This window comes from Macaca nemestrina, chromosome 7 (genome assembly GCF_043159975.1).
Source record: "Macaca nemestrina isolate mMacNem1 chromosome 7, mMacNem.hap1, whole genome shotgun sequence".
Classification (NCBI taxonomy): domain Eukaryota; kingdom Metazoa; phylum Chordata; class Mammalia; order Primates; family Cercopithecidae; genus Macaca; species Macaca nemestrina.
The window spans coordinates 39187110-40290692 of NC_092131.1; the positions used below are offsets into that span (position 1 = coordinate 39187110).

At 41.6% G+C, this 1103583-nt stretch overlaps 4 protein-coding genes, 2 long non-coding RNA genes and 1 other non-coding gene across 31 annotated transcripts; 5 read left to right on the top strand and 2 right to left on the bottom strand.

Moving 5' to 3' along the window:
- The first annotated feature begins 12175 nt into the window (after positions 1 to 12175).
- LOC105472879 (uncharacterized) lies at positions 12176 to 38852 on the top strand. Its single transcript, XR_011625356.1, has 3 exons — positions 12176 to 12539; positions 38041 to 38097; positions 38482 to 38852. It is a non-coding gene; the product is annotated as an uncharacterized lncRNA (long non-coding RNA).
- A 5572-nt stretch (positions 38853 to 44424) lies between these two features.
- LOC112425067 (U6 spliceosomal RNA) lies at positions 44425 to 44531 on the top strand. Its single transcript, XR_003016066.1, has one exon. It is a non-coding gene; the product is annotated as a U6 spliceosomal RNA (small nuclear RNA).
- Positions 44532 to 53737: 9206 nt separating this feature from the next.
- On the top strand, positions 53738 to 100679 carry LOC105472876 (uncharacterized). Of its 2 annotated transcripts, XR_981906.2 has the most exons (5): positions 53738 to 54409; positions 84087 to 84885; positions 85102 to 95859; positions 96781 to 97251; positions 100545 to 100679. It is a non-coding gene; the product is annotated as an uncharacterized lncRNA (long non-coding RNA). The 2 variants fall into 2 exon arrangements; XR_011625801.1 differs by having other exon boundaries at positions 53739 to 54409; positions 85102 to 97251.
- LOC105472874 (RAD51 paralog B) lies at positions 97784 to 959407 on the bottom strand. Of its 18 annotated transcripts, none has more exons than XR_981891.3 (14): positions 959122 to 959383; positions 958673 to 958858; positions 955988 to 956073; positions 955111 to 955224; positions 945700 to 945816; positions 915931 to 916067; positions 899037 to 899156; positions 897809 to 897992; positions 485758 to 485854; positions 365373 to 365476; positions 315975 to 316053; positions 287272 to 287376; positions 275734 to 280064; positions 256469 to 271659 (listed from the first exon to the last, which is right to left on the bottom strand). XR_981891.3 is itself a non-coding variant. In XM_071099979.1 (13 exons), exons 3-13 carry the CDS (start codon positions 956069 to 956071, stop codon positions 100743 to 100745), a joined length of 1164 nt encoding a protein of 387 aa, XP_070956080.1. In that variant the 5' UTR covers positions 956072 to 956073; positions 958673 to 958858; positions 959122 to 959392; the 3' UTR covers positions 97784 to 100742. The 18 variants fall into 18 exon arrangements, 9 of the variants coding, with proteins under 9 accessions (XP_070956080.1, XP_070956081.1, XP_070956079.1 ...); XR_981890.3 differs by lacking the exons at positions 256469 to 271659; positions 275734 to 280064 and adding exons at positions 280071 to 280605; positions 284756 to 284839; XR_981888.3 differs by lacking the exons at positions 256469 to 271659; positions 275734 to 280064 and adding exons at positions 280071 to 280605; positions 282717 to 284839.
- A 2796-nt stretch (positions 959408 to 962203) lies between these two features.
- LOC105472872 (zinc finger FYVE-type containing 26) lies at positions 962204 to 1030235 on the top strand. Of its 5 annotated transcripts, XM_011726431.3 has the most exons (43): positions 962204 to 962304; positions 962788 to 963064; positions 964761 to 964839; positions 969878 to 969967; positions 971234 to 971756; positions 972769 to 972899; positions 973826 to 973990; positions 974138 to 974226; positions 975180 to 975343; positions 977490 to 977693; positions 979339 to 979947; positions 980205 to 980288; positions 983745 to 983813; positions 984225 to 984376; positions 987483 to 987684; positions 988955 to 989218; positions 992328 to 992447; positions 992539 to 992703; positions 993284 to 993502; positions 994119 to 994221; positions 995038 to 995105; positions 995643 to 995783; positions 996991 to 997187; positions 998176 to 998280; positions 1000019 to 1000141; positions 1000537 to 1000713; positions 1002129 to 1002375; positions 1003102 to 1003218; positions 1005982 to 1006145; positions 1008466 to 1008602; positions 1009651 to 1009682; positions 1010357 to 1010493; positions 1011759 to 1011979; positions 1015422 to 1015569; positions 1015808 to 1016017; positions 1016512 to 1016730; positions 1020846 to 1021043; positions 1021736 to 1021935; positions 1022779 to 1022920; positions 1023224 to 1023283; positions 1024486 to 1024668; positions 1025621 to 1025665; positions 1028101 to 1030235. In XM_011726431.3, the coding sequence occupies exons 2-43, from the start codon at positions 962871 to 962873 to the stop codon at positions 1028302 to 1028304; spliced, it is 7101 nt and encodes a 2366-aa protein (XP_011724733.2). In that variant the 5' UTR covers positions 962204 to 962304; positions 962788 to 962870; the 3' UTR covers positions 1028305 to 1030235. The 5 variants fall into 5 exon arrangements, with proteins under 5 accessions (XP_011724733.2, XP_011724730.2, XP_011724731.2 ...); XM_011726428.3 differs by having other exon boundaries at positions 995038 to 995783; XM_011726429.3 differs by having other exon boundaries at positions 995038 to 995783; positions 1003120 to 1003218.
- Positions 1030236 to 1044872: 14637 nt separating this feature from the next.
- LOC105472871 (retinol dehydrogenase 12) lies at positions 1044873 to 1056937 on the bottom strand. Its single transcript, XM_011726426.3, has 7 exons — positions 1056699 to 1056937; positions 1054805 to 1054923; positions 1054144 to 1054299; positions 1053244 to 1053348; positions 1052217 to 1052426; positions 1049753 to 1049942; positions 1044873 to 1045577 (listed from the first exon to the last, which is right to left on the bottom strand). The coding sequence occupies exons 1-7, from the start codon at positions 1056764 to 1056766 to the stop codon at positions 1045475 to 1045477; spliced, it is 951 nt and encodes a 316-aa protein (XP_011724728.1). The 5' UTR covers positions 1056767 to 1056937; the 3' UTR covers positions 1044873 to 1045474.
- A 25912-nt stretch (positions 1056938 to 1082849) lies between these two features.
- On the top strand, positions 1082850 to 1100477 carry LOC105472869 (retinol dehydrogenase 11). Of its 3 annotated transcripts, none has more exons than XM_071099984.1 (7): positions 1082850 to 1082944; positions 1086103 to 1086221; positions 1086559 to 1086714; positions 1087873 to 1087977; positions 1088655 to 1088864; positions 1094142 to 1094331; positions 1100208 to 1100477. In XM_071099984.1, exons 2-7 carry the CDS (start codon positions 1086107 to 1086109, stop codon positions 1100308 to 1100310), a joined length of 879 nt encoding a protein of 292 aa, XP_070956085.1. In that variant the 5' UTR covers positions 1082850 to 1082944; positions 1086103 to 1086106; the 3' UTR covers positions 1100311 to 1100477. The 3 variants fall into 3 exon arrangements, with proteins under 3 accessions (XP_070956085.1, XP_011724727.1, XP_011724726.2); XM_011726424.3 differs by lacking the exon at positions 1082850 to 1082944 and adding an exon at positions 1082995 to 1083381; XM_011726425.3 differs by lacking the exons at positions 1082850 to 1082944; positions 1088655 to 1088864 and adding an exon at positions 1082990 to 1083381.
- Positions 1100478 to 1103583: the final 3106 nt, after the last annotated feature.

Consider the following 1103583-nt stretch of genomic DNA (forward strand, 5'->3'; position numbering starts at 1 on the left):
AACATGCTCCTTATTAGCTGACTGGTTTTTGTGATGCTCAGAGAATGAGTTACTCAGGTTTAAAGTCACAGGGAGGCAGATTTTGGCTCAGTCCAGGGAAGACCTTTTTAAGACGCTGAGCTGACCTTTGGAGGTAGTGGACTTCCTGTTGTTAGTAATGTTCAAACAAAAGCTAGGTGTTCCCCCCACCCAACTCTCCCTCTCCTGGGTCAGGGACATTGCAGAGTGATTCTTTGACATCCTATCCAAAGCAGTCCCCCCCTCCTCACTCTCTATGTATCATTCTGGTTTAATATTTCAGTACTTATTACTCTCAGAAAGTGCCAAGTTCATTTAATTCTTGACTTGTCTGTCATTATCTCACCCAGCTTGAAGGTAAATCTGGTGAGGCAGGCTCCTGGGCTCTTATTAATTGTTTTTTTTTTTTTTTTTTGAAGTAGAGTCTCACTCCGTCACCCAGGCTGGAGTGCAGTGGCTTGATCTCGGTTCACTGCAACCTCCACCCCCAGGGTTCAAGTGATTTTTCTGCCTCAGCCTCCTGAGTAGCTGGGACTACAGGTGCCTGCCACCACGCCTGGCTAAGTTTTGTATTGCTAGTAGAGACAGGGTTTGACTATGTTGGCCAGGCTGGTCTCGAACTCCTGACCTCAAGTAATCTGTCTGTCTCAGCCTCCCAAAGTGCTGGGATTATGGCATGAGCCACCGCGCCTGGCCTCCTGTTCACCATTCTATTTCATATCAACGCTGATGCCTGGCGCTCAGCAGGCACTTACCTACTGAATGGATGATTTTTCTATTGGTACAGGTGTTAGAGCTTCTAAGAGCCCAATGTTCTAAGGGATTAGACCTTCAAAAGCTGGCTGTAGGTGTTTGAGGGAGCCGTGGTGTCCTGAGATTAATGAGTAGAGGAGTGAGTATTAGGAATTGGACATGTGGCCCCTCTCTGGCTGTTTGTCCTGGGGTGAGTCACCCGACCTTTTTGGGTCTCAGTTGCTTCATTTGTAAAAAGAAAGAGTTGGATTCAGTTATCTTTATGGCTCCTTCCAACTGGACTATCTTGTGATTCAAGTATTCTGTGTTTGTACTCACTCCTCTGTTCTCAAACTGTTTGTTCAACTCTCTTTTATTAGGGGTTCTAGGCCTGTTGAAACTGACAAAAAAAAGTAGCCCTGGGAAGCAAAGAGTAAATATTATACAAGTGCAAATGAATTACTATTGTATTCTGTATAACAAATTATAAGGACTACAGAGAGACTCCAAGGGAACTGACGATTTAATTAAATAATCATCAGGTTAAATATAGCTCATTCAACTGTGGTACAAATGAACAATTGAGGATTTCTTTCCTGATACGTTTTAGCCATCTGATAGTGTGCTCAGCCACAACATACCCACTACTCTCTGATTTTAAATATACGTTATAAATGGGATGAGTTTATACTTTCTTTCTTCTCTCTGTGGTCTCTCCAGGAGATGGCTAGTAAGCCTGGATGATTCCATTTTACTGGTGAGAAAATGCAAAATAAGCTGTTCTTAATAACAGCATTAAAACAACCCTCGCAAAGGATGGCACCGAATGGTGGGTGCATGTTGAAGTGGAAGGCACAGAGGTGCCTAATTTTTTTTTTTGTGAAGTAAATTTTGTTGTGAAATACATTTTCCTCTTTCTGCATGCTCCTGGAAGAGCTCTCCTCTTCTGTATCATGAAGTGTTACCCAAATGCCACACATGATAACAAATTCAGAATGACCTCTGTGATCAATCAGTCAGCACATAGATGGGTACTGGGTTCTAATGCAATGCAGAAGGGGCTGTATGGATCCAAAAGGCATAGAACGTGGTCCTCATGCACACAGTTTACGTTTTAGTTGGTGAGGCAAGACATAAACTAATGAAACCATCAATTAACCATATCAGATTTTGTCCTGTGGATACAAATAATGGATACAATACAACACAATCCATACAAATTTGTATAAATCTGTACAAATAAGAATACAATAAAAGACTAACTTGAGAGCAGATAATTAGAGGATAGTACAATTTGTGATACTCTGTGCCCGTGGCAGTATCTGGTCTGGAGAGAAGTTCTCTTGTAGCTCCACACTGGCCTAACTCTGGGAGTATCAGAGGAACCCTGCTTACTTCCCTGAGTCACAGAGACTCAAGGAATTAAATGTAAATGGTGCTCCCTGGAGCTGTGTATCTTGGTGTCCCTGCATCAGAAGAACTCAGACTGCAGAGACCTAGCAGACAGGAGGAAAGAGAGCAGTCTTAAGGTTACTGCCCATGGGGTGGAGCCAGCCTACAGACCCATTAAAATGTACTGTGATTTATACAATATTTCTAAATATTTTGAACCAACATTTAAAAATCAAAAGATTTAATAATAATGATTCAAATTTCTGGCGTCTCTGGGAAAACTGGGGTATCTGGCCACAGATGGCTCATATTCCCATTTGGCATCAGCCATGTGGATGTTAATAGTATCTGTTTTTTTGTTTTGTTTTTTTTTAATATAAAGTGGGCTTATGCTCTCCAGTTTGCCCCAGTCCCCACCACTCCCTGTGTGTCCCCAGGGCCTCCTGAACTTTCTGTCCTCCAAAGTTACAGAAAGTTTTCTCTGTATCCATATTTCTATCAAAAAATATGAAAAATAAAAGCTCAAGAGGGCTGTGTGCTTAAAAACAACAGGCAATAGGAAAGACTATTTCTTCATGCAAGCAAAGGGTGGCTATGTTGAAGGAATGGAGCCCACCAGCCTCACTCATGTCCTTCCCTGCTGGGCTCCTGTGCCAGCTGAGTTTGAGGGAAACACGGCAGGTTATACAACAGAGGCACCACCTCAAGAATCACCGTAATAGTTGAGGTGTATTAAGGGTTTGTATGTGCCATGTGCTACCTCATTAATCCTTCCAACAGTGCTTTGAGGTAGGTTCTGCTATTATTCCCTGCCTCCCAGAGGAGGAAACAGGTGCAGAGAGGTTAACCAACATGCCCAAGGTGACACAGCTACTTGAGGACGGAGACAGGATTTGAATGCAGGCCTGCCGGACCTCAGAATCCATGCCCACTTTTGCTCCCTCGCTATGAGTCTGTAAGACAGGTGCCCCTGGCTTGCGCTGATACATACACGTAATGTCTGTGTGTATGTGTGTATTGTGCCTCCCACTAGAATATAAGCTACATGAGAACAGAGCTTTGGTCTGTTTCATTCCTTGCTGTCTCCTAGCACCCAGAGCAGTGCTTGGCAGGTAACAGGCACTCAGTAAGTATCTTTGAGTGTATGTGCTGGGCAGACAACCCCTGATCCCTGGGAGGCTGGGGCTATATTTGCTGAACTCTTTCCTCTGAGTATTACATCCTAATGGGGGCTTAGGTTGGGCCTTTTGCCAGATTTGGTTAGCGTGAAAAGGACAGGTGGGGATAGCCCAACTTGCTCCACACCTTTTTGTTCCAAGTCTGAGTCTTCCTCTTTTCTAAGTTTTTCCTTCTCCATCCTCCAGAGCATGAAATGAGACAGCCAGGGGACTGGAAAGTGAAGGACAAAGCGTTACCTGTTTACAAAGACAGATGGTGGAGGAAGTAGTCCTGCAGACCACATGGTGGGCTGTCCTGGGGTGCTCGTGCTCAGGGGCAGCAGGAGTGGGTTAGTGGGCAGCTGCTTCCTGACTGAGGTGGGAGAAGTAACTAAACCCAGTGATAAGGGGCTTGATGACAGCAATGGCTTTGAGTGGTGGCCCCATCTCTGGTGCCCATCTGCTTTAGTTGCTTAGAAGCATACCCCAGGATAAGGATTTGAGTGGAAGTAGTTTGAGAGGTAATTTCAAGAAGCACCACTAGGTAAGCAGGAAAGAATGAGAAGGCAGCCAGTAAAGGGTTTGTAATCAAGTTAGTTATCACTCTGGGTGTCTAGGCCTTGATGCTGCTGGGAAGATCAGGGAGCCAGTGAAGGACACATGCTTCAGAGACAGCACATCCAAGGGGCAAGGGAGCTGGGGTATTTATACACTAACTCTTTCAGTCTTGGGTTGAGGGCTGCTTGACACTTCTGACCTTCTGTGAGGGTGGCTAGAGAGAGTCCACAGGCATAGGTACAGAGACTGGCAGCTGGAATTGGACAGACATGTGCTGAAATGGTGAGGGTGAAGGGATGTGGTGGGCCACCAACAGCATCTTCAACCCCTCTTCTCTTCATGGAGGCTGAGCATCACAAGGAGCCCAGGACGCTTGACAGAGGTACTATATCTGCCCTGTGTCTATTAGCTTTTGCTACATAATAGACCACCCCCAAAATTAATGCTTAAAATGAGAACCACTTACTTAGCTCACACTTTGGTGGGTGGGAAATTTGAGCTGGGCTTAGCTAGGTGGTTCTTCTGGCCTCATCTGGGCTTACTTATGTATCTGTGGTCACCTGGCAGGTAGGCTGCAGGCTGGTGGTCTAAGATGGCCTCGGCTGGGACAGCTTATTAGTGCTCCACATGGTCTCTCATCCTACCGCCCTAGCTGGGGCTTGTTCTCATGGTGGCAGCAGCACTCCAAGAGAATGAGTGTGGGCAGGCAAGCCTCCAGAGGGCTAGACTTGGAACTGGCACAACATTACTTCCATTATACTTCATTGGCCAAAGCAAATCACAAGGCCAGCTCAGATTCAAGAATAGACTCCACCTCTCAGTGGGAGAAACTACAAAGTCATATTTAGGAGTATAGATACAGGAAGAGGAGCACTCGTAGTCATTTTTGCAAATAGTCTACCACATGCTCATGCCCTTAGGCATCTTGTGATCTGGTGGACAATCAAAACCAGTGTTTATTCTACTATTTTAGGCACAGTAGGAGTCAGAAGCTGTTGGCTGGAGTGTGGGAAAGTCTCCGTCCTACAGCAGCTTCTCCACTTAGGCTTTCTGTTAAACATTGTCCTTTCCCTTGTTTTTTTTTTTTTTTTTTTTTTTTTTTTTGAGATAGAGTCTTTTTCTGTTGCCCAGGCTGGAGTGCAATGGCATAATCTTGGCTCACTGCAACCTCTGCCTCCTGGATTCAAGTGGTTCTCCTGCCTCTGCCTCCTGAATAGCTGGAATTACAGGCGTCCGCCACCACGCCCAGCTGAATTTTGTATTTTTAGTAGAGTCAGGGTTTCACCATGTTGGTCAGGCTGGTCTTGAACTCCTGACCTCAGGTGATTCACCTACCTTGGACTCTCAAAGTGCTGGGATTACAGGTGTGAGCCACAGTGTCCAGCCTCGCTCATCTTTAAGAAAGCAATGACCTCTGGGAGAGAACACATTATCCCTTTACTTACTGAGGCTTGTGTGTGGGTGGGGAGAGCTGAAAAGAGCCAATCTGAGAGTTAGGTTGAGTCAAAGACATGTAATTTGAATTTAGCAGTTTATTTTTTTCTAAAAGATTTGTACTTGCTTATCTAACAAGAATTTTTTTCCTTAATAGAAGGTATTTTTGTGGAAAGAACCAGGTGCGTATCACATAGGATATTACTGCTTTCCTTGGTTTATCAATCCTTCAAGGAAGTTTACTTTGGAGCGTAAGAAAATGACAGCCACTTCAAATGCAGGTGGCATCATGAGGAGGTAAAACACATAAAACACAGAAGAAATACACTTACAAAAAGCCAAGTAAAAGAGCTTTGAAACAGTGGACAATATGGCTCTGCTGTTTACCTTGGGTGGAGTGATAGCTCGGGTGGAGACGTGGGGAGGGAGAGAGATGTCCAGCCACTGTCTGTTCCTTGGGCTGCCTGGGTATATACCTCCACCTTTGGGTCATTCACCTCCCCACTGCCCCACAGCTCATGTTCAGGTGGATCTGCCAGCCTCCCGAAGGTCTCTGGCCTTTTCTCCTTCATTTCACTTCACTTCTCTTTCTTAGTTACCTGCTGCTGTGTAAAACCCCATTGTGTTCCTGCGGCACTATCAGGCTTGGAAGAGAGCAAGTCCAAGGGTTCTCCCAAGGTCTGGATCTAAACAGCCAGACAGGGTAGGAAGGAATGAGATCTCCATACAGGGTAGGGAGGAATGAGATCCAAGGCCAACTCCCTTTCGGAGGGAGGAGATCCTCCTGGACTCAGGAGCTGGACTTCTAGGTGAAGAAAGGCTTCAAGCCTCTGGCCTCTACCCTTGTTCCCTGGTGGTGTGGACTTGCTGAAAGGCTTGGATCACCATTGATAGTAAGACCTCAAGTCTGCAATGATTGTAATGGAAGCCCCTCCTTCCAGTCCAGGAAGCAGAAATGTTCTTGCAGTAAGTAGCTGGGTGTGAACTAAGCATGCAGAGTTGAAATATTCCTGGCAGGATTGATCTGCATGAATGGCCCTCACCTGTGGTGCTCCTGATGCATCTTGGAGGCCAAAGGAGCTTTCCTCCTGGCTCTTGGCAGCATTGACTGGGGATTTCAAATGGCCAACCAGTTCACAGCCATTGTGAACAGTTACGTGAAAACCCTTCATTTCGCCTGTTCCTCACAATGGTCCCTGCTTTACAAACAGAGAAGTGAAGCTTCTGGAGGTCAGATGATTTGCCCAAGGTTATGGAAGTAGTAAGGGGTAGAAACCAAGCCTTTTAATTTCATATCCAATGCTCTTATCACAATACCTCACTATTAATCCCCGATCTGCCCAAATATTGCATTAAAAGGAAATGATTTAGGGAAGAGATTTGAGGGTTGTCTCCTTTGAAATGTATACTTTCAGAATTTTCCAGCCATCCTTTTCAAGGCATCAACCCCAATTCCCCTTCTGTACATCCTCAACGAGTGATATCTCACCTCCTCCAGCCCATACAGCCCTCCCCTCCCCACACAGGGCCAGCATCTTAGCATTTTCCTCCCCACCAACCACGGACTCTGAGTAGTGGGTGCCCAGTGTTGTGTCAGGGAACTTGGGAAGCCACAGGGTCAACAGGCCCATCTTCCCCTGGCGTTAACTTCACTAGAAGCATTGTTAGGGGAGAACAATCTTACAGTGCCTATCTACCTACTATGCAGCAGGAAGTACATTTTGAAGATTAGTATTTTTTACCTTTCAAAATAATGCAAAGAAATTATTGCTTGCCACAGGTGTTTCCAGAGGCAGCCCTGAATCTTGTAGAGATGTCTCCTCAGCAGGCTGTGGGTTTAATTGCTGAAATACAACCCTCATTATCTGAAAAGCTCAATGGGTATCTACCATATGCCCCAGGACAATGTGCCGCGCTGGTGCTTTTCTCATGTATTATTAGATAACTTTCCTCATCTTTATGTTGCTGTTAGGTTACACCCTCCTTGAAGATCTTGTAGTAAATAATAGCATGTACCTACTATGTGCCGAGAGTGGGGCTCAGACAAGTGTCAGGCAAGCGAGGAGCCTAGTGTATAAAATTTAAGGAGGCATTCAGCTGCTGATCCTGAGACTGAGTGCCCAGTCCTTTGTGAGTGCCATTGTCACCCCAGTCCCACCCTGGCTAGGTTCTTTTTAATTATTTTATTTTATTTCTTTTTTAGAGACAGGGTGTCTCTATGTTGCCAGGGCTGGTCTCAAACTCTGGGTTCAAGCGATCCACCCACCTTGGCCTGCCAAAGTGCTGGGATCACAGGTGTGAGCCACCTCACCCAGCCTACCCTGGCTAGGTTCTTTACCTATGTATATCCTATTATCTTCACAATGGTCTCATTTTACAGATGGGCAAGACCTGAAGCATATGCTGGTTAAGAAGCTTGCCCAAGGTCACACAGCTGGTTCCAGCAACCTGCTGGTGAACACTGACATTATCGTGTTTGGATTTACAACAGCCCTGAGAAGTAATTTGTCCTATATAATATTGGTTCATGAGCGCTGATTGCTCAATTTTCAGGCATTTTGGAAATCAGTGGTTAAACACAGCCATTATTAAAGATGAAATTATATAAACTTAATCAATTGTATTAAAAACAAATGTAATAACTACTCCAAACTCATCATTTCCTAATTCTCCTGTGTTCCCTGTCCAAGGGCAAGGCAGAGCGGCTGCTACTTTGGAGCAAAAAAAAATCCCTTCTCTGTAGGGCAGGCAGAGGCAGGCTCCTCCCTGCGCCAGCCGGAAGCCACTTCTTCCTGTCATTCTCCAGTGCGGATATACTGTAGGAAACGGCCACCAAGGCCGCAAGGAAGAAAAACACCCGCTTCCCATGCTCCCAACATGGGCAGTAGAAAGTTCCAGGCTAGAGCTCCCCGAGACCTCTCCCTGGGTTTGAGGAGAAACAGACTTTCCACTGAAGTGACACACACTGTAGCCCACAGTCTGAATGTTTGGATTATAGGAGCTTTCACCCTGAGGCTGGAGAACAGCTGATCTACAAGAGAGAACTTGGCTTTGGGTACCTGAGAGACCTGGGTTTGAATCCTGCCTCTGCCTGGGTGGCGTCGGTCAAGGCATTTAATTTCTCCTTGCTACACGGGGTAGCCTCGGTCAAGACATCTTGCCACACTGGTTGGCCTTGGTCAAGGCATTTAACTTCTGCTTGCCTCAGTTTTTCCAGCTGTAAAAGGGGAGAATGCCCACCTTATGGACTCGTACAGAGTTGTGGTTGAAAAATCAAAGACATTGTGTAGAAAGCATTCTAAGATATACATGATGGAAGGCATGGAATAAATGTGAAATGAACGAATACCAATAGCAGTTATGTGCCAGCCACCATGCTAGGCAAGGAGGATTCCAATGTGAGTGGACAGGGGTCCTGACTCCAGGACTTGCAGTGCAGAGAGGCAGGGAGACAGAGAGAGCAGGTGATGGTGGAAGGGCTGGCGCTTTGGTAGCAGCGTGGGGAAAGAGCAGGGAGCACGCGGTGGGTTCTAACTCACCCTGCCCAGCCACTTGCAGCACAAGCATTTCCTGAGATCTACTATGTGTCTGTGGATATTACCAGGGGTGTAGCTGTGACTATGACACAGTCCCTTTTCTTTCAGAAACAGCACTAACAGGCATGAAAGGCGAAATGATTACACAGGCAAGACAATGCTTAAAGATCAAGATAGAAGAAATTATGGAGCAAGGAATGTAGTGCCGGACCACTGGAGAGGGCTAGGTAGACAGGGAGGGGCCTCCGTTCAGACTTGATAGAGAGGCTGGCAGGTGAGGGTCCTCCGGGAAGGCCTGCAGTTCTTCTCTGGCTTGTTTTAGCAAAGTGGAGGAGAGGGGAGGGGCAGGGCTGGAGTTTGCCTTCTGCTGTGGTGATGATGCTCTAAGGGTCCAGCTGATCTTCCCATCCTTGCTGCTGCTGGACTGCCTCTCTCCCTGCCACGGCTTGAGCCCAGGGCTGAAGCACCGCTGGACCTGTCTCCACGGGACCCTGAGGACAAGCCAGAATCCTAACTTGCCAGTGTCCCTAGTCACATTGATTTGGTGTGCTGAGGACATGCAGAAAGAGGGAGTATAGATGCTCAATTAAATCCTTTTCAGGAGAGAGGACAGGGTGGGAGAGGAACTGGCATTTGGTCACAAGTCCATCTCATCCTGCCTGGAGGCTCCTCTCAGTTGAGTCAGGGTGACCTTCCTGGGTTGAATAAACAGTTTCAGGACAGCTTGGAGGTTGTGTGAGGCTGGCAGGTGAGGAAATGAGGCCCTCCCCACACTCCCCAGCCCTAGGCCTTGCGTTCTCCGAGATGCAGGCACGTTCTGGATCTCCCGAGCCTTCTCTTGGTGAAGGGAGTTTCTCCTACAGCACAAGGCCTGCTGTAGGGGCTGAGGTCGGCCAAGGCCCCAAGGCTGGGTAGGGGACAGTAAGTTGGTGTTTAGGGGACATGGCCTCTTGGCAGTTGTGCCATTGTGCCTTACTAGGAGGCAACTTTTCCCCCCACCCAGAAGTAATTAACCCGTGATAAGCAATAAAAAATAAATCGACGTGATGATGTCTCATTCAATGCTGCTCCATGCTCACATGATATTACTAAGGGAACTGTTTTTAAAATTAAGGGTACAGGCCGGCGTTTTGGCTCACACTTGTAATGGAATCCCAGCATTTTGGAAAGCTGAGGCAGGGGGAACCACTTGAATCCAGGAGTTCGAGATCAGCCTGGGCAACATGGTGAAACATGTTCCTACAAAAAAATACAAAGAATTAGCTGGGGATGGTGGCACACGTCTGTAGTCCCAGCTACTCAAGAAGCTGAGGTGGGAGGATGGTCTGAGCCTCGGAGGTCAAAGCTGCCATAAGCCATGATGGTGCCACTGCACTCTAGCCAACTTGACAGAATGAGACCCTCTCTCAAAAATAATAAAATAAAGGCCGGGTGCAGTGGCTCACACGTGTAATCCCAGCACTTTGGGAAGCCGAGGCGGGCAGATCACTTGAGGTCAGGAGTTCGAGACCAGTCTGGCCCACATGGTGGAACCCCGTCTCTACTAAAAATAGAAAAATTAGCTGGGGCCGGGCGCGGTGGCTCAAGCCTGTAGTCCCAGCACTTTGGGAGGCCGAGATGGGCGGATCACGAGGTCAGGAGATCGAGACCATCCTGGCTAACACGGTGAAACCCCGTCTCTACTAAAAAACACAAAAAACTAGCCAGGCGAGGTGGCGGGCACCTGTAGTCCCAGCTACTCGTGAGGCTGAGGCAGGAGAATGGCGTAAACCCGGGAGGCGGAGCTTGCAGTGAGCTGAGATCTGGCCACTGCACCCCAGCCTGGGCGACAGAGCGAGACTCCGTCTCAAAAAAAAAAAAAAAAAGAAAAAAGAAAAATTAGCTGGGTGTGGTGGCCCATGCCTATAATCCCAACTACTCAGGAGGCTGAGGCAGGAGAATTGCTTGAACCCAGAAGGCAGAGGTTGCAGTGAGCTGAGATCGTGCTACTGCACTCCAGCCTGGGAGACAGAGCGAGACTCCCTCTCAAAAAATAATAATAATGATAATTATTATTATAAAATAAAATAATTAAGGGGCAGAGAAAGAGCAGATGAAATGCTAGGTCTGCTAAAAAGTATGGGATGAGGTGCTACCCAGCAAGACCCCCTCTTTTCTGTGCTTGTCGTGGTCGCACCTGTGCTTCCCTGGCTCTGAGGAGCCTGTCCACATGCTGGATGTGTTTCCCCTGTGTGCATCTTCGTGTTATAGACCACATTACTCTTGGAGAAAAGGACTCTTTCTGGAAGAAGTAGGCTCCTTGTGTGAGGGACGGGTAGGGGATCGGAAGAGAGGTGGTGGAGAGTGGTGATTACAAGTGTGGGCTCTGAAGTCAAAAAAAGCCTGGAGTTCTTTCCTGATGTTGCCCCTGCTCCTTGTGTAAGCTTGGGGAAGTCACTTAACCTCTTTAAGCCTCAATATTCTCATCTGTGACATGGGAATAATAAAAGTGCATATCCTCAGAGCTTATGTCATGTGGTGATGGGGAAACCTGGAGAGGAGAGCTAGGCACTTCTTGCTGTGGGGCCCTGGGAAAAATCCCCAAACCTCCTGAGTCTCAGGTCTGCTCAGGTGTCGTGTGGGGGGCACATTCCCAGCCCACGTTTCAGAATTGCTGTTAAGGGAGGATGGAATGAGACCTCCGCACACTGTGCAGTACTATGAGGAGGAGCATGCGGTAAGTACTTCCTACATGCTGGCCACTCCAGTGACTGCGGCTGACTGTGGTTAGGGCCAAGGTGAACGGACAGAAGGAAGCTGACCTCCTTCGCCCACTGGGCTCTTTCTGTGTTTCTCTAAGGAAACCCAGTCCTGTAGTAGTGAGCAGCCCTTGAGGCCAGGTGGGTTGCACTTCCCCACGGTCTAACCCTCCCAGGGACACCCTCCCTGCTTCTTTGCCATCATCAGCTGGGCCGTCAGTCACCCTGGGCAGATGTGTGACCACCAGACACAGCAGAGAAACACGCGTTTGACAGCCTCTTCAGTTGGGAGTGAACTCCCTGGCTCTGGGATTGTGGGGCCACCTCCTCTCACAACCTGGGCCGTGTTTTCATTCCTAACCATCCCCACCACACAGAAGAGTTGGAATTTTCTTGTTTCTCACAGAGCCCCAAACATCTCCCGTCCATCCCCTTGTTAGACTGGTAGCTAACTATGTGTCTGTAAGTCAGAGACACCAGGGGCTGGTAGTGGGTGCCGCGTGCGGGTTGTCTGCTCAGCCCTTTCCCGAAAGGCCCCTATTGGATGGTTTTCTTGGCTCTCAGCAGTGGCAGTTCTCTCTGACCACCCGTCTTCTGCTCCACTCAGGGTTGTTGCGCTGAGGCTGGTGACCAGTTGTTCTCCATCTCCTGGGGTCAAGCAGGCGCTGAGGCCACAGCGCACACACTGTGTCTGAGAGGGACCAAAGGGGAAAACCACCTGCCTGGATTGTTCCGGCTGCAGCAAAGCCTCCAACCCTGGAGGTCTTTTCCAAACAGGATAGAGCTTCATCTCTCTGGAATGTCTTAGGGCAGCAAGGTCCCCCCTGCTCTCTCTACACAGACAAAGCTCGTCTTCCATGAAGGACTGGGCCCCACTTCTGGACGCCATAGAGCTCCAAACTCCTTCTCGAACTCCACAAAACACAGAGCACTGCTCAGGGCCTTGGCTGCTGTGAATGTGTTTCTTCTTCCAGGTACTTGTTTTGTTTCTTTAACTCCCCTGAGGATGAGGAGCCCGTCCCACTTGATATCCACATCTCACTTACCACAGTGCTGGGCGCTTCCTAAGCATCTGCTGGGGCCTTACAGTAATTGGGCGGCAGCCTTGAGGGGGAAAGCAGAGCTTGGCAGGATGGGCCACCAGACTGGGAGGTGCTGATGAAGCCGTGAAAGGTCTGGAATTTGGGTGCTGCCTAAGGAAGGCAGGCTCCACAGTGGCCACAGGGTGTTGGGGTTCCGTGCTGGGGGCAGCCAGGACACTGTAGTAGCCTGGGGAGAAAGGGCTGGGGCATGAAGGTATTGGGCAAGGGGGACAGTTGACTTCCTTCAGAGCTGAGTTAGGAACCATCCCTAGAGCTCTCCAGATGACCCCAGTCTTTGTATCAGTGAGGGGTTCAGACCAGGCAGGCCTCTGCTAATCTCCGGCTGGATGGGAGGGGGTGCAGGGGAAGTGTGAACGCGATGTAGCTTCGGGAGAGATGGGGGCTTGGGTGGGTGGAACCAGAGGATGAGTCCCTGGCCAGAAGGGTAGAGGGAGACAGGGCACCCAAAATGCCACAGAACACGGAGCTCCCTGCAAGCTGGGAAACGTGGCCAGGCCCTGTACGCTTAAGAGAAATCAAGCCCTGGGGTTAACTCATGCTAGGTGCCAGAGTTACTCTGAGACTCTCACCAAATGACATCAGGTGAGAACCTGGGCAGACTCCTGGGGCAAAAGGGAGAGTAAATCATCATCATGATCATGATCATCATCATTATCATCATCATCATCATTACAACAACCACAGCACTACTCTACATTTCAGTGATGTTTCACAGTTTACAAAGGGCTTTCACATGAAGAGGGAGAGGACTGAGGAATTACAGTTGCTTCCACCCACATACACTCCCAAGGCCTTCCCCTTGACCCTTTGCCTCTCTCCTCCCCATCTCCAGGACTCAGAACTTGTACTGGTATCTGCTGCTGTGTGCAGCCTCGAAGCAGGGTGAGAGGAGAGGCTAAGGATCCGGAAGGGTGCTCCTCCCTGCAACCTCCTCCTCTCCTGTGGTCCTGAGTCCCTCTCCTTCTCAGACATGTGCACCCATACCTGGCTTATCTGGGTTTCTGAGAAGGCAAGGAAAATAGAACTTCCCTTCCTGTGTCTCCAAGAAGGAAGGAGCTCTGGGCTAGGAGGGGGATGGACCAGAGCTCCTGGTACTTTGTTGGCATCACAATAACCCCTGTTTCTTTCCTCCCCTGACCTACCTGCTGAGTCCACCCTGGCTTTCCATCTTGCTCTGTGGGTACGTCTGCCATGTGAGGCAAAAGTCAGTAAACATCTCCTACATTGACCTAGGTCTCAGCCTCCTTCCTGCCAAATGGCACAGATGGCAGCCTCAATCCCTGCCTGGATAAACACACTCAATATTTCTTTTTTGTTGTTGTTGTTGAGACAAAGTCTCGCTCTGTGGCTCAGGCTGGAGTGCAGTGGCGTGATCTTGGCTCACTGCAACCTCCACTCCCAGGATTCTAGAAATTCTCCTACCTCAGCCTCCCAAGCAGCTGCGATTACAGGCACCTGCTACCACACCCGGCTAATTTTTTTGTGTTTGTAACAGAGACGGGGGTTTTGCCATGTTGGCCAGGCTGGTCTCGAACTCTTGACCTCAGGTGATCCACCTGCCTTGGCCTCCCAAAGTGCTGGGATTACAAGCGTAAGCCACCATGCCCAGCCAACACTCAATATTTCTCTATAAGCATACCATCTTTTCAAACTTCAGAAACTCCAACATCTGCAGCCTGTCTCAGGCTGGTCAGGAAGTAACAGAAAGAGGAAAGGTGCACAGCAGCCCCAAAGGCAAATGCTGTTGGCAAGAAAGCAGGGAGATGCAGTAAAGAGCAAGGATGGCTGGCCACAGGGGAGGGTACTGTCATGGGCCCATGGGACAAAGAGGGCCAATGTAGAATGCTCTGAACTCAGAGTGGGGGAAGAGGATGAGGATGTGGGTATCCTTGATACAACCAGTCGACTCACCTTGAATGTTCAGGCTAGGATACATGAAAGTGTGAATTAAATGGTCCCACCAATTTAAAAAATGGGACACTACAACCCAGATTGATAAAGCCTTGTCCTTTAGGAGTGGCAGGAAGAACAGTGTGGGAGAGCCATGAATATAACAAATGAAGCTACATGTAGTCTATGGAAGGTTTAGTGTCATCTACCGGAATCAGTCGATCATTTCCCAGTGAAAAGTCAGTAGGGAGGCCAGGCACGGTGGCTCACTCCTGTAATCTCAGTATTTTGTGAGGTCGAAGCAGGCAGATCGTCTGTGCTCAGGAGTTCGAGACCAACCTGGGCAACATAATAAATTAGCCGGGTGTGGTGGCATGCACCTGTGGTCCCAGCTCCTTGAAAGGCTGAGGTGGAAGGATCGCTTGAGTCGGCGAGGTTGAGGCTGCAGTGAGCTGGGATGGCGCCACTGCTCTCTGGCTTGGGCCACAGAGCGAGGCCCTGTCTCAAAAAAAAAAAAAAAAAAAAAGTCAGTAGGGAGATAGAAAACAACCTGTCTAATCAACTTTATTGGACACAACTAGTGTACAAAAACAACATCAAGGTGGGTGTGGTTATGCTGTGATAACAATCATAAAATCTTGGTGGCTTACAATAAGAAAGGTTATTTTTCATTTGTAATACATGTTCATTATGAGTCGGTCATGGACTGCTCTGTTGATTTCACTGCTGGGCTGATGGCATGACACCGGGACTCCTGGATCTGGAGCACTTATGGTTTCACAGCAGAGGGAAAAAAGATCGACACATGGAATCACTCACTAATTCTTAAAACTTCTGTCTAGAAGTGACGCCTGTCGCTGCTGCTCACGTTTCATTGGCCAAAGCAAGTCATATGGCCAAACCTCAACTCTCCTGGGGCAGGGAAGTATAATGTTTGTCCAATAGTAAGGTCTACCACACAAAGGGTCCTTAAGTCAGTCCTGCTTTAGGCTAAGGGGTCCTAAATTCTTGGAAGATACAGAGACCTCAAAATCCAGTTGGTGAACAATTGTCTTGATATGGAGTTATAAACAAATATAAGAATAAAATATAATGGCTGAGTATGGTGGTTTATGCCTGTAATCCCAACACTTTGGGAAGCTGAGGTGGGAAGACTGCTTGAGTCCAGGAGTTTGAGACCACCCTGGAAAACATAACTAGACCCCGTCTCTACAAAACAATTTCTTAAAAATTAGCTAGGCACGGTGGCACATGCCTATAGTCCCAGCTACTCAGGAGGCTGAGGTGGGAGGATCGCTTGAGCCCAGGAAGTGGAGGCTGCAGTGAACTATGATCACAGTACTGCACTCCAGCCTGGGTGACAGAAGATCCTGCCTCTCTTAAAAAAACAACAAAACAAAACAAAAAACCCAAAATACAATATAAGCTTCACAAGGGAAGAATCTTGAGAAGACTAACTGGGATTGCAGGCATGCACCACCAAGCCTGGATAATTTTTGTATTTTTAGCAGAGGCAGGGTTTCACCATGTTGGTCAGGCTTGTCTTGAACTCCTGACCTCAGGCAATTCACCCACTTTGGCCTCCTAAAGTGCTGGGATTACAGATGTGAGCCACTGCGCCAGGTCTCAGCCAGGTTTTGAATCTTGCTGTATTGTTGTAAATCCCAGGTACTCCATCCCCTCGGTATCCGCATTTGTCTTGTTTTGGGGCAGTGACAGTGGAGTACATTCTCCCTGTTTGACCTTCTCCAAGGACCTCCTAGAATATGGTGGGAGAAGGGAAGCACATGTGGCTGGGTGAGGGAGGAAGACTTGCCTCTTCCCTCCATCTTCCCAGTTCAGTTGATCTGAGAAGTACAGAAATCTATTTTCTTAGGGATGTGGCTCAGATATTTTCATTTTATTAAAACTGATGTCTTAGACTCACAGGTTTCCTTCAGGCTGGAATGCCTCTGGTGTAACATGACATTCTGGGGAGTATTAGCCAGACGCCCACTCTTTCTGGGTCAGTACCAGGCTTATGTAATTAAAAGTCCAAAGTGGAGACGAGTCAGACAGTCAGACTCACCCAGCCAATAACCTTCCCCCGCAGCCTTCTATCTGGTCGTCACAGAATTTTTGAGCAGGAAGAAACCTTGCACCTAATGAACTCTCATCCATCTTCTTCCAACTAAAGAGCTGAACATCATGAAGACCAAAATGCAACCCTTCTGTCCTAGATGTCACTAGGACCCTAGTGGGCCCTCTGTGCCTTCAGTGGCTTGCAGACTGTGGCCCACCATCCCTCCCCACCTCCTCCAACAAGATAAACACATCTGTGACCCCATCCCGAGGGAGCCAGGGAGGGAGGGAGGGAAGGACGGAGGAGGGAGCCTCCCCGGCACAGACAATCAGAGACTCGGCCTTGACTTGGGTTGTTAAGATAGCTGCTGCCTCCCTTCTCCAGCTGGCGGGAAGCAGTGACCCGGGGAGCCCGAGCCACCTCCGGGGGAGGAGAAGCTGGCTAGGGAGGAAAGATAAAGGAGAAGGGGGAGGAGTCTGGCCAGCTCCCACCTCCCGGCTGCTGTTCCAGCCAAGTGGCTGAGCTGGAGAAAGAGAACTGATAACAGATAAGGGGCTTGCTTTCCTGTGGCCTTGTTTACACAAGCTTAGGTTCTTGCCGGCTGGTCCCTGGGGTTGGGGTGGGGGTGGAGGAGCTACGTGGGTGGAGGGCAGTGTGGGTTTCTGGACTGAGGCTTGCTTTCAGCTGGCCAAGGCCTGCTTGGCTTATAGATCTTCCCCGTACCTCCCACCCCATCCCCAGCGCCAGATTTCCTGCAAGAAGCTGGTTGAGTGGAGGCTTGAGCTGAAATGCAAGGCTTTCCACACGTGGAGTTGGGGGGGCCTTTCACCTGAAAACAGTGGACATGGCAGCTCTGTCTCTCACTTGGCCTCTGGGGTTCTGGGCATCTGACAAAGGATTTCTAGTTCCAACAGAGCCTTATAGTCATATATTCAAGCGAATTCGAGAATCCCCTGCACTCTATTCCTCAGCCTCCCTGCAACAAATTGGGTCAGACTTGTGCTGTGTCTGAGGCCCTGGAAGCTGCGGAAGAGCAAGTGCCATGTGCCAGGTCCTATGCTAGGGAATAGGGGTCGGGTCATGAACCAGAGAGACACAGTCCATGCCCTGGTGGACATTAAAAGCAGATAAGTGAGTCTACGAATCATGGCCAAGGCAGCATATGCTCTGGAAATGCGGCAGGGAATCTAATCTCTCAGGTGGTTGGGAAAGACTTTTTGGAGGGATGGCATCTCAATAAAGGATTGGGCTGGGCACGGAGGCTCACGCCCATAATTCCAGCACTTTGGAAGGCCGAGGCAGGCGGATCACTTGAGGTCAGGAGTTTGAGACCAGCCTGGCCAACATGGTGAAACCCCATCTCTACTAGAAATACAAAAATTAGCCGGGCATGGTGGTGGCACATGCCTGTAATCCCAGCTACCTGGGAGGCTGAGGCAGGAGAATCACTTGAACCCGGGAGGCAGAGGTTGCAGTGAGCTGAGATCGTGCCATTGCACCCCAGCCTGGGCAACAAGAGCAAAACTCCATCCCCTACCCAGCAAAAAGAAAAAAAAAATAGACGATTGACAGACAAGCAGGATTGAGTAGAGTTGCAAGAGACACATAGAGAAAGAACATCCCACACAGAGAAAACACTGCAGGGAAAAGCATTTTAGAAGCAAAAGACATGGGGTGTTTGGGGAGAAAAGAAAGTGGCAGTGTTTAGTGGGACCCTGAGGAGGGAGGGGCAGAGCAGAGGTGGGCAGAGGCTAGATTATGGTTGGGGGTAGAAGTGGAAGGCAGAAAGCGGATTGGAGAGAGGAGAAGAGCGGGCAGACTGGAGGACTCCGGGAGACTTTCCTCTGCAGGAAAGCGGGAGCCATGGTCCTTTCTGAGGTATTCTTAGATGGTGACTCCTGGAGCAGAAGCTTGTCAACCTCACCTGGCTGCCTTCTGTGTCCAAGCCCAGCAAACGCTTGTGGGTTTGGGGCTCCCTCCCGTGGGTGTCCTCTTGGCCTCGGCCCCACCTGTGGCAGGCACATCTGGTTTCCCAGCCCCGCCTTGGTTGGGTGGAGATGACACCAGCCTGGAGGTGTTGTCCTGGGAGGTCAGTATCTCCCAGGTGGGACGGGTGGGATGAGGGTTGAGGCTGAGCTGCAGCTCATCTGGGGAGGGCCTGACTCCCTTGAAGCTGTCTGCAACTGCCCCCCATCCCCATTGTGCCCTCCTAGGTGGCAGTGAGAAGGATTCAGAACTCCTTGCTTAAGGCCAACCCTCCCCCCGCCACCCACCCCACTTCCAGGTGCACAAGTCACTCCCAAGACCCACAGCAAATCATCCATTTCCCCTACTCATTCCTTCCTTCACTCCATTCCACTCAATAGTTACTGAGGCCTGTTGACTCGCTGGCACTAGCACACACACCTTCACTGGGTTAGGCGCCGTACCTTGGTCCAGGAAATCCCACAACTGGGAATATTAAGTTTAATGGGTCAGGGTACAGGCTCTAACACCAGACTCCTGGAGTTCAAAGTCTCTAACTCAGTGACCTGGGGCAAATCTCTCCATATTTTTGCACCTCAGTTTCCTCATCTATAAACCAGTTAACAGTAGTACCTACTGCATAGACTGTTGGCAGATGAAATGACAGCATTCCCATAAAAGGCTTTGAGAATAGTGAGTGGTCAATGAATACTAGTGGCTACTGTTTATATACATCAGCTGTTCACTTTGGGAAAAGGAAATGGTTAGGAAGGAATCTTTTTTTTTGAGAAAGCAACACAGTAACAGTAAAGGTATCTACCTTAACAGCAACTATTTTTATTTTTAATATTGACTTCCAGTACCTTTTTTTTTTTTTTTGAGACAGAGTCTCGCTGTGTCGCCCAGGCTGGAGTACAGTGGCATGATCTCAGCTCACTGCAAACTCCACCTCCTGGGTTCACGCCATTCTCCTGCCTCAGCCTCCCAAGTAGCTGGGACTACAGGCGCCCGCCACCACACCTGGCTAATTTTTTGTATTTTTTTTTTTTGGTAGAGACGGGGTTTCAGCGTGTTAGCCAGGATGGTCTCGATCTCCTGACCTCATGATCTGCCCGCCTCGGCCTCCCAAAGTGCTGGGATTACAGGCATGAACTACCGCGCCTGGCCTCCAGTACTTATTTTGAGATCATGATTTAAAAAATCCAGAAGTCTGGGGAATTGCATGCTTTCTTTTCTTTTGATCTACTCCAGTAAACCTGCTATGTATATAGACTCAGTAAATGACTGTGGGCATGGGATCCACGCCCATGCCCAAGCCTACAGGTGAGAACCCTGGATTTGGATTCCTGTTCATCCCTGAAGTCTTGTGTGACTGTGGGTATGTTGCTTAGCTTCTTGGAATCTGTTTCTCCTCACCTGTTAAATGAGGATACTAACCCTCTCCATGGGTTATGAGAAGTAGCTCTAATGTGGGCAAAGTGCCCAGCACAGAATAGAGGATTAATAAATGCCAGCTCCCAGCCTCTCCCTCTGATACAGTGTGGGGTTCAGAGGATGGTAGGTACCCAGAGGTTGGTACCACCAGACTGGCCCCCAGCCCACCTCCCACCTTCCCATAGTAAGCCCTGGAATTCACCTGAGAGCACTGGGGCTCTGGCCTACTTTAGAGACTGGGGGTCAACCAGCCTCCAGTTTACTTTGCTGACACCACTATGGGGAAAGGAGGGGCCATGTGAGCTTCCCCAGGGTCAGAGGGACCTGGGAGTGGGAGAAGGTAAGGGTGAAGTTGTTTCCTGAGAGCCCTTGTGGGTTCTACCGGTTTATGGCCAGGGTGGGCTGGCAACTGTTGGGGAGAAGGACCGTGGGGTGTGTGGGTGGGGTGAGCTGGGGATTGCAAAGTTCAGAAAGCTCAGAAAGAGCCAGGCACAAGAAGGGAGAAGCTGTGGTGATTAAGAGAGGAGTCCATTAAATCAGACTGGTGGGAGCAACTTGGCTGAGTTACCTGAGTCCCCCGCCACCCCCAGCCAACAAAGGGCTTTTCTCAAATAGAGAAAGGAGAATATTGTATTCATAATGAGTAATCGCTTATGTCTTCAGAACATTTTCAAATCAGAGCATTCTTTTACATCGATTTTCTAATGTCAACCTTACCAAGAGGCAGGGAAAGGGAGGTAATATTCCTACTTGACAAATGAGGAAATGCAGGTTCAAAGGGGCTGAGAAACTTGACCACATGCATATAGCTGCCGAGCTGGAACGCAAACCTGGTCTTCTAGCACCAACGTACCTGCAACTGAAGGATCAGCAGGCATTTTCCAGGCAACTAGTAGATTGGGTACTAGAATAATTTAGAATTTCCTCCATTTAAAAAAAAAAGGTAAAATAGAAAGATTCTCTGGCCCTCTTTCTTTTTCAGATTCATCGGCTTCTTTTCTGACTTGGGCATTAATATCCATGCAGAGGAGCTTCCTGGGGGCAGTGCCCCTCCGAGGAATAGCAGCATGCAGATGGGGGGCCTCAGGGCAGCCCTGCAGAAGGATTTTCAGAGCTGCTTGTTAACAGGCGACTAAGTGAGGTTGCAAAATCACACTGTCTGCGCATCAGCTGTCACCAATAGGATTAGGGGCCTCTCCATTTAGTTTGTATCTAAGAGATCATACTAACAAACAGCGCGAATGTGAGCCTTGGGAAGGCCCATTTACCTCTCTGGGCATCAGTTTGCTCAGCTGTAAAGGGATGAACTTACCTTAATTTGACTTTCTGTGTGCAGGTTGGTGGAGCAAACATTTCCGGAATTCCTGAAACCAGTCTGTCTTTGCCATTACCAAATGGTAGCCCTGGATCTGTCACAGTCTCTCTGGGTCATGGTTTCTTCGTGTGTAAAATGCAGAGGGGTGGCTCTTTAGGGTCCTTTCAGCTCTAACATTCTCTGCAGAAGCCAGTCACCAGGCCTGGGCTAGAAGGAACTGTTGGAAAGTGAGGCCTAGGGCCTGCATACATGGGTCTGAACGAGGGGACCCTGTGGGTGAGCTGGGGGTGATAGAAGCCAGTGGAGGGGAAGGGTCGGGGGAGGGGCTGGAAGTTAGGAGTTGGAATTAGGGAAGAGGGAATCAAGATGCCTGGCAACCTGTCAGGACCTTGCCCATCTATCTGGGCTATCTCCAAAGAGGTTCCTAGAGTCCAAGCCTGAGGTCCTGCCTGGGGAGACCCTCTGAGGAGGCTGTAGTCAGCTACACCCCTCTGCGCAGGCAGATGAGCCTTCTTACCTGGCAGGCTCACCCGGCAAGCTCTCTGCTCAGTGGACCTTCCCCGCCTGAAGCAGGGAAGGAGAGAAATCCCCCAGCTGGGCCTTGCCATAGCTAGCATGGGGTTAAAACTAGGCTCTCTAGGCAAACAGTGTCTTTGCTATCTTGTGTTTGGAACCCAGCATGGGGGAAAGGTGGAGTCCACAGGCAGCCAGTTGTGTCCAGCACAGCCTGCTGTGTTATCTCGGTGCAGGGCAGCTCACAGGGAGGCCAGCCTGCAGATAATGGCCAAACTGTGTTCACCCTGGCCATCGGGCTCCTTCCCATCAGGGCCACTGCTTTTTCTTTAAACAATTGCTGTGGAGCCAGCTCCAGTCCAGCTGCTTTGGGAGACTTAGGAATGTATTCTTTCTTTCATGGACACGGGTGAGGAGTGGAGAGGTCTTGTGGTATCCTGGCAGATAATGCAACCTGTTTCAGTCCTTGCCACTCCCTTCTGGCAAGCCCCGTCTCCCCTCTGTGATTCAGTGTCTCCACCTTTAAAATAAGGAGGAGAGTCCCTTTGGCCACCCCTCTCCCCCTGGCTCATGAGGACATATGGGGATACATGAGGTCCTGTCTATCACAGAGCTGTGGGTCTTTAGGGAGGCCCTCAGAAAACACCAGCTGCTCTTGTTGGTTTAGGGGATCTAAGGTTCAAGAAGAGCCCGGTGGTGTTATTTATTACTCATGAAGTCTTGGCCACCATGCTGATCCCAGGCGGGACGTGGTTAGCCAGTCCTAGACTGAGCAGGAAGCCAAATGAACTTCCTTTTTTTTTCTTCTTTTTTTAGAACAATCTCAGAAACCTGGTGCTCTCAGCGTTCAGAGTCAGCTGATGCCCCTTGCCCAGTAGCCGGGGTAGAGGTGGGGGTGTCAGTTTCTGCATCTGGGCCCCTGAGTATTCTTGGGAAATGACGCATGCTGTCGCCAGCTGTACAGGCCATTACCCGTTAAAAAAATGTGACTGCGGGGCCATTAGCCCCGAGAGTTCAGCACCCTCTGCAGTGGGAGGGTAAGAGCTACAGAGCTTACAAAAGGTGCCTCCTATCAGCTGGAGACTAGAGCCTTAAACTCAGAGTCTAAAGGCAGATTGCACTTCTGCTGCACACCAGCCACGTAATCCTTAGGAGGAATGAAAGCTATGCCTTTGTTTCCCCATCTGTAAAACCAGCACTGTAAAAGAATAATACATGCCTTGTAGGGTTGTTGCAAGAACAAAACATAATCTAAAATGTTAATGGATGGTCCTAGTAGAATAGGTGTGTAGAAAATGCTCAGAAAGTGAAATAGAAGGGAGAGAAGCTAGGATGAGAGTTTAAGATATGTGGACAGAGAACATCGCAACAAGCTGTCCTAATCTTGGAATGCATGAACTGAAAATAGCGTGGGCTGCAGGTCCCCCAAGCACAGACTCAATGGCATGGCTGATGACATCAGTCCAAGGCTGTCTAGCCTGGGCAACAGCATTCTTATTTGGATTAAAGGAATAGAAGTTGCAGAGTAGAAGCAGGTTCCCAGAAGGATCCACCCTCCTTCCACCAAAGCCCACAAACAAGTGAGCTCCTACATGCCCAGAGCTCAGAGGCCTTTATAGACAGGTGTGAGGAGAGAGCGGGTTCTGTGGTCAGAACCCAAGGCTGGGCATGGAGAATTCTGTTTTCCTGAAGCTGGCTGTTTCGTCACCTGGGACAAATTTCCTAACCAGTCATCCCCAGGTAAAGGGGAAGGCCGCAGACAATGGGCTTTTGGCCTTCTGCTTCTGAGCCCTCTGATCTTGATGTGTCATTTGACCTCTCAGCTGTGGTTACGCCTCTGGGAGATGGGGATCATAACCAACTCTCCTGGAGGAGGGTTGTGAGAATGGAATGATGAGATGGCTGAGGTCCCCACGTGCTTCTGCATGGCCAGGTGAATGAAAGGGGGTGCTGTGATGAGCCATCTACACCTTTGTCAAGGGGCAGGGACTGGTCATCACTAGGATCTTCTCCATCCTGAACACTGCCTTGGGGAGCTTAGGTAAAGTGAATCACCCTAGGGGTAGGGAAGTGGAGAAGGCTGACTGGGAGGAAGGCTCCAGGTTAAACTTTTTGGTGCCACCTTAAGAGAAATCTGTTTGGAGGCTTAATTCATCTGTAAATCGGACAAGTCCTACCTGCTTTCCTGAGAGAAGGAGCAAATGAGAATTAATTAGTAAACGTGGCTGTCAAACTTGGTCGGTGTTATTATTAACTTAATGTGTTTGTTTAAAAGGGGGAGGCTGGCTTGCTGCAGTCTACAGGCAGGCGTGTGAGCTGCTAGCCTGCCGGCCAGGTCTGATGAGAAATCCCGTAGATTGTTTCCACATGGGAGTTTACAACACAAATAATTAGTTGCAGTGGTGGAAGGCCTTGGAGGCGAGGGATGATGGATTCTGATGATGGATTTTGCAGTCCTTCACATAAAAGGCAGAGGTGTTCTCTAAGGGAGGAGTTGTTGTACTAGGGGAAGGGCACCCCAGGGGCTTAGGCACCACAGCCTGAAGCCAGCAGGCAGGGTGACCAAGGGGGTCACCCCTGCTGTCTCAGATAGTTGGGGAGGCGTGGGGAGTGCTGCACACAGGCCGCACATGTATGCCTGTATTCCTGGAGTGTGCAGGTGTCTGGGGCTTTCTCACAGGCAGATCTACCGTGCTGCTCCAGAAGATACCAGATGCTCAGCCAACCCACTGCATGCACCAGCTACACGAATGTGGTGCCCACTCAGCTGGGGTGGGGGAGAGGTGGAGACCGGTGTTGAAAGGATGGTTTATACTGAACAACTTCATTTTTCTAATATGTGCTGGTGTGTAAGGGTTAGCAGATAGAGTCTCTGCTCTAAATGACACTTTAATAGACTCTGTGGCTTCAGCTTTACCCACTTTGGTTTCATGAACTGTCCTAATCTTGGGATGCATGAACTGAAAATAGCGTGAGGTGAAGGTCCCCCAAGGATAGACTCAATGACATGGCTGATGACGCCTGTCCAGGGGTCACCCACTGACCTTTCTTGCTGTATATTGGTTTCTAATGCTTCTCAGTCCTTCCTTCCAAGGCTAAAATCATGGACTCTGGAGCTAGGCTACTTGGATTTAAATATTGGCTCCACCACGTATTAGCTGTGCAACTTTGGTTATTTTTTTGTTTTGTTTTGAGACAGAGTCTCACTCCGTCACACAGGTTAGAGTGCAATGGTGCGATCTCGGCTCACTGCAACCTCTGCCTCCTGGGTTCAAGCAATTCTCATGCCTCAGCCTCCAGAGTAGCTGGGACCACAGGCTCATGCTACCACACCCAGCTAACTTTTGCATTTTTTGTGGAGATGAGGTTTTGCCATGTTGCCCAGGCTGGTCTGGAACTCCTGGCCTCAAGTGATCCACCTGCCTTGGCCTACCAAAGTGCTGATATTACAGGCATAAGCCACAGCACTTGGCCTAGCTGTGCAACTTTGGGCAAGTTACTTAAACTCTCCGTGTCTCAGTTTCCTTATCTGTAGAATGGGAGTGATGATACTTCATAGGTTGGTTGTGGGGATGGAATAAGTTAATATTTGTAAAGCTTTTAGACCTAGTGCATAATAAATGCCGTATAAATGCTGGTTAAATGCCTAGTGCATAATAAATGCCGTATAAATGCTGGTTAAACGAATGAATGAGTTCTGGTTGCCCTAAGCAGACTGGTTACCCATGTCTCTATATGATTTCCTCTCCTCTAAGCCATTTTAACACACAGTAAGAACAGTGTGCTTGCTATGCACTTAACATTACATTTTGTCGCTCTCCCCATATCTAGAAGCTGCCCTCCTCTGAGCACATTAGGGTTCTGTGAGCCCATTTTCCTCTCTGGGGCCCCCACATTCTGTCTGCTGCTGTGACCTTTGTTATTTGAGGTCAACATGGCAAAACCCTGTCTCTAATAAAAACACAAAAATTAGCTGGGCGTGGTGGTGGGCGCCTGTAATCCCAGCTACTCGGGAGGCTGTGGCAGGAGAATCCCTTGAACCCGGGAGGCAGACGTTGCAATGAGCCGAGATCACGCTACTGCACTCCAACCTGGGTAACAGAGTGAGACTCTGTCTCAAAAAAAAAAAAAAAAAAAAAAAAGAGAAAGAAAGAAAGAAAGAAAGAAAGAAAGAAAGAAAGAAAGAAAAAAAGAAAAAATCCCTCTATGTCGGGCAGGGTGAGACCAGCCCCCACCTACACATGAATCCTTGCTGTGCAGCTGCCTCCAAATGTTGGTGATGACCTTGAACTAAGGAGAACACTGTCCTGGTGGCACGTAGGACAGGGGTACAATGGGGTACTACTGTGTTCTTTGGAGTTCCGTTTGATGTCTGGAGTCCTTGGAGTCCCTGTGGCTATCTGCTGCTCTGGTTTTGCATGGGGTTAGGCCAGAGTCTTCTTGTATCAATAAAGGACATTTTATTGACTGTCTGCTCGTTCCTTAACTACTTGATTGTGACCCGACTCATTATTTTCAGTAATAAAGGTAGAACATTGTTGAAAAGAACTGGAAAATAAGAGTTATACAGTTAAGTAATTGGCAACACACTTCTCCCTGGAACTTGAGCAGACCTTGTGGTTAAACGTGTGTGCAGGTGTGTTGTGTGTTCATCAAGCATCTTTAACAGGTTCACACCATTGACATCATAATATCACTTCTGGGAAACTGTCCTAAAGAAATGCTATAAAATTTGCAAGATGCTTTATGCACATAGATGTTCTACACACAAGTATTTATAAAAGAAAACCCTGGAAACAACCAAAATGTCCAGCATTTCAGATAAGGTTATGTACAACCACAGTTGCACTAATTCTAGTGGTTTTCAACCTTTTGTAAGTTCATGAGTTGCTTGAGACACTTACTGAGATGAAGATTCCCAGCCTCCACCCCTAGAGATTTTGATTTAATGGATCTGGGGTGAGATCCAAACATCTGCATTTTTAACATACCGCATATAATTTTGTTGCAGATGTTCTGCAGTTCACATTTGAGAAAACTGATCAACTTGATGGGATATTTTACAGTCATTTAAAATGATGTTTGCAGAGAGATTATAATAACATGGAGGAATTCTTTATAACTAAAAAGGTATGAAAATTGTGTATATAACTGCATCCAATTATGAAATACAACTATATAGAGCAAAACAAAAATATACAAAAATATAAACACAGGTGGTCTCAGCATGGTAGAGTTATGGTGATTTTCTTATTTTTTCTGCATTTTCTATATTTTCCAAAATTTCTAAAAGCAAGCATTATTTTTATCATAAAAACTCATATGCCTGTAGTCCTAGCACTTTGGGAGGCTGAGGTGGGTGGATCACTTGACCCCAGGAATTTGAGACCAGCCTGGGCAACATGGTGAAACCCCGTCTCTACAAAAAATGCAAAAATTAGCTGGGCGTGGTGGCTCATGCCTGTAGTCCCAGCTACTAGGGAGACTGAGGCAGAAGGCGGAAGTTGCAGTGAGCTGAGATTATGCCACTGTACTCCAGCCTGGGTGACAGAGTGACACCCTGTCTCAAAAACAAAAACAAACAGACAAAACACCCATAGACTCATACTTTTAAGACAGACAGTATCCTCCTTGGAACAAATTCAAGGGCTTTCTCTTGTTCACCCTCTTTCCTGGGATTTATATGCTGGAAGGTTCCATTTTCTCTTTGAAGAGGCTGAAGGACCCTGAAGCAGAGTGAGGCTGGTCTCTTCACCTTCAGATGGGCTAAACCCCTTTTGGAAGTGCCTTCACACTCGGCTTTACCTATAGACATTTGATAAGCTTCTGGAGTTACTGAAGGCGCATTCAGCCCTGTTAGTGGTTGTTAAGATAAAAAGAATACTTAGCCTGGGATTGCACTTTATTTTGTAGAGCTGAACTATCTTAATGTCATTCTCTTGAGGATTTTTTTTTTTTTATATATTACAATTTGTACAGGACAGTGAGGCCCTGTGTCAAGAAGTTGAAAATAAGGAAAACAAAGTTGTCTGCTGAGAGCTGTATGTATTAGTTTGCTAGGCCCATCATAACAAAGTTCCAAGCCTGGGTGGCTTAAAAAGCAGAAATTCATCGTCTTCCAGTTCTGGAGGATAGAAGCCTGAGATCAAGGTGTTGGCAGGGTTGGTTCCTTCTGAGGGCTGTGAAGTAGGATCTGCTCCAAGTCTCCCTCCTTAGCTTGCGGATGGCCGTCTTCACCCTGTGTCTTCTCCTGGGCCTCCTTCTGTATGTGTTTGCATCCAAATTTCGTCTTCTATAAAGACAGCAGTCATACTGCAGTAGGGCCACCCCAATGACCTCATTTTAACTTAATTACCTCTTTAAAGACCCCATCTCCAAGGAAGGTCATATTCTGAGATACTAGGGCTTAGGACTTCAACATATGACTTTTTTGGGTGATTCCAGTCACCCTATAATGATGCATTGCTAAGCGACCGATAGCAGGACACAGAGCTGTGCAGACTCTTAAAGAGTTGGATTGGGTTCCCGACATGTCTGATTTAACTGTCAGATAGCTTGGAAAGTAAAAGTGAGAGGCAATGTGGGCTGTTTCCTTTGGGACCTGATCAGGGAGGGAGAGCTTGGGCCCAGAATTGCCATCTGGCTCATCCTGGGGAAAGGCAGGTACCCCTGTAGTAGAGACAAACTCATCAGCTTAACTTGCTTCTAACCAGATCCACTTGTGGCTCTCTGAATTTCAAGTCGTGACTGGGTCCAAGATCGGTAACCCGTGCAAGCCTCCCCTGGAGAAATAGGAATAAGAATTCCCTGCGAGACTGTCCTGCCAGTCCTGAAGGCTGCTGTAAGGCAAGATTGTGAAGACGCTCAGTAAATTGCCAAGCTCTTTCCGTCCCCAGCAAGCTGACAGAGCTCTGAACATCCTTGCTCACCTGCAGCAGCCGATCATGATGCTGTCTTTGAAGCCTACAGGTTAAATTATACTTGGAGGAGTCTGGAACTTGAAACAGTATTCAAGGAGGAGAGGTGGCAAAGACTATTAGGTTGGTGCAAAAGTAATTGCAGTTTTGACATTAAGTGATGGTAAAAACCACAATTACTTTTGCACCAACCTAATAGTTGCAGCATATGTGGTGGTGATAGAAAACCTTCAGAAGGTCCATTGCCAAGGGCCTCCATACATTCTTTAAAAAGTAAAATGTCCGGGCATGGTGGCTCATGCCTGTAATCCCAGCACTTTGGGAGGCTGAGGTGGGCTGATCACCTGAGGTCAGGAGTTGGAGACCAGCCTGGGCCACATGGTGAAACCCCATCTCTATTAAAAATACAAAAATTAGCTGGGCATGGTGGTGCACACCTGTGGTTCCAGCTACTTGGGAGGCTGAGGCAGGAGAATCTCTTGAACCCAGGAGGCAGAGGTTGTGGTGAACCGAGATTGCGCCACTGTACTCCAGCCTGGGCTACAGAGTGAGACTCCAACTCAAACAAACAAACAAACCCCATCTTTATTTTGAAATTGACATATGCTTCATATATGAAAATTTATAAGTTTGATATAGAAGAATAAAAAGTAAAAGTTCCCGTTCTCTAGCCCTCTACCTCTTTTCCATCACCAAAAGCCCCTCCCCTCAGTGAATGACCTGTTCCGGATGTTCCTATGCGTAGACAAAACATATATGTAAATACTTAAAAAACCAACATGCTCATGATTTAGTTCATACTGTTTGAAAATTTGTGTTTCTAACTTAATGAATGACTGTGGGCTTCTTTCCATGGCAGTTCATGCACAGGGATTTTCATGTTACTTTTTTAAACTGTTGCATAGTCTATACCACATTATAGATACACCATGTACCATTTAACTCATTGGTGGACATTTTGGTTGTTTCCAGTTTTAAAAAATGTGACAAAACTGATTATAAATGAATATCTTTGCTCATGTATCTTTGAACCCTTGTGTGAATGGCTCTCTGTAGGATACATTTCTAGGCATGAAATAACCTAAGGTGATATTTATGTATTTAAAATTTTGATAGATTTTATAAGTTGCTCTAAAAAAGAAAGCTATCAATCTACACTCTCTCCAAGAGTTTATGAGAATTCCTGTTTCCTCCCATCCCTGCCAAGAATGAGCACTATGCCATTGGGCCCTGAATTTGTTAAGATGTCGAGGCTGAATATTATTTTGAGAGTGTGTTCTTTCAATATGTTTCCAGAGATACTTAAAATCATGATCATAAGGCCTTTTGGAAAATAGCATTTGGATCCAAGATCACAGGAAATTGTCAACAGATTTTCCAAGGAACCCACTAAGCTCTGGGAGCGTATTCAAGGAGGCCTAGGATTTTCTACCTGAACCCAGACGTTGCACCAACTCATAGAGAAGCTACACATCTGTCTTTCTTTTCATGTGAGAGGGGGAAAAAATAAACAAAGACAGATTTGAACATGTAATCACACCCGGTGCCCTTGAAGCAGTTCTCTAGTTATCTATCTAATCTATCTATCTATCTATCTATCTATCTATCTATCTATCTATCTATCTATCTAGTTATCTCCTGGGCCTCATCAGTTTTCCTGATTCTCTGAATGCCCTGTAAATAGTGCTTATATGGGGTGCCTGTATGAAATGTTTAGAGACAATCAACTCCTTATCCAGTGGCGGGCGGTGGCGGGGCTGTGGAAGTAGCTGGCCTTGCCTAACTTTGCTTACCCCTCAATCTCATGGAACACAGCAGACGCTGGCTGCTGCCTAGTCCAGTGGGCAGACCAAGGGCCTCATTAGGGCAGCAGCAAAGCAGAGGTTCCAGAGCTATGAGAAAATGCACCTTTGATAAAATGATCCAGGATTTTGTGTTCAGAAATATCCAGAAGGAGCCATTTTAACTGCAGCATACATGTAAGTTTTTCATTTTATGAGTCTGTTATGTTTTTCTCTTGAATCACATTGCAGACAATGCTACATCTTTAGAGCTGAGGACTTCTAAAGGTCTGCCAGTATCCCCTCCTGCCTCCTCCACCCGCAATCATGACAGGTTAAGTGTTCTCTGAGGTGCTGGAATTTTCCAGTCCTTCATGGAGGCCCTGTCTGCTGGGATTCTAGAGATGGGGCTTCGTTTCCGTGTTCAGAAGACCTGCATTACAGGGTGGGGATGGAGATTTCATCAGAAAGCATGTGAAGGCGCCAGCAGTGTTGGTGCTCAGCAAGGTTAATTTCCTACCCACTACAAGCTCACCCCATCTGAATCACAGGATTAGCAGAACAGGACTCTAAAGACTTTAAGAAGTGCTTTGTTGCTTTATATACAAAGTTCTAGAGAAAGAAGAGACAGGAATGAAACTGGAATTTCACCATCTTCTTCTTGGGCTGTAGCACATATCTGTGCCTGCAGTAAATGTAAATATGTATATCTATACATATATATATATAACTATAACTAGTTTTTCCTTGAGTTGAGTTGAAGTGAATTGAATCATGTTTGTATTCACCCTATGGAAGGTCAAATGTGTAATTCATGATAGGACAAAAGGTAAAAGCTTCACTCCTTTCTAGAGCTTCTTAATATCTGCCGTTTTCGTTACCTATGGAAGAATTCCAGTCCATGTTAGAGGTAGGGAAGTAAACATTTGCATTTCTACAATGTACTAAGCCCAGTGCCTCATTTTACCTTCCCAACAGCACTAGGAATATTGTTTTGCAACTCAAGAATCAGAGAGTTATAACCATTTCTTCCTGAGGTCACAGGTGACAAGGGGTGGGGTCACGATTCAAACCCAGGCCGGCCTGATGGCACACCTTGCTCTGGTCCCACTCACCGCCTCCACGGCATAAGCTTCCTGGAGTCGGTCATTTCAGAAAGGAACGCCAGCTCATTATTGAGTTCCAGATCTGAGTATAAACAGTAACCCCTGGTCCTGCCCCTTGAAGGCTAGCTTGGGGCTCTGTCCAGCCACCAAGTGTCAGGTGTCTCAGGAACGCCAGTCATTCCTGTGGGATAAAGTCATGTCATCCAGGGCACAGAGCAGGCAGGCATGGAAGAACAGAGGGACAAAGCGGCCTCTGCCACGGTAATGGGTGACATGTTTCTCAGACTCCTCCATGGCTCAGGCTTTCCTGCGTGTCCTTCCCAAGACCCTTCTGTGGCTTCTTCCTTGGGAGAGGCCCATGCCCCTTCGTTAAGTCCCCAGCTTACAGCAGTTGCTGCAGAGCCCATCCATTCAGGTATTTGGTCGTTCATTCATCCAGTGACTTTTCATGGAGGTGCTACCCTGACCCCATCACCCTAGGTGCAGAGGACAGAGCAGGAATCACGGGAGACCCACGGGAGACCTCGTCCTTGCTCTCCAGGAGCCTATGCATGGTGGAGAGAGAAAGTCAGCAGTCACAGAGGTAATAATGCATTGACCACAGTCTTCTCAGCATAACCATGGAGGAGGTGCTGCAGATATCTAGAAGAAACGTGCACACTGAGGTCTACAGGGGGAGCTGAAGTTGTCTAGGGAAAGAAGTGGGGAAGAGTATTTATTTAATAAATCCAGCAGCCACTGTTTTAATGCTTTACACATACTAACTCATTTAATCCTTCTAACAACTCTATGACCGGGTACTATTAGAAACCTCATTTTACATTTGAGGGGTGAAATGACCCGTCCACGATCACCCTGCTAGGCACAGTCTTAGCCAGGATCCAAACACATGAGCCTATGGACAGTATTTAAAGCAGGGAGGGGAAGGGATCACCCCTGCGTGAATGCAGGCAGAGAAAAGAAGAGGCCCTAGGCTGCAGCCGGGGCGAGCTCCTGTGCTAAGGGGGACTGAGTCCAGGAGATTGAAAACAGGCATTAGAGGGGTAGAGAGTCAACAGAAGAAAGTATTTCTAGAAGGAGGGAGCAAGCAGTTGGCCAAATGCTTTGGACTGATGGGGGAGGATGAGGACTGACTGAGGATTGACCGGTGGTATCATTGTGATGCTTGACAAGAGCCATTTTAGCGGGGGTCATGGGGTGCAAAGCCCAATTTTCAAGGGTTCAAGAAAAGATAGGCGGAGAGGAGGTAGTGACTGTGATAATAATTCTTTTGAGGAATTTGACTCTAAAAGAAAGAAGCTAAGTAGGGCAATAGCCGAAGGGTGATCTAGTTCCAAGGGATTTCTTTTTTAAGAGGGAGGTAGTAAAACATGTTTTGCACCAGGAGGAATGCCTCAGCAGAGGAGAAGCCAATCAGGCAGAGAGAGCACCCAGCACAGAGTGAGGGCCTTGGGCTACACCAGGGGCTGGAATCCAAGGTCGAATGAGGGTGGCCTTAGACAGGTGCGTGGCCGCAGGGGCATGGCAGATGGGCTGACAACAGATGGGCATGGTTGTATGCAGCCGCCTGGGCATGGGCATGGTTGTGTACCGGCTTTCAGTGGCAGGTCCCTGACCAACATCTCCTCCAGAGCCTGCTGGTTTGATTTTCCCCTTGTCCTCTCTGACATCTTAGCAGAGCCACAAAGAGAGGGAGGCAACCTTCTTCTCTGGATGCTGCAAGAGCTAGAGGGCATCCCTAGGCATTCTGTCCCCCCAGGTGTCACCACCCTTTGCCAATTGGTGCAGGCTGAGAGGAGGGGCGCTGACGGTGGGGTTCAGCCTCGGCTGTGTTCCTGGTGAAGCTGTGAACTGAGTGCAAGGAGAGAGCTGCATCCACTGAGAGTCGTTTTCTTAAAGGCTTGTTTGGCACTTGCTCTTCAGGAGCCCTGGGGATTTGAGGACACAGGTCAAGGGATTCCTGCTGTCATGTGACAGACATAGTATCCACCCACTCGACACACAAAATGGCTATGAACCCCATTCCAGCAAGTTTATGTAAACTTACCTCACAGAATTTCTTTCTTCTTCTTCTTTTTAAAATTATTTTTATTTTTATTTGTTATTTTTTTGAGATATAGTTTCGCACTGTTGCCTGGGCTGGAGTTCAGTGGTGCGATCTCAGCTCACTGCAACCTCTGCCTCCCGGGTTCAAGTGATTCTCCTGCCTCAGCCTCCCAAGTTGCTGGGATTACAGGCACCTGCCACCATGACTGGCTAATTTTTTGTATTTTTAGTAGAGATGGGGTTTTGCTATGTTGGTCAGGCTGGTCTTGAACACCTGACCTCGTGATCCACCCGCCTCAGCTTCCCAAAGTGCTGAGATTACAGGCGTGAGCCACCATGCCGGCCCTTCTTTTTCTTTTTTAGATACAGGTTCTTGCCCTGTGGCCCAGGCCGGAGTGCAGTGGCGTGATCATATCTCACTGCAGCCTCGAAGTACTGGGCTCAAACAATCCTCCTGCCTCAGCCTCCGGTGTAGCTGGGAGCACCACCACACCCAGATCATTTTAAAATTTTTTTGTAGAGACGGGGGTCTTGTGGTGTTGCCCAGGCTCCTCACATAATTTCTGATGCACAAAGTTGGCCAATTAGGGCCTTGGGGGTGATTTATACTTTTTCAAGGTTTGAATCTAAGAAATTCACAGCCTGAAGTAGTCACCTATTCCTCCCTGGCTCTCCAAAGCGCACCTCTTCAGCCTAGCTGTGTTTCGCAGATAAACACACAAACAAAAAGGGGGAGAACGAAACTGGGAGAGCTCTGAATACAAAATCAGGGATTTCCCATTGGGGAAAAATTCCTCTGGTTAAAAAAAAGGATTTGGGTAAATGAGGCAGACACACCAGAGGTATAAGACAGCTAGCATCCCACAGTCCTGGTTTACTTCATCAACCACTTTCTCTTGAAAATAAAGTGTAAAAAAATAATACGTAGGTATGTATCCCCTACTCTCCCCACCAAAGAGAAATTCTGTCTGTCAATTTCTCTTTTCCCCCAGTGTATTGTAGGCTGTATTGTAAATTGTTTTCCTACAAAGTAATAAAATGTAAATGTGAGTTTTAGATATGCTAATGTTTTGGGTTGTCCAAGCATGAATTCCCAACCAGTTATGGGTTGAGGAAGCTGTGAGAACCAAGAGGGTGATGAGAAGGCAAGACAAAAGATCCCCATTGTTGTAGCTGAAGAAGGCTAGGATTTAGGAAACCTGGGATCTGATGTGAGCTGGAGGCCTTCAGGGGACACCAGAGGCAGGTAGGCTTAAAAAACCTTGAAAGCAGAAAGCATCAGGAACATTTCTCCACCGCAGAGTAGAAGAGGAGGAAGGGTTTTGCTGGCAGGGGCTCAGCTCCTCACCTCTGGAAGACTGAGCAGACCCCTACTGCAGACCCTTGCAGAAAGAGGGCTGCACAGGGCAATGGCGAAAGGCCTTGGTGCCCCATGGAATGCTATCGAACAGCTACCCCAGCAGAACTCTGAGAGGCCTTCCAGGAGTTCATTTTCTGTCAAACCGTTCTTCCAATTTATCATGGTAATCAGAGGTAGGATTCACATCAGGTGAATCAGGTGAGGATTCGCAAACAGAAATCTGTTAAAACCAAATTGATTTTGTGAAACAGGGAGTACCTGAAGCTCTGGGGGATTCATCTCAAAAGACTTCACAAAACAATGTGACTTTGGATTTCATATGTTTGGACAAAAAATCCAGCTTTTGTTGCACTTTGAAGGAAGGCTGGGTCTGGCAGGGATTCCAGGGCAGCTGGGGAGATGCGTGACAAAGGGACAAATGAAAGGCGAGGGGTATGTGAGAATGCTGGGGAACCTGCTTAGGGGACTAGACAGTAATGAAGACCGATTATGTGGGAGAGAGGGTAAAACCCAGGATTAGCAAGGAAGAGCTCAATAATAGCCAAGAGCTTCTGCAAGCTTCGGGAGGGTGATTTGGTTCAAAGAAACCTTAAGAGGTAGAAAGGCATGAGCGAGGGGAGGACCCTCTGAATGGGGAAGAGGGAAGACCGTACTGAAATTAACCAGGGGAAGACCGTGCTGAAATTAACCAGGCAGCAAAGCAGGGGAGAAGCCCAAGGGGTGCATCTGTAGCTGTTGCTGGTCCCTGAGGGCCTGCTGTGTGCTGCCACACTGGACTTCCCTGTATCCCCAGAACCTAGTGTGGTTCCTGCGTATAGTTGACACTCATTAATTATTTGTTGAATGAATGGATGGGTGGAGAAATAACAAGTAAAGTGTCATTGAGGCTGCTGCGAAAAATAGTGTTGCAGTTCCTCAGACAATTAAACATGGAATTACTAGATGATCTCCTAGGTACATACCCCAAATAATTGACACAGGGACTTGAACTGGTATTTGTACAGCCATGTTCCTAGAAGCACTATTCACAATAGGCAAAAGGTGGAAGAAACTCAAGTTTCCAACTATGGATGAATGGATAAGCAGATTAGAATATTTTCAGCCTTAAAAAGGAAGAACATTGACACATGCTACAACATGGATGAACCTTGAAAACATTATGTTAAAGTGAAATAAGCCAGTCACAAAAGAACAAATATTATATGATTCCACTTACACGAAGTAACTAGAGCAGTAAAATTCATAGACACAGAAAGTAGATTAGAAGTAACTGGGGGAAGGAGGTAGGAAGGAACAGGGAATTGTTGGTTAATAGATTTAGAACTTCAATTGGGGAAGATGGAAAAGTTCTGAAAATAGAAAGTGGTGATGGTTTCACACAGTGTAAATGTCCTTAATGCCTTTGAACTGTACATTTAAAACGGGTAAGTGATACTTTATTGGAGGTGGGGGGGCGGAGTCTTGCTCTGTCACCTAGGCTGGAGTGCAGTGGTGCAGTCTTAGCTCACTGCAACTTCCGCCTCCTGGGTTCAAGTGATTCTCCTGCCTCAGCCTCCCAAGTAGCTGGGATTACAGGTGCCCGCAACGATGCCGGCTAATTTTTGTATTTTTAGTAGAGACGGCATTTCACCATGTTGGCCAGGCTGGTCTTGAACTCACGACCTCGTGACCTGCCTGCCTCGGCCTCCCAAAGTGCTGGGATTACAGGTGTGAGCCACTGCGCCTGGCCACATTTTATGTTATATAAATTTATCACAAAAAAGAGGTAAAATTATCTCTCAAATATAGCAAAAAAAAAAAAAAAAAAAAATTGACCATGCAGAACATGCTAAAACCTTTCTTAAGACCCACATAAACTTTCTTTCATGTAATCCTCACAATGATCTTATGACTCAAGTGCTATCATTTTCGCAGTGAGCGCCAGGCCTTGTGCAAGGTGTATTACACAGATGGCTTCTTATGGGGAAAACCCTTCACAGTGGGTTACTATGTTCATTTTGTGGATGTGAAGTAGAGCCTTCTAGGTAGACAGAGACATACAAGCCAATGAGGTGCCCGAGTAGGCTGAAATTCAGGCTTGGCTGAACCCAGAAGCTACATAGTTTCTGTACACTATGCTATTTCTTCCAGCACCAAGTCAGCCAAGATTAGAACAGAGGCATAGAGAGGTCAGCAGTGTTCATGTAGGATGCATGTATTAAGCACTGACTGTGTACTCAGCTCTTTACTTGTCACTAAGAAGATCAGAGAAGTAGAAAACGCTATTCTTGCCCTCATAGGCTTGTCTAAGGTACATGGGGCTCTGCAGCAGGTATTGGTATAAAACTATCTTTGGTTGCATCACATTGGCTCCAGGGCTGTAGGATCCAAAGGGAGAGAGTTAGGGTGGAAGAGAATCTGGAAGATCTCTGGAGTCAGGGCTTCCTAGGAAGGAGTCATTGAGTCCATTCTATGTTCTAGGTGACAGAAAAATCTAGTTGTGTAAATAGGAATAATACTAACACAAACTCACAATTCCCTATCTGTAAGCCTGAAACCCAAAGATCCCAGGGACAAAAAGGTTTTTTTTTTACTTTTGCTGTTGTTGTTTGTTTCTTGTTTTTGTCAATCTGGTGCCAACTCTCATTTGGCAGCAAAATCTGATCTGAACTGGAGAGGCTATTTGCAGTCCGAAGTCCCTCCAAGTGAAAGTTGACATGGTCACTGCAGCATCATGAATGTGTCTGATTGTGAGGCCCTGCCTTGGCACCCACTGGGGGACATACACTAAAGACAGCCTAGGCACCATATTACCTCCTAAAATAAGGAAAAATGCCGGCTTCTGGCCCCAGGGATTTTGGATGAAGGATTGTTAACTTATATTCATCGCATGATAGACTATGTGAAGCAGGCATTTTACTAAGTGCTTTACTCCCATTACCTCATTTAGTCCTTACAATAACCCTATGAGGTAGGTCCTGTTATTATCATTCTTGTTTTACAGGTGAGAAAACTGAGACCAGAGTAGGAAAATAACTTGCCGAACGAAGGCTACAAACTTGTAAGTGATGGGGCCTGAACTTAAGGTCTTTCTGTTTGGGCAATAGCATTTCAGTGATATCCTTGGTTGGAATAGTTTTAGAATCAAGGTAAAGATGGAAGTCAGACCATGAAGGCCCCAGGAGGAAGGAGCCAGAGGGGAAATGGGACCTGAGGGGTGGGTTCCCCATCTGGCTGTTGACAGGGAGGGGAGGGCAGATGAAGGTCAGAGGCGACATCTCAGATCAGGTGGGCCTGGCTGGGCAGCCAGGGTGGGGGCTACAGAGGGGTTGGGCCTCTCAGGAGAGCTGGGGTTCCCGGTGATAGAGGCTGCAATTTGGACATCACAGAGCCCCAGAGAGCCTGAGTCCCCAACCCTGGCCTTTAACTTGTCACCTTCTCTCAGACGTAAATGGCCACCCTCAGGCCTACAGCCATTCCCCTTTTTGTTGAAAGAGGAAGCAGTCAGAAGGCACCCTTCACCCACTCTATGTGGTCTGAAGAAGAGGAACCTGGATCTGATTTGGATTTTTTGAAGAAATCTTGCTTTGATGTGGTCTCATCCAACTTCTTCATTTGCTGGTCTGAGTGGGACGATGGGTGCTGTACCTCTGTGGGGACCAACCAAGGGGATTCTCTCAGCCAGGGATCTCCCCCATGAGGGAGGAGTTTTCCAGCCCTGGTACCTGTGACTCCTTGGGTACCTCCAATGATCTCCAGGCTACTGGAGCCTTCTCAAGACAAAATTTAAATATTGAAATAAATATTCTATGGAAATAAACCTGTGGGAAAAAAGAAGCGTATGCCAATCAGATTTTTTTGTTTTTGTTTTTGTTTTTTGGAGAGGGGAGGATAAAAGAGAGTTATAACCCTTTAAAAAGATATCAGTATTCTAAAAGCATAGGCAATCAGGCCGTGAGTGGGGGAAGCCCTGGATTTTAGTTTTGACTCCCTTATCCCTTCACTGTATGACTCTGGGCATGAATAGATCTTGTAAATTATAAAGCATGACAGCAAGAGGATCAATGCTGCATGATCATCACCCTAGAGCAGAAAATCCTACCATGTTACCTGTTTTGATCTGCTTTCCTGAATGAGCAGGGATCTGACATACATTATCAGGGCTACTCATATCCATACTTCCCCTCTCTATGCCTCAATTTCCATAGTAGTCAGGCTAAGCCAGGCCATGCTGCAGTGACAAATAAGCCCCCAGTTTTCAGTGGCTTCACAGAGTGAAGCTTTGTATTTCCTGCTCTGATGAGGATGGGCAGATCCTCCTCCATCTTGTAAGTGTGCCATCTAGGGTACATGGACTGTCCGGTCACAGTGGCAGGGGATAAGAGGGATGGAGGAGGCACACCCTGTCTTCAGTGTTTGGGCCTGGAGATGACATGTGTCATTGGCTATAATTAATCACCTAACTGCAAGGAAGGCTGGAAAATTCAGGGAAGCACATGGATATTCAGTGGGCACAAATGGACTCTGCAACAGTTTCCACATCTCTCAAATGCGAGGGTTGGACTAGAGGACCTTGGAACAGGCACCCCCCAGCTCTGGCCTTCTAAGATTGTCTGAGCCAGAGACCCAGAAATCGATGACTCACAGCAGTGACAGTGCCCTGCTTCCACAGGAAAAGCTGTACCCCTCACCACAAATATCAATTTTACTTTCTTCATTCTTTCCCAGACCATCTCTAAGCTATTTGTTCTGTACTGCCCCTTCATCAACTCCCAACTCCCAGATACTTCCAAGGTAAAATGGCCTCCAGCGACCCTAGACCAGTGTAAATGTTTGCTCTCTGAAAGAGATGAGTCTTGCCTTGAAGGGACACTAATGAAGAGCTGAAAGCTGGTAGGCTGAGACCACCTAGAACCACTTGGCCCTGGAATCCCCCTTCCCTTCTACCATCTCTAGAGGAACTCAGGAATAATTCTAATGACTGCCTCCATTTGCTTTCTCCTGTTTCCCTCTTGATGTGTATATTTCCTAATCCTTTCCCAGTTTGGTGAGATCCACATTGATCACTGGAAATATATCTGTCGAGATGATTAATGATGCATATTTGAGGCCAGGCGTGGTGGCTCATGCCTGTAATCCCAGCACTTTGGGAGGCTGAGGTGGGCAAATCACCTGAGGTCAGGAGTTTGAGACCAGTCTGACCAACATGCAGAAACCCCTTCTCTAAGAAAAATACAAAATTAGCTGGGCGTGGTGGTGCATGCCTGTAATCCCAGCTACTTGGGAGGCTGGGGCAGGAGAATCACTTGAACATGGGAGGCGGAGGTTGCTATGAGCCAAGATCGCGCCGTTGCGCTCCAGCCTGGGCAACAAGCATGAAACTCAGAAAAAAACAAAACAAACAAACGAACAAAAAAATCTGCACATTTGAAAGGCAATGACTGAATTGTTGGATCAGGAATATGCTATATAGTATTTCTTAATATCAGCATGGGCATTTGACAAGGTCTCATGTGATCACAGGAGGAGGGATTGAAGGTGCTCAGCTAACCTGTGTGATGGCATCATGTCACACACTGCTGGTCTGACATCCTGAATGCTCCAGTTGTGATAATAGGGGTTCTGCCTTTTTCAGGAGACCAAGTATCCACTTTGAGGCTTCATTCTGTTAGACAATCCTTATCGTGGTAGTCTGGCCTATACCCCAGCCTCTCTGCAGGAATGTCAGAGGCCTCTCAGCACTGCTTATTCTTGATGACTTATCACCATTGAGTAGCCTGTCAGGTAGTGCCTACGCCCTGACTCAAAGGGACTCCCAAGTCATTCTGCATCTGGGTGTAGGCTTCCAGTGCTGCTGTGGCTGTTACAGAATTGTTAGACATTCCTCCCATCCAGCAGTGGGACCTATGCTCCTCCTCTTGAATCAGGACAGTCTTGTGACTGCTTTGATCAGTAGGGTATGGAGAAAGTAATGTTTTTTGACTTCTGAAGCCTGGCCATAAAAGACCCCACAGCTTCTGTCTGGTTCTCCTGGAATACTCACTCTTGTGACCCAGCTGCCATGCTTTGAGAAACTCAAGCCATGTGGAGAGGACACATGTCATTCGACACGTGACAGTCCCCGCTCAGCTCAGTCTTTGAGTCCTTCCAATGTAGGTACCAGACATGGAATGAAGAAGCCTCTAGATAATTCCAGCCCCTAACCACTCAGTTCATTCTCTCACCCCTGTTGTCTACTTTTCCCAGCAGAAGCCCTGAACATGAACCAACGAAGAGGCATCCCAGCTGTGCTCTGTCCAGATTCTTGACTCAGGAATCCGTGAGCAGAAGAAAATGGTTGGCATTTTTCATCAGCATGTCTGAAGTCATTTGTTCCATAGTAATCAATAACTAGAAAACCACCTAATCCTTCCGCCATTAGCATGAAGATGGGTGGATCGATGTCGACCTCTAGAAGAGAAGTCTCTAGTAGTGGGCTGCAGGCTCATTCCTATCCAGCCTCTTTAATGACAATTTATAGGGAGCAACAACCACACCAAGAAAGACAACAGGATTATTGGGAAAGTGTGGGTGTCATAAATTGAGATAAATAGGCAGGACACTGGGGGATGGATAGGAATCCTGAAAGATCTCAACTAGTTCAGAGGAATGTAATCCTTGCACTTAGTCTTTGAAATTCACATGGAAATGTGCTAGGTGAAGTAGGGGTTAGCTGGGGAAAGGAAGGGGATGATCCCCAGGCAAGAGGACACAAGGTGGGTGAGACAGAGCTTGGAGGCACTGAAGGTAGGGCACAGAGGGATTATCCAGAGGCACTGAAGGTAGGGCACAAGGATGACTTGAGATGGGCTGGTCAGTGGACAGGAACCTGTCAAACAGGGTCTCAAGGGCCAGGCTAGGAAAGCTGGTAAAAGGTGCTGGGACCCTGGGTCCTTTTACCCTGCGTCCTAGCCCTCCAGAGCTCAGGAGCCGAATGGATCTGGCTGTTTAACACCTTGGTTCGCCAATTCTTTTGGAAGATCCTAAAATGAGATAGAAGTAGTTAAGCCAAGACAGCTTTGAAACATACAACTGGAATACCAGGAATACCAGGACCAGAGTGGCTGAGTTTCCCAGAAGTTCATTCTGTTCAGGTTCCAACAGGGCCTCCTTCACCATCCAGTCCACCTACAGTGCTGGGCATGCAGCATGCCAGGCGGCCCCACAGAAACACCTTGCACTGGGGTCCTCCTGCCTGCTGTGAACAGTGACCCCAGCAGTGCTCATGGTTAATATTGTTGTAGCTCCCCATAACAAGACTACTGGGGTGGGAAGATTCCAGATGGATGTGACTTCCTGGGGCTACCATGTCTGAGCCTGGTGGGATATGAGCACTGTGGAAACCTCTTTTTATGCGGGGTCTGGCCTGGGGTGCAGGATCTGCGAAGCGAGAGGACCCTGCCGGCACCCGGCCTCTGAGTGGCTCAGTGGGAGGAGGGGCGTCCTGGGTGCTGGGGGTGCCTGGTGCAGGCCCCCACTTGGCCTTCTCAGTCCCTCTCAGAGTTTGCCAGGAAGTGACACCATAGTAGACTCAATCCTTCTTCAGGCCTCAATCCCGGGGCTTCAGAAATAGCTAGAAATTGGCTGTGTAAGCAGGCGGTGGCTTATATGGAAAAAGAGGCCCCTTGGCAGCTGCCCCCTGTGTTTGTGGGGCTGTGTCCTGCCTCCATCCCTAATAAGTATGATCTGCATTAGCACTTTCACCTCTTACAGTCTCAGTTTCCTTGTCTACAAAATGAGAATAGTGCCTATTTCAAGAGATGACTGTGAGGATTGGATGAAGGTGATTCTATTAAAAGGGTGTCTGGCATAAGTGGTTGCTGAGTGGCCACAGTCATTTCTCTCCTACCTGTCCTGTGGACTCCACCACCTGAGCGTTCATGACAGGCATGCGCCCTCCCCTCTGTGCAGGGGAGCTGTGCACAGAGCCTTAAAGAACCTCCCAGGGTGGCAGTCACAGGTGAGGGAGGGCATCAGGCGCCAGTGGAGCTGGAAGGCTCAGCCTCGGTGTGGTCATCTCCCTCCTAAATTTCAAAGGACAGAAAAGGTCCTCCTGCTCTTTGCTTGGTGTCTCCCAAATCACCTTTCCTTCCTGACACTGGAAAACCAAATCCACAAGCACAGGTGACAGCTGCAGAGGGCCCCTCTTTCCATGTAAGCCACTGCCGGCTTAGCCAGCCAATTGCTAGCTATTTCTGCAGCCCTGGATGGAGGCCTGGAGGAGGATGAAGTCTGGCTATGGGGTTACCTCTTGACCCTAAACCCATGCTCACAATCACCACACAGGCTGCCTTTCAGAAGTTTATTTTCAGGGGAGTCACAGAACAGCAGGTGGAGACCCCTAGGAAGAGGAAGCAGCTGGGGTGGGCTCCAGAGGGGTGTGGGTCAGGGAATAACCTCAGAGGAGAATGAGCTGCAGAGTGGTGGCCTGGCAGAGGCACCCCTGTACCCCTCACCTTCCCTCCTCCCCCACTCTTGTTCCCTGCATCGTGAACACCATTCCACCGGCTCTCAGGGCCCACCCGGCTGACCACATGCTCGCCACTTGGTTTCCAGGCTGGTCAGGGCTGGAGGAGGGTAGGAACCCTGAGACACTTGGTCCTGGGAGGTTGGGGGCTGGGGCATGGGAAGGGACAGAGCCAGGCTGTGACAGAGGATGGAGGGCTTGAGTGACTGAGGGAACAGGTTAGGTGGGGCAGCCCTGAGGACTGTCCCCCTGAGGAGAGGGGTTCTGCGCAGCAACCTCGCTGTCCAGGGCCCAGCAGTGAGGGAGGCGTGGCCTGAAGCTTGGATTCTGGCTTCGGAGGGCTTGTCGGGCTTGCTTGCTGAGGCCCAAGGCCTCTCTGGGAATGAAGGAATGCCTCCTGCTCTGGAACACTGAGGCCTGACAATTTTCCCTCTCAGCAACATTTACTTCTCTGTAAAACAGATTGTTATAAGCTCCTCGGGAAGTTTGTTGGATTTGGTGCCTGAGTTCACAATCTCCTGGGGTGGACAGAGGGTTTGGTAGAAGAATTAGCTGTGAAGATGGATGGGAGAGCAATGTGGAAGCTGGCTGGGAAGAGCCTGAGGTATTCCTGTCAGGGTTCTCTGTCTCTCTGTGTGTGTGTGTGTGTGTGTGTGTGTGTGTGTGTGTGTGTCTGTCTGTCTCTGTGTGTGTGTGTGTGTCGCTCTCTGTTGGGGTGGGAGAGATCTCTAGCTCTTAGGATCATTGCCTGTCATGGCCTAACCCTATTCCCTACTCTATTTTTGCTAACATAATTACTGTTTCCTTTGTATGATTTTTTTTTTTTTTTTTTTTTTACTTCAGTCCAATTCCAGGCCTCCTTGTTTAAAACAAAACAAAACAGTGCTCTCTTTGGCAGCACATGTACTAAAATTGGAACAATACAGAGAAGATTAGCATGGCCCCTGAGCAAAGAAGACACACAAATTTGTGAAGCATTACATATTTTTTAAAATAAAAAAGTAAAAAAACAAAACAAAGCTTTCAAACTTAACATTTCTGTGACGTCTTCCTGAATCAGTGTAAACAGCCATGGCATTGGGTGCTGCCTGATGGTGAAGCTCTTCAGGCCTTGGAGACTGTTCTGCAGGTGTCTCTGGGACATTCTTTTTTTTTTTTTTTTTGAGTTGGAGTCTCACTGTGTTGCCCAGGATGAAGTGCAATGGTGTAATCTCAGCTCACTGGAACCTCTGCCTCCTGGGTTCAAGTAATTCTCCTGCTTTAGCCTCCAGGGTAGCTGAGACTACAGGCATGCGCCACCACGCCTGGCTAAGTTTTGTATTTTTAGTAGAGACAGGATTTCACCATGTTGGCCAGGTCGATCTCGAACTCCTGATCTCAAGTGATCTGCCTGCCTTGGCCTCCCAAAGTGCTGGGATTACAGGCATGAGCCACCATACCTGGCCATCTCTGGGACATCCTTGAGTATCCCACATCTGTCTGCTACTGTTTGGGCCTGTCATTCTTTGGTCAGTAGATATGGCAATGTGTCATCCAATAACTGATCCCTTACCAACTTTTTGGTTTTTTTCTGAAATGGAGTTTTGCTCCATCACCCAGGCTGTAGTGCAGTGGTATGATCACAGAACACTGCATCCTCAACCTCCTAGGCTTAGCCACCCGAGTAGCTGGGACTAGAAGCACACACCACCACATCTGGGGACAAAAAACATTATTTTTATAGATGTAGGATCTCACTATGTTGCCCAGGCTAACGTTGAACTACCGGGCTCAAGCAGTCCTCTTGTTTCAGGCTCCTGAGGTGTTGGGATTATAGGCATGAGCTACGAAGCCCGGCCCCTTACCAACTTTAAGTTCTTCAGTTATCAGTTGGTTTTTCCCTCTGCAGATAAGAAATCTTAATTCCCATAATTAATTTTATAACCCAATCAACACAACTTCTTTTGAAATCACTGCATCCATCTCTCCTAAGTTTTCAGAGTCTCCATTTTATAACAAGTGGCTAAGCCCTGAGTACATAGAGACTGATGAAAAGATTGCATGGTTTATCTCTGCCTCTCTGCTTAGATTCCTGTTTAATAATCATTAAATCTCTCACGTGTCACTTCTATTTGCAGTTTATGGAGCACCACCATGTCCCTTATCTCAGGCCATCAGCCCTTCTTGGTGATCTTATTATTTCCACTGATTCAGGTTAAGCTTGGCTTTATTTAGATCATCTTTATTATACCTGTGGGTAGGTTTTGTAAGCAGGCCCTAGCACAGGTTCAGTTGTGGGTTTCCTTTTAAAAGGTCAGTGTGAAACAGGAAATGTGACTAAGAAAATCTTCTTCCTCCATGAAGCCTCACTTTGTTAACTGGAAGAAAAGCTCCTATCCCGTCTCCCCCCAAACTTACTCATGGCCCAGACACATTTCAAAACAGCACATATTTCCCAAAACACTGACATGTGCATTCTAAGGCTCGTGTGTGCGGTGAGTAGCTCTTTGTCAGGTTCGCTCTGTGAAGGGGCCTTGTCGTCACACCAGTCACTGTTCTTCAGAGAGCTGAGGATGTGCAGGGGCCTGAGGGACCTGGAAACCTGGTGGCTGAGCAATGAGGAGGGTGGAACTCATGGTTGGAACAGTTGGCCATTCTCACGCAGATGGGGGCAGAGCCAGGACGGGAATCCAGGTATCCCGACTCCCTGGCCACATTAACCCAAGTAAACCCATATCTACCTCTTTAGCTTCTGGAAGCCCCTGCATCTTTCTCCTTGTGGGACACAAGCCAGGTACAGTTGCAGGGCGGACATGTGGTTTCCAAACAGGATGCTGGGGAAATTAATCTGGGATTCATGACTGGGGTTCTTCAGGAGGCAGTGGTGGCTCCCCTGTAGATCATGTGGTTTGCGACCTTGTTTCAGTTTTCTTATCTATAAAGTAGAAAAATAATAGTACTTATGATGAGGTAAAGATAAATGAATACACATAAAACACTTAGAGCAGTCTTGGTGTGTGATCACCCCATAAGCATTAGTGATTATTATTCTGGTGGGTTGGTTAGCTTTCCTCCGTTCTATTCAGTTCAATGAGGGTTTGGCACCAACCATGGGCTTTGCTGGGACTGTGAAAATGGCCACATTGAGGCTCCACCTTAACCCTGGCCAGTCTCCCAACAGCCAGCCATTTGTCTTAAGAAGAGCTGAAGGAAATAATCGAATGGTGCAATGCAAAGTCAACACTGATGGGACTGAGGGGCATCTTTTCGGATAAGACGTGCAGTGGGGAGCCCACCTCTGAGTTGGCCTGTTTCCGGTCTCGTGCGCTGCTCACTCCTCACAGACTCTGAGTGAGTGGTGCGGTGGGCCCAGAGTCAATTCTGGCTTGGCAATGGATACTGTTACTGAGGGCGTGGGTTGAGACGCAGGAGCTTGGGGCTCCAGATGCTTGGAGTAAATGCGAAAAGGGAGTGTGGGATGATGTGAGTGGGAGCTGTGGATGGGTTCAAGGGTGCTGAGTCCTGGCTTGACTCACCCTTTCAGCTTCTGCTCTAACTCTCAGTGCTTTTGTCTGCATGCTGGGAAATCCCTGGGTGCCGGGTTAAACCCTAACCCTAAAAGGCACGTAGACACTTCTCCTGAGCTTTGAGTTGCTTCATTCTGCCCAGCAGCTTCCTGAAAATGTAGTCTTGCCACACCAGAGGAAGGATAGACCCGTAGCTGTGGGGGACCCTGTGTCAGCAGGAGTGAGCTGGGGCTGCAACAGCACATGTGAGCAACTTAACAGGGCTGATGGTTTTTCAACAAATTTTTAAAAATTAGAAAAATATTTAAAATTTTTGTGGGGACATAGTAGGTGAGTATAGTTATGAGGCACGGGAGGTATTTTGATACATGCATACATTGTGTAGTAATTGCACCAGGGTAAATGGGGCGTCTGTCACTTAAAGCTTTTATCCTTTGTGTTACAAACAATCCAGTTATACTCTTTTTGTTATTTTTAAATGTATTTTTAAATTCAGTTATTATTGACTATAGTCATCTTGTTGTGCTATCAAATACCGGATCTTATTCATTCTTTTTGCTCTTGTTGCCCAGGCTGGAGTGCAGTGGCTCAATCTTGGCTCACTGCAACCTCCGCCTCCCAGGTTCAGGAGATTCTCCTGCCTCAGCCTCCCGAGTAGCTGGAATTACAGGTGCACACCACCCTGTCTGGCTAATTTTTTTTGTATTTTTAGTAGAGATGGGGTTTCACCATGTTGGCCAGGCTGGTCTCGAACTCCTGACCTCAGGTGATCCACCTACCTCGGCCTCCCAAAATGCTGGGATTACAGGCGTGAGCCACTGTGCCTGGCCAAGATCTTATGCATTCTTTCTAACAATTTTTTTTGTAGCTATTAACAAGGCTGAAGTTTTAATACAGCTTACTTTTATTGCACACGCCGTGCATTATGCACCAGTCTGTGTTCTTCCAATGCTACCAGGAACCTCTTGCCTTTGTATCAGTTCATAGTTGTCCTCTTCTCCAACTGCCTGTGTATCTGGGTCAAGGGTCCTCTTTTATCGAGTGGAGCAGATGTGCCCAGGTACAGAGAAATGCTTTGTGCTATTGTCTGCCAGGCAGGAGCATTTTCTTTTCTCAAATATTCTTGGTAAATAGGTGAGCAGTCTTTACCTGAATGCACTGGGTGTCATATGCCCCAGCCCTAACTTGAATGTATGGGCTTGCTGCAAGTGGGTGATTCCTTAGACCTTTGCTCTGTCCCTAGACGGGATCACAATAGTCCTTACATTCTTAATGGGTCCCTATCTGGAATCCATTTGATCTTAAAATAAAATGGCAGTGGAACAAATTTTTCATTAATTTCTAGCTAATTTGCAATGAAATTAGATTTCTGAGTATAAGGAATATTTTTTAGGGAATAAACTTATAAGCGGGGTTGCTAGGTGTTTCCCATTGATTAGCCTAGTGTTTAAAAGTATAATGTCTTGATTTTCTGGTTTCTTACTTTTTTGAGTTCCCTCACTTTTCTTCCAGAGTTCATTATGCAGGTCTGGAAAATAACAACAACAACAACAACAGCAGCAGCCACCACCACTAGCAGCAGCAGCAGCAGCAGCAGCAAGAGAAAAGCAGGGGTTAGTTTGGGGGGTTGAAATGGGAAAAAGTAGACATTTCCAGCTCCCAACATCTTATTTCCCAAGTATCTTCGGAGCCCTAGAAAATGGCTCGGAGCTGCCTTTGCAGTTTTGAAGCTGCACTTGGGTTCCCATCAGCCCCTGGGCCTCTGATTGCAGCCTGGGGAGCACCTCTGCACTCCCAGCCTCCTGGGCATGGGTTAGGGTGAAGATGTTGTGCAGTGAGGGGTGGGAGCCTCACACCCTAATAGAGCCAAGCCGGCCACACTGCCTGTCTTTCCCAATTAGTTCCCCAAAGGGAACAAAGCCTTATTTCTTCCCTCCCTTAGTTCCCAGGCACTGGTTGGGGAAAAACAATCCTTGGCAGCTCAGGGGTTAAAAATAAAACACAGCGAGGGGGAAAACAAGCCGGGCAGCTGCAGCGGCTCCTCAGAGCCCACTCCAGGCTAAACAGAGGCCCCAGCAACTCCTTGGAGACTTGAACCCTGGGCGATGGAATTTTCCCTTGCATGAAGGCTATTGTCCTCTGGAAAGGGCCAGGGCCAGAGGAGGGCCTGGGGAGCACTGATCTCCCGAGCCCACAGCCAGGGAGCTCCTGAGAGCCCAAGGGCTCGGTCCCACCCAGCTGGGTTTGGGTGAAAAGGCAACGGGGGTGCAGCCCACCCCTCCCCCTTTGGGAAAAAGGGAGGGCTTGGACTTCCAAAGGCCTGGGTACCAGTTGTTGCCCCACTCCTCAGTCCAACCAGCTAGTCACGGATGGAATAAAAGGCTTGGTTCCCTTGGCAACTGAGGGGACTACAGTTTTTCACAGAGTACAGGGTGGGTTGGGGAGGAAGGGAGGTGAAAGTGAGGGATGGGGGAGGTTTGCAGGAGGAGGGAGGAAGAGGGGAGGAGCAGCCTGTTTACCAGTGATGTTTGAGTTTGAGTCTCAAGGGAACCTTTTGTAGGTTCTGGCCTGGGAAATGCACAGGATCCCCTGAGTGTGGGAGGTGCTCTTAACTGCTTCTCAGTTTTGAGTCACCATTGGAAGTCTCTGGTCCATGGTGGAAATGTGATTGTTGTAGGCTTCATGCTAACCTCATGGACAGCTCAGGAGAGTTAAGCAGAGTCTACCTTTATAGGTGACTAGGCCTGGCCCTGTTTTATAACTGGAGACCCCTGGAAGTGTTGATAGATGCTTGAGCCCATAGAGAGCTATTTGTGAAGCAGAGATTAGAATAGCAGGCGCCTGTCTCCTGGGTCTGATCTCAATGGACTAGACAAGGCTATTTTTAATATCAAGCAAAAGAGTTGCTGAAATGTAGACAAAGTGCAGAACCTGGGCTGATTTTGTCTCAAGCACAAGACTTTGTGAGAGGAGCTTAAAAATCTATCCATGTACTGAACAGATACATTTAGCTTCGGTGAAAGCAAGTGATAAGGGACGGGAGACTTTGTCCCAAAACTTTGGGATGAGAGGTCCCCACATGTTGTCACTAGCATGGAGGTGTACGAGAGACTTGGTATAATCCTCTCTGAGGCTTTAGATGGTCAGGGCTGCCCACCTGGCGTTGATAGAAGCACCTTTTATTGCTGCCATTAAAAGTGTGGCATTTGCCAAATGAAAAGAAAGGAAGCAGAGTGAATCTGTTGATATGGTGGTTTAAGAAGAGAGAATAGTGTAAACCAACACACTGTTCGAGAGTCTGAAAACGATTTTTTTAAAAAATGGAAAACAGAACCCCAGACCCCTATCTGGTATAGCAGGGAGTTCTTGGAGATGATGAGAATGGGGTTCATGGCTGCTTTGGTGGAAGGGCTTGCTTGGTTCTTCTGCTTTTGCCAGGGTACCTGGGAGTGGGACGGGGGTATTGGGGGAGAGGTCACTGTGTTTTCCTGAGGGGGTGACGAGGGTCATCACCGTGAAGTACTTCCTCATGCACACCAGGGTCAGTTCCTTCAAAGCCTGGCTCCGATGGTGGGTCTCATCTGAAAGACACAATTTGAGGAAACCTAGAGGGCAACTCCTAAGATGAGGAAACACCTGGATGGCAGGTCTCTGATAAGGAAACAATCCTGAGACACAACTGCAGCTGCTTTGCAGGCATGACTTATGGCCAATCAGATGACCATCTGCTTTAATCATCATAACCAAATAGAAATAATAAAAAGATCAAGGAATCACTTATCACCTAATTAATTTACTTACTGACTGGTGGGTTGGCAGAGAAACAAGTCTGGGCAATGTAGAATAACAAGCTACTTAGAAAATACGCAGAGAGGCCAGGCGCAGTGGCTCACGCCTGTAATCCTAGCACTTTGGGAGGCTGAGGAGGGCAGATCACGAGGTCAGGAGTTCGAGATCAGCCTGACCAACATGGTGGAACCCTGTCTCTACTAAAAATACAAAAAAAAAAAAAAAAAAAATTAGCCGGGCGTGGTGGTGCGCACCTATAATCCCAGCTACTCAGGAGGCTGAGGCAGGAGAATCACTTGAACCTGGGAGGTGGAGGTTGCAGTGAGCCGAGATCACGCCACTGCACTGCAGCATGGGTGACAGAGTGAAATTCCATCTCAAAAAAAAAAAAAAAAAAAAAAAGAAAAGAAAAAAAAGAAAACAGAAAATACGCAGACAATGGCAACCCAGGGAAGAGAAACTCACGTGAGCTCACCTCTGCGCTCTCGAGTGCATATACATTCATGTAAGTTTCAAGACAATTCAGTGAGGTTGGTGTGATTATTATTCTCATTCTGTAGATGAAAAAAGCTGAGGCTTGGGTGGGTTAACTAACTTGAGCAAGATCACAGGGTTGGAGGTGGTGAGCACTGGGTTTTGAATGCTATCAGATTATCCTCAATCTATACAGCAGCCTATAGTCAGAAAAGCATTTTCAGATCTGAAATTTCACTTGACTCTCAAAACCACTTATGGCAGGAGGTGATTCCCATTGACAGCCACAGAAGCTGAAGGTCATGGAGTTTAAGTGACATGTTCCAATCACAAGACTCTATGTGGCAAAGCTATGACTGCTCTGGGACTTTTCACACGATGGCCTGTTTCCTGATCTCAAATTCCATTCTCAAATATCCAGGAACATTTTTTTGATTTGTTTGTTTGTTAGTTGGTTGAGATAGGGTCTCACTCTGTTGCCCAGGCTGCAGTCCATTGGCACAATCACAGCTCCCTGTAGCCTCTCAACCTCCTAGGCTTCAGCAATTTCCAGCCTCAGCCTCCACAGGCTAGCTAGGACCACAGATACGCCTTTTAAAATTTTGGGTATAGACAGGGTCTTGCTACATTACCCAGGCTGGTCTTGACCTCATCCAGGAAGACTTTGATGTCTGCCATTCACTCATACATATATTTATTCAGCCATTCAACTAATATTTGCCAAGCACCTGTCATGAACAGGGCATCAAGGGAAATGGAAAACACGCTAGATTTTTAAGAAGGCCCTGTGAATAAAAAGAGTCTTATAATCTTTTTTTTTTTTTTTTTTTTTTTTTTTGAGACGGAGTCTCGCTCTGTCGCCCGGGCTGGAGTGCAGTGGCCGGATGAGTCTTATAATCTTACCGTCTGTGTCTGCCCTCACAGTTATCAGTGGAAATTTTCCAAAATCAATGTGCTAACCAATGTGTTTTCTTTCATAAACCGACACACTTACAATTGAGGAACTAAAATGTTAAGAACTATTGAATCACGAACATTCTCTGAACACCTTACACCTTAAAATGGAGGTAGTAATTCAGTAAGGTTTGGATGGACTCACGATGACACCTCAGTGGGACACCTCCAGTTCCTGGAGACAGAGGAAAAAGAGTTTTGGCCAACGCTGCCTTTGGCTGTCCACATTTGCTCAGACGCTCAACCTAACTAGCATTCCTGTCTCCCCCCACCGTCCCTGCAGACTCTATTGTGAAGGGGCCCCTCCCATGGTCAAGCTTCCTCCCATATCTGATTTTATGGCCCAGCTACTTCCTGGACAGGGCCAAACACTTAACAGATGCCTAGACTTGTATGGGTCCACGTCAGTGCGTATGCTGGTCATATTTCCTACACACCCATCCATGCAGAATCACACATTAAACATGATTTCTCACACAGAACTTCCAGGGGGAAAACCTCATCCCCAAAGAGACAGAAGTTGCCAGAATATGTACAGGGAGGCGAAAAGCACTTAAAAACAGGGGAGCATGGTCATTTGCCCTGGAAGAGCATGCAGTGTTGGGAGAGCTGATGAACAAAATTTCCATCCCTCTCCATTCATCATTCATCAGTAAGTCATGCAGGTCAAGGTGTAGAGGGAAGGGGAAGAGGGCAGAGAGAGGAGAAAAGGGAAAAGAAGTTGTTGTTGTTGTTGTTGTTGTTTCTTTTAGAGATGGGGTCTCACTATATTACCCAACCTGGCCTCAAATTCCTGAGCTCAAGTGATACTCCCACTTCAGTCTCCAAAATAACTGGGACTACACGTGTGAGCTACCACACCCACAGAGCTATGGAGTTTCCATTATAAGGAAAATGAAGATGACAAAGGAATGCTGGGGATAGGCTTTTGAAGGGAAGAGATCAACTCAGGATGAAGTGCAATGGCACAATCACACTTTAAATGAGTACATTTTAAAATTTGTGAATTATATCTCAATAAAGAGATTTTAAAAATAGATACCACAAACCTCACACATTTAAAACATACAGGATATGGCATACAAAAAATAGATGGGACATACTTAAACTAAAAAAAAAATTACTTATTATTCATCTGAAATTAAAAGTTAACCAGATGTCCTATATTTTATCTGGCACTCCTACTTCCCCAGCCCTCAACACCCAAAGCTCTTTGAATTTGTTTTCATTTTCTGTCCATATGAAGTACCTCTTGGGGCAAAGAGCTTCAAGGTTTATTATCCTCTTTGTGAAGCAGTGCCATGCTTTGTCTTCACTTCTCCTAAGTGTCCACTTCCCACATATTTCAGAAAACGGCGTATTTCTACTGGGCTCGTTTTGTCCTTAATGCTATGGAGGTCCATGCTCAGCATCGGGCTTCCCAAACAGAAATATGCTGGACACATCAGACAATTTTTTCTTGGCCAACTCATCCCTCCATCCCTTCTTTATGGTTGCCTTTTTTCAGGTCTCTTGTTAGGAACTCATGAGTGAGTAACATCCAACAGACCACCAATCCAGATGTGATGGCCCAAGGGGATTCAATATCGGTGGGGGGAAAACTCCCTGAGGGTTTTCCAGGTCCTGTCCTAAGAACCAAGTGCTTAAGAAGCACATTCACAATGGAGGAAAGCCACACCATAGCATAAATTCATTTGCTATATGGAGTCTAAATTTTGCCTTTTTCCATTTCATGTGATGTGGGGTGTGTGTGTGTGTGTGTGTGTGTGTGTGTGTGTGTACGTGTTGTGGTTTTTGTTTTTTGCCTGTTTGTTTTTGTTAGCCTGATAACAATCCAGTAGAACAACTGAGAGGATGGTGGAGCGAAGGCAGGTAACATGGTTTGGCTCTGTGTCCCCACCCAAATCTCGTCCTGATATAATTCCCACATGTTGTGGGAAGGGACCCAGGGGGAGATAATCTGAATCATGGTGGTGGTTTCCCCCACACTGTCCTCAAGGTAGTGAATAAGTCTCACGAGATCTGATGGTTTTATCAAAAGTTTCCACCTTTGCATCTTCCTCATTTTTCGCTTGCCACCGTCATATAAGAAGTGCCTTTCGCCTCCCACCATGGTTCTGAGGCCTCTCCAGCTGTATGGAAGTGTAAGTCCAATTAAGCTGCTTTTTATTCCGAGTTTTGCGTGTGTCTTTATCAGCTGCGTGAAAATGGACTAATACAGCAGGTGAGAAGGATCGCTGTGTGGTCTTCTGGATGCTTTTAGTGCAAGAGAATGAATACACTTTGAAGATGGTGGTTGTGTTAGGAGGGCGGAATTATGACTTTTATTCTCTCTTTTCTGTTTTCCAAACTTCATATCATATAGTTCTCTAAAGATAAATAATTTGAAAGAGTGCTTACATTTTCATTTAAAAAAATATAAGGCCTCACAGTTAAAACTGACTACTAAAAGAAAATATTGCATTGTAAAATAATCAAAGTCTGTAAATGCTTTATAAATTTTATATACTATTTTCTGAGTAACTTTCCCATGGTTCCCTGGTTCCATGCTACATGGTAGCATTGCTGGAACCGGAAGTCAGGTATGCCAGTCTCAAAACCCAGGCCCTTCCCATTATATCACAGCAGACATGTACCAGCTGGATCTCGTGAAAGTGTGATCTGTTCAAGAGTCACATGGATTTCAGCAGTTTATTACCAAATTATTTATGCTTGGATATCTAGCATTGCCTATCTACACAATAATTATTTTCATAATATCGATTCTTGTGCACAAAATCCCTGCAGTCTATGAATGAATCGGCAAGGAACAGTCAATTACATAATAATAGCTACTGTTTCCTGGATGCCATGGGCCAGGTACCAGAATTAAATTTGAACTTCATTTACCTAATTTAATCCTTGCAATAATTCTGAGGAAGATTTCAGCCCCATTTTATAGATGAGGAAATGGAGATTCAGCGATATTAAGATCACACGGTTAGTAAGTTTACAGGCTGAGATTCAGAAAATCCTAATTAGGTACAACTCGTTTTATCATATGCTAATATTTAAAACATTCAACCATACCAGTTGAGAGTAGTAACCTTCCTTCTTTAAGCAGGGGGTAAACAGTTCTCACTTTTTGTGTGTGTTTGTTTTGAGACAAGGTCATGGTCACAAGCTCTGTGCCCAGGCTGGAGTGCAGTGGTGCCATCACAGCCCACTGCAATCTCCGCCCCCTGGGCTCAAGTGTTCCTCTCACCTCAGTCTCCTGAGTAGCTGGGACCACAGGTACACGCCATCTGCGCCTGGCTATTTTCTGTATTTTGTTTTGTTTTGTTGTGTTTTTAGAGACAGAGTTTCTCCATGTTGTCCAGCTTGGTCCTGAACTCTTGGCCTCAAGTGATCTGCCTGCCTCGGCCTCCCAAAGTGCTGGGATTACAGGCATGAGCCACTGCGCCTGGCCTTTCACCTTTCTAAGAAACTTAAAAGGAGAAAATGTGGCCAGGCCTGGTGGCTCAAGTCTGTAATCCCAGCACTTTGGGAGGCTGAGGTGGGCTGATCTCCTGAGGTCAGGAGTTCAAGACCAGCCTGACCAACATGGAGAAACACTGTCTCTACTAAAAATACAAAATTAGCCAGGAGCGGTGGCGCATGCCTGTAATCCCAGCTACTTGGGAGGCTGAGGCAGGAGAATTGCTTGAACCTGGGAGGTGGAGGTTGCAGTGAGCCGAGATCATGCCATTGCACTCTAGCCTGGGCGACAAGAGTGAAACTCCATCTCAAAAAAAAAAAAAAAAAAAAAAAGAAAAGAAAATGAGAGGGAATACTTGAATCATCCTTAGAGTTGACCTAACCCTTTAGATGCCTACAATTAAACTGGGAAGCAAATTTCTGAAGGAGCCACAACTTCCAAATCTTCCTCATGCACCTGTTAAACCACCCTTCTCTCAGTGTCCTTGAGGGTTTGTATTGTGAAGGCTGCGGAGGAAATCTGCTTCTTCATTTCTTCCCCTGCCTTGGGAGGATCATTTTCCATATTAAACAGAGCATCATACATTCCTGAGAATGCCTCTCCCACAGACTTGTTTTGACAACCAGGAGGGAGGATGGGAGGAGACTTGTAGAATGGGCTGCACAATAACCCAAGAAGATCAAGGAAAGCCCTTTCCAAAACAAAGGTTGATCATTTATAGTTCCTTCTCAATCTGGGCTTCTCAGAGAGTGCATTAATCAAAGGGGAAACACCTGGCTCTCTAATGCCCTTCTTGCTTGTCAGAGGCGTGCTCCAAGGCTTTCATCACACTGATGGTGACCTTCTAAGTCCGTGTTTCTGGTCAAAGGTTTGTGTATGTGTTTCACTGACTGGGTTGAGCATTTATCAACCATTATTGGTATTTCATAACCATTCCCCTGGGTGTTGTAATTAGAACTCTTTTGCATTCTCAAGTTTTGATATATGATTTTTAAAAACAGAAGACTTTGGTTTTAAAATCATGCAATTCCCTCCTTTGTGGGTTTGCACAGAAACGTAAGAAGAAATTGGAGAGAAGGGTTTCTTCTGGGACTTTTACTCACAATGCCTTCTTTCCAGAAAGCTCCATTTAGCATTATTTTGGCAATTGGTTTTAGCATAAGTTACAGATTCTCCTTCAAAGAATTAAAAACTGTTTACATCTTTGGGGTAGGCATTACTCCCTGTTTTGTAAGCAAGGAAAAATTATTGCCTAAAATCTTAGTGATTTTGCCTCCCTACCAGAAGTAGTGCTTTTATCATTATGTAGCAAGAATATCTGTACAGATCTGTTTGGCAAAGATTTTATTCAAAGGTCTGGGTGCTGATTAACACTGCCTGGCCCAATGAACAATGGGTGTAACCTGGGCTTGATAAACCAAATAAGACCTTTGTCTTGTTTTGCTGGCTGCTCAGAAGCACCTCTACCATAAAATCATTGTGCCTCCAGGGAGAGACCTTGTTTCTTTTTTTCACCCCTGATAGATAGCTGAATACAAGTCGGGCTATTGATAGAAAAGGCTTCAAGGATGTGCGTGTGCTTGGGAGGGTTTTATGTGTGTCTATACATGCGTGTGCACCTGCTCACAAGTAGACTACTTCCCACTGGGGTCTGGGCTGTGGGGAGTGGGATGGTGAAGCAGCTAGTTCACTGGCATGGCAGGTAGGGCTTGAACATGAATTGTACACATACGAGTATCCAGGTACTCGTCCTCACTGCCCTGGTTGGGCCACTTTGCCCAGATGGATAAGACCAGGACTAAGGAAGCTCTAGCAGTTTTCTGAACATAATACTGTACTATACTTATGGGTGCCTAGAAAATACTTAAGAGTTTGTGACTGGATTAGCAAGAACCCACCCATCTCCTGGGAAAACTCCTTGGGCTCACTCCAGATTGGGGTCAACAGTGTCACTTTTATTTCCTAAAAATACCCAAGCTTGTTAAAAACTTAACAAAAAAAACCTCTTATCTGTTAGCGTACGACTTGCATCCCTCATCCACTGAACTTGCAAAGGTGTCACAGAAGCTTCATCTGTAGCTTCGGGCAATCTCCGAGAATGGGTATGCTGCTCCAGTCCCTGCTGTGGATCTGGTTTTCAAGACGAGGGAAAGAAGCATTAGGAAGACCACACACCAGTGACTTGATGCCTGTCCTTGGCCAGGTTTTAGAATGGATTATTATATATTTGGAGGAAGTGAGAATGCTTGGTCTGGGGACAAAAGACTCAGAGGGGATGAGGCTTACAGCCTTAAAATACGGCTCTCACAGAGGAGAGGAAATAGACTGATTCAAATTGTGCCTGAAGGGTGAAGTTTCCAGAAGGACTATTTTGGTTCAACATAAGAATGACTGTCTAACAACCACCCAACAATGGGTGGAAAACTTCCTTAGAGGTGCTGAGAAAGGGCCCAGGCTTAGGACCGTTCAAGCAGAGGACAGCAGGGATGTTGTAATAAGAATTCCAGCAGTGGGCTCGAGGTTCAACTGATGACCTCCAAGGTTCCTTCCAGCTCTAAGATTGGATGATTCTATATCTGTAATTTTCCATTTCCCTATTAAGAAGAAATTTTCCACATTGAAAATTGTTTTAGTGTTTGATAAAAGCTGTGGGATGATTTTTGCTTTTGTTGACTTTAACAGGGAGCTTACTCCTTTGCCCCAATGGCTTAACAAGACATAAACACATCAGTGATATTTATTGGATGGGAGAGAGAGGCGTTTATTGTTGGGTGGGAAAGTCCTGCTTGCTTACATGGGGACTGGCATGGGGGGGTTGGGAACTCCAAATCTTGCCTCACGTTGTTTCTGAAATTCCTCTGCCCAAAGGACCTGGGCATTTTACCCCAGTTCTGCCTAGTGGGTGCAGCAGAGGTGTCTGGAGGCTGACCGACATTTCACCAATCACCTTGGTAGTTCTCATAGATCCTCCCAACCCCTACAATTCCGTGTCCACGGCACAGAGCCCTGTATAATATGGTGACCCTAAGGAACCTTCTGAAACACTTACCTCACACATGATCTCTCCCAACTTGAGGACAGAATGCACTTTCTTTAACGATAACTGACCCTTTTTCAAATGCTCCTTCCATTAAGCTATCATAAAGAATATAAACGTTCTATTAAAAAAATAAAAAGAAAGTGTGTCTGGTGGCTCACGCCTGTAATCCCAGCACTTTGAGAGGCCAAGGTGGGCGGATCACTTGAGGCCAGAAGTTTGAGACCAGTCTGGATAACATGGTGAAACCTCGTCTCTACGAAAAATACAAAAATTAGCCAGGCTTAGTGGCATGCACCTCTAGTCCCAGCTACTCAGGAGGCTGAGGCAGGAGAATCTCTTGAACCTGGGAGGCGGAGGTTGCAGTGAGCCGAGATCTGCACTCTAGCCTTGGTTACAGAGAGTGACTCTGTCTCAAAAACCAAACAAACAAAAAGAGAAACATGAATTTAAACATCCCTTATATACTAGACTATAACTTCACCTGACTTTAACATTTAAATGGAAATTTCTTGTGTTTAGTATAGTCAATTCTTTGCCTTGAAGATTGACTGATAAATTTTTTTTTTTACACTTACTTTACTCCATCTCTTTCTTTATTGGATTAAGGATATGTTGCAAGGAGAATTCTAGGAGTTGAAAGTAAAATACTGTTAATTCAAAAATGAATAAATATGTTTATAGCAATGGATTTCTTACTAGTGTTTGATTAGTAGAGTGTGATCAAGGATCTGGGATAAAAGACCTCACCCTTGATGGGGCCCCCTGGAGCACCTCAATCCTTAGTTCTTCCAGCAACCACCAGGGAGAGTTGAGTATTACTTGTCAGATCCTTTCAGCTAAGTTTCAGACTGAAGGCAATGAAGAAAGGTACTCAACATGATTCGTTGCTAGAGAAACACAAATTAAAACCATAGTGCGATACTGTTATACACCAAAACTAAAACTTACCTGAAAAACTTTAAAAACTTAGGCTGAGCATGGTAGCTCATACCTGTAATCCCAGCACTTTGGGAGGCTGAGGTGGGAGGATCTTTTGAGGATAGAAGTTCGAGACTAGCCTGGGCAAGATAGTGAGACCCCATTTCTAAAAAATTTAAAAAAATTAGCCAGGCATGGTGGTGCATGCCTGTAATCCCAGCTACGTGGGAGACTGAGATGGTAGGATCACTTGAGCCCAGGGAGGTTGAGGCTATAGTGAGCCATGTTCGTGCCACTGCACTCCAGCCTGGGTGACAGAATGAGACTGTGTCTCACTTAAAAAACAAAACCAGAAAGACTGATTTATTCAAGTGCCAAAGAAGATATAGAACAACTTGAAATGCTCATACATTACTGATGGGCGTGTAAATTGGTACAACCACTCTGGAAAACTGTTTGGTAACCTCTACTAAAGTTAAAGATACTCCATGATCCAGCAATTCCATTCCTAGGTACAGACCTAAGAGAAATGAGTTCATATTTCTTCCAAAAGAAAGGTACAAGAGTGTTTTTGCAATTTTATTCATAATGACCCCAAGTTGGAACCGAAACAAATGTCCACTCATAAAAGAATTAATACATAGATTGCAGTATACTCATATAATGAAATACTACATAGGAATAAAAAGAACAAGCACCTGAAACCACTGATACCACAACATTTTTTGAGTGGAAAAAAGCTAGACATAAGAGCATATATTCTATGTTTTCATTTACATAAAGTTAAAGAACAGGAAAACCAGGCAATGTTGCTGCAGAACAGTGGTTACCTTGGGTAGGAAGACAGTGACTCAGAGGCAGGAGGAGGGAAATGTTCTATATTTAAATCTGTGTATATGTATCTTAGGTGTACACATTTGCAAAGACCGAGCTGCTAATATAAGATTAGTGCACTTCAAAACCACAAAGTGATACCATTTCACACCCACTAGAGTAACTAAAACAAAAGAGACAAGACGATAATAAGAGCTGATGAGAATGTAGAGAAATTGGAGCCCTCATATATGGCTGTGGGGCTGAAAAGTGGTGTTTCAGAAAACATTTTGGTACTTCCTTAAAAGTTAAGCATAAAGATGCCGTATGGTTGGCAATTCCATTCCTAGGTATATGCCCAAGATAATTAAACACGAAAATCTGTACATGAATGTTCACAGAAGCTTTATTCATAATAGCCAAAAAGTGGTAACAACCCAAGTGTTCATCAGCTGACGAATGAATACACAAAATGTGCTGTGTCCATACAGTGGAATATTATTCACAATAAAAATGAAGTATTGGCACATGCTACAATATGGATGAACCTTGAACATGTTACATTAAGTGAAAGAAGCCAGTCACAAAAGGCCATATAGTAAATGATTCCATTTGTATGAGATGCTCAGAATAGTGACAGAAAGTAGATTAATGGTTGCCAGGGGCTGGAGAGGATGAAATGGAGAGTGAGGGTGTTTTGGTGGGGGGCGGAGGGGTCTATGAAAATGTTCTTAAATTAAGCAGTCATGAGATTTCTCTGTGAATATAGTATTATAAAAAAAACACTGAATTATATACTTTTAAAGGGTGAATTTTATGGTCTGTGAATACTTCAATAAAGCTGTTATTAAAAGAAGATTATTAGACCTTACTGTATGTATTTACACCTCATTAAGAAGACAGAACAGTAAATTTTCAGAATTTAGAATTCTGAAAAATTTCAGAATTCTTCAATGGAAAATGATAAAACAGGGAAAGGGCATGGGTTGGTAATAAAAAGAATGGATATCAGTTTGAACAGCTACTCAAAGTGCCAGATACTTTATGTCCATTATTTCACTTAATTGTCAAGGACTCCTACAACACGTATATTCCCAATGAGCTCCTTCTGCAATTCACAAAGGTCGCCAAAGCTAGGACTTGGGGTTCAAAGGTGTCTCTGCTTCATCATCTTGTGCTGCCCCTCAGATGCACTCCCAGTGGGGTTAGGGTTGGCCTTGAGTTGACCTTGTCCGGCATACTCACTTGGTGGAAGAGGATCCTGAGACCCAGACATGGGATGTGACTTATGTAACATCCCACAGCCACCCCGCAGTAGAGCTGGATGAAACCCTGATGCCCCAGTGTGGGATTCTTTGGTTAATAGCTGATAAGGTAAAAGCACTACACCGAGCACCTTATTACATAGATCTGCTTGGTTACAGGGCAGTCTGGAAGGGTTCAGTGCAGTGAGGATGCATCCACTGGGGCACAGAAATCCTTCTGGGTTTCTCAGAGCAGTTCTTGTGTCGGCCACCAGGGCACTTGCAGCTGCCTTGTTTGTGGCAGCTGAGTTGTCCATCACCACGTGTGTGGATAGGTTAACTGGTGAGCACACACTATGGAATACCCATGGCTCTTAGAAGCAGGGAATGACATGCACATACTATCACATGGTGATACCTTAGAACTGGAAGAAAGCAGAAAACCAAATGCTATTTACAGCATACCATTTATGAATTTAAAAAGCAATCCTCCTACAAAATAATACCATGTATCTCACAAGAATGTCCTTATCAAGGGATCCCTTGAAACACATGAGTATAGCAACTACTGGAGTGAGGGGAATGCAGTGAGTGTGACGATGTTATGAATCAAATAGGATAATTAACTCAATTCTTTACCCCTGAGGCCCAGAAAAAAATGAATAAAAAAATAGCAGCATCAGATATTTTATGGAGACAGGAATCTGTTTTCTTTCTTTCTTTGTTTTTTTCTTTTTTTTTTGAGATGGAGTCTCGCTCTATGGCCCAGGCTGGAGTGCAGTGTCGTAATCTCAGCTCACCGCAACCTCCACCTCCCGGGTTCAAGTAATTCTCCTGTCTCAGCCTCCCGAGTAGCTGGGACTACAGGTGCACACCATCACGCCCGGCTAATTTTTGTATTTTTAGTAGAGACAGGGTTTCACCATATTGGTCAGGCTGTTCTCCTGGCCTCAGGTGATCCACCTGCCTCGGCCTCCTGAAGTGCTGGGATTACAGGCGTGAGCCACCAGGCCCAGCTCTGTTTTCTTTATTTTACTGACAGAGGCCTGCGTGTACCTGAAAGTGTCTAAATCAAAATCTATATATACAACATTTTTGGAAGTAAGCAGAGAGAACTGCAAAGACAGGAAGGTCTCCAGCTGTGCACTGTCCAAATATCTCCTGTCAATGCAGCTAGCTTTCCAAGGATGGCCTGTGGTGCCTCTTTACTACTTGCTACGCTGTCCTTGACATTCATTATACACAGGTCTTGGACCTCAGGCCTCCAGAACTGTGAGAAAATATGTTTCTGAGGTAGATAATAAGTTTCTGAAAAAGATACATTGTTTAAGCCACCCCATCTGTGGGATTTTGTTATGGTAGCCCTAGTACACAAATACAGCAGGTATTGGCAGAGCTGGGATTTAGCCTCACAGGTGCAACAACCAGCCTTCAGTCCTGGGTTCCCTGTTTAGTGACATTATCTTCTAGAAAGTGAAGCTGTGGTCACTTTCCTTTTAGACACTCTCATCTTTGGGGGTTGAAAGAGCTGAGTAAGGGCCGGGCATGGTGGGTCACACCTGTAATTCCAGCACTTTGGGAGGCCAAGGCAGGAGGATCACTTGAGGCCAGGAATTTGAGACCAGCTTGGGAAACATAGCAAGATCCCTGTCTCTATTTTATTAAAAAATAAAAATTAAAAAGAGCTGAGCAAGGTGGATCTTTGGAAAGAATAAAAGGGATTCCACGAACTCACTCAATCGCATTGCTTTACTCTGGGCAGCAGTTGGGGAAGCCATGAGATGTCAGCCAATTGACAGGGCACCCGGCAGTTATCAGGCCCCTGGTGAGGGGAGCTACCGCGCCTTGGGATATACATTCAGCTGCAAGCACCTCTCAACGGTCAATAATTCCTTTACAAGTGCCATAGGCCTGAGTAAATATGTACTCCCTGCGGGCTGTCCTAGGGACTGCTCCTTAAACAAGGCCGATTGTGGTGTTTGAAAGCACAGCTCCTTCTGATGTTAGGCCAGAGATGATTGTTCCCGTATCAAAGAATTCATGAAGGTCAACAAAGCTCAGGAATGGAGGGGTTGAGCCTGCGTTCGTCCGTGGTGCCGAGGGAGCCATGCCCATACTGTTCGTGCTAGGAAAATGTCCCAGGCAGAGACTGGAGGACAAAGACTACTTCCAATACTCTTGAATTTTAGCAGTGTTGAGGCAAAGAAATCCTCTTGTTCTTTGTTTTTGTGGTTTATTTTTTGTTTGTTTCGTTTGCTTTTGTTTTCTTTTTTTAGATGGAGGCTCACTCTGTCGAAAGGTTGGAGTGCAGTGGCGTGATCTCAGCTCACTGCAACCTCTGCCTCCTGGGTTCAAGAGATTCTCCTGCCTCAGCCTCCTGAGTAGCTGGGATTACAGGCATGCACCACCACATCTGGCTAATTTTTGTATTTTTAGTGAAGACAAGGTTTCACCATGTTGGCCAGGCTGGTCTTGAACTCCTGACCTCAAGTGATCCACTCGCCTTGGCCTCCCAAAGTGCTGGGATTACAGGCGTGAGCCACTGCGCCGGTCTTTTCTTGTTCTTTCTGTAATTCCTGTTGTCCACATTCCTGCTTGTCAGCTCTTGCAGGTCTTCTAGGAACTGAGGGGTTTTGCAGGGAGAGGGGAATAGACATTGTGTGTCTCTGTGTTTATATTTGTTGGGAGACGTTGTAGCAGGGATTGTGTGTGCATGTGTGTGACGAAGGTGAGGTAGTGGAGGTAAAAACAGGCAGAAAGGAAGGGAGAAGGGACGGCCCAGATTCTCTTGGCTCTCCTGACGGGTTTGAGAAGCTACTGAAACTTGGGCTTTTCCTCAGCCAGCACTTACCATTTAAAGGCCTGGTTTGAGGGGGCCTTTCTGTCACTAACAGGCCGTACCCTTCCGGCACTATTACCCTGTTGGTCCAGCAAAAACCTTTGTTGAAGACAGTGTCTCAGCTTATCTTGGTTTAAGATATTTGCCCCCTTGCCCTACCCACATTCACGGGACTGTGACTAGAACCCAGTGAAATAGGCATGAGTTCAAATTCTATGTCTACCGCTTTCATTGCATGAGACCTCGGTGATCATTTAATTCTTGAGTCTCAGTTTACCCAACCATAAAATGGGAAAATAGTTTTGATTCCATAAGACTGCTAAGAGGAATAAATAAAATAAAAAAAGTTTTTGGCATATGGTGTATATTCAAAAATAGTAGTTTTCTTCCTGCCACCCAAATATTAGCTACGCAGTTTGTGTCATTCATTCAACAAATGCTTATTGGGTGTCAACTAAATGCTGGCTGATGGTGCCCCCTGCAGTTGTGCAACATGGTTGCCCAGATGTCCCCGCCCTTATGAAACATACAGTATAGTGGGTAAAAAGCAAAGTGGAATCAGGTGTTAGGAAAGTGGTGGCATCATATTTTCTTAGCCTTGTTCTCTGATGTCTCCTCATTTGGCAGTGAGGCTAGATAGGAACGTGATGCTCAAGGGGACTTCTCTGAACTGAACTTTGAGAACAAGACAATAGTGACTCACAACAGGTTAGTTTCCATCAGCAGCAAAGGAAGGGCTGGGGAAGAAGTCAGGGAATCAAACAGCTGTCACAACAACCCTCGTCATCTTCTATTTAGGTGGGACTCTTCCCCCTTGCAAGCCAAATGCTAGGTGGACATTACTCAGTGAATTCTCTCAGCCTCCTCATGGGGCAGGGAGGAGGCGAAGATTCTTAGCGATGAGGAAACAGGCAAGGCAAAAAGATAACTGCCTTGCCTGAAGTCGCACAGCTAGTACAAGCACTGGACCGAGAATTGGGTTGCCCAACTTGGAGCCCACTGGCTCATACTCTGATCATGGGACAAGGAGGTCAGGATGCTGTGTGTGACTCTGGGAAGCAGGGTTAGGAAAGTTTTACATCTTGCTCTGATGCTTGCCAAATACAAGTTCCTTTATTTTTAAATATATTTTTGAGGTAAGGTCTTGCTCTGTTGTCCAGCTGAAAGTGCAGTGAGAAATCATAGCTCACTGCAGACTCAAACTCCTGGGCTCAAGTGATCCTCCCTCCTCAGCTCCCTGGGTAGCTAGGATTAAAGGTTGCACCACCACACCTGGATAATTTTTTTATTTTTGTAGAGATAGGGTCTCACTATGTTGCCCAGGCTGGTCTTGAACTCCTGGCCTCAAGTGATACTCCTGCCTTGACCTCCCAAAGGACAGGGACTACAGGTGTGAGCCACTGCACCAGGCTCCAAATATGAGTTTTAACTGTACACTCCGTTCAGCTTTGGTGGCCCCAATGCATTACGTTTAGGGACATTCCAGTGTTGGTCCCTTCCCTGTTCTCTGACGCTATCCATAGGATGTTAGTGTGATAGAACCTTAGACATAATCCAACCCAACCCCCTCATGTTACAAATGAGGAAACTGAGGCCCACAGAGATGAAATGACTCACTCAAGGTCACACTGATCTAGGTCTAGAACTCAATTCTGTCAGCCACCACTCAAGATTCTTTCTCTTCCACTGGAAGTTTCCCAGTAATGGCCCTGCTTTCAAGCCCTGACTCTCTCAGTTCTTTTCTGTGGCAGCTCCTGACATCCTAGGTCAGAGATCCAAGCCTCCAGTTCTCCTATCAGTGCCCCTTGTTGGTGGCCAGCTTTCTGGACCACCTCTTCGGGATTTTTCTTGGAGTACCATCTTCCTCAAGGGCTGTCCTGAATAGCAGACACAGCATAGGTGCTTGGAATTGGCAGGATTCTTGAGATTGAAGGATGGGAGCCGCAGCTCCTCCCATCCTTGCACTTATCTGCAACATCAGCATTCTGAATAGCCTCTCGGGCTGGAGTGCTGAAAGCATTTAGCAAATGGGGGAATATTTTCTAATGACAGTGACTTCTCTGCTGTAGATAACATCTGTGTCAGCAACCTCTTTTACCTACCAAGCTTGCCATTTTCTTTGACCACACTGTTGGACTGCTTCAGAAGTCTCTACTGGTTTAGTCAGGTGACAGTGTCTTGGATGAACTCAGCCTCTGGCCTCTGTCCATTGACCATCCTACCTCCATATCCCCCCTCTCGAGCCTCGTGGACCGGCTAGCCAGCTCTTGCTCTGCTTCTCCCGACACAATTCCCACACTCGAAGCCCTCTGGTGTGAATATGTGGGAGATGGCCTTGGGTGGGAATTGTCTCATTTTATGGTTTTTATGAGTTTGCGCTTTTCAACCTCATTTGTCTCTTTGGTCCTGGGAACAGGGAGTCTTAAACTTTGTAGATCTCACTGACCTCTTTACTCAGTACGTTCACACCAGGCTCAGACATGCCTGCCGACCCTTTCTTCCCCATTTCTTCGGGAGTGCGGGTAGCCTGATCACCACCATTGCTTAGGAGCTTGCTGTGTAGACAGCACAACTCTGGCACACAGAATGACAGGAAAGGAGAGAGGAAGAACCCTCAGGTAATACAGTGAGAGGTTGCCAATTCTGTGGCTGAAATGGGTCCTCTATGGTCAGAGGGGGCTGCTGGCTGTCTCAGCTCCAGGATCCCACAAGCACCAAAGAAGGGTTACCCATAGAGAGGAGGCGGAATTGGCTGGCTGGTGTGAATGAGCTGGCGTCCGGGTTAGGGCACAGTCAGGTGAGCAGGTCAGCACACCCTTCTCGGCCATGAGAAACCCGTGGTAGAGGCCTGCTGGCACTTCCTGCACTACCTACCTGCTGGAGGTTATCTAAAGCCTCTCTCTCCTGATGCTCCAAGCACTTTACATTTATCTCACTCATCTGCACACTCAGTGAAGTGGGGAAGAGACGGGTATTATTATCACCACTTTACAGATAGAGAAACTGGGACACAGAGCAGGTGCGGTGTGCGGGCGGGGCCGGGTTGAGAGCACAGTCTGACTTCAGCCTGCAGGACACACCGATGGCAAACTTCATACCTATTACATTAAAAAATTAACTGTAAAAAATTCAGATGGTCATCACGTTTGAGATATAGGTTTCTCTGAAGGAGAGAAAGGGGAATAGGTGCCTGGCATCAAAATTGCCTGGGGTCTTCTGTTGTAGTGATCATGCTTTGGGTGTTCTCAAGTTGGATGGTGAGTGCATGGCTGTGATATTTTTATTTATTTTCTGTATGTCCTAAATGTTGCACAGTAAATTAAAGCCATTCAGATAATACAAAAAGCACAAGATTATTATTCAAAATAAAAACATTTCAACTTTTATTCCTGAGACCCTGGGGGTCAAGGGTAGAAATCATTGCTTAACACAACCAAAGGGGTGGTGTATTTCCAGTGAGAATGGGAGGGGAAACTTCTGGCAGAAAAACAATCATGGAATTCCTTATCATGAAGTCAAAAATTAAATTGAGCATTTTGCAAATATTTACTGAACATCTACTATGTGCCAAACACTGGTTTAGGCCCTGAAAAACATAATACAGTTCATCTGCTCAAGGCCCTTCCGTTCTAGTGAGAAACAAAGGTAAAAATATGCCAGTAATCAGCAAATATCATTGTAGAAGCTGGGCTGAAGGCAAGAGGAAGAGGTTTAAGTAGAGATAATAGTTTCAGGGGAGAAGGCCCCTTGGAGGAGGGGCTCCCCCAGTGAACCCATCTCTCAGTTCCAAAGGACCCCTTTTCTGTCATCTCCCACTACACAGATTTGAGGAGCAGCACAGCTCACTTAGGAGGAATGGGGTGAGGGTGGGGACAGAGCTAGTGACATGGGCCTAACACCCCAGTCAGTCTGGGTGCTGGTTCCACCCTGGGTGTGCCCAGGGTCTGTGCGTTATACCTTAATGAGGGGTTGGGCCAATGGTGATGTGTTTCTTCCTTTTTTAATGAGGTGCTGTTTTGCATAGATAAATAGTATGATTGTGATGTGGGAACCAAATGGCAGATCATTTTGCAAAAAGCACTGGGCAGAGGTGAGATTATGAAACCAGTTCTGCTTCAGGCCTGCTGCCTGAGCGTGGGAACCAGGAGGTGTCTGAGTCTGGGCCTCAATCTGGGCCGACTGGATCGAGGCCGCCCTCTCTAGCTCATCTCTCAGCAGCTGGGCTGGGACAGGAAGACGCTTCTCCACTTTTTACCTGCCATTCAGTATCCCAGGCAGGGCAAGCAGATGGAGGAAAGCAGGTGGCCTCCCACCTGCTGTCCTCACATGAACATATGGTCTGAGGTTGATGGGACCAATGCCCTGGTCTGAGGCCCAGGACCAAATCTCTTAATGTGTATCAAACTGATTTCTTATTGCTGGAGAATAAGAGCTGAAGATTTAGGTGCCGTAGGAGGTGGGTCTTGGGCAGTCTCTTCTGAGGCTCAAAGAGGTTTTATGCATGTTGAAAAGCAGGAGACAGGGAAAGGGAAAACATCCTTGGTTCTGGGTTTACAACGGACTTCCTAGCTGGGGTAGCTGAATCTCAGAAGGAGAGGTAGAGATCTGAAGGGAGAGGCTGCTTGCACAGCCAGGCGGGAGAACTCAAACAGGGTGGAATGAGATGGAGAAGACAGTTGAGGAAGAAGAACCAGGGCTCAAATTTCTAGACAGAGGATGTTCCTGTAATGCCCCACTCAAGTGGGCCTTTGGAATGACTGGAATGGTCATCCAGCAAATAAATGCACTGCACATTGTTTGTGCTTTCATGTACCCACATGCCTGCCTTTCGTCAGGTTCAAAACACCAGATCCAGGAGATAAGTAAAGCCAAGACCAGCGCTGCCCAGGATGGAGACACAGGTGCCTACATCCCCACAGGTGGCTGCGGTGAAGGCAGTAATGAGAGTGCCCCCTACAGAATACATCAGGGAGAGGCAGCCTGGGGTATCAGTATGAGCCTAGACAAAGGCCATCCATTCATTCACTCCAGGGACAATCATTTGTGGAGCACCTACTGAGGTGTCAATAAGACAAAGATCCCATCTGCGAGGAAGTGGGATCAGAATAACTTCCTGACGTTACACATCTGGAGAGCAACCAGTTTTTTCCTCCCGGTTTTCCGTGGTTCCTCGGCACACTGTCACAACTGCAGCCCTAGGTAGAAGGTGAGACTTGGCTAATGGTTTTCCTCACATCCAGACTTCCACTTCCCTCTTCTACTGGTGGAGCAGCTGGGGAAGGGCAGGATGGGAAGGGGGAGTTGGCTCTACTCTTCCCAAGGTCTTGGGACTCAATGGGACGCCTCTGGATAGTTCCCAGACGCGTTGGGTGGTGTGGCAAGGAGTGTTAATGATTTAATGATGCAATTCAATTATGCCAGGCTGTTAATGAGCTAAGTGCAGTATCTTTATTATGCATCAAATACTGGAACACGTTAAGTACCTGCAGTGTCTCAGGCCTTCCCTACATGCTACATAAAAATCATGATTCTATAAGAAGCTCATAACCCCTGCTTGTCTAACTTCTTCCATGACCTGACCTTAAATTGATCTGTAAAACCAACTGTGACCTTTATCCTAGAGCTTCAAGAAAGTGGCTTAATAGGGGATTACAATATTCGTGTTTCATGTCATCCCATTCCTGGTCCTTATTCTACTGTGCTACTGTGTTCTCACTGTAGGGAACCACTGTAGATTCCTACCACACCACTAATTCCAGTTCTGGAAATGAATTCCATGACAATTATTCAACAGAAGCAAAAAATTACATGTTTGAAGATGTTCACTGTGCTAACAATTGGAAATGATACAGCACATATAGAAGATATAAAATATTAGAGGACTAATTGAGCAGGTTATAGGAAATCTGTGTGTGGTATATTGTTTAACCGTTAGAAATGATCACGACAATGCCTTTGCCACATAGTGGAAGATGTTTCTTATATTATAGTAAACAGAAAAGGTAGAATATAAATCAGTATGTACCTTTGGCAATCAATTAGCATGCATGTTGAAGGCTGCTTGCAAAAGATAATTATGTTAAGATAATGGGGTATAGGTACCAGGCATGGTGGCTCACATCTATAATCCAGCACATTGGGAAGCCAAGACAAGAGGATCACTTGAGGCCAGAAGCTTGAGACTGGCCTGGGCCATATAGCAAGATCTGTCTCTACAAAAAATAGGTGGGATTCGTAGTGCGTGCTTGTAGTCGTAACTAATCAGGAGGCTGGGGTGGCAGGATCACTTGAGCCCAGGAATTTGAGGCTGCAGTGAGCTATACTTGTGATACAGAGCCTGGGTGATACAGAGAGGTCCTGTCTCAAACAAACAAAAAGAATGGTGGGATGTAGGTCATTTTATTATCTTACAATATTAGTGTTAAGGCTGGATGTAATTTTCAAGCACACTCAGAGAGGAAAAAAATCCTACCTTAGAATCTTGTAGTAACATCTCATGATTAACCATTTTCTTCATTACGTTCAACTTGTTCTCAAAGTGAGGTGTGGGACCTGGCGGTGTCTGAGTGACCTTGGAATTGTACTCAACACACTGATTTCTGGGCTCCACCCCACCTAGAACCAGAATCCTTTGGGGCATCATCCAAGAATTGGCAGTTCAGCCAAGCTTTGCAGTGATTCTGATGCACGTTCATGTTTGAGAACCACTGTTCTAGAAGTTCTCAGAATCAAATTGTAAACAGATGACAACAAGAGGCAGAAATTGATTTTCTCTCATGAGAAGCAGCCAATTCTCTGAAAGTCAACTTACTTAGGAGTCATTTCACCAGTTCTTTGAATTTGCCAATATGCCAACACTTTTTTTTGAAATAATGATTTTCTGAAATACATTCAATGACTACGTTCTCCATGAACATCTGATTGTGCTCTGTCTGAATGTGTTAGTAACTATGCATTAGGAATGTATTCTTATTTGATTAAATGTATTTGTCATGAATATATTTCTTACAAATATGTTCATAAGAAAAAGAAAATATTTTCATTAAAATGACACATTAAAAATATATTCAAAAGAAGAACATACTTATAAGGAAACTAAACCATTCTCAGCCTCTGAGCTTTTGACAAATTGAATATTCTTTAAATTGCTGTTAAGAAACACATATTCATAGAGAATATTCAAAGAGTTCTTATGAAATTTGTGAGTTTCATGACCTCAAAGAATTGCCATTTAGCAAATTGGTCCTTTGGCGATTGAACTTTTATTGAATTGACCAAGAGTCTCCTTGAAAAACCCAAGGCACCCCCCACCCAATGCTGAGGTTCAGGAGCTGGCTGGTGACCTCGGAGGCTGAAGATGGGTTGGTAGGATGCAGGAGGATCTGGGCATGGGATCTCTCTCCACTGAATCCCCAAGGCTCACCCACAGAGTCCTAAGAAGGCCAGTGGTAGCTCTTCCTCTGTCCACATCCAGTTGGGTCTGAAACCAGCCACCCATTTCATCAAGGAGAGCAGCTCTTACCAGTCTTTTAAAGATGTGAACTTGAAAAGGGAGGGCAATGATTTGTAGTTTAATTGGAGAAGTAGGGACAGACCACACTCTTGAGGAAGTCCCTGTATGTCTTGCTTTGCCTCACCTAGAGGTGGGAGTTCCCCACGGAGAACCATCACCAGGGGACCCTCTTCTGTGACTCTGCCGTAACTCTGTTGCTTATGGAGATTGACACATGACCACTATTTTAGTAAGCAGCTAGTGAAAGAGATCCCAAAAGGAGATTGTGCCCATGTCATCAGCCACTGGCAGTCTTAGGAAATCACTGAGAATGTCAGGTGCCATTTATTGAGTGCTTTCCATGTAAGAGTCAGTGTATTCACCAATTTCCATGTACTATCTCATTTAATTATCACAACAATCTGTCAGGTAGGTCCTGCTATGATTGCTGGTTTGTAGATGGGGAAATTGAGACCTAGAGATGTAAATCTCTTGCTTGAGGCCTCAGGACCACATGCGGTTGACTTGGGATTTGAAACCAAGCATCCTGGCTCCAGAGCTCCTTCCTCCTTTGGTTAGCAAGAAACACTCGAGGTTTTATTGCCTGAAACCCATCTGCTGCTAGCGCATCTCGAGGATGAATGTTTAAGGAGAACATGAAGTACTAAAGGATGATATTCTCCTAGATGGCCTGTTAGGAGTTTGTTGCAGATGATTCAACTGGACCAAAGGGATTTAAGCAGGCTCTGGGTCTTGGGGCCAAGAGCAGATGAAAGCCAAGGAGTCTTTGCTGAATCAAAAAAATAATTAATCGACGATACAGGTCCTGAGAACTCCTCTGAGTGTCAGAGCCTGAGGGAGATGGAAAGCTTCATGCTTATGCTTTCTTTGTAAGGTTGCCAGAGAGTATATAGGATCCCCAGTTAAATTCGAGTTTCAGATAAACAATTCTTAATATAAGTAGGTTCCAAATATTACATGGCATATGCTAACACTATTTTTTGTTGTTGTTGCTTATTTGAAATTCAAGTTTAACTGGAAGTCTGGTGTTTCTATTGGCTAAATCTGGCAACTCAATTTCTTTGGGAAGATAGCTCATAACCCAGGCAGGGTGTCCATAAGGGCAGAGTAAAAAGTAAGATAATGAAGTCTTTCGAGGAGAAGTTCTGGATTTGAACCCAAGGAGGTAACATGATCTCTTGAGTAACAGTCTCTGGAAGGGGCCTTGTGATATAGGAAGGCTTCCTGGCAGGGCTGGTTCCTAAGGATGGTGGGAAGGATCTGGAAGGGCAGAGAGTGCGGAAGACTCAAGGCACATGTGGGACCAGCAAGCAGACAATGAAATATCTTGAGGAGACTTCATGCCAGGGAGGACTGGAGGTGGAAGATCAGTCTGGGGGAAGAGTCTCAAAGGTTCTGCTAGGGAATCTTGACAATGTCCTTGGACAAGGATGAAAGGCTAATTTTGGCAGGATTTTGGGAAGATGAGTGTGGTGATGGCATGTAAGATTGGCAGGAAGAGTGCATGAGTTGAGTAGGTGTGGAGAACTGAGCATGAGAGGGTGGGGGTCCATGGCAGTGGGAGAGGAAGGTGACCAGAAGGACATTCCAAAGGAATGGTCTCATCTGGCAAGAGGACAGATGGCTTACAGTGGCTGTTTCCTCTCAAGTGGGAGACCTGGACCCTGCTGGGCCTAGAGGAGGAGAAGGCAACCATGGGTACAGAATCTCAGAGGGAAGACTCTCATGTGAGGAGCACCCTGAGAAGTGTGACCACAGAAGGGACAGGGAGGAAGAGAGCGAGTGCCACATCTTGTTCTATTCCACTCCCTCCCTGAATACACACACACACATTCACCACTCTGTGCTTATTAGGTTTACATAGATTTCCATAAATAGTGGACTCCTGTTTTAACTTCAGATAGTATTTATTAAGGATACAATTTTAACCTTGGATTCTGTTGTTTACTTCCCTTGGAGCCAGTCTTTTGAAGCCTTCATTCTACTGACAAAGCTGTTACCAGCTTAGTGAGTGACCCCTCTTCTCTGAGTCCTTTCATAGCTGGGACAACTCCTATTTCTGGTAAATGTTTTGAGATCCTCTAAAGAAAAGCACTTCAGCAGCACGGGCGATTACTGCTATGTGGCCAGCTCATCCCTGGCCCTGGCCCTGGCATCAAGCCAATCCTGAAAAGCCCGCTCAGCTGTTATAGGTTTTCCCAGCAGAGCCACCTGGGCAAGAAAGGAGCGGCCCAGACAGGTTGGAAATGGAAACAGTCCCAGCCCTTTCCTGGGACTGGGTGGGACAGGACAGACCCACAGGGGCAGGGCAGGGGGTGGAGTCTCCTCTAGCCAGGGCCTGGCTCTGGGTACTCTGGCTTGATCTGATCTTCTCCCTGCCCTAGGGTGATTGAGGGCTGGGCTTACAGCAGTGGTGACTTTCCAGGGTGACCTGGAGGAAAGCTGTGGGCCCAGTGGGCCAGTGCATTGTGGGAAGGGAGAATGTTAACCTCCCAGCAGGATGATGGGTACTCAGTGCGAGCAAGTACAGTCAGACCCCATTTCAAACACATGACTGCAGACCTCCTGACTGCAAGTCTTGGGCCAAGTGTCGCTGTACAGGCAGGGGAGCTTCAGTTCCTTGAGAAACTGACCAAGGCCAAGGCATACTTGGGCTTAGGTCTTCTGCAGGAACTACGGCTAGCTAGCTCACCCCAGCACACGCTGACCTTGCGTCAAGGTGACCTGAACCTTACTGATGAGGAGAATGGGAGGGGAGACATTGTGTGAACCGGCCGTTTATTCTCACGCTGCCAACCAGCCACTTTCCCGTGGGATACAGACCCACTTAACCCTCACTCCCCATCACTCAAGGGCTGAACCAGGGTTCCTGAAGCAGCACGTCGACCTGCTGACCTTTCCTTGTTCTTTGGGCACCTTTTGCCTATCAGTGAGAGCCCTTTCCCAGGAATGCCCTTCCTCCACCTGCCTCTCTGTCTGGTGAACTCCTTGTCATCTGACAAAACTGGCTCCAAAGCCTCCTCCCCTGTGAAGCTTGCCAGTTTCCTCCTTTGATGCCTTCTTCTCAGGGCTCTCTTCTGTTTCTTTGCTGGGGAGAGAGCACTTATGTAACCCACTGCACTGACAGCTTCATGCCCGAGGCCCCAGTCCCACATGAGGCTCTGAACTCAGTTCCTGTCATCTTCCTGATCCAGCCTGGGGCTCCTGAATTCTTGGGGCCAAGCTGGGGCCTGGACTTTTCAGGATTGCTGGGAGGCAGTGCCATGCCGCTAGGGCTCTGAGCAACCTTTCAGCTCCCGGTGGCCTCCCCAGGTCCCTGTCTGACCAAGCAGAAAGTGCCCAGGTCAGGACTCACACACCACCACCTGTGGCCTTGTCTCAGCCTTACCCCGCCTTTCCTGGCTCCTCTCGGAGGCACTGATTCCTCTTTCACCCCCAAGACTCCTCCACTGACCGCTCCCTGACTCAGCAATGGCCTGGCTTACAGAGACAGCCTCTCCATTCTGGTTCTCAGCAACTGGGCCAGGCGGCCTTCCTGAGATGCAGTGGGCTGGTTGGCGCTGCCTCCTCCGGTGTGTGTTGGGGGAGACATCTCAGCCAGGCCGGGGCCGGGGTGAGGTGGGGAGAAGGCTCAGGAGAGGTGGGGGGTGAAGCTGGGGAGACCAAGGGACCAGCCTACCGTCCACAGCAGTGGTTCTTCATGGTGGGGGTGCAGGGGGAGACATTTGGCAAAGTCCAGAGACATCTTTGCTTGTCACAACTGGCAGGGGAAGGAGTGCTACAGATATCTAGTGTGTGGAGGCTGAGGATGCTGCTTGCCATCGTACAATGGCCAGGACAGCCCCTTAACAAAAAATATCTGGTCCAAAGTGTCAGCAGTGCTGAGGGGAGAAACCCTGCTTCGGTGAGAGGGGTGGAGCCGGCCAGGATGGGGGCCTTATGTTTGAGAGGTGGGCTCAGGTGGGCTTCCCTGAGCTGAGTGGATTGTTATCCTCAGGGCACATCTGCAACCTCTCTGCCCCTTCCGGGCTCCTCCCGTGGAGCCACAGTTCCTCGGACTGTCCCAGGTCTCACTGCTCACCGCCATCCTGACCTCCCCAGTGGGGGCTGGGGGGCAGTTTCTACAGCCAGGGGATATTGGATGAAAATAGAGGAAATCTTTACCTGCTCCCCCCATCTCCTAATTTTTTTATAAATAGAGATGGAGTTTTGCTCTGTCACCCAGGCTGGAGTGCAATGGTGCGATCAGGGCTCTCTGCAGCCTTGGACTCCTGGGCTCAAGTGATCCTCCCACCTCAGAGCCCTGAGCAGCTGGGACCATAGACGCAAGCGTGCACCACCACGCCAAGCTTGTTTGTAGAGATGGAGTCTTGCCATGTTGCCCAGGCTGGTCTCCAACTTCTTGGCTCCAATGATCCTCCCACCTCAGCCTCCCAAAATGCTGGGATTACAGGTGTGAGGGATCATACCTGACCCTCTACTTGCTTTTGTTTTGTTCCGTGTCAGCCCACAGTTTCACAGGCCAGGGGGCCAAGGGTTTTGTTATCTTATTTTTAAAAAGCTATATATAAGGGACATTTCTTCTTTTATTGATTTATAATAATAATGTTCATTACCACGCATTGATCACTTATTTTGTGCCAGGAACTTTCATACACTTTATATGATTTCATTGTCATACCAATCCTATTAGATAGTATTATTATTACTCTTTGCGGAAAAAAAAAAAAAAAAAACCAACAGTCCAGATTGGTGACATAATTTGCCTAGGAAGCAGAGATACAAGGCAGCAGTGCTGAGATTGGAACTCAGTCTTTGACCCCCAAATCTGTAAGAGAAACCTCCTGAAGATTTCTCCTGCAGGAAGCTGATGTCACAGAGGAGGCTTGAGCAAAAAGTGATGCTGGGCTCTTGTGTCTGCCTGAACTGTGTGGATGTGGGTGGGGGCGGCCGGGAGAGGAGCTTCAGGCAGGTAAACATGGGACAGGGGCCTCTGGGAGACAAGAGGCTACTAAAGGACGTGGGCCGATTCTTGTGAGGGAGTGACTAATACTACCATGAGTCAGCGGAGGCCTGGGAAGCATCCTCGTCCTCCTCCCAGGGCAATGTCCCAACCCTGGGGAAAGCCCGATCAGTGCTCCCTACCCCTGAAATGGGCTCAGCTGCCTGAAAGGAAGCTTCCTGTGAGGCTCTGGCAAAACGCTGTCCATCCTATTCTCCCAGCCCTGCAGGGAGCTCCCCAACCTGGCAGCGGCCTGAACCCCCACTGCCCTCCTCAGCTCTGCCCAGGCTAGAAGAAGAGGGGCCCAAGGAAACAGGAAATGGGGACCAATGGGGCAAGGAGGAGTGAGTTTCTCCAGTGCCAGGGCTGAGAGTCAGGCTTACCTCCAGGGGTCCTGGGCTATGAAGGGCTGCAGGAGGTTGGCAGGCTCACCAAGAACCAGAGGTGGCTTTCCTCTTCTCAGTTCTTTGTTCCCTAGAGAGCCCTTTGTCTGCATTGACTTGGACTCCCAGGAATGTGCTGGCCCGCCCTGGGTAGATCACCTGGCTGGGCCTGTGGCTTCCATCCCTGAAGGAAGGCTGGGTGCACGAGGGTTTCCTCTTGGCTCTCCCATTGCTCCGTACAGCCACAGGTACCCCTTAAGGGAGGTGGCACTATCCTCTTAGGAGAGGGGAGGAGCCTGAAGCTCAGGAAAGTTACATAACTCACACAGAGAAGGGGAGCTGGGGCTTGAACCCCTGTCTCGGCGTCCATGCCCCTCCCCTGGCCTTCCTTCCGCACTTCAGTGGCTCTCGTGTGCAGATGGTTCTCTTTGCTTTAAGGGCTCTCCTCTGCTCCAGAAAAAACCGGTGATGCTCTTGGTCCTCTCTTGACCCCCTTCTCATGGGGACCCAACCTCAAGAGCAAGCAGGACTCTGTTTCCCAGGGCTGGGGAACGTCCAGCTGCCTTGCAAGTGGGCTTCTTCCCTGCAGAGTAGCTCAACTGGCTGCTTGAAGTGTTACTGACACATCACTCTCCAAGGACCCTGGGGCACCAAGATGTGAACTCCCAGCCTCGGCTGCCTCAGGCAGGGATTCCCGCAGTGCTGGGCACCTGAGTGGTACCCACGGAGACTGAGGCTGCGGTAGCCTGTTTCCAGTGCTGGCTGCTGCTTGCTCCCTAGCATGTGGCGCCTAGAAACAGCAGCTCTACAATGGGGGCCGGGGCCTCAGTGGCTGCATCTAGCTGCTCAGGTGGCCTTGACCCCTGCCTGAGTGTGTGTGTGGGGGTGACAAATGGGGGGAAGAAGCTGTGCTCACATATTTTCTTGACAGCAGAAAACATCAAAAGGGGTCTCAATCCTTAAATAATAACAGCCCAGCCGGGCACGGCAGCTCACACCTGTAATCCCAGCACTTTGGGAGGCCGAGGCGGGCAGATCATGAGGTCAGGAAATGGAGACCATCCTGGCTAACACAGTGAAACCCCGTCTCTACTAAAAATACAAAAAATTAGCCAGGCCTGGTGGCAGGCGCCTGTAGTCCCAGCTACTCGGGAGGCTGAGGAAGGAGAATGGCGTGAACCTGGGAGGCGAAGCTTGCAGTGAGCCGAGATCGCGCCACTGCCCTCCAGTCTGGGCGACAGAGCGAGACTTCATCTTAAAAAAAAAAATCATCATAATAATAACAACCCAAGTTTATTGGGTCTCTATTATATTCATTTTTAGTAAGTTTATGTTTAAGTACATTTATTTATTTATACATATATTGACTCATTTAATTCCTACCATACCCCAAAAGAGAGGTACTTTTTTTTATAGATGAGAAACTGAGGCTCAGAGTTGGGAAGTAACTTGCCCTAGTAGTATTGATAGTAGTGGGTTCTGGCACCCTGAGTTCTGGCCTAGGCAGCTGGTTCCCAGGTCTACCCTCTGGCCACTGTACTATATTGCCTGTAAGGACACTTTTGGGAAGGTCATACGGGTTCCCCTGGATGTCTCTTATGAGGCCTCTATTTTTTAGAGCCTTGAAGAATAATCCAGGCTAACCAGGAAGAGGAAAAGGGGTGGCGTGGGGCCCAAAGACAGGGCCTTCCTGTCTTTGGCAGAGATGACAGGGTAGGCAAAGGCTTGGAGGCCTGATGGTGCTAGACAAAAGCAGAGAACTATCAGCACATCAGTATTCCTAGGAGGCAGGTGTGACAGAAGATGAGCTGGCGAGGTTTGCATCATAAGGGCCTGCAAGGCCATGCTAGGGCCCTGAGCTTTGTCCAGCCTCTGCCGCCTGGCCTGAAAGACCACAGGAAAGAGAGCCTCATAGAGGAGAGGCTAACAGTGAGACCAGGTGGACACGCACTACCTGTTTTCAAGAGTTACTATAAAACTAGAGTGAACAAGGCTGTGGAATTGGTGAAAGGATGCACATTTGTAACAGTAGAACAGAATGGAGACTGCAGAAATACGCATGCATGGTCAGTTGATTTCTGACAAAGTACAGAGGGAATTCACTGGAGATAGATGGTGTCAGTTTGTTTCTGCTGCTATGACAAAAAAACCTGAGACTGGGTCATAAAAAACAATGATTTATTTTCTCATGGTTCTGGAGGCTGGGAAGTCCAAGATCAAGGCACTGGTGGATTTGGTGTCTGGTGAGGGCTGTCGTCTGCTTCCAAGATGGTGCCTCTTGATGCATCCTCACATGGCAATAGGGACCAACAGCTCCCTCACACCTCTGTTGTAAGGGTGCTAATCCCATCCGTGAGGGCTCTGTTCTCATGAGTTAATCACATCCTAAAGGCTCTAATTCTTTTATTTATTTATTTATTTATTCATTCATTCATTCATTTGAGATAGAATCTCACTCTGTTGCCCAGGCTGGAGTGCAGTGGCACGATCTCAGCTCACTGCAACCTCCACTTCCTGGGTTCAAGTGATTCTCCTGCCTCAGCCTCCCAAGTAGCTGGGATTACAGGTGTGTGCTACTATGCCCGGCTAATTTTTGTACTTTTTGTTAGAGATAGGGTTTCACCATGTTGGCCAGGCTGGTCTCAAATGATCCGCTTGCTTGGCCTCCCAAAGTGCTGTGATTATACGCATGAGCCACAGTGCCTGGCCTAGGCCATAAGTCTTAAAACTATCACACTGGCAATGAAGTTTCAACATATGAATTTTGTCGGGATACATTCAAACCATGGCAGATAGTCTGTTTAAAAAATGATGCTAGAGCATACAGACATCTATGCAAAAAGAAAAAAAAAAAAAAAAAAAAAAAAGAAAAGAAAGAAAAGAGAGAGAGAGAGGAAAAAAGAAAGAATGTTGACCTGTAACTCAAAAAGGATCATAGACCTAAATGTAAAATGTTAAAATGGGAAATACAGAAACATAAGTGAAAGTACAAAAGAAGAAGCCTAAAAGCATAAAAGAATTAAACAGGAGAAAATCTTTCTGATTTGGATTAGGCAAAGATTTCTTGGATATGACATTGAAAACACAATCCAGGAAACAAAAATTTAGAAATTGGATTTCATCAAAATCAAAACCTTCTGTTTTTAGAATGGCACTGATAACAAAATAAGAAGACAAATCTTCTATGCAGACTGGGAGGAATATTGTAAAATCTGTATCTGACAGAAGACTTGTGTCTGGAATATATCAAAAATTCTCAAAACTCAGTAAGAAGAAAACAAACAAACATTTGTTTTTTTAAAAAATGGGCAAAATACTTGAACATATACTTCACCAGAAAAGAAGTATGAATAGCAAATAAACACACGAAAGGTGTTTAACATAATTAATCACTAAATTTAAATCATAATGAGAAACCACTATTATTATTTTGGAGTGGCTAAAATAAAAAAAATTCAAAACACAAAACTGACAATATTAAGTACCGGGGCAGGGGATGTGGAGCAACTGGGACTCTCAGACAGTGCTCGTGAGAATGCAAAATGGAACAGTCACTTTGGAAAACAATTTGGCAGTTTGATATAAAGTTAAGCATAAACTTATTATATAAGTCGGCAATATCACTTGTAGGTATTTACCTGGAGAAATACAAACTTCTGTCCACAAAAAAAACCTGTAGACAAATATTTATAGTGGCTTTATTCATGATGGCCCAGAACTGGGAACAACTCAAATGTCCTTCTATTACTGAATGAATAAACTGTTATACATCTATGTATTGTAACACTACTTATCAATGAAAAGGAACTTCTTCTTTATTTGAGACAGAGTCTTACTCTGTCGCCTAGGCTGCAGTTCAGTGGCATGATCTCAGCTCACTGCAACATCCATCTTCCTGGTTCAAGCAATTCCCCTGCCTCAGCCTTCCAAGTAGCTGGGATTACAGGCACACGTCACCACACCTGGCTAATATTTTTGTATTTTTAGTGGAGACAGGGTTTCACCACGTTGGCCAGGCTGGTCTTGAACCATTGACGTCAGGCAATCTGCCCGTCTCAGCCTCCCAAAGTGCTGGGATTACAGGCATGAGCCATCGTGCCCAGCCAAAAATGAACTTCTTCTTTTTTTTTCTTCAACTTTTATTTTAAGTTCAGGGGTACATGTGCAGGATGTGCAGGTTTGTTACATTGGTAAATGTGTGTCATGGGCTGGGTGTGGTGGGTCATGCCTGTAATCCCAGCACTTTGGGAGGCTGAGGCAGGTGGATCATGAGATCAGGAGTTCAAGACCAGCTGGCCAAGATGGTGAAACCCTGTCTCTACTAAAAATACAAAAATTAGCCAGGCACAGTGGCAGGTGCCTGTAATCCCAGCTACTCGGGAGGCTGAGGCAGGAGAATCACTTGAACCCAGATGGCAGACGGTGCAGTGAGCCGAGATCGCGCCACTGCACTCCAGCCTAAGCAATAGAGTGAGACTCTGTCTCAAAACAACAACAACAACAAAACCATGTGCCATGGTGGTTTGCTGCACAGATCATCCCATCATTTTGATTTCATCAAAATCAAAACCTTCTGTTTTTAGAATGGCACTGATAACAAAATAAGAAGACAAATCTGAAGTATGAAGCCCAGTGTCTATTAGCTATTCTTCCTGATGCTCTCCCTCCCCTAACTCCACCTCTGACAGACCCCAGTGTGTGTTGTTCCCCGCAGTGTGTCCATGTGTTCTCATTTTTCTGTTCCCACTTATAAGTGAGACCATGCAGTGTTTGGTTTTTTGTTCCTGTGTTAGTTTGCTGAGGAAAATGGCTTCCAGCTTCATTCATGTAACTGCAAAGGATGTGATCTTGCTCCTTTTTATGGCTGCATAGTATTCCATGGTGTATATGTATCATATTTTCTTTATCCCATCTATCACCGATGGGCATTTAGGTTCATTCCTTGTCTTTGCTATCGTGAATAGTGCTGCAATGAACATACATGTGCATGTGTCTTTACAATAGAATGATTTACATTCCTTTTGGCATATACCCAGTAATGGGATTGCTGGGTCAAATTATATTTCTGCCTCTAGGTCTTTGAGGAATTGCCACATTGTCTCCCACAATGGTTGAACTAATTTACACTCCCACCAACAGTGTAAAAGTGTTCCTTCTTCACAACCTTGCCAGAATCTGTTATTTTTGACTTTTTAATAATCGCTGTTCTGATGGGCATGAGATAGTAACTCACTGTGGTTTTGATTTGCATTTCTCTAATGACCAGTAATGTTGACCTTTTTTTCATATGCTTGTTGGCCACATGCATATCCTCTCTTGAGAAGTGTCTGTTCATGTCCTTTGCCCACTATTTAATGGGGTTGATGAAAAGGAACTTCTGATACATGTAGCATGGACGAATCTCAAGTGCATTAGGCTAAATGAAAGAAGGCAGACTGCGTGCTATGCACCCAATGATTCCATTTATATGGCCTTTTGGAAAAGGTAAAACTAAAGGGACAAAATACTTGATGGGTAGTTTTTAATGGCTGGGGCTGGGTGAAGGGGTTGACTATAATGAAGCCCTGGAGAATTTTAGGGGGTGATGGAACTGTTTTGTATCTTGATTGTGGTGATGGTTACACAACTGCATGCATTTGTTAAAACTCAAACAACTGTATTTTAAAATGGACGAATTTCATTGTATGTACACTTAATTTCAACAAACCTGACCACCACCACCAGCACCACCAACACCACCAACAGAGGGTAGTTAGGTTATAGGGCATAAGACAGAGTTTGGGAGACCTACCTTGAACCTGGTCCCTAATTGGCATTCTGCCTCCGCAGACCCTGTCTTCCCATCCTTGAGGCCTCAGCCAACTCCTACGGAAACCTTGCTCCCTGCAGTTTCCAAAAGCCAGAAAGGGAACCATTAGCGAGCCCCTTCTGTGGAGTGTTAAGGTCCTTGTTTTTATTAACTGTAAGTGCTCCTGGGAGGACTAATAGCTGAAGTTACGGCAGGCTCTTGCAGAGGAAGGATGGGAACGGAGACCGTTTTCCAGGAGGTTGGAGAAGAGTGGCATGGAGTGGCATAAGCCTTCACTGTGGTTGGCGGCACTGGGCTGCTCCCACGCATCATGGGCGTGTTGGCGGCAGGGGGTGAGGAACTACATGGAAGACAGGCGCGCACCCCATGCTTGCTTTTGGGTTAGTTTACAAAGTCTTCCCTCCCCACCTGGCAACCACAGCCCCTGCCTGGGCTTCCTTCCCCAGTACCTTCCTCAACCACCTTCGAATTATCCAATGCCAAGTACAAATAGCCAGGTTTGGGGAATTATTTCTTTACGGTAACTAAACACAAAGGCCTCAGGATCTTCATTTGGTATATTTCTGCTTCCTTGGTCTTCTGGGGTTCAGATGACCTTGGGGCTTCTGTAAGGGAAGTTTTCTGGTCAGTGAGAGGAGCAGAAGGGCTGGAGTAGGCATCAGGGCTCCAGGCTTCCATGGTCTTGCCATGCCAGTGAGGAGGTTGGAGAATTGGCTAAAGTAGCTGCTGGGAGCCAGTAGCTAATGATTGGATTTTTTTCTATACCATGTTCTTCAAATTTTCCATGCACCTTCCCACTGCAGGACCTTTGAACATGCCAGCCCCTTGAGAAGTTCTGTTGGACTGCCACTCACTGCACCCGACTGTGTCTGTTTGCTGAGGATGCCAGAATCAGGAAGACAAGGGTTCTCATGTGAAAGAAGACTCCGACCTAGGGAGAGTGGTAGTGAGAGTGGTACTACTACTACTACTAATAATAATAACAGCGGCAACAACACTGGTAGAGCCATTGAGGGAGCACTCATGAGGTGCCAGGCATTTATGTGCACTATGACATTCAAAACTCACACCAGTCTTACAGATGGACAGTGTTATTATTCTCATTTTATCAAAGAGGAAACAGGCCGAGAGAGGATAAGTCACTTGCTGAGCTGATACATGGCAGGGCTGGAACTTCGAGTCTAAGCCTCAGGGACTGGAGAGTCACGTGTTTGGCCATAGTGTTTTCCCACTACACCCAGGAAAGTCCCCCTCTGCCTCACTGGAAGGAAAGTCACATCCAACTTTAACTTGGCAGGTCCTCAGTTGGATCATTTAGAAGGAATGAAAAACAAGAGTAACATTGGCTATTGCATAGGATGCAGGCTACCAGCCTAAGACTGCGGGCAAAGGAGGGCTGGGCAGAGGTGCTGCACATACCTGGCCACCTGGCCCCAACTCTTCCTCTAGGACTCTTTCCACTCATGGCATTCATAGAGGACTTTTTTCCAAGGTGGGAAATCCAGAACAGACTGTTCAGGGTGACCAGAGGCTTGTGGGAAGATGCCTCGGGCCGTAAGCCTTCCTGACTCAGCACTCTTCCACTCCAGTTTTTGGACAGAGGTAAGGCATGTACTTGATGTTGAGCCCACAGCAGACCGATAAGTCATCCTCAGCCTCCCAGAGTCTGGTGGGGTTCTGTTGTCTAGTAAGCCGAAGACAATACTTCATGAATAATGTGGGTGTGATGTTGGGTAACAGTGATGGTTGATGGACTCAGGGGCTGACTCATTTCTGAAGGCCTTGAATCAGACCAATGTTATTTCCTTTGGTTTTCAGTGGACCTAACCCAGATTTCCCTGAACACCTGCTCCTGTTGCTGAATCAGAGATGTGGGCTCTGGCCGGCGGAGGACCGAGACTTTACTGTGGGGCTCGAGCCCAGTTAAAGAAACACTATCCGGGAGATTCTATCGTAGGACTTGAGGCTGGTGGACAAAGCAGGAAGAGGAAGGCCTGGTCTGAGTGAGGGGCATGGGTTTTGGGTCCACAGAAAAGAGGGGAAGTATGCTTTGGTTGAAACCAAAACAGCTCAGAGGGAAGATACAAAATAGGAGCCCTGAGCAAGTTTAGATTTCTGTTTTCTCTCCCTCTCCTAGCGCTCCTCTCGTAAGCTGGGTAGAGGAGAAGCAAAGCCAGGAAATGAGTCCCTGGGTAAGGCAGGCTTCAGGCAGGCCAGTGCCCAGTGCCTGCACTGCAACCTTAAAAGTGACCTGGATCAAGATCTGACCAGTTGGAGCTCCCACCCTTAGCTGGTGAGCCCAGCGCCTCCTGTGTGGGGCGGTCTGGGCTGTCCAGCTATGGGCTTCACAGACACCCCCAGAAATGCAGCTGGGGAGACCCAGCTCCCAGGGGAGTTCCTTGAAGGCAGGGTGGAGTCTTCCCTCCCTGCTTCCTGCTGTGCATCCTGAGCTTCGGGTGCTCAACAGAGCGTGTGGAGGAAGATGCTGTGAGGATGACTCCGGAGCAGTCACCAGGACACAAGACTCCGGGGAAGACAAGTAGGGGGCCAAGTCCTAGGAGGAGCCTTTCACAAACCGCAGGTCCAAGTGGGAGGTGCCAGGCCCCAAGCAGTTAACACTTTTGTTATTGTTAGGGCTAACCCTGGCTTTAAGCCAAACCACGATATGTAACAATTATCCAGATTATCCAAATTGTATGAAAACACCACGTACAATTATTACTCAAATTTTAGCTGTTCCCAGACAGCTTCTGGGAACACATCTATTGCACGGAGTCAATTGCATTGTGTGAAATGTGTGGCCGGCAGGTTATTGAACTTCTAGGTCCCAAGTAGCATCACAAACATGAAGACTCGGGGGACCATTCGCTCCCCTGCCCTGCTCTTTGTTTTGTCCTCCATTTCCTTCTGTGGCTTTGAAAGTCCCATGCCCAGGACAATCTGCTCTGTGGAGAGCCTGGAAGAAATGGGGAGTCCTGCTACAGATGGTTTGCCGAGGCTTGGCCAGGGAAGTTTACTGCGTTGCAGCAGCCTAAAAACGCAACTGGATGGGCATCTCTGCTTTGGAGCATCAGCACTGGCATCATGAAATGTGGGCACTGAGAGAGACTGAAACTCTAGTCCAACTCTCCCCTGGGAGCTCCTTCTCTAAAATTCCAGAGGCTGCATTGTGGCTGGTGTGGGGCCCGGGGAGCATTGCTGTCACTCTTGCCACCCCTGCTCCCTCCCATCCCCTTGTCTGCAAATATTGCCAGGCCCTGTGTAGTTGTCCCAAAGTTCCTCTGTGTCCCTTGCCTCCCTGCAGGGAGAGAGAAGCTTGCAGGTTCTACTGACCCTCCCAGCTAATCTAAGGGGATAGACGGAATGACAAATATTCCTTCAGCAAGGGCTCCTGTGGAAGAGTCAGTGAGTTCCGTGCTTCCCCAGGTGGAAAGGGTAAACGGAGGCAGAATCTGAGCACATGCAGCAAAGATGCTCATGGTGAGGGTCTGCAGGGGGACAAGTGCTAGAACATAGTCTTTGAATTGCTCTTGTTCCCAGGCCCTGACTGGCTCCCTCTGTCATTCCCTACCTTCTTCAGTACAGTTCCCTCTTTAAATTTTCTTTGGTTGTCAAATGATCCGTTATTGAAATACTTCTATATGCAGCCCTTAACTAGCTGGCCACTCCACCCGCACCGCTATCAAAGCCATCTGTGATGTCGCGAGGGTGGGTGGCGCCATCAACACTACAGCCCACAGACTGGGCAGTCCTCACAATCTCTTTAATGGTTCCAGAGAGTTCTCTGGCTAAAGATCAGTGCTGCATCTGTTGGGCAATGTTGATGATCTCATCACAAATGATATTTCCACTGTGCTTAATGTTTTTCTGCTTGTTTCTGTCTCTTGGTGGTTCCTCGAGGGCTTTGACAATCACTGCAGAGGCAGAAGATGCCACCTGAATCTGGCCTGTGTGTTCTGCACCGTCAGTTTCACTGGAATCCTCTGGCTCTTCCAGTCAATTATCTTGGTGATGTCCTCATTGGCCTTTTTTGGGGACAGACCCAGGGGGCTGATCTTAGGAGCCAGAGCAGATGTAGTACTGACTAGTGCACCTCAGGTATATGACTTTGATCTCGTTGGGATTGAACTTGGATGGCATGGCAGAGGCAGTGGGTTTCTTGGTCTGTCATTCACATGCCCTTCCAGGCTTATCTCCTAGCTCCTCCCTCCACATTCCTATGTGCCACACACACTGATCTGCCTATCGTCACCACCTACAGTGGGCTTGGGTGCCTCTGAACCTGCTGCTCCCTCTGCCTGGAATATATTTATCTCTGCTAAACTCCTGTCCATCTTTTCAAGCTGAAATCAAATCCCCTGTCTGGAGTATTTCCCAGATCTGCATGGAGAGGGTTAAACCATGTGCGTTGCCAGCCACTTTATGGGAGAGAGGGTTTATCTCATTGCACTGTTACTCTCTAATGCCCCTGACATGAGATAGACACTCAATAATGGTCCTATGAGTGAATGAATGTGTGAGTGAATGAATGAATGAGCTGGTGGCAGGGTGAGAAAGGGAAACAGATGTGTCCATTAAGGGAAAACCTGCCTTGTGATTGGAGCCTCTCAAGGCCTCATTCAGGATGTCTTCTCCGGGAGTTGGCTTTGGGGTGCTGCCTCTCCCGCTTTTGCCCCTTGGTGCTAAGTAAGAAGTTCCTCGATGACGCTGTGCCGTCTGCCTGGCCTCTTCCAAGGATTGCTTCATTGGCTGCCGGCTCCTGGCTTTTCTGGTCAGTTCAAGGAGGGATGTGCACACGTGGTTGGGGCTTAATGCCTGAGAAAGCCTGGGAATCAATCAGATCTGGGCTAAATCAGAGGAAGAAGCTCACGCTCTGCAGGGGGGCTGGAGTCTGCTTAGGGGCAGCTAGACAGATGCTTCATAGAGAGTGAGAAAAGTTTCCAGGGTCCGGGGTCCCCGCGTTCTTTGTGGGGGTATGAGGAGGTCCTTGACGAAGGGGCAATAATAGAGATAATTTATCTGGTTGAGTTTGGATGAGAGGGAGCCTGGGGATGGTGGCAGGGGTCTGGGAGAGAATGGGTGAATGTGTGTGTGCATGTTTTGTGGGGAAGGAATGTGGGAAGGAAGGGTATGGACAAGGCCTGACTGTGAGGGCAGGAGAGAGCTGGGGAGTGAGGGTGACTCAGGGGCCCAGCTCTGCAGCCCCTGAATAGTAAGTGCCTGCAAAGGCTTCGCAGGCAGAATGGAAGAAAAGGCAGAATCCAGAAGCACAGGCCCAGGCTGTATTGAAGGGGCAGAGTCCCTGGTGCAGAGAGCACCCTTAGCTTGGACGTGTTAATGCAGGCTCAGGTTAGGGCCTCCACAAGAGGCCCAGGAAGCAGAAACAGAGCTGAGAACTCTCCCAGTGCCGGGCGCAGAGACCAGGAGGAGCAGTGTGGGAGCTTCTCAGCCATGGGTCCATGCATTTCCCCCTCTTCCTCACAATCGCCCTGTGGGCACAGGAGCAGTTTGCGTCCAGGCTGCTGAGGAGTGTGGGCAGCCTGTTTCCCACCTACCCGCCAGGAGTTTATACACTAATAGCCCACAGCACCCCAGGAGGGGGTGAGCGGGGATCCATTTGTTTTTCCAGAGTTTGACCTCTGGGTAAAACTCTTTCCCCAAAATGTGCCGGTTTAAGTGAAAGTGATAAATCAGCCCCTTTGAAATGCAGAAGCAGCTTGGGGAAGCCCCCTTTGATATTCAGCTTGGAACCGGGGCACTTAAAACCTGGGTTAATTCTCCGGCTTTATTGGAGGCAGAGAAAGAGAAGAGGAGGAAACCCAGGGCTGGTCATTAAGTCTGGGGGACTTGAAAAGCCTGGGGCAGGGGCCGGGCTACCGCAAAGGGATCACGAAGGCAAAGCGGCCCTGGGAAAAGCATCCCAGCCCGATGAACTCTAATCCCGGTTCCCACCCAGACAGATGAGACGCGGAGGGTGGTGGAGAGGAGGGGGCGGGCAGGACCGGAGAGAGGCTCTGGACGATGGGGAGGCGGTTGCTATGGAAACGGGGCGGGCACCGGGAAGGAGAAAGCCAAGGGCTAACTTGGTAATTTCCTGAAAGGAGCTGAGAATTCAAGAGAGTGTGTGTCCCATTCACTGGGCGGCTTGTGCTTTCAGAGGTCTGGGGGCTGCGGCCCCTCCATGGGAGCCAGAGCTCTACTGCGGGCCTGTTACCTCCAGAGCCCTGGTCTGGGCCCTTCATTAGAAACATCTGCTCATCATAGTCTCCGCATAACAGAGTGGAGGGGGGAATAAGGCCTTGGGGCCACCACACGTCTTTCAGAGGGTGGGGGCCACTGAGGATGCAAGGTTTTCTCCCCCGTTCCACTCTCAGAAGGGAGGAAGGGCTGGGTGTGGGGACACAGGGGCCCCAGGGTTGCTTTGTGCTAGTAAGGGGACCCCGCATCCTGGATTTTCCAGGGTGGTTCCCACTGTTATTCCCACAAGTGATAAGTCCCAGTCTTGGAGTTATCAGAGAGGGTGTTCCAATTCGGGGTCTGGGACAAGCAACCCCAGTAACTACTCTCCAAGGAGATTCCTCAGAGTTTCCGAATATGGGTCCTGCCTCCTGACACAGCTGCTGCCAGCCGGCCTGTGAGCTGCGGGCAGGGCTGAGTGGATGAGTGGGGGGACGGTTGAGCTGCTGCCTGTCCATCCCTGCTAGGTCTGTTTTTTGCAGAGGAATGGGGAGGCAGGTAGGGAGTAGAGGATGGGAGTTGAGAAAGTAAAAACTTGATCCTCTAGAGCTTGGTCCTCGCATTTCAGCCAGGCCGGAGGAGAGGGCTCCTGCCAGCCCCTGCTCCCCTCTGACTCGGGGGTGCTAAATTCCGGGGAACATATTTACTACGCTGTTGGGCTGGCCTTTGCCTGTCATGGGTTCTGGCTCGGTGGTTTCAGACACAAACACTCAGGATCAGCTTGGTAGCCAGTGACAGGGGCCCTTCCTGAGCCCCCCAGCACCTCTCCCCACCCCCTCCTCGTGGAATCAGGAGCTCATGTCCCTCTGGAGGAGCTTCACCTCCACTTGTGACTCCCACTCAGACCCCGGCCCACCTGGGGCCAAACAGGGCCTCAGGGGTCCACTCTGGTCTCCTGAAGCCTTTCCAGTGTCAGAACAACTAACCCACAATTGCATTCCTCAGCAGGTCTCAGGCAAGGAGGCAAACTAAATAAGTCACAGAAATCACTTTCCTTTTAGGCTTCTTTAACTTGGGGTAATGGAGAGCAACCCTCTAGAAGGTGGGGGCCGTCACTTCCCACCTTCTTGGGGGATGTGGGGAGGCAGGGACAGAGGACCCTTAGCAGGGCCCAGTGGCCCTCAGAGCTGCTGCCCACTTTGCAGTCATCTCTGATGCCTCCTCCTTGCTCTCCTGCCCTTGGGGTGGCCAGGAGAGCACAGGGGGCTTGTCCTGTGCTTTACTCCCCCCTCACCTTGAACCTCCACGGCGCCGGAGCCACGTCATCAAGCTAAAGCAGCAGGGGCTGCCCAACCCCCTGAGCCCCATTCCTGACTGCAAGGGCGGTGGGCTTTGGAAAGGAGGGTGGGAGTCAGGCTCACAAGGTGCCTGCTTGAAAGCAGAGCCAAGGGGCATTAAGAAAAAGGGGCTGGCCAAGGGGAGATACCATCAACCCAAGGCCCAAGAAGAAGGAAGTGATGGGGGAAAGGAGGAGTTGCAGGATGTGGAGTCCAGAGAGAGGAAGACAGGAGAGAAAAGATGGAGGGCAGTCAGCAGGGAAGTAAGGGAGTGTCAGAACCAACTCCTGGTCAAAGCGAGTGAAGGTCAAACTTAGGTTGTCTGAGGTGTTGCTGGGAAAAAATCTGTGGTGGTGGTGGTGGGGTGTGTGTGCGTGCACATGCATGCGTAGGAGCCTGTGTCCAGATACACACACACACACACACACATATATATATACACCCAGGGGGAGCTACAGAGTAGGCCTGTGCCAGAAACTGCTGCATTCTTCTTAACCCTAAAGCCAGCGTTCTCTTTGCAAAATGCTTTCTCATTACAAGTAGGCACATTTTCCTCTACGGCACTCGGCTCACTCGGCTGGTTTCTATGTGCTCGCTGCAGTCAAGGCTCTTTTTTCCTCCTCCCTCAAGCAGCTATACATACACAAAACACCTGCATTTTATTAATGCTGCCTGGAGCTGGGGCGGGATGGAGCCCCCTCTGCTCTCACCGCACCCCCTCCTCCTCAGCCATGCTCAGTGAAGCAAAACGCAGGGGTTAACCCTGTGTAGCTGGGTTGTGTCCCAGAGATGTAGTCCCCATGAGGGGTAAAGTGCAGAAGAGGTACAGGGGTCCTGGCCCCGGGACAGTTGGACAGACATTGTGGGAGCTCCCGCCCCCCACCACACTGCCCCGGCACCACGCATGCCTGGCCCCAAGCTTTTGGCCTAATTCTTGTTTGGCCGCAGACTTTTCTGTTGAGGAGCTGAGGATACCATTCTGTCTTGAAAGGAATCTTTGCAAAGCTCTAAGAGAATCTCCGAAAGGATGGCCCTGTAAACATCTCATCTGTCTGCCTTTAGGAGCCATTGGGACTAAACAATTCCAGAAAAAGGGCTGCTTTTCCTTAAAAAATATTTTAAATTACAAAAAGCACAAAGAATATAAAAGTTGCCTGTAATTTCTTCACCCTGGCAGCTTTGTTAACTTTGTTTTTAAACGAACACATACACGTTAGAAAGCATAACATGAAAATTTAATTTCTCTGCCCTCAAGTTACAGTCGCTCCTCTCAAAGGTAATGACTATTAAGAGTTTCTTGTGTGTTCTTTCCTTCCAGGGAAATAACTTGGGCATATAATGACATCTTCTTTTTTAAATTAAAAATAAGTCTGTAATTCTTGTCATATCAGCACATGGAGATCTCCTCTATTCTTTTTTTTTTTTTTTCCTTGAGACAGAGTCTCACTCTTGTCACCTAGGCTGGAGGACAATGGTGCTATCTCTGCTCACAGCAACCTCTGTCACCAGGGTTCAAGCGATTCTCCTGCCTCAGCCTCCCCAGTAGCTGGGACTACAGGCACTCGCCCCATAACCGGCTAATTTTTTGTATTTTTAGTAGAGATGGGGTTTCATCATGTTGGCCAGGCTGGTCTCAAACTCCTGACCTCAGGTGATTCACCCCCCTCGGCCTCCCAAAGTGCTGGGATTACAGGCATGAGCCACCGCGCCTGGCCCTCCTTCATTCTTTTTAATGGTTGTGTGGGAATTCACAGTATGGCTGTACAATAGTTTATTTCACCAGTGTCCTAGTGAGGGGCCACAGGCCACTCCCAGTGACTAAGTCTCGCAGACATTGCTGCTATGAGGATCCTTAGACATATGCCTGGAGCGTATGTGTGTGAGGATAGCAGCAGAATTCCTGCCAGTGCAATTGCCGAGTCAAAGGATATGTGCGTGCAATGTTTGGTCTCCTCTTTTTTGAAAAGGGATGTTTCTTTTCCTGCCCTTCTCTATTTTTTTTCCTACCAGGTAAACTCCTACTTACCCATCAGAATCCAGCTCCAATTTCATCTCTGCGAAGCCTTCTCTGGTGCTCTGGGAAACAACCAGCTCCTTCTTCCATGCTTCCTTGGTCCCACTTACCAAGTCTTACTGTACCCCAATTTTTTTTAGGTGTTTCTTCTCCATATGGGTTCATGATTTGAGGACAGAGACATGTCTTCTTCTGAGGGCACAATGCTTTTGTCTTAAAGTTTTCTTTGTGCAATTCCACTTCTGGATACAGAATTGAAAGGAGGGACAGATATTTGTACCCCCAAGTTCACGGCAGCATTATTCACAATAGCCAAAAGGTGAAAACAACCAAAGTGTCCATCATGGATGAATGGATGAACAAAACGTGCTACATGCACACACACACACACACACACGCACACACACGTAGACATACATGCACCTGCACACGCACACACACACACATGCACCTGCACACACACGCGTGCCTGCACACACGCACACATGCACCTGCACATGCGCACACACGCACACACACATGCACCTGCACATGTGCACACACACACATGCAGCTGCACACGTACACACACACATGCACCTGTTCACACAATGGAATAGTATTCAGCCTTCAAGAGGAATGAAATTTTGATACATGCTACAACATGGATGAAGCTTGAGGACATTATGCTAAGTGAAACAAGCCTGTCACACAAGAACCCTGCGTGACTCCACTTACACAAGGTACTTAGAGGAGTCAAAATCATAAAGATGAAAAGTAGAATGGTAGTTGCCAGGGGCTGGGAGGAGGGGATAGAGGAGTTAGTGTTTAATGCGCACAGAGTTTCAGTTTGGGAAGATGAAAAAGTTCTGGAGAGAGATGATGGCAAAGCTTATACAACGATGTGAATGTACTTAATGCCACTGAACTGTACACTTAAACATGGTTAAAATGGTAGCTTTTACGTGAGGTATATTTTACCAGAATAAAACATTTTCTTCGTGTGAAAATATACCCTCTAATAGACTCAGAGTTGCTGACAGGCCCTCTCCGTGGGTTGATGTAACCGTCTCCTCACCTCAAGATGAGGTTGACCCATCCAAGATTGGAGGGAACTTATCCTATTTTCGGATTATTTCCAGGGAAGGGAACCCATGACATTATTAGGCAATCTTTTCCAGTGTCTCAAAACCCCAGACATTCTGGGTACCAGACCTTTCCTGCTGCACCTGAAGTTGATTTTCCTTGGTCAGTAAGTGCTTTGTCAGGCCACAAACTTTTCATATGCTCAAAGGCTCTAGTTACACCATCCCTAGAGTAGATCTGATGGTGCCAAGTAACAGGCCAGCAAGTGGACTTCGGAGACCCAACAAGGCTCTCTGTCTCACAGGCTTCTCATCAGCATCATGGATAAACAGTGCTAGGCTTGGATTCCTAAGCAGTCCTGGGACACAGGCCCCCCCAGGCCCTGGCAGGTGAAGAGCCTACCATTTCTCACTTCATTTAGGATGTATAATGGTTTGTTGGATGCTAGAACTTTACCCTTTCAGATCTGTGTCTTTACTCTTCAGCTGGAGGCCTCTTGTTGATAGGGTAGTATTTCCCAAAGACATGGGAGCTGAGCTAGAGAGTCATTTCAACAGCCCTTACACTCTCCTCTGACCAGAGACCACATGACATATTAATCAGCTGCTTGAAAGGTATGCCTGGCAGGCATGTTTCCTGCAGCCTGGAAGATGCTGACCTCGTCAGCTTTGAAACATCAAAGGGCTAACAAGAGAACAACAGGCTGAGAAAGACCTCATCACCTGGGTGCTTGTTGACCGCAGCCTTGTAAGGCCCAACACAGCTGAGATGTGTTGTCTGGAGCTCGGAGGAAGTGAAGCTTTTTCTGCTATGAAGACCCGCCTTCAGCCCCCTTTTGGGCACAGGAAGGGGAGGGGGTGAGCCTAAATTGTGGCCCCATGCTTAGTGACTCAGATGTTACTGCTACCGCAAAGGGAAATTCATGTGGGGGTGGACACCTCCAGAGACCTCACTCACCTGTGATTTGGGGGATAATAGCATTACTCATGTGTTCACGTGCCAGGCCTATCACCCCGGAACATTAGTCAAAGGGCTGTGTTGACAGTGATTTCAACTCTTGAATTATATGAAGGACTTGGCCGCAAGAAGGCGTTGAACCCTGAGGAGGACAACAGGCCTCAGGTATTTCATGTGATTAAAGCTGAGACAAGGGGAGTCCCACGGGTCAATCCTGTAACTGGGGTCTGATATACGCTAGTGATAGGCATTAGCATAGTCTGCACATTATATGATGGTCTTGGTCCTTTTCATTTCCTGATAAGCTGGAATGTCTGACAGAGTAAATTCCAGATGCCCTTGTGGAATTCTCATTATGATCATGTTGCTAAGGAACTGTCTTCTACCTGTAAGCAATTTGGAAATACTATTAATAGTATTAACATAGGGTTTTTGCAGTGTGTGGGTTTATTTCTTATTATATTTATAATCACCCCCACCACTACCTTCCCACCCCTAGCTCACCACCCGAGGAGCTGGCATCAGGAAACTCAAGAAAGAAGGAAGGAAGGAAGGAAGGAAGGAAGAAAGGAAGGAAGGAAGGAAGGAAGGAAAGAAGGAAGGAAGGAAGGAAGGAAGGAAGGAAGGAAGGAAGGAAGGAAGGAAGGAAGGAAAGAGGGAAGGAAGAAAGGAGTGCAGAAGGAAGGGAAAGGTTGTCCAGGCTTCACAGGAAGAACTGCATTTGTATTATTCTGTATTGAATTCTCAGGACCTCCACATTGCAGGCATCTAGAGGTTCTAATTAATAGTTGATAAATCTTGAAGGGAGGAAAAAATAGTCACAGAAAGTTCACTGGAGTGACCTGAAATTCCACAGCAATTTAGCCAGGAAGCTGGGAGGAGAATATGCCCTTCCAACTTGCAGGCCAGCTCTCTGCAGGAAGCCAGTCAGCTCTCCCAGGGGAAGCAGTGGCCAGGGCCAACATGGGTCTTGAAGCGCAGGACTGGCTTTAGGACTGTGGCTCAGACAAGATGGGCGGCTCAAAGGTATTGAAGGGCTAGGTAGGGCCCTGAAAATCGGGCCTTTCTGCAGCAATCATCAGGGAGACTCATGGTCCTGGGCTACGGAAGGAGTCTTCTTGGCCCAGAATGGCCAAACAGCCAAACATTAGAGCACCTCCAGGGATGCGTCCCTGGAAAGGGTCTTCCCCCAGCTGGCTCCTGCGGAGTGCAGGCAGGTCTGCGGGTCTCTCCTCTAGGAGGGATCCAGGGAGCTTGAGAGGAAAAGCGACAGTGTGCCCGCCTTCTTCCTTCTCTGTAGGGCTCTGCTCTCTTTCTTCTTTTTTGAGACAGGATCTTTTGCTTTATTGTCCAGGCTGGAGTGCAGTGGCGTGATCACGGCTCACTGCAGCCTCAGCCTCCTGGGCTCAAGCAATCCTCCCACCTCAGCTTCCTGAGTAGCTGAGACCATGCCTGGCTAATTTTTAAGTTTTTTGTAGAGACGAGGCCTCATCGTATTGCCCAGGCTGGTCTTGAACTCCTGGGCTCAAGCAATTCTCCCACCTCAGCCTCCCAAAGCACTGAGATTATAGGCGTGAGCCACTGAGCCTGGCCTGCTCTCTTTCTTAAGGCGAAGGCTTCTGTTATTTTTTGGTCAACTGAGTGCAGAAAGCCTGTTCCCCAGGACAACCCTTGAGCGGGTCAGAATGTCAGCAGGAGGGAAATGATGGCTTTCCAAGAGTGTTCTGTGCTTGGACATACCATCTCTTGTGTCCTGGTCCTGAGAGCCATGAGACGAAGAACATGGGACAGAGGCAGTGACTGAACTGGGCTTGAGTACACCTTTGTTTGCTGGGCCTGTTTTCCTACCAAGAGCCTGTCAGCCGGGTTTTGGAAAGCCAATCTAGGAGAACGCAGGAGGTTGCAGGCGGCTCTGACCAGCCTGTCTCTCCCCACCCCTTGTTTCAGACCTCTCCAGAGCCTGATGTCCTTCTGCACAAGTCCGTGTTGTCCAGTCTGTGGCCCAAACACCCACAGGGCATGGTGGAGGCCCGAGACAGCGCTGGTTTTGCTGGGGCCATCAGAAAAGCTTACGAAGCAGGCTCGGCCATTGGCTGGAGGTCACTGGCCCCTGCTGGGCTCATGCAATACTCATGGAACTGGTGTGGGCTCCTGTGGGCTCCCTGTGAGCAATGCCTCACCTATTTGCAGCTTGTCAAAGGACTTGTTCAATATCCTGCATCCCTTTCTGTTCATGTTTTCTCTCCCCCCGTGCTGTCCTCCTTCCACTCTCCCCGACCCCCCTTCTCTTTTTAAGCTCTCGGCACCAAGTAGCTATGAAGACTCTGAGACCTGGACCATCCCAAGGCTGTAGCTTTCTTTCCTCAAGTCTGGCAGGCTCTGTCGCTGTGAAGAGTCTGAAGGCTTTTTCTTTTCCAGGTAAGCTGGGGAGAGGGTTTGAAGAGCACTGTGAAGTTATGACGGTTTCTTCTTTATTTTCTTTTCCCTCTCTGGGCCTAAGACACCAGATTTTTTTTTTTTTTTTTTTTTTTTTTTTTAACAGTACATTTTGGCAGGCCCCGTTTTTTTTTCTGACAGAAAAAAATAACAGGCATATTTTGGGCGATTACTCAACTGGGGTCCTTTGTGACAGGATATGCTGCTGCGTGACTAATGGAGCTGGCTTTCTCCTGGCTTCCTTCCCCTTTCAGAGCTCTTGTTTACTGCCCTATACAAAAAAAAAAAAAAAACCATAAGCTACAGATTTTTATTAAAAAAAATAAAGCCTTGTGAGATACTCAAAGGCAATAAATCCTTCAGAGATTCCATTTCCAGGGCTGCAAACTCCCCGCCCTCTCCCCACTTTTTCTTTTCAGTGCTAAAGATTCACGACATGCGAATCTTCTTCCACCCCCACGTCCCCGCTTTCTTCTGAACATATGTCCAGCAGATCGTGGGGGCCAGGGAGGGCGGGGGAAGGGGAGCAGGATGGGAACCATATTTACGGTGCTTAACTCAGCAATTGCTAAAGGAAGAAATAATGACTTCCAGGGGGCTCTGGGCCTTTTTTCCAAGGCCTTTGTGTTTTCATAATCTATGACAATTTTGTGGTGTAAGCAAAAGTTATTACAAAACATGGAACCAGCCTAATGAGGAAGGTTATGTTCTAAACCAGGAGGGACTATCTCTTTGTAGAGGAAATTCAAATTTGGCTGGCTTTGGAATTCAGAATCCCTGGGCTTTCCAGAGAACTTTTGGGAGAGACTCTCTGGAGCTTGGTGTGTCTGACAACTGGAACTGGACTTTCAGTTTTTCTAGAGATCAGATGGTTTGTTATTTCAAAAGGTATATGGCCCATGGATGGGAAAAGTTGACTAGCTAGTTAGGTTTACCGGAGACCGATTGGTGTAGATAGGGCACAAGACTTGTGGCCAGGCGATGGGTTTGAGTCTCAGTTGTAATCTGGAGCAAGTCATTTAATATCTGTAGGTTTCAGTTGCTCTGGTGTTAAAATTGGGATTGTGTCCCCTTCCCTCTAGGCTGCTGACAAAAAAAAAGTGAGATGACATAAGCTTAAGGCACGGTGGGAATTCTTTTTTTCAATGTCAATAGTTTGTGGGGTACGAGTGGTTTTTGGTTACATGGAGAAGTTCTTCAGTGGTGATTTCTGGGATTTTGGTGCTCCCATCACCCAAGCAGTGTACATGGTGCCCAAGATGTAGTCTTTTATCCCTCACCCCCCTCCCAATCTGCTCCACTTCCCAGTCCCCAAAGTCCACTGTAATATTCATATGCATGGCATGTATGCATTCTTGACAATTAGAGAAGTATGCAGTGATCCCTTCTAATGCTTCTTCATGCAAAGTGCTGGCTCACACTTTCTACAGAGGAGAGAGGCTGAGAACTACAAAGCCTACTGATGAACAGGAGGGACGTTATTTATGCAGTGGCCCAGGGCACCATATTACATGGGTGTTTGGGAGGCTGGTTTTGCTTCCAAGTTTGCCCACTCCCTGGTCATCTTCCAGGCAGGTCTTAGAATCATAACTTTGATCACATTCCTTCCCTACCCAGGAAACTCTCTTGTCAAACCCAGACAAAAGGCACCTGCCTGCTCCATCTTGCCTGCCTTTTCTTCTGTAACTAAATCATCTTATGCCCTAACTCTCCATCTTAGCAAAGTGAACACTGGATGCAGTTTAGCCACTTGCCCGACGTTTTCATGGTACGTTGCTTGGAGGCCCTCACTCCTCCTTCACCTTCCTATTCCTCTTCCTCCTCCTCTCTGTTACATCTTGTTCATTTGTCATTTCTTATAAGATCCTACTTCAGCTTCACCCGTCTCTGACTCTCCACTGAGTAGGAACACCTCAAGTAGACACTCCAAACCCTCTGATAAACCCTAGCAACTATCTTTTTTCAGTCTCCACAATTCAAAAATCGAATAATGCCCTAAGTAAAGGCAGTTGACTTGACTTCTCCAGAAGGTAAAGTGAGACCCACCCAGGGAACAAACTGGACAGAGATTACACAGTAAATCCATGACAGACAGAAATAAAAACCCTGCATCCTGATTCTAGTTTGCCTGGAGTTTAAAAAGAGGTTCTTTAGCTTGAATATCCCAGAATAGCCTCTCCCAGGCTGACCCGCTGTGAAGTGATGTGTTGCAAGGGTTGTTTTTTTGCCTTGGCTTAACTCTTAAAAAAACACCCCAAACTCCCAAAATCAGCCTAAAAAAAGCCATTTCTCACAATGTCATCCAGTTGCCAAGTTTAAACTTAGTATATTACATTATGAACGCCTCCAGGCCTCACTCTCAGCTTACTGCGACGCTCAGGTATCTGAACTGAGTTCAGAAATCACAGTTTATTGAAGGAAACAGATCATTAAGTCACTCCACTGGACTGAAGCTGTTGACGTTGTTTATTTGGAGAAGCTGAGCACTGACTAATGTTCTCTTGATTTACGTGGATCAGGACTAACTGGAGCTATTTAACAAAGGGTGTGGCCATCAGATAGCATGGGACGCATCTGGACTAACGGGAAGAGGAACGGGACAGTGGTGTGCTGAAGCTTGCATTGGCTTGTGAAAGCTGATTGGTAAATTTTCAGGAATTTTGCAAGCTGGTTTTTAAATGCAGCCATTGTTAAAAATTAAATGATACAAATATATAATTAATTATATTTTTAAAAGATAATAAATACTTCCAACAGATCAGATCCTAATTTTTTTAAACTACACTTTACTGTCATCTATGTGCTTGAGTTATGTCTATTACACATATGGCGGGAAGACTATAGCGTGGTATACTTTCTTGTTCATTTGTCATTTCTTATAAGATCCTACTTCAACTTCACCCCTCTCTGACTCTCCACTCTCTTCCCAGTTCCACAGTTAGTAACATCACATTGGTAGCTTGAAATTGGCCGTGGTGACAATATTTACACCACAGAAATTGGCACACTCTATACTCAGGGCTTGATTTATTGTTGTGTTGATTATCTCGACTTAAGGCAGTGATAGAGAAAATGTTAATACGGTACGATTAGATGTAAAAGTGTGCCGTGTCTGTAGCAGTGACGTTGTGAATCATAATATATTGAGGTAATATTTTTCTAGTTTTTGAAAACTACTACCTGATTCAGCAAAAAAGTGGCTCATATGGAAAAAAAGCAGCGAAGTTCTGAAATGCGTCTTCATTGTTTCACTTTTATCTTACTTATTATTGTAGATATAATTATTAACCAACATTCACATCAGATTCGCAATTGGAAAGCCAGCTGTTAAACACTTACCAGCTCACTACTGGAAAGAAGTATATATGGACTACTCCCTTGGGATTCCAGAAGAAAGAACGTTATAGAACACCTACAACTTGGCAATCAGGGGCCTGAGGTACAGCTGAAGTACAGCTGTGGAACAGGAGATGCTAATTCCTGGGAAGAGAGCAACACAGATTTTACAGTCAGCAGCCAGAGGCTACCCTCAGAACAGGAATGTGAAAAATAAACCAGATATGCTAAACTGAAATCTACCACTGGACACCAACAAGGTTAAATGGTAGAAAAGCCATAATCACTTCTAAATTCAAGGGTAGGATTAATACTATATTTTCACAGTACCTGAAAGTTCTGTGGCCTTTCCTAGACACCAGTTCATGTGATTAACAGAACAGAACTGAGGTTGAGGGGAAAGTTAGGTATCAGCATTGGGCCCATTTTACAGATGGGAAACTGAGGCAGTGGAAGGTAAAATAGTTTGCCCAAGGTTACTTTTTCTGCATAAATGGCTACCCTGGGACTAGATGGGGACAGAACTACCACAGACTTGGGGGTCAGACATACTTTGGTTAAAAACTCAACCTTGACATTTATGTAACATTGGTAACGTTACTTTACCTTTTTAAGCCTTGGGTTTTTTGTTTGTTTGTTTGTTTAAACTTACAAAATGGGGATGATAAAGCCTAGATTCCAAGTTTGCAGTGAGGGTTAGTTTAAGATGATGATAGATGCAAAGGACCTGATGATTGGGAAGTCTTTGCACCTCCTATCGTGTACTTATATTACTTACATTTGATTTTGAAATACAATATAAAACTCTTTTGGCTAATGTATTTACTTTTCTAATTATATTTGTTGGGTTTAGGTAAATTACTCTGCATGGCCTTAGGCCAAACCAGTTTGAGGGGGTGGGGGCAGGGGCAGGGAGGAGGGAGAAGGGAAGATGTGAGTCAGAAGAGGAAATCTGGTTATGATCCTGTGAAAGTGGAGGTGGACCTGGAGCATTTGGGCAGGGGAAATAATTAAAATTTTGTAAAGGGCTCCTTCACTCACTGATAATTGGAGATAATCTGTATACACTATCGTGTTCAACAAGGCCATTTCATGCAACAGAAGCTGGAGCTCCAGATGGACTGCCTCTGCCTAGACTTAGGGCTCCACATCACCACCAGCAGAAATGAGAAGGCTTGGAGACCTCTGTGCCCCCACACCCTCACAGCCTCACCAGCACTCTCTGCCTTGGGACAAAACCCAACCCCACGAAAAGCTGAAGCCTCAGGTCATCCCTCAGCTGCCAGGGCAGGGAGGCAGCCACTCCCCTACTTCCCAGAGTGCTCACTCCTCCTTCTGGATGGGCCTTTCTTCTTAGAGCTTGTCAGCACTAGGCAAACTATTAATTCACTAGACTGTAATCTCTGTGAGGGCAGGGGGTTTTATTTCATGTGGGACACAGAACAGTGCTAGAGACACAGAAGGCTCTCAATAAATAGTGGCTCAAAGACGAGTGTAAATGAGTCATCTTCATCTTTTGTTTTCTCTTTCAAATAACAATCCATTCTTTGATCAAGCTCAACAGGTTCAGATTTGACTCAGGGCTCACAAAAAAATCGAGGAGGTAAGGGTGTTGTTGAAGGTTTGAGGGGTGCTCACTGCAAAAACAGGCATCTCTGAGGATGGGCCATGGACCAGCCGACATGGACTGAATGAGGCAATGGAGCTCAGTGGTTAAGAATGTGGTGGTTCAAATCCAGGCCCCACCATTTATTAGCTATGTAACCTTGGGCAAGTTATTTTTATCTCTCTCAGTCTCATTTTCCTTATCTGTAAAATGTGGATAAAAATATCCACCTCTTAAAGTTGTAGTGCAGGTTAACGAGATAAAGCATGGCGAGTGCTTAGCACGGAGCCTGGCGTGGGAAAAGCAGCCAATATTCATGGCACTGTGGAGGTGGAGGTGGAGGTGGAGGTGGAGCATTTGGGCAGGGGGACGAATACAGCCGGAAGAGCTGGGAAAAAGGCCAGTCTGCAGATGTCCTCTATGTACTCAGATGGCATCTTATCAGCCTGCAATGGGGCCCTGCAAAGAGGCCTACCCAAGGTACTACCCTACAGCAGTAACACCTACCCAAGAGGACCTGGCTGTGGCATGGGGACTGACACCATCATGGCCCTAGCTAGATCCAGAAGCCACTGGAATGATGTCAGTGCCTTACTCTACGGATGGTGTCTTCCCTTGGGCAAAATAACCACAAACACACCTCAACACGTAAGACAGTATATACAGGGCAGGACACCCATGCTGAAGCCATGCCCAAGAATAAAGGACACAAGGATTCACAAGACACCCTGAGTTGAGAACTACAAGGTTTAGAACCAAGGAGGAGCAAAAGGCCAAAAGGGTGAGGTGGTGTAATTTTTCTTCCAGGGAGATAGTTGTGGTTTCATTACAGGAGATGAGTTTTCAGGGGGCATGGAAAGGAGAAGGGCTTGGAAGAGAAGAGACACTACATACTGGAGGGAGCATGTATGAAAATGTTATGCCCACTGTGAAGAGGCTGGGGCCGGAGCAGCAGTGCAATTGCAGGGTGCACAAGGATTCTCTCCCACCTCCAAGCAGAGCCCAAATGCATCCATCACTGGGCAAATGAATACTCTGCCCTGGATACTGATGGGGTCCTCTGAACTTGTTCCCCAGGGTGAGCCTGATTTAGGCTCAAGAAGTCCCCATTCTGCTTGATATTGTAAATGGCATAGGCACCCAAACAGCATGGTATATGGGAAGACAGACCTGGAATAAGGGCTAGAAGGCTTGATTTGAGGTTCCAGAAATCATTTTCCAGCTTTAATTTTGAGCTTCAGTTTCCTCATCTGTGACAGGGAGGAGCATAGCGGGCTCCCCTCACAGGCCCCTCGTGATGAACCTCTGGGGTCTTTGCCTGTGGGAGCTCCACGCTTTGTGCTTCCAAGGACCAGTCACTTCAGCAGGCCCCTCAGAGCACAGCTTCTCTGGTTAATCCTGACCTCACGCTGGCCCTGCCTGCAAGTGGAGACACAGACCCTGGCTGCTGGGCGGGGACGCCTGTCATCCAGTCAGTGCAGCTCAGGCACTAAGCGCATGAATGGACGCTTGCAAAACACACTGGGCTCTTTGCTTGAAAGCCACCAGAGCGAGACAAAGGATGCCTTCCCTGGCTGGATTCCTAGCAGGGGGCTCGCCACAACTGCCTCCTCCAGAAAAAAGTCTGTGCAGGTGTAGACATGTACACCTTCCTGAATGTTGGCTCTGCCCCACCTAGTGTGCAGTGCAGATGCAAATTCCACTCTCTTGCAGCTACCTCTTGCAACTGCAGGCATGTCATGTAGCTCTAACTCCCCGGCTTCAGTTTCCAGAGTTACAAAGCAGGAGCCACAGACACTCTAAACTCCCTGCCTTCTAGCAAATCTCCTAAAAGCTATTAAGGATTGTTTCTGATTCTGTGGGACCTCTGTGGATCAGCTTGCATTCCCAAACCAAATGCAGCCACTTGCCTTGGTCTAGCTTGTTTGGTGTCCCCAACTATGGCTTACTATGAGGGTCTACAGCCAGCTTGCTGTGGTGGGGTTCTACCTTCCATGTACCAGCTAAGTGACCCAGGACAAGTCAGTTTAACCTCTCTGTGCCTAGGTTTCCTCATCTCTAAAGTGGGATCATAGTTGCACTTACCTCATAGGCTGTAACATATGCCGTATGAACTCATGCTTTTGAGTCGAGTTAATTATATGAGTTAACACAAGTGTATGAGCTCATACTATACACGTAAAATGCTTAAACCAGTGCCTGCACATAGTAAGAATCATTATAAGTGAAACAATAGTAATAATGATAGTAGGTATTATTATTCATTTTCCACCCCAATTATCATTCTAGTTCCATTTTTCTGACTTTCTCACCACAGTCTTAAGGCCTGGCCCTGTCTGCCCTAGGTTGACTACTACCATGAGCACTCCAAGACTCAGAAGCAGGGGATGGAAGAGAGGCTGAATGAAGCAGGTGGAAACAGAGGGTTGAGAAGAGGATGTGGCTGGGCTGGAGGAGCAGGGAGAAGATAAAGACCATTAGAAATAGGATGAGAGAACAATGCCCGGGCTAACCCTCTTGGAGCTCTGAAGGCCCAAGGCAAAGGCACAGTGTCTGTGGAATTGTCCCCAACTCTGGAGTCCCCCAGGATCTACCTTAATCTGACGTGTATAATGTGTGTATCACACTGGAATAGAATGAATTAAACTTGAAAGAGAGTTTATTCCTCAAGGCAGGTGGGAACTCCATCGAATGGAATTGAACAGCATTAGAAAGTGAGGGTATTGGCTATATTTCTTCTCCTTTGGCTTCGAATGGAAGGTTGAGAAGAACTCTAGCCTCTTCAACCCCAGGCCTTCTCTTAGCACTCTGCGTTACTGTACTGGGGGCCGTAAAGGAATCAGGCATATCCTAGATGCCTAAGGAAGCTGTGAGAATAAGAGGGCTGTCTCACGCCCATTTGCCTGGACACTGAGTCACTTCCCTCTGTCATTCCTAAACCATCCTGTGGTACCATGTTGGATCTGTGCCACAGAAGTTCAGGAGACTTGGATTCTCCTCAAACTATGTCTCAGAAAAGCAGGGCCCTAACCCAGATTGTTTTAGACCCCTCCCCAATTCCCTCTGTTTGTTACTGACACACTAGTCCCTGAGATATGATCCCAAGAAAGGGAGGCAGGAAAGGCCATGCTTGTCTGCCTGCTACGTTTGTCCTCTCTCTCCTCTGCTTCTCCTCCTGGCTGGGCAGAGCTGTCTACTTTCCCTTCCTGTCTGAGGGGAAATTTTATTAGGCTATCGACTGTCTTTTCTGAACTATGGCTTATGGTAAAGTCCCATTATCAGACCACCTGACTTGGCACTTTAAAGGAAGATTTTAAAATTTAGAAATCTTTCCACAAAGCCTCTAGCAACTCAAGAGAGTTAGCATGGACCCCCAAGGCTGAGCAGTGGCTCATCATCCAGGTAGTGTCGCCTTCCACAGGGAGAAGTGGGTCTGCGGCTGGGAAACCATAGCATGGGATGCCCTACAAGGGAAAGAGGGAACAGTGGTTTAAGATGCTCATTGGTGATACCCCTGGCCTACTTATGGAACATATACCCCATTACACACATACTCCTGTGTAATGGGGCTTCCCATTTTATACTTAGGGGTGTATATTTAAATAAGTGAGGGGGGCATACAGCAAATGAAAGTACTCATTTCTGAATGCTGAGAATATGCATGATTTTCACTTTTTCTTTTGCTCATACACATTTTCTGACTTTCTACAACTAATATGTTACCTTAGGATAGAAATTAAAAAATAAAATTCATAACATTATGTTATGTAAAATTTTAATTAAAATATACAAATATATATTCATTAAGTATATCTAAAAAGACTTCTATATACCTTTTCATTTATATATGATATGATACATAATGTAACATATAATATATATGATACATTAGAATACAGGTGACTGACTATTCATAGAAAAATTCTGAAGGAACACAATAAAATATCAGGTCTTCTAGTTGTGTTTTTCTGTATTTATTTTTGTAATTAGGAGGAAAAAAGTGTGTATATGTATGTACATATGTAAATGTGTGCATATATGTGTATATAGCATGTGTATGCATGTGCACACATGTGTACATGTACATATGTATATGTGTGTATGTCTATGTGCATGTACAGTACATGTGCATATGTATATGTGTGTGTACCATATCGTGTATAAGTGTGTATAGTATGTGTATGCATGTATATATATGTATGTGTGCATATACCTGTGTACAGTATGTGTATGTTTGTGTATTGGTGTGGGGAAGTATATATGTGTGCACACAGTATGTGTACATGTACATATGTGTGTGGATGTATATATATGTGTGTACAGCATGTGTATGTGTGTGCATGTATAGATGTGTGTTACAGTATGTGTGTGCACATATATTATGTGTGAATACAGTATGTGTGTGTATGTGTGTGCATGTATATATGTGTGCATACAATATATGTATATGTGCATGTATGTGTGTACATGTATATATGTGTGTATGTGTGTGTACAGTATGTGTATGTGTGTGCATGTATACATGTGTGTGCATGTATACATATGTGTGTTCACAGTATGTGCACGTGTGTATGTGTGTGCATGTACATATGTGTAAGTACAGTATGTGTATGTGTGCATGTGTATGCACATATATATTTGTGTGTACTGTGTGTATGTGTGTGCATGTATATGTGTGGGTACAATATGTGTGTGTATGTGTGTGCATGTATATATGTGTGTACATGCATGTCTTACGTGTATGTGTTTTACTATTTATGCTTCCTTTGGTGAAGACAAACACTTCCAAGTTATTTTCAGATCATGATTCTTGTTTGTTTTCCTGGTACAGATTAGCTATCTGCTTTTCTCAGCATGAAAACAGGTACAACTTTTTTCCTGTGTTGATAACTTCTAAATGTTGGACTTGGGCCTAAAGTGACTACAGGATTTTGTGCATGTTTAAGTTTGACCAGGTCTGGCTAGTGCATGAAACCAGTCAGCACGGTTGAATGAATGATGGATGAACATCTAGAGTTGTTTACAAACAGCAAAAAACGCACCTAGTAGAGAATGTTCTGGACTTAATTCCCATGCACGAGGTACTGTGTTCTGTGGTTGCTGCCTGTCTTCAGGGGATGTACTGCAGACTCATCGGGAGCACGATTCACAGGGCAAAGCAAGAGAAAGGTAATGTCTGTAACACCCTCCGAAGGGACACCGTGAAGCTGCATCCTGGATGTCCAGGTCCCGGGGGAGATGAGCGCGATGATCTCATGGTTATTTTCCATCTCTGATGATCAATGGGATTTCCCTGATGCTTGTGTACTGTTTGCAATTTGTTCTTTGGCTAGCACTTTCTAGGTTGCTTTGAAGACAAACACTGATTTCCCCATTTTATTCTGGGCTATATAAATAGCAACGTTTTAGGTTCCCACCCTTTGTTTATAGATTTGCCTCAGGAATTGTTATCCAATATAAAAATGGACCTAAGAGAAAGAAAGTTCTTAAATAGGTGGACCTAGACAATCCAGAACCTCTGGCCAAAATAGGTTCATCTATAAATAAGGCCTCACTCTTCCAACCCCCAGCCCCTTTGCCATTGGAGTTCTCTGACGGCAGAAAGGCCCTTGTCTCTGCCTAGAATTTTGAAATTCTCTGATGGAAGTTTTGGCAAATGTCATTTTAAGGCCTCAGAATGTTTTCCACTCATTACAAATCACCCTTCCATGAAGCAGTTCTTAAATCCTTCCCTAGCACTAGTAAGGATTGAGAAACAATAGAGGTTTCATGCTTTTGTCCAAATTGCATGGAAAGTTCCAGGGGTTACAGGAGGGAAGGATGGGGAGGAGAACAAAAACAGAACGTCTGGGTCTCAGGATATCCAGCTTAAAATATTAGCCTCTGGGACTCACAGCTTCAAACATGTCACTGAGTCTATAAATACCATTCTCATCACCTGGAGTTGTAAAGCGAACATTGTTTAGCTTCTCTGGCTTTGCATTTACAGTCTTGTTTGCCTGCTGGACACTGTCCACCCAACACCACCTTCCATGGGTCTCTGTGGGATTCTAGGACTATCAGGGGACTGTCTGGAAAGGAAAACCCATTATACCATTGACCCCAAGAAGGGAGCACCTGGAACCACTCTCGCAGTTTTTGCTGAACATTTCCATAGTTCTTCCTGGTTATGCATCTTTTTGATCACTTACATTTTTTTTTATTTTGGATAACCAATCAAAGCCATCAGTATTTCCTAAGGCCCTACAGTGTTCAGAGCACTGTGGAGGTATCCTTGGGGCATATAACGAATTCCGAGACAAGGTTAGGGGACACACAGATTCATTAAAGCCAACACATCTGAAACAGAACATATAAGGTGGTTTTCAATAATTAAACTGTCTATGGTAGGCAAAAAATGCAGTGAGCACAGGAGAGGGAATGACAACTCCAGGCTCCCCAGAGGTTTGTCGGAGTGGGGTGTTGGGGGAGAGAGCAGAGTTGAAGCTGGACCACTAAGAAGATGGGCACAGTCTAGACAGATATTTCAACAAAGGGAATGGAATAAGCAAGGACAAAGAGCAGGGATGGAGGAGGATACGGGGTGGGTTTGTATATCTGGCCAAGGTGAATTCACATTGGGGGAGGCCATGGTAGAGCAGACTTGAGAGGTGGTAGGATAGGGTTACTTTATGGAGGGCTTTGAAAGCTTCTTTTTCACTGTAAGTTCCTGTGCAATATTTTCCAAAAAAAAAGACATTGCCAGCAATGGCTTGTCCAAAAATCTGACACTTGCCTTGGACTTCCTCCTCCTATCTCCTTTCTCAACTGGCCCACCTAGTGTAAGTCTCAAAACACACGGACCAACCCAGGATGGATGGTTTGCCCAGTTATCATGGGTGCCCTTTGGACAGTTCAAACTGGCTTTCCCTTGGCAGGCAGTTTCATTTTGTCAACAGAGCTGGACTGGAAAGAGACTAGATCAACCGTTTGGGCTATATCTCCCCAGGCTACCATCTTGGGAGGGAGGCAACAGCAGACACCAGGAGCTGGCTGGCATCAAGGTGCAATCTGGTAGTCACAGAAGAGATTCTTATCCTTGCAGGGTCTGTGAGCCCACAAACAGCTGCTTGGCTTGGCTTGCCTTGGCTAGTAGCATTTCCAGCAGAGATGAGCAGGAGATGGATGGGTGATTGAGAGCTGGCAGTGATAAGAAAGAAACGGTCTTCAGTACTGAAATGAGATATTTGTATCTCTATCTTCAAATGCACAAGTTCTGGCCTTCGACCACTTTGCTGGCAAACTTAAGTTTTTCCATTGTTGCCTGAAGCGCTCCAGTGGAAGACGAGGGTGGATGGACCTGCCAGGGCTGCTCTCCACGTGAGAGGAGGATTTAAAGTAGCAAGTGGCCAGGAGGGCAAGGGCTGTGCAATGAGACAGAGGATGTGAGGGGTCAGGATGTGAGAGGAAAAGCCATTGCTCGGCATGGCTGGGGACTGGGGGCTCCCAGGGATGGGAACTGTGGCAGCAGTTCTGGGCTTTTTCCACATCTGTCACCCTGGCCTAGTGCCGTCTCCTCTCCATGAGACCAAGAAGCAAATGTAAGGGAGGAAGGACTTTTCAACAGAAATGCCCATAAAGAAAGACAGTCCCACCAACTGAGCTGCAGTGGGGGTAGAGGTGGGGGTGGGGGGAGTGGGGGCACTTGCCACTCTTCCCTGACTCCTAACCATGACTTTCTCACTCAAAAACTGTCCATCTGTCCACTGCTCCGCCAAACCCTGGAGCCCCATGCTGATTTCCTTTGGAAGAACCCCAGCTCCCAGGGCGACCTCAGCAACAGCAGGGCCCACGGATGGTTCCAATCCCAAACTTCCCGTCACAAGAAGGGTCGGCCTGGTCTATGGAAGTTACAATAACATAGTGGCCGTTTATGAGCAAGAGCCCTCAATAAAGTCATCGGGACGGTTCTCTCGGCAGCGTGTCTAATCTTCTCTGGCTGCCATTCTGGGCGCTTGGCTCCTGATCTATTTTGGTCTCTCTCTTCTTTGACTCATTCTGGGACTTCCGTGCCATAAATCTGAGCCCCCCCACCAGGGCCTGGTCCCACCAGCAGGCAGACAATTCAGAATTAGCTGCAGTCATGGTTGTCCAAACTGACAGGCAGGGAAACTGAGGCACAGCAGGTCGCAGGTCCTTGTCTCATCTCCCACAGTGACCCGGCAGTACAGCTGCCAGCAAGGCCCAGGGTTCTGGCTGGGACTTCAGCTCTGGAGTTGTTACAGAAGGCCAGGGGCCATGTGAAATGTTACAAAGTTCTTACTGGGCCCCACATGGTTACAAATCCCAGGGCTCTGCTACAAATGGGATTGTGATGGGAATGCAGTGGGGGTGGGGAGTGTGTGTGTGTGTGTGTGTGTGTGTGTGTGTAAGTGGCGGGTTTGCTAGTGTGTTTGAAAGCCTTCCATGCCTGGAATTTGACAAGCATGGAATAAAGACCAGAAAACCCAAAATAATGGGGGCGAGAGAACAAAGAGTCTTCCCAAAGCCATGGTTCAAGCTGTGGGCAAATGTCTTCCTGTTTCTCATCCAAAAGTCCCTGCCCCTAGGCCCAAGGGGCTGGCTGGGCTGGTTTGGCCAGTCCAAGGCCATTCTGCAGCCTCAGGCCTCTCTAGATGCGGCCTACGGCCTACGTGCTCTGGAGAGGGAAGCAGGGGAGGCAGGGAGGCAGTCAGGGCTTTAGACACTTTCTAGGTGCCTCAGGGGGCCTACATATTTCCTATGTAAAGTTCAGTCTGTTTGCAATTAGACTTCTCTTCTTTGCTTATTTCCGGAGAGATTATAAATAGTGAAATCAGCTTAATTTGGCTCTCTCTGAGATCAACAGGCCACTGTTTCCAACAGTCTGAAAACACCAAGCAGTCCCACCCACATTCACGGGTCATGCCACGTGGCAGGCCAGTAGGCTCTCCATGATGAAAGAACTTTAAGTTGCATGAGTTTTCAACAGATAAGACTCTTTCTGAACTCTAGCAAAGATATCTTCTTTTCAACTTCAACTAAAATAGAAAGAATCCAGCACTGTTTAGGTCTTAAAATCCTCTTTCTTTCCATAATGAGCTCAAAGCTGTAAAAGGTCTTTTGGGAAAACCCATCTTGGTTCAATTACTTTACCAGTTTTAGCCTTTTCTTGGGGATTTGGGCACAGAGAAGATCCTGAGCTGCTTCAGACATGCAGATGCTGCCCCTGACCTACCTTCAGCACAGCAGGTGTCTGAGGTCATTTCACCAGAGACTGGGAGAGATGTCACTGGTCAGCATGCCTGGGCGTGCAGGAGAACAGCCTGCCATCTGTGAGATGACTTGGGGGGCAGAGGGGAGCCATGGATCATAATCCCTTTATGCTCTACCTTAGTCAGAATGGGAATGGCTACTGCTGTAGTGACAAATAGATCCCCATGTCTCAATGGTTATGCCACCTGAAATGTGGCTTCAAGATTGCTGTCATCAGGGACAGAGCTGGAGGGCAGCTGCGATGCTTTTAAGGGTTAGCCTTGAAAGTGGCTGACATGACTCTGTCCACATCCCTTTGGCCAGGATCTAGTCATATGGCCTCCACCTAACTGTAGGGGAGGCCCGGAAGTGGAGTGGAACATGTGGTTTTCGATGAGCAGGTATCATCCGGGGCTTTGACCTGGCGTCATCAGCCACAGGCCCTGAAGCCTAATGAAGGTCCTCAGACAAAACGCTCATGAGGCTGTGGACAGAGTGGTGCTGAGGACAGGACTTGCTGATTTGCCAGCCCACCATCCCCTCCTGGCACAGATGCCACCAGGAATGTGGCTGCTTCGAGGAAGTATCCTGGAGGGTGACCCCAGGCTTGATGTCAAGATGGAGCCTTTAGCAGGTAACTGGGGAGAAGAAAAATGAGTACCTGGGTTATTCATGGAAGCAGATCTCTCCCAGACCCTCAGCAGGCAGGGGTGAGGCCCTTTCGTGGACAGCACAAGGATTGGTAATCACTTGTTTCCCAGCAGACCCAGGCCAGGGAAATGCTTCTTTACATCTGCCTCAGATGAGGATCTCCCACAGGCCTCACAATGGGGAAAATGCTTTCTCCTGCTGGAGTTACCTTACTTAAGGCTGGTCTGCCTTCAGTTAGGACTGTGGATACATTCTCAGCTTTTGGGGGTCCATGGGCCAGGGTGTAAGTGTTTTTCTGGCATGGTAGCTGGGAGGAGAATTCCGCAAGCAGTGAAAAGTAAACCAAAGGAGATATAATAAATAAGAGCTGACTTACATACTTTAACCACAACAGAAATAGTAAAGCATTCTGTCCAGACTGAATTGAGCAATCATCATTAATTTTCTTCCATCTGGGAACTAACAGAGCTTTGTCAAGGGTTCATTATTTGCAGTGTCTACCTTTGTATTGGCCTGGGAATCCAAAGCTGAACCCTCACTAGTATACGGAGGAGCATGGGGGAATATTGGCTCGAACTGGATGTAATGGTTAATTTTATATGTCAACTTAACTAGGCTATGGTGCCCAGCTACTTGGTCAAATACTAGTCTAGATGTTTCTGTGAAGGTATTTTTTAGATATGATTTACACTAAAGTCAACATTTACAATCAGCTGACTTTCAGTAAAGCAGAGAAACTGCCAAAATAGGTGTGGATTTCATTAATCAGTTGAAGACCTTAAGAGCAAAGGCTGAGGTTTCCTGAAGAAGATGGAATTCTGCCTCCAGACTGCAACAGAAATGCTGCCTCATTTTCAGAAATTCTGCCTGAATTTCCAGCCTTTGGACTCAAGGCTGAAGCATCAACTCTTACTTGCTCTCCAGTCCACCTGACTTCCTGCAAAATTTCAGATTTGCTGCCTCCTTCCACCCCCATCACATGCGTCAATTCCCTTAAATCCATCTATCTCATCTATAGCTACATCTCTCTAGATTCATCTACCTTAGTCAGAATGGGAAAGGTTACGCTGCTGCGGCAAATAAACCCCTGCATCTCGGTGGTTATGCCATCTGAAACACGTGACTTCAAGATTGCTGTCATCATGGAAGAGAGAGCTGGAAGGTTGCTGAGTTGCTTTAAAAGGCCAACCCTGAAAGAGGCAGACATCACTTTTGTCCACATCTACATATGTATCTAATCTATCTATATAGAGAGAGATCCTATTGGTTCTATTTCTCTGGAGAACTTTTATAATACAATGGGGGAAAAGCAGATTAAATTAGAGAAAGTAATTTGATGACGAGTAAATATTTTTATTATTTCATAGGAAAAGGGAGTAAATAATAGGGAAACAGAAATTGTGATGATATAAATAAGGGAGTTTCACTATAGCAGTAATACTTATTACTATGTTAAGCATATCAAGTGAGGTGTAACAAAAACTAAACTCAATAGAAATGGTCTGGTTGTTTAATAATTTCATTTCCAAAGATGTGATGTTTGCTGATGGAATTTCCTGCCTGGGGTTCACCCTCTTCTTGTCTGAGGACCTCCTGGTACTGCTCTCCTCACATTTAAGATGTGATATGCCTCTGTCTGTGTCCCTGAGCAATAGACTGTGCTTGCAAAGTACAGATCTATTGCTGGCCCTGTCTCCTTTCTCTTAGTTCCATTTACACTTTTGAATGTATTTTTAAACAACAGCTGTAATCTAGGGATCTTTGGTTGCCAGGGACAGAAAATCATCTCAAACTGCTTTAGCAAAGGGGAAATCCAATGGCCCATGCAACAAAAAGATCCAGAATTAGGGCCAGCATCAGATATAAATTGATTCAGGGATAAAATAATGTGTTATCAGGACTTGGTTACTCTCCATCTCTCAGCTCTACTCTCTGCTATGCTGGCTTCAGAGTCAGGTTTCATGTGACAGAAAAATCTCTCAGCTCTACTCTCTGCTATGCTGGCTTCAGAGTTAGGTTTCATGTGACAGAAAAATGACAGCAATTCCAGCTCTATATCTCTCAGATTTCAGATTCAAGGGGGAAAGAGTGAGTCCTCTTCCCAGAAGTCCTAAGGAAGACCTTAAGGTATCTCATTGGCTCTGATTGATCAGACGTCCATTCCTAAACCAATCACTATGCCCAAGAGAATCTAATGCTCTGATTGGCTTAGGCCTGGGTCCTATGCTTCACCCTGAGTTGGGGGCAAAGTTGGCTGCACTGAAATCTCATGGACTGAGAGCAGGGCATAGTGTGGGATTCCCCAAGATGAAACAGGGGCATGAGTACCAGAAGAGAGTGGATGGATGCTGATGGAGTAAGGTCACTTAAATAAGAAAGCTTAAACATTCATAATCTATCCATTTGTGGAAAAGCACCTCTAGGGGCAGTACCAATGTGAAGTTTTCATCATTCTTTTGGCTGCCTCAGGATCCCTTTCCATATGTGTTTGGTATAATCACCACTGCCAGGGCCATACAGTCCTATTAGTAAAGCATTCTTCCCTTGAGTTCTTCTCCCGATACCAGCTCTAATACCAGTGTCTTCCCTCCAGAGCCTAATTACAGACACAGTTTGGGATGGGTTGGGGGAAGTATATTTCTGACAAAGCGATGTTTCCACTTCACACATATGACTAATAGGGAACTTGGCCAGGAATAACTTTTTATACAGTTTTGGAAACCCTGGCCTAGACCATAAATCATGGGATGAAGCTTGATCCCTGTCTTTTAAGTTAAAACTCAATATCCTGCCTGAAGGGCAGAGCAACAGAGGATCCTGAGATAGAGTACCCAATAGCGTCATCCCACTGGGATAGCCCCCAGGCCTGTGAGGAGGTCACCTTCCCATGGCATTGCCCTCTGGGGCAAGGCAGAAAGCCTGAGCTTGGCCCCTTACTCCATTCTCCTTGCTGCCTTGCCAACAAAAGCCTTAAAAGTCATGGAAACATCTCTGGTTTTCTAACTCAAGAGATTCCAGCAACAGAGGTCAAAGAGTCACATGGGAGTATGTGGAAGGGCAGATATATCTGGGCAGGAAGATGCTTATCCTTGGTGCATTATGTGAGTAGGGGGAAAAAGGGGCTGAAAGGACGGAAACAACATGGCAGGGCTTAGGGCTCTCAGGAGAGAGAAATAGGAGTGGGGGACACTGGGAGAAGAGGCTGAGAAGAGGAGTTTGTCTCGCTGGTTGAGAATCCGGGCATTTTTGTCATGGATTTCCATTAGGAGTCACATCCAGAAAACTGCCAAGCTTCTGGCCCAGGAGATGGAGGATAAGAGGGCACAAGATGGCCCAGAGGATGAGTGGACACATTGATAGTTGAGTGGTAAAGGCTCAGGAGTAAGGGTTGGGGTTGGAGCAGCAAATAAGCACATATGAACCCAATGTGATCAAACGCTAGCATGACAGAGCAGGTGGGAGATTCACTGGCAGCAAATAGATATCCCGGAGTGATGAAGGAGGGAACTGTGCTCTCTTTTCCAACATGGAGAGCTGTATTCCTCCATCTTGGCAGAACTTCCAGCTTTCACAGGGCCCAGATCTTTGGGGAACCTTGTTTTGCCCTATATCAGCTAAAAATAGTTGGGTGAAATGCGACTGACCAGAGAACCTTTAACCTCTTTCAGATTTAGCTTTTGGACAAAGTTAAGAGACTCTCTTCTGAGCCTTATTTTGGTAAGAACATCATTGCAGGCGGGGGTGGATGTGGTGGGGAGAAACTCTGTAAGGGCAGGCTAAAAGGTGCCACATTTTCTTAGTTTAAATCAGTAGGAATCATCCTTGGTGGTTGGGGGACTTTAAGATTGTGTGTAAAAGAGATAGGGGAAAAGTGTCAGAAAGAATGTAACTACAACCTCCTAGAGTAGTCTTTGCTAAAAAATTATCTTGAAAATAAGTGATAGAATTGACTGCCTCTCTAGCTAATAAAATAACAGCAACAACAATGCTTAGTTTTTCTTACTCCTGTAGGGTTTAGGCACATTACCTGAGGTCCAAATTCCCTGGTGGCCATAAACAGGAAAACCTCAAAGCTTATTGCTAGTGTATTCTAGCACCAAAGCAATATCTTCAATAATTAGAGTCTGTCTTAATAATAATCTAGAATAACACATTTATCAAGTGCTTATAATGCACCTGATGCCAACTTTAATGTTTCACAAATATAATCTCATAAAATTCTGACAATGAACTTGTGAGAAGGGACTACTGTTCCCATTTTACAGAGGAGAAAGCAGAGGCTCAGAGAAGTTCAATAACTATAGCTGGAAAGCAGTGGAAATCAAATTCAATCCTGGTCACTTAGACCACAAGTTGTGTGCCTTTAACTCTTATGCCATTCTCATCAACACCTACACTCCCTCCCACATCTAGCACTGTTAGGCCTAAGTCTTTAGGAAATGACTCAAAATATGAGTGTATTGGTCAGCATTCTGGCAGGAGAAGGCACACTCAAATGGGGTAATTGAGCAGAATTTAGAAATGTGACTACTTACAAGTTACAGGTAAAGCTAAAGGAAGCTAACAAGGCAAGGTGAAGCCCTCCGGGGCTAGCAGGGGTGGGGAGCCTGAAGGGTAAAGGGAGAGAAGTGAAAGAGAAAATATCTGGAGGAGACAGCCACCCATCAGGGGCTATGGCCTTAGGCAGAGGGGCAATGGAGAGACACAGCCAAGCAAGGACCCATTACAGTAGAATCAGGAGGATAAATAAATATCCTGACCTTGTCCCACCCTTCTCTCTCTCTCTCTCTCTCTCTCTCTCTCTCTCTCTTTCATTCTTTCTCTGTCTCTCTCGATCTCTCTGTTTTTGAGATGGAGTCTCTGTCATCCAGGCTGGAGCACAGTGGCTTGATCTTAACTCACTGCAACCTCAACCCCGCTGGGTTCAAGCAACTCTCCTGCCTCAGCCTCCCAAGTAGCTGGGATTACAGGTGCGCACCACCATGCCTAGCTATTTTTTTTGTATTTTTAGTAGAGTTTCACTATGTTGGCCAGGCTGGTCTCAAACTCCTGACCTCAGGTGATCCACCCACCTTGGCCTCCCAAAGTACTGGGATTACAGGTGTAAGCCACTGTGCCCGGCTCCACCCTCCTGTCTCTTGCTGGTGCCTCCCACTGGCAGAACCCAACTGAAGCCAGAGGGCAAGTGTGCCCAGTAATGCAGTCCACAAGGCCAGCCTCCTGGGGCACAGAGCAGTGGGGGGGGGAGGATGGGGTGGCTGTGGAGGGGCAAATGGAGATGCCCAGCATAATGAGTTAACACGTCCAGCTGTCTGAAGGCTTCTGCTTTGGACTCAGGGTTAATTTCTTTCATCTACAAGGAAAGGGATGGCTTATGAAGGCTTAGGAAAGAAAGTGATGCTCGTTAGGAATCAGCATGGATTCACCAAGAAAAAAGATGCCCTACTCATTGTACTTTTTTGGAGGAAGGAGACGGGATTCCTAAGTTGGTAGTGCATGGCATTGTGGTAGGCAGCAGAGCAGACACCTCATGGCTCTCTTGAAAACAAGGAGGGCTGGAGACAGTGTCACTGGGACAGCTGGGGATGTGCTGAGTGGCTGGCCCTAAAGCTGCTAACAAACAGATGGACGTCAGCCTGATGGGTGGTTCCATCCGTGTCCCAGAATCTCCCATGGCCCTTCCATTTCAACAGTTCTATTAGAGACTAGGAATAACTCTCAGAGGCAGCTCACATCTTGGATAACAGAATTAGAATCTCCTAAGATCCCAACAGTTTGGATTCATGGTGGCTGAATGTAACAAGATGAAATATAATAGGATTAATGTACATCTGGAACCTGGGGCTAAACAAATGGAATTTTAGCCTGGGATGGGGCAGATGTGAAAGACTCAGGTGTGTGTTGACTGTAAAGTTGACATGAGTCAACCTCAACAATTACCAAGAAAATTGGTGTCATCTTAGGTAACATTAACTGAAGAAGAGTGTTGAGGATGAGGGAGGTATTTCTCCTGCTGGCCTCTTTACTGGTCTGTCCCACTTGGAATGCCACTGCACTGCTTTTAAAGGAGAAGCAAAATGCAGTGGATTGCATTTGCTGACAACCATGGGAGGGGGGAGGGGACTGAGTGTGTCACACGAGAATGTGTGAAGGAAAAGTAGAAGAGATAAATAAGAGAGCTGGCAAATAAAAGACAGGTCCTCAAGTGTCTGGAAGGTAGTCATGTTGAAGAGCATTGTTGGTGGAGGAAAGAAAGAGAGTGCAAAGACCACTGGGTGATGGCTGACCAGGCCAGCCTAGAGCGAAACCTGCTGGCAGTCACAGTGAGATGTGAGGTGGTAAGTTGGCTTCCCCTAGAGATGTTCGCACACAGGGCTGTTGGAGGAGAGACTACCTGGCATGAAACGGAGGGCGTGTTGTCTCAAAGGATCTCTGTTGAATTCGAATGCCTGGGCACATGAGTATATTTGTATGCCATGCTCCCTTCATGCTAACACTTCCTTGGGCATACCGACCCATGATGGAGTGCACCCATTCATAGTCTTCAAACTTTGGAGCATCCAGCATTCTCCTTTAAGTGACCTTTGGGAATCTATGGAGATGCAGATTTCGCCAGCATCATGGAAGGAGCCAGGGCTTTGGGGTCTGGCAGATCTGGGTTTGAATTTCCCCTGGGCCACTTCTGGCTGTAAGATCTCAGAGAAGACATATTTGGCATCATCAGCCCCTGGTGCAGACCCCGGGCAGGCACCAGGGATTCCAGTGCATGTAGCAACAGACATGGGTCCTATCCTCAGGAGGCTTACTGCTCTGGTCTGTCTCCTGTTCTGTAAAGCAGGAATAATTTCTACTGTCCTGCATTGTGTTTGTGGAATATGTGGGAATCTCAGAGTTGGTTCCCTTTCCATTCCTTTCCTTGCAAGGAGCACAAAACTATAGTCATTCACAGGAAACCACAGACACTCAGAAACCCTCATGGGCCCTTGTGTGAAATCCGTCCCCCTCTTTCCTTTCAAAAAGGTTACTGAACACCAGGCCTGCCTGTCACTGCTTCCTAAATGGCTGGCCTCCCTCTGTGGCTGCAGCTCCGCTCAGGCCACCCATTCACTGACTTTCCCCTGAAGGCTCTAAGGGACTTTCTCCTGGAGACGCTATACACAATGTGGTGAGATGTTGATGGCAGATGTGGGACGGCCACTCTTTCTTAGCAAGCAGGACTCCCTCATTTCAGTGGTCCTGGGTCTTGATCCTGCAGAGTTCTCAATGTTTGGGCTGAGTGAAGTCTAGTTTCAGAATTCACTTAGCCAGAAACAAGTGGCTTTTCCTACCCATCTTTCAAGGTTCAGCCCAAACACTGCACCCTCTGGAAGCATTGCCTAGTTTCTCCCCGTCCTCTAAACATTCTGTGCCGCATAACCAAGGACCATCAAGGATTGGTCTCATTTCCTGTGTGCTCCCACTTTATAGAACAGGAGACAGATCAGAACAGCAGCTCCCTGAGGGCAGGAGCAGTGTCTGTTGCCGCATGCTCTGGAATCCCGTGCCTGCCCAGGCTCTGCACCAGGAGCTGATTCTGTCTCCTAACTACAGTGTAAATCCTCAAGGGCAAGACCAGGTCCTCTGATTCTCTGAATCCATCAGAATGTTTAGCTCCATTTTGGGAAGATAGTAGATGCCCAATAAAAGCTTGCTATTGGATTTTTATCCAAGCTTCTCACAAATCCCTTTTTAAAGTCAAGAGCAGAAAGAGTAAGTAAGAATTTTATTCATTCAACCAGCATATTTTGCAAAAATCTCAAATCCGTGATTCACAAACTAAAAGCTATTCAGCAGCACGTCTCACGTGGCCAGCCCAGTATTACTCTGTTTTTGCTTTTAATTAGTGCAAATATTTTTAAAAACAGGATACTTTATACAGAACTCTGGATTTCTAGGCTGTCTTAAATACCCAGCCAAAACTGAGTGGTGGTGCCCCCTTTAGATGGGCCAGCCTTCTTCAAGTCAGGGCAGTGCTCACTCCTGTGAGTTACTGCCAGCCCCCATCAGCATTTGAGTTCGTAATCCAAGGCTTATTTGTTTAAAAGCTACTGACATCAATAGGAATCTCACAGAACGGTGAACTCAGACACCTGATTTCCCTGGTTTATTTCTTGACCCACTGTAGGATGTGCCAACCCCCTCCAGCTCAAGATTCTTTCTTCCCCCAGTGCAACCAAATCCTAATGCCCATTGCAGGTGTCTGCATCTCCTGTCCGTCCTGCTGATGGCTCTGTTGGCAGCAGGCTGAGCGTTCTTGTCCCAGAACTTTTGGGGAGTGCTAAGGTGGGCAGGTGTGTTCCCTGGCAGGGCAGGGCTCCAGATTGGGCCCATAGGGCCCCAGCAGCTGCTGTCCATGTGTCACTTCCCAGGCAGAAGGAGGGCGTCTGGGGAGACCACCCACTCAAGGGCTGGGCTGCCTCTCCAGAATCTCCTTTCAAAGACACCCTGGGAAGCGACCCTCGACTTGCCCCGTGCAGTGTCCGGAGGCTACCCAGGCTCTCAGGGCAGTCGGGACCCTCCCAAGGTCCTGTTTCCTGCCCTCTGCAGGCCCAGATTTCAAAGCTGTCAATTCACTCCTCCTTTCCTTCTTACCCGCCTCCCGCCCTCTTCTCCTCCCCAACATTCTTTGCTTCTTGTTTATATTGCAGAAAACATCTGCGAGAGTAAATGACTGAGATGAAAGATCTTGGCAAAGGGCTATTTTTCTTTGCTTGGCTTACAGGGGGACAGATGAAGACTTTAGCTTCATCCTCGCCTTCCCCAGCGTGACTCCCTCCCCCAGCTTCCAGAGAGGAGAGAAATGGGATCTGAATGAAGACAGACCAGAAGGTGGCCCAGCCGGCCCCAAGGCCTCAAGTCCCCAGGCAGGGGAGATTGTTTTTCCTGTGGAACAGGCTGGCCTGGAGGAAAAGGCTCCATGGCTGGAGAGGAGGGGGCTTAGATCAGCATGCTTCTGCAGCTGCTTCTGCAGGGCTTTCCCTGCTGGCTCTGCACAGCCTTTCCCCCAGTGCTGTCCACTCTCTGCCCTCCCTCCAGGCCACACAGTCACCCCTGCCAGAAGTAGACCTTTTGGCATATGATGAGGGAGAGACCATCCCGCCAGTGTTTCCTCTCTCCCTCCCTCCCCTCTCTCCTGAGCGGTTGTGATGTCCAGGCAGTGACATCCTGGGCTGCACAGCCTCTCTCCTACTCCAGGGAGCTTTGTGGCTTTAGACAAGTTAATAACTTCTTGGGTCCTCAGTTTCTTCCTTTGTAAATTGGGGCTAAAGATACCTGCTTCACAGAGTTGTAGTGAAGATGAAATGAAATGATGTAACAGTGCATGCTCTACACAAAACCAGGCACTTAATAAATGGTGATGATAATGGTGTTGATGATCAGGAGGAGGATGAGGATGAGGGTGATCCGGTGGGGTGTGGGGTGGAAGGCAGGGAGAACCCTGAGGCAGAGTCTCTAGGTGACTTTCTCTAGGTGACTGAACCTCCATGTTTCCCTCCATGGATGGAGTGGAGTTCATTCCGTCCTCTTCCTTGTAGAGGGATTGTGAAGTAGGGCTGAATGATTACACTTGGTGCAGATGAGATGAAGAGGTGATGGGGAAACCAAGCTTCACTATCCTTGGCACTATGAGGACCATATTCCTCTGTGACTCTTAACTGACCTGGCACTTGCCAGCTCTCCTGCCTGGCCATTGTCACCAGGGGGCAGGGGCCAGTAGCCCTCATCATCTGGATAAGCCCCTGGTGCCATGCACCATGAGGACAGGTCTGTCAGTGCTGCCCAGGGCTGAGTGTCCTGGGCCCCAGATTCTCGGTCTGGGAAGCCCCCGCTGACATGGCACCGGTAGCACCAAGGTTTCCAGGGTGGCTGGCTCAGAGGCTCCCGCAGAGCAAGGCCAGGGATGTGGCTGTCCTCAGAGAGCAGCTAGGGAGCTGTCCCCACCCCATCTCTCCTGCCAACCCAGCCCAGGGCCTCCCTCTTTTTCATGGTCCCTGGTGCTCCTGTTGGAGTTGTGCAGTGGCCATGTACTTCCTGGCAAGGGCAGGGCCAGATCTTAGGAAGACCTCAGTGCCCAGACCAAGGCAAGGCAGCTGTCACTCAGGCAAATAATGAGCAGATTCTCACTAGATGGGACAGGTAAGTCCTGATTCAGGTGTAAGAGGAAGAAAGTCAGCTCATGGGCAGCAGCTTAGGAGGTAAACGGCTGGCGGCTGAGCTCCAGGACAGGAAATGTCCTCTTAGCCTGTCTTTGTCCAGCCTGGGTCCACCAGGCTCACCAAATGAATCTAGGGATGTCTGTTTATGAAGCATGAAGCCGATGAGCACAGAGCAGAAGGTCCAAGCCTGACAACCTGTCCCGGCACTTCTGGACCTGCTCCGTCAAATCCTCCACACACTAAGGAGAAACAACCTTTTCCTGCCTGCAGGCTTCCTTCAGTACATGCATAGGAAGAAAACGCCTGGATCAGTCTAGCTCTCCTAAACACAGATGCCTGAAGCCTCTGGACTGATCTCTGCAGGGGCCGAGGCAGCAGTCCTAATAGATGAACTATTAGCTCCTATGAGCTGGACCCTGGGGCTTGGCCCCCCACCAGGCCCACTTAGTATATTATTCAGCTCTACATTTAATGATGGGGAGGCTGGTGCGGTGGCTCACACCTGTAATCCCAGCACTTTGGGAAGCCAAGGTGGGAGGATTGCTTGAAGCCAGGAGGTCGAGACCAGTCTGGGCAATATGGTGAGATTCTTTCTATTTTAGTTGAAGTTGAAAAGAAGGTATCTTTGCTAGAGTTCAGAAAGAGTCTTATCTGTTGAAAACTCATGCAACTTAAAGTTCTTTCATCATGGAGAGCCTACTGGCCTGCCACGTGGCATGACCCGTGAATGTGGGTGGGACTGCTTGGTGTTTTCAGACTGTTGGAAACAGTGGCCTGTTGATCTCAGAGAGAGCCAAATTAAGCTGATTTCACTATTTATAATCTCTCCGGAAATAAGCAAAGAAGAGAAGTCTAATTAAATGATGGGGAAACTGAGTCTCAAGAGATCAAGCAGCATGCCCCAGCCACGGACTGCTACGTTTCAGCTGCAGTGTCAGGATTTGAACCTGGATCTGTGTGGCTCCAAAGCCTCAGCATTCCCCCGACTGCTAGACCTACAATGTCCAATATGGATATCACTAGCCACATGTGGCTATTTAAACTTAGGTAAAGGTTCTGTTTCTCAGTCACACCAGCTCCATCTCAGTGCTCAATAGTCACATGTGGCTAGTGGCTATCCTATTGGACAGTGCAACTCTAGAACATTCCGTCTTTGTAGAAAGTTCTATGTAGAAAGTCAAAGGCAGCACTATGACTAGGTTGTATGGAGGCTCTTTCCTGTTTTAACCAGGCTGCTTAAATCCTTTTATTCAGCTGCGAATTCATCTAGTTTCTGACATACACCCTGTGCCCTCTCCCTGTCTCTCCTCAAAGAGAGGGTGGTAGTTCTTGATCCCGCATAGTGAATGGGAACAGTGGGGAGCAGGGGGGACAAGGGACCCACAGGGGCTGGGAGCCAGGAGCTCAGCCCGGTCCTCCCTGCCATGCTGCACCTTCCTTGCTGTGTCTGTGCAGAACTGGGGCCTGGCGTCCTCTCAGGGGTGGGGGGCCTTGGGGCCTAACTCAATCACCCGCCCAGGCAGTCCCAAAGGTCACACTGCCGGCCTGCGGTCGCCTTTTCAGTTACCCGACCCGCTAAATAGGACCCTGAGAGCGAGCTCTGGGCCAGAGCGCAGGAGAAAGGGGCTCTGTGTGGTCGTCCCGGAGCTGCTCTGCACCCCGCACGCACAGAGGCCAGCTCTGTGTAGCACTGCCCAGAGAGGCCGGGAGGGGCGGCAAGCTCTGGTAGCACACAGCAGCCTCCCTGTTCTGACACCGGCTCCTGCATGTTGGGCCTCAGTCCTCAGTGACCCCATCGAGAAAAAGGGGAGAAGAATCTGAGAGCTGGACAAAGGTTTTATATTTTGGGGTTCTGGGCAGAAATCTTGGAGCTTCTCAGCTGTCCTAGGATGTAGGCAGGTACCTATAGTCATCTCTGCAGGTGGGCTGAGATGACCAGGCTCAAAGAGGGCCCTGCCCCAGACTGCCCAGCTAGATGGCCGCAGAGGAGGCTGCCTGCTGCCAGGCGAGCAGGGTCCGGGCTTTTCAAAGTCACTGACAGTGCTCAAATCTGGTTTTGCCCAGTCCGAGCTCCTTGTACCTGGTGCTGTCAGTGCCTGCCATTCCTCTGGGTTCTCCTGGCTCCTGGAGGACAGGGACTGTGTTCTGCTCCTTGCTAAAAACCAGCACCTGGACCATGCCTGCTCTTAGAAGGCCCTCAGCAGACATCAGATGGATGGATGAATGGCTGTGGTTGAATGTGGGCAGAGTGCTTGGGACAGCAGTGTCACCCGGCTGCTGTCTGTTGTGGGGCAGTTACCTGTCTCAGAGAAAATAGGGAGATGGCAGAGGCTGGGAAATTACAGTCTCAATTTTGTCCTTAACCAGCCACTAGCAGCAGAGAGAAAAGACCCCGCTGATGGGAACCTGGTGCTCCTCAGGTCCCACCTCTTAGGGCCGGTCTCCAGCTCCTCCCTGCCCTCTTGGCCACGGCTGCTGGAAGTCAGAGGCCCACTCTGGGGGCTGACTTCTGAGATGTGCGCCAGAGTGTCCCGCGGGTGGGCGCCCCGGGCAGGCCCTGGCTGGGCGGAGGCTGAAACTGGAGCAAGAGCTGTGTGTCAGAGGGTACGCGGCTGCACAAGAAGATCTCAGCCAGGATGAACTAAATCTGCCCATCTCCTCCACGCGCCTGCCCTCTCCCCCGACCTGAGCAGGTTTGCGATTCATCTGCCGTCCTCAGATGCTGTTCCTGCTATCAGATGATGAAAATGGAGATTCGTCTTGAAGAAAGAAAGAAGTAGCTCACTTCCCCCACACCCCTAGTCTATTTGAGCCCCTCCCCTCCCCCATCACCATGTGTTCCTGAAACCTGGGGCTGTTCCAAGCCCTAGATGTGCTGGAAAGTATATCCCGGAGCAGCTGTGAACCTGCTCAGGCTGCCGTGGCCCGGGGTGAATCAGAAACCAAGAGATAGGCCAGCTAACAATGCAGTCCCTTGTTCCCGCATTGAGAGAGAGATCGCCATCAGCACCGGGCTCCTGAGAGTGGGGGCAGCGAGCTGGCGCGCACACACACACACACACACACACACACACACACTCTCACCATTTGCCTCCTGGCACAACCCACTCACCTAGCCCACCCAGAGCAAGTGCTGGGGAAAGGTGTTACATAGCAGGCCTGAGACCATCACGACTGCCGGCGGGGCCAGCCTCTCTCTAAGGTGCCTCCATCCCAGCCTCCTACTCTCTGCTTTCACTCTAACTCACCTGGGAAGGCAGGGAGGGAGCTGGAGGGGAGGGCGTGCATGAAGCTTGAATGGAGTGGGATTGTCTTGAGGTTTTCCACTGGGCTGGGGAGTGTGAAGGGCACTGGGATGCACAGCCAAAGGGGGTTCTTGGAGCCTGAGAGGGTTTGGGAAAGCCTGTTTACAGGAACCAGACACCCTGAGAAAAATAACTTGCAGGCAAGTTTCGAAGCAGGCCTGGTCACGGAGCTGGCAGCCACTCAAGGCCGCGGTAGAGTTGGGGGCCTTCCCATCAGGCCTGATTACAACCGCTCGTGATCCTCGCCAACTGCAGGCAGGAAGTGCCAAGCACCCATGGGGGTCTAAACCACCCACAGAAACAGCCCTGTTCACACGCACCACATGCTGGGAGATGGGGCAGGGAGTTCTCTTCCCATCACAAATGGAGAAACTGAGGCTCAGGGCCGTCTGCCTGCCAGGCACGGATAGCAACAAAATCAGCAGCTCGTGTCCTTAATGCAATTCCTAAAGGGAGTGGGGAGTTCTGTCCACCAGACATCTCCCGTGAACCTGATCTAAAAGCAAACGAGGAAGAATGAGCAGAAACACTCCCTGACGTAAAGGTGTCTCCACAGCCTCATCTTCTCAGACAAGGCGGGCAAAGCCCAAACTCTAGAATGCTTCCAGGATAGAAAAAAGCCTTAATGCCAAGACCGACCCACCGGGATTCCATCAGCTCTGTATCACTGGGCTGACTCCCTGTCTTCCTCCCCACTCAGACATCCTGCAGGCTCTGCCTCAGAAAGAGCTTTCAAATCCTGCCCCTTGTGTTCCCTTCTCAAGCACCATTGCCTTCATTCAAGCCCACATCATCTCTTCCTGGAGTGTCATCAGAGCTATCTCTCTTCATCATGCCAACATGCCAACAACCATGCTCCCAGCTTACAAACCTTCCTGCTTTTCCTAACCTTCAGGATCAAGTGCAAGCATCCGAGTCACACAAGGCCCTTTAGACACTGGGGCCAGCCCCAGTTCATCCTCATCTCCTTTTGTTCCTACCCAGTAGCTGCCAGGTCAGGCAGCTGACTTGTTCTTTGACACCCCTGTGCCTTTGCACATGCTGTTTCTCTGCCAAGAATATCCTCTCTCCAGCACAGTCTCTACATGGAAAAATCGCACCCGGTTTCAGAATTCAACTCCGGTGCCCTCTATGCATGGGCCTGGGTTCATGTCTCCATGGTAGGGCTTCTTTGAGCTATAATGATCATTTGCATATCTGTCTATCTCATCAGACCAGTGGTTCTCAAACCGGGGTGATTTTGGCTCCAGGAGACATTTGGCCATGGCTGGAGATATTTTTGGTTGTCACAATCTGTGTGTGAGGTGGTGCTACTGGCATCTTGTGGGTGGAGGCCAGGGATGCTGCTAGACATCCTACAATACACAGGACCATCCGCACAACAATTATGTGGCCCCAGATGTGAGTTGTACTGAGGTTGAGAAGCCCCGGACTAGTCTGTGAGTCTCTTGAGGCAAATTCTTATTTGTATATCCATGGCTAGGCCTAAAGAGGTATCCTATAACTGTTTCTGTTTTTTTTTTTTTTAAGATAGGATCTTGCTATGTTGCCCAGGCTGGGCTGCCATGCTCATAGTGGGCTATTCCCAGTTATACTCATAGTATGCTACAGTCTCCAACTTCTGGCCTCAAGGCATCCTCCAGTCTCAGCCTCCTGAGTAGCTGAAACTACAGGCATGCACCGGGGCACCCAGCTTTCAATAACGGTTTTTTGAATAAATAAATGAGCAGAATGACTTAATAGTTATATACTCCCCACCTGTGGGATGTGAGTCACCATAAGCCCACCAAGTTAGAACTTAAGAAAGCTGACTAATAGTGGGTGAACAAGCATATTGACAAGGATAGAATAAAACATGCAAGTGAATCAAATGCTTTGCTTTCAGTGAAGAAAAGGACCAGCCTATTATCAGAGTGGACCTCAAGTTAGGCATGAACACACATCATCACTGTAGCACTTCTTTTTAAATTAGGGGCCTGTGATTAAGAAGTATCAGTAAATTGCTCCACTATGCTCACAAAGCAGACGTCAAACCCTTAGCAGGACAGAAGACTCAAGGTCTGGCCCTACTTCCTACAGGGGATATGGCCAACTTGGAGACGGTACAGAGAGAATCTATGCAGACGATGAAAGCTTTGGACACCTAAGCCCATGGAAGGAAGGCAAAAGGAATTGATATCATTTAACTTCAAGAAAGTAATGACTTGGAGGGTGTCCTAATAGATATTTTCCAGTAACACAAGAGGTTATTAAATGGAAGGAGTGGCCAGTCAGTCTTTGGCGTTCAGGACCGAAGAAGAAGAAACAGATGAGGAGGAAGGAGGATAAACGACTCCTGGACAAAGCGAGTAAGTGAAGGTTAGGCAAGAACCCACGGCAGGCATGGCCGAGGGTCCTAGAGGACGCCGCACCTCTGCCTCTTCTCTAGATGGGATCCCTTTCCCACAGCTAGTGCTGTTGGAGGGCTGGGCAGGGGGCTGTCCAGGCTTCAGGCCTTGCTTTTAGAACTTTCCTTTGAACCGGAAAAACAGGAAAGACCTGGGGAGACTGGGAGGCAGAGAGCAGGAGTATCAGCGAGAAAGCAAGGGTGAGAAAAGAGAAAGGACAGCAAGAGCAAGAGGTGGCTGGAAAGACACCAGGAGAATGTCGGGGCTGCATGGCCTCGGCATCTGGAGCGCAGACTGCGGCTATATTTAGACTGCCATGACTTGCAATAATTTGTGCAAGGGGGGAAAAAAGGAAAATGTGAAGTTGGCGTCGTGTTGGGGAGGGAATGAATTGTAAGAAAGGAACGGCCTGATGGAGGTGAGCTGTGCCTGAGGCCTCAACTCTTGGCCTCTAGGAAAGAGCCTTTGAGCAGTGCGGGCCGTCAGGAGTGAGTGATGGTGTTTACTGAGCCTAATCCAACTCATGCCCCCATTCCCAGATGTGCCCTGTGCTCCCCACAAGAATGTGGGCGCGCTGGGCGTGCCAGGCGGCCTGTCTACCACAGCACCAAGACGGTTCCGGGATGATTCAGGGTCCTCGCTGGAGAAGTGAGGGCCCAGGCAGAAGCTCTGGAATGGGGCTCAGGGCTTACGTGAGCAGCACTCTGTAAATTCTAGGAATTTGTATACATTGCGGAGGCCTCTCTCCAGCTGGATTATAAATAGAGGATTAGTTCAAAGGCAGGCAGCCTTTTAAAGAGACGGTGCCAAGCGAAGCCTACAACCAAATACAGTCAAACCTTCTTCAGCCCCTGTTGGCTTCGTCCAAATAGCATATAAGTCACAGCAACGGCATTTCCCTGGCTGACAAGGTTCCCCGATGTCCTTTAAGAAGTGGTCTGGAGGGTTCGACTTCAGCTATGTAGCAAAACCTCAGTTATCCAGAACAAAACCCATCATGCTGGATAGTGGAGCTTTCCGGCTAGCTTAAGGTTTGTCCTTTTAAACATCACACGTGGCTGGGCATGGTGGCTCACGCCTGTAATCCCAGCACTTTAGGAGGCCAAGGCAGGCAGATTACTTGAGTTTGAGACCAGCCTGGGCAACATGGCGAAACCTCGTCTTTACATAAAAATACAAAAATTAGCAGGCGTGGAGACACATGCCTGTAGTCCCAGCTAATTGGGAGGTTGAGGTGGGAGGAGCACCTGAGCCCGGGGAGGCGGAGGTTGCAGTGAGCCATGATTGCTCCACTGCACTCCAGCATGGGTGACAGAGTGAGACCTTATCTCAAAATAAAATAAAATAAACATCACATGTAAACATTTCATCATTTTGGATGGAAGTTTTCCTTAAAAAAGTCATATGCTCACCAGGTTTTAAAATAGAATATACTGATCTTAATTTCACATTGCTGTTCTACTTAAGGTCATTTTTAGAAACTTTAGTTACAGTGCTGTTAACCCAGTAGTGCCCAAACCTTTGAGATATGCGTGGCCATTTGCATCTCTTCATATTGTTATGCTTTTGAGGTTCTTGGGTCTACTTTGTATCATGTTCTGATCTCTTTCTGTGGCAGTGGTTACTTTTCCCTGCTGTGAGGGAGAATGCTATTTTGTTCATACCTGTAGCAACCTCAGGACTCATCTTCTTTTAGTCTGTTCTGGGTTGAGAAACCAGATATGCAAACGTGCTAAAATTATGTGTAAACAAAAAGTAAATAGGTTGTAAGGAACCTAGCTTCTCCTATTTTGAGAGGATTCATCTAGGCTTCTTAAAGGGTAATAGGCCATCCAGCCCTCTGAGAAGCCAGTTGTTTTGAGTTAGATGCTACTTTAAACACAACAATATGGTCCTCTGTAGATAATGTTGGCTGCTTAGACATCTCTTGGCTCATCCTCAGGTTCTGGTCTGATTTTAGGTAATGAAGTGCCTGAGTAACTTTGTTTGGGGTAGGTAGATCCTCACTCTAATTTCAAGTCTAAGTTCTCAAAGCCCTTGCATTTGAGGCAATTGAGTTTTTGCCCACTTATGTGTGAGGCTGGTACAGTGATTAAACCCAGCACAGGCAAAAGACCATAGATAATTACCCTGCCCACTTGTTCATTAAAGTCCCATTTTCTGTGTCCTATAAGATACTGGGGATTCTCGGCAGGATGCTGAGCAGAAGAGTCACATGTAGGATCAAGGAATGAAAAGTCAGTCACTCAGAGGCACTGGGTTGTGAGTTGGTTCAGAGAAGCAGGTAGAAATTGGATATTCAAAATGGATGAAAATAGGTCAAGCCAGTCCAGAAGGGTGCAGAGGTCCTTGGGTAGTTTTTAGCATCTTCTTGTTAAGCAGGGAAAATCTTTCTGTGGTCAATCAGAATTAGTGCTTTGTAAATCCCTCAAATGGCTAACCACCCATCAGCAAAGATCAGACATTTCTGATGGAGAAATTAGGCTCTGCTGGGGGAGTGACTTTAGAGTCTCCCAGACCAGTGGGCCAAGAGGTGGCTCTCAGGAGCCCTGCAGCCCAGGCCGCCACCACAGCGAGGCAGCCCTTGGTCAGCATGTCTTAAGGCAGAAGGACTCTCACCTTATATCAAAGGGTGTCTTGAGAAGTGTTATTATATCTTACTCCTGTATAAAGGCTCAGGGTCAGACTGATTTTGTTCTCCTATCAGTATCAGGTTAAAAGACAGTTGGTCTCTTTGCTGAAGGTGTTCATCATGGCCAATCTGCTCCCCCCGTGATTGGAGGAAATCTGGCCCATACAGCCCTGTCTGAGAGCATGTGACCCCCCTCCCCTCTTCACACATGACTGGACCAGGGGTGGGCACTTGACCCAAGGATGACCCATCTATTGGCTAACCAATGATGACCAATAATTGATGTGGCGTGGCACAAAAAGATAAGGTTAAATAAGATAAATACATCGTTTTCAGGGGAATCTAGACTTGAAAATGGAAAGAAGGGGCTAATGGCCAATGGACACTTAGGCTGAAAAGTCATGCATGGTATGGAGTGGGGCCATGATATCCCTCTGTGAGCTGATCTGACAGAGAAGTGGAAACTCAGAGTACAAAATGGGGAGTGGAGAATGAATCAGAGGCTCAGAGAGAGAATGCTTAGAACATTAAGTCCCCAGAAGATGGCCAAGGTCCTGATAAATTGTCTATTCCTGTGAGTCCTAGTTACTCCTGTGTTCCTAGCTGTGAATTTCTGTGAGCTAGCCTGGGTAGGTCTCTGTTCCTTGAAACAAAAAGAGCTTTGCCCAAGACTGTCACAATCAGTATAAAGCAAGCTGCTCAACCACGAGACGCTCAGAGCTCGGAGCTTGGAGCTCGGAGCTCAGTCCGTCTTACTGTGTCCTAATGTGCCCAAGGAATCCCATTTCTGTAACTTTTCCCCAGAGGACCCATTTTAAAAGGTTTTTAATCCTTTCTCTGATCACTCTGAAAGATCTCCACCTCTTCATGTTCCATTGCTATGACATACGAGGTTTGCCTCTGGAGACAGCCAGGATTGTGCACACTGGACTCCTGGTCATCAGTCCTAGGACTACTAGGATTTCTAATAACAGAGCTGTTCCTGCTGACTGACATGTAGATCTGCTTCTCCCATAACCTGATACTCCCCACAGGGTCATTGCTATCACAAAATGTCAGTGCAGGAAGAGGCTTGGCGAGCATCTGGCCCAACCTTGTCATTTTAGTAATGAGGAAACTGAGTCCCAAGGAGGCTACATAACTTACCTCAAGTCAGGCAAAGTTGAATAACTTGTTTTTCTGTGTGTGTGTGTGTGTGTGTGTGTGTGTGTGTGTGTGTGTGTAGGTTTGTGTGCTTTTACCATTATTGAGCTTTGTCCTACTAGTTTAAAAATTCTTCGTTAAGCTTCATAGGGCATTTTGAATTCTGTATATTTAAATTCAAATGAGTGTCCAGATGTTGCATAAAATTCTGTATGTGCCCAAGGTAGAATGAACCCACAAATATTCCACTAATACTTGTCTTTTATACGACTGGTCTCCAAAGTAGGGTGTGTGCAAGTTGATTTATTGGGGTAAGGGGAAAAGATTAGAATGTCTTTTTTACCATAACAAATTAAAAGTTTAAAGAATGAGATACAAAATAGACAAAATATATATATATACACACATATATATATATGCTCAATAAAAATAAAAACTAATCAGAGTGGCTGGGCACGGTGGCTCATGCCTATAATCCCAGCACTTTGGAAGGCCGAGGCGGGTGGATCCCCTGAGGTCGGGAGTTCAAGGCCAGCCTGACCAACATGGATAAACCTCGTCACTACTAAAAGTACAAAATTAGCTGGGCATGGTGGTGCATGCCTGTAATTCTAGCTACTGGGGAGGCTGAGGCAGGAGAATCACTTGAACCCGGGAGGCGGAGGTTGCAGTGAGCCAAGATCGCGCCATTGCACTCCAGCCTGGGCAACAACAACAACAAAAACAAAATTAATCAGTCAATCAAGGCTTTAACATGTACTTCAAGTTTAGAATTGCTGTCCACGAAAGCACCATATAATATAATGTGGTGAGGACTGTGTGTATTCATCTTAATTCTGCCCCATGTAGTCCCACTATGTTAGTAGTACTTGTATTTCAAAATGCAAAACTCATAAAGAATGATACAATAACCTTAATAGGCTCTACTACAAACTATATTTAGTAAAATTAATCAAGTATTTCCTGACTTTAAAAAACTCTTAGAAAAATAAGAAAGACTATTACTTTTTAAATACAAAAATGCCTCTAGCCTCTATCTTAAATCAAAAGCCAAGAAATTCTTTTTTTTTTTTTTTTTTTTGAGATGGAGTCTCGCTCTGTTGCCCAGGCTGGAGCGCAGTGGCCGGATCTCAGCTCACTGCAAGCTCTGCCTCCTGGGTTCACGCCATTCTCCTGCCTCAGCCTCCCGAGTAACTGGGACTACAGGTGCCCGCCACCGCGCCTGGCTAGTGTTTTTTTTTTTTTTTTGTATTTTTTAGTAGAGACGGGGTTTCGCCGTGTTAGCCAGGATGGTCTCGATCTCCTGACCTCGTGATCTGCCCGTCTCAGCCTCCCAAAGTGCTGGGATTACAGGCTTGAGCCACCGCGCCCGGCCCAAAAGCCAAGAAATTCTTAATGGCACAAAATGGGAGGCACTCTCCTTAGAGACAAAACAAGGGTGTCAACTATCACTTTTATTATATAGTTTTATGATGTAACAATTATTTTGAAGTTTTTGCCAATGCAATAAGACATGCTATAGCAATAATAGGTAAAAGTTCTGGAAAAGATCTGAATAAAATTAGTAGAATAGATTAATATAAGACAAAGAAAAAAATCAACAGGTGAAGCAAATTATGTCAGTTTCCCCCAGTGATCTGAGGATAAATGAAGTTCTTTTATATTTAGAATTTTAATGCTGGAAGAAATCTTTATTTTTATTTTAAGTTTTCCTTTAATCTCAGCTAAGTCTGCTAAGAAATCTTACATGTATATCTGACCCACAGAATATGTTCAATAAATATTTGTTGAATACATGAATGAATTATAAAATAGCCTCATTGTATAGTTAATATAGCAAGACCCAGACAGATTAAATGACAAAGAAGGTCACTTTTAAGGAAAATAGATTTTTCTTCATGTGTAAGGCTAAAGTGGCATCCAAGTCATTGTGAAGGAAGAGATTTTATTCATCAAATATAGCTGAAGCAAATTAGAGATCTGAAGAAAAGAAATAATTTAGAAATGCATTGAACACCATTTCCAAAGACACTCCATATAGTTGAGACAGTTAAATGTAGAAAACACTAAAAAGAATCAACAAAGATTTCTTGAAGTAAATACAGGTGAAAAGATATATCTAATCTAAATAAGAAGGGGCTGTGGACTAAAAGCAATGGAAGAATCATGAAAGACCTGATCAAATGCCTTAATTTTGGCAAATAATATAAGCCAAATTAAAAGGCAGACAACAAGCTGGGAGAAATATTTGCAACAAAATGTGAAAGACACAAAGCTAATATTCTTTAAGAGTTCTTATGGCTTGACAACAAACACAAAAAGATAAATGAGCCAAGGACAGACACGTAGTTTACATAAAAGGAAGTACAAAAGACCAACTTTGGAATGAAAGGTCAGTTTCATTCATAGTCAAAACTTTATAAATGATCATTTCCCACCTAGCAAAGAAGTGTACTTTTGTTTATTCTTAAATGAAATAACTCAAAGCTGCCACTTTTGTGAGAAAACAGGCATTCTTACTCACTGTTAGCGGAGAGAAATTGGCACTAGTTTACAGAAAAGCCCTTTGGCCAGATGCATCCAGAACCTTGAAAATGTTCATCAACTTTAACTCATTAATTTCACTCCTGGGAATAGTACCTATGGTTGGATTGCTAGATTTGGCAAATTAAAAAAAAATGCCTAGCAAACTTTGAATTTCAGGTATATGAGGTATATGATGATGTTTTGGAATAAATTTGTCCTGGGGAATATTTTGAGCATACTGACACTAACAAATTATTCATTGTTTATTTGAAATCTAAATTTAACTGGACATCCTGTATTTTATCTAGCAATCCTTGCCTATGTAAATAACCTAAAATGCAGCAGAAATTTATGCACAAATTCTTTGTTACAATTTTACTTATAATAGCAAAAATATAGAAGGAAAAAAATCCTAAATTTCCAACAATAGAGGAATTGGAGGAGGGATGTGTGTCTGGCGAGTTTTTAATGACAGTGCTTACAATATAATGTAAACTTAAAAAACCAAGCAAGCATCTTACACCCATTAGGATGACTATCATTAAAAAAAGGAGAAAATAACAAGCGTTGGTAAGAATGCAGAGACACTGAAACTGTTGTACGCTGTTGGTGGGAATGTAAAATGGTACAGCCATTGTGGAAAACAGTATGGCAGTTTTCCAAAACACTAAAAATAGAATTACTGTATTAGAATCCAGCAATTCCACTTCTGGGTACGTACCCAAAATAACTGAAAGCAGGGTCTTGAAGAAATATATATTGTATACCCATGTTCATAGCGACATTATTCATAATAGCTAAAATGTGAAAGCAACCTAACCGTCCATCGATGAATGAATGGATAAACATAATGTGGTATATACATGCGATAGAATATTATTCACCCTTAAAAATGCAGGAAATTCTGGTACATGCTACAACATGGTTGAACTTTAAGGACATTATGCTAAGTAAAATAAGTCAATCACTAAAAGACAAATGCTATATGAGTCCACTCACAAGATATTTAGAGGAGTCAAAATCACAGAGACAGAAAGTAGAGTGGTGGTTGCCAGGGGCTTGGGAGAGGTGAGAAAGGTGAATTAGTATTTAATGGGTATAGAGTTTCAGGTTGGAAAGATAAAAATGCTCTAGTGATGGATGGTGGTGATGGTAGAACCATAATATGAATGTACTTAGTACCACTGAAGACTACACGTAAGAATAGTTTAGGTGGTAAATTTTATGTTATGTGTATTTTATCACAGTAAAAAAAAAAGGAAACAAACAAAACAACAAACTGAGTAGGGTCAAAGTTATAATCTTGAGTATATAAAACAATATGTGCAGGAGAGTAACTTACAAAATGCTAACAGTGGTTCTCCTTGAGTACTGATATTATAGGTTATTTTTATTCTCTTCTTTATATAGTTCTGTGTCATCTAAATTCCCTATGATGAGTGTATAAGACTTTTGTAGGGATGAAGTTAATTAAAAAAAAAAAAAAAAAAAGGAAACAACAAACCAGTGTCTGATCAAAACCTGCACTATTGACATTTGATGACATACATAGGAGAGTCCAGACTAATCTGTGAGGTGAGATTGAAAATGGAGCAGAGATGCCACTTCTTCTCACATATTCCTGATCTTTAGGCAGAGATTCAGGAAGGAGAACAATGTTCAGTGTGGTGTTTGGGCTTCAAAAAGCAGCAGTGGGAATCTGGGCCCTGTTTCTAGGCAGAGCCCCAGGAAGACATTCAGGCCTTTGAGAAAAGATGCTGCAGATGGTCCTTAGATGGTCTCACAGAGTCCTGTGTGCCTCGGGGGCTTGAAAGTCACTGATGGATTCCAGGGTCCCTCAGAGGGGCAGTAATGGCAGAAAGAGGTAGATCCTGTGGCCATGTGACTAGGAACAGGTCTTATGGCAAAAGTCAGGGGCCACTGCCTGGGCACCAGAAAGGGGACAGACACTATGGCCCTATACAGCCCTCCTTGATCCCTGAGGCCATAGGGGCAGCTTCATGTCTGAGCACTCAATAGGTACTCACTGTATGAATTAGATGAACAAGTAAATGCTCGTTGCAGGATTTAGGATGCCAGCAATGCCAAGGTCAAGCCTGAAACAAGGCCCCTAGAGGAAGAAGGGAGGAGAGGGAATTATTGCACAGAGTGGGAGGGAAGCAATGGAGGCAGTAAGTGGGGAGCATGAAGCAGGTTGTAGCAGAGTGCCCCAATAACAAAGGGAAAGGCAGGTGACAGCCACCGGGGAAGGCGAAGCCCAAAGTGGAATCTGAGAGATGATGGCTTACTGGTTCCAGTGCCTTCTCCCATCCAGAGAGAGGCCCTACCCTCCTTTCATGACCACTTATCTCTCCTGGGAACCTGCAAAACTCTGTCAAAGGGGAAGCTGGGATCTGATGTTGTAGTGTTTGAGTCAGGCCTTCCAGGAGGGGTGGATGGTCCTCCCAGACCTCCTAAAAAGGGGAAAACACAAGGAGCTGCTCTGATTTCCTGGCACATGTTTAGCATTAATATTATTTTAAGTAAGTTATATGTTCTGAACACATCTATCCACTTATCAGAGGAGTAGGATAAAACAAAGTAATAAAAAGCAGGGAAGAGGAATTTTGTCTTGGATCTGTGACTGGTCTTTTCTCCCTTCTGAAATAAGGAGTAGAATATGGTTTAGCTGAAGCACTTGTTTATTTTAAAGGGATCTGGATCTTTATCCCCCCATCACTCCCATCCTCCTCTGGTCTCCTTAAATGTATGAGTGGATCAAGAAACAAGACCCAACTATATGTTGTCTACAAGAAATCTACTTTAAATATAAAAACACACATAGATTAAAAGTAAATGAATGGATAAAGACATATCATGCTAACACTAATCAAAAGAAAACAGGAGTAGCTATATTAATTTCAGAAAGAGCAGGCTTCAAACCAAGGAAAGTTATCAGGGATAAGAGGGGCATTCCATAATGACTTAGAGGTCAGTCTTCCAATAAGATATAATAATTCTTAACTTGTATGCACCTAACAACAGAGTGTGCAAATGTGTGAGGCAAAAACTGGTAGAACTTCAAGGAAAAACAGATGAATCCACTATTACAGTTAAAGACTTCAATACCCCTCTGTCAGAAATGGACAGATCCAGCAGGCAGCAAATTAGTAGCAACATAATTGAACTCAACAACACCATTAATCAACTAAATTTAATAGAAATCTAAAGACTATTTTATGCAATAACAGAATATACATTCTTCTCAAGCACCCATGGAACATTCACCAAGATATACCATATTCTGGGCCATGAAACACACCTCAATGTATTTAAAATAATAGAAGTCATACAAAGTCTTCTCTCAAACTACAAAGGAATTAAACTAGAAATAGTCTGATAGCTGGAAAATCCCCAAATACTTGGAGATTAAACCACACACTTATAAATAACATATGGGTCAAAGAAGAAATCTTAGGAGAAATTTAAAAATACTTGGATTTAAGAGAAAATGAAAACGTAACTTAAAATTTGTTGGATGCAGCAAAAGCAGGGCTTAAGGGGAATTTATAGCACTGAGTGCATATATTAGAAAAAAAATCTAAAATCAATCACCTAAGCTTCCATCTGGGAAACTAGAGAAAGAAGAGCGAATTAAATCCCAAGTAAACAGAAGAAAAAAAGTAATAAAAATAAAAGGAAAAACCAATGAAATTGCAAAGAGTAAATCAATAAAGAAAAATGAATAAAACCAAAAACTGGTTCTTTGAAAAAATCAATAAGATCAATAAAACTTTAATCAGGCTAAGAAACGAGAGAGGACTAATATCTAAGAATGAAAGAGGGAGCATCACTACAGATCCCAGGGACATTAAAAGGATAATGAAGAAATAATGCTATGAACAACTCTATGTCGACAAATTTTGATAACCTAGATGAAATGGACTAATTCCTTAAAGGATACAATCTGGCAAAACTCATACAAGAAGAAATAGACAACCTGAATAGGTCTATATCTATTAAAGAAATTGAATCAATAATTAATAGCCCTCCAAAATAAAAAGCACCAGGCCCAGATGGGCTCATTGGTGAGTTTTATCAAATATTTAAGGAAGAAATTATAAAATTTGCTATAATATCTTTCAGAAGATAGAAGCAGAGGTCATACCTCCTAACTCATTCTATGAGGCCAGCATTATCCTAATAACAAAACTGGACAAAGACGTTACAAGAAAAGAAAATTACATACCAATTATCTCTTACAAACATAGATGTAAAAATCCTCAACAAAATATTAGCAAATGGAATCCAACAATGTATAAAAAGAAGTATACACTATGATCAAGTGGGATTTACCTCAGGTATGCAATATTGGTTCAACATTCCAAAATCAAGTAATGTAATTCATCACATCAACAGGCTAAAAAAAAATCCCAGCCAGGCATGGTGGCTCACTCCTATAATCCCAGCAATTCAGGAAGCCAATGCAGGAGGATCACTTGAATCCAGGAGTTGGAGACAAGCTTGGGCAACATAGTGAAACCCTGTCTCCATATTTGTTTTTTAAATCACATGATCATATCAATAGATATGATTCTATTGAGTGGATCAAGAAAAAGCATTTGACAAAATCCAACCCTCATTCATGATAAAAATTCTCAGTAAACTAGAAATAGAGGGGAATTTCCTCAACTTGATAAAGAATATCTACAAAAAGTCTACAGCTAACATCTTAATGGTGAGAAATGCAAAGTTTTTCCACTAAGATCAGGAAGAAAGCAAGGATTTCCCCTGTTATAGTTTTTCAACATCATACTAGAAGTCCTAGATAATGCAATAAGACAAGAAAAGGAAATAAAAAGTGTTCAGATTTGGAAGGAAGAAAGAAAATTTTGTTGTAAATGACATTAACATCCATGTAGAAAATCCAAAAGGATTAACTTCTTAAGATCCTGGAAATTCAAGCAATTATAGTAGGGTTGCAGGATACAAAGTTTGTACAAAAATGTCAATTGCTTTCCAATATATCAACAGTGGACAATTCAAATTTGAAATTAAATCCCTTAGGACAGAGCTGTCATATTGTGCACATGCAACACACATTAGACATGAGTACAATCTCTGCAGACCTTCATCATCTTTTATCTGAACTGTGTCTTGGGCCTCCTTTCCTCTATTCTTTCCTTAAATAATTATCCAAATAGCAACCAAGGTGAACTCATTAGAAAGATGAGTTCAAAAATGACCATTTTCAGTCTCTTGCTTAAAACTCTTCAAGAGCTCCTTGTTGCCCACAGGGTAAAGACCTTTAACACAATGGATAACGTCTCAAAGTTCAGGATCCTGGCTACCTTTTCCATTGCACCTCCTGCCACCTCTGCTTTAACTTTATGGTTAGAGACATTAAACTGTGAGATTCCCAGCTCAACCATTTCCCAGCATCCGCCCCAACATACACCTAGACGAAATGGACCAATTCCTTAAAGGATGCAATCTGGCAAAACTCACAAGAAGTCTAGTTGCTGTTCATTGCTACACATTGCTACTTCTTTGGTATTTCCTTAGTTGTGGAATACTTCAGCCCATCCCTTGGTGAACTCTTCTTCTCCACTATAAGTCACCTCCTCCAACAAACTAGAACTGAGTCTCCCTCTTCTAAAAATACCACTATCATTGCATTTATCATGCTATGTTTTAAGGGTGCACTTCTTCTGTGTCTTCAGCCCTACCAGAGCGTAAGCTTCTTGAGAGCAGGAATTTTGGTTCCTTTGAGTCCCCAACACCTAGTAAAGCACCTGGCCCTCAGTAGGTATACAATAAATGTTTCTTACACAAATTATTATGTACTGGCACTGAGCTAAGCACCTTACAAAGTGGATTACTCCTAACCCTTTCAATGAGATGGAAAAGTAGCAACCAGTCTGCCTATTTAATAGATGAGGAAACCAAGGCTCCCAGAGATTACGGTGTTTGCTGTAGGTCTACATGGTTACTCCTGGATTCCAGATCTTCTGACTCTAAAGCCCATATTCATGTTGCTGCACCACAGAGAGTCCCTGGAAAGGGGTCCCTTCTGGGGCCACTTTGGGTATTTGGAGGTAAAGGTAATGTCATCACACATGCCTAATGCATGGATGTGCTTACGGAAAGTTTTAGGGAATCATTGCTGGCTGCTTCCCAAAGCCTTAAAACCTGGGCCAGGTATGGTGGCTCACTCCTATATTCCCAGCACTGTGGGAGGCTGAGGCAGGTGGATCACTTGAGGTCAGGAGTTCGAGACCAGCCTGGCTAACGTGGTGAAACCCCATCTCCACTAAAAATACAAAAATTAGCCAGGCGTGGCAGTGCATGCCTGTAATCCCAGCTACTCAGGAGAATCACGTGAACCCGGGAGACAGAGGCAGCAGTGAGCCGAGATTGCGCCACTGCACTCCAGCCTGGACGACAAAGCGAGACTCTGACTCAAAAAAATAAAAATAAAAAAAACCACCTCTCCCACAGGCCTTATGGCAGCCAAACTGAAGGATCTTTCTCAGTACACTCCTCCTCAAAGTGTCTGCAGTGCTGTCCTTTTCTCTGTTCCCTCAAGTTGCCTTCTTTTGCTTTGGATCTCTGGCTTCTCTTCCTCCTAATTCCTAAATATAGATGCTCTGCTTCCCCACTTTTCATTCCTTTTGCTGACATATTCCTTCAGATTGCAGTCCCTGTCCCTGACCTGTGGCAGAGATGACCACCGGATATGTGTAGCCCACCAGGGACTACCCATCGGCCACCCTTGCACGCAGAGGGGCCAGGTGACTGAGTTCTGGCTGGTGGAATGCCTGGCTCATAAAAGCCTCCTGCCAGGTCTTCCATATTCTCCTGGGCAACATGAATGTCAATTCCAGGCTGACCCTGGAGCCACATGTTGAAGACAGCAGAGCCCCCATCACTCAGGATTCTTAAATTACTCCAGAAGCAAAGCCCTACTCCTCAGCCCTGTGCCAAATTAGCTTTACGTGAGCAAGAAACAAATCTCTGTTGTGTTACACAGCTGAGATTCTGGAGTCTGTTACAGCAGCTAGCATCACCTGACCTAACTCAGATCCCTTGCTGACCCTTGTGTTCTTGGGCTCTCCCGTCCCCCAATGAAGCTCCACCCTACACCTCATTGCCAAGTTAGCCTTCTTTCAGTCTACCTGGGGTTGCTGCCGTGCCCCTCAACTCTTCAGTGCCTCCCCTTAACCTCCAGACTGAAGGACAAGACCTTAGGCTCCAAGCACCAACCCCCTTGCTCTCACATTCTTGCACTTCTGTCAAATCTGATGAGTTTGAGTACTTGACATGCATCCTATCCACTCCTGTCTCTGCTTCCTGTTGTTTTCTCTCCAGCTCCACATGAAACCCTTCCTTCTCCGAGATGGGCTGTTCAGGTCCCCCAGCTGCATGGAATGGCCCCTCTGAAAGCTCACAGCCCTCTGCTTGTGCATCATGTGGGATTGATCAGTTGCGCTGCACTGAAGTGCTGCGCAGGTTTGCTCGGCACCCTTTTCCTCCCACTGAACCGTTGGCTCTCTGAGCACAAGCCTGGGTCTTACTTGTCCCGGATTGGGCCAGGCAGATCCCAGGTACAAAGTGGATGTTAGCTCCCCTCCCCCATCACCCAGCAACCCTTGATCTTTCTTCCTTGATGGTGAGGCCAGGGAACTGCAGAGTGTACACAACCAGCTCATCCATCTCCCTCCTCCCAGCACATTCAGAGGGCTAACTGTGTGACCTTTTCCATCTGTGGATTCCTCTCCCTCTCTCTCTTTTTTTCCTCTCTTAAAAACAGGGTCTTGCAGCTTGTTTGGAAGCCTGGCCTGGCTTGGAAGAAGTTGGCTGCTCAGTTATATTTAGGCTAGCAGGGACATGAATCTAAAGCTCTTTAAAAATAAAGTTCTGTTTCAGCTGGATCCCCAAGAACGTCCCCACCCACTCCTAATAAGAAGCTCATTCGCCTCCTCCAGGCCCCCAGTCTCAATTACAGACCCTTCACGTGGCCTACACATGTGTGAAAGTGTGAGTTAGGATGTCAGCTCACAGTTGCCCTCTTTGACCCAGTTCAAAAAAGGATTTCTCTCCTCTTCCAGGCCTTCCTTCACTGGCCTTCTCTCCTTTCTCTCCCGAGGGACATTGTGACTTTGGGACTCTCAACCTCTTTAAACTAGCCAGGAGAAAACCTGTGACTGAAGAAACTATCTCCTCCAAAGTTTCTGGGCCCTGCCCTTCACAGGGCAATGTTCCCAGCTATGGAAAGAAGCAAAGAGAAGACAAAGACCAAAGCCTGACACAGAAGGTGAGTTTTGCAGTTGTGCTAAAATGTGCTGCGGGGGCCTCTAAATGAATGGTCCCAGCAGGCTGCCTGTGTGTGCAAGTGTGTTTGTGTGTGTGTGTGTATGTGAAGAGGTCCTCGTGAATGCCAGGCCGACACTTCCTACTCCTGAACTCGGCCGCCACAGCCCTGGTTCTTTTCCATCCCCACTGATGAAACGCTTCTTTATGTCTTATTCACATCCTGTCTTGACTACCACAATTGTCTCCTTGCCGGGCCCACATGTCTCTCATCACCGATAGGATCCAAATGTTGCTGACAAAATAATCTTGCTGCCTTTGTGCTGCAATCACATTCCCTCACTTCTGCAAATTCTTCTCCGTCTCCCCATTACTAGGGGAATCACATACACAGACCACCATCTCCCTCTGCCTCTCCTACCAGCTTGTTCTCATCCTCTGGCTGTTCCTAAGCTCACAGATCTTTCAGGCCTGCCCAGGATGGCTGGAACAAACTCATACTATTTATTCAGTCAGCAAATGTTTACGAAGGCCGAGTGAGGTGGTTCATGCTTGTAATCCAGAAATTTGAGAGGTTAAAGTGGGAGGATCGCTTGAGGCCAGGAGTTCAAGACCAGCCTGGACAACATAGCAAGAGCCCATCTCTACACAAAATAAAAAAATTAGCCAGGTGTGATGGCCATGATTACAGTCCCAGCTACTCTGGAGACTGAAGTGGGAGAATCACTTGAGGCCAGGAGTTTGAGGTTGCAGTGAGCTATGATTGCACTACTGCATTGTAGCCTGAGCAATGGAGCAAGACCCTGTCTGGAAAAAAAAAAAAAAAAAAAGTTTGTTGAGAGTGACAGGCACTCTTTCTAGGCACTGGGGAAGTAGCAAGAAACAAAACTGAGGACAGCAGTCAACAAATAAAAACAAAATAGAATGTAAAGAATTGTAAGTGCTCTGAAGAAAATCAAAGCGGAGAGAGGGGCTAGAGAGTAACTATTCCACAAGGTGGTCAACGAAGGGCTCTCCCAGGGGGCCTGGAACCTACTTCCCCACCTTCCCTCATGCGGGGCTTGGGGCCGCCATCCTCCTGTTTTGCCAGAGGACTCCCCTCCCAGCCTACTCTTGTATGTGTTTATCTTGATTTGAAGATCAGGGAGGCGCTGGGCAAGTCTGCTTCAGCAGGAGACCTGTTACATTATTAACTCATTCAAGACTCACTAGGACTGGGAGACATCAAGCACATACACAAACCCCCAAACACAAACTCTGTTCTTTTCCAATTCCTGGTCCAGAACACAAATGGCCATTTAAATATGGATTTTTCTTTCTTTTTTTTTTTTTTGAGACTGAGTCTCACTCTGTTGCCCAGGCTGGAGTGCAGTGGCACAATCTCAGCTCACTGCAACCTCCGCCTCCTGGGTTCAAGTGATTCTCCTGCCTCAGCCTTCCGGGTGGCTGGGACTACAGGTACCTACCTGCCACCAGGCCCAGCTAATTTTTGTATTTTTAGTAGAGACATTGGCCAGGCTGGTCTCGAACTCCTGACCTTCAAATGATCCACCCACCTCAGCCTCCCAACGTGTTGAGATTATAGGCATAAGCCACCACACCTGGCCTTAAATATGGTATCTGATTGACTAGTGAACACTTATCTGAGTGTCCTGTCAACGTCTGAATTTGGTCTCCTCTTCCCTGGAATCAGGGGGTGTCTACTGGCAGTGGTCACCCAAAGCTGACTCTGTCTACCCCAGCTGGGCCTCTTTCAGACAAAGGACAGTGGATCCATGACATGGATGCTTGGTGACAATTAGCATTAGCTTCACTTTTAAACAGTCCATGGAAAAAGCACCCATGGCTGGACGCCTCAATGGACAATTTTATTAGCAGGTGAAATGACTGCCATTAAATTAGTAGCAATTAAAATTGCTATCACTTAAAAAAAATGCTGTGTCCTGTGTGTTTTCCTTCCTGGGAGGGGAAAGGCAAGGAGAGGCAGCAAGACAACAGCTAGATCTCCACTTAGACTTGGAGCAAAGTTGTAAATCGCTCTTCTTCTCAAAGGGTCTCTCTCTGGCAGCCAGCTCAAGAGTGGCAGCCATTGTGCCCATCGCAGTTTGTCCTTGCCCTAGGTTCTTAGTGTGGTCTGTCTAGATCTGCCCTATCTAATACAATAGCCACTAGCCCAGGGGCAATTGAGCATTTGAAATGTGGCTAGTCGGAGTCAATATATACTGTAAGTATATAATACACTCTGGATATTGAAGACTAAGTACAAGGAATTGAAGGTGAAATATCTCACAAATAATTTTTATATTGGTAACAAGTTAAAATGATATTTTGGGGTTTAATAAAATATAGTATATATTAATTATATTAAGTAACTATGATAGAAATTAGATTTCAAATAAAACATATCCTAAAAATTAATTTCATCTGTTTATTTTTACAGATGTGTGGCTATCAGAAAATTTAAAATGACACGCATAGCTTGCATTTGTGGCTTTCATTATATTTCTATTGAAAATCGCTGAGTTAGCATCAGATCTCTGGTTTTTACAACATAGTTTAAAGCAGTTCCATCTTGCTCACTATAAATTTTACACAGAGCACCCTCCACGATATAAAGCAGGTAAAAGTGGAGCTGCCCAGGTTGAAGGGGGTGGATATTTGCGGAAAAAGGAAGTTGGGGGTGCATGGCACAGGGCTGAGAAGCCCCGTCCATTAGCAGGAGACTGTTAGGCTCATCTATTATTGGATCGGATCACCCATTCATTTGAAATTGAGGGGGGGATACTCAGAGGCCCCCATTCAATCACCCTAAGTGGAATCTGATCATTATCTTGGGATAAACATTCCAAATGGAAGGTGAGTGCTGGAAGATAAGGAAGATAAGGAAACCATATGGCCCTGTCACCGGAGGCTCCCAGAGTCTTATTTTTGAAAGGATTAATGCATCCAAAGGGGAATCATCATAGTTCCGTTTCTTGAGGCAGAGGCCCCAGAGCCTCATTTAGGGATGTGAACTGTCCCAGTCAGAAAGGACTAGGATTCAGGATGCATTCCTCCACCCTCTACCTTTTCCTCTTCCCTCATACTCTGCCCATCTCCCTTCATACCAAAGCCCCCCAAGTTGGTGTAAATGGATCCCCAATCTCTAAACTATACTCATCATCCCAGGCCTATGGAGTTGGGGTCCTGGATCTCCTTCTCCCTTGATCTAGCACCATTTGCAGAGGCTTCACCTCTGTCTCACCCCCACCCCATTACTGGCTGACCAGTGGTGGCCGCCAAGGTGGTATACAGGGGAGAGACATTTTCCAGGCAGGAGTGGGAGGGTTTCAGTGGCTCTGTAGGGACTATGGAGCCAGTAGTAGGTTGAGAATCCCAGTCATAGGGGGAGGGCAGGTAATATGAGCCCTGGAGAAAGGGATCTGGGGCTAAGGGGAGTGGGAGGCGAAGGCGACAGGCTTTTGAGCACGTTCTCTCCTCCCCACGTCACAAGGCACTTCATCCTTCATTCCTCTGGCATTGCCGTTCTTGCACAGCTGTTTTCTGACCCACAACTGGAGACTGTTGAAGGCATTCGGTTTAGGTACAAAAGTGGATGCGCTAAGCAGAGGGAGTGGCTTCGGGATGGTGTACTAGTAATCATTGATAACAGTAATAATACAAAGAATAACCAGTATGTATTGAGGGCTCATTGATTACCTTGTTGAATCCTCAATAACTCTATGAGGTAGGTGCCATTTTACCCAGGAGGAAACTGAGGCTCGGAGAGGCTAAGTAACTTGCCCAAGTTTGCACAGTTAGGAAGAGCTGACGGTAGGAGTCCAACTCAAGAGGCTGGACTTTGGAGCCCAGGTTCTTGATGCAGACAGGAGGCCAGAACGTGCTTATTCCTGTTAAACTTCAGCAGTCTTGGTCAGTAACAAGCAACCGGAAGACAGTTGCCAAACTCTCTCTGTGCACATTTTGGACGGGCCCAAGGTAACTTGGGCAGTTGCCCCTGGCTACCACCCAAGTAAGCCTGAGCTGTGGTCTCATACCTCACTTGCTGGAACAATCCAAGCCCAGTGTTGTCCAAACAGCCCTGGCCAAGAAGAGGCCACTCCCCTACCCCGTCGTCCAGGATGGTCACATCTTAGGGTGAGGTGGGAACAACAATGGGTGTGTGTGGGTGGGGGTAGCCCCACCAGCTCCAGCCTACAGGCTTCCCTGCTTCAGGATCGCCCTGGCTGGTGGCCTGGGCTTCGGGCTTTTCTGTGCTCTGAGCACATCTAAACATTTGGAGAAAAACAAGAAAGCGAACAATAGACGTTTGTGGGCTGGAGAACAGGGCTAACTTCCCCCAGGGACTAGAGCACTGTTCATAAACTGCCCCAGCTGCACTCTCACGGTCAGGATGTCACTGGAGCCTCGCTGAATTACAGCCTTGTCCTCTCCAGGGGCGGGCTGCGGACTCCTGTTATACATCGTGGGGGGAATGCGAATGCAGTGGGGAAGCCAGCCATTTGGGGGAAGGCGTATTCTCCTGCTTGAATTTTAGGAAATCACATAAAAAATATGCATCCGAGCCTTGGTGTTGTAGCTCTGCCAAATCATCCCCTGACAGACATGTCCTGATCACAGCTGCTTGCCTCCCAGGAAAGGAATCAGGTTTCTGTCAAGTGGACTCTGGGCACAGCCCCAGAGAGTTTGATGGGGTCCCAAGGACCTGGAGAGTCTGTGGAACTCACTTGTGTGGAGAGTAGTTTGGACAGGAGGCAATGGCCTTGGTATCCTCAAAAAGAGGCCCAGGGCTGGGTGTGGTGGCTCATGCCTATAATCCCAGCACTTTGCGAGGCCAAGACAGGAGGATCACTTGAACCCATGTGTTCAAGACCAGCCTGGGTAAGATGGTGAGAACCCATCTCTACCAAAAAAAAAAAAAAAAGAAAGAAAGAAAGAAAAAAAAAAAAAGAAAAAATTAGCTGGGCATGGTGGTATGCACTTACAGTACCAGCCACTCAGGAGGCTGGGGTGGGAGGATCACTTGAGCCTGGGCGGTCAAGGTTGCAGTGAGCTGTGATCGTACCACTGCACTCCAGCCTGGGCAACAGAGCAACACCTTGACTGTAAAAAGTGAAGGCCCACTGGTCATTGCGCTTGAGTAGAGTGGGCATGGTGGGCCAACGGTGGGTTTCTTGGAGCTGGCTCCCCTCAGGCTTTTTGGACAGTTGCTTCCCATCGTCACAGCCATGGGCAGCAGGGGCACGGTGTGTTAGGTCAAGAACAAGTTGGTGAGTGAACCGGTGCAAAACAGAGCTCAGACACCCTCCTCATTCATACCTGGCCTGGTGGTGCCAACTAGGCCCCGTCAGGCTGAATCCCTCGATCCGGAACTCCCGGTCTCCATCCCCAGGACCCTAGACAGCTTGTGAGGGATGTCCTCGTCTGGATGGCATCCCTGGCAAAGGCCGCAGTGTTTCTAAAGAGGCTGTTCAGACATCACATCACAGTCCCAGACGGCCGAGCGGCTCCTGTGCTCACTTGGCCGCTCTCCCTGAGAAACACTTGGGATGAGAGAGTGCTTCAAGGTTGTTCTGCCTGAAGGAAGTGGTAAGAATTCAGCGAGCACCCCACAGTTGAAGGAAAAGTCGGTGGCTTTACTTACTGAAAGTATTAGTAAAGAACCCCCCGGAGGATGTGAAGCTCCAGACACTAGATGGGCAAGAAGGCTCCAGATGAGGGAACCTTGGAGGCAAAGAGAGTGGAATTTAGAAACAAATGGTTTGGCTTCTGGAGAAGAAAGAAAGGGTTTCCTGGTGCCTAAGAGGTTTAAAATGGCTGTGCTAGGTCACGCCTGGAGCATGATCCAAAGGCAAAGGTCAGTAGTGTTTTGCTGAAGAGGCCTTCCTGAGAACGCAGCATTCCTTCCTGGCCTGCTTCACTTAGCAAACCCTCACTGAGGGCTCCTGGGATGCAGAGGATCGAAAGATGAACTAGAAATCTCACCTTCAAACTCTCCCAGGCCAGCCAGTGATGGTGACACAGTGTGGACAGAGCAAGAATATGAGGCGGATGGCCAGCACGCAGCGCACACACAGACACTGGAGCCTGGGGAGGCAGGAGCCTGAGCGGCGTCTTCAAGGGTGAGCCAGAGCTGGCCAGGCAGCCAAGGAGATAGGACAGACATTCCCAGCAGAGGGAACAGACCGTGCAACGGCTGCCAGTGACAGCATGGCCCCCAGGGAGAGTTGGGACAGTGGTAAAGGGACGGGTGCCCAAACAGGAAAAGGTGCACCTTATACTCTTTGCTTTTAACTCCCTAAATTTTCTATATGCCGGGCACACAGGAGCTTCAAAACCTTGTGGCACGAGGGCCTCTCTTGAGTCAACTTCCATCCATTCTAGCACATTAACTAAAGGCCTGTCCCCAGCTTCCGAGCTGTAGTGACCCCCCAGGGATCAGTCTCCAGGCCACTCCCTCCTCCCATACCCTAATACTGTCCTGAAAACCCTCTGGTCCACCATGTCAGAGGCAAGCAGTACACTTGCATGTTATGAGGGACGGTTCTGTTCCCAGGAAGTGAAACAATATTATCACTGTATTTTCCTGACTTCCGGTCTCACAGCGTCTCCCCAACCCAGTCCTGAAAAACTGCTATTAAATCAATGCAGCTTTAGAATTGAGGGAATCCAGTAAAACCCAACTACACCCACCTTTTAGACACAATCTTTGACCATATACGTCCAGAATTTCATATATGCTCCCTAATTGTATTCTTTTTCTTCACAATTGGACACATAGTTGACTGGCTTAACTCCAGTGAGCATTTGATTGAGGCTAAATAATCCCACTTTCAGCGTGCCTAATGATTTCCATCTTTGTCTCAATTATATGAGCTCTGTGAGACCTGCCCTTCTTATCACGAGAATCAGCACTTCATTTTTCCATTTCCACTTATTATTATAAAATAATAGGGCCAAAATGCAAGAAAATATTCAAATACTTGCACAAACACTGCTGAACAGTCCAAAGGTGACGCTGTTGAAATGCAGTTGTTGGCCGGCAGGCAGCATTACCATGTGATGGCTTTGAAATGCTCCTTCATCTGCCAGCCTGGGAGAGCTTGAAACCAGGGGTTGGTTCAAGGGGTTGGAATGGTGGTGGTGGTATGGGTCAATGCAGAATATATGAAAAAAAGGATGTGCCATTAAAAGTTACGGGCCTAAGGTTGTCTAATACCATCCCACCCTCTGAAGCTCAGAGGGGTATAAATCCTGACACCTCCTGCCCAGATGGGCAGGCACTGCTATAGGATGAGGCTGCTGGTGAAGGTTTCTGTCCAAGCAGCTGGTATTGCATCACAAATGTGCTGGAGTAAACCTTCTCACGTCTCCAAGTCCGGAGGTGCATGGGCGGTGGGGTAGGGACTGCCATGCTATTTTATAGCTGGGGAGATTCTGCACACTCATCCGGGAGAGAGGTCAAGTTCTAGGTCACACCTTCCCAGACGTGGCTCCAGGCTGACCTGCTGCAGGGGGACTAGTGGGGGAGAAAGAGCGGGCTGCTATCATCTATAGAGATAGGGGGCTTACTGGCCAACAGAGTGGTGAAAGGATACTTAGTGTTGCTTGAAGAAATTCCTCAGGAGGCTCAAGAGTGCCTGGAAACAAACACCCAGGATTTCTTTGCCACTTAGCAATCCAGGCAGTGGAACGTGACTTACGTCTCTAAGCTTGCAGTGAGCACAGTCCTGGCAAGCTCAGCATTCCTAGGGGCTGTACTGAGAAGCGACTCCCTCTCCTCAAAGCTACCTGAATACCAAAAACCTTTCCTCAAAGCTTCTTACTCTGGAGTCAGAATCCTCCCTGATGTGGTAAGAATTTTGTGAGAAGTGGTAGGAAACCTGGTCTTTTAGTTCATAACTAGCGTGTTAGAAGGGACCGAACCCGGTCATAGGGACAGGAGACTTGGCCTCCAGGCTCGCCTCTGCCCTGTCTTTCTGAATGGCTCTGGACAAGTTCCTTCGTTTGCAAAATAAGACTGTTGGTCTATGACGGATTAGCTTTAATACTCAAGTATTAGAGTACTGGTGAAATGTGACAATATGTGAAATGTGAAAATTATAAAGTATGACTTAAAATAAATATCTTAGGAGGTACGTATGCTTTTTACAGCTGGGGAATGTAAGTCCAACCCTGGGATTTATAACAAACTACCACAGAAGGAGGACTCCTGGGCTCCCACTTAGGCCTCAAACAGGCATTACAAAACGATAAAGCTATTTGCTTCTGAATCCAACCCTCCCAAGCTGGTTCCTCCTTCACCTGCCCTGGAAGGAAGGGCGGCAATTTCCCTTCAAGATGCTGAAGGTATGAAAGCTTTGTTCGCAAGCTGGGGTATGAAACTTTTTAAGATTAAACATAAGACCAAGCACACACTTTTCAGAGCTGCTAAGGCCCACATTTTGTGTTTAGCTTTGGGTTTCCAAGACCCAATCTGAAAGGCAGTGCTTTCTCTACCTTTAAAGAAGAAAATGGGAAAGAGAGGTGGGCTTGGGGGTTCTTATTTTGCAAACCTCCCTGGAGACAGTGCAAAAACTCCTCCTCTGCAGCAGCAGGTAAACACCTGAGCTGGGAAGGAAAGCTGCCTGCTAGTCCCAATGAATACCGGCAAGACAAGGGCAGGCAAGAGGCGGGGCAGCTTCCCTGCCAGCTGAAAGCTCACTTTTGTTTGAACCATGTCCCAACCACCCGCTGCCTCCCCTCAGGAGGGAGGGATAAAACCAAGAAGGGTGTGATTTTCCCGTGGGGCCATTGCTAAAATGAAGTCGGGCATCGTGTGGGGCGGGAAGCTGTGGCTGCAGGAAGCCAGGGGTGATGTCCTTCCTGCAGAGTCTCTCGAGCCCCGAACTTGCGGGAAGAAAGGCCTCCCCCCTTTCACCTCGTTCGGGTTGGTTTGCGCTGGAATGCCACGCTTTTCAAAGTGTCTGAGTGATAGGCACTTTCTAAATATGTACAGCGATGGCCTGATAAGCAACCAAGCGTCTGGCTTCTCGGGTTCATGCCCGAGGCTGTGCGGTCGGGAAGGGTGGGGGCTCAGCTGAAACCTCAGCTCCTCCTTACAGGCCTGGCTTGGAAACGGTTCTGTTCACTGTTGGGGTCCCCATTTTCCAACTTTTACTTCTGAGACTGGAAGAAGACAAGAGACACCTCCCCACCCCCTATCCTCTGCTTCCACGCCTGCGACTCAGCCCAGGTGACCCAAACGGCTGAGTCAACTTGGCGCAATCGGAGCGTCCCCATTGCGCAGGCCGCCCCCAGCCCCCTTCGCCCCTCGCTTGGCCCCACAATGCGCCCTTGTGCCGCGCCTGCAGTCAGGCCGGGGATTTGGCGCAGGGATGGGGGGAATATTCGTCAGATATTTAAAACAGAGCCGAGAGAACAAAGCAGGTCTTTGTGCAGCGAGGCGGCCCGGGAGCTGGGAGCCGCCGGCCCCCGAGCACGGTGCTGGGCCAGGCGAATGCGCATGCGCATGGCGACCTGCGAGCTCGGGTTCCGGGCCGGCTTCTACCCAGGTAAGCGGGGCGCTACGTTAACCCCTTCCCATCCCGCGCCCCGGGGCGGCCCGAAGCAGAAGCGGGCTGCTAGTCTGCTGCCTGCTGCATGTTTAACTGAAAAAACAAATAGTCATCTTCCGTGTTTCTATAGGACACATGGCTCAAGATAAAATGATACACCACTTGAGAACCCAAATTTTCAATGACTGGAAAGACTAAGACACTTGGGTCAAGTAAAAATCAAGACATTTGGAAAATACGCCATCTTCGGATGCTAGAAGAAGATGGAACCTTTTGATAGGCGTGGGCTTCTTCCGGCTTGTTTATGCTGGGTGACCGGCTCTTTCATTTTTGTGTTCACTGTCACTTGGAATTTGGAAGACATGCTGGTTGTTGTCAAGGACCTGGCTTTTGTTTTGGGTTGTGGGCTGACTGGATGGTGTTTGTTTATTAAAAAAAAAAAAAAAAAAAAAAAAAAAAAAAAAACCGAAAAACTAAATAGCTAAATACAAGTGAAGTGTGCATGGTACAAAGATGAGATTGTGTCATGAACCGAGAAATATGTAATTAATGAAATTCTATGCAGAAGAAAGAAAGAAAGAAGAGGAAATTAGTAGCTATTTAAATACATTATGTTATTGGGGAAGGAAATAAAGTTTCTCAAGTAAGGTAGAGTAGGAGCAAGTTGGGGGGAGGTGGCATGTGCAAAGTACCCCCGTTCTGCTTTATATTGACAGTGATTGCACCCCATAGGTAATGGGGACTGGCAGACAGAGGCTGGGGGAAGCCAATGGCAGGCTTAGAAGTGAGTTACTGTGCTTGAATTATTCAGATGGGTGAGAAAGGCAGTCCCAACCAGATGATTTCACAGCCTTCCAAACGCGGTTCCTGGAGCATGTCCAGTGAGGTTAGATGGACCTCCCCCATCAGACACGTCAAGGGGAGTGCAAGGACTTAATGGAGGTCTCGTGACTTGTATGCTAGGACTCTGCAGTAGCCCACCCTGCTCTGACTGTGGACACACATCTGAGGAATTTATGACTTTCTTTATCCTTCATAGCTCAATTACCTGGTGGTCACAAGAAAGCAAAGGGATTTTTATGTGACATCATCTTGGCAAGAAGCTCCCTTACCAACCTTGACCTCCAGGTCTCCATGGCAATTGCTGCTGGGACATCATTGGCACCAGATTGTGTCCCTTAAAGGCCACACTGCAGCAAGGGCAGATAAACAATTTCATGGCAACAGTCACGTAGCAAACTCATTCTTAAATGTGGGCTGGTTAGTTAGGATGATGTAAGTGGTTTTTTCCACTCTCTTCCACATTCTGGCTCCAGAATTCTGGGCCTAGGGCATAGTTAAAGAATGTACCTTGGGGTATGAGGTAAGAAAACAGGCTGGGGTGGGACTGGAAGAAGTACCTTCTTCTAGACACAGGGACAAATTCTCTTTCCTTTCCCAGTTGAGAGTTCATTTTCTGTCTTGGTTCAACAAAGGCATGTTATCTTTATGTAAAGGAAGCTGTAATAGACAGTCTCCAAGATGGCAGCCTTTAGTTCTTTCCCTCCTCAGATTCATGAGCTGCTTCTCACCCCTTAAATCTGGTCTACCTATAGTGATTTGTTTGACCAACAGAATATGGTAGGAGCAACATTCTAGAACTTCTGAGGCTTGGTTGTAAGAAGCTTTGCAATATCTGCCTGGATCTCTTAGAACTTTCAATACTGGGACACTTGCTCTAGAAATCAGCCACCATCCTGTGAGAAGTCCAAGCCACAGAGAGAGGCCAGAAATAGTTGCTGCCGTCAAGAGCCCCAGCTGAGCTCTCAGCCAGCATTCAGCATCACTGCCAGCCATGTGAGTGGGTGATGGTGACCTTGGATGTCCAGCTCAGTAGAACCTTCAGATGATTTTGGCCCTAGCCATTCCAACTGCGAGACATCCTGAGTGAGCTGAGCCCAGTCAACAGAGATGTGAGAGATAACGATGCATTGTTTTGAGACACTAAGTTTTAGAGTGTCTGTTGTGTAGCACTAGGTAATTCAAGAGGAATGAAATGCTAGATGGGGTGTGGAAGATAGGAGAGGACCTCCTGATATCTCAGCACTTTGAAAGGCTTTATTTATCAGAAGTTTTTGCCCCTGCATCCCACCAACACCATCCCTGCTTTCTGAGCTGTGCCTGGCATACTGCACCACACAAACCTTGCACTGCTCACTAACTGTGCCATGTGTATTAGCCTCCTCAGCCTGATGGTGGACACCTTGAAGGTAGGGACCTATATGATTTGATCCCTACCCTCCTTAGCACGGACAGATTTGTCAAGCTGTTCCAGTGGATAAATACGGGGGATGACTGCTGGAGCAGCATCTTGAGGTATTTATGTGGCTTGGCTTCTGATCTTTGACATTTGATAACTGATGAACACGCTATTTGGGCCCACCCAGGAGCCAGTCACACCATAGAGGAGTCTGAACCTCATCCACACTGTGGCCACTCAGGGGAAGGAGACCAGGGCCAAGAGCGTAGTTGCTAACCTCCTGCTTAAATTTGCTTCTTGGGGGCAGCCCTGGAAACCCAAAGAAGAGCTAAAATCGTGTGGATGGGAGAAAACCCTCAGAACCCATTCATAGAGATACCAGGAGCAGCTGAGAACCTATTGTAGGAAGGACACATGTTCAAAACCTCCCCCAACTGCCCATCTAGGGACATGGATGTTTAAGCCATGCTAGGGTCAGAAGTGGGAACATAGGTCAGCTTGAGTAGAACCTGGTGCCTGTGCAGGAACCCTGCCTTCTGTGGGCCCAGTTGCTCGGGAGGCCGAGGAGGGAGGATGGCTTGGGTCTGGGAGGTCGAGGCTGCAGTGAGCCATGTTTGCACCACTGCACTACAGCCTGGGCAACAGAGTGAGACCCTGTTTCATAAAAAATAAATAAAAATAGAAAGCCTGGTGAGCCCAGTGTCCACTCAGAGCTTAGGAGAGAGGGAGGAGAAAGGCAGGACGAGGGCAGCTCAGGAGGCGGTCCTTCATTCTGCCAATAAACATTCTTTTGTGAATCAGGTCTGGCTTGAGGCACAGGGTATGCAGAAAAGTTCAAGGGAGACAAAGTCCCTGCTCTCAGGTAAAATGCCTGGAGGAGTCGTTGCTCCCATACACATCTCACAACATGGGCAGAGCTTGGCTGACTATGGGTGTAGGGGAGCTGTGGCCTTCCCTCCTCATTATATCCCAGTCTTCCCACTTTGTGAAAGATCTGGAACTCCCATGCTATAAGGTGGTATGAGTGTGGGCACTAGAACCACATGATCTAGTCCAGGTCCCAGCTCCACCATTTATTGGCTGTGTGACCTCGGGCAAGCTACTTAAACTCTCTGAGCCTTTAGTGTCTCATCAGTAAAAATAAGAACAGTAACGGTGCTTCATCTCAGGGATGTCTGAGGATTTCATAAGATCCTCCTGGCAAAGTGAGCCCTTAACTCCACGTGTGGCACCTGCAGGCACTCCAGAACCACTGGCTCCTATCCTATGTACTCCCCACGAGGCATGGGAGGGCTCTGGGTATGAAATTATCTGCAAAGTCCAAGTAACTTTTGCTTAGAAAAAAAAAAAAGATGATGAGGGAAGAAGAGGAAGTCTCACTTAGGAACGAAATTGCCTAGGGCCCTGTTTCCTGAGAGGATCTCGCAGGAGTCATATGACATTGGTCTGACTTTCCTGAACTGCCCACGCATGCGCTGAGTTTCAACAGCCCTGACTGCCTAGGCTGCTCTTCCTGAAACTTCAGAGAAGCTTGGGCTTCTCTCTGGCCAGACCAAAAGTGGTTCCCAGGTAATTGCTTGGTCCAAGAGCCATAGAGGATTTAGAATTATGAGGGCAGGGAACTGTGATTAGGGGGATCCCAGAGTCTCAGGAAGCATTTTGGTTTCATCCCTTGAACCCACTTCCTGCTCTGGCATATGGAGGTGCCGGAAGTGCTAGGAGAGCTGTGATTGGCAGGCCTCACTCCCTGCGCATCTTCCCTTTTAGCTTCCCCAGAACCATAGCCCCCTTTAGACTGGGCATATGGGCAGATAACAAAGGATATCATACTGGGGACGCATTTCTGAGAGGGAGTGTCTGCCCTTGCCTCTAAGTTTGAGTTGCCTTTGCCCAATATCCCTGCAATGTAAAGTGATTGGCAAAGCGGACTACAGCCCTTGGTTCTACACCCATCGAACGTGCTGAAATCAGATTCTTTTCCAAGCAACACATCCACATTATGCCACCATCCAGACGACACCAAGAGCTAATCATCCTGAGTATGAGATGTGTTCTCTGGTGAGATGCCTTGACCTCCACGGGAAGGTTGTTCTCTTGAGAAAATGCCAGCTTCACCTCATCTTTCAGGGGCCCCCTTCCTGACCAAAAGGCTCAAGGTAAGCAAAGCTAGAGCCCAGTGTTTGGGCTACATTCCACACTCCTAGTGTTTCCAACCCAGAGGGGTTATACTCACTGCAAATCTTTACTCTCCTTAAAAGTAGTTTAACAGAAAGAAGACATTTGATCTTTCTCTAGTACATCTCAGTTGTTTGATTTTCACTGTCATGTGAATTCAAGACATAGAAAAATAAAACACAAAGCCCCACTGGCCCTACTGGTTTATCCATCATATTCTATTATTTTCTAAGAAGTCTGCCTTATTAGTATATCTGATCACTTGAGGAACACCTGGCTAGAATGTTTAGGTGGTAGCAAGGGAATGATTGGCTTATTTTCCTCCCCAGATGTAATTCTTTGGGCTCTCCACCCAGGGTCACTACTAGCCCATATGGCACCTATGTACAAATTAGAAAAAGGCACCCCTTCTTCTTTGTGGATACAGCCGTGCCAGGGCACAGCTTGGCAGGACGAGTGCAGGATGAATTTCAGCCCCCATCTGCCTTCTATACAGGTTGGCCTTTTGCAGTGAACAGCCTATGCAACTATACGTGGTGGCCTTGCCTATACTCAATGTCACTAGCTGTCATTTCTCTTCTTGAAAAGGTGCGTGTTGGAGAGGGAAGGGAAAGGCGATGCCTGTTACTGAACATTATGGACAGGGTCCCCAAGAGTGACACCATACTGTGGGCATGTTTTGAGGTCTGGGAGAGTTTCAGGGTATTTTATAGCTGGGCCCACTTTCCCTGGGACTGAGAAGTAGGGCTTGGAAATTAAGGCAGTCCTGGGGGAGGGAATAGCTGGTCAGTCTGCCCATAATCCTGCCCCATAATCCTGCCCAGAAACCTGACAGCAAACAGCCCTGGATGTGATCATTTGAATGCTTTAGGGGAGTTCCCAAGAACCCTTCACCCTCTTCTGAGAAAAAGAAGGTAGGTCCATGGTGCTCTTCTCCCCTTGCTTCCCATGGAGCTTTGGTCTATGGTTAGGACATCTGGGCACAGGAAGTATTAACCTGTCTCCGTTTTCAGATCTAAATCCAATCACCTGTCAAGGGGCTTGCCTTCCTCACTTTGATGAATTAATTTACAGAGTTCTCCATGGTGTGGTCTCGGGGTGTCAGAAGGGGGCGAGTCTAGAAGACTCCCTGCCGGATCTCAGGGGTATCGTCTTCCCCTGCTGTGAGCCAGCATAAACACCTCTAAAACTGAATGAGCAGCACATAGCATGTCCATAACATGAATAGACCTCAGGAGGAATCATGACATCCAGTTTTGTTTTGTTTTTTTGTAAATGGATACATTAATAGACCCAGCACCAAATCCTGTAAGTCACCAAGGGCTATCAGGAAAGGTAGAGATATTTGTTCATTTCCCATTCATTCATTCATTCATTCATTCATTCATTCATCAAACAACTGAGTGTCTACCATGTGCCAGCCCTATGTTAGGCTCTGGGGGTGAGGAAGTGAGTGACAGAAATGCCCTCTTGCCTTTAATTTAAATGCCGTCTCCTTAGAAAGGCCTTCCATGACCACCTTCTCCCCAGACTTGTGACCCCCTGAGAACTCCATTTTGGCAAACAGCCTCCCACTTTTATTACTTGATCCATTTTTGTCTTCCCCACTAGACTCAGCTTCAGGAGGAGAGAGACCATGTTTTCAGGAATCAGAATGAATCAGCACCAATCTTGGCCCAAGATGAAATGGGTTGACTGAAGCAGTTGTCCCTTATCGAGTGTCCTGGAAGTCAGAATGGCTCCTTCCCCATGACGCTCCTGTGCTTAGAGCATCTGGCCCTGGTGAAGGGTCTAATCCCATGTGAGGATTCTGCTCCTGAGAGGGCCAGGACCAGACGATTGCCAAGGTCCCTCCAGCCTAAAGGCAGTGACTCTAGGACAGATGGGGCTCTGGAGGCCTGGATGGTAACAGGGTAACTGGAGCTCAGGAATGGAGGCCAGGTTAGAGGCATGCTTGCCCAGTCATTCCAGGTGCCCAGGTTCCAGAATTATCCCTCTTTAGGAGGGAAGTAAAGACATGAAGAGGAACCCTCTGTGGTCCTGTGCTGACCCAACTGCCACCCCCAGCCAGAGGCATGAGTGACATGGGAAAGGAGAGCGGCGTTGGGGTTGCTTGGCCTGCCTCCTGCACCCTAAAGCTCTGGGTTCGATTACACTCATTGTCACTGTGCACAGAACCTGCGTCACCACTGGGGAGATCAGCTGGGCCCTGGTTGCTGACAGCACTGTTTTATTCTTGCTAAGCCACTACATCTTGGTTCTGTTGTTATGTTTCCAATAGCAACAGGAGGAAAGACAACTTTTTCTGCTTTGTGAGCTTATGTTTTTTCTCCTGTAGGATGGGCTGTAAACAGCCCACCGCCCCAGCCTGAAGTCTTGATGTCCTTAGGGCCCCAGTGTGGCCTTAGCCCAGACCCTGGGGGCCAGTAAGGAGAAGGCCAGCTTAGCTCTGCCCCAGGGAAACAGCGGGTGGCTGGGGTCATGGAGGATCCGGGAGCCAGGAGCTATCAGCTCTTCTGGAATTGGCTCAGCTGCCCTCTTTAGTTTTGAATGACTACAAAATACCCATGGTGGCTGTCTTGGGTAGCATAGAGAGTGGAGAAAGGAAAAGGAGAGAAAAAAGGAACTTAACAGTAGAGGAGAAAGGAGTGGGAGAGAATGGCAAGAGAAGAAAGGTGGCTGTGGAGAAGTGCAGTGACACCATCAGCACCCTTGGGCATCACTTGGGATTTGAAGTCAAAGAGGAGGACCCTGCAGGCCTGGGTGAAAAATATAGAGGTTCTCTCTAGCAAGGGGCTTTTGCTTTCCATTAAGAAGGAGCTGCCATCATGAATGGATGGATGGATGCATGGACAGGTGGGTGGGTGGATGAATGAAAAAATGAGCATGGGATGGGATTTTCCTGGGATTGAATGAGTGATAAAGGAAGGAGAAATAAGTGAGAAGTGAGAGTCTCCAATGAGGGGGTTAAGCCATCTTAGGCAGAAATTGCCAAGGAGTGGTTTGGGAGGGCCTTGCCCGCTCCCCTCCAGTCTCCATTGGCTTCCCCTAAAGTCTTTCTAAATAAATAAACATGCAATCTAAGTGGAAAAATAGAGTGTTTACTATACAAAACAGCCTGATGGAAACTCCCTGGCTGCTGTATCAGCCAACATTCCATCCATAGGTTCTCCTTTACAGAAACTCCCGAGCTGCCACTCATCAACTACAAGGCATTGTGTCTGCTTTCTCCAAATCCCATCCCAGACCAATTGTATTCAGGCTGCGGACGGACAGGTGAGGGCCTGAAACATGATTAGAGGACATAGGGAAAATAAACTTTAGATTCACTTGAGAATAGGAAGAGTTAAAGAACCTTAAGCCTTTCAGTCACTCCTACTTAGGGATTTGGGGTATTAATTAACAATAGCAAATCATTGGGTAGATTGTCTCTGCTCTCCCTTCAGTTAAAAATGTTAAGTACAGGCTTTTCTTCCTATGCCCAGTAGGACTAGTTCACTGGGGCCAGGATCAAGGGTTAGGGGTCAAAGGACTATACTCTCTAAGCCTTGAACCAATAGTGTGAGCAGTTAGTGCAGAAGTGAGCAAGGCTCTTCTTTCATGGAAGGTTCTTATCAGAAACCAGAGCTGTCTGGAAGGACACAGTGAGTCAGATTACAACAGCTACCCATGGTGGGGACAGGTCGGAAGGGGTCATGCAGAGGCTGTAGGGAAGGTTGCTATTCTTAGGCCTCTACTACCTCAGGCGTCTGCTGACTCACTTGGGAATCTCTGGACTCCTGGGTAGATCCAGTCCAACAACCTGCCTAGTTCTTGGGTAAGCCTGGATTGCCTTTAATGATAATAAATAACAAGAAAATATAGACTTTTTTTCTAAAAGAAAGATGCAATATCACGTTTAAGCCTATGCAAGAGGAAGGGTAAGGAGGTCTGATTCCCAGAGAAGCATCAATCTTACCCTAGATCTTGGAAAGACTCCTGGAAGGAAAGGGAGAGAGAGATGCTAACCCCAGAGTAGTGGCCCTGGAGGCTTTGGTACTGAGTCACAACATGGGTAGGGGAAAGGTACATTATATTTGGGGCAAGGATCAAGTGAAAGTCTAGGAAAAACCTCAACCTTGGAGACTGAATAGGCTTGCCACATTAGAAGCCTCAAAAGGGGACTTAAGTGTCCCTTTGATCAAGGAGAAGACAAAAAAGGTGCACTATGCAGAAAATGACCTCCTCAGGAAGGCAAGTAGGTTTAATGGGTTTTCACAGAAGGGTGGGAGACCATTTCATTTTCCCTTTCTTAGGACAAGGATCTGGGGATGTTTACCCGAGAGGTTATATGTTCATTGTGGCCTAATGTCTTTCAGAGTAGACTATCACAAACTCTTTGACTCCTTCTGCTCATGGATTCCTTCCACCATACCTTTGGCTTCCATTTCTAAATGTGCTTCAGCCTGGGGGAGGCTGCAATAACTGATTCTATCTAACTTGCTTCCTTGACCTCAGGACTAACCTTTTAAAACTCATGACTTTTCCTTCTTTATTTAAAATCTCTATCTTTTAACTTATTATTATTATTTTTGAGACGGAGTCTTGCTCCATCGCCCAGGCCGCAGTGCAGTGGTACAATCTCGCTCACTGCAAGCTCCCCCTCCCGGGTTCACTCCATTCTCCTGCCTCAGCCTCCCGAGTCACTGGGACTACAGGCGACTGGCTAATTTTTTTTTGTATTTTCAGTAGAGACGGGGTTTCACCGTGTTAGCAAGGATGGTCTCGATCTCTGGACCTCGTGATCCACCCACCTCGGCCTCCCAAAGTGCTGGGATTACAGGTGTGAGCCACCGCGCCTGGCCTTTTAACTTTTTAATTAACTCATTCTATTGATCTGTCTTTCTAGTTAAAAAATAAAAAAAATAAATCTTCTCCAGGGAGCATGTATCAGGAGGTAAAAGAGTCCCTTGGGTTAAGCCCTACCGGCTAGGGCTAAAAGCTGAGTTGCTTGTGTGAACTTGACCTTGAGCGTGATCCCCAAATGATAGTTGTCTCTATGTGAGTGGTCTTTATCTGGCCTCCTGCTCTCTTAGCACTGACCAGGCTATATCTGTGGCTAAGACCTAGAGGAAAAAACTTGGTTAGCCTGTGAAGCAGAGCAGCTAAGTTAGGAATTCTAAGAATGGGGGACAAAAGAAAAAAAAAGGTAGGGAAGGTGGAGGGGGCACTTCTTTCCTCAGGTCTGTTGCTATGGCACAGCCTCCTGAATTTGACTTTCTCAAGTAGTCAGGGCTAGGCTCAAGTTTTCAGGGCTAGGCTCAGGGCAAACTGAGGCTACAGTCAGTAAAGTGATCTGCCTGTGGTCTTACAGTTACTGGGCAGTAGATGGTTTACATTTAGAGGCAGCATCAACAACTCTGTAGTATCAGTCAGAATTCTGGTGGAAAGAAAGAGGAGAATTTAATGAAGGGACTATTTATCAAGCTATGGACAGGATTTAGGGGAACTAAGAAAGGAAGGTGCAATACTTTAAGCTGAATCACATTGAAGAGGCATTACCCTCCCTAAATCCAAAGGGTCAAGAGGAAGGAATAGTTAGGAGAATCCACAGAGAGTACCTATAAGGAGAGGGCCTCCTGACAGGATGGTGACAGTGCAACTTTGGGTAGAGGGGCAAAACTAATCCACAGTGATTTGACAGGAAAGGATCTAGGGGAATAAACATCCTTTCTGTCTTGTAGTTTCCTATTTGTGTTTCTCTTTGCCTGAGCACATCTAGAAACTAGAGGTCAAAAGTGCCCCATTGATGCAGTCTAGACAGGTCGGCAGCACAAAGGGTAGCGAGTGAATCTGGAGAGCAAATGTAAGATAGCCACCTGGAAACACAGATGAGATTTGTTTGTAGTAACTTCCAAAATTTTTTGCTTCCATCTCCAATGCCATACTTGTTCCTGCATGGCTTGCAGATGCTAGAGTTTGTCTGCTGCTTCCTTATATCCTGGAACCCCCCGCCAGGTTATCAGGTCTAGTTTCTGGGCCTGCCTGCTATCATTCACCATTTCTTTATCAAAACCTGTTCTTAAGATTTTTGCTTCTGGCCATGACAAAGCAACAGGATCCAGATTTACCCTCCCCCTGTACACAACTAGAAAACAACAAAATAAACGTACTGATGGCTTCAGATATTGCACAACACACAGTGCAGAACCATGACCCATGAGATAAAGAAAATACATGTGGTAAATGATCACCACAGTTTCTGATTGGAGGCACATTCTGGACTTTACAGCAGGGGAAACAATATCCCAAGCAGAGTATGGTAGTCTTGTTGAGTTAAAATACAGAAATGAAAGTCAAATAGACTGTAGATGGAAATTGTGGGGCAGAATTCTAGAAAAGAGGGGACCATATAAAAAAAGCTCCAGAAATCTGCACAAGTGCCCTGTTGAGTGTTTAATACTAAGATGTTCATACCCAGAGTGAAGCTTTGTAAGTTTGGGCAAAGAATGACCAGAAGCTATAAGCTGAAAAATTCAGAGTTCACATGGGACTCTGAGATGTACAAATATAAACCAGCTTGATCAGCTGGGGCATTTAGTAGAGATCCAATAAGGGTCATATGCAGACAGTAGGATTGAACTATCCCTAGAATAAAAGAAATGCTGGGTTCAATCCAACAAAGCTAAAACAAGCCTCTAAAGGAGTAATCTTATCCATAAGTAACTGCCTACTGGATAAAAACTCAATACTCTTTAAAGGAAGATTTAAAAATATACAAACATTCAACAACGTAACCTTTAAAATATCCAACATCTAAGCAAGAATTGCTAGCCTCACCAGGTAGCAGAAAGATGTGACCCATATCAGGAAAAAAGTCAATTAATAGAAACATGCCTGAAAATGACAGTTGAAAAGACAGAATGAACAGACAGGCACGTTAAAACAGTTGTTTAAGTATGCAAAATATACTACAGGATTTTAAGAAAAATATACATAAAATGAGGAAAGAATGCACTTCTTGTGGTGAAAAAGAGAGTATCTGAAATGAAAGGTCAGTGACTGAAATTCAAAGCAAACTGGATGCTACAAGGAGAAAAGTAAAACTGAAAACGGCAATAGGAACTATCCAGAATGAAGCACCAAGAGGAATAAGACTTCAAAAAAACAAAAAACAAAACAAAAAACAAAAACAAAAACAAAAAACAGAAAGAAATGAACAAAATCCCATCAATCCTTGGGCAATATCAAGTGGTCTAACATATGTGTAATTGAAAAAGAGAAAAGAGGGAGAACAAATTTTTGACAAAATCAAGGCTGAAAATTTTCCAAATTTGTTAAAAACTATAAATACCACAGATCCAGGAATCACAATGAGCCCCAATGAAAATAAACAAAGAAAAGCACACCATCATACCAAAGTATATCATAATAAAATTACTAAAATTAGTAATAAAGAGAAAATCTGAAAAGCAGTCGGAAAAAAGCTATATTTTATAGTGTCATAGAGAGTATAGGAAATACTGCAGACTTCTGATCAAAACTATGCAACCCAGAAGACAATGGAATACTATCTTTGATATACTGAATGATACAGAAATCAAACTCAAATTCTGTATTGAGTGAAAATAACTCTTAAAAATGAAAGCATAATGAAGACTTTTTGAGATAAATGAAAGCTTAGAGAATTCGCCATCAGCAGATCTACATTAAAGAAATGTTAACATAAGCTTTAACATCAGAAATGTTAACAAAGAAGGAAAATAATACTTGAATCTACACAAAAGAATGAAGAGCACCAGAAATAGGAAACCTGAGGATAAATATTAAAAATTTTTCATTAAAAATTTCTTTAAAATGTTAAGGCAAAAATGATAAAGTACTGTAGAGTTCATAACATATGCAGAAGTAAAATTTATAGCAGCAATAGCACAAAGGACAAGAGCATGTAGCTAAAAGTAAATGGTCTAGATAAAATGAAATAATGAAAAAGAACCCTCACTTCAAAAGAAAGTAAGGAAAGATGCAAAAGGTAACAAAGAACAGATGGGACAAGTAGAAAACAAATAGTAAGATGACATACCTAAACCAAACATATATGTTACATGTACTTGTAATTAAATGCAAATGATCCAAATACCCCAATTAAAGGTCAGGCACTATCAGACTGGATTTAAAAAGCAAGAAATTCATTTTAAATATAAAAACACAAATAGTTTAAAAGTAAAAGAATGAAAAAAGATATGCTGTGCAATGCTTATCATAAGAGAGCTGCAGTAGCTACATTAATAATAAAAAAAGAAGACTTTAGGAAAAGGAATAGTACCAGAGATAAAGAAAGACAATTTCATAGTGACAAAAAGGAAAATATAAGAAGATTTAACAATTCTAAATGTTTGTGTACCTACTAACAGAGCTTCATAATATATGAAACAAAAACTGACAAAACTTAAAGAAGAAATAGACAAATCCACAGTCATAGTTTGAATATATATATTTTATCATTCCTCTCTCAAGAATTAATAAAACAAATAGTCAGAAAAATCAGTAAACCAGTAAGGATATAGAAGATCCCAGCACTTTGGGAGGCCAAGGCGGGTGGATCACAAGGTCAAGAGATTGAGACCATCATGGCCAACATGGTGAAACCCTGTCTCTACCAAAAATACAAAAATTAGCTGGGTGTGGCAGCATGTACCTGTAGTTCCAGCTACTCAGGAGGCTGAGGCAGGAGAATCGCTTGAACTCAGGAGGCAGAGGTTGCAGTGAGCCAAGATCACGCCAGTGTACTCCAGCCTGGTGAGAGGGTGAGACTCTGTCTAAAAAAAAATTAAAAAGATATGAACAAAAGTATAAATTAACTGGATCTAACTGACATTTACAGAAAACTCCACCCAACAATAGCAGAATACGTATTTATTTTAAAGTTCCATGGAATAGTCACCAAGATAGACTATAATTTGGATCATAAAAAAACACTAAGCAAACTTTTAAAATTTGAAATCTCACCAAAAAATAATTAAATTAGAAGTAAAACACAGAAAAATGTTCAGAAACATACACAAATATTTGGAAGTTAAACATTATATTTTACATAGTCTATGGGTCAAAGAAGAAAATGCAAAGATAATTTAAAATTATTTCAAACTGAATGAAAATGAAGACATCACCATTTTAAAGTGTACAATTCAGTGGTTTTTATTATAGTCACCATGTTATACAATAATCACCACTATCTAATTCCAGAAAATTTTCATCACCTAAAAAGAAATGCTATACTATTAGCGGCCAGTCCAAACTCTTCCCTGTATCCCCTGTAAATCATGAATCTACTTTCTGTTTTTACGTATTTGCCCATTTTGGATATTTCATATAAGTAGAATCCTACACTGTGTGGCCTTTTGTGTCTGGCTTATTTCACTTAGCATTCAGAAGGAATTTTAATGAAATGCTTACATTAGAAAAGAAGAAAGGCCCATTTTTGACTTGCTTACCAACATAATTCAATAGGGATAGAATAGTCCTCTCAACAAATAGTGCTGGAACACATGGATAGTCATATGTAAAAGAATGAAGTTGGAATCTTACCTCACACCTTATACAAAAATTAACTCAAAATGGATTAAAGACTTAAATGTAAGAGCTAAAAGTATAAAACTTTTAGAAGAAGTACAGGTGTAATTCTTTATGACCTTGAATTAGGTAATGGTGTCTTAGCTATGACATTTTTTAAAAAAATAGATAAATTGAACTTCATTAAAATTAAAAATGAAGTGAAAATTAAACCCATGGAATGGGAAAAGTTTTGCAAATCACATGTATGATAAGTGACTTACATCAAGAATATATAAAGAACTTTTTACAATGCAACAATAAAAAGACAACCAATTTTTTTTAAATAGGCAGAGGATTTGAATAGACATTTCCCCAAAGAAGACACACAAATGGCCAATAAGAACATGAAGAGATGCACATACCACTTCACACCCACTAAGATGGCTATAATAAAAAAGCGACAATAATAAGTGTTTTGAGAATGTAGACAGATTGGAAGCCTCATATGTCACTGGTTAAAATGTAAAGTGGTGCAGCTGCTTTGGAAAACAGTTTGGTGTTTTCTCAAAAAGTTAAACATATGTGCTAGGTCAATTGCTCATATGATTAGCATTTCTACTCCTAGGTATGTACCCAAGAGTATTGAAAATACATGTCTACACACACTGTATGTGAATGTTCATAGCAGCAGTATTTGTATTAGCTAGAAAGTGGAAACAACGCAAATGTGCATCAACTGATGAACAGATAAACAAAATGTGGTCTGTCCCTATCATGGAATATTATTCAGTTATAAAACAAATGACATTCCAATACATTCTACAACATGGATGAACCTTGAAAACACTATGCTCATTGAAAGAAGCCAAACACAAATTGTATTTTTCACATATTGTATAATTCCATTTGTATGAAATGTCCAGAATAAGCAAATCCATAGAGATGGACAGTAGAATAGTGGTTGCCAGAGGAAAGGGGAAGGAGGAATGGGGAGTGACTGCCAATGCATTTGGAGTCTCTTTTAGGGGTGATGAAAATATTCTGAACCAGACTATGGTGATAGTCGCACAATTTTGTGAATATACTAAAAATTATTGAATTGTACACTTTAAGAGAGTGAATTTTATGGTATGTCAATTATATCTCAATTTAAAAAATATTTGGTGTAAATGATTTTATGCTCCAGTGTTGATAATTGATAAAGGCTTAATGAGAGGCTCTTCTCAGCATTATGGTTCAACTCAGACCAACTCCTCCCTACAAAGGCTACAGAATCTATTTTTTCAAAAAGTCCAGCTCTTAGGAACTTTGTTCTTAGCTATGGTTGCTACCAGGCTGCCTCTGAGGCCTGAAAAATCGTGTAATAGGCAGTAGAGGTTGAATTTTGTCTTTTAGTATCTATGCTTACTTTCCTGCAGTGTGAGTTCCTTAAAGTCTATTGCTAACTTGCACTCATAGGCTGCATTGAAAGAATGAAGGGTCATAGTGAGGCACTTTACAGTTTATAGAAAAGCATGTTCACATTTACCACTCTTTTGATCTTACACATTTAGATTTAAATTGGGCATTCTGAATGGCCACACAACAGCAGGCCCTAAACTCTAGCCCCAACCTCTCCGACTCCAAAAATCAAATCATTCTTAGAACAACTAAAATGTGCTTCTGAGCAAGTTATGGAGAAATGGCCTCCCACTCGCCCTCCCAAGAATATTATGAAGGCTCTTAGCCATTTAAAGAACAACTTCTGGCCGGGCACAGTGGCTCATGCCTGTAATCCCAGCACTTTGGGAAGTCGAGGAGGGCGGATCACGAGGTCAGGAGATCGAGACCATCCTGGCTAACATGGTGAAACCCCATCTCTACTAAAAATACAAAAAAACTAGCCAGGCGTGGTGGCGGGCATCTGTAGTCCCAGCTGCTCGGGAGGCTGAGGCAGGAGAATTGTGTGAATCCAGTAGGTGGAGCTTGCAGTGAGCCAAGATGGCGCCACTGCACTCCAGCCTGGGTGACAGAGCAAGACTCCCTCTCAAAAAAAAAAAAAAAAAAAGAAGAAGAAGAAGAAGAAAGAACAACTTCCACCAACAATCTTTTTTTTTTTTTTTTGAGACAGAGTTTTGCTTTTGTTGCTCAGGCTTGAGTGCAACACTTGGCTCACTGCAACCTCCACCTCCTGGGTTCAAGCAATTCTCCTGCCTCAGCCTCCCAAGTAGCTGGGATTATAGGCGTGCATCACCATGCCCAGCTAATTTTTTTGTATTATTAGTATAGACAGGGTTTCACCATGTTGGGCAGGCTGGTCTTGAACTCCTGACCTCAGAGGATTCGTCCACCTCGGCCTGCCAAAATGCTGGGATTACAGGAGTGAGCCACCACGCCTGGCCTCCACTAACAATCTTATATTGGTCTGCATTATGCAGAATGACCTGGACTATTAGTCATGAGGCAGTCCCAGATATTAAATAGCTTGGTTCAGTATGCTCATCTCATTAACCATGTGGTTTGGGGGGCCATTTTCAACCTGCAGGGGACACACACACACACATACACACACATACACACCTCTCTTTACAGTAGGACATTGAGTCACCTATCTTTTCCCAGCAGTACTGTGACCAGGGCTGAGTTCCCACTTGCATTTCCTTCCTCCCTCTCTCCCTCCCCCTTCCTCCCTTCCCCTCTCCCTCCCTCCTTCCCTCCCTTCCTTCCTCCCTTCCTTCCTTCTTTCCTTCCTTTTTTAAAAAAAATTATGGTCAAATATACATAACACAAAATTTATCGCTGTAACCATTTTTAACTGTACTGTTTAGTGGTGTTAAGTACATTCTCACTGATCTCCAGCCATCACCATTATCCATCTCCAGAACTTCTTCTTGAAAAACAGAGACTTTGTATTCATAAAACATTAACTCCCCATTCCCCTCTCTCCACCCCAGCCTCTGGTAATCACCATTCTACTTTCTGTCTCTGTGAATTTGACTCCTCTTAGATACCTCATGTAAGTGGAATCACACAATATTTGTCCTTTGGCCACTTGTATTCCTTGATGGCAAAGAGTCATCTTGTTCCAGAGCTGGCCCATCGGACCAGGTGTTTGATGTGGCAGCCAGGAAGGACAGCAAGAGGAAGGATAGCAGAGTCTGGAGCGCAAACACATCCCCAGACAGAATCAGGAGGGCTCCCCTCATCCTGTCGACAGCTGGAAATTCTTTCTGCTCTTCAACAAGTTGAGTGTTACAAACAGGAGACTTTTCAAGCCCGATCCCAAACACAGGAATTCGTCCCTCGTCAGTCTGTCTCCTGGGCCCCATTGAGACAGCTGGACTTCCCACGCAAGCGAAAGCATTCAACCGGGAGTGCCTTTTCCTGGGCCAGCCTGTTCCAGCTTACCCTTGAAGGAGACCATCAGCTCCTGAAGAGCAACAGCTATTTTTCTGTCCCAAGTTGTGTAGAATGCAGTGTGGAGCACTTTTAAAAAGTCCATTTTGGCTATTAGCAGCAATCAATGCAATCTATGCCAGCTCAGGTTGGCATGATAATTTTATTTACTTAGCTAGTCCTTTGAAATTCACAGCAAGGATATGAGCCTCATGCATGATCCTCCCAGTGGCTTTTGTACAGGTGAATGAACCGATTCCTTATTGCGGGAAAAAAAAAAAAAATCTTACGCTGGACTTGGAGTCAGGCCACAGCTAGACTGGAAGCAAGGAGACTAGAAAGTGAACATGGACCTGACAGGCTCTGTGATGTCCCAGGCCTAATCTGGTGGGAGTCCTGAGAACAGCCTGTGCTGTGTGTGCCCAGGTGCAAAGAATATGTAAACCTTTCCCAAGTGAAAAAGCTTAGCTTTCTCCAAATTCCCATTTGAAACTGCCTGTGTGACTGCAGAGTATGCACACTCATGCAGATAGGTGGAGTCCTATTCAACTTCTACAAAACACACTCATTTGTTGATTTGTTTTATTTCTGTATGGTACATTTCCTCCTAGGAGCTGCAAGGGTTAATAAGCTTCAGCAATCCTTTTACAATAGAGATGCTGCAAGGAGGGCAGAAGCTCTAATGACTCTGCAGAAGACCCAGCTGGAGGAAATGGGATCTCACGTGGGGATCAAGGGTTGTGAGAGTGGGAGGAAGATGTAGAGAAGAAGAAGTGTTTCATTGGAGACAATGTAAAACCATGCCATCCTTTGCTGAAAGGGACAGGGAAGCAATTTCCCTGGAGGTTCAGAAAGTAGAATTATAGTTGCTGTTGGATGTTAAGCGCAGATCTGGAAGTCGTGGTGAAAAACTAGGAGGTTAACACTGGATGCTTATCCAAAGCCTCTGTTCTGATTCTGGTTGCCCAGTTTGTAGGAGGAAGAGCAGAAGAGAGGACAGTTGAGTGCAACTGTGGAGGGCACGTGGAGACACTGGGTAACAGCCTGGGATTCCTTATTTTTCTGAGCACTGCATCAGGTATCAGGAAGGTGGGGCTGGGATGTGGGTCTGCTGCTGACCAGCATTCTGACCTGGAGCTGACTCTGCCACAGTTCTAACATCTGTGAAATGAGAGAATAAGATCTGATTTAAATTTAACAAACTTCTATTAAAGATGTGTAGGACACAACATTGAGTAATAACTGTTCATGGCCTGCAGGGTTACACAACTGGGGAGATGAGACACACACACACATACATTCAGATGTGGCTGTAATAGGGAACGAACAGTATTTTAAGGGAAAATGAGGCAGGAGAGAAATTGGTTTCACCTTTGGAGGAGGTAGGCCTTGAGTATGGTTGAATAAGGTGCTGATGGGTGGAAATGGACATAAAGAAGAGGAGGTGTCTCTGGAAGATAAAACAGGCGAACAAAAAGAGGGACCAGAAGACTGGACAGGTGCAGAGGGGCAGCTCTGGCAGTGAGCAGCAGGTGGCTATGGTGTGAGCACAGGTACATATCACATAGCAGGGACTCAGGCAACATCTACTGAGTGACAGTGGCGGCAGTGAGGTTGTACTGGAAGACAGGGGAGGCACATGCATGTGGAGTTCATATGGGTTTCTAAGAGGGAGATGGGCCACTCTGATGGGCTCTGTGTCCAAGGACAGGGAGACCACAGGAGAGGAGGCCCAAAGGCTGAGAGGTAAGGTCCAGGAGGAGATGGAAAGGGTTTGAATTCAGATAGCAACACCAGGGTGGGAGGGATCTGAAAAAGAGTGCAGATGCTCCTTCAGGTGTTCGGAGGCTGATCAGACATGCAGGGAGACAGAAAAGAAAGAGATGAAGAGAATGTTGGGTTTTGAGCCTGGGCAGTGGGAAGGGTAGAAATACAGAAAGAGACAAGCAGCCTCAAGGAGAGGTTTGGGGAGGAGACGATCAGTTCAGCTTTGTGAGAAGTTGTGCAGGGTGTCTAAGCAGAGACGGCCAGCAGAGTAGGCCAGTAGAAATGTGGGGATTTGGGGAGCTGGAAATCAGTGGCTCATGGAAACACGGGCTGAAGATGTGGACACGGAGGAGATAGAAGTGATATGCTGGGAGAGGAGGCCCGGTGGCCCATCCCTGCAGAAAAAAAGCGCAGGGATGGGAGAGAAATGGAAACCTGGCAGGAAGTCACCAGGAGAACCCACGGAGAGGACGCAAAGGGTGTGGGGGAAGCCCAGAAACTCTGAGGAAGCCGCTAGGGAGTTGGCTCCAGCGCCACCATCATGAGGAGGGCCACTGAGAATGGCCTTCAGCAGCGGCCGATGGCCAGGGCTGGAGAAGAGGAAGGTGAAAGGACCCAGTGAGAAGTGTGTGATAAAGGGGACAAGAGCAGACATGGTGTGCTGAGAGAAAGCCGTCTAAAGGAAGACCTTTTAGGACAAGGAAGAGGATGCCATGCTTGTGGCTGTGCACTGGAAGCACCGGAGATCCTGCTGCCACACAGCTTCCAGTCCAGGCCAAGGACGGTGGTCACTTGGTGTGGAAGACACAGGAGCTGTTGCGTTTGGACCCAGGTATGGAAGTTAGTTTTGCAAAGGAGGTGGGGACATCCTCTGCTCTCGAGGGAAGGAAGGGTGGTGATGTGAGTGAGTGAGCTCTGAGCGGGGTGAGAGGAGACTCCAGGGACCCTGTGGGAAGGCCTGGACCTGCTCAGTAAGGTGGGTGCTGAGAGATTCTGCAGGTAGAAGGTAGAGTTGGGGGTCTGAGGCATCTGAGGAGAGTGACAGTGGCCAGCTGACAGTGGCCTGAGGGGAGAGCCGGGACTCAGCCTGCGCTGGGCCTGCAGCCACACCTCCTCTGGGGCCTGGCAGCCGGAGGTGTGGAGTGAATGGAGTGGATGGCCATGCGGGGCCCTCGGGGCAGGCCTGGGGAAAGTCAAGAGTGAGGGTGCTGAATGCCTGAGATCAGGCAGGCAAGGGAGCCCAGGGAAGCTTCTAGGGGGAGAGGCGGGGGCACAAGAGCCAGGGTGAGAGCAGGAGAAGGGACAGGTGAGGGGAGGAAGCTGCGGCCGGAGAGTGGACATCAGCAGCCGAGTGGCTGGAGGTGTCTAAGGGAGCCAGGCAGGTAAGTGACAGATAGACCAGTGCAGCGGCTGAGAAGTGGGGTCCCTGAAGGAGGGGCCACAACATGGAGAATGGAGTGGCTGGGCCGGCTGCAGAGCTGATGGGTGACTGAGGAAGAGGGACCAGCAGGGCTGGAGCAAAGAGCCTTGGCTGGGGAAATTGCTGTGGACAGGCCTAAGCAACAGCACCTGTTGGGAAGCCAGGAGGCTCCCAGAGGCAAAGGGGGCCTGCTCTGTTCATGTTCACTTAACCCCACTCCTTGAGGGCCTGGGCTGAGGTGCTGAGGCCTGAGTTTCATGCCCGGGAACTGTGATGCTGAGGGGAAGGCATGAAAGGTGGCTCCTTCAGCTGCTGACCCATGGCCCTGCAGCCTGCCCAGGAGCACTCTGCAGCCACCAGCTACCTGCAGCTGCTTTCCTCATCCAGGGAGGTTAAAGCCCCATTCTAGGTCAGGCCCTTAGGCATGGAGAGTCCAGCAGTTCCTCTTTCACAGCCCCAGGACTCCCTCACCATGCTACAAGCAGGGCCCCTCTGAAGCCGAGCATCTCCTGTGTGCTCCCAAGCCAGGGAACTCGCACTAGGGAAGGATTCAGAGTGGCGGTGGGGGACAGGCCCTCGGCACTTCCCTGTTAGAGAGACAAGCCAACAGCACAGCTGGACGCCCCACTCGCAATTTGTTCAGCTCAGTTTGATTCTCTTTCTCTCCCTGGTGAGCTTCAGTTTGGAGTTGTTTGCTCTTCATCAGCAGTTTCTGGAAATGTGGTGTTTGGAGAGGGTTAGGGAGGCCTAAAAGAAGGGCAGGGAAGCTGAGAGGCTGTGCTGGTGCCCAGCTGCACCTGGGGTGGTCTCCCATGGCATGTGCCATGCCCAACCCTCAGGCCTGCCGCCCTCATCAGACCTAGGTGTCCTTTCTTAGGCCTCTCAGGACCTTTGGCCTCATACCACCCCTGGCTAGAAACTGCCACGGGCTCCTTCCACCCAAACCAGAACCTTCCTTTCTTGATTCCTTCCCCTGAAGTCTGGGATTTCTTTGCCTTTCGGCCTGGCTCTTCTTTCCTCTGGAGGCCTGTGTGAGAAGGGGCAGGAGGTAGGGCCAGGCCTGTCCTCCCAGGCAATCGACAGCCCCTCCTCCTGCATTGCCAGCCACCCTCTTTCTCCCCAGCACCCCACAGGATGACTGGCCCTCCTTAGAATGTGCCTCCCTGGGGCTGTGTGCTCGCCATCCTTTCCTGGTGCCCCATGGTATTTGTCCACAGCAGAGGAGGGAGGCACAAAGGCTTTGTACAGAGACCCCGGGCAGAAGAAGATAAATGGAATTTGCAATAAATCCAGGAGCAAAGTTGTAACTTGACTTAAAAACAAACAAAAGGGCCAGAACTGCACTTAAGCTCGGCAGAAGCTCATCTCCCAGTGTAAACAGAAACGGGCGGACGTGGACTGAGGAGCCTCACGGGCCTGGGCTGGCAAGGGAGGGGTCTGGAGCAGGGCTGACCTCAGACTTCCTCTGGAAGAGATGGGCTGTGGGGGAGGGTCTCTGTGGCCTTGTGAAAGGAGAAAGAAGGTGCTGGCATTGTTGTTTGCCACGCATTTTTCCATGACTTACTCTTTCAAAAGGATACTCTCAGGATTGGGACAAGAAGGTTGTTTTCAAACTGGTGCTGGGCAGATAAAAGCTGGGACCAATGGAGAGCAAACAGAAGTGCTGGCATGAGCTCCCGGCCTCAGCCTTCCCTGGACACTGGAGCTCAGTTAAGCCTCTCCACGGGCTCAGAGGGGCTGGGTGCGCCACACTGTGTTTCCCTCAGTGGCCCGCCCGCATGACCCTGGAAAGGTCATTCTTGCTGCAATCACTGTGCCTCACCTAGAAGTGTGAGGCTGGACTTAAATTATGGCACCTTGTCTTTATATGTGACACTTCATAATTTACATATGACACTCCATAATTTACATATGACACACCATAGTTTACATGTGACACTCCCTAATTTCAACATGCCTGCACACACCTGCGCCCCCTCAACTACTCAAGGAATTGGGTGGATCAGATATTATCATCATCTTATGGGTAGGGAAACTGACACAGAGAAGTAAAGAGACCTAGCCAAGGTCACACAGCAAATTAGCAGTTGCCCCAGATCCGTGCGGTAGGAAAGGTGGGTCCCGAGGTACAGTTCCGACTCAGTTAATAACAAACTGTGTCATCTTGAACGAGCTGCTTAACCTCTCTGGGCCTAGGCTTTCATCTAAGATGCGATTCTTTCCAAGGGTTAAACAGATTGGCTCCCACCCTCTTTAACTCTTTGTGGCTGGGTTTTTCAAAGTCAGGAAGCCCAGGGAACCCAACGATGTGTCTAGGACCATACAAAACCACAGTTTAAACATGGCATACCTTTCCGGAGCCTCATTTCTACACTCAGATATTTTTGGAGGAAAAAAAGCCAACATAATGAAATCTTTTTTCAGATTGTAAAATAAGATGGTGATATTGTAGAAGATGCAAAAATTCCAATTTTAAAAGCGAAACAGAAAACTTCAAGGACACGTGGTGCTTGCTGTCGTCTGTTTGAGGTTCTGCAGAGTACGTATTTGCTCCCTCCTGCCTCCTGGGAGCTTGGTGGCAGAGTTTGGGAAGTGTTGCCAGAGAACCCACCCTGAGAAGCCTGGGTTGGCTCTTTCTAATGCGTAGTTGAGCCTCACTAGGCAGTGAACTGCCCATGTTCCTGGTGAAGGTGAGATGGAGCTGTTTTCACAGCATCTTACACAGTTGTTCTGGTCCTAAGCTGCACGTTAGAATCACCTGATGAGCTTTCAAACAATACTCATGCCAGGGTCCCACCCGGCCCAAGGGCACCAGAGTTCCTGCGAGTGTGGTGAGGGCACACTGTGTTCTAAAAACTCCCCGGTGATTCGAAAGTGCAGCTTCCGCTGGGGACACTGACTGACAGTTTAGACTTCAGAGTTCAGGGATCCTCAGAGTGTCTCTGTCCCTGACAGAAAACAGTGGCACAGACAGCGTGTCCCCTACTCTCTACCTACCAACCACACTTAGACTAGCGGGCAAATGAGACTGCATCCCAGAAGCCCACCCCCAGGTAAAGAAAGGGTGCGGAGGTTAGGGGTGAGTGGAGAACAAGATGAAACTTTGCAGGGGAGCAGGAAGGCTGTCCTGTGTTGGATAGCGTCCCCCCAAATTCATGTCCTTTCCAGATCCTCAGAACGTGACCTTATTTGGAAATAAGGTCGCTGTAGATGTAATTAGTTAAGACACAAGAGTGGGGTAGGCCCTTTGTCCAATCTGACTACTGTCCTTATGAGAAGAGAGAGAGACAGCACACGTGCAGACGGAGGTGCACGCCCAAGCACACCAGGAGCTAGACGAGGCCTGGAACAGGCTGTAGAAAGTAAATGTTCCTCTTCAAAGTTTCCCTTCTTGTTAAACTGTTAGCCAGTCGGGTTTAGTTTGGATTGTGAGGTCTGGCTCCAGTCAATGGAGACAAGACACAGTAGCAGGGACAAACTGCCTAACGGAGGGATAAAAATTGCTTCCCTCCTTTGCTCAGGTGTGCTCTCGCCATTGTTCCATCTGCGATGAGCACCCTTTCTGCAGAAAGTAAAAATGGCCTTGCTGAGAGAATTAAATTTATGTTTGAGTGCTATTTCTTTGCAGCACCAGGGAACAAGCATTCTGTTTCTAAATAAACATTTTACATATAACACAGGCTCTCCCTCGGCGCACCCAGAAGGAACCCGCCCTGCTGTGACACCTTGATTTCAGACTTCTTGGATCTAGAAATGTGAAAGAATGAATTTCTGTTATTTTAAGTAAAACTTGACCAAGTCAGCCCTATAGGAAACTAATGCAGAGGCTGATGTCAGTGAGGCCTCCCTTAAGGACTGGAGGGAGGGAGGCTGTGGCACCCCCCTGGCCACACTGGTGGGCATCTGAAGAGCCACAATGTTGCTGGCTTGACGCCAGCAGTTTTTTGAAGGAAATGAACACTGGTGGGCTTGTTTTACTGAAAAGCTGAGGGGACGGAGTAAACAGGACCTATCCAAAGTGTCACTCTCTGAAGAAAAGATGAGAACACAGGATCCAGTTCACTCACTCCTTCATTCACTCACTCACTCGCTGACCACACCCCCTCAGGGAGCCCTACCATGTGCTAGGCTCCCAGAACACAAAAGTACATGAGACCAGAGCAGCCTGGCCCTGGCCTCAGGGAGCCTGAGCCAGTGCTCTGCTCATCAGTGAGGAGGCGGGCCCACGGGCACTAAGATTTCTCCAACCGTGACATTCGATGACTTAGAGGGAGGCAGGAGGGCAGCCCTGGAGACCATGGCGCTGCCGATGGGGCATTTTCTGTGGTCACAGCTGTTAATGGGCAGGGCCGAGGAAGGGCTGAGGGGCTGTACACCCATGAGGACGTGGAGCTGGCCCCTGCTCTCCTGGGGCACCTGGTGAAGCACACTTTACTGGAAGGCTGATGGGATCAGGGACAAAAGGCGGCCCGGCCTCTGGCGGGACACTGCGGGAGGTGAGATGGGCTCAGTGGCCACCGATAATTGTACGAAGCTGAAAAATCTCTAGAATATTTCCAGCCCTTTGCACTTATCAAATATCACAATAGAAACCCTAGCAATTTGTGTAGGACCCTTTCCAGAAGGAAGGGGACTTCACCGGCGTGGCCTTGTGCAGGGGAAGTCTCTTGGAGTTTCAGCCTGGGAGTAGGCTGGGTCTCCCTGTTCTGGGCTCACCCCACCTTCTCCAGCCACTCTCGCGTGCACCTGGCCTCACCATGAAAGGCGAATTTCTAGACGGACTCCTCAGCCAGGAGACGTCTGCACTTCTCAGGCTCTTTGGTTTTCCCTTCACATTTTTAGGAGTTACGTGACACCCAGCAGCCAGCGATCCTGGCAGGCTAAGAAATACAAAGTTCAGGGTCTGAGGCCGCTGTGGCCTCCACTGTGGTTTTTCTGGAGCTCTGTTTCATTTGGGCTGGAGTGAACGCTTCCCTCTGGAGACCCCAGCAGGCAGAGGCTGAAGAAAGTTGAAGGAACAGTCATTTCCACTGTGGTTGGGTGGTGTTCGTCTGGCACGGAGGCAGCCTGACAGCATGCGGACAGGGGGCCAGGGCGGCCGCAGGGCTGGACACACTGAAGGAGCGGCCTAAGGCGAGACGCGGCATGCCCAGGCTCCCTCTCCGTCTTCAGGACAGCTTCACAACAGCAGCAATCATTAACTCTCCAAGTGTTTTTATTATAAGTCCATGTTACCTGACACTTCAGCAGAATTAAAACAGAACAACCATTTGCAGTTAACTTGGCCTTTTATGACCTCACAGACTTTTACAAGGATGTCTCAGGTCACCTTATTTTCAAAGGGAAGGCAGGAGGCATGATAGGGACACCAAGAAAGAGCTGAGAACAGACTCCCAAATCGAAAAGATAAATGAAAAAAAGTAGATGACGTGTTTTATGGTTGTAAAAGCAACATATAGTCACAGAGGACAATTTGGAAGACACAGAAAAGTATAAAAAATCACGTAGAAGCTACACATCCCTACAGACCACTATCAGTATCTGGGCTGTATCCACCCTTCCTGGTGGTGAAAAGAGCTCTTTGCATGTGTTCCTTAAAAACGAAAGTGGACCCAGCACTTTGGGAGGCCGAGGCGGGCGGATCACAAGGTCAGGAGATCGAGACCATCCTGGCTAACACGGTGAAACCCCATCTCTATAAAAATACAAAAAATTAGCTGGGCGTGGTGGCGGGTGCCTGTAGTCCTAGCTACTCGGGAGGCTGAGGCAGGAGAATGGCGTGAACCCGGGAGGCGGAGCTTGCAGTGAGCCGAGATCATGCCGCTGCACTCCAGCCTGGGCGACGGAGTGAGACTCCGTCTCTAAAAAAAAAAAAAGGAAGCAGATTTGGCACTATAGTTTATTATTTCATAAGCGAGGCCCTAAAAGCCTGTAATATTTCAGGTAAATTTGATATAGGGATCAATAAAGAGAATAAAATTAACTCACAAGCAATTGAGGGCCTAATCCATATAAGGCACTCCATTGGGTACTATGGGGGATTAGAGATGTCTGACGTTCGGACTCTGGCCTTGAGACACTAGAGGGAGGGGAGGGGAACATGTAAGAGCAGCTTTGATGGTCATATCCTCAGCTCCAGACATTGGGCCCTCAAAATGGTTTGCTGCATTGAGCAGAGTGCAGCCCATCCCAAAGCTCCTCATTATTTATTCACTCAGCAAATATATACCTGTCCCTACTGCATGTCAGGCATATGGGTGTTTAGGTTTTGGAGCAGGGAAGCACTGTCGTGAGACCAACATTTCAGGAGATTTATACGAGCACTGCTGACCAGATGAAAAGCATGATGGGTAATGTTATGTGTTGACTTGCCTAGGTCATAGTACCTGGATATCTGGTCAAATACTAGGCTAGGTGTTTGCTGTGAAGGTATTTTTTAGATGACATTAACATTTCCATCAGTAGACTTTGAGTAATCAGATTACCTTCTGCAATGTGGGTGGGCCTTGGACAATCAGTCGAAGGCCTTAAGAGAAAAGACTGAGGTCCGATTTCAGATTTTCCAGCCTCTGCAATTGCATAAACCAATTTATTAAATTCTCTTTGCCTTTCTATCATCTAATATCAACCTATCATGTATCATCTATCTATCTATCCATCCATCATCCATCCACCCACCCATCTATCCACATCCAACCCTGTTGGTTCTATTTCTCTGGAGAGCCCTGAGTAATAGAGATGGGACTGGACAAAGGCAGGAGGAGGGAGAGCTGGCCATTCAGAGTGGGTGAGGAAGGTCAGCTGGGCCAGTCAGGATGCTGGGAGGGGTATGTGAACATATGTCTACGTTTGTGTGAACATCATAACCGTGTGTGTATGTTTGTGCATTTGTGTGTGTCAGTATGTGTATGCTTACGCCAGTATATGTGTCTCTGTGCCTGTGTGTCTGTGTGTGTCTGTGTATGTATCTGTGTATATGTACCTGTCTGTATGTCTTTGTGTGTATTTGCATGTGTGTGCCTGTCTGCATGTCCACATGAGTATATCTGTGTCTGAGTGTGCGTTGGTGCATGTCTACGTGAATCTGTGTGTCAGTGTGTGTGTTTATCTACATGAATGTCTGTGTCCAGTGGGGAATGCAGGCAGTTGAGACAGCCTGCTGGAAGGGAGAGTACCAGCTGAGTCTGGGGACCAGACAGAAAGGTGGACAAGCAGGAAGGCAGGTCACATGGTGGGCAGAGCTGGAGCAGCCTACAGAAGGGAGCAGGAGACTCAGGTCAGTTAGGGAACAGGAGGGCCAGAGGTAAAATGTGGTGCAGGGAGGTCTTTGGGGGCAGTTTAGAGACATACACATCCCATTCCTGCCCAGTGACAGGTTTTTCAAAGGACCAAGCAGGTTGGGACAATAAGGCTTGCACAGAGCGGGCGGCAGTGGAGAGGAAGACCTGAGGTTGAGGCCCATGAGAATGGTGAAGAGAAATAGGGCAGTCAGGATGGGAATTGGTTTGGGGTCAATGATGACTTCAATTTAGACCTGTTGGGCTTGTGGGAACCACAGAATAAGACTTTCAAGGGTGAGGAGGGGTAGTGACCAGTGTCATGTTCCAGAAAGGACAAGGAAAATGCAGAGTGAGGAAAAGCCACTGGGTTTGACAAGAGGGAGGGGAGGTGGTGGGCCTGCATGTGGAGGGCAGCATTTGTGGACCCCCTACTATGAGTATATGGAAATGAAAGAACAGGAGAATACCACATGAATGGCGGCAGAGCTGAGTGACGGGAGCCCTGTGCAGATCTGAATGAAGAATGAAACTCAGTCATCAACACATGCAGGCCTGATCCCATTAAGTACTTCCTCTGAGAGTTAGCAAACTGATATCCTTTAATCATGCCTTATATTTATAAAGGCCTTTTTCCAAAGAACTCCAAGTGCTCAAAAACATTAATTAGTGCACTCTCCCAGCCCCGTTGAGGGAAAAGTTGGTAGCAGGTATCATCGTTCTGTTTATAGGCATGGAAACTGTGGCCAACATGAAAATGACATTGCCAACCAAGGTCACAAAGCTAGTCTGTGGCCAGGAAGGAGGAGAGCCAGGGAGATGTCCTACCTGGCTCTCCTCCTTCTGCAGCCAGGCCATTCCTACATTACCCACATCTTGCCAGGACCCGCCCCCACCCCAAGTTACCAGTGAGACTTGGCTATGAGACCAACTACAGGATCCGAGGCCTCAGAGAGTGGCCACAGGATAATCCCAGAGGGATCTTGGGGCCAGGTGTGGGGCTTGGGGACCAGGTTTTTGTCTGCTCTGTCTTGGACTGCATGGGAACCTAAGCAGCTTACTTCTGCTTACTTATTTACTACCAGCAAATGCTGAGACCAAACAATAACAAAATTTCCAAACTCAAGAAAGCATGCAGTCACTCAGTTTGTGTTTCATGGGCACCCGCACACAAGAATTCTCTAGAGCCGTAAAGTAAGGAAATATCCCAATCCTTATGCTTCAGGCTATGCAAAACCCAACCATGTGCTCAGAAGCAAAATGCTCTTTAAATGCAAAGAATATCCAGGACAGCCCACTAAGAAGATGCTTTGGCCGCCTCTGGTGGTGATGATGACACCTGCCACCAGTTTACCCTAAAGGAGGCTGGGAGAGTGAATTAATGGATATTTTTGAGCACTTGAGAGTTCTCTGGAGAAAGGCCTTTATAAATATAAGGCATGATTAAAGGGTATCAGTTTGCTAACTCTCAGAGCTTGGGTTTTATCAGGCTATGAAAGGAAGGAAATGCCAGGGGTCCCAATGGCAGAGGTGATCCACAAAGCTCTCTACTGTGGCCCCAGAGGGTGCAGATGTAGGCATCATTAACTTAAAGGCACGCAGTCCTCCCCAGGACCGCACCTGCCAATGCCGAGCCCTGTGGGCTGCCAATACCCAGGCTGTTGGATAATGAGGGCTGGCTCCTGTGGGATCAGTTAAGCAGTGCACATTCCCAGTCTAGAGTTTAATACCCCAGACATGGGTGGACAGGGGAAACTCAAGGGGCCACCAGCATGCTGGCCCAATGCCAGAGTTTAATTAGGCCCTAAATCTCCAGTGATTACATGAGGGGCCCAATCCCCTGAGGCCAGCCAAAGGGAGAAGCATCCCAAACAGCATTGTATCGGCCTCTTTTGAGTCTTTCCCCTCAACTCATTGTTTGTGGAGGCGTTGCTTGTTAGTGCAAAGAATCCCTTCTGAGTCACTGAGTAGCTGTGCAGAAAATCAGAGGGCCGCTGCCTAAGGATCTTGGCCATCTCCTCAGGTAGGCTGTTTCCCACACCTGCCTGCTGTATCCCGCGGGACAGGGAGTCCTGTAGGGGGACAGGGCCCACAGTTACACTTCCATTCTTGGATTTCAATGGGTGTTTGGTCAGAAGTCAGCAAAACTATGACTTGTTCAGAAAACAGAATGATTAGGCTCTTTGAGAGACCCCCAAAGGCCCAACTACTCTGCAGAGCCAGGGCCTGGGACCCCTGGGGAGGAAGAGGATTATGTGAAGTGGTTCTGAAAGGAGGAAGGACCTGAGACTTTCAGAGAATTTCTGTCTTTTCCTTCTTGTCTCCATCCTTCTTTCATAACCTTGGAGGGGAACATTCCAGCTTCTTATAATTATGGTGAAGAAGGCCAACACCAGCAAGCCACTCATGGTCCAGACCGATTTCCTGATCTAGGTGGCCATAGGTGAGAATAACATTTCCACTGAGCTGATTGATGAAGGACACGGGTACAAGTTTAATGTAGGTGGGGCTGATCTGATAGAAGGTCGTGAGAAGAAAACCTTTCTTGTCTTCCTCTGACTTTCTGTTTTCATCTGAAGAGAGTAGGATTAACTTTTCAGGTCTTGGAGTCAGATGGCCCGAGTCTGCAACCTGGAAGAGATCACCTACCAATCTGGTCCCACACATTTGGAAGCCTACTCACCCCATGGTTCCTCTACTTGCAATGAGTTTCCTAAACAGGGCAGGGCCAGATTCCCACTTTGTGCAACTTCTGCTGTGGCTGGAGAAGGAGGATGCTAACCTCCTTGGTGTTTATGAAATGAGTTATGATATGTAATGTTAGAATAACGTCCAGCACATAGTATGTTTCATATGGCACCATCCTTTCCCTCCTCCTCAGCCTGGGGTTGGTTGGCTATGGAGATTTGCCCACACACTACCACAACTCCTGGCAGCCCCCTGTGTTCAGAGTGTGGGAATAGGGTACTGGCCGATGTCCGACGGTCAGCACCACAGTGGGCCATAAAGCAGCGGCAAAGGGAGCGGCCAGCTCAGATAGGGCGCAGGAGATGAAAGTCGGCCGTGTTTTCCTTTCCAAAGTGCTGCTGTGTTCCTGAAGGCCTGCAGCTTCCTCTGCCCTGCTGGGGATTTTTTTTTTCTTCCCAGTTCCTCTCAGTGATATCTTAAGAGGCAAACTTCCAGCACTAACAGGAGGTCTTTTGTTCTCCTTTTCTCAAAGTGGACTTTAACCCAGTTACTACAGACTGAGTCACTGTAAAAACAAACAAATAATAATAATATTCCACTTTCCTAAAGGCTCTTCCATGCCTGCTGACAGAAAAGGGGGAACCTGACACTGCCCTGGGCCTGTGGGGCTCCTCCCTGCCTCTGTCTTCTGGAGGCACAGCCCCCAAGAACCTTCCAGAACACACTGGAGCCTGGCACCGTGAAACTGTTCAGCTAGGCTCTGGCTTGTTTGGAGTTTCATCTGACTTGAAGGGGCCCGTGGACTCAGAGGAATTTGGGTCTCAACACAGTCCTAGTGGGATTTACCCCAGACTGAGGAATGCTTGTTGTACTCCTGGATCCGCCACACGCTAAATTCGGGACTTGCCTCCCTTCTCCACACTTTAGTTTCTTTATATGTACGTGGAACAAGGGTACTAGACACTCTGCGATTTTATCAGAAAGGATTTTACAATGGTAATATCTTCCTGCTCTATAAAAGACTACAGGGCAAACTAAGCATACTAGTGCAGCCTGAATCCATTTAATAAAAATTTCACCAGGCATTTAGTTAGGCATTGGGGTTACAGAGATGAGAAAGTCCCTCTTCCTGCCTTTGGGGAGACAGACCCGTACATAAATGAGCATGGTGACTTCCCACATAAGTAACATAGACATGTGCTAAGGGTGGGGTGCGGCAAGGAGGAGGATGGCCGTCCAGCTGGGGAGTGCTGGAATGTCCTCTTAGAGGAGATGGCATTTGAGCTGAGTCTTGAACTGTGAGTAGATGTTCATATCTAGGGCAGATTGAGGCAGAGGGGGCATAACTAAGGGATGAAGGCCATGGTAAGCTGGGAGCTGCCATTGTGCAAGCCCTCTCTAATCGTTGTCCAAGCATTTTTGCCTCCATGCTTGGGTAGAGCTGGACCTTCATTTTCCTGAGGAGGAGCAGACTCTGATGAACATGCGACTGGCTTCAGGACTCTAGTCCCAGATATTAATGACATCAGACATTAAGATCTGCTTTGGGCCACTACCCTCTGGACTCACTGCCAAAGAGCACAGTTGTCTCCTAATGGATGCTATTGCTCGTGTTCTCCAATAGGTTGCCACCTACTGTGTTCCTGACTCACTGGAGCTCAAATGCACACTGCAACATATTCATGTCTGCAACAAGAAACCAGTTCAATTGCCTGGAAAATGCCTACTCCCCTCCAACCCCAACTTACAAGTCTCTGTGACTGTGAAGTGTCCCCAGAAGCTGTGGGCAGAGTTAGCAGCACTGCCCCTTGTGCTCCTGTGGCTCATTCTTCTGACCTTGACTCAGGCTCTAACTGTCATGTAACCTACTGTGATTTCTCCTTTTCCCTGAGTATGCCTCCTCCTGGCTGTGAGTTCCTGGAGGAGGAATGACAGCTAACACATTTCTGAATCCTTGGTCTTAAGCATGGTATTTGGTTCATGGACATACAAGGTGTCTAGTAGACATCTGTTAAACGGACGCATGCATGAATGAGGTTTGAGTTGGTGTGCTGTGCTTGGTCTCACAATGGTATCAACAGGAAGCTTCACTTCATCATCATCAATAATAAAAAGGTAAGGCTTAAGGAGTTCCTACTGATACCACCTCTTTATGTAGAAGTAGCTTTTTCTTCTTGGGAAGCTACTTGTACTTGAGAATTTAGATTTAAAATCAGACCGAGACTGCCATGGGTGTCTAGGACGGCCGTCTATTTTTCTAAGCCGGTCCCTACTTTAGCAAATCCCAGGAGCTGAAGCCATAGGATCTTCATTTACTCTGTTGGGTTTGTGCCCCCGAGATACAGCCCTTTCCATTTCAGCATCAATCATTTGAAAAGTAAACATCTCACCTTCTTGTGACCTGGCAAGGATAGAGTAGACTTCTCTCCATCGGGGTCAATTTACATCTGTGTCTTTTTTTTTTTTTTTAGTTTTATTTTAGGTTTGGAGGGTACATGTGAAGGTTTGTTACATAGGTAAACTTGTGTCACAGGGGTTTGCCAAACAGATTATTTCATCACCCAGGTATTAAGCCCAGTACCCAATAGTTACCTTTTCTGCTTCTCTCCCTCCTCTTCTGCCTTCTCCCACCCTCCACCTGTGAGCAGACCCTAGTGTTTGATGTTTCCTTCGTGTTCATAAGTTCTTATCATTTAACTCCCACTTATAAGTGAGAACATGTGGTATTTGGCTTTCTGTTCTTGCATTAGTTTCATAAGGATAATGGCCTCCAGCTCCAACCATGTTCCTGCAAGAGACATGATCTTTTTCTTTTTTATGGCTGCATAGTATTCCATAGTGTATGAAGTCTTAATAAGGGCAGGGGTAGTGGGAGTCTCATTTTATAGGGAAAATGTTCCTTGGCTGGTCCTTCCTTCCCTGCTCTCTATCCTGTCATCCTCAATGTCCCCTAACAACGAGGAGTGGATGGCAGTAAACAATTTCAGTGTTGGGACTGAGCTGGCCACGCCCCTCTGGGTATGGTTCCCCCAGACAGTGCACAGCTCCAGGCCTAGCCTCAGTTTATTTCTCTGCTGTGGGAGAGCATGGGCCCCATCCTCAGATTGCCGCTTCCAGATTATGCCTTTAAGAGGAGGAGTAAAAAATTCCAGGAACAGGCTTCATGTCAATGACAGTAGCTGGCTAATTCCTTCTGAGAAAATGGAAACCTTGGTCTCCTGATGTGTGCAATGACAGGCACAAGAGGAATTTTCCAACACAACAAGGGAACGAATTTTCTAAGGACAAGCTGGCCGAGAAAAGGCGCCATCTGACCGTGAACCAGAATTAGGTAACGTGGCACCCTTGGAGCAGCAGAGGTGACCGGCTGGAACAGTCGGTCAGGAGCACAGCTGCACTCCCCACCACCTTCTGGGTATGTTGCCAAGGTCTGCCCCTGACAGGATTAGTGACTTCAGGACAGCTGGAACATTCGCAGTGCCGTTTCCTTATGGTGGGAAGAGACATGATCTTGACTCTGCTTCTGTAGGAGGTGGTGATGAGGAGTAGCTGAAAGCTAGATAGGTTCTTTAAAACCTGTGACAGAAATGGCGTGTGCCAGGCCTACCTGTTTTAAAGGAGCTTTTACAGCAGCTGTTTCCTTCTATGAACTCATTTATTACTCCCTTCATCCACTCATTGGGCATTACTCTATGGGGAACACGGTCCTATGAACCAGACAAAAAAAGCCAAATTGTCTTAGTCCCGTAGTTTTGTTCTTCCCGATTCCCTTCATCATCCTTCCATAAAAGGAGAAGGGCCATTGTTCTCCCCAGCCCCTTTCTTTCTTGTCACATTTGCTTTAAAAAAAAAAAAATATATATATATATATATAAATATATAAAAAAATTGGCATTTATTTATTTATTTATTATTATACTTTAAGTTCTAGGGTACATGTGCACAACGTGCAGGTTTGTTACAAATGCATACATGTGCCATGTTGGTGTGCTGCCCCCATTAACTCGTCATCTACCTTAGGTATATCTCCTAAGCGATCCTCTCCCCTCCAGACTCTGAGCTTAGGGTGCTGTGAAAAGGCCTAGGAGAAGGGATAAATCTCCCCCATGGTTGAAAACTCCATGAGCAGCCGTCAAGGTTTATAACTGTCCTCCATGAACCCCTGGAACCCTACTAGGACGCCTTGGAGATGCTCATTACTGATTATTTAAAAACAAAAGTTTTGGTGTGATTAATTCCCAGTGCCAGGTAGAAACAAAACCTTTCCAAAACTGTTACTGTCAGGGAGAAATTCACCCTGGTGATGTTGTTTAGGATATCAGATACTCTTTGCCTCTTGCCCCGTAAGTATCTGTTGTGGAAAGGACTGAAGAATTTGAATCTCCAAAATAAAATGGAGAATAGACATGGGATAAGAAACAGGAAACACATCTGCTGGACTCTCAGATAACCTTTTTTTCTTAATGTATTTTTCCCTGATTTAAGAAAATGCATGTTAATGGGAGGAAATTTGGAAAAAAAAAATTCCAAAAAAAATAAAAGTCAAGTATAATCTTATTGCCCAGAGATAGCACTGTTAACATTTTTATACATATTTTTCCAGTTAAAAATGCACATAATACTTTTTTCTTAAAGAACTGCTACATGGTATGCATATTGCTTTATAATCTGTTTTTTCTCTTTAATAATGTGGTGTGAACACTTTCCCATGAGATTAAGCCTTCTTCTGACACATAATTTTAATGACTACCTAGTATTCCATCATATAGATGTTAATTTAACTAATACCATATGGTCGAACATTTAGGTTGTGTCCATTTTTTTGCTAGTATAAATAACACGATGTAGACACTGGGGAGACTGACTCAGGCTGCTCCCTTGTTCTGGTCATAAGTCACTTAGTCCTTCCTTAAAAGCCATTGGTCATTTGATGGGCCAGATGACTTCACAACCCTTGCTCCAAACACAAGGACAAATTTAATCTATTCAGGCTAGGAGTGGCCTTGGATGTTCTCTTAATTCCACAGAAACACTCAGTTATACTCAAGACAGTTATACTCAATTCATTTGTTCATAGATGCATTATTTCAGACCAAACAGCCTCCCTTGACTGATTTCCCTTTGGCCCTGGCCATCTTTTCTACAAGGCAGGCAAGCTTATTGTAACAGCAAAGGAAGCGAAACGCCTTTAGCAAGGTAAACCTGCAGAAGCAACTGGCAGCATGTATTCCAGGGTGAATCATGTTTAAATTATCTTCCATGTTTAGGATTTTCCATGTAAGTGTTCTGCTCCATCAGAGTGGATAATTGGGAGGGAAAAGAATAAACGTTTCAGCGCTCCTAACATGCTGAGGCGTTTACCGAAACGCTGTGCTTCTCCTAGGCAGAGGGGAAGGCATCCGCTCAGGAGCACTGAGTAAATACTCAGTGGAGAAATTGGGGCAAAATCTAGGCTGCTGGATCCTAGTTTGTCTCAGCCTCAAGAAACTCAAGCTGCCACAGTGGTGGCGGGGTGCCTTAGTTCACCTCCTGTTTCCACATCCCTGGTCCTTTATGGCAGCAGCAAGCCAGGGAGAAAATGTACTCTCTGGTGGAGGGCACGGGCTGTGTGCCTGGGACATTTGGTCTGGGGAAGGGTACCTGAGCAGGTCACCTGTCACTCCATTGCCCCCTTTCTCATTCTTGTGGCCCTACATACATCTCCAGCGGCCACTGGATGAGATTGCTAAGGACAAAATTCTCATTGGAATGGCAAAGTCTCATGCCTGTAATGCTAGCGCTTTGGGAGGCTGAGGTGGGTGGATCTCTTGAGGCCAGGAGTCGGAGATCAGCCTAGGCAACGTCATGAGACCCCACCTCTACAAAAAATTAAAAAATTAACTGAGCATGGTGGCACACCTGTAGTCCTAGCTGCTCAGGGGGCTGAGGTGGGAGGATTGCTGGACCCCAGTTCAGTTCAGCTTGGGTGACAGAGCAAGATATTGTCTCTAAGAGAGAGAGAGAAAAAAAAGAAAGTCAAAGTCTAGGCCCTTTTGCCTTTCTCTGAGGCCCTGAGCCTACTGAAGAGGATGATTGAGGAAGACCTGATGGAGAGAGAGTTCAAGGGGTATGGCATAGGAATGTACATAATGGTAGATATGTGCAAAAGAATGTGGGTGGGGAAGAAACATTCGCGTGTGCACACACAAACTCTCTCTCTCTTGCTCTCTCTTTTCCTTTCTCTCTCTCTCTCCCCCACCGCCTCACTCACTCATAGCTTAATGGGGTTTCTGGGAGAGGAAATTGTGGTCTCAAATGCACATGAAAAGTCCTGGAACAAGCTCTCAAAAGCGCGTGGGGGTGGGGAGCAGGGGGGGTGGGGGAATCACAAGACTGCCCTTAGGCAAACATTTTTGTCCCACCTCTCTTTTCAGCTGTCCTAACGTGTCATCAGACACCCCTGCCCAGCCTGACAGGCCCACATACCCAAACAAAGTGCCCCAGTGAGCCATTCCTTTCCCAAGCCGCTGAGGGGTCTTCTGGGAGTTGGGAAGGATTCTTTCTGAGCTGATCTGGCACTGGCTGATGAGCTCAGCTGTCTCCTCTTCTAGGAAAGATTTACTGCAACAGAGCATGGCTGCCTTCCATCCCCCTCCCCAGCCGTCTTTCTTCCAAGCCAGAGACTGAGGTTGGGGAGTTGACAGAGGGAATGCTGGGAACAGATCAATATTTCTTCCCTGGGTGATTGAGGGGCTGCACAGACAGTGGGATCCTCTCTTTGTGCCCATAATTAGATAACAGTGGCATCACTATAAATGCCAGCCCTGAAACATTCCCCACTTCCAGCCAGCTCAGGTGCCAGGCACCTGCATCTTGGCCTCTGGAGACTAAGAAGGAAGGGCCCCGTGCCCATTTGCCAACCTTTTTTTTTTTTTTTTTTTTTTTGAGACGGAGTCTGGCTCTGTCACCCAGGCTGGAGTGCAGTGGCGCGATCTCGGCTCACTGCAAGCTCCGCCTCCCGGGTTTACGCCATTCTCCTGCCTCAGCCTCCCGAGTAGCTGGGACTACAGGCGCCCGCCACCTCGCCCGGCTAGTGTTTTATATTTTTTAGTAGAGACGGGGTTTCACCGTGTTAGCCAGGATGGTCTCGATCTCCTGACCTCGTGATCCGCCCGTCTCGGCCTCCCAAAGTGCTGGGATTACAGGCTTGAGCAACCGCGCCCGGCCTTGCCAACCTTTTATACTAATGATGTGAAGTCCCTCTTGTCCCATTGGATTTCATCTCTCCCTCCCATCAAACCACCTGCAGAGACAGGCCCTTATCCGTTCCTACTACAATTTTCTTCCCTCTGCCACTGGGACAGCTTGGCCCCTACCTGCAGCTTCTGCCACCTCAGCATCAAAGGGCCCGAGGATCATTGGCTGGTGAGAGCTTGAGAGCCCACCAGAGAGCCCACCGTGGGCCCGGTCCTGTTCCAAGGGCCTCTCACATATTAACTCATTTAGCCCTTAGAACAATTCCATGAGCCGGGCAGTTATTATTCTTGTTTTCTAGATGAGGCTACTGAAACCCAGAGAGGTTCATTAACTTGCCCAAGGTCTCACAGCTACAGAATGGAAGATCTGAACTTAGCAGCCTAGCTCTGGAGTCCTGCCCTCAAGGCCATGCTGTGGGCAGGAATAAAACAGTTCCACTTCAGCCAGCGCTTGCTGCTGGCCCAGTACTGACCTGGGGCCTCAGTCTGACAACAGGACTCTGTCTTGCTTCTGTGCCTAGGTTCCTTCTCTAGAGACCTGGTATGTTCCACTTTCTAGGATATCTTAGGATGCAGGATTCCAACTGTCCCTCATTTCAAGTTCTGGAACCCCACCCTGAGCCCATTCTGATGGCCATGGCCATGGACCTTGATGTTAGATCTCAGACCATAAGAATGACATATCACTCAGTCCCATATCCCACGCACAGCCAAGAGCACAGTGCCGTGCACACACAGGAGCTGTTCAAATCACATTTGCCGAAGGGAATCAATGCCAAAATGCTCTGTGCCTCAGTTTCCTCATGTACACAATGAGGCAATAAGAATATATCCAGAGTTTTGTAAGAACGAATTAAGTGAATCTATGTCTGGCGTGTGGCCAGTGAACAGTAGGGGCTGGCAGTTACCATTATCGATATAGTGGTCACTTCTATGACACACGGCAGAAGAACTTTGAGCTCTTGGATTCTAATCCTGGCCCTGCCACTTCTCAGATCTATCTTTGGCAATTGAACCAAGTTTTTTCCCATGCTTGCTTTCCCATTTGAAAAGTTGCACAGTGATACTTGTACCTCACAGAGATTTTGAGAATTATGAGATAATATGTGCAAAGTACTGTACCTGGCCCAGAAAAATACTTCAACAAATGATAGCAAAAATTATTAGTATTATGATTGTTATTATTTTAAAACTGGGATGCATATGCTTACAACATTTGGGGTTACTCAGTATTCTTCCTGTGACAGACTCCTCTCTTTGATACACACACACACACACACACACACACACACACACACACACCCCATTGCACACACCTTTGTACCTCCCTGCTCACATTTATGGTGCAATGAGGACATCTGGGGTTTCAGCCCTAGCTGCAGGGGAGGGGGTTTAGGAGCTTGCATTCGTGGAAAGTGTCCATTCCCCCACTCCTAATACTGAGGGGACACAGTATCACAGCCATCTGGAAGGAATGGCTTGACCAGATCCTTCAGGGAATAGGACTGTCAGAGGACAGGGAGGGTGCGCTTCTCTTTGACCACCTACAAGTCACCTGCCTCCTGAGTGTGTGCCCAGCTCCACACAGTCCTAGGTGGTGAGACAGTTTCCCAGGGCTCCATTTCTCCAGCAGGGTCCAGAAGTGAAAGGAGAGAAGAGGAGTGATAGTAGGACTTTGTGGCCCATCCAGGTGGCCGGCTAATCACTTCCACATCCCAGGGGCTCAGCACTGCACATCCAGTGGCTGTTCCAGATCCCTAAAGATCTCCCCAGGCCCGCCAGAGCGCCACATGGTAGCAGGACCCCACCACTCCTTAGCAACAGGGTGAGAGATCCTTGTTGCAGCTGGTTGTGGGGAACCCTTTCATTTTCACTCACAAAAATGAAAAGAAGCAACTCCGCCACCCCACTGGCCACACACACACAGGCGGCCTGGCTCTGGCAAGGTGCAGATGCCCAGGTAAGAAGAGCATCAGACCCATCAGGCTCCTCAGGTTGATTTGATTTGAATCATCGGAAGGATGTCGATTATGATAGCATCATATGGCTGTTTCTTGAGAAGCATCCATGTTGGGGGTGTGTATTCGGAAGGGATTTATTTACAGATGGAAAAGTCAATGAGGTGGCTCCCCTGTTTGTCTTTATTAATGAATCTGTGACAAGTAAAGCAAACAGAAGAGGTGTCGTCAAGTCTCTAGCATGGCTGTTGTTCAGCGCATCTAGAGTCCCTGGCAGAACCCAGCATGGAGGACAGTCACTCTTCTTGCTCCTACTTCTGGGACTTCTTCCAGCTTCCATTTCCCACTGTCCCTGTCTATGTCACTATGCCACTGGGGACCCAACTCACTCTACTGTTGCTGTCTTCTCCAACCAGCCTCCCTTAACCCACTGGGGGAAAAGATGCTCCACCTCAGCCACCAAAACATAAACGAAGAAAAACTGGAGTTTTAATTTGTTTAAATAGGAAGGAGTGAAGAAAAGAGTCACTGGTGAGATGCACAAGCCCAAACCATCAGAATGAGGTTGGGCAGAGCAGGAAGGGGAGGGAAGGGGAGGGGTCCATGGCTGCCTGGCCCATCTCAGGTAGGGGCAGTCACCTGGTGAGAACTTCATGGGGCCATCTATAAAGGCCCCTCCGTGGTGAGAGTGTTGAAGAGGAGACATTCTAGAGGGGCCACTCTGCCCCGCCACCCACGGTCAGCATTGGGTGGATCATGGGCAGATAGAGTAGTGGACGGTTAGCTGAATTACGAAAATGCTGTAACAGGTGAGTCGGCATCATCACCCTCCTAGGAAGAAGGGCTGCAGAGACACAGAGAATTTGAGGTTGGATGGCCTCTTGTGGATAATGGGTCTAACCCCAGTTAAGGCAGCCAGGTGGTGTCAACATTTAAGATTCCAGGTAGATTTATTTATACCCGCAGTGAGAAGTTCAGTTCCAGTCCTCAGGCTTAGGAGGTAATAAAGAGGCCCCAGCCCCAGGCACCTGTGCCATAGATAGACTAAAAGCTGAAGACCTGACATTGCCAGGTTTTCTTTGCTCTGGGAACCAGACTGATGGGACAGGCAACCCCCAATGCTGCGGGGGAGGTGACTGGAAACACCCTGCCATGCTGGCAAGCTGGGGGCAGTTACAGATGTAGATCCAAGGGGTGGCCAGACTGGTTTCAAGCCTGCTCGTGGAAAACTGGTTCTTTTTTTTAAAAAAAACAGCTGTCAACTTGGCCCCCTGAGCCTGGGTAGACTGGCTGGCCAGGCAGAGCTTGAAGAGATGCATGGCAATTGCAGTCTCAGCTCTCACTCCATCAGTCAGCCCAAACCTCCTTGGAAGCAAGAGGCAGACTGGTGAGTTAGTGAGGCTCTTCACATCTTGCTGGAGGCCGAGGCCAGCACTAGTTTTTGGAATCAGCATCTGGGTGACACCCCAGTCGGCTGCTCAGGGTGACCTGTGTGAGGCTAGGCAGAGGATGAATGTGAAGTGTGGGGTGGAGGCAGGGAGGAAGACTTTGAAATGGGCTGGGTCTGAAGTGGCAATAAATGTCAGTGCAACATTAAGAAATACACACCACGGGTACGATCTGAATGCATATGGAATGTGTGTGTTTGTGTGTGTGTATATGTCTGTGTGAGCTAACACAGACATTCCCAGCTTGATGAGCTAACGAAAAAGCCAAAAACTGAAAATGGGAGGGGGGAAAAAACCCTTTCTATCCCTGTAACCATTAGAAAGAAAATAAAGTCCAAATTGCGTTCAGGGCTGCTGGGACAGAGGAAGAGAGGCAAGAATGGAAAAAACAGGCCATAAAGATGCCAGGGCTCCTTAAGCAGAAACATCTGTGGAAGTCATAAGACTAGGGGCCTGGCCAGGCTTCTAACAAACCCAGGAAGAGGAAAGTCTGTACGGGATCAGGACTACCCTCATCTGCCCTGTGCAGGGCTCCTGGGACCAGCATACGTGCAGAGGAGATACCCTCTCCAGGGCTCAGCCAAGGCCTGGTTTCTAGCAGCAGAGAAAGGGAGAGGGACGAAGAGACGTTCCTGGGTCGGGAGGGGCCTGTGGCAGTCATGGGGGCAGTGATGTGATAGCCATTTTGAGTGTGTATTTATTTAAAGCTTTAACTCACTGAGGTAGCCTGGTGAGCCACATGTCTCAACTCCTGCAGCTAAAGAAAAAAAAAGTGAAGGCGGGGGGCGGGGGAGGGGAGGGTCAGTTGCTGACCTGCACAGGAATGGGTGGCTATGCTCGCTGTTTGCAAATGTAGGCCAACAGAGGCCAGCTGTTCAAGGCTCACCTCTTCTAATGACTACGAAAATGGCAGCTACCATTTATTGACTCTATTCCACTCTCTGTACCATGTTCCTTGTAAGTATGATGTTACTTAATCCGCCAGTAATTCTGTTATCCCCAGAATGGGTGGAGATGTGCATGTCTGTCTTCAAGGAGATTCTCATATTAGCATTATCATCCTAGGAGGAAACTGAGGCTTAGAGAGGTTAAGGGACTTGCCCCAGGTCACCCAACCAGTACCCGGGAGCTGACCTGCCCTCCTTTCCTCTACAAAACTAACTTGAAAAGCAGCTTTAGCCAAGCCTCACTGGGACAGCAGCTTCGCAAAATCAGCCCAGCATTTATGGAGAAGTTGAGGTCCCTGCAGACCCTCATGGCTTGTCCATCCCTGTGTTCCATTACATTAGCTTGGGAAAGCAGGAGGGGACTGCAGTGACAGAACACACCAACACCAAACAAAGAAAAGTGGGTTAAAACTCCAACCCCTATAACAATGAGAGAATCCTACTGTCTCTCAAAGAAACTCACAGACGGTGAAAGAAATGAAATCCAGACGGGATCCTACTTGCTTGTCGGAACCGCCAAGGAGCCATTTATCCATTATGAAAGTCACATCTTGTATCTCCTCTTCCTGGAATGCCCCTGTCCCCAGACCTGACTCTGCCAGACCACATTCATTCAGTTACTTCACCCACAGTGATCTATTCTACATGAGAAATCTTGGTCTCTCTGGGGGCACTCTGGATCTTAATTTCACATGGGGGTAGCTGGAAGGAAAAGCTATCACTGTTGGTTCTAGGGTTCGTGGTCAGGGGACTAAAAGTCCCCCCAGAAAATAAAAAAGTGACATAGCAAGAGGACGGACTGAAGCTGCATCTCCTAGGTAGTTGCCTTGGGGAAATAAAGGATTTTGATCCCGGAGCAGTCATCTCTGTGCTGCTAACACTGACTAGGGTAGGAGCTGGCTGGTACCAGGCCGAGCCTCACATCAGCCCTTTAGAATAGTTTACATCATCTCTGCTGCAAAGGGGAGGAAACCAAAGCTCAGAGAGAGAGCTTACTTACCTAAAGTCACATATTACTGAGTGACAAAGCTGGCATTAGGAATCCACAAGGCTGGGATGAATGCACCCATATGTTCTTTCCTGTGCTCCACTCTGCCTCAAGCTCGAATGTGCCTGTGTTTGCTGGCCAGCTTGTTAAAACCCATTCTGATTCAGTAGGGTCTGAGATTCTGCTTCTGTAACAAGCTCCCAGGTGATGCTCTTGCTGCAGGTTCCAGGCCCGCCCTTTAAGGAGCGAGGATCTATACCACGCCGCCCTTTTAAATGCACCAAGTCTGCCATTTGGGCTGGCATTTCTCTGTCTCTTCAATGCAGCTTTCCCACCAGAATGCCAGAACTGACCAAAAGCCACACTGTGCAGCCCTGTCAGCTATGCTATGTACCCAATTATTGTAAATCTTACTCTTCCCTATGACTTGGCTGAGTGTTAAAAACCCGGCATCAGCCTTGGGTAACAAAGGCTGGCGGAGGCCTGCCTCGGTGACGCTCAGAAGCTATGGAGGAGGAAGCTGCTCTGTGGGACTGGGGTAGGACTTGATACGGTTCTGGATCTCGGGCGGGATGGATGTGCTGAAATCTCTCTCATATGGCCTCTCCCACAAGCTGACGGGAATTTCCTGCTCAGACCAGCAGAGGAATTAGGGGTTTGCTTCTTCAGGGCCAAGCTCAGTGGGAAAAGTAGGAACAAGCAAGAAAGCAAGGGGCTGCCTTTGTGTGAGCCCAGCTGTCTTGGGTTCCTGGTTCTGCTCCATTTATAGCTGGGGGAGGGATATTCTCCAGCTCATAATTACAGCCCGAGATTCTGCATTTTCCCAAGGCTTGCTCAAAGGCTCTGAGTACAAATCTTTCAAGAGGGCTGGGGTGATCTGCATTCCACAGAAAGGAGGGGCTGGGAGAGGCTGGAGCTCAGGTTTGCTTTCCAGCACAAAGACAAGATAGAAAGACAACCAGAAAACCCAACCCCAACCTCTGCCGTGCTCTGACCACTCTCCCCCTCTTTTGCATGGACAGAGGGATTCCTTCTTTCAAGACACTACCGAGCGCCCCTTATGCGCAGGCACTGTGCTGGACACTGACATATAGCAGACAGCAGGATCCCTGGCTGCTGGCCCCAGGAGCTCAAAGCTGGAAGGAGCCAACTTTTTTTTTTTTTTTTTTTCATACAGAGTTTTGTTCTTGTTGCCCAGGCGGGAGTATAATGGTGTGATCTCGGCTCACTGCAACGGCACAACCTCAACTCACTGCAACCTCCGCCTCCTGGGTTCAAGTGATTCTCCTGCCTCAGCCTTCCAAGTAGCTGGGATTACAAGTGTCCGCCACCACGCCCAGCTAATTTTTGTATTTTTGGTGGAGATGGGGTTTCACCACGTTAGCCAGGCTGGTCTCAAACTCCTGACCTCAGGTGATCCACCCACCTCAGCCTCCCAAAGTGCTGGGATTACAGGGCTGAAACACCGCGCCCGCCATGGAAGGGGTCAACTTTTAAAGGGGGTGACTGGATTCCCATGGGGTACATGCTGAGAATGGGAGTGTCTGTGAAGCCGAGTTAACGTGTTCTGTGCACATTCCCTACCTGGCTGCGCTGATCATGACACCTGGCCCTCCTCTTTGGACCCACTCACCTGCTCTCACACTGCTTTGCCAACATGGGTCTCCCTTTACTCCCTGGCCTGCCCCCACCTCCCCTGACATCACCCTTTAGAATCCATTGGACACCTTGGTTAAAACCAGAGGAACGCATGGGCTTGCATTTCCATGGGCATCTGGAACCGATCGGCACAAGGGCTGGTGAGGTTCTTGGGCGCACTGCAAATGTTTGCCTTGGTCAAAAATAAAGGTGTGTGGAGGGGAAAGGTCAGGTCAGGCAGGGAGGAGACAAGAATCAGGGCTGGGTGTGCACCATGGAAGACCGAGCTGGGGAGTTGCTACAGGTCCATCTGGTTACTTGAGGCTCATGACTGCCCAGCTCTGAACAGTCCTCAGGGTGAATCACTGCCCTTGGAACAGGACTATCGCAGCTCTGCCTCTCCATGCCAGCCTTGGAGAGTTCTGATTGCAGTTTTTCACCCCTCTTTAATTATCTTCTCTTCCATAGGCTAGGAGGTGATGGGGGTAAGAGGGGGGGAGGCTGGAGGAAGACTGATTGCAGCTGATTCACTATGAAACGCAAAGCGTAACGCGCCGTAGATGCTTTGCAGGGCCTCGATGAGATCTGCAGCAGATGAGCCGTTGCCTTGGCGACGCTAATGAAAAGCAGGCTTCAGAGAGGTCCAAGAACCCCTGTGGGCTGAGTTATCTCCCCCCGCTGCAGCTCTCCTTGCCTCCCCACCAACAGCCTCAGATCAAACTCCCCGAATATTTATAAAATCTCTACCAGAAACAGAGAAAGTCAGCCTCCCAGCCAAGCGTCTGCCCACGTCTTTCCGGAGCTGCTCGGGTGACACTCTCCAACGTGGCTCATTATTCTGTTTTTCTTCCTTGCAGTGAGCAGGACAACCAGAGAGAGAGAGAGTAGGGGGAGAAAAAAATGTTTGCTCTGCCCTGTTCCAGCTGATTTTGACTTGGGGAATTTACTTAGCATTTAGGGGCCTTACCTGGGACAGGTCATCCTGTCCCCAGCCCCTCCCTACCCTTCTGCCCTCTAGTTTGTTGCTCACTTTATCCCACCTTTGTTAAAGATGGGCTCTGACTTAGAGCCTGTATGGCTATTCCTTGGTTGCTTGTTTAGCCCATCAGCCTCCTGCCTGGGGCTCCTCGTCAGCCCCTGGGAAAGTCCAAGGGGAGACTCGCTAAGAAGCTCTCTGCACTTCCACAATGGAGATGCGAGGGATGATGGGGATGGGCAGCAAAAGGAGCTGGCCTCCCTGCCATGGTGAAGCAGGAATTGGGCTTATTCCCTCTGAAGAAAAGGGAGTTCCTGAAATTCCCCATGGGGAGACAGCAGGGAATCAAGGCTGGTCTGAGAAAATCTAGGTGACCACCACCTTTTTTTGCCTGCTGGTTATTAAAATGCAAAGAACTTAAAAAACAGAGTATACAGAAGTGGGATGCACCTCTTTGGGTTGTGTCCTGCCAGAAAATGGGAAGGCTCCATTTGCCCAGTTGAGTATATCCCAAGAATGCCCTTCCTGATCGCCACATCCTATGGGTGATGCAGACTTCTATGTAGAGAGGCATCAAGAGCTTGTGGCAAGTCCTGGATTGGGCTAAGACGGTTGAGTGTATTGAGTGTAATGCTCAGCTCTGCCAAACCCTGAGGGCTTAGCCTGGCAAGTTACAAAACCTTCCTCTCTCTCGGTTTCCTCATCTTCAGAAAATGAGAATGGGACTAGGTAGTCTTTAAGACCTCTTCTAGTTCGATGATTCCTCAATAACAATGGACGAAAAAGGCCGGGCGCGGTGGCTCAAGCCTCTAATCCCAGCACTTTGGGAGGCCGAGACGGGCGGATCACGAGGTCAGGGATTGAGACCACCCTGGCTAATACGGTGAAACCCCGTCTCTACTAAAAAATACAAAAAACTAGCCGGGCGCGGTGGCGGGCGCCTGTAGTCCCAGCTATTCAGGAGGCTGAGGCAGGAGAATGGCGTAAACCCGGGAGGCGGAGCTTGCAGTGAGCTGAGATCTGGCCACTGCACTCCAGCCTGGGCGACAGAGCCAGACTCTGTCTAAAAAAAAAAAGGAAGAAAAAAATTGCCATATGGTATAAAGTACTAACATGAACAGAATTCATGGGCCAAATGTGGGGTCCAGGTGGTAAACAATACAAGTGATAAAGCAGGAGAAGAATCGATGGAAGTGTTGGGAACCTTTTATGGAGGTGAAACCTCAAGTCACCTTGAAGGACGAAAGAGATTTGGACAGAAATAAGAACAGCTGGGTAGGTGCAGATGAGCAGATGCTGGGAGTAGGCAAGGAGCGCAGTGGCACAGGTGAGCTGGCTGGAGGTGAGGAAACACTGGGAGGTAAGGTTCTATAAGGAAGGCTGATCGGGCTGGGAGGGCAGTGCTACGGGAGCATGAGCATTAGAGAGAAGCAAAGAGGCTTTCTCGATTGTAATAGCTCCTGCTTCCTTAAGATTAATGAAACTGCTTTGAGTGACTCCCACCAACACCCTGGCTATAAGAGGTGGAAGGAAACCAGATCAGTAACAAGATCAGGACCCTCGGCCATTGGCTCCTGTGGCCCCAAGGAGGTCGTAGGTCCCGGCAGCTGAGGGATCTGACTCTCCAGAGACATGTCCTTTTGTTACCTTTCTGCCAAGGAGGCCAGCCAAGTGGCACAGGCTGGTGGGGATTAGAGTCAGGGAGTGTGAGAGGAGGAAAACAAGCCCTCCACTGTGTCAGAAGCATGAGACAGTGACACCTGAATGACCCTGAGGCACGAGGTGTTGGGCAGAAACCCAGCCCTGGCATGGGGGGTGGGGGGACGCCTGGGCATCTGGAGGACTCTTCTAGGAAACCTCTAAAGCTCCTTCCTCCGGTTTTCATTGGCTAAGCTCACCCCTGCCAGGCCTTCATCTGGTGACTGGAGTGGCCTGTGCTGTGGCCCACACATTAGGGAGTCTGTTCTGGCTTACCTCAAGCTGTGGATGAAGTGTCCACAGGTTAAAGGAACATGGCCCCCAAGACCCACACATGCCCTGCTATTGGACATTGGACCGTGCCTTGTGCACTCTGATCCTCGAGTTCCCTAGTCAGTTCCCTGAGCCTAAGCCCAAGGCCAAGGTGTGGGTGGACCACATCACCGGTGTGCACACCCATAGGCCTCAGGTGGTGACCAGGGGTGGCTTGAGGGCACTGCGGAGCTTGGACATGCGAGCTGAGTGCCCACACATGCGTGCTCAAGGCCCTTCCTAGTGCTAAATTGAACCAGGGTCTGAAACCAGCCCAGGCGGGCTCCCCCCAGGTCACTACATTCCAGTGTGGAATTCTGAGGGGTCCACGGGTTCTAAATTCAAGCTTGGCCTTCACCATATCAAGAAGGTACATTTGTCAAGGCAAGAGGAGAGAACATATTCTATGTAATAGTTTGTTAACTTGATTTGTAACTTTCAAATATTTGGACATATAAAAGCTGGTCTACATTGTACCCTTACCTGGACCCCCAAAAAGTATGTGGGGGAGTCTCTATTTCCTAAACGCATTTTACAGCTTCTCCACCCACTTACATCACTATTAGGGGATCACCCTGTCTCCGAAGAGCGTCACCCCTTTCTGGCAGGTCTGCAGTTGCTGTAGACAAACCTGTTGGGTAAAGCCAATGGACATGAGGCCTTAGTGAGCCACAGCACCTGCCACCACCAGCTGAGGCCTGACATTTATTTTTAAAATTTTTTAATTTTTTATTATACTTTAAGTTCTGGGATACATGTGCAGAATGTGCAGGTTTGTTACATAGGTATACACTTGCCATGGTTGTTTGCTGCACCCATCAACCTGCCATCTACATTAGGTTTTTCTCCTAATGCTATCCCCCCCAGCCCCCCACCCGCTGACAGGCCCTGGTGTGTGATGTTCCCCTCCCTGTGCCCATGAGTTATTGTTCAGCTACTGCTTATGAGTGAGGACATGTGGTGTCTGGTTTTCTCTTGTGTCACTTTGCTGAGAATGATGGTTTCCAGCTTCATCTATGTCCCTGCAAAGGACATGAACTCATCCTTTTTTATGGCTGCATACTATTCCATAGTGTATATGTGCCACATTTTCTTTATCCAGTCTATCATTGATGGGCATTTGGGTTGATTCCAAGTCTTTGCTATTGTGAACAGTGCCACAATAAACATATGTGTGCATGTGTCTTTATAGTAGAGTGATTTATAATCCTTTGGGTACATATCAAGTAATGGGATTGCTGGGTCAAATGGTATCTCTGGTTCTGGATCCTTGAGTAATTGCCACACTGTCTTCCACAATGGTTGGACTAATTTACACTCCCACCAACAGTGTAAAAGCGTTCCTATTTCTCCCATCCTCTCCAGCATCTGTTGTTTCCCAACTTCTTAATGATTGCCGTTCTTACTGGCATGAGACGGTATCTCATTGTGGTTTTGATTCGCATTTCTCTAATGACCAGTGATGATGAGCTTTTTTTCATGTTTTTTGGCCACATAAATGTCTTCTTTTGAGAAGAGTTTGTTCATATCCTTTGCCCACTTTTTGATGGGGTTGTTTTTTTCTTGTAAATTAGTTTAAGTTCTTTGTAGATTCTGGATATTAGCTCTTTGTCAGATGGATAGATTGCAAAAATTTTCTCCCATTCTGTAGGTTGCCTGTTCACTCTTATGATAGTTTCTTTTGCTGTGCAGAAGCTCTTTAGTTTAATTAGATCCCATTTGTCAATTTTGACTTTTGTTGCCATTGCTGTTAGTGTTTTAGTCATGAAGTCTTTGCCCATGCTTATGTCCTGAATGGTATTGCCTAGGGTTTCTTCTAGGGTTTTTAATGGTTTTAGGTCTTACATGTAAGTCTTTAATTTATCTTGAGTTAATTTTTGTATAAGGTGTAAGGAAGGGGTCCAGTTTCAGTTTTCTGGGCTCTTTTTTGGTTCCATATGAAATTTAAAGTAGTTTTTTTCTAATTTTGTGACGAAAGTCAATAGTAGCTGGATGGGGATAGCATTGAATCTACAAATTACTTGGCGCAGTATGAGGCCCGACATTTCTTTCCAGGTGCCAAAGCCTCTCTGCTGTGCCTTCTCTCAGACTGCTTGTTGTACAGATGCTCCTTGACTTACGATGAGATTACATCCAGATAAATGCAGGGTGAGCTGGAAATACCACAGATGAAAATGCACTGAATCCACCTAACCTCCTGAGCATTACAGCTGAGCCTAGCCCACCTTCAGTACACTTGGAACACTTCCGCAGCCCAGAGCTGGGCAACATCACCTAGCAGCACAGCATGCTATAGGGCATTGGCTCTTTACCTTCCTGACCAGCTGGCTGATCAGGAGTCACGGCTCACGCCACCACCCAGCATCACAGGAGAGTGTGGTGCTGCTTTCTACTGAGTGCCTATCACTTTTGCACCATCATAAAGTCGAAAAATCACAACTAGGGGACCATCTTTACTTTGAATGCTCTCCTCCTATCCTGTCTTAAAGGCAGATTACTTAATAAAGAAAGCCTGAGAGCCTGGTCAAAAGTAATCTATCCCTTCTCCTAAAAATATCCTAAATTACAGTTGCAATTCTATTATATTAATAAAAGTAATGAATACTTATGAAAAAAACTGAATCTCACAGGAGGGAAGAAAGTGAAAAGCAGGAGCTCCCTCAGCCTCCTGAGCCCCAGCCGCCCTTCTCCAGAGATGACCGCCAAAGCACAGCTGCCATGTCCCCGCCCCGTGTGGAATTGGCCTGTGCACATACAAGGCTATACTGTGCTGAGGCTCCCATCTGTTCCTTGAGATCTCCAAGGGAAAAAGGATTAAAGAGAGGTTACAACAGAATCTTGGGGAAATGGGGCTGGTTGGATGGGTCTGAGAGAGGAAAATAACTGAAAGGGAAGAAGAGAGTCATGGCCACCCAGGGAGGGGACAGTGGGAGGTGTGGGCAGGCGTGTGCACCTAGGATGGTGGGGGTTCAAGAAGGGCTACAGCTAAGAACAAAATCAGTGGAGGTGACTGAGGAACAGCTGAGTGGAGCAGCAGGGGCAGAATAAAGCACACGTGTATAACAGTGTCTCTTCCATGCGGGTCACTGTCCCAAACACTTCCCACTCAGTGACTCACTTCATCTTGCCCGGAGTGCCCATTTGCAGATGAGGAAGCGGAGGTGCCGAGCACTAAGTAGTCCAAGGTCACACAGCTACTCAAAGGCAGGACAGGCCTCCTCCAAGGTCACACAGCTACTCAAAGGCAGGATAGGCCTCCTCCAAGGTCACACAGCTACTCAAAGGCAGGACAGACCTCCAACCCCAGGATACCCGCCGTATGCTAAGCTCTGAGATCAGGCCAAACCACAGCTGGCCACAGGGCAAGCAGGAGGCGAGGAGGTGGGGCAGAGTGGCAGGCCTCCCTGACAAGGCTTACACTGAGAGAAACTTCCAGAAGATGGAGGAGAGAAAATACACTGAAAGAGGAAATGAGGGGGAACCGGGAGCCCAGGCCCTGTTTTGTCCTGGGATAGTGGGAGCCAGCAGGGGTCTCAGGGCAGGCAGGGAGGATGGCTGCTCTGGAGGAAAGCAGTGCTTCACAGGCAGCACCCTTCGAAGCTCCATGCTGGCACTGCAGGCCCTTCCCTTTCCTGTCCCCCACCTCCACTTGCGGGCACCGCCCCCTCCCACACCTTCTCCTTCTGGGCAGATCTCAGGGCCCTTGCTTGACTGGGCCTGGGCTGGAGACAAGGAGGCATCTGCCACACTGAGTCCCTGCCTCAGCCTCAGTGCAGCCGACAGTGGGGGCACAATGCCTGTGAACCCCGTGACCATTTTCTCTCTTCCATTTTCTTTCCTGGGCACTCTGACAGTGGGGCAGCCAGTCTCCTTGGAAGGAACATGGGTGGGGAACAGAAACTGGGGTTGTAAGGTGTGCCCCACGCACCAGGCCCAGCTCTCTCCAGGTTGATTTGGGAGCTGCCGGGGTGTTTAGGAAACATGCAAATGGGCTGCCAGGTAAAATACAGACTACCCAACACAATCTGGATTTCAGGCAAGCATGGAATCATTTTTCGGTACACGTATGGCTCAAATATTTTATAAAATACACTTATACTAAAAAATTATTCATTGTTCATCTGAAATTCAAATTTAAATGAGTGTTTTCTATTTTTATTTGCAACATCTGGCACTCTGTCTTCAAACACAAACACCCAGCCTGCCTCCCTGGACTTGATCAAAGAGAAGCTCAGGCTGGTGCTATGCCTTTCATCTGGTGCACCTACATTACATTCTGTGCTCCAGGAATAGAAGAAATCTCTGAGCTCCCTCAATTCACTGTCTGAGAAGTTAGGAGGTCCCTCCTCTGGATCTCCATGGGTAGTAATGGAGGGGAGGGAGAGAGGAGTTTGGTGATTTGAAAGCAGCTGGACAAAGGACTTGAAACAGAATACTAGGTGCTTCTGGGAGGTCCCTAGAAGCAGAAGTAACTTGCCTGTAGACCCTTGAATTTTCAAGGTGAGTCAGTCCATGTGTGCAAAGGAAAATTGGTGGTGGCCTCACCAACATGGAGAGTCAAGAGAGCCGAATCTGGCATCAGTGACTGCCAGGAGACCCTTCTGGGCCCTACTGTGTGTTCTACGTCTTTACTCTGCACAGAACCATGGAAGGGGTCAGAGAAGAGGCTACTGAGGGTGGATGGGTAAGGCCAAGGTCTGCACAGTGAGCCGTAGAGGGAAAGCAAGCCTATGACCCAGCCCCCTGAACCCTTGATACTTCCAGAGAGCTAGGTCTTGGGAAGGTCAAATAACACACCCATTAGCTATCCCTCGAGCATGCTCTGTTCCTTTGTCTTGTCACCTCTCTCTCTGCCACGTGTTAGAAGGCACATGGATCTGGGCAGGGTGCCTGAGTCCAGACCACTTTCCCTGAAATTCCCTTCTGGATTTCGGGCTTCACCCTCCTGTGATCTATTCCTTCCAACTTGGCCTCCTTTATATCATTATGAGGGCCCTTTGCCTGTGAATCAATATATCCTTCAAGGAGAGAGGTTATCCAAAGACATTCAGGACCTGGGCCTCAGGTGTGAAGCGTTGTCTGTTGTCTCTTTGCTTTATACTAATTGCATAGGAAGTCATGTATGAGGTGGGCCACAGATTCTGAAACCTCCCTGAAAGCTGCCATGTCATATCATCCATGGAGGGAAAAATTACTTTCTTTCTCCTTTTTTTGTTTTTGTTTTTTTTTTTTTTGAGATGGAGTTTCCCTCTTGTTGCCCAAGTTGGAGTGCAATGGTGCTATCTCGGCTCACTGCAACATCCGCCTCCTGGGTTCAAGTGATTCTCTTGCCTCAGCCTCCCGAGTCGCTGGGATTACAGGTGCATGCCACCATGCCCGGCCAATTTTTTGTATTTTTAGTAAAAAAGGGGTTTCACCGTGTTAGCCAGGCTGGTCTTGAACTGCTGACCTCAAGTGATCTGCCCACCTCAGCCTCCCAAAGTGCTAGGATTACAGGTGAGCCATCACACCCGGCCATTACATTCTTTATCTTTGCTTTTCTTTGCTTTCACTTCTGTTAGCAACGAGTTCCAACAGCCATTGCCACATAGTGTTGCATAGGCAGCAACGTGTTTGACAATGTGCTGTTGACAAGCACACACTGCAGAATCAGGAAGAACAGTAAGTATTTCAGGAATTTGCCTGATGGAAATGACCCAAGTCTGGGGCCAGCTTGAAGTCCTACAAAGCAGTAGGGATACCCACTATTCTCCCTGATTTGAAGCTACCCTTGAGGACCTGTCTGACTTCATTCACTCATTCATTTAATAAGTACTTATTGAGCATGTACACCATGGCAGGCAGGATTCTAAGTGCTGGGGATACAACTTTGAGAAAACAGACCAAGTCCCTGCCTTTAATTCTGGGTGTGTGTGTGTGTGATAAACACAAATGTATCTGGTAACAATAAATGCTATATAGAAAAATAAAGCAGGGGGCTGGGCATGGTGGCTCACGCCTGTAATCCCAGCACTTTGGGAGGCTGTGGTGGGCAGATCACAAGGTCCAGAGTGGGATCCAGGCTCAGTTGTGAGGAAGGTCTGGAGTGAAGGGTGCATGTTGAACCCTGGCTCATGGCTTGTGATTGAGAACACTATGCAATGACCAACCTAGGATTCCATTTTTTTCTTTTTATGTAAAATTAGATGAATAATGAGTAAAAGCACATGAATAATAATTTTACATTTGGCTGTGGAAGCATCTAGACTAAAGGAGAGAGAGAGGGTTGTTCTTGGTTATTCCTTTTTGAGGCTGGGCCTTCATCTTCAAAACCTTCATCTTCAAAATGATTAAAATTGTAGACAAGGCCACAGTATGAGAAGGGTCCAGTGGCTTGGCTCTAGTTTTCCTACAGAGGGGCAGCCAGTTCCTTGGGTTTCCATGAACTCAAAACATGCAAACCCAGCATTGCCTCCCAACTCTCTCCCGGACCCATGTGTCTCCTTTTGAGTTACAGTAACAATGGAGATCAACTGGGCACTCTGCTTTTAGGCTAAAGGTCAAGACCAGAAAAGACTTGGAACCAAACTGGAAATTCTGCTTCCTTCTCCATAACTCCCTGTCAGCTTGTAAGCACCTTCTGTTCATCCAAGTTTTGGAGAAGACATTGGTCTTGCGTTCTGACACAGACCCTGGCCTCCCAAGCTTGCTTCCCAGGGAATTTCAGCAAACCACAAACAGAATGGTCCTGTTGGTTCCTCCTTTATCTAGCATTTTTTTCCTAAATAAAACACAATGAAATATTTTCTCTTGATCTTGAAATATTTGCACACTGGGACCTACTGTGGAAGATCCCAAGGTAACAGAAAGTTCAGCAAAGAGCATAGACTCTGAGTCAAGAGGTGGAGCACCCAAGGCAGGTTTACCTCTGACCCCTTCCTTACTTATGTCACGCCCCTGCGTGAGTCCAAACCATTTCTTGCCTCCAGCGCAGCCAAATGACAGAGGTCGGAAGGATACCACTGATCTGATTGTTAAGAGGCAAAGATGACTCCTACCCTAGAAGCTCTAAAGTAACAAGGCCTGGGTCCTTCCCTGAGGATCTTTCCCTGCATCCCCCAGGGTGGGCATGCCTGGGTGCTTTAGCATCTCTGTCTGGAAACAAGACTCATTCCTCGCTAAGTGCCTTGGAAAGGCTGCCAAGACACTTTCCCTAGAACAAGGGTTTTAAGCTTTATGCATCCTCAACCTTCTAGTGAGGGGCTTTACTTCTCATTCCCCAAAGCCTCAAGGTCCATTGGGTTGGGGGTGGCAGGCAGGTCTGCAATGGTAACAATCCTAATCTCGAAATGGAGGAAGGTGTCCCCTGTTCTTATTTTTCTCCATTGGCCTTCTCCCTTCAGGTTCATTCTCTTCCCTTTGCTGCCCTGCTCTGTGACCCCTGGGGCTGAGTGCTAGGAGCTGAATCACCAGCTTCCTCTGCCTCTGGCTTCCTTTTATGTCTGGCCAATGTGAGGTACAGGTAGGAGGCTGGAGGCCAGAAGGGTGTCTCTTCCCCTGCTCCCTCTTTGCTCTGATGCTTGGCTACGGCAGGGACTGTGGCCCTTGGGACCACTACTCCCACCAGGTGGCCACCCCTATGATTCCAACACTCACCAGGCCCCAGTCACACCATTTCCTTTCTTTGCTCTTTTGGCTGAGGGCTGGTACCATCTTCCTGATATTGCTAGTTCCTGGGAACCTCAACATTCCTGTTGCTGCCCTGAACCCTGCCCATCCATCTCTAAGTTGTGCCTTCACTACATTCTTCTCAGTCAAATCCTTTTGAAAAGAATTCTGTTTCCTGCTGGGACCCTGATTAATATATCTTTCTATATGTATTTCAAAATAAAAACTACCCTAAACGGTAAGGTAAGTATGAGGCTTTCTGACATTGACTCTTTTGAAGCTATGTTGGTGTCCAGAGGAAGAACTTGGCTGCCAACTGGGGCATGAGCCTGGGTGCAGGGACTGCTGCTGCCGAAGCTTCTAGAATGAACAGGTCGGGGACCCTGGGAGTTGCTGAGCCTTCCTCATTGGGAGAATCCCCGTTCACCATGGGTGTGCGGTGTTGGGGAGGGAGAAAGGAGGAGATGGAATTGTTTCACAGTCTACCACGCTGCAAAGCTCTAGGATTCAGTGATCCATTTCAATTTTCCAAATGGGGCCTAAGACCCAGGGAAGTGGCCACAAAGCCCATTTCAGTCCAAATCAGCCTGACCCCAAACCTTTATAGATTCTCATCCTGTGGAAAATAAAATCTGGTGACAGCCAGAGAAATGAGGGGCAGGGGGAGCAGGGAGCAGGGAGGGAGCTTGTCATGTAAGCTTTGGCGTCAGAGTTTGAATTCTGGTCCTACCATTTAGAAGCTATGAGAACTTAGGGAAGGCACCTAACCCCTCAGAGACTGGAGTCCCTCACTTTGCAGTTGGGAATAAAGAAACTCCGTATCCTCTAGGATTGCCGAGTCAGTATCTTTGACAGAAAACCTGGGCTGAGCAGCTCCCACTGAGGAGCGCCATCTGAAGGGCTTGGCACAATGTCTGGCCTGCAAAAGGTGTGCAGGAAATGGTACTTGGTATTATCTAAGTCCATCTCCACGGCTTCCCACTAGAGAAACAGTCATTGTGGAGAAGCTCCTTGGATGTATGAAGGCAATCAGAACACCAGTCAGTGACATGCTTTCCTGTTCTCTAACCTCAGAGTGGATTTGGATGAGAAGACTGCTCACCCCCAACCTCTCTTGCTCCTGGGCCTATTTCCCCAATCCCCCCAACCCTCTGGAGCTACCCAAGACCAAAAACCCTTGCTAAATTGGCAGGCTTTCCTCCTTCTCTGAGGAGCTTGGAATTGACTAACGAGGTTACCACAGGTGCTGCCTTGCTGCCAGCCATGAAAAAATAAAAATAAACTATTCTCTGTTGGAGAAGGGTGATGGGGACACATGCCCAGAACCTGCTACTGCAAGGATCTCAAACCACGGGGCTGTTACAGGAATACATTTCTGCTTCGCTGGCCCAAGGTCCCTGTCCCATTAGAGTGGGCCTGGTGGATTCAAAGTGGAGGCCTGGGGGCCCCAGGTGTGGTGGGCTGGCCCTCTGGGTGCCCCTATACAGGCTGCTGAAGCAATGGGTGGGAGGAGAAAGCTATCTTTTTGGGAGAGATCCACAAAGATGTCTCAGTTGGATTATTTTTAAATAATGTCTGGTGGGCTGGGCAGGGTTTTAAGGGCTGAGAATTAAGACCTATGTGTTCTGTGGTGCTGATAGTGAAGGAAGTAGCTATGGCTGGGTGCACTGGCTCATGCCTGTAATGCCAGCACTTTGGGAGGCCAAGGCTGGAGTTTCGCTTGAGCCCAGGAGTTTGAGACCCGCCTGAGCAACACAGTGAGATGCTGGTGAGTGCAGGCAATAAAAGCCAATAGTAGTTCCAGCTACTGAGGAGGCTGAGGCAGCAGTATTGCTTGAGGCTGAGAGTTTGAAGTTGCAGGGAGCCAAGGTTGTGCCACTGCACTCCAGCCTGGGTGACAGAGTGAGACCCTATCTCAAACAAAACAAAACAAACAAACAAACAAAAAGTAGCTATTTCTCACCCTCAGCTTGCTGGAGTAGGGGTGGGGGTGGAGGAGAGAGCAATGGAGTTCCTTCAACACATGAGTGAGCACACACGCATGTACGCACACCGACACCCACACCCACACCCCGACACCCCCCAAACAGCAGTCAATGAGAACAAAAGCTCAAGTTCAGCCCATACACATGTGCTGCATGTTCTCGTTTGCCGGGCCCTGTAGAGGGAACTGAGCACCAAAGTGAAGCTAAAGCCTTCATCCGTGGGCTGAATGGAAGGTCTGCCCTCTTGGTGGCCCAGGAACAGATATAGGTTGCATGGTGGCCTGGAGCCTCCCAGAACCTTAGGCTCCTGAGGGGAGTCCTGAGGCTTCATCCACTCATTTAACAAAGACCTGCTAGGCGCCCTACACAGTGCTGGATACGTAGCAGTGGGCAAGGGTGCTGCCCTCCTGAAGCTTCATTCCCCGTGGGAGAGACAGATAATAAACAACACAGGTAGCTCTCATGTGTTATTTGGTGACAAATATATGGAGAAAAATAAAGCCGGGTAAGGGGGATAGGGAGACTTTGGGTAGGGATGTTGGCAAATGTAGGTCTTAATTTTCTTAAACGTAGAGTATCAGCAAAGCTCTCCCTAAGAAAGGAATGGGCCAAGTATGGGCAGTGAGGAGGCAGGGAGCAATCCAAGCGGAAGGAATAGCAAGAACAGGGACACTGAGGCAGGGGGGTGCTTGGTTTCCCTGAGAAACAGTAACGAGTCCAGTGCAACCAAGTAGACGACAGTGCGAGGGGGCATGGAAGGAGGTCGGGTAGAGAAGGAGCAGGGCTCGACCACGTGGACCTGTGGGCCACATGAGCCTCCGGCTTTTACTGAGTGAGGTGAGAGCTGCTGGAAGGCTCTGAGTGAGGTGAGAACTGCTGGCAGGCTCTGAGCAGTGGAGGACATGATCCATTGTACACACAGTTCACCCTGGCTGCTGGGAGTTGACTGGGAATAGGATAGAGTAGTATGCGGTGACTGTAGCAGAAACCCAGATGTGAGGGATGATGACACTCCCCGGCCTGGGTTTGATTCCCGACTCCATCACATACGACCTGTGGCACCATGGATAGCCTCTTTCATCTCTCTGTGCTTCTGTCTCCTCACGTGTAAGATGGGCTAGTACCCATTCTTCATAGGGTTCTTTCTAGGGTTGTGATGAGGATTAAATGAACGAAAACATGTACAGTGCCTGAGGTGTAGTAAGAGCTCAAGAAACATTAGCCATTATGCTGTGAGGCTGATGATATGACACTGGAAGTTTGCAGATGGGAAGTCAAGGTCAGCAGGGGCAGAGGATATCAAGATCGAAGTCACTACCTTGAAGGTCAGTGATAGAAGCCAGGATACACTGGGAGGTCGGGACGAGCCACAGGCCAGGGATGAGTGGACGGTCTGGGATCAGGTGGGAGTGGCCTTGGCAGGTGAGCCGTGGGAGCACCCCAGGAGTTACTGGGGTGGCTTACTGGAATCAGAAGCCGCAGGCAAGGAAACAAAGGAGGAAGGAGTTGGGCCCCAGGCAGAGTAGAAACAAGGGTCTTTGCCAAGAGAGCAAACCGAGAAGCCCCCCAGCTGCAAGGGGCAGCTCAGGGCAAGTGAGCAATGCCCACATCTGATTTCAAGAGTTTTGATGGGTTCCTTAAAAAGCAAGTTTAGGTTTCTGGCAAGGAAAGCAAGGCAGTGCTGACAGTCTGGCCTGCGAGATGTGAAGTCTGGGAGGCAGCTGGGCAGGGCCCATGCCACTGGGTTAGGGCTGATGCCTGGGAGAGAGACTGAAGCCCACTGTGGGTTTGAGAGACCCTAGGGGACCAATAGACACTTAGCAGAACCCACTAGTGTATCTGGATTCGAGATTACATATCAAAAGTTTGGCCAGACAACGTTTTGTTTGTAGATTACAAACATCCCTGCTTCTAAGCCAGAGGACATGAGACAGAGTCCAAGGGCTTGTTTGCGTGGAGTATGAAACAGCCATGCACTGGGGTCTGTGGGGGTCCACGAGCTAACAAATTTCCCCAGAATGGCATGTGCTCTAGTTTGGGGAATTGTGCTTTATAGATTGATAATGATGGACAATGAAATAAAATCGATGCCCACTTTCTGTGCCGCCTCTTGCAGCTCCTTCTTCTCCTTAGCAGCTGCTCACTCTCAGTTTTCTCTTCTTTTAACAAATGTGATTATCTGGCTCTCAGGTAAGGACCTGAGCCAAGGAGATTCTCAAAAACAAAAACCAAAACAAAACAAAAAACAAAAAACAAAAACAGCCATCCAACACCAAACAACCAATAACTGAACAACTTAACAATCAACCAACTAACTATATATGGTAGCAAGAATAACGGCCCCTCAAAGGTGTCCACGGCCTAATTCCTGAAGCCTATAAACATGTTCCTGACAGGAAAAAGGGAATTAAGGCTGTTAATTAGCTAACCTTGAAACAGGCACATTGTCCCGGCCCAGCGTAATCACAAGGGTCCTAAAAGAAGAAAAGGGAGGCAGAAGAGGAATCCAAGTGAGAGGGAGAAGTGGCAGTGGAAGAATGATTGGTCGGAGAGCTGTGATGTTGCTGGCTCTGAAGATGGAGAAAGGGGGCCATGGGTCAAGGAATGTGGGCAGCCTCTAGAAGCTGGAAAAAACAAGACAACGCATTCTCTCCTGCAGCCTCCAGAAGGGAACACTGCCCTGATGACACTGATTCCATTTTGGGTTTCTGACCTCCAGGATTATAAAGTTAATTGATTTGTACTGTCGAAGCTACTAAGTTTGTATGGCAGCAATAGGAAATGGACACATTAAGCAACCAAACTGAATCTGGTTTGAGCTGACATGGTTGCACCCAGCACTGCAACATGCGAGGCCTTCAGCCTGGTTGTGTCGCCTCAGCTCACGGGGTTGCCTGCCCTGTGTTCCAGCCAGTCAGAAAACTTGCCGTTGCTTGACAGTTCCTGCCTCCCCCCTCTGCCAATTCTCTCTTTCTAGGAGGGTTGTTAGATCTTACATGTCAGGCTTACAAAGCGCCTTCACTGGCTGATGTGAAGTTTAAAGGAAATGCTGTACATGTGAGCGGTTTGCAAACTGGAAAGCTCATGAAGACATGAGCTAATATGTGACTTGATGTGTATGTGTGTGTGGTACTCCAGCCTTTGAGCCCAAGGGTCCTGAATGTCCTCAGAGCCTTTCCCCTTTGGTTATTGATCACAGTCTTAAATTATAGTTTCATATATGCACATATTATTCTCTTACTAGATTTGCAGCTTCTTTGAGGGAAGGGCCTGGACTTCAGTATTTGCCCTGGTAACCCCCATAGGGAGAAGCTTGGCTGGAGGTAAAAATGGGGAGGGGGGCTGGAAACAAGAGGGTCAGAAGGTTACAGCAGGCTGCTGAGAGCACTGGACCCCCTTTCTGGCTCAGCTTCAGCCCCCAGATTTAGACTCCCTGATGATAGGACCTGGCCATGCTATATCCCTTTAAATAGAGTAGAGTGTTTAGTAAACAGTTGATGGGAATCTGTTTCTCACAGTACCCTCCCCTGGTATTTTTAAGGTCCTACAGTGACCTTTAGATGCCTCCAATCTTGGCTCCCACTGGTCTATCCTATGCAAAGTGACAAGGCTGGTTTCTCATAGCCTTGTCTGATCCCAGACCTTCTAATCTTGCAGTCAGAGGACCCCTGGGGGAGAGTCATAATTCTGGGCCCTCTCCTAATCGTAGGCTCCCCCCAGGTCCAGCCAGTGCTTGGCTCCAGGCAGGACAGCCCTCTGGGTACTCCCTGTTCCCACAGGTGGGGCAAACAGATGCAAGACAAGGAGCTCAGGGCAGACGGACCTGGGTATGGGGACCCAGGGGCCACCGGGGAGGCTCACTCTTCCCTCTGGCTGGCACAGCCTGTCCTGTTACTCTGGGCCACATTAGGTAAACAGGGGAAAGAAAACAATGTCTGTCAGCTACAAAATGAGCCCGTCAGGAAAGGAATGTTATTGCCAAGTGTTCTCAGAGGGCAAGACAAACAAAGAAGGTGAAACCTGTCTTTAACATCAGGCCCGGTTCACAACCATGCCCTCCAGCAGCCCTTCTATGAGCAAAGGCCCGTGCCCCACAAAGAGGAACCCTTCCCACCTGCCTCTCCTCACTTTTCCAGGGCTAGCTTGGCCTGCTCCCTCAGCCCCTGGGTTGGGGGGCTCCCTACTGAACAGTCAGTGGGAAGGCAGAGGCTGCTGGGATGCAGGCTGCTTCAGGCCTGGCTCCATGGCAAATCCGAGAGCCCGCGGTGCTGTCGGCTCCTAGCCGGGCCCTTTTTGAGGGGCATTCCCATCTCCAAGGAGGCAATCACATCAATAAGGGACGTTCGGCATCTTGCCCTCTCTGCGGGCAGAGGTGTCCCATAGCAACTGGGGCTGTGATCTGCATATGACAGCACATTGCAGCTATTCAGGACTTTTCTTTCCCCTGCTTTCTTTGAAACAAGCTTGCCCTATATCCAAGTTCCCTGTGAGCCGCATACAATGAAAACAGCAGTTGACAGGTTCCCTGTAACTTGTGAAATTTGAGTGCATCCAAGGGGAGAAAGAGTGCTCATTACTGAAACACAAAACGAGCCTCTTTCAAGGCGTGGTGAGTTGGCCCTTCAGTTTGCTGCTGCTGACCCTGTTGCCCTTCTGAGCACAATAAGCAGAGAGAGAAGAGGGAGAGAGAGGCCTTTACTCCTTAAGTTGCCAATTGATCACCCTCCTAACCCCTACGGGGGCTGCTTCTCCTAAACAATTCGGGTGACAGAGGTCAGGGCTCTGGCCCATTCCTCTGGGGAGATCTTAGCTCTCCCTGCAGGGACTTTCCCAGGTGAAACAAAGACAAGCTCCAGAAGCCTTAAACAAAATCCTGCTGATGACGCAGAAGGGAAATACAGAGAGGGGAAATGAGAGGTGCGCAGAACCACAACATTGGGCCTCAGCTGTTTTATCCAACCAGACCCCAACGCCCTTTAACACACTCTGAGATTGGACCATGCATTGTGGAAGCCCAGCCACATTTAAATTCCAACATGGTGGCCAGTGACCACTTAGCAACTGGGTTGGAGAGAGGAAGCCATGCAGGGAGAAGAAACAACTCTATTTTTGCCCACACTGGATTTTATGTAATTAACCAGACTTCTTGCATCCAAAATATCAGAAGAAGATGAGAAAGAAGGCAAAGAGAGGGCAGAGGAAGAAAAAAGGGAGGATGAGGAAGAAGAAGAACTTACGAGGTAGGCCAAAAGCAGTGCAAGCTTTGAAGGAAAGCCTGTTGAAAATGGCTGCCCATTCCTGAGGTTGCCCAGTGAGGGTTCCAGAGGGATCCAATTCCACTGCTTGAATGGTACACCCAATTGTGCACAGAGCAACACAGGGTAGTGTATATGAAAAAAATACAAGGAAGTTCTGTGTCTTAACTCCACCCAGCCCTTGGAAGAGCAAGGGATGGCCAGGAAAGATAGGGCTCTATTCTTTCTTTTTGATTCCAGAAGCAGTAAGTGCAGGTGATGCAGACAATCCTATTGTGCCAATGGTCTGGTACAGGTTTGCTTGGGGACCAGGGGCAATTTAACCACTGGGGTTCTGGTTTTATCAGCAAAAAATAAACTACCACTTGCAGCTCTCTGAATGTACCACATACTTTCATTTTGCCAATGATGTCCCTTCTTGCTGGAATATCCTCCACCCAGTCACCTACCTGGCAAATTCCTATGAATCCTTCACGCTACATATCAAGCGTCATCTCCTTTACCCATGTTTCTATCTTAGCACTTTTCACATTGTATTATGGTTACCTGTTTGCTTACTTTTCTATGTCACAGGACAATAGTTTCTCAGAGGGTAAGAACAACCATTTTATTCATTTTTTTGTATCATTGGTGGTTAGTACATAGTAGCTGTTCAATAATCACCTGAAGATTTGAACTGAATCATGATCACAATAATTGTTTCTTTTTCAGGTCCTGGAATGAGTTTTATTCAATCACCGAGGACTTGCGGACAGAGCTATAACTTGTGTAACTCCAGAGGCCCCATTCATATCATGTGAAGGGGACCCCTGGAACTATGCAATATGTCAGCCCTGCAGGTGGAACTCCTGCCATAGGCCAGGCACTATGGTAGAATCCAAGTACCAGGAGCTTAAAATCTACTTACAGAGACAGGGCTAATATGAAAGGAGGAGACAGTAATGGCACAGCCAAGGATGTTCTTCTTGTGGGTACAGCAAGGATCCTGGGAAGAGGTTGATCTACGCAGACTACAGTCATTGGGAAAGACTTCGTGAAGAAGGTAGAACTTGCATTGTCCATGATGACTCGGGTAGAAAACAGATGATAAAAAGGAGGTATACACAGAGCACAGAGGATTTTTAGGGCAGTGAAAAACTACTCTGTATGATACTGTAGTGGTGGATACATGGTGTTACCATATAAACATATGGTAACAAACCCAGAGAATGTACAACACCAAGTGTGAACCCTAATGTAAACCAGGGACTTTGGATGATAATGACATCAGTGCAGGTTCATCAGTTGTAACAAATGTACCACTCTGGTGTGGGATGTTGATAGTGGAAAAGGCTGTGCATGTTGGGGGACAGGGGTATATGAGAACTCTCTGTGCTTTCTGCTCTATTTTGCTATGAACCTAAAACCACTCTAAAAAATAAAGTCAATATATTTTTTTTTTTTTTCTGAGACGGAGTCTTACTCTTCACCCAGGCTGGAGTGCAGTGGCACGATCTTGGCTCACTGCAACCTCTGCCGTCCAAGTTCAAGTGATTCTCCCGCCTCAGCCTCCCGAGTAACTGGGATTACAGGTGCCTGCCACTGAACCCTGCTAATTTTTTGCAGTTTTCGATGAGGTTTCATCATCTCAACCAGGCTGGTCTGGAACTCCTGACCTCGTGATCCACCTGCTTCGGCCTCCCAAAGTGCTGGGATTATAGGTGTGAGCCACCATGCCCAGCCAGTAAAGTTGAATTTTATAAAAAGAAGATATGAGCCTATTTGGGATATTAACAAAACAAGCATATTGAAAAAGAAGCAAGCAAAATACACAGGGAAGGCAATAAACCCATGGCCTGGCCATTGCTGGTAGAAGGGAGAATGCTTTGAAGAGTGATAAGAAAGAAGGTTTGTTAGGCGAGTTGGGGTCAGATAATGAAGAACCTTGAAAGCCAAGCAGAGAAGCTGGGATTTGGTGTTGGAGAACACAAGGAGCTCTTTTAGCTTCTAGGGCTGAGAAGTGACATCATGAAAGTGGGATTTGATGAGACTTCAGAGGGAAAAGTGATCCAAACATGCCCCCAGTCATTGAGGCACCGGGGAGTTTCTCCCAGCTCGGTAGGTGTAGGCTGTGAGCCCTGGACTGTCCATGAACAGAGCTGTAGAAGACAGCAGTCAATCTAGCAGTGGTGATGAGATCCTATAGTGCTTCCTGAGTACGAGCTTCCTCAGTTGGATCAAGGTCACAATTTGAACAAAGCTGGCATAACAGGGCATACAAGACAAGTAGTGCTCAAGCTTGAGGGGTTTGCCTAGATTTGCTGCTGACTTGCTGTTTGAAATTTGACCTCGATGTTGTTCTTCTAATTACTAACAAAGGTGATGAATCAGACAATTCTATGGGAAATAGGCCAGGTTCACCTTCTTATTAATTCTCCAGATTTTCATCACAGAGTGTAAGAGCTGAACATAGGGTTTTGTCAGCTACATCTGGGAAACCAGTCAGCAGTCATTCAGTAAATACTTTTAGACTCTGAGGACAGAGCAACAAAGAAAACAGACACACTCCCTACCCTCACAGAGTTAACATTCTAGTAAAAAGCCATGTAGTTAGTTTCTCATCAGGTACAGAGAAAGATGAGTCCTGGAACTGCTTAACCTGGAGAAATCAGGAGAGAGGGTGAAGGGTGACAAGGCCCAGGGAAGTGAGGCGGCTTGGCACCAAGAAGAGGGAGCAAGTTTGCCTTATTTTAGAAGAATGGTCCTAAAACTTTCTACCCCAACATACCCAAGGTATAAAAGCAGACACACCTCCTTCAGCAAGAGTGGCTTGTGGCCACACTGGAGCCAAGGAGGGATGAGAGTGGCCAGACACCTCCAGGGAAAAGATCCAGATACCCTTCCCAGCTGCACTGGGAGAACCGGATGGAGTGAGACACCACTCTCCAAAATGCTTCTTTTCAGCAGTGTTTTATAAGATAATATTGACATGAAGATGTTAAATATTTCATGGAAATACATTAGGGTGAAAGCAAGAGTCAGTTTGTTCAAAATATAATCAATATATTAATAATCAGCCATGAGACAGACAGCAGCGAGGATGGGGTAAAGGAGGTTAGCTCTCTTTCTGTGCCTGCTCTCCCTGGTATTGGAACCTGGCTATACTTCTGCCCAGCTCTTGAGCATTATTGCAAAACTGGGTCAATGAATCAAAGTCATGGAGTGGCAGATTCCACCTCGATGTAAGAAAGAACTTTTTTTTTGAGACAGAGTCTCACTCTGTTGTCCAGGCTAGATTGCAATGGTGCCATCTCAGCCCACTGCAACCTCCACCTCCTGGGTTCAAGTGATTCTCTGCCTCAGCCTCCTGAGTATCTGGGATTACAGACGTGCACCACCATGCCTGGCTAATTTTTTTGTATTTTAAGTAGAGATGGGGTTTAAGTAGATATGGCCAGACTGGTCTTGAACTCCTGACCTCAGGTGATCCACCCTCCTCAGCCTCCCAAGGTGCTGGGATTACAGGTGTGAGCCAACGTGCCCAGCCAAGAAAGAATTTCTTGAGGATGAAAACTCTCAAGCAATGTCTCAGATATCTTACAAGGCAGTAAGCACCCCATCCCAAAGAGTGCAAAACCCAGGAAGGTCATCTGTTTGAACATCCTGTATTGACAGGGATATTGGACTCCATGACCAACTAGAGCCCTCTGGTAATGGAAGGCAGAGGTTTGAAGAGAAGAGGAGGAATCTGAGGGCTGGCCTTAACCAGAACCCAGAGAAACACCTTTCAACAACAATCATAGGAGCCCAAAATCCGATTCTCAAAACAGAATGTCAACAGAATTCATTCCCTGCTGCATCTTCATCACCTAGAGCCATTCCTCTGCACCATCATTTGCTACATGGAGACATTTCAAAGATGACTGCCATTGAGATATGGTAGAGTGAAGGGCCTAGTCTAAGGGAGGGCCTTGCCTGGGAATTAGACACATTGAGGTCTGGTCTCAAAGGGCTGTGCAGAACTCCAAACAGAAAGGCTTGGCTCTGAGAGAGCCAGATCCCAAGTGCCCCAGGGTTGTAATGAGTCTCCTCGCATTATTGACCAAACACCTCTAAGTCACCTTTTGCTGGAGGAAGCTTGGTCCTTACAGGAGGGCCTTAGATTGGGTCCTGATAAGGCAGCACATCCTGTCTGCCTCCCCGTCCACACCCTCACAGCTGAGCCTGCTGCGGTTGCTGCCGACTTCAAAGGCACTGCTTCCCTTGGATCCACATCAAGGACTGGAAAGAGAAAAGGGTCCCCTGACCTTCTTATAGTGAGCGCTTAAACTTTTGTGTTGTGTGCATGTGTGTGTGTGTGTGTGTGTGTATTTTTCCTGTCACTATTGTGTTTTTATGCACTGGATGTAGAATGTTTGAAAACAATAATCGGAAATTGTCTTTCACCTATGGCCAGAAGCTGGAATCTGGCCCAGTGAGGGGAGAGGCCGTGTTCACCCAGTGGGAACCTGGTGACCCATGTGAAGGATGTCACTAGGGTGGATGGCGGGGCCTTCCCAGCCCCAGTCCCAAACACTGGTGCTCTGAGGTCCCCTCAGCCAGCCAGGCCACAGGCACTTGTTGAATGTGTCTCTGTGACCCGGCTCTCTCAGTGGGAGACGTCAGCCTGGAGGGCAGACCTCATCCTCAAGCCCACCATCTGCCTCACTCTCTAGGTTTTCCATTTCAGCCTCAACCCGATCATCAACACCATGCCAGGCCTGAAAGCCAGCCCTCTCCTGGGCTCTTGGGAAGGTGCCCTTGTGGTGGTGGGGAGCCCTGTGAGGAGACAGCAGAGTGTCCACCCATCCCGGGGTTAAGGCTGTGGGTGCTGGTCGTGGGAAGCTGATGAACTCTGTGGCCATAAGTGAGGGATCGTGAAGCTCCTCCAATCCCAGCTGCCTGCTCAGGCCTGCACTCGGCCTCCTCTCTGGGGAAGGAGAACAAGCAGCTCCTTCTCACAAGGTCCCCTGCTGGAAGGCATCGCCCAGCTTCAGTGGCCTCTCGTTAACAGAAAGCACCACAGCAATGCTAACAGGGGCCAGCCAGGCCTCTGCGGCATGAACTCTCCCAAAAGGAGCCCAGCCAAGCTGCAGGCCAATACCCACAGGCTGCAAAGGAGACAGGGACTGTTGAGGAGGGAAATAATGAGAAGCATGACAATTTGCACTGAAGGGACATTGGCCGCAGAGAGCCTCTCTTCAGGCTTTCTCAACCATTCTCGGTAGGCCCTGAGGCTTAAAGGATCCAGTGCAGAAAAATCAGGCCCCAAACTGATGAGGGCCTAGCCTTCCAAAAAGACACAAATCACCCCTTTCCTGCCCCAAACACCAGGCAGAGCAAATGCTATTAATAACCCCAGCTTCCCCCAGCCCATGCAGGCCCTCTTAGTGCAGCCAGCTGTTCCGAAACAGGTTTGGGAAAGTGATCTTTGGCACGTAATGAAAAGGGTGTGTATGTGTGGGGGAGCACCCAAGAGTTCTCTATCAGGGCCAATATTATTTTTAATTGCCGAGAATCGGCCTGTGGCCGTTACTCAAGGCTGCAGAGCACAGGCTTGCCAGGGATCGGAAACCAACTTCAAGAGGAGGTAAAAAAGCACGTTCCAAGGACTGCTCATTACCGAGCTGTCGTTTCTTATGGAAAATCAGGTTACGCCTCAGAGTTTATACAGTCTTCTCCCCACCACCTCTCCCTCTTTCGTTCCCATTTAGAAAAGGAGCAGTGAATTTGAGCAATCTGGGAATTTTGGTTTCTGCCCTTCCCCCGAAGCATGACCGATGGCCCATTTTTCAAGCCAAATCTCAGCCCTTGCAGGCAGCTGTCAGGAAACCACAGAAGGTGCTTGAAGGCACACAAGAAATGGCTGGTTCTAATCTGGAGAAAAAAATGAATTAACAAGGCAGCTACTTATGGAAGAATGTTTTCTTTCCTTCAGTCCCAGCCTGCATATTTTCACAACATGTGTACTCTGTTACCTTGTCACTTCCCTGTTTTCTTTGGGTAAATAACTGGGCTCTGGACTTGGGGGGTGGGAAGAAAGAAAAACCCAGCTCGCAGTATCACTGGGAAGGCCTGGCAGACTGAGCTGGAGGCGAAGAAGGAGCACCCGGAGGAGAGAACAGGCCCATTGCAGGCTGGGCTTGGCCCATTCTGGATGGGGCTTTTCACTGAACTCTGCAGGTAATGATGTGGGAATGAGAGACGGAGGAGAAAACTGCTCACCTCAGCCTTGGGCTTGGCAGACCTGACGCTGGGGGAAATAAAGAACTTCTCTCCTTCGCCAAGTCAAATGTGAAGCCCTCTCTGAACCCGGCAGAGTCAACAAGGCAGACGGAGGCTTTTCTGCCAGCCTCTGCCCTCCCACTGGCTAGGGGAGCGGCCAGGGTGAGAGAGGTCGGTCTCATCATGCCCAGCCGTGAACTCTGGAGGCACCAGCAGCAGCCTGGGCCTTCCACGGAGCACAGGAGTACGATCTTCCTTTGTAGCAATACATGGTCCATGTTTGGATGTGGAGGCAATGGGCTCCAGCCAGAAGGTGCTCAGAGGTTTCTGAGTTCTCTTCCAGAGCTGCTGTGAACATTTTCACTTCTCTGGCCTTGGAATACTTACCTGGTGAATTCTGTACCATACGCTGGATGGGTATCTAGCAGGGCATCTTTTAGACATGCCCTGGTGATGAGGGCACCAGGGGGATGAATAGCTGCAGGGAAACAAATGGTCACTCTAACCAGTCAGGGTCTTTTCTTCATAACACTACAGCAACTCTCATTTGCTTAGGTCCTCACAGCTGATCGTTAGAACAGAGAACCAACAGTAATATTGCTGCCTCATTACTCCTAAGACTGCACAACACACAAAAGGAGTTAGTTTGCCACGTGCCAAAACATGGCTGTGGGTGCTGGCTCCACCCTGCAGAGGGAAACTGAGGCAGAGAGCGCTCAGAGACTGAGACTAGCACAAAAGCCCCCACAGCTGACTTGGCAAAGGCAGGGTTGACTGGGGGCTGTCTGGGCCTCTGCATGTGTCCATTTCCTTTCTGCATTTGCTCAAGAGCCTTTGGGTCCCACCTTAAACTCCCTATCTCACCCTGTAGATCATACAGCCTTCATCAGGCAGAGGTTTGGAGTTCAAAAACGGCATTTTCTGGTGCAAAGATCTGGCCCCCATCTGTTGAGTGGTTCTTTCAGGATTGCTGGAAGGGCTGCAAATGTCCCATGACGTGGGGTCACTTGGAGAGAAAAATTGACGCTGTTGTAAGCGTTGCCTATTCAGAACTGCCATTTCCAGGGTGATGAGGGCTTTCATAGGGAGAAAAAGGACAAACCAAAAGCTTTCTAGGACAATTATGGATGCTTCAAATTATTCACGTGGTCTAATTCTGCAAAGACAGCTTCAGAGATGTACTGTGAGGCAGACAGGAGCCGCTCTGAGGACAGACAATAGCTCGTGTACATTGCTGCCACAAGGACCAGGCCGAGAACTTTGCACACATGACCTCATTTCATCCTCTTACTCACCCTCTGCATGGAAGACTGTCGTCCTCCTTTTCCAGTGGAGGAAACTACAGAGACCAGACAAGTTGGGCCCCAAACCCACCAGTGTGACTCTAAAGCCCATATGTTCATTCACCAAGCTGCAGTGCCTTTGAGGGCAAAGCTGAAGGAACTCCCATCTCAGAGTGATGCCATTTAGCTCGAGGGCCTGCTCCCTCTGGCTTGATGGCCTGTCCAGAACGCTCTGCCAGTGCCCAGATGTAAATGTCTCTCCAGCAGTGTTGCCACGTGGAATCCTGCCGCTGCTGGTCCCTGAGAAGCCACACGGGGAACTCACCTTCTTCTTCCCTCCTCCCAGGCCCAGGCCCTGGCCTACCTGGTTTATATTTATACCTCAGCCTGAATCCTCACACTGCTAGTCTTTTCTTCTTCCTAGTCACCTCCCCTAAATGTCCCCAGCAGCACTTAGAAGAGCAGAGGCCCCAGGTGAGCATGCCTGCTGTAGAATTAAGCTGTATTTCTCCAATGGCGTCCTCTAGATGCCCAACATAAGAATCCACTGGGGTGCTTCAAGAATGCAGATTCCCAGGCTCTGCCACAGACCTCAATAAGACTTTGAATGGTGGGGTTAGAAACCGATATTTTTAATAAGCCCCCTAAATGATCCTTAAGTTTGAGATCCACAATTAAGGCTTTCCAATGAATTAGGATATGTTGATCGCCAGACATTGTGGAAGTGGGCACCTTGCAAAGAGCTCGTTGTGTATTTGGGTACTGGCATGGGAGTTCGCAGATGGGGAGGCTGGGGTGAAAGGAAGTCAGGAGTAGCAGAGGAAGGTGTAGGAGGCTGGGCAATATTTCTGCCAAACCATTTGGAACTCCTGGATGGGTGATGGCCCTGGCAAAAACATGCTCTGAGAAAGTTCCAAGCAGAAGGCTTCCAGAGCCCCATTTCAGGCGTTCCTGAATCTGGCCCATTTCCTGCCAGGAAGCAGTATCCCTTTTCTTCCCTGCCGGATGATCCCAGTGAGCAGGATGGAGAGAGAATCAGGCCCTAGGGCCTCCACAAGCAAAGTTAAGTAGCCTTCTAGTGTGGAGAGAGCAGGGTGGAGACAGAGAGGGGAGGGCATCCCAGGGCAGAAGTGTATGTGCGGTGGGGGGAGGCCAGGTCAGTGCTTCTGAAGGTCACATTTTTTTTGAGATGGAGTCTCACTTTTGTTGCCCAGGCTGGAGTGCAGTGGTGCAATCTTGGCTCACCTCAACCTCCGCTTCCCAGGTTCAAGCGACTCTCCTGCCTCAGCCTTCTGAGTAGCTGAGATTACAGGCACCCACCATCATGCTTAGCTAATTTTTGTATTTTTAGTAGAGATGGGGTTACACCATGTTGGCCAGGCTAGTCTTGAACTCCTGACCTCAGGTGATCCGCCCACCTCAGCCTCCCAAAGTGCTGGGATTACAGGTGTGAGTCACCGTGCCTGGCTCTGAAGGTCACTTTCAAGTAGAGTTAGGGGAGCAGCAGCCTCCAAGTCCCCAGACTCATTAATAACAGACCTCTCAGGTGGGCCACTGTGGGCCGAATATGAGATGAACCTTTTGGTGAGTCAGTTTGGAGTCTGAGAAAATAAAAACAAAAATCCTTTATAAAATTGAAAAAGGATTTTTTTTTCCCACCTCACCAACAACTCCAAAACAACTGAACACAAAGTACTTTAACCTCTGCATGTGGCAAGACCTCCGTGAAAAATCATTTCTCGGCCCATTTGATGGGAAAGGGGTGCTATTTTTGTGACTACCTATAACATCTGAGTAAGCTCGTCAGGAGTCACTCTGAGGAAAAATCTTATTATTAGTTGGAAAAATGGGGCAAGGAGGAGGCAGAGAAGAGAAGTAGCTCTGCTGAGTATGTGGCAGTGTGACTTCTAGAACTGTTTGTGTCCATGTGGACTTGGACAAGCCACTTCAGGACTCTGGGTCTGGGTCTTCTCATCCAAAACAAGGTAGGGAAGAGCCGTGCAGCCAGCAGAGCTGCTGCCCTGGGACCCCAGGGCAGACACAGGGCTTCTGCCTTCTGCCCATTCCACACGCTGGAGTCCTTCTCGGGGTGCAGCCCCGGCAAGCGTGTGTGTCTGTGGTAAAGATGACAGACCTTTCCTGCCATTGCTTTAGTGGGAAAATCGCAGAAAAAGGACTACAAACACCTCTGCAGTCTTCCTTTGATTAATGAAAACAGGGCATTACTCACAATTGCTCCTGGGGCCAGGCGCAGTGGCTCATGCATGTAATCCCAGCACTTTGGGAGGTCGAGGCAGATGGATCACCTGAGGTCAGGAGTTTGAGACCAGCCTGGCCAACATGGTGACACCCCATCCCTACCAAAAATGTAAAAATTAGCTGGGTGTGGTGGAGGGCACCTGTAATTCCAGCTTCTTGGGAGGCTGAGGCACGAGAGTCACTTGAACCTGGGAAGCAGAGGTTGTAGTGATCATGCCACCACACTCCAGTCTGAGTGACAGAGCAAGATTCTGTCTCAAAAAAAAAAATGCTCCTAGGATGTGTATTAATCACAGGTTAATGACTTACACATTCATATAGCATCATATGTATGACACATTATATTTAGATATATTTATATTACACGTATGACACTACATGAATACAAATTACAGGTGTTTGTATGGATATTTGTATATGTATTATAAATATCTATTGTAAGTATACATAGGTAATTACCTACTATTTTATAGGTATTTGTCTCTACAGACACATATATATGTACAGGTTTTTTTTTGTGTGTGTATATATATATATATATGCCCACATATATATAACACTATATCAATACAAATCACAGGTATTTGTATATCTATTACAAATACCTATTACAGATATATATTAGTAAATATCATATTATAGATATTTGTATATATACACATAAATATATAGGTATTTGTATGTGTATGACACTATATGAATGCAAATCACAGGCATATACTTACACACAGATACGGAGTAACCCAAGGCTTCCCTACAAGGCCATGGACAAAAAGCATTTGTCTCCTGTAGTGGACTGAATTGTGTCACCCCTAAAAGATATACTGAAGTCCTAACCCTGGTACCTTATGACCCTATTTTGGAAATAAAAATATATTTGCAGATGTAATTACAATGTAGGTGGAGACGAGATTATTCTGGAGTAAGGTGGACCCTCGATCCAGTATGACTCGTGTCCTTATAAGAAGAGGGGAGAGGAACAGAGACAGAGACTGTCATTCACAGGGAGACCACCATGTGAAGACACGAACGCATAGGGAAGGGCCATGTGAAGACGACCGCAGTGATGGGAGCAGGGCAGCTATAAGCCAAGGAATGTGGAGGAGTGCTGGCTACCACCAGAAGCTGAGAAGAGGCAAGGAAGGACCCTCCCCGACAGCCTTTAGGAGGAAAATGGCCCTGGCAAAACCTTGATGTCACACCTCTAGCCTCCAGAACAACGATGCAATCAATTTCTATTGTTTTCAGCCACTCAGTAAAGTACCCGCCTGGCTAGGGAATCCTCGGAAGCAACCACAGCTCTCTAGCCGAATGGAATGAAGTGAAGCCTTCATGTCAGCACTGGGCTTGCAGCTGCTGAGCCCCCGATGGTGGTCCCTCTTCCCGACTCTCTCTCAGGAGCAGGGGTAGGGTGGAGATACTCAACTATTTCCAATGGAAACCAACACTTGAAAGGTTGTGAAAGCCCCTAAACCTCCTGCTCTTCCATGGTGATGGCTGACAGCTAAAGCCACACTGCCACTACCCTATGCCCAAGCTTGATCACCTGGAAGTGGGGACTGAGAGAGGACGAGAACGGCACTGCCTTTGAGCTCTCATGGGGTGGCATAAATTTACGGTCAGTATGCCTTCAGATCAGAGGTCCTGCTGTTAGAGAGTTTTCTTTTTTTGCTTTAATGGTACACAGGAATTCTCCCCCAGCCCCCTCAAAACACTCACACATCTTTTTAAAATTTGCACCTTTTTTTCATTCTGGTTTCCTATGGTGAAGGGGAGGCTAGGAAATGCCCAATAAATCATCCGTCTGTCCTCACTCAATTGAAAGGCAGGAAATGCAGAGAACAGTCACGTTACCTTTCCACTTTGCATACACCAAGAGCTATCAGGACCTGTTCCTTTGAAGGGGAGGCCCTTCTGACAGCAATATTAAATTTTCAAGGCCACTGGAGTTTGTTTCTAGGGAGCAGACCCAAAGTGGGCAGGCATGTGGGATGTTGGCTGTTTTCCCTTCCAGCCCCTTCTAGGAGTAACTTCTTGGGCTTGCCCTGGGAAATCTACTCGGTCAGCAATGATTTAGGGACTCCATGTGCACAGCACCATTGTAAGTCTACGCGGATTAAAGGAATTCTACTCTTGATTCCTAATTTTTAACAAATTTACATCTACAGACAGTCCTAGACTTATAATGATTCAACTAAATGATTTCTTGACTTTATGATGGTGCGAAACCTCCAATTTTGACACAATGTACAGTCTTCAATAAACATGAGATATTCACTAATTTATTATAAAGTAGGCTTTGTGTTAGATGATTTTGCCTATTGTAGGCTAATGTAAGTGCTCTGAGCATGTGTACAGTAGGCGAGGCTAACCTACGGAGGTTTGGTAGATTGGACGAATTAAATGCATTTTCAACTCACAATCTTTTCAACTTTCGATGGGTTTATTGGAACTTAACCTTATTGTGAGTGGAGATGCATCTGTAGTTGGTGCAACAGCTAACTCATGTACATAAAATAGTGACCCCCTACAAGGGGGTTTATAAAAGGTGTTCTCCTCAAACTGTAGAAAGGAGCCGAAGATGCTTCCAGGTGGCCAGCCAAAGCTTCTTGGAAGAGGTGAAGGCTCTGAGCCGAGGCTTGAAGTCTAGGTAGGGCTGGGGAAGGAGCCCAGGAAGGAGAAATGGCAGTGCTCCAATGCCGGGGACTCCTGAGGATGCCATGGAATGGGGTGTGAGGAGGTTTACTCAGGGAACACTGAGAAACCTAGGGTGTGTGGAGAAGGTGGGGTGGGTGCTAGGAAACAAGGCAGGAAGGGTATGCAGGCGCTATCCTCTAGGATGCTTTGTGGATGACAGATTAAAATTGTGCTTGCCGTTGGCGTGACCAGCCCTCCCTGGAAGATGGCCTCCACTTGGTCTTGCATTCAAAGAAACACACGTAACTGCAAACACTTTCAGGCCTAATGTGATCTCCATGGTAGGGTTTCTTGAGAGGTCATGCAGGGGTTTCTTGCAGTGCATTTCCCAGTGAACCTTTCCTCAAACCTTCTGGGACATTTGCTCCTCAGGTTTCACACCCATAAAAGACTCCTCATTCTTGTTCTTCCTCGCTTTCTCTTTCTAGCCACCTCCTCTTCTCAGGCCGCTCTCTCCCCATCCCCCGGGGGCCCCCTCACTCATCCTCTGGGTAGCCTAGGCTAAACTCCACCTGATGGCTTTAGGAGCCATCTGGGAGCGATCTGCAGGGAGGAAGGGCACGCTGAGGAGGCTTCAGACAAGGAGAGCAGATGGAGGCTGTTGGTTCCAGGGAGGGAACTGAGCAAGACCCTGGGAAGGAATAGAGCCCCAAAGTAGGATAGGAAAGTCCGACTGGCATCAGGGTGCCCAAGGATGGCTCTGGTCTGGGTGGGTTTTCACGTTTGAGGTCTGTCCCCCTTGTCTGACTGTGTTGTTCCCTGCTGTTTCCCCATGCCTAGATGTCCAGAATATAGTAGGTACTTAAGAAAGTAACCATTGAGTGAATAGCAGCTGAGTTATTAGAAGAAATAAAAAAGTGTTCTTAAGAAGAACACTAGTTCAATGACTTGGCTCATAGTAGGAAATCACTGTGCCAGTTCCCTTCCTCTCTTCCCTTCTTCTATGTTGAATGTTTTGTGCTCAGCACGTCCACCTTTAGAATTCTTTTCAGAAAAGATAGCACACATTGAGCCTTAACATCCAGTCCATGAAGCAGATATCATAGGGGAAAAAACCCACACTGGCTGTCAAGGAAGTGGGTGAGTTGTACATGGAACAAGCCAGGGTCTCCCTGTGTGTCTAATGAGGGGTGGGGGTGGGACGCGTGGTCTCGGAGGGTATTTCCAGTGCTGTCTATGATTTCACCCAGCTGTCAATCAGGGTCATGTCTGTTTTATTCAGCTTAGCACTGAGCACACCGGGGACATCTAATACGTTTCTACTGAAGAAAGGAATGTTGGGATGGGTGAGTAAGTAACTCAGCAGTGCCCCAGCTGAAGAGAAGGGATCCTTTGCAACCCCATGGCTGTCAGTGAGCAGATAGCCCAAGGTTCACCTGCCCTGCTGTCCCCAAAGGCAGGAACGCCAGCAGGTGGAAGAGGGGAGACTGTGATCCACCTGGGTCCCTCATGCCTGTTTCCAGTTTCTGCCCACCCTGATTCACAGCTGGGTGAATCACAGACAGCACTGTAGATACCCTCCAAGATCACGTGTCCCACCCCGTTAGGCAGACAGGGACACCCTGGCTCGTTTCATGTACGACTCACCTACTTCCTTAAGAGCCAGTGTGGGTTTTTTTCCCCTGTGATATCAGCTTCATGGACTGGATATTAAGGCTTAATGTGTTATCTTTCCCAGAAATACTTTAATTCCAAAGATGGACGTGCTGAACACATAACATTTAACACAGAAGAAGGGGCAAGAGAGAGGGAACCAGCACATACGGATGTCCTATTATGAGCGAGTCACTGTGCTAGTGTTCTTCTTAAGAATACTTTTTGGCCGGGTGTGGTGGTTCACGCCAGTAATCCCAGCATTTTGGGAGGCTGAGGCGGGCGGATCACGAGGTCAGGAGTTTGAGACTAGCCTGGCCAACATAGTGAAACTTCGTCTCTACTAAAAATATAAAAATAGGCGGTCGTGGCCGGGCGCGGTGGCTCACGCCTGTAATCCCAGCACTTTGGAAGGCCGAGGCGGGCGGATCACAAGGTCAGGAGATCGAGACCATGGTGAAACCCCGTCTCTACTAAAAATAGAAAAAAATTAGCCGGGCCCAGTGGCGGGCGCCTGTAGTCCCAGCTACTCGGGAGGCTGAGGCTGGAGAATGGCGTGAACCCGGGAGGCGGAGCTTGCAGTGAGCCGAGATTGCGCCACTGCACTCCAGCCTGGGTGACAGAGCGAGACTCCGTCTCAAAAAAAAAAAAATAGGCGGTCGTGATGGCGGGCACCTATAGTCCTAGCTACTCGGGAGGCTAAGACTCACTTGAACCCCGGAGGTGGAGGTTGCAGTGAGCCGAGATTGTGCCACTGCACTCCAGCTTGGGCGACAGAGTGAGACTCTGTCTTGAAAAAAAAAAAAAAAAAAAAGAAGAAGAATATTTTTTATTTTCTCCTAATACCTCGGCTGCTATTCATTCAACAATTACTTTTTAAATACGTACTACATCCTGGACATCTTCTAGGCATGGGGAAACAGCAGGGAACAAAACAGACAAAAATTCTGCACTGTCACACTGACATTATGGTGGAGAAAACAAGAAAATGATTGAAATACTAGTATATTAGAAGGTGATAAATGCTATGGAAGAAAATAAAGAGCAGGAAAGGAAGACAGGAAGTGCTGGAGGAGAGAGTTGGCAGTGGCCATTAAGATAGGGGGGCCAGGGAAGGCACCACTGGGAAGGGGACTTTGAAGCAAAGACTTGAAGAGGTTAGAGAATCAGCTGTGTCGGCACGTGGGGGAGAAGAGTCCAGCTATAGAAACCACTCACCAGGGGAAAGCTCTGGCAGGAGGACTGTGTGAGGTCTGTTCAGAGAACAGCAAGGAGACCAGCCTGGTAGGCAGGACGCTGAGACCACTCTTTACACCTAGGAAGAACTGGCTTTTCCTGTTAGCGCGACTGGTTGATTGTCTTGCTTAGGAGATCAAGGTCACAGGTGTGATCTTTGTTTTGAGACTTTTGTTTTCCAACGAAAGTCATCTTGCAAGGACAGAAGAGATGGTCACATGAATATATTAATTATCACAAATCTGTCCTTGGAGCTGGTCTGGAGCCTGACTCCACAGCCAACTACCTATTTACACTTATACGTATCATCACCCTTTCTGAGCCTCAGTTTTCTCCTTTGAAAATGGGGGACCCACTTGGTAATACCCTATGGGATTTGACTCGTGTATTGTAGAAAGCACTCTGTAACTGTGATCTGCTGTAGAAAGTGTTCACTGTTGTTATTATTATACCATAAAATAACTCATGGTCTATGTCCAGCTCATGTTGGGTCTGTAAAGCCATTTTGGTAGACCAAACTCATTTCTTAGCTCTGTTTGCTAGGTTGCAGAGACGATTTTTACTTATGTGTTACAGTCATCTTATTACTTTGGGTGGGAAAAGATTCCATGAGGCTCTCAGCAGCCCCTCTGACCTTTGGCTGGATCTGTCAGGCCATTTCCCAAACCTGAGATGATCCTACTACCCCCACCTCCCCACCCCCAACCTCCATCCCACCTCTGCTTTTGTCTCTCTGCCTCACTGGAGAGAACTGCATGTCTGTGCCAATGGCCTCTATTTCTAAATCATACAGTGTGACCTAGGCGCTCAATGCTGCCAAACAATTTTCATCCTTTGGTTAAGCCCTTGTTTGCTTCCTGCGCTGGGAGCTCCAAACCGACTCCACCCAAGTCCCCAGCCCCACCTCGCCTCCCTTTGCTCGCTGCAGATGGCTTGTCTTCAGCTGCACTAGAGGAGCCAGCTCAACAACGTGAACTTCTTCCTGCCTGGAAATTCTTTAACCGTACCTCAGTCTACTCTTGGCTCTGCCCATCTCTTCTAGGGCCAGAGCCAATAACATCTCTCTTGTGGAGGGGATGGTTTCTTCCTACACTGCCTACCATATTGCTCTTTCTATAGAAATAATCCAAGTGATCCCAAAAGATTTATGAATAAAGAAGGTGATTGCTGTCCTGTTGATCACAGCATAAACTGGGAAGCTACCATATGTTCAACAAAAGGGGACTGGCTAAACTGATCATGATACAGCCATGCAGTGGCAAGGAGGGCTTTATCAATAGTATGATCCCAATTTTCTTAGAAGCAAAATGAAGTCAGAGACAACAAACACCAATATGTGTGATGGGGAAAAAAGACTGGAAGGAAATCTACAAAAATAGAAATAATGATTATCTTCTGATGATAGAGTATGAGGGATTTTTACTTATTCTTAGTACTTTACTCTGAAATTTCTACTATAAGCACATAGTATTTTTATAATTAGAACAAAAAGCAAAAGTATTAACAATACCATTTCTCCTTAGAAAAGCTGCATGTGATTCAGTTCCTCTTAGTTATCCCTTTAAATGCAGCATTTCCTGGGGTGGTGCCTGGTTGACAGCTGTGCATGTAAGGACTAGAAGCAAAGAAAACCATAACCAATTAACATTACAGTGGGAACTGAGGCGTGGAGAATGGAAATGCCTCCACAGAAATGTGTTATTACTAACTTTTTTTTTTTCCATCATGGGACAGGTGTTTAAGGGAATGCACTAAATTTGCTCCAGATAATATATATTTTAAAAATACTATGATTATTGTATTTTTCTGCTTCTCCTTTCATGGGAACTTTTAACATGAGAACTATTTGGTAATGGATGTTGCATTTTAGGTCTTTTAAATCTATTTAATGGAGGCCTACTGTGTGCCAGCACTGGTGAGACAAGGGGTTATCTGCCATTGTGTCTCAAAAGGGAATGGGGCAGCACCCTCACTAGGGGCTTTGCAAATGTTTGGGGGAGCTTTTGATTGTCAACATGACTGAAGGAAAGGTGCTGTTGATTTAGCGGGTGAGGACCAGGGTTACCACACACCCTGCAATATATGGGGCAGTCCTATATAACTAAGAATGGACCCACCCCAATCCCAATGCCTGGGAGGTGAAACACGGAACTGGACAGAACAGTGCGGAAGATGCAAACTCGAATGCTCCTCTACCCCCAGGCCAGGCAAGCAGAGGCTGTAGTGAAGTGGGGACAGCTGTTTCGAGCACTGGCCAGCATCACTACGCTTAAATCCAGGGTTACTCTATCTCCCCGGCCTCCCAGCAAAGCCAGAAATCTAGATGTGGATGTAAAATTTCCTGATTAAACAAACAAACAAACACACACAGAATGGGCCAAACAAAACATATCTATGGGCCAGATTTGGCCTTCACGTCTCTACTTGCAACCCTGCTTTAGGTAAAGACATAGTCTCTGTCTTCACGAGAGTAATAGAACAGTGCCCTTATGAGTTCAAATTCAAGTCCTTCAGGGGACAAATATGGGTTCCAATCGCAGCTCTGCCATTTACTACCTATGCTCTTGGCAAGTGAAAATCCTCTGAACCTCACTTTCCTCCTCCATAAAATGGAACTGATGGTAACCCTCATCGGTTTGTGCTGAAGATAAATCTGGGGAGAGACCCCCCAGTGCCTGCACATGGAAAATGATTAATAAAGCAGAGCTATTATTATTATTAAGGATATCACAGTCTAAAATAAGCATCTGCTGTGTACAGCACTCTATGCTAGATGCTGAGGGGTTGTAAACAAGTGTGAGAGAAAGCTCTTGACCTGGAGCGTTTTCATTCTAGGAAAAGAGAGAAACCCTGGATGTAAATACTGTGAGGTGGTCAGATTTAAGAATATGACTGACGTCAGACAATTACTGGAGTCCAGAGGCAGGCACTTCTTGGGAAGTGGGGAATCCTGCCAGGCAGAGAGGACGGCAGGGGAACAGCCTAAGCAAAAGCAAGGAGACAGATGGACAAAATCATAGTAACACGTGCTTATCGCAGCCAGGCACTCTCCGAGTCCTCTGTGGGGGCGAAATCTGATGCTCAGGCATCAAACCTGAGAGGGACGCGACATGGGGCTGAAGGGGCCCTGGAGTCAGGTCATGGGGCTGCTGACTGGCAGGCCAGAGCATGGATATTTAATGTGTGGCCAGGGAGTGGAAACAAGGAAGTGAGCTGTAGGGACAGTGATCTAGGATCCAAGGATGATGTGGAAGTGGAGATGGGGACAGTGGCCTTGTGGGGAGAGCACACATGAGGCCTGGGACTGGGTAGGGAGTGCTGAGGAGGTGCTTTACCAGGCCTCCGAGAGAATGGAATTTGGGAGTGGCGGGGTATGCAGTTAAAACTGACTGCCTGGGGGATCATGGGAATTTTATATAGGGAAAATAATTTGAAACTTTTGTACCCCCTCCACACTATTCTGGCTTGCTTTCTCCACCCTCTGCCAGGCTGTTCATTCATCGGCATGTTTTTTTCTCGGTCGACTACTCTTCTTGGTTATAAATGCCTCTCTTTAACTATTTTTTAAAATTTTTGGAAGCAACTCCTTCTCTGGCAAACGTGCTGTTATTTCCCAATGTCTCTAGAAAACCTGGACTCATCCCCCACCCCTGCCTCTCTAGAACACAGATCACTGCTAGGGTTATTGATGGATTGGGTACAGCAGAACTTCCAGAGTTTTCGCCCGTCTAGGCTGGCTGATATGGAATTCCATATTGCATATGAAGGAAGGATGTGCTTAGCAAATACCGTGAAACAACATTTGCAGGGGAAATTGCTAATCCACTAAAAGAACAAACTGTCTCTAAGCACTCCAACAACATTCATTTACATTCCAACAGGCAAAATGCTGTTTACACAAGAGGCGCATCTATTTTTAAAAGTACACCAGGCACACTTCTCCTAGGGAAGATTCTGTAAGCTGTGACTCTGCAGGATAAAGAGTAGTAAGACTGCTTTGCAGGGGATGTCCCATACCTGAGGTTCTTCAGACCGTAACTGGAATTGGTCCAAACCAATGACGCTTCGCTGCAATGCATCTTTAGCATGAAAGATTCCATGAATAATCACTTAAGGTCCCCCAACAGACAACTGCTATACAACCACTGGAGGGGTACTTACACCTAAGGACTATTAACTCCTCCAGGAAAGAATCCTTTGCTTTGAAAAGTGAGTATAATGCCCTCATGTCCACATTTCCAGGAGGAAAAGTAAACAAATCCAAGTGTGTGGTGACTGGCACCTCATGGTCCAGGAGGGAGCACGACGCAGTGTGTGCGCAGGAAGTGAGCACTCCTGTGAGTGAAAGGGGGTGGAGCCTGCCTGCAGAGCGGTGAGAAAGTCTCTCCATGTTGCTCCCTCAGAGGAGTCCTGCTAGTTCTTTTTCTGTAGTAGGACAACCTACACCCTCCTTCTGAGTCCCCCAATCCCCCCCCCACCACTAAAACAGATGTGGGGGAAAACTAGCAGCAACGAAGAATTATTAGACAACGGTCAGAGCTGATCGAAGTTTTAAGAGGCTGCCTTGTAGATGGCAAGTTTCCTGTCACCAAACATAAGCTCACCATCAGTCAGCAGGGAGAGTGGCAGGATTCCGCTGTAAATTCTTGCAGGACTTAGTAGAAAGAAATACCTATCAGACTTTTTTCCCCCTTTCTTCTAGATCTTTCTATAAAAATGTGTCCAGGGCATGGATGAAGCACCAGATAAGAGCTAACATTCTTGTGGTTAGCTGGACCGATGATTTGGTGCAAGCCACTCCCCATTGGTCAAATGAAGTTTGGGGCTCAAAGAAATGTGAGTTGTGCCCTCCTTTTCTCCCCCCTCCGATCCCTCCCCCTGGAACATTCTGTGACTACAGACTGTGGCTTAAAAACAGGGATGTTCCAAGTCTGACTCAGTCACCAGCCTTGGAATTAGGGTTGTCCCGAGGAGATGACACAGACAGCTGGGAGACTATCTGGTGGCTTTTGAAGAACCTGACCTACTCCTGGGGCTCAAAACCCTCAGCTCCCACTCTGACTCCCAGGGCCTGAAATGCCAGCCTCACAGTCACTCCCTGGGGATCTGAATACACCCCTACCCACTCAGGGGTCCTATAATAAAATGCAAATTAGGTCTTTATGCAACAAAGGGGTGGGAGGAGGGATTTGCTGACAACCCTGTGAGTGCCTGGCAGAAGGCCCTGGGGACTGATGGCCCCCCATGGAGGGAGGTCAGGAAAGAAAGGAGAACAGAAAAGGGAGAGCACTCAGAACGGGTCAGAGGCCTTGGGCAGCCCCCACTTCATCGCCAGTGTGCCCTGGGTCGGGGGGATAATCCTGGGTCATCAGCCTTGGGCATTGTCTTAGCTGCGTCAGGACCCCCACCCTGAGCATCACAGACTACACTTCCGGCCTCCTTGCATGTGATGCTCTGTGCTAACCAGCAATTCTCCAGGCCCAGAACCCAGAGACATCTACTCTGTCCCTCTCATTTCTCCCAAGACCCCAGAAGTCAGGACTCAACAGTAAGAGTGGGGCCTGATGGGGTACAGCTTGGAGAAGAGGCGTGCACAGAGGGTGGAGAGCCATCTCGGATCCAGCTCCTGCAGAGTAAATCAAACTGCCCTCCTCCCCCACAACCCGCTCTGCAATCCTTTCCAATCAGGGAGTCTAAAATTACCATATTTACAGCATCTGCAGCCAAGCCAAGCACTAAACAAGATGAATAGCGGTGACGCACGAGCCTGAGTGGGAGCCTGGGTAGAAGCATGCAGCCGGCTGGGCTGGGTGGTGCTGGGCTGGGCTGGGCTGGGCCCTGGGGGCGAGTGAGCCACAGCTGGAGAGTGAGGACAGTCCCAGGCAGGGGTCCTGATGGATGAACTCACCCAGCACTAAGGGGAGGTAGAGGAAGGGGTGGTGGGTGAGGAAGCCTCGGTATCTCAGCCTTCTTAGAAAAAGAGAGAGAGGAGGCAATTAACAGAGAGAGAACATGAGAATATGCTGCTGACTTTAGGTTTCTCTCCTTCCTCCTCTGCCTCCCTCCCCTTAAACTCTCCAGGAGGAACCCACTGAGGCCTCCAAGCCAGGATGCCTTCCATGGAGTTTCCTTGTGTGTATGTGGGGTGGGGGATTTCCAGCAGGGTTTTGCTCTGGATTCTTCCAGTGGGGACACCCATGCCTTGTGAGTTTCCTTCCCAAGCAGCCTTTTCCAAGGACGCTCTGTCAACCTACACAGATCAGTGACTTCATTCCTAAAAAAGGCCTGCAGGTCTGGGTGCTTTCGTTCTGGAGGAGACTAAGGCCAGGAATGACAGGGAGCGTGTTCTGCTTCAGGGTGTCCCAACACTTTTTGTCCGAGCCTGGCTGTTCTCTCCCCAGAAGGAAAAACGCCCAGGAAAAGAGGCTTGGTGACTCATGACCTGCTCGCTTGCACTCGGAGTTTCAGAGCTAGGAGGGAGCTACAGACAACAGACAGAGGGAAAGAGACAGGGCCAGGGAACCCGGGCTTGTGGACTCTAAGGCCAGTGCTGTGTCTCCTGCCCCAGAGGTTCACCATGGATTCTGTGATGCTCCCAGGTGCTGAAGAGTGAGCGGGGCTCCTGGACCCCAACACTCCTTCCTTCAGCCAGAGCATCTTCATTTTGAGCTGTTTTGTGGGCTGGGCTTCTCTTTATGTTTTCAATTCCTTTCCCCAAAATGTTCAGTGACTTGAGTAAAGTCACTGGCCTGTATGAGCCGACAGGAAGTGGAAGATAACAGTGGGTGGCCGGAAGGAAGGCAGAATGAGGCGTCTTTAGAAACAGATGGAATGTAGCAGGAGATGCTGAGAAAGGGGGTTAATCCCGACATAAGGTCATGATCAGCACTCACATGTGAACCAGCCCTAAGAAGAAGACGTCTCCCCTGAGAGATTTAGAGCCAGAAGCCACCTGCACTAATCCTGCCGGAACCTGAACCCAGATCCCAAAGTGTGAGCTGTTTGTTAAGCACTGATCTAGTCCAGGACAGCCATTTGTAATAGGAGGTGAGGAGAGGCTGGATTTGCTGGTGCTTGAGTTGGAGCTGCACAAAAACAAATGTTTCCAAGCTGAGGCCATCATGAAATAGGCAGACCATTCAGCACATGACTAATTCTGGCCTCACCCTCAGGGTGTGCTAGAAGGAGAAAGTCCTGATAAACTGCAGAGGTGTTTCTGCTCTTCTCACTTGCCCAGAATTGCCAAGAGTTTGCCATTAACATTAACATGGTAAGAACTGAGTGGAGTTGGTCGCCCGAGATAACAGCTCCTGTTCCCACTAACCTCTGCCCTATCCTAGGTAGGGCCCATGCTAACCCATAGTAGCCAGAAGTCCTCCTCTCTTCTCCTCCCGCCTCTCAGAGCACACCTCTGTCTCCTCCCTCCGGCTCCTCTTTCTCACCCTCAAATGGTATTCCTCCAGTTTTGGGGCTTCTATTTTTTCTTCCAACTCTGTCTGCTCTCCTTGAGTGACTTTACTTTTCATTGGCTTCATTTATCACAAAAACCTGTGACCTCAGCTACAGCCATCTTCCAGAACTGCCCACATATATTCCCAACATTCTATGGTTGTCTCAAATCACACATGTCCAAGACTGATCTCATTATCTATGCTCCCTTGCTTTCCATGACAAGCCCCTCTTTTCCTGAAGGTTCCTACCCTGTCTCCTCTCTCTCAGTCAACGATATCACCAGCTACTCAGACATCCAAATGGAAAACTCTGGACCCTCCCTCTCCCTCAACAAGGCCTGACAATGTTAACTCTGATGAGTCCTCTAAATCTCTCCCCTTCCCATCTATGCCACCATAGCCCCAGATTAGGCTCTCAGCTCCTCTCTGCTGCTCCCAGTCCTTCCTCCAGGATCTCCCAACCTTGGATCTCCCTCCACGGTATCAACTGGAGACAACTGTCTAAACACAGATCTGATTATTCCGTAAGTAAAATATTTGCTGGTGACCCACTGTGTGCCAGACTTTGTGCCTAGAACTGGGAATACAGTGGTGGATACAGCAGGCATCTTGTAAGATAAGGTAAGATGTGAGGTAACTCATATCTCAGGGAATCAAACAAGAAACAAGCTCAAAAACAGATACGTGAATAAAATACTCTAAGTTGCAGGGTAGGAAATAATGGCGTGGGGCGGGTATCTGTGCCACCCCTTGCAGAAAGACCTTCAGAGGCTCCTCATTACCTACAGAACAAAGTTCAGACTCCACTTGGCAAGCAAAAGTCTTACTAATGTGGCCCAATCTATTTTTCAACTCCCTCTCCCACCACTACCTTCTTCCGCCCAACCCCCTAGTCTGTGTTCCATGTCCTATTCATCGGTGAATCCCAAGCCCTTCACTCTTGGCAAATAACAAGCAGACAATGAATACTTAGGGAAATCAATGTGTGGACGAGCAAATGATGGATAGGTGTCTATAGGCATGCCCTCTCCCCTTTCTTACCTCTACTCTGGTGAAACTTCTTTACAATAGCCCCTTCCTTTGGGTCTCCAAAATGTTTCTCACACTGTTTCTGCCCCAGGTACTCATAATAATGTCTTTCCTACTAGACAGTTAAGGCATTAAGGACAAGGGCAATATTGTTCCATTCCGAAAAAAATGCCTGGCACACAGCAGGTGCCTGAAACATGCCAGTGGAGTTGACTGTGAAGAGCCTGAAGCAAGGGGAAGTGAGTGTTGTCTTTTTTTAGATTGTTTCCTACAAATACTCCAGTGGCCATAATATTTGGGTGGAAAAAAGAAGCATGAAGATATCCACTGCCAAGTGGGCAGTCAGAGGCATACACCTCTTTGCTCAAGGAACAGCCTCAAAGAGCCCAACTTTGTCCCTGTGTCTTTGCCTTTGAAAATAATTTTGCACAAACAAAGCAGAGAATAATGAACCAGATATGTGCCCATGGAATCTGGTGCTCAAAGATATGCCCTTATCCATCTGAACAGAAACTCATCTGGATCAGGAGTTGGTTCTAGGGCTAAGCTTCACATGATCTGTGAAGAACCAACCTCATTCATCCTAGCGACAGAATATTTATTTATTCCCAAGGACCTTAAGTGAAACCTAACTCCTTTGCTGCTCTCACACCCCGTCCCTGGAACTCCTTAATCACTATTCCCTAAGCCCAGAATAATTGAACACAGGGGTCTGTTGGTTTATGGCAAATGCACTCGGAGTCCCTGCCTTCTTTGGCAGGATGGGAGGAAGGTGGACAGGTAACCAACCATGAAAAAACTTCAATAAAAATCTGATTATAGGTAAGAATAAAAATAAGAGGTAGATTTTGTGCATGTTTTTATGCTTGGTGCCTGCTCTCGGAAAAGTACTGGGCATGTGCCAAGCTACCTGGCTTACCTAGATCATTGTTGACTCTTGAATTTCACACATGGTCACCTAGTCCTCCTTTCTTTTTTCAGTCTCCCCAGAAAGCACCCCACCCCTGACCTGGGCATTTCATTAGTCCTATCTCTTTAGGGACCATTTCAGATTTTTCTTGACAGTCTTATTTTATTCACTCTGGTTCAATGTCGCCAACCCAACAATTCTCAGCCAAGCCTCCAAAGGAAATACAATCTGCCTGCTGCGTCAGATCACTTGGAAACAGACACGATTGGCTTGGAGTCACTCCATGCAGGGCTGTAAAATTGTTCTCTCCTTCTAAGTGGGTTGGGTTAAGCCCAAGCTGAGGCAAGAGATTTCCAAGGAACACAGAACAGAGGACTGTAGTAAGTGGTGGTGATTCAGTCAGTGGTCCTCTTGCTTCTGAGTCAGTATTAGCCTTCCTCCAGCAGCAAGTATGCGTAGGCGGCCTTCACAGTCAAACAAAACAGTGAGGTCTTCAACACTGGGGTTCATGAAGCAGTTTACAAGAGTAGTGGGGATGCAGGCTTGGTGTAAATCTCTTTATTCCTGCCAAGTTCTAGTCTAAATTTTTGTGTTTCCAAGATAAATGAAAGTTAGTTAAATTGATTTTGAGATTTATGTATCTCGTGTAAAGTTGGCAGGGTGTCCACAGTTCCATTAGGCCAACTCCACCAAATACCATTGAAATTCTGATACACATTTGTCTGAAGGTCTCCTTGGACTTTCAAATGGGGTTAATTTATTCTTGGACTTAATTTTGCAATGTGCCATGTTTTTGTTTTAATTACCTGAGAGGCTGTCTGGTGTAACAAAAAGAGTTCTAGATTAGGAATCAGAAGTCCCAGTTATATCATTCACAGGGCAAGTCATTTAATGTGCCTCAGTTGCCTTATCTACAAAATAGGAATTGTGCTACTTGCTTTGAAAATCATAAAGCATTATACAAATGTAGGGAGCGGTTGGCCCCAGTGGTGGCTGTGTGGTTGAAAAGGAAGTGATTCTCCAGGTCCCATTGAAGCTGTGGCCCAAAACAATGTGGCAGGAATATGAACATGGGTGATCAGATGAGCAGGACACTGACTGCCCTTTTAGAAGACCTAGTTCTAACTCAAGACAAATCCTTCCATCTCATTAATTTGTATTTTTATATAATCTTTTATTTTAGATAAATCTTAGAAGTAAGCCATTCAATCTTGTACCCAACCGAAGAATTTTTCTCCATTTTTTTCCACGAGGAACATAATGTAAATTCTTGATATTCAATAATATGTCTTTATTGAATCATTTCTAGTCCCAGATTTCTAGCTTTTAGGGAATAGGAATAAAAGTGTTTGACTTCAAATAATTTAGTATTTTGGCAAAATGTGCTTGTAAACAGATAATCATGGAGAAAAAGCTAGGACGGCAGTAGTAGAAGAGTGACAGGTTCTCTAAGGCAGGAGTTGGCAAACTACAGCCCAAGGGCCAATTCCAGCCCACTACCTATTTTTGTAAAGAAATTTTTTTAGAACATAACCATGCTTATCTGTTTACATATTGCCTACGGCTGTTTTTACACTACAATGATAAAATTGAGTAGTTGGCAGAAATAATATGACTTGCAAAGCTTGAAATATTTACCATCTGGCCTTTTACAGAAACGTTGCTGACCTCTGCTCTAAGGGAATCAGAAATCTTACAAAGATTTAAGTTGGGTTAGCGAATGGGAGAAAGGCATTCCAGCTGACTGGAATAGTAAGCACAAAAGAATGGAGTTATTAAAGAATATTTGATGTTTAAAAAGCAATCGATGTCTCCTTGGTATAAGACAGGGAACAATGGGAGATGAGGCTGGAAACATGGGCTGAGTTTGGACAGAGAAAGACCCTGTAAGTCAAGGCTAATGGGTTTGAAATCCATCTTGCAGACCTTTGGTCTCCAAATAGGATGCATGCCCCAGAGTTACATAAGATGATCCATTAGAATTTAGTAGTCAGAAAGTACTAGAATTTGAACTTATTTTTTTCTAGGAAATAAAAAACATGGTCTTACAATATTTGATATAAATATTGACAATGGAGTCCTCACATCCATTGTTATGTGTCATGAATTGTTCATGAGATATCCTGTGGCAAGATTAGGACCTGCACATTGCAGAGGGGGTAAAAGGTGTCCTCAGTCCTCACTCCCCTGGGGCTTTCAATGACATACAAATCACTACACTTGCACATTCCTGACTCATTGGATTATGGATATTATCAAATTTAACCTAACACACACAAAATGGACAAGTGGATTAAAATATTCCCGCACGGAAACAATGGATCAAAGATAATATTAGTAGTATAAGCACAAGCAAATAATAAAAATAATAGCATTGATACTGCCCTTAGAACAAGTTTTCTTCAGTCATATTACAAGGTGAAGACAATGACAAGATATTAGCATGTAACAAGAAGTCAAACCAAAACAATTAGAAATTTCCAAGAAAACTATTAGATATAAGGATTTATATTATTTTCATCACAAATGAACTATCTCCCCTGATATATTTATTGTGCTTTGAGATATTACGTAATGACAGTATGAAGCCATCATAATTGACAAGACATTTTAAGCTATTGCTTACTTCATCTTTATCTCAGCCTTTAAAAAAATTAATTTTGTGTATGTTTCATAAAGTACATAATATATTAGGAAACTAATACCTGTGTATAATATAAAAAGAAATATATGTATATTGGGAGTACCTATTCAAAATTGTTTACTGCTGGGGTGTTAAATCAACAAAGATTGGGAACCACTTCCACACAAAATAGAGGACCAATGGGGATCTCAACAAAAGAGGAGATGGGATGAGGTTTGTTTTGTGAAAGATCTCACAGGCTGCCATGTAAAAGATAGACTCTTGCAGAGTGGCCACTTAAAGCCATTTTTAAGTGCCCAAAGATCTTGAAACAAAAGTTGTAATACTAAGAGCTGTTATGACAAATTCCACTTTGCCAGCTCTTTCTTCTTTAAGAAATGAATGGCTTCTTCAGGCCCAAACAGGGCCCCAAAGAATCCTGACAATACAGCTTTGCTACAAGCCGTTAGTTGGGTGACATGGGCAGATTTCAGGGATGAGAAAACACACCCAAGGAATACCGCATGCCATCTAGACTCAACTTTCCCCTCTGACCTGCATGGGTTTCCAAGGCAAAGGGGTCTTCAATCACGAGGGCTCTTGCCACTGTTTCAGCCAGAGGGGCCATTCCCCCTCCTGACAGGCATGATTAATTGATTCTGATGCACAGACACACTCTGAGGACTGTGTATATAAGATGTGGCTTCTGGGAAGGACTACGGCATTTCTCCTGCTGGAAAGGGGCCAGGTAGGCCATTAGCCTGTTACAGCCAGTTCTCCTTAGCCACCTAAGGAGAGGTTCTTTGCCACAAAGAACCCAACTGTCAGATTTGAAGAACTTAACCAATATTTGTCAGATCTTCAAGAAAAGAGGAGCCTGAACTGAGCTGAGCAGAGAAAGGATTTGCAGTCTCTCCCTGGAGATCAGCTTGGGCAGTCCCAGGAAAGCACCAGCACTGGTCTAGAGCCTAAACCTACACATCTGGAAACATCACAGAGGGCTTCCTTCTCTGTGCTCCATGAATGAGGACATACCCTCTTCTTTTCTGCCTATCTTTTTCAAGAACTTGAAGGGGCAAAGTGAAAACAAAAACAAACGATAGCAATGACAACCACTTTATGGTCAAAGATGTGGGTGTGGGTGAAGAAAGCATGCCCTGTCTGTCTTTCCAAACTTCACATCATCTGGCCCTACTCTTCAACTCAACCTTCTTCCCCACATGGAGTCTTTATTCCAGTAATGTCTGTTTCCTTCTTTCGAACACACCATCCAATTCCTTTCTTTGCTCTTTGTTGAATTTTACTCAACCTTGGAATCCTCACAAGCTGTCATTTCTTCACAAAGTGTCCCTCACCACCCCTTAACCCACCCTCTCTTTCTTCTGGTTGGCTAGAGAGATTCACATTCAATTAGAGTCCCCTTGTGTGTTTTTCTGATTGTTTCAGGTCTTCCCAGCTGACTTTCTTTCGGTTGGGGTGTCATTATATATTTGCATAGCACCTAGAACCACGCTAAACCCTGTTTTGTAAATACTTATTGTTTGATGATCCTACTAGTGGTACATGTTACATAGAGAAATGAGGGAACAAGCTGAGCAATAAATAAGTCTCTCATTTCCACACGAAGAGTAAGATCTTGGGAAGGTGGCAAGTGAATCAAATTGAATAAGGGAGGGCTGAATAAGTCATCTGTAATGACTTTCAGGGTTCATGTAAGTGGAGCTTATCTCAGTCGTCAAGGATTTCTAGCTAGAAGAGGTCTGATGATCCAACAGTGTTGTGGTGTGGTCTGCAGTAGAGTCCTAGGTTCTTGAACCTTGAGCAGGGTGCAAGGAACTCAGACGATCCAATGTTTGCCTCCAGTGGATCATTTGAATTCTCTAGATCCTGTATTAAAAAAAAAAAAAAAAGGAGCAGGGTAGGATTCCCTCACGTCCTGGAGGCATTTGGAAGGGGCTGAGCATGGGCAGCTCTATCCAGTGGCTTCTCTCTGTCCCTCTGTTGCTTTGGTGCAGCTGCTCACAGTGGATGCCAGCACAGAAATGCTCTTCTGAGGACACATTCTGCCAGGATTATAGGCCTTAAAGGAGATACTGACACAGAAGACCATCCTAACACTCTCTTACAGCATTGATAAAGAACAGCAAACACAGGAGCCAACAGCAGCCTGGAGGATATGGGCCCTGTTAGAGGCCACAGTTTAGCATCTTTTCACCCAGATGAGGAAGAAAAGTCCCTCCTTTCTCACCCCTTCCCCAAAATTAAAACAATGAAAATCAGTTCTCATTATCCCGATAATTAAGTCCCATTCAGCCAGCTGACAGCGGCCAAAGAATGATTTTTCTGTGCTGCACTGTGTGGCTGCCCTCCATGGCCCCATTCATGGGCCACTGTGTGCATTTAATCACCCTTAGCTGGGCCGAGGCTAATGAAATGCTGGGGCCTTGCCCTGCCCTGACCCTGCTGCTATTTCTATCTGAGCTCAGCACGTCCTTTGCTTGACAGTTGCAACCGAACAAGCAGATTTTTCTCTCCCATCTATGGAGTGTAAAGAGCCTATTTTGGCAGCCTGTGGGGCTGGGGACCCCTCTGGAAACCCAGTGAATGCCCCTGGAGGTTAACGTGCAAAGCTGTTTTCCAGACTGAGAGGCGGGCGGAGGAGGGGGTGGAGTGCTGGCGACTTGGAGGCAAGGAGGCTGTGGCTGGGGGCTTTTCTGGGGCAGAAGGGGAAGATGAACCTGGAAGAAGCATGGGGCCATGAGGTGGGGCTGACTGATCCATCCTGTCGCAAACCTGAACAAAAGCTCTTTGTCAGTTATCAAAAATCTCCCTCCCTCACTGGGGTCAAAGTGAGAAAATCCATTGCACTGGGTTTCCAGTTCGCATGGCATGGAGAAAGGGGGGATCCCTGTGGAGAGAGACTGCTCTCTTGAAGTTCCTAGCTGTTGTTTTAATGATTTCCCAAGATTCAGAAGTTAGGGAATAAGATGGCAAAATTATAGGCATTTATCCATACTAAAATGTAGGGATTTACACTTAGCTAGTGGGGAAAAAAACTTTCTTTGAGGGAAGTTGTAGAAAAGAGGCAAAAACAATGTGTTAAATGTGATGGCATGGTGGCTTTATATAGAAAGGACATATCTAAAGAAGGACGTAAATCAGGGGTGACAAACTCAAATGCCCTCAGGGGCCAGAGAGATCAGAGGTCACCGAAATGAGAGAAGAGAGACAGGTGGGAACTGTGGCCAATTAGAAACCACTGGGCCAGCCCCACCCCAGGGCAGGCTGGTCCTGCTCGGCCCCAGCTCTTTTTTGCCATACAAGTAGGCAGGCCCATGATTTTCTGTAATTTGAAAAAAGAGAAATCAGAAAGCTCTATTCTTATACAAAATCTCCCAATTGTTAATGAAAGAAACTAATTCAAGATGTTGAAAAAGAAAAAAAAAGCGGTGTGCTAGCCAAACAAACTATGTTGGCATTCTGTAAGCCCACCCCTAACATTAGCAGAGCCTGGGGCAAGAGTACAAATGGAGGCCCCCATATCATATGTCTAAATATTTAAAAGTATAAATCAAGCTGACTAACTGTTAAACAAAATATATTCTGTCTGTCTACAACGAAAAAATACGCCTTCCTAAAGACCTGGCAGCCAGGTGTGAGAATTCAGAGTTCTGGGACATCTTGGAGTTGCACACAGACACGGGGCAGCAGAGAAGAGCTGGCTCCTGGCCCCCGGCCCTCCCCGTCCCACCCCAGCTCCAGCCTGCACACCTATGAGAGTCGAGCTCTGTCTATCCCCTGACACCTCACACAGCCTCCCCTTGGCTGCCCCTCTGGCTTAATGCTCCTCACATCAAAGGTGCAGACTGCCCTTAGGAGGACAGACTCAAATGGATTTGGTGACATTTGACAGGACTCTGGGGACCTGGGACCCAGAATGTGAGGTGTCTTGGCTCTTTGGCCCATGGGACTGGAAAGAGCCAGAGCTAGGCTCTTTAAAGTGTGGGGTCCAAGTCAGGGTCCCCTCCTAGCAAGACCTAAGCATGTTACTGGCCCCAGTTTGAGATCGCTGACTTAAATAAACACCCAGAAATGAAGACGTCTTGATGCTTTGCCTGGGTTTTTGACCAACTAGCTACATGACCTTGGGTAAATCATCATCGTTTTGTGAACCAGTTTCTACATAATTAAAATGGGGACAAAATACCTCTTCTAACCAATTCATTTGAAAACTAAAATGAGATTACATATGAAAATATTTTAAAGCAGTAAATAAAGAAATAAAAAGGCCAATTAAGAAAAAAAAAACTGCCACAGACACAAATTTTATCAAAGGGAGCATATATGTGAAGGTCTCATTCAAAATATCCCACTAAGAGTCTTTTTAATATCAAGATACGGGCTAAATCTAGAACTAAAATGATAGTACTTTTCATTAAAGTTGTTTCCTCTTTTCCAACAATCCCTTAGGATGGGTCTCCTATCACACTGATCTTAAAAGGACATTGCAGAGGTAAATAAAACAAAAACAAAAGTGAAACCTGTTTCAGTGATTCGTGGCTTCTTTTTAAGAGCAACCTCCTTTAACCAACATTAAGGTAGGATCTCTATTTAGGGACAGGTGCTATTATTGTGACAGTCATTCTAAAAATGTTGGGTGCCCTTTTTTTTTTTTTGAGGCGGGATCTCACTCTGTCGTCCAGGCTGGAGTGCAGTGGTGCAGCCACGGCTCACTGCAGCTTCTACCTCCCAGGCTCAAGTGATCCTCCCACCTCAGCCTCCCGAGTAGTGGGGACTATAGATGCTCACCACCACACCCACCTAATTTTTTCAATTTTTTTTGGGTAGAGACAGCATCTCTGTTTCCAGGCTGGTCCTAAACTCCTGGACTCAAGGGATTCTTCCACCTTGGCCTCCCAAAATGCTGGGATTACGGGCATGAGCCACTGAGACTGGCTGGGTCTCAATTTTTAATGAAAGAAAACCAATAGGAAAAATAGCAAAAGGGGGAAAAAAAGACTACTTAAAAGAGTAATGGAATACTAAAAAAATTCCACAAGGATCTAAATCAATAATAAGACTGAACTTTTATTTTTAAAGATTTAAGGAAAATTAACTTCAAGCCGTAGAGTTAGACAAAATTTTACGAAGGATTACTTGAGCTACCAGGAAACATTTATGTGACAGTTAATTTAAGAGTTCTTTCCAAAGAAATAGAGTTTGATAGAGATAATAATGCAAAAGCATGACTGGCCTGGTACTGAAAGATATCCTTCCATTTAGACAAATGTAGGGCTCTGAAAGTACAGCTGGAGAAGAAATACAGTTTTATATATTCTTTTTTTTTAAAAAAAAAAAAAATTCAATCAGCTTTCTCAAGTTGAAATGTTTTATATATTCTTAAACATCCAGGGAGGGGTTGGGAACGGTGGCTGCCAGAGTGCCTAGCACTCATCTCCTGTTCCTAATAACAATCTAATTTCCTTGTGGAGGATTACCTTTTCCCAGTAGGATACAGTCTGTGGATATTACTGGCAATCAGGAGGTTTTTGACCCAAGCTGGGCCAATCAGATGCTCCCTTGAACAGAAGGTGAATTTTGAACAGAGGGACAAAGAGAATGGAGATGTCAGGAGTTCCATCCCATCCAAGTGGAGTGTCCTGACCAGACCTGTGGGACTCTTGTGACCCTTGTGGTTCCTGCTTCCTAGTTTCTGGAATTTGCCTGCTTCTTACCCATTTCTAAGACTGGTTCTTCAGCCTTCCCTCAATCCTGTGGGACCCCTATATCCTTCTGTTAAACTTTGGCTTACGTTAGCCAGAGGTATTTCTGTTGGATGCACCCAAAGAACCTTAGCACATACAATAGTACCAGTGCACTGTGGGTCCTGATCTCTGGTCCAAATCACCAAGGGCTCCTGGAGACCTTTCGTGTGGCTGACCACAGTGAGCATGTATCTCACTGAGGGATAGGAGAGACTTCACACAGAAATAGTGGTACTATCCCAGGCTTCCTCCAGTCAGTTACACATACTCATTTTTTTCCTTGGTTTTCCTGAAATGTTGGAATGTTCCTTTGCTTTTCCACTTCATAGTATGAGCTGTTCATAAAACAGCCAACAGAATCCTAGCACTTCGGAGCAAGCTCCCAGAATGATTTTTGTAGTTGGAATCTGTATGACAGTGAGCCAGCCTGGTGATCCTAAGGCCTGCTGTAAGCTCGATGTGTCAATATCACATGCTTAGAAATTAGGTCCCAATGCACCTGACTGCCCTTAAGAGAAGTCAGTGGAAAAGAGTGGCGGGTTTGCCAGGTGTCGGAATGGGAATATGCAGAAACTAAAAATAATGAAGAAGGGCAATATGCGGGGAGTGAGGGGTGGGAAATAAAAAAGATCTGGGAACTGATAGTAGAAGGTGCCTGGGTCACAATCACAACAAGAGATGAACAAGAGTATAGGACGTTAGAGGCAGCAAATGCCCTAGGCTAGCTTTTAGATTAACATTTGAAATCAGTGTTCACGTTTATTGTTTAACTTTTAACCTCAGTCACCACTAGAGGTCTAGCCTCTTTGGTCTTTTACCATTACCTGGGCTTCTACTTTGAGATTGTTCTGTACATCCACTAACCATAAGAAGGTGAGGTAATTTGGAATTTAAGAATATAGAGGCTCCAGAACCAAACCAGAGCTAGAGTGTGTTTGAACTTTGGCTCTACAACTTGCTAGTCCCATGAACTTAGGCAAGCTACTTAACCTTTCTGTGCCTCGATGTTCTCTATAAAACGGGGGTAGTAATAATAATAATACATATAAAGCACTTAGTAGTATCCTTGGCATATTAGTGCTCAATAAATATTAGCTACTATTAATCAATCAGCCAACAAATATGTACTGAGCATCCACAATGTTCCAGGCACTGTTTTAGTCCTTGGGACAGATCAATGAACAAAATAGGCAAAGATCTCCACCCTTGTGGAATTTACAGTCTAGTAGGGGTGGGAGTGGGAGGACAGATGATAAGGTATGTTGGCAATGTTATTAATATCTGACCCAATATCCACCCACTCCACTTAGCTTTCTGGAAATCCTCTAGATCTTTATCCTCTTCTTTCAACATTCTGTTCATCTTCGTGCCTTCACTGAAACCTGATTGGCCCTGAGGAGGTGGTTCTTCCCCATAGCACCCAAAAGTGTGGTTGTTGTTTATCTCACTGTCCCATATCCCAGAGCCTGTAGACAGGGAAATGGGCTTCCTTGCTTTCCACTGCTACTTCCAAACCTTTTCTCCTCCTTTATCCTTTAAAAATCACAGCTATTTGGATGTTCATTCCTTCACATTATCTAACCCTTCTCCCACTGAATTGCTGTCATCAATAACCTATTATTCATTTATTAAACACTTGGGCATATAACTCCTCCCTTTCACCCCTATTTTTGCCATCATTCTTGGTGACTTTAACATCCTTGATCTCTGAATTCCTGACCTTCTCACTTCCAGTGATCTATTCTTCCACTTTCCTCAGCTACATTTAAATGGCCACAGCCAACCTTGTCATCACCACCTTTCAAGTCTAGATTTCAATTGTCATACGCTGACCACCATTTTCATCCTTCCAGCCAACCTTCTGTAGTATTTCTGCTCTAATAATTTTTTGACCTCAATAAGACCTCCAATCAATTAAGCTCACTTGCTTGTCTGTTTTTATTGTTTTGTTTTGCTTTGTTTTGTTCTATTTATTACCTCCTCACAGGTCCTTGTTTTCTCTTTACCCATGATCAATTCCATGGTCTGCTATTATAAACACTGCCTTACACCCCTTTGCCCCTCTCTCCTCATGCCAAACTCTCCTAGAAAAATCTTCAAATCTGGTTAAACCCAGCTATTGGCTTAGGCTGAAACAGACCTGAGGCAATTTAAGATTAATGGAGAAAGTAATTCCACTGAGTTGAATGATTACACTTTAAATCTATGACTGCAGTCCTCAAATGAGTACTCAACATTGCTCAGAAAGGCTACATTTTTTTCTATATTAAGTTTATTTTAACTTTTCTAAGGTCACTATTTGTCTCTTCTCCCCTCAGACCTCCAATGATCATCCCCTCTTAACTGATGATCTCAATTCATGTTTTACTGAGAAAACAGAAATAACCAGACAGAAACTCCCTCATCCCTCCACTGTGACATCTGTAAACCTCCTGGCATAGGAATTGTCTTCCTTCCCATTGCAATGGAAGAAGTAGCTCTGTTCCTCTTAAAGGCAAACACCTCTACTTGTGCTTTGCACCCCATCCTCTCTTGATGTCTCCAGGACTTATTTCTAAGGTCATCCACCTCTCTTTTTTTGCACAATCAACTTCTTTCACTCTACTGGATTATTCTCAACAGCAAACAAAGTGCTCAGGAATCTCCCATCTTTAAAAATCCTACATTGATACATTCCCCTCCAGCTACAATCTCAGTCTCTGTCTCCCAATTAGTTTTACCTAGTGCCTACAGAATGCTGTTGACTTTTGTATATGGATGTTGTATTCAGCAAACTCAATGAAATCTCTTATTATTTATAATAATTTTGCTATACAATGGATTCAGTGGATTTTCTGTGCAAACAACCTTATTATCTTTAAAGAAAGATAGGTTTGTCTGTTTTCTTTTCAATTCTTATACCTCATTTCTCTTTCTTTTCTCATTGCACTGGTAGGACTTCCAGAATGATATTGAATAATAAGGGTGATAGTAGGTATCATCTTTTTTCTGAAGTTTTACCATTGAATGTGTTGTCTATAAAGGTATTGGTTATATGTTCTTTATCCAGTTAAGGAAGTTCCTGCCTATTCTTACTTTGCTAAGAGTTTATGTAATAAAGGAACTTTGAATTCTATAAAATAATTTTTTTTTCTGCATCTGTATTAAGACATGTCATCTCTGGTAATATTTTATTTAGAAAATTTTCATCTATGTTTTAATGGATTAGTCTATACTTGTATTCTTAGTTTTGATATCAAGTGCCTCATAAGATAAGTCACTTTCCCTTTTCTTCTACACTCTAAAACAGTTTGTATAACATAAGGGTTAGCTGTTCCTTGATAGGTTGGCCAAACATCCCAGAAATCCACCTAAGCCCAATGTCTTTTGGGTAGAAGACTTTGATTTGGGGTAGCAGTTCATTTCCAACATGGGTTATTGGTTGATTTGGATGTTCCAATTAATTATTCTTGATTCAACTTTCAAAATTTACTTTTCTAAAAAAATCATTAACTTCCTCTACTAGTATTAAGTTGTTCATAGATTTGCTCATTACCTTTTTATGATTTTTTAATTCCAATTGTAGCTATCTTATAAATTATGTTCTCTTTTCAATTCTTAATATTATTTATTGCATTTTCTTTTTTTCTGGAGCAGCCCTGCTAGGGTTTTTATCTATTTTACTAGTCATTTTGAATAATCAAATTCTGGATTTGTTCGTTCTTTTGTTGTTGTTTCTTTTCCATTAATTTCTGACAGTTTTATTTTTTTCTGCTTTTTTTCAGGCTTAATCTATTGTTCTCCTTGCTTCTAGATTTAAACACATCTTTTATTGAGTTTTAAAAACCAGATTCCACTGTGGTCAGAAAATATGTCTATAAGTTATCAATTCTTATAAATTTGTTGAGATCTTCCTTTGTGTGGCCTGTTATGTCAATTTATGTAAATGTTTAACATATTTTTGAAAAAGAACATATATTCTCTATTGTTGGACTTTGGTTTTTATTTGTTTTTGAGACAGGGTCTCGCTCTGTCACCCAGGTTGGAGGGCAGTGGCATGTCATCTTGTCTTACTGTAGCTTCAACCTCCCAGGCTCAAGCAATTCTCCCTCCTCAGCCTTCACAGTAGTCACCACATCTGGCTAATTTTTAAATTTTTTTTGTAGCGACAGGGTCCTCCTATCTTGTCTAGGCTGGTCTCAAACTCCTGAACTCAAGTGATTCTCCTGCCTCGGCCTCCCAAAGTGCTAGGATTATAAGTGTGAGTCACCATGCCTGGCCTATTGTTGGATTTTGAGTAAAGGATATATCAGTTTGTGGTTATATCTTTTATGTTTTTAATAAATTTCTGTAAAAATAAATTTAAATCTACCACAATTTTATATTTTTAAATTTTCTTAGTTTTTGCTTTACATGTTTTGAGTTTTAAGGTTATGTTTTTAGGGGCATATAGGTTCATGAATATTATATTTTCTTGTATCATTATATATCTCTCTATCCCTATTAATATATATTTCCCTAGATTCCATTTGCCTTACTGTGACACCACCTTTCTTTTGGTTAGCATTTTCTGGTATGTCTTTTGTCATCTCTTCATTTCTAAGTTTCGGTGTGGTTTGGCTTAAGTAGGTCTTTTGAAAATAGCCTATAACTGAATACTTTAAAAATTCTAATCTGATATTCTCCAATTTTTAATAGATACATTTAATAAGCTTACATTTATTGGATCTTTGTATATTGTATACATTGTATACAATGTAATATTGTATCACATATTACCATCATATTTGACTTACTTCTTCCATTTTATTTAGTTTTCTATTTATTTTCTTTCTTATCTTTTCTTAGGTTTTTTCTTCTTTCCTGTCTTCTTTCTTTTTTTGTCTTTCCTGTCTTCCCTTAGGTTGGTGAGGTTTTCTATATTCTGTTTTCTCCTTTGTTCGTTTAGAACCTATAGATTGACATTCTTTTCTATTCATAATTACCTTAAAGTTTTACCATACACATTTAATTATATATGTTTTAAAGTCTAAAATTTTCAATATCTTATCCTCCTCCCTGAACAAGGCAAGACTCTTAGCACACTTTACCCAGTAAATGCTCTTTCTACTAACATATTATCTCAACATATTACTTTTTAATTTAACTTTTATTTTAAACTCCAGATTTAGTTCTAGTCAGTTGAAGTAAGTCTATTTTAATTTATTTATTTCTGTGCCCACTATAGTTTCTTGATTTCTATGCCCTACCTTGAAACTGAGTTATTTCTTGATATAATACATCTTTTAATGGTTCTTTTAGTGAAGACTCAAGACTGATATAAACTTCATTTTTAAAAAAATCCTAAAACTGCCTTTCTTTTAAATCGGCTCTTGAAAGCTTGTGTAGGTTTAAAAGTCTAGATTTACAGGTGATTTTTTTCCCCCTTCAGATATTTGAAGATACCACTCCACTGTCTGCTAGAATCTATTGTTGTTAATAAGATGTCTATTATCAATGTAGCTATCATTCTTTTATAAATAACTCTCCTTTCTCCCTGGTAACTTTCTTTTTTTCTTTCTTTCTTTCATCTCTTTTTTTTTTTTTTTTTTTTTTTTGAGACAGGGTCTTTCTCTGTTGCCCAGGCTGGAATGTAGTGGCACAATTATGGCTCACTGTAGCCTTGAACTTCTTGGCTCCAGCAATCCTCCCATATCAGCCCTTGAAGAAGCTGGGACTATAGGTGCATGCCATTATGCCTGGCATTTAAAAAAAAAATTTTTGTAGAGATGGGGTCTCGCCATGTTGCCCAGGCTAGTCTTGAACTCCTGGGCTCAAGAGATCCTCCTGCCTCTGTCTCCCAAAGTGCTGAGATTACAAGTGTGAGCCACTGTGCCCAGCCACAACTTTTAATACTATCATTTTTATCCTTGAGGTAGATAGGTTTACTATCTCATATGTATGTATAAAAATTGGAGCTTCTCAGTATATCTTCATGCCCTTAACTCTGACTTGGGCTACGTTTTGGTGGTTTCTTAAATACTATCTTCCTAGTCACTAATTTTCTCTTCATTTATTTCATGTCTAGAATTTATCCTAGCTGTATATTTTATCTTTTTAATTTGTTCTTTTTCATATTTGCCAATTCTTAATTCTGCCTGCTTTATTTCACAATATCCTTTTTTAAAGTAGATGTTATTTTTCTTTGAGTATTTAGACAAATTTAGTTTAAAGTTTTAGTCAGATTGTTCTGTTAATTTCTTTTGGACAAAATTAGTCTAACAAATGTTGATTTTGTCAGCTGGGTTTCTTAGTGTTGAATATCTGCTTGGATACTAATTTTGAGAGTGAGGTCTTCTTTCTTCTTTCTCCTCATTTTCTTCTATCCTAGAGGTTTTGTAGAGGTCTCTGGTTCAGAATCAAGTGATGATTTAAGATCTTTCCCAGCCATAGTGTTACCGATCTCTCCCTGAGTAGTGAAAGCACCTAGTTTCTGGTTGCTGGGCTGTGATTATTTCTCCTGCCTCCATAGGCCTACAGTTTCCTATAAGAAACAGTCTCAGACGTGATCATCAGCAGCTGTTTTTCAACATTCTTTCCTAGTAAGAAAGGTCCACCTTACAGATCATCTGAGGTCAAGAGTTCGAGACCAGCCTGGCCAACATGGTGAAACCCCATCTCTACCAAAAAATACAAAAATTAGCCCGGTGTGGTGACATGCGACTGTAGTCCTAGCTACTGGGGAGGCTGATGTGGGAGAATTGCTTGAACCAAGGAGGAGGAAGTTGCAGTGAGCCAAGATTGTGCCACTGCACTCCAGCCTGGTTGACACAGTGAGATCCTGTCTCAAAAACAAACAAACAAAAAGAAAGCCCCACTTCAGTGTTTCATTTTTAGAAGTGAGCCTAACCCCAGTAATCCATTGCACTTGAAGCAATTTTAGTCCTTCTCACCGCACAGGAGCCTCTAGCTGGGCTTCTGGATTTAGAACACAGCCAACCAGTGGCTTCAGCCTGGTTGACCATTTCAACTAATCTGTATTAGTTGAGAAAGAAAACCTGTATTTGATGAAACAGAATAGGGCTGTGAATTCCTTGGAGTTGGACGTAGCAGGGTTTCTTCTGCAGACTTACCACTTACTAGCTGGGAGATTGGGAGCAAGTTATCTAACTTGTTCCAGTCTTAGTTTTCTTATTCTTCAACTAGAAATGATAATACCTACCTCACAAAATTAATGAAATAACATTTAAAACTGTGTCTGACACCCAATAGATGCTCAAAGAACATATTAGAGTAAGTATTAAGTAACCATTTTAAAAGGGAAATAATTAGTTCTGAACAAATCTGTATTTGCCAGGATTTTATTTTTTTCCACTAATTATGGACCTTGACTCAGAGCTTTCTCTTTCTTGCTCTTCATGCCACCCTCCTGACATTTATTGGTCGAGATGTTTAGTAATATGAATTTTAACAGGCTGCTCATGGGTTTTTACAAGAGATCAGATAAAGCTTCATTTACTTATGATTTATGTCCAACTTTTAAAGTGTACTTGAGGTAGTTTACAATGCAAGTCACATATGCAATAAGTTGGTTGAATAAAAAAGAGAAAATTAAACCATAGAGGAAGAAGGGAAAAAAATTATGCCCAAAATCTGAGTTAATTGTTACCGTAATTGAGCATTAAATTTGTTTAAGGCTTCCTGGCAGTAAAAGGCAAAGAAAGAGGAAATATGATGAATGACATCATTCTCAATGGCTGAAGTTTTTCTATGAAACAGTGTAGCAAGGTTATGATGGGCTAGAAACCATGCAGGGATTATGCTCCATTCAGGATGTATGGTACAGAAGAGTGGAAGGAATTCTTTACTGCCAGCCCTTTCTCATGGCTTTAGCAACAGGTTGGACGACTGTGGTTTTAGATGCAATCTTAGTGCAATCTGACTGGAGCCCGCAAACTGAGATGGAAGACTTTAAAATAAATATAATGTTTTAAAATTTTGTAGTATTAAAAATACACATTTACTAAAGAAGATTTGGAAAATTTGAAAGAGTATAAAGAAGAAAACACAAATATCCTTACAATTCCACTGCTCAGAAATAATCATTGTTAATATTTAGTAAATTTCCTTCCAGGCTTCTTTCTACGCATACTGTATTAGCTGACTCGTTGCAGTTCTTTCCTGCTCTATGATTCTACAAATTAGGTGGCCTTTGGCCCAAGTGGTTGTTGTGTTTAATAATAAAAATAGCTACTGCTCATATATTGTATATCTGATGTGCTCCAGACACTCTATTGGTGCATTATGTAGTCCCAGTCCTTCCAAGACCAACAGGCACAAGGAAGTTTTCCCTATTTGCAGAGAGGTTATGTAATTTGTCTAAATCACATAGAGTGAAAGGAGCAGCAAAACACAAATCTGGGCGTGTCTGCGCAGCATATTCTCTTTCTCCTACAACGTGCAACTTCTCGGAGACCCAGGCGTGCCCCGATCCCTGCCACTTTGTTGTGACTCGTGGAAGTGGGAGTGCCAGAGTCTGACATCAGCTCAGTTGGTTCACGGGCCTCAAATGGCCAGCCCAGAAAACAGAAGGAGCTCACTCCTCCCCTACTCTCTCTTTCCTTTTGTCCCCTTCCCCCACATGCCAGAGGTCAAGAAGCTACACTGTCTAGGCCCCCAGGTTAGTTCAGGCAGCTGTTCAGATGGTTTTTATTTTGATAAAATATTGTAATTCAAATCTCTTTCATGGGGATTAAAGTTAAGAAAAAGTCAAGAAACCCAGTTCCATTGTTTTCAGTCCCAATAATACCAAAGAGCATGTAGGATTTTTTGTTTTGTTTTGTTTTTGTTTTGTTTTGGTCATCGTTATCATTGGGCTTTATAATTGAAACTTAGTGCGGATGTAACTTTTTTCTCTCCTGAGCTCCCCGTTCTGCCCAGAAACTTCTCTCTTCGGCAAGTCACAGACCCAAGAGTCTTGCAGCAGTCCCAAGCAGCCATTAAGAGTCACAGATTCAGGTTGCACTGTTGTCAGGGCAGGCTGGCCGCCGCACCCAGAAAGGGCAGCCTGTTGTGAGTGGCTTCTGTCCAATGCAAGCAGTGTCCCATGTGCCAGGGGCCACTCCTGGCTGAAAATGAGCTAGTCTTCTCCTCTCCCCTTTACCACTTTCGGGGACCTAAGAACTGAATCCAGAAGAACGAAGAGGCCTGAATGTTAGAGGCTCTTGGTGGGCCATGCAGTGCGCTGAGATCCTCTGAGCTGAGGTCTTCCATGCAGAGAGCTCTGCAGCAGTCTAGATGAATCAGGCTGGGTTGCCAGTGGGTGTGAGTCAGCAATAAGATGCCCTCTCCCCACTACACTTGCATAACTCTAAACACAGGCTTTGTCTTCCCTAACAATCACTCATCTGGCTGTGACACACCAGAGCCTGCTTCCTGGAGGACATGTTCATGGGAAAAATATTTTAAAAGAGGGTGTCTACACCTGAGCTTCAGCACTGTGTGCAACGGTAATTCATCTCAATTGTTAGAAGTATAATACAGTCACATGTCGCTTAACAACACGTTCTGAGAAATATATCATTAGGTGGGTTTGTTGCTGTGCAGACATCATCCGGTATACTTACACAGCCTAGATGGTATAGTCTACTACACACCTAGGCTATATAGTCCTATATGTGGTCAGCTGTTGACCAAAACATTGTTATGTGGCACATGACTATATGTGGCAAACCATGAACAAGCTGGTTTTCCAAATGACTTGCCTCAAGATTTGGGACCCATTTAATAATAACAACAATAGGAACAACAGCAACAACAACAATGAACACTTTTATAGCACTGAATATGACCCAGACAGTTCACTAAGCACTTGACATGTATTAACTCATATATTTTCCCCATTCTACATATAAGAAAACTGAGGCACAATGATCTTAACCAATGTTCCCAATGTCACAGAGGTAGTAAGAGCCTGAACCAGAGCCCCAGGAATTCCAGTTTCTTAACCCAGCTCAGAAGCTTGACTTGGATGTTCACGTGATGGAATGGTGGAGGACGGAAGAAAATTATAAATCACAAGTATTTCCCAGTTGATAACTTCTCAAATCCTAGGATGGCTCAGGTTGGCTCCTGGCGCTTGCCATGTCATGGTTCTATCATGCTAATTCTATATTCGGGAGCTCATAGAAGTTGTGGCTGGCTATCTGGAAGGGGAGAAAAATCCCCCAGACCCTGTGCTGGCTGGAAGTGTTTGGCATTTTGGGCGAATGAGGGTGTGAAAAGCAGCTTGTTGTAATGCTACAGGATGTCTGGACCACACTAAGGAGAGGCCCTGGCAACACTGCTAAGAAATGGAACATCACTCATCAAGAAGAGACCCCATTGCAGGGAAACACTGATGGCTGAAGTGCTCACATGTAGATGGGGCTTAGCCAGGAGCACCATGAGAATTCCCAGATAGTCAGTGGGAAGATGCTAAGGTGACCACCATGGTTTTCACTTCCCAGCTCATGGGACAATGTCCTCCAGGTCCTATGACCTGGGGGTTGAAAACCATGATAACTTTGAATTACTTTCTTATTGCTGTTGTAACAAGTTACCACTGATGGAATGGCTTAAAGCAAGGAAAATGTATCTTATAATTCTGGAGGCCAAAAGTCGGACACGGGTCTCACTGGCCTAAAATTAAGACATCTGGAAGGCGATGTTCCTTTCTAGAGGCTCTAGAGGAACATCCATTTGCTTGCCTTTTCCAGCTTCTAGAGGTGGCCCTCAGTCCTTGGCTTATGGCCCCTTCCATCTCCAAAGCTGGCAATGGCCCATTGAGTCTTTCTTACATGGCTTTACTGACATTGTCTTTTCTGCCTCTCTCTTCCACATATTGGGACCCTTGTGATTATGCTGGGCCAAGGACAAACTTTCTATCCTAAAGTCAACTGATTAGCACTTTTTTGCTTCCTTAATTCTCCCTCACCATGTAACATATGCACAGGTTTAAAGGATCAGGACTTGGACATCTTTGGGAGGCCATTACTCTGCCTATCATAGGCCACAGATGGAAAGGGTGGAAACCCCTATCACGAACATTCTTGGTCCAGTTGAGGGCCTGCTAAGCAGCTGGTGATCTCTGCCACATCCTGGAGAGAAATCGTTGGAGACCTGCCTCAGAGAAAACACTGTAAATCACATAAATGGTTTTTAAAGAACTACAGATAAGTCCATCTTCTTGAGTCAAAAAACTCATTTCTGCTCCCTGTCAGAACCTAAAAAAGAACCATCTGTGGGGTCAAATCATTGACACAGGCAGCCTGGGATCCTTCTGAACAGTGACTACAAGGGACAGTTCATAGGAGAACGTGAGTGAACTCAGTTCTAAAATCTCAGAAGAACGCATCCAGAACATTCCTTCATCATGCATCTCGGATCTGTTAGGCACAACTTCAAAGACAGCTTGAGCCTGTGGGTATGTTTAGCCTCTGTGTGTCCCAGGGCAGCATGCGTAGAACTCACAATGTGCTTCTATTTCTTGGTCTTGAACCAACCGCTGTCAGGAGTGTGGAGGAGTAAGGCCCCTAATTTCAAGCCAGTCATGGTTTACTCTGTCCATAGATTTATCTTTCATATTCTGCTCTGGCCATCTCTCAGTTTTAGTCTGTTCAGCCTGAAATGGTTACATTTTTAAATTTTATGCATCTTTTTATCTTTTTTATTTTTAAACTTTTGACATGCGTAACTCATTTGAGGATCGTGACAGCAGCTCTCTCTGTCGGTTGGTCAGGAGCAGTGCAGACGCCATGTGTGCCCTTGGGAAGGTGGCTGCATCTCTGTCTCAATGTCCTTGTCTGCAATATGAGGATAATTATAGCACCTGCCACCTAGGGCTGAAGTAAGGAGTAAGTGAACCATGCAAAGCCCTTAGAACAGTGTCTGGTACTTGGTAAAGCTGTGATACACCATAGCTGTTATTATTATCAAAAGATTAAATAAGACATGAACCTCTTTCACTGTCACAGAACTGGCCATTTTGATGCCACCAGACCATTGATATTCATCCCATTTTGAGCATGACAGACACCTTCCTAAGCAATATGCTTCTTTGTTTTGCTTTATAGGAATACAGTTGACCCTTGAGTAACATGGACTTGAACTGCCTGGGTCTACTGATATGTAGATTTTTTTTTTCAACCAAACACAGATAGAAAATACAGCACTTGCAGGATACAAAACCTGTGTGTATGGAGGACAACTTTCCCTATGCCAAGGGAGAGTCCCCCACATATACCAAGAGGCATTCCCACAAATGCTTTTTCTTGTAGCAGAGGGTAGACATCAAAGCCCACTGTTGAGGGGGTAAATGACAGGCAGATGGAAAGCTGGGCACTTATGCCAGGGCCAGGAGAAAGCTCCTCTATCCAGCTTGGGTTAGGGATGTAAATAAGGTATAGTGGGTTCTCTTAGGGCTCTTTGGTCCTGGCTGTCTTCCTGATCCTCACCCAAACTCAAAAGGGAACCTCCCAGATAGTGCTACGTTGCCCTGACAGTCAATCAAATCCTATTAATCCAAAAGGCCACCCCAGACATCATGAACAGATCTTGGCCAAGTTCATTCTAATCCAGCTTCAACCCCCTCCATGCCCCAACTCCACTTTCCACTCTGTGCTTTGTGGCAGTGTTGAATGCCAGGGAACTGTCCTTGGGGACTGTAAAAAAAGGCTTCAGGCTTCCCATTCCACGGCAGAGCCACTTGCTGTCCTCTGCCCTCATGCCTGGTATCTGCTTTCCACTCTCATCACAGCCTGCCTCTGAACGGCCAGATTTTACCACCAAGCCTGGAAGAACTTCAGGGAACAAGAACCTTAACTCCAAATGGAACACAGGCCACAAATATTCCTCAAATATGTACCCAAAAACAAAAGGGTCCCTGGGGATTCACTTTATCTTACCAAGTTTCAGCTGAGGGGAAAACATTCTAATGGCAAGTAAGAAAAGCTGTCAGAGAACTGTTTTGTTCAACATCAAATGCATTCCAGGCCTTATCTAATCAGGGAGCCCTCTTCACAGCTGATGCAGAGGTTGCTCCTGCAAATTGTTCCTGAGTCAGGCAGAGGGGCCTTGATTTTAAATGCTAAATAATGTTCTTTTGGCACGGGCAAAGTTGGTTGGCAGCTGGAGGTTTGGGGTGACCTCTGACCTTCTCCCACAGTTCCCCCCAAGTCCCACTGCACAAAACTAAGCCACGCTCAAATCCCAGGCTCTAATTGGCTCTGGTTTGTTTTGCTTTTCTCTTCTATCCAGAGCTTCAAAAGGCACTTCGATAATTGTTTGAGGCATGAAACAGGCAGGTTTCAGCTTTCCTAACTGGAATGGAGGTAATTACTGTCTTCCACACACGAGCCGGTACATGCTTCAAATCAGATGGCTCTGGGTTGTTTTAGAAAGTGTAGCTGGGCCTCTGAGCCAGGAGAGGGAGGATTATGGAGCCTTCCAGCGGCTCCATGCCAGAGAGGGAGGAATTCAGACATCCCAGAAACGGTGAGGGAAACTTCCATTTTTTTTTTTTTTTTTTTTTTTTGCAGTCTCTTCAATTCTGCCCAAGAGATTTGACCTGAAAAGATTATGCCTTCGACCTCATCCTAGAAATTCAGGTAGCAGTTTTCGGTTTTCTCCCTCAGGAGACAGTAGGTGACACCCTACATGACTCCCATCTTTTCTGTAATCAGCAACCAGGGCCTTGACCTGCGCTGTCCTCCTTTCCAGCCGCAGAAAGGTGTCAAGCTGAGTAAGGTCTAGTAAGAGCTGCCTCAGAGAACCAGAACATGGATTTGCTTTTGTTCTCTCAGGACAGCAAACCCAAGCGGGGGCAGACTCAGGCTGACATCCCACTCACGAGGCCCTGAGTGTGGTTTGGGTGCAAGACCCTGCTTCAAATTTCAGCCTGCCAGCTGTGTGTCCACAGGCAGTTAATAAACATCTCTCATCCAGCCGCAGCCTCACCCAGAGGAGAAGAGTAACCGACCCAATCTTATAGGGTTGCTGTGAAGTCAGTTAACGTAGGATTGAAGTTTGCTGTGAAGTCACAGCGACCCTATGTTATGGTTAACTTCATTTAACATAGGGTTAACATAGGTTTAATATGAGGGGCTAACAATTACATATAAATGTTAGCTACTGTAATTGTCAGAGGCATGGCCACTGGTGCCTAAGGAACCATTCTGAGAATTCTGGAGGTTTTCAAGACTCTGGGGATTCAGAAAGGGAGGAAGAAAAGAAGCTGCTGCAGGAACAGTGCGGGGAAGCTAGAAGGGAACAGGGTGGCAGCCCCAGCTCAAAAGGTCTCTCTCTCAAGGGCACCACGTGAAACGTCTAAGGTTGCCTGAAATTCCACAGATTAGAGATTTAGTTTTGCTTCTTTATGACAATACATCTCAAAGAGAACTGGCTGATTAAACATTATTCATACATCTGTGTGAACTGGTTTATTTGCTCTCTTCCTGATACCTACACACTTAGAAGCTCTGGGGAGCAAAGAGCCCGGGTCTGAGTTCGGGACTAGGAAAGGAACAGAAAGTAATAACTTAGAGTCACGAAGCACTGTCCAAGACATGGCCAGCTGTTCAGACTCTGAGAGCCCCAGTTCAATTCACTGGCTGGCCTGCAGACAGCCTGCCTGGCTCGTGAGAAGGGAGAAGTGGGGAGTCAGGTGTGTCCTGGAGGCCCTGAGTTGCTTTTCTGATGTTGGTACTTTCACGTTGCCCACTCATAAAATACCCTTTGCAAATGGCTTCTGGGACTCCCTCCTCTCTGGGAGTGCCTCCTTCGTGAGCTCTGCATATGGGTGGCCCAGAGAGCAGGCCCCAGCTGTTGCCTCTCCTCGGACATTCCATCCCTATGACCTCATCCAGGTGTGGGCTTGAATCACCTCTCCACTACCGACTCTCTTGATTTGGATATTCAGTCACCTACTTGACCGCCCTTTCAAGTACCTCAAACAGAACGCCCCGTGTCCCCTTACCCCTACCCCACGCCACCCAAAACAATCCAAACAAACACCCCATCAGCCTGGTCTCCATGGACATGTTCTTGATGCAGTCAACCCTTCAGGACTATTGACGTTTCTCTTTGTACCTTGTACTTTCCTTGCACAGCCCTTAGGACAATGTATAATCACTTATTTATTTTTATACTGACTTGTGTAATACCTGTTTCCCGATAGACTGTAAAATTCCTGAGAATGAGACCAGGTGGTTTGTCTCCTTTCTTCCACACCCTCCCTGGCACACAGTAGGTCCTCACTATGTATTTGTTGAATGGATAGTATTAAAGTGACGATGGGTCCTGGGGTGAGGAAGAGTTTCTGGGCACAAAGAAAGGCCGTGAAACCTGGCAAAAAATACATGAGCTCATATCTTGTTTTCCTGAAGGGCCATTTGGTTTCTTCCTCCTCCCATTTGATGAAGTTTTATGTTTAATTAAAGCCCTGAATAGTTAGAACAAATATATAGGAAATGATCACATGATCATGAACTTAGCAAACTGCTACAAGCTTAACTGTCTAATATGGGGAGTGCCTAAATGATATGCATCAATATGGTTGACTCTCAATTATCCATTCCAGTGCATAATCTAATAGCCAATAATCTAATAGTTCATAATTTACTTGCCTATCACCCCATAAGTTTTACATGTGGCTTTGGATTATGTTTCAGAATTTGCATCAGGATATAGAGGGCTCTGATGGTTTAGGAAATCATAGTACTTTGAGCGTATATGTCCTATGTCACTACCCCAGTTGCCCATTAAGGATTCTTCTGGGTTCCAACTGCATGTTGAAAAAATACTGCATTGTGCTTGGCAGGAAAGGGCATTGGTTTTTGTTTGTTTGTTTTGCTGTAAAATTGGGTCCAAACCCCAGCTCTTGAATTTACTAACCAGCTCTGTTTTCACATTACCTGTCCCCGTCTAAACCACTCCCTCAGGCAGGTGCAAAACAAATCGAAAGCAGAGTTAAGCTCCTTATGAACTTTCTGTTTTACATCTAGGCAAATAAACTTTCTCTCTTCTCCTTTTCTTCTCTTTTTCTTTCTGCCTTAAAAGACCCTCTCTTCCAGCTCAGTGGGATGAAGTCAACAAGGTCTTCGCTTTACAAAATCATGCCTTATTGTGAAAGCTCCTGATAATGTCTAGACAAATCTGAAGGAAAAATGCTGTGCTGGGCAATCTAATATGGAAAACTGACTCTGGGATTTCCCTGGCTCCACTGGCCCCACTATTGGTGCAAATGATGGTGACTTTCTCCACGCTGTACATACATCTGGGCATTTGCTCATGCTGTCTTGGGTCAAAGTCTCAAGTTGGAAAATGGGTTCATCCTGAGATCTAAGGCAGAACCAGTCGTGTTGTCAGTGGGTAGCTGAGACCCCAAAATTCCCACCTCTTTTTCCTGTCATGAAGTTTCTATCTCAAGGGAAAACAGCTGTCCATTCTTAGGCCAACTGGGACTGAAGCCAGCTGTTCCTTCCAGATGCCAAGAGTCAGATGCACACCCACTCTTTTCTCCTATTCCCTCAGGCTGAAGTCTCAAACTTTACTGAATTTATTAATAACCTTAGGGACTTGCTAAAAAGCATTTCCCCAGGCGCTACCTCCAGAGACTCTGATTCAGTTAATTCAGGTTGGCCAGGAAATCTGCATGTTAAATAACAACCCTCCTGCCCCACCTCATTTCTGATCTCTAGGAAATTCCTATGTAATTGGTCTGAGAATCATACTTTGAGTGACAGTAGCTACAGTGGAGGCATTGGTGTGCCGGTAAATATTTAACAACTGGCTCTGGAGGTGGAAAAGCCTGGTTTGTAGCTTGCTGATTTCTGTGGTACAAATATTCCCACCTTGGTCAACTCAAGCTACAAATAGGACATCATGATTGTGAAGTTGGGAAAAGGTTTGTGCAATCAGTTCTGATAAGCCCGTAGTAACTGATTTCAGCATGCCCACTGGGTGGAAGTGGCCTCCAAATGCTGGTTCCTAGGCTCTGGCATAGAAGGGCCACTGTTCGGTCTAGAATGTCACATCCCCTATTTTTTTCCCCTAAATCCTTCGTTTTTTGAATGGTTTGTTTTGGTTACCGGCTCTCAGAGACCTTGAGGGGTTCCAAACCAGAGAGCAAGGAAGGGGAAGAGAAGGAGCTCCAGGAAAGAAAATGCAATTAGTGTAGGAAGTTGGCCTCAGCTACACTGCTAACCTTGTTCAACCCAGCTTTCAGCAGGGAAGGGGTTTCAAACACCTGTCCCTGCCTTCATTTGATAAGCTTTCTGGTCAACTCACATTAACCTGATCCTGCTGACCTGGAGAAGGATGAAAAGGCTGAGTGTCGGGGACCTGAGGGGATGAAAGGGGATGGGGGGGCGCCTGGGGGGGCTCATATGACCCGGGGTCGCCATCGGCTTAAGGCTTCCCCTTTGTCTCCCTGCTCTGGCCCCATGTTTGAAGGTTCTGGTGATTTCCTCCCGCCCCCGACTAGGCGAACAGATGTGGAAAGCTCTCCAGTTCCCAGGGCTCAGGACACAACTGCCTGTTGTTTCCCGCCTGCAGACCAGGGCCTGTAGTCACAGGCAGAACAGCTACGCAATCACTCACCAAAGAGCTGAACCCAGTCAGGTGTGGGGCGCAAGCCTACTCTGCCTTTTGGGAGTGAGAGGATGTGTAAGCCTAACTGAACAAGAATGGAAAACAACTGTGTCCCCGCCCTGTCTTGCTCTAAGTCCACTCTGTAGAAATTCAGAGGCACTTTAGCAGAGGCAATAACTTGAGCTCTTCCACGGCAGTACAGTGCTCACAGGTGCCACGGCCATTTGAACAAACGCGGCCTTCGGGGCCAGCTGCTTCTCTTGTCCCATGCTGCAGGCACTGCCAATGTGAGAACTTTGCCCACTTCTAGACTGGAGTTGAGGGAACCCTGCTACTCTAAAAAGGATGTTTTCCTCAGCCCCCTGAGCTTTCAGGGCTCACTGGATCAAGGCGGTAGAAGAGTTACAAAGGAAGGGGTGCAAGTGTTAGCTTCCTTATATATCTTATTTATTCCACACTGACAGTTTCAGAAATGGCTTAGAGCCTAGCTTCCTCACCACCATCCATATACCTTTGACAAGTGAGATAAATAAAACCACAAAAAATCCCCCTTAAATAAAACGCCTGTCTCATATCTAGTCCAGCTACAAGAATAAGCTGATATGTTTTCTAGTTTATGCAATAAATGGTGGTGATTACAATTTTGCCCAAAGACTTGGTACATATATGTCTTAGCATGTAGCACATTTACCTGTAAATGCTACCAGTAGTTGAATGGCAGCCATCTCCCTAAAGCACTGATTCTCCAAGTGAGGTCTGCAGTCCCCTGGGATCCCTGAGACCCTATTAGGGTGTCTGCAAGCTGAAAACTATTTTCATAATAATACCAAGATGTTATTTGCCTTCTTCACTGTGTTGACATCTGGGTAAAATTGCTGGCGCTGAACTATGCTGGCAATCATGGTATTCTTCACTGCTACAAACTTACAGGTGGAAAAAAATGCCAGTTTCACTGAAGAATGTCCTAAATTAGACATTAAAAATTATTAATTTTATAAAATCTTGCCCAAAAGTGTACCCTTCCTTCCCTTCCCCCCTCTCCCTTCCCTTCCCTTCTCTTTGTGTGATGACTTGGAAACAAAGTATCAAGCATTTCCAGTGCATCCCGAAGTATGACAGTCATCTGGAGGAAAAGCACTTGTGTGAGTGTCCTGAGTTGTGATCTGCACTAGCCACTTTCATGGAACACAATGTTTACTCAAAAGGACCAAGTAACCATGGTTATTCAGATTTGGTTATTTGACAGGCATTTTCTCAAAAATGAAAAAACTGAGCTCATCACTTCAAGAAAGAAAATAATTGACAGTATTTTCTGCCAAAATAGAAGTATAAAGCAAAAATTAGAATTTTTTAAAACCTGCATCTGCCATAGTGAACTTAACACCTTCCCAACACTTATAGAGGTTTTTGATGAGATCAGTGATGATATTAACAAATAAGAACTTTTAGTTTTCATCATGAAATGCATCGAACTTAAAAAATCTGCATGACTTAGTGAAGCAATATTTTCCAAATGACCCATGCATATTATTACAAAATCATGCATGAGCAAAAGATCTATTCAGAGTACAAGCCAGACAACTGAATTTTAACATAACTGAGCACAAAAAGTTCATTGATACAGTTTCAGATTCTACACTGCAACTAACCTTAGTAATCTACTATTGGTTGAGTTTTGGTATAATGTCAAACAAGAATATTCACAATTATCTGAAAAGACTATTAAAATATTCCTCCCTTTTCCAACAAAATATCTATGTGAGGCTGGGTTTCCTTCGCATACTTCAACCAAAACAACATTATCACAGCTGATTGAATGCAGAAGCCGATATGAGAATCCAGCTGTCTTCTATTAAGTCAGACAGTCAAGAGATTTGCAAAAATGTAAAACACTGTCACTCTTCTCACTTGGGTTTTTAAAAAAAGTTATTCTTATAATAAAATGTTGTTATTTTTAACATTTAAATGGATTAGTGAATATATGCATTTTAATAAATTACTAAATGTTAATTTATTCATTAACAATGAATATGTATTAAATGAACAAATATTATTTTTGGTTTTAGTTTTTAATATGGTAAATTATTTAATTATCTATTGCTGTATAGCAAAGTATCCTGAAACCTCGTGGCTTAAAACAACAAGAATCACTTGTTATCTCTGGTTGCTGTGGTTCGGGCATTCAGGAGTGGCTTGGCTAGGCAGTTCTGGCTAGGCAGTCTCTCAGGAGGTCGCAGTCATCTGAAGGCTTAACTGGGGCTGGAGGATCTGCCATCAAGATAGCTCATTTATAAGTCAGGCCAGTGTCGCTGGCTGTGGACAGGAGGCCTTGGTTCCTTCCTCTCCATGTAGGTCTTCCCCTGGGGTACTCAAAACACAGGATTGCTTTTTCTCCAGAGTTAACAATAGAGGCCAAGTGGGAACAAGTAGTCCCTTTTATAACCTAGCCCCTGAAATCACCTACCATCACTTCTGCCATTTTCTGTCACATAGACTAGCCCTGATTCAATTTGGGAAGAGACTACACAAGGGCATGAATACTAGGGGTAAGATTTTTGGAGGCTATTCTAGAAGATGGCTACCACAGGATCTATCAATAGATACAACCCACATAAACCAAGGCTCCTCAAGATCATCAGTCAACAACTGTTAAGCATATAAAGGAGTACTTATAGCCAAAATATTTTAAAGTTGCCAGCCTAAAGAAATGGGTCCAGCTTCCTGGCTGGGCGCGGTGGCTCACGCCTGTAATCCCAGCACTTTGGGAGACTGAGGCGGGCAGATCTCCTGAGCGTGGGAGTTCGAGACCAGTCTGGCCAACATGGTGAAACACTGTCTCTAATAAAAATACAAAAAATTAGCCAGGCATGGTGGCAGGCGCCTGTGGTCCCAGCTACTCGGGAGGCTGAGGCAGGAGAATGGCATGAACCTGGGAGGCAGAGCTTGCAGTGAGCTGAGATTGCACCACTGCACTCCAGCCTGGGTAACAGAGTGAGATTCCATCTCAAAAAAAAAAAAAAGAAGAAATAAAGAAAGTGGTCCAGCTGGGTGGCTCATACCCGTAATCCCATCACTTTGGAAGGCTGAGGTGGGATGATCACTTGAGGCCAGGAGTTTGAGACAAGCCTGGGCAACATAGCAAGACCCCATCTCTAAAAGAAAAGACAAAAAATAGCCAGGTATGGTGGTGCACACCTGTAGTCCTAGCTACTTGAGAGGCTGAGGCTGAAAGATCGCTTAATCCCAGGAGGTTGAGGCTACAGTGAATTGTGATTGCACCACTGCACTCTAGCCTGGATGACAGAGGGAGGGAGACCCTGTCTTTCTAAAAAAAAACAAAAGAAAGAAAGGAAGAAAAGAAATTATTGGTCCATATGTCTGAAATGTCTTTGCTGTCTATCTTTGTCCTGTTGTTCATAGTTATACCATCATTTAGGCAACTTCTTGCTCACTTACCCTCCACAAGCTTGGACACAGGTCCTTCTAGCTGTTTCTTCTGAACTTGACTTTACTGGAGACTCCATTATGAGTTTTAACACTCCCCATAACCTTTGTGTGATTTGTACATAGAAAATACCCCCAAAATTACAAATAAATTATTAAACTAAAGGAAAGGTTAGTAAGATTGCTGGGCATAAAATTAATATTTGAAAATAAATTATATTTCAGTAAGACACACGTAAGCACGTAAGAAATGGCTTTAGTATCACCTGCTCTCCGCAGCTCCCAGCCGCACCTCCTGGGGAGCAGAAGTTTTCTGGGCTAGGTCAGGCCCTCGCCTTACCGCTTTATAGAAGACAGGGAAGAAAATCACTCACTGTATGTAATTGTATTTAAGAGAGTGCAAGAATGTTGTGTTTGAGCCTTTCACTCTTTTTTCTTTGTATTTCTTTTTGAAAATGAAAGAAAACAGCCAGTGAGATAGGATCTCAGGTCTAGAATTCCTAGCAGGTAATTTGGGAGTTGAAAACAAATCTCCCCTGAAATGCATTAAGCAGGTGAAGGGGATTCCAGTTTCAATCCTTAAACCACACCTTATCCTGGCCTGGCAAATAACTTCCTCCCAGCCTCAGGCAAATCCCAACTTCCACCGCCAAATGCCTGCAGTTAATAAACGTTTAAACAACAACAAAAACCCCAAGTGGAAAATGGAAGACTGATTGGAGGCTGAGACACTAGAAGGGTTGCTTGGGAGCCCCTCTCTGAGAGCCCTGCCCACAGGAGGAACGTTTAGCCAGGGAAGCCGGGGCCTGCAGCTGGGGAACCCAAGGCATGCTGTCTTTCAGAGCAGAGCAGGGTAAATATCCGACTTGAGTCAAATGATTATTTTTCTTGATCAGATTTGTCCACTCATTTCATTAGAACTCCATACCACAAGCCATGGTCAAACCCTTCAGAATGGCCAAAATCTCCAGATTGCATTATTGGGCCACAGTAGGTCCTGCTTCTTGCTAAGTGCTGCAAGACTGGAGTTTCCAAGCTCTGGTCTAGATAAGTCAGCTGAGGGTTGGTAAGGAAGTTCTCATGGGTCCAGAGAGAACTGAGAAAAACAAGGATCATGTTATGCTGTGGGAATGTCCTCCGCGGTACTTTTTATTCCCATTTTACATATCAGAAAACAGAGGCTCAGAGAGGTTGAATGACTCGCCACGCAGCTAGTCGGTAGCAGAGTGAGGATGGAGATTCACATGATCAATCATAGTGACTACCATTTGCTGAGCACCTGGAGTGAGACCGGCAGAGCACCGTGTGCTTTGTGCCTGTTAACTTGTTCAGTTCTCATGGATCGCTTCCTTTTTAAAGAAGTGAAACTGTTCAACAGAGCTTCCTGCCACGAGGGAAACCTTCTACATCTCGCTGTCCAATAGGTAGCCACAAGCCCCATGTTGCTATTGAGCCCTTGAAATATGGTAAGTGAAACTGAGGAACCAAATTTTTAAATTTTATTTCACTTAAATTGCTTTAAATGTAAACAGCCATATGTGGCTGGCAGCTACTGCACTGACCAGCACAGCTCTAGGAGGTTCAGTAGCTTTTCCAAAAGCCAGTGGAGTAATGAGGTGACGGTTGTGTTGTGGGGTTGATTGAGCCCCAAATCCATGTGTTTCCCCTTTTCTCTCCGCACCCCTGTGAGGTAGCCTGCCTTTTCCAAAGCAAAAGACACTGGGAAGGAAACTGACCAGACAGTATACAGTCAGCCAAAAATAAAGCTGGACCCCCTAAATATGGGGTTTGTATTTGAGTCTGCTTCTTCCGAATGTGTCTGGAAGTCCCCACGGGTGGCAAAACAACCCAGATGGGGGCTTCAGACCCTGCACCAGTAACTTCCAGAGCTCACCATGGTCCATTTGGCTGAGGGTTCTATGACTCACAGGTTCCAACCCTACGATTTAAACAGCAGCATTTCCTTTTTCTGGGCTTAACACTAATTGGTAGAGGTAGTGAGCTCCCAGGCCCAGCCTCACCCTGTTGAGACATGTAGCTCTCAAAAGTTCCCACTGGAAGCACCACCCATGAGGTGCAGCTACCATTGCCATGTGTCTGAATGCCAATGTTTAACCCAAGCTGGCCCACTGTTGTTCCACAAGCCTCTCTATAGCCTCTGAATGTTCATCTTTGCTGCATCACTCCCATCCAAAACCTCCAAGGACATCCTGTGAGGCTCAGAACAAAATCCGAAGTCACCACTTCCATGGCTGGCCCCTGCCCACTGCTCTGACCTAATGTACTATAGTTGTCCCCTTTGTTTGCTCTACTCCAGTCCCTGGCTTCCTTACTGTTCCCCAAACACATCACACTTGTCCCTGTCCCAGGCCTTTGCACTTGCTATTCCTTCTGCTTGAAATGTTCTTTCTGGGTTGAACATTGCTTACTCTCTCTTCATCCAATCTCTGCTCAAATGTCACCTCTTCAGAGAGGTCTTCTTGACCCCACTGTGTGTAAAATAGTGCACCCCTCACTGCCATCTCTTACCCGGCTTACGTTTTTTCAAGGCATTTATCACTAGCATGTATGTTTGTTGGTTTGTTTGCTTATTGTCACCCATACTAAGATGCAAACAAGGTAAGAAGGAATAGTGTCCTTTTTTTTTTAACCTTGTATCTCCAGTTTCTAGAAGAGAGTGTGCCACATGGGTACTCACCGAATATTTGTTGAGGGAATAAATGAATGCATGGATGCATGACTGCTCATCTAGAGCGTGGGGGCCAGGGCAGAGGTGGGCTCAGGCTGTCTCACTCCACACAGACTCACACTTCCACGATTTGGATGCTGAACCATGAGAAACAAAGAGATTCGCTGGTTTAATTTCTTTTGCCCTGGGAAAGTTAAAGATCACAGATAATCCAGAACTCCGTGCCAAGTTCTCTGATTTATAATCGACGAATTATCCACACAGAGGTAAACAAGAGCAAAGGACTGACAAGCAAACTGTAGGAGGAGAATGATGAGAAACAGACGGAGAGACCCATGCAAGCTGCAGCCTCCAGCTAGCCTGGGTTCCCGCCAGCCCTCACTCAAATTTGGATCCAGAGAATCTCTGCTGATGTCTACTTCCAGATTGCTTTGGGCCACACTGCCAGGTGGCTGTTGGGAGCGGGGGTCACTGCAAGTGGGGGCAGCCTAGGCAAGTCACCCCTTTACCTGACAGATATTTCACACTCATCTGAAAGGTACACCCAAAAGGGCAGGCATTTCCCAAAGATGCCCCAGGCTCACAAAAGTCACCAGACTTTCCCCAGACTGGGGAAAAACTCCTTTCCTCCTTTAATGTAGTCCACAGAAATGTGTCTCTTTTATTCCACTTCTAAAAACTTCAAAGAAACAAAATTAGCAGTGCCTACAAGCATCTGACACATAGGAGGTAGTAAAAACTGAATGAATGAATGAACGACAATATCAACCCAAAAGGGGAACAGTGGCCTTGTGAAGAATGGGATAGTCAAGAAAATCCTGGACTCCCTATGCCCCCTAGATCACTTTGGATATGCCCTGAGGCCTCAGTTTCCTTATCTGTAAAATGAAAGCCTGGTCTAGCTGAACTCCAATTTCCCTCCCAGCTCTGACACCCTCTAATTCTCTGAACACGCCTTCATAGCTTCTTTATTGTAGACTAGTTCTTACATGTGTCCTGCTGAGAGCAAGGTCTGCTGGTCTGGCCTTGTTTTTAAGCAGCAGAGGTTATTTAATAGCAATTCTCCCAGAATTTTTGTCATGTTTTCCATGAAAGAAGGTTCTGGAAGGTAGCCATCATCAAAATAGGAAGTAAAGCCAGGTTAGTGTTCCACTTATCAGATAATACTGGCTTAACCAAAATTCCTGTCACCCCCTATGGTGATTCTGGGAGCTTGACTAGATTTCAGAGGTTTCATATTCAAAGCAGTGAGAAATTATCTCTGAGGCTTGTGGGATTTGGTACCTGTTTCCCTTCTTTCCATGTCTCAGGGCTGTGGGTGCCAAGTGAAGGCTCCAGTAACCCTTCCAGCCTCAGAGGAGCGCTCTGTCCTATCCGCCATGGGAATGCCCGTGCTGGCCCGGATTGCTCCTCTGTCCACATCAGCATTTCACTTTATGCTGCCTGTAAATCTGACCATTTCTTCCACACCTAGAGGTGTCCCAAAGCACTAGTCCAGCAGAATTCAGACTCCTCTACCTTTCCCAACTCTACTCACAGCCTCAAGTCACCAGGAAGAGAAAGAGCACCTGACCGAGAGTGGGACCAGGATTCCAGACCGGCTTTAGAGGAGCATCTCTCTGGGCCTCAGTGTCCTTGGATGGGAGGGAGGTGGAGACTGGGTGTGGCTGCTTGTCCTGTCTCTTCCAGGTTGATGATTTTCCCTAGCCCAGAGCTGGAGCTGGCCCTTTTCCCCCAAGGAAGCCACGGTTTGTATGTTATGTAGCAGCTACAAATGCAGGGTCTTTTTTTTTTTTCCTTTTCTTTTTAATGATCCTAGGTACTCTAGGAAGAGGCAAACATTTTTATGATCCCAGGAACCAAACAACATAATGAAAATCATGGCAACCATCAGCCCAATAAAACCCATGGCAAAAGCCAACACATTCTCAAACAGGACCCTGGGAATTTAAAGCTCTCAGAAGCCTTAAGTGGCTCAGGCCTTGCTGAAGGCCTTGGGACGGCAGCTGATGGCTGATGAAAGGATTTTAACGCGCCACTGAAATTCTCTTTTCCAAAATAACCACTTTGAAACCTGTTAATTACAGACACACAACCAGCCAGAGCCCCCCAACAGGACCCAGGGCTTCTACCAGGGAGAGCCGGGCTCCAGAGGCTGGCCGCTGCCTTGGCGCTCCATTCGCTTTGTGTTGGGTGACTTCGCTTCAGGAAGAGAATCCAAAGTAATGAAAACCACATGGCCACTCCCCCGCCCCCAGCCTCCTACGCTACCTCCCTTCCCTGGAGACAGAGGCCGGCTCAGTCTAATTTGGTCCAGTGTTTTTGTTTCCTAAAATCTGTCTTGGGCCCTGGACCATTAATAGGTTGCAGCTGATTTTAATCTACATGAATCAGAGACCTCGCTTCTTCAGTTTTAAGGAGATTACAAATTGTGTGTCCCACAAACTCAGGATGGAGGGAAAAGGCCCTGGATAGGGAGTGGCAGTGTGGGAGACAGACCCTGGAAGGCACAGAAACTGCTCCCCACTCAGCAGTGGGCTTGAAGGAACCTGGGATCACTCAAAGCTGGGGGAGTGGGGCTAGCAGGAGGTGAGGGTCTTGCAGCTGTGACTCAGTGGCAAGAACACAGAACCTGGTCCTGTGTAAACAGAGCTAAAACCAAGGCACAGGACTAGCAGAGGCCTCTACTCACCTATCTTCAACAAATTAATTTCCCAAGTGCTTGCTGGGCACCCCCCATAAGCTAAAGCAGGGGTAAGCAAACCATGGCTGACTGGTCAAATCCGGCCTGCAGCCCGATGTAAATAAAGTCCTCTGGAACAAGGCCATGTCTATTTGTTTATGTATTGTCCATGGCTGCCTCGCAGTTGTGGTAGAGACCCTGTGGCCTGCAAGGCCAAAAATAGTCACTCTCTGCCCCTTTACAGTAAACGTTTGCCGACTGCTGAGCTAGAGAACTATCCTAAATCTTGCTAGGCAAGAATTCCACTTACAAGCCTGTTAACAAGGAATGGATTTAGGATTTACTCCATTCCCACCCCATACCAAAGTCTAGGTTCCTTCCTTCCAAACATCATTCTTCAGGAAAGTATCTTCGTGCTTATTTAAGCAATGACAATAAGAAGGAATGCCCACGACCATGCCACTCAGTGAAGGTTCCAAGGTCTTGCCCTGACAATCCGACACTCCCGTTTCACAGATGAAACACAGTCACTGAGATAAAGCAACTCACTGAAGTTCACTTAGGGAACAGCACAGCTAGGAAGAGCTGGGCCTCTGAGTCACAGCATGGTCCTCTGTCCGTGGGATGACCGTAATGAAGGGAGCTGGGGAGCTTTCACATAGCAATGCTCCCTTATGTGTGCCACACCACCACTTGACAAGCCAGTGAAGGGCTCAGGGTAGTGTGCCTTCGTTTTCAATAGCACTCTCAGGGAGTGGGGATGAGAATCAGATAGGCCAGACTACACTCACCCCTTGAAAACCATGTTTATCCAGGCCCAGTGGCTGGTGAGCCCAGGCCCTCTGGCCCTAGCCGGGCCCTCACTCCATCAGGACCCAGGGCCCCCTATTTTCCCAGTGTGCCTCTAAGACAGCTCTTGCCTTCAGGCGCTTCTAGGCTAGCAGGGCAGAGACAGGAAGGGGAGGATTGTGATTGTGTGACAGGCACAGTGATGGAGAGGCACATGTGGTGCTTCAGGAGGACAAAGCAAGGTCACCTTGCCCTTCCCTAAAAGCAAACCCCTTTGTAGGGAACCCTGGGTGAAGGGCCTCCAATGGAAATGCTATTCACTAGAAATGTAAGCGGGCATCCTTCCAAGGCTTTCAGGGGCGAAATAAGTGTTGGGATCATTCTGGGTACAGGCAGGGAAGCCAGAGAAACTGGTACCCTCCCAGAGATGAGACTGGCAGGTAAACTGATGACACCAAGGAAGTTGCTGCCCTGGGGCAGTAGGAGTTCTCCCCATGGGAACCATTTCCTGCAGGACCAGGCCTGGGTGGGGAGACCCTTCCAGCCAAGGTAGGACGTCACTCCAGGCTGCAATCTCATTGGTCTGGAAGCCCATGAAGGGCTGGTTATGTCTGGGCCTTGAACAGAATCATAGACCAGCAGGGTGCCACACTGGTTCGCATAGAATGTTGACTCTGCAAAGGTCTCTAGCTAACAGGAGCTGAAAGTTCCTACAAAGGGGGTAGCAAGTGGCCTGTACCTCACTGTCTCTGTTTCCATTGCTGTCCCCAAGTCCACTTTCCTTGGTAAGCTTCTCCTTGAACTTTAGGCAGCACCTCAAAGCAGTTTCAGAATTCACCGAGGAGCCATGGGTCCCAGTCTTTAGAGTCCTGCTATTGTTCAGAGGTCTCCAAGTGACTAGAGGTTGTGAATTGCCAGAGGGTGGCAGAGGACTCCAACCGAGCAGACCAAGTATAAAGCAAACTCCCATCACCATCAACAACCGGAGCCCTGCACTGGACCAGAACAAAGCCTGGGAAACAACCCCATTAGCATCTTTGGGTCCCCTCATCATGGGGACTCCACTCAGAAATAGTCTTCAGCAGGGTTAAGCCCTTGGCCAGATGGAGAAATAGCACGGCACCTCTGGCTTCTGCTTCCCAGGGAGCCTCCAGTGGATCCCCTGGCACCCTCTGCTTCTGACGGCACAAAGGTTGTGGGTGTAAACCTCAAAGCTCTGTTTTGTCTAGACTTGGTTTCCGGGTGGGTTCAGGCTCTCTGCTCCATGGAACCCAACAGACAGGAGATTTCTGCCACTGCTTCCTTGGGTCGAGACTGGCGGAAGAGCAGGGGCTCAGGACTATGACATGAATGTGAACCGTGGACCGAAGTGGGTGTTCGGGACAGCTGATTGGACAGGGTCCTGAGCTATGCTGAGGAGTGACGCTGGCACTTTGGTAATGCAGTGGAATGGAATATTCCATGGTTAATTAGCAGTCACTGAGTTAATTAGCAGTCACTGAGTGTCTATTGTGAGCTGGTCACCACTTGGATGAACGAACTGGCAAGTAGACTCGGAGGAGGTCACGTGCCCAGGAGTTTGTTTACAGAGTTCGGTTTCTTCCCATATCGAGGTGTGCAGAATGTTCGCTTACAGGTGTGTGATCACGGGGTGGGTCAAACTCCTCAGCTTTCCTATGGAATGCCAGTCCCAGGACCCTCTGCAATCTGAAGCCCTCACACAAAGAACACAGTATTTATGTCAAACTCTACCCTTCTGTGCTACCAAACAAAGCCGAGCCAGAATAAAGCAAAGTGAAAAAGCTCATAAACACTTCCTGGGGCTGGGCTCACAAACTAAAGCTCAAAGCAGAACAAGCCAGATGCATTTCAAACCCATAAACACACATGAGGACACCCGAGCTGCCCCTGGCCCGAGCAGACTGGGTGCTAAAACAGTACTGGAGCAACTGAAGGAGGGTGTCATTCTAAAATTAGAAGTCTGCTTTCTCTTCCCTCTGAACATATATGGGTGGAATTATGGATTAATGTTGAAAATTGATTTCCTTTGTACTTCAAGGGGACCTGGGCAGTGATGCCCACACTCCCTCCCGACCCTCTCCACCTACACACTCTCCCGCAATTCACCCTGGAGACCTAGAGCTTTTGCTACCGATCACATCTTGTGTCCTGTATAAACAAGGGCTGGTAACTAGTACAGGAAATGAACTTCACAAGCATTGACTGTGTACCCACCTGTGGTATGGGGAGTTGCCAAATTTTTTTCTAACTGAGAATGTTCACAGAATCTCGAAACTTTCTTTCAGCTTCCCCCTCTGCACACTTGAGTGTGGGCACCTGCCATGCATGCACACATACCCAAGCACAAAATTTCCCTCAATTTCCCCCAAGACACATCAACAGTGAGATTTGCCCATACATACACGGGCACACAGCCATTCCCAAACCTTCTCCTTTGTCTCCCCACCTGCCTTTCCATATATAAACAAGAGTGCCTAGGCATGCTGGTGCTGCCCCTCCCCGCCTCGGACACACGCAGAACTTTGTGCCCACTCAGCACGATCCAGCACACAGGAGCTGGGGAGCCAAGGATATTTATATCCCCACGTGTGCACCGGCGTGCATGCACACATGCACGCAGCACACACAGGCACACACAGGCACATCCCAGCTGGCCCCAGCACAGCTGTGACAGGCCTGGGTCTGTTTGCCATTGTTTTCCTTCGCCTTTAACAGGCGTTCATGCAACACAGAGGAGGTCATGAGAGGTTTCCACCCCGTTTTGTAGCATTTACCCCGAGCCTGAGTGTTGGGGAGGTGGCTTTTGAGAATGAGCTATGGGTGGCAGTGTGGAAAGCAGAGACAAAGGCATTCCTTCCCATCTCCTGCCTGAGCTTCGCTCGCTAACGTGCACTGCTCTGGATTGTTCGGAGATTTCTTTATGTGTCGCCCTGTCTGAAACCTGGCTGGGAGGACGGAGGCTCAGCCAAAGAATTTCTGGAAGTTCTGTCTCAAGGTCCTGCTTTGTCACCTCTTATTACTACAATTGTTCTAGGCCCGGGCTGCCTGGGGGCACACTGTGTCCTGAAAGTCTGAGTGGCAGGCCCCAGCCACATAAGCAAAGACAAATTTAGGTAGAAACTGAAGGAGAAAAAAATGGACCCCAAGTGGCCACTATCCCTCTAGGAATTTTGGCCCACAAGAAAAGCTGGTATAGAAAGAATTTCCCACCTGACCCTCAGCAGCAGTGAATGTTCTAATGATTCCTTCAGCAGTACATATGCAAAGTGGATACTGTCTTTGCATTGACAATGATTGGTTAATCTGGCTGGGCGCGGTGGCTCACGCCTGTAATCCCAGCACTTTGGGAGACTGAGGCGGGCGGATCTCCTGAGGTTGGGAGTTCGAGACCAGTCTGGCCAACATGGTGAAACCCCATCTCCATTAAAAATACAAAAAAATTAGCCAGGCATGATGGTGCGTGCCTGTAATCCCAGCTACTAGGGAGGTTGAGGCAGGGGAATTGCTTGAACCAGGGAGGTAGAGGTTGCAGAGCGCCGAGTTCATGCCACTGCCCTCTAGCCTGGGCGACAGAGTGAGACTCCATCTCAGAAAAAAAAAAAAAAAAAAAAAAAAAGATTGGCTAATCTACAAGCTCACTTGCTATTTCTAAGAGTCAGATGGGACTTCATGCATCTAAGACACTAACAAACCCAGAGTTCTTACTGTGTGGATCTGGACAGAAGGGCGACTGACAGATTTCTCACTGTGCCCCACTGAACTGTGCAAGGGACTGGCTAGAAACACATGTACTTCGTCTGTAGCCATTGCTTGCAAACTCTACCCCACTCACCTCTGTGGCAGAGTCCTTTCTTCAAATAAAATCTTACTAGAAAGCCCAGTGTACAAAACTGATCAAAACAGTCTCTCTCTGGTTACACGGATGAGTTAGCTGTGTGTGTGCGGGGATGGGGTATCTCCATCTGCTCCTGCTCCATCCTTGTGCTCCCCCATCTATACTTCAGGGTATCTCTGAAGGGTTCCTTGGATCCCAGGTTGAAAACCGTTATCACAATGCAGGCCCCTTCTTGTAACAGTTGTTAAACTTTGTACCCAAGAAAACACGTAATGACAAAGAGCTGCTAGGAATTTGACAGCCTTTCAAATTTGCCTGAGTTTTACATATTATGGATTTCAGCTGCCGCCCATGTTTGGTGTGGTATTAAGAGTTATGGACCCCTTGCTGAAATGCCCTGGCCTTTTGCTGGTCTGCAGTTCACAAATTAGGAATAACTGTGCAGAAATTAAGAACAAGAAATGAGACTGGGGTCCCAGATGGAGCCACACCATCAAGTGTGGACACTGGGCTCCAGTGTCTAGTGAAGAAATTTGTGCTTAAATAGTATTTGGCAATGGAGAGCCATTAAAAAGCCATATGCGATTACTACTATTAATTACTTTTTAAGCCAGGAAATGAATGATTGAAAATGAACTAGCAAAAAAAAAAAAAAAAAAAAAAAAAAGGATTACTCCCTTGCAGTTTAAGTTCCCTTTCCCATCTCTAGCTGTCTTAGCCTCTACATCCCAATCCCAGGGTCCACTGGGAGAGTTTCCCTCCCGAGCGTCAAGGACAGGCCCAGCCCAGACACCTTTCTCCAGTCTTCATGATCAGAGGCACTGAATGTCTGCTGTGGCATTACGTAAAGTGAGTGGTCCAGCTCAGGCTTCGGCACCCTTGTGACTGTGAGCAAACTCATTGATGTACACAAATGAACACATGCCTAAATTAAAGAATGTACGTATGGGTGAACAAAGAGGGGATTTATATGGTGTGCAGGCCAAAGTGGAGGCCTAATTCCTTGGTTCTGCCCACCTTCTTTCCTAGACCTTCAGACCCCCCTCCCCCTAAATACATCAATGAAGTCCTTGGTTTCAGCTGCGGAGTGAGGAAATACAACCGGAGGTGGCATGGAATGCCGGTGTGGAGAGTCACTGCGCCCTGATCCAGCTCTGCACTCCGCTTGCCTTGGGGAGAATTGCTAAAGCTTCTGGTCCGGAATGTGTCCATGCCTAAAATGAAAGGTACTATTAACGTGCATCTACCAACTTCAGAAGGGGCCGTAGGGATGAAGATGTAATTAAAGCCTGTGAGCACTTTGTGCTTCTTGATGAAAGACAACAACACCAGCGTGAAGTTTTATTATCTACCGACTCTGTTTTTAAAATGGTTCCAATTCCTTTCCGTTTTTCCTTTTGGGGTCTGAATAAACTTTATTAGCTATTAATTTCAAAAAAGTCCTCCTTGTACCTCAGAGCAGGATTTTATTTAGCACCTCAGAGAATTTCTTTCCATACCCCAGACCCTCAAAGGAATCCTCTTGGTCAGGGTGGAAGAGGCCTGTGTGTGTTCAGCTGCTGAGTTCAGTTCAATTTAATACATACTTATGGAACATCTACTCACATCTTCTTAGCCCTGAGAGGCAGGGCAGGGCTGAAATGAGTAGGAAAGGTTGTGAACTTTGGAGCCAGGCTGCCTGAGGGTTGAATTCCAGCTGACACTTCCATAGGAGTCCTTGGAGAGCCTCTCCTCACCTCTCTGAATCTCTGTCACCTGTAAAATGGAGATAACCCCATTTATCTCCCAGGGTAAGGTAATAAAAAGATAGAAATCTAGTGAGTGGTGGGTAGGCACTCGGTGAGGCCTTGCTGCCTTCTCTCTAGCATCAGCCTCCGGAGGAGGCGGAAGGGAGATGCCTCTTCCTCAGCTCTGTTTCTCCTCCCTGAGGCCCTCTGTCTACTCCTAAAGGCTTGTCCATCCATTTTGGAAAGAATGTCAGCCGGTTAAACCAGTGCTTCTGAAATGTTCTCATGTCAATTTCTCCTGTGCTTCTGGGCAGCTCATTTCCTCCATACACACCCTCCTCCACCAAAATACCTGCACGGCCTCCCCATCATTGCACACTCCACCCTCCCTTCAAACCCATTCCCAAGGAGGAGAGAAGAGCTTTCCTATTCTTTTGAGAGAGCACGCAGTGGAAGTGGCTTTGCTTTGTTGTCTCCACTTCAGAAAAGATCAAACTGCAGTCTCCATGAAGTGTCAGTCCTCCAAAGGAGGCTTCAGGCCAGAGGGAGGAGCGGTGAGGCCAGGCAGGGTAGGCTGAGGCTGTCCCAGAGGGACCAGTCCAGGCAGAACCAACACAGCCTTCCAAGGTGTCCTCGCAGGGGCCCATATCACCCTGGATCTAGCCTGAAAGATGCCCCCTAGAATGTTCCCTGGCAGATATGGCTGTCCTGTCTGAGAGAACCACCATAAAGGAGTTCACACAGGACCCTGTCCTTTTCTAAATGAGGATTCTTGTCTCCCGGGTTCCCAGGGAGGAGAGCGGATGCAAGGGAGCCCTTGAATAGGCACCACAGAGGCCAAGACACTTTAAATTAAGCTTCCAACGCTTAGAAGGGGCCATGGCTTCCCACAAATCCCCTGGTGCACGCAGCTTTGAGGCAGAGTGTTCAGTCCGTCTGTTCTTTTAGAAGTGCGCCTTGGAAGCCAGGAGTTATTTGTTTCCGAAAGGTAGGCGCTCATCAGGTGGGTGGTCTTTGCATTTTTTGTATGCTTTGATTCCCTCCCTTTTCTTTTCAGGACTATTGAGGGGTTTATTTTTCCCTCTCCCAGCAGTGCTCGGGGGTTTGGCTGCAATGTGCATCTGTGTTGGGTTTTCCCACAGGCCCCTGCAAAGGCAGCCCCGTTGCCTTCAGAAAGTCCCGGGCGGCCCGTGGGGGGAGCTGGAGCTGCAGCTGTGCGCCCCCTCCCCTCTGCAGCAGGCTTTGATCAGTTTTCGTGGGGGCTGAGTGCAGCCTGACCTCCCATCTCCAGCGTCTCTCAGGTGGAAAGTTCTGTTCAGCCTGTCTGTGGCTTCAAAGGCTCTCCCTCCTTCAGGCTGGGATGAGACTGATAATGGTTCTCATTTTGTTGTCGTGTGATCTCCCAGCAGCCCCCATCTTTCCATTGAAAGGCTTTTTACTTATTTGGTTGGGCTGCTTTGGCCAAACTCAAACCACCTTTCTGGTTGAGGAAGCACATTGACGTCCTCTCCCATTGAGGCTCCTTTGATGGCTCAGACGTGGCCTTCCAGCCCAGACAAAGGTGACCAGGCTGCGGCAACCAGGCACCTGGCGAATCAGCATCTGGGCGTTGGGCAGGGCAGATGTCCCTCCGTGAGGGCAGAGGACTGTGTGAGTCTACAAGTCTGTGAAGAGGAACACCCAGCCCCGCCTTTTCTACCTTTGAAGCCTAAGGCAAGTTGCTGCTTTCTGCTCTAGCTCCTTGCAGGAATCCAGCGGTGGTGGCCGATGTCACACCCCACCCCATGCCTGTGCCCGAACCTGGGCTGGACATAGGCAAGGCCAAAGCCCTGACATTGACAACATTTCCAAAGAACTTGAGCCATTCACTATCTGGAGAAGTGGGCACTGAGCCAGCTGAGCTTGGGGAGTTCCTGTTCTGGCCCATTATTTCCAACAGTTGTGGCCTTACAGCCTTAGTTCTCAGTCCAAAGGGTTAACAACAGCTACCTTAGCTGCTCCAGGGCCTACTTCCGGCTCCGGCCCCAAAGTGCCGCTGACCCTGTGCTTGGGCCTTCCAGCCCCCCATGGTGTGTAAAAGGACAGGGCTGGACATTCAAGGTAGCTGTCAGTGAGTTTGCACAGGGGTTGCTGCCTCACCAAAGGTCCATGGGGCCTGGGCTGCAGCTCGTCGCTCCTCATGATGTGGATGGGGTTAGGCTGCACGTTGCCCTTTGGTTTCCTCATATTTAAAATAAGGGTGGCCAAGGGCAACAGGAGCGGTCAGGAGAGCATCCTTCTTCCTCAGTCTGATAGCACAGTCTCTTCCTTCCTTTTGATCATACTCAAAACAACTGCAATAGAACAATAAGTCTGGGAGGAGGCCAGAGGGGGATTTATTATGCTGTTGTGCTGTGGCACAGCCTTGCCTGACTTTATCTTGCACTGAGGTCTGCATGGGAGGAAATCTGCAGGCCTGTGGATTGTCTCTCTGAAACTGAACTCCCTCCAACCTGAAATCTGGGAGGGCAGGGGAGACGCTGCCATGCTGGCCACACGCCAGCATGAACCATGGCAAGAGGGAAACCAACCCAGATCTCCCAAAACTCTGAAAACATGACTGTGAGAGGCACGGGGACCCCCAACAGTCAGAGCCCACCTGGGTTTAGCCCTATAAGAGGGGACTCCAGAAACAGCGTTTGCCCCAGGACAGGAGCTCATCAGAGCTTTTCTTAATAGCCAGTGTCCTCTCTTCCCATTCCAGCAGGAGAGGAAGTTGTGTGGGGAGGTGCCCTCTGTTTGTGGCAAAGCAGGGAAAGCTCAGCAGTGGACTGTCAGCTTCTCACACCAGAGAGACCATGTGGCAGGGGGTTCTCCTCTTTTCCTGACAGGGCTGAGAGCCAAGAAAGGACCTCAGAGCCCTGGAGCTGAGAGAAAGTTGATTCGTCCCAGTTTTGACTTTATCTCCCCCTCAATGCAAATGTTTTGACATCCATCTGCTGGTAGCAGGACCCACCAGGTCATCTCAGCAACCTTCATCTCAATCAACCCATCACTCCAACCCTTACTGACAAAGAAACTCTAATGCCAGTGCTGCTATTAAAAGACATACATAAATAAATACATCCTTTCTCATCCGACAGCTGGGTGCTACAGGATGCGCCCGACTACCTCTGTGGGGCTTGAGCCTTTTGTAATGCTGTGGCTCAAGCACAGGCAAACCTGGGGTCAAGGTCTGGCTCCACCAGCATTTGCTAAATGACCTTGAGCAGATTACATGACCTCCCAGAGCTTCAGTTTCCTCATCTGTAAGATGGGGATGAGAATAACAACCATATAGGATTGTTTTGAGGATTAAATGAGATAATGTATGTGACCTATCTAACACATGTTAAGCATTCTATAGAGCATGGTCATTATTATTGCCACTATTTCAAATAGATGTGAGGATCTGATAAAACCTCCCTGGTCCTTAGTAGTATCCTCAGGTGAACCATGAGCCCCAATCTCTGCCATGAGAAGTGAACGTATGAGGAACGCAAGAGGAAAGAGATCCACAGCACAATGTTTAGGAAAGTTCACCTCAGACCCCAGCAGCAAGTCCGGGGGCTGAACTCAGTTTTCTAGATGACCACATTCTCTCTCTCTCTCTCCAGTCATTTCATCTCTCTGGGCGACCCCACTGCATTAGTTTTCTAGGGCTGCAGCAACAAAGTGTCACAAACAGAGTGGCCTAAAACCACAGAAATGTATTCTCTACAGTCCTGGCAGCCAGAAGCCCCACATCAAGGTGTCTGCAGGGCCAGGCTCCCTCTGAAGGCTCTCAGGGAGACCTCTTCCTCGCCTCTTCCAGCTTCCAGTGGCTCCAGGTGTGCCTTGGCTTGCGGCTGCTTAACTCCAGTCTCTGCCTCCATGGTCACACTGCCCCCTCCTCCTCGTGACTTTCCCCCTCTGTGTCTCTTACCGGGACCCTTGTCATTAGATTTAGGACCCACCTGGGTAGTCCAGGATGATCTCATCGCAACATCCTTAATTACCTCTGCAAAGACCCTTTGTACAAATCAGGCCATATTTACATGTTCTAGGGGTAGGGACATGGACGTATCTCTTTTGGAGCCACCATTTAACCTACTGCATCCACTAACCCTGCAAAATATCTCATTGGATTGTGACTAAAAAGTCAGGATAAGACCTCTCACCTGGGTGGGTGAGGGGCTCACTCCTCTCCATGGTAACATCACTGCTTCTCTGCGTAGCCTCAAGGAGGGGTCATGATCCACCACCTTCAAGGAAAAATCTAGCTCTTCATTCTTTACTCATTGGCAGGGAGTGAAAACAAGTTCTTTCCACTTAGTGAGAAAAAGGCACCTACTGCATCCAATGGGGGACTCAAGTCTGTGCTGAGTCCCAGGGCTTCCTGTTCTTAGTTGGATATGTTGGGATTTCAAAACCCACTGTGGGCTGGGCGCAGTGGCTCACGCCTGCAATCCCAGCCCTTTGGGAGGCCGAGGCAGATGGATCACGAGGTCAGGAGATCGAGACCATCCTGGCTAACATGGTGAAACCCCGTCTCTACTAAAAATACAAAAAGTTAGCTGGGCGTGGTGGCGGGCGCCTGTAGTCCCAGCTACTCGGGAGGCTGAGGCAGGAGAATGGCGTGAACCCAGGAGGCAGAGCTTGCAGTGAGCCAAGATCGCGCCACTGCACTCCAGCCTGGGTGACAGACCAAGGCTCTGTTTAAAAAAAAAAAAAAAAAAAAAAACCCATTGTGCCCCTTAGGCTTATGAGTGCAAAAACTCACATGTGATGAGCCCCCTTCTGGCAAAGCCCCATCAGAAACATCATTCTCTCAGTGCTCAAAACCTTCACCTTCTCCTCTTCTTGCCAACCTCCAGAGGCCCCACACTCACTGAAAAGGGGGCATAACTCCTCTCTTTTCTCAAAGGCCTCCTCTGGCCTCGCTCTCTGACCCCTGTTGTCTATTTCCTCCTTCAGCCCCTTATTCAACCATAAACATCCATGTCTCATAGAAAGACATTGCCCAGGGGTTCCCAGTCCCCTGTGAGGAAGGCCTTTCCTCCAAAATTTGCGGACAGTTAAGCTACTAGACTGCAAGGGAAGACACAATGTGTTTTTTGTTCTTCCAATCAAATAATACTTGTATATAAATTTAGTATAGGTCTCAGCTCCTTCCAGGTGGCTTTAAGAAAAAAGCCAGTGTTATGCCCTTTCCCTCTGATGAGTCTAATTGCATGGGGCTCTGGTGGTGGCCCTGCTTTGCCTTTCAACAGTGTCTATGAATCACTTTGTGTTTGTAGGTTTCTTTTTAAAGGTGTTCCTCCTATTTCTGGCTCACAGATGTTGACAAGTAGCATGTGTAGAGTTCAGTCTGCACAAATCTGGGAGCTCTGAACACTAGATCATATATTCACAGAGTCCCCCACCACTGGAACCTGGCTAGGTGCAGGAAAGTCACCATAACCCTACAGTCCTGTGGAAAGGGTAGAGTAGTGGGGACTAACTGGAAAGAAGTGAAAATAAGGAAAGGAGCCAGTGGAATCTCCAGTCTGCCCCTTGCTTAGCTATGGAGAGTGCAGCAAGACGATGGGTGAAGCCCATTGCTTCTCTGAACGATCTTTCAGCTTGTCTGCTGAGGGTCCACTTTCTCTCCTTTCTCTGCCTGCATGTTTGTGCAAAATTTGTGTCTTCAAGTGGAGACTACAAGTTTTGTGTGCATGGAACAGAGCCCTCTAGAAGGGTCTTGTGCCACTTTAAAATGTGACTCCCAAAAAATCTGACCTGTGCTCCTATATTGCTGATGGAAATACAAAATGGTTCAGCCATGTGGAGAACAGAATTGCAGTTCTTCAAAAAGTTAAACATAGAATCACCATATGACTAGTAAATCCACTCCTAGGTACATACCTTAAAAAAATTGAAAATAGGTATTCAAATAAATACATGTATATGCAAGTTCATAGCAGCACAATATTCACAATAGTTGAAGGGTGGAACCAGCCCAAATGAACACTGATGGATGAATGAATGAGCAAAGTGCAGTATATCCTGACAATGGAGTATTATTCAGCCATAAAAAGGAATGAAGTACTGGTGCATGCTACACCATGGAGGAAGCTTGAAAACACACTAGTGAAAGAAGACAGACACAAAAGGTCACATACTATATGATTCCATTGATATGAAATATCCAGAATAGGTAAATCCATAGTGACACAGTAGGTTGGTGGGTTTCCAGGAGCTGGGAGGAGGGGAGATGGGAACGCTTGCATAGCGGTTATGGGTCTTGCTTTTGGGGTGATGAAAACATTTGGAAGTAGACAGAGATGCTGGTTGCACATCATGATATCTAGTTGCCACGGAACTGTTTACTTTAAAACGGTTAATTTCATCTTATATAAATTTCACCTCCATAAAAATGAAATGTTTTAGAAAGAGAAAGTTTAAAAAAAAAAAAAAACCTGTGTGTTCCACGAACACAACCCAACCCCTGCTCTCGTTCCCATTTCCCATTCCCTTCCTGGTAGACCTGTGTGCCCATTGTCAGTGCCATGGTATCAAATCAGCTTGTGGTGCAGATTACTGTGGGCTTGTTCTTGATCCCACTTCTGAGACACATCCTCTAGAATTCCATGACTAAAGCTGAGTCTACACAGTAGCAACCAAATGTTTTACCAGAGAACAATGGGTGTCTCACCACAAGACTCTTTCCCAATATTTTGTTTCTGTGGTGGTAAAGTGGATTTTTCTCAGCAAGATGAACAGGTTTGCACATTTCTCTGTCTCTAGGAATTTCCACAGGCTGCAAGAAGAAAAAGAATACAAGTGTCAAGATACCTAGAAAAAGATGGAAGGCTTGCATAAAACCTACTGGGCTAAAACTGTTGTTTATTGAAATTATGGGGAAAAAAGTTCATGTCCCCATTCTATTTGTTCCAACTTCATTTGAAGAGTTGAGAGAGAACCTGTAGTTTTGTGCTTCTAGAACAGAGAAGATTTGGAACTTCAAAGAGAAAACTGCCCCTAGGGAGAACTGGGGACATGCAGATACCCTGCGTTAACCAGGGCAGAAAGTTGTAGTCTGTTGATGGAACTGTCATTCACTCACGCACCTAAACCCTTGAAGTCATTCATGAGGGTGGAAATCAACTTCTTCCAAGCTCCTGTTAATGTTGATATTTTGACCTCCTCCTGTGACTCACGAATGTTCTTAATGGAATTCATTCATTCACTGTATATGGTCCTGCCATGTGCCAGAAGGCAATGGGCCAGGCCACTGGCTGGAGAAGACCCCGTCCCTGCCTTGCTGCATAAGCATCTCAGTGAAAAAGCCAGGCAGACACACCAGGAACATCACAGCCATACGGCAAGTGCTCAGACAGAGGTATCAGGCCATGGGAGCACCAAGGAGTCATTGCCTCTGGGTCCTGTCAGAGGTGGGGACGGTGGAGTCCAGTGTTAAAGGAAGACAGTGACAGGAGACCAGCATTGCAGGCAAGTAAGCACCTCATCCACATTGGCCCGGAAGCACGGACACAGGTGGCATATCTGGGGAACACTGCTGCAGAGAGGAGATGAGCCTGTCAGGGCAACTTGGGGCCAGGCTGGAAAGGGTCTTACATTTGACCCATTTTCTTCTGCTGACTTTTTCCTTTTCATAGGAACAACAGCCAAATATTTGTCATAAATCATTTTCCTTCATCCTGTCAGTAGCCCCCTTTTACCGATGAATACACTGAGGTTCAAAAAGGTTAAGTAATTCCAAAGAGGGACGCACATATCACCGGAACATATGAGACACTGCTTGTCAATGACTGAGTGGTTACTGCTGGGGGAAGCCAGGATGGAAGGATGGGACCAAAAGGACAAAGGCGGCTTTAATTGCATCAGTAACATTTCATTTCTTAAGCTGGGTTTGGGTACACGGATGCTCTTTGTGCCCTTTGGTTTGTGTGAAATTTTCATAATGACTCTTAAGGCCACTGGACTTGCGTGTTAGGGCAGCATCTTGGCTTGAAAAGAGGCAGTGTCTGAGGCTGAGGGTCCCTTGAGAACACAGGGGCTGCCCTTCATATCCAAATGCTTGATGGGTTTTTCACTGTGGTTAAGGGGGTAAATCACTATTTATTCCACCTAGTCAAGGCCTCAGAGCTGACACTTCTACAGAAAAAGCAGGACAGACAGGTTTGGCCCTCCTGGTTCCCTTGGGCAGGAACTGAATGTTTCCCATCTAGGGGCATATGAGCAGAGAGGAAGGGGTCTGAGCCCCACAGTGTGTCCTCAGTCACTGCTTCTACGCGGCTTGGCTGCCCATGCTCCGAGTTCCTTTTCAAGTGCATTTCCCTTCAAGTTAACACTGTTTGCTTCCTCCGCTAGAGCATCCTGCCCCCTCCAGCGTAGCCCTGAGGAGACCCAGCCCCCTGCCTTCCTGGCATGCAGAGCTTAAAACAAGAGCTCTCTGCCATCGGACATCCTTACCATTTCCAGCTATTGAGTGTAATCAGGTGTGCCAGGATCTGATTTCAAAGCCGAAAGCAAAGGGGCTCGGAGGAATCCTCTCTCTTGATTGCGCCAGTGGAAGACAAAGGGGTCTGAACAAACAGGATGCGCTGAGAGCTATGGAGAGCACTCCCCAGCAAGTGGGGCGGGCAGGATGCAGGGTTGGAATAGTTGACCTGTAAGCCTGGGCGTTGGCATGCGAGGCAGTCATGCCCAAGAGAAGCAAGGCAGGGCATGAATAGATGCTGATTCATCTGACAGCCTCTCTGGATGGTTCCTGGGCCCAGGGAGTTATATCATCCCTGCCCGACTAGAAGATCCTGACTCTGGCCATTCACCTTGCAGAGAATGCTGACATTTCTAGAAATCAGAGAAAACCCACCATGCCTTGTAGGGTGGATGAGTGGTACTCAGGAATCTACAAGCAAGTCAGAACTGATGAGTTGTGGAGGTGGAGAAGACCCACTGGTTGCACCTCAGTGTCTGGGTCCTGATGGATCCACTTTTTTTCTGCCCCTGTTTCTATCTCTTACCCCATACTCTGCTTGCTAGGCTTGGGAACCTACATCTAGCAAACTCTCCCGATCATTAACTGGATAAAGAGTTAAAAGTCATTCCAGAGAACACGACCCTTCTTGGGAGGCTATAGGCCGAGGGAAAATTTCAGTATTTCCTTTCTCCTTCCCATTGCCCCCATTTTTATATGGCAGGAATCAGAGATGAAAACAAATGTTGTAACAAACCCGACTTGCAGGCAAACAAAGATCATCAAAGGCAACAAGAACAGGAAGCAGGTTACAGTGGGAAGAACGCGCCCATCTGGACTGACCCCTCACAGATGGTGAAACTTAGTGGTGTTGCCCCAGTTCACCATCTTTCAGAGATAGCCTTGCTGGTGTTTTCAACCAGGGATGCTTGGAATATTGCCCAGGCACCTCTGGCTGTTACAGTGCCTCAGGGAGTGCTCCTGACATTTTCTGGATGAGGCTGGAAGTACAAATGTCCTCCAGTACACAGGATAGTCATACAACTGAAGAACTACTCCCAACCTTTTGCTAATAGAGCAGCACTGGTGAAATTGGTCATTTCTGTGTTTTTTGTTTTGTTTTGTTTTGTTTTGTTTTTTTAAGATGGAGTCTCACTCTGTCACCCAGGCTGGAGTGCAATGGTGTGACCTCAGCTCACTACAACCTCTGCCTCCCAGGTTCAAGGGATTCTCCTGCCTCAGTCTCCCAAGTAGCTGGGAATACAGGCACGTGCCACCATGCCCAGATAATTTTTTTTTGTATTTTTAGTAGAGATGGGGTTTCACCATGTTGGCCAGGCTGGTCTCGAACTCCTGACCTCAAGTGATCCACCTGCCTGGGCTTCCCAGTGTTGGGATTACAGGCGTGAGCCACCGCATCCAGTCAGAATTGGTCATTTCTGACACTCAGCTAAACCCCGAGCTCCTCTAACCTGGAGCCTTTGAACATGAAACCTACAGAGAGAGTCTCTGAAAAGAATCCAATTCTAAAGGCCACTGTTTGTTCTAGATGAAATAAAAAACACACAGAAAATGAAAACCCGCCTGACATCTATAGTTCATCAATTTCCTTTAAAGGCAACTCTTACACAAACTCAAAAGTTCCCAAGAGAAATTCTAACCTGGCATAAAGCATCGGGAGATTTATGGAGATGCTTTCTCCCAGAGCTAGAGTTCTGGGAACCGGAGACTCAGAGGCTGCCTCTTGGCTTCTATAAAATAGGTCTGGGACATATATTAGGTTGTTTTGTCCCTATACAGTGTAAATAGCTGGTGCGTGACACTTCAGCAATGGCTAAAAAATAAAATTCGAGCTAATCATGGGTATATGGGAAGCACAACAAATGTGCAAGTTGCAAATGATTTCTCTCTATGTAAAATGGCAACATAACTAGGGCTGTTCTTTAGTATGGCCAGGGTAGAAGCCGAGTATGAGGTCCTTAGGGGAATTCTAACTACATGAAATTGACTAACTAGGGCTGTTTTTTTCTTGGAGGGGGCAGGGAGACACCAGCAGATACCATCCAGATTTTTCTTAAAAGGAGAGACTTGATGAATCCATCATTCTACTCATAAGCAAATGCCTTTCACAAATAATTTGAATTCTAGTGAGATTTTGAGCACAAAGCTGCAATGTCTTTGAGAACTTGATTTATGAGTCAAGATGAACTGCTGGTAACTCTGGGGTCATTCAGCCAGGGGAGATGGGAAGGGCAGACCCATTAATCAAAAGGTAGCAGGAGACCCCTCCAGGTGAGCCAAATGCACAAAGGGAGGAAGTGAGTCCAGGTGGAGAAAGAGACCCCTCCCCTCATCTCTGGGGTTGCTGGGAGACAGCTCTGCTTCAGGGAAGCTCGGAGGGATGGTCTAATGTACATTCTCTCAAAGAATCAGAGAGGCTGCAGCTTGTCTGAGAAGAATTTAAATCCTGGCTCTGATACTCACGAGCTGTATGACATTAAGCAAGCTACCTAAATCTGAACCTTGGGCCCTTCCAAGATGGGAATAACGGTAGCTGCCTCAGAGGGTTGTTGGGGAAATAAGCAGGCATTTACTGAGTACCTAATACATGCCAGGCTTGGTACGAGGTACTGGAGAGACAATGGTAGAAGGGTTGACAGTTTCATGAAATCACTTCTGTAGCTCACTAGGCACAGACACTGCCTATCATTTGGCAGCTGCTCAACAAATGATACTTCCCTTCCTCTTATAATCTGTACCACCGGGCACCTGCTATGTGCAAGCTATTGTGTAGGCCCTTGGACCTGACATCAAGTAGCAATTTGTAACTTCAAAACTGGTTTCACACATGAGAACAAATGTCAGCAGTTTTTGCACTTGCTCATGGAGAGATAGCAGGAGGGATTTTGAGCTCACAAATCCCTTTAGTTGTAGCAGTCCTTCTTTTACTGATGTTATATCCTGGACTCCTCAGAAAGATCCAACCTATTTATTCCAGGTCATTAATATACCTGACACTGCTCTAGGTGCTTAAGAAAAAACTCAGTGAAGAAATCAAAGATGCCTGCCCTCCAGGGCTTATATGGTAACAGAGAAGACACAGAACGAAGGGCAAACATTTTGAGCTATTGATTATTTATTACCTTGTATGGAGATAAGTGCTTTGGGAAAATATAAGAAGAGCAGGATGGGGGTAAGCAGAGCTGGCTGCAATTTTAAGTGGGTCAGTCTCACAGAGAAGGTGATATTTTAGCAAAAATTTAAAGGTGAGGGAGCCATCCATTATGTGAGGAAAGGAGGTGAGGGAGTCAGCTATGGTACTCTGGGGAAAAGGGTTCCAGCAAAGGGTTCAGAAGTGCAAAGGCCCTAAGGTGAAAGAATGCCTGTGACAGGGGTCAGCTAGGAGGCAGTGTGTTTGCAACAGGTGAACAAGCCAGGAGCCGTGAGAGGTGGGGAAGCAGGTGCCGCTGGAATCGGTAGGGCTTTCTAAGCCTGTGGAAGGACTCTGCTTTCAGTCTGAGTGAAAAAGGGTTACTTGAGAGTTTTGAGCAGAGGAATGGCATGATCTGATTTATGTCTTAAAACTGGAGAGGAGGTCATAAACTCAGGCTCAGGCCTTCCATGAAGGCTGGAAAACCATCCATTTATCTACCCTGTCATCTTCACAGGCCCCCTGGCATGAAAATTAGGCAGATTATTTCTATTCCCATTTTACAAACTGGGGAACTGGGACTCGGGAAGGCTATGGGTGTTCTCTGAGGGCCCAGAGCTGGAAGGTGGTAGGGCTAAGGACTGAATTCTTGCAGTGCCCCCTGACGTGGACTAAGATGGGTTTCTGGACACTAGGAGCTGTCTGCTCCACAGTGTCCATGGGGCTTTCATGCATCCTTGAGGATTGTTTTGATGCAGAGAAAAGACCAACTGGGGCTACTCTGGTTTTTGAAATTAATATTTATTAAATTTACACATTGAAAAAACTCAGTTTTCTTTTAGGCTTTAAAGTTCATCTTACAAATCTTATTACATTCTAGCTATAAATCGTAGATGGTCAATGACAGTTTGTGGATGATGTCCTCACATTTCAAAAGATCCTTTCTTACTTTATGCCTCAATAATGAGCACGATGCGTTGCACCTAGTACATCCCACATCATATATCTCAGAGTCAATCACAACAGAAAGGAAGAGAGGGAGCACTGCTGGGGGCCTGAGGTGGGGGTGCAACTTGGCCAGGCACTAATCCATGACCAGGGCTGGGGCTCCAGGCCTCAGGGTCTGTGGAGTGGGCTTACTGGCAGGACTGGCTGCTGGGCAGGTGCCACAGGAAGAAGATTGGAGAGGCACCCGAATGTAGGAAGAAAGGGAATGTTTTCCTTTTCCTTGTCTCCTAGCTCCCTTTTTATCCTTAACTCTGGAGAAAAAATTGTGACTACAAAGTTGTAGGCTGGTTTTGCTTCTACTATGTTGATGAGCAGAGGCTCCAGGGGCAGTTTGACAGTGTAAGGCCCCTCTGAGGAGGCCTCCCATTGCTTATCTCAGTCTTTTTCTAACTCCCTGCTCTCCCCTTGGCCTCTCCATGGCCCATCTTTCTCTCTGCTGTCCTTCCTGCAGTGTTCCTCCCTACCCCTCCCTTCTTTTGGCCTTGGGAGCTCTCCACCCTTCCCCTCCCAACGTTTTCCCTCCATACCCCACGCTCTTTGTTGCTGAATTCAAGGTTCTCAATACAATAAAGCTTTGATGATTTGCCCCAATTGAGAAGGAGTGTCAGCTTAAATTAATGAGGAGTCTGAATAATAGAATTTTAAAGCAAAGTTTAGTTGCTTTCATGTTGTTAAGACATCCTTTCCAGAGAGAAGAGGTAGCATTTAAATGCGGTAATAGTTGATGTTGAGAAATGGGGCAATATGTCTTAGAGAATCTTTTCAGTAATCTACCAGAAACGAATCACTTATCATTAGCATATACTTTCCTTGAATCAGAGTGTTTCTGCCTTTAAAACCTTTCATTTTTAGTGATCAATATTTTTTAAATCACTGATTTTATCAGACTTCTCTCAGATCCACAAGTTTCAACCCCTGAGTTCTTCATGGCAGAGACATTTTCACATTGAAAGTCTCTCTAGAAATTTTTAATTTTCAATGACATAAGCAATACATGAATATATTCTCTTTGCAAAAAATTGATACTTTAAAAATAAATTAAAATCACATAAATAATAAAATGATTTCTGTTATCTCATTTACATTACTTTCTTTAAGGTGGTAACAATGTATTCTCCATAACAAACCATTCTGCAGAAAAGTCCCTTCTCCAGGGTCCTATCCAAAAGGCAACCCTCCACACTTGATTGGATCTTACATGTTTAAAAAATAAGTAGTGGCTTAGGCAGTTACGGCTCTCAGCCTCCCAGTCTGTATCTTTATTCTGCAGTTCTCCCCACTTCCCTACCACATCTCTGTGTGTTCCATTCGCATATAATTGCCGGGAAAACTCACCAAGTGAAGCACATCTGCCAAATGTTAATAATTAGGAAATCTAGATAAGGGCATTTGAGTGTTCATTATACTATTTTCTTTGTTTTTCTGAATGTTGAAATTTTTCACAATGAAAAAAGAAAGAAAAAGAAAAACTCACCAAATGCTAAGAACAACAAAACAACAAATGAACCTGAAAAGAAGAAAGGTCTGGTTCTAGTTACTGCTATTTTCCTCTTCCTACAGAGTCCCAGCCCTGCACTGGGAAAGGCTGTGCCTCATCTGTGGGAATAGGAACATAGAAATGCCTGGTATATTTCTTACTAATGTGTCCACTTTTTCAAGCTCTTTCACACTTGTTCTTCTTTTACGTGCACAACAAGCCTTTAGGGGGTAAAAAAGGCAAATGGGTTTCCCCATTTTACAGAAATGGTATTATTGGGAACCAAGAGGTTTCATGATACTAGCTAATAATACCAGCTCACAGTTACTGCTTTCTTACTAGGCAGCAGGCATTGGTCTAGGTACTTACATGCATTGAATAATTTTAACCTTACAATAACTGTAAGAATTATGTGCATAATTGCCTGAGATCACAAAGCTAGTAAGTGGTGGATTGCAGCAGGAACCCAGGCAGTCTACTCATGAGCCCGAACTCACAAGCATCTATATCCTCATGTGATAACATTACAGATGCCTCCCAAGAGTGGAAATCTGGCAGCCTCCAGGGTGCATTCGGACTATAAAAGCATTCATTTGACTTATAGAGTATTTTATAAATTTTGAATTTCAAGATGTATTTAAAGAAAAAATTAATACAAAAAAAAAAAAAAAAAAAAAAAAAAAAAAGGCCAGGCGTGGTGGCATGCACCTGTAATCCCAGCTACTTGGGAGACTGAGGCAGAAGAATTGCTTGGACCTGGGAGGCGGAGGTTGCAGTGAGCTGAGATTGTGCCACTGCACTCTGGCTTGGGCAACAAGAGCGAAACTCCATCTCAAAAAATAAATAAATAAAATAAAAATAAAGAAAAAATTTATCTGAAAACCCAGATTTCTGGCTTCCCTTGTAAAATCAGACGTTCTGGCAACATGAGGCAAGCATCCCACAAGATAACAATTGGCTGGAGCTGAGATTGTGAAAGAGAAATTTTTCATGACAGTTTGTTAAAGGCTTTAAGTAAGACTTTATTCAAGAAGGAACACTGCAATGGCATTTTGCAGCCGTAGAGAGAGATGGGCTCAACCCCGAATACAACAAGGAAAAGTGGTAATTTATAGCCAAAGAGCAGGGTGAATGTCAGTGGATGAAAAATTACTAAGAAGAAACACCAAGGCTAGGGGGATTCTGGCTAAGCTGACATGGCAGGATTCTTACTGAAGGCAGGCAAGGGTGATAGGATATTAGAGGTGGGGGCTGAGGAATATGATTAGGTACCGAGGGTGATCAAATACCAAGGGTGGGGAATTTTCACTCAATTGACTTAGCAGGATTCTTGCTAAAACTGGACTAAGCAAGCCAAGGATAGAGCCCAAGATTGGGGCCTAGTCAGAAAGACGACTCAGAGGAGCCTGACTCAAGTTTGGTCAAAATGAGAGTCTTTGTTAGTAACTGCTGCCCATTTAAATACGGTAGGCTCTCTCTAATCTGTCAGTCCCTACAACCGCCTATTATTGCACCTGGCCTCTTTTTGCAACTCTTTTTACCTGTCTAGCATGGACATTTGAGTTTGTAACCCCTGTACTATTTAAAAAAAAAAAAAAAGACAAACCCTAAAGAAACAGAATGTAATTTCTGTCCTGGTGCCATCAACACACTGCCAAAGTCATTTATTCATTCATTTGTCTTTCCATGTAATAACCATCCATTCATGCATCCATCCATCCACCTTTTCATTCTATCTCATGCACCATCCCTACCTAGCTTAGCAATTCTCAAACTGCACAGTCATACTTGAATTTCTTGGCCAGTATCTACTTTTTTCCCACTCAGATAAGAAGGGCAAGATCAGAGGATAAGGGATGTTCTGTGAGGAAAACAGTTATGGTAGGTGTTGAGCTGTGTCCCCTCAAAATTCATATGTGAAGTGCTAACCTCCAATGAGATTGTATTTGGAGATAGGGCCTTTAAAAGAAGGTAATTAATGGCCAGGCATGGTGGCTCACACCTGTAATCCAGCACTTTGGGAGGCCCAGTTGGGGAGATTACCTGTGGTCAGGAGTTCAAGACCAGCCTGGCTAACATGGCGAAGCCCCATCTCTACTAAAAATACTAAAATTAGCCAGGTGTGGTGGCACGTGCTTGTAGTCCCAGCTACTCGTGAGGCTAAGGCAGGAGAATTGCTTGAACCTGGGAGGTGAAGACTACAGTGAGTCAAGATTATGCCACTGCACTCCAGCCTGGGCAACAGAGCGAGACTTATCTCAAAAAAAAGGTAATGAATTGCACATCATGATCAGCAACCGAAGATAAAATAAAAGGATGTAATTAAGGTTAAACAAGGTCATAAATACGACCTAGCCTCATGGTGACCTCAAACCAAAAAACATACAATGGACATACAGAAAATAAGAAAATAAGAAGCAAGAAGATAAGGTTCTAATCCAATAGAACTAGTGTCTTTATAAGAAGTGGATGAGATACTAGGAGCTCACACACAGAGAACAAGCCATGTGAGGACACAAAGAGATGATGTCCACGTGCAAGCCAAGGGGAGAGGTCTCCAGAGAAATCAAACCTGCTGGAGCCTGGATCGTGGACTTCCAGCCTCCAGAACTGTGAGAAAATACATTTCTGATCTTTAAGCCATGCAGTCTGTGGTATTCTCTATGCAGCCTGAGCAGACCAATATAGCAAGGAACTAGTGTCCATGTGCCCTCTGCCTTTTCAATCCCTCTCACCCTCCCCACTTTCCCTGAACAGGCAGTCACCCAACATCCAAGGCCATGTGAATAGGTACTAAGAGAAGGTGTTGGTAATCCCAGTTAAGAAGGTCTATGGTTTCTCCAGTGCTGTGACCACACCATCAGGATGGGCTTTGAGGGTGGGAAAGGGATGGGGAGATGCCACTAAAGAATTCTACCAGCGAGATGAACTCAGGCCATCTCACTAAACCCTGTGTGCTTGAAATGGGGAGTTGATGCTTAAAGTTTACAGATTTGGAGTTGAGGTGTGGGCATGAAAAATATTAGCAAAACCCAAAGTGGCTTAAGGAGCCCTGAGAGGTATAGGTTCATCCAGCTAGTTGGTTGGGTTTAGCAAGCAGTTTTTGTCTGGAGATCCTGAGTCCAGCTTAAACAGTGATGGTCAGAATAATCACTGCAAAATTTGCTTCATTTTAAGCTTTCCTCCGGCTTTTCACCAGGTGTTCTAGTTAGAGAGGCTTATGTTATTGACACAAAGATAGGTGGTTGTTGATTAACTCCGGAGGGGCATAGAGAACTGGGAGAAAGCCAAACTGGCTTCTGCTTCATCTTTGTATCAACTTTCAAGCTGTTAGATTGGTAATGACTGTGGGGTTTGGACGATGGTGTTGGGATGAGAGGCTGGACAAACCCCATATAGGTTTCTGGGCCCCAGAGGACAGCCAGTAGCAATAGACTTAAACCTCTGATTCTAAATAGAATGGGCAGAGATCTGGAGGTGCTCTGGAGGAACGGAGGAACTGACTAGAATCCCACAGTAGCAGATTTGCAAACACTATCATAGGCTCCTAGGGAAATGTTGCAGTTTTAGTCACTAGATAAAAGTGTCAGTCACAGGACAAAGTTTGACCATGATTTAATCACCTTTGACATACTCGGAGCTCAGGAAAGGGCAAGGAAACACAGACATTTAGACTAGCCTCTCTTTCACTCCTAGACTCATGTCCACTAAAAATAATACGGGCAGACTGAAATTTGAATGCAGATGGTTTGGGTTTGGCTTTTAGCCATCTGATGAGTTACAAAGGTAATGGTATCTCATGAATAAATGGTAAAGCATCCTGTCACAATTCAATCTTCCCCCTAATGCTCTGGTTGATGCATGAATTCATAAAAAGCACAATTTCTCTGACTCATGTGAAATAGGGCAAAACCACACATGACTAGTCTTCCAAAAACAATCATGAAGATTTGTGAATAACTTCCAATAAAGAGCTTTGGGCACTGAGAATACAATTGGCAAAAACTTGATCCAAACCGAGTCCTTCACTTGTGATCTAAAATCTTAGTTTGAAAGTTATTTGGGACTTCTTAGTCAAGAATCTGGGCTTCACAAGACCTGGGGGTAGGGGCTGCAGAAAGACAAGGATCAGGGATAGGGACAAGGGATCCTTGCAGGGGACAGAGAAGACCTTGGAGGTTAATGAAGAGGGAATATCTTCCCACTTGCTTGGTCAGGGTTCCCCAAAGGAAGTTCCTCTTGCTTCTGCTGATGCTGTTTTTTGGGAAAAGGAAGTAACTCCAAAGACTGGTGGAAGGAGGAAAGGTAGCTGGGTCCCATGGTGGGAACACAATTTTCTTTAGCTGAGAGAGGGATTTTATTTCCATTCCTCTTTTCATTACACACCTTCCCCAATCTTCTTTATATTCTTAAATAAATCTCAACAGCTCTTCCTTCTCACTCACTAGTCCTATACTTCTGTGACTGGGCACTTCAGCAGGGGAGAAGTAAGATCCTGGAGTCAGGAGCTGGAGGTAAGCAATAATAGGAAATGCCTAGGCTGTGAGGGTGTAAGCGGACCAGGTATACAGTTATGAGCAAGAAGCAAGAGGGAATGGGTATGCTTGCAGCAGTCCAGTTAGAGGGTATAAAGCATGCCCTGGAGTTCATCACTGTCTTGCCCTCCCACAGCCCCTCTACCAAAAGATGCCCCACCCATACCTCCTGCTGCTTGGGCAGCCATGTTTTCAGTGGCTTCCTTAGCCAACAAGGGTTTGGTTAGCTAGTGACCAGTGATGTTGTCTCAGACAAAACACTAAGATAAGCCCGAGCAATCAAATTGTCTCTTCAGAATTTTAACCAAGGAAAACAGCCAATGGAAACTGAAGTTGAAGGGCTAAGGGGTAGGGAGAAACACAAGGGTGAGCCATGTGCAAATTGAAGTTTTGAGTAAATAGAACTCTAGTATGCAGGACAAATCTGCTGGGAGAGTGACAGTAGCCCTGGGCAGACATGTAGAGAAAAGCGGAGACCCCAGGATAATGAATTCCCAGGGCTGCCTCCCCTCCAGAAGGCTTTCCAATTCTGCACCACCTATATCCTTAACAGTATGTGTCCCCTTTTGCCGGAGATAATTGAGACTCTTCTTCCCAATGAAAAGAGCCCAACTGTAACTAAAAGTTTGTACAAGTTCCAAGTAGGTAGGCTGAAAACTGAATTATTATCTGAAGAGATTTGCTTTAGGGAGAGTGAGTCGGCTGGCTCTCAGCAAACATAGCCTACCACCACAGCTTACTTGGAAGCAGCCTGTGTACTTGAGATTAGGTTTTAGGCAGGAAATAGTGTGACCTAATTTCTCCTTTGTTCTTATCATGTCAGGGTACGCCAAGTCTATGTTTGAGACCTGAAGAAAGGAAGTCTTGGCATCTACAAAATATTGGTTTGGTCCGAAAAAGTTAAATCCCTTTTAAGTCACCAAAATCCAGGTCCACAAATCTCTCTGAGGAAAGCTTTAAAACCATGACTTTTTCATTGGTTGAAAGGAGCAAAGAGGTGTGGTGGTCATGTTGATTCACCAACAAGAGCTGATGAATCATTGTTATCTCTCATTTCAAGGCTCAGGAGGGCTAAACTGGAAGGAAAACCAAAAGCAGCTCTTGTCAATATGAGACCTCCCTCATCTCTTATGTCCTCAGCTTTAGAAATGCCCCTAGGCAAGGCTGCCATCAGCACTTGACTGAAAACACATGGAGGCAGCTGATTCCGAGCATGAATTCATTATTGAAAGAATAATAAGGGAAAGTTTCTCTCTCTTGCAGCGAGAGCTGCTTTCTGGAAAATCACAGGGCTTTGAAAGAACGTGCATCATGTCTAGTAAAAAGCGGCAGAATGGAAATGGAAGGGCACATTTCCAAAAGTCTTTTCACACAAGGCATGATGGTCTGGGGTCGCTCAAAACTAGTTGTTCTATCTATCAGGCCATGGCTCCCTTGAACCCACTATCCCTTCCCAGAGTTACTTGCGTCTGAAAGTTCTAGAGGAAAAGTACCAGAGTTAACTGGTCTTTCCTGGCTACCCCTCTATTTCAAAAGGTCACCTGTGGACTAAAATAGGCTGCAAAACTGTTTGGTCTTCCTTAACACTACCCCATACATCTTTGATGTACGCCAGGTAATCGGAGGGAAAGGTATATATAAGCATGAATATGGAAGAAGGAAACATTTGCAAGCCCACTGGGTATAGCTGTGCATGCCAAACATTACAGGTGTTCACCAATATCCAGTTCCCCTTTCCTTCAGAACATGGAGGAAGTGGTACCTTCCTGCCTCTTAGAAGTTAGGAGTGGCTGCATGGCTGCATGGCCAGGAGAGTAGAAGGAATGTATATCATTTTTTGAGGGAAGGACTTAATTATCAGTGCTCAATCTCTCTCTCTTTCTTTCTTACTTTCTTCTCTCTCTCCCCCTATCCACCTCTCCCTTCCCCTACTGTGGCAACTGTGGCAGTGCATGTTAATACTGAAATGCAATATTCAGTCACACATGGAGGAGAGCTTGTCTGGAGAGTCTCAGACATGCATGGATTTTGCAAGTCACTGAGATTTGGGGGGACTGTTTGATAGGCAACAAAACCAAATGTGTCCTGACTTCTGTCTAGTGATTTATTGGTTTCCTCTCCTAGCAGATCTATTTGGAGTTTTGGAAAACATGTGTTCTCTCTGAACCCTGCCCTCACTGAAATTCAGAAGTAGGCAGTGTGTTTTCTCTCACACTTAGGACGTTTGGCTGAGAAGTGTGATGAGTGCCTTCCCTCCATTTGTGCAAAAGAAGCCTCTTTGAATTCTGGAGTGGAATGAAGAAAGTCCTTTCACAGCCACAGGATAAAAGTGATGGTGATGATATTGAAAATAAAACTTGGAAAAAATGACCCTTCCAAATGTTTCCAAGACCAGTTTTTAGGCTAGAATCAGATATTTTGCACTTCTCCTTGCCTTCACTCACTTTTCTCCCATTACCTAATCCTTATCCTCCCTTTCCAGAATTCTCATTTGGCAATCCTGGTTTTGCTGGACAAACTTTTACAACCCTGTCTCTGAGCGGTCATTTTGCTTTGTTCACAACCCACAACCTAAAAGACATTATGCACAGAGTTCAAGGCTCTCTGGGTTAATCCAAAATGTTCACCCTGTAGGCTGACAGGGACCACACATTTCTGAATCTTCATCAGGACTGCAATACCTTAACAGAATAGCCAGAAGGCTAGCAGGATTAGGGAGACAAAGTTGAACTTTGATACACACACACACACACACACACACACACACACACACCCCTAAAATATCTCTGAATTGCATCATTACTTTTACTTTCAGTAAAAGTAATTAATGATACAAGATGCCACACTAGCATCTCATAGGTGGTACTAGCTTGGCAGATTATCAGTCTGTGGGGAAGAATGCTACCTGTGTCCTTTCTTGTGAACATTTCCTGGGGCAACTTTCCTGTGCATGTCTTCTGATCATTAAAAATGACAGGAGAAGGCAGTGATGGAGCCTCTGCTATATTCTGAGCATCACTGCCCAGAGTAAAAGATCAAACTACTAGCATTGTTCCTGGTGATTCTTTTATTTAGAAAATATTCACAAGTTCTTTACTATTGTGTGTGTAGTATTGTGCTGAGTACTTTAGTGAACTGAGGATGAATGAGTTATGAATAGAAATATTACATGGGCAAGGGATGAGAGAGAAAAGAGAGTAGAACTGCCTGAGTTCAAATCCACATTTCATCCTTTCCAGTGACAGACTGAACCTCTCTTGCTTCAGTTCCTCATCTGTAGAGAAGGAATAATACAAAGTTCTACCTTGTAAGAGTCCTAGAAGCATTAGAGAAGATTGTGTATGTAAAGTGTGTGTCAGACACACAGCAAGTGCTCCGTATCAGAGGCAGTGCTTAGGTCCTGTCCCTGCAGCATGGTTTGTGGTGAAGGCCTGCAGGGCCTTGGGCAGGAGAGTACTGTATTGATTTGTCAAACACTGGGTATAGGGCACTCTCTTAGTGTTTCTTGGGGTCAAAAAGGTAGTTTCAAGGAGGAGCCACTTAATTTTTGACATTTGGGATTAGGATATGTCTTCCTCTTGCTTTTTTTCAGACACTTGTGAGTGATCCATTTTAATGTGTGAACAATTTAGCTTTTTTTTTTTTTTCTTGGCAGACAATGGAAGTGAAGAGAGAACAAATTAGGAGCTGCAGAGAACAGACAGCATCTTGCTCAATGTAAGGGAGGAAAAGTAATATATTTTCCTCACCCATCTCAAGGTTCGTGGCTGAGAGCACTATAACAAAACACAGATTAACAAAACATACACATTTACTTTTTTCTTCTTTTAAACTGAAAGTACCTACTAAGTGACTCAACCAAAACCAAAGAGCCTTTTATGACTTCACCATGGATTAAGAAGGGGTTCTTAAAAGAGAGTGCAGCCCTCCCAAATCCAGAACCACCCCCAAAGAGAGTCAAAAGAAAGATACAAACAAACTCCCCAAGAGCTGGCAATAGTTGGCAGGATAGCTGGAAATAGGGTGCAACCCACATTTCTGTCCAGCCATATTCTTGAGTTCCCTCCCCTGAAGTTGGTTGGGGAACTCAAGACAGCTTGTATGCCCCAACAGGGAGAAAATCAAACCAAGTTATCAGGACAGAAATTGAGACAAACAAGGAAAGAGACAGCAGTCCCTGGGAGGGAAAGGATCAATATCAAATGAGTATCTTAAAGGCAGATTTAGCCAGGGAGTCACAATATAGACATGTTTTGTTTTGTTTTTTTCTCCTGCTAATCTGAATTTGGGAAGGAAGGGACAAGGAGAAATTTTTCTCTCTTGACCAAGCACTACAGACAGAGATCTGGAAGAGCTGAGTTTGATAAGAATTCTTACTTTTTCAGCTTTTTGTCAGTTGCCCCAGGATCTCATTTGCAAGATCCAGAATGAGTGGGGTATCTCAGTCGCCCCATATTGGGCACCAGAAACTGCACAGGAGAAAAAGTAATATCTTTTCCTTACCCATTGCAAGGTTCATGGCCAAGGCCCCCATGACAAAAGACAAATTTACAAGAGAAGGCCGGGCTCACACCTGTAATCCCAGCACTTTGGGAGGCCAAGCGGGCAGATCTCCTGAGGACAGGAGTTCGAGACCAGCCTGGCCAACATGGTGAAACTCTGTCTCTACTAAAAAGAGTACAAAAGTTAGCTGCGCATGGTGGCACATGCCTGTAATCCTGGCTACATGGGAGGCTGAGGCAGGAGAATTGCTTGAACCTGGGAGGCAGAGGTTACAGTAGGCCAAGATCGCGCCACTGCACTCCAACCTGGGCGACAGAGCGAGACTCCATCTCAAACAACAACAACAACAACAACAACAACAACAAGATTTACAAGAGAAAAGCATAAAAATTTATTTAATATAAGTTTTATGTGATATGAGAACCTTTAGAAATGAAGACCTGGCTGGGCATGGTGGCTCATGCCTGTAATCCCAGCACTTTGGGAGGCTGAGCTGGGAAGGTGGCTTGAGCCTGGAGGATCACTTAAGCCCAGGAGTTCAAGACCAGCCTGGGCAACACAGTGGAGACCCTGTCTCTACAAAAAATAAAAAATTAGCCAGGTGTGGTGATGCCACCCATCTGTGGTCCCAGCTACTTGGGAGGCTGAGGTTGGAGTATCACTTGAGCCTGGGAGGTTGAGGCTGCAGTAAGCTGTGATTGCACTGCTGTACTCCAGACTGGGAGACAGAGTGAGACTCTGGAAAACAAACAAACAAAAACAAAAAACCAAACAAAACAAAAAAACCCGCCCCCAAACCAGGGAAATCTGTGTATTTTCATACTTAAGTTTGATGAAGAGTAGATAGTCATGCAGAAGTATGATTGGAGGACTAGAGTATGATCTAATGGGAATAAACTGGGGGAAATTGAGCAAGGCCTGTTTGTTCAGATTATTCTCTGTCCCCGTGTCTTCAGAGATAAGAATATTCCTTTCCTCTGGGTAGAGAGTGAACACTTTAGGAATGAACATTTTACAACCTGCTTCAGGAGAGGAGGGGCGAGGGGAAGGTGAAAATGGCCTTCCTGCTTCTGCTATTTTTTCAAGGCCAACGTGCCGGAGTTTGGAGTAGTGTACCCTGAACCCCACCTCCAACTTCTCAAATAATCCCTTGATGTTCGAAATTAACCAATTCATGTCATAAGAATCCATAGGAAATGTACGTTTCCTGATTAAATGCGAAAACTCACCTTGGTTTTCACCAACATTCTATTGAACATCCTAAGTTCTCAAAATGTACCTCACTCAGAGGGTCACACACATAGTCACAGCCTGGGACATCTGCCTGTTCTGCCTTTTCCAGGTCTACCCAAATTCTTCTTGCCTTCCAATGCTTGGCACACCAATACCTTCCCTGATTCACTCCAGCTGAATAAGATGCTCTTCCCATTGCCCTTGCTGCCCCGGGCTTGGATGTGATTCTGCTTTATATTATAGTTAATAGTTTGTAAATCTTTTCCCATTCCTTGGAGTACATTTTTGGAGGGCAGGCACACATTGAGCTTTGTTTTCAAGCTTCACCTGAATACTTGGTATGCGCTCAACAAATCCTGAGTGCTTAAAGGACTCAGTCATTCTTCATCATTCTTCATCAATCTGTACCTACTTGGTGCACAGCACTCTGCTGGGCACTCATAGGAGACATGAAATAGGAGGAGACTTGATTCTAGCCCTCAATGCACTAAAAATATCTGATGGAGGAGCAGGTACAACATGATTCTACAGAGGATAGCTTGAGGTCAATAACAACCTGGGTAAGCAAGGCCAAAGGCTGGAAAGATTTAATGCCTGGCTTTGAAGGGGCTAAAGACCCCAGACTTGCCCTGAACCCAGCCTGATGCTTCAATCAGAGCCTCATGGCAGTAGGAACGTGTAGGCTGGGTGTTCTACTGGAAACGACTAAATTATCCTACGGGTCACCAATTGATTTATTTGCTAATTGACTGGCCCAGCTTTGGGCTTTAAATCTAAAGAAATCATTTCATCCTTTATTAAATACTGCATGAGTCTCACTCTTTGTTCTGCAGGGCTATACACAATATACCAATGAAACTTGAATTTACACTACAATAGTTATGCCACTAATGACCTTCAAATGCCACTAATACCATACATGCTCCACTTCTCGGCTGGATCTGAACCTGTCAGTGAATTCTGAGCCCATCGACCTCCCTCTGACACAGAGTCGACCCCCGTGCCCATGCCCGCCCCCAACCTCCCACATCATTCCATGATTTCATTTCTGAATTGGTTACCATTTGGAGACCCCAATTCCTTTACACCTACTCTTTTTATTTGGTAGACAATACTTTATTCGGAAATGTTCGCTCCTGTAATTACAAATCTTGTTAGTCATCCTCCTCCTCTCCCCAGGGGGATTGTGGGCTTTAATTAATTAATGTGGTTAAACCGCTTTGAGGTGCCTGGTTGAAAGGTGCTATATAAGTGCAAATTATTATTATGGCTGTTGACATCCCATGGCGGCAAAGCCCTCAGCCCTACACATCTAGAGACCTGAACAAAGGCTTCTTCATCTTCACCTTCCCTGCTAGGTCTGAAATCGCTAGCTCAATGGTTTAGGAGCAAATCTGTTACCATCTCAACAGCAATCAACTAATTAATCCCCATTATGTCAGCTTCCGTTTCCTTCTTCCAAGCAGTACGGTCCTGTTTTATTTCACAAATCACACCCCCATCAACTCTAGACAAAGGTCACAGTATCCCTATGGCCTCTGTTGGCCTAAAGGAAAAAAAAAAAAAAGAGAGAGAGAGAGAAAGTAAGTTTGAAAAAAAAAAAAAAAAAAGTTACGAAATGCACTAACTTCTCACCAGCAACCTAATTGGAACTTTCCTCCAACAGCGGTCCTCTTCCATACCTATCACCCACAGAGCCACTGGCCTCGCAAACCAGAGACCCAGAAACACAGCAGAAGGGTGGGTTAGGGTCCTGCAGCCCTGGCTTGACTAAGGATAGCTATAGACAAAAGGGGAGTGTCACTGCGCTGGGCGGGAAGAGGTAATCCACAGAAGCAAGCACCCCTCTTCAGCTTTCTCTATGACCCCCAAGTTTCCCCTGAGAAAGCCAGCTGCCGTCTGTAGCCAGGAAGCCCTCACAAAGGCAGGGGAGCATGATTTAGATGTTTTGTGCTATACCTAGCACACCACAGGCCTTAACAAATGCCCAATACTTCCACTATGATGGTAGCCATTGAAAGCAGCCCTGTAGGGGAGACTTGGCCTCGCATAGGGACGCTGCTGACCAAAACACTCCTTACAAGGTTGTGCCTCAGACCCTTTGTTCGAGTGGATGTGGGTAAGCCTCAGGGGGTCATGTCTTCATCTGCCTTCATTTATCCTCCCTATTGAAGGGCTCCTTCAGGACATTGGTCAGTCTCTGTGGGAAATGATTTGGAGAGCAACAAAAGAACTTGGGCTCTTTGGGGGGCCTTCAGAATTCAGTAAACATCTGGACATGGAAGGCCAGGTTCTCAAGCAGTCTAGCTGGGGAGATGTCAAAAGAGAGAAAGAGCTGTGTCTGCAATGCAAGCCCTTAGTTCTGTGGCGACATTTGTTGTAGAAAGACACAGACACCCCAGTAGGTAGATAGGAAGATTTTTCAAAAGCTCCTCTATTTGTTGGGTTTTGTGAGTTCAGTGCACTGTTTGTCAGTTCTCATGGCATGTGTGAGGAAACAGAAGTTTCGCATGGCTGGCGAGGGGCATGTGATGGGTGTTCTGACTCTGTGTGCACTATGAATAACCCAAGGTTGCATAAGCCTGTCCTGGTAGTCACTGTTAAGCTGTCTGTTATCCTTGAAGTTTCTGAAGCCCTCATGGGTCAAGATGACTTATTGGATTCTCACCCACGAGCACATTTTAATTGACAAAAAAATTAAGTACTAAGTGGCGAAGTGATTTACACTTCATCGGTGAAATTCAGGATCTGAACTCTTGACTCTCAACGTTCCCTTTATTGTTGAGTCAATCCATTTAGAACACATTAGTCAGCATGATTCAACATTCACCACTAATCAGCATTAGTGATGGAACTAATCAGCATTCCCCAGTGTCCCTGAATCTATCCTCAAATAGCAAAAGAAATTGGCTTCTGTCAAGAGACAATGTAATGTGGTTTTTGTCAGCATTCACAAGCTGAAGTCCAGTCCCAGTCCCACGTACTCTCAGGAACCTTCCTCAGTCATCCCAGTTGGAATGAGTCTACCTCCTTTATCCTTCTATATTCCACTGTTTGAACCTTGGTAATAGGTATCACAGTTTGCTTTTGATTAAACTTATTTAACTACATCTCTCCTAACTAGATTCTGGGCTACTAAAAGGAAGGGACCTTTTTTTTCAGCCTTATATCCCTTGACCCCGAGCACCATCCTTTGTGAACAATAGATGCTCAACAAATATTTGCTGAACTGAACTCACTGAAATGCAGCTTAAATCATATTCCAGAAAGAACATGAAGTTCTTTGGAAGAGACTTTCAAAGAAAATCAACAACCTGAATTGATTTAACATATTTTGGTACTCTTACCTGGCCATTTTTGTAAATGCAAATTGTTAACTCTGCAAAGATAGCCAAGTGGCTTCCAGGTTCTAAAAGAGGAATGTAAATCCAGTCTAACTACAGTCCAGGCCTTGGAATAAAGTTTTTCTCTATAATGTTATTCCAACTAACATTTTGTTTCATATTTTTTTAAAAAGTAGAGACAGGAAAAAACATTTTGGAAAAAAAAAGTGTTTGGTCTATGAGTTTGGATCCAAGTTCATGCCCTGCCTTGTGCTATAAGCAATAGTAGCTCTCACTGAAGTTTCTTTCTTGCATACTGCATAAAAGCAAAACACATACCAAAATTCCTTCCTGGAGGTTCTGTTTTAGGTGGGCAGAACAAGATTTTTGGGTGCTGACCCTTGGTGAAGTGATACCCTTTCTCTTCTACTTTAGAGTCTGGAACCAAAGCAGGTCCGGATGGCACTTTTTAATACATACAATATTTATGCTGCATTTTAAGAGTATAACTCTATTATGCAACAAGCCCAGCCCTTAAGTCTGTACTATTGCACCTAATCTCTGCAACTGGGCTCCTCAGAAAGGGCTGCGTCACCGAATATTCATTTTCTTTTCTTTTCTCATGATAACAGAACTCCCAAAATTTAGCTGGGTATATGGCCACCCAGATTAATGGCTACATTTTTAGCCTTTCTGATCATATATTTACAGACTGGCCAACATCATATAAACAGAAATAATGTGTATAACTTCTGGTTAATGTCCCAAGGGAAGGGGGATGCTTTCCCTCCCACCATCATTCTCTATCTCATGCACATCCTGCTACTGGGATGGAGGGCATGATGCTGAACCATTCTTGACCATGGTAATGGCAACATCCTAGGTGTGACAGAGCAAAAAGCCAATGGTCTGGACTCTTGGATAGACATGTAGAGCTGAGCTGCCATGCCAGCTCTGGACTACACTCCTCCTCAGCACGACATGAGGAAGTAGTACATCTCTATCATGTATACCACTGTTAGTTTAGGTTATAGTTACACCTGGCCAAACTTATAATTGAACTGCACTCAGGGACTTTGTTGAAGGATTATTATATCAGTATGACCAATCCATTTTAGCTTAGAATTTCCAGATTCAAATTTCAGGACAGGCCTGAAAGTATCTCAACAGAGGCTCATCAAGCCTGAGAGGTAAGTTGCCACAGGGGCTGCCATGATGGAAGATGAGAGAGCCCAAACCCACTTCCGATTTTCTAAAATCTTAGGAGCCCAGGCTGAGGGCTTAGAAAGGGCTACAAACCCAGTTTTGAGGCAGTGAACATTACTTTACCTTTCTGGAACTCAGTTCCCTCAAGTGAGAATCAGGGTGATGGATGAGATTAAAAGCTCGCTTTCTGGGAAGTATTCCATAGTTAACTTTAGGGAAATGAAGACTTTTTTTAAGAGAGAGAGATGGGGTTTTGCTCTGTCACTCAGGCTAGAGTGCAGCACATCCCTAAAGAAGGCATGAGAAGACTGCCTGTGGAAAGATGACAACAAACTTATGATTATACGAGGCTGCAGAGAAATTGGTCCACTATCTCCAGAACGAGTGTACGCTGGTAAAAGTCTTTGGAGAGCAATTTGGGAAAATACAGTAAAAATGAAAACGTGCAGACACTCTGACCAGCCATTTCGTTTTTTATATATACCTAGTGAAACCCTCATACCTAAATATCAAGAAACACGTAATAAAACTGTTAAGAATAATCAAAATTTCCATAAGTAGGGGAGTGGGTAACATGTGGTATATTCACACACTGAATAGATGTGGATATCTAAGGTGAAAGAGCAGGACCTGTGTATCACGTGGCCTGTGTATCATGTGACCTGTGTATCACATGGCTATAATACAAAAACAATGTTAAGCAACAAAAGCAAGTTGTGAAATCCTGTACAATAAGCCATTTATGCAAATTTCAGAATGCACTCAAAATCTGTCGTTATACTATGTGTGGATTCACACATACGTAGAAACATTTTTAAGGATGGAGAGGAAAGATGTAGACCGAACTCCGGAGAGTTTTCACTTTTGTGGAGGAATGTGGGATGAGGAGGGAATGGACCAGGAATAGGTACAAAGGAGTCCTAAAGTTTGTCAAGTTTCATTCCTGTAATTAAAAAAAAAAAAATCTGAAACAAATGGGACAAAATTTTAGTATTTGTTTATTTGGGGTGTTAGATTCACCTGTTTTCTTTTATGATTTTCTGTGCTGTTCTGTATTTAAAATACTTTTTCATATATTATAAAATATTTCCAAATATTGTAAAATCTCTCTTCAAGGCTAACTGCCAGAAAAAAAAAAGTAAACAAAGCAGAGAGCCTGTACGAGAAGATGTCACGGAGGGAGGGGGTGTAAAGTGAATGTGGACAGGGGAGAAGAGAACTGAGCAGATAGGAGTCCTTCCTCTCCTTTCTCATCTCCCGGGGAGGCCCCACACTAAGAGGCAGGCAGAAGCAGCAAAGGTCAGCGCCTTGGCCTAGACAAACTTTCTGAGGCTGCAGTGGCACCGGGCAGACTGGGGACAATGTGGCCGGTCTGCTCTGCCTTCTTCTCCATGACCTCTGGGAGAGGAGTTCACTCTCTTTGCTCCATTGAGTTCCAGGGCTCTTTGCCCAGGCTCCCACAAGAATGCCAGGCTGTGCCAGGTGCAGAGGTGGTATTTACCATGCAGACACCTCTGTACCTGGATGGAAATAAATTGAGAATCTTCTGGGTCACTTTGAGTCCAGCAGCATAAAACATTTTAATAGGTTACTGATTCACACTGAAATCGGATGAACTCAGGGGGTGGTATTTGGGGGGAAATTTTTTTCAATAAATCATCCAGTTGGCTCAGTGACTGAAAAAACAGGGTGGGAAAACTTAACGCAAGTTTGTGACAAGGGAACAAACAGAAGAGATTAATGCCTTTCCTGATACGTTTCAAAAGGTGATCAAACCGTTCTTGATTGCAAAAGCAAATCAAGAAAGATGAGGCACATAGCTTTTCAGCTCTAAAAAGGATCACTGTTTTGTTTTCTGTTTTCTTCTGCCACCCTATGCCAAATGGTTGGAGATATGGGAAACTAATTTCATTTCCAGCACTTTCTCTGGACCTGTCTCACGGTGCCCTGGTCTCCCCAGCTCCCACTCCACGGTTTATGCTGCTCATTTAAACCTACACGGATAGACAACAGCGTCAGGATCCAAATTCAACCTGTCATACCTGACTTTGATTTTGCAAAAATGGTATAAAAAACACGCTTCTGTCTTACTGGGGAACTAAGCCACTATCTTCTGTCCTGTTCCAAATAACCTGGCTTTTCTTTTACAAATCTTCCCCAGATCCCTGTGGAAAGGAGTAAAGGGGAGGCTGTGCTACATCAACCCTTCATTCCCCTGGGCCTCCCCTTCCTTAGGTTCTGTTTCCCCAAGTCTGCAGGTGTTTGTGCCTATGAGCCCCTGAAAACTAGGAGGGCTCCCAGAGAGCTGGGACCTGGGTTTTCCTCTAGGCCTCCTGCAGTGCCAGCGACACAGCCCAGCTGCTTTCAATGACAGAATTTTTATTCCTGGCCTTGAGTCCCAGCTGTGTTCTGGGTGGCACAACATTTGAGGCTTGCCAGGGGAACAAAGGACATGACCAGAGGAGACGTGCGTCAGCCTGGAGTTCACTGTAAACTCCCTTTCCTTTCTGCTGCCAGGCGCTTCTGGGGGCGCACACCATTAAAGCTGATTCCCAGAACCAGCTCCGGCTCTTCCCTCTCCACTAGGCCCCAGCACACCTGAGCATCACTCTAAGACGCTAGCCAAACCGCTAAGCTTTTTCACTTGGCAGGCACTGAGACTTGCATGGTGAACTCTGGGGACCAAAGGAAAAATGGATTCATGAGATCCCCTCCTACCTCTGCCTTTCCCACTTCATTGCACAGAGAGGCTCAACTCTCTGCCTGGGATCTAGCCCCCTCTCAGAGTCCAAACCCTCAGGAAACGGGTGGCTGTGAGCTCCCTTTCCTTTGGGGCCTAAGTATTTCCAGTATCCAGGGCCCAGCATCCAGAGGCCAGGATCCCAGACAAACGCTGGACAGACAAAGAAGATGCAAACAGGATGGTATTACCATGTTAATGGCCTGAGTTGAGGCCTCCTGAAGATGCTGGGAGGAGGGGGGTTCTTTCATTTACTTTTTCTTTCTTTCTTTTTCTTCTTCTTCTTCTTTTTGCAAAAAGAGAATAGTTCCGCTTTCTATTTTACTACAACAATAGCATGGACCGGCTCCTTCAAGTGTTTCAAAAAGCAGCCTGAGAAATCTCTAACCAGCCCCTCAGTCTCTCCAGCCTGCCGCTTTATTGTCCTTCCCATCCCAGTGAACAAAGGGGAGGAAAGGGTAGAAGGCCCCCAGTTGCTGACTGTTCTCAGCATCCTAATCCTTGAGAACCGGTGAGGGAAATGGCCTGTGGAGCTGGTAAATCGAATTCTGCCCTCACCTTTTATTCCCTCCCTCTGCTTGGCACTCAGGAGTTCTTCAGGTATTATAAAATCCCCTGGCTAGCAGGCCAGTAGGCATCTTGGGGCTTGCTAAGGGATAAAAGGCACCGAGGGATCATTCCCTACCCCTACAGGTAGCCAGTGTGGTGGGCTTGTTTCCACCATCCAGGCGGCTCTATTGAAGACCGAATGTCAGCCACAGTGGCTGGCGGTCTCCCTTCTAGTTGGCAGCACAGGAGTTGCCCTGTCTGTCTCTAAGTCCCTGGACATAGGCTGCATATCCCACCCAGAGCTCCAGGTGCCAACCTCCACACCAACTCGGGGCTCACCTGCCGGTGCAACTCCTCATGGAAGGAAAGCTACTTGGCCTTGACTGATGGTAACTTTCCAAGTTTTCCACCCAGGGACCAAGGGTTTCTTTGCTTTAAACCTGGGGAATCGTGCAGGTGTCTTTTAGTTCAGTCATCTGGTAAGAAGGGGGAAAAATTAGCTTTGATGATGCAGTATGTGGCGATCTCAAGGGCACAACTGGGCTGAGCTAAGGGAATGATGAGTACATCCTTGCCTAGGAGGATCGGACAAAGCTGATATGACAAGGCTGTTGGAGATGCTGCAGGCTGGTTACAACAATCCATGTAAGAAAAACGTTTTATGCTGCGGCCCCCACAGAAACCCATAGTGTGCGCACATTCACAAACACACACTCACACAAGAAATATTTTATGAAATGATACAATATGTGTGATATAATCTGGTATTTTTTCTTCTCTCTTTCTTCTGTCTTCTCTCTCTCTCGGTTTTCAAATGCCGGTTGTGATTCATCAGTTTCACTTCATGACCCACCAATGGGTTGCGACAGTTTTCAAAGCCTTGAATCAAGGTTAATGTTTTCATTTTCCAGCTGACAAAATCAAGGCCCAGATATTTTCTCAAGATCATAACAAAGCTGAAAGCAAAATCCAAAGGTTCTTTCTAATAAAGGAGGGACCTGCATTTTCTGGGGACCCGCATTTTTTGTTTTCCCAAAGTCTTTGGGAGCACACAGCAAGAAGGCGGGGCGTGTCAAGAGGTTTGTTTTCAGGGGCATTGCTGGTAAAAGCAGAGGTGTTCCACTGCTTCTGGGAAACCTCAGAGAGGGATGTGTAGCTTGGGGGAGTGGGAGAGAGAAAACAACTTAGAAAGCACCCAGGTGAGGTTCTAAGGTCTCCCAACCAAGCATTTTACTTATTGGTTGTTGTTCTTGAATCCTAAGACATTTTCCTGAATTTTTATCTTTCCTAGACACAGCTCCAGGTCAGCCTCCTTTAGTGATCCACTTTCTCCCCTGTTTTCCAACTTTTTGGAAAAGTCATTCCTTGCAGTTTTTTTTTTAACCTCTACCAATTCATTGTATTTCCAGGCTCTACTTTGTCTAAATAACTTTCTCTTCCCTCTTAAAATCATGATCTTAGCAATGAGCATTAGAGAGGCAACTCAGTGACTCTTGTTCTCACAAATATTATCCCAAAAGTTATCCAAATTTGACCAGGCTTAGAAATGCTATTTAACAAAATGCCTAGTGATCAGGGTGCATGTATCACATCAAGGCTCTTCATACAGGTCATCTGAGCAGAACAAACTCTTTTCCTCCTGAAATTATCTTGTAGTCTTCCATAGAATTTCTTGAAATCTTCATCTAAATTTGCTACTTACTATACTTCTAATCTTTTAAGAAAGCCTCTAAAAATGAAGAGCTGAATGCCACCCTGTGTACTGGGTAAATAAAAGTTCAGCTTTCTGATTGCTTATTAGTTATACACCCTTAGAGAGTACGTAACAAAGAGGCCTGCTGTTTGCTTTGCTTAATCTGGTCTTAAAATCTCTGCTCTTTTGTCAGAAAACACTATTTGCAATTGTAAAAAAAAATATTTACCAAGGAACTTGGATAGCATAAGTCAAAGGCTAAGAGCCAAAGGTTGTAGTTCTCACCCCAAATTTCGTGGACCTGAGAGTCCCCGCTGTGGAGCTCAGCTGCACCAAACAAACATGCTGCTTTGTGAGTCCATTAAGAAGCAGACATTTTAGAAGGGGAAGGAAAGGGAAGGCTGCAGCCTGTTCCTTAGTTAGAAGCATGAACTCCCCAGCCTGCCCCACATAATCCTTGCTAGGTCTTTGTAATGCAATGTATCTCCATGGGGAAATTACAGGGACTGCCCTGTTTCACAAACCTGGGAAAAATACTTAACTTATAAATCCTTCAGGGCAGGCCTTCTCCCATGGACAGCAGTGACAATATGCTCCTCTGGGGTGAGGCCAGATATTCACTTAAGCATCTCTGTGGGTGGGGTCTCCTGCCCAACAGTGGGGGACAGATGTGTATCCTGAGCACTTCTGTGTGGATCCTTCCTCATCCGCAAAGCAGTTTTGGACATCTGATCTTGTGGGCTGACTCCTCTAACAGTGCTTGAATTTACCCCTTTATGTTAATTATTTTCTGGAAAGACCTGCATTCCGGTGCCTTTCCTAACCACTGGCGTATCTAGCATCTAGAAATGAACCGCCATTGTAGATCAGTGAGTTCCAGGACATGGCCTCAGGGTGCTCTACCCTAAGCAAGAACTCAGCTCCTTCTAAGTCCCGGGCTCATGTCACAAGGTGCAGGTCCTAAAGGTCTGGTCCCCAGCAGGAAGACCATGTCAGGACAGGACAGGAAAAGGAAACAGGATAACCAGAAGGAGTCAGGGAAGTAGGGCTCATGGAGTCATGATATTGTGCCCCAGAGGCTGCCAACCCAGACGGTTCTTCAGCTTGTTAAGCAAGAGGGCTCTGGTGCAGCATTGGCTCCTCACCTCCCTGCTGGTGTCAGAATAATTGCCCACTTCATGCCATAGGATCTGCAAAGAGGAATGGGGTGGTAGCAATTCCGAGCTTTCTTGGTTTGATCCTCATGTTTTGATTGTCTCATTCTGTTAGGAAATTCTGTAGGTCTCCTTCAGCCCTACCTCAATCTTCTCTGTCAAATTCTTGCCACAACTGCTGATCTCTTGCTCTCATTAGGGTAAATATCACTGGCCAATGCATCTTGGCTTTTGATTCTGTCTAGAGCTAGCTTCTGTCAGAACCATAGCAGTAATTACCACTAGCAATGGGCAGCACTGAGCATAATCAGCTGAAAGAAATGGCTTAATCCAAGGATCTTACCTTGAAGAACCAGGCCTTCCTCCTTGATGGTGTAGACAAATGAGGTGAAGGGAGCCAGAGGGGACTTGGCAATAAGAATCTGCACATAAAGCACATTTTTCTAGGATTAGTCAAAGGATCAGGGATGGGCCTCTATTCAGTCCCCTTCCCACTTTGAGACAAAGTGGTAACATAGGACTATAAGTCACAAGGCTTATTTAAAAAAAAAAAAATTTATAACCCAATGTTTAAATGAGTGCTACCCTTTCAAAGTGGTCACCTTAAAAGGCTATACACTTATCCCAACTATTCTACCATCAATTGCCATATTCCTGAATCAATTCTTCTGGAAATAAGTCTCATTATTTTATAACATCCCCTTCCCACTTTGAGACAAAGTGGTAACATAGGATTATAAGTAACAAGCCTTATTAAAAAAGAATTTTTATAACCCAATATTTAAATGAGTGTTATCCTTTCAAAGTGGTCACCTTAAAAGGCTGTACATTTATTCCAACTATTCTGCCATCAAAAGCCATATTCTTGAATCAATTCTTCTAGAAATAAGCCTCATTATTTTATAACACATGCTTAAATAGCTACCTTTCTGCCTAAAAATAAACCTAGCTTGATTCTTTAATTTTATTTATAAACTTAGCCGTTTTACTAAAAAAATTCAAAGGTACCTTTAAAAGATTTACTATCACTGCAAATATTCAAAATAACTTGTGAAGGCAAAGCAATTGAAGGTTTCTTTGTTGGCTCTGGTCCTTCACCAAATCCTTTACTACGTGACTACATTTTCTCTTACTTAAGGTGTACAGCATTTCCCATGGCCCTTGATTGTGGGTTTGGGCATACGACTTGCCAGGTGGCATGACACAGGTTGTGCCAGTTCCCAGCCGAGGCCTCAAAAAGCCTCAAGTATTTCTAGTTGTTCTCTTAACATTTGTGCCATCGTCAGAGAAAAGTATGTCCATGCTAGTCTGTTATCTCAGAAGGAGGGCAATAGATATCTGAAACAGAGCTGGCCAGGAAGGCTAGGCTAAAGAGTTGACCCCCAGGAGACCTACAGATACACAAATTAAATATCTCTGCATGCCTTTGAGATTTTGGTGGTGGAGTCATGAAGCATTAGTACAGCAAGAGTTAACTGATATACCAGCCAAAATATCAAAACATGTTTTCAGCAATGGCATTTTCCTAAGACAACACTTATTTTAAAGGAGATGGTTATCTGGTCATTTAAAAGATCAGTATCGTTAAGCCATTATCACATCTCATATGGTTTACAGAACCTCTAATAATTGGTGGATTATTTTATTACAGTATTTCTACTGAAGGAAGATTAACATCAGTTTCCTGTTTTACAAATTAAAAAAAACATTATCAGAAACAGGGACAGTTTGAACCCTGAACTGTATAGGTAATCAGGGAGGCAAGAGAGAAAGAAGAAACTATTTCAAATAATCAAAAGGCTTATATATAATACCTTGGCCTATCTCAATTCAACAAATATTTGCTGTCAAGTATGAGAAGTGGTGGAAAAATGTGATGGAAAGATCACAGGTTTTAGTCATGGGCTTGGAATCTAGCTCTTCCACTCATCGGCTAGGAGCTTATGGCAGAGCCTACAATTTTCCTCTAGTAGCCATTCCCCCTCTTCCCTTTACTAAATAACTCCCCAAGTTTCCACATTTCTCTGCTTCTTTTGCAAGTAGGTGTGGCTATGTGACCAAGCCTTTACTAGCAGAATGTGAGTACAAATGACAGGTAGAACCTCTGGATTATGTTTTCATAAGAAAACTGCGTGCTCTTCACTTTCCCTTTCACCCTTCCCAAGGCAGGAACCAGATCCAAGCAAATGGGTGTGGACAACACTGTGGGGATGACAAGGCAGGATGAGAGAGGGAAGCTGGGTGGCTTCAGAGAGCATCAGTGTCTCCCACTTGGGGTCACCAGTCCTCTCAGGGCAGAGCAACTTGTCTCAACCACTGTATTTTTATCTTTGTTACTACAGTGCAGCCTGAACTCTAACCAAAACTGTGACTCTGGACAACCTAAATTTGTTAAGTCTCAGTTTCCTCACATGTAAAATGTTGATAAAAACACCTTCCCAAGTGGGATTGTTATGAGGATTAAATTAAGTATGCAAAATACCTGTCACTGTATAAATTCATAATAAATAAATTCATAATAAATAATAAATAATAATTAATAATAATAGGAACATTTCCAACTAACCCATCACACATGGTTCCCTTAACCCTCACTCACCAAACAACAATATATCAGTTGGCTTCTACCAGAAGAAAGTCTCCAGTTGAATCGCAGTAATTTTTACAAATGTTCTAAAGTTATCTAGATAAACTAGTTAATCATTCTCAGAACCAATGAGAAGAAAGTAAAGGTGGGCATTTATACTTTCATGTCAAAAATATCTCATTTGAAGATTAAGGGGGATCCCTTTCTGCCTGAGATAGTTTGGAGATGGTTCAATGTGAATTTATTTTATTTTTAATTTTTTTGAGGCGGAGTCTAGCTCTGTTGCCTATGCTGGAGTGCAGTGGCACAATCTCGGCTCACTGCAAGCTCTGCCTCCCGGGTTCATACCATTCTCCTGCCTCAGCCTCCCGAGTAGCTGGGACTACAGGCGCCCACCACCACACCCAGCTGATTTTTTTGTGTTTTTAGTGGAGACGGGGTTTCACCGTGTTAGCCAGGATGGTCTCGATCTCCTGACCTCGTGATCCACCTGCCTTGGCCTCCCAAAGTGCTGGGATTACAGGCGTGAGCCATCGCGCCCAGCCCGGTTCAATGTGAATTTTAAGGATACCCCTTAGAATGGGAATGGCATGGTAGAAGAAAAGATGGTGGTTCTCGATTTTAATGTGGGTTTGCATCACCTGTGGGTCCTGTTGACCTACACATTCTGATTCTGTACGTTTTGAGTGGAGCCTGAGAGAGTCTACATTTCTAACAGGCTCCCAAGAGATGCTGATGCTGTGGTTCACAGACCACATTTTGAGTAGCCAGGTTCTAGGCAATTAGCCTGATTGAAAAGTCTAAGATGGAGAAGCAAGAGATGGGAGATGTGGGGCCAGTTAGGAGGCGATGCCAATAATTCAGTGATGAGATGATAAGGGCCTAAACTATAGCTGTGTCAGAAAGAGTGGGAAAAAAGGAAATGGATAAGATAAATGTAAATCCTTTAGATCCAAAAAGCAGTAAAAATAAACTAAACATATAAAAAATCTCAGATCTTTGTTGTCTGTATGTAGCAACTAGACATGAAACCAAAAGGGTGTAAATAGCAATAAATAAAGAATCATGCTATATTTTAAAAAATAATACCATTTTTATATTATGCACTGCAGAAGCTGAGACCCACAAAAAAAGAATGTAATATTCCAATGCGACACAAGAATGGCATCTAAGCCTAAGCCTTCCAACTCTGTGGTGCTAACTCCACCTTCTAATAGCCAGTCTATGAACAAGCCCTGAACCCCAGCCAAAAGGATCTCACACCTGGAGGGACCTCCCTGCCGGAAATCAAAGAGTTTGGACAGGTCACTGATTAACACACTGTCCTTCTGGAGCAGGATTTAAAATGAGTCATCAAAAGTATGATCTGTGTGCAGTTAGAAAAAGGAAGTGATAAGTTATGTCAGATGAATTCCATTTCCTTTCTTTGGAAAAGAACTTCCAGGTTGATAGATCAGAGGGCTACCACCAACACAAAATATCTGATTTCAGTAAAAAATGTGACAAACTCTCTTGATAGCCTTCTGGATAAAGTGAAGATAAGTTGAGCTGGGTGCTAATACCATTAAGTGGACTTATGAGTGACCAAAAGGTCAGTAGTAACCTGGTGAGGGGCAGCAACCTCTAGTAGATTGTACTGAATTCTAGCTTGGTCTTACTGATTTGAATGATATTGCTGATGTATTCAAATACACCCATATAACAAATATGAAATCCAGCAGGGAATAGAACTTACAAAAACTGCTCCTCTAATAGAGCTTACATTCTAAAGAAAGATAAGAAGTACAAAATAAATAAATAAAAATGTTATGTTTGATGAGTATCCATGCAATGGATGAAAAGAGCAGATAAAGAATATAGGAAGTATATTGGATTGGAGGTGGGGGCATCAATTTTGGATAGAGTATCATGAGATCTCACTGAAGAAGTGATATTTGGACTTGTGAATCATGTAACTAAACCCACTGATGAGATGCTGAACTGATGGGAAGGTAACAGAAGATTTAGAGAAATATTAAGAGTTCATATATTAGATTAATCATGATATCAAAACAAATCTCAATTTGGTTAGAATGTTGGAACAAATCCTACACATTGATTGGAATGCAATTTTATTGAACTAAATGAAAGGCCTTGTCCTTGAGAACAGAGCACCAATGATTCATTATGGAACAGGCAAAAGGAAATTCAGCATCCAGAAAATGGAATGTTGGTTAACTATAGTTCAATATTAGTCAGCTGTGAGATGTAATTCTCAAAAATCTAGCATGTTCTCAGGTTACATCAATGGAGATATAGTATGTAGAACAAGGGAGGTGATAGTCCTGCTCTCCTCCTCACCCAGCAAACCATGCCTGATGCAATGTGTTTGGATTGGGGCCCAAATTCCGAAAGAAAAAATGACAAACAAGAAGGTGGCTGGAGGTCCAAAGCAATCCATGACCACAAACACGTCAATGCAAACATCATGGTAAGAGGACTGCAGTGAAGATGCATATTGCTTTTACTATGAGTTTTCTAACCTGAAGATTCTGTAATATTACATGCTAGTATTATATACTAGTATATACTATGAGATGCATATTGCTTTTGAGTTTTCTAACCTGAAGATTCTGTTGTATTATATACTAGTGAGGGGAAGTGTAAATTAGCTTTCTAACCCAATATATTTCAGGAAAAAAAGTGATGCTTGCCATGTATCTTTGTGGATACATACAGATTCCTCCCTATTTTTGATCCAAATTAATGCCCCATGACCCTTCTGCCATTCAAACTATAAACTATCCTTTTCTAAAGCAGACAACCCCCAGCAGATAATTTAGGTTGTGCTGGTTCAGATGTTCAGCCATTCTATAAATCTGGGGAGTTCTAATCATTGTCTGACTTAGGCAGTTTTCAAGTATCATTCTATCTTCTTCAATACATGATACCCTGCAGGGAGGCCTAGCTACTTAGTAAAACAACAGGGCCCTACTGAAAAATTCTGATCACACTCAAACCTGTGTGCAATGTGTGAGGGCTGGCTTTGGAAGTCTGAGGGTTCACAGAAATATATAACTGAGCAAGAATGAGTGTAGACATATGTGGCTCAGAAAGCCTGGGGCTCCATGTGGTAGGTATGTGGTATGTGGGCGGTTAATCCCATCTCCCACAAATAGCCAAATTGTTTCTTCTTGAATATTTCCTTCATATCAGACCAGCTCAGCTTTAACTGCACTGGAACAAATACACTTTCTCCTCTCTTTACCTATCCTTGCAAGGTAAGGGATCCCCCATATTTTAAAATTCTCTGGAGGGGTCGGGCCTGTAATCTCAGCACTTTGGGAGGTTGAGGCAGGAGGACTGCTTGAGGTCAGGAGTTTGAGACCAGCCTGGCAACATAGTGAGACTCTGTTTCGATTAATTGATCCAACTATCCACCAATTCTTTGGAGGAACATTTAAGGTATATCAAATATGTACTAGGTGCTGGATCCCCAATCCCACTACCATCTGGAAACAATTTTGGTTATGTGTACCATCCACCCACCCATCCATGCACTTTTTCAATCCACAAATATTTACTGGGCTCTTTTCTTTGTGCTCGGCACTGTTCTAGGTGCAGGGGATAGAGCAGGGAACAAGACAGAGAGGTCCCTGATCTTATGGAACTGACATTCTGGTGGCAGAAGACAGACAATACAGGGAAGCCGTTGGGCTTTTTCCACTGTGACATTCTACTATGTGCTCCTCACTCTAGGGCATTCAATCCATCCAGCAACAAACATTTATTGAGTACCACACTCTGGGCCAGGCGGATTCAATTTACACTCTGTAAATCTGCACTTATTAAAATACTGCTACCTGTTTCTCCCTCAGTTTATTTTTTAGAGGCAAGCTCTGAATTCTCAGTGGAACTCAGCAGATCTGGGCATGTTCTGTAATCTCACTCTGTTCCCTTCTCCAGAGCCCAATGTGGTGCTTTTCAGCTGAGGGCTCCGAGAATGACGGGCAGGCATCTTCCTCACTGTTCTTCACTTCATCCCTATGCTGGTGTGTGGAGGTTTCAATCCAATGACAAGTGGAAACACAGAGGCCTGTGTACTCTAAATAAAGCGTGGAAGGAAAATTGGCCACTGGGGCCCATGGGCTTCTCCCCGAAAACTCTCTCCTCTTTCTTTTATGTCCCTCCCCACAGGTTTCTATTTTGCTCTCAGTAACTAAGCTGTCAACTAATTATCTCTACCCCTAAAGTGAGGGCTGGTAAATCTTCCCGCATTAGCCTTCTTAGGTGTGTCTGCATTGTAATATAAGACTCTCAAAAAGGAGAAACGGTCTGTAATGATAGAAAGTGCAATAGGACTGGAGTGGGTAGGGGAGGCTTCCAGGGTTCCTACAGTAATAATGCTGATGAGAACAACAACAACCAACAGACATTAATCTTCACAATAATCCTCGAAGGTGGGTAGCTTATAAGTCCTGAAGCTGGGTTCCAACCCAGGCTACCTGGTTCTGTACTGCCTGGTCTGTACTTTTGACCACCACAATGGCAGCTCCCAATCTGCCACATACAACTCAATCCACTTTTCTGGGATAATACATCAAATGAGGCAGGATACATAACAGCAAATAAGGGCTTTTTTTTTTTTTTTTTTTTTTTCCCCTGCATGGATATTGCATGATTCAAGACAAAGAAGGGGGCTAGACAGGGTATCCGTGCGGGCTGCCTCAGCTGTTCGCAAGCTTCCACACTGGCAATCTTCCTTCTGCCCTTCATCCCTGAAAGTCCAAATACAAATGTCATGTCTTCCAGAAGCTTCAGCCGATTTCTCCAGCCTAAAGTGTTCTCTCTCTAATCCCTTCACACTTCATCTGTACTCTTTAATTATTAGTTTTCTTTACTGTTTTATGGTTAATGTTACCTCAATTTAACATAATCTATTTGACCATTCTTCTTGTTGCTGCTGCTTCTGGTCCCACAAACCTCTAGTGTGGTGCTATACACGTAAAAGAAGCTTCATTATGAAATACAAGAATGAATGAGTGAATAAATGCACAAACTGATGACCCACAGAAGCTCAACTGATTCATACCCATTTTTAGGACTTATCTGGTTCCCTCTTCCCAAAGTTAGGGGACTCAGAAAATGCCATAGAAAACAGCAAGCTTCCCAGTCAATCACTGCCAAGATTCTCGGCTTGGCCAGGCCCAAAGTCAAGTCTTTGGTTTCAGCTTGCTATAGCATCACATGTTTTTCCTGGCCTGATCCCACTTCCAAGAGGCTCAGAAAGTGGAAAAGGAGCCACAGAACAGAAAGTGCTGGGCATAGTAACCCGAGGCCTTCTCCAGGATGGCGACACCTTCTAGGGATAGTGTCTGGGTCCTGCTTTTTAAAGTACAGGTGTGGCCCTCATCTGAGACAGCCCAGTCCAGCCCTTCTCCATGGGTGGCTAGGAAGGCCAGTGTGGGGCAGGCAGCAGAGAGACATCAGGAACCTTGGGCACAGGCTGTCCTGGAGGCTGCTTTATTTTTTTATTTTTTGAGATGGAGTCTTGCTCTTGTTGCCCAGGTTGGAGTGCAGTGGCGCGATCTTGGCTCACTGCAACCTCCGCTCCCAGGTTCAGGTGATTCTCCTGCCTCAGCCTCCCGAGTAGTTGGGATTACAGGTGCCTGCCACCACACCCAGCTAATTTTTTGTATTTTTAGTTGAGATCGGATTTCACCATGTTGGCCAGGCTGGTCTCGAACTCCTGACCTCAGGTGATCCGCCCGCTTCAGCCTCCCAAAATGCTGGGATTACGGGCGTGAGCCACCGCGCCTGGCCTGGAGGCTGCTTTTATAGAGTTCTGGTCCTGGCAGTTTACATGAGTTCCTGTAATACAGCCCCAACCTTAGGAAAAAGTGAGTTTTGCCTTTGTGGCCCAGGAAAGCAGACGTGAATAGGCAGCCATGAGGCTGAGGGTAAGCTGGCACTGATTCTTCTACTTTCTCTTCTCTAATTCCTGTGCCAGGAAGGCTTCCTGTACACCAGTCATGAATTCTTCCTCTTTTCTATTTCCTTCCCCTTCCCATCCCAACCCCAAATCTCACATTAGTTGGGGGGTGAAAGGAAGAGTGGAATGAGCTGGCAGAGGAAAAGTATAAGCAGAAGAGTTTCTTCCTGTAAGGGCAGGTGGTGGGACTGGCTTTCTTTCTATCCCTACTATCTGCTAGAAGATGTGGGGCCCAGAGACTGTAATACGTTCAGCAAAGAGAAGTACAGCAAGAAGCAATTAAAGTAGATAGCTCCCAAATATGACTTTGCATCCATCCACGATTTCCTGTCCTGCTAGTTTTTTAATCCTGTCTCAGTCTCCCTCATGATCAGCAAGATTATGTGGTCGTTGATAAATTCAGTGGGGATTTCCTTGTTGAATGTGTCTGATGCTTTCATCTCTGTGCAAGGGTCCTGTGGAGAAATTAGGGAGGAAGTCCACTGACTGAAATGTCCTTCTACAGGGACCCTATTATCTCACTTCAACTGGAGTCCTAGGCTAATAAAACCCATTGGTAAGTTAAACAAACCTTTCCTCTAGCTATGCCAAGTGTCTGCGACAGAAATCCTTCATGCCAGGGTTTTCCTCCTTGTCCAAGACTTAGAAAAAAGTTGTTTTCTCAGCTGCTTTGAAGCTCAGGAAGAGAGCCAGGGAGGCAAACAAACCCGTTAGTCTTGCATCAGATAATTCAACAGGCTTTTGATAACCCCAAAGTCTTCTGTCCCTTCCCAGGTTGAGCTGAACTCTCCAAGCCAAAGGACAGAAGGGCCGGAAATGCTCCAGACAGGAAGATCTGTGGCTGGAATGAGGCCATAGGATCAGGGGAGCTTGAAGTGTACCCAGTGATCCTCACAGGAATTCCCCATTGTGTTGCGAGAGCTGGAGGGAAAGGTGGCAGAGGTCCAACTCCCAGTCTGTATTTGGATCTTAGACTGATTAGAATCTGCTTCATCACTTGGAAAATCACTCTGCATGGAACACTGAAGCCTCAACACCAGCAGCTTTGCAGGATTATGCAGGGAGAGCAGAGAATGAGTTTAGCGGCATCTAAACTGCCTTCTCAAAATAGAAGAGCAAGATCTGTAGAAGTAATATAGTGCTGGAAAATGGCAGGATGGAAAAATGAACTGTATTTGAGCAGGCATGAATTTATTAATTTGTCTACATGTAGCCTACTTCCCAACTTTTTCTACAGAAATTAGGGGACATAAAGTAAGCTGATCTGAATCCCTAAAAAATAGAATATAAATAATAACATACAATACAATAATATAATCTATAAATAATATAATTCTAGACTCTGGGAAGAGTCTCTTAGGAAGCTTGACCCTGAGGTTATAAGATCCTATTTCCTCATAGAATATCATTATGCTCTTGTATAACACCTCTCTGGTGATCGTTTTCAAAATGTTTACCAATAATATAACACATCAGGTTCCCAAAGTATAAGAAAGTATTGCCTAGAAAACAGCCAGGGCTCCTTAAAGAAAACATTAATTTTTTGTGATCCGTAGGATATTAACTTAGTAAATTATGGAATAGTAAATAGTTCAGGGTCAGAATGACATTTTGAGTTTACTGTTTTTTCCCCAACATTTTATTATGAAACTTTTCAAACATACAACAAAAGTGAAAGAATTTTATAATGAATACCCATAAACATATCAACTGGTTCTACCATTAACATTTTATTACTTGAACCCAGGAATTTGAGGTTGTAATGAGCTATGATTAGCTCTCCAGCCTGGGTTACAGACCAAGGCCCTGTCTCAAAAAACAGAAACAAGAACCAAAATAATTTTATTACACTTGTTTTTTATCACATATCTATTTATCTGTCAACCCATCTTATTTTTTGTTCTGGTTGTTATTACATTTCAAACTAAATTGCAAACATCAGTACACTTTTCTCTAACTGCTTTAGCACGCATATAATTAACTATAAGCTTAATATTTATTAATACAATTTAAAAACCATGTTGGTTTTTTTTTCAGTGAACTTTACATGTGGTTTGAAAGTGTTAGTAATTCTTCTTGAATTATACCACAATCAGAAAAAATTTATCGACTACAAATATATGGTAGTATGCAAATTTATACAGTCAAAAATATGGGCCACCAATTCTTTCTACATTAATATCAGCTTTATTTAGGTATAATATACATGTAATAAAATTATTTTTTAACATAAGCATTTAAACTGTATATTTCCCTATAACCACTGCTTTATACCACATAAGCTTTGATATGTTGCATTTTTGTTTTCATTTGCATTCATTTCTAATTTCCCTTGTGATTTATTCTTTGACCTATTGCTTATTTAGGGGTGTGTCTGTGTGTGTCTGTGTTTTTAAATTCACACACAATTGAGAATTTCCAGATTTTCCTTTTGTTACTGATTATTGATTTCACCCCAGGGCTGGGCATGTTGGCTCACACCTATAATCCCAGCAGGTTGGGAGGCCGAGGTGGGCAGATCACTTGAGGGTAGGAGTTCAAGACCAGCCTGGCCAACATGGCAAAACCCTGTCTCTACTAAACATACAAAAATTAGTTGGGTGTGGTGGTGCATGCTTGTAATCCCAGCTACTCAGGTGGCTGAAGCACAAGAATCGCTTGACTCTGGAAGGCAGAGGTTGCAGTGAACCAAGATCGTGCTACTGCACTCCAGTCTGGGTTACAGAGTGAAACTCTGTCTCAAAAAAATAATAATAAAATAAAAAAAAATTCATTCCATTGTGATTGGAGAAGTTTGTATGATTTCAATCTTTTAAATTTACTGAGGCTCAATTTGTAGTCTAATTTATACTTGAGAGGAACATGTATCTGCTGTTGTTTAGAGTGTTCTATAGATGCCTTTGAGGTCTACTTGGCATAGAGTGTTGAGTCTTCTATTTCTTTGTTGAACTTCTGTCTAGTTGTTCTATCCATTATTGAAAGTGGGGTATTGGCCGGGCGCGGTGGCTCAAGCCTGTAATCCCAGCACTTTGGGAGGCCGAGACGGGTGGATCACGAGGTCAGGAGATCGAGACCATCCTGGCTAACACCGTGAAACCCCGTCTCTACTAAAAATACAAAAAACTAGCCGGGCGAGGTGGCGGGCGCCTGTAGTCCCAGCTACTCCGGAGGCTGAGGCAGGAGAATGGCCTAAACCCGGGAGGCGGAGCTTGCAGTGAGCTGAGATCCGGCCACTGCACTCCAGCCCGGGCTACAGAGCAAGACTCCGTCTCAAAAAAAAAAAAAAAAAAAAAAGAAAGTGGGGTATTGAACCCTCCAGCTATTATCATTGAATTTCTATTTCTCCCTTCAATTCTATTAGTTTTTGCTTCATGTATTTTGGGGCTCAGGTGTTAGGTACACATACATTTCTAGTTATGTCTTCCTGATGGAGCAATCCTTTTATAATTATAAAATCTCTCTTTTTTTGTTTCCAGTAATGATTTTTGTCTTACAGTCCATTCTGTCTGATCGTAGCATAGCCATTTCAGCTTTCTTTACTGTTTGCATGACATATATTTTTCCATCTTTTTACTTTCAATCTATTTGTGTCTGACTCAAAGGGTGTCTCCTGTAGACAGCATATACTTGGATCATTTTAAAAAACTTTATTCTGCCAATCTCTGCCTTTTGGTTGGAGCATTTAATCAACTCACATGTAATGTAATTATTGATAAAGTAGGATATATGCCTGTCATTTCACTATTTGTTTTCTGTGTGTATCTCCTTTTTGTTCCTCTGTTTTGCCATTACTGTATTCTGCCATTGCTGCATTCTTTGTGTTAGGTATTTTTCTAGTATACAATTTTAACTCTCTTGTTGTTTCTTCCACTATGCATTTTTGAGTTATTTTCTTAGAGGCTGCCTTGAGGATTGTCATTAATATTTTAACTTAAAGCTAGTTCAGATTGATACCACCTTAATTTCAATTGTTTGCAAAAAATGTGCATCAATATAGCTCTATTCTCTTCCCCTCCCTTGTACTATTGTCATACAAATTACATCTTTATACATTATAAGCCCATCTACACAGCTTTAAAATTCTTGCTTTTTGCAGTTATCTTTCAAATCAGATGGCAGAGGAAAAGAATTACAAACAAAAATACATTCTATTGTCTTTCACATTTACCTATATATTTATCTTTACCAACACACTTTCTCTCTCTCTCTTTCATTTCTTGAGACAGAGTTTTGCTCTGTCATCCAGGCTGGAGTGCAGTGGCGTGATCTTGGCTCACTGCAACCTCTGCCTCCAAGGTTCATGCCATTCTCCTGCTTCAGTCTACCGAGTAGCTGGGACTACAGGCACCTGCCACCATGCCCAGCTAATTTTTTTTTTTTTTGTATGTTTAGTAGAGACAGGGTTTCATCATGTTAGCCAGGATGGTCTCAATATCCTGACCTCATGATCCACCCATCTTGGCCTCCCAAAGTGCTGGGATTACAGGCGTGAGCCACCACGCCCGGCCACACACTTTATTTTTTCATATGGATTAGAGTTAATCTCTAGTGTCCTTTCATTTCAGCCTGACAAATTCTTTTTAGTATTTTCTGTATGGCAGGTGTTTCTCTTAGATTTTGTTTTTTCTGGGAATGTCTTAATTTCTCCTTCATTTTTGAAGGATAGTATTGCTGGACATAGAATTCTGGATTGATAATCTTTTTCTTTCAACAGTTTGAATATGTTATTCAGTTACCTTCTGGCTTCTGTGGTTTCTGATGAGAAGTCAGTCAGTTAATTTTATTGAAGGTCCCTTATATATGAAACCACTTAGTAGTCCACTAATGACATGACAGATTTCCTTAAATGCTGTGAATCAGTAAATCAGCCTCTGTGTGTGTGTGTGTGTGTGTGTGTGTGTGTGTTGGGGCATGCATTAAATACTCCATCAAGCCATATAACTCTGTTTCATTCTTCACTTCCTTCTTGCACATAGCCTCAAGGTCAGCTGGAAGTCAGAGCTTCAGGTTTTCTCAGCTCTTACAAAGCCCTGGGTATCTACATGGCCCTCTAGATTCCTTGGTGTATGTAGAAGCTTTATAAAACCCCGTGTAGCCATCTCATTCCCCCAGATTTTCCTTTTACATTTTTTGGTCAGCCTCTTGTTGACCCTACCTGGTAATGGAGCCTTGGGCAGCCATGATGGTAAGCAATTACCACTGACTGTTTTTGACAAACGCTCTGTGGGTAGTGCTGTTCACACAGAGCAAGTTCTGAGTCTAGGTCAAATAAAGACAAGCCCTGAGAATGGAGCTTTTTAGCATGCTGTTGGACAAGTTAAATAACAGCAATTCTCTGGGATGGGGTTTTTGAGGTACTCCAAACCTGTTCTATCCTCTCCAATGGCTGCTACCATGCTGGTTTTCAAAGATGCCACAAATAAAGGTTGTTGGTGTTCAAGGTTACTGTAGCACTGATGAAAGGAGAATAGAATTAGGGCAAGTTAAAATTCCACAAGTCTTGCTGTTCTTCCTGAGAGTCACTTGTTTTTCTTTCTCAAATAAACACTCCTCAGACTGTTGTGAGCCTTTATTTAATTTCCAGAATTCTGAAGAAGTTTATTTTAACAGTTTTTGTCAATGTTCTTGTTACTTTTATGGAGGTGTACAGTTTGGGAGTGCCTTATTCCACTGTGCTGAAAATTGAGTCTCCTAAGCCAAAAGGTAAACATCCTGATTCAGTATCTGTCTTGGTTATCTCCCCCTATTCAATTTTGACTCCTCCTTTCTCTGTTTTAAAAGTTTTCACAGCACTAGACAACTGATTTTTTAAATCAACTTAATGCTTACACATAATTGAAAACAGCAAATGATGCCACTTTTGTATTATCTTTCAGCTCTTTAACTGAATCTGCCACCTATTATATTATTAATTTCCAGGTACTCTTCCTTGTCTTCTGACCAATTCTAATTCAGTGCTTCCTATTCTTGTTCTTATGTCATCTTTAACTCTCTGAGGAAATGAATTATACTTTAAGTTTTCTTCTGAATCTCACATTATCTCTATTTTCTTTTCTCCTTGATATGAGAGTCATTTTCCAAAGTCTGGTGATCCTTGGTTTTCAATCATATTTAAAAATAAAATATTTTTATACTAAAAATAAAATTAAAAGCACCGTGTATACATACAACATTTGTAAATGGTGGGATCCACTGTATAGCCAATAAATGGAGATACCTTCTCAGAGGTGGATTGATATTTACAAAAATGAGTCTTTCACTCTCTTGTTTGGTTGCTACATTCTAGAAGCAGGGCAGAGAAAGGGGCTGTAGACTTACCATCTGGCAGGCATAATCCCCTGTTTTAACAAAATGCCCATTTTTGTCCCATGCTTTGTCTGGAGTCCCAAGTCTGTCTCCAAAGATAAAATTTGGCTTTTATCCTGGGTTGGAGACTTGTCACTTAGCTTTCCGGGGTGAAAAAGGGGGTTCAGCTACTTCTTATAGTTCATATACAATTTTAAAGCAATCTGCTGTTTTTGTCTTTTCTGTCTTCTACGATATCTGGTTCTTCTAAGTCCTGAAGAAATCTCTCAAGTGTTCTACTGCTACACTACTTTGAAGGCACAAAAGTGTCTCTGTTCTTTCTTGCCAATCTTGTATCACTTCCTGTGATACAATCTTGTTCTATTATTTGCTGAAGCCTGTTGATATCTCAAAAAGATTCACACTTTCTTAGTCTTTTTGGATTAACTTAATTAGTTTATCAAATGGAAATAATTTCAAATGAATCACGAGAAAGAATATACATATGTGATCAAACCTCCACATTAAAGTGGAGACACTCTTTGTGAACTTTAGTTTTTCTATCTCCAATTAGGTTGTGATTTAGTAGCATTATCTTACTATCAGTTTGAGGGTTACACACATGCACACACATGTGGACACACACACCCCCATGTACATATGTATCAAATAGCTCTCCTCTTAAGGCTGCTCAATATAATTTTTTAGCTGTTATCAAATCATGGTTATAAGGGGCTAAAAAAGGTGGCTTGGGGTCAAGTACAATCATCATTATTACAAAATATAACACACCTTAGATTTGGTCAAACATGGCTTCAAATCTTGGCTATATGATTTTGGGTACTCTAACCTCTTCAAGGCTTACTTTCCTCATCTCTAAAATGAACACAATAGCACTCATCTCACAGGCTTATTGTAAGGATTAAAGAGATGAAAGAAATTAGTGAAAAATGTGGCATATCACAGGAACCTGAGAAATATTAGTTTCTTTCCACTATGATGAGAGAATCTTATGGGGATAAGAAATGCAGAAAAGTTAGTAACTTGCCCCATTTTAAAGGCTAAAGATTAGTTCAATGGTCTGCCTTTCCTTGCTGTCCGTGTGAGAGTGCCTATGTGCATAAGGCTAATGTACAACTTCACACACAGGCTACAGAACTGCACATATTTCTAACCATTTCTAAAATTGTTAATGTTACCATTTGTTAACATTACCATTGGGGACTCTGAAGGAAGTGAGAATTGACTTTATCGTTAGTAAGTTCATCGCCATCAAATACTAAATTTAAATTTTATTTTTTATTTTTTTTTAAAAAAATCAAAAGTTAACATAAGTATCACCAATTTCAATTTTCAAATAAGTATGAACTGGTTTCATCATCATCTGAATTTGGAAACTTCAATCTAGCGCCAGTTAAAGCAAACAAATACTGTCGCAGGGAATTTCAAGCAACAGAAATCCATTCCCTTTCTCTACCCTAAATCAGGAGTATTTAAATAACCAAAAAAACAAGATGCACAAGAGCTCTGTCCAGCTGTAAATGCTAAGCTCTGGATATCCGGTTAGGCAAGCCTGACTTCCCAGTACCATCCACAAGACCCATACAAAACAGAGCTGGGTCCTCCTGTCCAGGCCCACTAGAAAATACAGCCGAGGCGAGGCGGCTCTGGCCTTCAAGGGTCACAGAAGGAAGACTGTGGCTGTGTGATTATACTAGTAAAAAGATGCCAGGAACTCAGAGGGTGTGTCTTGAATTCTGAAGCACACATCCCTGTTACATCATGCTTGGGCCACACGGGACTTTCTTTAGTCTCACAGGAACCGATTCAAGGAAGGCAACATGTTTCTATGTAAAGAGGTTGAATTCTGGGCTCGACACATCCAAAAACAGCTGGTCAAATGGGACTGGTTTGTGTAATGTACCACATCCCTGGCCTTGCTCTGATGGGTGGAGGAACCAATACTAGTGAGAAATCAACATGCTCTTTCTTCAGAGCACGGTCAAATTAATTCTCTCTGTTACCGCAGCATTCTTACTATTTCCCCAAAGTCCTCCTCCAGCAAATGCAAGGGCAAAGGACAAGAAGAAAACACAAGACAGGATTTCAGATGAGTTGAAGGGTGTAACAGAGAAACAGCAGGGCACCCTTCCCGTCTTTTCCTTTAAGCACAAACTAAATCTAGTTTCAGTAAGATGGAGGAGACCTAGAACTTTATACAATAACTCTCTCCAGTCAGGTCAGGGTATAACCAGGAACCAGTCAGCTTCATCTTTTGTATTTTCAGTATTTTTAATGTGACTGTTTCTAAATCTTACACTATATATAACCATAGAATGACTCATTTACCAACTATTATAAGGGAATTAAGGTATCTTTAATTCATAGAAATAGGCTCACGGACTGAAATAATTCAAGAAATAGGTATGGGCACCAGAAGGATCTCAGAAAGAACTTGGTAAGAAGAGCTTGATAGCAACCAGACTGGATATATAAGGAGATTAACATTCTAAAATTCTTATTAGAATTAGAATCACTTGGTGGTGCTCAATCTGTGTCTCCAGGCAGTCTACCTACTTAACATACATACCACCAGGCTGAGCATTCTATAGAATGAGTGAATAGGTTATCTTGCCTGAAACACAGGGCCCTGAAGCTGAGAATACTGACCATCAAAGGAGGCCAAAACTGTCCAATATGAAGAATTCCCTGGGCTGAGAAGTCTGGACAGGGCCCTTGTGGGGTGCAGCATGGCCTGGCACTGAGCCCCCACAGTCAAGCTAAGAATGAACTCTGCTCAGAATCCTCAGGGGCCTTTTACAGTTTCATAATCCCATGTACCCTTCTTACTGTTAATGCTGACTTCACTACACTGTGAGACTATTTGCCAGTCCCAACAAACAATTGATTTTTCTCTCTTTCCCCATTGGTACACTATGAATATGGCTTTATGTTTTTCTGATTATATAAATACCACAAGTTCACCATAAACAAGTCAAGCAAAACTGAGAGTCATGAGGAATAAGGCAACCCAACCTCTTTCAGTGATTCTGAGTGAGAAAAACTATGTGAGGAACTACAGAACAGTGTGTGGGATCTAAGCTCCCTCTCTCCCCAAGGGCCCTTCAGAGGTGGAACAGGAGGCAAGTCCAGAAGATACAGTCTTTTAAAAAGTCCTGGGCAGGCATGGTGGCTCATGCCTATAATCCCAGCACTTTGGGAGGCCGAGGCCGGCGGATCACCTGAAGTCAGGAGTTCAAGACCAGCCTGGTCAACATGGCGAAACCCCGTCTCTACTATACAAAAATTCGCCAGGTGTGGTGGTGCACTTGGCAGGCTGAGGCAGGAGAAAAGTCTGAACCTGGGAAGTGGAGGTTGCAGTGAGCAGAGATTGTGCCATTGCACTCCAGTCTGGACAAGAGTGAAACTCCATCTCAAAAAAAAAAAAAAAAAAAAAAAAGGCCTAAGCTCTTTTTGGGCCTTTCTGATGTCAGCTTCATTCTGTCACTCCTCTGCTCCTATCCTACCAGGCAGGCAACTGCCTCCTGGAATGGCATACAGCAACCTTGGGCTTGGCCTAATTAGGAGGCATAACAATGGGAAAAGCCTCTCCTTTGTTCCCCTAGGGTACCCATCTTAAATAACTTTCCGTTTTTTCCCCTCCTTTCCAAGGAGTTAATCATGTTTTAGAAGTAAACTAGAGCTCTGCCTAATTACTACGGGACAGAAGCTTTTATCACAAAGACAAGAGCCCACATGAGTTTTCTTCAATATTCAGACCGAGCTCTTCTAATCACAAGGAGGAAGAATAAATTAGAGATAACTACCCTAATGACACTGTGGATTCCTGTATGCACAGGCAGGCAGATTCATCCCCAGGGGAGTCAGCCAGGACTCTAGGAGAAATGAGACACCGCAGAGGAAAAAAAAGGCAAGAGAAAAGAGAATGGAAACAAAACAAAAACAAAAACTAGGTTTAGCAATACAAGACCCTGGAGACCTCAGTCCTCCTCAGGCACAGCTGCAGGATCTCTGACTCTCAGGAGACACATGATGAAGGAGTGTGATCTTGGGGACAACTGGGGGGGATGGGCCTACAGGTGTCTCACTGTTCAGAACTTGATTTTTTATTTGGTGATTTGGAGCAGTTTTCTGAGCCATCTACCCCTTTAAAATCAGGATCTTAAGAAAAAGGCTCAATTAAGGTCGGCCTTACTAAAAGACATTTAAAAACAACTAGATTTAAAGATCAATTCAGTCCAGACCAGCATCTTTAAGGAGTCTTTGTAAAATGTTTACCATGCTCTTTGGGGTCCCTAGATAGGATTAGAGAAAGTTAATGATGGAGCAAATCACGGCTACAATATTGATGCACTAAGTTAACAATTTCTGAAATGAAGCTATATTGCTACCTCTTTGGTTTGAATCAAAGTTTTGTTGTTTTTAAAAAAAAATACTTTAGATTTTCCTGATACGAGTTTTTGAGGAACACAAAATTTCGTTCATTTTTATGTTATCCTCTTGCCCACATTCCTGTGTATCCACACCATGAATACTATGCTGCCCAGAAAAACGGTCAGGAATATGTATATTTACATGAAAAATTATCCATAATGTGTGGATTATTTTTAAAGTAGGTTATATAACATTATACATGGTGAGTACATAAATATTTTGATATATGCATAGAAAAAGCCTAGAAGATTATATACCATTAGAGGATTTTCCCTCCTACTATATTGCTTGATTTTTTTTTTCACAACTAGTATGCATTACTTTTTTGTTTTCCATTTCAGAATAAACAAACAAAAACATCCCCTCTCTTATACATGGAAAGTCAAGTTAAAGATAGAGTGTGTGCTCTGCCATTCTCCATCAGCAATCAAGCCAGGATATGCAATTCGGTGTCGCCAGAGATTTTCTGTTGAGCAGGCAAATTCTAGCTGGGTGCCACTGAAAGCAGACTATGCCAAAACGAAAATACAGGACCTAAAAAGGGCAGACACACTTGGAAATTATATAAAACCATATTTACAACAAGTATAAACAATGACTACTCAGAACTGAATGATTTATTTAATGTTATATTAATTCAACAAATATTTACTGAGTACCTCCTGTGTTCCAAGTACTGAGTTAGACATTAGGGAAAGCAAAGATGAACATGATGATGTCACTGCCCATAAGAAGCTAAACGGCCCAGGTTTGAGGTAACCCAGAAAGCCTCGGGAATCCAGGAGATGACACGTGAAAAAACACTCGCTTTCTTGCTGAGGGTAAACTGTAGTCCACAACTTTGGTGGCTTACATGCCTGTACTTCCAGCTTTCTCAGATTAACCTGATCAATATATAAAAGAGATGTCCTGGTAGACCATATGGATCATATATTCATGTAATCTTAAAGTGAGTTTTCTCTGTCAGACAACTAAGACGCTTGTATATAATCCACCAGCTCTGCCCAGTAGGTTAGCACATTTTTCACTTCTTGAAGACCATCCTCAGCTCCCTATACTATCTACTTTCCAAAGCCTTCAGTAGGTCCTTCTCAATATGGGCCAACTGGCTGCTCCAGGCTCAGCCCTCACCTCTGCCCCTCCTGCTCAGTCTCAATTCAGACTTGCTGATCCAGCTAGATTTTAAAAATTATGTTTTATTCATATTTGCTTTTTCCAGAGCCTAACCTAGTACACAGTAGATGTTCAGTAAATATCAGCTTGCTAAATGACCACATTTCCAAAATTATTACTAATTTCATCTTAGTTACTTATTTGATGCCACTTTCAAACTGGAAAGAATATTTTACAGCTCATCATTAATGATTAAGGAAACTAACCCAGAAAAGGTTGTATTTTTGTTGTGGAAGCAATGACATCAAGGACTTTCATCAAGCTTAAAAGTGGTTTTTATTAAAAAAAAAAAAAAGGTCATGGATAGAATGGCTAACTAAAACCCCAAAATGATTTTGTAATTGCTTTTAAGTCAGTATTTTTAACTTACTCTTCATCTGAAACTTTTCAAAGAGCCTTATAAGCCAGAAAAGCTGTTCAATGTAAGTTTCATGCTTTTTTTTTCTCTCTACTGTGGTGGAGGTGAATAATAAAAAGGCCAAAAGGAAACCAGAAAGACAAAGAGCAAATGCATAAGATGGAAGAGGAAAAGAAAAGGAATGGAATAATATAGAAACCAGGAAAGTAGGCCCGAGTAATCAGAAATTATCTCTACTTAATGGGGGAATAAACTCTTTAACTCAATGATACAGGTTCTCATTATTAGAATTTTCTGGCCCACAATTGTATGTAACTATGAGTATCTAATATGTGTATTATTATTATTATTATTATTATTATTATTGAGATGGAGTTTCACTCTTGTTGCCCAGGCTGGAGTGCAATGGTGCAATCCCGGCTCACCACAACCTCCGTCTCCTGGGTTCAAGTGATTCTCCTACCTCAGCCTTCTGAGTAGCTGGGATTACAGGCATGTGTCACCACGCCCAGCTAATTTTTATTTTTAGTAGAGACAGGTTTCTCCATGTTGGTCAGGCTGGTCTCGAACTCCTGACCGCAGGTGATCCGCCCGCCTCGGCCTCCTAAAGAGTTGGGATTACAGGCGTGAGCCACTGCACCCAGCTTAATATGTGTATTATTTCGTATTCTTTCTGTTGCTAGTAACAGAGATGTGATTGAGACCAAACAAAAAAGGGAATTTACTGGCTCACTTAACTGGAATGTTCAGGAGTAACTGACCTTAGGCACAGTTGGATCCAGGGCCTCAGATGATGACCTCATAATCTCCCCTCCTTCCACCTGGAACATTCTCTCAATCTCTTTTGTTTTACTCTAGGTTGATTTATTGTCATTCTGAAGTGGGTTCCTTCATATGGTGGCAAAGACAGCCACAAGGAGCTCCAGGCTTATATCCTACCAATTTAGCAACTCTTACTGTTCAGCAAAATTCTGGGCTTACTCTATTCAGCTTAGCTTGGGTTAACCAACTATTGCAAACTAATCTCTGTAGAAAGGAAATGTGATCCTTCCATTGGTCAGACATGAACCCAGTGGGTACAATCAGCCCTAACTAGCAACATAGGCTGAAAAAAATTGAAGAGGCATGTTTCCTTACAGGAAAATCATGGTGTAGGTATGAGAGAAGGGGTAAGAGATCAAGGACAAGCAGAAATACCAGATGTCTATCACACTGTTTATGAGGCAAGACAAACTAGTAGCTACAAGTCACTTTAGAGTCTCTCTTCTACCATTTACTAGTTGTTTTAACTTCAGAGCACTTCATAATCTCCAGAGCCCATTTCTTCCATCTGTAAATTCAGGGCAGTAATACCCACTTCACAGTGTTATTGTAAAAACCTACCTCACAGCATATTGTAAAGATGATGTTTGTAAGGCTCTTATCATATGCCTGGCATAAAAATGGCAGCTGATAATGTTATTATCAGCATTCCCTGGAGCGGCTCTTATGGAAAGCACAGAGGATACAGTAGAAATGGATAGGAAAGAAAGTTGCATAGATGTAACTTAGATGTCAAACCATGATACGTAGCCTCACTTTTGAGTCCCCCAGAGTCTATTGGTTTAATCTTGGCACTTGAACAGAATCATTGTCTCCAATACCTTAAACCATTCTCAGTCCAACACCACATTTGTTTCCACTCTACTGTACAAGCCCTGTAGGACAGCTGATCCCTCTCATTCACCAAGTCAATCACTTTCTGTATACCTGCTCGTGACTTTAGAAAAGTCTTAATTATAGATTTCCCAATATAAGGATGATATGACTTGAAACTTGTCAAGACCCAGTTACAGTTTGAGGTGGGTTAACAATTAAGAATGCTAATTTTAATTAGTTTAGTATCTGTGGCCCGATGTCATAGACTGAGGAAGGTGGGGTTCAGGAAAGCCAATCAATCATAAGATGTATCTGCAGGATTATACCTTAAATTGGTGAACAATTATTAAGACCAACAACAACTAACAATTAACCTCTTTGGGATTGAGTTTCTTCATGTATAAAATGGGGATAATAGCACTTACCTTACAAAGATGTGATAATAAATGCATTATTATTAATACATGCATAGCACTTTAGTACTTGGCAAATGGTCAAGTACTTGATGAATGCTAGCTATTATTGTTACTGTTGTTGTTGTTGTTTTTAAATGAATTGGAAACCAGTAAATTAGTAATCTTATACAGAATCCTTTTTAAGTAAGAGATCTTTTCCTTCTGAAGGAAAGAAAGTTTAAGAGGTCTGGCCAATCCTACAGATTTACAGCCATGTGAAGCTAAGAAGGGAATTCTGCAGTCTTTTCCCCTAAATTTGTTGAAAGCCTTGTGGGCTAGCTCTTCAGCCTGCAAGCAGAGTGTGAATGTGGGAAGACATCCTGTAGTTCTAGTTTGCTTTTGGCATTGGGTTCCATAATGAGGGTCTCTGGACCTCATAAACAGTGCTATGAGAGGAAAAATTTGCCAAAGTTCAGTTGTATATCAAAGAAAGCCACAGAGCCAGAGAGCTCCCCGAGGACCCACACAGCTGCTTTGTCTACTGCCAAGCCATGGCTCTAATGCACGGATATGCCTGTGAGCCAAGAGCCAAAGCCACAAAGTTCCACCAGTTCATTTAGCCTTGGCATTTCAGTGTACTGAGGGATCTGTTATTTGGGTTGCTGTCTCATTGTTAAGGGGTAAAAACAGAAACATGCCCCCCCCCCATCACCAGAAAACTGGTTTACTAAAATCACCACCACTACCTCCACCCCATCCCAGCTCCTACTGTGAGAACAGTTCTACTGTCTTATGTGACAAAATACAGCAAATGCCAGTTTTTCCCACTGGTGACCCCCGATCACTTTGTGGTCATTCTTTCCCATGGAGCTGACTTGGATGGGCCAGTTTCTGCATCCCAGGGTAGGTGCAGCCCTGTGGCCAATGCCACCACTGCTGAGTCTATCTTAATCCCTATCTCTCTAAAATAAAACACTCTGGATGGTTTAATTTCCATTCCAATAGCTTTTCAAATTTTCCCTAAACCTCTTTCACCTCAAAACACACACACATACACATACACACACACACACACACACCAAAATTCACAATTCTTTCCACCTGTGGAATTTGCTTATTTCCTCAAACAATGCCCCCTACTCCAGTGACAACTTTTCTTCCTGGAAGTCATGATGATTTGAGTTCTAGAAATGTCCCTGAATGGAGAGCTATGTAGAGGACTTTGCACAAGAGAATACTAAAGTTACAAATAGTAGCTTGTCATCTTTGGAGAAGTTTTATTTAAGTCAACAAATGCAAGCTGGGCATCTGCTCTGTGCCAGGCACTGTGCTGTGACTTGCAGCTGGCATAACAGGGAGGCAGTCAGCAGGTAACTGAACATAACACCATGTGCAATGAGAGTCCAGAGAACACCAGTTCTTCATGGTGGTTGACAAGAATGTAAGAGATGGAATCATGAAGGCCATGCCATGGAGAACAGGCTGAAAAGTTCTAGGCACTAATACACACTTCAAAGTCATACTGGAAGCATACAAATATGAGTACATAATGCTTTATGAGTAAAGAAAAGGTACTTAGCACTACTATTTCTGATCCATGAATTCGGTTTGAATACTCAAAATTCATCCCTCACTAGAGAAGCTTTTATTCTTGAAAGCACAATTTTTTTTTAACACAAATCTATGTTTTCACATAGGAAAATGCAGTCCTTGAGAAAATATGACTTATCCAAGGCTAGGCAAAGGTCAGTGTCCTGAAGGCTGAAGGTGGCCAAGCTGGGGCAGCTCTCAGAACTCCCACCTTCTGCATTACCATCAGACCACCCTGCCATAATAAAACCAACCCCATGTCTTGGTTTTGAGCATTTGAAAAATGGAAAGAAATGTGACATTTTCCATTTGAAAATGGAAAGAAATGTGAGAGGGAATCTTAGATTCCCTGGTTTTCTGATTACTTGCAAATCCACATAAGGCTCACATATCACCCTCCTCTCACTTTGTCAGCATCTGAATATTTTGGTCATCATGTGAGTGATGAAAACTTAAAAGCTACGTTGATATGTACAGCATGTGGAAAACCACTCCCAGGTTCTCCCTGCCCTGGAAGAGCCAGAGGCACATGCACACATTTCTTATACACCCAAACAGACCTATTCGTCCACTCGTGAACGCATTCAACATCATCAGACACTCGTTCAAAAAACAGCATGCTATGTGCTGACTTGATGGGAAGCCACAGGCTAAGTTCTCAGACCCTGGCCAAGAAGAGATGGGATCCAACCCATCCCTAGACCACAGGAAAAATACTTTCAACCACAGAGCTGGCCGCAAAATATTCTTTTTGTAGGAAACAAAATGTTTCCAGCCCTGGGATTTTCTTTTCTTTATTTTATTTTTTTTCAGTCCTTTCACTGTTATTGAGGAGGAAAGGCAAATGCTTAAGCAAGAGGCCAAGTAAACATCGAAAGAAACCAAAACCAGGGCTCCTTTGCTGGGAGAGTGGAACACAGGGTGAATGAGCAGTGCACTGGATGAGGCCCAGGCCTTGTGAAGCTTCAGGAGGAGTAACAACCCGGGCAATTCTTTAGGTGTTCACAGCCCCAGTTTCATCCCACTTCACTGCAGCTCCTCTTATTGACTAAGTGGGCTTGGACAAGTTACTTAACTTTTCATAGCCTCCACTTCCTTAAGTGTTCAGTGTGAATAATAATAATCATCATCATAATATCACAGGTTAGCATAAAGAATAAATGTAACATACATAAAAGCTGCACAGGCTGGGTGTAGTGGCTCATGCCTGTAATCCCAGCACTTTGGGAGGCTGAGGCAGGCAGATCACGAGGTCAAGAGATCAAGACCATCCTGGCCAACAGGATGAAACCCCATCTCTACTAAAAATACAAAAATTAGCTGGGCGTGGTGGCACACACCTGTAGTCCCAACTACTCAGGAGGCTGAGATAGGAGAATCACTTGAACTCGAGAGGCAGAGCTTGCAGTGAGCTGAGATCGAGCCACTGTACACCAGCCTGGCGACAGAGCGAGACTCCGTCTCAAAAAAAAAAAAAAAAAAAATGCTGCACAATGCCTACTACATAGTAGGCACTCAAGAAATTTGTTAAGGTAGTTTCAGTAACTCTCTCACATGCTGCTAGAGAACTATTTTCATGAACTGTTAGAACACAAAATTCCTTAGAGATTAATACTTTAGACCCCATATTTCATAAATAAGACAGTCCTAGAGAGAAAGTTTGTGACCAAATCATCCAGTCAGTAGTAAGCCCTGGGCTAGGACCCTGCAGACTGGATGCAAAGAGTAAAGAGAGTTAAAATAATTCACATCATAGAATATATTAATACTATGTGCTGTTGACTGGCCATGGATCTCAGACTTTGTGTCTTTAAGAATTGCCCAGCAATGTAGAAATGCAGATTTCTAGACCCACCCCCAAAGATGTTGATTTAGTCTGGGAAGTCCAGGAATCTGAATTTTTAACAAGCTCTGCAAGTGGATTCCAAGAGGTATTCTTCTGACCACCTGTCAAGAAGTATTACAAGAGGAAGTCATCAGCCAAATAAATAACTGAGCAGAGTGTTAGGGTTGTATCCTATGGTTTAGCACAAACAATGTGGCCAGCGCCCATTGATAATGAGACTTTTCCCACTGTACAAAATAGTAAGTGAGGTAGAGCATGGCATTGCTTCTTCTTCGTAGAACCAGAAAGTGAAATCATGTTCCAGATCATGCAATTCTCTTATAGAAGAGGAACCTATGACTCAGTCATTTGTCCAAGATCACATATCTAGAGACAGAATTAGAAGTTTACTTTAGAATAACATTATCTTTTTTGCAATGGAAAAATTTTTCCAGGTACCCACATATGAAGACAGTAGTTTATGTATGTATGTTATATACTAGAATCCATAAATTAATCTTAATCTCTGAAATAATTTAAAAATCATGATCTTCTCATGTTATTTCTGGTGCCGTGATTCACTTCATAGGTACCCTTGTAGGCTAATGAAGGAAACTTGGTCAGAAGAAAGAAGTAACAATGTCATACAAAGCTGAACACTTCAGAGACACAGAAACTGTAGTTATATTGTTGCACAATGACCTACTTCCTTTTCATTAAAATCCTGCTTTTTTCATATAAAACATATATCTGACCCCAAGGTCTACAAAGTTCTATGAATCATCAAACAATTACATAAGTATCCTGCTTAGTGATTACTGTGTTAAAGCATTTGCGGACTTGCAAGACACATCCCAAATAAATAAATATTGGCTTAGATTCAAGTCCAATTCTCAAAAGGATGAGGTTTTAGCTGTTCCCTGTAGTATTAGAACAGGTAATAATCTCTTAGCAATTTCTGGAGTTTGATCCCCACAGACTAGAAATGATGGTTACTTTCTTTCTTTCTTTGTTTCTTTCTTTTTTTGAGATGGACTTTCACTCTTGTTGCCCAGGATGGAATGCAATGGCACGATCTCGCCTCACTGTAACCTCCGCCTCCCAGGTTCAAGCAATTCTCTCACCTCAGCCTCCCAAGTAGCTGGGATTACAGGCATCTGCCACCATGCCCAACTAACTTTTGTATTTTTTAGTAGAGACGGGGATTCACCATGTTGGCCAGCCTGGTCTTGAACTCCTGACCTCAGGTGATCCACTCACCTTGGCCTCCCAAAGTGCTAGGATTACAAGCGTGAGCCACTGTGCCTGGCTGAAATGATGGTTACGTTCTACTCTAGGCCCAATGCTGAAGAATCTGAGAAGGCACAAGTATAGTTCTTCCACTTCTACTTTTCTTTGATGAATGCTTTCAGATAGCAATTATCTTCATCCCTCAACAGAGTTTGTTCTGAAAGTTGTTGTGAAATGTGGGCAACATTGCAAAGTAAAAGCCACAGCCTGTTTGAAAAAGAATCAATAGTGTATTCCGCAGTTGGATAATGCCTATCCTCACAAAAAACTCAGAATGCTCCAATTCATTAAGTCAGTAACAACAGCCTTAGACAAGATTTATTATGATTTAGATCAATCTTACAACCATTATTACTAGCCAAATAAGGCCAAAAGAAGAGGGTTATAGAAGTCTCTTTACAGATTCTGAGGTGGAATCTGAATTAGAATCCAAATACATCACTAACCGCTTAATAATCCTTTCCCTCCTGGAGAGAGTTCTGGCCTTTGGAGCTGTTCTTCTGCTCCATGTCATTAGGGCATTCAGAGAATGCCAACTCCTCTTCTACGACATGAACCAATTAAAGGGTGGGAGCCTGCCATGCTTTCAACAGGGGAGGGGCAGGGTTTGGATGTGTGCATACAGACCCTGGAACATTTCAACACACCTCTTTTAGAGAAGGTTCTGTTGGTTTCAAACCCCCAACCCCCATGAGACATTATTTCCAGCCATTAAAATGTTTCCTGAGCTTAGATACATCTGGAAAGTTTTGGAAAATCCTACAGGAAGGAGGCTAGGCCAAAAGAGCTCCTTTTCTCATGCCATTCAGGAAGTACAGCACAAATGTTTGCCCTTCCAGGCAGTCCAGGCCGGGAGCCCAACTCTCAGGGATGGAGAAGCATGGTAGACAGAAGAGTCCTTTAGGGGAACAGAGTCAATGGAGAAGAGATTGGGGGTCTTATATTAATCATGTACCAACCAGGGAGCTTATGTAGACCTGTATCTGTCAAGGTCCATCAGTAAAACAGGACTTACTCTGGTAGTTCAAGAGAGAGCATTTAATTTGGGGAATTAGTTACAAATGTCTTCAAAGAACTGAAATGAAAATAGGGGACAATGAGTCAACCTAGAGATTAGTAACAACAAGAAGCTACCACCATCCCCAGGGCTGGAGGAAACAAGGACGAGGTGCTGTTACTAGGGCCCAGAGGCTGAAGCTGCCCAACTAGAGTTGGGACAGCAAAGGGATTGTGGAGAGGAACTAATGTCACTGCCTGGGACACCACTGGAAGCAGGGCAGAGGAATGAGTGTGTGAGTGTGTGTGTGTATGTGTGTGTACAAAAATACATGGCTTCTCTTATACTTCTGCCCTTCAACCTTACTCTCCAAACTAACCAGACTCAATGGAAAGGGAGACTGAGAAATGCAAATTGTAAGGGTCAGTTCCCTGTGGTATCAAGTAGAACAGGGGAAGAGCAGGGAGTGGGTCTGAGAGCAAACAGTCTATTGACTGGCATGACCCACTAAGGCGATGATTCCTGATTCCTCATTTGTAGATGTGGGTCTTTCAGAAAACTTCGAAGCCTGAACTGGTATTTCTGCAAATTAGCTACTGATGCCACACCCCTGGACTTTACATTTGCTAGAATTCAGTGGAGAGGGAGACATAGCTTTCTATAGGGACCTCTCCTCCCTGAGCTCAGGGGCTTTACTGAAAATAGTTTGCACCTTCCCTTTTCATTTTCCCCACATTCTGATAACCATTGTCTCTATATGGAAGCCAGGGATCCAAAATAAGGAAATTACATTGAGAGTGGAGATGGCATGATGGGCTGTAAACAGTGGTGGGAAGCAGGGGAAGAGAAAACGTTGACTAAAGATTCTGTGTAATTATAAGAAATCATTTCTGATCTCCAACCTAATTCTTGATGGCAGTCATTGAGGCCTGGATGGAAGAATGGAAGCAGCCATACACTGTCCACGTATGCAGGAAACAATGCATGTTCCAAGCAGGGCCAGCTCTTGTCTCCCTCCCAGGCCTCCTTTTTCTCCTTTACCAACCTGTTTCAGTGAGTAAAACCTCATCCACTCACTCATTTGCCTCAGGAACCACCCACTTCCCACACCCTTCCAGATCTCCTCTTTGTGCTTAAATGCTGTGGATCCTGCCTCCTAACCATCTCATAACTCTTCCCTCTTTTCCCTTTCAATATCCACTGTCTTGGTTCAGGCCCTCATTTCTTTGCATCTTATTTCAAATCCCTCCAAATCTGTATGGAAAACTCTTGCCAAAGGGAGACTTGGAAGGTACAAATCTGATGTCACAGCCTTGTCACAGTTCCTTAGTGGGGCTTCTGAAAGCCTGCAGGACTGAGTCCGGTTTGTGTCTCCTTTCCTTACTTTATCTTTAACTACATACAGACCCCGTCCTCCCCAATCCCTACCCATTGTATAGACACATACCCTCCCCTGTAGCACTAAAGAAGGACCATTTGTAGTTCCTGCCTCAGAGCCTTTGTTCAAACATCTTCCTCGGTCTCCTACCTCATCTATCAAGCAAATACCAATGTACCTTTCAAGTTCTGTCTCCAGTATCACATCCTCTTCTGAATCCTTCTCTGGCCATCACTTCCTTGTGAGTGTTCTGACCATCCCAACAACTCTGGCTACACCATCTTCTTCCACAATTCCCTCAATTCCTTCTTGTATTTATTTGCCTGTATGCTTCCCCCTATTGACACTAGGTATTCTCCTCTACTACTATGGCTCTTCAGAGCAGGAAACTGAGCTTTATTTGACTTAATTTTCCCAGCATTTGGCACACATATGTACCCAGAAAAGATATGAAGGATGAAAAAATGAGGCAGGAATGAAGGCAAAGGGGAGGTGTTCAACATAAAGAACACTTAGTTGTCTTGTCTAGATGAAAATAGAAGAGTTACATTCTACAAAGCTAGCGTCATCCTGAAATCAAAATCTGGCAAAGACACAATGAAAAAAGAAAACGTCAGGCCGTGATGAACACATATGTAAAAATCCTCAACAAAATAGTAGGAAACCAAATCCAGCAGTACATAAAAAAGTTAATTCACCACGATCAAGTAAGCTTCATTCCTGAGGTGCAAGGTTGGTTCAACATATGCAAATCAATATTTATGATTCACCACATAAACAGAATTAAAGAGAAAAACCACATGGTCATCTCAACAGATGCAGAAGAAGCTTCTGATAAAATCCATATTCCTGCCTGGAAAAATCCTCAACAAATTAGGCATAAAAGTAACATACCTCAAAATAATTAGAGTCATCTATAACCAACCCACAGCCAACATCACACTGAATGGGCAAAAGCTAGAAGCATTCTCCTTAAAAACAGGAATAAGACAAAGATGCCCACCCACACCACTCCTATTCAACATAGCACTGGAAGTCCTAGCCAGAGCAGTCAGACAAGAGAAAGAAATAATAGGGATCCAAATAAGAAAACAATAAGTCAAATTATCCCTCTTCACTGACAATATGATAATATACTGAGAAAACCCTAAAGACTCCACTAAAGCCTCCTACAACTGATAAATGACTTCAGTAAGTTTCAGGATACAGAATCAATGTATGGAAAATTAGTAGCATTCCTATACATCAATAATGTTCAAGCTCAGAGCCAAATCAAGAACACAATCCCATTTACAGTAGTCACAACAACAAAAAACACCTAGGAATACATCAAACTAGGGAAGTGAAATATCTCAACAAGGAGAACTACAAGTAACTGCTAAAAGAAATTAGAGAGGATCCCCCCCCCAAAACCACATTCCATGTTCATGGATTAGAATAATCAATATCGTTAAAATGGCCATACTGTGCAAAGAAACCTACAGATTCAACACTATTCCTATCAAACTACCAACATCATTATCCACAGAATTACAAAAAACTGTTCTAAAACTCATATGGAACCAAAAAACAGCCTGAATAGCCAAAGCAATCCTAAGCAGAAATAACAAGGCCAGAGGCATCACATTACCTGACTTTAAACTATACTATAATGCTACTGTAACCCAAACGCCATGCTATTGCTACAAAAATAGACACACAGACCAATGGAACAGAATAGAGAACCCAGAAATAAAGCTGCACACCTACAGTCATCTGATCTTCAACAAAGTTGAGAAAAATAAGCAATAGAGAAAAGACTCCCTAGTCAATACGTGGTGCTGGGATAGCTGGCTAGCCCTATGCAGAAGAATAAAACTAGACCTCTACATTTTACCATATACAAAAATTAACTCAAGGTGGATTACATACTTAAATGTAGGCCCTCAAACTATAAGAATCCTAGAAGAAAATCTAGGAAATACCATTCTGATGTTGGCCTTGAGAAAGAATTTGTGACTAAGTCCTCAAAAGCAATTGGAACAAAACCAAAAATTGACAAACAAAACCTAATAAAGAGCTTCTGCACAGCAAAAGAAACTAACAACAGAGTAAACAGACAACCTACAGAATTGGAGAAAATATTTACAAACTATGCATCTGACAAAGGTCTAATATCCAGAATCTATACGGAACTTAAACAATTCAGCAAGCAAAAAATAAACCCCATTAAAAAATGGGCAAAATACATGAACAGACAGTTCCCAAAAGAAGACATACAAGTAGTCAACAAACATATGAAAAAATGCTCAACATTACTAATCATCAGAGAAATGTAAATCAAAACCACAATGAGATACCATCTCACACCAGTCAGAATGGCTTTATTAAAAAGTTGAAAAGCAACAGATGCTGGTGAGGCTGTGAAGAAAAGAAAACGCTTATACACTATTGGTGGGTAGATAGTTCAGCCACTGTAGAAAGCAGTTTGGAGGTTTTGCAAAGAACTTAAAAAATTTCATTTGACTTAGCAATCCCATTGCTGGGTATATATACCCAAAGGAAAATAAATTGTTCTACCAAAAAAAAAAAAAAAAAAAAAACCCCACATGTACTTGTATGTTCATTGCAGCACTATTTACAATAGTAAAGACATGGAATCAACCTAGGTGCCCATCGATAGTGGATGGATAAAGAAAATGTGCTACATATACAGCCATAAAAAAGAACGAAATCATATCCTTTGCAGCAACATAGATGCAGCTGGAGGCCATTATCTTAAGTGAATTAACATCGGAACAGAAAACCAAATACCAAATACCACATGTTCTCACTTATAAGCACAGGGTACCCATGGACATAAAGATGAGAATAATAGACCCTGGGAACTAGATGGGGAAGAGGAGGATGGGGGAAAGGGTTTAAAACAATACCTGAGGGGTACTACGCTTACTACCTGGGTGGTGGGATTATTTGCACCTCAAACTTCAGCATCTCATAACATACCCATGTAACAAACCTGCACATGTGTTCCTGAATCTAAAATAAAAGTTGAAATTATATTTTAAAAATTGTAAACTTGGCCAGGCGTGGTGGCTCAAGCCTGTAATCCCAGCACTTTGGGAGGCTGAGACGGGCGGATCACGAGGTCAGGAGATTGAGACCATCCTGGCTAACCTGGTGAAACCCCATCTCTACTAAAAAATACAAAAAACTAGCCGGGCGAGGTGGCAGGTGCCTGTAGTCCCAGCTACTCAGGAGGCTGAGGCAGGAGAATGGCATGAACCCAGGAGGCGGAGCTTGCAGTGAGCTGAGATCCGGCCACTGCACTCCAGCCTAGGCAACAGAGCAAGACTCCATCTCAAAAAAAAAAAAAAAAAAAGAAAAAATTGTAAACTTATCCCAAAGAGATATCTGCACCCCCATGTTCCTTGTAGCATTATTTACAATAGCCAAGGAATGGAAACAATCTAAAGGTGTATCAACAAATAAATGGATACAGAAAATGTGGTAGATATATAAAATGGAATATTTTTCAACCTTAAAAAACAAGAAAATCCTGCCATATGCAACATGGATGAACCTGGGGGACATTATGCTAAGTGACATAAGCCAGTCATAGAAAAACAAATATCATATAAGTCCACTTATGAGGTGTCTAAAATAGTCAAAAAGATAGAAACAGAGCAGAATGATGATTTCCAGGGATTGGGAGAAGTGGAAAATCGGGAGTTTTCTTTCAGTGGATACACCGTTTCAGTTACGCAATGTGAATAAGTTCCAGACATCTGCTGTATGACAATGTGCATACAGTTAATATGGTATTGTGTTCTTAGACTGTTTGTCAAAAGGGTAGATCTCGTGTTAAGTGGTCGTATCACAATAAAAAATAAAAATTAAAAAAAATTTCAAATGCAAAAAAAATTGGAAGAGTTAGAAGAGGATTGTGTCTGTGGCTAGAGTACACACAAAGGATTATTATTACAATTACAGTCTCTAGAAGATTTATTACTAAAGATTTTAAGCTGTAATACATACTGTCTTAGTCCATTTTGTGCTGCTATAACTGAATACCACAGACTGGGTAATTTATAATGAACAGAAATTTATTTCTCATAGTCCTGTATGCTGGAAAATCCAAGACTGAGAAGCCATCATCTTGCCATGGCCTTTTTGCTGCATCATCCCATGGTGGAAGGGCAAAGAGAAGGTGAAGGAGAGACAAAAGGGGGCCAAACTCAAATTTTTATAAGGAACTCACTCCCGTGATAACAAACTCACTTTCACAATAACAGCATTAATCCATTCATGACAGATGAGCTCTTATGGCCTAAATCAATTCTTAAAGATCCCACCTCTTAATACTATCACAATGGTCATTAAGTTTCCAACACATGTATTTTTTGGGACATGTTCAAACCATAGCATTCTGGCCCCAGCCCCCTACATTCATGTCCTTCTCACATACAAATACATTTATTCCATCCCAGTAGCCCCAAAGTGTTAACTCATTCTAGCATCAACTTAAAAGTCCAAAGTCCAGAGTCTCATCTAAATCATTTATGAGTGATACTCAAGGCATGATACATCCTAAAGCAAATTCCCCGTTAGTTGTGAGCCTATAAAATTAAACAAATTATGTGCCTCCAAAATACAATGATAGGAAAGGCTTAGGACAGACATTCCCATTCCAAAAGGGAGAAATAAAAAAGAAGAAAGGAGTAACCGATTCCAAGTTAGTCCAAAACTCAACAGGGAAAACAACCTCAAATAAGGCTCCAGAATAACCTCCTTTTACTCCATTTCTACCTTCCGTACAAACTAGGGCAGGGGTTGTACCCAGAAGACCTTGGGAAGCTCCAACCCCATGGCTTTGCTAGTCTCAGCCCTCACAGCAGCTCTTATGGGTTAGTCTTGCTCCTGCAGCTGTCCAAGGCTGGGGCTGCACATTGGTTGCTCTGCAGTTCTGGAGTCTCAGGTGACCCTGCCATGACAGCTATACTAGGTGTAGAGGGGACCCTCTGTGGCAGCTGCAAGCCCACAGTTCCAGTGAGCATTGCCCTAGTTGGGGCTCTCTGCCACGGCTCTGCCCCTGTGATAAGTTTCTGCCTGGGTGCCCAGGCTATCCAATATATCCTTTGAAAGCTAGGAGGAGGCTCCCATGGCCTAAGAGCTCATACGTTCTGCATGCCTGCAAAATTAGCACTATGTGGGCACCACCAAGGCTTACTACTTGTGCCTTCTAGAGTGGCAACATGAGTCACACCTGGGCCTGCTTGAGCTATGACTGGGTGGCAGAGAAATGCCCCTCTGGGATGCAGAAGGCAGAGTCCTGAGATGGCCCTGGAAAGTCAGCCTGTGGATGGTACTCTGGGTCTGTCCCTGGAAACCATCTGCCCTCCTAGAGCTCTGGGATTGTGATGGGAGGGGAAGCCTCAAAAATCTCCAAAATCCCCTCAGGGTCATTCTCCCATTGCCTTGATGAATAGCATCTGGCTTTCTTCTATTGATACTAATCTCCTTATCAAATGGTTGCTTAGCCACACATTGCCTCTCCGGAAAATGCTCTCTTTCTTTCTCTACCACACAACCAGGCTGAGAATCCTTCAGATCCCTTTTAATTATAGATTCCATCTTTAAATTATTTCTCTATTTTCTCATTTTACTGTATGCAGTTAAAAGAAGCCACACAGGTTCTTCAATGTTTTGCTTTAAAATTTCTTCTACCAGATGTCCTAGTTCATTGCTCTTAAATTCTGCTTTTCATAAAGCTTCAAGGCATGGATGCAATTCAACCAAGTTGTTTGTCACTTCATAACAATCATGGCCTTTACTTCAGTTTCCAATAAGATATTCATCTTTTCTATCTGATACCTCATCAAAATGGCCTTTACTGGGCCGGGTGTGTGGCTCACGCCTGTAATCCTAACACTTTGGGAGGCCAAGGCGGGCGGATCATCTGAGGTCGGGAGTTCTAAACAAGCCTGACCAACACAGAGAAACCCCTTCTCTACTAAAAAAAAAAAAATACAAAATTAGCCAGGTGTGGTGGCAGGTGCCTGTAAACCCAGCTACTCGGGAGGCTGAGGTGGGAGAATCACTTGAGCCTGGGAGGCGGAGGTTGCGGTGAGCTGAGATTGTGCCGTTGCACTCCAGCCCAAGCAACAAGAGTGAAACTCCGTCACAAAAAAAAAAGGGGGGAAAAAAAAGAGTGGCCTTTACTGTCTATATCTCTACTAACATTCTGATCACAATCATTTATGTAATCTCTAAGAAGTTTCAGATTCTCTTCCTCCGAGTCCTCCAGAATTACTGTTAATGCTCCATTTATAGCAATCTAGGCTTTTGTTAGCTTGCTACTCCAAATTCTTCCAGTCTTTACCCATCACCCAATACCAAAGCCCCTTCCATATTTTCAGGTATTTATTATAACAACCACCACACTCCTTGTACCAATTTTCTGTCTTAGTCCATTTTGTCTTGCTATAACCGAATACCACAGACTAGCTAATTTACAATGAACAGACATTTATTTTTTACAGTTCTGGAGGCTGAAAAGTCCAAAATCAAGGGGCCAGCATCTGGTGAGGGCTTTCTTGCTGCATCATTGCATGGTGGAAGGGCAAAGAGAGGGTGACAGAGAGACAAATGGGGGCTGAACTTGTGTTCTTATAAAGAACCTACTCCCGCAATAACAAACTCACTTCTCTTGTTAATGGCATGAATCCATTCATGAGAGCAGGGACCTCATGGGCTGATCGCCTCTTAAAGGTCCTACCTTTTAATAGTTTACAATGGCCATTAAGTAAACTACTACTTAACATATGCTTTTTTGGGGACACATTCAAACCACAGTATATACCTTTTCTTGAGGAAAAATACTAGATTATTAGGATATGAAAAAAAGTGACCAAGGTGTCATAGTGACTACATAGTCACTCATCCAACTTATCTCAGTGGGTTTTCTCTGAAAATAGTTGGCCTTTAAACAACCACAACATGTAACAAGATTCCCTACACAGAAGGGTCCTAGAGACTACTGTTTAATTCAAACTGAGATTATAGGTATAGGCCAGGTGCTGTGGCTCATGCCTGTAATCTCAGCCCTTTGGATGACTGAGGCAGGAGGATTGCATGAAACCAGGAGTTCAAGCCCAGTCTGGGCAACATAGCAAGACCCCATCTCTACATAAAATTTTAAAAATAGCCAGGTGGGTGGTATGTACCTGTAGTCCCAGCTACTTGGGAGGCTAAGGTGGAAGAATTGCTTGAACTCAGGAGTTCAAGACCGCAGTGAGCTATGATCATGCCACTGTACTCCAGCCTGGGCGACACAGCAAGACCCTGTCTCTAAGGAAAAAAAGAGATTACAGGTGGTTCCTGAGAAGGACTGGCCTCCTCAAGTCAAAGGGATCAAATGCTGACAGACTCAGCAGAGCCAGTTACAGGGATCTTGGAGTCATGGGAATCTTTGAGCAAATCTACATGAGAAAAGCAGGGAGGATGATATAAAAAGGCAAAGCTAGTGTCAGAATGGAGTCACAAGTAGCAAAGAGAGATCAGTCACAAAGAAGAGCCTAACATTCCAATGCAGGTCAGTATGGAACAGTATATCTGGAGAGAACACTGTATAAATAGTTACAAATAAGAGAGAACAGGTTGGTATAGGCATAGCTGTTGAAGGGTTAGAAGCCATCCTGGAGCCACCAAATCTTTTTATTATAAAGAGGCACCAGTAAAAACAAAACAAAACAAACAAACAAAAAACATAGTACTACTAGAGGGTTTTCCCATTTTACTAGACATTGACGGAATCTTCATAAGGATGCTGGGATAATACTTTCAGAGAAGAATAGACAACTGAGAAAGGATTTAAAGATAAACCGTGAAATGGATTACTGTGTGGAAAAATGACTTTGCAAGGAAAAAATGAAGAAATAGATATCATTTATATGTCATTCTGTATCATCCATGAGGGAAGGGAGGTATCTATGGGATGCGCCACTATACCTCCTGGACCCTTAGGTTCTCACTGGAGGACAGAGATGAGCACAGGTCCGTCCCCATCGTGGGCAAGATGCCACAGAGACTTCTCTTTCTTCTTTGACAATAAATGACAGAACATTGAAGCCAAACCCAGAGCACAGAAAAGGCACTGGCTGGAAAGACTAGTACTTGGAACAGAGAGGAAGAGCTAGAACTTCCCCTGATTGAATGGTGAGATTCAGAAGACCATGTCCTGTAGAGTTCATTCTTCCTGAAAAGTGTTCTGTTGTCACACAAAGCCACACGGTTATAAGGAAATAACTAATCATTACTAAACGGAGATTGAAAAAGCTCTCTCGAGGCAATGGATCATTCCACTCTTTGAAGGGGTATTCCACCAAGTATAAGCATTGAAGGCGAACACACCACAGGGGTTGAAAAAAAATTGTTCTGCAATTAATTCCAAGTAACATGCATGAATAATCTTACATGAACATGGTACTCGGTGTAGAATAAAGGTTAAGAACCTAGGGATGTAAAAGAGGGAGTGTATGTATGTGATGGGGGAGGGAGAGGCAAAGGAAAAGGAAAGTTCTGGCTTTGCCCCTTAGAAGCCATGTGATTTAGAGAAAAATTTGCAAACTCTATAAATTTCAGTGTGCTCCAACTGTAAAGTATATCTAGTAATACCCACCTCACAGAGTTGTTGTGAGGCTTGAAAAAGAAGATGCCCACAAAGCACTCAGCAGAATAATTGACACAAAGTAGACTCTCAATAAACGGATGAATAGACTCAGTAAAGCAACCAGAGAGCCAGGGCCGCCGGGGCTTTGGGTGGATTGTTTTCAATCCCTCCCAGACATACCAATGCCTCAGCTCTAATTCTCTAAGGTTTGTAAAAGATGTGCCTCTTTCTGGAGTTTGACACTCAGAGAATTCTGTTAGAGAATCACAGATCATAATCCCAGCTCAATCTTTCATCACCAATTCTGAGTTGAGGATTCAGAAAATGGGCAGTGGGATACAACCATGGGAGCTGGGCTCTCCAAAGGTGTTCTCAAAATCATGGTCCCTTTGGTAACAATAAAATGAGAGTCCAACAGTCAAGCACACACAGTCTTTGTCTGAGATGCAAGAACTCTTACGCTCTGCCAAGGTAAAAAGAGAAACTTCCAGAAAGAGACTCTCGGTGAAAAGAAAACCTTGGCTTCCAGCATTCTAAGACAGTTGCCAGGAGCCACTGGCTTATTTAAAAATCCAGGGAAGCTTGGGGGTAGGGAGGGGACAACAAGGTAAGGTGAAGATTAAGGGAAGGAAGGAGTGAGTGACTTATGTCAACTTTGCAGTAACTGAAAATTCCAAATTATTTTCAGTGGCAGAAATCAGGAAAGCTCAATGATCTGTATCACATTTGAAAATTAATCACCCATCAGATAATGTGTAGCATATCATAAAATGTTATGGTAACATAATCAGACTAACATAAATTCAAACAGAATGCTAGACTTATTTGATCCATTTCTCCTCAAACCTCCACAATGTCAACCTTTCGTCTTCTTCCCATTCCTCTACCCCTACCTTTTTTTTTTTTTGAGATGGAGTCTCACCCTGTCACCCAGGCTGGAGTACAGTGGTGCGATTCTCAGCTCGCTGCAACTTCCACCTCCTGGGTTCAAGCAGTTCCCTGCTTCAGCCTCCCGAATAGCTGGGATTACAGGCGTTTGCCACCACATCCAGCTCAGTTTTGTATTTTTAGTAGAGATGGGGGTTTCACCATCTTGGCCAGGCTGGGCTCGAACTCCTGACCTCATGATCTACCTACCTCGGTCTCCCAAAGTGTAGGGATTACAGGCGTAAGCCACCGCACCCAGCCTCCTCTACTCCTAATTTTATAAGCTATTAAGAATTTGGAAGGGCCTGAGGCCCCCCCACTCCACTCATGGCACCCATCAGTGACATCAAGAAAGGACTTGAAATGAAAACTAGCATTGTACCATGCTGTGCACTTCCCAGCCACAGCTACCCCAGGAGAGAAGCAGAGGCCACAGGCACAGGTGGAGTAGCATCTCACAGCAGGGATGCTCCCCTAGCAACAGCAGCCAGAAGACCAATGCTCCAGGCTGGCCCTGCTTTGGCCACATGGGTGACAAGCTTTCAAATCTCACACACACAGGCAGAGGAAGGGGCATTTCAGAATCACAGGCATATGCCAGGAGTATTTCAAAGCCAAAAAGTGCCTAGAGCAAGAGAAAAAAAGCAAGAAGAAGCTCCTCATCTCCTTGCTTTTATATTCCTGCCCCAGGGTGGGAGGTGCCATTCTAATATATAACTCAGAAAGTTTTACAGGTAAACCAAATGACATTCTAGGTCTAATCATTGTTCGGGAAAAGTCAGAGAGGAAGATAATAAAGATCATTCATTGCAACCCAGCAGAATCATCACCAAGTCAAGGCCTCCTTTTCCAGAACCTCATTTTATTCCTAAATTAAAACAGTGACAACTGTCAGAGGCGTTTGAACCAGAGCGACTCCATCTTGAAAACGAGCTGGAAAAATAAGGCTGAGACCTATTGGTCTGTATTCCCAGGAGGTTAGGCATTCCAAGGCACAGGATGAGATAGGAGGTCAGAACAAGATACAGGTCACAAAGACCTTGCTGATAAAGCAGGTTTGCGGTACAGAAGTTGGCCAAAGCCCACCAAATCCAAGATGACAATGAACGTGATCTCTGGTGTCCTCACTGCTCATTATATGCTAATTATAATGCATTAGCATGTTAAAAGACACTCCCACCAACATAGTGACAGTTTACAAATGCCATGACAACATCAGGAAGTTACCGTATATGGTCTAAAAAGGGGAAGAACCTCAGTTCTGGGAATTGCCCACCTCTTTACAGGAAAACTCATGAATAATCCACCTCTTGTTTAGCATATAATTAAAAAATAACCATAAAAACAGCGAACCAGCAGCCCTTGGGGTTGCTCTGCCATGGAGTAGCCATACTTCATTCCTTTACTTTCTTAATAAACTTGCTTTCACTTTACTCTATGAACTCTGGCACAAAGTAGACTCTTTATGGACTCACCCCAAATTCTTTCTTGCATGAGGTCCAAGAACCCTCTCTTGGGGTCTGGATGGGGATCCCTTTCCAGTAACACAACCACCACCTTACATCTCAGAGAACATGGTACAGGAAAAAGAACTGAAGGTCTGGAACTATACAAACTTGGTTTCAAATATTGATGCTATCACTGAATACGAGTTACTTATGTTATTAGCTAAGTTCCTCTATTTGTAAAAATAGAGATGATCAGATCTATGCTGAAGGGTTATTAGAGGAATTGATGGAAATAAAACACAAAGGGTCAAAAATGATCCCTGCAAACTCATAGGTACTCAGTAAAGGCAAACTCCCTTGCATCACTAGAAAATAAAGAGGAATTTAAATTAGTATTACCTGGTGCACAGGAACCAAGCAAGGATGCTGTCCATTACAAGTATGGGACCCTGGGATGGCAGGAAATGGGTTCCCACACAGGCTGCTGCCTGCCCTCAGCCTCTCTTCCTCCCTCTATCCTGCCCTGCTTTTTCAAAATAAAGATTGATTGATTCAAAAATGTGATAACCAAAAAGCTTCTCCCATGCTCGTAAGATCAGACAAAGTTGGTTCTCCCATTGCACACCTTTAGTCTATGAAGATGGGGACTAGGAAGCCAGGATTTAAGGGGGGCCGTCCGTGAGCACAAATGGTCATCTGTATGAGAGCGGTAGCATAGCTAGCCTTGTGGCATATGTTGTCTATAAGGAAAGTCACTTGACTGAGGAGTTCATGCTCACCGTGAAGTTTAACTTGTAAAAAGTCACATATTCATATTTGGGCTCAAGAATTTAAAAGATAACTTTTATCTTGTAATTGATTGCAATGAGATGGTGCTTAAATTTTTTTTTCCTGCACAGTTCTTTAGGATTTCTTTACGAACCACTGAAAGTCATGAGAGATATAAACATATCACCTGCAAACCCAATAATCTGATTGGGTTTGTGGACTTTTTTGCCTAGAATCTTTCTACTAAAAGTCACCAGAGTAAAGTGAAATAGCAACACATTCAGAATTGAAAGAATTGAATTTCTGTTCCATTTCTGCTACTTACTAGTTGCGTGACCCTGAATAAATCAGTTAATATCAATTGCTTACTGCCATCTGTAAAACAAAGGGGCTAGAATGGAGTATGAGACTGAAGAACACCATGTAAGAATCACCCGAAGTGCTTTTGCTATAAACCGTAATCCCAGGCTTGCCACCACCCTCACTGAATCCAGCACTGGGGATGGGGCCTGGGATCTTCATCGTTCACAAACACCTGGGATTTTTAAATTCACTGTATTTGAGACTCACTGGAGAAGATGATCTCTGGACTGTATCTCAGATGGGCACTGTCATATTCTAAATGCTTTTTGTTCTAGTGAAAGTGCTGATTCATTTGTAAATCAGTTCATAATTTAGGCCGTTGTTGAACCCTTTTTTCCTTTTTACTTTCCCTAGCCAATGAGGTTGCTCATTTTCTTCTCGCTCACAGCTAACCAGCTAAGGCTAAAATACAACATCCTGTCCAATCTTCATTCTCAAATGAGCCAAATAAATTTCAAGGTCCTTGACTTTCAGGGCAGCACCTTGTCCAAGAGATCTCATAGCTGTTTCCCATGTTGTTTTCCAACTGAAAATATTTTTCTTCCCAAGCCAGACAACAGGGTCTTCCATTTGGTTCCAAAGCCCTGTGTCTCTTCCACTTCCTGCAACTGCTCAGATTTCTCTAGAAATCTCTTACCCAGGTATTTGGCCTAGTTTACTTAGCAAGTTAAAGCAGGGAGGGTCATTGCACAAGGGATTTTGGTACCAGACAAACAGTATATAAAAATAAAATAAGTCAGAGCTGGAGGAGAATAACAGAGGTGATAAAATGCTAGTGAAATGAGTGGCTCATTAAAGGGTAAACCATGGACATGCTCTGTAAGAGGACCAGTCATTTGTCCCCATGATGCTCAGAGTTCATGCGCCTCGAAGAGAGAAGTAAGGACATGTGCTAAAGTCTGCCATAAAAAGAAATGTTTTCAGTTTAAATATGTTAATACATGTATTCTTTCTTCTAGATATGTCCTTTCTACTTTTTGGTGTTAAAGTGCCTTTACCTTTTTGAAATGGTGGTAACAGCTAATTTGATAACTCTATTCGATAAAAAAATGATGTTTAAAACATCATGGTGGTTCTCTCACCCTTGTTTTGTTTTTATTTTATTTGGCTCAAAATCTCCTAGGAAAGACTGACTCTCCCCCTCAGCAAAGGTACATGGTCTATTGTGGTCAAAGCATGGGAAAGGCAACCCTCCATCTGTAGCGTGGGAGTCATTGTACCTGTGTATTTTCCGCTGGCAATTTCCAATGGAACCCTCTTAAGAGAAAGTTCTCTCTACTTGGGCTCATTCAGAAATAGTGATTTCTTGGATATACTGACTTTTTTCAAAGGGATCCCCACGGTTTGCTTGTTTGTTTGTTTGCAGGTCGTAGGAAAGATACAGGTATTCTTATCTCAGATGTGAAGATGGAAATAGGAGATGTCGACTTGGGTCCTTGACTTCAGGGCCCTTTCTCAGTGTGTTGCCCTTTCTCGGTCCCTGCACTGTGAGTAGCACCTCGCTGTATTCATTCACTGGGACCGCACACTTTCCGTAGGATTGCCTCACATTTTAATACATTTGCCTAGTGCCTACTGCCAATACATTGCCTGAAAAAAAGGGATTCTTTTAACGTCACCATTCTGGGTTCCCCTTTTATTCATTTCCCCAATCCACTCAATACCTGTTAGAGCACTTCTGTTGGAAGAGTGTGGGCAGGGGCTTGGATTTCACACTTGAGCAGCTCTGGAAAGGGAGGGGACATTTATACCCAAGACAATGTACCTGACTGGATTTTATGTTCCCTTTGCTATTTCTGCAGATATTTATGCTTAAAAAGAGTTTTTGCTACCCCTGCAGCACAGCCGAACTTCTCCTCTGGCAGAATCTAGTCACACACACACACATACTCACATAATTCTCCTGCCTAGAAACAGCAGATGAGCTGGAGTAGAAAACAAGAGAACAAGTACAATGACCGGGACCCATGCTACCAGGGGAGAGAGGTTCCTTTTGAGTTAGGGCAACTAAGCCTGAATCCTTCTTAGGAGGAATCTAAGAGTAGGGAGATACACAACTATGACTTATATCAGGTAAAACATCATCCTCAATATCTTTCTTTGGGTGAATATGAATATAAGCCTGACATGCTGCCCCAAACCTACCCTTCGGCTTATCTGGGAAAAGAATGTATCAACTTTTCTTTAGTTATTCAGTCTTGCATTAAGCCTGTCCAACCACAGAGAGGAGAAGTTAAGACTTGTAGAAGATAGCAACAAAGATTTCCTAGCCTCACACCAAAGTCCTCATGCTATCTGGTCCCTGAAAGCAGCTGCAGAACCCTTCTCTCCCTCAGCCTGGGTCTGTGTTTAGGGTTCTGGCTTGCTTACACAAAGGCTATCCCATAAGATTCCAAGGGAAGCCTGACTCCCATCCTCCCATAGACTCCAGCAGGCTGGTTCTACAAAAAGTATTCCTATGTTCAGTATTCTTACAGTATTTCTATTTAGGTATGTGCTTATAATTGTTGAGGTTTGATGCTAACCTTTTAAACCGACAATTACTAACATTTTAAAGGAATGGTTAAACTGTAAAACTCAATTTCTATACGGAAGAATGATTCTAAATAAGCAGTCCTTCGTCCTTCAGACTGGGTTCACGCGTAGCTACATGGAGCGTGTTTCTTTTTCTTGCTTTCTCTCTGTCTTTCAAAATAAATGTATCTACTGTGTAAGTGTCAAGCACTGCCCTTACATTTGAGGGTACGCAGATAAATTCAGTCACAGACCTCAAGGGGCTCATAATTCAGGGCTCAGAAGTCTAAGAATAGAGACAAGGGCCAGGTGCAAGTGTGGGCCAGAGGGAAGAGGGATGGATCACAGCTGGTGTCAGGGAAGTCTTCACTGTGATGATATTTGAGTCTTTGAAAATATAAAATGGACACTGAGAATCCTATCACCAGAAAGGAAACACTGAATATTTGCAAGATGCAAAGCAATACTTCCAAGATGCAATACTTCTAAGATGCAAAACTGGGACTTTGAGAAAAGCCTACAGATTCAAGTGTGGATCAGCAGCTTGAGTGATATTAGTTCTGTCAACAATTTACTAGGTACTTTAGGCTCGCCCCTCAAGCGTCCCATAATTTCAGGGTGCCTCCTAAATAGAAATGAAAATATTATTAGAAAGTTCGTTTAAATAAACCTCCTATATAAAAAAAAGACCTCTTTCCAATTTGTTGAAATAAGAGAGTCATAATATTTATTTCATCAAGGGGGTGTGAGGCTTAGTCAGGATTCATTTACTTCATTACTCCTTCTAGGGCACTTGAAAATTTATATAATCCCATTTGTGGTTTGTCAGACCAGACTTCATGAGGATTTGAGGAGAAATTGTATAAATGTGAATGTTTTTATCGAGTTTTTCTCTTCCTTCTTTCAAGTATAACTAGCCTTACTCTAGCTTTTCCAACCCTCCACTCCTCTCTGCATGCTCTGCCTCATTAATCGCTACAGAACCTTCCTTAGTGGCGGGACCCCCCATCTCCTCTACACTTACTTCATTCACTGTGCTCTTACTGCAAGTCCGGTTTGCATGCTTATCTGTTTCCTCAAGTAGACTGTGAACAACCAGAGGGTATCAACCATCTCTTACCTGTTTTTTTTTTTTCTTTTTTTTTTGAATCTCCAGCACAACTAGTTACACAGTGACTAGCAGAGAAGAGGTGATTAAATAAAGGTTTGTTAAGTGAATGAGCGCCCAAACCCTCTGCTCTTGTTACAAGACAAAACCCAGCCTGTGCTCTCTGACGATGCAGCCTATCCTCCTGTTCTTCAGCTGCAGCTCACTCTACCCCAGGACTTCCCCTTTCTGACTACCTGAATTTTATCTATTATTTAAGGCAGAGGTTCCCAACCTTGGCTGCACATTAGAATCACATGGGAGAGCTTTACAAATAAAATAAACACGGATGCTCAGCTCTACTGGCAGAGATTTTGATTTAACTGGTCAGGGTGGGGCACTGGCATTGGTATAAATGCTCCTGTGATGAGCCTTAAGTGCAGCCAGGTTTGAGAACCACTGATTTTTTTCTTTTTCTTTTTTTTTTTTTGAGACAGAGTCTTGCTCTGTCACCTAGGCTTGAGTGCAGTGGTGCAATCTCTACTCACTGTAACCTTTGCCTCCTGGGTTCAAGCGATTCCCTTACCTCAGCCTCCTGAGTAGCTGGGACTACAGGTATGCGCCATCATGGCAGGCTATGTTTTTTTTTTTTTTTTTTGTATTTTTAGTAGAGATGGGGTTTTACCATGTTGGTCAGGCTGGTCTTGAACTCCTGATCTCAGATGATTCACCCACCTCAGCCTCCCAAAAGTGCTGCGATTACAGGCATGAGCCACTGCGTCCTGCCGAGAATCACTAATTTTAAGGTAATACTCAAGTCTCACCTTTTCCTGAAAAGACTTAATATGTCTCTGATGATGTTACCTTCCTTTGGATTCAAAGCAATTACTGTTTTAACCACCCATTAGACAACAAATCAAACACTGCCTTGTGGCAGTGCCTCAGTATTGGTTTGTTTGGGCCTTGAGAGCAGGAACTAGTCTTTACTTCTTTATATGCCCATGCCATGCACAGGGTAGACCAAAACATATTTTCGATAGTTTAAAACAACAACAACTACAAAAAGTAGGAGAGGCCATTTTAATTCTACTCTAAGAACATGTCTTTGGTAAGAATAAAAATGTTGCAAAAAGGGTGGGGCAGGACTGAAGCAGAGTAGGAAAAGAGTAAATAAAAGTCAAATGGAAAAAAAGCTAAATTAGTCCAAAAGAAAATGTTTTCCAGCTTCTTAAGAGAGTTTTTGCAAACACTGAAGCAGAATAAGCAAGAGAATTAACTTGGCTTGTGGCCCTGATAAGGAGATTTCTTTCTTGGTTCTAAAATTTTGCAAAGTTTCCAGGGTGTAAAGAAAATAATCAGCCAGGGAGGACTCCTTCCCTCGGACGACACAATTCAGTTCTTGGGTTAATCGGCTTGAAGGTCTGCTCAGCTTGACCTGACCCCCTTCCAGGACTGTGATCTGAAACTAAGCCTCACATTCAAGAGCCCTGGTGTAGAGCTCAATGTCATAGAAACGGGATAAAACATAATCCTCATCCCATAACCTTGATCCCTGGGTGTAGTGGCCTCTGCTAGGGCATTGAAAAAAAAAACCTAAAAATCAAAAAACTATACCTGTTATCTTCTCTAAGTGGCTGGTGTCCCAGAGGTCTAACTACCCTAGAATGATCCAGGCACGTTCTGCTACTAAATGGTGTTATAAGGAAGTACTACTTGGTGCAATTACCTTAAATGTTAGCTTTAAAGTACTGTTTTGTGCACATATCCCAGAAAAGGCTTAGCTTCATACGGCTTCTATAGTTTTTCATAAAAAAAAAAACCACAGGGAAGACTCAGGGAATCACGAAGCACACCCTCTGCTAAGGCAAGATAAGGTCACCAGACAGAGACACGTTTTCTATATCAAACTTTATTCCAGTTATTAGGTCACAGGTTTAACAACTGGTCCCCAAAGGCATGCATATTTCTATCGATTAATTAAATGTATGTTCTTTGCCTGGGTTGGCCATTTTAACACTGGCCATGTTTTATATTAATTGTTTGAAAACATGATTCCAAGGCATCTTATTGCTTCGTAATGATAGTAACAAGTTGTCTTTTGTAAATTAAGATAACATGACTGACCCATCTAATGGGATGTGAGTTGATGAACTGTCACTGATCCATCCACACTTTGCTCCTGGTTCTCCTTATGACCACTGGCCTGCGTTTGACCTTGTCAGCCAAAAGCCAAGAGCCACCAACATCCTCCAGTCACCAAAGAAACATAAAAAAATAGCATTTGTCCTACCAGCTACTTCCTGTTGACACTGACTGGTTAATTTATTAAAACAAAAGAAAAAGTAAAATATGGCTCTTGACTTCTTTATTCACTTCTTTATTCTTTATTCACTTATAAATTCTTTATTCACTTATAAATTCTAACTGGAATTAGTAAAACTAGGATTTAGGAGCCTTGATTTCATGATACCATATATAATAGACGAAGTCATAAACTCCGTGTGTAACAGTAAGAATGGCTTCTAAAATCTAAAATCTAAAGCAGAGACAAACTACAAATTTTGAAGGAGTGGGATCAAGGATCCATGAAAATGAATGAGTGAACACTGATTCACGAGGAATTTTGCTTCCTCTGATAAAGTTTACATAGGCGTGTTTGACAATCCTTAATGATATCCCTGAAAGGTGCAACACAGCTATTTAGCATGATTTACTACCAAAGGCCATTAGATTCTCCAGGAATATTTTGGAATGTGTTCCACTAAAAAGAGAAACAATAGCTTCGGAACCTGGGATACCAGACTCATCAGGGAAAAGGTACCATTGACGTAATGAGTAGTCCAGGGCCTGAAAACTCAAGAATGTTTCCCTGAATAGAAACAAGCAACTCTATCTTCTCAGGCGTGGCTGACTTGATCACCAAGCTGGAATATTATTTACATAGTCCAAGGCAAACCAAGAAGAATTCTCTGGTTTCTAACCAAGGGCATTTGGAAAATTATGTCTAGAACAGGCAATAGCTGATGCCTGTTTTTGATGATTCCTGCTTCCTTGGAAAAGAGCCAGTTTACCTAATGCAGGTAAAGGCAACAACAACTTTTCTGCCATTTTCTCCAGAAAGGATCACCAGAGTGACATTTCATGCCTCTGTATCTAAATAGCCTGGATTTGATATATATTTAGCAAGGTGGGCAAATCTGGCTTCTGAATTCTGTCCTATCCAAAAAATCAAAATAATCACCCATCTTCTTCTTCCTCCTGCTTTTAGGAGAAACTAGATTGAATCTGGTCACACAGCAGGATACAATTGAGGTTAGTCATCAGGAAAAAGACATTTTTTTATTGTGAAACATTTTACCAAAGCTTTACCAAAGAAGTCAGACGGTGGTGTCCTTTTCTTTGGAATGAAGAATGAAGAGAGAAGACTTAAAAGGAGGTAGAAGGTAAACTTTCTGGATGTAAGGGAAGGATTCTCACTTTTGGCCAGTATAGAAACCACAAATAGGGAACTCTGAGATGGTGATCAACTATTTGGAGGTCTTTCTAGCATCATTCAGTACTTTACACTACAGGCGTATGCATTAATGCAAAAGTACCTATTGTCTGGGGAGTAGTTTATTCACTTGGCAGCATCTGTTGGCCTAAGATTTTCAAGGTACACATACTCCAAGAAAAAGCATCATCATTATTTAATTCATATGCAAATTATCTAATCCTCAACAAATACATTCTAAGTGAAATTATCATTTAGAGATAGAGAATTGGATACCCTTAGAGACGTGGTCCTTGGTCACTTACAAATATCAGAGAAATGCTGACTTTGTGGGAATCAATTCTTACATATTTTCCTGTGTGTGACTTGTCTCCCCACTTTATTATAACTGCTGTTGGGACAAGCAGAAATGCTGGTTTCTTTATGTCCTACTAGCCAGTGCTGGCCCAGGACAGACAATGTGGCCAGCATTTTCAGAAGATGCTCAGATTGCTCAGTACATCTCATTCTCCAACCTTCATAGTCAGAGAATACTGTCAAAGCACTCACCTGTCTTCTCTCTGAATCAAGGTACTGGAGGATCAGCCGGGTATTCACACTGTGACTCCAGGTATTTCCTAGTGCAGCTATCACACAGCTGGATCCAGAAGTGCCTGAAATGAAATGGTAAAAGCATGCTTTCAGATGCCCTTTCTTGAGATGGCATTTCACATGAAGTTCAGACATTACTCATTGCCCAGAGAGCACTTGGAGGCTCAGTTCATTACCACAGAACTTGAGGAATTAGTGAAGTAGGACAGGGGTTAAGGAATATGAGACAACAAACCAGCAGGGGTTTCCTTCAGCCTGGGTGAAAGTGACCACTACTGGGCCAAATAATAACAGAGTTATATATCAAAAAGAGGTTGCATTGCAAGACAGCTCAGAGCCATTGCTACTAGTAAATGTAGCCATTCAATATCAAAGGCATAATGCTACTCCACAGAATAAGAACCAGTTATGAAATAGTCTTAGTTTAATGGAGTTGTTAGACATTTTTAGCTTGACAAGAGTCTTAACTCAATTTTCCTTATCAATATAGAAATGGTGGCATATACATATAAAATTCCCTTGTCCTCCCACCCCTTGTATACACACACCCAAAAAAGGAATCTGGAAGATCTCAAAATTTCATAGGTAATCTGTTTTAGACATCCCTATTCGAAGAAAAACATTCCTTTACCTTCTAAGACTTTCCTATAAGGAGGAGCGTCTGAAGTAAACTTTATCTGAGTTCCTAGCCTCCTCCAAGTTGCATCTTACATCTCCAAAGCTTTGCTGACCCTTCTTGACATCACCATGAGAAAACCCTTTCTGCTCCCTACCTCCTCCTTCCCCCTTGAAGGCAAGCCAACAAGTCCTGCTGTATAGAAGCCAGCTCCCACTATCATGTCTAGCACATCCCATGGCCTCCTCTGAACCCCTGTGCCCTGTGCCCGAGGGCTCTTCTGAACCCACTTTGGCCCTGGGCCATGACAGGAATCCTAACCTTAGGAGGGCACAGTTGGGCATTTAGTGTGCCTTGTAGCCTCCAGATATGATCTTTTTTCTATGAGGAGACTACATACAGGTTGAAGTCCACTGAATTAGTTAAAACAAAATGAGGTCTTGAGTGTGTCGTCTGTTGCCCCCTTACTGCATCATCTGATTTGTATGCCTCAGTGTGGAGTAGGAATTGGTCTTTTGTTTCCAGGGCAAACACCTTCCAGGGTGGTCTACTAACTGCACATGGCCTTAAGCACCTGGGCCCAAATGCTACAATAGACAAATGTAGTTCAGTGGTTCTTGGCTGGAGGGTGGTTTAAAGTGTTCGCAGTGTTACTGGCATCTAGAGGGTAGAGGCTGGTGATGCTGCTAACCATTTTATAATGCTTAGGACAGCATCCTACAACAAAGAATTATCCAGCCCAAAATATAGCAGTGCTGAAGTTGAGAACCCCAGGGTCAGATAACACCAACCATATATATATATTTCCTGGTTCAAGCAGGAACAGGAATGAATGAGATGGAAATCAATAACCAAGGTCTCAACAAGCCTGGGGATATCAGATTGAAGGAGAATTCAGGGTAAGAAAGAATAAAATTTGGGGTAACCTCAGTTCATCATGCACACAGTTCAAAATATGCACAAATTATTGTGAACACAAATAATCTAGATTGTTCCGATCTGATCACATCATTCCCCTACTTAAAACACCTTCAGTAGTCCTTCATGCCTGAGATTAAATACTGTCTCCTGAACAATGCACGCTGAGCACTTTGTCAGCTGCCTCTGCATCTCTCTCTGGCTTCACCTCTCTCAGCCCCCTCACTGGATGGTCTCCCATGACCTCCTGACTTCCCTGGCCTCATCCTCCTTGACCTCTTGTCAGCAGTTGATAAAGCTTCCCCCTTCCTTGGCATCCAATCTACTGGCCTCTTCTGCTTCTCCTTTTACCATGTTGATTACTCCTTTCCTTTCTCTGCCTTTGTTTTCTCTTTCTTCTTAGTTGTGGGTGGACCTTAGGGAGTGGGGCATGACCACATTTTTTCTTGTCTAATACCAAATGCTTTCAGTGTCCAGGAAAATAATGTACATTAGTAAAGAGGCCAGGTGCTTGCATATTAACATGTAGAAATTCTTTACCCACACTAAGAGAGACAGTCTTTACCATTTTTCTTGAAATTCACAACCCTCTCCGTCTGACTTTTTACTTTCCCTTTTTTGATAGAAATAGACTTATAGAAAAATATTTTCTACTCTAAGAAAACCAACACTGCAAGGGCAATAGCAACTACATTTGCATTTTAGAAAAATAGCTCTATTGAGATAATTTGCTATCATACATCCTCTGATTTCAAGTGGCTTTTGCTATATTCACAGAGATGTTCAGCCATCACCACCATTAACCGCAGAACATTTCATCCCCCTAAAAAGAAATCCCACACCCACTGGCCACCAGTTCCCAACACCCCATTCCCTGCCTACCTCCAGCTCTTGGCAACTATTAACCTATTTTTTTCTTTTTCTCTATAGATTTAGTAACTGACTTTCAATTAAAGCCTTAGGAGATGAGGGGAAGTGGTGAGTACTGTGGTGAGTTCGAGAATTCATCCAGGATCTCAAGGGGGCAGTCTCTGTTCAGCTCTAGCTGTTGTTGTCATGTGGCAATGTGAGTTCATAGTTAGTCACATCTTATTTATTTATTTATTTTAAAATTGTAAAAAAACTTTTACAATCACATCTTTTGATTTTTAAAAATCATAGTGATATGATTTTTTAATTGTGCTAACATCAAAGTACAATTTTGATTTTTAAAACGGAAGCCAGAAATCAATGCTTTAAGTATAATTTCCTGATTTTAAAATGTTGGTTTAATATGTATACTTCTAAAAACACACAAATAAACATGTTTTTGAGCCAGATATGCCTCATTCCCATCAAGCCTGCAGTGTCTGCTCTACATGGCATGGCTCCACTTTGAAAAGGATGAAAGCCCGTTCCACAAGGTGGATGCTTTCTACGCCTTTGTCTCAACCTTTGGCTTGTCTCAACACTTGTCTTCCATTTTTAACCACAAGAACGGCAAGCCTACATCATAAATTTTAGCACTGCAGATTCAGTATCATCGAAACAAGCTCATATTTTCCCATATAAATCTACTCCTCCATCTCTGTTCCTTCCTTTGACCCTCCAGTTAATCTGGTTTAAAACCTCAGCTCCATTTTTAAAATGTTTCCTTCTCTCCTGCTTCTTCTCACTTGCAATGAATTGAGAGGTGTTACTGATTTAACTGTAAAATCCTACCTATATCCATCCATTCATTTCTCCTACCTCACCCTTAGATCCATTCCTAACTCTCCATTCCTCCTAACTCAACCTTAGACCCACATTAGCTTTCACCTGGTGTGACTGCTTTAGTTGCCTATTGTCCATGTTGCTGTCACTTTCTCCCTATTAAAGCCATCCTCTGTTTTACTACTTGATTAACCTTCTCCAAGCACACACCTAAGCATACCACCCTCCCATTTACAACCATCATGCTCAAAAACTTTCAGTGGCTCCCAAGTGCCTTCAGAGAATTCTAAATTCCTAACACTGGCATTCAAGAACTTTCTACCCTGTGCCCACCTGCCCTTCCAGACTTCTTCCCCCTGCTCCATTTCCCACATCTGTGTTCCTACTTAATCACTTATTTCCCATGCCCCTCCCTCATCTGGAACTCCCCTATGTTCACATGTCCCAAATCTACTCTGCCTTCAATGCTACTTTCTATGTGCCAATTTCTCTAATCTTCACAGAAATAATGTCTTCCTCCTGTAAACTTCTATAATACTTTATTTTACTGTCTCACATTACAATCATTTTCTACCTGTGGTATATTATTTGTGTGTTTTTCTTATCATCTTTAATACAGAGTCATGCTCTGCATAATGATGTTTCAGCAAATGACAGACTGCAAATATGACAGTGGCCCCATCACATTATCATGCAGCTGATAAATTCCTATCACTTAGTGATGTCACAGCACTGGTAACATCATAGCACAATGCATACTCGCATGCTTGTGGTGATGATTGGTAAATAAACCTACTGTGATGTCAGCTGTATAAAAGTACAGCACTTACAATTATGTATAGTACATAATACTTGATCTTACTAGAGTATATGTATTTACTATACTTTTAATCAATATTTTAGAGTCTATTCTACTTTTAATAACCAGTTTAGTAAATATAAAAACCAGTTATATAGCTACTATACTTTTATGTATTTACTATATTTTTATTGTATCTATATTTATGTATTTACTATATATACTTTTATGTAGTTTATGTATTTATTATACTTTTAATTATGATTTTAGAGTATATTCTACTTATTTTTGAAAGTTAACTGTAAAACAGCTTCAGGCAGATCCTTCAAGAGGTATTGCAGAAGAAGGCATTGTTATCATAGGAGATGACAGTTTTATGTGAGTTATTGCCCCTGAAGACTTTCCAGTGAGACAAGATGTGGGGGTGAAAGACAGTGATATTGATGATATTGATCCTGTGTAGTCCTAGGCTAATGTGTGTGTCTGTGTCTTAATTTTTACCAAAAAAGTTTAAAAAGGTAAAAAAAACCTCAAAAACAGAAACAAGCTTATAGAATAAGGATATAAAGAAAATGTTTTTGAACAGCTATGCAATGTTTGTATTTCAGTTATGTTATTAAAAGATCAAAAAGTTAAAAAAATTAAAAAATTAATAAAGTAAAAAAGTGATAGTAATCAAAGGTTATTACTAAAGAAAGAAAAATGCCTCCATCAATGAATGTAGCCTAAGGATACGGGGTTTATGAAGTCTACAGTGGTGTACAGCAGTGTCTCAGGGCTTCACGTTCACTCATCACGAGGTGCACTCACCAACAGACCCAGAGCAACTCCACTCCTATAAGCTCCAGTCATAGTAAGTGCCCTACACAGGTGTATCATTTTTCATCCTTTTACCATTTTTATTGTACCTTTTCTGTTTAGATGTGTTTAGATACACAAATACTTACTATTGGGTTCCAATTGCCTATAGTATTCAGTACAGCAACATGCTGAATGGGTCTGTAGACTAGGAGCAATGGGCTATACCATATATCCTGGGTTTGTAGTAGGCTATTCCATCTCAGTTTGTGTAAATACATTCTATGGTGTTCACACAATGTCAAAATTGCTTAATGATGCATTTCTCAGAACCCATCTCCATTGTTAAGTGACATATGACTATATATTACAAAGAGGCCAAACCCACGTCTGATATATGTCAGCATGCCTGAGTTAACACAAGGTCTGAGACACAGAGCAGGCTTATAAACACTGACTAAGTGACTAATTAAAAAGTTATTTCCACTAAATTTTGAATCATATTATATCCTTGTTTTGGCAGCAGGTTTACATCCTTAATTCTATCTTGCTTAGCTAAAATTAATAGGTTTACATTTTTCAAGTAAACTCTAAAAGTTAGTTGCTTAGATGCCTGCTAAGTGATGGGATGAAGGGAGGCTGAGCTCTAAAGTGTGTCAAGAAAAAGCTACATGTGAGTAATTAGGAGTCGCTAGTTAAGTGCGCCAACATTTTCTTTTTTGGTGATAAACTGTAGGAGCTTCTCAGGTCTATAGGAAGACACAGGATGTCTTCAGAGATTGAAGCCACATTTGGGCCAGGAGCAACTATTTAAAGGACTCCACGTTGCTAAACCAATAAGAATAGTATAAAAAAGTACCCATGTATTTGGTTGTTTTCTGGACAGGTAAACCCAAGTCTTAAGTAAGGGCCATGAGTACAGATGACCACGGAAAAGTTTCCAAAGGAAACCCTGAGTGAGCAAGCTTGACTGTAGTCTACTATAGACTTCAAAAATATCCATTTGTATTTTTAGGAGCGCTTACAAACATTAATCCACCATAAAAGTAATAACAGCAAGGCCTTGAAAGTTAATGATAATGAAAGGCAATTTTTAACTTTTTTTTTTTGACACAGGGCCTCCCTTGTTGCCCAGGCTGGAATGCAGCAGTATGATCATAGCTCACTGTAACCTTGAATTCCCATGCTCAAGCAATCCTCCCACCTCAGCCTACCAAGTAGCTGGGACTATAGGCACATGCCACCACGACTGGCTAACTTATTTTTATTTTTTTGTAGAGACAGGGTCTCACTATGTTGCCCAAAGTGGAAAGGCAATATTTTTTAAGGTACTATGTGCTAGGCATTATGTAAGCTTAAATCTTGTTGAGCTTCATATCTTAGTTACATCTTTTTTTATCCTTACAACAATTCTATGAGGTGAGTAATATTAACATCCCTATTGACAGAATGAGGCTATGAGAAACGAAGTCACTCCAGTTCACATGGTTAGTTACTGACACAGCCAGGGTTCGAAACTGGGCCAACTGAGTTTTAACCACTACTCCAATTAGCTTTCTTTGGGCTTATCATGTCTCTCATGTCAAATACCGTGTTATTCTGCCAGCCCACAAGGGCCTTGAGAGCTCAAAGGCCCATCTCCGGGAGGACACTGATGGAAGTGTGTCATGAGGATCTTATCACTCATCTGAGCTCTGCATGTCACTCAGGCTCCATACTCGGCTTCCTCTGTTCTGATGTACAGCGATAACCCAGGGCAAGGGGTTTCCAGAAAGACAGCATATCCTCTGGCTCAGCAAGTTACTTAATTTCACTCAACTGGCCCAGCAGCTGCATTCACGCAAGTCGGGTGGCCTGGAACTGACCCTCTCTGGTTGTAGAATTAAAAATCTGGTAAGGATAGGAAAGATAGTTCACTTAACAGGGCCTCAAGTATAGGAAAGCAATTGAAGGGTGATAGAAGTGATAGGATCACTTGAGAGAGGGAGTCAGGGAAAGTGTAAGTTACTACAAAGTTGTGACCTTATTTTAAACTAGAAAACTTAGTGGTCTCTTATGTCTTTTGACTTTCAAGCATTCCTGTGAGAGGGCTGGCATAAATAATTGTTAATGCTGTTGATGGGAAATTTAAAGTAGGAGGAATCTGCCTACTGGCTTTTAAGAAAAGGTGATTTCCTGCTAGATGACCTAATTGGTTAGGAAACAGATAAGTGAACTTTCTCTATGTTCACTTTAAGAGGAAGTTCTAAAAATTGAGGTGCTTGCTCCCTCTCTCTCCTTTTTGATGATTGTGATATTTAGACCTGCCAAAGCAGTATAACTTCATTGTCTGGAATTAGGTTAATTCCAATACAAATATAAAAATCAAATACGTGAACTGAGCTTTGAAAATATTTTCATTTTTGAGGCTTTTCATTGTTATGGGCTTGAGCCTGTAGAAGTCTCTGTGAAAGCTACATAGAGCAAATTGAATTTATTCGCACTGAATCAGGGCTCTCTATAAAAGACTGTGGGAACATTCATTCTCCACTCTCTCAGAGACTCTTTGAGGTAAGTCAAAGCATGTTCTCTTTCTGTGACTGCTAACCCATCTGTAAAATGCGAATAATAATTCTGGCCTCCAGGCAATCAGAGGTTCTTGGTGACCCTTAGATGAAGATACTTGATATGTATAAGTGACAGGAACAATGATGATCAAACACTGAAGATGAAATTCTAGGGGGGAAAGAAGTTTAATCATTATCTCCTGCATTTTTTATTCTGTTAACAATGAGGCAAGATAGTAAATCTTAGTTGCAAAGTGGTTACAACACATGATTTGGATTCTGCAATATCTTTCATGACTATCTTTTGGATCCAATTCCTTACTCATTTGGTGTGGGAGTTGGTTATGAAGACGAATTTCTCACAAGGCAAGGAGCTGTCTCTCTGCTCTGTATACATGGGGTGTAGCCCTCGTGCAGTCAGACTGGAGGAGGATAACCAGGTTGCTATGTAGCCTTGATTTCCAAAAAGGTGATGGGCTTCTGGTACCAACCCGTGTCAGTATTTAGAAGAGGCTTGTTGGAAAGCTCTTAATGAGAAAGCTCCTTCTCCGAAAACATTTCAATTTATGACTCCTGTGCTAAGCATTTCTAGGAGATCAAACTGAATCTCTAGTGCATAACAGAAAAGCGTTTGCCTGTAGCAAAAGGGTCAACTCTAAAAGAATGCTTTTCCATGTTTAAAAAAAAAAAGTCAAAAAAACAAAGCAATGACTCCCAGAATAGGAACAGAGGGGAAGGAAAAGTTCATGGCCTTAGCGGACTGGATATTCTGGATATTTGGTCCCTCCAGCCCCTGCAGATGAAAGCCCATTTATTTAGAATAGAAATAGGAAATTTAAAAAAAACAAAGGAATAACAACACCGAAAAATGTTTTCAGGATTGAAATAAATCCAGGAAAGAAGATGGTATGTTACCACTGGAACTGTATTCTCCTTCTTAGCTCTTGTCCTCACGTCCTGAAGCACATTCCATGTAATGCATGATAGCCTGTGGCCAGCTGCTGGCTAGGAGGCAGGACCCTGCAGTTCTATTTCTGACTCCGTCTGGGCTTTTGAAGAGAACAGGTGGGAGAAGGAGAGTAGTGTAACAAAGAACCTCAGAGTAGGCCTCGGTAATGAGCAGTTACCTAACCTCGCTAAGCCTCAGTTTCCTCATCCATGACAAAAAGGGGTGAATGACCTTAAAATTTCCTGCCTTATTAAAAAACTTTGAGTCTTTGGTATTTTGATGATGTGGCTGAGTTCCTCATTGAGAACCTCACTTGTTCCAGGAAGTTTGAGAATGCTCCACTCCATGTGCTCTCTTTGAATCGATGTGCCCTATCCAGCACCCGTTTATGCTTGAAGACAGCACAGGCATGGGTTCTTTTGCTGATAGCAGATTTCTCTCCAGACTAGAGATTTTCTTAGTCTACCCTACTTAGTAAGACTTTATGATGGGTAAACCTGTGCTGACCAGTGGCCAAGTCCCAGCAAACACAACTTCATAGTAACAAAGCTTAAAGACTGAGTGCGAGACTAGGGATCAGAAGGACGTTATCATCCATTCAATTCAGCTTCTCCTGTTCAAAACTAGGCCCCTGGCACTTGCTGAGCATGGTTCTTTATTGGATCATCCATTTGAACTGGGGAAGGGACTGAGAATCTTGGTTACCTCTCTTGGCAGGTCATCAGTTCTTGTTCCATACAACACAGAATTTCAGCAACAAAAGGTGAAGAGGATGAGTAAGTTATTAAAGTAGGGAAACTGCCTAGAATAGGGCTATTTTTAGAATAAAGATTCAAGATGACCTACAAGCTCTGTGAGACCACAGGACAAAGGTGTCAAAGAAAAGAGACTGGGATAGGCTCAGACATTTACCCTCCAGCAAAATTAATTTCCTTGGGGGCTTGTGGTTCACTAACTGAATCTGTGAACCAGCTGTATTTAGGGTGCATTCTACTTCCTTGGGTCTCTAAAATTGACAATGGTCTATAGGTCAGGTTCCAACGGAAGTGATATTTCTGACCTAGCTCTATAAATAGAGCACTGGAAAAAACCCATCAGCTGCAGTGGCTCAGGGACCACACGCTATCTATTAAGTAAGCAACCGCAGTATTTGTGCTATCATTTTAGATAAGAAAAAATATATCTTTTGTTATTTATAATCTTCTGAGCTTTGAGATTCTCAAAATACTTTAAAGCTATTAGTCGTCTTTCAGATTTATAAATACGGGATCTGAGGCATAAAACTATGTAATAACTGCTTCAACTAATGCCATTTACCCACCGAGGAAGGCATTTGGCTTGTAAAGAATGGGCTGCTTCATTTTAGTAAAGCAGAAAATTTCATTCCTGATGTCTCTTGGCTGGAGGTGAAAGGAGTGAATGCAGTCCAGAGGCTTTACTTGCACAACATACCTAGGCTGATCCAAGTCTCAGTAAAACTCGTTACTGAGAAAGGTAAGAAATGTGAAGCAGAAGACAGGAAGAAGTGAGGCAATCAGAACCTCTGGAATGCAAGAGTTAGGGATGGATCCTCCATAGCACAAGGTAGGGTAGAAGCGGGGGTGAGCCATCCACTAGGCTAGAGACTGGTATGCACAAATCAGTCAACAACTCCACTGGCTCATGGATAGGGAGAAAATACCTTCAGTTTCCCAGAGTCTTAACAAAATACTTTAAGTTCTCATCCAACCAGGACATTTTTGAAAATGAAATGGGGACATTTTAATAGTTATACTGGGATAACAGAGATAAACTGAGCTTGCTCTGAGAAAACCAAGACATATGTTATCCTACAGAGATACCACGTAGGAACTGTCCAGAATCACAGTGAGAACGCTCACTTTATAAGAAGAGCTTCAGTCTGGAAGTAGGGGATGCTGTACTAGGCTTCTTTGCTGTGTCTGCAGTGTCGATCATCAAGGTCTCAAAGATGGCTAGGAAAACAATAGTAGGCATAAGAAGAACAGAACTAGATTGTCTGAATAAAAAGAAGCAATCTCCTCCCATCAGCTCAACTCCCAACATTCTCCAGGAGGCCATGCCCCTGGACTTTTTCTCCAGTAATACAGCTTTCCTCTTGCTACCTTCTACTTAAGGAAAACAAACAAACAAAAAATCCTGAATCATGACTTGTAGTTAAATCTCTTGACCCTTTGCAAATAAGTTTTTAATTAAAAATAAATTCACTCATTACAGAAAACACATATTACCCTTAAGTAAATACTAGCAAAAGAAAACAAAGAAAACAAAAACACAACCATTTAAATAAATCTGTGGCACTTTCTCTTTAAATTTAGGCTTCATTCAAGACAAGCCAGAAAGATGCTTGCATAAAATATGGGATTTTTTCCCCCCACAATGTGTTCTATCTGCTCACCATGAAATCCTCAGACCACACCTTTCAGCTGTCCTGGTATGAGCTTTGCTTTCCTGCTCCCATTGTAGAGTCAGAGGCAGCAGGAGGATACCAGAGTTGAATTCTAGTAAGTCTTGTGTACTATACAAGGTCAGCATCTCATTTTTTGACCACTTGATATTTGTTTCAGGTGGCACTGGCTGAGGCAGAAGGAATACAGCTGCTGATTCTGATCTCACACTGGGTATAGCCCTGAGTGCTGGAAAAAACATCACCCTCGGAAGTGTGCATGCAGCCAGCTGCCTTTGGAGAGAGCTGGGAAGGGTGTAAAGTGGCCATGTCCTTTACCAGACACTCTTTCTGGGGAAGATTCAAACTATAGTGAAGTAACATTCGGTAGCTTTATATATCCAATGAAGTAGTTTGGGACAAGGACAAAGCCAGGTGCCACCCACGTGACTGAAGCAAGGGGACACACTAGCAGTCACGTGGTTTGCCTTCAGGAAATCAGCTCACAAGGCAAACCCAGGACTGGGAGAAGGTCCTCTGCCCAGGCCTTAGCTTGTGAAGAATCAGGCCTGGGTAAGCCTGTCCCTGCTTCAGGCCCACTTTGGATCACTGGCACTTTGCAAGCAGTAAGAATAGAAGAGAAAAGAAATGTGATTTGTTTATTAGGAAATATGTTCTTGAAGAAAAGTTTTTCTGGGAGAACATCAATGGCTTTAAAAACCATTAATGCAAAAAGACATTTCAACTAAAATGCCATGTCTAATCCTGGACTGCATCCTGGAAAAAACTGCCATAGAATACATTATTGGGACACCTGGCAAAGTTTGAATATTGCCAGTATATTAGATAATAGTACTGTATCAATACTAATTTCCTGGGTGAGATCATTGTACTGTGGTTATGTAAGAGAAATTCTTGTTCTTAAGGGATAAATGCTGAAGTATTTGGGGATGAAAGGATATGATATCTGTAATTTGCCCTCAGATGGTTCACCAAAGATAATTATAATAAGTTAATATTATAAAATAAATTGGTAACTAATATACAAGAGATAAAAACAAATGAGGCAAAATGTTAAAAATCAGGTAAAGAGTTGGGCGCGGTGGCTCAGGCCTGTAATCCCAGTACTTTGGGTGGCCGAGGTGGGTGGATCTCGAGGTCAGGAGATCGAGGCCATCCTGGCTAACATGGTGCAACCCCATCTCTACCAAAACTACAAAAAATTAGCTGGGCGTGGTGGCGGGCGCCTGTAGTCCCAGCTACGCGGGAGGCTGAGGCAGAAGAATGGTGTGAACCCGGGAGGTGGAGCTTGTAGTGAGCCGAGATCGTGCCACTGTACTCCAGCCTGGGCAACAGAGCGAGACTCCGTCTCAAAAACAAAAACAAAAACAAAAAAATCAGGTAAAGGGTATAAGGGAGTTCAATGTACTTTTCTTGGAACTTTTCTGTGGGTTTGAACTCTCCTTCCTCCCACAAAAAATTAGTGTGAAAATGTAGGTTGACATTCCCTGAGAGATTACTTGGTCATTGATATAAAATCAGGACATGGGATTGGATCTCCAGAGAAATTACTAGGGCATTCATATGTTTCCATACATCAGAATCATCTGTTAACTTTTTAAAATGCAGAATCCTAGGCTCCATCCCAAACCTGATGAATCAGAATCTCTGGAGGTGATGCCCAAGAGTCCATATTTTCAAAAACCTCTCTTAGATGATCCTAAAATATGCTAACATTTGAAAAAAATCATGTATTAAGCATTTGCTGTTTTGCCTGCAATTACAGACTCGTCAGATCCTGCAGACACTCCATGTACCATCATGCATGCATTTGTATTAGAAAATCTCCACCTAGTATCTTGTGATGTGGCTCTGTGTCCTTTTAATCTCGGAAGACATCATTCTGGAGAATGCTCTTTGGCCTAGTTTTTTAAGACCGACTTAATCCCCCACCCTACTTCCCAAGAGGAATAGAGAAAAGAGATGTAAATACCCTTTAGAACTGCCATAATTCATCTGCTTGGAGCTGTTGTCCAAGGAGACACCCCAAATACTATTTCAGAGAGGCGTGGTAGGAGGGGCAGCTGATAGCCTGGGCATGAAACAGGCCAGGGCTGGTGACCGGGCCCAGGTCCTCACCCAGAGACCCTCAATAAGGCCCCTCCTCAGTCATGCTCCTTGACCTGCATTGCTTCGAGACACCAAACAAGCGTCAGCTTTCAGAGTTCACACTCTCCTGTGTTTCCTCAGTGACAGCAGGAATAGAGTGCAAGTAGGGGAGCAAAAAGAATCAAGTGGGACAGAAGACAGAAGGGCTGAGGTGCTTTGAAAACTCCAGAGTGCCTAAGTGCATCTGATGAATTCGACTTAAAGTGCTTCCTTTGATCCCACAACATGGATACAATCCTAATTCCCATTTCATAGGCAGAGAAGTAACCTGACCACCAAAATCCACCTGGTCAGAGGGAGAGCTGGGCCCCGGCCCAGGCCTTCTCCAGCTTTAGCTGTCCCAGCCGCCTGCCGCTCTGTCACTGGAGAGCACGTCGTGGTGGAGAATGCTTTCAATTATCACCTTGCCCAGAGCGTGAGGATTTATGGTTATGCTTTCCTCCCTCCCCATCTCCATCAGCCTCTTTGGGAAGCAGAGGATCCTGATAGGAATCAGCATATGTTCCTGCGTGGGAGGGAATGGAATGCTGGCCTCACATATGTTTGCTGCCCTCGAGGCCTGAGAAGCGGGTGGGGGAAGAAGTAAAATGTTGACATTTGGTGGAGGCAATCCCAGTGTCCTCTGCTCCCAGAGTTTTAGACAAGAACCCGAGGGTTTTCATTTCCCACACTGGTGAATTCACTCTGGCTGCCAAGTTCCTTCAATGCAGTGTGCTTCCTTGGCCATCTGGAATCGGCTTTCTGAGGCAAGGCAGAGGGAAGCTGCCGCACTTCTCCTTTTGGCGGCCTGCACATACACAAGAGGGGTGTCCCCATGGCCACCATGCCAACACAAAGCTCACCACAAACTGGGGCCACAGGAGGGAGGAAAACTCCATTTGTGAAAGGAATTCACAGCTCACAAGTTTCAAGGTCCAAACAGTGTGCAGATTACCAGGGTGTGGGGCTTAGGCAACGGAGATGACCTTGCTTTAACTTCCTCAAGTATCTCTTGACAAGCATGTCCCAATCCCCGGGGAGTGGAGGGTAGGGCAGTCAAGTACTTTCAGGCAGTCGCCTCATGGCGGGAGAGGGAACTTATGAACAAAATGTGCTGAGGCTAGCAGGGTTATTTTAAGTGGGGGAACTGGTTTTGGTGGCAGTAGCCAGTCAGTTCACATCTGCAAAATATGAATTCTTAAGTAAACCAATTTCCTTCTTCCTCGAAGGCCAATGCTTATCCAGAAATGGGTCAGAACTTTGGGTTTACTGCAAATGACCAGCATCAGCAAAGTGATCAAGACCACCACCTTTGGATAATGTGTCCTACATCTCAGATGTCAGTTGATATAAGACATTCCAGTAAAGAATTATGAGGTAACATTTTGGGATAATTGTTGTGTTCCAGGCTAAACACCTTACATACATTATCTTTATGAGGGTGGTACCATTATCATACCAATTTTCTAATGAAGGAAGCTGCGCTACAAAGAAAGTGATTTGCCCAAGGCCACCTGGCAAGTGGCAGAGTCAGGATTTAAACCCCAGAGTCTGATTCATTATTTTTCTTTTCATTGTTTCTTTTGGCCATTTAGAAAGTATTGCAAGAATGGCCATTAATCTCCCTTTCTAGGAGGGAAAACACATGGAAACCACCCCCCCCACTCAATTTTCTGGACATCCCATTCATTTTCTTTTCCTCATTAAATTAAAATATTCAGTTTCTTATTCAGAGTCATCTAGGCCTTTCTAGAAACGCATATTTTAATAATGTTCTCTCCCTATTGTTGGGAAACTCTTAGTCATATGATAGGTTTCTAGAAATTGATATCAAAAGAAAAATAAATCTCCAGATTTTCTCCAACTGAAAATATGTAAGGTGATCCCAGTTGCCAAAATCATGACTGGCTTTCCTTCTATGACTATAATCTCCACATCTGGTTCACCTTCTTTGCCAGAAGTACATGATCATATACCTTTTTGTGTCTTAGGATGTTTCTCTATTTTATGACATTTCTAAATAGAACTGCTGTGTTAATCATCATTATAATCTGATAACTACATTATTTCTTTTATCAGTGTTCACTCTACAATGAAAAAATAAAGCAGCAGCAGGTGAATATGAAAGAATAAGAAGAGCCCTGCAGACAACCCGTTAGCCCATGTTTTCATCTGTAATGTGGATGTGGGATGGGAAGAGGGACAATGACATAGTACCGACCAGGTTCCAGAAACTATTTCGAGTGCTTTACATGAGAAAAATCTCTTAATTGTCTCAACATCCATAGGAAGTATATCTCTAGTGTTGCCCCTATTTTATAGATGACAAAACCTTACCAATATCTGTATAGCTAGTAAGTAGGAGAGACAGGATTCAATCTGTCAGCCCAACTCTGGCGGCACCCGTGTCCCCACCCTGTGATCCTGACAGGCAGCCACAGCCAGAAGTCCTTGTTTTAGATGTTTCCCATGTCTGCCGCTGAACTAGACCCTAACAGTGGATTCTTAGTACATCCTTACCCAAGGATAACCCATAAGTTTTCATGACATTACCACGGACTCGTCTTGCTTGTGAAACCAAGTAATAGTACAAACAGAAGAATCATGTGTTAAGAATTTTTCGAAGTAAATGATTCTGTCATCATTATTCGTAAAGAAAGTGATGTGCCCAAGGTCACACACTTGGTCACTGGTCAGTCCTGGGACAAACACCCCTTGATGTCCAGCCCTTGAGTCAGGACGACTGCTTCATCTAGAAGGCACCATGGGCACTCTGCCTGAATCTAGGAACCTCTGGAGTTGTATATGGCGCTGTCTAAGACAAAGGAAACCGCTATACCAGCTCCACAGAAGCCCTGGCTCTAAATTAAAAACAGCACAACAATAACATTGCAGCAACAACAAAATAGTAATAAAATAAAAGGTGAGAAAACCCAAGAGCATAAAAATTTCCTTAAACTGATCATCAAGGAAAGGAAAGGGAGGGATCCTTCTTTAAAGAGGCAAGTGCCTGCCAGCAGGAACCTAAAACTCATTATTATTCTGTATTTTCTTTTTTCATGACTAAAAAGTTTTTCTATCCTCCCCCTTCCTATCCCTATCAAAAGAATAACCCCCCGCAAGACAATCACAAACTTTTAAAGTAGCAAGCCCTCACTTCAAACAACATGTAAAAATAAAAATTCAAAAACCCATAGTGTTTGCAAAACAGCTTTGTGTGGAGGAAGGGCAAATCTTATCTTAAGAGAGGCTAATTTCATAGGATCGGGCAAAAAGAGGAGAGGTAGAAAGGGTGGGAGCACAGAAGAAGGGGAGGCGGGAGAGGAGGGGATAAAGGAGGAAGAATCGCTGGCTTTAAAAAGCAACATTGTCCAGAGAGGTGAAAGGGAACAGATGGCCGTGGAGAATGTGGCCCTCAAAGCCTGAAGAAAGGGGCGATGCCGACAGATCTTGCTGTTTCCCATTGATGCCTGAATGGTCTGGTGTGGGGAAGCCGAGGCCAGTGCAGGGGACGGACCTCTGTTCCCAGCAGCTCACTGGGGCACTGGCGCTGAGGCTCACTGAGAAAAAGAGCAGGCGGGGGTGGGGGGTGGGGCGGGAGGCAGCTGTGGCCGCGGAGGGAAAGGACAGTGAGCAGCGTCGGAGACGTGCGGCTTCCACAGCCTTCTCTTTTGGCCCAGCCCGGGGAGGTCAGCCCAGTGCTGGTCTTTGCCCTGGCAGAGGTGAAGTAAAGGACAGGAGCCAGGGCCCAAAGCCTCGGCATCCTTCCCCTGAAAACCCACTGGGGGAGGCCTGTCTGGGATAAAGTAGATACCTTGGGGGAGGGAAATGAAGAAAATATTCCAAATGCTTTCAGAGGACTGAGACATTCAAATTACAATAAACAAGAAATCTGGGTCTCTGAAAAAGGTCAGAGAATCCTGCCAAGTAAATCTTATATTATTTCATGGAGTCTCAAGGCAGATAAGTGATTTGCTGAGAAAAACAAAAATGAGTTGGTGGCAGACCCAGGAAGGAATCCAAGAGTCAGTTTCAGAGGACTGAGTCAGCCCCCAAAGAGGTATAGGATTCAAGGTGGGCCGCCCGGTCATTGCTTGTAGCTGTGCCATGCTGGAGGATTGTTATTGGAGACTCACAAGTCAGTGCAGGGCAGCACTAATACAGGAACCTCTGGCCAGCTGGCGAGCCCGTCCTGCCAGGAGGAAAAAGCCCAGCAGCCCCTGCAGATGGAGGTCTGAGAACTTGGGAAGGCGGGGAAGGGTTTGCGGAAGCAGCGATTACAAAGAGGCTCATAAACTTCAGGGGACAAAGATGCAATCACTGTAATTTCCTTAACTTAACTTTGATCAGAAAAATCATCGTTCCAAATGACATCTTGACCTCTCCCTACACCTGCAGAAGATGTTGATAAAATTCAGCCTTGCTCCTGCCCACTAAAGAGGAAGCCACCTTCTGCCTGGCTCACTGTTCATTCAGCCCACAGAGACTGCACAAGTTCAAAACAAAGTTCCTCCAGTTCTTCTCTTCCTCTCTCTTCTTCCCTGGCCCTAAAAATGAGAGAGATCTGAATTTGGGGGCAGATGGTCTTTCAAACAGTGGGGCAGGAGTTTGCAGAAACAGATCCCTCATCAGAACAGTCTTTTGGAAACATTCCCACACATTTCAGGCCCCCATAAACATCACCCTCTGTGAGAGTAAAGGAGTTAAAAGGGGGCCCTAAATACATTTAGTGACCTGGCAAGTTCACCTTTACCTGGGGCTAGGCCTCCATTGCCATGTCAAAGAGCCACCGAGCCCACGTTTTGCACTGTAGATGCATCTGAGTCCCTGAGAAAATTCCCATGGAGCGGCTCAATAAAAAAAGATCAACCATGATAAAGACCTTGCCTTTTATTTCCCTGCTTCATCCAAATTGCTCCCCAGGCGCTTTAGATTTAGAAGCTCTACTAATCAACCTTATAAACAGCAGCTCGGCCACTGCATAGAAAGTACTTTGTATAGCTCCTAAGCGAAATTACCCCAGGGGATAGAAGATGCCCAAGGCTTTAACAATCACAACATAACACAGACTCAGTATGAGAATAGAAGACAAGCACACTTTGACATCCCAATTGAAACTCTGGGCTGAATCCGACATAGAAGAATGTAATTACCTTTCCTAGTTTGACGGTGCACTGAAGAAATTGGAGAAGCGGAATACCTATTAGGTCCCCACTAATCCTCCTCCTAAATTCAAAGCAGGGCTAGTCCCTGGAATTCATTTTGAGTATCCTTACTCTCCACTATTGTTAAACAGCTCAATTGATAAGTGCTTCCAGCTAATAATGCTTTCTACGGAGCTCACCCCCTCCTCTTTCCCAGCAGCTCAAAGCACTTTACAAATATCACCTCATTATTCTTTATAACACTCAAGTGAGCCTGATAGGTGGAAAGGTTCATTATCTTCTCCTTCCCAATAGGGGAAATAGACAAAGGAAGGAGAAGTGACTCGCTGAAGCCAACAAAGCAGAGGCAGAACTGGAACTAAAACTCAGTCATTCCCCTGACTCCAAATGCACACATGTCCTATGTCAGCTTGTAAAGCTGTTCTGCTGACAGAACAGGATTTTCTCGGCGTGGGCTGTGTTGTAATCAACAGGGCCGCAGAACTGGGGCACCAGGCTGCAAGGGAAAGGGCATGAGTTGAAATGGGGAGGCCCCACTCAAATGGCCTTCACTAGTATGGACCAGTTTCTTCACCTTCGAATCTCAGTATCCTCCTTGGAAAAGGAGGTGTGTAGATTACAGAAATTTCAGGATCCTCTTAGCTCTTAGGTAATTGGTGAAATGAGAATTTCAAAAGAGGGTTCTATTTTTCACCAGCCCTTGTGACCACCTGGGCCTCATTCCTTTTGTAAGCCTGAAATAGCATCTTTGTTTATAGAGTGCTCTATGTCATCCACTGTCCACCCACTGGGGATCTAATCATTCAGTTCAAAGTGGCAAATGGGACAGACAGTCCTATAGGGCATCAAGGCCAAGCACTAAAGAGATATGGAGACATGCAGGGAGCAGGAAGACAGAAGACTGGAAGGGTCATAAAAGGAAGACTTGGTGAACAACATCTTGAGCTGTGCCTTGGTCCTCACCAGGGCACTCCCTACATTACGAGGAACCTATGACAAGCCTTCCAAAGCATAAGAAGGTTCCAAAGAAACAGGGTTTGCTTGGGTTTTTCTAAATACAGGATTTACTTGCCAACCCCCAAACCCAAGTGAACAATGCCCCAATGTACCCTGTAGTGGTGGTTTTCTATTTAAACAGAATTTGATTTTAATGAAATAACATTGATGTACCTTCCTCAAGTTAATTAAAACCAGATTATACAGGTAGTTCCACAGTTTATAATTTGTATTGCTTGAGCCAGATAAACCTGAGCCTTTAGAAAACCTGCAGTATTTTATCTCTCTGATTTTCTACACTTTCTTTTCCCAAATGATGCTTTGCTACCCCTCATTCGCCACAAAGAGAGTTGGAGAGAGAGGACATTTAGTAAAATCAACATTTATTTGGAGGGGAAGCAGCCCCCGCAACCAGAATAATGACCTTGGAAACAGTTTTGTGTGATGGGGCGATTGCAGTGACTGGATATAAAGGACTGACTGTGCAGCCGCCAGAAAGAAACACATTTTTGTAATATCTGAGTTGTTTCTATTGGCCTGCTCTGCCTTGCATTCACCATGGGAACTGAGTCAACAAGTTTGCTTTCCTTTCATACAGAGCATTTTTTTTTTCCACATACAGGGTAAAAGGAATGAAGAATAGATATCCCCTCAAAGTCAAAGGCTTCATGATTTTAAAAAAAATGGGTATAATGTTATTATTTATCTCCAAGTCCAGCTGTAAAGGCAACTGGTTGTAAGCTCTATTCCATCTGCTGTCTCTGAGGACCTCAGCCTGCCCTTGTGGAACCTTCTTTCTGGGAAGCTAAAGAATTTCCAGGATTAGCTCAAGTCCCGAGGCTGCCAACTGTGACAATCTACAAAGGTCTCTTAGGTAATAATTCAGATCCCATTTCTGCTCAAGGCCAAGATGGTCCCCAGTGAGTTGGAAATATTCTCATTTCCTGGACCTAGACCATAATGTGAGTTGACCTTCCAACATCTCCGAAGGGCAAGCTCAGCATCTCCGCATACTAAAGCCTCAACAACTAATACATATGTGACAACACAAACAAAACTGAACTTAAAAAGCAGGGGTTAAGCGTCATCAGAAACAATGTGAAAAAGAAATGCTACATGAAAAGAAACAAGAAAGGAAAGAGACAGAGAGAAAAAAAGAAGAAAGAAAGAGAAAGGAAGGAAGCAAGGAAGGAAGAAAGGAAAGAAGGAAGGAAGGAGAGAGAGAGAAAAAGAAAGAAAGAGAAAGAAAGAAAGAAAGAAAGAAAGAAAGAAAGAAAGAAAGAAAGAAGACAAGCCTCATAAATTTAATAATTTATCTCCCACCTAATTCTGGAGGAAAGTATCTTGTGAACATATCCTAAACTGAACTTTTGAATTCTCCAAAAGAAAGCCAAGTTTCCAATGCTAATTAGATAAAATGCCAAATTTCTCTCACCATTACAATCCCAAGTTGGGGAAGAATGAATCAATACTCTCAGCTTGTCAGGTGTCTTGGAGACAAGTACGTCTTTAGATCCTACCAGGAACTGCATTAGTGCAATGGGGTCTAGAGGACACCCTAATCCTTCCTCTGACACTCTTTCTCTATATTTCTCAGTAGTGCAGACATCTGAGTAGTTGATGAAACATTAAAGTAAGCTTGTAACCCAGCTCTGTGACTAACTCATTCTGTGACCTCCTTAAGCCTCAGTTTCCCCAACTGAAAAATGAAGTATGACCACAGGGCCTCTAATATCCTTTCCAAATCTTAAATATCTTACCATTGTATCTCTGCATAGATTTGCTCCAACACTTTTCCCAGCCACAGTATGTTCTCTACCTTTTAGTTTCATTCAATGCTGGTCTGTCTCCAAGGGTCCCAGACAGTCAGTGTCTGAGGAGTCTCAGGCTATAAATTCAAGCTTTACTGACTAATAGGAATATTTACTTCTCTCATCCCTGCAGTGTAAACTCAATATCAGAACACTAGTGTTCCAGGTGACCTCACTCAGAAAAGTCCAATGGCATATGCCAATAGATACAATCCAAAATGGGTAAGGATGAAGACCCCAAATGTGAAGATTTAGCAAGTAAACCAAAATGATAACAGGCTAAGTTCACAGTATGAACATCTAGGAATAAATGAATAGCTTTTAAAATAAATGACCAGAACTTTGAGGTGTAGATTTTTCCACTACTCAAGATTTGCAATCTAGCTATGACCTAGCTCAGCAACTATATCCACAACAATGGATTTCCACAATGTTAGTTGAGAAAATTTTAGGAACAGTCAGCAACTCCAAAAAACTTTTCATTCAAGGATTCCAAAATGTTATGTAAGTATTATTTCTTATGATCCCAAACAGATGTGGAGATGAGGCTCTTTGACTGAGAAATAAGGAACATTTTACAGACTTGTCTCAGATTATAGAGTAAGCCAGGAGTTGAACAGAGACTCTAACAAGCCATTCTCAGAATTATTCAGTTCCTAATCTGTTACATATTCGCAGAATACCTAGGTTTAAGACAGTAGAGAGTAATTTCAGAAGATTCATTGAGAAACAAGAGGCCCAACTTGGTCTTGATTACCAGATTTCCCTAGCAATCAGTGATCCATTTGTTTGCTACCTTTATTTGGAAGTCTTTTGGAAACCTGACCAAGATGGATCAAATCTACATCTGACAAAATGATGAATGTAAATACTCATGTGTGTTTAAAAATAATTTTCTACTTTTCTATATTACCTATTAGTCAATTCAGAATACAGCCTCGTTACAATAGACCAACATTTAGAACACATTGGTAGATCTGATATATTAAACAACAAAGCAAATCGCAAAATAGTATGTGCACTATGGTCTAAGTTTGGAAAAAAGTTAACATAGGTATATACATAGAAAAGGGGCTAGAAGGACAAACACTGACATATTATCTTAATGTATTAGGATTATAATTTTTATGTTTCTTCTTGGGAGATATCTATATTTTCTATCGGTTAATAAAACAACATGAATAAACTTCATAAACATAATATTGAGTAAAAGAAAACAGTGCCAAAGAGAACCTACCATATGACTCCATTTATACAAAGTTCAAAAAGAGGCAAAACTAATCCATGGTTGTAGAAGTCCAGATAGTAGTTAGTTACCTTTGGGATGAGGGTGGAGGGGTGGGATGGGGTCATGACAGGAAGGGGGAGCTTCCATGGGTGCTATTAATGTTATGTTTCTTAATCTGGGTGCTGGTTACATGTGTGATCAGTGAGAAAGTTCATGGAGCTATACACTACGATGTACACACTTTTTTGTTTATATATTGTATACTTCATTTTAAAAGTTACTTAAAAAAACAAAACAACTGAATCCAGAGGCTTCCTCACACATATTGTCAGGAAGTCTAGAGGAAGGACTCTTTTTGGGGGCAGGGAGAGCCATATTTCCATAGCTCCATTTCTGAATTCTGAAACACGGATCCATAAAAACGGGAAGATAAATACAAATTTACATCATTGAAGGCTCCCGACTTGTGAATAACAGCATCCTTTGTCATCTCCCTTGACAACATGGTATTAACGGTGACTCTGAAAATCCAAGTTTTCATTCAACTCAGACTCACTATAAGGGTTAATCATTCAGCCTGGACCAGATGCAGCCACGCTGGGAGGTGCACTTCCCACATCGGGGCTTCATTCATGAAAACAAGCTAAAAGTGGCTGAGTCTGCTAGAAAGGAAGCTCTGTGAGGGCAGGGACTTTGTATCCTCACAGCCTGTTGTAAGACCTAGCATAGAACTGGGGTTCAATAAGTATTTTTGAAGTGAGTAAATATATACATTCACTTTCAAAAAGAAGTGTATGTGTTCAGCTCATGTAGAAAGTATGAGGGACAGTAAAGGAGAGAGAAAAGGATGAAGTAGAATGATATTCATTTGGTGACATATGTCTCTGATTGTCGCTTCAGCATTCCTCAACTAAGTCAGGCTAACTAAGGCATGGGGAGATTTATGTTGCTGTAGATGTTCAGGAAAACCAACTAGAAGAACAACACTGTCCAGGCTGAGTGTGGTGGCTCATGCCTGTAATCCCAGCATTTTGGGAGGCCAAGGTGGGTAGATCACTTGAGGTCAGGAGTTCGAGACCAACCTGGCCAACATGGCAAAAGAAACCCCGCCTTTATAAAAATACAAAAATTAGCCAGGCATGATGGTGCACGCCTGCAATCTCAGCTATTTGGGAGGCTGAGGTGGGAGAATCGCTTGAACCAGGGAGGCAGAGGTTGCAGTGAGCTGAGATTGTGCCACTGCACTCCAGCCTGGGTGACAGAGAGAGGTTGCCTCAATTAAAAAAAAAAAAAAAAAAAATATATATATATATATATATACACACACACACACACACGCACACACATATATATAATGCAAGTCACATATGTAAGTTAAAATTTTCCAGTAGTCACATGAAAAAAATAGAAATTGGTAAAATAAATGTCAAATATATTCAGTTAGCACAATATATCCAAAACATTATCATTTCAATGTGTAATCAGTACGAAAATTAAGACATTTTATGTTTTTTCCCTCATACTGTCCTTGAAATCCAGTGCATCTTTTACACTCACAGCACCTTTCATGTGCTCAGTAGCTACATGTGGCTGGTGGCTACATAGCAACAGTGCAGGTCTACGAGGACAGCTATTTGGTGGTTGCAGTGGTAGTGTGTGTGTGTAAGAGAGAGTGTGTGTGTAAGAGAGTGTGAGACCAACTCACTTGATGGTATTTAACACTGGTTCCATCTCTTCTTCTAGTCAGCTGCATCCCAGTCCTTAGTTTCTATAGATATGCCAGTATCCTTGTGATAATTTTACTTTCTGCTTCAGCTACTTTGAGTATGGTTTCTGTCACATGCAATAAAAACAGACAGATGTGCAGAAAACATGCCTGTGAGTTCATCCTGCTTTAGAGGCACAATGTCTGTCAAACAGTAAACACTAAATTAGCATTGTTGAATTTATAAATCAAGAAATATCGTTATTAACAAAAATGTGCCACCATCTTGTTCTGAAGGTTTCTATGCCACTTGCTGTAGGTTGCACAATCGATTTGTACATCCCTTTTGAGAACAAATGAACCGAAGTCTAGTTCCTACTTTAAGTATTCCAGGTGCATTTTAGCTGTAAATTCTGAATCAAACAGGAGTTTAATAAGATGCAGGCGCTACAAGTTACCTGGATACTATCCATCTGAGACTGCTGCAATGTAAAAGAAATTAAAATAACAGCCTTTCTATCAGCCAACATACCTCCTGCTTCATCTCAGGGTTTGTCTTTCTGCCAACACACATTTATTTCTGTGTGTCTTCAGTTAAACATGGAACTGGAATTTGAGAGGAAATGGGTCAGTGGTTTAACTTTGCTGAGGGAAAAGCAACAACCATCCCTGATACAAAAACCCAAATCACTTGGTGACTTAAATACATAAATAAGTTTGGTATTTCAGTCCTGTGCATTCCACTCTATTAGGTTCAGACTCGTACAGGAGAGGTGATATCAATGAATGTGCAGTTTCATTTCAATTCCAATTTTTCTATGTCACAAACCAGTCTTTGGGCATCCTAAATTTCATCTGCTAGCCCTGTTTCTGGCATAGCTTTGCAGGTGGTATACCATCAATAAGTTGGAAAGGAAGGACTAAATGAGAGGCAGAAACAATCACCTTCCCTCTGCTTGATGGGAAACCCCTCCCGGGACTGGGAAGAAAGAGATACTGAATGCCATTAGGAGGAGTTCTTGCTTGGCTTTCAGAACCTCCAATGTTAAAAGGCACATGCAATCCAGTGGGATTAGAGAAGAGAGGAAGGGCCACTCAGGTACTAGGCAGTATCGGGGCAGAGACAGTCAGAAGGAACCGGAGAACAAACTCTCTATCATCCCCTGCTGCTAAAATTCTTGGGTGAGCTCTGCATGTGCTAAATGTGGGAGGGCATATGCAGAATTTGCTGTAACTCCTGCTATCCAGAGAGGTGTAAGATATTCAGTGGGTGCCTTACAGCAAAGAGAGGACTGGGGAAAGGTATGTTATTGCTACATCTGTATGAGTCATTGGCTTGTAAATGCCTTTATATTCTGCATAGATCATTCAACATTTGAGTTGGAAACTTAGCCCAATTGTCTATGGAGCTGTTTCCGATTCACCCTGGTTGAAAGGGGTAAGCAGGTCATATCTCAATTTTCTGATCATCCTAATTTTGACTGGGAGAGACATCATAGCAGATGGAACCCCCAGCACAAACGCTGGACTGCTGGGTTCTGCCAGTAGCTTGTATGTGGCCTGCTTTTATCTCAAAGTGCCCATTTGTAAAAAAGGGGGCAACAATAACCTCCAAAGGATACCGCCCTAAATGTTGATGAGATCACATTTGAGAACCCACAGACTTTGTGATTAAGGGACCATCTTAAGTGACCACACGTGGCTAAGAGCACAGACTCGGGAGCCAATCTCTGGGCTGTCACTTATTACCTTTGCCTTTGAACAAACAACCTCTCAGCGCCTGAGTTTTTCATCTGCAAATCATAGATGTAATAGTGTCTACTTCCTGGGCACCAATAAATGGGTTTGTATATGTTAGATGCCTAGAGTAGTGTCTGGCAACATATAAAATTAGTAAATCATTTTCATACTTAAAGCTGAAAAGGACATCACAAATTATCTAGCCATTCTCATAAAATACCCTTTCACAGATGAGAAAACTGAAGGCCAGAGAGGTCAAAATAAATCGATAGGAACAATTTGCATATCCCAGTCAGCTCACCAGCAGAGACAATGATGTTTATGAGCAACTATCCTCAGAAATCATTGTAAGGGTCATCACTGGATGCTCGTAATGCTAGATTAAGTCCAGAAGTAAGACTACTCTTCTGGTGTAGTCTTGGGGGACAAATTAGGCCTCACTCATTGGTTCTTAGCTGCCAGATGGGCCCTTCTTCTGAGAGACACAGAAAATGTGAGAGCATTTGGCTGGTGGTACTCAGTGCCATCAAACTTCCAAGATGGTCAGTCTGAAATTGCCAGTTGCCCTGAAGGGGTCCTGGAAGGGAAGAGTGCTAGGGGGTGAAAGGCGAAAAATCTATCCCACTGCCTAGAAAAGTCTTTTGAAAGAATGAGCCAAGTCCAAAGCCTTCAATTTCTGTTGCCAGGGGCTGGGGAGAAGACTTCACCTTGATGTGATGTGGCAGCGAAGGTGGCAGGCCTGGCATGCTGTCGATGCAGAGAAGCTGCGGCCCAGCTGACGGGAGGGTCCAGCTGAGCAGTCTCACTGTTCCCCCGAGACCTGGACCAAGCTCAGAACCAGGGGAAGTGGGGATTAACACAATGTGGTGTCCGAACTAATGAGTTAGCAAAACAGAGGCAGATGGCAATTGAGTAACTTAACTCGCCCATCTCTGTTTGCAATGCACTTCCACAAGCTTCTTCTCTATCCTCGTGCTATGTAACTCTGCCCAGACCTTTCCATTCATCCCAGAAGGTCATGGCCACACAGTAATCATCCTACATAAAAGGAGCTATAACACTACTTTCTAAACACAACTGTCACCCACAATTGGGGTATACTGGTGGGGAGGAGGTCTTTCAGACAGCTTTGGTGAGATACCTCTGGTTCTGGAGGGAAAGCAGTTATTTTAAATGAATTCTTGTTATTTTATATTTAAGATATAATTCCATATAACAATTGCTTAAAATGTAGACAGCTGGGTATGGGAACGCTAAAAAGTGGCATAACTTGCAACTTGGAAATGAAAACAAGAAAAAGGAACCTTGATTCTGATCCCAAGACAAGTTTCCTTCAGTCAGATCTTCAGGATTGTGCAACAGTTTCCTTCACAGGCAGTGGAGAGAGGTGCTGCTACCAGAGGATGTGATAAATGACGTGAGTGTACACTTACGCCAGACATGCTAGCCTTGCCACTCTGGGAGGCAAACGACCGCTTCACAAATTATCTACTGCCCTGTGCCTCTCGTAAGGCTTTTTCCTGGCTTCTTTTCCAATGGTCATTGCTTCCACATGGCATTACTGTGCCAGCTAGCAACAAGGCCAGCCAGGACAGCCATTGTGGGAAATCCTGCCTCGTACTTTTGAATGTTGGTTCATTTTTATAATAATCTCTGTAATAATAAAGTTCCAACCACGTAAACAACAAGATTTTCCGGAAGAAAAGAAGGTTAAAAAAATCCCTGATTCATGCATTTTGTTAAAAGGTTTACTTTTTCCCTCATTCTTTCTTGTTATTTCATTTTGAGGTCATAAGAAAAAAATTAAAATAAACTTCATTGATGCAAATGGATTTTGCTTTCACAAAGTGGAAAGCTGACTTGAGAAGAAACATCAGTGGTTACTGAATTACTCAGCAGAACAAATAGAACATGTACCTTGACAACGAAGCCTATGAGTGGAAAGTGTCCTCCCCACTCGCACCCACACTCCCAAGCTTCCCTACCCAGCGACCCTCTCAGGGGCTACCTGCTCACTTCTTTCTCTCTAGAATAGGTCCTTGGGATTGACTCATAGTAGTACAGTAAAACAGGCTGTAATCAAAAGGAGAAAATAACAAGTGTTGATCAGGTGTAAGACTCCACGGCTTACTAGCTGGCAGCATCAGGTTTGGGCCAAATGATGCCTAGGGAAATATTTATATTCCACCCTGATTCTAACTCTGATAATGCAGGGCAGCAGAACGCACAGGTGAAGAAGACTTTGAACACTGAGTGCTGAGAGAGCAACACTTGGAGAAAACCACAGATGACATTCTTGCAAGTAGAAATTCATTATGTCTTTTTTTGTTTCCCACTCACTGCTATTGGGAATAAACACACTTTCCAACCCTAAGGGTCAGCTGCCTTTCATGGGAAGTAACTAGTCACAACCTCCTTGTTAAAAGAAGAGGATATCCTGAAGGGGTGAAACTGGTAAGTGATCAGCATCTACTTCAGTGACGTTTCCCCCAGTATGTACATCTGTGTTATACACCACATGATTTGTCAACCTCAGCACCCTGTCCCTTTGGGCTGGATAAGTCTTGGTTGGAGGGACTATCCTGTTTATTGTAGGATGCTTAGCATTGTCCCTGAGTAGACACCAGTAGCATCCCCCCACATCTGTGACATTGTCAAAAGTCCTCTGGGGGCAATGCTGACCTGGATTGAGAACAACTGGTACACATGGTAAATTCTGGAAAAGCTTCAGTGAGGGATGTTAGAATCTTCTATTTGATACTTTTAAAAGTTATATAATTAGCTTATATGTTTTCATGTTGTTTAATGAGAATTCAACTCACACATATCCAAAGAGGTTAAAAATACTGAAAGGAAATTTGTACTAAATTACAAGAGTCATTGGTTTCTTCTAACGGGTGGAAATTTATGAGCAAATTAGGAATTAATTAATTTTTGCAGTTGTAGTTTCTTATGTAGAAAGAGGAATCAAAATAAGCTAAATAAATACAATGAACATAAATAAGGTCATGTGTTACCAGGAAGTACAGCGGTTTGAGTCTAAAGGGGGCTGCACCTAGGGGCCAAAAAAAGCCATGAAATACTATGCTAGTGATTTACCAAAGAGATTTTTTTCACTTGTCCCTAAGAGTACTTTCGGCTTTAACCATGCCCACCTTCATATCCCAGGAAACTATCAACATACCATCAGTAGGATATATTTTTTTGAGTGATTTTTAGAGTAGCCAGGATACATTTGTGCTGGTCCAATCAGTGAAATGGTTGGTCTGAGTTAAAGCCAGATAAGGGAATATAACCTCAAAGTCTTAACTTCATTAGCACTGGTGAGCAAATCAACTACACTGAGTAGAATTTTTAAGAGTACTAAGTTCTAAGTCTTTGTGGGGAGGTTCTGTCTTTTCACCTAGACTTGGCAGAGTGCCTGACATAGTGTCATCTGTAATAACTGTTACATGAATGAATGAACAAATAAATAATTTGTATTTGCAGTAGATAAGGAATGCCTGGAGTAGGGCCCTAACTTTTGAGGTTAAGAATTAGAAAGGCCACTCTGTCCTCTCACAAAATATCTTACGGCGCTGATGTCAAAGAAAAAACCTTGAGTGAGATCAGTGATTCTCATCCAAAGACAATTCTTCCTCTCTCAACCTTTCCCCCTCTCCAGGGTATTTGTTACTGTCTGGAGACATTTTTAGTTGTCACAAATGAAGGGATGCCATTGGCATCTACCCAGTGGGAAGAGGCAGGAATGCTACTAAATGTTCCATAATGCACAGGATAGCTCTCTACAATCAAGAATAATTTGGCACAAAATGCCAGTAGTGCCCAGGTTGAGAAATGTCAGGCTAGATAAACCAACTGGCCAGAGCTAAATAAATGGACTTTGTCTCAGAATGTGTTTTCTGCCAGTCCCTGTTCTTGTTCTTCCTAGGTCTTTTCTCTACATACCCATCCCCCTTGAGCCTTCTAATCCTAAATCTTACTTTATATGTATTTTGCATCCACTGGCCATTACATCTGATTGAGCCTTCTAATCCTAAATCTTACTTTATATGTATTTTGCATCCACTGGCCATTACATCTGATTGTTTCAGAGATAATCTGAAGGAAGCACAGATGGAGTGATAGAAACTGTGGACAGGGTTCCATGCAGGAGAGGTCTTGTGAGTGGACAGAAACAGAGCAGAAGTTATTTCCTCCTAAATAAGAGCAACTGGAAGGGGTTTGGGGTAGAGACTCAGTAGGTGATTTTCATTTTAACCCAATCCACTTATTGTGGCACTGTTACTGACTAAAAGGAAGAAGTAGTGTTAGAACCTAATTATAAAGAAACTCTATGGTTTTTTATTTATTTATTTATTTTGAGACGGAGTTTCGCTCTGTGGCCCAGGCTGGAGTGCAGTGGCGCGTTCTCGGCTCACTACAAGCTCCGCCTCCCAGGTTTATGCCATTCTCCTGCCTCAGCCTCCTGAGTAGCTGGGACTACAGGCGCCCGCCACACGCCCGGCTAATTTTTTGTATTTTTAGTAGAAACGGGGTTTCACCATGTTATCCAGGATGGTCTCCATCTCCTGACCTCGTGATCTGCCTGCCTCGGCTTCCCAAAGTGCTGGGATTGCAGGTGTGAGCCACCGCGCCTGGCCGACTCTATGGCTTTTTAACAGAAATGCACCATGATCAGTTTAAGGGAACCAGGAAATAGACCAATATTGCTTTAAGTGACGCTCACATAAGTAAATTCTTCTAAGAAATAGGTAAAAATGTATTTCCCAGGAAAGACTGTCTGGCAAAGTGGAAAGACTGGAATTCTGGTGAGTCAGATTCTAACTAGCTAACTAGCTGTGTGACTCTGAAAAGTCACTTACGGTCATTAGGGCTTAGTTTCCTAATCCAAAATAAGAGATCATTTCCAGCAGTTAAATTTGACAATTGACAGGACAAGGAAAACAGGATATATGGGGAAATAGGAAAGAATGATGGATTTGTAATAAATGTGAACATGATTTCATGGCTAAGATTGATGGCTCTATATTCTGCTCTTTTAATTTAGAAACCTATCAATAGAAGACAATTAAACTGTGCTCACCCTACTGATTGATCTAACTTAAAATACTTGAAGTGCCCATCTCATTTATTTCTACAAGACTGAAGTCATCACTCTTATAAACTGAAGGTTGCCTTATGTGGGTGTACACAAATCACAGCCTTGCTGAACAGGGAATTAGAACACAGTTTTCCTTTGCAATTCATATGTTCTAAGCTAATATTAAAATAGTGAGAACCCTGAGATTGCAACAAAAGATTTGGGATTACATTTTCACTGAAATGACACTGAGGTGGTGGTGCCAGCCAGACTTCTGAGTGAGTTATGGCACAGGCACAGCCCAGAGACTTGGCATTTTTCTGTTTTTATTTTTTTCCACTGATGACTCTTGCTGAGAGTGTAAAAGCCAGCGATCCTTCATCCCCCACTCCATCTCTCTGTGGGGAATTATAATATGATTAAATACTCTTAATTATACACACACACACTGACATCCTGAGGAAACTGATGAAAACTACCTGGCAGAAAACATAGGTGTATATTAACTCTAACCATCTGGGGCCTGCTGGGGCACTAACCACAACCGTTGGCTTTCACTCCCCAAGTGAGATGTCATTCTGAGACCATGTGTGTGGTCAGCTAATCAGGTGTGTTTCAGTTTGGTTGGGTGAATAGGCTCTGCAGTTTTACTTTGGTCCCATCAGACATTCTTAGCTTTTCAAGATGACCAACAGCCTCTGTCAGAGAGGAATAATTGGGAGGAAAAGTAAGCTCCTCATTGGCCAAGTGGAGCCAGACAATTTTACATGGTTCCCAGAAGCTACTTAGAAACACACTTTAAGCACAAGAACATCTCCAGAATCCGGACGCTTTGAGAAAGAGGCAATTTAAAGAGAATGACAGCAAAATAAAAGCCTGGAATTTCAGGAAGTGGTTCCAGGAACAATGTGTATATAAAAATGAAGTGGAATCATTTTTTCCAGGCAATCTACTTTTATACACAATGCAATCATATGACAATAACTAGCATTTATGAGTATGTGAGTACACACTCTATGTTTATAGATACCACAGTAGCCGCCAACAGCAGAAGAGGGTGAGTGGATCCCTTTGTGACTAGCGGCCTCACTCTTCACCCTGCTAACTTCACCACACCCATGGGAGCCTTGCTTACCAGCCCAGCAACAGTTGCCTTGATTAAAATGTGATGTCCCTGGTCACTAATAGTTCTCTTGGGAAGTAGAGGGAAAGTAGCCAAACCATACTATGGGAGGAATGGACAAAAATCTCTCTCCCCTTTCCATTCAGACGCATCCTGACCACAGAAATTGTCTTCCCACCAACTTTTCTGCCCTCCATCCTACCTTCCAATGTGATTACATTTGTCTGCCTTTCTACTTAATCTTCACACACCTCTGTCATTCCTCTCTTACCCCTATGGTGGGAGTAAGTATTTTGGTTAACTGCAAGCAGACAAAGTGATACCATTCTCCATGTCCACTCTGAGGCCTAGGACACTGATCACAGACAGGAAGATGGATGAAGTCAGAAAGGGGATTTCCTCTACTTCTCTACCAGTGTACCCCCCTCTCCCAGCAGTCCCTCTATTTTCCCCTTAAAGAACTTGGCAGTCTCTGAGTAAATCCTATTGACTTGGAACCTGAAAAAATGTTGGCAAAAATCTATTAGCAAAAATTATCTCCAATATGTAAATTTTAATTAATGATATAATTTATTTTAGATTTATTCATTCACTCAATCATCCAATAAATATTTATTGAATTCCTTCTTGTACCAGGAAGTGGTGAGAGTAGCTTGGTATTTTAGTAAATAATGGCATGAGACTTATGTCAGGCTGAGCAAGGCCTGGCAATATCAGTTTATCCTTGAATGAGAAGCTTCACTTGTTATTTCCTGGAACAAATAACAATAAAACAGCACATATGGCAAATAACAGGTACCTAGTATATGTTTGTTACTGTAATTGGATGAAGAAGCATTGTTGGGAAGAACAAGTAGACCAAATCAGAAGATATGAAGCAAAATTTCTGGACCTGAGTGTCTCATCTGTAAAATGGGGATCATGCTACCTACATCATTTATTAGACAAGACTACAGTGTAAATCAAAAGAGATAATGCATATGAAAGCACTCTGCAAATTATGAAAGCAGAATTCATACATAAACTACTGTGATTATTCAATCTTGAGATCACAGATAAAAGCAGTATAGTCAGCCCTCCATATCTAGGGGTTCTCCACCTGTAGATTCAACCAATGTGGATTGAAAATATTTGAAAAAAAAGCAATGAAAAATAACAATATAACAATAAAAATAATACAAATTTAAAATACAGCATAATAGCTATTTAAATAACATTTTCATTGTATGAGGTATTATAAGTAATCTAGAGATTAAAGTATATGGGAGGATGTGCAAGCTAATATGCAAACATTAATGCCATTTTATATAAGGGAGTTGGGCATCTGAGGATTTTAGTATGGGGCTGAGTCCTTGAACCAATTCCTCTTGGGTACTTAGGGAATGGACCATATATCTCTTCACTTCAACCAACAAAGAAACCTTAATAGAGGAAGGTGGTCTCAATTAACCAGGTAGGGCACTAATAAATTGAATGATCTGAGTCTTAAAGGGAAAGGGAAAGAGCTATTGGGAGAAACATGCTTCTTATAATTTAATATATAGTGATTGAAAACAGGAAATACCTCAGTTATGAAAACAAAAGGAGCCCATGTGCTAAAAGACTTAAACATATTGAAGTGGGCCAAAAGTAATTAGGTTGAGTAGGGTAAGGATAAGAAAGTTAAAGCTAATGTTTTCTCCTGCCTCTAGATTCAGTTTCTGAGTAGATGAAAACAGTTCAGTGTTTCTCAAACTGGAGTGATACGTGGAGTCCTTTTAAAGGGGAAAACTTGAGACTTGCAAAACAGTTAAAAAATCTTTGGGAGACCTTAGATTAAGTTTCAGAATCACCAGCTTAAGAAACGTAAGACTCATTTTTTTAAAATGACTTTTAATTGCAAAGTATTGTCTTTATGATTTAAAAAAAAATCTTCATAAAAAGTTTAAAATCTCATTAAACTTGCAGACCGCAAGAATCTACAGCTCCCAATTTGAGAAGTGCTGATTTTGTCTCACTCCTTCCCTTTATAGATGAAGGAACTCAGGCCTGTGAAGACAGTGACTCCCTAAGTCACACAGATGGCTATTAGCAAAAAAGAGGCAGAAGCCCAGGCTGCTTGCTTTCGAAAGCAGAGCTTTTCCTTCTTCAGACAAGGCCTCCTCTGTTTGTGGCAGAGCTCACTATCTGCTCCAGACAGATACTGGTATTGTCCTACACCAGAGACAGGGAAGCAGATGGAGGCGAGAAGGTTTGAAGGGGAAGTGATGTGGGTGTGGCTGATGCAGACATTGCAGCTGGACAAACGATTTGAAAGAAAGGTATTTCCAAGGCTGGCTTCTTTTGCTCATCATTGAAACAAAGAAACACTGGGTGGAAAACACTGGCAGTTTTAATAGTGGGAACATTTCTCCCTAACAAGTTTGAGCAGAAAGTAGGAAGAATATGGTCCTGAGCTAAAAACTGGAGAGGAACTAGAGAAGGTATGAGGTTATAATTCAGGGTGGCCAATTTAATCAGCTCATATTCATTAAACACCCACATACACATGGTGCTTTACAACAAACCCCTTCGCTCACTCTGAAGCATCCACAGGCCTGTTTTAAATGGGCCACCCTGTACATGTTGGGAATCTAGCCAGGGTGTTAAGGCAACTGCTTCCCTTCCTAAGAAAAATAGGGTGGATTTTTAGACAACCACAAGTAAAGGCTAAAGCCTCCAGTTTCACATCGCATCTGAAAGCTGGGAAAGACTTGAGGAATCTGTTTTCCAAGAATCTGTTTGCAAAACTCAATAATATAGTAAACTCTTCCATTTCAGACCTGTAACATTCTATACTATCTATATTCCCAGACTTTTACCCTGCAATTTCCCTGGGTACATTTCCTCTCTTTATTGGAGCTGAACTCAAGTACTTTATGAATATTCCCACATAATGACTGAAGCATTATGACCCTTGAGTTATGTCTAATTAGCCAATCAATGATTTTGGTCACTTCCGGCCCTTGTATAATGGACTCATTGTAACTACAAAAAACATGTTCTTACCATTGCCTGTTTAAACTGCCAAGAATATTTTCTGTCTAACTGATTTATCAAGCAATTTTTGATTGCAATCTGAGGAGAGGACTGCCTGGGCCTGTTCCTTTGACACTCCCCAGGAGCCGGGCCCAGCAAGCTTCTGGTACTATGCGGTCTCTGAATACCAGGGAGGAATACGGCACAAGTCACCCTACTTGGGTCTCTGCCCAACTGTGTTGGCAGGTGTTGTGACTTTTACAAGAAATCTTATACTTCCAAAGATTGAAATCCACATAGAGGGCATCAGACCATTAGGAAAGGCTGAAAAGCTTCCTTGACATCAGACCATTCATTCTTGGATAACTTTCTCATTCTTCCATGATGCCATCCACTGGGAGATTTCAGGAAGCTGAGGACAAGACTCAAAGCGTTGTAATTACAGCTTATAATACAAGGCAAACAGTAGGTGCTCAACTAAACACTGGTGGGTGGTGGGTTGTTTTCTGTTTTTAATTTGGCTTAGTTTCAATGTGTGGTTTAGGGGGCTGAGATGGGTTCAAGAGGTCGTAGATGCAAATGGGAAGGCAGGATGGTTTGTTTGAAGTGGCTCTGCATGTCTGCAAATATGTGAGCAGAGAAAAATACTTATAGTATTGTTCAAGGTAGTTAGGCGAACAATCATAAGAGCTGTAAAATAATAAGCCTACTTTAATAACATCCTTACATTTTACAAAATCCTTAAGTGGCCCCAACAGCTTTGCCTTGGGTGTATGTGAAATAAATAGCAGGTGGCTTATTTGGCATGTCCCTCCAGTTCAGGAGTGAGGCTGAGGCCCCTGGGTCCCTAGGAGTCCTCCAGCTTAATAAATAGAATATTATCAATATTCCGGAAGCCTCTTGTATAATCCTTCTCCAATAGCATCATCTTCTCTCCTGCCCAGAGTGAACCTTCATTTTAAACTTGGTGATTTTCATTCAAGCTGTTGACTACATTTCAAAAATCCTATCTAATGTACCCAAAATAAGGCTCCCCAAGCCAATATAAGGGATATACTTCTTTATATTTTTCACTAGAATTAAATCAGCTAATTCATTAATTCAACAAATATTTATCAAGTGCCCACTATGTATCAAGCAAAGACTTAGGCACTAGAGAAACAGCCGTGAGCAAGACAGACATGGTCTGCATCCTTACAGCCGAAACATGCAAACGGTTACACAAATAATCAGTTAGTTACAGTTGTGAGAAGAGCTCTGTGGGTGAGGGGCAGCGTACTCTGGAAGTGTAACTGTTAGCTATAACCCATGAGGAGGCATAGGGTCTGGGAAAACAGCCCTGAGAAAGCACCACTGGAGAATGACGAGGCAGAGGACGCAGCATATGACACATACTAGGTGTCAATGAGAAAATAAAATCGTGATTTAACCATTACAGTTTGTTTACTGGGCTCAAGCCTTCAAAACTTGGGATCTCTAAAGAAAAATAGAATAAAAAGTAAAAAGTATGGAAACCACAGCTCCAGAGCGCCCCCACCTCGCCCACCCCAGCCACTGAAGCTGACAGCGGGGAAGCAGGGTGTTACGAAGAAAATTCAACTTCACCATCACATACAAAGAGATTAAAGGACATCCTTGCACCCTGGCTCCTGAAGTGCTATTTCTTAAGATTAAGCAGTAGACCCTTCCCAAGTTTAAACAGGGTAACACTAAGTTTTGGTTGTTGAAGCAGTTCCATCTACACTAACCTTTACAAACCAAGACTGTGTCAGTTTTTCCAAGCAGGAGAAATGGATGGAAAGCCAGGCCACATCTTAATAGGGCCCTGGTGAGCTAATGGGTGTGATTATTTCATTGTCTCGGATTCACGCCAGCCGAGGCTCATCAGATACAGGCACAATCCAGGAGAAACATGACCTCACTTTCGACATGGGACTGTGCGTTCAGATGCCAATAGGAATTTAGAGATCCCTCAGCGCAGGTAAAACTGAGCTCTTTACGGTTTCAGCTAATGAGAAGCATACCAAAGTTACCTAAAACAGTAAAGCTAATATTGACATGAACATACTAGATACTGTTAGGGTATGGGAAGCCAGGAAAAACTTCTGAGACCATCTGTGCTAAGTGTGTCACATCTATAATGAGGCGTGTTTTTAAGATAAATTGCCATCTCTTTAAATGATTAAGTACCAGATTTATGGAAAGCTATAACCCCACCAGGACCACAGGGTTGTTAAGTGGTTAGGGCTATAAAGGTGAGAATCTCAAGATTTCAGTTGTGCCACAAATTGTCCACTGACTCGCAAAATCTTTGCCAAGGAAACTGCCTTAGTTTTCCCAATGAAAGAAAAGGAAGTCTATCACTAGGCTGTATAGCTGTGAGAAGAGCCAAAGTTTTGCAGTCAGGGACATGCATGCATTCACTGATTCCTTCTCAGACTCTTCTCATTATATCATGTTGACATCCATTGGAAGACACCAGGAAGTACAACAAAAGGCTCAGTGCATTCTAGTTCAGCTTACAGCATATTTGCTCATTATTCATTCAATAATTTCTTTTCTGAGCACCTATTATGTGCCAGAGTGAGACCCTGTACTAGGCACTAAGAATATTAGAATGATCAAAAACAGACTTGCTCTCTGCTCCAACGGTGCTTAGAATCTGCTGAGGGAAAGTGCCAGGATTGACTATTTGTGAGCTGTGTGATATTGGGCAATTTACTTAAATTCTTTGTTGAGTTTCATTTCCTCATCTGTAAAATGAAGATAATATAACATGTCTGGTATGAAAGTGCCTAAAATTATATCACACACAAATATAAGGTGCCCAATAAATGTTGGTTCTTTTCTTCCTCTCTCCAGGTTACAAAGATAAGGCTTACAGAGTTTCAGCTCTTCAAATAAAAGGTGCTTCACAAATGTAAATGACCAAGCTATTATTATCAGTGATTGCATAAGAGGCGGTGTTGCATAGTGGAAAGATCCCTGGCTGGAAACAAAGACTGAACTTAGAATCTTTTTATTATGATTTATTATACTTTAAGTTCTGGGATATATGTGCAGAACGTGCAGGTTTGTTACATAGATATACTTGTGCCATGGTGGTTTGCTGCACCCATCAAGCTGTCATCTAGGTTTTAAGCCCTGCATGAATTAGGTATTTGTCCTAATGCTCTCCTTGCCCTTGCCCCCCACCCACCGACAGGCCCGGGTGTGTGAAGTTCCCCTCCCTGTGTCCATGTGTTCTCATCATTAAATCCCACTTATGAGTGAGAACACGCGGTGTTTGGTTTTCTGTTCCTGCGTCAGTTTGCTGAGAATGATGGTTTCCAGCTTCATCCATGTCCCTGCAAAGGACATAAACTCACTTTCTTACGGCTGCGTAGTATTCCATAGTGTATATGTGCCACATTTTCTTTATCCAGTCTATCATTGATGGGCACTGAACTTAGAATCTTGACTCTCCCACTTCCTAGATATGTGGCCTCAAACAAGCCATTTAAACCTCTCTGGCCTGTATGTTTTCATCTGTAAAATGGCAATGATAGAGTTTTGAGGATTAAATAAGACAATAAATGCAATATACTCAGGGTAATCAGTAAGCAGTAGGAAATAGCAAATTAGCAAATACTGGGGACACACACACAAAGCCACTCTCAAAGAAGATAGTTTGATTTAATTACTATAGTACTACTTGCACTTATTTTCATTTACTTGTGAGATTCACAGAGAGAGAAAAGCTAGGCATGTCTCCCAGCTTTCCCAGAGGCAGGCCGACCCAACTTTCGGTCCCTTACTGTGTTGCTTAGAGACACTTACCACACTAAGTAAATCATCACCCTACATCCATACTATGCTTCTTTCACATTTGTGAAAGAGCTCTTCACTCACATATGCATGTACTACAGACCCAACGGTGAGTGCTAGGGAAGGAGAATGTTGATTAGAGAACTTCCCAGATGGTATTTATGTATTATGTTCCCTCACATATATTTGAATTCTACTCAAATGCTGTCAGTTTTCTAGGGTTAACTGAAAATCTGATATTTTAAGATCCTTGTTTGGTATTCTGGTAACTAGAAAGTTAAATAAGTTGGGCTTATGAGTATACCTTTACTTTTCTTCTGGAGTCCCCAAAAGAGCCAAATAGAACTTTCTTCCTTCTTTAAGGTGGTGACATAAGTTTTTAATGACCCTCTTTTCTGTTTCTCTCCAAGAATCCTGCTGTGATGTACTCCATTCTTAGGGTAGCGAATTTGCTTTTGTATCTCTTGAAGCAGTCTTGCTTCAGCCTAAGGCCAGCCCATACACTAGGACAAGCATCTCAATCCCTTTCTATACCTTTGAGGTCTTTTACCAATGGTTACCTATCCTTTTCTCTCTAGCATTACTACATGTTCTCTTTTTACTGCATTATGTACATCAATATCAAAATGCGAAATAAAAAACACCCACCTTAAAAAAAAAAAACCTCCTTTGACTTCCCCAGCTACCATTCCATTTCACTGTTTCCATTCATAGTGAAAAACCTTAAAGAATTGAACATGCTCTTTGTTTCTCTCTTTAACCTACCCCAGGTAGGCTTATGTCCCCTACACTCCACTGAAACCACTCTTGTCAAAGGTCATCATTGACTGTATCTGCCAAATCCAAGGGTCAATTCTCAGTCCTCATCTTATTTGACCTCTGAGCAGCATTGGACCTAACTCCTTGCTTCTTGAAATATTTGTTTCACTTGGCTTCCAGAAAATCACACTCTCATGGATTTCTTCCCACCTTATCCTCTCCTCCCACCAGTCTCCTTTGCAGGTTTCTCTTCTATTCTAAATGTTGATGTGCCCCAGGATCAATCTCTGCCATATTCTCACTACAGCTCAGCCCATTCTCCTGAGCTCTAGACTCAGACTCATTTATTCAGCTGCTTTGTCATTGTCCACTTGCATATCTTTCTCTTATTTATTTATTTTCTGAGACAGGATCTCACTCTATGGCCTAGGTTGGAGTGCAGTGGCACAATCAGGGCTCACTGTAGCATTGACCTTCCAGGCCCAAGCCATCTTCCCACCTCACCCCCTCAAGTAGCTGGGACTACAGGCGCACGCCACTGGCCTGATTAATTTTGTTCATTTTTTGTAGAGACAGGGTCTCACTATGTTGCCCAGGTAACTGGTCTTGAATGCCTAGGCTTAAGCAATCCTCCTGCCTCAGCTTCCCAAAGTGCTGGGAGCCACCACACCCGGTCACTTGCATATCTCAAATGCAACTATTCTAGGACAGAACCCTTTTTTTTTTTTTTTCCAGACAGAGTCTCGTTGTGTCGCCAGGCTGGAATGCAGTGGCGTGATCTAATCTCACTGCAACTTCCACCTCCAGCGTTCAAGCAATTCTTCTGCATCAGCCTCCCAAGTAGCTAGGACTACAAGCACACACCACCATGCCCAGCTAATTTTTGGTATTTTTAGTAGAGATGGGGTTTCACCACGTTGGCCAGAATGGTCTCCATCTCTTGACCTCGTGATCCGCCCACCTCAGCCTCCCAAAGTGCTGGAATTATAGGCATAAGCCACCACATCTGGCCCTCTAGGACGGAACTCTTAATCCCCCACCCTGCACCTCCCACCCCAATCTGTTTTCTTCAACATTCTAGAATTTTTTGGCCTAAATAACTCTAGGAATGGAAAAAATGACACTATTCTCAGTTATTTAAGATAAACAATACACAGATAATTCTTTTTTTTCCCTCCCTTTCCTTCCTTCCTTCCTTCCTTCCTTCCTTCCTTCCTTCCTTCCTTCCTTCCTTCCTTCCTTCCTTCCTTCCTCCCTCCCTCCCTCCCTCCCTCCCTCCCTTCCCTCGCTCCCTCCCTCCCTCCCTCCTTCCTTCCTTCCTTCCTTTCTTTCTTACACGGAGTCTTGCTCTGTCACCCAGGCTGGAGTGCAGCAGCACAATCTTGGCTCACTGCAGCCTCCGCCTCCCGGGTTCAAGTGATTCTCCAGCCGTCGCCTCCTGAGTAGCTGGACTACAGGTGTGTGTCACCACATCCGGCTAATTTTTTTTTTTTTTGTATTTTTAGTAGAGATGGGGTTTCACCATATTAGCCAGGCTGGTCTTCAACTCCTGACCTCGTGATTCTGCTTACCTCAGCCTCCCAAAGTGCTGGGATTATAGGCGTGAGCCACCACGCCTAGCCAACTCTTCATTTTTTAAAATACACTTCACATTCAATCTGTTTGCAAATCTTGTAAGGAATGTCTTCATATTTATCTTGAATCTGACCACTTGCCATCCCCTATACCACACTCCCCAGTCTGAGCCACCATAATCTCTCTCCTGGATTAGTGTTATGTTTCCTGACTTGCCTCCTGGCTTTCATGTGGCCCCCTTATAGTCTATACTCCTACAGAGCAGGCCAAATAATCTTCCTAAAATGTTAATCAAGTCATGTCCATCCCTGGCTGAAAACTCTGCATTATGCTTAGGATAAAATCCAAGTTCTTTACCTAGTTTTACATACCCTAGCCCTCTCCAGTCAACTTACAGGCCTTACTAGGTTGTTGTGAATACAAAACTATATACACAAAGGAACTTTAAAATTATTAGGTGCCATAAGTAGATGCTATTGCTGTTGCCATCATTATTATTGGATCAGTTGCCTTCTGGTAAGGAGTTTTAAACATGTCTTCCAAATGTAAACTGTAATTTCTGCCAATGGCTATATGTCATTACAGACAGATATTGTAGCAGGCAAATCCCTTCCTTCTTGTTAACCCATTTATGCCAGAGGTTGCAAATTTTTTTGTGTGAAAAATCAGACCTTGGTGATGACCTTGAGCAGGAGGATATAAATAACTCCCACAAGCTTAGTGTTCCAATAATGGAACACTAGGCATAAATGGGTTAATAGGTTCAGTCATTATCCTCCTGCTATATATTTAACTTTGTCTTTTTTCCCTTCTGGATGTGAGATGTCCCTTGCAGGAAACAGCAGCTGTGCCACTAACCCTGGACATTGTCCAAGGCCATTTCCATATCCTGTGAGAGAATCATCCCCTCAGTTTGTTTTTGCAGCACAAGATAGAAGAAAGATCAAGAACAAAAATATATAGATATAGATATGTAGTATGTAGTGCTTTTTGTCCAGAAATGACTTCTGTGTGATCAGAGAAATGACTAGGCCACGGTCTCCAACTCAGCAACCTGTCCCGAGCTAGTCATTATGATTAGTCCATTCATCACTTAAACACAAGAGGCTCTGGAGTGAAATCTAGCAGCCAGGCATAACGTATGAAGTACTGATAGGGAAAGTGAAAGATGTGGCACCTATTTGAAGGAAATAGGAGGAGTGTGTGAAAGAGAAATGTCACTGACTGAGTTGCGCCAAAATTCCGAAGCCAAGCAGCAAACACGTTTTCCCTTGAGAAAGGCAGAACCCCAGTTTTGCATTTTACCCAAGAAGAAACCATGGTATGAGACCAGGAAAGAACCTTAGAGGACACAGCAATGCTTTATGGATCACCAGTACTACTTCCTGAGTACTCTCATTTTCTCATGGAAGGTTTCCATAGTTCAACTCAGTGGACGCAATCTGTGCAAGAGCTGGTGTGCTGAAGGGCAATATGCCCAAGCTGATACAGCACCAACAAGATCCTGATGGTGGTTTCCTAAATGGGTTTCTAAATTTTACAAATAGCCAAACCCACTGGCACTAGGCTATTTTTGCCTTAAGTAACTTTTATTTTTAAATGAAACATCAAATACATAAACAACCTCGAGACTCAAGCAATGAGCCAGGTGGGTAATGTCAATATGGAACCATGTCACATCTCCCAAGAGAAAGGTATCACCAGGCCTCTTCAGGGCAAGCTTCAGGGAAAAGAGCTGGGTACTCTACAGCCAAGAGACTCAGGAAGGCTGTTAGTTTTTTGTGGTTGCTATCTCACTGTACACAGATGGGGGAAAACCCTAAAAAATAAAAACAACAACCATGACCAGATTCCGGCAGCTACCCTGAAAATGAGCCACAAAATGTCAACTTGATTTTGTAGTCACGCTTCAGGTGTTTGTAGTCTACTTCCTTTAGCCTTATACTTCATTTTCGCTTCTAATTATTAGACTGCAAATCTCTTTTATAATTTCACTGCTCTATTTCATTCTACATGCAGCAGCAGAGAGTTTATTACTTTGGGAAGTAGGTATGGCTGTCTTGTGTTAGGACTTTAGACGATTTCTCTCATTCCCCACTTTAAGAGTGAAGTAAAGATACTAAAGCAGCAGCCTTGGTAGCAGGGATGCAGCACTTGTACCACCACTGCCCCATCATAGAGCATATGGGAGTGGCTGCTGAGCAATTCCATTATAGCAGTGCAAGCGGCCACTATAGGCCTTCTGGAGTTGAATGGAAGATGAAATAAATTTGCCCTCTCTAGCTAGAAGCACCCAGGCATTATAGGAAAACCAGTGTACAAAGAATGAAACACATTTACTTTATAGGAAGAAAAACATAGTCAATAACTAAAATAAAACAAATATAAGAGAATTCAAATATTCTGCCTTTACTCTGGCAGGTGAACATTAGCTTGAAGACTTAGCTATGACCGGTGGGGGAATGGAGGATGAAAGGGACTTGGGCCTTAGCCTGCACCGGCTGTGGGACTGTGAGGAATTAACTCGGTCGAGGCTGTGTGCTCATTTGTGAAAATGCAGGTAAAACGTCTGCTTCAGAGGGTTTCTGTTCATATAAAAATTAAAGGAGAAAAATGAAAATATGTACATGACTAAAACTCATTCTTTTCCCAATTAGTTTTTAGTTTTTAGAAGCAACTCGACCTAGCTTTAGTAATATTTCCCTAGTAATAAAATATCATATTATATGCAAACTGATTCAGCAATATATAAACAGCAGAATTCTGCTAATTCTTTTTGGCATCCAGACAGGCCAAAAAGATAGCTATTCAGATAAGAATCAATTCTAAAATGTTCCCCACGGGCTCTCTTTTCTGTGTGATTGTCAGAGGTCTCAAGATGTCCATAGCCAGAAAAGTAGTTGTCAAAACATTTTTTTCAGAAGCTTTCTCTTGTTTCCCTTTTTCTACCACAGCTGTGACACTAGCACTTTGTGTCCATCACTAATAATCCCACTTCCTCAGGACCCAACAGAACTGCTTCTTGATCCTTCTCCTTTAAAAGAAGAACAACAGTGTTAGCCCACCTCTTTTATCTGGGCCGATTAATCACCAGGCCAGCTTTTCCGGGTAACTTTTTCAAGTGTTGCATCCTCCGCCTGGAATACTCTTCTCTATTTTTCTGCGCTGTCGACTCATCTCTTGTCATCTCCTCTAGTCTCCTCTGGACTTCCCCACTAATAAGAAGTAATGGCTCCCTTCCCACGTGTTCCTTCAATCCTCATGAACCTGCCTTTCAAATGTCTGTCAGCCTTGCTCTACTTTATACTTTTTTATATCCTCAAGTCCGATATGTAGTAGGCATTGAATAAATACTGAGTGAGCAAATTAATTAATATAAATGAATTTTAAAATTCTCAGCTTTTCTAATGGTCCCTTACAATGCACATAAAAATAGGTAAGTCTGTCTCAAGTCTTGGAATCCTCACACTCAACTGTAAGAAATAGGAAGATGGTGAACTTTCGAGTTTCCAGATACATCTAATTTAGTCTAGATCATAAAATTATGACTAAGGAAGTGAATATCAAGTACAATTTCAAAACATATCATTGTCATCATCTTTTGGTCCCCAAACGGTATATTTCATGAACAGTTTTATTAAGCGGCCATTTTGCAGAGGCTTTCAGGTTGCCTGCCTGGCAGACTGGACCATGCACAATTACAAGGATTCCACAGTAGTCTGCAGTCTCTTCCTGCATTTTATAAAGAGCACTTCAAAATGCTCTGAAAAAAATCTGTTATGTCCTAAAGCTCCTGAGAGTGAAATGTTACAGTTGGAAGCCGCCTGAAGCTCATTTATACACTGAAGTTATTAATCCCCTTCTTATATGTTTGATATAAGCCCTAGGGCACTTGGGAGGGTGATCCAATTACCCAATTCAGAGAATTGCCCTTTTCTTTCAACCAAGTTCAGAGCTCTGAATTTTTGTTCCACCAATGACTTTTTGTTTCAGTCAAACAAGGTCACGGAAGAGGCCAATATCTGCCAAGGCCAACAGGGGTTTCATTTACATGCCCACTAATGCGAGCAACATAAGAACCTCTTGAGAGCATTAAACTAGGGTGTGGGACAACAAGCCTGTTATTTATTTACCAGTTCCCAAAGCCACCCCTGCCAGTTTCTTGCTATTCAACATTTTTGGTTACCATTTTGGATTTAAGGGAACTCTCTTCTGTGCATCTGGAAGATGTGGTGGGATTTGTCAATAGGCAAGAAACCCCTGGGGAAATGTTCAGACGAGCCTTCAAGGCTGCTTTAGTCCAGGGACATGAGGCAGACTAAGCATAGTCTGTATTTCCTTAAAGTCAAACATTTCCAAAGTTAGCTTATTTATGACCATAGGGGGTTTCTTTTGCCATCCATCATCAGTCTCAGACCTTTATTGGTTATTTTTGTTGTTGTTTCCTTTACAAAGAATACTAAATAGATTCAGTCTTGCTTTAGCTATGACTGGTACACTTTTGCCATGGCCAGAGAGAGGATGGTTTGGCCAATGTCTTATCACTGTCACAGACATAGGTTATTTGTTAAAATTGACTACGGTATGTTTGTTACTTTAGTTGAGAATAAGCATTAACAGATGGTCCAGAGAAATAAGGCAGCACGTTAATTCATTTCTCCAAAATTCCAGTACTCCCACTTCAGAATTTGTGAACAATTAAAATTATACTAAGGTTGTTAAGAGAAGAGTTAATCTAAGGAATGTTTACTAAAGTCAAGAATAACTAGTTATCAAAAAAAGTATCTTTAATTTATCAAAAAGCCACACTAGTCTTTGAATTGTTCTGTGTTTGCAATAATCAACAGAAACACCTGGAAACTCACCTTCCCGCCTAAATATTTCACAAATATATTCAGATTATCACTAAAAAAAAGTCAGGAAATGAAAAGGTAAGTGAATAAACATATTTCTTCTAGTGGCCCAATCATAAAGCCAACAGTTTTTGAGTCTGATACGTGAAAGACATAACAAAATTTGTAAACAGTGGAAGATATGATTTATAAAAAGCAAAAAAAGACAGGTTAAAATTATAATTTAGACAGTCATACAGTTTATACAGCTGAATTTTTCTGATACATACTTCTCAGATGAGAGAATGAAAATGTCTTGATTGCCTTAAAAATTTTGTTTTTTAGAACATGGAGAAAGAACTTGTAGATCACACTGGTAAGTTAATAATCTGAAACTAGAAGATCTAGGTTTTAATCTCAAGCTTTGAAATTAATTCATCATGTGGTTTTGAAAAAGACTTTAATCTGTCTCATCTCAGTTTCTCCAGATGAAATATCTAGACTGTATGATACAGCATGATTCATCAAATAGGAAGCCTTTACAGATAATAATGTTTACATATATAAGTTCTAAGGTGGGATTGTCTGCAGCAGCTTGACGACTTTAAAACACAGGACAGAGCAGTAAGACAAACAGGACAGTTCTGTGTCTTCCAGTGGTGTTATCAGGCTGTGGGTAGAGATCACTTCACGTCTTTCCTCACTGGACAGTCGAATCAGACACAGAACCTGCCTCCTCTTTATTCTACTTCTAGGCCTTTTTCTTTCTGCACATACCCCTGAAGCTCTGGCATTAAAGCTGATGGTCTATTCCGAGGTGGCCCACAAAGTACTTCTCGCTCAGCCTCCATTGTCACTTTGCTGTGAATCCCAGCCCTAGCCACCCAGCCCTGTGCTTTCCTCAGACCCAGGATGGGATGAGAAATGTGTAGGAGCACTACATTCCTGCCACGCTAACCTTAGCTCCCTCACCAAAGCTAAGGGCAGTCAGAAGCCAGTACCCAGACATGGGCATCTTTCTGCCCCAACACCTGCCAATTCCTGCCCTAAAACTATTGAAAGAATGCTGGGGTCCAGGGAGCTTGAGCGGGAAAAGGGTAACTGGCAGAAGGGAAAACACAATCCTGGTCTCAAAGCAGCAATAAAAATAAAATTAAACCCTCACACACACACATAAGATTCTTTATGTCTTCAATTGAAGTTGCCAGAGTACTTCACACTGGAACTACGTGCAAGAGGATTTTCTGAAAAAACAAACCACACACACAACAGACCTTACTGCTCCCTTGAAGGGGCTTATTTAAGGCAAAACAAGGCCTCCCATCATTCCTGTGAGAGATCATTGTCCCCCTTGTTGCCACAGCGCCCTGTGAGGCTGTGGGAAACAAATGACCTCAGAGGCACTGCAGTATGTGTCACTGCAAAAGAAAAGAGAGTGGAAGGGGCTGGGGGAGGGGGCTGCTGGCGAGCGGAGCCCTCCACCGCGCGGCAGCCCTCCAATGATATCCCTCCAGGCACAGCGGGAAGCAGGCTTGCAGGCCCCAGGAGTCTCCCTCCAGCCTGTAACGGGATTAGGCTCCCGCTCCCTAGAAGCAAAGCGTCTTTCTAGATGTCCTGCTGCTCGCTCTGGTCAATCTGTCCTCTAAATTGGCCCTCCCCACAAAGTGCCCGCTGACTGCTAGTGTCTCCCTCTGTTTCATGGGTGTCTTGAGTGGAGAGAGGGCTCCCCCGAGGCCCGCGAAGAGGAGTGGGCGCAGACGGAGGGAGGGAGAAGAGGGTGGCCGGGGATGAGAGGGATGGCTGGGGGAGGGGACACACACACAGGGGCAATGGGAGAGCAGAGAGGATGGAGGTGGAAGGAGAGAGGGTTAGGATGGGTGGATCGGGAAGGAAGATGGCGAGGCAAAGCTGGGCTCAGCAGCAGACACTTCCTTCGCCACACACTGCCCGTACTGGAGAAGGAAGCCCGTGGAGGCCTCGCTCTCATTGGGGCGTGTGTGGGCAAACAAGCCTGCAGTCCAGCCAGAAGCGGCCTTCCCACCGCACAACTTCCTCCTGTGGACGCCAACACTGACCGATGTGGCCCCTTCTCTGCGATCTCTGTGCAGTGGAGCGGCTGATGTGACTTCCAGTCTACACAGGAGCGCACAGAAGCACAGTGGTTGAGGGTAGACTCTGAGTCTCACTAAGTGGGCAACTCCACCTTCACTGCACCCACACACGCGTGCACGCACACACACTCCCACTCCCTGCCGGGAGAAAGATTGTGTTACAGCATCGCATGTATGCATTTTACCTTCAGAGATGATACCGGCCTGGCCTTCCTCCTTGAGCCACAGAGCTATGTTAACCACAAGGTGGCAAACACAAACGGGGAAGGAGGACAAAGAGTGGGTGCCGCCGCGGGAGAGCCCTGCACACTCGAATGAGGAGGTCCCCTTCACTCAGGGCCTGCACACCTGGAGATGAGCCTGTCTCCATACTGGGGGACATTGAGAATACACAAAAACACTGAAAATAAAACATGATCTATTAACATATATATACATACATATCATCCAGTTTATCTGTAAAATTCCTTTTATATATGCATATATTTTCTATGGAAATGGGTATACATCACTTTTTATTGTTTAATCACCTATGTTAATTCACCAATTACTTTATGCACGGTACAAATTTCTGAAAATATCAGAGTTTCAAAAATTCTGTTTATCGATGGAATTTGTTTTAGCTTCTATAAAACAAGGAGACATGGTACTTTGCAGTCTTAGGGGTAAGAAAAGTGGTATGAAAAACTACCTTGTACCCAAAATCTTTCCTCATGAAAGTCTCAAGTGTGGCAATGTAGGTTTTTGCACCAAGTTTGCAATTGGGAAGTACTGCAATTTGAAAGTAGCTGGGTTCAGTGCACAAAGGTGCTGCCTATTTTCAGTCGTTTACCAGGAACATAAATGTCTCCAGGCTGCCCTCTCTCCTCCCCGTGGTGCCCAGGACTGTGCAAGAACCCCAGAGGCATCTGCCTTTCACAAACACATTCATTCAAATGAGAGATAAGAGTGAGAAGGAGCTAAGACATTTCTTTAATGTTTCTTTTAGGCCTGGTGCTTACTCTTTTTCAGAATAGTGATGATTGTGAAAGAACATAGGCTCTAGAACCAGAAACTTGATCCCAAGCTCCCAACTTCACCTCTCTGTCCTCGCCTCCTTACCTGTAAAATGGGGCTGATGACACTTACATCACTAGATTGCTATGAAAATTAGTTCATAATGAATTCATATATGAAAAACCCTTAAAACAATGGCTTGGTGCATAGTAACAAACATTAGTTGCTGTAATAATTAATATATTTTTCTTGGCTCATTCTCGTTTAGGGATTTTAGTACCCCAGTCAAGGATTAATAAAAATAATAACAAAAGCTAACACTTATATTTTTTTGAGAGCTCACTATGTGTTAGGCACTAGAGGTCCTTTATATGTATTATATGTATTTAATTCTCACAACAATCCCATGAGGGAAGTTTGTAGGTATCTTCTTATAACCTTTAATAGACGCACTGCATTTGTTGGAAACATATGCTATGGCTGATATTCAGCCACCTTAGATCTACAGAAGCAGTGACTTCTTTAGTTTAGCCTAATTTCTTTGGGGTGACTATAAAGACTTCAAGGGGCCAGGTGCAGTGGCTCATGCCTGTAATCCCAGCACTTTGGGAGGCCGACGCAGGAGGATCACTTGAGGTCAGGAGTTTGAAACCAGCCTGGCTAATCTGGTGAAACCCTGTCTCTACTAAAAATACAAAAATGAGCTGCACATGGTGGCAGGTGCCTGTAATCCCAGCTACTCGGGAGACTGAGGCAGAAGAATCTCTTGAACCTGGGACGTGGAGGTTGCAGTGAGCCGAGATCGTGCCACCGTACTCCAGCCTGGGTAACAGAGTGAGACCCTGTCTCAAAAACAAACAGACAAACAGAAGACTTCAAAGGAACAAGGACCAGGTCAAGGAAATGAAATACATGAAACAAGCATCAGGAGACTCCCCCCTTTCTCCATCCTTACCCCCCATAGCTAAAACATAATGAGAGGATATGACTCAGGAAGAAAGCAGTAGACACGATGAAGAAGAGAAGGGTGTAGAAGAAGAGAAACTAAAGCTCTAGGGAGCAAAGTTAAGTGGCCAAGTGTAAAAGCAGTGGCTCTTGAAATTCCTGAAGAGTTCCCCAGACTCAGAAAACAATTTCAAGGCCGTTCATTCACTCAGTAGGTACTTATTGAGCATCTAATCAGAGTCCTTGAAACAGGGTGGAAATGAGTAAGACCCAGATTCTCACTTTGGTCCAGCCATTTGTTAGCTCTATGACCCTGGGTGAGTTGCTTAACTTGTAAGTGCCAGGGCTCAGAAAACAATATTCCAACAATATTCCAAACTATGGTGCTTTGGCAGGCTGAGTATTCTGAACTAAAGGATATTGGGTAGCCTCAGAAGCAAAGTCTTTCTCTGACCTTCTCCTGCCCTCCTTGTCTCCCATCTCCCCTTAAGGGAATCACAGAAACCAGAATTCCTCTTCCTCAAGACAGGTCATAGAATCTAGAACCCCTCTTCCCCAAAGCAATCCATAAAACCTAGAAAGGTTATTCTCTCCCTACTGCCTAAAACCCCTCATTTCAGAGGGGTCCTGCCCACTCCCTGGAGGAAGGAATGCCATAAGGAGGCCAAGAAGAATCTGAACAGACAGGCCTTGCTGTGTCTACCCCCTCAGACTCTCATCATTAGATCAGACCCTTTTTTGTCCAATCACATTTCTACACAGCTGCCCATTCTTCCTCAAACCAAAGCATAGAAACAGACCATCTTCCCTGGGCCTTTGGGTCTACATATCTGAAGACTCCCTTGTCATGTCAAACTTTGATGAAATACATTTGTTATGCTTTTCTCATCAACCTGTCTTTTGTTAAAGGGGTGTCAGCTGTGACCCTCGTGATGAGTGAGGAAAGGTATCACATCTTTCCACCTCACATAAGTCCCAATTTCCTCATCTCTAAAAAGGACATAATATCATATATGATGTAGAGTTGTTGGGAGGATTAGAGACGAGTGTGAAAAAGACCTAGTACATGGCACATGCCCAGTAAGAGTCATTATTGCTGCTGCTGGTAATACGAAGACTACTGCTGCCACTACTGCCACAGGCATTGTGCTAGCCACCTAGGGTTGGGCCCTGCTGTCACGGATGTCAGCCAATGAAAGGAAGAATTACAGAAATAATGATGATAAGATGTGCCTAGCCAGGAAGCTCAGTGCATTTAGGGCAGCCTTTTATGGCCAGGAGGACTTCTGCCAGGGAAGGGTGGGGAGAAGGCATTCCAGGAGAGACAGCAGCATCTGCAAAGGCACAGAAGCTGCAAAGTCACATGGTGGGCTCTGAGCTGGGAAGCAGCTCAGTCTAGGAGTATGTCTGGGGAAGAGGGAGTGAAGAGGAACAAGAGAAGGCCCAGAAGAGTGGCCGGGCCACAGAATGGAGAACGTGGTCTCCCCGCCTCCACCAGGAGTTCAGAAACAAATAAGACTAGACACAGTTTTAGGAGATTCTTCTTTTAACTGCCAAATATATCATTTTGATTATTTTAAGTGTTTGTTGTTCAAGACCCAGGGAGCGCAGCCCAGGCTGACAAGGCCGTTTCCCTGCAACCTGCAAACACTGAGAAAGGTTAAAAGCAAACAAGTGAAAAGTACCCAGACCAAAGGCAAAGTAGACAAAAATTTTTTTCCTTTCTTTCTCCTTCTTTCAGTATTTGAAAACACTAGTCTCTAGTCTCTATTTCACACAAAAAGAACAAACAGTTCCAGCTTCTAAATCCTGGCAAAGAACCACCACCACTCTTTTTAGAGAGAGAAAAAGCACACCCCCACAACACACAACTTTCAGCAACGTTTTTGCCAGCAGCATTCCAAATGATTCCTTTGAGGTAGCCAAGAGGAGCCCTCAAAAGGTGAAAGAACTCACAGCTCTGCCTGGCTTCTGAGAGAGGTAAGGGCCATAGGAACTGTGGGCCCTGCTTAATGGCCGCTGATCTGGTCTGGCTGCCCAGCACCCCCGTGCTGTGAGTTCAGACAGCAGCTGTTTGCATTTACCACTCACTACCTCGAAGCAAGAAGAGAAGGGACTCCCCCAACCCCAGTGATTGCCCCCCTTTTCATTCTCCCTCCCCCGACCCCAGTGATTGTCATTCTCCTTTCCCCAGCCCTCTTCCAAAACAAAACCAAAAAAAAAAAAAAAAAAAAATGCCCTACTTGCCTCTGAGCTAAAGGAATCCAATCACCCAGAAAGGGAGACTTTATGAGCTTTCTGGGGGCTCTGGGCGGATGGAAGGGATTAAAGCAAGGTGTGCTTTATGTCTTTTGTAGTTTACTCTCCTGTTGCCTTATGGAGTAGCCAATTCCCCACCCTCGGACAGGTCTGCTTGTTCCTCTTGGTGGGTTCTGTTTTTCTTTCCTCCCCTGTGGTTTTTCGTAAGGTGGTGGGAGGATGCAGTAAAACTCCATTTCAGATGCATCATAAAATTCAGAGAGGCTGGCCTATGGCAGCTCCAAACAGGTGGGGTGTGCTTCACTGTGGCAGCTGCTCCTCTGTAGGGTGGTATGAATTAGGAGAGGTTTCCAACAATTCTGTCATTCTGTGCTGGGACTGCAGCAGAGGGGCATGGCCCAGTCCCACCTCCTCTAGAATTACATGTCCCCAGTAAGCATGGTGAATTTCTTCTTTTGTTAAGGATACTCAAACTCCATGATATAATCATAAAACAAGATATTCTTAAAATATTTTTCAAACAATTTTTAATAATTTACCACAGGCTTTTATATCATACAATCCGACTGAAGAATAATTTACAGTCCAGATTCTGCATTCCATGGACCAACCAGACCATAACCTTCCTAGAGTTTTCAGACAGGACCTATTCTGTCTCACAATAGGAGAAATATTATACAAGTGGGCAATAAAAATACAAAATGATGCTTCATCTCTCTAGTAATCAAAGTAAAGCAAACATAAATGACAGGAAGATATCATTTCACTCAAGAGATTCACAAAGATTGAGAAAAAAAATTAGCTGCAGTGTAGGCAATAGTGTGGAGGACCAGTAATTCACAAACACTGCTGACGGGCATGCAAACTGATATGTTCCTGACAGGTAATTTAGCGATACACACAGAAACTGAAACATGCCCCGGACCCATCGATCATCACCATCACTTCAGGAGTACAGGCATCCCTAGTTTTATTGTGTGTCACTGTATTGCGCTTCGCAGATGCTACGTTTTTCTACAAATTGAATGTCTGTGGCAAGTGTGTCGACAAGTCTTTCGGCACCCTTTTTCCAACAGCATGTGATTACTCATGTCTGTGTCACGTTTCGGTAATTCTCGCACTATTTCAAACTTTTTCATTGTAATTATATCTGTTATGGTGATCTATAATCAGTGATCTTTTATGTTACTCTTGTAATTGTTTTGGGCACCATCAACCACACCTCTATAAGACAGCAAACTTAATAAATGTGTGTATTCTGACGTTCCACCAACCAGCCCTTCCCCATCTTTTCCTCTCCTCAGGCCTCTCTATTCCCTGAGACACAACAACATTGAAATTAGGCCAAGAACATTTAAATTAGGCCAATTAACCCCACAATGGCCTCTAAGTGTTCAAATGAAAGGAAGAGTCATATATCTCTCACTTTAAAGCTAGAAATGATTAAGCTTAGTGAGGAAGGCATGTTGAAAATGGCTGTCTGTGCTCTAGAAATGGAACAACAAGGAATGGATGGCAGCACATCTGTTTGTAGTATGGTTTACTGAATATTTTAAGCCCACCATTGAGACCTAGTGCTCAGAAAAAAAATCTCTTTCAAAAGAGTGCTACTCATTGACAATGTGGCTGGTCACTGAAGAGCTCTGATGGAGATGTACGACGTTAGTGTTGTTTTCATGCCTGCTGCAGCCCATGGATCAAGGAGTAATTTTGACTTTTATGTCTTATTATTTAAGAAATACAATTTGTAAGGCTATAGCTGCCATAGATAGTGATTCCTCTGATGGTTCTGGGCAAAGTTAGTTGAAAATCTTCTAGAAAGGATTCAGCATTCTAGATGCCATTCAGAAGATTCGTGATTCATAGGAGGAGGTCAAAATACCATCCTTAATAGGAGTTTGGAATAAGATTTTGACCTTCATGAATGACTCTGAGGGGTTCAAGACTTCAGTGGAAGAAGTTACTGCAGATGCGCGGGAAATAGCAAGATAATTAGAATTAGAAATGGAGCCAGAATATGTAACTGAATTGCTGCAATCTCATGACAAAACTTGATGAGGAGTTGCTTCTTATGCATGAGCAAAGACGGTGGTCTCTTGAGATGGAGTCTACTGGTGAGGATGCTATGAAGAATGGTGAAATGACAACAAAGGATTTAGAATATCACACAAACTTAGTTGACAAAGCACTGGAAGGTTGAAAGGATTGACTCCAATTTTGAAGGAAGTTCTACTGTGGATAAAATGTTATCAAACAGCATGACATGCTACAGAGCAATCTTTCATACAAAAGAGTAAATCCATAAGGCAAACTTCATTATTGTCATTTTTTAAGAAACTGCTACAGCCGCCCCAACCTTCAGCAACCACTCCTTGATCAGTCAGCAGCATTCAACACTAAGGCAAGACCCTTCACCAGCAAGACTATAACTCACTGAAGGCTCCAATGATCCCTAGCATTTTTATTTTTATTTCTTTTTTTTTAGCAATTAAGTATTTTAAATTTAGGGAACCTATATTGTTTTTAAAAGACATAATACTATTGCACACTTTTAATAGAGTAGAGTATAGTGTAAACATAACTTTCATATGCATTGGGAAACCAAAAAATGTGTGTGTCTCACTTCATTGTAATATTTACTTTATTACAATGGTCTGGAACCATGTCTACAATATCCTCAAGATATGGCTATATAACCTGGGAGATAATTAGACAAATTTGGAAATCTGGACATAAAAGGATGTTTATTGCAATTTTTAAATGATAGTAAGCAATATAAAAAAAACCTAAATGAATAATAATTGGAAAATACATAAATGGATAATAGCACAGCTGTTTAATGGAATATTATATATCGTCACTATAATTAATGGTGTGATTATTTATGGACATAGAGTTGTCCACAAGAAGAAAGTACAGGATGATCTTGTTTTCTAACAATGGCACATGGAAGTATAATATACACATTCTGAGAGTGATCTGGAGAGTTGCTCACCAAAATGTTACTTCTCTCAGCAGCAGGATTTAAATAGGCTTTTCCATTTTTCCTTTGTATTTTAGTCATTTTAAAGCTAGAAAACAATAATAACAATAATTCTATTTTCATTTTGGTGGGGGAAAAAAAAAACCCAAACCACTGAACCAATCTCCAACTGTGACCAGCAAGTCTCAAGAATTTTATTCAGTCCGGTTCCAGGGAGGTATTTACCAGAATGACAACCATGGCCAATTGATATTCGAAAGAGTTTATTAATATCGGGAATAGATGGGCAAGATTAAATTGGATAACCTAATAGACCCACAAACCCCAGTTCCACTTTACTTTCTGTTGTTTCCAAAATCAGAATGAAGCCAGTAACAAAATGAGGAGCTAAACTTTTTAGGCAAATCTTTTTGGGTTCCAGGTAACATTAAGATGAATTCTAAAATGCTCAATCTATTTGAGGATATTGGAGCTAACCTACCACTCAATAAAATTTGTATTAATGTTTTCTTTTTGAAACTCAAAGAGTTAACAAACAAATATATCTCCAAAAGTAGGCAACATAAGAAATGAGACACGAAAAATGCATCTGTACTAGTCCCACCAAAGCAAGAGTGCCATCTCTACAGTTTGGGAGCTCCCATTAGGCGGCTGCCTACATTCCTCCAGTGACAAGATGGAGTCCTTTTTACTGTGCATCATGGTCTCCTCTACAGCCAGAGAGCTTACTCATCAGAGTTCTTCCTAAAAAGCCTGAAGGTACTTGGGTAGTACTCTAATACTGGGATTATCTTCTCATTTCACAGAAAGGGAAATCGAGTCACAATGAGGCCAAGAGCCTTAAACTTGGCATTTCAGACCTCAGAGGTTGAAATGGGGCTCCCATGTCAAAATTCTGTCCTGAGTCCACTACTTTTTCTTTTTGTTACTTGAATCATGAGCAAGCTGAGAGGCTAGCCCAGGGCTTCCCAAGGGTTATCTTCCCCACCTAAATGTATAAACTCTTTGGATTCTTAATAATAAAAATAATAACAATAATAATACAAATCTTTTGTAGAGACAGGATCTTGCTTTGTGCCCAGGCTGGTCTTGGACTCCCAGGCTCAAGTGATCCTCCCAACTTGGTCTCCTAAAAGTGCTGGGATTACAGGTGTGAGCCACCACACCTGGCCAACTCTTTTGATGTTTAAGCTTGTAAGCACGCAGAAGTGACAAATTTCATTTTACTCGTTTAAGACATTATTGTGGCTGGGCGCGGTGGCTCATGCCTGTAATCCCAACACTTTGGGAGGCCAAGGTGGGCGGATCACAAGGTCAAGGGATCGAGACCATCTTGGCTGATATGGTGACACCCCGTCTCTACTAAAAATAAAAATTAGCTGGGTGTGGTTGTGTGTGCCTATAGTCCCAGCTACTCTGGAGGCTGAGGCAGGTGAATCGTTTGAACCTGGGAGGCGAAGGTTGCGGTGAGCCGAAATCGTGCCACTGCACTCCAGACTGGCAACAGAGCAAGACTCCATCTCAAAAAAACCAAAAAACAAAAAACTCCAAAAAACAAAAAAACAAAAAAAAATTATTGGAAGACACAAAAGTTCTTATAATAGACACACCAGTTATATGGCACCACAAAAAGCAGTGACCACATGACTATAGCTCTTTTTTCTAATGTTCTTTACTACTTTACAAGTAATCTCTTTGTTGAGAAAACATTGCTGCTATCGTCAACAGTTCTAAAATGTCTTCGTTTCATGGAAGTGGTGATGAGAAAGGATCATATGTTTGCTTGCCTAACATCACAGGTGGAGCGTGTACACGTAATTTAGGCACAACCCCTAGAGACCCATGGGCTTGAGGGTACCCCACACAGTTCCACCACGTGGATGGCCTGAACTGCTCAGATACTTCTAATAGAAGCATAGTTATGTGGAGGGGAAGGTCTTACGGAGCCCTTCACCCAAAGTGGCAACTTTTTAGAAAAATTCTAAATGAAAGATTGACACTTCTGTGCTCCTTTCCCCCTGCTGTGACAGCCAGACAGTAATTGCTCAGGCCCCAACCCCAACACCGCACTCTATGCTGTTATGACTCAGATGCACCTCTGCCTCCACGTTTTTATCCTCTCTGCTGTGGACCCCACAGTGCCTGCAAATGCACCTTCCTCAGCCCCGATCTTTCATCTTATCTTGCCAAAGTGCCAGTCTGAGTCTTCCATGGTAGATGTGGTTACTGAGAAAGAGACAGGAGAAAAGATAGACATATCTCCGTGGCAATATTCTATCCCCAATATTCCAGCACTTCGCACAAGTCCTTCCCTCTGTACCCCATCCCTACACCTATACACATAGAGGCCCAGCCCGGCTGTTGGGACAAAACACCAAAGAAATCCCTCTGTGGTTCATATCCTCTCGCTAAAATGCAGATCGAGATTATTGTAGTCTTTTGTAAATCCACTATTACCACCAATGCATTACTTTATTTTTCTTGATGGGGTTAAGTAGCATGACCATAACTCAGTGTCTAAACTTTTTAAAGGTGGTACTATTGGCAGTTGCGCCAAGATGCCAGTTGCAAACCAGGACTGTCCTCAGAAATTGGGATATGTGTTCCTCCTGGGCATAAGGAAACCACCACAAAATAAGGAAAGGCTAGGGAAGAGGCCCAGAGGGGGCTGTTTTGCTTTCAACTTGCTTTCTGACATTGCTAATAATAAAAATCCTTAGAAACTTCCAATGAACCGTGTGCTTGCTTCAGGACTGAAACACTGAGGAAAAGTTTTATGACTATACTCTGTAGGCTAAACATGGGAGGAAAAATAGTACCAGCCTCACTTTCCCCATCAAAACCCTTCCCCTGACCATACCAGACCCCTACCTGCTGAAGGTAAAAGCAAAGGACACAGGCAGGCCAATTCTTGGGGTCCTCAGAAAAGATAAGAAGGGAATGAATGTATGAATTCAAGCACAGACTTAGAAGAACCTCAGGGAATTTATACTGGTAAGTGTCCCAGAAACCCCTGGAGCTCCCTCTCTGAAGCCATGAAGCCCTTGCCAGTGACAACAAGGTGGAAAGTCCTGTCTCTCAGTGCCTGGCAAGTGGGATGGAAGGACTCTGGGGAAGAGTCCAGGCCTATGCCCAGGCATCCGTGAGGAAATAGGTTCTAACAGCTCAAGGTCCTATTGAACATAATGTCTCACAGAAAGGACCTTGGTTAATTAGGGTCTATGGTGGCATCTCCCTAGGAAAGTAGGAGCTTCTTTTGGGAAGAGAGTTCTATAATCCAAACAACCACCTTTTATGTGAACTCTTAAAGTCCACCTATTGGTAAAGTGGAAGAGTTAGGAGACATGTTTCTCTGTGTGCAAGGGGGTGGTCTGGTCACTTTCTAGGTTCCTGCTGGCTTTCAGAATGTGTCCATAGGAGGCATCAGAGCGGGCCAGAGGAAAATCACTTTGTCCAGTCTCACAACTGATAAGTAATAGTTACAGAAATACAGCACCACAAAGTTGTTTAAGCCCTCTTGTTACTCTGTGCTCTTTCCTCACCCAATACCATCCATTCATTAATTCTATCATTCATTCAACTAATATTTATCTATCCACTTTTATGGCTCAATTATCACCTATAAGGAGATGACCCAATTGTTTATCTGCAGCCCAGACCTCTTCACTGAGCTCCAGTACACCTATATCTTTCTGGTATGTCTTCTTAGTGTCTCAAAGGTGCATTGAACTCAGTGTCTCCAAGGCCAAGCTCATTATCAGCTCTTAAACATATTCCCTTCTTTTCATCCCCATCCTCATTACTCCAGTGCAAAGAAACCAGAATATCCCCCATGGACAATTGTATCCACCTCCTGGCAGGGGTCCTCTTCACCCATCTAATTCATTCTCTACACTGCAGCTAGTGGGATCTTTCCAACTAGCAAATCTCATTACCTTATGCCCTCTTTTGCTAGAAACAGGTCAGTAGCTTTTCTTTGCTCTTAGAATAAAGACCAAAAACCCCACTGTGTTCTGCTCCCTGACTGGTCAATCCCGCACATTCCACACTCTTGCAGCCTCTTGCACATGCTGTGTCCACGCTGACTCCTCTCCATGGAGCGCTCTCCTCTAATCAATGCCTCCTCTCTCTTCAGGTTGCAGGGCATCTCTTCAGTAAAGGCTTGTAAAGCATGTTCCACTCTCCTGTAATGCGCCCTCTTAGTCAATGTACCCCCTCTCCTTTGAGGTAAGGGTCAGGGCTGTAATTTGTTATTTTCTTTGGGCTTCTTTGATTCATGGCTGTTCCTCCTCTAGAATGTAAGCTTTGTGTGGGCAGGAGCCATGTCTGTTTGGTTTACCATAAGCATTCATCAAATAATTATTGAATAAAGAATAAAGGAAAAAAAGGAAAGAGAGTGGAATCATTCCCATTCTCCCTCAACAGTTTTGGTCTTTTCTACTTTTGGTAGAAGAAGTAGTACTTTTCTACTTCTGGTCTTTAGTTCATGCTGTTCCCTTAGTCTAGCAGGTTCTTCTCTCTCCCACCAGTTTAAACCCTATTTCTTACTCAAAATGCCACTGTCCTTATGTCTGCCCTTCATTTCTAGCATTCTTTGAGTCTGGTCTGGATTAGGGTGCTTTATGTATACAGTCACCTTTTGGGCAGGGTCCAGGTCTTGTTTGTCTCTGTATCCTACCACCACCACTGTCCCCAACCTCAGGGCTTAGGGGAGTACCTTCTACACGTTTATTGAAAAGAAGTGAATTCAGTGGAGCTACTGACAATAAGTCCAGAGCCATGAAGAAAGGATTCCTTTCCCAGTTAGGGGATGCCATGTTAGATAGTCACACTATTGCCTGGTGCCATCCTATCTGTGATTTTATTGAAGTTGTACTGGTAGTTCTGCTAGACTGGTTCACCAAAGAAGTCAAACAGATGTAATTTCTACCTACCGGTATCCCACTATCTAAAATGGAGAATGATATTAACCCAAACTGAAGGCAAATGTGTTCAGTGGGTTTGATAAATAGAGGTAGAGGGAGTTAGATTTCCTGGGGCAACCACCATCTCCCCTTCACTAAATCAGGGAAACTGTCTACCTTCACTTAATTCTATTTACTTAACACTAGCCTAAAGAAAACTTGTTTTCATTTATCCATCTGTCTCATTTTCAAATAAAATTTCTAAATGCAGACCACACACGATATTTCAGTGGACCTAACACTGATTTATGCTAAGACTGGGGGAAGGGAGGCACTCTGAAGAAAGATGCTTCACCAGCAATTTTCTGACTGTCAACCTTTGCTCGCTCTGCTATAGTAACATGCAGATGCAGTTTAGTGTCTCAATTACTTCTGGATTTGGTCCATTTGAGAGTCATATCATTGCTGCTATACCAAGTAAGCATGAAAGTCAAAACTGTGATTCCTGACAACCATGGTGATAGAATATAAATTAAAAGGCCCTTGCTTGCTTAGCCATCATTCTGAAAACATCAGAATGCAATTTGTTGGACAGATTCTATAATCTGCAGATGAAGGCAGTTATAGGGCTCAAGTTTATCCAGCGTTAACAAGCCCTAATAGTCTAGTTCAGCTCAGACATAACAAACGGAAATGGCTTTAAATTATCCTTCCCTAGAGACATGATTTCATAAGAGAACAAACTCTATATGCGCACAGAGAGATTTCCAATGTAAACATGTGGTGGAAGCTAAAAGCTGCAGCCGAGTTTCAAGCCTGGATATGCCAATGGCAGGGTATTTGATTTCAAAGACACTGATTTCCTCCCAGTGCGATAGCGTGTATGCTTTTTTTTTGCTGACTACACTTTGAACTGCAGAATACACACAAGTTTGCATCTATGTGTAATTTTATAGTTTTCTTTCTAGCTAGGATATTAATAGATTTTACTTAGCCTTTACATGCATAAGCTGACTGGGATATAGATGCTTAAGGGATAAGGTTCCTCACAGAAAACACGAGGCTCCCTCATCACCTGGGCTGTCTGAAATGTAGACTAGCCTTTAAGGCTTTGGAAAACACAGGGTGAGCAACCTGGCTCCTCCATGTTCAAGCAGGATATCAACCAAGCTCCCTATGAATATAAAAAAGTAGGAAGTCAGGCATGGTGGCTCATGCCTGCAATCCCAGCACTTTGGGAGGCCAGGATGGGTAGATCACCTGAGGTCTGGAGTTCAAGACCAGCCTGGCCAACACAGTAAAACCCCATCTCTACTAAAAATATAGAAATTAGCCGGGCGTGGGGCACACACCTGTAATCCCAGCTTCTAGGGAGGGTGAGGCAGGAGAATTGCTTGAACCCAGGAAGGGGAGGTTGCAGCGAGCTGAGATGGTGCCACTGCACTCCAGCCTGGGTGACACAGTAAGACTCCATCCAAAAATAAATAAATAAATAAATAAAATAAAAAATAGGGAAAGGAAAATTCCTTTGCCCTGTAAAGAGAACAGAACATCCTAGTTTGTTCCTTTTAGGCTAATCAGGTCTAAAAAGCCTAAGATCACCATTTTATAATGACAATCAGCCAATGTCCATTTGGCCTATATGTTAAGTAAGGTCTGTCTCTTGTTTTTATATGGCCCATGAGCTCAGAATAGTTTTTACAGTTTTAAATAGCTGAAAAAAAGACAAAAAAATTTTTGTGACATGTAGACATTATATAAATTTCAAATTTCAGTGTTCATAAACAAAGTTTTATTGAACACAGCCATGCTCATTTGTCCATGTATTGTCTATGGCGACTTCATACTACAGTGGCAGAGCTGTTTAGCTGCAACACAGATCACAGGACCTGCAAAACCTAAAACAAATAAAGGCCTAAAATATTCTGGCCCTTTACAGAAAAGGTTTGTTTATCCCAGATTTAAACTATGAGACAAAGTCAATATCACTCAGGCTAGAGTGCAGTGGCGCGATCTCGGCTCACTGCAAGCTCTGCCTCCTGGGTTCACGCCATTCTCCTGCCTCAGCCTCCCAAGTAGCTGGGACTACAGGCACCTGCCACCATGCCTGGCTAATTTTTTTGTATTTTTAGTAGAGACGGGTTTCACCATGTTAGCCTGGATGGTCTCGATCTCCTGACCTCCTGATCCACCCACCTTGACCTCCCAAAGTGCTGGGATTACAGGCGTGAGCCACTGTGCCCTGTGAGACAAAGTCAGTGTTAATCTTCAATTGCTTCTTTTGTTTTTAAACAATGGCCAATGTTTAAATATGTTTTTAAAAAACATATGCATTATGCCTATGAGCTCCCAAGTGAGTTAAATATCCTTTGCATTTATACCAGGATCCATTTAGCCAAAGTTGAATGCCTTTGTACAATTTTATTTCAAACCATCAAGTCTTGCATAAACCATTTTGACCTGAGAGCACAAGGAAATCACAAGTAAGAAATCTTAATTTTTATTTAAAATTTCCTGAATTTGAAAATATTGTATGACTCCAGCCCAGAAGGCACCAACCTGCAATATCTGATTTAGACCATGAATATACCATAGATTCTTAACTTTTCAATCATTACAAACTGTTCTTGCTACCATGGCAGGCCTAAGAAAATTGTTTGTGCTTTGTAAAGTATTTTAAATTTTTGTATAATTTTTTAAAACAGTCTACATTTATCATCAAACCTTGTCACAGAAGACATATTAGTTTCAGTGACATTAAAGCTTTGAACCGGTAAACTCTTTGAGGGAATGTCCTTTGCACTTCATTTTTCTCATGCCCTACCAGAGCATGGTCCATGCAATGGTCACTTGGTACCACTGGGTGCCAAGATAGGTACTTGCTGACCTTACCAGCACTTTTCATTTCTTGATTTCTCTCTTGCCCTGTTGATGTTCAGGGCCCACATGGAATATGCAGCAAATTCATTATTTCATCCCTGCCCTGGGGTAGTGTATATTTAAACTGCTCTAAAAAGATAGACTCTCTAACACTTTAAAGCCCTCTCTCAAACCACACAGATATATTCTGCCTTGGATTCCCAAGCAATCTTACTGTGTGTGGGTGTTTTAATAAAGATCAAAAGTGACCAGCAGCCCTCTGCACTCTAAGAGGAACAAACACTGCTAGTATTAGTAGCTGAAACTGCTGATGCTGTTCATGGGCCTGCTTCTTTTCTTCTTCTTCTTTCTTCTTCTTTCTTCTTCCTTCTTCTTCCTTCTTCTTCCTTCTTCTTCCTTCTTCTTCTTCCTTCTTCTTCTCCTTCTTCTCCTTCCTCTCCTTCTTCTCCTTCCTCTCCTTCTTCTCCTTCTTCTCCTTCTTCTTCATTATTATTATTATTATTTTGAGACAGGGTCTCACTCTGTCATCCAGGCTGGAGTGCAGTGGCACAATCATGGCTTACTACAGCCTTGACCTCCCAGGCTCAAGCAATCCTCCTGCCTCAGCCAATTCGGGAGGCACACGCTACCATACCTGGCTAATACACATGGTTTTTCATAGAGACTGGGTCCTATGACATCGCTCAGGTTAGTCTCAAACTCCTGGGCTTAAGTGATCCTTCTGCCTTGGCTTCCCAATATGTTGGGATTATAAGCATGAACTATCATACCCAGCCGTCTACTTTTTTTTCTTTTTTTGAGACGGAGTCTCACTCTGTCGCCCAGGTTGGAGTGCAGTGGTGCAATCTCGGCTCACTGCAATCTCCGCCTCCCGGGTTCAAGCGATTCTCCTGCCTCAGCCTCCCAAGTAGCTGGGACTACAGGCACGTACCACCATGCCCGGCTAGCAGCCGCCTACTTCTTAAAGTCAAATCTTTGCAGTACAGGGGACCCCCAATCATTTTGTGGGTGCTAAATCTATTTCCCCAAACTGACAGGAAGTAAAGGAATGCAGCTAACAAAGACTCTGAAACTGTTACTCTTTCATGCATAGATAAATACGCATTTAGTCAATAAACATTTATGAAATACTGCTAATGTGTCAGGAATGATGCTAGATATTAGAGACAGCAGAAGGAGCACGACTTGGACTTTGTTCCTAAGATCTTTCAGTCTAGTAAAAGTAAACAGTGTTGCAAACAATTCATGAAAAAAAAAATGTGTTGAGGATTACAGACATGGAAGAAGAGGAAGAAGATGCTTCATTCTTCCTAAGGGTGAACTGTGAAATAGTCGTCAGAAAGTTGGTGGCACTTCGATTGAGTTTTAAAAGCTGAGCCAGCCTTGGGGGGTAGAGGGAAGGCAAGAGGCGAAGGGATAAATTATAGGCAGAGGAGCAGCAAAAGGGACCCAAAAATGTGAACTATCCTAGACCATAAGAAGGACTCTGAGAAATTCACAATGGTTCTAGTGTATGTGTTTAGCGGGAGGAGGGGTGATGGAGAAATGAGGCCAAGAGAGAAACCATTCAGAGATATACGGCTGGAGAACTGAGCAGCTGCCAGACCTTGAGGTCCCTGTGTGTATGCTAAGGAGTCTGGAATAAATCCCAGAGACAGTGAAAAAGACACTGAGGGATTTCAAGTACAAGAGTAACACAATCACATTGTTCTGCTAGAAAGAACACTTTGGACATGGTACAGAAGAGGGACTGAACGGCTACAGAGTGGGACTACTGGACTAGTCGAGGCAGCAGAAACCCAAGGTGTGAATTTAGACCCTGGATGTAGGGCTGAAGATGAAATCAAGGAAGAAATCTTGATGATTGAGTGGTTGTTTGGGGGAAGGGGCAACAGAACAGAGAGGAAGTTGATTCCCAGGTTGTTGTTTGGTGGCTGGGTAACTAGTGGAGCTATTCACCATGTAAAGAAATAGAAGAGGAGGAATAGGATCTTTTTTGCTTAAAAACAACAGTAACAGAAAGAAATCAGTGCCTTCCTGATTATATTCCAGGCTAGAAAATCATATCTAATGAAGTTGTGCTTCAGGCAGTCTTAGAAAATTCTTTCTCTGTCCTTGTGGCTTTTGAATGTCATGGGTTAGATTATCATGTCAAAGATGAACCCACTTTAAATTTGTTTTGGAAAAAGATGGGATATAAATATGTAATATAAAAAACATCAAGATATTTATATTTTAATCTATTCTCTGCATGTATCCAAAAACAAATATAGGATCTTTCTGAAATTCTTCTGTGAGGTTTGAGGGGACTATTAAATTATATACCTTTTCCACAACTGAATTCTGAACCCATTTGTGGTAGTCTGTTCTTGCATCACTATAAAGAAGTAACTGCCCAGGTGCAGTGGCTCATGCCTCACGCACTTTTGGAGGCCAAGGTGGGTGAATCACTTGAGCTCAGTAGTTCGAGACCAGCCTGGCCAACATGGTGAAACCCCATCTCCACTAAAATATAAAAATTAGCTGGGCGTGGTGGCACACTCCTGTAATCCCAGCTCCTCAGGTGGCTGAAGCATGAGAGTCACTCTTGAACCCGGGAGGCGGAGGTTGCAGTGAACCGAGATCATACCACTGCACTCCAACCTGGGCAACAGAGCAATACTCTGTCTTAAAAGAAAAAAAGAAAAGAAAAGAAAAGAAAAAAGAAAAAAAGGAACACCAGAGGCTGAGTAATTTATAAAGAAAAGAGGCTTAATTGGCTCACAGTTCTGCAGGCTCTACAGAAATCATGGTGCTGGCATCTGCTCAGCTTCTGGTAAGGCCTCAGGAAGCTTACAGTCATGGTGGGAGGCGAAGGGAAGCTAGCATGTCACAAGTTGAGAGTGGGAACAAGAGTGGGGGGAGGTGCCACACTCTTTAAATAACCACATTTCATGTTGGAGAGCAAGAACTCACTCATCACCAAAGGGATGGTACTAAGTCATTCATAAAGGATCTGCCCCCATCATCAGAACACCTCCTACCAGGCCCCCTCCAACACTGGGGATTTTAACATGAGATTTGGAGGGGACAAACATCTAAACTATATCATTATGCCTCTAGCTCCCCAAATCTCATGTCCTTCTCACATTGCAAAATACAATCATCCTTTCTCAATAGTTCTCCAAAGTCTTAATTTGTTCCAATACCAACTCAATCAAAAGTCCCAAGTCTAAAGTCCAAAGTTTCATCTTGAGATGAGTTCCTTTCACCTATGAGCCTGTAAGATCAAAAACAAGTTATTTACTTCTGAGATAAAATGGTAATATGGGCATTGGGTAAATATTCCCATTCCAAAGGGAAAAACTGGCCAAAAGAAAGAGGCTACAGTTCCCATGTAGGTTTGAAACCCAGCAGGGCAGTCATTAAATCTTTTTTTTTTTTTTTTTGAGACATTGTCTTGCACTGTTGCCCAGGCTGGAGTGCAGTGGTGTGATCTCGGCTCACTGCAAGCTCCGCCTCCTGGGTTCATGCCATTCTCCTGCTTCAGCCTCCCAAGTAGCTGGGATTACAGGTACCCACCACCACGCCCGGCTAATTTTTTGTACTTTTAGTAGAGACAGGGTTTCACTGTGCTAGCCACGATGGTCTTGATCTCCTGACCTCGTGATCCACCCACCTCGGCTTCCCAAAGTGCTGGGATTACAGGCGTGAGCCATAGCGGCCGGCAGCAGTCATTAAATCTTAAAGTTCCAAAATAATCTTCTTTGACTCTATGTCTCACATCCAGGTCACACTGGTGCATGTCCCTGTGGCTTTGCAGGATGCAGCTCCCATGACTGCTCTCATGGGTTGGAGTTGAGTGTCTGCAGCTTTTCCAAGCTCAGGATATGAGCTGCCCATGGCTCTACCATTCTGGGATGTGGAGGGTGGTGGCCCTTTTCCCATCACTCCACAAGGCAGTGCCCTGGTGAGGACTCTACGTGGGGGGCTCCAACTGCACATTTCCTCTCCACACTGCTCTAGTAGAGGTTCCCTGTAAGGGTTCCACCTCTGCAGCCTGGGCACCCAGGATTTCCAATACATCCTCTGAAATCTAGGGGGAAACTGTGAAGTTTCCTTCACTTTTGTATTCTGTGCACCTGCAGGCTTAATACCACATGGAAGCCACTAAAGCTTACAGCTTGTGCCCTCCAGAGCCAGCAGCCCAAGCTGTACCTGGGGCCCTTTGAGCTGGAGCTGGAGCTGAAGCTGCAGCTGAAGCAGCCCAGATGCAGAGACACCCCAGTGTCTCAAGTCTGAGCAGGGCAACAGCCCACGCCTGGTCCCTGAAACCATTATTTCCTTATAATGCTCTGGGTCTGACAGCAGAGTCTGTCTCCAAGATCTCTGATATGCCTTTTCCCCACTGTCTTGGAAATTAGCACTTGGCTCCCTTTTAGTCATGCTAATCTTTCTAAGCAAGTGGTTGTTCCACAGCCTGCTTGCGTTCCTCTCCTAAAAATGCTTTTTCTTTCTCTGCCATATAGCCAGGCTGCAAATTATCCAAAATTTCACACTCTGCTTCCCTTTTAAATGTAAGTTCCAACTTTAAATCATTTCTTTGCTCATATATCTGACTGTAGGCTGTCAAAAGAGATGGGGGAAAATGACACATTATTCTGGGCAATGATTTTTTTAGACATGATCCTAAAAGTTCATGCAAAAAAAGCAAAAATAGAAAAATGGGATTATATCAAAATAAAAAGCCCCTGTACTGCAAGGAAAACAACTGCATGAAACGGCAACCTTTGGATTGGGAATATTTTCAAGGCATATATCTGGTTAGGGTTTAATATCCAAAATATATAAGGAGCTCAAATCATGTGGTGAGTATAGTGAATAATTTTGTACGGGACATTTGAAAATTGTTAAGAGAGTAAATTTCAAATGTGTTTACCACAAAATTCGTAAGTGTTTGAGGTGATGGATATCTTAGTTTGATTTAATCATTCCATATTATATTCATTAATTATAACATTCCATTGTGCCCATAAATACATGCAACTGTATTTGTCAATTTTAAATTAAAAAACAAGTAAATAAAAAGGCAGCAGAAATGGAGACCAAGGATTATATATACTTTAAAGATAAGGAGCAGGTAACTCCAGGATTTGTTGCCTGAGTGGATTTGGAGCCAACATCAAGAGGACAACAGAGACAGAAAACTCTGAGGACTCATTGGTATTCACCTAAAACTGAAAATTTCAAAAAAGTCTACAAACATAATTAGGTCAAATGTGGACATGTATGAATTTATAAGATGTAGAGGCCACCAGTACCAACAGTAACCAAATGATCTGCTCCCCTAAGTGTCCTTCCACATGGTGACAAGGATAAACCTTTCTGTGCCTTTCTACTTGCTTTCACTTGATAGGCTTCACTTTATGGTAAGGAAATTTTTTGCTCATTAACTCCAAAGCTAAACTCTTCATTAGAAAGAGAGAGAGACGGGGAGGGGGGAGAGACAGAGAGAGAAGGCATGGGTACATAGCAACAGTGAGCTGCCCCAAAACTGGGTTAGGCAGTGCCCCCGTCCTGTCCCTCTATGGCTGGTGGAGGACAATATCTGAATGTGAGAAGTGCTTCCTTATCTCAGACTCAACAGTTAGATAAGCCATTCTACTTTCCCTAAGGAGGAGCAATGGAGAAGCAGAAAGGCCAAGAGTGGCTTAGGGAAAACCCTTCCTCCTAGAGAACAAAGACTTTCCCCCTAAAGCCCTTGACTAGTAGATTTTTTTTTTCTTTCCTAATATAAGCAGTAGATCGGATAGAATTTAATTCCACTCAGTAAGTATCAAGTGGCTTCTGTGTTCCAGGGACTGGACTAGGCACTGGAAATAAAGAGATAAAAGTCAAAGTTCTATCTTCAAGTGTTCACATCCTATTTCTGTCAGATAGGCCTCTAGAAGGAAGATAAACACATGACAGAGTCAAGGGGTAAGCAAATTATATGGGGAGCAAACAGGTACTAATTATTTGTAACCTAGGGAATTAGAGCGAGTATGAAAAAAGCATCTGGATTTTTTTTTCTTACACTATACACAGTATTTCGAGCCATCATTTCCTTTTCATTGGTGAAAGATTTTTGTTTGCCACAGGATGTGAAAGTGCACTATATGTAGCTGTGTGATACATTGGGGGACATACATTCTTTCCACCCCTTTTTAATAACTGAAACCTTCCTTTCCCTTGGAGAACTGCTCCAGCCCTACCTCTGGGGCCCTGTCTTCCTGTCACTGGGGTAGACAAATGATCTAATGGGCCAATAGGACTCCTTTTGAGGGTACTGACAAAGTTGAAGAGAAAAAGGACCTTATACCTTATGAGATCCTAAGTGAAAAGGACCAAAACCTGCTGCTTTGCTACCTCCCATATGGCAAAACCTGCTGCGAATGAAACCAACAGGAGGAAAGCAGAGCCGAGAGATGGAATCACAGCAGTGGTGACATTGTTGGAAACCCATTAGAGCCACTCCTTAGCCTTTGCAATTACATTAGTCAATAAATTCCACTGGATCTGTCACTTGTATTTATTATAAACTTAGAAATCACTTTATTAATAAAACATTACTTATAAATTGCTTCTACCATGCCTTTGACCTAAGAAAATAAGGTTCAGACTTCCACAAAACTTTATGAAAACACTGACCAGTTTAATGCTGTAATAGATGTTCTAGGAATTGCCAGTGATTCCATGAATGACACAGTGTCATTTAATGATGAAGCTACTCTGATACAGTATCAGATCAACTATCATTTTAGTGTTAATTTTTCCTATAATATACTTGCATATAATTCAACCCTTCATATTTCTATGATGTATTTTATTCATCATGCATGTTTTGAATTATACCTTACTGAAATACAGTTACCTTGATTCTTGTCCTTTAAAGAGATTACATTCTTTTTCAGTTCTAATTTAGTCATTAACATTGTGCTTTGCCTTAACATTCTCTCTGCCCAGCTCATCTTAGTGGCATCTTCAAGGTAAAATCACCTTTAATATGTGAAAATTCTTGCTTCTCACCTTCGCTGAAGGGGAAAATATCAGGAAAATTATAATTTTAAATTGTAATGAACTCTATTTCCCTACTTCTTAACCTAAAAGGATGAAATGGGACAAGTGAAAACATGTAGAGATCTCTGAGTGCCTAAGGCAGACTGTTCCCCATTGCTTTCGTATTTTACTTCCCTAACCAGATTTCAATCTCTTAGAGAGCCAAGCATCGTGGATGTCTCAGGATATCCCAAATATGCAAGATGGTATAGGAGCCTAGGGAAAACCTCCCCTTCACCCTCTGAGTGTTTACTGAAAATCAACCGACAAAAGGTAGGTTAATAGGAGAAAAGGCCTACAAAAATAATAATATGCATGCATGTGCACAGGAGTCATAAAAAATGAGAAAAACTCAAAGAAAGGGTCAGATAGTTGAAGTTTTCATCTTGAGGTTACAGAAGGAATAGGGGTTTAGAGTCTGGCAAGACCAGTTATGGGTAGAAGAGAAGAAAAGCATGGCTAGCAAAGGCAGTCTTGTAATGCAGATGAAACCTCACAGGTAGCAGCCCTCCAAAAGAGTATGTTTCTGTTAGATCCCCAGAGGTGTCAAACTCTCAGTCTCTCTCTCCCAGGAGCCCATCCGTCCTAGATCCAGACAAGTCACAGCACAGAAAGGCTGGCTGTTTATTTCAGCAATGTAGATTTTCTCTACAGATGTAAATCTCCTCCACAAAAGGCAGATTTACAGGGCTATTCCTGTCTGCAGGCTCTCTGAATAGCCATCTCAAATATGTCAAAGAAGTATATTTGAGGGCAAAATATTTTGGTTTCCTTTAATGGTAAAAAAGGAAGGTGGAAAAATTTATTTACTTTCCTTGGTAACTCACTGTATTGGTCCAAAGACACCTTAAAGTTATTTCTGATGAATATTTCTAAGTAAGCACTAGTAGTAAAATGCTATTGAATACTAACCATGTGCCAGGCACTATGTCACATTCCTCCTAAAAACATTTCTTCTTTTTTTAACCCTTGTGTAGACAAAGAAAAAGCAGCAGCCTTCCCTCTAAAAGATCCTTATATGGTCACATCTCAGCATTGCCTATGATTAAACTACCTCAGTTTCTTTCAACATTCTTTATTGTGATGACTACAATTATATACATTGTAGAAAATGACTGTGCTATATTAGATTGCTATCTTACTGTACTACTTTTCAACTTTTACTACTTAGGAGAGGCAGATTTCCCAAGCCTCTAATTTTCTCAACATTTAGACTGATTCATATTTATAAGAGGAAGAACTAGGCATAGAGAGAGAACAGTACATGCAATGTTCATCTTAGTGGCATCTGTAAGGTTAAATCACCCCTGATATATGAAAATTGTTGCTTTTCACCTTCTTTAAAGGTGAAAATATCATCAATAAAACTGAAATTAGAAACAAAGTTATGTGGTATAATGCTAGATGAAAAATATGAAAACCATAGCTCTCTCCTCCCGCCACCCAAGATGCCGAAAGGAAAGAAGGCCAAGGAGAAGAAGATGGCTTCAGCTCTGGCTGTCATAAAGAAGCAGGAGGCCAAGAAAGTGGTGAATCCCCTGTTTGAGAAAAGGCCTAAGAATTTTGGCACTGGACAGGACATCCAGCCCTAAAGAGCCCTCGCCCGCTTTGTGAAATGGCCCCACTCTATCAGGTTGCAGCAGCAGAGAGCCATCCTCTATAAGCAGCTGAAAGTGCCTCCTGCCATTAACCAGTTCACCCAGGCCCTGGACCACCAAACAGCTACTCAGCTGCTTAAGCTGGCCCACAAGTACAGGCCAGAGACAAAGCAAGAGAAGAAGCAGAGGCTGTTGGCCCGGGCCAAGAAGAAAGCTACTGGCAAAGGGGACATCCCCACTAAGAGACCACCTGTCCTTCAAGCAGGAGTTAACACCGTCACCACCTACCTTGGTGGAGAACAAGAAAGCTCAGCTGGTGGTGACTGCACACGACGTGGATCCCATCGAGCTCCCTGTCTTCTGCCTAGCTGCCCAGTGTTGTAAAATGGGGGTCCCTTACTGCATGATCAAGGGAAGGCAAGACTGGGACATCTAGTCCGCAGAAGACCTGTACCACTGTCGCCTTCACACAGGTTAACTCGGAAGACAAAGGAGCTTCGGCTAAGCTGGTGGAAGCTATCAGGACCAATTACAACGACAGATACGATGAGATCCGCTGTCACTGGGGAGGCAATGTCCTGGGTCTCAAGTCTGTGGCTCACATTACCAAGCTCGAAAAGGCAGCAGTTAAAGAACTTGCCACTGAACTGGGTTAAATGTACACTGTTGAGTTTTCTGTACATAAAAATAATTAAAATAATACAAAATTTTCTTCAAAAAAGAAAAAAGAAAAATATGGCAAGCATAAAGATACACTTTGAGATAGCCACATAGCCTCCGATCTTAACCTACACATGGGTGGGCCCTTGGTAGCCCTATTTAAGTTATGTTGTCTGGTTGGGTTAAGGGCAGACAGACATATCACCTGTGCCAGACTGATCAGATCCTCTGTCAGGAATTTAGACTCACTGATGCTAGTCTACCTGGTCTGGGAAGTCGAACTAAGGACATACAAATGTGGATACTGAGGATGCACCATGTTTGGCCATGTGCTTACCAAGCGAAAGTGGCTAGCTGAGAAAGAGAAAAGAAAGAAAGCAGATGTACAGAGAGAAGCAGAGATCTGAATCTACGAGCCCCTGAAGGGAACCAGGCAGACAGAGAGCTACACCTGGGCAATAGGGACTAGTTGCCTGGGTCCTTGTAAATGCTCCTGTTCCATGCTCTGGTCTCTTATGAAGTCCAGCTGTATTTCATGCTGTGGGTTCTGTGAGAGTCTCCTGATTCCTTATGGTAAATTGTTTTGTTGCTGTTAAGATAGTTTGAGTGGGTTTCAGTTATTTACAAATAAAAGATTTTTGGACCTGGCACGGTGGCTCATACCTATAATCCCAGCACTTTGGGAGGGTGAGGCAGGAGGAGTTCAAGACCAGCCTGGGCAATATAGTGAGACCCCATCTCTTAAAAAACAAAAACAAAAACAAAACACAAAAACTAAAAAATTAGCTGAGTGTGGTGGCACATGCCTGTAGTCCCAGCTACTAAGGAGGCTGAGGTGGGAGGATTGCCTGAGCCAAGGAGGTCAAGGCTGTAGTGAGCTGTGTGTCACTGCACTCCAGCCTGGGGGACAGAGTGAGATCCTGTCAGACAAAACAAAACAAATAAAAATTTCCAACCTAGGCAATAAGCGAGTGGTTAATTGAGGTTGAGCATCAGAATGCCCTGAAGAGGTTTTAACAACACAAATATCCCTGCTCTGTCCCCAGGGATTCTGATCCAGCAGGTCTGGGGTATAGCCTAGGCAAGGGAAATTTTTAAAAACCTCCACCTGAGAATTATGGCCCATGGAATGGAAATAGGTAGACAGCAGAAAGCTAGACAGCAAAGGAAAAAGGACATTTCAGACCAAAACAACCATGCCAATAGGGAAGAAAGCACCACAGGATGCAAAAGTCCAGCCACTTCCACAAAGCTGCATGCTACAATGGCTAATTTTAGCATCTACTTTCACACTGAAAACCTGTGGTCAATTTTAGACATCTGTCTTGAAAAGAGATTTAAGGTTCTGAGGGGGTACTTCAGGTTTAATTCATGTATCAATAAACTATCCACTGCAGCTTTAAATCTGAATCATTTTGGTACCTGAAAGCATCAAATCTTTTAAAAAAATTATTTAGCTGGACAATTATAGGTTGCGATGGGCTAGAATAGGCACCAATGAAAATAAGACGTGTGTGTGCGAAAGAGGCAATTATGTGGGAATTTGGTACACAGAAATTCTCCCCTGCACAGGAAGAAATTGAGTCCAAAAGTTGATTGTATTCATCTGACAGCAAGATTAACACTCAAATTATGGAATAAGTTAGTAAGTAAACTACAAATGAAATCACCCTCTTACTAGTTTGACAAAGGGATTCATCTCAGTTAGAACATAGAACTTTTCTGAGGTCGATGAGAAAAATTACTGTAATATTTGTTAAAAACATTTTTAAACAACCATAAATAGGAAATGTAGAGTATTCTACCCTATATAAATGCATCTTTTAAGAACTACATTATTTGGTTAAAAGCACTGGGGACAAACAAAGAAATGGTTACCTCTCTTTCAAACCCTGGGAACGAATTCTCCACCATTGAATGGGTTGGTGTCTGAAAGCCACATCAGAATTATAGCATTAGTTTCAAGAAACTGATACAGAGAAAGAAAATCTGATTTGGGTCTTAGAACCCTCCACTGTTTAATAGATGCATTGGTGGCAAGTAGAATTCTGTCATCATTTTATATTAAGGTTCAAAACACTTTTGTCAAAATTTAGGAATTTGGAGTGTAATTTGTTTAAAAACTTGAAGAATTTGCTTGTAATTGATAGGAGTGCATCAACATAGCAATTTACGTACTGGACAGTAAGACCCCCAGGGACTCAGTCCTCTACTTCTTTCGTCAACTAGATTGCTACACATTGTCCCATGGGTAGCCCCCATGTATACCAAAAGGGATGAATAAGTGTTGAGTGAAATATAATGAAAAGGAAATATAATCATTACCACACATTTATGACATCATTCTAGGCAAGTAAATGATCTTACTTTTTTGAATTCTGCTTTCTTTATTGTAAAACCAAGACTCATCCAAGTTAAATACAAAGGAAGATATGACAGTTTTGAGAGATAAGTGGTTTAAAGCAAAAGATGGCAGAACCATAATTAAACATTCAGTTTCCTCAATAGTTTGTTCTCCAAATGATAGAATAACAGCTAACATTTGTTGAACACATTATATATCAGACATCATTCTCACATATTATTAACTCTTTTAACTCTCAGAATAACCTCTGAAATAGGTACTATTATTATTCTTACTTTTACAACTAAAGAAACTGTGGCATAGAAAGATCAAGTAACTTATCCAAGATAAAACAGCTGGAAGTGGCAAAGCCAAGATATGCACCAATGCAAGTGTGGCTTCCGATAAGCCTTCTCTCGGCCTTTATGCTATACCGCTTCTTGAATGTAGTGACCACACAGACTTTCAATCGTTCCTTCCAGTCTCTTAAAGTATTGCTAACCTAATGGCTATTTCCAAAATACCAAACCTATGGTGGGTGCCTGATTGGCCATGGGGAAGGCTCTGTAGAACTTTCTGCTCTTGTTACTAGAAAATCAGTAGTTACAGATTCTAGCTCTAATGAAAATTAGTCAGGTGCATCTGCACAAGGCTCTCAAGGCCACAATTTCTTCATTTAAATAAAGAAATTCTGTTAGATGATCCCTGAAGCTATTTTCCAACTCTGTGAAATGCTATGAAAAAAAGTAAAAGATTCCAAGCCTCTTCTACCATTCCCCACATTGTCGTACCTTATCAGCACTGCCTTCGCCAAGCTTAAAACCAGATCCAGGAAGGTGAACTGGTTGCAGTGAAACCTGTTAGTATCATAGAGGAAAGCCTGTTTAGGGACTGCAAAGATGCACATCAGAAAATTACTAAGAGACTAAAGTATGCTGATTGTACTGATCAACTGAAAGAGTGGTTATCTTCTTTTTTAATTTTGAGAAAAATGTAAATGCAGAAATGTACAGAGAAAAATAGAACATATTTTCTGTTTATTTTTTCTTTTCTTTTCTTTCTTTTTTCTTTTTTGACACAGGGTCTCACTCTGTCGCCCAGGCTGGAGTGCAGTGGCACGATCTCGGCTCACTACAACCTCTGCCTCCCGGGTTCAACCGATTCTCCTGCCTCAGCCTCCCGAGTAGCTGGAATTACAGGCACCCGTCACCATGCCCAGCTAGTTTTTGTATTTTTAGTAGAGATGGGGTTTCACTATGTTGGCCAGGCTGGTCTCTAACTCCCTATCTCAAGTGATCTGCCTGCTTCGGCCCCACAAAATGTTGAGATTACAGGTGTGAGCCACTGTGCCTGGCCAACATATTTTCTACATTTTCTTCAGTTCTTGTTTGATATATACATATATATATATATAAAAATATATACATGTGTGTATTTATATGTGTGTGTATATATATATCATTTGATATATCAAGTAAACTATGCCAATCACATTTCTTCCTCCAGTGACAACCACTCTCAAGAATTTGGAGAGATTACCTGTGCCACCATGTTATGGAAGCGCTATTCACAATGGCCAAGATATGGAATCAACTTAAAGGTCCATCAACAGATGAATGGATAAAGAAATTGTGGCCTATATGCACAATGGAATACAGCTGATGCTTGAACAACACAGGTTTGAACTGCAAGGTCCACTTACATGTGGATTTTTTCAATAAAGTTACTCCGACCTGTCTCTCCTACCTCCCACTCCACCTCCTCCACCTCTTCCACCTCTGCCACCTCTGAGACAGCAAGACCAACCCCTCCTGTTCTTTAGCCTACTCAATTGTAGATGATGTGGGTGAAGACTTTTACAAAGATCCACTTACATTTAATGAACGGTAAATATGTTTTCTCTTCCTTATGAAGAGATTTTAATATTTTCTTTTCTATAGCTTACTTATTGTAAGAATACAGTATAAAACATATATAATATACAAAGTATATGTTGACTGTTTATGTTATCAGTAAGGCTTCCAGTCAACAGTAGGCTAATAAAGTTTTGGAGAAGCCAAAGGTATTTGTGGATTTCTGACTGCATGAGGGTTAGCACCCCTCATCCCTGCATTTTTGTAGGGTCAACTCTACTATTCAGCCATAAAAAAGAATTAAATTCCACTATTTGTGACAATATGGATGAACCTGAAAGACATTATGTTAAATGAAATAAGCCAGGCACAGAAAACAAAATATCACATGATTTAACTTCTATGTGGAATTCAAAAAAGTTGATTACATAGAAGTAGAGAGTAGAATGGTGGTTACCAGAGGCTGGGGTATAGTGGAGAGGGGGATGGGAAGATGTTGGTCAAAGGATACACAATTGCAATGAGACAGGAGTAATAAATTTCAAGAGACTTATGGTAGAGCAAGGTGTCTACAGTTAATGATATATTGCATTCTTGAAAAATGTAGCTGGGTGCGGTGGCTCAAGCCTGTAATCCCAGCACTTTGGGAGGCCGAGATGGGCGGATCACGAGGTCAGGAGATGGAGACCATCCTGGCTAACACGGTGAAACCCCGTCTCTACTAAAAAATACAAAAAACTAGCCGGGCGAGGTGGCGGGTGCCTGTAGTCCCAGGTACTCAGGAGGCTGAGGCAGGAGAATGGCGTAAACCCGGGAGGCGGAGCTTGCAGTGAGCTGAGATCCGGCCACTGCACTCCAGCCTGGGTGACAGAGCAAGACTCCGTCTCAAAAAAAAAAAAAAAAAAGAAAGAAAAATGTAGAGAGTGGATGTTATATGCTCTTACCACAAAAAGGTAACTATGTAAGGAATACGTTTGTTTAATTAGCTAGAATTAACCATTCTACAGTGTACGTGTACTTTAAAACATCATGTTGTATATAACATACAATGTTATCTATGAATTTTAAAAAGAAAAATTGGTGTTCATCCTTTTGGCCTTTTAAAAAAATAAATATAAATATAGATTTTGTTGTACATAATTTTACCTGTGAAGCAAAAGGTATCTCTAAGGCTCACAGCTATTAGTGTAGATATTGGACTGCAGTGCTTGTGCCTGTTCACATCAGACTAGAGGCTGCCAGATAGTTCTTCAAAGTGACTTAACCAATTTCCTCTTCCATTAGCAGTTGGAGTTCCTGTTTTCTTACATGCTCACCAACATTTAGGGTTTTTGTTTTGTTTTGCCAAACTGATGGCTAAGAGTAGGATCTCATTTTTGTATTAATTTTTATTTCCTTAATGACTCATAAAGTTGAACGCCCAAGTTTCTTCTAAAAATCACCAGTTTATATCCCTTGTCTATTTTTCTATTTTTTTTTCTTATTGGTTTGTAGGCATTCTTTACATATGACGATATGAAGATTCCTAACTTCTCAAAGCTAGAAGGTCCTAGGTTACAGGAGTCCCAGGATGGCCCCAACTGGGTCAAGGGAACACCAATCTGCTGAGTGGCTCTGTAGCAGAGCCTGCATGCAGAGGCAGAAAGGGTGAGAGCATTCTATTCAGGGACCAGCTAACTGAGTCCTCAGCTGGGTGGGTGGGTCCTCTGGTTCTCTTTCATCTACCTATCCATTGTCCTGGTCCCTCCACTACGATACACCTCTATTTCCCAGTCAGTAGGAAGGAGAAATATAAATCAGTCATTTCAGCATCACTGACAGAATCACAGAATGAAGGAGAAAAAGTCTGGACTCTAAAAACAGGTTTCACATAGATGAGATGATTTAAAGATGTTTCTTCTCAGCTCACAAAATATTAAGGAAGAGATGAAACTAAACTGAACGGGAATAAGAAAAAAATATTTATCTTTATTTCTCTCTCTGCACTTCAGTTTTTTCTTCAGGGAAAGAGCAGGGAATAGTTTTGTTTTCTTTGCCCTATGGCTAACTAGAGACCGCCTAGAATTAGAAATACAACAGATGCAAAATCTTCTCTTCTGTGGGGTGAGTGAATGTATAGTTATAAGCTCCTTCCCCAAGAGAACTTAGATCTTTTAACATGTAGGCCAGGAGGCTGCTCCATGGTGCTGTCCCAAACTTTCTCAGTAGTTAAGAGCCATGCACCCCATAGAGGTTTAGAAAGAAAACAATACTATGAAAGGGAGCTTATTCTCCTTGGCTTTTCTTGAAATAATGATCTCTGTCAAGCCTCAACTGTTAAAATGAATTGTATTTTGATTAATTACCTTTATTCTGTTAAAAAAATAAATGAGCAAAGTATGTGTTTACATATGCAGAGATGTATAATATACATATGTGTGTGTGTGTATCTCATTTGTGTTTGTGTGTATATACCGAGAGTGAAAGAGCCAGCTGTTTTAGCCATTTATATTTGGGGGATGGGTGGGTAATACAGTAAGTTCTGTTGAAAGGAAATTATGGGAGAGAATCTGATATCCTGAATCTTTCAACAAGACAGGGTTCAGAGGGCAAGTGTGGAAATAAACTTAGAAACCAGCTTCTTGTTTCTAGATCGGTTTTTAAAAGTAAGCCTATAATGTGAACTCTCTTTGGAAGTCAGGTTTTTGCTGCTGTTGGTTGGGGCTTTTTGTTTGCTTGCTTGCTTGCTTTTGTTTCTAAGTAATTTTTCTTGCATAATTCAGTTGGAAAATGCGTGTGAATGGGGTATTGTTAAGATTCCTTTCCATTAAAATCACCATATTCAGCAAACTCCAATACTTTCAATAACTAGTTTGCAGAACTGATATTCTTCTCTCTTCCCAGTTTTTCCCTGTAACTTGAAAACTACAAATATAGAAATTATCACTTGAATCTATACAGGATAATTGATTGTGAAGTCAGACAATCTCTGTTATTAGCAGACTCACTTAAAAGCTGGAAACCCTCCTGGATAAATTACTTTTAAGTGACCATGTGAGCTCCATGAAGGGGAAATGACTGCTGGTGCAGAACACGCGGAATCTGTCTCAGCGATGTGGCCCAGGAAATTGCAGAACCCAGTTGTGGAGCTAATTAGTAGATATGTGGATGCATGAAAACTATAGTCACAGGAACTTGTACTTACACAAAACGTCCTGACTTGCCACATAGTAGAACTCAGTGAAATGACCCAACTAGTATAGAAAGATGTGGAGCAACATATGGACTTCAGTTTTTTTTTCAGACTTTAAGTTTTAAATAAGTATAGATCCATTGAAACCACAATAATGCCAACACTATTGTTCTTTCTCTTTCTTTTTTCCTTCTTTCCTTTCTTTTTTTTTTTTTTTTTTTTTTTTTTTTTTTTTTTTGACAGAGTCTTGTTCTATAGCCCAGGCTGGAGTGCAGTGGTATGATCTTGGCTCACTGCAACCTCCGCCTCCCGGGTCCCGGTTCAAGCAATTCTCCAGCCTCAGCCTCCTGAGTAGCTAGGATTATAGGTACGCGCCACCATGCCCAGCTAATTTTTGTATTTTTAGTAGAGATGGGGTTTCACCATGTTAGCCAGGCTGGTCTTGAACTCCTGACCTCATGATCTACCTGCCTTGGCCTCCCAAAGTGCTGGGATTACAGGCATGAGCCACAGTGCCCGGCCAGCTATTGCTCTTTAGAACAGCTTTTCCATGTATAAAACTAGAATTGTTTTTAAAACTATATTTTAAAAGTAAAATGTAGTTTTCTGAGTCTTGGTTTGTAGTCTCTGGATCCAAAATTATACCAATTAAGTTGCAGTAGGAAATACGCCAGATACATACTAGAGCTGACATTAAATGCTCCTGACTCAATATGGAACACTTAATTCTACCCCTCCAAACACAGTCACCAATACTAAGCTGTCCCATGATTTGCCTCACTTATCATATCTCGTTAATGAAGAAACTAATTGTGACTTGCTAATGGCTATACTGAAAGAGTAGAAAACAGAAATCCTGTATTATATTATTACTTTGATGTTAGTATTCCTTTGTTTTTGTTTTGATTTTTTTCTGATATGCTGTTTGTCTATATACAATATTTGCTTCTTCAAAGGCATGCTATGAATGTTGGAAGTAACTCCTGGGCAGAATGACACCTAAGGCAAACCAGCCAGTGTTTCTTCATCTTACCTTTTAAGACATACAGCAAGCGGTTCCACACTCTTTTGGTAAGTACATCCTCAACCTGGTAATCACAGAATCTTAGTGAAGAAAAATCTTAAAGGTCATCTAGTCCAATGTCACACCCAGTACAAGAATCCTATTTGCATGAAAATATCCTTCCTTTGTATAAATGAAATGTCTAAGGCAATTTTCTCTTAATATACTCAGTGGAAGGGGGAAACATGTGGCCACCTTTTTCTTTATAAGAACTCTTTCTATACTTAAACACCATTTATTTTCTTCCTTCAATCTCCTTTTCTTTTAGTTAAATAGCTTACTTTCATCGCTCTTCAGAGATCTGATTTTCCATGCTTTTAATCATTTCAATTGCTTTCCACATCCTCTGAACGTGCAGAAGCTCAACCTGGGCATGGCAGCTGAATGAGAGCTTTGCTAGTGCCTTATTAATGCCGAATATGGTGACTCAGTTTTTAATGCCAGGCTCTTGTTAACATAGCCTAGCATCATGTTAGATTTTGAAGTGTTTTTTTCTTTAACAAAATTGATTCTTTACTTCAAACGTTTATGTTATCTATCTATCTATGTATCTATCTATGTATCTATCTATGTATCTATCTATCTATCTATCTATCTATCTATCTATCTATCTATCTATCTATCTATCTATATTTTTGAGATGGAATCTCACTCTGTCACCCAGGCTGGAGTGCAGTGGCATGATCTCGGCTCAATGGAACCTCCACCTCCTGGGTTCACACCACTCTCCTGCCTCAGCCTCCTGAGTAGCTTGGACTACAGGCGCGCAGCACCATGCCCAGTTAATTTTTTCATACTTTTAGTAGAGACGAGGTTTCACCATGTTGGCCAGGATGGTCTCAATCTCCTGACCTCGTGATCCACCTGCCTCAGTCTCCCAAAGTGCTGGGATTACAGGCGTGAGCCACTGGGCCCGGCCCAAAAAATATTTTTAACATTGACTTATTTAAAAGAAAAATCCTCAGATTATTTAGAATGATCTTTTTAAAGGTAAAAACCAGCCTCTACAGGGTTTTAGCAATATTTAATTACAGATACCACACACAGTTGGTAATACACCTTGTTATCAGTCCCAAGTTTCTTCCTTTACACATACAGAATTCTGTATGTATATTATCATGCTCTCTGGAGCCAAAGAAAAGGAAAGGTACCTTCTATAGATTTCTGGACTTCTCAGCTGAAGCTGACATTAGTATCTTTTTAGTAGCTTGTAGCCTCCATGGGGCTGTGGATCCCAGAAGCTGAAATTCTCAGATGTGTTGGTATTTCACTCAGGAGTTTGGGTTATAAGTGACAGAGTGCACATTCAAATTGACATAATAAGCCTGGCTGTGGTAGATCATGCCTGTAATCCTAGCACTTTGGGAGGCTAAGGCAGGAGGATGGCTTGAGGCCAGGAGTTTGAGACCAGATTGAGCATCACAGTGAGACCCCATCTCTACAAAAACCAAAAAATTAGCTGGATGTGGTGGCATACACTTCTTGCCCTAGCTACTTGGGAAGCTAAGGTGGGAGGATCACTTGAGCCTAGGAGTGTGAAGTTATAGTGTGCTATGATCATGCCACTGCACTCCAGCCTGGGCAACAGCAAAAGACCCTGTCTCAAAAAATACATACATAAATACAACTAAAAAGTGACATAATAAACAAAATAACTGGTAGTGCTGGGGGTAGATTTAATGGGTCGTATGACCAAGGTGGCTGAACTTGAGTGGTCAAATGATGACGAGAATCAGTCTCTGTTCTTTCAACTCTTCCTTGCAGTGTGTTGGCAGTCTTAGGCAGGCACTCCAAAGTGGTGGCTACAGGCTTACACTGTACTAATTTAGTGACCCGAGCTTACAGAGAAGGCTCGGCCAAATTCTTATGGTTGGATTCTCACATGCTCAGCTTCAGTTACATATTCATTTCTAAACCAAGCACTGAAACTCGTTTGGTATGACCCAAGTTCAGAGCCAACCTCTAGAGGTGGAGGATGGGGTCAGCTCCATGTGAACCACATAGATGGAGAAGAAAAAAATTGAAGCTCTGTTTCCAAAAGCCAGGGGAGCTAGACAGGGGAGAACACAGGGTTCTTCTATTCATAGCTCTGTCAGTGTCTCCTCGTGGCTGTCAAGGAATCCACAAATGGTATAGTCCGTGATATGGAGTACGGAATCACTAAAGGGTTGAAGAACAAATCCACGGGCTAGCTCTGTGACCACCAGCACAAGACTTCAAACACGTAAGGACAACAGAAGCACCCTAGCAATGCACAGGAGAAAAGTTTGTTGGGTTGAAAGGAAAGGAGAGGTGGAGAAAGGGTTAAGAAGATACAGTACTTTCTGTGTAATTTCAGGGAGCAAAACCTAAGAATTAGAGAAATTGTTCCCATAGATCTAAGAAAAAGCATATATTTAAAGCCTGTAATGAGCATTTCTTTGTCCCCTGGTTCAGTAATGTTCTGATAGAAATTTTGCAGTGACTTTAAGGCAGCTTAGTAAAACAGGCAGAGTGGCCATAGAACAAGGCTGCATAAAGGTACATGAGGTATATAGGAAGGGAAGAATGGACAGAGGGTTCCACAGGGAAGTGAGTGCCTATGGGGCTCTAGGCAGAGGTAGGTTAGCTGTTCCAGTAAATCACCTACCTTTTGACAGTGATTTAAAGGGTTTCTTGCTGAATGATAGTAAAATAAATACGTATTAGTGAATAACTAGAAGACAAAACCCTATTCTGAAACACAAATACTCTGCTGAAATGTACCAGGATCATGTTTACTAAGGCACAGTGATTAAATTTTAAATTCTAGTTTATTTTTCCTTTCATAGTCGCAGATATCCCTTTGTTCTTATAAGTTGACTTTAATTTATGAATATTTTATACTGTGTTTTAATAATACCTTCTCGAAGATTAATACCTACTCATAGTGGTTAGAACTTGAAATAATTCCAGTGTGTTTACCTTTGGTTCCTTGCTGAATCTTAAGTTAATTATAAAAATACTTATAAGAAATAAAAATAACCTCATTGGGTAATATGGGCATTGATATTAAAAGCAAAAGGGAACCAGGAAATTCAGTTGGATTCCCAGAGGAGTCTTTGGCTGAGAAAGGTTTGGGAAGCACCACACTAGCTAGATGCCTCCAAGCGTAATATACTTTTGGCCTAAGCGTAGAAGGAGAAAGCAGTAGACAGAAAAAGGGGAAACGGAACAACTTTTTGTTTAAAAAAAAAAAATCTGAAGAATAGCATTTTTATTCTCTGTGTGCTCTGGAGGAAATTTATACACAATCCCTCATCCTTCCCCACCAAAAAAATGTGGTGGCAGGTCAAACTAATGACACTGAGAAAAATATCTGACATCATCAGATTGATGGTTTAAGAACTATGGTAGAAATACTTTAAATCTATTAAAATTTTAGTTTTCTAAAACAGATAAAATTAAGATACACACCCTTACCTCTAAAATCAAGTGTGAAACATGTTTGCTGGATATCTTCCTTTGTGCCCCTCTAGATTTACTCACAATCATTCTTCACCTGCTCTCTGCCCTGGGACCTGGCCTGTGTGTGTCACAGCAACAGGACTCTCCTGGGTTGGGCCACTGGGGTACACCAGCAGGAGATTTGAAGGAGCAGAGTGATGCTGGGCTATGGGCTGGACGTGCCTCTTAATGGAAGGTCCAGATCCTGCTAGGCAGTCTTTTCCACACAGCCCCCTCTATCTCCTGCTTCCAGAAACCAGCCTGTTCCCTCACCTTCTCAGTCTAGGGGCACTAATGGAGCCCCACTGTAATTAGCCTCGGAATACTAAAGTGCGCCATCTCTTTCCTGATGGCATCCTGGCTGATACAATATGTAATGTTTTAGGTTGAAAAAAATGTAGTTAGGTTATAGAAAAAGTTCTAGTGGCAACCTGTGCTCATTTTATGTCTACTCCTAACATTTACTACTATTTTTGTTAGAGTTGAGTGTGGGCCAAGCCTAGGCAAAAGGAGGTTTATAATCAAAAGCCTTTAGTTCTCTGTTCATGATCTAGTCCTAGATACAGACTGGGCTGGAACAAGAACTACTTGGCTTTTATTACATTGACACAAGCCTGTGTCTCCTCTTAACTTTCCTCAAACCCCTACATGTCCTTATAACCTGTCACCCTTTCTTTTCACTGGGTAGTAGTGGGGCAAACAGCACAGTGAGTAACAGTGTCCAGGACGGTACTAAACACACAGTAAGTTTACTTGGGGAAACATGTTTTACTTAAAAGAATCATAATATGATGCAATTAGTATTTAATAAAAGATGAAAATAAATTGTTACAACTAAGCACCTCAATAGCAAGAACCATGTCTCAATCATTTTTCCATTCCCCAGATCTAGCACAGTGCTTGATACTTCATAGAGAGCCATTAAAAAACACTCAGATAAATTACAGTGTTAAGTTCTAAGGTACAATAGGATGGTCAGTGCTATGGGTGGCCACAGTTGTGTATACTGAGTGTACATTTATGCCTGGGTTCCCTTTCGCTCTTCTTAACAGAACATCATTGATGTCTCCCTTGGTGTGGTTTTTAGCCTATTTTGGGTCATGGACTTTCCCTTTGAGAATGTGATGAAACAATATACCTGCACACCAAAAGATAAGTATAGGTCAAGGACTAAAGATAAAAAATACTCTTAATCAAGATGTTCTGCATAATACTGAAGCAGACATAGTCCCTGTGCAATAAAAGGGCAGGGCACAAAGTACTCTATGAGGAATCTGAAGAAGTTCATTTCAGTTCAGACTTCACAAAAATATACCCTAGAGAAACCTACTTTCTTTATCCAAACCCCCAACTTCTGATAATGGGTACCTATGATGGTGGTTGTTGATAATGACAGCTCTCACTACAGGCCAGGCATTGTGCTAAGTGTTTTACATATTTTAATGTATTTAACCCTCAAAAACATATCTTAACTCATTTAATCCTTATTAGTAGGTACTATTATCCTCATTTTAAACATGAAGAAGTTGGACACAAGGAGGATCAGCAGATTGCTCAAGATCATAGTTAGTGAAGGAGCCAGCATCAGACCCAGGTTGTCCCACTCAAAGGCTTGAGCTTATACCTGCTCCTAACTACCTCACTCCACTAATGGAATTTATTAGAACATACTTGTTGAGTAGCTAATGGAGTGTAAGCCACTGTGTTAGTTGCTGTGGGAGACTCAGAGACATATACAACAGAGTTTTCCCTGAAGAATGCATAAATGCTAGGGGAGGGGATAGGCAGATAAAGCCTCATTTGCATTAATAATACCACATGGTACAGGTGAGGAATAACTAGGGGAGGGCATCAGCACTACCGAAGTAAAGCATGAGTAGATAAGTCAAAAGCAGTCTGGGAGGTGATATAAACCTCCAGAGAAAAGGACACGTGAACAGGAATCCAGAGACTTTGAAAAACTAATGGTAGGGATGAAAATTTGAAGGAACTAGGGGAAAAAATAGTCACACTCTGGAAAATAACTTTATATTCAACATTAATATACAACATGAAACACAAAAGTTTATATCTTAAGCATGTTATTTACATATCATAAAAGGAAAAAAGTTCTAGAGAGTTCTTTCATGTCATTAGAAGATGCCACTTGAAAGCCAAAGCACGTGCCAACTTAGCCCCGGCCAGTCCTGGTTCTTGATCTTGTCATGTGCTGGGCTGTGTGCCAGGTGACAGAGATAAAGAGACAGGGTACCTACCCTCAAGAAACATACAGTTTATTGAGAAAGACAAACTACTGTGCAATTTACTATGAAATGTTTTGGTGCCCATGACAACAGAGGATGAATAGAGTCTATGGATGAGGCCTGGATCAAGTGTCATCCCTGCCCAGATGTGCAGGTTGGGTATAGATGTTTTGTTCAATCTACTTGGGCTCAAATGGTCCATTCTAATACTGAGTGGGCTTTAGAATATAAAACAAGAGCTTACTTGAGAACCACCCAAACAGCACCATAAGTAAACTGCATACCATTTATTAATATGCCAGGCACTTATACAATCAATTCTAGCATACACACCTGGGAGTGTGGCTTTATTTATGATCCTCTAAGAGGTTTAACTTTTTAGAGATTGGAGGTACTTCTTCTAGCTTTTATTCTCAGCTTCTTTTCCTGCTGTTCTTGGCTGTCTTGTAGCTTCTAAGGACTCACAATGGCATGCCCTGTTTAACAGGTCCTCTGGGCTCTTTCTGCATGCTCTCATGGAATCTGAATATCACGCTTGAAGGTGAAGCTTGAACTCTAGAAAAATGTCTCCACTCCCGCTTTCATTCTCTGTGTGTGAAGCATCTGTGCATCACTTTCTCTGATGCAGGGCTGGGTTTCCCCAGGAGTCTCACTCTGTCATCCAGGGTGGAGTGCAGTGGCGTGATCTCAGCTCACTGTAACCTCCACCTCCCAGGTTCATGTGATTCTCCTGCCTCAGCTTCCTGAGTAGCTGGGATTACAGGTGCCTGCCACCACACCCAGCTAAATGCTTTTGTATTTCTAGTAGAGACGGGGTTTCACCATGTTGGTCAGGCTGGTTTTGAACTCCTGACCTCAAGTGATCTGCCTGCCTCGGCCTCCCAAAGTGCTAGGATTACAAGCCTGAGCCACCACACCTGGCCCCCAGTTCTTTCTTGTTTGTACTGTGCCTCCTGTCTGGATGGCCTCCCAGTTCCCTAAGGAACACCACCCTTAGCTGCCAAGGCCTCAGACTCAATGCCCAGTGATGTCACAAGTGGAGGCTCAGCCCAGGATCCAGTATGTAATAAGCACTCAGTAAAGGTTTGCTGAATGATGAAGGAACAAATAAATGAATGTTCACATCTTCAGGTCTCTAAGAAACCCTGCCCTCGGCCACTAGCAGCAGTGCCCGGCTGCCACAGACTGACTGTCCAGCCTGTAGCTAATATCAGTCTCATCCTGGATACTTCATCCCTACAATCTGCTCTCATTCCCAGATCCTATGGCCTCCCTGGGCACTCCTGTTTTTTGGGTCAGGAAGGCATATTTATTTTGTCCCTGTGTTCTCCTTGGGGGAAAAACAGCTCTGGGCTGAGTGCTGCTGGGAAGGCTGCCCCTAGAAACAAGAGATGTTTTCCCTCTGTGTGTGTTCTTGCTTCACCTTTTGAAATTCTCATAGTCACGAATCTACTGGTCAAGGTTATTAACACTACACATCTAACAAACATCTAACTGTCCCTTTTTAACCAACCATTCAAGGTGCTAGCTAAAAGCATTCCTGGTAATTACACAAAGCTAATGCCTTAAGCTTTCTGCTTGTAGGCTGCCCTCCTTTCATCTCACAGTCAAATCCCAGTAGATTCCTCAACATTCCCCTAACTTAAAGGTGGCTATCTCTACCCAGGCCTGTCCTAGCTTTTTAGGTTCCTAATAGTCCAACACAAAGCAAGGAGACAATGGCCTTTCCACAGAGTGCATCTATGAAGCCTGGAGGGCAAGATTCTCTCAGGTGCCACTTAGCTCTAGGCCAACTATTTCCTAATCTGCAAAAGCTCAAATCAGCCAATCAAAACACATGGATAGAGTACCACTTATGCACAAGGCATGGGAATGATACACAACCATCAGAAATGTAGGCCTCACTCCTCAAAAGAAGCTTATGAATGAGAGAAAGGCTTTTAAAATAAAAACGCAGCATTATAGGGCCACACATGCTGACAGTCAATACGAAGTAAAGGCAGCGAAAGCAATTGATACATGTGGAAGGGTTGGGGAAGGAAATTTGGGTGGCAGTTAAAATGGGAAATAATTGGTCAGTTTGGCCAAAATACAGGTGAGAAGATATTCATCAAGCTGGACTAATTGTCAAAATCCATGAGTGAAATTATGGAACATGCTCTCTTGTAGGCCTTCAAACTGCCAGTTGGATTTATTTTGGACCCCTTCAAGATATCATACAGAAGTTGAACACAGTTCTTCATGCATGAATTAAAAGAAAAACACTATTATTATTTCTTCCTTCATTTTATACATTTATTTGATCTAGTGCTTACTACATGCTAAGCACTGTTCTAAGTGTATTGTAAATATTAAGTCATTGTGTTGGACGTAGTGGCTATGCCTGTAATCCCAGCACTTTTGGAGGCCGAGGCAGGTGGATCCCTTGAGCTCAGGAGTTTGAGACCAGACTGGGCAACATGATGAAACTCCACCTCTACCAAAAATACAAAAATTAGTCAGGTGTGGTCCCAGCTACTCAGGAGGCTGAAGTGGGAGGATAACTGGAGCCTGGGAAATTGAGGCTGCAGTGAGCTAAGCCATGATCGCACTACTGTACTCCAGCCTGGATGACAGAGCGAGACCTTGTCTCAAAAAAATAAATACATTAATTTAAAAAAATTAAAAATTAACTAATTGAATCCTCATAGCAACAATGTGAGGTCAGAATGATTATTTTGCCTTTTTTACAGAAAGGGTGCTTTTACAGAAATGCTATTTGCTAAGCCCCTAAGAGGCAACAAAATGCTAAGAGCAGAGACTCATCAGTGATGTCTTCCCAGAGCTTCTTTTGAAATCTTCCAAGTCTATCACTTACTAAATTGTTTCTGAAAGCCCCTGTGGAACCAGCATTCCACACCCAAAAGGAGAGAATCAAAACCTTTGCAAGCTTGTGGAGTGTATAAATTGGCTACATTAGACCCGAAGTGGGAAGGTGGGTTAGAAAAGGACAGGGGAATGTGAGGACAGAGAATAAAAGGGGAGTGGGCGGCTGGGCTGCCCTAGTCTTGCAGTACGGAGCAAGATTCCTTTTTTCAGATGTGTAGGGCTAAGAGAGAAGATCATAACATTATACCTCTTATTATGGCTTTTTCCCTCTAGTTTTACTTTTTTGGGGGGTGGGGTTTAAATGTCCTTTTAGAATTGGATAGGCTTGATTTTAAAAACCATGAGAAGTTAGTGGTTAAAGGAAACAGGACGTAGGAGAAATGTGGTACAATGGGGACTTGGAGACAGATGAGGAGAGTGCAGAGGAAAAGAAAAGAGGAGGTTTGCTATACTTCTGCAGGGGGGAAAGAAACACGAGAGATGTGTTGAGAGTTGGAGGAGAAAGGCTGGGAAAGCTTTTAACCAGAAAGAGGCAGTGTTCTAGTGTGACCCTATGAAAGCAACTCTTTCAGACCTTTGGATCCATAACCCACAGCATAAGAAATGCTATTGGGATACTTGGTAGACCACACCCATAGAGCTATTTCACACTTAACAACTGCGGCCACAGCCGATGATGGGATGGAAGGGCTAACTTCATAAACTTTCCCAGTTGGACCAAGTAGAACTTCTTATTTAATGAGATCAAAATGCTGACAAATCATTTTATAGAGGGAGTGAGCCAGGAGGAATACGTGTTGGTTCTAAAAGAAAATGGGTGTTGGGCAGTATATTTTTGTTACTTCTTAACCAAGAGGAAAGCAAGGAGGAGGAAGAGAGGGAAAAGGCCTCTTGCCTTTGGCAGGCAGTAGGCTGAGTACTACAGCAGCTCTGCAGAATTAGAACAGCCATCTTGGAACAATCATTTGACTCCTATGTAAGCTCATCTCAAAGCTGTTAGCTATTTACAGTCTAAGCCTTGAGAGTCTCCTCAGGCTCTTTAAAGATACTAAAATGATGACACATTTTAATATGTCAAATTTAATATTACAAAAATGTTGTAATAAAGTTTCAGGGCTTTCTTTCCCCATTGGTTTAATCATATGCATATAAAACAGGAGGCATCCAAAGTTAACATCTTCTAGTGCCCAGATTTCTGTGTCTACTGCACTGCTGTGTGATACACATGGACAAAGATTCTCTAAGGCCAGTTTCAGAACAAAAGTACTCTATTAATTCCAGCCAATAAAGAACAAGGAGAGAAAGGGATGATTCCAATATCAAACCAAACTGGGGGCTTGGGGAGGCAGAGGAGAAGTGGAGAATCTGAGTGCATCACATGCAGTAGTACAGTAGTTACTGAAGGGGTTTTGGAGTCAGACTGATTTGAATGCTTATCCCACTTCTGCCTTTCAATGGCTCTGTGACCTGCAGAAAGTTACTCAACCTCTCTGGGTCTTTATTTCCTCATCTGTAAAATGGAGATAACAGTATCTGTCTCATAGGGTTGTTAGAAGGCAGTATGAACTCATGTAGGTAGTGCAGGTAAGGCACTGGCACATATTAGGCACTCAGTAAACGATAGCTATTATTCTCAGAGCCATGTCTAGTGAGACTCCACTTCTCTAGGCTAGACAGACATTTTACAGAAGAATTCAAAAGGGTGCGCAGCTACCCTAAAGAAGCTAAGCACTTTCGATTTCAAAGGGAGCCTCAGTTCTGACCTGATCCTCTGAGTTAAAGCTGGAATACAGAAGCATCCAGGTGATCTACAAGGTACAACTCTGAGCTACAGCAGACCTAGGTGGGCCATTCCCAATAGAATTGGATCCCCAGAGCTGGCTACAGGAAGATAAAGGAATGAGAAAGGACTCCCTTCACTTGGTATCACTGGACTTGATTCTATTTTCAAAGTTTTATCTCATATATTGTTTTGTTTAGGTTTAAAATTGATAGTGATTTTCATTAATCATAAAAGCTCCCAGGCTCCTTGGACAGTTTTTTTAATTGAAGTAACAAAGCATTGCAGATTTGGCAAAAAGAAATACAGGGCTCAGTTAAATTTAAATTTCAGGTAAACAATGAATAATTTTAAAGTATGAGTAGGTCCCAGTACAATATTTTAGATGTACTTATACAAAAATTGTTGTCTATCTAAAATTCTAATTTAACTGGACATCCTGGAATTTTTTGGGAACACTAACCAGTGGCCAAGAACTTGCCCTTTCTAACATGCAGAGTGGCAAAGCAGTCACCAAAACAACAACAAAAACTCCTCCGTTTCCAGGGCTGTTACTTCTCAACAAATGCAGCACTAAATTCTCAGGCTTTTTGTTTGCTTGTTTTTTAAAGATCATTTCCCTACAGAGAAGTTTTTTTTTTTAAACATCTCACAGTCTAGAGAAAAAATAACAATGGGATGGGACTTCCCCTCTGATGGCATTTAAATAATTACTGGTTGGCTGACGTTTAAGACATGATACTTGTAAGAGTACTGACCCCTTGCTTTTTTAGCTTTTCTAGCCAAGGCCAATAGGTTAAGTTATGTTCTTCCAAAAATGTCTCTTCTTTATTCTTCATGAAAAAAATACACATACAGAAATTATGTTCCCCCAAATGAAACAGCATTTGCTTTGGCAGGTTCAATGCCACTAAATACTAGGAAATTAACCTTCAGGGCTTAAGGGGCAAGGCCCTACAGTGCTGGCTATTGTCTCTAGCTACAACCGCAGCCTGGCTATTCACACTGACCCTAACGCCGTGTCGTGAACAAGGCCACACCGTAGGTAGACCATCCATGCAAACAAATAAATGCAAAACTCTCTCTTTCTTAGTAATATCAGAAACAACTGAGTTCTTTCCTTCCTGATGGAAAGTCAATAATATTCCTTACTTTCCAAAATATCCCCAAACAACCCCAGGTTCAAGGTCTTAGCAACTTAAATTTAAAAATAGGTTCACCGTACAAGGCCACAGGGATTTTAAGCAAATGGTACCATTCTTCTTTTTTTTCTTTTTTTCAGACCTCCTATTCATTTCCTAAGGCTACTCAGGTGCAGGGACTACTTTTTCAAAGGTTAGCAACCAATGTTTCAAGGAGTTGTTGGATTTTTAACCTTCTTGAAAGTATTACATTAAGCTCTTGGGCCAGGTTACAGCAGCCTATGTCCAGGTTGAACTGGACAAAAATAGAATTCACTCCAGCTTACCAATCTGGCACAAAGTATGTGCTGGTCAAAAACGTTTTTTAATCACAGGAATCACTAGTGAAAATCCATTGGAGTTTCTGTGGCCCAGTGGATGTGACCACCTGATGAATTCAGAAAGAAGAAACCAAAGAAGAAAACTAATCATGGCCGGGCGCGGTGGCTCAAGCCTGTAATCCCAGCACTTTGGGAGTCCGAGACGGGCGGATCACAAGGTCGGGAGATCGAGACCATCCTGGTTAACACGGTGAAACCCCGTCTCTACTAAAAAAAATACAAAAAACTAGCTGGGCGAGGTGGCGGGCGCCTGTAGTCCCAGCTACTCGGGAGGCTGAGGCAGGAGAATGGCGTGAACCCGGGAGGCGGAGCTTGCAGTGAGCTGAGATCCGGCCACTGCACTCCAGCCTGGGTGACAGAGCGAGACTCCGTCTCAAAAAAAAAAAAAAAAAGAAAACTAATCATATCACCTTGGTGTAAAGCATGCATAATAGACAGAGTGAAATTAACTGCTTCTCTAGGAAGCCTTCCTTGATACAGGCAAAGCAGAGCCTTGTGATTCCCTTAATTCCCTTGTTTCTGATGTATATAGATAGAGCTGTACTGGCCGGGCGCGGTGACTCACGCCTATAATCCCAGCACTTTGGGAGGCTGAGATGGACAGATCACAAGGTCAGGAGATCGAGACCATCCTGGTTAACACGGTGAAACCCCATCTCTACTAAAAATACAAAAAATAAGCCATGCGTGGTGGTGGGCGCCTGTAGTCTCAGCTACTCGGGAGGCTGAGGGAGGAGAACGGCGTGAACCTGGGAGGCGGAGCTTGTAGTCAGCTGAGATCACCCCACTGCACTCCAGCCTGGGCGACAGACCGAGACTCCGTCTCAAAAAAAAAAAAAAAAAAAAAAAAGAAATAGCTGTACTATGTGATATATGTATCAATCCATTTTGGATTACTCACTGTTCTCAGAACACATCCCAGGTTCTCCTGTCCCTGAGCCTTTGCTCACATCTTTCTTCTGGACTGCTTCCCACTTTTACCCATGCCAGGCAAAAGCCCATCTGAATTTTTTCAAAATTCAGCTCAAATGCAATTCTTCCCTGAAATGGTCTCTCTTTCTCTTCCAAATTCCAAGTGTTCTTTGCTTTTTCCATCTTTTCACAGATATCTAACTGGAAGGAGTGATGGACTTGTTTCTTTCATGAATGACAAAGCCCCGAGGCAGGGACCGGATCTCACAGAGCCTCATCCAAATGAAGCAGAGGGTAGGGACTCAGTCAGTGTCAGCAGGACTAGTGAGCTTATTCACCATGTCATTGATTTCTTAGTAACATCAACTCTAGAAAGTCTGATGATATCACACAGCACTTCCTGATATCACACAGCATTTACTTCTACCACAGAATTTATGATATCATATTGAAATTTCATAGAAATCACTGGACTATTAGTTCTTAAGGGTAGAGACATTGTCTCACTATCCATGTGTCTGCAGTACCTAACACAGTACTTGAAAATGAAAGGGCATGTAAATAAATATATGACGAGATGTTCAAAGTGAACTATAAGCTCTTTAAGGGGAGCTTAGATTCTCATCTTCTTCTCCTTCTCGTTATAACCAAGAAACAGTAATTGATGCTGACATGAGGCAGGTTCTGCAGCAGCTTCTCATTTTTTTTCAAGTAGGTCATACCATTTGGTGAGCAAAAATATGGAAAACGTTCTGAAATGTAAGTGCTAATCTCAAGGTTTCATATATTTTGAGAAGTTTGAGACTTTTTGTCTCAAATAGCTTCCTGGGTGGCCCTCTTCCTTAATCCAAGATAGCCTCACAAATTTCTTTTTCACTTCAGCATGATCTACATTACAATTATGATCATTATTTGGTGTTTTCTTTTCTTTTTTTTTTTTTTTTTGAGACGGAGTCTGGCTCTGTCGCCCAGGCTGGAGTGCAGTGGCCGGATCTCAGCTCACTGCAAGCTCGGTCTCCCAGGTTCATGCCATTCTCCTGCCTCAGCCTCCCGAATAGCTGGGATTACAGGCGCCCGCCACCACGCCCAGCTACTTTTTTGTGTGTTTTTAGTAGAGACGGGGTTTCACCGTGTTAGCCAGGATGGTCTTGATCTCCTGACCTCATGATCCACCCATCTCGGCCTCCCAAAGTGCTGGGATTACAGGCTTGAGCCACCACGCCCGGCCTATTTGGTGTTTTCAAAATAACTCCAACTGAAGTTCTAAGACTGGATTACATGATGACAAGACTTTATAAAGTTATTATACTAAAAATCATTGAATTGTACACTTACGACAGGTGAATTTTGTAGTATCTAAATTATACCTCAAAAAATCTGTAAAGAAAATTAACTTCGACTAGTTATCAACAGAGAATCCTCTTATTTTTCATTTTAACCTCCAAGGCCTACCATAGTAAAAGATAGCATGGCTGTTCCTCATTAGCGAAGAGGTGCGTCCACTCTGGCAGGAGCATTCAGGCAGGTCACCAAATGTAAACAGCCCTGCAAAGGTCATCACAAAGGCGCTGTTGTTCTGTCTCACAGCCGAGAAGGAAAGGAGAGTCGCCACAGAATATCTACTCTTTCTTGCATCCTAATTAGAAACATGTGGAAGAGGGCCCACCCACAGGTCAAACCAGTCAGAAAGGCCCCATTTCTTCTACCTAATGTTGCATGTTGGCTAAAGTAAGACCTCTCCCTGGGCCTGCCATGGGAATGGTTTCAAATTATAAAAGTATCTCCAAAGGCCACCATCAAAGCACCAGTAGATTTTCACTAGTGGCTCCCCATGATTTGAAAAACACTTCCTTGACCAGCACATAATTCATGCCAGGTTGGTAAACTGGAACCAATTCCATTTGTTTGTCCACTTCAACCTGGCCAAGGGCCTGTTGTATCCTGGCCCAAATTACACACTCTCAGACTCCCTTGGGTAGGTGAAATGCAGAACTTACAAAGTTTAAAAGCTCTAGGCAGTATCTTGGCAACACAGATCATACAAACGCCTGTATTCTTTCTTGTAGCCCATTTAAGTTGAACTTAATATTTTGATTCTTTCCATTTTATAGATGGAGAGTATAGCATCAATACCTAAACTGTCTCAATGAGCTATCAAGTAAATGAACGATAGGTTATATGAACTCTATTAATGCCCTAAAGAAAATGCCATATAAGTCTAAGATGATATTTATTACAACACTATGAAAAGAGCAATGCTGTTGTTCTCATTCAGACAAGCCCTAGTTAATATTCACATTTCTTCAAACTCTGGAGGACAATGACTTGTTTTAGTAGTAGATTATTGATATAAAGTCAGTTCAAGTAAAACTAAAGTTTTAGGGGCTGGGTGCAGTGGCTCACACCTGTAATCCCAGCACTTTGGGAGGCCAAGGCGGACAGATCATGAGGTCAGGAGATCGAGACCATCCTGACTAACATGGTGAAACCCCATCTCTACTAAAAATACAAAAAATTAGCTGGGCGTGCTGGCAGGTGCCTGTAGTCCCAGGTACTCAGGAGGCTGAGGCAGGAGAATGGCGTGAACTTGGGAGGTGGAGCTTGCAGTGAGCCGAGATCACGCCACTGCACTCCAGCCTGGGCGACAGAGTGAGACTCCGTCTCAATAAACAAAAAAAAAAAAACCAAAAAAAAAAAAAAAAAAGGAAAAAACCTAAAGTTTTACTTTGGGCCTAGAGAGCTGCAAATGCTGGCAGACCTTATTATTTACGTATACTAAAATGATGATGATGTTGTTGTTTTTAACATAGGGAGAAATACATGCAAAGACTGTTGTGCTGGCCCAACATGAGGCCTTTTACAAAGATCAGATAGTCCAAGAGGCCCGCTTTGATCTGACCAAAGATGGGTATTTAATCTCCTATGTGGAAGAAAACTATAGTTCTTAGATTAATTACTCAGCTACAGATCTGCTGCCAAACTGCTCCAGGTCTCTCCTCCTAATGTGAAATAAAATGGCCATTTACTTCAAATCACGTGGTAGAGCCAGCTTGTGCCAGAGAATATGCATTCCTTCTTCCCTCATTTAGATACATAAAAGATCAGTGCTTTGGGAGCTCAGTCTGTACTCTGAACTTCATTGTTTCTTCTAAGTTTGCCAGACACAGGATGAGGGACTAACAATAGGTGGTTCTTGGAAAGAAACTTTGAAAACTAGAGGGAGTTAATTTTACATGTGGAGAGTTGATCTTCTTGGTCGAGATATACAATTAAAACGAGACAAAGACTGAAAGGCCTTCTGGTGAACCCACGCAAAGTGTCACTAGCTGCCTTTTCACAGAAAACCAACTGGGTTCTGGCAACTGGATGGTAGTGGCAGTGGGTGGGGAGGGGAAGTTGTAATTAAGAACCCATGGTTCCAGTTAAATTGGTCACACGCTCTACAGGAGCTCTGTCTGTACTCTGAACCATCATTGCCTGTCAGAGGGTCAGAGGATCAAAGCTTGGACTCAGTGGATGATCCTGAATGAATCTCTGAGCTTCTCTGTGCTGCCTCAACTCTTAAAAAATAAATAAATAAGATCCATCCACTTTGGTGTGAAATGAAGTGGCATCACGGTTTTGGCATCATAACCAAGATATGTCTTGTTAATATTACTCTGCTCTGTAGACTCGGCTGTGCGGAAGCTTTGGGCTTCGAATGTATGAACAAATGCCAGGGGCTGAAGGATCAGTAGCCAGATGTAAGATCAGATTCGCTGAAAAGAGGCAAGCATTTTAAGTCTGCCTTTCAAAGACCCGCAGCCCCACCTGACTACCGAGGTCTAAATGGAAGTGATTAACACTATTTGGCTGCATTTTCTTTGGGTAGCTCCTGCCTTGTTGGCCACTGAGAGACGTTCGGGCAGGAAGAGGGATCAGAATGAGTGTAGGGGTCAGAGGGGTAAGGGGAAGGACAGGAGAAGACACAATGGAGTAGGAGTGAACTGGGCAGTGGAAGTGTCCTTTTATCAAATACTTATTTTCCTTGAGGCAGGGCAATGATAGTGAACCTGCTATCAGCACTCTTGGACCAATCTGTCCAGATTCTTCTCTGAAGAGAGAATGACTCTGATCAAACCCTCTGCAAGCCAGAAGTTGAGGAAGTAGGAGGAGGAATTTTAAAAGTGGGTAATGCACATAGAATTCTTAATAGGAAGCTAGATGAACTGCTCTGTTTTCTAGCCCCTAAGCTGAAGCTTCCAGGCCTAGAGAGGCTAGGGCAATCAGAGGCCACAGGGGTCTTTATGTTTTTTCCTCCTAGATTTCAAAATAGCCAGAGAAAAAGGAGGAAGCTAGGCACTAAGAATCCTGGTACTGAACAATCCTAGCTATTGTCACCCCATTCCAAATGCCTTCTATCAGAAAAACCATTTATATCACTCGAGACCGATGCCCAACCCCCAATCTCCCTGATTGTCACTTAACCTATGACGGTTCCAGGGGAACTGCAAGCTAGAGGTGAAGGATTCCTTTGTTTGCATCTCCATGATAGGATGACATGTGGTCCTGAGTGCCAAGGTACTAAGATAAGAGGGGTGCCCAAAATGCCCAGATGGCTGGAGAATGAAACCCAGAGAAGAGAGCCAAGTTTGCACAGCAGACAAGGGCCACTGTGGCTGGGACTGGAAGTGGAGTCCTTGTAGTCCACAGACAGCAGCGGAACTAAAGGGAAGCCATCCCCCGACTCAGCTGGTGGGAGCTGGGCGGCTTCCCAGCTGGAAGGGGCTCTCAAACACATCCCTGTAAGCTACCCATGAAAGACAGAGATGCTGTTAAAAACAACAAACAAAAGGAGCCGCTAATCAAGAGGAACTTTAGACTTAAGAATGGGATTCAGTCATCCTTCCAGAAAGATGCATGCCTGGGCCACAGCCCAAGAGAATGACATTCAGCTGCTGTACCCCTCTTTGGGGCCTAAGTTTGGAGGCACTGAAAGGAGAAGAGATTCACAAAGGAGGCAGATGGGACGGCCCCCACAGACATGCAGTGCAGTTCCCATAGAGAATATTATAATTCACCAGGTATAAGCAGTTGCAATTGTGATCAGCTGCTTGAAACCGAAATAATGTTTTGCATAAGAAGCAGCAAAAACCTCAAAATTCATATCATACCCTTTCCCCATAAACTCTGAAAGTTAAAATCATTTGGTGGTTGACGCACAGTGCTGGAAATCAGCAACCAGTCATCTTGGCCACCCCCCGTTCTAGCTACTCAAGATAACCCAACCAAGGGCTTTTTCTGTGGTTAGTAAAACGAAGGTATTTTGCATCAATAGCCCAAATGGCCTTAATTCTTCTTTCCCAAGCTTAATATACATAACCAGGCTATTTTGCTAACAATGGCTGCTCCCTCTATTTCTTTCCTACTATTTTCAATACTAACAAAATTGCTCTTAGCAACATTTGATCTTCCACTAATTCCTCAAATAGAAAGGCTATAACAGACATCACCAGGTGAACCAAACAGAACAAGACGATGTAAGACAGAAACATTGAAAGTTTGATAATTATGCTGGCAAAATCTATAAACTGTGGAAAGAAACTGAGACAAGGCATTTTAGTTTAATTGGGCTTTGAGAACTGCTTGTGTGATTACCAGGGCTGGACTATTTTTTTTTTTTTTTCCTTGAAAGTCTAGCTGCCTTTGTTCAGGGAAAAAAAGGGAGGTTATACCTGTTGACCCAGCTGCCCTCAGGCAACAACAGGGTTAATACTGGAGGGAATCTGCAGGTCTATGAAGACTGATCCTTCATCCCATCCTTGTCCTAATAGCTGGATGAGTAAAGCAGTAGAATCTTCTCCCTATGCATTTTAGCCTGCAACATGTTTTAAACTAGAAGACAGCAGGGAAGCAGAATGGTGGATCCGTTCTACATTCTGCTCCAAACATGCATGGATATCACGCAACTGAGAGACTCCAGGGAACTGCAGTTTTGCTCTTTCCACCTTTTCAGAAGTGTCAGTGCAGGCTCAGTCAATCTTCATAATCAGAAACAGCTTCTCTGTTTATAACTTACCCTTGGATACAACACCTTTCATCAGCACTAAAAAACAAAACAAAAACACATTTCTTCCCCATTGTGCTACTATCCTATATGGACTTGGGCCTTTGTGGATGAAGAACACTCAGTTATCCCCAAAAATGGACAAAATTATATTTAGTTGATTTGTACAACATGAACTGAAATAACAGTGCTGAGTTTCAATGGGTCTGTTTGCTGAATTAGAATATGTTTGGGGCCAATATCCAGTTACCTTCTATTGATTGATTGATTGATGAGACGGAGTCTCACTCTGTAGCCCAGGCTGGAGTGCAGTGGCACAATCTTGGCTCACTGCAACCTCCACCTCCCGGGTCCCGGTTCAAGCAATTCTTCTGCCGCAGCCTCCCGAGTAGCTGGGATTACAGGCACGTGCCACCATGCCCAGCTAATTTTTGTATTTTTAGTAGAGATGGGGTTTCACCATGTTGGCCAGGCTGGTCTTGAACTTCTGAACTCGTGATCCACCCACCTCGCTCTCCCAAAGTGCTGGGATCACAGGCGTGAGCCACCGCGCCCTGCCCAGTTACCTTCTCTTTAAATCTTGTTCTCCCCACAAATGACATCAACATCTATGGGTGGAGTCTTCTTAACAGCACTAGTGCTGTTTTAAGTACGATAATTAAAGGAAAAAAGATGATCTTGAGCTGAGATAGCTTAAAGATTGCAATAGGAACAGGATACCCTTTGAAAAGAGAATGCAAGCTCTTCAGAAGAGTAAGAATTCAGGATATCCTAGGTCACTGCTGGTGGCATTGTCATTTATCAGTGGCTGCAGAAACACGGTGGCCAGATTTCCTGAAAAATTTTTAAAAGGCTTTTTTCCTGAATTTTCTCCTGATGTAAACCATTATTTATTTGCAAGAGATGAGGGGAAAAAGGCATATACATATATTAAAACTTCAAGCCTTTAAAATAGCCATTGCCTGCTTCCCAAATGGCCCATTTAGTAAGTCTCATTTTTCTTGCAATGATTTCCTCTTCAGACAAAGTTGCCTAGGGGTAGTCTATTAAAATTTATTTTATGGGTTTTTCTTTTCTTTCTTTTTTTAACTAGATTACATGTTGCACTGTAGTTAACAACGTAGACATGGCACCCACAATCTACTCTGCATCCCTCCACTCACAAAAGCATTCTGGAGAGACCGCACTTCATCCACGCAAAGATTAGGTGTATAGGGTTGAGAAAATGGGAGCTGAGGAGGTAAGAGGCGATGGATGGAAGCCCACTATCTAAACAGGTAATCTGCTTTTTAATTTTTATTTAATTAATTAACTTATTTATTTTTTGAGATGGAGTCTTGCTCTGTGGCCCAGGCTGGAGTGCTGTGGCATGATCTCTGCTTACTGCAACCTCTGCCTCCCAGGTTCAAGCGATTCTCCTGCCTTAGTCTCCCGAGTAGCTGGGATTACAGGTGCATACCACCACGCCCAACTAATTTTTGTATTTTTAATAAAGACAGGGTTTCACCATGTTGGTCAGGCTGGTCTCGAACTCCTGACCTCAAGTGATCTGCCCGCCTCGGCCTCCCAAAGTGCTGGGATTACAGGCGTGAGCCACCATGTCCAGCTGTGACCTGCTTTTTAAAAAGACTGCCCCCTTCCCCCTCACATTCTGCATCAAGCACTCATACCTATGATGGCGATCCTGACAACAGCATGGGGTTCTCCACTAATATTGTTTTGATCATATCTGCTGTGTGGTTTACAGACTTCATGGTCTTGGAAAAAACACAAGCACAGAGGAGGAAAAGGTAGAACAGTTGAAAATTCATCAGGTGATAAGAGGAAATCAGGTTTGAATGCCTGAGGGGAAAACAACCCTCAGAGCTTTGATGTGATCCCTTCCATCCTACAGTGAGCAGGGTATCTGATCTTACTTCTAACCAACACCACCCAAGAGTGAAGCTGCCAGAGTTAAGGGCCTTTTACACAGGAGAGAGGTGGGCACCCTCATACGGCTCTCCAGTCTTCCCAGGAGTCGTCTCTCAGACAACTGATTGATTCAAAATCAATTTATTATTAAGGCCTTGAATTATAGAAGATAGGAATATCAATGAAAGTATTTCCATGCCTGACAATGGTTCCAAACTAACATAAAAAACTGACTCAAATAACACTTTATAATCTTCTGTATTCCTCAAATTATGTTTCCCATGATAATTTACATGTACCATCCTAGTATGTCTAAGAATATTCCATATATAAGGCCATCACATTCTACTGAAATTCCCTGTGTGTCACAGCTGGAATAACCACTTCCCCGTGATTATTCACTTCCTTTGGCTAGAGGAACCAACTCTGCCAGGGTCCGATACCAGCGGCTCTGTGGCGGTTCCCTCACCATGTCTTTGCAGACATCCAGCCTCTACCATTAGTTGGGATGTTTTACAGCAAACAACACTGCATTTAAAGATGCTTATTTAGAGAGATTTAATTAAAGTGATGAGTATTATTATCATTACTGTTATTATTAAAATATTATGGAAGTTCCTAAGTGCAGAAGGAGAACTCCATGCCCCAGTGATTTTTATCTCCCAAAATAATCAAAGTTAAATCTAGCAAGAACTATATGGCTTTATGATCTTGGAAGATACAGTGTTGCTTAATGTCTGCTGAATTCTTCCTTTGCCCTTCACCTTTCTCTACCTCTCTGTGATTTTTCTTTCTTCTCCACTTGAAAATAAACATTCTTTACCTTCGGGCCTCTCATTTGCTGATCCTTGAGTCGTGATAGTGATGAGTAATGATGGCTCTGTGGCTCATTTCACTGCCAATACCAGTGCCATTGACTTGGCTTTTACTTTAAAAACTGGGAAGTGGGTAACAGACACCCACACTTCATGAGACTGCTCTGTCTCAAATGCTTCCCATCAGACAGAGAGAAACAGAGCTTCCTTTCTTGGTGGAGAACATGAGCTATCTTTTATGCCCTCTTAGTTAATGAAGGGTCTTACTGTAAGAATAGCTTTTCCAGTCCGTAAGCAAGATAACTCATGAAAAAAATCTGCTAACATTTCTAAGAGTTAAATACGAAACACCCATCTTTAAGTGACACAGAAACATCATCAAATAGTGTAGTGTTGCCTCAAAGATATGTTCATGGGTCTAACAGTGAAATAACTGGTGTTATGACATGACAGTGAGGATTTTTCCCTCTGTTTTATAAGAGCCTTCTCTCTCAGTTTTGTCCGTGAGTTGAGAGCCAGGGCAGCTTTTCCAATAGAAAGTACATTTGGTTTCAATTCACTTTCATAACAAGAGACACTAACTCTTAGGAAGATGGAGAACATTAAGCTCCATTGTTCAGGCTGAGGATGACTGACTTGGGTGGCAGAAAGCTAGAGTCTCTTTTCTGAAGAAGAAAATGCCTATGGGTGTAGCAAATCTCATTCCCAAACAGCCTCTTTTTTTTTTTTTTTTTTTTGTTTTTTAAATGACACAGCTATAAATGACAGTGAAGGAAAATTAAAGAATCATCTCAAATCATAGAACTAGGAAGGGACCTCTAGAAATCATCATCTGATTCAGCCTCCTCTAGAAAGTTTTGTTTCTTAAATAATTTTATAAACACCAAGGCATTGTTATTTTTTTTTTTTTTTTTTTTTTTTTTTGAGACGGAGTCTTGCTCTGCCGCCCAGGCTGGAGTGCAGTGGCCGGATCTCAGCTCACTGCAAGCTCTGCCTCCCGGGTTCATGCCATTCTCCTGCCTCAGCCTCCCGAGTAGCTGGGACTACAGGCGCCCGCCACCTCGCCCGGCTAGTTTTTTGTATATTTTAGTAGAGACGGGGTTTCACCATGTTAGCCAGGATGGTCTCGATCTCCTGACCTCGTGATCCGCCCGTCTCGGCCTCCCAAAGTGCTGGGATTACAGGCTTGAGCCACCGCGCCCGGCCAAGGCATTGTTATTTAACAAGGTCTAAGGGCAGAGAAAAATATTTTATAAATTATTTTAGTAAGCTGCTTGTAGGACCTTTTATTATCTTAAATAATGACTAAATGAATGAAATTATTTGAGATTTGGCAGCTTTAAGATTGCAGAGGTTGTTAAGAGGTAGAAATAGGATCCATGTTGTGTTCCTTTGGCAAAAGAAAATACTCATGCCACTGATTCATGTCCTAAATAACCAGAAACTCACTCTCCATCTTTACAATTTTTCAGAAAGAACCTGTCATGTACATTTCCTTTTCTCTCACTGACAGAAAGGAAGGCCTATTGGATAAGCAAATACAATGGAAGAATTCTGACGCACAAAATGTCCTAATAAAGTGTCCTTCAGGGTAAAAAATACTCAAGTTGGGACTTATGTAATTCTATCCTTGATATTATTTAGAAAACAACAGGGGAAAATACCATCCACTGTACATTCCTCGAGAACCTCCAATCAAAGGCTCTAGCATGTTTCCTGGCTTCAGACTGGCTATAAATAAATTTAATAAGGACAAAAAAAAAAAATCACTGCATCATTTACAGTTCTCTCTCAACTCCAGCTGACAAAAATCCAGTCCAGATGTTTGTGTTGCAAGAACAACAGTAAGAGGGTGAGCCTCAATCATGAATATGAAAGCCCAGAGAGGGTGAGTTTGAAGAGAACGGGAGAGCTAGGTTGGCAGGGAGGGTGTGAACAAACCTGATTTGATACTAACTTACAGAAACACAATAATTAATTTATTTTTGTGTATAAGAAATCCAGTTTATTAGCCTTTCCTCTGCCTCATCTCCCTTTTCAAAGCCACTGGAGTTTGGCTGGTGAAGCTTGAAATGGTTGTTCCATAACCTTTGCTTTTAAATTAAACAAATGACTTCAGATTTTGGAGCAGTTGTTGACTCAGGGGAAAGCATGCCATTAAAAGTGTGCCAGAGACAGATTTAATTGGTACAAGTCCCAAAAACTGCTTGAAAGAGTACAGGCTTCCCGCATATAGATTTCAGGGAAATTACTCAAAGGCCGCACAGCTTTGTCAGAATTTGAGATGTGAAACAAGGCAGCTGAAAGACTCCATATCAAAAGGGTAAATTCAATTCAGGAGATATTAATCTGATTACCTAAGTAAGGCTGCGAATCGGATATGCTCCATTGTGCGCTCTCGTTCAACCTGGACAGCTGGAGGAGCCAATAGCTTCCTTTTCTCTGACATATAATTAAGTTTTAAGAGACGATCAGGTTACGGATACAAAGTTTTAAGAAATATTTTATTCAGGAGTGGCATTTACAGTGCTCGCCTGTTGCAAGAGACATTGTTCACTTTATTTCCTTGAGCCACACTGGAGAGTGTGTGGATCGGGGCCTAGGGGCTTGGTGTTTGTGTTTCAGGCTACAATAAATGCCCTCTGTGCACCTGCCTGGAGGAAAAACCAGTCCAGCCGCCTCCCAAGACAAAAGCGCCCTGTATTAAGTGCTGAAAACCCAGACATGAACTGACCCTGTCAAATTCCAGCTAGGAAAAAAAAAAATCAATATTTTCATCCAATCCAGGAGGAGCTGTCATGTAGGTTTCTGGATTTCCTTTTTCATCTGTACTAAGTCTGAACAACAGTGACCTGTCAGCAGAAGTCATCTCCTTTCTCATGAGTCTCCTCGTCTTTCCAGATTCCTTCCCTGATGGCACAACCCATTGCCTAGCATGCCATAATCTGCCCTCCAGAGGTCAACACATTCTCCCACTCTTTCTCTGCCAGGTCTTTCCCACTGGAATCTCACTTCGGCCATGCAAGTTCATCTTCTGAAAGAGAACATTACTAACTCATGTGTTTTCAGCAAGTTTTCCAACACACACTTGTCACAAACTCTAGGTACATTTAGAATTGCAAGAATGTGGCTGGGCTCAGTGGCTCATGCCTGCAATCCCAGCACTTTGGGAGGCTGAGGCGGGCGGATCACGAGGTCAGCAGATTGAGACCATCCTGCCCAACATGGGGAAACCCCGTCTCTACTAAAAATACAAAAAATTAGCCGGGCGTGATGGCGGACGCCTGTAGTCCCAGCTACTCGGGAGGCTGAGGCAGAATGGCGTGAACCCGGGAGCTGGAGCTTGCAGTGAGCTGAGATCGCGCCACTGCACTCCAGCCTGGGTGACACGGCGAGACTCCGTCTCAAAAAATAAATAAATAAATAAATAAATAAATAAATAAATAAAAGAATTGCAAGAATGTTTATTAGGCCAAAGGATCAAGGTTATATTTCTTCCATGCCCACTGTGGTTTCCAATGCAAATTGGTCAAAGGATACACTGGGTCACATGTACCAATTTCAGATGACTTCCTCTGAGAGAGCTGTTCAGCTTGGGCTTGTTCTAATTCATGTCTAGAATTAATCATGCTGGTCTCAGTTGACCTGCACATTCTCATGGAGAAAAAAATTTATTTCCTACAAATATGAAACCCAGTTAGTGAAGTTTCATTTGTGAATTTTACCAGCGGCATGGGCAACGTTAGCCTAAGTCATGGGTAAATAAACTGAAAAGGACAAGGTGATTACCTGAATTTGAAAGTGCAAGTTGGTTACAAGACCAGAAAGGACTTGTGAATTGCAATCTCCCACTTCTCTAAGCCAACCCTGAATGGAGGAAGAAATTAATTAAATCATGATTTTGATAATTATTTAAAACTGCCATAGACAGTAAAGCTTTGGCTACAAACATTTTTAAATAGATTTGATAATGAATAACTAAACTTTCAAGGTTAATGGTTTTCTCAAGGTTCTTCAATAGCTCCTCCAAACTCTAGCCCAGCGGGGAGGGATGGATGTGGGAACCAAGATGCTCAGCACAGAAAGCCAGTTCCCTAACACGGCCCTTCCACTAGGATGTGCTCGACTGTTTGTGTCTGAAGAGAGGAGAGGAACCAAGAAGCAGTTTACCTCATTTGGTGCTCATTAAACAGCTGGCCAAGGAAAACAGTCACCCACCACAGGTACTAAGCTACTTCAGCCTGTACCATGTTACGATGGCCAGCCTGGCAAGTTCTCAGTGGAACAGGGGGCTGGCCACCTTGTGAGTGGGTCTAACTCAATGACGGAGGTGGTCTGCTGGCTGATATCCAGGCACTGCAGATGCAGTGAGTCAGGACAGATAAACCAGGGGGCCCATCTTAGTTCTGCCCTGACATCCTAAGGCAGTGGTCCAAGCCTCCATCACAAAGATCATAATGATCTCTCCTTTCTGTGAATGCCTCTGATATTAAAAATCTGCTTCTCTCATCCTGTTAATTCATTAGATGCTGTAATACAGTGTGACTTTAACTGTTTCATGTCTGTGGGCCTCATGTTCTGGATTTTCCTTATTTTCGTAACTTTTCTTGTCTTACCCACTGTAGTGCAATACATATAGCCAGTTTAGATGTAAAGTTTAGCTTCATTACAGTATGCAGGAATTCTAGGGTTCCAGCCAGATAAAGCTGACAAACACTAGAATTAGCCTTTATGTTTCAGAGGAGAGGAGCCAAGCCTGATACTGTTCTTACGGCCTCCTAAAAATTCAGCAAGCATTTCACATTATAGATGCTTCATACTTAATATGTAAATGAATGAACAACTGAATGAACAGACCCAGTGCTCAAATTTTGGTTTCAGTCTCACTCTACTTGGGACAGTAAAGAGCTCTGCAGTAAAAACAAGGAAGGGAGAAATTTGAACTATACCAAGTGGTGGGAATACATCACAATGACTCAATGGGATGTGGGGAAAAAATACTAGAACCTACCTCATATTTTAAAAATTCTATTTCTGGTGTGTTTTATATAACTTTATATAGTAGCACTATAGTTTTCGGCAGCAGTTTTCCATATTTGTGGGGAATATGCTAAAAAATGATGGGTTATAGATTCAAAAGATTGCTGCTCCTGATATCCAATGTAGTAACAGTGACAAAAGGAATGTGCCAAAATGCTCATAGATGGGTTGGTCCAGCCTTCTTTAAGTGGTGAACAGAGAAGCCTGTTTGAGGTTTGAAAAAGAACATACCAATTTGCTCACTGAAGACAGAAGGTGACAGAAGAAGCAAACTGACAGACCTGCCAGCTTCACCTAATGCAAGCTCCTATGTGTATAGCTGAGGGAACTGAGGTCCAGAAAAGTTAAGTGCCTTGCTCAAAACAGTACAGATTGTTTGTGGCAAAGCCGGTCCTTGAATACAAGTCTCCCAATTCCAAATGCAGTGCTTCAGCTTCTGTTAAAACATACTGCTTTTCTACTGACTATCAGTATAGAGATTTCAGGGCACATATAAAGAAAGAGCTACAATTGTAGTAATGCATGGAAACCCCTCAACTCTAACAATGACAGAAATATGTGATCGTAAGCTCTAGCTGAAGTAGTTGTATGATCATCTTGAAGAGCTGAGTATGGTATACTGGTCAACAGCAAAGACTCTAGAGCCAGACTCTAGGTTTGAATGCCAACTAATTACTAGTTATGTGATCATCAGCAAGTTATGGAAACACTTTGTACTTCAGTTTCTTTGTTTCTAAATTGAGGGTAATAATTGAACCCCACTAAGTTGTTGCATTTTTATGTGCTTGGTATAGTGCCTGATGCATAGTAGGCACTCAATATTATTATTGCAATCATTAGCAAAAGGAACATAAAATGTGTATTAATTTCCACAGTGCCTTTTATTTTTGAGACAGAGTCCTGCTCTGTCACCCAGGCTGGAGTGCAGTGGCACCATCTCAGCTCACTGCAACCTCTGCCTCACAGGCTCAAGCGATTCTTATGCCTCAGCCTCCTGGGTAGCTGGGATTATAGGCATGCATCACCACACCCAACTAATTTTTGTATTTTTCGTAGAGATGGTATTTCGCCATGTTGGCCAGGCTAGTCTTGAACTCCTGACCTCAAGTGATCTGCCCACCTCAGCCTCCCAAAGTGCTGGGATTACAGGCATGAGCCACCACACACGGCCCTCATAGTTCCATTTAGTACTTTAAGTCATTTGCTATTTTCTCTCACCTCCTAGCAGAGTTATAGATAGCCTGACACCATTTCTAACCATAATGCGCCTTGATAAATGGAGGGCTCACCTGATGTTATTCATAAGACTGGTATACCAAAGAAATCTCTCCTGGGTTGGTAAGGTGGGAAACTAAAACCAGACCTGGCCACCCAACATCTCAGAACGGTTAAAACTTATTATGAAGTTCTCGTTGCTTTAAGAAGTTTAGGGCTAACCCCACCCCAAAGTGATTTGCCTCAAAGAGATCAAAATCCAAGTTCTGTAGTTTCATCTCCATCCCCCTAACCTGTAAATGGCTGCCTGAGAAATCGCTTCCAACTACAAAATGATTCTGTCACTTCCCTATTTCTTTTTTTATTATTATTATACTTTATATTCTGGGATACATGTGCAGAACATGCAGGTTTGTTGCATAGGTATACACGTGCCATGGTAGTTTGCTGCACCCATCAACCTGTCATCTACATTAGGTATTTCTCCTAATGCTATCCCTCCCCTAGCTCCCCACCCGGTGTGTGATGTTCCCCTCCCTGTGTCCAAGTGTTTTCACTGTTCAGTTCCCACTTATGAGTGAGAACATGCGGTGGTTGGTTTTCTGTTCTTGGGTTAGTTTGCCGAGAATGATGGTTTCCAGCTTCATTCATGTCCCTGCAAAGGACATGAACTCATCCTTTTTTATGGCTGTATGGTATTCCATGGTGTATATGTGCCACATTTTCTTTATACTTCCCTATTTCAATGGCTCCCTATTACCTTCAGGAAAAAATTCAAACTGATTAGCATGAGGAATAAGACCTTTCACAATCCGGCCCCTGCCTGGCTCTACACCCTGCCTCGATTCCATGACAGCGGCTTTTCCCTCCGCCAGGTGCACTTTCCCCTGCTCTCTCTCCTCTTAGGAACTGCTGTTAATTCTTCACATGCCTCCTTGTTGTAAAGTTCCTAGAGAGCTCCATCCCCAAGCCAGGACTCCTATCTAACCTAGTGCCATCATGACACCAAAAGTAACCTGCTTACTCGTCTGTCATAGCCACACCCTTTCCCCTCCCCTGACTGTGAGCTTCCCAAAGAGCAGGGACTGTAGCTTTTGTCTCTGTGTCCCAAGCACCTGCCTAACACATGACCTAGTAGACAGTTGGTGGCTAATAAATATCATTATAGTGTATCACACTAAGTTACTCAGTCATCATCCTTGTGTGAAGGTGGGAGATTTCTCCTTCAAAAGCTGAGCTGTTCTGCTTCTGTTCTTTCCTTTCTCACATGGTTCCCTGAATTGCCTATTGTCATTCATCATATAGTATTTATTATCATCAATTATTTATTAACTATTATTGTCAAGCACTTTCTAAGATGTGGGGATCCAGCACTGAACAAAAGTGACAAAAATTCCTGCCCCCAAGAACTTACATTCTGGCCAGGCACAGTGGCTCACTCCTGTAATCCCAGCAATTTGGGAGGCCGAGGCAGGTGGATCACTTGAGGTCAGGAGTTTCAGACTAGCCTGGCTGACATGGCAAAACCCCATCTCTACTAAATATACAAAAAAATTAGCCAGGCGTGGTGGTGCGTGTCTGTAATCCCAGCTACTCAGGAGGCTGAGGCACGAGAATTACTTGAATGTGGGAGGCGGAGGTTGCAGTGAGTGGAGATCATGCCACTGCACTCCAGCCTGGGCGATAGAGTAAAACTGTGTCTCAAAACAAACAAACAAACAAAAACCACCTCACATTCTAATGACCCTAAGACAGGACTTTCTGCTGGTTTACCTTAGTTTTGTACTATCCAGTCAAAGGGCAAGCTATTTCCCTCATTTCTAGTTTGGTCCCTGATGGAGCAAGAAACTTCTTCCTGGCTGGCCTTGGATCCACCCCTTGGTCTCTGGCAGCCACTTATTGGCTGTTGTTTGTTTTCTGGGGTCTACATTTAAAGATTTCAATTGCTTATTCTATCTCTGGCCTAGAGTCATACTCAGATGGAATTTATTTTGAGACTTTTCTAGCTTCATTTACCTAAATATCATATTTTAACACAAAAAAAAGTTTGTCTCCTTAAACTTGTCCACTGGATTTTTTTCATCCTCTACAGCTGGAGATGACAGTGCCAGGAAATGTGATTATCTTAGCTGCTTTGATGAACCTATTAGATGGAAGTATGGTTTAAAAAAAATCAACATCAGAACCTAAAAAGACCTTCTATTAAACACGGGAATCTCCACCTTCAACACACACATACATTGCACATATATACATAAACATTTGCATTTAACCCACAAAACTCAGACACTCCCCTGAGGGTAGAGAGTAATTTTGCTCTCGTATACAGTAAATCATGGAAAGGATGTAACTAACAGACACAGAGTTCTCCACTGCACCTATTTGCGTTATCCAGCTGCCTTCTTGGCTTCTCTGGCTTCCCTTGCTCAAGCAGTGGATAGATCATGGCTGTCCATGGGGACAGCCTAGGCTAATGTGCCTCTGTTATATGTCGCTGAATATGAGGTAACTTACACATGGTTAAATTTAGGCCTCACATCTCACCAGATAAGAACAGTTTAGACAGTGGATTGTGGATAAACAGAAGAGACATCTCTCCCCTCCTGAAGACAAATTCAAGGTATAAAGAAAATGGATCTAAAGAAAATTAGATCAAGGAAGAGCCAGATTATCTGGGGCTAAAAGAAAATATTTTGGGGGCTGGGCGCGGTGGCTCACGCCTGTCATCCCAGCACTTTGGGAGGCCAAGGCGGGTGGATCATGAGGTCAGGAGATCGAGACCATCCTGGCTAACATGGTGAAATCCTGTCTCTACTAAAAATACAAAAAATTAGCTGGGTGTGGTGGCGGGTGCCTGTAGTCCCAGCTACCTGGGAGGCTGAGGCAGGAGAATGGTGTGAACTCAGTAGGCAGAGCTTGCAGTGAGCCAAGATCGTGCCACTGCACCCCAGCCTGGGCAACACAGCAAGACTCTGTCTCAAAAAAAAAAAAAAAGAAAAAGAAAAAAAAAGGGAAAATATTTTTACATTTCATTTTGAAAACAGTATATCGGTTTGATGGCATGGACTAGTGATAGGTAACTTCTACCAAACTTTTGATCTGAAACGAGAGGGCTGGGTGTGGTGACTCACACCTGTAATCCCAGCACGTTGGGAGGTAGAGGCAGGAGGATTGGTTGAAGTCAGGAGTTTGAGACTAGCCTGGGCAAGATAGCAAGACTCTGTTTCTACAAAATAAAACTGAAAAAATTAGCCAGGCATGGTGGTGCATGCCTGTAGTCCCAGCTACTTGGGAGGCCGAGGTGGGAGGATCACAGGAGCCTGGGAGGCCAAGGCTACAGTGAGGGCAACAGAGTAAGACCCTGTCTCTAAATAAATAAATAAATAAATAAATAAATGGAAGAAGGAGAAGATGCTGAGAATGAAAATGACTAAAGGGGTCAATAGAGCTATACAGTCCTACTTAGCAAACTTATAATATCTGCTCAGTTGGACAAAGTCCTTCCATTAGATGTTATGTTTGGGTGCTTACCTCCCTTCAAAAGGAATCTGTACTTCATATATAGCCCCTTATAAGGAGAAAATGCCCCCCATCAATGGACCCTGCTGAAAGGATAGGTGTACTGGCCATCTTCTTTACCATTATGGCTGAATAGATTAAAGGGCAACCCATGCACAGAATTACCAGGTGTGAAAGACAAAATGGGTCAATCAGATTCATAAAGTCAAGTGTCAGTGTCGTGGAAAGGCAAGACGGAGATGAGATAAATGAAGAGAATAAGAGCTGGGTGCGGTGGCTCATGCCTGTAATCCCAACACTTTGGGAGTCCAAGACAGGCGGATCACAAGGTCAGGAGTTCGAGACCACCCTGGTCAACATGGTGAAACCCCGTGTCTACTTAAAATACAAAAACTAGCCGGGCGTGGTAACAGGCGCTTGTAGTCCCAGCTACATGGGAGGCTGAGGTGGGAGAATTGCTTGAACCTGGGAGGCGTAGGTTGCAGTGAGCTGAGATGGCGTCACTGCACTCCAGCCTGGGCGACAGAGTGAGACTCCGTCTCAAAACAACAACAACAACAACAACAAAAAACGAAGAGAATAACCTAAGTTTCAACCTTCCCAATTCCCATGTGATCTGGCTGTATTTTAGTTCCTATTTATACATAGTCATGATAATCTCAGTTGTATCCTTACAAAAGAGCTTAGTGGATAAAAATGTACCTCTGGAGCCAGTCTCCCTGGGTGGAAATCCTGACTCTGCCACTAATTGTGTTGCCTTCTAAGCCACAGTTCCTTCATCTACAAAATGGGATAATTAATACAGTTGTCCCTCAGTATCTGTGGGGGATTAATTATAGGGCCCCCTGCAGACACCAAAATCCATGGATGCTCAAGTCCTTTATATAAAATGGCATTGTATTTGCATATAACCTACACAGATCCTCCTGGATACTTTAAATCATCTCTAGATTATTTATAAGTCCTAATATAGTGTAAATGCTATGTAGATAGTTGTTACACTGTATTGTTTAGAGAATATGACAAGGAAAAAGGTCTGTATGTGTTCAGCACAGACACAATCATCCATTTTTCCCCTACTATTTTTTGATTCATGGTTGGTTGAATCTATGGGTGCAGAACTCATGGATAAGGAGGGCCAACTGTACTATCCTCAGAGGGTGGTTGTGAGGACTAAATGAGATAATGCAATGCCAGGCATACAGTATATGGTCCATAATGTGTGTATTGTGCCCCCCAGGTGATTCTGATGTGTGCTAAAATTTGAGAAAATGGAATAAAGGTTTTGGTGGAGAAACACAACCACTCCATATCTTTGACTGAAGAACAGCCCTCCTCTATCTGGGGAAGATCATCCATCTTCTTTAATTAAACATGCAGCTTTGGAAGGGATAGATATCAGAAACTAGGCTGGACCTCAACTGGACCTTCCTTGGGCTAGACTGCCTTGCTAGACCGTGTTACAATCCTTCTCCAAATCTCAGTAAACACTGCAAATGCATTCTGAAGATACTTCATGTCACATTACAACACAAACTAATCATTGGGCACCACCCCTAAAATCCAGCCATTCTTTTCTTCTTTATGATCTCTGACCCAGAGGCCTCTCGCCCTTGGTATAGCATTCTCTGCAGTGATGGAAAACGAGGATCTCTTCTCAGAGAGTCCTCCTAACTTGAAGGCCTCTGGGATCACACCACCTCTTGACATCTCATTCTCTCAGCTTTTGGCCCTGTTGTCACCTCTCTAGTTGAGGCAACTGACAAAGATGCCTTGGTGTTTTGTCCCTCCAGCCTTCTTGACATTGAGACCTTAACAGAAACAGTACAGATTTGAGAAATTAGACAGTAAATCCTAGACGGTAAAAAGATTTGAGTGTGAGGGGAAACTACTTTCAAAGCTAGCCCAACTCTCACACAAACTACCTAAAGGACTGCTCCCCAAAGAAACCTCTCTGGCTCTCATCTAACTTAACTGTAACGCATCTTGTGCTTCAAATGTGCCTCCTTTTGACAAACTAGCACCAGCAAAACAGAGCTCCTGACCAAGAAGCACTTCCTGGTGGTTGACTTTAATGTTCCCTTTCTCCTTTTGATCTCCCAGCTGAGGTTATATTGCCCCCTGGCCTCCAGGCTGAAAACCCTCAACACATTCCTCTCCCTTTTGGGATTTACAGCTTTTCTGACATTTGTAGGCTGTGCCCATCTCCTCTCAACTCTAGCCTCCCCTACCTCACATAATATTTAAGCTTTCTTTAGCCGAATACCACACATGTTTTGGTGCTTTTAATCTTTTTCTATAAATCAGGCCTTTCATGGCATCTGAACAGCTGCTGGAAGACATATGCCCAGTCAAGTGCTATGGACTCCTGAATACCAGGGGAGTAGAGCACTGGCTGGCGTGTGCCCTTGTGAATAGAACCATGTAAAATTGTGTGTGTTGATATAGTCTGTGGCTTTGGAAACAAAAACTGAAAGGTCACTAGGACACTTAAACATTTTTATCCAAAACTCACTCCTAAGAGGCAGCAGTAACCAAATTTAAAACTTCACGGGAAGGACTCTGACTTCTGTTCCCAGCACACCACCTCTCACTGTGTGGCCTTTCAGCAATTCTCTTCTCTCCTTCATGCTTCAGTTGCTTGAGGTAGATTAAGAAATTCATCATTTTAAGACAATTAAAAATACTAGGGAAACACTAATGTTAATAATGTTGATCATAGTTGTTAATATTAACTTTGTAGTCAGACCATAGGCTTTCAAAGTACTAATTTAGGGAACTTGCACCATACCCCCAAGGAGTGGATTTTTAAAACTTCTCCACTCATACCCATTGGTACATGGCCCTACACAAACCAATGAACATCTAGTTTGAGATTGGGCTGCGAAGGGCCTTGGAGCTAAAATATGTAGAGATTTCTGCTAACTTGACCAACCCGCCCAAAAGTCTGTGGTTAATGGATTACAAATTTGGGTAATGCAGGACAATAAATCACAACTCTAATAATAAAGCTGAAAATACACACAATTTAAGTAGAAACACCAGTGTTTTTTATCGGAAATGAAAGAAACCATTGATCATAGCAACTGTCTGAGATTAGCAGGGAGCCACATTTTCAAACATCCTGCAGTAAATCCAGAGCAGATCCAGCTGGAAAGCAAGAGTGGAAATAAGACTTGAAAATTCATACCACGCTTTGAAGTTTGCTTCTTTCACGACCATGAGTCTCTGATTTGTCCCAACCATTCTGAGCTGCTCTTGCTTGTTGAACTTATTTTAAAAGAGAACACAAGCCACAAACTTGCATATAATCTTTCAAATGGACTCCAGCTTTTTGCAGGGATGGCTTGGTAGGGAATATGAATCCCCAAATACTTTCTCTTGCACATGAAATCAGCCATCAATTCCCCTGACTCCAACCAGAATAGAAAGCCTTCCAACAATAAAACTAGAAACCACTTTTGGCTCTAGGAAGTACTGCTGTTTCTCTTGTGTTCTTTCCTTGACCTAGCCACACATTTTACATTTTTAGTTTTCATGTGCTCTGATCTATCGAAAACAAGTAATGCAGAAAACAGGATACAACATGCCAGATGCTGGGAATACCAAGATGGCAGCCCAATATTGTCTTCTTTTCCATAAAGCCATGTGGAACTCCTGAAGTGGGCCATGTCACCATAATGAAGTAACTGCTACTCTGCTAAATCATCAGAAGAAAGCAAGCCAATGGTCTACAGCTTCCATCTTGCACAGGGCTCACTGTTACCATCAGTCAAATCTCACCTACCAACTGTGTCACAGTAGGTGGGCACTCAGCCGATCCTGCTCAAATCCCAGGTGACTTTGGAACAGGATATGGCATCCTAGGCCATTTGGACTGTTAGATCCCTTCTCTATTAATCACTCTGGGGGAAAGAGATGTTACCTATGACTGAGGTCCAACAATCCTCAGTATCTCCAATGACCATAAGGAAGAATTGGCAAGGGCTAAGAAACGTGCCCTTGGCCACAGAACAGTCACAATAACTAAGCACGGAACTCTATAATAACCTGTATGTCTGAACTTCTGTCAACAAAATGAAATCTGAAGAAGAAAATACTGTGACTCAAAGTACCTAGTCTAGAACAATGTAGAATATACAACCAAAAAATCCTTATTTCTGTCCCTATCTCTTCTGTTGAATGACAGATTGGATGACTAGATGATTGCTACAGTCTTTTCCAGCTCTAACAATTAAGATCATAAGGAGGGTCTGAAGATTAGAAATATTCACCCAATGATAGGGTTTAATTCTGATTTACAGAGTGGGAAGAATGACTGTGTTGTTGATGTTGCCCTAAACACAATAAAAAGGACCTTCAGAAACCTTAGCATTGGTACTCTGGCATACCTGCAACAGTCTCCCCTTCCTGTATTGCTGTCTCTTTCTCGCTCTGTGTACACTTCAGGTCTTGTCTCTTGCTCTCTCTGCCTGTCTCCACACAAAGGTATACAAAATCAGAAGTGTGTGCAAACCAGTGAGCATGAGAAACACTGGGATTTGGCGGCGGGGGGGACAAGGTCTATCCTGTCCTGTAATAGAATTCAGCTGCAGTGCACAGTGCACTGTTTAAACAGTGCTCCCTTGAAAACAGTTGTGGGGTGAGAACAAGCAGCCAAGAGCAGCCAGAGATCAAATGATCTGAGTGGACCTAAGAGGAGCAGCACCCAGCAGGGGCTGATTCAGGGAAATGAAGTCCCTTCTGCTCTGATGCAGAGGAGGGAATACAAGTGACCTGGCCCAACCGAGAGATCTCTTCCACCCCAACAGATCCTGGACTATTAATATCTGCCAGCTGCAGGCCCAGAGCATCCCCCTGCTGAGATCAAAAGTGCTCCTATCTTAGCTGGAACAAGGTCATCTGCACAGGGCTGTAAAAAGCGAGCCCTGGCTGGCTGCAGGGACGTCTATGGGGGAGGAGAAGTCAGGAGATGGGAGGTGCTCTCTCACGCTCCTTTAATCTCGGCTGACCAGCTGTTGCCCTCCCAGTGTTTGTAAAGTTGAGAGTTCTTTGTTTTTGTGTTGCTGGGTATCCCCGCCCCCCCAACTCTTATTAAATTTGTGGCTGAGTTGTTGGCTTGGATTAAGTAGACTCATGTTCACTGCTTGACATCATGGTATAATTCTCTTCATTGAGGTTTCATTCTACTGTTGAGTTATCCAGCTCCCAGGTGGGAGAGCCAAAGAAGGGAGAAGTACACCTCAAGGGCCAAGGACTCTCCTGGCATTGCTCCTGCCCCTGAGCTTTGTGCCTTGAGAAGGAATGAGAGGGCAAACTGAATTTTTCTCTATTTACTTAAAATATCTCCTCATATGTGCAGTGTGCTTGTCAATTTGCAGCCTGCCTTTCACAAACTATCCTATTCACAAACTATTGGGAGAATGGAACTTTCGGAACTTATGCAAATTGACCAGAGTTACAAAGTCATCCCATCCCGGTGTGTTTCTCATTTTCACTGGTTAGCACACACTTCTGATTTTGTATAACTTTGTGTGGAGAGAGGCGGAGAGAGCAAGAGACACACAGACAAGACCAGAAGTGTACCCAGAGTGAGAAAGAGAAAACATACAGGGAGGAAAGGCTCCTGCAGGTATGCCGGAGTATCAGTGCTAAGATTTATTAAAGATCCTCTCGACTGTGTTGAATCTAGGGCAACATGAGCAACGCAGCCATTCTTCCTACTCTGTAAGTCAGAATTAAACCCCATCAGTGGGTGAATGCTCCTGACCTTCAGACCTACCTCATGATCTTATATGCTAGAGCTGGAAAAAACTTCGGCAATCTTCTATTCATCCAACCTGTCATGTAACAGAAGAAACTGAGACCCAAAGTGATCAAAAGGGCCTGCCCAACACCACAGTTAATAACACAATGGCATAGCTGATACAACGAATGCTTGAAACAAAACAGAGCAATTTATACATGCATGTGCACATGTGTGTGCGTAAATCATAGGAACTTAACAACCATTGTAATATATTTGAATGGCTATAAATGTTCTAAGACATTGTCCGTTTTAATCCACTAATAAAAAACCTTCATTATAGACTTTAGGAATATGTTTATATAGCCTCTTTATCTGCTCAGCTATACAAAGCAAATCTAGAAAAATCAATTATTTCCATTCTTTCTTGGATTTCTGGGAGGATAAGCTGGTAACTCTTCCTTTGTTATGAACACGACCTCAGGGGTGTCTTGTGGCAGTTATACTGCAGCCCCAAAGCAATTTCTTTTCTATGTTTTTTGTTCTTCTTTTTTGCTTGAGATAAACCAGGAAGGCAGCACAAAGAAAAGTACTTACTGGTTTTCAAATAAGGAAGCAGTTTACTCGATTCTGGTCTCCACAGAGCTGAATAAGTGTGTGTGTGTGTGTGTGTGTGTATCTGTGTATGTGTGTGTGTGATAATTATAACACTTTTTTAACAATGTTCATAGGTGCTTTATATGATTCTTATGGTCACTGTTCTTCCGAAGTATTTACTGTTATATTCATTCAGCATTTATTTACTGGCTAGTATGTGTCTAGAACTTTGCTAGTCACCGGATGACAACATGGATACAAAAAGAATATGACATGGTCCTGTCTTTAAAATCTGCCAATTTAGGCAGAAAAACATGAAAAGTAAAATTAATTTTCTAGACTTTTTCCTTATATAGTTGAGCAGATAGAGTGGCCACAGAGGAAAAACAGAGAGTGAGACCATAGGCAAGCAGCTTCTGTGAAAGAGGCAGTCTTTAAATAAGCCTCGAAGGAGTGGATGTGGGACGAGAAGCAGCAGAAGTGAAAAAGAGAAGCGCTGTTCTCAAGTGAGCTGTCTCTGCACAGGCCTGGAGCTGGGCCTGGGGAGGGGCAGGCCAAGGGCGGCATGCTTGGCATAGGAGCTTCACCTAAGATACCGGCAGAAACTAAATTTGAATAGAAAGGAAATGACAGATTATGAAGGGTTAAAATCATTAACTTTATCCAGGGGTGTTTTGAAAACCCGTCTACCCAAAGGGAGGAAATAAAAAAACAAGCCACCTGATTTTTAGCATTTGCTGATTTCCATGCTATAAATACTTTCGCCATGGCTGATTTCAAGCTAACAAACCCCAAATCCCTAAATATGTTAAAATCAGCTTACTGATTTTAGGTCATTCTCAGAAAAAAACATACAAAAAAACAACAAAAAAGAAACAAACAGACAAAAAATCTTCTCTAAGATTTCTGAGTAGGAGAGCAACAGAGTAGAACGAGGCCAGACGGGGAAGTTCAGTTTGGTAGTGGCAGAATGTAAACTGTAGAGGCTAGAGCTGGGAAGGCCAATCTGGATGTTACTACAATAATCCAACTGGGAGTTTAGTAAATCAGCTGACCACAACACACATTACAAAAAAGAGGGGACAAAGGAACGATATATGCGGAAAGAAGTACTAAGCAGACTTGATGACAACAGTTTCAGGGGGAGGAATACTCCATGATGCAGGTCTTCAGCCTCGCTAATGGGGGTTCTGATGATGTATCCCTGAACTCAGAAGGAAGGTACACAAAGCATTGTACAGTGTTCATAAATAAGCCACTCGTTTTCACTCCTTAAGCCACCACTAAGAAGCAGAGGTGTGGTTCTTGCAATTTCTAAGACCATAACGCAAAGCTGCTCTGCAGAAGACCATCTGGGCAGTCAGTCAGCAGCCTTGCTAGGCCTAAAAGTCTCCTATAGTCCATCATGAACAATTCTCAGAAAGTGGAAAGGGCGGAGAGGCCTGGAAGAGCTCTGCATGTCTACCCAGGCCCATAGCATTCTGCATGAAAGATATTAGACTACAAGGAGAACAACTCAGAATTGTCAAGTAAGCACTTTCAATAAAACTAGAAACCACCCTCTGGTTTACTGGTGTTATTTCCCCAGCTACGTAAAGCTTATTGCCATCGAAACCATAGCCAGCCTGACCTTTGCTAGCAGGGGAGGGTGGAGAAAATTTTGCAGATTTACCAGCATGGAGATTTTTTTCTTAATCTTCTGTAAAGCTGATCAAGAATGTCATATCTCTGGCACATGAAACTGATGTATGCTTTTTAGTCCAAAGGAACTCAGCACAAACAAAAGGCTAAATTGCTAGGGGACCACTGGGAAAGCCAATCTTTGAGTATCAGTCTCAAAAACAAAGTCATTTAACAATTCATCAGCCCTCATACTAAGGACCTGAAATAGCCCACAGAGGAGTGACTGGCCTCCAAATGGAGCTCACTTATAGACGCAGGGCAAGAGACTCCCCAGTATAAGAGATCGGATGCCAGGAAAGGTGGTCAAACCTAAATCAACAGGCTCTGGCTGGGTTCACTGGCCAAGGCCTATTAGCCATATCTCCCAGCTCTCAACAGGAGGTGGAAAGGCAGTGGGGCTGTATGTCAGTGTCAAGTTTCAGCCTCTCCAGGACAGATTCCTTACCTTCAGACAGGGACAAATCATCAGTTGGAGACACCAGGTCTGCCTGAGAAGCCAGGGCTCCACTCAGATGGGTTGTAATCTGATTCGTCAAGATAACCTGTGAACAGACAGGGAGAAGGGAGGGGCAAGGGAGAAGAAAGACAGGGAAGACCAAATTAATTATTAGAGCTATCAAAAGGCAGACTTTGGTTTAGGAGAAGACTGATAAATACACAGGTAGGAAAACCCCAGCCCTGACTTTCACCAGCTTTATCTTTAGGCCAGAATATCTGGCAAGGCCTAGCAGTTATTCAAAACCCAGAAAACTGAGGAAATAGACTGACTTTTTTCAGAGTAAAACCTCTATCAATTCATTCTAAATGCTGAGTAAGTTGGGATTGAGGGGTGTTATCATATTAGTTAAATAATAGGCAGCTAACCACAATTAAATGCACATGTACACATTTGAACAGACTTTAATTTTCAAAATTATATCCGCCAGCTGCAGTGGCTCATGCCTGTAATTCCAGCAGTTTGGGAGGCTGAGGCAGGAGGATCACCTGAGGTCAGGAGTTTGAGACCAGCCTGACCAAATGGAGAAACCCAGTCTCTACTAAAAATACAAAATTAGTCGGGCATGGTGGCACATGCCTGTAATCCCAGTTACTCTACTCAGGAGGCTGAGGCAGGAGAATCGCTTGAACCCGAGAGGTAGAGGTTGTGGTGAGCCAAGATTGCACCATTGCACTCCAACCTGGGCAACAAGAGTGACATTCTGTCTAAAAATAAATAAATTAATTAAAATAAATTAAAAATAAAATAAAATAAAATTGCAACCACAACCTAAGATATTACTGGTGTTGAATAACATTAATAATTTAAATTTTGGGGCCAAGCACATGGCTCATACCTGTAATCCCAGCACTTTGGGAGGCTGAGGTGGGCGGATTTCCTGAGGTCAGAAGTTCGAGACCAGTCTCGCCAACATGGTGAAACCCTTTCTCTACTAAAAATACAAAAATTAGCCGGGTGTCGTGGCTGGCGCCTGTAGTCCTAGCTACTCAGGAGGCTATGACAGGAGAATTGCTTGAACCCAGGAGGCTAAGGTTGCAGTGAGCTGAGATCGTGCCATTGTACTCCAGCCTGGGCAACAAGAGCGAAACTCCGTCTCAAACAAACAAATAAATAAAATAAAATAAAATTTGGATGCCTGTGGCTTCTTTGCTTGTTATCGTTAAAAGTCAGAGTTTTATTTGCAAATTTGTGATATAGGAATGAATGAGTTTCACTCTAAAGAAATAACACTCCTCTTTGAAATAGTTAAATTCTGACAAAAGAAGTCTCATTATGTATTTAAGAAACAAATTAGCATAAACCTACCTATACAAAATAAAGTTCATAACATTTAAGATCCCTGGAAAGGACTTTAAAACTATCTAACTCATGTAATCGAATGTCGCACAAATTTTCAAATTTGGTATGGTCAAGAAACTATTCCTAAAAAATCCTCATTTGTAAAGTCTACCTTATCGTTTAGAAGCCTAGAGGAAGAATAAATACAGATTCTTTTCTGGAAAATAATAACATAATGAATACTATAATCATTTTCCAAGGTTTAGATGTTCTCATGGTGGGAAGAAACTATGAGCATCTTGGTCACTCAGAGGCAACGTCCCTTCTGCAAGGGGCATTAGGCATTTAGTGCACAATTCAGTGCTTGGAATATTTGTCTAGCTGGACTGTGCTGGTCTGAACCAAGGGTCAGCTATGGTTTTGTTGCCACCCCGATTTGAACAGAAAGGGAAGTTGCCCCCATTCTTTATTATCCAGCTTTTCAGCCACACCTCTGTCACTGTATCCTGAATGGACCAGTGACACATTATAAATCCTATATCAATGGCAGCTTAATTGAGGGCTGAGAGGGAGTGGGACGGCAAGGTCAGGTAAAGAAATGAAGTACTCGAATAGCAAAGACAACCTTTTAAGTTCTGTGTACCCACTGGGCTTGTGAGTCTCTAGTCACTCTGCAGCAATAATCAGATATTGCAGGATTCCACTCAGTATTTGCTGATCTTATCTCTCATATTCTTTTGTATTGCTACTTTCCATCGACCAGTGAGAATCACCTAAGATATGTCTTCAATTAAAATGGCTGGAAATGGTCAAGTAGCCTCCTTGAAACAACTGTTCAGCTATACGAGTATAAATAAGGAATTGTGTTCATCGCTGTCTTTTTTTTTTCGAGACAGGGTCTCACTCTGTGGCCCAGTCTGGAGTGCAATGGCATGATCTCAGTTCACTGCAAACTCTGCCTCCTAGGTTCAAGCGATTCTCCTGCCTCAGCTTCCCAGGTAGCTGGGATTATAGGCATGAGTCACCATGCCTGGTCATTTCTCTTTTATAATATAGGGTATGAGCTTTGGAGTTTAGTAAAACTGGGTTCAAATTCTGATTTTGACCTTGTGTACCTTTGAGCTTCATTTGTTCCCAGGTAAAATAATATCTATTTCATAGAATTTTTATGAGAATTAAATGAGATAATCAATGCAAGATACTTAAAATATCTGACACATAGTAAATATTCAATAAATAGAAGTAATTGTTGTTATTGTTACTATTTCCTTCAGAATGAGGATATACAGGTTAATAAATCAGTATATGCCATAGGCTCCAGACAGTTGGTTCTAACAATAGAACACTAAATCACAATTTTCTATATCAGGATATACTTTGGTACCTGATCATTTCTACCTATTTTAGTCCTTCCTAAGTTTTATTTAATTGCAAAGAATTTGTGTAAAAATCTTAGTAAGAAAAATATAGTTATTATTTAAATCAAGGCCAATAAGATACTGACATTACTCTGAAAATACTATGTGCTTTATCTACCAATGAACTGAATACTGCATTTGTCTATCTTAGTAAAAAAAAAAAAAAAAAAAGTGGAACTTCTGAGAGATCTAAATATGTCAGCTCTAATATATTTGTGTTTCTTTCTTTCTTTCTTTTTTTTTTTTTTTTTTTTTTTTTTTTTTTTTGAGACGGAATCTTACTCTGTCGCCCAGGCTGGAGTGCAGTAGCGCAATCTTGGCTCACTGCAAACTCTGCCTCCTGGGTTCATGCCATTCTCCTGCCTCAGCCTCCCGAATAGCTGGGACTACAGGCACCCGCCACCATGCTTGGCTAATTTTTTGTATTTTTAGTAGAGATGGGTTTCACCGTGTTAGCCAGGATGGTCTCTATCTCCCGACTTTGTGATCCACCCGCCTCAGCCTCCCAAAGTACTGGGATTACAGGTGTGATTTTGTGATTCTTTTAAATGATGGCTTGGTGAAAATGATTGGGACTCCAATGATATGGTTAATAGTAATGAGAAAAAAATTCTTACTTAACCCTACCATACAAAGCATGTCACCATATACATGGGGGAAATCAAGATATAAAGGTACTGTATGTCTCTAGAAACTTACAAATTCAGTGATAAGGCACTGACTAAAATATTTAGACCACTTTTCCTCAACTTTATTCTCACTTCACTGGTTCTGTAATGGAAACTTGTACTGAGATGATGGTTTTATTGTACAGAACTAATGAAATGCTATCTTACAGAACCTAAAACTGAACTACAGATGTACCTCAAAAGATACCCAGCATCATTTCCACTTCTGGTGAAAGAGCAGATGGGGAAGAAAATATGCACTCCCCAATGGCGAAAGAACAAGCTCCTAACTGATTTTGCTAATAATCCTCTCCCTTTTAATTACAAATCTTAAAGCCAAATCGCCAAAGGGATACATAGCAACCAAACTCAGGGCTTTGCTAATCATGCCATCTTACTGAATTGTTGTGGTTTTCTAAATCTATTTTCAGCAAAAAGGACAGAATGAAAACATTTCCCAAAGTATTGATTACAATCCTCACAACTTGGGCAGAAGACTATAGGTGTATTTTCCTCTGAGGCAATCAGGAGACATGAAACTATACTTTTAAAATAACATATGAAATACTATTACAAGTTATAAACAGACTCTTAACACAATCTGGTTTCTAACTGACACTTCATGGGGTTTTCCTGCTGCTTTGCTCCATGGAAAAGACTGAGTCTTCCGATGCTCAGCACTAAATTTGTGTAAGAGCAATTTGCACAGTGTTTAGGACAAGGGCTTCGGAATCAGACCTGAACTTAGATCCTGGGCTCTACCATTTACTCGCTGTGTGACGTGGGGCAAGATTCATAATCTCTCTGGGGATGATAATACTTAGCTCACATGGTTCTGAGGATTCAGCTGGATAATGCATAGGAAGTCCTTAGCACAGTACCCGGCCTACGGAAAATGTTACCCCATCATTCTCATTAGTTAACCTTTGCTGATTTATACCTTGCTTGTTTAGCTATAAAACCCATGCCTGATTCCCTTTTATATAGCATGTAGCCCACTGCTGACAAATAACAAATATTTGCTGTCAATATGTTCAAAAGCAATAAAAATTTAATTGAAAGTAAATGGGCTATTTTTGCTATTTCCCTAAAATATGGCTTATTGAAAACACACAACACACCCCCAGTACCACCAATTACAATGCAAGACCAGAGTGGGGTTCTTGGGCAAAGGAAAAGATAGATATTTTTAATGGTCATGATTAGGTCTGAAGCCAGGAATAGACAGAATCCAACTTAATCAGCTTCTCTTGAGGAAGAAGAATATCATCCACCTACTAGAAGAACAAGAAACCCTATAAAAAGTAACTTCTGTCTCAGCTCAGCTTTATATCAGAGAACGCTTACTCCCAAGCTTCTTTGCATTGCCCTCTTGACTGTAGGTTGCTTACAGAGGTGCACCTGTATAGGAAATGGCCCCTCATATAGTGTCACATAGACCTTGAGTCCCATTTTTAATGCTTTCCCACAAGGAAAAATGGGGAGAGATTTCTCCCTTCAAAAGCCATGCCCCCAGGTGCCCAGTTTTCCTTTGTGTTACATAGTTTCTCTAAATGCATCTTACTCAACCCTTCTGTGTACTCCAGTCAAATATCTACACTCAGATTAAAAGAAAAATTAAGATCTTTAAAAAAGAAATACAGAGTATAGATTCATAAACCACCCAGTAGGTCCTCCTTTCATAGTCAGCAGGGCATATAAGCTAGAGAAAAGAGATAAAGAGGAACCAGTTAAAGATGGGATGAACTGGTAAGGCAGAAGGCTGGGAAATCCATGTCATTTTGGTCAGAAGGCAGAGGCTCCTGGCCAGGAAAACCCAACCAACACACACACTAACAAAAATACATGACTTATTTCCACTAAGTATTTAAAAAGTAGCTTAAGGCAGCAAATACCTTGGGTTAAGAGAGAATAAGCAGAATGAGCTGGTCATTAGTCAGGGGACTAGGCCAACTGAGCCCAACTTTCTGCCAGTCTATGTGCCCAATGCAGACCCTCTTCCTTCAGCTGACTCATCTTTCTTCAGCTGGGCTATGACTAGACTATACCCAGGCTACACACCTACCCTCTGCTCAAGCTTAATGTTCCTGGCCTTTAAGGGCCAATGTATATGTCAATTCTAACCTACTCTACATTGAAGGTTAGAAATATCTTTGGTGGGGTGGAAGGGGAGGGGGCTCCATGAGTAGCCATTTTGTATACTGGAACCTTCCATGAGTACTAGAATGCATAGGTGGAGAGAAAATTGGATAGCTCTGGAGACCTGAGTGGGAAATGGCCAGGCCTGAAGGCACAGCCTTTGATGGAAAACAGCTCATTTTACCTGACTTTTGGTGGGGGACAAAGAAGAGGGAGTTTGTGGTCAGCCAGGGAAAGAATAGGTTAGAATGTGATATCTGGTCCTGTTTGGTCAGCATAAGAGATATTCATGATCAGCAAAACAATTACTTAATATTTAAAAGTCAGATTTTTTTAAGGACCCAAGAATCTGACAAATGCCATCACTGAGCTTTCTGTGGGCGCAGCTGAGAGGCAAATTTTATAATCCCCATTTTCCACCAAGTGAACTGGAGTCACCTGTCTAAGACCAATAGTACAGATGAGTCGAGGGCATGCAGGCTTTCCTGCCTGCTCTCCTTCCTAAGGCAACATGGGACACAGGAGAAGAGAGAGAAATTCTCAGCTCAGACCTACTGACAGGTGACTTCTCCAGGCCTTAATGTCATGGTCTAGAGGATTCCACCTATAAAAGTAGTAAGCAAAGAAATCTAATATCCAGAAATTCACTGAAAGATGGTCAAGATGCTATACTGTAACAAGATCAATCTTGTGATAAAAGTCTTTTCAGACTCTGCTAATAAATACCATAAATCAAGTAGGTCAATGGCTTCCGCTTCTATGAAAGTCAAGTATGTGAGGCAATCTTATATGAATTCTGACAAATTTTTGGTGGTTTTCAGTGGCCCTTGATAACATGTGGTTATCATTTCCGACGCCCATGGGAAGTTTTGAAACTAAAACTTTTCATGGAACTCATGTTTCTGGGCAACAGAGTTGAAGGGGTAAGCTGAGCTAGAGGATTCACGAAGCAACCTCAGGCATCTCAGGGGCATTTCTAGCCCATAAAAACACCTGCTTCCTCCTCCTGCCCACTCCCTGGCAGAAACCTGCCACAATTTAACACACATCAGGAAGTTTCAAAGGCACTTTAACTGGGCCAGGATGGCAAGGTCCAGTGATAGTCCGTACTGACACTTTTAGCTCTCAAGTAAACAGCAGCCCCTGGATAATCTGGGTGGCCAGAGAGAGAGAGATGCAAGAAGAGAATGTGGGTGCTGAGTCTACTCACCAACCCACCTGGCACTAAATCCAATGCTTTCAAAGTGACGAGGCTCTGCCTTTCATCAGCTCTGAAGGCATAGTTAATCTTTTTTTCCTTTTTGTACTAAAAATGGTCTCTCTGCTTAAGGCACTGCTTTAAGAATGTTACTTTTGTATCTGAAGTGATTCTAATTGCCATACATGACAGTGACCTAGCCTTTCTATCCAAACAGAGGCTTGGGATAAGTCAGAAATTCAAGTTTTAATCCTGGCTCTGTTAAGGGTTACTGAATGCCTTGCTTTTAAGGAGACAGAGACCGGAACTTTCCTGTGAGAAACTGTTCAGGTCCATTGAGTCCTTTCATCACCAAGGTTTGAGAGAAAGGCCTGGAGTGGTTTTCCCCATGCTGTCCTCCTGCTCCCCAACCATGACGGTGTCTGCCCCAACCTGTCTGCTGTGGTAGGAGCTGGAGGTGAGAAGGAGACAAAAGGAAGAAAGAGAATAAGGAAAGCAATGAGGGCAAGAGGCAGAAGGAAGAGAGTGAGAATAGGGTAGGTCTAGAAAGGCCACGCTCCCAGACGCATGCCTCTCCCCATCCCAAACCCTTCCTGTCCACTTCCAGCTTTGTAAAGAGATACCCAATATTTGTTACAGAGTTGGAGCGTCACAAAAACAAATCTGGTTTTACTATTTGCTGGCTTAGTTTTGCCATGCTCTGGAAAATCAAAAATCATTCCATGATTAAAAAAAAAAACAAAAACAAAAACAAACTTTTATCTTAGCTTCAACTCAGAAAATATCAACTGTCAGTTCTAGAGTAAAAACAGAGAAGGTTTCAATATTCCGGCCTGTCACTTCCATCTTGAAGGACTGCACAACAGTTGTTTTCTGGGAAAATCTGAAAGGCTGTGGGAAACTTTTCTTGTGAAATATTTGTCGAGAAGAGGCCAAACTTCAATTTGGCTTGAAGAAAACATGGGTGTGGGAGTCAGAGTCAGGCAGCCTTTTATTTCTGGCTCTGTCACTAACCTGCTGTGCAATTCTGGGAAATTCTCCTAACCTCTCTGTACCTAAAAGTGTTGAGTCCACAAAAGATATGCAGAGAATGAATGTATTACAACTGTTAATGTAGCAGCCTGCTTAGAATAAATGTTTCATATATTTCACTCACATTAGGATGAGTGCTGTACTCAAAATTCCACCTTTGCATTGCTTATCTTCAACCTTAAGAAACCCATCCTACACAGAACCAATTGGCAGTGGCCGAGGAAAAGGGGATGGAAAAAGGGATGAAGGAGCAACTTGAAATAATTTGTGCTTATGGTGAGAATACTTCCAATCTTAATAAATTCACACCTCTTATTATCAGCCTTGAGGAAAACTCTCTTCTGTAGATTTCACTGTGAAATCCATAGGCAACGCTAGAGAAACACTCTGCCTAGTAGGGGAGCCCCTAAAGAAGAGAGTGGCTCAGTCTGAGGGAACGCAGAAGGAGGAGGTGAAAAAAATCTCCTCAGCTTTGCACAAGCACACACTCACTCAATCACAGAGGGGGCTGGCGCAAGTAGTGCTTCCGTTCTACTTCTGACCACTGAGTTCAGAAAAAATGCATTGAAGTAGAATTGTGTCTGTCATTTGGCAAAAGTAAACACACAAGATAACCATGTGGCTCCCTAAGGCAGCTTTCTCTTTGGCCTACTTCTCCTGGGGTGTATATGCAAGGGCATGCAGTGGAAACTGTGGGCCGGCAGCTACCGTGCCATAGACATAGGTGTGGAGAGCTCTGGTTCCACTGCCGGCTGCTCCACTGGCCCCAGTGGGCTGAGGTTAGCACGTGTTGGTTCCGGATCTCAGATGGGGCCGGCAGTTGTAAAGAGGCCACAAACAGCAAGCTAGTATGCTGTTTCCACCTTCAGCCCAACCCCGGCAGCATCCTGTGAGTGATCTTGGGCCCACTGCAGGAAATAACACGCACAATTGGTGAACTGTGACAATGCAGCCACAGTGGCTTCCAATGGTGTATTCGCCAACTGTGTGCGATTTTGCAGTTAGCATGAGGCCCAAAAAGTCTCTGGCCAGCTAGAACCTGGAAGAGAACAAGGCCAGTGGTCAGATGACTCTGAGGTTCACATGGATATGGAAGAAACTATCCTACCAGCCTTCTGCTGCACTGTACATATCCTGTGGCCAAGTTGTTTTGGCGTCTAGCTGGGTATCCTTGTCTGCTACCTGATCACTGCCCACTGAGTACCATAGAAAGGCAGAGGAGGTGAATTTCCAGCAGCCCCCCGAGTTTCTGCTGACCTTTTTCGGTGTTTTTATTACTTGTGGTGCTTTCTATTCATGTGTACGCCTGGGCTCTGGGGATTCCCCTCCCTTTGATTTGCAAGGAGGATTAGAAAGACACAGCTTTGTGATCAGTCCCTCACAGACGGCTGGTATTAAGTGATTTCCCCTTCTTAGACTCATTTGAGACCAAGAAAACAGTTCTGTTGAGTCACTTGCTCCTTGGAGGTATGAAAATATGGCATTTGGGGATGTCCAACCTGATAAATACCAACATTGATACCCTTCAGCCTCAGTTACACTTCCAGTGGCTTACAGTAGAGCAGAGTTGAAGCAGAGGAGCCTTGGGTGCCGCCCAGCCTCTGAGAAACCTCCAGTGGAGGGTGAGCAACTCTGGGCTTACTGCTTATATTTCTGTGCTGCCAGCACAAATGACATCCTAACCACCAAGGGTTCTCCAAACTCAGTGCCTGGAGAGGTGCAACCAATTCTATCTCCAGAGTGAATCTGTAGCATAAAATGGGAGCAAAGGCCACTCACTATGTGTTCAAACAGAGGTCACGAGGTCTGCTTAGGAACAAATTTCCAAGTCAGCCACCTCATCAGATATGCTCTTGAACAAAAGTTATTTATTTGATGTCCTCAAGGAAGGGACATTGTGTAAGGTGTTATTTTTAAAAGGAGGGGTGGGAGCAGCTGAAGCAATGCTGTCTGTGTCTGTACTTAAAGAAATGACATGAATATAGACACAGAATAATAACCTACAATTAAACAGAGTCAACACAGGAGAGACACATAAGAAAAACAGGCCCAGAACAAATACATTGAAATGGCTAAATATTTACATGGTAAGTAGGGGCAGGCTTCCTCCCATGGTGATGCCCTTGGAGTGATCTTCCATCATGGTTACTAACATTCAAACTCCCAATCATGTGGTACAAGCCCGTTAAAAAGGATGTCCTGAGGCTGGGCACGGAGGCTCACACCTGTAATCCCAGCACTTTGGGAGGCCGAGGCGGGTGGATCACCAGAGGTCAGGAGTTCAAGACCAGCCTAGTCAATATGGTGAAACCCTGTCTCTACTAAAAATACAAAAAATTAGGTGTGGTAGTGGGCGCCTGTAATCCCAGCTACTCAGGAGGCTGAGGCAGGAGAATCGCTTGAACCCAGGAGGTGCAGGTTACAGTGAGCTAAGATCACGCCATTGTATTCCAGCCTAGGCAACAAGAGCAAAACTCCATCTCAAAAAAAAAAAAAAAAAGGATGTCCTGGCCAAAGGCAGATCACACTTGAGGCACAAGCCCTACTTCCAGATGTCAAACAGGTTTTTAGTCTCTGATACTGGTTTGGAAATGGCCTCCTGGAACACTGTCCATATGGGAAATGTGAGGCTTTCAGGACTCAGAGTCGCTAGAGAGGATGGCGAGGCATATATGCTGCGCATTGGCTAAACCTGTCCAGTACAACTGCATGTGGGTGCTGGACTATAGTTTTTCTCCCTTAGTTTCAGGTAGCTATTTGTTGCCTCTCATGTGACATCATTAATAAGAATAACCATGTCATTTCACACATATATGGTACTTTATACTTTTCAGGGTATGTTCACAGAATGGTCTTAGCTGATCCTCAATGCAGAGTGAGGGGAGGTGGGAAGTGACTGAAGCAGCTGTCCTGGGTTAAGAGGGTGGGCTCTGGAGTCAGATCCCCTGGGCTTCCATCTCAGCTCCACTGCCTACTAGTTGTAGATTATTTACTTCACACCTACTCAGGTAGATTATTTTATCTCTCTGCGCCTCACTTTCTTCAACTGTATAATTGGCATAGCAATCCTATCTATTTAAGGATAAATGAGTTAGCATATAAAGCACTTAAGACAGGCCGGGGCGCGGTGGCTCAAGCCTGTAATCCCAGCACTTTGGGAGGCCGAGACGGGCAGATCACGAGGTCAAGACCATCCTGGCTAACACGGTGAAACCCTGTCTCCACTAAAAATACAAAAAAGTTAGCCGAGCGTAGTGGTGGGCACCTGTAGTCCCAGCTACTCGGGAGGCTGAGGCAGGAGAATGGCGTGAAATCTCGGCGCCACCGCGCTCCAGCCTGGGTGACAGAGTGAGACTCCATCTCAAATAAATAAATAAATAAATAAATAAATAAATAAATAAATAAATAAATATAAAGCACTTAAGGCAGTGCCTAACACCTAGTAGGTGCCTAACAAATATTAGTATTATCCTTTTACTTATAATTCTATTGAGTTCAATTCTTCCCATAGGAAAACCAAGGTTTACAACATTCTCGTTCTAATTTCTCTATTTCTCATGCTTTACCCACCCCAAATGCCCATTTGAAATAGCCTCCTTTACTCTGTAAGTTTCCATCTTTGAGGGGCCAGTTCAAATCCCACCTCTTCCATGAAACCTTTGCTAACTATTCTAGCCCTAACTTTTCTCTCACTTCTTAATACTCACACTTTATTTCTTTTTCTTGTTTATTTATTTATTTATTTTTGAGACAGGCTCTAGCTCTGCCATCCAGACTAAAGTGCAGTAGTGAAATCACGGCTCACTGCAGCCTTGAACTCCTGAGCTCACGCGCTCCTCCCACCTTAGACGCAAGAGGAGCCGGGAACACAGGCATGCACCACCACATCCGGCTAATGTTTTATTTTTTGTAGAGACAGAGTTTCCCTATGTTGCCCAGGCTGGTCTCAAACTCCAAAGGTCAAGTGATCCTCCTGCCTTGGCCTCCCAAAGTGCTGGGTTTACAGGTGTGAGCCACCTTGCCCTAGATAATACTCTGACTTTAGAATCAATACCAAGTAACTTAGTACAAGACTTTTTATGTCATTTGCGTTATCCTTCTCTCTCTATGGTGCACATTTCATGAGATTTTACGTGTTTCTACATCTCTGACCCTGTTCTAAAGGAGTGAAGGAGGAAGGGAGGAAACTCACGTTCACTAAGCATTTCCTATGTGTCAGACCCCTACCAATTGCTTGAGATATGTTGGCTTATTTCATCCTCACAACACAGTGAGGTAAATGTTATCATCCTCGCTGTAAAGATGAGGAAACTGAGGTTCGAGAAGTTGAGGCATTTTCTGAGATCAAATAGTTGGCACATGGGAAAGCCAGACTCAGACCAGGTCTGCCTGGCTCTCTAGTCTATACCGCTTCTATCACATAAAAAGGTTCTCAGTACGAAAACTCATGTTCCCATGGATATTTGTGGATTAATTTCCTCAGAATAAGGCATTCACTGATATCAGATTAACCAAGTCCCATTTGTTTAATGCAAAATCATTCATAAAGAAAAAACTGTACAAAATGTTTAAGTATAAAACAAATTTTCAGTGGCAAGAAGAAACCAGTCAACTGTTAGAATTCTGTTTGTTAGAGTTGGACACACTGAGTCTTTAGGTGGGAGGAACCATGCTCCAGTAGGTACGGCAAGGGAAAGGACGCAGACTCCTGGGTTCTATTTCTGTCTTGGCCACCAACCACTCTGCTAATATTTTCACTTCTGCTGAAATGTGATGACGAGAGTTTCAGAAGATTGGTTGTCACACAAGAACAGAATAAGAGCAGGCAGTTAGCTGGTTAAATGAGGAAGAGCCACAAACAACAATGGGATCTGGAATAGGAGTTCACAGGTGGGAACAATTCCATTTGGGCATTTGTCTTCTCAGTTTCACTGCAACGCACAGAAAGCAGCATGGGTCTGGAACCAGTCTTAAATATAAATGATGATGGTACTGTGTTTTCAAACGCATACCTCTAAAACTAAAGGTCTTTAGTTTAAGAAATATTTTCTTGTTTTTCCTATTTGAAATGATATTTGTATTTATTTTTCAGATGGATTACTCTGTACAATGGTAGTGCTAAATAAGAAAAAAAAATTAATTCTTAATATATTTGGGAACCAGCTCATGAGGTGTATTAGTGCCTCTATAACCTGATAGAGGCCCTGGCCTTATGTTAAAGACACAGCTAGGATGGAGGTGGTAGGGCCAGGGGTTTAAAAACGTCTTTGGTCTTTGAAGTCATCTAGACAAGAGGCCAGGCTGTTTAACGACTGGTAACTGAGGAGGATTTATGGCTGTTCCTGCAGTCCTTCAAGGTATACCATGATCCCTTTGTAAAAAGGGACACAGAACCTGGAAACACTGACTACCAATCCTACATACCTAAAGTCCCACTGAATTCAGAATCCTGGAGTTCTGAGCAAATCTCGTAGAAGCTGTCCTGCTTCCATCAAGGCCTGGAAAGGAATCACTGCTGAGAACAGATGCCGACATGCTTTGGAATGAGAGGACAAGCAAGCTTTTTTATGTCTGGTTACTGACAACACGGTGTTCCTTCTCACGGACTCCTCCTGCCCTCCCCAGGACCACACTGAAATGACTAAATCTGCCTGTTGGCTCCAGTGAATCCAGTCAAATAAGTCAATTCTCTTTAAGTTTGTGGTCTCAACTCCTTGTTGGTTTATTGCAAAATTAAAGGGCATACAGAGTAGAACCATCAATCAGTAACCAGCAGAGGAATAAGCTCTTTGTGGAATGTACTGAGAAGCAGGAAAGAAGAAAAAATGAAAAAGAAACCTTATGAAATGGTCATTTGTTAGGAGAACAGAGAAAAAAAATCTGCATTTCACATGCAACATCATTTAGGAAAAGTCTTATTAAAGGTTTCCTATCTCACCAGGAGAGCAAGCACAGGAACGCAAACAAAAATCCCTCAAAATGACCTGCCATTTATTAGTGCTGGTTTCTTGTGGGTTTTGCTGTATTCCATAGACACAGCCTGAGATCATGTGGCCCAAGGGCTGGAACAGTGACTCAGCAGGCTCAGGACCAGGGAAAGGAGATGAGAAGCCACTGTTGTTTATTACAAAACAAAACAAACAAATGTAACTGGCTTTTTCAGCCCTCTACCGCAGGCTGACCTTCCCTTAGCACCCCTTTATTTAAAGTACCCAGTGCCATGTCTTACTTGGAATTTTTAACAAATGCAATTTGATCAGGGTGAAAAACTGAAGAGCATTATATAGTCTAGACAAAGAAAACTAACATTTACTGGGTACCCAGTGAGTATCAAACACCATGTTCAGTGCCTTAGTTACAGACCTCCTTTCATCCTCATCATAACCCCATGAGGTAGGTGACATTAGTCCTCTTTTAAGGATAAAGCTATTAAGTGACTTGCCTGGCTTGCAGCAAGCAGCAACATCAATGTGACTACAAAATCACTTCTTTCAAATAGATTCACCATTTCAAGCATGGCACCAGGAAAACTACTGTGTGGCATTCTAAATCATTCTGGAAGAAATGAAATTGGTAGTACTAGAAATAGCATAAGGGTAACTCACCAGCTGTGTCTACCTTGTACATTTTTTTCTCTAGACAAGTTTCTTCTCTAGGGCAACTAGTATTGCCTATTTCACAGGAGAGAAAAGCAAGATGCCAAGAAGTATAGGAAATTTCTGGCACTGGTAGGCAAAAGAGCCAACAGAACACAGCATGCCTCTGGCTAGTTGTGGTGGCTCACGCCTGTAATCCCAACATTTTAGGTGGCCAAGACGGGCAGATCACTTGAGGCCTGGAGTTCAAGACCAGCATGGCCAACATGGCAAAACCCTGTCTCTACCAAAAATACAAAAATTAGCCAGGCATGGTGGCACACGCCTACAGTCCCAGCTATTTGGTAGACTGAGGCACATGAAAGAATTGCTTGAATCCAGGAGGCAGAGGTTGCAGTGAGCTGAGATCATGCCACTACACTTCAGCCTGGATGACAGAGCGAGACTCTGTCTCAAAAACAAACAAAAAAAACCACACAACATACCTCTGATTCTCACCTGTGGCAAGATGTAGCCTTTGAAATACTATGGTAATAGATAAGAATTATTTATATTGCTTTAAAATAATGAAGGGGCCATATATATAATACACACATTTATATGAATATAAAATTTCATCTGAACATCTTTATCAACATCAATAAGGTATACTTTACATCTCTTTCCATATCAGAGAGAAAACGTGACTTGCCTAAAGTTTACAGCATACAAATGGGCCTAAACCGAAGTCTGACTCTGTATCTCATGGTCTTTACACTCCTTGATGCTGAAGGGGAGGGCACCTTCCAGAAAGAGGCAGACGGACAGTAAAAGAATAACCTCCATGAGAAAGCTAGGTCTTAACAGCTTTCTGAAATAAGGATGAGCTGCTTGTGAATTGTGATGTCCCATGGAACTGGATCTTGGCTTCTCTTATTTCTCTATATAGGTTTGACTATTAATGATAGCATTAGGACCTATGCTGTCTCTGAGGGTTGTTGTCCATTACCAGTGTGAGGCTCCTTGTAAGTGATGGTTATGGTTTATGAGTAGTGATCCCCTCCATTAATTCAGCCAAAGAGCTCCCAAGAAAGGACTATGGAAGTAAGAAGGGAGAGAAACCCATACCCGGGACTACGTAGGTTCAGGGCGAGATTGCCAAGGAGGTTAAAGAGTAAAGTTTATACTTAAGGTTTCCTTCCCCAACACTCACCATGTTCTCTTTGTCCTGAGTACTCCATAAGCTTTGTACACTCATCTTTCCAAGTGCAGCTAAAAGTGGGACCTGCTCCCAGACATCCTTTTCCCAGTAGCCAGTACAACCTCGGAGGGCTTTGAGGGCCCAAGACCTCACCCCTGTACCATCCACCACTGCTCATAAATTCACACGGTCCTTTCTTCCCTTCCTTGTTTCTGATGAACTAAGTCTTAAGTATGTCTTACAGATGACTTCTGTTACAGAGCTTGTATTTGTCAGGGATGGCCCCTGCTGACATACCAATTGCTAGTGGCTCTGAAGTGGTGGAGACGGGTTTTGAATCTAGTTCTTCTGACTCCAGTTCCATACTAATTCCCCTACACATTCTTTTCCTTCCTCTTCTGAAATAGAAAACCTGGCTCGACATGTGACCGACAGACTCCCCTGTAGATATTGGAAGCATAGTTGAAATAAAAGCTGAATATCTGAGAAAACAAAATTACTCAAGTAATTAATTTAATTATTCAAATTTGAAATGTTATTAAAATACTTATTGAATACAAATCGTGGTTAAAACAAAGACTGATATTTTTCTGTTAAAAAAAAGAAGTAAAATGAGTATGCAAATGAGCTAAAATGAAAGGTAGCAAGTAACCCATGAAAAGAGGGATGAATGGGAAGCTAGGAGATGGGAAGGTATGACTTCTCACTGGGAGACTCAGGGAAGGAGTCATTTGATCTGGGCCTTGAAAGAAGGGCCCAATTTGGACATTGAGAGTTATGTGGAAGGTCATTCTAAATGGCAGAAGAGGCCCCTATATTATAATAATTTGGATCTACAGAGTATTTCAGAGGAGGAGCTCCGGAATACTGGAAGTCATTAACAAGGTGACCAATCTGTCTCTTTCTATAATAACAGCACAGGTATTTACACCAGGGATTTATCTATCTCAAAAAAGGAGCTCTTTGAAAAGCATGAAAACAGGCTCCCACTGGGAGATACTGGAGAGGACTTCCTTCTCCTGTTTACCTGCATCTCATGTCTGCATGACCCAACTTTCCAGGAAGTAGAGGCAAGATGTCTACATAATCTCCTCCTACCACTGAACTTGGTTCCTACAGGACAGGTTCTTGCAGTAAGGAGAAAAAAATAGAAATAACATGTCAGCTGAGAGTTCAAGGGTGTGTGTGTGTTTGTGTGTGTGTGTGTATGTGTGTGTGGAGAGCTAAGTTTCAAACTGTATTTAGAAGCTAAATTCTGCTACAACACATCAAAGAGTATCAGGCCCCATTATAGAGGAAAGGAAAAGCCCTAATTCACAGGCAACAGGGTTTAGGAAAAATTTTTTACGAAAGACTTCTCTAAGGGGGTAAAAACTAAAACAAAACAGCAACCAAAAAATCCTCAAATGACTGTGTGACTGTGTGTCATCCATGCGTATCCTGATAGCTTCTTGCCAATTCCCTGGCAGGCAGGAGAGACCCCACTGGACTTCAAAATTTGCCTAGCCTAGAGAAAGGAGGCATTATAAAACAAAGCAGAGTCCCCTTATTTGTTCCACTACTTTTTTTTTTAAGCCCACTTTTTCTGCCAGTTACTTTTCAACATGACTGACAAGAATGCTTTCCACTTTTCCATTATGTTTTCAAAGCCAACAGCAAAGCTCAACTAGAGGTTCAAATAAAAATTTTAATCAATACAACTATAAAAATGTTACTTTCATATAAATTTAGTCATTTATTAAGTAGCACATGAGGGTCACAGAGAAACCCCCTGACTCTAACACAGACTTGGAAATGAGGAAAATAAGATGGCCTTCTGGAGTTAAACTGCACAACCAGCACTCACTGGCTCAGGACAGAACTGCAAAATGAAAGGACAGAATATGTGTCTCATTAAACAGTGGATCCAGGCAATGATCATCAATGGGTGCTAAACCCAGTAGGTAAAAAGTTGACAAAAATCTTGGTCGTGGGAAGATCAGGCTGTCACTATCCCGAACCAGTGATCAACTTAATCACCATTAAAGGTGATATAGTCAGACATTATTACCTTGTGACATGATAAAATAGGAAGTACTAGCACCACCTATAGAGTGTTTTTTTTTTGCCTAAAAAGAAAAAACAAAACAAAACCCTCTAAACCCTAATCTAATCAAACCTTAGCAGCAACCACCAGTTTATAGGAAATATAAGATCTAGAAGAACAAGTTAAAAGGACATGGTGAAGAAGCCATCAGCCAAATCTAGAATGTAGGGCATTTGATAGCCAATTTCTCCAAATAATTAATGTCACAAATAAAAGGAGGGTAAGGAAGTAATTATTTCTGACATTAATTATTAATTCTTTGTGACATTATTTGTGACATTTATTATTTTATTCTGGGAAGTACTCCAGAATAAAAGAAAGTAAAAGGATATAACAACCAAATGTAATTTATGGACCTTATTTAGGTCCTTATTTAAACTAATCAACTGTAAAAGGATATCTTTGAGAACATCAGGGAAATCTGATTAGGGGCTGGGTATTAGATGATATTAAAGAATTGTTAATTTTGTTAGGTGTGGTGAAGGCAAGGAATTATGGTTTCATATGCCCTTATCGATTTAAAGATAGGAGATGTGGGTAAAGAAATGTGTGTTTCAGAGAGAAATTTTAAAATGCAAACAAGAAACGAAGGAAGAAAGTAAATGTAATCATGGTACATTTTGTAGCTCTGCCATGAATGCTTTACATTGTCACAGTAATGTAAATATTAACTGAATATTATGATAAAATCATACTGGAAAAAAGAAGGGGAAGAGTGAAACTGAAGAAGAGAATGGTATAAGTACCCTATGGTCATCATCCATAGAAAACACGAGATAATGTCTAAAATAGAAAAATTAAGAAACAGCAATTCAAGCATATCAGTTAGAAATGTGGGGGTAACTAGTAGAATCAACAACAAGAGATTTGAAAGTGGCTGCTTCCGAAGCATAAGAAGCAAAGGACAGTGGGAAATTGGGGCAAGAAACTGGTTTTCAGTACAAATCTATACTATTACTAGATTTGCAAAACAATATACATGTTTTACTCTGATGAAAAATAAAATTTAAATAAAAAATAAAAAATAATATGTATAACAGGATACAGGGAGGAAGTCTGTCAGCTAAAAAATTATATATAAAGTATAGCCTGGCACAGAGACTCACACCTGTAATCCCAACTACTCAGGATGCTGATGGGAGAGGATTGCTTGAGCCCAGGAGTTTGAGGCTGCAGTGAGCTATAATTGCACCACTATACTCCAGCTCTGAATGACAGAGTGAGAGCCCATCTCTAAGAAAAAAACAGAAAAATGATGGCAGTGCTTGTTCCAAACCTAACCAGGGTTGCCAGGGGGCCCTGTATGCCCACCCTGACAGACAGATCTGCACTGTGGAGGTGGAACAGCAGGTTAACAGGGTCTGATAACATAAACATTTGAATCACTTAACTCCCCTCAAATCAATTCTGTACTTACCAAGCAACTGTCCAATAATTTGGTTTGTCATTGAATTTGCCTTAAAGGGGAACTTAGGCAAGCCTACCCAGTGCACAGAACAGCTTAATTTTGCACTGTAGGATCAATAATTTGGCATTCTGTTTTTATAGCCTGGTCCAGGAGCTTTGGGACCAAGAACAGGGCCAGGTTCACCTGAGAGTAATAGGCTTTTGCCCAAAAGCTGATCACCAGGCAAAAACCACCTTGGGAGACTTCCTGACTCTGGATAGCAGCCTCCTTCTGCTCAGGAGTTGCCCTAACCTTAGTGTCCTCATCACGTTGCCTTAAGCAAAATCATAACCACCAGTTAATCTTGGTTATTTCCCTACATTACACTAAATAATTGAGAGACAATTGTGTCTGACCACTTTTAGGAAGACACAGTGGTCACTAGTGGCTCTTTTCGAGCAATGACATTCTTCAACAGGTGCTTTCAGGACCTCACAGGACATCATGGGCAGAAGCTGAAGTTCTAGAACTTTTAAAATATAGAAAGTGTTTATAAACTTAAAATATCATGGTAATAGAACATTTCACTTTTTTTTTTAATAAAGAAAACAGAATAATAAGTATTATTGAGTACTTCCAAAGTGCTCTTTACATGTAGTATCTCATTTAATCTTCAAAAAGCCCTATGGTATAGGATCATTCTATTTGTCACATATATTTATTTATTTACAAAGGTGGAAAATAACATGTGGCAACACTGAATAATTTGGTCAGGGTCATAAAGCAGGATGGAGCAAGGATTCACAACTGGGTCATCCACTTAGTGGGTGTGGTTCTCAGCAGCAGTGAAGTGTCTTGCTCAGACTCACAGAGCAAATAAGAAGTAGAGCCAGGAAGAGGCATCTCTTGTCTTTTACTGAAAGTCTGCACAAGGAAGTGGAAGCCAATAAAACCCTTGAGACATTATAATCTCCCCTAACTACAGTCACTACAGCCAATTCCATTAGCTCCAAACCAGCTGAGTAAATGCCCGCGTTATATTAAGCCCCCGCAGTGATCACCTGGTGAAGAAATGCCTCTTTGCAACTGCTTCCAAAAATTAGAAATTAAGCTCTGAAATCATAAAAGAACTGTTGGTGACAGGGCAAAAAGTGTGGCACATAAAAATTGCTTGCTGTTTCATTTTCGAGTTGAAACAAGTATCTCACAAAGATAACTTCAAGCATTTGCCTTACTTCCCCCTGGAGAAAGGAGAACACAAAGAAAACGGCAAATTTAGAGGAGGCTCCCAGAGTTCTAATAAAATTGTCCTTCATTTTTTATCAAGGCTACCATTTATTGAGCAATTACTATGATGTGTGAGCAATAAAGCTAAGCACCTTTCAAACATTATCATCATCGTCATCTTCAATTAGTCCCTTGCTATGAGTTGATCAGTCTGCAAAGCACTACGCAGAGATTACCTCCTTTAATCCTGGCCACTCTCCTGTGAGGCAGGCCATAGTATTTTATATCCATTTGACAGGTAAAGAAAATGAGCTTAGAGGGCTTATAAAAATTGCATAAGGTAATAGGAGAGCCATAAATTGAAGCTAAAGCCCAGAACCCATATCCATTGGACTATAAAGCCTTGCTTCTTACCTACCAGGCTGTATTGCCTATTTATCTTTTTTTTTTTTTTTTTTTTATCTTCACAACACACTTTCAAGGTGCTATAATATTCATTTTATAGATGAGAAAAATGAGTCTCAGAGAGGTTAAATCACTTTCTAAAGACACACAGCTGGTAAGCAGCAAAGCTGGGATTCAAACCCAGGCTCGTTTTACTCCAAAGCCCCAAGCTCTTCATCACTACACTACAGTGTCTGTCTTTTCACTGGGATGTCAGTGAGTTCATTTAATAAATATTTATCAAAGCCTTCCTATGCACCAAGCACTGCTGTAGGCACTTGGGATACAATGTGAATAAAACAGATAGAAATCCTTCCCTGTAGTTTACATTCTAGTGGTGGGAGGCAGAGAATAAACATAATAAATGACAAATGATACAGTATGTTAGAAAGTGATCATTACTATGGAAAATAAACTGGGGTAAGGGAGATTTAGCTTAAGGTGTGGGAATAGGTTGCAATTTTAAACAAAGTGGGGGACAGAGGCTTCATGGGAAAAAGAAATATGGACATAGAGTTAACAAAGAGGACAGCACACATATGAATATCCAGTCAGTTCTATAACTCTTCAACAGAAATCTGTAAAGAGAAATCCTTTAACATCTTTTTTTTTTTTTTTTTTTGAGACGGAGTCTCGCTCTATTGCCCAGGATGGAGTGCAGTGGCGCGATCTCGGCTCACCGCAAAATCCGCCTCCCGGGTTCACGCCATTCTCCTGCCTCAGCCTCCCGAATAGCTGGGACTACAGGCGCCCGCCACCACGCCCAGCTACTTTTTTGTGTGTTTTTAGTAGAGACGGGGTTTCACCGTGTTAGCCAGGATGGTCTCAATCTCCTGACCTTGTGATCCACCCGCCTCGGCCTCCCAATGTGCTGGGATTACAGGCGTGAGCCACCGCGCTTGGCCCCTTTAACATCTTATCTCATGTACAAATATCAAGGAAACAGAAAAGTTAAAAAGCCAAGGGTCTGGGCTTTGTCTCCTAATTTGCAAAAATGCATGCTGCAAGGAGATAAAAAAATACACACACAGCTCATCTGCCATAAAAGATGGAAATGGTAAGGTTGGTAGCTGTGTCTAGGCAAAGAAAAAATAAACAGAGAGAGTGCACTAAATATTTTACCTATCAAGAATTAGCTCCCAAAGTCAGTGGCCTTTCCCAGGCAATCTGGGTGATGTCTTCATCAAGCTCTCAGTCTACAGATGTTAACATTATAAAACTATTCCCATAAAATTACACTGCATAACAGCCAAAGACTTGCTGAACCCGTGACCCAAATGTGCTATCTCCAGAAAAACCAACAAGGCAAGCTATATTACACTTTCCACGAGTACACAAAGCCTAGACTATTCTGAGTAAAAGTTCATTACTTGGAGAGTTCAGCCTAAGACTGTGGGAAATTATAGAAATAATCTCTTCATCCAAATAAAAAAAGAACTCCTCTATTAGGAAAGATCCCGAAAACATATCCCTCTATTGCAGACTTTCTAATAAGGAAAAATTGAGGCTAGACACTGAATTTTGGTGCTTTGCCTCCTCTGTGAATGGCCTTCAGTGAATCATCTTCTCCTTACAGGTCACATACAAATTTTATTGGCCATATCTGAGGATACAGCAACATATATTCTATAGGGCTTCTCCTGTATTCGGCTGGATCCCAGGGCATGTAACAAAGTAAAAGAACTGAAGAAGCAGAACTGTTTAGTGAGTTTAATGGAAGTTAATGTTGCAAAGTTAACGCAAAGTTATTCCTAGGGTTTATATTAGTAAAGTATTACATGACTATCTAAAATTTATTTATATTTTTGATTTCCTTGTTGACCCTTTGGAAAAAGAGAGTGGTTCTATAGCAGCTGTTTCCAGTTAGCAGTTGGGCATGACCAGAAGCTTCAGATCAAGTGGGTCAACCAGGACCTCAATCCAAGGCCTGTGTTCCACTACTGGACAATAGCCCTTTTCATGGTATAGATTCCACAAAAGAGAGACAAAGGAAGAGAGGGAAGGAAAAGCCAGGAGAGAGGTAAATAACTTCCAATTCAATCCCTCATTGAGTCCACATATGTTTACTGAGCAACCACTGGGGAATAGGCATTGTTCCAGTTTCTGGGTAACAACAGAGAACAGGACTAAGACGATCTCTATCTGCCCTTGTAGAGTGACACTCCCTAGGCAGGGTCCAACAGTAAACAAGAAAACCAGGAAATGAGGAAGACAATTTCAGATATGATGAGTGATGTGAGGAAATAAAATATTGGGTGTAGATACTGATAGGACAGTCAGGGGAGGCCTGTCTGAGACAGGACATTCAGGCAGAGAGCTGAGTGATGATCCTGGGGTAGCACAGAGTTCAGGGCAGAGTCCCAGGCAGGGGAGATGAGTAGAAAGGTCCTAAAGAGAAAGATGCTTAGGATGCCCTGGGAACCCAGAGAAGACCAGCATGGCTGGAATTACTGCAAGAGGTGGTCAGAGCAGTGGCCAGGGCTGAGCCGGGCAGTGCCTTGGAGGCTGGCACCCAGCCTTGGGTTTGGTTGCAAGAGTATGGCAGACCACTGGTGGCTCTGAAGCAGGAGAGTGACATGATCTGGTTTATGTTTTAAAATGTGCTGATTGTGAGGAGTCAAACACCAACATTTAATCCTCCTACGAAGGCACAGCTTTTGTGTTCTTTGTAACACACTTAAAATATTCATGAGTGTTCAATCCCTCTTGGCTGTGGGGGAGGCGGGGGAAGAAATTATATACCAAAGCTCTTCTTCTTCAGGCCACTGAGTGTTGGGAGAAGCAGAGACAGAAACACTGGGCCCCAAAGACATGCTGGCAGGGGCGCCCGTCTTCTCAGGGTGGCCAAGGGTGGCACCTGAGAGGAGAAAGTGTCTGATCACACAGTGGCTGCTATAGTTGAATCTTAACAGTAGCAGTGGCACCAAAGCAGAATATTTCAAGTTGAAAACACTTTCAAATAGAATTCCAGTTCATCTAAGGCAGGATGTGGTCTCATTCTATCAGTCAGTAAGTACTTATTACATCTCTACTAAATGCAGTCTAGAAACAAACAGATGAAAAAGTGAATGCTTTGTAAATTAAAGATGCTCTGTGCCTTTGAGGATTTGAAAGTCTCATGGAGAAGATAAGACAAAAGAGGAAAAATCTCCACGGTGGTACACAGAGCTATCTTCACATATACGTAGATATTTAGAGATAGAGCGAAAACCCAGATCTTTTGATTCCTAGTTCATCACTATCTCAGGTGAACAAATCCAGAAAGTCCATAGTTTATGATTCTAATTGTGAAGAGATGTGAACAGACATTTTGCCAGGAATCTGTAACTCCCACTATTACCCCCAATAAGACAAAGGTCATCCACAAACAGCCACTTGGCAGAATCCACTTCAGCAAATTCAATCTCTTCCAACCCACCATCAGTTTCACTTCCCTGTGGGGAAGATACAAAATGTACATGGGAGGAAGTGAGAGTGACGTGCTGGTGATCAGTTGTCTTTTCTGAAAAAGTGCAGTCTACACAATGATATATATGTATACACAGAGGCAAATGACTGCATGATGTATATGTATGTGTGTATGTGCACACATATATGCATTTTAATAGCTCATCCAAGAAAAATAAGCAGGACCTGGATATGTTAGGTGTCCGAAGTGATAGTTCCCAGAATGGTAGGACAAAATTGACCTGGCTTCTCTAGCCAGCAGGAAATGCAATTCTCTTCTTGCTGCTCGAGGAGAAATGTTAGAACTCCATCAGAGGCTTTATGTTAGTCTCTCCTATCCACTCAATTTCTAATAAAAATGGCATTTAGGTCACTTACTTAAAACAACAGTGATTTATAACTGCAGCTGAGAACTGCATGGAAGTCTGCAGCGCATTATTTGACATCTGAAAAGTTTAGTTTTATCTGTGTAAAATGAGAACCATAAAACTGACAATCCCAGAATCAGGACAGGGGAGCTTCAGCATGAAATAAATTGTTTAATTATGACAGAGCATGGTGAAAACAGCAGCCACTAACATTTTTATATGATATTCATATACAAAGTGATATGATTAATCTGATGTTAACTCAGATATATCAGCCCAATACATTATAATCCTCTATTGTGAGCTAGGGAGACATAAAATTGAATTATGGGCCCATAAGCGAAATATTTTTTAAATAAGTTCCCTTACAGGTTTGAGGGCTCTCCTTCAAGGGTCTCTATACATACTATGGGAGCTCTGGCATAATCCCTGTACAAAATGGTCCACATCTAGAAGTACTGTTCTTTTTATTAATATTAGTGTTTGCCAAATAACCAATCAAACCTTACACACCAATTCTTTCATTTGAAAGAATTCTAGAAGACTAATTCTTTCATTTTAATCTCCCAGTGGTAAATATGTTCTCTTTGACATCATCTCTTTGATGTTAAATGTAATGACATTAAAGTATGTTTCTAGATTTGCATAAAGGAATTTTTTTTCACATAATACCATATGTATGTGTCTTACCCCAGTTGTGCAAATTGAGGTATGTTTTTAATATCTGCGGTTGTCACGGTTTTCCTATTATTAGGGCTACTCTGGGGATTTGAATCAGCTGGATTGTTCACCTTCAGAGCTCAAAACCAAAAGAGCAAGAATTTCCAAAGAGCAAAAAAAGTATTGTCTTTGCGGAAAACACAATACTCTTCCCCTTTTCAAGTTGCTTTTTACCTATCTGAAGAACACCAGGCCATCAGAGGCAATGCACTAGGTTAGACTTACAAGTCAACTTTTCAGGAGAAACAGCACCTAGAGAGAGCTCAAGGTTTGGTCTCCGACTTTAGAGCTGATTCAGAATTCTGATTCTGTTTTCCTAGAAGATGAGCCCTACATCTCTGTAACTTTTTGCATAACGTATACAACTACATAAATAATTGGTGTGCTGATGTTTTTGATAAAACAATAACGTTTATATACTTTTTACAGCACTTTACAAAGTGTTTTCATATTTATTACACATTTAAGGCACAGCCTTGTAAGGCTGGTACTACTGTCATCCCTATTTTACAGAGATATCAGAGTCACCAAGAATACATGTAATTTGTCAAAAGACACTAAGCTCTTAAGTAATAGAGTCAGAATTTGATCTCATAGTCTGTCCTCTATTCATTTGTACCTCATTCCCTCTGATAACTTTGCTTAAATCAAAAAGCCATCATCCTTCCAGGGAAATGTTGGGGCTCAGAACAGGATACCCCAAAATATGGCACCCTGGCATACCAAGCATTTTAAGCTAAAGGACATTGGAAAACCACAGAAGCAGGAAGGTCACTCTCTGACCTTCTCTTGCCTTTCCCTCTGAAGCAGGCCATAAAATAATTTTCTGACCTACCTTCCCTAAAAGTAGGCATTAAGATCTTCATTCCAGAGGGGTTCTACCCTATACTTGGAAGCTGAGAAGAATATGAACAAACAGGCTTTGCAAAGTTCTCCCTAGTTGATTACCATTAGATCATACTCTGTGGTCCTCCAGTCATACTTCTGTATGACTATCCATATAAATACACAGTTTTCGCTGGGTCTTTGGGTCATTTCTAAGGGCTCCAGTGTCACATAAAACTCTGTTAAATTATTTTGTTATGACTTTTTTCTTGTTACTACTCTGCCTTTGCTATAGGGTTCAGTAATGAACCTTGCAATAGGTGAGAAAAAAGGCATTACTTCTTCTAACCCTACAGTTTCTGATGCCCAAACAGGAATCTAAAGCCCACCCCCAACAGTGCAAACACCAATCACTTTGCCAGGCAAGGACTGCTCAGGGGTAGAGATACAAATAAAGAACAAATTTTTTGGGAACATCCATCTATAAACCCAGTGCTTGCACTTAATCCAATTTAGTAGTGCTACATCTTATTAAATGTGCATTTCCAACGCTGCTACATTTATAATTCATGTTATAAATAAGCGCAATTATATTTATCTCTCAAAATGCCAACCCTCCACTAGAGTGAACTGTTTTCTTCCTCTGTGCCACTTGATTCATACCACAGAATAGCATTCATCATATTATTACAGTATACAGTTATGTTATTTTTATTTTCTATTTTTTGAGACAGAGTCTCACTCTGTTGCCCAGGCAGGAGTGCAGTGGTATGTGATCTTGGCTCACTGCAAACTCTGCCTTCTGGGTTCAAGTGATTCTCCTGCCTCAGCCTCCCGAGTAGCTGGGATTACAGGTATGTGCCATCACGCCCAGCTAATTTTTGTATTTTTAGTAGAAATGGGGTTTTACCATATTGGCCAGGCTGGTCTTGAACTCCTAACCTCAAGTGTTCCACCTGCCTCAGCCTCCCAAAGTGCTAGGATTACAGATGTGAGCCATTGCGCCCGGCTGACAGTTATTTTTATACCAGTCTGCCCCACTGGTCTGGGGGCATCTTAAAAACAAGAACCATGTCCCATTCATTTTGAGCATAGCACCTGGTAAGCCTTAGATCCCGAGGAAATGACTGCTGAATACTCACTAGGGGACCTAACATTTATTTGTGATATACTTAGCCATAAATGAGTAATAAATTTTTTTGAGATGGAGTCTCGCTCTGTCGCCCAGGCTGGAGTGCAGTGGCGCAATCTCAGCTCACTGCAAGCTCTGCCTCCCAGGTTCAGGCCATTCTTCTGCCTCAGCCTCCCGAGTAGCTGGGACTACAGGAGCCCACCACTACGCCCAGCTAATTTTTTGTATTTTTTAGTAGAGACGTGGTTTCACTGTGTTAGTCAGGATGGTCTCGATCTCCTGACCTCGTGATCCGCCCGTCTCGGCCATGAGTAATAAATCTTAAGAGACCAAACTTTACTAAGGCCAAATTACTGTCTGAAACATACGGTAACTCTGCTATTATAATTCTAGCTCTGAATCCAGTTTAAGAATTCTGTTTGAACTACTGATAAATGTTTATCATAGGTTCTTAAGGGTCTATTCACTCCAGACATCAAGGTAATAGGAAAAACTTTACCTAATGGTAAAGTGAATTGGATACAGGATAGGGAGTCAAAACCTAAGATTATCCTATTCATTCCAAGACATCCGGTCACTTGACCAGTATTCTACCTAAGCCACTTGACCTAGATTATACCATTTGTTTCACCCCTGTGGGAAGTATTACATGCTATTTTAGAGGTACAGTTCCATATTCCATGTTTTTCTACTACCCAGTGCAGCCTCCATGCATATCCCGTTAGTTTGGAATAGGTAATATCCAGGAAAGGCAGATGAGAAATGGTAACGAAGGAAATTAAACACAGTGCTGACCCCTCTCTCTCAGTCTCTGCCATCCACTTTTCTTGGATCCTAAAAGCTTCTGGCATCTCATTCAGCACTCTCTAATCCCCCTAAATGAGTTTCTACTAATCTCTTCTCCGATTAAAATAATCCCTGCTCAATCTCCTACTCCTTATAACTATCTCAAGGCTCCATAAAAGTCACAGTAACAAATTTGTATCTATTTTACCTTTACTACCTTTCCTAGCCCTAAAAAACTAAATACCCTAGGAGATGCCTCCTGTACTTCTGGCATTCCCTCAAAATAAATGAGGTCCCGGATACTCCAAAGCATCGCTGACTGGCTTACCCCAAATCTTGTCACAAACCCCAGGCCATTCAAAACACTAGCTACTCAGAAAACTTTCTCTTCTACTCTGGTAAATTCTATCACCAAGCCTATAAACCTTGGATACTCTCAGGAGTCTGGCTTCATTCCTGCCTATAAGTCATCCCTAAGCCCAGTCACAGAATTCTTAGAAGTCTAGAAACTTTTTAGGCATTCCTATTTCCTTTAAAGTAGTCCCAAATGGGATAGGCATGTTGACCAACATGACAACCCTCCCCCTGAGTACCAGCTAGTCACAACAGTCCTACTAATTTAAGAGCCATAGTCCTGAATAAACATGATCCTCACCCCTGTTTGAAGCAATAGGAGATCCTAGAGCTCTATTGTTTTCAGTGAATTCTGAGGAAGTGGGAAGGAAGGACCACAGGTTAGAGGGTATGTTTACAGAGCCATCTCAAGAGTCTGGCAAAGTGGGATGATAGCTCACTTTTGTGTTTTGGGGGCCTTGGCTGTTCCCAGAAGAGAAAAGTGTAAGACAAGCACCAAAATGGTGAAACTGATATACAAAATAAATTTGCTGTTGACTCCTCTTTGCATATTGCTTTTTGGCATCCCTTTAACCTACTATACATTGTTTGTGATTTCTGCATTCTAGTTTCTGATGATCAAGGTTGCCATTAGTGCTTATTTAAACCAGATGTTTTCCACAAGAAAATGTGAGATGAGGGGGAAGGGCTAGGCCATTATGAAAGAACATAGGCCTTACAACTTTCCTCTTCCCAGAGACTGCTGATTTGACTCAAGTTTCCGAATTGAAAGTCTGACATATTCATTTTTACTTATAGAAAACTGTAGCTTTGTGTGTTCAAACAAGAACTAGTGTCAGAAAAAAAAGCATTATGAAATATACTTTACTGTATAAGGAACTAATGTTAATTACATAAATCTAAAAATGTAAAATTAGAATTAAGTATTGATAACGAATATTATTATGAAATCAGATTTAAGTTATAAGACCTTGTTTAATTTTTTGTTGACAATATGTTGCTAACATCACTGGGACTGCCTGTCCTGGGAGGCCTCACCTGCCTCATCCCTTATATGTGGTGATTTCCCTTTTCATTCCTCAGGTCTTCCCTGGCTTCTATAAAACAAGAAATTCTGCTTTTTACATAAACGTCTTAGAATTGAGTTTTTGTCATTTGTAACAGAGTCTTGAGTAAAATGTTGTATTAAGCATTAGAATTTTTCGTATTCAAACTCTTGCTGGTTTGCAGTTTGTTCACATGTCATCCGCAAAAGTTGCGGGAAAATGCTTGCAGGTACCCTGTTCCTTTCAGCCCTCACAAAGCATCAGTGTGGTAGGTATCATCTCTGATGCAAAGGAGGAAACTGAGGCTAAGAGACTTGCTCAAAAGACAAACAGCTACTCTGGGAGAGGAAAAGATTTATTTTTCCATGACTGAGCCTCTATAATAAAAGCCACATTACCAAGAGAAAAGCATAACAAATTTATTTATAAATGTTATGTGACACAGGAGTCTTCAGAAATCAAGATCCAAAGAAACAAGTAAACTGAAGTATTTTTACGCTTAGGTTTGATGAAGAGATGGATAGTTGTAGAGAAGTATGACTGGAAAAAGTGGGGTATAATCTAATGGCAATAAACAAGAGGGAATTTAGGAAGGCCTGTTTGTTCAAACTCCTCTCTGAGTCCCCGTGTCTTCAGAGATAAGGACACTCCTTAGCTTCAGGAGAGAAGGGCAGGGGGAAAGTAAGAAAATGACCTTCCTGCTTCTGCAATTTTCACAAACGCCGGGTTAGGTATTGTGGGGTAGTGTGTCCTGAACCCCATCACTACCAAGAGTTGTGGAGAGAATTCCAACCCAGGGAGATGTGACTTAGAATTCTATTAACCTCCTAAACAAACTGGGTCGGGGGCAAGTGAAAATCCCACATCCATGAATATAAATTTCAATTGCACCTGGTAAAAACCTTAAGTGGGGCATGGGGATGTGTTGTTTACCTTTCTTTACTACTAAATCAGAACATTTTCTGCATCTGATTAAACAAACTGCCTTGGGGTGGTACGGTGGGTGAGAAGAGGGGAAGGGAATGCCTCCCAAGGTAGCAGGTGACATGGGCTACAAGGGACACCTTCCCTCTCTCATGCCAGTATCTCAGGTCCCCTCAGCCATTTAATGATACTGCCCTAGCCACAAAACAAGAAAAGGCAGACCTTGCTCTTAAACCTTGGATGCTAAATACTCATGCCTTTTCCTCTTTCCACACTGCTACTCTTTCCTCCTATTCTGTCTACAACATCACAAATACACATGTGTGCGCACACACACATACACACATGCTGCAACATTCACATGGAATAATAACAGTAAATGTTCCTACAAGGTGAAGGGACTCTAGGGAAAAAGGGCTATTATCCATCCAGCAGGGGTTACTCCTATGTACAAACTCTACCAACCCCATGGCTAGCATGGCTTTGAGCCCTGCATTTAGTAGTACAAACAGTCTCACCCAGGAACTCTCTCTCAGCCCCCTTCCCTGCCTGACCCGGAGTCCCCGGCCTACTGTGTCCTGCTGCAGTTTTCCTTGCTCCTCTGTCAAACTGCACAAGTTCCTTCTGCCTCACCTCTTTTCTTCTCACAAAATCCAATAACAACCCTATACCTGTTACTGGTTTGGGGGCGAGGGGTGAATATGAGTCCCAGTTCTGCTCACTTTGGGATAAGCAGGGATTTAAAAATACCTAATACAGAGAGTTACATCTCACATGGGGATTGTATTCTAGAGTTGGCATGTAAGGCAAATTTTACATAGTCAAAATTACCCTGGAAAATCCCTTAAACCTCCCAATACAAAATATACGGTTTTGTAGTTGCAACACTGCACAGTATATGGGTATATAGTAATATGCCTAACATATAATTAAAAGTACAAGTGCAAAATACAATTCTGCAGTATTTTTAATTATATACAAGAAAGAGAGAGTGCATAGTTGAACTTGAATACATTAAACGGGGCGCTGATGCTACTCTTCTGTATCTTTCACCTCAACTCCCACAGTCTTTTCGCACACTTCTAAATAGGCTTAAGGGCTCCATTTACATGAAAAGACAGACAGCTCCGGGAACCTTTGAGGCCTTCTCTTAAGATACACAATCACCACAAAAGGAAAAGGGAGAGCATTCTTTCACACAGATCTCTTTTCCTGTTTTTGCCTTGTGGCAGGAACAAAAGATTTCTGAAAGAGAAAGCCGGTAAAAACTGCAGGCCAATAACTTCTACACTAGGCTGTGAAAGATGCCCAGTTTCAAAACGCTTCCTTAAGCTGCAACATCCACAGCACACAACCCTGAGGAGGTGCAAGGGTCTTCGTGACCAATTGCCCTAAAGTCTTTGAAGGATATGAGGCCTTAAGAAAAAAATTGATTCTATGAAATCATGCAGAATGAATTAAAAGGAGCATTCTAGCCCAAGTCTGAGATAAAACAAAGGTTAGATTAGGCATTTCAGCACTAATGGAAGACTAACAATTGTTGTGAATGTACTTAATGTACTTACTGTTTTTTAAGGCCTTATTATCTAAGTATATCTTCAAATATGGCATCAGGTAATTGTTTATGTTAGCTGTTGAATGTTCCTCTAAATGTGAGAAAATCAGCTTACAGCATGATGGAGTGCAGAAAATGCTACCCCCAAATACAGAACCTTGGCATACTGAGTATTAAGCTGAAAACTGCAGAAGCAAAAAGGTCTCTCTGATCTTCTCTCTTGAAGACCCTCATGAGACAGATGTCTTGTACTATACCCGGAGGGATGGAATGTTAAACAGAGAGGCCAAGAAGAATCTGAACAAACAGGCTTTGCTAAGATCTCCCCAGTTTATCATCATTAGGTCATACCTGCTTTTTGTCCAACTATACGTCTACATGACTGTCCATTCTTTTTTTTTTTTTTTTTTTTTTTTTGAGACAGAGTCTCGCTCTGTCGCCCAGGCTGGAGTGCAGTGGCACGATCTCTGCTCACTGCAAGCTCCGCCTTCTGGGTTCAAGTGATTCTCCTGTCTCAGCCTCCCGAGTAGCTGGGACTACAGGTGCCCGCCACCACGCCTGGCTAATTTTTTTTTGTATTTTTAGTACAGACACAGTTTCACCTCGTCATCCAGGATGGTCTTGATCTCCTGACCTCGTGATCCACCCACCTTGGCCTCCCAAAGTGCTGGGATTACAGGCGTGAGCCACTGCACCCGGCATGACTGTCCATTCTTCATCAAACCTAACCATAAAAATACAGCTTTCCTTGGGTCTGGATCTTGATTTCTGAAGGCTCCTGCATCATGTAAAACTGGTTAAATAAATGTGTTATGCTTTTCTCTTGTTAATCTCCTTTGTTACAGAGGTGTCACTCATGAAACTTGTAAGGCAAAGACATTATTCCCCTACTATCTCTACCCCCGCTATCTTACCCTCTCCCCACATACGTACACACACACACACACACACACACACACACAAACGGTCTCTCAGCCACACTGGCCCTCTTTTTGTTCTGGGATACTCTAAGCTTGCTCCTATCCCAGAGCCTTTGCACCAGCTATTTCTTTCTATTTGAATATGTTTTCCTCACTTTGCCAAGACCCATGGGGATGTTTCTCATGACTTAGGTCTCAGCTAATGCAAGTCCTCCTCATAGAGGCCTCCTCTGACCACCCATTTTATAGCAGCCAGTCTCCACACCCCCTATTATCACTTTCTTTAGTTTTATTTCCCTGATCAAATATATCACTACCCAAAAATACCTTATATATTTGTTATTTTGTATATTATCTGAATTCTTCCACTGGAATGAAAGCTCCTTAAGGACAGGACCTCTGTCTTTTTCACCACTTTGTCAATGCCCAACACACGCCTGGCCCAGAGTAGATGCCCAATAAATATATAATGAGGGAATAAATTACTCTCAGGCAAACTAGTGATATAGCCATAGCCATATCGCTGCTTGGTCCGCAGTATCATGGTCAAGACACCATGCTTAACTGGTGCCTGCTACCTAAGCACTAGAAATGGGGCTAGGGAGGGACATAAAGCATTATGAGCTCACCTTGCAGATCTGTGTTGACCCTTGATCTGCTATCTATCTTGCTTTGGGATCATATGAAATTATGGCCATTTATAACCACATGTGGCAAATTACCACTGGCTTTACACAGTTAACCTTGTCTAATTCTTCTTCAGGCCCTAAAAAAAGATAAATGCCATCTTGTTAAATTACACATGATAACCTAGCAAAAACTTCTGAGTGCTCTATTTGTGCTCTGAGAGCTTTTAAATCATCCTCCTTTGCTTTGCATTTTGTGTAAGAACAGTAGCCATGACAGGGCAGAGCTTTGTGGAAGCTGGCACTGAAGGCTGGACTTCAGCAGCAGGAATTTGCAGAGCCTCATTCACTGACATGTCTTACAAATATGTCTGAGCAGTTTCTTTCAAGCCCACCTGCCACTGGCAAATTCTCCCCTTAGTTTCTGCCCTTGACTCAGTTGCTTAGTTCTAGTCTAGTTAACCTTGACTGGGGACAGGTCACTCTGGTCAGAAAAATGACTACTTAGGCCACTGGCAGTGGAGGCTCCAGAATTTTTACACAGGAAGGCTCCTGCTCTTGATTTTTCAGAAGATTCTTCTTTCTTTGCAGTAACTATCTTGTCATCTGAGCTGGCCTGAGTGGGTGTTTATTCCTTAAGACCTCAAAAGTCTAAGTTAATACCAATGTGTGACAGAGGAAGAATAATGCTCTCTAGTAAACTGTCTCATGGGGACGGTCATGACCTGCCCGCAAACAACAGGCAGTCTGTGGGAAGTCCTTGAGTGGCAATGTTGGAAAAGGTGCAGTGTTCATTGTTTGATACCTTACATATACACACACACACCATTTTATTAGTCATGAACTCAGCATCTTTAAGTTTTATTAAGACACAAAGCCCATCGCAATGTTCCAGGGTTACACTAACACATTACTAGTCAAAGAGATATGTTTCTGGAATAAGAAAAATCAACCAAAAACAATAAAAACTTGGTTTCAAATTGTGTGTGTGTGTGTGTGTTTATGTGTGTGTGTGTGTAGAGACAGGGTCTCCCAGGCTGGAGTGTACTGGCATGTGCAATCACAGCTCACTACAACCTCGACCTTCCAGGCTCAAGTTATCTTCCTGCCTCAGCCTCTTGAGTAGCTGGGACTATTGGTGAACACCACCATGCCCAGCTAATGTTTTACTGTTTGTGGCAACAGGGTCTCACTATATTGCCCAGGCTGGTCTCAAACTCCTGACCTCAAGTCATCGTCCCACCTTGGCCTACCAAAGTACTGGGATTATTCACCTGGTCTCAAATTTGAGTACTCATATCACCTCACACAGCTCACTTATGTTTCTGAATCTCATACACCTCATCATTAGAAGGTGATTAGTAGTAAGTTTCTCTCGGGGTTTTATGAATATTCAAATGAAACAAACTATACTAAACATCTAACATAATGTCTGGCGCTTAGTAAGTGTTCAAAAAATGTCAGTTCCTATGCTCCAGTTTGACTTGCTTTCTCCATAACTAATAAATTTATCCATTAATTAAAAACATTAATAATCTATTGTGGTTCTCTACCATTTTAAAGGCATGGGTTATAGAAGAAATAAATGACATGGACTCCACTTCTATAAAGTTTACAATTGAGTTAAGATGTTAAAAACAATCACAGAGAACAACACTATAAAACCTAACATATTTATATCATAAATGTTGGAGTTTTATAATATTGTTAAGAGAGAAATCTTTCAATTAAAGAATTTCTCAATCCTGCAATCTTAGCAAAAACTCTTTTCACTTCTTCATGTTCCCTTCTCATCTTGCTCCATATATGCACATTTTAATAATTTTATATTTTGTTTTTAGTTGCTTAACATTATGTAAAAATTCTTAATATATGAAATCATCATTTAATTTTAAATTATCAATTAAGCATAAACAGTATACTATACATGTCACAGTTTAATTCTTCCACTTTTAGACACTGAAGTTTTTTCCCTTTACAAATAATGCTGCAATTAATTTAATTTTTAATTTTTTGTTCCATCGCTTTTTTAATTATGGTAAAATATATAGCATAATGTTTATAATTTTAACCATTTATGGGTATATAATTCAGTGACATTAAAATAATTCATAACGTTACATAACTGTTACCATTATCTACTAAAAATGTTTTATTATTCCCAACATAAATTCTGTACTCATTAAAAAACAGCTCCCCATTCATCCTTCCCCAGGCTCCTGGAAACCTCTATTCTACTTTCTGTGTCTATGAATTTGCCTATTCTAGATACCCATATAAGTGGAATCATACAACATTTATTCTTCTATGTCTGATTTACTTCACTCAGCATGTTTTCAAAGTCCATCCATGTTTTAATGCTGCAATTAATTTGATTAGTGCAGGGGACATTTTGTAATTGCCTTTTTTAAAACTACAGATTTTATTCCTTTTTTCTGGAACCTACACTCCAGCAATAAAATGTTAAAATATGAGCTTTGCTCTTGAAATATACTTATGTATGATTTCTTTAACTTTAATATCCCTTATATGAATAAATCCAGATTTTATGTTTATGACTTTAGTATTTATCTGATTCTATTCGATTGCTTCCTGTGCCAAAAGTTTTCCTTTTTGTATCAGGTGTCAGATCTGTAGAAGTTTAGGGGCAAGAGAGATTAGTGAAGTGAGTAAGACAATAGGAAAGGTTCAGGAAGGAGGTGGGATTTAACCTGGGGCCTTGGAAATACCGTAGGATAGGCCTCAGAGAAAAAGCAGTTTACACAGGAGGAAAACAGTTTGAGAGAAAATACTAGGGTGTCATCATCGACCAACCAAGCAGTGTGACTTCAGGCCTCTTTCACTGACAGCAATAGAGCTGTTCCTGGGGAACCTCTGGAATGAGTCTAATGAGACAAGAAGGGACATATCATGGAAGGACTAAAAGCCAGATATAAAAATGGAAGCTTCCCCAGCTGAAATTAATTCAGAGTCATCGTCATCAAAGTAGATGACACCTTTAATGGACTTCCCAGTAAGTCTTTTCTGGGTGACGACAGACACCCAAATCCACCTGGAAGGATGAAGAGAGATCCTTTAATCCTTTCTTAATAGACCACTCAGCAAACATCAGATGGTCAGGTGCATGACAGAAATGGCCAGTGAAGGGGCCACCAGCACCAGCCCTGGACAGGTGACAAAGATTTCTAAGGGCTATAACTCCAGTGACTAGTCCTCAGATTCAACACCCAAATAGGGTAAATTTGTATCCCCTTGTCAAGCTCATTGTGTCACCTGACCAAATCTAGTCAGAGGTAAGGTGCAGCACATATTTCTCCTGCTGACCACCGTATAATATCCTGGATCGAGATGAACTCTTTTTTTTTGCACAGTATTTATTATTCTAATAAACCAAATGGAATGTTTAGAGATGACTGGAGCAATCTGATTGGCAAACTTACAGGGCATTAATTCTTCCAAGGTGACTGGTGCATAAAAAGTGAAACTATAGCACTCATGTAAACAATCCATCTGCCTCATTTCCCTCCCCCAGGCACCTCTAATTTTCAGCTTATATTAGCTGTAAGACGAGCTAATGTTTTTAGTGTAGAAAAATGGCATCATCCCAGACACAGAAATTACTTTAAGAAGGAAAAGCTCTGTAGCAATACTCATTGTATAATCAGGCATCCATGAGCAATGACTATTACATTGCAGCAGATAGGTGAGATCATGGTATGGGCAGTTGAGAAACTACTAACTTATTACCGGTATCAAAAGTTCCACTTTAGGTGAAAAAATTATGTGCTAACTTTTGTCTGTAAATATGTATACTTTCGAACTAATCCCAAAGAAATGACCGTAACTCAACAATACAGTCTAATTGTCTCATTGTCTCAAAACAAGTCCCTCCTTGTGGGACTTTGAAAATTAGTGCGAATGATTGTCTTATAAAAGGAATTAGGTAACTAAGTTATGAAAGTAGGACTTGGAATGATGGGACCAGCACCAAGGTGCAAGGGCTTTCCCAGGGGCCAGACCAGCAAACAAGGCAGGTAACCTCTAAGGTCAATTCTTAACTATTTCTAGGTAATTACCTTACGTTTATCTTTGACAAATCTTGCTTTCAACTTCTTGTCCATATTATTAACTCTTTCCATCAACTCTTTTTGTTTATCTGTCTTTGAATTCTTTCTTAGACCAGAAAGACAAAAAGTTTTCTGAAAATAGTTGAAACACAAACTCCGTAGATATTAATGTTTTTAGTGGATAGAGAGGAAAAGGAAGAGGATGAAAAGGAAAAAAGAGCAAAGTCGAGGAAGAAGGGAATGAGAAAGAAATAAAAAAAGGGAGCATGTGAAAGAAAGAAAATACTACGTGAAAAAGGGGAAGAGGGGAGGATGAAAGGTGAAGGAGATGGAGAAAAAGAGAATACATAGTTCTCTTTAGGACTATAAAGAGAATTATTCCAGAAGTGAAAGAATCAAAGCACTAGAGAGGAATATATTGGACTATTTTCCAGCTCCTCCTAAATTGCCTCTTGATAAGTCAGTACCCAGTGGTAATTTATAAGGCCCAATGGTATGCATTGCATTCAAATACACAAGAACTCTTCACAGTGTTTATCATGGATCCCTTTGGTGATTTGGTGAAACCTATAAGCCCTTCTCAGAAAAATGTTTCTAAGTGTATAAAATATATATACTTTTAAGTAAATAAAACATATAGGATTACAAAGAAAACCAATTTTACAGAAATATAGTTTCCAAAATAACTTTGAATATTTGAAATATTAATGAATGTGCTTCTTAATGCATTAATGGCAAAATGGTGGATCAACTACTATATTGTCAAAGTAGTGATGTGTACAAAGAATATTTAAAGGTACACGGAACAACTGAAATGCGAGATTACCTGTCTGATCTGTGGTTTGAAATCCCAGGAACAGTTAATACTACTGTGATTTTTTGCCCACAATCAAAATTGAAGGAAATAATCAATTTTGGTTAAAGGTAGTGAAAATGGAGATGTAGCTTTCTTCTCATCCAAGTTCATGGATCTCTGAACTTGGATGGTTGGGGGAGAGGGGCTGATGCTAGCTAGGATAAGAACTTCCTACCCTATTCTTATGTAAAGAATAAAACAAATTGAAGAGATAGTACCGCTTTTTTAAAAATAAATCTTTTAATCTAGGAGCAACATAAGATTCCACAAAATCATTCAGATCAAAGCTGCTGAGAAACCAACAATTCTGAAGAAATAAATAATTGCAGAAACAAGTAACATGAAGTGGCACTAATTACACAGGCTTCTTAGAGAAGGCAAGTCCTTTCCAAGTTCCTAAAGAAGTACCAACATACTGGGGACACTGACAAATTGAAAAATTAAATATGAGCTTCACCTCACACCACACATCAAGATAAGATCCAGACAAAATAGAGTTAATTATAAAACTATTTGAAAAACTAGAAGAAATGATGCATATTTTTCTTGTTTTTAGTAATTGTTAAGACAGAGCAGGATAATACTTGAGGCCAATTATAATAGTAAAATATATAGCAATATATTTAGTGAGTAAGAGTACTGTCCACAACCCTGAGTGTGAATCTCATTTATGTCACTTCTATCTGTATTACTCTCTGTGCCTCAACTTCCTATCAGTGAAACAGAGATAACATTATCTACCCCACAGGGGGGTTACTGTAAAGCATAATAAACATAGATTTACAGGTTGTAGTAATAATAATGGAAACTTTTCAAAATCACTTATTAGCTACCATTTTATGTGTTTTAAAGAAATGTGTTTTGCTTAAAAGAAATTATAAAGAAAAATGCGGACATATTTGATTATACAAAAAATTTAACACTTTTGCATATAAATGATCCCATAAACAAAATTAAAAAGGAAATGAGAAACTGGGAAAAATAACTGAAACAAATATAAGACAAAAGGTTAATAGCCTGACTGTATAAGCCAATACAAAAATACACATTAACATTCCAACAGAAAAGTGAACAAAAAACAAAATTAAACAAACATTCACAAAAGACAGAACACAACATACAGAAAAATTTTTCCAAAAGAAAGGTTTAAGGATGTGAGAAAATACCTAAAGTATAATGTTAAATGAAAAAAATGTGACAGATAGCATGATATCAATTTTGTTAATATACAAACACACTGAAAAAATCTGGAAATAAATATACTACAGTATTAAAGGTATCTTTGGATAGACAATTATGACTAAGTGATATTTATTTTCTTCTTTATATTTTTCTGCCTTTTAGAATGGAGAATTTGACCAAATTTACAATGAGGGACATTCTTTTTTTTTTTTTTTTTAGACGGAGTCCTGCTCTGTGGCTCAGGCTAGAGTGCAGTGGCACGATCTCAGCTCACTGCAACCTCCACCGCCCAGGTTCAAGTGATTCTCCCGCCTCAGCCTCCTGTGTAGCTGAGATTACAGGCACACACCACCACACCCAGCTAATTTTTTTGCACTTTTAGTAGAGATGGGGTTTCGCCATGTTGGTCAGGCTGGTATCGAACTCCTGACCTCAGGTGATCTGCCTGCCTTGGCCTCCCAAAGTGCTAGGATTACAGGAGTGAGCCACCGCACCTGGCTACATTTCTTTTTAATAGAAGAAAAGAACATAACACTATAACATTGCTTGAAATAGTGAAAAATTAGATGCCACCTAAATATCCATCAATAACAAATGGATTTGTATGTATATACTCAGTATGAGTTAATAGGCAGCTGTTAAAAAAGAATAAAGTGTATTGTTTCCTGCAATGTTGTTATACAAAAAGAAACAAGTTGCAAAACAGTTTATGTAAGTGTGACCCTATTAAAATACCATGTACCTTTCTCCATTGTTTGGCAAAAGACATGTGTGTGCACATACATGTGTGTATGAGTGATGGACGAAAGGGTGGTGAAGGGAGTAAAGTAAGGCTTGGAGGAGTGTATTGAATTTCCAGAATATAAGCTAGACCATATTTAAATGTCAATTCAAAAATACACATCCCAGCTAGATTTACATGATTTTAGATGGCTCTTATTTCTCCCTCTTCCATTCATATAATTTCTGAAGAGGTTGGGATAAATAATAGGGAAGACTCACATTTGAGTCTCTATACAGAGAATATTTCCAAGAAAATCAGAACCTAATCATTCTCTAAAGCTCAAATTTCCACAGCTAAATGTAATTTTAAACCTTATCACCTTGTTTTCAAAGTTTAGCTGCCTGGTTATAGGTATACTCAATTCCTGCAGGCTGTAGGATTAAAAGAGGAATGTGGGATCTTGCTCTTTTGTACAAGTTGCAAAAGACCCTTTAGAAATAGGAAACTCAAAAAGAAAGGCTATTGGCTGTGAAAGACATTCCTCTTAAATCTCAATTAAAACTAGTTCCTTCCTGCACCTTACAAGTTATGAAGGCTTCCCCAAATGGCAGACAGGTCAATCTTGATGTGCATGACTGAGATAACACGGCTGAGTGATAACTTCATTCAGTCATAAAAGACACTGGTGTTTTTCCTGTAACATTAAAAAATGGAGAATTTTCACATAACTGTATTAGCATGTCATCTTTAAACAACACTATTGTGTCTCACCATCAAACAAATGGTATTTCATACTTTGACAAGGGCTGAACTGGAAAAGTACAGCACTAAAGTTGGAAAAAGTTCAGTAGAGAAATGAGCAAAGATGTTGGACCCAGCAGAGCAAAGATGATGGACCCAGCAGACATGGAGGCAACTGAAATCAATCTGCACACCTAGAGGAACAGATGTGACACCTGCAGGATGCTTCAGACTAAAGCCCATCATGGGAAAGTCTCTTTTCTGAAAATTATTTCCTTTATTTTGTTTTCCCCAACATTAGAGTCAAAAGGACAACTCCTCCACATTCCTTTAAAAGCTTTAACAGGTTTCAAGTTGTTTACCAGCATTTAAAACAGAAAAAGGACTGGGACCTCGTTCCTTGTATAGCTACACTCCCCTCTAAAAAAAACACACGCTTGGCTCTTTTCACCTCCTGCTTTTAAGAAGGAATTTTAATGGGCCGGGGCTCATGGAGGTGCATAAACTCAGGAGGGAGGAGCACAATGGTAAATTATACCTTGCAAGGAGTCAGAGCCCACTCACTGCTGCCAGTGATGTTAAGTCCATAAACAAAATCTTTTTTTTTTTTTTTAATTCCTCCTTGAAAGGTGCAGCAGAAGAAGATGAATCACTTCTTTTTTCCCCCCCTGGATCTGTCACACAAGAATCAAGGACTTGTCAATGACTCCAAACAGCAGGGCCTTGACAACTAGTCAAAGACGAAGTTGTTTTGTCCAGCATCTCTCCTTTCTCTGGAAGCATTTTCCTCCCAATTAATAAAAGTTATGAGGCTGCACTGAAGAGCTCAATAAACTGACACTCAAGGACATAAGTTGGCTTTTTTATGCTGAAAACCATGGTAAGCTTATATATACAGCTTGTGTCCATGAGGGTGGAAGTGCTGAAACTTCTGGTAACCCCTGGCTGCATCACTGCTGCTGCACTGGGGCAGTCATTGCATTTTCTGATATTCTCTCCTTTCCTGGTAATGTTCTATAACCCTCAGCTCTACTCTCCCATTTTCCTCTGTTAGACCCCAGACCCTCAGGTGTCTGGTTTGAGCAGTCATTGATATGTAGGTATAAGGCCCTCAGTGAATTAATGCCGGTTGTCCTGGGGCTGTGAGCAGGCCGGGTCAACACCCATAGGCCTCTTCCCAGGGAATTTAGGGGAAGATTTTACCTATTTTGGATATGCCTTTTCTCCTTATGGATAAAAACAATAATAGCACTACCATTGTGTTGTTCATTTTGGAAACACAAATCCAAAGAATTCTATAATATTTGAAAACATCTACTTAAAGGAATTGATGAAATTGTGGTTGTTTCCCTTAAAAGTAAACTGTATAGCTTGATATCACAGGCATTATAGTAAGAAGACTAAGCTTCTTGACTCAGAAACAAATATAGAAACAAGCTGTGACTCATTTTTACCATCATTCTATTCCAGAAACTTAAAAGCATAGTCTGCATAGTGAAGATCCACATAAAAATGCAGTCACATTGGCTGCAGTGCTAAGAGCAGAAGATATCAATTAATTAGAGAAGTGTGAAAATAAAGACAGGACAAATGAGGGGGGCTGGTAGGGAGACAGGAAGAAGGAGTGACAAACAACAGCAAAAATATCATAAATAAATAATTCAGGGGGGCGGAGCAAGATGGCCGAATAGGAGCAGCTCCAGTCTCCAACTCCCAGCGCGAGCGACACAGAAGACCGGTGATTTCTGCATTTTCAACTGAGGTACTGGGTTCATCTCACTGGGGAGTGCCGGACGATCGGTGCTGGTCAGCTGCTGCAGCCCGACCAGCGAGAGCTGAAGCAGGGCGAGGCATTGCCTCACCTGGGAAGCGCAAGGGGGAAGGGAGTCCCTTTTCCCAGCCAGGGGAACTGAGACACACAACACCTGGAAAATCGGGTAACTCCCACCCCAATACTGCGCTTTAGGAAACAGGCACACCAGGAGATCATATCCCACACCTGGCCGGGAGGGTCCCACACCCACGGAGCCTCCCTCATTGCTAGCACAGCAGTCTGTGATCTACCGGCAAGGCAGCAGCGAGGCTGGGGGAGGGGCGCCCGCCATTGCTGAGGCTTAAGTAGGTAAACAAAGCTGCTGGGAAGCTCGAACTGGGTGGAGCTCACAGCAGCTCAAGGAAACCTGCCTGTCTCTGTAGACTCCACCTCTGGGGACAGGGCACAGTAAACTAAGACACACAGACACCTCTGCACAGACGCAAACGACTCTGTCTGACAGCTTTGAAGAGAGCAGTGGATCTCCCAACACGGAGGTTGAGATCTGAGAAGGGACAGACTCCCTGCTCAAGTGGGTCCCTGACCCCTGAGTAGCCTAACTGGGAGACATCCCCCACTAGGGGCAGTCTGACACCCCACACCTCACAGGGAGGAGTACACCCCTGAGAGGAAGCTTCCAAAGCAAGAATCAGACAGGTACACTCGCTGTTCAGAAATATTCTATCTTCTGCAGCCTCTGCTGCTGATACCCAGGCAAACAGGGTCTGGAGTGGACCTCAAGCAATCTCCAACAGACCTACAGCTGAGGGTCCTGACTGTTAGAAGGAAAACTATCAAACAGGAAGGACACCTACACCAAAACCCCATCAGTACATCACCATCATCAAAGACCAGAGGCAGATAAAACCACAAAGATGGGGAAAAAGCAGGGCAGAAAAGCTGGAAATTCCAAAAATAAGAGCGCATCTCCCCCGGCAAAGGAGCGCAGCTCATCGCCAGCAACGGATCAAAGCTGGACGGAGAATGACTTTGACGAGATGAGAGAAGAAGGCTTCAGTCCATCAAATTTCTCAGAGCTGAAGGAGGAATTACGTACCCAGCGCAAAGAAACTAAAAATCTTGAAAAAAAAGTGGAAGAATTGATGGCTAGAGTAATTAATGCAGAGAAGGTCCTAAACGAAATGAAAGAGATGAAAACCATGACACGAGAAATACGTGACAAATGCACAAGCTTCAGTAACCGACTCGATCAACTGGAAGAAAGAGTATCAGCGATTGAGGATCAAATGAATGAAATGAAGCGAGAAGAGAAACCAAAAGAAAAAAGAAGAAAAAGAAATGAACAAAGCCTGCAAGAAGTATGGGATTATGTAAAAAGACCAAATCTACGTCTGATTGGGGTGCCTGAAAGTGAGGGGGAAAATGGAACCAAGTTGGAAAACACTCTTCAGGATATCATCCAGGAGAACTTCCCCAACCTAGTAGGGCAGGCCAACATTCAAATCCAGGAAATACAGAGAACGCCACAAAGATACTCCTCGAGAAGAGCAACTCCAAGACACATAATTGCCAGATTCACCAAAGTTGAAATGAAGGAAAAAATCTTAAGGGCAGCCAGAGAGAAAGGTCAGGTTACCCACAAAGGGAAGCCCATCAGACTAACAGCAGATCTCTCAGCAGAAACTCTACAAGCCAGAAGAGAGTGGGGGCCAATATTCAACATTCTTAAAGAAAAGAATTTTAAACCCAGAATTTCATATCCAGCCAAACTAAGTTTCATAAGTGAAGGAGAAATAAAATCCTTTACAGATAAGCAAATGCTTAGAGATTTTGTCACCACTAGGCCTGCCTTACAAGAGACCCTGAAGGAAGCACTAAACATGGAAAGGAACAACCGGTACCAGCCATTGCAAAAACATGCCAAAATGTAAAGACCATTGAGGCTAGGAAGAAACTGCATCAACTAATGAGCAAAATAACCAGTTAATATCATAATGGCAGGATCAAGTTCACACATAACAATATTAACCTTAAATGTAAATGGACTAAATGCTCCAATTAAAAGACACAGACTGGCAAACTGGATAAAGAGTCAAGACCCATCAGTCTGCTGTATTCAGGAGACCCATCTGACACGCAGAGACATACATAGGCTCAAAATAAAGGGATGGAGGAAGATTTACCAAGCAAATGGAGAACAAAAAAAAGCAGGGGTTGCAATACTAGTCTCTGATAAAACAGACTTTAAACCATCAAAGATCAAAAGAGACAAAGAAGGCCATTACATAATGGTAAAGGGATCAATTCAACAGGAAGAGCTAACTATCCTAAATATATATGCACCCAATACAGGAGCACCCAGATTCATAAAGCAAGTCCTTAGAGACTTACAAACAGACTTAGACTCCCATACAATAATAATGGGAGACTTCAACACTCCACTGTCAACATTAGACAGATCAACGAGACAGAAAGTTAACAAGGATATCCAGGAATTGAACTCATCTCTGCAGCAAGCAGACCTAATAGACATCTATAGAACTCTCCACCCAAAATCAACAGAATATACATTCTTCTCAGCACCACATCATACTTACTCCAAAATTGACCACGTAATTGGAAGTAAAGCACTCCTCAGCAAATGTACAAGAACAGAAATTATAACAAACTGTCTCTCAGACCACAGTGCAATCAAACTAGAACTCAGGACTAAGAAACTCACTCAAAACCGCTCAACTACATGGAAACTGAACAACCTGCTCCTGAATGACTACTGGGTACATAACGAAATGAAGGCAGAAATAAAGATGTTCTTTGAAACCAATGAGAACAAAGATACAACATACCAGAATCTCTGGGACACATTTAAAGCAGTGTGTAGAGGGAAATTTATAGCACTAAATGCCCACAAGAGAAAGCAGGAAAGATGCAAAATTGACACTCTAACATCGCAATTAAAAGAACTAGAGAAGCAAGAGCAAACACATTCGAAAGCTAGCAGAAGGCAAGAAATAACTAAGATCAGAGCAGAACTGAAGGAGATAGAGACACAAAAAACCCTCCAAAAAATCAATGAATCCAGGAGTTGGTTTTTTGAAAAGATCAACAAAATTGACAGACCACTAGCCAGACTAATAAAGAAGAAAAGAGAGAAGAATCAAATCGACGCAATTAAAAATGATAAAGGGGATATCACCACCGACCCCACAGAAATACAAACTACCATCAGAGAATACTATAAACACCTCTACGCAAATAAACTGGAAAATCTAGAAGAAATGGATAATTTCCTGGACACTTACACTCTTCCAAGACTAAACCAGGAAGAAGTTGAATCCCTGAATAGACCAATAGCAGGCTCTGAAATTGAGGCAACAATTAATAGCCTACCAACCAAAAAAAGTCCAGGACCAGATGGATTCACAGCTGAATTCTACCAGAGGTACAAGGAGGAGTTGGTACCATTCCTTCTGAAACTATTCCAATCAATAGAAAAAGAGGGAATCCTCCCTAACTCTTTTTATGAGGCCAATATCATCCTGATACCAAAGCCTGGCAAGGACACAACAAAAAAAGAGAATTTTAGACCAATATCTCTGATGAACATCGATGCAAAAATCCTCAATAAAATACTGGCAAACCGGATTCAGCAACACATCAAAAAGCTTATCCACCATGATCAAGTGGGCTTCATCCCTGGGATGCAAGGCTGGTTCAACATTCGCAAATCAATAAACATAATCCAGCATATAAACAGAACCAAAGACAAGAACCACATGATTATCTCAATAGATGCAGAAAAGGCTTTTGACAAAATTCAACAGCCCTTCATGCTAAAAACGCTCAATAAATTCGGTATTGATGGAACGTACCTCAAAATAATAAGAGCTATTTATGACAAACCCACAGCCAATATCATACTGAATGGGCAAAAACTGGAAAAATTCCCTTTGAAAACTGGCACAAGACAGGGATGCCCTCTCTCACCACTCCTATTCAACATAGTGTTGGAAGTTCTGGCTAGGGCAATCAGGCAAGAGAAAGAAATCAAGGGTATTCAGTTAGGAAAAGAAGAAGTCAAATTGTCCCTGTTTGCAGATGACATGATTGTATATTTAGAAAACCCCATTGTCTCAGCCCAAAATCTCCTTAAGCTGATAAGCAACTTCAGCAAAGTCTCAGGATACAAAATTAATGTGCAAAAATCACAAGCATTCTTATACACCAGTAACAGACAAACAGAGAGCCAAATCAGGAATGAACTTCCATTCACAATTGCTACAAAGAGAATAAAATACCTAGGAATCCAACTTACAAGGGATGTAAAGGACCTCTTCAAGGAGAACTACAAACCACTGCTCAGTGAAATCAAAGAGGACACAAACAAATGGAAGAACATACCATGCTCATGGATAGGAAGAATCAATATCGTGAAAATGGCCATACTGCCCAAGGTAATTTATAGATTCAATGCCATCCCCATCAAGCTACCAATGAGTTTCTTCACAGAACTGGAAAAAACTGCTTTAAAGTTCATATGGAACCAAAAAAGAGCCCGCATCTCCAAGACAATCCTAAGTCAAAAGAACAAAGCTGGAGGCATCACGCTACCTGACTTCAAACTATACTACAAGGCTACAGTAACCAAAACAGCATGGTACTGGTACCAAAACAGAGATATAGACCAATGGAACAGAACAGAGTCCTCAGAAATAATACCACACATCTACAGCCATCTGATCTTTGACAAACCTGAGAGAAACAAGAAATGGGGAAAGGATTCCCTATTTAATAAATGGTGCTGGGAAAATTGGCTAGCCATAAGTAGAAAGCTGAAACTGGATCCTTTCCTTACTCCTTATACGAAAATTAATTCAAGATGGATTAGAGACTTAAATGTTAGACCTAATACCATAAAAATCCTAGAGGAAAACCTAGGTAGTACCATTCAGGACATAGGCATGGGCAAAGATTTCATGTCTAAAACACCAAAAGCAACGGCAGCAAAAGCCAAAATTGACAAATGGGATCTCATTAAACTAAAGAGCTTCTGCACAGCAAAAGACACTACCATCAGAGTGAACAGGCAACCTACAGAATGGGAGAAAATTTTTGCAATCTACTCATCTGACAAAGGGCTAATATCCAGAACCTACAAAGAACTCAAACAAATTTACAAGAAAAAAACAAACAACCCCATCAAAAAGTGGGCAAAGGACATGAACAGATATTTCTCAAAAGAAGACATTCATACAGCCAACAGACACATGAAAAAATGCTCATCATCACTGGCCATCAGAGAAATGCAAATCAAAACCACAATGAGATACCATCTCACACCAGTTAGAATGGCAATCATTAAAAAGTCAGGAAACAACAGGTGCTGGAGAGGATGTGGAGAAATAGGAACACTTTTACACTGTTGGTGGGATTGTAAGCTAGTTCAACCATTATGGAAAACAGTATGGCGATTCCTCAAGGATCTAGAACTAGATGTACCATATGACCCAGCCATCCCATTACTGGGTATATACCCAAAGGATTATAAATTATGCTGCTATAAAGACACATGCACATGTATGTTTATTGCAGCACTATTCACAATAGCAAAGACTTGGAATCAACCCAAATGTCCATCAGTGACAGATTGGATTAAGAAAATGTGGCACATATACACCATGGAATACTATGCAGCCATAAAAAAGGATGAGTTTGACTCCTTTGTAGGGACTTGGATGCAGCTGGAATCCATCATTCTTAGCAAACTATCACAAGAACAGAAAACCAAACACCGCATGTTCTCACTCATAGGTGGGAACTGAACAATGAGATCACTCGGACTCAGGAAGGGGAACATCACACACCGGGGCCTATCATGGGGAGGGGGGAGGGGGGTGGGATTGCATTGGGAGTTATACCTGATGTAAATGACGAGTTGATGGGTGCAGCACAGCAACATGGCACAAGTATACATATGTAACACAACTGCACGTTATGCACATGTACCCTACAACTTAAAGTATAATAATAATAAATAAATTAAAAAAAAAAAAAAAAAAAAAAAAAAAAAAAAAAAAACAAACACAGCTTAGGGCGCGAAATTTAAAAAAAAAAAAAAAAAAAAAAAAAAAAAAAAAAAAAATAATTCAGAATGGATGCTAAATACAAAAGTGAGAGCCAAGCCAGACTAAAGTTCAGATGCATCTAGGGTTACTTTGTGCAACACATTTATTCACGAAAGCGCCAAAGCAGCTATTAGAGGAAACAATAAAGAGGCCCTCTCCCCTGGAAATTTGAGTCCTGCTTTGGAATTTTTATGACATTTCTTCCTTAACAAACAAGAAGGTCTCACCACCTTCTCTTGGCTTCAAAGCCTCACTATGGCGGTGGCCTGCGATTAATATCCTTGGTCTGATTTATATATGTTGTTTGAGGTATTTTCAAAAGTCATGTAGTTTATGAAAGAATGCAGCTCTAGTAGGCAAATAAATAAACAAGACCCCCATATCCCTAACCTACAGGATTGCCCTGATTACCGTGACTCACCTTGGTCATTTCAACAATGCCCTTTCATGTCACCAGGGCTGTGTGTGCAAAATTAGGACACTACCTGGACCTCCAGCTAAACACTAAAAAATACTCTAGGATTTCCAGTTGGAAAGCGGTGAGGGTGTGACGTAAGTATGTGTGTAAAACTATAGTCCGGTTGGTTTTTGTTTTATATAACAAGTGGGTTCCTGAAAAGTCAAGATTTAAGTACTTTTTGTTGTAGATGAAAACATTTACAATTCACATCAGAAGCTCACTATTTAATGAAATCTGATTGTGGTTCCAGTTATAAAGAATGCTTTTGTAATTAAAATAAAATCTTTTTGTTTGATCAATTTTATACATTCAGACTTGCTTTTACTGGAGTTTCTTAATGTAGGGTATACTTAGAGTATTACTACTAGTTGGTAAGTATTGTTTTGTTTTAATGCTATTCTTTTCTTTGTCAGCAAAAATCCAAAGTAGTATTTCCATAGCCCAAGTTCATACTCTTCACAACATGGAAGACAGAACTTACTCTGCTTTATTTAGCTTAGTGTGTCCTGTGGCATGTGAGGCATCCAGGGTAGCAGACACCAGCAAATTGTTAGGGAGAAACTGAGAGGCGATGCCCCACCGACTGCATGGCAGTATTTCCAAGCCAGTGTGACAGAGCTGAATGAGGATCAGACTGCTCTTTAAAAACACCTGTTCTGTAAACCTGAGTTAGTGAGGGCAGCATCTTCCAGCTGACTCAGCCCAGCCACTGCTGCCCCTCTGCCAGAGGGCCTGGTGCCATTCGGGCAAGGACTCAGATGCCTTACCCCCAGACCCTTCATGACCCACTGGCACACAAAGGCAAGGGTGCCAGCACCAATGGGCGCATCCATCCCAATCTGCCATTTCAAAGCAGCTGCCTGCAGGCTGTGTCCACCCTCTGCTAGCAGAGTGCAATGAGGCAGAGAAATTGAAATCCAGGGGAGCTGGGGAAAAAAGAAAGATGGAAATCTTAAAGACAGTATCTTGGAAGCATATGTTTTAGAATCACTGCAGCCAGTTCCCTGTCAAGAAAATATTGGCCAGGTTGGTTGGTCCAATCTCATGTAGCCACAGATGGTTTTATGCCTCACTATTCAGATCCCCACTCCCCAGAGAGGTGAGAAACAAAGGATGTTGTGCTTTGTGGTGTAGTTATTCTGCCACCTAGTGTTACATGTAAAAACAAACAAATAAATTTAGAAAAAAATACAGGCTGTGTTAGAAGAGTAAAAGTAAAATTTTCACTAAATTGCATTTTTTTTTTTCTTTCCAAACATGAAGATCCTTCGCTTACAGTGGCGGCCTGGGGAGGCATTGCCAACAATTACAACAGCCCTTCTCATTTGAATTGAATGGAAGGCCAAAGAGCATGAGGTCTGAAGTTTCAGATGTGAAGGAGAAAAGAACATAACCTCAAAAACCCCATTTTAATGATATTTAAAAGGTCTATTCCCTGCAGGTAAGGTAAATACCATGAATACAATAATAAAAACTGGAATTGGACATGGAAAGCTACAGTTTCTGCTGTGAAGAAGAGAGGAGAAAGTAAACAGAAAAAAATGTGGATTGCTTTTTAAAGTATTATTACTTCTGCAACTAACGCATCGTGAAGTAATAAAATGAGCTATGGACTTGGAGTGAAAGTCTGAGTGTGAGTCCCAGTTCAGTAGCTTCCTCGCTGTGCTGGTGAGTTGTGCAGTATCTCTGAGCTTCGATTTGGTGTTCTGGAAAACAGCTGTACACTTACACCAATTCTTCCTCCTTTTACAACACTGTCCTGGGGATCAATTAGAAACATACATGAAGGCATTTGGTAACTATAAAGCACTCTGCAGCACCCTGAAGACCATTTCCCTTACTATATTATTCTCTTTTTGCAGTTATGGCTGCCATTTATATGTATGTGGCTTTCTGTATTTAACTTGTCCTGGAGTGCTAGTGATCATTCTTAAATAAGTGCTTTCAGGGTTAAAAAAAGTATTAAAAAGGCAAATGTGCAAGTATGTCATGCAACATGCAAAAAAAAATCCCCCAAATAGACAAATCAAGAAATAGCATTACAGTTTAAAATTAGATTATTCCAAGTGTTTCTCCTTAAAATTATGTCCCATTGAGAATGGTAAGCCATCTTGATTAGCTGTTTCTACTAAAATTAGTATATTCACGAAAGTTCTTAAAATTACAGGGAATCTGAACTGAACTTTCCTTCTTGTGGGCAGAGCCTTCCATTGTGATAAACCAGGCATCAGGAAATAGTTTTTCATTTCCATTCCTGCACTAACTAGCAATGTAACTTTAAGCAATTTCAGTTTCCGAATGGGCAATAAGTCAGGGGTAAACAAAATAACCATGCCTTCCAGTTCTATGATGACAAGTTGTTGTTCTGCTTTTGATAGCAAAATTTAAAGAAAATTCAAAATCAGTGATAGACTAGCTATAATGTAATTTTCAGAAATGTCCTACAAGTTATATAAATTTTCAGTCACAGGATAGAAAAGACAGCATTAGGTGAGATGGCCACTGTAGCATGGGTGTGTTTGTGTCCTTTATCAGAACTTAGAGCTGCTCAGAAACCACTGCGGGCTAAAACAAACAGGCTGCAAGAAAGTGCTTACCCAGCCACCTACCTGGCCTTTCAAAATTGCAAAGAAAGACTTTACTTCCACTTAGCTCTGAAAACACCCTTTGCTCTTTTTAGTAATATTTTTAACAATGCCAAGAAAAGAACTCTATTTATCCAGATTTCCTCTCTCCTTAGAAATGTCAACATTGCTCGGGAGTACAGCAGAAAACAGCCTGGAGTTTTCATGATGTGAATGTGAGACCAAAGTCACACTGTGGAGAGATTAAACTTGGAACACGATTGCCAGTAAAGAAGATAACTCATGCCTAGAAAAAGCCCAGCTGGTGACTTCTGTTACAGGATTCACAACCACACTGGGTTCACAAGCCCTTCTTCCCATATGGAAGCCCCCTTTTCTTAAATGTCCCAGATTCTCTCTCCTTTAGGTTGATGCCAGTGCCTCTTCTCATAAAAGTGCTCAGCTTTGCTCCATCTCCCTGGTTTGTACAAACCCTGGCATATTTTGGCCTGGAAGATTTAGTCCTTTTCTTTCTCCTGTCTACTGGAACTTCTACCCTCTTTTGTCTAAAAGATTTTTTTTTCAAGTCTTTCCAATAATCTGCTGGAGGCCACAGAGACAGATCTAATCATGGTTCTCATCAATCTTTCTCCGCTGGCCAAACAGAGCCAGGAGGCTACATGGAATGATGCTGAATTCTTTTTTCTCCCTCAAAATGTACTTCTGTTCAGGGAGTTCGGGCCCACTGTGTGTTCCTGGGAGCTAACATTTCCTGGGGAATGTTGAGGGATTTCACATTTACCCTAAACAAAATAACATATAAAACTTTAAGTCTAAATTCCACAGAGCTTTTTAAAAGGAGGGGCCTTGTCTCTCCTTGGCTTACAGCAGCCCTGAAGGCTTGCTGTATCTCATTCATTTTGGCCATTTTCCAGAGCAGCTGACAAACTGAAAATAAGCACACTGCTCTCTCCCCTCCTTCACTCCCCACACTACCTTCCCCTGCTCCTGACAACCACCACTCCTCACACACACAGATCCATGAGGGTCAGGCTCGTTCTCAGAATAATGTAGGGGTGAACACCACCTCCACCTCATTGCTCAGACTTTAATACGGATCTTGAACTGTCTTGGTTTGGGATTTCAAATGTAAGTCATTCTTGGCCTAAATCAGATTGTGGGATTAGAGCCCTATTCAAACTTGTGAGAGCAGGAATTCGCCTTTTAGGGATATGTGTCTGAAGTCATAAATCGCCTTGGAGACATGCCCACCTCCACTTCTAAACTGCCTCTGAGTCTCCGTCCTTTTAGATAAGCAACAGGAAAAGAGATATAAGGTAACTTATGTTGCATGATTTGAACCAAATATTTGAGGCAGGCCTCTCTGTTCTTGGGAAGCTCTGGTGGAAAGCTGACTTGAAAGGAGGATGTAACAAAGCATCACACAGTAGCAGATCCTACCAATATCATACAAATCTAAGTGACGGGCTTCCAGTAGGAACCCAGGGCCCCAACATAAGGCACCACTTCCATGTATTACTAATACATCATGAATCTGATCAACCACAGTTGCAAGTCTATTTGACTCAGAATTTAGCAGCAGCTCCAGTTCCCCAAATTAGTGAGGAGAAGATAGGCATTCAGCTTACAAAGTTTTCCAATAAGAACCACTATCTTTGAAGTACACCCCAATTTGTTGGACCCCACCATGGCTGGGCCCCCTCTAGATCACAATACAAACTCCTAGACCAGGACAGGGCCTAACTGGTCTGGAGGAGATGGAGGAGACAATGAGGACATAGATCATGGTTTTGCCTAGATGTTTTCCCCTTGGTATCAATCAACATATCCGAGCTAGTTAGTGTTAGGGCATTCTTTAACCTTCCTTCCAAAAGAAACATCATGGGCCTTTTCTACCATGCCATTCATCTACCCAAATGTTAGGACATTATTTTCTTTATGAAGTATGTGATTAATTGCCAAGACAACACCTGTGTCTTGCCATTTTTGTTATGGGAAAGTCTAACAAATCCATGTACAAGACTACCCAGAAATTACCCACCCAGGGGCTTGGAATGCAGTGTGACCAAAGGCATTTCCAGAGAGCTCACAGGACACAATGGCCATGCATGGGTGGATTTGCTGGATGGATCAGATAAACCAGCCACAACTTTTCCATCTTTTGTTTCGATTCCTTCCACTAGATTGGCCTTGTTACCAATACCGATGCCAAGATTACCAATTGCTTGCAACAAAGAATTGTTGTTAACCCCTATCCACTGTTTCATTCACTCTAATTATTTTCTAACAGTACAATGGCTTCAAAAAGCCTCCAACTGTCCAGCAGACACTATGGGCCAGAGGAATCACTGAACACAAGCAGCCTATCAATAGAAGACAATACTGAAGCAGCTTCTGTCTGGATGTTTGCTCCATCTTCTCTGAAACAATGGGAGAGAGAGCTCAGGAGAATAAAAAGGAAGTCCTGCCCTACAGATCTATTGTTTGTCTGCCAATGCTGTATCTGTTCCAAGTTCTTGGGCGTATCCTTCACCACTCCCAAATACAGGAAAAAGCCTCGATTTCCTAGGAAATGCAGCTTCTATGTTTTTGATGAATTCTTATTGTACCCAAATCAGACTTCAGTGAGGATTCCCGTTAAGATTTTTTTTTTCACTCCTAAGGTCAAATATATCTTATATAGTAAATAGGCCATTGGACTAATTCACGGCAACAATAACAATACAAATAGATCTTTCTATTAACATTTTAGATGGCAGCATAGAGCCCACTAGCATATCAGTGGTTGTTTTTGTTTGTTTGTTTTTTTAACAGGTAACACTGGTTGACAGAATCACTGAATAGAAAAGTAACACGCTGGAAGCAGGTCATCATGAAAAGACATCAGTGTAACAAAACTGAAATTGATACAATAATCTTGGAGGTTTCCAAACAGAGGGAATATAAAGTCAACAGAAAATTAAATGAGAGGAAGCCTCTGTTCATTACAAATCAACATATAATTAGATTGGGATGCACCCATAATGAAATACCAGCAGAAATGAAAGGTCAGTTGTTTCCAGTAGGGCAACGCTGTCAGAACCATGTTTAAAGGAAACAGACCAACACAGTAACCCAGAATCTCAAAGATATCCCAGAATAAAGGGGATTCATTATAGTCTATTTGAGTCATCAAGTAGTGTGAGTTCATATGTAAAGGGAACATGAGGCCTGGAATGTGTACAGTGTGTCAATTACTACCAAGCAATTGAAGCAATAAAAACCGAGGCTCCAAACCATGCCCACAGCAGAGCTATAAATAAGTGAACAAAGGGAAACTAAATTGCCCAAGGAAGGGAAAGCCTGGATCAAAAAAATCAGCAAGGTCTAGATCTCAGAAAATATAAAATAACATCAACCATGACAATTTAATAGTGATGTTACTCAATAATTCTTACAAGCTGGATGACTTAACCAAAAAGATAAACTATTAGAAATATTAACATGCAGAAAGTTGTTTCTGCCTAAAAGTATGCATAATCTAAAAAAGTTTACAATAGGGAAAAATATGAATAATGCTTTATTTTTTAACCTTTGCAAGTTTAAAAAATTTAATCATCTTGAAAATATTTCCCTAGCTAGAAAAAAGAAAAAATATCATTAATTATCATATGTGAATCAAAGCAATGAGTAATCTGAAGGCAACAGGTATTGATTTCCTTTAAAATTTCTGTTCTAAATAGTCCCAGGTTTTAGATGTAAATCAATTCCGGAGAGCACATCTTAATAACAGTAATAAATAATACATGATGCACACACTACTTATATTATTAGTATACAGTATATATTAAAATGTGGTGCCAAGAGCCTCCTTCAAGGAAGCACTTGCTCTCCTCTTATGGGGAGTATGATCAGCAGACAGCCTGTGGCATCAGTTCCTTTAGGGTGAGCTTAAGCTTTCTAGGGCCTCCACGCCCAAGATCATGTCCAGGAGCAGACCATATCCCATAATTAAGAGGCTCTACCACTAAGTAGGTGGGTGATCTTGAGTAAGTTACTAACTTCTCTGACCTAGAGCTTACATAATAACATACTGATAATAATAATACCTTCCTCATGTGGTTGTCACGAATATTAAATGAGATAATGTGTGAAAAGTACTTATTTAGCATGGTTTAGCACCCAGGAAGGGCTCAGTAATTTGTAGCTATAATATTGTTCTTAACCCCAGCAATTAGCACAGTCTTGAACACTCAGCAGGTACTTGAAAAGTATATGTTGATGAAGTAAGGCAAAGTCCTGATTGCTATATACCCTACCTTCCTCTGTTTGAATGTTAGAGGAAACCATTGAATTCAAAATGAGATGAAAAAGTGAAAAAAGGAGCTTTATTATGTATTTGTTCAACAAATTTGTATTATGCTCTGATATGTAAGAAAAACTAGACTTTCTACCTTCAGGGGGCCTACAACCTGCAGAGGGAAACAAGATGTGTTAGTATCGTCTATTTCCAGGCAATCTGTGATAAATGCTGTCCACGTATAGACTATCTAGGGGTTCAGAGGTTGGCAGTCACCTCCAACCACTCCCTGGGTAGGACAGCTAGGGAGGGTACCTTGAAGTGTGATGAGAAAAGAATTCATTCTGGGCAAACAGGATGGACTGAATCAAGTCTAAAGTGAAGAAAGCAAATGCATCTTTACAGAAATCGTACTAGTCCAGGCTGGCTGGAGGACATACATGGGTTTATACTGAAGATTAGTGAGAGACAGGTCTGGAAAGGGTAGTGTGGAGTAGCCTGGAAGGGGCTCAGATAGCAAGGCACAGGTGGCAGAAACCAGAGAAGCTTCAGAGCTGAGGTATAGCCAGGCTGAGGCAAACTGATCTGGCAGCTGTGTACAGGGTCAACATGAGCAGGGCAAGTCTAGAGACCGGGCAGAGTCATTTAATCCTCAAAACAACCCAGTAAGTATCCTCAGATGGGGAAACTGAGACAGTGTAGGCCCAAGGTCGCACAGCTCAGAAGAGATGGGAGTGGGACAGAAACTCAGTGTGGTACCAGAATTCATGAAGGGAGACATGACTGGGCAAGGGAATCATTTGATGGTCTTGGGAATGGTAGAAAAAACATACATGAGCTGGACTGCTTGCAGGGAGAGGGCGGGGAGACGGGCAGAAACTACTTTTTAACTATTTAAAAAAAATTAAATCTGAGAACTAAAAAACTGTATATTTAAATGGAACCTATATTAATTAGACTTAGCCAAAATGATGAAGCCAAATATTTTATCATGACACCATGATTGACAATTATTTATTTATTTATTTATTTATTTATTTATTTATTTATTTTGAGACGGAGTCTCACTCTGTCACCCAGGCTGGAGTGCAGTGGGCAATCTCGGCTCACTGCAAGCTCCGCCTCCCGGGTTCACACCACTCTCCTGCCTCAGCCTCCCAAGTAGCTGGGACCACAGGTGCCTGGCTAATTTTTTGTATTTTTAGTAGAGATGGTGTTTCACCATGTTAGCCAGGATGGTCTCGATCTCCTGACCTCGTGATCCGCCCACCGGCCTCCTGAAGTGCTCGAATTACAGGCATGAGCCACCAAGCCCGCCTGATTGACAACTTAAAAAGAGAATAGGTTTTTCGCATAACAAAGGAAGAAAGAAGAGAAAAAAGGAAAGAGAAGTTTTTAGATTCTAGGTTCCAACCATGTATAGCAGCTTCCGATAGGAAAGAATATACACTTTAGGTTTTTCTGCCTGCCAGAACCACATTTTAAAGGGAAAGACAAGAAAAAGTCATAGACTAGGCCCAGGTAGATATCTGGGCTGAAAGCTATGATAACACCCAAACAGCTACTGGCTCACAAATGATAAACAAGCACAGATGGCAAGCTCACTGGAATTGCTTTGCTTTGCAGACTTGTCACATGAATTTGGTTTTATTTTAGCTTAATAAGATAATATAGATAAAGTGTCCAACCTAGTACATGAGGCAAAGTATATGCTAATTCCTTTCCTTTTCCTTCTCAGCTTCTTCCCTACCTACCCAACAAAAGGGTAAGATAATTTTTCTCTTTGATAACATAACTTGAAGAAATATAAAACAGTCCAATATTTCTTCAGGAAGAAAAACATCAGGCAAATTTCCTTGGCTTAATGTCCTTGAGTCTGGCACTACCTATGAGTGAGCTGGGATGACTACAGGAATAGAACCTGTTTCTTTGAGAAGTAAACAAGGGCAGGGATATGAACAAATGTCAGGCCACATGAAAACAAGAGGCATTTTGTACTCTGGACGCTTTATCTTACTCTACTAGCAATTCACCATGAAAAGCAAGTTCCTGAGCCAGCTGCAACTTCAGTTGGCTTTTCTTTCCTTAGATAAATAATCATCCTTTATCACCTTTAACTGCCTGGCAATTGACTGGTAAGGCACCTCTCATGAAATATTAGGTAAGTAAAAAGTATATCTTCTTTTTCTCTCCGCTTTTCCTGAACAGACAATTGCCAGAAGTTCCTGTTTATTGTCTGTCCTTCCCTAAGTGGCTGTATAAGGAAGTGGAGTTGAGGCTGTTAAAGGTTTCCAGCTCCTGGGGTGAAAGGTGCTGTTCTAAGTCATCACACTTATTACACACACAACAGGCATGGGCTGTGGCTCCAAATAGACACAATGAGGTCTGTTCTGAGATGAAAAAAAACTAGAGATCTAAGGCAGTCTTTATCATTGTAGATATAACACCCAGGGTAATAGGGGCACCCTATAAAGACCTCGGCTGCTGATAGAGTGGGGCTGTGGCTCCTGGACAGTGTCAGTGTCACACTTAGTGAGAAGGTCTCTCGGCTCTGATGCCTTCGTGGATGTTCTCATGGACAGACAGTGGCCTTCTAGATGGATAGACTGTGTAAAAATAAGGTACAGTTGTGGCTCAAAACAATGTGACTAATGTAGCTCTTTCACATCCAACCTAAGACCTTTCACTTTTTAATTTAGATATTATATTACAGTTATACTGTCCAAATTTTCTCAACTAAAAACCAGGGCCCTTGTCAGCAGTGTATACTTAAAGGGACAATGGAAAGTATCTGAAATGAGATTGTTGGAACATGTGATAGTTATATCAGAGTCTGCTAGGTAAAGAGGCCTCATATGGTTCTTTTGGCTGGTAGAGATTATAAAGGAAACTCCAGGGTCTCAGAACTGGGGCAGTACCACAAGGCTGGGCTGATGAGATAGGTGAGTGGAAGAAGACAGAGAACAATGACCAAAAGAAGACAGCAGTGAGTTGAAGAAAACATATCAAAGTCAGGCACTAGAGTGGAGTCCTGGACACAGTTAAAAAAAGAAAAAAAAAAAGACTGGAGAAGGACAGCTTTTTGGGAAGCAGAGGCTGAGGCTGTAGCAGGATGACTGCTTCCCTCTCTGGAGGATCAGTGTGTAATGAGAAAGCAGTTGTGACCTCCATGTCAGGCAGAAAGCAGGGTTTAAATGTTCTTGGGCTGACTTGACACACTTAGGATTTCTCAGTGTTTGGTAAACTCAATGCCAGCAAGAGTGGCTGTGGTGGTATTGGTGACACCTTGAGAAAGGGAGTCAGAGAAGGGGCGAATAGGTAGGAGAAATGCCGTAGGAAGGCTAGGTGTCCACCTACACCCCCCAGGTGCCCAGAAGGGAAGTGAGGAAGGAGCAGAGGCATTTTCCTCAGACAACAGTTGTGTCTTTTCTGGGCCCCAGGAGGCTGTATTTCTACAAGGACAAGGGCCACAGCTTAGTTATCTATGTGACCTTGGTAACCAGCATAGCACATTATATGCTATGACTGTCTGATAAATATTTGTCATTTTGTTGTTGTTGTTAAGGTGCCAAGATTTCTGTAGAACTAGTGTTTTCTCATAGTGGTTCCAGAATGCTACAGAACATCACAGCTGAAAAGGATAGATATCATCATGACCAGTTCTCTGATGTAGATCCAGAAACAGGGTAAGAGGAGCAACACATCTTGCCCAAGGTCACACTCCCTCCCCAGATATTCTGATCCCTGGTGAAATGCAGGAATCTGAATTGTTAACAAGTATCACATCAACCCCAAATTGATGGAATTAATTGCAGGTGCTCCACAGACCACAACCCAGGGATACATTGTATTACATTATATGGTCTGGTTTTAAGAGTTGAGACCAAGCTGAGTGTCACAGTGATGAGTAAGGGTTAGCATAACCTATCAATAACTTTTCCTTGTAAAAAGCAAGAAATATGGTTGGGCACAGTGGGTCACGTCTGTAATCCCAGCATTTTGGGAGGCCAAGGCAGGGGGATTGCTTGAGGGCAGGAATTTGAGATCTAGCCTGGGCAACGTAGTGAGATCTTTGTCTCTACAAAAAGTGTTTTAAAAATTAGCTGGGCACAGTGATACATACCTGTAGTCCTAGCTACTTGGGAGGCTGAGGTGAGAGAACTGCTTGAGCCCAGAAGTTCAAGGCAGTAGTGAGCTATGATTGTACCACTGTACTCCAGCTGGGGCGACAGAGCAAGACCTCATCTTAAAAAAACAAAAACAAACAAACAAACAAAAAAACAAAACGAAACAAAACTAAGGAATCCTATTTTGTGAAAAATGTTTCTGATCAAAATCACCATGAAATACCACTTTACAACTACTAGGATGGCTGTAAGACTGACAATAAAAAGTGTTGACAAGGATGTGGAGAAACTAGAACCCTCAATATATTGATGGTGGGAATGTAAAATGGTGTGGTCACTTTGGAAAATGATTTGGCAGCTCCTCAAAATGTTAAGAAAACAGAGTTAACATATGACCCAGCAATTCTACTCATAGATATATTCATATGCTAAATGATTGGGAGGCCGAGGCACTTTGGGAGGCCGAAGTGGGCGGATCTCAAGGTCAGGAGATCGAGACCATTTTGGCCAACATGGTGAAACTCATCTCTACTAAAATACAAAAAATCAGCCAGGCATGGTGGTACATGCCTGTAATCCCAGCTACTTGGGAGGCTGAGGCAGGGGAATCACTCGAACCCGGGAGGCGGAGGTTGCGGTAAGCTGAGATGGCGCCACTGTACTTCGGCTGGCAACAGAGCAAGACTCTGTTTCAAAAACTTAAAAAAAAAGAGAGAGAAATGAAAACACATGTCCATGCAAAACTCTGTATGTAAATGTTCACAGCAGCATTATTTATAATAGCTAAAAAGCAGAAAAAAATCTCAAATCCATAGAGACAGAAAGCAGTGTTTGCCTAGGGTTGGGAAGGGGAGTAAGGAGAAGAAATGCAGAGTGACTGCTAATGGGTACAAGATATCTTTTGGGAGTAAAAACGTTTGCAAACTTGATAATGACAATAGTTACACAACTCAGGGAATACATAAAAATTACTCAATTGGACATTTTAAATAGGTGAATTTGATGGTATGTGAATTATGTTTCAATAAAATCTTCGAATATTTTGAAACCAAGCCTCCTAAGTTCTAGTGCACTGCTAGGCCCCATCTTGTGATACTTAAAACTGGCTCTGGGCTATCTGGATTTGTTTATTTTTCATTGCTTCAGTTAACAGCAGGAAGAAATAAACTCATAGTTTCTCAATGTGCTTATGATCCTCAATTCAAGATGCAACTCATTCTTCCAGAGTCAGGAGGGAATAGACACTTGAATCCAGGTGCTCTGTAGGCTGGAAAAGATTTAAATCCCTGAGTTGGCTCCACAGCAAAAAAATTTTTTCCAATAATTCTCTTCTGAAGAAATTTCCCAGGACAGAGATTTTTGAGGCAGATACATCACTGCTCACATAATTGAAATAGCAGGTGAATAAAGGCAGGCAGAGTGTGTCAGCTGGTTTGATGAAGGGTCATACAGGTGTCCTCAAAAATAGGCAAGTGCTGGGGAATCAATTTGTGTGCTTTCTCAGAGACTTAAGGAACACACTGTTACAATTAGTTAAGGGGCTGCATACAAATGACACTCCTTTGTGTGGATGTCTGCAAATCTATATAGAGGAGCCAGCAGTCATTTGGAATCCAGGCCAGGGAAAGCTGAGCAGGAGCACATGCTTGTGTTTCAGAGAAAAACTCCCCAACTCCTCCCCAAACAGACACAAAGATAATGGCCTAGAAGGGGCCAGTATCTTACTAGCCTTTGATTGAGGCATCAAACCTCATTAAAAAGTCTGTTAATCATATGTAGAAGAACAGAATCCAAAGTGTGCTCTGCCATAAAAACAACAAACAGGGTTGTAAAACCCTGTTAGTGAACTCCTAAAACTCTCTCCATATAGCATGAATAGATTCCTTGATCCACAATCAGGACAGAATACACTCTCAACAGGCATGGTGGTGGCACCTATAATCCCAGCTCCTAGAGAGGCTGAGGCACGAGGATTGCTTGAGCCCAGGAGTTCTGGGCTGTAGAGCACAATGCTGATCAGGTATCCTCACTAAATCTGACATCAATATGGTGATATTACAGTAGCTGGCCCAATTTGAAAACACAGCAGGTCAAACTCCCATGCTGATCAGTAGTGGAACTGCACCTGCGATAGCCACTACGCTCCAGCCTGGGCAACAGGACAAGACCCCATCTCTTATTTGTTTAATTAATTAATTTGTAAAATTTTATTTTAGGTTCAGGGGTACATACACCAGTTTGTTACATAGGTAAATTGCCTGTCATGGGAGTTTGGCGCACAGATTATTTTGCTGCTCAGGTAATAAGCATAGTATCTGATAGGAAGTTTTTCTGTCATCACCCTTCTCCCTCCCTCTACCCTCAAGTAGGTCCTGGTGTCTGTTACTCCCTCCTTTTTGTCTATATGTTTAGCTCAATGTTTAGCTCTCACTTATAAGTAAGGACACATGGTTTGGTTTTCTGTCCATGTGTTAGTTCACTTAGGATAATGGCCTCCAGTTCCATCCATGTTGCTGCAAAGGACATAATCTCATTCTTTTTTTATTGCTGTATAGTATTCTGCAGTGTATATATACCACATTTTCTTTATCCAGTCTACCATTGATGAGCAATTCAGGTTGATTCCTTGTCTTTGCTATTGTGAACAGTGCTACAATGAACACACATACATGCAGGTAAGACCTCTCCTCTTAGAAGAAAAAAAGCAAAACAGAATACACTCTCTACTGTCCTTGGCCCCCTCCTCTTCTGCTTGATCTAACTGGCTGTCTTGGCTTCAAGTACAGTTATGTGCTATGTGGTCAACAATATAATGGAGCTGAAAAATTTCTATACTGACACTGTAGCTGTCCTAATGATATAGTGCAAGATATTACTCACGTGGTTGTGGTAATACTGGTGTAAACAAACCTACAGTAATGTTAGTCATATAAAAGCACAGCACATACAATAATGTACAGCACATAATACTTCATAATGATAATAAATGACTCTGTTACTGCTTTGTTTTTACTCGGCTATACTTTTATCACTATTTTACAGTTATACTTTCTACATATTAAAAATACTTTACTGTAAAACAGTATTCTGTATAATACTAGCAGCAGCCTCATACATCTCCTGTTTACCTCTTGATTGTATATCATTTTCTCTTGTGCTTGATTTAAGTTTTACTACGAAAGAGTCAAAAAGTTAAAAATAATTAAAAGTTTATAAAATCAAAGTTACAGCAATTACGTTTAATTTATTGTTGAAAATGTGCAAAATAAATTTAGTGTAGCCTAAGTGTAGTGTTTACAAAATCAACAGTAGTATACAGTAATATCCTAGGCCTTTACATTTACTTACTGTGCACTCACTGACTCACCCAGAACAACCTTCAGTCCTGCAAGCTCCATTCATGGCAAGTATCCTTACAGGTATACCATTTTTGATCTCTTATACCATATTTTTACTGTTTAATTTCTATGTTTAGATACACAAACACTTGCCACTGTGTTCTAATTGCCTATAGTATTCAGTACAATAACATGCTTTACAGGTTTGCTGCCCAGGAACAAGAGGCTGTACCATCCAGCCAAGATGTATAGCAGGCTATACCATCTAGGTTTGTGTAAGTGCACTCGATGATGTTTGCATAATGTTGAAATCACCTAATAACTCATTTCTCAGAACACATCCCCATCATTAAGTGATGCATAACTGTAATTCAGGTACTTCTCAGCTTTCTTTCTTGACCCATACTATTGTCGTTCATTGGACTTCTCCACCTGAATGTCTCTTCTCATTAGTGCCTTAATTTAAACTCAACATGTTACAAAATGACCTCATCATTCCCCAAGGCTGCTTTTCCTCTGAATTTCTTGTTGAAGGCATCATGACCCATCCAGACATCCGAGTTCCTAATTGGAGGTCCCACTCAAACACCCACCCACCCCTGTATCCAGCCAGTCACTGTAGTCTGCTCATTTGACTTCTGATATGCATCTCAAATCTGTCCCTTCACCTCTCCTCTTACTGCTACCACTCCAGACTATACAGCAGCTTTCCCACTGATTCTTTGTCACCCCTTTTTTCCACCCTACACTATCATCTGAATTCTCTTCCTGAAAAAAGAAATCAAATGCAGTTACTCTCTTTCTTTAAAACCTCCATAAGCCCTTCTATTACTTACAAGATAATGCCTTAGTATGCTATAAGGCCCATCACACTCTTACCCTCAACTTAACCTATTTAGGCTCATTTTCTACTACAACTCATAAAACATGTATTTTTTCAGCCTGAATATACTACGTTCTTTCGCACCTCTTTGCGTTTCCACATGCTGCTCCCTGTATTGACGGGGCTCCTCCCACCCTTGTCAGACTGGAAAATGTTGACATATTCTTGAAGTTTCAACTCAAATATTTTCTCTTCTCCTTTGCAGAAATATTTGCTGCTGCTTCTGTGTTTTCTCAAGTATTTTCCTTACACCAATCACTAAGCACAAAATACAATATATAACTTCAGGTCTGGGGTGATGCCTTAGTTACAACTGTATCTCCAATGGCCAGCATACTCAGGTACTTAATGAATGTTCATGAACTGAATGAATAAACCAGAAGACTAAATTATTATCAAAGCAAGAGAATGGACCTTCTAGTATAACCTAAATGTATAAACAGAAATCTAAAAATGAACATTTCCTCTAAAATAAGCTTCATGATAAGGTATATTAGCCAGACAAAATAATGTAATGAGCACATATGCCCTTGGCTCAGATGACCAGAACTGACATTTCAGTCCTGCGAATGTGGCCTCTTAGGAAAAATATTAGTACCATGCTTAACTAATAATAAGCACTATCTGTGTGTTTACTGTTGTTCTTGTTAGGGGGTTATATTCTGGCCCATACTCCATCTAAATAGATATAAAAATAAGTGGTCACAATGAAATTCTAATGCCTAAACAACCAGCCTACAATATCTAACATTACATTAAGAAAAGAACATACCCAAGTCTCCTAATGCACACAACAAAAATATTCTGCTTCAAACACATGAATGAGCCAATGGCCTGTGGATATAGCCCACATCCCAGCATCTGAAGACGGTGTGCTTAAAAGCTTTTGGCAGTATCTTCTAGATTTCTCTATAGACCAACATCAAGCCAATTTATCTGACCTCCTTGATCTACATAGCCCTTCCAGTACCTACAGCTATTTTTCTAGAGGCCTGAATGAGTCAGAACAAGAAAATGATTAATCAACTTGGAGAGATTTGAAAGCTGGAAGGGAGCCATCCTGTGAGTAAAAGCTCAGAGCTGTGGGACTACAGCAGTTGGAAAGTTAGGGGATTTCCATGGTTGAAAACATTTGGCTGGCTTGCTATGGTCCTCTGACCTTGCAATAAGACAGACCAGACCGAGCTGGTGATTTACTTCTGACAATATCCTATGTCTGCTGCCTCTGGCTGTTCACTCTGACTTGACAAAGTCAAAGTTATTCCCCCTGAGCCTTATGACTTTGGAACTGGCTCAGAAAATTTTCCTGTTTTTTCCTCCCAATGGGTATCATTCTCAGACCTTGGCTTCACTTTTATGTACAGCGAGGCTTAAATTAAAAGTGTATGCAATGCACCCAGCACAGTGCTTGGCAAAGAGTTAGGTGGGTCTGTTCCTTTTTTAGGCCAGGTTGGTTTCCCAGCACCCAGGGGATATAGCACCATCTTGCTTTTCTTTTCTTTCTTTTTTTTTTTTTTTCTTTTTGCCAGTTGTTAACCTGCAGTACCATTTAAAATCACTTTTTCTGCTTAAGGTTTGTATCACCTGCCACTGCTCCTTATTTCATCTATTCAAATTCTTCCAATTCCCTTTACTGGGGACCTGATATCTGAAGTTGCTTATTTTAAAGATACTACTCTAGTATTATCTAACTTTTATATTCCAAAAGTACTACAGACACTGTTGTTTTTTGTTTGCTGTTTAAAATGTAATATTTTACTGATGCCAGGAAGCCTTCTCATATTTCCCAACTATTTATCTCTACCAGTTATGCCTCTACTTCCATTTTCTTGCCCTTTTACTTTGTGTACACTGCCCTCTTTCTTCTTTTACTTGAGCATAGGAATCACTTGGATTTTACTGCCATTTATTACCATCTCTTTCTTTTCTGGGTCTGCTTTCTGTTCCATCACTGCATTTATAATACATTCCTGTGTCTACTATCAACAATAAGTTCAGCAAGATATTCTCATGCCTGATTGTTTATTGGTCTCCTGTTCCTGTTTCTCTCATTAACATCATTTATTTTCCCTGGATAACATTTTCATTAACTTAGTAAAGAAACAGGGTTAGGCAAAGTTTTCTGCTTCTCTTCTCTACTAGAAAAGATCCAAGTCCTTCTCCATTCAGTAAACATGGTCATATGTCTCATATATACATACAAATATATACATGTAAACTTTCACTGTGAGAATTCTTATCCATTGATTCGTAGATCACAAGGAACTTGTTGAGCAATGACAGCTGCTGCTTTTCAATGCACTGGCATGGTTGGGAGGGGACTGGGGATTTTGCCTTTTGGCACACAAGTCAGTAAACACATTGGAGATTAACAGCAAAGAGATAAGAAGCTTGGGTGTGGGGAGGACTAGAATGATGGTTTAGGGGAAAAGGAAAAATGAGGGAATTTCAGGAAAAGGAATAGAAATTATAGATCAAATGACCAGATAACAAAAAGAAGGGGAGAAATTCAATAAGGATAGAGGAAAGATTTAGAGAGAAAATAAGATTGGAGGAAGGAAAGTGGAGTGGTTAAGGATAAGAAAGAAATTAGGAACAGAGGCAAAGAGAGAAGAAAAAGGTGGCAACCAGCTGGTCATCCACTTGAGAAAGAAAGCATGAAGGAAAATATTTAAGAATAAGTAAATACAGATGAGAAAACATTCCAAATCAATGTGTCATCCTCCTTTTAAAATCCTCTTTGTTATTATAATATACTATCCACAATATGGCGTCTTGCTACAAATCCCTCAGTGGATAGAAATAGAAATATCCCGGGGGCGGAGCAAGATGGCCGAATAGGAACAGCTCCAGTCTCCAACTCCCAGCGCGAGCAACACAGAAGACCAGTGATTTCTGCATTTTCAACTGAGGTACTGGGTTCATCTCACTGGGGAGTGCCTGACGATCGGTGCTGGTCAGCTGCTGCAGCCCGACCAGCGAGAGCTGAAGTAGGGCGAGGCATTGCCTCACCTGGGAAGCGCAAGGGGGAAGGGAATCCCTTTTCCTAGCCAGGGGAACTGAGACACACAACACCTGGAAAATCGGGTAACTCCCACCCCAATACTGCGCTTTAAGCAAACAAGCACACCAGGAGATCATATCCCACACCTGGCCGGGAGGGTCCCACACCCACGGAGCCTCCCTCATTGCTAGCACAGCAGTCTGTGATCTACCGGCAAGGCAGCAGCGAGGCTGGGGGAGGGGCGCCCGCCACTGCTGAGGCTTAAGTAGGTAAACAAAGCTGCTGGGAAGCTCGAACTGGGTGGAGCTCACAGCAGCTCAAGGAAACCTGCCTGTCTCTGTAGACTCCACCTCTGGGGACAGGGCAATAACAAACGCAGCCGAAACCTCTGCAGACGCAAACGACTCTGTCTGACAGCTTTGAAGAGAGCAGTGGATCTCCCAACACGGAGGTTGAGATCTGAGAAGGGACAGACTCCCTGCTCAAGTGGGTCCCTGACCCCTGAGTAGCCTAACTGGGAGACATCCCCCACTAGGGGCAGTCTGACACCCCACACCTCACAGGGTGGAGTACACCCCTGAGAGGAAGCTTCCAAAGCAAGAATCAGACAGGTACACTCACTGTTCAGAAATATTCTATCTTCTGCAGCCTCTGCTGCTGATACCCAGGCAAACAGGGTCTGGAGTGGACCTCAAGCAATCTCCAACAGACCTACAGCTGAGGGTCCTGACTGTTAGAAGGAAAACTATCAAACAGGAAGGACACCTACACCAAAACCCCATCAGTACATCACCATCATCAAAGACCAGAGGCAGATAAAACCACAAAGATGGGGAAAAAGCAGGGCAGAAAAGCTGGAAATTCCAAAAATAAGAGCGCATCTCCCCCGACAAAGGAGCGCAGCTCATCGCCAGCAACGGATCAAAGCTGGACGGAGAATGACTTTGACGACATGAGAGAAGAAGGCTTCAGTCCATCAAATTTCTCAGAGCTAAAGGAGGAATTACGTACCCAGCGCAAAGAAACTAAAAATCTTGAAAAAAAAGTGGAAGAATTGATGGCTAGAGTAATTAATGCAGAGAAGGTCCTAAACGAAATGAAAGAGATGAAAACCATGACACGAGAAATACGTGACAAATGCACAAGCTTCAGTAACCGACTCGATCAACTGGAAGAAAGAGTATCTGCAATTGAGGATCAAATGAATGAAATGAAGCGAGAAGAGAAACCAAAAGAAAAAAGAAGAAAAAGAAATGAACAAAGCCTGCAAGAAGTATGGGATTATGTAAAAAGACCAAATCTACGTCTGATTGGGGTGCCTGAAAGTGAGGGGGAAAATGGAACCAAGTTGGAAAACACTCTTCAGGATATCATCCAGGAGAACTTCCCCAACCTAGTAGGGCAGGCCAACATTCAAATCCAGGAAATACAGAGAACGCCACAAAGATACTCCTCGAGAAGAGCAACTCCAAGACACATAATTGCCAGATTCACCAAAGTTGAAATGAAGGAAAAAATCTTAAGGGCAGCCAGAGAGAAAGGTCGGGTTACCCACAAAGGGAAGCCCATCAGACTAACAGCAGATCTCTCGGCAGAAACTCTCCAAGCCAGAAGAGAGTGGGGGCCAATATTCAACATTCTTAAAGAAAAGAATTTTCAACCCAGAATTTCATATCCAGCCAAACTAAGTTTCATAAGTGAAGGAGAAATAAAATCCTTTACAGATAAGCAAATGCTTAGAGATTTTGTCACCACTAGGCCTGCCTTATAAGAGACCCTGAAGGAAGCACTAAACATGGAAAGGAACAACCGGTACCAGCCATTGCAAAAACATGCCAAAATGTAAAGACCATCGAGGCTAGGAAGAAACTGCATCAACTAACGAGCAAAATAACCAGTTAATATCATAATGGCAGGATCAAGTTCACACATAACAATCTTAACCTTAAATGTAAATGGACTAAATGCTCCAATTAAAAGACACAGTCTGGCAAACTGGATAAAGAGTCAAGACCCATCAGTCTGCTGTATTCAGGAGACCCATCTCACACGCAGAGACATACATAGGCTCAAAATAAAGGGATGGAGGAAGATTTACCAAGCAAATGGAGAACAAAAAAAAGCGGGGGTTGCAATACTAGTCTCTGATAAAACAGACTTTAAACCATCAAAGATCAAAAGAGACAAAGAAGGCCATTACATAATGGTAAAGGGATCAATTCAACAGGAAGAGCTAACTATCCTAAATATATATGCACCCAATACAGGAGCACCCAGATTCATAAAGCAAGTCCTTAGAAACTTACAAAGAGACTTAGACTCCCATACAATAATAATGGGAGACTTCAACACTCCACTGTCAACATTAGACAGATCAATGAGACAGAAAGTTAACAAGGATATCCAGGAATTGAACTCATCTCTGCAGGAAGCAGACCTAATAGACATCTATAGAACTCTCCACCCCAAATCAACAGAATATACATTCTTCTCAGCACCACATCGTACTTACTCCAAAATCGACCACGTAATTGGAAGTAAAGCACTCCTCAGCAAATGTACAAGAACAGAAATTATAACAAACTGTCTCTCAGACCACAGTGCAATCAAACTAGAACTCAGGACTAAGAAACTCAATCAAAACCGCTCAACTACATGGAAACTGAACAACCTGCTCCTGAATGACTACTGGGTACATAACAAAATGAAGGCAGAAATAAAGATGTTCTTTGAAACCAATGAGAACAAAGATACAACATGGGGCAGAATCTCTGGGACACATTTAAAGCAGTGTGCAGAGGGAAATTTATAGCACTAAATGCCCACAAGAGAAAGCAGGAAAGATCTAAAATTGACACTCTAACATCGCAATTAAAAGAACTAGAGAAGCAAGAGCAAACACATTCGAAAGCTAGCAGAAGGCTAGAAATAACTAAGATCAGAGCAGAACTGAAGGAGATAGAGACACAAAAAACTCTCCAAAAAATCAATGAATCCAGGAGTTGGTTTTTTGAAAAGATCAACAAAATTGACAGACCACTAGCAAGACTAATAAAGAAGAAAAGAGAGAAGAATCAAATCGACGCAATTAAAAATGATAAAGGGGATATCACCACCGACCCCACAGAAATACAAACTACCATCAGAGAATACTATAAACACCTCTACGCAAATAAACTGGAAAATCTAGAAGAAATGGATAATTTCCTGGACACTTTCACTCTTCCAAGACTAAACCAGGAAGAAGTTGAATCCCTGAATAGACCAATAGCAGGCTCTGAAATTGAGGCAATAATTAATAGCCTACCAACCAAAAAAAGTCCAGGACCAGATGGATTCACAGCTGAATTCTACCAGAGGTACAAGGAGGAGTTGGTACCATTCCTTTTGAAACACTTCCAATCAATAGAAAAGGAGGGAATCCTCCCTAACTCATTTTATGAGGCCAACATCATCCTGATACCAAAGCCTGGCAGAGACACAACAAAAAAAGAGAATTTTAGACCAATATCCCTGATGAACATCGATGCAAAAATCCTCAATAAAATACTGGCAAACCGGATTCAGCAACACATCAAAAAGCTTATCCACCATGATCAAGTGGGCTTCATCCCTGGGATGCAAGGCTGGTTCAACATTCGCAAATCAATAAACATAATCCAGCATATAAACAGAACCAAAGACAAGAACCACATGATTATCTCAATAGATGCAGAAAAGGCTTTTGACAAAATTCAACAGCCCTTCATGCTAAAAACGCTCAATAAATTCGGTATTGATGGAACGTACCTCAAAATAATAACAGCTATTTATGACAAACCCACAGCCAATATCATACTGAATGGGCAAAAACTGGAAAAATTCCCTTTGAAAACTGGCACAAGACAGGGATGCCCTCTCTCACCACTCCTATTCAACATAGTGTTGGAAGTTCTGGCTAGGGCAATTAGGCAAGAGAAAGAAATCAAGGGTATTCAGTTAGGAAAAGAAGAAGTCAAACTGTCCCTGTTTGCAGATGACATGATTGTATATTTAGAAAACCCCATTGTCTCAGCCCAAAATCTCCTTAAGCTGATAAGCAACTTCAGCAAAGTCTCAGGATACAAAATTAATGTGCAAAAATCACAAGCATTCTTATACACTAGTAACAGACAAACAGAGAGCCAAATCAGGAATGAACTTCCATTCACAATTGCTTCAAAGAGAATAAAATACCTAGGAATCCAACTTACAAGGGATGTAAAGGACCTCTTCAAGCAGAACTACAAACCACTGCTCAGTGAAATAAAAGAGGACACAACCAAATGGAAGAACATACCATGCTCATGGATAGGAAGAATCAATATCGTGAAAATGGCCATACTGCCCAAGGTAATTTATAGATTCAATGCCATCCCCATCAAGCTACCAATGAGTTTCTTCACAGAATTGGAAAAAACTGCTTTAAAGTTCATATGGAACCAAAAAAGAGCCCGCATCTCCAAGACAATCCTAAGTCAAAAGAACAAAGCTGGAGGCATCACGCTACCTGACTTCAAACTATACTACAAGGCTACAGTAACCAAAACAGCATGGTACTGGTACCAAAACAGAGATATAGACCAATGGAACAGAACAGAGTCCTCAGAAATAATACCACACATCTACAGCCATCTGATCTTTGACAAACCTGAGAGAAACAAGAAATGGGGAAAGGATTCCCTATTTAATAAATGGTGCTGGGAAAATTGGCTAGCCATAAGTAGAAAGCTGAAACTGGATCCTTTCCTTACTCCTTATACGAAAATTAATTCAAGATGGATTAGAGACTTAAATGTTAGACCTAATACCATAAAAATCCTAGAGGAAAACCTAGGTAGTACCATTCAGGACATAGGCATGGGCAAAGACTTCATGTCTAAAACACCAAAAGCAACGGCAGCAAAAGCCAAAATTGACAAATGGGATCTCATTAAACTAAAGAGCTTCTGCACAGCAAAAGAAACTACCATCAGAGTGAACAGGCAACCTACAGAATGGGAGAAAATTTTTGCAATCTACTCATCTGACAAAGGGCTAATATCCAGAACCTACAAAGAACTCAAACAAATTTACAAGAAAAAAACAAACAACCCCATCAAAAAGTGGGCAAAGGATATGAACAGACATTTCTCAAAAGAAGACATTCATACAGCCAACAGACACATGAAAAAATGCTCATCATCACTGGCCATCAGAGAAATGCAAATCAAAACCACAATGAGATACCATCTCACACCAGTTAGAATGGCGATCATTAAAAAGTCAGGAAACAACAGGTGCTGGAGAGGATGTGGAGAAATAGGAACACTTTTACACTGTTGGTGGGATTGTAAACTAGTTCAACCATTATGGAAAACAGTATGGCGATTCCTCAAGGATCTAGAACTAGATGTACCATATGACCCAGCCATCCCATTACTGGGTATATACCCAAAGGATTATAAATTATGCTGCTATAAAGACACATGCACTCGTATGTTTACTGCAGCACTATTCACAATAGCAAAGACTTGGAATCAACCCAAATGTCTATCAGTGACAGATTGGATTAAGAAAATGTGGCACATATACACCATGGAATACTATGCAGCCATCAAAAAGGATGAGTTTGTGTCCTTTGTAGGGACATGGATGCAGCTGGAAACCATCATTCTTAGCAATCTATCACAAGAACAGAAAACCAAACACCGCATGTTCTCACTCATAGGTGGGAACTGAACAATGAGATCACTTGGACTCAGGAAGGGGAACATCACACACAGGGGCCTGTCATGGGGAAGGGGGAGGGGGGAGGGATTGCATTGGGAGTTATACCTGATGTAAATGACAAGTTGATGGGTGCAGCACACCAACATGGCACAAGTATACATATGTAACAAACCTGCACGTTATGCACATGTACCCTACAACTTAAAGTATAATAATAATAAATAAATTAAAAAAAAAAAAAAGAAATAGAAATATCCCTCTTGCTATTTGTTTGAGGTCAAATCCTGTCAATCTACACAACTCAAAAGTGAGAAAGTAACTGGGATGTTCTTCTGACAGTTTACCTCCAATGACTGGCCCTAATGTTGATCTTCCATGTGTGATAATGATGATAGTAATTTTTCCCACATCAAAGAATTTTTAAGATTTATTCTACTCCAAGCAACTACAATGACCAAAGATGCCTCTTGCTAGTTACTGATTTACATTTTAAAAGTACTTGGGAAACAAAAGGACTAAAATCACAGCCAAGAACTCCTAAGCTGGATAAGGGTCCTTTTGGCCACTGCTAAGAAACAGAAATCTCCGCATAGCAGTCCGTTTCTTTCGCTGTAAGGCTGAATCTATTCCCTCACTGTAAATCCCATAGAACAGATTTTGTAGTAGACATCTGTTGCCTTTGAATATCTCTTTTTTTGGTAGGAACACCAAAAGTGCTTGGCTTTGGGTAACCATCTCTGACCTTTATTATGGGCAGTGCCGGTAGGACTGTCATCTAAGGTGCAGGGCCTTCGCTGGCTAAGAGGTAGGCTTATAATCCAAGCCAGTCAGATTCTCTGCTGGGAATCTGAATGATTAGTCAAACAATAAAGGTGTTTAACAGAAAATGTCTGGAATGAACTCATTCCAATGGTGGTGCCTTGATGTGACTATTAGTTTCTGTTTCCTGTACTCCCACAGCTGTCCTATTCTGGAAATCTGTTTGTTCTACTTTTCCTTCAATTCTATGACACACTCTCTACACCTTCAAAAATTACTCCTTTTTCCTTTCAGTTAGCCAAGGTAATTTATATTGCTTGCAATCAAAAAGCCTCAACTTACACAATCTACATTACACTGAATGAGAAAGTCACCTGTATAAGACTGTCCTACAATTTGATACTTTTTGTAACCTCTCAACTGGCTACAGGCCTGGTCTCCTCTTTGCCTTCTCAGTGCTGGATACCTACTTGAAAAAGTGTAACTGATTCTGAAGGGCAGGGGTAGAATTCAGTGACATGCTAGAAATGATATGAGTTACTTCAACCTAGTTAAAGTGAAAATTTTAGGAGAAATGAGGAAGGTGGCCTAGCCCGTGATGGCATCAGGAGCTAATCAAAGAGATGAGGCGGTCTTGAGGGCTAGAGAGGGCACAGAGATATAAGAGATGTATGACACAGCTCTGATCCTGTCCCCTCAATTGGAGGCTTGCCTAACTAAAAAGACATGACAAATCCCAAACTAGAGCCAGGATCTTGTCCTGTTGTTTATAGTTTTCAGGGCCATGCCCTTTGTTTGGAAACAGGGTGACTGACCAACTGAACAGGTAGCACTGTTCAGTACATGCCAAAGGCCTTGTAGGGAATGTAGCTGAACCTAGGCCTGGAGACCAGGGTCTAGTTACTCCCAGCGCCCTGGAGACTGACTACTCTGAAACTGACTGTGAGTAGATCAATCCAGATTTTATTGCAGATGTCTACTCCAAAGAGTCATTTCTTTCTTTTTCTACAACATATAAGATATTGACAATGGCAAATTCATAATGAATTTGAAGATTCATTATGAAGATGAGTAAGCCAGAGGCATCTTCTATAATGTCACACTTTTACTTGCACTGGTTCTTAGCACATACTATTCTAAAATGCAATGTGCTGCTCATCTTATCCACAAAGAGCCCTCTAGGAAAGAGTTCTATAAGAAAATCTAATTGCCAAGAGTTCTGAGGGTGGTCCAAGGATACAATTAGGCCAATAGTGACCAGGATTTCCAGCTCTTGGCTATCAAAAACATGTTAGCTTGACCAGCGAGATGACTACAGGTCAATACAAAATATTAAAATACATACAATGCAAGATAGAACAATCACTTCTCAGTTGTCTAGAGAAGCTTGTTTACAAATGAACTTTCAACTTAACAGATTTTCAAAGATATGAAGCTGGTCTCAAACGTGCCTGTTAACTTTGCCCATCAGCAAAAGATAATATCAGCTGTTTCATGACTACTGCCTTTTTAGACATGGTAAAAAGTAGATTTTACAATCTGTAAGTTACGAAATTCAGGTTTAGAGAATATTAGGTTTTCTTTCCAAATCTGCCAGCTTCTAGGGTCCCAGATGAGTCACTGAGAAAATCAGACTGTATTCCCATGTTCACAGTCTATAGGAAGATGCAAAAGTTGAGACCTGGAAGGAACCTTAGCAATCATTTAGATTAAATCCCATCATTTTGCAAAGGACAAATTGCATGTGAGGGCGCATCAAGACGTAGTGACTTGACGTAAGTCACACAGCTGGTCAGTGCCAGGCTAAATCTAGAGTACAGATTATTTGACTTGTGTCCACAGCTCATTTCACTGTATCAAGTGCTTTAAAATAAAACTGTTTTTAACCAGACTGAACTCTCATTCATTCATGTCATTCAACACAAATTTATAAAGCATGTCTTACACACCAAGAGCTGTTTTAGGTATGGGCACAAAATGATGAATAGAACTAAGTTCTTTAAAAAAAAAAAAATCAAAGATGTTGGTTTCTAAAAATGACATCTCTCAGTTTTTCAGCAAATTTTCACACTGTGTTAAAGGCAAGACAGTGAAATAACTTGTATAAATCTAGTAAGAATAATGATTCAACATGAAGCAGAACCTGAATTATTTTGCCAGCAAGAGAAAATATTTTCATTAAGCTAACGAAAGTTTCATTAAGCTAATAAAATTTCATTAAGCTGATAAATATTTTCACTAAGTGAATCATATTTTCACTAAGCTAATCATACTAGTAAGGCCAGGAAACCATTATGATCTTTCCCAACCTAGAGGTAAGATGTCTTGTCCTTACCATCTCAGATGGTAAGGAAGGAGTTATAGTGATCATGGGCTTTGGGCTTTGGAGCTACAGAAACCTGATTTTTAATCTAAATTCTGGCTCTGGCTCTTACTAGTTTGTAATCTTGGACAATTTATTTACCTTCCTTAGTCTCAATTTTTTCAGGTATAAAAAGGGGATGAAATGACTTACTTTAGAGGGCTATTGTAAAAGTTAGATATAATGTATGCAAAACATTTAGCACAGTGCTGGCACAGAGTAGGCCCTTAATACATAATGACTATCATTATTATCACTAATAATAATTAATGGCATAATAATATGCTCTGTCAAAGAGTTCCAAAGGAACCAAATTAAATACACGAATGGCCAGCACATGTATTTCAAAGCCTTTACATAGGTATGCCCATCATACTTACAGGAAGATTTCCTCCAATTATATATTAGAGCAGGGATTTGAGCTTAGGATGGTCAGACTATAGAACCTTAATATGTAGGTGTCTGTATACTGTCTCCAAACAGAAATATACCCCAGTTGATGGACCCTCAAGAAGAAAGCACAATTTAAAAGGACCGGGGAGGGGTTTGGTCTCAAAACTGGGCTGAAGGGACCATTGATGAGGAGGACAGTATTGTTGCTACATTGGAAATATTAATATAAATTGCTAAAACTTACTGAGTGCTAACACTTATTACTTTTTTAGTAAGAATTACAGCTCTGCTGGAATTGTTTCATTTCATTCCTATGACAACCCTCTGAGGTGGATATCAGTATTACTGCCATTTTACAGAATGCATAAGTAACTAATCTAAGGCCAACAGTTGGTATGTGGGAGAGTAGGATTTAAACCCAGACAGTGTTCAAACTGAATGACTGGCCTTGGACCCCAAGGAGAGGACAAGGGTGCAGTTCTGGGAGCTGGAAAAGTTTCGTCTAAGTCATGCTGAGCATCCTTATCTGGGACCTGGAGGGAGAGAAAGGGAAGAGACTATTTGAAGAAAGGCAAGAGTGCCCTTCTGCTTTCTTAGGCAAAGCCAGAAGTGACCCCAAACCTTGGAGGGTACTTATCTCAATCTCTTGTTTTTCCACCTCTGGCCACACACTTGTGACGAGGAGGCCTGATTGCATCCTTAAAGATATCTACATGCCTGGAAAGATCCAGAAGCCTCCTTCACTAACTGAAACACTTGAGTTTTGAATTTAAAATCCTGGAAGAGTCCATCAGAGTTCCATTCTGCACCTAACATAGTGCCTATCATTTAGTAGGGCACAATAAAAATTTCTGGAAGAAAAAAATAAACGAAGTAAAGAAAAACTAGAATGGATTCTCAAAGACTGTATCAAAGGATGATTATCAAAGACCTAGCTCAGTAAAATAAATGAGTCCTGGCCTGGGAGTCAGGAGATTTGGGTTCTATCCAGGACTGAAACTAGCTATGTTAAACTGGCCAGTCACTTAGTCTCTCTGGCCCTCAGTTTGCTCACCTGTAACATGGGTTGGAGGATGTATTCATCTGTTCTCATGCGCTAATAAAGACATACCCAAGACTAGGTAATTTATAAAGAAAAAGAGGTTTAATGGACCTGCAGTTCCACATGGCTGGGGAAGCCACACCATCATGGCAGAAGGCAAGGAGGAGCAAAGTTACGTGTTACACGGCGCCAGGCAAGAGAGCTTATGTAGGGCAACTCCCCTTTATAAAACCATCAGATCTTGTGAGGCTTATTTACTATCACGAAAACAGCACGGGACTCACCCCTGTGATTCAATTACCTCCCACCAGGTCCCTCCCACAATATGTGGGAATTATAGGAGCTACAATTTAAGATGAGATTTGGGTGGGGACACAATCAAACCATATCAGATGAGATGCTCTATAAGATAATATGTGAAGAAGTCTTGCTCAGTGGCTGGCCTGGGAGAGGCTTTTAGCTTATATTTACTGAATATTATGCTTTCTTACTTTTAAAGTAAGAAATGGCTCCTTTTTGAGCCATTTAGGTTGGCTCCCTCATTTTATAGATTAGAAAACTGAAGCACAGAGGAGTTAAGTGACAAGTATAAGAACACTCAACTAATTGCAGTACACCAGAGACAGCAATCAAGTTCCCTTGCCTCTCAGCCCGGAGCCCTTTTCTCCACATCACACTACCCATTACTTGATTGGTGTACTTGTTCCTCTCTGCCATCTATGAAGAAGCTTCTAAAAATAGTAATGTTACACAATGAATGGATTTCCAGGAAGCCATTAAGTTCAGACCAACGTCTTTCAGCAAGATTCATCTTAAAACACTCAAAGGGAATAGAATATATACATTTTCAATCCTCAGAGATGGAAATTCTACCATATTTCTCAGTAGTCTACTCCAATTTTGCTTGTTAGTAGATACTTCCTTCTGCCTATCCCAAATTCCTCATATTGCAGTTTAAGCCTCTTGTGTTGTCCTCAGGTGAGGCGGAAAACACTGATCACTATGTTCTGCTAAGCTTCTCTATGTACATAAAGATTGCTATTAAATTGCTCTGTATCTTCCTGTCTTTCCAAGCTAATCCCAGTTTCTTTAAATTCCTTCATAGTTCTTTCCCAATTCTTTTATCACCTTTGTGGCTGAACTCTCAGCCACCTCTAGATTCAACTCCTACCCGTGAATTACAAATTGCAAACCTGAGCACAATTTCCAAGTATGGTTCTAAATGTTGACCAGCAAGCTGATTGTGTCATGGTTTCTGCAGAATAGTTCCCTAAATTAGCATCCCATGATCATGCTTTGGGTTGTAAAACTACAGGCCACCTTAATTTAGACTGAAAGTAGGTTATTGGTAGCTTCTTCATAGCAAATTTAAACCTGAAGTGGCTATCTCCTAGTTCTCAGCATGTTTCTAATGATTTCTCCTCCAAGCAAGTAAGGGAGAACTAACTTTAATAAGAATCCAGATAAGACACAAGTAAGAAAGTAAATAAGCTGAACAGGAATCCTAAAATGTGTATCATATATAAATAGGTTTGTAAAACAATGTTCCTCCAATAGTGCAAATAATTCAGTGGTATCTAAGAAGCAATGAGTTGCTGAAGTACAATTTACTCATCATATGTTGTCCCTACAGTGTTTTCTGTTTTTTTGCAAAATTTTTCTAAATTTATAATATTTCAGAAAACAAGTTTCTCTAAATTGCACAATAGTATGTCTAAATTTTTTTCTTACCATTCTTTCTCTTGTATTTTTTAATACGTGTTGTTGAGGCTTAAAAAGAAAATAGCTTTTTGGGCTGGGCGTGGTGGCTCACACCTGTAATCCCGGCACTTTGGGAGGTGGAGGTGGGTGGATCAAAAGGTCAGGAGTTCAAGACCAGCCTGGCCAAGATGGTGAAACTCCGTCTCTAATAAAAATACAAAAATTAGCTGGGCATGGTGGCAGATGCCTATAATCCCAGCTACTCGGGAGGCTGAGGCAGAGAATTGCTTGAACCCAGGAGGTGGAGGCTATAGTTAGCCGAGACTGCGCCACTGCACTCCAGCCTGGGCGACACAGCGAGACTCTCCTTCTCAAAAAAAAAAAAAAAAAGAAAATAGCTTTTTAAGATGTCTTTTGTTGTTTGCATAAAAAATAAAACTACTGTATTATAAAATTAGCAATTTCTTAAGCCATATGTTAATATCAACTTATATCAGATGCCTACTTATGCATATACTACATACTAGAGAACTGAATAAATATGAATAGATCATAATAATATGAACTTGAAAGGCTTTTCACAGAAGGTGATATTTATTAAGAAATAAGTAAAATTTTTATTGTTGCTCAAGGTGAAAGAAGATATGCCAAGCAGAAGTAATGCATGAATGAAAAAAGGCAGAGCTACATCAGTTACACAGTTAATGGGCCATTCATTGGCAAAGTAAGTGATTGGGAGAGAATAAAACTGGATTCCAGAGAGATACTATTGTACAATAATTTTTCCAAAGTGGTTCTTGAAAAGTTATCCAAGAATTGTAACAGAGTCATGCAATTTCAGTGCAATCTCAGGATGAGAAAACAAGTAACAAATAAAACAGGCTTCGTGAAGGATGGAGGCTGCATCAAAGGAGGTGGTATAAAAGATAGAGAAAACAAGGTCGTTTGCTTTTTATAGTTTACATAATTTCACCCTCCATAGTTTCACCATTTTTTCTTAATTCTACACCAAGATTGTTTGGTCCCACTCAGTAAACATGGAACTTCTTTGTCTGTGCATGTGTGTTTCTCAGTAAGAAGAAGAACAAAAAAAAATGTGGCTGCGGCTGATTTGTAATTTTTCGCTGTGGCTTTGAATTGTGGATGATACCAGCACAGCTACAAAAACTGGGTTTGTCAGTTAAGCCTCCCTCCCTGTTGGCTAAGCAGCAGAGCATGAGACATAAACCATAAAGAAACAATAGCAGGACTCAGCGGTTATTTGTTGTTATCCAAATACATCTTAGTGACAGAACGGAAAACAGTCAACTACGAATCTAAACTCATCAAGGCCAAGATTCTCATCAAGGCCAAGATAATTTCATAAGGCAGGATTTTCTTTTCTTTCCTTTTAAAAAATATTTTTAAAAAATTTGTTTTGTTTTGTTTTGTTTTTTGAGACGGAGTCTTGCTCTGTAGCCCGGGTTGGAGTGCAGTGGCCGGATCTCAGCTCACTGCAAGCTCTGCCTCCCGGGTTTGCGCCATTCTCCTGCCTCAGCCTCCTGAGTAGCTGGGACTACAGGCGCCCGCCACCTCGCCCGGCTAGTTTTTTGTATTTTTAGTAGAGACGGGGTTTCACCGTGTTAGCCAGGATGGTCTCGATCTCCTGACCTTGTGATCCGCCCGTCTCGGCCTCCCAAAGTGCTGGGATTACAGGCTTGAGCCACCGCGCCCCGCTAAAAAATTTGTTAACAAGGGAGTAAGAAAAGAGTTGAGAAATGTCTGAGAAGGGTTTGGCAGAATAGGATATGAGGCCTAACTAGCCAGAAGGAGCTATGAGCTATCATGGCAGAATTCTCAATCCATATCCCCTTAACATATGCCTGTAGGCTTGTGCCATATAACAATCTCACAAATAAACTGAGAGAGTTAAAGGTCTGGACAGGACTCAGTGAACTTGGATGACTTGGGTGAATACTACATGTATGTGCTTCCAGGCACACACATGTGTTTATGAGTATGTGATTATGTGTGTCTCTCAATAGAAAATCTAAAAGCTACAAAAAATTCCCATTCATTAGACATTTATTAAAAACATATGTATCCTAAATCAAGCCTTGGCCTAGGCAAGGTTAATAAGTAATGAGACAGAAACTGTCTTGGAGGAGGTCCCAAACCAGAAGGAAAAAGAAGAATGTAAACATGTTTGATTAAAAATGGGAGGAAAGGACAAGGGAAAGTTTCTATGACTCAAAACTGATTTAGGCAACTGCGTAGATAACGATTTTCCTATTAGCTAAGGTAGGGGAAGTGTAGGAAATGGTAATTTTGGACATACTAATAGTTCAGACTTCGGCACTCTGAATTGGAGTTAGCCCACAACATCTAGTAGGAGATTCCCAGCAGACACTTGGACATGTGGGGCTGGAGCTCAGGAGAAGAGCCTGAGCTGGAGGTAGAGATCTGTGACTGGTCAGGGTATGTGTGCATCCACAGGAATAAATGAGAGCTCACCCAGGGAAAATGTACAGTAAGAAAAGAAGTATAGATGGTATCTAAAATTCTGTAAGAGATAACGATTCAACAAATACCTTTTGGGTAACCACTCTATAGTCATTTTGTGAGGTATTTCCAGGCATAGAAAGGTGAAGAAAATGGAGTTCCAATCTCAAAGAGATTACTTATCCTACGGGTATTTGAATAACACGAACATTTATTTATTTATTTTTGTTTTTCTTATTTTTTATTTCAATAGGGTTTTGGGGAACAGAGGTGTTTGGTTACATGAGTAAGTTCTTTGGTGGCAATTTCTGAAATTTTGGTGCACCCATCACCCAAGCAGTGTACACTGTACCTAATGTGAACTCTTTTATCCCTCGCCACCCCCAACCTTTTCCCACAAGTCCCCAAAGTCCCATGTATCATTCTTATGCCTTTGTGTCCTCATAGCTTAGCTCCCACATATGAGTGAGAACATTCAATGTTTGGTTTTCCATTCCTGAGTTACTTTACTTAGAATAATAGTCTCCAATTTCATCGAGGTTGCTGTGAATGCCATCATTTCATTCCTTTTTATGGCTGAGTAGTACTCCATGGTATATACATATACCATATTTCCTTGTATACTCATTGACTGTTGGGCATTTTAGCTGGTTCCATATTTTTGCAATTGCAAACTGTGCTGCCATAAAAACAAATGTTCAAGTATCTTTTTCATATAATGACTTCTTTTCCTTGGGTAGATACCTAGTAGTGGGATTGCTGGATCAAATGGTAGATCTACTTTTAGTTCCTTAAGGAATCTCCACATTGTTTTCCCTAGTGGTTGTACTGTTTTACATTCCGACCAACAATGTAAAAGTGTTCCCTTTTCACCGCATCCATGCCAACATCTATTATTTTTTGATTATGGCCATTCTTGTAGGAGTGAGGTGGTATCACATTGTGGTTTTGATTTGCATTTCCCTGATAATTAGTGATGTTGAGCATTTTTTCCATATGCTTGTTGGCCATTTGTATATCTTCTTTTCAGAGTTGTCTATTCATGTCCTTAGCCCACTTTTTGATGAAATTGTTTTTTCTTGATGATTTGTTTGAGTTGTTTTTAGATTCTGGATATTAGTCCTTTGTTGGATGTATAGATTTTGTAAAGATTTTCTCCCACTTTGTGGGTTGTTTGTTAACTCTGTTGATTATTTATTTTGCTGTGAAGAAGCTTTTTAGTTTAACTGAATCTATTTGTCTTTGTTTTTGTTGCATTTTCTTCTTCTTATTATTATTTTTTTTGAGACGGAGTCTCGCTCTGTCACCCAGGCTGGAGTGCAGTGGCCGGATCTCAGCTCACTGCAAGCTCCGCCTCCCGGGTTTACGCCATTCTCCTGCCTCAGCCTCCCAAGTAGCTGGGACTACAGGCGCCCGCCACCTCGCCCGGCTAGTTTTTTTGTATTTTTTAGTAGAGACGGGGTTTCACTGTGTTAGCCAGGATGGTCTCGATCTCCTGACCTCGTGATCCGCCCGTCTCGGCCTCCCAAAGTGCTGGGATTACAGGCTTGAGCCACCGCGCCCAGCCTTTGTTGCATTTTCTTTTGGGTTCTTGGTCATGAAGTCTTTGCCTAAGCCAGTGTCTAGAAGGGTTTTTCTGATGTTATCTTCTAGAATCTTTATGGTTTCAGATCTTTGATTTAAGTCTTTGATCTATCTTCAGTTGATTTTTATATAAGGTTAGAGATTAGGATCCAGTTTCATTCTCCTACATGTGGCTAGCCAATTATCCCAGCACCATTTGTTGAATAGGGTGTCCTTTCCCCATTTATGTTTTTGTTTGCTTTGTCAAAGATCAGTTGGCTGTTAAGTATTTGGCTTTATTTCTGGGTTCTCTATTCTGTTCCATTGGTCTATGTGTCTATTTTATACCAGTACCATGCTGTCTTGGTGACTATGCCCGTATAATATAGTTTGAAGTTGGGTAATGTGATGCCTCCAGATTTGTCCTTTTTGCTTAGTATTACTTTGACTACACAGGCTCTTTTTTGGTTCCACGTGAATTTCAGGATTGTTTTTTCTAGTTCTGTGAAGAATGTTGGTGGTATTTTAATGGGAATTGCAATTTGCAGAGGGCTTTTGACAGTATGGTTATTTTCACATATTGAGTGCAGTGGCACGATCTTGGTTCACTACAACCTCTGCCTCCCAAGTTCAAGTGATTCTCCTGCCTCAGCTTCTCAAGTAGCTGGGACTACAGGTGTGCACCACCACGCCCAGCTAATTTTTGTATTTTTAGTAGAGATGAGGTTTCACCATGTTGACCAGGATGGTCTCGATTTCCTGACCTCATGATCCGCCTGCCTCGGCCTCCCAAAGTGCTGGGATTACAGGCGTGAGCCACCATGCTTGGCCAGGGTTGAGTTCTTGATTTGATTCTCAGCTTGGCTGCTGTTGGTGTATAGCAGAGCTACTGATTTGTGTATGTTAATTTTGTATCCTGAAACTTTGCTGAATTCATTTATCAGTTCTAAGAGTTTTTTGAATGAGTCTTTTTGGGTTTTCTAGGTATACCATTATATCATTTGCAAATAGCAACAGTCTGACTTCCTCTTTACTGATTCAGATGCCATTTATTTCTTTCTCTTGTCTAACTGCTCTGGCTAGGACTTCCAGTACTATGCTGAATAGAAGCGGTGAAAGTGGGCATCTTTGTCTTGTTCCAGTTCTCATGAGGGATGCTTTCAACTTATCCGTGTTCAGTATAATGTTGGCTGTCGGTGTGTCATAGATGGCTTATATTACGTTAAGGTATGTCTCTTCTATGCCGATTTTGCTGAGGGTATTAATCATAAAGGGATGCTAGATTTTGTCAAATGCTTTTTCTTTGTCTCTGGAGGCGATCATGTGATTTTTTATTTTAATTCTGTTTACGTGGTATATCACATTTATTGACTGACATATGTTAAACCATCCCTGCATCCAAAACCCACTTAATCACAGTGCACTATCTTTTTGATATGCTGTTGGATTCAGTTCACTAGTATTTTGTTGAAGATTTTTGCATCTATGTTCATCAGGGATATTGGTCTGTAGTTTTCTTTTTTTGTTATGTCCTTCCCTGGTTTTGGTATTAGGGTGATATTGGCTTCATAGAATAATTTAGGGAGGATTCCCTCTTTCTCTGTCTTTTGGAATAGTGTCAATAGGATTGGTACCAGTTCTTCTTTGAAAGTCTGATAGAATTCAGCTGTGAATCTGTCTGGTCCTGAACTTTTTTTTTGTTGTTGGCAATTTTTTTTTTTTTTTTTAATCACCATTTCAATCTTGCTGCTTGTTACTGGTCTGTTCAGAGATTCTATATCTTCCTGGTTTAATCTAGGAAGGTGGTATATTTTTGGGAATTTATCCATCTCTTCTAGGTTTTCTAGTTTATGTGCATAAAGGTGTTCATAGTGGTCTTAAATAATCTTATGTATTTCTGTGGTATCAATTGTAATATCTCCTGTTTCATTTCTAAGTGAGCTTATTTGGACCTTCTCTCTTGTTTTCTTGGTTAATCTCACTAATGTTCTATCAACTTTATTAATATTTATCTTTTCAAATAAGCAGATTTTGTTTTATTTATCTTTTGTATTTTTTTGTTTCAATTTCATTAGTTCTGCTCTGATCTTTGTTATTTCTTTTCTTTTAATGGGTTTCGGTTTAGATCATTCTTGTTTCTCCAGTTCTATGAGGTGTGACCTTAGATTGTCTATTTGTGCTTTTTCAGACTTTTTGATGTAGGCATTTAATGTTATGAATTTTCTTCTTAGCACTGCTTTTGCTGTATCCCAGAGGTTTTGATAGGTTGTGTCATTATTGTACGGTTCAAAGAATTTTTAAATTTCCATCTTGATTTCATTGTTGACCCAATGATCATTCAGAAGCAGGCAAGTTAATTTCCACATATATGCATAGTTTTGAGGGTTCCTTTTGGAGTTGATTTCTAATTTTATTCCACTATGGTCTGAGGGAGTACTTGATATAATTTTGATTTTCTTAAATGTATTAAGACTTGTTTTGTGGCCTATCATATGGTCTATCTTGGAGAAAGTTCCATGTGCTGATGAATAGATTGCATATTCTGCAGTTGTTGGGTAGAATGTTCTGTAGATATCTGTTAAGTCCATTTGTGTTAGGGTATAGTTTAAGTCCATTGTTTGTTTCTTGACTTTCTGTCCTGTTGACCTGTCCAGTGCTGCCAGTGGAGTGCTGAAGTCCCCCACTATTATTATGCTGTCGTCTATCTCATTTCTTAGGTCAAGTAGTAATACTTCTATAAATTTAGGAGCTCCAATGTTAGGTGCATATATATTTAGAATTGTGATATTTGCCTGTTACACTAGTCCTTTTATCATTATATAATGTCCCTCTTTGTCTTTTTTAACTGCTGTAGCTTTAAAGTTTGTTTTCTCTCATATAAGAATAGCTACTTCTGCTTGTCTTTGGTGTCCACTTGCATAAAATGTCTTTTTCCACCCCTTTATCTTAAGTTTATATGAGTCCTTATGTTAGGTGAGTATCCTGAAGACAGCAGAAACTTGGTTGGTGAATTCTTATCCATTCTGCCATTCTATAACTTTTAAGTGGAGGATTCAGGCCCTTTATATGCAATGTTAGTATAGAGATGTGAGGTACTATTCTATTCATTGTGCTATTTGTTGCCTGAATACTTTGACTTTTTTTTAATTGTGTTATTATATAGGTCCTGTAAGATTCATGACTTAAGGAGGTTCTATTTCGGTGTATTTTGAGGATTTGTTTTAGGATTTAGAGCTTTTAGCAGCTCTTGTAGTGCTGGCTTGGTAGTGGCTAATTCTGTCAGCATTTGTTTGTCTGGAGGAGACTGCATCTTTCCTTCATTTAAGAAGCTTATTTCACTGGATACAAAATTCTTGGCTGATAATTGTTTTATTTAAGGAGGTTAAAAATAGGACCCCAATCCCTTCTAGCTTATAGGGTTTCTGCTGAGAAATCTGCTGTTAATCTGTTTTCCTTTATAGGTTACCTGATACTTTTGCCTCACAGTTCTTAAGATTCTTTCCTTCGTTTTGACTTTAGATAACCTGATGGCAATGTGCCTAGGTAATGATCTTTTTGTGATGAATTTCCCAGGTTTTCTTTGAGCTTCTTGTATTTGGATGTCTAGATTTCTAGCAAGGCCAGGTAGGTTTTCCTCAATTATTCCCTCAAATATGTTTTCTACACTTTTAGATTTCTCTTCTTTCTTGGGAACACCAATTATTCTTAGGTTTGGATGCTTAACATAGTACTAAATTTCTTGGAGGCATTGTTCATTTTTAAAAATTCATTTTTCTTTGTCTTTGACGAATTGGGTTAATTTGAAAACCTTGTCTTTGAGCTCTGAAGTTCTTTTTTCTGCTTGTTTGATTCTATTGCTGAGACTTCATTTCTCTGTGTCCTTGATTTCCAGATGTTGTGATTGTTTTTTATTTATGCCATTTATTTCACTGAAGAATTTTCCTTTCATATGCTGTATCATGTTTTTTATTTCTTTAAGTTGGACTTCACCTTTCTCTGGTGCCTCCTTGATTAGCTGAATAATTCACTTTCTGAATTATTATAGTTATTATTCTGGCAATTCAGAGATTTCATCTTGGTTTGAATCAATTGCTGGTGAGCCAGTATGATCTTTTGGTGGTGTTAAAGAACCTCATTTTGTCATATTACCAGAATTGTTTCTCTAGTTCCTTCTCATTTGGGTAGACTATGTCAGAGGTAAGATCTGGGATTCAAGGACTGCTGTACAGATTCTTTGGTCACACGGGGTGCTCCCCCCTGAGGTGGTGTTCCCCTAGGAATAAGGTTTCCTGAGAGCCAAACTCTAGTGATTGTTTTGGCTCTTCTGGGCCTAGCCATCTAGTGGAGCTCCTGGGCTCTGGGTTGGTACTGGTGAGTGTCTGCAAAGCATCCTCTGATGTGATCTGTCTTCAGGTCTCGCAGCCGAGGATACCAGTACCTGCTCCAGTGGCGGTAGCAGGGAGTGAAGTGGACTCTGTGAGGGTCCTTGGTTGTGTTTTTGTTTAATGCACTGGTTTTGTGTTAGTTGGCCACTGGCTAGGAGGTGACACTTTCAAGAGTGCATTAATCTTATAGAGAGGATGCAAGTGAATGGGATAAAAGAAAATAAATGCTATGGAACAGATGAAGTCTACCAAGTTAATGTTAAAGTAAATCGCTGTAAAATAATTCCAATTTCCTAGTGGTTTCCTTCATAGAGCATCCTCATGGGAGAAAAAAATTATCAAATTCTCCTGTTCCAAAGGAACTGAGAAGCTTTGATACACAAGATTATGGTGCTCTGTCAGCTACGCTGCTTTGCCGGGAGTTTTAGCTATTTAGACCTTCCCTTTCTCTTTATTAATCTTTTCAGTATTTTGCAGGTTTTCCCTAAATATGAAAGTATCTCTACTTTTAGACTTATATCCAACTACCCAGTTCATCAGGCTGCAGACATTTTCCCATTGTCCTGTCACCAGACTTGGTACTTTACCGAACCATTCCTGCTCCCCTATCGCTGTCCATGACTACATTTTTGGCTGCATAATCTATTATATCTAATAGTGTCAGGTTGCAACATTGTAGCTTGATAATATATGTACACTCTCCCCTCTAACTAATACATCATACCTTCCAGTTATACTGAAAATTCCACAAATTCATCCTTTTAGATTATGTTGTAAACTATTTTAGTTGCCTATTCTTTCAACAGAGATGTATAAGTTTTCTGATATAAGCAAGGCAGTTTTCCACAGTTTTTAACTATATGTTTTTCATCTCTAAGGAAAGACTCATATATTGATATCATAATTATGCATTTGAAGTTTCTGTCTCTTGATTAAATAGCTATGAAATCAATGCTAATGCCATATCAATAGCACTTACATTCAGGTAATAGCAAAATTAAATTATCACATAGAGATCAGCAGGCTTTTCAACAAGCACATATAGCACATATTTCTCTAGTGCCCATCCTCAGAGTATCAAAAATACTACTGACAGTCACATGAACTCTTAATGAAATGTACTGCCAACTGCCAATGATACTTAACAAAAAGTAGGCATCTCGCCTTGCTGAAGCCAGAATTAAAGTTTGACCAGAAATGAGCCAGGCAATATTATATCTTTTTCCTAACCCCTGATACTCACTTGGAAAGGGGATAAGGGTAAGGGGTTAACTTGTAATCTTTACAAGTCAGAACAGAACAGGTCTTAAAATTGTTTTTGGCTTCATTGCCTCTGGGTCAGCTGCTGAAACAGAAGTCAAGCTGTGACTTACAGGCTTACATTAATTTTCCTTATGCTGCTTAATTTTAGTAGCATAGTTTCCACATACTCTAATTTCTTGTTTTCAGTGTTGTATGACATGTCTTGTAAATAGTGTGAAGTTGATTTAACTGTACAACATTAAAGTTATATCCCCACTAGGTCTATAATCTAAAGACCTGTTACTTACAGATAAGGAATAGTTCTGACTTCTGGAAACTACTGAGAATTATGAAGAAATCCAACGAGGCCGTCTTACTTATTAGAGACTAATCTTAAACAAGAAAGCTTTGCTAAATTATACAAAGTTGTCCTTCCAAAGTTAAGTAACAAACACTTTATAATCTAGACCCTGAGTCTTCCATGACTTCCTCTGTTTTAGAAAAATATTCTACATGAGTGCCCGACTCTCTGCTCCAAATTCTTCTGGTTTCATTCCTCTACAAAGACTATGAAAGTCAGGCTTATATTAAATTTAATTTGGCCCATAGCCACACAAGTGCCATCAAGAAAAAAATCTTGAGAATGCCACTCTGGGACAGGGACTGTCCATTTTCAGTGTTCAGAACAGACCCCTGTAGGATGCTTCACACAGTGCTTCCTCCCATACCACAATTCTTGACTCTGAGTGGGTGAAGACCTCAACTCTCAGTCAGTCTGATGGGCCTGAACCCACTTCCCCTGGACTGTGCACCCTCCTCATAGAGTACTGACTAATGAAAAAAGCAGTTATGTTCTTGATCAAGAGGCTGTTATCCACTTTCTTTATAAAAGAGCCATAAACTCCATATTGATTGGCCAGAAAGATATGCCTTTACATTGTGTAGGATTAAGCTCACAGAGGTCTATACATAATTGATAACATGAGATTTTAAGTGGGCGGGGGGTTGGATTTAGAGAAGGGGAGATGAAGAATGATATGAAAGCAGCAGTGGCGAACAAGAAAGAGGACACGTAGCCCACCTCCAGGCCTTGTCATAGGAGACTGGGGAAGATAACATTACCACCACTTAGGAGGGCAGCAGGAGAGGCACCATCCTTAGGTGACAGCCACAGTTCAGTTTAGAGTGGGGAGGTGAAAGGACTGTTCTGAGAAGAGGTTGAGAACACAGGAGATCTTGCCAATGACAGATTCTGAATTCCAGAGGACACAGGACTTGAGGAGAAACGGAATAGAAGAATTAGAGTTTCGGAGATAAAAGGTTTCCTGCAAGTCAGACTTCTCTTACTGTGACTAATCTCAACATTGATCAGAGGCCTCACGAGATTGTTTGAGGCAAACAGTGGTGATTAGGCTGAGAGAGGGGTCAGAGAGGGATTACTGTCCAGGCTCCTCTTGACCACTGTTGATGGAGGTGAGTAAGTCCAAGGAAAAGAGCCTTATCCAAGTATTTACACCCCTCTTAATCCCTGCTGATGGAGGAGGTGATATGTAAATCCATAAAACAGAGGAATATTATATACACTTTGAAATACTTCTTTGTAATTCTAGATTTAATTTTATGGCAAGAAATAAAAAGATAAAGGAACCACTGGGATAGCAGAACTTAGATGGGATTCTTTAAGAAGACCTTGACAGCCTTATTTGGGAAATCTTTCAGGGAGACTTAAAGATATTTCAAGGTTTTGGAGAAACTGAAATGATATATTTGATTTGTTACAGTCTTTTCCAACACATCAAGATAGAGTTCACTTTAGAAAAGTTATCACATGTCCTTAAGATTCAATTTCCTTATCTGTCAGAAGGTGATAATAAGACCTGTCTCCTAGGGCTGTCATGAGGATTAAGTGAAGCAAACACAAGCACAGCACCTACCATACAGTTCACTGCCAATAAACACACTTAACGACCGTTTTCATTTGTTCTCTCTAACAAAAGCACGAGTCAAATGTTATCTCCAGTTTAAAATGCAGAAACAGGTTTTAGAGAGCTTCAGTAACTCACTTAAAGTCTCTCTTTTAGGAAGAGACTGAGCTGGGATTTCTAACTCTGCTTGGGCTGATGCCAAAGGCTGAGCTCTTTCCATTGAACCTCACTGACTTTCCCATTTGTTTTTCTGCTACAGTTAATATGAGAACTTATTTCTCCCAAATTAGTTGAGATACATATTGCCCTTATAAATGCCAAAAGTAGTAAAATAGGTGTACCTGGCATAAGCCCACATGTGAATCACTATCAGACAAGAACCACCTGCATTTACTGGTGGTGATGGTGAAGAATAAACAGAATATGAACAACACTGGGCACTTAAAAAAATCCCATAAGAGCCTCAGATTATCCTTGGTACTGAGTAAGTTCCACTATGTTACAAAAGCAAAATTTGGCTCAGCTTTCATTTGTTTCCTCTTTTTGTACTGAAAAACCCCAAAGTTAATGAAAACCAGTGAAGCAGCTACAGGATCTAGAAGATGTGCTAGGCAGTCTAAAGACACAGGTTCTGGCCCTGCCTCAGTTACTAGGCAGCCAGTGGCTTTGGGCAGGTTCATAACCTCTCCAGTGGTAACAACCTAGTGATTAACAGTATGGATTTCAGAACTAGAAAGCCTGGGTCTAATCTTGGTTCTTCTACTCACTACTGCGTGACCTTGGGCAAGTAACACTTTGAGCCACAGCTTCCTCATTTCAAAATGGGGATAATAGCACCTAACTCCTGGAACTATTATAAGGATTAAGGTAGTTGGAACAGATTGGTGCTCAGAAAACATTTCTTAATTATTCCCACCACCACTCTGAGTTCCATTCTCCTTATTTCTGAAATGGGTATCTGTCTTGCTTCCTCTTCTCTATCTTCCAAACATGATTATTTGTGATGATTACTGTGGTAAAAGAGAAAAGAGAAAAACCGAAAAGGAAGATAAACACAACCTTAAATATTAAGATAGTTGCATGATGAGAGAGAGTAGACGCCATTGGTGTCTAAGAGAGTAAAACATCACTTTCTTCTCATTCCCCATTGAGAAACTTTGTAAAATATAAAAGGCCATATTAAGAATATAGGGTTATTATGATGATAACTCAGAAGAGAACTGAACATACTATCTTTGTCATTTGAGGCAATGGGGATAATTAATCTTCTTCAAGTTTTTTGAAAATGATAACTAAATCCTAAAAGTCCTAAATATCTAGTGGAGGAAAACAAATTGTTCTTCAGCTTCTCAGAACATCAAGTTCTTTTTTCCATAATATAATTAGAACCCCCAAGGATTCATTTAATTCACAGTATAAAGGCAAAACAACAAAGTTGAAATAAAGGAAGGCTGGTTTCACAGATTGCCCACAAAACTGGGAATTTTTTTTACTATAGCACAATGCAATAAAGAGGCTTACAAATTGAGTCCTGGGGGAAGGACATGAGCTATATTTGTTGCATGTGGATGTAAGAGGCCAGAAGTTGGCCTCTTCTATTCTGTGAAGTGCCATGTGCATAAATTTGTACACTGTAATTCCCTTTAACTCAAAACACTGGTGAACAAACAGTTGGAACAAAGCCACCTCCAGAACATGATGAACCATAGCACTTAGAACACTGATCATCTCTCATTGCTCAAAAAAATAAGCCTTTAAAATACTGGCGTGCTTTACTTGGAGTTTTTGTTATTTACCAATGCGTGTCTTAACTGATTTCAAAAGAATCTTAGGGAGTGGGGGCCGTAGAAGTCATCTAGACATCTCTCCCCCCACGTCCCAATGTTAGAAGACTCTTTTTCGCACCATTCTGTACAGAGGCCAAACACTTCAGGGATAAGTGCTCCATTGGCTTGGTTGCCCCACTGAAGTTAAGGTTGATAAGTATCAGGAGTAACACAATTCCCCTGCCTAAGGTTTCCATGACTGGCCTCCTGCTAGGGTAACATTTTGATCTTTTTTTTTTTTTCTTCCAGCCCTCTTCAAGGATTCCAAGAAGAATTTTTCTGCACGTATGAACTAGGTTCCCTCCTCTCTCTTTCACAGTCGAGAAGTCAGGTGCATCCCTGGCTTCAGAATGCACACTTTCTCCTTTTCCTTCACACAAGAACTGCCCTGCCCCTGGAAAGAACAGGTGTCCAGGGCCTTACCTGACTCTGAGAGTGTGTTTAACTAGGGAAGGGTATAAAAGGCCTGACTGTAGCCACAGATCAGGACACATTCTCTAACATGGTTTTACTGGAATAAAGCTGACATTTTGTTCTCCATAAATCTGATGCCAGAGTCCATGTCTCAACAGGGAATGAGAAGAAGTGATTTTTTTACTCTCTTAGACACCAATGGCATCTACTCTTTCTCATCATATAACTATGTTAATATTTGAAGGTTGTCTTCATATTCCTCTTTGGTTTTTCTCTTTTCCAGGCTGACATTAGTTCACCATTTTTCCTCTTATGATGTTAATCCAGACCTCTTATTCTCCTGATTATAATGGTCAAGGACCCCCTTAACGACTGACCTGACCTAGTACCCTGGACATGAACTCTTACAGGAAGAACTACTGCCACCATGATCCATGATGCTATATTCTAATAACGCACCCTCCTATTAGTTGTTCTTTTTTAAAAGTAGGTATGTGTTAGTATTGAATCACATTGAGTTTCCTATGAACTAATGTCCCTAAATCTTTTCCTTATTACTTGCTATCAACCCAAGCTTCCTCCTTCAAGACTTAACATACTACTTTGTTAACCTCAGCTTAGGACTTTACATTAATCTGTGTAAAATTCTGACTCACTGGTTCTAGGAGCATAATACAGCGGTTAAGAGCATGGGCTTTGGTGATAGACAAATGGTTCCTGTGCTATCTGTGCCTCTTATTGGCTGTGGGACTTGAGTAAATGACTTAACATATCTGTGCCTCTACATCCACCTATAGAATGGAATATTACTAGTATACACCTCAGAGGGTCCTTGTGAGGATTAAATGAGAGAATTCATACAACACATTTAGCATTTTGCCTGGCACATAGTAATCAATAAATGCTATATGTGGTTGTTATTAGCAAATCCACCCATCAACCTACACAGATCTTTAAAAAATCCTATCTCACTTGTTGCAAAAGCACATTATTTGTGCTTTTGTCAGAAATTTTTAATGAGAAAATTGGACAGAACAGCATCAGTAGACAAGTTCCTGAGGCTGACCCTGAGGACCCCTCTCCAAATAGACATTAGTCCATCCATCAGCTCAGAACTGCCAGTGGACATCTGTTTAACCAGCTATGAATCTACTCAACCTCAACAAGACAACAAGAGTATCATAAAAATCTTAGCCAAACTCCTCTCAGAAATAAAAATCTATCCCTTGACACTTCCATAACCAGTAAGACGAACTGTGAAAGACTCTAAGGATGTTAGAAATAAGAATGTTTTGTTTTCAATGAGCTCATCTTGACTCCTAATAATCACATTTTTCTCACACGTAATCATTCAGTGATCCACTCTAAAAATTTGCTGAAGATCAATGTCTTGCGCATTCTGGAACATGTCTTCTTCTTCACTCCATTTTTTCAAAATTAGGATAGTGTCTAGCGCCATTTTCCATTACTATGACACCAAACCCCATTACAATCATTTCTCATAAATGATGTGATTACACTGGCAAATTCTGTCACTACCCAGTGCTGTGGTTCCAATGGAAAGTCCCCAGTAGTAAGCTAGGAGAGTTCTAAACCAGTCCAAATTTTTCAGCAAATTGTTGACCACCCAAAGGACACATATGATGGTATCTACCTTGCTGCTGGTGCTGCTGTTGTTGCTGCTGCTAACAGCTCTATGTAAGGCTCTGAGCCAAGTATTTTACATGGATTGTCTAATTTAATTCTCGAAACAACCCTTTGAGGTCCGTGTTATGATAATATCCTTTTTGTGGGGGGGCTAAGGTCATACAGTATGTAAGTGGCTGACCTAGTATTCAAACCCAGTTCAATCAGATTCTAAAGCCCAAACTTCCAACCAAGTGCCATATTATCTCCCTTTTTTACTAAATGGCACTGTTTCGTTATATGAACTGTACAGGTTGGGTCCAGTCCCAGCCTTGCAGGCACAGAAACTTGACCTTGTCAGTATTCCAGAGTTGTACAGACTTAGGCATGATGCCTCCCCCTGATGAAGTTCACAATAAACTGGTGAAGCAAACAAGAATGCCAAAGTGTTGATTTACAACAGTTATGTATCTGTCATACAGACCATAACAATCTGACCACAGCATTTTTCCCTTTGGAGGGTTCTCCTTACAGAGGCAAACCGTAAACACAAGACATCAGAATAGGAGGCATTTGCTACAGAACTTGAAAGTTAAACTGAATTTCCAACAAAGAAGGACTGTTGTCAGTGACACTGAAACTTTGAAGACTGCCAACATTCACATTTCTATGGACAGTTACTGTGGGCAGAGGGCACAACGAGTGTTTACCTCTGGGTGCTTCAGATGTCGACCAACCCCTTTTCTGACACACTGGTGCATTACTCACGTCTAGGCCAGTCTTTGGCCTAGAGACAATGACTTTCCTTAGGTGACTTTCTACAACTATGCTCTGAGAGAGAGAGAGAGAGAGAGAGAGAGAGAGAGAGAGATACTTATTTATTTATTTTATAGAACAAAACCATATATGTATATATTTATTATACTTTAAGTTCTAGGTACATGTGCACAACATGCAGGTTTGTTACATATGTATACATGTGCCATGTTGGTGTGCTGCACCCATTAACTAGTCATTTACATTACGTATATCTCCTAATACTACCCCTCCCCATCCCCCTCCCCACAACAGGACCCGGTGTGTGATGATCCCCTTCCTCTGTCCAAGTGATCTCATTGTTCAATTCCCACCTATGAGTGAGAACATGCGGTATTTGGTTTTCTGTTCTTGCGATAGTTTGCTGAGAATGATGGTTTCCAGCTGCATCCATGTCCCTACAAACGACACGAACTCATCCTTTTTAATGGCTGCATACTATTCCATGGTGTATATGTGCCACATTTTCTTAGTCCAGTCTGTCACTGATGGACATTTGGGTTGATTCCAAATCTTTGCTATTGTGAATAGTGCCACAATAAACATACATGTGCATGTGTCTTTATAGCAGCATGACTTATAATCCTTTGGGTATATCCCCAGTAATGGGATGGCTGGGTCAAATGGTATTTCTAGTTCTAGATCCTTGAGGAATAGCCACAATATCTTCTACAATGGTTGAACTAGTTTACAGTCCCAACAACAGTGTAAAAGTGTTCCTATTTCTCCACATCCTCTCCAGCACCTGTTGTTTCCTGACTTTTTAATGATTGCCATTCTAACTGGTGTGAGATAGTATCTCATTGTGGTTTTGATTTGCATTTCTCTGATGGCAAGTGATGATGAGCATTTTTTCATGTGTCTGTTGGCTATATGAATGTCTTCTTTTGAGAAATGTCTGTTCATATCCTTTGCCCACTTTTTGATGGGGCTGTTTGTTTTTTTCTTGTAAATTTGTTTGAGTTCTTTGTAGGTTCTGGATATTAGCCCTTTGTCAGATGAGGAGATTGCAAAAATTTTTTCCCATTCTGTAGGTTGCCTGTTCACTCTGATGGTAGTTTCTTTTGCTGTGCAGAAGTTCTTTAGTTTAATTAGATCCCATTTGTCAATTTTGGCTTTTGTTGCCATTGCTTTTGGTATTTTAGACATGAACTCCTTGCCCATGTCTATGTCCTGAATGGTATTACCTAGGTTTTCTTCTAGGACTTTTATGGTTTTAGGTCTAACATTTAAGTCTCTAATCCATCTTGAATTAATTTCCATATAAGGAGTAAGGAAAGGATCCAGTTTCAGTTTTCTACTTATGGCTAGCCAATTTTCCCAGCACCATTTATTAAATAGGGAATCCTTTCCACATTTCTTGTTTTTGTCAGGTTTGTCAAAGATCAGATGGCTGTAGATGTGTGGTATTATTTCTGAGGACTCTGTTCTGTTCCATTGGTCTATATCTCTGTTTTGGTACCAGTACCATGCTGTTTTGGTTACTGTAGCCTTGTAGTATAGTTTGAAGTCAGGTAGCGTGATGCCTCTAGCTTTGTTCCTTTGGCTTAGGATTGTCTTGGCAATGTGGGATCTTTTTTGGTTCTATATAAACTTTAAAGCAGTTTTTTCCAATTCTGTGAAGAAAGTCATTGGTAGCTTGATGGGGATGGCATTGAATCTATAAATTACCTTGGGCAGTGTGGCCTTTTTCACAATATTGATTCTTCCTATCCATGAGCATGGTATATTCTTCCATTTGTTTGTGTCCTCTTTTATTTCACTGAGCAGTGGTTTGCAGATCTCCTTGAAGAGGTACTTTACATCCCTCATAAGTTGGATTCCTAGGTATTATATTCTCTTTGAAGCAATTGTGAATGGGAGTTCATTCATGATTTGGCTCCCTGTCTGTTACTGGTGTATAAGAATGCTTGTGATTTTTGCACACTGATTTTGTATCCTGAGACTTTGCTGAAGTTGCTTATCAGCTTAAGGAGATTATGGGCTGAGAAAATGGGGTTTTCTAAATATACAATCATGTCATCTGCAAACAGGGACAATTTGACTTCTTTTCCTAACTGAATACCCTTTATTTCTTTCTCTTGCTTGATTGCCCTAGCCAGAACTTCCAACACTATGTTGAATAGGAGTGGTGAGAGAGGGCATCCCTGTCTTGTGCCAGTTTTCAAAGGGAATGCTTCCAGTTTTTGCCCATTCAGTATGATATTGGCTGTGGGTTTGTCATAAATAGCTCTCACTATTTTGAGATACGTTCCATCAATACTGAATTTATTGAGAGTTTTTAGCATGAGGGGCTGTTGAATTTTGTTAAAGGCCTTTTCTGCATCTATTGAGATAATCATGTGGTTTTTGTCTTTGGTTCTGTTTATATGATGGATTATGTTTATTCATTTGTGAATGTTGAACCAGCCTTGCATCCCAGGGATGAAGCCCACTTGATCATGGTGGATAAGCTTTTTGATGTGCTGCTGGATTCAGTTTGCCAGTATTTTATTAAGGATTTTTGCATCGATGTTCATCAGGGATATTGGTCTAAAATTCTCTTTTTTCGTTGTATCTCTGTCAGGTTTTGGTATCAGGATGATGTTGGCCTCATAAAATGAGTTAGGGAGGATTCCCTCTTTTTCTATTGATTGGAAGTGTTTCAGAAAGAATGGTACCAACTCCTCCTTGTACCTCTGGTAGAATTCGGCTGTGAATCCATCTGGTCCTGGACTTTTTTTCGTTGGTAGGCTATTAATTATTGCCTCAATTTCAGAGCCTGCTATTGGTCTATTGAGAGATTCAACTTCTTCCTGGTTTAGTCTTGGGAGAGTGTAAGTGTCCAGGAAATTATCAATTTCTTCTAGGTTTTCTAGTTTATTTGTGTAGAGGTGTTTATAGTATTCTCTGATGGTAGTTTGTATTTCTGTGGGGTCAGTGGTGATATTTCCTTTGTCATTTTTTATTGCGTCTCTTTGATTATTCTCGCTTTTCTTATTAGTCTTGCTAGCAGTCTATCAATTTTGTTGACCTTTTCAAAAAACCAGCTCCTGGATTCTTTGATTTTTTGTGTCTCTATCTCCTTCAGTTTTGCTCTGATCTTAGTTATTTCTTGCCTTCTGCTAGCTTTTGAATGTGTTTGCTCTTGCTTCTCTAGTTCTTTTAATTGTGATGTTAGGGTGTCAATTTTAGATCTTTCCTGCTTTCTCTTGTGGGCATTTAGTGCTATAAATTTCCCTCTGCACACTGCTTTAAATGTGTCCCAGAGATTCTGCCCCATGTTGTATCTTTGTTCTCATTGGTTTCAAAGAACATCTTTATTTCTGCCTTCATTTTGTTATGTACCCAGTAGTCATTCAGGAGCAGGTTGTTCAGTTTCCATGTAGTTGAGTGATTTTGATTGAGTTTCTTAATCCTGAGTTCTAGTTTGATTGCACTGTGGTCTGAGACATAGTTTGTTATAATTTCTGTTCTTTTACATTTGCTGAGGAGTGCTTTACTTCCAACTAGGTGGTCAATTTTGGAACGAGTTATTTTTCTCATTAGTTGATGCAGTTTCTTCCTAGCCTCGATGGTCTTTACATTTTGGCATGTTTTTGCAATAGCTGGTACTGGTTGTTCCATTCCATGTTTAGTGCCTCCTTCAGGGTCTCTTGTAAGGCAGGCCTGGTGGTGACAAAATCTCTAAGCATTTGCTTATCTGTAAAGGATTTTATTTCTCCTTCACTTGTGAAACTTAGTTTGGCTGGATATGAAATTCTGAGTTTAAAATTCTTTTCTTTAAGAATGTTGAATATTGGCCCCCACTCTCTTCTGGCTTGGAGAGTTTCTGCCGAGAGATCTGCTGTTAGTCTGATGGGCTTCCCTTTGTGGGTAACCTGACCTTTCTCTCTGGCTGCCCTTAACATTTTTTCCTTCATTTCAACTTTGGTGAATCTGACAATTATGTGTCTTGGAGTTGCTCTTCTCGAGGAGTATCTTTGTGGCGTTCTCTGTATTTCCTGAATTTGAATGTTGGCCTGCCTTACTAGGTTGGGGAAGTTCTCCTGGATGATATTCTGCAGTGTTTTCCAACTTGGTTCCATCTTCCCTGTCACTTTCAGGCACACCAATCAGACGTAGATTTGGTCTTTTCACATAATCCCATATTTCTTGGAGGCTTTGTTCATTTCTTTTTACTCTTTTTTCTCTACACTTCTCTTCTCGCTTCATTTCATTTATTTGATCTTCAATCGCTGATACTCTTTCTTCCAGTTGATCAAGTTGGTTACTGAAGCTTGTGCATTTGTCACGTAGTTCTCATGTTATGGTTTTCATCTCTATCAGTTCTTTTAAGGTATTCTCTGCATTGATTATTCTAGTTATCCATTCATCCATTCTTTTTTCAAGATTTTTAGTTTCTTTGCGCTGGTTATGTAGTTCCTCCTTTAGCTCTGAGAAGTTTGATCGACTGAAGCCTTCTTCTTTCAACTCATCAAAGTCATTTTCCATCCAGCTTTGTTCCGTTGCTGGCGATGAGCTGCGTTCCTTTGGAGGGGGAGATGTGCTCTGATTTTCTGAATTTCCAGCTTTTCTGCACTGCTTTTTCCCCATCTTTGTGGTTTTATCTGTCTTTGGTCTTTGATGATGGTGACGTACTGATGGGGCTTTGGTGTGGGTGCCCTTTCTGTTTCTTAGTTTTCCTTCTCACAGTCGGACCCTCAGCTATACGTCTGTTGGAGTTTGCTTGAGGTCCACTCCAGACCCTGTTTGCCTGGGTATCAGCAGCAGAGGCTGCAGAAGATAGAATACTGCTGAACAGCAAGTGTTGCTGTCTGATTCTTGGTCTGGAAGCTTTGTCTCAGGGGTGTACCCAGCTGTGTCAGGTGTGAGGTGTCGGTCTGCACCTAGTGGGGGACGTCTCCCAGTTAGGCTACTCAGGGGTCAGGGACCCACTTGAGCAGGCAGTCTGTCCATTCTCAGATCTCAACCTCTGTGCTGGGAGATCCACTGCTCTCTTCAAAGTTGTCAGACAGGGGCATTTACCTCTGTCGAGGTTTCTGCTGCTTTTTGTTTAGCCATGCCATGTCCCCAGAGGAGAAGTCTACAGAGGCAGGCCGGCCTCCTTGAGCTGTGGTGGGCTCCATCCAATTCAAGCTTCCTGGCGGCTTTGTTTACCTACTTAAACCTCAGCAATGGCAGGCACCCCTCCCCCAGCCTCGCTGCCACCTTGCAGTTAGGTCTCAGACTGCTGTGCTAGCAATGAGGGAGGTTCCATGGGTGTGGGACCCTCTGGGCCAGGTGTGGGATATAATCTCCTGGTGTGCCGTTTGCTAAGACCCTTGGTAAAGCACAGTATTAGGGTGGGAGTTACCTGATTTTCCAGGTGTTGTGTGTCTCAATTTCCTTTGGCTAGGAAAAGGAATTCCCTTCCCCCTTGCGCTTCCCAGGTGAGGCAATGCCTCACTCTGCTTCAGCTCTCGCTGGTCAGGCTGCACTTGTGGACCAACTGTTTGACACGCCCCAGTGAGATGAACCTAGTACCTCAGTTGAAAATGCAGAAATCACCCATCTTCTGTGTCGCTCAGGCTGGAGCTGTTCCTATTCAGCCATCTTGGGCCTGCTCTGATATATTATCTGATGGTTTTATATATATTAATTTATTTCCCAACCAAGTTGTGGAGTAACCTTCCCCCAGGTATCTAGTCTACAATCTACAATATAATTCAATCTGGCCTAAGGCCTTTAATTCATTTAAGAAAGCCAGGAGCTCTCGTACTTTCTTATGTTTTATTTTTCTTTTTTCCCGCTTAAAGTCATGTGTACCATATTCAGTTGGCAATACAAAAGAGGTGTTACAATAGTGAAGGTGGTACAAAAACAGGACCTGAAATGTTCTTTTCATTCGTCTATCTTCTCCAAACATTGATTTCAATGGGGAAAGCGGGTGGAGGGAGGGCAATGTGATTAGAGAGATTCTTGCACACAGGGAGCAAGGCCCTTGAACTAAAAGTGGAAGTAGCCTTATATTCAGATAAATCAGTCACTAGGCACTGGGTGGGGAGGGGAAAGGGTCACATAGAATGTTCTGAGCTAGGCCACTTACTGATTTTAGACATGCCTACCTAGGAAATGCACATTTAGCAATGCCCTTGTTCTGACCACAGCACATTAGTCAGAGAAACATCTTCAGAGAGAAGATCAAGGAAGACAAGGCACATGTTTGAATGTGGGAACACAACTGACACTAAGTGAAGCTTGAGAACCTGAAAATGAAAGTGACTGGAAATGAAGTGAAACCACTCTGTTAGTAAAGAATGGAATGCGAAAATGAAATGAACATTTTAAATAGAGCACACTGCCCTTCATTTTACTTGGTGACTCAGCCTGGGAGTTTCTGTAATACATACAGAATTCTGTTTGGTGAAGTGACCTACTTGCTCTTTGTGGACGACCGTATCATGAACAGCTGGGGAGTAACTTACTCCATGTCACCATGATACTGATCACAAGCACATTTCCTTCCTTTTGCAGAGTGCTATGGAGATTTCAAAGCACTTTTACAAGTATTTTCTCCTTTAATTCTCACACAAACTCTGTGAGATTGTTGTCCACTTTGTTACAGGTAAGGAAACTGTTTTAAGTTCAGTGTTTTTTCCATGATACTATAGCAGTGGCAGTTACTACTACAGCTCACCCAGAATTCACTGAAGGCCACCAAGACACAAAGGTCATTCCATTACCCTTAAGTAACCTAAGGCCTGGTCATGTATATACCTAGAATGGTATGTTATCATCCCTAACATCTTTAAGATCAAACACACATGTACAAGAACATTTTTAAGGTAGTCCTATCTGTTTGGCCCCAGAGTATTTGAATACTGCAACATAAACACTGATCACCTTTATTTGTTTCAGGCATGGTGTATAAAAATTGTCATCCCATTGAATAAATCCCTTGTTACCTGGTCTCAACGTTCCTAACTATACTACTATTCTAAAGATATTGCTGGCTGGGTGCAGTGGCTCACACCTGTAATCCCAGCACTTTGGGAGACTGAGGTGGGTGGATCACCTCAGGTCAAGAGTTCGAGACTGTTTGGGTGAGGGAGAAGGGACAAAATGGAGGAAGGTGAACAAGAAGGCACAATCCATGTTGCTTCCGGGTTCTTCCTCACCAACTTTCCCGCGCGTGGGAAAATGCAGCCCGAGCCTGGGAAGATGCAGATCAACCAAGCATGCGCCAGGTGACGTCAATCCGAAGAGATCGAAACTTACCCGGCCACGCCTATGGAGACGCCCCTATCATGCCCTTATCCTGCCCACTGCCCTCCCCCTTTCAGTACCAATGCATAAAAGTCTGCCGCCGGCAGGAGCCGGCGTGACTTCTTCGGCCCTCGCATTCGTGGACTGGAGAACCTCACCCGAGAGCGCCGGTGCAACTTCCCTGGCCCTTTCCCACCGACCAGTGAACCTCACCCGAGAGTGCGTGCATATTTGCAAATAAAAGGGCTACCACTTTCTTCACTCGTTTTGGCCTTTATTGATATTTAGTCTTTGCATCTATTAATAATAGTAATAGAGAAACAAAACAGAGACCAGCCTGGCCCACATGGTGAAATCCTTTCTCTACTAAAAATACAAAAATTAGCTGGGCGTGGTGGCGTACACCTGTAGCCCCAGCTACTCTGGAGGCTGAGGCAGGAAAATCACTTGAACTTGGGTGGTGGAGGTTGCAGTGAGCTCAGATGGCGCCACTGCACTCCAGCCTGGGCGACAGAGTAAGACTCTGTCTCAAAAAAAAAAAAAAAAAGAAAGAAAAAGAAAAAAAAGATATTCCTAGAGTGTGTTTCACTCAGATTAATACAGCCTGATGAAATTCCAGTGCCAAATAAGGAAAAAGATCGTGTGCTTGTGGAGGAATATTACTGACTAGCAGGAAGCTTCCTTTAATACCACTTAAAAAGATTAGCAGGAGGAAGAAAATCAAGGTTACAATAAAAGAATTATCACTAAAATTTCTCAGTGTAATTCCTTTCTTTGATGCCTAAACACAATACCTTCTATTCTAGCAAGATGGTAGTTAAGGCATGTGTATCTGAAGGGCAGGAGATCCCTAAATGGGTACAGAATATCTTACAATCATCTTCCCAAAAGTAGATTTAAAGTGGACGGTGCATTTTTCAGATTTAAATATTCTCCTTTCTCCTTGCCCTCTCTTCTGCTCTTTTAAATATTGGAAAAAAATAAAATAAAACAAACAAGGCAATGAAGAACATTTTAAAATGCTCATGGAAAAACTCATCTTCTAGAAGGGAATCTTAGTGGGAGGGACAATTCCTCTCAGGGTTATCAGTGAAGCTGTGAAAATATGAGGCCCTGAAATCCAGAGGTGTCACCCAACGAGGCTGCAGCAGGGACCATTAGCAATGGCTGCTGTGCCCTCTGTCACTGCCTCAACTTAGAAAGGACGTCTTTGTCAGCCTCATGGCACCTAGCATGGTGCCTACCTCACAGAGAGTTCTATAAATAATTGCTGAGTGAAATCAGATGAAATGGAAACAGGTTCAACATGCTCCAAAGTATTAGATACTTGAGTGCTAGAGTGGAATTGTTCTCTACTGGAAGAAAAGAAAAAAATATACCATTTTAAGTTGCAAGTCTTCAAGTCTTGCAATGTGAAGGACGACAAAATCTTCCTGATCTCCAAACTGGGTCACATCGTGAAAGAAGAAAGCACTTCTGCAAAGTGCTACACCCTAGAAAACATCTTAAACTACTCAACAAAACAAGATTTCACCTCAAGGGAAGCCTGTCAAAGATCTCCATAGATTCCATTCAATTCAGTAAAGATTTTATCTTCAGATTGCCCATAGAGGTTGCCTGTGGCTGCTGGCTACTCAACTGCTGCTGAGCACAGCGCAACTCTAGCATAAGGCAGCTTGTCATCCCCCAGATGTGCTCTCCACTAGGGTATAATATATAACCCCAGTGAGTTTTACTGTTGACTACAGATGCTGTAATGTATGGTGCAGCTACAGACCTGCATGGAGGGTCAGTTAACCTGAGTTCAAGCTCTATCATTTTCCAGCTGTGGGGCCATGGACACACTATTTTATCTCTCTGAGCCTTGGTGTTTTTCTGTGGAAAGGAAGGGGCTTAAAGCAGATGACCTCAAAGATCCTCTCTAGCTTCTAACATTTGTAATACTGCACGACTCTGTGAAGAAAAGCAACTAAAATTAAACCCTTTGTTGTTTATATACTGCATAGAAAACAAGTTGATACATCAACAAGGTCATACAGACATGATCCTATTAGAAAAACCAGCCCTTTCTGTGGCTGAAAGGAATGAGAATATCTTGGCTTTCAAAGTGGGCAAAGATTTGGTTTGGACTTCTCTCTAAGAGACAGCATGTCTCAGCAGTCAAAATGATGCCAGTAGCCACAGGCTGGGTCATTGCTTTTAGTGAAGCCCAGCAGGCACAACACAAATTTCTTAATTACCATTACTATAACCTTTACCACACCTTGTTTTTCTTGGGGACTCTCTTGGTCAGGTAATCTGGGATAGATCCAACCCAATTTATAAAATTTGAGGCATTTCGCACTTTAGGTAAGATTACATGCTATTTTAAGAAACCTCTTGGGGGATGAGGAAATATGTTGTTTTTCTTTTAAATATTATACTGTATATCGATTCCAAATGCTAGCTGAACTTTTAAAGAAAAACATGAGTTCCCCTAAAAATAGCCTGTCTACAATGCCTCCTAGACTTGGGCACTTTGTACACATAGTATAACTTGCTTAGCATGTAATTAGAAATAAAATAATATTTAGTGAACACATTTAAAAGGTTAAGAAAAGCTAAACGTAAATGTTCCCAAAACATTAAACATTAATTAATGTGAGCTGACTTGTTTACTTTAAAGTTATATTCTCAAAAAAAAAAAAAAAAAAAAATCTCAAATGAGTTCCTAAATCCAGATTTTAAAACCTTTGGTAACCAAGTATCAAATCCAAAGGCCCGGTCTCGGTCTTCAATTTTCCTTGACCACTCTGCAGTACTGGACTGCTGGAATTCTTTCTAATCCTGACCACCACGACTCTCCCTAGTACTGGCTCCCCTACTTCTTTGACTTCATGCTCTACATCTCTTTCCCCAGGCTATTCTTATCTCCTTCTTCTCTTACTGTAACTTTTTAATGTATCACAAAATGCAGAGCCATCCTCTGCTCTTTTCTCTTTTAGTATCTTTCTCTTACAGTCTTGCCTTTGGATTTGGCAAACTCTAGATGTATTTACTCCTACTCTGTGTGGATGGCTTCCTAATCTTAATCACTGCACTTCACCCTGTCATGTGAATTTCGATTTTCTATCTTCCCCCACTGCATGCTGAACATCTCTACCATTTTGCCTTATTATTTCAAATTCAGAAGCCATGTAAAACTGAATTGAGCAAGTAAGAAACCTATGGGAACGATTTAAAATTGGAGATATCAGTGAATCAATTCATGATTTCTAAAATATGCATATATGCATATGTAGGTGTATATGTGTGTGTATATATATGTATGTATGAGTGTGTGTATGTGTGTATTTTTCCCCAAGTTCACTTCATTGAAAGAGCCAAGAGCCAAGATATCTCAATAGTAATGAGCACACCTATGCCCAGAACTTGGTCTTTAATACTATTTCCACTAAAAAAGAACTGGAGTTTCTTGGGAAAATGGGTGATTTGAGAGCTTAGTCAGAATAGGCACAAGGTGTGCCTAGGATAACTTATGCCAAAAATGAAGGAAGTGTTAAAAAAAAAGATGGTGGAGATATGATACAAGAACATACTGGCTAAATCTGAGACAGTTTATGTACCAAAATGATTTGGTACAGTATCAACCACTGAATAGAACAGTGGATTCCATGACCAGTATAAACTGGTAAGAGATGCATATATGGATGGAGAGAAGAAAAAGCTCCTGCTTATTAGAAAATGTCTACTGTTGGGCCGGGCGCGGTGGCTCAAGCCTGTAATCCCAGCACTTTGGGAGGCCGAGGCGGGTGGATCACAAGGTCAGGAGATCGAGACCATCCTGGCTAACATGGTGAAACCCTGTCTCTACTAAAAATACAAAAAACTGGCCGGGCGCGGTGGCGGGCGCCTGTAGTCCCAGCTACTCGGAGGCTGAGGCGGGAGAATGGCGTGAACCCGGGAGGCGGAGCTTGCAGTGAGCCGAGATCGCGCCACTGCACTCCAGCCTAGGTGACAGAGTGAGACTCCATCTCAAAAAAAAAAAAAAAAAAAAAAAAAAAAAGAAAATGTCTACTGTTGACAGGCGAATGTGGAAGGAATGTCAAAGACGGAAAATGATGATTTTTCATTCATCTTATAAAGTTTAGACTATAGAAGAATCATCAATAGATAATAAATCTGGGGGTAGTGATGAAGAGCAAGCTATTTGTTTCCCACTGATTACTCAGTGCTTTTAAAGGAAAAACAGTACCTATACAAAGGAAAAATTAGACAATGCCTTGACCTGGCAATCAAAATTTACATCACCATGAGTGGGAGATGGACATCCTGTGCCTGCAGATATGATAATTCAAGGACAAAACATCACCTGGATGACAAGGTATAACCTGATTCTAATCAGAAGGAAATATCAGACAAATTTTTAAAAAGCAAGGTCGGGGGCTTAAATTCTTCAAAACTGTCAAAGTCATAAAAGATAAAGGCTGTAGACATGTTCCAGATTAAAGGAGACTAAAGGAACATGACAACTAAAGGCAACACCTAATCCTATGCTGGATCCTGTGCTGGAGGGAAAAAGTGCTATAAACACACTATTGTATCTTTGAGCCAACTGACAAAACTGGCATATAAATGGTAGATCAGATAGAAGTATTCAATCAAATTTACTAAAGTTGATAACTCTACTAAGGTTATATAACAGAATATCCCCTTTCATGGAAATACCACACTGAAGTGTTTGGGGGTATAGAATCCTGATAAATGTAATTTAGCCTCAAATTGCTCAAAAAATATTATACATATATATGCATATGTAGCTAGAATAAATTATAAAGCAAATGTAAAATATTAGCAACAGGTGAATATGGGTAAAGGTATTTGTTATGTGGACTCTTTTCATTCTTGCAACTTTTCTTACTTCTAAATAAAAAGTAAAAAAATAAAAATACAAAAAATACAAAAACCAACCAAAAAAGCCTGGATTGAAACCTTTTATCCCAGCCCCCCAAACAAGCAGTCTCTATCTTTTATTGGCTTTATTATCCTAAGCAGGTTGAAATATTGCACTTGTCCTGAAGAGTCTTCTCTCTCTCACCTCTCAGAGCCATTTCACCACATACTGCCTATTTATCCTTCATAATGTTTCACTTCTATCCCTTCCTTTGAATTCCTACCACTACCACCCTATTTCAAACATCTATCATTTTACAATAAATTGCTACAATTCATCACTCCTAAAATAGGCTTTGTCTATTCAAAAACATCTTACACATATTTATCATCTTTGCCTGCAACCATATTATTTTTATTCTGTTACTCATCTCAAATTTTCCCTATGGACTGTATAACACCTAAAATAAATAAGTGCCTAACTTCTTAGAACTTAAAAAAACTGAATAGTGAATTAATGCATTTTATGGTAGGAAAGAATTGAAAACACCAAGGAGTACACTCGCCTCTCAAAAATCAAAATAACTCATGGTCTCAGAGTGTATGTAACCACAGCTAACGACTCATTATGTATCCTCTCTGATTTTTTTCGTTGTCATAAGTGTAAATATATTTTACAAAATGGAAACCATACTATAGATTATTTTATAACCTACTTTTTCACTTCTTCCTATATCATGAGTATTTCCCCATTTGGATAAATATTTTTATACAATATGATTTTTAATAGCTATAGAGCAATACAGTGTATACTTGAAATATAATTTTTAATTCTTATAGAGAGCATAAATAAAAATAATTTGTAAATACATACTTGTACTCATCTCTTACTGATTTATCTAGGGTAAATAGCTATTTTTTAAAAACTTAAATAACATCTTCCACCACTTAATGTATGCAAACACACTAGAGACATACCTCACTTTATTGTACTCCACTTCATCGTGCTTCACAGATACTGCAACTTTTGCAAATTGGAGGTTGTGGCAACTCTGCATTGAACAAGTCTATTGGTGCCATTTTTCCAATAGCATGTGCTCATGCATGTCTCTGTGTGATATTTGGTAATTCTAACAATATTTCTAACTTTTTCATTTATGATTATGTTATTATGGTGACCTGTGATCAGTGATCTTTGATGTTATTCTTGTAATCGTTTGTGGGTGCCATGAACTACACTCATACATGAAAGCAAATTTAATTGATAAATATGTGTATTCTGACTGCTCCACTGCCCAGCCATTTCCCCATCTTTTTCCCTCTTTATTCCCTGAGACAATACCAATATTGAAATTAGTTCAATTAATAACTTTTCAATAACCTCTAAGTATTCAAGTGAAAGAAAGAATCACACTTCTCTCTTTTTAAATCAAAAGTTAGAGATAATTTAGCTTGGTGAGGGAGGAAAGTCAAAAGCCAAATCAGGCAGGAAGCTAGGCCTCTTGTGCCAAACAGTTGGCCAAATTATGAATGCAAAGCAAAAGTTCATGAAGGAAATTAAAAGTGCTACTCCAATGAACACATGAATGATAAGAAGGCAAAACATCCTTATTTCTGATAGGGAGAGTTTTAGTGGTTTAGCTAGAAGACCAAAGCAGCCACAACATTCCTTTAAGCCAAAGCCTAATCCAGAGCAAGGGCTTAACTCTCTTCAATTCTACAAAGGCTGAAAGAGATCAGAAAGCTATAGAAGAAAAGCTGGAAGTTAGCGGGGGTTGCTTCATGAGTTGTTTAAGGAAAGAAGCCACCTCCATAACATACAAATACAAAGTGAAGCAGCAAGTGCTGATGTAGAAGCTGCAGAAATTTATCCAGAAGATCTAGCTAAGATCATTGATGAAGGTGATTAAACTAAACAACAGATTTTCCATGTAGACAAAATAGCCTCATATTGGAAGAATGTGCCATCTCAGACTGTCAAAGCTCAAGAGCAGAAGTCAATGCCTAGCTTCAGAGCTTCAAAAGACAGGCTGACTGTCTTGGTAGGGGCTAATGCAGCTGATGACTTTAACGTGAAGCCAATGCTCATTTACCATTCTGAAAACCTAGAGTCCCTAAGAATTATGCAAAAACTACTCTGCCTGTGCTCTAGAAATAGAATGACAAAGTCTGAATGACAGCACATCTGTTTACAGTATGTCTTACTGAATATTTTAAGCCCACTGTTGAGACCTACTGCTCAGAAAAAAAGATTTCTTTCAAAACAGTACTGCTCATTGACAATGTTCCTGGTCACCCAAGAGCTCTGATGGAGATACATAAGATTAAGGTTTTTTTCATGCCTGGTTCTGTATCCCACGGATCGAGGAATAATTTCAAAATTCAAGTCTTATTATTTAAGAAAGAAATTTTTGTAAGGTTATAGCTGCCACAGATAGTGATTCCTCTGATGGATCTTCACAAAATATATAAATTGAAAACCTTCTGGAAAAGATTCACAATTCTAGGTGCCATTAAGAACATTCATGATTCATGGGAGGAGATCAAAATATCAGCATAAACAGGAGTTTGGAAGAAGCTGATTACAACCCTCAAGGATGACTCTGAGGGGTTTAAGCCTGGATGAAGTCACTGCAGATGTGAAGGAAATAGTAAAAGAACTAGAATTAGAACTAGAGCCTGAAGCTGTGACTGAATTGCTGCAATCTCGTGGTAAAATCTGATGAGAAGTTGATTCATGGCCAGGCGCGGTGGCTCACGCATGTAAACCCAGCACTTTGGGAGGCTGAGGTGGGTGGATCACCTGAGTTCAGGAGTTCGAGACCAACCTGATCAACATGGAGAAACTCCATCTCTACTAAAAATACAAAATTAGCCAGGCGTGGTGGCACATGCCTGTAATCCCAGCTACTTGGGAGGCTGAGGCAGGAGAATCGCTTGAACCCAGAAGGCAGAGGTTGTGGTGAGTCAAGATCACGCCATTGCACTCCAGCCTGGGCAACGAGAGCCAAAATCCATCTCAAAAAAAAAAAAAAAAAAAAAAAGATGTTGCTTCATATGGATGAACAAAGAAAGTAGTTTCTTTTTTTTTTTTTTTTTTTTTTTTTGAGACGGAGTCTTGCTCTGTTGCCCAGGCTGGAGTGCAGTGGCCGGATCTCAGCTCACTGCAAGCTCTGCCTCCCGGGTTCAGGCCATTCTCCTGCCTCAGCCTCCCGAGTAGCTGGGACTACAGGCGCCCGCCGCCTCATCCGGCTAGTTTTTTGTATTTTTTTAGTAGAGACGGGGTTTCACCATTTTAGCCAGGATGGTCTCGATCTCCTGACCTTGTGATCCGCCCATCTCGGCCTCCCAAAGTGCTGGGATTACAGGCTTGAGCCACCGCGCCCGGCCAAGAAAGTAGTTTCTTGAGATGAGATCTACTCCTGGTGAAGGTGTTGCGAACATTGTTGAAATGACAACAAAGGATTTAGAATATTATATAAATGTAATTGGTAAAGCAACAGCAGGGTTTGAGAGGACTGACTCAAATTTTGAAAGTTCTACTATGTATGGGTTAAGTGCTATCAAACATTATGACATGCTATAGAGCAATCTTTCATGAAAGGAAGAGTCCATTAATGTAGTAAACTTCAATGTTGACTTGTTTTGAGAAATTGGCACACCCACTCCAACCTTCAGTAACCACCACTGTGATCAGTCAGCAGCCATTAATATCCAGGCAAGAGACTGCACCAGCAAAAAGATTACGACTTGCTGAAGGCTCAGATGATTATTAGCATTTTTTAGCAATAGATTATTTTTAATTAAAGTATATACATTGGTTTTTTAGACATAATGCTACTGTACATTTAAGAGTCTACAGTATAGCATTAACATAACTTTGATATGCACTAGGAAACTGAAAAAATTGTGTGAGTATCTTTATTACAATATTCACTTTTTCTCCATATTCATTTTATTATGGTGGTCTGAAACCAATCCCTCAATATCTCCAAGATATGCCTGCATGCGCTTTGACACTCCTATGCTTTTACTCCCTTTCTGATGTTGTCTTCATGCCTTCTCTATGCCAATCCAAATCAGAAGCAGGCAACATATCTTAAATGTCTTTTTATCAATAGTCTCAAAAAGTGGTCATTGACTAACATCCTACATATTATTTTAGCCTTATTCAAGTCTCTCCTCTTCCATAGAGCCTTCCCTATATCCTCTGCAGGCCACAGTCATCACTATCCTTCCTCCTTATCACTGATATAGAAAAGATTGATACACAGTATTTTCTCCCATTGACAGGTGACAAGTGCCTGCATCATCACTTGACAGGCAGGAGAAACAAGGCATGAAAAGGTGACTTACTTGCTAATGGTCTGGTTCTAGGACATAGTTCTAGAGCCTATGTCCTAAGATGAGCCATAAGAAGAGTATTCCCTGGGAAAGTTTTTGTGATACCAGACCTGTCCCTGTTAGGCCTTAAATGTCTAATGAAAGCACAAGTTGATTAGATTAGCTTAAGGTTAAAACCAAATGGTTTTTAAAAATTAATTATATGCATGAGTACTTCAGGTTAATGAGTTCTCTTTCCAGAAATATCACCAAGATTTAGAACTGTTCTTTTCATTGCTTTCAGGTAGATATGTTTACTTAAAAATAAAACTATGCTAAAAATTATGACCAAGAAGGAGCTTTATAGAACTTGCTCTCATAAGATGCAAATCATTTAAATCAATAAATTACATACACACTTTTAAAGTGTATAACAGTACTTGAGAAAAAAAATTTTTCTTAAATAGTTTCAATATGAAAATCATAGTTTCAATATGAAACTCCTAACATGATTTGTATTTTTTTTTAAATTCATGAGGAATTAAAACAGTAATGAAACTATACTACCAAAGCAAAGCAGTCAGGACTACTTTGGATTTTGGGAGGGAAATCTTAGTATTACCAGTAGCTTCTGGGGATCCAGTTGCTGCCTTTGTACAATTAAAGAGAAAAACCATCTGGCCTGGGCATGGTAGCTTACACCTGTAATCCCACTTTGGGAGGCCAAGGTAGGAGGACTGCTTGAGCCCAGGAGTTTGAGACCAGCCTGGGCAACATAGTGAGACCTCATCTCTACTTAAAAAAAAAAAAAAAAAAAAAAAAGCTAGGCATAGTGGCACATGCCTCTGATTCCAGTTACTTGGGAGGCTGAGGTGGGAGGATCACTTGAGCCTGCAAGGTTGAGGCTACAGTGAGCGGTGATCACACCACTGCACTCCAGCCTGGGTGACAAGAGTGACACTCTGTCTCAAGAAGAAAAAAAAAATTATTGATTTATTTTACCAACTTCCTTCAAGTAAAATTGTATGTGTAAATTTACTTAGTTTTGTGCAAGCCATCACTAAAGCTGTCTTTGAGGCTCATAAAAGGAAGGGTCTCTGAGGATATTAAGTTAGAAGAGAACACATTTGCAAAATTTTATTCCTCAGCATTTTTTGGTCTATTCAAGAATTTTCCATAGTAAAATGTTATGCACATTTTTCCCAATTTTAAAAGGAAGTTTTAGTGGGTAATACTTTAAGTAAAAGCACTGACACAGCACTGTCCACTGCCTTCTCTAAGAATGACAAGCTCCATCTTATCAAAGAGAGGTAAAAAGGAAGTGGTTAATATTGCTGTAATAATCCCCAAATCAAAGCCACCATTTGCACTGCCTATATTCTTGGGCTCCCCCTTGCCAGACGCTGAGATTGCCTTCATGGACAAGGAAGGTGCCACAAAAGAAATGATTAAAAACAACTAGAAGACGATTACTCCTTTATGTCTCCTGCCTGAGAGCCTGAAATCTGAGCAGAATTCATCTCCGTTTCTCTAATGAATTCCTCTGCTGCTGTCATGCGGTTAATTCTCCGCATTTTCTACTACCCTGATTATTAAATGAAAAAAAAAAAAAAGGAAAAGGGAAAAGGAGCCAGCCAATATAAACATCAAAGGGTACTCCCACTTCTGTGGCATTCAGATATTTTCCAGAGCTCGACTGCGGGGACAAAAGAGATGATTGGGGGGTTGCTGGGGAGTTGTTTTCTGTTTCCTCTGGGAGACAATGGGCCAAACCTGCCAGACAATGCTACAGTGCGAGTAGGTGGCATATTACCAGGCAGCAAAGGTTTTCTCAGTGAAGCTGGATGTTCCCTTGGCTTGGCCAAGACAGACCCAAGCTATTATTGAACAGCGGTGGGTGGAAGATGAGCGCCAGGCCCTCCCTAAAAGGAGACTGGCTGCAGACATCCTCCACTGGGCCTCGGACCAAAGCACTGAAGTGGGAGGACAGCATGAGATGAAGGAGGGAGGCAACTTCAGAAACTTGAAACCAGCACAACGTTTTCATTTCCTGAACCTAAAGCAAATAACTGTTTGTGGTATTCACTGGAGTCTGAGTTTTTTCTTTTGTCAAGACTATAGTCCCCATAAAAGACTGACTAGAAGACTGGTCTGAAGTTCATGAGACTGAATGGGAGTAAATGTAAACTCTATTACATGAATACAAGAAAAAAAAACTATTACAGGCCTAAGTTCAGGATGAAAGAATGACCAGGCTGAATAAGAGTTCATGTGTAAAAGATCTAGGGGTTTTAGTTGACAGTGAACATTACATGAGCCAACAGTGTGACTTGGCTGCTGAAAACCCTGATGATATTTAAGGCCAGATTAGCAGAAGTAGAGTGTTCAGAGTAAGGAAAAAAAAATAGTCTCTCTGTGCTGGTCTGGACACAGTTGGAGTGCTGCCTCTATTCTGGATGCCAAGAGTTAAAGAAAATACAGAAAACTGGAGCATGTCAAAAGAGTCACAGAAAGAGAAAAGATACAAAAATCATGTCATGCGACGAATAAGTAGAGAAACTAGAATTGTTTCAACGAGAAAAAAGAATTCATTGAGCAAATTAGCTATCTATGAATAGCCGGAGGGTATTCTGTAGGAGAGAGGGCAAACTTATCTCCATGACTCCACAGGGCAGAAAACAGGCAGAAAACTAGCTCAATATAAAAAGAACGTTTCCAACAATTCAAACTGTCCCCAAATGGAATAGAATGTTTTGTGTAACAGTTATTTCTCCAGCATTGGAAGAGTTCAAAGTCTAATGAACATCTGCCAGGGATGTTGTAATTGAGCATTCCAGCATTAAGTGGGAGACTGGTATCAATGTCTTATTAAATTCTCTCAAACTTTGAGGCTAAGAATTGCATAAAAATATAGAAATAATAATAAAAATCAAAGGTATCTATTATTGGCTTAATATATCAGCCAAAAATTTATTCATCGTCATTCAAAATACCATTGCAATCCTCTGCACTGAGAACCCTAAGATATTTCTGAGTGAAATTAAAGGAGACCTAATAAATTGGGAGAGAAAACATGATCATGGTCATGGGACACTCCATATTGCTAAAGATGTCAATTCACCCTGAGTTCAACACAGATTTATTACAATCCCAGTGAAAACCTCAACAGTTTTTTCTCAAAAATTTCAGACTGATTCTAAAATTTACATGAAGTGCAAAGAATTTATACAAACAAAAAACAGATTTAAAAATCTCACAAAGTCAGAGAACTCTCACTACTTGATATTAAGACTTAGTATAAAGCCTCAGAGCCTAAGCAACATAGGAGTGGTATAAAGATAGCAAATCCTGCTGTGGAACAAAATGGAGAGTCCAGTTAGATTAAAGCATATGCAGTAAATTGATAATTTTTACAAAGGCTCCAAGAAAATTTAATAAAAAGAGAAAACCCTTCAAAAGATAGCTAGAGAACAGCTGGAAAAATATATGGGAAAAAAATGAACCTTGATAGCTACCTCATGACACACACAGAGATAAATCCAGGACTGATTATAAACATAAGAGATGAAAAAATAACGCTTCTAGAAAAAAGGGTAGAAGAAGATTGCTGCAACCATGGAATTGACAAAGATTTCTAAAAAAGGATATAAAAAGAACTAACCATTTTAATTAAAACTTGCTCAATAGAAAAGACACCAGTAAGAATGTAAAAAGACAAGCCATAGACTGAGAGGACATAGTTATAGTACATATATCTGAAAAAGGACTTATATCCAGAATGTATGTATTTTTAAAAACCTCCAAAACCAACAATAAAAAGACAAACAGCCAATAAAACTGATCAAAAGATTGAAGAAACACTTCACAAAATAATAGGTGAGTGCTTAATAAGAACATGAAAAGGTACTCAATATCATTAGTCATCAGTGAAATCAAAACTAAAATCACAATGCAAGACTGTTTCAAGCTTACTGGAATGTCTAAAATTAAAGAAAAAAGCTCTTAAACTGTAGAACAAACATAATTATTTTATATTTCTATTGGTAATGTAAAATTTGTATAACCTACTTTGGAAACAGTTTGGCACTTTCTTTTAGAGTTAAACATTCATCTACCCTATGACCCACCAATTTCAAAAACAGAACTTGTATAAGCATATTCATAATGACATTATTCATAATAACCCTAAAGTGAAAATTACCTACATAGCTTATCCCTAAGAGAATGGCTAAAAAGTAATTGGTCTTATATTTTTACAATGGCATACTACTCAGTACTAAAAAGGAATTAACAAAAAATACATGCAAAACATGGATAAATCTAAAAAGCAATGCTGTCTGAAAGAAGCCAGATATCAGTGCTTGATTTCTACATATGTGAGTTTCAAGCACAGGAAAAACTAATCTATAGTGATAGAAATCAGAAGAGTGATTGCCTAAGGAGGCTGGAGATTGACTGGACGGGAACACAAGAAAATATTTTTTTCAAAGCTCATTGAATTGTCCACTTAAGATCTGTGCATTTCACTCTCTAGAAATTTTACCTCAACAAAAAAATAATATCTCTGCTTCCTTAAAAAAAGTCATTGCAGTTCCTTGAGTATCATGAATAAATAAGGAAAACTTCCCTCCAGTTAGTCTTAAAGAAACTATTGTTTATAGGATTTCCAGCATTCTAATACCCTTTCTAAGATGTTTATTAATCTGTTTTGTCTTTTAGATACCTGTCTTCAAACAAGGTATATTCCATGTCAAAAGAGTAGAACTCCTTGAGAGTGAAGTCTATGTCTTATTCACCCTTGTGGGGCAAGCATAGCATTTGACCCAAAGTTCATACCAAGAATATTTGCTGGCCAGGCGCGGTGGCTCACGCCTGTAATCCCAGCACTTTGGGAGGCCAAGACGGGTGGATCACGAGGTCAGGAGATGGAGACCATCCTGGCTAACACGGTGAAACCCCGTCTCTGCTTAAAAAAAAAAAAAAAAAAAAAAAAAAATAGCCGGGCGTAGCTGTGCGCGCCTGTAGTCCGAGCTACTCGGGAGGCTGAGGCAGGAGAATGGCGTGAACCCAGGAGGCGGAGCTTGCAGTGAGCCGAGATTGCTCTACTGCATTCCGGCCTGGGCGACACAGCGATACTCCGTTTCAAAAAAAAAAGAATATTTGCTGACTATGCTAGTACTATACTAGGTACTGTAGATATAGCAATAAACAAAATAGACCTGGTCTTAGATATCAGAGAACCTGTATCTACTGTGGGCCACTAATATTCAATTTAAAAAGTCATACAAATAAATATATAATTATAGAATTATAATAAATACAGTGAATAAAAAGAGGAGGAAGAGGAATTATAAGGGGAGATCTAATTTTCTTAAAGGAGCGATTTTTACACAGAGACCCATAGGATAATAGCAATTGGCCAGGTGAAGACTGGGGAAGGAAGACTATTATTCTGTGGAGAGGAAAGAACTTGTGTGAAGATGTGGAGAAGTAGGAAAAAGTGAAAAGGAGGCAGAGTGGGACCATGCAGGACTTTGTAGGCCATGCGATGATTTCTACGTTGAATTCTGAAAGTACAACCAGAAGCCAATGAAACATTTTAAGCAGGGAAATAATATAAACCTATCACCCTGGCTGCTATGTTTAAAAGGATTAGAACAGTACATTTCAAATCATTAATGGCTCGTAAAGTGAATTTAATTAATCATGCCTGGCAAGAAAACGACAAAGGAATATACTTTTTTTTTTTTTGAGATAGAGTCTCGTTCTGTCGCCCAGGCTGGAGTGCAGTGGCGCGATCTCTGCTCACTGCAAGCTCTGCCTTCTGGGTTCAAGTGATTCTCCTGCCTCAGCCTCCTGAGTAGCTGGGACTACAGGTACCCGCCACCATGTCCAGCTAATTTTTTGTGTGTATTTTTAGTAGAGACAGGGTTTCACCTTGTCAGCCAGGATGGTCTTGATCTCCTGACCTCGTGATCTGCCTGCCTCAGACTCCCAAAGTGCTGGGATTACAGGCGTGAGCCACCATGCGCGGCCCCTTTTTTTTTTTTTTTTTTTTTTTGAAACGGAGGTTTGCTCTTTTTGCCCAGGCTGGAGTGCAATGGTGTGATCTCGGCTCACCACAACCTCTGCCTCCTGGGTTCAAAGGATTCTCCTGCCTCAGCCTCCTGAGTAGCTGGGATTACAGGCATGTGCCATCATGCCTGGCTAATTTTGTATTTTTAGTAGGGACAGAGTTTCTCCATGTTGGTCAGGCTGGTCTTGAACTCCTGACCTCAGGTGATCCGTCCGCCTTGGCCTCCCAAAGTGCTGGGATTACGAGTGTGAGCCACCATGCCCAGCCAGGAATATAATTTTTAAAAATATCAAAATGCATGATACAGAGAAAAGATACGTATTATTTTGTGAATTTTTGATTTTGGATTTACTTATAGATACATAGCAACACAAGTATGTGTACTGGGAATATCATGAATGTATTTTCCATTGTGGGTCATCCTCAAAAAAGTGTGACAGCTGTTAATTACAGGGAAGCAAGAGTGGAAACTGGGAGAGCAGTTAGGAGGTGACTGGAGAAGTGGAGATGGTAAATATGTTGACAGATTTAATGCTCATTCTGGAGACAGACATTTGAAAGGACTGAAACAACAGGTGGTTGTTTGCATTTGGAGGGCAAATGAAAGGGACATGTCAAGGATGACTCAGGTTTCCAGCACCCATTAACTTGAAAAATGAATAGGAGTGAAGAAATGAGTAAAGACGGCATAGTAAATCTAACTAAAATTGTAGTTTTCTTCAAATTTAACTATGAAATAAAATCTATTCTAATTATTTAAAATAGTAGAAACTTTTTTTCCCCTTGGTTTCCCTTCACAAGGTTTTTAGAGATATGGCCCAGGTCTTCTTCAACTTCATATCCCCAGGTCCTACCATAGGGTTTGCCACCAAGTACATACTTCGTTATTATGTGCTGAGTGAATTAATAAATGGAGTAAAATAAAAATAAAGAAGTAGTCTTAAGAGAAAATAAAGTGTTCTATAGTTCTTAAAGTCAAGGAAGAGCAAATCAACTTAGGATAGACTTTTCTTATAAATGGCCACTTGCTGATCAAAAGTCACATTTTAGAAAACTAAAGGAAGATTATCTTTTAACATTATAATCATACTATAAAAATATTTTCCCCCTTTTACTTCTGAATATTAGTAAATCTCAAAAGTCCTCTTTTACACTGTCATATCTCATTCTCACTCTATGTTTACAGATTAGCAAAAGACTAAAAAAGTTCTCAGTTGACAGTTATAAACATTACTCAGATTATTCCTGTGTATTTGGTAGAGGGCAGACATAATTCTCTGTTTAAAACAAAATAAATGGATCATGGATAATATTCAAGAAACCCAAAGCTACATAGCAGCAGAGTTCACAGTAATCCATCCCTGGTCTTCTGGTTTGTAGTTAGCCCTGTGGCACTTTTATTACTCCCTAACTAACACCATTCTTTTGTTGATCCTGATAGTTAAGAGTTGTCTATTCGATTTTCACTCCCTCAAGGGCAGACACCATGTCTTCTACTATTACTGTATTGTCCATAATGTTTAGCAGTCCTGAACACAGCAGACACTTAATATTTCTTGCCTGGAGTAGCAGTAAAATTAAAACAAACATCTCCTAATTTAGAGGTTAAACTAGACTCTGCTCCCTTCATCAAGCTGTATTGGTCTTGCATGCAAGTTTTATCTCCAGCGGTCCTTGCCTTCCATTACAAAATAGCAACTACCTCTTTTCAAAATGAAAAACATTTTCCATTGTAAGTTATACTTGCAACTATCATGTTGAAATTTCTTCAAGTGACAATTTTCATCTATGCTGCAGAGGAAAAAAGTGTAACTCATAAGCTTAATTCTTAAAACAAATCCAATAACTGTCATTGGTCCTAGACAGCCCTCTTAGCTTGCTGTTTCTTTTAATGTCCCAGGCCATTTCTCCCAGAGTTTGTGGTAGTAAACAGTCCAATGAGTGTGATCACAGAGAGACTACTGCTGGCATAATGAGTGTGATCCCTATTATTTCTAACAGCTGACATGCCATCCTGCACAAAAAAAAGCACTGAAAGATGGTAGAGGGGAAGCCATTGATTAGGAAGTTTGATGGAGGCCTAAATTAACACGTTCAATCAGAAAAGCTTGTTCCCAGCATTCTTGCCTCAACTCGACTTGGTCAAAAGAGACTGGTGAATGAGATTAAGTATATCATCTTTTATCCTGGCTCACTGTTCATCTTAAGTTTTGAGTATCTTTGAAAATCACAAATTGTTACAACACTTCAGTCACTAAAAGTTTGATGTAATTGTTTCGAGAACAATACTGACTACTTTAAAGAGAATTTTGAATTTTACCAAGTGTGTTTCTATCCCTTTAGCCTTTTGCAGCAGTTCTGATAAATCTAAATATCATCTTTCCATCCATTTATGATAAAACAAGAGATGTATGCAATTTGTGCCAAGTCAATTATCTGGAGGCTGCTTGAAGATATGGTCCCAGATCTCAGTAAGTTTGCCTCTTGTCGAGGGAAAAAAACATCTACAAAATCAATTAAAACACAAGGTACAGTGAACTAAGTGCTTCAGCAACAGGTCAAATAAAGTGGTACAAAGAGCAACATTTAAGTCCAAGTAGAAATCAGGGAGGAAATTTAAATGATAGAAGTAGCATTTGAGTGTTGCCTTGAAGGATGTCAAGTATTGTAATGGAGATGAGGAAAGAATTCTAGTCTGGGGTAACAACACTATCCAAGCTATAAAGGGTGCTAAGTGCATGCTGTATTCAGGGAACCACATGCAACCTGTGTGGCTAGAGCAGAGGGGTCACATGGGATCAACAAGTGGAAAACAAAAGTTTACCTGAATGAGAGCCACAAAAATGTTATCAGTAAAAAGCAAGTATGAATTTAAAGTTTGGAAACATTTTGAGTGTCTCAAAGAAAAGAGCTGTGTACCAGCTTTTGTGTTACATATGCAATTTAGGATGAAGCTGACAATCAACACATTTGAAAATATAACCTATCTCACTAAATTCTTTGATCAGAAAAATCCATTTATATAATTATTCCAAAATTCATTCAGAAAATGATCCTATTCAAACTCCTGGATATGCCAATATTTTAACAAGGGTAACTCACAAGATGAATTCTCATAAAATAAGGGAGGATATAAAACCAAAAAGTTAAAAAAGGAGAGAGAGATTGACTTACATTTAAGATCTCATCCATCGGGTTCAGGACCAGTAAAAAGGGCTACATAAAAAGCTCTGGTCTATTTACCTTACCATCAGCAGAGACACAAAGTTACAAATAGAAAACCTGAATTCTGGATAGGAAAGTCTGTTTTCAGAGAGCCAGTACATAACTTTTGATGGCTGACGTTGAGATTCAATCAAGCTTGGCGCCAATTAAAAGACATTGTTTGGAGAGCACAGCCTTAGTGTTTCTATCGTCATCAGCTGAAATATAAAGATTACAATTTGATCTTTCATATTTGGAAGAGAAAAATCTGTTTTCGGAGAAGCCAACATATACTGTTTAATAACTTTTGCAAGTCAATATAAACTTCTCTTCTTTTCACAATTAAAGAGGAAGGAGCACCCAAAGAGAAGACCTCATGAAAGGCTCCTTTCAAACAGTGGCTCTTGCTGTGTCCTCTTGATTAAGGGCTCATAAATAAAAGGACACAACAGCTGCAACTTATGATTAACCATGGTATAGTATTTCAACCAGTGAATAACATTACAGTTATTAGAACCAACAAAACTACTTATATTCATTCAATACATGACCTTGGCTTTGTCTGGCCTGTAGGTGACCTGAATTGAAGAGAGATGTCTGGGTTAAAATTTAACTCAGAGTCTGAAAAGCTATGTCACATGGCTGGGAAGTCAGTAATGTTGCAATTTCAGGAACCGCCCTCCTTTCAATGTGATTGGATGGTATAAAGGTGAATATGAGTGTATCATAAAGCTAATTGGTCAGTCTTGGACAGCCCTTGAATGATGTCCAAACATTTGTGAACAGTCTGAGTAAACCACTCAGGTTATTCTTACACAACCAAGGTAACTTTACTGCCTGCCATGGGCAAGTAAGTGCTCTCTAGATTATAGCTGTAAACAATTCTCAAGTGATTAATGACACATACTCTTTCTCTGCCCTCTACTGAGGGCAGAACTCTCTTAAGGAAAACAGAAAAAAGCTTCACCCTTTGATTTACAGGCTTAGACCAAAGCAATCTGAGTTTCTTCTAAGTATGATAACCTATTCTGAGTAAGATCTGGGCTCTCAAGAGAGACCACAGAAGACAGGAAGAAAGGGTCTTCCATTATCTCCTTCCCTAGAAAGTATGCACTGAGAGGCTGCTAATGCCCCCCAAGTCTCAGATGGGTTCAGGACCGAATTCTAAGAACTATTTTCCCCATGACCACAACAGATGAAAACTAAGAGTATGACTTTTCTCATTTTAATTGTTAAGTAACCATATCACTTAGTTCACAGACACTTTCTTATCATGGGGCCTCAAGTTACCTTTTATTGGGTTGTGCTACTAAATGACCTGATCATGTAATGGTTTCAAACTGTTATACAGAAGCTCAAGTTTCCATAAAGCAAATCTATGGCCTCCACAGAAACCATGATCCAAACACATATGCTTAATTTTTGTCAGTTTATCACCAGTTCATATGTTAACACTGCAATAGAACTTGAGTTTCCAAGCACGAATACTTAATTATTTAAGCAATTACATTTCTTCTCCCAACTCTGCCAAGAAAACAATTTCTCTAAAAATGAACAATAACATTTACTTAACACAAGTACTTTTTTATATTAACATTCTTTTAAGAAAGGATATTGTCTTTAAAAAAAAAAAAAAAAAGCCTGTAGTAATACAGTATTAACTAATAGCATTTAGATAATTAATATTGGGAAATAAGGAGATGCATATTTCTCAGGATAAAGGAGTTTGCGTGAATCTTCCATTTCATTATTACTCATAAAATGTAAAACACTAACCACATGAAGAACTTAAAATTCATTAGACATTATTTAAATCAATGGGATAAAATGCTGGCTTCTGGAGAGATTATGAATTATGATGTTCAACAGCTCTGAGCATAGATTAGATCCTAAATGGACACTTGTTAAATTGAGCCAATTAAGCATAAAAAGTAAAAACTAAGTTTTTAAAAATAGTCAAGAAAAATTTTAATCTGAGCTTTTCATCTTGATGTCTCCAGAATATAGAATACATAGAATATAAAGCATATAGAATATAGAGTGCTTGGATATAACAGGCATCAACAATGACTGATTATGTGAATGAATGAGTTGATTGATTAATCAATGGAAGAAGGGCAGTTGTATACTAAAATTAAGATAAGCTGAGAAGGGATAGGGTCATTTAGGTTACTGAATATATTAGGAAAAAAATGTCCATTTGGTGGACATGTTTTTTTTAAATCTGTTTTTTTATACATTTAAAAATCTGCTTATACATGTTTTATCTATTTATACATTTAAAAAATCTGTTTCCATATATACTTTTCAAAGAACAATTTAAAATCTGAATCAATGAAAAGTAAAGATATTTCAGCCTTGATTTTCTAGCACAAAAAAAGTACCTGCATCAGCCTTTTAAGTAGGGAAATGTGTTTATTTTCTTTGAATGCCCAATGTAAATTAAAGGTATTGATTTCAGGATTATCTTTCAAGGAAAACTATTAAACTCTTTTGTTGAATCAAATTACTCTGAGCAAGCTTTCTGACATCTAGCTTTTAGAAAACATGCATAAATATCATTTCCTTTAATATGTCAGCAACTTTTAGTGGGAGAAGTAATTTTGAAATTAAACATCATTCTACTTCCTTAGCAATTGTAAAAAGCATCTTTCAAAAGAAATATTTAAGGGACTTTAAATTTAAGGGAGGCCAGGTGCAGTGGCTCATGCCTGTAATCCCAGCACTTTGGGAGGCCAAGGCAGGTGGATCATCTAAGGTCAGGAGTTCGAGGCCACCTTGATCAACATGGCAAAATCTAGTCTCCACTAAAAATGTGGTGGGTGCCTGTAATCCCAGTTACTCAGGAGGATGAGACAGGAGAATCACTTGAACCCTGAGGCAGAGGTTGTAATGAGCTGGGATCACATCACTATACTCCAGCCTGGGTGACAGAGTAAAACTCCATCACAAAAAATAATAAGAATAAATTTAAGGAAAGGGGTAGTTGCTTTTTTCTGTAAGGAATAGTGAGGAAAAGGAAGTTTGATCCTAACCATGTCTCTCTGCTGTTAATACCTCAAGTCTTAAGATTTATAGTTTCTAATAAAACATTATCAAGTCAGTAGAAAAACTGATGAAATTTGTTTTTAGTCACTGATCTATAATTGCCACTAGGAAATCAATACTTTAGGTTGAATCTCTCAACTTTTGAGATTAGTGAACAAACATTACTTGGTTTGAAACTTCTACAAAAAAATACTTGTTAATGTCCCCTTTCCATAAAGAAATATACACTAGGTGAACTGAGGAAATTATATAGTGGTCACTCATATTCATTCAAGTACTTATTGAGTACCTCTGGTGATATAAGAATGACTAAAATATTGTTCCTACCCTCTGGAGGCTCACAGTCCAGGTACAAATTCAGACCTGACAAATTCATCAACTGTATACTTAAGATTTGTGTACTTTATGGTATGTAAATTTATAGTAACAAATATATAATATTAATTATTGTAAAATATAATAATACATATGCAACAATAAATTACACAATAAAAAATTAAAAGAAAGATTAGGACTGGTAAGGTAAGTTAAACTATAGCAGCAGAACCACCACAATAGAAGTCTAGAACAAGGAGGAGGAGTTGTGCCTAGGGGGAGGAGCAAAGCCTTATTGAAGAGCTATAAACATACGAGTTTCACCAAGCAGAGAAGCTGGCAAAAAGCATGCTAGTGGAAGAAAAGTCGATGCAAAACACAAAGGTGAGGAACAGCAAGAAATCAGTGTGTCCGAAGCACATACACGGCTAGAGAAGTGACCCAAGAAAATCTTACAAACTAAGAGAATACATTTGGATTCTATTCTTTAGAGAAGAAGTGAAAAGAGGTCTCTAAATAGGAGAGTGACTAGATCAGATTTGTTTCTAGTGGATAACTCATTCCATCTTTCCAAAACAGAGGAGCATTACCTCTAAATTCCATTTGATTTCACAAGTCCATTGCTAGAAAGAATGTCAGTGTGGAAAAAAATTGCTTTGACGAAGTAATCAATTCACGATTCCCACCATCAGTACAACAATCACAAGTAATAGATTGGCTAATATCAAAGTAGAGCCATAGACAAACCTAATACTGGAGTCTATAACAATTGCTTCTGAATGATCAATCTAAGAAGCTCTTTCTTACCTAAAAGAAGAATAAGAAAGAAGAGAAGAAAGAAGGAAGATGGGAGAAAGGGAAGGGGGAAGAGGGAGAAACAAGGAGGGAAGGGGAGAAAGGAGGAGGGGGGAGGAGGGAGAGAAGGGAGGAGATAATGGAGTGAGAAGGAGGAAGAAAACAGGAAGAAAGGAATAAGGAAAAAGAAAAAAGAATAACAACAAAGAAAAACAAAAAAGAAAGAAAGAAATCACTATCCAGCTCTCCTTCTTAACTTTGTAAGGTATGTACCACTGCAATCAGGCACTAAATGACTCTGAAAGAATATGAACAATTAAGACAACTGGTATTACAAAGCATAATATGCCCAAGCCGGGAGTGGTGGCTCAGGCCTGTAATACCAGCACTTTGGGAGGACGAGGCGGGTGCATCACTTGAGGTCAGGAGTTCGAGACCAGCTTGGCTAACATGGTGAAACCCCATCTCTACTAAAAATACAAAAATCAGCTAACCATGGTGGCGTGCACCTGTAATACTAGCTACTCAGGAGGCTGAGGCAGGAGAATAGCTTTGACCCAGGAGGCAGAGGTTGTGGTGGGTCGAGACTGTGCCATTGCACTCCAGCCTGAGTGACAGAGCAAGATTCCACCTCAAAACAAAGAAAAATAAACAAATAAAATAAAAATATGTCCAAGATATAGTAAGAGAAAAAGATGCAAAACAGTATATAATATATAAACACATTCTTTGTGAAGCAAATGAATACTAAATATGTTAATATACGCATTGAAAAAATTTGAAGGACTGTATACAAACATGCTAACATCAGTTAAGTCTAAGATAATGGGGAACTTTTTCCCTTCCTCCATAATATATCTCTGAAAGGTCTGAATTTCATGAGTATGTATTACTTTTACAAACATAAAAGCATATGAAGGATAAATTTAATTTAAATGAGATCTCTTGATGGTGGCCCATAATCACAAAGGTTGTGGGAAGTTGGATAAGTAAAATAAGCACTTCCATGTGGGTGTCACCACTAACAAGCAGGTTTCCCACATTTCTATGTGGTCAACATGACATTCCAAAGGGAGAGTTCTTTTTTTTCCTTTTGCAACTTTTATTTTAGATTCAGGGGATACATGTGCAAGTTTGTTACCTGGATATATTGTGTGATGCTGGGGTTCGGGGTATGAATGATCCCATTATTCAGGTACTGAGAACAGTACTCAATAGTTATTCAACCCTTCTCCCCACTTCCTCCCTCCCTTCTCTAGTAGTTCCCAGTGTCAACTGTTGCCATCTTTATGTTCTTGAGTACTTAATGTTTAGCTTCCACTTATAAGTGAGAATGTGTGGTATTTGGTTTCCTGTTCCTGCCTTAATTCACTTAGGATAATGGTCTCCAGCTGTATCCATGCTGCTGCAAAGGACATTACTTCATTCTTTTTATGGCTGCATAGTATTCCATGGTCCATATGTACCATATTTTCTTTCTCAGGTGGGCACCTAGGTTGATTCCATGTCTTTGCTATTGTGAATAGTGCTGCAATGAATGTGTGAGTATGCATATGTGTCTTTTTGGTAGAAAAAATTGTTTTCTATTGGCTATATACCCAGTAATGGAATGCTGGGTCAAATGATAATTCTGTTTTAGGTTCTTTGAGAAATCTCCAAACTGCTTTCCACAGTGGCTGAAATCATTTACATTCCCACCAACAGTGTACATGCATTCCCTTTTCTCTGCAGTCTTGCCAACATGTTGTTTTTTGGCTTTTTAATAGCAGCCATTCTGACTGATGTAAGATATATCTCTTTGTGGTTTTGATTTGCATTTCTCTGATCATTACTGACAATAAGTATTTTTTTATATGTTTGTTGGTTGCTTGTATGTCTTCTTTTGAGAAGTGTCTTCTCATGTCTTTTGCCCATTTTTTAATAGGGTTATTTGGGTTTTGCTGCTCAATTGTTCAAGTTCCTAACAGAATTTGGATACTACACCTTTGTCAGATGCATAGTTTATGAATATTTTCTCCCTATCTGCATGTTGTCTGTTTATTCTATTGATAGTATATTTTGCTGTGCAGAAGCTTTTTAGTTTAATTAGGTCCCACCTGTCAATTTTTGTTTTTGTTCCAACTGCTTTTGAGGACTTAGTCACAAATTCTTTACCAAAGCCCATGTCCAGAATGGTATTTCCTAGGTTTTCTTCTAGGATTCTTATATTTTGAGGTCTTACATTTAAATCTTTAATCCATCTTGAGTTAGTTTTTGCATATGGTGAAAGGTAGGGGTCTGGTTTCTTTCTTCTGCATATGGCTAGCCAACTACCCCAGCAGTATTTATTGACCAGGGAGTCCTTTCCCCATTGCTTATTTTTGCAAACTTGGTTGAAGATTAGACATCTGTACGTGTGTGGCTTTATTTCAGGATTCTCTGTTCTGTTCCATTGGTTAATGTGTCCACTTCTGTACCAGTACCATGCTGTTTTGGTTACTGTAGCCTTATACTATAGTTTCCAGTTGGGTAATGTGATGCCTCAAAGGGAGAGTTTTTAGATTTGTGCAGGGGTACCCCAGGTCATGGACCAACACCAGTCTGTGGTCTGTTAGGAACTGGGCCACACAGCAGGAGGTAAGCTTCACCTCCTGTCAGATCAGTGGCAGAGTTAGATTCTCATAGGAGCACGAATCCTATTGTGAACTGCACATTCGAGGGATCTAGGTTGCGTGTTCTTTATGAGAATTTAATGCCTGACGATCTGAAGTGGAAGAGTTTCATCCTGAAACAGCCACCCCGCCCCCATCCACGGAAAAATTGTCTTCCACAAAACTGGTCCCTGGTGTCAAAAAAGGTTGGAGACTTTAGGCAAGCCTCATCTGCCTGACTTCTATTCTTTCTCCCTAATCTACTCAAGAACATGATATAATTCCTTGCTATGATCATGTTTTTCCTGTAGCCTTTAAAATAATTATTTCAATGCTGATAAATCTGCTATCAGTCTGTAGTAGCAGCAAATCATCTTATTGTCTTTGTGACAAATAGATATGCATTTTGGATCTGTGGAATTCCTTCCTCTTGCAGGAACAGCAAACTGAAATGATGAATCCAAGAGATTCAAGAATCTGCATGCCATTCCATTTGCCCTATACATAAGCTGAATTTCTTTAAGGCTAAATCTAACATGTTGGCAATACTTTATTATGTAGTTATTATTTATTTTTCAATGCGCACTCTTACATTGCTTCATCTGATTTTCACAGAAACCCTATGAGGGAGTGGGGCTGAAAATCATCCCTATCCTTTTATTTTTCATGATTTTACATTTTAAGACAATTTGGCTGGTGGGGGTGAAGTAGTAAATACAAAAGGAGTGCATTCCCAGTGCATAAAATTTGGAAATAAAAACAGAATTAAACCAAACAAAGAATCATTCCTAGTCCCACTACTAGATACAACATTATAACCACTTAGGTTTCCAATATTTTCAATTATTCTTTGTATTTAAGCCTGTTTAAAGATGAGAAAATTTTCACATGTGTAATGAGAGTCAAAGCTAGGGCTAAAACTCATGAACACTTTCCCTCATACTAGGAAGCCTCCTCCTTCTTATTAATCTGTCTCTCTTTCAAAGTGTTCAAGCATTAGAAATAATAAATCTCCAGAAACACAGATTTTGGGACTGTTCGTATTTTGTTTCCATTTGCAGATAAACTTCCAATGGTCTTTGGAGAGAAGCACCTGCAGCATAAAAATTGTTGTAAAACACAATGATTTTTAAGATTCTTTTTAACTCTGAAACAATCCTTCTCCTTCTCCTTTTTTTTTTTGAGACAGGGTCTTGCTCTATCACCCTGGCTGGAGTGGTGCAGTAGCAACCTCACTATAAGCAGTAAGGTGCAGTGGCTCACGTCTGTAATCCCAGCACTTTGGGAGGATGAGGCAGGCGGATTGCCTGAGTCCAGGAGTTTAAGACCAGCCTGGGTAACATGGCGAAACCCTGTCTCTACAAAAGAAAAAAAAATACAAAAAATTAGGCAGGCATGGTGGTATGTACCTGTAGTCCCAGCTACTTAAGAGGCTGAGATGGAAGGATTGCTTGAGCCCAGGAGGCAGAGGTTGTAGTGAGCTGTGATTACACTACTGCACTCCAGCCTGGATGAGACAGTGAGATCCTGTCTCAAAAAATAATTTTTGTTTAAAGCTCACTATCACCTTGCAAGTGATCCTCCCACATCAGCCTCCCAAGTAGCTGGGACTACAGGTGCATGCCGCCATACCCGGGTAATTTTTAAAATTTTTTGTAGCGATGGGGTCTCACTATATTGCCCAGGCTGGTCTCAAACTCCTGAGCTCAAACAATCCTCCCAGCCTTGGGCTTTCAACGTGCTGGGATTACAGGTGTGAACCACCATGCCTAGCCCAACTCTGAAACAATTCTAATCTTCTCTGAATGGAACTGTGGGCTAGAGCTCAAGCATCAGGATCAATAGGATAACAGACATGCGACTGTTATAATACGGAGTGCCAACTTGATTGGATTGAAGGATGCAAAGTATTACTCCTGGGTGTCTGTGAGGATGTTGCCAAAAAGTTCAACATTTGAGTCAGTGGACTGGGAGAAGCAGACCCACCCTCAATCTTGGTGGGCACCGTCTAATTAGCTGCCAGTGTGGCTAGAAAGAAGCAGGTAGAAGTTGGAAGGACTTGACTTGCTGAGTCTTTGGGACTTCATCTTTCTCCTGTGCTGGATGCTTCCTGCCCCTGAAGATCAGACTCCAGGTTCCTCAGCTTTTAGACTCTTGGACTTACACCAGTGATTTGCCAGGGGCTCTTGGGCCTTTGGACACAGACTGAAAGCTGCACTGTTGGTTTCCCTACTTTTGAGGTCTTAGGACTTGGACTGGCTTCCTTGCTCCTCTGCTTGAGACTGCCTATTGTGGGACCTCACCTTGTGATGGTGTAAGTTAATACTACTTAATAAACTCCCCTTCATATATTCATCTATCCTGTCAGTTCTGCCCCTCTAGAGAACCCTAATACAAGATGAGAACAAATTAAGTCAGTCAAAATCCCCCAAATAAGAAGTTAACCAAACTAAAATTAAAATCATAAACCAACATCATAAGTTGGAACAAGTGTCAACCAAGGAAAGGAAAGGAATACAGGTCCAGTAATCAACTTAAAGTTATACATCTAAAAAGTGGTGAGACCAGATTAAGCCCTAGTCTAGGTGGCTCAAAGCTTATGTTCTTTTCCATGTCTTACCTTTCTAGGTACAGTCACTGACAGTCTATGCCCCTTAAATCTCTAAGAAACTAGGCATGTTTGCAAATGCCTTAACATTTTCCCCAGAAGGTGAACCCTGAAAATGTGGTTAGCAAAGGTATCTCAGAATTTGTTTCTGCAGTACATGTCTCTTCCAGTTTCTGCAATGTGGTGAGGAAATTAAACATCTCTCTGTCTCTGCTTTACTACATGAACACCCATGTGTACGTGCATGTATGCACACACACACACGTGTATGCGTGTGCAAACACACACAATTTAACCATCTTCACTTCAGATGGTCTGACCTTCAGTCATGTCACCCATAATCAGAAACTGGAATATATAAAAAGTACATACAAAAAAATTTACATCGAATTGAATATTAAAAGTTACAGAACTCACATATTCTCTGTTCAAGCAAATCCTGCTGCCCTTAACTGTGCAAACACATTTGTCTATAATATGTAAAATCATTACATTTGGAGATAAAGTTAAAACCAACATATTGATCCAAACTAGTGGGAAACAAACTGAAAGGCTTACAGCAGTCAAAATTGGAAAAAGTAAATCACAGTTACTCAGTACACTGCAGAGCTGTTAATTTAGCTTTGGGAAACTCTCTCTTAAAGGAGAACTTCTAAACTGAAGCACAAGATGGCTTGAATAGAGGCAGTGGTTTGCAAGGGAGGAGGAGATTCCACAGGAGTACTGAGACCACACATTAGACACCAAGGCTTCTCAAGCACCTCTTCACCTAACCCACTGTATTCTCATGACAAAACACCTCATGATGCTCTAGGGCATGGAAACCATAATCTATATAATACATACATCATTATATTCGTTAGGTGGCAATGGATCTAAATGAAAAAATACATAAATGTACTGTTTTAAAGCCAGTTGAAATTATTAGCCATATAAGATTGGAAAACAGGATGCCTGACTTTTACTCAGAGTTTTTCCGGTGACTCACCATGTAATTCTGAGGACATAACCCTTTGATCCTTAGCCTACAACCCAGAGAATTTTAAATTGTGCTCCTCCAAACCCCCACCTTTGGAGGCACCCTTTCTAGCATCTTTTGCCCTCAGATAAAAGGATCTATAGACGTGGAAAATTGTTGTTTGGTGATTTCCCATAACCTCCTTTCTAGTATTTCAGTCATTCTCCTTTTACATTTGAGGGACACTGCAGAGAAATCACTGCTTTGCACAATCAAAGCCACAGGCTTAAAATTTCACTATTGGAGGCGGCAGGCTGAGAAGGAACAAGTCCGGCTTTAACACCGCAAATATCTCCAATTACCAAATGTAGGCAGAAAACTGACAAAAAATCAAGGAGAGATAGAAAGGCCCTTGGTATTCTTCAAGGCTTCCCTTTGGGATGAAAGTTCCTTGAGCCTTCCAAGGCAGAAAGCCTGGGCAGTCTGCACACCTGGGGTGCATTAGTGAGCCCTGAACTCGAGGTGAAACAGGCTGAATTTCATCTAGATGCTTCCCACAATCCGCTCTCATAAAACTCAGAGTAATTTACTAGCTTAGGAACGCAGCATGGTATTCATGCAGCACTGAATCTGGGGATTACCTTCCAGAGTCACTGGATAAATCCCACTGCTCATCTTTGTAAATACATCTTCATCTTGATTACCTTTAGCTCAAGGGGAGTTTCATTTTGTTTGCTGTGGCACATGGTCAAGACTAAAACCCAATTTCAAATCATTCTCACACCTCTCCTGAGAAGTCTTTCAAAGAGCATCCAAACGTTGATGTAACGTTTGAGTTTTAGCATTAGGTTATGTGCTCTTCTAAATACAAAACACCAATGCCTCTGCTGTTGCTTCCCTTCCCTCACCTGCTATATGGAGGTGATGATAGCTTGTCTTGCAGTTCCCCCAATCTGTATGAAAAGGAAGTTTCACTGTAGTTGCCCGGCAGGCTCCAACCTTGCCACAGCAGCCAGTATGGCTGTTCCTGCCCAGAAAAGCCCTTGGTCTTCTCACATTTCCCTGACTCTGTCCTGTACACCTTGAAGTATAACTCAGCACAGAGCTCACCCAGCCACCCTGATCAGTGCATTCTATACATCTGCTTGCTTTCTCCACTCCCAGCTACTTAGAGAAGCAGATCATAAGGCAGTAGCTTTTGCATTCTGGCTCTGCAATTTGCTGCCTGTGAGACCTTGGCAAAGTTACTTAGCCTCTCTTTGCCTGGGTTTCCATATTTATAAAGTGGTGATAATGATGACAGCTGCCTCATAAGATTGTAAGTATTAAATATATAACCTTATAGCACCAGAAATATAGTAAAGCACTCAATAGCATGATGATAATCATGATGATACTTTTTCATTATCAAAGTCAACTACTTTTCTTAAAAAGAGTACTCCTCTATCCCGGCCCTCTCTAACATTTACAACCCCCTCATCTAAGTAGGAGGCAGAGTGGCCTCCTACTCCCAAACCACAACTAGCTAGAGCAAACTGAGCCATTAGTAAGCAGGCTGTACGATAAGCAGGTTTGGGCAAAATAATACATGAAGGCAAAGTAAAGATGAATGATAGCACTCCCCAAACCGTCTGTGTTCCATCAAACTAGACATTGTAAACACATAGGCTATGGTTCAGAATCCATTCAAAGTTGGGGTATTTTAAGGTGACAGGTGGCAAAACTTTAACCATTAGGGTGACTTACGCAATTAGGCAATGCTGTAGCCTATACATATTATTCAGGACTGAGGAATTGTCAGTGCCATAGGCCAAGCTCTAGTCTCAGAATGCAAGGTGGGAATAAAAGGTGGAATACAGGGCACCCTCCCCGCCAACACACAAATATACATTCTACCATCTGTTTCTACCATCTGTGCAAGACCCAGCTGTCTTGAAGTCAGACCTGAACTGGCTGGCGTCCTAGTGTTTGGGGCTCCTTATAAGCCATTCACATCTCCCATGTGATGTAAGGCATACCACTCCTATGGTGTGATGCCCTGAAAGATGTAACATCTGTTTATCCATGTCATGGCCTAGCATTCTAATGCATGCTTTCTATGGTAGTCTTACCCCTAACAGTTACAATAACAACATAGAAGAGCATTTTTCAACTTGTATCCCTCTCTATATTGTGTTATAACTAGAGATGTTCTTTGAAAAAAATTCCATATGACATATAAATATGATCAATTTCTATGTGTATTATGACATAAGAAAGGCTGTGAAGCACTGTTCTAGACTAAGATCAGAAAGAAACCTGCAATTCATAAGTTCCAAACATTTACTGAGTATCTACTAAGTACAAGTCATGTTATACCACATGCTTTTAATATTCTGTATTTAGATTTTCTACCTGTAGCTCAGAAATAAAATAATAAATACATTTGTATCAGAGGAATAGCCTCAGAGTAATAATAGCTACAAGTACTCTGTGAACTTTTTAGACAAAAAATAAAAGGTAAATTTAAATATGTATTTTTAATGTGCTGCATAAAATCTGTTTTATCCCCAATCAGATTCTTGCCAAGAAAGAAAAAAAGAAAAGGCAACAGAGCCTCATCCTGAAAAGAAAAAGCCTGAAAACCTACGGATACATGAGAAACATCTGCCGCATACTATCACAGCAAGGAAACCACGCACCAATAAACAGTAATTTAACTGCAAAAGGAATGCTTCACACATACTGAAAGCATTTCCTTTATCTTCAAAGGAAAAATATTAATGAAGGAAGAAGGGGTTTTAGAGTACTTTGCAGGAAGGTGGCATTGCTCTTACCTGCCTCTATATCAAAATGCCAATATAGAAACACACTCTCACAATCATTTTATAACACTTGGCATCCATTGTGACCAGAGCAGAAATTTTATCTGCACTTCAAAGTGTTTCCTATTTCAGCCTCTTCACTATAACCAAAAAAGGATTCTGTCTTCAGTCTGCCTGAAAAAGTAGGGAAAGATGATTTTTTTGTTTTTCAGATTTTTTACAACATCTGTTTACCCATGTCACAGCCAAACAACATCAGTTGCTAGCCACACAAAACAGAGGCAATGAAATGAATGTGTTAAACTGTGGGAGAATTCTAATGGTGCTTTACTGAGAACTCCCTTCTCTCTTGACCCCACATTCTGCCAATTTCCAGTATGCCAGGTATTGGACAGCACTGGGGAGAAGTTACAACCCTCCAGAAACAGCCTAAAAATTTCTTTGCGGACTTAAAGGGATAAGAGAAATTTGAAAGGCCTGGGCTTCAAACTTTTAACAAAGAAGGATTTGAGAAGGAATGTGATTCAACAGGATACGCATAGCCCAATTACTTAGATGACTGATGATCGAAGTCTTAATCCAGTCTCCAATGTCAACTCCTCATGTGGTTACTGTCAAGTAGGGAACCCTGTTTCTTTATTCATGAGACTGGAGAGTAGAGACATGGGGGAAGGATGACAGAAAAAAAGAAAGTATGCATAACACACTGTAAAGTGGGAAGTGATACCTAACTAAACAAATGATAAAATCATATAAAACAATAATAATAGTCTTTTTCCCATAGCTTCAGAAAGAATATTTCAACTAACTGGGTCACTGGAAAACAATAACTTTATATAGCATTTTGATAAATAGGTCCACAGGCTAACTATTTTTTTTTAAAGTTACTTATCAATGTATTCAAGCTGTATGTTTGATCCACAGAGATAGGGTTTCAGTTTATACTTGCTGTTTGTTGAAGCAGCCTCAGGCAGGAAAGGGATATGAGAAAAGAAGACAACCCTGATTACTGCAAAATGAAGAAGGCAACATGGTCACCAGCTCAACGTTAGAAAAAGGGCATTATAAAAGCAGTGCTGAGAGACCAGGTATTCTGCCTACTTGGATGAGTTGCCACCTCTGAAGCAATGCCAAGGTCATGTGCATTGAGCTGTTAAAGAAATCCGAGTAGGAAAATGTTTTCAGGCAAGGTAACTTCCTTTAAAGTATGCTTAGCAACTGGTCATCTGGTCGTCTCAACAGTGGCTCAATGATCAATAGACAAGAGAGCATAAAAGGTTAGTCAAATGCCAGAAAGTTTGAACATCTTGGCTGGAGAGTTAAATTCTGTTGACTTTTGGAAGACTTTCTTAAATTTATTTACAGGTGTTTCCAGGAGCTTAAGCTAATTATTTTTTTTAAAAACTTAATTGCTTCTTATTTTCATTTTTTCCCTTTCTCTCTCTCCCCACTGCCCCCCTCCATCGCCCTCATCAATTTAGAGTTGCTTTTGTATACTTTCTCCTTATAAGTGGACTTAAGCTCTAGCCCAGTGAGAGAAAAGGTAAGCACATGTGATTGCATATTTTTAAGGAAACATCTACTGAGGATATCTAGTTAAACTTGAAACATGACTTTTGGTAGATGGAAATCAGTAAAGCATGTATAATTAGATCACTCTGGTACTGGCCAGCAACAAAGATCATTCTAAAAATTGAGATCAAAATACCTAGGTGCCTACCTGTGTAAACACACACACATACGCACACACCCAAGTGTATGCACACACGTGTGCTTGAGCAGTCACAGACAAATACTGTTGGGCTGAGTGCCTTTCTGGCACCCAGAAAAAGATGGTGCTTTTAAAAGTTTTAAAGGAAAACATCACCAAGTGTTGGTGTACAGAATTATGTGCTGTTTGCAATTGGAAGTCAATGTGGCATTGTACACTCAGTGTCAGTCTCGAATCTGGAAGAAAAATTTTTCTCAGAAACAAGTCTTAGTCCAATATTACCTTTCTTGGCCCATTCTGGTAGTTACACTCTAGAGAAAAGGACTCCTTTGCTCATTTTGTGACATGCATCAATTGTGGATGGCAAACTTGATGACAATATTATGAACAGAGTGATTTAGAACAGATCTCTAGTAAAAAACAGAACTCCATCTTGGCATAGTGCAGTTGATTAATATGCCCCAGGCCCATGAAATACATACTCTTGCTGCTAAATGAAACAATCCAGAAGCCTTCTGTATAAGATACCTGGGCCATATTGTTCCATAATCCTATCCTCTTTTGGTACTGCTATAACTATTTAATTTCAAGGTTGGTTACCTTTAATTTCTAGAATCAGGGAACACATGATCCAAAGTTTACCTTTTTTTGTGTTCAAAATGGACCTGCTCAGAAGTCTTCAATATAAAATATTAACACTGTAAATTCATGCAATGTTCATCAACTCTGGAGACCAAAGGGCTTTTACAGAGGCTATTGTTTTAGTTTTTAGTGCTCATTCTATCCCTGAGTGACAGACATCATGATCCTCATTTCCTTGTAGAGAAATAATCTAATGATGATTGAGTTGCCTGAGGTGAAGTCACTGAAAAAGCTAAGAAGCAAACTCTAAATTTCCTGATCCACTATTTCAGCACTAGAATGTATTATCTTATTTTGAGAAATGACTAAGGATTTAAGAGCTAAGTCTTTGAGAACAGCATACTGATTAAGAGTACAGGTTTTGGAATTAGTTGGACCTGGGTTTGAATCCCAGCTCTATGATTTACTATTGTGAATCTTGGATAAGTTTCTTAACCTCTCTGTGCCTCACTTGCTACCCATCCATACAAAGCCCCAGAAAACTAGATACATGTTATTTGGTATGTTTTCCAAGATGTATGCCTAAGAGATAAAATCTGCCTCCTCATCATCTCCTAGGGATAGTTAAGGATTAGTTAGATTGGTGAGTTGGCACATACTCTGAGACTCCAACTAACAAACACAGCATCCAAATAGAGTACAGGCTCAGCAGGAGGATCCTGCCTATTATAGCACATGTCTGGCAATTTATTTATGAGTGCAGCAAGCAGGCTTCTATATCACTTACTGTGATGGAAGAGAAAGAGAAGGAAAGAGAGGCAACATCTTGATGAAATATATTGCAATTTTGAATGCAACTATTCTAGGAAGTGCATATGTAGTAGAGAAATCATTAAGCCATTGGCTTGGAACTGTCAGACTTTACTGATGAGGAAATGGAGGCTGAGAGAGGTTCACTTGATGGAATTCATGTAATAAAAGGTAGTAGAGTGATTTGAACCCAAGTCAGACTGAGTCACACATTTTCTACCAGTACTCTGTACTTACTAGGAGATGGTGATCTCATGTATAAATGTTAACTGATAACTTATCTCAGACACCTGCAAGTTAAACAGATACCATAATTCAACTTGAATTTGGCTGGGGAACCATAAAAGAATCCAAGACCAGTGAGACATTGGCACACTTAGTTTTATGCCCCAGTACTCATTTAGAAAGAAATGAATCATAGAATATGTCAGCAATAGCTCATTTTACACAACCAAAAATAGGTGTTTCTTAGCTATTTTCCACCTAAAGACTATCCCCAGCCAGCTATGCTTGTGAGGTAGCACATCCCAAACACAGGTGGGAGAACCATGAACAAGTGCACCTAGCCATCTTTATAAACCTGCCTGCAATGAATAAAATGGAAATGGTCACTATGAAGCATTCAGTACTTAAATTGCTCTGCTTAACTAATGAAACTCAAATACTGTTCCTCTTTAGTATGCTTCATTTCTTTTATAAACTTACCAACTTTCTTTAAGGCCAGTAAATGCACCATGATTTCTTTTTTCCTTCTTCATGCCAGCAAAAGGATGGAAAATGGAGTTTGAAGTTGTAAGTCTCGGATGGAAAAATAGAAATGCAAAAGCCATGGGAAAGAATGTGGTATGTCAGTATTATAAAAAGATCCATCAATGGAATCAATCCGTTGCTTTGTCATCGATAGTTTGATCTTTCTGGGAAATGCTGATTCCCCAGGATTCAAAGTATGGCTGGAGAAAGGTAGAGAACATTCTGTTTCTTTCTCATGGGCAAATATTATTAATATTTACACTAACTCAATACCATTATTTGCAAGGAGGATAAAGCTAAAAACTTAGATGTGGATTGTGCCACTGAGCTCACCATTAATAGAATTGAATTTTCTTATATAATGCAGTTCAGTCCTTGAAAAGAGGATTAATCAACATGAGGCTTCCATTAATTCATTCAATTAATTCCAAGTTTAAATAGGTAGGTCAGAATAGGTTTGCAGACCCATTGAGAAGATAACATTTTAGCAAAGGCTTGAAGTGAGTAAGGGAGTTAGTCATGTGTATATTAGAAGCAAAGCATTTTAGTCATTAACCTTGATCCAATTCAGTGTCCCCTCATCTTGGCCCCAATGGAAGGTCTTATCCACATGCTGTTGGCTTTCCTCCAGCATTGTTCAGTATTTCCAATGTATCCTATCCTACAGTCATATACTTTTTAAATAGCAATCATTGAAAGGCTCAGGGTACTATATCTGAGTTGCTCTTGTCCTAGCCTGGAGACACTGAGATCTGTAAAGGTTATATCTTTGTCTTAGTCAGAATGATGTTGTTCTCTTTCCTATGGTTCTTATAACCTTTTTTTTTTTTTTTTTTTTTTTTTTTTGAGACAGGGTCTCACTTTTTTGCCCAAGCTAGAGTGCAGTGATGCAGTCATAGCTCTACTACACCCTGGAACTCCTGGGCTCCAGGGATCCTCCCACCTGAGTAGCTGGCACTATAGGCTTAAACCACCACAGCCTGCCTTAGCACCATCCTTATTCCCTTGACTATCCTGTACTCTAAATAATCTACCAGAAAGTGGAACTTACTAGCACCTACACTAGAGTCTGAACATGCAGAGTAAGAACTAGTACATGGAGAGTAAGAAAAGATAACAAAATGTATAAGAGTCATTAAGAAGATAAGACAGGAAGAAGGAATTAATAGGCAAATGCCAATCACATATACAGTTGATGCTACACTGGAAACATCACAGTGAAATAATCTAAGACTTGGGCTAGTCAGTGCCATAATTACAAAGATGCCCTGCAGAATAAGTTTCTGGTGGTTAAGATTTCAGTGGCTAGAAGTATCCCTTTCATGGACCAATATGTGGCCACAGATATCAATATAACAACCTACATAGGAGTCAGTTTGTATATTTTACTGATCTTAAGACTTTTACTCATCTTAAGACTGTTACAAAGCTATGCATTCTTTCTTGAGTAAATATTTATCTGTGCAGTTGAATGGTTCCAGCCCAAGGAAAGAAGCCAGGAACATGGGTACTCCCTAATAGTCTGCTGCTGCTTCAATATGACAACAAGGGAGTCATTTCTCTTCTAAGTTCTCTCTACCGAGGAACCGAGACAGTCTATGAACCAGGACCAAGACCTAGAGACCTTTCCACAAAATTACTCACATTGCATGTGATTTTTATCCCACAGAAGGTGCCGAGACCCAGGAATCCAAATCAATGAGTAGTCACTCATTCTGGTCACCTCTCAGATCCTGAGTAGGACTTCTCATTCAAAATCTACAGCCCAAAAGTTAATTCCCCACTTAGGTCTCACTGTACTTACTGGCTGCTGTCTTGGAGAATAAAATCTTGGATTCTAAGGCCAGAGTGTTCCGACAGACAGTATAGCAAGATGGCAATCAGCTCTTTGCAAAGAATATAAAGAATATAATTCTATCTTGAAGTCTGACCTTAAGTGGAAAAAGATCAAAGACCAAAATGTATTAACTACAAATGGCTCGAGCCAGTCCTACTTGGCTTTATATTATAAATAAGAAACAAAACAATACCTCCATGAGTTAAACACTGAGCTAAGTATACATGAGTATACACTCATTTGAATTTGCCACTAACTTTCTGTGGAACTTTTGGCAAGTAAAACTCTGAGCTCTATTTCTTCACCTGTAAAATTTAAAAATGATACTTTACTAAGTAGGTTTTCACAAGCAATAAACTTTAAAATGCCTTTAAAAATGCAAATACCTGGAACTGTATAATTAGTCACATCATCTTCAGACTAAAACAAAGGCCTAATTCCCTGTAATCCAGGTGTCCCTACACTCAATAATAAGAGACCTTGGAGATTTGGCTCAGAAATGAGTAAACAGACTACAATACAGGAAGGGCAAACTACTGGGAAGGGAGGCCAATGCTAGTTAATCATTCACAGGATTAAGTGTCTTATTTCTCTTTCATAACATAGGCTTGACTAGCTAGAAACTTACCCAGCGAAGCACAAAAAGCCATCAGTGGTTAAAAGAAAATAATTGAATGAGAAAGGAACCATGGTTCAGGTCACATCATTTTAATTCTCTTAAGTTCTTTCTTTAAGGGCTTTTTTTTTTTTCCACTTGAAGTTTGGGAGATATCAGTCAATCTAAATATATAGAAATTCAATTATTCTCCTTGCCTTTATAACCTCTTATATATTGTATAAATGAGCTCCCACAAGCTTATGGAATTTTATGGAGGAGTTTGGCAAGAGTTCACAATCGTGTTCTTAGCTAGTTGCAAATGGTTATGTGACTTAGGAAAGCCTTTTAATCTAGCTAAGCTTCTTATTCTCCAAAATTAGAAAATAGAAATTATGAATTGGGCCCTGGCTAATGAAGGGACAAACGCATCAGTATCTGGCTCTGTTTGCATTTTGCAGTGTGGTCAGAGGCTAAGTCAGTAAGGACGGGACAAATACACATGTAATAGATTAAGAATGTAATGACAGAAAATCATACATCCTCCTCTTAACTACTGACAAAGGATTTCCTTACCTTTTCCAAATGAGAACTAAGCAATTTAAGGGAGGAGGGAAGGTACAAATTGACATTGAGGGAGATACAGTTGAACTGAAGACCTAACAGGAAAGGAATGTATTAAAATTGACTGGTGGATATGCACATTTAAACATGGCTATGATACAGAGGTGTTGAAATATTAAATATTTTCATCAGCCTAAAATAAGAATGAGAAATATGGCTGGGTGTTGTGGCTCACACCTGTAATCCTAGCACTTTGGGAGGCTGAGGTGGGTGGATCACTTGAGGTCAGGAGTTCAAAACCAGGCTGGCCAACATGGTGAAACCTTGTCTCTACTAAAAATACAAAAAATTAGCTGGGCATGGTGGTGGGCACCTGCAATCCCAGCTATTTGGGAGGCTAAGGCAGGAGAATCACTTGAACCCCAGAGGCAGAGGTTACAGTGAGCCAAGATTGCACCATTGCACTCCAGCCTGGGCAACAGAGTGAGACTCCATCACAGACACACACACACACACACACAAAAGAATGAGAAATGTGACAAACAAGATGAAAGGTAATCACTGCCTACAAAACACTGCATTTAATGTTTTCTTTAGAAACTAATAAAATTACAATTTCTAGTAAAAGACACTGTAGGCTGGGTGCAGTTGATCATGCCTGTAATCCCAGCACTTTGGGAGGCTGAGGTGAGTGGATCACCTGAGGTCAGGAGTTTGAGACGAGCCTGGCCAACATGGTGAAACCCCGTCTCTACTAAAAATACAAAAAATTCGCGGGGTGTGGTGGTGGGTGCCTGTAAACCCAGCTACTTGGGAGGCTGAGGCAGGAAAATTGCTTGAACGCAGGAGGCAGAGGTTGCAGTGAGCCAAGATTGCTGCCATTGCACTTCAGGCTGGCCAACAGGAGCGAAACTCTGTCCCCCACCCCCAAAAAAGGACACTGTAGTCTTGAATCCTTTTCTCCAAATAAGATTCTGCTACAGAAATGCCTTATTTCTTTTTTGTTCTGTCAGGCTCTAAAGTTACAAATACGAGACAATGATGACGGATCAAGTAAGTCAGAAATTCTTCAAGAAAAAGAGAACCTCTTCTATAAATACATGAACTCGATCAAGAAAAAGAGAACCTCTTCTATAAATACATGAACTCGATCAGGCTGCGAACCTGTCTACTTGTTTACACAGAAAAGCGAGACTTTCGCCACTTGCTGGGTTATGGAGGAGGAGCCTGAAACCCCTGGCCTGCAGGGCCTTCCCTTTCAAGGACTCCTGGTAAAAACTTACTTTTTTCTACCCAAAGGCCAAAACCAAGACATGAAGCTTTTACTTCTGGAAACCCTTGTCTAAAACTCAGTGAAGTCATCATTCCCAATACATTTTTTTCATCAACATTTTATACTCAGAAATGAGAATAAAAAGTTGTATAGCCTTTCCAAAAGTCAACTTGCTATTTATAATCATGAAAAAATAGATCCAGCCTGAATGTCCAACATCTAGAACGGTTATAGAATTCATGTTACAGTCGTGAGATAAACCATTCTGCTGCCATTAAAATTCTTTTGACAAAAAAGTTTTTAATAGGATGAGATAACATGATAAGTAAAAAATACTATATAAAAACTGTAAAATATAAGCTAAACTATATAAAAACTTTAAATGTGTATAAAATAAGACTAGTAAGAAATATGACAAAATGTTAACAGTAGTCATTTCAGGGTGTGGTTTTAGAACACTAGTTTTTTAAAGGATAGCTTTCTTAAAGAAGGAAAATAGAGTACTTTTATTATTGGAAAAAAAAATAGTAATAAAAAGGATATCCTCTGATTTTAATTCTCCTGTATGCCAGTACTTCCCCTGCCCAGTCTTTCATTCTCTCCTAAACCTGAGCCAGACATTTTGTAGTTAATTAACTAAAATGTTTTTAATGAATGCTTACTTGAAATGGACCCTGTACTAGGCAAATTAAAGGATATGAAAGAAATAGGAAATGAGGTCTTTGCTTTCAAGGAAAGGATGCTGCTAAACTCTAGAGAGAATGCTTGGGAGGGAAAACCACCACCATTAACCTAGGAAATAAAGAAATATAGCAAATTCAAGTACAGTAGGTTCCCTCCTACATTACAGAGTGAATCACTCCATCATTCAATTTAAAACCAAAGAGTTCTCTTATTCCTTAATGGAGAAGTCAGAAAACTGAACTTCACAATCATTACAACTCTCGGTAAGAAAGGCATCTTCCTAATGAAGAACTTAAAGCCGAGAGAGTTTAAATGGTTCTTTCCACCAAAGCTAAGAGTCCATAGAACAGTATTCTTCGCTGTTTTTTATGAGCACACACACAAAACATATAAGTAAGACTTGTTTAATTTAGAAAAGGCTTTGTTGTAAGGGCAGTGCAAACAAGCAGAGAAATGACACTACTGTAAGGTGAACAAGAAGGTCATCTAGAACCTCTAATTCAAAATGCGCCCATCAGATCAACATATATCCATCAATTCAAATACTCCCATCATGGCTACCTTGCAAGAACCCACCCTTCCATGAATGTGCATCACTGCCTCTCAGACCATCTGGTCACAGGAAAATTTGAGCCAGCGGGACTCAGCAACATCTACGTAGAGAGTTATTTGTGATACAAGATATCAGATTGGGGGAGGGGGTTAACTTTTCTAAATGTATATGTTATTTAAAATATATTTAAAAGTTCCAAAGAATAACAAATGCCCATGTACTCAACTTACGATGTAAAACATTAAGGGGTTATATGTTAAGGAACAGATGAAGGGGAAAATCAAATTATGCAAAATTAGTGACCAATAATAGAATAAGAAGGTTATAATCATCAATAAGAAACCTAAGAGTAGATAAAATGCTTTGGAAGCAGAAAATTTGAAACAGGCAATAAACAACAACAACAACCAATGAAAGCAGGCTACTTGAGGAGAATATAACCAGAATGTGACTCTGGTCTGGGTATTCCCTTGCCCTTTTATACGATCTGAAACCGTGCTTCTCCCAGGCTAGCAAATGAATCATCCATCTGTTAGAAAAATGAAGAAAGCCTCAGATTAAAATAAAAAGAGACCAAAATTCATTGAGCTTACTATGCAAGCTGGAGTCTTCAGGGATCAGAAGCTATATAAAGTGCTGTTATAGTGATTAGGAAAACAACGACAGCTAGAATAATCCCTCCTAAAAACTGAAATAGGAGAGGGCCAGGAACAAACTGATCTGATGGAGGTGTATGCTTATATCCTAGGACCTGGAATAAAAGAGGATTTTAAAGGGCAAGTCTGAAATGTACTCGCTGAACATGACCTGCCTTGCTAAGCCTGGTTCTTGTCATGGCTATTATGCCCTCAATTTCATGAACATCATGTTCACTTGGAAAGAAAAAAAAAAAACCAAACTGTTTTAGTAGTAATTGCACATCAATATGAGAGTCCTATTATTTCTATTAAGTTAATTAACCTATTTTTGAAAAGTATACAAAATAGGTCACTTAAGTGGGTGTGACCTTATCCAGTGAACTATGCTTTTAAACTGTCTCCAGCTATTAAGATTTATAGACCCCTTTATCAACATCTTGGTTTGAAAAGGCTGCCTGAGTGAAAGGCATACAACACCAGGCCAAAACAGCTTTGGTCCCTATCAATCAGCCTATTATTACTTAATGATATTTAGATGATATGATTAGATTTTCAAATTGAATGCTGTTTAATCTAAATTCCAGAGTGCTTGTGTAATCGTGCTACATTTTAAGGTTCAGGCAAACAGTCTGAAGGAGAGAATTTATATCTAAGATCTATAAAAATAATGCTCCTCATAGATCATTGGTAAAGGAGAAAACTGCTTTACCATGGTATATGTATATGGGCAAACACTGCTTCTAAATCATCACCACCATCAGTATCAGAGACATAAAAGGCCTTTGCAGAACTGAGCACCATGCTAGGCAGTGTACAAAAGTTTTGTTTTGTACTTTTGTCCTGAGTAAAAGAAGTAAAATTCTAGAGATCCATTTCTATTAAATTTCACACAATTCCATATACAAAGAGAAAACGTCCTTTAGAGCCTCTTCCTATCTGAGTGTCTGTGGGTCCGTGACTATGTGGCCCACCCCAAGGAGTGATATTTGTATTGTACCCAATAAAATCTAGTGTCAAAATTATGGGAGACACTTCCAAACTCTCACAGCCTAGCAAAACAGTGTCACTATCAGAGTAGTACAAATCACAAAAAAGAATAGGAAGCTATTCTTCAAAGTGATTCACAGATCTGCCTAAGGTTGCAAATACTTTAGAGATAAAGTATATACAATAAAATCCATCTCATAAGGTTTTACAAATTAAATCAGATAATGTTTATGGGAGGACTTTGTACCTATAAAGTACTAAAGAGGGCAGGGACTATAAGTAGAATATCAGAACTCTAATAAATGACTTTTCATGGGGAAACGTCAGACTGTCTATGAAATCTTTGGGTAGGTATAGTGGTTACAGGAGTATTCCTGTTGTCTCATCAATCATACCAATTAAGAAAGACCTCGTCTACCCATCAAATCTTAATCTGAGTACTTTAAAAAGCCATTTCCATGTAACACTGAAAAGGGAGTAGAACTTGAGGAGGAAAATATGGTCATAGAATTTTACTCCACCCATTTATCTAATCAATCTACCAAGTGCTACCTCTGTACCAGCCGCTGAGCTGGACATTGAAAGGCAAAAATAAACAAGACATAATCTCTCATACAATAAAGCAGGAAGGGAAGGATATATACAAAATATATGCTATAGGTTTTATAGGAACTATGTAAGAAGTATATACAGGGTATGATGGGATACAAGGAGGGAGTTACAAAAGAATTCACACTGGAATTAAGTTTTAAAATATAAAACAGGTGTTGGCAATTAAAGAAGTGGGTGGAGAGAATGTTGAATGTCCAACAACATGGCATGTTTTGGAACCCACAAACCTTCCGTGTGGCTAGAACAGAGGTCATAAGAGGATTCAAGACTAGAAACAAGGTAAAGATCATTAAGACCTCAATAACCAATATAAAGAGTGTAAACCTTGTCTTATAGCACATAAGAAACCACTAAATATTTTTAAAATGAGACAGTAATATTTTATGATTTGCATTTTGGAAAGGTTAATCTGGAAATGGTATGGAGAGCAGACTGTAATGAGACCAGACTGGTGGCAGGAAGACAATCGCAGCTGCCCGAGGACAGAAGAGCAAAAGCCGAATTAAGGTAGTAATCGGGGGATGGAGATAAGCGGCATAAAGTATTACGGCAGTCAGATCTACAGATGTTGAGGAATGGGGTGAGGGATTTTCAGCTTGAGAGACGAGGTGGATAGCTATTCCATTCACAGAGAGCGCAAATTCAGGAACAGAATATTAAGTTTTATGTATGTTATGCTATAAATCATTATGGGGCATCCAGGTAAAGAAGTTGACTAGTTACTGGATTAATAAGTCTGGGGATCAGGAAAAATATCTGAGCCTAGAAATAAAGGTTTGGGAATCTGCAGATGGGTGCTAATGGGAATGATGAATTCAACAGCACTTCTAATACTCTCTTCCCTGCTACGTTAGTCTACACCACCAGGTAAGTATTCTCAGATTATTTAAAATTGAAGACACTTTGAAGATGAAACTTGATTCACAGCTAAAAATGTTTAATTGAAAAGTTGGTAGAGACAACAAAATAACTCTTTCTGAAAGCCAAACCATCAATTTTTTACTATACTCTGGGTCTAATTAAAAGAGAAAAAGAGTTAAATTTGGCAAATAATTGTTAAAGGAAAGACTAGTAAATATAATAGAAAAAATTTACTCCAAAGGTTTACTATTCTGAAGCGTAAAAATAATAATTAGTATTTTGTACCTATTAGTTATAGCACCTTTTATCCTTTAAACTATAAGAACTTTATACTTTCATTCATTTTCACAACATGCCCATCAGGTTGGCGAGTGGACTAGGACTTTTTTCTTCATGTATAGCCGGAGAAACTAAAAAAAAAAAAAAGAGCAGAAATAATGTACTTGGTCTTCCAGTAGGCCATTAAAATGAAGCTGAAAACAGAACACAGATCTCTAAACTTTTGGTTTTCAGTCTCTCCCCTACACTATCATCACCCATCATTTCCATAACAGTCATTGGTAGGTTACCACTGGGTATCGGGCACTATATTCATGGTACTGTGCCAGGCCACCCTCTTGTGACATAAGATATTAATGCTGAGATTATTGTAAAGGGGGAGGTATGAGTAGGGAACTTTCTCTAAAGCCTTTCAGCTATTTCTTTTATGTACTATGCTTACCAAATTAGGTGGATTATTATACAGCATGCAAAACTAAAAATAATTTTATAAAGTACTTGCAACTTCGAGTATAAAGCCAATAAGAAAATACATTGTAGTAAAGAGGGTTGTTTTTAATCATTACTAAAACAGGAAGTTTAATGAGGGAGACAAGAGCTGGCATGAGACTTGGAGCCCTGCACCACCAGGTTACCAGTACAAATCCAGTCCAGGTTTGTACTGACTAGAAGTTACTTTGATATAATACTGTTTTGTTGGCTAGTGTGAAATAATGAGTCTGTTTCATGCCAGTTCTCACGAGACAAGAATCTACCTCACAAAAATAAATAGTACTTCTGACCCTAATAGAACTCTTTACCCAAGAGGAAAGAAAAAATGCATACGAATAAAGTGAATTTCTGCCTACCAGCCACTGTCTTTCCCATAAAAGTGGGCCCCTTTTTCACTGTTCCACCCAAATCAGTAACCTCTAGATGGCCATTATCTCTGTCTGGCAAAGCTCGCATGCCACTATGTAGTCCTGTTTTTCTTCTGAGATGAATCATAGAGGTTTCCAGGTTTTTAAACATAATGTTAACTAGTACAAAGTTCCCAAGAAGTTACAAATGGGACAAAAGAATAAATTTCATTTTAAAGTGATTTTAAAATCTCTGTACAGAAGGACATCTGAAAGTACTTAAGAAATATACTTAAGTCCCTGTTGGTTGAAAGAAAAAAACAACCCTCTGTTTTACTCCATAAAGATTATTGAAAATACCATGCGATTAATGCTATTTATATGGCATTGAGTTCAACTCCAAAGGTAACACTTAACCACACTCTATTTACCAAGTTAATCTACCAGATTTGTTTACTCTGTCTGATTTACTAAGACAAATACGTGAGTGTCTAAAATGTTTTATCTGGCCCTGGGAAAGGAAAACTAAAGGAGTGTTGTGCTTTTATTAATAGATAAGTGCAAACAGGCCCATCCTATCAAATGAACAGCTAGGACCTTTGGCCACTGTTTACTGAAAATAAAATTAGGCTTGGCTGGCAGGTATTTATCAGATCTGAGAATAATTAACTACCCACATCTGGTACATGTTACTGAAAATGCTAGTGGGAACCATTACCTTTGGTAAGGGTTATTTTTCCTGAACAGCTAACATCCCCCCACAAACTATTGGAATGCACTCCCAAACACACTCAGAGCAACACCAAAAGTGGTTCCAAAAGAAGTTTCCCCACTTCAACCCAACAGAAAAACAGTTTTAGAAATTTAAAAGAAATCACCAAAACATGGCTGGTTCCCACCACACTCCCCAGTGCTCACCAAGGGGATCACTGGCCCCAGAAAACCCTCAGAGCTTTGCAAACACACAAGGGTCATTTTAACTTAACAATAACATTTTGCACTTTAAATCTTGTTTTATTTATTTATTTATTTATTTATGAGACGGAGTCTCACTCTGTCACCCAGGCTGAAGTGCAGTGGTGCCATCTCGGCTCACTGCAAGCTCTGCCTCCTGGGTTCACGCCATTCTCCTGCCTCAGACTCCTGAGTAGCTGGGACTACAGGCGCCCGCCACTACGCCCGGCTAATTTTTTGTACTGTTAGTAGAGACGGGGTTTCACCATGTTAGCCAGGATGGTCTTGATCTCCTGACCTCGTGATCCGCCCACCTGAGCCTCCCAAAGTGGTGGGATTACAGGCGTGAGCCACCGCGCCTGGCCAAATCTTGTTTGTTTTTTAAGGACTTCAGGGAACTTCATCAATGTAGGATAAAACAAGTATAGTTTTCACAATTCAGAAGGAGAGCCTATGAGCCCACAGCCCCCATTATTAGACAGTTGAAAAGGCGATAATCAAATTCAGGTACACTGTTCCTAGTTCATTTCTCTTCTATCCTAACAATTTCATTACCAGGTGATAGTCCTTATGATTTTATTAAAGGAAAGGAAATGCTCTGAGGCATTTATATAAATAAGCAATGCAAAGCAAATTGTTTTGTATTTATATCATAGAAGTAAGAGACAGGAAATTCAAGGGCTCTATAATTACTTTCCTGTGAAATTCTAGATAAGTCACTTGTTTAGTCAAGAGACCTCTCATCTCTGCTCTGTAAAATTGGGAATACCAAACCCTATCACAAAGCAGTAAAGAGGAATGAACTCCTGATGACACCAGCAACATATCTGTAAACATAAGAAATTTCAAATCTTCAAGAACATTTTTCAAGAAAAATAGTAGGACTATATTAATAATATATTAATTAACCCAGCACCATTTATTACAGTATTTTTCTAACTTTTTCATAAATATTACTGTCCTTCCTAATGTGACAAAGGAACCTGCATTCCAATGAGTAAGAACTTGGGTGATCTGAAGATCAGCAACTGCCTTATTTCCAAGGAAACTGCAAATTGAATTATATTAACAATGAATAGGTGACCTGTCTGTACACACATGCCTTACTAAAATATGCTAGGTGGGTGGCCTTACACACCTTAGTAGATGAGGATATGAATTAAGAAACAAGTAAGTCTAAGGATATAGAGCCAGTAAATAGGGCTTGGGATACAGAAGAAGGTAGGCATTATAGCCAAGGAGGAAATTTAATACGGGAGAGGAAAGAGAGGCCAGAGGCCAAAGAAAAATAGAAGAAATAGAAAAAGCAATGAGTATTCCTGAGATGAGGTAAAGAAGCGAGGTCAAAAAAAATGGGCATGACAGGCATGAGCTGGAGGACCATCGGGGGATAGGAGAGATGAGAAGAAAGTCATCCATGTGAGATATCAAAGCAAGTTGGAATTATTCAGTTGAAATCAGAGGAATGTTCATTGATCTGGGTTGGGTCTGATAATGTTAAAAAGAACCAGAGAAAGGAATGGACTTGTAATTCCATGCTGCACATAGTCATGAGAATTTGGAAAATAAGAAGAATTATTTGTATAAAACTGGCAAAAAGAGAAAATGCTAAGCCCCAAATCTTCCAACTCCAACAATAAATTTGACTTGCTGGATTGTAAAAGATTTCTTATATGAAAGCCATCTGTAGTATCACTCTACTCATTCAGCTCTTCTACTAGAATATTGTCTGTGGTTTGAATACAGAAGCACAGCTTTCCTTGGATTCATTCAGATATACACAATTCAGAAACGACTTGCAAGTCTCAAGGAGTCAGACAGTACAAACTATTTTCATGTCATTTAACAAGAAGGTTGATTTCTCTGAAGGGTGAAACCCAATAACTAGCAGCTATAATTCATTTAATGTATTCTTCTGCTTTCATTATTCTTTCACAAAATACTTGCTTACAGGAAGAAAATTTCTGTATGCTTTTTAGTACATTAAATCTCTTATTATCAAACAAAGTTTTAGAAATGCTTTGGCTCAGTTTTTTTTGTTTTTGTTTTTTTTTTGCACGATGGATTCTTGCTCTGTCCCCCAGGTTGGAGTGCAGTGGCACAATCTCGGCTCACGGCAACCTCCGCCTCCCAGGTTCATGCCACTCTCCTGCCTCAGTCTCCTGAGTAGTTGGGACTACAGGCACCTGCCACCACGCCCGGCTAATTTTTTATATTTTTAGTAGAGATGGTATTTCACCATGTCAGCCAGGATGGTCTCGATCTCCTGACCTCATTATCCGCTTGCCTCCACCTCCCAAAGTGCTGGGATTACAGGCGTAAACCACCATGCCCGGCAGCTCAGATTTTAAAAAATAATTATTTCCCCTGGAACAGAATATATGAAATATTAAAAGGCATTTGAGATAAACTTATGTATTTCCTTTAAAAGCATTCAATAATCAATTTAAAATATCCTTAGATTATATTTTAAGAAAAAAATTATAGGATTTATTTTAGAATGAAAAATTATGTCTGGGAAGTTAGCTTAAATTTGCATAAAACAGTATTTTAGAAAGGAATTTACGTTCTATTGCAATTTACCCACTCACCAAGATAATTCAATATTCTAAAGTTAGCTGCTATGGAAATTAAAGGAAGTTTCCCTGAATTAAGAGACAACTTAATTATACCTACATGTTTATTTCAATCCTGCTCGCTATTACTTATTTCTCTCAAAACTAATGTTAATAGTAATAGCCTAGAAATTGAACCTAAAAAGCAGGGTTTCTTAACCTTACCACTACCGACATTTTAGGCTGGGTAATTCTTTGTTCTCGGGAATTGTTCTATGCACTATACGATGTATAGGCATCCTAGCCTCTATGCAGTAGCACCACACTCACCTCTGTGCACAGTTGTGACAAGAAAAAAATGTCTCCAGAAATTACCAAATTTCCTCTGGGGGCAAAATCACTCATTTTTGAAGAATACTGCTGTAAAGTGATGGCAATCATCATGGTTTCACATTAAGGAGAAGAAGGAAGGAGCATGGTGTTCGAGGGATACAAGGTGTGGAGAAAAGAGAATGGGCTTTAGATTTAGGCAGATTTGGGTCAAAGTTAAGACCCTATCACTCATTAGCTATGTAGCCTCGTAAAATTCACTTAATTAAGCCTTAACTACCTCATAAAGGAAGTGAGAATGGTAACATTTTACTTGACATTTGTCTCTGCCTGTCCAGAATCCCTTCTGGGGGGAAAAGAGTTAAAAAATCATCTCTTCCTTTAGAGGAAACAGATCTCTTCTACTCTCAATCCAGTCACTGACCCAGGGTTGAGCACATGACCCAGGTTCAGCTAGTGATTTAATTGCATTCCCCAGGCCTTAATGCCTAGTGCAGGGATGTGCATGTGACCTATGCTGGCCAATTATACTCAATTCTGAGACTCTGGCTCAAGCAATCAAAAAGATTCATTCCCTTTCTACTAAGGTTGCTAAGCTAGTAGAGTATACGCCTGGTGCTACTACGTAGGAAAAACCTGAATAATAATAAAGCCAACCCATAGAAAACAAGGCAGAGAAAGCCCTGACAAAATGACGTGTAATACCTGAAGTCATACCTACTCCTTTTCAATTTTCAATTATGTTTTTCAATTATGTTAGTTAGTGAATTCTCTTTTAACTTAAGTCAGTGTGAGTTGGGTTTTAGTTCTAGCCTATAAAATACCTATCTCAAACAGGTGTTGAGAGGACCAAGTAAAATGAAAATAATAGGCCTATAAAGAGCTTCCTTCCCTTGAGTCCCAATTTACAGAAATCAAAACAAACACAATGATCCAAGAGCCTAAAACACAATACTGTGAAGGATCAAACAAAAGAACTCACATCTTGGCTTTGAGCTCTTTTCAATAAACTGCTAGACATTCCAAGAGAGTTTAAATTCATGGAGCCAAAAATTACTATGTAATTACTATGTAATGTTACCAACAATCAAGCCAATGAATAGCACTTGCAGATCCTGGTTTGTTTTGTTTGCCACCATTGTTTGTAAGTGGCCAATAATATGGGTTTGCTTGTAAAGGTTCCATAGGTTGATTTTATTTTATTGCCAGAAGGCTGAAAAAGGGATTTCTAGAGTAAATAGATTAAAGCAAAAATAATAGGGTTGGGACTAGGGTGAATCAAGCGAGGCACCCACTTCAAATGCAAAATTTTAGGAGCTACTAAAAACTCAGTAGTCAAAATATATTTTAATGCAATATTTTAAAAAATCAAAATTAATCCCACAAATCCATAATGAAGAAACTATCAGAATTTTAAATAAAGACAGGATCAGCGTCATTGGTCTTTCATTTTGCCTCAGGCTCCAATATGACTTGGCAGGGCGTTGCAAAATAGAGTAAGATTTGTAAGTTGTAAGCAGCAGAGACGTATTTAGTGTTCACAAATAGCATCAAAGACCTGAATGCACTTGAGTGGCAACCTAGTTAAGAAGTCTGAATTGAAAGCTAGGGAAGTCAGGTTCAAGTTCCAGCTCTGTCATACTAAGGTATGTAACACTGAGCAAATTACTTGGCCTTTCTAATTTTAGGTTCTGGCATAAATAAATGGAAAGGTCTATACCAGATGATTATTAAGATCTTTCTTAGCTCTAAAGTTATATGATTCCATTGTAAACTGGATTTCTTTTGATGTCTAAAAACAAATAACAGTGAGTATGTTGCATTTCGCAGCATTTGCGTCATCTGGGAGTTTATGAAATAACAAGCTTTAACCATGCAAGTCTATCAGTGAAAATAACCCAGGTTGAGGGTGATTTTTTTTAATAATAGGAGTGTTCTCACATGTTTCAAATGCCATTTGATTGTAAGTTCCTGCAATGGGGAAGTCAGCAGCTTTCTGTTGTGGGTACAGGGTAGCAGGTTGATCTGTGTCTCTAACAGCTGAAATAATTCACATGGCTACCCACTGACAAGCCCATTGAAGTATAAAGTAATTGGGTTAATAACTGACTGCTTATAATTCCCAAAAATAGGAAAATGAAAATCTAAAATTGACAATGACAAAGCACGTGACAAATATCTGGAACAGGAATAAGAAAAAAATGTAATATATTAACTCTAAAGAAATAGCATAATATGTTAAAAGTAGCGAATGGTTAGAAAGCATTGGAAATAGAATGTAAAAACTGAGTATGAAAAACTAAAATGTCTGTGTTCAGGGTCCAAGCATATACTTTGTTTTTTGTTTTTTGTTTTTTTTTTTAAGCTGAACCCTAAGAAGTAAAGAATTCTCCGTGCCTGAGAGGTAGACTCAATAGCATTTTTTTTTTTTTTTTTTTTTGGTGCTCCAGGCTGGAGTGTAGTAGCGTGATCTCAGCTCACTGCAACCTCTGCCTTCCATGTTCAAGCTATTCTCCTGCCTCAGCCTCCCGAGTAGCTGGGACTACAGGCACGCGCCATCACGGCTGGCTAACTAATTTTTGTATTTTTAGTAGAGACGGGGTTTCACCATGTTGGTCAGGCTGGTCTCGAACTCCTGACCTCATGATCCGCCCACCTCGGCCTCCCAAAGTGCTTGGACTACAGGCGTGAGCCACTGCGACAGGCCTCAGTAGCATTTTTAAAAGAAACTTGCAAATGAAAACGAGCTACTTTTAATCAATTTTTTAAAACTTTTTTATACAAAATTTCAAACAAAGACAAGGTAGATATGATAGCATTCATGATAACATCCCCCGTAAACAGACATACCCATTACCAGCTTTAATAATTATCAACTCATGGCCGATGTTATTACATCTATACACCCACCAATTTCCCCTATTCTCATAAAGGGCTACTCATTTTAAGCCCCAAAACAAACCTTTTGGGGGCATTAGTTTCCCTGTTCATAAAATGAAGGCGACTATATTAACCTTCTCACCTACAATAAAAGCTGCAAAAAAAAAAAAAAAAAAAAACAAATCTGTTGAGGCTCTTCCAACACTTACTGTGGTGTCTGCATGTAAGAAATAACAAGATAGAAAATAGAATCAACTTTTGTTTAAGTAAGTCTTTCTTCTAAGCAGTTCAAAGTGCTTTGGGAGAATTTATCTTTCATTCTCCCAGCACCTCTATGTGGCCAATGAAAGTATTATTATTCACCTTCAGCAGATATGGAAATTAAAGAAAAAGGAAATTGTTCAGGCCGGATGAAATGAAGAATCAATAGGAGAGGCAAAAATAAATCTAGGTTTTCTGACTTCCCATGTTCTTTCATTACGATATGCCACTTCTACTCCTACTATAACATATGTGGTTGAAAACAATTGTTTTTTCTAAATGAAATGGACTTATCCTCCATCAAAAAGTTTTATACATTTAAAAGTGCTATATAGAGCAGTGTTATATAACATGTAGGTACTGAAGTATATTAACTGAGTATCGTTAAAGTTCACCTTGTAGATTCACATAAGGCCACTCTTTAGTTGGTTCAGCTTACCTAAAGACAGCAAAAAGTAAAGGAAGGAAATTAAATACACCTGTGTTTCACTAGATTTGAACAATTACAGTTTGGCATTTCATAGGTTTGAAATCTAAACCATACTTGGCAGATGCAAAAATTACTTCAGTGTTACACTGAAGAATTATACCATTTGGGTCCAGTCCATAGTGCCACAGGCATGGATGATGCAACTTCCAACTAAGTTACAGAATATTTTTACAGCATTTACCAACTCATAACTTCATATATTTAAGACATTTTCCTTCCGATTCATACAATGGTTCCTGTTCACTGAGTTCAGTCAAGGCAGGTTGGGATGGTGGCTTGGGGTGGGAGAAGAAAAAAAAGGGCTGGGTGAAGGGTGTGGTGAGAATAGTCTGCCATGAGCTAGGTCTCCCTGAATTGGCCTATTATTCATTTTAAGGATAAATCAGGGCAAAAGCTCTTTCTCTTTCCATAGTCTCAATAATAGCCAGCTGTGGCTTGAGCAACGTCTTCTAGGATTATCACAGCAGAGATCCCAGCTTCCTAAACGCTCAAATGAATAGTTTAAAAGTTTATATTAGAAGGGGATTCTTCTCCAATGATTTCTCTCTGACTTTGAAAATAATACTAACGGCCATAAGCTACCCAGCGCCTGACTCCTATGGCTTTCTGACAAACTACACATAAATAAACAAACAAACCAAATAAATAAAAACAAATAGGTTTAAGTCATTTTTAAAATAAAAATAATAGTTTGTTTTTGCCATTATTATTGTTTTTATTCAGGTACAGAGCTCATGTGGGTTGCTGCTTCTAAAATAAGACAGAAAACAGAATTACAATATAATAGAAAGGACAGTGAACTGGTAGTTAAGCAACCTAGATTCTTCTATTTGCACTAACCAGCTCTGCTGGGCGAGGCTGATATACTGCAGGACAGAAATTTTCTATCTATCAAAAGAAATCCATGTTCCAAATGATTTCTAAGACTATTTTAGTTCTGAAATTCTTACACTACCTAATTCCATACCTTTTATTACTTCTGTATAGTATTCCCATCTTTCACAATGTCATCCCTTTCATACAACATGCTTAAGTATGCTAATCATCTCTCTACTGATTAGCTTACAGAAAACCTGTTTAAATCCAAAGCAGAGAAAAGGAAGCCCTTGTATTAAGTGAACTTTTAATAGCACTCTTTTATGGGTGTCAGTTAATATGAATAACAATATTTTCTAGTTCTCCAAATCCCAAAAGTAAGTCCCTTTTGTTTATTTTGTTTTTGAGATAGGGTCTTGCTCTATCACCCAGGCTGGAGTGCAATGGTATAATCATGGTTCACTGCTGACTCAACCACCCAGGCTCAAGCAGTCTTCCCACCTCAGTCTCCCAGGTAGCTTGGACCACAGGTGCATGCCACCACACCTGGCTAATTTTTGTATTTTTTTGTAGAGACAGGGTTTCGCCATGTTGCTCAGGCTGGTCTCAAACTCCTGAGCTCAAGCAATCTGCCTACCTCAGCCTCCCAAAATGATGGGATTATAGGCATGAGGCACCATGCCTGGCTGTGAGTCCTTTTTAAATGGATGATATCCTCTTTAAATCAAAGAGATGCTATGGAACCAGGTGACTCATAATACCAAACAAAGGTTTACATTTTTATGTAAAAAAGTTCAAAATTCTGCCAAAAGAAAAAAAATGTACCAAGGTTTCTGTTTTCAAACTTTCAAGAATAGTGTCGGGTGTATTATCATTAATAAAAGGAAAATAAAATCATCATAATTCATTACAGTTCAAACATATTTTCCTAAATATTTCATGAATAAATATCACAGTGCGCATGACCCCATTAGAATGAAGTTAAATATGAATAAACATAGAAATTTTTTAAACACTGAGCCTTCTGGGCATACAGCATGCACAACTTAATTCCAAACTAAGACCCAATAATAGCAAGATATGCTACTGTCAGTTTCATAAAAGCAGAGAGAGAGAGAGAAGTTTTCTAAAGTGCTTTCTTGACTTAAAAAGGGATTCCCCTAAAAGCTGGTAACTAGATAAAGGGGAAACCAACCATCCACACAAAAAGGCATAAAAAACTAGAATAACAATGTTATAGCAAACTATTTTGGATTTTTTTTTTTTTTTTGAGACGGAGTCTTGCTCTATCGCCCAGGCTGGAGTGCAGCGACACAGTCTTGGCTCACTGCAAGCTCCACCTCCCGGGTTCACACCATTCTCCTGCCTCAGCCTCCCGAGTAGCTGGGACTACAGGCACCTACCACCATGCTCAACTAAGTTTTTGTACTTTTAGTAGAGATAGGGCTTCACCATGTTAGCCCGGATAGTCTCGATCTCCTGACCTTGTGATCCGCCCGCCTCAGCCTCCCAAAGTGCTGGGATTACAGGCGTGAGCCACCGTGCCCGGCCATATTTTGGAATTTTAAAACTTGAAATACAAAGCTTTTCCCTGTGGAGATGAACTTCCTTTCTGCAAGGACTCTGTCAACATTATCAACGTCAAACCCTTGGCTCACACACACACACACAAAGTGATGGCAGGAAATTGTCTGGAAACAAATAAATAAACGAAACTAGTATTCCCTCTCCCTGGAACAAGTGCTGCTCTGACAGAGCAGGCAAAGCAACCAGCATGTCAGGACTTCATTTTACAGTCTGTTTAATTGTTCTATTCCAATTCAACAGTCTGAGCCCCTCTTCGAAGTGCAAGACAGAAGAAACAAAAAGATCTTCCAAGATATTATCTAGTTCTTACTTCACTAGCTTCTGTTGAAGAAACTCTAAATGCTAATTAGCCACATAAACTGGGCAGATGAACACCATGTCTCTGTGTGTTACTAATCTCACACATAGACAGAGGGTCTCTTTCTGCTCTGAGGGGCCTCGTCAATCAGAAATTCACAGTTGCTGAAAATTGCAAAAACCTTTGTATATTGCATCCTGGATTCACATTTGCATCCTAGCTACTGCTCTTTACCCATGAACTTTTCTACTTTTCCAACTGACTATTTAAAAAAGGATAAAGCAGTTGCAGTAACTACCCTATCGCAATCTAGTTGAATTTTGCAACCATTTATTGACTTGGTTGCCATTATAGGAACCATAAGAAGAGAGTTTTCTGTATTTTTTGTGCTTCTTCTCTTGCCAAAAATCACTTGGTTCCCAGTGAAGCCCAAATAACAAAGCAAAACAAGTAAAAACAAAAATCTCATACCAATTTTACCACTATAAAGAAATATTACTATACTATGATACCAACCCAGCTCCCCTCGCATAATTTCCTTTTATATAACATGTTCAATAAAACTTATCATTCGAGTAGCTTATGCATGTCTTTCTAAAACACAGTAATCTACCCACTGACATGGTCAACAGTGGTACAAAAAATTGTGTTATACAAATGTTTGTGAAGAATATGAGTGGGAGGAAGACTAGATAATGGTAGTTCTGAGATTAATTCTCTTTCCTACCTCTCTATGACGAAATATCATGGATCTTTCAAGTAGAGATTCCCTGTTTTGTGATTGGTCATTTCTAAACTTAAAGGAAGATCTCTAAGCACTTTTGCTTTTGACAAAGATGAAGTAACAGGCACCAGATTTACCCTACCACCTAAAACAACCAACAATACTTTTCAAGAAACAAAACACATGGAACAACCTTTTTTTTAAGACACTGGACATCTGGCAAGAGATGGGGGGGAAAAAGGGAAAGTTCTACAATCTCCTCAGGCCACTACCTTAAGAGAATTTCTATGTTGTGCTGCATGAAGAGGGAACACAGGTGGAATCCAACGGGCTCCCTGAAGTGAGGAGAAGGAGCTGAAAATCCAGAGAAAAGACAGCTAAAGTTCACAGAAGAGATCGTAGAGGGTCCCCCTCAAATATTCATCAGAGTACTGATTAGTGCATGCATGTAAGGAAACTACCTGAGGCTAGAGAAAGAATGATCTGAGAGGAGTAGAGGGTAGAGTGCCTGGCACTCATACAGGACCAAGAATAATGCCTTTTTTTACGAATAAGAATGGAAAACTTCATAATGCATGAAGCATTGGGTAGAATACACAGAAGGGTCTTGCCTTAATGGTGGGGAATGATTAGCTTTAAATTAAATGGTTCTGCCTAAACAAATTCTGAAAGCAAGATCCAAAAGGATGTGTTTCCAAGTAACTTAACTGCATCCCAAAACAAAGTTTAAAATTTATAGGAATACAAATATCTAGCACCCAAAAAGGTTAAATTCACAAGGTCTGGTATCTAATCAAAGACAACCAGGCATGCAAAAGAAGCAAGAAAATACGACTCATAGTGAGGAGAAAAATCAACCAATTGAAATTAACTCAGAACTGACACAGATACTAGAATAAGCAGACAAGATGCTTTGTATAGTTAAAATAAGAAGATGATTGCTGGGTGCAGTGGCTCATGCCTGTAATTCCAGCACTTTGGGAGGCCGAGGCAGGCATATCATGAGGTCATGAGATCGAGACCATCTTGGCTAACACGGTGAAACACCATCTCTACTAAAAATACAAAAAATTAGTCGGGCATGGTGGCGGGCGCCTGTAGTCCCAGCTACTCGGGATGCTGAGGCAGGAGAATGGCATGAACCCGGGAGGTGGAGCTTGCAGTGAGCCGAGACTGTGACACTGCACTCCAGCCTGGGCAACAGAGTGAGACGCCATCTCAAAAAAAAAAAAAAAAAAGGAGAGGATGATTAAAATATGACTCATGGATCACATGGCTTACTAACAAAGAGATTCTTTTTCTCCCCACAACGCTTAAACAGGTGGAGAATAATTAGAACAACCTTCTTGGGGAATACACTCAATAAATGAGATACACTCACCTCACAGTGTGTGAATTTCCATTTTATTTAGAGTCTAATTATTAAAGTCTAGTTGCCCAATTAGGGTGGAAGTAGGCCTTCATGAATGCAAAGTCTAGTCAAAGTTTGAGGCATAAAACTATGCATCTGACAAATGTCTAATATCCAGCATATATAAGAAATGTAAATGAATTTACAAGAAAAAAATAACACCATTAAAAAGGACATGAATAGACACTTTTCAAAAAAAGACATATATATGGCCAACATACATGTGAAAAAAGCTCAATATCGCTGATCATTAGAGAAATGCAAATCAAAACCACAATGAGATAATATTTCACACCAGTCAGAATGGCTATTATTATAAAGTCAAAAATAACAGATGCTGGAGAGGTTGAGAAGAACAGGGAACACTTATACACTGCTGGTGGGAATGTAAATTAGTTCAATCACTGTGGAAAGCAGTGTGAAAATTCCTCAAAGAGCTAAAAATAGCACTATAATTCAGTAAATCAATGTGTACATAGGAAAGATCACTGGAAAGGATAACCACTGGATAATTCAAATTTATTTGTTATATTTATTTTCTTATTATCAAAATATATTTTACAGATAATTGACTAAAACAAAATTGAGTGTGGGATTTGTAACTAATGTATATTTATGTGTAAGTAAAATGTATGACAAGTACTGTAAGATTATTGTAAGGTTCTTATACATAAAGTGGCACAGTAACACTTAAAGATATTGACCCAGCAATACTACTACTGGCTATATACCCAAAGGAATATAAATCATTCTACCATAAAGACATAGCACATGTATGTTCATTGCAGCACTATTCATAATAGCAAAGACATGGAATCAACCTAAATGCTCATAAATGGCAGACTGGAAAAAGAAAATGTGGTATATATACACTATGGAATACTATACAGACATAAAAAGGAATCAACTCATATCTTTCGTGAGACCATGGATGGAGCTGGAGGCCATTATCCTTAGCGAACTAACACAGAAAAAGAAAATCAAACCACATGTTCTCACTTTGCAGTAGGAGCTAAATGATGGAAACTGATGGACAAAGAGGACAATGACAGACACTGGAGCCTACTTAAAGGAGGAGGGTGGGAGGAGGGAAAAGCTGAAAAAAAAAAAGATTGGGTACTAGGCTTAGTACCTGGGTGATGAAATAATCTGTACAACCAACCCCGTGACACGAATTTCCATGTATAACAAACCTGTACATGTACCCCGAACCTAAAATAAAAGTTAAAACAATTACCAGTTTGGTAAGTTAAAAAAGCAAAAACAAACAAAAAACAACATTTGAGGCATATCTTTTTACAAGAGATTCCAGGGAGTGATGGTTTGACCAACACAATGGGGATCCACAACAACATGAAAAGTCCCTCAGCACTAGCAAGTGGTGCTGGTGTTGGCTGGCCAGGCTCAAGAGAATAGCTCAAAGGCTAACAGAGTAGCCCTGCCGCAGCCTATGCTCTCAACATATCTGTCAAAATCTTGGGTTTGTATGTGTTTTAGAGTCCAGTAGCTGAGGACAACTACTCATATATGAGTTCATATATGTGGTCTGATAAGGTATGATATAATATTTCCATGGGGAGGAAGATTATACTCTGTGTTCTTACCACAGCAAAACTTTTATCACTCATGCAGCAAATTTTGTGTCTGGAATCATTTCAAAGCTACATAACACAAGAACATTAAAATAGTCTTTATGGCTGGGCACAGTGGTTCACTCCTGTAATCCCAGCACTTTGGGAGGCCAAGGCGGGTGGATCACCTGAAGTCTGAAGTTCGAGACCAGCCTGACCAACATGGAGAAACCCCCTCTCTACTAAAAACACAAAAAATTAGCCACGCATGGTGGTGCATGCCTATAATCCCAGCTACTCAGGAGGCTGGGGCAGGAGAATCACTTGAACCCGGAAGGTGGAGGTTGTGATGAGCCGAGATCATGCCATTGCACTCCAGCCTGGGCAACAAGAGTGAAACTCCGCCTCAAAAAATAAATAAATAAATAAAAAGTCTTTATAACTATAGTCCATGTTTGAAAAGTCGATAGAAATACTAAAAATACCCAAATCAAATTTCTAGTGGTAAACACTACAATGTCTGAGGTGAAAAATACACTGGATAGAATTAATGGTAGATCAACCATTGCAAAAGAAATGATTAGAGAACTTGAAGGCATAACAATAGAAACTATGCAAACTGAAACACACACACATAAAAAACCAACAAAAATGAATGGACCTGTGGGACATCAGTGAGCTGTGGGACAATTTCAATTAGCTTAATATATGTGTAGTAAGAGACCCCAAAGACAAGAAGGTAGACAAAGAAGAAAAATATTTGAAAACATAGTGGCCAAGATTTTTCCAAATTTGATGAAAACGCTAAACAAATATATCAAAAAAAGCTCAAGAAAACTCCAAGCATAAAAAGCAAAGAAAATGACACAAAGGCACATCAGAATCAATTACTCAAAATTGAAGAGAAAAGAAAATCTCAAAAACAACAAGATTAAAATAAAAGAAATTATATACATATGCAGAGGAAGAAAGATAAGGATAATCACAGTTTCTAGTCAGAAACAATAAAAGCCAAAATACAATAAAGCAATAACTACAAAAAGCTAAAAGAAAAAAAAATCTATCAACTTAGAATTCTATACCCAACAAAGATATCTTTCAAAAACAAAGGTAAAATAAAGACCTCTCAGATAAACAAAAGCTAAAATAATTCATCACAAGAAGATCTACATTACAAGAACTGATAGAGCAAATTCTTCAGGTAAATCTCATTCAGTCAATCAGTCTATACAAAGGAAAGATCACAGGAAATGGTAACCACTGGGTAATATATATTTATTAGATTTATTTTCTTATTATCAAAATATATTTTATAGATAATTTACTAAAATAAAACTCAGTGTGGGATTTATAACTCAAGTATATTTATGTGTAAGTAAAATGTATGACAACTACTTTAAGACTATTGTAAGGTTCTTACACTGTATGTAAAGTGGTATACTATCACTTCAAGATAGATTGTGATGAGTTAAAGATACATACTGTCAATCCTACAGCCATCACTAAAATAACTACACAAAGAGTCACAGCTAATAGGATAATAGTAGAGGTAAATGAAATCATAAAAACACTAATCCAAAAACAAATAAGATATGACGTTAATGTACATAAGTCAACTGCTTATTTATATACCAGCAATGAGCAATTGGAATTTAAAATTAAAAACACAATACCATTTAGACTAGCATCAACAAAAGGGAAATACTTAGGTATAAACCAAACAAAATATGTACAAGATCTATGTAAGGAAATTATAAAACTGTCATGAAAGAAATCAAAGAAGATCTAAATAAGTGGAGAGATACTCTGTGTTCATGGATAAGAAGACTCAATATTGTTAAGAAGTCAGTTCTTCCCAACTTAATCCATAAATTTGTTGCAATCTCAATAAAAAATCCCAACAAGTTACTTTATAGATATAGACAAATTCTAAAGTTTATGTAGAAAGGAAACAAACTAATAACCAACATAATACTGAGAAAGAACAGCAAAGTTCGAGAAATAAAAGTTTTCAGGCCGGGCACAGTGGCTCACGCCAGTAATCCCAACACTTTGTGAGGCCAAGGTGTGTGGATCACCTGAGTCAGGAGTTCGAGACCAGCCTGACCAACATGGTGAAACCCTGTCTCTATTAAAAATACAAAAGTAGCCGGGTGTGGTGGCACATGCCTGTAATCCCAACTACTAGGGAGGCTGAGGCAGGAGAATCACTTGAACCTGGGAGGTGGAGGTTGCAGTGAGCTGAGATTGCACCATTGCACTCCAGCATGGACAACAAGAGTGAAAATGTCTCAAAAAACAAAAAATCTGCAACTTCAAGACTTACTATAAAGCTATAGTAATCTGCCAGACATGGTGGCATGCACTTGTAGTCCCAGCTATTGGGAGGCTAAAGCAGAAAGATTGCTTGAGTACAGGAGTTCTGGGTTGTGTGCTACGCCAACTGGGTATCCACATTCAGGTCAGCATCAATATGCTGAAAGCAGGGAACCAACCAGGTTGCTTAAGGAGGAATAAACTGGCCTAGATTGGAACTGGAGCACTCCAAAACTCCCATGCTGATCAGAAGTGGGATCACGCCCATGAATAGCCACTTGCCCTCTATCCTGAGCCACATAGTGGGACTTCATCTCTTAAATGAATACATGCATATATTCACAAAGCTACAGTAATCAAGACAATGTGATATTGGTGAAAATATAGATAACTAGATCAATAGAACAAAATAGAGCTGAGAAACAGACTCTCATAAATATAGTTAACTGAACCTTGACAAAGAAGCAAAGTCAATTCAATGCAGAAGGATAGTCTTTTCAACAAACGGTGCTGGATCAAATAGTCATCCACATCAATCTAAACACTGACCTTATACCTTTCACAAAAATTAACTCAAAATGGATCATAGAAGTAAATATACAATGCAAACTATAAAAATTCCAGACGATAACATAGAAAAAAATCTAGGTGATCTTGGGCTTGGTGATGTGTTTGAATATAACACCTAAAGCACAATTCATGAAAAAAAAAAATTGATGTTAGGCTTCATTAAAATTAAAAGCTTCGCTCTGAGAAAGACACTGTTAAGATAATGAACAGACAAACCAAACATTGGGAGAAAATTTTTACAGAACACCTATTTGATAAAGGACTTGCATCCACAGGACTCTTAAAACAGCAATAAGAAAACAAACAATCTGATTTTAAAAATGGGTAAAAGATCTGAACAGACACTTCTTCAAAGAAGATACGCAGATACCACTACACACCTACAGATCCTCCTCAACTTACAGTGGGGTTATGACTCAATAAATTCATTGTAAATTGAAAATTCATAAGTCAAAAATGCATTTAATATACCTAACCTACAGAACATCAAAACTTACTTAGCTTAGCCAATCTTAAACATGTTCAGAACACTTCCATTAGCCTACAGTTGGACAAAATCATCTAACACAAAGCCTATGTTATAATAAAATGCCAAATATCTTATACAATTTATTGAAGAGTACACTGCACAGTACTGATGGTTTACCCTTTGACCACATGGCTGACTGGGACTTGTGGCTTACTGTTACTGCACAGTATCATGAGAGTATCGTAACACGTATCACTAGCCGAGGAAAAGATCAACATTCAAAATTTAAAGTATAGTTTCTACTGCATATATATCGCTTTTGCACCATTGAAAAATCAAAAAAGTGTAAGTCAAGCCATTGTAAGTTGGGGAACATCTGTATCAGAATGACTAAAATCTAAAGCAATGACATCATCAAATGCTGGCAAGGATGTGAAGCAACAGGAACTCTCATTCATTGCTGGTGAGAAAGCAAAATGGTGCAGATAGTTTGGCAATTTCTTACAAAGCTGAACATACAGCAATCCTATAATCTAGCTATTCCACTCCTAGGTGTTTGCCCAAGAGAAAAGAAAGCATACCTCTGTTCAACAATTTGTAGTCAAATGTTCATAGTAGATTTATTTGTAATAGCCATAAACTAGAAAGAACCCAAAATGTCTATCAAGAGGGTTGATGCTGTTGTGGATAAGCAAATGTGGATACACATACAGTGGAAAACTACTTTGCAATAAAGAGTAATGAAGTACTGATACATGCAACAACATGGATGAATCTCAAAATAAATTGGAATAAAAAGGCAAGACCCAAATGAGTTTATACTGTATGATCCATTAATAAGGAATTCTAGAAAATGTAATATAATCTATTGTGACAAAAACAGACCGGTGTTTTGCTTATGAGGGGAAGGTAGGGAAGGGCAAGAGACATGGATTGCAAAGGTCATGTAGAAACATTTAAGGATAAAAGAGATGTTCATTATCTTGAGTGTGGTGATGATCTAATGGGTATGTAAATATGTTAAAACATCAAATTGGACTAAATAAGTGCTGTTTATTGGATGTCAGTTATAACTCAATAAAGCTCTTTATTATTTTTTTAATTTCCCTTGCTTTATCTTTTTTGGTTCCATGTTTCACTCTCACAATAATTCCTTCCAGCTGTGTTGTAATCTCCTTCCATAAGAGTTGTTTAAAATACAAAGAACAACTTCTTCGTTTACCATTATATAAAAATATTTATTGAAAACCTAATGTATATAAGCCAATGAAGTGGGCACTTGAAGGGGATACAATTGGGCATTATAGAGATAGATATCAGATTACAAGGGATAAATAATACAGAGGGTGATGAAATCTAGTGACAGACGTAGTTTACTAGAGTATAAAAAGGCTCAGGGAATGATTAAACAGTAAAGCAAATATTAGGTTCATGAAGAGCTCTTGCCAGAAAGTTTTGGAAATGGCCAGGTTAATGTGTCAGAATTTCAAGCAGAACATAGAAGTTTCCATAGACAGGTCCTTAAAGTTAAATTATTTTATATGTTCTCATTTACTAAACTGCAATACATTAAATCTCAATGTGAGGACATGAGATGAGCATAGAGCTAATTTTTAAAAGTAGATTCCAGGACACATTTACTCATAGTATATCTTTTGTAAGAAAAGTACAGAAATACATAGTCCTAGTGTCATCCAATTCAACTATTTCTCCTAAGTTTATAGATCTCAGCTGACGTTTTTAAAATACATCAACTTTGGCACTCTCCCCTCAAAGACCAGGAATCTCTGGCTGTTATGCCTCAAGTGGAATAAGACTCCCGGAGAAATTCTTTTGCCACCACAGCTATTTCAGTGTGGTTCTAAGTGGCGAGTCTCAATGCTTGCCAAATTCCTATGGTCTGATCCCGTCTGGATGAACCCAAAATACAGCAAAATAGGCCCTTCTATTTCCTGGTCATATTTGATTATCCAATATCCCTCCAGAATCATGCCTGCTTTTTATCTTTAAGCAAACATTGGCCTAAGGCTCTTAATCTAATATAAGACATTGTGTACAAATAGGCACAAGGAACACCCCCTCCCATCACTGCTATACTTTCACCTTACTGAAAAAGCAATTTAAAAAAACTCTAAGAGTGTTCACAGCTTTTACTTATCTAGCCATAGTTATGGGCCAAATTATATGAGCCTGAAAGTCCCCTGACAATTAATGGTTTCATATGAAGGATCAACTATGTGTTAGGCACATAGTGCCTCTTTCTAATTGCACTTAACTTCTGTTTAAAACCTAAGCCAGGGCCTTCTAATAGAGAAGCAAAATTCTCTCTAGTTCCTTACGGTCTTTCCCTCTAATTCAAACTTAAGGCATTCCAGTAAGCCAACAACACCCAAGCAATCTGAGAGGCCCTTAACTGAAATCCCCCTGAATCACCTCCTGTGAAGATTGTAAACTTTTTTTGGGGGGGTGGGGGTGGGGAGAGACAGAGTCTCCCTCTGTCGCCCAGGCTGGAGTGCAGTGGTGCCATCTTGGTTCAAGCAATTCTCCTGCCTCAGCCTCCTGAGTAGCTGGGACTACAGGTGTGCGTCATCATATCCACTAATTGTTTGTATTTTAGTAGAGATAGGGTTTCACCACGTTGCCCAAGCTGGTCTCGAACTCCTGAGCTCAGGCATTCCACCCAACAAGCCCTCCCAAAGTACTAGGATTATAGGCGTGCGCCACCACGCCCAGCCTAAACTTTCTTTTCTTGCTCTGGCCTTTGCTAAATTCATCTTAGTTTTTGTTTCCTAACTCATTGCTTCTCCCCACACTACTAGTTAAATAATGTAGTCCTTATTCCTTTTAACAGAATAGTCCTGGGCCCCTTTATGTTGAACATAACTTCTACCTATACTCAGACCAAGTACATATAATTTCACATTGAAGCTGCTCATCACATAGTTCAGTAAGTTTCAGAAAAACACTAAATATCCCAAGTTTCTAAAAATGTAAACATAATATTCTACACAGATTATATATTCTAGATTTATCTAATAGTGTTTAGCCAGATGAAAGGCAGGGGCCAAACTCAAGTATTCTCCAAATGTCTTCTTTGGGTGAGTTCAACTTGTACAAAAGTTCTTGGATAGGATACAGATGCACTGCAGCTAAGTACAGAGGAAAGCCATAAAGAAAAGGGAAATGTATGAATCACAATCATGATATAAATAACTTTCAGTAATTCATTTGCAGACAATTCACTCAATTCACATATTAATACTGACTTCAAGAAAATACTACTGAACAAGAGAAGCTCAGAATACCCAATTATGAAATACCTATTTTAAGTTATTATTTATACATATCACATTTCTCTGTGAACAGCAGATTTTTATAATAACTTATTAAACATAATATGTGTAACAGGTACTTTGATGTAGGTTATATAATTTAATACACACAATTATCGTAAAGTATTCTTACTACTTTTGCCACATAACAGAGGGAAAAACAAGTCCCCAAAAGCTTTGGTTTCTTGCCTAATTTACCCTGCCGGTAGGTGGCAGAACAAGATATTCAAACCCAGACCTACCCAGCTCCAAAGCCTGTGCCCTTTCCAGTAGGATGCAGTCTCTGATGGAGTTCTCACTAGTGCTTTGGAAAATTCCTGACACATGGAGCACAGGTGTTATAATGGAAAACGACTAGACAATGGGTCAGGTTTGTGAGCCTGGCTGTGGCATGTGTGTGACCTTGGTCTAATCATGTTCCTTCTGCAGGCTTTTTCTCATCTATTAATACAAAATAGGGAGTTTGGATAGTTAATATTTAATGGGTCTTCCAGCTCCAATGTTTTACCATACTGATACTACGAACTGTAGACAATGCAAAAGCATGTAATAAGGAAATGAGTAAGAAAAAGATTAACTGGGTATTTGAAACGATATAGCCAAACAAGTCAAAGATTGAGGAAATTATACAGGCAGAAATGGGAAAAAAAATGGCTTTATAGTGTTATCTTCCGTATATGAATAAAAAAGACTTTATATAGTACATAAAAAGGTAAAAAAGATCCTATCAAAAAAAAGAATTTTAACAAACAAATTCACCTGTTTGAATTTAAAATCAATTAACATTTTAATTATTTTAAATAAAACACAAAATACAGACATGAGAAAACAGACAAGCCCTAATACAGATATGCTTTGAGGTTTTTTTGTTTACTAGCTTCTGAAGAGGATATGGAGATCCTTTTATATAAACAGAAACGTGGGTTGGCACTGTCAGGTATAGGGCAAGATAGTTAATGAAGTTTCCAGAAAGAGCAGCAGAGAACAACTCATTGTATCTCAAAAAGCTCTACTCATCAACAAAAGACAATGCTCTACTACAAAAGACAATGACTGTGTGAGATTTTAATCTTGTTTCGCTTTCCGTATTCAGGCCACAAAGTCAGTCTGTGCACAGTGCAACAATTTAAAACCTTCATAGTACATGGTGTGTTTCCCTATATTGAGCCAAGATTCTTCAATCAGTCTTCCTCAAGTGCCTCTTTGCTCAGCCGCCATCACTAAGAGCCAATATGAGACGCATGCAGACAAGCTCTGTGGGGAAACAACGCAGGCCAGGGGTGAAAGTACACCGAAACTAGTTCTCTAACAGCTGGGGCTAGACAGACAGCAAATGACCAAGAGCTCTCTGGGCCTTAGGAGGCCAATGGTTTGGGATGAACTGTCAGAATTGAGAAAGGGTCAAATTTCTAGGCTTGTGAGAGAGTACAGAGGCTCTGGTTATCCATCTTAATTTCTCTTGTTAGGTAAGTATGTTTTATGTGGACAAAAAAGATGATGAATAGCCTGGCAAAAGAACCTAAGACAAATGAAATCTTCCACAGGATGTTCACAGACAAAAAGGCTGAGTAATGTAGAGGAGAAAAGAAAAATTCCCAAAGATGAAGGGAGGGAGAAAAAATTAAAGCCATCAGTTCTAACATTTGCCAAGGAAGCAGAGTGAGAACACTGGACTGTCCATAAACCAGGTAAAAGTAACTGTCGGTTCTGATAGAGTCCACACACACTTACAATACCCTTCCACCAATGCCAACCACCCTGCGCTTCCTCTGAAAGTTGCAGCTGCTTTTCAAAGCCCCCAGAAAGCAACAGGCAGAATATAGTGACAGCTGGAAGGAAGGAGATTAGGCAAGGACTTGGCATAAATAGAAGTGTAGCCCAAAGGCACAAATATAAAGGGAGAGAGACAATTTTCCTGTGTGGTTTGTGTGTGTGGTGTGGGGAGAGCTCAAAATAAGAGCTAGCCAAAGTTCTGGCCTTGACGGCCTGAAAGGTTTGGCAAGTGCAGCCTTTCTCATGGCAGGCGGGCCAGGAAATGAAGCTTTCAGCTGTCTGCTTCAATGTTTTGCTCACTGTCACCATTTTCATGTTTGGCCGCTGGCCCATTTGTATTTTCTTCTTCTTTGGGGATTAGCACGTAAGTGTGGACAAAGTCCATTTTGGTCATTCAGGACTCTGCCACATATCATTTCCTTCCACAACATTATCTGTCAACTAGGGACTTCAAGAACAAGAAATCCTGACAGAGGACTAAACAAGCTATAGAATTAGATGATTTGTAAAAGACCTTGGAGATCATCTAACTCAGCCTCATTTTACAGATCGGGACACTAATAGCAGCTAAGAGAAGTAAGGTGACATGCTAAAAACACACTAAAACATAGAGAGTGGGAAAGTTGGGACAAATACCCAGCTCTCCCATCCCCATCCAGCCAGTCACCTGTTCACAGAAATCATAGTGTTCCTTTAGGACTCCATCTCAGACAGCATAATTCTTCCCCACCCCCCCCCCCATTTTTAAAAATTTTTTTTGAGACGGAGTCTTGCTCTGTCGCCCAGGCTGGAGGGCAGTGGCGCAATCTCAGCTCACTGCAAGCCCCCAACCCCTTTTTTAGGGGAGACTTGATAAAAACCGTGATGTGTTCTGACTCTGATCAATAATTTGCATATAAGTTTGGTAAGTAATTATCCAAAATGTGTGGTCTTCAAAAAGAGAAACAAATGTGGAGGCATAGAACTAACAGCACTCAGAGAAAAGACCCAAACTAAAACCAAGCAAAACACGTGGCATCAAAAACTATCTTCATAAAATTTAGATTCCTACTTTTACTTATTATAATTTTCACTATTATTAAATCATGATGATAATGCTGCTTCCCAAATAAACTATGGCCTCTGTTTAATCTGTCATGTTGATTTACAAAACAGTAAGTCAATTTTAGGCCTTGGAGATGTCTTCTAAGTTAAATTAAGCATGGATTTAAAATATTGTATTTCTAACTCAAGGAACAAATTTAAATATAGAAGCAATATTTTCATTTGAAAGAAAGAAAAACACAAAGAATGAAAAGTTAGTTGCAACAAAAGTAAACCTATATTATAGAAATCATTTCATAATTTTTTTTGCCAATGGAAATAATTTCTGATGTTGACAGAAACCACATACTCAGAAATACATAACCCTTAAAGGGCTTAAAAGAGTCTAACTCTGAAAAGGAGTTTGAGAGTGGAGGGGTAGGTAGATATAAATCAATCTGCATGTAAGGTTATAACAAAGAAATCTATCTTCTTTCCTCAAACTGTGGTTTCCTTTACTCTAAAAAAATTTTTTCTTCCAGTACTACAGAAATCATGTTATATGACTTTTTTTTAAAAAAACCACTTCATTGATCACGCCACTGCACTCCAGCCTGGCGACAGAGACTCCAAAAAAAACCAAAACCAAAACCAAACCAAAACAAACAAACAAAAAACACTTTATTAACTAGTAAAAGTTAAATTAACTAGTTTTTCCTTCTTTATATTCATTTCAATGTCACAGATAGTCTTCAGTAGTTTTACCAAGCATCATTTAATTCTGGGAATAAGGAGATTAAAGGATGCTTCTGTCATAAAAGCATTCAAAATTAACTGGGGAAACCAACATATGAATGTAAGTCTTGTGATAAAAGGTACTTTGAAAGCATATGGGAGGGGCCGCAGACCAGCCTGGGAAGTTCTAGGAAGGCCAAATGAAGAAGGTGACACCCGAGATAAAGGATAAACATGAGTTAAGCAGGTTAAAAGAAAGGAGTCCTACTTCTATTATGCTTTACGTTTTCTTATTTAACATACTCATTTCATAGGAAATTTGATCTATCCCATAAAACTTTCAAAGAAAAAATGACATCATCATTGTTGTGTCAAAATAAGATTAACAAAGAGTACCAAACATCCTGAATATCAAAAAAACAAAGACTTAAACCAAATAATGATATTAATGTAATACCCAAACATCAGAAAACATAGCAACTTTTCAGAGTTGTCATACGAGCTTTGTCTACGCATATTAATGTATTATAGAATACTAACTATATGCAAGACATTTTGCTAGTGCTGTAGCAGATGCAATCATGATTAAGCTGGTTTCTCTTGCAAGAGAATTTATCATTTTGCTTTAGTAGCATATTCTTTCCCATGCAGAGAAAAAGCAGCAATTCTCAAAATTTTTAGTCTTGGGATCCCTTTAAGAATAGAAAAATTATTGAAGACCTATAGATCTTTTACTTGGGAGGGTTATATTTACCATATTAGAAATTAAAATAGATGAATTTTAAAGCATTTATTTAATTAATTTAAAACTAACACTAATAAACTCATAACATCTTATCATAAATAACATATTTTCATGAGAATGACTAGATTTTCTAAAACAAAAAAATGTTCATGAGAAGAGTGGCACTGTTTCTTCAATGTCTGACTTAATAAATGACAGCTAGATGGTGACACTTGGCACAGTAACAAGGGTGACCCTATCTATGCTCAACTTGCTTCAACAGTCCCGGTTTATTGCTGTTATCTCAGAGTAGTTAGTAATAGAGCCCTTTTACTCTCAAAAGTATCCTAGTTTTGATGATAAATTATACGGTCACCTTGACAATGCCTTTTAAATGCAATGCTAGCATTTCACTTCTTCCCACCATGTGAACAGTTCTAAATGAAGTCATGCTGGGTTTGGTTTACATAATATTCCAGGCCGGGTGCGGTGGCTCATGCCTATAATCCCAGCACTTTGAGAAGCCAAGGCAGGCGAATCATGGTGCCAGGAGTTTGAGACCAGCCTGGCCAACATGGTGAAACATCATCTTTACTAAAAATACAAAAACTTAGCTGGACGTAGTGGCGGGCACCTGTAATCCCAGCTACTCAGGTGGCTGAGGTAGGAGAATCGCTTGAACCCAGAAGGTGGAGGTTGCAGTTAGCCGAGATTGCACCACTGCACTCCAGCCCGGCAACAGAGTGAGACTCCATCTCAAAAACAAACAAACAAAAACAGAAAACAAAAAACAAAAACCCAAAAACCTTACTAATATTCCACCAACCTCTTCTAAAAACCAGCCAGCCCTAGGTGAAAATTCCTCTCAAACTCTTGATTTCTATGTTTGTTTTGCCTTCTATGGTCTGAATATGTTCCCCAAAGTTCATGTGTTGAAAATTTGATCCCCAGTGTGGTGATGCTGGGAGGCGGAACCTTGAAGAGGTGATTAGGAGAGCCCTCATTAATAGATTAATGCCATTATCTCAGGAGTGGGTTCCTTATAAAAAGAGAAGTTCAGCCTCCTTCTCTCTCTCTCTCTTTCTCTCTCTCTCTCTCTCTATCCCTCTCTTTCTCTCAGCCTCTCTTGCCCTTCTACCTTTTGCCATGGAATGCAAAGTAAGAAGGTCCTCGATCTTGGGCTTCCCAGCATCCAGTATTGTGGGCCAAATACATTTCTGTTCATTATAAATTACTCAGTCTCAGGTATCTTCTCATAGTAGCACAAAATGGACTAAGATACCTTCTTAAACTATTGACAAAACCCATTTTTGATAGTTCTATGTGACAGTACATGCTGCTAGTTTTCTTGCTACATACCTACTTCAGAGTTTAAACTACAGAATGCCACTTTGCCTGGTTGTTTCAAATTGATTGTTTCAAACGGATTCAAATGCCACTTTGCCTGGTTGTTTCAAATCTATAACCTATAGATTGAGTGCTACCAATTAACAAGATGTACTTAACCTCTAGACTAATAAATCACCAGTCAAAACCTAGCACATTAATTCACACCATCACCAGAAATTGAGACAACTCAGTAAGACAAGAGGCTTCTTTGAAAAAGTATGAAATCTTCCAGACCTAACTCTGTGAGCATGGCAGGGGGTATGAAAAGGACTGCAAAAGAAATGCTGTAAATTCTGATTAGTGAACCTTGAAAGTGACGTGAATTTGGCTTTGCATCCCAAGTGGCAGAGAAACCTCAGCAGTTATCCAGCACTTTTAGAGAGTAGGGTAAAATTATAAGAACATTTTTATGAGTTGTGGCTGGCAAGCCCTGGCCTGTTAAAACTCTTTAAAAACCAATGCCTTGGTGGAGGTAACATTTACTGTTTACTGTAGCTCTGGTTGTTAGGGGTTATTGCTAAGGTCCTGGTTTTCCATGACATCAGCAGCATTCCAAGGGAAGTGTGTGTCAGTGACTTTCAGTAATGACTCCCTTTTCCAAACGTTCAAAGCTTCTGCCAAGCTGCCCTACACCTGCACACCAGCTGAGTTGGAGGAAAAGGAAAAGCAAGATGGATTAAGTGGGATTTTTGTCTGGGCTCCTTAATGAGACTAAAGGCTTTTCTTCCTTCAGTGTTTGGTTTTGTGTAATAAATTGATGCCAACTCCTTTAGGAGTGACATGACTCATCCTTAACTTTTTATAAACCGATCTGATTATCTGTCATGACCTCTCTCTGTCATATTCTGGAATCGCCTTTTGAGAGTTTTCTTCTGGAGGAAAAGTTTAGGGCTTAATGAGGCGATCAGGATGGCATGCCAACCCTCTGGCAGGGTTTCTGGGGAGGCATCTGCTGCTCCCCAAATTAGCAGGAAGCAGAAGCAATGAGGAGACATTACTGTGTGGTTGCTTTAAGGGTCACCTGGCTTTCAACATTTCAAACCAGATGTGTTCTCTCAAGATGGCAGCAGCAGACCTCATTCTAGAGCCTGTCCTCGCCAAAAACAGGGATCTGGTTAACCTTATCTGAGGGCGCCTACTGCCCACTCAAGAAGCCTATTACTGCTATCAGGGCCAGTGCCAACTGTACACTTTTATAAGACCTTTATTCCAAAGGCTTAAAGTGTTTTACCAGTATTAACTCATCAGTAGTCATGAAACCCTCTGAGTAGAAAACTGGCAAATATTGGTTCAGGTGGGAGAAATTGTGGGATGGGATTGAGAAGAATCAAGTACTCTACTAAGAGTGAGGCAGTGGGAGAGCTCACAGAGTCCCATGCCCCACACTGCCACCCCTTAGGTAATTTATCCCTTTCAGGGCTTCCTCCAGTTCTGCCTAGGCTAGATGAACCTGCTTTTTTTATCTCAAAGGGTTTTGAAAAATAAGCACTGCTGTTAATAAGGCAAAGCCTGAAGCTGTCAAAGGAAAACAAGAACAATTTTATACAAAGACACAAAGAACTGTCCTCTTAAGAGTTTTGATAAAAGAATGATTTATGCATTCAGTATCTGCTTCTATGACGGACACAAAGTATAAGGTTCAATCTTTCTGTACCTCAACTTTCTCATCTATACAAGCCAAAAAAAAAAAAAAAAAAAAAAAAAACCACTTAGAGTATCTCCGCAGATGTTTTGAGATTTTAGTAATAAATGTTTTGAGTTGCACAGAGATTTCTGAAGAGGGATCTCTGAAGTGTTAAAAAGTGCCCTCTCTTATAGTATATTATAGTTCTAGAGGCAAGTCCTTTAATTACTGGTATATATGTTAGGAAATAAGGATAAATTCATGTAGTTTCAAGTGATTTTTAAAAATAAAAGCTGCTATAATTACAAAAAAAAACCATCTTTATCTTGCAAAAACCATTTTTGTTTAAAGTGGTAGAGGCAGGCTCTTCCCTAGTATATGGCAGCCGCAGATAACACACTAATAAACATGGCTGCTTTTCCCAATTTCTCTTTGACTGCATCAAAAAGGAATCACACATGAAAAAATACTAAAAGAACCATTCTCATTCAATCACAGATTGAATGAAGATAGAAAAGCACAGCTTTTAGGTTCAACTACTGAGTTAAGCTATAAAAGTCTGTTCAGTGTGTAGGCTCACATTGAGTTTTGAGCCTTAATTTCCTTGAATATTTTTTAAAAAGATAATTTTACAATTATACCTTGTTAGCAAACGATTGAGCCAATTAGAAAACAAGTCTTTCAATAGACTTCCTGGTACGCAGAATTAACAAAGTTATCCCTTACTAAATTCCACAAATCATTTTCATAAATAAATACATAAATTAGGAAGCAGAGAGAGAGAGACACAGAGAAAGACAGAAAAGTTTTTATCCAAAATGCTTAAAACCCAAGAAAAGAGAATTTTTTGTTAAGTTTCTTTTGTCCTTGAAGAGAAAAGATTTAATGAGTTACTAATCCCCTCAGTAAAGTTCTTTGGTAATTGCCCTATTTTAAGCCACACTCATTTTGCTAGGAGCCTTTGCTGTTAAAAGATGTTGTTTTATTATGTGAAACTACACACAAAAGCAATGTAACAAAACGGTAAAATATGCTTCCGATTTTGTTATACTACCAACCTATACTTACCCAGAAATTTTAACTACCAAATGTCTTTTATCTAATGCAGACTTGATCTTTCACCACCCACCCTTTACCACATGAAGCAACAACGTCATTAGGAATGGAAAACTCTGGGAATAAAAACCTGAGCCCTGGAAAAAAAATACTAAATGGGAATCTGCCTGCAGATCTGCAGATTTTCAAGCTTGTCCTGGCTTCTTGGGTCTGTAAGCTAGACTTCTGTGCCCAGACTATGGCTGGATGAGCAAGGCAAGCTCAAATCACACCCTGAGGGCTAGGAACAGAACACACAGTCTACAGTCCTCTAAAGAGTTTTGAGAGCTTGCTACAGAGAATCCTTTCTCATTGGCCCTTGGTGATGTCATGCCCATGTCTCCAGGGCCCAGGAAATGCACCATGACTAATGGAGCGCCTCATCTGTGAATACACATTCCTTCTCAGAGGAGCAGCAACAGGCAGTGTCAGGGTAACGAAGAAGGCCCAGTTAGGGAATGCCAGTCAATCATGCACAAAGGGCTTCAGTAGTTTTAAAATAGACTGCTCTTGTTCACCTTCTCAGAAAACCCTCAGCAACTGCATGGACACCTGCAGACTGTAGCACTGTAGGACAGTAACCCTTAAACTGGTTTGTTGGCTTGTTTTTCATTATACTCTTTAAGGAAAGAAAAGTGGTCATTGTAATAAGACACACATCCTTCCAGGTTTCTAATGTATTAATGCAGGGATCAGCAAACTTTTTGTGCAAAAGACCAGATAATAAAAATTTTAGGCTTTGTGTGCCACGTGATATCTGAGCTGGTTTTGATCCATGAACCATAGTTTGCTGATCTCTATACTAAAGACTGGACTACCTCTTCCTCTGCTGTATACCTGCGCCAAAGTACCCTTAAATAAGAATGCAGTTACAGAAAAAAAGGAGTTTCTACAGTATATCTGTGATGACACTCCCATCTAGAACCTAAAGATAGTTACAGATAGGTGGTCTAGCCCATGGTTTCAAAATCTAGGCTCAGTCAAATGGGTGAGTATAAACTCTAACTCTGCCATCTCTGAATTTAAGTTCTTGGACAAGTTACTTTATTCCTCTGAGCCTTGGTTTCTTCATCTGCAAAACAAGGTTCCAAATTGTTTCTACTCAGTAAAGTTAATATGAAATTTCAATGAGATAACATATGAACAAAGCTTAGGCATAGTGCCTCGGGCACCACAGTGCTCAATAGGCTATTCATCCTAGATTTTTAAGAAGTGATTATAATTACCACACCTGGCTGTAGTAGCCCAAAATAAAGACACACAGATCACTACAAAAGCTAATACACTGTTAACTTCTTTCCAATTCTATTAATACCATCATTATCTTTAATAGTTGCACAGAACTCCACATGGAATGCACCATAAATGAATCAAAATCTTATGTTGAACATTTGTTTACTGTCTTTTGCCAGTATAAATAGTATTATGATGAACATCCCTAAATATGTGCCTTTGAATACTTGTTCAATTTTATTCATTGGGGCAAAAAGGTATGCACATTTTAAAGAACTTATAGTTGTTCCACCAATTGGCTCTCCAGAAAGGTTATACCAATTTCTATTTCTATCATCACTGAAAGAGAAGATCTTTTCCTAATCTTCTTGACAACAGTACAACTACTGTAACACTGAAAATTTTCAGGCCCAGAGAGGTTAAATGACTTGCCTAATTTTAATAAAAACTTTTTAATGTTCCGTTTGGCCCACAACTTTGTAGGCCATTTTATAATTATTTTGATTAATGGCAAATCTTTTGGAAACTCAATTGACTTGTGATTAGTATTAATAATTCCATTTTACGGTTGAGAAAGCTGGAGTCCAGAAGTTTACTTTAGATAGCCAAAGTTCTTCAGATAAGGCAAAGGACATAGACAAACACAATCAAACTAGAAATAAATTTCATCCTATTGTTGGACCATGCAAGGCTTGCCACAGTATCACAGGCAAAATGTAATTTTCGAGTGGCAGAAAAATATATTGCTAACTCAGGGACTAATTTAACTTTTCTTTCTTTTGGCAAATAGCAAATCTAAACAGAGCCATTTTATTTTTTTGGCTGTGAATCTAAATAAGCCTATAAACTAAATGTCTTCTTCGCCAAGGAAAAAATCAGCTGAGCATTTGACAAGAAAGTCACAGATCTAGGCATTTGTTAAGGTTTACTTCATTCACTCTATTCTGTTACCTGGCTTTATTTTCTTCTGAACATTTATCTCGATTTGAAATTGTATTATTTATTTGCTTGTAACAATTCTAAGTTCCATGAGGACAGGGACTTTGTCTTGTTTACTATCTTTACAGTTCCTAGAACAGTACCTGGCTCATAGCAAGTGATTTGTAAATATTAACTGCATGAATAAATCCTACCAGATGCCATCTGTGAATTTCCCTAGCTCTATGACCTCCAAGTCAGGCAGGCTTTGGAGGTGTCATTCCCTGTCTACAGTACTGCAAAACAAACCAGCTTCCTAATGGAAATGAACAGACTCTCTCTTACCAACAGGGTCCCTAGCTAGTAAAATCCCAATCAAACCTCCACTATTAGTTTAGCTATGCCACATGCTAGCACATGTTGAGATGTCATCATCTCCCATCCTATCCCTTCACTTAGGAGATGTTGCCACTGTTATTCCTTGTAAGCATGCACGTTGGTTTTACCCATGTGGTTGGTTGGTTGGTACGTCCCCAAAAGACCCTCCCAGGTAAGTCAGTAATTAGAATGAAGTTCTAAAGACAAATGCATCACCTATTCACTGTTTTATTTAAAGATGTAATAAACACGGTAGTTGACCAGCCAACATCCATTCTGTCCCAGATGATTTACCTAGTCCTATGTGATCAAATATGGTAGCTACCAGCTATACATGGTTATATAAATTTAAATTAATTTTAAAAATGCAGTTCCTCAATTGCACTAGCTATATTTCAATTGTTCCATAATTGCCACATGGAGCTAATGGCTACTGTATTGGACAGCATGGATATAGAACATTTCCATCACTACAAAAAGTTACAGTGTAAGATCCACTAAAAAAATGATAATTCCATTCTCCTTACCTGAAACAGATTTTAAAATGGGCATGTAGCAGAACGTGGGTCAACAGAACATGGGGAAGTCTGTGAAGTAGCTTCTGGGCAAGGTTTCCTTATGCCTAAAAATGTCATAGAGCAGATGGTCTCTCTTCCGCCTTTGGATAATGTTAGCTCAGGATGTGATGGAAATGTTGCGGCCATCTTGCAAACATGAGGAGACCCAGTCTAACAGCAGAGCCTACCCACTAAAAAGGGCAGAGCAGAGTAATGGATGGGATATGAGCTCTTAAAGAAATCACTGAGCTGCTGAATTGTTACCAGCCTTGTATCCTCATTATGTGAGATAACAAGATGATAAATTTCCCTATTGTTTAAGCCACTGGAGTTGAAGTTTTTATAATTCATAGCCAGATGCAAACGAATAATAGAACTTTATTTATACTTCTCTATTTCTCTTTAACAGAAGAGTTCTAAATCAGTCAATATACTGCTAAAAATCCAAAATGATTCTCCACTTTAATGCAGGTCCCAAAGTTTGGCTACAACAAAACCTCTTTCATTTAAACCTCAGCTAAAGAGTATTGTCTCTCATAGATGTGAGCATCTTAGTTTTTTCCCTTGTTATTAATTTCTGTTTATTCTGCCACTTTTTGTCTGAGAAATTTAAGTTTAAAATACAATATGAAAAAATATTTTGCAAATAGGATTTCAATAGCAAAAGCTTTTTTTTCCTTTTGATAAAAATGAGAAGAATTCAAAGGTAAGACTGGAAGTTTCAGAGTTCTTAGAATTGGAAGGATCTTCAAAGATTGTCTACTCAGCCCCTTCACTTTGCAGTCGAGGAAACTGAGGTCCAAAGGGATAAAGTAACTGTGGTAAAAGAACAGTCCTTCAAAGATGTTAATGCCCTAATCTCTAACCTGTGAATATATTGTCTTACATGGAGAAAGGAACTTTGCGGGTGTGATGAAAACAAACATTTTGTGATAAGGAGATTATCTTGGACTTTCCAGATAGACTCAATGTAATTACAAGGGACCTTATAAAAGGGAGGCAAGAGTATCAAAAACAAAAAAGACATGTAGCAATGGAATCAGATATTGGAGTGATGTATTCTAAAGATGGAACAGGAAGCTGTGAGCCAAGGAATGCAGGTGGCCTCTGGAAGCTGGAAAGGCAAGAAAATGGAATCTCCCTGAAGCTTCCAGAAGGAACACAGCCCTCCCAACACTTTGACTTTAAAATTCTCATCTCAAGAACTGTAAAATAATAAATTTGGGTTGTTTTATGTAAGTTAAATCTGTGGTAATTTCTTACCGTAACAATAGGAAACTGAAACTAATGTAGCGGCCTTCCCCAAAGTTACACACAGCTTGTACTAGTAATGTCAAAACTCAAATCCTCTAGGTCCAGTTTTCCTTCTATCAGGAGTACAGTGGCATGGTCTCGGCTCACTGCAACCTCCGCCTCCCAGGTTCATGTGATTCTCCTGCCTCAGCCTCCTGACTAGCTGGGATTACAGGCATGCGCCACCACACCAGGCCAATTTTTGTATTTTTAGTAGAGACAATTTTACCATGTTGGCTAGGCTGGTCTCAAACTCCTCACCTCAAGTGATCCACCCTCCTCAGCCTCCCAAAGTGCTGGGATTACAGGTGTGAACCACCATGCCCAGCCTATCAAAAACTTCTATACCTCCATCTGTTCTTTCCATACTGTTTTCTCAAATATAGGAAAATCCCAGTTCAATGCTTTTATTACTTTATATGGAAAAATACCTGATTAACCACAATATGGGACCATTGTATAGTGGTTAACAGTATAGCCTCTGGACTGGTTTTGAACCCTGGTTCTGCCACTTGTTAACTGTATGACTTTGGGCATGTTATCTAGTCTCCCTCTGCCTCAATTTCATCATCTGTAAAATGAGGTTAATAATATCTATCTTATATAGGTTTACTGTCAGGATTTAATTAGTTAACATTTGCAAAGAACATAAAACAAACCAGCATGGAATAAGCAGTATGTGTTTGTTACAATAAACTTTTAAAAGTATGGCTGGTCTACTTTTTTTTTTTTTTTTTTGAGACATAATCTCACTCTGTTGCCAGGCTAGAGTGCAGTGGTGTGATCTCAGCTCACTGCAACCTCTGCCTCCCAGGTTCAAGCGATTCTCCTGCCTCAGCCTCCCGAGTAGCTGGGACTACAGGTGTGTGCCACCATGCCCAGCCAATTTTTGTATTTTTAGTAGAGATGGGGTTTCACCATGTTGGACAGGATGGTCTCGATCTCTTGACCTCATGATCTGCCCGCCCGCCTCAGCCTCCCAATGTGCTGGGTTTACAGGTATGAGCCACCACGCCCGGCCTGGTCCACCTTTAATTTGTCATATGTGACCCTGCTCACAGCAAAACAAAATATTAAAGACCACTGGATAGCAAATAATTTAACTAAAAATTAAATTTTCAATTCAGACGTTTGATTCTTAACTCATTTTGATTTTTAAATTACACAGTCTAGATCCTGTTTTGGAAGTTTTTCCATGTTTGGGCAAGTCACATTTTAAGCCAGACTACAAATAGATCAGGTAGTTTACAGATAGGAAAAGTGTCTCATTTATACCTTAAAACTAACATAGAGTCACATTTTCTATAAATAATATAAGAGGACCAAGATTTTTAAAAATATGAACTATGAAGAGGGCATTCGATTAGCTAACTTGTTCAAATGGCTGAGTTTCTTTTTATAGAGTATGGTGAATGGTGGGCTTTGGAATCTCATATTTAGAATCTTCAACCAGCCCTGAGGTAACTTAAGGCTCTACTGAAAATTTCCCTACTTGGCAAGAAATTAACTAAGTATGAGGATTTCTCTCCTCATCCCATATCCTCCTGTGCATGCTTGTAAGTATTACTTGCTTGGCTTGCTTTTAATCTTATTGGAATGTAACCACTCCCAAAGCACTGAAAGCATTCACTAAGATTTGCACACACTGCATTTTGGATGAATGAGGAAGATTCTGTGACAGAAGATGGGAAGTAAGGATATTCAATCAAATCCATGAAATACTGACAGGCAACACAAGCTTATCATAATAAGAAATGAGAATCAAATTGTAAGCTCCATGAGGGCAGAACCTATGTCTATGTGTGTACTAGTCCCCATTATAACCCTGAACCCAGCACAATCTTGACAAAGCTAGTAGGTGTGCAGTATTTCTGGAATGAACAAATGGACTGCCAAAAGGAAAAGCTAAAGGCTAAATTTAAGTAAACAAAGCAACATGGGATGTTGCTGCGCCATCTAATACAGTTGGGATTGTGTAAAAAGGAAAATATTAGTAATATGAAGTGTTTATTTACAATAATCCATTGTACAAGTAGAATCACATGTCCTCTTTCCAGTCTGTAATTAAATCTTGCTGAAACTCAAAATGAAACTACCTCAGAAAGTGAGATTTTCCTTTGCTACATTAATTAAAACACCAGGGAAAAGGTAGTAGAATAGAGTAAAACACACAGACATTCCACTGCACTTAAACACTACGTACTGAATGGTTTTACTCATCCTAAAATTTAACTGCATCTGCACTGGTAACACATCTGAGCTGAAAAAGAAGGTAGAGCAGGTAATTTGGCAATTTAAAATTCTTAAGATCAATAAAAAGTATGCAGAATGTATGCTTCATTCCTTAAAATATTAATCATAAAAATAACATAAAATCATCTTCATCAAAATGTAAAACTTTTGCTCTGCAAAAACCCTGTTAACAAGATAAAAAGGCAGTTTACAGAATGGGAGAAAATATTTGTAAACCATATAACAAACAAAGAACTTGTATCTAAAATACGAAGAGCATTACCAAAATTCAACATTAAAAAATCAAATAATCCAATTAGAAAATTAGCAAAAAATATACACAGACATCCTTTCACTCAAGCAGGATATACAGATGGGAAGTAAGCATATGAAAATATGTTTAATGTCAATTAGTCATTAGAAAAATGTAAATTAAAATCACAATATTATTATCACCTATCAAAAATGGCATTTAAAAATTAATGATAACACTAAATGATTTTGGATCACTCACACACTGCTGGTGGAAATGTAAAATGGAATTGCCATTCTGGAAAACAGTCTGATAGTTCCTTTTAAAACTAAAAGTAGATTTACTATACAACCCAGGATTGTACCCTTTGATACACATCTCAGAGAAATGAAAACTTTTCTTGTAGAAATTTGTACATGAAGGTTTGTAGCAGCTTTAGTCATAATAGTCCCATGCTGAAAACTATCCCAATATCCTTAAAAGGGTGAATAAAGAAACTATGGTACATCCACACAACAAAATACTACTCAGCAATAAAAATAAATGAATTCTATATGCATGGAACAACTTGGATGAACCATAAGAAAAGTGGAAAAAGCCAATCACAAAAGGCTACATACTGTATAATCATTTATATAATATTTGTGAAATAATATGATTACGGAGATGGAGAATGGATTCATGGTTACCAGTGGTTAGGGAATATAAGATGCGGTGGGTGTGGCTAGCAGGATGTGGCACGAGATGCTTCTGATAATACAGTGAGGCATTTTGATGGATGCTAGTGGTTATTCAAAGCTACGCATTATGACACACACAAATGAATGCATGCATTACTGGTGAAATAAGTTTTATGGGTTGTACCCATATTGGTTTCCTGGTTTTGATACTGTACTTGAGCCATGAAATATGTCAACACTGGGGAAGACTGGGTGAAGGATATATATGACCTCACTGTACATTTCTTTGTATCTTGCTATGAATATATAATTAGTTCAAAAAATAATGTTTTTTTAACAAGCCAAAATAATCTTTAAAAAAATCATTCAGATTTGGCCAGGCATGGTGGCTCACGCCTGTAATCCCAGCACTTTGGGAGGCTGAGGCGGGAGGATCACGAGGTCAGGAGTTCAAGACCAGCCTGGCCAAATATGGTGAAACTCCGTCTCTACTAAAAACATACAAAAATTAGCTGGGCATGGTGGTGTGTGCCTGTAGTCCCAGCTACTCAGGAGGCTGAGGCAGGAGAATCACTTGAACTCGGGAAGCAGAGGTTGCAGTGACCTGAAATCACGTCACTGCACTTCAGCCTGGGCGACAGAGTGAGACTTTGTCTCAAAAAAAAAAAAAATCATTTGGTAAGAGTACTGTCTTTGAAGGTAACGTGACTTTAAATCCACAGGTTCCATTTTATAAAAAGCATACATGACTTCTCTTCTACCAGACATTCATTTTTAGAAAATAAAACATTTTCCTCTATCCTCAAATTCAAAAATAGCTGAATAAATATTCCTCAGTTTCCAAACAGAGTAATCCTTGAGTTGAAATACACAGAAAAAGAAAATTCCAAATATAAACCAATATGTGCCTGCCTTACCTGGAAAACAGCTAGAATCACATCATCTCTGAGTTGAAAAGAACTTCAAGTTCTTCCAGTTCAAATTCCCACCAACATAAGATTCATTTCTCTAATATTTCTGATTGAGCTAACCTTTTGAATACATGCAGTTACTATATTGCCTGCCCACCATATTCTTTTCTGGAAAAAGCATCCCTCTTTTTTCTGTGAACTGCTCTTCTCAATTATGGTTCTCCTAAGAGCCAATTTTTTCCATCCTGAGATCAGTCCAGAGAAGGCAGTGGAGCCAAACTAGGGGTCCTGCCCCTCGGCCTTGTTTGATTTGCTCAGAATTGGGCACTTGGCCCAACCTGGACCAAAGAATTTTTCCAAGGTTTTTCTCACTAAATGTGCTAGAGAGAGTTTCTCTTCATTGTTGGGAGATGTATAACCCAGGCATGCTTAGCAATCAGGTTTCACATAATGTGCATAAGAGAGTCTGCAGAGGAAAAATGAGCTAATACTCTGAGAGAAGCAGAGATGAAAGAAAGAGAAACAAGGAAAGCTGCATTTGAGTCTCTGGTTCTAGTTGTTTCTGGGGCCCAGTGGGATGTCTGCCCTCTCCACAGTTTGGCTGTTCAATCCTTTCTTTGTTCACATGAGACATTCCTAATATTTTTCCACTAATTTCCTCTTTTTACCAAGCTAGTTCAAGTCACGTTTCTACCACATGCAATGAAAAGAACATCCTACTATGAATAAGAAGTCCATAACTCACAATACAGCCTGTTAAGAGCTCTAATTGTTAGAATGTTCTTCCTGATGTTGAAACACATAAGCCTCCATGGATATTCCAACCATTGCCCTACATCCTTACCAAGGCTCATCCTCCTCTTTCCAATATTCAAAGATTATGATCACAAAACCTTTGTGGACATTTGTTACCTTTTTGTCTGTACGGCACATATTTCCTTACTATTTTGATAACAGTACCCCCATTCTTTGAGGGAAATTACCTCTACCCCACTGAATGCAGTCTAGTAGGATTATAAGTCAAGATTCCCTGCCATTCTTTAGCCAAAGAGTGAACATATGACCCAAGCCAGATCCCCTAGCTTTGAATCTTAACAAAAACACTGAAAGTTGCTGGAGTGTCATAACTTTGGCAGGGAAGCCAGAAGAATGTGACTGCCAGGTTTACTGAGCCCTCTTAAGCTGTTCTTTCCCTGTCCTTTCTGAGCCTGATTCTTCCTCCTTCTCTTTGACTCTGTAAACTCTTTAATATCTTTCCAATAAGAAAAGCCATTAACTAGTTTATATAATTAAACAAGTCTATCTTAAACATATCCCAAAAGTTTTCTCTTTTTTGAGCTAAGTAATCTCAGCTTATTGAACTGTACTTCAGGTGACTTGATTTCCAATCTATAATCTGATTGGTTCCCTCAACATTTATCAAAACTCTTTGTGAACACATGGCAGTCAGGTCGGATCAGAACAGAGAGAGATAGGAAGAATATGCCACTCTTCTTTTGTTTTAAAACAGAGTTTCGCTTTGTCACCCAGGCTGAAGTAAAGTGGTGCGATCTCGGCTCACTGCAACCTCCGCTCACTGGGTTCAAGCGATTTTCCTGCCTCAGCCTCCCAAGTGGCTGGGATTATAGACGCATGACACCACGCTTGGCTAATTTTTGTATTTTTAGTGGAGGCAGGGTTTCACCATGTTGGTCAGGCTGGTCTTGAACTCCTGACCTCAGGTGATCCGCCCACCTTGGCCTCCCAAAGTGTAGGGATTACAGGCGTGAGACACCGTGCCTGGCAAATACATCCATCTTTGATCTCAACACGTACTTCTGTTAATGCAGCTCCAAAGCCCACATCATGAGCACATGACACTGAGGCAAATTTTGAGTTTATAGACAACTAAAATCTTAAGTCATTTTATATTAACTTCTATAAAATTAAATATTTTCAGCCATATAGTATACAGTTTACTTTTAAAATTCTAAGTGACATTGCAGCCTTTTAGGCTTGATGTAGTTTCAGTTAAGTCTACAAAAGTTTACCAATGTAATGATATGGTTGTCACTGACTTTAGGAATACAGATTGAGTTTTATTCTCCAACAATGTGACAAGGGAATAAAATAATAACAATCCTGTTTATCACTCTTCTCTAAAGGAATTTAATAATTCTAAATTTGGATATTTGAGTCACATAAAGTAATTAGCTAAATACATTTGTATAAAAGAACCTCTGAGCCACTGATACTCAAATGAATAGAGCCAGACTTTTCCTAAGAGATGAAAAAACAAAATTTACTAAATAGAAGACACACACACACACAAACACACACACATACACACACACAAAATCAGCCATAACATCTGCCATATAGATCAGGCCTTAAGAACCAGTAGATTATGGAGGCTGACTTGACAACTCTCAACAATTTGTGACTGCCAAGCACTTTTGTCTGATGTTTACAGGAATTCCCATAGGAAGGAATTCCCATTTCACCTTTAAAATTTTATTTTCAGGATTCTTACTTTAGTTCAGAAAGTTTATAATGCTCAGAGATCTCAAGTCTTCAGCAAAAGAATCAATTTCTACAAAAAAAGAGTTAGAGGAGATTGGCTAAAGAAAAATTATTAGATATTTTGTTTGAATTTCTGAGATCTTTTCCATTTAAATTTTAACCATGGCTTTAATCCAAGATATGCTATACAATGAGAAGTTTGAAGAACAAATACAGTTGTAAAGCAATAGAGAGATGATTCCTAAAAGGGAGGGCTGGCTGCCCACTCTGTTCCCCAACATTGGTTTTCATCTTGGTGAATTTATCTTCATTCCAGGATCTAAATCTCAGCTAATCAGTTTGAAAACCCAATCTTATAAATACAGCAAGAGGAGACCCACATTAAACAGATTCACAGAGGCTGATGTATATAATCAGAACATTGATATATTAATCTCCTCAGAGAAAATCAATTGCTACATAGACCAGGAACACCTGAGTCAGCCACACTAGCGTATTTTCTCTTCTGAAGGCACCCTCTATAGACCAGAGAACAACCTCTAGGAGTTGAGAGCAGTCTCTGGCTGATACCAAGAAAACAAGACTTCAGTTCTATAGCTGCAAAGGAATGAAACCTGCCAATAACAGGAATGATCTTGGAAGAGGACCATGAGCTCCAGATAAGAACACTGCCAACCAACACCTTGATTTCATTTCAGCCTGAATAGAAAACTCAGCCATACTGTCCTGGATTTCTATCTACAGAAATGCGAGCTAATAAATGGATGTTGTTTTAAGCTGCTAAGTTTGTGGTTACACTGCAATAGAAAACTAACACACCTATAGACCAATGATTCTCAAAATGTTATTCCCCAACCAGCATCACTATCATCTAGGAACTTGTTAGAAATGCAAATTCTTGGGCCATAAGAATCTGGGGATAGGGCCTAGCAATCAGTACTTTAACAAGGCCTCCAGTTAATTCTAAAGTATATACTAAGTTTGAGAACCACTGAAGTACACTCTGTTTGTAGGCACAGGCAACCTTTACCTTGTGATTTGATCTTGTCCATGCTTCTATAGATGACCAACATCTTTTCTGACTAGTATCTGCTATTTAGTTTTGCAGTCAAGTCTTTTATTCTTTCAAGATCATAGTGTTTAAGAAAATTGTGTAAATTTCACTGTGATCCTGTGCTTATCGATTTCTAGTTTAACTCTAGGGAGAAACCTAATTTCCCCCTTTAAGTGACAGGCACCTCACTGCTGTTCCCCTGTGGTATCTACATTGAACCAGACACTAGGTACAATGTAGTAGTTGTAGTTAAACTACCAAATTGATGTTAAACTACATTATTCTCTAGTTAAAGAATAATGTGACATATGTAAGTCTTTAAGTTTTAGCTGTGTTGTCACCCCAAACTCTATAAACTCATAAAGTTCTCAGTTTCAGCAATCAGTGTTTGCCTGGAAGTGAGCATCCTACCTCAGTATATAAGGAAAACTCATAGGTATAGTAGAAAGAGGCTTGAACAAGCAGCCAAGAGACCTAGGTTCTAGTTTAGGCTCTACTATGGCCTTGCTGTGTAACCTTAAACAAGTAAGTTAACATCTCAGAGCCGATTTCCTCATCTGTAAAATAAAAGCCTCTAAGTAAAGCATCTCCTACAGCTAAATCCTTCTGTGGCTTTCTCATTCACAGTGCATTCTTCCAGAAGCAAGACCAGTGCCCTTGATGACAAAAAAGAGCAAGATACAAAGTAGTAAATGATACAGCAACTGGCTTAGTTTGTGTCTCCTAGGAAGAGGAAAAGCCTAGATACCTTCTCATCTCTAGGAAATTACCTTTCGAAGTAAAGAAAAATTTCAATGAAAAACTACATATTAACTCTTTTAAAATAGAGAGCTACCAAAACTAGCTTGAGAATTTAAATTAAAATTATGAATGCTAACTTAGTAAGAGCTGTGTATTTGTTACCAAGTTCATTTCATTTGAGAACAGAGACACAGAGCAGTACCTGTAAGCCCCCCCATCTATAAGGTTTTTTTGAGATAGGGTCTCCCTCTGTCACCTAGGCTGAAGTGCAGCAGCATGATTTTGGCTCACTGCAACCTCTGCCTCCCGGGTTCAAGTGGTTCTCCCACCTCAGCCTGCCAAGTAGCTGGGGCTACAGGCGTGTAACACCATGCCCAGCTATTTTTTGTATTTTTTGGTAGAGATGGGGTTTCACCATGTTGGCCAGGCTAGTCTCGAACTCCTGACCTCAAGTGATCCATCCACCTCGGTCCCCCAAAGGGCTGGGATTATAGGAGTGAGCCACTGTGCCTGGACTATAAGCCCCTTTTTAATGAAACCTACACTCTGTCAGGTTTGACCTGAAAATTACAGATAATTTGATTGCAAAGAAACTTTACTCTTGTGATCTAATTGATTTCTCTTCACATTAACTTTTCTGAAGGTCTATTTCTCTGGGTGAGAACCTAAGCTAAAGATAGAGACACAAAAAGGATTAAGCTTCTAAAGGAATGAATTTGATCTTCCAAAGGAAGAACTTGGAACAATCAAAACCAAACCCATATTCTAGCTTCTAAATACCACCATGTGTAGAAGGTTTCTACATTTCTCTTAAAAGCCATTTAGTCCCAGTAATTCTTCCCAAGCGGTAAAAAGAATTTTCACTTTAAAGTTAACGAATTTTTATGGGTTTTTCTAATTGTATCATACATTCATTTTTATATTCCATTCAATAGATATTCGTTGATCATCTACCATGCTCTCCAGGCCCTCTGCTAGGAACCTGGGCATAAAAGGTATAGCGCCTACTCACAGGGAACTTACATTCCTGGGGCACACAAACTAACAGGCAATTCCATCATGAGATACAATGAAAACTCTAAAATTTAATTCTATCTGATAACAGATCAATTCTACTTAATCTTCTAAGAAATGACAGAATACCATCTCTGGGTTTTAAAGTAAGAGTGAATAAGCAACATACCTTCCTATCATGATGATATCAACTAATAAAGCAGAATACTTCATTGTTACTTGTGGTTCTCCAGGGACAAAAAGCATTATTGTGCGTGTGTGTGTGTGTTACAATGTACAATTGTTATTTATGACTTATTACTACACAGTACAGCTAACTTTGGAAAATGAGCCCCTATATTTCCCATTCATATACTCAAGGCCACCATTCACTGGATAAATCCAACATTCATTCAATACAAATTAATGAGTACTCTGTGTTGCAGCACTATGCTAGGCCCTGGGCTAATACAGATGGAGGACTTAGTCCTATCCCCGTGGAATTTGCAGTCTAATAGAAGAGACAGCTATATAAACAAATCATTGAAACGGTATATGAATAGTGCTTTTAAGAGCACATAATCCTAGCAGAGCACAGGGAGTGAACAGACCACTCAGGAGGAAACCAGGTGGGTTGGGGTGGCTGCCTGATCTATAGCTACATTCAATGGTCTGGGTGGAGTAGTTTGGGAAATACAAAAATAAATAAGACAAAGTCTCCATCCTGATCTCCATGGTAAATAGGGAGAGAGATGAAAAAATATAATTTGGGGCACATATATGAGATAAGCCCTTTTACAGAGGGTCAAAGTGCTTTGGAAAAGCAGAACAGAGGATGACTACTTTTAAGGGCACTGGAGAAGGCTTCACAAAGGAGGTGGTATCTGAGGTAGCTCATTAGCTTATACTGTGGAAGGTTCTATTTATACCAACGGACATAAATTATTTCAGTTCTGAAGAGGTGCTTTTAGATTTTCCCTTAGCTACTTTAAAGTCTTTATTGAGAAACTGCAATAAGCAAATATATTCTCTGTAGAAAGAATCCACCCAAACACCTTGAGATTCTCATTCCATGTATTTCACACATGATATCTTTTAAGTCTGGGAAAGTAGACTAGGAAATGTTTCAAATACTCAAGGGCCTCAAAACATATATGTTGGAAAGTGTACCTAATTTCCAAAAAAGGTCGAATTGCAGAAGAATCCATTTTGATTGGAAAACAAGCTGCTCACTTCTGGTATGGAACAAATGCTGCAGTTTTAGCGTTAAAGAAGTAAAAAGCACCTCTGCCGTCAAGAAAGTCATGGTACAGCCTCTTCTTCAGCTCAGCAGCAATCTCATACTTATCAATGTGTCACACATTAATACCCATTTTCTTTAGTGAGGGGCTATGGTTTTATGCAGTTATTCAAAGGAGTAGAACACTTCTGACTGCTGCTTCCAATCATTGCTGACAACGACTTAGGACTAGAAGACTTGAATATAAAATAATCCATAAAGAAGGAAAGTAATTTTGTAACTGCTGAGTATGAGACTTTTTTTTGGCATACACAAAACCTAAATGGCTCCCCCAGAACAACAGCATGCACAACAATAGAATCAAGGCAGCAAACATGTTCAGGAAACAAGGCTACATAAACTAAGGAAAGTGCTAAGTATGAATATGAATATCTAAAAGCTGATAAAGGAATGATTTTTATTGTTACTATAGTAAAAAATTATTAGCACAAAAAAAAGCATGGCTATAAAACAAAAAACAAAGATGTGTATAATTCAATCTCCCTTATATTATAATTATTGCAACCAAGTTATTCATATCAGATCTAGCACTAGAGAAATCATGGGAAAACACCAGGATTAAAGAAGAGTGCCCATCTAACATAAATGTTGATAGTCATTATGAAGATCAGGTATGGGATGACTTGCTTCAACTTCTTAGGTATCATTCTGATAACTCCTTTATAGACTCTGTTTTCATGTGATCCTATGGGACGTTGGTGCTTTCTAAATGACACCATGAGAATGAGTTTCAGTGGAGCTACAGTTCTAAAAACAGAGCCTTCCATCAATTTTCATGGCAGATTACATGATATTTAAGATCAACTGACTAATAATCCAAAAAGGGATTTATCTTTTAAAAAATCTCTTAAATACCTACATGGTTACAATGGCTCCAGAAGTGAGACACTTTTTTCCTTTTCCCAGGAATATCCAATTCTCCTGGCAACTAAACTGACCACAGTCAAATTGCACAGATTTTTTTTTTCTACAAACCTGGATATGTACACATTAACCAAAGTGCTCTGCCACTGCTCACAAATATTAAAGTTCAGCTTGCAAGCACAGTCATTTGCATTGATGAAGCCCCAGTTCTAAGCAATATCAGATTAAGTTCACATTCAGATGAACATAGGGCACTGAGAATTACACAGCCAGTTACTTAGGAATGACTGCATGTGCTTTTCCATTGCAGTTTTTCTTCCAGCTCTCATGGAAACAAGCACTGCCACAGCCCCTTGATGAGCCAGCAGAGCCCAGTCATCTGGCAACAATGACGGGTATCTGGCATCTGAGAGGAATATCAACTAAAGATAATGAGAGAATTAAAAAGAAGTAAACACAAGACAATTCTTTTTCACCCCCTTAGATTCTGCATTTCCACTTGCTTGATTCAGTAAGTGTTTTGTTTTGAATGTTGTGTAAATGAATGCTACAGCCCTATGTAATTTTTAAACCACTTTGTTGTGTGTCTCATATGGATCTCAATAATGTTACTGCTGGCATGAGTGCACCATAAAGCATATGACTCCCTGATGTAACATTTTAAATAAGGATACACTTCTCATCTAATGTGACATTATGCAGGAGAATTTCACTTTGTCACCTGTTTGTCATGAGAACTTGAGAAAACTATATAATCTTTTTTTTTTTTTTTTTTTTCCAGTCAGAGTCTTGCTCTGTCACCCAGACTGGAGTGCAATGGCACAATCTTGGCTCACTGCAACCTCCACCTCCCAGGTTCAAGTGATTCTCCTGCCTCAGCCTCCCAAGTAACGGGATTACAGGTGCCTGCTACCATGCCCAACTAATTTTTGTATTTTTAGTAGAGATGGGGTTTCACCATGTTGGCCAGGTTGGTCTCAAACTCCTGACCTCATGATCCGCCCACCTCAGCCTCCCAAAGTACTGAGATTACAGGTGTGAGCCACCACACCCGGCCTTACATAATTTCTTTCAACTGTATATATCTCATCATTATAATAAGAATAAGAAAACCTATCTTTTTTCTCCTTAATGGCTTGTGAGGCCTATGTATTAATCAAAAATGAACAAAAATAATTCACAAACTCAGTGACATCAAGGAGCTAGTTCGCTGTTTTACTTAACAAAGAATTATTCTATGGCTTCAAAAAATAGAGCCACCACATGAAATATCTAAGTACAAAAACACACTATATTGTATAGATTTTTGTGTGTGTATGGCTGCTAGAAGTTTGAAATCACCCAAAGTCTTCTGAATCTGCCACTCTCTGAATAAGACAGGTACCAATACCATTGCACCTCTATTAGGAATACAAAGGCTTATAGTAAAATTGGATGAAACTGCTTACTCAGAGTCACTCAGCAGCTCTGTGGTAGGAATGGAAAATAGGCTGAACCCACAGTGTTGGATGGTACCATGAGTCTACCCTTTCCTTCTTCCATTTAAGGACATTTCCAAAATGATAGCTCCAATCTTCATATGTGCTTATTATACAGTGTGCCACCATTACAAAATTTAATTTTTTTAAAAATGGGGGAAGAGTTCCATTCCCCCACATATCCATTTGCCAGATGATTTAAATAGCACATCATAGGTCTCTGACGCACAGAGAGTCCAGAGAGCTAATGCATCATTTTGGAATACTTAAAGCCTGAAGAAACACAGAGTCAAATCATAGCAGGACCAACAAGGCTTTTTATCCAAGATGGATAAATGAAATTCCATGCAGTTGCTTGTGCACAAAGTCTTTTCAATTAGATTTTTGAAATGCAACCAACGGTTTTCTTATTTGCTTGTTTTTTTTTTGTTTGTTTGTTTTTGAGGTGGGGTCTCGCTCTGTTGCCCAGGCTGCAGTGCAATGGCGCCACCTCAGCTCACTGCAACCTCTGCCTCCCAGGTTGAAGCAATTCTCCCACCTCAACCTCCCGAGTAGCTGGGACTACAGGCGTGTGCCACCACGCCCAGCTAATTTTTGTATTTTTAGTAGAGATGGGGTTTCACCACGTTGGCCAGACTGCTCTCAAACTCCTGACCTCAAGTGATCCACCTGTCTCGGCCTCCCAAAGTGCTGCGATTACAGACGTGAGCCACCATGCCCGGCCAATATCATCTAACTTTTTAAAAGACTAAGTTCCTGTCCAGGCGTAGTAGCTCATGCCTGCGATCTCAACACTTTGGGAGGCCAAGGTGGGAGGACTGCTTGAGCCCAGGAATTCAAGACCAGCTTGGGCAACATAGTGAGATCCTGACTCTACTAAAAATCAAGAAGAAAATTAGTCAGATGTGGTGGTACACGCCTGTGATCCCAGTTACTCAGGAGGCTGAGGTAGAAGGATCACGTGAGCCTGAAAGGTTGAGGCTGCAGTAAGCCATGATCATGCCACTGTACTCCAGCAGCCCTGGAGGAGACAGCAAGACTCTGTCTCAAAAAAAAAAAAAAAAAGAAAAGAAAAGAAAAGAAAAAGAAAAGAAAAGAAAAGATCATTCCTGACATTTATATGGTTAATTTTATTTTTATGGAACAGGCACAGCAAATCCCCTCCCTGGAAACAACCTTACAACAAAGATAAGCTATGCATTTGTGTGTGTGTGTGTGTGTGTGTGTGTGTGTGTGTGTGTGTGTGAGATTTATACAAAGGAGAGCATATTACACATACCATTCCCGTTTCGCTTTATTTAATAAAGCATCTTGGATTTTGTTCCATTACCACTTCTACCAGAACTTCCTCATTCTTTTAACAAGTTGCACAGTATATTCCGTAATATACTGATTCAGTCCCCTATTGATGACAATTAAGTTGTATCCAGTCCTCTGCTATTATAAGTATTGATACAATAACTATACTTATGTCAGTCATTTTGCTCAAATGAAAAATACAAACGTAGGAAAATTCCTTAAGTGGAATTGCTTAGTCAAAGGATACATGCATTTAAGTTTTTTGTTTTTTTTTTTAATAGATTGGCCTTCATAGAAGTTATATCTATCAGTTTATCATTACATCAAAAAGTATAAAACCAACTGCTTTCTCAAACCCTTTATAGTCAGTTTTGATCAAGCTTCTTTATCTTCAATAATATGATATATCATGTTTTCCATTTAATTTTCATCATGAGTGAAGTTTGATATATTTTTCTTAAATTTTAAAAGCACTTGTGCTTAGTTTTCTGTGATCTGTTCTTATCCTTTACCCACCGCTGGTCATTGTTTTCTTGTGTATTTGTAGATGCTCTGTATTCAGTAGGGAAAATAGTCTTGGTCTGTGATGCATGTGAAATCTCTTCTCCAGATTTTCATTTGTCATTTGACTTTGCTTACAATGGATTTTCTTGTTATGCATAAATTTTATTTCTTAGTATTTAAAGTTAGTTATTTTATGGCTTCTGGGCTTTATATTATACTTGAAAAGATATGTAGAAATTATCTTAAATAATCTTAGATGGTCTTCCAATACTTTTTTAATTTTATTTTTCACATTTAAATCATTGTTCCACCCAAGGATTTATTTTTAGAAAAGGCTTAAGATATAAATTCAACTCCATTTCTTTGCCTAATGGTAAGATTTATTGAATGCTCCAATGTTTATTGTGATATGCAATGACAACATTATCTTATGGGAAATATATATATGTATACATATCTTATACTCCTTCCACATTTATTTTTGGATGTCCCATTTTTTTCCATTTAACTATCTATGCCAGCACCATAGTCTTTAAGTTATTGTAGCTTAATACTTTTTACAAAAATTGGTCTAGTCCCACCTCAATGCTCTTCTTTCTCAGAATCTGTCATTATGAATTCTTTTACTTTTGTAAATTTTTTAGTTGAATCACTTGGTTTTTCCAAATATACAATCATATTACTTAGAAGGTATGGTTAATATGCCTCCTTTCTAGTTTTTTTTTTTTTTATTTCTAATTTCTTTTTCTTATAAGACTCCTTTGTCTAGTGCTACTATAACAATACTAAATGATAGTAGGAATAAAGGTGATCATTGGCATAATAAGTTTATGGAAATGTTTCCGGAATTCCCTATAAAGAAAGGTGTTGACTTTTTCATTTTTAGGTTAGTAAGAGGGCACTTACCAAGCTAAGAATTGTGGATCCTTAGATCACTTGACTAGGAGATAGAGATGCAGTCATATGGTACAAACCAGGGCTGTTACTCCTCAGCAAGGAGGAATAACGCCTCTTAGAAGCATGGTAAGCAGGTGCCATAAAACAGGTCTACTACAATTTCTCACTGCCTGGAATCATTGGAAAAGTTTCATAAATGCTCTGGCTTTCAGGTTCTTCACTTTTACAATAAAGCTGCTAAAGCCTGGTTGCAAAGCTGATATAATGATTAGAAATAATATACGTAAAATGCCTGATGCACAAAAGTCACTCAATAAGTGGCAGCAGTGTGATTAATCTATGAGATAATAAAAAGTTCTAACTTGAACACACAAGAGAAAAAAATAACTTTCAGGGTGTAAAGACACAATGTCATGAACTCAGGGACACTAACTTCCCTATAACCCATTCCTCCATATTAATTTTTACTTTATATTATACCTCCTCTAAAGAAACTGTTACAGAGAATCACACTCCTAGCAATATGATAGAAGACTAGTACATCACACCTAAAATATAAAATGTCTTTTTAAGCACAGTTCAGCCAGAGAGTAACAGAAATAAATGTAAGCCAGAAACAACTGAAAAAAATAACATTTCTCAGAAGGAAAAAAACTTGGGAGGATTCATTCCTGAGAGCAGCTGACAATCCTTAATGAACTAGAGCCTGGGTTCTAAATGGGCACATGGCAAGAGAGTTGGGAGAACAGCAGACAGAGCCCAGGCCCAAGCAGGATAAGAGATTAAATGAGGACCTTTACTTAAAGCTGAGACTCCCAGACTCCCAAAGGGTGACCCCCTTAGTGGGCAAACTAAGAAAAAAACCCACCTTGAAGCAGGAGACCTGCCCTTCTCAGATGTGGCTCTGGATATATCAGGAAAAAAAAGGGCAGGGAGCAAGGGTCTTCTCCATTCATTCATTTTTTCATTCAATGAATATGTATCGAGGGTCTGTTTTTGCCAGGCACCTTTCCAGGCACTGGGTAACAAAGATCTCTGCCCTAATGAGAATTTCTATCTAAAACCTGGCTAATGTGATTTAGGGCTAGAAACTTAAACCGCTTATATGGCCTAAACACCTGCAGCTTAGAAATTACCATCAAGAACCGCAGCCTGGACAACATGGTGAGACCCAGTCTCTACAAAAAAATTGGAAAAATTAGTTGAGTATGGTGGCACTTGCCTACAGTCTCAGCTACGTGGACAACGTGGTGAGACCATCTCTACAAAAAAATTAGAAAAATTAGTCGAGTATGGTGGCACGTGCCTGCACTTGGGAGACTGAGATGGAAGGATTACCTGAGCCCAGGGAGGTCAGGCTGCAGTGAGCCATGATCACACAACTGCACTCCAGCCTGGGTGACAGAGTGAGACCCCGTCTCAAAAAAAAAAAAGAACTGGTTTGGTGGTGCCCCTGCATCTGAAGTGTTCACAAGCATCTGATGGGAGCAAATAGGAATCTTCCCTTGAAGAACATACTTTAAACACTGGCCTCAAAGAATTTTAAAAGATAAAGTTCCTGAAATGAACGAACACACACACACATACACACACACACACGCAAATAACACACACATGAGCTATTGTAAATGAGGATCAAGTCAAATGAGAAATCATAATGAAAATTTTAAAATATTTTGAACCAAATGTGAAAGCATTATAAAAATATCCACAGAGCTCAGAATACACCTGCACCATGGCTATGGACAGATGTGTTGTCCTCACAACTCCTCTGTGCCCAAGCATATCTTACCCTTCTTCTCATTGCTGCAATCTGCATAAATTTGGTATACAGGTTACAAAAAATCCAATAAATAAAAGAAATATTTGACAAGACAGTGACGGAGACAAAGATATTTTTGGAATTACATTCAGAGTCTATGGCTCTTTCTTCCTTTTTGTTGGGAAGGGGGCACACTTCCTTTAAATGTCCTCATTAGGAACTGTCACAGGTTGGAAGAGCATAAGGAGTCATGACAACTAAATGCAATGTGGGATGCTGGATTAGATCCTGAAGCAGAAAAAAGGATATTAGTGGGGAAAATTGGAGAAATTTAAAAGATGTCTACAGATTACCAAATAGTATTTTATTGGTATTAATTTCCTGATTTTGGTAACTGCACTATACTTATGTTAGATATTAACATTAGAGGGAGCTGGCTGAAGGATATATGGAAACTACTATTTTGTCTACTGTTTTGTGATACAGATTTTTTATAACTTTTTTTTCAAAATAAAAAGGAAATAAATATCCTTGTTGATGGCAAGTTGTTATTTTTTAAATTATAGAACTGATTTTGAAAAGAAAAAAATGTAGAACAAAGGTTAGTGAAAAGGTCAGTAATCTATTTGGGTAATAAATTTCTTTGCAGGGGAGGGGTTGATTTAAAAAATATGGTGTGACTTTAAGTCAATGTGAGACTGTTTTCTTTTACAGTCCATAAATGGCTTCTAACAGCAATTCAAAAGGACGAGTTCTAAAAATATTTCTTGCAATGACAGCATCGTTGGATTAGTGTAAAGAGTGGCTACATTGAAGAATAGCACTCATTTAAACAGTGTACCTTATGGTATATTTATTTTTAAAAATCACTCCTCATTACCTTATGGTCACACCTCAGGGTGTTAAAGTAATTTCTGGGCACTCAGTAAGTAAAAGAAAAGTTAATTGAATGCAATAATTTGTCATGTCTCCCTCTGCTTTCTAATGCAAGAGTCTAGGTTATTTTTAATCTCTTTTACTATGGAAGATATTCTAATTGAACCTTTTTGATATTTTGAGCAAATTTACTACTTTTTAGCAGAAATTTGCTATTCTATGAGAGGGAAAGGAAAGTCCTCCCAAAAAACAGAGTGGCAGAAAACAAACAGCCTACAGGCAGTGTATGGCCACCAAAGTGAGCTCTCCAGGGTCATATCGTTTTCGATCCCATGGTATATTCTATCTAGACCAATACTGAGCAGCCACCAGACATATTCACCAGTCTGTTGATCATGATAATTGCAACATTTAATAGAGAATTTATAATCCAGGATCTTGTCCTTCAGTTATTAAGTTGAGATATTCATACATTGAAATTTGTGTTGGAAGGCCTTTGTGTCTCATAATCAAAAAATAAAATAAAACTATATGAATATATATAAACAATTACCCAAATAGGCACCATGATCAAGTCTATAACAAAACAGAAGCATTTTATTTCTTTATTTCCCTAATGCAGCAGCATGCTTTAGGATATAGGCCCAAGTCATAGAATAAATGTTTTAATGTCTCTTCCTTTCTGCCACTTAATTTGCCTATATTTTACCTGTCTTGCTTAATAAAACACATGTAATAACATTGTTACCTTCCAAGGGACTTATGTAAATTAATGAATATGGCTGTAAAACATTTTGTAAACATGAAGTGTTACATAAATACTTAAGAATTCTTTGAATGTGCTCATTATATTGCTCATTTTGAACCTTAATATTTACTTATAACTCTACATTTGAGATTTCCCCAAGGAAGAAATTCCAACTTTTCTTGCCTGTAGCTTTATATACTTTTCTTTATATAAGCAAAGTCCAATTCAATAGGACATAGAACTAGGAATAAACACGACTAACCAAAAACCAGGCACTCTAGGCCTGCAAATATAGCTAATCACATTCATTCAGCATTTACACTGCGAAATTACAACAGAAATGTAATAATTTACAGAAAATTAAGCAGTAAAACTTAAAAGTTCACAATATAATGTCATGACTGTCAAATTCTCTGCTTCAACAGAAGATCATATTTTCTCATTAATCAAAGGGCAGAATCCTATGAAAGCTGAAAAAAATTTTATATCTGAGCAAGATTTGAGTAATTTAGCTTCTATTGCTCTGATTTTATATACTTTTTGAATTAATCACTTCAAATCATGCTACTCATGCTTTACATAGCCAGTCTGAAACCATTACCAAATTGAAAACCTAGTTTCATACTAAAAATTACTAAGATGATTAAATGAGATGGTACATAAAATATTATTCACAGTATGTTATGTATAAACACTGAAGAAATAATACTTACACAAATAATATGAAATTAATAATTAACTCTGGCAGATGATCTCACATCCAATAAAAATGAAATATTAACAACTTGGGAAATACTATTAATAATACCTCTATGTGTACATTAAACCCATGACAATGAAACACAACTTGATAACTATTTGGGCCATTTTTGATAATAAGAAACTTATCACGATGAGTGTAACAAAATTAAGAAAACAAATATTCTTGCTGTAACAATTTTAGTAAGTTTTATATATTATAAAATATAACACAGAAACCATCATATGTATCTGCACAAATTTAATGACAAAATGCTGCATATATCCCTCAAAACCTTCAATTGAAAGACAATCACATAAGATAATAAAAATGCCATTCAATGGTAAAATATCAGATAATGGGTCAGTATAAAACAAATGATTTTCTAATAATGTAATGTGGAACCATTTCAATCATGTGCCAGAAAATAATCCAGCTTCACCTTAATCCATTCAGATACAAAACAAAAATATATATAATCTGGTACCAATCACATTGTTCAGTGAAGCTGAAAGGTTGGCTATGGCTCAGGACTAGAAGGCTGTCACTAGCAATGATTACGTATTTAGAATAAAATAAGAAAACAAGCAGGATACCACAACTCCTCGGGCACTGTTGAGTTCACACAGGAGAAAAACCATATATATGTATTCAGTGTAGAAAATTCTCACCAAAAGATTAAGTCTTCTTTCATCCCAGAAAATATTCATACTAGAGAGAAACTCTGTTTGTACTGAATGTTGGTGGGCCTTCTGACAGATATCAGAGTTGCCTACTCATCAGAAGATTCATACTTCAGAGAAACCTCATGAATGTAGCATCTGTGAGAAGTCTTTTGCTAAGAAATCACATCTTCAACTACGTCACTAAATTCATACAGGAGAGAAACCTAGTTCATATATGAACTAACTGTGAGGAAGCCTTCAAATGTCAAATATGAAGAAACCCAGAATGCTCATACTTAAGATAAAGCCTGTCAGTGCAGTGACTGTGATAAGGGCTCCATTCAGTTACCCTGGTATCCAGATAATCAGTTCTGAGTATGCATCAGAGCATTCACATATGGAAAAAAAAAACTTATTTGTTTCCTGAAAGTCATAAAGTCTTCTCACAGTAATTAGATCTAATCATAAAGCAGAGAATTCATGTTGCAGAGATCATATGAATATGCTGCATATGGGAAAGCCTTCAACCAGAAGTCGTACTGTGAGAACTCATCCCCAAGAGAACTTGTAGGAATGCCTGGTATGAGGGAACCTTTCCTTATTTGCACCAGCCTCATTAAGTATCACATTTACGTTGAGAGTTTAATGCATGAGGAAGAGCCTTCTTGTAGAACATACTAAAATGTGCATTTCTTTAAATATTAGTGACTTTATGATTTCCAATTTATAATTCTTCATCTATGAACTACTTGTTCAAAACTCTTAGCTATTTTTCTTGTGAGTTGTTTTCTTTAATGGGTAAAATTCTTAATAATTATGGATATTAGATACTGTTATTATGCATGGTGAAAATTATATTATATCTTTCATTATAGTGTCTTTTACAATAGGGACAATATTGATTAAGCTGCAAGAATTCTTTTCCTGCAGGAAAGCCAAAAGCAGCTGATGTAAATTCTAGTAAGAATTAATTTTTAAAAATCAATAAACCAACTTAGCATTTTTAAACATAAATATGCTATTGTACTCAGCATCTATAAAACATTTTCAGGCAAAAATTAGACATGATAGGTCAAAATCTTACAAGTTCAGAGAACTTTAAGACAGCCAAATTTAAGAGCATGTTTTTGCAATTTAGGGAAAACACTGTCTAATTATATAAAGTAAATTTTCTATGTAGCAAGTTTATTTAATTCATAAAGAAACAATGATGACATGTCCACTACAAGTGGACTATATTCTTAATACCTTTATAGTGAAGTCTCACTAACTGGGTGTGAATTGCACTAGCTCAAAAAGCATCTAGCAGGTATTGCTTTGTATGACCAAAGAAGACTATCTTCTGGAGCTGTGAGCTTGCTGCCACTTTTCCCTCTGAATTCAGCTCAGATAAAACCAGCTGGGGGCACAGCTGCAGCCCAGCTGCCAACTTTGATTTCCTATGGCTGCACTAAAAACAATCACCCCAGAGTGATCACATGATAATTAAATCTGAATTACTACAGCTGAGGCTCACAATATTAAAAATTAAAATTTGCTAAGAATTCTGAAAGACTATCTGCATAAATAATTAGATTTGTGACTGTGTCAGCATGTATCTCTATGCACATTCTGTCATCTATCTTAGTCCAGGGAGCTAGGCACCCTATGAATCAAGTGATTTCTAACTTCAGCCATAGGAGAGACTGTAAATTTGTATTCTAAATCATGAAAAAATAAAGAAGATGTGGAGAGGATGGCAAGCGAGATCTCAAAGGAGGACAGTTGAGATTGAACCTCAATGAATTATGGAAGACCATTGTTAAATAGGGCTGAAAACATAAAAATTCAATGGAAGGAGAGACTCCAGAGACTAAATCTCAATGAGTGCAATGTTATACTAGGACTCCTAATTCTGAATGCTAACTGAATTTCCTATATGAGGTTATACTGTGACTAAGTTATGCTTCCATAGTAAAGCTCCAAGGGCTTTTAAAAATTCCTTTAACGGCAATTCCATGTAATAACACCATACCTACTGCTGGAGGGCCTGGCAGAGATCCTACTATGAGCTAGCCTCTTGCAGGAGAGTTAGAAGATTGCAGAGTAAAGCTTTTTGGAGGATAAGCCATGGGAACACATGGCCAAACAACAAGCAATGAGGTCTAGGGGAGCAGAGAGGAACAGCGCACAGGTAACATAACTTCAGTGCCTGGAAAGCACAAAGTACAATCACAAATCAAAGGCTTAATAATGTAATACTTATCACCGCAGGTGACCATCTGCTTTGAGTCTGTTATGGGATGTAATTGCTCCCTTCTTGCTGACAGCCATTTCAGGAGACCCAGGTGGCACTTCTGGCAACCTGCCCAAGATGGTCCTTTCCCTTTGTATTTTGGCAGGAACAGAGAGGTACTGGACAAAGGAAGTAGTTTGGTAAACATTACCGGATTTTCAGTTTACCCAAAACCAAAGTACGTAGGATGGTATTGTAGTGGGGTTGTGTTGTATTTACTTCTCAGGAAAGAAAGAACTGCCACACATTCAATATGTGAAAGAAAGCCTTGAAAGCAGACACCTACTCACCAAAAGCAAATAATTTAAGATGGATGAACTGAAAAGACATGTAACAGCACAACCACATGAGAGCTTTTGTGTGTATAAATTTGCTTGCTTTTAAAACCACTGATATCCTGTTTCTGAAAACTTATTCCTAGCCTCTATTCTCCTCTAATAGAACCCAATCAGTTTCTGACAGCTCGTTCCCAAACAGCTGTCTTTCATTTAATTTCATTTAGTGTGCAAACCGTTTCAAGTTGCATGCACAAGCATACTGTGAAGAATTCATTTTCTCTAGTTTCCTGGCGACAATAAAAGAATTTAATAATAAAAAAAAAAGTTGAACTTTGGCCTCAAATGTTGCTGTCCTGCCGAAATGGTGAATTACACAAGTGGAAGTGATCCAAAGGTTACTTGGTCCACCCCCTACAATGCAGAAAGAGCCTAAACAGATCCTTTCATGTAATTATCTTACTTGTCATTTTAAAATCTTGTAAGAAAAATTCCACATTCTCACTAAATAAATTTGGTCCAGACCTTGATAATCTGAAGAATGAACTTCCTCAGGGATAAGTGCAGGGGGAGTAAAAGGATTTAGGACTCACAACCTGGAATTAGTCAAAATATAGAATTGAAAAACAGGTACGATTCTAAATGCACATACAGGAGAATATCAGGGAAGATTTTTGTAAAGGAAGCTGAGTTCTTAAAGAAGAGAGCCACATTATCGCATAATAGATTGTGGGCTTTAGAGTTTAATAATCATGGATTAAAATTCTACCAATGCTAAGGTATAGTTCTCTCATCTCCAAAATGGGTATTAACAACAACATTTAATGTGCTCTAATTCTAAGTGCTTTACATGTATTAACTTATAGATAAATGCTTATACAATAAAGTTGCATGGATTAAATAATGTTATTAGGGTGTTTAGTACAGTTCTTATGTTCAATAAATAGTAATAATTATTTTTCCCACTTCTGCTTATGAAACCAGATATTCTCACCAATAAGACTTTTGGGACCCAAATATCTAAAAAGAGAGGCCAAAGTAAGTAATGCAACTTTGCTCCCTCTCTCTTTTCCTTTCATCCAAGGCAGGAAACAATCTTGAGACAGAGAAAGGAAGGCGATTCAGTTTTGTCTCTTTACCTAAGTAATAATGGTAAGAAGAGGGGATTGTGGAACAGTATGAACACCTTTCAGTTTCTTTCGACACAGATAATCACTTCATCCTCCACTTTTTTCCACCCCTCTTATGTTCACTGTACCATTCTCTGAGTTTCAAATCCCCTAGGATCTTGAACGCCACAGAGTGCCTCAAAGAACAAGTCTACTGTCCCTTGCAGACAGCTTTGTCCCTATCTTAAATTTCCACCTTTCACAAAAGACATGGTAAACTTACTTTCCAATTTCCTAGTATACTAGCTCCTGAGTATTATGGTCCTTGAAATTAGCAGACATTTATGAACTTCAGTAAAATTTGGACCTAGAGTCTCCAATCTATTGGCAGTACTTACATCTCATCATCTTTCCAAGTAATAAAACCAGGGCTCTCTGTGTGATCTTTCTACGTGCAGTTCAACCAAAGTTTACACTATATTCCTCTTTGAGTTTAAGTTTTGGCTGAAGTAAGTATGACAAAGATTTGGAAGGCATTGATTGTAGGGATACTTAGCATTCAATCTGACGAGATGCTAAAATATAATCCATTTTAAATGGGAAGACCAGACATGAAGTTGGTATTACCAATGCCTCATGTTATCAAGTACTGCTGCCCACTCTTTCCTGTCCAGCGCTGTATTTCCATCACTAGCAAGAATGCCTGGGCCAATCACCACATTCAGAATCATGGCTTCTTGCTATCTATATACTCCAGGCCCCAAATAACTGGTTTCTTTCTCCAATCACCCTGAAAAAGAGGGAATATTATCTAGCAACTACAGCAGAGGATTCCTAGGCACACTTCTGGAGAAATGCACTGGGAATGCTAATGGAAAAGAACCATACCCCAGCAAAGATTTTATCTTCTCTTTCTAGCAAGCTTATTTTTTCCCTCAGAAAACTTTGCTTCCTGTTATATAATGCTTTGGGTAGGACACTCACACATCTCATTAGCACCAGGCCAGAGCACTCAAGAAATAAAACCTACTTCGATACCATGTTTACAAAAGAGAGATACATGTATGAATTCATACCATAAGCTCGTCTCACAGCCACATTGTAAAAGTCATATTCAACTTGCCTGCATTTTATCAAACCATTAATCATTTCAACACTGACCCCCACCCTCAACACTCTTATGCTCTGGCCAGGGAGCATTTCAAGTGTGTGGCCATCAAGTGCTATGAATAACAGAGAATGCAGGAAAAGCAGTTTCTAAATCAAATCCATACTCTTGAAAATAAACACGTTTTTTAATGACATAATTATAACAATATGCCACTCTTGGTTTGAAAAGTAATATAACATTAAGTTTTTTTAAAAAGGAATCAAGAAGAAAATATATCATATTGCTCTGTATCAGTTTTTGCCTGTATATAGTAAGGCTAGCTAGTATAAAGTAAGGCAATAGACAATCAGATTGATAAAATAATGAAAACTGAAGATCCTCATGGACAATAAAGGTTGAGACTATATTGTACTCGAATTGCAATAACCCAGACACAAACAGATAATTGAAGTGGTGGACTAAATCCAAACCACCAAAGCCAAAGAAATAGATTTAAAAATATATATATGTAACAATTTTATTGAGATATTACTCACATATCATAAAATTTGCCCTTTTTAAGTATGTAATTCAGTGCTTTTAATGTACTCACCAAGTTTTATAACCATCACCAATATCTAATTCCAGAAAATTTTCATTACTCTGAAAAGAAACCCGATACTCATTAGTAGTCACTCTCCCCTCCCATTCCTCCCTCTCTCTAGATCCTGGCAACTGCTTATCTCTCTTCTGTCTCTATGAATTTGCCTATTCTGAACATTTTGTATAAAAGGAATTATACAACATCTAGCTATTTGTGATTAGCCTCTGTCACTTAACAGAATGTTCATCCATGTTGACGTATGTATCACTACTTTATTCCTCTCACTACTAAATAATATTTCACTGTACAAGTATACCACATTTTGTTTATTCGTTCATCAGCTGAGAGACATTTAGGTTGTTTCCACTTTTTGACTATTATGAATAATGCTGCTATGGATATTTATGTACAAAGTTTTGTGTAAACACATTTTTAGTTCTCTTGGGTATATGCCTAGATGTGGAATTGCCGGGTCCTATGGTAACTCTATGTTTAACTTTTTGAGGAATGTGAGTTCCAATTTTTTTATATCCTCACCAACACTTGTTATTGTCTATGTTTTTTATCATAGCCATCCTAGTGGTATAAAGTGGTATCTTATTATGGTTTTGATTTGTATTCCATCAATGACTAATGCTGTTGAGCATCTTTTCATGCGCTTATTGGCCATTTGCACATCAACTTTGGAAAAATTCTATTAAAATTATTTATCTACTTTTAATTATTTGTCTTTTTATTGGTGTATTATAAGAGTTCTCCATATTTTCTGGATACTAGACCCTTATCATATGTAAGATTTGCAATTACTTTCTTCTTTTCTGTGGACTGTCTTTCAAGGTCACAAAGATTGTGCTTTATGCCTCTTTCTAAGAGTTTTATAGTTTTAGATCACACAATTAGGTGTCTGATCCATTTGATATGTTGTGTAAAGCACCAATTCAACTTCATTCTTTTGTATGTGGCTGTCAAATTGTCCCAGTATTATGTGTAGAAGAGACTCCTCCTCAGTGAATTGTCTTGGCACCCTTGTAAAAATTCAATTAATCAAAAATGAAAAAGTTGACTTCTCAACTCTCATTTATAATTCATGGGTCTGTATTTTTATCCTATGCTAGGACCACACTGTTTGGATTACTATAGTTTTATAGTGAGTATTAAAACTGGAAAATGTGAGTCTTCCAACTTTCTTCTTCTTTAAAAGATTGTTTTAAAGAATCTTATTATGGCTATTCTGGATCCCAGTGAATTTTAGTATTGATTAAGGTTTTGATAGGAATTTTGTTGAATATGTAGATCCACGTAGAGAGTATTTCCATCTTAACAATATTAAGTCTCCTGATTCATGAATATAGGACATCTTTCCATTTATTTAGGCTTCTTTAATTTCTTTCAATAATGTTTTATAATTTCAGTGTGCAAATCTTATACTTTTGGGGGTTCAATTTATTCCTTAGTATTTTACGTTTTTTGATGTTCAAAGTACTAGGTTTTAGCATCTCTTCTAGCTATCATGAAGCACTAAGGTTAAAAAGGAATAACTGTTTATAGACTTCACATCCTACGTTATATCCCTGTCAGCTTAACTATGTCATAGCCAAGCATGTTTATACCAATCCTGAATGTTCATAAACATCTTAATGAAGAGAGAAATAATACTGATCTATCTTGAGGCAGGAGAACAGAGCAAAGTACAGACTGGAATCAAATAGATTGGTCATTCATAGGCTATAAAATGCTGAAAAATGTGTTCTCCTTCTGTAGCCTCAGTTATCTCATCTATAAAATTAAGACAATATCTGCCTTGCAAGGTTTTATGTGGATTAGAAACAATATATTTATGGGCCAGGACTTTGTCTTATTAACTATTATTTCTTTGGCTCCTAAATCAATGCCTGGGGCATAAAAGGTGCTCAATGAATACCTGTTAAATGAGTTTTTTAAAAGTCTACTATAGTACCTACCAAAAATAAGGGCTCAATAAGTGACAGCAATGGTTATCATCATCTTCATCACCATGAGATTATTGACTTTAGCATAAATAACCCAATGTCCAAATGAAGTACTAAGTAAGCTGAATCACAGTGCTACCATACCCTGCATGGAATGGAAATACAAATAAATTTAGCCAGAGGCAATGCAAACCTGGTAAGAACAAAGGAGAACTTTAACAATTCCAATGTGACACAAACACTGCAGTTCATTTAAAATTAACTTTTACTTACTTAATATTGTTGAATATGGAAAAGGCTAGAAAACATTGTGCCAGATAGGGAAAAATGTTCAAGGTTTCACAGAACAACTGGAAATTTAAAAAACCCACCATATCTACTTTATATTGATTATAATGAGATATTAACCAGGCTAGAAAGTACTCTAATTTTTTTAAGATGAAATGATTGTTGAGTTATTTTTCTGTATATTTCCTTAAGTTCATTTTTTTAAGTAAGAAACAAAAGTAGAAATGATAAAAATAAAAATAAACCCACAAATATGCCAAGCTAGAAACATCTAGTTTCTGGGTTCTTATAGTTTCTCAAAACTTAATAGAAATATTTGTAAAAATAGGAAAACAGAACAAAATGAATGCTCAAACCAAAATTCAAGTCCAGTTACTATATGCAGCCTCTAAAATGCCTTCTGCTGTTTCAACTGACTGCTTTTTCATTTCCTGCAGTTTTATCTTCTAAAAAGATTAAGAGGGAGCTAGTGTTTTGCATTTAAAACATGGCAATAAGACTCTGAAACACTTTAAACTTGGCACTAGTCATTACTAATTGGTTTAAAAGCTAATTTTTCCCACTTCTATTTCATTCCCATAGTTGCAAATCAAAGGAAGATGATCTTTTAAAGGACCCAGTAAATAGAAGGCATATAATCCTATCACTAATATTGCTAAACCTTGTTTCTGTGCTTGTAAATGCTGCTTGTTTCACCAAACAAAAGTGGTTGCTTTCATTGAAGGAGAGAATTTAAAAGACCTTTCTTACTATAATAAAAGCAAAAGTCTACTTATAATTACAAATACTTGAAACTTGGAGTCTGAAATGAAATTCCAATTATTGTGATCCTGGTATGCATTTTGCAAAAATTTGAAATTCTTCCTTTCATCCTTTTAAATTAATGACAAAACCAATCTATTTTTAAAATCTTTAAATAATGCATACTTAGTAAAAAACAAGAAAACAAAAAGTATAAAATAATGTAAAATTCTCCCATCCTGACCCCCAGGCCCATAGTCCTTCTCCTCAAAAGAAACCGGTTTCTTATTATTAACAACCTGAAATTTTCCATACATAGGCAAGTATAATTCAATCATACATATATAACACATACATACATAAAATCATGCACATACATCAATCTTTAAATTATCATTTCATGACTATAACAAAGTAACTAGAGAACCTAGGAGCTTGAAGCAATGTTGCAGAGCATTTACCAATCCTCTTGTTTTACACAGGTCACAAAACTGAAGCCCAATTAGGTAAATTGTCTGATGCTATTCCTAACCACTTAGAAGCTCCGAAATTTTGTTTCTTCCATGATTTTAAAGATACTGCTATCTCCTAGTAGACCTGAGAATATCTTTCTCACACAGGAAAAAAAAAAAAAAGATTCCTGGAGTTCAAAGTAAATATATTTCAAACTAAAGTTTCTCCAACAGTTTCAGTATCCTTTGGGGTGGGAGGGTGTGGTCATTAAGTTTCATCTGACACAACAGTTCTGCCTGGGCAGACTCAACAGCCTATTTACATCTGTATTCTTAAGAAAACTAGTAAAAATAAAGTGTAAACTTCATGAATTTCTCCAACTCCTGTGCAGGCATAGTAAAATCATGGATTTGATTTTCTCAGTTGAGTGCTTAAGAATTCAGAGAGCTAACAAGTCCCAACCTGTACCCTACATAATACACAAATAACAATATCTCATTAAGTAGCTCAAGAGGGAAAGTTCTTGGTTTCATCAAAAGTGAATGAAGTCTATCGTGGATTTCTTGTAATCCACTTACAAGAATCATGTGGGCCAATATTCACCCAATTGGTATGTGAGCAGAGACATGATGTCAACAGTGTCTGGAGATAACCCTATTCCAAAGCCACTGTGTTCAGAGAGACTCCTGCAGTGATGAAAGGTACTTTACTGAATGACTGCTAGTAGAATATGCAACGAAGTGGGGAGATTAGATAACTGAATTTTAAGACACAGAATTCAGTTTTGGTCTCACCATGTCAACCCTAGGTGTAAGTGCTTTGTTTCTCAGTTTACCTGCTCTTTTAATTGGTAATAATATTATTTATTGGTTTGGGAGCTTCAGAAACTTTTGACAATGAAGGCCTTGCTCAAAGAATCTACCATGCTTTTCCAAGCTCTTAAAAAGAAAACAAAACAAAACATGTAGAAGCAGTTGTTTGCCCTCCCTCACATCTTTGCAAGCTTCCACAGAAGCCAGAATCTTTGTTCTCTATTATCTATTATATAATAATTTGCTGATTCTTTAAACCTTTCTAAATCACACAGAAATAGAAACTGCCCCTTAAGCCTGACCTGGCACTAAATACTAAAACTTCTGTAGATTGTTAGCAGTAAAAATGCCAAATAAAAATCTCCCGCATACACTCTCTCACTCTGTGTACGTTGTTACCTTGAGTTTCTGGGATTTGTCTCCAACATAAACAGTACTCATGTCACATTGAAGGAGGTTACCTCAGCTCTTCTGAAACCTGTGACTGGGTAAGTTCTATTCCCTAAAACAAACACAGCAGGAGGATGGGCCTGGCAAGCCACAACCCTAATACTGAAAAATGCAAACTAGTGCTTCTAATAGAAGACAAAATATATTGAACATGCAAAATTCCCTACATTTTTACAGGAATAATTACATTTCTCATCCATAGAACACCTTTCTTTGGAGGGGTTATTTGATCCTAATTTTTTTTTTAATTAATTTTTTAAATTGTCTTCTCCTTATCTGAAGTGGTCTGAAACAGTCAAGAATATATTTTCTTCTCCTTTGTCCTTGTGGGTAGGACATGTTCTTATTCAGTCTATCCTCTAATGAAATCTGGAGAGACTTCCCTTCCTCAATTTGTACTAATACTTTAAATTAACTTTGCACACTAGAAAAAAGAAATGAGAAATGGGTGCAGACACAAACATTATAATGAAATAGTCACAGCAACCTACACTATATTCATAAGAGCAATAATTTAGAATCTTAGTTACTGGCATCTAATAATCTATTTCTTTTGTTTTTGTTCCTCACCTTCTGGTTGCCTGCCTTTGGGCCACTTCATTTTATGTTTTTTATCATCATACTCTTCATGGAAAGAAAATAAACATGAACTGAAACTCAATGTGGTAATTTATTTCCTAGTTTCTCATAAGAGGTGTGATAGAAAAAGAGATTGAAACTATTATGATAACTCCTGAGGTTTTGAATTATACAGGGAATATATTTAATTATTTTATTCATTATGTTTTATAAGTCAGTAAACTGCTATAGTCCACTTATGTAATACTGAGCTCTAAGCAGCTCAAAAGACATGCATTGGTGTAGGGGTTGATATGGTTTGGTTATGTGCCCACCCAAATCTTTTCTTGTACTTTGCATAATCCACATGTGTCATGGGAGGGACCCAGTGGGAGGTAATTGCATCATGGGAGTGGTTACCCCCATGCTGTTCTTGTGATAGTGAGTTCTCAACGTGATCTGATGGTTTTATGAGGGACTTTTTCCTCCTTTTGTTCATTCTTGTCTCTCCTGCTGCCATGTGAAGAAGGACGTGTTTGCTTCCCCTTCCGTCACGATTTCCTGAAGCCTCCACAGCCCTGTGGAACTGTGAGTCAACTAAACCTCTTTCCTTCATAAGTTCCACTCTTGGGTATGTCTTTATTAGCAGCATAAGAACAGACTAATACAGTAAACTGGTTCCAGTAGAGTGGGGTGCTGCTATAAGGATACCCAAAAATGTGGAAGCAACTTTGGAAGTGGTAACAGGCAGGGTTTGGAACAATTTGGAGGGCTCAGAAGAAGACAGAAAAATGTGGGATATTTTGGAACTTCCTAGAAGACAGGAAGATGTGGGAAAGTTTGAAACTTCCTAGAGACTTGTTGAATAGCTTTGACCAAAATGCTGACAGTGATATGGACAATGAAGTCCAGGTAGAGGTGGTCTCAGACAAAGATAAGGAACTTTTAGGAACTGGAGCAAAGTTCACTCTTGTTATGCTTTAGAAAACAGACTGGCGGAATTTTGCCCCTGCCCTAGAGATCTGGGGACCACCGAACTTGAGAGAGATGGTTTGGAATTGGAATTTATGCTTAAAAGGGAAGCAGAGCATAAAAGCTTTAAAAATTGCAACCTGACTATGTGATAGAAAAGAAAAACCCATTTTCTGAGAAGAAATTCAAGTGGACTGCAAAAATTTGCATTAGTAACAAGGAGTCAAATGTTACTTGCCAAGACAATGGGGAAAATGTCTCCAGGGCATGTCAGAGGTCTTCATGGCAGCCCCTCCCATCACAGGCCCAGAGGCCTAGGAGGGGAAAATGGTTTTGTGGGCCAAGCCCAGGGTCTCCTTGCTCTATGCAGCCTTGGGACATGGTGCCCTGTGTCCCAGCTGCTTCACTCCAGCCATGGTTAAAAGGGGCCAAGGTACAGTTCAGTCCATTGCTTCAGAGAGTGCAAGTCCCTGGCTTTGGCAGCTTCCATGTGGTGTTGGTCCTATGGATGCACAGAAGACAAGAATTGGGGTTTGGGAACCTCCATATAGATTTCAGAGGATGTATGGAAACACTTGGATGTCCAGGCAGAAGTCTAATGTAGGAGTGGAGCCCTCATAAAGAACCTCTGCTGGGGCAGTGCAGAAGGGAAATGTGGGATTGGAGCCCCTGCACAGAGTCCCTACTGGGGCACTGCCTGCTGTGAGAAGAGGGCCACTGTCCACCAGACCTGAGAATGGTAGATCCATTGACAGCTTCCACCATGTGCCTGGAAGAGCCAAAGACACTCAATGTGTCTTTGTTGAGTGAAACAAAGCCTGTGAAAACACCCAGGAGGGAGGCTGTACCCTGTAAAGCCACATGGTGGAGTTGCCCAAGGCCACGGAAGCCCATCTCTTGCATCAGTGTGACCTAGGCATGAGACATGGAGTCAAAGGAGATCATTTCAGAACTTTAAGATTTGACTGTCCCACTGGATTTCGGACTTGCATGGGGCCTGTAGCCCCTTTATTTTGGCCAATTTCTCCCATCTGGAATGGGTGTATTTACCCAACGCCTGTACCCCCATTGTATCTAGGAAGTAACTAACTTGTTTTTGATTTTACAGGCTCAGACAGAAGGGACTTAACTTGTCTCAGATGAGACTTTGGACTTAGACTTTTGAGTTAATGCTGGAATGAGTTAAGACTTTGTGGGACTTTTGGAATGGCATGATTGTGTTTTGAAGCATGAGGACATGAGATTTGGGAAGGGCCAGGGGTGGAATGATATAGTTTTGGCTGTGCCCCACCCAAATCTTATCTTGAATTGTAGTTCCCCTTATCCCCATGTGTCGTGAAAGGGACCTGGTGGGAGGTAACTGAATCTTGGAGGTGGTTACCCCATACTGCTGTTCTTGTGATACTGAGTGAGTTGTCACAAGATGTGATGGTTTTATAAGGGGATTTTCCCCCTTTAGCTCATTCTTATCTCTCCTGCCACCATGTGAAGAAGGACATATTTGTTTCCCCTTCCACCATGATTGTAAGTTTCCTGAGGCCGCCATAGCCCTGCAGAACTGTGAGTCAATTAAACCTCTTTCCTTTATAAATTACCCAGTCTCAGGTATGTCTTTATTAGCTGGTGAGAACAGACTAATAGAGTGGTCAGGATCTGGGTGAAGTTCCTGCATACATATTTGCTAGCTGAATGCCCCTAAGCCAGCAGCAATTTAACCCTTTGGGATTTCTCTTTATTTACTCTTTGCAAAATGGGGAAGAGGGAAATGATCTTTACGGCTCCATATATCTAGACTTTTGTGATTTATTTTTAGACAATTCAATATTCATAGCCCCTTTGAGGTAAGTCAAGCTCAAGTAAAACTTATTCACAGAGAAAAAAAGAGTAAAGCACAATAGAAAGGTGAGAGACCAGGGTCCATACCCAGTAAATAAGAGGTGTCAAGTACCACCTGACCTTGAGGCAACTCACTGCACACTAGACAGGGCCATAATGAAAGTCCATCAATCTTTACTGAAAAAATTACTTTGGGCCAGGTGCAGTGGCTCATGCCTGTAATCTCAGCACTTTGGGAGGCTAAGACAGGAAGACTGCTTGAGGTCAGGAGTTCAAGAGCCTGGGCAACACAGTGAGACCCTGTCTCTAAAAAAATTTAAATAAATAAAATTAGACAATTTCAAAATTAAACCTCTGTGCAACAGGCCAGAGTTTGTGCATGTTCCACAGGCACATGAGTATCCAATATGACTTATAAAATAGTTTTTAAAGCCACTTTTTTTCTAATAAAGAAATTCATATTTGATCAGTTTCCTTCTATAGTTGAGGTCTTTGAAAATACACTTCTATCTTCTTCCTTTCCCATCAAGCTTACCCATGTTGACAGGGGCAAACTCTAATCTGTACATGAACAAAGTCATGAGACAAGAGTCTAATCAGGAGAAAAGTCAAAAAGAACTTCCCCTTCCCTTTGAAATTTTAACTCTTATCCAAGCACTCCCTCTCACCACATACTCCTCTCATAAAATGTGTTTATTTATCTTTGATTCTCCTCAAAGGTGCCTGGAGAAGCCTGTCGAGTGACCTGCCACCTTCCAGATTTAATCGGTTTTCCTCAGTTGTTTGGCTCTTCTGCTCGACTGGGCTTTCTCAATACAGGCGTTGGCACAGGCCCACACAATTCCATCTAAGCAGAACAACCACAGCATTAAGTTCCCTCCTATCACAAGGGCCCAGTGTTACTTGGTTAGGTTGTCATTCCACCTGTCAGCTGCCACCAGAGGAAAACGAATTTGCAAATTTACACAGTTTTCTTAGGAATGCTCTTTCCTTTTTTTTCTCTTTGGACTCTACATTCCTGTAGCTCCTATTCTTCAAGGGCACAGGGGCTTATTTAAACATAAATTTTTACAACTTAACTGGAAGGGTGCCCTGCTTGCAAATGGAAAACTGCCACAGAGCAGACTTAACTGCAGCAAGCAGGTGACAGAGCAAGGAACATGATCCAAAATTATGATTTTTTTGTGTGCTACTGAAGTAAAAGAATTTAAGAAGGTTTTACTCAGGGTCATAGGCTGGGTTGGAAGGTTGGGAAAAGGAAATCAGTAGTATCTATATCTAATTATGGTGACAGAATTTCACAGAAATCTATAACCTAGGTCAAATATCAAAGACATGAAAACCTAAGACACTTTCACACATCCCTGAGCATCATGATTAAATTCAGATAGTTGGGGATCTGTCCCCAGGACCAGGATCCTATTGTGTTAGGGGCCTCTAAAGAATAAGACTTTATGGGTTCTCTTCCACAACAAAGAGTAGGAAGTGATTAGAAGCTGGGGAGAACAAAGGGACTTTCCCAAGTTAGGGTTTTTCAACTTCATTACATCTAGCAATTAAAGAAAGGAAGAGTTTTGAATTATGACATAATATTGAAAAAGAACAGACTGTATGGTTAAATAATAAACAATGCTGATGTTTAACAACCTTGTCCATTACTGTCTCCAGAACCCCTAGAACAGAGCCTGGTACACAATAGGAGCACAGAAATGCGTTCTCTCTGCCCAGAACCACCTCCCCAGCAACACTGCCATGGACACAACTCCTCTCTCATTGCATTCAGGTCTCTGCTCAAAGGCTCCCTCTTTCGATATGCCTTGCTTGAGCATATGCTCTAGAATTTCCTTATCCCTCTTCATTTTATTCCTAACACTGTGATATGTTGGCTCTGTGTCCCCACTCAAATCTCATCTAGAATTGTACTCCCATAATTCCCATGTGTTATGGGAGGAACCTGGTGGGAGGTAATTTGAATCCATGGGGGCAGTTTCCCCCATACTGTTCTCATGATAGTGAATAAGTCTCACGAGATCTGATCGGTTTATTGGGGGTTTCCACTTTGGCATCATCCTCATTCTTCCTCTTGCCACTGCCATGTAAGAAGTCCCTTTCACCTCCTGCCATGATTCTGAGGCCTCCCCAGCCATGTGGAACTGTAAGTCCAATTAAAGCTCTTTTTCTCCCCAGTCTCAGGTATGTCTTTATCAGCAGAGTGAAACTGGACTAACATACACATAATGCTACCCAACACTGTATGTCTATTTGCTTACTTTTTAATTGCCTGGGCAGGTACTGTTTTGTTCACCATAGTACTGCCAATCTCTTAAACAAAAGCTGGCACATAATAAGTACTCAATAAAAGTTATGAAAAGAATGAGTGGCTAGAATGGACTATAAGCTACATACTTATTCTATTCCGTATTCAAACAGCCAATAAACAATCACTGGTTATTCATGGAATGTTGGATACCATCTAGGAGTAAAGAACCTGTGTTAAGAGAAAGCCCCTAGATAAGTCAGTCAGTCATGATAACAGTTTAATATGAAAAGAGTCACGAGACTGTGCATACATGGCTATGAGAACAAGGAGGAAAGACATCTGAATCTGACTGGCAAAGTGAGAAGAGTTATCCAGGTAAAGCTTCAGCGAGGTGCTCTGCAGAATGAACAGCACATGGGAGGAAATGGAGCATGCAGCCACATGATGATGCAACAAGGTCAGTAGAGAGACGTGGTGGGAGGTAAGACCAGAAAGATGCAGGGAACTTAGCATGAAAGGCCTTGGCGCTAAACTAAATGAATCCTGGAATGATGTGTGTTTATATATAATTTTAAGAATGATTTGCATTTTAAGAATAACATTTTGATAACTTTGTAGAACATGAATTAGAAGAGGTCAGAATAAAGGAGTATACATTTTTCCAGTGGTCTAGACAGAAGCAATGAAATGAAGAAAACCCATCCCTGTATTCATTCATTTCTTCATTCCTTCGATGAAGAATTCTTAGTGCCTCCTTAGGCAAAGTTGTGCAAGGCACTTGGAATAAGTAATAGCAGTGGAAATGGAAAAGAACCTGCTTTAAAGTTGTGAGCAAATGAGTCTGACTGTTGTATATATGGTTTGGGTGACTAGTTTACTTGGGAGGGAAATAAAATGTGAAGTTTCAGATGGTCTAAAGTACCATTTGAATATCCAGTTAGAGACATCTACTAGGCAACGGACAGAAGAACAAGCAGAAAAAGTCATTCCATTCTATATAAACGTTCAAAAACTTCTACATGGCATTCCTTAGAGACTCCAAATTTCCCTACTCCTATTCTCAGATTAAAAAAAAAAACCAAACTAGTTAAATTTCTTTAGGGAGGCAAATGTTTTCATAAAAATTATGAAATGTACACTTTTACTAAAAAATGCGAACTTAAAAAAATACAAATTATAAGGAGACTACTTTTCAGAAAAAAGTAGCTCTTTATATTGATACTCAACAATTCTAAAATTGTATGAATGCATTCATCAAGAGAGAAATCCATAATAAACAATAGAAAATGTGTATCAGGTAAAATAAAGGAGGAAAACAAATGAGGAAGATGGATGTATACATGCGATACTCCTAGAAGAAATGTGATTTAACTATCAAGTCAGGAAAGCTTAATTGTCCTTACACATGTTGTTTGTATATTTGCAACCATCACCAGCATAATGATTTGTGGCAGTTTATGACAATTCATTCATTACTGACAAAATAAATAACTAAGAAACATGAAATCAAACAGGAACATAGATAAGAAAATAATGCCAGGAGTAAGACTGGCACACATACACACATATCATCTATTACTTTGCAGCTATTAGAGATGATCTTGCAAATTTGGCTCTAACCTTCCTAGCAACCAAAGTAAAGAGGAAAACACAATCAAATATAAGATTCATAATAAGCATTTTAAAAACATGAAAATGTCATTGTTTCCTAACCTTGAGATCTGAGAAGAATTTCATCTGTAGGTCCTCTCAAAGACGATGGGATGTGGTGTACTAGGTGGGCTCCTCAATGAAAGCTCAACCACAGAAAGAATACTGAATTTTATTCAGCTGTTTGCTATAACATCCATCATTGAAGGCCAGTGATTTAATGTCAAAAAGAAGTAGGAGGAAGGAAGAAAGTACCTCTGCAAGAGGTAAAAGCAGCTGAGTTAAGCACATAGCTCTTGGGTGGTACGACTTGGCCTGAAACTAAAATGCAGACAATCCAGATAAATGGATGGAGAATAAGCCATTCACACAATCTTCTATAAATACATCTTGAAAACAGACTTTTGAGCAATTGGATAGCAGAGAGTTCAAAGTACTCATCTCTAAAAGGCGCCTGAATACAAATTTTCTATGGTGCAGCTTAAAGGTGTCCATATTCAGCAATAACTGAACCAAAGGGCAGGGTTAAAATCCTCTGGAGCCTAATGAAAACATCACACTCTACAAAAATACGGATTTTGTAGAATATCCATGAAAAGTATAGTTTAAGTAGGAAAAAGATGGGCTTTAGAGTTAGGCTTGGCTTCAAATTCTGGTTCTGCTACTTATTACTCTGTGACCCTGGTAAAATCACTTAACCTTTCTAAGTCTGTTTCTTTTTTTTTTTTTTTTTTTTTTTTTTTTTTGAGACGGAGTCTCGCTCTGTTGCCCAGGCTGGAGTGCAGTGGCGTGATCTTGGCTCACTGCAAGCTCCACCTCCCCCGTTCACGCCATTCTCCTGCCTCAGCCTCCGGAGTAGCTGGGACTACAGGCGCCCGCCACCACACCTGGCTAATTTTTTTTGTATTTTTAGTAGAGACTGGGTTTCACCATGCTAGCAGCCAGGATGGTCTTGATCTCCTGACCTTGTGATCCGCCCGCCTGGGCCTCCCAGAGTGTTGGGATTACACGTGTGAGCCACCGCGCCAGGCCGAGTCTGTTTCTTTTATCTATAATATGCAGGTTGTAATTAGGAGTAAACAAAGTAAATATAAAGTGCTACTATGGTGTTTGGGTATATGAATACCAAAATGAATGGGGATAGGGCAGGGCAGATACCAAGGGAACTAATCAGAAAAATAAAAACAAAAAACAGTATACATGAAATTGAAGGGAGGGAAGTACAGAATCCACATCTAGCAAAGAAAGACTTCTTTTTTTTCATCCTCATAAATACCAATGAGGAAGACTTCTTTATATTGTAACACAATTAAGTATGATCCGAAGAGAGGACAACTATTAATCTAACCGCATCATACTCTTCGAGGGCACTGGTGGGTTGAAAACAAGTTGAGAACACAGTTCACAACCAAGACTTTTTTTTAACCTTCTTTCAGTTGCAGGTAATTAGTCAGTGTTCAACGTTTGTTATAAATAGCAAAAACCTACACATCAAATGATAAATGTCAATGAAATAACTCATTCATCTAATTTCTAAGTAACCACCCACATATTGCTTCTGTATATCATCAAATTTCTGATATAGGTAAAAGAACTCTTATGATAAATTACTTAATTATAAACCTATACTTGCCAGGAAAAGAATTTTAATTTCACAAGCAACATAAAAAATAACTGGAACCTGCTCTCCATAGGAACTACCCAATCTGCCTTGTGGCAGGTGTACACAAGCACTTGAAAAGAAACATCTGCTTTCCTTCTTACAGATAGCTTCACCTCAGGAAAAAAAACATAAATTCCTGTTTATCACAAAATACTTTAAAAGCTAAGAAAGCATGGCCAGATGTAGTCATTTAGGAGCATTTTTCTTCCTTACAGGCATCTTACTCATGAATCAGAACAATTAAAATATTTGATTTCTACTTTTTTTCAATTAACTTTTTCCAGCTTTGCTCATCACTAACCTATTTTCTGGTCATCTCTCCAAAATTACAATCACCCTGACTCTGGGGATAATCATACTCCTCAATCCAGGATATACTATTATTATCTGTCTGTCCAAGGCCTCTGTTGGCTTATTTTTTACCCCCTTTATCACTACTCCCCCATTTTCTCCTAAGCCTTAATAAGCAAAAACTTAATTGTATGGCATCTCTCTTTGTATATGGAGTGCTTCTTTGAAAAATATTAAGTGTTGTTTTACGTATGTGTGTGTGTGTGTTTTAAATTTTCATAAATGGCAATATGCTATGAATAGCCTTCTTTTATATTTTTCATTAAATACTCTTTCAAAATGTATCCATGATACAGCATGGCCCTCCAGTTCATACCAAACTATCACAATGTATTTGAGAGTCTGAATATGCTACCTCAAACAATGCTGCTATAACCAAAGGTGACCCCAAGATGAATCACGCCTGAATGTAATGTAATGTGACTAACAGAAAAAAAAAGTCAGAAAATAACTCTGTGGCCCCAGGCCCTAAAATTATAAAGTATAAGATTTTAGGCCGGGCGCAGTGGCTCATGCCTGTAATCCCAGCACTTTGGGAGGCCGAGGCGGGTGGATCACAAGGTCAGGAGATGGAGACCACGGTGAAACCCTGTCTCCACTAAAAATACAAAAAATTAGCCAGGAGCTGTGGCAGGCGCCTGTAGTCCCAGCTAGTCGGGAGGCTGAGGCAGGAGAATGGCGTGAACCCGGAAGGCGGAGCTTGCAGTGAGCCGAGATCGCGCCACTGCACTCCAGCCTGGGCGACAGAGCAAGACTCCATCTCCAACAACAACAAAAAAAGATTTTAAAAAGTGGTATGTTTGACCAACTCAAAATTAAGATCTACCTCAACATGAAATCTTAAATCAAGTCACAATAATAATAAGCCAAATAACTAACTAGTAATATAAAGAGGTACTCAATTTCATTAGTAATCAGAGAAATGCAACTTAAAATTAAATACCACTTTACACCTACTAGTTTGGAAAAAAGAGAAAGTCTAAACATATAAAATGTTGGCAAAGAAGTAGGGCAGCAGGAGTGTTCTTACACAACTGGTGGGCTGTAGACTGGTACAGCCATTCCAGCAAGCAATCTGGCAGGATTTAGTGACCTTCAGAATGTGTATGCTTGATAACCCTACAATCCTGCCCCACAGTCTATACCCTGCGGGGTACCAGGATGTTCCTCGCATCACTGTTTGCAGTAGCAAGGAGGAAGAGACAATCTACTTTTTTTTGTAAATGCAGTATAAAATTATATAGACTCAGACTATGAAAAAATATATATCTTATTTCCATAAACATTTTTTAAAAAGTAAAAAATTAGGGCATGTTTGCAAACCTGAAGTACAAACCAAAAATAACATCACACATTTGCACATGTATATTATTTTACTATAGAATCAAAGGGAACTTTTCTTAAATAACTGAATATTCTCTACAAACCAAGGCCCTAAGTCTCATACAGTCTTAAAAGTATTATTTAAATGTCATAGCAATAAGTTTTGAAACTTAAAGAAATTTAGAACAATCTATTAAAAGCTAATCTTAACCTGTTACTGTAACTATGATGTAAAAATGAAGGATAAGAGAGTTGGATTTTCTAAAGTTATGCTGGTCATTCAACACCAAAAGATCCCTATTTTTACTTGCCCATGTTGCTTTAAAATAAGCATAATAATCTGTTCCCAAGAACTAAAGCACATCAATGCTGGAAGATTAACGAGATACAATGCTCTGAGTACTCCAAAGTCTTGATATAAAGGTCTGATGGACCCTATGTTCATGTTAGTGTCTCACTTTAGTAGAGTTCACATGCACACACATGGCTCTAGAGTGACTGGGTTTTAAATAAGAAAATAATTTGGCCACTCTGGAAAACCAGAAAAAATAACTTGAATTTTAAATATGTAACTCAGTTTTTTTTATAGCACCTCTAGTTTCTACTTACTTTCCTAAATTTTATATATAAATCTAAAATGATATCATTTAGGGCATAAAAGCCCACAAATATCTGCTGCCTATATCACTTACAAGAAATTACTATCTTGAAGTGTAATTTAAATACAAAAGGTCTTTGCCAAAGTCCGCATTTTCACACACACATAAACATTTACCTGACACAGAGGCTACCAAAAGAACCACATTCAGAGGAGGGGGAAAAGGGGATGGGAGGGCATGTGCAAAATGCAAATCTGGCACTTGGCATGGTCTCAATTTGAGAGGCCCAGGCAGATTGGGATGTATGGCTTTGTTCCATCAAAAGGTCGTTTGAAGCACACTATTTTATTTTTATAGTAGGGTATTGAGTTCTGAGGTCTCTGATACACCCCAGGGAGCCAGCAAAAGCTAGTCTCAACCCTATGCCAGCCCCCTGCTGGGTCACTAATGAAGATGGAGAACTGTGAGTGCACCCAAATAAAACACAGGAAAAGGCGAAAAAGGACTCCAAGCTGGGTCCGTTCCTTTTATTCCAGAGGAGCAACCTTTTCTGTACTTAGGGACTAATGAGTCGTGAACAGGAGAGGGGAACAAATCACACAGTACATTACCAGGAGGGACAACACCGTCAGCCTTTGTGTTCAGTAGCTGGTTCAGTTTTCAGAGCATTTCCCAGCAAGGACCAAAAGCAACTTGAACAAAGGAAACAGCAGTTAGATACTTGAACTGTCTCCATTAATACTCCAGAGAATTGGGTGCTTCAAAGTTGGAGTGACTAGTGAGAGTGGGGAGAGGATATAGGTAAGGGGGCCCAGGAAAAAAAAATGATGGCTTTATATGAAAAGTTCATGAAAAAGAGAAAATGATGAGAAATTTTTTTAAAACTTGTTTTTCAGAGTTGTTATTGTGAAAGTTCTGTCCTTTCTAAGGACATGAGCTCTGATCCCTCCACAGACTTTTAAAGGGAGAACAGTAATGAAGCATAAGAAGGTATTTTATTTTCCATCCTCACCACTTAATTAGGAAGGGCATTTAAGGTGTTCAAAGTTTTAATTGCCTTCTCCCCCACCCCAGCCTCCTTCTTCAGTTACACCATACAGCAACTGAGCCAGAGCCCAGACAGACATCTGAAGCTTCTCTCAAGCAGGAAAAAACACCAGCACAATTACCCCAGACACCATTTATTTCTCTCCCCCACTTCCTTCATCCCCCGCCTTTCCATCTCAATCTCCCCCCACCTCTCTCTCTCTGTCACTGTCACACACAGACACACACACACACACACACACACACACACACACACACACACACGATCCCATAACACTGCTAGTACACAGAAAGCTTTCCTGGCATAATTGATAGCAGCAAATGCTGCAACATGAGAATGTTTCCAATAATCTGAAAGAAAAGAAGAAGAAAAAAGAGGGAGAAAAAAATTAGGAGTTATTAGACAAAAGAGAAGTTGAAATAGCTCTCAATCAAAAACAAAAAAAACACCTTCTAACTGAGACACATTCAGGGAAAATGACAGCGATCCAAATTGGTCATGGTAAAAAAGTAAATTTGATTTATTTCCACATACCTTAAAAAGTCTAGAATTTTACCTCTTTTCTCTGTATTTACTATGATGGCACGCAGGTCAGTAAAAGATGTTTCAGTAGGGCCAGGATTGTAACAAAACCTTTGTCCTTACAAAAACTTATACCAAAGACACCAGCAATAATCGCCCTTAGATTCATGGAGAAATGAGACCCTTGATTTTGATCTGGAATTCTAACAATAAATTCTAATAATAAGTGCTCATTTAGGTCCCTAGAATAGCAAATAATAGTTTAATTATTTTTAAGTCAATAAAAATAGTATCAGTTCTTATTTATTTAATATCAACAATGTAATGGTACATATACATGACCTTCAATTCTAACCATGATGCACGTTAGACATTAGCAGGTAATGTCACAGAGAGTAAATGACTCTGTAACATCCTTATAGGATGTTCAAGGCCCCACAGCTCAATCAGTGATAGAGCCAGATTTTTTTTCTGATTCCACAGCCTACTTTCTTTCTATTAAACCACAGAAGAAAGTGAGCTGTAGTCAGCCCTTTAACATTTGAACAGAATAGTTTTCTAAGCATAATACTATAATAACCCAGAGTTTTCTACAATCAGTAATCCATCATATAGACCAATCAATCATGATGAATCATAATGGGAATGATAGTTTTGCTAATTAAGGTAGACTGGCTACAGGTGGTCTCCAGATTGTACTTTGACAATTGGAAAAGTCTCCAGAGGGTCTCAGAATACCATGCTACTCTGATTATTAGACTAGAATTAGGCCCCAAACCCTAACCTCATCCATACGCTCAGGGTCCAATTCTAGTATATGCCTGCTACCCAAAATAAAGAGCATTATCAAATTAATGGAACCTCTGGGGATCAGTGGATCCTAGGGAATCAGAAATAGTGTGGGCTGTCACAGGCATCTCTTTTTTTTTTTTTTTTTGAGATGGAGTTTTGCTCTTGTTGCCCAAGCTGGAATGCAATGGTGCAATCTCGGCTCACTGCAACCTCCACTGCCTGGGTTCAAGTGATTCGCAGCTCAGCCTCCCAAGTAGCTGAGATTGCAGGCATGCACCACCACACCTGGCTAATTTTGTATTTTTAGTAGAGATGGGGTTTCACCATGTAGGTCAGGCTGGTCTTGAACTCCTGACCTCAGGTGATCCACCCACCTCGGCCTCCCAAAGTGATGGGATTACAGGCGTAAGCCACCACGCCTGACCTCAGGCATCTTTTAATGCCTGTCATTCTGAACTTTCAGGAAGCCCCGGAAGCATTATTCCCTCAAGAAGCCCCCAATATTAGAAGTTAATCCTAATAGAATATACTCTTCTCATCACCAATAACATCCCTTGACTTCGGAGGGTATCCATCCTAAGATTAATTCTCCCTGTGCTTTGGATTCATCCCATCTCAAGTTGCCCCATTTCTCCACTCTCATATCAACCTCAACATCTCCTTGACTCCTTATCAGCATTTAAATATGCTCAAGCCCACATGCCCTCCCCACTCCCCATACGGAAGGGGGGCAAGGAAGTGCTGGGAAGGGAAGCGTGTGGTCCCTGGTGAGGGCTCTACCCCCAGGTCTGTGCCCACGGGCATAGGTGATGTTAGGCACTTCTGCCTTGGCGCCCAAATGTATTTCCCAATACCTCCCTGACCCATCATGCCCCCATCCTGTGCCTATAAAAACCCTGAGACCCTAGCAGGAGGACACACACGTGGCTGGATGTTGAGAGGAGCACACGAGCCGAGGACACACGGGCAGCTGAACTGCAAGAGGAATGCACCAACAGGCACCAGCACACCGGCAAGCCAACAATGCTGAGTTTGGCTGGGAGAGTCGTTGGAAAGCCTGGGCCTCTAGGCGGCCCAACTCCAGGAGAAAACTTTCCCACTCCATCCCCCTTCTGGCTTCCCCCATCTGCTGAGAGCTACCTCCACTCAATAAAACCTTGCACTCATTCTCCAAGCCCACGAGTGATTCAATTCTTCCATTACACCAAGGCAAGAAGCCTGGGATGCAGAAAGCCCTCTGTCCTTGAGATAAGGAAGGGAGTCTAATTGAGCTAACATAAGCCACCTACAGACGGCAAAAGCTAAAAGAACACTCTGTGACACACACCCACTGGGGCTTCAGCTGTAAACACTCACCCCTAGACACTGCCATGGGGTCAGAGCCCCACAGCCTGCCCATCTAGGCTCCCCTAGAGGTTTGAGCAGCAGGACACTGAAGAAGCGAGCCACTCCCCACTGTGGCAGGCCCTGCACGGGGGACAAGGGAACTTTTCCCATTTCACTACCACCTTCACATACCATCTTCAGTCTCTTCTTTATAGCCAGAATGCATGAAAGCATGACCTCCCACCTCCCATGATCTTATCCAGTCACCTCCCACTTACTCTTTAACCAAATTTACGGAACTCTTGAAACTACCAGACTACCAAAAAGGCTTTAAAAGGCCACTGATGCTTTCTAGTTACAAAATCCAATGGCTTTTTTTTTTTTTTTTTTTTTTTTTGGAAACAATCTTTTTGTATTTTACTTGAACTCTTAGCTGAATTCAAAACCATAAAACACTCCCTTCTTTTGGAAACTCTCTTCCTTTGGCTTCCTTAACTATACACTCCTGATTTTCCTCATATTTCTCCAGTCCCTCCTCTCTTCAGTTCCTTGAATACGCTGCTCATAATATTGCTATGCGAGGCCCTCCTCTCTATTCATTCTCCTTGGACAATGTTATCTACTTCCTTGATTTCAATTAAACCAGCTATATATCCTGAAGAATACATAATCTACACATCCAGCCTAAATCTGTGCCTCTAGAAATGCAGACACTGTCAAAAGAACAGGGGGTACAATAAGGAATAAAACAGACATGATCCCTTTATTTCCCAAGTTCACTGTCTAACCCTTCCTTGTGGATGTCTTGAAGGCACCTCCAATTGGAAATGTCAAAAGCTGAAGTCAATTTTCTGCTCCTATTCCAAAAGAAAGGACAGGTTTTCCTACTCTAGTCCTCATCTTAATGAAAGCAACCATTATTCACCTGGAAATTATTCTTGACGCCTTCCTTTCTCCAATTAATCACCAAATCCTAATGTTTTACCTTCTAAAAATCTCTGCATAAAATTTCTTATAATTCTACTGTCACTACCAAAACCCAAGCAACCATGATTTCTCACCAGTGTTACAGCTAGCAAATTCTTAACTGGTCTACCATCAGACTTATTATTCACTGATTTTTTTTTTACATACTGCCATAAGAAACACATAGCAGCGTACAAGTCATCAGTATTGAGGCAGACATATATATAGCAGGGGTTCAATATACTTTTGTTGAATGAATGAATCAATCAACCAACCAACCAATCCAGACCCCAAGGGTTACCTTTGCTGTGTCTTCAAAAATGTCCCCCAAATTGAACAGTGGTCTTTGGAAAACAAAATATTACCCCCACATTTATGCCTTTGTTTTGCTCTGCACCTCATGATTACAAATATTGCGGAAGTGCATCAGACTGGTGAATGCTGTTCAGGATCCACATTTAAACTCCAGTTGTGTAGGACCACCATGTATGTCCACAGCAGTTGTTCTGAAATGGGGACAATTTTGTCCCCCAAGGGAGTGTTGCTACTGGCATCTAGTAGGTAGAAGTCAGAGATGCTGCTAAATATCCTACAATGTACAGAACAGCCCCCAGTGACAAGGAATTATCTAGTACAAAATGTCAATAGTGCCCAGGTCTATAATTTCAAAAACAAGGCACTACCAAAAGCACTATTTCAAAATGTCACCGGATTAGGGGGTTACAAGACAATAAACCTGTTAACTTCCTCTGTAAAATGAGATACGACACTTTCCATTTTCCAGGGTAAAAATTAATGGGTTTCTCAGATTTTAAAAAAATAGGATAAAGTTTAAATAATGCCTTAGTGTTCCAACTTTAGGAATTTTAAAAATATTTACAATAAGTTCTAATAAGATGTATTAATTTCTTTACTGAAGGCTTCATTCTTTTTCTGCTCACTCCCAGCAAAAATAAACACAATAACAAAATACCCCAACATGCACACATGTACACACACAATGTCTTATCATTGCTTCTTACAGCTTTGGGAAACAAAAAGATTGTTTCTCTCTCACGTTCCCTCTCTATCTTCTTCAGTCTCTCTATTTAACCAACCATGATATTGGTTTGGGAGTTGTAGAGTACTGTTAATATAGTTCATAAAGTACTTATGGAGTAAGTTGTATTGTCTGTTGTACTTGTTAATGTGCTCCCATTCTCAAGATAAAAAATAAATAAGCAGAATTCTTCATGTTTCTCTCAGAAAACAAAAAAAAAGCGCCAAAAACCTAAATTAATATGCTTTACTTGCATGAATGGCAAATGATTTTTTTTTCTGACAATCAAGAAATATGAAATATTCTCCATTTTTATCTTTAATAAATAACCATCAAACCAATACTAATATATATCAGTTCTAATGACTTTTTTCTACTTTCTTTCCTAGATATCACATTTTTAAGTATTGTACAATTTTCTGCACAACATCAGAGTAGGCTAAGAAACCAGAAGTTATGAGATACAATGAGTGAGAAATTTAGGGGAAAAGAATACTCCAGTGATTGAGTATCAAAACCTCCATTGCTTGCTGTGACAATATTCCTTTTTTGTGCTTCACACAATATTATTAAGATTTAGAGTAATCTGACATAAGTCAACAAACCTACTCAATGACTTTGTTGTCTGATTATTGCATCCAATTACTACCTTCAGAGTTTTTGATCATAAAATGTACCAGCTGTGTCCTAAACGGAATTATCTGATACAGGCTGAAATTATATAGAAAGACCTTAAAATCAAAAAGTAAAACTGCTTTCATAATATCTACTACTCTCACTCTAAGATCTTAGGTGGTTCCCATTTTTTTAACCTCACTTTATTAAAGACAGAGTTTTCATTAACACTATTTGAATCTCATCAAATAAAGGTGGTCTCTTCTAATTGAAACACAGGATATGTCACAATAACTGAAATCACAGGTTAAAAGTTGAAACTCTCTCATCTGCCAATAAGAGTTGTGATCCAGCATATGTACAGCATAAGAATTCCAATAAATAGGTTTTACCTTAGGAAAGTGTCCTGGGGAAAGAGACTAGTACTAGACAGTTCAGCAGTGTGCATATGTACCCATACAAATACCTCAGATGTGTCAGAACACAATAAATACCTCAGTTCTTTCCACTAATATGTAGGCTCAGACTAAACTAGGAAATGAATTGAAAAGTGAAAGCTAAGCGGAAAACATAGTCATTGTAATGAAAAGATTGGCAACAACATAAATGTCCATCAGTAGGGGCCTAGTTTAAAAAATTATAATATAGCTATATAATAGATACCACAAAACCACAAGAAAGAAAAAAGAAGCACTTTATGTACTAACATGGAATGAATTCCAAGATATAGTGTTAAGTGGAATTATGCAAGGTATAGAACAGCAGGTATGGTAAGCAAGTAACTGTATGAAAGAGGAAAGTTTATCCATTCATTCTCACATACATATACATATATATATATATATGTCTTTCTTCTATGCATATCAAATATTTATGGAAGGAAATAAACTAGTAACTTGAGCTGCCTTCAAGGGGGCTATCAGATGGCTTGGGGAATTGGGAAAAAACAAAATTTCTTCCTACATACAGCTCTGTAACCTCTGAAATTCTGAACTAGGTGAATATATTTCCTATTTAAAAATAAATGCAACTGAAACTAAGAAATATTATTTGCAGCCGGGTGCAGTGGCTCACGTCTGTAATCCTAGCACTTTGGGATGCCGAGGCGGGCAGATCACGAGGTCAGGAGATCGAGATCATCCTGGCTAACACGGTGAAACCCCATCTCTACTAAAATACAAAAAATTAGACAGGCATGGTGGCGGGCGCCTATAGTCCCAGCTACTCAGGAGGCTGAGGCAGGAGAATCACTTGAATCCAGGAGGTGGAGGTTGCAGTGAGCTGAGATTGCGTCACTGCACTCCAGCCTGGGCAACACAGCAAGACTCTGTCTCAGAAAAAAAAAAGAAAGAAAGAAAGAAAGAAATATTATTTGCCGAAACATCACATAATTGTTTGTTAGAAAAAAAAAATTATTTGTCACTCTATAACTCAGTAAATTCTGTCAATATGTAGGTCAAAGCGTATGCCTCAACATTCACTGGGGCTTCAGCTGTAAACATTTACTCCTAGACGCCGCCATAGTGTCAGAGCCCCACAGCCTGCCCATCTATGTGCTCCCCTAGAGGTTTGAGCAGTGGGGCACTGAAGAAGCAAGCCACTCCCCCTTGTCGCATGCCCCGGGACGGGGACAAGGGAACTTTTCCCGTTTCACTGATTTCCTTCAGAGCTCTCATTCAATGTCACCATAGCCTCTGAGTAGCCTCCAATAGAATTTTGAAATAACATTCTCCTTCATAATTCAACATGCTTATTATAAATAAATTAGGAAGTACATATAAACACAGAAATAAGTTTTGACCCAAGTGGTTCCAAACTTAAATGCCATAAAATAGGACTCCGCCCTCACTCTTCTCCTTTTAAATAATACCTATGTTACTTAATGTGATCCAGTGAACCGAACACATGTCCTGTGCCACAGCCGGAGGAAAGCTGAGAGGCTCCTGTGGGCCGTGACGACAGTCCTGCTTGCACATGCTAGGAGGAGGCTCAAGAGGCATTTGAATCTCTGGCCACTTCAGACAGAAAAACAAAAAACAACTCAGTATCAGTTATGGCAACTCAAAACCTATGCTCTCTGGAAGACATTCTATAGTACTTAAATATTACTAAACAGTTATATCCTTTAGGTACCTCATTATAGGACAAAACTTCTTTAATTCTTTGAGAGCCATATGAAAATGATAGATGCTTATAATTGTTAACTCCTAACTTCAAAATCTTCTAGGACAAACTAATTTCTTCCAGGTCATGCTACAGAACTTTGACTCTCCAACTAAGTGCTTGCTCTCATTGGACTCCCTACATCAGATCAGGACCAGTTTCCTTCCCCTGCACAGCCTTATAAATGGTTAGGCATTAATTTGGCTCTGATCTTCAGTGAAATTCTATCACTGAGTGGTTTGTTTCAAAGTCCCAATGCCCTCTACTTTTTCTTATGTTGAAATTTAACTGTTAATAGTTTATTTGGAGCTGATGTAGACACCAGATATTGACTCCTAAACTGTTTCTCTTTTTCTCAATCAACATCAGAGAGGCCAGGCACATACATGTTGAGGATCATGGTAAAACATCTGTTTTTCAGATGAGAAAGTAGACTTTTCAGTTAATGCTCCTGAAGAGACCCCCGCACTGATCAAACTCAACTGTCCATCATGGACTTGGTTCATAACTGCTCATCTAGGTTAAAAGAAAAGAAGGCATTTGAGCAGACCAGAGTGAGGCTTTCAGAAAAAGTTTTAACACCTTGGAAACTGATCTGCATTACAGGCTAGGGACACCCCTCATATTACATGCTTTGATGGTCTGGGGCCTGGGTTTTGATAGACACTCAAAAGCAAATAGAGCTATTCGAACAGCCCATATCTGAAGAGTGTCTTGGGTACTCAAGGGCACTATGAAATGTGATTAACATGCTTTGATTTTGAAGAAACCCAGAAAAGGAAAAGAATGTAAATAAAAGAATAAAAAACATATATACAATTGGACATTATGGAATCAGAAGTATGGACAGAAAATAAATAAGATTAACTTGATACATCTGGGGAAGGAAACACTAGCCCATTCATCCTCAAATTCCCCATCAAATAAACAGGAAGCAACTGTTTCCATCCTATTTTGCAATGGGAAAATCAAGACATGAAGCAGAAAAGGAACAGCATGGGAAAAAATGTTACAGGTTTACAAAAGCAATGAGTAAGAATACTAAGGCTAAGTCTCCTGATGTCATACTCCACTATTCTCACCTTTCTTCATCACAGAAGGCCCCGTTTTGTTCCTATGTCTTCTCCAGGAAATTTGTGAACTACCTGATAACTACCAGGTAATATATAATTATCACTTTCACGCATACAGAATATAATTTTAGCCAGATGTAAAAGATGGAGGAGAAAGAAGAAAAGACGTGACCTTTGACTTCCAGGAGATTTGTATGTTAGAGATACAGAGCCTGTGAGACCAAGTATGAGAGCGCACATACGCCACCTTAAATCTTTCTAGAAAACAGATGGTGATGAATGAAATTAGTTTTAAAATAGATGGCACATACGTAGTCTAATATCCTATACAGTGAGAAAAAATACATACTTTAAAAAACTTTTGTCTTTTTGTCTTTAATGTTTTTAATATACTTTAAATATTCAGATAACACTGGATGCAGTGGTAATAAAATAAAAATCAACAGAAAGATTTAAATTTCATTGAGAGAGGCAGGCTCGTTCAAATTCTAAAATATTTACTGATACTGCTAGTGATATTATATACTACAACTAATAATAAAGGGAAAATACTATTATACTGTGGTATCCTCTGCTTTCTCAAATATCTCAGAGGTTAAGCAGAAGTAAATGCTAAATATTGTCAAGTAGAGCTTCATATCTCTGTGGGATTGATGTATATTTTTTAAATGCCCCAAAATATTACAAAAATCAATGAAACAATATGTTTCTACACAGATTTTGACCACAATGAAAACATGATTTACCAAGGCCACATGAAATAAAAAAGAAAAGTGGGTAATAATTTACCTGCAGAAGTTTTCATTGAACATATGACTTAAATGCTCCTTTCCTAAAATCATACCAGCATAGTGGAAAGTTAACAATATGTGAAAATGGGAAACAATTTAATTAAAATGCATAGTAGACTCTAAAAAAGAGAATGATTATTTTGGAAAAATAGGTCCCAAGAAACATCCATGGCAAAGTTAGTACGGTTCTAAAGTTAAACAGATTCCAAAAACAAGAAGGTATGTTAACTCTTTTGTAGCATAAAAATTAGATGGCTATTTAAAACAAATCCAGGGTTTTAAATAGACCAGGATTTATTTATTTAATTTATTTAGAGACAGGGGCTTAGCTCTATTGCCCAGATGGGAGTGCAGTGGCACCATCATGGCTCACTGAAGCCTCAACCTCCCAGGCTCAAGCAATTCCCCCATCACAACCTCCTGAATAGCTGGGACCACAGGCACAAGCTATCACACCCAACTAATTTTTTAATTTTTTCTAGAGACAGGGGCTCCTTCTTTTGCCCAGGCTGATCTGGAACCCTTGGGCTCAAGCAATCCTTCCACCTTGGCAAGCCAAAGTGCTAGGACTACAAGCATGAGCCACCATATTCAGCCCCAAGTTATAGTTAAATATAGGAACTTGATAAAACCAATGACTTCTTCAAGTATTAATAGAAATCAAATATCTCTTGCATCATAGCTAAAGTTGGTCTCTTAGGAAACCTCCAAGCAATTTGCTAAGTCAGCTACTAATTATCTTTACAGGATATTAACATGGCATTGCACCTAGACAAGCTGCTTCATCTTTATTTGGAAAGAAATAAAAAGGTGAAGGGCTTAGAGCCTAACATACATGTCATATTATTTTTACTCTATAATTTTCTGTTCATAAGTCACTCAATTGGTATAAAGGACAAGAGCTGAATGTAAACCAGAAATGATACCTTTCAAATACTGCAAACCTAAACGCAGCTTCAACACAGAAACAAGAAATAAAGAAATATTCTTGGCCAGGCACAGTGGTGCATATCTGTAGTCCCAGCTACTTGAGAGGCTGAGGCAAAAGGATCACTTGAGGCCCAGAGTTCAAGACCAGCCAGGACCACATAGCAAGGCCCCACCCCTAAAAAACTTTTTTTTATTTCCTAGTGACTGAATTGAACTATATAAATATCCTTAAGATAATGAAAATAAAGACTATAATTGGATTAGATTATTATAATACTGCATACAATATCTGCATATCATATGCATCTTACATATGTGACATGCCTAGAATACTAGGTAGCTCACAGACACTTAAAATGTTTATCTTCCACCTTATGTGCATATAAGAACGAGCACCCATTTTTTATTTTTTATATTTTTGAGATGGAGTCTGACTTTGTCACCCAGGATAGACTACAGTGGTGCAGTCTTGGCTCACTGCAACCTCCACCTCCCGGGTTCAAGTGATTCTCCTGCCTCAGCCACCCCAGTAGCTGGGATTACAAGTGTGCATCATGACACCTGGCTAGTCTTTGTATTTTTAGTAAAGACAGGGTTTCAGCATGTTGGCCAGGTTGGTCTCAAACTCCTGATCTCAGGTGATCCACCCCACCTTCGCCTCCCAAAATGCTGGGATTATAGGCATTAGCCACCACTCCTGGCCAAGCACACATTTTAATGTAACATACTGCTAGCAAATAAGATATTCAACTCATGTTTTTGCTTGTTTGGGGAGAATGGATTGGGGTTTTGTTTGTTAGAGTTTGAGCTTGTGATGGTCTTTTAGGCTTGGTCTACACAAACATTAAACGTGTATATGCTTAGAAAAGGCAAACATCTTTAATATTCAACCTGAAATTTTTTCAAAAGTTAATAAGGCACCTTTCTACATAATCAGTAAGTTAGCCCTTCCAAAGTAAAACCTAAGCAGAATGATATATTAAATAATGACCAGTCTACTGGACAGAGTGCTTGTAAATACCCTGGGACAGGGATAATATCTTATATTCTACATTCTGGCAATCATCTAGCATGGTGCCTTACACATAGTAGCCATATGATAAATACTGTTTGTCTGAAATCGACAACAAATAGTCTAAATCATAGTATTACTTCTACCATTAACACTTATGGAAATCTAATAAATATCTTATGAGATATCCAGCCCATGACTTACTTCATCTCTCCACTTAGAGCAACTAACCACCATCCAGAGAAGAAAGCCCATCCCTACCACCATTTTAACCCTGTTGCTGTTATATGACCCTTACTCCTTTGGCTACAGATGATTGAATCAAGGGAAGACTTATAACTTAAACTAAATAAATTAGAGAATCTCATTTGAGAATTTGAACTTCAAAGCACATAGACTGGCAACTGGAAGCTAAACATCTCAGTGGCAGAGCATTAAAACAAAGGTTCGGCTGAGTTTCTCAGTACCATACTGGTCCCTCCTTTTTTAAGGCCTATCTAAACAATATTTCCTTGAATTCTGAGATGTATCATTTCTTATATTCTTAAATGAAAATTTCACTTTTGGGTAGTATATAGCAGAAATGAACTAAAGCTTTAAGCAAGAAATTGTGGCAAGTCATTTCTCTTTACAGCTGTTTCAACATATGTAAAATATCATACATATTCTTCAAGTAAGAAAGGTCCTTGGGTTTGTTAGTTCAAATAACTCCCAATCAGGAATTTCTTTGACAACCTCCCTAAGTGACTCACACTGATTACTATTTGAACAAAAGAAACCAGCTCTAATTTATTGGTCCTTTTTTAGATAGATCTAAAAATGTGCCTTCCTGTAACTTTGATCCACTGGTCCTACTTCTGTCTTCTACAGAAATTTAAATAAGTTTCTTTTATTTTCCATGTGCTAATCTTTTAGCCTTTTGAAGGAGGTATCCTATCACCTTCTTATATTCACTCTTTTCCCAATTAAACTTTCTAAGCTCATTCATTCTTACCTGGACTTGAAAAATTAACTTGATAAGGTATGTATTAAGATATTTGATTTCTGCACATGGTTACTTAGATGTGATTACTAAAGAAAACTCTACTTATAGCTCCTCCATCTGTGAAGACAAGGCATTCATGCATTGCTGGTGAGGATGTAAGATGTTACCACTGCTTTGGAAACTGATTTAACAGTTCCTAAAAAATTTAAACAAAAAATTAACATATGACCTAGGAAGTACACACCCAGCTATATACCCAAGAGAACTGAAACATGTCCATATAAAACTTTTAAACAAATATCCAGAGCAGTATTATTCATAATAGCCAAAAAGTTGAAATACCCCAAATTTCTATCAATTGATGATAAGGGAAACAAGTACGTGTGGTATATCCATATTGTGGAATATTATTTGGCAGTGAAGTCATAAAAATAAAGTGCTGATAAATACTAAAACATGAGTGAACATTCTACAAAGAGAAAAGAGGCTAGTCACAAAAGGCCACATTTTGTATGATACAGTTCTATGAAATGTCAAGAACAGGCAAATCCACAGGGAAAGAAAATGGATTTGTGGTTGCCAGGGGTGAGAGACAAGAAGAAATGCACAGTGACTATTAATGGTACAGAGTCCTTTTTAAAGTGATGAAAATATTCTACAATTAGGTATTGGTGATAGTTGCACAACTCTTTAAATATACTAAAAGACCACTAAATTGTACATTGAAAGTATTATTTAAAAGCTGGTTTTTAAAAAAGTTTTCATTGATCTAAAAATTGCTCCCATACCTTGTCACCATTGTTTCTCTGATCATATCTTTCCTCTACCTGGAATTCACATCCTTTTCATGAAAAACTGTTGAAATGAGACCCATTCTCTAAGAGCCCATTCAAATACAACTGTTTCCATAGTGTCCTTTTTTTTTTTTTTTTTTTTGAGATGGAGTCTTGCTCTGTCAGCCAGACTGGAGTGCAGTGGCCTGATCTTGACTCACTGCAACCTCTGCCTCCCGGGTTCAAGGGATTCTCCTGCCTCAGCCTCCTTAGTAGCTAGGACCTATAGGTATATACCTTCCAGCCTGGCTAATTTTTTTGTATTTTTTGTAAAGATGGGGTCTTGCTGTGTTGCCTATGATGCTCTCAAACTCTTGGCCTCAAGCAATCCTTGGCCACCCAAATATGTCACTTTAAATACATTAACTTTATTAGTTCTTTGTGAATACCTTTTATCTTCCATCCTGAATAGTAAGAACTTTGAGAACAAGGATCATGCCTTCTTTGTGCATAATCAAATGTGACTTCAAAATTCTCTAGTATCAGTGTGCTTTTCAATACTTTTCCTTTAATTAAAACATGATATATTTCTGGGTTTTTTTTCTTTTTTTTTCTTTTTCTTTTTTTGTTCTCAAGGTTCTTAGCCAGGCTTGGTGGTAAGAACCAAATGGAAAACTTGCAGCTAATGTGGATGAAATAAAAACAGAACAGAAAAATGTCAATAACAGATTAGATAAAGCAGAAGAAAGAATCCCTGACTTTCAAAACAAGTTTTTGAAATAACTCAGACAAAAGAATAAAAGAGAAAAAACAGGAAGAAAAGAAAAGGGAATAAAAAAGAACAAAGAAAGCCTACAAGACTTTGGGACACCATTAAGTGAACAAATACTCATATTATGAGAATCCCAGAAAAAGAAAACATGGAAAAGGGCCTAGAAAAACTGTTTAATAAAATAATAGCTGAGAACTACCCAAGTCTTGGGAGAGATATGGACATCTAAATCCAGGAAGCTCAAAAATCCAGAAAATTTCAAACCAATAAGGTCCTCTCTGAGGTACATTATAGTCAAACTGTCAAAAGTCAAAGACAAAGAATTGTAAAACAGCATAGGAAAAGCATCACGTCACATATTAGGGAATCCCCATTAGACTAAGAAGAGATTTCTAAGTAGAAACCTTACAGGCCAAGAGAGAATAAAATCATATATTTACAGCGCTGAAAGAAAAAAAATGTTAGCCATGAATACTATACCCATGAAAGCTATTCTTTAGAAATAAGGAAGAAATAAAGTCTTTCCTAGGAAAGCAAACACGGAAAGAATTCATCACCACTAGGCTGGCATTACAAGAATACATTAAGGGAGTCGTATATCTGTAAGCAAAAGAGTGATAACTACCATCATGAAAACATGGGGAAGCTATAAAACACTGAAAGTGCAGATACAAAAATGAGAAAGTAAAAGAAATCAAACCATATCACTTCAAAACACCACCAAACTGCAAGATAAACAATTAAGAAAAAGGAAAAAACCACAAAGGACATAGAAAACAGCAGAAAACAAATAACAAAATGACAAGAGTAAGTTCTCACCTGTAAATAATAACCTAGAATGTAAAAGGATTAAATTCCCCATCTAAAAGACATGAACTGGTGGAATAGATAATAAAACAAGACCCAACTATATGCTTCCTATAAGAGGAGGTGTCCAACACCTTTTTGTTTATTTATTTATTTGTTTGTTTGAGATGGAGTCTCATTCTGTCACCAGGCTGGTGACAGAATTTGTATATACCAACAAATTAAAAACCTAGAAGAAATGGAACAACTTCTGGACACATACAATCTACCAAGATTGAACCAGAAAGAAATGGAAAACATGAACAGACCAATGACAAGTAATAAAATTGAATCAGCAATAAAAAGTCTCCCAACAAAGAAAAGCCCAGGATCAGATGGCTTCACTGCTGAAGTCTTTTTTTTTTTTTTTTTTTTTGGGGGGGGGGCACAGAGTCTCACTCTGTTGCCCAGGCTGGAGTGCAGTGGTGCAATCTCAGCTCACTGCAACCTCCGCCCCCTGGGTTCAAGCTATTCTCATGTCTCAGTCTCTTGAGTAGCTGGGATTACAGGTGCCCTTCGCCACAACCGGCTAATTTTTTTGTTTTTGTTTTTGTTTAGTAGAGACGGGATTTCACCATATTGGCCAGGCTGATCTCGAACTCCTGACCTCAAGTGATCCACCTGCCTCACCCTCCCAAAGTGCTGGGATTACAGGCATGAGCCACCGCACCTAGCCTCCACTGCTGAATTCTACCAAACTTTTAACGATGAACTAACACCAATTCTTCTGAAACTACTCCAAGAAATTGAAGGGAAGAGAATTCTTTAAAACTCATTCTATAAGCCCAGCATTACCCTAATACCAAAACCAGACAAGGACACAACAAAAAGAGAAAACTACAGGCCAATAGTCCTGATAAACACAGATTTTAAAATCCTCAACAAAATACTAACAAATTAAATCCAGCAGCTCATCAAAAAGGTTATGCATCATGGTCAACTGGGATTTATTCCATGGATGCAAGGATGGTTCAATATATGCAAATCAATAAACATGACACCTCATATCAACAGAACAAATAACAAAAAAAGATCATTTCAATAGATGCAGAAAAAGCATTTGATAAAATTCAACATCCCTTTATAGTAGAAACTGTCAATGAATTCAGTATAGAAAGAATGTACCTAAGCAAAATAAAGGCCGTATCTGACAAATCCACAGCCAACATCATACCTTATGGTGAAAAAGTTGAATGTTCTCCCTCTAAGAACTAGAACAAGACAAAGATGCTCACATTCACCATTTTTATTCAATTTAGTACCAGAAGTCCTAGCCAGAGCAATCAGTCAAAAGAAAGAAACGGCATCCAAATCGAAAAGGAGAAAGTCAAATTGTCCCTGTTTGCAAAAGACATAATTTAACATATAGAGAAACCTAAATACTCCATCAAAAAACCTCTTAGAATGAATAGACAAATTCAGTAAAGTTGCAGTATACAAAATCAACATACAAAACTCAAGAGTGTTTCTCTACACCAATAACAAACTAGCTGAAAAAGAAATCAAGAATGCTATCCCATTTATAGTACCTACAAAATAAAATAAAGTAAAATAAAATACCTAGGAATAAAGTTAACAAAGGAGGTGAAAAAAATCTCAACAATGGAAACTATAAAACACTGATGAAAGAAATTGAAGAGAACACAAAAAAATGAAAAGGCAGCCCATATTCATGAATTGGCAGAAAAAAAAATATTAAAATGACAATATTACCCAAAGCAATCTACAGATTCAGTGTGATCCCCCTCAAAATACTAATGACATTTTTCACAAAATTAGACAAAAACAATCCTCAAATTTGTATGGAACCCCAAAAGATCTCAAATAGCTGGGTATGGTGGCTCACACCTGTAAGCACAGCCCTTTGGGAGGCCCAGGTGGGTGGATCATTTGAGGCCAGGAGTTTGAGACCAGCCTGGCCAACATAGTGAAACCCCGTCTATACTAAAAATACAAAAAATCAGCTAGGCGTGGTGCTGCATGTCTGTAATCCCAGCTACTGGGGAGGCTGGGGCACGAGAATCACTCAAACCCGGGAGGTGGAGGTTGCAGTGAGCCAAGATTGAGAGACTGCATTCCAGCCTGGGCAAGAGAGCAAGACTGTGTCTCAAAATAAAAAAAAAAAAAAAAACCTCAAGTACCTAAAGCCATTCTGAGCAGAAAGAACGAAGCTTGAGGCATCATGCTACCCGACTTCAAAATATAGCTGTAGTAACCAAGACAGCATGGTACTGATACAAAAACAGACTCAGAACAATGGAAGAGAATAGAGAACCCAGAAATAAATCCACATATTTATAGCCAATTAATTTTTGACAAAGGCACCAAAAACACACATTGGGGAAAGAACAGTCTTCTCAATAAATGGTGCTGGGAAAACTATTTAATATTTAACCTTCAATAGGAAATGCTAATTAGATGTCCAATTACTTTAACTGAAAGCATTTTTTCCCCTATTACGTTACCATAAGCCCAGGTCAAAAAGAACTGCTGAAAACTTTCAATGTCTTCTTATTCCCAACTATACTTTGGAAAGAGAATAAACAATCAGAATTGGAAAGTTGGAAGAAAATTTCAAGATCTTCTTGTTCAGCAGCTCATAACAATGTAACAAGATCAGGAGCCAAGATCAACTGTAAGAAGTAATTTATTCCTATAAATAATTAAAATACTATGAGTGTTTTGATTAATGTCTCCATAACTTAGATTACATTCAAAGTTATTCCTATAAGAACCTCACTCTAACTGCTTGCATTCTGAGAAAGTAGTTGCAGCTCACTGGGAAGCAAGAGAGAGGCTCACATATAACCAGCAACCTATCTTTCCTGTGCTGCATTCTGAAGTCGGCCACTTACTGCTATACCAAGTATAGCAGAAATAGTTGTGGTAATTACAAAATCCAATTAAAATTCAAACATTTTAATTATTTTATCTTCTATCAAAATCTAAGTATGCTGATGGGAACATGTGCACACATATAATCCGGCATATGCTTTATAACAGAAATTTGTTAAGAAACACTGACCTACTCCAGTCACCTCATTTTAAAGACAAGGAAAAAGGCTCAGGTTTTTATATAATCATAGCTAAAAAGTGGTCATGGCACTGGGACTCTTGTCTAAACACACACGACTTCCAAGACCTTACTCTTCTTCTGGCATCACACTGCCTTTCTGGCACTGAATCTGAAAGATATTTCAAGTTTTAATTCAGACATCCTTCTCTGCATATACTAAACTTTTAAATCTTCTAAAAACTGTAACAAAGAGGAAAACTCTAAAATCACTATAAAATAAATAATTTTAAATACAGCATTTATAATTCAGTTTACTAGAAACATATATTATGTGTGGGATAGAGAAGTCTACCAAAATGGATATGATATTGTCACTGCTCTCAAAGTGACTGTGATCTCCTGAGAGAAAAAGATGTGTACAACTAAAATACATAATAAAATATGTTTGATACTAATAATATCTCAAAATACATTATTATGACACATATGGAAAAGACTACTTTTGGCCAGAGAAACAGGATGTCATGGAAGGGGTTGTATATGACCTAAGTTTTAAAAAGTAGAATTTCACCTAGCAGAATGGGCATATGTCACAAATAACAGAAGCAAAGGGATTACACAGGAAAATGGAGGGTTATCCAGGAAATGATTAAAAATCCAGAATAATTGCAGCTATGTGTGCATGCAAGGAAGACATGAGAGAGAGTAGTGGGAAATAAAATTGAAAAGGAAAGGTAAGGCCAGGCCATTGTGTCTTGAAGGTCAAAGTGGAAACTCTAGGCGTGGGTAAGAAATAGTTAAAAAGTAATGCAGTTACATACTCAGATCTTATGAAGATAACTACAGAACTTGGGAGAAGGAATTACAGCAGGGAGAATTTTTTAAATGGAAGATTCGTTTTGTAATAATCCAAAGATGTTATAAGTAGGCCAGAATGAGGGCAGTGGCAGTGGAAATGGAAAGGAGGTACTAAATGCAGAGGTGAAATCCAATTGGGATCATGGATAAGTGATGTGGATGACAAAAGAAAAGGGACAAAGGGACTGATTTGGGGGCTTAAGCTTGCTGGAAGAGGACACTGGCCATGAATAACCCATGAAAGAATAAAAAGATAGGAGGGTGGAGGCTTAGAGGGGTTATCAATAGTTTTCTTTGGGACAGAACACTGTATTTTTCACTAAGTGGTATATTTGATGTCTCTTGTATGACATTAAATGCTGGCACTTGAAATATCTTCGATTGGCAGGTGTTGGGAAAAGAATATGCCTATATATTACTGGTAGAAATGTAAATTGGTTCAACTTCTTGGGAGGCAATTTCATAAAATCTATCAAAATTTTAAATGTGCACTGTTCTTTGACTAGAAATTATGTTTTTCAGAATTCATCTCACAGATAATCTCACATATATACACTAAGAATTTAAAATGATATACATACTGCATTGTTCATTAACAATCAAAACATAACTTAAATGTCCAGCAATTATGTTTGGTTCAAGAAATGATACCAAAGAGATATGATGGTATACTATACAACCTTAAAAATGAGTCCAAGTTATAAGTAAAAAAAGTGAGGTACAAAAGAGTATGTATGATATGCAACTAACAGTGTAATAGAAAAATAGATATGCCTATACATGCTTGTTTGTACACAGATTATCTTTGGAAGTGTAATTCTGAGACTGATAACAGTGTGTAAAGAGGGAGCTAGGGGATTGGAAATGTCATGGCAGAGAGACTTTTAAAAAACAAACAAAAAACGTATATGTATTGCCTACTCTACTAATTAAATTGGAAGGCAACTGATGAATTGAATTTTTTCTCCATCTATAGTTGCCTTCTACTGGAAAAGCCAAAAAGGGTCAAAGGTATGTGACCAAAAATGCAAAGGGACAGAAGCATCAGGAAACTGGTAAACCAGCTGTGAATAAATTAACAGATTATACTTGAAAGTCCTTCTCCAAAACCTGGTATACATTAATAAAGAAGACTTTGCTAAAACACAATAAAGATAAAATTGAGTATTATATACTCAATTTTTAATTATATCATAATAAAAATTAGGCAAAAATTTGACTAATTCCATGCCAGATTTTCTTTAGCACAAAGTTAGAGGATAGAGATAGAGGGAAGACAGATTCTTTCCTCTATCAATTAAAAATGTATATTAAATATAAAAGAAAAATACAATCATAAAGCAACTTAATTTGATAAGAACTAAAAGGTCTCTGATTTTCTTCTCTTGCTGTCTCTAATCTTTTTATATACATCAATAAAAGCCAACCAAACACACACACACACACACACACACACACACACACACACAAAGAACTAAAAGGTTATAGTAAAATTGAAGTTGATAGGATGGCGATTTTATTTTCATCATTTAAATTTTCTTTACTGTTAGTACAGTGATTGCAAGTTGATAGGATGGTGATTTGATTTTCATCATTTAAATTTTCTTTACTGTTAGTACAATGATTGTATAATAAATTAAAAAGTTAGGAGGCAAAGAAAAAATACAAAAATCAGTAATTTTTCTAGTAAGTGACAAAAAAAAAGCTAAGAGATTCTGAAAGCATTTTTGTATGAAATGAACAATAATTTTCCAATTCTGTTATCTTTCAAATGTTTACAAATGCATTTTGATATATTTTAAATATTAAATAAGAATTCTAAGACTATCGAGTTTATAATATGATCCTGTTTTCAAATCCTACCTCCTATATCTAAATTAACTTGCAAAAGAGTTTCCAGAAAGTTCCATGCAACTTTGAACTTCATTATAGATATAAGTATATTTTAATGCCAGCAATTGGCATTTAAAAGCACATTTACTAATGTTTACATTGTACATTAATATAACACATTCTAGAAACCATCAAAGATAATTCTGATGATTATGGTAAAAAATCTAAAGCTCATTGGAAAGAACTATTACATTTTCTCTTTAAAGGCTTTTATTATTTTTATTTATTTATTTATTTTACCAGTAATCACCTCTTTTGCCATAAAATAGGAAGCTGGGACTGGGATCCAATTTTAATGTCATCTGGAGCATTAATGGCTCTGAGCCTACTCCACCCAACCCGATATATTTTTCTTTCTTTTTTTTTTTTGAGACGGAGTTTCACTCTTGTTGCCCAGGCTGGAGTGCAATGGCACAGCCTCAGCTCACTGCAACCTCTGCCTCCCAGGTTCAAGCAATTCTCCTGCCTCAGCCTCCTGAGTAGCTCTGATTATAGGCGTCTGCTACCATGCTGGGCTAATTTTTTGTAATTTTAGGAGAGACGGGGTTTCCCGATGGTGACCATGTTGGCCAGGCTGGTCTCGAACTCCTGACCTCAGGTGATCCACCTGCCTCAGCTTCCCAAAGTGTTGGGATTACAGGTGTGAGCCACTGCACCTGGCCATAAATATTTCTTTCTTTCTTTCTTTTTTTTGAGATGGAGTCTCGGTCTGTCGCCAAGGAGGCTGGAGTGCAGTGGTGTGATCTCGGCTCACTGCAACCCCCTCCTCCCGGGTTCAAGATATTCTCCTGCCTCAGCCTCCCGAATAGCTGAGACTACAGGCACATGGCACCATGCCCGGCTAATTTTTTGTATTTTAGTAGAGATGGGGTTTCACCGTGTTGCCCAGGCTGGTGTCGAACTCCTGAGCTCAGGCAATCCGCCTGCCTCAGCCTTCCAAAGTGCTGGGATTACAGGCGTGAGCCACCGTGCCCAGCCCCATAAATATTTCTTTAAGGCCTGGTGCAGTGGCTCACACCTGCAATCCCAGCATTATGAGAGGCCGAGGCGGGTGGATCACCTGAGCTCAGGAGTTCAAGACCAGCCTGACCAACATGACAAAAACGCGTCTCTACTAAATACAAAAAATTAGCCAGGCATGGTGGCATGCATCTGTCATCCCTGCTACTTGGAGGCTGAGGTGGGAAGATCATTTGAGCCTGGGAGGCAGAGGCTACAGTGAGTCACAATCATGCCACTATACTCCAACCTGGGTGACAAAGTGAGACCCTGTCTCAAAAATAAAACAAAACAAAGCTTTTCTTTAGCAAGTAACACTGAGCTCTAGTACTAAGCAGAAAAAAGAAAAAAGAGCAAAAGAAAAAAAAATGTACCATTATCTGTGCAAAAGGATTATATCTCATTGAGGAACACTTTAGCAATTATTTTAAGGGCATTAAAAAAGTCACTTCTTCTACTGAAAACAAAAGCAAGGACAGACACTAAAACCCAGTTGGTCAGTGTGACTAATGGAATATAAAACTTATGTTATGTGACTTCTAACACTAGGTCTCTTTGCTCACCGTGTAGAGCTAGCATTAAGAATAAGCATCAACGTGCCAGTCTACGAGTGACCAACACAGAAGATCTTCCATGCTCAGTCAAGCTGTCAGATGTGTGTTGCATTAACCTATATCTAACTGAAACCTCGTGAGAGATCCAGTGCTAGAAGTACCCAGCCAGAAACTATGAGTGCTCATACATATTACTGTTGTTTTTAGTCACTATGTTTTGAGTTCATTTGTTTCATGGCAAAAGACAACTAATATAAAGACCAAAATTAAGATATATTTTAAAAATACAAGAAGATTTCTATATCTAGCATTGCATATTGATCTTTTGCTGCTGCTATCACATGATTGCTCTCACTTAATCTCTGAAAGGTTATTGATTTACATATGACATGAGAATTCACCCTGATTGTACTTGCTGATTTGTAGATAAATATAATTTTACAACGTTTACTATGTACATTAAGGGAAAAATTCTCTATCATTAAAGGCAAACATTCTCCCCAAAAGTGATTCTGAAAATAGGTTTAAAATATGCTTATTTAGTCAAAATTAGCTATACTGAACGTGTCACAGATATTTTAAAAAAAATATCAAGGATGGAAAGGACATTACAGCTCACCTAGACCAATGCCTTCATTTTTATGAACGTGAAAACTAAAGCCGAAATGATTACATGTTTAGGTAAGTTATTTTTGCTTGTCAGGAACATCAGTTTATTCCTAAATTGTTAAGGGGGATTATCATAATACACTGAGTGGAAAAAAACACAAACTGTTTTTCTTCTGTTTTCACACCACAATCAACACAGAACACTTCTGTGACCAAATGTGTGGGGATTTTTCCCCCCACAGGGTCACAACCCATAGGTTGAGGGCTCAGTCCCCAAGACCAATCGCCCCCGCCAAACTTCTGATGATCAATCACAAGCCCCAAGTTGTTTTGCCTATGCTTCCAGCTGACAGAGTTGGGGGTAGAACAGAGAACGAAAAACTAACCCAAGTAACTTTATTTAAAGATAGTGTTTACACTATATGTCCTCAGACTAAAACCAAAAAGCACCTTAAACAAATGGTGAATACTAGTTAACAGGATTCCTTTTTAAAGATGTATGGGTTAGCAATTCTGAGGTTGCTTTTTCCTATCTAGGACTGAGTAAATAATAAATTTATTGAGGGTAACGGAACCAGGCTTCTTATGGTTGAAGAAGGAAGCTAAAAACATGGAAGGGAGGAATGACAGAATGAACAGTGTGGTGCTGAATGGAAATTGTAGTTATCAATATGAATCTCATGGTTTTACATAAGAACAGATAAAAACAAAATAACGATTCTGCGGTATTACTTACCCAAATTCATAACCTGAATCTAATCAAAAGAAATCATTAGAGAAAATGGAATGAAGAGTTTTTTATAAAATAAAAAGCCTATACTTATCAAAAATGTCAAACTGTAGGGGACAAAGAATAAATCGTTCCAGACTAAAGATTAAGAGGCATGACAAGTGAATGCAACACATGTTCAGGGATTTTACTTGTTATAAAGGCCATTACTGGAACAACTGGAAAAACCTGAATAAGGTCTGCAGGTTAGATAATAGTATTATATCAATGTTAATTTCCTGATTTTAATAATTACATCATGGTTGTACAAGAGACAGTCCTTGTTTTCAGGAAACATGCATGGAAACATTTAAGGATAAAGGGGTATCATGTCTTCGATTCCAAAAATTCAGAGGGAAAAAGTATATATTTCTGTATGCTTGTGTGTATTATAATATGTGCATATGTGAACAGTCTATCAGCCTAAATACTGATTATTACCTACCACACATATACCTCAGCCTGATCTCAGAGAAAAGTGAGATCAATATTTACCAACAGAATTGTATCAGGATATTTGTGAGATACAGTGAACTCTTGGAGGAAACAAAGAATTTCAAGTAACATGAGGAATCTAAGGACCTGAATTGGAGTTATTCAAGATAATACATGCAGGTACTTACAGGAAAATTAAGAATAAAAGAAACTTTATCAAGAACGTAAAAGGTTCTTCTTGACCAGAAAAGTCTGACTTCAGTATGCAAGGACTACTGATGGTACAGCCCAGAGTTAAAGACTTAGCTGGAGAAAAGCAATCACTTCCAGAACAACCATTCTACCTTCTCATTCTCAGCCTCTATCATTAAGTCACTCATTAATTCAGTTATTCACCCAGGTAATTTATATTTATTGAGCATTTTCTAAAAGCCAGGTCCTATGCTGATATTCTCACAACCCAAAAACATGGAGGTCAGTGTCTGGATACTAAAGCTATTCCAAACAGATGGGTTCTGTTTGACCCATACATTTTTTCATTCCAAAGAATAACGCAAAGACACTTGGACAACTTATGACAAAGATTCACTTAGGCATTCCCAATAAAGTGATCTAAGTTCCAAAATAAATTTCTAGAGCCCATTCTTTCGTTCAAGACTTAACCTGTCAGAACCGCTTATGGAAAAACAGCCTTTAATTCAAAACTATACTCTAAATGTCTAAAATAAAAGCAGTCCTCCAACTTCCAGTTCCTGAAAGAACTGTTCTATTGGAGAACTAATCAGTATTTAAAAGGCAGAGCCCACAGCTCGATTAAGCATCAAGGTAAATAAATATTCTTTCCAATGAAATGAGCAGTAAATTTGATTCCCCCCACCCTTTTTCTTTTTTTTTTTTGAGATGGAGTCTCGCTCTGTCGCCCACGCTGGAGTGCAGTGGTGCAATCTCGGCTCACTGTAAACTCTGCCTCCCAGGTTCACACTATTCTCCTGCCTCAGCCCCCTGAGTAGCTGGGACAACAGGCGCTCGCCACCACGCCCGCTACTTTTTTGGTTTTTTAGTAGAGACGGTGTTTCACCATGTTAGTCAGGATGTTCTCGATCTCCTGATCTCGTGATCCGCCCGTCTTGGTCTCCCAAAGTGCTGGGATTACAGGTGTGAGCCACCGCATCCGGCCTGATTTGATTCCCTTTTTCTGCAGATGAAGATCAAGTTTGTGTAGGCTAAATATAAGTATGGCTCAATGTAAAACTAATGGGTGATAAGGCATAGAAATAAAAGAGGCAGAATAAGGTACAGTTTGGTATCCATACAAGAAATTGGCCGGACACAGGGGCTCATGTTTGTAATCCCAGCATTTTGGGAGGCCAAGGCAGGCAGATCGCTTGAGCTCAGGAGTTTCAGACCAGGCTGGCCAATGCGGTGAAACGTGTCACTACAAAAAAACAAAAACAACAACAACAACAAAAACACAAAAAAATAGCCGGGCATACTGGCACACACCCGTAGTCCCAGCTACTCTGGAGGCTGGGGTAGGAGGATCACTGGGGCCTGGGGGACAGAGGTTGCAGTGAGCTATGATGGCACCACTGCACTCCGGCCTGGGCAACAGAGTGAGATCCTGTCTCAAAAAAAAAAAAAAAAAAAAGAAGTCATGGAAGTGAGACAGATAAAAGGAAGACATCAAGAGAAAAAAAGAATAAAGATATCTAGAAATGACTAGAGATGATGAAGTAAAACTTCGGAGTAAGGAAAGCATGACTAGAGGAAGTGATTATAGTGGTAATGGTACCAACTCCACGGCTCTATCCTCACTTGCTGACTTGGCAAATTAGTTAAATGCTCTTAAGGGTAAGTTTCTTCATCAGTTAAAACAAGAAAAAAAAATTAAATATACCACCTCAGTTACAGTGCACAGTGCCTGACATAGCATTTGTCGGACATATTAAATGTTAGTTATTATTACTATTATTGTTGATTATAGCAGAAGTTAAAAAAATACACTTTGATGATGTTACTCATGCTAGACCGAAGAAAAAAATTGTAATTTAAGAGATTTCTGGTACAGAATGCTCCAAATGTCAAAGTGTTGTTTGTAAGTTACTTCAAGATGTGATAGGCAATGTCCTCATTGCCCTAGTGGCTGAAGCAGACTGAGATAAAGAGAAACCAGAGCTTTCAATCATGTTCAACAAAATTAAGAGTCTATAGTCTGGTTACTACATGTAATTTGCCTATCTACTTGTGTACCATTTATACATCAAAATGCCTTAATCCTCAAGGGAGTGTTCTTCTTAGTTTTGAAAGCTAGTAAGTTGACCTCTATATTTTTCCGAAAAACACTGCATTATATATATATACACATACACACACACACATACATACACACACATACATATGTGAGAGGATATATACGTGTATGGGAGGATCGCTTGAGGCCAGGAGTTCAAGACCAGCCTGGACAATACAGTGAGACCCTGTCTCTACAAAATTACAAGAAAAAAATTAGCCAGGCATAGTCACGTGCACCTGTAGTCCTAGCTACTGGGGAGGCTGAAGGGGAAGGATTGCTTGAGCCCAGGAGTTTGAGGTTACAGTGAGCTATGATCATGCTTATACTATACTCCAGCCTGGGCAACAAAGCAAGACCCTGACTCTTAAAAAAATAAATAAATTAGATTAACAAACTCTATTATTAGCAAAGTGCAATAATGAGCACTCCTGTGGCAAAAGTTTTAAAAATGTGAAAATTCACCTAGCAATTTCCCTTCTAGGTTTTTATTTTATAAAACCAACCAGGGTTGTATATAAGAATCTGTCCATAAGGCTATTCCCTACAGCATATTTATATAGCAAAAATATATACATTGAAAACAAAGAAACAACCTAAATTTCAAAAGTAGACTAGTAAAACAAATGAGAGTACAATCTGATGTTGAAGCACTCTGCAGTCATTAAAAGTCATGTTGTAGAATAATTTGGTAGCGCCAAGAAAACATGCAATATATGTTTTTATTTAAATTTAAGAAGTAGATAATCTTTTTCATGAACTTGTTGGTTCTTTTCAAACATTAATTTTTCTATATAAATTTTACCATTATTAAATCCAGTTTTTAAGAAAATCAGGATTCTAGAAATCTGGTAACTTTCCCTTTTAGTTTATTCTTAAGCATTTTAAAGATTTTTGACACTGCTATGAATGGAACAATTATTCTTTATTTTTTTAAGTTGGTTATTTAATGGCACAGATAAAATCTTATTGATATATGTATATTTAATATCTGCTCCTCCAATTAAATTTTTCCCTTTTTAATATTTCTCCTGGAGTTGGATATAAAATGTTTTCTTAGAAGGATTTTCTTAACATACAGTTATAAATAAAAAAAGAAAGCAAGATCCAAATAACTCTATATAAGGTGATCCCATTTTGGCAAACACACTCCCCCTCCCCATTTATACCATTATATATAATGTATTTGTATATAATCAAATGGGTTTGATGAATGCATAAACACACAGCGTGTTAACATAAATACATTAAGAGATGGTGGGGAGCGGGAGGAGAAGAGGGCAGGTAAACTTCCTTCTCCAAAAAATATCTGCATTTTGAAAAAGATATTCATGAGAAAGCCGTATGGTACTCATGTTGATGTGTGAGCACACACACGTGTGTGTAAATAGAGATGCCTAAAAAGACAGTTATCAAAATTTTGATGGTGGACTACTCACAGTGATGGCTCTTCAGGTATTTTTATTTCTTCATATTTTTCTGTAGAATTCAAAACTGTATTATATGAAAATATATTATGCAATACTATGAAGAAAAAAATAAAATCTTTTTGTTGTAGACTAAAAAATGATACACCCTATGGTATGCTGGTATATTGATGAGTCAGGAGAAAATGAAAGATGATGGGAGGAAAAGGATATATAGTGCAATGATGTTAATTATCAAGGGGGTGATGGGGAAGAAGACAGAAGAAAAGAAAAGAAAAGAAAAGAAAAGAAAAGAAAAGAAAAGAAAAGAAAAGAAAAGAGAAATAAGCTTTTGAAGGGTACCAGCTTTACCATCACAGTTACAATCTCGTTGGGGAAAAACGGCTTCCATAAAAACATGACTTCATCTTTATGATACTGCCTGTAAGAAAAGTACAGAGAAAGAAAAGACCTAGGTAGACTGAATCAGGGAATACTTCATAGAAAAAATAGCACTTAAGATTAGAAAGATTTAAATAAATTGTAAAGTAAGGATTTTCTACTTAGGACCTGTGAAAAACACAATCAAGGTATACAAGTTGAAATCCACACCACTGGACTGCAAAGGAAGCTTTACGTTGGAGCAGGAAATAAAAGTAAGGTTATGTACAGCCAGATTACAGAAGACCTCAAAGGACAAGCTGAAAAACAGGTCTGACATTCAAGGCCTTCTTTGAGCAGAGGAATGACACAAGAGAAATGTTTTAGAAATACAGACCTGGAGATGGCATGGGTATGTAAGGTGGTGAGCAGCAAAGGAAGGATCAAAAATGCTGGCAAGGAGGCTGTGGGAGTAACGAAGGCCTGGATAAACAAGGACAAACCCAAGAGATATTGTGTAGAATTGTTTGGAAACTCTTACTACAAAATAAGTCTTAATAGTAATTCCAAGGAGACCAGGAGCCCTGGCGAATCTAGAAGGTAAAGGACAGGGTGATGAGCAACTCTGGGAAAAACAGGTGGAGAGGCCTTGGTTGTTAGCAGAGGAGCTGAGGCCCTTGGATAGGGTAATCTCTATGCTCTCTGATGTGCTCTGGCACCTTTAGGAAGTGTTGGCCTGGCCCAGGGTCTCGAACAGCTAACAAAGTATCCAAGTTACTGATTCCTGGACTCATTTCTATTATATAAGCTTTAGGCAGGCCGATCTTAACCTCTTATTAAATACTTAAAGAATGTTTTGATTGCTCACTGTGTAGCTATCTAAATACTGTAAAATTCAGTTACTCCCCAGTGTATTTCATTTAGACGTTGGAGGAGTGAACACCCAACAAATATTTCCATATCATTTTCAAAGCAGCCTTTCTTCTGATAAGACTTTTCCACAATTTAGAACTTGTTGACACACTAAACACTACAGATAAGATTTCGGTTAAAAATATTTCATTTTTTAAAGAGGACAGGTTCCTCTTCCTTCCCTCCAAAATAAAACCTAAAAAAAGAAAAAGAAAGAAAGACGCATCCATGAAAAACGTCTAGCTTTCTTTTCTGTTGTCTGCATTTTCTTCATACAGTGAAGCCTACTTAAAGCAGTAGACAACTGTAGACACTCCCTGAAATATAAGCTCAAGGCATAACTATACCACCCTCATAGTGCTGAGAGGAGATAATATTAATATTTGTAAAATGTTTAACACAGTGCCTGGCACATTATAATTACTCAAAATGAGAGTACAAAATTGTAGTCCATGAAAACAATACCAGGCCAAGAAACTGTTTATTCCGTATGATTTCAATTATGTTAAATTACACAGAAAAGATTAGAAAGAAATGCACTAGAAAGCTGTCATTATTTCTGGGTGGTGTTAGAGGTGGTTGCCTTTCTTTATTTTTCCTCATTCTTTTCAAATTTCCCACAAAAGGTGCACATTTCTTTTATCGTCATAATTTTAAAATATCTAATATTAACAGGATTTTACACAGAACAGGGGTAGATAGAAGGCTTTACTGCCCCAGCAAGTAGAGACTGAACAAATGCTCTCTTCCCACTCTGTTTAGCAGCTTGGCTCCCTCAAATAACAAGATCACTTTTCTTCTCATAAACTTTATTTTCCTTCTACGTTTTACCTCTACTTCTTTAGAGCTGTTCACCTGCTATTCTTTCTTTTGCTTTCTGGTCTTAAAGAAGTTTAAAATGTACAAAAAACCAAAAATAGGCTCTTAAGAGGCTTCCTTCTAAGTAGAAACCTTACTTATGTAGCTACAAATAAATAAAACCTTATTTAAATAAATATATATTATAGTAAAAGTCTCCAGCAGTGAGACTGTGATGTGAAATGGTCTCTTAATATTGTGGGAACATAGGAAATGTTAAGAATTTTTTTTTTTTTAAACAGGATCCTAGAATCCTTTTTAAGAAAATATTTTTAAAGTAGACTTCTTAAAAACACTACACTGAAATGCAATATCCTTCATCCAATGAGCTTAAACTGGACTTCAATATAATTTTACCTGATTTATAAAGAAGTGTCAATAGTCCATTTTATACAGAAAATCACAGCATTTTTGGGGGGCGGGGTGGTTTTGAGACAGGGTCTTGCTCTGTCGCCCAGGTTGGAGTGCAGTGGCATGATCACAGCTCACTGCAGCCTCTGTCTGCTGGGCTCAAACGATCCTCCCACCTCAGCCTCCAGAGTAGCTGGGACTATAGGCTGTGCCACCATGCCCAACTATTTTAAATTGTTTGCAGAGACAGGGTTTCACCACGTTGCCCAGGCTGGCCTTGAACTCCTGGGCTCAAGCAATCCACCAGCCTTGGCCTCCCAAAGTGCTGGGATTGCGGGCATGAGCCACCACGTCCAGCTAGACAGTCACAACATTTGAAGATGGCTCTAAAAGTTTTAGGGCCAGGGATGGTGGCTCACATCTATAATCCTAGAACTTTCAGAGACCAAAGCAGGAGGATCACTTAAGCCCACTTAAGACCAAAGCAGGAGGATCACTTAAGCCCACTTAAGACCAAAGCAGGAGGATCACTTAAGTTCAAGATCAACTTGGGCAACAAAGTGATACCTTGTCTCTACAAAAAGAATTAGCTGGCATAGTGGCATGTGCCTGCAGTCCCAGCTACTTGGGAGGCTGAGGTGAGAGGATTGCTTGAGCCCAAAAGGTCAAGGCTGCAGTGAGCCATGATTGTGTCACTGCACTCCAGCCTGGGTGACAGAGTGACACCTTGTCTTCAAAAAAAAAAGTCTTTTACAGCAATGGTCTAAAAAGTCTACAAGATGAACTATTTACTTCATAGAACCTTCCTCACTAGAATGAGATAGGGTCTTCTGCAATTTCCCCAGGGGGAGCCAGGGCGGTGGCGGCAGCGGCTGCTACTGCTCTTGCTGCTGTTGCTGCTGCCATTGCTGTTGCTGCCATGTCAAAGGAGAGAAAGACTGAGGAATGCTTCTGCTTCCAGACTTGAGGAAAAAACTCAAACATTTATATATTTTTAAATATAATAATTTTAAACCCTAAGAAAAACTATAAAGCTTAACTGCCATGAAGCAGTTAAATCATCATCCCCAAAGGCTTGCATATCTTGCTCCCTTTTCTCCTACCCCATAGCCACCTTGTCCTTTCCCAAGTCACTAATATCTACTGTAGAACAGTAATAAATACTGAGTTTTGGTATTTTCAAATTATTGTTTCATATTCTTACTCATGAGAATGTTTTGCTTTCTTGATTTCATTTTCAAATGTGGACATTTTATGCTTTTCTCTAAAAAAATAACAACTTATGAAATCTAAATTAAGTTATTTTTACTTCTATGATCCTCACTGGGTTTTGTTTCCTGTAAGGTTAATGGATTTTTGGCAGGAAGTATTATTCACCAGTCCTGGATTATATATTAAGATACAGAATTAAATGATCTGCCCTCACATTCAAAAATTAACTGAAATAAAATTGGTAACAATTTTATTCAGCCCTTATTATGTAAAAGCCACTGTGTATGAGATAAGAAGTATAAAACAAGAGCTGCTCTTAAAATGTTTACCTACATTCTTTATTATCTGAAGCTAAGATATGCTCTCAATAATGTAGTAAGTCATTTCGATTTTTGAATTTTTTTTTTTTTTGAGACGGAGTTTTGCTCTTGTTGCCCAGGCTAGAGTGCAATGGTGCAATCTTGGCTCACCGCAACCTCCGTCTCCCAGGTTCAAGCAATTATCCTGCCTCAGCCTCCTGAGTAGCTGGCATTACAGGCGTGCACCACCACGCCTGGCTAATTTTGTATTTTTAGTAGAGACAGGGTTTCTCCATGTTGAGGCTGGTCTGGAACACCTGACCTCAGGTGATCTGCCTGTCTTGGCCTCCCAAAGTGCTGGGATTCGCGCCCAGCCAGTCATTTCAATTTTCTAAAACGTAATAGCATCAGACTTATGGGATGACACACTTTCCTCTCAACCTCACAAAAATCCTGCTTTCTGCAGCAGAGATTACAGTTAGGTAACAAGCAAAATGTAAAATGTGACAATGTTCTCATTGGTCATTGATAAGCAAGCACTAATTAGATTATAGCCAGTAAGAAAGGGACAAGGTTGGGGGCGGGGGCAAGCAAAGAGGGGTATAGAGAGAGAAAGAGAAAAATGAGAAATAAAAGAAAAAGTTATCTTTACTAAGTTGTCTGTTTTAAAGTAACAAGGACAAGGACAAGGAGAAGGACCAAAGTTTAAGAAGAAGAAAAACATAGATTTTTATTGTACCGAAGGAATACTTAGTTATTTAAAGAAAGATAGAGAAAGTTGACCAAAATCTTAAAAAATTTAGATGGAAACCAGTGTGGATCTCTGTAAACAACCTAATATTCTGACGAGCTAAGTCAGGGCCAAGATAAGGTCAAGAACTCAAAACAGATCTTGTGTTTTGGCTTTTAAGCAGTTTGAAGAACATAGGGAACAAGAGAGAAAACAAAATCATCAACACTGGCCCAATGATACCCTTATAACTTCTTCACCCCACTATTTGAAGCAAATAAAAGAGTCTCTATCACACTGTCCTTCTCCTTACACTGGTTTATAGAATTCAGAACTAGAATTCCCAACACTTCATATCCTTTGGTTTCAAAATAATTTGAACCTAAAGATATCCATGTAAATTTCTTTAAAATGCTTCTTTCTTTTCCTGATGGATGCTTGCTTGCACTGCTGTTTTCTCAAGAAGACAGTGACAGCAGTCATTTGAGTTGCTGGCACTGCTTTTCCTGGGCCAGTTACAAATGATAGGAAGCTGACAGTAGACAAGAAAAAATCTGTTTTTGTCATCATGCTTTGTTGCAGCCTGATGAGCAATAATGTTGGGTACCATATTTAGCCATGTGCTTTCCCTGTTCTTTAAAAAGTTTATGGTTTGGTACTCATTTGTAAAGTTTCAGCACAGTTCCTTCTTTTACAACCCTTTCTGCAAACAGTAATGGAAAAGCTACCTCATGGCACTTCATACAACTTTAGCCCTCTAGGGATTTTGCTATCTTTGGCAATTTGGCTTTCAAACCCAAGATCTAACTTATGCTTAGTCTTAGTTTGCTTTTTAATTCCAATTTATTTCTTCAGAAGAGGATTACTCTCCCTACTTAATTATAGGAAAGCCTTTTTAACATGAGTTTTCAAATTAAATACTGGCCCAAGGTTGCATATCAGCTCTGTAACTTTTCTAAAGATTTGCAGATCAAGCCAGGGAAGTAGTCTGGTTTACTCTTGTAGAGAAAGTGATACAGACACATTTGGAAACTACTACTTAGTTCAAAATTCCAAGTTCCAAATCTCACTGAAAATAATTGGGGCTTGAATTCCATTTTTCTTTCCATCTAAGAAAAAGTTGGTACTTAAAAATTGTAAATCTCCTAATATTTCTCAGTCATCAGATGCCTTTTCCAAAACAGCATTCTGATTAGTATAATGCAAATGAATCACCAATTAAATTCCACCCAAGATATTCCTGTACTAAAATTCAAAGGAAAGTGCTTGACAAAATGCATCTTAGGATCTGCCAAACCCCAAACATGTAAAAACAAACAATAACTCTAGGATGTTCTGCCAACCCCAAAAAAGCCAATGGCCACCCCTCTTTGAGAATGTCTTCATGTTTCTGAATGCCTTCTATTTAGGCTTCATAGTCTAAGTCCTTAGGTGTCAAAGGTCAAGAACCACCAACCAGAGAATTAATAAAACTGAAGCTCTAGGTAAATAAACTTCAAACTCCTAAGCTCTGTTAGAAAGTTTCACACATAGTTCATCTATTGAGAGAAGATTTTTTTCCCCATTCAAAGAGCATTTAGCCTTAGGATTGCTTTCATTCAGCAAGGATCACCTACATTCTGATTCTTGTGGTTATTAGAGCAAATCATGGGGTGTTGAGAACTTGGCTTCCTCCATCTTAATAAAACAGTTCAAGTCAGAGAGGCAGTTAATCCCTGGAAGCCTTTGTGATCCCATCCTCTGACATGTTTGATAAATATGGAAATTGTAAAATGTTCTGACTTGTTAAAATTTTTTAAGCCTGCTTAACATGCTCTTTGGCCTCAACATGCACAAAGTGCTGACTTGGCATGCCTCAGAGCCTCCATCACCTTTTCTATTGTGTATACACTGACAACCCCTGAAGCATAAATAAGTCATACTTCACAAAGAATGTTTATTCTATGCTCTAAGAGGGACTCTCCTTTTCTCAAGGAAACAAAAGCATGGCAAAGGGGAGGGAGAAAGGGTGTGTACAAAAATATGTGGCAGAAAGGAAAAAAAACCCTTCAATTCTAAATAATTACAAAATTGAAGACCATAAAAAAATCTGGGTTAGGGATAGGTGTGTCTACATTTGGCTTATAAACAGATCTTTCAGAGTCTGAAATTACCATGGTAGGAAACAACTATTCCTCTTTGTTTCTTGCATTACAAAATGTAATGAATAATATAGTTTTCTTTCAGTACCTCCTGTAATTCAAATGAGTCCACTCCCCTTTAACGCTATTCAAAGTTAAGAAAATAAAATACTATTATGACCTGTATCTGGCCACCAGTGAGCAAGAAAACAAGCTCTGATTACATGAATAGATGCAACTTCTACTCATCTCAAATAACTAATCATCTTGGAGATTGAATAAACAACTATATAAATACCAAGAAAGAAGGCTTGTAACTGTATGAGCCAGGTGCAGTGTTTAGAAACTCTGCAGACACAAAATTCAAAAGGAAACTCTGTGGAAAAAAAAAAAAAACACACACACACACACACACAAAGACAGCATACTCATGAAACGCTGAGGACGCACTGGAGTACTTCAGAATCTATAGCGAGCTACATTCATCAGTTGTAGACATTATTGATATTCCCAGATCCAACCATCGAATTCCCAGCACTTTGACTGTTTCCAGAAGATTGCTTTCATGGGGTCTCCTGAGGCTGCTGCTTATACTAAACTTAAAAGTGAGAAGCAGATGGCTGCAAGGTAGACTGGAAACAAAGGCCTCATGGATGCAGAGATAGAGACATCTTAGTAAAAAGAAAAACAGCAGTAAAATAGCTGAGTGGCAGAGAACTGGCGGGAGAAGGAAAAGAAGCTAAGAGTCAAGATGACACCCATACTATTAAAACTATCCAGGAAAAACTGAGAATTAGCTATAGTCCTACAGACAGTTCTCAGGGCCTGCTAGTTTCAGGCAGACAGGAAAAGAAATGACCAGACCATTACAAGGGGCAAGAACTTGACCTATGGCTGCTGGGGAAGAAAACAAGGATTAAAAAAAAAAAAAAAAAAAAAAAAGAGTATAAATGTCGACCCTCAGGCTGGTCCTGGTACCCCAATTAAGGAAGGAAGGAAAGTACACAAATTATGACTTTAGGACATCAGAAGGATTGAGAATATTATCTTCTACCTTAGCATCAATACCACATTGCTCAAAAATAGTTGCAGCTCAGAATAGCATGGCATGAAGAAAATAACACTACCGAGAGAAAAGGAGACTGTATTAATTAGTGCATTCTCACTCTGCTATAAAGAACTACCTGAGACTGGGTAATTTATAAAGAAAGAGATTTAACTGGCTCACGGTTCCACAGGCTGTTAAGGAAGCATGGCTGAGGAGGCCTCAGGAAACTTACAATCATGGCAGGAGGTGAAGAGGATGCCTGCATATCTTCACATGGCAGAGCAGGAGAGAGATCAAAGGGGGAAAGGGCTACACACTTTTAAACAATCAGATCTCATCAGAACTCACTCACTATCACAAGAACAGCAAAAGGGAAATTCACCCCCATGATCCAATCACTTCCTACTAGGTCCCTCCCACAACACTGGGAATTACAATTCAACATGAGATTTGGGTGGGCACACAGAGCCAAACAAGATCACAGAACAACCAAACTAATGACTCAGTCACCCGTCTTCTCCTATGGGAGGCAGAATACCCAAATGTTAAGCTCAGTGCTTCTCAAACTTTAACGTGCAGAGAATCGCCTGCAGGATCTTATTCAGATGCAGATTCTGATTCAGGAGGTCTGGAGTGAGGCCAGAGATTTTGCAGAGTTTGCATTTTCAAAAAGCTCCCAGGTGATGCTCTAGGGCTGCTGTGAGGACCAAGGGTTCATATGGACCTTACCCAGGTAATATCTGGCTTACCTCATGAGCCTGGACAAGTTGTTGAACTTCTCTGATTTTCTGGTGTCTTCATTTATTGAATGGAGAGAGCAAGGTTATCACACTGATGTGAGGAACAAACAAAACAATTTAACTTAATGCCTAGCTATTATCATCACTAGCGCAATAGTTCCCAAAGCATAATAGACATACAAATCACTGGTGGTAAAAGGAAAAACTTTTTAAAATTGTAATTGCTAGGCAATATTTTGATATTAGAAAAAACATAACTATTACCTTAAACCCAAGATTTCATGAGTATTATCACTTAGGATAAAGCTAAGTTTAAAAGAAAAAGTTAATTTAAAAAATTGCAAAGTAAATAAAAGTACAAGCGGTAAGAGAAAGAAAAAATATGGTGAGGATGATACTCAGTTGACTAAAGTTTGGGAAACATCAATTAACACCAGGATTAGCAAGCTCCTTGAAGTCAAGGGCTTGACCAGATTATCCTATTATAAGGAGTAGGTGTGTGGTAGAGTTTTAAATGCATTTCAATTCTTTCTGGTCATTTAAGTCTTAAAAGCTGTACTTTAATCAAATGATACTCATCTTCATACTTATTCATATATATTGCGTAACTGTGCTATCATGAATTGTGAAGCTATCCATAAGATTAAGGGAAACAAATTCTGTTGAATACAGCCATTTTCCCCCTTGATACTTAAATTAACCTATCTAAACTACCTCCCAACAGAATTAAGGGAAACAAATTCTGTTGAATACGGCCACTTTCCCCCTTGATACTTAAATTAACCTATCTAAACTACCTCCTGACAGTGGGTAGATAACAGAATTATTCCCCCAAGGAAAGGAAAAGCTATGATTTCATGTATCCAGTATTATGATGTTTCTCTTTTCCCACAGAAGTAGCGTAACACCATCCTTAGGTAATTTGTGATCAAAGAGATGGATGTGGATAACTGAACACTTTACAACTGAATTTGTCATACCTTTAACAGCAACCATTAGAGCAAACAGGAAGTCTGGGGTCATAGATGAGTAGGAAACAGTCAGCATATTATGAGTAGTACAGTTTTCAAAACACAACTATAAAAGTCTTCCTGATGTATGTAGCATCTAATGTCTGATGTACTTGAAGCAACATCTCATTCTTATAATTTTGCTGTAGAAGGCTGATGGTTTTTAGTCAATAAATAAAAGGTAAACACAAGCATATGTCCAAACTTCAGTCATTCATTTGTCCGTAATGTGAACCACTTCTCCAATGAATTAGGTAATAGTTTTCAAATATTGTCCTGAAAGAATATTTTCTCAAGTTTTTGGTGCTATTCATAGTATAATAGTTATAGATATATAACACACTTTTTTCGGGGGGAATGGAGTCTCACTCTGTCGCCAGGCTGGAGTGCAGTGGTGCGATATTGGCTCACAGCAACCTCTGCCTCTCGGGTTCAAGCGATTCTCCTGCCTCAGCCTCCTGAGTAGCTGGGATTACAGGCATGCGCCACCACACCCGGCTAATTTTTTATTTTTAGTACAGACAGGGTTTTACCATGTTGGCCAGGATGGTCTCGATCTCCTGACATCGTGATCTGCCCGCCTCGGCCTCCCAAAGTGCTGGGATTACAGGCATGAGCCACTGCACCTGGCCAGATATAACACACTTTTAAGTTTAATATGTGTTATTAACATTTTTCCATCACTTTATTAAGTCTAGACAATCAGCAAAACAATAAATCAGCCCAAATGATTGTGTTTGCTGATTTTCATGGTGTTAATACTTCTACCATGGCTGATCTGAAGCTATCAACATGATGTTAATGAACATGAAGTTGTGAAGAGATGCACAATAGTATACACCACTATATAGTATTTCCAATACAGATACAAGAGACACAAATAACCTCAACAGCATAGGTAATAAAATATAGTAAAACACAATTACTGAGTTTTTAATATTATTTTTGGTTTTAAATAATGTATTTAATTGTAAATTTATACAGTTTAATTTTTACTGATAACTGGCTCACAAAATTTCTGAAAATTTAATCACTAGATCTTGGGAGCTGGTGCGGCTGCCTCCAACACATCATTGGCCACGTACCACATCCCACACATTGCTGACACCACCTGATTTACATATCAATTTTGAGCTAAGTTAAAAAATTCTTGCATAAATGCAATAAATTTTGTGTGTTAAAGAAATGACAATAAAAATAACCATACAGATATTATGATTTGTATATTTTATGTAGCCAAGTTTGTAGTTAACAATGGAAAACTTAAGAAATATTTCTGCCCTTCGGGCTCTACAAAATCAAATAATAAAAGCAACACTGCATCTTGGGGGAGAAAGGTAGGAAACAGATATTTATTTGAGTAAGAAAAAAAAAAGGACATCAAGCTATGAATAAAAATATCTGTACTGATTTTTCACAAATAAAACTGGTCAGAAAAACTTGATTTGCTAATGGAAGGAGGCTGCTTATGATTGAATCCTAAAGAATGTTTTCTATGAGACAACCACCACAACGTAAATGTTTTAGATGCTATCATTACATGCCAATACCAACTTTTTAATTTGTAAAAGATAAAAGAGGAAATTATAAGCAAATCTAAAGCTATTTCACTAATCCCTCAGGCCGAAGTAAACCACTCAGAGAATTAGAGAGCTTATTCCACAAAATGGTCATTTATGATGTCAACTAGTACTTTTAAAGACCTTCAAACACTGGTCTGCATTGCCCTGGTTGAAAAGCTAAAAGCAGTTAAGTTGTGCTTGTTCCCTGGAAAAAGTTCAATTAACCAGTTTATATCAAAAGGATGAACATTCAACTACCTTCCCTTTCATGAAGAATAGTTTGTGTGAATAATGTACCAAAGCCTCCTATAAAATCCTATGGAATTGTTTATTTCAAAAGTTAAGTCTTCAAAGCTCAGGGAAATACACAGCACATACGTTGTTTATCTCTACAAAATGGAACATACGGAAAAATTTACAACTGTCAAGTGTTGTTATGCTGCAAAACAAACATGTGGAAGAACACAACAGGGATAAATATGGTGAGATTTGTTCACCAACTGGAGATGCTGGAGGCACATGGAAGATTTTACAAAAATTGCAACGTTTAAGACATTGGCAGGACATTTGTGCTAATCTGCGCTTTATGATAAGATGGCACACAATAGTTCAACTGTTCCTTCTGAATTATAATTCTAGTCATGTAGGTCAATATGAAAAACAGCCCTTTAAAAACAGAAAGAGGCAGCCCAGGCGGGTACGGTGGCTCACACCTGTAATGCCAGCACTTTGGGAGGCCGAGGCAGGCAGATCACCAGGTCAGAAGATTGAGACCATCCTGGCCAACGTGGTAAAACCTTCTACTAAAAATACAAAAATTAGCTGGGTGTGGCGGCACATGCCTGTAATCCTAACTACTCGGGAGGCTGAGGCACAAGAATTGCTTGAACCCAGGAGGCGGAGGTTGCAGTGAGCCGAGATCGCGCCAGCGCACCCAATCTGGTGACGCAGCGAGACAAAGAAAGGAAAAAAAGAAAAGAAAGAGAAGAAAAAAGGAAAGGAAAGGAGAAAGGAAGGAAGGAAGGAAGGGGGCAAGGAGGGGGGAGGGAGGGACGGAGGGAGGGAAGGAGGGAGGGACGGAGGGAAATAATTCCTGTCTTGTGTTAAAAATTCCCAATTATGGATACTAAAGAAAAAAAAACTGAAACAGCTAAAATCATAAAATAAAATAAAATCATAAAATAAAATAAAATAATGGAATGATAAATATTGAAATAAAAATGTAGTTGAAAATTATTTTTAAAAATCTTTGTCACAGGGCAAACAGGTTGTTAGTTTTTTAAAAACTTCATAGCAATACACATTGATGAATTAAGTCAATTTTAAAATTTAATCCACTTTTGCAATGACTTTCAGGTTTAAAAAAGGCACTAAACCTACATTTTAAAATGTAAAACTTTGCAATCATCTCCCCAAATCCTCTCAATGTGTTCTAGTATTGGAATATATGTTTTCACACATAAAACTTGAATGAAAAAAATAATAATGTCTCCCAAATTCTCAATATCAGCAGTGCCCCAAAGAAAAATTCCTTCTAAGTATAAAGAGAGAAAAGTAATTCCCAGGAAATAAAGGCACTCTCTGTCCAAAGCTCACATACATTAAATGCAGAGGCTGAAATAAGACTTGGATGTTCTTTCTGCTTTCTCCAGTCTTCTAGTCATTACTTTAACAGGCAAAGAATAACTAAACAGCGAAACTCTGACGGGAGCACATACTTTCCACACACCCTAAATGTCAAAGGCCTGTTTAGAGAAAGGCCAAACAGTCTACTGCATCTTAGATGTAAGGGCCAGGAGATGTTTCTGACTAAGGAGTTTATTTCTGCCTCTACCACTGCTTCATTTTGTAATGTTAGCAAAGAGATTTATCTGTTCCTCACTTGGCTTTAAAAATAAAGATGGAGACACATAACCTCTACTTTGCTCTCCAGAATATTGTGAGGCCACAATAAATAATGCCCATAAAAGCTTTGATTTTGTAAGGGAAAAAAAAATGACATAGACAGGAGAGATTTTAGCGATTTCTGGAAGACCTGTGGGGGTCAAGATGAAACACAAGGAACAGATAAACCACGGATCACAGGGAAAAGCCTGATAAGCTTTCTTATTTATTTTCCAGGTAAAATTGTCTTTGAAACTAAACCAATAAACTGCCATCTAGATCATATCCAATTTCCACTTCTTTAACATTCACTTATGCCATCACTACACATTATGACTTCTGAACAGGTAAGAGACAACTAGAATAACCGCAGTAATGATTAGAAAATCAGAGGAAAATTCAGTTGCTTGATTTCTAAGGCCTGGCTTCTGACATAAAAAAAAAAAAAAAAAAAAGAGGAATTAAAAATTAGTATTAAAAAATAGTCTTCAGGCCTCTTTAGAGTCCCATTTGCCTCTTTGATGAGAAGTCATCAATATAACTGCCAAGATTTCTTGGTAGGAAAATAAGTTTGTAAGATGAAACAACTACAGCTAATTGAACCTTAGTTTCTGGATATACGCCAGTATTTGCATTTAAGTTATTAAGGACTGGTACACAGTGTTTTTTACTGAATCTTCTCTCTGAAAGAGAACTAGCACCGAGAATCAACCTTCTGGAGCATTAAAGTTGTAAAACAGTAATGAGGAAAGCCTTTCCTTGCATATTAGCACTCAAAACTGGGGGGATTAATGTTATATGTTTAAACTCTCATATCTCAAGAATGTAACTCAGGATATGTTAATTTGTTAAAAAAAAAAACTAATTATTCACTTTGTAAAGATAGGAATTAATTTTCCTTTTATCAGTTTATGTTTTCACAGAGTATTTGGGCATATACATAAAACACAAACAACTCATTTTTGAACACTGTAAAACGAACATCATGCCACTCTTCCAAACAAACATGTTATTTTTAAAAAGAGAAAGAAAAGAAAAGTCAGACTCTGCAAATAAGATAAAACAATAAAATCCATGAGTATAATCCACAGAAATAATCCACAGTTTAATTTCTATAAGGGAAAATAACTAGGTAAATTAAGTTAGTAAGAGTCAAAAGAACCAGAGATTATATTGTAACCAGGAAGATCTTTCCACAGTATAGATCTGCTATATAGTTAAGTTTGGCAGACCAAAGTTAATTCCCTTCAGTCAAATCCTCCTCTTACTTCTACTTGAAATCCAAGGTGCATGGTGATAAATGTGCACAATTTGCCTAATTTGCAGTATTAGACATCCCAATCCCTTCAGATAAGCCCTCCAGAAATTGAGAAACTGAAATGGCTTACTGTTTTTCCCTGAAGAATTTTTGCTTTGGGAACATCATTACCCTAACTGTCTGTATAATCTTCGTCTGGGGAACTTAAAACAAGAGATTTACCTTTTTTGCTAAAAGTGGTATCTGTATCTGCCTGAAATGATGAACAAGGGACATCCGTTATTTAATTAACTCTATTTGATGTGAATTTTGTATCAAATGGGGTTATATAAATAAACTATATTTTCAATATTCTTATTGTAGGCTTAAGAAGACAACTAGGCTGGGCACAACGGCTCACACTTGCAATCCTTGCACTTTGGGAGGCCAAGACACGAGGATCACTTGAGCCCAAGAGTTCGAGACCAGACTTGGAAACATAGTGAGACTCTGACTCCACAAAATACAAAATTAACTGGGCACAGTGGCAAGCACCTGTAGTCCCAGATACTTGGGAGCCTGAAGTAGGAGGATTGCTTAAACCCAGGAGGCAGAGGCTGCAGTGATCTGTGAGTGTACTACTGCACTCCAACCTGGGTAATAGAGTAAGACCATGTTCCCCCCACACCTTCCCCCAAAAAAACCAGATAATTCTTGCTGATCTTAAAACATGTCTAATCTATTCTGAGTCAGATAAGAACTCTGACAAATCCTATGTTCCAGTGGTATGAAAAGTCAGTAATTGCAAAATTATTTCCAATTATTTTTTATCCAAGGTACACCAAAAAAATCAACAAAATCCCCCCAAAGCTATATTAACAACTGGTAAAATATAGTCAGTGGTCACCTAAGAAGGGCAAGGAAAACTAACATACAGTGATCCGTTTGTATCTCAGATTTTGTTTTTTAAAAAAGACTTCTTAGGAACAACAATCAAATGACTGTGATTGTTCCTCAGAAACAATCAAATTCAGTCAACATCAGCTACCTTCCATCATCTTTCACAAATAAACTTGAAGAAAATGCATCTTAACTGACAGTTTATGTTCACTCAGGTCTTTTCAGAACATTCATTCAACCCTCTCTGGGATGATTCAGCCCCATAGCCTACTTCGGCTCAATGGTGACTGGGAAAAAGAGGATCATTAATTTATCAAGAGGTTCCACTTGAGCCATCTCCAAGCAGTCTGCAGGAAGGGCTGTTAAGTGGTCAAAACAGCGGAAGCCATAGCCTTCCGCCCTCCTGCCTTCCGCCCTCCTCATGCTTTCTATGTAGCTTGTTGGAAAACCAGGCAGTTCGGTGAGTTTCGTTATCTTTCAGGATGCACTGAATTGAAAACTGCATGATTTATCTCAACTTCTAGTTGAAAATTTCACAAAATTATCCATGTAAATGTCATCCAAATATAACTGGAAAAATGAATGAGAGTTGGCAGAAGTGCTGATATTAAGTGACACTTTATACTTAAAAGCATCCAAATAGGAAAAAAAAAAAATTGATGTTTGTAGTCTGCAATAAAAACAAACATTAAGAGATTTTAAAATTAGGGAATGTGTGAAGATAGAAAAATAAGAGCATGTGTTGAAAAGCAGCATTATTATTTTCCACATTTACTTATGTTTAAATAAATATTCAAAGTTAAATACAGGAATACCATATGTAGCTCTAAACCCTAACATGTTATATAGGATGATTTTTCTCTTGCTTTAATTATTTAACAACATTTAACAAAATTTTAATGGGTGTCTACTATAGGCCAGGTATTGTGGTAGAGAATGAAAAAGACATGGCCACTGCCTTCTGGAATCTTGGGGGGAGATAAGGAACTGTAAAGTGTAACGAGCACCATGATGATGCAGTAATAAAGAACAGACCACAGAAGTACCTAGCCTAAGCAAAGGTCACTTGAGGAAGTAAAGTTTAGGTTGAAACCAGAGGCCAAGTAGCAATGATCCCCAAGAAGGATCAGGAAGGCAGCAGAGGAACGCTATGTGGAAAAGCTGAAATAAGAGAGATCTGAATGAAACTGAAAGAAACTCACCAGAGCTGGGGCATGCATAGGGTAATAGTGGTGTAAGATAGAGCTGAAAGAAGAGATAAATAAGACCTGATCAAGAAGGGCTCTGCCCTAAGAGCAAGAAAACTCACTAGAATGTTTATAAAGGGAAATAACATTATCCTGTTATCACTCTATCTACAGTGTGGAGTATGAAATAGTGTGGCAAAGGGGAGAATAGTAGAAGGCTATTGTCACAATACTGTGTGAGATGATAGTGCCTTGAACTGAAATGGAAGCACCCAAAGAAGAGATGTAGAAAAATTTAGGAACTATTTAGGCAGTAGAATTATCAGCACTCTGTTTGATGATGAAATGTAGAGAGGGCAAAAGAACAAAGGCATCTCCCATTTTTCTGATTGGAGCCATGGTAGATGAACTCATTGGAAGCAGAGCAAATTTGGAGAGAAAGGGGTGGAAAAGAAATAAGATTAAAAATAAAATTTGAAATGCTTGGGAAGCCAGGCTGATGTGAGTGCCAAAATAAATAGGAGATAAAAAGTGGAGAATAGCTGTAATGGTGAAGAGAGAGACAGAGTGCTAAATACTGAAGTAGTAGAAAAATTTCTTAAAACAAGAGACTCTTAAGGTTAGGAGCCACTAGAAAGGAAGGTAAAAATAATACAAGGAACTTTATTTTGCATGTTTACTGTGTACCTGCTATGCTTAGCACTTTAAAGATATTATCACTTTTGATCTTCACAACAACTCTATGACCTAGGTATTATCTTCAACACACAAGAAAACTAAGGCTGAGAGATATATAATTTGCCCAAGATTTCACAGTAACAGACACAAATTTGAATCAAAGTATGCCTGATTGTAAAGTCCATGCTCATAACCACCAGGCTACATACAGAATTTGAGAAAGATAGAATCAGAGAAAAATCAAAATCCTTCTAAGGTGAATATGGATGGAACCTAGGGCTTTAGGAAAAGAAAAAAAATTATATCATTCAGAGCAGAAGCAACAGAGGAAAATAATCATGGGAGAATATTTGTAGTTTTGATGGTAAATGAGGAAGACATTTTCCATCTCAGATTTCTATTCTTATCATTGACTTGAAAATAGTCATTTGCAGAGGATCAAGACAGAACTGACCTGTAAGATGTTTGAGAAGAGTGGAAAATATCTGAAACTGCCATTCATTCATTCATTCACTGAACCTTTTTTTTTTTTTAAGATACCAGGGTTTCTCTATGTTACTCAGGCTGGTCTTAAACTCCTAACCTCAAGCAATCTTCCCACCTCAGCCTCCCTGGTATTTTAACAAATTGAAGGTCTGGGGCAACGCTGAATTTAGCAACTCTGTTGCCACCATGTTTCCAACAGCATGTGCTCACTTCATGTGTTTTTGTTACATTTTGGTAATTTTCACAACATTTCAAATTTTTCATTATTTTATCTGTTATGTGATTTAAGAACAGTGATCTTTGATGTTGATATGGTTTAGCTCTGTGTCCCCACCCAAATCTCACCTTGAATTGTAATCATCCCCACGTATCAAGGGTGGGGCCAGGTGGAGATAATTGAATCATGGGGGTGGTTTCTCCTATACTGTTCTCATGGTAGTGAATAAGATCTGATGGTTTGATAAGGGGAAACCCATTTCACTTGATTCTCATTCTCTTTTTGTCTGCTTGCCACCCATGTAAGACATGACTTGCTCCTCCTTGCCTTCCACCATGATGTTGAGGCTTCCCCAGCCACGTGGAACTGTTAAGTCCAATAAACCTCTTTCTTTTGTAAATTGCCCAGTCTCAGGTATGTCTTTATCAGCAGTGTGAAAATGGACTAATACAGATGTTAATCTGTAATTGTTTGGGGGCACTATCAAACACACCTTATAAGACAGTAAACTTAATTGATAAACATTGTGTGAGTTCTCACTGCTTTACCAACTGGCCATTCCTTCATCTTTTTCCCTCTCCTCAGGCCTCCCTATTCCCTGAGACACAACAATATTGAAATTAGGCCAATTAATAATCCTACAGTGGCCTTTAAGTGTTCACGTTAAAGGAAGAGTCGCACATCTCTCACTTTAAATTAAGCTTAGTGAGGAAAGCATGTTGAAAGCCAAGACAGGCCAAACAGTTAACCAAGCTGTGAATGCAAATGAAAAGTTCTTGAGGGAAATTAAATCTGCTACTCCAGTGAACAAATAAATAACACAAAGTGAAACAGCTGTATTGCTGATATGGAGAGTTTTGGTGATCTGATAGAGGATCAAACCAGCCACAACACTACCTTAAACCAAAGCCTAATTCAGAGCAAGTCCATAACTGTCTTCAATTCTATGAAGGCTGAGAGAGGTGAGGAAGCTGCAGAAGACATGTACGGAGCTAGCAGAGGTTGCTTCATGAGGTTTAAGGAAAGAAGTCATTCCATTCCATAACATATTATAGAAGTGCAAGGTGGAGCAGCAAGTACTGATATAAAAGCTGCAGAAAGTTATCCAGAAAATCTAGCTAAGATCATTAATGAATGTGGCCACACTAAACAACAGAGTTTTCATGTAAATAAAACAGCCTTCTATTGGAAGAAGATGTCATCTCAGACTTTCATGGCTTGAGAGGAAAAGTCAGTGCCTGGCTACAAAGCTACAAAAGACAGTCTGACTTTTTTTTTTTTTTAAACAGGCTAATGCAGCTGGTGACTTTAAGTTGAAACCATTGCTCATTTGTCATTCCAAAAATCCTAGGTTTCTAAGAATTATGCTAAATCTACTCTGCTATGCTCCGGCAATGGAACAACAAAGCCTAGATCACAGCACCTCTGGTTACAGTGTGGTTCACCGAATATTTTAAGTCCAGTGTTGAGACCTACTGAAAACCTATTATCAGCATCCTTAAAGAAATTCCAACCAAGGATTTCACATCCCACCAAACTAAGCTTCATAAATTAAGGAAAAATAAAATCCTTCTCAGATAAGCAAATGCTGAGGGAATCCACTTCAACTAGAGAAGCCTTTTAAGAGGTCTATAAGGGAGTGCTAAACAGGGAATCAAGAGAATGACACCTGTTACCACAAAACACCTTTAAGCATGGCACCTACATACACTACAAAGCAAGTACACAATCAAGTCTTACATGACAACCAGGCAACAACATGATGACAGCATCAAAATCTCACATATCAATACTAACCCTGAATGTAAATGGGCTGAACGTCCCACGCAAAAGACACAGAGCAGAAAGCTGACTATACAAACAAGACTCAACCATCTGCTGCTAAGAGATTCATTTCACATGTAATGAAACCCACAGGCTCCAGGTAAAGAGATAAAGAAAGATCTAGCATGCAAATGGAAAATAAAAGCAAGCAGGAGTTACTATTCTTATATCAGATAGAACAGACTTCAAACCAGTAACAAAGAAGGGCATTATATAATGATAAAGGGTACAAATCAACAAGAAGACTTAACTATCCTAAATATATACCCACCCAACACTGGAGGACCAAGATTCATAAAACAAGTTCTTCTTGACCTATGAAGAACTTAGACAGCTACACAAAAATAGAGGGGGACTTCAATGCCCCACTGACAGCATTGGAAAGATCATTGAGGCAGAAAACTAACAAAGAAAATCTAGACTTAGATTCAACACTTGACCAATTAGACCTAATAGACATCTATAGAACATTCTACCCAATGACCACAGAATATATATCCTTCTCATCTCCACAGGGAGTATATTCTAAGATCAACCATATGTTTGATCATAAAGCAAGTATCAATAAATTCAAAAACTTCAAAATCATATCAAGCATACTCTTAGACCACAGTACAATAAAAACAGAAATCAGTATCAACAAGATCTCTCAAAATTACACAAATACATGGAAATTACACAACTTGCTCCTGAATAAGTCCTGGGTGAACATCAAAATTAATGCAGAAATAAAAAAAAAGATAACAATGAAAATAGAAACATAACTTCCAAAAATATCTGGGATACAGCTAAAACAGCATTAAGAGGAAAGCTTGTAACACGAAATTCCTCCATCAAGAAGTAAGAACTATCTCAAATTAACAATCCAACTTTACACCTAACAGAATTAGAAAAAACACACCCTCAAAGCTGGCAGAAAAAAAGAAATAACTAAAATTAGAGAAAAACTGAATGAAATTGAGATATAAAAATGCATACAAAAGATCAATAAAACCAACACCTGGTTCTTTGAAAGAATCAACAAGACTGATAAACTGCTAGCTAAATTAACAAAAAAGAGAGAGATTAAATTAGTACACAAATAACAAAGATGACATTACAACTGATCCCACAGAAAAACCAAAGATCCTCAGAGACTACTTTGAACAACTCCATGCATACTAATTAGAAGATCTAGACAAAGTAGATAAATTCCTGGAAACACAGTCTCCCAAGATTGAATCAGGAAGAGATTGAAACCCTGAGGAGACCAATAATGAGTTCTAAAATTAAATCAAATAGTAGTTAAAAAAAAAAAAAAATCTTACCAAAAAAAAAAAAAAAGCCTAGACCATATGGATTCACAGCCAAATTCTACCAGACATACAGAGAAGAACTGGTACCAATCCTACTAAAACTGTTCCAGAAAATTGAGGAAGAGGGGCTCCTCCCTAACTCATTCTATGAAGCCAGCATTACCTGATACCAGAATCTGGCAGAGACATAATAAACACAGCAAACTTCAGGCCAATATCCCTGATAAACATACGTGTAAAAATCCTCAACAAAATACTAGCAAACTGAATCCAGCAGCATATCAAAAATTTAATACACCATGATCAAGTAGGCTTCATTCCTGAGATGCAAGGCTGGCTCAACATATGCAAATCAATAAATGTGATTAACAACATAAACAGAATTAAAAGCAAAAAATATGATCATAATAGATGCAGAAAAAGCTTTCAATAAAATCCAACATCCCTCTGTGATTTAAAAAAAAAAAACCCTCAACAGACTAGGCACCAAAGGAATATACTTCAAAATAATAAAAGCTATGACAAACCCACAGCCAATGTCATACTGAATGAGCAAGAACTGAAGCAATTCCCCTTGAGAACTGGAACAAGAAAAAGGTGCCTAATCTCGCCACTACTATTCAACATACTACTGGAAATCCTAGCCACAGCAATCAGGCAAAAGAAAAAAACAAAAAGGCACCCAAATAGGAAAAGAAGTCAAACTATCTCTCTTCACTGACAATATGATTTCATACCTACAAAACCCTGAAGACTCTGCCAAAAGCCTCCTAGAACTGCTAAATAGTTTTAGTAAAGTTTCAGGATTAAAAAAAAAAAAACAATGTAAAAAATCAGTAGCATTTCTACACACTCCTAACATCCAGGCTGAAAATTAAATCAAGAACACAATCCCATTTACAATAGCCACAAAGTAAATAAAATACCTAAGAATACATCAAACCAAGGAGGGGAAAGATCTCTATAAGGACAACTACAAAACACTGCTGAAAAAACCAGAGATGACACAAATAAATGAAGAAACATTATTCCATGCTCGTGAATTGGAAGAAACAATATAATTAAAATGGCCATACTGCCCAAAGCAATCTGCAGATTCAATGCTATTCCTATCAAACTACCAATGTCATTTTCAAAGAATAAGGAAAAAACTACTCTAAAATTCATATGGAATTTTAGAGCCCAAATAGCCAAAGCAATACCAAGCAAAAAGAACAAAGCTGGAAGCATTACACTAATTGACTTCAAACTATACTATATGGCTACAGTAACCAAAACAGCATGGTACTGGTACAAAAACACATAGATCAATACAGCAGAATAGAAAACTCAGAAATAAAGCCACACATTCAATCATCTGATCTTTGACAAGGCTGACAACAAGCAATAGGAAAAGAACTCCCTGTTCAATAAATGGTGCTGGGATAGCTGGCTAGCCATATGGAGAAAAAATGAAATTGAACTCCTAATTTTCCCCATATACAAAAATTAACTTAGGGTAGATTAAATATTTAAGGGTAAGACCTCAAACTATAAACATCTTAGAAGAAAACCCAGAAAATAACCTTCTTGATATCAGCCTGGGCAAAGAAGTTTTAGCTAAGTCCCCAAAAGCAACTGCAACAACAACAACAATTGACAAGTGGGACCTAATTAAAGTACAGAACTTCTGCACAGCAAAAGAAACTATCAACAGAGTAAACAGAAAACCCATAGAATGGGAGAGAGTATTCACAAACTATGCATCCAACAGAGGTCTAATATCCAGAATCTATAAGGAACTTAAACAATTCAACAAGCAAAAAACAACCCCACTAAAAAAATGGGCAGAGGACATGAACAAATACTTCTCAAAAGAAGACATACCAAAAAATAGGTCAGACGCAGTGACTCACACCAGTAACCCTAGCACTTTGGGAGACAGAGGCAGGTGGATCACTTGAGGTCAGGAGTTCAGGACCAGCCTGGCCGACATGGTGAAACTCCATCTCTACTAAAAATACAAAAATTAGCCAGGCATCATGGTGCACACCTGTAACCACAGCTAAACAGGAGGCAAGGCAGGAGAACCACTTGAATCCAGGAGGCAGAGGTTGCAGTGAGCCAGGACTGTACTCCAGCCTGGATGACAGAGGGAGACTGTCTCCAAAAAAAAAAAAAAAGAAGAAGACGACATACCAAAAAATCATAAATGTTCGTGAGATTGTGGATTGTGGAGAAAAGGGAATGTTTATACACCACTGGTGGGACTGCAAATTAGCTCAGCCATTGTAGAAAGTAGTTTAAAGGTTTCTCAAAGAACCTGCAACAGAGCTGTCAATTGGCCCAGTAATCCCATTACTGGGTATATACCCAAAGGAATATAAAGCATTCTACCATAAAGACAAATGCACATGTATGTTCACAGCAACACTATTCACAATAGCAAAGACATGGAATCAACCTATTATAGCTGCCCATCAACAATGCACTGGATAAAGAAAACGGGGTACATATATACCACAGAATAATACACAGCCATAGAAAAAGCATGAGATCATGTCCTTTGTAGCAACATGGATGGAGCTGGAGGCCATTATCCTAAACAAATTAATGCAGAAACAAAAATCCAAACACCACAAGTTCTCACGTATAAGTAGGAGCTAAATATTGAGTACACCAGGACATGAGGAAGAAAACAATAGACAATAGAGCCCACTCGAGGGTGGAGGGTGGGAGAAGGGTGAGGGACTGAAAATCTACCTATTAGGTACTATGCTGATTACCTGGGTGACAAAATCATCTGGACACCAAACCCCCACAACATGCAATTTACTCATGTAACAAACCTGCACATGTACCCCTTGAACCTAAAATAAGAGTTGGAAGGAAAAGGAAAAAAAAAAAAAAGACAAGCAGCCAACAAACATGAAAAAATGCTCATCAACACTAAAAGTCAGAGAAATGTAAATCAAAACCACAATGAGATACCATCTCACACCAGTCAGAATGGCTATTAAAAGTCAACAAACAACAGATGGATATTTCTCAAAGAACTTAAAACAGAGCTACCATTTGACCCATCCATCCCAATACTGGCGATATACCCAAAAGAAAATAAATCATTCTACCAAAAAGACACAGGCACTCGTATGTTCATCACCAGGATATTCACAATAGCAAAGACATAGTATCAACCTAGGTGCCCATGAATAATGGATCGGATAAAGAAAATGGTACATATATACCATGGAATACTACACAGCCATGTAAAAGAACAAAATCATGTCCTTTGCAGCAATATGGAGAAAGCTGGAGGCCATAACCCCAAGCAAATTAATGCAGGAACAGAAAACCAAATAATACATGTTCTCACTTATAAATGGGAGCTAAACATTGACTACACATGAACATAAACATGCGAACAATAGACACTGTGGACTACTAGAGGTGGGAGGAATGGAGAGGAGTATAGGTTGAAAAACTGTCTATTGGGTACTATTCTTACTACCAAGCAAATACACTGATTCAAGAGTCAATCAACAAACTTCATTGTTGTCTCATTTTAAGAAATTGCCACAGCCACCCAACCTTCACCAACCACCAGCCTGTTTAGTCGGAAGCCATCAACATCAAGGCAAGACCCTTCACCAGCAAAAAGATTACAACTCATTGAAGGCTCAGACGATCGTTAGCATTTTTAAGCCATATTTTAAAAATAAGGCTTATACATTTCTTAGACATGATGCTATGATACACTTAGTAGACTACAGTACAGTGCAAACATAAGTTTTATATGCACTAGGAAACAAAAAATTTTGTGTCGCCCACTTTACTGCTATAACTGCTTTATTGCAGCAGTCTGGAACTGAGCCCACAATATCTCCAAGGTATACCTGTAAATAAGATGAAGAGTGAAGTGGAGGGGAGTTGGGGGACAAATGTCAATAACAGCACAGAAAAGAAATAACACTTAGTTTAGCTAGGTAGCAATTTGTTTACCCATGTAACAAAGAGGCAGAGTATTTTATAGTAGGTGAAAAAATGATGGTCTAAAAGTGGCAGGGAAGACTTAGAAGGACAGTGACCCTGTGACAGTGAAGATATGGGAAAATGACAAACATCCTGGCTGTAAGAGAAACAGCATCTCACAGGAGAGCCCGACCTCCAATCAGGAAAAATCTTCCTGAGAGTGGCTTAGCAATATCGAAATTTCAGACACTGCTGCCATCACTGGCATCTGATCCTCGTGTGACGGCACCGTTTCTCAGGGAGCAATGTTCTCCCTTTATCCCTCAATTTTGCCCTGACTCTTCTAACAGAACATTAACTTAGTTGGGACATTCTTTTAGACAAATTAAAAAAAAAAATTATATGTGAAAAAAACAAAAAGGTACTATATTGTCCTCAGAGCAGTAAAGCTGTTTATTTAGAGAGTCACTTGAACAAGGCAGACACAGTGTAAGGTCCCAGGGGAGTATTCAGTTTCCATAATCTGGTTATTTCTCCAGGTCCTCTGTCATGCATTACAAAGCTCTCTGTGAATCCACTTAACAAGGAAAGAGCTAACACTCCTGTTTATTTGCTTCAACACTCCTGTCAATAAAAGGCAGTACATCTAAAGGATAAAATAAATATTCAGCCACAAAATTCATGCTGCAAATATATATATGTGTGTGTGTGTGTGTATATATATATGTGTGTGTATGTGTATGTGTGTGTGTGTATATATATATTTACATGGAAAGGTATTCTCTTACCTCTAAAAAGCAGATTAGAAAATAATATGTTGAGTTTGATCTCCTTTTTGTAAATAATCAATGTTTTTTAAATTGCAGTAGGCCGGGTGCGGTGGCTCAAGCCTGTAATCCCAGCACTTTGGGAGGCCGAGGTGGGTGGATCATGAGGTCAGGAGATCGAGACCATCCTGGCTAACACGGTGAAACCCCATCTCTACTAAAAATACAAAAAAAACTAGCCGGGCGTGGTGGCGGCGCCTGTAGTCCCAGCTACTCGGGAGGCTGAGGCAGGAGAATGGCAGGAACCCAGGAGGCGGAGCTTGCAGTGAGCCGAGATCGTGCCACTGCACCCCAGCCTGGGCGACAGAGCAAGACTCTGCCTCAAAAAAAAAATAAAATAAAATAAATTGCAGTAAAGTATACATAAAATTCACCATTTAAACCATTTTCAAGCATATAGTTCAGTAGCATTACCTATGTTCACAGTCTTATGCAACCATCAACATCCATCTCCAGAACCTTTTCATCATCCCAAACTGAAACTCTATACACATATGTAATATGAATATTTACATATTAACAGAAAAAGTCTGAACAGATATACGCCAAAAATGTTAACAGTGGACAATTTTAGGTAGTTTTTTCCTACTTTTTAGTCTTCTATATTTCCTAATTTTTTCTAAAAGGAAGTGTATTTCTAGTGTAATTTTAAAGTAACTTTAAGTGACATTTTTAAAAGACAGAGTTAAAACATTAAAAAAGCAAAGAGGCTGGTGCAATGGCTCACACCTGTAATCCTAGCATTCTGGGAGGCTGAGGTGGCCAGATTGCTTGAGCTCAGGAGTTCGAGACCAGCCTGGGCAATAGAGAAACCCTGTCTCTACCAAAAATATAAAAAATTAGCCAGGCATGGTGGCTACTAAGGAGGCTGAGCTGGGAGGATTGCTTGAGCCGGGAGACAGAGGTTGCAGTGGGCTGAGATGGCACCATTGTACTCCAGTCTAGGTGAGATAGTGAGACCCCATTTCAAGAAAAAGTAAGAAAAGAAAAGCAGGATTAGAGGCCATTCTCATCACCTTGTTATGATCTGGTAACTTTCCCCTGCTTCCTAAAAATAAGAACCCCAAAGCTTAGCTGGGTACATTGATGCTCAGCCAAAAGGCAGTATTTCTGGTTGTCATTCTTGCAGTTAGTTGTGACCGTGGAACTAAATTTTAGCCAAAGAGAAAGTGCAATGTGTAACTTCCCAGAAGTGTCCTTAAAGGGAGGGCACATTCTTCTTGGTCTTTTCTCCTCCTGCCAGCTGTAATACTGATCCAATGGCTGAATCTCTAGCAGCCATATTGGACAATGTGGCAATACAGTAAGAATGAAGAAGAAATAAGATAGATGTCTCTTTTTTTGTTATATGCAGTCATCCTAATCTTAACTGATAAAATTACAGTCATCCCTTGGCATATACTGGGAATTGGATCCAGGGCCACTCCTGCACCACATATACCAAAATCCACACATACTCAAGTTCCACAGTCCACCCTCTGGAACCCACATATATGAAAAGTCAGCCCTCCATACATGCAGGTTTTGCATCTCATAAATACTGTATTTTCCATGGAAATTTGCTTGAAAAAATCTACATATAATTGGACCCATGTAGCTAAACCCATGATTTTCAAGAATCAACTGTACCTTCTAAACCATTTTCCTTCCTAGCATGTCTTATGTTCAGTGCTTTACTTTTGTCAACCATGATCATAAAAAGTATACTACAGAAACTGGTAAATAACAAAGGTGACCAAATCCAAAGATGACAAATTATTGACCTTCTTTTTTGAATTCACTATAGAATTTGCCACTGCCACCATTCCAGCATTCTGAAACTCTTTTCTCCACTAAAGCGGTACTCTATAGGTTTTGTTCCATCTATTTAACCTTTTCAGCCTCCTTGCAAGGCTTCTTTATAAACTATCAGTTTCTCTAAAGTGTTCTGACTAAAAGTCAGTTTTGGTGTGTTTTTTTTTCATATGTGTTTACTGGGTGTTTCAGTAAATCAGCCACCAAATTTTCCCTGAAGCAGTCATCCACTCAATTATTACTGAATGCCTAATAACTAACCATGTATTGAATGCTTACTATATGCAAGGAACCTTACATATTTTATCTCTAATCCTCTCAGCAACTCCACAAGCTAGAGATTATTATATTCATTTCAGAGATGGATCTGAGGCCCAAAGAATAATTACCCAAGTTTTCATAGTGGTAAATGGAAGAATCAGACTTTGAACTTAGGCTTATTTACTCCAAAGTCCATTACACATTCATTTTACCCCATGGCACACACAAGTCTATGACTCAAAATCCAGACACACAAAAGGCTGAATAATTTAAAAGGTTTTGCTACTTAACTCAGTACATGTTTATGATACATTTTTTATGAGTACTGTGTTGAGTGGCTGTCAGTGATACAGAAGTGTTTAAGTCTTCAATTAAAATGAATAAGAAACAAATTAATGGTTTAACAAGGTAGAAAAGGAACACTAAGAAGTTCCGGGAATTCCTACAACGGAGAGATCACTGAGTTCAAAAGATAATGGAATGCTTCAATTTCTCCCCCATAAATATATAGAGAATTAATTTTAAAAATCTAATCCTTGTTGAAACTCATCCACACCAAGTAGATAGAGTGGTAACAGGTATTACAACCTTAAAATAGAAGTAAAACCTTAACAGAACTTGCTTTGACATTTAAATTAGTACCTTTAAAAAGTATTTAGCAAAGTATTTTCCTTCTACAACGTACACTATAGATGATGTATTTCATCACATCTTAATCTTTAGGGAGAAAAATTACACAGAAGCTTAGCTTGTCTAAATTGTCTATTAAAGTTAACCAATTACAGATTAAAAAGGGACAGAAAAATAGTTTTAACTATTTTTCTAGAAGTGTTTAAAATTAGATTATCTGCTTATATTTGAATGTATTTTGAAAAGGTCTGAAAAATTCCTTCACAAAGTGAGATGAGCTATAAATGGTCAAATAAAATCTTAACAATGCATAGGTTAGACAGGAATGTGGGACACACAGACCCAGACTCAATTTTAGAACAATATAACTATCAGTTTTTTTAAAGGGACAATTAGCTACTTAACTACTAAGCAGATTTTTAAATAGGTAATTCTGCAGTTAAAAATTATTTATTTATTTATTTATTTATTTTGAGATGGAGTCTTGCTCTGTCACTAGACTGGAGTGCAGTGGCACAATCTTGGCTTACTGCAACCTCCGCCTCCCAGGTTCAAGCGATTCTCCTGCCTCAGTCTCCCTAGTAGCTGGGACTACAGGTGCGTGCCACCACACTCAGCTAATTTTTGTATTTTTAGTAGAGACGGGGTTTCACCAAGTTGGCCAGGATGGTCTCGATCTCTTGACCTCGTGATCCGCCCACCTTGGCCTCCCAAAGTGCTGGAATTACAGGCGTGAGCCACCACACCTGGCCTAAAATTTATTTTGTAATGTAGGATACTTTTGAAAAATTCAAAATCCTCCATGAAAATCTATGATAGACTGTAAATAAAATCTAGGGGCAAAAATGAATTCAGCATTGATCTCTAAAAAACAAATTCAATTGGTATATATTCTATTGGTTGTTAGAGGAAAATATTTAATTTCTAAAATAAAAAAGATAGGCTGGGTGTGGTGGCTCAGGTCTGTAATCCTAGCACTTTGGGTGGCCAAGGTGGGCAGACTGCCTGAGCTCTGGAGTTCAAGACCACCCTGGGCAACATGGTGAAACCCTACTAAAATACAAAAATTTAGCTGGGTATGGTGGCATGTGCCTGTAGTCCCAGCTAGTCAGGAGACCGAGGCAGGAGAATAGTTTGAACCTAGGAGGTGGAGGATGCAGTGATCCGAGATCACCCCACTGCATTCCAGCCTAGGCGACAGAACGAGATTCCATCTCAAAAAAATAAAATAAAAATAAAATTAAATTAAAGAGATTTATTTTGATAATAATTCAATAAAAAACTGGAGCTATAAATTAGAATTTGGTTTTGTGACAAAAATAATGTATGTTTTCATTATAATTATAAAATATACTCATTATTAGAAATTTGGGAAATGAAGAAAGGGTTACAGAAAAAAAGCTATGTCCTTATCAGCTCCAAACACTGACATTTCCTTCTTCCATTAGCATATTTCTATATTTTTAAGTTCTGATCATTCTATGTAAATTAGATATTTAGCATTCTTTGTTTTTTCTTTTTTCATTTAACTTTATGGCATTTTCTCTTCTTGTTATAAACTCTTCAAAGAAGTCACTCAATTCCAGAAAACATTCCAATGAATTTATTTAACCACAGCTCACTTTAAACAATTAGGTTGCTGCCAACTTTTTGCTATTACTACTAATGCTATGATAAACATCTTTGTGCTTTTTCCAATTCACAGATAATTTCCTTAGCATAGATTCTAGGTGTGAAATTACTAGCAAAAGTTACAGTCAGTAGAGCCTGGGTAAAAGTGTATGTGAGTCGGTTTGTACTCTTTCACAAGAGCTGACTACTAAATTTTCAGGAATTTTCTAAGCCAGTTGTTAAACATAGCCATCATTTAAAGCTAAATGTTATAAATGTACGAATAAATAAAAATTGTGTTAAACCAAAGATAATAAATACTCAAAACACCTCATTTGTTAAATATTTTGGACATTTTACTATTATCTGTGCTCTTGGGGTTGCTTACACTATTGTATCCAGTTGGCAGGATTACTATATGATGGTGTTCCAGTGCACACCTCTTCCAAACTCCACATCTAGCTGTATCCTGTTGGTGGCCTGACTGAGGCCATGGTGGGAGTTGTAAAATGGAACAAATTGGGGCTTTTTACCCCCAGAGACTCCCAGAGAATTATCTTGATCAGTTGGTGAGTTATATATGTATGTTGTTTATTTTACCCTCAAACTGCCAATGTTTTTCTACCCGTATTTGCTTATAAAAAGCCCTTAAAAAATAGAGCATAGGCTGATGGCTAAGCATTTTAATCAGTTTTGTTACCTGACTCACTCAGTAGATATTTTTGAAGCATTTTTAATAAGTACTGTGTTGAGTGACTGTGAACTGTCTTCAAGTAAAATGGACAAGATAGGAACAAATAATGATTTAACAAGATATAAAATGATTACTATCAACAGCTGCCAAAAGAAAGCTAGAAAATAATAATTGCCATAAGGCAAAATGATATAGGGATGCCAATAAAGGAGAGATTATTTCCTGCTGAAGAACTGTAAAAGTTCCATAAAAGATGAGGCATTTATAAATGAATAAATGGTGTCAGAGAAAAGTGAAATGATTGTTTAAGGCTATCAAAAATTTTGTCCTCCTCTTTTCATGGTACTTTGACATATTTGTTTTATAACATATATCACTCCCCATCTGACATGGTCTGGCTGTGTCCCCACCCAAATCTCATCTTGAATTGTAGCTCCCATAATCCCCATGTGTCGTGGGAGGGACCCAGTGGGAGGTAACTGAATCACGGGGGCAGGTTTTTTCCCATGCTGTTCTCATGATAGTGAATAAGTCTCACAAGATCTGATAGTTTTATAAAGGGCAGCTCTCCTGTACACGCCCTCTTCCCTGCAGCCATGTAAGACGTGCCTTTGCCCCTCCTTCGCTTTCTACCATGATTATGAGGCCTCCCAGCCATGTGGAACTGTGAGTCCATTAAACCTCTTTCCTTTATAAATTACTTTATATAAACCTCTTTCCTTTAATTTATAAAGGAAAGAGGTTTAATGGACTCACAGTTATGAGTATGTCTTTATTCGCAGCATGAGAACAGACTAATACACCATCGTATGTTGTAATGACTATAATATACCTCTGCCTCCTCCCATTATACTATTCATATCTCCTGAGTATTCACCTTTGTATCCGCATCATAGTAAGTGTTAAATAAATGTCATGCTTTTAATAAGTGAATGAAAGAATGATTTAATGAATAGGAGCTCACATTTATTAGCTTATAATGTGCTAAGCACTACCCTAAGCACTTTACATATATTTAATCATTTAATGTTCACAACACCATGAGGTAGATGCCATTTCTACCAATGAGAAAACTTAATCATTTTACAGAAAAGCAGACTGAGTCACAGAGTGTTTAAGTAACTGGACCAAGATTGTACAGATGGCAGGAGGGTTGGATTTAAAACCCAGTCAGCCTAACTCTGGAGCTCTTGCTCTTCGCCACGCCTTCAAACCCCCTTTCAAATAAACAAAGCATCCCGGGTGGCCTTAGTGGGTAGGGTTTGGCACTCTCAAATAAATCATTGAGCAGTAGACAAGATAGCAATGAATCCACATGTTTTTTTTTTTTTTTTTTTTTTTTTTTGCTTTCATCCTTGTATTGTTTCCAAGTCAAAAAGTAACAATGAATGCTTCTAAATTACGTATTCCAATCAATGTAATTAGTTCATTCACATTCAGAATAGTACAGGTCTTTATCTTAGATTCTTATGTTTATTTATTTATTTTTCAACTGATCCCTAAATTTAAACAAATAAAATAAGTGAGTCTCAAATTTGGAAAGTTTTGACCATACAAATTTCTCCATGTTCTCCTAATCAAATATTGTTTTTAAAAAATACTCCAAATTTGCCAATTAGAAAGAAAAACACTATTTAAATATTCAAAAAGGATGTTAAACACTCCACCTGATCTATCTGGTAACTTGTACTTGCTATACAGTGATGAGTAGAGACTAGGAAATATGGTATAACTGTGTCACAAATGTAACAGGGTAAAAGTCACTCTGGCACATCCTGAAGCTAGCACTACTGGATTCCGAGAGAAAAAGAAGACTGAAATGCTTCAAAGCAACTTGCTGAGAGACTGATAAATCTCCAAAGCAGAATCAAGAAATGTAAAAAATCAGGGCTTGAAATATGTCCAGTAATCACTCATACAAAGTTACATTTCTCCATCAGCTGTTAATGGAAAAAAAATAAAGAAAAGAAAGGAAAGGGGGAGAGAAAAAGCACTCTTTGTCCCTGATAAAATATCTTAATAATAATGGAAATTTAAAAATAATGCAAATGACTAACCTTACAAAAAATCAGTTCTGATTTCAATACCAATGAAGGAAAACATAGCCATTAGGTAATATTATCACACCAAGACCAAGATACTGTATTTATTCTTATAAAAATACACAGAACTAATTTATAAATCAAGTTTGGCCAGTCAGTTCTGGATTATTATCAAATAAAATATTTGATAACTTATGTACTCATCTGGGCACTGCTTCATGAAAAAATTCTGACTTATTTACCACATGCCAGTTCTAAGAATACAGAAGGATGAACTCTTGGATGTCTGACCTTTTCACTCATTTAAGATATTACTTAATAGAAACTGCACCTCTCAAGGCCGGGCACGGTGGCTCACGCCTGTAATCCCAGCACTTTGGGAAGCCAAGGCAGGCGGATCACGAGGTCGGGAGTTCAAGACCAGCCTGGCCAAGATGGTGAAACCCTGTCTCTACTAAAAATACAAAAAATTAGCCAGTCGCGGTGGCAGGTGCCTGTAATCCCAGCTACTCGGGAGACTGAGGCAGAAGAATCTCTTGAACTCAGAGGGCACAGGTGGCAGTGAGCTGAGATTGCACCACTGCACTCCAGCCTGGGCGACAGAGTGGGACTCCGTCTCAAAAAAAAAAAAACAAAAAAAAAACAAAAAAAAACTACACCTCTCAAGTCTATTCTAATATGATGCATGCAGGAAATACAAATATGCATCTGAAATATTTAATGTTTAAATAATACTAGACAAGTTTTTAAAATCATAGTACATTATTTGTTGTCCATCTAGAGCAGAGAAAGTTGTATTCTAGGTAATACAATATTCTGGTTTATTTTCCTTATCTGTAAAATAAGACTGTTATGGATTAAATGAATTAATATTTGTTTAGTATTTATAGTAGTCCCTAGCATATAGATTAAATGCTGCATAAGCATTATTAAATAAAGTAATATCATTTTGGTAGATCATATTTCCAAAAATGGCTTCAGCCATATTTCTGGTCCAGCATGCTCTTCCAGAATCTTGCCACCCCTATCCATCACATGGTAGAGTCTATTTTTCTCCTGTTGAACCTAGGGGGATTCCTAATTATTCTGACCAACAGAGCAAAATAGAAATAATGTTCTGTGACTTCAAGGCTATGTCGTAAAAAGGATATAGCTTCTGCCTATCTTTCTCTTTTTGAAATGTTTGCTCTGAGGAACCCAGACACTCTACTTAAGGAAGACCAAACTAGTTCATTTGGAGAAATCACATGGAAAAACCCATGTGGAGAGGAACTGGGGCCAACAGCCAGTGACATCTGCCAGACATATAAACGAATGAATTATTATAGCTCCTAGCCTTTGAGGTTCCAGCCTCAAACACTGTGGAACTAAGAGAAGCCATTCCTGCTGTGCCCTGTCCGAATTCCTGACCCACAGAATCTGTGAGCATAATAACTGATTGTTTCGTGCCACTAAGTTCTGGGGTAATCTGTTACACAGCCACAGGAATGGGAACAATAAAACTGCTATACTTTTGAAATTTGCATTGCAACTAAAATCAAAAAGATTTTTAAAAGACTTACGAAGTTAAATATAATACAAATAGAGCAGAGAATAAACAGAAGATACACAAAACAAAGTTGAAAGAACTGTCAGGCATATGACATATAATTATAACAACAGCAACAGCTAACACAATAGTTATTGTCCTCCATGTGTAAGAAGCACCACCAAAAGTCATGATTTAATGCTCCTAATAACCCTGTAAGGATACTGTTATATTTTTATTTTATATACCACATGCAAATGGGAAACAGAATATCCTAACACTAAATAAGAAATAAAATACCCTAACACTAAAACTGTAATTTCATCCTGCTTTGTTGCTGGCACTTTTTGAATTCTTGTAGTAAACTATTACTACTAATATAGACCAGGGTTTGGCAAACTTTATGTTAAAGGGCCAGATAATAAATATTTTAGACTTTGAGGGCTCTCTCTCTCTCTAGATAAATATATACATATATATATATGTAATTCTTTGTTTTATGTTTGTTACAATCACTTAAAACTGTAAAAACCATTCTTAACTTGCGAGTGCTACAATAACATGCTGTGGACCAGTCGTGAGCCATAATTTGCCTGACAGACCGTGGTAGAGAAATGTTAATACTGTAAGTTTAAATTAATAAACCCATCTTTATTATAATACTCATAATAGCATCTACAGTTATACGAAATTAAGAAAACACACTTTCTTGCTCCAGTTTATTATTATCCACTAAAAGTACAAGCTTCCCTGAACTATGTCAGTAAATGAAAATCTAGACCCAAGCATCCATTATTTCCATTACAATAAATGTCTCTTCATAATTGACATTTATCTACTTTGAAAAGGTCTAGGATACTGTCTGAAAGAAATTATTTTTCTAGGTCTAACTGCTTCTCCAGGCATCCACAGAGATATCTCTATGCTTGTTTACTGAGATTCATGACAGCCCAGTGTGATTGATAAAACACTGAACACTTCTAACCTTTAGTGTCGATGCTTTGCAAGAAAATGTTTATTATTCTTGGCAGGAAATGATGGAAACTGGTGAGAAACAGCCAAACTAACTTCATATGTAAGTGAACTGGAATTTTTAGGGAACAGTTCCCTCTAGTAAATTTGTCTACACACAGCTTAATCAAGCAAATTTACAGCTGTTAGCAGGTTGTGCTGTATTCCTTAACATATAAATAAACTTCTTAATCAGAACAAAAACAGGTTCAGAGTCCAGTTGTTTAAACTGGAATTGGTATAGCCAGTACCTAACTATAGTTAAAGTGACTGTCAAAAAGAATCATAATCAAAGTAGAAAAAAGTTGTTTTTCTGTTTCCTCAAAGCTACAAAGATGCTGCTCAGTGAACACTTCTGTGATCATCTGAACTCAAAGCAACAAGACCTCATTTGAAGATGCCCAAACTAATGAAAAATCAAACACATGTGTGTTCAAACCAAGGTTCCAAATTAGGAAGAAGCTAATGACTTAAATTCAAATTGGAAGGGAAAAGGTTTTTGGGAGCCTGTAAATCAGAAGGCTCTTAGAACCTGGAATGGATATGGAAGTGAGGAAATGAATTCATGTGTATAAAAAATGTTTATTCACTTTGATTAGGAATGTAAAAGTAAATAAATTTAAGTAAGTGAAAAATAACAAGTAAAGGTTCACATACACCCCTCTTTACAGACTGAGAGTAGATATGAGTTGATGACTGGTAAATAAGGTGTCGGACACACTATGTTGGTAGAAATGGGTTGCCCTGCAGAATTAGTTAAAACAGTTATCAGAACACCAATCCAATCATTAAATATTCAAACTAAAAATTTACATCCTCTATTTTGGTAAATCCTTGGAAAATTAGAAGTATTACTTCAAAATATCTGATTCTTTTCCCTATTTCGTATGACTCACTACCTTTCTTTCATCCAAAAGATTATCCAAACTACAAAGAAACGTATATCTTTTATACAATACAAACACAAATATAAGTACAGACAAAACAGCTAAACACACAGAAAACCCACAAAATAGCACTTTGGAACCTACAATACTATATAACTGAAAAGCTCTATTATAAATTGGCTTAAAAAATGCTCCCTATATAAAACCTAAATTTCACAGTAGATACCTAAATCCTATAATATCTGCTAAGTTCTACCTTTCTCCAAATTATTCCAATATGACTTCAAACTAAGTGTTCATAGTATAAGCCGATCAGAAGAAACAGCTCAGTTTAAGCATACATTTTCAAAGTAATAGAATAAGACCCAATCTCATTAAAAATAATAACATTTTACAAGAATATCTATAAGCATCTGAATTTTTCTGACACAAGAAATATTTTTATATTAACAAAACAGAACCCATTACTCTAAAATCGTATATATTTGTATTAGAAAAACAGGGAGCGATTGGGTCTGAATAAATAAAATGAATAAATGATACAGGACCCCAAACAATGATCAGTTTGTCTAAGGAAGTTCTCTCTGATGAGGCAAGGTTTCAACGATCTTTTTATCTGAATTTCCATAAATCTGTGGACTAAATCACATATAACCAGTTGATTGTATATTGATTTGCATTAAAGTCATTTCTTATTTTTCTCTGTATTTTAAAAATCTTTTTAATCTCATAGCAAGCTAACTACATGTATAAGCAATTTTTACAGCAAGTACTCACCTCCTTACAACTCTCCTTAGTACTATGGAAAGGTAGGTTCCAATTAGACATAAAAAGACTTGAATATCATTTAATTCAATGGACTATGGCAAGCAGTTGAAAAAGAATGAAATGATAATAGCATATTTGAAGAGCAGTAAGCTAGATGTTTTGTGCAGGCTGAGGAACTGGAGGAAAACAAAATAAAATTGAGAAACTACTCAATTGTTCACAAAACAGGTGGCAGTTAACCGAATTAGTGTAGTGAAAAAAGAAGTGGAAATAGGCATAGAAACGAATGAATAGGTTGAAGGAGCCTAGAAATAAACAGTCACAAGCTGGTAATTTATTACGTATGAGAATAAGATAGAACAGTCTAAGATAATTAATTTCAGTTAAACAAACATTTATGAAGACCCTAATTTTTGCAAGGCACTCAAAAATATAAAAATAAATCAGTGTTACTACTTAACAGTCAGTAAAGTATTATGAAGAAAAACAAAGCAGGAAAAAATAGAAAAAACTAAAGGATGTTATTTTATAGAAGAGGTTGTCTAGCAAGGTCTCTCTAGTGAGGTGACGCTTGAGCCGGGAACTAAATAAAGCATGGGGATAAGCTATATGGATATTTATGTTGGAAGAAGTTCCCAGAGAAGGAACAAATATTAAGAGCTATTATGTAGCAAACCCTACACTAGATGCTAAAAATACATGAGTGAACCAAAAAGTACATGTCTTCCAGGATTTTACATTATTGTAAATAAATGAACAAAAACATAATGTCTTGGAAGTGAAAACTTCAATGAAGAAAAGGCAAAAATATAAGGAAATAGAAAGTGATGGATGATAGTGCTGTTATTTCTACTTTATAGATAAGGATATTGAAAAGTTAAATACAAACTGATAAATTAGAGAGTAGGTATTTAAACCCACAAAGTCTCACTTCTAAGCTCATTCTTTTATTTACTATGCCATTCTCTCCCTCTGTACTATAAAATCTCCAGTGAGAACCACAAAATGGCAAAGATCACAGTCCATTCTTTGTTACACCCCAATCAGTATGATAGCATACAGGGGATGCAAAATAAGATTGAATTGACTCTGATTTCCATGGTAGATATAATATTAAAACTCCATTACAATTAAAGAAGCCACGATCCTGAAACTAGGGAGATGGCTCTTCTTATTTAGGGAAATCCCATTCAACAACGACAATAGTTTTTTAAAAATGTATCATTTAAAGGTAAAAGTGATAGGTTTCTAAGGAGATCAGAGTGAGAGAGAACTACTCAAATGGGCCTGGTGCTTATCTCTACAACAGCAAACTATTTACATGGCCTTGGCAAATGGTTGGATGAGAGACTGTAATCAATGAGGGAGGAAAAAGCAAAGTTATCACTACACAGATGTAAAGTGAACTACTGACAAGTTAGCAATACATATCAGGACTCATTGACACTATTTGCCCAAGTATTTTCTTCCTCATAAATCTTCAAGATTTAAAGTACTTCAACACTGCTTCCTATCACTTAGCAAACTAGTTCACAACTGTCAACACTTAAAACTCATAAACCAAAGGAAGAAAATCCCAGGGCCAATGGGAAAAGGTCTCACCATGCCATAATAATCCATTTAATCTATCTTATTCAAAATTATTTTACTTTTTTTGCTAATTAGAGAGCAATACATATTTAATCTTAAAAATCTGGGAAATTCAGAACTACATAAAGGAGAAAATAAATATCAACCTTAATTACAACACCCAAAGACAATCACTGTCAATATGATGAAATGTTTCTTTCCACTCTTATTTCTGTGTGTGTGTGGTGGTGGTGCTTTTTGTGTGGGTGAATGTTGCTTTTATGAATTGTTATCATACATTTTACACAGCTTTGTATCTTACTACTTTTCACTTAACATTATATGAAGATCAATTTGTCTATATTTTAAAATATAAACTTTAACAGTAGTAAATTATTCTACTATATGTAATTAACCATCCTCTTGCTGTTTATAAATTTATGCCATTAAAGATGATACTGGCATGAGTATCACTGTATGCAATCTATATGCAAAATAATGATTATTTTCTCAGAATAAATTCCAAGAAGTAAAACTACTGATTCAAATTATATAAACATATTCTATAAAATTTTATAATGTTGCCAAATGTCCTCTACAAAGGTAATCAATTTACATTTCCACTGTTACCTGAGAGTTTCACCCCATACTCACCACAAAAAAAAATCATATTTTTAAAAATATAATAGGCAAAAAAGTCATCATTCCAATTTTCATTTATTTCATTAATGTAATTTGCTTTTTCTTTATTTTTTTACTATTAGCTACTTGTTTTTCTTCTGTGAATTCTTTTTTATATTGTTTGGCCATTTTTCTATTTGGAAGTTAGCATTTTTTTCTCTCATTAACATAAAGGAACATTTCATATGGAGATATTTGCCCTTTATCAACACACATAATACACGTATCTCTATAAAGAATCTTACAACTCAACAATAAAAAGACAAATTACCCAATTAAACAAGGGGCAAAGGCTCTGAAAAGACAGTTTGCCAAAGAAGAGATGTAAATACCCAATTAGCACATGAAAATCTGCTCAAAATCATTAGACATTGGGAAAATGAAAATCAAAACCATGAGATACCACTTCATACTCGTTAGAATAGCAGGTATAATTTTTTAATATTTGTAAGGAAAATAAAAAGGGTTGATAAAAATGTGAAGAATTGGAACCTCACACAGTGCTAATGCTGCAGCTACTGAGAAAAAGAGTTTGGCAGTCCCTCAAATAGTTAAACATAGAATTACTACAGAACCCAGCAATTCTACTCCCAGATATAGAGTCAAGAGAATTAAAAGCACATGTCCAAACAAAACGTTGATGTAAGTATTCATAGCAGCATTATTGATAATAGACAAAAAGTAAAAATGAGTCAAATAACCATCAAATAAAATGTGGTATATCCATATACTGGAATATTACTTGACCATTCATAAAAGAAATTAAGCATAAATACATGTTATAATATAGATAAGCCTTGAAAACATTATACTAAAAGAAACCAAACACAAAATATCACATTTGTATGACTACATTTATATGAAATGTCCAGAATAGACGAATGCACAGTGACAGAAAACTAATAGATTAGAGGTTGCCAGGAGCTGGGGGAAGGCAGGAATCTGGAGTGACTGCTAAGGGTTTTTTTCTGGGATGATGAAAATGTTCTGAAGTTATATACTGGTAGTGGTTGCACAACTCCATGAATAAAATAAAAACCACTGAATCGTACACTTTAAAACGGTGAATTTTATTGTATGTCATTTATATCCCAATTTCTAAAAGACTTAAAACATTAAAAACGGAACATAAACATAAAAGTTAATACTCTATCATCAGCCCAGGAGTTTATGAGACCAGAAATTACACTTTCTGTATTTATCTGAATTTCAGCTTTGCTTGGTACAGCAAAAGACTGCAGTTATTCAAATTCCTATCAATACAAAATTGGGTAAATATATTATCACATCACATTATTAAATACTATGAAAGTATTTTTTAAATGATGCACTCCTTATATAATGAAATGCAAGGATTTCCAAGAAATATTAAGTGAAGAAAATAAGGTACAAAACAATATGTAAAGCATGCTACCAGTTATATTAAAAATACACACACATACTCATATATACCTGTATATGCAATATTTAAAGCGATAGTGACTAATAATCTTCTAGAATAATTGAAAAGATACCAAAAATAGATTAAACAACTTTTTATCAGTAGGTTAAAAAATTTAGATAAATTAACAACTTTCTAGAAAAATGTTATTAAAAAGATCTCAAAAGGAAATAGAAAGTTTGGATAACTATTTAAAAACTGACTAATAAAAATATACCCACAGAGAAGCTATTTGTAGTACATAAAATCAACAAAGAACTGGTATTTATAATATATAAAGAAATTCTGCATATCATTAAGAAAAAGGCAGACAACCCAAATGGACAAAAACTTGAATAGGCACTTGGTATGGTTTGGATCTGTGTCCCACCCAACTCTTATGTTCAAGTACAATCCCCAGTGTTGGAGGTGAGGCCTGGTGGGAGGTGTTTGAATCATGGAGGTGAATCTTTCATAAATGGTTTAGCACCATCACTTTGGTGCTGCTCTCCTCATGGAGTTCTCACGAGACCTGGATGTTTAAAAGTGCTATCACCCCGTTCCTCTCTCTCTTCCTCCTGCTAAAAGTGTATAGCACATCCCCCCTCTCTCTCTCTTCCACCTGCCACGTAAGATGAACCTGCTTCCCCTTTGTCTTTTGCCATGATTCGAAGTTTTCTGAGGCCACCCCAGAAGCCATTATGCTTCCTGTACAGCCTATGGAACCATGAGCCAATTAAACTTCTTCTTATAAATTACCCAGTATTAGGTATTCCTTTATAGCATGTTGAGAAAGCAATACATCACTTCACCAAAATTATACAAATGACCAATAAGTATATGAAAAAGGTGTTTAATGTGCTTAATCATCAAAGAAAGGCAAGTTAACAGCATACTATGTATTATTCAACATACCCACTAGAGTAGCTAAAATATAGTAGTTAAATACCACGCCCAACAAGAATGTGGAGCAACCAGTACTCAAACACTGCTGGTAAGAATATAAATTAGTTCAACAACTTAACTGTTTGGCAACATCACTAAAGCTAAATATATGCATAACCTATGACCCAATAATTCAACTCCTAGGTTGAAAAAAAAGTGTAAATAAGTCCACCAAAATGTCCGTAACAGCCCTATTTACACTAGGCTAAAACTAGAATGCATGCAAAACTCCATTAACAGTAGAATGGGCCAGGCATGGTGGCTCATGCCTGTAATCCCAGCACTTTGGGAAGCCAAGGCGGGCAGATCACAAGATCAGGAGTTCAAGACCAGCCTGATTAATATGGTGAAACCTCGCCTCAACTAAAAATACAAAAATTAGCCAGGTATGGTGGTCTGCACCTGTAATCCCAGCTGCCCAGGAGGCTGAGACAGGAGAATTGCTTGAACCTGGGAGGCGGAGGTTGCAGTGAACTGAGATCGTGCCATTGCACACCAGCCTGGGCAACAGAGCAAGACACTGTCTCAAAAAAAAAACCACAACAACAACAACAAAAAAAAACAGTAGAATGGTAGAATGGATACATAAATATGTAATATATTCTGTTGTACGAATAATCACAAAACAGAATACTATACAGCAAACAGAATGAACCACAACTACACAATACAACATGATAAATCTCACAAATATACTACTGGTTGAAAAAGGCCATATACAAAAAAAAAATCATTCTGTATAATTTCATCTGTATACAGTTCAAAACCAAACAAAAACCCTCTAAAATATATGGTTTATAAACTGGAGTAGTGGTCACCCTCAGAAAAGGCAGTGGCTGAAAGGGCACAGAGTGGGGGCTCCTGGGACATGGGTAATTTTTTGTTTCTTGGTCTGAATTCTGGTTACACGAGATTGTTCAGTTTGTGAAAATTCATTGAGCTGTACATTTATGACTTATGCAATTTTCCCATATATACGTTACATTTCAATTTATAACTTATTTTTAAAAGTCCTGCTACCTAGAAATTCCACCAACTATGGAGGATGTGGAAATAAGTTTTACCATATCTTCATGATGAGAAAATCCTATGTTATAAAAATTTTTCCAGAGAATAGAAAATGAAGAAAGCTACTGAGCTTCTTCTACAATCTAGAAAGAAGAATCGGTACTACAAACAAAAATTACAAGGAATTCTTAAACAAAATAGTAACAAAAAAATCCACCAATATATTCTTTGTTTTTAGACAGAGTCTCGCTCTGTTGCCCAGGCTGGAGTGCAGTGGCGCAATCTTGGCTCACTGCAACCTCCACCTCCTGGGTTCATGCCATTCTCCTGCCTCAGCTTCCCGAGTAGCTGGGACCACAGGTGCCCGCCACCACGCCCGGCTAATTTCTTTTTGTATTTTTAGTAGAGACAGGGTTTCACCATGTTAGCCAGGATGGTCTCGATCCCCTGACCTTGTGATCCACCTGACTCGGCCTCCCAAAGTGCTGGGATTATAGCAATATATTCTTTTTAAATAACTAAGTATAGTTTATTTGGCAATGCAAGGATGATTTAACACTACAAAAGCCATTAACATAATTTACCACATTAACAAGATAAAAGAAAAAAGCCATATTATTTATCTCAGCAGATATAAAAAATTATAAAATTTTACTGGCAAACTGAATTCAGCAGCACATCAAAAAGCTTATCCACCACAATCATGTAGGCTTCATCTGTGGGATGCACAGTTGGTTCAACATATGCAAATCAGTAAATGTAATTCATCACATAAATAGAACTAGACAAAAATCACATAATTATCTCAACAGATGCAGAAAAGGCCTTCAATAAAATTCAACATCCTTTCATGTTAAAACTCTCAATAAACTAGGTATTGCAGAAACATAACTCAAAATAATAAAAGCCATATATGACAAACTCACAGCCAATATCATACTGAATGGGCAAAAGCTGGAAGCATTCCCCTTGAAAACTGCCACAAGACAAGGATGCCCTCTCTCACCTTTCCTATTCAACGTAGTACTGGAAGTTCTGGCCAGGGAACCAGGCAAGAGAAAGAAATAAAGGACATTTGAATAGCAAGAGAGGAAGTCAAACTATCTTTGTTTGCAAATGGCATGATCCTATATCTAGAAAACACCATCGTCTCAACCCAAAAGCTTCTTATGCTGATAAGCAACTTCAGCAAAGTCTCAGGATATAAAAATCAATTGCAAAAAAAAAAAGCAAAAATTGCTAGCATTCCTATACACCAACAACAGGCAATCCAAGAGCCAAATCATGAATGAACTCCCATTCACAATTGCTACAAAGAAAATAAAATATCTAGGCTAACAAGGGAAGTGAAGAACCTCTGCAAGGAGAACTATAAACCACTGCTCAAAGAAATCACAGATGACACAATAATATCCCATGCTCATGGATAGGAAGAATCAATACCATGCAAATGACGATACTGTCCAAAGCAATTTACAGATTGAATGCTGTTCCCATTAAACTACCATTGACATCCTTCACAGAATTAGAAAACACTATTTAAAAAATCATATGGAACCAAAAAAGAGCCTGAATACCCAAGACAATCCTAAGCAAAAAGAATAAAGCTGGAGACATCACACTACCTGACTTCAAACTGTATTACAAGGCAACAGTAACCAAAACAGCATGGTATGGGTACAAGAACAGACACATCGACCAATAGAACAGAATAGAGAACCCAGAAATAAGATCACACACCTATAACCATCTGATCTTCAAGAAATCTGACAAAAACAAGCAATGGGAAAAGGAGTCCCTATTTAATAAGTGGTGCTGGAAGAACTAGCTAGCCACATGCAGAAAATTGAAACTGGACCCCTTCCTTACACCATATACAAAAATCAACCGAAGATTAATTAAAGACTTAAATGTAAAACCCTGAACTATAAAAACCCAAGAAGAAAATCTTGGCAATACCATTCAGCAGTAGGCACACGCAAAGATTTCATGATGAAGATGCCAAAAGCAATTGCAACAAAAGCAAAACTTGACAAATGAGATCTAATTAAACTAAAGAGCTTCTGCACAACAAAATGGCAGAAAATTTTTGCAATATATCCATCTGACATAGGTCTAACATTCAGCATCTACAAGGAACTTAAACAAATTTACAAGGGAAAAAAAAAGTAAAAGTAGGCAAAGGACAGGAACAGACACTTCTCAAAAGAAGATATACACGCAGCCAACAAATATATGACAAAAAGCTCCACATCATTGATCATTAGAGAAATGCAAATCAAAACCACAATGGCTCACATCAGTCAGAATGACTATTATTAAAAAGTCAAAAAACAACAGATGCTGGCAAGGTTATGGAGAAAAAGGAACACCTTTACACTGTTGGTGGGAGTGTAAATTAGTTCAGCCATTGTAGAAGATAGTATGGCGATTCCTTAAAGACCTATAGGCAGAAATACCATTTGACCCAGCAATCCCATTACTGGATATATACCCAAAGGAATACAAATCATTCTATTATAAAGATACACAGATACATATGTTCATTGCGCCACTATTCATAATAGCAAAGACATGGAACCAACCTAAATGTGCATCAGTGATAGAATGGATAAAGAAAATGTGGTATGTATACACATACAAATACTATGCAGCCATAAAAAAAATGAGGCCATGTCCTTTGCAGGGACATGGATGGAACTGGAGGCCATTATCCTCGGCAAACTAATGTAGGAACAGAAAACCAAACACCACATGTTCTCACTTATAAGTGGGAGCTGGACAATGAGAACACAGGGACACATGGAGGGGAACAATACATAATGGGGCCTTGGAGGGTGGGGGGTGGGAAGAGGGAGAGCATCAGGAAGAATAGCTAACGGCTGCTGGGCTTAATACCTAGGTGATGAGATAATCTTTGCAGCAAACCACCGTGGCACGTGTTTGCCTATGCAACAAACCTGCACATCCTGCACATGTACTGCTGAGCTTAAAAGTTGAAAATCAAATAAATAAATAAATAAATAAATAAAATTCATTGCCTTTTTGAGTCTCTACCACCTTGTCCATTAAAAGAGGATCCTAATAAACTAGAAATTTCCAAAATAAAAAAGTATAAGATTTTACATTGATTCATCACTTAAGAAAAAAGCTTCCACCAATACAGCAAGAAAAAGAGACTTTCTAAAATGAAAAATGGTATATATTAGGAGTCTCTGGAAATCAGGAACAAGAAAAAAATCCCACTATGACACTTCTATTCAAGAATAAAGAAGTACGAAGTTTGGAATAGAAGAAAAACTGCTACTGTATATATTATTCCATAGAAAATATAAGATAGTTTGCAAGCTATTTTAATAAACATGCAAAGCAGGTTTGCTGGACTTTAAATACAAAAATCAATTTTCTGATCCAAGAACTGATTTTATTACATAATAAAAATAGATCCCACTTTAAAAAAACTATTAAAAACCCTTGAATAAATCTAACCAAAGTATAATTTGTAAAATCTTTAAGGACGAAACTCTATAATATTATAGAATACTTAAATAGAGAAATAAACCATTTTCATAAATGAAAAGATTCAATATTATAAATATGTAAATTCTCCCCCAATTTATGAATTCAGTGTAATTCTAATAAAAACACAAGAGGATCTTTGGTGAGAACTTATCACAGAGAAGCAGAGAAACAGACTTCCAAATTATGGGTCTCAGAGACAGAGGATAAAGACTTTTTAAAAACTGAAATCCACAGGTCAAGGGTGATATGATTTTTGCTTTTCTCATTTCTCATCTCATCATTTTCAGGGATAACAGCCCTTCTCTATGAGGCTTATTTTTTCCAAAACATTCCATAGCTTCAGAAAACAAACCAAACAATTATAGACCTAAAGGTCAGATAAAAGTTACCCACTGGAAAAATGAAGTAAACTCAATCCAAGAAGCCAGCTGATTTTTAAGAATGCAAAACACCAATAATTTAAAAGAGAAAAAAATCTTAGCCAGACATATTTTAACCTCAATGAAATAAAATACTTATGTTTAGAATTCCCTACAAAAAGATATGTAGAAGGTATATTAGTTATACACTTTACAAAACCCTTGACAGTATTTGTACTAAATGCAAACATACCAGAGTCTAAGAAAAAGTCTTTATAGTACTGTCACATTATCAATCACTTGGAAAACCTAGGAAATCAATTTTTACAGGGCAGGAAAGAAAAATATGGAAGTTACTCAAAGAAGCAGATAACAGAGAAAAGCAATTCAGCAAATTCTTGGAAACTCGGGAATGAGCTCTGAAGTTTAATATTAATGAAATGATCGGCTTAGACTATCAACGTAAAGCAGTCTTGAATAGTGGTTAAGAAAAGATCAGCCCACAGGAATTTTCCACAGGCCTTCCCAAATTTATTAGTCATGGCAATAAATAGGAATGGACTAAGGAAGTATACTTTTACTATGGGGTTAGACTTTCTGTTTGTTCCTTTTTTCTTCATTTTTACATTCCTACTACCAGTTTTTTGCTGCTTTTGTTTGTTTGTTTGTTTTTAAGATCTAAACTGCTTTTCCTAAGGTTCTGGACTATGCTGACATTCACAAGTGTATTTACATGCTTCCCCACCTTTTACACCTTTGAGCCCTTGTTCATTCAGTTCCTTAAAAATAGAATGTCCTTGGAACCCATCTAACACATATCAAAATCCTACTCAACCTTGAAGGCACAATTTAAGTATCATTTCCTCCCTGAAGAATTCTATAGTAATAATAAAAATTAACTGCTCCTCTATCCTATGTTTATTCTAAGGGGAAATAAATCCAATACTTAATGAACCTCTATGATATGCCAAGCGCTTTATAAAAGAATTTTAATTTAACCTTCTCAAAAGTCCTATAATGTACTATTATCTCCATTCTGCAGATGGAAAACTAAAGATGTGAGAGGTTGCATAATACAACAGTAAGTCATGGAGTTGGGATTTAACCAAAGCCTATCTGATTTCAAAGTCTATGGCCTTTATATAATTTCATGCTGCCTTTTATCACAAACTGACTTGGAATGTGTTGTTTTACACCAGTCCACTCTTACAGGTTATGAGATCTTTGAAGACAAAGCCACTATCCCATTTGGGTTTTAATCCTCCTATCCTAGCACAGTGCCTAATATGTATCATATAGCACTCTAGTGCTGCCTGAAATCATGTGAAGAAATTAGTACAGCATTCATTTTCTTCATATAACTAGCTTCTATGTAGCCTCATGACCATAAAAAATAAGTACCTGGACTTCCAGCTATAACAGAGGAACTAGTACCAGATCTGTCCTACTGTAAACACTGAAAAAACTGGAAAAATATGCAAAAGAGTTACTGTCATGCCTCAAACAAAAGTTAGTATAAGACTGTGATCCCTAAGAAAAGGAAAATGAACAAGGTTGCCCTGACGTCTGTCTGGAAGCACTTTCTGGAATGCACCACAAGGAATGATAAACCCAAGCAGAGTACAGAGGTCTTACTAAGTTAGGCTGACAGAGTTCAGAGTTTAAAGAGGAGGAAAGAGATGGACTCTTCAGGACAGAGTGCTAAAGAGAAAGAGCTACGCAGAGAAGAGCTCAAGAAATCTACACAGGGTTCCCCATGAGACTATGACTGAAAATTAAGCTGCACATACATAAATTTCATAAGAAAGAACAAAGCACCACAAATGTTAATCTAAATAATTTCCAGAACTCATATAAGACTGTGAGATATTTTAACAAGGTAAAAGAGAGAGACCTCATTGAATATCTAGAGCACTGCACAGAGACTCCAGAAGGGTTACAACCTAGTAGTGAAGCTGAACTAGCTCCAGAGTAGTGGTTCTTGATCCTTTTCCCATTTGCCCGGAGAATACTCGCCAGCACTTGTGGCTGCAGCGTTTACCCTGAGGTAACTTTGCCATGCAATATCTCGTTTTAATTATTATTTTCACATTGCTCTAGTATATCAACTTTGGAAACAAAATATATCATTCTACTTATACCATTCTGTTTTTAGTAGTGATATATCCATTTACAAAATGTAGTAATTCTCAATCACTAAAAACGTCAAATCCTAGAAAACATAGCATTCCTACACATGATGTTAATACAGTTCTCAAACAGTTATTGGCTGAAGATTCATTTGATGAATCTGATTTTTCCAAAATAGACAATTCCAATGATTCAGGTGATTCTAACGTTAGTCCAGTATAAAAATAACTCTAAGAACAGTTTTAACGTTTTATTTTCACACTGAAAATCAGTCAGATCTGCTTCAGCCTCAAAGACCATGTTTATGTAAAGTTAAAAAAGCACTGGCAGTAAGCCGCACTTTTTTTTTTCTAAAGGGGAAAAAGGTTAAAAGTTAAGAGTACATCACAATAACTTAGAGATGTATTAAAACACAGACTGCTAAGCATCCCTCCAAGGTGACATTGATACTGTTGTTCCAGGTACCATACTTTGAAAGCCACTGCCCTAGAGTAAAAACAACTCTGGACAAACTCTAACAAGCGTCAAAAGGGTTGTACTGATCCACAATTCTCTCAAACTACTTCCTAGAAGAAAGCCCAACATTCTTTATAGAAAGACAGTAGAGTTCTGCATTCATCAGCATCACATTCACAATTTCCATATTAATATTAATAGTGGGATTAATAGCAGATTTGGCGTGATAAAGATAATGAACTTGAAGCACAACAACAATAGCCACACTGAGGCACAGAAAGAAAAAAGACAAATAAAATTAGCAAAGATTCACTGATCTGTGGAACAGTATTAACTGGTTGAACCTACATGTAAATATAGTACTATGGGTAGGGTGAGAGGGGCAGGACAGTATGTGAAAAATTAATGGCCAAAAATTTACCATATTTGACAAAATATCAAAAAACAGGTAAAAGCATCTCAACAAATGACAAACAGGATAAATATAAAGAAAACCATACAAAGACACATCATAATCAAAATGCTAAAAACAAACAGTTATAAAGAAAAATGAAAAAGTATAAAAGCAGTAGAAGAAAAAATGGCATTATATAGAATAGAACATAGCTAAGAATATCATGACTTCTCATCAGAAACAATGCAAACCAGAATACAATGGAATGACAACCTTAAAGTACACACACACAAAAAAAATGCTGCCAACCTAGAATTCTATTTCTAGCAAATATGTGCTCAAAAATAAAGGTTAAATAAAAACTTTCAGAAAACCAAAGGCTGAAAGAATTCACTGCAAGCACATCTGCAACGTAAGAAATATAAAAAATGTTCTCCAAGATGAAGTTAAATGATAACAGATGAAAGCCTGAATCCACATAAAGTAATGAAAATACCAGAATGGTAAATATGTGGCATTTAACATTGTTATTTAGTTTAAATATTTAATATTTATCTATGAATATATTTATAAATTATTTTATTTATATTTAATATCATATTAAATATTTTGAAATTAATTTTAATTTAATAAATGTAACTTAAATTGAAATATTAATACTTGGTATTAAATTAAACATCAAAGACTTTTTTCCTCATTCATTTAATTCCTTTAAAGATAACAGTTTAGCTGGGCATGGCAGAACACGTGTGTAGTCCCAGCAACTCAGATGCTCAGGAGGGAAGACAGCTTGAGCCCAGGAAGCTGAGTTCAGCCTGGACAACAAAAAATCTTTTAACAAGCATTTGTTTGGTAAAGTTTGAGTAGTCCTTATCTGAAATGCTTGGAATTAGAAGTATTTTGGATTTTGAACTTTTGATTTTGAAAATTTTGCATATACACAGTAAGATCTCTCTGGGATGAGATCCAAGTCTAAACACAAAATTCATTTATGTTTCATACATACCTTATATACATAGGCTAAAGGTAGTTATATACAATAGTTTAAATAATTTTGTGCATAAAACAAAGTGTGTGTACATTCAATCTCAGCCACTGATGTGGACAATCTGTGGTTATGTGCCATCATCGTCATTCCTGATTGAATTTATATGCAACCAATAAGGGAATCATTTCTTGTACTTACTCACACATAAATACTTAACAGTAAAAAATGTGATATACATTGAAAAATAATGTGTTCAGAGCAACTAAGCAGCACAGTAGCATCACCAGAATACTTGTATAACTGTTGAGCAACAGCAACAACAAACGATGGCAGGATTTTGGTCTCCACATAGGATATTGTGTTCTGATTAAAAGGTGATTACTGTACACTGTCTTTTATTTTTTTAGGTGAGAAGAAACATCAGAAGCAGTTAAGGGACCAGGGAGTGTTCCTCACAGGGAGCAGAGAGTATTCTGTTGCATGGCTTTTTAAAATATTTCCTCCAAAGTCATATGACTCACTAACAATGGTTTTTGTCTAGAAGTCTCTCTTTGATTTTATAAACATTTTGGATTTTAGGTTTCCAGATTAAGGATGTACAACCTGTACATATGTTGCTGGGACTACACATGTGTTCTACCATGCCCAGCTAAACTGTTATCTTTAAAGGAATTAAATGAGGAAAAAAGTCTTTGATATTTAATTTAATACCAAGTATTAATATTTCAATTTAAGTTACACTTATTAAATTACAACTATGATTCACATATTGTGCAGGGATATAGAAATGAACTAGGAATAATACTTGCCTTCAAAAAACTTGTGAGGGATACAGACAGGTAAATAATATCAAAGACAATTTCAGAAGGAGAGAAGAGGCATGAAATAGTATGAGAGTCAGTAAATATTTCAATAAGGTGGAAGCAGAAGATAGAAAGTAAAGAGAAAGAGACTAGAAAAACAGAGATGGTAAATCACAAAGATCCACATCATAAAAAACAATATGGATTTCATAGATAACTGGGAGTACTTGACAAATTTTTAATTGCAGAATTACATTTTCTATGTGTTTTTGTGCCTTGTGTGTTCGTTTGTTTTAAAGAACATTTTGATCACAGACAATAGGAAAAAGATGAGGTTGGAGGCAGCTAGAGGCAGAAAGACCAAAGTAAACTGTCATAATTTAGGAAGTAACTGTGACTAAGACCAAAACTAAGGCAATAACGCATCACTCTCTCCTCCTTCATACTCTTCATTCACTTGGCTTCCAGAATACTATACTCTTGATTTCTCCCTTATCTCACTGGTTGCTTCTTCTCAGTCTCCTTTGTTGTTCCCTCTTTTCCCCTACTCTGCCTGAATCCATATTTCTTAATGTTGAAATGCCCCGAGCTAAGTTCTTGTTCCTTTTCTCTGTCTATTCATTCTCTTGGGGATTTTATCTTTTTGTTTCAAATACTATGTATTTTCATATGACTCCCAAATGTGCTTCCAATGAAATTCTGAACTCATATATCTGACTACCTACTCAACACCTCCAGTTAGATACCTAACATATGTCTCAAAGTTAACAAGTCCGATTCTTCCGTTCTAAACCGATTCTACCCACAGCCTTCCTTCCCATCTAAGTTGATGTAAAATGCACTTACCCAGGAAAAAACAAACAAACAAATGTAGATTTATCTTAACTCTTTCTCTTATATCCTACATCTAATCTATTAGAAACTCATGCTGGCTCTATCTTCCAAATTCTAGAATCCACAGCTCACTGCTTCCACTGCCACTGACCACTCTGTCTAAGCTACCTTCACCTCTTGATTGAAATATTCCAACAACCTCCTAGCTTCTGTAATTCATCCCTATACACCGTGTTGGCCAGGATGGTCTCGATCTCTTGACTTTATGATCCACCTGCCTCGGTCTCCCAAAGTGCTGGGATTACAGGTGTGAGCAACCATGCCCGGTTGAGTGTATCTTATACTCCAAATCCTGAAGATCCCTTAATCTGCTAATCTGCCAAGCAGTCTAGGTAGCACAAATAAATGGAATCATACATTATTTGTCTTTTTGTGACTGGCTTATTTCACTTAGCATAATGCCCTCAAGGTCATCATGTTGTATATGTGTCAGAATTTTTTTCCTTTTAAAAGCTGAATATTCAATTATATTTATATACCACATTTTGTTTATCCATTCATCTATTGATGACATTTGGTTTGCTTCCACCTTTCGGTTATTGTGTCTAACACTGCTATAAACATGGGTGTAGAAATATCTCTTCTATTTCCCTGCAATCTTGAGATGATTATGGGAAATGCTAGAGAAAAACATGAGTTGCAAATGAGAAGAGTGATGAACAGGAGCTGACATTTTGCCAAAGAATCCTAGAAAACCAAAGAAAGACAAATGGCAGCAGCAACAGTCTTAGACATGATAAGATTTGAAGATCAACCAGTGGGGACCCCTCCCTGCCTTAAATCCTGCTTGAGTTTAGTCATACAAAAGAGCACTGACTTCTCATTTCATATTTCTAATTGTAAAACTAGATACTTCTAACTTACCCTACCTGGGCTTAATAATTATTTATAAGGTACTGTTAAAAGGGTATACTCTTAATATGAAACATAGTAACCATCTTATATTAAAATAAGTTAAAGATAAAACTTGACCATGTAACCAGGGAATGTGTTCAACTATTCACTTATCCTGCAGGCAATGTCTTTGTTGACTTAATATTACAAAAGCTTTCTTTTTAAAGATCACTCTTGCCTACCTAGCAATGATGCACATTAAAATTAAAACCAGCTAAAAAATATTTATCCAAGAGAACAAAAATGGCTTTTTCTTGAGAAAAAAAAAAAAAAAAAAAAAAACCAGTGGTTAGTGTGTATTTTTGAGCCCCTTACACAGTATCTTATTTCTCCTTTCAAAAAGCAATATGGAAATTAACAACAGTCCAAAAAAGGAAAAGGAAGAAAATATAAAAAACTCTAACAGTAAATGAACAGTAACCTGAAAAAACAAAATTCTGCCTCAGCATTCAGTTTCAAAGCAATGTTAACGTTAAAGCACATAAAGGCATGATATTTTTATGGACACCTAACAGTTATAATATAGCTGTTACTATATATACACTAATAGTTAAATATTAAGTTATTAACATACAGTTGTTAGAATAGTTAGCATGCAGTGTTAAAAATCAGGATTTTCCAGGGTTTCTTTTATACTTGTCTTTAGAGGTTATATCATGAAAAACAAAGTAATAATTGTTTACTGGAGAACCCTCATACACTGTTGACAGAATGTAAATTATTACCACCACTACAGAGAACAGTTTGGAGGGTCCTAAAAACATTAAAAATAGACTTACAATATGATCTGGCAATCCCACTTCTAGGTATACATCCACAAAAAGGAAATCAGTATATCAAAGAGATATCTGCACTCCCATGTTTATTGGAGACCTAGTCACAATAGCCGAGATTTGGAAGCAATCTAAGTGTCCATCAACACATGAACGGACAAAGAAAATGTAGTACATACACAAAATGGATTACTACTCAGCCATAAAAAACAATGAGATGCTGTCATTTGTGACAACATAAATGGAACTGGTGGTCATTATGTTAAGTGAAATAAGCCAGATGCAGAAAGACAAACTTCCCATGTTATCATTTGCTTGTGGGAACTAAAAATTAAAATAATTGAACTCATGAAAATAGAGAGTAGAATGATGGTGACCAGAGGCTGGGGAGGGTAGTAGGATGGAGGAAGGGGGGAATAGTTAGTGGCTACAAAAATATAATTAGATAGAATTAATAAAATACAGGGTTAAATAGCACAACAGGGTAAGTATAGTTCACAATAATTTTTTGTACATTTTAAAATAACTAAAACACATGGTATCCATTCCCTCATGCATGATTACCCTGATGTGATTATTATATATTGTATATCTATACCAAAATATCTCATATACTCCATAAATATATACACCTACTACGTACCACAAAAATTAAAATTTTTTTAAAAATGTTTCTTGGAAGATTAGAAGAAGGAGAGCCTATTAACAGATTTTTAGGTAAATGGTCAGAGAAACTGTAGTATATATCAACTTCCTAGTACCTAGCAGAGTGACCAGCACTTACCAGGTATCCAAAAAATTATTTATAAATTAATGAATGAGTAAAGAAACAAATTAGTAAACAAACCAATGAATCTGGTTACTCTGATATATCTGCACATACTCATTTCATAGCACTATCTTCTTAGAGCTGCAGTGTGATCACCTTGTTTTTGACACTTATAAAAAAAGTGTCAAATATAAATAATGCTTCCTAGAAAAAAAAAAATTTTTCCTTCTAAATATGTATGTTAAGTCCTTTTAACTTCATAAAGATGTTTTAGGAGTAGATAAGAATAAAGCTTCTTGGAAAAGTAACAGGCATGTTTTGATAATAACATATACAGATGAATCTTGTTTATCAATTTATGGTCAAAGACATTCTCTGCCTCTTAGCCAAACGATAGAGAGTAAATTGGTATAAACAAGTAAGAAACACACCACCAAAAAGAGGAGACTGAATCTAAACATCAACTAGTTTTACCCCCTTTCTGATGAATAAATTTCTTCTATTACCACATACCCGGAAGGTAGTCTGGCAACACCCTGGAAAATTCACTACTTAACTCCCAGCACAGTCTATTTCGTTTTTTGGACAACTTTAAGGACCAGACTATTCTTTATATGGAGTCTAAATCCATCTTCATGTAACAATTTGTTGTCACTTTGCCTTCTGGAGCTTCACAGTCTCATTCTAACCTTCCTTCCAAAGGGTTGCCCATCAAATATTAGGAGATAGCTATTATGACTCCTTACAGGCTTCTTTTTGTAGCTTCATAATGTGAAAAATTTCACCCATTTTCTTCTGGATGTGCTTGAAGCTTATCACTCTTAGACTCTGATAATCAGAACAAAATGGTCTGATGCATAGAATAAAGCAGGACTACTACTAATTTTATTCTAGACATTCTATTAATGTTCTAGACATTCCTGAGATCACAATGCATTTTTTGAAAGAAACACGACAAAGTTGCCCATATTAAGTTTTCAGTTAACTTAGGAATGTTAAGCCTTTTTTTCCTACCCCTACATCTAAGCCATTTCTCCCCTATTCTGTAATACATAGCATCATATATTATATTATAAACTTGTTCTCAGTAAATTTTATCTTGCTGGTTAAGCCTATCATCCTGATATTTTTAGAGCTTTTTTGACTCCTGTCTATATCAAAGAGATATCTGCACTCCCATGTTTATTGGGACTGTCTATATCACCCAATAATTTAGCCATCCTTCCTCAACTGTGTATTATCTACAAATTTAATTAGTATGCCAGCTATATTTTCTTTTAACTCTTTGTTGATATACATAATGAAGCTGAAGACAGATTACTATGGTATCCCAGAGTTCTCCTTCCAGGTTAACACAGGTCATTAAATATCACTCTTTCAGATGGCTGTTCAGCCAGCTGCATGACAACATAACCATATTATTATATCATATCACTGTCATCCATCCTGCCCACAAGGATATCATGATGGACCATGTCTAAAAGCTTCATGAAATTCAGACCCCTGTCTGCCGTGATCAACAGTCTAATAGCCTTCCTAAGAAGAAGGAAATTAGGTTAGTCTCCATAAAGTTTTTTCATAAAATCAGGCTAATTCTTAGAGATCATCATTTTCCTTAACTACCATCTACTAAATCACCTAATATGAAACTACTAAGGATTCAATTCAGATTCACCAGCTGTAGGGAACAAGAAAGAGATAGAACCTACAGATGCTTAGGGTCTATGATCTGCTTTCTCTCCTCCATCTTCCTGCCTGAAGGCTGTGTCTCTAGGGATCCTGCCCAAGCTGCTGAAGCAGTGGGAAAAAAAGACCAAAAACGAGTTTCCCAGATTTAAGTGCCTGGATCCTATTCCCAACTGCTCTTTCCCATGTTTTTTTAAAGCAATAAAGAGCAATCATTATCTAATGTTTTAACTTATCTGTATTACTCTTCTTCTCCATTAGTATATAGTCTGGAGTTAACTACTCTGAAATGGTTTCTAGTAAGGCTTCACCCTTCTACCCTCTCTAAAAAGAAACAAATGCTATAATAAAATCTTAATACAGCAATAGTCTATGAGAAAAAAAGTATAGCTTGATATGCAGCTATAGGATCATAGCTTTCCAGTTTTGCTTTTCACGCTGTCACCTACTTACCACAAACTATATATATTTGTATATTTTTAGTTCAAAAAAATCCCAAAGTACTTACAGATAAAACATACTATGCCTCTCTAGTAAACAAACTCAAATCAAAGCACCACTGTTTAGTTCTTGGGCAATAAATAGTCATAACCAATAATTGTATTTGTATATTTTTAGTTCAAAAAAAATCCCAAAGTACTTACAGATAAAACATACTCTGCCTCTCGAGTAAACAAACTCAAATCAAAGCACCACTGTTTAGTTCTTAGGTGATAAATAGTCATAACCAATAATTATGTGGGGCAGATCTTTTTTTACAATAAAAGTCCTCCCTAGAAAGTAAGGAACTGGTTGTATGGCAAAAAGAAACAAAAGTCAGGATAAAAACACATGGAATATTATGCTTCCTAATGATAATGAATAATTAGCCACTTTTCTTATAGAATTTTGTTGGTCTGTTTTTGCTTTTGTTGTTGCCTGACTATCCTATTAGGGACATTGACAAAATTGATTAAACAATGTTAATAGCCAGGCGTGGTGGCTCACGTCTGTAATCCCAGTACTTTCAGAGGCTGAGGCGGGCGGATTATGAGGTCAAGAGATGGAAACCATCCTGGCCAACATGGTGAAACCCCATCCCTACTAAAAATACAACAATTAACTGGACATGGTGGTGTGCACCTGTAGTCCCAGTTACTCGGGAGGCTGAGGCAGGAAAATAGCTTGAACACAGGAGGTAGAGGTTGCAGTGAGCCGAGATTGTGCCACTGCACTCCAACCTGGTGACAGAAGGGGACTCTGTCTCTCAAAAAAAAAAAAAAAAAAAGTTAAAAGTAAAATCACTGTATATGGCTACCATTTGAAAAGAAAGAAAAATTTGTAATTTCCCCTAGAGAATTAGGATCAGGTTCAAACTCTTAAGGACCCTCACGGCTGGAGAATAAAACTGCCTAAATTGGGAAAAATCCAGGGTTGAGCATGTAAATGCAAGCAAAGCAGACAATTTCAAAGACAGACTCACACCCTCAAGGCTAAGGTACTGGCATAATACAGGAAATTCCAAATGAAAGTTCTCTCTACAATTGTGGCCTATTGGGGGATTGCCCCCCAACCCACTGCCTCTCCCACAAGATGAAAAAGCCATAGTGCATTTTTAAAGTATTTCTTTTTTTTTTTTTTTTTTTTGAGACGGAGTTTCGCTCTTGTTGCCCAGCCTAGAGTGCAATGGTGTGATCTTGGCTCACCACAACCACCACCTCCCAGGTTCAAGTGATTCTCCTGCCTCAGCCTACTGAGTAGCTGGGATTACTGGCATATACCACCAGGCCCAGCTAATTTTTTTGTATTTTTAGTAGAGACGGGGTTTCTCCATGTTGGTCAGGCTGGTCTCGAACTCTGGACCTCAGGTGATCCACCCGCCTTGGTCAGGCTGGTCTCGAACTCCCGACCTCAGGTGAACCACCCCACCTTGATTTCCCAAAGTTCTAGGACTCCAGGCCTGAGCCACTGTTTCTAGTTCGGCCTTTACTTTTCAAAGCTGTCCATGTCACAAAAGACAAGGAAAAGCTAAAAAGCTGCTGTATTAAAGGAAACTAAATAGACATGGCAAGAAAATTCCTATTCCCCCAATCCTTAGTAGTTAATCCCACCCAAAATGCTGGGATTACAGGCATGAGCCACCGTGCCCGGCCTCATTTTCATATTTAAATGCAAGGTCAAAACCTATTAATTCATGCAATATTTTAAAAATATCTTTATTTTAGAAAATGTGTCAGCAATTTCTATGGAATTCTATATTATGTCCATCAAAGACATCATAGCATAGTAGATTCAAAGAATTTCAGAATTGAAATCTTGAATATCAGGTAGTCTAAGGCTTTCATTTTTCAAAGGCTCAGAGAACTTAAGTGATTTACCTGCAGTAAAGCAGCCAATAGTGGATAGATCAGGAAACCACCACATAGAATTGTATTACCTCTATTAAAATAAGGCACTGAGTCCCACAGGGTACAATCCTAATACTTATTGTATAGGAATCATACTTTGTCTGACTACTAAATATTTATGTTTTAAATATCTGTTAATTCAGAAGTCTAACAGTTTCCTCTTAAACAAAACTAAAACATGACTGTAAATTCATATCTACAGAAAAATCAGTGTTGAAGTTATTATACACTACAAACTATATTTTACAAACCACATTATAGTAGTCTAAGTGTATAGTAATCAAATGTCATCACATATAATTAAAGATAAATTCAATGTGTCAAAACAGAAGATCAAAGCACTTTTAATACTGCAGGGCCATCATTTTCAATGGCCTGTTCCTTGATCATGCCTTTAATTCACACAATTCATTGAATCACAGTGCCTCTTCCTGCTGCAGTGGAAATAAGCTCCCAAAGAATCCTATTTTTAAAAAATTGACTAGCATATAAAATAGAAAATATTCTCAAGCCATGTCTGTGAAAAACTTAGTGCATCACCAGTTTCCAATTAAACCTGATCCTGGAAAAAATAGACAAGATGTTGTTTTCCATTTCTTTTTTTTCATTTTTTATTTATTTATTTTTTGAGATGGAGTATTGCTCTGTCACCTAAGCTGCAGTGCAGTGGCGCAATCTTGGCTCACTGCAACTTCCTCTTCCTGTGTTCAAGCAATTCTCCTGCCTCAGCCTCCCAAGTAGCTAGGACTACAGGCGCCTGCCACCACATCTGGCTAATTTTTGTATTTTTAGTAGAGACAGGCTTTCACTATGTTGGCCAGGCTGTTCTCGAACTCCTGACCTAGTGATCTGCTCGCCTCGACCTCCTAAAGTGCTGGGATTACAGGTGTGAGCCAATGCGCCCGGCCTTGTTTTTCATTTCTAAATCAGATTCTGACCTAAGCATACATTTATTTTTGAGTTACAGGAAGAGTTCTTGGGTTCATACTATGGCACATAACTAGACAATCTGAATTACCTGGTATTTCCTGTTTGTTGGTTGTTATTGGGTTTTTACAGTTTGTTTGTTTGCTTGGTTTGGTTTTAATACCTACCATGGCACACACTACCTGAGCAATTCAATAAGAAAGAACCAAGAATAAAATCACTCGGCATTACATAAAAACCTCCCACTTCAGTTATTTTATTCCTCTAAACTTTGGCTGAACCACACTGGCTGTTATTTCACTGAGGAAGCGATTGCCAAGTTATCCACAGGCACATACACACAGACAAACCACAATATGGTGAATGTCAGCCGTTACTCCTAAGAATCTCTTCACTAAAATATGTGCTGAGTAATGAGGAGTTATTCAGTTAAGTTCAGATAAATGTAGAGTTAAAATAGGCCTTCAGAGATAATCAACTGAGATAGTAATTGCCCCAGATAATACTTATGAAAGTCAATACTAAGAAAACCTGTATGTTAAATGTTCTTCATTAAATTAGGGAAAAAAAAAAAAGATCTTCTAAGAGTTCTTGAAGCTACCAATTTAAAATTCTAAATAATAAGTTCAATCTTACTATGGACCTTTACAAATAAGTGACAGGCTTCAAGGAAATCAGCCTCTAAAGGCTACAATGTATCTTTTCAGATGATGACTTTAAAATAAAAAAACTTCTTACTTGTACTAACCATTAAAATCAAAACAATTGAACTCATGGACATAGAGAGTAGAACAGTGGTTACCAGAGGCTGGGAAGGGTAGTGGGGACTTAGTGGGAGGTGGAAATGGTTAATGGGTACAAAAATAATAATAATTAGAAATGAATAAGACCTACTACTTGATAGCAAAACAGGGTAACTATAGTCAATAATCACTTAATTGTACATTTCAAAATAAGAGTGTAATTGTATTGTTTGTAATACAAAGGATAAATGCTTGAGGGGATAGATACCCCATTCTCCATGATGTGATTATTACACACTGTATGCCTATATCAAAACATATCATGTACCCCATAAATATATACACTGACTATGTACCCATAAAAATAAAAAACAGATTGAAGGGGGCCAGGCATGATGGCTCACACCTGTAATCCCAGCACATTGGGAGCCCAAGGCGGGTTGGATCACCTGAGGTCAGGAGTTTGAGACCAGCCTGGCCAACATGGTGAAATCCCATCTCTACTAAAAATACAAAAATTAGCTGGGCATGGTGGTGCATGCCTGTAGTCACAGCTACTCAGGAGGCCGAGGCATGAGAATCACTTGAACCCGGGAGGCAGAGGTTGCACTGAGTCAAGATCATGCCACAGAACTCCAGCCTGGGCAACAGAGCGAAACTCCGTCTCAAAAAAATAATAATAATAATAGATAGAAGGAGCCATAACAAATCTTTGGATGAGTCACTTTCTTACAGCTATGCTTATTTGATAATAAAAGGATAAGAGACCTTTTCCTGACAACCTAAGATATTTCCAATCTTGAGAAACATATTTTTAAAAGACAAAGATCTTTCATGCTAACTACCCACTAAAATACACATGTCAGATGAAAATACTATTTTGGGACTCTGTATCTGCAAAAGCGGTCAAACATTATTGCAAAGGGTTTCCACAGAGAAATGATGAAAAAAAATTACACATGTCAATTAGTACGCTATTCACAGTGCATGATCCATATTATATTATACTTTGGAGTATCCAATTTCCTTCAAGATTCAGTAAAATAAAACATAATGCTTCTATTGTTACCATGGTATTCTTTGACATCCTTAATTACTGAGAGTTAATTAATCTGATATGTTCTTCTCTGTATGTATTAAATCATCTCCTTAACCCATGGGATATGTAAGAACTTTTGCCTTATGAATATTTTTAATTTGAATCACAGGCTAAGTATTATATGTGCTTAGAAGTGTGGGGAATAAAAATTACCAAGATAAATCATCTCTGTCTATAAGGAATTTACAATCTATTTTGGAAAAGAGGACTCAACATACACACAAAGCACCATAGCACATAGGTGCACACCGTGTGCACCCAAATGCACATATACACACAGAATTAAACTACAAAAAAAAAAAAAAAAAAAATCAAGGTACAATGGAAACAGTTATGAAAACCCAAATGAGCCATTATACAAAATTAAGGGTCTTTTCTTTATTTATTTGTTATTACTTATTTATTTATTTATTTATTTAAGACAAGTTCTGGCTCTACTGCCCAGGCTGGAGTGCAGCGGCACGATCTAGGCTCACTGCAACCTCCGCCTCCTGAGCTCAAGCCATCCTCCTGCCTCACTCTAACAAGTAGCTGGGACTACAAGGACGCAACACTACACCTAACTAATTTTTGATTTTTTTTTTATTTTGTAGAGACGGGATTTCCTTATGTTGCCCAGGCTGGTCTGGAACTCAAGTGATCCACCCCACCTTGGTTTCCCAAAGTGCTAGGACTCCAGGTCTGAGTCTGGTTCGGCCTTTACTTTTCAAAGCTGTCCATGTCACAAAAGACAAGGAAAAGCTAAAAAGCTGCTGTATTAAAGGAAACTAAGTAGACATGGCAAGAAAATTCCTATTCCCCCAATCCTTAGAATAGTGAAAAAACTACTATAAAGGTCATACACGGACAATAGGCAAAATTTGAATGTAGACTCTACATTAGATCATGATATTGAACTTGATCAATTACTGTTATTCTCTTCATACATGTTATATATATCTCTTTTGTGCTGAGTCTCTTACATAACATCTTATAAGAGAATGTCTTTGTTCTTTTTTTTTTTTTAATTTATTTATTATTATTATACTTTAAGTTGTAGGGTACATGTGCATAACGTGCAGGTTTGTTACATATGTATACTTGTGCCATGTTGGTGTGCTGCACCCATCAACTCGTCATTTACATCAGGTATAACTCCCAAAGCAATCCCTCCCCCCTCCCCCCTCCCCATGATAGGCCCCAGTGTGTGATGTTCCCCTTCCTGAGTCCAAGTGATCTCATTGTTCAGTTCCCACCTATGAGTGAGAACATGTGGTGTTTGGTTTTCTGTTCTTGTGATAGTTTGCTAAGAATGATGGTTTCCAGCTGCATCCATGTCCCTACAAAGGACACAAACTCATCCTTTTTGATGGCTGCATAGTATTCCATGGTGTATATGTGCCACATTTTCTTAATCCAGTCTGTCACTGATGGACATTTGGGTTGATTCCAAGTCTTTGCTATTGTGAATAGTGCCGCAATAAACATACGTGTGCATGTGTCTTTATAGCAGCATGATTTATAATCCTTTGGGTATATACCTAGTAATGGGATGGCTGGGTCATATGGTACATCTAGTTCTAGATCCTTGAGGAATCGCCATACTGTTTTCCATAATGGTTGAACTAGTTTACAATCCCACCAACAGTGTAAAAGTGTTCCTATTTCTCCACATCCTCTCCAGCACCTGTTGTTTCCTGACTTTTTAATGATCGCCATTCTAACTGTTGTGAGATGGTATCTCATTGTGGTTTTGATTTGCATTTCTCTGATGGCCAGTGATGATGAGCATTTTTTCATGTGTCTGTTGGCTGTATGAATGTCTTCTTTTGAGAAATGTCTGTTCATATCCTTTGCCCACTTTTTGATGGGGTTGTTTGTTTTTTTCTTGTAAATTTGTTTGAGTTCTTTGTAGGTTCTGGATATTAGCCCTTTGTCAGATGAGGAGATTGCAAAAATTTTCTCCCATTCTGTAGGTTGCCTGTTCACTCTGATGGTAGTTTCTTTTGCTGTGCAGAAGCTCTTTAGTTTAATGAGATCCCATTTGTCAATTTTGGCTTTTGCTGCCGTTGCTTTTGGTGTTTTAGACATGAAGTCTTTGCCCATGCCTATGTCCTGAATGGTACTACCTAGGTTTTCCTCTAGGATTTTTATGGTATTAGGTCTAACATTTAAGTCTCTAATCCATCTTGAATTAATTTTCGTATAAGGAGTAAGGAAAGGATCCAGTTTCAGCTTTCTACTTATGGCTAGCCAATTTTCCCAGCACCATTTATTAAATAGGGAATCCTTTCCCCATTTCTTGTTTCTCTCAGGTTTGTCAAAGATCAGATGGCTGTAGATGTGTGGTATTATTTCTGAGGACTCTGTTCTGTTCCATTGGTCTATATCTCTGTTTTGGTACCAGTACCATGCTGTTTTGGTTACTGTAGCCTTGTAGTATAGTTTGAAGTCAGGTAGCGTGATGCCTCCAGCTTTGTTCTTTTGACTTAGGATTGTCTTGGAGATGCGGGCTCTTTTTTGGTTCCATATGAACTTTAAAGCAGTTTTTTCCAATTCTGTGAAGAAACTCATTGGTAGCTTGATGGGGATGGCATTGAATCTATAAATTACCTTGGGCAGTATGGCCATTTTCACGATATTGATTCTTCCTATCCATGAGCATGGTATGTTCTTCCATTTGTTTGTGTCCTCTTTTATTTCACTGAGCAGTGGTTTGTAGTTCTCCTTGAGGAGGTCCTTTACATCCCTTGTAAGTTGGATTCCTAGGTATTTTATTCTCTTTGAAGCAATTGTGAATGGAAGTTCATTCCTGATTTGGCTCTCTGTTTGTCTGTTACTGGTGTATAAGAATGCTTGTGATTTTTGCACACTGATTTTGTATCCTGAGACTTTGCTGAAGTTGCTTATCAGCTTAAGGAGATTTTGGGCTGAGACAATGGGGTTTTCTAAATATACAGTCATGTCATCTGCAAACAGGGACAATTTGACTTCTTCTTTTCCTAACTGAATACCCTTGATTTCCTTCTCTTGCCTAATTGCCCTAGCCAGAACTTCCAACACTATGTTGAATAGGAGTGGTGAGAGAGGGCATCCCTGTCTTGTGCCAGTTTTCAAAGGGAATTTTTCCAGTTTTTGCCCATTCAGTATGATATTGGCTGTGGGTTTGTCATAAATAGCTGTTATTATTTTGAGGTACGTTCCATCAATACCGAATTTATTGAGCGTTTTTAGCATGAAGGGCTGTTGAATTTTGTCAAAAGCCTTCTCTGCATCTATTGAGATAATCATGTGGTTCTTGTCTTTGGTTCTGTTTATATGCTGGATTATGTTTATTGATTTGCGAATGTTGAACCAGCCTTGCATCCCAGGGATGAAGCCCACTTGATCATGGTGGATAAGCTTTTTGATGTGTTGCTGAATCCGGTTTGCCAGTATTTTATTGAGGATTTTTGCATCGATGTTCATCAGGGATATTGGTCTAAAATTCTCTTTTTCTGTTGTGTCTCTGCCAGGCTTTGGTATCAGGATGATGTTGGCCTCATAAAATGAGTTAGGGAGGATTCCTTCTTTTTCTATTGATTGGAATAGTTTCAGAAGGAATGGTACCAACTCCTCCTTGTACCTCTGGTAGAATTCAGCTGTGAATCCATCTGGTCCTGGACTTTTTTTCGTTGGTAGGCTATTAATTATTGCCTCAATTTCAGAGCCTGCTATTGGTCTATTCAGGGATTCAACTTCTTCCTGGTTTAGTCTTGGAAGAGTGTAAGTGTCCAGGAAATTATCCATTTCTTCTAGATTTTCCAGTTTATTTGCGTAGAGGTGTTTATAGTATTCTCTGATGGTAGTTTGTATTTCTGTGGGGTCGGTGGTGATATCCCCTTTATCATTTTTAATTGCGTCGATTTGATTCTTCTCTCTTTTCTTCTTTATTAGTCTTGCTAGTGGTCTGTCAATTTTGTTGATCTTTTCAAAAAACCAACTCCTGGATTCATTGATTTTTTGGAGAGTTTTTTGTGTCTTTATCTCCTTCAGTTCTGCTCTGATCTTAGTTATTTCTTGCCTTCTGCTAGCTTTCGAATGTGTTTGCTCTTGCTTCTCTAGTTCTTTTAATTGCGATGTTAGAGTGTCAATTTTAGATCTTTCCTGCTTTCTCTTGTGGGCATTTAGTGCTATAAATTTCCCTCTACACACTGCTTTAAGGGAGTAGAGACATACTGTGTCCCAGAGATTCTGGTATGTTGTATCTTTGTTCTCATTGGTTTCAAAGAACATCTTTATTTCTGCCTTCATTTCGTTATGTACCCAGTAGTCATTCAGGAGCAGGTTGTTCAGTTTCCATGTAGTTGAGCGGTTTTGATTGAGTTTCTTAGTCCTGAGTTCTAGTTTGATTGCACTGTGGTCTGAGAGACAGTTTGTTATAATTTCTGTTCTTGTACATTTGCTGAGGAGTGCTTTACTTCCAATTACGTGGTCGATTTTGGAGTAAGTACGATGTGGTGCTGAGAAGAATGTATATTCTGTTGATTTGGGGTGGAGAGTTCTATAGATGTCTATTAGGTCTGCTTCCTGCAGAGATGAGTTCAATTCCTGGATATCCTTGTTAACTTTCTGTCTCATTGATCTGTCTAATGTTGACAGTGGAGTGTTGAAGTCTCCCATTATTATTGTATGGGAGTCTAAGTCTCTTTGTAAGTTTCTAAGGACTTGCTTTATGAATCTGGGTGCCCCTGTATTGGGTGCATATATATTTAGGATAGTTAGCTCTTCCTGTTGAATTGATCCCTTTACCATTATGTAATGGCCTTCTTTGTCTCTTTTGATCTTTGATGGTTTAAAGTCTGTTTTATCAGAGACTAGTATTGCAACCCCTGCTTTTTTTTGTTCTCCATTTGCTTGGTAAATCTTCCTCCATCCCTTTATTTTGAGCCTATGTATGTCTCTGCGTGTGAGATGGGTCTCCTGAATACAGCAGACTGATGGGTCTTGACTCTTTATCCAGTTTGCCAGTCTGTGTCTCTTAATTGGAGCATTTAGTCCATTTACATTTAAGGTTAAGATTGTTATGTGTGAACTTGATCCTGCCATTATGATATTAACTGGTTATTTTGCTCGTTAGTTGATGCAGTTTCTTCCTAGCCTCGATGGTCTTTACATTTTGGCATGTTTTTGCAATGGCTGGTACCGGTTGTTCCTTTCCATGTTTAGTGCTTCCTTCAGGGTCTCTTATAAGGCAGGCCTAGTGGTCACAAAATCTCTAAGCATTTGCTTATCTGTAAAGGATTTTATTTCTCCTTCACTTATGAAACTTAGTTTGGCTGGATATGAAATTCTGGGTTGAAAATTCTTTTCTTTAAGAATGTTGAATATTGGCCCCCACTCTCTTCTGGCTTGGAGAGTTTCTGCCGAGAGATCTGCTGTTAGTCTGATGGGCTTCCCTTTGTGGGTAACCCGACCTTTCTCTCTGGCTGCCCTTAAGATTTTTTCCTTCATTTCAACTTTGGTGAATCTGGCAATTATGTGTCTTGGAGTTGCTCTTCTCGAGGAGTATCTTTGTGGCGTTCTCTGTATTTCCTGGATTTGAATGTTGGCCTGCCCTACTAGGTTGGGGAAGTTCTCCTGGATGATATCCTGAAGAGTGTTTTCCAACTTGGTTCCATTTTCCCCCTCACTTTCAGGCACCCCAATCAGACGTAGATTTGGTCTTTTTACATAATCCCATACTTCTTGCAGGCTTTGTTCATTTCTTTTTCTTCTTTTTTCTTTTGGTTTCTCTTCTCGCTTCATTTCATTCATTTGATCCTCAATCGCAGATACTCTTTCTTCCAGTTGATCGAGTCGGTTACTGAAGCTTGTGCATTTGTCACGTATTTCTCGTGTCATGGTTTTCATCTCTTTCATTTCGTTTAGGACCTTCTCTGCATTAATTACTCTAGCCATCAATTCTTCCACTTTTTTTTCAAGATTTTTAGTTTCTTTGCGCTGGGTACGTAATTCCTCCTTTAGCTCTGAGAAATTTGATGGACTGAAGCCTTCTTCTCTCATGTCGTCAAAGTCATTCTCCGTCCAGCTTTGATCCGTTGCTGGCGATGAGCTGCGCTCCTTTGTCGGGGGAGATGCGCTCTTATTTTTTGAATTTCCAGCTTTTCTGCCCTGCTTTTTCCCCATCTTTGTGGTTTTATCTGCCTCTGGTCTTTGATGATGGTGATGTACTGATGGGGTTTTGGTGTAGGTGTCCTTCCTGTTTGATAGTTTTCCTTCTAACAGTCAGGACCCTCAGCTGTAGGTCTGTTGGAGATTGCTTGAGGTCCACTCCAGACCCTGTTTGCCTGGGTATCAGCAGCAGAGGCTGCAGAAGATAGAATATTTCTGAACAGCGAGTGCAACTGTCTGATTCTTGCTTTGGAAGCTTCCTCTCAGGGGTGTACTCCACCCTGTGAGGTGTGGGGTGTCAGACTGCCCCTAGTGGGGGATGTCTCCCAGTTAGGCTACTCAGGGGTCAGGGACCCACTTGAGCAGGGAGTCTGTCCCTTCTCAGATCTCAACCTCCGTGTTGGGAGATCCATTGCTCTCTTCAAAGCTGTCAGACAGAGTCGTTTGCGTCTGCAGAGGTTTCGGCTGCGTTTGTTATTGCCCTGTCCCCAGAGGTGGAGTCTACAGAGACAGGCAGGTTTCCTTGAGCTGCTGTGAGCTCCACCCAGTTCGAGCTTCCCAGCAGCTTTGTTTACCTACTTAAGCCTCAGCAATGGCGGGCGCCCCTCCCCCAGCCTCGCTGCTGCCTTGCCGGTAGATCACAGACTGTTGTGCTAGCAATGAGGGAGGCTCCGTGGGTGTGGGACCCTCCCGGCCAGGTGTGGGATATGATCTCCTGGTGTGCCTGTTTGCTTAAAGCGCAGTATTGGGGTGGGAGTTACCCGATTTTCCAGGTGTTGTGTGTCTCAGTTCCCCTGGCTAGGAAAAGGGATTCCCTTCCCCCTTGCGCTTCCCAGGTGAGGCAATGCCTGGCCCTACTTCAGCTCTCGCTGGTCGGGCTGCAGCAGCTGACCAGCACCGATCGTCAGGCACTCCCCAGTGAGATGAACCCAGTACCTCAGTTGAAAATGCAGAAATCACTGGTCTTCTGTGTCGCTCGCGCTGGGAGTTGGAGACTGGAGCTGTTCCTATTCGGCCATCTTGCTCCGCCCTCGAGAATGTCTTTGTTCTTAAGGGACACATACTAAACTATTTAGCTTAAAGAGTTGCAACCGCTGCAATTTACTAGCAAATGGTTCAGAACAAAGTATACATATAGCAATATGTATACATGTGTATTAGAAGACAAGGAGGAAATATGGCAAAATGTTAACAGTGGATAAAACCATATGAATGGCTTATGGGAGCTGACTGTACTATACTGGCAACTTTTCTGTACACTCAAAATTGTTCAAAATAATTTTTTTTAACTCCATGAACATTTAAGCTTAAAAAAGACCTTGGAAATTATCTAGTCCAATCCTCGACCTAACTTTACAAATGTGGAAACAGACCTGACAATTAGATCGGTGGTTTCTTAACTTTTTGTTCTGTACCCCATCATAAAACATTTTGGGCATGCACTCCCTCAACATATGTATTTTAATTCGTTTACGCTTTCTATTTGGGTATCAATTTATTGTGTACATTATAAGATGTACACAAAAAGTAAAATGTATATAGGATGAGATAAAAGTATTTGTAAATTTATAATTTTTCCTCTTGCATCAGAGTGTAGTACCATGGAGCATCCTTTCCTCCTAGCCTTACCTTGGTGATCACTGACAGCTCAACACAAAAGAGGCATTTATAACATGTATGAATAGAATGTCATGGAAGGTTTTATGCTGATGTGGTTTATGTGGTAACTGAAGCATTCTAGGGCTTAGAAGAGTAGGTAGAGATGAGAGAAAGTCAGACAGTCCAGATTGAATGCAGATGAACAAAAGGCAAATAAACAGAAAAATCATAGAAACTTTGGCAATTCACACTGAAAAGCAGTGACACAGAGGATTAAAGGATAGCTCAGTGATCAACTGTGAAAGGTCTTGAATATAAAAACCAACGAGGAATGACTTAAACCATAAGTAATGAGGAATCTTTGAAGGGTTAGGAGGGTTAAAATAAGAAAGTGTCTTGAAACCAAAAATGTTTATGATAATCAGTATGTGGCAGTGTTTTGCAGAATTAATTCAGAAAGATGGATTAAGTGATTACTAGATTACTCATCAGAAATTGACGTAACTTCTAAGAACCAAACTAAATCTTTAATAAAAACCCAGCCCTAGCCGGGCGTGGTGGCTCACACCTGTAATCCCAGCACTTTGGGAGGCAGAGGCGGGCAGATCATGAGGTCAAGAGATTGAAACCAGCCTGGTCAAGATGGTGAAACCCCCGTCTCTACTAACAATACAAATATTAGCTGGGTGTGGTGGTGCGCACCTGTAGTCCCAGCTACTCGGGTGGCTGAGGCAGGAGAACCACTTGAACCCAGGAGGCAGAGGTTGCAGTGAGCCAAGATTACACCACTGCACTCCAGCCTGGCAACAGAGCAAGAAGCTGTCAAAAACGAAAAAGAAAAAGAACCAGCCCTGTCTCCCTATCTGATTTTTCTACTTGCCTAAATTATATAACTATAGACCTGGGTGGTTTTACATCACCAAAGTAGTTTTCCATAAAGAGATATACCTAACAATTCTCAGCACAGGCCATTTATTTGCCATTGTTATTTCAAATCCAAACTGCCAGGTAGTCACAACTTTCTCCCAAAATATAAAAATATCAAATGGTTGATGTGCCTGTTGCTACAAATGAGGGAAAAAAAAAAAAAACAAAAAACAAAAAACTAGACTATTACCTCTTCAGTTTAAGTATCTCTTAAACATACTTATATATAGTAAAAACCATCTCTAGTGTCTGCTATTTCCTAATTTGTTAATATTTTGCAGTGAGAAAATGCTAACAAATTTGTATAACTTTTGTACACTGTTACATGTTAATATAAAGCTGTCCAAATGGTATCTTCGTACCTCAGCATAAATTCATTATTTGCTTTTACTCAGACTGATATTGACATAAGAAGGCCTCCATAGGACTACATAGGCCTTCTTATGTCAATAGCAGCAAAACAGAAGCAGCAAAATATGGGGCCTTATCTTTTTTGTTCTTTTTCCTTTTTTTCCTTTTTATATAAAGAGACCAATGAGATTTGAACTTACTTACATAATAGATAAATTAAGTACAATACATTAAATATCAATAAAATTCTAACCCTCTAGTTGGCTGAGGGTTTTATTTTAACCATTATATCACTTGGTTCTGAGTCCTCAATTGTGATAAAATCCAAGAATTTCCTTTCCCAAATTATGATGTAAATGAGTCACTTAACCAATACAGTAGCAATAGTATTAGACAGTTTTTACAGATTAAGAGACAGGGCCTCTCTCCCTCTATCACCCAGGCTAGAGTGCAGTGATGTGGTAATAGCTCACTGCAACCTCAAATTTCTGGCCTCAAGCAATTCTCACCTGTGCCTCCAAAGTGCTGAGACTATAGGCTCATGCCACCATGCCTGGTTAATTTTTAAAATTTTTGTAGATATGGTATCTCACTATGTTGCCTGGGCTGGTCTCAAACTCCTGGGCTCAAGTGATCCTCCTTGCCTCAGCCTCCCAAAGAGCTGGGATTAAAAGCATAAGCCACCACACCTGGACCTCCACTCCCTGTTTAGTAATCATTTGGTTTAAAACAAACAAACAAACAAACAAAAAAAACAGAAGCAGAAGCAAAATATGGGACTTTATCAAGAAAGTGAAAGAAGGAAAATATTGATAAAGATCGAGATGGTCTATGATAGTTTTTTAAAAAACGAAGATTGCTGTTATTTTTTAAAAATGACTATTGTAGCTGATACAGAACCTCTATGCAATATGAAAGACTGAAGTATCGGATGGTCAAGGTGTAATAATTTCCTTTATGAAATGGTCTTCTCCTTTGATAACATTTTAGTAACTCTATACAACCCAAGATGGAAGGTGACATATGGGACTCTTCAATAATGTATATGTTCATTGTTATATTTATGTTTATAAATACATAAATTATATTTACATTTATTATACTTATAATACGCTAGTGCATATGTTAAATAATACTGCTTTTGATGGTGAACTGCATGTTTAACACCTTTTTACAATTTTTCTTTTTTTAAATTGAGGTATAATTTTGTTAAGCTATAAAAAGCTGCACATATTTAAAGTGTACAATTGGGGCCAGGCATGGTGGCTCATGCCTGTAATACCAGCACTTTTTGGAAGCCAAGGCAGGCAGATCACCTGAGGTCAGGAGTTCAAGACCAGCCTGGCCAACATGGTGAAACCCCAACTCTACTGAAAATATAAAACTTAGCCAGGCACAGTGGTATATACCTGTAATCCCAGCTACTTGGGAGGCTGAGGCAGGAGAATTGCTGGAACCTGGGAAGCAGAGGCTGCAGTGAACCGAGACTGCGCCACTGCATTATAGCCTGGGTGACAGTGCGAGACTCCATCTCAAAAATAAATAAATAAATAAATAAAGTGTACAATTAGATAACCTTTGAATTATGTATATATCTGCAAAACTATCATCACAGTTAAGATAGTAAAAACCTCTTTAACCTCCTAAAGTTTCCTTGTGCCTCTTTATAATTCCTTTCTCCTCCTCTGCTCCCCATCTCTAAGTAACTACTCATCTGCTATCAGTATGAATTCTTTTTCATTTTTCAGAATTATACAAGTGAAATCAAACAGCATGTAATCTTTTTTGACTGACTTATTCCTCTCACCCTGATTATTTTAAGTGCCATCCATGTTGTTACATGTACGAATAATTAATTCATTTTTATTGTAAATAGTATTCCATTATATGGATATACTATAGTTTGTTTATCCATTCACTTGTTGATGGACATGTGGGTGACTTCACTTTTGGCTATTATAAATAAGGCTGCTATGACATTTATGTACAATCTTGGGTAAAAAGCTAGCTGAAATGGCTGAAGAATATGGTGGGTATATGGTTAACACTTTAAGAAGCTGCCAAACTATTTTTTAAAGTGGTTGTACCATTTCACATTCCCACCCACAGGGTATAAGAGCTAGCTCCTCCACATATTCACCAACATTTCATATGATCAGTCTTCTTAATTTTTTTTTTCCTTTTATTTTTAGTTGACACATAATAACTGTACCTATTTATAGAATAAGAAGTAATATTTGGTGTGGTATTGCAGTATACTTTTCATTTTCCTAACAATTAATGACATTGAGCTTTTCATGTGCTTATGGTCTCAAACTTCTGGGCTCAGGCAACCCTCTCACCTCAACTTCCCAAAGTGCTGGGATCACAGGTGTAATCCACCATGCTAGGTCTGATGTCTATTTTTTGTTGTTGTTGGGTTGTTTGATTTTTTACTGCATTTTGAGAGTTCCTTATATATTTTGAATATAAGTCCTTTATCATAATATGTTTTGCAAATATCATCTCCACAAATCTGTGGCTTGCCTTCTCATTCTCTTTTCAAGAGCAGAAATTTTAAATTTTGATAATGTTCAACTTACCAGTTTGTTCTTTTATGGGTTGTGCTTTCAGAGGCATATAGAAGAAATACTTTCCTATCTCAAGATAATGAAGATTTTCTCCCTATGTGTTCCTTAAGGAGTTTCATAGTTTTAGGCTTTACATTTTAGTCTATTACCTGTTTTTAGTTAGTTTTTATATGGTATGTGATATAAATAATTTTTTCACATGAATATCCAATTTAGCACCACCTGTTAAAAAGTTTGGCCCTTCACCCATGAATTGCCTTTATACCTTTGTGAAAACTCAGTTGCCCATGTACGTATGAATCTGTTTCTGGACTCTCTGTTCTTTCCCACTGATCAGTTTCTCTATCTTTATGCCAATACCCTGCCTTGATTGTTCTAGCTTTGTAAGTCTTAAAATCAGGTAATTTTAGTCCTCTAACTTTTTCTTCTTTTTTTTTTTTTGTATTTTTTTTGTCTTTTGAGACGGAGTTTCGTTCCTGTTGCCCAGAATGGTGGGCAATGGCACAATTTCGGTTCACTGCAACCTCCACCTCCAGGGTCCAAGAGATTCTCCTGCCTCAGCCTTCCCATAACTGGGATTATAGGCGCCCCGCCACCACACCCAGCCAATTTTTGTACTTTTAGTAGAGATGGGGTTTCGCCATGTTGGTAAGGCTGGTCTCAAACTCCTGACCTCAGGTGATCCACCTGCCTCGGCCTCCCAAAGTACTGGTATTACAAGCATTAGCCACCACGCCTGGCCACTTCTTCCTCTTTACAATATTTTTTTGGCATAAGATGCCATAGTAATAGAAACAAAATTAAGGAATTTTTATTTATAACTGCATAAACCCCAGACCTGTTTCTCTATTTCAAAGACAAAACCATTAATTATAAAAGCTAAGCAATAAATCTTTTAAAAACACAAAGTACAGACTTCAGTAGAATTTATTTTATCATCTCTACTATATATTAAGCATTGTGCAGGTACCATCACTTAGCTCTTTTGTTTGATAATTTATGTGACTTAAACAGCCACCATTTTAAACTTGCTAATATGTATTAACAGAGTACATATTTAACATCTATTATGTACTCAGAAGTATAAAAGACTCCAGTCAAAAGAAACAGAAGATAGTGTTTGTATCACACTGATATCTACTTGGGAAAAAAAGAACAGACTTAATACAATTTTTAAAAAAACTTTAATAAATCAACATGAAAATAATAACAGTAGAAGCTTGGTTCAAAAGTACTGTGGAAAAATGGGGCCAGATGGGATTACCACGAAGACTCCTTAAAGAAAATTATAAATCAGATTTAGGAGAAACATTGGTGAGATCAGTGTAAATGAGATCAGTTGACAGGAAAAGGCATAATGTTATTTAAGAAAGATTATCCTAGTAGCACCAAGTAGCACAGTGTTAAAAGGGAGACTGACTAATATTAGGAAAATCAGGGAGAAAACTACTGCTATAATCCACGCATTAGGGGTTGGGGGCCCATCACTCAGAGTAGTGGCTATTAAAATGTCTTGAGATACACAAAGAATCTGAAAGCAAAAGTATTTCTTCACTTAAAACGTTCAAATCTATTAGAAATCAGAGTTTAATACTATATTTTAACTGCGTTTAGATATTTTAAAACCATACGCACATTACAATTTTATTTTTTAAAATTTACTTTTGTGGGGCAAAAACAACTTTTCTACATTCATCTTGAACAGTAGTGAGGCCTGGGGGTTGCAGAGTTGTTTACAGTGAACTCTGAGGGACTCCCATTGCCAAATCTGCCCACGCTGTAGCTTCATGTTTAGAAAATGGCTAGCCATACTCTCTTTTTTTCTCCTTCAGTAAAATTAGTAGACTAGCTTTTAGCATATGGAAGCATTTTCACATTGCAAGTTCTGGTGGTGGGGGGAAGGAACAATTTGCAAATGTCATCAAATGAAATGTGCACTTTCAAATGAGGCTGATTAGACAGTTTCATGTGGCAAAAGTTGTATTCAATAAGTCTTTTCCTTTTTTCAAGAAGGAAATGCTCAGCTTTGCATAAAATACAGGGTGATCAAAGAAGGTGTCTTAAAAACATCATTGTAGATTTTCAGAAAAGCACTTATATTTGAGTGTTAAAGACCGAAATTCAAATGGATTTCATTTCTATTTTAAACTCCTTTTAGAAATATTAAAGTAGTGGCAACAGGAACAAAGTAGAATAGGGCAGTGGCCACAGAAAGCAATAGTCTTTTAAGGGCTACACTCAGACTTCTTCCTGACACTTTTTCATGTCTGCTTCTGCACCTCCTTCACACTGTCTCTCCTCCCACTTCTTTACTTCTTTTACGTTTAAACACACCATGGAAGGGAAATGGGATATGTATGGGAAGTGTGGGACGAGTAAAGAAGAAAACCAAAAGATGCAACAAAACTAACATCACCACATTGGCTTTAAGGAGCAGGACCTTACAGGTCATCTAGAGGAAAAAATGCAGAGGCTGGAGGGATTAACTGAGGTGATAGTCAATTGACACTCTTTATTTTCCCAAAGAAATATATTTATAAGTAATTACCTGTAAGGATAAAAGGTAAGAATCAAGAACTTTCGCCTTTTTCACTTTCTTAATTTCTCCAATTCAAATATTCCAGTACTAAAGACAGGAATCTTGTCTGAAACCCCTTCATGCATAAATAAAAAGAAAAAATCTTTTTTGTATAAACACCAGTAATTTAGCCACAGGAAAGCCAAAAATGTGCAAATAATAGCCCAAATCATAGAATGATATTATAAATCATCCTAAAACACAAACTGAATGAAATTTGAGATTGCTATAAGGAAAAGTCAAATACTCCTCTTATTAAATTCTATGACCAAACATTCTACCTATGGCTTTAGGCGGAAAATAAGGAAGAGGAACAAAAAGGCACAGAAATAGAAAAAGCCATAAAAGAAGACACAAGGGAATGTTGGTAGAAACTAACAATGTAAATACAATGGTATCTTATCAAGATCACAGAACTAAATTTAAAGTGGCCGAAAGAACTGGAGCTTTATTTCCCATGGGCTCTCAGGCTTTGTTCTCCAGGGCTTGTACAAAGTATGCCAAGAATATTATGGAACACAATTAACCACAATGTTATTTTTAGGCAGTATGTGTACTTATATTTTGACTGATATCATTACCTGACTTTAACTTTTCTTGGTGAATAAGAAGAAGAAGCTAACACAAAATTTCAATTATTGCCCTTTCTTTGTGAATCAAATCCATAAAACTTCCAAGAGGGAGAAGATAAAAGTAAATTCCATATTCAACTTATCTTTGCCAAAGGGCTTGGCCAGGCTCATAGCTGAAGTAGGCTAGGGATCAGAGACCTTGAATTGCTTGCTACTTAATACCTTTTCTGCTCTAGGCAACACTGAAAGTTTTGCTTTGATAGTTCAAGGCTAAAAGCCAATTCTGATAGTTGGCCAAAGGGAACTTTTTAAAGTTAATCTCTTCATACAGCAATGTTTCTTCAAGAAAATAATAAAATGTAGTTCCAAACTGTCCTGCAGTCCCAGCTCATCCTCATGAATGTCTCCGGCAGTTAAAATTCACTCGAAAGGATTTTTTACAGCTGAATCAAGATTTCTAGTTTTTCAATCAACCAGCATACACTCACAGCACACTATAATAAAGATGCGAGAAGTAAAAGGATAAAAGGAATTTACTATCAGAAAACTGGACTTCTAGTTGGAAAGATATATTCATCCACTTAAACTAATTAAAAATAAAGAAAGGCACTGTTTGGTACTGAGTGTTAATGCAATGAGAATTCAAAGATTAAAAACTAGAGTTGAGCCAAGTGGAGTGGCTCACACCTGTAATTCCAGTACATTGGGAGGAACATGGGAGGATCGCTTGAGCCCAGGAGCTCAAGACCAGCCTGGGCAACATAGGCAGATCACATCACTACAAAAATTTTTAAAAATTATCTGGGCAAGGTGGCATGCATCTGTGGTTCCAGCTACTCAGAAGGCTGAGGCAGGAGGATTGCTTGAGCCCAGGAGGTCCAGGCTGCAGTGAGCCATAATCACACCACTGCACTCCAGCCTGGGCAGCAGAGTGAGACCTTGTCTCAAAACACAAACAACCACCAAAAAAAAAAAAAAAATCAAGCGAAAACAAAAACAACTGGAGTGGGCCAGAAAGTCCAAACTGGGTTTATGAAAGAGGTGGAAGGAACATAAAGAGATTTGAGTGGAGAACAAGAATCAGTAAGATTTGAAAAAGCAAGAAATATAAGCATTACAGATGACAGAATAAAGCATTAATAAAGGTAAGAAAGTAAAACTGAACATGGGATTAGGGATGGGGATAAGGTTTGGTCTGTTAAATCAAGTTTACCCTAAAGCTTCCTCCTTACATATTTTAAGTTCAGCCTAAAGGTTTCTCTATACAGTATGAACTATAAAAGGATGTGTAAACAGACTGTAACCTGCTCTTGTGACAATCACTGAGTCTTGGCCAAGGGGGCCAACTGTTCAAACTACGTTCAAATAAGGCAAATGCGGAGCTGTAACCAATCCAGCTGTTTCTGTACCTCTATTCTGTTTTCTGTACGTCGCTTTCCTTTTTCTGTCCATAAATCTTCCAGCATGTGGCTGCAGTGGAGTTTCTCTGAGACTACTCTGGTTCAAGAAGCTGCCCAATTTACTCAATTAAACTCTATTAAATTTAATTTGGTTAAGGATTGTCTTTTAACAGGTCTAAAGTGTAAACAACCAGTTTAAGTAAAATAGGTATATCTGTTAAGGTTTATGGTTGAATAAATATGATGAGGCAGGTTTATGGAAGGCTTTGAATGCCAAGAAAGCCATCTTTGAAGACCAACAGAAATTTGATTAGGTCAATGAGAGTCACAACTGGTTATTAATAAGGGAAGCAGCAACATAAATTTCTTTTGAAAGGGTGGTTTTACAAACAGTATGGGGGTAAGGATTGGAAGCCAGCAAAGAAGATGGTGGAGCCCTTTAGGTGCTAAGTGGTAAGAACCTCACCTTGAATAACAGCATTCATTTGTGCACCATTCAATAATATTTATTGGATGCCTGAATGTTCATCATTCACATGTGAATAAGACAGATATGATATTACTAGCCCACAGAAACCATTAGGTAATAAACGTTCATTGTTTAAAGCTGCTAAGTTTTAGGGTAATTTGTTATGGCAATTGATAACTAATACAGATGTGAAGCCAGCAAAGGAGATACCAAATCTCCAAAAGCAGGAGAGAAATCAAAAAAAGCACACTACCACTGAAGACCAAAAATAAAAAAGTTTCAAAAATAAATAGTAGATTGGTAGTCAGTATCAGATATAAAAGAGGAATATAGGATGAGGAACATTTTTAAAAATGTTATTAAAATTGATAAAAGTTCACAACTAATTAAAAATTACAAGAGATATACAAGAAAATACAATCATAATTGATTACCAAATTGTTTTTTCCTTAAAAAGAGAATGAGTAGGGAAAAAGTGTACACAACTGATAAACACCTCAAATTTAAACAATTTATATTCCTAAGTCTATGGGTCAACCATTAACTGATTAAATATCTAGTGAAGTATAAGTCTCATGTACTATAGTAAGTTCAAACAAAAAATTCACTTCTGTTTTGATCTAATACCCTAACTTTAGGCCTATACCCTCCTTATAACAAAAGAAAAAGCTTTGAATTTATTCAAACCTTTATCATATCACCTACCATATGGTGCTATAAATTATTTACATGATCCCCATTCTAACTACGGTATAAGTTCCTCCAAAGTAGGAACCTTTAGTTTATTCATCTTTGAAGTCTCAGTACATAGATCAATATCTAGTCCATAAAAGATATTCAGTTGCTAACTGAAAGTTACTGAATTTAGTAGAAAAACAATGGCTTTCTAAACATATTCATGTACCATCTATCATTTTTGAAGTATTAGGAGTTTTCTTTCATTTCTGTCTCTGCTGGATAGTATCTCTTCATTGTAATTCCCTAAAATTTAGCCTGGTCCCATTTGTCTACCTTAGAACACCAGTCAAGGTCCTTCCGCAAGACTTTCATGAGTTTCAAGGTCTTCGTTTCTTCTGTATTTAATATTCAATCCTCACTTAGTTGTAACACCAACCTCTATTTCAATTATATTTAACCGAACAATCCTGAACTCATATTCTTTCATGTTTTTCTTCCCAGATCATCTCAAATTTTTACTTGGAATGTCAAAATATTTATTTGAATCTAAAATTCCATATTCCCTTGTGTAGGCAAGTTGATAATTGCCTGAATAAAGTAATTAAGTGGCTATGTTTAGAAGAAACATAAGAAATTAACATTTAAAATAAACATTGGATGCTTGCTTTTTAAATGTCTATTTGTGAAACAACTAAATGTTCAATTTTTAAAATGGTGCTGATACACCAAATTAATCTAAAACTTTGCCACTTAAAATATAAATAGGCTACTACTGATCTTAAAGAGCTGTAATCAGGACAAATTCTTACATTGAAAATATTTGTGGGCATTTACTCAGAACAGCTGCCACCCAGGATGGCTAAAATAACACAAATTAGATGTAATTGAGTTAAGGACCACACCAGGTTTGTAATTCAATTTGTCCTATGTGGTTTGCATTTGGGTTTTCTTTTTCCCCTCCAGCAAACCACAGTTTGAAAACTTCATCAAATGGGAAGTACAAAGGAATAGGAATATATAATGCAAATGTTTATCATGAACAATTTACATAAAATCCACTTTAACAGTTTAAACGATGTTTTTGTGTGTGTGTTTTAAGTCTGATGGCAGCAAACACTTGTTGAAGTTTCCTTTGAGGGTCCTATTCACTAAAACTTCTTGCTGCCAACTTCTCATTTTATCACAATTTAGCCTAGCTGTAAAGTAAATTTTATTTTGTCCTAATTTCCTAACGTTGCACACTATCTATCTACAAGTCCAAAGCAGATTCCAGGTTGAATTCAAGCTCAGTTACAGACTTTAGTCCAAAATCCTTAGGGTTATTAATGAAAGTCAAAAGTAGAACCAGAATTTTTACTAGGGTGTACCTTTCAGCAGCCTTAGTTATGGCTGATTATAAGTTGCTGATAGATATGGCTAGTTACATTGTCATCACTGTGTTGATAATTTTGATTTCTACATGACTAACCAGCATAGACCTGCCCCTAGAAGAATGTTTAGATAAGATGTCCTAAAACTAACCAATCCCTACCCTGGTTGGCATCTACTCATACAAGAGAACGATCACTGAGGGATGTTTAGGAAAAGAGTTCAGCTTAGAAATTCAGTGTTGCCTCTCACCATGCCCTTTCCATTAGATGTCATGGGTTTTAAGCAAAATTTGAGATAAAGAGTTTTCCAAATGAGTATTTTGTTCAAACAGCTCCCAATTCGTGACATGATAATAGTTCCACATAAAACCAAAGGATCTGATATAATTAACAGGCTTCATTTCAGAAAATCTTGTTTGACAAGATTTCTCTGATAATTACAGGTTAAGCAGACCACAGCAATAGGACTGTATATCAACTTGATAACCAATCAAAAACAAACTTACTCTCTTTTGATATTGATTACATAGAAAGTATTTGAATTCTTGCCAGTATTAAAAAGTCACTTTTCTCTGTGTAGATAATGTATGAAACTATTACTGAGACAAACTCTTGCCTCTGCATTTTTTACTCTGGCAGATATAGACATGAAAGGCACCTGGCCCTAATAATTCTTCCTTGTATAACACTCCAGGACACACCATAAGCCTGTCCCCTCTAAAGTTCAGGCCCTTCCCAGCTTTCCTAAGACTCTAAAACCACACCTAAGAAACTTAAACATCTTAGGTTGTTCAGATAGTAGCGCTGCCAATCATCCGATCATGTCAAATAAACACGGAAAATGGCTTTTTAGAAATCATATCTTATTTAACAATATTGGTGTCAAGGAGACAGAATTTTTTTCTAAATAAATAGAACTAGTTACTATCTGTCTTCTGCCTGCTATCTGACACCACCTGAGGTATACCATAAATCTTCCTAAAAGACAAGACGGAGAAGTACTACTGGTTAATTATAGGGGATCTCATGAATAAACCAGATGCTGAGTACAAGGGTTAGGATTATTGCCAGCCAGAACACGTACAAGCCACTCAAATGATCTTGTATGACAAATCCTTGTTTTTGTGCCCCCCCAAAAATGTGGTTAACATATGTGTTAAAGGTAGAAAAATGCACTATTGTGGTAATGCTATCTTCTATCTTAAATTCATTCACAGTGAAAGCCATTTCTGTACTTTAAAGGTTTGCCTCCACTGAACTCAATAAATCTAAAAGTGTATAGCCATTATCATTTTACAGATGGAGAAATTAAGGCAAAGCAGAGTGATGTGACTCATCCAAGGGCAAATATTAAGATTGTGCTTACATAGTAGTTGGAGAATAAACCTCCAACTATTCCCCCTGAGGGAGGATGACCTAAGCAGTCATATAACACGCAACAGTCACAAAGAATAAAAAATGTCTAAGGGGAAGTCTGGAATACATCAAGAACTATGTATTCTTCAAGACTCAGCTCAAATTCTGTCTTTTATAGTTCATTCCCATCTTTCCATTTTCCAAATTTTCTAAAATACTATTAAACTGTCTTTATTTTAATAGTAATTTACTTCTAAGTACAAAGCTGCAATTCAGTTTACCTTTGCAGACAAGGAAAGAAAAAACAACAGATACAAAGCAAGTCAATGGTATCCTCTCTAATTTCTCTTCTTGGTTACTTGACTGATTTGAATTATAAAGTTTAAGAGGAATTTTAAAAGTAACCTTTTTTTAATCTGAAAAGCCATATTCCAAGACCAACTCTCAAATCTGCAGATAGAAAACATTCTACTAGTATAAGTAGTGTAACGAATTTAAATTTAGAACTAACCAAACACAAGTAATCTTTTTAAATTCATATGTAACTGTTGAATAAGGAAACAAACTTTTCCTTGCAATATCAATTCAAAATGCTTTGCTTCAGCTGAGGCTGGTCTGAAGCACTCCAGAGCAATTTACCTACTGAGGCATAAACATGAACAGTTCATTTCAGCACAGGTTATACTTAGAACAAGTTTCGTATGTGTTTATAAATACTTAGTGAAATACATAGTTTAAAAATTGAAATCTTCAATAGTTTTTACATCTTAACAGAATAGTCCACAGATGTAGAAAATATACAGCAAACACTGCTGAACTTGAGGCAATCAAGTGTTAGTTTTGTTCACCAGTTGGATGCTAAGCTTTGAAAGAATTATAACACTTGGGGTGACATCATTTTGAAAAGAAGTACACTGAGAAAACAGTAAATTTCCTTAAACTCTTTTCTCAAGTATATCCTTTGTCTAAATTGTTTTTCCTTTAAAGAGAAAAAATTACTGCTGTTCCGCATCAACAAAAAGAACAACAGTGATTTTTCACAAAGGGTAAGAATCTGTTACATGTTTTCCTAACAAACAGCAACCAATCACAAGAAGGTGAGAAGTGGAATTTAGAATGAGAATCTAACAGGCTTACATTATAGTGTTAGAATTCAAATAAAGTGGCAAATTTTACATATGACTTTCTATTCCAACATTTATCAAGATGACAGAACTCATAGAGAATATTTGAATAAACATAAAAATAAAAATATACCTTAGAAAAAAAAAACTAAAAGGTAGACCACTCACTTTTATAAAAGCAGATGACTAAAAACATTAGAGTTGGAAAGAACTAGATCCACGATGGACTGGCTCCTACAACTTACAAACCTTTGCTTTCATGTAAGTTTTTAGCACTGTTCTACCTAACATATAACACTTTTTGCTGGCCTAAAAGAAATAATAAACAGAAATTCCAAATGACCTAAGCTGGGTAGTTCTCTCATTTTGAAAAACTGTCTTAAATCATGAAATAACCACTCTACTGCTACAATTAATTTGTGTAGAATCTTTACTGAGCAGCACAAAACAACTGACAGTGGTTATCTTTATTATTTCACAAAACATCCCTGGGTAAGTTAAGAGTCAGAAATAATCTACTACATGCTAAAGACGGGAAAATTTAAGAGCAAAGCATGACCTGCAATCACAAAGTGAGACAGTGATGGGCTGGGACTCATTCCCTGATTCCTGACTCCCAACCTTTTGTTCCTGGTATATGATGGTACCTCTTAAATATCTGAACATTCAAAAGCAGACAGTAAGTGCAAACTTCTTACCAATATTTTATCCAAAGGTCCCATTCACTTTGATTCAGTCCTACGTTTCTTAGTTTTATATAGTAAAAGAAAAAAAATTCAAATACTAGTGGTCTAATTGATTAGTCTATAGTTTGGTGGTAATATTTGGCAGTTATCAAGTCCTTTTTGAGGCTTACTTTGAACATTAAGTGATCATTATAAATATGCTTCAAGGAAAAGTGACAAATAGCATAAGTTTTATCTATTTAAATATTATTTAGTTATTTATATTCTTAATTAAGTATAACCTAAATCAAGCACAGAAAACTTCTTAATCAGAATGTATCCTCTGGAAATAAATTATTAATAACCTAATAGAATCCTAGAGCTGTAAAAGCCCTCAAAGATCACCAAATGCCCTCATTTTATATATTTCAAATTTTCTTCTTGAATTAATTTGGAAATTTAAATTAAATGCTAAACAGAAGCAATGGAGGGAGGACTTAGGCATACAGAACAGGGAAAACCAGAGGTATATATAAAAAAAGAGTCCTGGTTATATTTAATTCCCATCAATGTCAGTAATTGGGTAGAAGTGGGTTAAGGAGAAAGAAAGGAGAGAGAGTGTTAATGCTAGTGAAGTCCTTTGAACTGGGTCCAACAAGTGTTTCTAAGATAGTCTAATTTTTAAGGATAACACTCCTCCCGAAACCAACAATTGCAACATTTTTTGCATTTAATCAGAACCAGTACTTGCTTACTGATATGGTTTGGTTCTGTGTCTCCACCCAGATCTCATCTTGAATTGTACTCCCATAATTCTTACATGCTGTGGGAGGGAACCAGTGGGAGATGGTTTGAATCATGGGGGCATTTTCCCCCATACTGTTCTTGCGATAGTGAATAAGTCTCACGAGATCTGACGGTTTTATTAGGGGTTTTCGCTTTTGCATTCTCTCATTTTTTCTTCTTGCCACCACCATGTAAGAAGTGCCTTTCATCTCCCACCATGATTCTGAGGCCTCCCGAGTCAAATGGAACTGTAGGTCCAATTAAACCTCTTTTTCTTACCAGTCTCAGGTATGTCTTTATCAGCTGCATGAAAACAGACTAATACAGTAAATTGTTACCAGTGGAGTGGGGCGTTGCTGTAAAGATACCTGAAAACATGGAAGCAACTTTGGAAGTCGGTATCAGGCAGAGGTTGGAACAGTTTGAAGGGCTCAGAAGAAGACAAGAAAATTTGGGAAAATTTGGAACCTCCTGGAGACTTGTTGAATAGCTTTGACAAAAATGCTGATAGTGATATAAACAATAAAGTCCAGGATGAGGTGGTCTCAGATGGAGATGAGGAACTTGTTGGAACTGGAGCAAAGGTAACTCTTGTTATGTTTTAGCAGAGACTGGCAGCATTTTGTCCCTGCCCTTGAGATTTGTGGAACTCTGAACTTGAGAGAGATGGTTTAGGATATCTGGTAGAAGAAATTTCTAAGCAACAAAGCATGCAAAAGGTGACTTGGGTGCTGTTAAAAGCATTCCATTTTTAAAAAGAAACAGAGAATAAAACTTCAGAAAATTTGCAGCCTGACGATGCAGTAAAAAAGAAAACCCCATTTTTTGAGGAGAAGTTCAAGCTGGCTGCAGAAATTTGCACAAGAAGGAGCTGAATGCTAATCCCCAAGACAATGGGAAAAAATGTCTCCAGAGCATGTCATAGGTCTTCATGGCAGCCCCTCCCATCACAAACCCAGAAGCCTAGGAGGAAAAAATGGTTTCATGGCTGGGCCCAGAGCTATGTGCAGCCTAGGGACTTGGTGCCCTGCATCTCAGCTGCTCCAGCCTTTGCTAAAAGGGGTCAAGGTACAGCTCAGCCCATGGTTTCAGAGGGTACAAGCTCCAAACCTTGGCAGCTTCTATGTGGTGTTGAGGCTGCAAGTGCACAGAAGTCAAGAATTGAGGTTTGGGAACCTCCACCTAGATTTCAGAAGAAGTATGGAAACACCTGGATGCCCAGGCAAAAGTTTGCTGCAGGGGCAGGGCCCTCATGGAGAATCTCTGCTAGGGCAGTGTGGAAGGGAAATGTGGGTTTGGAGCTCCCACACAGAGTACCTACTGGGGCACTGCCTAGTGGAGCTGTGAGAAGAGGGTCACTGTCCTCCAGACCCTAGAATGGTAGATCCCCCGACAGCTTGCATCTTGCGCCTGGAAAAGCCACAGACACTCAACACCAGCCTGTGAAAGCAGCCAGGAGTGGGGCTATACCCTGCAAAGCCACAGGGGCAGAGCTGCCCAAGACTGCGGGAACCTACCTCTTGCATCAGTGTGACTTGGATGTGGGACACTGAGTCAAAAGAGATCATTTTGGCGCTTTAGAATTTGCCCTACTGGATTCTGTACTTGCATGGGCCCTGTAGCCCCTTTGTTTTGGCCAATTTCTCCCATCTGGAATGGCTGCATTTACCCAAAGCCAGTACCCTTATTGTATCTAGGAAGTAACTAGCTCGCTTTTGATTTTGCAGTCTCACAGACAAAAGGGACTTGCCTTGTCTCAGATGGCACTTTGAACTGTGGACATTTGAGTTAATGCTGAAATTAGTTAAGACTTTGGGGGACTGTAAGGAAGGTATGATTGGTTTTGAAATGTGAGGACATGAGATTTGAGGGGGCCAGAGGCTGAATGATAAGGTTTGGCTCTGTGTCCCCACCCAAATCTCATCTTGAATTGTACTCCCACAATTCCCATGTGTTGTGGGAGGGACCTGGTGGAAGACAGTTTGACTCATGGGGCCAGTATTCCCCATACTGTTTTCGTGATAGTGAGTAAGTCTCACAAGGTCTGATGGTTTTATCAGGGGTTTCCACTTTTGTATCCTCCTCATTTTACCTCTTGCTGGCACCATGGAAGAAGTGGCTTTTGCCTCCCACAATGATTCTGAGGCCTCCCCAGCCAAGTGGAACTGTAAGTCCAATTAAACCTCTTTTTTCTTCCCAGTCTCAGGTATGTCTTTATCGGCTACATGAAAACGAACAAATACAGTTACTAAAATTTTTTTCTCTTCTAATTGTCCATATCAGATTGTTGTGAGAAGAGGAAAGGGTTAAGCTAGCCCTAAAGATAATACTGTATGTAAGAAGTTGAAAAAACTGTGATAAATTATCTCTACATACTAATAGGAAAAGATATCCTAGATCTACTGGCAGAGTTAAAAAATCAAGTTTGCAAACTGAGAGGCAGAGTAAGTATGATACTGATTCTGTGAGGAAAGCAAGCACACACATACACACACAAACATATACACAGCAATACTGTATTTCATAAGCCTATTTTTATCTATCTATAACATGCATCTCTAAGTCAATGTATAGAAAAACGTCTGAAGCAACAGAAAACCAAACTGAAAATAGTTGTCATTTTCTGGCATTGGTGGGCAGGCAGCTGGGAATGTGGAGATGATGGTGGTGAGGGAATGTCAGAGCAGCCTTTACAAACATTCCACATGTTTTGAAGATAATATGTCAATATATTACTTATAAAATAAGAACTAACTTTTAAAAAGAATCATATGTGGATAAAAAGGACAAAGGTTGAGCAGAAAGATGCAATGGTTAGGGAGAAGCATGACTAGGCAGAGCATGAGAAAGGCCTCTGCTTCCTCAGTAACTTGAGGTAAAGAGCTGCTATTTCCCTCATGCAATTTACTCCTTAAACCCATCATCTCTGGCTCTATCCTGGTTTTTTTTTTTTTTTTTTTTTTTTTATACGTTAAGTTCTAGGGTACATGTGGATAACGTGCAGGTTTGTTACATATGTATACCTGTGCCATGTTGGCGTGCTGCACCCATCAACTCGTCAGCACCCATCAACTCGTCATTTACATCAGGTATAACTCCCAACGCAATCCCTCCCCTCTCCCCCCTCCCCGTGATAGGCCCCGGTGTGTGATGTTCCCCTTCCTGAGTCCAAGTGATCTCATTGTTCAGTTCCCACCTATGAGTGAGAACATGCAGTGTTTGGTTTTCTGTTCTTGCGATAGTTTGCTGAGAATGATGGTTTCCAGCTGCATCCATATCCCTACAAAGGACACAAACTCATCCTTTTTTATGGCTGCATCCTGGTGATTTTTAAAAAGCACCAATGTGAATGTGAAGGCTCGTGGTCCTGTGAGTTCCTAACCATTCTTTACTCCTTGGGAACATGAGATAAGTTAGGAGTAGTAGGTAGATGAGGGTAATGAGTTTTCTTTTAATTCTTGAAATTAACTACTATGCCAGAGATCTACTGTGGCTATTTTCCTCTATCCTTTAGCTATAAAAGTAAATGCTAACTCTTGGCTGTATAAATGGGGAGGAGGCATTCATTTAATACTATTACAAACCAGTTTCATCACTGCTATAATGCCAGTACCTTCTGGGATCAAGTCCTTCTTCCTGGTTTGCCCAAGAGAAACTAGTTGGCAGCCACTACTTTGAACTCTGCTCTAATGGTGGCCCTACTGCTTGGTCTATGCACATGGTTTATTTCTTTTGTCAAGAGTACTCTTTGTAAAATCTTGGCTTCCTCAGTTCCTCCATATAAGCAGGAGTTTGTCAGGGAAGAGTGTTCTGTGTGTATGGGGCAAGGAAAGTCATGATCAAAAGCAAAATTACATAGCAAGCTCAGGGAATATGAGGAAGCTGGTGGGACTGGAGTAAATGTATATGTGTGTCTGGCAATAGGGAGTAGGGGAAGGGGGAAACTATGGGAGGTAATGAGATGAGAATAAGTAGATCAGAGCCAGACTCTGAAACCCTGGCATGACAAGCTAAGGAGTTTAGACTTTATCCCTTGTGTGTTAATGGGGACCCATCAGAGGTTTTTAAACCAGAGAGTGATATGATTAGAGCTGTCTTTAAAGAAAGAGATTTGACAGTAGTATTGAGGATGGATTAGAAAATGGAAAGGTTAAAAGTAGATAAGCAGCTCTCCAAAGAACCAAAATGGAAGATGAAAAGGGTCTAAACAGGGCAATGGCTAGGAGAATGGACAGAAGAGTACCAACAAAATCAAAAAGCAATTTTAGTGATAGAAGAGACAGGAGTTGTTGCTAGATTGGTTGTGAAGACCAAGGGAACATAAAGACTCAAGATGAATGTGAGGTTTCCAGCTGAGAGGATAGAGAGGCCATTAATGAAGACACAGAATATAGGAAGGGAGGGAGGGTGTTTGGAGTGTGTCCAGAAAAATGAGTTTGGGATTGGTTGAACTACTTACTTGGATAGCAACCCTTACTGAGCTCCAAAAGGATAAGGATCTTGTTTGCTAATTTTCCCTGTGCTGCACCTACTGCAATACCATGTGCATTTAATTCAAGTTTGTGAGAATGGTGAGAATGCTAACGTGTGCCAGGATAATTGAGACTTGACAATATTTAAGATATCTCTTCAAAGTGCCTGTGTAGAAAGGAAATAGGAGACAAGGTGGTTTGTTTTACTTTTCTGTCAAATTTCTTCTTTAGTAGTTTCCAAAATAAATTCCCAATAATAACAGGACTTTTAACAAGAAGGTCCATTACTAACAGCAACCTGTGGTAGACCATTGTTATGTCTCACAACTTTACATTCTACACATTCCAATAATCAAGTCACATCACCTCTAATTCTCTTTCTTGTTCAGGAACCTGTACTACCACTTAACATTCTAAAACCTGCCACACCCAACAGTCAAACATAATCAGAGCCATTTTAACAATATGGGAAAAAAAGAAAAAGAAAAAAACCTCACTGCTGTTAAAAAACGTTAGGGGGAGGTACAGAAAAAAAAGCACCATTTGTTTCGGTTAATGTTGTTGTGCAATGTTTTCTGGGGTTTGCCCTGTAGGCATGTTGAAATCATAACTAAATAAATCAGCTCCGGCAACACAAAGAAACAATATTCCCTTCCCCTTTGGTTGCCTGAAGGAATAATGGCATCTTCTCCATGATGTGCACACACTTTGGAGCTGCTTTGTTTTTAATCTTCTGCCAAGTCAAGTTTTAGTTTTATTTTAATCTTGGTAACCACAGTATATTCCAAATCTTTGACAAGTAAATGCTTTCTGTCTCACCGGAATCCCACTCACTTTCCTTTCTAACTCCTAGAGCTTAGGAGTTCAATAATGGCTGCAATACTGATCTCTTTTCATGAACAAGAAAATAAATACACTATAAATTAAGCGTATTTCCTGACATTTACATGATGGTTTAAATGTGAAATGGGTACAGTAAAATTGTCATCTTCTCTGCCCATCCATTATCTATGTGTATATGTGAATAGTTGTGAATATATATATATATTTATATATTTATGTGTACTGTAGGGAAAAGAACAGCATAGAAAGTCAGGAGATGTGCACTCAAGTCTCATTCCAGTTGGCTGTATGATGTTAGTTTAAAAACTTAAATTTGGTTTCCCTATGTATATGTTAGGCAAATATACTAGATGGTTTTCAAAGTCCCTTTCACTTTAAAATTCTGATTCATAAGATTATTTCTATTACCAATTTTTTTAAAACACATGAAAAAGTCACTAAAAAAATTCCTAAAAAAAAAAAGAAAAATCCTAATTTTTGGTGGTAAAAAGAAATAAGCCTCAGAAATTATCTAATCTGTACAGCTTTGAAACTACATTCTATGGGAAATGCCTACGCCAAGAGTTATAAACTGTTTATTTCTTGGAAGGATTCCATAGTTTAAAGAGAAAGATTGCAACTGGCTAATCTAGTTCAGCTCTGTCATTACAGATGAAGAAACTGAGATCAGGAATGAAAGAATAAATATAACACATCCATAAAATACTGTGCACCTATTTAAAATGATGGTATGAGGAAAGAGCTGAAGATAAGTTAAAAAAGAAATGAGGTTATAAAACTGCATGAGTACATATTCATTTTTCAGAGTAATAAATTCATTGTATCACTTTCTTTAAAATATTCTCATTACATAAATTCAAACACTACAAAAAAATACAAACAAAAGATGCATTAAATCATCCAAAATCTCAGCACTGGGAAATATTCAGTATTAGCATTTAGTGACCATTATTCCAGACAACTATTCACATACAGACATAGATAATGGATGGACAGAAATAAATGTATTCTTTCTGGGATGAGATTACAGTTATGGTTAAAAATAAAAAAATATCAATTCTAATTGTACCTGCAATTAACAGAAGCTGAAATGAAACTGAAGAAATTTTAAATCTTAGACAAATGCTTCTTCACTCAAGAAACATTAATTGTGAAAAAAATCCCTCTAACTTGAAGAAAAATGATAAAAACCACAAAGAATAGATTAACATTACATTTGAGGCAGTTCTGATTGAATTGCTGCCATGAATGATAAGATTAATAATCTCTTATTCCCATTTCCCTTCTACCTACCTTCCAATTTTATCACATATATTTGTTTTACTTTGCCATGATATAGAGTGTTTACAGTCTGTTGTACTGCCACACTTTCTACAGTGTCTAAATCTTACATATTTATATGAAGGTATTTAATATCACAACCAGTTTTTGGTTTGATTCTTCTCTTGGTTGGCTAAATTTTAACAAGTAGTTCTTTTTCAGAAAGATCTCACAGATGCTATATTCTCTGGGTTCTTTCACATTTGAGAGCATACACCTGTGGCCTTTATACCTCAACAATTACTTGGCTGGGTACACTGTTCTTGGGCCATAATTTCTTTTATCAGAACTGTGTTGACATAGCTCCTGTAGTATTGCACATTGTTGTGAAGTCTGAGGCCAGTCTAAACTTCTTCCTTGTAGATAACTTTTGCTTTTGCTTCCACGACTGAAGAAATCTTTCTTTTGTTTGGCAACAATCAGGATATGACTTGATGTTGAACCTTCTCTACCAATTTTCAGAATTCAATGTATCTTTTGATCTGCAGGTTCAGTTCTTCATTTCAGTGAAGTTTTGCTGTATCACTTCTCCTTATACTTTTTTAGTTTGATTTGTTGGGTCCACTTCCTCATAGACACCAGTAATCCTTTCAACTTCATATCAGATCATTGTTAACCAAACTGCCTTCATCTTTGTGTCTTACTCCTGTGTTTACTGTGATTATTCCAAAGTTTCACTCCAAACCATTAAATTTTTAGTCACCTCTATTCTATTCCGTACTAGTTCTACATCATCTATTAGTTTTGCAGTAGAGGTGTTCTCGTCCTCAAATGTGCTTCCTTACCTCTACAAACTCACTTTTTAACAATATACAATAAGCAAATACACTATACAATAAATATACAATATACAATAAACAATATACAATAAACAGATAACATTTTAAGATGTTATTTGTAAGTACGTCTATGTGTGTGGGTCTATGTGTATGTGTGCATATACATGTACTTAAAAAGCCCAAAAGGCTTTTATCTACTTTATCAAAATGTTATAGTTTTCTGCTGTAGTCAGTGATTTCTTTTCTTTTTTGCCTATCTCAATTTCCTAATTTTTTTCATAGTGAATACAATATGTTTACACACTGATGTTGACAGACACACACATGCAAACGTAAATGTTCTATATACATTTCTAGAAAAATAGTAGATTTCCAGAAAAAAAAATATTGAGAAGAGGTGAAATGATTTGTCTAAGCAAGTCAGTTGGTAGGACTGTTTCCTTCAACTATACTATACTGTTTCCAAGATGTTTGCTTCTCACAGGATAGCTACACATTTTCAGAGAACTGAAATATCCAGCCAAGGACTAAACATCTTTATGTCAGTCATGTAAAATGTATAACATTCCAAGAATAATATCCTTCCTCAAGCTATGTGTACGAGTGTTGTCTTTGAAAAATAGGAAAGTAAGCTGTGTCAGCATTCTAATAGCCAGCATATAATCTTTGTCTGAGACACAGATACACAGTGGATATGAATGAAAACCTCTCCTACTTTCTTAGTGACCAATTTTGTTCTTCTGTTTTAAGCTTGAGCAAGTATAGCCCGCAGAAAATGTATTCATCAAAACTGTATCGAAAAAAGGAAATTCCAACTGGGCATGGTGGCTTATGTGTGTAATCCCAACAGTTTGGGATTGTCTTATTATTGGCAGGAATAAGCAAATATATAATAATAAAGAACCGATTTCATTGTCAAAATATAGATATGCTAGAAAGAGGACGGCATGGTAAATTTTGACTGTTTTATCAACTTTAACTGTATCACCTAGTAACACTTACAGATCAGCATATTTATATCTGGCTTATCATTATTTTTCAAGGCTAACATAAATTTCAAAAGAAAGTATTGGCTGGGTGCGGTGGCTCACGCCTGTAATCCCAGTATTTTAGGAGGCCGAGGCGGGCAGATCAGGAGGTCAGGAGATCGAGACCATCCTGGCTAACATGGCAAAACCCTGTCTCTACTAATAATACAAAAAAATTAGCCAGGTGTGGTGGTGGGCACCTATAGTACCAGTTACTGGGGAGGCTGAGGCAGGAGAATGGCGTGAACCCGGGAGGCGGAGCTCGCAGTGAGCCGAGATCGTGCTACTGCACTCCAGCCTGGGCGACAGAGCAAGAGTCCATCTCAAAAAAAAAAAAAAAAAAAAAAGAAAGTATTGACCAAAGGAATACAGGAGAATCAAACACAAACATTCTAAAAATTCAGAAATCATAATCTGAATTTCAGCATCGGTAACATTAGCAGGTGATTATTATTTTACATGTATAAACCTCAATGGGCTATAGAATAAAACATAAAAATGAATATAGAAAACAAAGAATACAAGAAGTAGTATCATTTATAATGGGTTAATACAAAAAATGTGATGTGAAAAATGGACTACAATAGAAGATGTGGAAAGTAAACCCTAAAGATTCTTTGAAATATAATAGAAAAATTCATGATCGATCTAGAGAAAGGGCAGTAGAGGTAAGGTGAAAGGGGAAAGAAAGGTTTTCAAGGAAATATTTAAAAACTTCCTTATCAGTCTAGTATCTGGAACATTCTAACAAACAAAACTAAATTTAATAGTTGTGTCCACATGAATGACTTTGGATGCCCAGTTTTATAATTTAGTGATGCAAGTTTACAAAGACAAATATTTTACAGGGAGGATATAATAGTAAAATTTGTGTAGAGCTAGAGCATCTTTAAAAAGCACTGAGACCTTATTCACTTGGCTACAGTTTCACTTCAACGAATTTACATTCATTCACCCCACACTATTCAAAAGGTTGTCCCAAATAAGAATAGGAATGAAAATAAAGAGAAATATTATTTTTTACTATAGCTTTTATCTGAGTTTTTTGTTTACTGTATTCAGTCTTGACTTCAAACCAAGTTTATTTGACAAGCACTTGGTGGGGTAAGACTAGACACCAAACTTTTCCTTGATGAAAACCAATGTGGGTGGCTTCTCTGTATTTTTCATCTTTTTTCAAGAGGGTGCCTCTTTGTGGTGGCATAAGATCTCATATAGCTGGGTTTGCGAAAGCCTGCTGCCCAGCCAAGCTAAGCGCTCAAAAGTAAATTCCACTTCTGAATTCTACTGGATTAATAGTGATCAGAAGATTCAATCAATCTGAAGCCAGGAAAGAAATTCATACAGAAAATCATCGCCACCATCATCATCAAATAAAAATAAAGCTTCATATATAAAGCTCTATGTTACTATCACACAAAATAAACAGACATGGTTCCTGTCTTCCACGAAGCCTCCATGCTAGAGCAGATGATGTGACACAGACATATAAACAGACATTCCCAACACAGACCAGAGACGTGACGGCTGCCACTAGCTCAGAAATAAATCAACAACAGCTAAATATTTACAAAATGTGAGAGATTTATTATGTGCAATGTATTTCGTATAATACATATAATAGTCTCTGTAATTGGTGAGGACTGAATGAAGGTACAATTCTTTTGTTTCCTGATCCTACTCTCTCTCTGACTTCTCATGTAAGTTTTAACCTGACAGTGACTATTTTATATTATATAAAAACAAAATAATAGCATTTAAATTTTTTCCATATTACATACACTACATGAAAATACAGTAAAGCAAATTCTACTATGATTTCTGCTGAAAAGAACCAGGGCAGAAATTCAATTTTTAAATCCCTTATCAAAAAATATTCGCACATAATATACTTCACATACCAAGTAAACTATTTGGGGGCACTAGCTTTTGGAATAGCTGGTGTTAACTTCTGATCAGAGATAGGTATCTGAGTGTTATAAATAGTACTATCATTCTCAATCAAATGTTACCTGTTTCTTTTCTCTAAAACTTCCTCTGGCCATCTTCATCTCTGCGGTCCTTCTTTTTCAAATTTATTTTGTTTTCACTTTCTCTCGCCTTCTTTGACTGTAGAATTCACAGATATAAAAATAAGAAGCTCCCCAAATAGATGGACAGTGCATGGGATCTTTGTCCCTTTGGTTTTGAAAAAGGAAGGAGTCTGTTTTTTAAATAGCTTAGAAGTATCCTAATAATGACTGTGAATTAAGAGACCTTAGAGATTATCTGGGCTCCAGATACAGTCAACAACTTTCAGTACCTCAAATGTGCCATGTTCTCTCACATCCAAGCATTTCCTGTAGTTGGATTCTGCTTTATCTCCACCTTAACCACGCCAACACCTACTCACCTTTCTACAAAGGGAAACTTTAAGTGTTGCTTCTGTACCTTTCCTTGAGTATTTTCACAGCCTCTTGTATTTCTCCTCTTACAGTGATGCTTATCACATTCTATCTTATTCACCCATTCACTGACTTGATGTCCCACAAGACTGAAAGGTTTGTGTAAGGAGGAACTAGGACTTTATCATCTCGCTCTATCACAACACCTGGCATATGGTAGGCATTTAATGAAGGTCTGTTGAAGAGATGAAGGACAAGCCTGACCAAAACAATTAAAATATGTTCTATAGCTCTAGAGCTGCACTACCCAACAGAACTTTCTAGAATAATGGAAATGCTATCTATGCTGTCCACTACACTAGCCACTAGTCACATGTAGCTACTGAATGCTTGAAATGTAACTAGTGAAACTAAATTTTCCATTTTATTTATTTTTCATTCATTTTAATAACCACATACAGTTAGTGGTTAACATATTGGACAGTGCAACTCTACAGTTACAACAGGAATATAAGATATTATGCATGACTTGGTTTGATTATATTGTTTAATACATTGATTGCCCTTTAAAGTATACTTTACTGAAATAATTCAAGTTTCCTATGTGAAATGTCTCTTAACAGATTACACACTTTTCGAGAACAGGAATTTTATCTTGCTCATCATCATCTTATATGTGGTAGATACATAAAATTTTTCTACTCTACTCTACTCTACCCTACCCTACCCTACCCTACCCTACCCTACCCTACCCTATTCTATTCTATTCTATTCTATTCTATTCTATTCTATTCTATTCTATTCTATGACAGACTCTTGCTCTGTCGCCCAGGCTGGGATGCAGTGGCACATCTTGGCTCACCGCAATCTCTACCTCCCAGGTTCAAGTGATTCTCCTGCCTCAGCCGCTCAGGTAGCTGGGATTACAGGTGCCTGCCACCATGCTTGGCTAATTTTTGTCTTTTTAGTAGAGATGTTGGCCAGGCTGGCTTCAAACTTCTGACCTCAAGTGATTCACCCACCTCAGTCTCCCAAAGTGCTGGGATTACACCTCTGCTCCATCTTTGCCTATGCTATTTTCTTTATCAAAAGCCTACCTCCTACCCCAATCCCCTCTTAATCTATCCAAATTCAACACATACCATAATGTCCAGTTCACATCCACCTCCTTCATGAAGCACTTACGTTAATAAAATGATTTGATCTGTCTTGTCTACACAGTCCTCTTAGATAGTTGATTCTGCTTTTTCTATAGATGTTTGAATATTTATATTCTACCTCTTCCTAGTTAAGTTCTCTGAAGACATAAGTAATATCCATTTTGCTCTTTCTGCAATGCTTAGCTTAGTGTTCTATACTAGACAGGACTAGAATATATATAAGTCTCACAAAACAGCTAATGTAATTACAGGCATTCAGTTTAAGATGCCAAAGAATGTCTGATTCAGAAGTAGTAAGCATTTATAAAAAACACTCACACACATACTTTTTTCCTTTGCTTTTAGAATCCTCTAAGAGTTCTGAAGTTGCACTCTGCCAATAATCTCTTATATGTCGTGTTCCTGACAATATTAGATACTAACATTTTCAACTATTTCTATTTCTTAAAGAGGTTCTTTCCCTCTTCCTTCTCCTTTTCCTCCCCTACCTACTACTCCTACTTTTGGCCAATTTTTCAGAAGACATCCTTACTTCACCTCATTAAGTTTAAAACAAGGTGTGATGTCACTTAATTTTTTTTTTCCTTGAAGAAAGCAGCTATAACATCTGTCCTTCCTCAAAAGATGTTTTTGGACCTGCCAAACTTCAAGATGTCATTTAGGAACAAGTTTAGACCACAGGATGCACATCTTATTGCAATGATATGTTACAAATCTTTATAAGCAATCTGCCTCTGTTCATGTACATTTTCAGAATGTATGGCAAGGTTTAATATCACTTCTTCCCATATATCTGTCCATTCATTAATATTGCAGAAACACTTCATTTACTCTTCCACGCATAGATTTTATTACTGCTTAAAACCTCACACGTATGTACTTTGTATTGACAATGATACTTCAAAATAGCTTATTATAGTTCAAAAGTTTGGACAATTGTTTTTAACTTCCATTTAATTTCTATAAATGAAGTCAGGGAGCATTGTCTACATATGGTTTGTGTAACAATTGGTTACCTGGGGAGATGACTCTTGAATCTTTTGTGACAATACTGTTGCTAACATAAGCAACAAAAATTAAAGAAATTCTGGAATTAGAGTGGAAAGAGTGACTAATCTTCACTGGAAACAGTGACTTAGACTTCATTCTGGTCTTCATTTGTCCCAATGAAGAATTTTTTGTTCAATACCTGTAGATATATTAGTTTGATGGTTCTAATAGCATTTGGAAATATCTATTGCTTTTTCAACATTTGTGAGTCACATGGGGTTATTTACGCAAAAGAACAGGAGGTCCAGAAATGTTTCCATATGTTAGAAAATGATTTCATCAGTTTAATAAGGCAGAAGAAAAAATGTGATTGATTTTGCAAATAAACACTAAGCTACGGGAGGTTTCTTCAAGGTTAACAACTTTGCAGCCACATCAGATCACCTCATAAAATAACAGAATAGTATGAAGTCAATTATGATTTATATGTTATAAAAACATGCAGTATGGTTAAAGTACAATTTAATATTCTAAATTCAGATAAACCTGAACTTTCACTTATTGATAAAGTTGTGATCTTTCTGCCTACTCTCTTGTGACTCTTGGGATCATATAATCAAGAAAAGGCAAGTTCCAACTTTCTAACTTCAAAACTTTTAACCATACTGTTACTCTTCTGCTTAAGCCTTTTAAACTGGGAAGATGATAAGCTGCAGGAAAAAATGGGTACTACATTAAAGTCTAAAGGCAGTTGCCTTATTTTGGTTAATAAACCATTTAATGTTCAATTTCTGCTCTGAAAAAGCTCATAAAAATTTAACTTGACAATGGCAAACTATCACAGACGAAAGAAGAAGACTCAAAGCCCATTAACAACCAGATGATATTATTATTACACCCAATTGCAGACACAATGAGTGACAGTAAATTTCAATGGATACAAAACCACAGGCACCAACTATGTACAGGCACACCTCACTTGTACTTCACATATATTGTGGTCTTTTACACATTGAGGGTTTGTGGCAACCATGCACTGAGCAAGTCTATCAGTGCCATTTTTCCAATCGTGTTTGCTCATTTCGTGTCTGTGTCACATTTTGGTTATTCTCACAATATTTCGAACTTTTTCATTATTATCATACCTGTTATGATGATCTGTGATCAGTAATCTTTGATACTGCTATTAAGGTACCACAAACCGCACTCCTATAAGATGTCAAACCTAATAGATAAGTCTATGTGTTCTGACTGTTCCACCAGGACAGCCATTCCCCTGTCTTTCTGCCTGTCTTTGGGCTCCCTATTTCCTGAGACATAAAAATATGAAAATTAGGCCACTTCATAACTCTACATTTCTCTGAATCAGGTTAGACAAAAAAGTGGAAAAAAAATGAAAAAACCATACAATGGCCTCTAAATGTTCAAGAAAGAGGAACAGTCACACATCTCTCACTTTAAATCAAAAGCTAGAAATAATTAAAATTAATGAGGAAGACGTATCAAAAGCTGAATCAGGCCAAAAACTAGGCCTCTTGCACCAAATAGCCAAGCTGTGAATACAAATAAAAAATTCTTGAAGGAAATTAAATGTGCTACCCCAGTGAACACACAAATGCTAACAAAGCAAAACAGCCTTATTGCTGATAAGGAGACCAAACGTCTGCATAGAAAACCAAACCAGCCACAACATTACCTTAAGGCCAAAGCCTAATCCAGAGCAAGGCCCTAACTCTCTTCAATTCTGTGAAGGCTGAGAGAGGACAGAAAGTTGTAGAAGAAAAGTTGGAAGCTAGCAAAGGTTGCTTCATGAGGTATAAGGAAAGAAGCCATTCCATAAAAGTGCAAGCGAAGCAGCAAGTGGATGTAGATGCTGCAGCAGTTATCCAGAAGATCTACCTAAGATCACCAATGAAGGTGGCTACCGTGAACAACAGATTTTCCATACAGACAAAACAGCCTCACACTGGGTGGGGGGAAAATGCCACCTCAGATTTTCACAGCTAGAGAGCAGAAGTAAGTGCCTGGTTTCAAAACTTCAAAGGACAGGCTGACTCTCTTGGTAGGGGCTAATGCAGTTGGCAAGTTTCTAAGTTGATGCCAGTACTCACTGGCCATTCTGAAAATCCTAGGGCCCTCAAAAGTTGTGCTAAATCTACTCTGCCTGTGGTCTAGAAATGGAACAACAATGTCTGGATGACAGCACATCTGTTTATAGCATGGCTTACTGAATATTTTAAGCCCACTGTTAAGACCTACTGCTCAGAAGAAAAGATGCTTTTCAAAATATTAGTGTTCATTGACAATGCCCCTGTTGTTTTCATGCCTATTAACACAGCATCCATTCTGCAGTCCATAGATCAAGGAATAATTTCAACTTTCAAGTTTCACTATTTAAGAAATACATTTCATAAGGCTGTTTCTGCCATAGATTGTGATTCCTCTGATGGATCTGGATAAAGAAAATTGAAATCCTTCTGGAAAGAATTTACCATTCCAGATGCCATTGAGAGTATTTCTGACTCATGGTAGGAGGTCAAAATATCAACACTGACAGGAGTGAGGAAGATTCCAAACCTCATGGACTACTTTGAAGGTTTTAAGACTTCAGTGGAGGAAGTAACTGTAGATGTGACACAAATAGCAAGAGAACTATAATTAGAAGTGGAGCCTAAAGATGTGACTGAATTGTTACAATCTCATGACCAAACTTGAACAGATGAAGGATAAGGTATGAGCAAAGAAATTATTTTCTTGAGATGGAAACTATTCTGGGTGACGATGCCAAGAACATTGTTGAAATGACAACAAATGATTTAGAATATTTCATAAACTTAGTTGATAAAGCAGTGGCAGGGTTTCAGAGGACTGATCCCAATTTTAAAAGAAGTTCTACTGTGAGTAAAAGGCTATCAAGTAGCATGATATGCTACAGAGAAATCTTTCATGAAAGGAAGAGTCGATTGATTCAAGCATCATTCAATGAACTTTATTGTTGTCTTATTTTAATAAATTGATACAGCCACCCCAACTTTTAGCAACCACCTCCCTGATCAGTCAGCAGCTATCAACACTGAGGACCCTCCACCAACGAAAAGCTTATGACTCACTGAAGGCTCAGATGATCATTAGCATTTTTAGCAATAAAAACTTTTAAATTAATGTATGTACATTGCTTTTTTGTTTTTGAGACAGAGTCTCGCTCTGTCACCCAGGCTGGAATGCAGTGGCGTGATCTCAGCTCACTGCAAGCTCCACCTCCCGGGTTCACGCCATTCTCCAGCCTCAGCCTCCCGAGTAGCTGGGACTACAGGCACCCGCCACCACACCTGGCTAATCTTTTTGTATTTTTAGTAGAGATGGGGTTTCACCGTGTTAGCCAGGATGGTCTCGATCTCCTGACCTCGTGATCTGCCCGCCTTGGCCTCCCAAAGTGCTGGGATTACAGGAGCGAGCCGCCATGCCCAGTCTGTACATTGCTTTCTTAGACATAATATTATTGCACACTTAATAGACTACAGTGTAGTATAAACATAACTTTTATATGAATTGGGAAACCAAAAAAAGTATGACTCACATTATTGCAGTAGTTACTTTATTGTGATGGTCTGACACCGAACCCACGATATCTCCAAGGTATGGCTGTATACTGTAAGGAAATTTGCTACCAAAACCAAAATATTTCTAACAGTGCTGCTGGGTTGCATATATCTCCAGACCCCAATTTCTGTTGCAAGAGGTCCGCTCTACTTCTACTCTGTCCCAGAAGACATCCAGAGTTCGCTGTATATTTGTAGGAAATAGGGAGGCAGCATTTCTACGACCACAGAAGTTCAAAATGTCTCCTATCTGAACTTAATCATATCTGATCCTACAACCAAGCAAGCCACTGGCTGTAGGATCACCTCCCACTCTTAGGAAAGTCCACCTTAAAATATATATTCCTGTGGACCATAACAAATTACTCTGAGCCTATGTACATCCAGACTCTAGTATGCAATAGGAACACTAACATATAACTATATATTCAATTTAATACTTTATATACAACTCCACAAGACGGATTTTTTCCTTAACAAACAGAACTATTTACCTAATTTTGCCACAATAGCTATACTTCTTTTTGATCAGCATTCATTTCTAAAAAACATCATCTTTCCTATAGTTGTAAATGTTTTGCTGGCTCAAGAAGACATGAAGATGAATGGGATATGTGAAGTTTTCCTCTAAAATAGGAGAGTAGAAAGTGTTTCTTAAATATCTAATTGAAAACACTGCCTTTTAGGCTGCAGATTTTTCCATTATAATATGTACATAACACAAAGCAACTTAACTGTTAAACATTAGGAATTTTCTGACATATACACAAGTGAAGATAAGTTTTTTTGTTTTTTAGGACCAAATATTAGTCTTTCTACAAAAACACCTTAAGCCTGAATGTTCTTAAGTCATCTCCCAAGTCATTTGCTTCAAACAAAACAGTCTCCTTCCAAGAAAGATCTGTATTTTAACCAATACTTCTAGGGAAGTCACATTACTGATGAAATAAGAAATTATGAATATAATAACAACTCTTTTTGGAAGCTAAAGAAAGACAAAGAAGAAAACATAGAAAAATGACAACAAATATTTAATGGAAAGTCTTCCATGGGCCAGACATTAAAATGGGAGCTAAGGACACAAGGTAAACCAAACACAGTCGCTACCCTCATGAAATTTATAATTGATGCAATGCCATTATTAGATTTGTCTCACATCGAAAGAGCTATTTATGTTGCCATCAATCCATGAATGAAAGCTAAACATGCCTTACAGGAAACTATTTCCTAACCCCTGGAATAATCTGCTCCTCTAAACAAGAGGCTAATCAACTGGACCTTCCCATTCCTCTTTGTCTTTGGGTAATTTTACTATTTATGCTTTATGCTGTACATTAAGTCATGGGGATATAAAATATAGATGTTTATTAATGATGATGATAATGGTAATAGCAATAGTTAATTTTTAATAAGCACGTGTTAAGTTCAGGGCACAGCACTAGACACGTTACATTTATTATTGGTCTAATCCTCACCACAACCCTATTTGATAGGTATTATTATGTGTAACAGGGCTACTATTAAAAGATTACTGTTTTATCAAATATATTAGATCAAAATAAGGGACTTAAATATATCAAATTCAGAAATCTAATTTTACTTCTTTATTCTTCTATCTAGAACCACAGTTAACAACTTAATCGGAAATATATAAATGCAAGTTTAAGTTATAACTACCCTGTTCCTCAGAAAACATATGCAAAACTTAGAATATGGCAGAAGATAGGGAAGACAGAAGTAGTATATCCATCCCTTCCCTCCTTAAACCTGTGTTTTTTTTTTTTTAAAAAAAGCACAATATCCATTTGTATGATCATATTGCTTATATCAAAGACTTTTGTTTTCTCTAAAAGAACTCTTTTGGCCTAGCGTGGTGGCTCACACCTGTAATCCCAGCACTTTGGGAGGCCGAGGTGGGTGGATCACGAGGTCAGGATTCAAGACCAGCCTGGCCAAGATGGTGAAACCTTGTCTCCACCAAAAATACAAAAATTAGCTGGGCATGGTGGTGAGTGCCTGTAATCCCAGCTACTTGAGAGGCTGAGGCAGAGAACTGCTTGAACCCTGGAGACGGAGGTTGCAGTGAGCCAAGACTACACCACTGCACTCCAGCCTGGGTGACAGAGCGAGACTCCATCTCAAAAAAAAAAAAAAGAACTCTTTTAACCAGGGATGAAATTTAAAATTTAGAAATTAATTTCTTTAGCTGTTTATTCCACGAAGAGACATTAACAACTTTTCTCCCTTTCCTATTCCTTTCTACTTCATTTTTCAAAAATAATTATCATCTGATTAAAGGTTGAATTAGAAAAAAGTATTTTCAAATTCCCCAAAAGGTATCCCTCAATTCAAAACGGGATATATCACTAAGAGCTGAGAGTTCCAAAACTCTATTTTGGGATTTTCAAATCCCAAATTCACTCTACATCTAAAGATTACAGTTCTTAAAAGGAACCCAAACAGCCCTTCCTCTAAGATGCCTATTTGAGAAGACAGTTATCTTTCCACAATCCTGAACTGGAGTGACTTTTGAACACCCCTTTCGATAAAGTCTAATTACAACCACTTTTAACCTTTTAAGGGTTATGAAACTCACTGAGAAACTTGTACAGGATATGGACTTTCATCCCAGAATAATTCTAAGTACATACACATAAAATTTTATATAATTTTAGGCATTCCATACACTTACTGAAACCCAATTATGGACCTCAATTTAAAACTCTTGGTCTGGGCCAGGCGCAGTGGCTCTTGCCTGTAATCCCAGCACTTTGGGAGGCTGAGGCGGGTGGATCACCTGGGGTCAGGAGTTCGAAACCAGCCCGGCCAACATAGCGAAACCCCATCTCTACTAAAAATACAAAAATTAGCTGGGCATGGTGGCTTGTGCCTGTAATCCCAGCTACTCAGGAGGCTGAGGCACGAGAATCGCATGAACCTGGGAGAAGAGATCACGCCACTGCACTCCAGCCTAGGCGACAAAGCGACACTCTGTCACAAAAAACAAATAAAAAACAACTCTTGGTCTGTTTCCTCACCAATGACATACCCTTCAATATCACGAGAGCTTGGTATCATGTGTGAAAATAATAAAGTGAAGCTTTTTGAAGAAAAATCAATGGAAAGAAAAATGTTTAATGTCCCAAGATGAAAGGGGTACTTGGCAATTTGGGGCATCACTAAGCTGACTGTACTCTAAAAGATCTCACCAAATGGCACTAGAGAAGCCATCTAGAAGTTAATATGGTCTTAGGCTGTGCACAAACCACATTAATCTCTCAGACTTCCGCTGCCAACTAACACCTTCTTGCTTTAGATATTTTGATACCATTTAATCAGTGGAAAATTTTGACATTATAGTATAACCAGATTTTCCTTACTCTTCCTGATTATTGTCTAGAGGACAGTTTAGTTACTCATTGTAGCCAAGGGAGGTCTTGCCTTTCCCTTGGCTACAGGGAGTACAACTAGAAAAAAATATTTTAATACAGTAATACATTCAAGGTAGGTATGATTCTTTCTTTTTGGTGAAAGGGCTCTCTGGCTTATCCAACAATCACAATGATTCAAATTCAGCTTCTTGATCCACTCTCAATCCAGCAGGTTTCAAGAAATGTCTATTGGGTATCTAATAACTATAAGATCCATAACGGCAGGGTCCAGGTCAGCTTTGGTCATAGTATTCCCAATGGTTAGCTTGCCTGGCACACAGTAAGTGCTCAAAAACTACAACTTTAAAATGCTAGCGAAACTCTTGCAGCAACTACTAGTTCAACTGCTAGGTATGTGAGCTTGGCAAGTTACTAAGTATCTCTGAGATAGTTTATTTACCTAGAAAAGTGAATAATAATATTCATACAATTAGTACTAAGATTAAATAAGATCAAATACATAAACACACTACAGTAGTATCAAAAACACTACGTTACTCTTTAATGTAAACCTGTTTTTAAGGCCTATTAAAATATAGCTGAATTTTAAAATATGACATTATAGTCATACTGATATGGTTCAAATTAACTTTACAACTACATTTTTACGAAACAACAAAGGGCCGAGAAAGCTAGGAGCAAAAATATTAAAATACAGAGACAAAGACAGCTAAAACAAACAAACAAAAAACCCTCATAAATAAGGCAATGTTTTGAAAGAAAATAACTTCCTTATATATTTGTGGCTTAAAACACAACTAATACTTTCCAAGTGACAAAGCTAGCACAAACATAGCAACTGGGAGATTTAGTTTTCCCAAAATTATTCTCCAGCTCTGTCAAAAAAAAAAGAAATCTTTACTTCTTAGAGGCACGTACTCTAAGATGAAATTGTCTTGGTGGTACAAAAGAGCCCATTAAAATGTGCTTTAGTTTTCTTCCCCCTCCATGCCCCCACTCCCGCTGCCTGTACTGTTTTCTTTTAAAACTAAGTCCTATAGCGCCATCTACTGTGTCTGTTCAGATCATATCATTTTTGCTGGTTTTATCCCAGAGTGCTGATGAGAAATGTAGCAAATTTAGAATCTGTCACTTTATACAATATACTTAGATGTAAATATCTACACTATCTATATCTATACCTATATCTATATTTCCACCCACATGCTAGTATCTGAGCAACAATTTTACCCGCTTTCTTTCCACTTTCTTCTTAAGGAGGCCCTAATTTATTATAACCCACGTATCACAATAGGAACCAAAATGTTTACCTCTATACATTAGAGGGAAGAGGTACAGTAATAATAATAACAAACTTCTATTGAGGGCTTACCATATGTCAAATAGTGTTCTAAGTACTTAATCAATATGCCACCATGCAAATAAAAGTAAGCATCTTGAGGAAAAGAGCCGTGATTCACTGTTCTTTTAAAATAAATGAACGTCGACTCCACAGCCAACCGTTAAAAATAATTAAGCCGGGCGCGGTGGCTCACGCCTGAAATCCCAGCACTCTGGGAGGCCGAGGTGGACGGATCACAAGGTCAGGAGATCGAGACCATCCTGGCTAACACGGTGAAACTCGTCTCTACTAAAAATACAAAAAATTAGCCCGGCGTGGTGGCGGGTGCCTGAGGCAGGAGAATTGCGCGAATCCGGGAGGCGGAGCTTGCAGTGAGCCGAGATCACACCACTGCACGCCAGCCTGGGCGAGAGTGCGAGACTCAGTCTCAAAAATAAGAATAAGAATAATAATTTAATTAAATAAATGGATGGATGAAGGGATGGGTGGAATAATAGACAGACGGATGGATATAGATGGCCAGCCCACAGCTCCTGTGATAGTGCCTATCATGTTTTTTAACGCACAGGGTCTTTTTCATTACAAAGATGTAGGCTTTAGCCAGAAAATTCAACACATTAGGGAAATCTCCAGTTAATTCAAAACCTCCTTCTTCCTCCCTAAGTGTTTATTTAGGGAGTATAAAGAAAAAATTTTTAAAAGGTCACTTATAAACATGGTTTGTCTCCAATAAAATGTGTATGAGTACAAGCCCCATAACTTACATAGCTAAATAAGTGATGTTTGTGAAACGTATCAACCAAGAACTTAATCTAATACTACTAGTACACAAACATTTTTGCAATTTCCTTTAGAATCACTTTTGAAAGCAATAAAAGAAAATAAGTTTTACTACTTTATATTTCATTCAATATATTTAAATCTATTACTTAGTTTGACCACCCATCTTATTTATCACACTTGGCTTTAAATGACAGTTGACTGTTTCAAAATTCAAAACAGGCTGCAAAATAAAGACCTGCCACCACAGAAAACTGACAAAGAACGTACTAAGAAAGGAACATGCATAAAATGGGTATATAATCTTCTATGATCATTTCGAGAGAAACAACACCTATATAGACGTACTACTGCTGACATTTAAAAAGAAACTCAGACATCATATTTTTAAGTCAGTGAACTTTATAATTGCAAGTATTCCCATAGTAGTTTTCATTTGCTACACATATAAATGTTCTTTGCCTTAAGTCTTCCTTTCATGAAACTATAGAGACTCCGTAATCTTCTTTTTGGAAGATTTGACAGGCTTTGTAATTTCAACATATTGACATTACTCCTGCTACTTCACATAAACCTTCACTTTAAGTTCAGTGTGTCCGCCACCATATTGCTCAATTCTTCTACTATTCCAAATACTCTGAAGAAGCTTCCCAGAAATCCTTGTTTGGATCAGCAAAAACAATTTGGTGTCATCAGCAGATTTCACCATTTCCTTCTGGAGTCATTAAAACACTAAACAAGCATGATCGTGGTATCAATCCTTGGGGTTCCTATCATTAACCTCTCTCCAGCTGAAGTCAAGCTATTCTCTGCTACATTGTGATTTCCGTAATAGGGCTAGGAGGTGTTTATTTGCCAGAGGTTTAAATGTTGATAGATTTTTTTAATGAAAGTTACAAAATGCATTACGAAAGTAAAGGGGAAAAATCCCAAAGGAAAGGCCAGAGAAATCAGCAAAGAGAGCAGCTCCTAGTTGAGTTGTCTCATCCAAGCACACTGTCTCATATTTAACTGATTCTTAAACCTCTACAGGATTTTAACCTTTCCCCTCCAATTACTTATTTCTGTTATAATTAAATGAGAGACTTTATTAAACACATTTGAAAATTCTCTATGAATTATAACCAGCAGGTCCAACTACTTTATTAGCTTTTCCTCTCTTTACTACATTTAAAGAGAGAAAAGCAAACAGTCGTTACCCAGAAAGTAAAAAAGCAAACAGTTTTCTACCCAAACTGGTCTGTACTCTGAACAAGAGAAATCACTCTTTCTTTTATTCAAGTGCAAATCTGTTTGAAGCTTTCATTCTGCTTTCCCAGCCGGCTCTCTGCAGCTGCATAAAAGATGAGACATGGGAATGAAAGAAAACTAGGCTGGGGCCAAAAAGCAATACTGTCCATATGCAAACTCACTCAAAGAGCAGGAGTTTCTGTACATCCTTTCCCACTTTTTCCATTTTAGCAGACCCCTAGCCAAAAGGAGGAGGTACTGTGCTATACCTGTATGTCCAATACTGTTTAAAACAACTTCTCATGTGAAATCAGGGGAAGGATAAGGTTACTAAACCTCCAGTCCTGACACAGAGCCCGAGGCATTCTCAAAGTCAACTTTAGCTCTAAGCTGGCTGTAATTAGGCAAGTTTAAGAGAGAAATAGGGAGAGTCTCACAGGTCTCTTAGAATGCTTGTGGCAGAGGCATAGCAGCAGTGAGCAGAATTCACTTTACCTATTTTACCCCATGCAAAATTAAGGCAAAATCCTCCCCCTAAGCCAAAAGGCAAAATCTTCCCCCATGCCGAATCTGCAATAGACTTTCAGAATGTCTGCAAACCCATTAGTCTACATGCAAGGGTGTCAGGTAACCTTATAATCCCAGCATTCTCCTCAGGCCAGCAGTGAACCACACACAATTGAAAAAGTTCACCACCTCAAAAACAAACTCTGCTGGGATCAGGAGGGTATTCTCAAGGGTTTTGACTCAGATGTCATTATAACTCCATGTTATTTTTAATACTGTTCTTTGGATTTTGCCTCACACAGAATTCCCAAGTTACAGAAGGACCATGAACAATATCCAGATGTATAAAATGCAAAAATACTTCCCTCCTACTTGTGGGTTCCAAGATAAACACCACAAGAAGCACATGTGACTAAACTTAGAGCTCATTCCAAATTAAATACTGCATCATGTGCACAGTTTAGGGCTTAAAAAACAAACCCCACAAATATTCTGCACGGTTCATAAGCCAGGCTTGGGCAAGCACATGACTACGTTGTAAGAAGGAAATGTGAATTGGAGAGTAGAGGTAAAGGGTGAAAAAAGTCTGAGTCAAAACCTTTCCCAGAAAATTGGTGCTGTTTTCAGCGAACATTTGTATAATATGGGACATAGATGAAAGAGGAAATTGTATTTTTCTGTGCTTTTTTTTTTTTTTTTTTTTCCCTATTGATACCATTTCTAAAACTGCCCAGCAAATTGGGAAACTCTGCAAAGATTTCAAAATCCCCAGCCTAAGCCAAGCACAAACATCATTAAACACAGATACAAACACACACACTGAGGTAATGAGAACTTATATCTCTGACTGACCAGTCCAGACAGAAGCATCCTTTGACATATAAGCTGAGTTCTGGACACAGTACATGGAACCTTATGGGACACAAACAGGAGAGTCAGGCAATGTGAAAAGACTTCTACACTATTGTTATTGTGTTTCAAAAAAAAAAAAAAAGCAAAAAATAGATGGATAAAGTAAAAAATAAAAAGATAGCAGAGAGATAGTTTGGCTAGCTGGGTGAGGTCGTTTTTCTCTCACAACTTAACCTAAGCAAAAGCTTTTAAGAAATTCAGACTGGGAAGGCCGGGTGTGGTGGCTCACTCCTGTAATCTCAGCACTTTCGGGAAGCCAAGGCAGGTGGTGGATCACCTGAGGTCAGGAGTTTGAGACCAATCTGACCAATATGGCAAAACCCCATCTCTACTAAAAATACAAAAATTAACCAGGTGCAGTGGTGTGCATCTGTGATCCCAGCTACTTGGGACTGAGAAGTCCCTGCTATTTGACAGCAAGGAGTTTCACAACTACCTTAACATATCTTTACATCATGTACTGAACACAATTCTCTTGGGGGCTGTGTTCTAAAGGATAGGCCTATGCCCTCAATGTAAAATATATATATGCATCTATCAAATGCTACAGTTTTATATATATAATTTTTATTTTATATATATATAATTTGTTATGAGGCATAATTACAGAATATATACCTAATGAACCCAGCACCTAATTTATAAATTAAAATATTTCCAATCTGCTATTGACTAAATGTTTGTGTCCTCCCAAAATTAATTTATTAAAACCCTAATTCCCAATGTAATGGTATTTAGACCTAGGGCCTTTAGCGAGGTAATTAGGGTTAGATTAAGTCTTGAAGTTGGAGTCCCTATGATGGGAACAGCCATGTGAGGACATAAACAGGAAGAGGGTACCTAACCATGCTTCCACCCTGATCTCAGACTTCCAGCCTTCAGAACTGTGAGAAATAAATGTTTGTTATTTGAGCTACCTAATCTATGGTAATTTGCTACAGCAGCCCAAGCTAACTAAAACACAATCCCAATGAAGTTACACATGGGCCCCTACCGAAAGCCATCTCCCTGCCTCCCTGCAATGATCATCACTATTCTGAATTGTGCATTTTTTCACTCTTGCCTTTTTTTAAAGAAGTTCTTAACATAACTGTTGCAGTTTTCTTTCTTAAAAGGAATTAGTATTTCACTTCCTACTGTCAATTTTATATATACTATCTAGTTTATGAAAGGAGCTTTACAAAAGCATGCACAATTTGGCTTCTACCTTTTTAAAGTTATCATCCTAGAGTAAGATGACACATATTACAAATTGGGTACGTTCATGTATTTAAAATGAATTTCGTATTCCCTTTTTTGTTCCTGTTTGTGTGTGTTTCCACATTGTGTGCGGGGGGAGGGGATGGGGAAGAGTAAAGCCTTTATCTAATATATCAGAAAAAAATATCTGCCTGTATGTCTCTCTTCCCCCTAATATAAGTACTTCAAGATATGAAATTATTTCTTATGTGCTCTAATTTCCAGGTACCTAGCAGAGTGCTAAATGTCAAATGATTATTTTTCAACTAGTCTCACCAATTAGAGACCAGATGCTTTAAATGTTTCACAGTCAGAGCTGGTCAACAACAACAACAATAAATATTGTTCTTTTGATCAGTATTTTCCTTACATAACAGATCTCTTCCTTTCTCAGGCCCAAGTTTACCAATTATCTCTCTAGATGGCAAATCAGTATAAGTCACTACTTCACTTCCTCAGCTGCTAAATAAAAATCTTAGGTGGCAATGAAATTGTTAAGTGAGACCATTTTCTCGAGAGTCATACAGTGCTAAGGAGTCCATCTGGGTAAGCACACTATCACTAATACAATAATCGTATTTGAGCTATTCTCAACCACAGATGCCAATACGACATTGAGACATCAACTGTTTTCTACTGAAAGACAGCATCATCTACAAAGCAAACTATACACAAAATGACCGAGAAGCCCCTACTATTTGACAGCAAGGAGTTTCACAACCACCTTAACATATCTTTATATTATGTACGAAACACAATTCTCTTAGGGGCTATGTTCTAAAGGATAGGCCTATGCCCTCAATTATGTCACCATTATGCAATATGCTCGTGATTACAAATTTGTCCATCCACTTGAAGGAGCAAAACTGACAGTTACTGTCACTTCAGAATCGAAATCATGTTGTATGGCCTCCGTCAAAAGTATTATTTGTTAGAAAACTTTCCTGACTCATCTCTTGATTCTGCTCAATGCACAAGATTATCTAAAACTCTCTCTGGGTGTGGAGAGGAACCAGAAGAGAAAGTGCCTGAAGAATTTAAACCTGTCACGAGACATCAATATAAAGAACCTTTCTTAAGGGACAACTGCATTGTTATTCCAGAAGGCTTAACAGTTACACGTTAAGAAGCAAAGCTTAGAGAACTATTCATATAAATGTTTAATTAGTCTGGAATTAGTTCTCACACTTTATAAAAATGAAAATTTAAAAACTGAAACACACTGGAGCACATGCCAGGCCTCTTTACAAAACCCACACCTTTTCACATAATCCAGCTGAAAAGCCTCAGTCAGGAATCCATATGGATTTTGACAAGTCATTCTACAGAAAAACCTTGAGAAGGTGGACATCTTCCTCAGAAGGCCATCAGTGCACTATTTCAAACCCCTAATGCAAAAAAAGAAAAAAAAATTACTTATCTGTGCCTGTAACTTGCCAGATATGCCCATTTCTTAACGTAACTCAGTTTTAAAGTCCACTTTTAAAATACTCTCACTATTACCATTGTATTTCAATATCAACCTGAAGCTGTGGTAAGGATCTCAAATGGAATGCTGGGAGAGATGGACCAATGAGACAGGCAAGTGGCCGCAACCATCCCAGTGTGTTACTCCATGTCCATCAACACAGTCTACCTGCTCAGTTCCCAATGGGGAGCACCTCCATTCATACTGTGTCAAAGACACACTTCATTTTCTCTACCTACCTTCCCCTCACCACTGAAATATAAGTTTTTCTTGCCAATGGGTTACTCCCACTATACCTGAAGTAAAAGAAAGAGAACAGCTCGCAGCACGAGATGTTAATCAACGTGATTAACAGAGGAGATTTCTCTGGTGGTGATTTGACAAAAGTAGAATTATTGTCATCTCTGCTAGAACCAGCTGGTTTTATTTTTAGCTATATCTCTAACAGTATATCTTACTTGAGACAACAAAGGAAACAACTATTCTTTTCTCACTACCCCAATCCCTATCATTTCCCTAATTAGCTTGTAACTAGGATATCACAAAGACAGGAAGAAGAAGGTGTGTTATGTATGGTAGGACATTATGTTTCACTCTTAGCAGCTTCTGTCCTTTTTTCGGCTTCTCATAATTGTATTACATATGGATTTAGGGCTCAGCATTGAATTTCAATAAAAGATAACTGTTATCCCCTTCATGGCAACCTACTGCAAATACTTCTAAACTACTTTACTTCATTATGCTAAAATATTACATTTACATATATGTGTATACAACATATTTCTGCTTCAAGGAAGATCATCAAGAAAGTAAAAGGACAGAATGGGAGAAAATATTTGAAAATCAAATATCTATTAAGGGTCTTGTATCCAATATATAAAATTAGCTCTTTAAAACACATAATAAAAAGACAACCCAATTACAACCGGGCAAGAGATTTAAATAGACATTTCTCCAAAAGAGATATACAAATGGTCACTAAGCACTTGAAAATTCTCAACATCATTAGCCATTAGAAAATGCAAATAAAAACCACAATGACATAACCACTTCACAAGCACTACAAGGATTATTGTAATTTTTAAGAAAAAGATGACAAGTATTAGTGACGATATGGAGAAACTGGAACCCTAGCTCATTGCTGGTAGGACTTTTGAAAAGTGGCTTCACAGTTCCTCAAAATATTAAACACAGAGTTGCCATATGATCCAGCAATTCTACTCCTGGGGATATAACCAAGAGAAATAAAAACATGTCCAAACAAAAGCTTGTACATGGATGCTTATTACTGCATTATTCATAATACCCAAAATGTGAAAATAAACCAAATGTCCATCAACCGATAAATGGAAAAACAAAATGAGTTATATTTATACAACAGTATATTATTTGGCAATGAAAAGGAATGAAGAATACTGATAACATGCTGCAACACTAATTTTGAAAACGTTACGCTATATGAAAGAAGTCAGTCACAAAAGAACACATGACTCCACTTTTATGAAATGTCCAGAACAGGCAAATCTATAGAGATAGAAAACAGTGATTTCGGAGGGCTGGCGGAAGATGGAAATGCAGAGTGAGAGAGTGGCTGCTCCTGGGTACAGGGTTTCTTCTTCGGATGGTGAAATGTTTTGGAATTAGACTGTGGTGATTGTTGCACAATCTGTGAATATGCTTAAAAAAAAAAAAAAGAACCCTAAATTGTGTACTCTAAAAGGGTGAATTGTATAGTATGTAAATTATATCTCAAAAAGTTGTTAAAATTTTTGTTTTTTGAAGGCTTTTTATAATGTGTCCTTTATAAAATAGACCTTTACAAAAAGGTCTATTAAAAAAATGACATCTATTTTCTCATATGTATTCTTGAATATGAAAGTTCTGGCATTCAACAAATAGATGTCAGCCTACTGACGTTATCCTCTGGTGTAGTAGAATTCTGCCATAGTGAAATCCCTCTCTGCCCATCTTTTACTACTCTACTTGACCTTGTCTTAGTTCTCATGCTCATCTTAAAAGATGAAGTCCTCAGCAGGTCCTAGATCCTGAAGGAGCAAATAATAGATGTCATCAGTGCCTATTATTTTAGAAATAAGAAATAAGAAGACTGCAGCTGGGCTATTTATCTAAGACAATGCAACAGAATCCACTTTAAAATTTAAAAGAGTTGGCCAGGAGCAGTGGCTCACACCTATAATCCCAACACTGGGAGGCCAAACAAAGCAGGAGGATCCCTTGAGGCCAGGGATTTACAACTAGCCTGGGCAACATGGCAAGACCCCCATCTCTACAAAAAAATTTTAAAAGTAGCATGGCATGATGGTATGTGCCTGTAGTCCTAGCTACATGGGACACTGAGGCAGGAAGATCACCCAACCCCAGTAGTTGAAAGCTGCAGTAAGCTATAATGGAGTCATTGCACTGCCATTTGGGCAAGAGAGCAAGACTGTCTCCAAAAAATAAAAATAAGAATTTAAGAGTTGTATTTGTAGAACTGGCACTACAAATCCATCTCTAGCATACAACTGGTATATCTTCTGGTTATCTTTGAAAGTTAAAGATATATCTTTAACTTAAAGATATCTTACACTCAAAGTAATTGCCTAATCATCCTCACATACGTAAAAAAAGTTAAAAGATGGTCTTCCTGGCATATCCAAAAATTAACTCTCTCTGAAAGGATTCCTATACAAATCTATCTTATACCAAGTACACTATAGTCAGATTTCATTCATTTAACCAAAATTTATTGAGCACTCACCACCTACTAAACACTGAAACTACATAAATAAATTAAATTAGAAAAGACCCTACCATAAAAGAATTCATCACTATGGAGAAACACAAATGCCTTGTAAACAGGCCATATGATGGTGTGCTATATAGCAGAGGAGAGTATGGTGCTGTCAGGAAAGCATTCAAAGTCAGAAGCCTAAATTCTACAAAGAGCCAGGAAGGCTGTAGACTATAACCAGGAGACACCTTGCTGAGGTTTCTCATCTGATCCTACCATTCATTCAATGTATGGACATTCCCCCCACCAATAAGAGTCAGGGATTGAACAACATGCTCCAGATTCCTCAATAATATACACTCCCTGCCCTCAAGGGGCTAATTTTCAAATTATGTCAACTAGAGTACTCCAGAAACTCTTTTCTCTGATAGGGGAATGAAATAGAGAATATGAAACAAATAAAACTAAAAATAAAAGGTATTCTTCCACATATTATTTAACATACTCTACAGGAAGGAGGTCAAGATTTTAAGTTCAGATATTTTAAACTCCCTTTAGCTATCAACTCTCTGAGGGTAGAAACAGCACCTTGTATCCTCAGCCAGAATTCCTAATTCCCATTAAATAGGTGTCAAATAAATAAAGAAATGAAACAATGGTAAGCAACAAATGCCATAAATACCACTTTCCTGAGCTAATTATTGATGGCATTTTACTACTTCCTTCACAATATGCCTGTTTACTTTCTCCTTTTCTTTTCTCTTGCCCTCCCACTTCTTTCCTCTCTTTTTATCTTTATCTCTTCCTTTCTCTCCTATTTGAAATCTGCATCTTAAAGACTGCCACCAGCTGTTCTCACAGGCAATTGCTTTACTAAGTAGGCCACGAGGATCCTAGTGAGCAATGAAGTATTCACAGTTTTCTAATTAAAAAGCGCCACCTAGTGGTTACAGTTCCCTTCATCCTGATTGTACCAGGAAATCTGAAAGTTAAGCAGTATTAACAAATTCCAGGTCTTCTATGGTGCCAGCTTGGTCTAATGGCAGCATCAGATACAATGAACCCATTTCCTTTCACATCTGACAACCAAGTTAGAAGTAACTCATGTTGATAGTCTACGAAGCTTTGTAGTCAGGTGTATATTGACTTTACTTATTACCCTAAAGTAGACAAATTATGTTACTTCAATTCTGGTAGAATTAAAGGTATAGGCAGTGCCTGACTCGGCAGGAGCACGGAGGTAGCTCCTGCTCTTCCTGAACTCCTCAGCAGAGATGTATTCAAGGTGGCTGACTAGAAAGATTGGACACTCACCCTCTCCAGAAAGAAGAACCAGAATTACTAATAGGTAATCAAAATAATCACACCTCAAATAGAACATCTAGAAGAGAACGCTAGTGTCCAACAGGCTCTAGTCACAGGAAACACCTGAGGCAAAGAAGGAGAAGGAAGCAAGTGACCAACTCAGCCAAGATCAGCTATGAGCCCCAAGGGACTCACTATCACAGGGAAAGGGTAAGTGAGAGAACCTTAACAATCCATGTTCCCACTGTGGACTGCTGCAATCCAAACCATGGGAAAGCTCCTCTACCCACACAAACCCTGACACTAGCAAGGGTGGTCATCTGGAGACACACAAGGGCTTTGCACCAGACAAGGAACTCATGCTGGGTCAGTCACACCCCCAAGGCCTAAGCTGCTACCGCAGAGCACCAATATGAGAGCACAGCTGTCATAGGACTGCATCCTGACCTGGAAATCAGAGGCCACGTATCTCCACATTCTGGGATCTCCCACTAACAACTCCACTGTTGACCCAAATGGCTACAGCAGCATAGCACCGGCTGGATTCAAAGGTGCTCCAGGTCCCCAGTATTCTAGTCCATAGAAAACAATGCTCCTCAGGGAATGGTGCAGTGTGCCAAAAAGTTACAGTGTACCAAAAGTGCATTCTACTGGAAAGGCAGCACAAATTCTGCGCTCAAGCTCACCAGTAGAAAGATCTCCTTCCCTTCTCTGCATGTTGCCATAGCAGTAGCTGTCACTAGGAGCCCAGATGGGTAAGCATGATAGCTGTCTGGAGCTGGAAGCAGTGACCCTGCCTGCACCAATGAGTGGCCTCTGTGCTCAGCTTTACACATATACAGCAGGAGCCTCTCTCCTCCTCTGCATACCACTACAGCCACTGCCACTGCTGCTATTGCCAGGGGCTGGGGGTGGACAAGCCGGAGGGCTGCCTGTTTGGGGCTGTAAGTAGTAACTGTGCCCCCACTGGTGGTGTGGCCTCCATGCTTAGACTCATACATGAACATGAGGTCCCTCCCCTCCTCAGCATAGCAGTACAGTACTGTTGCCGCCAAGAGTGGACAAGTCTAAGAGCTATGTGTCTGGGGCTGTGGATGGTGACCCTGCAACACAGCCACCATCAACATTAGCGCATACTACTTGGGGCCCAGAGGGTCTTCTCATCACAGCTGCTGCCACTGCCCACACCATACCAAATTCCCAGGGACTTGAGAACTTGCTCACCTGCCCACCCCACCTCTGCCACCACCACCTCAACATCTGAGCAAGCCATGGGGGAGCCAAGAATTGAATCTCTTGGTCCCACTAAAACTAGTGCCACTGCACACTGTCCTGGGGCCTAAGAACAGGTATGCTCAGCCCACCACTGCCACCAATAAGGCCCAAAGAATGACCTACCTAGCATTCCTGTCCCACCAAACTTCACTATACACTCCACTGATAACCACGCCATAAACCATGGAGGAAATCACAGATAACACAGATATTGTGTATAGCTAAAGAAATCATACAGAGACTATACAACTGAATGCACCCAGAATCAAAGCCAAAGAGCGCACTCAACGAGCACCATTGATACATCTCCTATGAAAGAAAATCCAAAAGCAGGAGCTAAACATTGGGTACACATGGACATAAAGATGGGAACAACAGATGCTGGAAAATACATGAAGTAGGAGGGAGGGAGGAAGACAAAGACTGAAAACTACTTATTGAATACTGTGCTCACTTCCTGGGTGACATGTTCAATTGTACTCCAAACTCCAGCATCACATAATATAACTTTGTAACAAACTTGAATATGTACCCCTAGAATCTAAAACAAAAGTTGAAGAAAAATTAAAAAAATAAAAAATTAGAAGAAGCAACTATTATACTAGGTGTGCAGATGTCGACACAATGACATAGAAAATATGAAAAAGCAAAGAACTATGACACCTCCAAAGGAACATAATAATTCTCCAGTAACATATCCCAATAAAAAGAAATTCAAGAAATGCTGGGCCGGGCACTATGATTCACGCCTGTAATCCCAGCACTTTGGGAGGCCAAGGCAGGTGGATCACCTGAGGTCAAGAGTTCGAGACCAGCCTGGCCAACATGGTGAAACCCCCATCTCTACTAAAAATACAAAAAATTAGCCAGGCATGGTGGTGGGCACCTATAAACTCAGCTACTCAGGAGGCTGAGGCAGGTAAATTGCTTGAACCCAGAGGCAGAGGTTGCAGTGAGCCAAGGTTGTGCCATTGCCCTCCAGCCTGGGCAACAAGAGCAAAACTCTGTCTCAAAAAAAAAGAAAAAAAAAGAAATCCTGGAAACAGAATTCAAAATTATAACACTAAAGAAGCCCAATGAGATACAAGATAATTTCAAAAAACAATACAAAGAAATCAGAAAAACAATTCAGGAAATAAAGGAGGAGTTTACCACAGTGATAGAACAAAAAAGAAACAAACCAAAATTCGGGAACTGAAGAAGTCCTTGAAAAAAATACAAAGTACACTCAAAAGCATCAACAATAGACTAAACCAAGCAAAAGAAAGAGTCTCAGAACTTGAAGATGGGCCTTTTGAAATAACCCAGCCAGACAAAAAAAAAAAAAAAAGAATAAAGAATAAAAAAGAATGAACAAAGTCTCCATAATATATGGGAAACCATAAAGCAACCAAATATATAAATTATCAGTATCCTCAAAAGGAAAAAGAGAACAAAAAGGCTCAAAAACCTATTTAATGAAATAATAGATGAAATTTTCCCAAGTCTACCAAGAGATTTAGACATCCAGGTACAGGAAGACCAGTGATCCAATGTGAAAGGTCTTCTCCATGACACATTGTATTCAAGCTGTATAAAGTCAATGACAAGGAGAAAAGTCTTAAAGCAGCAAGAGGAAAATGTCTAGTCACCTATAAAGGAGCCCACATCAACAGCAGACTTCTCAGCAAAAACCTTACACGCTAGGAGAGAATAGGATTATATATTCAAAGTGCTGAAAAAAAAAAAGAACTGCCACCCAAGGATACTATATCCAGCAAAATTATCCTTCATAAATAAAGAAGAAATAAAGTCTTTTCTAAGCAAGCAAAAGCAGATGAAATTCATCACCACTAGACTAGCTCTTCAAGAAATGCTCAAGGGAGTGAAAACACACACACACACACACACACAAAATATACACACAAAAATATAACACTAACTGGTAAAGCAATACACAAATGAAAAAGACAAAAAATTCTAATGATACCACCATAGAAAACCAGCAAACATTAACAACACAAAGGAACAAAACCTCAATAATAACCTTGAATATAAATGGATTAAATTCTCCACTTAAAAGATACAGACTCTCTGAATTGATTTTTTTTTAATTATCTAACTATGTGCTGCCTATAATCAGTGCACTTTACCTGTGAAGACACATATAGACTCAAAGTAAATAAATGAAAAAAGATATTCCACACAAACAGAAACCAAAAGTGAGCAGAAATTCCTTCACTTGTATCAGACAAAACAGACATTAAGTCAAAAACAATAATAAAAGACAAAGAGGCTGGGCACAATGCCTGTAATCCCAGCTACTCAGAAGGCAGAGGTGGGAGGATCACTTGAGGCCAGGAGCTCGAGACTACCCTCGAAAACATACTGAGACCCTATCTCTTAAAAAAAAAAAAAAAAAAAAAAACACACACACAGAAAGACAAGGTCATTATATAATGATAAAGGGATCAATCCAGCAAGAGGATATGCATAAATCAAGTATTACTAGATCTAAAGAAAAGATAGGCTCTAATACAATAATAGTAGGGGACTTCAACATCCCAATCTCAGCATTAAAGAGATCATCTAGACAGAAAATAAACAAACATTGGACTTAAACAGGACTTTAGACCAAATGGACCTAACAGATATGTACAGAAAATGTTACCCAACATCTGTAGAATATAAATTTTTCTCATCTGCACATAGAAAATTCTCCAGGATTTACCATACGTTAGGCTATGAAACTAATCTTCACAAAGCTAAAATCATATCAAGTATCTTAGATCACAATGGAGTAAAACTAGAAATCAATGCCAAGAGGAACTCTGAAAACTATACAAATACATGGAAATTAAACAACATGCTCCTGAGTGACCACTGGGTCAATGAAAGAAATAAGATAAAATTTTTTTAAATTTCTTGAAACAAAGAAAATGGAAATACAACATACCAAAACCTGTGGGACATAGCAAAATTATGTTAAGAGGGGAGTTCATAGCAATAAACACCTACATCAGAAAAACTGAAAAATTTCAAATGAACAATCTAAACATGCACCCCCAAAAAGTAAAAAAGCAAGAACAAAGCAAACCCAAAATTAGCGGAAGAAAAGAAATAATAAAGATCAGAGCAGAACTAATGAAATAGAGACTAAAAATACAATACAAAATGGTCATTGGAAAAGATAAACAAAATTGATAAACCACTAACCTGATTAACCAAAAAAAGAAGAGAGACGTCCCAAATAAACAAAATCAGAAATGAAAAAGGAGACATTGCAGCTGACACCAGAGAAGTACAAAAGATCATCAGAGACTATTATGAACTACATGCTAGGAAAGTAAAAAACCTAGAGAAAATGGAGAAATTCCTGGAAACACATTAATACAGGAGTTACTAAGATATAATTTTTAGGCAGATAGAAAGGGTAAAGGTTCTCGGTGGAAATTTTCCTGTAAGTAGCAACCCCCAAACCATGTCTTTTCTAACAGAAAATGCATCTTGAAGAGCCAGGATGGCAAGTTTCGATATGCAAATTCTGACGATTAGAAACTAGGTCCACCTAACATGGCTAACATGGCCAACATGGCGATTCTCGCCCTCTTCTCCTTGTCACCACAAGTACCAAGTGTCATGGCCGCCTCCAGATAACTCACATGTGTTCAAGACATAGTGGTGACCCGCATTTGCATATTAAAGGCTAAGGTGGGAGGGCCAGGTTTTTCACGGGCTGCATGAATGACACACCTGGTAAGACCAATCCCTGAGTTGTATGCAAATCAGACACCGCCCCCTCCAGCCTGCTAACATAACTAACTACTTCACCACCGCACACATGGTTTCTCTCTCAGATACCCCCTCCCTCTGTCTCTGTATGGGTGAGCATCTTCCTTCTTTCTTGCCTATTAAACTCTCCGCTCCTTAAAACCATTCCACATGCGTCCATGTCATTTTATCTAAATCAGCCAGAGACCAAGAACTGCGGTGTTCCTCCATTCACTGGAGCCATATCAATACAATCCAACAAGATTGCATCAGGAAAAATAGAAAATCTGAACATAATGAGTATCAGGATTGAGCCAGAAACAAAAAGTCTCCCCAGTAAAAAAGCCCAGTACTGAATAAATTCACTGCTGAATTCTACCAAATGTATAAAGAAAAACTCGTATCAGTCCTCCTCAAGCTATTCCAAAAAGTTAAAAGAGAAGGAAATTCTCCCTAACTCATTCTGTGAGGCCAGCATTACCCTGATACCAAAACCAGACAAAGCTACAACAAAAAAATATAGGCCAATAACCCTGTTGAAGGTAAATGGAAAAGTCTTCAATGAAATACTACCAAACTAGATCCAACAGCATATCTGAAAGATAATATACCATGATCAAGTGCGATTCCTCCAAAGGATATAAGGTGGTTCAATATACACAAATAGGCCAAGCATGGTGGCTCACACCAATAATCCCAGCATTTTGGGAGGTCAGGGCCAGAGGATTGCTGGGGCCCAAGATTCAAGACCAGCCTGAGTAACACAGGGAGACTCTGTCTCTACAGAAAAATTTTAAAATTAGCTGGGGACAGTGCCACACACCTGTGGTCCCAGCTACTCAGGAGCCTGAGGTGGGAGGGTTGCTTGAGGCCAGGAAGTCGAGGCTGCAGTGAGACATGATCACACCACTGCACTGCAGCTTGGGCAACAGAGCAAGATCCTGCCTCAAGGGAAAAAAAAAAAAGCTATATATATGCAAATCAATAAACATGATACATCATATCAACAGAATGAAGGACAAAAATCATATAACCATATCAATAAATGCAGAAAAAGCATTTGACAATATTTAATACCTCTTCATGACAAAAAGTCTCAACAAACCAGGCATAAAAGAACCATACCTCAAAATAATGAAGGCTATATATGACAAATACACAGTTAACATCACACTGAATGGGGGAAAGTTGAAAGTCTTTCCTCTATGAACCAGAACGAGGTAAGGATGCCCACTTTAACCACTCCTATTCACCATAGTACTGAAAGTCCTAGACAGAGGAATAGGCAAGTGAAAGAAATAAAAGGCATCCAAATTGGAAAAGAGGAAATCAAATTGTCCCTCTTTGCAGATGACATGGTCTTATATACTAGGAAAACCAAAAGACTCCACCAAAAACTCACAGAATGGATAAATTCTATAAAGTTACAGAATACAAAATAAACACACAAAAATCAGTAGCATTTCTAGACACCAATAATGAAATAGTCAAAAAAGAAAGGAAGAAGGCAATCACATTTACAAAAAGTACAAAAATACATATAATACCAACAAATAAATTTAACCACGGAGGTGAAAGATCTCCAAAAAAAATCAAACTACACTGATGAAAGAAACTGAAGAGGACACAAATAAATGGAAAGACAACCCACGCTCATGGATCAGAAGAATTAATATTGTTAAAATGACCATACTGCCCAAAGCAATGTAAAGATTCAATGCAATCTCTACCAAAATGCCAATGTCATTTTTCCCAGAAACAGAAAAAACAATCCTAAAATTTGTATGGAACCACAAAAGACCCTGAACAGCCAAAGCAATCCTGAGCCAAAAGAACAAAGCTGGAGGTATCACACCATCTGACTTCAAAACATATTACAAGGCTATAGTAACCAAAATTCCATAGCATTAGTGTAAAAACAGACACACAGACCAATGAGAAAGAATAGAGAACCCAGAAATAAATCCACGTATTTACAGCCAACTGATCTTTGACAAAATCCCCAAGAACATACATGGGGGAAAGGACACCCTCTTCAATAAATGATGCTGGGAAAACTGAATATATTATATCTATATATTTATTCAGAAGAATGAAACTAGATCCCCATCTCTCACCACATACAAAAGCTAACTCAAGATGGATTAAGGACTTAAACATAAGATCCAAAAATATAAAGCTACTAGAAGAAAGCATAGAGAAAACTTTTCAGGACATTCGTCTGGGCAAAGATTTTACAACTAAGATCTCAAAAGCACAGGCAGCAAAAACAAAAATAGACAAATGAGACTATCTTAAACTAAGAAACTTCTGCATAGCAAAAGAATAGAGTGAAAAGACAACCTCATGAGTGGGAGAATATATTTGCAAATTACTCATCTGACAGGGGACTAATATCCAAAATATACAGGGAACTCAAACAACTCAACAGTAAAAATATAATATCATTTTAAAATGAGCAAAGGGGCTGGCCTCAGTGGCTTACGCCTATAATTCCAGTGCTTTGGGAGGCCAAGGAAGGAGTATCACTTGAGGTCAGGAGTTTGAGACCAGCTAGGCAACACAGAAAGAACCCATCTGTACAAAAGGAAAAATAAAAAAATTAGCTGGGCATGGAAGCATGCACCTGTAGTCCCAGCTACTCAGGAGGCTTAAGCAGGGGGGATCACTTAAGTCCAGAAGTTCGAGCTTGTAATGAGCTATGAACATGCCACAGCACTCCAGCCAGCCTGGCTGACAGAGCAGGATCTTGTCTCAAAAAAAAAGCCAGTGGGGTGGAGGGGCAAAGGATATGAACAGACACTTCTCAAAAATATATGAATACATACAAATGACCAATAGGAACAAAAATGCTCAACATCACTAACCATCAGGGAAATGCAAATTAAACCACAATGAGATATCAAAGCAACCCGATTAGACTGGATATTATTGAAAATATAAAAAACAACAGATGCTGATGAGGATTCAGAGAAAAGAGAACTCTTATACACTGTTGGTGGAAATGCAAATTAGGAACTGCTATGGAAAAACAGTATGAAGATTTCTCAGAAAACTAAAACTACCATACAACCCAACAATATCAATACTGGGAATCTATCCAAAGGAAAAGAAATCAGCATATCAAAGGGATTCCTGAATTCACATGTTTATCACAACACTGTTCACAACACCCAAGGTATGGAATCAACATAAGTGCTCACCAATGGATGAGTGGATAAAGAAAATGTGATATATATACAATGAAATACAATGTGTATATGTGTGTGTGTATTTCACTGTGTGTATTTCATTGTGTGTGTGTGTGTGTGTGTGTGTGTGTGTGTGTGTGTGTGTGTGTATGAATATATATATGAATCATGTCATCTGAAGTAACATGGATGGAACTGGAGGTCATTATGTTAAGCAAAATAAGCCCAGCACAGAAAGACAAATACCACATGTTCTCATTCACATGTGGGAGCTAAAAACCTTCATCTCATGGACATAGAGAAGAGATCAACAGATAACCAGAGACTCGGAAGGGTGGTTCAAGGGGAGAGGACAGGAGAAGTTGGTTATGGGTACAAACACATAGTTAGATAGAAGAAACAAGATCTAATGTTTGATAGCAGACCAGAGTGACTATGCTTAGTAACAATATTATGTGTATATCAGAGTAACTAGAAGAGAGGACTTGAAATGATACCACATAAAAATGATAAGCACTCATGATGATGGAGACTTGATCATTACACATTCTATGCATGCAGCAAACTCTCGCATGAACCCCATAAATATATAAAATATGACAAAGAGAAAAAAATAAATATTCATGTCCAAGGTACATAAGGTGTCTTATTTAAATGAGCAGTTTTCATTTAAAGTCAATAGTATATTTTATAAATAAGATTCAAGAATTATTCTACCCTGAAATACATTCATGGATATGAACCATAGTGATCTTGAGCACTGCTTAAATAACAGGAATGGGATGACTCATAGGAAATAATATTACAGTATTATTTACTGTAAATAATATAAAATACTTCATAACAGTATAAAATACTTTGTAACATGTCATTGGCTAAAATCTATGAGTTACTGAAGGTTTTCACAATCCGTACTTACTATTATCCCTGACCTCAGGATCTGTAAATTGTCCAGTGAGCTATATAAACTGACATTCTTTGCCCAGTGTTAAGAAAACGTATCTCAGCCAGGCATCGTGGCTCACGTCTGTAATTCCAGCACTTTGGGAGGCCGATGTGGGCAGATCACAAAGTTGGGAGTTCGAGACCAGCCTGGCCAACATGGTGAAACCCCATCCCTACTAAAAACACAAAAATTAGCTGGGTGTGGTGGCACACACCTGTTGTCCCAGCTACTTGGGAGGCTGAGGCAGGAGAATTGCTTGAACCCAGGAGGCGGAGGTTGCAGTGAGCCTAGATCATACCACTGCACTTCAGTGTGGCAACAGAGCAAGACTCAGTCTCAAAAAAAAAAAAAAAAAAAAAAAAAAGAGAAAGAAAAAAAAAAAGGAAACATATCCCTTCAACACTGGCATGATCTGTCTACTTTAAAAGAGAAAAGGGGATGTATTGAATGGCTTTGACAAAAATGCTGACAGTGACATGAACAATAAGGTCCAGGCTGAGGTGGTCTCAGATAAAGATGAGGAACTTGTTAACTGGAGTAAAGGTGACTCTTGCTATGTTTTAGCAAACAGACTGGCAGCATTTTGCCCCTGCCCTAGAGATTTTTGGAGCTTTGAACTTGAGAGAGATGATTTAGGGTATCTGGTGTAAAAAATTTCTAAGCAACAAAGCATTCAAGAGCTGACTTAGGTGCTGTTAAAGGCATTCAGTTTTATGAGGGAAGCAGATTTCTGAAAGCAAAGCCTATCCTGGTAGTCAGAGCACACAGCAGGAACTGAGCAGGGAGGGGATGCCATCCCATCGCAGAGCACACTAACACACACACACACAAATAAACACTCAAACGGGGACCATGCAGACACGCTAATTCACCCAGTGCACACATCTTTGGGACAGGGGAGGAAACTGAAGTACCAGGAGAAAACACATGCAGACATGGGGAGAATGTGCAAATTCCACAGAGAGAGTGGCACCAGTTGGGAACTGGGATTTTTTGTTTTTGTTTTTCAGTTGTTTTTTTTTTTTTTTTTTTGGTCATCAACGTTATAACAAAACAACATTATTTGAGGACCTGCTGTAATTCCCTAAATTTTATCCTGGCCTAGACTGTTTAGTAACAAAATATATGTGTATGTGTGTGTATGATGTGCACACACACATATGCACATGCACATAGGAAAGTTGTGGGTTATATCCTTGCTTTCATTAATAGATGCCAAAGGAAAGTCTCACATCAACTACAACGTTTGAGGGAAAAATACTTGCTTATACCCTAATAGGTTGTACTTGTTCAATACATTGGTTACAATAATAATTACCAGAGCTCTTGTTAAAAATATAGATTCCACCAGGCATAGTGGCTCATGCCTGTAATCTCAGCTACTCTGGAGGCTGAGGCAGGAGGATCGCTTGAGCCCAGGAGTTCAGGGCTGCAGTGAGCTATGACCGTACCACTGAACTCCAGCCTGGACAACAGAGAGACCCTGTCTGACATGACATAACATAACAAAATACAGATTCCTAGCCCTCCTCTAAGGACTCTGATTTCCCAGGTCTGGGGTGAAATTCAGGAATCTGTTGGGGTTTTTTGGTTTTGTTTGTTTGTTTACAAACTTTCTCAGTGATTCATATGATCACACATATTTGAGAAATACTGTTCCAGAAGAAACTGACTAAACTCCAGCATGTAGCATGCCTGCTCTATGAGATGGTTCTCAATGTTTCCCTGGTCTTCCCCATTACTCTATGCTACAACCAAATACAAATAAATGTCTGCCATTTCCTCAAATGTTCTATATCTCCATTTCTTTCTTCTTACTACATTCTTTTCTTAAGATGACCTTCTCTCTTTATTCATTGGTAAATATCATCTATAGCACCTTTAATCTTCTGTATTACCACCTCTACTTGTTTATGTCAATTTTTTTTCTGGGGACTAAGCATTATTGGAGGATAGGAATGATGCCCTAACTTGTCCTATATTCCTAAGACCAAGCACAGAGCCTGTCATACAGCACATGTGCCATTAATGTTTGTTGACTGGATTAACTAATGTTCTCAGACCCCTGGGTGACCACATATTATAGAAACTTATCTTCATAAAATCATACACAGTATTAGAACTTTAAAATAATAATATGCATTTAGATTATTCTCCTCTTGAAGGTTTTCTTTATGGGCCATTTATCTGTGCATATATTAACTGGCCAAATGAGAAATGAGATTAGACATAACCATAAACCATATTTATAGGAGAGAAATATTGATGTGATACAAACTGCTACATTTTATATGAGCATATAAAAGAAAAATGCAAATATGAAATAGATTTATAACTAATTCGGCAACATTCTTTAAACAGTAAAATTTGTATTTTTTAATCAATCTCCAACAACAAAATAATGTTAGAGTTGAAAAAAAAATCCACAAGAAAAAATTCAATTTTTAAATTGGAAGAACATTACTTTATTGGCATAAGTCAATGGAGTATAGAAAACATATCTTGGGGGGGTAAAATAATTATTACATAAGAAATTCAGTTGCTTTTCATATCTAAAATTAACAACTAAAGTTTTTTCCTTTGTACTGCTCTAGTCATTTTAAAAACAAAATATTCTTATAAACATGATAGCACCATAAATACTAAAATAAAAACTGATAAATGCTTATAAATATAAATGAACTTTAAATTCTTAAACCAAAATAAATGGCTCCCCCTACTCATTCCCTGGAGAAAAAGAAAAAGAAAAAAAAAAGCTTTCTTTCCTAGAATAAGGCAGAAACTACTCTTCAGCTAACCCAACAGCCCCAAGCTCTTGGTTTGCCAGTTCAATTACAGATGCTCAAAGGAGCTAAATACTAGGTTTCTGAGCCTCCATTCCAACTATGGGTGATCTAGTAGCAGAGAACCGAAGGGGAGAAAAAGCATTTTTTCCTCAACCCTCCTAAGTATGTCCTTAGCACAGACTTTTATAACAGAAGGCAGATTAACAAGAGAAAAACAGATAGGTTTATTAACGTGTGCAGTGCATATCACACAGGAAAAGCCCTCAGTGAAAAGTAACGCAAGGCAGTAGTTTATGAGTCTGGCTTATATAGTATATCCAACAAAGAACAATAAATTTTAGAGAAGTGACAAGGCAAAGGAAAGCAGTCCCAGACTTCCAGAGGTGGGAAACCGTGGAAAGGTAAATATATGGAAGGCACTAATGGAGTAAAGTCGGCTTGCAGATTCCTCTGGCGCCGTCTCTGAGATGATAAAGGGTTTTTTTCCCGTAAAGAATTTACATCCTGTCTTTAGGGGAGAAAGGGAGGAGGGAGGACAGCAAGACTTTTTTCTCTGTAAATCTGTAAATCTGTGTCCTGCTTTTAGGCAGAGAGCTCTACTGCATCTTAACTGTTTTCAGCTCGAGAATCCTTCATATTTTGGGGAGGCATATTCTGGTTTCCTACAGTACTAAACTTTACAAAACTTCACAGAATACTATAATTGCCTGCCTACTTGCATGTACCCCTTATTACAGTGTAAGCTCCCTTAAGTTAGGGACAGTTTATTCCTAACTCTCTGAACAAACTATGAAACTCTTTCAGAATAATCAAACACATACATCAGTTTAATTCGGTTTGTACAGACATCTTCCCTGGAGTTTCCACCTTCTTGCTCCAATCTGTACTAGTCATCCCTAGGCTTGCTACTCAGCTGTCATCCTGGACTTTTGTTCACCATCATCTTGCAAATTTCCACTCTCTCTCCAGTGTTACATTCCCCATTTTCCTAGATTTCATGCCTTCTTTCATACACTTCAATAGCTTCCTGTGGGGAGATGTGTAGGAGATAAATTTTTTGGCACCTTGCATGCTAAAAAAAAATCTTTAGGCTATTCTCATAATTGATTGACTATTTGGTTGGAATTAGAAATCTATGTTTGTCATAATTTTCCCTCAGCACTTTGAAAGTATTGCTTCCTTGTCTACTAGCTTTCATTGTTACTTTTGAGTTAAGTCTGACACTCCACTAATCCCTGTTCCTTTCCTTGTGACTTGTTTTTACTCTCTTGCACTCTGAAATGTCTGGTAATACGTCTTTTTCCCCCTCATTAATGGTGCTGAGCACTTTCAATTTAGAAACAGATGTCCTTCAATTCTGGAAATTTTTCTTGCATTATTTCACTGATAATTATTTCCCTTGGCTGGGCACAGTGGCTCACGCCTGTAATCCCAGCATTTTGGGAGGTCGAGGCAGACGAATCACCTGAGGTCTGGAGTTCGAGACCAGCCTGGCCAACATGGTGAAACCCCATCTCTATTAAAAATACAAAAATTAGCCAGGTGTGGTGGTGCACGCCCATAATCCCAGCTACTCGGGAGGCTGAGGCAGAAGAATTGCTTGAACCAGGGAGGCGGAGGTTGCAGTGAGCCGGGATCATGCCACAGGACTCCAGCCTGGGCAACAGAGTGAGACTCCATCTCAAAAAAAAAAAAAAAAAAAAATTCCCCTTCTGTTTTCTTTGATCTCTCTCTCTCTCTCTCTCTGATAGTCTTTGTAGAAAGGAGATGGGCCTCCTGAGTAGATTCTCCATTATTTTTAATATTTCTGTAATATTTTTACATTTCTTTGGCTTTTATATTCTGGGAGATTTCTTCAATCTTATCTTCCCACTCATCATTTTAAAATTTTCTTCTATCACATTCTGTGAGCTCTTTTTCCCTTTTGCAATCTCTTATTCTTGTTTCATATAGCAATACATTATCTGATCTCACAGAGATAATTACATCAGATTCTGTGCTCAGTGATTTACATTCACCATATTTAATCATCACAACCAACCTATTGGTAGATGTCATTATCCCTGCAAGAATGCCAAACAGACATCTCAAACTCAATATATATATATAGGAATGAACTCCTGATCTTCCCCCTAAAATCTGCTCTGTCCACAGTGTTCCTCTTGTCAGCTGATAACAGTTCCATCCATTCAGTTCCTGAGCCAAAAACATAGGCTCCTTTTTGTTTCACATAACACACTCAAATCATCAGGAAATCCTGTTGTCTCAATCTCAAAAATATATACAAAATTCAATCATTCCTCACCATCTTCACTGATAATACTCGTTAAGTTATCTCATCTGTGATATGGTTTGAATATTCTCCCACCCAAATCTCATGTTGAATGTTAATCCCCACCATGGAAAATGGGGCCTAGTGGAAGGTGTTTGGGTCACAGGGGCAGATCCCTCATGGCTTGCTGCTGTCTTCACGCTAGTGAGTTCTCAAGAGATCTGGTGGTTTAAAAGTGTTGGGCACCTCACCCTCTAGTCTCTCTCTTGCTCTTGCTTTTGTCATGTGATGGGCCTGCTCCCTCATTGCCATCTACCATAAGTAAAAGATCCCCTGAGGCCTCCGTGGAAGTTGAGTAGATGCTGGTGCCATGCTTCCTGTACAGCCTGCAGAATCATGAGCCAATGAAATCCCTTTTCTTTATAAATTACCCAGTCTCAGGTATTCCTTTATAGCAACACAAGAACAGCCTAACAAAATCTGTTGCCTAGGTTACTAGGAAAACCTCCTAATGATTCTCCCTTCTTTTATCCTTAATGCCCTACAGTCTATTCTCAACTCAGCAATACCAGAGCAAGCCTTTTAAAACCTCATTCAAGTTTTTGCTCAAATGTCACTGGCTCAATGATGCCAACCCTGACTATCCTAATTCTGCACCTCCTTTCTTCCATATTCAGTATCTCCTTACCCTGCTCTACTTTTCTCTGCTTACAGCAATTATTATTTTTAACATACAATTCCTTTATATTGCCTCCCCCACCCCCCCTCCTCTATCATTAAAATGGAAACTGTATAAAGGGAAAGACTGTCATTATTTTATTCACTAGAATACCCCAACACATAGAAGAGTAACTAATAATATTTGTTGAATTAATTAATAATAACACCTTTATACATGAGGGAAGTAAGGCCTAGAAAGATTAACTTGTCACACATCTAAAACATGAAAAATTTGGTTAGAACTCAGGTTGGCCGGGCGCGGTGGCTCAAGCCTGTAATCCCAGCACTTTGGGAGGCCGAGACGGGCGGATCACGAGGTCAGGAGATCGAGACCATCCTGGCTAACACGGTGAAACCCCGTCTCTACTAAAAAATACAAAAAACTAGCCGGGCAAGGTGGCGGGCGCCTGTAGTCCCAGCTACTCGGGAGGCTGAGGCAGGAGAATGGCGTGAACCCGGGAGGCGGAGCTTGCAGTGAGCTGAGATCCGGCCACAGCACTCCAGCCTGGGTGACAGAGTGAGACTCCGTCTCAAAAAAAATAATAAATAAAAATAAAAAATAAAAAAATAAAAATAGAACTCAGGTTGGCCTGGTACCAAAGTGCACACATTTAACTTAGACTGCCTCTTACCCATGTTTGTGGCTAAAATGAATAAAGCCTCCATAGACTTCCAAGCCCAAGCTTTGAGGTGGGTTCTTATGTTTCTAATAAAAAAATATATTACTGCCAGGCACTGTGGCTCACGTCTGCAATTCCAGCACTGTGGAAGGCCAAGGGAAGGAGGATCACTTGAGACCAGGAGTTCGAGACCAGCCTGGGCAACATGGCGAAACCCCATCTCTACAAATAATACAAAAATTAGCCAGGAGTGGTGGCATGCACCTTTGGTCCCAGGTACTCAGGAGGCTGAAGTGAACTGTGAGCTCCACTACACTGCAACCTGGGAGACAAGGTGAGACCAGACTCAAAAAAAGACAAAAACAAAACAAGACAAAACAAAATCCTTTGTGTAAATTTAAAGGGAAAGTGTTAATGTAAATGTATGAAGCAGTAAAATATGACGGCATTTAACTCAACACAAAAGCCAGCAGATGGAAATTTCTAGCAAGCTTGGAAATTTCTTTGAGCCTTCAGCTATCTATATGGGAATCAGATTGCCAGAGAAACTTCTATTTAAAGATCTCTGACCCTCTAATAGAATATGTACTGCTTCCTCCCACTTTTACTTAGCAGGGCATGCTTTTGTGGCACATGATATATTATCTTATCCAGGATCTTCCAATCTTTCTTCCAAAGATTTACTTCAAACATGTGTTATTGTGTATTTTAACTGGACTATTGAAAAGTGTTTGGCTACTTCCTCTATTCCTATTCAAACATTTAAATTATATATTCTCCCTAAATAAGAGCTAGGGAGGAAAAAAGCTTCAGGCTCTAATAGGAAAGATTAATTTTTTTGTACTGGCAGGCTTAGAGAGTAAGGACAGAGACTATTTACATGTTGTAACTTTAGACAATACTAACAAAGAAAATTAAACTCTTGTGTATGTAATTTGATATACAATCTTATAAATCCAACTCTTATAAAGAATGACACACTTTTGCCCCCTAAAACTCAAAAGGAAAGCTGGGGCAAGGCCCTTCAAGTGTCTTTAAAGGGCAGTAGGTCTAGCAGGCAGGACTAAAGCTGCAGGCAAACAAGATCCTCATACTATCTTCCTTCACACTCAATACTTAACCCAACGTCATTTCCCTCCAGCAAAGATGATAAAAGCCAATAAAGCTAGAGGAATCAGTTCTGAAAAAATGGGAAGTTATTGCTGGTACTTCTGAGAAAAGAAAAGGCCTATTCTGAAAGCACTCATTCAAGCCCTTTCCCTTCTCCAAGACCCAATTTATTCATTCACCAATTCAAATCTATCCAATAAAAGCTTACTCAGGTATTACAATAAACAGTTGTTTCTGACTGACACCTAATCCCCCTTCTCTTCTGATAAACATACCCCATTTCTTTTATAAACCATAATTTCAACTTTTGTTTTAGATTCGGGGGTGTATACGCACAGGTTTGTGACAAGGGTATATTGCGTGATGCTGAGGTTTAGAATATGAATAATCCCATCATGCAGACAGTGAGCATGGTACCCAGTAGTTAGTTTTTCAACCCTTGCCCACCCTCTAACTTCCCCCTGTAGTGGTCCCCAGTGTCTACTGTTCCCATCTTTATGTCCATGAATACCCAATGTTTAGCTCTCACTTAGAAGTGAGAACATGTAGTATCTGATATACCCTATTTCTTTTGGAAAACTATTCTTCCACACTCTCAGACCATGTGCTTTGGGAGGGGTGGCATCCCCGATAAAAAGAACACTTGTTTACAATATGACAGGTGAAACAAGAAGGTAGATATCACTTTATTCAGCCTCAGATGGGAACATGCACATTAGTGAATCCATTTTTTACTGCACTGCACATGTCTACAAATGACCCATGAAAGCAACAAGATCATTAATTTGGGTGTTACAAAAGAAAAAACTCTGACAAAGAGGCAAATGTAAAAACACCAAGTCTACAAGAAATGAGGATCAACTGTATATGCATAATTGCAGAAAACATGAGTGCCTTCCTCTCTAACCTCAGTGCAATGAAAGCCTCTTCAACTATGACTCAAAATCTAGACATAATAAAAGAAAATATAAATATATTTTACAACATAAAAATTTATGCATGGCAAAAAAGTGCAAAAAGATCTTAAAAGCAACAAGAGAAAAGAAACAACCTAAGTATCCATCAACAGATGAATGGATAAAGAAATGTGGTACATATACTCAGTGCAATGCTACTCATCCATAAGAAAACAATGAGAACTTGTCATTTGCAAAAACATGGATGGAACTGAAGGTCACTGTGTTGTGTAAAATAAGTCAGATACAGAAAGACAAACTTCACATGTTCTCACTTATTTATAGGAGCTAAAAATCAAAACACTTGGCCGGGCACAATGGCTCACGCCTATAATCCTAACACTTTGGGAGGGCAAGGTGGGTGGATCACTTGAGGTCAGGAGTTCAAGACTAGCCTGGCTAATATGGTAAAACCTCATCTTTACTGAAAATACAAAAATTAGCCAAGTGTGGTGGTACGTACCTATAATCCCAGCTACTCTGGAGGCTGAGGCAAGAGAATCGCTTGAATGTGTGAGGCGGAGGTTGCAGTGAGCCGAGATTGTGCCACTGCCCTCCAGCCTAGGTGAAAGAGCGAGACCCCATCTCAAAAAAAAAAAAAAAAAAGAATTGAACTCATGGAGATAGAGAGTAGAATGATGGTTACCAGAGGTTGGGAAGAGTAGTGAAGAGTGGGGCCGAGAAGTGGGGATAGTTTATGGGTGCAAAAAAATAGAAACAGGCCGGGCGCGGTGGCTCAAGCCTGTAATCCCAGCACTTTGGGAGGCCGAGACGGGCGGATCACTAGGTCAGGAGATCGAGACCATCCTGGCTAACACGGTGAAACCCCGTCTCTACTAAAAAATACAAAAAAAAAAAAACTAGCCGGGCGAGGTGGCGGGCGCCTATAGTCCCAGCTACTCAGGAGGCTGAGACAGGAGAATGGCCCGAACCCGGGAGGCGGAGCTTGCAGTGAGCTGAGATCCGGCCACTGCACTCCAGCCTGGGCGACAGAGCGAGACTCCGTCTCAAAAAAAAAAAAAAAAATAGAAACAGTGATAGAGCATAACAGGTGACTACAGTCAATAATAATTTAATTGTACTTTAAAAATAACTAAGAGAGTATAACTGGATTGTTTGTAACACAAAGGATAAATGCCTGAGGTGACAGACACCTCACTTACCTTAATGTGATTATTACACACTGTATGCCTGTATCAAAATATCCCATATGCCCCACAAATATACATACCTACGTACCCACAAAAATTTAAAATAAAAAAATTTTAATAATAATAATTTTAAGTGATTCATTTAAGACATTATTAAGCAAAAAAAAAATGGTATGTGGCAGTGAAGAATGCATTGATTACTAATTTGATTTGGAACCACTGTCTTAACTTGAACTAAGGCACTACAAGTTTTATCCATCACTATTTTCTTCACCATCACTGCAAATCTCAACACAATGAAAAAGGTAAATGACATCTTAGTTTAACCACGAAAATAGTTTTAACTTTGCAGATCCCTGATAGAGTCCCAGAGACACCCAGCAGTCCCAAGATCACATTTTGAAGATCACTGCCCTAGATAAGTATTTCTCAACTTTGATGAATCACCTATAACCTTAAACTAATAAGTCAACATCTCTTTATACCTTGACAAAGCACCATTAGATGATTCTTAGGTCCACCAAAGGTTGATAATCACTGGCCTAGATGATACAGTGATAGGTAAAACTAGGGCGACAGCAGTGAAAATAGACAGCAGGGGATAACTAACAAGAAACCGTATTCGGTAAGAACTAAAAGGCATTACAGAGTGATGAAATGTAAGAATACGAAGACAGTTAAACAGTCAAAGATTTAAATCTTGATTACTGAAAAACTTATGATACCATTAAAAGATTAAGAAGTCAGGAGGAGCTTAAAAACCTAGAGAAATAAGGCTGGGTGTGGTGACTCACATCTGTAATCCCAGCACTTTGGGAGGCCGAGTTGGGCAGATTACAAGGTCAGGAGTTCGAGACCAGCCTGGCCAATATGGTGCAACCCAGTCTCTACTAAAAATCCAAAAATTAGCCAGGCGTGGTGGCAGGCACCTGTAGTCCCAGCTATTTGGGAGTCTGAGGCAAGAGAATCACTTGAACCTGGGAGGCAGAGGTTGCAGTGAGCCGAGATCACGCCACTGCACTCTAGCCTGGGCAACAGAGCGAGACTCCATCTCAAAAAAAAAACCCTAGAGAAGTAGGAGGGAAGATAAATTATTTTTTCCCGATCCTCCTAATCACAATTAATCCCTTCTTCCTCTGTGTTCTCACTAAATTGTTTGTATATCTACTTTTACAATTTACTTCATTTAAAATTTTACATTTTGCATTCTATTACAGTGAGCTCTTTCTCTCCCAGTCAGTAGAATCTGAACTCCTCAAGGGGATGAATGAGCTTTGGGAGCACCAGCCATGGGTTCTTATAACTATACAATTTTCTGCATGTTACATAATCTCTCTAGCCTCAATGTTATCATGTCTAAAACAGGGATTAGAGACATATTTTCATATTACCTAGCATAATGCCTAGCATACAGTAAACACTCAAAGGATAACAATAACAAAATCAATCAGCATAGTTACATTTCCTTTAAAAGGACTGCTTTTAAAGCTAAGACCTTTCTGAGTGAATACAGACCTTTGGTAATTCTCACTATAAAGTACACCACAGAGATATCATTCTCAGTTAATTACAGAATGATAATCTATTTGTGAATGGAATCATCCAAAATATCTGACTGCAGACTCATTAAGCCCTCTAAATAAATGGACAAACAAGAAGTACAATTTTAAAATATGTTTTGCTTTTATGGAATGTGGCATCTGGCTTTGTATAAAGAGTAGAAAAAATAAATTTTCTCAAAATTCCTAGATTGCTGGTGGATTTAATTTTTTCATGCTATCACATTTACAGATATAGCAGGGGGATGACACTCTTTTCTCTATTCACGTAACTGAAACACACATCTGGTCTAAAAGGCAGCAGTTTATAAGAGTCGCTCCCCAGACAGTAATGGTTCTGGAATACAGGTATACTACAAAACTATCTAGTTGAAATAGGAACAGAGCTGAGGAAAGAATGGGAAGGAGTAATTCTAAGGGAGGTAAAATGCAACTCTCAAAGCTGGCTTTTAACCTTCACAGCTAAGGTTACATCTCCTGACTTGCCAAAAATAACAGTAGGGTCTTTTTTACCACAAGTAGTAAAGAGTACAGTTTTAGGTTTCATCTAAAAATAACCATTTAAAAAAATGAAAAAAATTATATCAAAGTATAATGAGAACTATTTAAACTGTATCATGACTCAACAAATGCTGTTTCTATTATAATCAGAAATGGTTTCCCTCTAATATTCACAAGAGCATGCCTGGAGAAGGTTGTACCTCTTCAGGAAAAACAAACAAACAAGAAAACAAACAACAACTCTAGAATGTCACATCAGGATGAATCCAGTTGCAAGTAAATAAAAATCCAACTCAAAGTGGCTTAAAATAATACTTCTCCAGCTTTTGTGTGCATATGACTTATCTGGGAATCCTATTAAAATGGATTTTGATTCAATTGAACTAGGGTACAGTCTAAAATTCCTTATTTCATGCTGCCAGTCCATGCACCACCATTTCAATGCAAGGGACTTAATAAGAAAATACATATATTAATACATCTGGAAACCCACGGATAACACTGTTCAATAACATCACCAAGGGCTAACAGTTTTCCATCTGTCTCTGCTGTGTCCAAAATGAGACTGGCGCTGGGCACGGTGGCTCACGTCTGTAATCCCAGAGCTTTGGGAGGCACAGGTGGGTGGATCACTTGAGGCCAGGAGTTTGAGAACAGCCTGGCCAACATGGTGACACCCCATCTTTACTAAAAATATATATACAAAAATTAGCCTGGTGTGGTGGAGCATGTCTGTGGTCCCAGCTACTCAGGAGGCTGAGGCAAGAGAAATGCTTGCACCTAGGAGGCGAAGGTTGCAGTGAGCCAAGATTGCGCCACTGCACTACAGTCTGGGCAACAGAGCAAGACTCTGACTCAAAAAAAAAAAAAAAAAATGACATTGGGGTCACTATTTCATAAGGATTCTATCTTTTATTCAGCACTAACGTTGTAAAGGAAGAATTATTATTTCAAAATCAAAACGATGCACAATATAAATTATACTAGGTTATCTCTAGATGTAAGTTTATGCTTTTCAACCTGAATTCAATTGGTACCTAATCAAAGTCACTGCACAAATATGGTACAATACAAATCCAGTAAAATTTTAAAAAAAAAAGTTAAAAGGCATCAACACTGACTTTAGGAGTTGAAAAATAAGCAATATCAAACTGCAAAGCGGAAGAGCAGTAATTTAGTTTCCTAGATTATTTTTAACATATAGTTCATTTTTACAATTTCTTCAGTGAAACATTATTTTTATTTAAATATTTATAAATTAAAGCAGAAACAAGAAAACTATGTTCAAAAGAACAGTAAATATCCTTTCTGAAACAGCATTATTGCAAGGGACCTCTTAATGTTGGCTATATTCCTAAACGCAGCTGCACAATGTCCACTGTGTATGCCTTGGCCTACATACAATTTGAAACGGGCCAAAGGTTAAAATGTTTAAGAAAAAAATTTCCAAAAAATTAGACATATTGATAGATCTTAAATTTTACAGAAATAAGTACTTATAACCATAAACCTTAAACCAAACCCTGTCAAGTTGATAATGGAGAAAACACTATGCAACTGAGGTATTTATAAAAAGTATTTTTTGGCCGGGTGTGATGGCTTATGCCTGTAATCGCAACACTTTGGAAGGCCAAGATGGGAGGATGGCTTGAGTCCAAGAGTTCAAGACCAGCCTGGGCAATATGGTGAGACTGCATCTTGAAAACAAAACTTATTTTAAAAAGTTAGCCAGGCATGGTGGCATGTGCCTGTAGTGCCTGGCTTAAGCCCAGGAGGTCAAGGCTGCAGCGAGCCATGTTCGTGCTACGCTATGCCAGCCTGTGCACCAGAGTGAGACCCTCTCTCAAAAATTCCAAAACAAAACAACAAAAAAGTATGTATTTTTTTACACTAAATATTCACCGACATCATTATTTTTAGTGACTACACAGCATTTTATTGAATGGATGTAATAATTTATTTAATCAAACTCCTCTGATAAATATTTAGGCTTCTTATAAATTTTTACTGATACTACAAACAAAACCGCAAAGATATATTCTTATTTATTTCCTTATAGTAAGTACAGAATAAGTCACAGGAAAGATTAATTTTTAGAGTCTCTAATAAGTTTTGTCAAATTGTTCCTCCAAAAGGCTGGTACTAATTTACATGTTCACTAGCAGTATCCATTTTCCCACATCATAATTTACACTAGGTATTACCCATTTTTCCACTCTTCAGTGTCTACCAAATGTCTCTTCCTCCCCTTTTCATTTGTTATAACTTTAGTTTAAGCTCTTATTACCTTACATCTAGATTATTGTTAGTCTTTTGTTTTTCATGTGTTTTCTCCTCCAACCTATTCTCTGGAACAGCAATTTTCAAACTTTTTGGCTTCACGACTCTACCTCTTAAAAAAATTACTGAAGATTCCAAAGAGCTTTTGTTTAGGGGGTTATGTCTATCAGTATTTACCAAGTTATAATTAAGAAATTAAAACAAAAGTTTTAATACACAAGCATGTATTCCATTAGCTACATGAGCAATGATGACATCCTATGTTACAAAGCCTCTGAAAATCTTGTACACTAATGAAAGAGAACGACAAAAAGTAAACAGTGTCTCAGAATTCTTAGAATTATTAAAAGTATTATTACGAAAATACTTTTAACCTTTTCTCCTTGAAAAGGTCTCAGGGACCTCCAGGGGTCCTTTACCCACACTCTGAGAATTTCTGCACTAGACCATGCTCTTTGATGGCAGGATCCATGTCTTATTCACCTTTGTATTCCCAGTTCATAGAACTGAGTCCAAGACATCACAAATGCTCAAGAACCATTTGTTAAAATTTGTTTAATAACTAAATGCATTCCACTACCACCACCAAACATACCACCACCAAACATAGGTATCCTCCTAACATACTGCTCTGGCCACATTACTCTCTGTCGAAACTTCTAACAGTTCCTAACTAGCTACAAAATTTTTTTAAAAATGTCTCTCTGGCTTCCAAGGACCTTAATCCAGTCCTTATTTTCCCTTTAACCTAATCTCACATCCTCAGTTTAAAAAAATTAAAAAAAACTCCCGCTCCAAGTAAGCTAATTTACTCACAGAAATCCTAAAAAACAAAAAAAAAAAAGTATACTTTTTCTGCTTTCATGTTATTTGTTGATATCATTTGTAATACTTGGAACTGCTTCCCTAATCCTGTCTAAATCTCATCTATTTATCCCAAGTTCCATCTTTCCGTTAAGGTCAGCCCTAGCCACCCACCATTCTCTGAAGTCTCAAAGCCCATACCTCGGTCCCAAGACCATAGAATCAACAACACCATAGAGCTTGTTACAAATCCAACTTCTTGAGCCCTGTGCCAGACCTAGTGAATCAGAAACTCTAAGATGGGGCCAAGCAATCTGTATTTTAACAAGTCCTACAGGTGATTCCTACGTATGCTCAAAGTTGACAACCATGACATTTGGGAATTATGATTGGTTGTAAAAAAACAAAATCCTTAATATAGTAATTTAAACGAATAGGTATTTCTTCCCACATAAGAAAAAAAGAAGCCTGGAAACAGATTGTCCAGGACTGACTTCCAATGATGTCAAAATCCTTAGCAGGTTGGTTTATCACCTTATGGGCACAAGATGGTTGCTACTCCTTTCAGGCATGAAGAAGGAAAAAGCAACAAAGGATCATGCCTAAAACCTCACTGTCCAACAGCCCCACAGCCCCCCAACAATAAACCTTCCCTTAAATGCTGCAGTAAGCTATATTTTCTAAAGATGGCCACCTCAATATATTTATTCTGTTTAATCGTTTCTGTTTACAACATGATAGATGCACCTCCAAATGACGGAAGGGGACATATTCTCTCCCTGTAAGTCTAGGAGGAGATTTTTTACAGTCTTGTCTAACAGAGTACAGCAGAGGTGATGCTAAATAACTGCGGAGGCAGGGTCATAAAAAAACCCAATGATAATATTAAAACCACATGTGAATGTTCCAGCTGGACCCCCAGCAGGCACAAGCATTAACTAAAAAATGGCATGAACAAGCTTTCATATGACTCCAGCCTCGGTCTTTGAGTCTTCTAACTGAAGCCTAAAACATCACGGAGCAGAAACAAGTCCTTATCTGAATTACTCACCCACACAAACCATAAATATTAAATAGCAATAGAGAACTAAAACATAGAAAAATCTCAAATTAACAACCTAACATTACACCTAGAGGAACCAAAAAAACAAGAGCAAACCAACTCCAAAGCTAGCAGAAGACAAGAAATAACCAAAATCAGAGCTGAACTGAATGAAATTTAGTTACGAAAAACCATACAAAAAATCAACAAAACCAAAAGTTGGTCCTTTGAAAAAAACGAGTAAGACTGATAGACCACTAGGTAGACTAATAAAGTAAAAGAGAGAAGATCCAGGGCCGGGCATGGTGGCTCACGCCTGTAATCCCAGAACTTTGGGAGGCCAAGACGGGCGGATCACCTCAGGTCAGGACTTCAAGACCAGCCTGAACAACATGAAGAAAACCTGTCTCTACTAAAAATACAAAATTAGCCGGGCATGATAGCGCATGCCTGTAATCCCAGCTACTCAGGAGGCTGAGGTAGGAGAATCGCTTGAACCCGGTGAGCTGAGATGGTGTCATTGCACTCCAGCCTGGGCAACAAGAGCGAAACTTTGAAAAAGAAGAAGAGAAGAGAAGAGAAGAGAAGAGAAGAGAAGAGAAGAGAAGAGAAGAGAAGAGAAGAGAAGAGAAAAAAAGATTCAAATAAACACAATCACAACAGACAAAGGGGACATTACCAGCAATCCCACAGAAATACACAAAACCCTCAGAGATTATTACAAATATCAGTATGCACACAAACTAAAAAACCTAGAAGAAATGGATAATTTCCTGGAAATATAAAACAACCCAGGATTGAACCAGGAAGAAATTGAAACCCTAAACAGACAAATAACAAACTGTGAAATTAAATCAGTAATAAAAAGCCTACCAACTAGAAAAAAACCCTGGATCAGACTGATTCAAATCCAAAGCTCACCTGAGTGAGTATAAAAATGAGCTGATACCAATCCTACTGAAACTATTCCCAAAAATACAGAAGGGAGGACTCCCTCCTAACTCACTGTATGAGGCCAACATCATGCTGATACCAATACTTGGCAGAGACACAATGAAAAAAGAAAGCTTCAGGCCAATATCCCTGAAAACATAGATGCAAAAATCCTCAACAAAATACAAGCAAACCAAATCCAGCAGCAAATCAAAAAGATCATCTACCTAATCAATCAGGCTTTATTCCTGAGATGCAAGGTTGGCTCAACACATGCAAATCAATAAATGTGTTCATCACATAAACGAAACTAAAAACAAAAACCACATGATCAACTCAATAGATGCAGAAAAGACTTTCAATAAAATTCAACATTCTTTTGTGTTAAAAACCCTCAATAAACTAGGCACTGAAGAAACATACCTCAGAATAATAAGACTCATCTATGACAAACCCACAGCTAACATCCTACCCAATAATCAAAAGCCTGAAGCATTCCCCTTGAGACCTGGAACAACACAAGGATGACCACACTTACCATTCCTATACCTGAAGTTCTAGCCAGAGCAGTTAGACAAGATAAAGAAATAAATAGCATCCAAATAGGAAGAGAGGAAATCTCTCTTTGCAAATGATAGATTTTATACCTAGAAAGCCTTATCATGTCTGCCGAAATGTTCCTAGATCTGATAAATGACTTGAGCCAAGTTTCAGAATACAAAATCAATGTACAAAAATCAGTAGCATGTCTATACACCAACAAGAGTCAAGCTGAGAGCCAAATCAAGAATGCAATCCTATTCACAATAGCCACAAAAAAATAAAGTACCTAGGAACACAGCTAACCAGGGAGGTGAAAGAGCTCTACAACAAGAATTACAAAACACTGCTGAAAGAAATCAGAGATGACACAAACAAATGGAAAAACATTCCATGCTCATGGATTGAAAGAATCAATATTGTTAAAATGGCTATACTGCCCAAAGCAATTTACAGATTCAATGCTATTTCTATCGAACTACCAACATTTTTCACAGAATTAGAAAAAAAAAACCCTATTCTAAAATTCATATAGAACCTGAAAAGCCAAAGCAACCCTAAGCAAAAATATTATAACACAGTCAGAAGCATCACACTACCCAACTTCAAAGTATATTAAAAGACTACAGTAATCAAAACAGCATGGTACTGGTACAAAGCAGACACACAGCACAACAGAACAGGTTAGAAAACCCAGAAATAAAGCCACATACCTACAACCATCTGACCTTTGATAAAGTTGATGAAAACAAGCAATCCCAGCAGCATTTACTGAATTCCCTATTAAATAAATAGTGCTGGGATAACTGGCTAGCCATATGCAGAAGACTGAAATTGGATTCCTTCCTTTTACCATATACAGAAACCAACTGAAGATGGACTAAAGACTTAAATAGAAAATGTAAAACTACAAAAACCCTAGAAGAAAACTTAGGAAACACTATTCTGGACATACGCGATGGCAAAGATTTCATGACAAAGGTTCCAAAAGCAATTGAAAAAAACAAATGACAAATAGGATCTAGTTAAACGAAAGAGATCTGTTACAAAAAAAGAAACTATAAACAGAATAAACAGATAACCTAAAGAAAGGGAGAAAATATTTGCAAACTATGTATCTAACAGAGGTCTAATATCCAGAATCTATAAAGAATTTGAAGAAATTAACAAGTAAAAACAAACAGATCCATTAAAAATGAGCAAAGGACACGAACAAACACTTCTCAAAAGAAGATAAACACACAGCCAAAAAGCATATGAAAAAAATACAAAAATTAGCTGGGTGTGGTGGCGTGCTTCTGTAATCCCACCTACTTGGGAGCCTGAGGCAGGAGAATCACTTGAACCTGGCGGAGATTGCAGTGAGCTGAGATCGCACCACTGCACTCCAGCCTGGCAACAGAGCAAGACTCCATTTAAAAAAAAAAAAAAAAACAAGTCAACATCCTTAATCATTAGATAAATGTATACTAAAACCATAATGAGATACCATCTCATACCAGTCAGAATAGCTATTATTAAACACTCAAAAAATAATAGATGCTGGCGAGGCTGCAGAGAAAAGGGAACACTTATACACTGTTGGTAGGAATGTTAATAAATTTAGCCATTGTGGGAAGTAGTTTGGCAATTTTTCAAAGAACTTAGAGTTCTATCATTCAACCTAGCAATCCTATTACTAGGTATACAACCAAAAGAATATAAAGTTCTACCATAAAGACACAAGCATGCATATGTCCATCACAGCACTATTCACAATAGCAAAGACATGGAATCAACCTAAATGCCCACTAATGGTGGACAAGATAAAGAAAATGTGGTACATATATACCATGAAATACCATGCAGCCACTAAAAAAGAATAAATCATGTCCTTTGCAACAACGTGGATGGAGCTGGAGGCCATTATCCTAGGCTAATTAATTCAGGAACAGAAAACCAAATACTACATGTCCTCACTTGTAAACAGAAGCTTAACACTGAGTCCTCACGAATACAAAAAAGGAAACAATAGGTATGGGGGCCTATTTGAGGGTGGCTGGTAGGAGGAGGGTATGAACTGAAAAACTACCTACTGGATACTATGCTTATTACCTGGGTAATGAAATAATCTGAACACCAACCCCCCACAACATGCAATTTACCCACATAACAAACCTGCACATGTACCCCCTGACCTAAAATAAAAGTTGGAAAGAAAAAAAAATGAAGAGCTAAACAGGTATCACTGTCCAGAACTCGGTCACATGGCTATGCTCAGTTGTAGAAGTTAGGAAATCGGGAAACACGACTGTCATGAACCAAGGCTGGGCACACAGCTACCAAAGCACAATTAGGATTCTATTAACAAGGTGAAGATGGAAATAAGTTTTGGGTAGGCAACTAACAGTATCTGCCACAAACACCTGATTAGTACTTACTATCTACTACCTTATAATGTTGATCTTTTTAAAAATATGTTTTATATCCATAATAGAAAGAAGAGTCTTGAAAGCAGACTATTTCATTTTTTTAAATGCCTTAAATGGTGGTTACACTAATAATGTTAGTTATTTAACTTCTGAAGGGAAATATTTAGGTTACACTTTAGAAAGAAGTTCTAGGTCCTAGAAGTGGTGAGATTCTGAAACAAATGCACAGAAAAGGTTTTTATCATTTTGAGAGAGAGTATTTTTCAGAATAACTTCTCAGGGAAAATGCTGGCACAAATAATCAAATAAGCTTTGCAGATTCCTGACCATATACAGGCAAACCAACTAAACCCAGAGTTGAAGTTTTCTCAGGCCAGGCACAATGGCTCACACCTGTAATCCCAACACTTTGGGAGGCTAAGGCAGGCAGATCATTTGAGGTCAGGAATTTGAAACCAGCCTGGCCAACATGGTGAAACCCCGTCTCTCCTAAAAATACAAAAATTAGCTGGGAATGGTGGTGGGTGCCTGTAATCCCAGCTACTCGGGAGGCTTAGGCAGGAGAATCGCTTGAACCCAGGAGGTGGAAGTTGCAGTGAGCCAAGATTGCACCATTGCACTCCAGCCTGGGCGACAGAGCAAGACTCCGTCTTCCAAAAAAAATAAAAAGAAGAAGAAGCTTTCTCAAAGGCGCCTGTAAATTTCTCAAAGTTGGCCATTATAGGCATTTGCCCAGCCCTTTATACAGCAATAAATATTGGTATAAGCTAACTAGTAATTGCAGGGTCCTCTGTAAACATAAAGTACTAAATATTTATTTTAAAATAACTACATTGATTCATCACTAAATTTAGTGGACAGAGTACATCACTGTAACTCCTAAAAATGACCCTAGCCCCCAACTACTAACCACTCATGAGTTTTACTGCGTCACCATTTCTACATCTTTAAATAATAAGAATAATATAAAAGCCAGATGTCATTACAATCTAATTTTAAAACAAATCTTAACACTAGTTTAAAAATATTCCAAAACTTTTATTTTAGCTAAACAAATTGAGTTAAGTGCATTATCTGAGCTTAGAAAATTCTGATTGACTGTTCAAATAACTAGGGATAAAAACAGTCACTAAATCAGATTTAGCTGGTTATGGAACTATCAACTAATAGTCACATAGTGCTTCAGAATTTGCAAAGTCCTTTCAGAAATATAGATAAATATATATCCCTATAAAATTATTACATATGAAAGTATTTATAAATTATAAAAACCTCTATAAAGTTTAGTAATCAGAAACATATTACTATTCATCTATTAACATTATTAGTAATAATAATATTAAGCCTTATGAGGTAGCAACTTTTAGCCACTTTCTACAGATAAGGATACTGAGGCTCAGAAATGAGAACCGATTGGTCCAGGATTGCACAGCTAGTTGTAACACATCTGGTACTTAAACTCCTATCTTCTTTCATTTTTCATTTCATTTTATTTATGTAAATGTAAGGGATACAGTGTAATTTTGTTACATGAATATATTGCATAGTGATGAAGTCAGGACTTTCCGTGTATTCATCACTGGAATAACATACATTGTACCAATTAAGCAATTTCTCATCATCCAACCCCCTCCCACCCTTCCCAGTCTTCACTATCATTCCACACTCTACATCCATGAGTATACATTATTTCACTCCCACTTATATGTGGTATTTGTCTTTTTGTGTCTGGCTTATTTCACATAAGATAATGGCCTCCAGTTTGATCCATGTTGCTGCAAAAGACATTATGTCAGTCTTTTTATGGCTGAATAGTATTCCATTATGTATATATACTACATTTTCTTCATCTAATCATCCACTCTGGTTGATTCCATATCTTTGCAATTGTGAACTGTATTGTGATTCTGGGTACCTTCCACTGCATCATGCCGTCTCAATGAAATGTTTAATCTTCAGAGTGTCAATCCCAAAGATTGGAAGAGAAAAGCATAAGGAGAGGTCTATTGTTCGACAGTAAACTGCCATTTCCAAGTGACAGAGGAGGCAGTTTAGGGATAGAAAGGGAGGGTCTTGGGAGTAGAAAAATACCCACAGGACTGTACCTACACTGTCCCTGTAGCAAACGAGAAGAAATATGGTTAAGAACTTCCTCTTATGCCAGGATGTTGCTCAGAAGGGACCATCCCAACTTAGGCACAGGCGCAATAAGTCAACTAAATGTCCTCAGCATTGTGGTTTTAGCACCCCTGTGGCTTTCGCTTAGGCACTCATGGGTAATAACCAAGATGGAGTCACTCTGGCCAACCCCAGGCATGCACAGATGCAACATCCTTAAGAGGGAACTTTAGCCTTCCCATCTGGGGCAAAACCCACAGAAGACTTCCTTGCTCTCGCCACATAAAAGACCCAGAACTTAGCCCCATTTCTGGCAACCTGCTTTCAGGTCCCCTCTCTTTGCTGAGAGCTTTCCTTTTGCTTAATAAATTCTACTCTATTCACTCTCCAGCGTCTGCAAGCCTTATTCTTCTTGGTCATGGGACAAAAACTTGGACCTAGCTGAACTAGGGACTAAGCAGACTCCAACACAAGGTTAGCAGGCAGGCCAATCCCATGTTATTGGGCAACCAATAACTAAAGATCATAGCAACCAATAACTAAAGATCATACTAAATTCATTACAATATGGTGTCAGAAATAAAACTAACTTTAGTGGCTGTAAGCTAGGGGCACTAAGAAACTTCATATTATAACAATTTCAACATTTCTTTAAAATACTGCACTTTGGTACTTATAACGATAGGCATTGCTTTATTCCACTTTAGTTTAGAATTGTCTCACCCTCAAATATATATATATTTATATATAAATATATTTATATATGTGGCAATATTTATATAATATTAAATATATAAATATATATTTGTGTATATAAATATATATTTATATGTATACACATACATATATATACACACACACACATAACTGAAAGATCCTTTGAGTCATGAGTCTATAATACCTACTTTAAGTTTTAAGCTCCTAAGAACTTTTAATTAAATTCATGAACAGTGAATTTTATGAGACACATTTGGCAATGTCATGAAACTAAAATGTCTTCTGTCCAGTTACAGCATGTATTGTGTCTTCATAAAACCTCAAAGCAGAATCTTAGGAGACAGTCTTACTTCATGTGTTCCCCAAGAGAGGTCTAAAGTGCAAGTATTTTGAAATTATTTTCCTAAGACAACATCTTTACTATAAGACGTAAGCTACAAGTTTGCCAATTCTGAGAATATCGTTCAGAAAACCTACAAGTCTTCAGTATATTCACTGGCACATAGAAGGCATTAATTATACTCTTAACATTACATGTGTGATTTACATGTTTGTGAAAAAGCAATCAAAGCTTCAAATATTCAAATATTTCTCTTACTTGAAATACTTATACCACTAATATAGAAGCAACACTGTGGTTACGTTTACAAGCAGCAAAAAAAGCATAAAGCAAAATTAGAGACTTTCCATTGAAAAAGGCTTAGAGGAAACAATAAGTATTGAAAAGTTTTTAGTATGATAAGCAGCAAGGGAATAGAATAATTTTGACTACTGCATTAGGAGCAGTGTTCCATTAGGAATAAGAACACATGCATTGGAATCAGACATATCTGGATTCAAACTCAAGCCCTTCCACTTACTAGCCATGTGACTCTGGTAAAGTTATTTAACCTTTATAAGCCTCAATTTCTTCAACTATAAAAAAGCAATAATATAATACACCTCACAAAGTTATGTAAAATATTAAATGGAAAATGTTTGAAATGTACTGACTACAGAACCTGAAACAAAAAAAGTAGTACTCAATAAGGTGTAGCTATTTCTTATTAACAGCAAGCATTTCAAATCTGTAGAAATTTTTTCAATGTCAATGACTACTTATTTTTTCCAGTAAAACAATTAACACAAACTCTGAGACAATAAATAAGGACCCTAATCTTAAAAGGGACTTCAAAGCCCAAATGTTTATAATAAAATTTTAATTTTAAAAGAATCTTAGGAACAAACCATTAATGGTAATACAATAAGAACCACTGCTCTCTGTCTAACCATACATATTTTTCTCTCTATGACCATCAAAATAGCCTTAAGGTTAAAAAAGCTATAATCTAATGCAAATGTTTCACTTTTAAGAAGGTATTTCCCAGCAGAGACTGAGTCAATATTAAAAGAATCTAGGCCGGGCACGGTGGCTCACGCCTGTAATCCCAGCACTTTGGGAGGCTGAGGCAGTCGGATCACGAGGTCAGGAGATGGAGGCCATACTAGCTAACACGGTGAAACCCCGTCTCTACTAAAAATACAAAAAAAAAAAAAAAAAAAAAAAATTAGCTGGGCATGGTGGCGGGCATCTGTAGTCCCAGCTACTCGGAAGGCTGAGGCAGAATGGCGTGAACCCGGGAGGGGGGGTTGCAGTGAGCGGAGATCGTGCCACTGCACTCCGCCCTGGGCGACAGAACAAGACGCCGTCTCAAAAAAAAAAAAATATATATATATATATATCTAAATAGGCTGGGCGCAGTGGCTCAAGCCTGTAAATCCCAGTACTTTGGGAGTCCGAGGCGGGCGGATCACAAGGTCAGGAGTTCCAGACCAGCCTGGCCAATATGGTGAAACCCCATCTCTACTAAAAATACAAAAATTAGTCGGGCGTGGTGGCGGACGCCTGTAGTCCCAGCTACTGGGAAAGCTGAGGCAGAAGAATCACTTGAACCCGGGGGGTGGAGGTTGCAGTGAGCCAAGATTGTGCCACTGCACTCCAGCCTGGGCAACAGAGTGAGACTCCATCTCAAAAAAAAAAAAAGAAAAAGATCTAAATAAATAGAGATGTAAAATCAACAAGATTATTTCTCTTTCAATATCAAGGATAAACAGAAATCAAAAAAGGGGTAGGGAACAAGCTGTTCAAGTGAAAAATACATAATTTTTAATATCCTCTAGTTTACATTATGTTACTTGTATTGGAAGACAATAAAACTTTTAAACCACAGCTGTTACGTTTTTACATAGATTCCATAGCAGGTAGCTACACCAATTTACACTCCCACCAAAAGTGAATAAAGGGCTGGGCGCGGTGATCCCAGCCTAGGCGGAAACTTTTAGAGGTAATGGATGTGTTTATGGCATTGACCGTAGTAATGGTTTCACAGTGTACATTCTCCAAGTTGTATACATTAAATATACACAGTTTTGTATATTTCAAACAAAAAGTCAGAAAACAACTTTAATTTTCCTAGGTTAGAATGTTTTCCCTTTATTGAATGTAAGAATTCAAGAGGCACTTAATTAACTTTGTAAGATTAAAAATATTTCCCAAACATTTAAGAATCTATGGAAAACAGTATGGAGGTTCCTCAAAACACTGAAGATAGAACTACCATATGATCCAGCAGTCTTACTTCTGGCCAATACCCCCGTTTCCTCCTCCTCCCAGCCCCTGGCAATCACCATTCTACTCTTTGCTCTAAGAGTTTGACTATTTTAGATTCCATATACTAGTAAAAGTGGGATCGCGTATTCTTTGTTCTTCTCTGTCTGGCTTATCTCATTTAGCATAATGTCCTCCAGGTTCATCCATGTTGTGACAGATAGTAGTATTTCCTTCTCTTTTTTTTAAGGCTAAATAGTATACCATTGTATGTATATATGACATTTCCTTTTTCCATTCATCCATGGATGAAATTTGCATTGCTTCCATGGCTTAGCTATTGGGAATAATCCTACAATGAACATAGGAATTCAGATATTTATTTGAGATCCTGATTTTAATTCCTTTGGATATATGTTCTTATGTATCCTCCTTAGCTGCCTGTATTGAATAGTGTCATATATTGAGGATTGAAAAATATCCAGTTTTCCCAACACCATTTATTGAAGAGGCTATCTTTTCCCCATTGTGTATTCTTGACACCTGTGTGTCCATTTCTGCACAGAAGAGAAATGACGACATGGGAGGAGCACGTTGGAGCCAGAAGGAAGAGAACTTTAAATATTATATCATATCCTAAACTGAGACTTAATCATTCAACAAATATTAATTAGAGCATATATTATGTGCCACACTGTCCTAGCTGTAAAGGATACAACTGTGGACAAAACAAATAGTTTCTCTGCCCTCATAGTACTATTACCGATACAGAAAAGAGAGAAGCAGACCCATTAAGATACTACAATAACAACCCAGGACAGAAGTGGCAAGTGATATTATTCAATTATCCAAACGACTCCTTAAGTAATCTTAGATAAATCGCCTCATTCTCTGCATCCCTATACTAATTAGAAAACAAGACTGCCACTCAGCTACAACCTTAAGATCTTCGATTAGAAAATTCTACAACAAATCAAGGCACTGTGTAACCCATATAAAGAATACTAAAGACTAAGAGCTACAGCTGGCCTTCATTTCCAACCTTTTCTTAGCAATACAACTTTAGAATTATGCATTTGCTTTATGAATTTAACCACTACCCATCAGTCTCCAAAACACCACTCACCTTCTAAATAAGAATGGAACCCTAGCCAGGCACGGTGGCTCATGCCTATAATCCTAGCATTTTGGGAGGCCACAGTGGGCAGACTGCTTGAGCCCAGGAGTTCGAGACTAGCCTGGGCAACATAGCAAGACCCTATCTCTACTAAAAATCCAAAAAATTAGCTAGGCATGGTGGTACATGCCTGTAGTCCCAGCTATTTGGGAGGTTGAGGCAGAAGGATCACTAGAACTAGGCATAGCTGCAGTAAGCTATGACCATGCCATTGCACTCCTGCCTGGGCAATAGAGATTTTGTCTCAAAACATAAAAATAAAAAAAGAATGGGACATTTAAGGGCCAAAGCTAGACATGATAAAGGGTTTACCAAGAGACTATGAAAGTCTCTGCTACCTCCCTTTAATTCCCTCTGTGTAATCTATAATTCCAAACAAAGGACAGAGAAGTACCAAGCTACTTACATATTTGTAAGAAATAAAAAGGAACAGTAGACAAGACACTTATTTTATTCTCCATTATATCACAGACAGCGATTTGTCTCTACAATTACCTTATTTGCAGAAGCCTTAAGGGCAAAGACTTTACTCATCTTTATTATCCCATTGTTCCTAGCATGGAGTTTTGGACACAAGTGCTGAAGGTGGAATTAAAAAGGAAAGACAAAAAGAGTCTGAGATCCAAAAAATAAGTATAAGTTAACCAGATAAAGGAGGGTTCAGGCAGTAACAGCATCCATCAATAAGACAGAGGGGGATACACATAAGACATTCACATAAGACATGATTTTTTCCTTCTGAGGCCCTTGCAGCCTTTTAAAAAAATATTTTAGGAGGAGAGAGATAAAACACACCAGGCATCGGGAATGAGGTAACTAGTAAAATTAATAATTAAAGGCTACTTTTTACTGAATGTGCCAAACATTGTGAAGAACATTACAGACATTATCTCATTTAATACTCACAGCCCTATGAGTCAGATATTATTAACCTCATTTTTCAAACATGGAAACTAAAGGTTAGAGCTGGGATAAATACTCATTCAAGGTCACAAAATTAGTAAATAGTGGAGCTAAGATTCAAACCAACGTCTAACTCCAAAACCAGTACTTTTAACCTCCAGGAACCAAGATGATAGCAATGAAGGTGATAGAAAGTAATCAGGTACTGAATGTATTTTGAAAGTGGAGTCAAGAGGATGTGCTGAAAGATTAAGAGCAAGGTTTAAATTGAAGAGGTATTAGATAATATCTATGGGACCAGATGACTAAATGGAAGAGAACCAGTGCATAAAAATCAAGTCCCCGTCTCCAAATACTGCCAGTGCCATTTCTTTATGAGTACCCAGAGCCAACTTCTACTCATAAAACCCGCCCTACTCTTTATTTATTTATTTATTTATTTATTTATTGACTGAATTATTTTTTTGAGACAGGGTCTTGCCCTGTCACCCAGGCTGGAATGCAGTGGCATGTTCATAGCTCATTGCAGTCCTGAACTCCTGGGCTCAAGCCATCCTCCTGCCCCAGCCTCCCAAGTAGCTGTGACTACAGGTGTGCACCACCATATCCAGCTAATTGTTTTGTGTGTGTGTGTGTATGTGGGGGGGGTGTGTGTGTGTGTGTGAAGATGAAGTCTTGCTATGTTGCACAGGATGGTCTCTAGCTCCTGGCCAAGTGACCCTCCCGCCTTAGTTTCCCAAATGCTGGGATTTCAGGTGTGACCCACCACACCTGACCTCCTTTTCTTTTTTAACTTTTTATTTGGAAACAATTTTAGATTTACCACAAAGCTGTGGAACGGGTATAGAGTTCTCAAATGCCCTTCTCCCAGCTTCTCCTAATATCACCATCTTACATACTATAGTACAATTATCAAAACCAATGTATTAAGATTGATGCAATACTATTAACTATAATACATCTTGCCAGTTTTGAGCAATTACAAATTAAGTTGCCATAGATACCCTTGTATATATCTATTAGTGCCCCTGCATGTCAAGGTTCCCCATGATTACCTTCTGGCTCAATGATTTACTAGAAGGACTCACAGGACTCAGAAAAGCTGTTATATTGACAGTTATGGCTTACTACAGCAAAAGGATACAGATCAAAATGAGCAAACAGAAAAGGTACATGAGCAAAGTCCAGGAGAAACCAGGTGCAAGATTCCAGGTGTCCTCTCCCAGTAGAGTTGCATGCATGTGCTTAATTGCTCTAGCAACAATGTGTGACAACACATGCAAAGTAATGTCAACCAGGAAAGTTCACTGAAGCCTTAATGTCCAGCATTTTTATTGAGGGTCAGTCACTAGGCATGCAATGCCTGCATGTGAATGACCTCAGCTCTTTAGATTGTAGTCCCCAGATCCCCAGAGAAAAATAGGCTTCACCATAAATCATACTGTTTGCATAAACTATCTGATCAAACCAGTACCTGTGGCTCAAGTCCTCAGGCATATAACTCTCTTACTAGGCAGAATATTCCCAGGGCCCAGTGCTCATCTCCTAGGAGCCAATCAAGGGCAGTCCTGAAAAGAGGCCTTTTTTGGGAAAGGCTGGATGTGAGTAACCCATGCCAGCTGAATTAACCCTTGCCTGCATAACCTATGAATCCATTTCTGGGCTACCTCATTCATTGTAACAGTGGCACAATATAATATTGTATGGCTATATCAACATTAATGTAGCCAATCACCTACTTATTAACTTTTAAGTTGTTTCTAGCTTTTTGCTAGAAACAATAAAAACAAAGTTTCAGAAGTCATAAAGAGCTACACAAAAGAAAGATACACTTTTTCTAGAATTATTTTCACTAAATGATAAAGGCTTAGTCTAGACTGTGAGTTTCAGGGACCTGAATGAACACAGGATAGCTTTAAGAACAATCTGATTTCAAATGTGTGTGAGCCGACAGTAGGCATTTATGGAAAAGAAAAACACTATAAAGGACTTTTCTTACCTCAGAAGTCCTATGGTGCTTGTTTTCAGTAACAAATATGAAAGTAGTAAGAGTAAACCAAAAATTACGTGATTTCTAGAAGTCATACAACAATGCTACACACAGCAAAATAGGACTGCAGAGCTTTAATGGCATATCTATGTCTATATCTAGGGTCTAGGACTCCTACCTTACAATCAGAGTAACTTCATCAGACTTTCACATAGTGACAGTTCTGAATATATATGTTTAAGATAAAAATAAATGTCAAATTTGGGTACATACATTCTTTTTCCTCTTATCTCGCAGTTATAAAGACAATATTCCCAATTTATAATTAATAAAACCTTAATTATTTTAAATGAAGTGGCCTAGTTTCTTATTTTTCTATTTTCAATATTTATTAGTATCTAAGACAAGGTATAATCCTACAAAAATTAAACCCACTTGGCATAATGGGACAGCTCATGATGTGAAATAAATAAATAAATAAATAAATAAATAAATAAAATCCTGGCCCACATGAAGTTCACCACTAAAAAGAGAAAAAAAAAATTATGCTTGCGTCAAATAATAATAAAAAGTTTAACCTTGTTATATGTCCACTTTAAAACAAGAACAAATTCTTTCCATTTGTTAATGATTTAAAACTGTCTTTAAAATAGCAAAATTAAAAATTAAATATTTTGATACATTTTTCTAAGCAGCTTTAAACAAAAATAATCATTAAAATTCCAAAAACCTTGATCAGCAATAAATTAGAGCAATGGATATTCTCAAAAGGTGTGTAATCAAGAACACAGATGGCAACAGAAAAACTGATTATAAGCACATCTTAGTAAAATAATTTGGATATTAACAACTTTCAATGGAAATAAGGCATTTCCCTCTTAGAATATTTAATAATATATCCAAATTTATCTCCATATACCTCTTTTGTAAATTGTGTTAACTGGTACTCGTCCCCTTATACCAGAAAACATTTGTACAATATCAAGAAATGAAGGAAGTAGAAGATTAAGGGGAGACAAAAAAGTTCAATATTATTCATATAACAACAGAAATTGATTTGTTGAATTCTCTGAAAAAGTAAAAATGTAGATCTTGGAAATACAAGTAAAAAAGCATTTCCAAAGAATTTTCAAAAGGTCAAAGTCCTGTTATCTAAGCAATATATTTTCATTCTCTTTAATTCCAACAACTTATACAACTCTGGAATTGAAAATAAATAAAAAGAATATAACTAACATGGCATACTACAAAGGTCAATTTAAAAACAAAAACATGGCCGGGCGCGGTGGCTCAAGCCTGTAATCCCAGCACTTTGGGAGGCCGAGACGGGCGGATCACAAGGTCAGGAGATCGAGACCATCCTGGCTAACACGGCGAAACTCCGTCTCTACTAAAAACACAAAAAATTAGCCGGGCGAGGTGGCGGCGCCTGTGGTCCCAGCTACTCGGGAGGCTGAGGCAGGAGAATGGCGGGAACCCGGGAGGCGGAGCTTGCAGTGAGCTGAGATCTGGCCACTGCACTCCAGCCTGGGCGACAGAGCGAGACTCCGTCTCAAAAAAAAACATAACAAGAATTCCAGCAGTAAGCATAAAAAAATTCAAATTATGTTTTAAAAGATAAAGAAAAATATTCCAATGAACGTAAATATGACATACATATGGTAATACTATTTTCATAAACCTTAATTGTACTTTCATTAGCTGTTACCTCCTAAATATTAGTTATCCACAGTGCTAGGTCCTGGAAATCAGAGAAACAGAAGATATAATCCTGTCATTAATAAGTTTACAGTCCACCATAATTCTGTACGTCTCAGAAAAAAAGAAAATTCTGCTGTGGAAAAAAAAATCCCCAAACTGGCATCTAAAAGATCTCTCATTCTACCCACTGCTTGTCCTTTCCTATGCTGAGTGTCCTGGAGCAAGTCAGGTCACTTTTCGGCCTCACTGTCATCTGTAAAATGAAGGGGCCAAACTAAATTTTAAGGTCCTTTCTGGCAAAAACATCCTAATATTTTAATCTGATACATAATTTACAATATGTATAATAACTATTCTATAAGTGGTAATTAGAAGTCAATGATAAACAGTCAACATATATAGCCATAACCACAATTTAGTAGTTTATAAAGCAATATTTAAATTTTTTTCGGTTATTTTTATCAAGTATCTCTAAACAGCTTCAGAGCCTACTGTTTTTTCAATACTAGTGTGAACACGCTTTAAAAAGACAAAGGTTCTGCATCTTCCATCCCAATGGCAGAGTATCACTTACACCACCTCCATAAACTTCAGGAAAAAAGATTCTACCAGACTTCTACAACTGCTTCTCAAAACTGCAGTCTGAACATATTCAAAAGTCTATAAAATTCTCTGTGAAAATTTTTTAATTTTATGTTTTCATTTCAGTGATACCCTCAAAATATTAGTAAAGCCATCTTATAATTGAAAACCTCTGAAATATATTCATGTATCTGTTTTCAATCAAGTGATACCAATTAATTCCTCTTTAATTCTCAGGGACTAATGTAGAAAAGAGCAACAGCATACTTAAAACTTAAATGCATTCATGCCCACATGAGGGCCAAACGATGTCACCCTTCCCAAACAGATGAAGGTTTTTTAGTACTAGTTCAAACAGAAAAAGAGGGGGAAAAGCTGAATCATCACTATATATATATATTTAAAGCAGTCCGTGAGATAAGCTTATATATATAGCAAGCAATAATTTAATTTAGCAAATTATCAAAAATAACATATTAAATTGACATAATTAATTTGAACAGTACTATGGTGCCTATAGATGCAATCCATCTTTATGGTTTTATAAGCATGACTTAATGTTAAGAATTATTAGCTAGTCTTATAATTCTGTACATTTCTGTGATACTGCAATAAAAATGAAGTCAGCAGTGGGGTTTTGTGAGAATATTATTTGCATTTAAAAGGGGTCAGTGCCTTAACCTAGTTTGAGAAAACACTGCTCTTATAAGCAGACTGCTCTCTTACCCTTCTTCCTAATTCCTTAAGTTACTGGGTTTGTGGTGGTACCAGCCCTGGGTCCTGAGCCTACAGAGAAGAGGGAATGGTTCAGATCAGGGTTTTTTGAGCCATTCTAATAGATGTGTAGCGGTACGGCATTGGGATTTTAATTTGCATGTCCCTAATGACAGGATTTTAACTATCTTTTCATGTGTTTATCAGCACATAACTGCCATCTATATATCTAGAATGCATGGCTTACCACCCAGTGCTCAGAGGCCATCAGACATTCACCTGTCATAGTTCTACTAGACTGAGATAAAAACCTTTTCTCCTACTGCCTGGCTCTCTGATACTATCTAAATCTCTAAAGCCTTTTCAAAATTTAAGAATCTGAAGAATTATTTTTCTTCCTATAAGATGCCAATGTAATTTGAGTACAGCTCCAATATAAGACATTCTGCCACTGAAAATTATATTTTATTACTGTTAAAATAAAAGATAACAATAGGGTTAAAAGCAAATATTAAAATTTAAGTTCAGTACCAATAGAGACAAGATTAAGTAAAGACCAAGATGAGAAGCAATATCTACAATTCATACATTCAAAAATATTTGTTGAGTGTCTACTATATGTTAGGCACTATTGCTGGTACTGAGAATAAGGCAGGCCAGGTGCAGTGGCTCATGCCTGTAATCCCAGAACTTTGGGAGGCCACGATGGGAGAATTGCTTGAGCAAAGGAGTTTGAGACCAGACTAGGCAACATAGTGAGATCGTGTCTCTACCAAACATAAAAAATTAGCCAGGTGTGGTGGTGTTGCATGCCTGTAGTCCCAGCTACCTGGGAGAATGAGGTGGGAGGATCACTTGAGCCTGGGAGATTGAGGCCACAGTGAGCCATGATTGTGCCTGCACTCCAGCCTGGGTGACAGAGACCCTGTCTCAAAACATAAATAAATAGAGAGAGAGAGAGAATGAGGCAGTAGAAGGAACACACAAATATTAGATACATAACATGCTAAGGGGTGAAAACTGTGATGGAGAAGAAACAAACAGCGGGGGTATGGTTAATACTTATATGGTTTGGGAGGTCCTCACTGATAAGATGACAGGATAGAATAAGCCATGTGGATATTTAGGGGAGGAAGGTTCCAGGCTGAGGAACAGTAAATACTCCTCGAACAGGAGTATCTGTTGGCATGTAAAAGGAACTACAAAAAGGCTCGGGTTTACTAATTTGTAAAGCAAATGAACCAGACAATAATATACTGCAATATATAATATAATATATTGCAACTGCTTTTGCATCAACTTAATTAAACCACCTATTCAAGTATAGTATAAATGTGTAAAAGTTCATGATTTCCTTTTTTTTTTTTAATTAAATCTTGGACCTGTGTGAGAGATTTTCCATTTAAATGCATCAATTTAGCTAGGAAAATTCCAACATTTTCTAAAGGAAATATTTTTCAAAATCCTTTTAAAACCAATCTTACAATCTTACTTGTCACAAAAAACAGATATCACAGTTATATAAGTACATAGTATAAACTGCATTTATCTCTAAATAGATAAACAAAGCCAGAAGCAGAGAAATGAGATATTTAGTACCTATTTTTTCAGAGGGTTCTATTAAAAACAAAGAAAAGCAGTGCCCCTTTCTCACTTGGGAAAATAAATCACCTTAGGAAAAACTGAAAAGCATTAGCCTACAATTACTACTTAAAATCAAACAAACACAACTTTTAAAAAGTGAATTTTATTTTGCATGGCATTAAGTCAAGCAACAGTATGAATTCTGTTAAAATAAGAATATATAGTCATCCTCCTGTATCCATGGGGGATTGGTTCCAGGACTACTCTGCAGATACCACAATCCATGGATGCTCAAGTCCCTCATATAAAATGGTGCAGTGTTTGCATATAACCTATGTACATTCTCCTATATACTTTAAATCAACTTTATATTACTTATAATACCCAATACAACGTATATGCTATGTAGATCCCTGCTAAACTGTAGGGAATCATGACAAGAAAAAAGTCTGTACGTGTTCAGTACAAAGACAACAATCCTTTTCTTTTTTTTCAAATATATATATATATTTAGAGAGAGGGTCTCACTCTGTCTCCCAGGCTGGAGTGCAGTGGCATGAACATGGCTCAATGCAAACTCAACCTCCTGGGCCCAAGTGATCCTCCCACGTCAGCCTCTTGAGTAGCTGAGACTGCAGGGGCACACTACCACATCCATTGTTTTTTCAAATATCTTCTATCCTTAGTTGGTTGAATCCATGGATGCAGAACCCACAGATACAGAGGGCCGACTATATAGGACATAAATTTCTATTCAATCAAGTATCTTTATACAAGATTTCAAAGTTCCCTTATTCTCCTTGACCAGGAAAAATATAAATTTGAATTTATCATTTTAACCAACTACACAATAAGATGTAAAAGATGAACATCACCCAAGATAAACTTAACAGCACTTGACTTTAATTCAAAATACAAACTAAAAAGCCATTAAAGTATGTAGAACTTTTTGAATGCCGTATTTTCTCCCTTGACTTCTTCCTTGGTTTTATAAATCTCAAAGGCTGTGTGGTAGTTTATATTACTTATACATACTCTTTACGTTGCAAAGATCCAAGATTTTAATTTTCCAAAAACAAATCTAAAAATTATAAAATCATAACCAAATTTTATCTCAGTTTAAGGAACTATCTTTTCTTGAGATGAAGCATGACTAAAATTGAGGAGCCTGAATGTTGATGAGGCTGTGGAACAACTGAAACTCTGACACACTGCAGATGGGAGTGTAACTTAGTACACACTTATGTCTTGCAAGTTACACATCACAAGCCCTTGCAATATCCTGTCATCTTCAGATTTCTGATCACAATGCCCACTAGAAAAAGCCATGCCACAAGTAATCTTTCAAAGTTTTCTTACTGACACTTTTCACTACTATCATTCCAACATCCCTTAATGGTTAACCTCTGACTATTTGAGGCAAACCAAATCCTATTGTACGCAAAACAGCACTGAACACAATAACACAGTATCTAAACCTAAAATACTTACAACAAAACTAACAACAACTGCAGGATCTTTTTTAATTACATAGAAATGGACCTAGGCAATTTCATGAAGTTTTACTATAATATGAGAAATGTGATATAAAGCATATACAAAGAGTAAACAATGAGAATGAAGAAACGGAAGGACTACAGGAACTTTTAAAAACATCATTTAAATCTACTCCAGGCTCAAATTATTAAAAGGATAAAATAATCTCAGCAGATGAGCTAATTTAAGATGATGGTAATGTTTGCTATAGCAATTAGACTGTACTACCTTTAAAAAGTCATCTGTTTTACATTTCCCTCTAATTTTATTATTTGATACTATAAGTCGGTGAATGTAATATAAAAGAAAGAAAAGAAAGGAAAAGATATAAGAGAAAAAAAAGAAAAACTTACTGGGATGGAAAACTCCTCAGCCAAATACTTCAAGGAGCATGCTTCTCTTGCCAAGAACTTGTTTCTTTCTTTGAGATTGCCTTGAAGTTGTGTATCAAACTCCTTTCTGACCACAGAAGCAACAGAGTCAATAATCACAAGTTTAATTCCTTTTGAGATAATTTCTTCTTCCAAAGATTCAATCCTATAAAAGAAGAATTTATAAAATAGTCAATAAATTTAAGATAAAGTAAATAAATAAGGGTATTGCAAAGGCTAAGCAAATTAAAAACAGTAACAAACTATTCTTTCCTAAGTTACAGTAATGATTTGCAAGAATTCAGTAAACCTAACTTATTTTCAGCTCTTCTAGACATATAACACTTTTCTGGAAACAGAGCAAACTGTTTCTGTGTAGTTTCAGAATTCCTTGATTCTCCTAAGATAATGCTAATGCTCCAATTTTGGGGTAAAACTACTTGTGGTAGCCAGTCTGTAAAATGGCCTGCACTTACTCTCTCCTCTTGGTATTTCACATCCTTGTATAGGTCCCTCCCACAGTGTGCCAGACTTGATCGGTGTGACCACAAGCATATGACAAAATCATGGTACCTTATTTCTGAGTGTAGGTCATAAAAGACTACAGCTTTCATCTTGGGTACTCTTTCACTTGCCCAGTCTCTCAGGTCACTTACTCTGAGGGAAGCAAGTTGCTATGTTGTGATTTATGGAGAGGCCCAGATAGTAAGGAACAAAGGCCTCTTGCCCACTGCCAGCAAGAAACAGAGGCCTTCCAACAACTACATTAGGGAGCTTGGAAGCAGATACTCCAGCTCCAGTCAAGCCTTGAGACAACTGCAGCCCTGGCCACCAGCTTGACTATAACCTGTTGAGCGCCACTGAGCCAGAAACACCCAGCTAAGCTACTCCCAGACACTTAACCTTCAGAAACTATGTGAAATAATATGTATTTGCTGTTTTAAGCTACTAAACTGTGAGACAATTTGTTAATGGAACAATAGATAAGTATTACACCACTTAATTAAATCTAAAACATTTTTATTCGTTTAATTTTTTTCATTTTTAAAGAAAGACTTCAACCAAAAGGCTATAACAAAGAAGAACACTGAAAAAGTTATTCCACATAATTCTAACCTGTAAAGACTTATTCACTCAGAAGATGAAACATAAAAGATAAAACATAAACCTTCAACGCATTACTAAAAAATCAAAATCTAAAGCAGCATACCTTTGTAGAACTTCATCACAGGTGAGTTCCCGATAAAGATGAACTTTACTACTTGTCAAAAGTAATTTTTCTTCAGTGTTAAAATATCGGGGAAAACGGGATTCTGCTATCTCAACCAGTCTGTGGGTAAAAAAAAAACAGCACAAACAAAAATAGTTAATTCTATTTAAAGTCACATTGCTGAATCTCTAAATAATTTTACTTGAGAAACTTCTAAGTATTATCAATAGAGCAAGTATAAGCAAAATGGCTTAATATACAGGTTTAGAAATGTAAGCTCTCCTTTGCAAGCACTAACAGAGGTTAGCAGTCATAGCATGAAACTAGCAAGGGCTGTTGGATCTCATCTAATCTTGAGCAAACAACAATGTCTCTTGAGATTTATCTTTCTGGGATCAAATATGTTTTTTGTAAATGATATTTAGAGTAGCAGCTATAAGGTATGTTTACTAAATAAGAATGCTTTCATTTTCTTGAATGAAATAAGTATATTTGAACAAATATGGCATATTGTATTATAATAGATATCAGTAAGTCTTCATGTCTCATTCCAGAAAAATACGCTTTCTCAATTGAAACAATTCAGGCAAATTAATGTTATGCAATAATTCCTTGGTAAACAGAAAATTATGGCCCAAACAAATTAATGTTCCAATATTTTCTTAGTAAACAAAAAGTGATTTTCTAAACACTGATTTCTGGCCTCAAAGCCAGTTTAATATATGCAGTAGGCCAAACACAAGAGAGTGACAAGTTAAAACACCATCATTCATATTATAAGATATGGAAAGCATTACTAGAAATTTCTCATATTTATGGCTTAAAATGTTAAAAATATAAGTCTTTGAGTTTAACCATCTCATTTCATTTTAAATGTTTTGAGTTTAACCGTCACATTTCATTTTAAATGAAATGACACTTTATCAGCCCTAGTACTTAGCCATCCCAGGGGAACTGGGAGGAGAGGCTGTAAACTCGAAAACCATCCTATATTTTATGTTCCATTTAGAGACTCAAAAGTACAAAAGAACAGTGTTTTCATTTCGAAATAGAGTTCTGAGAAGAGGCTGGGAACTTTGAAAAGATAAACAAAACAAGTCCTTACATTTGCTCTGATTAGAAATAAAAGAGAAAAACCTAAAACAGGAAAAGAGAAGAGAGAACTTCAACAACTGTTTTTAAGTATATTTTTGAACAATTTGAAAAGAAAAATATACATAGCTAAGTTGAACAGGAAGAGGAAAAAATACTTCATGAGTAAGGAATAGTACCAAAAGAGGTGTGAAGAGTGAGAATAAAATGGATCAAATAACCATCCAGGAAAAGAGCTTAAGAGAGGCACAGGGATTGAAATGGAAGAAGGAAATGAGGTAAGTGAGGAAATCAAGCAATGAGATGGCACTGGCACAGGCAGAGCAGCCAAATCCTGACGGTTTGCGGGGAAAGCATAAATTTTTTGATTAGGGAAACTATTTGCTGCGTTTAGTGCTGGTCAGAGAAGTCAGCTAAAAATCTCTGGCACTTAGAACCTACCAGTTTTTAACAGGATAGGTCTGGCAACATCTTCTAGAAACATGGAAGTTTTTCAAAATTTGAATGCCCAGTTGATTAGGAACCAGATTGAGAGTACCTAGCTCATTAGCAACAAGAACTCAGCAGCTGACAATTTTCTGCCCTCTAGCACTAGGCTGGATTTCCACTAGTGGCTTGAGTAGTGAAAGGCTCTGGAACTTATTGCTGCTTTCCCATTGCTGAAGGCCTCGGAAAAGGAATAACAGTCGAAAGATAGACATGAACAACCTTTGTTCACAGTTACCATGCTAAATAACTGTATTAAATGGACCATTTACACACCAATATGCTGTAATTTTCTCTGTTTCTCCAAATGTTTTTTATTTTATAAAAAAATCTAAAAAATATAAATCAAAAACCAAATATAAATGCAGTATTCGACATGCCTCGCATTCATCCCAGTAACTTCTTGTGACAATCTTCATCACAAAGATCTTTTTTGTTTAGGGCAAAAAACAGAAAAGAACCTATCGTTTGCTCCCAGACATTAATTATATAAAGTTTGAAAATAATGCCATCTAGTGGATATCTTTTTATAAAAAATATTCTTTACAAAATGAGCACTTAAGATACATTCATTCAACAAATATTTATTGTTGACCTACTATATGCCAGGCACTGTTCTAGGTGCCGAGAATATGGCATTGAACAACCACCACCACCAAAAGAAAAAGAAAAACCCTTCTCTCATGGGGTTTACATTCTACTGAGGAAGACAAATAAATATATATTACATATCAGGTAATAAGGCTCTAGAGGAAAATGAAGCAGGATGAGAGAATAGAATGTGACAGGTGGGGCTAGTGCTATTTTATATTTTATGTAAGGTGAACTGACAAAGCCTCATTAATAAGGTGACATTTGAGCAAAAGCTTAAAAGAGGTAAGAAAATGAACCATGTGGATATCCAGTGAAATAGCACACAAGAATAGGGAATTATAACAAGTGCAAAAGCTTACATGTGGAAAGATGCCTGGTGTGTCTGAGAAACAACAAAGAGACTAAAGTATCTGGAACACAGGGAGTAAGAGGGAGAATAATAGAAAACAAAGAGCTAGCCAAGGCCAAGATCACATAAGACCTTTAGGTCTGTGGTATTTTTTTAGCTTTTATTTAGCAAAATGGGAAGCCTAGAAGCAGGAACAACATGATCTGACTTCTTTTTTTTTAAAGGACTGCTCAAACTGCCAAACGGAGAAGAGGCTTGGGCAAGAGTGAAAGCAAGGAGATCAGCTAGCACAGACAAGAGCTGGTAGTGACCAGTTAAGAGCTGGTAGTGATCTCACCCAGGGAAGTAACAGGTCAAGTGATGAGAAGTAACTGGACTCCAGATATAGTTCAAAAGAGGAGCTAAAAGAATTTCTTGGCCAGGCGTGGTGGCTCACGCCTGTAATCCCAACACTGTGGGAGCCGAGGCAGGCAGATCACCTGAGGTCAGGAGTTCAAGACCAGCCTGGCCAACATGGCAAAACCCCGTCTCTACTAAAACTATAAAAATTAGCCAGGTGTGGTGGCACACGCCTGTAATCCCAGCTACTCAGGAGGCTGAAGCAAAAGAATCACTTGAATCTGGGAGATGGAGGTTGCAGTGAGCCAAGATCATGCCACTGCACTCAGCCTGGGCGACAGAGTGAGGTTCCATCTCAAAAAAAAAAAAAAAGAAAGAAAGAAAGAAAGAATTTCTTGACTAATTGGATGAGTGTCTAGAAGAATGGAATCACAATTTTATTGAAGCAGAAAAGACAAGATTCAGATAAAGGTTTTGGTTATTGGTGCTATTTGCATGTTTTATTTCCTTTATGAGGGAATCAAAAATGCAGTTTTGGACGTATCAGGAAATCCATGTATGTAAACCTATCCAAGTTCCATGTCATTATGCAAACGAATATGAATCTGAAGTTCATGGGAAAGCTCAGAATTCAGATATCAATCCAGGAGTTATAGCCCATAAAAGATTTTAAACATCATAAGACCAGATGATATTAGGGATTGAGTACAGATATAGAAGAGAAAAGGTCCTAGGACTGAGTTCTAGGATTCCCCAAAGCCTAGAAGTTAAAATGATGAGGAGGATCCAGCAAAAGGGACTGAGAGGAGGAGGTGATCAAGAAGGTAGGTGTAAAATAAGAGAGAGTGGCTCCAATAAGCCAAGTGGGCTGGGGATGGTGGCTCACGCCTATAATCCCAACACTTTAGGAGGCCAAGGCAGGAGGATCTCTTGAGCCCAGAAGTTTAAGACCAACCAGGGCAACATACCAAAATCTTATCTGTACTAAAAATTTAAAAATTAGCTGGGCATGGTGGCACGTGCCTGTGGTCCCAGCTACTCAAGAGGCTGAGGTGAGAGGATTGCTTGAGCCTGGGGGGTCAAAGTTGCAGTGAGCCATGATAGCACCACTGTACTCCAGCCTGGGTGACAGAGTCAGGTGAGACCCTGTCTAAAAAAATAAAAAGAAGTCAAGGGAAGAAAGCTTTTTAAGAAAAAGAGAGTGATCAACTCTTTCAAATGCTGCTATTGGGTAGGATAAAATTTTTTTAATTAGTTGCATTATAGAGCTGGGAACTAAAGCCTGGATAGAGTGAACTCAAGAGAGAATGAAAGAAAGGATTTTCACTTCTGCCCACAAAGGATTAACTGGTACAAGAATTGCACTAAAATAATAAGTAGAAAATCAGACAGAATACATGAAATAACAGCTTTCAGGTACTGAACAAGAGAAAGCTTGAGAGTGTAATCCTTGAGAGAAAGGAAACAAACACAATGTGCTTACAATCGCCTCAGCTTGCTCCAGAGGCAGTTTCCAGGCTGCAAAACAAGAAAGGGAAAGCAAACAGAACCTGGCAGACAATCCGAGTTGAGGAGATGGGGATCAGAGTTCGGGAAAGCTAAGGTGGCTAGAACTTAGGGGGCAGAGTACCAGAGAGGAAGCAGGTGTGCAGAGTGAGCACTGCAGAGATCTGCAGAAAGGTCCACTTGAGAACTAATCTGCACATGTGTGAAGGAAAACTACCTGAGGCTGAGGAAAGGACCACCAGAAAGTATCAGACTGAACAATTCCTAGTGCCCACACAGGGTGGGAACATTCGGGTTTACACAAGATGAAGAATAAAGAGACCTTATTATACACTGGGCATTGGGCAGAATTTTCAGAAGCATTTACCTTAGTAGTGGAGCTAAATAAGTTTCAGAATAAAAACCACAGTCACGCGCTGCATAACGACATTTCAGTCAATGATGCATCACTTATACAACAGTGGTCCCATAAGCTTATATAGTATATTTTGACTACACCTTTCCTTTGTTTAGATACACAAATACTTACCATTGTGTTGTAATTGCCTATTCAATACAGTAACACGCTGTACAGGTTTATAGCCTAGAAGCAATAGGCTATATCATATAGTCTAGGTGTGCCATAGGCTATACCATCTAGGTTTATGTAAGTACACTGTATGGTGTTCATACAACAACGAAATTGCCTAACAATGCATTTCTCAGAACATATCTCCATTGTTAAGCAAAGCATGACTATACCTGGGATTTTTCTACAACAAAATTCAAAAGCAACCTTCAAAAGGATCAAACTAATACTAAACTGTACCTTAAAACAAAACCTAACACTCTTTAAAGACATACGTTAAAATCCAGCACCCAACAATGTAAAATTTACAATGTCTAACATAGAATTTAAAAATTACCAGACAAGTAAAGGAAGAGGAAAAGATCCATAACCAGGAGAAAAATCAGTCAAAAAAAAACAGATTTAAAAATATATATATGATGGCATTCATAGATAAAAACCTCAAAACGGCTATTATTAATCTTCTCCATTTGCTCAAGAAAGTAAATGAAGCAGGGGTTGTCAAACTGTGCACTATGGCCCATGCCTGGCCCATTGCCTGTTTTTGTCAATAGAGTTTTATTAGAACACAGACATATTTTTAATATTTTGTTTGACAAAATAGAAGCACTTCTACTACATTCTGAAGTATAACTGTTGTCTCAAGTAAAAACACCTGTATAATTGGGTTCTAAGATTAAGAAGTCACTTTTTCCATGGGAGACCATTTTTACTTGAAAGAATGATTGACAGATAAACTATGCTTTTTCTGACTTAAATATTTGGTAGATGTTTTCTCAAAATGAGCAAAATAAGCCTGACACTTCAAAAAAAACAAGTGGCAATATTTACTGCCAATGATAAAATTCAAGCTTTTAATGAAAAATCAAAATTCTAAAAAACTTACATCTGCTACGATGAGTTTGACTGCATCCCAATACTTAAATACTTTTTGTTCAGATCAGTGAAGATACTAATGAAATTTTTTTATATTGAGTAATAAAATGTGTCAACATTTAGAAGAACTCCATAAGACAGTGAACCAATATTTTCTGAGTGACAAATGCATAATATTACAAAATCATGCATGGGTAAATATCCATTAAAAGCCTAAGACAGATGAATAGATTTTAATGTAACTATGGAAAAAATGCAATAATATGGTTTCAGATTCTATATCACAACCAACCTCTAGGCAACTATTACTCAATTCCTGGTGTAGTATCAAAGAAGCATATCTTTAATTATCTGAAGAGAATATTAAAATATTCCTCCCTTTCCAGCTATAACCAGTATAAGGCCAGATCTTCATATCTCAACCAAAACAACAGATTGCAAAAGACTGAATGCAGAAGTAGATATTCGAATCCAGCTGTCTTCTGTTAAGTCAGATGCTAAAGAGATTTGCAAAAACGTAAAACAATGCCACTCTTTTCCCACCTTTTTTAGTCAAAAATGTATTTATTTCCCATAAAAAAATACATGTAAAGGCCAGGTGCAGTGGCTCACATCTGTAGTCCCCACCACTCAGGAGGCTGAGGCAGGAGGCTCTCTTAAGTCCAGGAGTTGGAGGTTACAGTGAACTATGATCATGCCACTGCACTCCAGCCTGGGTGACAGAGCGAGACCCTGTCTCTTTTAAAAAAAAAAAAAAAAAAAAAAAAAAAAGTATGACGGGCAGTTTTGTGTCAACTTGGCTAGGCCATAGTCTCCTGTTATTCTATCAAACGCTAATCTACGCATTGTTGTGAAAGGATTTTGTAGATGTCATTAATGTCCATAAACAGATGACTTTAAGTACAAGAGATTATCCTACATAATCTGGGTGGGCTAATTCGATCACTTGAAAAGCCTTAAGAGCAGAACTGAGGCTTCCTTTAAAAAGATGAAATTCCACCTATGGACAACAGCTTAGGCCCTTGCCTAAGAGTTCTAGCCTGCCCTTTCCAACAGCCTGCCCTGTGTATTTCAGACAACTCTACATCTGCATATGCCAGTTCTTTGCAATAACTCTCTTAATATATGTGTTCTACTGGTTCTATTTTTCTAATGGAGCTGTGTTTTGGTACAATATGCTAACATGTAATGGCCGGGCACAGTGGCTCACGTCTGTTATCCCAGGACTTTGGGAGGCTGAGATGAACAGATCACTTGAGGTCAGGAGTTCGAGACCAGCCTGGCCAACATGGCAACACCCTGTCTTTAATTTAAAAATTCAAAAATTAGCCCAGTGTGGTGGCAGGTGCAATGGTGGGCACCTGTAATCGCAACTATTCAGGAGACTGAGGAAGGAGAATCGCTTGAACCTGGGAAGCAGAGGTTATAGGGAACCAAGATCACACCACTGCACTCAAGCCCAGGCAACAGTGAGACTCCATCTCAAAAACAAAAACAAACAAAAACACACCATGTAATGGACTTACTGCATAATAGATAATAGTTAAATATTCTTTAAATATTCCAGTTTAAATTTCTAATATGATAAATATCAATTGACATAATCCACCTAAAGAGTGTAAGGGTCCTGAAAATTAAAACTTTAAAAACTACAGCCATAAAGCAAAATCTGAAAGGTCAACCACCAAAAAAATCATAGATAATAAAAGATAGCATAACCAAAGTTAAAAGACAAATTATAGAATTCTAGCCTAGGAACAAAATCATGTAAACATAAATATCCATAATACACAAAGCATTTATATATATCAACAAGAAAAAATGGACAAATTGCCAAAGAAATATAAATGGACAATGAATATATGTTGGCTCACAATAGTTAAAACAACGAGCTATCCCTTTTTTCCCATAAGTATGACAAAATTAAAGAAACTAAAAACAGTGATGAAGGCTCTCAAAGTACTGTTGGTTGAGACACAATTATATACAATATTTCTAGAGGAGAATGTGGCAGTTTACACAAAAATTGAAAATATATCCTTAATGGATTTCTGATGGATTAAAGATATTGACATAAAAGATAAAACTATAACTATATTAGGAAAAAACTATAAGACAGTATCTTTGATACCTAATAGTGGGGGAAAACTTAATTAAGATCTGAAAACCAATACCATTGGGCAACAACTTCAAATTTACAAATTTCTGGCCAGGCACGGTGGCTCATGCTTAGAATTCAAGCACTTTGGGAGGCGGAAGCAGGAGGCCTGCTTGAGTCCAGGAGTTCGAGACCAGCTTGAGCAAGATGGTGAGACTCAGCTCTACAAAAAAATGTTTTTAATTAGCCAGGCATGGTAGCACACACCTATAGTCCCAGCTATTCGGGAGTCTAAAGCAAGGGGATCCCTTGAGCCCAGTAAGTCAAGACAGCAGTGAGCCATGATTGTGCCACTGCACCGTAGCCTAAGTCAGACCTCATCTCTACTTAATTTTTTTTAATTATAAATTTCTCTTCAACAAAGGATACTATAAAGATGACAGATAACAGAGCAGGAGGAGATATTTACAATGTATAAAACTGACAATTAATATTTAGAAGACATACAAAAAGCTTCTGCAAATCAAGGATAAAAAGACTGGAAGCCCAATGGGAAATGGGATAAAGACAGATTCATAGACAGAAAGCCCAAATGTCAAACAGGTATTACTGAATGAAAGAATGAAAACACTACTTGGATCCTTTCTCAGAGTCAATCATTTTTTCCAACCACAGTTCGTGGAAAGAGGACATGAGTTCACCTCTCAGCTATATCTTTTTTTTTTTTTTTTTTTTTTGAGACGGAGTCTCGCTCTCTCGCCCAGGCTGAAGTGCAGTGGCGCGATCTCGGCTCACTGCAAGCTCCGCCTCCCGGGTTCACGCCTTTCTCCTGCCTCAGCCTCCTGAGTAGCTGGGACTACAGGGGCCCGCCACCGCGCCCGGCTAATTTTTTGTATTTTTAGTAGAGACGGGGTTTCACCATGGTCTCGATCTCCTGACCTTGTGATCCGCCCACCTCAGCCTCCCAAAGTGCTGAGATTACAGGCGTAAGCCACCGTACCCGGCCTACCTCTCAGCTATCTTACTAGCTATATGATCTTGGGCAAATCACACGGTTTCTGTCCCATTTTTCTTATTTCTAAAATGAAGATCATAATACCCCCCTCCTCACCCGACAGTGCTGCTGTATGCATCAACTGAGATGAATGTCAATTACATCATGCTGCAATATGCTCTAATTTATAAAACATTATTTATAGCATTATCAGTCTTAATGACCATCACATTACAGAATGGCTAGCATCCCTAGACCACATCTATTTATTACTGTAAAAAAAACCGCTTATTCTTGCACCCCCCTACAAATTTCCAAAGTACCTACTAAAGGGGAAACTGTCTGTCTTACTCCCCCAACTAAGAACTACTAATTTATAAAACGGAAGTAGCACCATTCTAAAGGGCCATGCTGTCAGAAAAGCTACCTTTATACTCTTAGTCCATCAAACCCCAAAACATCCCTGAAAACCTATTAAGAGCTTTATTTCTAAAATCTCCTTCCTCCCTGGATGAATCATTTGTGTATCAATTGCTAGTGGAGATGTCCTGAGGTAAAACACCACTGCCTTCCCAACTTCCCCTTCCATATCATCTAACTTAGCCTAACCCTACATATACTCTCAATGTCCCACTGCCCAGAACCACTCATTTCTGATACACAAATAATGCTAACTATCAATCCCACAATCAAAGGATTTACTGTGGTAGAACGCCTCAGAAAATGGTTAGAAGTGCTCCTCTTTTAAAAGAAAAAGAAGTTCTAGGTCACATATTAGTTTTTCTTTTGCCATCAAATCTCACCTTGCAAGTGACTATCTATGCCTTAATTTGGACCTGATAGCTACAATGCACTTTAAAGATTCCAATTCTGGAAAGAGTTAACTGCTCATGGATACAGAGAGACTTCTTTCCTAACCAGTTCCAGAATCAAAAGGCATATGTCAATTAAGGAGCAAAACCCTGTTCAGAATTATTAGTTCCCTATGTGACTTCATAGCTCTTATATAAAAGGAAAAATAAAAGCTTTTCATTAGTGACCACATGCCAACTTGAAATAAAACATATGCTTAATGTAAAAAGTTTTCCAAAATCCTAGTTAAAATATAGCATCATAAATGTGCTAAAATGTAGGCTTACTGCTTCTCAAAGCTTCTTGTACATATGCACTATTTCTCTGTTCATTCATTCAATATGTATTACTGAATATAATGATATGAATCTATTAATTTCTTACAGATTCCAGAATATTCCAAAGCTTTGTTACAGTAATAAGTACTTATGACTATTTCTACTGTATATCCTAGAAACTTTTCAGGATCTCCCTCCCCACTAATTCACCTAGATTTACAAATGATAAGGCAGCAAAACTGAACTGAGGAAAACCTACCCAGTGTCATGAAACCATCTCAAAAAAATGAGTAAGAGGGAATTTATCTCCCCTATTGTTTCTTTCTGGGTCAAAGATTCCAAATTTATACCAAAAAGCAAATATGTCAACGGTCTTAAGACCACACTGGTATTACCTTCAGAATCAGCCCGAGTCATGGCTGGTCACTACCACTCCCTGCCTCCAATTTTATATACAAATCCAGAAAGAATGATACTCTAAATACAGCTATATGGCACATAACAACGGGGATATGTACTGAGAAATGTGTCATTAGGCAATTTCACTGTTGTGCGAACATCATAAAGTGTACTTCTACAAACCTAGATAGTATAGCCTACTACACACCTAGGCTATATGGTATAGCCTATTGCTCCTAGGCTACAAACCTGTGCAGGGTGTTACTATACTGAATACTGTAGGCAATTGTAACACAGTGACAAATATCTTTGTATCTAAACTTTAACAAGATACAGAAAAATTATGGTATTATAATCTTATGCAACCACCATCTTACATGCAGTCCATCCTTGACTGAAATGTTATGTGGCTCATGACTGTAGTTTGTTAGGTATTAAAGATAACTATCTGTGGGGAACTTGGCACTCTGAGAGGTGACATGCCCACCAAATACAGCAGCTCCCTCAGATCTAAGCTTAGCCATTGCTCCCACACACTACCAATACAAGTACCTCTCCTTTGTATACTAAGTTATAATATTTACAATTTCACATTTTAGTGATTATTTGATTGTCTTCCTCCCTTGCTGGACTAATTGTCTTCCCAATTTTCAAAGTTTTTCTGATTTCATTACAACTCAGGAATATTCACTTCTACCTCCTAAAATTCCAGTCGTATATCCTATCTCCTCAGGACCTTCCTGGCTCTCATCTCTTACTTCCCTACATCCCTCAGATTTTCTCACATACTTATTGATCCCCTTCAATTTGCAGTTCTAAAACCAAACCTTCTTTTTCCTTTACCCGTTTTATTTCTCCAAAAGCGTTATTTCAATACATCTATTACTATTTGCCATCCATATTACCTTCATTTTTTATTCTTAACCCACAGTGCCAACTTTTTGTGATTGTCTCTAATATGGACAATATATTGTTAATTCAGTTCATGTATACTGAAATTCTCATGGTAGCCAAAATTTTCATAGACTAGAATGTGGGGATGGGTCACTGGATTAATCAATTTATCTACATTCTCAAGGTATGTACAAGCATATGCTACCTAAGACTATATCATATCTTAAGCAGAAGTCCAGTGGGTTAAACAAAACAAGCAAGAAAACAGCAGATCTCTTCTGGATCAATCAGAAGAGGATCCGGATCTTTGCCTGAATAGCATTCCCCTCTCCCCAAGGCAATCCCTGTAACTCAGTCTGGTTAGCACCAGACTACACAATTATCTAATTCAGGGGTGTCCAACTTTGACATCCTTGGGCCCCAGAGGAAGAAAAAGAATTGTCTAGGGCCATACATAAAATACACGGACACTAATGATAACTGACGGGCTTTAAAAAAAAAAAAATCACAAAAAAGTCCTAACGTTTTAAGAAAGTTTATGAATTTGTTGGGCCACATGCAAAGCCATCCTGGGCTGCATGCGGCCCATGGGCTGTGGGTTGGACAAACCTGTTCTAATTGTTAAATAGTCTGGAGATACAATTGTGGTCTATGATGAACAAGTATGATTAACAACTATTTAGATTACTATCTTCTAAAAGACAATAAACTACTTAGTGCATTGCTTCTAAAAATAGAACTGACCTTTCCAAAGTGCTTTTAAGTATATTATCTGCAGGGTTTTCTTTTTGTTTTCTGTAATACATTTTAAACTTAAGTAATTTTTATTTATTCCTCCTTTGATTTCTCCCTCCTTCTTAGTAAAAAGATATCTAGATATTTATAGGAAGAAATTATTTTCTACTTTTTCTCACTTACCCTAAATTCTATATATGTGAATCCTTTAATCCTTCATCATATTAATCCTTTAAACACATTCTCATTTGTGCTGATTAGCTGGCTAGCTTTGTAAGCACAAAGTGGAGACAATGCTAAAACATACAGAGCTACAACATGGTCCTTTTTGACTCTCATATTTCCCTAGCTTGCCTCTTCTCTAAGTCCAGAAACAGCTGGGGCTGGGACAGAAACTGTTAATTACCAATCCAATATCCATTTCCACTTCTTCCTTGCTATGAGAGCCCCAGTTTTATTCAGGCAGCAATATTAACCTGACAACTCATCATGATTGTTATGACAATCTTCTCCCCTCACTTTCCCAGCCTCTTTTTACATATAGAGGTGACTCAGTGAGAAATCTGCAAGAGGACTACAGGCAGCAAAAAGGAAATCCACAGAAGGGAGGAGGCAGATATTCTGAATAAAAGTACACTTTCCTGATAAAAGATATAGTTGGCCCTTTTCCTTCCCATTGACTTGAGCACAGAATGAATCCAATGTCTGAAAATGTACATGCCCTAGGTCTCCCTGTCATCACTGAGACCTGAGTGACCCAGTGCCAGCAACCACCTACTCAGGTCTTGTTATAAGAGAGAAATAAACCTGTTTTTGTTTAAGCCACTGTTCTTTGGGTAGTCAGTTATCTGCAGCAGTAAGCTTTCCTAACCGACTGACCAACCTTTCCTGATAATTCCAAATAGGGGTTAAGCTGTCCTGTAACAGAATGAAGGAAATGTGATCAGACACTACAGGGCCAGCTCCATTCTATGACCCACATAACAAACTAGAAGGTGGTATAAGAATGCCAAGTCTGGCATATATATCAAAGAGCATTCCTATTTTTTATTCTACCTGGCCCTATCACCAGACCTCAAAATCCATTCCATGTGGGAGCCAGATGATCGCTCATTTTTTTTTTTCACATGGTTACCATTTTATTTTTGGTATGGTGAGAACACTTAAGATCTGATCTCTTAGCAAATTTCAAGTATATAATACAGTATTATTAACTATAGTTGCCGTGCTGTACACCAGAACCGACAAAGAACTCAAACAAATTTACAAGAAAAAAACAAACAACCCCATCAAAAAGTGGGCAAAGGGTATGAACAGACACTTCTCAAAAGATTTATGCACCCAACAGACACATGAAAAAATGCTCATCATCACTCGCCATCAGAGAAATGCAAATCAAAACCACAATGAGATACCATCTCACACCAGTTAGAATGGTGATCATTAAAAAGTCAGGAAACAACAGGTGCTGGAGAGGATGTGGAGAAATAAGAACACTTTTACACTGTTGGTGGGACTGTAAACTAGTTCAACCATTGTGGAAAACAGTGTGGCAATTCCTCAAGGATCTAGAACTAGAAATACCATTTGACCCAGCCATCCCATTACTGGGTATATACCCAAAGGATTATAAATTATGCTGCTATAAAGATACATGCACATGTATGTTTACTACGGCACTATTCACAATAGCAAAGACTTGGAACCGACCCAAATGTCCATCAATCACTCATTTTAAGCCTTGTGGAGAATGGAATAAAAAACCAAATACAATATAAAGTTCAACACCTATTCTCAAATGAGCTTCATAAGAGCTCCTTGTGAACTATGCAACATAATTCCAACAAAGGAACTAAAATCTTACCTCTTCATTTTCCAACCTGCCTCTGATGTAAATACCAACATGCACATAGGCAGAAAAAGATATGAAGGAGAAATAAGTAAATATGGAGGATGCAAAAAGTAAATAATTAAGGCTCTATGCAAAGACAAAAAACATAAGACTTTCCATAAATTCATTTGGAAAATGCAGACAAGTCACCTGCTACTCTTCTGCTACTGTATGTATGCAGATATCACCCAATTCATTGATAAGGTTTTTACACTGCTCTGAACTGTAATACTAGATCTGATTGATCCAGAGAAGATCTGCTGGTTTTTTATTTGTTTTGTTTAACCCACTGGACTTCTGCTTAAGATATGATATAGTCTTAGGTAGCATATGCTTGTACATACCTTGAGAATGTAGATAAATAGATTAATCCAGTGATCCATCCCCACATTCTAGTCTATGAAAATTTTGGCAACCATTAGAATTCCAGTATACATGAACTGAATTAACAATATATTGTCCATATTAGAGATAATCACAAATTACAGATGCAACAGTTTACTCCTTAAGAAGACATCCTAAACTCAGTTTTGTATGTGGTGCACAGAAAGCAGAAATCCATTACAGTGAACTGAACTGCTGTTATAAAAATAATCTTAATCTTTGAATTATTTACCCAAATTCCCCAGGACCTTTGTAAGAGCTATTTGCACATTAGCTATTTATGACATAACTGGCTATTTAATACCTACTTGGCTTGTTAGTTGAAGGCTAGTCATTGGCATTTCAAAGATTACTTGGACAATTTGAGTGAACCACTGTCTTTACCAGCTTTAATCTCAAATATATTTTCATGTTCAAATTTCCAGTGGTCTCAATGTTTATTCTTCGGTTCTTTTTTTTTTTTAGCCACTTATTTAAGTCAAGATCCAAATAAGTTCATCACACAGCAATTGATCAACAAGGTTTTTAAATCTGTTTTAATCCAAAGGTTCCCCTTCCAAGTATTTTTTAATCTTACAATTTATTTGTTACGGAAACCAAGTTGCTTGTTCTGTTATTTCCCACAGTTTGGATTCTGCTAATTGCATTTTCTAGAGTAGTTTGACGTGTTCCTCTCTTCCCTAGCTATGTTATAAACTGGTGGCTGGATCTGAAGCCTTGATCACATTCAAATTTGATTGTTCTTCCATCAGAAAGTACCCCAGTGACTCGTCATCTTTTCGTGATGTTAAATGCCTAGATCCATTAGATTGTCAGAGTTTGTAATTTGGTAATATTCTAACATTCCTTATTCATTTACTACTGGGATACATTTATAAAAAGACCAATTTAGGCCAGGCGCAGCGGCTCACACCTGTAATCCCCAACACTTTGGGAGGCCAAGGCAAGCGGATCATCTGAGGTCAGGAGTTCAAGACTAGCCTGGCCAACATGGTGAAACCCTGTCTCCACTAAAACTACAAAAATTAGCTGGTGTGGTGGCGCACTCTTGGGAGCCACTCAGAGGTTGAGGCACAAGAATCACTTGAACCCAGGAAGCGGAGGTTGCAGTGAACGGAGATCGTGCCACTGAACTCCAGCCTGGGCAACAAAAACAAAACTCCGTCTCAAAAAAAAAAAAGATCAGTTTATTACTCAGTAACAAAGTTCATATAAAAACAGAAAAATAGATACTTGACTTCTCTTTTTGCCCATTTTCACAATAATGAGTTGCTTCTTCAGAACCCTCCAATGACAATCAATTGGTTCCTTTTCATCTCTTAAAGTCATTATGGACTCATTTAATTATTTCATGTTTTAATCCACTGCTATTATTATTCACATTGATCTGCAATTTGTTCCATCTTTGGCCAGTGGGAGCCTCTTCTGAGTCTGTTGGACACCCCCAAATAGTCTTTGTAGCTTCCTCGCTAACTAATATGATGTTTCGCACTCAACTTTAAAATTTCCTACCCCAGAATTGAGTTAGCCATTTCCCCAAGGAACACTCGTTCCTTTTATTAAGAAATGGTATCTGGATTTCATAATCAGAGTCCCATTGTAAGTTGAGAAACATCTGTCCTTATAAAGCAGCTAACCTGCTGTTTTTCTTTTTAGTTTACCCTTTGTCCCATTTTCTACTTAAATTCCTCCTTATTTTTTCAACTTAACATCTTCCTGACTTTCTGCAAAACACAGTTTAGCCAAGATCCCTACTTATATCAATAAGGAATACAAAAGACAAAAAGAAACTGTTTCCTGTGTGAATTTTAAAAGAAAATTTTATTTAAAACAGCATTCTGTGTTCTTAAAAAAGGGGGGGGTAGCCGGGCATGGTGGCTCATGCCTGTAATCCCAGCACTTTGGGAGGCCGAGGCGGGTGGATCACAAGGTCAGGAGTTCGAGACCAGTCTGGCCAATAAGGTGAAACCCCATCTCTATGAAAAATACAAAAATTAGCCAGGCCTGGTGGCAGGCGTCTTTAATCCCAGCTACTCGGGAGGCTGAGGCAGGAGAATCGCTTGAACCTGGGAGGCAGAGGTGGCAGTGAGCCAAGATCACGCCACTGCACTCCAGTCTGGGCGACAGAGAGAGACTCCATCTCAAAAAAAAAAAAAAAAAAAAAAAAAAAGACAGGCACAGTGGCTCACACCTGTAATCCTAGCACTTTGGGAGGCCGAGGCAGGCAGATCACTTGAGGTCAGGAGTTCAAGACCAGCTTGGCCAACATGGTGAAACCCTGTCTCTACTAAAAATACAAAAATTAGCCGGGCATGGTGGCGCACACCTGTAGTCCCAGCTACTCGGGAGGCTGAGGCAGGAGAATTGCTTGAACCCGTGAGGTGGAGACTGCCATGAGCCCAGATCGCACCACTGCACTCCAGCCTGGCGACAGAGCAAGACTCCATCTCAGAAAAAAAAAGGGGGGGTGGAGGGGGGATGTTAACCTATGTGTAAATGTTTCATGCTGTATATAAGTTACAAAAGTAAAACATTATAATAGAAAATAAAATCTCATACCTTTCAGCACTAAATGCAGACTCTGTGTCAATGTACACCACAGCTCCTTCTAATCCTCCCATGTGGGTGGGTAATGTAGCCAAAATGCTCATCATTATACAAAACTGAGTTTTTCCACAACCTGGTGGACCTGTAATCTAAAAAAAAAAAATGTTATTTGGATAAACATCACAAGCCAGTCAAAGCAAAATCCTTTTAAGGCCGTGCCATATATGCAGTCCAAATAAACTGGGTTCCCAGGAGAGAATTAAGCCCAAGACATCCATCGTATGTAATGAATTAACTTCTCCCCTCTGCATCTGAATTGGCACTAGTTATGTACTATCCTTGGAGGAACTGAGAAAATAGTCACTCAAATCATCCACTGTAATTTGTAGTTCAGATGAGAAACTTTTAGTTGAGAAAGGCTGAAACATTCACTTATTTATACCATCATAACTTGGCATTCTACACCTTTTCCTCATAAAGATACTTATACTAGGACCTTAAAAATATTTAAGAGTCTTTAATAAATGGTTGAGCATTTGTTACAAATTAGCATTTCAAAACAATGTTGTACTAGTCCCATTAAGGGCTACTTTAATCCACTTTTTTAAGAGTATTTAGGGGTGAAGCGTACTGATGTATACAATTTACTTTCAAACAGTTCAGCAAATAAAAATATGTATGTGTATGCATATATGTATGTAGAAAGAGAAATAAAGCAAATTCATTGTTTTACAAACAACTGTTGAGTTTAGGTGACTCCTACTTTGAAATGTCTGTTTTGAAATCTTCATTGGCAGAAAACTATTTTGAGATTATAAAAGTTGAAACCAAAAGAGTATAGGCAGGAAATAATAGGAAATTAATTATATCCATATTCAAGTGTAACTAGAAGTAGTTCGGCTCTGTGTCCCCATCCAAATCTCATGCTGAATTGTAATCCCCAGTACTGGAGGAGGGGCTGGTGGGAGGTGATTAGATCATGTGGCAGTTTCCCTCTTGCTGTTCTCATGACAGTGAGTTCTCACAAGATCTGATGGTTTTAAAGTGTGGGGCACTTTCTCTTTCTCTCTCTCTCTCTCTCTCTCTCTCTCTGTCTCTCCTGTTCTGCCATAGTAAGATGTGCTTGCTTCCCCTGTAAGTTTCCTGAGGCCTCCCAACCATGCCTCCTGTTAAGCCTGCAAAACTGTGAGTCAATTACACCTCTCTTCTTCATAAATTACCCAGTCTCAGGCAGTTCTTTATAGCAACGTGAGAACGAACTAATACAGTAGTTAACAAAATTAATTTGAAAATGTTTAGAAATATCTCCTTTAAATATATGCTATTTGTCACATTAGTTGTGACACCCAAATTTTTAGAACCAATGCACTATTTCTTTGTGAAAACAACACTAAGGGACTTTTTTTTTTTAACATTGAGAGGAAGGGAAGAGGAGAGGAAGGGAAAAGAAAAAAAAAATCTAAGAGAGGAAAAAAAGTCTGGGTTAAAACTGAGACATACAATAAAGAAATTGTCTCAGATACATTATAAAGTAGGAAGAAATAAGTAGGAATGATCCATGAGTCTAAATCATCTAGATCTGTGGTTCCCAGATTTGAGTGAGCATTAGATTCACCTAGAAAGCTTGTTAACCAGCATTTCTGGTTCAGTAGGTCTGGGTTATGGCCTGAGAATTTACATTGCTAGTAAGTTCCCAGGTAATGCTGATGTTATTATATACTTTGAGAACCATTGTTTCAGAATTTAGTCTAAAGACAAACTTCATTTATCAAAGTTCAACCTTAAAACACAAATGTTTAGCACATGCCTGTAATCCCAGCTACTCCAGAGGCTGAGGCAAGAGAATCACTTGAGCCCAGGAGTTCTAGACCAGCCAGGGCAACTAAGCAAGACCATTTCTCAAAAAAAAAAAAAAAAAAAAATTCCCATATTTAAAACTACATGCTGGTTTATAATCTTTACAATGATCATTTAGACTTTAAGAGTAAATAATTACTCCTGTCAATAATAGCTTGCCAGATTATGAGTGATCAGTAAAGACAGTTCTCCAAACTTCTTTGACCACATACCCCAACAAATCAGCCAAAAAAAGTAATCTAAACAAAATTTAGTACAACCCTCCAATATACGCATATTTATTATACACATACTATTTTACTAATATATCCTATACAGTATAAAACACACACGAAGTATGAATTAAAAATCACAAACATTAAAAATCATTTTATAATATTTATTACGTATATAAAAGATCTTTTTGCTCTCATAAAAGCTTATCATTTTTAGTAGAGCAATGATAATAATGAAAATAATAAGAAACCAAATTGTATTTTTAAAAAATAATAACATGAACATTTTGTGATTCGGTGATTGAAATGTCAGGTCCTAAGTTCCACTTATTTCAGAACTTAACTGTAATGGCTGCATAGCTGAAAGGGGATAATTACAAAGATGCAAGGATTGACATTAAAGAAATACATCATTTGTTGGACTTAACTAAATTACTACTTGCATTTTTCAATACCTTCCATCAATTATGCAAACGCTTTTATTGATCTTTGGTTAAGAAAGTTCCATCTTCCTTCTCGTCAATTGATCTTGCAGACTAAGCAAAACATGCCACATTTTAACATTTTTAACTGGTTTAAAAACCCACTGAAACTTTTTTGTGTGTGCTTACATTTATTTATTTTTACTGAAGTATGACAATCAGCCAGAAAAGTACACGAATCACATCTGAGCAGTTTGATGAATTTCTACCACAATACTCATTTGCCACCAGATATGTATCATGGGTTTTGCTTGTTTTAATATTTTTTAATTGATAAATAATAATATATATTTATGGAGTTCAATATGATATTTTGAAATATGTTTATAGTACATTGTAGAATGGTTAAATCAAGCTAATTAACATACCTATCACTTCATATACTTATCTTTTTTTGGTGAGAATACTTAAAATCTACTCTTAGCAATTTGAAATACACAACATTATTACTAACTATAGTTACCATGCTGTACAATAAATCACCAACATTTATTCCTACTGTCTAACAAACTTGAGACCCTTTTACCAACATCTCTCCTTCACCTATTCCCTCTTCCCCCCACTGACTGAAACTCTATTGGGAACATTTTTGAAGAGTATACAAAATATTTTTCCAAGTATTTTTTAAAAGTGCAGGTAAGTTTTCATAAGACACACATATCTTTGACAACAAAAATCACATGATAAAAGAAATATTCCAAACAGTGATTTTAAAAACATAGATGTGTTTTTATCCCAGCCTTTATAAAAGGCAGTTACATTTTCACTGCTTGTTAAAACATTACCTTTACCTTGAAGAAATGAAGTAAGAGTGTTACATTGATTGGTTGGTTGCTTGGTGTTTAATCTGCAATGCAGATTACATAGTCACTTGTCATACAAAAAGGGTCAGCAAATTTGACATCTCTTGTCTTTTAATAAAACATGCTTCACTCTTTTTTTTTTTTTTTTTTTAAAGACAGGGTCTCACTCTGTTACCCAGACTGGAGTGCAGTGGCATGAACATAACATACTGCAAGTGGCCTCAAATTCACACATGCCCAGCTTTTTTTTCGTAGAGATTGGGTTTCACCATGTTGCCCAGGCTGGTCTTGAACTCCAGGACTCAAGCCATCCACCCACCTCAGCTTCTCAAAGTGCTGAGGTTACAGGCATGAGCCACCATGCCTAGCCAACCCATCTTTTAAGTTCAATGATTCTGTTACAATCTTTGCTGTAAGATAATCAGAGATGCTCTTGTGATTCAAATGATTCTCATGGTCACTCCTCATCTCATTACGGAGTACAATAGGGATTCTATATAACGGTTAGGATTTTTTGTTTTTTTGTTTTGTTTTGTGACAGGGTCTCACTCTGTCACCCAGGCTGGAGTGCAGTGGCACGATCATGGCTCACTGCAGCCTCTGCCTTCAGGGCTCAAGCAATCCTCCCACCTCCACCACTCAAGCAGCTGGAACTACAGGCACACATCACCATACCCAGCTGTTTTAATTTTTTGTAGTGGCAAGGTCTCACTATGTTGCCCAGGATGGTCTTGAACTCCTGAGCTCAAGAAATCCTCTCGCCTTGGCCTCCCAAAGTACTAGGGTTACAGGCATGAGCCAACATGCCCAGCCTAACAGTCAGATTTTAACAAAAATTAACAACATTGATACCATATTGAAATACTAACTTTGCACATCTGACATCAACCTATGTGTTGCTATAGATTACCTAAGGATGATGCAACAGAAAAGTTGAAAGACTTTTACAGGGACCATCCATATACCCACCACTTACACTCTGCATTTACAATTTTTACTGTATTTCTTATACTATACTATGAATACACTGTATGCTTTCTGTATGATTAATCCATTCACCAATCCATCTTAGGGTTTTTTTAATGCATTTCGAAGTAAGTCAAACACATTAATATAGTTTCCCTCTAATAGTCCAGCATGCATAGCATTAACTAGAATTTAATATGTATTATTCCTTTTTTTTTGCAATTTTATATGTACTGAAATGTGCAAATTATAAGTCTACTATTTCATAAATTTGAACAAGTGCATACATGTATGCAACCTAAACTCTAATAAAGTCAAAACACTATCATTATCCCAGGAAATTCTCTAATATACATTGTTTTGTATTCACAAAGTCACTTAGTTTCAAGAATATATCTTCCCTCATACATCTTTATTTTAATGGCACAAAATGAAATTAGTTCATGTATTTCATTATTGAAACAAAATATAGCTACTATGATAATCTGAGCCTTGTTAGAAACATTTGTACTTCAAATATATAGCTTCCTCTCACATTAAATAATTTAAGTTCTCAATGATTCAAATCATCTTCAAAGATTTCTACGCATCTTCTGAAAGTATTTGTTCACGAAAGAATTCATTTAAGGCTGGGCACGGTGACTCACGTTTGTAATCCCAGCACTTTGGGAGGCTGAGGTGGGCGGATCACTGAGGTCAGGAGTTTGAGACCAGCCTGACCAACATGGAGAAACCTCGTCTCTACTAAAAATACAAAAAATTAGCCAGGCGTGGTAGCACATGCCTGTAATCCCAGCTACTCGGGAGGCTGAGGCAGGAGAATCACTTGAACCCGGGAGGTGGAGGTTGCAGTGAGCTGAGATGGCACCATTGCATTCCAGCCTGGGCAACAAGAGCAAAACTCCTAGTCTTAAAAAAAAAAATCATTTAAATTGTTGCCATATTGTTTCCTATGTTTTATTTCATCCATTTTATGAGCAAGTGTGTCCCTAATGTTACTAATAATGTACTGTATTTGGTCTTTTGCTGTTAACAAAACACAAAAGAGGCACAAAATTAATCTATCATTAATTTTAATGACATTTTTCTAGATACTGAGTTATGTATAACATAACTTTAAATGTCATGGAAAAACTTTTGTCAGTTTAACTTCCTGTCCCACATGTTCATTATGATGGCTTCCTACTATCGTTAGCCAGTATTTCAAGGGAATAAAATATCAGAAAGTATTTCTTGGTTAACAATAATGAATATAATTCCATCTATCAAATTGTCTTGCTTATAATTTCACTTTTTCTGGACATCTTCTCAGCTGAGATTAGATTGTTGTTGATTTTTACTTCATGAGTATCATAGGAGAAGCATCTGCTCTGACCTATACATGTGTGTGGCTCACTTCCACTCTCATTATTAGTACTGCATACAATTTACAGTTTCTTTGCAGGAATCTTTCTTGCCATTTATCTGTTTTGCAAGCTTTGATTTCGTTAAATCCATACATCCACCTAACTAGATATATGCAGACTTATAATTCATCCCAGGATGTTGAAAATAAAGGTAGCAGCAAGGGGCCTCTGTCAACCCCTGCATGCTTTCCTCGTGCACTATAACTGATACCTAACAGCCTGACACACAGACCAAGTGAGGATGTCAGTGTTGATCCACTGATTAAACGTTAATGAAGTTAAATTTCATTTGTTAGATTGAAATAATAAAAGTTTTAATATTTTCTTCCCACAACCTAATGAAACATTTTACATACCCTGCTTTGGAGAATGCTAGTCTAAATTCAGAGCTCTAAACATTTTTTATGGAACTTTCTTCATTTTCAAAAACAACATGGATCAAGTTAGTCACCAGATACGAGAGCAAGGGAAACTTCTGTCAGTAAAAGTTGAAAGTGGATCCTGAAACAAAGAAATGCTTATGCTTACTAATGATAGCAACAGGAGGCAGTCAAATGCCTAGGCAGATAGGGTAGGGCCAGGTACCTGGTGAAACCCCACCTCCAAGCCAGATACAGTGCAAAGCCTGAAAGCTAAGCTACAGGTTAAATCCCCTGACCAGAGTGAGAACTCATCTTCCTGTTTGGCACGCTTTCCTGTGGACTGATCCTCTCACCCTTCACCTATTTTACATACACCCACCCTTTCCTAATTGGTTTTCTACACTGTCATGCCCACCTTTGAGTGGTGTCCTTGCTTTAAACTTTTTTGCATAATTACAAACCAATCAGCATGCACTCCCCATTCTGTACCTATAAAGAACCCAAACTCAATCAGTACAGGAGGAGACAGCCGGACTTAAGGGAGATGGCCAGACTTTAGGGAAGACAGCTGGACTTCGGGGAAGAGATGACTCGACTTTGGGGAAGATGACCTGCCCTTCTGGTCCCCTCTCTAGCTATCCTCTCCACTGAGAGTCATTTTCATCGCTCAATAAAATTATCCGCCTTCACTATCCTTCAATTGTCCAATTGACCTCATTCTTCTTGGATGCCAGACGGGGCCCACCAAGTGCGGGTACCCAGAATGCTGTCACGCTGGCCCTTTGCCCTCGCCAGCAGAGGGCAACTGCCCCACATAATGAGGTAAGGGGCCAACTGAGCTGCTAACACACCACCATCTGCAGAGGGCAGAACTAAGAGAGCACTGTAACACCCACTCTGGGGATTCGGGGTCACAGGCACCCTCACCTGGGTTCTTCCATGGGCCCTTCATGGAGGTTGCTCCTGGAAGCTCCCAGAGTGGTTGGCCGGATCCCACCCTCGCCAGCTCATGCCTAGTCTGGCCATAGACCCCACACAGAGCTTGCTCCTGCTGGCACTCGGAGCCATGCTGGTCACATCCCGCACTCGCTCACTCACACCTGGGCATGAAGCTTGCTCCTGCCAGCACCTGGAGCAGCCAGCCAGATCCCACACTTGCTCACTCAAGTGCTCCCTCCTACAAGGGGTTGAGCATGGCAGGCCAAGTAAATGGGGTACCCCTGTCACAAGTCCAGCAAAGGGGCTGAGAAAAATCTTCCATCATTAATATCATTAGAGTGCTAACTAGCAGAAGAAAAAAGGACTAGCCTTTCTATACATACTATCCATATGCCAGGTTTTAGATATGTTCTCAGATTTAATGAGCTTAAAACTGTTAAATACTTTGTGATTTTTAAAAGGGTGAAACAAGCCATTTTTTAATTAAGATGATATATTTGGAAATATTCAGTAAAGTATCAAGTACCTTGAAAATGTAAAGTATTACTTTACTATTCCATCTTTAAAGAAAACATGTGAACAATAGCTGAAAAGTTAAACAAGGGCAACTGGCATTTTCCCTACTTCATCATTTGTATGTGCTGATTCAGTATAGTCTTGAAGAAAATAAAACATCATGTGAATAACAGTAAGAGATTTCTGGGTTGGTTTATTTGTTGAGTTTGAATTCAAGCTTGGATAGTAGCATTTACTTTAAACTATAATAAACAATTTCTAATTTTTTTAGCAATCTCAGATCCTGTTCACAAATTTTTTTCCTCTCTTCCTAGACTCAAAAAAATTATACCATATGTGATTTTATGGGCTGCCTGGAGTTAAATTTCATTGTTTTTTCAGGTTTATTTAGTGGGTGAAAACACTTCAACATTAATAATTTTTAGCTTCAGATAGTCTAGCTCTGAATTCTAGCACCCAAACCACAAAATTTCAAGTTGTGTTCAGTTCCCAGCTTCTACCCCAATGGTGGTTAGAAAGAGAAAACATGCCAAACCAGAATAGGCTAAGTTATTTGCTTCTTGGAAACTCAGACTGAATACAATATTTACACACCAAAAACACCAGTAAAAAAAGCAATTCACTTCATATAGTTAGAGCCAAAGTTTCAACAACCTGCTTGAGAAATGTAAAAGAACTAGAAAAAAGTCAGTAGTGAACATCACTCAAATATCAGCAAGGGAGCAAATGTTAACAATTGGTTTGAAGAGGAAAGAGAATTATTCCCAAGAAAAAGTCTAATTGTACTAAAGTAAAAATGAAGCCTCCTCATCTTAAAATTTACATGGCTGAGAGGAATGTAAAATCTGGACCAGTTAGGACCTAAAATCTTATCAAGTTAACTCTCCTCACATTCAAGATGAGGGCAACTGAACAGGGTAATCTGCCAAGCCAATACCTGGTAGAAGACAATTTAAGGATGCCTGGCTCTGATCTGAAACCAGTGAGCATGTTTTTAAAAAGCTTCATTAAAAAAATATTTTTTAATGACCTCCAGCATCTAACTACTTGTCTCCATTTGCTCAACAATTATGTAGAAATATGAGTGGGTCTTCAGACCTACATAACTCATTTTTAAAATAACTAACATTCTAAATCCTAAAGCCAAAACCACAAAAAGAAAAAAAAAGAAAGAATCTCAGAAAGGCCAGGTTGCATTTTGCCTTGTGAAAGAAACCTTGATCTTAAATTACTTTACACCAACATGTGGAAGAGTTTATGTCTTGGATTCTCTCTACCACTCCCTCCTTTTTCATATTGATCGCTGCTGTTTTGGAAGTAAATGGGAAGGGAGGGAAGAAGAGTAGGGATGGGAAAAGAGCAGAAAAAGCAGAAGGGAATGGAAATGACAAGTACCCCAAGTTCCACCATTAACAAAAATCAAACAGTATTAAGGGATATAATCATTCATTTAACAACAGTTACTGAACATGTGCCACATAAAAGACCCCAGTAAACCATTACAGAGCAGAATGTTTATTTCTAAATTACAGAGTAAGTGAAGAATTGGGAACAATGGTCCAATCAACCACATATGCTAAACGCCTGTATTAGAACAGAGGCCTGGTTATCCGCCTTTCAAAACATAGGGCAGGATAAACGAATGTCAGCAGACTGTACTCAAAGAACATCCATTTGAAATCTCTCTCTGGTTTTCTTGCTGCTGTTACAACTTGTGGGGCACATCTGAACCTGACTGCAGCCTGAAGAAGACAGGATCCACCTTTGCAGACCTGGAGACCCATGAGCAAAAAAATAAATGTTTGCTGCTGTTGTCAGCAGCCGAAATCAATTAATAAAGTATCTATGTCTTACACTTAACTGTTTCATGTACTTCTATTACATGGCTCGTGCTTATAGGCATTTGAGTTTACAACCCCTGCCTTATTATTTCCTGTGGTCATGTAGGCCACAGCTAATCCTGCCAATTATAAAAATAACTTTAATACAAATTGTTCCAAGAAAAAAACTAACACGCTGGCCAGGTGCAGAGGCTCACGCCTGTAATCCCAGCACTTTGGGAGGCCAAGGTGGGCAGATCACAAGGTCAGGATATCGAGACCATCCTGGCTAACATGGTGAAAACCTGTTTCTACTAAAAATACAAAAAATTTGCTGAGTGTGGTGGCGGGCGCCTGTAGTCCCAGCTACTCAGGAGGCTGAGGCAGGAGAATGGCGTGAATCCGGGAGGCGGAGCTTGCAGTGAGCCGAGATTGTGCCCACTGCCTGGGCGACAAAGCGAGACTCTGTCTCAAAAAAAAAAAAAAGAAAAGAAAAAACTAAGATGCTAAAATAGAACTCTGTCATCCTGTCTCTAACATTTGGGAATAGTAGGGGAGTCACTTCCAAAACCAAACTGCTCCACTAAAAGCAGATACCTCAGCTCCCAAAGTCATGAACAAAGTATAGAAATGACTCCAGAAATACAAATAATGCAGAAATGTGCTATGTCACTTCTAATTACTTAGAGCAAGGATCCAGATGTAGTCATCATTCTTAGCATTGCACAGATTTAGCAGTGCTTCCGTTTTACTATCCTAGAGGTACACATGAGTTGAACTATGCCGATATTACATCTCTCTGTGTTGAACTGAGTTCTCTGGTCCTGTATTCTAGATTATATTACAGTATGAAAATAACATTTGTTTAACAGGATCTCACCCCAGGCTGAAGTACAGTGGTGCAATCATAGTCCACTGCAGGTTTGAACTCAAGTGATCTTCCTGCTTCAGTCTCCCAAGTAGCTGGGACTACAGGCATGCACCACCACACCTAACTAATTTTTTTTTTTTTTACTTTTTGTAGAGCTAGGGTCTTGCTATGTTACTCAGGCTGGTCTCAAACTCCTGGTCTCAAGCGATCCTCCTGCTTCAGCCTCCCTAAGTGCTGGGATTATAGGCATGAGCCACCACACCTGGCTGAAAATACCTTTTTTGATGATATCTTCGAATTCTTTTTTTTTTTTTTTTTTGAGACGGAGCCTTCCTCTGTTGCCCAGGTTGGAGTGCAGTGGCGCAATTTCAGCTCACTGCAACTTCTGCCTCCTGGATTCAAGCGATTCTCCTGCCTCAGCCTTCCAAGTAGCTGGGACAACAGGCGCATGCTACCACACCCAGCTACTTTTTGTATTTTTGGTAACGGTGGGGTTTTACCATGTTGGGCAGGCTGGTCTCGAACTCCTGGCCTCAAGTGATCTGCCCATCTCAGCCTCCCAAAGTACCGGGATTACAGGTGTGAGCCACTGCGCCTCACCTGTATCTTTAAATACAACTTTAATTTTACCTGTTCACAATAGCATCTATCTCACGCATTCTTAGCATGGGTGATATTAACCCCAAGGGTAAAAGTTGGTTTCGGAGGAAGGGGAAGATTTTACTCTTTTATGTATAAAGCACAGATATTTATACAGTACAAAAAGAGATACACAGTATATGGGTGGTAGAAAAATTTCACTGGAGGGTGTGGTTAAGAAAAAATTGTTTAAAAGGCTTCTTAGGAGACAATAATGAAAAAATGAATGAGGAACACTGATCTATATTACCTCATATGAGAAGGCTACCAAACTGATTTGATCTCCACATAATACAAACTTTGAGGAGTTTGCTCTTCTCAGGGAATGGAACAATGCCCTGTAGTTCACTTCCTTCAGCAGTTCAGCAGAGTTGGTGTCTCTGATTTCTCCTCTGCTGCTTCTGCTTTAGGAATGAATAGTACTTCTCTACTTCCACTTTTCATCTTGGTGTTGTAACTGAATATGTAAGTATACCCAGGTTCAGTGACATTCACGTAAGTCAAAACTGATGATAAATACCTAAGAAATTTTGAAGTTAAAGTCAGGAAAGAGCAACTATAAAAATGACAGCAAAATATTTCCAAATTGATTCTTACTCTCTCAATCTCCAGATCCACTGTAAGTTCACTCGATCAGTTGCCTTACCCCACCCACCCACCAGATCTATCTGACATCTATCTAGGACGCTAGTCTTGACCTTTTAACCAGAAACAAAGATTGTGCAATGCAGTTAATTAGGCACCTTCATTGACACCTGTATTTTATTAGTTCCCTACTGCTTCATAACAAATTACCACAAACTTGGCAGCTTAAACAGCATCCATTTATTATGTTACAGTTCTATAGGTCAGAAGTCCAGATAGGGTTGGCTAGGTTCTCTGCTCAAGGTCTTACGAGGTTGAAATCAAGATCTCAGGTGAGCTGGGCTTTTATCTGGAGGTTGGGAGTAAGTATCAACTTCCAAGTTCATTCAGGCTGTTGGCAAAATCTATTTCTCTGCAGTTCTAGGTCTGAGGTCCCTTTCTTGCTCTCATCTCAGGGCCATTCACTGCTTCTAGAGGCTGCCTACATTCCTTCAATCATGGCCACTCCATCTTCAAGGCAGCAATGGCATCCTGAGTCCTTCTCAGGTTTTAAACTTTTCTTCCTTCCCCTTTTTAACAGCCAGAGAAAGCTCACTACTTCTAAGGGCTCATATGATTAGATCCAAATAATCTCCCCATCTTAAAGTCAACTATGCCATATAACATATAATAATCATGGGAGTGATATCTCATCATATTCAAAGGTTCCAGGGATTAGGGCAGAACATCTTTGAGAGGCCATTTAAGAAATTCTGCCTACTACAACATTTCTGAGAATAGAATGGTCATAAATTTTTTTAAAATTATACACATACACACATGTATACATACATATGTATACACACATGCATATATTAGTGGTAGGCAGCCTCTAAGACTCAATGGTACTCACCTTTGTTATTCATGCCTTTCTGTAGTCTCCTCCCACACTGTATTAGGTTTGTCTGTGACTAACAGAATACAGCAGAAATGATGGTATGTAACTTCCAAGGCTTTGTCTTAAAAGAAATTGTCATTTCTACCCTGTACTCTTGGATCACGTACTCCACAGAAAGTCAGCTGTTGTGTCATGAAGACACTCAAGCAGTCCTGTGGAGAGGTTCACACTGCAAAGAACTGCCTACAGCCAGGACAAACTTCCCAGCCACGTAAGCCATGTAAGGAGGCCATCTTGGAAGCTCAACCCCACATGGAGTCGGGGATTCCCACCGACCTTGGATCCCTCAGTTCCCTGGTGCCAGCTGTCATAGCCCCACCAAGGGAGGCCAAGCTCTTTCGCATAACTCTAGGATAGAAGCCGCATCCACAGAGCTTAGGAGCAGTCAGACTGCAGGCCCTGCCTCTGCTATTCCTTGCCAGGCAAGGCCACTGGCCTGGGCCCCCAGCATACCCGCTCCACTACCACCTGAGCACTCCGGTCAGTCGGTCATGGCTCTGGCTCTGTATTTCACTGGGTCAGAGCTCCCAGCAGTAACTGACAGGCTCACTGCAACTGCCTCTCCCAGGTCCTTGCTCCTGCTGCCCTCAGGCTGGGGAGGGAGTGAAGAGCCTGAGAGCAAGTAGACCTCCAGGAGGATGCAGCTGCCTTCAGGAAAGGTGGCCAGACTCTTTTGTCTCAGAGGCCCAGCCCCATGCTGCTCCTCACAGGGCAGGGCCTCCTGACTTGGGCCCCCAGCACAGCCACCCCTATCCCCACATGATCACTTCAGTGAGTAGTGGCTCTGCTTCTCTGGGTGGAGCTTCCAAAAGTAACTGACAGGCCCTCTGCCACTGCAGCTGCTGCAGTACCCACCCTTGCTACTTCTAGGCTAGGGAGGGAACAAAGAGCCTGATTGCTTTCAAGCACCTCCAACAGCAGAGAGGAGTACCCAACCTGCTCCCCATTCCCTCTTCCCAGGTGCACCCCCCACCACCATCACTCTCAAAGGCAATGGAACAGGTCCTCTGCCGTGGGCACCCCTGCTGCCTCCAGGCTAGAGAGAGAAACTCCAGTGCCAGCAGCTACCCTTCAGAGAGGTGGCCAGACTGCTTTCCACATGACCCCCTTCCTCCACTGCCCCCTCCCAAACCAGGGCTGCTGCCTTCTGGCATCCACTGCACCTACCCTACCCCCACATGACCATTTCAGTCATGGCCCAGAGCCCTATCAAAAACCTTACCCCCACAGACCAGTGATCTTCCCTGGGGCTCCCACCACCTAAGTGCCCTGCCTGAGAGTTCAGCCCCTCACCCAGGTATCAGCCCTCACCCCTTCCCATCACAGTCAGGACCTGAGGCTCCCCAAAAATCCAACCCCATCAAGATTCATACAGGAGGTCCAGCTGGCCATCTAGGGGCTAGGGAGTTACAGATCTCCCTACCCTATTCCAATTTTGCTAGTGCTTTACGACATCTCCCATTGCCTGAGGTTGGATGGACAGACACAACCAGCCAACACCACCACAACCAACACACCGCTGCAGAGGCCCAAAGATGGAGTCCCCCAACCCCGCTCTTAAATGAAGAAGAATCATAACATTGGAGAGCAGAGGAGCCACACAGCTACCTATACTAAGCTAAGTGATGAAGTTCTGCCCCAAAAACCACTCCCCTGGAGAGTCAAAAATTAGACATTTCCTAAGGCTCTCAACCATATGGTGGTCTGGAGATAGGCTGCAGTGTGTGCCTGATTCAGGAGTCAAGAGCTCTAGAACAAGGGTGTGACTGGGCAACAATCTTCATTCCAGCCTATCTAGAAGGGGCTCATGTAGCAACCTAAAGTCCTGCAGAGACTGTGGCACAATTCACTAGGAGCTTTTCCTTGCCACCCTCATAAGGGTTGGGGACTACACTTGACATAGGGGTATTTGTGGACAAGCCAGGGGATCCAGTCTACCCAGCTATGACCCCAGCACTCCCATAAAATGGGAAGTACATGGTATGAAGCACTCCACAGTCTAGCCTATCACCTGAAACAACAGAGAACTCTTCACAGTAAACAAATATCAAGTACATAACTGTCTGCTTCCACCACCCCTGACTCTCACCCATAAGCATCATCTACCGGTCCATAGGATGAACTCTACAGTCCAATATACAACCTGCTGACAGAACATAAGGCCATGGAAACAAAGACAAAAGACCCTACTCGACATACTCTTAAGTCACACCCTTTAGTGAGTGGGGAAAGGAAAGGGGAAAACAACAATATTAACACAAGAAAAGAAAGGGAAAGAAAACCCTACCTGCATGAAAATATCTCCAAAAATTTGAAGTGCCAGCCAGGCACAGTGGTTCATGTCTATAATCCATCCCAGCACTCCAACCCTGGAGGCCAAAGCAGAAGGATTACTTGAGCCCAGGAGTTCAAGACCATGGTGGGACACTGTCTATACAAAGAATTAAAAAATTAGCCAGGCATGATGGCACACACCTACAGTCCCAGCTACTTAGAAGGCTGAGGCAGGAGGATTGCTTCAGCCTGGGAAGTCGAGGCTGCAGTGGGACATGATTCATGCACTTCAGTCTGTGAAGTGAAAGAGTGTGATTGTTAAAGAGTGAGAACCTGTCTCAAAAAACAAAAATTTACAAGTGCTAACACCTACAAATGAGAAGGAAGCAACATAAGAATTTTGACACCAGAAAAATCCGATTTGTGTAACACCACTGAAGAATCACAGTAGCTCTCTAGAAATGGTCCCCAACCAAAATGGCAACTCAGAAATGTCAGATAAATAATTCAAAGCATGGATTGAAAGAAACTCAAAGATATAAAAGAAAAGACTGAAAATCAACACAAAGAAACTATTAAAACAATCCAGGAAATGAAAAAAGAGATAAACATCTTAAAAAGGAATCAATTAGAGCTTCTGGAACTAAAAACTTCACTTTATGATTGTCAAGCTATTGAAAGATTTATCAATAGACTAGACCAAGCAGAATATTTCAAACTAACCCATACAGACAAAAGTAAAGAAAAAGAATTTTAGGCCAGGCACAGTGGCTCACGCCTGTAATCCCAGTACTTTGGGAGGCCGAGGTGGGCAGATCACCTGAGGTCAGGAGTTTGAGATCAGCCTGACCAACATGGTGAAAACCCGCCTCTACTAAAAAGGTACAAAATTAGCTGGGTGTGATGGTGCATGCCTGTAATCCCAGTTACTCGGGAGGCTGAGGCAGGAGAATCACTTTAACCCAGGACATGAAGGTTGTAGTGAGCTGAGTTTGCGCCATTGCACTCCAGCCAGGGCAACAAGAGCAAAACTCCATCTCAAAAAAAAAAAAAAAAAAAAAGAATGAAGAATTTTATAAAATGAACAAGGTCTTTGATAAGTGTGGGATTACATAAAGCAGCAACCAAACCTATGAATTATTGGCATTTCTGAGAGAGAAGGAGAAAAAGTTGACAACCTGGAAAACATACTTGATGGAATAATTCAAGAAAATTTCCCTAATCTTGCTAGAGATATAGATATCCAGGTACAGAAATTCAGACAACATAACGACCATCCCAAAGGCACACAGACACTCACCAAGGTCAACGCAAAAGAAAAAAGTCTTAAAGGCAGCAAGAGAAAACGGTAATGCACGGGCAGAAGGAACCCCATCAGGCTTGCACCAGACATCTCAGCAGAAACCTTGCAAGTCAGAAGAGAGTGGGGACCTATTTTCAGTGTCTTTAAAGAAAAGAAATACTAACAGAGAATTTCATTTCCTACAAACTAAGCTTCATAAGTGAAAAATAAATAAATCCCTTCTCAGACAAGAAAACACTGAGGGAATTTGTTTCAACTAGAACAACCTTTTAAGAAAAGGTCCTTAAGGAAGTGCTAAAAATGGAATGGTAGGAACAACACCAGCTACCACAAAAACATACTTAAGTACATAGCCCACAGGCACTATAAAGTAACTACGCAATCAAGTCTACATAATAACCAGCCAACAACACAATGACAGGATCAAAGTCCCATATATCATTACTAAACTTCAATGTAAATGGGCTAAACACCCCACTAAAAAGACACAAAATGGTAAGCTTGAAAAAAAAGACAAGACTCAACCATCTGTTGTCTTCAAGAGACCCATCTGACATGTAAGTAAGGCTCAAAGTTAAAAGGGATAAAAAAGAGCCAGCAGGCAAATGGATAACAAGTAGAAGTCACTATTCTTATACTAGATAAAACAGACTTTAAACCATAACTAAGAAAGACACAGAAGGGTATTACATAATGATAAAGGGTACAATCCAGCCAGGCACAGTGGCTCATGCCTGTAATCCCAGCACTTTGGGAGGCCGAAGCAGGCAGATCATGAAGTCAGGAGATTGAGACCATCCTAGCCAACATTGTGAAACCCCATCTCTACTAAAAATACAAAAATTAGCTGGGTGTGGTGGCACGTGCCTGTAATCTCAGCTACTCGGGAGGCTGAGGCAGAAGAATCACTTGAACCAGGGAGTCGGAGGTTGGAGTGAACAGAGATCGTGCCACTGCACTCTAGCCTGGCGACAGAGCGAGACTCCATCTTAACAACAACAACAAAAAGTGTACAATCCAACAGGAAGACTTAACTATCCTAAATATATACCCATCCGAGATTGGAACACCCAGATTCATAAAACAAGTTCTTCTTGACTGATAAAAAGACTTAGACAGCCACACAAAAACTGCGGGGGCGGGGGGCTTCAACACTCCACTGACAGTGACAGAAAGATCATTAAGGCAGAAAAATAACAGAGAAACTCTGGACTTAAACTTGACACTTGACCGATTAAACCTAACAGATAGGGCCGGGCGTGGTGGCTCAAGCCTGTAATCCCAGCACTTTGGGAGGCCGAGACGGGCGGATCATGAGGTCAGGAGATCGAGACCATCCTGGCAAACACGGTGAAACCCTGTCTCTATTAAATACAAAAAACTAGCCGGGCGAGGTGGCGGGCGCCTGTAGTCCCAGCTACTTGGGAGGCTGAGGCCGGAGAATGGCGTGAACCCGGGAGGCGGAGCTTGCAGTGAGCTGAGATCCGGCCACTGCACTCTAGCCTGGGTGACAGAGCGAGACTCCGTCTCAAAAAAATAAATAAATAAATAAATAAATAAATAAATAAATAAACCTAACAGATATCTATAGAATGATCCACACACCAACCACAGAATATACATTCTTCTCATCTATACAAGGAACATATTCTAAGAGCAACCACATGTTTGGTCATAAAATAAGTGTCAATAATTATTTTTTTAAATTGAAATCATACCAAGCACACTATCAGACCACAGTGCCAAAAAAATAAAAATGAGTATCATGAAGATCTCTCAAAACTACACAAATATGGAAAGGACACAACTTGCTCCTGAATAACTCCCAGGTGAACATGAAATTAAGGCAGAAATCAAAAAATATCCTTTGATATTAATGAAAATAGGAACACAACTTCCCAAAATCTCTGGGAGGCAGCTAAAGCAGTATTAAGAGGAAAGTTTATAACACTAAATTTCTCCATCAAGAAGTTAGAAAGACTTCAAATTAACATTTTAACTTTGCACCTAATGGAATTAGGAAAAAAAAAAAGAATAAACCAACCCCAAAACTACCAGAAGAAAATAAATGCCTAAAATTAGAGAAAAGACTCTGGGGCAAAATGGCCAACTAGATGCAGCCAGGAGGAACACATGCCACCAAGTGACAAGGACTTTGGGAAGACTGGCACGTTCTGAGATCTTTGGAGGGAAGGCAATGAGAATTGACAGAGGGAGGATACAGATGCTGGGCTGAAGAAAGAAGAAGCTGCAAACCCTGCACTGGGCTATCCCACTCTGCCACAGCTGTGGCGTGAGTGTAACCCCACTACTGCGTGGCCGCTGCAGTGCAAACGTGCATACGGAGGACACCAAGACTTACTTCTGGCCCCCAAGGACTCCTGAGGAAGAGGTGAGTTGAAGAGATGAAAAACAAACCCCTCTCACCACAGACCTCTGAAATCCTAGCAGCAGGAGACCCCATGACCACTCCGGGGTGTGGACACTTGAGCTGGCTGGGAGAGGTGCTTAGAGAGGTGGTAGGGGTAGGACTGCAGTGCGGAACCCAGAGGGTTTGGTGCAGTAATGTCTGCAGTGGAGCACAACCAGGGTTGTCCATCACCCAAGGCTCACCATGCTCTCCTAGGAGACTTTAGCCTTAGAGGAATTGTCAAATCTGAACAGATCGTGGTAGTCTTGCATATGAAATGGGGCCAGTCCAGTCGAAGCACCCCTTGTCTGCTGGCCTCTCCCAGACAACCTGGTAGAGCACACTTGCAGTGTACCCTCAGATGTCCAACCGAGGTGCCTCCAGGGGGCCCACATCATAGGTCCTTCACTGGTAGATGGTGCCTGACTGTCAAGAGCTCCAGCAGAGCAGCCTCCACTGAGGCACACCAGACCACCCACACCGTCCACTGACTACAGCCACCTCTGTGCTGCTTTGCCAGCAGGAACACACACACGCCCGCCCCCACCCCCCACCCTACCGTTTTGCTGGCGCACGTGTGGGTAGACCTCGCCTCCCCTCCACCGCCAGCACCCATGTGCACATGCATCCCACTGTGCCACAGCTGCAACGTGAGTGTAACCCCATCACTGTGTGGCCATTGCCAGTGCAAACGCACCTACGGAGGACAGTGACCCACATGCCACCCCACACTGCCACCAGCACGAACACACACATGGAGACTGGCAGCCCTGTACCTGCCAGCACCGCACTACCCCCTGCGCCAACACCGCCACCAGTGTGAATATGCACACAAAGGCTGGCAGCCCTGCACCCACCAGCACCCCATCCAAGCCAAGGAGCATGCATCCCACCATAATGCAGCTGCTTTTGGCACATGTTAACAAGCACAGATCCCACTGCCACCACCCCAGCAATGCATTTTGGCTGGCACCACCCATCAGTGTTGTGGCCAGAGATCCAAGAACACCTGGGCCCCTCTAACACAGAAGGTTCCTAACCTGAAGGGCCCAGAGAACAAAGCTGGGGGCCTGAATTCAAATTCAAGAAATGCAGAGAACCTCTGTGAGATACTACCCAAGATGATCATCCCCAAGACACAGTCATCAGATTCATCAAAGTCAAAATGAAGGAAAAAAATGTTAAAGGCAGCTAGAGAGAAGGGGCAAGTCGCCTACAAAGGGAACTCCATCAGGCTCACAGTGAACCTTTCAGTAGAAACTCTACAAGCCGGAAGAGATTAGAGGACTATATTCAACATTCTTAAGGAAAAGAAATTCCAATCATGAATTTTGTGTGTGTGTGTGTGTGTGTGAGAGAGAGAGAGACAGGGTTTCACTCTGTCACCCAGGCTGGAGTGCAGTGGCATCATCACAGGTCACGGCAGGAATGACCTCCTGGGCCCAACCAGTCCTCCCACCTCAGCCTCCCGAGTAGCTGGGACTACAGGCACATGCCACCATGCCCGGCTAATTTTTGCATTTTTTGTAGAGACAGGGTTTCACCATGTTGCCTAGGCTGGTCTCAAACTCCCAGGCTCAAACATTCCACCTGCCTCAGCCTCCCAAAGTGCTAGGATTATAGGTGTGAGCCACCACACCCAGCCCCAACCAAGAATTTCATATGCAGCCCAACTAAGCAAAGGAGAAAGAAGATCCTTTTCAGACAAACAAATGCTAAGGGAATTTGTTACCATTAGACCTGCCTTATGAGAGGTCCTGAAGGGAGTGTTAAAAATAAAAAGGAAAGACCACCACCAGCCACTACAAAAACACACTTAAGTACATAGACCATTGCCACTATAAAACAACAACACAAACAAGTATGCATAATAACCAGCGAACAACACAATGACAATATCAAATCCACAAGTCAATATTAATGTTGAATGTAAACAGGCTAAATGCCCCAATTAAAAGCCACAGAGTGGCAAGTTGGACAAAGTGGCAAGACTCAATGGTGTGCTATCTTCAAGAGACCCATCTCACATACAATGACAACCTAAGCTCAAAATAAAGGGATGGAGAAAAATCTACCAAGCAAACAGAAAATAGAAAAAAGTAGGGGTTGCTATTATAACAGACAAAGCCAACTTTAAACCAGTAAAGATTAAAAAAAAGACAAAGAAGGGCACTATATAATGGTAAAGCATTCAATTCAACAAAAAGACCTAATTATCCTATATATGCAGCAAACATAGGAGCACCCAGGTTCATAAAGCAAGTTCTTAGAGACTTATGAAGAGACTGCATAATAATAGTGTGAGACTTCAACACCCCACTGACATTATAAGACAGACCATTAAGACAGAAAACTAATAAAGAAATTCAAGACCTGAACTCAACACTTGACCAAATGAACCTAATACACATCTACAGAACTCTCCACCCAAAAACAACAGAATATATATTCTTTTCATCTGTACAGGGCACATGCTGTAACACTGACCACACAATCAACCATAAAACAATTGTCCACAAATTTTAAAAAAAAACTGCAATCATACCAATCACACTCTTGGACCACAGCACAATAAAAATAGAAATCAATACTAAGAAAATCACTTAAAAACCATACAATTACATGGAAAATAAACAACCTGCTTCGGAATGACCTTTGGGTAAACAAATGAATTAAGGCAGAAATCAAGAAATTCTTTGAAACTAATGAGAATAAAGGTACAACATACCAGAATCTCTGGGACACAGCTACAGCAGTGTTAAGAGGGAAGTTTATAGTGTTAAATGCCCATATCAGAAAGTTCAAAAGTTCTCAAGTGAATAACCTAACATCTCACCTAAAGGAAACAGAGAAGCAAGAGCAAACCAACCCCAAAGTTAGCAGAAGGTAAGAAATAACCAAAATCAAAGCTGAACTAAACAAAATTGAGATGCAAAAATAATAATAATAATAATAATAATAATAATAATAATAAGATCAAAGAATCAAGGAGTTTGTTCCTTGAAAGAATATATAAGATAAACTGCTAGCTAGACTAATAAGAAAAAAAAAGATCCAAATAATCAGAAATGACAAAGGTGACATTCCATCGACCCACAGAAATACAAAAAACCCTCAGAGAACTACTACAAACATCTTTACGTACACAAACTAGAAAACCTAGAATAAATGCATAAATTCCGAGAAACATGCAACCTCCCAAGATTGAACCAGAAAGAATTTAAACTAATGAAAAGACCAATAATGAGGTTCGAAATTCAATGAGTAACAAAAAGCCTACCAAGCAGAAAAATCCCAGGACCAGACACATTCACAGCCTAATTCTACCAGATGTATAAACAAGCGCTTATACCATTCCTACTGACAATGTTCCAAGAAACTGAGGAAGAGGGACTCCTCCATAACTCATTCTATAAGACCAGTATCAGCCTGACACCAATATCTGGCAGAGACACAATGTAAAAGAAAGCATCAGGTCAATATCCCTGATGAATATGGATGCAAAACATCTTTAAGAAAGTATGAGCAAACTGAATCCAGCAACACATCAAAAAGTTAATACATCATGATTAAGTAAGCTTTATTCCTGGGATGCAGGGCTAGTTCAACATATGCAAATCAATAAATGTTATTCACAACATAAACAGATTTAAAGCAAAAACCATATGATCATCTCCATAGACACAGAAAAAGCTGTCAGCATAATCCAACACCCCTTCATGGTAAAAACCCTCAACAGACTAGGCATCAAAATGAACATACCTCAAAATACTAAGACTCATTTATGACAAACCCAAGCCAACATCATTCTAAACAGGCAAAATTTGGGAGAACTAGAACAAGACAAGGATGTCCAGTCTTGCCACTCCTATTCAACATCGTACAGAAAGTCCTAGCCAGAGCAATCAGGCAAGAGAAAGAAATAAGGCTGGGCACGGTGGCACATGCCTGTAATCCCAGAATTTTGGGAGGCCTAGACGGGCAGATCACTTGAGGTCAGGAGTTCAAGACCAGCTCGGCCAATATGGTGAAACCCCATCTCTACTAAAAATATTAAAAATTAGCTGGGAGTGCTGGTGCACACCTAAGTCCCAGCTACTTGAGAGGCTGAGGCAAAAGAATCACTTGAACCCAGGAGGTTAAGGTTGCAGTGAACCAAGATCATGCCACTGCACTCCAGCCTACGCGACAGAGTGAGACTCCATCTCAAAAAGGAAAAAAAAACAAGAAATAAAAGGCATCAAAACAGAAAAAAAGTAAAATCATCTTTCTTCACTGACAATATGATTTTATACCTAGAAAACCCTAAAGATTGCTCCAAAAGGCTCCCAGAACTGATAAATGACTTTAGTAAAGTTTCAGGCTAGAAATCAATGCACAAAAATCAGTAGCTTTTCTATACACCAATAACACTCCAGCTGAGAGCCAAGTCAAGAATACAATCCCATTTACAATAGCTACACACAAAAAAAATAAAATATCTAGGAATACATCTAATCAAGGAGGTGAACGATCTCTGGAAGGAGAACTATAAAACACTGCCGCAAGAAATCATAGATGATACAAACAAATGAACAAACATCCCATACTCATGGATGTAAAGAGTCAGTGCCGTTAAAATGGCCTATTTCCCAAAGCAATGTACAGGTTCAAATTACCAATGTCATTTTTCATAGAATTAGAAAAAACTATTCTAACATTCACATGGGAAGTTAGAATCTGAAAAGCCAAAGCAATCCTAAGCAGAAAGAACAAACCCAGAGGCATCACACTACATGACTTTAAACTATAGTAACCAAAACGGCATATACTGGTACAAAAACAGACACATTGATCAATGGAACAGAATAGAGAACCCAGAAATGAAACCACACACTTACAACCTCTGATCTTTGACAAAGTTAACAAAAATTAAAAATGGGGAAAGGACTCCCTATTCAATAAATGCTGCTGGGATTAACTGCTAGCCATACGCAGAAGAATTAAACTGGACCCCTACCTTTTATCATACACGAAAATTAACTCAAAGATGGGTCAGCAATTTAAATGTGAGACCCAACCCATAAAAATCCTAGAAGAAAACCAAGGAAAATCTATTCTGGACATCAGCCTTGGCAAAGAATTAATGGCTAAGACCTCAAAAACAATTGTAACAAAAATAAAAATTGACAAGTGGGACCTAACTAAAGAGCTTCTGCACAGCAAAAGAAACTATCAACAGAGTAAACAGACACCCTACAGAATAGGAGAAAATATTCATGAACTAGGCATGTGACAAAGTCCTAATATCCAGATTCTATAAGGAACTTAAATCAACAAGCAAAAAACGACCCCATTAAAAGTGGGCAAAGGACATGAACAGATACTTCTCGAAAGAAGACATACATGTGGCCATCAAATATATGAAAAAATGTTCAACATCCCTAAACATTAGAGAAATGCAAATAAAAACCACAATGAGATACCATCTCACACCAGCCAGAATGGTTATCATTAAAAAGTCAAAATGGCCAGGGACAGTGGCTCATGCCTATAATCTCAGCAATTTGGGAGGCTGAGGTGGACAGATTACTTGAGGCCAGGAGTTTGAGACCCGTCTGGCCAACATGGTGAAACCCCATCTCTACTAAAAAATACAAAAAAATTAGCTGGGCGTGGTGGCACACACCTGTAATCCCAGCTACTCAGGAGGTTGAGGAACGAGAATCGCTTGAACCTGGGAGGCAGAGGTTGCAGTGAGCTGAAAGTGCCACTGCCCTCTAGCCTGGGCAACAGAATGAGACTCTGTCTCAAAAACAAACAAACAAAAAAGTCAAAAAATAATAGATGCTGGCCAGGCTGCAGAGAAAGAGAAAAGGGACTGCTTATACACTGTAGGTGGAAATATAAATTAGTTCAACCACTGTGCAAATGAGTTTGGAGATTTCCCAAATAACTGAAAACAGAGCTACCATTTGACACAGCAATCTCATTGCTGGACATATACACAAAGGAAAACAAATCACTCTACCAAAAAGACATACGCACTTGTATGTTCACTGCTACACTATTCACAATAGCAAAGACATGGATCAACCTAAGTGTCCATCCATGGTAGAGTAGATAAAGAAAATGTGGTAAATATATACCATGGAATACTACACAGCCATAAAAAGAACAAAATCATGTCCTTTGCAGCAACACGGATGCAGCTCTTGGTCATTATCCTAAGTGAATTAACACAGGAACAGAAAACCAAAGACTGCATGTTCTCACTTATAAGTGGGAGCTAAACATTGGGTATAGATGGACATAAAGATGGGAACAATCAACACTGGAGACTATTAGAAGGAGGAAGAAGGGAGGGGATAAAAGGCTAAGAAAACTACCTACTGGGGACTATGTTCAGTACCTGAGAGATGGTATAAATCGTACCCCAAACCTCAGCATCACGCAATATACCAATGTAACAAACCTGTACATATACCACCTGAACCTAAAATAAAATAGGGCACCCAATTATTAGAGAATAATCATTCCTTTCAAGCACACATGCAACATTTATCAAAGTTGATCACAAACTTAACCTTAAAAGATGTCTCAGGGAACTTCAAAGAATCAATATCATGCAAAGTTATCTGACAAAAATGCAATTACATTAATAATGTAATTAAAAGAAATTTCTAAAATTAAATAATTTAGATATTTTAAAATTCCAAATGATTCATGTGTCAAAGAAGCAATTGTGATGGGAATGTTTCAATACTTTTAGAACAGAATAAAAATGGAAATACTATATATCAAAATAGAATGCTTCAAGAAAAATTCACAGTCTTAAAAGGTCAGAGTAAAAAGAAAAACTGAAAATTAATAGATTAAATGTGTAATTTAAGAAGTTAGATTTTTAAAAAAACCCACCAAAAAATTAAATAAAAGGAGATAATAAGAAAATGGCAGAAATAAAGGAGGTAGAAGACGAACAAATAATAGAGAGGACCGACAAAGAACAACAACAAAATGCTGAGTTCTTTAAAATGATGACAAAAATACTCAAACCTCTGACAAGATTTTTTTTAAAAGAGAGGGAGAAATAAAACAAAGTAATATCAGAAATGGAAAGGGGGACAAAAACCACATGTAAAACCAGATTTAAGAGCGGTAAGATTATAATGAATAACTTTATTATAATAAATTTGAAAATATAAAGAAAATGGACAAATTCCTAAAAATCTCATTCACTGAAACTAATCAAGAAGAAATAGAAAACGTGAGTAGTCCTATAATCATTAAAGGAATTGAATTTTTTAAAAAATCTTCTAAGAAGGAAAAAGATCAAGATCAGATAATTTTTCAGACAAGTTCTACCAAATCTTCAAGGAACAAATAATTCCCATGATATGCAAAATATTGCAGAATATTAAAAAAAGAGATATTCCATAAACCATTCTACCAAACTAGTATAAGATAAATACTAATTCAGACAAAGACACTACTAAAAGGAAAATTACAGCTCAATATCTATCCTAAATATTGAAAAATCTTAAATATTAGCAAACTGAATTCAACAGTTTATAAAAAAAGATAATATATCATGACCAAGTTGAACTTGTCCCAAAAATGCAATAGTAGTTTAACGTCAGAAAAATCTATTAAATGTTTCTCACCAAAGAAAAATAAACCAAAGAAAAATAACATAATCATTTCAATCGATGCAGGAAAAAAAAGCTTTTGATAAAATATAACACCAAATTAGTATTTTAGCTAGGAAATGAAGGAAAGTTCCTTATTTCTGATCAAGAATATCTACTTACAGCAAACATCACAGGTTTTTTTTTTTTTTTTTTAATCTAGAAATGATTTTAAACTTACAGGAAAATGGTGTTAATAATAACAGAAGGCCAGGCACAGTAGCTCACACCTGTAATCCCAACACTTTGGGAGGCCAAGGCAGAAGGGATCACTTGAGGTCAGGAGTTCAAGACCAGTCTGGGCAACATAGCAAGTTCTCATCGCTACAAAAGATTTTAAAAATTAGCCAGGCATGGTGGTGCACACCTGTAGTCCTAGCTACTTGGGAGGTTCAGTTCATTCAAGGAGTTTGAAGCTGCAGTCAGCTATGGGCTGTGCCACTACACTCCAGCCTAGGTGACACAGCTAGACTATGTATTTTTTTTTTAATTTAAAATAAAGATAAATTATAAATAAATAAAAACAGAATACAGAACTATGTATTCTTTTCCCACATCCACCCACTGTTAACATTTTGCCCAATTTGCTTTATCATTTTGCTTGCTGTCTTACCTCCACATGTGTGTATGTGCATGTGCATGTATGATACACAGTATGAAATCAGTATGTCAAGTTACACTCCCATTTTTATTGCAGCACTATTCACAGTACCCAAGAGATGGAATCAACCTAAGTGTCCATCAACAGACAAATGGATAAATATGTGGTACATACATGCAATGGAGTACTATCAGCCATAAAAAAGAATAAGATTCTGTCATCTGCAACAACATGGATGGAACTGAAGGTCATTAGGTTAAATAAAATGTCAGACACAAAAAGACAAACATTGTATGTTCTCATTCATATGGAGAAGCTAAAAAAATTGATCTTATAGAAGTAGAGAGTAGAATAGTGGTTACTAGAGGCTGAGATGGTTAGAGGGAGACAGCCAAAGATTGGTTAGCAGTTACAAAATTATAGCAAGATAGGAGGAATAAGTGTTAGTTTTCTATAGCGCTTTAGGGGAACTATAATTTACAATTTATTGTATGTTTTCAAATAGCTAGAAGACGGGCTTTTGGATGTTCCCAACACACAAAAAAAAGATAAATGTTTGAAGCAATGGATATGCCAATTACCCTGACTTGATCAGTATACATTGTACACACATATCAAAATATCACATTGTACCCCATAAATATATACAACTATTGTATCAATTAAAAATTGTAATAAAAGCAAAAAAAAATTCTTTGTTTGAAGATAAATTGATATACTCTCTGTACTCAGTTGAAAAACAAAAAACAAAAAAGATTGAAGAGGCTACCTGTAGCTAGAACAGAAAGGAGAGAATTTGCCCCTACTAAGGAGTCAAAGTACTTATATTCCTATTCCAAGTCAGCCAATTAGATAACAACAAAACACCTAAAAGGCTTGTAACTTCTGTTTGGATTTTTAAAAATCATTAATAAAAGCTAAGTGAAAAAGTATTAAAAATTATTCCAAAACTTAAAAAGTAAAAAGAGTTTCCCAGCTAATCTTCTTTAAGTTCAATGTTTTTGCTATTTAAATAAGTAAGTTTATGACTGGATCACTAGTGTAATAAACCTTATTTAAGCAAGTGGAACTTCAGCCCAAAAAGTTTATGTAAAATCGTACGATTCTGGCACCACCTGGTGGCAGTATATTCCAAAAGCAGAGGGGGTGTGTGTGTGTGTGTGCATTTTTATTAATAACTAATTCACTCATTTATTACCAACTATTTAATAGGCATCTGCTAGGCGTAGTTCATATAAATCTTTAAATCTCTCTTGGAAGACAGGAAATAAAATAAAGTATAGTATCTAAAACAGGGTCCCTATCGCCAAGGAAAAAAAATCGTCAGTTAAATTATGACTGTCAGAATGTAATAAAAGAATCTGTTCTTGTTTAGAAGTTTCCTGAAAGTATTTATGCCCCTAGAACTTTCAAGCAAGAAGTCCTTAGGAGTGTATTGATAAACATAGTCTATCAAATCACCACATTGTAAGCAGTTTTCAAGGAAAATAACCAGTGGTTTTAAAATGTCCTCAAATTCCTGACACTTCTTCATTTAAAAGGTTGGCCAGGTGTAGTGGCTCACGCCTGTAATCCCAGCACTTTGGGAGGCCCAGGTGGGTGGATCACCTGAGGTCACGAGTTCGAGACCAGCTTGGACAACATGGTGAAACCCCATCTCTAGTAGAAATACAAATATTACCCAGGTGTGGTGATGCGTGCCTGCAATCCCAGCTACTCACTTGAACCTGGGAGGCAGAGGTTGCAACGAGCCAAGATTGTGCCACTGCACTCCAGCCTAGGCAACAGAGCAAGACTCTGTCTCAAAAAAAAAAAAAAAAAAAAAAAAGACGCTAATTTCCCTTTCCCTAAATGTAGGTTTGACTTAATGACTCACTTCTAATGACGAAAAGTGGCAGAGGTAGGGGCATGTAACTTCTAAAGCTAGGTTGCCAAAGATATCACCACTTCCATCTTGCCTTCTTTGAAACCACTCACCTGGGGGAAGTCAGCCATCATGTCATAAGACTCAAGAAGCCTGTGGAGAGCCTACCTGGGGAGGTACTGTGGCCTTCTGCCAACCACCAGCACCCGTTTTCCAGTCATGTAAATGGGCCCCCTCAGAAACAGATCCTACAGCCCCGACCAAGCTTCAGATGACCGCATCTCTCATCAACATTGCTAAGCTAAGCCACTCACAAAGAAACTAAGAAATAACCAATGTTTATTGTTTTAAGCCACTTAGTTTTTGGAATAATTTGTTATGCAACAGTATTAACTAATCCAATAACCTATCACTTCCTAGAAGACATTTTATCTATAACAGAAAGTAAAAATAGCTCACTCTAGTTTAATACTATAATTTTTCCATGTGTTAACAAAATTTCAAATTGTCCTTCCTAATTTATAAGGAGTGATCCTTTTTTAATTCCCCCAATTGTTTCACAATATTATTTCATAATATTTACTACCTTCTTTTTTCTGAGACAGGGTCTTGCTCTGTTACCCAGGCTGGAGTGCAGTGGTGTGACCATGGCTCACTCCTGCCTTGAACTCCCTGGCTCAAGGTCAGCCTCCTGAGTAGCTCGGACCATATGCATGCACCACCACATACGGCTAAATGGTTTTTTTTTTTTTTTTTTTTTGGTAAAGATGGGGTCTTGCGTTGTTGCTCAAAGTGCTGGGATTACAGGCATGATATAATCATATAGATATAATACATAATGTTATTTATGTGCATACATATTACATATGACATGCATGTATATATTACATGTATGTGACATATGTGTATATGTGTGTACATATAACATACATATATGTATGCAGGTATATATAACATATGTGTATGTATCATATATACAAAACACATATATAAACACACCCAGCAATATTTATCACTTCCTAAGTTAATTCAATGAAACAGCAACCTAAGTAGATTTTAATCAGTCAGCAAGGATTTTGTTTTTAACCCCTCTGTTTGCAGAGCAACCACACTAAGCACTGTGTGGAGAACCATATCCTTGAAGTACTTATAATTTAAATCAGATTACTGTTCAAGAAATAATTTATGTTTTTTAACTAAACTTTTTCCCTGGCTCTGAAGATTATAGGTCAATGGAAGAAGGTATGAAAAATTTTTCCTTTACCTCTGTGAGGGATCCACAAGCCACACCACCGTGCAGGGCTTCGTCCAAAGCAGAAAGGGTAGTAGATAAGAATGCTGGTGAGAAATCAGCAGACCTTTGTGCTTTTATCTCATAAGCCTGAACAAGAAAATGATTAAGTTTTTTTTCAACCTTTTATCTATTCAAAAACATAAACCAACTCTAATTTTCTAAATTTTAGCAACTTTAACCCTAATCCACCCTTTTCCCTTCTATTATTTATTTGTTCAACAAATATTTACTCTGTGCCAGGGTCTGTGCTAGATTATGGGGATATGACAAAACAGAGAGAGACGCTGCCCTCACAGTCTTATGAAGTCAACCAGAGACTATGAAATTAGGACTAGAAACCAGGCAATTACAACACAATTAATAAGAGATAATGTAATAGGGAAAGTATAACTGATATAGATTTTGGAAACAATGGAATTGCTGGATGTCTGTGCTAAAATCTGAAAGAGCTATTAGGTAAGCAAGGGAAATGTGACTATTCCTGCCAAAGAGGGCAGAATGTACAAAGAAAGGTCAAGAAGCAAGAGAGGAAACAGGGACTAACACAAACTGTAAAATATACAGTTCATTTAGAATGGCTAAAAGATGGAGTGTGGGTGCAGTACAGCAAGCAATGAGGCTAGATAAGTAAGCAGGGGCCTAACCATGAACAGCTCTGTTGAAGATGCAAAAAGGAGTGACGTGATCAAGTCATCATTTCAAACTCAGGTTCATTTGTGAAGAACAGTGTGAAGGAAGGTGTGGAAGGCTGAGAAATGACCCCCCACCCCCACCCCTGGATATCCAAATCAAATCTCCAGAACCTGTCTGTGAATATTACCTTATTTGCAAAATGGGTGTTTGCAGATTTGATTGTGAAAGACCTTGAGATGAAGGGATAATCATGGATTATCCAGATGGACCCTAAATACCCTCACTCATAAGAGAGAGGCAGAGGGAATTCAATACACACAGGAAAAGGTTATGTGAAGAGAGAAGCAGCCACAAGCCAAGGAATGCTAATGGCCACCAAAAGCTGAAAGAGGCAAGGAACTGATAATCCCCTAGAACCTCTGGAGAGAACGCAGCTCTGCCTACACCTTAATTTTGAACCTCTGAACTCCAAAACTGTAAGAGGATAAATTTCTGTTGTCTGAAGCCACCCAGGGTATGATTTGTATTAGAACTGCCACAGGAAACTAATACAACAAATTATAATTTCAAAGACATACTCAGATTAGTTTGTGAAGAACAGCTTGAAACTGGGAGATCTGTCAGGAAGACATTACAATCATTCCAAAGAAAAATAATGGTAGCTAGAAGAAGGTAATAGTAGTGGAGATAAAAACTTTTGGTACTAGCAACTTTATTGAAAGCCAGGTACACAGTACGACAGTACCCCTTATCCACGGTTTCACTTCCCATGTTTCAGTTGCCCATGGTCAACATTGATCTGAAAATATTAAATGGATAATTCCAGAAATAATTCATAAGTTTTAAATTGCACACAGCTCTGAGTAGCATGGTGAAATCTCACATGATCCCACTTGGATGTGAATCATCCCTCTGCCAAGTGTATACGCACTATAGACACTCCCTGCCTGTCAGTAGCCATCTCAGTTATCAGATCCAAAAAACGTAGTATATATATAGTTTGGTACTATCCAAATTTTCAAACATCCACTGAGGGTCTTGAAACATATTCCCTGCGAACAAGGGGAGAAACACTACTTATCTGAAGTTTTTCCGATATTATAAAATTCTGAAATTCTCCTTTTTTTTGTTCAAGACAGAGTCTCACTCTGTCACCCGGGCTGGAGTACAGTGATGCGATCTCAGCTCACTACAACCCCACTTCCTGGGTTCAAGCAATTCTCCTGCTTCAGCCTCCCAAGTAGCTGGGATTACAGGCGCCTGCCACCACAGCCAGCTAATTTTTTTATTTTTAGCAGAGACTGGGTTTTGCCATGTTGACCAGACTGGCCTCAAACTCCCACCCTCAAGTGGCCTGCCCACCTCGGCTTCCCAAAGTGCTGGAATTACAGGTGTGAGCCACTGCACCTGGCCCAAAATTTTCCTTTATTATCCTTGGTGTTTGTCCACAAGAAATTATACAAAGAATTCTGGTGATTTTATGTGTTGGTTTTGATCATTCTGATGTATTTAGAGCTACAAAAGTTAATACTCTATAAGGAAAATTGTTTTTTAAATTACTTTTATTAATATTCCGGGATATTAAAATTTTACCTGATTTTTAAAAGATGTTCATTTTCTAATGTTCCTTTTATTATTTTAAAGGCTTTTGACAACCTCCGTTTGTTAATGGTCTGCTGTACATTTCAGTTTAGCTTTGCCTGCTCCAGGGCACTGTCCAGTCGCTATGCTAGGATATGGAGCAAATAACATCAGCTCCTCTTAGATACTGCTGTGATTCAGGAATCATGAACAGTAAGGAAAAGGCAAGGATAGGCAGGTAAAGAGCATTTGTTGCACATCAGTAGATGTGCTGTATTAAGTACTTCACGTACATTATTTCATTTACACACAGGTATAATTATCTCCATTTCACAAAGGGTAAAAAAACTGAGACTGAGAGATTCGCCAGATATTACCACAAGGGGACAAACAAGAACCATTGCTGCTTTTTTCCTAATTAAAGAACATAACTTACCTAAAGCAAATTTGGAAAGAAGAAAAAAGTTAAAGAAAACAGAAGTCAGTAAAAAATTCCACAATCCTAAGATAACCATTATTAACAATATATGCCAAATACCTTTATAACGTTCATTTTTATAAAATTAGCATGTATACTATATACAATTTCGTAGTCTGCTTTTTTCACTAAGCATTTATGTCCTGGGCATTTCTCCTGTTATTACAAATTCTTGGCTGGTCATGGTTGCTCATGCCTGTAATCCCAGCACTTTGGGAGGCTAAAAGCAGGAGGATCACTTGAAGCTAGAATTTCAAGATCAGCCTGGGCATCATAGCAAGACCTCATCTCTATAAAAATAAATAAATAAAAATTTTTCAAAGATTTTAGTGCCTACATAATATTCCTTAACATAAATGTAATATAATTTATCTCCTTCCTTACTATTATTATTGTTTCCAATGTTTTGATATAAAAAATATTTCAGTAGGCATCCTTACATACACATTTTTGTCTATAATCTATCATCAGGCAATGTGGATGCATGTGAGGATACTTTCTCAAACATGCAAAGGCAGCCCAATCTGTCCAAATTAAAGTACTTCATTTGCAATTTTAAGTGTAATTTCTAGAATAATAGATTTGGTAAGTCAAAAAAATAATAATTGGCTGGGTGCGGTGGCTCACACCTGTAATCCCAGCACTTTGGGAGGCCAAGGTGGGTGGATCTCGGCCTGAGGTCCGGAGTTTGAGACCAGCCTGACCAACATGGAGAAACCCCATCTCTACTAAAAATACAAAAGAAAAAATTAGCTGGGCGTGGTAGCACATGCCTGTAATCCCAGTTACTTAGGAGGCTGAGGCAGAAGAATCGCTTGAACCCGGGAGGCGGAGGTTGCGGTGAGCCAAGATTGTGCCATTGCACTGCAGCCTGGGCAACAAGAGCAAAACTTCGTCTTAAAAAAAGAATAAAATTAACTAACAGAACAAAACTTCAGAGAAGTAGTATGTATATAAATGAGACAAAGACGAGTTTTGTGATATGACACTACCAGTTTTTCTTCTACTTTGGTGGCTGCTTCTTCTCAGACTCATTATCGTCTAATCTGACCTGTAACTGTTGGCATCACTCAGGTTTCAGGCTTAAGTACGCTTATCGTCTTACTGTATGCACTTTATAGGCAATCACTCATCCATTCCGATAGCTTCAACTATCATATTTACACCAATGACTCCCACGTGCATGCCTCGCCTTCAAGGTCCAGGTCCATATATTTAACTGCCTACTTCCCGTCTTCACAATATGTTTTATAAGCATCTTAAATCAGACAAGTACCGGACGGTGCGGTGGTTCATGCCTGTAATCACGGCACTTTGGGAGGCTGAGGCAGGTGGATCACCTGAGGTCACGAGTTCGAGACCAGCCTGGCCACCACGCTGAAACTTTGTCTCTACTAAAAATATAAAAAATTAACCGGGCATGGTGTTGGGTGCCTGTAATCCCAGCTACTGAGGAGGCTAAGGCAGGAGAATCGCTTGAACCTGGGAGCCTGAGCCGAGATCTTGCCATTGCACTCCAGCCTGGGCGACAAGAGCAAAACTTCATCTCAAAAAAAAAAAAAAAAAAAAAAAAAAACTTACACAAGTACTAAATTGAATGTATGATCCGCCTCCCTCAAACCTGCTCTTCTTCCAGTACTCCTGATCTCAGGAAATGGTACCACTCAGTTTCTCAAAGCAAAAGTCAGGGAATCATCTCTGACACTTTTCTGTACGTCACTACCATCTCAGCCAAACAATTACCAAATCCCATTAATATTCTCTCCTAGGCTGAGCACAGTGGCTCACATCTGTAATCCCAGCATATTGGGAGGCTGAGGCAGGTGGATTGCTTGAGGCCAGCAGTTCGAGACCCGCCTGGCCAACAGCAAAACCCCATCTCTACTAAAAATACAAAAATTAGCCATGTGTGATGGTGCATGTCTGTAGTCCCAGCTACTGAGGAGGCTTAGGCACAAGAATTGCCGGAACCAGAAGGCAGAGGTTGGAGTGAGCCGAGATTGCACCACTGCACTCCAGCCTGGACAACAGAGTGAGACTCTGTCTCAAAAACAAACAAAAAAAAATTATCCTTCCTAAATATCTCTCATATTAATCAACACTATAACCTCTGCATTAATAATACAAGTCACCATCACTTTTGGTCTGGAACACAGTAATAGGTACGTAACTAATCTTCATGAATATTTTCTTCCTCCTTTTCAATCACTTGTCCACATCCAAGACTGATCTTTTTAAAACACATATTACAGTATACCCTTCTTATGAGTTTCCATTGCTCTCAGAATGAAGTCCAAAATCCTTAACTTGGCGTGCAAAGCCCTAATAATCTGACTCCTGCTTACTTCTCTGGCTTCATCTCCTACCACTCTCTTCTTTGCTGTTATGTCCCACTCGTGCAAGCCCCATTCTCCTTCTCTTCCCAGGGCCTTTGCATCTGTTATAGCCAGTGTCCAATAACTCTTCCCTGCCCATCTCCCTTCCCAACTCCTTTGCCTATCTCTCACCTATTCATCTTCCATGTTTTAGCTAAAGTACTGCTTCCTTGGAAGGGCCCTCCTGACCCCCAAACTAAGTAGTGTCCCTTATTATAAAGTTTCAAAGCCCCTTATGCCTTTCCTTCATAGGATTTAGCACTATTATAATTAACTAATTATTTCTGAATTAATATTTTAATGTCTGGCTTCCCCCACTAGACTGTAAACTACAAAAGTGCTGGAACTGTATAAACTTGTTCACCATGACATCCCCAGTGCCTGACAAAGTACCTAATACATACTTGACATTCAGTAAATACAGGTCAAAAGAATAAATGATTGAATAAATGAGCAAAAAAATTTCCTGAAGAAATGAACTAAAACTAAGCCAATGGACGAATAACAGGCAAGCAGAGAGCCAAATTATGAATGAACTCCCATTGACAATTGCTACAAAGAAAATAAAATACCTAGCAATACAGCTAACAAGGGACATGAAGGACCTCTTCAAGGAGAACTACAAACCACTGCTCCAAGAAATCAGAGAGGACACAAACTAACAGAAAAACATTCCATGCTCATGGATCTCATGGATAGGAAGAATTAATATCATGAAAATGGCCATATTGCCCAAAGTAATTTATAGATTCAATGCTATTCCCATTAAACTACCATTGACATTCTTTGCAGAATTTTAAAAAACTATTTTAAAATTCACACAAAACCAAAAAGGAGCCTGTATAGCCAAGACAATCCGAAGCAAAAAGAATGAAGCTGCAGGCATCACGCTACCCAACTTCAAACTATACTACAAGGCTCTAGTAATCAAAACAGCTTGGTACTGATACAAAAACAGACACATAGACCAATGCAACAGAACAAAGAACTCAGAAATAAGACCACACACCTACAACCATCTGGTCTTCAACAAACCTGACAAAAACAAGCAATGGGGAAAGGATTCCCTATTTAACAAATGATGCTGGGAGAACCGGTTAGCCATATGCATGAAACTGAAACTGGACCCCTTCCTTACACTTTACACAAAAATTGACTCAAGATGGATTATAGACTTAAATGTAAAACCCAAAACTACAGAAAAAACCCAAAACCTAGAAGAAAATCTAAGCAATACCATTCAGAACATAGACACAAGTAAAGATTTCATGATGAAAATGCCAAAAGCAATTGGAACAAAAGCAAAATTGACAAATGGGATCTAATTAAACTAAAGAACTTCTGCATCGCAAAAGAAACTACCATGGTAGAAAATGGGAGAAAATTTTTTCAATCTATCCATTCTACAAAGATCTAATATTCAAACTCTACAAGGAACTTAAACAAATTTACAAGAAAAAACAAAAAACCCATTAAAAAGTGCACTAAGGACATGAACAGATACTTCTCAAAAGAAGACATTCATGCGGCCAACAAACATATAAAAAAAAAGCTCAACATCACTGATCATTAGAGAAATGCACAACAAAACCACAATGAGATACCATCTCACACCAATCAGAATGGCAATTACTAAAAAGTCAAGAAACAACAAATGCTGGCAAGCTTGCAGAGAAATAGGAATGCTTTTACACTGTTGGTGGGAGTGTAAATTAATTCAACCATCGTGGAAGACAGTGTGGCAATTCCTCAAAGACCTAGAGGCAGAAATACCATTTGACCCAGCAATGCCATTACTGGGTATATACACAAAGGAATATAAATCATTCTATTATAAATATACATGCACACACATGTTCATTGCAGCACTATTCACAATAGCAAAGACATGAAATCAACCCAAATGCCCATCAATGATAGACTGAATAAAGAAAATGTGATACACATACACAAAGGAATACTATGCAGCCATAAAAAGGAATGAGATTATGTCCTTTGCAGGGACATGGATGGAGCTGGAAGTCATCATTCTCAGCAAACTAACGCAGGAAAAGAAAACCAAACACTGTGTGTTCTCACTTATAAGCAGGAGTTGAACAATAAGAACACATGGACACATGGAAGGGAACAACACACACTGGGGCCTGTTGGAGGTTGTCGGGGAGAGGGAGAGCTTCAGGAAAAATAGCTAATGGATGCTGAACTTAATACCTAGGTGACAGGATGATTTGTACAGCAAACCACCATGGCACACGTTTACCTATGTAACAAACCTGCGCATCCTGCACATGTACCCCGGAACTTACAATAAAAGTTGGGGAAAAAAAAAAAAACTAAGCCAATGTTTAAGGCAGTGCTGAAATATAAGGAATGCTACAAGAATGAACATAAACCACAGGAGAAAGATGGCTTCTTGAACTGTATTTGGAATTGTATTAAGATGGCAGCTGAAGGTAGTGATGGAAGTAGAAATTAAAGTTGAATTTTGGGACCATGCTCTCTTATTTAATTATTAACTGGAAATATGCCATGGATATTGATCAATTAGAATGACAGATGACAAATTAAAGATTTTCTGGTGCTTTACAACCTTCAAAATAGTAACAAGTTAATTTGAATCTAGTCACAGAATCATTGCACAGTATTTTAACTTCTGTTTTCTCCCATAAAACAAAGAAAGCTGTTCAAAGCAATGAAATCAATGATAAAGCTAAGACTAATGCCAATTTCTAACTCCAATTCTGATTCTCCTTCTGACTACCCTGCCTTTAAAATATTTTCCTCAGATCACAAGCTAAATCTGAACAAAAGAAAATATTTGTTGTTCAGCCGGGCACGGTGGCTGATGCCTGTAATCCCAGCACTTGGGAAGGCTAAGGCGGGAGGATCACTTGAGCTCATAAGTTCAAGAACAGTCTAGGCTATGTGGCAAAACCACATCTCTACAAAAAACACAAAACTTAGTCGGGCACGATGGTGTGCACCTGTAGTCCCAGCCACTCAGGAGGCTGAGGTGGGAGGATGGCTTGAGCCCAGAAGGTGGAGGTTGCAGTGAGCCAAGATCACACCACTAGACTCCAGCCAAAGCAATAGAGCCAGACCTCATCTCAAAAAAAAAAAGAAAAAGAAAAAACAAAAAGAAAGAAAGAAAGAAAGAAAGAAAGAAAGAAAGAAAGAAAGAAAGAAAGAAAGAAAGAAAGAAAGAAAGAAAGAAAGAAAATATCTGGTGTTCAAATATCTGTTCATTGTTTTTAGAAGTTTCAAATGACACTAACATTCCTTCCTTCTCCCCTTCTTCAGAGAATTGTACTTCATTGTTCAGTGTTCAGTAAATTTCAATATAAGGTAGTGAGGTAAGTAACTTACAGTCCACATAAATAAATACATTTGCAAAACACTGAACAGAATTTTAGGAAACTCTTACTGTGGGAAAACAAGATATTTCTATCATGTTTCAAATCTATAATTTGAAAAGCTAAGCTACAGTCATGACACAAAAAGTCTGAAAAAATGTACAATTTGATGAGGGCTTTTGTAAAAGACTTCAAATTTTCTTAAGAGTAAAGGATAAATTTTTAATTACCTCTTATTCAATCAATAAGCAAGTATAAGTACAATTATGTGTACTTTATGATCCAGAGCAAGTGATGATGGTAAAGGTCAGTATATCAAAGAAAGGGGCATTCTAAAATTAAGATTATAATTTAACTACGAGGCCCTCAAATACTACCTAATCAATCAGAGAAAGATGACCTTTGGAACTACAGCTATTGGCTACAGAAAAAAAGTAAAAACTTTCTGTTGCTCCCTAATTCCCTTATTTGGAAACTGTCTCCCATGAGTTTATAAACTACATAAATTTTTCACATATAGGCCAGGCACAGTGGCTCACGCCTGTAATCCCAGCACTTTGGGAGGCCGAGGTGAGCAGATCACTTGAGGTCAGAAGTTTGAGACCAGCCTGGCCAACAAGGTGAAAACCCATCTCTACTATTAGCTGGCAGGGTAGTACCGTGCCTGTAATCTCAGCTACTCAGAAGGCTGAGGCAGGAGAATCACTTGAACCCAGAAAGCAGAGGCTGGAGAGAGCCGAGATTGTGCAACTGCACTCCAGCCTGGGCAACAGAGTGTCTCAAAAAAGAAAAAAATATTTGCTTCACATGTGTTTTCCTTAGAGAACTAACTTCTATGGTAGAAAACTTAATATTTTTGAGGTACTCATCTCTATTTCTGCATGTGCCTCATCCTTAAAAAAGCATGTTTAATGAGATGAGGAATCATTCATAATCAAATCATAATAAAATATAAATATACCGTTTGCATCTTTGGGGCACAGGCCCTGCTGACCATACATAGAAGTTCATGGACACCTCGATAACTCAGACCAGTCATCTTCATAAGCTCCAGTGGGGAAAGACATAAAAAGTCCTAAAGAAACATAAAGAGAGTATTTTAAACATATATGTGTAACAAAGATATTAGAGTTAAAAGGAAACCTTCAATTGATACTGCTTATGTAGACAAAAGTATAATTTATTGCAGATCAAAGATTTATACATTCATTATAGTAAGATAAAACCTTAAATCTAGCCAGACACAGTGGTGTGTGCCTGTAATCCCAGCTACCTGGGAGTTGAGGCTGGAGGATTGCTTAAGTCCAGGAGTTCAAGACCACCTAGGGCAACATGAGAACCTAGTCTCAAAAACAACAAAGAACAAAAACAACCAACCAAAACCTTTAAATCTTATTTACCCTGCTAAGGAGAATTTGCTTCACTACCTTGCTTAAAAATGCAAGATCTGCTCTATATATTTCGCATACTCCATCAATAAGAAAATGGTCTATTAATTTCTTTTGCTTTTAAGAGAAATTATGTATTTTGAATAGTATCTCCTCATTTCAGTCCTATTTCTCATGTAACTACAAATAAATAGCAAAGCTGTTACTTCACCTTATGCCATGACCACTCTCCCCTCAAAATGCAAAAATACTAAATTTGGGTAAATGAAATCGCAATTGGAAATGCACCCAAGGAAGCTTGATATTTACAATTAGCCTATGGAAAAGCACCATCATTTATCTTTTTTATTTTGTAAGCCTACATTTTCATATTTCAAGTTTAAGAAGTATTAAGGTATAAAGTTAACTTGTGCATAAAACTTCTCAATAAAAATTTTAAATAAAATTTACCTGACAGGTAAGGATCTGATGTCTACTCAGACGGTCACACAGCTCTTGTGATAAACCCACTCGTTTTAGTTTCTTGCTACCCATGCCTCCAGATCCAGCAAAGAAAAGAAGAACCATGAAAAAAAAATAGAATATAACATAAGTAATAGTGAATAGGCTATCCAAAACAAAATTAAAAATTCCTCAAGTTTCTCCATATGCAAAATGAAACATACTGTGTTAAAAATATTACTGATAAAGGAATGCTATAGAATCTTTTTAAATGTTTTAAATATGAGAGACAATTTTTTATCAAACAGGCACACAGAAAAACAAGGCAACCTCAAATATAATTTCACACAATTATTCGATATTTACTACATGAATATAGTACCACTTCACATTTGTAGAGCACCTTAAAATGTTCAATGCATGTATAAATTTTATTTGGATATGGCTAATTTTTGTATTTTTTGTAGAGACAAGGTCGCCACCATGCCCGCCCAATTTTTGTAGAGACAGGGTTTTGCCATGTTGTCCAAGCTGGTCTCGAACTCCTGGGCTCAAGTGATCCTCCCATGCTGACCTCCTAAAGTGCTGAGATTACAGGCATAAGCGAACGGGCCTGGCCCAAAATGTTCTATATTAACACTAGCTGCTTATATTCTCACATGCAGTTAAATTTCACTATTGTACCTTGCTAGGGGTAAATGAGGCTCATGAAAGATTTATCTTCAGAGAATTAAAAAAGAATTACTGTGAGTCTCTTAATTCATACAAAGGAGAAGCTGTATATCTCATTGAGATGGTAGATACACATTTTTCAGTTCTTTCCAGAGGAAAGGAATAAATCCAAGGAATAAAGCAACATAGTTATCAGAAAAGAAGTAACATTTTGGAATGAAAATATATGACTGAGAATGTACATGTACTGAGAATGTACATGTTTGTTTATTTCCAATACCATGGCCCAAATTTCTATTTAACACCTAAATTATCTAAATCAGATTGAATCAATCTCTATCTCTCTCTTTCTCACACACACACACACACACACACACACAAAATACATACACACACACTTCTCACAAACACAAAATACATCCTCCTCATTTCTCTCTATGGGAATTTGTTAGCATTGACTTGTTTCCCCCAATAGAAAACCAAGTGATACCTGCTATAACATTGCCTAGTGTCTTTTCAGATAAGGTAGTTTCAGGTAATCACACCATTTAGACTGATCAATTCAATTTAAAAAAAAAAGGAAAGAAAGAAAAGAACTATGGGCCACACAAGGAGGCTCATGCCTATAATCCCAGCACTTTGGGAGGACAAGACAGGCAAATTGCTTGAGCCCAGGAGTTTGAGACCAGCCTGGGCGACATAGAGAGAACTTGTCTCTACAAAAAATACAAAAATTAGCTGGGCGTTGTGCCGCACAACTGTAGTAGTCCTAGCTACTCAGGAGGCTGAGATGAGAGGACCATCTGAGCCCAGGAGGTCGAGGCTGCTTTGATCACGCCACTGCACTGTAGCCTGGGGAACAGACTGAGACCCTATCAAAAACAAAAGACAAACAAACAAACAAAAAGCTATAAATTCTAAACTACAGGGACTTTAACAACAACCAATTCTGCTATCTCTGCCTTAATAGGGCCACTCCCATCGCTTGCCTGGACTATTGCATATTGTTTCTGGCCACTCCATTCATTTGTTCCTTAATTGGCTCCTTCCACAGGCATTTAAATACACACCCTGCTGAGCTCTGGGGTACAAGAATAATTTAAGCATATCACCTCCCCTTTGAATACTCATAGTTAAGAGATGAAAAGAGAGGTACACACAAATAACTACAGTCATGCAGTAAGTATCGCAATTGCTATTTAAAAGTGCTACCGGAGCAGACAGGAAGAAGCCCCAAATTCGCCTGCAAAAGTCATATCAGTGTCACAATCCTGCCCTGAGTAGCTTCCTAAAAAGACACTATCCTTTAACACTTCCCATGGGATTGGTAGACCACCGGATATATTCCTAACTTCTTAGGATCACATAGAAAAACATCAAAAATTGGTCCCTCACTTCCTTCTCACTCATACATCACATTGCAAGGTTCAGTTCCTGTCCTTCCTGGCAGTTACTTCACCTCTCAGTGTCTTAATTTCCTTAAAACCGTTGTTTTACAGTCATATGAATTTACCACGGCATATGACTGTAGTGGAGCTTAAAGCACTCGGGGAGTGCCTGGCATATAGTACTTAAGGTCAGCAATCATCATAATGACTCTCACATGATCTGCCCTCCAGTCATATGGTATGTGTATTGGTAGGTCACGCAATTGTCATCCTGTCTCCCTGACTTCCCTCCACAAAACCTTCCCCAGGATCAAGTCTTTTCCTCTCCAAAGTTCTCATCAACTTCGTACATTATCTATTCGATAATCTTATCAAAGTATTATTATGGTTTGCGAGTTTCCTCCACCGGAGCACGTAAATTCCTGCGGTGTATGTGTGCGTGAACGCACGTATGTGTGTTGCACTTGAGGGGAGACGGTCAACCCTGGAGAATGAACCCTGTCCTCCTCATCACCAAGAAAAGAAAATTCTTCATGTTAGATGTTCAACGACAACTGTTGAGGAACAATATTAGCTAATATTTATTGAGTCCTTTTTATGTGCCACACTGTTCCAAAGGCTTCGGATATTTTACCTTACTTTACAGGATACCGAGGCACCGAGTTGAGAAACTTGGGCAAAGTTAAACAGCCGACAATTGGTGTGAAGCTCGCATTCGAATCCAGGGACCGGACTCCAGATTCCACGGTCTCCAACACCACCTGAAGTGGGACAGTCCCTCAACTTCCCCTAATGACAGGCTACCTGAAGCGGGAAGGGGCTGGGGAGGAAGATGGGCATCAACAGGCGGAAACATCACCCGGAATCCCCTAAAAAGAGCTTTTTCCAACAATGAGCAGCTTCCAAGCATTCCCCACCAAAAGAAGGCCCGAAGCCGCCCCCACCCCCGGAATTCACGGCGGGGTTCTTAGTGAAGATCCCGACAGTCTTAAGGGGGCGTGACCAGCACCCAAGAGAAAATCTCCGCTCCCCCAGTATCGACACCCACGGGCCTAGGGAAGGAGCAGGAAATAATGAGCGAACCTCACTTCCCCACAACGGCACCCCACATGAAACTTTCCAGTACCGGGTCTGCAGCATCCAACTTTCAAGTTTCCCCACCCTTCACAGTTTCCCCGCGGAAAGCGCCGCAAAGCAACAACCGAAGTACTGATTGGGTCGTCATCCTGGCTATTGTATCCAATCAGAGGCCGGCAGAGGCCCAGGTTGGGTCCGCGGCTTGCTGGGAATTGTAGTTAATACTGTGATCAGCCTAACAGATCGAATCTGAAGCAGTTCCTCAAAATAGTGATTATCAAAATCTGTTGGCGGACCATCACCAAAGAGAATGTGAGGCAAGGGAACACCCTGTTTGGAAATTTTTCTTTTTTTTTCTTTGCCAGACGGGGTCTCGCTCTGTCTCCCAGGCTGGAGAGCAGTGGCCGGATCTCCGCTCACTGCAAGCTCCGCCTCCTGGGTTCGCGCCATTCTCCTGCCTCAACCTCCCGAGTAGCTGGGACTACAGGCGCCCGCCACCACGCCTGGCAAATTTTTTGTATTTTTACAAAATACAAAATACACACGGGGTTTCACCGTATTAGCCAGGATGATCTCGATTTCCTGACCTCGTGATCCGCCATTTGGGAGGCCGAGGCGGGAGGATCACTTGAGCCCAGAAGTTCGAGACCAGCTTGGGCAACATAGTGAGACACCCTCCCCCACCCCTCCACCTCTACAAAAAATACAAAAAACAGGCCGGGCGCGGTGGCTCATGCCTGTAATCCCAGCACTTTTGAAACCGCCAGTGGGTTCACCTTGCCGGCTGCCTAGACAGAGCCGATTTATCAGGACAGGGGAATTGCGATGGAGAAAGAGTAATTCACGCAGAGCCAGCTGTGCGGAAGACTGGAGTTTTATTATTACTCAAATCAGTTGTCCCGAGCATTTGGGGATCGGAGTTTTTACCAATAGTTTGGCTGGTGGGGGCTTAGGAAGTGGGGAGTGCTGATTGGTCAGGTTGGAGATGGACTCGCAAGGGGTCGGAAGTGAGGTTTTCTTAATGTCTTCTGTTCCTGGGTAAGATGGCAAAATTGGATGGGCCAGATTACTGGTCTGAGTGGTGTCAGTTGATCCATCAAGTGCAGAGTCTGCAGAATATCTCAAGCACTGATCTCAGGGCTTACAATAGTGACGTCACCCCCAGGAGCAATTTGGGGAGGTTCAGACTCTTGGAGCCAGAGGCTGCATGACCCCTAAACTGTAATTTCTAAACTTGTAGCTAATGTACTAGTCCTGCAAAGGCAGACTGGTCCCCAGGCAAGAAGTGGGTCTTTTCGGAAAGGGCTGTTATCAGTTTTGTTTCAGAGTCAAACCATGAACTGAATTCCTTCCCAAAGTTAGTTCAGTCTACACCCGGGAATGAACAAGGACAGCTTAACGGTTAGAAGCAAGATAGAGTCGGTTAGGTCTGATTTATTTCACTGTCATAATTTCCTCAGTGATAATTTTGCAAAGGCAGTTTCACTTTGGGATGCCGAGGCGGGCAGATCACTTGAACTCAGAATTTCGAAACCAGCCTGGCCAACATGGCGAAACCCCGTCTCTACTAAACATACAAAAATTAGCTGGATGTGGTGGCAGGCACCTGTGATTCCAGCCACTTGGGAAGCTGAGGTGGGAGGAGCCAGACCTTGCCTCAAAAAAAAGAAAAAGAAGAAGAAACCTAATGGGCCAGAGAGGCATGTTAGTTTTGTCAAGAATCGAGGACAATCCACCAATCACAGAAGAGTTTTTGGAAGAAAACGTTCTGTTTGTTTTAATTTGCTCTTTTCACCACCCTTTGATGATTAAATAGTTTGGGAAATGGTGAATGAAATTACTAAACCTGAAACACACACACTGAGGAAAGCTGAGTCTGTGATTAAAGCACACCAAAGAAACCAAACAAAAGGCTTGGTGTAAGGCAGCTGTGGTGAGGAAACCTAGTAAGCTGTTACTTTAATAGTTGGTTTCAGGCCGGGGACGGTGGCTCACGCCAGTAATCCCAGCACTTTGGGAGGCCGAGGTGGTGGATCACCTGAGGTCAGAAGCTCGAGACCAGCCTGGCCAACATGGTGAAACCCCATCTGTATTAAAAACACCAATATTATCTGGGCGTGGTGGTGGGAGCCTATAATCCCAGCTTCCTCGGGAGGCTGAGGGCAGGAGAATCGCTTAAACCCGGGAGGCGGAGGTTGCAGTGAGCCGAGATGGCGCCACTGAACTCCAGCCTGGGCAACAGAGCGAGACTCCATCTCAAAAAAAAGGCTTGGTTTCAGATTATTATGTTTGCGAAAAAGCCTTTGTTCATTCTTTGCTCTCTGATCTCTTATGCATACTTCCGTCTTATAATTTAGCCCACTGTATCCTAATTTTTGGCCTGCATCTCCCTTGAGAAGAGGGACCTCCATTTACTCAACTTAGAGAATAGGGACTAAGCCCGGTGTAGTGGCGCAGGCCTGTAGTTCCAGCTACTACAGGAAGGCTGAGGCTGAAGGATTACTTGATGTAGGAAGTTCGAGGTTGCAATGAGCCGAGATCACACCACCGCACTCCAGCGACAGAGAGAGACCCTGTCTCTAAAAAAATAAAATAAAGCCTAGCACACCGTTCAATTAACAGTTGTAGGGTAAATGCGCAAATAAATGAATGGAGTGAAGCAGAAGAATATGGAAATTCAGACCGCAGAGTTCCGGAACAAAAGAGCCCAGTAGATGGAATAATAATGGAGGAGAACCCAGTTCTCCTAGCTCCAGGTATCCCCGCGCCTGGCAAAACACCATCACTGGCTGGCGTTCACTAAATGTTGACTTCACATGTTAGGGAGATAAGAGAGTGGAAGAAAAAAAAAATCCAGGGTCACAGTTCTTCCTGCCACCTGCTCGGCCGAATGCAGAACTGAAAGTATTGAGCGCCGAAGCTGTCACAATTGAGGGAGATGGTCCGCAGCCAGGTAGCTGATTTCCTCTTTCCGAGCTTTCTAGCTTTCCCTACTCCCGGAGAGGTGGCGTCACGTGACTCAAACAAATATGGCACTTAATTATCATCTTCCCTGCCTTGAGCCAATAGGAGTGGGGCTTTCAGACTTTGTCACCACCCCCACCACCGCGGTTCGGATGGGTTCTGTCACCTGACTCGGCTCAAACATGGCTGCGCTGAGAGCTCTCTTGCTTTGGGCGCCGGGAGCAGGTGAGTGTAAGACACCCCTGAGAAGGAGGGGCCCCTCTCCACGACCCCCGCAGGGAGCGTCCCTGCAGCCCACCCCCGCACTGCTTTCCACTTATGACACAGATTTGTCTCCTGATCGTCAATCCTCTGCCTTAACAGAGGGCTCAAACTAGAGAGGTTCCTGCTGAATTTCTCATCTTTGAGGAGGCGACCACCTGGGGATTTGGAGTGACTGGACATAAAGTTCAGTAGGGAATACGGGCGTAGAGTTGTGGGTCTGCGCCCGGGGCACATATGACTATTAATATTATTAAATATAGGAATCTGCGTAAAGAGATGGCATCCGCCCCTTGGAGAAAGTGTTTTCAAAAAGTAACGTGGGAAATTAAACTTAAAACGATACTTAGGCAAGTAAGTCCCGCCTTTCCCAGCCGGACCAGTAGTTGCTGCTTTGTCTTAATACAGCGCCTTCTGTTTCTTCTCACTGGCGTGTGTTGTTTCTAGGAGGTACTCCGCGAATGAGAACATTGAGAATGTGTTCGGCATAACTCATTTCTTTGTATCTCCCTGCACTCCGTGCTGGGAAAATGAATCATCCATTTGGAAAAGAGGAAGCTGCTTCGCAGAAGCAGCTTTTTGGATTTTTCTGTGAATGCCTGCGGAGGGGAGAATGGGAGCTGGCACAGGCATGTGTACCTCAGCTACAGGAGGGACAAGGGGATATCCCAAAGAGGGTGGAAGACATACTTCAGGCATTGGTGGTGTGTCCAAATCTGCTGAGGTAAGAGATCTTTTTTCCTACCACACAGTCCCAGGGTGAGAGACACGTGGTTCAATATCTGGGCATTGGTCAATGTGCCCCCACTCAACTACCCTCTGAAGAATAAGCAGAGACACAGTGTATTTCATGTACTCTGAAATTTTACGTCTATAGTATACAGCCATTACTTAGTCAATATTGGCTTTAGATTATCATCTGCAACCGAATGTAAGCCTGGCCGCCAAAGTGTGCCTGAAACTGCCATTTCTTGTTTATCTTCGTTAATATAGATGGTGGAACTGCAATGGAAAGTATTTTATTTGCCTCCAAAAAAGCAAACCCTGCTCTCTTCTTGCTTATGAGATTGAAGATATCGTTGTCGCTTTACTTAAAACTTTTTATTTCGAAATAATTATAGTCTCACAAGAAGCTGCAGAAATAACAGAGTCCAGTGTATCCTTTTCCCCATTTCCCCCAATTGCGACATCTCATACAGCTGTAGTACAATATCAAAACCATGAAATTGGCATTGGTACATTACTGTTAATGACACTACGTACTTTATTTGGTTTTCAGCATTTTCTTAACCTGCCTTCATTTTTTCATTTGTAGTTTTCTGCAGTTTTATCCATATATAGATTCGTGTAATTTCACTGTAGTAAGGATCAGAACTGTTCCATCACCACAAAAGAACTCCCTCACTCCTTGGTGCTACCTCTTTGTATTTATACAACAACCCCTCCTTATTCCCTGGCAACCACAGTTCTCCATCCTAGATTTTCAGTGAAGTTCCTCCTGGTGATGCTAGTAACCTCTGGTGATACAGGATTCAAATGTACTGTTTTAAGTCTTTCCTTGGGTTTTCCTTCCTTTGACTGTTATGCTATACTGTTTACATATTGTATTAGCACATATACAATGGAGAAACTTAAGTGATCCCTTCTTTTTCTTTTTCTCCTTTAATTTGAGATCTAGTCAGTTATCGTCTAAATTCCTAACTTCAGAGAAAGGCTTATGAATTCCTAAAGTCCTGTTTTTAGCATATAGTTAAAAATAAATTTGTATGAAATTCCTTTTTTAAGACTATCTGATTCACTTTCTGTATTAAAAAAATATGCTTTAGATAGTATTAACTATTATGGTTTTCTCTGTAATATTGTTTTGTTTTAAACTAAGATAGGGAGGTGGAGGTGAGATTAAGGCTTTTTATGAAAGCTGCTAGCTCTGTTCTGTTTCTAATTTTTTTGTTTGTTTTTTTGTTTTGGAGACAGAGTCTTGCTCTGTCGCCCAGGCTGTAGTGCAGTGGCATAATCTAGGCTCACTGTAACCTCCCCCTCCCGGGTTCAAGTGATTCTCCTGCCTCAACCTCCTGAGTAGGTGGGAGTACAGGCGCCTGCCACCACACTTGGCTAATTTTTGCATTTTTAGTAGAGATGGGGTTTCATCATGTTGGCCAGGCTGGTCTTGAACTCATGACCACAGGTGATCCCCCACCTTAGCCTCCCAAAGTGCTGAGATTACTGGTGTGAGCCACCTTGCCCGGCCTGGTTCCAATGTTTTATTGAACTGTCATATACATTTAAAAATATCTCATTAGGGCAATGTCTTGCCTGTTCAGGTTTAAAACAGAATGAGCAATAAACTCTGTCTTGGATGACAAAAGATGAAAGATCAGTAGAAACTCTTTTTTACAAGTCTTTCTTTACACCTTTTTCAGATGTGGGCAGGACATCAACCCTCAAAGGTTAGCCTGGGTCTGGCTTCTTGTACTGGAGAAATGGTTGGCCCGGGAAAAGGTAAGTAGGTTTATATTAAATTTTCCCCCGAGGCCAGGACTGAGAAGAACTTGAAAGTAGTTGTGGGATTTCCCTTCTGTCTGTTACTTCCTTTATGTTTAAATTCATCATACTCATTCTCAGAGAATGGCTTAAATTTTTATTGCTGTCTCCTTACCTAAATTCATTCATTAATGCACTAACATACATTGGCATATAGTACAGTTTGTTAAATACCACTATGAGTCTTATGTCTAAAGAGAACTTTTGGAAACTCAGTGAAAGTAACAAAATAGCAAATAAAATATGAATCTGTAACATTTGGATCTATTCAACATTTAAGTAATAGAGAATGTGCTGAGCTGAAACTTGGTTTTTCTTCCAAAAATCCTATTTTAACTAGCCTAATTCCATGACATCTCATAGAATCAAATTCCATTAATTTGTAGTTTACTAATTCACATGAATTGAACAGAAAATTACCAAATATAAAAACAAGTAAGCAAATTAATATTGAAAAAAACTTGTAAGGAATTACTTTTTTTAAAGATAAACTTCCATTAAAAGCCCTTTTAGAAGTATGTGTTAATTATCAGAAATTGATATCTATAAAAGAATTTCTCTGAGACATTTTCATATTGAACCTCAGACTTTGAGATTTAAGTAAAGAACCTCTAACTTAGAAATGACTGGCCCAAGGACACACTGTAAAGTTATTTGATAGAACTGGTGCTGAAGCCAAGATCTTCTGACCTCAATCCTCTGCGTTTTCCACCTTAACACTACTTTTTTAGCCCAGAGGGACTTAAAACTAAGAAACCACAAATTCTACTTTTAAAATGTCTATCATTTTGCCAGTTTTTAAAATTTTTGCTCCTCTTGGTCACCAGAATTAATTTTGTCTTTAGTTACACGTTTGCGTGACATTTGTCGTTCTTCACATAGCTGTCAAAAAGTAACAGAAATTGCTAATCTGAATGTATCTCTTATCCAGGATTTAGCCAGCTGTTTAGGAAAGAAAAATGACAGAAAGACTAGTAGGAGGGAGAAGAAAGAAAAACAAGATTGAAAAATAATGAAACCCAGCATAATTAAGAGTTGGCTATGGTTTCAGATTTAAAAGAGAAAACTTGAGCTAAAATAGTAACACCATAGTTACAATAGTATCTTTAAAGAGAAAAAGAATTATTGTTACTGATTAAGGATGTCTCTAGTACAAACATGGAATATTAACTTTCACCTCGGTAGAGGCTATTTGCTTACTTTATGTGTGAATGGTTGCTTATTTTCTAGACAGTTGCTCAACTATGTCAGGAGATGGAGTCTACTTCCCGTTCTCATTTTTCCCAGGTTCACAGATAGATTATATGGTCTTCAAAGCTTCAATGACTTGCTTATTTAAACAGTTGTGGGACTATTTTAGTTCCTCATAGAATTTTAAAACTATATAAGGCCCATGGTGTCCAGTGAATTCTTGGGGTAGTTTTCCAAGTCCAGTCATTATCCTGAAGGTGCCTTCATCATCTAGGAATTTACTGGCTGCCTGTCCTTTCCCAGGCTCCCACCTTTTGCCAAAAGCTTCCCTTTTAATTATTAGGTGAAATACTAATTCTATTTTCCCTTTCCTCCATTCATTTTTGCCTTCTGCCTTTTAATCTTGCAGGGATTTATCTCTACATGTGTAAGCATTTATACAAAGATTTAGCTGCAGAAATGTTCACATCTATGCTACTTCTATTAGAGGAAAACTGGAAACAGCTTCCATGTCCACAGTATAGGACAGGTTAATAAATGGAAGTATATCTATATGTAAAATACTATACCACTATTCAAAAGTATTTGGCAAATGAGTTTTCACTAACATAGAGTGCTCATGGTCTGCTGTATAGGAAAAAAGGCAGTTTAGGAAAAAGTACATTTGGTATACATGCATAGAGATGTGCATAGCAGGCCGGGCGCGGTGGCTCACGCCTGTAATCCCAGCGCTTTGGGAGGCCGAGGCGGGCGGATCACAAGGTCAGGAGATCGAGACCACGGTGAAACCCCGTCTCTACTGAAAATACAAAAAATTAGCGGGGCGCGGTTGTGGGCGCCTGTAGTCCCAGCTACTCGGGAGGCTGAGGCAGGAGAATGGCGTGAACCCGGGAGGCGGAGCTTGCAGTGAGCCGAGATAGCGCCACTGCACTCCAGCCTGGGCGACAGAGCGAGACTCCGTCTCAAAAAAAAAAAAAGAGATGTGCATAGCAAATGATCTGAATGAATGGCCTTAGACCACAGTTTTAATAATTGTTCTCGCCGGGCGCGGTGGCTCAAGCCTGTAATCCCAGCACTTTGGGAGGCCGAGATGGGCGGATCACAAGGTCAGGAGATCGAGACCATCCTGGCTAACCTCGTGAAACCCCGTCTCTACTAAAAAATACAAAAAACTAGTCGGGCGAGGTGGCGGGCGCCTGTAGTCCCAGCTACTGGGGAGGCTGAGGCAGGAGAATGGCGTGAACCCGGGAGGCGGAGCTTGCAGTGAGCTGAGATCCGGCCACTGTACTCCAGCCTGGGCGACAGAGCAAGACTCCTTCTCAAAAAAAAAATAATAATAATAATAATTGTTCTCCTTCAGTGAGAATATATATAACATATATTTCATATGAAATATATATTTTTATATATATTATTCATATATATGTTATATATTTTTCATATGTGTTACATATTTCATATATAATACATGTTATATATCATATTTCATATATGTTATATGTAAATTTCATGTCATATATTTCATATGTAACTAAATATACAAATTAAATTTATAAAATTACAAAATTAAATATACAAATAAGCAAACTAACATATATGTTATATATATTATATTGCACTCTAAAATATAACATATATTATATATATCTCTAAGATAAAACACTTTATCTTAGAGAAATAGCAGAAATAAGACTAACTGGACATATATATGTTCTATAGATATATAACATATTTTAGTTTACTTATTTGTATATTTAATTTTTCTACATTGAACATGCCTTGCTCTTACAGTAAGAAAATCTTGCTTAGAAATGCTGAGCAAATTCTTGCCTCTTTTAAGAAGATAAATGTTAGTCAGTTATGATCCTGAATATGTTTAAAGTAGTTTCAGCAGTAAAATAGGTATGAAATACTCAGTCTTTAGGATTCTAAATAAAATCTTAGCCAGACTATTAAGGGTCTGCTGTCCTAGACATCTTATCTATTCTTTTCTGTTAGTCTTTAGAAGCACTAATCCTCAGCTTCCCAGCATGAATTTTATCCACCAGCTTCCAATCACAGGCATTATATAAGCTTTCACATGGCCTTGATGCACATATTAGGGAAGTACATGGTTAGAAGAAATAAGATTTGGACCAAGAACATATTAGATCGTGTTAGCCTCTGATGTGATGAATGGTACATGAATGGAGATAGTTAGGTCTTGTACTCTAAACTCTCCTCACGCACGTACACACACACACCTGCAGGTGTACACACACACACACCCCTGCAGGTGTTCCTTGCCTTCCAATAAAACTCATCTTTGGGAAGCTTTAACCAGAAGCAAGATTGACAGATGTCTCATATTTAAGGTAGTGTTTCTCAGGATGAGTCTCAGACTCTTGTTATTTTTATTTGTGTCTGGAAAAGGGGAGACTCCAATTTGAGTGTTAGGGACCAAGTGAAGGTAAGTTATTGTGAAACGAGCAGGCGCAGGAAGAGTCAGAGCCTTTCTCTCTATACATTAGACCTCTCTGATGGCACGTCTCATTAACACTGGGATCACCTTTACCTTTTCGTTTGAAAAAACTGGGAAAAATGCTTCCTAATCATTTTACCTCTAGTAAAGATTATTTGTAAAAAATTTATAAATATGTGCCACAGTTTTGTTTGATTTGGAAATTAAATGTGTTAAGAATAAAATATGGCACACAGTACCTGCGAGGTACTGGCATATAGTGACTGGTCAATAAACATCGGATTTCTCCCCCTTTACTGTTCTTCTTTCACTGCTATGCAAAGGATAGTGAATGACAAAAACAGGGGTTTGGACCAAAAGAGGATCATGTGGGCCATACCCTCCCAGGCTTACCCACAACTGGGTGTTTTGAACACAGCAAGAGAGATCCTTGGGGAAAGACCTCAAGTGACAAAAAAGGGTGAATGAAATGAACAAACCTTGGAACTTAAGGCTGATCAGTGTAGGCTTTAAGTATGTTTTTAAGAGAGGTGTATGTCCAAGTTTAGCTATTTTTATTTATAAAGAATAGTATCTGTGCCGGGCATGGTGGCTCACACCTGTAATCCCAGCACTTTGGAAGGCCGAGGCAGGCAGATCACAAGGTCAGGAGATCAAGACCATCGTGGCTAACACGGTGAAACCCCATCTCTACTAAAAATACACAAAATTAGCCAGGTGTGTTGGCATGCGCCTGTGGTCCCAACTACTCCGGAGCCTGAGGCAGGCAAATTGCTTGAACCCAGGAGGCGGAGGTTGCAGTGAGCCAAGATCACACTCCAGCCTGGGTGACAGAGCAAGACTCTATCTCAAAAAAAAAAAAAAAAAAGAACAATATCTGAAAACATATCCAGGACTGTTGTGTTTAAAAATACTTTATCTTAGAGAGGCCAGGCATGGTGGCTTACATCTGTAATCCCAGCACTTTGGGAGGCCTAAGTGAGTGGATCACTTGAGGTCAGGAGTTCCAGACCAGCTTGGCCAACATGGTGACACCCTGTCTCTACTAAAAATATAAAAATTAGCTGGACGTGGTGGTACACACCTGTAATCCCAGCTACTTGGGAGACTGAGGCATGAAAATTGCTTGAACCTGGGAGGTGGAGGTTTCAGTAAGCTAAAATCATGCCACGGTACTCCAGCCTGGGCAACAGAGCAAGACTCTGTCTCAAAAAAAAGAAGTGCTTTATCTTAGAGAAATAGTAGAAATAAGACTAACTGGATAACTGGACAGAAATATTTAACTAAATTTGTTAACTAAAACATGTATCTCATCTCTATGCTTCCTTCTTATGATTCTTCTAGAAGTTACTCCCAGTTGTTTTCCGGAGAAAGCTTGAGTTTCTTTTATTGTCAGAAGACCTCCAAGGTGACATTCCAGAGAACATCCTCGAGGTGAGAGAGGGCCCTGGTGCCATCCACCCAGGGTTGACAGTCACTCAAGCAGCTTAGCTTCCAGGGATCCAGAAGAGACAGGTCTCCAAGATGTTGCCTATACTTTGTTCTCAGGCAAGGCAACACTGAAGCTCCTTTGAGGAGAGTTTAGAGTTAGGGTAAACTTATATGATTTTAGAATTTTTGAGGTGGTTGTCCAGAAGTACCAAGTATAACTGGGAATTAAAGATTTATTAATAGATAGCAGGAAATATGGAGGGGACAAGGAACTAGTATTCATTGACTATCTTTTCTATAACAGGTTCACTGAATGTGTTAGAGTTAATTCTCATCACAACCTTCTGGGGGTAGATTCACACCAAGTCTTAGTTATATCATTATAACATGTATCAGTTACTACTTTAGTGCCTGAGATATGCTCTGAGGCCCAATACTTATTTTCTTAATGACCCTGCCACCAGTTAATTAAAGACATAGTTACAGTAGGATTTAAGAGAGGGACTTTCACTTGTATTAGGTAAAGGACTCATGGTCTTGCAGTCCATCTCTGAGGCAGTGAGTGAAGAGGCATCATTGAGCACCATCTACAGGCATGGTGCTCAAGTGTGGGAAATAACCTACTTCTCACCCCCTTCTCTCCCTGTACCTTCACCCTGCAAACAGAGGACAGGCTCGAGAGGTTCTTGCTTTTAGGTGACTGAGGAAGGAGGACTAAAACATACACTATCATGTATTAAATCATATGGTACTAATTTTAAGTACATCGAAGCTATATGGGTTGGAAGTATTGGAGAAGGTTTTATGGAAGGATAAAGAATGGACTGAAAGCATGGCTAGGATTTAGATCAAGGGTTAAAAACTGACGTTCTTTTAAAAATTGAATGTAAATGCCTTTAGATGGGCATAATATCTTACCTGATCTGTGAGTTGGCAGACCTTGATTCACATCACCAGTACACATTTTGGAGACAGTGAGGTGGGACTAGCTTGAGCATGGAGGCCCTGGGCAATTGAGTTCATCTCTCCCAGCCTCCAACTCATTTATAAAATAGGAGTAAAAGTAGTATCTTCCTCTGAAGACTATTAATTTGATTTTTCTGTGTAAAGGGCCTTAGAATAGTGTCTAACACATAGTAACTACTATATAAGTATTTGCTACTGCTACTATTATATAAGTAAACTGAAAAAGAGGAAAGCATGAAGGCACACAAGTGATACCATTCCAGGCATGCCCACCACCCATCCCTCTCTTCATCCTCTATTTAGGAGCTGTATGAGACCTTAACACAGGGTGCAGTAGGCCCCATGCCTGATGGAAATCCAAGGAGGGAGAGCTGTACTCCTCGTCTCAGCTCCGAAGCTATCTCTGTGCTCTGGGATCTCCTGAGGCAGTCTCCCCAGCCAGCACAGGCCCTGCTGGAGCTCCTGCTTGGGGAGGATGACGGCACTGGCTTCTGTCACTGGCCTCTGCAGAATGCACTGGTGGACCTCATTCGAAAGGCATTGAGGGCTTTGCAGGGCCCTGATTCAGTGCCCCCTGGGGTAGTCGATGCCATCTATGGAGCTCTGCGTACTCTGCGTTGCCCTGCAGAACCACTTGGGGTTGAGTTGCGTCTCCTGTGTGAGGAACTACTAGAGGCCTGCAGGACTGAGGGGAGTCCCCTGCGGGAGGAGCGGCTGCTCAGCTGCCTGCTGCACAAGGCCAGCCGGGGCCTGGTGTCCCTGTATGGCCATACCTATGCAGAGAAGGTCACAGAAAAGCCACTGAGGGCTACAGCCTGGGGAAAAGGTGTGTTCCCTTTGCTGCTGTTCCTTTAGTTTCAGTAATTCCAGTATGCCCAGCTTTGCTGGAGGCTCTAGACTGGTGCCTTCCATGTGGCTCAGGACATCCAATGGGGGAGGCTAAGCAAAAATGGGTACGATGCTCTTTTGTAAAAGTACAGGCCTGGCATGGTGGCTCGGGCCTGTAATCCTAGTACTTTGGGAGGCCAAGGCAAGGAGGATCACGTGAGGCTAGGAGTTCAAGAAAAGCCTCTGCAACATAGTGAGTTCCCATCTCTACAAAAAAATTTTAGAAATTAGCTAGGCATGGTGGCCCACACCTGTGGTCTAAGCTACTCAGGAGGCTGAGGCAGGAAGATCACTGAGCCCAGGAAGTCGAGGCTGCGGTGAGCCGTGTTTGCACCACTGTATTCTAGCCTGCATGACAGAGTGAGACCCGATCTAAATAAATAAATAAATAAAGTACAGGTTTTCTAGTGTAAGATGGAGGTGTTGGGAGGAAAAAAATAAAGTAATAGCAATAGCAGGAAAGAGCTTTTCAGAAGCTCTCAAGAGAAGTAAAGATTCTTTTTTTTTTTTTTTTTTTTTTGAGGCGGAGTCTCGCTCTGTCGCCCAGGCTGGAGTGCAGTGGCGCGATCTCGGCTCACTGCAAGTTCCGCCTCCCGGGTTCCCGCCATTCTCCTGCCTCAGCCTACCGAGTAGCTGGGACTACAGGCGCCGCCACCACGCCCGGCTAATTTTTTTGTATTTTTAGTGGAGACGGGGTTTCATTGTGTTAGCCAGGATGGTCTCGATCTCCTGACCTCGTGATCCGCCCGTCTCGGCCTCCCAAAGTGCTGGGATTACAGGCTTGAGCCACCGCGCCCTGCCGAGAAGTAAAGATTCTTTAAGATAAAGTATGGAAAACCCAGCCTGTTCTTAAAAGAGCAAACTCTCACATCACTTGGTTGTTCAAATGGGCTCTAGCTTAGAAAAGAAGAGCTCTTGGTTTCCTGATAACCGTCTTATTTGATATTCAGTCTCACCAGATCATCTAGATCCTGAGCGGGCAATGCTAGCCCTGTTCTCCAATCCCAACCCAGCCCAGGCTTGGAAAGTGGCCTATTTCTACTGCCTGAGCAACAACAAACACTTCCTCGAGCAGATTCTGGTAAGTCAAGCTTAATTGTTCATCACAGAGGTACCCAGGGGTTCTCCCCAGACTTTTTCGTTCCTCATTTCTCTCCCACTCATTTGGCCAACATAAAGCAGTCTAATTAGTGTTGAGTCATTTGGTTTTGTCCCTCCCACAGCCCCATGGGAAAGGAGACTCTGAGAATCAGTACCATTCATACTTACAGTTGCAGTCACTTTATGTCAGTCCTTTGGCAGAAACTAAAATGTATATGTGTGTGCTTTCTGGAGGATGCAAGAAAGAAAAGGCAGTGGCAACAATATGTTGCCTAGCTGACAGGAGAATTTAATTACTTTAATCTTTTCTTTCCATATTGCAACTGAGCTTCAGTTTAATTCAGCAGATACTTATTAATCTCATCCTGTGTGCCATGTACTGTAATAGGAGCTGGAGTTACAACAGAAGTCAGTCTCTGCCTTCAAGGAACTCACAGTCTAGTGTTTTCATAAACATTTATCTTACTCAATTCACCACTTCTGTTTTTTTTGTTTTTGAGACAGAGTTTCCCTCTTCTCACCCAGGCTGGAGTGGAGTGGTGCAATCTCGACTCATTGCAACCTCTGCCTCCTGGGTTCAAGTGATTCTCCTGCCTCAACCTCCTGAGTATCTGCGATTACAGGCCTGTGCCACCATGCCGGCTAATTTTCTATTTTTAGTAGAGATGAGGTTTCACCATGTTGGCCAGGCTGGTCTCGAACTCCTGACCTCAAGTGATCCACCTGCTTTGGCCTCCCAAAGTGCTGGGATTACAGGCATGAGCCACTGCGCCCAGCCAACCACTCCTGTTATTGTCAGAAATCTCCCTGCTGTACTAAAATACTTCTTTCTCTAATGAGCAGTAAGCTGGAACCCATTCTGTCTCATCCACATAGCTGCCCATAACAGCTTTCTTTGACTTACAGGTAACAGCACTAACATTGTTGAAAGAAGAAGACTTCCCAAATCTTGGCTGCCTACTTGATAGAGAATTCAGGCCCCTTAGTTGCCTGCTTGTGCTCCTGGGCTGGACACACTGCCAGAGCCTAGAGTCAGCCAAGAGTCTGCTCCAGACCCTGCACAGGACCCAGGTAACTCTCACTCAGCACCCCAGGCTGCTCTGGAAGTGAGAACCTTGGGGCTTTGGGCTTGGGCCAATGCAGAGCCCTAAAGTCAGTCATAATCCCTAACCCCAGGTGCCTGAGTCAGCATCTCTTTCTTCTCCTATATCAACATAGGACCCAGGCTGTGATGAGCTCCTCAGGGATGCCTGTGATGGGTTGTGGGCTCACCTGGAAGTCCTGGAGTGGTGCATACAGCAGAGCAGGTATGGCCCTGTGCAGGCATCCCCTGCCCACCACAGGGCACAGCTGACCCTGTACTCTGCATGTGTGGTCGTTTCAAGGCATTTTCCACATAAAGGGTTTTGAGTTGGCAATGTTGACTAGCTACTAATAATTGTTCCAGCTGTTAAACCAAGAATGAAACACAAGTAATTATTACCTTTACCATGACCATCAGGTCATAACTAGAGGATAATTTTAGGATGACAATAATAAAAACAACAATAGCTCACATTTCCAGTGCACTTACCATAAGCCAGGCATTGCTCTAAGCCCTTTACATGGATGGTTTCAATTATGCCTCACAGTAATCCGATGGGTAGATACCAATATTATATTCATTATAAAAGTCGGGCAACTGAAGCCCATACGTATAAAATAACTTGTCCAAAATCACACAGCTCATAATGTCATCCACATTCTTAGTCTTTTGTTATCCAGGATCACACTTTTATTCAACGAATGCTTATTGAACTGTGCATGAGGCCCTGTGTTTCTCTGGTAACTTAGCCTGGACCTAGGTTTCTATCTTGTTCTTCACCCACTTCACCAGCACTTTCTGAAGTACAGTGGGCAGAGGGGGAAGTAGCAAGGGGCTCTTACTCAAAGTAAAGCCAGAGAAACTTGTGTTCATTTGAAGCTAGAGAGGGTGTAGAAATTAGAAAATTCAATCTGTAGGACCTTTCTAGACTCTACTGACCTGAAAGGTCCTTTCTAGGCCCTTTCTAGACAACTAGAGCTGGTTTGATAGATGTACCTCCCTGAGGGTAAATAAATGTTATGCTCCATCCCAAACCAACGAAAATTTAGTTTGTAGGAAAGTGAAACCTGTGGCGTTATGGTCCAGAGAGGAAAAGCGAGAGGGAATGGAGATTGATCTTTCTTCAGGCAATAATATAAACTGCCTCTCTTTCATCCTTCCAACTTTCCCATTCAGCAACCCCATACCAAAGAGAGATCTGTTGTGTCATTTACACGGTGGAGACAGCCACTCAGTGCTCTACACTCTCCATCACCTTACAAACCTTCCAGCCCTCAGGGAGGAAGATGTTCTCAAGCTCTTACAGAAAGTGCCAGCCAAGGACCCCCAGCAAGAGCCTGGTGAGTTGGAGTGGAATGACCTGGCCAGCATTTCCTCTTAGGACATTCCTGCACATTTCTTCCCGCATGAGATTTGTCCAGATGTGATTGCTGAGATCTTTCAAGAGGGTGGTGAGCAAGTCTCCTCTAAATGAGCACTGTTTGTCCTAATCAGATTATGAGATATAGGGCATTCCTCTTCTTTCTTGGTGAAGTGTAGGGAATCCTGTGAGCATGGTCCTGCATTCGTTGTCCTTGTGGAACCATCACAGGAGTACAGCCTCATTCCAGTGAAACAGAATTAGAAATTGCCCTCTGAATACACAGCATTGTCAGACAGTGTTTATGCAAATTCTTAGTGGGTGGCTTCATGTCTTATAAGCTTTCTGATAGCATATTTTGTGCCTTTTCTCCCATGTCCATTTCATACTCCATGTAACAGATCAGGAGGTTTAGAAGAAAGACTTGCCTGGGCCGAGCACAGTGGCTCACGCCTGTAATCCCAGCACTTTGGGAGGCTAAGGCTGGTGGATCACTTGAGGTCAGGAGTTCAAGACCAGCCTGGTGAACATGATGAAACCCTGTCTCTACCAAAAATATAAAAAATTAGCCAGGTGTGGTGGTGCACGCCTGTAATCCCAGCTACTCAGGAGTCTGAGGCAGGAGAATTGCTTGAACCAGGGAGGTGGAGGTTGCAGTAAGCCAAAATGGCGCCACTGCACTCCAGCCTGGGTGACAGAGGGAGACTCCATCCAAAAAAGAAAAAAGAAGAAGAAGAAGAAGAAGGACTTCTTGTCTGAAACAGGAACAAAGCCTTTTTTTAACCTAAGATCTTTGCTTAAATTCAAGACCCCATTAAGAAGCTCTCTCTTTTTCTTTAAGTTTTATCTTATTTCCCTCCTCTCTCAAATGAATTCTCACCATGGTTTTTTGTTCGTTTTTTTTTTTTTTTTTTTTTTTTTGAGACGGAGTCTCGCTCTGTAGCCCAGGCTGGAGTGCAGTGGCCGGATCTCAGCTCACTGCAAGCTCCGCCTCCCAGGTTCACGCCATTCTCCGGCCTCAGCCTCCCGAGTAGCTGGGACTACAGGCGCTGCCACCTCGCCCGGCTATTTTTTTTTTTTTGTATTTCTTAGTAGAGACGGGGTTTCACCGTGTTAGCCAGGATGGTCTTGATCTCCTGACCTCGTGATCCGCCCATCTCGGCCTCCCAAAGTGCTGGGATTACAGGCTTGAGCCACCGCGCCCGGCCTGTTCGTTTGTTTTTGAGAAAGGGTCTTGCTATGTTGCCCAGGCTAGTCTCGAACTCTTGGGCTCAAGTGATCTTCCTGTCTCAGCCTCCCCAGTAGGTGGGACTACAGGCACTTGTCACTACACCCCACATAATTTTACCCTATTTTAAATTGACTAATAATAATTGTATCTATTTTGGGAATATATATTGATGCATGTATACATTGTGGAATGTATACATTTCTTTTTGTTCTTAAGAAATGTATCATTGTGTAGTCACAGTCTGCCACACAGGTCAGAGACACTTACCTTTGAGAGACACAAACTTTCTTATATGGCAGTTGAGGTTTCGCAGCCTGGATGTTGCTTTACTTTTTGAAAGGACCTACTGCTAATTGCAGAACCAGTGTTATTACATTCCCTGTTTTTTTTTTTTTTCTGGAAAGATAGGCAGCTTGCTTAGCAGATTTCCTATAGGAATAGGAACTCTGCTCCTACATGTAAGTATACAGGCCTTCCAAAGAAATGCAATATTTTAAATCTGATCCCTGGACCCACGGGGCACACTTGGAAAAGGCAAAAAAGGGCAATAATAAGGCTGCAACTAGGGTGAGGCAAGAGAGACCTTTAAGGTGCAAATTTTAAGGAGGCACTCACTGTCAGGTGTAAGACCTGGCCCTGGGCAATAATGCCATGTAGAAGTCATGAGATATGTAGAAGAGAGGTGAGTGGGGGAAAGGAAGTGCAGGAAACTGAAAATTGATACTGACTAGAGGGAAAGCCCTAGAAGTGACACAGATCAGACCGACAGAAAGGAGAGAGGGTAAGAACCTACAAGTGGACCTGTAAGTACGGCATAGCATCTCTTTGCTTCACCCATATTTGCAGCCTGAATGAATTAACTCTCAAGTTCAGCCTGTTTCTCTCTATAATTCAGATGCAGTTGATGCTCCAGTCCCTGAGCACCTGAGCCAGTGTCAGAACCTGACACTCTACCAGGGCTTCTGTGCCATGAAGTATGCCATCTATGCACTCTGTGTAAACTCACACCAGCACTCCCAGTGCCAGGACTGCAAAGACAGCCTCTCTGAGGACCTGACCTCAGCTGCAGAGCCAGCGAATGACTCTCTTTCCTCCCCAGGTACGGCACTTCCCTCCATCTCTGACATAAGCTGGTAACAACCTATGCCAGTGCGAGCTTTGTGTGTTTACCCTCTTCCATCAAGATTGGGAGTGAGGTGATGGCCTTGGTTTTATTTTACCCAGAGATAGAGTTTCATCCATCTGTCAGCCTCTGAATCGAAGGGACATGGAAAAAGCAAGTGATTGCCTGTTTTAACAGAGTCTGATCTCCCAGTGTGGTGTTTTCCAAATGCTTTTTTTAAAAACTATATTTCACGGTAGGAATGGCATTTTACATCCTACTCCAGTTTGCACCTAGGTATATAATTTATGTGTTTACATATGTATGTGTATATACGTGATCTACAAACCAAGTTTTAAAAACAATGCTTACTTCACAGAGCACACTCCTGATTATTTTTGTTTCCTGTTTCATCTTTTTAAATGTAGCCTTCTAAGGTGATTTCATAGGTCATAGCCTACAGTGTGAAAAGTACCAACCTAATGGTCCTATCCTCTCATTTTTCTTAATAATTTACAATTCCTTAACTTGCCTTCTGTGACTAGTGGTCAGTTTTCCCTCTCTCCTAGCTTTGGAATAGACCTTTACCTCTTAGCATGGTCATTTTTGCCTATTAAGGATTTGTTAAGAGATCTAGGTAGGCATGATCATCTCTTTTTTTTTTTTTTTTTTTGGAACGGAGTCTCGCTCTGTCGCCCAGGCTGGAGTGCAGTGGTGTGATCTCGGCTCACTGCAAGCTCCGCCTCCCGGGTTCAAGCCATTCTCCTGCCTCAGCCTCCTGAGTAGGTAGCACTACAGGTGTCCACCACCACACCCGGCTAATTTTTTGTATTTTTAGTAGAGACGGGGTTTCACCATGTTAGCCAGGATGGTCTCGATGTCCTGACCTTGTGATCCAGCCGCCTCGGCCTCCCAAAGTGCTGGGATTACAGGTGTGAGCCACTGTGCCCAGCCCACCATGATCACCTTTAGTGTAAAAATAAGTGGAAATAGAATTGAGGAGTAAAGTGTCTGCATGTCACCTTCATTCCTGGAACTGAAATATGGAGTCCTTATCAGGGCTGAAGAACAATGTAATATTCACAAAGCAGATACAAAATAATGAGTTTTCAGTAAGCTGTACTTTTTTTTTTTTCCTTTGAGACAGAGTCTCGCTCTGTCACCCAGGCTGGAGTGCAGTGGCACGATCTCGGCTCACTGCAACCTCCGCCTCCTGGGTTCAAGGGATTCTCCTGCCTCAGCCTGTTGAGTAGCTGGAATTATAGGCTCCCACCACCATGCCTGGCTAATTTTTGTATTTTAGTAGAGACGGCGTTTCACCAGTTGGCCAGGCTAGTGTCAAACTCCTGACCTCAGGTGATCCGCCTGCCTCAGCCTCCCAAAGTGCTGGGATTACAGGCATGAGCCACTGCCCATGGCCAGCTGTACTTTTGAAATAGCAAAATCTTTCTGCAAATCATGACGAGACATCCTAAGAAGTCTCTCTTATTCTTCTCACTGTAACCTCAGTTCCCTTATAATTAAAAAATAAATAAATGAGCTAAAGTTGTGAGAATGTTTGACTCTGGGAGGTAATGTTTCTAATGTTTGCATTCTCTGTCTTCTCTTTCTCTGGCCTCGTCTCTTGTACATGTTTTTGTAGGTGCTGCAAATCTCTTCTCAACTTACCTGGCCAGGTGTCAACAGTATCTGTGCAGTATTCCTGACTCTTTGTGCCTGGAGCTTCTGGAAAACATCTTCTCATTGCTTCTCATCACCTCTGCTGATCTTCACCCAGAGCCTCACTTGCCTGAGGACTATGCTGAGGATGATGACATTGAGGGGAAGAGCCCCTCAGATTTGAGGTCCCCATCAGAGAGCCCTCAGCACATAGCACATCCAGAAAGGAAGTCAGAGCGGGGTTCCCTGGGAGTCCCAAAGACCCTTGCTTATACAATGCCAAGCTGTGTGAAGGCAGAGCCAAAAGACAGTTACCCAGGGCCTCATAGGCACAGCTTTGTGGACTTAAAACACTTTACTAGTGGTATCAGTGGATTTCTGGCTGATGAATTTGCAATAGGGGCCTTCCTCAGGCTTCTCCAAGAACAACTGGATGAGATCAGTAGCCGCATTCCCCCTGAGAAGCCAAAGCAAGAAGGTCAGAGCTGCTCAGGAAGCAGAGATGGACTGCAGAGTCGCCTGCATCGACTTTCCAAGGTTGTCTCTGAAGCCCAGTGGAGATACAAAGTGGTAACAAGCAACCATCATTCAGGTGAGAGGAGGGTGGAACTGGTGGAACCAGAAGGTGGGGAGGGAGAAAGATCATGGGAATATGGGAGAGAGCTAGAAGTACATGGAAGTCACCCCGTAACTCAGGGCATATCATCACCATGGCAACCAGTGTAGAACACTGGGTTATGCTCCGTGTCTCAGAGCCCAGTGCAAACCTTCCCCCACCTGTTATGCCAAGAGGGGGCCAAATCAAAGTTGATCACTCTCCTGTGTGTCCTATTGGGTTTGCTCTTTCAGAGGAGCAACCTTCCCGAAGATACCGGCCTGCCACACGGCACCCCAGTGTCCGCCGGGGTCGTCGGACAAGAAGGAGCCAGGCAGGTAATCTGAAGAGCTCATTCCCATGCATTAGGCAAGTGGTGTAATGCTACTTGTCTAATACTCTTTAAGAAACAGCACATGGTCAAAGACAACAAAAGTGTTGTAAAATTATCCTATTCCCACTCCCTCAAGGTAACCCTTGTTAATAGTTTCCTGTGTATCCTTCCAGAAATTTTCCATGCAATATAAACTTGTATACCCTTTTATATATACACATGCATTATACTATATATTGAGAACTGCAGCTTGCTTTTTTCGTTTATATCCTATTATATATACAGATGTATTGTACTATAAATTGAGAACTTTTTTCACTTATCATTTTAAATAGTGCTTAGTATTCCATTGTCAAAAACACCCTGTTCATGTACATTTAAGTCTCCAGTTGTTTACTATTATAAACAGTGCTGTAGTAAACAACCTTATACATTTCTGTGCATACTTGTGTAAATATAGGATAAGCTCCTAGCAGCAGAATTACTAGATGTATGTGGATATAAAATATAGATAGATATTACCCAGTTGCCTTAAAAATAAGATAGACCAATATGTATTTCTTTTTTTCTGTAAGAGTTAATACTAAGTATTCATTGTATGCCAGATGCTGCTCTACATTCCTTATATTTGTAATTGTTCACTTATTTAATCCTCACAATACTATGAAGTAGGTCTTATTATTTTTCCCCTTTTATTTTTATTTCCTGTTTTGTTTTGTTTTGTTTTGTTTTGTTTTTTGAGATGGAGTCTCACTCTGTTGCCCAGGCTAGAGTGCAGTGGTGCGATCTCAGCTCAATGCAGCCTCCACCTCCTGGGTTCAAGCAATTCTTGTGCCTCAACCTCCTGAGTAACTGGGATTACAGGTGCGCGCTGCCACGGCCGGCTAATGTTTGTATTTTTAGTAGAGACAGGATTTTGCCATGTTGGCCAGGCTGATCTTGAACTCCTGACCTGAAGTGATCTGCCCGTCGAGGCCTCCCAAAGTGCTGGAATTACAGGCATGAGTCACTGGGCCCGGCCTCCCTTTTATTTTTAGTTGGCATGTAATAATTGTACATACTTAAGGGATACACAGTGATATTTCAATATGTTTATAAAATGTGTAATGATCAAATTGGAGTAATATCTTATCTATCACCTCAAACATTTGTCATTTCTTTGTATTGTGAACATTCAAAATCCTTTCTTCGGCCGAGCATAGTGGCTCACACCTGTAATCCCAGCATTCTGGGAGGCTGAGGCAGATGAATCACTTGAGGCAAGGGGTTCAAGACCAGCCTGGCTAACATAGTGAAACCCTGTCTCTACTAAAAATATGAAAGTTAGCTGGGTGTGGTGGTGGGCGCCCAGCTCGGGAGGCTGAGGCATGAGAATCACTTAAACCTGGGAGGCAGAGGTTGCAGTGAGCTGAGATTGTGTCACGGCACTCCAGCCTGGGTGACAGAGTGAGACTCCATCTAAAAAAAAAAAAAAATCTTTCTTCTAGCTTTTTGAGAATATATAATAGATTATAGTTAACCATATTCATCCTGCAGTGCTACAGAACAGCAGAACTGATCCCTCCTATCTAGCTCTGATTTTATATTCATTAATCACCCTCTCCCCATCCTTCTCTCCCTCCTATTATTTATAGTTCTGTAAGCTATATGTGGTTGCCTATTTGCACATACTCTCATCAGTCAGTAGTAGATTTTTTAAAACCTTCACCAGTATACTTAATATCATAATGATGTTTCATTGCTTTAGTAGTATTTTTTTAGTTTTGAGATTGAATATCTTTTCATATATTTATTGGCTGTTTATATTTTTCTGTAAACTGCCTAATGTCTAAGGTCCATTTTTCCTTAGGAATCTCTTTCATGTTGAATTGTAGAAAGCTCTTTATACATTAAGGAAAATATTTTCTCATCATGTGCTATTATTTTTTCTCTATTTTGCCTTTTGATTCCACTTATGGACTTTTCTTAGAGAAGTTAATACAGGCACATTATGCAGGAGTATTAAATTTTTAGAGAATCAAGTTTTCATTATGGCTTTTGGTGTTGATCTTTTAAAAATTAAAAGGAATTCATGAGGATTTCCCATGGGCTAAACAGTACTAGGTGTCTTGAGGGAGGTAAATGAGGCACAAGCTAGGCTTTTGACTTCAAACAATTTGTAATGTACCTGCTTAGACATTATACATGGAAAGTTTAAAGTGACCTGAGGCCCTGCTTGAAAACAGAAGAAATGTCTTAAAACAGGGTATCAGCATGACCTGCAGATGTAAGGGCAACAGATTTCATAAAGGAGTTGACTCTTGAACCAAGCTCCAGAGAATGAGTAGGCTCTAGCTAAGTGGCAACATGAAAGGTGAGCATACTGGGTGGGGTGGAGGATGCCATGAGATAAACCTTGAAGGTTGAGTTGCTAAGTCCCTTAAGCTGCTACATTAATTGGTTTGGGTCAGAAGGTAGAGTTTGCATCCACTTGACCCATTCAGTACAAGAATGCACAATCCATCATCTCTTTTCTACAGCTGTTCCTTCTAACGGGCTTCCAAACAGTGAACTGAGGGGCCTTCCTTGCATGAGGCTGAGACAGCCCCTCGAATGAGCACACTAAGAAATAGTGAGCCTCTGTTAGAAAGCTCTAGCACGTTAGGAAGCCTGGTGTTGAGAAGAGAAGAAGCTTTTTCTCTGAGACTTTGAATATCATGGTCCGTGGCCAGCCAGGTCTTAGACTTTGGTTCCCTACATTTTTTAAAAAATAGAGATAGGGTCTTGCTCTGTTGCCCAGGCTGAATTGCAGTGGCACAATCATAGCTCACTGTGACCTTGAACTCCTGGGCTCACACAATCCTTCCTGCCGCAGCCCCATGAGTAGCTGGGACTACAGATGCATGGCCCCTTGCCCAACTAATTTGTTTCTAATTTTTTGTGTAGACAGGGTCTTGCAGTGTTGCCCAGGCTGGTCTCAAACTCCTGACCTCAAGCTATCCTGCTACAATGGCCTCCCAGGGTGCTGGGATTACAGGTGTAAGCCACCACACCTAGCCAGTCGTCTGCCTTTTCAAGTGTGAGGATACCTTTTTCTATGTCGGGAAATATTGTGTCCCTACTACTTCCTGGTCATAACAGTTGTGCTTTTATTTTTTCAGAATACTGCCAGTGCTTACTGAGCAGGTGCTGATCACTGACCCCTAAAAATAACTTGAAAGTTCCTGGGGCTCTGAGACCCACAGGTTGGGAACCACTGGTATAGGCTACTGCCCAGGTGAACCCTGTTGTCATATTCAGCCCACCCTTTGCCTTTGGTCTGTAGGAGTTGTGTTTTGCTGTAGAAGGAGCAGCAGGTGTCATAGTTACTCATTGTCCTCTGTCTCTAACTACACAGATCTTGGCTGTCAAGCCAACTTCACACTTCCTACTCTGTAAGGAGCTGATGATTGACTTTCTATCTTCTTCCCAATACCTGTAGATGGCCGAGACAGAGGTTCCAACCCATCCCTGGAAAGTACAAGTAGTGAGCCGAGCACAAGTACATCAGGTATGCAGATTTCCACCAGTTGCCAACTTTGAGCAGCTTTGCCCTGGTATAGAATTGCCACACACCATGGTGTAAAGCCGGGATTGAGCAGTCAAGGTTGTTATTCAAGGTTGGCAGATGGCCAGATTTTAGCTGGGAGAAGGGAAAGGACTGTTTCATTCTCAATTTAGTTATCCAGCAACAGGGAGAAATAGAGGTAAATACTCAAAGAAGGTAGTTGGCACTTAACATCTTGTATTCAAAGATGGTAGCCTAGGTTTGCCCTTCATTTGAGGAAAAATTAAGACCTATTTACAGACCTTTTACAGAAGGACTTTGAGGAGATAAAAGTTTGGTGGTAGGTAGCAGCAATATAGCATTTCCTCAATTCCTCTTGCTTCTCTGGCCCCACGCATTCTTGTGTCCCAACAGAGGGAAGTCTGAGTGCCGTGTCTGGGCGGAATGAGCTGGACAGCAGATTGCACCCCCATCCTCAAAGTTCACTCATCCCTATGATGTTCTCCCCACCTGAGTCACTGCTGGCATCCTGCATCCTTCGTGGAAACTTTGCAGAAGCCCATCAGGTAAGGGGAGCCTGGGCCATACCTTTTCAGCCCCTGAACAACTTAGCATCAGGTAAGGCTCAGAGCATGTGCAACCAGAGCCACCTGGGAGCACTCAGGGGTCCACATCAAGCAGAAGCAGCAGAAGCAGGAGGGGGTTTCCATGTGCCCAGGCCCAGTCTTCAGCAGGGCGGATTGAAAGATACTGAATTGTTTGTGGTTCTTAACATAGCAGTGTTTTAAAAAGGTAAAAGAAAATATTCAGCCACATTCCCACCACTTAAAAACATGGAAATTTTTGTTTCTCTCCTTGACTCCTTCTCTGAACATATACATGGGTTTTTGTTTGTTTGTTTGTTTGAGATGGAGTCTTGCTCTGTTGCCCAGTCTAGAGTACAGTGCCACAATTTCTGCTCACTGCAAACTGCACCTCCCAGGTTCAAATGATTCTCCTGCCTAAGCCTCCCAAGCATCTGGGATTACAGGTGCCCACCACACCAGGCTAATTTTTATATTTTTTGTAGAGACAGGGTTTTGCCATGTTGGCCAGGCTGGTCTTGACCTCCTGACCTCAAGTGATCTACCTGCCTCAGCCTCCCAAACTACTGGGATTACAGGCATGAGCCACCGCACCCAGCCCATGTTTTTATCTAGTTTAAAATTTTAATACAATTTCCTTTTCTTGTCTTTTTTTTTTTTTATTTTTGACACAGAGATTTGCTCTTGTCACCCAGGCTGCTGGAGTGCAGTGGCGCGATCTCAGCTCACTGCAACCTCTACCTCCCATGTTCAACCGATTCTCCTGCCTCAGCCTCCCAAGTAGTTAGGATTACAGGCATGCACCACCATGTCTGGCTAATTTTTGTATTTTTAGTAGAGATAAGGTTTTGCAATGTTGGTCAGGCTGGTCTCAAACTCCTGACCTCAGGAGATCCACCCACCTTGGCATCCCAAAATGCTGGGATTACAGGCATAAGCCATTATGCCCAGTCTCAATAATAAATAGAATGCCAGTTCAATATACAAGAAGTATGGAGAGCTGGCAGACTAGAATATTTGTATTGTAGAGAGAAAATAGCATTGGAATGGTAATCAGAAAGACTCTGAACCTCTCTGAGCTTTGGTTTCCTCATTTGAAAACTGGAGTTAAATGTAATACCTGGTTTTTCTACCTCATAGGAATGTTAAGAGGATTACGTTCTAGCTGTGAGGAATATGAAATCCTCTACTGTTGATTAAACTTAATAGCATAAAACAGTACTCTTCTAATGTTTAAAACCCTCTTGGCATATTAATGATACTTTTACTGGTAGTAAAGTATTTGGTAGTTTATCTACTTAGCATGTAGGTCAGAATTGTTCTTTCATGTGAGTTCAGTTGTTGAGGAATAAATCTAGGGAACTCTAGGTGATAGGACAATTTTTACTTAACCTTCTCTGATCATTTTAGATCTTACACTTTAATGATAATTATGATCCTTGGAGGAGGATAGGACCCTCCCCAGCCCCAGCCTTTCTCTTTCTTTTCTTTTCTTTTTTTTTTTTTTTTTGAGGCAGAGACTCACTCTCTCACCCAGGCTGGAGTGCAGTGGCTCAATCTTGGCTCACTGCAATCTTTGCCTCCTGGGATCAAGCAATTCTCCTGCTTCAGCCTCCTGAGTAGCTGGGACTACAGGTGCACACCACCACTCCTGGCTAATATTTACATTTTTAGTAGAGACAGGGTTTCACCACGTTGGCCAGGCTGGTTTCAAACTCCTGACCTCAAATTATCTGCCCTCCTTGGCCTCATGAAGTGCTGGGATTACAGGCACAAGCCACCATGCCAGCCAGCCCCTCCCCAGCCTTTCTAATGCTCAAATCCAGAGGAATTAACTAGGAGTCCCATGATATTTTACCCCTAAATGTCCTCCACTTCTCCTCCTTTTCTGGAGCCATGGTCTTTTTTTTTTTTTCAGTAAAACTTTTATTTTTTGACCTGGATACAGACAGAACTAGTTGTACATATAAGAAAATACCAGAAAGTATTAACAAGAAAATAAAATTACTTTTAACCCTATAGTATGGAACAACCAATATTAAAAATTTACTTTTTTGGCCAATATTTCTCCAAAATATGTATGACTTTTATATAGCTGAGATTATTTCCAATCTAAAACTTTATATCATGCATTTTTACATTTTAATATTAGCATTTGTCTTTTAACCTTGATTTTAGTGACCTTACAATAGTCTGATCAAGTAGCTGCATTTAACCCTGTTGCTCAAGATTTAGATTATTTTTAACCTTGTAATAGTTGTAATATATAGTGCCAAGGTGATTACATTTAGGCATTAAGCCTTTTGAATTATTTTTTTAAGAAAGTTCCTCGGCCGGGCGCGGTGGCTCAAGCCTGTAATCCCAGCACTTTGGGAGGCCGAGACGGGAGGATCACGAGGTCAGGAGATCGAGACCATCTTGGCTAACACGATGAAACCCCGTCTCTACTAAAAAAAATACAAAAAACTAGCCGGGCGAGGTGGCGGGCGCCTATAGTCCCAGCTACTCGGGAGGCTGAGGCAGGAGAATGGCATAAACCCGGGACGTGGAGCTTGCAGTGAGCTGAGATTCGGCCATTGCACTCCAGCCTGGGCGACAGAGCAAGACTTCGTCTCAAAAAAAAAAAAGAAAGTTCCACATAAAAACTGCTGAGTCAAAAGATGTAAACAGTTTTAAAGCTTTATGGATTGCCAAACTGCTTTTCAAAAAAATTGTGATACTTAATGTTACACTACCTCCTGAGGATTTATTTTTGCACTCTGTTATTGTGATAGATGCAAAATGGTATTGTTCCTTAAATTCCTAGATTACTGACAAGGGAAAAAATATTTCCCCATTTATATATTAGTCATATATATTTCCTCTGAAATTGTCCACATCTTTTGCCTATTTTCTACTGAGGCTTTGGTGGTTTTCTTACTTTTATGAATTATTTTTTATAGTTGAACTGCTCTTCTAACATTCAGTGCCCTTCTGACCCTACAAAGCACAAAGACATCTTAGGGCCACAGTCTAATTGTTGGCAAGATCTCCTATCTGTGGACATTCCCTAAATCAGTGAGACCACACTCTCCCTCTCCCATGACAGGTGCTGTTCACGTTCAACCTGAAGTCCTCGCCCAGTTCAGGAGAACTGATGTTCATGGAGCGCTACCAGGAAGTGATCCAAGAACTGGCCCAAGTAGAGCACAAGATTGAAAACCAGAACTCAGATGGGGGTAGCAACACCATTCGGAGAACTGGCAGTGGCCGCTCAACTCTACAGGCCATTGGCAGTGCTGCGGCAGCAGGTCAGGCTTCCCTGCTAACAACATAAGTGGTGAGGTGGCTGGGAGAGGGGGTAAAAGGGGAGAAACCACCAAAATCCTACGCTCCTCATGAGGGTGAGCAGAAATTCAATACAGGACACCTGCCTTGAAAAACAGCAAAGCTGGTACATCCAGTTTTCCAGCTGTGCCCATCCTCCTTGCCCAGGCTGTTCACATACCACCACTCGACCTTCTGCATTAAGCTTATCCTGTGTGATTTCAACAAAGACTGTGAATGCTATTTTTAACATGTATTTTGATGGCCACTGTCTCTGGCTTCAGGAAATGGTTAGGAGTTTATTTCCTTCCCATGTAATTACTCAGGGATAAAGCATATTGTTTTACTGTTCTATTAAGTGAAGTTGAATATTAAAACGTAGGGCTGCCAGGCGCGGTGGCTCACGCCTGTAATCCCAGCACTATGGGAGGCCGAGGCGGGTGGATCATGAGGTCAGGAGATCGAGACCACTGTGAAACCCCGTCCCTACTAAAAAATACAAAAAGAAAATTAGCCGGGCGTGGTGGCAGGCGCCTGTAGTCCCAGCTACTCAGGAGGCTGAGGCAGGAAAATGGCGTGACCCAGGAGGTGGAGCTTGTAGTGAGCCGAGATTGCGCCACTGCACTCCAACCTGGGCGACAGAGCGAGACTCCATCTTAAAAAAAAAAAAAATTTAGGCCCTAGAATTCACAGATCTCAATTTCCCAACCTTGGATGCACTGCAAGAGAGCCCATCTTTTCATTATTTCTTGAAGTTGGACTCTTGTTCCACATTTTCACAACTCTTACTGACCTAGGCTCTACATACCATGGTACCATCACATATTGCTCCCTACATATTATCCCAGAAATTTTCTATGCCTATTCACAAGAATATACACACATCATTTCTGTTTTTAATATAAGTAGTCTCTTAGGACAATACTACAGTCTACCTTGCTTTTTAGCAATGTGTTCTAGAGATCTTTTCTGATTAGCACACACAGGTCTATGTCATTCTTTCTGAACTTACTTTGAGACCCCATTTGGAAGAAGCCCTCCCTCATCTGGACCACTCTGAGTTTCTCTTGGTCTTCCTTTCATGCCACTGTTTTGAAGCTATAAGAGCGGGCCATAATGATAGTGCTAGTATACATAGAAGATACTCTGTGCACATGAACCTCAAACAATTTTAAAGTAACTACTTTACCTAATAAAAGTTGTAGTGAGAATTCTTTTCACCCCTTGCTTTTTATTCCACTGCTGGGTGGCCAGGAATGGTGTTTTACTCTATCTCTGACGTGACCGACAAGCTGCTCAGCACCTCTGGAGACCCCATCCCCACGCTCCAGGAGGACTTTTGGATAAGCACGACTCTAGTGGAGCCCACTGCTCCCCTGAGAGAGGTTCTGGAAGACCTCAGCCCCCCTGCCATGGCTACATTTGACCTAGCTTGCTCTCAGTGCCAGCTCTGGAAAACCTGCAAGCAGCTTTTGGAGACGGCTGAACGGCGTTTGAATAGTAGCCTTGAAAGGCGGGGTGAGTGTGCTGTGTTAGCTGTATCCCTTCATTCTTAAATGAGATGCGTTTCTGAGAGTCTTGATAAATTGTCCAGGAAGAAAGCAGTTATTGGAGGAGGCAGATGGTGAATGGATTATGAAATTTTGTCACATACAATCTGATGGCATAAATACAGTCTGTTGAGAGACAAAATAGACATAGCAATTTGGGGAAATTCTTTATTGAATTATAGGTGAATTCAAAGGAGAAATATGCATTTTAAAATGGTGTCAATGGAATTTGAGCCTTAAGACTGCATGCCCTCTCCTTGGTGAACTTCACTTAACCTGAAACCTGAGACCATCTTGAATTTGTAATCCAGGTGTAAGGGAAAACTGAATGAGTCACAGTTGGAGGGAAATCATACCTTGAGGTCAATAATAGTGCAGAATATGCATACGGAATTCTTAGAGAAATCAGGTATGTGAAGGTAGAATTAGGCAACGTTCTACTCCCCATACCTGTCCTTGCTACTTGCACCAAACACTGGAAGGACTGAGTAGTGGAGGAGAAAGGAACCTGTTCTGCCTCAGTAATATAGAGGGAGAAGTAGTGAATAGGTTATGATATGAGTAGCCCCTTGTGTCTGGGGTCCCCAAGCCCACCCCCAGGTTCGGTGATTCTCTAGAAGAACTCTCAAGAATCAGCCTATCATCATAGAGCAAAGATTTATTTCAGCAAATGGATACAAAGAAAAATCAGCAAAGTAAAAAGGCTCATAGGATAAAATCTGGAGGAAACGAGGTGCAAGCTTCCGAGAGTCCTCTGCCTGTAGAGTCACCCAGGGCATGCCTATGCCTATTTCTCCAGCAATGAGTTGTGCCAGCAAGGTGTTGTATATAGGGAAGCTCATTAGAGACTCAAGGCCTGAGGTTTGTTGTTGTTGTTGTTGTTTTATTGTTATTGTTGTTGTTTTTTGAGATGGAATCTCGCTCTGTCCCCCAGGCTGCAGTGCAGTGGCTCAATCTTGGTTCACTGCTTACTGCAACTTCCACCTCCTGGGTTCAAGTGATTCTCCTGCCTCAGCCTCCCGAGTAGTTGGGATTACGGGCACGTGGTACCACACCCGGCTAATTTTTGTGTATTTAGTAGAGACAGGGTTTCACCATGTTGGTCAGGCTGGTCTCAAACTCCTGACCTCATGATCCGCCTGCCTCAGCCTCCTAAAGTGCTGGGATTACAGGCGTGAGCCACTGCACCCAGCCACCCAAGGTTTTTTTTTTTTGAGGACTGGTGACAAAAACACCCTCTGCGTAGCATGTAGCAAATTCCAGGTTCCCAAAAGGCAAGCAGGTGTTCAGCATAAACTACATTGTACAAAGAGTTTAGGGCCAGTGAGCCACTGTCACTGTTTAAGGAAAGTTTTATATCAGCATAGGAAACTTCTTACCAGTCAAGTCCACAGTGCCAGCCAAGGGCCAGCCTTGCAAGCAGATGTTCTAAGGATAGCAGTGTCAAGCCTGCTGTTTAACTCTTTTCTCTACACCCCTCCAAATCACCTCTGAGCTGTTGGTTAAAATGTCCTTTAATGTTTACATTACCTTCAAAGAAAGTACACAGTGGCTTATACAATGCTGTTTTTGTCCAGTGATCTGCCCTTCCCCTCATCTAATACTTATATCCTGAAATAAAATATTATTCAAGCTCATAATCACTGAAACAGTTCAGGTCAATCAATAAGGAATTTTTTTTTATTTTTTGTGGGTGCATAGTCTGTGTATATATTTATGGAGTATATGAGATTTTTTGGTACAGGCACTCAATGCTTAACAATCACATCATGGAAAATTGAGTATCCATCCCCTCAAGCATTTAGCCTTTGTGTTACAAACAAGCTAGTTAGACTCTTTTAGTCATTTTTAAATGTGCAATTGAATTATTATTCACTATAGCCCCCATGTTGTGCTATTAAATACTAGGTCTTATTCATTGTTTCTAACTTTTTTTTTTTTTTTTGAGACAGAGTCTCACTCTGCCACCCAGGCTGGAGTGCAGTGGCACCATCTCGGCTCACTGCAGCCTCTGCCTCCTGGGTTCAGGTGATTCTCCTGTCTCAGCCCTCCACCTTGCCCTCCAGTAACTAGAACAACAGGGTGGGCCACCATGCCCATCTAATTTTTGTATCTTTAGTAGAGAAGGGGTTTCACCATCCACCCACCTCGGCCTCCCAAAGTGCTGGGATTACAGGTGTGAGCCACCACACCCAGCCTCTAACTGTTTTTTATACTCATTAACCATCTCCATCTTCCCCCACCCATTACTACCTTCCCAGCCTCTGGTAACCATCCTTCTATTCTCTAGCTCCATGAATTCAGTTATTTTTATTTTTAGATCCCACACATAAGTGAGAACATGTGGTGTTTGTCCTTCTGTGCCTGGCTTATTTCACTGAACACAATGATCTTCAGTTCTATCCATGTTGTTGCTCATGACAAGATCTGATTCTTTTCTATGGCTGAATAGTACTCCATTGTGTAAATATATCACATTTTCTTTATCCATTCATCTGCTGATGGACACTGAGGTTGCTTCAAACTCTTGGCTATTGTGAACAGTGCTGCAAGAAACATGGGAGTGCAAATATCTCTTCAATATACTGATTTAGGAATTAATTTAGTGACTACTGTGTTTCCAGATTATCCTGAGCATATGGGAGTATAGGAGAGATGTAAGGAATAATCTGTGTCCATTAAGTTGTTTATAGTGTGGTTGGAGTGTGAAGATACCACTTAAAGCAATTAAAGAAGACATGTGATCCCCACTCAAATTCACAGCTGAGGGCAGTACCAAGGCAAATCCATTTGGCTTGGGACAGCAATTCCATAGGAGTGCCAGAGATTCTGAATCTTCTGATGTTGTTGACAGCTGAGGCATCTTGCCAGCAGCAGTCCTAGAATCTCAGGCATGAAATAAGCCAAGTATACTGGTTGTCACCCAAAATAGCACAGCATATATTTCCTCCTTAATATTGGAGAGGATAAAATTTCACAGGTAAATATAGGACTGAGTGCCAATCTCTGAAAACATTTCTTTTTTTTTTTTTTTTTTTTTTTTTTTTGGCATTCCCTCTTCCTTCATCTATTTCCAGGTCGACGGATAGACCACGTACTCCTAAATGCTGATGGCATTCGAGGTTTTCCAGTTGTTCTTCAGCAAATCAGTAAGATTCTCAATTATCTGCTTATGTCAGCCAGTCAAACCAAATCAGGTGAGTTGCTTTTTTCTCTTTTCTTCTTCTGGACCTGGAACATTAGGTCAGCAGCAGACTTTACTTTTTCTTTCTCATTTGCTTTCCATAGAGAGTGTGGAAGAAAAGGGAGGAGGCCCTCCACGGTGCAGCATCACTGAACTGCTTCAGATGTGCTGGCCCAGCCTAACCGAGGACTGTGTTGCCAGCCACACCACCCTCTCCCAGCAGCAAGATCAGGTCCTTCAGTCACTGAGAGAGGCACTAGAGCTGCCAGGTATAAGGCTGTCTGCTTGGGAACAAATAAAAGCCGAACTGGGGAAAGGAAACAGCTGAGAGTAATGAAGCACTTTGGAGCAGAGGCTTGGACTCCAGAGCTGGGCTCTACCATTCCTTTAGTTAGCCAGGGCATGCCTCAATGTCTCATAACTTAACTTCACCTGTTTTCCCACCTCTCAATTGAAAGAATGGTGAACACTCCATTAGCTGATACATTTTTCTCATGATGAATGAGAAATATAGCCAGCAGATGCTCAGTAAATACTGATGAACCCTTCCGCAAAAGATTGCTGTGTTCTTCATAAAGTTGTTCCACCCCAGAGACAAGGATAAAAACAGAACTATATACACCAGAGCAATTTTATACACTCCAGACTCAAAGCTCTTCCTGGCTGAGAATCACTTGTCCAAGTGACTGACTTGGGATTTTATATTTGCCTTGTAAGTGTAGTGCCCAGGCCATCAGATGCCCCAGGCAGTGCATAGGAGGCCCAGTTCACATATCCAGTCAGAAATTGACCCAAAGCTGGACTCACAGACTAAAGCCTGTGTCCTTTCTCCTGCCATCCTCCTCTCAGAGCCCAGGACTCCTCCACTGTCTTCCCTGGTGGAGCAGGCAGCCCAGAAAGCTCCAGAGGCAGAGGCCCACCCTGTGCAGATCCAGACTCAGCTCCTCCAGAAGAACCTGGGCAAACAGACCCCAGCAGGCAGCAGACAGATGGACTACTTGGGCACCTTCTTCAGTTACTGCAGCACCCTTGCTGCAGTTCTCCTTCAAAGTTTGAGCTCTGAGCCTGGTAGGTAGCAAGAAAGAGGCAATAGATTCATGGCAGCTGCAAGTGTTCAGGCCAAGGAAGAGAAAAGACGCACGATTAAAAGACTCTGGATACAGTAGTAGCCAAGAACAGTAGATTTCTAAGGTCCTCCTCTCTTATTCATCTCTGGCTATTTTACTCATCTTTATGCTAGTATAACTGTATGGGAGTACTCAATTAATTTTCTTGGAATTAGTGACTCAAAAATATCTCTGTCAGACCTGTGGTCCACTGTGGATTTGAGGGGCCAGCAGAGGAATCGAGTCTCTGATATGAGTACCAGATTCTTTCTTAAGTTCACAGAGTAAGTACCACATGCACTTCAGTCGGGTTGAAGAGAGCAGGAGTTAGCTGTCTGTGGCTAGACGTGCCCACTGAAGTTCATCTGGGATTGGAAGTCTTTAGAGCAGTGGTAAGATATAGATAAACTTGTGGTCAGGTTCATGTTGAGAATACCCTTTACCTAGAATGAATTAACAGAAGGATCTCAATACTGTCTTCATCTTGACACTGTACTTTTTTCTCGATTCTGGGAAACAGGGCTCTGAACTCTTGTAGTCAGTGGTGCAAACAAATACCATGTTCTTTACCTTTGCAGATCATGTGGAGGTCAAGGTAGGAAATCCCTTTGTTCTGCTGCAACAGAGCTCTTCCCAACTGGTGTCACATCTCCTGTTTGAAAGACAAGTTCCCCCAGAGAGGTAGGAGCCACCTCCATGCAAGTCAGTCAGCCATGGGCCTTCCTAATGATTTCATCAAGATAGCCAAGGGCTCAGTGCATTGGTGCTTGGGTTAGTACAGAGAGTGGGGATTTCTTCCAGACTGAATCTTTTATTCTTACACAACTCTGTGAAAACGTAATGTGCCTTGTTTCCTGCTTTCTCTCTCAATACCTCTAGCATGTATATTGTTAAGTATGAAATCAATGGGTGACTCTGCACTTTATAAATAGGCAAAAATCCAAAAATTCGATAACATGATAGTTGATTAGACTGTAGGAAAACAGCATTCTCAGAGAATGCAAGTGTGACATAAATTTGTACAGCCTCCATAGGAAGGCAGTTTGTCAATATTTATTAAAATTGCAAATTCATATGCCCTTTGATTTAGCAATCCAGTTTGGACAATGTATCCTACAGCTTTATTATACATAAGTGATTTATGTGCAAAATCATTTCATTGCAATCTTGTATATAGTACCAACAGATTAGAAAATTCATTGTCCACTAACAGGAGCCTAGTTATGGTTCATCTGTATAATGGAATACTATGTAACTGCAAAAACTTTGAGGGTCCTCTCTATAGAGGGATATGGATAGATCTCGCAGATGTGCTCAGTGAAAACACAAAGGGCAGAGCAGTATGTCTAATAGGCTACTTTTTGTGTTTTAAAAAAAAAGTGTAATTATTAGGAACTTTTATTTACATTTGCTCATATAAGCATAAATAAATTGTAAGACTGGGTAATGGTGCCTGTGTATTCAAGCCTTGTATGCCCTCTGCTTCTCTCCTTCCAGACTGGCAGCCCTTCTGGCCCAAGAGAATCTCAGCCTAAGTGTGCCGCAGGTCATCGTCAGCTGCTGCTGTGAGCCCCTTGCTCTTTGCTCATCCCGGCAAAGCCAACAGACCTCCTCCCTTCTGACTCGTCTGGGTACTCTGGCCCAGCTGCATGCCTCCCACTGCCTAGATGACCTCCCACTTTCTACACCGAGTTCCCCGAGGCCAATTGAGAACCCCACATTGGAAAGAAAGCCCTATTCCTCCCCAAGGGACTCATCACTCCCAGCCCTCACCTCCTCTGCCTTGGCCTTTCTTAAGTCTCGCTCAAAGCTCCTAGCTACGGTGGCCTGCCTGGGGGCTTCCCCGAGGTTAAAGGTCAGCAAGCCCAGCTTGTCATGGAAGGAACTTCGTGGCCGCAGGGAGGTGCCTCTGGCTGCAGAGCAGGTAGCCCGGGAGTGTGAGCGCCTTCTGGAACAATTCCCTCTGCTTGAGGCCTTCCTTCTGGCTGCCTGGGAGCCCCTGCGGGAGTCCTCGCAGCAGGGGCAGAATCTGGCAGTGAATCTCTGTGGTTGGGCCCGTCTTTCTACCGTTCTCCTGGGCCTACATTCTCCCATTGCCCTAGATGTACTGACTGAGGCTTTCGAGGAATCCTTGGTGGCCAGAGATTGGTTCCGGGCCCTTCAGCTCACTGAAGTGTACGGGCGAGATGTGGACGATTTGAGCAGCATAAAGGATGCGGTCCTGAGCTGTGCTGTGGCATGTGGTGAGCAGAATGCTTTGCCTCCCTTTTTCACTAATGGTAATACTTGGTATTCACTGGGTATATTATCACCTTTAAACCTCATGGTAACTAGAGAGAAGTCCCACTATAATCTCATGTTATTAAGAGGAGACCAGGGCTCAGAGGGGTTAGGAAACTTACCCAGGGTGGTAAGTGGTAGAGTAGAGCTTAGAACCCAAGTCCATCTGACTTTAAACAGGCACTCATAACCAGTATTCTCAATACTGTATATCATAATTCTTGTGAAATTCTATAGACTACAAATGTTTGGGCCCCATCCCCAGAGGCCCAGGACTTTGTAAGCCACAGTCTCGCTCATAACTACCCAGCCCTTCCAGTACAGCATGAAAGCAGCCAGCGTCAATATATAAAGAAATGAACATGGCTATAGTCTAATACAACTTTATTATAAAAGCAGATTGTGGGTCTCTTTGATGACCACTGCTTTGAAAGCTCCCCAGGAAATTTTGACATGTAACCAGAGTGGAAAGCCAATGAGCTGCAACACTACTAGGATTTCCTAGCAGTGTTGTAGCAAGAGTTGGGTGTGATGTAGGGAATGACTTTCGGATAGGAGGTTTGGCTCCCTTTGGAAAGGAGAAAATCCATCCTTGAAAAGGTGGAGAAATCCACTGACTGGCTGTGTGGTCTTAATTGCTTGGAGTCTGTTTTTTGTATCTCCAAGATCATATCTGTGAAATGGGTGTGGAAGAGAGAGATCTAAGTCATGATGACAGAGAATATCCAGGGAGTGAAACTAGTCTATCTGGAATAACTTTCAAGTGGTTATGTATGGCATAGGGTGGAAATTACAGGGAAAAGGAAAGTTTCACTGACAAAGTGAGTCTGAAACAGCCCTATATGTTCAGCATGCCAAGACATGGAGAGCTTCATCTCTTCTGTCCTTCCTTTATTCCTTCCTTCCTTTCTCTTTCCTTCTCTTCCTCCTGAAAGTCTCATGACTATTATCAGGTTTACCTAAAGATAAACATAGGGTAGAGATACAGCATTTTCCTTGTCATATAATGGTTCCAAGTGTAAAAACTAATTAAGGTCACATGCATCTTAAGGATCCTCCAAGCTCCTGTTTTATGAAATTGAAGAAAGCCCTTTCTCAAGAAGTAACGTGGACTCTTGAGCTCTTCAGGTCCCATGCTTGCTGCCTCTAAGCATCTTTTTTGTCTTATAGACAAAGAAGGTTGGCAATACCTGTTTCCTGTGAAGGATGCATCTCTGAGAAGTCGGCTGGCCCTACAGTTTGTGGACAGGTGGCCCCTGGAGTCATGTCTGGAGATTCTGGCCTACTGCATTTCAGACACGGCTGTCCAAGAAGGACTAAAGTGTGAGCTACAGAGGAAGCTGGCGGAGCTGCAGGTGTATCAGAAGGTATGGGCCCTCGCATCAAGAGAAAAGAAATGGGCTTCTAACTCTATGATCAACTCCAACCTATTCTCGTATGATGGGGGACTTTAAGAAACAGAAAACATAGGCCTGGGTTTTGCTTTGCATCTGGCTTCAGTTCTTAGGTGGACAGCAGGGAGGCCTCCTAGCTGGTTCCTGTGTTACTTACTTCTGTAATTTTAAATAAATTTGTATGAAGTGAGGGTAAAAATAACAAAATTAACATTGAAATGGTGTATTACGGTCCAAAAAGGCTTTTTCATATGTCTTTTTGACCTTTGTGTATGTTTTTGTATATTATATCTTCTATAAAGTTTGTTTTAAATTTCAGCAAAATTTCAAGAGCTATTTTGAAAAGATGCATGAAGGTGACAATTTCAAAAGTGAAAGATTCTTGTGACATGTTTGTTATGTTCAAGCTCAAGAGGTTTAGGGAGACAAATTTAGGAAGCATGGCTACATAGGAAGTACAAAATAGATGCTAATTTTCCAACATATCCTTGGAGCAGACAGAGTCCAGGAACCCTACCAGAGACAGTGAAAATGGCAGGTGAAAAAAGGTTTATTTTTATTCTTCCTTGGCAGTTTTCATGCAGAGCTAAAATGTTGTATGAAAGGCGATCCCACAGAGCATTCAAGCCAGAAGAATATCTTGGGTGGAGTTTGGGGTGGAGGAGCACGGGACAGGTGAACCCCAGAACAATCTGGAAAGCATGAGAGCACTGTCTTCACTAGTGAAAGGCCCCAGTCCTGGCCGCCATATTCAGCCTTCACTTCCTGCTTGTTCTTCCCGGATAGGTTCACTCTGCTCTCTAAATAATCTTTGCCCAATTTGCTCTCTTTTCTGGCAAGTTCTAACAGCCTGACTTTGGGGCAGAGATCTAGAGATGGCCCATCTGTGGGCATGCCAGTGACTTGTTCATGGAAGGAGAAGCTGCAGTGTGGTTTGATGGATTTTCCTGTCTTTCCTTAGATTCTGGGTTTACAGTCTCCCCCCGTGTGGTGTGACTGGCAGACCTTGAGGAGCTGTTGTGTTGAGGACCCATCAACTGTCATGAACATGATTCTAGAAGCACAGGTACCATTTTCCTGGGTGTTGTTCCACTTCATCCTCCTTTCAGAGTTGCAACCCCTTAGCTGGCTGTATAAGCCCCTTTCTGCATGTCAGTGTTCACTTTTTAAAAAAATAACTATACCACATTCTTTTTTATTGTGAAATTTGCCAAAATCCAGATAAGTATAGAGAATAATACAATTGACTCTTTTGTATCATCACCCTGTGTATATAAATTTCATCACCCTGAAATTTTCTACATTGTGTATATTAGGTAGAGAACGTATTTCTCAAAGTGGAATTGCTGGGTCATCGGTCACGAGCGTCCTCACCTTTACTAGGATATTATCAACACACTCTCCAAAACGCTTACCCCAGTTACACTCCCACTTGCAGTTCCTGCTATTCCATACACATGTCACCTTTTTGTTTATCTTTATTTTTATTATTATTTTTGAAACAGAGTCTCACTCTTTCACCCAGGCTAGAATGCAGTGGCACAATCTTGGCTCACTGCAACCTCCACCTCCCGCGTTCAAGCGATTCTTCTGCCTCAGGCTCCTGAGTAGCTTGGATTACAGGCACCTACCACCACGCCCAGCTAATTTTTTTGTATTTTTAATAGAGACAGGGTTTCGCCATGTTGGCCAGGCTGGTTTTGAACTCCTGACCTCAAGTGATCCACCCACCTTGACTTCCCAAGGTGCTAGGATTACAGGCATGAGCTACCATGCCCAGCCCCTTGTTACCTTTTTATATTGTCCAACTTTTCAATGTTTACAATAAGATGGTATCTCATTGTTGTTTTAATTTACATGATTACTAATAAATTTGAATATCTGTTCATGTTTATTAGACTTCCAAGTGCTAAGTAGGATTTTGTCTACCTTTTAAGAAGCTGACTATAGATGCTCATTCAAATTGTTCATTCAGGAAATACTTATTGCATGCCTATTGCCAGTCACTGTGCTAAATGATGGTGAAACAAAAATAGTTAAGCTGTTCTTGCCCTGGAGTGGCTCACATTTTGGGGACAGAGGTGATGTAAGATGCATCCCTAGGTGACTGCAACATAATATACAAATGACAGAAGTAAGCTCAGATTGTGGGCGCACAGACAGGGCACCTAACATAGCCTGAGAAACAAGGAAGCATCCTGAAGAAGGCAGTCCTAGGCAGGGTTGTGGGGAGGACATTCCAGACACCCCTATGTGGGAATATTTGAACAAAGCCCTAGGAATTCTATTCTCTGAAACTTCATCTACAGTTCACAAATTGGGGTTTTGGGGTAGTGAGGTGGAACATGAGTAGAATCCAACCACCGATATGTGTATTTGGCCTTTGTAGTATTGGTCTACAGAATTTTTATTTTTTCATATTGACTTTATTGCCAAAATTTTAAAATACAGAAATTGTATGATTTTTAAAAAGTTTTGTAACTTAAAAGTCTGACAACATTGGGCCTGCCCATTCTTATAGCATGGGTGCTATGTCCTTTAAACAGAGTCTTTTCAGTCTTTCCCACTTCCTTAGAATCTCCCCAGGGTTGACACCAAGTGTCTGTTGCCACGTCATCTGCTATTTTTTCATAGTAGAGCTAAGAGGAAAGTGATATGAACAGTAAGCCTGCTTCAATCATTTTCATCATAGTGAAGTTCCCATCAGCACTTACAGACATTCCTGGGGCTTTGTAGACTCCAGACTGCTAAGAAGAATCAGGCAGTCATGTAAAGGTATTGAAGGCATGTGTGTTTCCTTCCAGGAGTATGAGCTGTGTGAGGAGTGGGGCTGCCTGTACCCCATTCCAAGAGAACATTTAATCAACCTTCATCAAAAGCATCTTCTCCATCTTCTAGAAAGAAGAGATCATGACAAGGCTCTGCAAGTAAGCCCCCAGTTCTTTCCATTTTTCTTCTGGGGTGGGACAAGAAGATTAGTCAAATCAGATGGCTTTGTTTTCATATTGAATCCCATGCAATCTCAGATATGCCTCTTCAGGTCCTTCAGGAGCTGGTTATAGTCATCTTGAGAAGAAGGGGCCTAGCCTTGCGTTAGGCGCCAGATGGGGCAGCTGAGTCCAGAATTCTGCTGAATTCTGGTCCTGTCAAAGCCATGGCATTTGTGAAACTACAGAGGTGGTTTTAAAAAAAAAAAAAGCGAGTATAGAGAAAGGATTAGTCCAAGATGCGTAAACCTAAATATTCCTTTCTCAAACAAAACAAGGCTGATCTAAGAGCTCTCCTGCATGCCTCACCTTCCTCTTCTACCCTTCAACAATAGCTCCTGCAAAGAATCCCTGACCCCACCATGTGCCTTGAAGTGACAGAGCAATCCCTTGACCAGCACACTAGCTTGGCCACTTCTCACTTCTTGGCCAACTACCTCACCACTCACTTCTATGGACAACTGACTGCTGTCCGACACCGTGAAATCCAGGCGCTGTATGTGGGATCCAAGGTAAGGAGGAAAAGGAGGTGTTGGGAAGGCATACCTGAGGGAGAGATTGCGAGCCTAGCTCTTCTTCAGAACTTGCCTTTTCAATGGCTCTTTTGCCAGGCACCTGCCATCTCTGGCCTGTGCTATATGAAATCCTTACCCTAGCAGCCCACTGTATCCTAGATGAGTCTCCTAGACTTGTCATTCTCTTCCTGTCCTGCCTCTCTAGTGAATTCTACCTGGTCCTCTTAAGTTGCCTTTATGGTTTCCATGGCATCTGCTCTATCAATGCTTCTCAATTCTGACAATATATCAGAATCACCTGGACTTAAAAAAAAAAAAAATACCAGGTTATTCACCTCAACCCCAGATCAATTAAAACTGGTCTTGAGATAGGGACTGGACATCTTCCAAAGGGCTTCTGATGTGAGGATTTAAAACGACTGCTTGATAAACTTGTCTGTGCTAGTGGAAGAGGGTTAGTTGTCTATGTAATTAGATGAGATAAGCTCTTATCTTTGATGTATAACCTTGGAGACATTAATAGAAGAAACCACCAGCTAGAAATAGTAATCCAGGGAAGCAGAGTTTGAGGAGAGCTAGGGCCCTCTGGCATTCTTCTAATTATTCTGCCTGGCAGTCCTATATACTACCCCACAAATAGAACGAGTGCTAGGAGAACCATAAATATAACCACTGACCCACTTACTAAGAGTTAAACTACATAACATGTTCCTTAAGAAGATACACCCAATGTACCGTAGCTGAATAGGGGAACCCTTGAAAACCGGCAGTGAACAGAGTCCGTGAACATATTTCAAGCCTAGTGACCGTGACTTCTAAGGAGAACTTAGATTCATTGTTTACCTGTAGGACATAGGAGGTACCAGGTTTCATCAGACCACTAACACCACCTTGTATTTCTCATTCTGAGTAAAGCCTCAAACAAACAGAATGGTGGCATTAAGGGTCAGGGAGACCTCAACCATACCTGGAGGGTCCAGGCCAGAGGTCAGCAGGCTACCACCCATGGGCCAAATCCAGTCCCCAGCCTGCTTTTGTAAAGCAAGTGTTATTGGAACACACATGCGACTGTCATTTTACCTGTGGCTGCTTTCAAGGTACATGTGCAGAGCTGAATGTTTGAGACAGATATTATGGACCATAAAGCTTAAAATATTTACTCTCTGATCCTTTATAGAAAAAGTTTACTAACCTCTCATCTGGTGAAGGTACTTGGGGTACTTCTCAATTACCATCTGCAGAATTTAGTGGGGAGCTCAACCTTCCTGCCTAAAAAACTGCGAGTCCGTTTCGGTAGCTGGCTATGCGCCTTTTGTTCTCATGCACCCTTCTCCTTCCCAGTGAGAATCTTGAGTTTTTTTCTGAAATTTGTGTACTATTTTCTTTACTCTATGGATCTACCCCACAAACAGATTCTGCTGACCCTGCCTGAGCAGCACCGGGCCAGCTATTCCCACTTGTCCTCTAACCCCCTGCTCATGCTGGAGCAGCTGCTTATGAACATGAAGGTGGATTGGGCCACTGTGGCTGTGCAGACTCTGCAGCAGCTGATGGTTGGACAGGAGATCGGCTTCACTATGGACGAGGTGGACTCACTGCTTTCCAGATATGCAGAGAAAGCCCTGGACTTCCCATACCCTCAGAGGGAGAAACGATCAGGTAACTGCTAGCATCCTAAAAGGGGATTCTACGTGGAGGGAAGAAATGCCATGCTGCATTCTTAGTTTTAATTTGCACCCCTTTTAATATTTTGGGTTGATCTAGAGTGAACGAATACACTTCAGGAGAGATAGCTCTTTATTATATAGGAGCGATCTTGGTCTTGGAGGAAGTAGAATAATGACCAGAATTAAAAGGTGGTAGGTAACCAATGCATGCATAATAACATAAAGGTTTGGAAAACAAAATAGGCTGGAAATGGTGTCTGTCTGGCCTTGATATAGCGGGCTCTTCAGTGCCATCATTTGGTATTGAGAATATGCCTTATTCCCAGGATCACATCAGATATCACTTGTATGTGAGCTGACTCAGCCTATTCTACAATGAAGACACTGAAATAAGTATGGACTGATGTTCCCAGCCAGCTCTTTTTTCTTACTCCCTACCCTCCAGGGGCATCGTTTCAACATCTTCCACTTCCCTCTGGGCATTTTTAGATTTATTTTGTAGAATCCTAGTGTCCATTTCATTATCTTATATGCCTAAATATGGTTTGTTTTTCAAGGCGTTTAAGAAACATGCATGCTATGGGCTTAGAGGTACCTTCTCCATTCTCTTAATACCTAGTAGAGTCATGGAATGACAATCAGAGAAGCCAACAGAGCTTTGTTCTAAATGCCTAGGATGGTGAATCAAGATACTTATGGTAGAACCATATTTTGTCAGCATTTTCCCTCTCTACAGATTCTGTGATTCACCTCCAAGAAATTGTCCACCAGGCTGCAGATCCCGAGACCCTCCCTAGATCACCATCGGCAGAGTTCTCTCCTGCTGCTCCTCCTGGTAAGAGCTGGCTCTGATTATTCACTAAAATGTTTCAGTTTAGTCTTGCCTTATTCTGTCCTTCAGAATTTTTTTTTTTTTTTGCTTCTTTTTTTCATTGTCAGTTATAACGTTATTAATTGTTTATCTTGGTTCATTCCAGATTTACATATATCTCAAAAGATTCAACATACAGTCAATTATTGTTATTTGTGGCAGTATGTCTATAAAGTCTCCACACTGAACTAGAAAATCCAGAACTCTTGCTCCTAGGGGAAATACGTACATGTATACACGTATCTCACATAGATGGTCATCTTAAATCCTAAAAACAGCTCATAGTAGATGATTCTATTTCCTTTTTTCTACAAAGGAGGTTCAGAAGTGTTAAGTGACTTGCCTGAGGCCACCCCCACTAACAGGTCCCAGAATTGGAGTTCAAATCCCATTCAACTAGCCCCAGCACTGAGCTTCTTGTACTACCCCGCACTGTCCACTACCACCTCCATCTTCTGGTCACTGTTTGTTTTTTTTTTTTTTTTGAGACGGAGTCTTGCTCTGGAGCAATCATGGCTCGCTGCAACCTCCACCTCCTGGGTTCAAACAATTCTTCTGCCTCAGCCTCCCAAGTAGCTGGGATTAAAAGCATGTGCCACCATACCCAGCTAATTTTTGTGTTTTTAGTAGAGATGGGGTTTCGCCATGTTGGCCAAACTGGTCTCAAACTGCAGGTGATCCGCCTGCCTTGGCCTCCCAAAGTGCTGGGATTAAAGGTGTGAGCCACCACACCCAGCCAGGTCACTGTTGTATAGAGGCTGAAACAACCCCAGCTGGGAATCTGAGTATTGAGTGTTAGGTGACTCAAAACTTTCACGACCGCACGTGTTTGCAAATGACCACAAAAGCAAGATGAATATTGTTTTTGAGGTTACAAATGTTAACAAATAAGCAGCTTCACAAATATGCAGTCTGGTATTAATGAGGACTGACTGTACTTAGCCCTCAAGTTCATACTGTCACACACAAAGCAGAAGCTCCTCAAAGGCCTCAGCCATGTCTTGGTCGCCCTTTTCACCACCCCTCTAGTGCCCTGGTCTCCAGCACCCACACAATGGCCTACTCCCAAAAGAAGCTCAGCCAAGTATTTTGTTTTGCCAAATGGTCAAAGGAGCAGGATTCTAAGGTCTCTTCTTCTGAGTGCTACTAAGTGCACCATGTTTTATAGCTCTCTTTTTCTGTGACCAGCCAATGTTGCTCGGCTAGATGAGAAGAAATCTCTTTACATATCATAAAACAAACTGTGGCATTTTCTGGCCATACTTTGAGAATTAGTCATGCGTCATGGTAACCAGCCAAGCTGAGGGGACGGCTCAGCCTTGCAAGTATATTAGCAGCTTCATGCATCTGTATAAATAGCAGCTGGAGCAGCTTTGATGGTGTGTGTGTGTGTGTGTGTGAGTGTATGACCTTTTTTTTTTTTTTTTGGAGACAGGATCTCACTCTGTTGCCCAGGCTAGAGTGCAGTGGTGCCATCAGAGCTCACTGCAGGTCAGTTCCTCCTGCCCCTGCTTCCCAAGTAGCTAGGACTACAGGCACACACCACCATTGCCTGGTTAATTGTTTTATTTTTTGTAGAGACAGGATCTTGCTTTGTTGCCTGGGCTGGTCTCGAACTCTTGAACTCAAGTCATCCTCCCACCTTGGCCTCCCAAAGTGCTGGGATTACAGGCATAATCTGCACCCAGCCTATATGAGCTTTTTATTATGGAAATTTTGCAAATCCCAGATATCATATCATCTCATTTATAAATATTTCAGTATAAATCTCTGAAAGGTAAGGACTTTCATGAAACAAAGCCATAATACCATTATCACATCTAGAAACAAATTAATAATAATTCCTTATTCTCAAATATCAAGTCAGTATTCAAAATTCTCCAGCTGTTTCATCAAGATTTTTTTATAGTTGGTTTTTCTAGACTCAAGATCTAAATAATGTCCATACATGGCTTGGCATTTGGCGAAATATCTCTTAAATCTTTTTTTAATTTTTATTTTTTAAGAGAGTCTCCCTCTGTCATCCAGGCCAGAGTGCAGTAGTCTGATCATGGCTCACTGTAATCTTGAACTCCTGGGCTCAAACAATCCTCCCACCTCAGCCTCCCTACTAGCTGGGACTACAGGCACACACCACCATGTCTGGCTAACTTTTATAATTTTTTCTTTTGTATAGATGGAGTCTAGCTATGTCGCCCAGGCTGGTTTTGAACTCCTGGCCTCAAGTGATTCTCCTGCCTCAGCCTCCCAAAGTGCTGGGAGTACTGGCATGAGCCACTGCACCGGCCTCTTAAAGTGCCTTTAATTAATAGGTTCCCTGCCTCTTTTCTTGTTTATCCCCCCTACCTCTTTTTTATTTGTGGAGACTAGTCATTTGTGCCCCGGAGCTTCCCACATGCTGGATTTTGCTGACTGCCTTCCTGTGGCAATCTGCCTCTTCATCCCCAGAATTTCCAGGACACTAGTAATTAGATCTAGAAGCTGGACTTGATTCAGGCTTAATATTTTTTCATAAGTATACTTGATAGCAGGTGGTGTACACGTCCATCAGGAGGCACACAATGTTCATTTGTCTCTCTTTTATGACACAAACAGCCACTGATGATCATTAACTGGATCTATTATTTCAATAAGTTTTGTAAAATGGTGAAATCCTATCACTGCCTCTTCATCTGTATGCTGGCATATTGATTACCTTTTACTTTCACCTCTGGCTCTGCCTCCCAGGTATCTCCGGTGTACATTCCCCTAGTCTAAGGGAAAGGAGTTTTCCACCAACCCAGCCCCCACAGGAATTTGTGCCCCCAGCGACACCACCTGCCAGGCACCAGTGGGTACCAGATGAGACTGAAAGTATCTGCATGGTCTGCTGCAGGGAACACTTCACCATGGTAAGCAGCATCGGTCTCCACTGTCACCCTCAGGAGAAGGTAAAGGAGAATTCTAGTTCATGAGCCTGAGTTTACAGTCAACGCCTGTCCCCAAGAGAATATTGGTATTTTCAGAACTGCCAAATCTAAGACTTTGGGTTTATTTTTGACCTGATCAGAATGTGTTTTCTGGATTCAGACAGGTAGTAGACACCCTCAAATAGCAGTGAATTCTAAAATCTTTGCCATTGTCATGAGATAATAAAAAAGAGGCAGGAGGAGTCACCAGGTGTCAGTGGATCTTGTTTCCAGCTCCATGTCTTTAACAGTAAGACTGGTGACCTAGCAGTGGTTATATGCACTGACTCCAGAGACAGAGGACCTGGGTTCTAATCCTGGCTCTGCCTCTTAATGACAGTGTGACTATACACTATTTTGGTCTCATGTGCCTACTTGTAAACTAAGGATGATACATTCTTAGGCTCATAGAGCTGTTGGGATTAAATAAATACATGTCACCATAGTTAACAGAGTACCTGCCCAGTATGCCACATCAGCTCAATGCTAATGAAAACAGTGTTGATGTAATTGCCCTGTGTCTGTTTCTTCCTCATCTATAAAAGAGGTGTAACATTTCTATATTTCTATTAGAATGAAATGAAGCAGTACTTTAAAGTCACTTTGATGCCCATCCACTGTAGACTGGATAAAGAAAAGTGGTACATATATACCATAGAATACTATGTAGCCATAAAAAAGAACAAGATCATGTCTTTTGCAGGAACATGGATGGAACCAGAGGTCATTATCCTTAGCAAACTAACATAGGAATGGAAAACCAAATACCACATGTTCTCAATCATAGTGGGAGTTAAATACTGAGAACACATGGACAGAAAAAAGGGAACAACAGACACGGGGGCTACTTGAGAGAGAGGAGGGTGGAAGGAGGAAGAGGTTCGGGGAAGAAAAACTGCTATGTACCATGCTTAGTACCCAGGTGACAAAATAAGCTGTACACTAAACCCTTGAGTCACGAATTTACCTATACAATAAACCTGCACATGTACCCCTGAACCTAAAATAAAAATTAAGATTTAAAAATATATATCTATGAGGAAAGCAAAGTCAGATATTTTCCTTATTTAAACTTATAAATCTTCAAGGAGGACAATTGGTTGTGACTTGTTGAGACATATGACAAGCCACTGAAAGGAGTTTTGCATGACAAGCTGCTCTCTAGCTTTAAGACCACCATATAGAAGGTTTACTTACATATAGGGTAGATTACAGAAAGAGTTTCTAATCATGACAACAGTGGGCCTTTATTGACTGCCTACTCTCTATGTTCCAGGCATGATACTAAGTGCTTTGCTTAAGTTATCTCTCTTAAATTTTACAATAACCTGATGGGCTTGATAATATTATTACTGTATTACACACACCAGAATATGGATGTATAGAGAAGGTATGTAATTTGGAAAAGACTGATGAGAAATTCTGAATTGACTGATACAAATTAAGACTTTGTGTATAAAATTAAATTATACCTAAGTGTTTGTATTTTTAAAGTCTTTTTTTTTTCTTTTTCTTTTTCTTTTTTTTTTGAGACAGAGTCTTGCTCTGTCACCCAGAGGAGTGCAGTGGTGCGATCTCTGCTCGCTGTAACCTCTGCCTCCTGGATTCAAGCAATTCTCCTGCCTCAGCCTCCTGAGTAGCTGGGAGTACAGTCTCCCGCCACCACACCTGGCTAATTTTTGTGTTTTTAGTTGCAATGGGGTTTCGTCATGTCAGCAAGGCTGGTTTCGAACTCCTGACCTCAGGTGATCCGCTCACTTCTGCCTCCCAAAGTGCTGGAATTACAGGCGTGAACCACCACGCCCAGCCTAAAAGTCTTGCTTCATGTTTATCATGTGTTACAAATGGCACCTGCTAAAGTAACCTTGGGGAAAACAAATAAATAAAGGCATTTTGAAAAGGGATACCTTTTAATCATTGACATCAATACCATGTAGAAATGTGATCTGCACTGGCTCAGAAAGTGACTTCTTCCCCACCACTTTTTCCTGTTTCTTCACATGTTGCCTCCATACGCAAGTAGAACTTGTCAGGAGCTATTGCAAAACTCCATGACTTGGCACCTTTGCCCATCAGCTGACAGATATTTTTAAATGTTCAATTTTTGAGGGCAAAGACTGGTGTGTCCTTTTTCAATAGAGACCCAAGCACTTGGTGTTCTTAATAAGTAAGCCACTGGCAGCTAATACCATGTATAGATGGATTGATGACAATCTCCCCTTCTCTCCTCCCTCTTTCTTCTCTTCCTGATGGCATTCCGCAGTTTAACAGGCGTCATCATTGTCGCCGCTGTGGCCGGCTAGTATGCAGCTCCTGCTCCACTAAGAAAATGGTGGTGGAAGGCTGCAGAGAGAACCCTGCTCGTGTGTGTGATCAGTGCTATAGTTACTGCAACAAAGAGTGAGTGTCCTACAGCAGGGCTGTTGCTATTATTGACTGCTGCACCCTCCCCCAGGTCCCTACACTCCTAGGAGTCTCATTATGGAGAGCATTTCAAATCCAGAAATGTTTAACATCCACACTGAAATGCCATTAATTCTATACTGAAGTGTTTGTACACTGACCTTGGTCAGAGAAACTACTAAGAGAGAAAGTAGGGTGAGAGGAAGCGGTGTTCAAGGCTCTTACATGATTTTCTCTCTGAAATTGGAACATTGATTCCTTAGCCCTTCCCCAGACAGAGGCCATTGAGCTTAGTTCACGGGCTCACCTATTTTCCAGCCTCTCTTGCTTCAACTGGTCTCAGCTGGACTCAAATGGAGTTCACACCTGCTGAGTGGTTGGGCATCGCTTGCATCAACTCTGATCTAGGTAGTCATTCTTGCTTGTAATCCATAATTAGAAGGGCCTCCATACTTGCCTACACAGAATTCACCTGGTAACAAATTTAAGAACCTGCTCGTACCTCCAGTGAGACAGATCAAGACTTTGTTTGTTGGCTCAGGGTTGCTCAATTGTTTCCACTACTTCTAGTAGCAAAGGAGCATGAACCTAAGACTCCTAGAGCATCCAGGAATATGGGCCAAAGCAACCATCCAAAACAAGTTACTTTGAATTATGCATGTTTTATTTACAAACTTAAAAAGATTTTATGTTCTCCTTCATAGCATTATTGTGTTTGTCCTGATATGAACATTATTGGTCATTATTTACCATAATGATTACTGATCTCATAGGAAGGAAAACATACCATATTTATTCTACAGTTTCCATGACCCTAGCATACCACTGCCTCCCTCCCTCAGGGAAGAATTACCCACACACCATACTGCTGAGATTTGAAATGGGCAGTTTGTATTGATGGGGGGGACTCTTTCATTCAACAACTCTACCCTCAAAGAGCCCTCCATTGTCCCAGGGAGACACTGTGAGTTGATGCGTCTACTAAGCTCAAAACAAAGAAGTGACTCAGGCATTTATTTAATAATTTATCTTTATCTCTTTTCAGTATACCAGAGGAGCCTTCAGGAAAACCAGAAGGTAAGGCCAAATCCCATTCTCTGTGACTCTTCATTTGTGTACTTAAGTTAACTCTATCTTCAGCATATCAGCTGCGACTGATATACTTGTCCAGCTAATGCACTCCATCCAACTTGTTTGCCAAAGCAAATTCTTGGCATTTCTATCAGTCTGTTTCCTCTGAAGTTCATCATATTAACCTATTACACTGGCCCATTAGCTTCTAGCATTGAGAAGGCCAGCAACCAAATAATTTGGTTCTTAACTTTTAGTACGTGATTTGATTTTAGTTTTTCTTAAGTTTCCCTTTACCATCCTACCTCCCCATGATCCCTCCTTACCCCTAGGTAATCCCTGTTAACAGTTTGGCCTGTAACTCTCCACAACAGGTTAGTTTTTAGAGTATCCAGTGGCTCAGCCATTTATTTGAGAAACACACCCCTTTTAAGGTTTCTTGTGTGAAGCAAGAAGGTTATGTGACAAATGCTGTAACTCTCACCCCAGGTCTACGCCTGGGGAAGACAGTTTGAGGTGCTTAGTAGGGTGTCCTAAAGCAAACAAAAGGAACCAAGGAGAGAGAAAGGGCCCTGAGATAGCAGGCAAGTGCCTACCTGCAACTCATGCCAGCTCACAGGACTGGGTTAGACTGAACTGCCAGCCTGTGAATGACACATGAATGGTATTTCTCTTCTCAGCTCTAGACAGCTCCAAGAGTGAAAGCCCTCCATACTCGTTTGTGGTGAGAGTCCCCAAAGCAGATGAGGTAGAATGGATTTTGGATCTCAAAGAGGAGGAAAATGAGCTGGTGCGAAGTGAATTTTACTATGAGCAGGTAATAGCAATAAAATGCAATGGTCACTTAAGTTTCTTTACAATGTGTAGTAGTATGACGAGAAATACAGAGGCAGGTGAACACACCTGGCCTTTACTTGTTTATAGTGCAATAATATGGGAGCTAAACCAGTAAATCCATTAACGCAGAAAATAATGAACATCTTGGGAATTGCACAAGGGGAGACCAGGAAAGGCTTCGTGGAAGAGGTAGCATTTAAGATGAGCTTTAGAAGAATGGTAGGAGTGTGACAAGCAGAAAGCTGGGGGTCATGAGGAAAGTGGGGATGGGGAAGGACAAAGAATACAAAATTAAAACATCTGATCAAAGACACCATGCCCAAAATTGCAGGGCACGATTGGAGAAGTGGAAGTTGTTTAATTTGAAGGGAATATAGAATCAATAGAGTCAATAGAGAGATCATAAAAGGTAGGCTTGAAAAGGATTATTTATATATAGGGTCTTGCATTCTGCAGTAAGGACTGTCTACTTGATAGGTATCAGGGACCTATGAAAGGTTTCCGAGTGTGCTGTGGGAATATTCATTTGGCAGCAGTGTGTCCATGGCTTAAAGCAGCAACTCCTGTAGGTGGTCAGACAAGTGAGCTGACCGTTGTTGTCCAAGTCAGCAATAAGGACTTGCACTAGTGGACCCGAAAAAGGAGGGGACCTATGGACATTGTCAAGAACTAGGTAACAAGGCCAGGCACAGTGGTGCCCACCTGTAATCCCAGCACTTTGAGAGTCTGAGGTGTGTGGATTGCTTGAGCTCAGGAGTTGCTGACCAGGCTGGGTAACATGGTGAAATCCCTGTCTCTACAAAAAAAAAAAAATACAAAAATTAGCCGGGCATGGTGGCGCACAGCTGTGGTCCCCACTACTTGGGAGGCTTAGGTGGGAGGATTGCTTGAGCCTGGGAGGCAGAGGTTGCAGTGAGCTGAGATCGCACCACTGCACTCCAGCCTGGACAACAGAGTAAGACCCTGTTCCAAAAAAACAAAATAAAGAAGTAGGTAACAGGTGGACACAGTGCCCTTCTTCCCAGTAAAATGACAAAACCTAAAAGCCAGAGCTTTGGCATTGCTACTTAGAACATCTGAAATTTGTTTAGTTCCACTTCTGCTTTCTTGTGGAATTTGGTTCCTTCTCCCAGGGTCTTTCAGCCTTTTGAAAGGGGAAGGATAATTTCTGCCACCCAGCTGCCTCTGGAGAATGCTCTGGCCCCTGGACTCACCGTGTGTTCTCCCTTCTTCCACCCCGGCCAGGCCCCCAGTGCCTCCTTGTGCATTGCCATCCTGAATCTGCACCGGGACAGCATTGCCTGTGGTCACCAGCTGATTGAGCACTGCTGCAGGCTCTCCAAGGGCCTCACCAACCCGGAGGTGGATGCTGGGCTGCTCACGGACATCATGAAGCAGCTGCTGTTCAGCGCCAAGATGATGTTCGTCAAAGCCGGCCAGAGCCAAGACTTGGCTCTTTGTGACAGGTAGAGGGCAATGAGTCTATTCTTGTACGTAGGAGCAGTTTCTAGCCAGCTGCTTTTTCTGACCTCACTATGATTTTTTTTATCTCATCATCCCCTCTGACAAGACATGCTGAAAGATTTTTCATCTCTGTAATGTCGACGAAATGGTGTTGCCAGATCACAAGTGTTCTTCCCCATACTACCTGACATCCTTTTCTTTTTCAGAGCAGATCCTCAAAGCAGAATTTACTCTATCTACACCCAGTCAGAAAGAAAGTAAAGACTTTCATTGGTTAATTTGTCATTAAAGTTAATGTAGGAAAGCACCTTTAGTCTCTGTGGGACTTTCAGGCTTTTAAAGAAAATGTGTCTTCCTTGAACATCCGGTGATTAGCCTTGAACAAAACTCTACTCCAATCCTGAACAGATTCAAACTGTGACTTCAGTGAGTTCTGGATGATAGATTTTTAAAAGCACTCTGGGAATTGATCTATTCCTGTGTCACAAGTAGGAACCTGGGTCATAAAGTAGAAGTGTGTATGGAAAAGGTATGATTAGACCTCCCTCGGGTTCCTGTACAACCTGCTTTGACTCCATCCATTAACCTGACAATGAAAACTCCTAATTCCCTGCTTATCCACTCAGATGTGTGACTCATATTGTGTGTTCCCAGCACTCAGTCCTAACCAAATTTGGGAGAAGGGAGCATAATTTTCTTTGCAGTATCATTGCCTCCCTCAGACATTTGCTCGGAATACTTATCTACAAACTCAGCAGCCAGCATAGAGCATGGTAAATCCCAGCTACATGACTTCCTAGCTCTGTTAACCCCTCTAGGCCTCAGTCTCCTCCTCTATAAAATGGGGTGGTAATACTGATCTCATGGGGCTGTTACAAGGGTAAAATGAGATCATCCATGTAGATGGTGAAGAACTAAGCCTGGTATATACTGTGTATCCCGAAAATGTTAGTAATTTGTATTATTTTTAGTAACAAAAACTAGAAGGTGGAGAAAAGCAGGAGGAGGTGAAATAGAAAGTAGAAGGAAGTGAAAAGGAACTAATCTGATTCCTTTATATCAAGAGGCAATAGATTCTACATCCTTTTTCAAGTTGATAAATGAAGAAACAGATATGTGTTAAATTTTTGAAATAACCATGAAAAGAATCAAAAATCTACCTAATTATGAGAAAAGGATAGGAGGAAAAAAACGGAAACCTTTCCACATACCAAAAGGTGGAAAACAAAGGAAACATGAAAAAAGACTTAAGGCAAAAATAAAAATATATTCAAATATCAGTAAGGTAAATGAAAAAAGAAAAAGATACTTAGATTGGGGGAAAAAAAACTTCACATCAAGTCCTGTATTTCCTTTAAAATGTAATATAGATAGAGGAAATATCCATTTTTAGGCGGAGGGCAGCAGAAAGTAAGGAAGTCCTCACTTTAATCAGATTCTCACTCACCCCAACATGTCATGCGCTTCTTTGACAGTTTACAGCAATGGTTTCTGTTTAAACAGCCGTTTCTCTGACCCTGCATTCAGACACGCCCACTCTAAGAATCTTTCCCTTTGCGCCAGTTTGCTAATGGGAGTGAATTCATTCCTCACGTGTTGCCTTGCAAATCAGTTACAAACTCTTGGTTTTCAGAGTATTTTTCTAATGTTTTTAACTCATACCCCCTTCTGATAGACAAACAAATAAATAAATATAGGTTTAAAAACAAAATTCAGCTGGGTGCAGTGGCTCTTGTCTGTAATTCCAGCTACTCAAGAGGCTGAGGGAAGAGGATACCGAGGCCAGGAGTTCAAGACTAGCCTGGGCAATGTAGTGAGACCCAGTCTCTAAAAACATAAAAATAAACTCACCACCTACTTCAAATGCTTTCATTTCCCAAATATGCAAAAATATTATGAGTACCGATGCTTTTATACACTATACTTTCCTCTCCCCCATCTCTACATTGTTAAGAATCACTGATGTACAGAATCCCTTTCTAGGTAATTGGTGGATAATTCAGGATCCACAGAGGTTTTTGCTGCAGTTATGAGACAATATTCAGGAACCTTGAGTGTAGGCTTGTCTCAGTAGCACCAGATAGTATAATCCAGCCCTCTGGGCTTTCTGTCCTTATAAGGTTTTTACAGGCATTAGGTGAGACCACAGAAGGCAGCCCTACTAGTCTATAATGAGGGCCCGTCCTTAGCCCAGAGTGAAGATGTCAAGTCTAAGAGTGAAGGACCAGAATGCCTCCACCCAGCAGCATCTCCAGGGAATGGTAGTGATGTGGCCTGTGCACTGACGAGGAGTACAGGCCATTGATACTGAATCTATGCTCTCTCACTCACAAAAGAGGGTTCAAAAGGACCAAAAAGCAGATGGGTCACTTGTAAGCCCCCAATGTTCAGTGTAAAGGCCTTGCCTCAAATACCCTTGAGCATCCCCACACCAAACATTAATATCTAACATTTATTAAGTGCCAGAAAAGTTCCAGACATTATCCTAAGCCCTTTTACTTGGGTTATTTCATTTTATCCTTAAAACTCCACTATCACAGTCATGCATTGCTTAATGACAGGAATATGTTCTGAGAAATGCATTGTCAGGTGATTTCGTCATTGTGCAAACACCATGGAGTACACTTGCACAAACCCAGAGGGTATAGCCTTCTACCCACCTAGGTTATGACCTATTGTTCCTAGACTACAAACCTGTACAACATGTTACTGTTCTGAATACTGTAGGGAATTGTAACACTATAGTATTTGTGTATCTAAATATAGAGCAAGTATAGTAAAAATATGGTATTATGATCCTATGTGGCCACCATTGTATATGCAGTTCATTGCTAACTGAAACGTCATTATGTGGCTTATGACTGTATATCTGTTTTACAGTTGAGTAAATTAAGGCAGAGAAAGGTTAACTAACTCGCCCCGGGTCATAGAGCTACTAAGTGATAGAGCCAGAATTCAGTCTGACTCCAGAGCTTTCACTCATGGCAACTATGCTGACTGACTCCAGAGCTTTCACTCATGGCAACTATGCTATGCATCTCTTAATTCTCATGATCACTTTCATATTGAAAATGGAGCAGGCCTATAATCTCAGTACTTTGGGAGGCCGAGGTGGGTGAATCACCTGAGGTCAGGAGTTCAAGACCAGCCTGGCCAACATGGTGAAACCCTGTCCCTATTTAAAAAATACAAAAACTAGCTGGGCAAGGTGGCAGGTGCCTGTAATCCCAGATACTGGAGAGGCTGAGACAGAAGAATCTTTTGAACCCAGAAGGCAGTGGTTGCAGTGAGCCAAGATTGGACCACTGCACTCCAGCCTGGGTGACAGAGCAAGACTCTGTCTCAAAACAAACAAAAAAAAGAAAATGGATAGGAAACCTTTAAGCGGCTACTCTAAGTAAGATTCTAGGGAGCCTCATGGCCTTGCCCTTTTCCTCCTTGTAGCTACATCAGCAAGGTAGACGTGCTGAATATTTTAGTTGCTGCTGCCTATCGCCACGTGCCATCTTTGAGTCAGATCTTGCAGCCAGCCGCGGTAACCAGGCTAAGGAACCAGCTTTTGGAAGCCGAGTACTACCAACTGGGCGTTGAGGTGAGACAAAGACAAAGCTTACTTCCACCCCACTGTAGCAAGTTGCTTTTGCTTAGCCTTGCAAACAGATATTGCCATCTTTCAGTTGTCCTGCCCATGGGGAAGAATCGGGGGCATGACTAGTTTGCCAGCAAAGGAGTAATGGCAGATAGTGGGGATGAGGTGGTTGGCAACTTGGGAATAGAATAGGTCTTTGGGACATTTAGGCCCTCACTAAAAGGGGCAATTTTTCTCCCAGGTCTCCACAAAGACTGGACTTGATACCACCGGGGCGTGGCATGCTTGGGGCATGGCCTGCCTCAAAGCCGGAAACCTCACTGCTGCACGGGAGAAGTTCAGTCGCTGTCTGAAGCCTCCGTTTGACCTCAATCAGCTGAATCATGGCTCAAGACTGGTGCAGGATGTAGTCGAGTACCTGGAGTCCACAGTGAGGCCCCTCGTATCCTTGGTAAGAGCAAAGCAGGAAGAGTGCCTGGCTCAGGAAGGGAGGCCCAGGAATAGCAATGACCTGGAAAAAGAATCAGCAGAAATTCAGCTAACAGTGTCAGTCCTGGCTTAGCGTCAACCAAGTTAAAAAAAATTTTTTCCATCACATATAGTTAGATAAGTAACTATATGTGGTTAGATAAGTAATAGATGCATTTAAAAAAAAAAAAAAGGAAACGATGTTTAAAAAGATAAAAATGACATGTGACATATAATCCCATACACAGACTAATTAGTGTTAAGATTCTGGTGAATTTTCTATGTTATGTGTTTTAATGAAATCGGGGTTGTACCATATCATAATATGTAGAATTGTGTATCCTGCCTGTTCTACCTTTGACACTGCATTGTGAACATTTTTCCACATTGTTAAACATTCTTTGTAAGCAATATTTTCAGTGCCTGCCGAGAACTTTTTGAGTTTCATTTTTCTCTCTCGCTCTCCTGTGCTGTCAGCAAGATGACGATTACTTTGCCACCCTGAGGGAACTGGAAGCTACCCTTCGGACGCAGAGCCTTTCTCTGGCAGTGATTCCTGAAGGGAAAATCATGAACAACACCTACTACCAGGAATGCCTCTTCTACCTGCACAACTATAGCACGAACCTGGCTATCATCAGCTTCTACGTGAGGCACAGCTGCCTGCGGGAAGCTCTTCTGCACCTTCTCAACAAGGTGGGATACGGACACAGCTCAAAAAGGCAGTGCCTGCCTTGCTCCTCTGGCTTGGACCACTCAGCCTTAAGGGGGACAATAACCCCCTGACACTTAACCCTGTGTTGAGCTATGGGGCCATCTCTAGCAGAGCCAGGTCTAAACAGAGGACTCTGCACAACTGTTATTCAGGGAGTGTGAAAAGTCTTAGCCTGGATCCCAAATCTGCCCTCACCAGCAAAGGCACGTTTCATTCCTTCTCCCAAAACATTCAGCAGAATCGGATCGTGGTTAAGAGCATGGTCTCTGGAATGAGATGTTCAGTGTGAGTCTTGCATGACCTTGGGCATATTGCTTAGAGTCTGCTTCCACAGGCCTCCCTAGCTGGCCTGGGATAGTGTCCAGCTTCTGACCCAGCTGCTGGTCCGTTCGGAGTTGTTACTACAAGGGCCAGGAAGCACCATGGCACCAATCCTACAGTTGAACCCCAAATAGATGATGAAAGGAGAATGTGCCCTACTTTTTTTCCTCTCCCATCCTCTGCTCCCCTCCCACTGGAAGCAAAGGCACCACTAAAGAATATTATGCCTTTGGAGCCCTTGATAAGCAATCGGGACTTCGTTTTACCATGACCCATTTTTTTGTTTTTGTTTTTTTCCAGATGGGGACTTGCTATGTTGCCCAGGCTAGAATGCAGTGGCATGATCACAGCTCACTGCTCCCTTGACCTCCTAGGCTCAAGAAATCCTCCAACCTCATCCTACTGAGTAGCTGGGACTACAGGCACATGCACCGCACCCAGCTACATTCCTTTTTTTATCTGAATGTTCCATAATAACTTTCGGAGAAATTGGCTGAGATGTACCAAATTTTATAGGAAATTTAATGAGCTCAAGGCAGACTTTAGTTTCATTCTGCCACCCTAATTCAAAACAGCAGCCAATGCAAATGTACAGACAGACATATTTTCTAAGATTGATCCAAGTGAAATCAGCAGTTCACAAAATTATTGTGACTATACCCCTACAGGACAGTGAAGACAGGGGGTTTTCACCAGTGCTGAGCTACTGACTATTCTTAGCTACTAACCAGGTCTCAAGAATAATGTAGAAGTCATGTTATATGGAGTGGAATTGCTAACTTTTTTCCTTTTCCTCAATTTCCAAACAAGTTTAGCAGTAAAGCTGTTTCTCCCAGGCACAAATTGAGAATGGAAATCACCTACTTCTGTTCCCTCTGACAGCTGTAATCCAGAAAGCTAAGCTGCCTACTTCATTAGCTTAGTATAAGCTGACGACAGCAGTGCCCTTGCTTTATATTTACCAGAGCTAGGAAAGAAACCTTCTTTTTATCTCCTGTAATCATAGTTACCCTTGAACTGAAATATCTTACCTTTATTCTCAAGCAGGTAGGGAGAGGAGGAAAAGACATTGTGAAAATTACACTTGAATGCCTGGAGCATGGAAGACGTTCTCTTCCCAGCCTTTTCCCTATGTGTTTTGTCCCTTTGCCCACACTGTCCCCAGACTGAGCTTTCTAAAACATAAATAGACTCATGTTATTCCCTCCCTAAAAGGCCTTCAGAGGATCTCCATGGCCACAGGAAGAACTCCAGATTCCTTAGCATGCTACAGAACTCACCAGGATCAGGCCTCCTTATTTCTCTAATTTATTTTCACCACAGATCCTATCTGTACCTTATACTCCAGACTCATCAAATTACTTTTAACCAAATTTTCCTGATTTACCACGCACTGTCTTATTTCCATGAGTCTTTATATGCTGTTTCCTCTACCTAGAATGCCCTGCCCCTCCTTGTTTTCTGAAAAAAATTCATATTTGCCAGGCATGGTGGCTCAAGCCTATAATCCCAGCCCATTGGGAGGCCGAGGCGGGTGGATCACTAGGTCAGGAGGTAAGCCCAGCCTGACGAAGATGGTGAAACCCTGTCTTTACTAAAAACTACAAAAAGTAGCTGGGTGCAGTGGCAGGCGCCTGTAATCCAGCTACTCGGGAGGCTGAGGCAGGAGAATTGTTTGAACCAGGGTGGCAGAGGTTGCAGTGAGCCAAGATCGCGCCACTGTACTCCAGCCTTGGTAACAGTACGATTCCATCTCAAAAAAAAAAAAAAAAATTCTATTTATCCTTTTAGTATTCTTTCAGGCCCTCTCTGTTGAGCATTCACAGAACACTCAAGCAGCATTAGCCTCCATTGCCCTGGCACTGCATTTATCCTACTGGATTGCAACTGTTTGTTTACAATTGAGTCTTTCCATCTGGACCAACAAGGGCTATATTTTACTTATCCGTATATTCAGGCACCTGACCTAGTACCAATTATGAATGAGTATGTGGATAGATGAATGGATGGCATGGAAGTTCTTGAGGTGCTGCCCTTCTGAGGTGCTCCATCTCTCCTACAGAGCTAATGCCCCTGCTTCTTCAAATGTGGCCTACAACTTTTAGATGAGGTCTAGTTTTCTCTGAGGCAGGAGAATCGCTCGAACCCAGGAGGCAGAGGTTGCAGTGAGCTGAGATCGTGCCATTGCACTCCAGCCTGGGTTACAGAGTGAGATTCTGTCTTTTAAAAAAAAAAAAAAAAAAAAAAAAAAAGACAAAAATATCTGCCGCCATAGTAGAAAGAGAGATAGTAAACATGAGAAATAAAATAGATAGTGTAGATTATGAATAAGAACAAGAAAAATAAAACAGGGATGAGGAAGGGGTGGCTTGTATAATTTTAGACTGGGTACCCAGGGAAGGTGACATCTGAGTAAAGTGCCAAAGAACACAAGGAGTGAATCATGCAGATCTATGGGGAAGGCACGGTCCAGGCAGAGGGTGTGATGAGAGCAAAGGCCAGGGTGGCTAGAGCAGAGTCCACTGGGACAGGGTACTATCGGATAAGGTCAGAAAGGTCACAGGCCAAATCATGCAGGACCTTGTGGACATTGTGAGGGATGAGAAGGGAAACTGCTGGGAGACCGTGAGCAGAGGAATAACGTGATCTGGCTTAGGTTTCAACAGAGTCACTCGGGCTCATTTGTGGGCGTTAGACTGACAAGAGGTAAGAATGGAAGCTGATAGACCAGGGGGGAGTATGTTGCAATAATCCGGACAAACGATGATGGTGGGATCCAGTGTGGTCCGAGGGAGGTGGTGAGAAGTGGCCGGATTCTGTGTGCTGTAATGGTGGTGGTGGAGCCAATAGGATTTGCTGATGGATTTGATGAAGGAGTGTGACGGAAAAGATGACTAAGGTTTTTGACTTGAACAACTAGAAGAATGGAGACACAGTCTGAGAAAGGGAAGACTGTGGAAAGAGCAGGTTTCAAGGAACAAGCAGGAATGTAGTTGTAGATGCATTCAGTTAGATCTTGAAGTGGATGTGTTGAGTAGACAATTGGATGTAAGTTGGATGTATGGTTCTGGAGTTCAGGGGGAATGAACAATCTGGAGATGGGATTTAGGCATCATCAGCAAATCAACAGTATATTAAGCAATGAGCCTGGATGAAATCACCAGGAGAATGGGTATAAATAGAAAAGAGTATAGGCTCCTCCTAAGCCCTGGGGACACTGGGAGGGATCAGCTAAGAAAATTGAGAAGGAGCAGCCAGAGATGTAGACAGAAAATCTGGAGAGGACAGTGTGCTGGAGGCCAAGTGAGGAGAGTTTTTCTCAATTAAAATAAAAATTTATTTTTTAAAAAGGCTTTTCAAGGAGGAAGAAGCCATCTCTATCAAAAGCTGCTGATCGATCAGGTAGAAAATGAGGATCAAGAATTAACTGTTAGATTTAGAGTTTAATGGTCACTGGTGACCTAAGGGGCAGTTTCAGTGGAAGTTATGGGTGCAGAGCTAGATTAGAATGGGTTCAAGAGAAAAATCACAGGAGGGAATTGGAGACAGTGAGGGTGGATAACCCTGTCAAGGGGCTTCTCTGTAAAAGGAAGGAGAGAAGTGAAGCAGTCGCTAGAGTGAGATTCTCAAAGGTATCTGTGACACATAAAAGATTAAGAAGCAACGCATTGGGAGGATGCTGAAGGTTCATCAATAGAAGGAAATTCAGAGTGGATCCCAGACAGTGCCAAAACCAGACTCAAGACTTCTGACTTCTCGCCCTGCCCTGCTCCAGGAGAGTCCTCCAGAAGTTTTTATAGAAGGCATTTTCCAGCCAAGCTATAAAAGTGGGAAGCTACACACTTTGGAGAACTTGCTAGAATCCATTGATCCAACCTTGGAGAGCTGGGGAAAGTACTTGATTGCTGCCTGCCAACATTTACAGAAGAAGAACTACTACCACATTCTGTACGAGCTGCAGCAGTTTATGAAGGTAATGGCAGCCCCTTCCTGCCTTCTACCTCTGTCGCTGATACCCCACCCTGCAGGGGAGGCAGTGCACTATGAGGGAATGAGACTGTCATTGGTCCCTGGCCTTGCTATTTGGCTGACCCTAGAGCAAATCCATGTTGCTCTCCAGCATTGTTAAATAATATTAGGATTTCCATCCTAAGTTTGGAGGTAGACTTTAATCCTGTCGATAATGGCATTCTTCAGAAAGCAAGAAATTGACAGGTTAAAAAAAAAAGAAATGAATGTTAGTTTCAAGATAAGCATGAGATATGAATGTAGAATTCATAAGGAATGATGGAAAAGTTAGTGTTTTTAGAGAAAATATGTGAAGGGAGAAGGAACATGTTTCTCCCAATCTTCCTGAGGATTGTCAGCACTAAATGACAGAGAAATTGAATTATTTAATGCCAAAGTACAAGTAAAGCCTATTTGAGTGGAGAATCAGAAATATCTTCTTTTAGCATCTCTTTGGTGGTGGAATAATGTCCTACCGAAGAGCTCCACCAGTCAGTGCACTTCGGGATCTCTTGGACCTTTGGGTGATGGGTTCAAAATAGCAGCTCAGCTGCTGGTGGGAGTAGGTGCTGGAAACGAGGTCTCTTAGTGGAAATCCACACCCCACCCCCAAACCCCTGATCTACTTTGACCTGAACATCTATTTTCCTCTTCTAGGACCAAGTTCGGGCCGCCATGACCTGTATTCGGTTCTTCAGTCACAAAGCAAAGTCATATACAGAACTGGGAGAGAAGCTGTCATGGCTACTTAAGGCCAAGGACCACCTGAAGATCTACCTCCAAGAAACATCCCGCAGCTCTGGAAGGAAGAAAACCACGTTCTTCAGAAAGAAGATGACTGCAGCTGATGTGTCAAGGTAGCTGGAGGTTCAGGGGACCATTGGTGTGGGGCAGGAAGGGTGGGAGCAGGTTTCTGTTGGTGATGAAGCTACTCTTGTCCATTCCCCAAATCCTGAAAAAAAAATCTAAAAGGAATCATCCCTGGATGACAGTGTCTAGTACAAGCCTGGAAAGCCTACAGAGGAGCTGGTAGGCGGAGTGGGAGTGGAGGGAGGATTAGCATAACAGGCTACAATCAGACTACACTCCAAACTCCTTACAGTAGGCAAAAAGGGGCCTGTACGTTCTGGCCCCTGCTGATGTCACCATCTTTATCTCCTGCTACTCTCTTGTTGCTAAGCATCAATCCCTGGCCTCCTCAGGGCTCCTCAACACACCAAGTCCTTAATTCCTCTCAGCTTTAATACTTGCCAGTCCCTCTACGTAGAACATTACATCTGAGGTAAACGCTCTACCACTACCATTTATCGCTTCCAGAGGCTTAATTGCTAACTATTTTATGTGTTTGTTTACTATTCATTTCTCTTCTAGCCTATAAACTCTGAGGGCAGGGCTCATCTCTCTTGACCAGTGTTACTGTACCTGGCACATAGGTGCTCAATAAATACTTGTTGATTCAATGACTGGACCCTATCTGGTTCCACAATGCTCCGTAATATTGCGAGTCTGTGCAGGACACGAGATCACCATTTTTTGGTCTTGTCATAACTGCTCACAAGGTATTTGGGGTCTCTTTTCCCTCTGCATCATTTCTTTTCCCTTTTCCATCACCATGTTATTCGACTTCTCAGTCTCCTGGCCTCAGTCACCTCACTCCTGGGCCCTCATGAGGCTGGACTGTGCGTATTCTGTCATCACAGGCACATGAACACACTTCAACTGCAGATGGAAGTGACCAGGTTCTTGCATCGGTGCGAAAGTGCTGGGACCTCTCAAATCACCACTTTGCCTCTGCCAACCCTGTTTGGAAATAACCACATGAAAATGGATGTTGCCTGCAAGGTACATGCAGCGTTTCAGACCTCTGGCAGACTACTGTCATCTTTTAGAACACTTATCATAATTGCAATTGTCTAGTGTTATTTCAGTTGTTTGTTTGATGGCTGCCTCGCCACTAGAATATGAGCCACTGAAGACTGGTGATCAAGTCCATTTTGATCATTCTTATATGCCTAGTGCCTGGCACTTAGCAGGGTCTCAACGAATATTTGTTGAATAATTGAATAAATAGGGGCCTTCATTCTTGGTCAAGAGGATACTCTAGTAATTGTTATGTTTTTAAGCATGATTCCCTTTCCTTTTCAGGTCATGCTGGGAGGGAAAAATGTAGAAGATGGTTTTGGAATTGCATTCCGTGTTCTGCAGGTATGACTTGGATTACTCAAATCATACTGAGGACAATCAGCACCTGACCACAGTTCCCGGAGAGATTATTCTTTAGGAAATTCTTATCCCAAGAAAAGTAGATTTACACGCACATTAGGGATGAAATCAAGGAGGTGACTATTATAGAACTGGGTCAAATTCAAGACTCTAGGCCACTTTGCCAGAAGCCAAGTAACCCACGACAAATTCATCAAAAGCTACCAAATAAATACCAGGAGCCAAGTCTCAGACAGTTCCCCATAGCTGTTTCCCTGAGAAACACTGCTCGTTCTCACAGGGAGCATGGCTGGAGGGCTGGCCAGGGGCTTTCCACTGGCCACAAGGGCTGTTCCCCTTTCTCGGTCTGTATAGGAGCTGGCTGGAGGAATACGTTTTCTATTGCTTGTGATAAAAGGACACAGGTCCGGCTGTGGCACTGGAGCAGGGGCTGGAGCAGGGCACTGAGACCATGAGGGGCAGAGTCTCTACAGACCTGCCCACCACCACACAGCTCCATGCAGATACCCCAGGAGCTGACAGCAGGCAGCTTAGGGCAGGCAGGGTATTCATGCATTGTGCGTGTGTCAGTAATCAATGGCTTCATATATGATTAGTCAGGTGTTTTTCTTCCCATCTATTTTCAGTGTTGGACAGAGCTCACTATACACAGATACCCTGGTAGGCAGGCAGAGGGGCAGCTCCACCCAGGCCCTGTGGCATAAGGGTTCTCCTAGACCAGATTTACAGTGTTTATCTGGCAGTTTTCAGCGAATGAGTCGTTCAGTGAATGGGTCTGTTTCTGAACACTAAGTCGACTACCTCTTAACAGAGCACCAGGTGTCCAGGGTAGCAAATACCAGCCCCCAATGCCCATTTCTCAAGAAAAAGCAGACTTATTAGAGAGAAAATGAACTCGTCTTAGGATTTTGATAAGAATATTTTCAGTGAGTGCCACCGCAGCAAGCTAAATGTATCATTTTAGATACTTGGCTGCAGTTTTTTGGGGTTGCTTCCTAAAGTTCTACCTGACGCCAAAGAGGAATTGATGCTTGCTTTTCGTTTGGTCTGTTTATGTTTTCTACTGTGACCACAATCAATATGGCTTATCTACACCAAGCATAGTGAGAGCTTTTAAATGCTGCCTCCCTCCCCACTGTTAACGTTTCCTGCTCCTAAGCCCATCATCTCGTGTTCTGTTCTAGGACTTCCAGCTAGATGCTGCCATGACCTACTGCAGAGCTGCCCGCCAGTTGGTGGAGAAGGAGAAATACAGTGAGATCCGGCAACTGCTCAAGTGTGTCAGTGAGTCAGGCGTGGCAGCCAAAAGTGACGGGGACACCATCCTCCTCAACTGCCTGGAAGCGTTCAAGAGAATTCCACCCCAGGCACGCTCCCTCTCATACCTCTTGGCTCCTCCATCAATTTCAGCGTCTTCACATCCCCGTCTTTATTGTTCTGTTTCCCATAATGTGCCTGAAACTCTACAAGATCCTTTTATCATTCTGAACCCCTCTGCAATAATGGCCTCACCCTAATTGACCCTTCCCTGTAAAGAAAATTTATGGAGATGATGTCTATACCCAGAGTGGCCCTCAACATCCCACTGTGTAAATTTGTTTGCACCTGGAAGTGTCTATGGAGTTGAGCTTCTTCGAAGCTACAATTGTAGAGGAGGTCAGGGTCGGCCAGCAGATGACCTTTGAAGCCTGTTACCTGCGGAATTGTCCTCCCATGGTGGCTTTTTGGAGTGAACAGGACCACATCCATTTGTGAAGGCCGTGGACAGGCCTCTTGGGAACTGTCCTTCTCCCCAAATTCTGAAGCTTAGTGTTATGGTTAAATTTTCTTTCTTGTTCTTAAAGCAGGAGTTGCGTTTACAAAGAAGAGTCAGCCAGCTGTGGCAGCACATGTCTGTAATCCCAGCTGTTCTAGAGGCTGAGGCGGGAGGATCACTTGAGCCCAGGAGTTCTGTACTATAGTTTATTATGCCGATACATACTTAGTGTTAGAACTTAGTGCCTGCACTAAGTTCATGATCAATTTGGTGACCTCCCAGGAGCAGGGAACCACCAGGTTGCCTAAGGAGGGGTGAACTGGCCCAGACTGGAAATGAAGCAGATTAAAATTCCTATGCTATCAATAGTGGGATCATGCCTGTGAAAAGCCACTGCACTCCAGCCTGGGCAACATAGTGAGACCCCATATCTTTGAGAAAAAAAAGTCAGGCAGGCATTTTCATTCTGAAGTCAGAATGGCTGGGTTGAGGCTGGGTTGGGCCCTGGCTCCCAGACTGTGGAACTCTTCTCCCTCTCACATTGCTGTTTCTGTTCTGTACAGGAGCTGGAGGGCCTGATCCAGGCAATACACAATGATGACAACAAGGTGAGCTGAATTGTCTCCAAACCTGGTGATGCTAATGAATAGTGTCTCAGGCTTGCCTTGTCACCTTTATCCCTTGCTCCCTACAATAGCTCCATACAACCCGTATCTCAGCTTCTTTATTATCAGAGGTGGAACCGAGGCTTGGTTAGGGGTGTAGGAAGGAGGGAATAGATGGGGAGTAGGTGAACATGGACTGCATGAGTCTTTGCCTTCCCAAGTCTTTATCCCCAAGACGAATGTGTCCTAGGCTGCTCTTGAATCTCCATTTTAAACTGATGTCTTCTCTCAGAGATCCCTAGGAAATCCTTCACCTCACCTCCATCTTTGGATGGACTGATGGAATGAGGTTCCCAGAGTAGGCAGGTATCTCTTTATCCTAGAGGGAAAAAGGTACAGTAAGAAAAAAACCCCACCCCACGCTTTGACCAACAATGTCCACCAGTGTCTCAGTTTCCAGAATGAACCTCTCCTCCGGGGCCAAATAACTCGTCCCTGTTTGGGAAATTGGTGAACCTTTGCTTCCCGTTGCCTTTGGGAGGAGTGCCAGTAAGAATAAAAATCTTCCCAGATGCCCCCATTTGTGGCTGACCACTGGATTGATCCTTCTGCCATCTGCAGGAAGGGCTCCAAGCCAGGAGGGGCATGAGAAAGCCAAGCCAGTCTGAGCTGCCCTGGCCAGCGGCAGGAAAAATATCTGACAGCTGAGTCCCCTGTGATGAAAATTGACGTCAAGCAAAGAGCTTCTTACATGCTTCCCATGGCCGTATTGCTGATCCCGGGACTGAATTTACTGGGCATTTTTCAGTCTCCAGGGTTAAGGAGAACAACTTCTAAACATTTCTTCATTTATTTCTGTAACGTCATGATGCACTCCTTGGAAAGGATGAAATTCTGACATCCTGAAATGTAGAGAATTACTTTTCTAGAGTCAGATTGAGGACCCAACAGCCAGGACAGACGCCCAGATCCTCTGATTCCCAGACTGCAGTTCTTTCTCAAGCCTTCACGGAGCCTCCCACTCCGCAGGACAGCGACTCTATTCCTGGGAAAGACATGCACTAAAGTAGAGATAGTCCTTGTTACTTTTTCAGGTATTTTTCTCTCAGCAGCTGTCTAACGCAGTTAAATGACCTGAGGCCATGGGGGCTTGCCAGAAAAACAGCTTCATTCAACTCCATTCCTGACTCTCTGGCAAAATGTCCCTCTTCTCTTGGTAGGAATTTTGCCTGCCAACTTGTGAGATGTATTTAGTTTAGCGTACGTAGATGCTAAGGGGAGCTCAAGGCCTGGGGAGAGCTAACATCCTAGGGCAGCAAGTGGATACCCAAGCAGCACAGGACTGGATCACTTCAGTGACCTCAGAACATGCCAGACATCATCTAGCTGTAGGAGATTATCTGTAATTCAGCTTAGAGAGGAAAGAAAGACTTTAGTGACCAAAACAAATAACAGATGGAGCATTGATACAGGAAGCAAGGCGAGTCCCCTTCACTAACCAACGGGGATTATTGCGACAGAAAGGCAACTGCTGGCAGAAGCTCTGTGGCAGCTTGTGAAGGCCTCTCTGCTCACCAGCCTAGAACACTGTTTAACCAGGGGGTGCTGGGGAGACCAGGGCCAGGAAGGAAGGGACTCTTGTCTCCACCAAACTGGGGATTCATGAGATAGCAATTCTGGGAGATACATACACACATACGCACGTCCTGAAACAGCTGCCTTTGGTCCAAACAGGCAGAGTCAAATCAGATCTAAGTGGGGTTAGAACTTAATTCGACTTTTTCCAATTGCGAGTGTGTGTCTTTCTCCTCAAATTTCCAGTAATTATAAAAAAAAATTTTAGATTCAACAGGCTGAAAACAGAAAAATAGAGGAGGATCTATGTGTTCATTCTAGGATTCTGATGGTTTATTCATCCCTGTAATGCATATTCGCTGAACACCTACTACATGCCAGGCCCCGTGCTATGCACCAGGAATACTACAGGAGTAGAAAAAACAGACACTACTCTTGCCCCTTAAAGTCTGGTTAAGGAGACAGGCATCAATCAAATAATCACCCAAGTAACTACAAAATCACAACTCTGGGTGAGAGCAGTGCTGATCCTGTAGCCCAGAAGCTGCTGGAGAGCCTGGGAGAGTGAGGAGGAGAGTGTTAGAGGGAGTGGACAGAGACCAGACTGCCTGCTGGCCTGCCTTCTTTTTTAAATTCTTAGCTTATTTGTCATAACTTTTTATACTATAAAATAGCACAGTGTTATAGCGTATGTCCAGAATATTGAAAGAGTTGTTATAATACCATAAAATGCACGAATCCCGTTATGAATGTAGCAGGTGAGACGTGATGTCTGTCTGCCTGAGCTTTCTGCTGCAGCTCTGTGTACTTGATTTGTCAGTGATGGATGCCTTTCCGCTGTCTCTTTTATAACTGACTGCCAGGTTCGGGCCTACCTGATATGTTGCAAGCTGCGTTCTGCCTACTTGATTGCTGTGAAGCAAGAACACTCACGGGCCACAGCCCTCGTCCAGCAGGTGCAGCAGGCCGCCAAGAGCAGCGGGGACGCAGTAGTGCAAGACATCTGTGCCCAGTGGCTTCTGACAAGCCACCCCCGGGGTGCCCATGGCTCAGGCTCCAGGAAGTGACCTTGGGCAGCGGGGCCAGGAACACGTAACCTGAGAGCTGGGCAACAGCAGTGATGGCGATGCCCTCCACCTCTTTCCTCCTGTGGAGTGGAACTTCTCTGGCTCTGCCCTAGGTTGGAAAGAGCTGGATTGAACCCTACTTGCCTTCCCGGGCAAGTATAGGACTTTTCACGCAAGTGCCATGTTTCTCTAAAATTGTGGAATCTATGTGTGTTTGTCTGGAGATGGCCAGTTCTTTCTACCTCAGAGTGAGTGAGTGTGTGTTCACACACGCGTGCATGTTCCTGTGCACTGATGTTTACGCCCAAGCATTTCTGAACAAATGAAACTCTTCTCCATTGAAAAGAGGCACTTTACTTTAGACTTGCCACTCTGAAAACCTTCCCTGCGTTTTGGTTCTTGACCCGGGTTGTCCTGTTTGTACAGTCCCCTCCCTGTGCACGTGCTTTAGTAGCTCCTCTTACCTAGAGGACTTTTACAGAGAATTAGAGCAACACCAAAAGGATTGCCTCTTTTCCTTCCTTCCCATTCCAAAATTCAGAGATGGCTTTGGGGCAAGTGCTACCTGTGGAATAAACCTGTTTTCCAGGTGTCTCTTCTCCCAAGCACAAGAAGTCCTGGAGTCTTTGGAAGGTAGTCTGAATAGAAGGGTTTTCAGGTGCAGGCATCTGAAAGCTGTGGGTACATTTATAAATGATCAGATCTGTGAGGCTAACATGGGCAAGAGGGTCTCCATCACATTCATCCAGAGGGGAAAGAAAGGCCACCATCCAAACAGGGATACAGGGGAGGCAGGTGGGGGGAGCGGTGCGGAGCGGGTGCTCACAAGCACAGAGCTGCCTCTTGTCAATGTCCCTCCTGCAAAGTTGGTGGGTGAGAAAACGTGACTTTCTCTTTGAGGGTCTGGGGAGAGAAATGGTGGCCAGGATCGTAGGACTGAATGACTCGATTTTACCTATTTGAGCTGCAGTCCTGTTCGTGCTGCTTGAATTGGTTAGGAAGCTGCTTCCCTTTCCCTCCTGCTTCCATTCAGTCTCTTCAGGACCACGGGATGGATATGCAGACACGTGGGGTCATTGGGAAGGGAGTGCGCTTCTTTTCTCTGTCTTAGAAGAGGGAGTCAAGGGTTGGCTTGGAATTGGGCCTCTGGACAGAGTCAGAATGAGGACATACTGAATAGGTCACATCTGGTTGGTGGAAAACTAGGTGAAGTGCTTCTTTAATATGCACTGGCTTGTCTTCCCACCCAAGATGTGACAATGTTTGAGAAAAGGTGTGTCATACTCAGTGACTTCAATTTGCAAATGAGGGGCCTAAAGAAAGCTCTGCAGCTCTGAACCTCTCACTGGCCAGAGCTCAGCCTATTGGTCCCACCCATGATGCTAAGACAAACAGAAACTGGAAGCTGAAGTCAGTGTCTTTGGTGCTTAGAAACCCTGTGGATTTCCCTCTGAACCGAGATTTTTAGTAGTAAAATAAACAACTCATGGACATCTGTCAGATGAGAAGTTTTGGTCCTGTTAGAGAGGAAAAAGACCGTAAGGAAACTATTAGATCCATTTGGGCTAAAGTTTGGCTTTTCCTTCCTTGAGTCATAGAACGTATCCATCTCCCAGGAAATGTCCTTCTCTGGCATCTGCTTGCCCTTCTGAGTCTGCCTTTTTTGCACTGAACATAAGCACTTTATACTAATGGGTCACAAATCTTGCAGCCCTTAATTTGGGATAAGACCAGATTTTCCTGACATTTTCCTCTAACTCATTGAACTATCAAATTATAGGTAACCACTACTAGACTGATAAGAGATGAGGCTAAAAGCCTTTGAATACCACGCTGTAGTCTCCAACAGAAAAACCACCAAAACAGATATCCATGTTGAGGGGTTGAATGTTTTACTACAAACAAGCCACAATAAAGTGTCTATCAACGTGTTTCTTGGCTTCGTAACTTCTTTGTGCTTTCTTGCGCCTACCCTTCCTGTCCTTTTTCCTTGTGGAGAGAAAAGGTGGGTGGGGAAGATCAGATGGCCTTCAATTCAGACTTACTCTAAATAATCCCCATAATGACTAATGACTCTGCTTTGGATTTATCTCATTTCCTGTGTGTTAAAAACTATTAGTGCACCCTCTACCACCAGAAAACTTTTTTTTTTTGCTTTAGTTGGGGGATGGGTAGAGATAGGTAATACATTTATAAGGTACAAAAGGTAAGTGAAAAGTCCCTTCCACCCTGTCCACCCAGCCCAGTCCCCTCCCAGAGGCCACCATTGTTATCAGTGTCTAGCATATAGTTCCAGAGCTACTTATGCATAAACAAATATTAATGACTAAAGTGTTCCACTGTGAAGCTATACCACAATTATTTAACCACTTTCTAATGATGTACATTTCATGTTGTTGCCATCTTTCGCCACTACAGATTATGCTGCATTGAATTATCTTGTCCAGAATTGGTGGGTCAGAGCATAAGTGCATTTAACAAATATTGCCAGTTACCTTCCAAAGAGGTCGTAGCAATTAACTCTCCCACCAGCACTGTAGAGCGTACCTGCTTTCCCATACCCTTGCCCCAACTGTTAACAAATTTTCTAGATCTTTGCTAGTCCAATGGGTGAAAGGTTTCTTCTTTAGTGAATTTTGTTGTTGTTGTTGTTGTTGTTGTTGTTGTTGTTGAGACAGGCTCTAGCTCTGTCACCCAGGCTGGAGTGCAGTGGCCTGGCTAATTTTTTTATTTTTTATAGAGACAGTATCTCACTGTGTTGCCCAGGCTGGTCTTGAACTTCTGGGCTTAAGCAATCCTTCAGCCTCATCCTCCCAAAGTGCTAGAATTACAGGGCCACTTCCCCTGGCCCTGTGCCCCAGCCTCTAAAACTCTTTAAAAGGCTGTTTGTCATTTTAAAAGCTCTATGTATCTTTTCAATATCGACCAAATTGTCAATCTTTGAAACCAGGTGTAGGGTCTTTGGGGAAAGCAGAACTCAAACTTAGCTTAAACTGTTTTCTTGCCACGCATTTCAGGCATATGTTTGCAGTATGATACTTGAGCCATGGACAGTGTCATCACTGTTCATTATCTCCTTTCCCCAGAAACATGACCTCATCCAATTTCTCATGTTAAAAAAAAAAAAAAAAAAAAAAAAAGACTATACTTTCAGGGATCATTTCTATAGTTCGCTAGTAGAGAAGTTTCTCTGTGTAGAGTACTGACTAAAGAGCTTCTGCACAGCAAAAGACACTATCAGAGTGAACAGGCAACCTACAGAATGGGAGAAAATTTTTTAAATCTCTTCATCTGACAAAGGTCTAATATCCAGAATCTACAAGGAACTTAAATAAATTTACAAGAAAAAAACAATCCCATCAAAAAGTGGGCAAAGGATATGAACAGATACTTCTCAAAAGAAGACATTTATGCAGCCAACAAACATGAAAAAAGCTCATCATCGCTGGTCATTAGAGAAATGCAAATCAAAACCACAATGAGATGCCATCTCATGCCAGTTAGAATGGCAATTATTAAAAAGTCAGGAAACAACAGATGCTGGCGAGGCTGTGGAGAAATGGGAATGGTTTTACACTGTTGGTGGGAGTGTAAATTAGTTCAACCATTGTGGAAGACAGTGTGGCTATTCCTTAAGGACCTAGAACCAGAAATGCCATTTGATCCAGCAATCTCATTACTGGGTATATACCCAAAGGATTATGAATCATTCTACTGTAAAGAGACATGCACACATGTATTTACTGCAGCATTATTCATAATAGCAAAGACTTGGAACCAACCCAAATGCCCATCAGTGATAGACTGGATAAAGAAAATGTGGCACATACACACCATGGAATACTATGCACCCATAAAAAAGAATCATGTCCTTTGCAGAGACATGGATGAAGCTGGAAGCCAACATTCTCAGCAAGCTAACACAGGAACAGAATACCAAACATTGCATGTTCTCACTCATAAGTGGAAGTTGAACAATGAGAACATGTGGAGACAGGGAGGGGAACATCACACACCCGGGCCTGCCGTAGGGAGGTGGGAAAGGAAAGGGAGAGCATTAAGACAAATACGTAATGTGTGCAGGGCTTAAAACCTAGTTGATGGGTTGATAGGTGCAGCAAACCACCATGGCACATGTATACCTATGTAACAAACCTACACGTTCTGCACATGTATCTCAGAACTTAAAATACATAATAAATTTAAAAATTAAAAAAACAGCTCTGAAAACAAACAACAGTAATGATTTAAGTAGACCTGAAAACCACTTGGTAGTGGACATAGCACAAAGATATGTCACAACAGAGAAAATTGGAACACCCACTCTAAACCGAGGATAGATGACCGCTATGTTTGGAAACCTGAGACACTCCAAGGTTACCAGATATCTTTGGCTGGAGCTTAAGCAAAGTAGATCAAAGGCTATTAGATTCTTTTAATACCCGAGCCACCAAATATTGATAGTCACAGTAACCCCAGAGGAAACAGCCTTTTCCTGGCCTTCCTCTCTTCTTCCACAGTGACAATGTTAACTGACCTATCCCTGAAATTTTCGGTTCTTCCACAACAAATTCATTCAATATCTGGTTACTGAATGGCTTCTTTGGTGGAATGCTTTCCTGCTCACTAATTCTGCATGTTGTTATTTCTGCCTGGAGCCCTTCCTTCAGCACCTCCTCTACCCTACCCTCCAGTCTACCATTGTCAAACCTCTTCCCTCAGTCCTGCATCGAGTGCCTTCTCCTGTACAGATTATTCGCTTCTCAACCTATGCTTTCTCTTCATCCCACTTAAAGACAAATTCCTCAAGGTTCTAGCCACTCCTTCTTGACACTCATATTCTCCCATACAATCCCATAGCTTCAGCAGTCGTGTTGACTGCTGCCCTTAACTCTTTCCCACACAAGATCTGCCTTTTGACTACCTCCTGGAACTCACCACAAGGCTGACCTGCACCTAAAATTAACAGCATGTCCAAAATGGAATGCATTCAATTCTACCCACAAACCTGAACTTCCTTCTTCAGTGAATACATAGTTTTGTTTTATTTTATTTTATTTTATTTTATTTTATTTTATTTTATTTTATTTTATTTTATTTTATTTTACTGAGACAGGGTCTGGCTCTGTCACTCAGGCTGGAGTGCCATGGTGTGATCACAGTTCACTGCAACCTCTGCCTCCTGGGCTCAAGCCATCCTCCCACCTCAGCCTGCTGAGTAGCTGAGGCTACAAGTGTGCACCACCAGGCCAGGCTAATTTTTGTATTTTTTTATAGAGACAGGGTTTATTCGTCATGTTGCTCAGGCTAGTCTCAAACTCCTGAGCTCAAGCAGTCTGCCCACCTTGGCCTCCCAAGGTGCTGGGATTACAGGTATGAGCCACCACATCCAGCTGTGAATATACAGTATTACAGAATGTTATTATTACTATTGTGTATGCTGCCCGGTTAGAAACCTCTGTGCCAGCCAGGTGCAATGTCTCATGCCTGTAACCCAACACTTTGGAAGGCTGAGGTGGAGGAATCACTTGAGCCCAGGAGTTCAAGACCAGCCTGGCCAACATAACGAGACCCTCACTACAAAAAATAAGAAAATTAGTCAGGCATAGTGGTGGGCACTTGTAGTTCCAGCTACTGGGGAGGCTGAGGTGGGAGGATCGCTTGAGCCCAGGAGTTAGAGGCTGCCATGATCCAAGATTGTGCCACTGCATTCCAGCCTGGGAAACAGAGTAAGACCCTGAAAAAAAAAAGAGAGAGAGAGAGACGGAAGAAAGAAAGGAAGGAAGGAAGGAAGGAAGGAAGGAAGGAAGGAAGGAAGGAAGGAAGGAAGGAAGGAAGGAAGAAACAAAAGAATGAAAGAAGAAAGAAAAGAAAGAAAGAGAGAGAGAAAGAAAGAAAGAAAAAAGGAAAGAAGAAAGGAAGGAAGGAAAGAAAGAAAAAGAAAGAAAGAAAGAAAAAGAAAGAAAGAAAGAAAGAAAGAAAGAAAGAAAGAAAGAAAGAAAGAAAGAAAGAAAGACAAGGAAGGAAGGGAGGGAGGGAGGGAGGGAGGAAAGAAGGGAGGAAGGAAGGAACTCTGTGTTGACTGTGTCTTCCCCCACCTCCTCATTTGAAAACATTTAAGTACCTGCCATGCATCAAGTTGTGTCCAAGCTATATCCAAAGTCAAATCCTATCATCCTACCTTTCCAGCCAGAAGAACCTGACCCTTCTACTTCATCACTGTAGTTCAGGTCCTCATCACCTCCTCCCCTGACTGTTGCAGAAGCCTCTTCGTCTCAAACATTCATCCTAGAGTTGCACCTTCTACCAACTCCATATGAACAAATAATAATTCTAGAAGAATCAAAGGACTTCTCTATAATATTGAGGTATAGAGAGGCTAAGTAGATACAGAGCCTAGGATCCTTGAAAGACTTGATGTTTTTTATTGTGCTAAAATATACATAACATAAAATTTACCATTTTAACCACTTTTAAGTGTACACTTCAGTGGCATTGAGTACATTTACATTGTTGTGCAACCATCACCACCATCCACCTCCAGAACTTTTTCATCCTCCAACTGAAACTCTGCACCCATTGAACACTAATTCCCCATTTACCCCTCCTCACAGCCCCTTGTAACCTCTACTATACTTTTTGTCAGTGAATTTGACTACTCTAGGTGCTCAGGCAAGTGGAATCATACAGTATTTGTCCTTTTGTGTGTGGTTTATTTCACTTAGCATAATGGAAACCCCAGTTGATGTTGGTGACCAGTGATTCACGGTAGCTCCAATCTGTGAGACTGAGTGATTTTCTCCAGCCGTACTCTTGGTATATAGAAATCAGAGAGATGGACCACTCCATGGGTGCTTGGCCTTCACTAGACAGGAGTGATAATGGGGCAAGTGAATCAGCCAGGAAGAAAGTTGGAGGAGTAGGAGGTTGTGGCTAGAGTGGGATGTTAAAAGCTATCTGGAGAGCAGAGAGTTCACGTGATGGCAAGACGTGCAGGTGTAGTCTTTGTCATGGGAATTGAGGACTGAAGAAGAGTAGAAGTCGGTGATTAGGAGTCAGTGATTAGGAGAAGTCAGAGAACTGAATCTGAGTGAATATTCATCACGTTTTCAAATAGTAGTGCTTTGGGAAACCCATGTATATCACAGTTATCACACCATTCACTTGGTCTTCCTTCAGTACCATGTTGTTATTTGAGGTGAGTTATTTACTGTTTAATCATACTTTCTCAGATACTTTATAAGGCAAAATTCTCATATGTTCAATAAATACTTGATCTTTTATGCCAGATTGACATTAAACCTCTATGGTAGATGCTAGTTAGGGTCTGGCATCTACCATATTTCTATCTGGCACATCAAAGGGCCCTCTTCTCTGGGAATTCCTAGGGTTGGGCCCCCACTGGACATGTCAGGACTACATGAATATGAACTACATAAATAGTATTGCCCTTAGACCCAGGCAAGAAGGGCTCCTTCCCTTGACCAGCCACTTTGAAAGCCTTATGTTTCGCCAGAATGCACAAGAAAATAAGTGTATTTACAAACACATGAGGCTCTGGAACTCTGTGCTGACATAACCTGATACCCTAAACATTTACTCTCACGATTCACACTGTTTAGGGGCCAGGGAAACCCTTAACTGCACCCAAAGGCTTTGAATGTGTGCAGATTGTGCTTCTGCTTCTGAGCATAGGGAGGCTCGGAATAAAGGAAGCAGTTGGGGAAGAGAAAAGACAAATTCATTAACTTGCCAAATTCTTCCCCAGCATGAGTATAATAAATACTTGCATTAAAACGGGTGTCATTTCAGTAGTCGAAGGGTCTAGATTTTTGTCCTTCTTCATATTCCAATGTGTATTTGCAACACTTGTCTATGGACTCTTTAAAAATTAGCAATATTAAACAATTCATATTACTTTTTTTTTTTTTTTTTTTGAGATGGAGTCTTACTCTGTCACCCAGGCTGGAATGCAGTGGTGCCATCTTGGCTCACTGCAACTTCCGTCCCCCCGGGTTCGAATGAATATCCTGCCTCAGCCTCCTGAGTAGCTGGGATTACAGGTGCCTGCCACCGTGCCCGGCTAATTTTTGTATTTTTAGTAGACATGAGGTTTCACTATCTTGGCCAGGCTGGACTCAAACTCCTGATCTCATGATCCACCCGCCTTGGCCTCCCAAAGTGCTGGGATTACAGACATGAGCCACTGCGCCTGGCCCACATAACTTTTGAATTGGTAGGCATATAGGTATAAAGGAAACATGCATGAAGTATGATATCCATTGTTTACATTAGTAACTAAATGGACAATGAACTTCAGAATTGTAAATTGTTCTATTTTACAAAAATCATAGAATTAACTAAATTTTCAAAAAATAAAAATATTCAGCATTATTTAGATAATTTGAATTTAAAATGTTGATACTCAATACTGTAATTTGTCTTTTAATTTTAATAGATAATTTAAATATTTTAAAAGAAAAATAACCGAAAACATTTTTTAAATAATTTTTATTTTTGCATTTCTTTGATTTCCATTTTTATGAGAATATATTAAATTGTGTATACTTTCAATACAGTTATATTCATTTAATCCTTTAAGTAACTGCTGTCATTGGAACATAAATTATTAGATGACTATAACAGCATAGTGATTTTATTAAGATGAAAACAGGAAAAACAATTTTTATGGGCTTTTATTACTGTACATCCCTGACCCAGAAATGGAATAGCTGGATATAGCTGGATGCTCTCTTTTGCATCATCTGGCAGCTGGCTACAGGGGATCCAATAGAGAACACTGAGGCCCTGGGGGATAATGGAACCATTGATTTTTTTCTTGGCCATGGGGAGCAGAACCACCCTCCCACCCTCATCCCTGCATTGGAATGTGACATGAGCGAGAAATAAACTTTTATTATATTGTACCACTAAAGTTAACATTGTTTGTTACAGCAGTTAATCTCCGATCGGAGCAAGCTGTACCTCATCTACTGTGATTTTCTTAGCTGATCATTTTGGCTAATATAGATTATATATCCATATGTAGATAAAATAGATTGTACATATAGATTAAAACTTGGGTGAACACCTGTGAGGGTGTGCCAGGACTATTAGGATTCTCTGTGCTAGGATATTAGGTCAGTTACCTCCATGGATATCTGTCACATGCAGAAATCAATGGAAGATGACAGATCTTGGGGTGGAGCAAAATGTAACGAAAAAGTTGTCAAACATTCACTTGGCAGATGAGGAAATTGAAGGTGATAAAAGTAGGTCAGGAAGATATCTGCCTTGGACTAGCAGTGATGGTAAGAAAAAAAAAGTAAAAAAAAAAATTTAAAAATAGGTTAAAAATCATAGAATGTCAACAACTTTATAGGGTTCAACATAATATGATAGTATCAGTAGGACACAGACTTAATAAGGTCAATTTATTATGTTGTGTAATAAGAAGTCCCAAGGGAACACAGCTCCAGTCTTGGTTAATTCAGTGACTCACTACCACGTCATCAGCAACCCAGATTCTCTCTCTCTTTCCTTTCACCACCCTCAGCATGTGAGCTAGTTTTGGGGCCAGCCAGCTTCACTCACGGACTCAAGATGATGGTTTTAATCATCTTGTGAATGATTTAGCCATGACACATTTAGCCATGACAACATCTAACAGGAGACAGAAAATTTCTTCCTGTGCCTCATGTTTTAATCAATGAGGAAGCCTTTCCTAGAAGCTACCGAAGAGGCTCCTTCCACATCCCACCGGCCATGGTTGAGCCACATGACTTTTCCATCACCATCACTTGCAAGGGAATGTGATCCGCACGGTTGCTTTGGGCCAGTGGCTCACAGTCCCGACAGCCCATCAGAATCACCTGGGTCGCTTTCAAAAACATTTTCCCAAGGTGAGAACAATGAAATATGGATCTCTGTGGTGAGGCCTGGGCTTTGGCATCTTAAATATTTAAAAATACACAGCCAGAGTTGAGAACAACTGCGATCGGTTAATCATTCACAGAAAGCAGAGGTAGACACTGGAACAAAGCCAGAGTAGGGAATGACTATTGGGTGACAACTAACAGTGTCTGCTGAAGTTATTAATGTTTAATTTTCAAGTAAGTTATAAGAATATTCTGCTTTTAAAAAATAGAAAAATCATTTCCCATTAATCCGTCCCCAGGATAACCTCTCTTACACATTCATTATATATTGTTTTAGATCTTTTTCCATGCTTTTACATACCTATATATGTACTCATAGAAAATATATATTATATGTGTGTAATTTCAAAATATAAGTCTTACTACACAGAACACATCATTCTGAAATTCAGTGTGATTTAGCCAAGTATATACGTGTATAATTATTTTTTAAATATAATGATTTTTGGAATAATTACTCCAAAATAATTATTTCATTGTATAATCATACAGAGATTAGTATATAATTGTTTATAAGTATAAGTATATTTTTATAAGTATATATTTATATTAGTATATATAAGTATATTAGTATGTAATCATTAATCATGTCAGATTGTATAATCATACCAGAGATTAGTTTTCCCCAACTGATAGACTTTTAGACTATTTCCATTTTTTTGCTAATATGAGCAATGCCTCCTCTTTACATACATAGGCTAATGTTACTGCAGATATTAAGAAGCTGAATTGCTGATAGAAATGGCTTCACCATTTCTTCCACTCATAACAGCAGTGTATAAGAATATCTGTTTTTCTATATTTTTGCCAATATTTGCTAAACTTTCAGATTTTTGACAATCTCATGGTTTAAAATGGTACAATGGCATCTTGTTTTAATTTGTAGTTCTCTGATCACTAGTCAGGTTAAATATCTTGACTTAGGTATATTGGCCATTTGCATTTCTTCTGAAAATGTCCTATTTATAACTTTTGCAAAGTTCTCTGTTGGGTTCTGTGTCTTGTTCTTACTGAGAAGTAGAAGTTCTTTAGATGATAACTGACTGAGAGTGGTGGCTCACACCTGTAATCCCAGCACTTTGGGAGGCCAAGGTGGGAGGATCACTTGAGTCCAGGAGTTCGAGATCAGCCTGGGCAATAAAGCGAGACCCCGAGTCTACAGAAAAATGAATAAAAACATGGGTACTACTCTTTTGTGTGATACATATTATCTATATAAATATAAGATCAGTCTTATATACATATACATCTGCAGCAAATGCTGTGGTACACCACCCGGATTCCCTCCTATGGTTTGGTTCTGTGTCCCTACCCAAATCTCATCTGAAATTGTAATCCCCATGTGTTGAGGGAGGGACCTGGTGGGAAGTGATTGAATCATGGGGGTGGTTTCCCCCATTCTCTTCCCGTGATAGTGAGGGAGTTCTCATGAGACCTGATGATTTTAAAAGTGGCAGTTTCCCCTGCACTCTCTCTCTCTCCTGCCACCTTATGAAGATGTGCCTTGCTTCCCTTTCACCTTCCACCATGATTGTAAGTCTCCTGAGGCCTCCCCGGCCATGTGGAAGTATGAGTCAATTAAACCTCTTTTCTTTATAAACTACCCAGTCTCAGGTAGGATCTTTATAGCAGTGTGAGAACGGACTAATATATTCCCTTTAGAAATGAAGCACACAGCTAGGCCTAGTGGCTCATGCTTGTAATCCCAGCACTTTGAGAGGCCAAGACAGGAAGATTGCTTGAGCCCAGGAATTCAAGGCCAGCATGGGCAACAGAAAGAGACTGTATCTCTACCAAAAAAAAAAAGAAAAGAAAAGAAAAGAAAAGAAGAAGAAATGAAGCACTCATTCTCCCAGATGCTGGAAATGTACACAGCTGCCAACTCTCAGCTGAGTTTTTATCTAGAACTTGCCCTCACCCAGGTCATGCCCCCTCCCTGAAAGCTGCCTACACCCAATTACTGGTCACTGCAGGTGTTTAAAGACCAACCTCCTTTCCTCAATTCAAGACAGCTGAGCTCCAGAGCTCCCTGTGGAACAGGATCACCTAATCCTTTAGTGTGACTGCGTCGCAGTTCAACTTCACCCTCTGCCCTGTCCCACTTCTCTCACTCCCCTATAGATGCCAATCCCAAGAGTCCACCTAATAAATTTGCTGTGTGCAAATGTCTGTATCTCAAAGTCCATTTTCCCTAGAATATCTACCCTAAAACCATTTCAAATATATTCACCAATATCACTTGACTTTGAACTTTATTTGTGGTATGCTTTTTAGATGTATTCCTCTTTTCCCATATGCTTTTTGCTTTTCATGTCTTAAGAATGCTATCCCTCTTCCAAGGACATAAAGGTATTCTCCTATAATTTTTTCCAATACTTTCACAACTTCTTTTGCCTTTTAATCCACATACTACTCATTTGTATGAATGGCGTGACGCAAAGAATCTAACTTTATGTTTCATTTGGATAGTTATTTGTCCAGCACCACTTATGACATTGTCTGTTTTTCTGACTGATTTGAAATGCCTCTTCTACAATACGAGAATATGATAGTGATATCAAAATAACACATACGAGAATATCGTAGCTGTAGAAGAGGCAATACCCAATACCCAATACCCAATACCAAACTACAGTTGAATGCTTCACAGTGAGCATTTCACCCAAGCCAAACCTGGAATTTTTTAAATTCTAAAAATAAGAAATGGCTGCAGGAACTCTTCAACGATAGAGGGAGAGGAGTCTGGTGTTGCTTGGCGCTTGAGTTCTAGTTATTTCTGAGATACATCTCTGCCCATTCCCACTTTCCAGTTTCAACCCTTCCTTGAGTTTAAAAGCAAAATATTCCATAGTTTGAGACTTAAGTTTGCTCAAAGTGAGTGTCCATCTCAGAACTAAAAGAGACCAAATACACAAGGTATATCCTCCTGGGCTTGGGATGCATGGCAACATTGTATACGAAGTTGAGTTGGACAAGGGCCAAGTGCCAACCAAGGTAATCTGTGGCAGCTAGTCACCACCTAGGAAATTGGTGCTCTGAAACTGTTTGCTTCTTGAGTTTCATATGTTTCTTTGATTTCCTTTTCCTTTAGTTTCCCATTGAAGTGTTATTTTTAGGGTATTAGGACAGTCTTGGCCAAGCCAAAGAAAAAAGATTTTCCACCCCAGTCTACATTAGCTAAGGGTTTGAGGCTAAAAGAAGCCAGGAATAGCGAAGGCAGTGGAACTGGGGCGGTTAGAGAAGCATCTAGGAGGGAAGTCTGGAACAACTGAAATCCCTGAGCCCTTCTCATCTGGGATCTTGTTTCCTGTACGTTAAGGGGCACTCTGTCAAGGCAGGAAGCCATATCCATATCCAAGCACAAGTCAATAGCAGAAAAACAGCCCCAATGGCTGCAGGGGAATTCAGGGAGCCAAGATGGGAAGGTCGAACTGTGTCTTAGCCACCAATCCCCAGCATGGTTTGTGCAGAGTCAAGGCCTTTCACTTGCTCAGATGTTAACTTGGGGCAAGTCTTTTCTGGAAACATGACAAGAGGCCAAGACTGGCACATGTTCCTTGCCCAGGCTGAGCAGATTAGACAGTCTTTTTGGTGTTTGGCAAGACACTACAGAAAGGTGAGATGTAGCCTGAGAACGAGGCGATTCTGAAGAAGTAGTGCTGAGGGAGGCTGTGTCTTATAGGAGCACCTGAACACTAGAAATGATGGAGTCTGGAATCTGAACAAGGGGAACAACTATCACTTAATATTCCGAAAATGCCAACCACATGCCGAATCAATACCCGTGCCTACCTTTGTTTTCTTTTGCATTCTTTGCTGCTCAGCTTCCCAATATTTGGTGTCACTTGCTGTTGGTTGTAAGTGCATCTAATAATTTGGGAAATGATGGAAACTTTCAGATTTTAAATATTTTCTCTAGCCAGATATTTAACAAAATGCCTTTAAATGAGAGGCAGTACAGCATTGTGGTCAGGAGTATCCACTCCCAGCCCTGTACCACTGTGAGCTGGCCAAGCTGTGATACTTGCTAAGGATGGCAGGAAATGATGCGTTCTGCAAGTGGAGCCTCCTTCAGGAAGGAAGGAGATGGGGATAACACAGAGAATCGCACTCCTTTCCTAAAAGTCAAGGGGAAGAGTGTCTCCATCATCACTCAAATTTCCTAAGGCCATTAGGCTATGGGGGAGTAAAATCCTTTCCCTTTGGGTGCCAGATTCTCACTGAAACTGCTTTTGTCTGTCTGCCTAACTCAGATGGATTCCTCCCAGCAGCTACAGACTCTGAGCATCCTACATTCCAGCTGCTGTCTTTGCCCTGAGTTCTAGGCCTAGGCCTGCTCCTTGCTATTCCCCAGTTCTTGTAGCCCAGATTTAGGCTACTAGTCCCTCACCCTCAGCAATTGGCCTCAAGGTTACTGAGTATCTTAGAGAATATCCAAAGAGATTTCTCAAATGTTCAGGTTTCAGATATTTGACAGAAACCAAGAATAGGATGATCTTAATTAAGCCAATCATACTAGCCAGTAGTGTGGCAAGCTTGAAAAGTTTATAAAATAGAATAGCCCAAAAGATTCCAAACACACAAAATATAAGGACTCCGTCTATACTAAGGAACACTCTTTTCAAGGTGTTATTCTGTTCTCTCAGAAAAAAAGGATGTCTTATAGAAAGAAGATTCTAGTGAAATAAAAATGGCTATGTTTGAATGTATGGAAATGGAGGAACTCAGCCTTGTGAGCAGGTTTGCTCAAGAACCCTGTGTCACCAATACCAATACCAGCGTGATGCTCCAGATGTGGCAGCTGGGGTCAGCACCTTGCAGCCCATACATGACTTGGTTCCTTCTGCCTACAGCCAACCTCCTCTGATATGCATAATGGGCCCCAATCCAGGCCTGCCCCCTTGCATCACTGTTTACAATGATTAGCTCTTAGATCTGGGATGAACGCCTGGCACACATGTGTGAATCCTTGCTCTCACACCCATGGTTTGTTTGCTACACAGAGAGCAGCCCGGCATGCTTGCCTTTCATACTCCATGCTCCTGGTTTTCTGTTTGTTCAGCCCAGGGAAGATATCCAGGATCATCATCATCAACGCCCTGCATGCTCTGTCCCCCACCCTTGCATTACCTTTTCCTTGCTTTTCCCCTCCTCCATCTTCCCTTCATTCTTTTCCAGGCTTTCCAGTGGACCCAGCAGTGTATAAGGCACAGGTCATAGGTCCCTGTAGTAAACATATAAGGTTGCTTCCTCAGTATTATTTCCTCCCTTGGCCTATTCATGGTCTTGGATTTTTCCTTGCAGTGATTTGCAACTTCCTCCACCATGGGAAGCAGTAGGGAATGGCTGTTAAGAGTGCAGGTTCTGGAGTCAGGCTACCTAGCTCTACTCTATGACTTAGCAGGTGTGTGAACTTTGAGAAGCTATTTAATTTCTCTGTGCCTCGTTGGCCCCATCTGTAAAATGGAGTTAATGAAACCTATCCCAAAAGATTCTTGTGAGGAATTCTAAACTTATTACTAAAAGTGCTTTACATTAGCTATATTCTTCCCCACTGGGTGAGGTGAGAGGGATAGACCCCAGCTCTAGGTGGGGGTAGTGATTGGCTTAAGCCAATTACCATAGCCCATTCCCAGCCTCAGTGATTGGTTCAGAAGGGAGCCCAGGATTCACTTCATGCTAATGAGCCACAAGGAGATTTGCTAGGGCTTATGAAAAGAAAAGCTTCCTCTCCTTTCAGAAGGACCATTCTCTTTCCCTGATTTGTTAGACAAATGGGGAAACATGAACTCCAAGTATTAAATGATGTTCAAGAAGTATTAATGTTGTTAGGAGTGATAATGGTATTGTGGTTTTGTAAAAAGCAAAGGTTCTTATTAGAAACACATACCAAAGTATTTATGAGTGAATAATATGATACTTGCAATGTGCTTTAAAATATCCCATGCCCACCTCCCCCAAAAAATGTCAGAAACAAGATTGATAAAATGTTAATAATGTTGATGCTGGATGATGAGTACATGAGAATTCCTTATACTCTTTGCTCTACTTTTGTCTATTTGAGAATTTCCATAATAAAGGTTTTTAAAAGTCCACTTGCTATTGAAGAAAAGAACATTTTTGTCACCTGATGCCCTTTGGATGCCTTAAAAATGAAGCCAATAAGCATGACTTATTTTGTTGATCAGCTGAAAGATTAGGCACATCTCTCTGCCTATTCATGGTGACCGTCAACCCTTGAGGCAAGAAGCAGGTCACCTGGGCCACAGCAAAGGACAGCAGAGAGACCGGAAGTGGGAGAAGCTATGAATTTAGGACAAGAGATTATCAAGGCTTGGTTTTCCTGTATCTGTGGATCAAATGAAGTCCTACATCTGGCCTTAATCTGTGGTGGAGCTCGGCATATCTGTAATTGAAGACATTCTTCTCTTTTAGATAATAAAATGTTACTGCTGGAAGAAAATTAACAAACGACTCAACTGGACCATCTTATTTTGCCCCCAGATGCCATAGTCTAAGAAGGTATGGGTGGCTGGGTAGGGTGAAATGCTACTCACTAAACTAGCAGGCTGGTTCCCCTGCTTTGTTCCATTTCTCTTCCTTGCTGCCCTGAGAAAATAAATAAGACAATAAGATGAATGCAGTCTTTATTTTCTCCAAAATTTGAAAGGTAAAGGGAACACTTTACAAAAAGAAACCATCTGCATGATTGAAATGGGAAGGTCCAGGTGAGAGGAAGGAATCTACTTGACCAGGGTTAGCCAGGATCTTTGTGTGTTGGTCCAGACTCCAGGGTGGTGGCAAATAGTTTTAAAAAGAAAGAGGTCAACCAAGAGTTGGATTGTATAGCCCCTGGAAATAGGCAGTGATGATGCTCTTCTTGCCTCAGCTGAGCATCTGGTGCTGATGAAGGAATTGACCCAATTTCTCAGGCTCTTCTGCCACCCACATGCCCAGCTGGGGATCTACCCAGTCCTGCTGCCCCCAGAGGGTTGCTGACTCTCCAGGTCTTAGAGAAGAATGCTCTGTAGGTATCTACATCTCATGCCATAAGCCAGTCTCACAAGAGTGTGAAGAGTGCAAACATTCCCAGAAGGGTCAAGAGGATCAGAGCAGGCAGGATTCGCAGCACCAGCCAGCCAAGAGGACAATCCTTTAGGGTTGGCCTTCTCCTTGGTCCCCATTCATTATAGCATAGATTGGGCTTGATAAAGCTGCGGCTCTTCCATTAGCTACTCCCACCGGATTCCTAGAAGCTCACAGCTGACATTCCATAGGCGCTCAGCTGTTTTGTTATTTCGGGCCCTTGGAGACACCCAGGTCCTCTTGCAGTCACTGGAGGGCAGAGGAAGACGGTAAATTCCAGGAATGAGAATTAGCAGTCTGGAAATCTTTATGGTCCCTTTCTCAGAATGTTTCTAAATGTGTAAAATACAATATATGCCAGACTCAAAGAAACTAATTATATAAAATGCACTCTAAGAATATGTTAAAAACAAATTTGTGATACAGTAATACACAGGCTTATTTATTAATGTATTCTATAACAAGATCTAGTACCAGGTCTAATTATCAAAAGATTTCAAAGTAGTGGCGAGCAGAAGTGACATTCTAGGATATCTGCAACAACTGCAATGTGATATGAAAATATTTATAATTCTATTGACAAAGTCACAGGTATCACTACTACTACTACAGTTCAGTGCCTACATTCATAATCGAAGAAAATGCCAAATCTCAACTGGAGGTTAAACTAAAGATGAAGTTATTTTCCCATCCAAGTTCACAGGCCCCTTGAATTCTGTTGACAGGCCCACTTGCATCATGAACCCCAGACCAAGCCCTCCAGATTTGCTTTGGAATGAGCAGGGGGCCCGAGGACCAGAGGGATAGGGGGTGGGAAGAGAACACAGTTTTCATCATGTTTTTTTTGTTTGTTTGTTTTTAATGTTCCTTTTTTCTAATTATAAAAGCCCTGTAAAACAGTTGGAACATGCAGTGCTGATAAAAGAAGAAAAGCCTATCATGGCTGGGCACGGTGGCTCACACCTGTAATCCCAGTACTTTGGGAGGTTGAGGTGGGCGGATCACCTGAGGTCAGGAGTTCAAGACCAGCCCGGCCAATATGGCGAAACCCTGCCTCTACTAAAAATGCAAAAAACAATTAGCTGGGTGTGGTGGTGGGCACCTGTAATCCCAGCTACTCAGGAGGCTGAGGTAGGAGAATGGCTTGCACCCAGGAGGCAGAGGTTGCAGTGAGCGGAGATCATGCCACTGCACTTCAGCCTGGGCAACAAGAGCAAAACTCTGTCAAAAAAAAGAAAAGTCTCTCATTCAGTTGCTTTCTATACAGTCTTTTTTGCTTTGTTTGGATATAAATAGAGATGTAGTCTCTCTCTCTCTCTCTGTCTCACATAAAACCGGGATCATACTGTGTCTAGTTTGAGGAGGACTTTTTTTTTTTTTTTTTTTTGAGATAGGGTCTCACTTTGTCACCCAGGCTGGAGTCCAGTGGTACTATCACGCTTCACTGCAGCCCTGACCTCCCAGGCTCAAGCCATCCTCCAACCTCAGCCTCCCGAGTAGCTGCGACTACAGGCATGCACCACAATGCTGGGCTAATTTTTTGATTTTTAGTAGAGATGGGGGTCTCACTTTGTTGCCCAGGCTGGTGTGGAATTCCTGAGCTCAAGCAATCCTCCTTCCTTGGCCTCCCAAACTACTGGGACTGCAGGTGTGAGCTGCCGCACCCAGCCTTAAATTTTTTTTTTTTTTTTTTTGAGACAGAGTCTCATTCTGTTGCCCAGGCTGGAGTGCAGTAGAGCGAGCTCAGCTTACTGCAGCCTCTGCCTCCCAGGTTCAAGTGATTCTCCTGCCTCAGCCTCCTGAGTGGCTGGGATTACAGGCATACACCACCATGACCAGCTAATTTTTTGTATGTTTAGTAGAGATGGGGTTTCACCATGTTGGCCAGGCTGGTCTCTAACTCCTGACCTCAAGTGATCCACCTACCTCAGCCTCCCAAAGTGCTGGGATTACATGCATGAGCCACTGCACCTGGCAAAATGTTTAAAAAATAAAAAACACCTAGCATAAAAAGATAAAAATCATCTTTCACACTCTGCTTGGCTCTCCCTAAAACTCCCTGGAAGTAACCACTACTGCCCAGTGGCTGGGTGTCCCTCCAGACTGTTCTCTATGTATAAATAATCATATAGTTTTGTATTCCAGTTTTTTTCCTTACAACATTATATCACTAACATTTTTCTATTAATTACGTATTATATAAAAATATGATACTTAATGACTGTGTATTTTATCACATATTTAAGGCAGCAATGTTAAACACTCAGACTCTAGAGTAGCAACTGTCCAATAGAAACATGATGGCAAGGCCGGGCGCAGTGGCTCACGCCTGTAATCCCAGCACTTTGGGAGGCTGAGGTGGGCGGATCACTTGAGGTCAGGAGTTCGAGACCAGCCTGGTCAACATGGCAAAATTCCATATTGACTAGAAATACAAAAACTAGCTGGGTGTGGTGGCGTACACCTGTAATCCCAGCTACTTGGGAGGCTGAGGCAGGAGGATCCCTCGAACCCAGGAGGTGGATGTTGCTGTGAGTCAAGATCATGCCATTGCACTCTAACCTGGGCAACAGAGTCAGACTGTCTCAAAAAAAAGAAATATGATGAGAAACACAAATGTGAGCCACATATGTCATTTTGAATTTTCTAGCAGCTATGTTTAAAATGTAAAAAGAAATTGGTGAAATTTATTTAGTAACCTTTAATTATACATTAATTTATTGAGTTTTAAATAAACACTTTATTTAACCCCAAAATAGCAAAATCATTTTAGCATGCAATCAATATAAAAAATGAGATATCTTTTGTCTCATTTAAAAATGTAAAATAAGATAATTTACACTTCTTTTTTATACTATAGGTTGAGCATCCCTTATAAGAAATGCTTGGGGCTAGGCACGGTGGCTCACACCTGTAATCCCAGCACTTTAGGAGGCCAAGGCAGGTGCATCACCTGAGGTCAGGAGTTCAAGACCAGCCTGGCCAACATGGTGAAACCCTATCTTGACTAAAAATACAAAAATTAGCCCACATGGTGGTGGGCACCTGTAATCCCAGCTACTCAGGAGGCTGAGGCAGGAGAATTGCTTGAACCCATGAGGCAGAAGTTGCAGTAAGCCAAGATCATGTCATTGCCCTCCAGCCTGGGTGACAAGAGTGAAAATCCATCTCAAAAAAAAAAAAAAAAAAATGCTTGGATCAGAAGTATTTCGGATTTTACATTTATTTGAATTATGAAATATTTGCATTGTACTTACCAGCTGAGCATCTCAAACCCCAAAAATCTAAAACCTGAAATACTCTGAAATCCAAAACATTTTTAGCACCAACATACAACTCAAAGGAAATGCTTACTGAAATATTCCAGACTCCGAATTTTCAGATTTGGGATGCTCAACCTGTATGTCTTCAAAAATCTGGTATTATACTGCATCTCAATCTGGACTAGCCATATTTCCAGTGCTCAATAGCAACATGTGGCTAGTGGCTACCACATTGAATGGCACAGCTCTAGAGCCAGATTGCCAGGGTGTAAATCCCAGATCTACCACTTACAAGCTATATGACCTTAAGCACGTTTCTTAATTATCTTGTGCCTCAGTTTCATGTGAAAACTTGGGGTAATGTTACCTGCCTCGCAGGGTTGTGATGATTATATGAATTAATACACATTACACACTCAGAACTGAGTACCAAACACATTATAAAAACTCAAGCAACATTAGCTATTATCACTTATCCATTCCCCTCTCATCAGACACTAAGATTATTTCCAATGCTTCACAGAATAAATACTGCACTGATGAAAAGCCTTGAACAAAGAGGGACAACAGAGCAGACAGGGCTGGATTCTGTCATGGAATCGGAAAGAGATTTCACCCTGGGCTTCCCTTTATTCCCAGACTCTAGTTGCTCATTGAGTTCATGATAAGATTCAGCACTAAAATTTCCACATCTATATTTCAACAGATAGTGCCTATCTTGGCAGCATTGAGGGACAGAGTTCACACCGAAGAGAGAGGACATTCCCCCAGCACTTTGCGCTAATTGGTATTAAAAAATTCATGAATCAAGTGAGCCAAAAGCTTAAAGAAGGAGAAAAAGGATCCAGAGGGCCTGCTAACATTCTCTCCATGGCATAACCAACAGCAACAGTCTTCTTTAAAAGCTTTCAGAAAGCTGCAAAGTTTACATGGAAAAGTGGCACACAGGTATAAAATAGAGCCAGAAAAGCAACTCTTCCCAACACATAAGTTTGTAATGTAAGTTTCCTTAACAAAGCAACAGCATTCTGTTTGCAGGCCTAACCCAAACCTGGATTGCATCATCAGGAACAAACTTAGCTGCTCAGGATGCACAGCCCAGTGAGTCCTACACCGCCCATGCGCACAGGTGGTGGAGAGAACCGCACTGCCTTCACACACCTGAAGTACTTGCCACTCAGGGGCTCCAGGCCCTCAGCCAGGGCGCAATGCAGGCTGGTCTGCGCCCCCTCCCGCGCCGTCTTGACAAAGGGGGAGAAGAGCCGCCAGAGCAGGCAGAGCAGGGAGGAGTGCCGGACCAGCTCTGAGCGGACAACACCTGGGTGCACTGCGTAGGTGGTGACCCCGGTGCCTAGGAAAAAGAGGGCACACTTAGATCAGGGACACACTCTGAGCCCAGGAAAACAGCTTACCTCCTGCAGCAAAATACACAAGTGAGAAAGAGGGACTCAGGAAACATAACCCCAGGATTCAGCAGGTACCACTCCTGGCCAGGCGGAATTTGAACAGGAATGAATTGATCTCTTTCAGAAAGATCTATAGCCTTCTCAGCCTTCTACGTTCCAAAAGGAGTGCCTGGTTCAAGATCCTTCTATTTCAATGTTATTTTTATACTGTGGCTTTAGTACTAGTAATAAACATGACAACATGTAGTGAGCAGTATCAATTATTGACAGTGGTATCTTTATCATTTCTACAGGAGGAATTTAGGGGTAGCAGTCTGATTGGAAAGTGGTGGGTAGGACTTTATTTTGAGCTGCATTTGCCTGCCAAGCACATTTTATGAGGTATAGGTTGAGGGATGGTGATGCAGATTATGGGGGTTAACACGCCCCCAAGATATCCCTGGTGCCATCACTATTTTTCAGTACCAATTATGTGCCAGGGCTATACAACATGCTTTAAATGTATTATTTCATTTAATTCTTAAAGAGGCTTGTGAAATAGAACATTTCACAATATTATGATGCCCATTTACAGCAAAGAAAACTAAGTCACAGAAAGTTTAAGTAAATTGCCTAAGGTTATACCTGGCAGGGTACAGGGCCAAGATCTGAACTCTGATGTAAAGTTAAAAACATGGAATGGACTGTCTGCATTTGAATACTGACTCAGCTAGGAATCTTCCTTGGGCAAATTTCTTAATCTGTCAGTGCCTGTCTTTTCGTATTTAGAGTGGGGGAAAATAATAGCACCCACCTCACAGGAAAGTTGGAAGTATTAAGTTAAGATGTGTAGTGCATGGCACACATAAACCTCTCAATTATTATTGTAATTGTTATTGTTTATTTTTATGATTACCATCTTCTTGTTCTATAGGCATTCTGGAAGTAAAGATCATTGTTCCCAAACTCTGGTTTATTCACTGTAACAAATGATCCCCTAGATCCGCAGATGTCAGAGCCAGCAGCTCACCCAATGCTCCAGAGGGGCACAGAATCATTAAGGAGTAAGAACTGGCCTGACCTGATTTTACAGCTGAGAAGATGAAGTCAGCGGAGGTTAAAGGGGCACATCCACATCCACATCCACATGGGGCTATAGCATGTGGTAGAGCAAGAGTTTGGACCCAGGGGTCTGAAATCCAGCGCTAACTCCCTGAGTCCAGGCAGTGGCAGCTCTGTAGCTCAGATCACATGTGGACCTCAGCAAATGGCACCCAGAAGGAAGCACCCTAGGTTTAAAGCCGAGCACCCACATTTCAGTTCTGACGCCCTCACCTGCCATATACTCTTTAGCTGGCCATTTCCTTGGACCTCAGTTCTGCTCTATAAACCTGTTACAAAAGGCCTCTGCCACCAGATCACCTGAGGTCAGGAGTTTGAGACCAACCTGGACAACACGGTAAAAGCTCATCTCTACTAAAAATACAAAATTAGACAGGCATGGTATTGCGTGCCTGTAATCCCAGCTTACTCAAGAGGCTGGACAACACGGTGAAAGCTCGTCTCTACTAAAAATACAAAATTAGCCAGTGTGGTATTGCGTGCCTGTAATCCCAGCTTACTCAAGAGGCTGGACAACACGGTGAAAGCTCGTCTCTACTAAAAATACAAAATTAGCCAGGTGTGGTATTGCGTGCCTGTAATCCCAGCTTACTCAAGAGGCTGGACAACACGGTGAAAGCTCGTCTCTACTAAAAATACAAAATTAGCCAGGTGTGGTATTGCGTGCCTGTAATCCCAGCTTACGCAAGAGGCTGATGCAGAAGAATCACTCGAACCCAGGAGGCAGAGGTCGCAGCGAGCCAAGATCGCACTACTGCACTCCAGCCTGGGAAATAAGAGTGAAACTCAAGTCTCAAAACAAAACAAAACAAAACAAAACAAACAAAAAGCCTCTGCCTGTTGCAAAAAGCTATTGTGAAAATCAAATGAGATCAGAGATAAGATACGACATAAATACAAGGTAACTTTATGAGGTTCTTAACCCCTATTTGATTTTAAGCTCCCTGGGGGCAAGGACTCTGTTTTTACTTCATTCATAACCTCATTCTCCTTAGTGCACAGAGCTATTACTGACACGTGCATGTTTGACAGCCTGACTTCCCAAGTTTTTGCGGACCTCTAATCTGGTCTGAGGACCGTTTTTGCTATTTTAAACTTGATCCTTTCTCCAGACTTACCTTGGAGCCTCTTCGCCAGCTCACGAGTAAAAAGTATATTGGCCAGCTTGCTGTGGCAATAGGCAAAACCCCTGCTGTAGCGCTTCTCGCTCTGGAGGTCGTGGAAGCGAATCTTGCCAATGTGGTGAACCACCGAGGACACGTTAACCACCCGTGCAGGGGCAGACACCTTTAGCCGCTCCAGGAGCAGGTAGGTGAGGAGGAAGTGGCCTGTGAGGAGAGCCAGTTGAAGGTGGAACGGCAGCTCAGGCTCAGCATGTGGGAGCCGAGAGGACTTCAGTGTTAGCTCACTATCTTCTGGGTGTGAACCAATTTTGATGCCATGAGTAACTCTAATGGTCAATTTGGTCTGAGTTTGTGGATTCCTCAAAGCAAGAGCCAGAGCTGGACTACAAGTAAGGCAATCATACTTAATCTATATTACTTTGTACCTCTGCCCTTGACCCACCTGCTGGCTTCCTACTCCCACTCTGTCCATGATCGCATAACTAGGGACCCAGGTACACTGTGTATAGACAGAGGGATAGAATAGTCAGGGAAGATAACATCTGCTTAGGATCAGAAAACACGTTCCATGCTCTCCTCCCTAAAGTCTTCGCCTTGAATGCTGAACCCCAGCCTGCCTCGTACCTCAAGTTCTCAAGGATTGCCTACCTCCATGGACCAATCTATGGCTTGGTTGGCCCTCATGTAGATGTGACCCCTCCAGCCAAGCCCAGATTCCTGCATACCCACAGGCCTGGCTCTGCCTGGCAAGTCTTGTACTGCCACTGCCCCATCCAAGAATGACATTCTTCTCCCTGGTATTTCCTGAAATTTGGGGCTTCTTAATGGTATGGGTAGGAGGATCTCACTTTTTTAGACTGATCAGGAGAGGTACAGTGAACAACAAGCCAATGGGTCCAGTCTATTGGAATTCCTAGGCTCTATGAAGGCCCCTGGACATTCTCCACATTTACACAGGGTCATCTTCCTAAAGAAAAGATAGTGGGTGTACCTCATTTTTTAGTCACCCAAAGATACTTACCCAGGTGGTTGACTCCCAGGTGGGTTTCAAAGCCATCAGCTGTCTTGGAATATGGACACATCATTACTCCCGCATTGTTGATCAGGATATGGAGCTGCTTTTCCTCTATAGGGCACAACCAAGGAGATCCTGTGGTTAGCAAGGAATCCCCTGGCTGCCTGTCACAGACCTGCATAATTGCCCCTTCCCTTTGTTCATTAGTTGTCTTTGTTGGGGTAAGATTTTGATAGGAGTCACTTGCTCTGCCCCTTCCTTTTAAAACAAGGTATTGCCTCAGCAGTCAATAACTATCCTTCATTTGGATCTATCTCAGTGACATCCAATAAGCATTGTCACTGGGTTTCTAATGAGTAATTTTAGTTACTACTATCTTCCTGGACATTGTTCATTCATTTATTCAGCAAATGTGTACTAACTACCAACTCTGGACCAGGTGCACTCTGCTGGGCACTAGGAATCCAGTGGTAACACAAGCCAGACATGGTCCCAGGATGTCCCTCATGGATTTCATAGTCCTTGGTAGAAGTTGGTCATTTTCCAAGATCCAGAAGAACTTGCCAGCAGCACAACTTCATCTCATGCCTATGGCCACAGAAGGTTGATTCTCAGGATGAAAGAAGAGAGTGGCATTGTGGCCACACCTGGATGCCAAGGTGCAAGCCCAGACAGGGAATGACACCTCCAACATTCCCACTGCTGAGGCAAAAAGACGATAAGGATCCTGCCCAGTCTGTCTACCCACCATGCTCTTGCCAGTTCCCTGTCCTGCTGGTTCATGTGGCAGAACCTGTCTAGTGGCGTGGATCATGGTTCTGAGGTAAAGACCATAGATGGTCCAGGATGGAGCAGCCACTCCCATACCCGATTTCCTGCTTTTCTAGTTACCCATCAGGACCTCACCTGCCAGAAAGGCCTCAGCAAAGGCTCGGATAGATTTGGTGTCTGATAGGTCCAATTTCCGCACCAGCACCTGGGAGTTCTTTGTATCCACTCGGATTTCACTGGCAGCAGACTCCCCCTTCAGTACATCTCTGCAGGCAATATAGACTCGGGCTCCTGGGTCCAAGACAAAAAAAGAGCAGTATGTTCATATCCTAGGCTATAAAAGAGGTACAGTAAGTGAGCTTGGGACCGGTGGACAGAGCATTCATTCTCCCAGCCCTCCCTCAATGGTAGAGTGGCCGTATTGCCACTTTGGGCTTTTCACAGTAATTCAGTCTTCTTGCTGTCAGTTTAATCCCGGGCTGGGAACCTGCTTCCCAGGTTTTACATTCTGATATTTAATGTCGCTTAGTATCTCCTTTTAGAATAACTGACTTGGCTATACACAGACATCATTGTTTTCCTTATTTTATTTAATAGAGAAGGAGTAGGGAAGAAGCAGTTTATTGAAGGCCACAGTGTAAGTTGGTGTCACAGTTGGACTTGAATCCTAAGTTTCTTGAATTTCTAGTCAGAGCCCCCAAGCCTAGGAGGAAACATAAAGAAATATGGACAGAGGCCCCAGTGGAAAGAAGGGTGGGAGGCATGGCCCTTTGGAGACTAAAGGGGAAACACTTACCTCGGCTAGCAAGCTCTCTAGCCGTCTCCTTGCCAATGCCTGTGTTGGCGCCAGTGATCACCACTACCTTCCCAGGAAGCTGCACATTTGTTCTACACACTCCACCAGCAAAGAACTTCCTATCGGCAAGGGAAACAAGAGCGTCACGTACCATCCTTCACTAGCTCACACTAAGATACGTTAAAAAATAAATAAATAAATAAATAAATAAATAAGCTATCCAGTCTCAAAGAAGGATATCTTTAAGTTACAGTCAGGAGACTCATAAAAGCTAATCTTCATGGCACAACATTTTTCCATGGGGCAAGGTAATCGCCTGTTCAGCAGTGCAGGTGGGAAGGTCACTTGCCCAGAAGCCACAAATAATCATATTAGCAAACAGAGTAAACGCTCTAGTCAGGGCCAATGGAGATTTTCCCTGTTAGATAATAAATACATCTAGCTCTTATCTCTAGAGGTTCCAGAGGAAAGCTTTCCCCTCTAACCTACATTCAAAACATACGCATGATAAACATTAGCGGAGTCAATATTCAGTAACTGTTATCATGAGTAACTGATGAATAGCACTCTGTGGTGGGTGACACACAGGTACTGCTCTTAGCACTCTGGGGGATGGCATACACGGGTACTGATCTTAGGCTGCCTCTCCAGTTTTAGGGAGTGGGGCATTTCCAAGGCTTTCAGCCATTGTATTAGAGATTTCATTCTGGCCAATGGCAAACAGAAATAAAATCTCCTTTTTTCAGATCTCTGGGCAGAGAGCACTCTTTTACACGAAATTGACTTCACAGGTCCCAAAACAGAATACAGAGGAGCAGAACTAACATTTCCTGCACAACATCTGACTGCCAATTACTAGGCTAGGCACTTTCCATATGTAATTTATTTTAATCCTCTCAACTTCTCCAGTATTATTTCCACATTACAGTAGAGAAAACTGAGGCTCAGAGAGGTTCATGTCACATACTGGTGGCAGAAGTGGGACTTGAACCCAGATCTCTATGGAGAACCTAGAATAACACTGCCCTTGGTAGGTCCATTTAACCTCCTTTATCATCAGAAATTTTTTAGGCTGAGCCCAGTGGCTCACGCCTGTAATCCCAACATCTTGGGAGGCCAACGTGGGGGAGGGTCGCTTGAGCCCAGGAGTTTGAGAGCAGCCTGGGCAACATAGTGAGACCCCCATCTCCACAAAAAATTTAAAAAGTAGCTGGGTGTAGTGGCACATGCCTATATTCCCAGCTACTCGGAGGCTGAGGCAGGAGGATTGCTTGAGCCCAAGAGTTCAAGGCTGCAGTGAGCTATGATCACACCAATGCACTCCACCCTGGGGTGACAGAGCAAAAATAAAAAAGAAGAAATTAAAAAATTCTCCACTTAGAACGCACATTTATTTGACACCTCTAGAAATCCCACAGCAAAAGAGTCATCCCAAAACACTAATTGAGGGTAGTCTTAAAGGGAAGAGAGTTCGTTTCTTTCCCAAACTACCTGGTACTTAACAGCATGACAAGCCAGCAGGGCCACATTGAATAGGGACAGAGTCTCTGAATTCTTCAGAGACACCCAAAGGAATAAAATGAAAAAGCAAGGACTCCCACCTAAGGTGTCTGTTGAGCTACTTGACAGAGTCATCCACGCAGCCTTCCGCTGACAGTAGAACTCTCCCCAGAGCTCAGGTGGGGCCAGAACTCAGCCCCACCTCTACCCAGCTGCAGATACTTCCTTCTGTTTTTCCACCATGGTAGCCACAGCACCCCCTTCCTTTCTGCTTTTCCTGCTCTGACTTTCTCTCCGTCAGCCTCCTTCCCTTTCTCTTCTTTCAGCAGCTGAGAACCGGCTTCCAGTGCAGGTCTTTGTAAACGATTATTTGAGTTGCTGAATTAAGACAAACCTGATGGATGGAGCTACCACATACAGGAACGAGAAGAAAGAGGTGAGCAGTCCCAAGGTGACCAGCATCCTTCCAACTTCTGTAGCTGCTGTTGCTTTTGCTGCTGCTCCAGCTTCAACCCCAGCTCTGGCTCAGGCTCCTGATCTGGCTCCAGCTCTTGGCTGCTTCTGCTGCTTCTCTGCTCCTCTCCGTCCTGGGTGCTCAGCAGCAGTCTGACTCTGAGCAGAGCCCAGAATCCTATTTAAATCCGAGAGCTGTCAGAGCACAGCCTGCTGGGAGATGTAGTCCTGGCGGGGAGGGGACGGAGGCAAGGTTAGAAGCTTACTTAGGTTTACTGGCAAAGAGAATGTGGGTAAACTAAAGCAAGTACCCCCTAAATCCCCCATCCTCAATTGTTTCTCTTCTCTAGGAAATGTGTTCTCCCAACCACTGCCACCCCTACTGTATGATGGACTGTATAGAATATTTCTAACTTTAGCCACAAACCCCATGATGCTTAAAATACCGGTGGATTAAAATAGGACAGGAAGGAAACTCCCAGAAGAATGGGGAGAGAAGTCAGAAGAGCGATTAACCTTAGGGAGGAGGGGGCAGTGACTGGGAGGGAGATGACTGGAACCCCTGGAGGGTTGAGAGTGTTCTGTTACTTCATCCGGGTGATAGTAGACAGGTGTGCTCACTTTGTGAAAATCTGCTGAGTCATACGCTTTCGACTTGTGCAGTTTTCTGCAATTTATAGTATACTTCAATGAAGTTAACACACGCACATGCATATTACAAGGAAAGGGTGTGGTGTTTAAGTGCATGGACTCTACCGCTGAATCTATTTAAAAGCTCCATGGCCCTGGGCAAGTTACTAAACCTCTCTGTTAACTCAGTTTTCTCACTTCTACAATGGGCATGATTATACATATATATAGTTTACATATATATAGTTTATATATATATAGTTTACATATATATAAAACCATATATGATATATATATATATATATATATCCCCACTTGTTTTAAGTGTTCAATTATTACATTGGTGGAAAATGAAACTAGCATATGCTAAACAGTGTATAAGAGTCAGCAGTTATGGTTAGCTGTTCTGATTCCTATCTCCCTTGCTTTACTCAAGGCCATGGTGTAGAAAAGGGAGCGATGATGAACGTGGGTGATGTTTCAGTTGAATGCTATTGATGAGGGGAAATACAAGAAAATGCTGGTAGAGAGCTCAAGGTAGGGGGATCACTTGAGGCCAGGAGTTCAAGACCCAGCTTAGGCAACATGGTGAGACCCTGTCTCTACAAAAAATTAGCTGGGCGTGGTGGTGCTTGCCTGTAATCCTAGCTACTTGGGAGAGTGAGTAAGGAGGATCACTTGAGCTCAGAGGTCAAGGTTGAAGTGAGCTAGGATCATGCCTCTGGATGTGTGTGAGATGGGAAGAGGGTAAATGGGATTCATTGCCCTTCCTCGCTCTGTGTTCCTCTCTTGGACAGGAGAATAGGCAAAGAGCTGGGACAGGACCCCAGGAATAATTTCCCAGTTCTTTCCCTTCCTGTGAAGCCAGAGGAGCCTTCAGGAATACCCATGCATGAAAGAAGACTTCTGTGGCAGGCAGGTGTTCACGTCCTTATTCGTCAATTCATCCTCAACACACACTTACTGAGTGTTTCTCTGCACCAGGAATTGTGCAACATACTAGGAAGACACATTTCTGCCCCTGAGGAAACCCATGGACCTGACCAACAGAACAAGGAGTGATCAGATCATTCCCAGCAGACACTTCTGGACTCAAATCTAAGATCTTTGCATTTATGAAGATGATACTCACCTTATCTTTAGCTTGTCCAGGAAGCAGAGAGTCCTTAAGAACAGCATGCAGTCCTCTGGAGAGAAGATATTAGAAGCACCGTAAGGCATCTAGAATTACAAAAATATACAAACACTTTGCTAAAATAAAATGTTAAATATTATAATCCAAAGACCACCATCAGATCATTGATAAGTTGTACCAAAATGTTAAACCATACTATTAAGTCCAGGTACGTGAATAGACAGACACATCAATAGAACAGAATGGAAAGGCAAGAAATAGACCCAAATACACATGGGGATTTAGTAGCACCTAGGTATCCAGTTGGGAAAAAGCAAACTTGATCCTTCCAAAATTCTAATAGCTCAAAGACATAAATATGAAAAATGAAACCACTGAAGTATTAAGAAGAACCACTGGACACATTTTTAGGGTAGTAAGACCTTTCTAGTAAGACAGGAAATCAAAAACTAAAATTTAAAAAATGAGCATGACAGAAACCATCATACACAAGGCAAGATAAATGAGAAACTGGGGGGAAATATTGATAACAGGCTTTGAAGACAAGAGACTAATTGGTTTAGTAGATAAAGAACACCTACAACTCAATAAGAAAAGGAATAACAACCCAATTGAAAGAGCAGTTTACAAAAAAGGAAATACAAGTGTCTCTTCACCCTCGCTCATATGAGAGATGCAAATTAAAATTACACTGGGAGCCACTTTTCACTTTTCAGATTGCCAAAGGTCAAAAAGATTGTAGTATGATCTACTGGCAAGCATGTGAAGAAATAATGCGGATGCATTGCTCGTGGGAGAGTCCATTGTTACAGTCTCTGTAGAGAGAAGTATTGTAATGTCTAGTAAAGCCGTGCATGCACTCATTCACCTAAACATTCTACTACCATGTATTTATAAGGTTACCATTATAGCATTGTATATAATAGCAAAAGTTTGGAAACCTCCTAAATGTCCATCAATAGTAAAGCCACATAATAGATAGTATACAGCTGTATAAAAAGAATAAATAATTAAGAAACAGAATAAATAAATAATTTACGTAAATAAACATTACATTTTGGTTGGGCACTGTGGCTTACATCTGTAATTCCTGCACTTTGGGAGACCGAGGCAGGAGGATCATGTGAGACCAGAAGTTCAAGACCAGCCTGGGCAACGTAGTGAGATCACCATCTCTACAAAAAAGAAAACTGAAAATTAGCTGGACTGGTGGCACAGACTGTGGTCCCAGCTACTTGGGAGGCTGAGGCAGAAGGATCACTTGAGCCCAGAACGTTGAGGCTGCAGTGAGCCATGATCATGCCACTACACTCCAGCCTGGGCAACAGAGCAAGACCTTGTCTCTAAAAAAAAAAAGAAAAGAAAAAACAAATAATGTTTTCAGCAAAAACACCCTGACAACTTACAGGACACATTTCACAGGCTTCCAAATGAACTGCTTGGAAAAGGTCTTAAGACTGATGGCTTACATCCTGTCTCTGAGTGAAGAATTTTATTGTGAGTCACTCAAATTCTATCGCGAGTTCCTCAAACTATGTATTGATTAATTATCAGGTTACTGATTAATACTGACATTGAAAAGGACACCGTTTTGTGTTCTTTTCAAAAGGACTAAATCATAAAGCTCTGCTGATTTGCTTTTACTGATTGTCTTGTGCATAAAACATTTTAGCCTGTACGCTGTCATCCATAGGCAATGATTGTAACCTCTGTATTGTACCCGCCAATGGAAAAGGATAACTCCGATATGAGGAGTCCCCCTTCCTTCTCCTAAACGGTCTTATAAAAGCATTTCAACTTATAAAAGATGTTGGAACATGCCCAACTTTGTTGGTGCATCTTACTGGATAGATTCTCACATTTGGCTTCCAATAAACTTTTATCAATTTATCTCTGCCCCAATGGCCTTAATTTCTCTCAAAAACCATATCACTTTGCAACAACTGACATGTTTATCTTTGTTAAATTAATCACTGCAGTATCACAAATAAAGCTATTTCTCAAACTGGTATTGAGACATTCTTAAACACGCTTTGTCACATAAGCAAAGCCATAATCATCACCCACTTCATTGTAATCAACATCAAAAAAGCCAGGGACCAATAGGATACCTGCTCTTCAGGGATTTTCAATCTGAGACAGATATAGATATAAGTCACAGAGAGAAAGAGATGAAAACACCAGAGGAACCAGTGCAGGAATGGGCCTGAAATTCAGTGATGACAAAGCACTCATCACTTACAACACCTTTGAGAAGGATCCTCCTCTAGTCTCACCATGAGTGAATCACAGGTCAAGTTCCCAGATCAGCCATCCTCCCAGGGCTGACACTGAGGCAGGGATGTGTGGAGATCACATGCTATGAAGCAGAGCTGGGAAGCTGCTTGCTGATTTGACCTTTGGTCATAAATCATCTAGCAGCTCATACTGTACTGGTCTCCTGGTTATCCCTGTCATGGATACTCTGCTAAGAATGGAGCCTTTTACAAACTAGAGTGAGAGGGCAAACTGTAAGCCTCTCTTTCTCTTCCTTCTTTCCTCCTTCTCCTTTTCTCTATTTTTCAAATCACATATTTTGGAAGCCAGATGAGACAGGTGGAAGATGACAGATTCCATCTTTCTACTGCAACCCCTGCCTGACTTCCCTAAGGAGCTTGTACAGCACCGCAGTTATTTCCATTTCCAGCCATGAGGAACTTGCTGCCTCTTCCCATGCCCTGACCCTAAACAGCAAACCAAAATGGAAGCACTTTTTTCTGTATATTTTTAAACCAATAATAATGGCTTATTGTTCCTTTTTCTTGATTTTAAAAGCTGAAATAAACACACTGTCTTTCTCAAAGAAAAATAATTTTTGCTGCTGGTATGTAACTTTCATTGATTTTTTCCCCCTATGGATCAGCAACCCTTACTCTTAACTCACAGCACGCACTATTGATATTAAAAAATTATATATAGAGAGACACGGTCTCACTATGATGCCCATGCTGGTCTTGAACTCCTGGGCTCATGTGATCCTTCCACCTTGGTCTCTCAAAGTGCTGGGATTACAGGAAGGAACCACCATGCCCAGTCTATTGACATTTTGAGCCTGATAATTCTTTCCCGTGAGTGGCTGTTCTGTGTAAAGGAGGATGTTTAGCAGCATCCCTGGCCTTTACCCACTAAGATGCCTGGAGCACTACTATCCCCTTGTGACAATCAAAAATGTCTCCAGGCATTGCCAACTGTCCACTATGGGGCAAAATCACCCCCATTTGGGAACCACTGCCCTCCAGAATGTAAGCCTACAGGATAACCCTGTTGTATGTAGTATTGAAAAGGATTAGAGCACAGTAACGTTTTACTTAGTATCCCATGCCTTTCACTCAGCTGTAGCCAAGCTAACCTGCTTACTGTCCACAGCAAGTTATTAATATCCTCTCAGGGCCTGGGATGCTGGCCATCTACTAATCCTTTTGTCCTTCGAAACTTTACCTTCTCCCAGCTTAATTCTGTTTACCTCTAATCACTCCATTAGTCTACAATGCCTGGGATCTGCGTCCACATAGACTTCAAAAACACACCTCCACTGAGTGGCTTTCTGAGACGATGGAAATGTTCTATCTCTCAACAGGCGTTTGGGTTACATGAGTCTATGCCTTTGTCAAAACAGCAAATATATACTGAAGACTTGTGCAGCTCACTGTATATAAATTTTACATCCAAAGGAAAAAAAGCTAAATACATATTGAACTCTAGTTAATGAATAATATATATACATACTGAATTTCTTAAAGGGGAAGGGTACTGATGTCTGTAATTTACTTTGAAGTACAGTAATAAAATAGATTGATAGAAGGAAGTAAAGCAGGTGTTTCACTATATTTGTTTTATATATGTGATAAAACTGGTATAGTAAAATGTTAATGTAGAATCTGGATAATGGATATATGGATGTTTATTGTAAACTTCTTTTTTTTTTTTTTTTGAGATGGAGTCTCACTCTGTCACCAAGGCTGAGAGTGCAGTGGTGTGATATCTGCTCGCTGCAAACTCCGCCTCCCAGGCTCAAGCAATTCTCCTGCCTCAGCCTCCTGAATAGCTGGACCCACAGGTGCCCACCACTGCACCTGGCTACTTTTTGTATTTTCAGTAGAGATGGGGTTTCACCATGTTAACCAGGCTGGTCTCAAATTCCTGGCCTCAAGTGATACGCTGGCCTCGGCCTCCCAAAGTGCTGAGATTACAAGTGTGAGCCACCACGCTCAGCCTGTAAAATTCTTGAAACTATTATACATGTTTGAAAATGTTCAGATTAAAATGTAATGGAAGTACACATGCAGACACACACACAAACACATGTGTATGCACACGCTCCCTGTCATGGAAAATCAAGAAGCACAACATTTCAAAATGAAAATTTGTTATAAATTGCCATATTCACTTTTTTAAAAACTTTCTAACATAAATGGAATTTGTTTTCAGGTGAAGAAATCTTTTATTGTGTTTAAGGTCCAACTTAAATGTCTCCTCTCTGCAGCTTTCACCCATCCTAATCAATCATCCACTTTTCTTGCTCCCATACACTATATTTGCCTTTTCTGTACAGCAGTCACAATGGTTTGACTTATAACTTAGTTAGGCAACTTCTTTTTTCCTTTTTTTTTTTTTTTTTTTTGAGACGGAGTCTCGCTCTGTCGCCCAGGCTAGAGTGCTGTGGCGTGATCTCGGCTCACTGCAAGCTCTGCCTCCCGGGTTCACGCCATTCTCCTGCCTCAGTCTCCAGAGCAGCTGGGACTACAGGCACCCGCCACCACACCTGGCTAATTTTTTTTATATTTTTAGTAGAGACGAGGTTTCACTGTGTTAGCCAGGATGGTCTCGATCTCCTGACCTCGTGATCTGCCTGCCTGGCCTCCCTAAGTGCTGGGATTACAGGCGTGAGCCATTGCGCCTGGCCTCTAGGCAACTTCTTATCTCACCAGCTCAGGGACAGAAATAAGGTCTACATTTGTGTTCCCCCAGCACATGGAACCAAGGTTTGCACGAAGCAGATATGCAATAAATAGTGGTGAATATGGTTGAGTTTACAGTAATCTCTCCCTGGTTATGAGATTCTAAGATATCCTAATTTAATTATTTGCAACTTTGTGAATATTGCAAAATTTGGATTCCAATAGAAGTGAATGGTGAGTCACTCCTTCAGAAGATACTTAGAAAAAAAACAAACTGGCATTGGGAACTGAAATAAAGTAGAAATGAAGCTAAGGGACTTTTGCAATTAAACGTTGGGAAATTTTTTTAAACAAAAGAGGGCCGATAAGCCCAGGCCTTACACCTGCACTGTGGTGAGGTGCTCAGGATGGCAGAAGCAAAGCTGTGCAAAGCTTCTGCCAACTCAAGGGCTTACAGCAATCAGTGAAGTCATAGGCATCCAACATCAGGACCAGGACAGATAAAGAAAACAAAGCCTCTTAGACAAAATGTTTTACTAGTTTGTGTTTGGAGTAAACCAAATAATATAGAGAATCATTTAAAGAATATTCACCATGACTTACTGCCCAGCTTATGAAATAAAACATCATCAGAAGTAGATCTGGATATTGTAGGGCCTGAAGTCTATCCGATTTAGGGGGCTCTTTTCTTTAGTTGTTTTTTTGTTTTTCTGTTTTTACAGCTATTATGCTATGAATTCGCAGGGAACAGGTCCCAGCAACTTAGGCTTCTTTCCATTGGTTCTCACAAAGTGAGCTTCACAAAGTGGAGAAGGCTGGCACTTCAGGTACTTTTCTCTTTTGCTTCCTTCTTTTTCTGATCCTTTTCCTTTACATGTTTTGTGATACCCTACCTTGTTTTGACCTGAATTGACTCTCCCTTAACTAAGAGAGCCAGACAGACTGCATCTTGGTTCCTTCACTCGCAGCCCCTTGCCCACCCTTCTTCCTCTAGGACTTAATTTGTGCGAGCTGACTCCCAGCACATCCAAGAAGGCAATTAACTGATAAGATACTGTGGCAAGCTATATCCGCAGTTCCCAGGAATTCGCCTGGTTGATAGTACCCTAAGCCCCCGCATTTGTGTCCGGTTGATAGCACCCAAAGCCCCGCATCTATCACCTTGTGATAGATTTAAAGCCACTGCACCTGGAACTGTTTGCTTACCTGTAACCATTTATCCTTTTAACTTTTTGCCCACTTTACTTCTGTAAGATCGTTTTAACTAGACTCCCCCCCTCCCCTTTCTAAACCAAAGTATAAAAGAAAATCTAGCCCCTTCTTCGGGGCTGAGAGAATTTTGAGCACTAGCCGTCTCTCGGTCGCCAGCTAATAACGGACTCCTGAATTCGTCTCAGAGTGTGACATTTCTCTACAACTCGCTTGGTTACAACAGTTTCAGGAAGCTATCTTGGCTCTTAGACTGCTTAATATGCTCAATAAAACATTAATTCTCTCAGCAAGAATCTTGCCTTTAACTTGTTTGTGTCCAACAATGCCAACAGCATGCTGGGGAACACTGTTGATAGGCTCTTCCAGTTTTGCCTTGGTAACATGTGTGGGGCATTCAGTGAATGCCTTGAGTTGGCAGAAGCTTTGCACAGCTTTGCCCCTGCCATCCTGACCACCTCACCACAGTGTAGGTGTAAGGCCTGGGCTTATTGGCCCTCTTTTATTTAAAAAAAATTCCCTAACATTTAATTTCAAAAATCCCTTAGCTTCTTTTCAACTTTATATCCTATTTCAGTCCCCAATGCCATGGTAACATGTGTGGGGCATTTTTGAACAGTTCCCATTCCCTTGATGTCTACAACATAACCTTTCTTGTAGATTTGCATGGATGTGGCCAAAGGAACAACTCCATGTTTTCTAAAAGGCCTAGAGACCATATATTGGTGTCCCTCCTCTTTCCCTGAGTGTTTGTTGTTTTGGAGAATTACCGAAGATAGCAGTTCCTTTTGAAAGGCTAGGGAGCTCTTTTTAATAAAAAGAATATAAAACTATGAATAAATATTAGGTACAAAAATAAAACAAGGCTGGGCACAGAGGCTCACACCTATAATCCCAGCATTTTGGGAGACCGAGGCAGGAGGACTGATTGAGGCAAAGAGTTTGAGACCAAGAGCAACATAATCAGATCTCGTCTCTACTAAAAAAAGTGGGAAAAAAATTAACTGGGCGTGGTGTGCACTCCTACAGTCCCTGCTACTTGAGAGGCTGAGGCAGGAGGAGAGGTTGAGCTCTGAAGGTGGAGACTGCAGAGAGCTGTGATCACACCACTGCACTCCAGCCTGGGAGATGGAGCGAGATCCTGTTTCAAAGTAAAGCAAGAGGTTAATTACAAGAGAAAAGTAAATAGGAAATTATGATTTTTAAAAATCTAATAGTTGCTACTGTGAAAGGAAAACATTTGGGCTTCCCAAATCACCAAACTAAAGGGAAAATTCAAGCCAGGAACTGTTTAGGGCAAACCTGCTTCGCATTCTATTCAAAGTCATCCCTCTGCTCACTAAGATAAATGCATATCTGATTGCCTCTTTGAAAAGGCTAGACAGAAACTCAAAATAATGCAGCTGATTTTCTCTCACCTACCTGTGACTTGGAAGCCCCCTCTCTGCTTTGAGTTGTCCCGGCTTTCCGGACCAAACCGATGTTCATTTTACATATATTGATTGATGTCTCATGTCTCCCTAGAATGTATAAAACCAAACTGTGCTCTGACCACCTTGGACACACGTCGTCAGGACCTCCCGAGGCTGTATCTTGGGTATGCACCCTCACCCTTGGCAAAATAAACTTTCCAAATTAACTGAAACCTTTCTCAAATTTTCTGGGTTTACATTTAGGTAACCACAAAGGGATTCTGAATGCAGATGCCCCTGACCTTTGACAAATGTCCTATGGGTGCCTGGTACCAGCACGAGCTAACTTTATGTCTCAAACCAACAGGACAATTTGCTGAGGTCTGGGAATATCCCCTCCAGAGAATCCCTCATGTCCCAAAATTTGGTCAAGATCTGAAGTTTATTTTGCTGTACAACTTCTCTCTTTTTTTTTTTTGGAATTTTACTTGCTTTCAATAAGAAAGGCAAGTTTTTCTGCTTCCATGACGATGGAAGGCAGGTAACCCCTTCATGGAGTTTGAGCTCACTTCCAATAACGAAGAGGAGGTTGTTGTTGTTGTTGTTGTTTCTGCTTCTAGGATGATAGACAGCCATCTTCAGCCTGAGACCCACCTCTAGGTAAGTAGCTGAATTGGGGTTTTGTCTTGGCTAAAGTTAACAATCAGCTGGTCTTAATTTCTCCTTACCATTAGAGTGCTCAGTAATCATATAAGTTGTGCGATCTTTTGTTTTGCTTAACTGGTTTTTGTTGTTTGTTTCTGTTTTTGTTGTTGTTTCAGTCTTTTTCCCCTTGGGTTTGATCAACTCTACCCAACTTGATCAAATCCAGAGGAAAGTTCCAAATTATGGGGAATAAGGCCTCTGAAGTGGTTAAATTCCCACACACAAAAAAAGGTGGTGTGGTTTGGGAGAAAAATGGCCAGCAAAAGAAAAAAAAAAAAATAGAGAGAGAAGGGAACATTTTTTTATTTTGACTACTAAAGGGGCTTTATTTACATAACTAGGCCACCTTTTTGCTAGCCAGGCCAACTGAAAGCAATGGCTATCACCCCACCCTGAAGTTCAATAGCTAAAGTTTTGCCTTCTTTTTTCCCTACCACACAACAGCCTAAGTTTGGCTCCTAAATCAGACCCTTTCTGGTTTGATATTTGGTACGTCTGAAATAGCAGCAATTTGTCCTAGATGAAATATAGTAATGAGATTTTAAAAGATTTTTTAAAAGGAGCTCAATGGTTAAAAGTCAGCTTAATTAAAAGTTAACATCCAAGATGTGTTTGTATTTAAAAAGCCTTCATGTTTTTGTTTTTGTTTTCTTTTCTCTCCCAGGACTTTCTCCTTTTTTTTTTTTTTTTTTTTGCAAAAGTGTTTTTCTTCTCAGTTGACTGAATCTGTTTTCTTCATTAATAGCTATTGCAACAGAGGGCACTCTGGAATTTTTAAGGAAGACTGTAGTTTAGACACTTAGAAATGTCTTTATTAAAAAACAAAAACAAAGCAAACAAACAAACAAACAAAAAACCATTTTAAGTGCACTACAAAAGCATCACATGATTTAACCTCAAAATAATTCTCCCTTTTTGGAGACCCAGGATTCAGTGTGGGCTCCTCCCAGAGCTCAGAGATCCAGTTAAAAGACAGGTAGTCCCAGGCCAGGTGCGGTGGTTCATGCCTGTAATCCCAGCACTTTGGGAGGCCAAGGTGTGTGGACCACATGAGGTTAGGAGTTCAAAACCAGCCTGGCCAACATGATGAAACCCTGTCTCTACTAAAAATACAAAAATTAGCTGGGCATGGTGGCACATGTCTGTAATCCCAGCTACTCAGGAGGCTGAGGCATGACAATCACTTGAACCTGGGAGAAGGAGGTTGCAGTGAGCCTAGATCGCAGCATTGCACTCCAGCCTGAGCAACAAGAGCAAAACTCCATCTCAAAAAAAAAAGAAAAAAAAAAAGATAGGTAGTCCTTATCTAAATAAAATTTATCTCTGTATATAATCTTATGATAGTTTTCTATATTTTTATGTTTGATTTGACATCCATCTTTAATATCCCTCTAGCACCATCAGACTTTTTCTCTTTGTACCTAATGGTGTACATTTTGCTATTTGATTTTTCAGCTGAGTTGTTTCCTTTAATATGAAAATTTAAGGCTATTTAGCTGACAACTGCCTAGGGTTGTAAAACAGGTTATCAAGAATCTGAAAGTCTAAGACAGGAAAGAGAAAATGTCTTTATGAATCTATAAGATGTACTTCTATCGGCATGACTAATATGTCAATGCATTTATGTGTTGTGTACACAATGTTTCACTACTGAAAATATATAAAAGAGTTCTAATTAGCTGGCTTAAAGAAAAATAAAAGCACTTAAATAATCAAATACTTTATCAGAAAAAGGAAGACTAGTCAAAAGCTTTTTCAAGTTTATGTAACTTAAGTAAAATATTTAATATATAATCTAGCTTTAAAATTATTGGTAAAGTAATATTAGAAATGTCTTAAGAATTGCCAGCATACATTTTTGTTTGCATTTATTAATCAAGCAATTTCATACTTATCCCTGCCAAATACTATAAGATGTTAAACTTTGGCATAGGGATTAGAAAACTATAAACCCAGACCAAAACAGAATGATCTCTGCTTGTGTAATCTTTAATAAATAAGACATTGATATTAGTTTAATAAAAATAGCTACATCTTAAATTTAGTAAGATTACCATAACTTTAATTTTGTGGCTTTAGGCAGTCTAGTCCACAGGAAGTAAGGTTTGTTATCATCTTTGTTTCAAAGCTAAACTATAAACTAAGTTCCTCCCAAAGTTTATTTGGCCTATGCCCAGGAATGAATAAGGACAGCTTGAAAGTTAAAAGCAAGATGGGGTCAGTTAAGTTAAATCTTTTTCACTGTCTCAGTTATAATTTTGCAATGGTGGTTCCATAACTTTAAATGATGACTATCACAGTTTTCATAAATAATCTAGGTAAACAATTAAAATAATTAGGTAAATGTAATAGAATAAATACTTGTAGACACATTCATCATAATTTAGAATCTAAAGTTATATTAAATTAAATAATAGATATTTCATTATTTGGGTATTTTCCAATCAAAATATATTTGTAGGAAAACATTCTTTCTAAAAAAAATTGTGTCCTTTAAAAAAAGTGAAGAATTTTTGTCTAATTCAAAGCTTATTTAAAGACCATGTATAAAACAAGGTAAAAGGAACCAGGAAATAAAAGAAATGTAAAGAAAGTTATAAAAATAAAGAGGTTTTTTTTTGGTAAGAAAGTTTAGAGAGAAATAATTTCATATGAAAAAGAATATTGTATGGTAAATTTAGTCCTAGAGTAAAATGACTGGTTATTTAAGAAGGAGGGATGTTCAGGACAAACTGGAAAGTCCAAGCATGTCACAAACGGTCTATGTAAGTCACCATAAGAGGATTTATAAAACAAACAAAACCAAAAACTTTTATATGATCAAGTTGTCATATTAAGTTTGGTTTGCTTAGAAAAAAGATTAAAACTTTTTTTTAATTAAGTTTATTACATCCGTGTATCTCTCTTGTGAACCCAGAAAATCTCAGACAGGTCTCAGTTAATTTAGAAAGTTTATTTTGCCAAGGTTGAGGACACACCTGTGACACAGCCTCAGGAAGTCCTGATGACATGTGCCCAAAGTGGTCAGGGCACTGCTTGGTTTTATACATTTAGGGAGACATGAGACATCTATCAGTATATGTAAGAAGTACATTGGTTCACTCTGGAAAGGTGGAACAACTTAAAACAAAGGCAGGAAGACTCAAAGTGGGGAGGGAGCATCCAGGTCACAAATAGGTGATAAACAAACTATTACATTCTTTTGAGTTTCTGATTAGCCTTTCCAAAGGAGGCAAATGTATCTATCTCAGTGAGCAGAGGAGTGACTTTGAACAGAATGGAAGGCAGGTTTGCCCTAAGCAGTTTCCAGCTTGAGATTTCCTTAGTGATTTTGGGGGCCCAAGGTATTTTCATTTCATACTCTTTATGCTCTTTTAAAGTACTTGTGACACTGAGTTACAGGGCTTTGACACCTTGGCCTAAAAAGGACCCCAAGTCCTGCTAATTTTTTAAACACTGACAGCCATTAAAGCCCAATCTTCGGGCCCGTTCGAAGATGCCAATCAAAATAAACTGCATTCCTGAAACACAGGGCCAGAAATTAAAGCTATTAAACTCCTCAAGGCCCAGGGACTATCATGGAAGAGATGGGCATGTGAGATTGTGAGGGCCAATTTTAAGAGATAAAATAAGTTATGTTTCTCTACATGTTAGTCATTAATGTCAAAGGCATACTGATGCAAGACCAGCATACAGGCCTCTATGTCAGATTAACAAGGTTTTCTTGAAGCATTAACCAACTCCTAAAGGTTATAAAGGTTATGAAAGGCTTATGAAAGTTATATCTTATGGTCAAGATTAGAATGTTATAGATTGTTTATAAAATTTTAAGAAATGAATTTAATTGACTTCATGCTGTTCTTATTAGGGCTTATTGTTTGGAAAATTAAGTCTCCTCTCTCAAAGAATGAAGGTTTTCACCTTTTTTTTTTTGGAAATCCTTGAGTTAAATGAATAACTTATTTCACAATGGCCTATTAATTCTATTTTGTTATTTCAAGTGTTTTAAACCTTTGATATTTGACAAACTTTCCAAAATCAAATGATAAATTATGTCTTTTTCTGACCTAATTAATCCTTTAAGATATTGTTGGACCTGGCACAGTGGCTCACGCCTGTAATCCCAGCACTTTGGGAGGCCAAAGCTGGGGGATCACGAGGTCAAAAGATTGAGACCATCCTGGCCAACATGGTGAAACCCAGTCTTTACTAAAAATACGAAAATTAGCTGGGTGTAGTGGCATGTGCCTGTAGTCCCAGCTACTTGTGAGGCTGAGGCAGGAGAATCACTTGAACCCAAGGGGAAGAGGTTGCTGTGAGCCAAGATTGTGCCACTGCACTCCAGCCTGGTGATGGAATGAGATTCCACCTCAAAAAAAAAAAAAAAAAAAAAAAAAAAACCAAAAAAAAAAAAAAATATATATATATATATAAATATTATTAACAGGTTCCCTAGAGTCCAAAAATGACATATTTGGCTTATTTGGTATAAAAATTATACAGGAAGCAGAGTCAAATATGAAATGGTGTTTGGTTTTCTTTGGGCTGTATTTGTATAAATATGTTACTGGTGTGTGTTCCAAAATCATGGGAAACTCCTATAATTCTGATATGACTTAGTGTATATTATCAGTAATAATTATAACTGTTATGTTAAATTATCTTATGCCACAGAGATAACAAATTTCCTTGTCAATTGTTTCTTTATGGCTACCCTAAAACCTTTCATCATCCACAGACAACTGTCTTGTTTTGGTCCTCATTAGAAGGTGGTTTTATAATCAACTATAGAACTCTAACAGGTGTTCTTAAATGCAGGTTTCTGATAACTTTGGAGATTGTGACCTTAGAATAGAGGAAAAAACTTTCAGGACTCTCATGGAGAGCTGAAGTGTTCAAAAATATCAAGCAGAACAGGAGTTAACTGTGTAAACTAAACTGATAGAAGACTAAAGTAATCTTTTTAACTTTTTGCTTAAAACGTTGCTGATGCTTTGTTTTTCAGAGTCAAGAAAACTTTTCTTTTAAGCTATTTACAGCTTTTAGCAATTGAGTAAAGTATACTCCCATGAACAAAACTTGGAGCATATTTGTTTCTCTCTGCATAATTTCCCCAGAATTTGGAAACTATTTGTGAGTATTTTTACTTATAACAATACAGTTATTTACATAAGTGCAGTCAGAATTTGTTTTCATTTGTAACAGGACAAAATTGGAGAAAACGGTTATTTTATTAAGACTTTGACTGGAATGGTGTGATTCCCTTGGAATCAAACTTGACTTAGGGAGCCAAGATAGCCCCTTGGAAAAACTGGCCTCTTCACCTTTATCTACACAGCCCCTGTACAGGGTTCCTGACCTGTGGTAGGTAAAGAATGTCATTTTCTGAAAGGCCCAGGAGCCCCAAGTTTACCTTGGAACCTCAAGAGGAGAGGTTAACTCAATTCATAGGTATTTGATGGCACAAATCAAGGGCTGGGCTCAGTTTTAAAGAAGTCTTATCTAAGATTCTTTCTACAGAACACAGTTTCATCAAAGCCAAATTTAAAAGCCTATGTAAAAAATAATTATTCTTACCAGCCTGGCCAACATGGTGAAATCCCATCTGTACTAAAAATACAGAAATTAGCTGGGTGTGAAAGCACATACCTGTAATCCCAGCTACTTGGGAGTCTGAGGCAGGAGAATCACTTGAACTCAGGAGGCAGAAGTTGCAGTGAGACGATATCACGCCACTGCAGTCCAGCCTGGGCATCAGAGTGAGACTCCATCTCAAAAAAAAAAAAAAAAAAAAAAAAGTATATATATATATATGTATGTGTATATATATATTCTTGCTTCACTGTATACAAATAATTAGGCCAAGTATAATAAAGCAAAAAAGACATACCATAATTTGTCTTTAGTAAAGATGGGAAACTAGAGAGAGAAAAAATTGTTTCAAAAAGTATAGTACACCTATCGTTAGATTTTAGTCTTGCCTAATGTTTTGCAATTTTTATTGTTTTCTACAGTTTGGACTGAATTCTAATTTTTCTTGGCTACTAGTCTTCAAAATACTGTTTTCAATTTTTTTCCTTCTTTTTTCCCCATTTTTCCTATTTTGGAGTCACTAACAACTAAGTTGTGCTTTTGTAAAGCTCTGTAAACTGAAGCTAGACAACTTAAACTTCAGAAGAAAATAACAGCAACCTATTTACATACATAAACCACTTTCATACCGACTACTGATGTATGGACTACAGAGTAATGGCCTATATCAATTTTCCAGGATTTTTCTTTTGTTTACTGTTGTTTTTATCCCTTCCTCCCCCTAATTTCTCTTCATAGGACATGAGACATCACAACCTTCTAAAAGTGAGCTTTCCTAATAACTTAGAACCTACCTGTCTAGGAAAAAAACATCCTAACCATGAGAGATCAGACAAAAGCTGGGACCAGAGACTTATTTTCTTCTAAAACGCTTTCTCCAGAAAATTTTTTTAAAGGATGGAGAAAATGTAAAAGGAAAAGGAAAAGATCTTGGTCCCCCAAAATCACTAAGCTAAAGGGAAATTCAAGCTAGGAACTGTTTAGGGCAAACATGCCTCGCATTCTGTTCAAAGTCGTCCCTCTGCTCACTGAGATAAATGCATATCTGATTGCCTCCTTTGAAAAGGCTAAACAGAAACTCAAAAGAATGCAGCTGTTTGTGTCTCACCTTCCTGCGACCTGGAAGCCCCCTCCCCACTTCAAGTTGTCCCGCCTTTCCAGACCAAACCGATGTTCATTTTACATATGTTGATTGATGTCTCATGTCTCCCTAGAATGTATAAAACCAAACTGTGCATGTGTAAAACCAAACTGTGCTCTGACCACCTTGGACATATGTTGTCAGGACCTCTGAAGGTTGTGTCATGGGGGCACATCCTCAACCTTGCCAAAATAAACTTTGTAAATTAACTGAGACCTGTCACAAATTTTCTGGGTTCACACTACAAATATCACAAAATTCAGAAAATGACATCATATTTTTATTTTATTTTTAAAATTAGAGACATGTATTGCTATGTTGCCCAGGCTGGAGTGCAGTGGTTGTTCATAGGCACTATCTTGCGACTGATCAGCACCTGTATTTTGACTTGCTCTGTTTCTGACCTGGGCCAGTTCTCTCCTCCTTAGGTAACCTGGTGGTCCCCTGCTCCCAGGAGGTCACTATATTGATACTGAACTTAATGTGAACAGCTGATTGGCACAACACACTACAAGCCCAGAGCGTCTAGGCTAAAGGGATCCTTCCACCTCATCCTCCCAAGTTACTGGAACTATAGGCACATGCCACTGCACCTGGCTATATCTTTATTAATTAACTGCTTGACACACTTAATGATATTTTTTCTTATATTTTTGGCTGCATAGTTTTTGAGGGCCTCTTCCTATAAAAATTATTTTTTAAATATAATCTTCTGTAGTGAAAATAAAAAAAGATAAAAAGATAATTCAGCCTTTCCTCTATCATGGCTGATCAAATATGTTTTTTAAAACATCTTATTTTGAAACATTACAAAAAGCTGCAAAAATAATACAAAAAATTCCCGCATACTTTTCACTCAGCTTCCCCAAATGTCAACATTTTAAATAACCTTAGAACAATGATCAAAACCAGGAAATTAACATTGGTACAACACCACTAACTAAACTAATGGCTTTATTCTAATTTCACCAGTTTTCTCACTAATGTCCTATTTCTGGTCCAAGATTGAATTCAGGACCCCACATTGCATTTAACTGTGATAACCTGCAGGTCACGTTTGGCAGTCTTCCAAATTAGCCCACCTGGGGCAAGTCTTATGATTCATGGCTTACATCCCATTTCTGAGTAAAGAATCTTATGATGAGTCTCTCAAATCTTATTAAGAGTTCCTCAAACTGTTGATGTACACATTAATATGTAACCTATGGACACTGAAAAGGACACTTATTTGTTTCTGAATCATGAAGTGTTACTGATTGTCTTAAACATGGACATTTGAACTTGTATGTTGTCATCTGTAGCCAATGATTGTAACCTCTGTATTGTGCCCTTCAATGAAAAAGGGCAACTCCAGTATGAAGAGTCCCCCTCCCTTCTCCTAAACTTTCTTATAAAATCATTCCAACTTGTAACAACAAACTTTGGAATACACCCAGCTTTATTAGTGTGTCTTCCCACATTGATCCTCACATTTGGCTTCCAATAAACCTTTATCAATTTATTTCTGCCTCAGCAGCCTTAATTTCCATCAACAAAATGGCATAACTGACAGGATTTCAGAGTGACCTCGCTGGACTACCTAGACCTGCTTCCAACCTTCATGAATGTGCCAGCACAAAATGCATTGTGTTGCTGGACTTCGACGCCCCTGCTGAGTGCTACAGATGACTTCCTCCTGAAATCAATGAAGTTCCTGTCTTAGTTGAAGTTCTGGTTTATTAAAGGTGGTTTCCTCCTTGGCTACGTGGTACAATGACTGTCTCAGAACAAGAGCTGCTGCTATGAATTCAAGATAAGGGTTTTTGTTAAATTCTAGGGCAGGGTAAAATAGAAGCTCTGTAAATTGTTTCCCTGGTGATTTGGGGTGAGATCTTTCCTTAGCTTTTTCCTCTTCCAGTCTCATGAGGGCACTCTTACTCCACTCCATAACTTGTCTCACACAAAGCTTAGATGGGAAGTGCCCTCTAAGACACCTGCTGAGTTTTATGTATAATACTTACCATCTTTCCACTTGCGAGTGCCTAGATAAGTAGTAGATCCACCTAATCCAGGATGGTTATAAGCCGCAGTAGCCAAAATGGAGCTGTTCTGAAAATGCCTAAGATAATTTGTTTGCACACACAATTGAAAAAAAGTTGGTTTTAGATCCAGACAAATTGAATGGAAGATTTACTTCCAATAACACCTACAAGCTTCTAAAAAAATTATTTTAAAAATGCCTCAATTCAAGAGGTAAAAAGATATGTGAAACGATTTGTAAATTTTAATGATTTAGGAGGCTTTCTCCTTCTTGCCTCCAGCTGCTCCTCCTCCTTCAACCCCTGTGATCTGAACTCAGCGCTTTCTGTTTGTTCTCCTGGCTCCCATACACCTCTTAGGCAGAGATTTTTAGAATTTCACAATACACATGTTTCCTTCCCTCAAAAGGCAGAAATATATTTAAATTTAAAACAAGGGGAACAACCAAAACAACTGCAGAATGAGAATAGAGCTGCTGAGATCATAAAAATACGAATCCAACTTTTTTTTTCTAAACCGAGAGATTAATATTTAAAAAATGAGATTCTCAAACATTAAGACATGCCAGGCCAAGCACGGTGGCTCACGCCTGTAATCCCAGCACTTTGGGACGCCGAGGTGGGAAAAACGCTTGAGTCTAGGAGTTCGAGACCAGCCTGGGCAACATGGCAAAACCCCATCTCTACCCAAAAAATGCAAAAATTAGCCAGGCACGGTGGTATGCACCTGTAGTCCCAGCTATTAGGGAGGCTCAGGTGGGAGGATCACTTGAGACCAGGAGGGAGAGGTTGCAATGAGCTGCGATCATGCCACTGCACTCCAGCCTAGGCAACAGGGTGAGACTCTGTCTCAGAAAAATAAAAAAAGACATACTGGGTTTTCTGAGACTCCAGCTAGATACATATTATGGCCCATTGTTGTGCACATCTTAAAATAATATACAGATTAGAACTCAAGTGGTCCACCCAGAACTATAGAGCTAACATGTAGGATCTTCTAAGTTCTCTGTCTACCTCTATATATTTTTTCTGCCTACTTTGAAACTACTGACTTTCCTACTTGTGTTGAGATAAAGCTCACTGTTTGTAGTATTACTAACTTAAGAAGACTTAGAAATTTTGTTTTTCTTATACAATTCAGCCAGTTCAAGCTAAAATGTTAATATTAAAAATCTAACTCTAAACGTATTTGAAACTGAATAAAAGGATAAAAGATTTTTAAAATAAAACTGCCATCAAACTACCCAAAAACTTTGGCTCACAGCCTTCATTAGATTACCTATTGGGACAAATGAAATTTAGCCATGTGGACTAACAGGTTCCAATTTTTTCCAGAAATACTTCAGATCCAACCATCTTTTATAAACTGGTGAGTTTGTATTACTATCTCATGACTAAAATTCTAAAATGAAAGCTATAAGGGCCAGGTGAGGTGACTCATGCCAGCAGTCCCAGCACTTTGGGAGGCCAAGGTAGGAGGATCACTTGGGCCCAGGAGCTCAAGACCAGCCCTGGCAATACAGTGAGACTCTGACTCTACAAAAAAAAATTTTTTTTTAAGTTAGCTGGGCTTGGTGGCATGCATGTGTAGTCCCAGGCACTCAGGAGGCTGTGGTGGGAGGATCACTTGAGCCTGGGAGGTCAAGGCTGCAGTGAGCCATGGTCACACCACTGCTCTCTACCTTGGGCAACAGAGTGAGACCCTGTTTCAAAAAACAAATAAAAAAATAAAGGTATAGGATTTCTATTTGTGCATATATATATGTGTGTTTAGATGTGTTTACATATATACATGTAGTATGTTATATGTTGTATCTACATGATACCCAATTGACTTATAAACAAATGAGCACTCATAAATTAGTAAGCCCAAAGGTTTTCCAAGTTCACATGACTTAAGTAATTCTTTAATAAATAAACTGGCTTTAAAATTATTAGTAAAATAAATATTAAATGTGTGATTTTTGATAAGTAAGACTAATTTAATATTGTTGGTTTAAGAAATACAGCTAAACCTTCTAAGTTATTCACAAAATGCCCATATATTTAACTTTAAAGTTCTTGCTTAGGTGAATATCTGACATTCACAGGCTATAAAAATGGTTAATAGAAAAAAACTTTAAAAACTGAGCACAGGTCAGGCATGGTGGCTCACATGTGTAATCCTAGCACTTTGGGAGGCTAAGGTGGGAGAATCACTTGAGCTCAGGAGTTTGAGACCAGCCTGGGCAACATAATGAGATCTCATCTCCATTGAAAAATATATATATATTAAATTTTTTTAAAAGCTGGGCACAGTTGTTCATGCCTGTTATCCTAATGCTTTGGGAGGCCAAGGCAGGTGGATCATTTGAGACCAGGAGTTCAAAACCAGCCTAAGCAACATAGTGAGACACTGTCTCTACAACATAGTGAGACACTGTCTCTACAAAAAATTTGAAAATTAGTCTGGCCTGGTGGCACTTGCCCATAGTCCTAGCCACTCAGGAAGCTGAGGAGGGAGGATTGCTTGTGCTCAGGAGTTGAGGTTATGATGAGCTGATCATGCCACTGCATGATAATAATTTATTACATGGTAAATTATTTTCCTAAAGCAAAATGACTGGTTAATTATAAAAGAGAAAGTGTAAGACAAGACAAAAGTTCAAACACATCATAAATAGTCTATAGAAATCATAATAGGCCTGGCGCAGTGGCTCATGCCTGTAATCCCAGCACTTTGGGAGGCCGAGACAGGCAGATCACAAGGTCAGGAGTTCAAGAACAGCATGGCCAAAATGGTGAAACCTCATCTCTACTAAAAACACAAAAAGTAGCCGGGCGTGGTGGCACATGCCCGTAGTCCCAGCTACTCAGGAGGCTGAGGCAGGAGAATCGCTTCAATCCAGAAGGTGGAGGTTGCACTGAGCCAAGATAGTACCACTGCACTCCAGCCTGGGCAACAGAGACTCCGTCTCAAATAATAATAATAATAATAATAATAATAATAAAAAAATAATAATAAAGTTCTTTAACATTTTTAAAAATTTGTATGTGATTAAGTTGGCTATAATCAAAAAGAAGTTATAAGTGTTTCTAAAGATTGAGATTTTGGCCCTCTACGTTAAAATAACACTGTCTTAAAGTATAAATTTGCTCCTAGTGAATTATAAGAGGTTTTGATTTTATATTCTACAACCTATTTCTTTTCTAAAACTTCTCAAATTTATATCTCAAAAAATTCTACTTGTGCTATACCTCGCTGCACATGATTCCCAAGTCATGAGTCACTGTTGTTCGTTCTTTATACCCCTAAAAATAGACATCTTTTTCTTGGTTGAAATGATAGTCCTCTCCTTCAAACTTTTTGCCAACTTCTGTAATCTTTGGGTTTTTCTTTTTTCTTTTTTCTTGAGATGAAATTTTGCTTTTGTCACCCAGGCTGGAGTGTAGTGGCATGATCTCGGCTCACTGCAACCTCTGCCTCCCAGGTCTGGAACAAAACCATTTTCCTCTGATATAACTTGATTCTGTAGTCTTGGCTTTTCTCAATACATCTAAATGATTCCCTATAACCAGGGGACTTTTGATGCTGTTACTAAGATATATTTATTGTCTTGCTTAAGATACAAGTTTCCTTGTTTACTTTCCTCAAAAATATAGTGTATGTTCATAACCCTGGACACACTCTTCCTGTATTTTAATTAAATCCAAGTATTCTTTTTTTTTTCTTGCTCTGTCTTCAGGCTGGAGTACAGTGGCACCATCTCAGCTCACTGCGACCTCCACCTCCCGGGTTCAAGCGATTCTCCTGCCTCAGCCTCCCAAGTAGCTGGGACTACAGGTGCGTGCCACCAGCCCAGCTTTTTGTACTTTTAGTACAGACAGGGTTTCACCATGTTGGCCAAGATAGTCTTGATCTCTTGATCTCATGATCTGCTTACCTCAGCCTCCCAAAGTGCTGGGATTACAGGCATGAGTCACTGTGCCCAGCCTAAATCCAAGTATTCTTTTCATTGAGTTTGTCTTCCAGGTTATCTAAATAGAGTTCCAATAAAGCAAAACAATCATATTACAAAAGTTTTTTCTTTACTTTTTAGTAACTAGCCTAAAACTTTTCTAAATGTTTTATCAAGGTAATTCCTGTGACTTACTGTTTTTTGATTACTTTAAAAAAAAAAGCTTTAAAAAGGTGAAGATTTTTTACATACACATAACTTTCTTTCTCTCTCTCTCTTTCGTTTTTTTTTTTCTTTTTTTTTTTTTTTTTTTGAGATAGGGTCTTGCTCTGTCTTCCAGGCAGGAGTGCAATGGCACAATCACAGCTCACTGCAGCCTCAACCTGGTGGGCTCAAGAAATCCTCCCACCTGAGCTTCCGGAGTAGCTGGGATCAAAGGCACACACCAGGACACTGCCTATTTTTTTAAAATTTTTTTTGTTAATTTATTTATTTTTTAAATTTTTGGTCGAGACAGGGTCTCATTAGGTTGCCCAGGGTGGTCTTGAACTTCTGGGCTCAAGTGATCCTCCCGCCTTGGCCTTCTAGTATTGGGATTACAGGGATGAGCCACCACATCCAGCCTTCTATGGGTTTTTTTTGTTTTGTTTTGTTTTGTTTTGTTTTCCTGAGACGGAATCTCGCTCTTGTTGCCCAGGCTGTAGTGAAATGGCATGATCTCAGCTCACTGAAACCTCCGCCTCCCAGGTTCAAGCGATTCCCCTGCCTCAGCCTCCCAAGTAGCTGGGATTACAGGTGTCTGCCACCATGCCCAGCTAATTTTTTTGTATTTTCAGTAGAGGTGGGGTTTCACCATGTTGGGCAGGCTGGTCTCAAACTCCTGACCTCAAGTGATCCATCCACCTAGGCCTCCCAAAGTGCTGCGGTTACATGCGTGAGCCACCGTGCCTGGCCCTTTTTATCTTTTTAAGAGTTCTCTTTTCTTCTCACTAGCACACAGGTTGGCAAACCATGACCCATAGACCAAATCCAGCCTACTGTTTGTTTTTGTAAATAGAGTGTCATTGGAACAGAGTAACATTTGAACAGTAAACACAATAACATTTGAACACATTTGTTCAAATATTATCTATGGCTGCTTTCGCATTTACAACAGCAGGGTTGAGTAGCTGCAAATCCTCCTCAGAGCATAAAATATTTATTTTTCTTTTCAGGAGAAGTATAACAACACCTATACTATCCAGTTCCTCATTATTCCAATCCCATTATGGTTAATAATTTTTTTATGTTAAACTTTCCCTCTTCAAATTATTATGTAGTTTCTCTCTTCCGATTGAACCCTGTCTGATACATCTCCAACCTCTCTGGCTGTTTTCTCAGTCAATTTTTGGGCTCCCCTCCCTCTACCCATTTCATAATGTTAGAGTTCCTCAAGGCTCTCCTCTGCTTTTAGACAGGTTTTTGCTCTGCCACCCAGGCTGGAGTGCAGTGGCACAATTCTAGCTCACTGCAGCCTCCAACTCCTGGCTCAAACAATCCTCCCACCTCAGCCTCCAAAAGAGCTGGGACTACAGATGCGTACCAGCATCCCCGGCTAATTTTTTAGTAAACATAATCAATGGTTTTTAATCTGGGTTCCATTAATGGCTCCAATGTGTCTATAACTTAGCTGAAATTATATGCAAATTTTATATGCCTATGCAAATACACATAAGTATGGGGAGAAATTTCCAGCTTCATCTTTTGGCAGAATAGCTCAATAGTTAAGGGCACAATAGACCCTGCATACAACTTGGAGGACAAAAGTGACTGCATCTGGGATGCTAATCTGCAATGTTGACTTCTGATTAGCCCCAGTGCTGTGAATATCTCCTGATTCCTACTTTATTTACTGTCCCTAGTGTAAGAACATGTCAACCTTGATGTTACTGCACAGCTTATTATCTATTACACTGTAGCATTCTTGCCTGTTCTGGAGGGCTACCTTTAATTGTCTTGCACAGAGCAGTTTGACTCTTTCCCTACAGTATATAAACTCTGAGTGTGGAACTTACGTGTGCAGAAATCTGCCACCCAAGACCACACTTCTGTCTGTAAATTCCCCCAGTAAAACACCCTTATGAAGAAACTGGATTTGTCTGCCTCATCCTTTGGTGTCTTGGCTCCTCTGGCATTTGGGGACCACTTTGCATACAGGGCCCTCTCATGGAACACTACCTGCTTCAGTTTGAATCCCAGCTCTGCCTCTTTGACCTAGGCTAGCTTACATAACCTCACTGTGCCTCAGTTTTCTTGTCCGTAAAAAGGGAAAATTATAGTACCTACCTCATAGAATTGTTATGGGAATTAAGACAGTTAATATATATAAAGCATTGGGACAGGGCCTGGCCATAATAAACACCATGTAAGCACTGGCTATTATTGCCATTTCTGGCACTCTCCCTTCTCCCTAGACGGTTTTCTGTTGCTCTAGTGCACCCTGCTCTCTCTGTGAGCCCTCAGGTGGGTTCTTTCCTCTGCACAGCACACTCTTGTCTGTGTTGCTTGCCCACTAACTTTCCTCTGGCCTCCGCTCAAATGTTATTTCCTCAAATAAGCCTCTCCTGATTTAGAGCTCCTCTCCCTGCTAGAAGCTCCCAGAGCTTTCTCTAATTCCCCTCATAACCCTCACCACGATTTATATATAGTGATCACCTATTTAAGGTCTGCCCTGACAGTCCATGAACTCTGGGCAGGCAGAGATTTTGTGTTCCTGGCTCCCTGCTGGACCTCAGCACAGTACCTAGTACACTATAGGAATGCCATAAATGTTTGTCAATTGCAAGAATGAATGAATAAGGAACAAAACAAATGAAAGGCTTTTATAAAGTTATAAAACCCAATACAAATATTAGGTAACACAATAATGAGAATGTGTGACAAAATGTGATGATTGCTAATCAAATGTTAAATTGGTAAGAATTACTATTGTGTGAAGGAAACCCTCTTCTCTCCAATTTGCTATAAGATATATTAGTTCATTGGAATATGTGTCTTTTAACCAAATGGAAATTATGCAAAAGGACCAGAAAATATTACTGGGTACAATTAAGGAATCACAGACAGATATTGATTGGTTAAAACACCCTCCACATTCACCCCGAGGAAATAGGACTCAGATGAAAGAAACAGTTAAACAGGGAACCTATTTATTCACAGAGAACATATTCATGGTCTTAATTCAAGACAGGATTAAATACTTTCACGAGTTGGCAAAAACAACTGTGCCAATGAAGACACAATAAAGTGATTCTCCTGGGAATGTCTTCAAGGACTTACTGCTTCCTCTCCACTGGAAAAAGGAATCCTCGAGGAGGAAGCGTTTACATTCCCCCACCTTCCCAACTGTCAGAATCCGACCACCCCTCTCCTGTCTAATCCGCCTTTCATTTCCCAGACGTCCACATCTGATCTCCAGGAGAAACAGTGCGGTAACTGCCTAACCAGGATTGGGGAAAACTGAACCAGGGACTGGACTTGGGTCTGGGGAGATAGAGGACTGCAGAGATTTCACAAACACCGCGGGTGGCCATAAGGGAGAGCCGGGTGAATGATCCCACAGGCCCTAGGCCCTAGATGGTTGGGGATTAGCGATGTGTAATTCAACTTCTGCCAGCATCGGCCGCAGCGTTCCCCCGTAGCCCGCCAGAGGCTGCCAAGCTCTGGACTACATTTCCCAGAAGGTCTGCTCCCCGGGCTGTCGCAATTTGAATTGGGGCGTGTCTAGAAAGAGAAACCACAGTCGGCGAGCGCCGCTGGGGCATCCTGTTCTGGTGCCGCTGCAGCCGGCAGAGATGGTTGAGCTCCTGCTCCTGCTGTTGCTCCTCCTTCTGCCCTTCCTTCTGTATATGGCTGCGCCCCAAATCAGGTTTGTGCAAATGTATTGCCTTCTCTTGCGAATTCTTGTTGGGGGCGGCAGGGAAACATAGAATCCCCACCAAAGCTTTCTTGGAAAACGCCTCTGGGGGGGGCTCCAAGATGGCGGGGCCCAGAGTTCGGTGGGTTGGTGGCGAGGTCCAGCTGTCCTGGATGCCAGGAGGAGAGCCGAGAGCCCAGGCGGTGAAAAGGGGCGGCACTCCGGGGCACCCTGCTTTTCCCTGGCCCGTTTTTCTTTTGTCTAAGCACCCCCTGATTCTGGCTCCAGGGAATCCCGAGGGTAAGGCTACCTCAAACTCTTGAGTTTCGGACCCCTCAATGGGATATGGCCCCACGCTGTTTTCCCCTTAAGTCCCACGCCTTGAACCAGCCTTCGAGGTACAAAGGAGCGATTCCACATTTCGCCCTCTGAAACTGATAGCAATCGTAACATCTGCGGCCCCATCCTTGCTCTCTCGTTGCTGTTAGAATCGCTCGTTCTGTGGGCGGATTTTGTAAAGGAGAAAAGTGAAAAGGAAGAGGGTTTGGTTATGAGCTCTTATCCTGCCTTGCGAGTAGGAGCACGGGGGATCTGAGTTAGGAGCTAGGGTACTGCGGCGGTGAGGGCTGGGAGAATGGTGGAAAGGTATTGACCAGGTGATAGATCAATCAGCCCAAGGCTGGCCAAGTGCCCCAGTGAATCAGCAGCGGGCTGTAATACCGGCAGCCTGCTTATTGGTTCTAAGTAAGTCACCAGTGGTGACGGACCAGTTACTGAATAGACGCACTCCTTACCCAGGTGGGGCGGTCTTCGTCCCAGTGGAACTTGAAGGCAGGCCAGATCACAGCCATTTCTTACCACGGTCACCTACTTTCCTTCTTTTATTTTTATTTTCTCTTCCCTCTCTGGCGCCCCTCTTACAGTTATGTATTTTCTCCCTTCTGAACACTCAGTTCTCCCACCTCTAGGCACACGTGGTTGCTCACACGCAGATGAAATCACTGCTTTTTATCTTTTTTTCACTACAAGATCCTCTTATCCATATAGAATCTCAATGAAAAGTTGAACCAGAACTGAAAATAGTGCTCATACCCCAGTGGGATTTTTCTGAAAAAAAAAAAAAAAAAAAAAAAAATTATGCTCCAGGAGCTGTATTCCCAACTCAGCAGGGTTATGGGAATCGGGCCAGAGCTGGACTTTTATAGTTGTCTCTTTCATTCCTGCTGGTTAAGGAGAAGAAAGAGCTAAGTACAGGTCCTACTAAGTTGTCACTCCTGGAACTACAGTAAGGGGATGTGGGAAACAGCCTGGAGGCTTGTTCTCTGAGGAGGGAGGTGATGGATTGTGGGGACCATGAATTAATCTGCCTCCCTGTGGCATTTTGCACTAAGCAGGTAGCTTCAATGGCTAAGAGTATGTACCTTGCAATTCCAACTTCAATGAAAAAGGCTGAGGTGCTCTTTGTTTTTGAGACAGAGTCTTGCTCTGTCACCCAGGCTGGAGTGCAGTGGCGCGGTCTTGGCTCACTGCAAGCTCCTCCTCCTGGGTTCAAACCATTCTCCTGCCTCAGCCTCCCCAGCAGCTGGGACTACAGGCGCATGCCGCCACGCCCAGCTAATTTTTTTGTACTTTTTTTTTTTTTTTTTTTAGTAGAGACTGGGTTTCACCGTGTTAGCCAGGATGGTCTCGATCTCCTGACCTCGTGATCCGCCCGCCTCGGCCTCCAAAATGCCCTTTAAGAATGCATCTCCTGGTCAACAGATTGTTTTAACCAGAGTCCCAACATTGCCAAGAAGAGAATAGGCCAGTCTGAGAACCGCCAATCCATGTTTGTGCATTCGTTCATTTGGAAAAGGCAGTATAGTACAGTGCTTAGAAGTAAGGACTCTAGGCCGGGCTCAGCACTTTGGGAGGCCGAGGCGGGTGGATCACCTGAGGTCAGAAGTTCGAGACCAGCCTGGCCAGCGTAGTGAAACCCCGTCTCTACTAAAAATACAAAAATTAGCTGGGTGTGGTGGCGCCTGGGGGCCGGGGAGCGGGGGTGAGGCATGAGAATCTTGAACCTGGGAGGTGGAGGTTGCAGTGAGCCAAGATCATGCCATTGCCCAGCCTGGGCAACAAGAGCAAAACTCTGTCTCAAAAAAAAAAAGAAAAAGAAAAAGAAAGAAACAAGGACTCTGATTAGACAAAGCAAGACTTGAATCCCAGCTCCCCTTTGTACATACATAATCTTCTCTTTAAGTGTGTGTGTGCATGTGTGGGTGTTTTTTTTTTCTTGTTTATTGTGTACCAGAGTCACAAGCTTTCATAGTTTTAACTTTTTGTATTGGATTAGCCATTTCTCAAGGCCATAAAATGCCAGTTGTGGACAGATTGACCTACAGAAACTTGTTATTTCTTCATCTGGGCTGAATCTTGTGATTTCCTAAGTCACAAGTGCCTTAGGGAGAGCTCAAACCAAAGGTGCCTGGCTAATCAGATATTCATCCAATTCTTGTGCTGCAGGGAACAGCTGTAAGCTTTGCCCTTGTAATAGAATCACTTTTGTCTTTGAGCAAAAGCAGAAAACTTTTGTCATCTTTCCTCCAAGTTTCCTTAAACCTTTAAAAGGACAACAGTGGAAAGAACTAAAGCAAACCTCAGCCAGAAGACACAGGGAGTTGCAGGAACCTACTGGCTGAGACAGGAGACAGGAGAATGAAGAATTGATGAGCTCTCCTTCTCTGTCTGCAGGAAAATGCTGTCCAGTGGGGTGTGTACATCAACTGTTCAGCTTCCTGGGAAAGTAGTTGTGGTCACTGGAGCTAATACAGGTATCGGGAAGGAGACAGCCAAAGAACTGGCTCAGAGAGGCAAGTTCACCTGCTTTCAATTCCCTATTACTGCTGCTTTACCCCTCACAGTAATGATGATTCATTCTCATTGTTTCTTCCCAGTTTTGGAATTCAAGAATACCTAAGGGTTCCACTGATTTGCTGATCTGAAACTAGTACTATGCTCTACATATAATTAATGAGTATTATTAATGAGTATTATTAATTTTTCTTTAACTATTTGCTAATTAGATACCTCTGTTGTGAAGAAAGGGTAAAAATGTGTGTTTTTAAAAAATATTGGAAATAACATCAGATTTATAATGCCAGCTCAAAAACAGAGCTGACCGTTTCTCTTTCATATGTTGGCTGACAGGAGCTCGAGTATATTTAGCTTGCCGGGATGTGGAAAAGGGGGAGTTGGTGGCCAAAGACATCCAGACCACGACAGGGAACCAGCAGGTGTTGGTGCGGAAACTGGACCTGTCTGATACTAAGTCTATTCGAGCTTTTGCTAAGGGCTTCTTAGCCGGTAAGTGTAGAACTAGAGAGACTATGTTGTGGGTCTTGAGATCAACATGGCAGATTTAACTAAAAGGAAAAGGTCCCTCTCCCTCATGGAAGTAGTGGATAAAATGTAGCCAAAAACTTTTGTAGCTGAACTCATAGTCACTGGGACACGATTTATGTCAAAGGGGTATCTTCCAGAGGCAGAAACAAAAAAGGAATTCAAAACGTCATAGCAGTGAGCAAGAGCTGAAGCCAGAAATCTCATGGGAGTCTCAGCATTCAGTATGGGCTTTTAGGGTCTGAGGTCTAAATACCTATACGGGCCTTTGAGAGCTGGAGCTGTGTTTGAGGTTCTACACAAGGTTGAGATTCACAAAGGGCCATCTGGTCCATAGTATAGAGGCTAATAAAAACCCTGGCCACCAGCTCAGGGACATGACATCTCTTTAGGACATAGATGGAGAAAGAGTCATCGGCAAAAAATTAGAACCCCAAGCTGGCATCATCTGTGGGGTCTGAATTCATACCACCAAATGATATGAGAATATTTATGGGTTTGATTTGTGTGTGTGTGTGTGTAATAATCTATGGGAAATTAACATAAAAACCTGTAGTGTGTCATCAAAAGCAAATCCAAGAGCACTCTATAGGCATATCCCCTCATAGCCCAGGGATCTAGGCCTCCAAGGAAAAAACTTTCACTGGTGTGAACTCATAAATTACAAACCACATGAGGAAATGAACCATGAGAGAGAATTGGAAGATGCAATAAAGAGGTGAAGCCAGTATTTATTTCTTTGGGGACCTGAATACCAGGGCAGAGGTACATAGAGAATCTTCTTTTATCTCTTGCTTTGGAATCTTTCCATTCAGCTTGGGAAGTCTTTTTATTGGGAGAGGTGGATGAAACAATTCCCAAAAGCAGTGAGTAAGTAGCTCCCGAACTACAAAGATCGAGAAGGTCATTTGGTAGTATAAAATGGAATTTTGCCCCATAGTAAAAGTAGGTGGGATTCAACTAGTCTTAAAATGAAAAACAATAGAAAATAAGTATGAAGGGAAAATGGAGGGAAGATTGAAGTCCTGCATCCTCACTTTCAAAGCCTGAGCATGAGGCAGCTTTCTAAGATGTAGTAGCTTTGGCTAACCACTTCCGCGCTCCATTGTCTTGTCCCTGCAGAGGAAAAGCACCTCCACATTTTGATCAACAATGCAGGAGTGATGATGTGTCCCTACTCGAAGACAGCAGATGGCTTTGAGATGCACATAGGAGTCAACCACTTGGGTAAGAAATCTGGCCTTATCACAAAGCTAGAGACAACCAAAATTCTCTTTGGGAAACTTAGGGGTCGGACTGAGCCTTCTTGTGATGTGACTGAACCTACCTGACAGCTGAGGAATACCTGAGGGCTGCTCCAGGTTCTGCCCACTTTTTAATCTGTGATTTAGATTCAGTTTGCTTTGGCGCATTTTTTAACAGCCTAATTGGTTTAGGGTACTGTCTTGCTTTCTTAGTAGTGATCCTTGTGGCCATCATCAGGTATAGGTCATCTGCTCTTTTTTTGTAGAGACAGGGTCTTGCTATGTTGCCCAGGCTGGTCTTAAACTCCTCGCCTCAGGCACCTTCCTGCCTCAGCCTCCTTAGGTGCTGAGATTGCAGGTGTGAGCCACTGCACCCAGCCGACCAGCTCTTAAGAATGAGATTAACCAAAGTAGGAATGAGCTGGGACTTCATATTCACGTAGTCTAGACCTATCTCGCTCATATAAGGATGCCTCATGTCTTTGGCTGTTGTTATTTCCCTAAACCTTCACTGAACTTGTTTTCTAGTTGATAATGAAAAGTTGGAGGGAAAGATCTTATTTCTGAATTATCTGCCTCCCATAGCTGAGGCCTGCTTACCATGACTCCTGTCATTCCCACATGGCCCTGAACTTCATTAATTCTAGTATTTCTCAACAGGTCACTTCCTCCTGACCCATCTGCTGCTAGAGAAACTAAAGGAATCAGCCCCATCACGGATAGTAAATGTGTCTTCCCTTGCACATCACCTGGGAAGGATCCACTTCCATAACCTACAGGGCGAGAAATTCTACAATGCAGGCCTGGCCTACTGTCATAGCAAGCTAGCCAACATCCTATTCACCCAGGAACTGGCCCGGAGGCTAAAAGGTGGGCCTGGAGGAAATGAATGTGGAGACATGAGTCAGAGAGAGGCAGGTAAAAGCCACAGGAACGGAAACTGTTTCCAGAGCCCATCACTTGGAGAGGACCTGCTTCCATGGCTATAATTGGGTATAGTTTTAGTAAGTAGTCTACAACTGAATATTGAAGGTGGCTAGCTGGGACAGTGGACTCTGACTTTGAGTCTGAAGACCTGGCTTTACCACTTATTAGCTGTGTGATCTATAGCAAGTTACTTAACTTTTTTTTTTTTTTTTTGAGACAGTGTCTCGCTCTGTCACCTGGGCTAGAGTGCAATGGAGTGATCTCGGCTTACTGCAAGCTCTGCCTCCCAGGCTCACGCCATTCTCCTGCCTCAGCCTCCCCAGCAGCTGGGACTACAGGCTCCCGCCACCACGCCTGGCTAATATTTTGTATTTTTAGTAGAGACGGGGTTTCGCTGTGTTAGCCAGGATGGTCTCGATCTCCTGACCTCGTGAGCTGCTCACCTCAGCCTCTGAAAGTGCTGGGATTACAGGTGTGAGCCACTACGCCTGGCCTTTTTTTTTTGTTTTTTTTTTTTTTTGAGACGGAGTCTTGCTCTGTCACCCATGCTGGAGTGCAATGGCGCAATCTCGGCTCACTGCCAACCTCTGCCTCCCAGGTTCAAGCGATTCTCCTGCCTCAGCCTCCTGAGTAGCTGAGACTATAGGTGCGTGCCACCACGCCTGGCTAATCTTTGTATTTTTAGTAGAGACAGGGTTTCACCATGTTGGTCAGGCTAGTCTTGAACTCCTGACCTCAGGTGATCCACCCACCTCAGTCTCCCAAAGTGCTGGGATTACAGGTGTGAGCCACCACACCTGGCCATTACTTAACTTTTAGGACTTCCTTCTTCATATGTAAATGGGACTACTTCACAATATATTGTCATAATTAATTCAGGCTTCATAAGCAAGTCAAGATTTTTTACTCATAGTGAGACTGAGTAGGAGGGAAGGACCTGAACTGGCACTAGATAAAGGCAGTAGACTAAAACAGGTACTGGAAATATGGAGGAGGAGGGTCTTCCTTGCAAAGGGTCAAATAAGAGGGAAATACATACTTGAGAAGGGGAGTTTCCAGTAACAAATACACAGAGGTCCTTAGCACTGTCTACTCTGGATTTCTAATAAAGAGAAAGGAAATCGAGGGTGAACTGTGCTAAGAATTGAGGCGGGCAGAATGCAGGCTCAAGGAATCAGGCACAGTTGCTCTATGGTTGGAACAGGATCATCCTACCAAATGAACATCTGTGAGATGGGAAGGAAGCTGGTGGTTAGCTCAGTCCTTATGCCCAGTCTGTGCCCAGGGCATGACATCTTTTATCAATTTATGATAGATGAGGGTAACTGGATGGCAAAAACTATCCAAAGAGTTGATCAGGGAGCCTCAGTGACCTGGAGGTGTAAAGATGGGTCCAGTGGTGAGAATTCACAATATGTGAATGAGGTAACTCTGATCGTTGTGAGGATTCAGTGGAAAATCTTTATGGTGCAGTAAAAGAACCCTGGTTTGACAGAGGATTCATTCATTCAGCCATTCAGCAGACATGTATTCAGTGCCCATGCTGTTCCATGCACTGGGTTAGGGGACAGGGGATGAGTTGGTGAACAAGATAGGTATAGTCTCTTCTTTGGTTTGGTTTACATCTAATGGGGGAGAAAGACAATTAGCAAGTCTTTATACAAACTGTTAAATGTAGAATCAGCCTAGTAATGCATGAATAATTCTCATTGTAAAAAGTTCAAATAAGGCCAGGCACAGTGGCTCACACCTTTAATCTCAGGCACTTTAGGAGGCCAAAACCAGAGGATTACTTGAGACCAGGAGTTCAAGATCAGCCTGGGCAAAATAGTGAGACCTCATCTCTACCAAAAAAAAAAAAATGTTCAAAGCATATGGAAGTATGTAGAATTAAAGGTGAAAAACCCCCTTCATTCCCCTCTTCCCTGCTCTTCTCCCTTCACGTGACCATTGTCAATAGCTTGTATGCCCCTTTCCAATAATTATCCAATGCATTTACATATGTATGTATCATGCACAAGGAACTGAAACTCCAACACAGTATCTTGGAGATCTTTCCATTTAGTACATATGGATTTACCCCATTCATTGTATTGGCTGTGTTGTATTTCGTAGTATAGATGTGCCTTAGTGTATTTATGCATTTCTTTAACAACATCTGGATTATTTCCTTTTTGTTGTGGCTGTTTAATTATAATTGTGATAGATGTTATAAAGGAGAAGTACCAGGACTTATAATGGATTTTAGTGGGGGCCTGGGGGGGACCTTATTCAGTCTGAGGGTTCAGGGAAGACTTTTCTGAAGAAGTGAGTTGCATGCTGAGCCCCGAAGGATGATTAGAAATTAAAGGGATTAGAGGTACTGATAGAATGTGGAGGCTGAGGACGGGCGCCATGGCTCATGCCTGTAATCCTAGCAGTTTGGGAGGCCGAGGCAGGTGGATCACCTGAGCTCAGGAGTTCGAGACGAGCCTGGCCAACTTGGTGAAACCCCCGTCTCTACTAAAAATACAAAGATTAGCCGGGTATGGTGGCAGGCACCTGTAATCCTAGCTACTGGAGAGGCTGAGGCAGGAGAATTGCCTGAACCTGGGACAGAGTTTGCAGTGAGCCAAGATCACGCCATTGCACTCCAGCCTGGGCAGCAAGAGTAAAACTCTGTCTCAAAAAAAAAAAAAAAAAAAGGAGGGGGGGCCAGACGCGGAGGCTCACACTTGTAATCCCAGCAGATCACCTGAGGTCAGGAGTTCAAGAGCAGCCTGACCAACGTGGAGAACTCCGTCTCTACTAAAAATACAAAATTAGCCAGGCATGGTGGCGCATGCCTGTAGTCCCAGCTACTCAGGAGGCTGAGGCAGGGGAATCTCTTGAACCTGGGAGGCAGAGGTTGCGGTGAGCTGAGATCGCGCCATTGCACTCTAGCCTGGGCAACAAGAGCAAAACTCCATCTGAAAAAAAAATAAGAATGTGGAGGCTGAGAAACGTTCCAGGCAGAAGGAACAGATTGTACAAAGGTCCAGGCTCAGTTTGAGAAAGGTTACCATCGGTAGGCTGTAGAAAGCAAGAGTAATAAAGATCTGAGCTGAGACTGGTGAGGTAGGTAGAGGCCAAACCCTTAGAGGCCACAATAAGGATTTTCATGTTTATTCTAAGAGCAATGGGAAACCTTTAAAATTAAAGCCTTTTCAAAATGGGGGCAAGAGGGGTTGCAGCCGTTGATTTCATCAGCAGAGGCGAGAAATGAGGGTAGTTTGGACTAGATGGTGGAGATGGAGGGTAGTAGAAGCTTCTGAGAGATATTTGGGGTGGGAGAGCTTGTTGACTGGAGATGCATGCTTTAGGCGAGCATTCATCAAGAACCCTTTTGCCTGATTGGGCATGTCAGGAACACTGCAAGAACCGGGTTTGGCTTTAAAAGTAGAAATCTGGGACCTCTGAGTCTGCATTACTATGGGTCATCTAGGGAGATGTCGAGTAGGCAGTTGGGAATAATGCACGTCCACAGGGCTCTGTCTGCAGCTGTCAGTCCACAAAGACCCGAAAAATTCTGTTTCTTTGTAAGCTTTACACCAAAACTCATTTGGCAGCAAAACATTTCCTGTACTAGGGAGATTAGATAATAGGCAGTGTACGTATACATTTCATATTACCTTTCTACAATCAGAAAAAAATTGAAGTATGTCTGGCCCCAGCATTTTCAATAAAGGATTGGGGACCTGAAATAGCATGTCATTTAGCACTTACCATGCATCAGGCACTTTTTTTTTTTTTTTTTTTTTTGCGACGAAGTCTCGCTCTGTCACCCAGGCTGGAGGGGCAGTGGCATGACCTCGGCTCACTGCAACCTCTGCCTCCTCGGTTCAAGTCATTCTCCTGCCTCAGCCTCCCGAGTAGCTGGGATTACAGGTGCACGCCACCATGCCCGGCTAATTTTTGTATTTTAGTAGAGATTGGGTTTCACTGTGTTGCCCAGGCTGGTCTATAACTCCTGAGCTCAGGCAATACACCTGCCTTAGCCTCCCAAAATGCTAGGCTTATAGGCATGAGCCACCACATCCAGCTGCATCAGGCACTCTTCTAAGATCTTTAACATATACGAACTCATTTCATCCTCAGAACAACCCTGTGAGGTGTAGGTATTATGATTATTCCCATTTTAGAGATGAAGAAATGAGTCACAAAAGGGAACTTGCCCAATATCTAATGAGTGGAGCCAGGATTTGAAACTGGGCAGTCTGTCTACAAAGTCCATGCCCATAACCACCACACTGTGTTGACTCCCAGTATGTCTGTAGTTCAAAGGAGCAGTTTGAACTGTGGACAAAATGTGAGCACCGTAGAATTATGGAGAGTGAGTCTGGTGAGCCACAAGAACTCCAACATTTAATTTTTGCATAGAAGATGATGAACTGGTCCAGAAAACTGAGACAGAGCAGCCAGAAAGTTTAGGAAAACCAGAAGTGGTGTAGGCTTATGGAAGCCAATGAAAAAGAAGACTTTAAGAAGGGGATGGGCGCCTGTAATCCCAGCATTTTGGGAGGCCGACGTGGGCAGATCACTTAAAGTCAGGAGTTTGAGACCAGCCTGGCCAACATGATGAAATCCCGTCTCCACTAAAAATACAAAAATTAGCCTGGCCTGGTGGCCCATGCCTGTAGTCCCAGCTACTCTGGAGGCTGAGGCAGCAGAATCACTCGAAACTGGAAGGCAGAGGTTGCAGAGCTAAGATCGTGCCACTGCACTCCAGCCTGGGCAACAGAGTGAGACTGTCTCAAAAAAAAGAAGGGGATGGGGTGGGCATGGTGGCTCATGCCTGTGATCCTAATACTTTGGGAAGCCAAGGTGGGAAGATTGTTTGAGGCCAGGAGTTCAAGACCAGACTGGTCAACATAGGGAGACCCCATCTCTAAAAAAGAAGGGGAAAAAAAGAAGGGGGTGGTCAACAGTGTTAAGTGCTGCTGAGAGGATGAGTCTTGGCTTTGCTGATTCCTGACAGGGAAGTTTCCAGTCACAAATACACAGAGGTCCTTAGCACTGTCTACAGCCTTCTTAAATCTCTGAGATAGAAGTATAAATTACTGTGAGCAATACTTCTGATGTCACCATGGGCAAAAGAATCCATATGTGAAAGTCACATGTTTATTTACATCCTTTTCTGTTTCGGGCCATTCTGCAAAATCAAGTCCTGTCTTCCTCTCTCTTCTTGGCACCCCCAACCAGGCTCTGGCGTTACGACGTATTCTGTACACCCTGGCACAGTCCAATCTGAACTGGTTCGGCACTCATCTTTCATGAGATGGATGTGGTGGCTTTTCTCCTTTTTCATCAAGACTCCTCAGCAGGGAGCCCAGACCAGCCTGCACTGTGCCTTAACAGAAGGTCTTGAGATTCTAAGTGGGAATCATTTCAGGTATGCATGTTATCTCTTTCTGAAGATGAGATTTTATTGCTCAAAGGAGATATTTGGGTTTGTCTGGGTATACCCTTTTTTAAAAGTACATTGTCTAATATAGCTTTTGTCTTTTAACTGTAGAGTTTTTACCTTTTAATAGGGGAATCTGACTCCTTTTTTTGTAATAATTGCTACATTTGATTTTACTTATGCCATCTTTTATACTGAAAATTATACATTGTTTGTTTTCTTCCTGTCTTTGTTATGTCAGTCCAGTCATCTTTATTCTATTTTGGATTCCTAATTCTATTGTTTTACATTAAAAAGAATTTTAAAAAAAATTGAGGCCGGGCGCAGTGGCTCATGCCTGTAATCCCAGCACTTTAGGAGGCCAAGGTGGGCGGATCACCTGAGGTCGGGCGAAACTCTGCCTCAAAAAAATAAAAAAAAGAATTTGAATATGTATTTCTCTATTGTCTTCAGGATTGAAATACTACCTATGGACTCCCCTCTCAAATAAGCAAAGACATTTAAAATGATTTAAATGTAGAGAATTTTGAGTATAACACAGGGGTAGATAAAATAGTGCACTGAACCTGCATATAATGGAGACTCAGCTACCATTAACCCATGACCAGTTCTGCCCTATCCCCATTCTCTACCCCTTTCCATATTTTTCTTCTCCCATATTATTTTGAAGCAAATCCCAGGCTCACACAAGATCAAAATTTTAACATGTTTTTACCTCTACTTCAGGTTATTGTTGAAATGACCTGAAATTTTAGGAAAGTAGCTAAAAGTAGCTTTAAGATTGGAAAGAAAGGCAGACAGATTATGAGAGGCCTATAATGCCGGCCTTGTGGAGGAGCCCCAGAGTTGTTTCAGTAGAGAGACATAATCTGGTCTGTGCTTTAGAAACTTTGTTTCATGAATGAATAATTAACCTAGTGAGAGAGAGAGTTCCAGAAAGTTGGGATGAAAGGAATGGTAATGTGAAAGAGGCCCTGAAGCAGCAGAATTTTTATCACTGGATGATTAATAAATGAGGGGATGAGAGAGGCTTTGCTAACCTCAATTTCAAGCCTGACTGAGATTGATGATGACATTAACTAAGACAGCAGACATGGAAAAGTAATGTGTGGAACTTCTGGTTCCTGGATTCCAAAGCAGTGGAAAGGGACTTTGTCTAGCTTAAGCAAGAAGGAAATTTATTAAACTATTAGTAGGGAGAGGAGGGACCCCTAGGTTGAAAGGGAAGACTGAAGAGCCAGGCTAAGAAGAGTCAGAGTGGCAGTCAGCTAGCCAGGGCATTGCTGCTAGGGTGAGTGAATGCCAGCTGTCTTTAGTCTTTAGGTTTTATTGCTTATCATCGACTCTCTAGGGAGGAAGCATTGGCTCTCCTTCTTCCCATCCCTTCATTTTTACTCTTTTGATTAGAGGAAGACAGGGACTTTATTAATGCTCTTTTCAAACTATATTGAGGGGAAAAGGTAATTCTGCAGAAGGAAATCAGGTCGCTATTGCCAAAAGAAAGTAGAATGTTCAGCCAAAGAGTAACAGTTGTCCACTGTGTAATAAACCTGGCTCTGTACATGTTGTGTGTGTGTTATCTATAAGGCATGCAAGTAGAAATGTATAGCAGATAGTTGGAAATGTGGTTCTGAAGTATAAGAAGATAGATTTATATAGTACACTGGATTGATTTTCCATGAATGACTGGATTCTTCTTCCCTGGAGATTTTAAGAAAAAAAAAATAATAATAACCCTTTATCTTAGCTTTGACCGAGTGGTTTAAAGAAAGTCAGCTCTAAATCCATAACTTACTATTGAACTGACTTTTGAAGAACCTTTCCTTTGCTATGGATTCTTAATTCATTTTGAAGATCCAACATCAGCGATGTAGACCACCATCAAGAAATGATCATAAAAGTCTGTTTTGATTGAAGCCTTAAGATTTTTGCACTGGCTCTTCTTTCTGCCTGCAACCACTAGTCTGCTTTATGTCTCTAAGAATTTGCCTTTACTGGACATTTCATATAAATGGAATCATATGATATGTGGCCTTTTGTGACTGACTTCTTTTACTTAGCTTAATGTTATCAAGGTTCACCCATGCCAAAGCATGTGTCAGTAGCTCATTTCTTTTTATTGCTGTGTAACATTTCATTATATAGATTTGCCACATCTTATTTATTCATTCATCGGGTGATGGGCATTGGGTTTGCACCTTTTAGCTATTTGAATACTGCTGTGACTATTTGTGTAGAAATTTTTTTGTGGACATTTCTCTTGGGTACATAGAAGTGGAGTTTCTGGGTTATATGGTAACTCTGTGTTTAACTGCTGAGGAACTGCCAAACTTTTCCAAAGTGACTGCCCCATTTTACATTCCCACCAGCAGTGTATGAGTGTTCTAATTTCTTCACATCCTTAACAACACTTGTTATTGTCTCTCCTTTTGAGTTTAGCCATCCTAGTGAGTATGAAGGAATATTTTGTTTTTATTTTCATTTCATTTTCCTACTAATGATGTTGAACATTTTTTCATGTGCTTTTTGGTTCATTTGTTTCTTTGTTGGGGAAATGTCTATTCAAGTCCTTTGCCCATTTTTAAGTTTGATAATTGCCTTTTTATTGCTGAGTTGCAAGAGTTCTTAATAGTCTAGATACAAGTTCCTTGTCAGATATATAATTTGCAAATATTCTTTCATTCTGTGGGTTGTCTTTTAACTTTCTTAATGGTGTCTTTTGAAATGTAAAACTTGTAAATTTTGATGAAGTCTAGTTTATCTATTTTTTGTCACTTGTGTAGTCGTAGCTAAGAAATCATTGCCTTACCCAAGGTCACAAAGATTTACTACTGTCTTTAGTAAAGACAGTTTTCTGTTACTATAACAGAATACCACAGACTGGGTAATTTCTTTTTTTCTTTTTAATTTTATTTTTTGATTTTATTATTTTTTTACTTTTATTTTTTATTATACTTTAAGTTCTAGGGTATATGTGCACAACGTGCAGGTTTGTTACATATCTATACATATGCCATGTTGGTGTGCTGCACCCATTAACTCGTCATTTATTTATTTATTTATTTATTTATTTATTTTTGAGACAGAGTCTCGCTCTGTCGCCCAGGCTGGAGTGCAGTGGCGCAATCTCGGCTCACTGCAAGCTCCGCCTCCCGGGTTCACGCCATTCTCCTGCCTCAGCCTCCTGAGTAGCTGGGACTACAGGCGCCCGCCACCGCGCCCGGCTAATTTTTTGTATTTTTAGTAGAAACGGGGTTTCACCGTGGTCTCGATCTCCTGACCTTGTGATCCACCCGCCTCGGCCTCCCAAAGTGCTGGGATTACAGGCGTGAGCCACCGCGCCCGGCCAACTCGTCATTTATATTAGTTATCTCTCCCGATGCTATCCCTCCCCACTTCCCCTTCCCCACAATAGGCACCGGTGTGTGATGTTCCCCTTCCTGTGTCCAAGTGATCTCATTGTTCAATTCCCACCTATGAGTGAGAACATGTGGTGTTTGGTTTTCTGTTCTTGCGATAGTCTGCGGAGAATGATGATTTCCAGCTGCATCCATGTCCCTACAAAGGACACGAACTCATCCTTTTTTATGGCTGCATAGTATTCTATGGTGTATATGTGCCACATTTGCTTAATCCAGTCTGTCACTGATGGACATTTGGGTTGATTCCAAGTCTTTACTATTGTGAATAATGCCGCAATAAACATACGTCTGCGTGTGTCTTTATAGCGGCATGATTTATAATCCTTTGGGTATATCCCCAGTAATGGGATGACTGGGTCAAATGGTATTTCTAGTTCTAAATCCTTGAGGAATCGCCACACTGTTTTCCACAATGGTTGAACTATTTTACAGTCCCACCAACAGTGTAAAATTGTTCCTATTTCTCCACATCCTCTCCAGCACCTGTTGTTTCCTGACTTTTTAATGATTGCCATTCTAACTGGTGTGAGATGGTATCTCATTGTGGTTTTGATTTGCATTTCTCTGATGGCCAGTGATGATGAGCATTTTTTCATGTGTCTGTTGGCTGTATAAATGTTTTCTTTTGAGAAGTGTTTGTTCATATCCTTTGCCCACTTTTTGATGGGGTTGTTTATTTTTTTCTTGTAAATTTGTTTGAGTTCTTTGTAGGTTCTGGATATTAGCCCTTTGTCAGATGAGTAGATTGCAAAAATTTTCTCCCATTCTGTAGGTTGCGTGTTCACTCTGATGGTAGTTTCTTTTGCTGTGCAGAAGCTCTTTATTTTATTTAGATCCCATTTGTCAATTTTGGCTTTTGTTGCCATTGCTTTTGGTGTTCTAAACATGAAGTCCTTGCCCATGCCTATGTCCTGAATCGTATTACCCAGGTTTTCTTCTAGGGTTTTTATGGTTTTAGGTCTAACATTTAAGTCTCTAATCCATCTTGAATTAATTTTTGTTGCTTCCTTACATGACTTTAAAGATTGTAATCCATTCACTCAATCATTTTTTTTTAAACTTTGATTGAATGCTTACCAGATGTATACCACATCCAGAGAATACAAAAATGAGTAAGAATTGTCCTTAAGAAAATTTTCTGCATCAGAATTATAGGCTGGGCGCGGTGGCTCACACCTGTAATCTCAGCACTTTGGGAGGCCGAGGAAGGTGTATCACTTGAGGTCAGGAGTTTTGAGACAAGCCTGGCCAACGTGGCAAAACCCTGTCTCTACTAAAAATACAAAAATTAGCCAGTCATGGTGGCAGGCGCCTATAATCCCGGCTACTCCGGAGGCTAAGGCAGGAGAATCACTCAGACCTGGGAGGCAGAGGTTGCAGTGAGCTGAGATCGCACCACTGCACTCCAGCCTGGGTGACAGAGTGAGTCCGTCTCCAAAAAAAATAAAAGAAAAACAAACTTGGAATTAATTACAGCAATGAAGAGAGGGTATATATATGAAACACTTTGCTATGATTTGAATGTGTCCCTCAAGGTTCATATGTTGGAAACTTAAGCCTCAGTACAACAGTGTAGAGAGGCAGGGCCTTTAAGAGGTAAATTAGGTCACAAGGGCAGACCTCATGAATGGATTAATGCCATTCTCTCTGGAATGGGTTCATTATTGTGGGAGTGGTTCCTTACTAAAGGATGACTTGGGTCCCCTTCCCTCTCTTGCCCATGTGATGCCTTCCATCTTGTTATGACACAGCAAGAAGGCCTTCATCAGATGCCAGCCCCTTGATCTTGGTCTCAGCTTCCATAATCATAAGCCACTTTCTGTAAGCTCATTATAGTTCCCCAGTCTGTCATATTCTGTTACAGCACCACAAAACGGACCCAGACACCTGGTACCTTGGTTTTACCATTTCTTTTCTGCTGTCGCGTTTTCCTTTTGTTGTTTTTGAAGCTGGCTTTACTTCTCATATGAGTTTACAAACAGTATAACTTCAGGTAGTCCAGAAATCAGCTTTTTTTTTTTTTTTTTAACTACTCCAAGCATCTCTGACCAATGTGAATAGCAGGATCTCAGCTATATGACATTGTCCAAGGCCCTGTAGAATGGGCCCTGTGGAGTTACTTGAAGAAGATAGATATACATGGGTATCAGGCAGGCACTGATATTAAATTATATAAATAGGGGAATATAAAGACCAGATGTATGCATTATATATCAAACAAAGCATTCTGATGAGAGGTGGTCTAGCGAGGAGATCTAAAATGGGAATTACATTTTGTCTGGCTAAGGACTAGAGGATAAAGAGATAGGACAAACACTGGCCCTGTGAAGTACATGGAGAACATGTGATCCCTGGTTGTTTTTATGTCATATTCCTTATCCCTGGCAGATGGCAGACTTCATTCTTAACACTGTGATTCATACCTCTCTCTTTACCTTCCAGTGACTGTCATGTGACATGGGTCTCTGCCCAAGCTCGTAATGAGACAATAGCAAGGCGGCTGTGGGACGTCAGCTGTGACCTGCTGGGCCTCCCAATGGACTAACAGGCAGTGGCAGTTGGACCCAAGAGAAGACTGCGGCAGACTATACAGTACTTCTTGTCAAAATGATTCTCCTTCAAGGTTTCCAAAACCTTTAGCACAAAGAGAGCAAAACCTTCCAGCCTTGCCTGCTTGGTGTCCAGTTAAAACTCAGTGTACTGCCAGATTCATCTAAATGTCTATCATGTCCAGATTTACTTTGCTTCTGTTACTGCCAGAGTTACTAGAGATATCATAATAGGATAAGAAGACCCTCATATGACCTGCATAGCTCGTATTCTCCTTCTGAAAGAAACTACTACCTAGGAGAATCTAAACTATAGCAGGGATGATTTATACGAATTTGAACTAGCTTTTCTATTCACAATTCAGTTTCTCCCAACCAACCAGTCTTCACTTCAAAAGGGCCACACTGCAACCTCAGCTAAACTCCATGAGCTCAGGAGTAGGGCTTGACCAGGCATGGTGGATCACCGGAGGTCAGTAGTTCAAGACCAGCCTGGCCAACATGGTGAAACCCCACCTCTGCTAAAAATACAAAATTAGCTGGGCATGGTGGCACACACCTGTAATCCCAGCTACTCAGGAGGCTGAGGCAGGAGAATCGCTCAAACCCGAAGGGTGTAAAGTAAGCTGAGATTGCATCACTGCACTGCAGCCTGGGCAGCAGAGCAAAACTTTGTCTCAGGAAAAAAAAAAAAAAAAGAGCAGGGCTTGACCCTCACCTCTTTAACTGTCATGCACCAGCTTCTGGATTCTTTCAGGAGATTCTTAACTGAAGCTGGATCATGGCATGGTCTTATCTCTGACAACCTAAAGCCACTGCTGTTAAGATGCTTTCTCATGTCTAAACCACAGAACGGCTTCCTTTTCTAAGAAGTTTGTGAGGTTTGGGGAATGGCAGAAATGTAGAGGAAGGCAGAAATTATAATCAAGTTCAAACTGTCATTTTCCTGTTTCTTGAACCAGGAAGTAGATAAGGAAAGGAGCACTCTGAAAAGTCAGGCCACTGGACTCCAGTTAGTGACCCCAGGCCCATGGAAGACTCCTTTTTTGTGCCTTAGTTTCTCTTAGAAAATGAGAAGAAAGGCTTTTTGGTCATCGTCATTGTGTGTATCTTTGTGTGTCTTCTTGTTTATGTATGCTAAGGGAGTATTTTCACAAAGTTCAAAACAGCCACAATAATCAGAGATGGAGCAAACCAATGCCATCCAGTCTTTATGCAAATGAAACACTGCAAAGGGAAGCAGATTCTGTATATGTAACTACCCACCAAGAGCACATGGGTAGCAGGGAAGAAGTAAAAATAAAGAAGGAGAATACTGGAAGATAATGCATGAAATGAAGGGACTAGTTAAGGATTAAGAAAATAGCAGAAGACATTAAATATACTAACATAGCTATGGAAGAATTGAGGGTGAGCATCCAAGACTGATGAGGTCTTAAGAAAAACCAGTGTAGCAAAAAAAAAAAAAAAAAAAAAATCCTAAAAACGAAAAGAAAAAACCCAATTCTTTTATTCAGAAAAATTATCTTAGGGACTGATATTGGTAATTACGGTCAATTTAATAATCTTTTGGGGCATTTCCTTACATTGTCTTGACAAGACTAAAATGTCTATGTGCCAAAATTCTGTATTTTATTTGGAGACTTTTTTTTTTTTTTTTTTTGAGACAGAGTCTCGCTCTGTCGCCCAGGCTGGAGTGCAGTGGCCGGATCTCAGCTCACTGCAAGCTCCGCCTCCCGGGTTTAGGCCATTCTCCTGCCTCAGCTTCCCGAGTAGCTGGGACTACAGGCGCCCGCCACCTCGCCCGACTAGTTTTTTGTATTTTTTAGTAGAGACGGGGTTTCACGGGGTTAGCCGGGATGGTCTCGATCTCCTGACCTCGTGATCCGCCCATCTCGGCCTCCCAAAGTGCTGGGATTACAGGCTTGAGCCACTGTGCCTGGCTGGAGACTCTTTATCAAAAGTAATGCCAGAGGAAGTCTGAGGAATTAGTAGTGTTCCCATCACTTGTTTAGAGTGTGCTATTCTAAAAGATTTTGATTTCCTGGAATGACAATTATATTTTAACTTTGGTGGGGGAAAGAATTATAGGACCACAGTCTTCACTTCTGATATTTGTAAATTAATATTTTATTGAACTTGTTTTGACCATTAAGCTATATGTTTAGAAATGGTCATTTTATGGAAAAATTAGAAAAATTCTAATAGTGCAGAATAAATTAATGTTTTACTTAATTTATATTGAACTGTCAATGACAAATAAAAATGTTTTGATTATTTTTTGTTTTCATTTACCAGAATAAAAACTAAGAATTAAAAGTTTAATTACAGTCAAAAGAAGAAAACACTGTTCATTATTATGGTTATGCAATGATTTCTCATTCTAAAGAATAATTTGTCCCAGAGTCTAGCTACAGTGCAATCTCAATCCACATGCTATTAATTTAGGTTGTGTGATAATCTGATTATTCATTCACCATTTCCTACTTAACATTTTTTGACACTCTTCACAGATACTTTTCCCACATTTCTTGATCATCCCGGGCCATTCTTTTTTCTTTTTTCTTTTCTTTTTTATTAGAGACAGGGTCTTGCTTTGTTGCCCAGGCTGGCCTCAAACTCTGAGCTCAAACAGTCGTCCCACCTCGGCCTCCCAAAGTGCTGGGGTACAGGTGTGAGCCATGGCGCCCGGCCCCAGGCTATTAATCTTTTTTTTGCACCTGCCCCTTATTTCTGTACTGTGACAAGTCCCAGCATTGTGTTGTGGGACTTACACAGTATACTGACAGTTACCTCAGACTTGGTCACGTCTGTGCTCAGTGCATATTAAGAGCTCAACCAAAGTGTGCTGAATCAACAGCCAATGAACTTGATCTAATAAAAATGAGGGCCCAGGAGATATAAATTAGCAAAGCATTTTCTCCTGAGCATTCATACAGCTTTTAATATTTGTAGGCAGTTTAAAATTGAGCTCCCAAGCAAACATTTGAGAACAGACACCTTGAGCAAACCGTGAAATCGGTGAAAATAAGAATTTATTTTAATTTTTTTGAGATAGGATCTTGCTTTGTCACCCAGGCTGGAGTGCAGTGGCATGATCTCAGCTCACTGCAACCACTACCTCCCGGGTTCAGGTGATTCTCCTGCCTTAGCCTCCCGAGTAGCTGGGATTACAGGCGCCCACCACCACGCTCGGCTAATTTTTGTGATTTTAGCAGAGATGGGGGTTTCACCGTGTTGGCTAGGCTGGTCTCGAACTCCTGACTTCA

Excerpts from the sequence above, each read along its gene's own strand:
- LOC105472872 (XM_011726428.3), top strand. The coding sequence starts at position 962,871 with ATGAATCATCCATTTGGAAAAGAGGAAGCTGCTTCGCAGAAGCAGCTT. Across the intron at positions 987,685-988,954 it reads TGGCAGTGCTGCGGCAGCAG|GAATGGTGTTTTACTCTATC; the intron begins GTCAGGCTTCCC and ends CTGGGTGGCCAG. Across the intron at positions 998,281-1,000,018 it reads ACATGATTCTAGAAGCACAG|GAGTATGAGCTGTGTGAGGA; the intron begins GTACCATTTTCC and ends GTTTCCTTCCAG.
- LOC105472874 (XM_071099978.1), bottom strand. The coding sequence starts at position 956,071 with ATGGGTAGCAAGAAACTAAAACGAGTGGGTTTATCACAAGAGCTGTGT. Across the intron at positions 945,817-955,110 it reads GTGCCCCAAAGATGCAAACG|GCTTATGAGATAAAAGCACA; the intron begins GTATATTTATAT and ends TTTCTTGTTCAG. Across the intron at positions 485,855-897,808 it reads CTGAGGAGTTTTCCATCCCA|GTTATCTTGACGAATCAGAT; the intron begins GTAAGTTTTTCT and ends GTCTGTTCACAG.
- LOC105472871 (XM_011726426.3), bottom strand. The coding sequence starts at position 1,056,766 with ATGCTGGTCACCTTGGGACTGCTCACCTCTTTCTTCTCGTTCCTGTAT. Across the intron at positions 1,052,427-1,053,243 it reads CCTGGGAGTCAACCACCTGG|GCCACTTCCTCCTCACCTAC; the intron begins GTAAGTATCTTT and ends CTCTCCTCACAG. Across the intron at positions 1,045,578-1,049,752 it reads CTGAGTGGCAAGTACTTCAG|TGACTGCAAGAGGACCTGGG; the intron begins GTGTGTGAAGGC and ends TCTGCCCTCCAG.
- LOC105472869 (XM_011726424.3), top strand. The coding sequence starts at position 1,083,308 with ATGGTTGAGCTCCTGCTCCTGCTGTTGCTCCTCCTTCTGCCCTTCCTT. Across the intron at positions 1,086,715-1,087,872 it reads TGCTAAGGGCTTCTTAGCCG|AGGAAAAGCACCTCCACATT; the intron begins GTAAGTGTAGAA and ends TTGTCCCTGCAG. Across the intron at positions 1,087,978-1,088,654 it reads CATAGGAGTCAACCACTTGG|GTCACTTCCTCCTGACCCAT; the intron begins GTAAGAAATCTG and ends ATTTCTCAACAG.